This window comes from Megalopta genalis, chromosome 5 (genome assembly GCF_051020955.1).
Source record: "Megalopta genalis isolate 19385.01 chromosome 5, iyMegGena1_principal, whole genome shotgun sequence".
NCBI lineage: Eukaryota > Metazoa > Arthropoda > Insecta > Hymenoptera > Halictidae > Megalopta > Megalopta genalis.
The window spans coordinates 20037738-21014042 of NC_135017.1; the positions used below are offsets into that span (position 1 = coordinate 20037738).

Consider the following 976305-nt stretch of genomic DNA (forward strand, 5'->3'; position numbering starts at 1 on the left):
ACATTTGCCCGGTTACTTTCCAGCAGCCGGACCGGCAAGATCAACAGCAATTACGTCGCGCTAAAGCTGAGGTCCGTATCGGCGAGGTTTCGCGTTCGCGGCGAGTAGCCTCCGCGCGCGTTCCGTTCGCAGTTCGCTCGCGTTCCGTTCCGCTCGCGTTTCCTTCCACCATCCGCTCGCGATTACTGTAACCGTAACGATCGCCACGCTCGTCCGAAGAATAAGAAGCGGCGCGAACCGTCGACGACGCCCTGGCTGCCGGCTGACGAGGGCGGCGGGGCGCGGCGGGGACGCGGCGGTCGGATTCACCTAATCCTAAGTAAACGGGCGGCCTCCACCTTCTCTCGCAGCTACCTGTCTGATCAAACATTTGTCTTTACTACTCGGTTGATTAAACGCTCGCCGAGTTTATATTGCATTCGAGAACGGCGCCGAGCCGCCTTCCGGTTACGTTCGATCCGCAGCGTGTCGCGAGAGACGTCCGGCGAGACCGTGTTGGACCGGGGACCGGCAAGCTTGAACGACCGGGAACTGGATCGAAGGGTGCTAGGGACTAGGGAGAAGCTGGAACTCGAACGACGATGCTCGAGGGTGGGACAGGACTTTGGAAATGGCTGCAGTTTGGGTGCTCGTGTAAATTTGAAAGATCTGTTTCTGTTAAATGCCGTTTAATTCTGGGGTGACGGAATCGGAGAAAATGGCCGGTCATTCATTTTTGTCTTTTTTCTTTTGTTAGGTTGTAATTAATATTGCATTGTAAAGATACATTTGTGAACCGGATCGTCGATGCACCTCATTCTCAGTACCATGATCTTCTTCTTCTTCTTCTTTTTCTGGCAAATCCATTTTCTTTATCGTAAATTATATGCAAATGAATAATAATAAATTGTAAATTAATAGAATGAACTATAATAATGAATAATAAATTATATTACTCGCTTTTCCACTGCCATTTTTTTCAGTAGCTCTTTCTCAATACCATGATCTTCTACTTCTTCTTCTTTTTCTGGCAAATCCAGATCCTTTATCGTAAATTGTATGCAAATAAATAATAATAAATTGTAAATTAATAGAATGAACTATAATAATGAATAATAAATTATATTACTCGCTTTTTTTCGCTCTTCGTGGCTCGCTTTTACTCTTGTTCACGATGTTAGTAATATCGACCACGTAACAACACTGCCTTTAATAAATCACACTAAATAAACCACCATAAACAAATTACATTAAATAAACTAAATTGAATAAACGAGGCGCAAGGCTCTAATAATCCCATCTCCGCCTCCCAAATCATCAATTTTTGCTTGCAAGCTACAGAACAATCGAAAAAATCTATGTTTTCGGTTGAAATTCGCGAGGAAACAGCTATTTTCGTTCTACGAAAAGGACACCGCGGGAAAAAGAGAACTGTGCACAGAAGGGCGCCGGGGGCTGGTTCCTCTGTTTCTCGGATCGTGCCGATAACAATGAGACATAATAACCAGACGAGAACGCTCGAAAGATTCGGGGAGCCCGTCGACCGAAGTAGCCCGGCATTCTTCCCGGCGCTCCTCATCGAAGTGAAAGTCACGAGAGAGCTAGGGGGGTGAGAGGGGGTGTCCTTTATCAATCGGATCCAGCCGACCGGCACCCTTCGCCGCCCAGCCGGGGGAGGGGGCCAGTAGTCGGTGAAACGGCGAGATCAATAATAAATTCCGGGTGGTTAGGGGGTTATCCCCGTTCCTTTTCCGGCTGTAAGCGTAGCCCCCGACCGAATCCATGACCTCCCCTAATTTCTTCGGCAACGACTCGGCCGGTCGAAGACGGAGCCGTGGAGAAGGAGACGGATACGCGATGGTGGAAGAAGCCGGAAGAGAAGAAGACGGCGGAGAGAGGGCGAGGGGGGTGGGGAAGGCGAGGGTGGAACCGAGTAGTCGGGTCGCGAATCTCAAGTGGCTGCGACGATAAATCAAATTAGCTCGAAACTTTCGAGACTTTTCGATCGTCACCCCCCGTTCCACCCTTCGTCGAGCTCTTCGCCGCTCCACTGTCGGCGACGATTGGCCCGAAGGTAAATTGAAAAAACGTGGTGGGGAACGTGGCGGGTGGCGGCGTGGGCGGGCAGAGGGGAGGGGAAACGAGTTTTCGAGGCAGACGAACTTTTTCAATGATTGAAAGTAGCGACGGTGCGACGGGGTGGCGCGACCGAGGGGGTGGTCGCGGGGGAGGGTGCGGACCGCGGCCGCGATAGAGCGTGCGCCGAGCCGGCGATTAAAAGTATAGCGAGTCTTCGGTTATTGTAGCAGCGAGCGTTTTCAGTTAGAGCGAGCGATTAGCGTTATTTAAAACCGCGCGCGTGACGCGACTCGACCCGGTTGCGGGGGTGCGTCGCCGCGGGGTTACCGGAAAACCGCGTTGTCGGGCGGAGAGCGCCGCGGAGAATCGGATGGGAAGTTTGCAGATGGAGGAATTCGTTTATCTTGGGGGATGCGAGATAACTGGGTCAGGTCGAGTTCGTTCGCTTCTGCGGCGGAAAGCGTGCGGCGTCAGCGTTTTTCGTACATTTCGAATGCTCGACGCTTTCGCCGCCGCGCCAACAACCTCGCCGAGTCTTCTAACACAGCTAGGTATCGTATTTAATCAAATTGAAACCGAAGAGTTCGGCTGTACGCGGCCAATTACTTTGTCAGCGTTCCGATGTCTCGCGGATCGTAATGAAATTTCGACGATGTGATGGATCAGCGAAGAAGAAATGCTTTTCGAATCGAAGGTTTCGTTTTTGAAACGTGATCATTTTTTTATGTGGTTGATATATATATAATAGCATAGCTGTGGGCACCCATTTGTACCAGGGGTGGCTCCAGGGGTGGCTCGTCGATCGTCTAACTATTCCGAGTCGACTGTTATATATTTATATAAGAATAATCTTGGGGAAAGATTCGGTATTTCTTTATATTTTTTTATTCGGTTAATCACCGTATTAGCGCCTTTGAACAGAATATTTTTCTCCTCGCGACATTTTTTCTATCGTACAAAATAAGCGAGATATTTAGGTTAGGTCAAAGTTAGGTGAAATACTCCATATATTAAAATATAATATATTAAATATTAATATCTCCGGAGTCGTCTGATATTTTTTATCTATGTTTATCTCAAATTTAAACTTATTTTTCGCTTCAAATTACTACTTTCTACTTAAAAATCTCCGTGCAACGTGGGTCCATTTTATTTCCCGAAATCCTCCGCCCGAAAGAGTCAAAAGGCGGCAACAATTTCCAAACTGAACTTGTTAAGAAGTTACAATTCTTTCAAATCAAATCTCCCGAACGAGAAGTATTTATCTTGAAAACGAAGAATTTCTAAGCTTTTCTCAGACTTACGGTGCGCAGAACACGGTGCCCCGAGTCACCTATTTCGGGGACACCCTGTACACGTCCGTACGGTCTAAGGGTTCGAAGCGACGAAATTCGCGTCCACCATAGAGTCTTTGAGAAATGGCGCGCGATGGCGGTCCTCCTTTCTAGAGAAAGAAAGAGAGAGAGACACACAGAGATACAGAGAGATAGAGAGAGAGAGAGAGAGAGAGAGAGAGACGTGCTATCCCCTTCCGTCCTTCCATTTCCTCAAGAAATTCGCTTTAGCTCGTTTCCCGTGAATATCCAGATCCGGAATGGAGGCGAGCGCGCCGCTCCGCGCCGTTTTCTTCACGCTCGAGCGTGCCGAAATAAGGGTCGTCCGATGGCCGGGGGCACGGGGATCCGGGGAGGTTAACTCGGGAGCCCCGGGTTCCCCGAAATGGGCTCAACTAAATTCTCACACTGGTCCGGTTAAGGTATTCCACGTGCGGGCGCGTCGGTGCGAGGAGCCAGTCGCGAGGAAATTGCAGGCGGACCGGATCCGTTCGGCGGTTAGGGAATCCGCACGCTTCGTCACCCCCTCGCGAGCCTGTGCAACCGGCCGATATCCGGTCTCACGGACGTTTGTCTCGCGACGGAGGAGAGACACGGTCGATTGATCGCGGCGGCGAAACGCGACGGAGAACGGCGGGGAACTGCGGCGCGAGCCCCGCGGAAGATACGGAATTGTTTTTGGAACGAGTTTCGCCGCGGGACAACGGCCGCGCGAACTTCGGGAATATACGGCGACGGCCTCGGAAAAGTTTCGGCCCGCTTATAAAATAAACAGGCCGACGTAAGTGTTCCCGGCGTTAGATTGTCGACCGTGATACCGGAGGAGAATTTCGTGGACCACGCTCGTATCTTCGCACGCGCGACCGAGTTCCGGCGGACGCTGTGTCTCCGCGGGAATGGGACCAGGATTTTGCTGCTGGTCCTTTGGAAATTTTAGGATTCGGTCGTCGAAAGAATTTTCTGCTGGCGACTCGCGGCGAATATCGGCGGAAATTGTGATTTCGCTGCGGAAAGTCGAATTGCTGAAACGAGGTGTAAGCCTCGAATAATCGTATCTCCCTTTCCCAAACTGTCCACTTTCGTGTACGATCTGAGCTGTCAATCAGAGGGAATTTACTTTAACTCAAAGAGAATCGGAATCTTCTTTACACGATGCATAGAAGCATACCGCACCGAAAGACACGTAAACTAGGACTCGCAGAATTTCCAGTGCAGCATCGGCAATTAGTATGCGACTACAGTAATGTCTCCCTAACTGACGCTCGAACTGTGCACAATAATGGACAGTTTGGGAAGAGGAGATACGATTATTCGAGCCTCGCAGCTTGTCTTTATACAATAGTTGAGAATTCGTAACTGTAAAAATGAACCTCGAGGATCGAATAATCGAATCTCCTCTTCCCAAATGATCCATTTTTAGTGCACAATCTGAGCGTCAATTAGAGAGACATTGCTGTATTTACAGCGAAACACACTTCTAATGCCCAACGAGCCGATAAAAGGAGCATTCGCCATCCCAGCGTTCCCGTCTGCGAAAACGTGTGCCTCCCACATCGGATCCTAAACCGCTAGAGCAATCCTAGTTCCATAAATTCGACGGCTCTCGCGACAGCTGTTAAATGACAATGGCTCCCAATTAAAGCCATAAATCCCGGGGACGGCCGAGCTGCGACGGAATATAGGATTCCATCTGCGCTCGTTCCCGAAACCGCTTATAATTTACTAACGACATGTAGCTGGCAGTCTTTGGGACGGTATCGAGCAACCGGCTTCGGCTGGCAAAGTAGCCCGTTTACGATGCAGCGAACACAGCCGAAAGAGAGAGAGAGAGAGGGAGAGCCGGAGGGTAACCCGGATGCTCGCATACCCGAAACCACCGTAAATTACCATCATATTCCTAAGCGGATGCTCTCGCGCGCTTATGTTTACGCGCCTGAAGCCTAAGTGACTGCCGCCTCTCTGTGTGTTCGGTTGCTCAGGGTGGCGGCGTGGGCGGGCCGCGGTGCCGGGGACGGCGCGGGGTGAAACGTAGAGGGGCTCCTTACGTTTCAGGGCTGCCGCAGATCGAACGGAAGTGGCTTCATACCGAGTACACGTGAACAGGAAGCGGAGCGAGATGCCGCTGTTAACATAAACCCGAGTCATCGCTCCCCGGGCATAATTCCTTTATACGATCCTCGTAACCCAACTCCGCCGGCTTCTATGAATTTTCCCGGTCCCCGTGACCCCGCGCCGCCGCGAGACCCACTTTATGCGGACTCCGAAAAATTAACGACTCCACTTCCGCCGAACCATGGCGATCGACGATCTACACTCGTCGAGACGGTCGATCGGCTCGAGCCGCGCAAAATTCGTCGTCTGTTTGGTTGTGAGTCGGGTTAAAAACCAGGGGAGCTCCGTCGGATCGTTGCGTGTGGCCTCCGAATTGCCTTCGATTCGTGTAAAGTGGCCTCCAAATAACGTTTCAATTATGTCACATAGCCTCCGAATTGCCTTAGAATTGTGTCACGTGGCCTCCGAGTTGCCTTCCATCGTGTCACGTGGCCTCCGAATTGCCTTAGAATCGTGTCACGTGGCCTCCGAATTGCCTTAGAATCGTGTCACGTGGCCTTCGAATTGCCTTCGAATTGCTTTCGAATTGTCTTCGCATTGCTTTCGAATTGTCTTCGAATTGCTTTCGAATTGTCTTCGAATTGCTTTCGAATTGCCTTCGAATTGTCTTCGAATTGCCTTCGAATTGCCTTCGAATTGCTTTCGAATTGTTTTCGAATTACTTTCGAATTGCCTTCGAATTGCTTTCGAATCGTGTTACGTAGCCTCCGAATTGCTTTCGAATCGCCGAAGAAAATTCAAAATAAATAAATTAAGTCATTTTTATTCTAGCATTAGCCTTCTTTTGCCGACTGCCCCTAATTTCTGTAAAAACGAACCGCGAGGCTCAGAGAATCGCCACTTAGTATTCTCAGATTTGTCCTAACATTTCTTAGAGAAATGACCGTATTTCCAAAAAGCGTCAGCACATTAAGCATGAAACAGAACTGTGCGCCCAATAACAAATCGCTCCTCTCACGCTTCGATTATAGAATATCTCTCGAGAGCTCGTCGAAAAGCGAATCGCCAGCGAACCTGCGCCAGCGAACGGCGCCAGCGAACCCCAAAAATATCCATCGCTATCTTTTAACGACCGTTCCCCGGAGATCAGCCGTTGGAATCGGATCGCACGTTTTGCCAGTTCGTTAGAAACCGTTTCAACATCGGCGTAGCGGCTGACGGTTGGAACTCCGTCTCCAGGAAGCGATTTTACCGGAAATTGTCGTTTAATGCAGGAGATTCAGCGGCGCGGCGCGGCGCGGAGCGGCTCGGCTCGGCTCGGCTCGGGGCGAATTTATCTATCAGCCGGTTTAAGTAGCTCAGTTGCAACGCCGTTTCGTTGCTAGATCGTGTTATAATTGAGCGGGCGCTAGCTGCAGGTGTCGTCGGAATTAATTTGCCACGGGATACCTGCGTATCGGGCCAGAACGTTCGATATTCGAGAGAGCGAGCGAGCGAGCGAGCGAGTCCTCGTTCAGCTTTCGAGCGTCGCACGTGCCGGTGCCGCGGCACGTACAAATTCGACGATGAAGCCGGGACTGTGTTCCATCGGCTCGATTCGATCAAGGAGGACTCGCTAAATGGAGCCTATCACGCCGATTCGTGCACCAGGGAAATCTACAGGGTGTCCTGGAATTTCTATTGCAGCCAGAATCGGATGATTCCTCGGCTGATTTGAAGCAACTTTTTCCTCAGCGAAAATGTTTTCCGCGGCTTCGTTAACGAGTTATCAACGAAAAACGCGGGCCAATCAGCGAACGAGTGCGACCGACGCACCGCCCTCGCGCCAATGGCGCGGCCAATGGTGCGGCCGGTGTCGCGTTGCTCTCGCTGTTGCGTCGAGACGCGTCAGTCGTGCTGGAGTCCTGATTGGTCCACGTTTTTCGTTAATAACTCGTTAACGAAGCCGCGTAGAGCATTTTCGCAGAGGAAAAAGTTGCTTTAAATCATCCGAGGAATGCAACTGCAATTCTGGGACACCCTGTGTTCAGGTTTCGCGCCCGGTCACCGCGAAAAGAGAACCGTGTTTTGGACATTTTCGACGAATTATCGCGAGAATCGGTGCGCCGATCCGCGATGCTTCCCAGCCGATGTTAGAATCGAATAATGCCCGGCAACGAAAACACGAGAATCCTCTCCCGGCGGCCAATAATCCACGGTTTAGCGCCGGACAAAGGATACCGGCGATCGTTAAGTGAGAACGAATTCGAACGAAAATAACGGAGAAATTCGCGGGAATTGCTCTCGAATCTGAATGGCCGTCGCAGCTGCACGAAATATGAAAAATCCCGACGGAAAGTGAATGCCGATGGGGCGGACAGTTAATAACGTTGCAACGATGTAATTTTAAACTACCAGTTCCTTTTTACAACAAATCCCCGCGGCGACACGTAGGAGCGGAATATCTGCCCGGCGGCGAAATTTCGGATACATATTCTTTTTCTCTTTTTTTTTTCGCCGGCACCGAAACAGTTTTTCGGTGTTCACGCAGCCATGCGTTATCCCCCGCTCCCCGCTGGCGCAGCAAAGAAAATCGGGATGTCGATCGTTAAATTGATAACGAATTTTTTAGGCAAATGTTATTAAACGTCATTTCACGGAAAAGTTTTCATCGGCTTTTTGTGCATCGCGTCGGGGGGTTGGGGGGGAGGAGAGCGATTGCAATGCGATCTAACAAAATCTGATATTTTTGACATTACGGAAGAAGCACAAAAATTGACGGCTCGATACAGCAAATGTCAATGTCGATGCAATTAATGCAATATAAATAGAAAATAATACGAAATAAGCGTCAAAGTTGATAGAATTAAAATGAATGTAGAAATTATATAGGAAAGGAGTACAAACATATATTGCATTGTTGTAAAAGTAATTTCAGCTTTTTTGTAAGCTATTTGGAAAACCGAAATTGCTTTTGCAACAACCCAATGCAACAATCTTAATGTCCAAATATCTGGGACTATAACGCAATGTTTATAAGCTACTGAAAGTACAACAAAAAGAGTAAAAATTGAACATAAAAATCAAACAGAATGGAAGCGCGATCACGAATCTCTGCGAATTAACGATGCACCAGAAAAAGTGAAAGAAAATTGCCAAAATCTGTGTCAAACTGTCGAGATCTGCCGCGGAAAGCCATTCGACCGACGAAATAATCCAATAAAGGGCATTATACTCACATTTCAAGCTAAATGAATCATTAAATGAAACGGGGTTCCTGAATATTCATGCTACAACCACGCCAGCCGCAAACGAACTACGAACAACGCCGGTAACTCTATTTCCTTATACATCGCGGAGCTCCTCAAATTAACAGAGAGAGAGAGAGAGAGAGAGAGAGAGAGAGAGAGAGACGAAGGAGAAAAACGTCAGAAGGAAAAACAACTGAAACATAATACCGTCCCAGTAATCCCTGTCTCTTCGACTTTTCCCGACGACGACGACGACGACGACGACGACGACGTCGACGACGAGACAATTCCGCAAAGGAGACGACCGAACGACATTTCATTGTCCCGGAGACCGAGCATTCCTGGCTGCGCGGCGAGCGCACAAAAGCGCAAACAGATTCCGCCGTTAAATGAATAAAACGTTCGCAACAATAATACGGCGCGGGATAAGAATTCGCGTCGAAGAACGCGGCCCGGTCTGGATAGGGTGGCAAGGGAGGGTGAGGATGGAGAGAGGGAAGATGGGGCGAAGTTAGCGATCTCTTCGTTCGTTGACCAGACTCAATTCAATTCCTTTTATCCGCCACTTACCCTCCCGGACAGCTTCTATCCTTATTCCATCCCTGGCCGACCGACCCCGTTTATTATTCCTTTCTGAAAGTTATTCCGCGAGAATGCAAAATACGCGCGGCGTGCCGGGACAAGCCGGCTATGCTGGATGGGGGTAGCGCGAGCTCTGGAGTGTAAGGTGGAGAGAGAGGGAAAGGGGGGAAGAAAGGGAGGAAGAGAGCTAGATGATTGAACGAGAGAGAGAGAGAGAGAGAGAGAGAGAGAGCTGAAGTAGAGTCGACTGGGTTACCTATAACTTGAACCTGAAGTTAAAGCTCAGATTGCTAAGTGCCTGTAAACAAAATCTAAAGATAAAGTGAATTGTTGATTGCCTATGACCTAAAGCTGAAGATAAAGCTGAGAAGAAGCTGAAGATAATGCTTGATTACGTGTAACCTAAATCAAAAGCTAAAGATAAAGCTGAGAATGCTTGATTACCTATTACCTAAAGCTGAAGATAAAGCTGAGAATGCTTGAGTACCTATTACCTAAAGCTAAAGATAAAGCTGAGAATGCTTGATTACCTATTACCTAAAGCTAAAGATAAAGCTGAGAATGCTTGAGTACCTATGACCTAAAGCTAAAGATAAAGCTGAGGATGCTTAATTACCTATAACCTAAAGCTAAAGATAAAGCTGAGAATGCTTGATTACCTATGACCTAAAGCTAAAGATAAAGCTGAGAATGCTTGATTACCTATAACCTAAAGCTAAGGTATATTTTATATTACAAAACAATACATATTCATGCAAATTCAATATAAGAGAGAAAGAGAGAGAGAGAGAGAGAGAGAGAGAAGAGAGAGAAAAAGAAAGTGGGAGAGAAAGAGAGAAGAGGGAGAAAAAGAAAGTGGGAGAGAAAGAGAGAGCGAGAATCGGTATCGAAGAAAAAATGAAGGGTCGCGAAACAAGAGGCAAACGAGAGAGAAAGATGCGAGAGGATCGGAAACAAGAGAGGACGAGGGGCGGGAACGAGAAGGGGGTAGTTTCCCTTCCCACCAGAGGAAGGGCGGACGAAAAAAAGAAGAGAAAGGACAAGAGGCAGCCGGGCCACGTAGAAAGTTTCGCGTAACTCGAAAGATTAGACGGGACCGCGACTGAACGTTGGAGCACGGTAGCAAACGTGGGGTGGGAGGGGGGGGGCGGCCGTGGAAGAAAAACGGGCTTGAGGGACGGGGCGGCCGAAGCGACGGACTTAAAAACAATTGCCCCGCGGCGACGCGGGAATTTTAAACACACTTTTATCGCTCGCCCGGATGGCTTTTGTTCGACGAAATCGCCCGGGGCCGGAACGGGGTGTGAATCGAGGACCCGACGCACACTGTCCACGATCGAAGGGCTTTAAGGCAATTTACGAGGGGTTTTACGGTTTCAAGTGACGCCAGCCTGTCCCGATCTTTTTCCATTTCCCACCTTTATCCCGCGCTCTTTTGTTCCGTCCCACCCACGGCCGCGCGTCCACTTTATATTCAATGTTATTTTAATACCGCCCCCGTTCTACCCCCCGCCACGCTGGCCGACCCCCCTCCACCCGGGGGCGCGAGAACGTACCACCCGTTCCCGATTGAATTATAAGAGGGTGGAAAATTACCGCGTCCCCCTGGAATTTAAATAGGACGAATCAACGCTTCCGACGACGTCCTGGAAATTGGCTTTCGCGCCGTCACCCTCCCGCGATCCCCCGCGATCTAGCGCCCACCGCGGCACCCCATTCTCGTTGCCAAACGTTCGGCCAGCCGCCGGATATGCTCGGCCATCGGTTGATTGCGGGGTGCACGTGGTCGTTGCGACCACTCGCGAGTCTGTTCGGGGATAACGGCCGGCCGACGATACCGGGGGTGGTTCCGACGACGTGCTCGGGTTCGTACGTGCACCTAATGTCCCGTGAAATTAGCCTGCAGGTCTTGAGATTGTATTAAGGTGGTCGGTGCATACTTTCGAAGAAAAATAGGGATGTCCTGCCGCGGTCATCGTGTTCCCCGGATTTCGGTGCTAGCGAAAACTGTCGGGGGATGCTGGCTAAGGGAGCACATTCCATAGGAACGCGGTTTAATTCGTCGTAGACGAATCGTAAGGGTGCGTCGGAGGTACCTGGACGGATTTGAAACAAAGGCAATTAATTAATGTTCAGTGGTTATAATAATAAAACGATTAATGATCTCTTGTAGAGATTCGTGCATTTTATTCATTGTTTTTTGGAATTGTTCGAAGTGGTGCATAGATACGCATACTATTCGGTCTCGCACCAATCGCTTCGACGTTCGACCCTGTACAACCGCGATCGTCGCCAGATGGCGGCGCAAGATCGAGAAAATAGTTGCGGAGTTCGTTCCCGCAAATTGCTCGGCAAACAGACAACAGCGTCTCCGGCCGTTGAGAGAGACACCGTTCTTAGAAAAACACGCGGCCCGGCGAGAACGAAGCTGCTGCAACACAAACCGATACAGGAATATTTGTACACGACGAACGTTCGGGTGGGATGCGGTGTGATGGGGGTGGGCCCGGTGGCGGTGGCTTCGATTACAACTCTAGACGAGCCACTAAACTGGCGGCTGGCGAGGAAGAAACGAGGGTGGTTGCGGAAGGGTCGAGTTTAGCCGCTCCACTGGTCTGTAACTCGAACCAACCCCGAGGAACACCACCGCCCCCGGGAACTTGCCGCGTCAGCCCCGCTGTAAGGTCGAAACCTACCGCCTACGGACAGGAAACGGAATCCAACTTCCTTCCTTGGTCGAGGGCGAAGATTAATCTCGGCGCAGCCATGCTTCTACCTGCGCCACGGGTAACCCCTTGGACCCCCCCTGGCCCGGCCCGGCCCGGCCCGTCCCGACCCGACAACACCCGGACCGACCCGGCCCGGCACATCCCTCTTCGCGAGACCGCGCACACTTCTCACCGGGCTCTTTCTAGCCGCCTTTATCAATCTGACGCCGACTAACCTGCCTCCGGGGCCGACTCAAAATCTTACCGAAACCGTTCCGTCCGAGACGGGATTTCCTACGCTGTAATTGTTCGGCCGACCGGCACGAGCGACTCCTCGGTCGGTAAACGATCGACCGGAACGTGGACAGGCGTCGCTATATTACCTATACGCTATTATCGTATAATATAATAATATATATTATATTATTTTATTATATTAGCTACGCTATAATATATGCTATATTATCTATTATTCTTATATTATTATATTGTATTAGCTATGCTAATATATGCTATATTATCTATTATTATTATATTATTATGTTATATTAGCTACACTAACATATGCTATATTATCTATTATTATTATATTATTATATTATATTAGCTACGCTAATATATGCTATATCATCTATTATTATTATATTATTATGTTATATTAACTACGCTAATATATGCTATATTATCTATTATTATTATTTTATTATATTATATTAGCTACGCGCTAATATATGCTTATTATCTATTATTATTATATTATTATATTATATTAGCTACGCTAATATATGCTATATCATCTATTATTATTATATTATTATGTTATATTAACTACGCTAATATATGCTATATTATCTATTATTATTATTTTATTATATTATATTAGCTACGCTAATATATGCTATATTATCTATTATTATTATTATTATATTATATTATATATAGCTACGCTATTCACTATTATCGCTACGTCGCTATATTAACCAGTTAGCTGTGACCAGTTAGCTACTTCTTAGAGCGCGCATCTGTATGTGTCGCGAGAATCAAGCGACGACGAATATACTCGTCAAACAGAGCTAACTAATGAATTCATAATAATCCATTCAATTGCGCCTGATTATGTATCATTTAAGCCGACGATAAAGAATAAAATCGTACAGAAATTCTACAAATTTGTACAAAACTTGTTATTGCAACTGCGAAAGACAGACAAGGTCGGTGTGTGCAATGGAAATTGTTGTTAACCGAACCGTGACGCGTGTGTCCGTTTTACGAGCTGTAAAAAGTTCCGTCGTTTCCTTAGGCGCGCTCTTATTACACGTCGATGCCAACATTATGTGCGCCTGTTATACAAGTTTATAGTAAAGTGCACATAATAAGGGCGAGCGAACTTCTTAGTCAGCCTTGTAAGCACGTGCGTTGTGTATACATTACGACCGTTTAACTGCCATCTTCATGATAAAACGTAGCCACGTAACCTTCTCTGCTGTCACGGTTTCATTGAATCATGTCCGAGAAAAAAAAAGAATAATCTTTCTAATACGTTCTGACAGTATGCTATACAAATAATCTTGAATAAATTGATCAAATAAATAACCTTGACATATGCCGCTAAAAATATATATTCAGATTTTCTAACATACCAATATATGTAGTCGAATTGGATCTGAATACAGTAATGTCTCCCTAATTGACGCTCGCATTGTCCACAAAGATGGACAATTTGGGAAGAGGAGATACGATTATTCGAGCCTCGCGGCTCGTTTTTATAGTTATTGACAATGATAATTAATTATAAAAAACGAGTCGTAAGGCTCGAATAATCGCGTCTCCTCTTCCCAAATTGTCTATTTTAGTGCACAATTTGGGCGACAATTGGGGAGACATTACTGTAATAATACTGTAAAATCTCGATAAAATAGTTTAATATAAATAAGTGTTCGAGGAATATCGTATCCAGCATTAAAAAGAATTCGCCAAAAAAATTTCAACAAATTCTTCGATGCTCCTCGAGGTCTCTAATTAAATGTACACGCATTGGTTGAACGAAACGTTCAATATTATACATCGAAATGTTCGAGCACCGTTTTCGGCTGAACGGAGCCGCGACGCCGCGGCCACTTTTTAACGACACGAAACAAGTTACAATCGAAAAAAAAACAACAACAACAACAGTATTACATCGCGCACACTCAATCGTATCAATTTCGCAATCCATTTCGTTTATTTCACGGCGGCTTCTATTATTACAACGCCGATATTTTGTTGTTTGTAGTTTTTTTTTTCCTTCTTTTTTTTTTGTTCAAACCCCCCGGACGTCTATTATTTCGTCTGCGGTGTATTTCATAAAATAAATATCACCGTGCCGGAGACGTGCAGGGACGGGAGGACAGTGACGGAGCATTCGTTGACCAAACATTTAAAATATTTACAACCGGGCCCCCGATACGCGTTCCGTCGGTACACAATGCATCATCCGAGTTTTGTTGTTCAACGTTATTTCAAGCCGCGCGTACCGCAATTTCATTTTCCAGATCCCTGCAGAAACGTGGAGTGCGTAGAACCGGAAATCTGTCAGCTGGACGACTCGAGGCAGCCGGCCTGTCGTTGCGGCGAGCAGTGCGGCCTCGAGTTCTCGCCGGTATGTGGAAGCGATGGTAAAACATACTCGAACGAGTGTAGCCTCAAGCAGGAGGCCTGCAGATCCAGATTGTCGCTCAGGAAGGTGTACAACGGCGCCTGCGACTCAGGTAATCGAAATTCTGCCCGAGAAATCCGGTAAACCGACCGCAAACGCTTCCAATGTCTCGTTTACATTTTACATGCCGGTCGTTATAATCGTCGATTCTGTCGCGCGAATCGATTACCCGTGAATCTGTCGATCACAGAGAGATCTGTCGATCATAGAGAGGATGTATTTGTTAGGAAAGTTCATTGGAAGAAGCGGTCGAACAAGAAGATGACTGAAATGATCTTGGAAAAATTTGGCGAGCGATAACTTCTTTAATTTGGAACTCATTTTGCAGTAAGTTCTTCCTAATTGTTCTTCAATTTTTGGATAGAAATGATTAATTTTGGAAGGGGAGACTCGATTATGCGCCTCGTTTTTATAGTTATCGGCAATCGGGGACCGGTAATTATGAAAATGAATCGCGAGGCTCGAATAATCGCATCTTCTCTTCCGAAATTGTCCACTTTTGTTTACAAACTGAAGAAAAATTGGGGAGAATTTATCGTGCTTTGGATAATTGTGTAGCTTCGAATTTTTTCCAGCTACTTTACATGTAACAGTTTCATTCATTGCATCGTTCGCTTCGTTCTCGCTTCATTTTTTAAGGGACCTTTGCAGGCTTACTTCGACTTGATACAATTCGATGCCGCGCGATTCACGCATGGGTGACGCTAATTTTTAACTAGGTTTCCGAAATTTATTTTTATCGAAATATATTGAACAAACTGAATGTTACCAGGGCTTGTAACAAACAAAACAGCTGAACCAATATTTCTTGTGGTAAATTCTCACTTTGTCATTGAATTTTATTGAATTTTTCGCGTTAATATTCGGCGAGTTTCTTATTTTGCTCGGCATTCTATTTAACTGCAATTTCGAAAGGACGTATGCAGACGCGTTGCCTAGCAAAATTAGCAAATTAACAAATTAGTCCTACGTCTCGACGAAACGCAAAACGTTCGGTTCAATTTCGGAAAAGTAATTCGACCTTAATCCCTTTCCGTGCCATTTTCTTCGCGATTAAAGCGAGTAGAAGCATTCGATCGTAATCATCCCTCAGAAGAAAAAGAAATATACATATTTATCGTGTCTATTGTACATCAACTTGACTACAAGACGTCAATATCGAATTCAAAGCGAACAGAAAATCGCCGTAAGAAAACGAAAATCCGAAGGTAACATCGCGACCTGAACGATTATCTCGAGAGCCTACTCCGCTGGAAGTCGGAATCCTCGTCGGTCCATCATGCACATTCCACGCTAAAGAAACGAATTAATCGGCCAGATCCCAAATTCCATAATCCGGAGCCGCGTGCGCCGTGGAACGGAGGCGCGAGGCGCGTTATTTGCCGAAGTTTCCGATCTCCGTTCGCGCGAAGTTCGCCGGCGCGCCGTGCGAGATTCGCGTGGCAATTCGACGAGGAAAGTTTTCGGAGAGGATCTCGCGCGAAATCCCGTCCCGGGGATCGATCCATTTCTTTACATTCGATCCCAGCCGTCGAAAGTTTCCCCGGGAACGACCGGCGCCCATCGTTGTCCACTGTTCCGCGATCGGGGAAAACGGAACCTTCGGCACGGCCGCGCGCGAAGCGGCTCGGTCGGTGACTTTTAATCCGCGGCATTGTGCAGGAATCAATCCGTGCGACGAGGCGAAGTGCAGCCCGTACGAGCAGTGCGTGATTAACCGGCAAGGGATCGCGAGCTGCGAGTGCGGCCCGGAATGCGAGCCGGTGATGAGACCGGTCTGCGCGAGGGGTGGCAAAACGTACACGTCCCTCTGCGAGCTGAAGAGGCAGGCCTGCTTGACGAAGACCAGCATCGAGGTCGCCTACACTGGAACCTGCGGGTCTAGGGGACCCTGCTCCGAGAAGGTCTGTTCGTTTATTCTGTCCCTTAACCCTTTGCGCTCGAAGCTATTTCAACTGTAAATCGAAAATAATTTCTCGGACTTATGGTAGTTTTATTTTACATGAGAAAGTGCGTTTTATGCATATGAAATTGAGTCTTGTGGCTCGCATACAACGGTAACGCTCTTAACGATCTTTTTAATCTGAACTTTGAAAATGTAAAAATTATTTTAGAGAGACAGAGTCACCACTCGAGTGCAAAGGGTTAACATTTTGCAGCCGAGCGGTGATCCTGAGGCACCGTCGAAAGTTACGTGCGATTGTTGAAACAACATAATCTATGTATTTTAACCCTTTGCGCTCGAGTGGCGACTCCGAGGCGACGCCAAAAATTGCTATGCTATTTTAAAAGAATTTTCACATTATTAATCAATTTAATTAAATTTGTCTGTATTCGATAAATTGTCGAATAATAGAGAAGTTTTCTATGAGCGATCAATTTCATATGTATCAAAGAAAAACAAGTAGATTCGTGTCAAGTGGAAAAAAGTCAGAAATCACCCCTTTTCGGGGTGAAAAAGACCCCATTTTTCTTAAAAAAAAAAGACCAGTGAAAGAAATTGTGAAGTTACTATGGATCAACCGAACTCTAAATTATATTTAAATAATATAAATAAGTTCACACAATGTGTGTGTGTGTGTGTGTGTGAACAATACACATAACAATGAACAACAATATTCTTGATTTCCCAAAATGAAGAAAACGCGACCTACGCCGCTGTGATTGCGACCAACACGCAGGCAGTTCGCTCGCGAAGACTAGAATTTAATCGTGTCCGCGCGCGTCCCGTTTCTACTTTGTACATCGGCCCGGCCATAATCCCCATCCTTCCCGGGCGATAAGGGTGCTTAATCGCGGCACGGACACCGCGGCCGTAATATGGCCCCGTGAAAAACGCGCGGATTCGTCGGCGGCCAATGAAAACGCGGCGGGACCGCGAGGGGCCGAGTGTACATTCAATTCTGAGAATTAAAGTGCCGCGCGTAAATTGCGCGCGGCCTGGAAAGTATTGCTCGCGATAGATTATCGGCTTTGCGGGGAACGAGCGCGAAGAGGGTGGGCCCCGGAATATATATATCCGTTTCAGCTGGCGACGCCGGAGACCGCGGCCGCCGGAAGGTGAAATTCCGAGATAACCGTCCGACTGGCCGCGATTAATCCGACTTTTGTCTTCGGCGGCTGTTACGTGCGAAGGCGTTCCCGCTGTTGACATTTTTGCCGCGTTGTTCACGTTTCGCGAAAATTTCGGCTCGTCGGGGACACCGTTCACACTGGAGACCTAAAATATAGTTACATTTATTTGTAATTTTATGTATTTTATTATATTATATTTTATTGTTTTATTTTATTACGTTTCATTATTTTATTTTATTACATTTTATTATTCTACTTTATTACATTTTATTATTTTATTTTATTACATTTTATTATATTATAAATATATTATATTATATTATAATATATATTTATATTATATTATAATTTTTTATATTATAAATATAATATATATATATATATATATATATATATATATATATATATATATATAATATATTTTGCATATATTAATTGCACCGTAACACAGTGTACACAAAATCACAGCATTTCATTCGGAAAGAAATCCAACGTGACCGCGAAATCTCCGCCATTTTGTCGCCAACAAGAAAACTGTTCGCATCACGCGACGCTCTCTTCCATACCAAACAACTTTTCTTGAAACACCGCTTCGCTATCTTTCGCAGTTTCCGAGATATTCCGAGTATTCTGAAATTTTCCCAGCGTTCCGTTCGCGCGCGCCGTGCATCCCCACTCCTTCGAGACCGCATCTGGCTTGTTTCTCCGCGAACGCGCGTCGAAATAGCGTCGCGGCAAACTGACGAAAACGGAACATCGTCGCGCGGTTCTCCGAGATTCTCCCGACTCGACAATCTCGGGGATAAAGGAAAGCCGAAGTGAGAGAGGATGTTTTCTCCGCAGATTTGCCAGTGGGGCGCCATTTGCGCGGAGACCGGCAGCACCGCGATCTGCGAGTGTCCGACCTGTCCGGCGGAGTTTCAACCTGTCTGCGGCGACGACGGCATCAGCTACGGGAACGAATGCAAGCTGCGCCTCGAGGCTTGTCAACATCGTCGGGAGATCCACGTGCTTTACCAAGGACTCTGCAGTGAGTAACGTTCCCCCATCGGGACCTCCGATTCCCTTGAATTATCGTTCCCGGGGCACGGGATTAAGGGCCCGCGTTACGGGCCCATTTGTAACGTTCGACGACGACGCGGTTTAACTCGTCGTCAAATCGACGACGTCGGTGTTGTTAATTTTGTCCGTTGTACAAGTTTCCGACTGGTATAGATAATTATGAAATATACAATAATTAGTATAGATAAATGTGAGATTAATCAATTTATGGGACTTGTTTGTGGGATAAAAGAGTATTGTTATTATAAGTGGGTGATTAATTATTGTATATTGGTTTAAGAGACAATTTCTTTCAATTTACAGGCATCTAATGAAAAGAGTACTGTAATAATTATATTAAATTGATGATTTAGTGTTGAGGTTATGTCACGATTATTTATTGGACTTACTTGGGGGATGGAAGAATATTATCATTAGAAGTGGATGATTAACTATTACATATTGGTTTACTATTTCTTGCAATTTACAGATATCTAATGCAAAAAGTATTATAATAATTATTTTTAATTGACTATTTAATGTTGTATTTGATTATCTGATTCTTTAGTTTGATTTCATGTAACTCAATTAATAAAATTATTACAATTTGTTCTTTCAATTACGATTGCCATAAGAATAAAATATAATTCTTGTCGATAAGTAATTAATGTAGAATTAATATTCCACATACAGTAGTGTAGAATTCTTTCCCCAAATTCTCCATTTTTGTGTGCAATCTATGAGGATCAATTAGAGAGAATTTACTGTACTCACTGCTGTAGGAATATTTAATTTTCGTTACAGCACCCTAGCTAATGACTGAATTTCAATAAAAATGTAACATAAACCCTTATTCAAAATCGCCATTCAATTATGGGATACCATTTCGTTCCATGTATCGTAAATGTTATAATTAATACGAGAAGAGTCGTTAATTGCAACATAACACTTTCAATAATAATAATAATAATAATAATGATAACAACAACAACAACAACAACAACAACAACAACAACAACAACAACAACAATAATAATAATAATAATAATAATAATAATAATAATAATAATAATAATAATAATAATAATAATAATAATAACGATAATAATAATGATAATTATAATAATAATAATATTATTATTATTCCTTTCGAAACAAATATTTGTACGAAAAATTTCGGAAAATCATTTCGCAGCCAACACACCTCGAAGGAACACTGCGCGTATTTCCGTGGGACGGTGCGCGCGCGCGCTCGCGTTCCTGTATTTACTAAACCAATTGAATCGCGCGAGGCGCCATGAATCAATTCCCGGCCGTTCATGTCTCGTAAATCTTTGTTCTCTTCATTGAAATAAAAATGTATCCGTAGAGAAGACACCGCACGTTCCCGCGGGACAAATATGTATTTTCGCGGCGCTTCCCGTTCTCTCTCTCTCTCTCTCTCTCTCTCTCTCTCTCTCTCTCTCTCTCTCTCTCTCTTTGTACCCCGTTCGACGTCTTGTTACAAATCATAAATTCCCTACGAAACACCATTGTTCCGGGGCGCCAGAAATGGAAAAATGGCTTCATTGAAAATCGAATCGAAATAAGTCGGCGGGCATCGCAGCCGCCGAGATTACCGAGCTGCTTTTGATTCCGCTTGCCCCTAGCGATTCTCTTAGTTCCTGCGTTTGCTTTGTTTTATATCGAGGAAGGCCGCCACTCCCCCTCCACTCCCCCCGTGTCCTCTCTTCGTGCCCGCGTGTATCCTTCTTTATACAATTTAACCTCGAATTTTATATCGGCGCTCGCGCGCCCCGACCAAGCACGTCGGGCAATCTCGAAGAAGAGAGAGAGGGAGTTTTTCAGACCCGGCTCCGGACCTACGGAGGGCGGGAACTGGGTCACTCGAAACCTCGAAAATAAAACTCTGCTTAAGGTGGTCTTACCATTTATACTTTATACGTTACCGGCCGATTTTCCGCTATGATCTCGTGATCGCGCGAACGTGATTTTTCCAGCGGATTCTATTCCGAGTAAATACATATATACGGGGTATGTTTAAGGGAGGAAATGAAAATCGAACGGGGGGCTCTGAAATTATGCGCGCGGTATGAATTTGAACTTCTTGTAATGTAACTATACCGACTATAATAATGTAATAATATGACTAACAAATTAAACTTTCAAAATTTTAAACTATAATTTAAACTTCTTGTAATATAATATGACTATACTGACTATAATGATATAATAATATAACTAACAATAAAATAATAATATATTTAACTTCTTTGAATCTTGTAACATAGTATCGCGAGCATTTTTCATAAATCTAATGCGATTGGAAGCTGTCGATTTATTGTTATTAGCGATAATATCGTTGAATCGAGGGTTGTAAAATTATTAGATCCCTCTGTGCTGTTTTTCTAATCATTCGCTGGCTGGAAGAAAATTTATTGTCAATTGATATGCTTCCATTGAATAATAAATATTAATAAGTGGACTGCGGATTTAATTCATTTATGTGAAAAATGAATTTAAAATTTAAACGTCTTTTTTTATTCGATGATTTTATTATAACTATTATAATAATATATAATTATTATTATATTATTATAGTATTATATTATTATATTGTTATATTATATATTATCATATTATTATATTATTATAATAATATATAATATACAATTTGAATAGAAAACATTTTTAAAGGCATTACATAGATTATTTATGAGTCACTAAAAACAGAAGCAGAAAATTTGTATCTTGCTCAAAGATCCTTAATCTATTAATAAAAAAATATTATTATATATTACACTATTATAAAAAAGAATAACTCCTCTTCCTCTTCGCCTAACAAAAAGTTCGCCAACCTGGAAATAATAAAACCATTGAAACTGCATTATCTATAATTATTGTAATAATAATTATCCTCGATAATTGCAATAATAACCGAGATTTTGTCCAAAAAATAATTCGATTTTTCGTTCAGTAAATATTCGTGCCGTCGTCTCGGCAGCTGTTTCATCCGGCGAAGACCGCGGCGCGAGCTATTAACCGGTTTGTTTCCAGTGAAAATGTTTCCCCGGTCTCGCCCGGCGAAATCCGAGAGGATTCGTTGAATAAGTTGATAGGTACTTAGCAGAGTCAACCGAAGTCAACCCTTTCGACTTTCAGTCATTGAATATGGAGCCCATCCGTACGCGCGAGCTCGGCGACACGCGAGAAACGCGAGGCCCAGTTTTCCGAGTAGTCCGCAGTTGCCCGGTTCTCACGTTCTTTCTTCGGCGGCGTTTCAGCCTCGTGGAAATCGGTCACGAATAAGCGACAGCCGCCCGCCGCCGTGACACGAAACAAACGCACAAACTCGACGCGGCGCGATGCGGCGCGGCCGGGGCTGGCTCTCTCGCGACTGCTGGCTGCCATCTGACACACGACATTGTTCATTTCCAACGCAAATTATTTCCACGCGTTCGTGCATCGTGGATCTTCGCGGACGCCTTTTCGACGATTCGAAAGAAAAATTACTGCCTCGACGCTGGATTTCGGTTTCTTCGTTCCCACGATTAATAACTTCTTGGGGATACATTTATTTAGGCGTGCTTTTCAATCGAAATCATGCAGTATCTTGACGAAAGGGATCTCGTTAATTTTAGAGGGTAATTCTAGCTTGGTGGTTAATCGCTATCAAGCGGATGCGACGTTGATTAAATTAATTAAAATGGGAGGAGAAGAAGAATTTGAACTATACTTTTAGAAATTTTTATAGGAAATGGACGGTGCAATTTTGAACGACGATCTATGATTATAAATTTAATAGTAATTTAATAGTAATTTAGTAGTGATTAATAGTAATTTAATAGTAATCAATAGTAATTTAATAGTAATTAATAGTAACTTAATAGTAATTATTAGTAATTTAATAGTAATCAATAGTAATTTAATAGTAATTAATAGTAACTTAATAGTAATTATTAGTAATTTAATAGTAACTCTCTCTCTCTCTCTCTCTCTCTCTCTCTCTCTCTCTCTCTCTTAATAGTAATTATTAGAAATTTAATAGTAACTTAATAGTAATTTAATAGTAATTAATAGTAATTTCGGTAAATCAAAAGGCACCGTCTAACGACCGATAACATAATTGAATTAGTAACATTTCATTTTCCGTATAGTTTTCGTTCGACTTCCATCTCGGGAAATTCGGAATTTCGGAATTTCTCCGCTGGAACTTCGTTGATTGCGCATCGATTGAGCGAATGTAGAGCGGCCTGTGTAAATAATTAAAGAAACTTTATTAACCGGTCGAGACAGGCAAAAAAGGATGAACCGAAAGGATGATCAATTTATGGTCGAACGAGCCCATTACGTCCGACGTAGATACAACCGGTTCGATTTTAGCGTTAAGAGAATGAACAAAAAATTCGTCGGAGACGCGACGGTGGCGCGATTTTTATTCGCGACCGGTCCACCGTGAACAATTTGCATGGAACGAACGGGAATCCTTTGACACCGTAATCGTATTTGCATGGTGATCGATGACGGAACTTTGTGTCTTGAGAATTTGTTGCCGGGATCGATTTGCATTTTTATGACGCATAATTCTTTGCCGAAGTAACGAGGCAACTATTGTAAAGAGGTTTATTAGCATTAAATTGCGTCGGATCGTTCGATTGCCAATTAAACAATGTCAAAAAGTTCGCAATCTAGAGCACGGAAGGACTTACGAAGTTTCCCGAATCCTTGGAAACTCGTTAATGGCTTGTTGTGTTGCCGTGATTGTTTAGTAGCGCCGTTTAGCACTTTTACGCCGTCGCGTCGTGTCGCTGTGCTTCCAAGCCGTTCCGGAAGAAAATTAGAAACGACGTCGCTTCGACAAAGCTACTCAAATTATTTGCAACGAGATTCGCTTGGGATTCGTAAAATAGAATGATACCTTGTAAATAAACATTGAAGATCGACGAACGAATTAATAATTTCACAGTACAGTAATTTCTCCCTGAAATGCCAAATTTCGGGTTGCTGCGAATTTCCCTGTGCTAGTCCTGCGCCTATGTGATTTACTGCCACGACGATGCTAAGGTTCGACAAAAGACGACACAAAATGATCTATTTGGGTATGAATCGTGCGTGAGATCTGCTGAATTGCCTTCGAATCGTGTCAAAAAATTAGAAATAAGAAATTTAAGTCATCGTTTTTATTTTAGCCTTTTCTCAATTCCGATCTCCGAACATTTCTGGAAGAAATTCCGGTAATATTCAATTTAGAAAATTGAGAACGAGGAACTAAACTTGGGACTGGTTTAATTACATTCGTAAAACCATGATCGAGATCTACAAAACGATCAATTTCGTGTTTAAAAGCTGTAAAACACTATCGCGATCCGCAAAGAAAATGTCGAGAAGCACGATCTGTCTTCCGCAACGAAATCCAGCGCGCGGATCCGAAGAAGCGGCCCGTATATCTCGCGGAAGATCTTAGCAAAGAAGTCAAGATTAGGTCTAGAATAGTCGCCTAGGCCTCGAGATATAATTTGCATGCTTGAAAATCGCGTGAAACTTCTGAAACGTACTGCCATGCCGGGATTCGGTTCCATGCATACCGCGGGGCGAGCCGACTTCTCTGCTCCGTGAAATTGTATGAGTTGTTACCCCGCGGCATGCACGTTGCATATGCATGCAGCTGCATCCCGGCAGCTCCTCGACGATCCAGGCGGCCACACGGAGAGCCTAGGACTCGGCTTGCCTCGGCTCGGTGTGCGTCGATCGCAAGGCACCGGGATTCTCTTGTCGCGAGCACAGCAACCTAGAAGGCAACCCACCCCTCTCGCCTCCCTCCGCCTCGCAGGAGGTCTTCGATCCTCGGCTGCGGAGGCTTGTTACCCTCCAGCCCTAGTAGCATCATCGACACGTCGTTTAGGGTTGGGGCAGAGCAAATAAGCTAACGCCCTTTTTCTCCCGGGACTCGATGAATTCTAACGACAACTTCTTCGCTGTAGATCCTGCTTCGTTCCTACTCTCTAGCTCTATTGTGCTCTTTTGATCTCTCTTTCTGTCCAGTTTGCTTCTTCTTGCTCTTTCTTGCTCTATTATTCTCACTCTCTAGTTTTCTCTTTTCTGCTCTATATCCTCTTTCTTGCTCAATTTTTGTTTTTCTCTCTCTCTAATTTTCTCTTTCTTACGCTATTTCTCTCTCTCTCTCTCTCTCTCTCTCTCTCTCTCTCTCTATTCCTAATTTTCTCTTTTTACTCTAATTTTTTCTTTCTTGCTCTATTATTCTCCCCCTCTACCTAGTTTTCTATCTCTGCTCCATTTTTCTCTTTCTCTCTCTCTAGTTTTCACTTTCTTGCTTTATTTTTCTCTTCCTTGCGCTATATTTCTTCTTACTGGACCGCGAATTGTTATGCGAAACGAAAATTGTCTGCATCAATTGCAAAACACAAGAGCAACAGTCATACTTATTCCTGTCCCTAATATTTTCGATCGATGCAAATAATACAATAATGCTTGCAAATTCTCTAAATAAATATGTTTACCCTCTCGACATCGATTTACTCATTTTTTCTGTCATAAATGCATAAAATCAGCTGTCTAATGACAGCAATTCATGATAATAAATATCATTACAGTAATAAATATGATTATAATTTACAATAATGCATATATATATATAACATTCACGCTTCTTTCGCCGGTTTTCATTCTCTGTCTCTCTGTCAATTGTTCCCTCTTTCTCTCTCTCTCTCTCCCCCCTTTTGTTTCTCTCCTTTTCCCTCTCTCTCTCTCTCTCTCTCTCTCTCTCTCTCTCTCTCTCTCTCTGTACCTATCTATCTATCTATCTTTCTGTCTCCGTCCCTACCTCGCTGTCTCAAACTGTGCGTCCCCCAGCATGCCCCCGACCCCGCATTGTTGCCGGATTTAACCGCCGCCACCCAGCCGGCACCCAACCAGCCAGATAATTTCCCTCGAAACGGATGCAGTTATGCAAATAGCGCGGCCCGACCGGGCTTGCGCGGGAATCTTTATTAATACCGGTTTGAACGTCGGCCAGGGGCCGACAACGCGGCGTCGACGTCGGCGTCGACGGTGGCGGCACAGGCCTGCCGGTTGCAACAGGGTTGCAACGCTTTTGTGGTAGAGCGTCGATGCCCCGGATCACGGAACCGGAAGAAGCCCGCGCCGACCGAAACAATTCAGCAAGGCGAGGGTTAGCCGGCGAGGGGTGTGCCGAGGGAGGTATATCGCGCGCGGGCATCTACGGATCCGGACCGAGTCCGACTCTCGGATGACGAATGACCGGACCCAGCCAGCCTTTTTGCCCTCGCGGCCAATTACCGGGAGATAGATTGTCCCGTTTCGGCGAAACTGCAGCCGAGGCGCTGTGAAACGCTCGTACACGGGCTGCGAATCGTCCGCAGCCCGCGACTGCGATCCGATTACAGTAAATTCTCCCCCTAATTCGCGTCCAGATTGCGCACAGAAATGGACAATTTGGGAACAGGAGATACGTTTATTATATTAGCCTTATATATTATTTATATATATATATATATATATATATATATATTTATAAATACATTGTCAATAGTAAATTTAATAGTATAGTAAATGTAATGCTATAAGTATCAAAGTATAATAAATTTAATAGTATAAATTTCATAGTATAGTAAATTTAATAATATCAATTTCATAGTATAGTAAATTTAATACTGTAAATTTCAAAATATAATAAATTTAATAGTATAAATATCATAGTTCAGTAAATTTAATAGCATAAATTTCATAGTATAGTAAATTTAGTAGTATTTATTTCATAATGTAGTCAATTTAATAGTATAAATTTCAAAGTATAATAAATTTAATAGTATAAATTTCAGAGTATAATACATTTAATAAATATACAGTAAATTTAATAGCGTAAATTTAATAAAATCATAGTAAATTTATATTAAATTTATAAATACCGATTGTCAACAATTTTTCATCGTCAACCATATTTCCACGCAATCTGTGCGCGAATTACGCAGAAATTACTGCACCGGCCTCCGGTATTCTCGTCGATTCGCCTAATCGTTCCCTTCTTTGTTCCCAGATGAATGCGAGAACAAGAAGTGCGACTACTATGCCAAGTGCGAGACCGACAGTGCTGGGGAAGCGAGATGCGTCTGTCCCAGCAAGTGCGAGAGTTCGGTAAGTGAACATTTTTATCCTAAATAGATTATAAACATTTTTAACTTCTCGTATAATAAAGATCATGGCAAATATACCTTTTTGGGGAGGGAGGGGAGTCAGACACGCACGAAAATATATCTCATCTTAAACATATTCATCTACGTAATTACATTACTAAGTACAGTACTATTACTAAGTACACTTAGTATAGTTATGCACAGTTATGCGAAGTATATGTATATTATACTTCGATATCTGTGCCTGTAAAGAAGAAAAATGATTTCCCGCGGGACCGATGATAGCCAACCGATCGCATTATAAGAATAAACCTTTGATCGCGAAGCTGTTCAGCTGTGAAATCGGCTTAATTTTTGCGCCGACTCGCGATTACTCTCGTCGAATTAATCCCGGAATGGAACTGAGAAGCAATTAAGCTAATATGTGCCGATCGAAGCGAACGTATCATCGGCAAGAGAAGATAGCTGATCGTGATAAAGATGCTCCGAACGCGGAACATCTTTACAAGAATTACAAGTCGCGCATTGCGGTTTTTATAATAACCGAATACTTGTAATAAGAAGACTTATAATAACCGAAGATGAGGAGAATTGACCGTACCAGCAGAAAGATATACTTGTTCGAAGAATAACCGATCCGTTGGGAAGTGTGTAAGAGGGAAATTAGGAACGCGAAACATAATGAATCATGAAAGATATCAGTCTACACGTTCTCGCACCCAATCTTTGCGTTAACCCTCCGTCGTCGTTAGCTAAACTAAAGTAAAATATTCATACGATGATGGATGAGCTGTCGCCCTGTTCGTATACACGGTGTACCCGAAATCACGGGTTACGACCGAAACGAAGGCGCTGAAACGAATCTAGGTGGGATCGGAGCTGAACTTTGTTCGTTCGTGCGAGTCCTGATTTTAATACTGAAATTTTTAATCCTGTAATTTTAATACTGAATTTTTAATTCATACGACTCTCGTGATTTATTTGTTTTCAGTTAAAGCAAGATGATATTTTACTGTTACTTTTCTATTTAATTACAATTATATTAGTGACTATACTATATTAATAATATTAAACCATAATATTTTACTGCAATTATTATATTATATATTAATAATATTAAACTATAATATTTTACAGTAATTATAATTATATACTAATAATATTAAACCATAATATTTTACTGTAATTGTTATTATATATTAATGATATTAAACCACAATATTTTACTGTAATTATTATTATATTTTACTAATATACATTAATATTTTACTGTAACTATTACTATATTCTACTAATATATAATAATATTTCACTACGATATAATAATTTCACTATAATATTTATCTATTAAATTCTCGAACAAACGCGTGCTTTCGACGAACATTGAATTGAAAGAGCAGAGCGTAAATAGAGATAAGACCGTCTGGTCTGACCATCGGTGGGATTTTCTACTTGCTCGCAGGAATCGATAAGCGCATCGGAGTAGTTATCAAAATCAATTCCCTCGAGCACACTCGGTCTTACAACAAGTTACGTTTCCGTTTAGCACTTTTAAGCACATTCTATCGTGTTCGTAACGCAATTCTGCTGTAATTTTTTTTTAATACACCCTGTATACACCGTAGCGCACGTATGTATATCGGTGTTATCAGAATGATTAAGTAAAAGGAGTGGTCATAGATTACACCGAGCTCGACGTTATAGCGTAATTAACGGTCATTATTTAACGTTTTTTTCCTTTTTGATTGATGCCACTGTAAATTTATACCAATGTACGCTCGCTGATAAATGGCAAACGATTTATCGGACATCGGATAGATTTGAAAAGAAAGCGAATTATCTTCTGTGAAAGATCGTGCTTCCTTTTTGTATAGTTTTCGATGCTTTTTCGAAGCTCGATAATACGGAAGATAGCTTTCGTTCTTCGTACTCTTTTATCGCAATATTATATTAATATTATTATAATATTATTGCTATATTAATATTATTATATTATTATAATATTATTATCATATTAATATTATCCTGTTTCATTGAATCAAAGTGATGCGATTATAATACTAATATTTATTAATAGTATGTTAATATTATTATAATATTATTATATATAATACTAATATTTATCAATATTATATTAATATTATTATAATATTATTATATTATTGTAGTATTGTTATAATATTTATCAATATTATATATAATATTATTATATTAATACTATTATATCATTATATTATTGCAGTATTATTACAATATTAATATTAATATTAATAAATCGATCATTATTATAAATTTCTTTATCAACATCATTTCGCGTTACTTTCTCATATTCTTTACACTTATTTCTACGGAAAAATACGAAACGGTAGAACACCGGACGCGAAAATATTCACGACGGTTCTCCCCTATCATCAATACTAAAGCGCCCCTTGCACAAAACGATATTTACTTGACCCGTGGTCCGCGAAGAAACCCGTTTCCCCAATCGTCGAAAGGAAAACATTAAAAATCGAGATAGCGGCTCATCGTTCAGCCGGGGAGATTAGAGAGGGCGTTGTACGGGAACTACCGCCCCTCCGGACGAGTCCCAGGGGTGCCTGGAAATTCCGTAGTAGCTTCCTCGGTAGGGAAGTTAAAGGAAGGAAAATAAGAGAAAGAGAGCAGGAAGGAAAAAAGGAAAAGGAGTCGCGCGGAGCGAGGAGGGAGAGGGTCTTATCGCGTGTAATCCGCGACGGTTCCGGCGGGTCCGTTGGAATAAAATTTCCCCGAGCACAAATATTCGTTGGGAATGGAGAGCACGTCAGGGCCCTCCCGGAGATATCGTTATCCGGCGAGAGTTCGTCGAAGTCCGGCTGGGACACGCGCCGCTTCAGAAATTCACGGATTCGTGGAACGTCCTGCTGACAAAACCACGAACAATTCCCGGCCCTCGACGCCTTCCGCCGTCTACGTCGACGTCGACGTAGACGTCGACGACGTCGCACCCGTCGCTGTCGCTGTCGCCGCGTTGCTGGTCGTTCGGGTAAACTGCCGTCCCCCACCCCCCTCCCCGGTGCATGCTCCTTTTTCTAAGAGGGGGAGGGGGGACGGAAAAGTGGTCGGACGTGGCTAAGGCGACGGCCCTCCGAGCTATCCAAAATTCAACGGCGACGGGGACGTTACAGGACGGTTATGGGACAGGCCGACGCGGAACCATCAACCGGAACGACCGTCCGCGGCAGCACGTGCTATCGTCCCCCGTGAAGCTCCGGGGAGACTGACATTAAGGGACGGTCCTTCCCGCTTGTTCGACTACGCTGTGCTGCGCCCGTTCACGACGACGGCTACCGCTCGCAACCGACCCACCAACCCCTTAACGGTATTAACCCTTTCGCCATTCCGAGCGCCGCCATCTTGCCGCCGCGCAACCAGATCCCGCGGAATTGCTTGGTCAGGCTGACGGAAGGGCCGGTCGTGTTCAGACTGCGTTCGCGACCGAAATTCCGATCCGAAAAAGTCTGAGGAAGATACTGGAATCGAATTTTTATCGTTGGACCGGTGCAACCAACTTGGGATTTTTTTATTTTATTTATTTTTTATTTTAACTTTCTTTCTTTAATTTTTTAAGTATTTATTTTAGATTTAATTTTATATGTAATATGGATTATATTGCGTTATATTGTATAAATTGTATGTAATATAAATTATATCGTTTGTAGTTTTAATTTTATATTGATTGATTTTTATTTTATATTTATCGAATCGGTGTTGGACCTTTTTCTTGCTCTTTTATTCCGTTTAATTTTTTAGAAAACAATTTGATACGTCTTGTCCTCTTTTCGAAGAGCTTTATTCGGTCAAAATAGCTCCCATCTGCTTCGGTGCGCTTTTTCCAACAAGTTTTTAATGTATTCCTGAGGTGATTTGAAGTCACTTTTTCCTCAGCGAAAATGGAATCCGTGGCTTCGTTCACGAGTTATCAACGAAAAACGCTGACCAATGAGATGGTAGCCTCGGCTGGCGCGAGGCGGCCGCGTCAACGAGCGGTCGACGCCCAGTTCCGCTGATTGGCTCGGCCGCCTAGCGCAAGGAGCTCTACTTCCAGCGCTCGCCTCTCATTGGTCACTGTTTTTCGTCGATAACTCGTAAACGAAGACTCGGATTGCATTTTCGCAAAGGAAACAGTTACTTGAAATCACCTCAGGAACACGTTCGTGCAATCTTTAAAGAAATTCCGGTTACTTTTTGAACGAAGAATCTCTGTTTCGACGAAAATAACACCGATATCCTCGGAATTGAAAGTTCCATCGACGAGAAACGATGCGTAAAAAAGATCCGACTGCGTCATTAAAAAGAGTTATTAAAAAGAGGTCGAATCGTCAAACACGGTATCGGAAAAATCGTAAACTCGTCGGAATATTTCGAGTTTAACCGCGAAACGCTCGTGATCAAGAAACGTTCCCGAAATAATCGTTCGCCTTTCTCGTTCCGATCGAAAGTTCCGGTGATTCTCGACGGCGGAACTTCGCGCGCCGTGCGTCATCCCCGAGTATTAATGGACCGGTGCCGAGATATAATGGACCCGGCAATTTCTACGCCTCGTTTGCAAGGGACCGCCTTGACATCTCGTGAAACGCCGCGGAACGCAATTTAACCCGTGACTTCGGCCTGACCACAGAGATCTCTACGCTTCGCGCAGCCGGATCGACGTCGCCACCGTGTTCCGTTCCTTGCGCGACGACAACGGGCGAGGTCGTCGCGCCGACGAGGAAATGTTGCCGGCTGATTGCGATGCATCAGCGTAATTCACGGTATATAAGATCGCCGGTTGTCGCTCGCGTTCCCATCTTAAACGCGAAATTACATCTTTCTCGCATGGACGCACAATGTTCCGGCGAATTTGACGCGTCAGCGTTCCGCGACTGCGGGACGGCGGGGGTGCGAGGGGCGAAGAAACGGGGACGAGAAGGGACCTCTGAGCAAAGACGGGTAGAGAGGATCGAAAAGTACCGAATCGGGGCGCGGAGAAAGGAGGCGAGGGGTTAGGGGCATTGTTTGAACTGCAAACGAGGAATATCGGCGCGTCCCAGCCGCCCTTACAGTTCCTCCCCCTCCCTCCCTCGCGTACCCCGGCGTAATTGTCTTCGGAATTACGGGGAGGAGAAAAGACGCGCGCGACCCAACAGAGAAAGTAATTAAAATTACTCACGGCGAATGCTCCCCTTCGATTTCTTGCTACAACCGTTCTCTCCGTATCATAACCTCTATCGTCCCTGATCGCGGCAGATCTTTTAATTTGATTTGTTTGTTGAATAAACCGGCCGGACAATCGGAACAATTTTGCCGGAACAATTGAGCGTTTCGATTCGTTGTACGCACCAGCCGCGTTTCGACGCAGCAACTGTTCGAACAATCGAAATTGTAATTACCGATGGACAAAATCGCTGTTGCGTTAATTCTCGGACAGCCATTTTGTTCGCTGCCGTCGAACATTCGATTGGATCCATTGAAAATAATTATTAATTTATATTATAAAGTAATAATTATAAAATAGTAATTAATTGTACGATGGTAATGTGCGATTTTTCTTCTTTTAATGACATTCTTAGATTTGCAAGTTATTGTTATTTGTGGAATAATCTGTAATCTATGTTATTATCATTTGTTTAATAATCTGTAATCTACGTTATTATTTGTATAATAATCTGTAATCTACGTTATTATTATTTGTGTAATAATTTCTATTATTATCTGTGTATTATTACACTGTTATTATTACTATTATTATTATCTATACTATTACTACTATTATTACTATTATTCCTAACTATATTATTGCTACTATTATTACAATTATTGCTGGCGATATTATTACTACTATTATCTGTATATTATTATATATAACAATATGCACTTAAATAGAATTCCAGATTATTTTTAATCTGCTGCAATCGTCAACGTAAAGAATAACAATTTCTATATTAGTATATTATTATATATATTATTATATATTAGTATATTAGTATATCTATTATAATATCTAATATTAATATATTAGTATATATTAGTATATTAGTATATTAGTATATTAGTATATTAGTATATTAGTATATTAGTATATTAGTATGATAGTATATTAGTATATTATTATATTAGTATATTAGTATATTAGTATATTAGTATATTAGTATTATATTAGTATATTATTTCTATCTATATAGTTCTCTCTCTATATATATATATGTTTTCATACGTCTAAAATGCGGACAATTTTTTACCAACGTGAAAAAACTCGTTCCGAAACACGAAACATCCAACAGAATTTTGCGAGCCATGCCGACAAGAGAAATAATCCGTTTCGCTTCGTTTGCACAATATTCGAACGAAACTGTACGCTCGCCTAACGGCGGGTAGTTCGGTTCTAAACGTATCAAATTGGCACATCCAGTACGACAGGCATGCATCATTGATATACAGTAGTTAACACGACAAACACGGCGCCGTTAGACGACGAAGATCGCGTCGCCGGAATCTGTTCGTGTGCGGCTGGCAAAACACGCCGGAAGCTTTCGACATGCTTCGCAAATAATGGATTCCCGATCAAGCCCGCGAACGACAAGTCGTTTCAATCGAGCAAATCATTTTCGTCCGTTCGATCGTCGCGAGCGTTTCGCAACGGGTCCGATATACAGCGCCGCGCAAAAGGTACATATTCGCACGCCGCGAATTTTCCGCGTGAAAAGCGAGCGACTCCGTGAAAAGTAAGTAAAACGCTGTAAAAAAAATAATAACGCGAATAAAATGATAGAAGAAAGAAGAATATAAATAAAATGATAGAAGAAATAGCGACGTGAATAAAAATCAATAGAAAATAAAGCGAATGAAAAATGACAACACAAACGGATGGTAGAAGAATAAATAACGAATAAATAATAATAATAATGACTTGAATAAAATGGCAGAGAAAGATAATAACTTAAATAAAATTATGGAATTAGTATTAGCGCAAATAGAATGATGAAAGAAATGATAGCAGAAATAAAATTATAGAATAATGACATAAATAAAATAACAGAGAAAATGATAACACAAATGAGATGATGGTTGACATAACCTCGACGCAGATAAAATGGTAGAGAAAATAATAACTGGAATAAACTGAGAGAAAAGAAGACAATAACTTAAATAAAATTACAAAGAAAATAGTAACAAAAATCAAATAATAGAAGAAATAAAAACAGAAATAAAATTATAGAAAAATAGCACAAATGTGCTTCGTAAGCAGTTGATGGTTGATCGCTGCTAGTCGAAATAATTCATACAGTGCCCACTGCTTTTGCTCAGCCCTGTACGCAGCCGATCGAAGCGCACTTTGGCCCGTTGCAGAGCCGTTATCTTCCATTCGGGAGACAGCAAGGCCGCAAATAGCTCAGCCTCGAATTCCAATTACATTCGACGAGATCTCGTCGTTACAGGAATATTGGGAAACGCGCGGGGTCGCGCGCGGCCGCTGCTCGTTGCACGGAAACGAAACACTCGCGCGGAAACGCTCCGGAAACGCTCCGGGCGGAACGGCGAGGAACGCGTGCGTGAAACGCGTGTAATAAGCAAACAAGGAGACCCGAGCCGTATATCGCGGCGGGCTAATTAAGTTTCGCTCCTCGCCCCGTATTATTTTCTCGCTCTTGGTGGGGCCGGCTCGTCCCCCGGCGTCGCGACGCCGCGGCCTGCGTCAGGACGACGGTCCAGCGCGCCGCGACGCCGCGGACGCAACAAGTGCGAAACGCGTGACGTTCGCGCGTTTTTCTTCTGTTTTCTTTCGCAAATATTCGAACCGATCGCGCGCAAACATTGCGCAGTTTATTTTTTGAAAAAAGAAATGCTGCGACGACGATGGTGATGTGGAAACCGAGGCGAACGATTATTACGTCGAAACATAGTAAATTCTCTGTAGTTGATTGTACACAAGAAGGGATAATTTTGGAGGAGGAGACGCGATTATTTTATTATTATTAATTAGGGAGAATTTGCTGTAGTGGAAAGAAAGCGTCGCATCGCGTCGAATAATTCTCTAAAGCGGGGGTGGCTTTACGCGGGGGTTGCGCGTCGACCGCGCAACTATTTCCAGTCGTCCTGTCCGATATTATCTATATATATTATTTTAAATTTTAACTTATTTTTGCCTTTAAATTACTACCTTTCTTGCGATCGTTTAACGCATACGACGTTGCAAGACAATAATTTTAAATAACTATACTAATACCTGTAATTTTAAGAATATAGTCGCCCATAGTGATCGAAAGTTTAAGCAAGTTTAAGCGAGCTAGATCCAGATCGTATATTTATTCGAAGGAAAATCCACGGAATGTTGAAATGTTCCTCCGGGTATTAATTTCTCGGTTTCTATTTTGTTGCAGGGCAAAGAACCGGCGGAAGCGGAGAAGGTATGCGGCTCAGACGGGAAAACCTACGCCAATGAATGTTCAATGAAGGTAGCTTCATGTAAATCTCAGACCCAGATCTCCGTCAGCTACATAGGAGATTGCGGTAAGTCATCTAAACTATGCATCTACGTATATAAACTATACACGAGCTCCTCTCTTCCCTGTATCCTCTATGAATTCTTACTTCCAACGATTTTCAGTGATCCTTACAGCTGCGATGCTATTTACCGACGATTTCCTAAACGTGAACTAACCTCTCCAAATTCCTACGAAAATTGTAGAAATTTTTAATGTTAGAAATCCGGTTTCAGCAATGTCAAGGCATTTTAGATTCTTTTACATTTTTTTTTAAATAACCAGACGATTTTCTAAACGTAAATCAACGTCTCCAAATTTCGCTCGAATGGTACAAATTTTAATGTTGGAAATAACTTTTCAGCAATGTCCATACATTTTCGGTTTTTTCTACATTTTTTAAAAATAATCTGAGGATTTTCTAAACGCAAATCAACGTCTCCAAATTTCGCTCGAATTGTACAAATTTTAATGTTGGAAATAACTTCTCAGCAATGTCGATACATTTTCGGTTTTTTCTACATTTTTTAAAAATAATCTGAGGATTTTCTAAACGCAAATCAACGTCTCCAAATTTCGCTCGAATGGTACAAATTTTAATGTTGGAAATAACTTTTCCGCAATGTCGATACATTTTCGGTTTTTTCTACATTTTTTTTTAAATAACCTGACAATTTTCTAAACGTAAATTAACGTCTCCAAATTTCAACGAATTATACAAGTTTTAATGTTACAAATAAGTTTGCGGCAATATCAATAAATTTTACATTACTTTACATTTTCTTACACTTTTTCCACATTGTTTTTTACACTTTTCACACTTTTTACTCCATGCGAACTTCGAAAAAAGACAATGGCTCGTTGAACCCCTTACACTGCGACATTTGTTCAAAGCTACGTTGCTAATAAATTCCAACATTTTCGAACGTTCTTTGTAACACATAAAAAAGAATTCAGGTCATTTGGTACAGCTTTCAATAAACCGTTGCATTGTTGAAAGGCCTCCGAATATTTTCTCGCAGCAGGGCCAGAATTTGAACAACAGAGAGAAATTCTGATATCAAACGGCGGGTTAACACAATCATACACCGTATCGCAGGACCGTAACAAAGGGTACAAAACGTATTCTTTTCAGAACTCTGCACCCGCGTCGAGTGCGAATACGGGGCGCATTGCATGGCGGGGGTGTGCGTGTGCCCGGAAGAATGCCCGGAGATCACGGAGAAGCCCGTGTGCGGCAGCGACGCCAAGAACTACCCCTCGGAGTGCGAGCTGCAGAAGGCGGCCTGCGGCAGGGACCCGAAATTGCCGGTCTTGCACGTGATATTTTACGGCGACTGCGGCGACCGATTTGCTGTGGCAGCATTGAGTACGTTCTACAACGTTTTACCGAGAACCACCCCCCGTCCCGCCGCCGTCGAAATCTCTCCGACTGTCTTACAATAAACTCGAACACGAAACTTTCCCGTTCAACTTTCGCGCGCACGCCGCCAGGCGTTTCTCCGGTCTATCGCAATTTCATAGAGAAAAGAACCACGAACGGAACACGCTGTTATTGAATCTAATTCGATTGCGTTCTTGGAATATTAAGTAACAATTTGGTGGTGGTCGCGACGTTGTTTCCGATGGAGGAATTACGGTGCAATTATCGAATTGGCTTACGAAAATGTGCGTTATGATATTTAAGTATGATCTTCGGTCTCGATTTGGACTTGAAGTGAATATGTTCTATTGAAGTTTTAATTATGATAGTCTAGTTGGATAATTAGAGACAGTGTCAGGTATTTTGCAAAATTGTCCCGAATTAATGAGTACAGGAAATTCTCAGTAATTAATGCTCTGATTGTACGCTGAAATGGACAATTTGGAAAGTGGAGATACCATTATTCGAGCCTTGTGGCTTGTTTTTATAGTTGTTGAGAATCTGTAATTATAAATTTACTTAATTTTTATTAAATTTATGCTATTTAGATATACTATTTTAATACTATTTTATAGTTTATACTATTTTAATACTATTTTATAGTATATAGTATTTTAATACTATTTTATAGTATATGCTATATTTTAATACTATTTTATAGTATATACTATTTTAATACTATTTTATTAGTTTACTTTATATTATTTACTATGCTATTAAATTTATACTATTAAATTTGTACTATTGAATTTAAACTATTAAATTTATACTATTAAATTTATACTATTAAATTTATACTATTAAATTTGTACTATTAAATTTATACTATCAAATTTACTACTAATATTAAATACTACTATTAATATCAAATTTACTATTTATTAATACATACAATAACTTCGACGATCTTCGCTTCTCAAATTGTCCATTTTTCTGCCCAATCCGTGCGTCAATCGTGGAGAATTTGCCAACTCGATGCCACCCCTACGCGAAACATCGTTCCCCGGCGATTCCATCGTTCGCCAACGGCCAAAAAGTGTAGAATTACGTAGGCAGCGAGGCATTAACAAAAGGCGGCGGATATAAATTGGCTATTAACGGTACAAAGGCGCCACTAACTCGAAAGAACTGCGAAAGCAAAGCCTCCTATCCCACGGCCGGTGTCCACCCGGCGTTCGACCGTGGAACCGCACCCCCCTTAAAAACCCGTCCCGTTAACGAGCCGACAAAGCCCTGCGCGCGCTCTCTAACAACACTAACAACTCGATCCCTCCGGTTGGCCGTGTCCCTAACAGCAACGATGTCGACGCCCGCTGTGGTCCGATTGGCCACCACTGCAGTTGACGTGACCAACACCCAGGGCCGCGAGGACTGCAAGAACATCAACTGCGACTTCGAGGCTACCTGCGAGCTGGGCCCGGACAACTATCCGAGGTGTAGCTGCAAGTTCGACTGCGCCTCGATCTCCCCCGAAAACATGCGACCGGTTTGCGGCAGCGACCTAAGGACCTACCCGTCCCTGTGCGCCATGAAGATGGAGGCTTGCCAAAGGCAGCAGGAGCTAAGAACCAGACCCATCGAACTTTGCCAAGGTTCGCCGCGGCCCCCGGGAAACTTACGTCGATTCTCGCACTCCGCCTAATTGCTCCGACCGTGGGCGGACTTACTTTCATGCCGGCTTAATTGTTTCATACCGTGTCCCTCCCCCCTCCCTGTTTTTGGCTAATGGCTTCACGAGCGGCTTACCCCTTAGAGGCGAATTCACACGCGGTCCCGATGCTTTCTTTCTACGCTTTTCCGCGTGCACGCCGCTTCCTTGTTCTCTGTTCGTTTGTTTATTTATTTATTAGGGGTGCTCCGAAAGCGGCTGACGTTTTTAGATATTTACGCGAAATTTTGTTCTCGCCGCTTTTTAGTCGGCAACGCGCGCTCTTGCGGATTTATGCGGCTTTAAAAATCGTGCATTTTGCTGCAGCGATAAAATGTGACGTCGGTTTTAGATTGCTCTACTTAAAAATTCAGCGACTCGAGGTGAAATCATTTTTATCGTAAGAGTAGCGGATTGTCGTGAAGAAGCATGCTTCTAAATTGTTTATACAGTGTAACTCCGTTGATACTGTTATTTAGATTTCGTGTGGCGCTTCATTTTTAATTTCTCTCTCTGCGCAGACTTCTCGGCACAGTTTTTTATGCTGCAGCGAATCGAAATAGGATTTATTATTTTTATTAGAATCGTAATTAGATACGTGGACAATTTTGTGGCTGAGAGTGTGCTTAATTTATGTGACTTTTCTTTCGTTTCAGTTGTTTTGAAATTTTATTTTTATTTCGTTATATTTCGACTTTTTCATTGTTATTTTCACTCCGTATATTTTACAAACGTCTACTTTTTGATGCAGGCATGGAAGTGAAGCCCTGCAACGGCGATCCCCCGATCGTGGACGAAGAAGGGAAAGAATACGATTGCGGAAACGGACCAGAACGAAGAGACTGCCCAAGTAACAGCTACTGCCACCAAACCACGCGAATCGCTCGATGCTGCAGAAAAGGTCGGTTTCACTGCACTGCGTCGTTTCCTTTTCGGACACTAGATTTCAACGGGAGGCTTTGAACTCTTTTTCGTAAATTCTCTGAACGCGCGAAGATCCGACGTTTATTAATATATATAGACACGGAGCGAACACGTTATGAAATAAGGCAAGGTTGCGTGTACAGTAATTTCGCCCTAATTCGCGCTCAGATTGCGGATAAGAATTTACTGTACTATTAAATTTAATAGGAGAAATACTAGTATAAATATTAATATAAATATTATTAATAGTATAGTATGAATTTAAAAGTATATATACTAGTATAAATACTATTTATAGTATAGCAAATTTAATAGTATAAATACTATTAATAGTATAGTAAATTTAATACTACAAATACTAGTATAAATACTCTTTATAGTATAGTAAATTTAATACTATAAATATTAGTATAAATACTACTTATAGTATAGCAAATTTAATAGTATAAATACTAGCATAAATACTATTTATAGTATAGCAAATTTAATAGTATAAATACTATTAATAGTATATTAAATTTAATATTATAAATACTGTTAATAGTATAGTAAATTTAATAGTATAAATACTATCAATAGTATGGTAAATTTAATAGTATAAATACTATTAATAGTATAGTAAATTTAATAGTATAAATACTATTAATAGTATAGTAAATTTAATAGTATAAATAGTAGTATAAATACTATTAACAGCATAGCAAATTTAATAGTATAAATACTAATATTAATACTATTAATAGTATAATAAATTTAATAGTATAAATACTAATATTAATACTATTAATAGTATAATAAATTTAATAGTATAAATTTAACAAAAATTCAGTAAATTCACATAGTTTCCGATTGTCAACAACTATAAAAACGGGCCGCAAGGCTCGAACAATCGTAGCTCCTCTTCCCAAATTGTCTATTTTCAGTCTAGTTTGAAATACCACGTTGCCGTACGAATCGTTTAATCACTCGATCATCCACCAAACATCCATAAAACATAAATTTCTTGCCGAATCGATCGCGTACGCAAATTGAATTCCCGCGAACGTTCGCAAACCAATAACACCTGTTCACTGTTCCCATAAACGCGTTGATATTAATCGGGCTAACATTTGATTCTATTTCTCATTCCCGTTACATCTAAATGGGCCGATGCTTTGCTATGATAATAATATAATTATGACAACTCGGTGGATATTCGACGATCGCGAGATAAATGAACAGAGACTTGCAAATTTATACTATTAAATTCATAGTATAAAATTTATTATACTATTAAATTTATAGTATGAAATTTATTATACTATTAAATTTATACTATTATGTTTACTGTGCTATTAAAATAGTATATGATATAATATAGTATTAATAGTATACTATTAATAGTATACATATTATCATACAATTAATTAGTATATATATTAGTATACTAGTAATAGTATAGTAAATTTAATACTATAAATTTAATAGTATAAATTTAATAGTATAGTAAATTTAATAGCATAAATTTAATAGTATAGTAAATTTAATAGCATAAATTTAATAGTACAAATTTAATAGTACATTAAATTTAATAGCACAGACATAATAAAAATATAGAAAATTTATCCTCTTCCGAAATTGTCCATTTTTGTAAGCAATCTGAGCGCGAATAGGGAAAAATGACTGCAATTAGGGAACGTTCGCCGCCCGATAAGACGAACCTGAGTTAAACGTAAATTTCGGGCTCAGCTCAAGAAACCCAAGTGGTGAAATGCTCGGACTCCTGGCACGGATGCTGCCCGGATGGAAAGACTGCCGCACGCGGACCCAACGGCGCAGGTTGCCCAAGTTTGTGCAACTGCAACAGGTGGGGCAGTGTCTCCGACACTTGCAACCCGGAGACCGGCCAATGCGAGTGCAAACCTGGCGTCGGTGGCCTGAAATGCAACAGTTGCATGCCGGGCTATTGGGGACTGTCCAAGATCAGCAAGGGCAATCAAGGATGCATACGTAAGAATTTCTAACCGATCGGAACATGCAGTTCATTTTATGCAGTTCTCGAGCTTGAAACTGTTTTCATATGTTTTATATTTTTATATGTATAGTGCACTTCAAAGTCGTCCACTTCTTTTTATTCAGTTCATTTTTCCTATTTTATCAAATTGATCCAGATGTAAATCAAATTCATTATTTCTTTTTTTTTAAATCAAATTCGCCTTTTTGTTAATCGAAGCAGTCTTTTTTTTAAATTAAATTCACCGATCGCGGTAAATCATTGAGATCAATCATTTATAAAATTCTTGAATTCTTCAACTTTATAAAATTCGATTTACCGTTTAGCAAATCAGATCAACTTTCTTAAAATTAAGTCCACTTTTTTGTAGATCGGATCAACTTTTTTTCATTAAATTCGCCCATTCGCGAGTCAAATTCACCCCTTTGGAAATCAAATTCACCTTTTTGTACACCAAAGCTAGGCTTTGTACACCTTAAGCTATTGTAATAAATGTAAAAATCCATTGTAAAATTGTCCTGAAATTTGTTACTTTAGTTTAGACAGAAAATGAATTTAATTTGCAAAAGGGTGCAGTTGATAGAAAAATGTTGAATACGACCTGCGAAAGGATGAATTCGATTACAAAGAAAAAGCGTACGCATCTAGTAAAAAGATGACTTCGACGTGCAAATATATCTTGTACACACATCCATTCTCGCCGAGTGAAGTTTCTACAATTTATTATTATCCGATGCTTCAGCGTGCGGCTGCTCGCTGTTCGGCTCCGTCAGAGAGGACTGCGAACAGATGTCGGGCATCTGCATTTGCAAACCGGACATGGCTGGCCACAAGTGCACGATGTGCACTGATCACAAGAGTATATTAACACCGACCGGTTGTTATCCAGGTATTGTACGCGAGGGAGCGCAACGCATTTATGAAGGGCAATTTATTTATTTGATAACATAACCTTTAACCCTTCGCACTCGGATGTCGCCGATTCGGCGACACAATCTATTAATTATTATTTAATTTATTATAATCACGTAAAATGCATAAATAAAAACACAAGATCTTTTATTTATCAGTTTCCATAACACTTCCGAGTAGTATAATGATTTTTCTTTAAATTCCATTCTATATAAGGAAATGTCTATGTTTGCAAAATCTGTTCCGAGTGCAAAGGGTTAAGCCATCGCGTAGAATTTCGCTCCTTGCTAATTAACGAATTAATAACAATTAATAATAAATACTAATAATTATTATAGAGAGTAATCCGGGTAGATTCGAATCGTTTTACTTTCTCTCAAACGCAGAGAAATGAAAAATTAACAAATCTTCTTAAAATATGTTGCAAAGTGATCTGAAACATTTTTATCCAGCAAGTAATTCAAAGTAATTCAAAATCATAGAAATGATTAGAAATCTCGTGAATAGAACGGTCTCACAGACAGCGCAACGATCGAATTGACAAATCAAAATAAACGAAAGAAAAATCGGGAAAAATAATCGTACATTTATTGGATCCGTTCGTCGAACGTTAAAAGTGCGAGCCTCGACTAAATGGAATAGCATACATTTAATAAAAATACAATCAATTCACGGTAAATCTAACGGCACAAATTTCATAAAAATACAACCAATTCATAGTAAATTTACAGTTAACGAGCCGCAAGACTCGAACAAATCGTATCTGTCCATTCTCGTCCAAGAATCGGGAGCATCAATTTTTGCGAATTTACCGAAAACAATGAAACGCGTTCTCGTCGCGATCATGTTCCGGGCAACGTGTGCCGCGCACTAAAATCCCGCGGGAATGATCTCGCATCGAAGTTTACGGTCTAATAGCAATCGATGAGCCGATGCATTCCGGCGTTAATGGTCGCGTCTGCTTGCAGTGGATACGATACCGCCGATACCGACGTCCTGCGACAAGCTGGAATGTTATTCCGGCGCCCACTGCTCGGAGATCGGTGGCCCGCACTGCGAATGTCTGTCGTCCTGTCCATCGGACATACCGTTGGTCCCGGTTTGCGGTACCGACGGACAGACATACGACAACGAATGCGAACTAAGGCTCTACGCTTGCCGCCATCAGGCGGACGTGGTCGCGCAGGCCTTCGGCCACTGCAAAGGTGGGTTCACAGAGCGTACGCCGTACAGGCCGCCTTATATTCTGCGATACTAATCGGCCGTAATCGCCGTCGGTGTGCGAACACTTTTCGCATTTGCCACGCCGCGGCCCTGCGAAGAGAATCGAAACCACCCCGACCGCAGAAATCACGCGCGACTCTTCCGTAAACGTTTTCAGCTCGTCGACCAGTTCGCATACCAGTCGCTGCTTGATCATTCGAGAGACCAACATTCTCTTTCAGACGACGATTTTTGCTTCTTTTGTTTAACTTTAGAACGGATTTTTCTTTTCTCTCCGGAACGTCGTGTTTCGGATCGACGCGCCGGAATCTCGTTTCAGCCGGCTCGAACCTGTCGATCAGGCTTTCTTCACGTCGGTTTTTAGTTTATAGAGCAGCGGAGTAGTCGCTACGGTCCGGTCCTGGAAAGTTCTGCCGTTTTTCAAGCTTCCGAACGGCGAATGTTTCGTGCTGGAGACGGATTTTGAAAGTCGCGCGCTCGTTCGCGCAACAATGGCTGGTCGCGGGCAGGATCTCTGAATAAAACTTGTCTTCGCGATGAAAATGGATCGAACGAAAGGCTCGTTCCTTCTTAAATAGCTTCAGTGACTCGAAAATAATGCATAGATGCCCTTAAATTAAGTAAACGTTCTCGTCGTTTGAAATTTCGCCAGTTTTATTATAAATATATATGAGCAACCAGGTACACGCTGATTCTTTCGGAGATTGTTTTAAAACGATGCTGATACTAATTGTTACATTTTAAGTGATCTCCCGTTTCGTCTACGGCGATGTTGTTGTCGGAAAGATTTCGTCAACGGTCTCCGTTGCGGAAGAATCGCAACGAGCGAGTCGAACTTCTCGCCGATTCGCTTTCGTAGATACGTCTTCGTGTTTTCCTTACAATAATACATTACTATAAAGAATATACATAAGAAATATGCACAATTGGAATCGCCGCTCTCAACACAGTGACACACACACACGCGCGCAAACAGCGACACTTGTAATTCATCGAGCCGTATCGCGCATTTCATTGTCCGATCGAATCCGTACGACACAGAAATGAACGGCGGTTTGTGCAAACGCTTCGATCAGACTTTATAGCTTTCCGTGATTGATTTTGTATACGGTTTCCGCAAGGCACACGGCCGATTCGAATGCACTAAAGTCGAGCGGCAAGGTGCGCCGATCGAACAAAAGCCGCGAACAGCCACGGTTTCGAATAAACCAGCAAACGAGCATCGAACGGAAAACGCATATTTTTCCGTGCACGTATAACGAACGTGAAAACGACGACCAAGCCCGTTCGTCGAACGCACGATACAAATGTTATAAATGTTAAATTTTATGGTCGCTCGCGATGCACGACGCGGCGCAACAGTTGGCAAAATGAAGAAGACTTGTCTGTCGAACGAGAAGAAAAACCGAAAACACGAAAGAAAAAAGCGCGAGAACTTTCCGCTGGACCGTGCGACGTTTTTCTCGAGGATTATTATACCTCGAATATGGCGGCTCTTTGCGTGAACCGTTGGGCCTCTCTATACACGATCGAATGATAGGAATCGAGCAACGAATACGACACAATAACGATGTTAACGTCGGTCAGACGATCGACGAATTGATCCAGCCGACGATCTCTCTCGGCACACTGTGGCGGTTCTTAACGATTTCGAGGGTTTTCAATTTAGAGTAATACGTTCTAGGATAGTGTTATAGTAAGCGCATAAAGGCAACACGTGCCACTTAGGCAGCCGAACGGCGCGTGTCGCGTAGGAGACGTCGCGTCGACGTCGAAAGAATCTCGCGGTGCTTGATGGAACCTAGGACTAACGAGCTAACAATCTGTTCCTTTGTATCCGTTAAGTGATAATAAACTTGTCGAATTTCTACTAACCTGTACAGCATATATGTTTATAACCCCCCTCGCCCGCCGATTCGCTTGCTTTCTTCGTTCTCGTCGCCGCGCGATTCGAAGCTTGCGAGATTTATTCTCGTTTCCGCGTCTAGGCGCACGCGGGCCCGAGGAGAAAGAAAGCAAAGCGAGTAAACTAACAATAAAGTTTCTCTCTCTCGACAGTTGACGATGCGACAGAAATGTTCCACGGTCTATTTCATCAAAGTATTCTATCGATCCCGAGGAATTCTGCGAAGCGTTCGGACAATCGTTCGATCCGATGTTCCCAGCGATACGGTCTCCCCTATTATTAAATGGACTTTATTTATTCATTTATCGATCTGCCGCCGTTCCTTCGTTGCGCCCGAGATAGGGCGTGGTCTACGAGGATGGTGTATTTGTCATTAATTTAACAGCGGTTAGCGCGGTGGGTAATGTTTACGGTGAGATATTGCTGGCGCTGCTTTAAATAATAGATTCTGCACAGTTGAAATTTCACGCGAGAATTTCGTTTGAACGTTTTCCGAAACGGGAAATTGTCTTATTTTGATCGCCCGAAATATTAAGTATTTATGGCGAAATGTTGCAAGCGCTGTTTTAAATAACGATATAAATATTTTCATAATCATTATTTTTGGAATCGAACACTGTTTTTCGTGTGAGAAATGGGATTTCGGTAAATAAAATATTTGATTTTAACGATCGGAAATGTCTTATTTTGATCGCTCGAAATATCACATATTTATGGTACAATGTTGCAAGCGCTGTTTTAAATGACAATAAATATTTTGATAATAATAAATATTTTTGGAATCGAGCGCTGTTTCGTGTGAGACATGAGATTTCGGTAAATAAAATATTTTAACGATCCGAAACGAGAAATGTCTTATTTTGATCGCTCGAAATATAAAATATTTATGGTAAAATGTTGCAAGCGCTGTTTTAAATAACAATAAATCTCTTAATAATAATAAATATTTTTCGCAATTGGAATCGAACACTGTTTCGAGCGAGAAATGGAATTTCGGTAAATAAAATATTTCAACAATCATGAAACATCGTATTTCGAAACGTAAAGTGAAATAGCTGCAACGAAAAGAAAAGTAAATAGGCAGATAAATAAATAAAATATCTCCCGAGCTTATTTCGAATAAAAAATCCCATCTGAAGTACTATTTCGAGCAGCCTCTGCAACGAGCGAAATATTTCATTCGCGAGAGCACAGTTTTCTCGAGCGAGCGAGCGAGATATTTCATTTTCGAAAATACAACTTTGCCGAACACGCGGAATATTTTATTTTGAAAAATACATGCGCGACGCGAAACCAAATATAACTACCCGCGATTTAAGCCAGCGTTTCACCCGGCTCCCGGGCATCGATGTCTAAAAATACGAACACTTTTTACCAAAACGAGCGACTACGTTCTGCAGAAGTGCAGTTTCATAATTTCGATGGTAACCGGCCACTACGCCGGTTGCAAGCAAATTACGGGATTTCATGAATTCGTAGCGCCAATAAAAATCTCTAGCGTGTGGCACATCGAATAAAAGCTGTAATAAAATTTGGAGCCGGCTTCATTTCGCTTGTAATTTAGCCGGAATCGTTCGTTAAGGAAAATTGGACATTAATTCCGTGGCAGTTATTCGTAATCCTTCCGGTAGACATCGCGATATTTGCATAAGTTCCCGCTGTTGATAAACGTTTTAAACTAAATTACGATAAACTAATTACGATCGTCCGTAATTAGAAAATACTGGACAGACTCCGAGCGTCGCGTCTTAATCGTCGCATCGAATAATTTGTCACGTGTTCGCAAGTGCAGCGTCGATCGAAACAGCGTTGCAACATCGAGTACATTTTTTTATCGCATAGTTCGGCGATACTAATCTCGAGTTCCTATTCCGACGTTCTCGGCGTCCCTTCGAATTGCGTGGGTAAGTGATGTTCTTGATAGTTACAGATTATTGAACGCATAAAACATGAAGAAATCGGGCGAAAATCATGCATAGCAATTCATGATACGGTGCGACACAATTAGAGCAATTTTTACGCTCGTGTCGCACAAAACGAGGAACAGATGACGCAGAAACCTTTCTCTGTAATTGAAATTTCAAGAGGAAAACGTGGAATATAATTATATTATTTATTGCTTTGACATTAGAACTTTACGAAGACTAAAGTTGCTATTTCAGAATCCCAAAATGGCGGGAGGATTAATTTTTATATCTAATAATTCCATACCTAAACTTGACCAAAAGATATTATATTATTTATTGCTTCAATATTAGAACTTTACGAAGACTAAAGTTGCTATTTCAGAATCTCAAAATGACGGGAGAATTAATTTCCACGTCTAATAATTCAATACCTTTGGCAGATAGCGTATACGCCAACGCGAGTCCGTTTTATCGTTTCTCTCGTGTCTCGCGAGCGATGAAACATTCTATGTACAGATTTGGGTTAGACATGTCAATAGTATCTGGTGGCTGTGTCGCTTGTTCACACCAAAGTGTCAGGATTTAATCCCTAGATACAGAGGGTAACTCAATATTCAATATTCAATAGCTTTACTATACGTACGTCATCGAGCAGCATGCTGCGAATTTACGAGGGGAGGCGACATGGCGATACTAAGAAACAATCGTTTCGGAACGTATGCGATTCGATAGAAAATAGAACTTGAAAAATTCAATAGAAAACAATACTTATGAAATTCGATAAAAAAAAATAGAACTTGTAAAATTTAATGGAAAATGGAACGTATAAAATTCAATAGAAAATGGAACGTATAAAATTTAATAGAAAATAGAACTTAAAAAATTCCTGCAACTTTTTCAATTCAATTCGAACTTATAAAATATATGAAACTCAATACAAACTTATTATTACACAGATTATCATTCTACAACACAGATTATACTATCTGCTAAAAACCAGTATCATTTCTTTTCCTAATTTCGTCTGAGACCAAGTCGAATCGTCGCTGTTAAAAAATACATACATTAAAAACACTAATTTCTCCAAACGAAATCAAAAACGAGGACAATAAAATCGCAACAACAGATAAATTCAATAAAATACTAGAATTAATAACAAATTAATCCTAAAAGTCAATCTCTCCGATGAACCACCCAGCAGTCTTCCAAATCGAGTTCTCCGCACCGAAGTCGCGGCGTTCGACAAATTCGCAACAAATGCATCGCGAAACAGCCCGTAAAAGACGCGACAACGGAGTCGTTAATCGCGCGAAGAAACACGGCCGAGGATCCCTCGGAAACCGCATCGGAAACCACGTTCGTTCCTGCGAGAATACATTCTCGAACGTCCGTTTTCCCCGTTGCGAACGAGATCGCCGGATCGAACAATAGGAATATAAAGAGGCAGCCGCGCGAAGATCCATGGAACTTCCTTCATCCCCAGAGTGCGCTATCTCACTCGTAGGTAAATTCCGGGAAAGTTGGTGACGTTAACTCGCGAAACTAAGCGGCGAAGGTGGATCTAACTAAATCACCGTCTCGACTGCCGGCGAAGTCCCGGTCTTAAGTGGTCCCGGCCGAGATACGCCCGGCTCCCTGAACTTAACATCGGGGCCTTTAAGAATACGGTAACCGAGTGTCCCCCGCCGCGGCGGCCGTTAAGCGGAGGGTGGGGCCCTCGGTCAAAATAAATTAGTCGGCGGCAGTTCGAGCCGACGGGAACTTCCGATCGGAGGCTGGGCACCGACTGCTTTTTGATACCGTTGTCCCTATAAATCGAATCTCGCTCCAGAGCCCTGCCCCGCCCCTGCCCGCCCCTGCCCCCGTTTGCTCCCGTTTCCGCGATTTTCCACTTTTTCTCGGGGCTCCGTCGCCCGGCGCCGAACGCCTATATCCGAGGCTGCGATAAATCCGTCGGAACGACCGGGAGGCAAACAGTTCCCCCGGTTGCATAGCTTCCCCAATCAGTTTTTCCGAGTTCCCGCGAGAACTTATTGGCCAGAAGTTCTCGTCCCCCGCGATCGGCGAATGTTTCGTACACTCGTTTCACTTATAGGAGTTTCCGGCGAACTCGTTCGCGACGTTACGTCCTCCCCTCCCCCCGCCCCCCGTGCCCGGAATCTATATTTACTTATCGCAGCCGGGCTTGCTAATGGGATTCGAGCAGAAATTGGCGGTTCATTGTGCCGGGGTCCGTGCATGCTGTCGCAGTCAAAGGAAACGCGACGGCGCAGAACGCGATGGAACTTCGCTGGTTGCTCGTTTGTTGCGCGGATCCTCGTTCATTCTGGCCAGTTAGAGACGCGATTGTCGACTATCTATGTGTTCATTGATGTTATCGGTACGTCAACTGTATATTATAATGAATAGTAATTGATGATATGCAACGGTAATGGTTCGTTTATGTTCGCGATATGTGAAACGTTTTTAAAGAATTTTCTCCAATGCGACTGGACACGTTTTGAGTCGACCAGAGTTATGTTAATTTGACTATGATTGAAGGGAAAGCGTCGTTCCGTAAAACTATGGAAGTTATTTTATATAATTTATTTTATATATACGAGAGTTAATGAGAGAGAGAGAGAGAGAGAGACAACGGACGACGCTTTTGGGAAACAAAAACTGTATAAAAGCTTTTATTTTTCTTCCAAAACTGTGGCAATCTATATCGAAGAACTGCTCAATTGTAATTTAAACAAATTAGATTTATTAACCACGATAATTCAAGAGGAGATTTTTAGTAAATTCTGGGAAGAATCGACGTGCCAGATTTCAGTTTCCAAGAACTTGTCCAAGAACTAATTCTAGAGATATAGGTGCAAGATATATGAAAACGTGTGTTATTAAATGCTTTGAGAGTTTCAACATTTTGTCCGAGATATTCGAATTGAACGAGCAAGGAAACGTTATTAAGTAGGTAACGAGGTACGTATTTCTTACTAATGAAATATCATTTTGAATGCAAAACACAGCATCGTAATATTTTCGTTATTTTATCGAAATATAGTAAATAATTATTCCTTGATCGATTGAATTTTATTTCGCAAGCAAATTTTAAATAAGTTCTCCATAATTCAAAATAATTGAAATAATTCGACGAAATAATTCAAAATAACTCAAAATAATTCAAAATAACTTAAAATAATTCAGAATAATTCAGAATAATTCAAAATAACTGAAAATAATTCAGAATAATTCAAAATAACTCAAAATAATTCAGAATGATTCAGAATAATTCAAAATAACTCAAAATAATTCAGAATAACTCAAAACAGTTCAGAATAATTCAGAATAATTCAAAATAACTCAAAAGAATTCAAATAATTTCCTATAATTCAAATATTTATCTACAATTCAAATAATTCTTGACAATTCAAATAATTCAAAAAGCTAGAAAATGAAGACGGCACAAAAGCCGTGGCTGCCTGGTAGCCAATAGCATCGATAAACGGCAAAATATTGCCTGGTAGCATCGGGTAGAGAGACTAAACCGCATGAAAAACGAAATTCCGCGTGCCCGTGTAATCGATTCCCGCGTAAACAACCGTAGGTAAAACATTAAAATCCCGGCGAGGCTGCGGTTAAAAGGAAGAAGACGCCGCGCCGCGGGAACCGTGCAATATTCGTCGCAGGCAATCTTTCACTGAAATCAATGTTTACAAAGTATACGAGATCGATCAAAGCTACCCTACGCTGGTATTACTAAAACGTTCTTGCTCGTTTTTCCGCGGCGCATCGCGGGAGAGAGAAGGTTCGCCTGTTACTGCGGCCCGTCGATGCAGATTCGCTCGGGGTTTCCGGGCGCGGCCGCGGCGTCGGAGGCCGAGGAGAAGGGAAACTGTGGAGGGAACTCGGTCGCCGAAGGAAAAGAAAAGACATTTCCGGGGCGCATCCACGGTCCGCAAGTATTCCCGCAGCCGCCGACAAAGTTCGCGAAACGAAACGTTGGAATCTATTAAAGTCTCCGGCCGGTTCCGTAACCTTTCACCCCTTATTTTCGATTGCTCAGCCCCTTCGACAGGTCCCGGACCCCTCCATCCGACGGCCGTCCGGTCCCTCGGTCGCTGGAAGTCAATCTCTTAAAAAGTTCTGCTGCTTCTCTTCTTCTTCTTCTTCTTCTTCTTCTTCCTCCTTGTCCTCTTCCTCCTACACTTCCTTTTCGCTTTCCGCCTCCACGGGACGAGCCCCACGGAGTCAAACATAAATCAGATTACTTCGAGCTCGCGAACCAACCCCGTCCACCTTCGCGACCCTCTCCCCGCGGACAATCCGCTACACAGGAGAGTCCGTTCCTCGTCCGGTCTCTCGCTACGTTTCCCTCTCTACCGTCGCGTCGCGTCGCGACGAGATGAAAACACCCCGAAGAAAACGCGGCGCGGGCAACGGCTGCCTCGCTAACAAAGCCGCGTCTGATTTCTTCGATACTTTTTCTATCGGAAAATATCCTGTGTTCGGGGGGTGGCACCTTCGGTTTTGACGACCTTGATGTGCAGGATGCTGCGAAAGCGTTCGAACGCTTTCTCAAACGGAATTGGTTTGTTGTAAGTGAGCCAAGAAATTGATATTTTTTCTTGAGATGTCTGCTGGGAGTATTTTACTCGACATTGTCCAAAAGATCATTTTAAAAAATTGCAATTAGTTGGAGTGACGAAAAAGAAGTAAATAACGCTTTTGTACCTTTTTGTCTCAAGACAGAACGAAGAAAGTTAAAACAATTCGTTTTGTATACGATTCAATTTAGTTTGTGTGTGATTCAATTTATTTTTTATATGATTCAATTCATTTTGTATGTGATTCAATTCATTTTGTACGCGATTCAATTCATTTTGTATGTGATTCAATTAATCTTACACGTAATTCAATTCATTTTGTATGTGATTCAATTAATCTTACACGTAATTCAATTCATTTTGTATGTGATTCAATTCATTTTACACGTGATTCAATTCATTTTACACCTGATTCAATTCATTTTACACGTGATTCAATTAATTTCACACAAGATTCGAGTCATTTTATACGCGATTCGTCTTATATCAAAAGCTTGTCGCTCGTGCAACGGTTACGCTTTCAATAATCTCTTCAATCTAAACTTCATGAACATAAAAGTCATCTTGCAACACGATACAACAAATTTTATCAATGTCTCAGAGTCGTCGCTCGAGTGCAACGGGTAAAAAACAAGGGAATAAAATCTCCGCAACCGTTAAATACCAGTCTGATCTCGCCGTTTCGCCGAGAAGTGTCCTCGACCGCCGATTAAAACCGGGGCAAAGGGGCGGAAAGTGGACACAAAGGGTCGGTAAACAGCGTCGACGTCGCCGTTGCGTTTGAGCCGGCGCTGCAACATTGTTGCGATTCCTCGCATTCGACAGATAAACGCGGCAGGTAATCCCCGGGCCTACAAGCCCGCTTCCCGCGGCGGCATTCTCTGTAAAATAAACAGCGAGGGGGGGGGGTGAAATAATGGAACAGGGGCCGAACGGTAACGGGGTAACGTCGATAAAGCCTCCGATGAAAAGGCCAATCGCCGGAGCGCGGGTCCAAGGAAGAAATTCTCCGGGTTCGTAAATGCCAACTCGTATTTCCCATCAGGCTCTCTCCTCCGCCAATCGGCGAACACTTAAATTGACTAAACCCGTTCCCTACCCCCGGCAGATCGCCCCCCGCGACCGGACCCCGCGCGATCCTTCCGCTCTATTCAGTCTCCGCCGGTTTCCAGGACAGAAAATATTGGGTTTGCGCACGTGAAACTGTCGTTTCGAATCGGACAGTTTAAACGAGGAAAAAGTATATTATTAGGTTGCCAAGAAACTCTCGTCGTCGTCCCCACCCTCGTGACCATTGTCTTGGAAAGGTATTTGTTGCGAGACAGAGGAGCACAGCATCGTCCTTGGAAGCACGAACCGTCCCTTTCAACGACTTCCGTTCGTCCAGCGGCTCATTTCTCCATCTTATTTTTCGGCCATCTTATAGCGCGGGGGTGGCCAAACTTTTGATCGTTACGGGCGACCGGTTTTTTTTTTTAAATTATAGACGGTGGAGAAGTGGAATTTTTATTTTTATTTCAGAGTTTCGTATTGTAATTTTAGAGTTTTATTTTAATTTTTATTAATAAGGAAAGCAGTAATTTTTATGGAAAAGTAGAATTTTTATTTTAATTTCAAAGTTCAGTATTGTAATTTCAAAGTTCAGTATTGTAATTTCAAAATTTTATTTGAATCTTCATTAATAAGGTTTGATGAAAATTATTTGATGGAAAAGTAGAATTTTTAGTTTAATTTGAGAGCTTAGTGTTTTAATTTTAGAATTTTACTTTAATTTCTATTAATATAAAAAATAGCAATTTAACGCCAAGAATAAGTTTAAATTTAATATAAACATAGATAATAGAAAGGACGAAATGGAGGAAGAAATAAAAAAGCAGTCATTCTGACTAAAATATGTCTTTTGACGTATTTTCGTAAAAATAGCGTTCGCAATTGTTCAATATTTTTGTTCTTGTCGAATGTCTGTTAGCAACAAATATTGCAGAATTTTTACGTCGCAGAATGTTATTATTTATTCTTATATATTATTATCATCGGTAATAACATTCCTCTTCGTTCTGCAACACCGGTCGCCATTATTGAACATCCAAAACAGCAGAAGGAAGATTTAGATATATTTTTGGATCATCTATTAATATAAACCTGATAAACAATAAATCAGAACTCGGACGTATAAAGCTGTCTAAATTTTCTACGTTCGGTCGCGTTTAAATCCATTCGCCGAATTTGCGCTTTGTGTTGCAAAGGGTTTATGATTAATTGCGTTTGCTCCATTAATTGCCCCGGCCGGAACTTCCTAGAAATTAGGCTAATGTATTTGCGAACTCTTTCTTACACGCGTTTCTCAATACAAGTTGGTTATTCGGCGATTAATTTTCCGTGCATTCCGGCTAAACGTTGCCTTTTTGGATCAAACTTGCAATGTGCTTTTTGCAACTCTATTGTTCCTGAACTGTTGGTCTCTGGGAACGTTCTGGTCACATTTTGCACTAAATGGTACAATTAATGAAACAAAAATAAATTGACATTTAGCTGTTTTCGTCGAGAAACTTTTTGATTTGAAAACGTTAAATCATTACATACTTCAAATACAATATTAAATCGAAATAGAATATTAGATCAAAATAGAATATTATATCGAAATAAAAAATATTAAATCAAAATAGAATATTAAATCGAAATATAATATTAAATCGAATTATAGTATTAAATCGAAATAGAATATGAAATCAAAATAGAATATTATATCGAAATAGAATATTATATCGAAATAGAATATTAAATCAAAATATAATATTAAATCGAATTATAATATTAAATCGAAATATAATATTAAATCGAAATAGAATATGAAATCAAAATAGAATATTATATCGAAATAGAATATTAAATCAAAATAGAATATTAAATCGAAACATAATATTTAATCGAAATTTAACATTAAATCAAAATAAGATATTAAATCGAAATATAACATCATAAACCAAACCATAGCATTAAATCAAAAAATCTACCATATAAAAATAAAGCCGCTTTTAATTACCCAAATCGAATGTATACTTCGAAAAACAGGTTGCGCTGAAAAACAGAATAAAACGAGCAACATTTACATCGTCGGAGCACCAACGTAAAAAACACTTATTTCGAAAAAATTCCGGGACTAATAACGGAGCCCGATAAATCGTCGACGAAAGTAACGTGGCACACGTGTGCGATGGGCAATTTCACATGCAGAAACCCAATATTTTTCGCCGGTGGACAGGGGCGAGAGAAAAGTTTCGTTTCCCAATTGTCCCCGCAGTCGATAAACGAGTCGATTATATCGAGAGTAATACGCAAACACGACGATCCACCGAACCGGGAGAGAGAAAGAGAGAGAGAGAGAAAGAGAGGGAGAGAGAGGGGTGGAAAAAGGATGATCGGCGGACAGGGGGGGCGGAGCGGAGGTGGATGGAAAAACAAAGGAAAAAGTAGCGGGCAGCGGAAGTCGTCGATGTGAAATAATAGGAAGCAACGCTGCAATTGGAAAGTAATTAAAATCCCATCAAGCCGTCTCGAACTCCTGTTACCGGGGCCGCGTAACTGCCTCCGATAGAATTAGCTTTTCGATTCTCATTATTTAGAGAAATTGCGACGCACCTCCGCTTTTCCGGCTCATCTGTGTTCGACGTTGTATCGAGCTCTGATTCTCTGTTGCCTCGTCCCGTCCTTTCTCACGAAAGAGAGAGAGAGAGAGAGAGAGAGAGAGAGAGAGAGAGAGAGAGCGAACGAGCGAGAAAAAGAGAGAGAGAGAGAGAGCTGGGAATTTGATAATTAAAAGTCTGAAACGCTGAATTATTACGTTCAGTCGTGGACAAGTTTCGCGCTGCTTTATTCGAATCGCTGTCCCTCCGTAACAGTTTATAATTAAGGGTGCTTTATTACACGTTTACCGGCATAATGAATGGGCAGTTTCTATTTATTTGTTGTAAACGATGTTTCCCCCGAACGTTCATTTACCTTGACCGTTCGCGAATTCATTTTCGGCCGATACGTTCGATCCTGGCAAGGCGATATTTACGTAGCTTCTGATATCCGCGGATTTTTCACTCGATATTAATCCTTCTTTCTCACTCTACGTCGCATTCAATTTTTTGCAGCCGATGTAAAATATGAAAACGTCTCCGAAAAAAACGAAATAACTTCTCGCAGGTTTCATTCATCCGAAGGATTTCTTTAAAAAAGAAATTTTCTTTAGAAACGATTATTTATAAAATTGCGTTCCATCTTTAAATTTAATACGAACTTCGTCACAAATAATTACAAATAAGCGAATTTCATTTAGAAAAAACTGAACACGAGCCACGAGACACGATTCATTTTTATTTTGTAAAATGGCGAACGAGGTATACGAAAGGATTCATTTTGCGTACAAAATCTGTACGAACCGATTACAATGTTAAAAAATATATAAATATTATATAAATATTATATGAGAATATTACATAAATATTATATGAATATTATATAAATATTATATAAATATTACATAAATATTATATGAATATTATATAAATATTATATAAATATTATATAAATGTTATATGAATATTATATAAATATTATATAAATATTATATAAATGTTATATGAATATTATATAAATATTATATGAATATTATATAAATATTATATGAATATTATATAAATATTCTACGATCATAATACAATTACAATTGAAAATATGATCACCGGACGATTCGAATAGCGAGAATTTCGCGTAGTATTTAAGCGTTCGAAGCGGAATATCTGCGAACAATTAAGGGTCGAAAGAAGTGTCAGCTATTCGTTGCTCGTCGAATGCGCCCCGTAATCCGGAATCGTCTGAATAATTTTAAATTCGCCGGAACAACACCGATGTCCGTGCGCTCGCGCGTCGAATTTTCCACCGAATGGCTGCAGAATGTCGGAATTTCGTGAAATTTTCAGACAACCCGATGGTGAACACGGACTACCCGGTTAGGAACTACACGACGGTGCAATACACCCAGCCAGCGGCCGCCATTTCGCCATTATCAAAATCTACCAGGCATCTGCTGGTGCCGGAACCGGATCCACGCTATTATTACACTCACCGGGCCCATCAGGAAACCATCTCGATCGACAGAGACAATTTAAAACACGGTAAAAGCCCCTGTTTTCAATTACCGAGCCCGTTTTCACGGTACATTTAATAGCCGGAGTGCTTCAATATTGATATTTGCCCGGCAAGGGAAAGTCTTTTGCTCTCTTTATTTACTTCGCCGCGTTAATCCTCGCCAGTACCCGCGTAATTCTACGATTGACGGACGCATTAATGAACGTTGTTGTCGAAAGAAAAGCGATTTTGTTCCGCGCTGATCTCCGCCGGCTTCTTAACCCTCGCGCGGATTCTTCGTTTCGATGACACTATTCGCCAGTTTGCCGGATGATCAATGAGCCCAATCGGTCCCTAAATGTCCGGATATATGTACAGAAATCTTAGGCGAATAATAGGTCGATTTATTTTTGCATAAAACTCATATCGGTCTCGCGGTTCTCCATCGCTTAAACAATTATCGTTTCCAAGCTTTCTAGTAACAATGTTTCTGTCTAATTTGTATCCTATTTCTTTAATTAGTTCGTCACGTCATTTCGAGCGTCCAAACGATGTCTAAACAATGGAGAAATCTGTTAATTTCTTCGTCAAGTTGGACACATTTTATTCAATTTAAGTAGAAGAAAATTTGAACGAAGTGATGAATGATGACAATTTCGGACGAATTAAAAAGAATGGTCGAATACAGGGTGTCTCAAAAATGTCTCTCAATCTGGAAGGAATCTCAGGAACCTCGGGAACCTCTCATTATCGGATTACGAGACATTTTTCAGACACTCTGTATATACGACTCGAGAAAAGTATATCTATTTTATTTGTATATTTTGCCAAAGAATAATATACGTACTAATTTTTGCAGTCGTTCCACTCGTTTAATAATCTTTATTATTCACTTGCATTTCCATTAATCCAGCAAGTGTCTCACAACTTGCCAAAACCTCGCAAAAATGATTTTACATCCAATAATTCCGCTTTGTCCATCGTTCGATCGCCGTGGCCGTCACTTTCGAATAGATTAACGAAAGCGGAATACCTTATCGCCCTAATCGTCTTAAAATAGACTATTATTACCTCCATTGACACGTAATCTGTGCTGTGATAATCCGTGACGCCCGGAGCCCACGAAATTAACGGAGAACACGTTTTCATCGGGCGCGTTACCTTCCGCGGCAGTCGGCAGCTTCGTAACTCGTTCGCGATAACATTCTCGGCGTAACGTAATTAATAGTTCGAAATAGCGACGGATATCCCGACAACGATCTCCAGGCGAACGCTCGCGCTCGCGCGCGTGTGCACGCGCGCCCCGCTTCGAATAGTGCGCTACTCTCTAAATCCGCTTTGCGGTTAATTCTGGATCAGCTCGACGTCGCCGATATCGGATCGATATTGTTACGGACGCGACACGGTCTCCTTGTCGAAAGTGGGGAACGGCTCGTCGGCTCGACGATTTATCGTTAACGAAACGGCTTTCCAGGCGCGGCAGCCGCTTACAGACCGACCCCGGCGACGATCCGCGTGGTCACCGCTTTGCTCGGTGATCTCTGCACCGACGACAAGGACTGCACCATCCCGAACAGCGAATGCTCGAACGGCGGGTGCATCTGCTCCGAGGGCTATGCCGAGACCAGCGACAGACAGGAATGCTTTGGTGAGTGTAAAAAAGCAACTAGAAGTGTGAACGATTACAGACTCGTGGTAACTTGGACATTTTTAGCGACGTTTGCACGAAAGCTTAACGATTTGGAGTATTTATATGTTTCTATGTGAAAAATATTATTATATTCGAATTTTTGCATTATTGTTTTGATACATAGTACAATATATTACATATTGTACAATATTATAATATATAATGTATATTGTAATATATTATACATTGTAATGTAATATAATATCATATATATTGTTATTATATTATTATTTTAATATATATTATAATATATTATATATTATACATTATACATTGTAATATAATATAATATTATATATATAGTATTATCTATTATGATATAATATATATTATTATTTTAATATATAATGTATAGAATTATTATTATATTAGAAATATTATTAATTAGTTTCGATTGTTGGACATTGCGAAATTGACATTGTGACAAGATAGTAGAAAATTAGTTTTGATTGTTGGACATTATGAAATTAACGTTGTGACAAGATATTACAAAATTCGTTTTGATTTGGAGAAACTTAGTTTTCATTTTAATTTAATCTAATTGATATATACACGCTAAACGCCCATTTTTTAAATACAGAAAAGAAACATATATTAGAAATAATAGAAAATAGAAATACGGTTTTGTTTTGGCAAACAAAGATCAGTAACTAAAATATCAAGCCAAATGTCAGTAAAATTGTAAAAGTCACTTCGAGTTTGTAATTCATAATTATTCACAGCACTGAGGGTGCCCTCCTTCAGCAGCGACACCCTGCGTGTTTAAAAAGAGAGCTTAACGAAGCATTAAAAAATTGCACCATAAGAGATCCTACTATTCAAAAGTACGACGTAAAAACTCCCTTATCCGAACATCCATTTTTACAATATTCCATTATACATATAATCGAATAAAATCGTTAAACAATAGAACGTTTCGCTACTGTTCTCGCGCGAGAAGAAAGCACCATTGGCGTCTCCATCCCCCCTCCCGCCAACTGTCTCACTGCCGCAGCTCGTAAGAGGGGGAACTAAACACGAAGGCGCGTCCCTCTCGCGTGCCAAGATCATTTTATCACCAGAACATTACAAAAATAAACCTTCGGATACAAGATCCTCCATCGTATCGTAACACACTGTTGCAAGCCCCCATTTGCATTAACAAATGAACGCATATCCCGCGACCGCGATCAACTGGAGGGAACATTTAAACGAACGTTTTTTTTATCACACGTCGCGCACCGCCCATTGTTTCCATGGAAGGTAAGCCAGAGAGCAGTGGTCTGGCCGCAAATCAAGCGGTCGAGACGCTCGTAAAGATAGAGCGAATAATAAATAATATCTTTGCTTCGTGTTGGTAGTTACTAAAAAGCTACGACTATCTTATTCGGGGCTGGATCGCGGTGCCGGTGCCGTAAAAGGGAGCGGAATAAAGGCTGCGCGCGCGCTCCCGCGGTTTGTTATTCAGAGAGGCCGCGCGGTCTGCAGTTAAGATTAAGAAACCGCTTCCTGGAACAGCCGGAACGTTCGATGTTCCCGGATCGTTCCGAGGAGGAGGGGGACGGCGAACGCAGGAGCGTATCTAATTAACCTGTTTCCAGCTAATTACGTGCCGGTCACACCGACCGAAGAATTTCGTGCCTGCCTGTCGTATCCGTGTCACGCGACATCGACCTGCATCGATCTGCCGAGCGCGACGTTCGTCTGTATCTGCCGGCCGAATTACACCGGGCTATTATGCGACGAGGAGATCAACAAAAGGGATTACGAGGTGCCGTCGTTCGACGGGAAGAGCTACGTAAGGATGAGCCGGCTGAAAGCTTACCACAAGTTCAGCGTCGAGGTGGAGTTCAAGACGTACGCCGACAATGGGATTATACTTTACAACCAACAGAAGAGCGACGGAACCGGGGATTTCGTGTCGTTGGCCATCGTCGACGGGTACGTATACTTGCCGGAGAACCGTACTCACCCCCCTCCCACCGGCAGGGTGAACCGTCGTGGTTTTTAATACAATCAGATGTCACAGAATTTGTGATGAATTTAGCGCGACCTTTTTATTCGTGACTAGCTAAGATTTAATATCTTAAGAAATATCGTCGTTTCGTTCAATTTAATATTGATGGTAATTTGAAATAATAATATAATAATTACATAATAATATAATATATATATATTATATTATTATTTCAAATTACCATCAATATTAATAGAAATATTATTATTAATAGAAATATAATATATATTATATTTCTAATATAATATAAATAATAATATAATGTTGATAGAAATTTAAAATTACGTAGTGATCGATTATGAGAATAATAATATAATGATGTTATAAAAGAATTCAATTTGCAGCCAGTAAATCTGTATCATTTTAGTTAAATTCATCCGAAAGAAATTTATATAATTACATATTACGTGTTAATAAATTAGTAGAGACACTGACAGACTTGACATAATTAATTTGTATCTTTGAATCGACTAATATGGCAACCTTCAATTTTCTCGGGACAACAAAAAATGCACCATCTTCAAAATAAATATTATTTTATATCCATGTACTAAGTCAGTCATCTTAAGACAGTTTTAATGACCCGATATAACAGTTCATGCGCAGCCTATATTTATTAACAATTTATCCCGTAAAATTTCGGACCTCCCCAGAAGAACAAAGACACTTCGAACGAGCCGCTCCGTTACGAAATATGTAAATACGTCAAGGGGTCAGGCGAGGGTAATCATTGCGATAGCGTGGCGTGTATCAGCAGTTCCGTATAATTTCGTTGGACGGCGACATCAAAGTGCCCCATAGCGTAGGGCGAGCGCGTAGTATGTGCCCGATCGTTCCGAAAGCTTGATGGCGCCCGTAGTAAATATCTCGGCGTAACTTCTCTTGCAGGCACGTGCAGTTTCGATACAATTTGGGAAACGGTCTGGTGAATCTAACTTCTCCTGAGAGGGTCACTATGAAAACGTTCCACCGTGTGGCAGCTAAGAGGTACCACAAGGACGGTGTCCTGATTTTCAATGACGGCGAGGACGTAGTCGGTCAGAGCCAGGGAATGCTGAAGTTGCTGGACTTGAACCAGAACACGTACATCGGGAACATGCCCACAAACTTCTCCAAGCAAGTATCTTTTGTGCAAGCTGTTCGAATACGTGAAAATACCGGTCCGTCGCCTAACACGCTCATTTCTGCCAGAAATGTTTTTTAGTCGGAATCGAAACACGCGGATCCGAGAATGCTGAGGCATGATTCGTCGAGCCTCGTGGCTTGTTTTTATAGTTGTCGAACGAGAGAGAGAGAGAACGAAACTACCTGGAAAGGCAGCTGCCAGTATGTCGGTGAACATTACTATGAATTCATTGCAATGCTAGGATAAAAACAATGACTTAACTTTTTTATTTTTAACTTTTTATACACGAAAATTTGATTATCGTATTGCCGAGATTCTTCCAATTAAAATGAGACCAAACACGACATGCTTTAGTCCATATTTAGTATTCCATAATCAAGTTATATTCAATATCAATATTCAATATCCATATTCAATTACATCGAGATTGATCTTATTTTGAGTAGACGGAAATATTCGTCCAAAGTATGTCATGCTTGGTCTCATTTTAATCAGAAAACTGTCAGCAATATGTCAAAATAGAGATCGGTATTAAAATGTTAAAATTAAAAAAAGTTATGTCATTGTATTATGAGCTGTCTTCCGGGAATTCGAGAGTCAAAGTACTGAGTTAAGTAAAGTAATAACTTAAGGAAAGGGGACTGAGCTATGGTGTTTACATATTATATACATAACTTAACAATTATTTTAAGTACTCAGCATTAAGATTTAAAAAAATAAAAAAAATATAAAAAATTTAAGGATATTGTTACATTAATATCTTCAACTTGCTACGATTATTCCAATGAGAAAATTAATGTTTCTTTCGCACGAAGACTCCATAAATTACTTTTCATGGAACATTTCAAACAAAATTGATTAAAATACAATTTCTATGTAAATCGAACGCTATGTATAATAATCCTGTATAATAATCCAGCATAATAATGTACAATGAAGTATAATAATGTACAATATGTACAACAATCCTACGAATAATCCAATTCTGAATAAACCCTCGAATTTTCCCAGGGTGTACGACAACATCGGCACGAATCACGGTTTCCTCGGCTGCATCCGGATGCTGAAGATCAACAGGAACTTCGTGGACCTGCACGTGGGCCACGACAAGGACATCCTGGAGACCTATCGCGTGAAAGAGTGCGGCGAGAATGCGTGCGCGAATCTGCCGTGCCAGAACGGCGCAACCTGCCAGCCGATCTTCGAAGAGGATCTTTGCGACGGCCGCGAATGCAGGAGGATCGAGAAACGCGGGAAGAACGGCAAGGGCAAGAACAGCGTGAACATTGTCCGGTGCAAAGGGTCGCATTGCACCACGATCGATCAGCGTAGATCGAAGAAGAACATGAACAAGCGGTGCGCGACGGCGAAGTGCGACTACGATTACGAGATCGGTTATGAGACCAATTACGAGCACGGCAATTACGCGGTGGAGAAATACGATCCACCGGAATACAGGTGCATCTGCCCGCCGCAGTTCACTGGCCGAAATTGCGAGGAATCGCTGGATCCTTGCATCGGCGAGCCATGCCAGCACGGCGCCACGTGCGATATCCTGCCCCAAGGTGGATACGTCTGCAAATGCACGCCTGGACGGACTGGGGAGCATTGCGAGATTTGTTAGTATTTAATGGTTATAATGATAATGATATTAATGTTAATAATGGTAATAATTGTAATAATTGATTTAGCGATTAGCAGTTTATAACACAGACTTTAGAAATTTGGTTCGAATGGTGTTTCGAATCTATTCTTCGGATACAATTTTATTCGGGATATAATTCGAATCAATTCTTCGGGTACAATTTTATTCGAATAACATTTCGAATCAATTCTTCGGATACGATTTAATTCGGGAAATAATTCGAATCAATTCTTCGGATACAATTTTATTCGGGAAATAATTCGAATCAATTCTTCGGATACAATTTTATTCGGGAAATAATTCGAATCAATTCTTCGGATACAATTTTATTCGGGAAATAATTCGAATCAATTCTTCGAATACAAATTTATTCGAATAGAATCAATTCTTCGGATACAATTTTATTCGAATAACATTTCGAATCAATTCTTCGAATACAATTTTATTCGGGAAATAATTCGAATCAATTCTTCGAATACAAATTTATTCGAATAGAATCAATTCTTCGAATACAATTTTATTCGAATAACATTTCGAATGAATTCGTCGAATACAATTTTATTCGAATAACATATATTAAAATAATCATTATATTAGAAATTTAACTTCAAGTAAAGCCAATATCGTGAACGGTCGTCGATTCGGCCGATCCCGTCTCGCACCTCGTTCGTCATTTACGGTTCCCAATTCGCACTGATTGCAGTGGACGCGGAGCTGACGGAATTGTTGGTACCCGAAATGTCCGGAGATGGTTTTCTGGAGCTGCCGTGCCTGGACGGTGTAGCGAAAGCATTCTCGATCGAGCTGTGGTTCCTCACCCGCGACCCGGCCGGTTTGCTGCTTTACAATGGCCAACTGAACAACGGCCGTGGTGATTTCATTAGTCTGAACCTGATCCACGGCAGATTGGAGTTCAGATTCAATCTTGGCAGCGGCATCGCTAATATCAGTTCGCCGGATCCGGTTACCCTCGACACCTGGCATTGCGTTCGAATCAGCAGACTCGGCAGAGAAGGTGTTCTCCAATTGGACGACGGGACCGTCGCCAGAGGACTGTCCGGGAGTCCTTTGACGGAGCTGAATTTGCAAATGCCGCTTTACGTCGGAGGCGTCAAGTACGTTCGAAAATGAATCACACGCTCTTAGACACCTGGACACTCGAACAGATTACGCTTTGACCAGCGAGTCACAAGGGACGCAGCTCAGCCGTGTGCTCGATGCTCGACACCGAAATTATATTCTGTAGCGTTGCACTCACGCTTAGTAGACCATGCGGACTCGTTTAGGGGTGGCCGGGGTTGAAAGTGACATTGTAAATCATTTGCTATGTATTTAAATAGTCGTGTGTCAGAATGGCCATATATTGAAATAATCAAATATTAAAATAGTCGTATATTGAAACAGTCATATATTAAAATAATCATATATTAAAATAGTCATATATTGAAATAACCATATATTAAAATTGTCATATGTTGAAATAGTCATATATTAAAATAATCATATATTAAAATAACCATATATTAAAGTGATCATATATTGAAATAGTTATATATTGAAACAATCATATATTGAAATAACCATATATTAAAGTAATCATATATTAAAATAGTCATATATTGCAATAGTCATATGTTGAAGTGATCATATATTGAAATAGACATATATTGAAATAGTCATATATTGAAATAACCATATATTAAAGTAATCATATATTAAAATAGTCATATATTGCAATAGTCATATATTGAATTAACCATATGTTAAAATAGTCATATATTAAAATAATCATATACTGAAATAGTCAAATATTAAAACAGTCCTATATTAATATATTAAAATAACTATATATTAAAATATATCAGAACTGTTGTCGCAAACTTGTCACATATTATGCTAAACTACTGCTGCAACATATGCATTTTTACTTGTAATTTCAACAATTGTCGAGGTATAAAATCTGGAACCGGTGAATTTGATTAATTTTAATTAATTTATGGTTCGAATTTGGAAGAGACGTCGAATGTGTTACACGTGAAAAATTATTACAGGCATTGGCGAGAGGTTCATCGTCTGGCAGGCGCTTGGAAAGGATTAAACGGTGCAGTTCAAAGGTTGATGGTGAACGGGAAGACGTACCAGAATCTAGCAGTGAACGTTACTCAACACAACACAGAGATTTACGACGGACCGCCGTGTCCGAGCAACGAGAATCCTTGTCACAATGGTGGAGTGTGTTTACCACTTTTGAATAGCTATCTGTGCAAGTGCGCCAGCGGCTACAATGGCCTCCACTGTGAATTCTGTAAGTTTATCGACTACTCGTGGCACTTCTTTCCTTTTCAACGAATTCTTATACGTTTCTTATGTCTGCTCTTATTCGTGATCATTTTCTTACTTGTGTTAATCGTTTCATTTACATTGATCTTATTTATATTAATTAATATTATATATAATATTATATAATTTCAATATTATATATAATGTCATATAATTTCAATATTATATACAATGTCATAATAATTAAATATCGCATTGATCTTGACTATTCCATCGTTTCATTTATATTGATCTTATTTATATTAATTTTATTATATATAATATTATATAATTTCAATATTATATATAATGTCATATAATTTCAATATTATATACAATGTCATAATAATTAAATATCGCATTGATCTTGACTATTCCATTGCAATTACAAAACTGTTTCTGTTTACTGCATTGTACATGGATATTGAAACAGTGGCTACATTAAATAAATAATACCACATAATCGTTCGATAAAAATTAAAAACGATAAATGTAAGAAAAGATATCAAAAATAACTCAGAATATATAAAAAGGTATGATATAATCAGAGGAGAATATAAAATAATTCAAGATATAATTCATATTTATACGAATTACGTTAACACCGTTACACGAATCATGTAAACGTGATTCAGCGAATAACTATAACAAATAATATCGTTTCAGTCATGGGTTACGACGTGTCCACCGAATTGGTCGAGAGGCCGGTCCGCTTCAACGGCGACAACTTCCTGAAGTTTCGACACCGTAACGGAAGAAGGTAAAACGATGCAGGCGTATACATTCATTATCTATTTTGTCCGAAACTCTTCTGTCATATATATTCCTAGACCACCGCCAGCACACCTTTTTTGAGGTATTCCGAACTTAGGGGCACCGAGTTTTTTAGGCTGTCCGATAAGATTTTTAGTAAAAAAAAAAAAAGAAAGAAAGAAAAGAAAGAAACGGTAGAACTAATTAGATCCTTACGAACGAAAGTATCACTAACCTTCTGATTGTGTAACACCAACTAGTACTAACTCGACTAACACTACCCTCGGCGAGTACTTTGAGGAGTCCTCCTACTCCGACTACGACTTGGAGGAGGACGTCGACTACGAGTACGACAGTGACGATATCACGGAGTAAGTTTCTAGGAAGAATGGCTGTGGTGTACTCGTTGAAGAGGGAATACGGTGTTTCCCATTGCCCAGTTTATCGTCACGTGCATCGTCCTAGTCGTTTCAACTAGAATGCAAACGGGATGCCCTTCCAATCTGTGCGCACGTTCCTATCTCGCCGAGAATGGAGAGATTGCGCGCTGCATTTTCACGAACATATCGTGCGTCGCTTTTGCGGATTATTCATGACGTTGATCGCAGCAACAATCTTTGATTATCGTTATTCTACAGAATTAATTGGACAGTTTCGCCTAGTAATTTGTATTAGAAGTTCATAAAATTCGTTTTTCATTATTCGCATCTTTTATTTCGCTTAATTGCACCTGGATCGTACAGGGTGTCCCATAATTATGTTAACATCCTAAAAGGGGAGATTCCTTAGGTCATTTGGAGCAATTTTTTCCTTTACAAAAATTTTCTCCGAGGCATCGTTCACGAGTTATTCACGAAAAACGCTGACCAATGAGAGGCGAGCTCTGCTGGCGCGAGACGGCCGCGCCAACGAGCGGTCGACGCCCAGTTCCGCCGATTGGATCGACCGCCTAGCGCCAGGCGAGCTCGCCTCTCATTGGTCGCCGTTTTTCGTTGATAACTCGTGAACGAAGCATCGCATTGCATTTTCGCAAAGGAAAAAGTTACTCGAAATGACCTCAGGAATCTCCCCTTTCGCAGAGTTAACACAATTACAGGACACCCTATACGAAACAGGGTAAGGGTAAATTTTAAGTAAAAATAGAAACTAAAAGTCTCTTTCTTGCAAAACGTATCGATTGCTGCGACAGCTAGACGAAACAGATTTGAAGGGCTGACAGTATTATTTTTCATTTGACGTTCTTGTAATGCTTGCCTGTTTGTGTAATGTTCACGTCCCATGGCACAGTAGATCGGTGTCGATCGGCTCGAACGCGACACTGGGTATATCTAATATCGGACGACGGTTTTAGACGCAGGGAACAGCAGTCGAACAAGTTCGAACTTAGACTGAGAACGACGCATCCGGACGGTTTGATCGCTTGGATCGGAAGAGGGAAAGTTGAACATCTCAAGCTGTCGCTGGACGGTGGACAGGTGGTCCTCGAGTACAAGAGCAAAGCCGAGCATGTGTCTCTGATGAGCAGGGTGCGTATTGATTAACGTTAATTGCCGCGCCGTTAACTGTTTCCGTATATCGGAGATAACAAGCGATTGAATGATAATATTTATTACATATTATTACATTATTTATTATTATTATATTATTACTATTATTATTATATTATTATTAATATTACTATTATATATTATTCTTTATTATATTACATTTACTATAAATTGCAATCGTATTTATAATCAAAACACCATTACTTCAAACGACTCCTTTAGATCCGCGCAAACAGCAAATAATTATTCTTGTCTGTTCAACTCGGAAATGACAGATAATTTGTTATCTAAATAACCGTATAAATAATGCCAAATTCTTCGTACGCACGATTCAAAATGAAAAATACCGTAGTCAGAAAATCCGCTTCTCCAAATCCGGTTATAAAACGACTTGGAGTTCAAAGGTTTAAACGCTCGGTTCTCAGCCCTCAGCGAGTCCCCTAATAAATAATAATAATAATAATCTCGCGTTTCAGGAGCGCGTGGACGACGGCATGTTCCACCACATCCGCGCGTCGAGGCGGAAGCGCGCGACGACGATACAGATCGACGACCTGAACCCGGTGAAGGTGACGACGGAGGCCACGTTCCTGACGACGAACGGCAAGCTGTTCGTCGGCGGGAAGCCGGACTACCTCGGGATCAGGGGCTGCGTGTCGGACTTCGTGGTGGACAAACGGCGGCTTCAGCTGGCCAGGCGGAAGATCGAGCACTGTCACGACAACGACGTATGATAACGAACCCCGGAAACGACGATCGTCAACGTGACGTCGCCCCCGGCCACCCTCGCCGACTGGACGCCGTCTTTGTCCTCCTCGACGAGTTAGCACCAGCCTAAAAACGTGAACGCTTTCGAGGAAACCCTTTGAGGATGTTCCGTTCCTGACAAACCGGCGGGGAGCGGGGACGAACGGGGGAAAGAGGGAAAGACGAGAGAGAAAGAGCGAGAAAGAGAGAACGAGAGAGAGAGAGAGGGAGAGAAAGGGGGCGACGATCGGGAGGAGTCCGGGGGACGGGAGTCGAAGAGAGAGAGAGAGAGAGAGAGAGGAAGCAAGAGATGGCGGACGGTGGCGGAACCGAGGACGGTAGGGCGGTCACGTGATTCCTGCCAAAGTCGTACGAAAGGGAACTCCGAAGTGAGCGACGAATCGTGCCATGCATGGGAAGGATATTTATTTTCGTTCGAGTATAGAATAGTGTAAAATACGGGCGGCCGCCGCGCCCGTCCGGATCGTTCAGCGACCGACCGACCGACCGATCGTCCCAGCGGCGAACGAAGAGGACGGACGTATATAATTAATGGAGCATCGCGTTAAATGCTAACGTTCTCATCGAAGGACAATAATATATTTTTAAGGCGACGAGATTGATATACATATATGAGAATATATATGTATGTAATATTGTATGAATTAAACGCGTATACGTGTAACGGGGCGAAGGGGGTGGGCCTGTGGGCGAGGAGCGGGATCTTTGTGTCGGCACAACAGGAGGAGCAGGGGAAGGAGGGAGGGAACGAGGGGGGGAAAGAACCCGACGAAAGGAAGGTTCGAACGGGGGTACGGGGGACTTATCGGTAATCGTTAGTCGTTACTCTGTAAGTTAATGATATATCGAAGCACCTATAAATGTTTTACGATGCCAAGACTGACTAAAAAGACGAAAAAAAAAGGAAAAAAAGGGTGGGACGGATATAGAGAGAAAGAGAGCGAGCGAGAGAGAAAGAGAGAGAGTGAGAGAGGAAGAGAGAGAGAGAAAGAGAGAATGAAAGGTGGACGCCGCCGCGAGGACGCAGACGCGGCGAATTGCGAGGACGGTGTACTAAACGGGAAATATTAAAAATGGAAAAAAATACGAAGCGATAAATCGGTGTTATGTTTGAGTGTTTCGGTAGAGAGATTTAACGATCGTGGATTATCAGAATAGAGGAATGTATTTTAAAGGACTTGTTGATTTATGCCAGTAGAGAAAAAAATGAAGTGAATTCAATGAAAAAGACGTACCCAGGTACCCACACGAAAAAAAACACACGCGTCTATACGTACCACACGCAAAAATCAATATATATTATATATATATACATACGAGAAACAGACACACCGTACAACGTTGTTTTTAGGCAGGCCATGGCTTTTTACAAATGCGCAAATGAATAGATATATTATGTATATATATGTATTTATATTTATATATAAAATATATAGTATATATAAATATAAATATGAATATAAATATATATATATTTGTGTTTATATATAAAATATATAATATGTATAAATATAAATATGAATATAAATATATATATTTGTATTTATATATAAAATATATAATATATAAATATATATATTCACACAACATTTATATATATATTTATAATATTTATATGTATAAATATAAATATATATAAACATAAATATGAATATAAATATATATGTATATGTATACACCACTACACAGATGACATTCCATGCAACGGACACCGCGATCGAGTTCTACGTAGGGTACACGGAGAATATCACGGTCTACGATGTCCTTTCCCGATTCGTTTCGTATGGCAGGCCTCGAAGACACTCCGCTTCCGTTCGACAATCCGCGCGAAATTCAAGAAAAGCGTGCACTGTACCGCACACACACACACGTGCCGAGAAAATCGTTTTCGCGGTCGCGCAATTAGTAGCGTGGTAATCGACACTGATTAATTTTCGAACGATCGAGAATTCCCAGAACTTGAGACTCGTATTATTTGCATTAATAATTATTACATTAATCGAGACATGCTTTATGGATGTCGACCGACTTACCGGTTCATAGTACTCAAATTTAACAATGATATTATTTATTCTTTATACTTCATATTTTCTATGTATTTTTTTGTCTTTTTGTATGTATGTATACCTGAACGCGAAAAACGTGTTACGAAATTGCAATTGATTGCAATTGCAATTGAAATTGCACACGGAACTCCGAGAATAAATTTCGCGCAAAATTTCTCGAAGAATCCGTGGATCGATGCGTTTGCAGCGAGCGCGAACGAATGCACGCGGAAAGTGTCGCGACACGTGTCGACGACTTGTTGCCAGACGAATCTACAGCGAACCGTGCGGTGTGGTGTGCGTCGGTGTACACGTTGCCCAAGACGAATGCTAATTGCGGACCGCCTAAGGATCGTCACCGTAAATATCTTCTTGATACAGGGTTCACGGAACACCGCGATATCGATCCGAGTGCAATCGAGTTAGAATCGGCGAAACGCGAACATGGGCGCGCGATCGTTGCGAACAGCGGCGTCGAATCGTCTCCTCGAGTTGCAGATTATTGCAACCTTTTTTCGTGCTCAGAATTTACTTTCAAGTCGTCATAGCCTCTCGTCGTATTTATTCTACTTATTTTCTGTTTTTCTTCAATTTTGTTCTGTTTAAATAGATGCTTCCAACTCGTTTCTATAATACAGTAATCATTAGACTGCGGATTTTATGCACTTATGGCAAAATTGATTAGCTACTTTCAAGTCACCGTTTATCGTCATATTTATTCTACTTATTTCCTGCTTTCCTACAATTTTGTTCTGTTTAAATAGATGCTTCCAACGTTTCTATAATACAATAATTATTAAACTGCGGATTTTATGCACTTATGGCAAAATTGATTAGCTACTTTCAAGTCACCGTTTATCGTCATATTTATTCTACTTATTTCCTGCTTTCCTACAATTTTGTTCTGTTTAAATAGATGCTTCCAACGTTTCTATAATACAATAATTATTAAACTGCGGATTTTATGCACTTATGGCAAAATTGATTAGCTACTTTCAAGTCACCGTTTATCGTCATATTTATTCTATTTATTTTCTGCTCTTCTCCAATTTTGTTTTCTATTTAAATAGATGCTTCAAACGTTTCTACAATACAATAATGATTAGACTACGGATTTTGTGCACTTATGGCAAAAGTGATTAGCTAAAATATAAAATCGTGGAAACGAAGGAGCAATTTAATAATATCGTTACACTATTTTCAACTTATCGGGATTATTATTACAAGGAACTATTGATATTTGTATTTAACTTCCGTTTCTCGCGATCGCCTTGGAAAATTATTATTATTTTGCATAAAGGTAATCGGTAATTCGAGCACGCTGTGTAACAATCGTTCGCGTGTCATCGGACGAACGTTAGGGGAGTGTCTGTACGGAAGCGTGCTTGATGACGGAAAACTGCTGCACAACATATGTAATATACAGGGTGGTCGATTATTGGCGGTACACCCGAAGGAAGGGACGATTCGAGGAAAAAACGAGTCGGAAGTTTGCGATAAGATTTGTTTCAGTGGAAAATCGAACGTTGTCGAAATTATTTAAATTTCGACATACACAATTTCCATCTTTTTTGGTTCGTTTGCTTTTTATTAAATGTTCTATTTATATCTCCACATCCTGGAAAAATTAAACGATTGATCAAATTTGATTAAATTTAATTGAATTAAATTGCACGATTGAATGTGATTAAATCTAATTCAATTTAAATTACGCTGTTGCATTTGATTAAATTGAATTGAATTAAATTACACGATCAAATCGGATTAAATTTTATTCAATTAAATTACACGATTAGATTTCATTCAATTAAATTACTCGGCTAAAAAATTAGATTTTTCTATTATCGACCATTTGTTACTAATCTTCGTACTTCGATTTTCGCTGTAAACATTCAATAATCATTACTCTAAAACATGAAACGAAAATACTGCGTTATTTTCGCACGAAAATCGCCTTCGAACGAAGCGAACTGACGCTTTTCAGCCGATTTATCTGCTCCGTGAAACCAAAAACACCAAAACTCGAGACAACAGATCGATCAACGAACTTCCGACTCGTTTTTCCACCCTCCATCTTCTCGACGGCTGCGCCGCGAATCCCGCGACGCCCTGTACACCTGTAAATAACTCTAACGCGCTAATCTACGAATTAATTGTCGTTTAGTGTATTTACCCCGTGCGCGCGCACACGTGCATACACACGTTGGACCTAAATAACTCGCCAGGACGACCTAAATAATCGTAAATGTTCATCGAACCCGTCGCCAAGGCGGCCTTCTCGCATTCAGTTCCCCGTCGCTCGTCGGAAATAAAGAAAAAGAGAAACGAAGAAGAAGAGGAAGCTGTCTCTGCGAACGTGTTCTTCCCTCTGCTCGTCGACCGCGTCGAACGTAGCGTCGAACCAGAAGCCTAAGTTCGTTGTGAAATTAACACTTTCGCCGCCGGCACGGTCCCCGGCGACGTTTCACCCGAGAACTTCTTCCCCGGGAAAACGGATTGCGGAAAACGGATGCGGAAAAAGCAGCGTCGTTCGAAGAAAGAACCGCGTATAAAATCACGCGTTTGAGTTTAACAAGAGCAACATGAAATTGTACAGACACAGGGACGAGCGTATTCCGCGGGCTGCTTCCGACGACACTCGAGACGAAACAATATCAATCGATAGCCAACTATTTTTCAATTAATGTGACAATCTTCGACGGTCTTTGGTTCACTGCCAGCGCCGCGATCTCTCTCGCAAAGCAGCAGCCGGGCGTTCGCAACGACGCCGAGCACGGCACAAGCATCGTTTCGTTAAACGCCGGAACATCGGCGTGGTTGAACATCGTCGTCCGTCGCAGAACCGTCGTTCGCGAGTCGCTCAAATTGTCGTCCGTCTCGCGATAACGAGCGTTCGTTTCGCACGTCGGGCGAGAAGGTGCGCGACGGCGAGGCGAGGCGAGCGAAGTGTTAATTCCATCGAGAGTTCGCCTGTCGAGGATCGCGATTATCACGTTCGTCGAACCTTTCCAGCTCAGTCACCGGATCATTTACTCTGTAAAAAAAAACTAAACTAAACTAAACTAAAGTAAACTAAAGTAAAGTAAACTAAATGTTTCGTAGACGTAAGATATCGGCGACGAATAAAAGTACAGTAAGGCGCGGATCGGCGCGGCGACGCGTCGCGAACGGACGGCGGAACGGGGACGAGGCGTCGTCCGTGTATTTATTCATCGGGACCGGCGACAGTGTGGGGAGACTTCGCGAGGGACTTCGCGGGAGACGGTGGAGGAGAGAAGTCCGCCGGCGGAAAACCGTCGACCGCGGCGATGTCGTCGCGCCGATCCGAACCGCGAACTAACCCGGAGCTTACTGTAATTCTAAGATCATTTTGAGCGCACTCCCGCATAATTAGAGTTTAAGCGCGGACACGATACATATCCTCGACACACGCATGATCTTTTATACTGTAAAAGTCGATTTGTTGTTGACGCCCTCGCGGCCGCTGACTTTTTTTTTCTTTTCGTTTCGGCTCGTCGAATCATTTTGAGGCCGCGTCGAATCGATGCCTCGTCGCACGAACATCGATATCATCCGCGAGAACACTGTCTGTTTAAATGCGAGCGAATCAGGCGAGACTTCATTTCTCGAACCATCGTTCCTCGCGACTGCCTGTTGTTGCGTTATGTTCAACGTTTTGTAGCGATTTTACCTGTTGCCGGCGATGCAATGCGCGAATGTAATATGTTGTTAACGATATGGACGATCAAGGAGGAGCCGCGTTCATTTCTTTACGAATGACGACAAACGACGTAACGAGTTTAGTTCGTCTATTCGGCCGCTGTTCAATGACGGTTCTAACGCGTTCGTTAGAACCAGTCGAAGAGTATCGTCTTCCTTCTTTGAATTTATGTGCGTATGTTACATCGATGCGAGACACTTCACCGATCAACGTTCATTTGTTACGCTTCTACGAGTCGTCGTCGTTGCGATTTCGTTTAACGATTGCACCGCTGCCGTTCGTTCAGTCCGATCGTCGTTCGATCGCGTTTCATCGAGAGACACCGAGATCTCATTTTCTCGCTAATTAGCGAGCGAAGAACGGATGTACAGCCTGCTGCGAAATCGAGAGGAACGGAAATACAGGAAATTCGATTCTAATCGACGCTGAGATTGTGCACGAAAATGGACAATTTGGGAAGAGGAGATGCGACTGTCGCGGCTCATTTTTATATTTGCCGATTGTCAAGGATCATAGTTAATATAATATATGTTATAATATTATAATATATTGTAATAATATTATGTGATAATATATATTATAATATTATGTATAATATTGTAATAAATGAATATATTGTATAAGTATATACTATAGTATAAGATAGTATAATATAGTATATACTGTATAAGTATATTATATAAATATATTAATGAATAGATTATGTTATAATAGTATATTATATATTATAATAAATTATAGCTATTATAATATTATCTAATATTATAATGTATCATAATAATGTTACATATAATAATATATTATAATATTATATATAATATTGTAATAAATAAATATATTATATGAGTATATACTATAGTATAAGTTAGTATAATATAGTATATACTTTATAAGTATATTAGATAAATATATTAATAGATAAATTATGTTATAATAATATATTATAATATATAATATATTATTATATTATTATACATTATAATATTATAATATTATATATTATTATACATTATAATATTATAATATTATATATTACTATACATTATAATGTATTGTAATATTACATATAATACTATCATAAATTATAATATATATTATAATAATATAATTATCCTCTCTCCAAATGGTCCATTTTTCTGTACAATCTGAGCACCAATTATGAAGAATTCACTGTAATCCGTCGACTAAAAAGTCGCGCAAGAGAATCTCGGTCCTGGAAATATTCTGCCAAGGCGTTCGCGTGTTTCCGAGGCGTCCTCGAAAGGGACAGTGCCATCGACCAAACTCTCAATCAATCGCCACGGAGATAATCACGCGAGCGTCTTCGAGTTCCGCTCCGAACGCGCCGCCTGGAATAAAACGTTTTATTGCGTTCGTTCGTTCGTTTCGAAGGGCACGCTTTGCACGAACGTTTTTTGATAAGTCGTTTTTTATCTCGTTATCCGCGACAGATCATATACATGTAATATCCGCGTCGTAATATCTGTCGATTTAGTGCGCTCGACGGACCTCGAGGAAGTTACGAACGGGTCGTTCGTTCGCGGACGAGACGTCGAGAGTGGATCGGACGTGTTTCGAACACCTTCCGGGAATAACGTTTTATTCTTTCGCAATCGAAGATGCCTTGTGTACCTTTTGGCACATTGTTTTACGATCTAACGTTTAAATGAGAATAATTAATGGTGTTCGTGGCGCAGAGAAATGTTCGATTCGCAGATGATTCGAGAAATGATTTCGTTAGATTTCTGTAGTTGGCTTCGTTGCACGCGCACATTTCGATGTTTCTAAGGCTGCAGATTTGGAAGAGTTTTACAATTGCCAAGGCTCCTTCGTGAAAAGTATTTCGATCGGTTTGTCAGTTCGAGCAGTCGTTGTTATAAAAATGGCTAAATAGTTAAACAGCTAAATAGCTAAGCTGCTAAATAGCTAAATAGCTAAATAGCTAAGCTGCTAAATAGCTAAATAGCTAAATAGCTAAATAGCTAAATAGCTAAGCAGCTAAATAGCTAAATAGCTAAATAGCTAAATAGCTAAGCAGCTAAATAGCTAAATAGCTAATTAGCTAAATAAAAATAGCTAAATAAAAAGAGCTAATTAGCTAAATAAAAATAGCTAAATAAAAAGAGCTAATTAGCTAAATAAAAATAGCTAAATAAAAATAGCAAATGCTCAGTAAGTCCAAAGTTAACGAGTCCGGTCCACTCCTAGAGCTCGTCCGCGGCGAAAAAGTGTTCCTCGTTGGTAAACGCGCGAGAGAATTCGAATGATCGCGAGCAATATCGTTCACATATCCTCGCTTTCGAAGTGCGACCTTTTTTCTATCCTCTAATGGAGTCTTATTGTTCAACATATCGAGAGAGAGAGAGAGAGAGAGAGAGAGAGAGAGAGAGACGAATTTACGGCCAGTAACTTCGGGAAACGGGAAACAGGAGAGAAACGATTCCGCGGTGCTGCGAACGAGGCGCGGGTACCACGGGAAGTCCAACGAAACCGTTGCTTCGATCGATCGTTGCTTTTCGCGAGACTATCCTCTTCTTTAAGTTCGAACTACATATAGTATATATACATATATGTATGTACATGTATACCGCGGATATTGCGTACGGAAAGTGCCATTTTGATTGTACGCGTTGTTTGTAGACTACCTCGTGAGAACCAGAGAGACACGCGAGCATTCGTTTCCTAAAACTGTAGCGTTTGTCGAATAAAACATTCAATAAACATTATAATCGGCTTTCTGTGTGGAAATACACCGTGCTGATGCTTTTTGCTTCTCCGCGCGATTTTACATTCCTTCGCGCGAACGGACGGGCGTGTGCCCGCGTATGCGCGTCGCGTGGAACGTTCGATCGGCCACTTTGGAGCTCCGATTTATACAATGTACACGCAAGCTATTTCTGTTTATTGGTAATTTATGGTTCCTTTGTCCTCTCGTTTATCTCCCATCTGCGGTTTTGTTCGTTAAGATATAATCTTCTTATCCGTTTTATTTATTGTCTCGAGTAACCGGAGAAGCAAAACGACCTGCGGATCTTTTTGTTCGTATTTCTTTTCTTTTTTCGATCGCATCAGTTGCGAGAACGCGATCAATGGTCGAAAGCAATTCAACGGTGACCTTAAATTTGTCGAACGTTTCTTTTGAAAGAAATAAATGCAATCAGCAGTGTATATCGTGACCCGCGAAGAGAAAATGAAGCACAACTGTGGAACGTCTCCGTTTTGAGAAACAAAAGCATACTGTCACGGTGTGTGCAAAATCAGTGATCCGATTTCTTTAAAACGGCCTCTAAATACGACCTTACTCGGCAGCGTGCTTTTAATTAGGATTCACATCGCAAGAATATTGTCACGAGTGCAGTAAATTCTCTCTAATTGACGCACGGATTGTACACAAAAATGGACAATTTGGGGAGAGGAGATACGTTTTACGGCTCGCTTTTATATTTGCTGATTGTCAACAATTATAATTAATATAATATATATTACTACATAATATTATAATAATATAATATATTATATATAATAAATCATAATATTATAATATAATATAATATATTATTATATTATTATGGTAATATATTAATTACTATAATATATTATTATATTATTATGGTAACATATTAATTACTATAATATATTATTATATTATTATGGGAATATATTAATTACTATAATATATTATAATATTATGATAATATATTAATTATTATAATATATCATTATAATATTATAGTAATATATTATATTATTATAATTGTTGACAATCAGCGAATATAAAAACGAGGCGCACGGTTATTTCCCTCGAGGCTCCCCCCAAATTTTCCATATATTATAATAATATTACAATAATATATTATAATATAATGTATACTAAATAACGATATTAATTAAATAATATTAATATACATTATATTATAATATATTATACACTATAATATTATATATAATATTATAACAAATTACAATATATATAACAATAATAAAATTATCCTCTTCTCCCAAATGGTCCATTTTCGTGTACAAGCTGAGCGTCAATTCTGTCCGGCGTCTCGTTTGCATTCTCGATCGAAAAGTAACGATGCCCATATCACTAATTATAAAATGTTTCCCGTACGAATCGACCATCGATGTGTAACTTTCGCGTACCCGTGCCGATAATATTGTATTATCCAGCAAGCGAAGAGGAGGTATGCGCGCGTATACCATGTGTATTCGACGGAACGGTACAGAATAAACCAATAAAGACGTTTATATCCTGCTCGCTTAAAAAAATGTAAAGCAGCTATTCCAAACTCCAATGTAAAGTCCGTGAGGGCAGCTGCGGTCGAACTGGAGTTACCTAACGGCTGTTCCGAGGTCGTCGATCCTCCGTCCCGTCGATAAATCACCGCGTGTACATCCACGCGCCGTTGCACACGAAATGCGAACCAATTCCGAATTCCGAAAATTTTTCGGTCCGCGCGCGCGCGCGCGAATTTTGCCGGAAATTTCTGTCTCGGAGGAATTCTTGGAGAACGAGCAATTTGAAACGGTTTATTAAAATCGAGATCGAATGACCGTATTGTTTTTTTCTTATTTTCTGTCGGAGCTGAATTTGTAAATTATTCTTCTTTGTAACATTATTTTCGCTCTTCAAGAACGGCAATCGGCTGTCGATTTCTTATTATTCAAACGTTGCGGATTTTACTATAATTTAACGCTAGATTCACGGTGCACAAAAAACAGCTGTTCCTATATTAGTTTATAAAAGAAACAATAAGACGTTTATCCTGATTTTGAACAAGTGTTATTTGTTAACATTTGCCGCGAGTTACATATAAATTGAACGAATAACTCGTAATCTCTATCGTTTCGATATGAATTCAATTCTAAATTAAAAAATTAGTGACCCGTCATTTTGACGGATTCCGTGACGGAATCTATTGTTAATAACGGCAAGGAATTTATTTATATTTCTCGCTTTAAATTCCGGATACCAAGCAATAAATCACGGTTATATTATATCGCGTACAATAACCCGTTCAATCGATTCCGATTGTCTCCAAAGGGTCGAATCAAATTGCCCGAATTGCTATAGAAAAGCTGCTATCGCTTCGCGTGCAAGATTTGCCGTTTCTGGTGATTCCATCGCGGCCGCGGCTTCACCGAAAAGATGATATTGTAAAAGTAAAGAAACGAGCGATGATCCAAATCCACGCCAATTAATTACTGTCAAACCTAGCCGAAGACGGTAGGATCGATTTTCTTTTCTATCGGCAAGGCTCGACGATCGACAAATCTAAAACGATCGGCCCGCGCTTTCCAGCGCGGTAAAAAAAATGAGAAAAAGAGCTGCGTGCAACACGCGTGTTGTCCCGCGCCGCTCGATCGGAGAAAACGAATCGCTGAGACTTCCGTTAGGACGACACCGTTCCGTGTCGTTCCGTTTGTTACGCGCACGAACGACACCCGCGCGCCAGACCGATCATCTGAATTAGTTTTTTTACTTTGATACCGTCTTTACTGCGACCACTCGCCGTTCACTGACCTAAAAGTATTTGTGAGCTACAATGTATAACTAAAGTACGCGTTGTAAAGTGACTGTATATACAAATATAAATTATGCGATTATCTTGAAAACAGCTTGTCTTTCATTCGGCGATCATTACCTTCGATATTTGCGCACGCGGTTGTCAGCCGTGTTACGTTATCCTAAGTAATTATGCAGTAATTTCTCCAGGAAATGCCAAATTTCGGGTTGCTGTGAATTTCCCTGAGCTGGTCCTACGCCTGTGCGATTTATTGCTACGTCGACGCTAAGGGTCGACAGAAGATGACAGAAAATGAGCTGTTTGGGTGTGAGTCAGGTAAAAAGCTCGGTCCAACCGTTGCATGTGGCCTTCGAATTGCCTTTGAATCGTGTCACGTGGCCTCCGAATTGCCTTCGAATTGTCTTCGAATTGCCTTCGAATTGCCTTCGAATTGTTTTCGAATTGTTTTCGAATTGCCTTCGAATTGTCTTCGAATTGCCTTCGAATTGCCTTCGAATTGTTTTCGAATTGTTTTCGAATTGCCTTCGAATTGTCTTTGAATTGCCTTCGAATTATCTTCGAATTACGTTCGAATTGTCTTCGAATTGCCTTCGAAATGTCTTCGAATTGCCTTCGAATCGTGTCACGTGGCCTCGGAATTGCCTTCGAATCGCCACCATTTTCATTCTAGCATTACTATGCATTGTTATTACTCAAACATCTTCCAAAACCATAACAACATTCGAAAGAATCGAATTTTCGAAACGCAGACGATCTCGCGAAGTATTTAAAATTGAATTTCCGAGAAACAGAATTTCTTTCGCCGTCATTTCGGAGCAATATCTTTATTTTCCTACAAATACAAGTTTGTTGTCGTATATATTTATATGCATTTCTCTTAACAATACCATCATAAATATGCGAATATAACATTTACATGCTGATTTGTTCAAATATACATAATATAGTACTATCCGATGGCTCGGATGGTGGCCGAGCATCGAACCGCTCTCCGCATTAAAGGAAACAGACAGACAGACAGCAGTGGAAACAGAAAGTGGAGAAAGAAAGAAAATAATCGTGTCATCGAAAACAAAACCTGTAATGAGACTAGCGGAATCGATCGTGTTCGTACGTACGTGTATCTTTATCCGTTTAGTGGCCGTCGAATTCGTCCGAATTCGGTCCGATTAAAAATGGTAGTCGAGAACTTAACAGAAATAAATTTTATAACACTCTGGTATAACAATGATATTGCAACCGAAGCACGATCGTCCTCCCCCGATCGGTTTTTGATCTGCTCGACGACGACGACGACGACGATGAAAAGATTTGATACGTACACGGGTACAGTTTTGGAAAAATTTCGTCGCGACGAGCGATGATAGATTTACATTCGACTCGCCGCCGTGGTCGGTGCAATGATGCGTGATAAATACATACATTATATGACTTCAATTCCCTTACGTCTCTAAATATCTTAGCTGCAATCGTTTCGCTACGCTACGGTGGTGTATGTACAAATCTTACTAGCGTTGCCTAAACGATATCGATTACGTCGTTTACAAATTGAAACCGGAAATTTCCTTTCTCTATCTAACACGTAATTCCATCCGCCTCCGAAGTGTCTTCGTGATAAAAGGCCGAATAATTCCGTCGAGAAGCTCGGCGAATAGATAATCTGATTTTTTTCCTTTTTCCGACGTTATGACACTTTGCTAATTGTGCGCAATGTAGTCGCTCACTCTTTCTCTCTCACTCTCCCTCATTCACTCTCTCTCTATTTCTCTCTCTAAATATATATTTCTCTCTCTCTCTCTCTCTCTCTCTCTCTCTCTCTCTCTCTATTACTCTCTTCCTCTCTCTCTCTCTCTCTACTTTCTTGCTTTCTCTATTTCTCTTTTCATTTTTCTCTTCCTCTCTTTATTTTTTCCCACTCTCTCTCTCTCTTTCACTCTCGCTCTATTTCTCCCTCTCTATTTTTTCTCTTTATCTCACTCTCTCTCTCTCTCTATTTTTTCTCTTTATCTCACTCTCTCTCTCTCTCTCTCTCTATTTTTTCTCTCTATCTCATTCTCTCCTTTCTCTCTCTCTCTCTCTCTCTCTATATATTTTTCTCTTTCTCTCTATTTTTCTCTCTCTATTTTTTTCTCTCTCTCTATTTCTCTCTCTCCCATTCTCTCGGTTATAAAATAATATTCGCTGACGAATTAAACCTTGACAGATGAATGATTCGAAGTATACGGAGAACACGATGATATTTCAATCGGGCATTACGAGTCAAAATCAATATAATACATTAAAATATAAAACAATAACAAACTATATAATAATAATAATAATAATAATAATAATAGATCTGACGATACGATGACAAAATGGAAAATATACAAGTGTGTCGATAGTGTGTGTCGAATTTCCTAAAGAAGAAAATTTCCTAAAGCTAAAAACTACGTAAATTAAATATGTACGTCACGCTGGGGGCGGGTGGGGAGGGGCTACCAATTCGCGCAAGACCAACCAATCAATTTGCCGAGAACCGAACGTAACGATACACAGAGAAGAATTAATATTACTGTAATACAATATACAGGATCCCCTGATTTAGCATTATATTAATATTTCGTAATCTTTTTTTTTATATATATACAATAATCGCAGATATTGCAGCATATTACAATAATATTAATGCGAGAAAAAAGAACGTCGTTGTCTTTACAATGTCCGCCGCGCCGGCGACGAAACGAACCGTCTACGTTACTACATGTATTCGAAAACAGGAGGGATCACGATGGAATAATTCTGTTCCAGCCGTGTTGTATCCGAGCTTTCGTTCAATTTATCGATACGAAATCGATCCGCCTGGTTACGCTACACGCTCTACATACATACATATGTGACAACGAAGGCTGACGCCGCTACATTTGCGTTACACTTCTTCGTTTTTCTTTCGTTTCATTTTTTCTTTCATTTCTTTTCTTCTTTCACTCGAGAGTTGCGCGTTATTGTACGACTTTTTCTTTTTTTTCTTTCCCTTTTATAATACGACTTCCGCGTCCGTGAAAACGTATCCGCGTGGAATCGCGCGTTAATTAATCGCGGTGGATAGAGTAATATTCGTTTTATACGTTAGAGTAAATATTCTTCCGAAGAAAAAGACGAAAAGAAAAGAGAACGCGTGGACGGCAAAAATCTCGTGTACATCGGCTCGCGCGAAAATAAAACGTTCGTCGACCTATTTCATTCGATATACCGATGCTTTGGAATCGCGTGTCGATATTCTCTTAACAAAATTAGAAAAGAAAAATTACGCAATTCAATCAAATTAATAATCATAATCGTAACTGTGACGATAAGCAGATCGAATTATAATTCAGCGAGATACCGAAAGAGATCATTCTTACGATTCGTCGGATTTTCAAGACGTTAAATTGTTGTTCCATGGAACACGCGATTAAGAATGTTGCTTCGTAAACAGATCGAAGCTTCGCGTAATCGGACGCGTTCACGCTTGTACACGCAAGCAAAGTCCGCAGCCGCGTGGTGATGTATTAATTATTATGAAATGTTTCCGAGACTCTTCGACTAAATAACACAGAGCTTCTTTTGTTTGCAAGGCTGGAGGACAACGGAAAGAAAATCATAAATAGAGCTTGAACGCGTGTGTACGCTGATTATCTCTAGCGACAGTAGATAACAACAGCTGAGAAATAGTCTAATTACGATATCCGTAGTAACAATAGCAGCGGGGTGTAGCAACAATAATGATAAAAATAGCGGTACTCTAGTCGCATGCAGCTAACAACTAATTTCTATGATCGGTGCAAATAAAACGTATCCGCCTAAATTCTACTACACGAAATTACGTAATTATTATACACAATACCTTTTAGGAACTTGAAATTCTATAATATCGCTTCCTCGTGGAACGTCTATGCTATTTCTTATTAATCGGATCGAAATAATCGAGCGTCGCGAAATTCGATTCGGTGCTTCTCTTATGTATACGTGTATACATATAAATAACATCGCGTGAATTTTGTAATAATGATGGATCGTCGACGGGAATTCGAATTGAATGAATAAACACTCGAAAAATAGCAAAACAATGACGGCGGTGATATTTTGTACGTCGCTTCGACACTTTGTTCGTCTGATTGCTGATCACAAAGTTACAAGTTAACTCGGGGATTGTATCGCTCGATGCGTTTGTCGCTTGTTGTTCATATCGTTCGATCGAACGTTAGAATAGAGAATAAACTGTGTGTGGGTTCCGTTATTATTTAGCTTATTATACCGTTGGTGCGGGAATGCGGGAATACAGAATTAATTAATTAATCGGAATACCGTATTATCGAGATACAATAGAGAGGGGATATACCGTTGATAAATATGTATATACCACCTTGTCAATAAGACCTGTCCGATCGAATTTTTTGTACACGAGTATATAAATAGTGTAAAAACTATTTGAAACAATACGCTGAAACACGCTACGCTGCAGTTGATGGGCGATAATAATGTGCGTACTCTTGTACGGAAGAAAAGGAAGGTATTTACATATACGGCGTTCTCTCCGTTGGAAAATTTCGTGGCCACCCCGTTAAACAGTTCTGTTCACTTTGTACAATATTTTACACCCGACAGCGTGTCGCAGCACGCGCCCATGAAACCTGATCGTGTGAAGAGGCGTAAGACGTATATAAGTATTATTGCTCCTGTGTTTTCCAGCGACGAGTGTAAAGAAGAATTATCCACTGTTCAAGGTTAGAAGAGACGTCTACTATTTACCCATCAACTACGTGTTTAACACGACACACGGTGGCCCACGAAAGTGTTAAATTTAACGCCATTTAAAACGCGACAACTTTTTTGGAACTGGACCGAATGACTTGAATTATTCTTTTTTTAGATGCTAGAAGGACTAGTATAGCAGAGTATATGCTATACATAGTGCTAGTATAGCAGAGTATAGTATAGATATATATACTATACATATTGCTAGTATAGCAGAGTATATACTATACATAGTACTAGTATAGTAGAGTATACTATAGATATATATACTATACATAGTACTAGTATAGCAGAGTATACTATAGATATATATACTATACATAGTACTAGTATAGTAGAGTATACTATAGATATATATACTATACATAGTACTAGTATAGCAGAGTATACTATATATATACTATACATAGTACTAGTATAGCAGAGTATACTATATATATACTATACATAGTACTAGTATAGCAGAGTATACTATATATATACTATACATAGTACTAGTATAGCAGAGTATACTATAGATATATATATATACTATACATAGTGCTAGTATAGCAGTCTTTCTTAAATATTGCTATTATTATATTTGGAATGACAGAAGAACATGAAAAGCTCTCGTTTTTTAATCTTTTTTATCCGAGCTTGTAACAAGAATTTAAAAAATCCCGGTTACAAATAATAGTAAAATTAAAAAAATAAACATTCTGATCATTATCTAGTATACTATATCCCTGTATCACCTAAAAAACAATCCAAGCCACTTGGTCCAGTTTCGAAAATGTCATTATGTTTCAAAATGTGTACGAACACTTTCGTGGGCCACTGTATCTCATTATCATGATATCGAATAATAATCCTCGAAACATCCTAAAGGGTTCTGCTACGTTACCATTGCTTCTTGAGCCTGTAAAATCTAAATCGCGTCTGTTTATCATCGTTGTCACGGCTACATGGTATATTGCGTTAACATAGAAAATACAGTTACAGATCCATTTCGATAATATATATATACGTTACCATACATATACACTCTATATGTATAATTCGATAGCTCGACAAAATAGAGACGGAATACGTTGTGTTGTTACGAAGGCACGAGTTGTGGGGGTCCAGCTGTGTGTGTGTGTGTGTTTGTTGAGATTCGACGATCGTTTCTTCTTCGGATTTCATACTGTTGCCGTTTCGATCTGTCGTCCATGAGGCGCGACGACACTGAGAAACTCTTCTTCACTCGTCGCAGTCACGGTAAAAGTGCAACGTGTACTCTGAGTAATCGACGCCGTGCTTGTTTTTACAAATATTCTGAAAGAGAACAGCGCGTGCTCGTTAACTGGTCGCCACAGAGAATCCACCTGACTCGTTAAATACATATTCTGGTTAGGTTTGTCATGTGAATCACCTCTTGAGGCTGCACGGTGGGCACGCGAAACCTCAACGTCTTCCTGAGATAGTGTGCAACGTCGAGGGAGAACGATTGATCGCCCGGCTGATTGCTGTTCTCCATGTACTGCGCCGGTTGCTGGATCGTGTATTTTCGACTGCATATCAGGGTCTCGTCCACGCCGGCGTTCGTCGACAGCGAGCACTGTTGCACCACTTGCCAATACCAAGGCATTCCGCTGAAGGCATCGAGTGAGAACAGGAAATGAATTCAGTGAACGATATTCGGATATTATAATGTTCTAAGTATAAAGTAATGTCTCTCTAATTAACGCCCAAGATTGATCACAAAAATGGACCATTTGGGAAGTATTTGGGACATTAAAAGATGTTAAGGGATATTAAAGGATATTAAAGGATATTAAAGGATATTGAAGGATTTTAAAGGATATTGAAGGATATTGGAGGATATTGGAGGATATTGAAGGATATTGAAGGATATTGAAGGATATTGAAGGATATTAAAGGATATTAAAGGATATTGAAGGATATTGAAGGATATTGAAGGATAATGAAGGATATTGAAGGATGTTGAAGGATATTGAAGGATGTTGAAGGATATTGAAGGATATTGAAGGATATTGAAGGATATTGAAGGATATTGAAGGATATTGAAGGATATTAAAGGATATTGAAGGATTTTAAAGGATATTGAAGGATATTAAAGAGGATTTTAAAGGATATTGAAGGATATTGAAGGATATTAAAGGAATGTCAAAGGATATTAAAGGAATATTAAAGGATATTAAAGGAATATTAAAGAATATTAAAGAATATTAAAGGAATATTAAAGGATATTAAACGAATATTAAAGGATATTAAAAGAATATTAAATAGTAGACATTGAAATATTTGCACAAATAAATATTGCAATAAATCCTCGCTAATTAACACTCAGATTGCACACAAAAATGGACAATTTGGGAAGAGGAGATACGATTATTCGAGCGCCTTGCGGTTTATTTTTGTAGTTATAAATTGTCCACAATTATAAAAATGAGCCGCAAATCGTAATCGAATAATCGTATCTCCTCTTCCCAAATTATCCATTTTAGTGGACAATCCGAGCGTCAGTAAGGGAGACATTACTTTATATCCGCGTGCCATATGTATGTGTGAATATTCTTTCATAGTAAAATTAACAGATTATAAAGCTGAGGATAATGACACAGCAACAGACTCCAGGTTCTCTTTTAGATCATGCAAGCACAATAAATTAAAGTTTTTACAAATTGTTAACAACTGGCAACTGAGAAAACAAGGTGCAAGACTCGAATAATCGTGTCTCCTCTTCCCAAATTGTCCACTTATGTATACAAGCCGAAGGACAATTGGGGAGAGTTCGCTGTAACTATTATAATAATTTATAAGTTTATATAAATTTTATATATTATATTATAATAATTATAATATAATCGGCATGCGTTTATTATGCAACAGTGTCTACGATTCGGCAATATCGAGGCACTCACACAAAATGCAGGGTAAGATGTATGTCCGGCATGTACTTCGACAGAGGCACGATGCATGTGACATTGTTCGATGAGTCCTGCGAGGACGCAGAGCAATACTTTTGATCGAGGGAAGCGTTGAAGCTCTCAGCGACGATCCACAACTGCGGCTTGGGTTCCGGCGGCAACGAACCTGCCGCGTTGCTGGCCACCTCACCCCAATCACCGCCGCCATTCTCCCTTCGCGTCCTCTTGTGCAAATATTTGTAATTATTCTGCAACAAATAGAGCTTCTTCAAGCTATCGCTGAGAAACCGGTTTATCCATTTATTTACCTCTTTCACGAGCGTCTGCGTGCTCGGATCCGACGGGCTGATACCGTTTTGGAAGCCTTTGCTGATTTTACGTTTCTCCTCGTGCACGTTCAGTGGCTGCTCTATGTGATCTGCTGGAGAAGGGAAGGATCGTTTGTTTAAGCAAATATAACAATGATAAACAATTATTTAAATCACTCTGCGAAGAGATTTCGCTGCGCAGTCTGAAACTTACAAATGGATTTCTTCTCCGGGGGATGATCCGGCTGCGGATCCTCGAACTGATGGATCTTGGCCGTGCAACAGTATATCTGCGAAGCAATAATTAATATTATATTAATTATTAATATTATTATATTATTATATTATTATATTATTATATTACTATATTATTATATTATTATATTATTATATTATTATATTATTATATTATTATATTATTATATTATTATATTATTATATTATTATATTATTATATTATTATATTATTATATTATTATATTATTATATTATTATATTATTATATTACTATATTATTATATTATTATATTATTATATTATTATATTATTATATTATTATATTATTATATTATTATATTATTATATTATTATATTACTATATTATTATATTATTATATTATTATATTACTATATTATTATATTACTATATTATTATATTATTATATTATTATATTATTATATTATTATATTATTATATTAATTATTAACTGAATAAGATAATGTGTCATTGATGAGACAACGTGTCTTAAATGCGTCGTCTTACCTGGCAAGGATTTTCGAATTCGGTGAAATGTTTCGGACAGTTCACAGGTCTGCCGATGGGGGTGGGCCCTTTGCTCAAGGACGAGTCCACGTCCGAGCCCTGGTCGTTCTCGTCCACGTTGCTGGGAACAGCGCCCGCGCCTGTTCTGCTCAGCCAGTTGCCAGGGAATTCGCTGAAGGGAATTCGCTTCGATTAGAAAATCCGTCGAAACGTCGAAAACGAAAGCGAGAAGAAGCCAAGGCCAACGATTATTACAAACCTGTTCTTCTCGAGCTTCGGCTGGGGTCCCGAGTGGCTGATGGGATACCAGGTGATCTCTTGGGAATAGAGCTGCTGCTTCGTGTGCGGCGCTTGAGTGGAGAACACGTTGCTCTTCACGGATAAACTGCCGTCCGATCCTCTGGTGTGCGAACCGTGTTTGGTAAAAGACGACGATAAGGTGCTGTCCAACAGCGAATTATACCGGGGATCGTAATTAGGCGTGCTCGACACCGTCGACGGATGCGCCGGTCTGATCGCCAGCATTCCATTGCTGGCCACCGCCGACCATTCCAGGCTGCTACGTTTCTGATATTCTAAGAAGTATAAAGTTGCCATTGCGACTAAGCTGAAAAAACGAAATTTGTTCGGCTGAGAACGGTGACACGTTTGAATCGAGCGAATTATACGTAAGTAACCCTCGAATGGCGGGAAGGGTTGAAAACGTCGTCGAGGTTCAATCGGGGAGATTATAAAGAACGAAGAAATCGAGGGGTTAACATTTATTTGAAAAAGCAGCGATTTAATTGGCTAAGGTTATGTCAAGGTTATTCCCATCATTCGAGGGTTAATGTTATACCTAGACTGCAGATTTTCTGTATTCGTGATCAAAGAACAATTAGATGAGTTATCGAGCAAAGAAGCCACGAGAACAGTTTAATAAATACATTGATAAATGAATGAATGATTTAATTAATTAAACACATTTTTGTTTAACTTCCGTTTCTTAGAATCGATTCAGAAAGTTGTTATTTCCCACGGAGATCCATCCGCAGTCGAGTTACAACGACAAACGATTATAGTAGAAGATGTTTAATTACCAAAACGCCATGATAAGGATAAGGATAACGAAAATAATCTGGATAAATTTGTTGCTGCAAAGAAGTTCGTCCTCTCGCTCGCTCTTCTTCGCTTTTCCCTGTACAACGGTCTTATTATTCATAGAGGATGAGTATTTGTTACTTGATATACTAGATATTGTACTAATGGAACTCTTCAGGCTGTCGCCTCTCTTCAGCTTCGCCAGCCGTTTGTTTATCCGCTCCAGTTGGTCTATGCGGGTTTCCAAGCTGTCCGTTACCTGCGGACAATTATCAGACAATTAACGTCTTTCTTCGTCGCGCGACGAGATTTCCGCCTCGTTTGCATTTTCGCATCGCGGCGATCTTACTTTGCACAGCTCCTTCACGGCGCCGACGTTCTCCATGAATATCCTCTCTTTGTTCACCACCAAAAAGTTCTCGATTCTCTGACCATTCGGCAGGACTATGTCGCCAGCTGGTAGCACAGCTTCCGGTAAGATTTGCTGGACTTCCTGCGCTATCACGCCCGTGTCTTCTTGCTGCTTGATACCCAAGCCGGAATGCTGGGCGAATTCGGGAGCGTATCGGTAACGAACCACTCTTAATTGCTGCACGTTCCGCAATTGTTCGCGCGTGTCGACCTCCTGCACGTTCTGTTTCGCACGCGCGTCGCTGGGCTGGACGATGTGACCCGTCACCTGCAAGAGTATGCAGCAGACAAAATATTAGAAAATTTTATTTTTGATTGTTGGCGATAAAAGACAGGATAAAACGTCCGACAGGATTGAATAAAATGTTATACGGAATTCAATAAAATGTTACACGATATTACAGTATTCGATGAATACGTGGTATTCACAAGAAAATGTTACATAATATTGAATAAAATATTATTAACATTGTTAAGTCAAATATTATACATCATTAAATATAAATATTGTACGTTGTTAAGTAAAGTATGAAATTATTAGTGTACACTTTTATTTTGAAAGTGAAACATTTCAATGAAATGTTACACAATATTAAATAAAATATTATACATCGTTAAGTAAAATATTATACATCGTTAAATATAAATATTGTACATTGTTAAATAAAATATTAAATTATTAGTGTACACTTTTATTTTGGAAGTGATGAAATTGCAAAGATTCTTTCGTAGGGGATGGTAATTGTGTCAATTATATATTATAACAAAAACGGCGAATAGTTGAAATAAAAATTCAATGTTTCTATTCTTTGACAAGAAAATCTATCTCTTTATCGGTGCGAACTAAAACTCAACGTTGTTCGTTAAAGTACAATTTAAAATGTTATAAATCGAGATATTCGATTTAACTTTGATCTGAATCCGAATGTTGAATGAACAACAATTGTTGCCGTACCTTCATATTACCATGGACAACCAGAGCTTCGTCGGGCCTGTCCGTGTTAATTCCAACACGACCAGCATGGTAAACGCTGTCTGGCGCAGCACCCCTTTGCCAACCCCCTTCAGCACCGACGCCGCTGCCCTCCGATTCGAATTGACCTGGATTGCTCGCCTTCAGAGAAACAGAAACGTTTAAATTAGGTGTTTTCTTGTAACAATTAATATTTGTAAGTTTCTACAGAGTGTCCAAAAAATGTCTCGCAATCCGGAAGTAGAGGGTTCCTGAGGTTATTTGAAGGAACTTTTTCCTTAGCGAAAATGCGATCCGCGGCTTCGTTTGAGAGTTATTAACGAAAAAGCGGTGACCAATGAGAGGCGAGCTCGGCTGGCGCGAGGCGGGCCAGTCAACGAGCGCAGGAAACCCAGTTCCGCTCATTGGCGGACCGTCTCGCGTCAGCTGATCTCGCGCCAGCCGAGCTCGCTTCTCATTGGTCACCGTTTTTCGTTAATAACTCGCAAACGAAGCGGCGGATCGCATTTTCGCTGAGGAAAAAGTTACTTCAAATCGCCTCAGGAATCCCTCGCTTCCCGCTTGTACAATAATTTTGGGGCACCCTGTCTCTCATAGCGGAATAATAGCGAGGGTCAATTAATTACCCTAACGATTATCCTCTCCGACGCATGAGCCACCACTTGGTAGCTAGCTTGGTCCGCGGTGTGCGCATGCAAACCAACAACCAAATGGAAGTATCTTTGGTCTGGATTTGGTTTCCCCTTCTTCCGCATGTTGTTGCTGGTTGTCTCGCTGAAGTGGAGACGACCAACGGTTACCTTGGTCACGCGTTCGCCACCCAGTTCCACCCTGAAAGCAGCTCTATTTTAGCGTAACGCAGTAACTTTTTTTATGTATCGTCGTGAATAAAAGAATTTCGCACCAAAGGTTCCGAAAATTGTTCGTCGCATCTTCGAATGTCAAAATGAAAACCAAAGAATAAATCACAGCGACGTCCCAGGCACGCGTTCGCATGCTTTCAGAATTCTTGGAGGATATTCTGGGACATCCTGTACACAATGTTCCACAGTTTCTGTTGCACTGATTCGGATCTGTTTTTTTTTAAAGTAAGGGATTTCTTTCGTCTATCGATTGCAAAAATATAAATGGACATTTTTCAAAGGAGCCTTCGTATTGAAAAAGAAATTATGGAGAAATATTTGTAGGATATTATGTATTCCAGAAGTGTCTTCGAAATTAAAATTACTGTGCCTTATAAATTAGGTTTCTGAAACGTTTGACACAAATTATAGGATTCTAGAAAATTTTGCTTTTGGTTGTAGGGAATAAAATATTAGACAGTATTAAATAAAATATTGTACAGTATTAAGTAAAATATTATAAACTATTAAATAAAATATTGTACAGTATTAAGTAAAGTATTTTACAGTATTAAATAAAATATTGTACAGTATTAAGTAAAGTATTTTGCAGTATTAAATAAAATATTGTACAGTATTAAGTAAAGTATTTTACAGTATTAAATAAAATATTGTACAGTATTAAGTAAAGTATTTTACAGTATTAAATAAAATATTGTACAGTATTAAGTAAAGTATTTTACAGTATTAAATAAAATATTGTACAGTATTATTATATTGTACAATATTAAATGAAATACAATACACTACAGTACTAAATAAAATATAATGAAATATTAAATAAAATATTACAAAGTATCAAGTAAAATATTACACAGTATTAAATAAAATATAAAGCACCACGAAGAAAGTAAAACAGAAAGCAAAATGAAGAAATATTTCTCCTTATCGCCACGCTAAAAATTAAGGAAACAGCTATCATCGAAATGCAGCTGAGTAAAAACAAAACGAAGACTGCACAGCAAACTAGACAGAAAAATACCCGGATATTCCGACCAATTATACAATTATAAAATTGAAAATATAACGATCCGTCCAACTCACGCAAACATTATTCAACGTCGTTTAATTTCGTTGGAAGATTACTCGATTTCCACGTCGAATAAAAATAGTTGTAATCGCACGTGACCGTGGCTAACAAGCAACCGTGGAACAGTGTATTTAAGTTTTGAATCACCGGCCGACAGGTTTGTCAGTGTACTTACGTCACAGGATGAAACGGTTTCTTGCTCCTGTCGCTCTGGCTCTGCTCGACTCGGATCGTCTGCGTCGGCGACTCCACTTTGACGCCATAAAAGTGTAATTGGAAGCTACTTATCTTTTTCAAACCTTCGCCGGTTCGGACGAATATAGCTTCACCTTGTAGCTGAGCGTGGCAAGTAATCTGAAAAGTCACGTCGGCCTTAATCGCATCTGGTTGTTCTTGCGCCGCGACCCTTGCGAAACGTGAAAACCGCGCCCCTGCCGCGCCGGCGCGCGTTGGCGCCGTTTCCGGCCGAAAAGCGTCGAAAAGATCCGTAAAAATGAATCGCAAAAACCGAACAAATGTTTCGCCGACGGTGGATCAATCAGCGACGCAACAATAATTCATGTAACACAAAGAAAATTCTTGTGAAACGTTATTTCATGCTCAAAGAATCCTTTCAAAATTAATAAATCCTCTGCACTTCGCATTTGTCTTTATTATTTAAGCTATTTCTCCAAGAATATTCACCCGCGATTAAATCGGGGTTTAAAAAAACAGCAGGAGGGTGGCTTCGAAATTTTGCAGCCGCGTTAATAATTAAATAAAAATGAAAGAAAAATGATACCGTGAACTATCGTTTCATGAAATTTCACATTGTAAACGTTGACATTGTGATCCAAATGCTCGATCATCTATCACTACAGTTCCTTACTAAAATTTTAGAACTCATAAAACAGGAATTTTAACCGCATTTGGGTGCCTCTCGCCGCACCCACGCGGCGGCAACGTTCCCAGCAAGGTGTCTACCTGAAAATGATTTTTCTTCTGGCACACGAACGCGTCGTCCGAGTTGCTGAAATTGAATCCCTTGTCGGCGTCGACGCGGTAATGCGGCACCGGGAGCTCTTTCAGATTGTGGTCGCAGAGAACGTGCCAGGATGTCTGCTGAAAGGGGTGAAATCGGATGCATTGGTAGCTGGCGTCGATGTAGCTGTTGTCTGCGACCTCGTCGCCGTCGAGAACCGCGCTGCTGCTGCTGCAACTGTGCTCCACCGTCCCCAGTTCCGGTTCCTGCGACAGAACGCCGCCAATGAGACGAGCATTTCGAACATTTATTTTGTTTAGAGCAGAGAAGAATAGGTGAGAGATCGCGTTGCGATCGACGTTAGACGAGAGCTGCGAGCGAAATGAAATCGTTGACACGTCGACTGAGAACAACCTCGGATATTTTGTTGAATTAAATTATTGGGTCGTTGCGATAGTAATTTCGATTTTACAAAGAGACAGCTGAGGAAACCGAGATTACTTTTCTTACAACTCAGTATTTGTTTCACAGTCAAATTAATATTAAATATTAATATTAAATAAAATATTGGTATTAATATGAATATTGATATTTAATTTAATATTAATATTAATATTGATATGAATATTGATATTTAATTTAATATTAATACGAATATTGATATGAATATTTACACATTTAATTTAATATTAATACGAATATTGAATGAATATTAATATCTAATTTAATATTAATACGAATATTGATATGAATATTTACATTTAATTTAATATTAATACGAATATTGAATGAATATTAATATCTAATTTAATGTTAATACGAATATTGAATGAATATTAATATCTAATTTAATATTAATATGAATTTTGATGTGAATATTAATATTGATATTAATATGAATATTGATGTGAATATTAATATTGATTTTAATATGTATATTGATATGAATATTAATATTGATCTTAATGTGCATATTGATATGAATATTAACATTGATATTAACATGGATATTAATATGAATATTGATATTTAATTTAATATTAATATCAATATTAAAAAGAGTGAAATTGTTACAACATCGTTTACGTGTCCAACGATCCCACGTCTCGCGGACCCAAACGAAATCAGCAAGATATGATAGATCGAGAATGAATCGTCAAATCTGAGTAACAAAAAAGTTTACTCGTTGCACCTGCTTGACGTGAACAAGACCATCCTGGCTCAGTTTCCTCTTCTTCGGCGCTGACTGCAGCGACGAGTACAGGGTATTGATGTTGCCAGGACTGTGTTCATGCGGAAGAGGGACCAGCGTCGGACCTATCGGCTGTTGAGTTTGAAGGTTCGGCGTGGCCGGCTGAAGGTGAGAGGTCAGAACCGAGTGGGTGAGCAACAGTGGATCCGCGGACGATGCTAAGGCTCTCGGCGAGGAGGGTAGCAGATTCGGTGCGTAATTCGGCTGGCTACCTTGATGGTGGAGGAGCATTTCTTGGAGAGCTACCTTTTGATCTGGAAAACGGGAACAGATAGGGTGAAATTAGGGGAACGGGTACAAATAGGGTGTCTGGCGAATCAACGCTGATCTACGATTTGACTGGAACGAAAAGTTGTCGTCGAACTAGGGGAAAAGGGTGCAATTTCTAGAATCGTGTTTTGCATTTATTTTATCGAGTGTTCATTGAATTTGTTATCGCGAAGACTGGTTGCCATGATTATGCTGCGAACGTAGGACAAGATCAAGGTCTTGGTCTTGAATTGGCTGGAAACTTACGTGGCGAATGTACGTGTTGAGTCTCATTGTGTCCAGGCGGCGAGTACGGTGGTTCGCTGCCGCTGTCCGGCGGACTTTCCGGTAACGCGTGTCTGTAAATGGGAAATTGAATGCATTTATATCGAAACGGAACATTAACCCTGTTTATAGGGTATAGAATATTTTGGATATAATATTTTAAATATAATAAATGTAGTATTTTATGTAACTTCAAATCTGATATTCCATATAACCTCAAATATAATATTTCTTATTGCTTCATATGTGATATTTACATAATAAAAAATAGATGATTTCATCTTAGATATATTTTTAATATAATATTTTAATATCTTAAATATAATAAATGTAGTATTTTATGTTACTTCAAATATAATATTCCGTATAACCTCAAATATAATAATTCTTATCGCTTCAAATGTGATATTTATAGAATAAAAAAAAATGATTTTATCTTAGAAATGTTATTTAGTATTTTTACTAATTTACTTTTATTGTTATTATCGCACGAAAAAGCCGTGAAATCTGGATTACTGTCGAATACAGTAAATTCTCCCTAATCTCAGATTGTGCACAAATAGTTGTCGACAATCGCAAACTATAAAAGCGAGCCGCGCGGCTCGATAATCGTATCTGCTCTTTCCAAATTGTCCATTTTCGTGCGCAATCTGAGCGCGCGAATTCGGGAGAAAGTACAAGCGTCAATTAGGGAGGATTTACCAGTAACGCGCGACGAGACACGAATTTCTAGAAATATGTACGCATCTTTACGTAATTGGAAAGTTCACGTTCACGTTTTTCATCGATTAGTCCTTAAAGATCGAATGACGGCGGCGTATATCGCGTTCGAAAGCCAGGGATATCACCTTCTTTAGCAGACATCGCCGCGGAAGAACAACATTGTCCGTCTACGCACGTAAACATTTAGTAATTAACACGGCCACCACCGCGCCGTATGACTATATATGTACGGCTGAGCGCATGCATTATGCACATCCGCTTATCTTTTTCCCCTGCTATTGATCGTTCGATTAGATTAAACAGTGAAAGTGGCGAAGTTGAATCTATTACGTGGCGAAAGTTGGATTCGCCGTACAAGGGTAGTTCCACATTCCGATCAAAATCCACCGTCAAAACGAATTCTCCCGGCAATTGAATAGCTTTTCTTTATTCGCACGGTGGGATCGCGCATTTTCATACGTACCTGTTGATCGAGCAGTATTCGGGGAACCGTGTTGTGTATTAACGAGAATTATTTCAATATTATTTCGTTTTATTTTTAACTCGCGAGGAATACTCTGATGATAAATATTTCTCATTGATATTCCGAGTCTAAAACGACTGGTGACGACGAGCATTTCTAGGAACATCCTTCGTGCAACGATGAGTTTTGTATAAATAGCAGCATTGTGAACAGTGGACTGCGGATTTTATGCATCTGTGACAAAAATCTGACGCGGAAATATTAAATCGCGGAGACGTGCGGAGAATTGAATAGCATTGTTACGCTGTTTTCCATTTGTCAAGATTATTCAAAGAAACAATCTATTTTTATTCAATTTATGTTCCTTGCAACTGCGTTGAAAAATTTGTATTCCTATTTTTACTCTTATTTTTATTCTTATTCTTATTTTAATTCTAATTCTTATTTTTATTTTTATTTTTATTTTATTTTCATTTTGATGCGGTGTCCAGAATTCGCATCAGCAATTTTGCTGTATTTATTGTCTCGCTTTCAAGGAGATGATATTTAAATGTCCTAAAAAATACCTGAATTGTTCATTCAACGTTTCCGAAAACTGTGCAATAAATTCTGTAGATCGTAGATTGTCGCTGCAAACGAAAGAAAGAGAAGAGAATTCCTATACGAATAATACAATGAAAATTGAACTTACGGATGAACGTACGACTGCGGATCCTTGTAAGGGGCGCCATTCGGCACAGTGGTGGTGCCGGATGTGCACGTGCTCGACACCGGATGATTCTGGGTAATCGGCGAGGGTAGTCGAGACGGTGGTTGCTGAGGAACCGGCCCCTCCACCCGGCCATTGTGAGTCGTCGTGCCGCCGCCATTTTCGTTATGCGCGAGCGTGTCCGCGAAATATCTGCGATCAAACGAGAAACTCTCTTGAACCGAACAAATGCAACGGTGCACCCTTTTGCTATAAACATTTGCGCATCTTCGAGGTTATGTCTCAAGTAACAGACGCGTCTTCGATCAATTTAACAATCGCAAATTCTCGATGAACTCAATTTATTGTACATATTTTCGTGAATCGGATTATTTATCGTTTCGAGATTGATTTTTAAAGTAATTAGTTTTATTTAAATTAATTAGTTGGCTGTGTTTGACGAGTATACTCGTCAGTATAGTCATCTAAGTGTCTGCTCATTTGAGGCGCCCCAATTAACTGGATAAATGCAACATGTAATAAAAAATTAAATTGCAACATCGAATAATAAATTGCAGAAAGTTTTACAGCCGAATGTCGTTTAATTTTCTAGCAACGATCAAAGATACGCCGTAATTCTGTGCGATTTAATGGGGAGGGTGAGCTTAAACGAGTTTCCATTATCGTGATCACTCTTCTCGATGATGTTATAGAGAGAATGTAATCGCTTTTGACAAGGAGGATTACGATTGCGTGTAACGCAGGTAAAGCAGAAAGGAAAACAAGAGATTAGCGTAGACGTGACTCGACGATATTTCGGTAACCGCGCGACCTAATTATGCTCGTATAATATTGCACAGCACAAAATCTCCCCTATTCCGTACAATTTAACCCCTTGACATACCGTCTTCCTCGCCGTTACTGTAATTAGAAATTTTTCGATTGCAATAATTTCTTAGAAGGGAAAGAAAATTGATGCTTATCGTGCGCCTAAATTTACTCGAATGCTTAAATATCGATGACAAGAGATTAGAATTTTATTCCAATTTCAAAGGACAGAATAAAACATATCTATACTCAATTAATTATTATCAGAAATTTTCATGACGAGTCGGACTCGTCAAAATACGGCAAGGGGTTAACACCTGTTAAATCGGTTCGAACCTAAACCGTATGTTTCGTAATTCTGTCGTGTCAAAGGTCGTGCCCGTGAATTGATTTCGCACGATAGAATTCACAGAAACATGGAAGAACGCTGATCAGATTACGCGCTAATTGAATTTCCTTTACGGCGCTCGAAGGGGAACGATAAAAACGAACGACTGTAAAAGTTAAAAATAAAACTAGTTTCACTCTGTTCCAGCGGCGAGTTGCCTCGGCTCGAATTAGAACGAGTCGAACAACCCCCGGGCGATCCGCGAACGGCTCTCTGTCTTCTTAGCGAGCGAAGAAAAATTGATTGCGCCGCGATTAAAGTCTCGATCGCGACGTCGACGGCGACGACGACGAGGATGACGTTGCGATTAACGGAGCCGACCTCCGCCGGGCGCGATGATGATTTTATTGCGTTCGCGAGCAACATTCGCGACCGCCTTTGTTTGGTCGGCCGACAAATGCTCGAAAGCGCGGCCGCGCGTTTAAATAAACAACAGATATTATCTAGAAGCCGCGCGCGGCTGGACGCGCCCGAGCAACACCAGGAAACGAATTTGCACCGCGGCGCGTTGCATTTAATCGGCGTTGCGCGGCCGTGTTTTACAAAACCGTTTGACTTTTTAATCGTTTCGTTTTTCTCGTTTTCTCTCTCCTTCTCGCATTTCAAACGCGAGATATAATACGATACACACACACACACAGACACACATCGTTGTACTGTGATTTCTCCGACACTGACCCAGTGTTGCGTTATTTTCACGGCGCGCGACTCGGTCGCGAAATGCAGCGAATTCTCCCTAATTGACGCTCGGACTGCGCACAAAAAATGGATGATTTGGGAAGAGGAGATACGATCATGCGAGCCTTGCGAGTCGTTTCTTTTTATAGCTGTTGACAATCGGTAATTATAAAAATGAGCCGCGAGGCGCGAATAAACGGGCCTCCTCTTCTGAAATTGTACATTTTTGTGTGCAATTTGAGTGTCAATTAGCGAGAATTTATTGCAATCTTTGCTTGTGCAAATATTTCAGTGTCTAGTATTTAATATTCTTTTAATATCCTTTAATATTCCTTTAATATCGTTTAATATCGTTTAGAATCCTCTAATATCCTTTAATATCCTTCGATATCCTTTAAAATCCTTTAATATCCTTTGATATTCTTTAAAATCGCTTAATATTTTTTAATATCATTTAACACCCTTTAATATCGTTTAATATCCTCTAATATCCTTCAATATCGTTTAATATTCTCTAATATCCTTTAATAACCTTTAATATCCTTCAATATCCTTTAAAATCCTTTAATATCATTTAATATCCTTTGAAATCCTTTAGCATCCTTTAACATCTTTTAATATCCTCTAATATCCTTTAATATCCTTTAAAATCCTTTAACATCCTTTTATATCCTTTTAATACTTCCTTTTGCTACCTAATACACTAAGAAAAAAAGATACAAATACGGTAAGGAAGAAATTAAAAGAGTACCGTATCGTTTTTTGTCCGATGCCTATCATCGGTTTCTTCGCAACAGGATCGTTCCGCCTTCTCTTCATTCTTTTTTCCTCGGCAAGCCGATGCCGGAGAGCCAACGCTCGACAGAATGAAATTCTAACGAATCAATCAGAACCGGCAATTACGGAATCTAATGGCTATCAATTTGTATTAATCGTCGATCGAAGGAGGATCTCCGACGGATCGGTCCGCGGACGCTTGCCGCTCGGCCAGACAAATTTATTCTTTCGGAGTTTCCCCGCATCGTGTTTCCACGAATTCCGTGTCGACGACATAATTCACGCAACAATTTGCATCGGGGGAACGCGTGCTGCGACAGCGAGAGCCTCGCTAATAATTATGCAATTATCCTGTCGCGATTTTAAATTCATGATTCTGAACGGTCGCGGCGCTGACCATCGATCAAATAGTCCGCTTTCCTGGATTAGCTTCTTCGACCTTTTAAACTGATATTATACGCTTCAATTGTGAATTCTCTCGGGTTTCTTAGCGTAACCGCGTGCACAGGATTCGCGGGCGTTAATTGCAAGCAGGATGTCGCTGTTTAAGTCTTCTATCCGCATTGCTATTCGCAAACAAGTTGGTAATAATTAATCTGCGGATCTTTATGCTTAACTCGTATTAATTAATTCGAGTTACACTTCTTTGAACTAGAATTAATTCGAATTACACTTCTTTGAACTCGAATTAATTCGAATTATACTTCCTTGAACTCGAATTAATTCGAATTACACTTCTTTGAACTCGAATTAATTCGAATTACACTTCTTTGAACTCGAATTAATTCGAATTACACTTCTTTGAACTCGAATTAATTCGAATTACACTTCTTTGAACTCGAATTAATAAATAAAGAGTGAATTGTCCTAATAATTATATATCAATTGCGAACTTCTTACGAATGTCTACTTTTCATTAAACAACGCGCAAGCAGAATGTTGCACTTTAATCTTTTTACACAACCCCTTCACGTATTCGTAAACGAATGATAATTAATCTGCGAATAAATTACTAGCCTAATTATTAAAGTAATTCCAATGACTCTTTCACAAAAACTCCTATAATTAATACACATATAAATATTCAATCATTATGTTATAATGATTCCCACCAAAGAAATATTATTAAAATATAAATGAACATAAACTCCAATCTAATTAATACCATACAAAATCTATCCCTAAAAAAAACTACTAATAATAATAATATTAAAATAATTACACTAAACTTAAAATTAAAAAAAATCCTAATAAAATGGTTAAAAAATGAAACATTAATTTTGTAAATTAGAATAACCTTTCCTCTACAAAACTAATAATTATATCAATTGCGCACTTGTTCAAACGCTATCCCAAAGCCAACCAACCGAATATGGACCACGCGGAACGCAAGAATCTAGCTGCAAACCATCTCGAACACAATGGACTCGAGGAACTTGATAGACATCATCGCTGACCCAATAGTCCGATGCAGAACATCTTCGAACACAATGGACGCGTACTCGTCAGTCCAGGCAATCCCGAGGCACTCGAAACCTCTGCAATCCCTCTTGGAACACGTTGTAAATCATTCACCGGCGTTTCCGACATTCCTCGGAGATCTCTGGAATTCTCGGGATTCGTGGACTCTCTGAATTTTGATATCGCGAAGAAAAGAAAGCGTTGAAAAAGGTCTTCGACGAACCACAAATTTTGCTTTATCGACTCGGGCAGATCTGAAATCCAGTATCCAATCTTTACCGCGTTCGAAGCGCCATAAATTAAACTGTGCCCGAGGTCTAGCAGTATTACCAATTCAATATTTCTTTGTATCGCATTCCGTGCATGTATAATGCACATCCTCTATGATCGTGTAATATCAGATCGTAACGGGCTGCTACGTAATATCGCATCTCTCCTTCGGCTGATAATTCCATTCAGGTGTAGTCGCTTCATTCAGGTATTCGTTTTTTTTTCTTCAGGCATTCGTTTTTTTCAGGTGTTCATTTTTTTCAGGCAGAGACTTCTTTCAGACAGAGAAACATCTGCTACGTTAAATTCTACAATAATTATTACGGTACCGATGTTACTAAAATACTAATATCATTAAAATTTGAAATATTCGCATAAGTAAATATTACAGTAAATTCTTTCCAATTGTTCTTCAGCTTGTACACAAGAATGTGTACAATCTGAGCGTCAATTAGGGCATCAATTTCTTTATTTGTGCAAATATTTAAATATCTACTATTTAATATTCTTTTAATATCCTTTAATATCCTTTAATATCCTTTAATATTCCTTTAATATGCTTTGATATGCTTTGATATCCTTTAATATTCCTTTAATATGGTTTAATATCCTCTAATATCCTTTAATATCCTTCAATGTCCTTCAATATCCTTCAATATCCTTTAAAATCCTTTAATATCATTTAATATCCTTTAAAATCCTTTAATATCTTTTAATATTCCTTCAATATCCTTCAATATCCTTCAATATCCTTTAAAATCCTTTTAATATTTCCTGTTACTATTAAAAATTCCCCAGCCCTGACAATAAAAAAGAAGAATGTCATTCTACATACAGTAATGGCCAAAAGTTTACGACAAGAAGAAAGAAAGAAAGAAAGAAAGAAATATCCAAAAAATTTCCAAACACAGAACGACGTCTGACGTGTCGCAAGCCATTAGAAAAAATAAAAAATCGAACTCCAATTCATCCGAGAATACTACTTCTTGCCAGTCCTATGACTCTTCCAATGTCTGCGAGCCTTACAGCAGAGCGAAATAACCTTAGCAGACGCGAGTCTAATTTTTCTCACGTTGATCCCCATGCTTTTAATCGATGACACGTTGCAACAAAACCTGCAAAACAACCTGCTCCACCATTGATCCACGTGTCGTCGTCTAAACCGATTTCGTCCGTGATATCGATAGAGATCCGACATTGAGTCTCTCTCTCTCCCTCTCTCTTTCTCTCTCTCTTCCCCGCGTTCCCGGCTTTCTTCCCGCGATGAGTTCCGCGTAGACGCGCCGCGATGATTTACGGGATCGGCCGGGGCTCTTTCCGCGTTTAATCCGCGTTCCGTCGCAACCTCGCGCTGCAGGAAAGATCAAGGGTGAATCTTCTGCGCGGCCGGTCCGTGAATGAAATCTGTTTCTGAGATCAGTGCGGGGCCTTTAATGGATCGAGTGCGTTAGGCTGGATTACCAGGCCTAACGCGGCAAGCACTGATTCCATCAATTCCGACCAGGCTTGTCCCTGTCATTATATCATTACACCTCTGCGGTCGCTTACCACATGATATCTGTCTGCTGTTTCTCAACACGCGTCCACCGTTCGAGTCGGTGCATCTCGGCTGGCTGTGTGCACCGCCCGAAGGTTCATCCTCTTTCTGATCCGCGCGTTCAGCGCGTGCAGCCGCGTATACACCACTGTCCGGCAGAAGTTCCAGACCGAGAGTCCTCCACATCGCGGCGGAGCTACGCCCTTGCACTACTCTTCTCCGTCGAGTCATAAATAAATTCCGTTTCTTTGTCTCAGACATTGATTTCTGATTTTTCTTCGTTTATTTTTTCGCTTCGGCTTTTCCTTTTTCATTTGATTTATCTCGAGCCCTTGCGAAAGCAAAAACTCGATTGCACCGGTGACTCATAGCGGACAGACACGAATAGATTCTACCTGGCTGCATCGAAAGTTATTAATGACTCGACCTAATTGCGGAAAACATCGTTACGGTGGACCGGAGCGAGCATTCTTGACGAATAAATCACGGGAATGACAACGCCAGACGATGAGACGCGCTGACAATTTAATTTACTTTTGTAATCGTTGTGTAATTATTTTAGCAATCGTTGCTATAATTTTCTTGTCAATGATTATTGTAATTATTTGATCGGTAATGACTGTAATTATTTCGTCGACAATTTCGTATGACAACAGCGTATATTATAACTTCTATCCTAAATAATAAAGTTTTACGTTTAAATTGATTAACGAAATAGTAACATCGAAGTTTTACGCAAAATTTCCCCGTTAATTATTACTAATTACTAGTACCTGTAGTGATAGTACCAGTATATACAATGTCTCCCTTACTGACGCTCAGATTGTCCACTAAAATGGACAATTTGGAAAGAGTAGATGCGATTATTCTAGCCTTGCGGCTCATTTTTATAATTGTGGACAATTTATGACTATACAAATAAACCGCAAGGCGCTCGAATAATCGTATCTCCTCTTCCCAAATTGTCCATTTTTGTGGTAAATCTTGGCGTCAATTAGAGAGACATTACTGTAGTACTAAGTAATAGTACCTGTTTCTTTGAGAATATAAAATAGTTCGAAAAATGAAATCTCCTACGAATTGCACGATGCACCGAGTGCCATGCATTGTGCCCGGTGCATTCAGTTCGGAGATTGAACGCGACGAGTTCTACGGTTGGCAGGAAACGCGTGCCATTGCAACACGCTGGTAAGCGCATTAGATCTGAATTCTTTAATTGGCTTGATTCGAAACGAGGTGCTCGAAGTGAGAACGTTTCGCCGTTGACACGAGAGAGAGAGAGAGAGAGAGAGAGAGAGAGAGAAAGAAAAAGAGAGAGAGAGTGAGAGAGAGAGAAAAAAAGAGAGTGAGTGTGAGAGAGAGAAAGAGAGAGAGAGAAAAAAAGAGAGAGTGTGAGAGAGAAAAAGAGAGAGAGAAAGAGAAAGAGAGAGAGAGAGAGAGAGAAAGAAAGAAAAAGAGAGAGAGAGAGTGAGAGAGAGAGAAAAAAAAGAGAGTGAGTGTGAGAGAGAGAAAGAGAGAGAGAGAAAAAAAGAGAGAGTGTGAGAGAGAAAAAGAGAGAGAGAAAGAGAAAGAGAGATAGAGAGAGAGAGAGACCGCGTGCACCAGTTGTCGCAGCCGTTTTTCTCTCTTGAACCGTGAGCAGAAAAGTTGCTCTCGGGTGCTCGCGAAATTCTCCTTAAAATTGCCATTTTCAACGAGTCGAATTTTGCAATGGGAAACAATTCGAACGAACCGTCCTCTAGTCGGCGATCGGCATCGCGTGCCGCGCGACGAACAACAACGATTGCGAGAGTCCAAAGGTATCGGAAGGAGTGCGCCGATGATTGATCGAGCGAGAAGTCGAGATTCTGGCAGAGATGTTGCGCATGTGACACGTGTGCTCCCGATGTAGGCGTCAACGATGGCTTCCGATGTTCGATTCACCAGAGAAACGTTTCCGATCTGATCGTGAACGAGAGGCACGCGTTGAATGTTGAATTTTTTCGAAATTTACGCCCGGCGATGGTAAACAATTACTGTGACCGATAATAATGTATATATATATACGTATGTACGAATATATTTGGACGCCTTGTAAAAAGGGAATAACTTTTTAAAAGTTCGACCAGACGAGTTGAATTTTCTCAAGGGGTTAAAATGACGTTCGGTGAAATTTTGGAAAAGTTGTTTCGTTGCAAAAGGTGTCCTTGTATATTTGTTCAAGACTGTACCTATAAACAGCGTTTGCTGGTTATTAAAAGAGAAGATAACAATTTTTTGTTGGACAGTATTATCTATTCTTTGGAGAATTATTTATTTTATATCAAATATTATTATTCTATATCAATATTATTCCATATCAAATTAATAGATCATATATATTATCATATATATCATATTATTATCATATATTTCCTATATTAAATAATTAAATTATATATTTTCTACATTAAATAAATAGATCATAAATTTTCTATACTATCTAAATAAATCATACATTTTCTATATTAAATAAATAAATTATATATTTCCTATATTAAATAAATAAATTATTTTATATATTTACATAGCTACAAGATCGTTTTTGCAACTCGTTATTCTCTTTTCTCGAGAATTTAGAATGTCCCATATTACATTGAATCCAAATCCACATTTAACATGTTTATTACAGACAAATTGGTTGTTCATCGTGACAAAAATGTTTTATAAAATTACATACGTGGCCGGTTGTTCGCTGTCGCTGTTAATGAAGTCTTCCAATTGCGAAAAGTCCAGGGCCTCGTTGTCTATGCCTCCAACGAAGTCGCCCCGTCCTGAGACAAAACGAAAAACGGAAAAATTTACTCGATCATGTTCGCTTATCTTTCGATTAATGGATCCTCTAAGTGATAACGGGTTCGAGATACCGCGATGACATAATTGTCGTTCAAACAGAGACATCCGTTTTGTAATCGCCTGCAATAACGGCGAAACAGAAAGTAACCGTTACCCTAATCGCTTGTTTTCTCCGTGAAAAGATTCGCTCATTCGACGTTCTTTTCTCTCTCTGTCTCCCTTTTCTTCTTTTTGTTAACATAACGTTACTCGTATCGTTTATGTCATTTGTTTAATGCATCGAGATAAAAGCGTCTATGGAACGGCGAAGAAACGAGCGCGGAACAGAAAGCCATTCATTCGAAACCTTTCGCTTAGGCTGTTTTGTATTATGTTCGATTTTTCTGTCTTTTATCTTTATCGTTCGATTGTTTTGCAAACGGATTTTTCAGCTGTCAGATTCGATCTAGATTGCATCTAGATTGGATTTAGATCAATAAGAAGTTCTCGTGTCAAGGTGTAGCGTAAATCATTCTGTTCGTTAATGAAATATAATAAAATAATACGGTAAATAATTATAATGCAAGGGTAGAAGGAAATGTACGAAATTTTATAATTCAAGGGTAAAAAGAAATGTACGAAAATTTATAATGCAAGTGTAAAAAGAAGTGTACGAAAATTGTATAATCCAAGGGTAAAAATAATGTACGAAAATTTATAATGCAACTGTAAAAAGAAATGTATCAAATTTTATAATTCAAGGGTAAAAAGAAATGTACGAAAATTTATAATGCAAGTGTAAAAAGAAGTGTAGGAAAATTGTATAATCCAAGGGTAAAAAGAAATGTACGAAAATTTATAATGCAACTGTAAAAGGAAGTGTACCAAATTGTATAATTCAAGGGAAAAAAGAATGTACAAAATTGTATAATTTAAGGGTAAAAATAATGTACGAAATTTTATAATACAACGGTAGAAAAGGAACGTACAAAATTTTATCCTGCAAACATTTTCCAAGATGATGTTCCAATTAATTTGGAACCTTCGTGTTCAGAAGAGATTTGGAGAGCGGCGATTGGCTGGCCGCGCGCACTCAAATTATTTCAACATAATTACCCTTATGTGCGCTTACGTCCGACAGACCTTTACGAAGGCCTCGACGTGAGATTCGTGCTTTTGCATTTATTGTTCTCACCTGCAACGTTCCGATACTCCCACGCGGATATCACTCCCACGGAATACCCGAGTTACCTGCATCCTCATTCCTGCAATGTTTCACCGCCGGCGCAAAAAATGCAGTTTTCGCAACGCAACGTTTATCTCTCGCATTTCCATTTTGTCTTTTACAACTTCGACGATATTAACATATCGTTGAACCGCGGATCTTCGCGCGAAATAAAAATTGCCTGCGTCGATCGCAACGTGCGAAAGCTGCACAGACGTTTCTATCATTTTTTTGAACGACTTTATTCAGCTGAAAATAATGCACTCTGTTCTGTAGGTATTTGATCTACTCAATTTTCGTCATAAACGCGTTATATAACGATTTAAACGTATTTCATCGAAACTGGAATAAACACAATTTGACAATTTGAACAATTAACCAGCGCACAATTAACCGACATTAAATCTCGGAATAATTTCGAATCAATTTCCAGCGTGCTGTTAATCTGAAAAACTTTCTAGACCACGATCGAGGGCATCGGAAAAATTTTGTTCGGACGGAGGTAGCAATCACCCGCGCGGTTTATGCATAATTACAGGTATCTATGCTGACACGACGTAACGCGAAATAACAAAGAATCCAAAAAAGAAAAAAGAAAAAGAAAAGCAGCTCGTTTCCTGCAACTAGGAGAAAGGGAATAGCCGGCACGGTAAATGCAATTCATCAGTAGCCTAATAACTGCAGCCGTGCCGGTGCACCGTAATGATTCGAGCGTAAGAGAAAGTGCGGATTCATTGAATGGACAGGAGCAAATTTCACGGGCAATTGGACCCCGTCGACGACGCAGTTCAATGAGCAAAGTGTCAACGTACAAGAGACGTGTTCCCAGGAAACTGTCTTAAATTCGCGTGGCACGGCGTAGGGTATGGCTGCCATTAAATGGACACTTTTTCCTGTTTCGTTGATTCATGGTTGCGTTACGGACCAACCCTTTGAGTGCTTGGCTCGCGACAGTCGCGACTTATAATCAAGTCGTTGCCTAAATCAAGTAGTTATTATTTATAGTATTCATTATTTGTAGTATTTGTTAGTATTGTACTGCATTTTTTATTTTAACAGTAAACGATAGAACAGATTTTTTAATTTCGCTTAAGGGGTTGAGAAATCATCTTAAATAGGATACCTGAAATGTGTGTAATTAATAAATGAAATTATTGCAATTTGGTATTATTTTGGTGCAATTTTATTATTGCATTTTGGTGCGATTATTATATTTTTTTATTTACATTTATTTTTATATTTATATTTATTTTATTTTATCTTTTTCAGTATAGATTGGTAGGCAATTTAGCGAGAATAATACTTCATTATTTTCGAAAACCAAATTATTATTGGGAAAATAAAATTTCCATTGTCTTTCTTTTTTAAATTTCGTTATTTAGATGTATCTCGCTATTGAATCAGAGCATCAATGATTTAAGGGTGCGCGTAGCTGTGAATTCGACATTGCAGCGATTGCATTTAACCCTTTGCACTCGAGTGACGAGTCTGAGACGCCACTGAGAATTGTTGTACCGTTTTCCAAAACAATTGTAGCAGCACCAGGTTCGTTTATATTTAAAAAATACTAATAAACCTGAAAGTATTGTATTTGCCCCAATATGCTTAATTAAGTATGCATAAATTGCATCGAATCATACAAAATGGAAATATAATATTATGTAAAACAATATATATTATAATATTTTAATATATTATATTATAATAGTATTATATATTATCAATTATTAGATATTGTATATATTATAATAATATTATAATATATTACAATAAATAATAATATATATTATAGTAATATAATCATCCTCTTCCCATATTAGCCATTTTAGCGCACAATCTGTGCGTCAATTAGGGAGAATTTACTGTATCGCTTCTCACTCCTCGGATCTCCCCTATTCGCGAGCAGTCGTGGGGCCGCGGTGAACGTTGCGACGCTTGTTTGCGATTTACGAGTTTCCAGCCGCGGTAAAAATGCTGCTCGATCGTGTCGAGAGAAATCTTGCTAGCAGCTCGTAAAACCGCGATACTCGTCGCTGACACCGAGCAGTGGACTTCTTTACCGTGAATTCGCCACTCGGGACCGGTCACGAGCTTGTCAACAAGACGCCGTCGATGGTTGTTTACACAACTAGTCGAACCAACAATTGTCGATCGACTTCGAAACAGCAAGAAACTCGACTCGAATTTTCGATTCGAAGAAACTTTTCCGTCCTCCTCTCGGTATACAGGGTGTCCCGTAATTGGTGTACAAACGAATAGGGGATGTTTTGGTTTCGACTCTAATTCTACGATATGAGATATGTCGATTTATCGTTGAATAAATATTATTAATATTATTGCGCAATTATGTAAATATGCAGGCAAATACAAGTGAAAATTATGGCATGGAAAACTGACAAACGACAAAATTGAAAACTATATTTTTATATTTAATTCGTCTATTTATTAGGTATATACAAAATATATACAAAGTAAAAAGCTAAATAAACTAACTAAACTAAAATATACATACAAAATATGTACAAAATACAAAGCTATTATAAATAAACTAACTAAAATAAAATATATATACTAAACTAAGTAAACTGAATTCTGCGTTTGAACCGACAACATTTAGAACTATACTTAACAATCAAACATGTGTAATTATTACGTTTCATTTATTATTGATTTAAATTCTCAAACACAGAATCGGAATAAATTGTTTATGCATACATAATAAACAAACTAATCAAATATAAAAAACATAGTTCTCCGCGTCTTCGAACGCAAAGGGTTCGTACAGTCATCGAATTAAATGCCGCCAGGACTTCGATTAGGCTCGATCGAAAATCCTGGAGCTTGCTGAAACGATTCGCCAAGGATCCGCCATCCGTCGACGAGAATCAGGCCAGCTGTTTTCGAGAGGCGAGCGTAAACACCGGCCGTGTGGCGTGGCCGAAGAACAGAACGCGATCACGTCGCTCTGCTACACTTAAACGTTTAAGTCTCCACGTCAAGTGTCATAACTCGTTACTTCCGGCCGGCCATTCAAGGCGGTCGCCAAGTGTAAGGGCGCCTTTAAGACTTCGGGACGGGAAACATCGTACGAGAGGATACTCCGGTTCGCCGATGAATGAATGGAACGTTCAACGATCAACCGGCGACCGCGTAATTTCGAAACGAAACGCTGCTCGCGATGCGCACGAGAACTTTCCGCGAAGCCCGTCGTTCGCTTCCATATTGACCAGCGCGGCCACGGCTAATGCCTAATCAGAAGGCACTAATCGCGAGGGACAACTGGTAATTTCCAATTTCAATAAAACGTCGCGACGCGTGTGCGCAGTGAAAAAACGCTGGCGCTTGCGAATCCGTTGATACGAGCGTGCGCTGTGCGACAGAAATATCGTCCATAAAATATGAAATATGATATAATGAAATATCGTCAATGAATTGTTTCTATTATATTCTGTGGGAATATGATATTATATATATAACAATATTAATATATAATAGTGATTATAATATAAATATAATTAATATATAATAATGACTAATATAAATATAATCGATAAATATAATAAAAATAAATATATAAATAATAAATAAATAAATATACAAGTAATAAATCAATCAATCAATCAGTCAGTCAATAATAAATATAATTAAGCCTTTGCACACGAGCGGTGACTCTGAGACACCACTAAAAAATTCTTAATTCACGTCCCATAATCATTTTTATATTATCAAAGTTCATATTTCAAAAATTGTTAAAAGTTTAACTGTTATATGAGTCATCGCAAGACTCAATCTTGTATGCACAAAATGCACTTTGTCATATCAAATGGAGATACTATAAATCAGAAGAATTATTTTAGATTTACGATTAAAATGGCTTCAAGCGCAAAAGGTTAATATCTAATAATGACTAATATAAACATAATAAAAATAAATATATAAATAATCAATGAATAAATAAATAAATATAAAAATAATAGATCAATCAATCAATCAGTCAATAATAAATACAATTAATACAACGTTAACACATAATAACATTTCATAAAGAAGACTTCAGAGAGGAAGATAAGACTTTACAAAGAGAGATAAGCGTTCGAGGAGAGCAGGAAACGAAAAAGCAATTCGATAAAACGCGAGTCACTCTAGCCCGTGATGTTCTCGTAATTCGGTAAAATCGTCGCATGCTTCCGTGTGATCTTCGCACGCTTAGAATACCAAAACTTCTATTTGACTTTCTTAGATCCGGCGCGCAAACCGCGGGCACGTAATCTTGATAAGTAGACATAATAGGAACGTGTGAGTCATTGTGCGCACACTTACGTACGAGGAAACGATTCGAGGAACATTAAAGGGGGATCAAACGAATTTCAAAGCAGTCCGTGAACGCGACGCGACGGCGGCTCCTCCGCGATCTCTGTGAACCGAGTCGCGCGAAATCTTCCGCGGCGATGGTATTATTATGAGCATGCGACTACCGTTCGCGATACTTATAAATAAGGGTAAAACAAGACCGCGGATTCGAACGAGTCGAGAGAACCTGTTCCATGGCGCGCGGCCGCTTAACAACTCCTCCGATCCTCATCCTGAAAGAATTTTACGGCGAACGCGGCCGGGAATAATTGGCGTCGTTCGTTAGGGAACACGGCTGCCGCGGGTCCGTTTCGCTTTATTGTTTGCCATGAAATATTTTATCGAATCGTTTCGACAATTTCAAACGATAAGAACAGTTTTTTCGAAACTGGCGCGCAGCGACTGTCTGCCATTTTATGCATTTACGATGAAAATGAACATGGCAGAAAGCTGTGAAGAATTTAAGAACGTTGTATTTTCGACTCTTTCGAATTATCGAATTGGGAAATATTATTTAATTCGTTTTCGGCTTTTGTTGTTATCAATGTGGTAACAATTTGTATCGTATTTCGAACAAGGAATCGCGATTTCTTTGTCGCTCGTCGCGAAGTGCAGTAATTTCTCCCTAATTCGCGCTCGGATTCAGCACAAAAATGGATAATTTGAGAATAGGAGACACGAGGCTCGGATAATCGTATCTCCTGCTCCCGAATCGTCCATTTTTGTGCGCGATCTGAGCGCGAATTAGAGAGATATTACTGTAATTTACTGATTATATTACTGTAGTTACTTTAGGCGACCGCTACACCTTAGGACAACTATTTTGAACGACGCTGTACAACTGGTCTGTTCTTTCGAAAAACAGGTTGCAGCAAGAGCGACGTGATATATTTTTTCTCGCTAACAGATGATTTCACAGTTATACATACACGGTGTAGACGGACGAATCGATTCAGAGACAACTGCGGTCTATTCGACGCTCCGAAAGTGGCGTTTCGTTACGCAAAACGATATCTTTGTAAATTGATTCATTTCGAGAGAAAAGGAATAATTCATTAGAATATTGAATGCGATCTAAAATTACATTTTTAAGACACGAGGTCTTTGAGGAAGACGTCTGCAAAAATGTTGTGTTTCAATAAATTCGAGAAATCCTTCCAGCAGAAATCATTTCTTCGAAAGAACAAATTAAAAGAATGAAAGTTCTTTTTTGAAATATAACTTTGACAATTACGCTACGATTTTAGCCATTATTCTAACGAAAAAGGCGTAACGCCGCGCCGTCGAATTTTTAACTCGACGCGATTTTTAATTCCGCGTTAACGAGAAATACTCTAGCGCCGGTATTAAATAAGATGCTAACGAAGTGAAATAAAACGTTAATTTTTAATACGAAGGAAACTGTGCGCGCTAACGAGGGAGGCCATAAACTCGTAACAAGTAGAATGCTAATGAGGAAAAATAAAACATTAGTTTCGAGAAACCGGCGATCATTAAAGCGTCCGTGGAGATGCGTCGTCGATCATTCGTTCGATCAATTAAACGGACACACGCGACGAATGCTTTTAAAACACCCGGTACCGATCATTTGCACGCTCTCAGAGCCGTTTTGCAACACGCGGACGGGTACGTTCGAGCGTTTCTCTTGTCTTTTTATTTTCCTGGCCGCCGAGTCTTTAGGAAAATCCCGAGGCGATCATTGAAGGTGAAAGAAGACGTAGCCGCCGCCACCACGTGAGAAAAATCGCGTTGCGGCATTGGTCGGCCGAACAAGACCATCGAAAACTGGTCGCCGTTTTCGCATAAATAACGCATATATTTCCAGGAATATGTATCAACGTTTCTACAATTTAATTCGTTGCTACCAGACTGCCGATCTTTATGCTAAATAAAAATTGTTCAAGTTAATTCTAAGAAATACAATATTTTTTCCTTGTCGAGCAGAAAAATTTTGGGTCGTTAAAAACCTTGAATAAATTATACAATGCAATCTGCATACTAAATTTAACAAAACTTCACTGCTTTTTTTGGCGAATTGTTGATTTTACAATTCCTCTTATTGTTACTACAGCAAAATAATTGACAATCTTATTAATAATTAATAATCTAATTATAATAATTAATAATCTAATAATCTAATAAATAGTTAAGCCATTAATTTGCAAAAATCGTTAACGGTTCTTGTAATATTTTCTTTAATTATATCTACGAAAATGCAAATAATCTTCGAGTCGCGATGTTGAATGAACAGTGATAAACATAAATAAAGTTCCTTCGTGCTATATTAACCCTTTGCCCTCGAAGCCATTTTAATCAAAATAATTAAAATAATTTCTCTGGCTTACAATATGTGCATTTTACACGAAAGTGCATTAAAGTGCATTTTATGCATATTAAATCGAATCTTGCGACTCGTACAACGCTTACACTTTCAACAATTTTTCGAATCTAAATTCTGTCGATATATTTCAACAATTTTTCGAATCTAAAATCTGTCGACTCCAATAATATGGAGTCTCGTAGTCACCGCTCGAGAGTGCAAAGGGTTAAATATAAATATCACTGTACCGCGTGAATTTTGTCGAGCCGTCGACGCGTCGCGTTGCAAAAATTCTTGGAAAAGTTGTTCGTCGGTGCCGAGCCGCCATCTTGAGGTGAAACCGCGTCGGGGGTGTACACGCGGAGACCAATATGATAAACGCGACAGAAATCCCGAGGGGCGAATTATAGAAGTGGTTGGGCGGTTGCCAACCAATCCCTCTTCGAAGTATCGACCAAACACCGCCCCTGGCTGCAGCAAGATGGACTTCAATCTGAATATTACTACCACGGCTATCCGCGTACAACGTGGCCGAGGAACTAGAATTTTCACCGGCAAAATGCTTCGCGCATGTTGAGATCGGATTTTATCAAGGTCGTCGACGACAATCGCAAACTTCGCTGCACGTCGAGATCTTTGCAACGCGAAATCGTAGAGAAATAATTAAAAAAGAAGATTTGTAAATTATATCTAGACTGCTAAATCATAATACAATTTTTGTCGCTTTTCATAATAATAATTTTAATAATTTCTCCGATAATTCTTTCTATAATTTTAATAATTTCTCTAATAATTCTTTCTAGGATAATTTTCAGTTCGAAATTCTTGGTTTCTGGCAATCTTAATAAAAAACATTGGAGCCTCTGTTCAATATAATTTTAGTAATTTGTCCAATAATTCTTTCTAGGATAATTTTCATAATTTCTCTAATAATTCTTTCTAGGATAATTTTCATAATTCTTAATTCTCAGTTCGAAATTCTTGGTTTCTGTCAATCTTAATAAAAAAGCATAGGAGCCGAGCACAATTTTCATCTCTCTTCAATATAATTTTAATAATTTCTCCAATAATTCTTTCTCGAATAATTTTCATCATTTTTAATTCTCAGTTCGAAATTCTTGGTTTCTGACAAACTTAATAAAAAAGCATAGGAGCCGAGCACAATTTTCGTCTCTCTTCAAAACAATTAAAATAATTTCCCCAATAATCCTTTCTCGAATAATTCTCATAATTTTTAATCATCACCCACAAAATTCCTGGTTTCTGGCAATCTTTCCGCCGATATTAAAAATCTGAAAAAAATCGTAAAAAAAAGCAAACGGTGCTGCAATTGTTCTCGCAGAGCGCTCGAATCGATTTTCGCCGAGGGTACGAATTCCGCGGAGCCGTTTTCAGCGGCAGGCAAAAAGAACGATGAGTAAGTGAACGTCGCGGGAACCGAATATGGGCGACGGGTTTCTGGTGTAATTGCCGGCGCGGAAACGGGTAACGCCGATTTTGAATCGCGAGAAAACGTCCGGGCAGGAGCGCGCGAAAGTGAGAAACTGGCAAACATCCACGTTGGTCCGTAACAATTTTATTGTCCCCGGCAAAATGGTCGCGTCGGGATGAAGCATGGAGTAACTTTCTAAGATAAAAAGGATTGTCTTTTTCCACGGTGTGGCGTATAACGTCGGCGACGAGTTTCACCGTGGTTTCTGCCTTTTGCGTAATAATTACATTGTTATTAGGAACAAAGCAAAAGGAAGTCGTTAACGACCCGAGCCGCGCGCGCGCGCGCGAGCGAGCTCGGCCGTGATCGCACATTAAATCGGTCGGCTAAACGGCGCGCATCGCGAAATTATGAACGATTCCTCCTTCATTGTTCTTTCTAAATATCACCCGACCCGATGGGTGCTGTTTAATGATTTACCATAAATTTAGTCGCCGGCTATATATAATCGAGCCGCTCGATTGCAAATTCTTCGGCGTTTACGGCTCCGCGCAAGCCGCGAAACACAATGAAGTCGAGATTCTTCCATGGCTCGGCGTCCCACACGCGTTATTAGCAACACAATAAAAATCCCCGATACGGAAAATTCATTTCTGCTTGATTGTAGTACCAGCGCGTCGACGTTGAACCATTTACCGCGCAAACGTTCGGTAACGCGCGTTCGGAGCGCGCAGAACAACGCGCGTATCCTACATTTTTCGATGTACAAATATCCATTGTTTAACTGTCTATTTTCTGAGAATCGCGTTAAATTTAAAAGGAGTACCTTGAAAGGCGCGTTGAACAAAAATTGACGAAATTACAAACGTTCCTAATTATAAACCGTTCCTCGGTTACAGTTTTTTATCACAGTACGGCTCGCCATTCGGCATATTGCTCCGCAATAACTGCAAAACGGATATTTCTACAACCGAAGCCCTCGAGTTTAGTCTTTTCGGAATCTAAATTTTCCACTTGTGAAGTGCACACTTCGATATTAAAGCGTCAGTTTTAGTGGATGTAAACCTCTAAAACTAATATACGTATATGGCTTTTCTTCTATGTGTGGGTTGTCATAGTGTGCAGTCCGCCTGCGGGTTAATTTGCATCTCCGATTTAAGATCGCTAATTCTCGCGATACATTTGTATTGGTCGTTCGTCATCGGAGCATGAAATTCCACGGGAGTGTCGCGGTTTAGGCGAAACGAACGAGAACAGAGGCAGAACCGAGCGCCGCGCGGCGTTATCATTTTCGGCCATCAGACCGCCGCCGAATCATGTGTATCAGAGCTCGCCTCGTGTACGCGTTATAATTAGTGTTGATGGTGTAACGTTGTTACGTGTTTACGTAAGTTCGCGAGCGAACCGCTCGAGAATCACGTTTGGTCCATCAAACGCGCGGCAACCTTGACTTCGCCGCTTCAGATTCGATCTTTTTCGACTATCGATCGACCGCGCGCCTTTCGTTATTCTGCACGGTCAAGGTTATTCTCGACCACGGCTCGAAATATTTTATGTTAACAATCGCTCCTCGATCCGCGTCAAGGACCGTTTTCATTCGTTCAATTTTCGGTTCGATGGATTTACGCGAAGTGAATGTTCATCGGGTCAATTTGTGCGATCTCGCGAGTCGCCCACAATTTCCCAACAAATTTTCCAGCGATTCCGATGCACCGGCATGAGAAAATGTTGATCTACGCTGCTGTCGGTTATGTTTCTGCATCGAAAAATCACGTTCCGCATCGCGTTTCTCGTGCCTCCTAACGTGGCCGCGCCTCGTACACGTTCACTATCTCACATAAAAGTAAAACAATACACCGGAGTTGCGTCATATATTGAATCACCCGGTGTATTATAAGCTTGTAAATACCTGTATTCGGCTCTGTTTCTCGCTCGGGCTATATTTTATCAAATTGTTAAGCTGTAAATAAAAGCTGCAGGATCGAAGAGAAATCGATATTGAAAATATCTGCGTTAATTAAAATTCTCTGTTACGGCTCCCTTCGCGCCGCGATTTCTTTCGCAGCTGAATTGATTAGCACTTTCTTCGTCTACTGATCGATTTTAACAGAATTGATTTATTCATTTACTTATTCAACGGCTATGGAATCCTATTGTACAATCATATAAATAGATAAGAAAATAACAATCGAACTGACTCAAGCACTCGTTGAATGTTGACCTCTGCTTCGATTTTTAAACATTGACTGAATCGAGAAACTTATTCGACGATTTCCGATTAAAAACGCTTTACGATTTCGGCAATTTTTTAATCTTAGCGACGACACAGCCCCGCCTGCATAATTCGCCTAAATGCGTCCAGAATAGCATCTCGAAAGCCGCGCAATCGATACATTCGATCCAACGACTCTTTCGACCTCGTAAAAATGTTTAAGGGCACTCCAACTATTCTCTGCCTCGGCAAACACTCGGAAGACGAATCAGAAAGAACTTCAGCCGACGGCGAATATTAATCGTCGCCAAGCATTTGGAAAATTCGCGAACGCCTCGTTCACAGTTATCTCGTCGGCGTATTATGGTAGCCCGAGCACCGTGCGCAGGTATTTCGCGAAAAGGAAAACGTGCGAATATGTGCTACGATCACGAGGTGCCGCATGCAAAGTCGCGGGGCGCGCGGTAAAACTCGCCTGACAACATTGTTGATCGATCACGGTGCGCAACGAAGACGGCGTTGCGCGTTAATACTTCCCGGTGGATCGTTGACGAATACAGGGTGTCCTGAAATTATTGTACAAGCGGGAAGCGAGGGGTTCCCGAGGTCATTTGGAGTAACTTTTTCCTTTGCGAAAATGTTCTGCGAGGCTTCGTTCGCGAGTTATCAACGAAAACGCGGTGACCAATGAGCGGCGAGATCGGCTGACGCGAGATCAGCTGGCGCGAGGCGTCCGAGCCAATCGGCGGAACTGGGCGTCGACCGCTCGGTGGCTCGCCGCTCATTGGACGGCGTTTTTCGTTGATAACTCGCAAACGAAGCCGCGGATCGCATTTTCGCAAAGGAAAAAGTTTCTGCAAATGACCCGAGGAATCTCTCGTTTCTCGCTTGTCAAATAATTTCGGGTTACCATTTCTCGCTTGTACAATAATTCTGGGACACCCTGTGCATCAGGAAAGGCCACCGTTTTAATTCAACCTCGGGAACGGCGGCTGTGACTTCGCCTGCGACTCGGTTGATCAGGTCGCAAACGATGCAAAAAGGTTCACCGTGTGCTGCCGCGGCTGCGTACTACCACGCCGACTTTCTCCGACAAAGCAAATAGAAATGCGCCGTAAACGGCGGCCCGAGCCGTGTCGCGTCTATGAAAATTGGCTCACTTTCGTTCGGCCTCGTAAAAAGCTCCGTTTCTCGATTCCCGATATTCCCCGGCGCGGACCGGCAATTATGCTAATCGTCGCCGACAGCAAATGAATAATAATGACAATGGAAACGAAAAGTAACAAGAAGAAAGCGTGTTCGCGTATCGCCGTGACTAAAGTTCGCGTTCCCGTGGAACAGCCGTCGGGCCACCGAGTCGAACAGCTTCTGCGCGTACGTGTTTCAACGTGGAGGATTTATCGGACAACCAATTTCGAAGACGGATGACACTTGTTCTCAGCGAAATCTCTTTCCGAAAGGTGTGATTTTCCTGATTTGCTGATTACCGCGCTGTGGACATTATTTTCAACGGTTATCCTTTGATATTCTGCTTTAATTTGTTCGCGAACGCGGAAGGACGAAGAGAATTTATTTGCGTGATTAATAATATTTATTTGCAGACCGGAGAGTTTCGGATGTTTGGAAAAATTAAGTTCTTCGAGGTTATTTTATTTTTGGTATTTATATTATTAGATTATTATTTATATTATTGTATTGTTATTTATATTATTAGATTATTATTTATATTATTGGATTATTATTTATATTATTGTATTGTTATTTATATTATTAGATTATTATTTATATTATTGTATTGTTATTTATATTATTACATTATTATTTATATTATTATTTATTAGTATTATAGTTAAGTAAAGGCTAGAAGTTTAAGCGTGGATAATTTATCAGATAATCAATTTGACAGACACTTATTTTCACTGAAATCTCTTTCCGAAAGGTATTTAATTCATAAAATTAATTATTTTTAATTATAAAATATCGTATTTTAAAGCTTTTGGTCTAACCTAGTCCTAACATAATTTAACTTTCACAGTAAAAATGAATAGATTTCGAGTAAAAATCACGTCCGTCCGAACCCACGATGTTTTCTACCGACGAATATCGACGGTCTCTGGAAAAGTACACAGTTTGCTTTAACGACAGTGAAAATTAGTGATTAGAAGAACAATCCTACCGACCTTCGAGTGACGGAAGAGTCGGTACACATTACCATCATTTCGTGTAAACAAGACTTCGCGTTTCCTAACGTAGAGAGATCGTAGCTCCAGCAGTTCTTCGATCGATCAACGCAAATAAATCTTCTGCTCGATGACTTCATTCCCGTTGAATCTGCATATAAAATCAACGGGGACGAAGGACGTTGCGCTTTGTCAACAGAGGAATCCCCGTTCCTTACGATGCGGTCTCGAAATAGCAATTTTTCTTGTGTTTTCTTTTTTTTGGAGAACTAAAATCTCGTTCGAAATTGTCTCGATCGTAAATACGCGTTCAAGCATCGTCTACGTGAATCTTGCTTTTGTTTATTCTGCAAACAATGCGGATGAAGCGGTGTGCACAAGTATAAAGTCTACTTCAACGATATGTTTGCAATGCGAATTACAACGTCACCTATTCGACCAGGAAATTTTATCTTAAAGAAGTCGTCGAACACGGAGAAGACGGATCATAGTTGACCGTTCGTTATTTCCATTTTCAAATTCAATATTGTATACTTCGTATAACGTTAATAGATACTTGAAAGAATTCTGTATGAAAATGTCGTTCAATTTTTATATTCAATATTCTATAACATTTTTAAATCGTATTATGCTACACTTATAAAAATATTAGAAATAATTTGTAAATCTTCAGTAGTACGAAACTGTAATTCAATTTTTAAATTCAATATTTTGTAATACCTACAATAATATCACTATATACTTTAAAGAATATAAATTTTATTAGAAATAATTAACCTTCATAAATATTCAATAATTATGTGCAAAAAATGTCATTCAATTTTTCAATTCAGTATTCTATAATATTTTTAAATCATATTATTATACTATACTTAAAACAATGTGAATTTTATTAGATATAATTAAAGTTCGTAAGTCTTCAGTAGTACGTAAATGTAATTAAATTTTTACGTTCACAGTATTTTATCTATACTTAAAATAACGTCATTATATACTTCAAAGAATACAAATTTTATTAGAAATAATTAACTTTCATAAATATTCAGTAGTCATGTACAAAAAAATACAAATGAAATAAAAATAAAGCAAATAAAAAGAACTAATACAAATATATTAAATTCAATAGAAAGATTATAAATAATTCATTAGAAGGGAATTTAACTCGTGAATGTCGTTTGCAGGAAGGCGAGTGTCGTCTGAAAAAACGACTTAATTTCAACCATAAAGCCTGCATTGAAACTTCGCCGATCACCTGTCACCAGAGCCGCGGTTATGTGTGCGCGCGTGTTGAACTGTGCAGCAGGGTAATTGTCCACGAAATCGCTTCTCAACCAGCTGACCCGTGAGACTCGATCGCGTATGATACCGAGACCGGAAGGCCGTTTAAACAGAGGAAGTTAATAGGGCCGGATCGTCGATTTCACCCCTTAATTGTCGGTAGGGGTGAGCGCGCAGCTGCCGCGGAGTCGCAGTTACCGACTACATAAACCTAAACGATCGGGGCGCGCGAGCTTCGATGCAACTTATTTTTTGTTTTCACGGTAATTAGATGGTCACGGTGGGACGATCGGACCACCGACAGGTGTTCCACCCCTTACGTACACGCAATCCGAACGATTTCGAGCGATAAATGATCGCGACACGTTCTCCCCGAAACACTCAGCGCCGACGGAAACCGGTGTTGAAACAGTGTCGCGTGATGATTAATGACGGTATCGAGTCTGTGTCCACGCGGTGGCAATTTCGAATTCGATTCGATGGAAAATAATAATCAATGCGAAACGCGCGCGAGATCCGCGGAGCTTGATAAATTGGCGTTTCGAATGGCAAATAGAATTGACAATAAAAACGTCGTAACTTCCGCATAGATGAAGTTTCGAAGTTGACACTTTTTTCACAGTATATATTCACGACAATAGAAAATATAAGGGCGTGGATTTCAAGTTCAGACGATTTTCTCGAGAACAAAATATTTTACGTGAAAGATTTATTTACAAATTTAATTGCTACGTATTTTTGAATTTTTCTGTAAAAGATGCTATGGAAATTGTATATTCACGACAATAAAAAAGATGAGGGCGTGGATTTCAAGCTCCAACGATTTTCTCGAGAACAAAATATTTTACGTGAAAGATTATTAATTGCTATAAAATTAATTGCTACGTATTTGAACTTTCCGTAAAAAATTCTATGAAAATATATATTTTCGAGATTTTTAAAATTACTGGCAGACAATGTTGACAGGGCTTTGCCGCCCCTAAGTAACTGCCGCCCCTGAGAGTTCGTTCACTGGAAAATTCGACTGACAAATTAATTGGTTAAAGAATCATTTCCTTGCAGACTTTTTAATTCTATTTCGCGTGTTGCAATCGTTCGCCGCGTGCAAAAAAAAGAAACCGCGACGTCGCGTTATAGTTGATTTTCTAAAACCCGAATTACCCACTTCCCGGAAGCATTCCGACGGATCTACCGTTTTCCGTTGATGGCCATTTCGATAACAATAAAAACAGTCCCATTAATAATCGGAGAGAAAGAGAAAGAGAGAGAAAGAGAGTGAGAGAGAGAGGATGGCGGAGGCCCATTTCACCATTGTTTCGTTGGCATTAATTCCCCAGAAGCATTTACGAACCGTGGTAAACGCGAGAGCACAGGATCCGTTCTAATGCTGATTGTAATTTTACAAAAATACAATGCCAACAGAACTGTTCCTACCTTTCACAATAAATTCTCTCTAATTGACGCTCAGTTTGCACACAAAAATGGACGATTTGAGAAGAGGAGATGCGATTATTCGAGCCTTGCGCCTCGTTTTTATATATATTTATATTATATATAGATAACCAAATTACTTTTTGCCCAACTCTAATCAATATTAACGTTAATCATTGGATTACAAATTTTAATTTTATAATTTAATTAATACAAATAATATAATTTTATATCTTAAAGAATCCCTCTGTGAAATCCTAAAAATCAAGAATCCTTGTTATATATTTATTTATTAGGATCTTATTGTCAGTTTTGCAAATATTTAGTATAAATATTAGAAGAAATATTAGTATAAATATTAGAACAAATATTAGTATAAATATTAATATAAATATTAGCATAAATATTTAATACCATCTTTAATTCAAAAAAATTAATTCTTTAATTTCCTCTCCCGCACACAGCTTGTTAATTGCAAACCATGCGGTCGCTAATGAGTTCGCAGTTGACGCGAGCACGCTAAAATAAACAAACTCATAACAATAACAATAACACAATAAAAAGAACAAAATATTTAATAAAAACCGTCGCCCGCAAAAAAAAGTCAATCTAATTTACTCTTTAACAAGAGAGTCGACGAGCCTAAATGCTTCGCCGCATCCAGCGTCGCCGACTTCAAAAAGACATCGAGTTCGAAGATTTCTCGTTTCAAGATCCAGAAAAACCGATCGTTCCCAAGACCAACACAACCGTCTCTACAATTAAGAAATCCTGAAATGTCCGAACGCAACCGCGGTTGATATTTAACAACCGGTCTCTCGCAGCGTGCCCCAGTTTCCGGTCGGGGAGCTCGCGTTGCCAAATTTTCCGCACCGGTTTTCTCCGCGATCCGGTCCCCGGATCCTAATCGACCGAACTTTACCTGCTACGGCCAGTAATCTCCGCGCGGCTGCCTGATTAATCCCGGCGTCCTCGTGGTGCTCGGCCGGATGGCCGCGTCCATTTTGAACTGGATCGACGACTTGGTGTTGCAGGGCCCATGGGAATTCCATGATGCGTCGGCGATGCGCGCGGGCCTCGATATCGCCGTCTCGGTTATTGTCTTGAGTTCACGGGCACACCGAATCACTACATAATTAATCGGATCGATCCGGAGCGATCCTAATTGCGGGCAGCTCGATCCGCGGCGACCGCGTCATTCTCGGCGGAATAGGTGCCTCGCGGCTCTGATCAACCAATCGAGCACCTCGACCAACCCTCCGGAACGTTCTGTTGCATCGCGTGTCGCGTTCACTTTGATCTTTTTTTTTACAAGCTCTTTTTTACTCGCCGAGTATCGAGCCGTTATCTTCCGCGCTCGGCGCGCGCCGTGTTTCGAGGTCACTGTTCACTCGAAGACGTTCCGTACGGCCGCCCGAGGACTCGGTTGACGAAGACTTTCGGAACACCTTGCCGCGAAATTGTTGGATCGATGGGATTTCGGCCGGGCCGCCGGCAGAGGGTGAGGCGAGAACTGTGTCCCGGCGGAAAGGAGATCGTTCGCGGCCCTTGTTTTCGCGTAGCCAAACGAAATGGCATTATCGTGGCCCTCCTCGTATCGACGAGGGTCGCGCTCCTGCCCACCACCGTGCACTCGACCATGGTGGGGGTTGACCGCGCTGCCGAGAGGGCGGCGCTTAACCCGGGGACTCGAAGACGCGGGGGTAGAGCCCGTGCAACCCCTTCGATCGCCGCTTAGCGTCCTATCAAAGTGCCCCGCGATCTTGCAATTTTTTTCGCCGGCTGCTCGGACTCGATTCTGACACGTTAACGCATTGTAATTATCGTCCACGTTGCGTTTACTAACTGTAAAATCGCCGGCAAATTATCGGTCTTTATGTATTCTATTTGATATGATAATGAACGATGCTATGCTCGAAATTGTATTGAGAAACAATGCGTATTTTTAGAAGGACAGATTTTGTCTGAAATTTTAAAGGAATACTGCGAAACGAGGTTAGTTTGAACATTTTATTCGTATTGAAGGTAAATTGAATTTTTGTTATATATTGTCTGCATAAATTTATTTCTCGTTATAAATTGTGTAAGTAAATTTAATTTTTGTTATAAATTGTCTATATAAATATAAGTTTTGTTATAAATTGTATACATATATATAATTATCTATATAAGTATAAGTTTTGTTATAAATTGTATACATAAATTTAATTTTTGTTACAAACTGAGTACATAAATTTGATTTTCATCACGAATTCGAACATTAGCGTAATTTCCGTTCTAAATTTGTCGATCTCCGACGCTAAACGGAACTCGAACGGTTTAATCGAACAGCATTTCGATTAGCAACGTGTCTTCGACGTATTCTGGAATCGTTGCAGGCTCTTGCCGGCGTTTCGTTATCGGAGGACAAGCTTCCTTGATAGGACTGAATATCGAAACGGGCTGAGCGACATCGATTACCAATTACGGCCGCTAATGGCTAACATTTAGAGCTATCCGCAGTGCACGAACGGGAACAACTAGTCGACACGGAATCCGCAAATAAACTTTGGGCAGGGCAGCCTAATCCGTTTTATTAATTTTTAAACCCGCGGTGGATTTAACCATGGGACCGCGGGCTATTCTTCATCGTCACTCATTGCCAGTCGACATAGCGAGTCGACCGAATCATGGCAATTAACTATACGTCGTGTACGAAAGGTATTCTGTATTTTTATTATTTTTATCTTAATTATTTTTCTTATTTTTTGTGTTTCTTATATTATATTCTTATTACTTGTTCGTATTTCGCATTTTCTATTCTTACTATTTTTCTTTTTATTTAGATTATTCTTTATTTCCTAAATAAATTTTCGAATGATTCTCACTTGTCCGCAGCGTTGATAAAAGCTTTTACGAGCAGTGCATTACCCTGAATCGGTTGTTCCCATTGGAAATTCTTCACGGAGGTGCAACGGACAGGAATTGCGAAGGCGAAGTGAAACAATCTTTTTGTTAAGGATCGTTAGGGATCGCTGAGGATTTTTAGGTAATTTCATGGTCCCGAGACCATTGTTCATTTACGGTTTCCTGTTACCGCAACGCGGGAGACAGAGAAAGAAGTCACGGTTTAAACGAACGTTGTCTCTTTTTTTGGATCGCTTGGTCCCTGCCAACGACATTCCGCTGAAAATGATTTAGACCTCGAAAAAGTGCAGGGAACGATGTTTCACAAGAGAGGGTGCTGTCTGTAACAATGTCATCGTTCGAAGGCGTGATCGAGGTACAAATCCAACGAAATTCGCTGGCGAATTCGTCACGCAATTTTTGGTAGCTCCGTGCAATTTTTAGTGGGTCCGTGCAATTTTTGGTAGCTCCGTGCAATTTTTGGTGGCTCCGTGCAATTTTTGGTAGGTCCGTGCAATTTTCGGTAGGTCCGTGTAATTCATGAGCTCCGTGCAATTCGGTGATTCCGTGCAATTCGGCGGCTCCGTGTAATTCAGCGGCTTCGTGCAATTTTCGGTGGATCTGTGCAATTTGGTGACTCCGTGTAATTCAGTAGCTCTGTGCAATTCGGCGGTTCCGTGCAATTTTCGGTAGCTTCGTGCAATTCAATGGCCGTGTGCAATTCGGCGGCTGCGTGTAATTCGTCGACTTCGTACAATTTTCGGTAGATCAGTGCAATTTGGTGACTCCGTGTAATTCAGTAGCTCCGTGCAATTTTTGGTAGCTTCGTGCAATTCGACGGCTCCGTGTAATTCGGCAGCTTCGTGCAATTTTTAGTGACTCCGTGCAATTTTCGGCGGCTCCGTGCAATTTTCGGTGGTTCCGTGCAATTTTGTATGACTCCGTGCAATTTTCGGCGGCTCCGTGCAATTCGACGGCGCAGGGAGCGCAATATCGAAGGAAGGGAAGAAATCTGGTGCGCCTAATAGGTACTATAAACGACGGTTGACGTAATTAGAGGTCCCCCAGGGGCAAATAGGTGGCCATTTAACCGCGAGCAAACATTTGCATATTATCGGCCGGCCTGCGCGGCTCGTCGCCGAAAGAATTTCGAAACGGGGCCCTGGGAATGATCGGCGGGTGCCACGTCGCCCCCGTGGAACGGTAATGGAACCAGAGGGGTTGATGGAACACACGCGGCCGCTTTAATGCGTGCGATTACACGCACCCGTGGGTTCACGCACGCGACCGATCGCGCGACTCTCCGCGTGCACCGCTCCTGCACAGCGCCGAGCAGGTGCTCACCGGAAGAATTTCGCTGGAATAATTTCGTTCCGTTTCCTTTCGTACGTCATCGATTACAAGGGTCGGACGAAATGCACCCGCGAGCAAAGTTAAGGGATCAACAAACTGCCGAAAAATTGCCGGTCTCCGAATCGCTGTAACTTCGTTTTAAAAAATCGCACCGAGATGAATCTCTGCTCATTTTTAAGGGCGAAGACTCTACTTTTTTTACCCCTGTTTCAATTTTATTTCGCGACGCTTTCTTACTCGAATGCGGGACGAAGATGGAGATACTTTTATTTTCAAAAAATTCTCAGACTCCGAACGTCTGCACGGAGCTTAATAATTTTTTCTCGGACTTCCTTCTGTGATCAGATTAAAGTGGAATGTCTCCCCTTTACGAGGACTGTCTAAAAGTTGATGTAGGATTTTTTTGTCCTGAGTTATCGCACTTTGAATGACGAGAGTATATGTAATAGCATTAAAAATAACAGTGTTGTCCGAATAAACTATTTAGACAATAAGAACGATAAAATTTAAATATTTATTACGCTTGGATCGTGTAAAGTTTAACGCATATTGGTACAGTTTCATTTACTACCTATTTCATTACAATTAATTCTATAAATTGCATACAATTTATTTCGATGTATTAATTCACATTGTGTATTAATTATTATCATTTATTCTGTCAACAAGTTTGATAATTGCGAGTCCAAGAACATCGCTGATGACGATGAAAACGAAGTGAAAATATCATCAACTTCAGCACCCCGTTACGAGAAATGAACGGAAACGTTCGATCGAACGAATCGTGCCGTTGTCTCTGCGAAATCAGCGAAATCACGGCGGCCATGAACGTCGACCACGATTCGCGTGCGGTCACCAAGAGCTGTTTTCAGTTTTCCCGACTTTTCCTCGCGGCGATGATCTCATTGTTCCAGCGTTTATCAACGGCTTATCGGGATTAGAAGCAATCTCGGCGGCCGTTTCGCCGATTCACTCCGCAACATCGGGAACGAGGCATTTCGACGCGGGAATTCGCGGCGGCAATTTATCGCCGATTGTAACGCAATACGCGTTATCATTAGTGAATTAAACGTCAGGCGTCTGTTTTCGAGCGGCGACGTCGACGGCGGCGCGGGCTCTGGCAAGGTAAACACGAGAATCGAAAAAAGGGAACGCTCGCATCGTGTCGGAATTGCAGTCGACGGTCTCGTCGTTTTGACCGAGGGCTAAATTCAATGTTTGACACGATTGCAAAAGGGATTTTTGCTTTTGTTACACGATGTTCGAAACTGCTGCTCGAATTATTAACGCTAGAACTACCCTAAACGTGACTAATGCGTATTGTTTTATGAGAAAGGCAAGACTGAATTTATTTGAGCTGCCTACGATTTTTATTACAATAATATGATCGTATAAAAATATCTGACAAAAATGTTTTTATAACATCGGCAATTGTCGAAGAAAAAAATCGGATATCAGTCGTTTTGACTTATTTGGTAGTTTTAGCGTTAACTGGGATTATTATTATTATTATATTTAATATTTTCGTTTGATGGTTACTTAAATTTGTCCAGCTACGTTAAATCGAATAATCAATGAAACAGGACACACGTGATTATGAAACATTCTCATGATATTTTTAGAACGAATATACGTGAGATTAAAATAAATAAAGTATTTAACATTCTGCGTTCTACTGTTTCGAAATTGGGAATAATTTTGAAATAATAATGAAGAAGTATAATATATTGTATAATATACTGTATAATTTATATATACTGACAAATACCACCCCCTAAAAACTATTTCATAATCGCGACGTTAATGCGAATGAACTATAAAATTGTATCACAAAGAAATATTAAAAATCACACAATTATAAAATATTGTACAATATACTGTATAATTTACTGGCAACACGTGACGAAAAAAATACCATCCCCCAAAATCTATCTCATAATAGCGACATTAATGCGAATGCATCACAAAAGAAATACTAAACTAAAGAAATACTAAATCACAAAGAAATACTAAAAATCGTACAATTATAAAAACTGTTTCACGAGTCACATTATATTACGAACATTGCGACATCGATACAAATCGCACGACGATACATTAAAAAACGAAAAAAAAAAGGAAACTAGTTCTAGCAATTTTGTAACCGGATATCGTCGCATCGCCCAATCGATGGATCGATAAAAGAGAAGATCGCAATAAAACACCAGTTTCAACCCGGTATTTCCAACATCGATGCTCACCGCGAAAACCGCACAGCACATACCCGGCTGCTAAACCGAACCGAAAGCTTCCAAGCCGTGACCTTAACTAACTGGAATTAGTGTGACAACGAGAAAATTGTCACGGTCATTAACTAATCGTTCCACACGAGCGTACGAGTTAATACGAAAGCCGCGTACGCGAAAATTAAATTCTCAAATGAAGTGCAGCCGCACTGGCCGATGCGTCGTACGCTCTGTCGAAGAACTCGCTGGCCGAAACTCAAATCTTCCGGTGTTTTTTCGCGAATGTTTTGTTAACGCTGCGACTAACAAATCGGGTCGAAACGATATAATAATTTTATAATAATCAGAACGAGAATGTACTCGCTGCTCGCGTCGATCGAGTGAAAATAAATTTTTAAGCCAATCGCAGGTCACATTTTTAAACCAATTAATATTCGCGTTAACGTTAAACTCGCCAGATTTGCGTTTTATGCATCAAAGTCCTCGAAATTCTGAAGATTCGTCCCGGGGAAACGACCGAATCCAAGCGCGCGATGCAACAAAAATGGCGGAAGTTCTGCGGAAATGGACTCTGGTCGTCGCCATGATTTCAGTGCTCGGTGGATTTAGTGCTGAAGATTTATTTCTGATGGAAGAACATGCGCGTCGTGCGATCGATATCTGCGACAACCTAATAAACGCGGAGACGACCAAATGAACACGTTAATCCTCCTCCGACACACGTTGATACACGGTTTAATAACAGCCGGCGTGCAACAGCCTTCCGCCGAACAAAGACGCAAACAAATTAAAATCGAATAGCCCGGCCCGGTCACGTTATGTATCCGTCTTCATTCTCCGTACGAGCTTCAATTTACACGACCTTCGTCCGTATAATATTTTTTTCGTGCCAGCCTGCAGATACAATCTGCGCGCCATTGTCACGTATTCATAAATTCCTTCGTCACTTTTTTCTCTTTTTTTTGTTCGTTGGTTCGTCTGCTCGACGACGACGACGACGACGACGACGACGACGAGGAGGAGAAAAAAACGAAACGAAAAAACAACAAGAAAGATGGAGGACGGTACCGAGACGGTTTTTATACGCCCAGCGCGCTCCATTGTACTTGATTTGAGCGTAATCGCGATATTGTCTGCGACGTGCGCGCCCTCCTTTTGTTCTCTCCGGGACGCGCGCGCGGACTTCTTTGCGGATGTTCGTTTTACAAAAGCATTATTCTCATTGGCGAGCCACCGGGCCTGTGGCGTGTGGACGTGGCAGCCATGGAACATGCGATCCGAGATTTTTCTTCTTTTTTGTTACGGGACAAGCATGAATTCCCCGAGGTACGCCGATAACCGTATTATCGTGCTCGAACGTTTGACGTCCACGTGCACGTGTCTATCATCGTTTCGTGTCTGAAGCTGAGCCTCGCGTTCGACGGCTCGGCCCGACGAAAAAATTCGTCGACTTCGATCCTCGATACCGTTACACACGAAATTCGACCGAGAACCGGGATGCTTGTTCTTCGCCCGCGAAACAATCGTACCTTCGTCGCCGCGCGCCGCGCACGAAATGATAAACGCACGCCGCGTCGCGTCGATTCGCCGATCTTCGCAGTTTGCAGCTTTTCCGCTCGATATTCTTCTTTCTTTTTTATGCGATCGGACCGCGGATTTTTACGCGGAATGTGAACCGAAGTAATCGCGAGATGTTGAAGCTGCATAGACAATTCTTTTATTTTTTTTTTTTGACGCCGATGCGTCAAAACCGAAGTAATCGCGAGATGTTGAAGCTGCATAGACAATTCTTTTATTTTTTTTTATTGACGCCGATGCTGTGGCGTTTTTAAGTCGTTTAAATGCTTTCACTGTTTTTTTGTTCGATTTACGGTAATTTCTACTTAATTCGCGCTCAGATCGCGTACGAAAATGAACTCGATTTTATGGTTACCGATAATCGTATCTCCTCTCCCCTAATTGTCCATTTTTGTGCGCGATCTGAGCGCGAATTCGGGAGAAATTACTGTGGTCAGTTTTGTCAGGAATTGGTGAAATCAGCAGTTTATAATATTACGTTCGCTCTTTTGCGTTTAGAATTTATCTAAATGCTAATCAATTGTTAATCAAACTGCCAAAAATATGATGAGATAATTACGAAATTACAGTATTTATCAGAATCGTATTTTCCAAGAGGCGAGCATTGTTCGTTCGACAAAAAAAAGAACAATAGAATACACGAAAATGTGTCATCGATTTACGTAAAAATGTGCATCGATTTACGCAAAATTGTCCATCGATTTGTATAAAATTCGCAGGAAAATGATTTCTCCGAACAGAATCAAACAGCATCGAATGAAGCAAACGGTAAAAAACGAAGTCGTTGAACAAGAAACAAATACTGATATAACAAATGCTAATAATCGACGATAAATCTGTCAAAAATAAGCTTGGACGATTTCGTGATAATTGCATAATAATAATTAAGTGTGATAAATAATCTGTAATTTTACTATAAAATCGCATTTTTAATCGCAATTCAACGCTTGTCCCCGGACGATCTTTTCCAAACGAGTTCGAGCATTTTCGTTCGACGAAACGACAAAACTGCAACGTCTGCGACGCAAAGAAAAAAACAAACGCGAAACTATCGATCAAGCTTTCTTTCGCGGCGCGGCGCGAAGGAAAACGCTGGAAGATTTCCTGAACGTCAGGTGTGTGTGTGTGTGTACGCGGAGTCGCGTGTCTTTTACGACTCCTCAAAGTTTTCCGAGAACCAATACGAGACCGGCAGGAATGCGAATGGAGCAGTTGTTCGAGAATTATTGCCGGTGCATAGGTGCCCGCGACGCGGATACAGAGAACCGATAACCGCGATAATAACATTAAAACGCGATGCGCTAATGATGGCAATTCGATTTTTCCCGGAGACCTGCTTGCGTCAGTGTCCGTTACTTTAATGCACGCGATTATCATCGAAGCTTCTTTTTTCCGAAATTGTTCTTCTTAAGGGATTTTTCGCGAAGAAATTATTGCATTGAATTTTGCCGGGTAATTAGTATATTACCTCGCTCGCGAATAGATAATGTTTATTATATAATACAGGAAGATTACGGCGTTTCCGAATCGCGTTCCCGATTATTTTCATGTTTCTGTCAAAAAGTAAACCCACAAAATCGCGATTTTATCGATAATTCTGCTTATAAAAGTTAACGTCGACAGCTTTGGCTCGATGTTGCAAAAATTTCCAATCCGAAAAGAAGATAAATATTAATAATATATAATATTATATATAATAATATATAATAATATATATAATATATAATATATAATAATATATATAATATATAATATATAATATATAATATATAATATATAATATATAATAATATATATAATATTAATATATAATATATAATATATAATAATATATATAATATTAATAATATATAATAATTTCCGTTTGGTTTAATACTTCGTCGCATTAAAAACCTGAAAAGTTTCTAGAAATTAACGAATTTCGCTTAATCGAATTAAAATTGAAAAATTAAACTGCGGTCAGCTTTTTAACGTCCTCGGGTCTTGCCGATCCCACTAAAATAAGGAAAATGCTAAATTGACTTGGCTTCGATTAAAAATTGTTCCTAGACAGTCGAAGTGCGTTAGTGCGTGTTGTTTGTTTAAAGAAGATCGTGTAACCGCGGATAGCGTTTCTTGAAACACTTGAAATTCCGAATAAACAAAGGTCGCGGTTGATTTTTTCTGGGAATGGTGAAACAAATGACGAAACTCGGATATTATGTTTCAATTTGTTTCTACTTATAAAATCGCTATCTGTCGTGTTGTAACATCAGTTCACGTTCGCGATGCATATGCGAGGAAGCGCGATTATATTTCTTTATTAGGAAAACCCGGCGTGCGTCACCCGCGAAGCAGGCAGAATCGAACGAGTTAACTATGATCTGAAACATTTTATCTACTTGCCCTTCGTTATATTAATCACTCGACCCTGAAATAATTAGTACTATTATTATAATAATTATCAGTCGAATTATTATTAGCAGCGCGCCTTTATTACAAAAAAAGGCTTGAGAAAAGGGGCGTTCCTTGAAGTTCTGCAAGCCAAATCATGGCAACTTCGCGACATCGTAAATGAAACCGCCGTAATTTCGCTGCAGATTTCTCAACCATAATCGCAGAAACTCGGCAGTTGCAAATGGAATATTTTTATAATTTTTATCAACACAATCTAGATCACAGATTTTTTAATAATTCGGCGCCGCCGATCCGCGCACCGATTTTGTCGCGACCTGTACATCGTTCGCGAGGTTCGTCGAGGTTTCGTTGTCGCGTTTTACGAAAAAGAAAAAAGCTTCTGGAGCCGTGCGAAACCATTGTTGAATTTCGTCATAGGATCCCGCATGGCGAACAGCTTAACGGCGCCGCGGATGTACCAATAATTAAACACGCGTTAAGTACACAAACGCGAATTAACTTTGAAACGCGGCGCAACGTTCGCTCGTTTCAATTATAGATTACGAAGCGTCAACGTTATTAGCGAATCCGAATCCGCTATGGTTTCGCGATCGACGTGGGAACATCTGCTACTGAAAACGTAATTTTTTTCCCCCTTTCCTCAATGAGCATCCAACCGCGCCGATGTACGTACGCACATGTACACGTGTGCACATGCACGCGTGACGAAGGAAATTAACTTCTGTGCATATTTATTGCAAATGAACGCCTCACTGAAATTTCTCTCTATCTCAATGGCGGCGACCTTTTCGAAAAATATCGTTGTTACAGAATATCGATATTATTATTAAATTTATATAATAATATTTATATTCTATATTCTATTTGTTATAATCTATATAAATATAGAATATATAATCTATTATATTCTATATTCTATATTCTATTTATTATAATCTATATAAATATAATTCTATAATATAATAATATATAATATATAATATAATATATAATATAATAATATATAAATATAGAATATAATCTATTATATTCTATATTTATTATAATATTTAAATTAGTTTTTATTTATTATTCACATATTATTTATTAGCATCTTACAATTCGTTGAAATTTTCGAGTCGTTCCCTAAAAAAAAAAAAATTAATATCTTCTGCAAAGCTTAAAAAATCGTGAAAGATATTCTGAAAGATGGTTCTAAAAGATTGATAATTAAAATCATAAATGATTCAAAGCAGGCGCATATTTACATTTTTACCAAAAATGAAATGTACGAGTAAATAAATAAAAAACAAAGTAACGCCGCCTATATTTATTTAGAATGTGTCCATTTGTCCATCGAAGGAAATGATCGATCACGTTGCAAAATAAATAGCCGAACTCGAAGTACGTATAATGCATAACTCGTAAAAATGAATTTCGTTCGTGCGTCATTAACTTTGTTCCCCGTAGACGGAGGAAACGCCGCCTGGCAAGAATTTCGATATCGCCTAACACTTCTTTAAATGGATCCGCATGTTTCCGAGCAGATCACATGCCGATAAAATCAAAGACCGCAGTCACGTAAGGTCAGCGAAGGTCGGAAATAAAAAGAGAGACTCTACATTTTTGCAGTGGTTAAGGTCGCGTTCGTGCCGGTGACATCCAGCTTGTAAACAATTTATCAATTGTGCCTATTGTTCTTCTCTTCTTATGTTCACGTGCGTGTATTTAATTAGCAACAAATTCGAGGAATATCGTTTGATCGGTATTCATTTATCTGAGCAAACGATGGGCGGGCTATTATGTTAAACCGTGGAGTGAAATGGAAGTGAAACAAAATTATCGTTGTAATAATAATTATTATTATTATTCTATATATTATATATAATATAATAATATTATTATTATTCTATAAGAATAATAGAGGAGAGTGAAATGAAAATGAAACAAAATTATCGTTGTAATAATAATAATAATAATTATTATTATTCTATATATTATATTATATATAATATAATAATATTATTATTATTCTATAAGAATAATAGAATAGAGTAAAATGGAAGTGAAACAAAATTATCGTTGTCATAATAATAATAATTATTATTATTCTATTATATTGTATATAATATAATAATATTATTATTATTATTCTATATATATTATATATAATATAATAATATTATTATTATTCTATAATAATATTATTATTGTTCCATAATAATAATTATTATTATTTCTATTTTCTGATCAGATAGGTGGATTATTAGCCACGAAAATAGATTCGAAGGGGGCATCGGATTAAATGAACTTCAATGTCAACTCGGATTTCCATTTCAGACTTTCACCGTGCGATCCGAACCGTTCAAAGTGGTTCGATTAATCAGACTTCCGCCAATGGTGACTCACGCCACCGTTCCCGCTTCTACTATGCACATGTTTCAAAACAGTGTTTTCTAACCAGATCGAGTACGTACGTACGTACGTACTTACGTGGCTTAATACGAGTACAAACTCTGCATTCCATTCAGTCGGTCCTAAATGTTACCGTTTCGCGGGCACACAGACAGACAGATAGACAGACAGACACGAGCACTTTTGTTAGAAAAGAGGCGAAACAATACGCGAGTATAATCGCGACGCGCATTTTAAACAACAAAAAACGACTCCGCGTTGTTTCGCCGCGGACACGGATATTCATTTATTCATTTTTTATCGGCTGGGAACCATCGGCCGATTCAAGTGTGGCTGAAAAAAAAAGAGAGAGAAAAAGAGCGGTGTAGGTACTAATTGCCGATGCGAGCGATGCTCGAAAAAGCGAGCTGAACATTCCGCTGTGCGATACGGTTCGTAAATCATCGAAAGCAAAGTCTACGATTTATATATTTGCTTAGGAAAATATTACGCGCGGAACAAAGAGCAGCGCGCGTCTTCGCGATGAATCGTTGCGCGATCGTTGGAACTGAAATGAATCTTCTGTCCGAAGAAGAAAGAAACAGATACGGGCGCTTCTTTTACGCGCAGCTTCTCCTTGCCGGATCGCGTTCGATCGGATCGTGAACACGACTAAACATGCTGGCTTATTAATTGCTACGCTAATTGTGTTGGATTTTAAACGGATTTGCAGCTCGTTCCATGCAAATTCATTGAATTCGTTGCTGAATTCCAGAAATATCTGAAGTCGGGGATCGACGTTTGATGTTAAATCGCGAAAATGGTGATGGAAAATCGCGGATTAGTTAATCGTTTCTCGTTAGTTGATTAGTTCGTTTGTCTCGCAATCGACGCAGACAATTTTTATTCCGCATAAATGTTTATTCACAGCTGTAGTATTATACAGGCTGTCCCATAATTACGTTAACAGCCGGAAACAGCTGATTCCTGAGGCGATTCGAAGTAACTTTTTCCTCAGCGAAAATGCAATCCGCCGCTTCGTTTACGAGTTATCAAAGAAAAACGCTGACCAATGAGAAGCGAGCTCAGCTGACGCGAGGCGGCCGAGGCACCGGCGGTCGACGCCCAGTTCCGCTGATTGGCTCGGCCAGCTGGCGTGCGCCAACTGAGCTCGACCCTCATTGGTCAGCGTTTTTCGCTAATAACTCGTAAACGAAGCCTCGTAGAACATTTTCGCTGAGGACAAAGTTACTTCGAATCGCCTCAGGAATCGCCCCTTTCCATTTGTTAACATAATTATGGAACTCCCTGTATATTATAGTAAGAAAATTTCACCAGAGAACCTATCGAACAATATCAGAGCTAAATCTTTATCGCAGGAGTAGAGACGAAGTCGATGCATTTTCTTCCAATTTAGAGAACAACGAATAACAATTCTATTCGATAGAATCACGCGTGAAATCGTGAGGAGTCTGGCACGTTGTAGCGCAAAGAGTTGGCTCCTGCCGGCAGGAATTGACCCGTGAACTTCACGCGAACGCTGAGAAGTCGAACATCCGCGGCAGCGTCCGAGGGAACTAATCTCTTCGCATTGGATGACCGTAATTGGCCCGTTGGCACGCGAATTATTCAATGTTCCGCGATTGTGCATTGTCCACGGTTACGTTAACCACACCTGTATACACCTTTCACCCGGCACGCCGCTATTTATACATACGTTGTGTCCGTATAATTGAACGATGCCGTGTCGCCGCGCACGCACGAACGGCGACTACGCAATTACAGGTACCTGAATTATCAGTTAATAACGGTGTCCGAGCTAGCGCATAAACAACGGCGCGAAGGCGCGCACAAGTTTAAATATAACGTGCGAACGACTCTCGGTGTTTACATGCCGAAAACACAATGATCATCGAACGCGGTCTCGCCGCGGCGCTTGTATCCCTCGTTACAGATGAGATTGTCGGGCAGTGTTTAACAAAGTAAGAAAAAAAAAGTAAGGAAAAAATGAACGAAACACTTGTACTAAAATTAACCACATTTAACTATAATGAGCTAATTAAGGTATCGATTACTTTTGCGCGGTCGATAACGATCTTGTTCGCATTGCGAAAGCGAGTTCCGATCGAGCTAGCTTAATTAGATCGAGATACAGCAACACACCGCTCAATTCCGTGGAGACTTTTAGATCCTTGCAACACGTGTGACGTCCGAGCTGAAATTCCCGGCGGAGATACGCGCGAGACGTGCTCGCGATTCTTCGGAAATGTGCGCAAAATTGTAGATCTCGCGGACACAATAGACGCACGAGCGCAAGGATGTCCCATAATTATTGGGTTGGCAACTAAGTAATTGCCGATTTGTTCAATGAAATAAAAAATTCTTTTTACTTGGAACGAAGTTTAATCTGTAATCTATTTTCCATTTTGTTCGATGACCTTTCGCCGTCTCTCTGACAACTTGAAAATTCCACGCTCGTAGAAAGTCTGGTCCTTTTCGGCCAAAAACTGAGTTAAGTGAGATTTTACAGCGTCATCATGATTAAAAGTTTTACCACGAAGAGAGTTGTCCAGGGATCGAAATAAGTGGTGATCCGATGGCGCGAGATCAGGGCTATACGGTGGATGTAACATCAATTCCCAACCAATATCCATCAATTTTTGCCGAGTGGACAAAGACGTGTGCGGCCTAGCATTGTCCTGCTGGAAAATGACACCTTTACGATCGACCAATTCTGGTCGCTTTTCCTTGACCGCTGCATTCAATTTGTCCAGTTGCCAACATTCACGGATAATAAAAAATAACATAATAATAATAATAATAATTTTATAATCTAACATTTACGGATATCATAAAAATGGGAGTGAGAGACGTCTATAACTGAAATCGGCAATTACTTAGTTGCCAACCCAATATTTTAACACCCAAGGGATGGTTCCTGGGGTAATTCGAAGTAACCTTTTCCTTAGCGAGAATGCAATTCGCGGCTTCGTTTACGAATTATTAACGAAAATCAGTGACCAATTAACGGAATTGGACTTCGATCGCTCGTTGCGTCGGTCGCCTTGACAAAACATGTCCTCGCATTTAAAGTCTTACAATAGCGAGGTTGCGTGAAACTTAAAATCGAGGAACAGTGTCTTAAACTAGAGATTTCGAGCTTTAATATAAAAAAAGAATCATGGTCCCACGATGATCTTTCGCGGAGTTGTCGCCGGTCGAAGTCGCCCGATATTTGTCGAACATTTTTCTCTGCTGTAATTCTTTCGATCGGTGTGCATGTATACACGTTTTTATAGTTACCGATTAGGATAATCGCGTCTCCTCTTCCGAAATCGTCCATTTTTTTGCGCAATCAGCGCGTCAATTAGGGAGAATTTACTGTGCACCGTGGATCGGAGCAGCCGACGTCGTTTATTTCTTTTTTCTTTTTTTCGAGAAATCGTTTCCAACCCTGTCCCGCGAACATGCGTGCGCCGGTGCACTTACCCTAAACGCCTGACCTCATCTACAAATCATTCATCCGTGACGTACTCGTCCGCGGACATAAATATTACCCGGCGAAGCAATAAATATGGTAATACGTTTAATGTGGGCGTGCATACGTAAGTACACACGAATGGAATCCACGGACTCGCGTCTCGAATTGGGTCCGCCGCGGCTGTGTGTGTGTACGCGCGGGAACGTGTGCTCGCGTTTCTATCGTGACACAATTATCCGTGATTTTAACGGATCCGGCGTTATGCGAAACAGGGAAGAGAAAAAATACGGGACGGGTTGCGTAAGAAATTATTATTGCCGCGATGCCAAAGATCGCGAACGAGATGCAACGAGTGCATAGCGGTTGTTTTATCTATCGTATCATCTACCGATCTATGTATCGGCGATGATGATAATTCGTGATACTTTTCGAGGAATGTCGATCGATCGGTATAGCTGAAAGCCGTTATCCTTGTTCCATCGCGAAACAGAATTCTCGATTCCAGAAGCGTACTCCGGATAGAGTTTCTATTATACTAAGAAGTTGATACGCGCGCGAAGATAAGGCCCCTCCGATACGTGGGGTAGTCCCATCGGTCTATCATTCATTCTTTCGCAGAATCATTCATTCTTTCGCACAGATTGTACACAAAAATGGACAATTTGGGAAGTATTTGGGATATTAAAGGATATTAAAAGATGTTAAAGGATATTAAATGATATTAAATGATATTAAAGGATATTGAAGGATAATGAAGGATATTGAAGGATATTAAAGGAATATTAAAGGATATTAAAAGATGTTAAAGGATATTAAATGATATTAAATGATATTAAAGGATATTGAAGGATATTGAAGAATACTGAAGGATATTGAAGGATATTAAAGGAATATTAAAGGATATTAAAAGATGTTAAAGGATATTAAATGATATTAAATGATATTAAAGAATATTGAAGGATACTGAAGGATATTGAAGGATATTAAAGGAATATTAAAGGATATTAAAAGATGTTAAAGGATATTAAATGATATTAAATGATATTAAAGGATATTGAAGGATAATGAAGGATATTGAAGGATATTGAAGAATACTGAAGGATATTGAAGGATATTAAAGGAATATTAAAGGATATTAAAAGATGTTAAAAGATATTAAATGATATTAAATGATATTAAAGTATATTGAAGGATATTGAAGGAATATTAAAGGATATTAAAGGAATATTAAAGGATATTAAAAGAATATTAAATAGTAGACATTGAAATATTTGCACAAATAAAGATTGCAATAAATTCTCGCTAATTAACACTCAGATTGCACGCAAAAATTGACTCACTTTTATAATCACCGATTGTCAACAACTATAAAAAGGATTTGTCTGCGGACTGCGGATTTGTCGCATTCGTTGGTTCAATTATTACTAGACATTTTTAGGAGATATAATAATAAATTTGATATTGCAATCATATTTTTATCGGTAAACCTTGAACCGCGTGCCAGTGACGATTCAGCTATAATTTATACTGGATTTATGAGAATTCTATCTACAATTTATTTAACGCTCTTGTCGCACGATTTATTTCATTTATAACGTAATACAATTTTTTGTTCGTGTAATATTAACAACGCGGACTCGTTCGCCGCGAGCATTTCGAACAAAATTACGAATTATGGAACTCGAAGTCGAATTCCAGGTGAATAGAAGACGCGAATATCGCTGCGAAACTGTGCGATCCTCTCGATCGAAGCGAGAAGGTAACGTTTGTCCCACCCTGTGCATAAAACAGCCCGTCGCCGAGCGAGGCGAGATGATCGTTAACGGGGTCTCATCGGTATTCGAATCATGCGATGAAAATGCGCGTTACAATCGAAACCGTTTACAGTTCATGAAAGGACAGCCTAACCAGCGTATTTACAAGCGGCTGCATTGTGTGCCGAGGTAGACACGGATCATCCTCGCTCGCGAGTGTACGCGAACTAGAAACAGGAAGAACGAACGTGAACGTGGAAATCGGTATGCTCGTTTCTATTGTAAATGCAATACTTTAATTACTTGCGTAGAAAATTAGGTGCACGAAAATTAGGTGCTCGTTGAATTTTAAACCGTCGAGTGCATTATTGCAACTACGTATACGCGTTCAAGGATTAAATCCAATAACAATTGATTACGACAATTGAAGTATTTTGACTAGAATGAAATTACTTCTTCGTTATTTTATTTCCATTTCATCGTCTTTTATCGTCTTTTTATTCCATTTTATCTCGTTGCACAGCGAGCAACTATTTCACGCGTTAATAATTAATGATAATTCTTGTGTTCTAGACTCGACAAATTTTATAATAATTTGATTAGAATGAACTATTATATTAGAACTATTTTGACTAGAATGAAATTATTTCTTCGCTATTTTCTTTCCATTTCACCGTCTTTTATCGTCTTTTTATTCCATTTTATCTCGTTGCACAGCGAGCAACTATTTCACGCGTTAATAATTAACGATAAATCTTGTGTTCTAGACTCGACAAATTTTAGAATGATTTGATTAGAATGAATTATTATATCAGAACTATTTTGACTAGAATGAAATTATTTCTTCGCTATTTTATTTCCATTTCACCGTCTTTTATCGTCTTTTTATTCCATTTTATCTCGTTGCACAGCGAGCAACTATTTCACGCGTTAATAATTAACGATAAATCTTGTGTTCTAGACTCGACAAATTTTAGAATGATTTGATTAGAATGAACTATTATATCAGAACTATTTTGACTAGAATGAAATTACTTCTTCGCCATTTTCTTTCCATTTCATCGGCAACTATTTCACGCGTTAATAATTAACGATAAATCTTGTGTTCTAGACCCGAAAAATTGTAGAACCCACTCGGAAGGAATATTAAATGAAATTTCATCGTCGAATGTTTTCACGCCTCCGTCATCGACGACACGAGAACGTACTTACGCGTTGGACGCGTTTTGTAAGTTCTACCGTACTAAAAGCAAATTAGAATCGTCGCAGGCGCCAATTGAGTAATATTCTTGTTAGATCGTGTACACGTAAGAAAATAACTTCTGCTGAAGACGTTTGTCTCCGAAGTGAATCGGATGATTGGTTTCGCGAATCGTGTCAGTGAATTACAAGAGCGTCGTTTCGAGTAGACGGACGCGTAATACAAAGTTTCATTATCGTCGAGTATGAAGGAACTCTTGCAATTTGAGGACTGCGGCCGGTTCCACGAATCGGCTCGAATCGCTTTGAGATGCAATTTTCGAGCCGCGACGCGAGAGGGAAAAAATCTCGACGCGAACAGACGTCGATTCTTCGAAGTTTCCGCGACGAGAGATCAAATTAAAAATTTCAATTTTCCGGATAACGTTCGCGATCGATGAGACTGCTCGTAACGAACGTGCCCTAAGCAAACTGATCGTTGTCGGCATGCGAACGACATCGAAGTTCAGAGGTGTCCGTACTTGAAACCGATGAAGTCATGCCGAAGCATAAGCCCCGGCGAGCTGTTATTAGCGAAGTTATACCCGTCGAAGACGCGTTACGCAACGATTCATTCAATGATACCGCGGCAGAACGTCCGAGAGAAGATCGGAATTGAATCGTGTACGTCGAACTTGAACCGATCGGAATAATGAGTCCGTAATAAACTCGGAAGACAGCATTGTACCGATTACATATGCTACCCGGAAGTTCGAATTAACGCGTTGCGTTTTCACAGTGGAATTCAGAATGTCGCGTCGCCTTCTGGATTCCATCGTTTCTCTCGTTTCTCGCCGACAATTCGATGCTATTTGCGAAACATTCTTTTTTATTAAAAATTAAAATTAAAATTAAAAATTCCCACGATATTTAAATCATTTATATATATATATATATATATATATATATATATATATATATATATATAAATCATTTTTTATTGTAGAAGAACTGACGCGCGCAGAAGAACCGCGTTAAAAAATATGTTGAACAAATTTGTATATACATTGAATTTGTATATATATTGAATTTGTATATATACTGAATTTGTATATATATTGAGTTTGAATATATATTCAACATATTATATATATGTTGAACAAATAAATCGATGAAAAATGTCCCAAGCGAACAGAGTAATTTTGTTGTAAAAAAGGGCTGCCGTTCGAGCGTCGATAAAACCAGTGGAATATCAGAAATTATAGCGTGTAAACGATTAACCAAACTGACGATAAGCCAGTCGAATTTTCTATGGTTTCCATGCTCCGTAAGGTGGATGATTTCGCCATAAGATGGCGGCGAGCAATTGCGCGCGGAACAGTTTCGAAAAGCAGCCGAGCCTTTTTAGAGTGCTGAAATTGAAGGAACGAGTGGAATGATTGAGTAAGACAAGGTAATCATAGCGCTAACAATTTCTACTCAAGATACGTAGCAAAAGTTTGATCCATAATTTAAGGAGCAACCTATACCGCGCCGGCATTATTGCAGAGTGGATTACACGGTCGGCTATTTGACTTCTGATAGACCGATTCACGTGAGCATTATAAATCATATCGAACCTTGACGTTCTTCGGGACGCACTTCAATCGATAGTTTACCCGCAGCCACAATTATACAGAGTGATTCCCGTCGATGGAATTTTACCGGGGCAAAAATATTTCAGCGGGAATTTCAGCGGACAGCGGCGAAAGTGGCCGACCACCTTGACCACGGAATACGTTTTCAGGAACAAGATATTTAGCAACAACTAGACCGCGGATATCTTTGTGCAAAATAAAAATTCTCTAGCTCGGTGGCAGCGTGCAGGATTTGAAAAAAAAATCTATTTTGCGTCTACTTTTTCTTCATTCTTAATAGGATGAAAACGATGGAACAGCACTGTTTAATTTTTGTCTTGCATTTCGCGTGTTCTATTCGATGTTATTCATTTTTAAATGCATAAAATTCACGGTCTAGTTGCAGGTAGATTTATTAGAAGCAGTCGAAATCCAAAATAGAAAGTTATTCCTTTGTTCGATCATTTTAATTGAGCGAAAATAATATCTTGGCGTTTTTAACTTCATTTAATCTGCTTTTAAATTGCAGATGCCTATTTTTGCCATAAGTGCGGTACAGTGGAAAGTCAAATGCATCTGGTTACATCCATTGCAAGCAGTCGAAACTCGATAAAAAGTTATTCCTTTGTTCGATGATTTTAATTAAGCGAAAATAATATCTTAACGTTTTAAACTTCATTTAATTTTTCTTTTAAATTGCAGATGCCTATTTTTTTGCCATAAGTGCAGTACAGTTATAAGTCAAATCCATCTGGTTACATCCATTGCAAGCAGTCGAAACTCGATAAAAAGTTATTCCTTCGTTCGATCATTTCAATTAAGCGAAAATAATATCTTAGCGTTTTAAACTTCATTTAATTTTTCTTTTAAATTGCAGATACCCATTTTGCCATAAGTACGGTACAGTTATAATTCCGCATGCTCCGTTTCGAAGCGTACATTTTTTAAAAAAACGTCTCGCTGAAAGATAAGATGAAAAAAAATCGCGGTCAACGCGAAGAGAGCGAACTGTAAACCAAAAAAAAAGGTGAAAATGGAACAGCAGGTTCGTCGGCACCATTATCCAGGAATCACCTTGCAACAGCGTGGCAATGAGTGATCGATGCGTTCCTCTCGTAGTTCGAGCGTAGAAAAGTCGCCTGATTCCCACACTGATACGCTCGCTGAACTTTACCTCGCGGAATCCGTCGGCTTTCACCGGTTGCGTCACTTCGCGATGATACAAATACAGCGGCCGCGGCGCGGCGTGCCGCAGCTCGGGAAGCGACGCTAATGCCAATATGAGAGAGGAGTCCTCGCGCGGCAAGAAAACAGCAACGAATTCATCGGGTGGACCGTGCACAGCACGCGGTTGCCTTCGATAAACCCACGCCTCCTCGGGATGCAAATCGGTTTCTTCCCCCGCGGACTCGCGCGCCTCAAGGCTCCTCGTTTGTGCAACGGGTGTCCCGTTTTCATAGACGACTGCTGACCAATACGATTGTCGCTGCAACTGCACTGCCCGACGTAGCGAAATTGTCCTAACGTTCGTGATCGCTCGACAAACGAAGCTTTCGATCGGTTAAATTATTTCCGAATGAGCGAAAATAAATGAATGAGATTTCATTTGGAATTTTTTTGGAGTGTGCAGGATAGTTTTATGTTTGCTCAGAAAGTAGAAGGCGCGCGATGTTTCAGATATTTTGAAATATCTTGGAAAGAGGCAGGTTAGCAGATAAGATACTTTAAAAATTGCCTGCATCGATTTCAAGAAGCTGCAGCTGGTCAGAAAGCAGCTTTTTTCCTTGAACAATTTTAATTGAGAGTTGAGAATACAGTAAATTCTCCCGAATTGTCCCTCAGCTTCTACACGAAAATGGGCAATTTAGGGAGAGCAGGCACGATTATTCGAGCCTGCTCTTTCTAAATTGTCCATTTTCGTTTAAAAGCCGAGGGACAATTGGAGAGAATTTGCTGCAATGCATCGACATTCTTCAATTCTTTCTGGTCCATATTTCTTTCGCTGATTTTTGTTATAATAATGTATATACTTAATAATGACATATGCCATAACAATATATACACTTAAACACAAATATAATAAACAAGTCAGCCTGATCATTAATAACAATCGGACTGCGAATGCATATGCAAAGTAAAATTGCTTCAATTGCTATCTTCTGGAACCAAAAAAGGCTTTCTACTTTTTCTTACAATCACTTAAACAAATAGATGATAATCCACCGCTACCCTTAAATTCTTTTAATCTTCATAACACTTCATTTTTCACAGACTCACTCTCGTCATAAACGCATAAAAAGCTCGGTCTAACCATCGTGGACAAGAAAAATTTCGATCGCGAGAAACTGTAATCGATGAAAGGAAAGCGTTTCGATGAAAATAATCATCGTTACGCAACGACTGTTTTCATCGCGATTGCAACAGTTATGTTTCCTGGGAGACACTCGCAGCGATATATGTACTCCGTGCAGCAGCATTGTTACTGCGAGAAAATGAAAAACGCTTGCCCGCGTCAGTTCGCATGGATTGAAACGCGTTTATCAACTAATCGGTTGTACGAGCAACAGGACCAAGTGGGACGCCTTATGCGCATTGTTGCAGTCCGGAATATGAGCCGCGGCGGAGATAGAAGCGGAAAGGATCAGCCTGGCATTGTGCGCTCGCGGAACAACGGAGCTGATTCCGTCGCCCGTTGGAGAACGATCGCAGAACATGTCTCTGGGAGAACGTAGCGCCCACGTGAAATACCAGCGCGACACGTGAGCAACGTGTGCCAACGCGAGGCAGAACGATCGGCGGAATTAATCGTCGAGCGATGGATAACGTTCGGTTCGATCGCGACGGAAAATAGGATCGTGATCGCAAACAGCAATTATTTCTGTGGAAGGCGATCGGATCGAGGAAAGAAAGAGTCGACGGAGCAACGAACCGCGTGCTGTTGCTTTGACGCGATTTTATCGTCGCGGAAGCGTCGCTGATCTCCGCGAGAGGAACCTTAACGCTTTGGACCTGGGTTCTTTGCGCTGATATTTTAGCTGCTTTTTTACTGGATATAGGTCATGCGAAGCTGTGCAACGATCTTGAAAATTGGGACGTATGTAGCGTCGAAAAATTGTGGGTGGAGAGTGGTCAACTTTGAGAGATGATAACTTCGTGAAAAATCATCGTAGGATGACGATTTTTTTCTTAAATTGAAGCTTGAAACCTCTACATTGAGACGGTGATTATCGATTTTGTGTTTTATGCACTCTCGTTGCAATAACCCTTTAAATGCCAGGCCGTATTTGTTACATTGAAAATTGACAAGTTTGACGAAATGCACGAACTTTGTAAAATTTTTGTCAAGGATGCCGTTTACAGTTTAATAAAGATCGATTCTTCCTCTTTAAGCTGAAAAAAAGAAAACACGGCTACGATTTTTTTTCGCAAAGTTACAGCAGTTTAAAACGACCCTTGCATATTTGTACAATATTTGTATACATATTGTACAAATCGCATTGCACAAATATGCAAGGGTCGCTTCAAACTGCTGTAACTTCGCGAAAAAAAATCGCAGCCACGTTTTCTTTTTTTTCAATTAAAAAAGAATGATCGAACTTTGCTCCATTGTAAACGGCATCTCTGAAAAAAATTTTACAAAGTTCATGCATTTCGTCAAACTTGTCAATTTGTATATTATACAAATCGCATTGTACAAATATGCAAGGGTCGCTTCAAACTGCTGTAACTTTGCGAAAAAAAATCGCAGCTGCGTTTTCTTTTTTTTAAATTAAAGAGGAAGGATCGAACTTGATTAAACTGCAAATGGCATCCCTGAAAAAAATTTTACAAAGTTCATGCGTTTCGTCAAACTTGTCAATTTTCAATGAGACAAATACGGCCTTGCATTTAAAGGGTTATTGTAACGAAAGTGCATCAAACATAAAATCGATAATTACCTTCTCAAAGTAGAGGTTTCAAGCTTCAATTTAAGAGAAAAATCGTCATCCTACGATGATTTTTCACGAAGTTATCATCTCTCAAAGTTGACCAATCTTTATCCAAAATTTGACCGTGTTTCGCGAACAGGTAACCGCGAGCCGAACGCAGAAGCATTTAATCGTCGCCGATGCAGGCGACGTGCATCTTGCATCGGTGCATCCTCGTGTAGCAATCGATGAAGGTGTTTCTTAAGACCGTTGACAGGGGCAATGATTAACGCGACTCGCGCATTTCCACGAAGATAAAGGAACAACGCCATCGTTCTACCGTTATTAAATGTTGATTTTCCTCCGACCAGATTGCTGCGCATCGAACAATACACTCTTGTGCATACTCTGTTGTCGTCATCCGAAAAAATGAGTCTTTTCATTTTCTAGAAATAACGGAACAATCGAACAACGACGGATCTTTCCGCAGAATTATTAATTTCGCAATACAGGCTCGTCCTGAATATTCGTCCTTTTCATATTCCTTCTCGTAGTTCTTTGGCTAATTAAATTCTTCCTGCAAATCATACTCGTCCTTTTGCACATTATGTTCATACTTCTGCAGATTATGTTCATACTTCTGCAGATTATGTTTATACTTTTGTAAATTATATTTATTCTTTCGCAAATTATATTCATACTTTTGTCAATTATATTCATTCGTTCGCGTATCGAAAACTGTTCGACGCGCTTAACAAACTATTAAATCGTTCATTTTTCTATAAAAACGAACGATCATTCGAACGCGTTTCAGCAACATCGCGCAAAACCATTGCCAAACGTTGGAAGCACCGAATTCCCGCGTCGAGAATCGCGCGCGTCCGTTCCTTGGCCAACACAACGCCGCATACAATGGACGAGCTTAGCAAAACAAAAGGATGAAATTGAAAACCTAATTAACATCTAGGAAAATGATTTCTGCGCGGTGTTCTCGTAAGCTCAGATAGATATGCAGGAAGTTCACAGGAGCCGGCCGACAGCGGCGGCCGGAGTTTCCAAGGAACACCGTTTCCGATTCTAGTTTGATCCGAGATACCGATGCAATTATGCTATTAATATATACTTCTCTATGCCGCTACCACCGATGCTGCGTTAAATGGTGTGAAATGCTTCGAGACGCTTAACGCGAAAATTGCGGCTCGGCCGCGGAGGAAGCGGAACGGGCCGTCATTATTCGCAAATTATTGTTCGCGGCTATTAATATTATGCCGTTACGAGACGGATTCGACGTTTCTGCTAATTACTATCTGCTACAACGGCCACGAAGCGTTCCGCTGTTCCGATGCTTCGGTAGCAGCGTTTTCGTTTTACGCGAGCCGCGAGAACAATCTCGTGGGAAAACTTGATTGCAGCGAAACTCTGAACGATGTGGAACGACAATGATACGGTAACACGTTCGTTAAACGCGTCAACAAATTAGTTAAATGTTCTGCTACTTTCTTTCCGCCATAAATGCGTCGAATTTGACAACTGTTACAAGTACACCGCCGATCTGCGAATGATTCTGCGAAATCATGATTGTCTCCGTTAATTGCAAGACGCAGGAACCACGGGGACACATTTATCTCTTTTCCGGACAATTTTAATCGATCGAGAACAGCAATGTCGTCAAATTGTTTACACGTTTCCGGTATTTTGCATTCGAGCTACTCATGCTCGTCACACGTGCGTCAAATCCGCAGTCCGGTTGCAAGCAACCGGATTGCAGTTTCTCTGAACTAGACTGCGGATCACGATGCAAAATAAAAAAATGTTCAATAAAATAAAAAATACATTTCTTCGATAAACCATCGGCCAGCACAAAACTTTTCCTTCGATTTGCGATGTCCTAGCTATTCGAGAACGTCTTATATTTATTTATTTTATTTTTGTATGTATTTATTTTATTTTTGTATGTATTTATTTTATTTTTGTATGTATTTATTTTATTTTTATATTTATTTATTTTATTAATTTTATTTTTATATTTATTTATTTTATTTATATATGTATTTATTTTATTTTTATATTTATATTATATTCCATTGCTCCCTAGTGTCGTAAATATCGTGTCCGCCGCGTCGCAGCAGCGCAAAGGGTTAAATCGAAGGGCCCGACGAAATCGAAGAGGTGCGCGATTTTGAAAGATAAAACGTCGATCGCGGCGCAACGGTGGCACGTTCGAACGTGTCGGCGGCGTCGATCGTTGCGCTGGTCTTCGACCTTTTACGGCAGTCTTAACCTACTTTATTTGGTACGTAACGAGATTCAAACAATTTGTCTGCGCGCTAGTCATTTCCCGCGCTGTGTTTACACGATGGGAGAAAGAGCGGCCGGCAAAGAGGACGATGATCGTTTCCTCGGTTTTACGGGTCTGCCTCCTCTGCCTGCCTGTCTGCCTCCCCGTTCCTACATGTGGAACGTCCGAGCGTTCTGTGATCAACCGGCGACTCGCGGCTCGCAAAGTAGTCCACACATCCTCTCTCTTGCATTATAAACAATCTCCCATGAAAATCTAGAACGGCTGGCGTAGTAAACCCGCCGCTGTGGCACGTTTGCGCGACGCCGACACCGCCGCGCCGCGTCGTCGTCGTCGCGAGAAACTTTGAGCTGCATTCTCACGATCCGAATTATAGGCACGAAGTCGTTCGAATGAAAATTTCATTGTTTTTCTTTTTGTAGACGGCGCAGACGTGAGCAACGGCTAAATCTTATAGCAGTCTTTTAAACACATTTTTCTGATTTCAGTCGCTTAAGATTTTAAGTTCCTTCAACTTGTGAACGAGAATGGAGAATTTGAGAAGAGGAGATACGATTGTTCGAGTCTCGCAGCTCATTTTTATAGTTGCCGATCGCCAAGAATTATACAGAGTGTCCCAAAATTATTGTACAAGCGAGAAATGCGGGGCTCCTGAGGTGATTTGAAGTAACTTTTTCCTCAGCGAAAATGTTCTACGAGGCTTCGTTTACGAGTTATTAACGAAAAACGCTGACCAATGAAAGGCGAGATATGCTGGCGCGAGGCGGTCCAGTCAACGAGCGCAGGAAGCTCAGTTTCGCTCATTGGCTCGGCCGTTCGCGTCAGCTGATCTCGCGACAGCCGAGCTCGCCTCTCATTGGTCACCGTTTTTCGTTAATAACTCGTGAACGAAGCCTCGTAGAACATTATCGCAAAGGAAAAAGTTACTTGAAATGACCTCAGGAACCCCTCGCTTCCCTCTTTTACAATAATTTTGGATACAAACGAGGCGCAAGGCTCGAATAACCAGCAAACCAGAAGAAAATGTTCCGAAGATCGTGATTCTGCTGTACAAAGTTGAATCGAAATAGAAATCGTCATTGTACCGCTGCGAAAATTTATAAGAATAATAATAAATAAAATCTGTTTCACACGATTTTCTTTATTGTAAATAAAGATTCTGAGAAAATCGTGTCGGTGTTACCAGAACTGGTAGGAAAACGATTAAAGAAAGAGATTTCTAAACGACTCCTTCGTTTTTGCAATAAATGTAGGAAATCTTTATTTCGCATGAAAATCCGCAGTCTAATTATAACATTTCATTGCTCGACAGACTATAATCGACAGAATATTTAATTACCGCAAGAATATACCATGAAAATATTGAATACGCTGTATTTTTTAATTGAACGTAGATCCGACAATTTGGTAGACGGCCTTCGCGACGAAGTATAATACATACCTGCGATAAGGTGTTTTTGTGCGGGACAAAGCATTAAAAAGTCCAGATGGTAGCAATATGCTACCTCGTATACTCGCATTATCTTCGGAAACCCGAATGCGCCAATATTTTGTTTATCCGGCGATCTGCTGAAACGGTGTTCTCCGGGCGTGTCGGTTGATTTTCGAGGTCAGGTTTGCCGCGATTTTTCGAGTGCAACGTCGTCGAAGGGAAGGGTTCGAACCGGCTTTCCCAACAACGGATATTTATCTTCGCATGAATAAATATCGCGAGAGCTCGAACTCTGTGCACACACGTGCATTCATCAAAACGGTCGGAAGACCGTTTGATGAAGACTCGCGATCTTCTGCGCGCTGTAAGATCGGTGGAAGGGGTGGACAGCTGTTCCGATCGTTGTCGTCGGGTGTACGATTATCGTGAGTGATGCGAATCGTCATTAAACCAACAACCGACTGCGACACTTGTGAAATCTCCGGCGGTTTCCGTGAAAACCATTCCCCCGTCGCGTCGCCTCGCGTCGCGTCGCGTCGGTTTCGTCGATGGCATGGCCGAGAAGGAATTGCACAAAGCGAAAGTCCCTCGAACGTGTTTATCGGGACTTTTCTTTCTGGTCGAATTACCATCCGAACGGCTGCTTCGCGATCGAAATTTTTATTCAACTCTGCCACGATCGACGGCGACAATTAAAGCGTCGCCGCTTTCGACCGAAAAATTGACGATCTTCGAACATCTGTAATTCCGTTGAAAGACATCGTGAAGTTATGAAATTTTTCTTACATTAAAGCTTGAAATCTCTACTTTCGATCGCTATATTCTGATTTTTAATATCGCGCATCCTCGCGATTGCGGCATCCCAAATCTGAGGGCATGTTCCTGCTACCGAAAAAGTGCAAGTATCTTCAAATAAAGATATTCAAATGTCTCTCTTTTTTGTAAAAAGAAAAAATGTCTCAGTATTGAATTTAGAACAGCGAATTGCAGTATTTCTCAACTGTTCCGAATGCATCGTAAAGTGACATCTGGTTGAATTACGTAACGTTGTAGAGGACTCTGAAATGGAAGACAGGACGACATCCTGCACCGCGAAGGGTCAAAGTTGAAATTACGATATGCATCCTCGACGGTTTAAGCTTCCCAGAAGCGTCTCTCGTGTTCTCCGGTGGTTTTTTTTTAGTTGATTTTGGAGATTAATTCGCGTGATTGCCAGAAACGAACATTCGCATCGCCACGGATGACTTTGACATTTAATCCGGAAGTCCGGTGTACCGCCCTGCTTGACGTAATACCAAATTAGAGGTTCGTGCGCGGTCGTAATAGAATTCTGAAGAGGACACGTGGGAAGCACGGTAAAAACACGCGGACGGTAAATTTTCGTCGATAATATAACAGGAGATATGTGACGGTAAATCTGACGCGTGGCTGCTTTATAAAAATGTCATCGAGACTTCTCGCCATTTTTAATATAGTGTGCGTTTGAATTGAAATAATTGAATTGAATTGAAATCGTGAAATAATTTTGAGATAATTTGAAATAGTTTGAAATAGTTTGAAATAATAATTAGAAATAATTTGAAATAATTTGAAATAATAATTTGAAGTAATTTGGAATAGTTTGAAATAGTTTGATATAATTTGAAATAATAATTAGAAATAATTTGAAGTCATTTGAAATGATTTGAAATAATTCGAAGTAATTTTAGAACACATAAAACATAAAACCATTTCAACAGCAACCATTAGAACCAACCATTTTGGAAAGCATCAATTTTATGCTAGGTGCTTGATCAAATTAATAAAAATAATTGCATTCAGATTCCAATTGTTTTTCTACCATGGTATTATCAATTATCAAATTACCGAATCGATTCTTCGGAAAATCATGTTACGATCGTGAATTACAAAATTTAGAAATTTAGAAACGTTTCGACGGGCTCCGGGCAGGCTAGTGTTAATGAAGTTAAGAGTTCTCGCCGTGAAGAGTGCGAGATGCCTAATCAAAGTGGCTACCACATGGCATCAATCCTTTCGTGCAAAATGGGGTTACATCGAAATCACCGGCGCTGGTTTCACCGGCACTGTTTTGGCCGACGGGGATCCACCGACGCCAACCTTGGCCGACAATAACATTGACCCACATGCACGTTTTCCGAATTGCGCGAGTTTTCCTAGCCGATCGAAGAAAAAATTTATTGTCCTGGGTAGAAAATTATTCGACAATTTTTGGAATGAGAAAGTCGGTAAGAAAAATGTGTTCATCGTTGAAGTTGAAGGTATCGATCGTGAAATCTGCAAGAAATCATTCGATAAACCGCATGATTAATCCACGAAATTTTCAGAATTCCATAAATTACCAAAACGCTGTCAATAAAATTTCGCAAACGATAATAACGAGTAAATAATTAAAGGAACTTTCTCGTGTTAAACTGCAAAAAATATTATTTCCTGTTAATCCACAGAATCTCCAGTATTCCATAAGTGATCAAAATACTATATCAATAAAATATCGCGAACGATAATAACGAATAAATAATTAAAGGAACTTTCTCGTGTTAAACTGCAAAAAATATTATTTCCTGTTAATCCAGAGAATCTCTAGTATTCTATTAGTGACCAAAACGCTATCAATAAAATTTCGCAAACGATAATAACGAATAAACAATTAAAGGAACTTTCTCGTGTTAAACTGCAAAAAATATTATTTCCTGTTAATCCACAGAATCTCCAGTATTCCATAAGTGACCAAAATACTATCAATAAAATATCGCAAACGACAATAACTACAATAAATATAGATAAATAGTAATATAAATAAATAATATATAAACTAAGTATAAATAACGATAACAAATAATTAGGAAATTGAAATGACCTCTTTCACGCGCAGTCCTCGACGAGAGAACAATAATTAGAACGGTAATGATCCGTCATCGAAACAGCTGACGACTTTTCCCCGCGGATGTCCGATTGATTTAAGGGCGTATCGACGGATCGCCGTTCCGTTCCCGGAATTTATTATCCCCATTCTGTTTTTTATCAAGCCCGCGGCACAATTTAACGGTCGATAAAACTTTCGTCGATTGATATCGGACTTTCGCCCGGCGGACGGACCCCTGTCGACTTTTTTCCTCTCGTCATTACAACTAACTTGTTAAAACGATAATTAGCACGTCACGGCGGCGCTATCGTTTCCGCGTTAAAAAAAATGAAAAAAACGTGTTCGTCGACCGTGTCCGATTTCCACGATCGATTTTCGTCGATCGACTTTCCAGTTCACGAAAATCGAGCCTCGATACACTGTCAGTTTAAAGCGTCATTCGCAGCGTCAGTGATATTGTATAGCCGCGATTAATCGCAATTTACGTCACACCGAATCAACGTATAAATTCACGCCGTAATCTTTAATTACGCTTGCGTCAGCGAGTCCTAAAATTTTTTTATTTCCATTGGCGAAGAAATGAAACCGACGAACATCGTCGCGCGATGTCCAAAATGAAATCGACGCGAATCGATGAATTTTATAATTTTAATTGCGTGCAGAGATTTCTTCAATGACAACGAAATATTTCGAACTCGATCCCTCGCGATCGCGTTCGTAATAGTAAATCGTCGGAGAAACGCATGTGAAGAGAAAACGCAAAGTGGAGAGAAAAAAATGAGAGGAACCGACGAGCAAGTTATTGTTATTCGTTCGACCGAGATCGTTGCCAAATCGAATTGTAATTCGTGTTGTTTTTTTTCCTGGCGGTGTTACAAACGCTTGCGCGACAATGCGCTTTCAAGCCGAATTCGAGAAATGCTTTCGTAAATCGATTCGGCAAATAACACTCCGACGCTATTACACCAATTGACGTATGAGGCAACGAGAACATTATCCGACATAATGGCTAATGACGATTTTCGTGTCTCGTTACTCGCTCGCACCGCCTCCGGGTTGTGCAATGACAATTTGTTTAATGCGAGCGGGGCTACAGCGCTCTCTGGGACATTTACAAACAACGACACCGGCTGTCTATGGAACGGTACACAAGTCCCTCGTTCGCGTTCGTATCCCAAGATAGAGAGAGAGAGAGAGAGAGAGAGAGAGAGAGAGAGAGAGAGAGAAAGACGTCTTGGACCGCAAGGAAACCCGAAATGAAAAGCTGTGAAAGGGTAATAGAGGTGATTTAAAATTGCTGGGACCTCGGTGACCGCCAGAAACGTGTTTTCTTGCCAACATCTCGGACATTTAACACTCGTATTACCAAACCTAAAAGAGCAACTGACGTGTAATTCCGAGTATTTTAATACGACAAATGTGAAACCATTCGTTTCAGATATAATGTCGAATCTTTTGTTTCTCTACGATGCTACAGTTTGAGGTATTTCTTTAAAATATGACGAACTTGATCGAGTTGAAACGTAAAAATTTTTGCGTTTATCTTTTAAAACAATCTGAGATCTGCGGTACTTTATGTTAATTGAGTATCTATTAATAATACAATACAAGAATACAAGAATAATACAATGTATACAACTAAATTTTTCTTTTTGCTCAATTAATAGTGAACGAAACGAAAATGAATGTATAGAATGAATAAAATAAGTATGAAATGAATATGAATATGAAATGGATATAAATATGAAATGAATATGAATATGAATATGAATATGAATATGAAATGAATATGAATATGAAATAAATATGAAATGAATATGAATATGAAATGAATATGAAATGAATATGAAATGAATATGAAATGAATATGAAATGAATATGAAACGAACATAAATATGAATATGAACATAAATATAAAAAAGAACGTAACCATTGTATTAAAACGTGCCACTAAAAGAAACCTACTTATTTCCACGTCCTTAACAAAACGATACAACGCAATACAATACAACGATACACTGGAACACGTAGTATCATTGTATCGCATCGCATCATTGTATCAAGAACGCGAGAACAGCGTCTCCAACGATCTCAAACGCGAAGATCATTTTCGATCCGGTCACGATCGTCCCGCGATCGGGAACGTTTTCCTGTAATAATTCGAGTACTTGTTCATCCATGAAGCATTATTCTCCTCCCACGCGGGCTCGCCGGAGCGTCCATCCAGCCGCCGAGCACAACGATTGTCTGTCGTTTCCACGAAACGATACTTTATCTATCGATCAACGACAGAATCTATTACAGAATCCGCGCGTCGGATGTTTTCCGCCGAACCCGATACAATTTGATCCTCGTCCGGTCGCTCCGGTCGACTCGCGTGTGTCGAACACAAAAGGTTAAACGGATAATTCACGTGCGCGTTGCGCCCCGGCCGAATAAAAACGCGCGGGCTTAATCGGCGAGGTATCTGATAGCGGCAACAGGATCGTAAACTGGTCGGGAAGAAAAGGCGGAAACAACGGGAGACAGTTATTGCCCGCGCTAAATGGGACGGCGTGTGATTAACGACGAGAGCCCCGGCCGGCGCAATATTCAACGCGGGGCAACGATAAAAAAATCGATGCTCGTCGGTACGAAAATTGCTTTCCTGGATCCCGTCGTCTCCGTGCCGGCCTCGGACAGCAACTGTCCGCGAACGGTGAATATCGAAAGTTTATCGAATTGCATCATCGGCGTCGTCGAAGTCGGGTCTTTGTTGTTCGCTGCGATCGATTAATCCGCGAGGCGGACAAGAATGTAATCGTGTCAAAGGATCTGAGAAAACCCGTCGAGAGTCCGAAGCGACTTTCAAGACGATAGAACCCCGCGCGCGCGCGTTCCGCCGGCGAGAGCGTATCCTTGAAATCTCTCGGTTCGCCATTTCAGGATCCCCGTTGATCCGCGATCAGCTCATTCTTTCTAATTCATGCATCGCCACGCTGTGTACGTGGGCAGACGACGATCTCAATAATCGCGCAAACTTGATATTCTCCGATCCGCGCAGCGGATCTAGCGAGCAGGGTTTCTTTCGTCTTCTGGGATGCAAAATTGTCCGCGTTGATCGCAAGACCTCTGCGGGGCTGCTTACGTAGACATTTGGTTCGTTTCACGGTTCATTCGATTAACACTAAACCTACCAAGTAGTAATACTAGCTGTGGCATGTACTGCTTCGCAAAAGTGAGAAGACCGAATTTATTTAGAATTTGTAAAGTTTCTATTATAAAACTTGCTCCGATAATATTAGGTCTACCGGAAAGTTCTGTCCGATAGTGTCACTTCAAGTTTCAATCCATATGCACATGTTGATTCGAGACATGTATGACTACCTCTCTTTATCATTGCATTTACACGCATGTACTCTCCTAAATAAACTGAAACAAAGATGTCTCGTGTCGTTATTAAGTGAGACGCGATCGTGAAAACTTGGCTACCGATGATAATGCCGGACCACATGCTGCTTTGGCGACTCGTCAGAAAATCGCAGAGCTAGGCTGGGAAATTCTGTCGCATCCACCATACTCCCCAGACCTAGCACCCTTCGATTATCACTTGTTTCTCTCTTTGCAAAACTTTTTACAGGAAAAGAAATTCGGAACTGAAGCTGATGTCAACCAAGCACTAGTTGAGTTCTTCGGCTCTGAATATAAATCATTTTTTAAAAATGGCATTTACGAGTTGCCATCACGCTGGCAAGAAGTCATAAGTAACGATGGAAAGTATATTCTACAATAAATATTATTAAATGTATGAAAATTGTGTTATATCTCAATTCGAAAACGGACAGAACTTTCCGGTAGACCTAATATAATAACTTATTCAAGCGTTTTCCACGACAGAGTCTCGGAACTTTGCAGAATTGCAAAATAAGAAAGCGGTTACTTCGACCGCGGTAGGTTCAGTGTTAAGAAACCGAAGTTTTCTGAAACGTTTGGAAAACCTTTCCGGCGCGGCTGACCGACGTCGCGGGAAGCAAATAAACAAATGTTCGATTGAAAAATCGCGCACCGATATACGGGTCTCGTAGAAAGGACCGCGCAACGCGGCGCGAAGTTTCTTAAAGAGTGTCCATAAACCGAGTTTCTAAAATCAAAGGATTGCACAGATAAACAGCTGTTGATATTAAACCAGTTAAACCTGTCGTAAGCGCGCGCTAAGGAAAAAAAAAGCGTCGGAGAACGATCTACTTGGACACGTTTTAAACGATGAAGCTCTTCTACTTTCACCTATCCCGGTCGCTTTTTTTACAATGGAACGATTTTAAACATTAGGAAGCGGGTGGAAGTACAAAGACGGCTTTCCTCGAACATTTTGCGTACTCGAAGCTTTTCGTTTCAGAACGATCTCTTTAAATTATTAGATTAATTTTTATAGTTATCTGTCATTTTTTTTTTCAGTTTACTTTATCGCCCATATCGAACTGTATAAATTATTATTTTAGTCAGCGAACCGGTCGAAGTATATATATTTGTAATATAAATATAACTTTGCATTGTTGCAGCAAGTTCGATAATAATGACTCCGATCGTCTCGTGTCTATGAGGCAATAACATCAGTCACTATTGCTGCTCGCTAGGTTTACTGTTAACCCTTAACTACTACACCTATTAAAACTTACGTAACCACTGTCGGCGGTCTCGCAGACCGCCAATGTTTATTGCGTTATCATTGACATAGATGCGGTATGTAAAAAATCAAATTGTTCTTACTTCGCGCGTGAATAACGGATGGATTCGATGTGGACGCTTGGACAGAATAAACGCGCAGGTGCATTATTTATTATCCTTTTATATTGTCACCGCAGATGAGCAAGTTATAAATCATATTAAATTGGTTGTTAATGTTTTCTATCATTAATTTAATATAAATCATACTAAATCATATTGAAGTAGTTTAGAGTCGAGTGATACATTAATAATATAATAATGACAATAACAATATAATATAATATAATACAATACAATACAATACAATATAATACAATATAATACAATATAATATAATATAATACAATATGATATAATATGATATAATATAATACAATACGATATAATATAATATAATATAATATAATATAATATAATATAATATAATATAATATAATATAATATAATATAATATAATATAATATAATATAATATAATATAATATAATATAATATAATATAATATAATATAATATAATATAATATAATATAATATAATATAATATAATATAATATAATATAATATAATATAATATAATATAATATAATATAATATAATATAATATAATATAATATAATATAATATAATATAATATAATATAATATAATATAATATAATATAATATAATATAATATAATATAATATAATACAATACAATACAATACAATACAATATAATACAATATAATATAATATAATATAACATAATATAATAACATAATAATAAAACTAACTCTAAAAAACGGCAAAGCGCAGCATTTTCGAAAATGTCGATGGCGAACGATAGCAAAAACGACGATAGCGCATCTGAGAGTCCGAAGAGAAGCGAATTTTCGAAAGAGTCTGCTCAGGAATAGGCTGCTGTTTACTCGCACGGTCCCGGTGGCGTGCAAAGGAAACAAAGGCCGCGTTGTGGGTGATCCGCGAATTGTGAAAGGGAAGCGGAGCATTGTGGACACAACGGGATCAAAGACTAGAGGCATCGATTAAACAAACCACCCCATAGTAGTTCGTCCCCTTTCTTCCGTCCAGAGGAGGACCCTCGCGAACCGTTCTCTCCGTTCTTCGCACGTGGATGTATTTACCACCTGGGCAGGCCCCGGGACCCCATGATGGCACCGCGCGCAACACCAAAGGGGAGGAACTTTATGGCTGTAAACAGTCTTTCGAACCTGCGTTCGAACAGGTTCGCCTACAGGTGCACGTTCGAGAAGATGTCCGCGCGCATAGAATCTGTTACAAACGTGTCGCAGAATTATAACGCGTTGTAATGCAGATTTAAAGTGCATCCAGCGTGCAGTACTGTATAAAATATGCAATTGAAAATGTACAATTTAAATACATGTGCAATTAGAATGTAATTTAAATAAAGTATAGAATATACGATTTAAATGAAGTATAAAATATGCAATTTAAATAAAGTATAGAATATACGATTTAAATACAGTTCAAAATATGCAATTTAAATAAAGTATAGAATATACGATTTAAATGAAGTATAAAAGTATACGATTTAAAATATACAATTTAAAAAATATACAAATTAAAAATATACAATTTTAAAAATATACAAATTAAAAATATACAATTTAAATAAAGTATAAAATATACAATTTAAACGCACGACGCATATTATACAATTTAGATGCGGCATAAAATATACGAATTTTTGAAGACAATAAGAAATATAGAAATTTAGACGGAGTACAAAATGTACAATTTGAATACAGCATAATCGCGAGAAACACAGTGTCCGCGATCGTCGAAATTGCCACACGGACTAAATACTGCTGCCTCGGCTAATTTTTAAAGCCACTCATTAATAACTTCGATCGAATTTACGAAATCGTGATGTTCAGGCTTTCATTATCGTTTCAAGCCTTACTGCTCCAATAAATTTTGAGGTTGTTGCAGAAGTCCCGGCCGTTCAGCGAATACTTTAAGCAACAATTCCAAGTTTCATGAAATTTTTACGGCGGCCGCGGGAAATCTGCATACTCTGCACATACGCGTTTCACCGAATAACATTCGCAATGATACGCGTTTCGAGAGAAGAATTCGCGCTGATAATAAAGAAAGTATCGGGAGCCTACTTCGGTGCGCGTTTTAACAGTAACACGAAGATCGTTAGCTATCGCAAATCGGCAGCCATTTTCGTTCAGATTAATGCCAGAGCAACGATACTTTCGCAACCGTTCCTCATTCTTTACTAATTAAACGCGAACTGAGAGAACAATTTTTTGATGCCGATCCTTAAATAATCGCAATATCGACTTTATCGAAACGTGAAAATTGTACACGCATCGGCGCGACAAATGAAAGAATTATTTCGATCGAATGATCGATCGGACGAAGCAGCAGAAAATGATACGGAATCGTCGAAGACGACGGTCGCTTCGCGAGATCGGATCGAACGGAGTTCAAGTCACACTTTTCACGATTTAATCTAGAAAGTCGTGTCTCCTCCGCGGATGTTTATGCAAATATAAATCTCTACGTTACTTATCGAGTAAATAAAGGACTCATAATTACTGTTTCTTTTAGAAAGTATTCTCGGACGTTGTGAAACGACGCCGACGCTCGGAGGTGCCGCGTTTACACGCGGAAAACGGAAGTTCCATCGGAGACACGTCTAATATCTGTTTCCTTTCTTCGCATCCGTGTCAGCTGACGCGTATCACCGTCTTTCGAAGGTGTTTTTAATACCTTTAAACGTACCGATTATTTGCTAATATGCTAATATAAACCTCGACACGCGGTAATTATCTGTACACCGTTCCGAGGGCGCAGAAACTCGCTGGGAAACAGTTTCGTGCGTTTCGTGAAATGTTTCGCGTTCTTTCTTACATTTCGATTGCGATAAAATTCGTATCCGCGTAAAAGGCGTCTGCGTAAACAGCTATCGTCGACATAAATCACATCAACGTAAAAAGCTGCCTATTCAATTTGCCGGCAACTTCGGACGCCGCTTTAATGGCCACGGTAATTGACACACTTACCCTAGAGCTGTTATTCCTGGTCCCCGACTAAAAGACTATGTTCTCGAGTGCAACCCCACCGGCATAGTGGCATCGGCTGTGTCCCACATGTGGTCACCGGCCAGCAACAATGACACTTGTCGCAACGAGACCGTGCACCGTCGCAATGCTCGCGTGCACGCATTCGTGCGTGTTCAACGACCCTACACGCGTAAACAGAAAGCCCGCGTGCCAAAATCTCTGTAATCGCCGATGGACGTTGTTCCTCCTTCTATGTTTGCATACGTGCGCGAATAAAAGTGCACGTGTCGGAAGAGCGCGAGCGCGCGACGCTGTTGCAAATATACAAGGATGTCATCAACGCCGGCGTTCCACATCGACTTCCGTCGGCCAAATAACTGAAGTCTCCTACTCGCGGCGATTTAGGTCGGAGGCCTGGAATGAATCGAAGTTTCGCTAACGAATACCTGCCCGCGACGCGTCATTTTTACGTGCCGGACACTCTTCGGCGGCCGACTCGCGCCGCAATGCGAATTTTAAATCGAGGGACCCGATTATTCGCGCGGAATTACAAGGGCGATCGTCTGAGTGACCTACGAACGTTCGCAGTGCTCAAAAACGCTGCTCGAAAAAAAAAAACAGAAAAATGTTGTATGAAAATTGGCCGACTTTGGCCGACGATAACTCCGCGGAAAATCGTCGTAGAATCGCGACTCTTGTTTTAGATTGAAGCTTGAAACCTCTACTTTGAGACAGCTGTGATGCACCCTTCGATCCTGCATTTTTCTGGATTTTCCTGGATTTTAGTTCGATGCACCCTCGCCACCCCTTAAACGCGAGGCCATGCTTGCCACGCCGAAAATAGCGAAGTTTCAGGAAATCCACGGACTCCGTAAAATTTTTCTCGGGGATGCCGTTTGCGGTCGAGCGAAGTTCCATTCTTCCCCTTCGATTTAAAAAAAACGAAACGTGGCTGCGATTTTTTCCCGCGAAGTTGCAGCACCCTGAAGTAACCCCCGCATTTTCGTCGTGCAGCGTTGACCGACGTTTGTCCAACGATTCTCCCTTGTCCCGCAACGTTCCGTCCTCGCAGTAGAAAACAGATCATCCCCCTTGTCTCGTTTCCGTCGAAAGTTCTTCGATTTTGACACGGGCACGTCGATTCGGCCCGCCGCGCGGCGACGAGACGGACGGCTCTCGCTCGCTGCCTGACGAAAATCTTCGTTCGTGTCGCATCGTTATTTATGTCCGCGGCTGCGGGGTTGTCCATGCCGGGCATGTGATGGCAGGGAAGCGTAGCCCGGAACAAGGGGAAGAAAACGAAAGCGGAGCCAATAACGTGGCGGCCAATAGTTGTCGACGGTGGTAGCGCGCGGAAACGGGGCGCATGCCCGGAGCTTTTCACCGAAAGGCGGACCCGTCGAGCTTTTCATCGACCAATGTGCTTTTGTGGGTGGCGCGTGGTCTTCCAGCTCGCGCGCCGAAGCCGTGTTTCCTCGTCGACGGCCATGTCTCGTGCGGCCGACTCCTCGTAACTCATCCCTGATGTCCGGCAATCGCCGATACCCGGGCCCGATAAAACCCGCGATCGAACGGTTTTATTGTTGCCGGGCATGTCCGTCGTCCCGAATAAACTCCGTCCCAGGATCGATACGTTTTCCTGGGAAAATAAAGCGCCGGGAGCAACGGCGGATCATCACGGAAGGTCGAGCAGACACATGGAGAGCTAAAAAAGGGATTCGGGATCTACAGGGTAGATAGCAACGGTGGAACCAAGTTCGGTATACGCGGCCAGCTTTCGTGCGCCCCGGTTTTGCGCCCCGGGGCGCACTTTTGCTTGCTTTCACGCCGGATTTTATCCGGGACAAACAGATAGACGCTTCCAGATTCTTATTTACACTGATCTTTATTTGCTTAACGTTGCTGAACCGAGATTCTCTTTTTGTACGAACTTGCAAAGTACGCGGATAATAAAATAAATGCACGCGGATGAAGTGGAACCGAATTTCGCCGGTCTGAACGATTTTATTCGAATAAAACGGGACTTTTATGGAAATACAGTGCGGCAAAATCATGGCAGATTTAGCTAGAAATTATGCGCGATAATATGTTTAGCGATAAATCGACGAATCAAGGGATCGCGATGTTTGATGCTCCATATTTTGCGGCTCCTCCTTTGCGTTTGATAATTAGCCATGATTTTCTTCGGCAAAGATTTATAGTAGTTTTTAAATAGCTTTTTGATCTGCTGCTACTCTTTTTGAATGCGTTAGCTTTAATTCGGCAATGTTTCCAAATCGTCTGCCATTTCCATTGTACAGTAAAGTCTCTCTAATTGACGCTCAGATTGTCCACAAAAATGGGCAATTTAGGGAGAAGAGAGACGATTATTCAATCCTTGCGGTTCATTTTTACAGTCACGAATCGTCAGCAACTATAAAAACGAGCTGCAAGGCTCGAACAATGGCCACCAAATTGTCCAATTTTGTGGACAATCTGAGCGTCAATTAGGGAGACATTACTGTATACAGCTCGGTCAGGATCATACTTGATTTCGACGTTAACGCATCGAAATAATGATTCGCTGCCGCGCTATCACGTCGGAGTATTTACCAAATACTTAAATATAGAGCTTACGTCAGTTTCTTTTGCATAGGTCGGAATCGATAAATGCAACATCGTCATCCTACTACGTACAAGTGATAACACTTCGCACTCGATAACGTCTCTCTTTCTTTCTCTTAGATGGCAAAACATCAGACGACAGCAGAAATTGTCGCAGACGTTCTGGCACGATCTTCTTCGAAGTATGCACTGGTGAATTTTATTTGGTCATGGCGCATGTTAATTCTATTGAATACGTAGTCGCTGATGTCTTCGTAGTTCGTGCGACCACATTAAGATAAACAGTAGATAGATAAATAAATAAATAAATAGGTAAATGAATAAGTAAGTAAATAAGTAGGTAAATAAATAAATGATTAAGTGAATAAATAAGTAAGTAAATAAATGAATAGGTAAATAAATGATCAAGTGAATAAATAAGTAAGTAAATAAATGAATAGGTAAATAAATGATCAAGTGAATAAATAAGTAAGTAAATAAATGAATAGGTAAATAAATAAGTAAGTAAATAAATGATCAAGTGAATAAATAAGTAAGTAAATAAATGATTAAGCGAATAAATAAATAAATAAATAAATAAGTGTTTTCTTCTCGCCCCGACGACAGAACTTAGAAAAGAACGAAAGTCGAGGCGCGTTCGCAGAGACGCAAGGGCGCAAGTAGCAAGTAGTAAATTGGCTCTCGTGACGACACCGTTTGTTACAATTTATGGCCGCCATTACTATATGGAGTATAATAAACTAGTGCTACCGGTACAGCTTACCTACCATTCGTTCCTATTTATAGACAAATTCGACGAAGGTGAAACTAGAACGACAGATGCGCTCATCCGCGGAAGAACGGAAACGTGTACACGTATACGTGTACGTATGTATATGCAGAATGATATTCGCGGCGATCGATAAACGGATCCAGTTATCATCGTCGAACGTGTTCCACGTGTGCATCGGCGGCGCGCGAACAAGTTCCCCGAGATTTTTCAGTCGGAAAGCGTACGGCAACCGCTGCTTTCTAGAACAGATTACTGTCCGGATTAGAAGACGATTGTACCGGACACGTGAAACGATCCCATTCGATCGAACTTCGAGGGCAAGCTGCGCAGGCGAACCGGCAAGACTCGATTCGATTTCAAAAAAACGCGTAATCGATTTGCCCGTGACTTTTCTGTTAATCGCAGATTAATTGAAATTATTCAGCGATTAGAACGCGATTCGTTTAATCTTCGTCGTATTCTCGCGGATAGGAAAACGCATCGAATGCTCCTCCGTGCTCATTATTATTCAATATTATCTTAATAACCATTAATTATCATTAGTATTTAGAGCGACGTGCTGCCGCTATAATCATAAGAGGTTTAATCTGTTAGTTTTTGGAAAAGATCGTTACAATGTTGTAAATGGAACATTTAACGGTTAAATATATATATTACGCGCAAATTATGTGCTCTCGCGACTTTCATGGAGTGGTATAGAGTGGTATTACTATACTACTACTCTAATATTATTATTTTTTTATCTAAATACGTACCAGCAACTCGGAGCAAATTTTGCCAGAATTGTGATTGTACGTGTTGTACGAAGTCGAATTAAAATTAAAATCATTCACGCTGCTGCGAGCATTTTATAGGAATTAATAAATCAAAGACCTTTTTCGGGGGTTGATTTATGTATTTTACGTGATTACCTTAAAAGATACAATTCAGCGTCGCCGTATCGATGACGTCCGAGTGCAAAGGGTTAACCCTGGATCGAGCGCGTCAGTTAACCCTTTGCACTCGAGTGGCGACCCCGAGGCACCGCTAGAATTGTTACATCGCGTTCCAAGATAATTTTTATATTAACGAAGTTTAGATTTAAGAAATGGTTGGAAGCGTGATAGTTTTACGAGTCATCCGCATAAAATGCACTTTGTCTAACGAAACGAAAATACTGTAAGTCAGGCGAATTATTTCAGATTTACGGTTAGGGGGTTGAAGTTAAAGCGGCGCGTAGGGTGCGCGACACCCCGAGAGACCCGTGAAAACAATAATAACCGAGAACAAAATCACGTTATTGCGACTCTCGATCATAGAGAGCTAATGCAGTTATCGACAGCTAGATGACACCACTTAACATTTCGCTAAAAAATAAAAAAACGTCGATTGTAAAACGAACGGCTGGGGTGTCGGACACTCCGCGCAACCGTTCCAGGGTTAATAATCTTCAAATGTATCGTTTCGAGCTGTCGCGAACGAAACCTAAAAGCTGTTGTCCGGGAAGAAAAGGCACTCGAGCATCGGATCAATATTGGGTACGAGCAGCAGATTTTGTTCGCGGTCGAACGTGGATTGCGCAATCAGTGGAAACAGAGGTACGCATGCATACTTGTTGAGCCAACAAACCCACGTAACCACAAATAATTGCGTTAATTTGCGATAAGATAAAGCCTTTGTTTCTATATGGAGATATATCGACTTCCGATCGGGAAATATTCTTGATCGATGGAACTTCGCGGAACACGGGAGATTTTCTCCCTAATTCGCGCTCTCGGATCGCGCACAAAATGGACAATTCGGGGAAGCGGAATAATTGTCGGCAATTATAGAAACGAGCCGCAAGAACAATCGTTTCTCCTCCAATTTTTGTGCGCAATCTGATCGCCAATTACAGAGTAATTATTGCACTCAGTTTTATCAGGAATCCGTAAAATCAGCAGTTTACGTATTACATCCATTGTTTCGCATTCAAAGTTAATCTGAATGCTAATTAATCCGTAATAAAGCAGTCAAAAATACGATTAAATAATTACGAAGTTAGAATATTTATCAGAATCATATTTTCCGAGAGATAATAATCGCGTCTCCTCTTCCAAAATCGTGCAAGAAATTACGAACAAAGTGACTTCCAGTTTGTGCACCCTAATCACAGAATTAGGTTAGGCGTCACGGAAACCGCGTATGACTCACGGTTCGATATCGTTTTCTTTTTGTTTATACATATAGCCTTTTTGCATTCGGCATGAGTCACTCGAAAGGAGCCATTTAAATAATTGCCGCGAAGATAAAGAACCGTGCGAAACGATGGTTATTCGATTTTCGGCACGGTCGTTAGACGACGGAAAGAACTCTTGCTTGCCGTCGGCTATGATGTTTCGAAATTGGCCGAAGCACGATCGTAAATCGTAGATTGTGCTTGATCGAGTTGGTTGTTTAAGGTCAGCCGTGATAAGAAATGTGAAAAGAACTGACTAACTAACTAATCACCGTTCATTGTGAATGCTTCTGGAACGAACAGCATGTTCTCGGTTTCGTTGACACGTTCGCCGACATGGTAAGCGTTACTTCTAACTAAAAGCAATCGAATTCAGAGATAATAATCGTTGCGCAACGACGTTTCTCATCCTGATCGCCTGAACGCCAGAACCAAATAATTACAGTTCGAAAACATTTCTTTCCACCGTCGCGGAGCCGCAGAGCCGTCCGAGCAGCACGTCCGAAATGACTCGCTCTTTTTACATCGTGTTTCACAGTGTCATTAAAATCATCGGCAGAAATGCAAATTCATCCCGGAAATCAATCAGCCGCCGATTCCACCGTTTCGAAACGTTCTGCTAACCCGATCTTATTGTGGCGGTTACACTCTCGCAATCGTTGCCGTACAAAGCAAAAGCGACCGAGGGAATCCTGTTTTTAACTTTTAGGAATGCCTCTAGAGAGAAAGATCACGAGGGAGAGAAACCGTTTCCTACATTTCTGCTCGTCGACTGAAACCGACGGCTAGAAAGGAAACAAAATGCCGGAACAGCGTGAGCGTCCGCGGGCGGAAAAAAAGAGGTGTTCGACCGAAGAGCGCTCGCCGTCTGCAATTAATTCGATTACAGTCGGACGAGCAATTTCTCGCATTTGTTCGGCAAGTTGACCGACCGATTCGCTTTATTAACACGTTCGTCGCCTTCGCGGCGACCGCGGAATACACAGGGTGTCCCGAAAATGCCTCGCAATCCGAAAGCGGCAGGTTCCTCAGGACATTTGAAGCAACTTTTTCCTTTACAAAAATTTTCTCCGACGCACCGTTAACGAGTTATTAACGAAAAACGGTGACCAATGAGAGGCGAGCTCGGCTGACGCGAGGCGACCGAGCCAATGAGCGGAACTGGGCTTCGTGCGCTGGTTGGCTGGGCCGCCTCGCGTCAGCCGTACTCGATTCTTATTGGTCACTGTATTTCGTTAATAACTCGTTAACGGTGCCTCGGAGAACATTTTTGTAAAGGAAGAAGTTGCTTCAAATGATCCGAGGAACCCGCCATTTCCGGATTGCGAAACATTTTTGGGAAACCCTGTATAACGTCGAAGCGATTTATTCGATGGGACAACAAAAGAGCTGCGAAGCTCAGATTTATTCTACGAATTATTGTTTCGATTCTCGTTACGTTCTGCGGGTCTCCTTAAAGGTATCGAGCCGATAACACTTAAATAACTGGCCGAATACGGCCAACCGGGCAAGAAATTCGCGGATAGTGTTCGAGCGCTCTATGTCGGAATTGCAGAAGAAGCGGTGCAAAAATGAATTGGCATTCGAGGAACGTTCTTGCGGCTACTAATACATCTCGTCCGTTCTCGTCCGGAGACGAGAGTTCGTCCCAGGTAACATCTTCGAAGAGATGTTGTTTCCCTTCCAGAACGCCAAGGACTTCCGTTCCAAAGCAAAGAAGCCGCGCGCCGATGACTCGGCTGTTCAAGGAGCGTTACACAAAATCGGAAGAGACGGGCCGGTGTTTATTCGCGCGTTTAGCGACCAGTTTACAGTTATCGCTTCTGGTAAAACGTTTTCAATACATCGACCATCGGAGCCGGCAGAGCTAGACTTCGCTGCTCGTTCCTTCCTTTTTTTTTCTTTTTATTCTCGCGGAATACAACCTATGCAGCTCGATAGCTTGAAAGTCAGCCGCAGGTTTTTTTTGCCGCCACGGCCGTGATAAATCAGCGATCGACGCTTAAATCACGCGGCTGTAGAAACACACCGTGGAAAAAAGATGAACGAAGCTCGGAAAAATCGGAACGCGCGAATGAGATTTTTATCGGTTCTTTTTGGCCGATACTATCGATATCCTTTTCGCGGCGAATCAGACGAATGATCTTGAGTTTTAGACGAAGAAGTGTTAATCAACGTGGCTGTGAGAAAAATCGCAGTGCAAGAGATTAATAAAACGTGTAAAAAATTTCACTTAATTATCAGGAAGCAGGTAATTAAATATTGATAATGATTCAATCTTTTTCTGTGATTTTATTATAATTATTTTATCAATACTTTCCATATCGACATCATATATTGTCGTTTTCATTTTAAATAGTATTATTTAAACTTTATATAGATTTGTACAGTTAAGCTGATTAAAAAATAATAATATTTTTCATTATTAAGATCATTATACTCGCTGTCAGAACTTGTCACCCTACAGAAGCATTAATTTCGAGTGCAACTGTATACAATATCGATTATTGTATAAATTATTATATGAAAATATTATATGAATTAACGTATACAAATATTATATTACGTAAATATATTGTATAAAAATAATAATATTGAATTACATTCACTGACAAAACCTGTCATTCTACAGAAGCATTAATTTTGAATGCAACTGTATGCAGCAATATCGAATATTATATAAATTATTATATAAAAATATTATATTATACAAACTATTATATACGAATATTATACTACATAAATATATAAAGATAATAATATTGAAATTATATTCACTGCAAAGCCTGTCACCCTGCACTAATTAGGAGTGCAAAGGGTGTACCACTGAGAAAGCAGAACCCAGTTTTCCAGAATGTTGAAACACAGTTTCTACAATCGCGAAAACAAGACATAACGCGTAAGACGGATCTGAGCGGACGCGACAGATTTTCCGACTCGTTTCCGAATCGCGTCTGATAAGAGGACCGAAGAAGAATAATCGTCGAATCCGCGCGCAGCCCGATAATCGTCCGCGCGGATCTCGCTCGCTTCCAGCCAAAGCGGAACGGTTCCGATTATTTATTCAGCAGAAACGGAGACAAGGTTTCACAACGCTCTCGGGCCGAGTCCACTTGAAAAATCGGATGTTTTTGAAACGCGCGAACGGGATCGCGTCACAAGCTGGCTGTGCCGCCTCTATCGTTTCCACAGAGCGAACGGTCGGCACATGCACGCGGCGGCCCCGGGAGCTGCATAGATGCGTCGCGCGTGCATGTACGTGTGCACGTGTACAAGCACGTTGCCATTAGCGCTCGTTTTGCGTCGTTACGCGGCGCGGACTACCGATAAGCGGCAGCGTCCGAATCAGGAAAGCCGCTCTTTTGACTCCGCGCGTACAGGGTGAAGACCGCGGCAGACAACGTGATTTTTCCGGCGAGGATCATCGTTAATTGCGAGAGAGACACGAGCCGCGTGAAAATGTCTTTTCTCTTCGAACCGTTTCGATAACAACAGCTTCGTTGCTTTCCTCGGGGATCGCGCGCGATCCCGTCCCCTCGCATCATCCCCCTTAATAGTGAAATGATTCGATTGTAAGTATAAGATCAGTTGTAAAATTTTCTTCATAAATAATGTCTATAGTTATTTCGAAATTTAGAAGATTTAATTTTTAAATCATGGACATTGAGTTTAATCATTTAACGAAGGTTTGATTTACATGATTAAATGAAATAAGGGTGAATCTAGCGCCGTCATCAGCGCTTCAACTATTATTATAAATTAAGTGATATGTGATTTCGTTTAAATTACCATCGTGATTTAACTATAAACTCCGTTCTATTACTGCGACCAATTACTACTTGCATCTTCGAATCCTATTCGTCGAAATACCGTGGAATAAAATGACCGACTCATACGCATAGAACATATCAGACTTGAAAATTATAATTCAACACTAATAATTCTGATAAGTTGTACGGAATACACGAATATTCTGAATATTCAGAATATTCTATATTCTTTCGAGTACTCTGTTTTTACAGCTTCGCATTTGGTGATTCTTCTCGCGAACGCATCAAATTCGCAGTCCATTTCAGAAAGCTCGTACGAGGTTATGCATTTTACGGTGCACTTTTTGGGGAGAAGGTGCCATCGTGCGTCGTTCGACACCGAAAACTGCGGACTCGCGACCGCAGCGCCGTTTATGCGAGCCCGCGATCACGCAAGAGCGGGCCGAGCTTGCATAATTTAGCGCGGAGAATTAATTAGCGGCGAGGAAAGTACTGGCTGCTATATTTACCGTTGCCGTACTAATTTGATTAACCGACGCACCGCGGCGGCTCTCCTCTCGCGACTTTCGTGGATACCGGTGACGCGGAATACAATCGTTAATCCGTCGATCGCCGCGCGATTCGCGGCGTTATTCTGCGATCGAGCACGCGCGAGCAACCCTTCGCTTCCAACGCGGTGATATGCTGGTGCGTCAAGGTAGATGTGCGCTATGAAAATCGTAAGATGGAGTCTCGCACAGAAACCAAAGCTGGACGCAATCCTATTCTATAAGAGAAAAAAAGGCTGACCAATCAAATTTGATCCGACTCGATCCGATTCGATCCGAATTTAATCGCAATTTATCCAGACAACAATTCATCCGAATAGGATTTTAGTCGAACAAGGATTTATTCGTAGAGAAATTCGCGGGAGGGAAATAATTATCGAGCGATTAAATAATTGTTGAATAATTTATTCGAATTAATTCCCTGCAATTAACAGTTCTTTGTTCGAATAAATTACTCGAAGTGGAATTTAAACTAAACCGAATAGAGAACAGCGTCCGAACGATAATTAAAATGAATCTGTTCGCACGTTTCTTTTCATGCGCCTTAACCCTCTCGTTACCAATAGACCGTGCATGCCCTAGTTGGTCACTCAGACGTGAATTAATTTCAATGTGGCATCCATTGCAATCGCCGCGATCGGTGGATAAACAATAATCAGTTTGAACAAATAATTCCACCACTGAAGGGTTAATCAAGCACCCCTAAACGGACCGAACGTATCGGGACTTTTGACAATGACTTTTCGTCATTCGTCATGGTCGTTCACGGATTATTGTGCAAAATAAAAATCGTCTGGATTAATTGTACCATGCAGGAGCTACTGAAATGTCTTATATTAATAATTGTAGCCGCTTGGAAACGATACGTAAACGTCTTCGAATTCTTCGAACGTTTTCACCCTTCTGCACTTTTCATCCCCTCATTTTCAATAGCAAAAGATCCGCAGTCCGGTAACAATAAAAACTGAGAATGAAATTATCGAATATTTCACAGTGAATCGATGCATAATTAAACAAACGAAGCATACAAATATGACATATTTGCAGCGCAATCGGTACAACGTTCTTTGAAAGTAAAAAATCATGGATTCGGGTCAAAGTAAGCAGTCGTTGCGAGCATTGTTCCCGTCTTTTGGCCAGTTCGGGTCGCGATCGGTGGCAACGCGGATCGGCGAGGACCGGCGACGACGTTTCGCGAATAAAACACGGACTCGCGAGCCGAATGAGACGTTAATGACGGACGATGATCAAAAGTGAATGGAAATGTTCGCGGCGCGCACACAGCCAGTAGGTTATGCCGGAGTATCGAGCCGTTAATTTCAAATAAACGGAAAAGCACGTTCACCGCCGCGACTTTCACTGTCGGCCCGCTAGCGAAGAGAGAACACTGGAATTGTTGGCAAAGACCGACGAATTGCGGTAATACTATCTGTGCCCCGAGAAACTCTGCTCGCCTCCGGGATGATAATCATTCCGGCGAGAGAGAAGCCGTAATTTCCTTTCAAAACTTTGGCTAATTGCATCGGTCGGATATTATTAAACGGGGACAGGTTGCCCGTTGGATTTGCGCGCGGCGCGGATCAACGCGCGCGAGTGCGCGCCCGCGCGCGCTCCAGAAATCGCGACTAGTATTTTAATCGGTCATGACTTGGCTGCGCACATTCTTATGTAAATTTAGACTTTCATAGGCCGTTCTCAGAAGTAAATACTAAACAGAGGTTTGTTATCCTCGTTCGCGGCTTTCGTGGGCGTTTTTACGGTTTTCGGGTTCACAAATGTCCATCGTTTCTGCAATTTTTTCGATCTCCCTATCGGAGACCGTGACCGTTATTAAACGACGCGACGAAAGAAAAAGACAACGTCGTTGCATAACGATTATCGTTTCGATTCGAATGTTTTTTAATCGTATGACGCGGGCCTCGTTGCGTTTACGGCAAGTACGAACGGGTGAAATCCAAAACCGTAAAGATTTTGAAGTAGTCGTACGTACTTAATTGTCTTTAATTGCGACCGCAATTTATGCAGCATATTTCCGAATCGTTCGCCGTGATGCTTGAATTCGCCGGCCGTTGCATTTCACGGCCGTGAATATTGTTAAATCAATAACTCGTTAACTTTCGTCGAATCGAATAAAGGATATAAATTCTGATCCGTGCCTTCCATCTCTGCACATAAATTCATTTATTCGTCGCCGTAAAAATCAAAGAAACGAATGGAGCTTAACAAGTACCATTTTATTTTTACGATGATGCGGGTTTTTTAAGTGATCCATAAAACTCCTATAAAAATGTATAACATCTTCGTTGGATGGACGTCCGTCGAAACGAAAGTAGAAAATTCGACCGAAAAAACACGTCGATGAAAAAACACGTTCGCACGGAACGGCGTTAACATGTCGGACGATCTCCCCACGTGCATTCATAATGAACGGAATTTAATAAGGTTCGCTAAAATTCAGATAACGATACGATCTAATTGGACTGGGGTGGGGGGAGGGGGATAGATTTACGGAACAAAGTGTGCCTCTTCGCCGTAAGTTCGCGAAGATCGTTGAACAGAGGCCGATCTTTTTTTTCTCTGGTTTCCCAGCGTTCGCGCGAGACAGAAGCGCATAAAACATCTGCGCTAATCGTGAATCATGCTGTAAAAATCTAGGTTCTCCAATTACCAGCGAGTCTCGTAATAAAGATCACAGCGAAACATAGAAACTATTAAGCGCGTACCGACGCGTTTAATCGTATTTGTCAGCGATGAAACGACTCGCAGTAATCGGATAAACACGCCGGAGGATCAAGTGAAACAGAGAGAACCCGGCACTGCACTGCAACCTCCGACCCAGATGAAGAATGCCTCGGTGCACTCGTTGCAGGTGAATGCACTCGGCGCGGAAGGCCAGCTTCGGCCGCGATGTATTCGGAAAAAGATGCAAATGCGGATCGGAGCGCCGAATGTTCGGAGCGTCGTTGACGCTAAACGCATCATCGCCGTGACGAATCGCCGGTTTTCAATTTTCTGTCTCAGGATTATCGAATAATTATGGTTTATTTATTAGAGCATTGGTGACAGTCAAGATTGCACGTGGTCTAGATAAATAGAATTCTCGGTAAGTTTTTTACAAGTTGAGAGAAATCAGTCGCTTTTAACGCTCGGAACGTTTAATGTTAACATGGAAACGATTTTTCCTCCAGTTTGCACACGTGTGCACCGTTTGCGAGTCAATATTTGCGCGAATTCCGTGCATCGTTGCAACTCTGCGAAACTGGATCGCGGATAATTATTAATTGAGTTCGATAATTCGACATAAATTGCACGAAAATTTATCGAAAAGAAGTTCCGTCGTTTGCACGAAATTAGTTAATCTATACAGCCCGGCCAGTGTCAGCATTTGCGCATCATCGCTCGCAAACAGCTGATCGTGTGCTCCAAAAATTGCGTTCGAATTTTCCGCTTGCAAATGTTGCGGTTTTACTATTCTTTATTTTTGACAGAGTGTTCGGTGGTCTCCGATTAAATTGAACAATCTTTCCTGCATCTTTTCGGTACAAAATGAAGAAAAATCGAAGGCTACAGAGAAAACGACGTCGCGGTGAACGAACGAGGGTAAACAGATTTTTGTTTTCCGGATACTCGAATCAATTTACCACGCGAACGTCCACTCTGCATCGCTGCATTTTTGAATGTCCACTCTTCTCCCAGGATTAAACAATCCTAACTCTGAATTAACAATGGCTAACAAGACGATATATATCGCGATAGTCCTCTTAATTTTATCTCAGTCCGAAGATCAGCGTAACGTTCCCACAAACCCGATCATTATCCCGACGTTCTCCGTATAAGTATAAGGTAGAGCAGCGATCTGCATAGCTGCAACCGAATAATGGTACGAAATGATGCAGCACGATGCATTGAACCAAAGGTGTAACAGGTATGCGAAGGCGGTTTTTCCGCGAGCGTGGAGGGGAGGAGCACAGTCAAGGCAAAAGTAGGGTAAATGTATCCACGTAAGCACTCTCCTTTGGAGATCAATCAGAGCGAGCTAAGAACGCTGCAGTCGTTCGCCACGATTCAAGAAAAATCTCTGAATGAAATTCGCCGGGTAAAATGGGCCTCGTCCGCCGCGTCCAAGACGTATTCGAAACCATAGTACCATTTTCGGGCTGTCAAGAAAATATCGGAACATTTTGCGTTATTCGACTGAACAATCCTAAACAGATGGACTAACGATACAATTCGATAATTAATAAAAAATGTCTCTTGCATCCGATACACGGCAAATGCGATAAAATGATTTGCGGCAGATTCACCCCCCTTCGCTACCCGAACAACCATATTGCTTAGGGCTCCAAAGTAATTGTGTAGACATAAATATCTACAGAAGAGACGATACAATAAATATCTACAGACTGAAATGTCCGACCAGAAAATGGCGGCAAATGCGATAAAATGATTTGCGGCAGATTCACCCCCCTTCGCTACCCGAACAACCATATTGCTTAGGGCTCCAAAGTAATTGTAGACATAAATATCTACAGAGGAGACAGTACAATAAATATCTACAGACCGAAATGTCCGACCAGAAAAGCGTAGAGGTAGAAGTTGTTTCTAATTAGCAAACGGTGTAGAAAATAAAATTCGAGACGGAGTCAGGTCGTGTGGAACACGGCGATACATCAATGAAATTATTTACGTGCAGGTTCCGTTCCGAGTATGCACTGCTGCGCTCAAGTGACAGTTTATCCTTGATGTTTGATTTACTCCCCCCCGCCCCCCACCCGCCGCCCCGCGATTCGCCTGTACAAACGTCCCGCTAATTATTTCGAGTACTACAATTTACGCCGCGTCTCATTCCCAGGATATTACTACTTGATCCGTTGATTCACTGCGTCACGAGTGCGCCGAGCCGATGCATAGAACGCGGCGCGGCGCGGCGCGTCGCGGCGGCGACACGTAACGATCGAGGATCGAGCAGAATCGAAAACGCAGAGAACCCGGTGGTTTTTTGCCGGGTTCCGTTAGCAGTGTTCTCGACCACTATGCTATGCTGATATATCATCGCTTCTATATACGAACGCGGCGATCACCGGTCGAGAATATTCCGTCGGTGTACGAGCACAGGCACCGTTGCGAAACGGGAAGGTCAAAGTGGAGCAGGATAACACGCCGGTTTCGTCCCGTCTGGTGTCATCGGCGAAGAAGACCGCAGCACGAAAACGCACGATGAGCCGTGTCCGGTGCGTTTAAGGTCAATGCACGGGAGCAACCGAACCAACACGATCGTACGGACGCGTTTACGGCGCCGTGAAGGTACATGGCGAACCGCGACGGACTCGCGACACTCTGCGGCTGTCACGCTTGTCAATCGTCCCGTCGGGTAACGTTACGATTCCGCTTCTACTTTTCGACCGAGCAACAGATATCGCGGCTCTACTCACCGAGAATCGCCTGGAGGGTCTGCTCGTCCCCGTCCCCGATGACATCCATACCTCCGTTGTTAATCGGACCCCTGAGTTCTTCCGGGCCCGATCAGCGGGCCCCATTTTGTCTCCAGGCTACGATGTCACTCGACGCGACGTCCCACATAGTACACAACATTTCACGCGGCTCTCATCCGATTACTGTTGTAGTTCCCTTTTCTTTCTTTCTACCTTTAGTTACAGCCGACGTACGTATTTATGTACCTCTGTCTTCGCTTTTCTGTCGCTCCCACGAAAATTCACGACGAACGAGTAACGCGATCACGGCTCTACTTCCGTGTGGCCACTATGTTCCCATACCTTCGAGCGTAGCGACACTCTCGATCTACGGACGGGTCCTCCGCGAGAATCGGCACGGCGAACAGCGCGACGATTACCGAACAACCATCGCGGTAGATAGCGCGAACGTATAAACGTGAACGAAAGAAACATCCACACTCCGCGGGGGGAACTCGACGACTTTTACGCGGTGTTTTACCCTTTTTTCCGCGCGAACGATCTCTCCGTGTATTGTCTGCCGCTGGCTCGCCACACCAGGAGCCGTGTAGAATCCCGAGGCGCGGACTAAACTTGAGTTCCGTGCCGACACCACACGCGCACGGGACGTAATACATGCAAACGCGCCCCGTACATGTCGCTCGGAGAACGAGTCGGGTCACGTGACGCGCGATCCAGTCTCCGCCGTGCCGAGTTTGAAAGCCGCGCGCGACGCGCGTCGCTCGCGAGTTATTCGACGTGTACGCGAGAAAATGTCGTCGAATTTTGTATTATTCGCGTGGATCGATCTCGTTATTGTTGTCCGCGTGTGTTCGTCCGTCAACGGATCCGACGAATCGTTCGACAAGTTCCGGGAACTTTCACGTAAAGTCGTCGACGGTATTTTGAAGGAGGACGAGCGGACTCAAGATGGCGGCACTGAGTCAAATCGTGGCGGCAAGTCGAAGTGGGCGAACGGGTGAGTCGAAGAATAATTACTACGATTCGCGAGATTTCCGAATTCGAACGAGCGAACGTTCAAGATCGGTCGCAGCAGAAAGTATTTGTTTGATAGATGATCGTTTTCTGAAACGTTTTGGAGTTTCGACGCGATCATAACCAACGCGAATAATGTTGTTAAGTCGGAAGAGCGAGAAAAATATTGCATGGGTACTATAAACATTTATTACGTCACATAAGTACAATTGAACACCAAAGGGCTTCTAAATTATTATTATTATTATTATTATTATTATTATTGTTGTTGTTGTTGTTGTTACGTTATTAATACGTTTACATTAAAGTAGCTTAAGGCTTTACATATTCATAAATAATTTACTCTTGATTTGCTTACACAAATACATACTCTCTTAAATATATTTTACTCTCTGTACAATATATGTACAAGTATATATAATATATATTTGTATACATATCACAATCTTCCGCTCAAAATTCACACGTTCACACTGCATTCAAGGTAAAACTTCGAGGCATCCCATGTCCACAATTTGAATGGAAAAAAAAAAGAAAATTGTTGTTACAACTTGATAGTTCCAGTGAATAGGACTGATTATGTTCGAAATAACGAGCAACTTGACTACGGCACATCCACTTTTAATACAAATGCTGAGACCATTCGCGGTAGCTTGTTTATCGAAACGCTTAGTTTAATAGAATTACACTGGATTACACTGGAATTTGTTGAGAAGTCAATTGCATGGAACGAATCGATGTCCAAAATAATAATATCTAGTCGTCGTAGATCCTGCAGAGTCTGCGATGCATCTCTGTTCACGTTACACCATAGTTAGTAAATACTAATAACAACTTTGGTATTGTTACAATGCTTGAAGTCTATAGCTTGATAGAATCCACTTGCATAAACAAGAAACTTTTTTTTCTTTTTGCAGAGAAAATGTAACCGTTCGGCTATCGCCTTTCACGCTAACAAAGTATAATTCTCGTTTACAACACTCGTAAAGGCTTAAATAACACTTATTGTCAACTACGGTCTAATCTTCCAACAGAATGAACCAATTGCTAATCCCTTAATGAAAGCAGCAATTTCTTTCAAATGCAAATTCATGACATTTCACCAGATTCGTTTTTTTTCTTCTTTTTTTTATACATTAACTCGAAGTAGTGAATAGAATAAATAATTCAATTTGTACATAATACTTGAAGAGTAGGTTATTTAAGTGAGACGTTATTCTTGATTCGATATATCACGCATCGATGAAAGTTTTACGTTATCGACGAGATTCGGGTCGTTTTGAACGCATTTTCAACAAGTCCTTTTTTTTCTTCCTTTCCTTCAAACGAAACTACTTGGTTTTCGAACTGCATCAATACGTCATGAATTTTATCTTGCGTTACAGAAGCACATTATATGTCTAGTTAGATTTATAACTTATATAATAAACGTATTGTACTACCTGCGTTCAGTCTTTGTTGATAAATTAATTAAAGGTCATGGAAATTATTGTGCATACTGTAAAATTAACTAGGAACTACAAATAGGATACAAATATTTAAATTGATCTGGGTCCCAATTTTATAGAGCTTTTAATATAATAATATGCCGTTTCTGTGTTCGTGGATTTCTTCGATTCGAATCAAATTTACTTATTTCGCCGTCAGCATTAGCGTTCGCATGGCTGTGTTAACTTTGCGATACATCGCTGCACCAAGAAGCCAAGGAAAAGTTCACCGAATTACAGAAAGTACAAGTTTCCTCAGAATACTATTATAGTTGCAAGTGTTAACAACTATCGAATCTAACTTCTGATACACAGAGAATGCATAAAAACCTGAACCCAATGGTCCAGACTAAACCCTGATCTCACGTTTTTGCAAGTTAAATTATAGTATATAATTCTTTTTTTTTTGTTTTATATGTCGAACAGTTTTAATTCCGTTTAAGAATAGTAGCGTATTTCATTTTTTAATCATCTCCCTTGAGCTTTGTGACTGTGGCGGCTCTATCTCCCACGCTCGCCAGCAAACGGCCAATTCGTCGACACATTTCCCAAAACTACCCCGGGCCCTAAGACAAGGCCCAGGAAGAACTTCCCGTTTCTTTTCACCGTTCCCACATCATTTCTAGAGCCGCCAAATGACTGATATTAATTGTCAACGGTTTGTCATGGCAGTATAGAAATGGCAGCTTATTAAGTGAGACGAAACTCATCCTTAACCCTCTCGCTACCCCTCTCGCTCCAACTGAACGAATCGCCGCGTCGAACACCTGACAGTCGTCAGCGATCGGTTTAACGTCTAACTCCTACAAAAGTTGCTTTCGGAAGAGAGAGGACATTCCTTAAAAGAGGACATTGTATAGCTCCTTAACAAACTTTCAATAAACATCCGAGCGTCGACACAGCAAAGATACACGGCGCGACTACAGTCGTCCGTCGTATACATGTAAATGGCATCATAGAGAGCGACTATAGCCGTCCGTCGTAGCGAAAGGGTTAAAGGGGAGCTTGATGTAGCAGGTCGAAAAAATCGATACACCTTTTTGTGGCGTTCAATGAAATACGAAAAATTAAGGCGGATTTGGCCCATTTTGCTACCGAGCAGCAGACGTAGATAGGTGGTACACGGCTCTTGTTCAATGCAGTTTACCGCAATGAACCGTAAACAACAATGATTTCTCACGTAGTAAAAACTGAACACGTTGTTCGTATCGAGAAAATTATGGGAAGTCGTTTGCGAAATACAAAGCGCTACATTGCACGCGGAACAACTTTTCTTCTTTTTTTTTCTTTTTTTTAACAACAAGTTGGATAAAAGCCACTACAGCAATAATATTTATAGCTCCTTTTTTTAACCGAAAACATCGTCTCAGTTACTTCAATAGCGTAATAAAATATACTTATAATTTAAAACATATTGGTTCAGTAGATTTTTTAAAAGAAAAATCCCCCCAAAAATTTGGTAATTTTCAACACTTTACATCAGGCTCCCTTCCTTAAACAAGTTGAAGACAGTCAAGACATCCTTTAGGTCTTAAACGACTGTGATTCTTTTCATCGTAGTGTATCTTTCGTGGCAGAGATAGTCACGCCTGGACGAAGTATCAACGTTGCAGACAATACCTCACAATCATTCTGTGAATCTTCGTATAACTCCCACGAAAATTTTCTCCTAACGAATTCTGATCAATTCCCATAATGTCATATTATTAGTCGCATCAATCGCCGGCACTCGATGATTTACCGCCGTCAAGCGTTTGATCGTACAGACAAAGTGCACGGTGTACGAATTCGTACTGCTCCGCCGTTTGAATCATGCCCCCTCTGTCGTACCTACAAACGGGACATCTTTAATTAGATATTAAATCTCGATAATTTTTGAAAATAAAAAGAAACATCGTCCTCGTCCACGAGAGTGATTTAAAATTTTCTTAGACAGCGTTGCTTGAACTACAAAAAAAAAAGAACTCGAATTTAATTCAGACGCTATTTGTTTTACCTCATTTGACATAAAATGCCTAAAACATCCACGTTTCCGTCCCGCGTCAGTTGTGTCATTCCGGTTGCTATAGCTATGAAACATCCAGTCCTTCCAATTCCAGCACTGCAGTGAACGACTATAGGTCCCGGTAGGGAGTTCACTTCTGCAGCTAGGCTAACCAAGGTATCTGCATTTTCAGGTACGGCATGGTCCGGCCATGAATCATACCTGCGAACAATCGGTCGTGTTTACTTCTTCTACCTACTACCAATCAATGAGACATTGATTCCGAAATTTCGGACAAATGAACGGTTATAGGAAATTCAGTTTCACACACCAATAATGCTGCACGTGTCTCCTTTCACCTTCGAATCTAAGCTCCAAGTCTCTGATTGTGTAGCCGTCCCTTGCATCGATAGAGGTAACGATGATAGTGTAAGGTCCGGCTGTTATGCGACTATTTACGTCCAGTGGAAAATATGCCTCGCATTTCGTCTTCGCGGCTTCGTGTAGTTTCGTCATCATAACGACTGCGGGAGCTTTCTCTGCCCAAATCATTTTCCAGAAGTCGGCTACTGTATGAGGCAATGGTCCCTGTGTTGCGATATAACGCGAATCCTCTGCGTCATATCCCTGTTAAGATCGGCATATCGTAAGTGAAATTTTGCTCTATAATACGAGAATTCGATTTACCACGATTAGCCATGCCATTTTAAACGTACCCGAATGTAGTTGGCATTGATGTAGCTAGAAAGAGGATCATCGGAGGAAGTACTTGGTAGAACCACTCTGGATTGTGGATTCGGTAATATAGAACAATATCTATTTTTCACCCAGTATCCGCAGATATCTAGTTCTTTCGGCAAATTTAACGGAACTTCCCAGAATTCTTTGTGCAACAATGCCGGGTCGCTGACAGCCTTTTTCAGCTGTGTTTTAGACAAGACATTCCCGGCGCTCAGCAAAAATTCTTCCGCGGTACATTCCCGGGTAGGTGTTACTACGTACGGTTGATTTTCAGGAGGAGGTGCCAATTCTATAGTCAAGCTTGCACTTGAACCGCGCCGTTCGAGTAGTCCTTTAGCTTTTATACGTATAGGTTCCGGTCTACGTTCTGGTGTTGCCACTGACATTACCTATTTAAGACAGAGTTTATGAATACTGATATCATTGTTTCAACATTTTCTCTTTCTCATTTTATTTTAGACATATACCTCTGGCAAACCACTGGTTTGAGTAACTGGTCGGACAGATTGAACAGACACAGATGGCTTTACTGTAGGTTGATGAACCCATTGACCTTCGACCGATACCTTTGTAGATTTAGCAGGCTTCTCAGGGTGACCCACGGTACCTTCCTCAACCAAGCCTCTCCTATCACCATCCTCTGTATCCTTTTCACGCGACATTTGTTTTCGTAGCCATAACAAAATCTGAATAACAAAAATGTTTAGTCAAGTTTGTCGTATACAGCTGCAGATACAAAATTTCTCTAGAATAAAATCTCACCAAGAATGTGAAGAGAATAGCGCCAGCGATGGCGCAGAGTGCTACAAAGAGTGATAGCTGCCAGTCTAGCCATGATAAAGTTGTGGTGGAGCGAACCTCCTGTCCTGCTCGAGTGCTAAGTTGAGCTGCTTGCAAATCCATTCCAGCATCGTCCAGTCCTGTTATGGACTGTGGAATCCTATATATAAAAAAAAAACAGATATTTAATCTGACATTCAACTAAACGCAATTTTATATTACATATAAATTTCTTATGTACCTGTGAGGAGATCGAACAGACATTCCCTCGGTAGATGGCAGTAAAGGGATAGGTAGCACTGTATCCGTGTGCCACCTTTGTTCAGTAATTAAGTAAAATTTTTCCAAAGGATCTGAATTGTCAACATTGCTTGTAATGTCATAATAATTTACATCATTTACATAGTGATTAGTCAGTGGAGTGCTGGTACCTCCTGCAACAGAAATAAAATACAGATTATATATGAGATTTCAGCACATTACAACTCCAAAAGCTTATCGTTAGCACATCACAATTCCACCTGATGCTACAAAAACAATGCAATAACAACGAATAATGAAACATAAAATCCCGAATACACGACTCGGCGCACACGTTATTCACTTACAAACATACAATCATCGCATTCGAACACCATCCACCCCCCAAAAGATCGCAGAAACAATGTTTCAAATGTAACAGAACATAAAAAGACCGTTCGAGGAACGTTACACGTGCGGGAGAGGGACCAATTAAACGAGTTTCAACACCGTTACACGGTCTTTTACCGCGACACAGAGAAACATACATAATTCCTCTGTCCCCTTTGAAAAAACATACAAACATCCCAGCAAACAATGCCGACGGTCGCGTTTCCAACCGGGTCACCCTTCATCGGCAATCACTTCACCGACACAATTCCATCGACACCGAATTTCGCAGACAATATATTTACTCGCCCACGCGTTTAGATTACCGACAATCATTTCTTCGACAATATTCACTTTACAACAATGACTTCTAGCGGGTGCACAATAATCTTTTTCTCCAACCACGGACAACATGTGCACGCATGTAAAGAATACACAGTTACCGTTACAAGTTGGTAAACAATCTTACTGTACTAATACGGTCAAAACAACGTTCTCGGACCCATCTCCAATGACCTTGATCTTTGAATATGTCACGCGATCTTCAAAAAAATTCCAGCCGTCGCCCGACGATCGCCAAAAATTGAACAACGCTTCGCGCGGCAAGCGAAACAAGAACGCTGGTTCGAGCCTCGGACTATAATTGTTTTGTCCCACATGCGTGTTTTTATATTTTAAGAAGCACGAGCGCACAAAGCATTATCTGCTGTCGACTGTATCTGTCGGGCGAGCATACTATGAATAATATCACTGTGACACGTGGCGGGCAGTCGCTCAGTGCTCTAAACAACATTTCTACATTTTAACATAACTAAGAAAAGAACCAATAATCATCGTACGTAATAGAAATTTGGCGACGCAGAGACATCGTCTCGTCGACGATGGGCGAACTACACTCGTCAGCACAATTAATTAAGTATCGATGAAACGATAGTCGGCGAGGCAAGGGTGACCAGTTCCAGCCGTCGGAAGCGGATCCGTCGGAAGCGGATCCTCGCGGGCCGGAGGGAACGGGTTACGTGCGGTCGCACAGGAAACAAACATCGCGCATTAATTTCCCCGACGGAGCAAAAATTGAAAATTCCGACGAAACGACGCGGCGCGGCGATAAGGGCGACACGACGAACAGACGTTACACGCACGGATACGAGGTGCATACGACAAGTGAACGAGGAACACACGGCGTCGTTCCAGTGACCAACACCACGAGCCTTCGTACGACGTATCCCAATACACACGCGGCTCCCGTTTTACGCACACAAACACGAAAACAACGGGCACACGGACAGGCGCACACACACGTGAACCGCATCCTGTTTTCCGACGGCGCGTGCGACTGTGCCCGTGCGTAGACGATAGAGGTGGTCGAAGAGTTCGCGATAGAGAAGGCCCTTAGTGAACGAGCCGATGATACCTTTAGCGAGTAGCACGTACGCGAGGACCACGAGGAGGACCGTGTTGTCGTTAGCGAAGCGGATCTCACGGTTTGAAAGTAGCGGCTGCGTGGACGTGTAAACAGCCATGTTGCGAGACCACACCGTCGGGCAGAGAACCAGCCGGTCTCGACTGCGCAAGCCTCACGTTCGAACTGCCGAAGACGACGTTCGTGTACCCTGACCTGGGCTTCGGTACGGCTCGGCCTTGCACTCCGGTTAGGTACGGGAGGAAATAACGGCCAACCAGCGGCGAGCGGCACGCAACCGGCGGCCAATCGCCGCGCCAGTTTACCAGCAGCACCGAGAATTCGGCGGGAGGGATTCAAGGTGAATGAAAGCGAAGCACGTGCAACTAATGATAGTAAAACGCATTCGGAATCAAGTTTTACGTTTGCCCATTGAGACCAGCCCGGGAAGGTTATTCCGTTTCGGGCGACGAATGCATATGTCCGTTTCGAGTCATTTAGCCGGGACGCGTGTGTACCTATCGCGGACGCCGCCGCGTATATTTGCACACGCGTTCTCGCACGCAGCCGTCGCTTCGCGTCCCGTCGCAACCGCCGCCACCGCCGCCGCCGCTTAAGCTTAAGCTCTCTCGAACGGAAGTACCATTTTTCACGGGCGCGATTACCGAGAAACTTTTTACCTTAAACGGCGCGTGAAAGAATTTCGGTTTACGTTTTGTCTCTATCGCGTCGATCGGTACATATTCGAGGACGCTCATTCCGAGAATAGAAATTAGTTAGTTAGTTAGCCCGTGATAGAGCTATTCTTTATGCTAGCACCGTCGGCTCGGAACATTCGGGGAATGACCAGTCGGAATTGTTTACGCTCGGCCTGCCGGAAGTCTGTTAATAGGGAGTTTTAACACTCGGAGGGCGAGGCTGTTTGGGACCAGATCACGAATATCGTTACTTGATCGTTCAACTTGTGACCAGTGATTGAAATTCGTCGTTTCTAGAAGATCTACCGCGATCTAACATGTCTAGAAGATCTACGATAAGAAAATACGTTGTATTAAAAAATATTGCCAGCTCAAATTATAAATGATTCTGAAAGGATATCCGGTTATATTTACGGTGAAGATGGTCCGTCTTTCGAGCATTGACAATAACAAAAACGTAACTCAACGATCTTTCTATGCGTATTAATGCCAGCGATCTCGGGGAAAGGGTAATTCTCGGCCGAGAGCGATCACGATCACTCGATTCGCCAAAGCCACGAAGGAAAAGAGGCGCGAGCGGTTTCAGCATTGTCTAATCGCAGGGACGTTTATGGGTCACGGATATCCGTCACGGTGGTTAACATTAAAAGAAACATTTTCACGCCGCGCTGACGCATCTCGGCAATGAATCATCCTGTAGTTTCACGCGGTACGAAAATTCAAGTTTTCCCGTGCGCGGCGGAACAAAACGAAACGGCGCAACAATATAAATAAAAACGACAAGAAGCCGAAGTCGAAGGTGTAACCGTCGGCGTGCGACGTTTGATCGGGCACGAATTTACCGTGCACTAAAATATCGTCGCTGCACCGCCTCATGTTTGCGCAAGTGTACAGGCTCGCGTGTTTTTCCATCCAGACGCTGCGGAACGATCGGCGACGATCCTCGCCGCTTCTCAGGCACATGGAAGAGAGACTCGGGTAAGCGATTAATACGTTCGCCGCTGACGAAACAATCCTTCTCTTATCTAGCAGCCGGCCGCGTGACGCGCAAACACCGTGCTCACGCGATCTTGACCGTGTTGAGCAATTAGTTCACCCTTTATCGACCTCTCATTGGCCAGACAATGGCTCGCGGCCGGACGAAAAAGCTTTTGGCGTTTACGCGCGCCGTCTTACGCGTTTCTCAAGAATATCCCGGTGATTCAGATAGCCGGATGTTGCCCATTCATCCCTGCCACACGCCCGACATCCAATATTCGGTCCGTCGAATCATTCTCCTCTTCTGTTTATATTTTGTCTATCTCTAATCGGTCTCGCGACCGGAAGCTCCGGCTTCAAGACGAGCGTCGCCGCGCTTCCTCGCGATCATCGAAATCCTTCCCGACTCCTGCGTCTCACCATCTCGGACTCCTTCGACCGTCTTCCTCGAGCGAGATCGCGCATCTCGAGACTCGACGCTCCGTCGAATCGTTTTCTTCTCGATTTCGCGGTCGATTATTCCGCGGCCGCGTCGATCGTCTTCGGACGCGTTGTACGTACAACGTTTCGACGCGGCGTCGCCCGCGTTCTTGATCGCCGGCCAGCCGTTCCCTCCTGTTATACAATACTTGTACTGTGTTTCTCGCAGCCGTCGTTCAATGAACTCCCGCTTCTCCGAAGCTGCACTCTACACGCTGCCTCACTGATGCCTGTCGCTCGACAATGGTAACCGGCTATCATTGTCGTGGCAGCGCCGGAAAAATCAATAGCTGGCGTGCCATAACCGAAACACAACCGTGCGCTTCCTCCCGTTTCTTTAAATTCGTAAATACGTTTGTTCGAGTCCGGTCACGATCGAACAAAGGGCATTCTCGCGATGCGGGAAGCGCCGCCGTGTTGTTCGCTCCTCTGTGCGTGGGTGCGTGTGTGTGAGAGAGGACGGGTCACCGGCAGGTGTTGCGATCCGAGGGCGACTTTCGAGTTCGTAAAAAAAACGCTGACCGCGTTTTCCGGGTAGAAACGTTCGACTTCGTCGGTCCTCGCGTCTCGTCTTGTACGGGATCGTCGTCGGCTTCCGTCGACGCAGAAACGGCGTTCAAATCGTTCGTCGAGAACGGTGACGAGGTTACTCGAAGCGTCACGATACGAAACGAACAGTATTCACTGACGCCATTCACGACCGATTCCTCCGTTTATAGAAGAGACAATGGATTGTTGTCCGAGATATCGAGGTCGCGCCACGATTGCCGGCTGCTATCGATCACGATAAAGAAGGAACGAAAAGCCCCGGATTCGGACGCACCGGGCGACAGAGAAAGCAGCCGGGGAAAGTCCGAGGAGCGCGCCGATCTGCGCGAATCGTAGGGCGGCCGTGCCACTGACTAAATTAGAGCCTCCATTCACCCTTCGGAGGGAGCTTGCGAGCTTTCGCAGGGCGCACGCAGCCGGACACACGCACTTGCGTAAAATTGCAAGACGCCGATTGGTCTTCGAACGGGGCTCGCGTGGGTGGCGTCCCGCTGTTTTACAAGGATTCCTCCCCGCCGCGCCGCCGACGGGATTATCAGAGAGGGACGACACCACCGTCGGGAAAGTCATTTTACTTCAGAAATCGCTAAACTGGAATTCATTGGGCGATTCGGCACGTTTCGAGAATGTGTTCACCGTGGGCGTGCGAAAGAGCAGAAGTCAGTGTTATTTGGTTGTGGCGGAGAGGTGAGAAGATTTGAGGAAACTCGCAACGTTGGCGGACTAAATTGTAATCGATGCAGGAAATTACTGTTTTACGTTATGATAATAATTAGCTCTGCCGAAGAGCACGTTTAATTTTCGAATGAATCTTCGAATTTGAAGTTAGTGAAATTACGAAGACGCTTTTCTGGAAAATGATTGACTATCTACGCAAGCATATGTTGCAATAAAAATTGTACAAAGTCGCTTTTAGCGTTCGGTACGTTTAATAAAGATATTAGATTGTGAATATCAAAGTTATACTGCCATTAAATATATCATATAGCTGTCCCCATTACTTTTATTCTTATTACTATTATTATTACTATTATCGTTCTCTTACAAAGACATACTATCTGCTCATTTCCTAGTATTACGTCAGTTTCCTAGTACTATAAATGCGGTTAGTTAACATGCCAAGCACACAAATCTACTCATAAGTCAGAACAACACGAGCTACATGTACTTTTTCTTTCAAGGAAGTGCAGCTTGAACTTCCAAGCGTTTAAAAATGCATCGCACCGCTTGGAATTTTTGTACTTACTTCTTCTCAAATATTTAGTTTATCCCACGAAACGGTTATTCTTGCGCTTTCTTTTCTCCAGAACAGAGAGAGTCTATTTCGTAAGTTGAAAAAGCTTTTCTGTTCATGGATCGCTACTTTCGTTTAACAACTCCCGCGTTTTTGTTTATTTCGCGGCAACAATTGTGCACGTCCAGAAATCATGCGAACGGTCGTTAAAACGCTCGGTGAAATTTCACCATCCCGTCGATAAGAATTGTACAAACATGTTTTCCGCCGGTAGCTTTCTCTCGGAGATATTGCAAATTGTCGCTCTCTCGTGTTTCGGCGGCGAGAACGAGTCGATCGTTCGCGCGACGAGCAAACACAAACAAATATTATTTAATAATTCTCGTTTTCGAGAGTGCGGCACAGGCCGATCGGTCATCGACCGACGATAAAAAGAAACGGAAAGCGCCGATTAAATCGCGCCACGTCACGCTACGTCACGCGGAGATAAATTATTATTTCGTCGGATAACTCGTCCGCGCGCACCTTTGCAAAGGCGACTTTGGAAACGCGAAAGTGTTCGTACACTTGCAACAATAATTTCTCGGTTAACGTGGAGAAGAACCGCGCCTGATAAAAATCGCTTCGTTCGCGGATGAAGCAGACACCGGGCGCTGCACCGCGGTGCAGTGTGCGCATCGTTTTCGGAACGACGGGAACGCGTGAAATTGGAGCGCCGCGCGAAGGGTGAAAAAAACAAAATGTAACCGGAACAAATGAGTCGAACGAGTGTCACGAAGGCGGAACGCGGAGGGGGACAAAGAATGAACGTGACGAAAAAAAACAAAAAAACGAATAAAGCAAAAGAACAGCGATTTACAATAACGATCCGGCGGGATTTTTAAGCGATCATTGATCACCGGCCGGCCTGTAATTATCGCGATACGTGCAACGAGAGTCACGGATAAGCGACGAAGTCAAAGGATTTTACGATTCGCATGACCGGACAGCCGCGTCTACGAAGTTCAGCGAGCGCTCAATGAAATCTCGTTTAGCGTTTACTATAAAGCCTTCGTTATTCATCGCGAGTCATTGGCCGAGAACGATCCCGGGGACCGTCGATGGTAAAAGCGCTGTTGAAAATCGCCCGGGGGGCGCTCCATTGTTCGTTCTAAACGATAATTCCTACGTGCCGATTGAAAACATACGACGTTGAACATTTTAATTGAAACGTCATCCGGCCGTGGGAACCGCGGATCGGCGGTTCAACTCGCAGCCATTTTCGGCCGCGTTCTCTCGAAACTCGGAGTATTATGTACTATAATATATTATGTATTATAATAACCAGGATAATACGGGACCCGACGATTCCGAGGGGAGAAAAAAACGGGAAATCACCGAAGTTCTTCGGGACGGTTATTCGTCGCGTGGGCGGGAAAGGGAATCGCGTTACGTAAAGGCGGTTTCTAAGGGCAATAAACGTAACTACTGATATATATATATGTATGCGGTACCTTGATATTTCCTTTCGGGCCGAGCCGCCAGACAGTCGGAACAAGTCGCTCGTCTAGAAAAGTGGCCGTCCGACTTGTTCGAAGGCGAGAGAAAAGAGGATGATCCTACGGCGTTTTTCTCGATGCTTGCACGCCGAGCACGTGCGGTCGCCGTCCCTCACCGCAGGTCCCTTTCGCTTCGTCTCCGATTCTTCTTCTCACGCACCTGAAAAGTTTGACGTGCGTCAGTATGCAGAAGAGGAAGGGAAACGCAGAGAACTCAGCCTCGATCTCGCGACTCCGCGAACAAAAGTTCAGAGTGGACAAGCGTGTAGCTCGAAATTAACCGGCGGAGTGCAAATCGGTCCGCGAATTCGCGATCCTGCGACTGAAATAATTTTTAGTCGACGTTTCGAGCCTTTAGGGCTGTAGCAGGTCGTTGAATTTGTCCGTATCGAGTCGCAAATACGCGTGAACAACGTTCGAAAACTCCGTTTGTTTATCGAGAAAAGTATCGTCGGTTGATCACGAGATTGCGTTTTAAACCGCGAGATGCGATACGCGTTATCCCGAGCGAAGTGGATTAGACCATGCCGAATCGATTTCTCGGCTCTAGCTTGTCTCATGACAAGAGAATGACTCATCATGGGAACCCAACGTGACTCTGCCCCCTTCGATCCCACCGTTGCACCGAACTGGGCGACGTTCGCTCCGAGTGAAACATCGCGGGCTGAAACGTCAGCGTTCGCGGCCACGATAAATACGGGACGATACCGAACGACGAACAGCCCCGCGGCGTTTATCCGCCGATCGGATTATGCATGTACATACATAAAATGATGTAACAACTAGCGAACATGCCTGTGGCATTCGCGGTCCCCGGTCGACGGCACTTACCCCCTCGAATCGGCTCCACGATATATCCGCACGATAACCGACGACCACTTTAGCCAGTCCTTTTCACGGCGAACATGGTGTCCATTGCGCGTCCGCATTCACTGCACGCGACCTTTAAAAAATGCATCGTTTCTCGCGTCTCGTGGCGTGAGCGGAACGGCGGCCACTGCCGGGACGAGCCATTCGAGCACCGCCGAACAAAGATGATCTAAAGCGGCGACGTTCCCGATCGTTCCTGCTAACCGATCCTGTCCATGGACAGCGCGCGTGTCCTCACGGCGTATCGACGACGAATCGGCCGCGTCCCGCCCACCGATCTCCTCCGGCTTCGTTCGACGATCGGCGTTTCCGGTTCCCCGCATCAAAAGACGGCGAACAAGCTCGGCCGTGCGATCCGGATCGGTCTCGACGGTCCGTTCCTCGCTGCCGTAGCGATGTCAGCGACGACGAGGCGTTGGTGTGTGATTCGCGCGACGCCGGCTACTTGCATCGGACGCATCTGAATGGCGTCTGAACGGGTTGCAAAATGACGGCCAACTGCATTCACCTCTTTCGGTGGCCGTGGAGGGTGGCGAGGTGTGCAGACGCGCGCATTCGTGACACGGATACGAGGCGACCCACCTTCCCCTCTTTCGCAGTACGCGGCCTCGCTTCATCCCCTGAACACCACCCAACGGGGTGCCGCAGCTACTGATGGTGATGTCGTTCCTTTCTTCGCTCCGAGTGCAGCCGCTCTCTCTCTTTCCCTCGTTCCGTTCTTCCACTCTCTATCCATCTTTCCCTCTTTCCATTCTTCCTCTCTCTCTCCTCATCTTTCTCTCTCTCTGTCTCTCCGCGGCTTTCCCTGTTTCTCCACCGCGTCATCTCTCTCCGACCTCCGTGCATCGGTACCTGCAGCACACGATCCGCCCGTCGTCCCTGCCGATTTTCACGCGTCCCTCGACATCGTCGCTAATGCGCCTTTCGGCTCCACCTGTAACCGTGGCCGCTTCTCGCGCGGCTATTCTTTCGGGACGGTGATAGTTCAAGGACAACTTTAATCCGGCCGTCTGGCTCGATTCGACGAGCCCGGGTCGCCGGAGCTGACCTATTTCAGGCGCTCGTCAGAGGATAATTCGGTTTCGAGAGCGTTTATCGAATCACTGGGCGGAAAGGTGAGAGCGGATCGATGAACGTCGCCGACTTTTTAAATAAATCCGCCCCTAATCGAGGGTAGACCCTGGACCAGCGCCGCGGCTCGAACGGCATTTGTGGGACAACCGATGTTCGCCGGCGTGTCCTGTCGACATCGTCGACTCGATCACCGGCCCGGGTACATGCCCGAGTGGATCGCCTCGCGATCCATCGGATCATTGATCATCGTCGAACAACTGCTGTCCCGTCCTCGTCCTCTTCGAACCTCGGCCGTGCTCTCGAGAACGTCTCTTCCGAGAGCTGGCTCGCTCCGTTCCGCGAAACACGGCTCTCTTTCTCTCCGTAGCGGCGCATTCTTCGGACGGTCTCTCCCCTCGGAACGAGTCATTATACTAATGCAAAGGAAAGAGTGGAAAGCCTCCGGGGCGCAGCCAAAGTGGATGAAAAGCAGAGCCCGCTCCGACTGTCCCAGTGTGTCGGTGTCGCGGTATCTATCGGCGTGTATCGACCTACATTGTTGTTCCTCGGCCAATTCGTATTTCGCCGAGTCCATTCAGCCGGATACTGAAAGGCTGCGAGATAGAAAGAGAGGAAGATAGAGGAGAGAGAGAGAGGGAGAATTTACGTTTCCCTTCGGATATTCTATTCGTACCTCGGGGCTCATCCGATTCTTTGGTTTTAGCCACCCCTCCAGCAGCTCCGACGACCCCGCCAGCCGATCCTGGTTCTTGAACGTCGCAGGCTCTTCCCCTCTTTTCGTTCATCTGCGGTCCGAGCAGCGATTGAACGGCGCCGGTAGTAGGGGATGTTGGGGAAGCAGAATGCTGAGAAGAGGGAATGTTGAATGAGGACTCGAGGCTCGCGAGAGGGGCGGCAGAGCGCCGCGGCGTGGCGCGGTCCGGGTGGTTGCAGAGGGGTCGGACGGGGGAAAACAAGCCGGCCGAGAAGGGTGAAGCAAGGGGCTAGAATGTAGGCTAGTCTCGTGGGCGAACCGCGTCCCCAATCGATACACACGCAGCAAACCACTTTTCCACCCCGCCCCACCCTCCGGTGGCAACCTTTGATTTCGTTACGATCTCGCAATCGAATTGGCCCGGGCTTTTATCGATTCCGCCGATGAACTCGGTCGCCCGTGAAATTTCTAATCTAGCCGGCAAGATAGCGATCCGGATCGCAATTTCTTCGGGTTTAGCCTGGCACCGATTAAACCGACCGCGCCGCCGCGGGTACGATGAACCTCTACCGCCGCCTTCCACGTAGGCGCTCTTAATTGTCCCATGAATACTTTAATCAGCACCGGCGAGATATTTATTCGGATCTCGGCGCGCTGCGAATCTTTTTCGCGACGGACACGTGCTAATGGATTTCGATGTTTTACGGCGCGATCATGAAATTTTTACCGAAAACTGGCCGGATTTTACTCGGATGGGATTGGACGGTTTTTTTGTAACACGCCTGGCAGGAAGCGTTCAAAGAACGCGGACGTGTTCCGAGGGTTATTTGGATATTAACCCTTCGAAGATATTTTTTTGAAGTATTCGGGACTTTTCTTAGACCGCTAGATTACGCATCGAACGCTTTAATAGGGAAGGCGAAGACTCTATATGGGGTAGAATGAATTCTTTCTAATGTACGGTACTTTGATTTTCTATTATTTTTGTATGGCGTGCATATGAAATGAAATTTATTTGCCATAGCACAGTACTTGCAATTTTACTAACTCTTCAAATATAAAACAATTTGATTGAGTAAAAATTACTTTAAGAAATGATGTAGCAAAGTTTATGGTGCCCCAGAGCCGCCATTCGAGTGCAAAGGGTTAATTCTTTGCATTCGACGAAGTTTGTCGCTGCATTTACCTTTCTAGCGTTTCCTTTTTAATTTAATTTATTTAAATGGTTACAATAAAGAAATTCATTATATTTTTCTTGGTAAAAAATATTAAAATTAAAATATTGTCCTCGACAAATGTATCTCATTCACCGAAATGTAAATGATATAAAATATTAACAATATAAAATACAATGTAAAAATAATATATAATATTATAATAACATGTAAATAAAATTTCTAAGAAAATATATAAGGGTGCAACAGCCAGCTCGTGCACTAAGATTTGCAAAATTCGTCGACGAACTTTCGCTTGGTTTTTTATTCGCGTGTTTTTATCGTTTGTCGATCGCGATGAAGAATTTTCCGGAACGACACCGGCGTTTTCATTAAGGGCAATCTTTCCATTCGAGAACGGTACATACACCTATTAACCCTCTCTTTCGCAGAGCATTCCCGCGAGTACACGTACGTACGAGGACGCTTTCTATCGGGCAAGTGTGAGAGAGCCACGGCTCGGGACACGTAGGAATCCGAGTTAATTTTATTTTGCCGAGGTACGTCGGCTTGTACTAAGCGACGACGTCTCGGCGATGCCTCACGGAATCAATTTAACGAAAGAGTTTCTCTGTTGTCATTGGCCCCGGTTCTTCAGCGCCTGCAAAATGAGATCTTGCGGGAATTAAATTACCGTGAGTCATTTCCTACCTATGGAGCAGCAACGCGCGCAGGCCACGGAAAACAATATTTAACCGGGACAATTTCATTATTACTCGCATTTATTACGTTCGAGGGGTCCTTCCAACGTTTAATTAAGTGCGAAACAAATGAATTGTTCGAACGCGTACAATATTACTTTTAGCACAATTAATTTACCTTCATCTGCGTGTATCGGCGCAATTCGCCACGCAAACTCGTTGTATTTGTACTATTTCAATTAATCGCTCGAACGGAATGATTTCTGGTTCGTTAATTTACTGTAATAAGATATCCATCGTTGATTGAGAAAAGATTCTACGAGTATCCATGCAGGGTTGTATCGGTAGAATTATATCATTCCCTATTTAAAATCAATTGATCTAAACTTCTGCGAAAAATCTATTGTAATTGAAATTTCTGTTTAAAGTCTATTATAATACAAAATTTCTAGTTAAATTTCTATTAAATATATGCTGAAATAAACTAAAATATACTAAAATTGAAATTTCTGTCGAAAGTCTATTATACTATAAAATTTCTAGTTACATTTCTATTAAATATATACTAAAATAAATTAAAATATACTAAAATTGAAATTTCTGTCGAATGTCTATTATAATACAAAATTTCTAGTTAAATTGCTATTAAATACATGCTAAAACAGACTAAAATATACCAAAATTGAATTTTCTGTTGAAATTCTATTACAATATAAAATGTCTAGCTAAATTTCTCTCAAAAATATACTAAAATTTCTGTTAAAAGTCTGTCGCAATAAAACGTTTCCAATCCGTCAAAAATACATCAAAATCTTAATTTCTCCTATTTTTTTATCGGGTTCGTACGCCTGGTCGCAGTGTCAAACGAGCGTCGACTTCGCGAGCGAGTGCTTGTCGTCGGAACTTTGTGGTTACAGCAGTAGTCACACGACACGAACGAGTTGCTATTATACCTTCGGCATGCGTGTCGCATTTCCTGCGGAGCATAAAACGTTGAACATCAAAAGCCTATTAGGTCTCCAGATCGGCACGCACAGAGCGAACGCCCCCGCCGCGATCGCTTTCAGAGCGAGCGAGCCAAACTGGAATTAATTCGATTTGTCTCTTGGCGACGTTGGTTCGCCGATCGAGCGGGGCTAAATTCGTGTTCCGATTTCCCTCGAGCAGTTTTCCTCGGCCGAGCGAGCGCGCGCGTCATAAATTAATAAGACTTCCATTGATGGAGTCGCGGCGGCTGGCTCGGGTCGGGCTCGGGCCCCACTCGTCGCCTGTCGACGACAGGTGATTGACAAAGTGCCTCCGCACGTGTGGGATCCGAGATGTCATCCGAGATGTCGGAGAGAGAGAGAGAGAGAGAAGAAAAAAAGGACGTAACGTCAAAGGCGACATTCTGTTGTCGCCGTCTGCCGCCGCGATGAATTTGCGAACAGCCGTCGCGTCGTCGGCGGATCGTTTCGAAACGGCGAAGTCGACGACGGTCTTCGTCCCAGGATCCGACGTTTCCCAGGGAAATTTCATTACAAAGCGCAAACGATACGGGAATAATTAATTGGTTTTAATTCGTCGTGACACGTTAACGCGCGCGCTTCCGAATCTCGTAATATCACCGCCGGATACAGGAACCATTCACGCGCACTTAATATCAACAAAATCGTTGTAATTTCATTGGTTCGCTATTATACATTTAGGCGATCCGAAGTGGAATTCCATTAATTCCCCGACCGTTATTAATTATACGTGTTTTAAATGAATGATAAGGATCGACCTTAACAACGCCGTATTATATTTTAATCGAATAATTAGAATCGGCGTTAACAACTTCCTTTGAAAACGAATAATAACAATCGACGCTAACAACTTCGTTATTATCATTTAAATGAATAATAATAAATCGATGCCGAGAGACAAGTTCGTATTATCTTTTAAATGAATAATAATAAATCGCGATGCTAACAAGTTCGTATTATCTTTTAAATGAATAATAATAAATCGCGATGCTAACAAGTTCGTGTCGTGTTTTCGAATGAATAATAAAAATCGACGCTAACAAGTTCGTATCGTTTTTTAAATGAATAATAGTAATCGACGCCGATAATTTCGTGTTATTTTTTACAAGGTATAATAAAAATCGACGCCAACAATTTCGTATTAGTTCAAATGAAAATTGTGTTTGTAGCGCTCGGATCGATGCGGATGCAATTATTTCACGATTCTCTTGTTACATTTTATCGAAATCGGAACTTGACGAGATATTAATTAATGCTGGCTTCTCTATTTGCGAATTTTATGCATTCGTGGTAAAAATCGGTGGCTGAAACATAAGATTCAACGAAGATGTAAGAAAAATTTAACAAATTTGATCACGCTGCTCTCTTCGAACTCGTAAAAATTACCGAAAGAAACACGATTTACGCTTTCATTATTTTACTTCTGTTTCTTACGATCTTCTTTAAAAACGTCTGTTTCGCGTGCATCCTAAACAGTTCAGCATAGCAAGAAACACTCGCCAAATTACATATCGTACGCGGAACGAGTCAATATCGGAGAAACAATCGGCTAGATAATTCTATCGTGGAGTCGTTTATGCGAACCCCTATAAAATTTCTGCGAACGATATCTGCCGGTGCGATGCAATTTCGTTTGTAAACAAGCGAATAGAATCGTTCGAACCCGACGTGACATATTATAAATTCATTAAACATCCCGCCCCACCACCCGTTTACGAATAAACGTGTATGCTTTCGAACCGTTGAACGGGTAAACAACAAAGCTCTCGATTTTAAACGAAACGGAAACACGTGTTTTAGATTGTTCGCGAAATTTTCGAGAAACTCCGACGGTGTTTACGACGCCGGGGACCGTATGGTCGGCAATTTCATTTGGAAACTACATTACGGCCGGTATAAACAATACGCGCGTTCTATTCGCGCAAACACACGCGCGACTCGTATGCGTGTGTGTGCATGTGTACGTACGCGTTGTGCAGACCATATACATAACGCGGCAGCGAGAAACGTTTTCGCTCGATACAGCTGGAAGCTGCCATTCATCCGGTAGTTATTTTGCAATTCGATAGGTAAAAAAAACATCCGGGATCTGGACACTTCCGGTTCGCTCGTGATATCGCGGTTTTTATCCAGCCGTTAACCGATCTGACGCGTCACTTCCTGTTCCGGTCTCGAGAGTTTCGCGCGGAGAGAAAGAGAACGAGAGAGAGAGAGAGAGAGAGAGAGAGAGAGAGAGAGAGATTTCGATCCGGCTTCGAGGACGTGCGTTCGCGAGATAAGATAGAATCGATAAAAACATATCGCAGGTAGGGGGAAGCCTAACTCTGATCTATCCATAAATATGAATTCGTTTTAGTATCCAACGGATTTCGAATACTATTTCGCAAGGAATACTATATCTATAATAAATTTATTTCACTTTTAATCAAATTTATTTCAATGATACATTTATTTCACAGAAGAAATAATTCTCGAAATACAATTTCCGACGATTCTCGCGATTCGAAGGAATCGTTCAGAGATCTTTATCCGGATCCATCTAACATTGTCGCGAAAGAAAGCGATGTTTCCAAAGGTGTACGGAAGATGAAAGAGGGATGTGATTCTTCAGAAAAATGTGACTCATTATCGGATGATCGCTCGACACAGTAAGATCGGTCCTTTCATCTCGCAGAAATGTCAGTGGAAACGCGAAGCCGATAATTAGATCGCCGTACGATCTCCGAGAAGAATGTCGCAATTATCTCGAATGATTATTCGGGATCATTCTAAAATCAAGTAACGCGCTATTCGATTAATATTAATTTAATGAATACATTTGTAAATAGTAATCAATATTTATAAATGTATTTATAATGTAAATTCAATTAATAATTATACATATATTTATTACGTAAATTTAGTTAATATTTATACATATATTTATAATATAAATTTAATTAATATTTAAGTATATTATACCTATATTTATAATATAAATTTAATTAATATATGATCGACGGTCCCCGTAAATTTGCGTTCCTCGTTTCATTCTCCATAATACATATTGCATAAATATGTATTATGAAAATAATTAAAATAATACATAGTACATATTTCGAATACTGTTGTTTCAAAAGTGGCCGCCGAGTCCCTGTTCTCTTCGCGGCCGCGTATACACAGTGTACATTATCCGATCTCGTTCGCGTACACAACGGACCCTGACCGTTCGAAAATTCGCAAATCGCGCGGACGGTTTTATTTTCACGCCCACCGGCCGCCGTAGGTGTTGATGAACGCCCATTATTCTCGGATCAACGACGAAATCCTGTTTTCTTTTCCGCGGCTACTTTAAACGAACCGTGAACGCGTCATATCCGCTTCCGGCCGCTCGTGACGGATACACTAGCCACGGGGCTCTTCTTCGTTTCCACGAAAGAAGAGTTCTTTCACGAAGGTCAAGGTTCATTTAACGCGATCCCGCTACACCGGCGAGTTTCATTCAGTGCTCGGTTGAATGTAACGCGATACACTTGTCCCGTCGTCGGCGTCGGCCGATCGGCGCATAATGAATTCGCAACGACGTACATATACATACCTGCAAGGCGGTTCTACACGTACATACTTCTCGTTCGATCATTATCCGCGTTACGAAATCGTTCGACAGATACGGCGAAAATGCATATTCAGATTCATAAGCGACCAGACTACGGACGCGTATGCAAAAAAAAGTAAAACTCGTCTCTTCGTTAGTCGCAAGATGCGCAGACCGCGTCGACGTGGATTTCTATTCTGAATCCGTTTCGATCGGTCCACTGTAATACAATAATATCCTCGAAGTGTTTAAATATTTACGACGTTTAATATTCTACTTATAACCGACGCGGCGAATCGCTGGCTTTTTTTTCTCAAAAATTTGCCAGAGCAGAATAAGGCAAATTTCGATCCGCGAGAAGGATGCATTTTATTTGCAAAAACCTTGTAACTTCTTTGCTCGGCGTTCTCCCGATCGATAGTACATTTAACTGCATTTGATTTGCAGATAGGTGAAATTTGATTTGCAAAAGGGCACGGATTTTCTTTGCGAGAATGGTAAAAAATTTGCTTCGCAAATCCGACGAAAATATTCTTTCGCGGAGTGGTAAAAATTCGCTTCGGCGAAACGTTTGAATTTCATTTGCGAACACGAATGAATAAAATCTGCGAATGGGTTAATTGGATTTGCTAAAGGGTAGAATTAATTTGGAGTTTGAAACCGCTGCTTTCTGTACACGCCGGATTGTTTGCTTTTTCGGTTATTGTGTATATACAAATTGAGCGGGATTCCTCTCTCGGCCCTCCGTGAACGCGTTCCGTGTGTATTCGATGTGTGCCGCCGGCGTGACAGACCTGTTCCGAAAATCTCCTTGGCCAGGAATTTGGATATTTTAAAACCGGCGGAGAGCCGACTTTATTTCGGAGAACGCAATGTTACGTAACATTCCGCGAACGTTAGTCGAGACGCGAGCATATTAGCCGGTTTTTCTCTCTTTCGTTTCATTTTTTCTCTTTTTTTCTCTTTTTTTCTCTCGACGCGGAACTTTTTTGCAGACGTGCCTCGGTCAGCATTGGAAATCGCGCGGCGGACTCGCAGTCCGAAGCGTTTTTTGCTTCCGTTCCGCGAACCACTTGTAAACATATTATTTTTCGTTATGAAATCAGAGCGAGACATATTTGGCGTTTCAGCAAAATCATTTTTGCAAATCAAATTCGCGCCGCTGCGAATCGAGCTCGCTCTGCTGCTGCTGCTGCGAATCACAGATTCTCTTCGCGTATCGAGATTCAAATACTGTAGACACAACTTTCGATATTTTTGCATCATTTCGGAGATTATCGTGGAAACTGAAAATGGAACAAAATATAGGTAAACTATATAATTAGTTTCGAACAATGTGCACGCCTCTTCGAGACTCGGGAACTGTGCGATTCTGTTCGTCGGACAAGATTATTTATCAGCTCTACCATCGTATTGTTTAACAAATAATCCTGTTGTCGAAATATTAGTTACATATAACTACTGTTTAAGGAAAAAGTCGATTTGCCAAATTCCGTGTCGTATGAGGAGAGATAAAAATATTTGTAGTCTTAGTATAAAGCGATCGAAAGAATTACAGCAGAGAAAAATGTTCGATAAATATCGGTCAACTTCGACCGGCGACAACTCCGCGAAAAATCATCGTGGGACGATGATTTTTTTTTTAAATGAAGCTCGAAACTTCTACTTTAAAACGCCGTTCCTCGATTTTAAGTTTCACGCAACCTCGCCACCGTATGCCTTTAAATGCGAGACCATGTTTGTCGTATTGACAATCGGAGACAATGGTCGTGTTGACAATCGGTGATTATAAAAACTATATAATAATCGCATCTCCTCTTCCCAGATTGTACATTTTCATACATTGCACATTTTCGTTCCGAAGCTGAGCGAGAATTGGGGCGAATTGACTGTATTCGGTTTCCGATTGGAATTCTTAACGCGTCGAACGAAACGAACCGAAAACGGTAAATATCGAATTCTAATAAAAGAGAAAACCTTGTATCGAAGATAGAAAGATATTTCCTTGCCATCGCTGAATGATTAAACGTCACGTCCGGTTTCCGGTCGCGACACACCGGAAAATCGGCATCCTTCAGCGTACGCACGCCTTACGAGCTCACCTTCTCTCTCGCTCTCCCTCATTCTCTCTCTCTCTCTCTCTCTCTCTCTCTCTCTTGCTCTCCTTCTCCCTCCCTCTCTCTCACACACTGTTATAAATCCATGCGTAAGCGAAGAACAATCGATGATTAATCGGAGCGCGAGCGCCACGGAATGCATAATTGCGAAACGAGCAGAAAAGAGATTGCCTGCGTTTCACTTCGAGAACGATTGTGCACGGTACCGTACACCGTTCTGACAGCAGAAATCCTTGCGTTCTACGTCTTTTACTATCATTCGATCATCGGGTCAATGATGATTTCTATTCGCAAAATCGTGCACGTGGTTCGCGCGTTTCTTTATCGCTGCAGAATCGTTCTCTGTTCGATCGCTAGGTCGAAATAACGAGAGCTATGCGACAACCACGATAATGACGATTTCTACAAATGTATTCGTAAATAAAGTAATCGATTTACTGATAATAAAGTTATATCAATTTTAATCCTAAAGAAAACTATACCCTTAAATGTCCTAATAATATTAATCACACACGTTTCAGGCTCGATGCCTCTCCGCTAAAAATCTAGCTACCTCTAAAAATTGCTATAAAAATAATATTCAGAATTTAAGAATAATTTTCACAGTGTCGAGGTTCATGTTAAAAAGAAGCTAGCAAAAATGCAGCTGTCGCACGCGCTGATAGTTTCGATTTCAAGAAATCGTGTAACATGGAAACATGCAGAAATGGAAACATATACAGTAATGTCTCTCTAATTGACGCCCAGATTGCGCACAAAAGTGGACAATTTGGGAAGAGGAGGATACGATTGTTCGAGCGCCTTGCGGTTTATTTTTATAGTTATAAATTGTCCACAATTATAAGAACGAGCCGAATAACCGTATCTCCTCTTCCCAAATCGTCCATTTTAGTGGACAATCCGAGCGTCAGTAAGGGAGACATTAACTGCAGTCGGAAGATATGTTTTGGATTTCGAATTAAAATAGCCGGAAGGGTTAACAACCCGATAAAAAGCAGAGCAGAGGTCGCGGAATCTCGGTTGCAGTTCTGATCGTCGATTACCCGTGGGGAATAACGGTCGTTAACGGACGTGCCGCGGCTCCAATAACGGCCGGCCGACGGTTTTCGGATCGGGGGAAATGTAAAATTAGTTTCCGGTTAACGACGGGAAGTGGCGAAAATGTTTCCTTCCACCGGGCGCCGACCGTCCGAAAACGTATAAGGAAACAATGCTCGGGGAACGCCGCCGTAGCGGAAGTAACGACCTAGGGGTCCTAAGAGGGAAGCCGGATGAACCTCTAAACACCGATTCGGAGAAGCAGGGTCCCCTGGACCCCGCGGTTCTTCCACGGTTCCCCTCTCCCTATCCTTCAGACTCCTCGTACCTTTTGTTTGCTTCTAGCTCCGCGCGCCGTGTTCCTCTTGAATAGAAAATCAATCCCTGTCCGCAGCAACCTCTTCTCGCTCCTCTCGCTCCTCCGAACGCTGCTAAAAAAAAATTACCCTGTCCTACGCGAGCCCCGCCGAACACGCCCCTATTATTTCAGATGTTTCGGGTTCCGCGAGCCAACTCTTGCCAAACCCGAATCGACGTTTCTTTGGAAGCTCGCGTCGTGTGATTCTTCGTCCCGAGGCGTAACAATGCGACGACACATTCTTTGGAGCCTAACGCGTACTGTTCGCTGCTTATAGAGAATAATTTTAGGGTGAGAATAATGGGGAGAGAATAATTTTTGGTTGGAAATTCGATTTCGAGGGGAACGAAATCACGAAAGAACAATTTTTGAAATTATAATTTCCGAAAGTAAACCTTTGCACTCGAAGCTATTTTAAACGTAAACTTAAAATAATTTTTTCGACTTATAGTATTTCCATTTTGTACGACAAAAGTGCATTTTATGCATACGAAATTGAGTCTCGCGGTGACTTGTACAACAGTTACACTTTTAACAATTTCTTAAATGTAAACTTTGTTCGTATAAAAATTATCTTGGAATATGCTACAACAATTTTTTTTAACGGTGCCTCAGAGTCACCACTCGACTGCAAAGGGTTAACACGTGTCTCGTGGTCACGGGAGAGAATAAGTTTTGGTTAGAAATTCGATTTTGAGGGGAACGAAATCACGAAAGAACAATTTTCGAAATTACAATTACCGAAATTAACGCGTGTCCCGTGGTCACGGAAACGCAGACTCTTCCGAACTTACGCGAAATTGAACGAGAAATTAAACGAGAATGTGTCTCGTTAATTATACATTCTCGTCGCAAACGCATCGAATCTGCACAATAAGCGCCGACGGCTGCGAAAATAAAATAAATCGATAACTAAGAAATGATACATATTTCAACGGTGTTTTTGCCAAATCGAATGATGAAACGGCGCGTTCTAAAATTCGAATCCGACATTATTTTTACCGAAGAGAGAGAGAGAGAGAGAGCCAGGGACAGGGAAAGAACAGTTTCCGAAAATTTCAATTCGGAATTTATCTTCCACGTTCAATCGTGTCTCCCCGGTTCGCATTTAATTCGTTCCTTGTCGCAACGTTGATTCGTTAAAAAATTGTAAAGAGGCTACGTAGGAAATAGCGTTGAATCACGAACGAAATTGCAGACGCTTCGGCGTCCACGCATCGTTTGTCACGATCCCCAATCGTGAACAAGGCGAACCGGCGTCGTCATCTTTTTCTCGAGCAAACGTGACACAGTGCGCAATATGGCCGCAGTTTGGGATTACTGTTGTAACGCTCGATGAAATCACTGAGAAATATATATATCAGATTGCTGCGCACATTGTCCGCCGGCGTGCACTTTCCAGTTTGATTGTTCTCGAACCCCGATGCACCGTCGTTACAACCATACCGCCGGATTTCAAGCATTTGTGAGAACAATTTATGGCTCGATCGTGAAACTAAAATGACGTTGAAAGAACTTAAAAAAGATATTCTTAGGTTATTTTCAATTTATTGGAATTATTCAAAGAGAACGAACATTCTATTCTAACATCCGATTTGGGTTTTTTTTACTATTGTTTTAGATCATTCTCATTTTGCACAAAGATCTTATTTTATGGAAATTATTGAGAAGCAGTGAAGTTAAGGTTTCAGTAAAATTTGACACAATTCCTCGTCTATTTTTACGATAAATTAATATTATCAGTATTAATAATAATATTGATGGAATATGTAATGATATTACTAATTATAGTATATTATATATAATATATAATTATAATACAAAATATACAATTATAATATATAATATATAATTATAATATATAATATACAATTACAATATATAACATACAATTACAATATATAATATACAATTACAATTTTATAACACACAAATACAATATATAATATACAATAATCATAATGATACGATGAATAAATTAATATTTATTAAAATCACAAGCACCATTTGGAAAGAATACAGCGAATGCACGAGCATCGCGCTCGTGTTTCGATAAAAATCGTCGCGTTCCATCGGTTCGGACTCTGGCCGAGCAGCTCGCAGAAAGTTGCGGCTTATTGGCGAGCAACGGAACAAGGAATGTTATTGTTTCGCGAGTGCCCGAGATTACGTGGGTACGTGCTGTACGTACCGTAGAGGGATTTCGAGTCACCGATGAATTATGCACGGGAGGAAACGGAGGGTCGTTACGAGGAATTCCGGCCGCGCCGCTGTTGGAACATTTCTTCCAGAAACACGTGTTTCGTCTTTTCTTTTAACGCGGCCCGCCGACGCGTGATTCCTGTCTCTCACGTTCCTCCTAAAAAGAGTTACGCGCCTGTGCCGCCTATGCCGTGGATCCGCGGCATGCGTTTCGGTAGGGTTCCCGCGGCAGTTCTCACACCGTCGAATATCTGCACCCACGAAATCGTGGTCGTCGCCCGTCGATCGTTGCCAAACCGTTCCATTTCACGCAGCTTAAATAATCGAGGGCTCGCAGCTTAAATAATTGCCGCTGCGACCGGGCAACTGTACACTTTTTAGCCGCTGGATTTTTTAATTTTCGAATCGGTGCAGCGAGTTCTCTCTGTTCTGCTATATCTCAGCGTGTTTTGCTATTATTTCATCGCTGTACCCATCGCGGATCTTCGTGCAGAAGCGAGAGAGACTCGTCGATAAACCGTGAGAGGAACGGCGATTAAAGCGTTTCCTCGTTATTTCAATAAATCGAAAAATCACGCGACAGCGTTCTCAAACATCTCCGACGTCTCCTCGCGATGTTTTATACCGTCCGTTCGTTTCTTTTTTCTCTCTAGTCAACGCACAAAGTCCGTAGTTCGCTTTACGATCGAGCAAAAATAATGATCGCGGAAATAGAATTTCGTTGTTTTCTTCGTTCTTTTTGCCTTAAAAAAACAGTCGAATCTACGCGACGATCGTTGCGCAACGACGTTTTTCGTATCGAATCGAACCGAAATTGTTAAAAAAAAAGAAAAGACTGAAATGCGTGCGCAGGTTCGTTCGCGTAGCTCGAAACGCGCGAGGGCCAAAGAAACGTGACGACGAGACGGTAAAAAAGAGAACCGTGCACGAAGCAGATAATATCGCGGTCATCCTACGCACCGCGTTCGATCGTAAATAAGTATGCCCGCGTTCTTCCACTTGCGAGTGGATGAGTCACCGTTCGTAATTTTATTCCGTGCAATTATTATTCGTTTTGCCCCGGAACGCGCGCGACCGAACGCCGCTGCCGCCGCCGCCGCCGGATAGCGGATTATATTCTTAAAGCGAAGCGGAAGCACGCCCACGTCTGGAAGCAGAAGGTTTCGTTCGTTAAGCTCCTCGTGTGTCTGTGTGTCTGCGTGTTTTGTAACGCCGGCAGACCGAACGGCGGCGGTGGCGCAGGGAACGCTCGTAATTAGCGACTAATTAGTAATGCGAGCGCGACGATTACACCGTAAACGAGCCGTGAGTTCTTATCCGTGCCGTATGCCGGATGCGGTTCATCGATTCGACTAATAATATTTTCGGGGCAGATGTGTTTTCCATCCGGTCCGGCGGAAGCGCCACGAATCTTGGCCTCCTGAATGAGCAACGCGCTCTGCCCGCCCCGAGAGAGAGAGGAGCGGGAATCGGCTTTTTACGTATCGGCGAATTTAGATTTCCTCTTGTCGGTCAGGCGAACAGAACCGGCCCTCATGATCAATGCAAAACGAGACAACGGCTATTTTCCAACGGTGTAATAAAACTTGTCGGGATAGCTCTTCTCTGATACAGATGTATTATATGTATATTCGTTTCGCTCGTTTAACGTTTTCTTTTGTCAATCGTTAGAGCGACCTGGTTCCGGGCTTTTCTGTCTTAACGCTTTAACGGCACGACACGTGCGCGATGCTTTAATAATTGTGTGGGTGATTGCTTTGATAATAGGAAAAATATGATATCAAGGAAATATGATATAATAATATTATATTATATGAAGGAATATATAATAGAGATATGGTATAATAATAATATAGAATAATATAGAGGAAGTATAATATAATAATATTATATCATATAAAGGAATATATAATAGAGATATAGTATAATAATAATAATATAAAATAATATAGAGGAAGTATAATATAATAATATTATATCATATAAAGGAATATATAATATAGAGATATAGTATAATAATAATAATATAAAATAATATAGAGGAAGTATAATATAATAATATTATATCATATAAAGGAATATATAATGGAGATATAGTATAATAATAATACAGAATAATATAGAGGAAATATAATATAATATTATATCATATAAAGGAATATATAATGGAGATATAGTATAATAATAATACAGAATAATATAGAGGAAATATAATATAATAATATTATATTATATAAAGGAATATAATAATATAAAGGAAAAATGTTAAATTTCTTGTATTAAATGTGAATTATTTCATGAATTTACGGCCCCTGGCGATGTTTGACCGCGTAGAGGTGCGGCCATTAAAGTGTTAAACGGATGTATCACTTCGGGCGTAGAAGATGCAGAATCGTAATTCCTTCTGTAAATGTGCGCCGCGTGCTGTTAACCCTTTGCAGTCGAAGCCAATTTAGCTGTAAATCGAAAATAATACTTCCGACATGTAGGGTTTCCATTTTATAGATTTTATACATTTTATAGCGAATCTTATGACTCGTGGAACAGTTACACTTTTAACAATTTTTTAAAATCTGAACTTTGTTAATAGAAAAATGATCTTGAAGCGTGATCAACAATTTTAGCGGTGCCTCGGTGCCTCGCCGCTCGAGTGCAAACGATTGAATGTTTAGTATCAAGTTCTCTTAAATTCTAATTTATAATTTAAGCATACTTAATCGCGATAAGTGTTAGCGTGTCATCACGGTTTAGGTTCGGTATATTAATCGCCTCGTTTTAACGCGAAGAAGACACGTAAACATGTCAAATAGCGAAGTTGCGCGGAACAAGGTACATACGTACGTGTACAAAATGTGTTGCAGTGCACGGGGTGAGTCATCGGGGCATTTCTAACCTAACTGTTTTTCTGCTGCAGCGTTTGCATTGTGGGAAGTATGTTTCACACGTTAATCGTTGTTTTCTCGATGATACCGAAGATTATTACCAGCAAATAAGTGCTCCTAAATAGATAACGAAGTTGCAAACACGTGAAATAAAAGGAGTGCTTCTTAAAATGCATGTTTGCACATGCATTATGCACAGATGCCAATATTTGACCGTGCATTCACGAGCTAAGATTTATTCATCAAATAAATGTTCCTCTTTTATAACTGTCGCGAGGCATCGGAATAGAGTTTCTCTCGACGGCAACTGTACATTTTTGTAAAAAGTAACAAATTTCTAAGTTACTCGTGAGAAACTGTAATTAGCTAAATATACGTGTTTTATTATTCGATAATCTAAATAATAAATACGATACGAGGAATAGATTAACAGCGTCGCGTTTCGTCCGTCAATTTTCGGACGACAATATACTACAACAATTGATAATACAATACTAAATATAATACCAATAATTAATGCTAAATTTTCGGCATAAAATCTGCTTTCACGACTGACTCGGTTTCAACTGGCCTTAAATAACGATCGTGGACAGCGGGAAAAGAATTCCGGTCGCACGGAAATATTATTAATAACTGGAGCACGTTCGTCTCGAAGTAATAACTGCTGTGCAACAACGGCTTGCGTGGAAGACGAAATATTTACGCCGTTCTTTCGCGTCGATATCGTTGAACGCGTGGCGTCCGGGGCCGCGGACAATGAACAATTTGGAGGGAAAAAATTCGCATCGCCAAAGAACAGGAGCGAGAATGAAAATAAACGGTCGCCGCGCTGTGTCGGAGGGAGACACGGATACTATCCGTCGGATAGAACAACGGCTGACGAAAGAGGAAGGAAGGAAGCGACTGGCGAGGGTGGCGGAGGGTGCGGAGGGTGCGGAGGGTGCGGAGGGTGCGGAGGGTAGGAGAGAGAGAAGGAGGGAGGGAGAGCGAGCGAAAAAGGGAGAGACAGAGAGAGCAAAAAGAGAGAGAGAGAGAGGGTGAGGGAGGGAGTACGAGCGAAAAAGGGAGAGATAGAGGGAGAGGGAGAGAGAGCGAGCGAGAAAGGGGGGAGAGAGATGGTCGGTTGCTCGATAAAGAGAAACGACAACCCTGCGCATACGCATTGCGAATATCCGAGGTATCTTCAATGGGCTGGTTGCCCATTCGCATCCGCTGTAGGGGTAGAGGCTCTTTCATTGAGCGGCTCCGTTACTTCCGCTTTCCGTTCATGCGTCACCTTCTCCGTCTTTTTCTCCCCCCTCTCCATCGGTTCCACGCTCCTTTGCAACTTTTTCGCTTCTGTTTTCCATCGATATTTGCGTATCGCGGCTCTATGCAGTTTGTCGGCGAAAGAAAAAAGCGCCCGCAGCTCTCGGGAGGCGAGCAGAAATTTCACAGTCGACGGAACCATCGATCGACTCGTAGGGGAGTGTCGCCGATATCGTACCGCTTTAGAAATTTCGGGTCCTTGAGGAAAGGTGTGCCTATTCGAACCGGTATTCCGGTCTGCTTTCCTCGGTTTTATTTAGCTGGAAAATCTCCCGAGAGATTCTCACAGTCCTGGACGACTTGGTTCTTGGTTCGAATGTTTTTCATCCACTCGTTTGCCACTTTTCGGGATATTTAAAGATATTTGGAATAGTTTATATCCGAATATTTTGCCTTTTAAGCAATGTTAAAATATTCTGCGTATTTCATAGAGCTCCGAATATAATTCGTTTATTTTCAATCGTTTAAAAATCATCTTATCAATTCGAAGCTTCGTTTTTTGGATGTCGGATTCTTTGGATATTAATTAGCATCATTTGTAGTTAAATATGCTGTCACATTGTCCAGCTGTATTTCTTAAGATTCTTCTATATTAAATTCTAAATATAAATTTTTTCTATAGAAATTCTTCGTTTTTCATGCGCGTTTTTCATCATTCATTTTTCTGCGAGTTCGCATGAAAAAAGAGATCTCGGTTGTCGCAACAAATGAATAAAAATTACGAAGAATTTCCAAGTGGGATATTTTTCTGTCCCGGAGAGCGTCGGCAAGACAGCATTTTCATCGGGGACGTGGCAAGACGCGTTCTCTCCCACGTTCTTACGTCGCGCTGATATTCACCCGAACGTTCGCGTAATTCTCCGATGTTCGCCGCGACCGCGACGGCTCGTTGAACTGTTTAATAAACAGCCCGGTTTCCATAGTCGACAAGAACGAATTCAGTTCGCCGAGCGGGCCCCGTCGCTTTCGTTTCGCATTAAATACAAAGTCGGAACGCGCCGGGTTCCCGTCTCTCTTTTCGTTCCTCGTCGTCTCCGACGACGCTGCACGACGACGCAGCACGACGGAGGGCTGACGAAGTCGATCGCGACGAAGTCGAACGAGAAGGCGCGAGCCTAACGACGATGGGAAAGCGGAGGAAATTTGATTGGCGAAGATGAGGAACGCGGGAAGGGGTAGGAAAGAGAGAGCCGTCCGCGACCTCGACGTTTATTTCTCGCCGCCGGAAATTTATCGTCGCCCTTTTATTTCTCCGGCTCTGCTCTCTGGAACGTTCTCTTGCCCCTAGCAACAACCCTGCTTAGTAATTACAAACTCGAGGCGGAACGAACGCGGGAAAGGGACGGAGACAGGGAATGAGGGAGGCCGCGTTTTGCGGAGGGTGCCCAACTCCCCCTTTCATTCGCGCCATTCGAAAAGTCCTCGTCGCAACATCGATATCGACTTGGTAACGTCTGTTTCCGCTGACCTTCCGCCGCTATCCCCTTTCTTTCATTTTTTATCTGCTTCCGGCTGCAACAAAACGGACATTTTTTTGAACGTGAAGCAGCTCCCCGTTGAACGTTCCGACTTGCAACGTTTCTGACCACCTCGAAGTATTTCGTAATGTTGAAGTATATTTTTGATCGAATTAAAGCTGAAATGTTTTAGGTGCCGAAAAGAGGACGAGTTCAAGATTCTGGGCTATTTATTTTAAATGTTTGATAAACGCGCGAAGAATTTCAGCGCGTAACGATCTCGCGGGGGGTTAAATCTTCGCAAATCTCGCGAACGCCTGCAGACGTATCAACGCGATCGGGGGCAGCTTGAAAATTACGTTCAGAAAAATTGACAAATGATAATTATCGCTAGATTTACGGAACCCGTCAAAATGGCGAGTCGCTAATTTTTTAATTGACGATTAGCCGTATCGTAAAGATACGTTTATGAGTTATTTATTCAATTTATATGTTACTTACATATATATAGCTAACGATATATTTATATGTTACTTACAATAGCTACTTAAAAATAATTACTTAAAAATCAGAATAAATGTCTCATCGTCACTCTTACAAACAGCTGTTTTTCGTGCCCCGTGAATCTATCGTTATAAGCGAATTTTTGCTATCATTATTGCTACACTTTTTTGGAAAGTATTCGAGGGTTAAATCACGGGGCGACATTTGCGAGAATTTCGTAGAATTTCCTCTCATTCAATATTCGCGAACCGTGTCAACCGATGCAACATTCATAAAGACTAATGGAAACCGGACGCTTTGACGTTTCAATAATATTATCGGGAATTGCTGGAATCTGTTTTTCGTCGTGCGCCGGCAAAAAGTAAGCGTGAGAACGATATTACGCGCGGAATAATTACGCGGATAGGTCGAGGAGGGGTGGAGGGGGTGAGTATAGGAACGGTTGAAGCGAGAGATCTTGACCTATGCGGTATGGTAATCAATCTCCCAAATTAGCGTTTTTCGAGCTTCCAATGGAATACCGCAGCGAATAGGGGCGGCGCGAGGGAAATGTGAACTGAAATCGCCGGGGTTGACCTAGTTCGCGAGTGATGACGTCGACTGGTCCATTCACCCTGCATTTCTTTCAGATACAACGCGCTAACTCCTGTTGCCAACGAGCTTTCGATAACGGCCGCGCCCGCGATTTATCAATCACGCCGATTTCCACCGTTACATCGAACTCGTAAAACCGAAGGAACGGTGCGAGGCTTAATTCCCAACCATTTTTAGGAGAACCACCGTGTCGACATTCATTTTATTACACCGGGTACAGTGGCTGCGAAAAGTGTTCCCACGCTTCCGGCACGAAAGAAATCTCTCGAAAACATTCGAATTTTGTCGAAACGTTGAAAAGACCAGGCTACCGGACGAGAGAAACAATTTTGTAAAAATTACGGTTGATTGGAATGATGGAACAGAGTAAATTACAGTGTTTTTTGATAACTCGTTTTATATTATAGTTGATTTTACTAGCCGCATGATTTTAGAAGAATTCGAATCACAGCGAAGCTTTCTTCTACGACTGAAAGATTATTTATTGTAAACAGGAAATAAAAATGCTGTTGGACCTTGTTAATTTTCTACATTTTTCTACGTTTATTAAAAAGTTGCCGCTGGCATAAATGAATAAATATCCGCGGTCCGCATATTGCTGTCGCTCCGCTTTAGTTTTCGAGATATTCGATAAAAACTATTAGAAACACTCCGCTGAACTCCGCCTTTTTTCCGATAACCAAACTCATCCTTCAGGCTGGAACCACCCCTCCGCACCCCTCGCCCCCTGAAGAATGAGTTCCGTCGTAGTTCAGAACAACTTTAGTTTGAATTTATAAAAAGAACACTGTATCGCGCAATTTGCACACCTGCACGCCTCCTTTATTCCCACGTATAATTTCTTTTATAGTTAAGCAGGGGTCTGTGTATTTTGCTTACGAGTGTTTTGCACCAGCACGTAATCTTGTCATGTAAGTGCTTTTCGAAATGATTGCTAGATGGCTCTATACGTTGGAGTCTACTGTGGCAAGCGTGATCAGAATCTACGCCGAACCCTGAGAGTTCTTCGCAAGACTGATTTTTTAAGTCCATGAAAATTAGATCTCTATTGTAATTAGTCTCTGACACAGATAAAAGACTTACTCTTCGAATGAAACGTTGTGGAAATGAGAATACAATCTCATACTAACAAATCTGTGACAGCATTCGATTAAATGGTTGCAGATAATTGGTTGTACACAGTTAATTTTAGAATTGTAGTTACAATAATATCTCTCTCATTTGTAGTTATAGAAATTAATTGGAGATTGTTAATTGTAGAATTGTAGTTACAATAATATTATTTATAGATATAGGAATTAGTTGTAGATAGTCAATTGTAGAATTTTAGTTACAATAATATCATTTGTAGTTATATGAATTAGTTGTAGGTAGTCAATTGTAGAATTATAATTACAATAATATCATTAATAGTTATAGAAATATCGTTATAATAATGTAATTTATAGTTATAGACATCTAGTTATAATAATATCATTTATAGTTACAGAAATCTAGTTATAACAATATCATTTATAGTTACATAGTAATATCGTTATAATAATGTAATTTATAGTTATAGACATCTAGTTATAATAATATCATTTATAGTTATAGAAATCTAGTTATAATAATATCATTTATACAGTTATAGAAATCTAGTTATAACAATATCATTTATATTTACAGAAATCTAGCTATAATAATACAATTTACAGTAGTATCAATGTAATTAAGTTTTAACAATTGTCATACTTCCGTTGTAATCATTTCGCAACAATGCTAAAATCCGCTTAAATTTCGTCGTTAATCGTCGACGTTAATTTTCCGAACGGAATTATTTTCGATTGGTTGCCAGTTGTCGATACGAATTTGGTTGAACGGAGAATTTGAATTGTTTATTGCGTTCAAAGCCGATTCATTTACGAGTACGAAATTGTATACGTATAATGCAGCGAGAGAGGGAGGAGACGACTACGGTGACCTATTTAGAGGACAGCACTGTCGGCAGATTCATTCATGCCGGGATCCTTTTGTGAAGGATGCGCTTTGAAACGGCGATCCGCACGACAGTAAATCCCGTAATGAAATATCGTGTGTACACGATTCTAAATGAGATCATCATTACGAAGCCGAAGAGTTTCCAGTCCTCTTGCGTCAAGCAATTGCGAATTTCTCCGTGAATCGCTGGCTTCCTAATTGAAAGGAAGGAAAGTTAACGATGTTCTATGCAAATACGAGCCTCGCGATTATCCATCCATTCCTTCGGCATCAGGATACTCTGTCGTCCAGATACGTTCCGTATGCAATCGGCTCAATCGAAAGCGACCTATATGCAAAGCTATTCGCTGTATAAATCAATAAAAAAGGAAATTCGGCGCGCCACCAAAGTGACCGATTATAGAAAATTCTATACTTCACCGATCTAATTTACTTCACCGATCTAGAATTAGGAACATCGATCGATTTTTAGTCGATTAATTTACGAGCGATACACGATTCATTTGGTCAGTCGATCAAATCGAACGCCGATCGACGATTAAATTGATTAATTCGTCGAATCATTCGCCGATATTTCGACGTTCGATTCTCCTTAATCAACGATGGACGATTAGTTTTGCTAATTCGTTCAATTATTCGCCGATATTTCGACGTTCAATTTGTTTCCTTTTTCTCTTCAATCAACGACGGCCGATTAGTTTAACCAATTCGTTAAATTATTCGCCGATATTTCGCGACGTACAATTTGTTTCAGTCAACGACTCGCGATTAATTTCGTCGATCGATTATTATCGTTCGCCAATTTAACGACGATTAATCATCGCAGTCGTGCGAGCATATTGATCAATGAAACTACAAATTTTAATCGTTCGACGCTCGACTCTGCCTCCGTGGTCTCTTTTACGGCCTGTGCCATTGCCGATGACGCTGTGTCGCTCGACGAGAACGACGTCGCTCGACGATCCCGTCGGTCCCCGGGTCTACGAAACCCGTCGGTTGTATTTTCGAAAATTCGATTTTCCGCGAACGCTTGATTACGTTGCGCGGGCACCGTGACAAGCAGCGCCCGGCTTTGACGGAGGACCGGCACGAGACGGGTGCAGAGGGACACGGAAATTCTATGGCGACCCAGTTCGCGAATAGTGACGTCGATGAGACCATTCAACTAGCAGTTTACCCAGGAACACATCGTGCAGCCGCGCCGCGACCCGACGCGACGAAACTGGGTCATCCTCGTATAATGCATCCCTTTCAGCATCCTTGGATGCCGTAAAAATAGAGTCTCGGCTGGCTAAACGCGATCTCCTTGATAAAAACACCCGTATTCCTGCGAATCAGTTCCCATTTACTTCGCGGCACTCCGTCGATGCGTTCACCGTCGGTCTCGTCTCTCGTCGCGTGCCCGCGCAACTCTATGGGGATGAACGGTTCTCGCAAAACGATCGATTCCTCGAGTCGGTTCCGGAATCGCAGCGGCGACGATCGATTTGCTAGAAAATCGAACGGCCCGTACGATCGATCGATTTAGAAATAATCGCGTCGAAGGGCGCCGAGAGGAGCACAAAATGTGTCTAATCGATAGAGATTCTAAAATTAATCGTTTCTATGGAAAATCAACTTTTACTATTTAGCAACGTTCCGATTCAATGGATATCTCGACCCTTGTTCGAGGTGCCCGTTTAACACTCGAACGGAGAACCTTTTCGACAAGAATATAACCCGAGTATGCTTTGGGTCCGGTCGTCGTTTTTATTCGTCAGTTTCTTCCAACAGATTTATTCGTTAGTTTTTCCATGGTTCTGAAAGGCAGAGTTTCTCTAGCTTTTCTGGAGCTTTTGTAGCATCCGAAAATTTCAATTAATTGTCGGAAATTAAATTATACTTTGGGTTCAATATACTGCATGTCCCAAAATTATGGTATTCTTGGGGAATGAGGGGTTCCTGAGGTCATTTGAAGCAACTTTTTCCTTAGCGAAAATGCAATTCGTGGCTTCGTTTACGAGTTATTAGCGAAAAACAGTGACCAATGAGAGGCGAGCTCGCCTGGCGCTAGGCGGCCGAGCCAATCGACGGAACTGGGCGGCGACCGCTCGTTGGCTCGGCCCCGCCTCGCGCTGCTGATCTCGCCTCTCTTTTGTCACTGTTTTTCGCTAATAACTCGCAAAGGAAGCCTCGGAGAAAATTGTTGTAAAGGAAAAAGTTGCTTCAAATGATCTCAGGAATCCCTCATTTCCCGGGAGTACTATAATTTTGGGAGATCCTGTATACTGTAAATTCTTTATTTTAATTATAATACCTTATTTATATCTGCTTTATTTATGTCCACCTTATTTATATCTGCCTTATTTATATATCTTATACTTATAATACCTTATTTATATATACCTTATATCAATTATATGATCCTCAGAACCATAAGTCTTCCTTAGAGTCACAAAGACCCGTGTTTTATAACGAGCTGCGGTTACTTATGTAGATATAAATCTTTATGCACTAATTGAGAGAATCTGAAATCAAAGAGATAATACGCTCTATTAAGAGGCCCCATTAGACTGCAAAGAGAATAACGATCTCTTTCTCCCGTAATAACAGCCCCGTTCGAGTAGATCCCAGCGAAGATCTTCGAAACTGTCGATCGTGTAGAAAAGTAATTCCGTACAAAAATTTCTTTCGCACACGATTCCGAGGTGCACAGTGCAGTGCAGCTGGGGTTACTGCAGAGTGACCAATTACCGTGCCTTTAATTCATCTTCGAGCATAATTAACTTCACGTTCAAAAATGAACGAAATAAAATACTAACAAGATTTCATACAGCTTACTGGACAAATATAAAGTGAATTACACCGAGAAATTTTAATACCGTAAAAATTCGTCCGAGAAATGATTTGGCAATTTTTAACGGTGCCTCGGAGTCGTCGTACGACCGCGAAGCGTCGAATTCGTTGACCGGCGTTTTTTTGGGGGGAACATCGGAATTCCGTAAACGGGTTCTCGGCGGGCCCGAGCGCGCGGCTCGCATAAATTACGAAGAAGGAAGTAAATAATTGTGGCGTAGAGAACGTGCCCCGTCGTCGCGAAAGTAATGCTCGGCCGGCCGTCTCCATTCATGGAGTTTCATCATTCTCATTAGAAGTTCACGTAACATGGTAACGGTTGATCCATAATTTTCAAGACTCCGGCTGCATCCTCTCCGCGCGTAATTTCACGTTAAGAAACGTGGAAATTTTCCACGCTCCATTTCACAACCTCCCCCGGTGAAACGCGAGCGTGCATCAGCGCCGAAAGTCTCCTCGATTGGTGATATAATAACTTCGACGTACCGCGACGTCGTGACCCGTGCAACTAAACCGTACAGATTACTGTTATTAAGCAAATAACCTTCGGCGATTGCGTAAATCGTTTTTTTCCGACGGATCAATTTCGCCATTACGATACGCGTATCTTTCCGCCAGACGACGATCGTCGAGAGCGCGTAAACTCGTACGTTTCTTGCTCGCCAATTCGATTCGAACCCTTCGTCGCGCCCTTGGTACGCCTATTCTCGTGCGCGATATAAAATCTCGCGCTGTCGGAAATATTTATTGCATCGTCTGTCACAAATCACGCGACGATTCTCGGCTTTGCTAGACATCGACGCGATACACGCTTTGCGCGCTCGAGGGAGATATCGATAGCTTTTCAAAATAAATTTAATTTCTTTCTATAAATATAAACAATATAAATATAAATATTATAAATATAATAATATAAATATAAATATTATAAATATAAATAATATAAATATAAATAATATAAATACTTAGTTACACGAATATTTGCGAAGCTGCCAATGAGATTTTGACAAGAAGCGTTCAACTAAGATTTCCAGGACTTCGCAGAGGGTTTTATTGGAATATAGCACGAAATTAAAGAAGATTAAATGTTTTTAAAAAGTTATTGATACCTCGGATAGCGCGTTAAACGATCTATCGTCGTATAGTTTGCATTTTCCATCGGTTTTTTTCACTCGATCGTTTAATTCGGCGTTGCGAAAGAATTTGTAATAACGATTGATTAATCGAACGAACAGCTCGGAGCCTTTTCAAATTACCAACGCGAATGACTAAATGAGAAAGTATTGCTATTCTCATTCCGAATGATGATTCAGGCCCACCAGGAGATCAACGGCCTGTATGACACGCTACATCGCGATGCAAGGTTACCAGCACACGGTGAACCAATCTTTCAAATGTCTCTGTCCAACCGGCAAGGTGAATCACGGGACATTCAGCATCTATTATCGAAGCAATCTCGGATCCATACGGGCGAGGATTCGTTCGGGTTAACATCGAATGACCTTGCGGCCTTACAGGCCGTTCAACTCTTTCACGCGGCGCGGCTATCGTCTCTGGTAGATTAAAAGAGCCATCGCCTCCGTTCGTAATTTACATATGTATGACACGGGAACGGTTCACGGGTGTGTGCGAACAACATTTTCGACGATGACGATATATCCCAATTAGCGCGTCGTTCGAATCCGTTATGATTTTTTACAAAAGGTTTCTCCCGCGATCGGCCGATGCTTTTAACACGTTCCTCGACCCCGGTTTTCGTGAGAACCACCTTCCTCCCCTTGTAAACCGCTTCGACATCGTTGAAGCAGCGCGGCCGAGCGCCGAGAAGAATCTGATGAAAAATACAACTCGGCTTTCCGTATTAATAGCGACGCCAGATTAAAAATAATACGGGAGCTGCTCTATTGGTCGGTTTTAATTATGAGATAGGCGGCGGATCAATTTAAGATCCGACGAGTTCTTTATCAGCGTGGCCAGAATCGACCCCTGCGGTAGTTGTGGCAATTATTTCCTGACGACATTTTAATCGTCGCCGATTAATGCTGAACTACTGACCTAGCGAGACTTTTAAAAATGGAAAGATTTCGCCCGTACAGACGGATCTTTTTGCGAAATAAAAGTCGTCTGCATTGATAACTAGTGGACCTATATTTTAAGCACTTATTATAGATATTTTTACGTTGCTTAAATCATCGTATTTTATTTTATTTTTAATTGATCGTATTCTATTTTATTTTTAACTCGTCGTATTTTATTCTATTTTATTTTTAACTCGTCGTATTTTATTCTATTTTATTTTTAATTCGTCGCATTTTATTCTATTTTATTTTTAACTCGTCGTATTTTATTCTATTTTATTTTTAATTCGTCGCATTTTATTCTATTTTATTTTTAGCTCATCGTATTTTATTCTATCCTATTTTATTCTATTCTACTTTATTTTATTTCATTTTCTTGTCTTATTCTATCTATCTTATTTTATCGTACGGTATGCAATGTACAAGGAGATGGTCCACTTGCAATCCACAAAGAAATCAACAAAGTTAATTTATTACATATTTGTAAAATGAATTAAGTATTTCATCTAGCATGTTATTTAATACAGAAATAAATTACTATTTCAAACGAAGCATGTGCAAGACAGCTGATAGAAATATTGATTGCAAATATTATTATTTCATACTTGAAACATTGAAGATACACAAACATTTACTCGTTTTAACAACATTATTGGATTGATCCATGGCACCGGTATCTCGAAATTCTTTCAAACGTTTCAAAGCGTATCCGGTTCGATAAAGTCGCGCGTTAAATAAATGATCACGCCTCGAATTCATATAAAAGATTCGCAACGAACTTCCCGAACGAGTTTCGGTCTTTCCGGCACGTCCGAATGAAGTTTTAATAAAAAACAGTCGCGCCGAACGGTTTTTATTGAATAATTGCATAAGCCGCGAAGTTTCAGACGGAAACGCGAGCAAGTTTTAATGCGATCAAAGTTTCCAATCCCGGCGCGGAACTTCTCTGAAGCCGGGACGTTCGGCCGAAACACGGGAAACTTTGAAATTAGGGAAAAAATCCGTCGACGATATGCGGCGAGGCGTCGGGTTCGGGGAACGGGGGACACGAACGAATGTGTTCCGGCTTCTATTCTTGGGATCGTCGGCCTTCGGACCCCTTTTTCCGCAGGAAAAAGGCAAGAGGTCGCGCGTTTCCGGCTTACCAGAACTCGAGAAGATCCTCAAAGAAGGAACTGGCGCGTTTCTATCCCTTTTACAGAGGGCCTGATCACGACTGGCCCCGACTGTGACTCATCTGTCAACATCTGTTACTCATACAGGCTGATTTTTACTAAATTTTTTGATGATTTGTACTTAATTTTTTCGGCCTTAGTATACGATTTGCACCGTAGTATATGATTTTGATCGCAGAGCATATAATTAACAACTAAACTGCGGATCTGTATGCAAAATAAAAATTGTACGCATTATTTGCAAGAAATCGTCTCGATTAATTCTAACGAGATCTAAATAATACAATCAAATCGTTGAATTTTTCTGATGAAATCGCTGTTTGTGTTTCGCATACCAATTGTGCTATAAATGCATGAAATCCGCAGTCTATTAAGTGATTTGTTACTACTTCGACAAAAAATCGACTTCCATTTTTATTGTATCTTTTTTCAAGACCATCTTTAATTGTTTCTTATCGACACAATATCGAAAAGCGCCTTATTTCGATATATGCTCTGATAAAAGAGTTGAAAAAACGAGACTTCTTTGTAGATCATTTTCTGTCACTTCACGCAATTTAATATTTCCTGCAAGCATTTTTGTACACATTGTCCACCGCGAATCAGACTTTCTACGGTCTGAAAAAGATTCTTTCAACCCTTCCACGACCGCGCCAGAGACCTGAAAAATGTTATAAAATTATTTACATTTTATTTACAATTTTATAAATTTATTCGCATTCGTAGCTCCCGCAAATCTGAGTAAACTGAAGCAGTAATTTTTAATTAGACGTGCAAGATTTCCCGAATCGGTGATCGATCGACTGAATTTAAAACGGGGAGATCTCCCCATTCGGTTGGCGAAGTGTTAACGTCTTCGTTGCTTTAAATTTCGCCCAGCCGTTCTTTCTCGAAAAACGCGCAACACAGCTGCAGTCTATTTATCAGCACAGTTTATTGTGTACACTGTATTATAGTATTGTCGCGGGGCGTGCACGATCGCGTTTGCCGTGCAATTATATCCCGCGATAGTGTTCGCGAGACCCTGAAAACGCGCGCGCATCGCGGTGCACGGATGCACGCTTAATATGTGGGTGAACAAAGGAGACTGGCTTGAATGAATCAGAAGAAGAGTCGAACGGCGCGGCGTCGCGTCATATCCGGATGCGCAGCCGACACCTGCCTCCTTCTCAATGATTAATTCGTAGCTAAAGCCCACGTCTTCCTGCCTCTCTTCCTTTTCACTTCCGTCTGGCCGACATCTGGCTCGCCGCGCGATTTTTCTATTCATCCTTTTACACGCGGTCCGGCCTCCCCGACATCTTCTGCGCGTGTGCTCGCGCTTCTCTCTCTCTCTCTCTCTCTCTCTCTCTCTCTCTCTTTCTCTCACTCTTTCTTTCTCTCTCTCTCTTTCTTTCTCTCTCTCTCTTTCTTTCTCTTTCTCTGTCTACTATATCTTTCTCTCTCTCTTGCTTTCTCACTCTTTCTCTCTCTCTCTCTCTCTCTCTCTCTCTTTCTTTCTCTCTCTCTTGCTTTCTCTCTCTTTTTCTCTCTCTCTCTCTCTCTTTCTTCCTCTCTCTCTCTTTCTTTCTTTCTCTCTCTCTCTCTCTCTCTCTCTCTCTCTCTCTCCGTGTACGTGTTCCACGCACGTTTACGTGCGCGCGCGATGCCCCAGGATCAAACGGCGCTATCTTCTATTCTTATCGCGCGCGAGAGACCCCGCTCGGCTGAAAAACAATTACATAAGTTTCTTTTTTCTTTTTTACGCGAACTTGAAACACATTCACCAAACGCGAGTAGTTCTCCGTGTCGTAAATAAAACTGCACGGCCTATTTATAAACGTTTCCCCGTTATATAAAAACGTCTAATAAAAGCGGCGAGACGACGGCACCAAGCTCGATCGATAATCGGCCGAACGGGATTTTTTTTAGCGCCCGCCGCGACCCGATCGGCGCTCTCTTTCGCGATACCTTTAAAAATGCATCGCTGTTTCCAATGATAATTTTGGTTGCACCCGGTGATCCAGGTTCGTTCGCTTCGGACGATTCGGAGAAGCGTTTTCGCACGGTTCCGATACTGGAACAGCATTCTCGCGATCGCTGGCGACGCCGTTGCATCGCCGTGAAAATACATGTGTTATGTCTCCCTTACTGACGCTCAGATTGCGCACAAAAATGGACAATTTCAGATGAGGTGATACGATTATTCGAGCCTTGCAACTCGTTTTTATAGTTGTTGACAATCGATAAGCATAAAAAACGAGCCACAAGGCTCGATAAATCTCCTTTTCCAAAATTGTTCATTTTTGTGGACAATCTGAGCGTCGATTAGGGAGACATTACTGCATATCGTTTCGTGCGAACGCGTGATATGAATTGAAAATGCAAATCAAAATGCGAATTCTTACGTAAATTGTCGATCGATTGGTTGATTATTCGCTGATGGGTAATTACAAATAAATAATACATTTCCCTCCGGACATCTTTGTGCATCTCAATGCATCGTTCTCGTTGCCTAGTGAAACCAGAATAAATTACAGAAAAACAATTACAGACGAAACGTTGTCAACACCACGATTTCCGATAATATCCCGCGAAAAAAAAATTATGATCCTCAAAATAATACATTGTACCAGAATTTGTTTCCCGAAAGCGACACATTTTCGCATACTCGTCAGCGTCGAACGTTGAAACAGCTTAACACGATTGCTGTTAATTAAAGAAAATTATTCTCGAAATTACCTTCGATCTAACCTAATCGCACCACCAGAGCTCGCACACGTTGTCCATTCCGACGTCACGTGGTCGATTTCATCTTTGCCTCGGAGGGTGGGTGGGGGAAGGGGTGGATCTGAAGCCGCGACAGATAGATAGGTGCAGGGAGGTCTAAGGGAGGTTGCATGAATCGGCGGTTCGGGAAGGGGTTGGTGTGCCGTTCTGGCCCGAACAGAGAGTATCGTTTCCACGATCCGATCGCGGGGTGGCAGGGGGGGGGCTGGTGTTGGCCCGGTGACCCAGTTTATCCCCGGGGGTTGAATGAACGGCACTGAACGCAATGACGTCATTCCCGACCTCATTTCCGGTTCCCGGTACAGCCAGCTATCCCGGCACCGTCCCGTTGACCCGAAATTTCTCGTGAATCGAAGGACGCTCGTTCATCCCGAGCCATTCTAGCAAGCCATGAATGAATTTTCCGCATACGCGCCGCAACGCCGCGAGAAAAAAATACCGTTTCCCCATTGGAAGAAGAAGCCCGCCGGGATATCACCTGGCCGCGCCGTGTGCCGTCTCCGATTACGCGAACCACCACGGTCGGGAATGCACTTTTTGTTCGGCCGGACAATAGCGATCGGAGCCGGTAATTAGCGATCGGCCCACGCCGACGCGATCCGGGGATCTTGCCGATGCGCGGGGGGGATGAATCGCGGCGCACTTGTCGGATCCTCTATTATTGGCTGCGATTTAACGATGCTCACGATGAACTTTCGGTCGGTCGCTCGTTCGGCCAGATAGTAATCCTTAAATTGATACCGGGGCAGGTCAGAGTTCACGTCCACGCGACGTTAACTAATAACGTTGTTCTTGATAATCCGATTCAGTTCGTTTTTCTTTTTCTTTTTTTTTTCGTTTCGGGCGGAAAGAACATATCTAAATTGATGTAAGAAGCACCCATGACGAAAGAGGCAACCGTGTTAACGTTTTCTCCTCTTTTTTTTTCATCTCGTGAACAGTCTACCGAAGATATATCGCTACATTTCGAACGTTAAATACACTCTTGCTTCGGTTATCGGTGTTGGAAAATTTCGGATAAACCGAAGCTGCGTCGATTCTTATCCGATTATTATCACGTTTAATTAGGTCTCGCGTTTCTCAGGGTTTTAGCGTTGTTTGATTATCCGTGCATCGACGACGGCTCGATTGATTCGAATAATCGAATACGTTCTGCGATAAATAGATTTTTTAATATGAACAGGATCATATGCAGCGACCTCGACCGTCCGACATTTGTATCCTTAAATATCAACGTTTATATTTACCATTCTACCACTTGGAATGGATACAATTGAATAATATCCTTCAGTACACACGACCGCATACGTGCGCTCTGCCACATTAAAGGCTTCGTTATGTCACGTTCTGATTGGACAACCGGTGTACCCAGTGTCGACGAAATTAGAAAGAAGTTTTTGCTAATTTCGGTATACATAACATGGTGTCCCAAAATTATGCTACTTTCGGGAAATGAGGAATTCCTGAGGTGATTTGAAGCAACTTTTTCCTCAGCGAAAATGCAATCCGTGGCTTCGTTTGCGAGTTATTAGCGAAAAACAGTGACCAATGAGAGGCGAGCTCGTCAGGCGCTAGGCGGCCGAGCCAATCAGCGGAACTGGGCGGCGAGGTTCCTTTTTTAGCATTTTTTTTTCTCTATGGTGGATCTTTTGGAAGAACAGACGCATTTTTATAGTCCAATCCAGGAGGTTAAATCAGGTTAAATGATTGGTGCTCCCGTTTTGTGTTTTTTTCGGGAAATGAATTCTACTAGTCTCAGTAACTGGTCTAAAATTTTGCTATCGACCTAAGTGGACCAGTTACTGAGACTAGTGGGATCGATTTCCAGACATATCCCAAAAATCCGGAAAATGAATTCTACTAGTCTCAGTAACTGGTCCAAAATTTTGCTATTCACCTAGAAGGACCAGTTACTGAGACTAGTAGGATGGATTTCCAGACATATCCCAAAAATCCGGAAAATGAATCCTACTAGTCACAGTAACTGGTCCAAAATTTTGCTGTTCACCTAGGGGGACCAGTTACTGAGACTAGTAGGATGGATTTCCAGACATATCCCAAAAATCCGGAAAATGAATTCTACTAGTCTCAGTAACTGGTCCAAAATTTTGTTGTCCACCTAGAGGGACCAGTTACTGAGACTAGTAGGATGGATTTCCGGACATATCCCAAAAATCCGAAGAATGAATCCTACTAGTCACAGTAACTGGTCCACTTAGGTGGATAGCAAAATTTTAGACCAGTTACTGAGACTAGTAGAATTCATTTCCCGAAAAAATGAAACTGACATCATAGATCCCTTTCTTTCGGGAAATTTGATTGTGCCCCACCTCTGGTCAGTGTTTTTCGCTAATAACTCGCGAACGGTGCCTCGGAGAACATTTCTGTAAAGGAAAAAGTTACTTCAAATAACCTCAGCAATCTCCTCGTACTGGACGTTAACATGATTACGGTGCACCCAGTTGTACATCGTTCCACGATCTCGTTGACAAACTGCGTTACGTCGCGCAGCTTTCTTTTTCGCGTCGAACAATGCGGGGAACAAGCCGTGCTAGATATCGCGCAGAATTTAGCGGTGACCGGGACAGGTAGAATTACAACCCGGGCGTAGTCGAAAAGCTCCAGAGTTATTTGTCACGGGTATCGGTTGCAGCTCGCGTCTCGTGGATTCGGCACGGTTCATCCGATCTCGTAAATTCTCGGTCCACGTTTCTCGTTTCCGAAAATTCGTTTTCCGAGAAACACAACGGCCACCGTGACGGACGGACAACCGTTCGCCGGACCAGAGAAGGAAGCTTTTTTCGCCGGGTTTGCGCGCCAGTGATTTGTGGAGATCGGTGTGTATACCTGAGATGACACCCGAACCACTTCGGGAATAAAAGACGGTCCAGCAGGTATGCGAACGATTCATGGTGTACATTTCACTGGACAATCGGGTTCGTTAACGGTCGAAGCCACGGAAAGACTGTCTCGGGACCCTTCAATGGTTATGTCATGCATACATACACACATACACACCGAGTCAGGGGCGCAGTGATCTTCTGGAGCCGCGTTTAAACTTTTTTCCGGACGACCGGTCGTCCGAAAAATTATATAGGATCGAAGCGATTTATTCAATTTTTCGACGGTGGACATTTTTGATCGGCGGATTCTGGATCTTTAAAATACAAATTGTAAGAGGCGGTACAGTTAGTTGAAAAATGCATTCTTACTTCGACGATCTTAATAAGTTGATTCCATGAAATCTTCGCACTCAATTTCCGTTTACAGATTTTTTAATGACTCCATTAAACCATGTACAATAAGGATTTGGAAACTAACGATAATTAATGTCGTACATGTTTGCACGTAACATTGCACTGTATTTGCTAAAGAAATGATCCGGTTTCAAGCAGTAATAGATAAATACCTCGTTCAGATCATAATTAATCCTTCCGTTCGGTTCTCTCGTTAACGGACATTTTTATACATATTTTTCACTCGCCGATGTTGGGCTTGTCTGTGCGAGAGGATCCGTTCAATCTCACCGGGACGACTGTAAATCTTTCGCTGGAAAGTGATCCTCGAGGACAAAGGGCATCCCATTACAATGCAAACCTTCTATCGGGGGCGTCACTTTGAAAGTGAGACCCTTCAGAATGATGAGTTCCGACGGCTCTGCGCCGCCTTTCCTCTCCGAGTCCATTTCTCACTTGGAAGTTTTTTTTATTTCCCGAACCGGGTGGAGTTATGGTCAACGGGTGTTTGGATAGGAAAGTATCTTCCAGTCTGCTCAACGTTACCAAGTACAGTAAATTTTCGAAATGGACCATTTTGAAAGAGCGGATACGATTATTCGGAGCTTGCGAATATATTTATATATATAGTTATATTGTATATGAATAAGCAAATTACTTTTCGCCCAATTATAATCAATATTAACGTTAATCAGAAATTTTCCCGATCTGCGTGAAAAGAATTCGGAAAAGTATGATCATTCCATAAACAGGAAGACCCTTGACCCGTGAATCGTGCATGCAAATGTTCGAAATGATCGCAGCACTATTCATTGAACAATTTGATATTCCGCAAGTCTCCTTCCAACTGAAACTTCTACTTCCAAGAACTTCTCTTTATCTGTTCTTATCAGACCGTACAATGTTTGAACGCGTTTCGTTTCGAAATCGTTCTACGGTTAATTTTTTTTTAAAAGTAGAATCTGCTAAAAATTACATAACTCTCTCGATTATTATAAACAATACCCAATAAACACGAAAATAAACGAGTACGTTGGAGAAGACTGACAAGACTGACTCGTTGATTAGAAAATTTTCCACTAAAAATACAAGAAAACTTGCACTTCGGTGAAATAATATAAACAAATATGTCGCATATTTACGAACGTTTATAAATTTATTTGGAAATTTGTGTATGCTTTTTGCGTAATTGTAGCAAACAACGGTGGCGTTTCGTTGTCAAGTGTCAAAAAAAAAAAAAAAAGAAGAAACGAACGAAATAATTTTGGCGACTCGAGTGTCGCGTCGGTCAAAAAGAAACGATTTATTAAACAGAAGCGTGTGTCCGATGAGGCAACCACTGGCAACGCCATCTCTCACATCGAATCAATGTTTTTGTGTGAAATCCGGTTTCACGGACGCTGATTATGTTTGCTCCCCGATGTTGGCTCCGACGGTGCGCGGGCGAACCATTCGGCGATTAGTGTCTCGGCACACGGCCCCAATAAGTATGTATTCGAAATGTCGTAACAGGGATATAAATGTTAGACAGAGTCGCCCGTGAGCGTTAGTAGAACTGTTTACTGTCGTACGAGCAACACGATGGAGTATTTGAGCTTCGATGTGACGAACAAGACGCTCTCGTTGAAGAGAGCCGAGGTTCCAACACCGAAACCGAATGAAGTTTGTGTTAGAGTAGCGTTCGCCGGCGTCTGTGGGACCGATCTTCACATTCTAGAAGTGCGTCAAGTATAAATCAATCAATCAATCAGTAATCAATCAATCAGTCAATCAATCGATCGATCGATCGATCGATCGAATGTTTCTTGAAAAATAGAGGCAAGCTCGAAGAAACGTTTGTTCCAAGAAATTCAAATGCATGTTTGTTCGGTCACAAAAATTGAGATCAACGTTTCCTTAAAAATTAAAATCAAAAATGCACGTTCATTCCGAGAGATTCGAATGCATGTTTATTCGAATAAAAATCGAAATCAATGTTTCCTTAAAAGTTAAAATCAAAATGCACGTTCATATCGTGAGATTCAAATACACGTTTGTCGTTCGAACAGAATTGAAATGAATGTTTCCTAAAAACAGAAAAAAAAACAACAAAAAAACGCGCGATCATTCGGAGAAATTTCAATGCATGTTTATTCAAGCAAATGCAAATGAATGTTTTTCCATTTTCAAATTTAAATAAATGTTTATTCCACGAAATTCGTACACACGCGATTGTTCCGAGGGATTCGAATAGATCGAATCAATTTTATTTCATTGCAGAATATATTATACATGGTTGGACGAAATTAAAGTATAATAACGAACGATATTCATTTTACAATTCTCTTCAGATTATTATATAAGATTATTATTATTATATATTAAATTCTTCGATTCTCGCGCATTGATTTACATTCGGTTCGATGCAACATACATATATATTTATATTCATACGGTGTATTATTTATATTTATAAGGCACATTTAAACTTATCGTACGCGATAGCAATATTTTGTTGATCGTAATAGGGGCTCGTCCGAAACGTACACGGTGCTCCGATAAATCTCGTTGATTAGTTCGCGAGTTGGTTGCGCTACAGGCGACAAGATTCATTGTGAACATAGTGCTGCAATAATTCTGCCCGCTTTTAACTAGTCGGTGCATAGCTCTCGTGGCAAGAATTATTCGAGCTGCGTGTGCACGCAATTATTCTTGTCGGGTTCGTTCGATATGTATATCGATCAGATACAAGCGGTAAGAATCGTTGCGTATCCCGGAGTCGCTGTGATTCATCGTGTGTGCACAGGGTTGCGATGATGTTCGATCATATTTCTTTTTTCTACCGTGCACCGCGTAATCCGCCCGGTCGGAATTATTGGAGCATCGTGCGTGTTCGCTACTCGCTGAAATAATTCATACACCGATCGGACCATTCACCGTTCATTAATAAGCGATGCGATGATTTATTCGATCTAGACGCAACGATTCTAGTCGGCTGATCGATACATCGATCGAGCAAGCCGAATTTACTGTGCACACGTTGTTGCAATAATATTTATCGGTTTCTGCTAGATTTACACGGCGAAAACGACACCGTAATTACCGATTTTTACGGTTAAATTGACGATTTTTAGAGATTTTCGGTTGTCGAGAAATTTTGAAACGGAAGCGTTTTCAAATTCGAACATTTGTTTTCCCCTAACCGCGAAGGTTACGTGAAAGTTACATGGAACGTTCGTTACATGGAAGGCTTCTGTAAATACTTTTGAACGCAGCGATGTACTTTTATAGAACATTATGGACGCTTGAATACATTTGAATAATATTTGGAAAGAACGAATTTAAATTAAACGAATTTATTAGTGCGTTAAATTCTACTTATCATTTTTTCAACAGTATTTAAACAGATTCAAGTGTTTTTCAGACACCAGCTAAAAATAAAATATTTCATGGTTTATGATGATTGATGGTTTATCCGAAATTATTTAGCAATTAATTTTCTGCAAATCGTCGTACCGGTTAGGGGGTGAAAAACTGAAAACGGTGCAGTAAACTTTTTGGAATTCGCATTCAGCATCGAATCGATTGACCAGCAGCGTTATTGAGACATCATGCACGCTCTGCAGATAAATTACGTAATTCACGCTGCTCTGATCATATATTGTTCAGCATCATGCGACAAGAACGATTAGCGTGTTCGCGGTTAGAGAATCGCTATTTCCGGGTGGCCTATATTTTGATCGGATATCTGGAAAAAGAAAGAATTCACGGATCAAATGATTTGTACATAATTCTTCAGGCCATATGTTGCCCAGCTGTCAGCGATAAGAATTGAGGGGAGTACCGACTACTATTGCTTAGGTAGCATTAATTGTCAAATAAAGCGACAGCTGTAAATTATATGGTTACTATCACGTGCATTGGTAAATACGGCAAATTCTCCCTAATTGACGCTCGGCTTGGAAACGAAAATGGACAATTTGGGGAGTGGCGGCACGATTATTCGAGCCTTGCGGTTCATTTTTATAGTCGTTGGCTATAATATAATATTATATAATAATTATATTATAATATAATAAAAATTATATAATATTATATAATAATTATATTATAATATAATAAAAATTATATAATATTATATAATAATTATATTATAATATAATAACAATTATATAATATTATATTATATTATAATTACATTATACAACATAATTTATAGTTGTTAACTATAAAAACAGGCCGCAAATATACATATACATATAATAATCGTATCTCCTTTTCCCAAATCGTCAATTTCGTTTCCAAGCTGAGCGTCAATTAGGGAGAATTTACAATACACAGTAAATAAAACTGTTCTTTTTCTCTGCCTTCGTTCTCGCGACAGGGAAAAAAAGTGAAACCCACCCCATCGTGCATACGGGATAACATAATTTGAAAATCGCATTCGCAGCTTCCTTTTTTTGGTCAATCGGACGCTTCGTGTTCGACGTTTCTGCAACAGTATCCCGGCCATTGTGACAGATTTAATTGGTCCGATTTGCAGTTGCTCAAACAAGCGCACCGGTCGCACCGTTCAATTTGCATATTTAAAATTTCGTTGGAACCAAAATGCAGACACGGTCACGGTTCCACACACGCACGGGACAAATATAATTCTCCCGTTTAAATGCTTCCCGAAGGAAATTTTTGCTACACCGATGTGTCACGTGACCTTTAATCGCCGTGCACCGATTACGTTTCGTGTCCAAAGCGGCGGGAATGTCGCGTAATTTCTTAACACATAAAAGTGTCCTCGGAGATAGAGATTACGGTTGAGCGAAACAACGTTCGCGTTGATAAATATTCACCGAACACGGCATCCAGCTTATTGATCGCCCGATGCTGTGCGTGCGATCCAGTTATACTAATTAGAATGTTATTACGACCGGGGACCATTATCGGTCCGGGAAAACGGTTTCCTTGCAACAATTATTTCTATTATAATATATATACATACATATATGTGTACATACATAATTCGCAAGTGTAAATCGTGTGTAACTGTACTAATTACAAATGCATTATTTTCTTTCCAGGGAGCGTTTCCTTGCAAGAAAGAAGGCTCGTTGACGCTCGGCCACGAATTTTCGGGCGTGATCCAGTCGGTCGGATCGGAGGTCAAAGCTTTCAAGGTTGGACAAAAAGTGGTGGTCGACCCGAACAACGGTTGCAACAAGTGCGAGTGTTGTCACAAAGGGACTTACCAATTCTGCAGCACCGGTGGCTTAAATAGCACCATAGGCATTTACAAAGATGGCGGATGGGCCACTCACGCCCTCGTGCCCGACACACAGGTGTGTTCGAATAATTTGCAGGCCTTTTTATGATTAGCTTAGATTGGCATTACTTTCTCGAGCCGAAACGGTCCGTTACTGTTTTATAAAATATTATATATTTGATTCGATAGTATCGTAATTATAATAGTATAATAGCGTTAAATACATTAAAGTTATTAATATATATTAAATATACTAAAATGATTAAAATATATTAAGTATATCAAAATTATTAAAATATATTAAGTACATCAAAATGATTAAAAAAAATATATATATAAAGTACATCAAAGTTATTAAAATATATGCAGTTGCCCAAGAAAATTCATGTCATCTATTGAGGGATTTATAAAATAGCAGATGAAATTTCACGCAATTATTAAGTCGTACCGGGCCTTTAATTTATTACATCACAGTGATCGAATTAATGAGAGATAATAATATCGGTTTTTATCGATTAATAGTAAACATTGAGTTCGGCAAGGGGATAAAATATTTTTGTACGATTTATCAGTGGTCGTTCTAAAAATGTGGAAGATATAATGTTTAAAAAAAAAGAAAGAAACACGACGCCAGCGAGAGATGTTATTGTATAACAGATATTTGCTATCGAAACCGTGTTACATTCTATGGAAATTTTATTTGCTCCGTGCTTCGTATGGGTCGCTCCGACTCTTTAGCCATTAATCTTTCTTACATGGCCGATAGCGAAACCCATTAAGAATATGAATCGTCGAAATGATAAATTGCTCAGCCCGTATACAATTTGAACAATGACGCGTCACTCTGCGCGTATCATTCGTGCTTTCTGCTAATTATTGATAAACGCGGAGCCGTTTATTATTAACAATCCCTTCGCACGGAGCTTCGTTTCAACGAGTTCTTTATCGTGCACCGCCGTCAAATGCTAATGAATAATCCTCGACTTTTCACAAGATAATGCAACATATACGCGCGTTCGTACGGTTAAACGTTGAAATATCACAGCATCTTGTTGCCAGGCCAGCGATATTGGGTAATACAGTCGAGCAAGAACAAGATAATAAGTTCACGCGGCGGAAAGGTCGCGATCAACATCCGAACAGTGTTCCGTATAGTCTCGTTTAAAAATACGTTGCAAAAAAAAGCTATTCGCGTCACGTCGCGAATAGTTTCGCTGTCCAACGAACGGCCCTGCGAACTCCGGCTTAGCGTAGTTCGTTTTAATTTCGTCCGATGGACGGGATAAGCCGAGCCCTTATACCGTAGGTCATCTGAATTCCGTGGAACCCGTGTTCCCGTTTATTTTTAAGCGCCGCGTTTCGTTTCGTTTCGGCTCGGTCGCACGAATCTACAGAAAACAAATGGTCACACAACGCGACGATTTCGATCTGCGACGAAGTCGGAATTTAAGTGTGCCATTTTGTTCAACGCGGTTGTTTCACGGATAAATAAATATCCGTTGCAGGTCTACGCGGTGCCCGATGACGTCGAGCTGCACAAAGCCGCCCTCACCGAGCCCCTCTCTTGCTTGGCCCACGGATGGGACAAGATTAACCCAGTCAACGTCGGTCTTAATGTGCTCGTAATTGGCGCTGGAATAATTGGCCTTTTGTGGACCTGCCTGTTACATTTACGCGGCCTCAGGAAAACCGTAACGGTCAGCGAACCTCACGAGAAACGGCGCAGCATGGTGTCCAAACTCGGTAATAACTCGACACTGGGCTCGATCCCTATGGTCAACGAAACCATGATTCGTGGATGTTAGGGTCGATATCAGAATTTTTACTAATCAGACAAAGTATAATTGAGCCGTTTATTTTGAAAGTGGCATAAGTCACTTTGTTTTTAAGTCGATATATTTAAGGGTTTGCGTTTTGACACGTTTAAAAATATGGACGCTAACTTTCGAGAAGATTTGCTTGTATTCGTTATCTCAGGATACTGATATTTTTCTCAGTACAAATAATTTCGTATAAACATTAAAAAATCACCACTTTTCATTACGGTAAAGTGACTTATGCCACTTTCAAAATAAACGGCTCAATTATTGAGACAGTCGGAGAAGATTTGCGCTTGCTTGAGAATATAACAAGATGACAAGACGGTTGAAATTGTTTAAGAATCCATAAAAGAATGTAAATTAGAAGATACAATATGGAGATTATTTTACTATAATATCCACGACTTCAAATTGGAACGTTGACATTTTTAATGAAATAATTCACGATGCATTATCGACTCTAGTATTTAAAATCGGTTCTTGAAAAATACTTTGTCGAAATAATGGACAGTGTCTTGCATTTCTTCGCAATGTGAACGATAATATTGCAAAATAAATGTTTCCCAGATTTGGATTTCGAAACGAAGACTCCGGATCAATTGAAGGAAGGGTACGATTTAATTGTCGACTGCAGTGGCTCGGGACCAGCTATGCAGGCATCCCTGCCGTTGTTGAGATCCGGCGGCCGTTTATGCGTCTTTGGCGTTGCCAGTCCTCAGACGAAGTTCACCATCGAGCCGTACCAGGTAAATCACTGATTCACGTTCATGTCATCGTTTTCCTGTGTAATTGAGTCACTATTGTATCGTCAGTAATCGTCCGCTACCGAAGCAGGGCTGCATTTATGTATATATGTCTGTTTCCTTTTTGTTTCCCAGATTTTCAAGAAAGAGTTAAGCATTATCGGGGTAAACATAAATCCTTTCACATTCCCGGAAGGTTTGGCTCTGCTGAGAGCGATGTCCGATAAATATCTTGATTTCAATAAGTTAGGTATTAAGGTATACGCTTTGTCTCAGTATCGCGAGGCTTTGCAAGCACTGAAAACTGGGGAGATCAGCAAAGCGGTGTTTAAGTTATAAGTAAACTATTCACGATTACGTCGAACGTTTATAATACCTTTTTGTTTTGTTTATTTGGCGAACCTTTACCACCTTATCCCCATCGATGCTCCAGAGACAGGCGCGAATGATAAAAAAAAACAGTCGATTTGACGCAATTCTCGTTTATTAAAATTCACATTAGTCTAGAAGTAAATATAAAATTGCAAACTCGTAAAAAGGTCATAAAAAATCTTACTTATTGAGATTCTACGGGGTGTCTGCCTTACGGTACTTGCGCATTCATCTGAAAGTGACAAGAAGTAAACGAAAGATCCCTGTTATGAGTATGCAGTCTATGCGCAGTAGTAACACACATATAAAATATCCTAGTCGCAATTGTATAAATAATTTCGTCTACAATATACAACCATTGGTCTAGTTCTAGAAAACGAATTACATGCTTTGCATATCATCACGGTCCAAGGTACTAACGTGTATAGTTAATATATCGTAATATCAGTATTTTTTTTTAAATATTTTTTAGTTAATATCATATTATCTTTTCGTGTTTGCCAAACATTACATAACAAGGCAGCTATAGAGTATCATATAGAATATTGCTACTTCGAGTTTTTGCATCATTAATAGAGGATTAACAAGATTTAAGTATTTAAAATTGTATTGCTGCACTTTTGAGCTCCTACCAGAGCTATCTGGAAGGTTGTATTGATACCACTAGTAACATTATTATCAATCACTTCCTTCGTGTCTATCAGTTGTACTGATACCCCGAGTGTTGAGAGACAGGCCGGGAGAATTTAGGGAATCGTACTTCATAACAAAACAATGTGCAAGTTAAGAGGCCAGCTTGGCCTGAAACTTTCACGCGGCACATCATCGTCGCTCTACTCACCGTTATCATTTACATCTTTAGATTCTCCTCAAGGACCACCCCTTAAACTTTCCCCACCCACTGCCAAACACCCTGTATAGACGAACTATATAATATACATATATATATATATCGAACTATTGATATGCAGTAATTTTATTTTATTTTCTTGTTCACTATGCATCACTATGTACTTCATCTGGAATGTTAGTTTGTACCTCGCCAACAACTCTTATATGGCTGGCCCCTAATATATATATATATATATATATACGCTAGTAATCAATTTTGGTTGTAAATAACTACAAAAATAATCATCTAAAAAGTGTTAAAAAACAAATCAGGCCCCTAATGTTATCGGTGATGTTTCTCTAGTATCTATTGAGAATGATGAGCCATAGTACTATTAGCAGCCATTCAGACAAGTGGCATCGACTTGCTGCTGCCCACCGTAGGCCCGAGTAGTTAATATTTGGCGTGGAGATTTCTGTAAATTACAACATTGCTCTGTAAACATAATACATCGTTCGAAGCATTTTACACAACACGTTTGCACACATAGTGTACACGGAGCTAAGAAAAGACATTTGGCAACGTACCTCATAACAACTGTAAGCATTAAAACTAAGACTATCAAAGGTCCTGAAGATAATGGTACTACTCCTGCCCCATAACGGGCTCGATCACAAGCTGGTGGACACACAGGGACAGTTGTTTCTGCGCAAAGAAACAAGGAAAACTCTAGAACATGCTAACTACCGAACTCAACATATGAATGCAATCAAATTAAATTCGCAAAATCAAATAGATCCTAATAAAAGCAAACAGATTATATAAACAAGTAAAATACGAAATTAACGTTTCCACATTATCGTGCACAAACAATATGTACATGTTTATCTACTCTACATTTTTCATATACCTAAGATTACAACGAGAAAGGATGATTTGGTATTTCATACATTCATATTTATGAATAATATATTCGCGTATGCATTGAAATACTTACCGAACAGATCAACCTTCGTTTCTGCAGTACCTAACTTATTAGCAGCTCTGCACACATACTCTCCGAATTGTCTCTTCTCAATGGTGATTACTCTAATCGTTGTATCGGTATATTGATCGGCCGTCGCAAAATGTGATATACTATAATGCTGATTGTTGGATAATTGCGTGTTGTCCTTGTACCAGGTGATTGCTGGTGGAGGATAGGCCTCTACGTGACATTCTAAGTCCATATCGTACTGTAAGGCTTGACCAAGACGTGGTCTAGGTGCTGTAATCACAGGTGCAAATTCAACTTCAACATTAATATTACGTCCAATTCCGCGTCCTACACCATTTTCTGCGACACAGTAGTAAGTTCCACGATCTTCTTTGCGAATGGAAGGAATCTTCAATGTGTTGCCACTGAAATATTATAATTATTAAAAAGAAGTTCATACGAATGTCTCGAATGATCAAAAGTGAGTTTCATACCGATAAATTGATCCACCAGTTGGTAAGATGGCATTATTTTCCCTACGCCATGAAATTCTGGGTGAAGGAAAGCCACCAGCATAACAATCTAGTTGCACAGGTTGCCCCTCGCTAACAACAACTGCTCTGGTTGAATTATCGCTTATAACGGGTGGTCTGCGGACTTGCAGTTCAACATTAGCAGTTACAAAAGTATTCGAAGATATTAAAACTTTACATTGATAAAAGCCTGCATCTGTCTCTTGTATGTCTTTCACCTGGAATATTTTAGACATTATTTTAACATTAGTGAAAACCTAAATTAAACGGATACATAATTATTGGACTTATAATCATATTTTCCACCAAGTTACCTGCAATATAAAGGTAGACGTTGCCTCGTCGTATCTGAGGGCAAATCTAGTGTCCCTGATAATTAAAGAACTACTATGCGAAAGTGGAAGCTGTTCATTGGCCATGTCCTTATTAATTTTTGTCCATATAACTGGATAATCTTGTGCATATTGAACGGAGCAACGAAATTCTACAGTTTCCCCAATATCTTTAATTTGTTCTTGAGAAATGTAAGATATTGTTGGTGTACGTTGACCCTTTACTGGAAAGATAATATATTTGCTTGGAAAAATTCTATTATCGCTAGACATAAAAAAAGAATATTTAACGAATATGAACTGCGATCTACTGGGCGTGCTTATATAAGTATCGCATCGTTCAATTGGCACATAGGAAAAGACACTACGAACATCTGATTACGTGAACGAGAAATCGGCATTGCGGCCACGTTTAATCAGAATACTGTCGATAGAATTAAGAATGCAGTATATTACGTACAAAACGAGTACGTGCAAACAAACCTTGTAGCTCTTTACCTGTTTGTAAAAGGACAAACACCAGAACTGTATAAACAGTCTTCATTATGACCACGCCCGAATAATCTTCACCTCTTTTTGTGCGAGCGTCTATATGTATCCACTTGTTGTCAAACAACGCAAGTGAATAGGAATCGAAAGGAAGTAATGCTCACAGGTGTCTGTTGACCGAAAATAAGTATGGCGAATGACGCTACATCTCTGGTCAAGCGAGACACTAAAACCTTTCGAAGTACTCGACGCCTATTAACGATCGCAATTCGTATGCGTTCCGTATAATATGCACCGTTATTTATTTAAATATTTTATACACGTACGTTTGTACTTTCACCTGTTAACATTCCGATCGAACAGCAGAAATAGTCGCGATTATGACTCGCTGGATTTCTTCAAATTTGTAATTTACTGTTACAGAAAAAACTGTTATTTTCAGCACGATCTTAGGAGAACTTCGTTTTTATAATCGGGCACCTTGCTGTGATTTATTGCAACTCGGTTCTTTCGGAACGCATTCATTGATCTCTGTAGCCGTTTAAAGAGTACACGATTATTATGCGACGTTTATAACATTTGAATATAGTTTACATAAGATTAACGAAGAATAATCGTTCTATTTCTCAATTTTCGTTCCACAATGAACGCTAAACCGTGGCTAAAATTGTGGCTAAAAATCGAGGCTAAAAAGCGAGAGCTCTAAAAATCCTCTCAAACCCATCACTACTGTTTTGTTCGCGATGGGTTCGACGCGCGCTCGTTTGATCAGAATGCTACCAGTTTGCTTTGAAAATAGAATGTACGATGGTTAAAAATAAAAAAAAAGGAACAAAACACAAAAACAGATAATATTCACAAAGAATATAAACGAAGTATAAAATAAAAACGAAACGATTCGATCGAATCGCGATACAATTCACTGTACATCGAATCGAGTACAAACGATAAAGCTGAATACAAGAAATGCCAGGCGTGTCTCGTTCGTGGCACGTTGCCTCTCGACTCATGACGAATAAATAACGTTATAATTCTTGCCAGAAATTGATCTGAGCCGTTGCACGAAACATGACCGTCGATATTGTTTCCTAGACGACGGAGCCCCGCGAAATGACAACAATCGCACTCCGCACAGCGGTATAGAAAACAATGGTACACCCAGTTTGCCTCGTACCAAGCAGTGCACCGAGACCTCGATCATTTCTACCCTTTGGACTCGTGCATCGGCGGTGACCAGTGGTGTCCAGCGAAGAATATGTCCGTCGTCGAACAGTCGCCCCGCGGTCAGGAAATCATTGTTCCGCCGAGTTTGCCGCTGATTTTGAAGCAGTTCTGCAAGGCTGCCATTCGAACGCAGCCTTACGATTTATTGAAGTGGTCGAGCTCGTATTTTCGAGCGTTGGCGGAGGGCGAGGAACCGCCGACGAAGCTCCGACTCGAGTATCCACCCCCGAGCACCGCCTCCGGATTGACGCTCGGTTTCCTCCAGATTTTGCTCCGACAGTTCGGAGGTATAAACAGATCGCGCGCGTTTTGGTGGATCACTTTGCGAACGGATCACTTTTGAACCTCCGTTCGAAGACTAGAATTTGGAAAATATTAGACACGTTTTCGTTCGAATACACTGATATATATAATATTATATAATGATATTATATAAATATTATTATAAATATTCGCGATACTATATATACTATATACTATATAATATAATAATATTATATAAATATTATTATAAATAAACGCAATACTATATATACTATATACTATATAATATATAATATAATAATATTGTATAAATATTATTATAAATATTCGCGATACCGAACGTGTTACAAAAATGTATATTATATCTAGCAAACGAATAAATAACGAGATTATTATCGAAACGAAAACTATATACTGATATTGTAATTCCTGTAGGTATAACAATAATAATCGAGCATCGCGAAGATAATTACTTTGACGATCAAGTGCATATAGATAGCATAATTACTCGCTTATATATTTTATATATAATTTTTATTATTATCTATATTCTAAAGTTACGACAGAGGTAAATCACGAATATTTATTGGACAGATTACAACAAAACGTTGCCCGTCGAAACGATACTATGGCGATGGGATTGTTTGTGCTTGGACCGAAGGGATTTGAACCTGATCATGATGATCGGGAAATTCCGGCGACGGTGTCAAGTGAAAAAGTTCCTGGCCGTGGCCGTAGGACTTTTGGGATCCAGCCTGTTCGAAACGATGGTCTTGGTTTGCGAATTGTTCACCCATGAACCGGAAGGCGGATCGGCCATGGTTCCTGTTACATTGTTTATGGAGCTGTACGGGTAGGTTCTACAATGCTTTCAAACGATTCAACGTAACAAGATCTTTCCCAGCGCTGTTCGAAGTTGAATTATTTGTATCATAATCGACGAGTTTCGAAACCCTCGGACGGCGGAACTTCGGTCCATTTCGAGCCATGCTTGCAAACGCTGATAGATTCTACCCCGCCGACAGCAACTTCGAATTATTCGGAGGTTTAAAGAAAAGAATTAACGTCGATTTCAAAGAAGCAGGTTCAAGGAAAAATTGGTAAGGATTTGGATGGATCCAGCGATGGCTGCTGCGGGACCATGAAAGAGCATCCGTCTCGCAAGGGTTGAAAAATAGATACATCGACGGGCAGCTTCCTTCGAATTGTTTGTCATTCCATCCAAACCGGAACAATGCTGCAAGTACATATTTACATGTTTCACACAGTTTAACAGCAGTTCTTATCCAATTGTTTAGATACTTAGCAGGACTTCGGTGCGACGGAAGCGCGAGGAGTTCCTCGGACGACGATCCAACGGAATTCATCGTGTTCAACGAGTCGACTGGATCTGGATCATTGGCGAGCCAGGATCTCAGCGAGGGCAAATTTTTCGTGGAGCGAATCTGCTCGGTCGCCAGCCAGGACACCGAAGCGGACGTGAATCTGGATTTGGAGTTGGTGTCGAAGGGGGACGCCGAATCTTCTAGAAGTACATTCTCAATATCGGTTTACGTCGCCCGTTAACAATTTTCCATAGGTTCTATATAGAAAAAGACGTAGATTTTCTCCCGCAGGTGATATAACGGCAAATTTAAGCGACAGTTACACTGGCCGCAGGAAGATGACCGACGAGAAGACGGAACAGGAGTCGTCCAGCGAAGGAACGTTGAAAGTGGAGTGCAACAATGAGACTTCCGGCGCCGATGTTGAATCGAATAAGAAGCTCCAGCTGACCGATGAGAAAAGGTCGAACAAGAGCGGAAATACGTCCGAGAAAGAGGCAACCGGTAGCAATACTCCGGAGGAAAATGCCAGCAGAAGTCGAAGGATTACGAGCGCGGACGAGAAGAAGAGAAGAAAGAGGATCCTGGACTCGAAGCTTCTCAAATATTATCCGGACATTCCTGGTGAGGCATGAGAGGAAAAAAAACAAGAGAAAATCGTAGACGTAGTCTTTGAAATTAGCGGAGCTTTGTTAACGTTTGAGGGAGAGTCGACCGTTCTAAGTAACATTTTGCAAAATTACGTTAATTTTCCTTATAAATCGTAGGTGACCTTAGATCCTCAGCCAAGATGGTCACTTATAGGAAAAATATAATATATTATATTTATATAATATATTATATAATGTAATAATGTGTATAGTGTAATATGCGGTACAATGTAATAATATTCCAATCAACATGTTTTTCAATCGTAGGCATCGGACCTCGGCTTTCGGCCGAAGAGGTGGCCACTGTCGCAGTATGGATGAGCGAGTGTGCAAGAGTACAGGAAGGTATGGTTGGTCCACGAAATCTTCGGCATATGAATTGTCCTCCTTTAGACAGGCAACAAAGCTCGAGCTCTTGACAGAGTTCATAGTTCCGTCACTGCTGCCGAGATTGACCAATATTATAATATTACTCGTATGAAAAAAGGAACGCAACCGCGGACAAACGTTTAAAAATTGTGTTAGTTGAGAACGTAGTGGCTTCGTCACAATTATTTGAAGATATCTCTCCTTTTCGACTTTCACTCGTCATTTTATTTCTCATTAACACAGCAATATACCGAATATTCAAATATAAAAGTTAAGATACCTTGTACAAGAGTAGCAGACTTACACAGTATTATTATTATCATCATCATCATCATCATCATTATAACTACTCTGAGCAGTGACGTAATTCACACTTACAGATAGTTCTTATATCCTAATTGTGTATCATCGTGGACACGTTTCAATTTGTAAGAGGTACAAGTACAGCTTCGTTTGGAAGTTATTTACATGACTTTGTAATCAAACGAAATACGAGTATTGAAATTAAAAAAAAGAAAAGAAAAGAAAAGAAAGACATTCAGTGAACAGACACTTCCCGTTTTACTACACTTAGAATATTTTAATAAGTACAAATTTGGTATAGAATAAGTCTTGAACGATTGTTTGATCGATTGATTTTCTTGTTGGATATATACCTACCGGAGAAGGTAGTATTAAATTAAATATTAAATATGATTGTACAACGATTAATCGCTTATTTAAAATTTATGGTCACTAGTTGTCGTTATATAATAAATTTATAGAAAAATCTGTGAAACCTACGCTTTCGTTTCATAAAAAGAAAATCAGTACCTAGTCAATATCACAGGAACGTTTCACTTAATTTTAAAACATGATGTTAAAAACCTCCCTCCCTCTCTCTCTCTCTCTCTCGTTCGAATCTTCTTACATCGAATCTTACAAAAAATATTACTTCACGCTTTTTACAGAAATAACACATAAAAATGACAGCAGAGATTCACTATACGTAGCGTCGTCGATTTTCCAATAAAAATGTTCACAAATATATATATAAACAAATTTTGCGCATAAAATTTTCTTTACAAGAAAGGACATTTTAATGTGATCTTCCACAAGAACACGGCGCTAATTTCGTTACCAAACAAGGTTAAATTAGGAGAGTGGGCAGTGCTCTTATTCTAAACAATCGTCGCACTTGGTGATAAAATAGATGATAAAACGTTGTAACAAGTAATAAAGCGATTAGACATAATAATAGATTTCTGGCTCTCGCACGATTAGCTCTCCACTCGAGAAGTTCGTGACGATGGGTGAAGAGATTTCGATATTGCACAGGCAATTCGAATGTACTACGTAGAGGATACAGTGATCGGTAAAAGTCATTTAACAATGCACGAACGATTTCATTTTCGGACCGCCTTAGGGGATCCATGTCATCGTTCAAACATACAAATTTTCTGAAATTATTTGAATCCTCGTTTAAAATGTTTCCCTTCCGAGTCAATTAAAAAAAATGAATTCTGAACACTTACTTCGGATCCCTACGAATCTCGTCCAAAAGTTGCACAGTTAGAGACACGTTGCTTGTCAGCATTTCGAATATTTCATTTTTCCCCGCTTTAATCACTTCGTGCGGATAGAGCTTTTTCTTGCCAAATTTAGTGTCGATCTTTTTCGAAACCAGTTCACAATTTGCTATTAATTCTTTAGACACGACGGGCTGTAAAGAAACGTCAACAACATACGATAGAAAATCTGTAGTTCTAGATTATTTTGCTTAAAAAATAATGAGATATACTTACAAGAGACGAATCCAAATATCTTTCGCCGGGCGGAGGATTTGATATTTCCGCGATATTTATAACATTTGAACAATTTGTTATTGTGTTCTCAAATTCTACAACTAGACTGTAATCGAGAGGTAGTGGATACAATCTGGACAGAAGTGTTCTAATTTCTCTGTCCGACCAAGTTCTAGAAATAATGATAATCTTAAGAAGATAATTAACGGAACAACATCGTGAAACAATTATTATGATATTTAAGAAAGTACTTCACCCTGATTTGTCCGTGTCAAATGCGTCAAATATCTCTCTAATTGGCACTTTGCGTTTCTCACTTGTCAAGAAATAAAAATAGGAGAATGCGAATTGCATATCCTCCGAGTTCCTAACTTTGTGACTAGATGTTTTCTTAAATTCATGTTCAAATTTCTTCTGCATATCAGCAGCAATCCATTTATCTATTAAATGAGGCATGTGGGCAGGTACTCTTCTACGCTCAAATCCGTACGCCGTGTTAAATATCTTGTTTACATACAACAAAGACTCGGCGTACGTATCGAGTTGTCTAGTTCTAAGTTTCCATTGATCAGAGTAATTCGGCTTACTGTTAGTTTTCGCGGTAATATTAACTTGCGATAAGTCCAGGTCATCGTCGTTTAAATAACGCTTCAGTTGTGTACGTCTTTCGGTAAAATCTGAGTCTTGAAATTTCATTTTATTTATCGGACTTGATAACGTTGACTTTTCAGGGGAGGTGATCTGTCCGTTTCTACGTTCTTTATAAAAAAATTTGTTGGCGTAACTCGAGTAGCTATTAGGATTAAAACCACGAGATTTATTTACATTGAACATCGCGTGTATAGTGTTATTTGGCAATGTTTGTTGGGTGAGTATTTCAGTACTGTTCCACAGACTATTGCTTTTGCTTCTCAATATATTTAATAACTTCAAACCATAGTTAGTATTTTCTTGAGTGTCCTGCAAAAACTTTTGTGGATAATCCCCATCTTCGTCGATAGCTTCGCTATCCGTAGGAACTGGTGTACTATCACAATCTCCTCCTGTAAGGTAATTTTTCAAATTAAATAAAATGTATTACGACAGTTAAATACAGTAATAAAGTGACTGATACCATCAAATTCGCATAATGTTGTGTTGCAAGCAGGATCACACGATCCATCGCCTACCCAGGCCCAAGGGCAAACATCTGAACAGTCAGGGACCCACCATGCAAGATACACTTTTTGGCCACCCGCTTGTGTAATAAAATCTTCTGGCCATACTTCAGCTCCTAGCATTACGTCGTCATTAAAATATAAAAACTTATCAGAAATTCCAGGAATTCTGCAGGAGCGAAAAATAATATGTCAAGTTTAATATAAATAATTATTATATGTTCTCTAAAAGCAAATAGTTTTTACATTACCTATGTATATGACTTTCAATAGCAGGACTAGAAAAGGTTGGTAGATCACTTTTGTTTAAAAAAATGTCTTCATGGGTGACAAGAGTGACTCTAGGATTATCCATATCCAACCAACTTGGTATTTGGCCATTTGTAACAATGTATACGTGTCTGACCCATGGCGCATACATTTCCAATGAACGCAATGAATATCTCAGTTCATCTTTGTCACTAAATCTAGAAGCAGCAGTGTTAACATCCAAAATAGGAACATGTTCTTTGAGACTCTTTAAAAAGGTTGGATCAGAACCATTGACCCATGTATAAACAACATCTATCGGAACATGTTGACACAGCTTCTTTTGGAATGAAATACCTAATATATTATCGTTAAAAGAGTGGAACACTGCCTCGTATTTTTCTTTACTCCATGCCACCCAAATCTGAAACAAATTCTAAATTTAATCTAAATTTCTAATTTAATCTAAATTTCCAAAACAGATAATATTGTTTTAATTCTTCTTATTCGAACAGCATCGAACGTATTTGACGAATGTTAACGATTAGGAATAAAACGAGTTTACAAATTCGACTTTATAATGAACAATAGAGTAACATTGTTCAACAATCAACAAACACCGGTGTCAAAACAAAAAGGAAATATTATGGGTTTCCCAACCTCTCCGAAGTGAATAATGCCGATAAAAATGCAAGTAAACGCCATCAATATCACCAGCAACGAGTATTTGTACGAGAGTAGATCGTAACATCGACGCTGTAACAATTTCCATGTGCTCATTATATTGATGCAGATTCTACATGCGATTGGCATCGCTAAACACCGTCGTACGAATCCATGTGTAAATCTAGTGATAACTGATAACTGAAGTCTGGCGAAGGAGGGAGGACTTAGGTAGGGGCTGGTAAGTTATACCGCATATACTATAGGTCGCGCGCGCGATAGAGTTTACTTGAATCCACTATACAGTTGAGACTTTATAATTAGCACCGAGTCTATCCAGTAAGCAATTTGTCCTGAATTTGCCATGAATTTTGATCGTACGCTGTTATATCAAATACTGAGCCATCCGTTTCCACATTTCACACAGAATTTGATACTAATTCTTTGTCCATGCCAAATACGGGCCAATCCAGGTCAAACCGTATACAGTTTTTATAGTTGTTTCGCAATGTTGTAATTTGTTTTTGTATACGACATCGACACAATAGATTCTCCTGAACAATTCTGTACCCTTGGTTTAGTTTCTTATGTCATATTTTTGTCATAATTAAAATGTATTTAGGGGACCCTGTATTATCCAACAATCGCATCTGGCTAACAGTTTGAGCGTTTTGCCACTGCATCAATTGGCGCTGTACGCACATCGAAAGAAGCTTCGCGTCTTCTCCGTCAGAGGCGCCCTATACGCAGAATGCAAAGTTGCCTAAAAACATTAATTATAGCTAAAATAGAGTATAAAAAACTAAACTAAGGATACAGAATTGTTCAGGAGAATCTGTTGCATCGATATCGTATGTGAAAACAAATTACAACATTGCGAAACGCGATTAATTACTTCTCGAAGTTTGATGTTGATGTTTAACTATTATGTTAAATAATGATATTTTCCGTTGTTTCCGTTTGATTTTTTTACACGATATCGATGCAGCAGACTCCCCGGAACAATTCTGTGCCCTTGGTTTAGCATTTTATGCTCTAATTTTGCCATAATTAATGTTTTTAGACCATGGACCTCTAAGGGGTGGAAAATGAAGGGTGAAAGTTCATGTACACGAACGCGGGGAATGAATCGTGCGCACAAAAAGAGTTTTATGCTTGCCGATTATGAACAATAATTGTTAGTTTCAAGCAATAATTTGTTTCGTTGGAGAAGTATTTATTTGTATCTGTACAGCCTGGTTGGAAAAGGAATTATTACACAAAGTGATATTTTTCTAGTTTATGAAAATGAAATACATTTTTCAACGCAATATTTTGTTGCAACTGTAAACATTCACAGTTGCGAACATTCACATAAACAGCTGAAATTGCCGGATGTCGGGCTTATTGTTCTAAAGAAAACAGTAACATTACCGATGGCGAATTATTATTATAATATTATATTTTATATTATAATATTATTATTATCAATTAATTAATATTATATATTATTTATATTATTATATTATTATTATAATAATTCGCCATCGGTAATGTTACTGTTTTCTTTAGAACAATAAGCCCGACATCCGACAATTTCAGCTGTTTCTAATTATATTACAGGTAGAACCTCGATTATCCGGACTAAGCAGAGTGACACGAATGTTCGAATAATGGAACAGTTGCTTACGTAAAACGCTAGATCATAGTTTCATCGACTTCCACAATAATAAATCATTTTGCACATACGTGAAAATATATTTGGATAATCGAGGTTTCACTGTATTTCGATATTTGCTAGACATGCATTTGACGATAGACAAATAAGAAATATTGGTCCACAGTTAATTGAGTTAAATCGTTGTTAATTTAGTCTGCGGATCTTTATGCATTGCCGAGGTAAATGTAAATGCGAAAGCACAGGTGAATTATAGTTCGAAAGGATTCAAGTTATATCGAGGAAAAATACGCGGTTATTCGTCGCCTGTTCCTTGAAACTGATAATATAATCGATGATTAATAATCACTTAATTCCTTTCATATTTACGCTCTTCCCATTTAACCCGCAGACCACAAAATCATGCAAGCGCTCCGTTCATGTACAATTCGCTATTATTTCGAATTGCCTTATATCAGGATAAATCGTATAATTTCGAAGGAGCCGCGGACTCGAAATAAGCGTAATTTTGTTAATCACTTTCCTCTATCAATATGTTACCGTTTTCACGTACAATATGTTTCAAAAACTACTGCGACAACAGTTATATTTGACCTTACCAACTATGTACTGACAGTGCACGAATGATGCAATGTTTTCTAGAAAAGAACATTAATAAATATTAACATGATATAAAATATTTCCATGTTTCAAGTTATAATGTTCTGGATATCGTTAACCCTTTGCGCAACAAAGTATTTCCATCCTTTCGTTTCCGAATTTGCTATAACGCAATTCAACCATACTATTACTCGTATGTATAACTTTCCAACCTAACTAGAACTTAAAATACTACAATTGTTCCACCTACCAAGATAATCGCGCGCAATTTACCCACGTAACTTATTCATGAATATAATGCGAATCATAAAAACGAAGTATAGATGCATAAATCAATGTCGTGTCTGACCCGACGTAGGACCGCAAAGGATTAAATTCTGGAACGCGTTTAATGATACAAATTTCGAAAACGGACGATTCGGCTCGATAATAAATAATATTTTTCTCGAATTCGATGGCGACGCGTATTGCAAAGTCGCAGCTTCAACGATGCTTCACAGTCGACGGATAAAAGTCGCGGTGCACGCATGGAACGCATTCGGTCGAACTACATTCGGAAATGAAAGATTTTCCATGCCGTTTCGTTCGTCAGGATATCTTGTAAAATCTTTCAAAAATTCTGAAGGCACGTTTTCGCGGCGCAACAGCACAAATGAAATACCCACTACATCAACCACGTGCATCGTGATACCATATACATTGTTGAACATACATAAAACAGCATGCCACGGTAGATCGTAATGGATGATAGCAGGCTAAAATGGTCGTCGACTATGTCGTATTTCACATTTTTCTTCTTTTCTTTTTCTAAACGAAATCACTGGTTGTTTGTCTCGTCAATGACTGAAACGCAATATCATTACCAACAAGACGATTATGCTGGAGACTTGGGTGAAACGATGCAAGAAGTATAATCTGTAACAAAAAGAATTATTATCAGTAACGATATATAATATTATAAACCGTTGAAGCAATTGGAAAATGATGAATTTATTCTGTTCATTTACTCATTTCGATCTATCGAATTCCAGACTGTCCCGGAAATGGGGGGTTCCTGAGGTCATTTTAAGTAACTTTTTCCTTAGTGAAAATGCAATCCACGGCTTCGTTTACGAGTTATTGACGAAAAACACTGGCCAATGAGAGGCGAGCGCTGGAGCTAGAGCACGTTGCGCTAGGCGGCCGAGCCCAGCAGCGGAACTGGGAGTCGGATTGATTTCCGGATATATCCCAAAAATCCGGAAAATGAATTCTACTAGTCTCAGTAACTGGTCCAAAATTTTGCTGTTCACCTAGGGGGACCAGTTATTGAGACTAGTGGGATGGGTTTCCAGACATATCCCAAAATTCCGGAAAATGAATCCTACTAGTCACAGTAACTGGTCCAAAATTTTGCTGTTCACCTAGAGGGACCAGTTACTGAGACTAGTAGGATGGATTTCCAGACATATCCCAAAATTCCGGAAAATGAATCCTACTAGTCACAGTAACTGGTCCAAAATTTTGCTGTTCACCTAGAGGGACCAGTTACTGAGACTAGTAGAATTCATTTCCCGAAAAAATGAGCTCGCCTCTCATTGGTCACCGTTTTTCGCGAATAACTCGTAAACGAAGTCTCGTAGAACATTTTCGCTAAGGAAAAAGTTACTTCAAATCACCTCAGGAATCTATTGAGATGCATCGGAAGAAACGGATTCATACTTATTACTACTAATCTTACCGAATAAGTGTTCGAATAAGTTTCTTAACTCAAGCATACAGTATCGTATATCGTAAAAATCGCGAACAGCTGAAATAGACTCAGTCACATGATCGTTGCACCTTGTGGCAACATATTTCCTAGCAATACATACATCGAGAGCCGTGATTGGAGTTTGTTGTCGATTTCGGGATCGTCGTTCAGAAGGTACTTTCTAATCCCTAGTACGAAGTCCCGAATAAACGTGTCCCAATTATGGTGGCTCATGTTCGTGTCGAAGTTATCGGAATCCTTCAACGCTTTCACTTTGTCCGTCAGCTCCTCCATATTCTTCTGTTGAAACTCCCAGTCGCGGCACGAGAAGTACGAACCGTAGTGTATGACTCTCGATAATCGCTTGACCGCCTTGAGCATCCTGCAACAACGCGTGTCGCCGTCATTGAGAATCCGCTGTCTCGGACGCGGGTCCGCGGATCGGAACGTGATGGAACGTGATCCGCGAAAATCTCTGTAGAGACACGCGACACGGTATACTCACTTTGGTGTTTTACCTTTAATACTTAAAAAGGCGTCTGCGACTATCGCCGGGAGATACTCGAAGAAGTACATGAATACGTAGAACGGGATGATGCTTCTAAGGTAATTGATGCTGGGGTATCGTACCACGCGCTTCGTTGGATGCTGGATCGCGTGTTTCACGGTGAGATTGAAGAACTGGCCCCAGCTGAAGAACGGAGACGTGGTTTCTTTTATTATTTTTTCGTCGATTATTTGAAGAGGCGTTTCTTTGATTATTCGAAGGGAGCAGGCAATCGTCGCGTAACAAAGGCAAACGAAATATATTATATATATATATATATATATATATATAATATAATAATATATATAATATATATATAATAATATATAATAATAATAATATATAATAATAATATATAATAATTATATATTATATATAAATATATATAAATATAATATTGTTTAAATAATTAGTTGTTTCGTTACTTTAGAGGGTACTTCGCCGTGCAGTTGTAAACTTTCACGCAGTTCCTCGGCTGCATCGTGGTGTACCACGCGGCGCAGATCAACGTGTCGATCACATAATCGACGGGCACCAGGTCGAGATACTTCTCATGGAAGGCGACGGCTACTTTCAGGGTGCCTTTAATGATGTTCAGCATGCAACCTGCGAAATTCGGCGTATTCTTCGAATTACTTGAGTTACGTCGAGACGTTGGAATAACTGTTTTACTGGATAACGAGTAAACCCGTATTTCATCGTTGCGAAAATAAAAATCGATTGGAATGACGAGCTTCTGTTTTAACAGAAGTGATTCCCACGCCACTGAGAACGCGGAAAAACGTTAAAGTTAAGTGTTGAAGAGTCTACGAAATGGCAAATTGTGCAAAGAATGATTGGTGGAATTTTGTAGTGCGAATTCTGGGTGGCTTTGCTCGAATGATAACTTAAGAGAGAGGGGGGAAGAGAAGGGTAGAGGAATAGGGGGAGAGATAGAAAGAGAGATGGAGAGAGAAAGAGAAAAAGCGAGAGAGAGTGAGGGAGAGAGAGAGAGAGAGAGAGAGAGAGAGAGAGAGAGAGAGAGAGATGACTGCAACGAAAACTGCTATTATTTTTGCGTACACGTTTTGCAATTAACGCTATAATTTTCGTACGTATATGACTCACGTATGGCTTCACTATAGTTCGCATATGTTACCTGTGAGCCCAACGGCATTGTCCACCCATCCAGGATACGGTTCCTTTCGCGCCGCGCCGACGATGCTCGGCCTAATTATGGCAACCGGTAGATGCGCAGCTTTCGTCAGTATCAGCTGTTCCGCCAAGTTCTTCGTGAACGTGTACGTGTTCGGATGCTTCCCCAAAAGATTCTTCTCGAGCATGTTGATCGTTTCGTCGTCCAGACTGTCGCATATGTCCATCACCATGGAAGGCTTCAATCGTGAGCTGCAAACAACATCGTTGGCAACAAACAACGAATTCGAGTACATACGTCTTTCAACCCTTTGCAGTCGATGCTGTTTCGATTCGAAATCCAAAGCATGATCTCCGATCTGCAGTGTTTTGCACATATTATTCACGCCTTATGCGTACAACTAATTGCGATTTATGCGAATGAAATTGTGCCCATTGGCGAGCACGATGCAATTTCAACAGTTCGCTTTTTTTTAAAAATATAAATAATTATATATATAATATATTCATATTTCGATCAAGTGAGATATTTGATTCAGAAAAAGAATTGACTGAAACATTTTCTTTGCGTTGCATTTATATGCTGTTTGCTACAATTCTATATGTGATCGTATTGTATATTTATTAATTTGCTCTAATTCGAGTGGCAAAGAAAACAATATTTTACCTTCTTGTATAAAAAAAATGGCGAAAAAAATGTTATACCTTCGTTTCTTATTTTTTCAAGTAGAATCACAAAGAAGAAAGAAAAAGTGAGGGAAAAGTAATATCTATCCAAAAGTAATTATCTCTACGTGAAATTAAATAATAGAACGTAACTGATAATAGATTAATAAATGATAATAAATAATAATGAACAGAGATTAACAATAATAAATAGATAATATCAAAGCCTATTGTATATATTATATAATTATATATAATTATATAAGGCTCGTGCAACGATCTGGAAAAATAGTGCAGCAATTTCAGTGGCGCCTCAGAGTCGCCATTCGACTGCAAAGGGTTAAGTTTTCGAACGAATGAAAATGCGAAGCTCCTGAAAATGGACGCTTAAGCAGCCGGTTTTTCTCATTTCGTCGATGCTTTACCGAATCGGTGTCGAATATACTTTCTACCGAAAATACGGCGAATTAATCGAATTTAACTTTAAAGGAATTCGATGCAATAAAGAAAAGGAACGGAAAGGAACGATCGAGGGAATACAAACGAGCCGCGCGAGCGTCGTGAAAGATGGACGCCGAAAAATTTAGAAACACGAAGAGACAATCGTAGCGATCCATTTTTTTCGAATGATCGGCGATTTATTGACACTACCGGGCGGGTGTACTTACGCATAAACGGCTTCTTTGACTTCCTTTTGATTCGTGTTACTGTAGGCCGTGCTAACGAAGGCGAAGCTGATCAGGTTCTTCATGTTGCAGCACAGATCGATTATGCGATCCGTGCCCTGCATGTTCAGTGCGACCGCCACTTTTAACGGCTCGTCGAATCTTATGGTGGCCGCGCCATGGAACACTATGTTAACTCTTTGTATCAGCATCTCCTTGTCCTCGGGCGACAGCCCAAGATCCGGCATAGTCAGGTCGCTCTTGATCGCGTGGATCTTGTCGAACGCGGACGGATTTTCTTTTCGAAGTTTGTCGAAGACCTGTTAACAAATGTTACTCGATCGAGAACGGCTTAACACTAAACACTACCAAGCAGGTAATACGAACTGGCATGCGCTGCTTCGCAAAAGTGAGAAGACCGAATTTATTTAGAATTTGTGAAGTTTCTATTATAAAGCTTGCTCCGATAATGTAACTTATTCGAGCGTTTTCCACGAAAGAGTCTCGGAACTTTGCAAAATAAGAAAGCGGTCACTTTGACCGCGATTGGTTCGGTGTTAATATCATATTCATTTAAGAAATAATGCAAGCCATAATCCCAATAGTTACGAATTGTCAACAATTATAAAAACGAGCTGCGAGGCTCAAATGATCGTATCTTCTCTTCCCAAATTGTCCATTTTTCGGGACAATCTGAACGTCGGTAAGGGAGATACAGTAACGTCTCCCTAATTGACGCTCAGATTGGCCACAAAAATGGATGATTTGGGAAGAGGAGCTTTGCGACTCGTTTTTATAATTATAGTCAGCATAGTCAGGTCGCTCTTGATCGCGTGGATCTTGTCGAACGCGGACGGATTTTCTTTTCGAAGTTTGTCGAAGACCTGTTAACAAATGTTGCTCGATCGAGAACGGCTTAACACTAAACACTACCAAGCAGGTAATACGAACTGGCATGCGCTGCTTCGCAAAAGTGAGAAGAGCGAATTTATTTAGAATTTGTAAAGTTTCTATTATAAAGCTTGCTCCGATAATGTAACTTATTCGAGCGTTTTCCACGATAGAGTCTCGGAACTTCGCAGAATTGCAAAATAAGAAAGCGGTCAGTTTTGACCGCGCAAATTGTGCAAATTGTGCAGAAAATTAGACAATTTGGGAAGAGTAGATACGATTATTCGAGCCTCTATTCATTAGTTTTTATAGTTGTTAACGATCGATAACCATAAAAAACGGGCCACAAGGCTCCGAATAATCGTATCTGCTCTTCTTAAATTGTCCATTTTTGTGGACAATTAGAGAGACATCACTGCATTGTGAAAGCGTTCTTTTGATATTTGGTTCACGAACCGCGGAGGATCTCTATGCAAAACAGTAGCTATCTTAAACTAATTCGTTGCAACATAAATTAGATAAAAATGTAAAATAATGCATAGACGAGGCTATAATTGTTCTAACCTCATCGCGGTTTTGCATATTATCTCACCGCGTTTATCATAAATGAATAAAATCCGCAATCCATGTATGTATGACAAGATCGAATTCATTTTTAATCGTTTTTTTTTTTATCTTAATGTATGCTGCAATTAGAACTGCAATTACATTGTTTGAACATTTCTTATAACGGAAGTCTAAACGTTGTAATCATGTATCTGGTAAAAAAGACGGAACGATAGATGTCGATGAATGTGAGCATTTTAATCCGAGAACTTTATATCAGAATTAGCGATAGAGTTGACATTGCTCGTAATTTTAAGCCAATCAAATTGATCCTCGATGGCTTTCTACTTTCAGCTGAATTTGAAAGTAAATAATAAGAGTGAATTATAAAACCTGCGTCGATTCCATCAAAAATATATTCAGCCCACAAAATTCACGCCGATCTCAAATTAATAGTCATTTCGTTAATTATACCCCCGTACAATCTATCAAAATACCTTTCAATAAAAATCGATTAACCTATAGCCATAACCGTAACCATCGAATTCTACTAAATTTTAACACGAATAATTGCAATAAATACATAATTATAATTATAATATTATATAATATATATATATAATATAATAAATTTTAACACGAATAATTGCAATAAATACATAATTATAATTATAATATTATATAATATAAAATTACAGTAAATACATTTACACTGCTATGTTAGAAGATTAGGGCATTACTCAGTCAATTGGCATTACTCCTGATTTGAAACCAATCAAATTAATATAATATATACGAACATAATATATTCTACTCTTCTTATCTTCTATATTATATTATGTTCGTATATATTATATTAATTATATTATATAATAATATAAAAAATAAATAATTATATTATATTCTACTCTTCTTATCTTCTATATTATAATACAGAAAAGAATTTACGGAAGATTCTAGTAGTTGTTTCAGTCGTTGATCGACCGTGTTGCCCTTCTTCGGACGGATCAGTATAAAAATGGCAAGCAGACGGGAACATGAGCGCAGTAATTTTTCCACAAGTGCTTTTCCTATGAAACCGGTCGCCCCTGTCACCAGCACCACCGTATCGGAGTAAAATGCTTCGATGGAGCCTCCGTGAATGCACTTATCATCGTTCCTGTGCTGTTTATTCATTTGTACGGCGTTGGAGCTCATAATGAATGGCAAACAATCCAAGAAAGTGTACAATCTGAAAGAAAATCTCAGTTTCAGGCTCAAGAATATACACAAGGCGACCGAAAAATCTTTCGCAATCCGGAAATGGGAATGAAAATCCGAGCGAAGCCCATTTCCGCTCATTGACCGAGCTCGCCTCTCATTGGTCACTGTTTCTCTTTAACCCTTTGCCCAATGATTCAACAATTTGAGTAACAGTTAAAGTAAATTCTCCGTAACTGACGCTCAGATTATACACAAAAATTAAGGAGAAAAATTAAATTAGGGAGAATTTGCTGTACAGTCAATTCTCCGTAATCGACGCTCAGATTGTATACAAAAATTAAGGACAAAAAATTGAATAAAAGGAGAGAGATTTAATCAAGGAGGAAAATTAAATTAGGAAAAATTTGTTGTACAGTAAATGCTCCCTAATTGACGCTCAGATTGTACACAAAAATTAAGGAGAAAAATTGAATAAAAGGAGAGAGATTTAATCAAGGAGGAAAATTAAATTAGGAAAAATTTGTTGTACAGTCAATTCTCCCTAATTGACGCTCAGATTGTACACAAAAATTAAGGAGAAAAATTGAATAAAAGGAGAGAGATTTAATCAAGGAGGAAAATTAAATTAGGAAAAATTTGTTGTACAGTCAATTCTCCCTAATTGACGCTCAGATTGTACACAAAAATTAAGGAGAAAAATTGAATAAAAGGAGAGAGATTTAATCAAGGAGGAAAATTAAATTAGGAAAAATTTGTTGTACAGTCAATTCTCCTTAATTGACGCTCAGATTGTACACAAAAATCAAGGAGAAAAATTCAATTAGGAAGAATTTTCTGTACAGAAAATTTGCCCTAATTAACGACTGCACACAAAAATGGCCAATTCGGGAATATATTAAGATTATCAATGTATATAAGAATAATTACAGAATTATAAGATCATGCAAGCTTCTCGTTCTTGCAATCACCGATTGACAGCAACTATAAAAAACGAGCCGCATGAATCACTAGACCGCGGATGTTTATGAAAAATAAAAAAGATCACGCGCCAATTGCGGTTAAAAGGTTACGCGTTAATTGCGGTAAAAAGGTGGCGCACCGATTGTCGTAAAAGGTAGCACGAAGATGTCGGTTCACGTCTTGAATAATTTTAACAAGCCGTAAATAACGTATCATTATCGATGATCAATCTCAATATTACCACTTTTTCTAACCGATTCTATAAAAACAGTCTAACCGATTACCATGTCGCACATTGGTGGCCAGACGATTGTACCAATGTATCTATTTCCGCGGTCGTTTATGTCAGATGTCAGTGGAAATGTTCAAAAAATTTACGACCCTCGATGTATGAATTTTTCAATACGGCGGAATTATTAAAGAAAGAGATTTCTACCCGCAGGCTGATTCTCCGACGTGTCATTGGCCGCAGAATTTAAGGAATACGATTTTTAATCAAAATTGCCACCGTCGCTTTCGTCTTGTAAGATTCGCGCCGCAGAGAAATATGCACCCAATGCAGCGGGAATATTATTTCCCAGGTAACGGTAACGAATCGGATATTAATTATTGCACGCATGCAGTGACGTGCGACACGTTCGGTCCGCACCGGTTTATGCGAACCGATGAAATTCGCCAAACCGGTAAATGTCTTCCGACTTTCGCAGAAGAGCTCTTTTCTTTTTTTTAGTAATCGCGACCGTGCAGCTATTAACGCGGCAAGTAATCCAATTTAGCAAAAGACGATTTTCGCTCGAGTAAAGTGACACCCGTCTGTGTCATGTAATGCTTCATTCTTCTAGGACAAGGTTACTCTTTACTATTCTCTTCGAACCCTCCGCTTCCGTGACGTCAACTGAATACGTAATTCGAACAGCAACTTTGTGTAGAACAATTGAATGAAATAACGCCGAATTCGATTTCCGCGGATACCGTACCCCGGGGAAATTACATTCGGCGAATTTTAATTAATTTAATCCAGTCTTTCTTCTAACTCCGATTTCCTCGATTACAGTGAATTCTCCCTAATTGACGCTCAGATTGTATACAAAAGAACAATTTGGGAGTATATTAAGATTATTAACATATATTAGAATAATTATAGAATTGTAAGATTATAGAATTATAGAATTATGGAGTTATATAGAATTATGGATTTATGGAATTATGGAATTGTGGAATTGTGGAATTATAGAATTATAGAATTATGGAATTATGGAGTTATAAAATTATGGAATTACGGAATTATGGAGTTATAAAATTATGGAATTATAGAATTATAAAATTATGGAATTATAGAATTATGAAATTATAGAATTATGGAATTATAGAATTATGGAATTATAGAATTATAGAATTATAGATTTATGGATTTATGGAATTATAGAATTATAGAATTATAGAATTATAGAATTACGGAATTACGGAATTATGGAATTATAAACGACTATAAAAAACGAGGCGCAAGGCTCGAATAATCTAAATAACCTCCTCCTCCGAAATTGTCCACTTTTGTGCCCAATCTGAGCGTCGATTAGGTTAAATTAACTGTACTCGTGAAATGTATCTCGTGCTTACAGAAAATTATTCACAGAAAGAAAACGCATATAGCCTTTAGGAGAGAATTGATCGACCTGTACTTGGACACTTTAGATATCGATCGGTCCTCCATTCCACAACCTACTTATCCAATTCAGTCAATGCACACGAGTCATGGACGAGACGCAATTGGTCAGCTTTCGATATTCGTTGCCTTGCAGCATGCTGTCTATTGTTACATTTGACAGCTATACTAATGTCCTTGCAAATTTCCGTCTCTGTAAACAAATCTCACGTGAACGACATCGAATATTTTCTGCTCGACCGTTTCGTATATACTTGCGTGTTTTAAGTAAACAAATTTGATTTATTATGTCATATTCTCGCGTTTTAGTTAAGTAAACAAGTATCTAGGCTTTTCGGACATTTTCGAAATTCTGCGATTTTGCATCGCGGTTGCAAAAATAGCGAAACGTATCAATTTAAAACAACTGAGCCGACTTTTATATAATCCGGGAAGGTCTGGGGAACAATGAAAAATGATTTATGCGACCATTCGCGAGATGATTTGTTTGCATATTAATTGGCGGACACCCTGTATACGTCCGCGACAGTAAATTCTCCCCAAATGTCCTTCCAGCTTGTAAGCAAAAATTGACAATTTGGGGAAAGGAGATACGATTATTGTATAAATTATTAGTAATTAATATAAATTACTATAAATTACTATAAATTAATATAGATTATTATTAAATAATCTTGTGCTTCGTTTTTACAGTTGTCGAGGCTCGAATAACCGTATCTCCCCTTCCCAAATTGTCTCAATTTTGGTTTAAAAACTTAAGGACACTTTGAGAAGAATTTACTATAATTGAAATTGGATCGTGGATTTTCTGCATTTGTGACAAAAGCGAGCTGATCAAATAGAAAAGAGGTATTTAATGAACTTGGAACATTATATTGTTCCTTTCAACTTATTGGAATCGTTAAAAGAATAAATGAATATAAATATTTCTAATTATTATATATAAATATAATTATTACATATATATATATATATATATATATTATTATTATTATTATAATAATTATAATATATATAATAATAATAATTATTATTATAATTATTATTATATTTATTATAATAATAATAATTATAATATATATAATAATAATAATTATAATTATAATTATTATTATATTTATTATTATAATAATAATTATGATATATATAATAATAATAATAATAATATATAATAATAATAAATATATATTATAAACATAAATATTTCTAATTACAATGCCAGCCTTTTGTTTCATCCGATGGAACATTTGCCGCGAGTGTAACGGATCGCTCGAGTTTCCGAGTCGATCTTTAAATTGAGGACGATGCCTGGCAACGTATGCGTGCACATATTATGCACGCGTGTGAACGAATACACGTGCTAAAACTTTCTCCCTACGCCTCCTTCGTAAACAAATGTTTATGTAACAGGTTGCCTCTGCTCGTTCGCCGTCGCGCTCAAGTCTCAAGTGCACGCATTTGACACTGCCCGGTCTGGGTATCGTCGGCACGCTCTTTGGTATACCTTGAGACTCGAGGAGAAAGTGGCCGTAAAACAGGAATCGATATATAACTCGCTCCCTCGCGCGATTATTTCTCCTTATAATCGACGTTGAAATTTACCGCCGCGCGACGGAGAAAAGAAAAGAAAGAAAAGAACGGCTAACAATTTCGTCTCTCCGCGTCGAAAATAATATCGATCGTCGTGCATTTTTATCGTTTCCTCGTGCGACAACGGACCGGTTAATGTGACGGGGGCGTTTGCATATAGGTCATCATCCTGCGACAAATCGACAGACGAGACTTACGTAAAACGACGAGTCGAAAGGCAAAATTGTACTTCGCTGCGTGAGAACGCGTTTCGGAAAAGATTGGACTTAAATGTTCGTCCGAACAACGTTATTAAGTATTAAGGGGTGAACGTGATTTGCACATTCATTGATCATAATTTTATCATTATTTAAGATTATTTAATCACAATTTAATCATCATTTTAATGTAATCATTATTTGATCGAAAAATATAAATGTTAATCATATTATTGGAGAGAATGATGAATTAATTGATATGTGACTCGTTTGTTGAGAATATAAAGAATGGGCCTTAATAAATTTAACTTAAAAATTATTATTATTATTATAAAAATGATTAAATTTTGATAGAAGTTTCTTTTTTGATAGATTTAAGAATTTATTTGAAATATAATTGTTTAGAAATATCTCGATGAAATATTTAATCGCCAGGGGATTAATCAGTAAGATCAATTTAGTCAAATGAGTGGTAAGAAAATCAGTTTAATCAGCTCGGTGAATATATTTTTGTAGAAATTAAATTATTATTAAATTCGTTATTTATCATTTCAATTCTCTTTCCAAATTGTCCCTTTCGAACTCTCAATTAGTCGTCTATTGTTTGTATATTGAGTTGTCTATTGTTATTAAATGTTCTTCTCTTTTTTTAGAACTATAAATCGCGGTTTATCATCGTAGAGAATCTTATAGCCTTTCCGAACGGTGCTATTACAATGTGGTTTGACAAAAAGGTGTCTGACATTTATCGAACCAGTTCGAGAAGAGTTCACACATTATAGAAACGTTGGCACTTCTTGCTTGCACCGCCGCAAGACGGAAATTTTTTTCAAATTTCCATATTTTCCAGCAGTTTTTGCGACCGATACATGTATGATTTTGCAACCGATATTGTATAATTCTCTTTCGAGAGAGAATTTTAATGAATTTCACCGACGCTGTTGCCTCGATTAAATTGACCGTTAATGGACGCGTTGTTAATAAAATTCACTCCAATCGGATACAGTTACATCGACGAGATTGATTTTTAACAATAACACTGGAAAATCGAGCAACTCCGAACAGAAAAATTATTCAGCAATTACGTTCAATCTGTAAAGATGATATAAATGAACGGCGGATTTTATGCATTTATGGGTATTATTATTTTATAGATATTATGATTTTTATTTATACGATATATATGATATATATTTATAGATATTATATGATATATATTTATAGATATTATGTTATATATTTATAGATATTATATGATATATATTTATAGATATTATGTTATATATTTATAGATATTATATGATATATATTTATAGATATTATGTTATATATTTATAGATATTATATGATATATATTTATAGATATTATGTTATATATTTATAGATATTATGTTTTATATTTGTGATATATATTTATAGATATTATGCTATATATTTATGTGACTTTGCAGATATTACGATATAGACATTCTTTGATTAGGTTCAGAGGGGAACTATGTTGCATAGGGGGTTGTTCATATCGAAATGCACCTCGTCCGACGAATTGTTCATCGTTTCGAGTACTATCGACCAAGAGAAATACTGCGAGACGAGGGCAACGGGAAGAAGAGAATCCAGAAACGAAGCACACGTCGGAGAACTCACCCTATCTGACGCGGGGGCGAGGATCGTTTCGGTGCGATATCTCCCTATTTCTCGATCCTTCGAGACGCGGGGCTCGTAACCCTTGGAATTCGTGAAGCCGGGGTTGCGCACCCCCAAACATCGCCCTCGAGGATACTTTTTCCACAGTCACTCTCGCACCTTAACCCCCCGCTCACCCTTTTCCCTCCCGCGCGATTCGCACCCTCCTCGTTCGACTTCGTTCGCGTTCTATCGTTTTTTCTTTCCGGGTAATCGCCGATATGGATTTACGGATATCCCATCGGAGTGGTTCCCGAGGTGACAGAAGGTTCGTCACTGGCATTGACGACGATCGTCGGGTGATTCCGCGCGGCTGCGCGTGGCTGACAAGCAACCGATGACGACACCCGCAAAGGGTTGATTTTCGAACGCGGCCTGTTGCGATCCACGCCGAGTAACGATTCGATTTTACGCGTTCGTGGGGAGAAATGGGTCGGCGAAACGCGGAATAGCGAAGCCGCGCGGAAGGATCTCGGGGGAGAGTGTTGCATTTGTTTCAATTTATTCGAATCGTTCGAAGTCGTATTTTATTTCTGTGCTGTTCGAACGATGCAGGCAATTTTTTTATTCGGTGGCGATATGATGTTCGGACACCTTTAAATTTAACCTTTAACCCAATTTAACCTTCTAAGGCGCGATAAGTCCTCCGAAAAATTTTGTTTCGATGTTAGACCGACCAGTTTGACGATGAGTAGTTCGAGTATGTATAATAATATGTATTATAATATTAATGATAATATTTATATTATATTATATATTATTTAATATTATAATAATAAATAAATATTATATAAGTTTTGGATAAATATTGCCATTCGACTATCTAATTTTTCACAATTGATTCTAATTTTCACATGCTTCATTAAGGCCTGTAGGAGAACTAACGTGTCTAGAAGGAGTATGTTAGGAATATATGTTGAATGAAATTGATAAATAAAATTGATACATAAGAATGATTACACGAGAACGATAAATAAGATTGAATACATGAGATTGATAAATAAAATTGGTAAATAAAATTGTAAACGATCCCAAGCACACCTAGCAGTTCTAGTTTTATGGTAAATGTGTCTTTGCGTTAACAAACTGAATTAGTTGTAAATCGTTCGACTAGATGGTGCTACTTACAGGGTAGCTCGGGTTGGGAATAGTTACGGATTGACCGAAGCAACAGGTAGATAAGAATGTCCGCGTATGGATGGGACCGTAAGCTTCTGGTAACTCGACGCGCAAGTTCCTTGTTCTTTCAGCGCAATGCCATCTCGACGATGAACATCGGCAAACATTTCACGTAACTTCGAAAATTCTGCTCCGTCTCCGTTCGACGGTATTCGGAAATGTTCAGTCGAGTCGAGTGAAACCGAGCTTGTCCCCTCGAAAGTTACGAACTCGGTTAAAGAAATGTTCGACTTCGTTCAGCTCGTCGTCGCTTCGTCGATTCGGCTCGAAACGAGAGAGAAATTTGACGAGAAATTTGAGGAGACCGCGGACGAAACGCAATCGCGACGCCGCTTCCGCGGGAACGATTTCATTGATTCTAATCATGCGTTCGCGCATCGTTGCGGCGTCCTGTTTTTTCCCTTTGCCCGCGTCGTTCGATTATAATCGCAACGATTACGCAAGGAAATAATCTCGCGAGAGCCGACGGGAGCGATTTAAAACAGAAATTCATAATTGAAGATGCCCGGACCACCTGTTCCGCAAATTCAATTATACCGCTCCGTTCGTTTCGCTCCGCCAGAAAGATGCATCTCGAGAGATTCGAGAAATTATTCTCAACGACATTCGCTTCTCTTAATTGCATGGAAATTGCAGCGTTCAGCCGTTTAAGTACTCCGCGCCGCGCGCACCAGAGTTCAGCACAACGTTGAAACACTTTAATTCTTTCATGCGTGCATTCGACGGTGAAACTGCAATTTCTTTCGGGGTTGCGCAACAGGCGAAACTGTCTCCGCGGGGACATCATTAACAGCTGCCTCGATTGTCCGAGATCGGCATCGTTTAGCTCGTCCGAATTCGAATTTTCTTATGTTCATTTCGTTCAAGCTTCTTTCTTTTTTTTCAAGCGACCGACACCAACCCCCCAAAATTTCCACGCTATCGAAGGCGTTTAATTAACGATATTTTCAGTCGAATTGCCACTTAAACGAGACACCGAAATTCGAAAATTTCGTTTATCAATTCGCGGATGAAAATCGCGCAAGAGATATTCCGCGGAAGCGAACAGATAATCGCGGCTCGAATTTCCTCGTCGGATGTTCGACCGCGCGTTTATGCCCGGAGGGGTCGCGCTTGAATTCCGCTTTATCTTCGCCGAAAAATAATCCGCGGGAGATATACCGGAGAGCGTCGCCGGCTTAATAAATGCGGCTACATATGAGTCGTTTACTTTGAAAGTGGCATAAGTCGCTTTACCGTAATGAAAAGTGGTGATTTTTTTCATGTTTATACGAAATTATTTATACCGAGAAAAATATCAGTATCCTGAGGATAACGAATACAAGTAAATCTTCTCGAAAGTTATCATCCATATTTTTGAACGTGTTAAAACGCAAACCCTTAAATATATCGACTTAAAAACAAAGTGACTTATGCCACTTTCAAAATAAACGGCTCATATACGTGTATAGTTGCACGAAGGCTGACCGAAGAAAGTTCTTCCGCGTTGCCCGAAGGAAAGGACGTGTGCCCGGTTACGTAATATATCTCGAGCAACCTCTTTCTCTTGCACCAGACGTATTTCTTTTCGCATTGCTTTCGCGAAACTCGTTCATGCTTTTCTAAATTTCTTTCTTATCGGTCGGCCGTCTCGAGCGCGAGACAGCCGTTCGGCGTGTCCGTTTTATCGTGCACCGTTTCACCGTACGAATTTTCAGGAAATTTCTGGCGGAAATCTCGACGTATCTCGCGCAATCCGAGCACAACAGTTTACTCAATCGAGGTAAAACGATGACAATTTATTCGCGCAAGAAAAAGGCTGGACATTTGATCGCGCGAGAAAAAGGCTGACAATTTAATTGATCGTTATTAGCTGGCAATTTAGCATTTATCAGTCGACAGTACGATCTGTCATGTGAAATAGTCGCTGTTGTTAGAACATCAATCTTCTCAGCAATTTAACCGAGATGCTAATAATGAAATTATAATTTCAAAATACTCGGCACGTATTCACCGATTTCTAGAGCATATTCGATGACATTTGTCACACGCTTTGCAACTTTTGACATAGAACGTATGAATAATCAACGATCCAGAATTTTCATTGTTTGATGTCACTATGTCACTTGGCTAATGTTGTATATTCCACTGGGAGTAGGTTGTGTATTGTATAATCCACTGGAAAATTGTACATTTCACTAAAAAATTCACAGAGTATATTATACATTCCACTGTCAAATTTAGAGTAAGTTATACATTGCATATTTTACTAGAAAATTGAGAGTACATTGTACATTGCACATTTCAGTAGAAAATTTAGAGTAGGTTGTACTTCGTACATTTCACTAGAAAATTCAGAGTATATTGTACACTCCACTGTCAAATTTTGGGTAAGTTGTACAATTGCACATTTCACTAGGAAATTGAGAGTATATTGTACATTGTATAACATATATACATGGTATATTACACTGGAAAATTGAGAATGCATTGTGCATTGTATATTCCACTGGCGAATTGAGAATGAATTGTACATTGTATATTCCACTGGAAAATTGAGAATGAATTGTGCATTGTATATTCCACTGGCGAATTGAGAATGAATTGTACATTGTATATTCCACTGGCGAATTGAAAATGAATTGTACATTGTATATTCCACTGGCGAATTGAAAATGAATTGTACATTGTATATTACACTGGAAAATTGAGAATGAATTGTACATTGTATATTCCACTGGCGAATTGAAAATGAATTGTACATTGTATATTCCACTGGCGAATTGAAAATGAATTGTACATTGTATATTCCACTGGCGAATTGAGAATGAATTGTACATTGTATATTACACTGGAAAATTGAGAATGAATTGTACATTGTATATTCCACTGGAAAATTGAGAATGAATTGTGCATTGTATATTCCACTGGCGAATTGAAAATGAATTGTACATTGTATATTCCACTGGCGAATTGAAAATGAATTGTACATTGTATATTCCACTGGCGAATTGAAAATGAATTGTACATTGTATATTACATTGGAAAATTGAGAATGAATTGCACATTGTATATTCCACTGGAAAATTGAAAATGTTGTATCGTACATTGTATATTCCACTGGCGAATTGAAAATGAATTGTACATTGTATATTCCACTGGCGAATTGAAAATGAATTGTACATTGTATATTACATTGGAAAATTGAGAATGAATTGCACATTGTATATTCCACTGGAAAATTGAAAATGTTGTATCGTACATTGTATATTCCACTGGCAAATTGAAAATGAATTGTACATTATATATTCCACTGGCGAATTGAAAATGAATTGTACATTGTATATTACACTGGAAAATTGAGAATGAATTGCACATTGTATATTCCACTGGAAAATTGAAAATGTTGTATCGTACATTGTATATTCCACTGGCGAATTGAAAATGAATTGTACATTGTATATTACATTGGAGAATTGAGAATGAATTGCACATTGTATATTCCACTGGCAAATTGAAAATGTTGTATCGTACATTGTATATTCCACTGGCAAATTGAAAATGAATTGTACATTATATATTCCACTGGCGAATTGAAAATGAATTGTACATTGTATATTACATTGGAAAATTGAGAATGAATTGCACATTGTATATTCCACTGGCAAATTGAAAATGTTGTATCGTACATTGTATATTCCACTGGCAAATTGAAAATGTTGTATCGTACATTGTATATTCCACTGGCAAATTGAAAATGAATTGTACATTATATATTCCACTGGCGAATTGAAAATGAATTGTACATTGTATATTACATTGGAAAATTGAGAATGAATTGCACATTGTATATTCCACTGGCAAATTGAAAATGTTGTATCGTACATTGTATATTCCACTGGCAAATTGAAAATGTTGTATCGTACATTGTATATTCCACTGGCAAATTGAAAATGAATTGTACATTATATATTCCACTGGCGAATTGAAAATGAATTGAACATTATATATTTCACTGGCAAATTGAGAATGAATTGCACATTGTATATTCCACTGGCAAATTGAAAATGAATTGCACATTGTATATTCCTCTTGCAAATTGAGTCTGTTGTATTATACATTGTACATTCATTGTATATTTCACTACGAAAAATTCAGAGTATATTATACATTGTATATTCCACTGGAAAATTGAAAATGTTGTATCGTACATTGTATATTCCACTGGCAAATTGAGAATGTTGTATCGTACATTGCATATTCCACTGGCAAATTCAGACAAATATCGTACATTTCACTAGCAAATTGTGCGTATACCGCACATCGTACGTTTCACTGGCAGACAGAGAATTGATCTCAGGATGAACGGAGCGAATACTGGTGATTCGAAAATGGCAGAAAAATGGTAGAAAAATGGTGAAAACGTAAATGTCGGCGATCTTCGTTGTGCTGCTTACCGATCACGGGTTGTCCGCACTGTTCGACAATGAGGGCGTGCTCAGAAGCACGGGAGACACCGCGTGGCTCGGCTCCGTACACCTTTCTTGTTCAACTGGGTTCGGGTCCAGCATCGGTCTCCCCTAAATACTTTCTGCGGACAAATGCGTTTGCCCCTACTACCGGTCCGTCTTTGCCGATGGAAGTCTACATTCATGAATAGTGATTGCGAGCATCGATTATCTCGTGGTTAACGTTATGTCAAGTTTATGTCTCCCTAATTGACGCTCAGATTGTGCAGAAAAATGGACAATTTGGGAACAGGAGATACGATTATTTGCACCATGTTTTTATAAGCGTTGACGATCGGTAACTATAAAAACGAGTCGCAAGGCTTCTCTTCCCAAGTTGTCCATTTTTCTGGACAATCCGAGCGTCAATTAGGGAGACATTACTGTGTACTCCGATAAAATATTAGGTCTACCGGAAAGTTCTGTCCGATAGTGTCACTTCAAGTTTCAATCTATATGCACATGTTGATGCGAGACATGCATGACTATCTCTCTTTATTATTGCATTTACACACATGTGCTCTCCTAAATAAACTGAAACAAAGATGTCTCGTGTCATTATTAAGTAAGACACGGTCGTGGAAACTTGGCTACCGATGATAATGCTGGACCACATGCTGCTTTGGCGACTCGTCAAGAAAATCGCAGAGCTAGGCTTGGAAATTCTGTCGCATCCACCATACGCCCCTGACCTAGAATCCTCCGATTATCACTTGTTTCTCTCTTTGCAAAACTTTTTACAGGAAAAACAATTCAAAGCTGAAGCTGATGTCAACCAAGCACTAGTTGAGTTCTTCGGCTCTGAAAATAAATCATTTTTTAAAAATGGCATTTACAAGTTGCCATCACGCTGGAAAGAAGTCATAAGTAACGATGGAAAGTATATTCTACGATAAATATTATTAAATGTATGAAAATCGTGTTGTATTTCAATTCAAAAACGGACAGAACTTTCCGATAGACCTAATATATTATCGCAGGAACGCGTTTAAAATATCGGAAATTGCTGATCTTTTCTGACCGGTTTGGATTCTTTCTTTTACTTTCGGCCCGATAAGTTCCAAGTGTTAAATCGCAGGATATCCTGTCCAAGGTCCTTTTTTTTATTCGTTCATTTCACGCGGGATAATTTACGGTGCAAGCGGGTCAATAAGAACGTAGAATGGCAGAGACAGATTGGTCGCGTGCACTACGATATCGCGCGACCGGATTATGCACGCTCGATCGCAATCCAGAAGGATCCTTCCGTCGGCGAATATCCGCGAGAGGGTATTCATCACCGGTGGAATGTAATATAGGGGGAATCGCGTGTCTGAACTATGTATGTTTATCGTGTTATGAGTTCCTTGGCACAATGCTGTTCCGGCATCGCGCTGATTTCGTTCCTTTTTTTCCTCTCTCGAATCTTATTGCCTGACATTCCGCACCGTTACGCGAAAATTTATATCCAAGTACATTTTCGACGTTTCTGTGACGACAACCATATCGGATTTGCGCGCAACGTGCACGCATCGCGCCGTCAGGCATACCGATAGGTGTGCCAAGGGCGCCGGGAAGACGTGACACGGACGTTCGTAAATATTTATTATATTTATTATTATAATATACTATAGCAAATTTAATTTAATTAATAAATTAATATATATGTATATTATAATTTATTATTATTATTATTGTTATATATATATTGCTGTAATATATATTAATATAATAATATATATGTATATTATAATTTATTATTATTATATTAATATATATATAATATATAATATATATATTGCTGTAATATATATATAATAATAATAATGTCGTATTGGGAGGCTTGTTATTTGTAAGCCGAGATTCTGTTTGGAAGACCGTTACGATACGGGACTGCGCCGGCTAAATCTATACCTGCAGTCAGAGTCACAGCCGAAACATTGTATGGTACAGACGTCCTTCTTTTCTACTGTAGTTTTATATATTTTCGACCGCTCCGCCTTTAGCTAGATTCAACTTTCCCACAAATAATAATAATAATAATAATAATAATTTATATATAATAATAAATTATAATATACATATATATTAATTTATTAATTAAATTAAATTTGCTATAATATATTGTAATAATAAATATATTAAATATTTACGAATGTCCGCGTCACGTCTTCCCGGCGCCCTGCGCGCACCTATCGGTGTGACGGCGCGATGCGTGTACGTTGCGCGCAAATCCGATGATTGTCGCCACAGAAACGTCGTAAATGTACTGGGTATAGATTTTTGTGTAACGGTGCGGAATGTCTGGCAATAACATTCGAGAGAGAAAAAAAAGGAACGAAATCAGCGTGATGCCGGAGCAGCATTGTGCCAAGGAACTCGTGACACGATAAACATACATAGTTGAGACACGATTTCCCATATATATATTACAGCAATCTAGTTGAATTAATAAATTAATATGCATATATATATTATATTATATTTGTGATAAATTGTATTATATATTTATGGTAATATATTATCATCTATATATAATAACAATAATTATCTTATATTTGTGATAGTCAACTTTTACAGTGAAAATGTGGAACTTGTACCTTCATTAATACTGCTTAGTAAAGCGACTGAGTGTGCGTGTGTTGCTTCAAAGCGATGACGAAAAATGTTCCAAAGGTCGAGGCCGTCGTTTTTGCAAAATCGCGGCTGTCTCGAGGAACACTATAATTTTGTTTTCGCGGACAAATAAACGTCGAATAGAATTAAGTCGGAGCGAAAAATAAACGCGGTTGTGCCCCCTTTTATTTTAATCTCGATGAATTCAAGAGAAGATGGCGATTGCTTTCGAACGTTCCCGACGATGTTTACGTTTCGCTATTTTCACTGCAAATGCGTAAAATCTGTGTAAAAGTTGTTCAATAAGTTCGTCGCGCGTTGCATTATCGCGAACCGTGCGTTCGTTCATACCGTTCGCCGCAACGATTCGCGCAATTGGTGTTTTTACTTTCGCTATTTCGCGACGTCGGTTTCGACATGTGGCGACGGAAAGAAAAAAATGAATATAAATGCAAATTGGACTGACTTTGCCGTGTACGGTTACAGCCAGGTGCGAATACAGGTTTTTCTGGAAGCAGGATTTATAATTATTCTCATCGATAAATCTTCGCTGAATTTCGATGGCTTCTATATTCATTTACCTCTGAGTCTGTTCTAACATCACCTTCTCCTTGCTGTTTAATTTATTACTTCCTATCTCGAATAAAAAATATGAAACCGATTGCTACAAGCGAAACGTATGAAATAGCACCGAATTTTGCGATCGATGCGGTGACGTTATCGGCGATACCCGCAAAACTATTCGCTGTAAATACCATAAAAACCTGTCCAACGTGATTTAAATAAATGAATAAATGATAATCAATGTAAGACATCGTAACGGGGGATCCGATAAACGAACGAAAAAGAAACAGAATCATAAGTTGAAGAAGAAGTCAATCCTGACGCCAATCCTGACCTCCGAAACTCTTGGCTCACCCGAAACTCTATATTTATTTTCCACTGTTGCAACACGTTTGCGAGACGGTGTTGCTGTTTATTCAAAAACGATGTTGAAAATCGGCAATTTTAAAATGGGGAAAATGTTTCCCTTGGTCGCGAAGGGGTTGGAATGATTAAAAAAAAGAAAATTTAATTTCTGATGCTGTGAAACGAGAAGGTACAGGCAGCAGTGGGGTGGAACAAGAATGAAGCGAAGACACCTAGCGGTGACACGGTAGACAGAGAGTCGGTAAGGAAGGAAACGAAGAAGGAAGACGCGGAGGATTCGGCGAAAATAATGCTGGAAAAATGGGCGATGGAAACGGAGAAGTTAAGGATGGAGGTGAGAGAAAAAACGAAATGCTAGGCGGAGGGAAGAGAGGAAGAAAGGGGAGAAAGGAAGAAGAAGAGATAAAAAAAGGACAAGAAAACTAGAGAGAAGGGAGAAGGAAGATGTGCAACAGGAGAAAGGGAAGAAAACAGGAGAAAGATGTACATAGTAATTAAAAGAGTATAATAAAAAGGGAAGAGATCGAGAAGCAGGCGAACGAATAAAGAAAATTTCCAAATTCCAAAAATTTCCGAATAGCGAAAAGGGGATGGTTGTTGCGGCAGTAGCCAGGTTTAAAGGAGAAAAGAAACCCCGTTGCCATTTCCGTGTCGCGAAAATAGCCTCGTTGCAAAATAAGACCGTACTTATGCGATCATGAATCGAGTTATTCTTAAGACGATGCTAAATTCGAACGAGGCACGCTTATGAATCGTACGAAATAAGATCGTCTCGACGAAAGCGGAACTTGAGATTTATCACAAGGAAAACCGATGTTTCAGAAATTTATGCTTCTTAGTGAGAATCGAGTATTATGTATATCTCATTTGTATTACGGCACGTCTTATGATCCGGTTAGGGCGATCAACGTTCGTCGAAGTCTATGGGGGAGATCTTTAATATGGGGAATCTTTAATATTGCTTCATAGTTATATATTGTTGTACATATATAATTATATATAATAATAATAGTAAAAAAATATATATATACATATTATAATTTATATTATATATATATTATAATTTACTATTATATATATACTAATATAAATATATTAGTATAAATATATTATATTAGATTATATTAGTATAAATATATTATTATATATCATTGTATTATATTCAAAGTTCAACGTTCTAACATTCACTCGTCGTTGTCCATTTTTTACTTCACACGCGACGAAAGAAATCATTCTCGAAAATACCGCGCAACACTTCTCGAAATGATTTCCGTTCGAACAGAAACATTTGATCTGAAATCTCTGGGCAGGAGTGTTTGATCCGAAACAGTGCTGCCTGAAACGATACTTCCGAACGGTGTTCTTTCAAATGTGAACGGAGACACGAAGATGATTACGACACAAAATAACATTGTCACTCGAAACACATAATATCTCTCACGCGTCGTTCGAAACGTACCCAAGTTCTTGTGCCGCGGTCAAGCACCGCGCCGTGGACTCCCAAAAATCGACGACATTTCATGGTCGTCTTTCGACATTTGCTCGGATCATTTTTTTGGGTGTCCCATCATTTCGTCGAGCGGCCTTATTCAGGTTATCGGTCGGTTTTTTTTATCAATCTCGGCGATTAGTCACTCGTCCCGTCCTCTTTCAGCCGGTTCCCCCTCTCCTTCGCCGTGTTCTCGCTCACTTTCGCGGCGTCGGGATGCGGGTGGGGCGGGGGTGGGGGGATAACCCCGGGCCGCGTGTCCGTCACTCTAGATATGTACTCCCACGTCTCGGGTTCTATAAATACGGCGAGTTGGGCTATTTTTACTGTCGCATCGGACAGTTCCTGACCGAGAGCCACGGAATGCGGGAAGGAAAGAGACCGCGCCGCGCGCTGGAAACTGACCTTACACCCTGTCGACGGATCCGCGAGCACGACGCCGGGATCACGTAGCCTCCCAACTGATTCACCCACAGATTCCCGGTCCTATTCTGATCGACGCCATCCCTCCCGGATGCTTCATCGGCGCGAAATGTAAATATTTTCAGCAGCACTGGCTGCCTACCGACTTGCCAAAATAATCATGCTGTTCCTCATTACGTCGGTTTTTACCCTGTTGCGGACCGTATACACGTTTTTATACCACACGCGATCAACGGGAACATGCTTTTTAGGAAGCGCTGCTCCTCTCGCGGACCGTCGACAGTGTGTCCTCTACGTAACTGGAGAGACTTGTCGGGCCTGCGGAGCTCCAGTTATAGAAGACGTACAATGATCTCTCTGTAAATGGAGGAACTTCGGGTCTGCGGAGTTTTCAGTTGTAGAAGTCGTACGATGATCTCTTAATAATAGGAGGAACTTCGGGTTTTCGAAGTTCCGGTTATAGAAGACGTACAATGATCTCTCTGTAACTGGAGGAGATTTGGGTATGCAGAGTTCCAGTTATGGAAGACAAGATGTACAGTGTTCTCATTGTAACTGGAAAATTTCGAGAATGCAGAGGTTCGGTTATGGAAGAGATATTATTGTTTTTTATAGTGTTCTAAAATTCATGTAATCACTTGATTGTAATTACTTGATTGTGATTACTTAATTGTAATTATTTGATTGCAATTGCTCAATTGTAATTGCTCAATTGTAATTACTTGATTGTGATTACTTAATTGTAATTATTTGATTGCAATTGCTCAATTGTAATTGCTCAATTGTAATTACTTGATTGTGATTACTTAATTGTAATTATTTGATTGCAATTGCTCAATTGTAATTACTTGATTGTAATTGCTTAATTGTAATTACTTGATTATCATTATTTGATTATAATTACTTGATTGTAATTATTTGATTATAATTACTTGATTGTAATTATTTGATTATAATTACTTGATTGTAATTATTTGATTATAATTGATTATAATTAATTATAAATACTTGGTACAATTACTTGATTATAATTACCTAGTTATAATTACTTTATCGCAATTATCTCATTATAACTGCTTTATCGTAATAACCCCATCGTAATTACTTCACCATAATTACTTCATTACAATTACTTGCGTAATAGCTTGAAGCGCTTCAATCGCATTTGGCGTAATTTCGATCAGAAAAATGAAACGTTGACAAAGGGTTTCGCGAGAAAGTACCTTAAAAAATATGCTGAAGAAGTGTGAAAGAAACTGTCGAATAAACAGAGAAATGATCGCATGCAATTAATAATAAAACGAGGCTCGATATCGCGCGATCGACGAACGTTTCACCGCATCATCGCGTTCGATTCTCCGGTTCGAGATCGGGGTCCGTCGATGATCCGAATTCTCGCAAGCATCGCCAGCTTAACCTCGATGATTTTAATTTTCCGGTATCACCGACAGTCGACGGAGAAAAACTCCTTTATGCGAACGCGATAGGATCGTCTAATTGAAAGTTTCCCAACACCGTTCCAATTTACGTCCGGTTTCTTGCGTTTACAGAAAAATTGGGTGATCGCGATTTCAAATAAACACATGCGAGAGAATCGAAAGCTGTCAACGCGTTATTTTCAATCAATCGAAGTTAGTTATCGCAGAAAGAAAGAACATTGCAACTTGCAACTTGCAATGTTCGTATTTCTCGCAATCGACGCGAACAAAGTTTTTACTTCGCACGAGGTAAAAACGGCGAAAAAAGGCCGAAGTAAATCGGCACTCCACTCGTGAAACATCCGAAACTATTCAGCTCGATTCAGCTCGATTCGCAGCTGCTTGCAAGAAGCTTGATCCCGTCGCTGGTCGACGAGCATCCGAATATTTGCGCGAGCTGCTGTACCAACGCGGCGACCGATTGTTGGAATACGTCGGTGCAGAAATCCGAGGAGGGAACGATCGACGCGCGTGACGTATGGCTAACAGTAACGAGTCATTGAGTTCTAATCTCGGTGGAAGAGACGGCGATTATCAGCCGGCAGCAAAGAATGATGACGTAGCCGCGTCGACGTCGATCGGTTTTTGCAACAGCTAATCGCTCCTTGCCCTACTTCAATGTTTGACTTGCGAGCACGTCGCCAGCGGAAAAACATTTAGCGGCCGCGCGTTCGAAATAGAATTTCGCAGGACGATCGTGGACACATCGGCGACCCGCGGCACGAAACCTCGTCGATTCTCGTCCATCGATCGTCGTCCGACTCGCAGATCCGATCCCATTCCAAGTCTGATCGATAGACTCTGATCTTACAACCGCGGATCTTATTGGAAATTCGCGTAAATTATTTTACGGAAAATTGTCATAATCAGGTATAGAGTCCCAAAATTATGGAATTTCCGGGAAGTAAGGGGTTCCTCGGGTCATTTGAAGGAACTTTTTCCTTTACAAAAATTTTCCCCGACGCACCGTTAACGAGTTATCAACGAAAAGACAGTGATCAATGAGAGACGAGATCAGCTGGCGCGAGGCGGCGCAGCTAACGAGCGGTCGACGCCCGGTTCCCGCTGATTGGCTCGGCCGCCTAGCGCTGGGCGCGCTCGCCTCTCATTGGCCAGTGTTTTTCGTTAATAACTCGCAAACGAAGCCGCGGATTGCATTTTCGCAAAGGAAAAAGTTACTTCGAATGATCTCGGGAATCCCCCGTTTCCTGGAAATATCATAATTTTATGACACGCTGTATATGATATTTGTGTAGTCTAGCTTTGAGTTGATGTCACAGAGTTGATGTCACTTCTATCTAAACTTTGAGTTGATGTCACAGAGTAAATGAATGTATCACGTGTTCGAGCAATAAAGATATTCTGTGCATTCAATATCCTATATCCAGGTAATACTCTAGAATTAGTGTAACACCTGACGCAAGTTGGCTGAGATAGGTACACTTGTTTACTGTACTAGGAAACAAAATCCTTGTTCTGTTGGTACAATGCGTTAACAAGCTGCATGGTATTTCAGTATTCACACGCAGGTATTACAAATGCGTCATTTGTCCGGTGCAGTATATCCCGTTTTAGAAAAACGACGGAATTCCCGTAGAATTATCTAATGCAAACGTGAAGTTTTTCTATTCTTTTCTAAACTTTTGAAGTTGTTTGTACGCGTGAAATAATCAATTCGAGAATTCCTCAAATGTGCTTGAAATTATTCATGCTCTCTTAAAACAGTTTGATATTTCTATATATTACTGTTAAATATTGTATAGTTTAATACTCTCTAAAATATTGCATAGTATATTACTGTGAAATATCGTATATTACTGTAAAATATTGTATAAAATATTACTGTACAATATTTCATAATATATTACTTTAAAATATTGCATAATATATTACTGTGAAATATCGTATATTACTGTAAAATATTGCATAATATAAAATATTGTATAATATATTGCTGTAAAATATTCTATAATAAATTACTGCAAAATATTGTATAATATATTACTGTAAAATATTGCATAATATAATACTGTAAAATAATGAATACTATATTACTGTAAACTATTGCATAATATATTATGAAGCTAAATATAAAATATCTAAAATATTGTATAATATATTATGAAGCTAAATATAATATATCTAAAATATTGTATAATATATTATTGTAAAATATTATATAATATATTATTCTAAAATATTGTATAATATATCATTGTAAAATATAATATATTACTGTAAAATATTGCACAATATGTACCATATTATTGTATATTAAACGCTGTGTAAGATTAGAAAAGACAAGATTTACTATATCAACCCGCTTACATCTCGTAGATCCTAAGAAGATTCGACTTACTTAACAGATCGCATATAAAAATCCATTTTGAAGTTCGATAGAGGAGTTGGATGAATTGTAACAGGACTGGTTTAGAGCATTCCTACATGTTAAGAAGATATCAATATATTCGAATTCCTTCGCGGAGTATACGCCTACGGACACCTTCCCTGAGCCGTGCCGAGTTCCGAAACGATGTTTCATATCTTTTATTAAAGTTTTCTAGGAATTCCGCCGAATAAGGATCGTAGATCACCGTGAACGCGAGCATCGCATTTCATTTGACAGTCTGACCCAAATAGCGGAACCGTTTCTAAAGAATCAATCGAATCAAATCGAATCACGTCTTGACAATATAGCGTCGACGTCGTCCATTACCTTATCGCAAACTGTATCACGTTATCGTAATCAGAATTGATAATTAGATAGACGTTTCAAAAAATTCGAATTCACTCGAATTAGTGTAAGACGCTAAGTAAAATTCTAAGGATGTTTTATAAAATTTTAATAGTGCTTTATAAAATTCTAAGAATACTTTATAAAATTACAAAAGTGCTTTATAGAGAATTCTAAGGATGCTTTATAAAAGTTTAAGGATGTTTTATAAAATTCCAAAAGTGTTTTATACAATTCTAAGGATGCTCTATAAAATTCCAAAAGTGTTTTATAAAATTCTAAGGCTGCTCTATAAAATTCCAAAAGTGCTCTATCAAATTCTAAGGATGCCTTATAAAATTTTAAAAATGCTTTATAAAATTCTAAGGATACTTTATAAAATTACAAAAGTGCTTTATAAAATTCTAAGGCTGTTTTATAAAATTCCAAAAATGCTTTATAAAATTCTAAGGATGCTTTATCAAATTCTAAGGATGTTTTATAAAATTCTAAAAGTGCTTTACAAAATTCTAAGAATGCTTTACAAAATTTTAAAGATGCTTTATAAATCAGGCTATGAGAATATTAGCACCAGAGCATTAAACCTGTTCAGTCTGGATATGTATTTTGCTTAAATTGGTCAAGAAAGGACAGGTCACGGTCCGCCCTAAGTTCCTTAGAAAGATATACCGTCCATCGCCACATTTCCCTTTTATTGTGAAATATGGACAATACGAGACCCTAATACTTTCGGCGACCAGAGTTCATTTCTTCAGCTGAAGAAATGAACTCAGCTTCACCTTTCCACCGCGATCGCAATAACATCTCGACTCACAGAGAATTTATACATTCCAATTAACATTCACATTCAATGCCACTGTATCTTTATTACTACGAAAAATAGAACAATTTTTTATCATCTATTTCAGAATCTTGCATCTACAATAATTCCACTGTCTTCTAAGAGAATAAAAATTCTACGAAACTTTAAAAATAGAAAATCAGAAAATCACAAGTTTGGTATCTTCGAATCTATATTTTCAAACTTCAGAAGGAAGCATGGCAAAGCTGCAAATATCTTAGCACACGAGAAGTGTAATTTTATTGTTTATCGAAACAAAATTTCGTGCAATTTCGAAACAGTTTTGAAACTTTTTGAACAGACATAAATTATATTTACAGACGTATTGCGTCCACGCTCGTGTTATGCACTGCGAAACATTAACGAGCAAATTGATATATTTATTGTATAGCGCGGAGGATGTGGCCGCGTAAACGAATGGTGAAAGTAGGAAGTCGCTGAACATTTTACGCGAAACCTCCGCTTAAATGGGGACGACCGTTTAGGACAGTGACCGGTTCGTTGGCGAATCGTTATGAAAGAAAAACTGAAAGGAAGACGAGACGGGAGAAGAATATTGGATATTGGCTTGGAACCAACGAGTTTTTTAAATATCTTTAATCGTTGTCTCAATAAATCATTAGACGTAAAAATATGATCGTTTCAGTGGACATCGAAAGGACTAAATACGATAAATTCTCCCTAATTTTCCTTAAAAAAGTGGACAATTTGGCACAAAATAATTCTATAATTCTATAATTCTATAATTCTATAATTCTATAATTCTATAATTCTATAATTCTATAATTCTATAATTCTATAATTATAGAATTATAGAATTTCATAATTTTATAATTTTATAATTCTATAATTCTATAATTTTATAATTTTATAATTCTATAATTCTTTAATTCTACAATTCTACAATTCTACAATTCTACAATTCTACAATTCTATAATTCTATAATTCTATAATTCTACAATTATTCTTATACATATTAATAATCTTAATATATTCTCAAATTGTCCATTCTTGTGCACTATCTGAGCGTCAATTAAGGAGGTATCACTTACTGTATCACTAATTGGGCGATCAGGAAAATCTGTAATCCAATGATTAACGTTAATATTAATTAGAGTTTAGTTTACAATTACAAAAACGAGGTGCAAGGCTCGAATAATCGTATCTTCTCTTTCCAAATTAATTACGGAGAATTATGTATATTCCAATAAAATTAGGGAGAGTTTACTGCACTCTGCCATTACATTTATATTTACATTGGACATTCTGTTATTTTTTCCACATGGCACCTGTGACAACACTATGAAAGTGTCTAGCATCCCGTTCGCCGAGGCATTACATCTGCTTATAAAGTCGATCGAAACTTTTAAGTGGAAGAGAATTTGCATTCCGGACCAAGGAACGGCCAACTTTCAACGATGTCCGACGTTGTAAATGCAAGAGTGCCGTATAATGAACGCCATTCCCACGTCTTTTTTATTAATGTGCATTTTTGAAAGTATTCGGTTCGATGTCGTTGACGTTTGGTCTCACGATAAATAGATCACGAGATGTGCCGGGGATCGTTGACATTTAAATAAATAAAATAACCTCAAATCGAACGAAACAACGCGAATTCTGCGTTGAAATACCATTGGGACTAGTTTATTAAACAATGTCTAAAATGAATGTTGCAAAACTTGCAATTGCTTGGAATAACGAGGAAAAGATAAAAAGATGTTTCTTTTATATTTTAGAAAATTTAGTGTCGAATAAGAAAAGAGTTAAAAAGCACAGCGTGTCTTTACTTCGTTGTCGTTACAGTTAATTGCAATTTTTGCAAAATTTATTCTAGACAACTCGGAACGATTCGAGTATTTTTTGAAGCCACTGTACGTGTTCCGACAATGAAATTGAATCGTGACTTAAAAGAGGAATCGCGCGGGATTCTCTTGTTAGATACAGAACGACGAGAAGTTTGGAAAATACGGGACGCGAGGCAACCATACGGGGAAAGCTCTACTTTTTAGTGGTTCTTCGAGGAAATCCTGTGATCTCGCGGTGAAATCGATGGATTGTACAAGTTTTCTGTAGATTGGTTCAATTTCATCGAGGCCAGTCCTATCAATCTCGACTTTATTTGCTGGATGCGATAAATCTAATAACTGGGTAGAAATAGAACTCTGTTGCCATATGCGATACAACATTCTCTTATTGCATTGACAACTTGTTCTTAATGCCGATTAGTTTATATACAAGTTTTTATGATTTCAGTATACATATTTATAGTTACATACAGTATATTATATAGTACTAATATATAGTAGTATAATAATGTAGTATAGTATATAGTAGTAATATAATAGTACAGTAGTACAATAATATAGTAGTATATAGTAGTAATATAATATAATAATATAATAGTAATATAATAGTATAGTAGTACAATAATATAGTATAGTATATAGTAGTATTATAATATAATAATATAATAGTAATATAATAGTATAGTAGTACAATAATATAGTAGCATAGAGTAGTAATATAATATAATAGTAGTACAATAATATAATATAGCATATAGTAGTAATATAATATAATAATATAATAGTAATATAATAGTATAGTAGTACAATAATATAGTAGTATAATAATATAGTATAGTATATAGTAGTAATATAATATAATAATATAATAGTATAGTAATATATAGTAGTATAGTAGTATAGCAGTACATATATATGTATAGTAGCATAACAGCATATGGTACTACATAGCATATATGTATAGTTTCATAATTTTTTCTTACTTTTTTATAAAAGTTGCTTCGACTATTCTCAGCTATCGACACACGTCGTCTTTTTATACATTTTCCTGAACAGGGAATAGCGTTTACAACGTACTCTTTGCGCTGTTGAACTCTTGAGGTTCATGCCACCATTGCAAAGTTGTCCTTTCATTAATTTGTGAGCTAGTTCGTCGCGAGGAAGCAGTTCTTCCGTCGACTTTCAAATACGCAAGTTCGGACGATTCAATATAAGCAGGGAAATTGCTTCGCCTCTCCGTTCCAGCCGGTTCAATTCTTCGTTCTTTCACTGTTCTTAGACCTTTGGAGATAAGAAGTGCGTGGGCGTCCACTTCATCAATGCAAATTTCAAAGATCACTGTGCACGTAGCCTCTGTCGACCCGTAATCCACTCTCTTTCCTGAATTATTTATGTTTACTGTTCGTGTTAATGTTAATACTAGTTAATATATTAATATTAATACTATATTGATATTATTATTTATGTTAATACTAATATATTTGTATTAATATTAGTACTATCATTTATATTAATATTAATATATATATGAATATTTAAACTAATATTTATATCTATATGAATATTTATTTTAATATTTATATCTATATGAATATTTATATTAATATTTATATAAACAGTTACATCAATATTAATACTAATTAATAAAATTACTGATCCTAATTATTTATACTAAGTCAATATAAAAAGCAGGGCTCGTATTGAAAGTTTACTATAATAAATAACTTTTATTTGTACAAGTATACAGTTAAATTCAAGCCATGGCAAAAAGCCGAGTCTTTCAATCAATCATCGACATTTGAACTATCATAATTCCGTAAAAAAGTGACGCACAGCCATAAACGTAGACTCATTTTACAGCTCGAAGCTTCTGCTTCTGCCGCGTAAACGTCACGTGAACCCACCGAAAAAGTCAGAAAGTCGGGAAGTCGGAAAACGTCGGGTCAATCGTGAAAGTTTCTATGAACACCGCGGAAGGGTTAACAGTACATCGCTTCGGGCGTTGATTGGCAACTGCCTAAAGAAGAAGGGGGGATGAAAAGTGGCGAAGGTGCGCGAAGAATTCGAACGCAACGCCCACACGACTCGACGTCCGACGCGTGACGTCGCGACGCGACGCGTCGTTCGGGAACGGTCGCAGTGACGCACATCGATGAGTGTAAATCGGCTCGAAAAACGGCTTCCCCGAAACGGAAAAATCGCGCGCGAAGATAACAATCTAATCGACGCAACGATCTAGGCGCCTTGTGAAACCTTCGGAAATTCGCGAGCGCGCGCGCGCGCGGCGACGTAACAGCGGGTTATGGCGGGTGTTACGTTATCGAACACGCGTTACACCGTGGCGTTTAATCTGGGACGTCGCGTCGTCGGATGCAGAAACGGTAAACAGACGTGACCGACGATACCGTCGGATTATCTGACGATCGACTCGTCACCCACCGTTCCATCGAAAGCACCTGGAAGTTGCCACTTCTGTCCGCGATTACGATATTTGCGTCATCTTCACGGCACTCTCGTTCCAATATTTAGTATTTACATTTCATAATTTTATCTGTTGTTACAATATTTGCCTCGATTTTATTGCTCCTTTTTATTTATTTATTTACTTATTTATTTATTTATTTATTTATTCATTCATTTATCGTTGCGTCTGCTTAATTGCAATTACCGAACGCTTGTGCGATTACAACGCGTAGGATTGTATTTTAGGATATTTCAGTGTTCTGATGTTGTATGCGGATAGCATACGATGTCTTAATGACGTCCATTTTATGTCCATTTTATGGCTGATCGTCTTACGACGTAAAATGAACGTTTTTGAGGAGTCTTGTTTCAAACGTTAAAACACGATGCATTAAATTCGAGAAATTTTATTCTTTTCTATTCTTCTGTATAGATATAAAGTTTTAAATAATTTGGAGATCCTGAAAGAATGTACGCGTAAACGCAAGAAACATTAATTTTCGGATTACTTGAATAGTAAATTGAGAAATATTAATATAAATATTCATGTAGATATTAATATTGATAGAAATAATAGTATTAATATTAATAGAAATGTTAGAATTAATATTAATAGAAATATTCATGTAGATGTTAATATTAATAGAAATATTCATGTAGATATTAATATTAATAGAAATATTCATGTAGAGATATTAATATTAATAGGAATAATAGTGCTAATATTAATAGAAATATTCATGTAGATATTAATATTAATAGGAATAATAGTACTAATATTAATAGAAATATTCATGTAGATATTAATATTAATAGGAATAATAGTACTAATATTAATAGAAATATTCATGTAGATATTAATATTAATAGGAGTAATAGTATTAATATTAATAGAAATATTCATGTAGATATTAATATTAATAGAAATAATAGTACTAATATTAATAGAGTTGTTAGTATCAATAATAATATAAATATTAACGTTAATATAAATAATAATATTAATCTAAATAATAGTATTAATATTAATAGAAATATTAGTATTAGTATCAATTTAAATAATAGTATTAATATTAATATAAATATTAGTATTAGTATGAATATAAATAATAGTACTAATATTAACATAAATAATAGTACTATTATTAACATAAATATTATTTGTACAAGTATACAATCAAGTCACATAAATAATAGTATTGGCATTAATATAAATATTAGCATTAAATCTATATATAGACAGAAACATAAAGTCGCCAGATGGTTAATAAGAAATGATCGTAAGGACAAGCTACAAGAGCCGTAGATACAGATCCTGTAATCGGTTCGTCACGATTCCTGCGATAGTGACTCTAGACTTCCATTTCTTTCGAGCTTTTACGTCATCTCGCCGGGGCACCCCGATAAAAAAAGCGTTCGTTCGACAATTCAACGCGCGTTGCCGCGATGTGAAAGCAAATTTACGGAAGGCCATTACTCATCGGGGAAGTCCGATCTCAGGACGAGAGCCTTGGGCGGCTTCGAAAGGGAAACAGAAACTTTGGAAATCTTTCCATTCGGTCGCGAACGCGGTGACCGTTCGACCGAAAAAAAGCCTACGAAAGTCTCGTTCCGAGAAATGCTGTTACGTGCCATTATATAGGGGGGAGGGGGTGGCATCGATTCAACGATTTGCGATCGTAACGGTAATAATTTTGACAGGTGAAATAAAAACGAATAAAGAAATCAATTAATTTCACAGCGCGAACGGAGATCCGCGATTAGCGCTTTCAGCCTCACGCTTTCGGCCTCGTTCCCCTAAATAGCTTGTTCGGCCGCTAGATAAATTGTGGCCGGGCGTTCTTCTCTCCTTCATCGATTCTCCGGGCTTATTCCACTCGTTACGATATATGTATTTCTTTTTTCTCCTCGAGGGACCTCATGCGACCGGCGCGTGACCGAGGCTGATGAACGTTTCGATTTAAATCGCGGCGCGCGTCCGCCGCGCCGGTTTCCGCACAGCTCGATACGGCTAATCTCGTGGAATTAAGCGAGTCCGTACGAGTCCTCGGAAATTAAGTCCGGTTGATGTGGGTCAATCTGCTCCGTAAAACGATTCGCGCGATCGATGGCCAACGGGACGCCCGAACGCCGAGATAATTATCCATAATTGATAAATCCCGGTGTCCGAAGTTGCGATCGATTAATTCACCGGTGACACGGATTTGTCGCGCGAACGTTTTCGCGACGGAACGAGTCTTACGTCGACGACGACAGAGTCGGGCGAAATTTTATTCGGACGAAAGATAAAGATCGACGAATACAATTTTATTCCCGTGATATAGAATAAATATTCAGGCGAGTGTAGATTAATCTGGATGGAAATTCATTCGAGTCAAAATTCATCCGGATGCAAATTTATTCGAATAAAAAGTGATCTAGATGGAAATTGATTCGAGTGAAAATTTATCTAGGTACAAATTTATTCGAATTAAAGTTTCAATTTGTTTCGATTATATTATGTATAATTCGATGTGTTATTATATATGTTATTTATATTATTTTTATTATATTATATTCAATATTATTTGTAGTATATATTATATTCAATATTATTTATATTATATATATATATTTAATATTATTTATATTACATATTATATTCAATATTATTTATATTATATATTATTTGTACTTATATATATGTACTTATTATATATATACTCATATTACCTTGACATAACCTTGACATAGCCTTGACATCATCTTGACATTGCCTTAACATAGCCTTGACATTGCCTTAACATAGCCTTGACATAACCTTCACATAACCTTCACATAACCTTGACAAATCAAGGTTATGTTAAGGTTATGTCAAGGTTATGTCAAGATTATGTCAAGGTTATTGATAATATTCTTCATATTTCTCTAACAAACATATCCCTTACGCCCTTTAACACGATTATTATTTTTTAAATTAAAATATCATTTAGGTACTTTGTTAATCTTCACTGTACACCTTGTTTGAAAATTTCATATGTTACACACAAGGTGTCATGCGCACTAGAAAATTAAAACGGCCGTCACGGTTAAATTACTTACTATTTCGGGTCCGAAGACTTAGTAAATATTCTTCAGACGTTCTAAAGTAAAGGTGAACAGCGTTTTTCTTAAAAATATCACTGTTACGTAGTAAAGAAAAATCCGGAAAGTTCTCGCTTCGTGATTTGTTCAATACTTCGAACGCGGCTCGAGTCCGTCCCCCGACCATCTGTCAAAGCCTCGTGCTGCGGGCTCTCGAACTTCGCGCCGTCACCTCTCATTGGTCAGTGTTTTCCGTTAATAACTCGTAAACGAAGCCGCAGATTGCATTTTCGCAAAGGAAAAAGTGACTTCAAATGACCTCGGTTACCCCTCATTTTCGGCTGTTAAAATAATTGTGGAACACCCTGTATATATCGCTATATTATACTATTATTACAGTATTAGAGGCACTTAATACCGTACTAATACCAATAGGAATATTTATTACCGTTATATATTAACGAGATCACCGCGAGTCGGAAGCTCGTAAGAATGATTTTACATTCGCAATGGCCGCGACACTTTCAATGCAGGCTGAACTTCCGCTCGAGGTATTCGAAGTGCATACATTGACAAAGGATACACATCGCCTGCGACTTTTATCCAATTTCTGAGGAAGATCCACGGACCGTTGATGAGCTTACCCCGGCGAAAGCCGAAGTTCACTGAAGTTTCAACTGGATTGAAGTGAATTTCAAGGCGGACAGGGTAAAACCACTTTGCGTTCAGGAAGTACGGCTCCTCGCGCGTCACAATACGCCAGAACTTCCGTGTCGATCTATAAACTCTAGATCGTAGTTTCCCTATTCTTTTCTCTTTTTTTTTTTAGAGTAACGACGATCGACTTTTGGATCCTTATGATGCGAACAGAACGTGGTGAATAGAGCAGCTGGAAGCGGGGCTGAGAAAAAATCGATTTCTGAAATAGCAAATAGACTGTAAATATTTTTATCTTCTCACGCAATTCCGAATCTGGCGAATAAATTTTTTTATTCAAATGGTAGTCAGATATGGATAAATATAGTTAAATATATTTGTGATAATAATAGTTATTATTTATTATTAATTTCATCCCTTAAGGACAAGCCTTATCTCGATGAACAATGAATTGATCATTTTCTTACCTACACTCACACATGCATTTACTATTGCTAATTATTTAGCCTATTATTACCTTATTTAACCTTTCTTCTCTTTTGCAGTTTCACTTTTGTCTACAGCCCTCAATTATTTGACAATTTCTTCGCTCGACTATTTGTTAAAAAATATATCCTATTTATAATATTCGATATTATATAATATTATATTATTATATATTATTATATAATATTATAATATAATATTATTATTATATATTATATTATATTATTATATTATTATATTATTATTATATATTATATATTATTATATAATATTATATAATATTCCTATTTTTAAAAAAATATATACATTTAAAAGAAAAATGTTCATTCGTCGAACTCTGTGTCATAGGAGAAGATAAAAAAGTATTTACAGCCCATTTGCTATTTTAAAGATCGAGTTGTTCCCCCCAACCCTGGCCGGAAGCGGGGCGAGAGAAATAATGCTGGGAAATATCGGGGAGTGGAAGGGAATGAGAAACGGAGCGAAGTGTTATCGCGAGATTATTAGATCACTTGTATCACCACTTCACGCATCGTCGCGGTCTATCTCGAAAAAAGCCAGCGTCTGAAAATAGCATGCAACGCGCACGGGACGGCTCGTAATTTCTCATGAAAGCGGAATTCAATGTTACTCCGATGTCAAGAGCCGGCGAACGAGTGGCTTCGATTGGAAAAAACTGATCGCATCCGTCCAAGCCGATACGTCATACGAAACGTGATTCATTATGTTCTCGCGTACACACCGACGACGCGTGAATAACCGTTGTGCATCGAATTCGCTCGTGTTTACAACGCTATAAATAGATACTACAAATTCTAAATATACACGCACGCACTCTGCTGCTTGATTAGATAGAGGCTGTTCCGGCTACAGGTAGGAAGACAACTCGATGATCGATGTTCTACGGCGGCGTTGTAGATGAACACGGGAAACCAGATATCGCATTCTAACTTTTCGAATTGATGTAAATTCTCTCTGTAAGTGACGCTCGGATTGAATTTGGGAATATATTAAGATTATTAATACATATGAAAATAATTGTAAAATTATAGAATTATAGAAAATTGTAGAATTATAGGAAATTATAGAATTATAGAAAATTATAGAATTATAGAGAATTATAGAATTATGGAAAATTATAGAATTATAGAAAATTATAGTACTATAGAATTATAGAACTATGGCATTATAGAAAATTATAGTATTATAGAATTATAGAACTATGGGATTATATTGAAAATTATAGAATTATAGAACTATAGAATTATAGAAAATTATAGAATTATAGAACTATAAAATTATAGAAAATTATAGAATTATAGAATTATTCGAGCCTCGTGGCTCGTTTTCATAGTTACCAATTTTCAACAACTATGAAAACGAGCCGCAAAGCTCGAATAATCGTATATCTATAAATTAATTATTAATAATTAAAGAGGACTTGCTGTATCAGCAATGGAGTGACCAAGAAAATTTGTAATCCAATGATTAACGTTAATCTCGATTAGAGTTGGGCAAAAAGTAATTTACTTAACGATTAACAACTATAACTCGTCAGTTATTATAAATTATTATCGATTAATGTGTGAAACGTTAGTTATTACAACTAATTTATAATAATTCGGCAGAAAAATATCATAACTAATATATAAATTATTATATACAATTAACGAGCACATCAATCGAATTACTTTTTCCCCAACTCTGATATTTATGCACTTTTCAGCGCGCACGCTTTAAAAATAGCTTCAAAATAGCTAAAAAAAGAATGAATAAACTGTGCAGTTTGCTAAAAAAATGTTGTCTCACACAAGACTTCCGTAGTTTATCCAGCGATCAATTAGGTATAAATTTCGAACGAAGTCGTCGCTGCGCGAGAAGCTACAATTGCATTATCTCGATCATTATTAATTTCAGTTTCAAAAGTTCTTAATTCTCTTCAAGTAATTACTCTTAACGATGCTCCGACAATAAGCAGATCGCATTGCAAAAATCAAATCTAACGTACGATCTAGTTTAATCTACAGATACGATTTGTTCGATAAAATCATCTTTACTCTAATTAAATCGCGCGATCATGTAGCGGACGTCGCGATTAAGCGAAGCTTTAAAACGCAATCGTCGCCGCCGCCCACTTTTAATTATTCTCGGTACACGTTCCATTGTCGAAAGTGCGCCGTTCCTTCGAAACAGAGATATCGCGTTCGGATTCATTCATGACGATAACGCGAACCCGCGAGAAAGAAAATGTTTCGAACTTGCCATCTTTACGATCAACATTGCGGAATAACAATACGTACCGCGGCGCAGGAATCCGACGACTCCGCGGATCGCGTTGCGGATTCTTTCCAAAAACCGCGGCCGAACACAAAGTTTCGCTTTTTATAGGGACCGATTGTTTGCTTCCTCGAAGAATGTTAACATTTGCATCTCGTTCGACGAAAATCGGCTGAGAATCGCGCGTCAAGTCCCCGGATTCCGGCGTTCTACGGGACGGAATGGGGGCGTCGACACGACGGGAACGGTTCATTCTGAAAATAACCTACCTTAAGAATTTTTTGCAGCCAGCACGAGGCCGCGACAGGTGGTCTCGCGTGACCGTCTGCGCGGAGCACGCATTCGCACCTGTGTCACGGCCGGTCATTTTTTTCGAGGGTTGTTGCGGCTTCGTTCACAGGTTTCTGCGACTAGAGAGAAATAGAGGGAGAGAGAGAGAGAGAGAGAGAGGGAGAGAGACGAGATCTAAAGCGATCATTAATCATTCATTGGACATACGTTACGACGACGCGCGTCGCGAGAAGCACGTCCCGTTCGTCGCGCGAAAAAGAGCGCGCGTTTGTCTCCGACGCGATTTAAAATATGCATCGCCGCTTTCCGCGACGAGAGAGAGAGAGAGAGAGAGAGAGAGAGAGAGAGGCGCATTCGTACGATTTTCACGCAAAAATACCATCCATTCTACCCGTCGACGTTAGAAATGATCGCATCTTCCTTTCGATCTGATCGCGATATAAATCTAATAGAAAATTTGTCAAAGTTATTCGTATAGAAAATTGCATCGGACTCGTTGAATTTGCGCAGAACTTTTTACTCGGTTAAAATTATCTTGGTAGAAACCGGAAGGATCGAGAAATTGATTTCGGGGGATCAAAAGATCTCCTGTAAATGCGATCGAAATAAAAACGTTCAACGATGCTGGTCGTTTGTAAATGTCGCTTCGCGTCCGTGAAATTTACGAACGCCGTAAATGCATGGAAATCCGCGGTACAACAATAACCGGTAAACAACACCTGCTCCAGAAAATTGTGGCGTTACGTTATCTAAAACAGACAACGTTCGCGCGTATGTGTTACGGCGGAAATCAATTTTTAAGGACGACCATAAATAACGTTGTTACGAATAATCGGAGATACTGAGAATTGTAGTTTTTCACGAGGCTCCACGGTTAATAAAAGCCGAGTAGAAATAAACAAATAAATAAAATATAATATAATAAATGAAGTGTAATAAAATAAATGAAATATAATAAAATAAATAAAATATAATATTAAGTATTATATATATATTAATTATAATAATATTAAGTATCATATTAAGTATAATAAAATTAATGAAATATAATAAAATAAATAAAATGTAATATTAAGTATTATATATATTAATTATAATAATATTAAGTATAATAAAATTAATGAAATATAATAAAATAAATAAAATATAATAAAATAAATGAACAAACGAATAAATAACTAAGTAAATAGAAAAATGTAATCATTGATCCATCGAGTACTTTTTAGCGGTCAGGTATGCCGCATAAGTGAACGGGTGACTTCACTGGAAACAACCAGTTGCGCGCCGACAAAACCGAATCGATCGCATCCTCCTCTCGATCAACGAATTACGGAAGTTTTCCCCGTGGAAAATTATTCGCCGTGTATTATACGCCGAGACCGCGGCGAGTCGCTCGTCATCCAATCGATTCGCCGAGAATAATGGTGTGCTGGTCTGATTGCGAAAAAAAAGCCGAGCGGGAACGCGATTTATGAGCGATCGGCGACGTCACGGAATCCCCAAAGCTCCGGGATTTAAGTTCGATCAGGTGACGGAGAATAATGTTGTATGCGGAACAAGCTTCCGAGAGATACGTGGAAATTTATCTTCCGCGTATAACGCGTTGTTTAAGCAGCGTTGTTAGCAGCGTCGGCTCGATGTGAGAGTGAATCGCCAACGAGTGCAGTCGCGGTACAAAGAAACTGTTGTTGACATTCCTGTATTATTAACGCGACATTTTATTTCTGAAACACTTCATTTGCATTTTGTTTTATTTGCCGTTCGCCCGTCTTTGTTTCCTTAACACGTAGTTGCACATATTTATTTCATATTTATTTTATATTTATTTTCGTGTTTATTTCATATTTATTTCATATTTATTTCATATATATTTTCATATTTATTTCATATTTATTTCATATTTATTTCATATTTATTTCATATTTATCTCATATTTATTTCATATTTATCTCATATTTAATTTAATATTTATTATATTCGTGTTTATTTAATTTGCTCTTTTATTTTTCAATGGTCTTTCTTCATTTTCTATCTATTGCTTGCAATTTTTCTGGCGAAGTTTATTCTATTGTATTTTCTATAATTTTCTATAATATAATAAACAGCACACGTACATTTAGCAACAAAAGTTAAAAAGCTCTACACATATGTCGCTGATATTTGAGTAAAATTTAACATTGTTCATACTGCAATATTGTTTTATTTACTGCACACGACGAACGGAAGAAATAATAAGAACAAAAAAGCGTAAGAAACAATAAGAAAGGTAAGAAATAAAAAAGAATGAAATCAACCTTGCGAGATAAAACGTCGCGTAATTTACATGTTCGCAAATAATCAGCCGGGAAACTACTGTTTTAAATGAACTACGTCGGCATCGTGACGAACTCTTGTAACATTGAAGCCTCATTGTCATCGATCAAGGATGCATGATTGACGCGGAGCAATTAAAGATGATGGAAACATTTACGACTATTACGCGACACGCGAAGTTTCCGATGGAAAAATCCTCGTTGATGTCGTTCCTCGGAAAATATGTAATATGTAATTTGTAACTCCGCATTCCGAACGAGCGTCACCGGTGCATTTAGTTACTGCTTAATCCGAAATCGTGCACGTCGTTCTTTCGCACGATTACTGTTTACCGAAGGAAAACGAAGGAAAACGTTGCGACGAAATTGAGTCAATTATTTACCTTTGAAATTGAAACAACGATATAATTTTCCAAGAAATGTTCAGCTCTTCAAGTGATCTAACCATATGATTGTTTCAAATTACATCTAATAAGATAACAATAAAATAATAATATTGTTTTTTTATCCTGTAAATAAAATATTAATACTGTTCTGTTATCCAGTAAATAAAGTAATAATATTGTTCTGCTATTTAGCAAATAAAATAATAATATTATTTTACTATCCAGTAAATAAAATATTAATATTGTTCTGCTATCCAGCAAATAAAATAATAATATTATTTTACTATCCAGTAAATAAAATATTAATATTGTTCTGCTATCCAGCAAATAAAATAATAATATTATTTTACTATCCAGTAAATGAAATAATAATATTGTTCTGCTATCCAGCAAATAAAATAACAATATTATTTTACTATCCAGTAAATGAAATAATAATATTATTCTGTTATCCAGCAAATAAAACAACAATATTATTTTACTACCCAGTAAATAAAATAATAATATTGTTCTGTTATCTAGCAAATAAAATAATAAATAAAATAATAAAGATAATTAAAAATATATTATTAAAATAAGAAAAAATCAAGCAAATAAAATACTATATCATCCTCGCGAGAGATTATTTTTCATACAATTTATTCGCATACAATTGCCGAGCCTGCAAAATGACAACCTAAGACAACGATGTCAAATGTTTCACCCTGCATGCAATGCTTGCGTATGTAACAAGTATTGCCGCACTGGATCTAGGGCACAGAAACGATAAAAAAAGAAGCGGCTACGACCTCGCGTCTGATATCACCTTGTTTTCAAGTTCTAATCATTTTCGCCAGTACTGATCGGCTTCGACTATGAACCGAAATTTCGGATCGTCGTCGGGTAAAAATTTCCGTGATCCTGACGGAGAGAGAGATGCGAGCGCGCGCGCGCGCGCACTCATGTCTCTCGTCGCGGATTGTTCGGCTCGTTGGTTCTTTTCTTTTTTTACATTCCCGTTTCACTGTTGCTTACAAATTGTTCTGACCCCGTGAACTACGAATCTTTCAGATAATAAATGGTGGAAGCAGCGTCGTCGAACTATGCTGTATCTATAAGCGGAAAAGATTGCTGCAACACAGAACGGGCTGTGACTTGAAAACAAGGTCATATGGGGGCAACGTTAAAAAACCAACGAATTTTGTCGTTTACGCGTCCTGAATCTACCCTCGCGTATTCGCAAACAACCGGTGATTTAGCGTGCAATTGAAAAAAAGAGAGCCTTTCGATGTGGCAATCTTATGGTCGTATCACTTATGGCCCCCTTCGTAAATTGCAATTTTTAACGAAATTCGTATTGCATAACGCGACAATTGGACCGCTGATTTTTATGCGGTGCGAAGAATCGTGTGCACCAGTTGCAATAAATAAAAACGAAACGAGACGGTTCGTGCTCGAATTATTTAACAAAACTTGAATGAAAAGCTCTGTAATCTATCTGCTGTTTTAAACCGTTGTCGCTTGGTTTTGCCAGAAATGCGCGGAATTTAATAACGATATTGAACAATGCAAAGCGTAAAATTCTGACGCCTGTTAATATAATCTTCTTCGATCTAAGAACGAAGCGTTAAAAGCAACCAAATTTTTTAATTCTCGATCTTTCGCATCGTAAAAATACATTTACGAGTCATTTATTCAATTAATATGTTGCTCACGGCAAATGTTACTTGTTAACCCTTTGCAGTCGAAGCTATTTGAATTCGAAATCCAAAAATGACTTCTGATCTACGGTATTTCTATTTTATATAATTTATTGCGATTTATGCATACGAAATTGATTGGCAATTGTATTGGCAAGTACAACGCAATTTTAATAGCTTTATTTTAAATATAAACGAGTCTGATGCTCTTAGAACGATCTTGAAAAATAGTATACCAATTTTTAATGGCGCCACAGAGTCGCCATTCGAGTGCAAAGGGTTAAAGATCGGAAGAAATGTCTCGTTGTTACCATTATAAACGAATATGAAACAGCTGTTATATTTTTTGTGCCCCGTAAATCCAGCGTTAGAGACAGCTTTTTCTATTACAGTCGTCGTAGTCAACGCGCGAATGCGATCCGGCAGGCTTATTTTTGAATCGTGAACTAATCAGTCACCGAAACGCTACGCGAATATGTATATTGTGAACCGGCGTCGTCGCGACGGTTCTTAGAATTATCATCGAGAAGAAGATCTTCGAATGATGATGGTTGTTCGTGAAACGTTAGTCATCTACGAAATTTCTTGGTTGGAGAGCGCGGAACACGGTCGGTGGTGACCAGAAGGCATTCTTTTTTACTTCTCGCTGAACGACGTCGTGATGAAAAACCATTTGCTCGTTCGACATTTTTAACGATTCCACAACGGCGAACGCTGATCGTTGCTCGCCGGGGGAATTCACGGCGACGGTTCAGGACTAAAGTGTCCTCGGGACACAAACGGTTCATTTCCCGTTCGCATAACCATCCCCATGGCACGCGCGAGGAAGCCAATCGTCGGTGGAATCGGAGAAGAGAACCGAACGATCGATGATCCCCGCCGATTGATCGGCGATTTCTATCGTCGTTGTCCATTAACCCCGAGAAAGGGGGGAGGGGGAAGTTCCGCGGGGAAGTTCCTTTTGGTATTTCTGAATGAAAAATAGAATAAAATAAAGCGGAGTAGGATACAATAAAGTAAAAATATTAAAATCAAGTAAAGTGCAATTTATGCGATGAATTTGAGATAGTTATTGCATTTTGCGAATGTTAATGTTACTTGTTGTGCTCTACGCACCGGAATACCTTAGTATAAAATATAATAATGTATAATATTGTATTTAATAATATAATATTGTATAATATTGTATATAATAAATAATATTGTATAATATTGTATATAATAATATAATATTGCATAATATTGTATACAATAATATTATATTGTATAATATTGTATACAATAATATTATATTGTATAATATTGTATATAATAATATAATATTGCATAATATTGTATAATATTGATATAATATTGTATAATAATTAACATATAATACTGTATATAATTATATATGTCCCAAACAATTATATTGTATATTGTACATTATAATATTGTATATAATATTCTATATAATATATTATAATATAATAACACATCTTAACCAATTAGCTATATTCGACGAGTATACTCGTCACGCAGCAATGTCGCGTAAAAAGTAATTTAATTACCTCGGCTATTTAAAATACAATTGGCTGTTTAAATCGTAATTATAATTGCTCTGTGTTCGACGAGTATACTCGTCGTCGCTTGATTCTCGCGACACGTATAAGTGCGCGCTCCGAAAAGGAGATAGCGCCGCAGCAGCTAACTGGTTGTTAAACAGGTGAAATCGCCGAGATGTCGCAAGCTCATTCGCATAGCGATAAGAATTCGAGCTAGTGAATCATCAGCCTTTATCGAAGCAAGCCGCGAATTTTAAGCGTCGAGCAATAATCCACGTGGGAGTAGAGGCTGATCTAACGAAAGCCAGAGATAGGACGCGTCGCGTCGGTCACACAACGCGCGAGTGCACCGAGATCGTGTGGAAGGCCTGGTTATGCCAGTATAGTGTATCACTATCGACGATTACGTGTTACAATGCAAACGTCAGGCTCCGACAATTAACACGTCGACCGTCGCGTGACGAATGCGCAAGCGTCGAAATTACCCGTGCGGATTCAGAAATGAATTGTTTCGCTAATATTTCTAATACTTCGTACGAATCTTTGTTTTCTCTTTTCTTTTTTCTTTATTTCCTTGACACGTGGTTGCGCAATTTTAGTTCGTACTCTGTGTTACCGATTTATTTGTATTTTTATTTACCGATCATTCTTTTTTATTTTCTATCGTTTGCTTCGAAATTTTTGTATCGAAGTTTTTTATTGATTCGTTCATTTAATTCGATTCGTTTCGATCGTATGGAAACTTTGAGGTCGCCGGATTCGTAACCGAAGCGTTAATCAAATTCAAATGCTGTTTCTTATCGGTGTGTATTCAATGATGCACGGATGACAGCGCTTGCCGCAACATGTTTTTGTTGCATGCAGCACGCGAGGAGGAGCAGAATCTTCTCACTTAACGTGGCATCGTTCGGCATCAGGAAATATCTCGGAACGCTGTGCAAGCAAGACTGTAATCTACTCTCTACGATGAAATCGTAATACTCTCATGCTCTCCGCAAACCAATAATTCATTTCTTTTTCGACTCGAGAGAACCACACAAGTAAGGTTTCGGTCTTAGGAAGTTTCCTTTTAATGTGGACTCTGGATACCGTTCAGTTTTTTTCTTTTTTTTTCTTTGGAAATACTAGTACAAATCTTCTAGTGACCTTGATATAAGCTAGAAAGAATTGCGGATAGTGAAATAGCAAGTTTTCGTGACTGGTTGCGACGTACTAGCAGTAAGGCAATTAATCGGCAATTTTCAATTTTCAATTGTCAGTTTTCAATTGTCAATTGTCAATTTTGCAATTGTCAATTTTGCAATTGTCAATTTTGCAATTGTCAATTTTGCAATTGTCAATTTTGCAATTATCAATTTTGCAATTGTCAATTTTCAATTTTCAATTTTCAATTGTCAATTTTCAATCGTCAATTTTTATCATCAATTTTTAATCGTCAATTTTGAACGGCCAGTTTTCAATCGTCAATTCTTAATCGTAAATTTTCAATTGTCAACTTTCAATCGTCAATTATTAATCGTATCTTATCAATCGTCAATTTTTAATTGTAAGTTTTCAATCATCAATTTTCAATCGTGGATTGTCAATTTTCAATCGTAAATTTTCAATCGTAAATTTTCAATCGTAAATGATTAATTCATTTTAAATAGTAAAGCTTACCAGATAGCAATGAAAATAAACTAGCTTCAAGAAATTAAACAGACATTGCGAACGTATATGATACAACAGAATAATATCTACCAAAAAGTAATCGCAATCATGCGTATATGGTGTGATCAATAAAATAATCACCCCGTCATGTGACCATGGTCACACCTGTTGCTACGATTGCTGCTAGGAATATATCAATAATCTACATTATCAAGGAGAACGTGCAACATTGCGGAAAAGAACCGAAGTACAAGTTCTGATCCAAGCATCGATCCACCATTACGTTGTCTGCACGTCGAGATATGAAGTCATTTTTCTAAAGCGATAACAATTTTTGGTAGTTTTGATACGATATACGATGGTTGTAGTAGCTTTGAAATGATAAAATTTGATATGACACTAATTAACGAGTCATTAGGCTACATCTGTATGCATCTGTAGTCTGAACAATTTTTTAATTTTCCTTAGATTAGATTTCCACGATTTACAACAAATGCCTAGAAGTTTTATAAAATTACGTTATTGCAAGGGCTCTCGTCAAGTTAATAATTCGTTATGCTATCAATACTACTCTATAGTATTATTCAATCTCCAGTATTGTCAGCTCTGATTTCTTAAAAATATTGGAATTAGGTGAAAGTTTCAAACTGGAACTTATAGCACACCACGTGCTATAAATGCAAACTTTTGCAAATGTTAATTTATTCTGTCTCATTTCTCGTATATTGGATCAATCGAAATGAGAATTTATTCGAGAAGAGACTCGAATTCTGTAACCGAAATGTTTATCGATTCATTTTTACTCGATCATCTCTCGTAATATCTCACGTCCTGTGTAAGGCATATCTGGTCTCAATTACATGGTTAATCATCGAGATTAACACTAGAAGTACCTCCGGCTATCGAAGTAACACGTGATTTTCACGAAAACTCTGAAAAAAAATGATACGTGTAATGTGTAATGGTGTAACGTCTAATCTCCGGATTATTACGCGAGTACAATGTAATATGATTTAACAATAAAAGATTTGAAATGAGTCATTTCGGTTCATTCGATAGGTCTACTGTCATAGTCTTTCGATAACAACGTTTTCGATTACCTTGGTTACCCGTGATTATGCTACTCGATTCCGAAACATGACGCAAATTTTCCGGCACGTTACAAATCCCTTCAACTAACATTTTACATTCAAATCTCGCACGGAATGCATCGCCTAAACTGCGTTAATTATAGAATACGTTCACTGATATTTGAAATTGCGAATACTATATCGTTAGGTTTCCAATGTTCCATAGTCATCTTGAATCTCGAGCTGCTATTACGAAAATATGCGAATACTCGAAGCGGAAAGAACAATAATTTATACAAATTTCTAGCGTGGATTCTAAGCGTTCCGATCAAATAAATGTAAGTCAATTTTATTGGTAAATTGGTAAATTGCGGTCGCAATTTTCGTGAAATGCAATTCGTCCAACAATTGCATTCGGATGTTACACGATTGCACAATGTTGCATAAAGAATGACATTCGTTTCGCGATTTGCACACTGTATTCGATTCGTGCGGCTGAGGACTGTTCGAAAAATTCATTCGATACCATTGTTCGAATAAAATTTTATCCGACGATTTTATTCGAAACATTATTCGAAACATTCGAAACATTATTCGAAACATTCGAATCGTTATTCGAATTCTGCTGATAATATTTGATATTCGAATCGTTATTCGAGAACGAATTCTGCCGATAATATTCTATATTCGAATCGTTATTCGAATGAATTCTGCCGATAATATTTTATATTCGAATCGTTATTCGCACGAATTTTGCCGATAGCATTTTATTGTACCCAATTGTACCGATAATATTTCATATTCGAATCGTTATTCGAGAATAAATTTCTCAGATAACATTTTACATTCGAATCGTTATTCGAACAAAATCCATCGATACCATTTAAAATTCGAATCGTTATTCGAACAAAATCCACCAATAACATTCCACACTCGAATCGTAATTCGAAGAAATTTCTCAAACAAAATCGTACTCGAGTCGTCATCCCGATGAAGTTTGATCCGACGAATTCGCTGAAATTCGACTCGAAGAATTAATCCGACGCATCATCCGAATGAAATTCCATTCGAACAATTGATCCAACGCATCGTCCGAGAAAGAAAGTACTCGACGAATGAATTCGAACAAAACATGATTCGACGATCTCTGGCGCCGCGGAACATCGTGCAACCCGTGACACGTCCGCGTCACCGTCGATCGCGGAAAAAATCTTTGTCGCTTGAGGAAGAATCCGTCAGGATCGGTATATTCGGGCCGCTAAACGATTATAATTGTCGGTCCGGTTGATTCGCCGTTCTCGCGCGTCCCGGGAGAAGGTGGACACAGGGAAAAGGGTCGAAGTCTAGGAAAGAGATAAAAGTGAGGGAGGATCCGGCCGAGTGGGGCATGGGCCAAGCCGTGGAGAGGTGGAAGCGGCACTCTCCTTCGAGTATATATGCTCGAAGCGAACGACGGTACGCTACAGTTCACCAAGAGACAAAAGCGACAAGGTTAGGGCCAGAGCCAGTCCACGGGGATATTATAGCAGATACCGCGATTGTACGATTCGTCGATCTGTATCTGCTGACGATAGACGCGAGAACCGTCAACGTGCCCCGCGCCGCAGGAATAAAGTGCGATACCGGTGTGATCCCAAGTGTGAAGTTCGACAGCGGGTCCGGAAATCGTTCGACCGGGATACGCTCGCAAGGATCTCGCGAGAAAACGAGAGCAGAATCACGGCGATCGGTGTGCTTAGATCGGTTCGACCCGGAGGAAACATGAGGAGCCACGCGACGATCAACCTGTTCGCCAGTCTGACGGTGCTTTGCGCCCTCGCTGTTATGATAATGCCGGATCAGGCGTACGCAAGGCCGCCACCTTTGCTCAGGTGAGGATCTCGAACGCGATTTTTCACGTTTGCTTTCGCAGAGCCTCGCGGAAGCGAAGCGCCGCTTTCGCGGAGCCTCGCGGTAGCGAAGCGCCGCTTTCGCGGAGTCTCGGAGCCGGTGGTCGGATCCATCGTTATCTTGTTTGTAAGATTCTTAATCGTTGGGCTAAGAGGAATCTTGAACATCTTTTTACGTTTCTTTTCATGTCTAACGTTGTTCATGTCACCGGGGATGGCTCGGTACGCGATTGAAATTCCGCGGATCTAATGTCAACGTTTTATCTATCGTTATCTTATTCGTGAGATTCTTAATCATTGTGCTAATAGGTACCTTGAACATCTTTTTATGTTTCTTTTCACGTATAACATTGCTTATGTCATTGGGGATGGCTCGGTACGCGATTGAAATTGCTATCGCTATCGACCAGTCAGCTGTTGCAACATGTTTGAGAAGAGTCCAAGTTACTGGAATTATTATACTGTATATATTTATAGATTTCTCTTCGTGGTTTGTCTAAAAGCGACGGTTTTATCGAATGTATAATTGAATAAAAAATGTCGAAGTATAGATGTATTCTTCTGATGCGAGCTGTTTTTCACGAGCATACTCGTCGCGAAATCGCTACGTTTCTTGGTATCGCGAGTATGCTCGTCGAACACATGCTCGTGTCGATGATCGTTTCTTTAGAATGATTCGGCAGAGTCGTTAAAGGGTGTCGAAATATGTTCGCAATCGATGGGTTTCATGATAGCGAAGATTATTGAGACAAATAAGGGACTTAACAGTGCAGAGATTAGAATGTAACAGTGTGGGTCCGAGGAGACCCGGTCAATGGCCGATAGTTGGTGCTCGAACTGGTCAATTAAGAAGTTGCCGATTGTAAATCGCGGCTACTTAAAGTTACGAAATCATGGCTGGCGGATGACGGGTTAATAGCAGCGTTATAGTTTTCGTCAGCTTCGAGGATTTGCAGAGGGTGCCAATCGTGGGTCTTGGGTGCTAAACTCGAACAAGTTTAGCAAACCATTTTGCAATCTTTCTTGAATTCTCCCTGATTGTCCTTCAGCTTGTGAACAGAGATGGACGATTTCGGGAGAGGAGATACGATTATGCGAACCTTGCACCTCGTTTTTATAATTGCTGATAATCGGCAGCTATAAAAAATGAGCAGCGAGCCTCGAATAATCGTATCTTCTCTCTTTCCAAATTGTCCATTTCTGTTCAAGAGCTGAAGGAAAATTCGGGAGAATTTATTGTATAATTTTTCAATATAATATAATCTTTCAGCGTAATAACATATGCATTTAACATCGATTTTTTGTTGATTTTATAATCGATGCAAATTATTTGATTGTTCGCTGAGTCGAATTAAATAGCGAATCCCAAAATCTTGGAATTCGATCATAAAGCAAGGGTTAAGAAAATTGCCTGACTCCAGGTGATTCAGAAAATATATCAGTTGCATCAGAGATTAATTTAAGATACGATTAAGAAAAGAATCGTTCTACAAAAATGAATTTTTGTAGCAACAGATTTGCTTTTTAAGTATGCCTTTGCGTTGACCGACGTTACTTCGAATTAGCATGAGATCATGCATTGTAGATCAGCAGTGAACGTGTCAATGATCGTTTCTTGATCAATGATCAATCGAGAGAGTTGCCAGAGGGTATCGTGAAGTGGTCGTGATCGATCATTTTGCGATAGCGAAGATTATTTTGAGACAAATAAGAGAGACTTAACAATGTAAAGATTAGAGCGTAATAGTGTGGGTCTGCAGAGACCCGGTCAATGGCCGATAATTGGTGCTCGGGAGCAGCTTGTGACTTCATCTTCTATCGATAGACATTTATATGACATTTTTATGTTTAATGAGTATCGTAGCATGATCAGATTTGCAGGCGATACGGGAAATCTGAAGAATTCTGAGGAATCGTTAAAAAATAGAATGTCACGTTTATTTGCAACGGAAGCACCGAGAACAATGGAAGGGTTTATTGACTGAAATTGATCAGCGAGACGAGATTTATTTGTTTCTACTGAAAAGTTTGCTGGAAGTAGGATTAGAGGCTGATGATATTAAAAAGACCGTCTGCTCGAAAGCTTTTCCTTTTATTGGTATAATGAACAACGTTGATTCGACAAAATACGCGAATATTTGAGCGCGATGAAATTTCGTAATTACGATAAAAATACTAATCTTAGAATTTCTGAATTTAAAAACTTCAGAACTTCAGAATTTCTGAATTTAAAAACTTCAGAACTTCAGAATTTCTGAATTTAAAAACTTCAGAACTTCAGAATTTATGAATTTAAAAACTTCAGAACTTCAGAATTTCTGAATTTAAAAACTTCAGAACTTCAGAATTTCTGAACTTAAGAATTTCGGAATTTTAGAACTTTCAATCGAAAGATTCTCAATGAAAAATTTGTTGACTCTTCGTTTGTCCCATTTCGTAGTGAAAACGTAGATAACGATGATTCAAAAACGTAATTTTACGAGTTAGAAATATCGAGAAAATAATGCAAGCACAGCTTTCAAAGTTCCCACCGTAACAAACGTAGACTCGCGGTGATTTATTTTTGTATATAAAATAACCTCGCATTGAAAAAAATAGAAAGAAACTTAGATCAACGATATTCAAACCTAATTCAGAGCTGTGCATGACTTTTGAGATGCGACAGGTGAAAGAACCTTTTCCCATTTCCTAGTCGAGATATCGATAACGCTGGGAGCAACTCTCCGGCACGGAAGCGTCTCTCAACTTGTTGCATGAATTTTTAGAGTATCGTCGACGCAAGCTCAAACTGCTTCGCACTGAAATGACGTTAAATCACAGAATTACGATGCGTAAAGCTCGCGTGCACTTTAAAACGCGATTAATTCAAATCGTGCCGCACAGGTCGCTTTATTCGACGCATTCTTTTTACAGGAGATTTTGCTGTTAAAACACAATAATTAGCATTCCGTCTTGCTTTTTTTTAAATTCCACGTTAACGGATAACTCTGATTCGAACTTCTCATCGTGGAAACACGGCGCACTGCTCTCTCAGAAATGCTAAAACTCGCTTTGACACATTCGGCTCGCAGCGAACACGCGGTGCCGCATGATTTCTCATGGGAAGCCATAACCACGCATTACCACGTCGCTACATCTATTTTGCATAGTTTTATTTTGTATAGGAACGTGAGAAGATCGTGTTAAATCACACAATGCGTTGACAGGGATATTAAAATTCATATAAAAATGACAAAGATAGGGACAATTCGATTCGAAAAAATCACGAGTATAAAAATCGGCGACTATAAAAATGAGCCGCGAGGCTCGAATAGTCGCATCTGCTCTCACCAAATTGCCCATTTTTGTTAACAAGCTGAAGGAAAATTAGGGAGAACTTAGATAATAAGAATCCGACCGAAAAAACGAACGGCACAGTGCAACGAAAAAATGATCAAAATTAAAGGAAAAATCCCACAACGACGCGACGTTTCAAGTTCCAACCGTGATAGCTATCTGCCCGATACTGTATCGACATGTATTTTGGACATGTCGCGACGAGCACCGGTCGTATCGCGTCCCCGTCTCCTTTGGAATCGCGTTCAAGATGATGATGACTGTGCAACCGTATGGTTGATCGAAGGGTAAAGTAGAGAACACATCGGCGAACCGGTGTAGACGAAGGATACCAACCAGATAAGAAGCACAAGATTTATCTACGTTATCTGGTCAGAACTTTGGAATCGTTTCGGAATTAGGCGAAGGAAAAAATTCTCTTGTTGATCGAACGACTGCAAAGTGGTTCAATCGACACTTCAGTTCGTAGAGAGCGGAATCTGAAATACCCGAATGAAAAGACTTAAAAATTGAAAATTTTCTGGTTGAACATTCCCAAATTGGAGACTCAAGAATGGAAAGATTTCAAGTTAAGAGTTTGCCGAATTAGAAATCGTCGAATTGAAAATTGTCAAGTTGAAAATTGAATTTGCCTAATTATGAAATTCTAAATTGAACATTTTCAAGTTGAACTAGATGAATTAAAAAATCTCGAGTTAAGAATTTACCGAATTAGAAATTCCCAAATGGAAAGATTTCCAAATTGAAAATGTTCAAGTTGAACACTCCCAAATCGAAGATTGCCAAATTGAAAGAATTCAAGTTAAGAATTTGCCGAATTAGAAGTTCCCAAGTGAAAAGATTTCCAAATTGTAAATGTTCAAGTTGAACACTCCCAAATCGAAGATTGCCAAATTAAAAGAATCAAGTTAATAATTTGCCGAGTTAGAAGTTCCCAAGTGAAAAGATTTCCAAATTGAAAATGTTCAAGTTAAACACTCCCAAATTAATGATTTTCAAATTGAAAGAATTCAAGTTAAGGATTTGCCGAATTTCAAATTCCTAAATAAAACAATTTTCAAGTTGAACACTCCCAAATTGAAGATTCGCAAATTGGAAGATTTCAAGTTAAAAATTAGTCGAAATATTCAGCACTAATGTTAAAACAGCCTCGAATGGTTAATCGATCCTGAAATCTCGAAAATGCTAATTTTTCCAAACGAGGCGCCGGAGTTGCACGGAATTAGAGTCGCAGGCGGGAGAGATCTTCTCTATCGTTGATTCCGATTGGCATGCTGCTCGTCAGGACACTTATGAAAAGTGATAATGTCGGAGGCAGTGATAACGAAAGCTTCGGCATACATAAGGGAGATTAACGTGTCGGCGGATGATGCGAAATTAACGGCGATCGACAAACACGGTATTATCCTGCGAAGCCTGCATGATCGCGGCTGGTATCGCCCCCTCCCCTCTCCTTCTCCGTATTTTTTCACCGTCGTAATGAAATTCTCGATTCCACCGATCTAACAATAAATTTTATCGCGACGTTTATCGCGGCCGTAGCCACGGGAGTTTTCATTAGAGGGCAGATGTTACGTCGATAAGTATTTTTTTATACCTTTTGCCACTTGATTTTTTCTGAAGGGATATCGCCGGATTTTATTGTAGAGCGTTCGCAAACATTCGTTTCCGATGAAATAAAGAAACTGCGATTTCACTGCAAAATTCGTTGGTTTATTATTTTCTGATAATCTTTTCTAAAATTAAATAATAGGAAAGTTCAACAGATGAGAAACAAGATAGCATAGAGTAAATATTTATAATTAATGCTTTTCTAAAAATTTCTGTCAGCTTTAAATAATAACCATAATTATTCAACATAAAGCTCGTTGTTACGTTCAATAATATTATTATTATTCTGTATAAAAAATCATTTTTAACGTCACATACAAAATTATAGCATTCAATATTCATGGAAAAATGATATAGTAATAATGTTAATAAAGAAGAAACTGTGAACATAAGTTGTGTACTTTTAAATGGAGAACTCTGGTACTCGTGAACAGATGACGCAATGGAGCACCGATTAGTTCGTGTCATTCTGGTGTTAAGTTGTCGAAGAACTTGGAAACTTGAAAAATGACATCAACTTTATGTTTAACAAATTTTCTTAATCGTCGGCTGCCGGAGAATTCGCGTGCCTGCGAAAGTTTACCGACTGATGTAATTACATACTCACACGTCACCTCGTTGCAAGTCATCCTTACGTGTTTGGATAGCGATACGCAGAGAAATCATTCTCAGTCCACGATATTCCCGTCACGTTTCGCGAAATCTATGGTGGTTCGCTATCGTTTAACATGTTTCTGATCGTTCGATGACCATGCTGTGTATATTCAAATAATTTAAACAAAATTGGAAATTCAGAGAAACTATGGAATTCAAACGATATGTGAAATTTCGAGAAAATTAGGAATTCAGAGACAATTACAAATTTAAGCGATATTTGAAATTTAGAGACGATTACAAATTTAAACGATATTTGAAATTTAGAGACGATTACAAATTTAAACGATATTTGAAATTTAGAGATGATTACAAATTTAAACGATATTTGAAATTTAGAGACGATTACAAATTTAAACGATATTTGAAATTTAGAGAAAATATGGAATTCAAACGATATTTGAAATTTCGAGGCAATTACGAATTTAAACGATATTTGAAATTTAGAGAAAATATGGAATTCAAAGAATACTGGAAATTTCGAGAAAATATGGAATTCAAAGAATACTTGAAATTTCGAGAAAATATGGAATTCAAAGAATACTTGAAATTTCGAGAAAATATGGAATTCAAAGAATACTTGAAATTTCGAGAAAATATGAAATTTAAACAAAATTTCAAATCAGCAAAATAATCACGAAAACCATGCTCGATTTCACGTGCATTACACTGACATTTTAAACATGGAAATCAAAGAGCAGTGAAACTGTAAAAAAAATTGTACTCAAACCAACCGAACATATTTTTGTCGATTTATTTGTCGCATTTCTCCTCGATTGTCCTCGATTGTCCTCGATTAATATAACCCGCGCTCGTACGAAATCTCTCGTATCTACGATTTCCAGAGAATTCAGTTAATTATAAGCGCTGGCCCTCTAAATATAAGCGCGCGAGCGAGATAAGAAGCTCTCGTTTCGATTCCCGCGAGTGAAAAGTCTGTCCTAAGTTTCGGCTCGCCCATTCGTTCCTCGTGCTGATAGATCGTGAAAAATCTGTCGAGCGAAATCATTTGGCCGGCCGTCGCACAATGAAACATATTCGTCCGAATTGTTGCGCGAATGTTGCGATGCTGACGAGCCTGTTTTTGTTACGTTTGCAGCCGGCAGAGGCGAGTGTCGGATCAGAGGCTCGCCGAGATCGAGACGCTGCTTGGATTGGAAAACGTCCGTGGAAAAGTGGTCACGGTGCCTGTTGCATTCGGCGTGCTGGATCCAGATAAAATGTGAGCAACGACTTACGTAATCTTATATAAAGGTCAGCCGTTATCGGGCGCCGGTTCGTTATCGGCGCGCGGATGGCCCCCGAAATCTTTCGGGCCGCTGCAAAATTAACAGATGAACGGCTCATTACGCTCGTATCGCGTCTGCCGATCTGATCCCCATTGACCGTAACGAGTGTAATAACAGAGCGTCATTCGATCGTAATCGGAAAGAATCGAGGAATTCGAATTATTTCGTGTCTTATCGGCCGTCTCCGTGCCCGTCCTCTGTCCGCCGATTGCTCGCGTAAGTTTCCTTCGAATCGGTCAATGGTAAATTCCTCGATATACTATCGGACGAATCGATTAATTGCGCGCGATAAGACGAGCCTCGTTAATTTACATTTTTTTTTAACGCATTTTAACGCGGAGCGGGGCAATTTATTTCCCGCACTTTTTACAATCGTCTCGACGAAATTCGTGCGAGATTCCATGTTCAATTTCCTGCATTGTCTCGCAGCGTAGACCGATGTACTCGGAGATTCGGTATTTTTAAGCAGCGATTAGGCCGCAGGTTGTTTTTTTAAAGCGGCTGTTACTATGCTATTAATCTCTTGGAGCACCGATTTTTTTTTGGGAGGAGGAGCGATATGATCTCGGCTTCTGGTTAATTACACATTAAATGAAAGCTCGAATAATACGCGCTCGTTAATAACTTCGCGGTTGATGCATTGAAATAATCCATGAATGATACTATGAATAGTTCATAAATGATGCTGTAGATAATTCGTAAAAGATGCTATAAATACAATCCATAAAAGATAGTACAAATAAATCGATAGGAAATGCTACGAATAAATCTATCGTGTAAATAATTAAGTACGATGAATGAGACATTTATCGGGGAGGATTTATTGCGTGATCTTGGAACGCGGCGCGACGAGAATAAAGCTCTATTTTTAAAGAGAAAATCAGGAGAAATGAGGGGAGAAGCGAGAAGAATCGATGTTAATAACGATAGTGCAACGTTCCGATTCTCGGGTTCAGGAATCTCGTGGCGTACGCGATCGCGATCACATAAAGCAGGCCGCCGTTTATTTCGGACGGCCCGCGAGCTTTTTTTAATTTCCTCCGCCGACCATAACGTGCTATTATTTCCGCGTGAAATCATTTCGTTTCGCGCGCGGCCACGCGATCGCGCGCCGCCGCGTATCGATCACTCGCCGCGAGTGACAATTGTTCCGTTGCAAATATTTTCAACGTTTCTCAAAAAAAAAGAGAAGGAAGAAAAAGTGCAACGCAATTCGAAATATTATCTTAACATCCTTTTTTATTTTACAACGAATCGAATCTTTTATTTTCTCAAAGGTAAATTGTTCACCGAACAAGATGTGCTAAACTTTTTTTTATTCGAAAATAAAGCAAATTACGAATTATGATGCAATTTAATTAGAATCACGAATTACGATGTAATTGAACTGAAATTACGATGCAATTGAACTAGAATTATGAATCACGATGTAATTGAATTTCGAATTACAGTGTAATTGAATGAGAATTACGAATTACAGTGTAGTTGAATTGAAATTACGAATTATGATATAATTGAACTAAAATTACTGTATTACTGATGTAATTGAACTAGAATTATGAATTACAACGTAATTGAACTGCGAATTACGGTGTAATTGAGTGAAAATTACGAATTACAGTGTAGTTGAATTAAAATTACGAATTACGATATAATTGAACTAAAATTACGATGTAATTGAACTAGAATTATGAATCACGATGTAATTGAATTGCGAATTGCGGTGTAATTGAATGAAAATTACGAATTATAGGGTAATTGAACTAAAATTTCGAATTACGATGTAATTGAACTAGAATTATGAATCACGATGTAATCGAATTGCAAATTACGGTTAAATTGGATAAAAATTACGAATCACAGTGCAATTGAACTAAAATTTCGAATTACGATGTAATTGAATCAAAATGACGAATTGTACTAGAATTGCGGTGTAATTGAACGAAAATTCCGAATTACGATGCAATCGAATTATCTGATTCGATGTAACATCTCGGTGCATCGAACAATGGAACGATCTCTTTCGGCGAACGGCATCGAAACGAGAAAGAACGAGCAAATATAGCGAAGCAATTACGAACGAAAAACGAACGAACGAACAAAGCAAAGCAATTATCGTCATAGTAACAGGGGTTCGCTAGCCCATTTATTATTTGCCATTTGGAATAATATTTCACCCGGCTCTCGCTGCCTCCCAAGCATACTTGACTGACGCAAGGGGGTAAAGAGAATCGCACGGAGGTCGGAAATGTGACGCACGTCCGGGAGGAAGTAGCCGGGACATTAAAATTCAACTTGTTGCTTCTGCCCGGTAGATTCTCCTGTTGGCTGCATGACAAGCCTGATCCACGGGGCCGGGGGGTTGAACACGAGGGGTGAGAGCAAACGAGGAAGGGCGCTCGGTCACGTATCGCTCGGCGAAATGGAAAAGAACGGCCTACTAACCGGGAGGATACCTCGAACACATCCTATCTTGAACCTCGGTTAATCTCCTGTCGAGTCTCCCTTCACCCTAATAAGATTTTCATTCGCTCGCGCGCGGAAGGATACGCTTCGCTTGATGGCGGATTTCTAATCATTTCGTTCGGACTGACAATAAACCGTGACAAATAATTATAAATACTTAACTAAATTATTGACTTGTTACTTATTAATTATTGAAACTTATAACTTAATTAATATTTAACCAGTGGAAAATGTCACGTTTTCCACGTATTTATTTTTTGTCACGCGAAAAAGCCGTTGTCCCAATTTATGCAATCATTTTCCATGATAATGTTTTAATTGTTCTCATAATTTTTAAGCGAGAAACCGGTCATTCGGTTGGTTTACGAGAAGAAAAGATCACGAAATTACGAAAAGGAATAAATGTGCGCGTAGCTTCTCTATCTTGCGACAATTGTCGACGATTTTATTAGGTCGAGCCATAAATAACACTCGACGCAGCTAAGATAAAATCTGTTGTTCGTATCTAACTCATTATGAGTCACCGGGACAAACGAGCTTTCGCTTTCACTAAATATACGAGGGTTCAAAATAAATAAAATAAAAGAGAAAAAGCAAAAAAATAACAAATGAGAGAAAAACAAAATATAAATGTCCGATAAGAAAACGGAAGTTATTTGTGAATCGACCTGACAATTTCGCATAAAAATCCGCGGTCTAATAATAACATTCGAGCGTATCGGGGTTAGCCGTCGGGAAGTTCTTCGAAAGTAAGCAAATGCACTCGGTGGCGGATGGTGAAATAAAGTATTCGCGTGTGTACGCAACGACGCAGGCTGAATAATACGAGCATAATGGCGGCCAGGTGGCACTCGTGGGAAGAAAGATAGAAAGGGCCGCAAGGGCCGCGATTCGATGCGGCAGATGCTGCGTTGGTAATGGATCCCCTAACCGGGTTAGCGTCTCTCCGCCGCGGCGGTATGCCGTTCGAATAAATTCCCATTCGAACGCGACACCTACGATCGCGCGAAATACGCGGAAATTTTCGAACTTTGGAAAAGACGCGAAAAATCGCCCTTCGTTTCGCCGCGGCAACGTTCGCCTTTTGTGCTCCTTCGTTCGGCGGCGCTGATATTCCTCTCGGCTTCTAATTCGTTCACCTCCTATTCGCTCGCGATTTCGTAAGAGAACGAGGTTAGTCCTCCGAGGCTGTGCTCGCGATTAACTTCCCTTTCGCCGGGAGAACTCGATGCAAAGTCGCGCCGCGGTATTACGATCGAATTATACTGACGAACTTTCCGATTACGAACGTCACGTTGTTGCATCGTGATTCGATGGCATTGCAATTCATTGTACGACTGCAAAATGCTGAGTACATTGAATTACGTCGATTACGAATTACGGTGCGATTGAATTGGAATTACGAGTTGCGATGTAATTGAACTGGAATTGTGAATTGCGATGCGATTGAACTGAAATTACGAATCACGATGTAATTGAACTAGAATTACGAATTACGGTGCAATTGAACGAAAATTGCGGATCACGATGTGATTGAACTGGAATTACGAATTACGGTGCAATTGAATTGGAATTACGAATTACGATTGAATTGAACTAAAATTACGAATTACGAATTGCAATGTAATTGAACTGGAATTACGAATTGCGATGCAATTGAACGAAAATTGCGGATCACGATGTGATTGAACTATAATTACGAATTACGGTGCAATTGAATTGGAATTACGAATTACGATTGAATTGAACTAAAATTACGAATTACGAATTGCAGTGTAATTGAACTGGAATTACGAATTGCGATGCAATTGAATTGGAATTACGAATTACGATTGAATTGAACTAAAATTACGAATTACGAATTGCAATGTAATTGAACTGGAATTACGAATTGCGATGCAATTGAACTGAAATTACGAATCACGATGTGATTGAACTATAATTACGAATTACGGTGCAATTGAATTGGAATTACGAATTACGATTGAATTGAACTAAAATTACGAATTACGAATTGCAGTGTAATTGAACTGGAATTACGAATTGCAGTGTAATTGAATTAGCACAAATCTGATTGAATTAGTACACATCCTGGTGCTTCGAACAATGGAACGATCTCGTTCGGCGAACGGCTTCGAAACGAAAACAAACGGTCGGTTCTCCGTCGAGTATTCCGGATTTCCTTGGAAACCGCGTGCATCTGGTGCAATACGTTCGCGAGATTTGCTAGAGTGCACTTTATGAGAGTATTTATTATGTAGAGAGTGCGTTTTATATTCGAGAATTTATGCTTCGACGGGATAAGTATACGGAATGTGTTGTCGAGCTGAGGCGAATGCGTCGAAGAGGGGTGACTATCGATAACGTTACCTATAAATATCGATTGATATAAACAATCTAATAATATAAAAAAATCTACTATATCGCCGGGCGACAGTTATGCTATCCTTTAATCACGGGTCAACGAAACCTCGCACTTGTACGAGCAATAATCGTCATTATTAAACGGCAATGCGCCGACACTCGTTTTTTCCGGCCGCGGATTTGCATAAACAACGTCGACCCGGCGCATCGTTAAACGACACGGCTGTCGCGACCGTAAAAAGACGGATTACGTGAACCGGTTCCTTGGCGCGGCTTCGCCGGCGAAAAAACGCTTAATAGCGATCAACGATACACCGCGAAACGACGCGGCACGGGCACGTGTCACCCTTTCCTTACGGTTCGGTCACGCGTGACTCGCGTGATCCCCCACCCTCTCCGCGGGGAGAAGAAAAAAGCGGGAGAAAAAAGTTTAGAAGGGAATAAGTTGATTTATTCGCATGAATATTCCATTTCACGGGACGAGCACATGTCGCGCCGACTTGGACGCACACGTAATCTTCGAATCTCGCCGGTTTTTGCGCCGGCCGCTGGTCTCCTTTCGAGAACACGACGGTCCCGCCCCGGATTTTTCCGATCGTTCTTTCAAGTCACCGTTCGTTCTAACAGCTCCGTTCTCCGTTGCTTTCGTTGCAGAGGCCGCAGACGAAGATCCGCAACGAACAATAGACTCGAGACGCTGCAGCGCATCATGCGATACGTCGCGAACAATCCGGACGCGCTCGACGAGGAGAACATTCTCTCTCTGCCAATGGTAAGCCTCCTACGATTATCTCTTTGAAAACATCGTGCTTAAAAACACCGTCTTCTACTCGGGTTTGCATTCTTTTTTTAATGAATTTGCAATGTCGCGACGAGCAGCGATTAGAGGATTCGAGTTCGTCCCTTTTGAATCGAAGTCGAAGTTCCAATTGCAAATGCATTGTTCGAATTGCATTGTTCTCGCTCAAATTTGTTTACAGTAGACACGCTACAGCTCGAATGAATTTTTTGTTATATTAAGAGGGATGTTTTTTCACGCTTTCGCGACAGAATTTCAATCGAACGTCGTCTCCGACCGAATCTAATTTACGAAGCATCACGTTGCTCCGCATATCGGCGCGTGTCGCAAAAAGAACGTCCTATTTATCTTGCGGGAAGAAGCATATTTTCCATGAATGCACTACAAGATTTCGCGTTGTCTCGTTTAAACTTACGTTACGACGTTTATTAACTTATATTGCAACGTTGACGGAAACGTTCGAAGTCGCGAATTGTTCCATTAAATCGAAATGATAGCAAAATTGAAAGAACACACTTTTGTCATTGTCTAGTATACTCAACCCTCTATCACCTAAAAAAAAAGAATTCAACTCATTTGATGCAGTTGCAAAAAAGTTATTACGTTTTAAAAGGTTAAAGTTGTTAAAGTTATTGCACTGTGTTCGCCGTAAATATCAGTTCAAATTAGAGCAAAATTATACGTAATTGCGAATAATATTATTTAGAATCGCTCGACGCGTGATTTCGATAGACGATGGCCGAACACATAAACGTAGCCATAATCACGAGACACGCGTAAATAAGTTGTTCAACTCGCAGTCTCTTCTTGCGACTAATATCGCGAAGCAAATCATTTGTGAAACGTCGCCGGTGATCGCAATTTTCGCGATTACCTGAACGACAATTTTCCAATTAGGATTCATTAGCAACGAGCGATCGATCGAGATGATTTATGGAATCCTTCGGGCGATGAATGAATCGTCGCGGTTGCGTAACGAACGGTCGCGGGCCCGAGACCGCGTTATACATAATCCCGTTGCGACGATCCTGATTGATTCGCGTAACACTCCGTGTTTTTCACGATAAGCGACGCGCGCTAATTGCGACCGCGCCGATAATCGGGCCGCGTGAAAAATTCATTCAGCCGGGAATCGACGGCACGCGCCCGTCGAACATGAACTCCGTGCAGAACGCGTGACCTTTTTCTAACATGCAATACAACTTTGCAGCGCAGTTCATTCGCGGCTGTTTAACCGCGATTTTCACCGGTTTCGAATCGCCGCCGAATCCGACGAAGTTCGCGGCCGAAAAAAATCTTTCGCGATGGACGCCGCGTCCGAAAAATACGACGATTCGAAGCATCTGCTGCGATTTTTGTTCGCGCGAAAATTAGGGTCACGTGACTTGCACTGGTTCCGTTGAGAATTGCGGAATTTCCGATGATTCGTGATGATTTGCAATGAAAGATAATGACTTGCTATGGAAGATAATGATTTGTAACGATTTGTAACGATTTAGGATGACTCATAATGTCTTATAATGTCTTATAGTGTCTCATAATGATTTATAATGATTTATAATGATTTACAATGATTTACAATGATTTATAGTGAATTTATAACGATTTACAATGATTTATAGTAAATTTATAATAATTTGTAATGACTTACAAAGGAAGATGATGACTTATAACGATTTATAATGACTTAAAATGATTTATAATGATTTACGATGATTTATAGTGAATTTATAATGATTTACAATGATTTATAGTAAATTTATAATGACTTATAATAACTTATAACGATTTATAATGACTCAAAATGATTTATAATAATTTATAATGATTCACAATGATTTACAATGATTTACATCGATTTAGAATGATTTATAATGCTACAGATTCTTGTGGTAGATTAAAATAAACTTGTGCCGCGAAAGGAGAGCGAAGTTTCTTGCTGTTGATATTATGTACGTAAATTACAATTCGATCACGATGCAATCAATAACCGTGCAAGATCAACTTCGTTAATCGTCCGCTCGTAAATTCACAGCTCCACGTAGTAGATTCGCATAGCGGTTTCACCGTTGCTCGTGTTCGTTGCACTATGTTGCGCATAGATACGGGAAGCGGACGATGATGTGCGCGTAGGCAATACTTAAAAATTATAGTTTACTCATACCGCAATTATCTCTGCAACTCATTCATAGATCAGCCGCCGCGTAACCTATGGATTCGCGGAAGTCTATGATTCGGTCGGAAATATAATGGCGAAGGATTGCGAACTTGCTGAAGCAAGCGAGACGATTTCCAGGGTTCGCGAAAATTCAACGATGTTTCCACGATCGGATTATACAGACATCGATGGTAACCGAATAAAATAGCGGCGATATTTAATAATCGTTCCATTTTCGATTCGCGCAACGCGAACGCGAGCTGTCGAATCTGGATTGGCTCGCGAACGCGAGAAACAGTCGAAAACATCCCTCTTGGTTCGATCTCTCTGCTGTATTAAATTCCTCGCCTGATCTATTTAATTTTTTGTACGATTGAAAAATAGCGTAATGATTTATTATGATTTTTATAATGATTTTATGATGATTTATAGTGATTCATAGTGATTTATAACGATTCTATAATGACTTATAATGATTTACAATGATTTATAAATGATTCACAACGATCTATAGTGACTCATAATGATTTATAATGACTTATAATGGATGATAATGATTTATAAATGATTCACAACGATCTATAGTGACTCATAATGATTTATAATGACTTATAATGGAAGATAATGATTTATAACGATTGTACAACGACTTATAATGATTTACAATGATTTATAGTGACTCATAATGATTTATAATGACTTATAATGAAAGATAATGATTTATAACGATGATATAACTACTTATAATGATTTACAATGATTTACAATGATTTACAATGACATCGACGTTTCGATTGTGCACAAAAATGATCGCGCAAGCTATAAATCACATAGGCGTAGGACTAGCGACTAAAATTCGCAGCAGCCCAAAATTTAGCATTTCCGGGAGAAATTACAGTATAATCGAACATCTGTCGACAGCATTCAGTAACGAACACCGTTGTTTTTCTTCTCGAATTTCAGAAGATGAAGGAGTCCTTGCGGGGAAACGACGTCGACTACCAGTTCATTTAATTTCCGGCGCACGACAGGTCGCGTCGGCGTGTATGGGGCGAGAACGAAGAAGAAGAAGAAGAAGACAGACAGACAGACACACACACACACAGTCGAGAGTGTACCAAACGCTTGAGGAATGATAAAAAAAAAAGAAGAACAACACGATCTCTCGACCCTTAAAGCCGCCTGAACAGTATTACGGACCGTCCTCCGTCCGAGCTTAAACTTTTAACGAACTCACACTAATTAGGATACTTAAGTGACTAACGACGGCGTGGAATGGATGTCGCAACCGATGGATAAAAGGGAGGAAGAGAGAAGAATACCCGATCGGCGGCGCCAACAACAACAAAAAATTATGGCCGCCGCGCGGGCACGGCTGCTCGAAGATGTCACATTCGGACGTGTTCTTTCGTCGACGATTCGCACCACCGCTGCAACCCCCCCACCCCCATTCGTTTCCGTTCGTTCCTCTGTATTATTCTCTCTAAGTAACTTATTGTCTAGTTAACTTATTTTTACATTATTTATTGATCTTCCGCGCGTTTATATCGTTAAGTCGATTGCGATCCGCGGGCGCGTTTTAACGAGACCGGCGCGAACGGGGACGCGTAAAAAAAACGCTCGAGAACGTTCGATCTTTCTGCACCGAGCCGATTGTTTCTACTTTTATTTTCTCTTTTGGTTTTCTTGTTGTTAAAGTCTCGCAAGAAATATATTTTCGAAAAGCGTTTTCGTTCGATCGTGAGCGAAACGGTCGCGAAGAATTCTGCGCGTATTTTCCTTCAGAAGACACGACTTCTTGTTTTTTATTTCATACGCGACCTTTTTTATACTTAATTTTATTACATCGCAACGCTATTCTCGTTTCGCTCTCCTCGTTTCGCTTCGCTGTCACGGCCGATTTCGACCGATCGAACGTTTTCTCGAGCGACGCGTTTCCCGCGACGCTCTCGGATCGAGCCTCCGTTTCAACCGCAGCGAATTGAAATGGCGCGGCCCGATCGAAAGAGCCACGCTCGGGGATCACCGACGACGTTCCGACCACGTCGTAATCTCTTGATCGATCGCGATCCGCGACGTCAACCGCGTATCTCGATTCGCTAGATTTAGTTTGTATTCGTTCGCCTTCCAGTGGCTCGAGAGCGTTGAATCTGAATAGTATTTATTAGTCGTCGATGTTCGGCGAAGTGTTGCCATTTTATCGGCCGCCGCGATCTGAACTCTGAACGAATATTTTCTGAAATTCAATCGATGCCGGATGAGCTTTCTTTAAATCACGATCTTCGTTTTTTGTAATAATAGTCGGTCGACCGCAAAAGTTCAAATTCAGGCTTCTGCAACCTGTAAATTCAATCTTTGTCCTAAATTATGCATTTTATTATGAAGTACACGAATTTATGATAAATTCAGTATATATATATATTTGGTATTATTAAATATTAAATATATATATTTGCATATTCTTATTGTAAATTACACAAACATGTTAAATAAGTTGCATATGTAATATAATAATATATTATACAATAATAATATAATATATATTATATTATATATTATGTAATATTATATAGTATATAATACATTATATAATATAATATATAATGGAATATATAATATAATACAATATAATATATGATATATTATATAAATTACACAAATAATGAAATATAAAACATATAATAAAAAAATATATGTATATACATATATTTAATATTTAATAATACAATATATATATGTATATTTTCATTATAAATTTGTGTAATTTATGATAAAAATTACAGATTGCAGTCGACCGACTAGCGAACGCAAATTGAATTCGACATTTTCGCGTTGCCGATCGTTGCCGATCGCATTAATGAATTTCAATGAATATTCGAGCATAAGTTTTGATTTAACGAGCGCCTCGTAGTTAGGAGAATCACGATTTTCGAGCATGAATCGAGACGTCCCGATCCAGGCCCTCGAAGACTTCGTAAATTGCGGGAAAGATCGCGTCGCCTAGACAATTGTTCCCCCGTTAACCGCGCGCCGTCTGCCTTAATTATTATTTATAGCAACGTGAAATTTCGTTCTCGAGGGCTCGATCGTGGATCTCGTCGCGAAACGGCAACGTTGAGCCACTGTGATCACATTATTAAGAGAATCTGCCGTCTCTCGGTTTCGATCATTCAGAATTCACCGGATTTCTGTTCGCCGTTCATTATTATTATTTTTTTCGCGACTGCGACCGGACCGTGCCAGTCGTTTTCTCGATTGTTCGACGAGCAAGGATACGAGGCTGTGAAAATGTACGCGACATTTGTCGGGAACACGAAGTGGTCGCGTCGTTTCCATGATTTTCCATCGGCGTTTTCTACGCCCGGCGAATTAGTTAATTTCTCGCGTATAAAAGCCGCAGGGCTCCTCGTATTATTTTGTCCACCATGTGTGATGCGTTTTATTTATTTTCTTGTACAGTTTTGTTTTTTTTTTAGTCGACGATCCTTGTCGAATGGTTCGCCGCGCTCGGTGAAATTTGTCCGACGTCGACGACGACGAACGCGTAATTAGCATCGACGCGTTGTGTTAGCCGCTAATTACGCGGAAGTCAGGGTCGGTAGTCGTTCCACGATGTCGATGGGGATGGTTACGGTGTAACCGACGCGATCGCGCACCGTTCGAACTTTTCTAATATAAGTTATTTATTTATTTATTTAATTGTACTAGCGCTAGACGAAGTATTAAAGACACTGTCGCCCGTAACGCGGCATCGATGTATTCGAGCAATGTGCGTATTATTTTATTTATTCCACTGCAATAAAAATTATAATCGGCTACGCCCGTGTCTCATTCACCCCTACCCCCTAATTCTAATTACAAGATCGCCGATAAATCGTTAATGCAACCGCGAGACTTCGTTCGCGGCGCGTCGAAAGATTTTTTGAAAACGTTTGCACCGATTTCGGGTATCTTTGGCGATAATTAGAAGCAAATATCTGGGAAATGAATTTAGGGGAAAGAGAATTTCCAATGGAGACGTCAATGAAACTCGACTGTTTTTTTATAGTCGGAGGCAGAATAGAATCGGCGGACATCGACGAACGTGTTCTTCAAATAATGAATTTCAATTTTTTCGAACATTTACCGAGGCATTTACCGCGGTTTCGCAAGTCGAACTGTTGCGAGCGCACTTTGCGTATGCGCCCGATATCGCAGCGACGTTTGGAAACGCTCTAAAAAATTCTGTTTAGCTTAGGGCTCCGGGATCTTATCCTATAACAACCGGCAAGCGTACATATTGACCGGTGCGAGGTCAGGTGCAATAACATCGACTATGCTTGCGCAAACAAATTCATGTCTAAGAGGAGGCCTCGATAGTACTCGATGCATTCCAGCTCGATGAATGGACTGCGAGTATTTATGCAGAATTTATATTTCCATTGATTCGCTTCGGGAAACTGGGGCCGGCTTCCGATATTAATTGTTTCTTGTGAAACTTGCTTGATTTTTATGATTATTTTGTATTGACGAATTTAACGATATGCGCAACGATATGGCGCAAAATTTAACGATATGTAAACATTTGACGCAGTTGAACGCGCATTTGGGATTTTTCTTTATCTAGCAAACATATTTGTTGAAGCAGTGAAAATACTACTATGATAATTATTGATGCTGTTCTATTGCATTATATGACACCAAGTTGCTCGAACTATGATCTTGTTTATCTTCTATTCTTAATTTGTTATACATAAACATTATTATATATTATTTTCTTCTTTTCTTAGTATATTTATTTAGTATATTTATATTAGTATATTTATATTTTTCTTTTCCTCCTTAACCCTTTCAATTTTTTAAAGCATTTGACAGATTTGACCTCGTCTGATTAATAATCTAATAAAATCTCTAGCAATCTAATTAATATGCTACTATGATAATTATTATTGCTGTTGCATTACGTTCGTTGTTCGAACCATAATCTTATTTATATTGTATTCATAATTTATTATACATAAACATTAGTATATATTTTTATTAGTATATATTTAGTATATATTTTTTATTAGTATATATTTTCTTAGTACATCTTTTTCCTCTTTTCGTTGCACGTATGTTTTCCTTTCCCCCCTCGATCCAATCAATTTTTTAAAGCATTTGACTGATTAGATCTCGCCTGATTAATAAATATGATTAATATATGTATATATATGATTGTGATATCAGAAAATCGAGGCACGCATGCAAAACTGTGACACTGAGACGAAATCGGCGCGTAGTCGGCAACACGTTCCGATGGAATAAACGCAAGGTCGAGACTTATCGTTTGGATTAACTCGAGACTAAGGCCGAAAAGCAGAAGTTAAAAACAATTCAGGGGCAAGCAACTAGGTCAAGAACCAGGTCAAGATCTGAGCACACATCAACGACACGCTCAGATCTCGATAAGATGAGCTTCGATGTCTCTGAAGATATCGACGTTCGATTCGCCGTTAAATAAATTGCATTTCGCGGCGAGATTATCTTGATGAATAAACCTTTTTCATCGTCGTGGGTATAATAAGAAATATTTTCTTGAGTAACGACAGGAAGCGTAATTAGCGAATTAAAATCATCGAGTAATCTTTCGGCTAGTTTAACGAGAAAAAAAATTGTTCTACTTGAACTTTGACCTGTCAGTTAACTTAAATAACAATTCAAAAATATAGTTGACTCAATAGTCTCAGCTATGACACTAACTTCTTGGATAATAATTACATTTATTTATTTATACCGGACCCTGTTAATTCCAAGTGTGAAAACTGATTCGAAGACAATTTTGCTGCTTCGATTTAATTTGTCATTGCAATCACGTCAACGCGATTAATAGCGAAACAAAAGAATTATATCGAATCACGTTCATCCTAAATTATTTGTCGAAATTGTATTATATATTTAACGAAGGCATATTTGTTTAAGGAATTATAGTCGTGATCGCATGGCAAGTAGGAATCTCGACTATTACTATGAGCGAGAGTTTCGCTCGTAATCGCCGTATCTTTTCCCCACGTTAACATATTAATGCGTCGAACGATAAATATTCATTAATACCTTCGAACCCCGTTAATTCGCTATCTGAGCTCCCTCTGCAGATGTAACGAGCGAAACATTTAATGCTGGTCGGTAAATGTAGGTCCTTATTTCTTAAAATTTTTCGATGATACAACAGATACGCGGACAGCCAACTGTTTCGCGTCTTCTTCGTCTCGACGTGCATCGAAATATTCATGAGAGAGGATTTTTCTTTGAAATTCAATTGTCCGTGCACTCGGCCCGACCGAATACAATTCGTACTACTTACAGTGAAAAAGCAGCACAGAAGTTATCCACGTTTTCTCTGTTCAAGCTCGATCGATGCGACGTTTACTTTTTCACGGAACAAATACAGATTTGTATTAAAATCAATTTTTTTTATTCGGATTAATAACATCGTGACATAGTGAATAATAACGTAAAATTCCGATTCAAATAATTCAGATGTTCCACGAACGCATGCTGTTAATCCATCCAAGTACAATAAAATAAAATAGATGAAATGAAAGAAGAGAATGAAATAAAAAATAAAATAGAATAGATAAAACAGAATAAGAAAATAAAATAAAATAGATGAAATAGAACAAGGAAATAAAATAAAATGAAATAAAATAGAACTAAAATAGAAAATAAATGAGAATAAAATGAAATAAAATAGAACTGAAATAGAAAATAAATGAGAATAAAATGAAATAAAATAGAGAAAATAAAAGAAGAAAATAAAATAAAATAAAATAGAATAGATAAAATAGAACAAGTAAATAAAATAAAATAAAACAGATAGAATAGAACAAGAAAATAAAATAAAATAAAATAGATAAAATAGAGCAAGAAAATGAAATAAAATAAAATAAAATAAATTCAAATAAGATATAATAATTTATATAACGCACTATATAAGAAGTATTCTACGAGAACTGCTCGAAATGGTCGAGATTCATAATTAAATTGATTTCAAGTACCCTGCGTTAGTTCTCATCGAACTCTGATTCTACCTTTCTACGAACAATGCGAGCATCATCATCAGAATAAATTGCGCCGACGAACACCCAAGAAATCGGAACATTAGCTGCGAATCGATCGGGACCGTTCAAGACCGAACTACAGTAACCTCTTCGTGCAAGCTTGTTGCGAAAGAAAGTCAGCGAACCAATCGATTATTCCCAATGCGAGACGCGTTGCAATCGACGAAACACGGTGCAAAGTCGACGAGAATCAATTTTTCTTCTACACGGGATCCGTCGTTTCGCAACGAACCGGATCGACGCACCGTGCCTTGTAATTTCGCGGCCGGGAAACGTCGCGGGAAACGGCACTTACCCGCGGGAACGCGATCGAAATCGGCGATATGCGTGCGTTGCACGTCGATATGCACGGCGATACGCGGCCGCGTCCGTGCAAATAGTTCGTCCATGGCGTGTGCGTGATTGGCCGGAAACGATCGGCCGACGTGCCTCGATAGATATCGAATTATTTCATAAATACGCACACGCGGACCGCGTGGGTGGACGATTCCGCAACGGCTACTGCGCAGTTAAAACGTATCGCCCGGAGTGTTACGTACATTACACCGTGGCGGAACAAGCCTCCAAAAGTTGCGCAATCCGATCTTCTTGAACTTCCGATTAGCAGGGGATCCTCCGCGACGATATCGGCCCCGAAAATATGCCGTCCGCGGTTCGCCGAATCGAGCTCTTTCGCTACGTGGAACCGGGAATCTCCGCCGTGCCAACGCGAAGTTACAGTTTGCGAAACGTTTTCTTAAGTGAAACCGATCGAACTAATCAATTTATCGACTGCATTCGCCACCTGATTCCCGCTCGTCGGGAATAATATCTCTCCGAAGTCGATAAATTAATTGAAACTGCGATTGCTGTTACTTGCATGTCGTAAATTGTCGATATTAAACGTGTACAAAAATATGAGATTCGTTTATTAGAAGATTGCACACTATTATGTATATGTTACATTTTATTGCTTTTATAAAATACCGCAGTATTTGGGGCGTCCGCAGTAATACGCTCATTAAGTCTACTTCTAAAATATCGCGACGTTTCTTTGCGACAGCAATACGCGAGCAATGAGTGATCGAATCATCGCGTCGATTCGACGTGTTCGTTCAACTTCCTTCGGAAATGTTTCCAGATTAAAGCGTTCTTTGTTTGTGCTCGTTCTCTCAGCTATGGAAATCTTGCAGCTAATCCGACGGCAATATGGGTTCGACGAACCCTATCGAAGCCAATATTGGAAGAGGACGTGAATCCGGCAAGAGCCGAGGCCGCATTCGTGCCTCGAAGACAGTCTTCGGAGATGAGTCTCCTGCGTAAGTAGTTTTGATCCATTGTACACAAGTAAGTATTTAACTGTCCTTTGAAAATGATCCGCGAACATCGTCCACGCCCGAAGTTAAAATCCTCTTACGAACCGCTGGGTGGAAGTTCCGACGAGAAACGGAACTTCCGAATCGTCGTTGACACGTGTGCTGTTTGGACAATGGTGCATATAAACATTACAATTCTCAAGAGTTCAATACCGGTTTTAGCAGTTCGACGATCGATTTGCATGTTCATTTGAATTCGAATGAATTTTATCTAATGTGAACTTAATCCATTTTGGAACCGTCAAGATTGAATTTCGTTGTTGCAAAATGGTCTGGGAATCTGAATTCTGTGGCCTAAATTCAATTTTCCAGTTGAATTTATTGAAATATCTCGAGATTGAATTTTGTTGTAATTGTACAGTGGTCTGGGAATCTGATTTCTGTGGCCTAAATTCAATTCTTCCAGTCGAATTTATTGAAATATCTCGAGATTGAATTTTGTTGTAATTGTACAGTGGTCTGGGAATCTGATTTCTGTGGCCTAAATTCAATTCTTCCAGTCGAATTTATTGAAATATCTCAAGATTGAATTTTATTATAGTTGCACAATGATCTTGGAATCTGTTTTCCGTGGCCTAAATTCAATTCTTCCAGTCGAATTTATTGAAATATCTCGAGATCGAATTTTGTTGTAATTGCATAGTGATCTGGGAATCTGTTTTCCATAGCCTAAATTCCATTTTTCCAGTCAAATTTATTGAAATATCTCAAGATCGAATTTCATTGTAATTGCATATATATAGTGATCTGAGAATCTGTTTTCCATGGCTTAAATTCCATTTTTCCAGTCGAATTTATTGAAATATCTCAAGATCGAATTTCATTGTAATTGCATATAGTGATCTGAGAATCTGTTTTCCATGGCCTAAATTCAATTTTCCAGTCGAATTTATTGAAATATCTCAAGATCGAATTTCATTGTAATTGCACACACACACAGTGATCTGAGAATCTGTTTTCCATGGCCTAAATTCAATTCTTCCAGTCGAATTTATTGAAATATCTCAAAATTAATTTCGTTGTCGTCGCACAATGATCTCGGAATCTGTTTTCCGTGGCCTAAATTCAATTTTCCAGTCGACTTTATTGAAACGTCTCTGCTCCCACAATGATTCGCAACGTCGCTTTCCTGACTCCACCGACTGGGTAGATTGCACGAGACCGATTAATGCATTCAGACACGCTGGAAAATCCCCCGAGCAACACTAAATTATACAGATGTGTTCGATAATAACTGAGTGCAACGTTTGCAGCTTCGATCATTCAACATCGCACAAAAGATTTGTGGCCCGCGCTTCGTGTCCTCGGTGTACAGTAAATTCTCCCTAATTCGCGCTCGGATTGCGCACGAAAATGGACAATTCGGGAAGCGGAGATGAGAAATAATTCAGTCGGAAATAATTCATTTCGAAAATCCATTTCGAAGGATTTGTTTCGATAATTCGTTTCGATAATTCGATCACTTTCAATACGACAGAACATGGTCTCGCATTTAAATGCTTACAATAGCGAGGTTGCATCAAACTTCAAATCGAGGAACTGCGTCTTAAAGTAGAGGCTTCGAGCTTTAATTTAAAAAAAGAATCATCGCCCTACGATGATTTTTTGCGGAGTTGTCGTCGCTCAAAGTTGACCAATATTTATCGAATATTTTTCTCTGCTGTAATTCTTTCGATCATTATACATGTTGAGCGTCAATTAAGAAGGATTTACTGTGCACATAATTTTCGGGCTAAATTTGCGAACCAAGTAATATACATTTAAGACAAGTAACACTCATCGAGACCGCAGTAAATAATTAAATAAGGAAACGGTGCATCATCCTGTTCGTAATCTGGAATTCCGAGGCTAATGCAATCTGATTTCCTCTTGCATCGATTTTAGTCGAATTACAGTGAATTGCGTACAATTACCTAATAGGAACGAGGAAATGCCAATTGGATAAGTACTGTTCGATACTCTTTGGGGAAGTACTGAAATCGCGTCCGATAAATCAAGTATAAACAAAAAGGATTCCGCGTATTGTTACACACACGTGCGTGCATCATTTTTTACCTTTCATGTCGGGGAACATTTTCCGAAATTTTCTATTGGAAATATTCGATCACCGGCTGTGTTATCGCAAAAAGTCTATTCTTCCACGTTCTAAAGGGAAAAGAGACAAATCTATTGCGAACGATTTCGATTCGATTTCGTTCAAGTTGCCAATTATAACTGGAGCATGAGTGGACAGAAAAGTTGTCGATTCCACCGATCGCACGAACTATGAACAGTTCGAAACACGCGAAACCGACTTGAATCATCGTTTCCCATTGGACCCGTGCACCATTCATTGATCCGCGCGGAGAAAGATCAGAAATCAAAGGCGAATGACGAAACCAGAACCATCGTTACGATCTTTCATGCGCTCGATTCGTGAGAACTCGCGGCGCAACTACCGCACATTAGCAACCTCGTTCCAAGGAAAAGTTCTCTGCGTGCATTATTGATGCGTTCGATTCATTTTTTCCTTCTTCTATTCCTTCTGAAGTGACACGACGCCGCGCGCGCGCGAAGTGCAGCAAGCGTTTCGATTCGCCTCCACGCTGATATCAATCGCGGCAACAACGTGATTTCTACGCCTCGCAAACCCCGCGCACGCGTTTGTTTCCTTTCGACCGCGAACGAGCATATTTTAAGCACAGATAGTTCCTTAAACTATCGGCTACATTATTGGAACGTTGGGTTCGGATACAGTCTCTGAGAAAAGTCTCTCCGTAGACGCTTTCGTAACGATTTTCTCTGGCGAATGCTATTTTCTGGAACTGTTCGCTAACCCTTTCATGGGCACGATATGAATGTTCAAAAAATTGGAATATATTGTGTATTGTATATTACATTACATATTACATATTATATATTATATATTATAATATTATAATAATATAATATATAATATAATATAATAATATATAATATATAATATGTAATGTAATATACAATATATAATATATAATATATGTAATGTAATATACAATATATAATATATTTCAATTAGTTTTGAATTTATATATTATATATGCTAAAATATATATTATATAATATATTATATATTATTAATTATTACCATAATTTATTCTATTTAAGAATACAGAATTATTACCATAATTTTGTCATACAATAATACAGCTGTTACATGTTTTTCTTTAATCTAATAAAAAAAGAATATTTCACCCCCAAAATTAAGGGTGATGGGACCTATGTACAGATGGCAGCGCATTTCAACTATGGTAAAATTTGAGCCTGGCGACCATATGCTCGCTGGACGTGGATGGGAAGCTGGTTCCCAGCGCCTATAAAAGGATTAACCTTTCAATTTAATCCTTTTGCGATCTCGAGAAATGAGAATCGAAGATGTCCGAGTCAATTCGAGACAAGCTGTTTCGTTCGGAACGGTCGACGAACACTTTTTTCAGCTGACTGTAGATTTGGTTCTCCGCTTTCTGTTATCGTGGCATTAATTAAGAAGCGATGGATCGGGGAGCAATTAGTATACGGCGTTGCTGGGCGATACGCGGGCAACGACGACGACGACGACGATGACAGAAACGAACGACGCCGTCAAAACGATAGAAACGAAATTTCACGCAGTTGCGATACGATGCCGCGAAATTATCAATTGTGCCGGGTCGGCGCACGGTGTGACGAGCGCAGTTTCGAAATTGCCGGTTGCCTGAGTTTGATCGCGAATGGAATTGAAAGTGCGCTTTCAACGCTGGCATTACCGAATCGCCCGAAATGATCGGCTTCCGATATTTTCATCGAACGCGTAGCCGACGAAACAATACAGAATGGCCGCGGTCGAAGAAAACATTGCGAAATTCGGCGCTGGTTGTACAGCGACTTTAAATGCAACCCCTGGCGAAAAATGAGAATCCCCGTATAAAAATATTCGAACCCGTTTTAAAACGATGCAACTCTTTTTTTTTTAAACTGGAACAAACTATCTGAATTTGAGTTGAATGTTGAATGGACTAATTAATTCATTGTGCAATGACTTACATCATTTGTTTAAATTTTGGTATTACTTGCAATGACAAAGGAAATTCTCGTTTTTTAACTTTTTTATTGGAACCTGGAGCGAAAGTTTAATATATTTAGTGCTGCGTGAGTCACACACGTATGGGTGACACTAATTTTTAACTAGGCTTTTGAAATTCATTTTTATGCAATGCATTTTTATTTTTATTCAAATTGAATGTTACTGGGATTTGTAGAATACAAAATGGCAGGACTAATATTTCCTTTTTTAGCTAAATTTTCACTTTCTAGTTTCGGTTCCATTGATTAAATGACTTTGATATTGCGCGATATTTTTCAGCTGATATTCGACAATTGTAGGGTTAAAAGCTACGTTTCGTAAATCTCGGTGCATATGGAATTTCGGTGCATAAGAAAATCTTCTTTTAATTCTAATTTTTATAAGATCACGTACGAAAATGTGAGTTCGCATAAGGATTCGCAGTTTACTCGTAAAGACAGCGTTTAGAAAGAATTAAATTGCTTCCATGTTTAAAAAAAAAAGAAAGATCGACCTATTTATCCAAAGCGGAAGTCCGCTTGAAAGCAATGATTCATTCGGAATATTTTGTCCACGGCTGCTCGGTTTTTCCTTAATTTTGTCCATCGCTTGTCACGCTGCGGCGACCGACTGAGCCGAAGACAACGTGCTCCCGATAGACGATAAACGATAGACGATAAACGACGAACGAAACACGAAAAGGGGTGTAATAGCAGCGTCAGCGTGCCTTTAAGTGGGGATCCCAACGCGACGAATATATACGCGCACCGGACGCCACCAACTTACAGTTCTAAGTAGAACGAGAGAAAGAAATCTCATCCGTTGGAGTTCCATTGACCCGGTGCGATTAAACGCAGTAATTAATTAATCAAATTTCGACGCTTCACGTGCTTCCGCGAACATGATCTCCTGGTTGTTCGTATTGTTCTGTTCGTTGTTCTACTGGTCCAACAATGTCTCGGCGCAACCTGGCTACCAGAGGTAATTCTTTTGTTTATCATTGCTTCGAATCACGTGTTCGCATAAACGCGAGTTCCGCGGACTAATTTGGAGAACCTGGAGAACCGAGTTGCCATTCAGATCAATTCGAAAGTTCATTGAGCTTTCAGCTGTACACTGACTTTTAGAACTTTTTTATCGTACGAAGACATTTGTTGGCTGATTGTTAAATAATTATTTCATAGTTCGTGAAGTTCGCGAATTTCTAATCGTTTGTTCTCTTCGTTAATCGTTTGCTGTCTTCGTTAATTGATCGTTGTCTTTGTTAATTCATCGTTGTCTTCGTTAATTGCTCGTCGTCTTTGTTTATTGTTTGCTGTCTTCGTTAATTGTTCGCTGTCCTCGTTAATCATCGTCTCCGTAAATCGTTCATTATCCTCGTTAATTGTCCGTCGTCTTCGTTAATTGCTCAACAATATTTTATCATCTCGACGATCGGTTTTTTTTAATAAAATTAAACGCGAATTATAGTGATTATCAGCATAATACTGTGATCGAATGAAACAAGCACTCTATGAATCACAATTAAATATGTTTAAATAGCGTTAGGAAAAATCTGCGCTTGAACAAATTTAATGGAAATAATGATGAACTTCGCATTGTTGCTATATCGCGAAATTCATTTTGACGATTTTGTCGAGGCTGCTATAGCTGGGCATGCGCGGGAGATCTGAACGAAAGGCAGCGATTCCAGCTTTATGTAGAATTTTTTGCGATTGTTAAATAAACATGTTCAGTTTACATAAGTACTTGTATCTGTGACATAAGTATTACGATAAGTATCAAGTCTTTCTATTGCACTTCTATGTGCAATATTTTCTAAGGCAGCCGAATGTGTTATCAATATTGTACTAATCTACTATTCTACGCACTATCTTCGAGGAAAGGAAAGCGCATCTGCTAGCTATTGCATTTTGTTCGACGTAAAAGAAGCTGCAGAAATGTTTACCGACGCGTACAATCGTGGCACCTTTGATAGTTCGATGAAAAATTACAGGAAGAATATGTTGATTCTTACGAAACAGTTTAACAATAATAATAAAAAAAAAAGAATTCAGATAAACACTCAATTTAACGACAGAGCTATATTACAAGAATATAACCACATATATTAATATATAACGACAGAACTATATTTTATAAGATTATAACTAAATAAGAATATAACTATATTATATAATATTAAGAGAGAATATTCTCTTATTAACGATAAGAGTAATGCTAATAGATAACAGAAAAATATACAGAGTTAAATATTTCGTCATCGAAAGTCGCGGCATCTTAAATAACGATTAAAAATGATATCGCAAATTGCTGAAATTTTTATTTTAGGCGTTTCAGAAGAATAAATGCATTAAATACAGTTATGCGTGTTTTGTTTTGTTATAGACTCACGAACACTGAGAAACGTGATGGAGAACCCGAAACTTTGGTAGATTTAGCGAACGCAGAAGACAACAGCATTGTTGGACAGCTGAATGCAGAAATTCCTGTTGTGATAAATGAGTAGGTTCTTTATTAGTATTTCCTTTATTAGTTATTTATTTTCACACACACACACACACACAATGGAGATCAACCGTCCCGTGTAAGCCACTTTCCCTTTAGAATTTTTATTGACTTTTCAATATTACAAATCTTATATTTATTCGATTTTATTTGAATATCTTATATTACTAGATTCAAAGAAATCTAGTTTTAATCAGAGCAAAAGGCAGAATTTTAATGAAGAGATTGACGAAATTTATAAAATCGTAGTATCCTGGTAGAAAAAAAAATGGCGACACAAAATAGTTATTCGGCGAATCGCTGGATGTATCGCTATCATACTATTAAAAAAAAAAGCAGATTCCGACGTATCGCGTCCACTGAAAAGAAACTTGCGAACGAAATGTTGCATCGATGTTGCATCATTGATCCTGAACGGATTAATCTAATCAACTGGCTAACAGTTTCTGCAATCTACAAATTTTGTAATAAAGAAACTAGAGAGGGAGGGAGAGAGAGAGAAAGAGAGACAGCGAGAGAGGGAGAGGGAGGAGAGAGAAATAGGGAGAGGGAAAAAGAGAGAAAGAGAGAGAGAGAGAGAAAGAGAGACAGAGAGCAATAAAGAGAGGGAAAAAGAGAGAGAGAGAAATAGAGAGGGGGAAAAAGAGAGACAGAGAGAAATAGAGAGAGGGAAAGAGAGAGAGACTGAGAGAAATAGAGAGAGGTAAAAAGAGAGAGAGAAAAGAGAGAGCGAGAGAGTAAAAAAACTAGACACCACTACCAAACCCTAAACTAATGCTACCACCAATTTATTCTAAATTTACAGCTTCAATTAATATAAATGAGCACTATATTTATTTACTCCTGAAACAAAACTAAAATCTCCGCACAGTAGGCGCAATTTCCTATCAAAATAATACTGTTGCAGCCGACAGAAGCGACTATCGGATCAACGGCTGGCAGAACTGCAAACTCTGATGCGCATCCAGAAAATAAACGCGAGATTGGGAGCAGTGACAAGGGGTGGTCGCCATGTGAACGCGCTCAAGGTGTTAGTACTAATCACGATCGCTCGACGCGAATGCAAATGTTTTTTTCTCTTCGAGCAAGCTAAATATAATTTTTCTGTTGCTTTTATTTTGCGACAGGGGTCGGAGGAAACGGTCGGTTTTCGAAATGAACATGAAGAACCTGAGGAAACTCTTCAAACTGTCGGGACAGCTCGGCGGTTATAAAGGAAATCTGGCTTTTCCTGCAATCAGGTATGCATTCTAAATAATAAATATTAATTATCTGATGATCATCCGATACTATAATAAATATCATCGAAACACGTCGCAAGAATGACGAACTGAAACAGTTCACGCATAATTGAAAACATTTTCTCCATTTTCTTAGAACATTGAAAACTGCTCGAAAATTCACGAATTAACGCTCGCTAAATTTTAGATTGTTAACGCTAGAACCACCTAAGCTGTAAACGCAACTAACTAACTATACTGTTTCATAACAATGAAATATAAAATATTTATTATACTTATATTAAATATTATTAAAATTAAATATATAATAATACGTGCTTCTGCAACGAACAAGTTCGCATAACAATTTCTCTAACAGAAATAAATATTTGCATAATATCAGAAACTATAAGAGCAAAAATCAGAGACCGGTCATTTCGACTGATTTTCTAGTTCCAGCGTTAAGCTCGTGAATTAATGTATTATAGTATGTTCCACTTTGATTAGGGTTTCCGTAGAGTAGCCCAAGGTTTGCGTAATCGTTCGCAATCTGCACAGATAGTGGAATCTCCCAAGAGCTTCGACGGGAGATGCATGAACCGTTTCTGTTTACTTTCTCCGGCCGAGTGTTTTAGACATTATCGGCGCTATTAATTGCAGCGCGAAACGGTCGATAATAATCGAACCAGTGTTTTCAATCGATTCGCGAACGAATGGTCCCGCGCTTTTCGACACAACCGTTCTCCATTTCAAACAGGAAACATTAACATTTCTTAACATTCGCTGACGTTCGCTTAACAGCCGCTGAAGTATTTGCAAAAGTATAACATTTTTGAGAACGAAATAACTTTTCAAAAATTGTACCTAACGACTTGAATCTTTGCAAGATATTAGAGGGACTATGACATCGTTGAACAGTGTCTGAACAAACGTTTGCAACAATTACAATTGGTTGGAACGACGAAAACAAATGTTAACGATCGCGCTTGTCTTTTAACTTTGTTTTATGCGAACGTGGAACGAAAATTTGACAAATGCGCGTCGCTCGCGAACGCATCCGAATAATTGACCGAGTGAGACGGTACGTTAACCCCTTGACGCACCATTGTCCTCGCAGTCACCGCGATCAGAAATTTGTCGATCGCAATTAATTTCGCAGAGGGGAAAGAAGATCGATGCTTGTCGCGTGCCTAAATTCGCTCGAATGCCTTAAACATCGAATTGTATTATTTTATCATATTGTTTATTATTATTTCATTCCAATTTTAAAGGACAGAATTATTGCTAGGAATCTTCGCGACGAGTCAGTCGTACTTCGTCGAAGTACGGCAATTAATAGAACGTCAAAGACGTCAGACCGATTTCCCATAACCGCAAGAAATAGTAAAAATGAATTGCAGATGCGAAAAATCGACTTTCGATCACGTGGCGCACCGACAATGACGCACTAAGAGATCGAAGAACGGAAATCTTCGATTGGAAACCGCTGACACAAGCTTGATCGCCTCGATCGTCAAAAAATCACGGCGCCACGAGAGCGATCTATTCCTCCTTCCCCCCCACTTCTCGCCGTCCCTCCTTCCAAGTCTCTTTCTTCGCGCTATTTTTCCTGGACGATTTTTTTCTCTGCGTCCATAAACGATAACGTGGTGCTCGTGGCGGAAAAAAGCGTGGGATTCGCGGCCTAGCACACGCGACAGAGAACCGCGGGCGTGACGTAACGCTGCCATAACGCTGCTTCGTTCAGATAAAATCCTTGTCGGGCCGGTGCCCGCTGCGAACCCGCCGCGGTCTTATCTGCTCTTGGTCGGCCGTGTCGCAATTATTTCTGATCCGCATCGGAAATAATTCGACGATGGCCGCGCGAATTTAAGCGACGGGGGAATTCCGACCACCGATACAAGTCGATTTGGACGACGGTAATACGGTAAATTCTCCCAGAAATGGTCCGAGGTCGGAATTGGAACCGGCAGATCTCAGAATACCGAGTCGCGATTTTTCTTGTTTTTTATTTCCAATTTTTTGACGCGATTGGGAGGCGATTCGGAGGCAATTCGAAGGAGATTCGAAGGCAATTCGAAGGCAATTCGAAGGAAATTCGAAGATTCGAAGCAATTCGAAGATTCGAAGCAATTCGAAGAAGGTTCGAAGGCAATTCGAAGGCAATTCGAAAGATATTCGGAGATTCGAAGGCAATTCAGAGGCAATTCGAAGGCAATTCAAAGGCAATTCGGAGATTCGAAGGCAATTCGGAGGCAATTCGAAGGCAATTCGAAGGCAATTCGGAGGCAATTCGAATGCCAAACAAACCATTTTGTGTTGTCTCCGTCGAACCTTATCATCGGCGTGTCAATAAATCGCACAGGCGTAGGACAAACCACAGGGAAATTCACAGCAACCTGAAATTTGGCATTTCCGAGAAAAATTATTGCATCAACCCCGTAAATTCTCACGGAATCCGAGCAATTCGATCGAGACCGAGGCGCAGGACATTTCATATATGATATTTTAACGCGTTGTCTGCCAACCATAAGTTACAATAAATTGTCCCTAATTAACGCTCAGATTTTGCGCAAAAATGGACAATTCAAACGAGCCACAAGGCTCGGATAATCGTATCTCCTCTTCCCAAACTGTCCATTTTTGTGCGCAATCCGAGCGCGAATTAAAGAGAATTCACTGCATCTGTTTGTTGTTTTAATAGCGCGCAACAGTGCGCGCCTCGAGCAATAATCAGAGAAATGTTTAACAGCAATACAAATAACGTTTCACAGTATGTTGATACTTCTGTAATCTTAGTGTTACATTGTAGGGGTTATAATTAAAACGATATAGGCAATAAATCAGCCGGCCGGAGATATCTACCGTTAATAAAATGAGTAAATCGGCAATGGTCTACTGCTATTTTTGGAAATCGGCGCGACGTTCTACCAACATCGTCGCACATGTATATCTTTAAATATGTTATCGCTGAAAAGTATATACACTGCTTGCTTACTCGCATCGGAATGTTACTTAACGCTAGATTCACGGAGCCCGTCAAAATGACGGGTCACCAATTTTTTAATTCACGATCATTCATATCGTAAAGATACGTTTACGAGTTATTTATTTTCAATTTATACGTTATTTATGGCAAATGTTACAATAACACTTTGTTAGAAATCAGAATAAATGTCTTATTGTTGCTTTTATAAACTAACATAATAACAGCTGTTTTTTGTGCTTCGTAAGTCCAGTGTTAGCAGATCGACTGCTCAGTTTATTCGGAAGAAATCATCCGTTCGCGACGCCAATGTTCCTTTCTTCCAAATAAGATATAATAATAAGTAATAATAATACTACTAATACTACTTAACTAATAACTAATAATAATAAGTAGAGAACGACGATAGAGGTGAAAAATGACGAACAAATCCCTTTTTTTTATTAGTAACGAGCCATTAACGATAACTATAAAAACGAGCCGAAAGGTTCGAATAATCGTATCTATTCTTCTCAAATTGTTTATTTTTATGCACAATTTAACCGCGAAATAAGGAGAATTTACTATAATACGTCAGGGATGCACGGAAAGTTACCCCTAATCGGAACGTTAGTCAAAATTATAGACAACATCCGTCTCCGTGACCTGATTGTTTCTCTCGGTGTTATTATTCGGTCATGTTTGTATGCATTTTAAAATAGATTACGCGACTACTCCGGTTTTATCTATGCTTGTGCTTGGCTGTTTTCTGTTTCTGTTTACTTATCGTTCATTCTTTCAGTCTCTTAGTAAATCACCAATTTGATTTCGATAATTTTACGTTGTTATTAATATATTGGAACTGTCGAGCCCGAAACACGATTAATTGTTCCATAACAATGGCAAGGTTGGATTTATTTAAATCTCGCACGATTTTCGTAGCAATGTACGGTCGAATGAGAAAAATCGTGTAAAAATGTCTCGTAGAAACAGTGCTATAATGTCAGAGAATAATTAAATTTTAATCATTAAAAATTAAATTTGTAAAGATTCCATGTTGGTCCGATTTATCGAGTCAACTATGATCGATTTGTTCTTAATATAATTATAACAATAAAGTAATGATAATAAAATATAATATATTTGCGTTAATTCTTTAGAAAATCGACGATATTGGAAATAACCGAATGTATTTTCTCTTTGCAGTTGAAGCCTCGAAGCGATACAGAATGTGACGCGAATGTGACTTTGCCGAATGCGGTACGCTAAATTAAAAAAAAAGGGTGACCCGCGGGCAGAAAGAAAGAAATCCTGTTCGGTGTACCGATCTGTCCTCGAGGAACTATCGAATAATTACGAATTAGAGTGCACACCATTGAGAATCAGTATCACAACCGTCCCTCGTGTATCGTATATAATCGCGCTACCTATTTATTTCCTGTAAATGAGAAACTTCTTCGAATCGTCGTTGTAAGATATTTATTTATTATTTTTCTACATATTGAAATAAATTATACGAGTATTTTATTTATTACACTGTAACCGTGTCTCCAGTTATTAAATATTTTAATCTGGAATAAGTTTATTTATTATTTATTACTGGAATAAGTTTACTTATTTATAAGCTGATTTAATAAGTTTATTTTTAAAGTATAAGTGCAGTAAATTTTCTCCAATTGTCCTTCAGCATGTAAACAGAAATGGACAATTTGGGAAGAGGAGGATTATTCGAGCCTTGTGACTCGTTTTTTATAGTCACCGATCGTCAGCAACTATAAAAATGAGCTGCTCGAATAATCGTGTCTTCTATTCCCAAATTGTCCATTTCTGCTTAAAAGCTGAAGGACAATTGGGGAGAATTTACTTTTATTATGTATTTAATGTTATTTAATAATATAATAATAATATCATTTAATATAATTTAATATACATTAATATAAATATTATTTAATAACATAACAATAGTATTTAATAATATTGAATAATATTTAATATTACTTCACATATTTAAATATGCTACATATATTTTTATTATATAATTTACTCGAGAAATAATTTCGTTAAATCGCAGACACACATTTCATAGTTTGGGAAGGATCCGGTTGCGGATATAAAACAGTCATTTGAATTTATGGCTTCCGAATCATAAAGCAACATGCCGCAACACGAACGAGGTATACGATATACCCGATCCATGCTAAAAAGCTTAAAATTTACAGCTTAAGTTAGCTGTGATTCTAACGTCCATCAGCAGATGGTGCTGATAACAAGTTCCAGGTATTTCACATGCCTGGCATCTTGGTAATCAAGCTGTAACTGTCTGCTGATAATTTTCTATAACAGTTTGGCGGTTTTGCCGCCGCATTAATTGGCGCTATTCGAATACACGAAAGCAGAAAATTCTTGCCGGATTATCCATTGCCTCTTATGGGAAAAGCGGAACGTATCTTCTGTTTCCGATATTTGCAATAATAAACAAACTTTATTTTCACGAGTTGCAAATGCGGGAGGAAGAGTCTCCCGAATATTTCCATATTTTCGGCATATTTTTGAAACGATATATATTTTTCTGATAAAAGAGATTCGAATGGGCAATAATTTATGCTCGGAACTGATTCTGAGCACCGGATAATTAAATCTGTTGAATAATTGGAACTCTATTGTTACTCTTAGCAGCATTGTCGCTCATAAACTACTATAATAATAAGATTGAACAACTGGTTCCGTGGTGTAGCGGTTATCACGTCTGCTTTACACGCAGAAGGTCGCCAGTTCGATCCCGGCCGGAACCATGGTTCTTTTTTTTTCTTTTTTTTTTGTTTTAAATTATAATAATTTCATAGTCTTTTCGAACTTATAGTCTTAAATAGTTTCAGCAGAGAAATTCATTGTATTTCTGTTGGTTTAAAAGTTAGGGGTGCTGGCAACTGAATTTAAGTGGATGCTTAAAATTAGCACTGTATATTTAAGATTTTTAAAATTTTAAGGAGTCATATTTCTGCATAGAAATAAACAATATAATTTTATTTCTGCATAGAAATAAATGATATAATTTTATGCCTGCATAGAAATAAATAATATAATTTCATTTCTACATAGAAATAAATAATATAATTTTACTTCTAAATAGAAATAAAATTAAATAAATTAAGTAACGCGCTCGAATACCATCCATGCTTAATAGAAAGGGTTAATAATCGCATAAATATACAATATAAATATACATAGAAATAAATAATATAATTTTACTTCTAAATTGAAATAAAATTAAATAAATTAAATAACGTGCTCGAATATCATCCATGCTTATAGTAGAAAGGGTTAATAATCGCATAAATATACAAAGACGTCCCCCCCCCGCGTTTGCATTAACGGTAAACATCGCTCACCACCAATTCGTTCTAGCAAACGATTAATCGATTACGATCGCTGCGATCGCTTTTCTCGATCGATTAAAAAATTAATCACGAAATGACCGCTCGCCGCCCAATTCCGGCTTCCAGCGAGGAAACGAGGCGCTACGCGTTCGCCGAAGCGGACGATAAATAACAAAGCAAGCCGGACGAACGGAGTTGAAAGAAACTGACGAACCGCGATGGCAGGAAGTCGAAATTGATATTCGGTTCGCGCGTGCACATTTGTCTTGTCGCGCCTCCGGGCCCGTCGAGCGGCGCGGTGCGGCGCTGCCCGGCCCGACCCGGCTCGGCCCGGTCCGGCCCGGTGCAACGAACGCGTCGAAACGAAACGCTCTCCCGGTTCTTCATTCACCGTTTCCGCGGCGGTCATCTGGCGGCTCACCTGCGTCTCGACGAGGCAACGGCCAGCAGCAGCGGCCAGCCGCTTCGTTTCTTTGGCGCGGCGTAACGAGAGCAAGTCCGGTTTTTAGTCGGGCGTCGGCCATTCAGCGTGCCTTTTTCAGCCGGTATTTTATATCGCGACGACAAGATGGAGAGAGCACGTCCAGAGGCATCGATGCCTCTTTGAACGGCCGCTTTTCCGTTCTTCTTCTTCTTCCTCTTCTTTTTTCCCTTATTTTTTCTTTTTTTTTCTTTTTGGCTTTCGTCGTTGCCTTTCGTACCCGGCCGATCTCGTTGCTCGTTTCTAACCGCGAGCGAACGACCGGCCGGCAGCGGCGCCGCCGATTTTATCGGACGGTTTAACGAGATACGCGAAATCGGCGGTCATCGGAGCATTCAACCGGCTGCGACCGATCCAGATCGTTGATAACGGGGAAACGAACGAATTTCGCCGTTTATACTACGCGAACCCGGAAGACGAGCGGAGTTTCGAGATCGTTTCGGCGTAACTTCGATTTCGAAGGAGCGGAACGCGTCGCGGGCCGCTTCGTTGATCTTTGCGGCGAATCGACGGTGTTGGAAGTATTGATTTTTTGTACGAATCCGATTAAAAGTTGACTATGAAAATTATTGATAGCAGAAATTTATGTGATTTTATCTTGAAAGGTTTTCAAGATTAACTGTCGAATTTCAACAAGCGGCAAATTTAAATTTCAGCAAATAGTTTTTCATTTGATAAATAAGTAATGCGTTAAGTAACCTGATACGATTTCATCGTGAAGGCATGCGATAATTGTATTTCTAATTGTATTTCTATTTTACCGAGTCGAATCGTGTCAGTTGATATCTTCCTTAATTAAATGAAAGTTCCAATTGAAAGTTTAAATAGTGAAAAGTATTGAAGTTATTCCAATAATTAAATATAATTCAATATTAATGCTTCTATCGGCAGGTGTCATTAAAGCTTAATGATAATTAATAATATTAAGGGTCACTAATCAACCCTTCGCATCCGAAGAATTTTTTCAAATCGCCTACTAGCTGACCAGACATTCCAATTATTCCCATAATTAATAATAATTCAATATTAATGCTTCTATCGGCAGGTGTCATTAAAACTTAATGATAATTAATAATATTAAGGGTCACTAATCAACCCTTCGCATCCGAAGAATTTTTTCAAATCGCCTACTAGCTGACCAGACATGAAATTAACGTAAAAATGATGCTACATGAAACAGCGAAGTTCGCGAAAAATGGCATGATTCCATCATCGGCAATTTCGTTCGCAGATCGATGGCGATTTATCGGCGTCGATCCCTCGCGGTCGTCGCGTCGCGGCGAGAGAGCAAGTGTTTCCGACAGGAAAATGGAGGCACGCGTCCCGACTCGCTCGCAACGAGTCGACACGACGAGGAAGAAAAAATCGGGTCGAGTGCCATGAGAATACTTTACCGCGCCTTCGCAGACCGAGTGTCCTTGAACAACCCCAATCTTTTTACGAGTTTCACTCTTTGATTTTGCGCGGCTTTCGCTCCGCGCTTTTCTTTGTACGAATGAAAAGGATCCTCCGGCCTCCGCTGAAACGTTATATTTCGCGTGTACTTTTTGATACGCCGGGGAACATTTTGATAATTCCATTGGCGTGGAACGCGAGCCCTTAGAAGAGCCGTCTTTGTACGTCCGAGTTAATTATCACGTTTGGAAGGTTTACGCTGTGATATGTGTCAGTATGTCTGAATTTATCTCGTTATCGCGGCTCTCGCATGGCTTATTGTGATTTTGTTACGCGTGCATACTTCGTTTCAGGGTAGATAAGCGTCGCGAATAACCTCTGTCTGCTTGGGGAACGGCAATAGCGCGGTTACTTTTTCGTTTCGTATTTCTGTTGGCAGCCTTTCCTTGCTCTGCATTATATTTATCTATATAGAAAAAATCGAATATACATATATTATTTAATTTTGATAAAAGTAACCTTGGAAAAAAATGTTTCTGCAATGCGATGGTTTTTTCAAATCGTCCAAATGGTATACAAAATATTTTTTGTACCCCCATAATTAGAGGAGATACTTAGGTGGCCTTATTTAGGTGGACCACCCTGTATATTATATTAATTATATTTATATTATATTATATTATATTATAGTATATTATAGTATATTATATTATATTATAGTATATTATAGTATATTATATTATATTATATTATATTATATTATATTATATTATATTATATTATATTATATTATATTATATTATATTATATTATATTATATTATATTATATTATATTATATTATATTATATTATATTATATTATATTATATTATATTATAGTATATTATAGTATATTATATTATATTATATTATATTATAGTATATTATAGTATATTATATTATATTATATTATATGGATTACGTTTTATATAGTTTATATATTACATGCATTATATATTATATATACTATATGGACTACCTATTATATATATTATATATATCACATGATATTATAATAAGTGTACACATATATGTATCGTATAATATTCGCTTTTCATTCCACTCGCGCGACAGCTACAAAAAAATCTCTTTCTTCTCGTTTCTCCTTCTGAACCTTGCTGTTTTACCCGTACGCACGAATAAATAAATCATCGACCATTAATATTAATCAGAAAAGAGGGCGACAGCTATTAAATCAATCCATCGAAACGCGCCATAACATGCAAAAATGTGACATCTCAAGACACACACCCTGCACTTCAGGTGCTCGTTCGTTGCCACGAAACACCTGTCGCCGAGGCGTTCGAGATTCTTGCGTCTTCGCTTTATTTTCCAGTCTCGCCGGGATCCGATTTGGCGAGCATCGATCTGCGACATTAAATCGAATCGTTATTGCGGGCACAGCTTTAGGTTTCGACATAACCGAATTGTCGCGAACACACTTTAAACAGCGGCCGATCTAGATTCTAGAGGAAGCCCCGCAGGTGTGCACGCACCGCCGTTCGCTGGCAACATTAACAACCGTACGACCGGTTTCTCCGGAGATTTCACGGTCCTCCGGGTCAGGTAGGACCCTACCCGCGGGACACGGGGGCCCACGATGGATCGGCCCCGGCCGAACCCATCATCGAAACTGATCGCTCGACGCGGGAGGCGCGGGTCCTCGCGTCTTATTCGTCGGCGACTTATTCTGGTCGATCGTCCTACGCTTTGAACGGGCCACCTGCAGCTAGCCGTGAGTGCACGATGCACACGAATCGGCCCGGTTCGTTAGCTAACCGTTCGATAGACTCGTCGGCTCGAACAAATTGAAAGTAAACAAAGTGTCGCGATTATGCGATCGAGGCTTGCAATAGAGTCTGCGAATCGATGCCGTTTATTTTAATGTACTGCGCGAATTTCAGTGCAATTCTGGGCGGGTCATTCAATTAGTGGACTGCCGATTTTTCGGCGAATATTAAATTGTTAATGGCGTTTATAATGTTTCGCGTTAATGGCGAAACATGGAGGCCAAGCGTGATATTGTTCCTTTTTTAAATAACGTTGGCAAGTTGGTATTAATGGAGCGACTTTTAATCTTTTCACTGTGTTAGTATTATTTGTTATTATTTATTGTTATTTATTTCAGCATTTTCGATTAGAATTACTTTGGATTGCGAGCTAGCTGCAATTTAATTGGGCGGAACTATTGCAGTGTTATTGGTAGCGAACAGTAATTACAAATTAAATACCATGTACTAAGATAAATCTAAAATTTAAACAATTCATTTTTACGTGATAATTTAAAATGGAATCGTTCGATAATGTCACCGGGAATGGCTCGTTGCAAAACGATTGAAACAGTTGTTTGCCAGCAAACAATTTTCCCATTAAATTATCCATTCATTATCATACCGTTTCGAATATCATACCAAACAATTTTTCCATTAAATTATCCATTCATATAATATTTATACAATATATCACACCAATATATACAGCAATATATTATACCATATATATAATATATAATAATATATATATTATATTATATACCATTTATATAATATATATTATATATATATTATATTATATACCATTTATATAATATATAATATATATATATATATATATATATATATATATATATATATATATATTATATTATATACCATTTATATAATATATATTATATATATATTATATTATATACCATTTATATAATATATATTATATATATATATTATATTATATACCATTTATGTAATATATCCATTTTACCACGAAACAATTTTTCGACAGCGAACTGCAGGTTTTTGGAAATCGTAAAGAATCATCGCCGCTGAACAACGCGTTGAAAACAATTTGCCGAACGTATTATCGAACGAATTCGCATACCAGATCCCGGCAATATCTTCTCGGAGAGGTGTTATTAAATCTAGAACTTTTCATCGTCGTGAAAGATGCGGCGGGGGACGACGGGAGGGGGAGGGAGGGGGAGCGCGAAACTTTCATGGAAATGAGGCGAGGAACTTCGTGCTTCGAGAAGTTAACGCGGGGTGGGCGGGGGTGGGCGATAAATTTTTTTCGCTGATGGATTAACGGCGGTCGGCCGGCGTCGCTGGATAAAAGCTTTCCATTGGCCGATCAAAAGGAGCAACGCCTAAGCTTCCGTTTAATTGTCTCGCGATCTCTCGCTGGTTTCTCGCTGCGACGTTTCGACCGAGAACAAACAAACTCGGCTTAGGCGAACGGAGGAAAAGTGGGGAGGGAGGTGGAGGCAACAATTGAGAGGTAAAGTGGGATTCAATGCGCGCAGATAACGAACGAAAAAAAATATTCAAGTCGGAGAAATTGAAGGGAAGATTTACGCTGGCCGTAATAAATCGTGTTCCGAGACGGGAGAAGAGAGGCCCGCGCGCGCACGCGAAAATTCATTGCCACATTTCGCGAAACACGTCGCGCGACACGTATAAATCATGCCGAAATTATGAATATGCAATGGAGGGGGCGTCGGGACTCGATTAAATTGCACGTTTCGCTCGCGTCGACGAAGCCTTGGTGGACGCGGAAAGGCCGAGGGTGTTTCTTTTTTTCTTTCTCTTTCTTTTATTTTACAGCAAACGCTGCTATTTTCCACCGCGACGACGGTTGGACGGCGGTTGGACTTTTCCGAAAAAGTTTGGTCACGATTCGTAGTTTCCTGCAAATTGTAACGTCGGATTGTAGAAATTATTATAAGGATATTATAATTTTTATATTTTTAAAGATATTATTAACCCACGCGAATACAACAATAATAACAATAACAATAATAACTAGACCGCGGATTTTATGCATTCATGGCGAAATTGTCCTAATTTAAAACGGTATAAAAATTAAAGAAATGTAAAAATGTCAATCTATTATTGTTAATCCATTGAAGCAATCGATGCAGACAATTTTTATTTTGTAAAACTGTAGAGGTCGTGCTCGATCTCTAAAATTGTATAAACGTTGTAAAATTCCGAAAACAACATTGTACCGAAATTCCGAAATTACTAGAATTACGAAACAAAATTTTACGAAATTCTTTTTCTAGAAATTTCGAGTCCGCTCGATTTTCGAGACGTTAATACACATCTTTGACTTTATAATATTCTATCTGATGTCGAGACGAGTTCAACCAGTGACCTTAAATACGGCGACCTTAAATCTTGGAAAAGCAACGTTGAAATTTTGATCAGAAAACACGAGTTTCCGTTCCACTGTGCGTTGACACGCGAAACTTTTCGCCTCGGTATGAATAGAGAGAGAGAGAGAGAGAGAGAGAGAGAGAGAGAGAGAGAGAGAGAGAGAGAGAGAAGAGAGAAGAGAGAGAGAAAGAGAGAGAGGGAGAGACCGATTGCGGAAAGGTGAAGTCCGAAACCGAAGTCCGGAAGAGAAGGGTCGCCGGAACGCGACCGTTGCAAAGACGATGCACATGCACCGGGGGTTGCAGCATAGCGGCTGCACGACGGAAAAATCGATGCATCGTCTGCGATTGTGGCCGAGCACCGCCGAAGCCGGCTCTCTAGCTGTGCCGAGCCCCAGACCTAAACCGTAGGAAGCCTCGTGCCACGGGTGTTCGACGGAATTGGTGCACCGACTGCGCGTTGCACTCGCGGTTGCACGCGGCGACTGCGCTCGCAGAAGCTCGAGCGGGCCGACGCGCCGGAAGAAGCCGAATAATTCGGCGCGATTGCATATCTTCAGAAGTGGAAAGTTCGGGATGACGAGTCCCGGTGCCCGGCTCCTCGGGATATTTCGCCGTCACCGAAACTCTCCTCTCCTCTCGCTGTATCTGTCACATACGTTACACCACTTAGCGCGCACTCCCTTCGCATAATAATTCCTCGACGGGCTCTCCTTCTACGGCGCCAGAAGAAAGTATTCGGGCGTTAGCGTCACCTGCTGTCGCTTGACGAACTGTAAATATCGGTTGAAAATGATTTTCATCGGTCTGTCCCCATTGATGGAACACCGGGTCGCTTTTAGAATATCTTCGCGTCCTGCGGTTTCATCGAAACGAAACGTCTTTTTAAAACTGTTGCCTTTTATGGGGTTGCTTCAGAAACCAATGAAAATGTAATTATCGTCTCGGATTTCGTATCAACCCTTTTAGCGACGATTAAAATCGGAAAGTATCTACGATTTTGCAATGAAAAAGAGTTTTAGGATTGTTTTTATTTAACGAATAAAGTATACAATATATATAATTATACCAGTAAATTAAATCCGATAAAACAAACACTGAATAATATAAGGAGATAATAAAATTTGAGTGGAAGTAAGTATTGATCTTTTTAATTTTAAATTAAATTCACTAGAGCACAAAAATTCAATATAAAAAAATAATAAAATCTGAGTGGAACTAAACATTAATTTTCTAAAATTTATTTGATCCAGGAAAGTTAATTAAAATTCAATTAACATTGAATGAAAAAAGTTTGAACATTATTTTCATTCGATGAATCAATTATATGCATAGCACTAGTTTATACTAGTAAAATTATTCCGACAAAACGAACACTAAATAATATAAAAACAAAAATAGTAAAATTTGAACGAAAAGAAATCTGAATAATCCTTTAGATTATACAGGGTGTCCCAGAAATGTCTTGCAATCCGGAAAAAGGAGAGGTTCCTCGGGTCATTTCAAATAACTTTCTCCTTACACAATTAGTATTATCAAACTTTTTACAAACGTCGCAAATTAAAACACGCGAGCAAACGTATCATAATAACGTAAAAACGATCGAAGAATTGCCGCACAGTTTTCTGGAACTTTAGGCCGGCTGTTCTATGGGAACAGAGGCGGGCGGCGGATTTTTCATTTCCAGGAGAACTCTTTGAAAGTATGACAATTCAATTACCGGTCAGTATTGTGTTTGACGGGGTTCTCAGGGCCGCTGTTTAAATTCGTTCAAGCGAAAGAATAATACACGCGAGGCGGGCTTTCGAAGCGTGGAGGGACCGCCTCTGGCTTATTACAGGCGTCGAGCAAATCTTTTTTCTCCCGAAACGGAAACGCGAAATCATGGTGCGTTCGGGATGTTCGTGGCTCGATCAGGTTCGAAACAGTGCAGAATCCCGAGCGGCGCAGGTGTCGACTCGTATAAGCCCTAATTAAAGAAAGCTATTTTTGCTTTAGGAATAGAAAAGAAACCAGGGCGACCTTTAGCCGGCGGCTGTGCAAGGGAAAGGGGTGGAAAGGGGGAGAAATATTCTCGTGGGACGCGCAAATGTCAAGTGGCCGCACTCATAATTTTTTAGCGGAGCTGCTGTCGGGGGATTCCTCAGTATTAATAACTTAATGCGATTTGCGTTTGGTTCGGGTCAAGTGGCGGGTCACGGTTTCCCATAATGTTTGCAGTGGCAGCGGAGCACCGTCGTCGCAGCGGCACGCGAGTTTTTCTATTTAAAAAAAAAACCCTCCAACGATATCGCTCGCTCGGAATCCGCGCCGATTTCCCCCGTCGGCGATTACGTTTCGGGGAAATTGGAAAGTAACGTCGCGACGTCGCCGCCGATGCCCGGAATTCCGCGGAGCAATTAACGTCGCGCAAGGAAACGCTTCGCGAAATTGGCGTCGCGCATCGGGAATAACAGCGCGCCGGTTCTCCTACGAATTAACTATCCCGTAATCCGATTAGTAAACGCGAGATTACGCAGTTAAGCCCATCCTCGGGCTTGTCCCGGGCTTTTTATGTCCGGGTTACAGGATGTAGACGCAATCCCATAACTTCACGCGAGATCGCTGCCATGTTTTCTAACGAACATGTGTTGCGCCTCGTTTTTCCAGTTGCCAATTGTCGGCTATTATAAAAACGAGCCACCGATTACAAAGAAAGATCGTAACTCCTCTTCCTAAATTGTTTATTTTCGTTTGCAAGCCGAAAGACAATTAGGATAACTTTTCATTTAGGATAACTCATTTAGAATAACTTTTTCCTTTACAAAAATGTTCTCAGAAGCTTCATTTACGAGTTATCAACGAAGAACCGTGACCAATGAGCGGCGAGATCGGCGGCGCGAGGCGGGGCCGAGCCAACGGGCGGAACCGGGCGTCGCCCGCTCGTTGGCTGCGCCGCCGCGCGCCAGCCGAGCTCGCCTCTCATTGGTCGCTGTTTTTCGTTGATAACTCGTAAACGAAGCCTCGGAGAACATTTTCGTAAAGGAAAAAGTTGCTTCGAATGACCTCAGGAATCCCTTGTTTCCTGGAGATGCCATAATTTTGGGACATCTCTGTCCAATCGAAGAGAAACTATACTTCTCGCAGCATTCGAAACAAAATGACCGCATTTTCCTCAAATAAAATCGTTTCGTTGCATATTCTCTTGCCGATTACTTCCGTCGGCACTCTCCGAAATGAAAAAATAACGAAATCATTCGTTATTTCGGTCGTTTTACCGTCGCACAGGGGTCCGAAATAAATTATTCGAAATACTTGCAGCTCATTTTCGCGTCAAATTCAGTGAGATCCGCCTCGGCCCGAATTTTCATGAAAATTTCGCCGGCTCCGTTGGTATCGGCGGAACCTTGAGCCGAGCCTGGCCGACGGGGGAAGTCCGTGGGGAGCCGGTCGGAGTGGGGGTAGCGAGGAGCCCGGCGAGCAGCCGGGAAGGAGTACCGCGTGTCTGCCATCTCTGTCTTTGGTTCAGTTCGAGTTCGGCGCGCAGCCGGTTCGTGTCAGTGTTTCGCGCGCGCGACCTCAGCAGCCAGATCGCTCGTTTCTTCGCCGCGGTGGCTCGCGTCGGGTCGCGTCGATACGTCGCCCGTAGTCAAGTGTTTCCGCCTCGTCCGCCTGTCAGGGGAAGACGGTCACCGGGTCGAGCCGCACGCAAAGCCGTGAGTAAACGAGCAGCGAAACCGGGGAGGTACGCGGCCGAGAAAACGTCGCCGAAACGCCGGGCTTTTTCGCGGGTCCGAACGCGTTGGCGGTCTTCGGAGTTGTTTTTTCCAATGGTTCGCGGCCGTGCAAAAGGATCATCAACCGTTGCCAGTGCGTTCCTTGTACAGTGGCAAGTGGCGCAACCCCGGGCTCCCTCGAATCTGTCCCCTCGACGGTGATTCATAACCGCAACCGATCAAGGGAGGGGTTTGTTTCGCTGGCAACGTTTCCGCGCAAACGCTCCGTCGGTTTCGTCGCGTTGCGGGGGGTCGCTCGCCGACATCGCGAGGGCCGCGTAGATCGCCGCGAATCGTCGATTGATCGATGCGTGTGCACCGCGCAGCCCGATCACGCGACTTCGAGAAACGTCGACGGGCATCGAGAGACGATTTTACGCGCGGCGTTTTACGTTTTTTAGCGTCAACGGCTGCCGCATTTTGCGCGTTTGACAGGTCGACACGTCGATGCCCGTTTCGGAGTAATAATACATTCCGGAAATGTCTTTTTCTCGAACGTATAAACAATGCTCCGCGAGGCTATCGAAGCCGATTGATATCTCGACATATGCACATGCAACGTCGCAGTATTTGCTGAATAAACCACCCGTTTTGGAGCGTTAATATATAAATAAATAGGCAGCAGTACAAAATAATAATAATAATAATAAGTAAACATGAACAACTGAATCGATTCGTTTTGTCAACGACGAACCTTTAACGGGGCGTTCGCGACGAGATAACTCGCGATCGGTCGCCGGTCGCGACTCGTCAAATTCGATTTAATGCGAGCGTAGCGTCGTTCAATCGACAGAATTGTCGCGAGCGTGAACGCGAGTGCAACGATCGCGGTGAATACACTGAATGAAATTCGGCGGATGTTTTTCGGGGCGGCTCGGTCGACTCGTGAACCTCGCTGTCGCGTGTTGTAATTCATTATTCGGGAACGATTAATCCGGCAAAGTTGGGGCGCGTTCGTGCTCGGTCACAGGCAGCCAATTAATCAGCGGCGTGCACCCGTCTCGGGGACGAGTAACCGTGGATTATTGGTGTAAAGCCCGTCGGGGCGACGGTCGCGCTTAGGCCAACGATCACCGAAGACCACACGCGCGAAGGTCCCGTCGGCGAAGGGCCCGCGCGGATCGCGATAATCGTTGTTTCCAGCGGGAAGGAAAATTGGATTTTCGCAGTGGCCCGAAGTCTCGTGCCGAGCTTGTAATTTCCCGGTTAATTAGCTTCGTCCGTTCCGGTGCGAACGTCGCGATCGTCGTCGATAAGGTCGCGAACGAGAAGCGTCGCTCGCTCCGACACCGATCTCTCGACGTTTCTACGATACTTTTTATTTCCACGTTAAATGGGCACCCGAGAAAGGGGTGCGTGACATAACTATCGACGCGTCTTTCTTTCGCCGGAGGCATTGTATAGCGTGGCGCAGGACGTTCACCCGTGCCGGCGCGCGAACACCTTATATTATTGCGTTGACGGATCGGAGCGACGATCGAGATTCTCCTCGATCGCGAAGCTCTCTTTCGCTTATCGTTATCCGCGGCGGATTAACGCCCGCCGATCGATAACGCCGCGTCGTCGGTGTCCACCTTAATCCTGGGATTCGTTCTCGAATTGCCTCGGAATCAATCGGACGAGATAAAAAACTATATCTGTTTGTGGGGACAGTATTTTCATTCACTGGTTATATATTTGTGCTCACTGATTTCAAAGGCCTTTCGATTGACCGAGCCTGCTGGAAATTGATACGATTTTAGTGGCACGGATGTGTGTCAAGAGATATAATAAATATATCATGAATATTATAAATATTATATTATAGATATATATAAATATTATATATAATAATTAATAATATTATTATTAATTATATTTATTGTATATATTTATTATATATATTATATATATATTATATATATGGTCATAATTAATAATTAATTATTATATATATGAATATAATATAATATTACAAATATTAAATATTATAAGTATATTCTAAATATCTATAATATATCTATCTAATATATAATATATCTAATAATATATCTATCTAAATAAATTAATTGCGTTATTATAATAACTAAAGATATATTAACGCCGATCTCCGACGTTCCCGAACGTTTCTCTCGCCGGTAGCGGAGCGACGATTGTATAATAAAATATAATAAAATATAACGACGACAAATATAATAAAATATAATAAAATATAATACATACCTATTTCGCATTGTTCGAGAAGCTCGGCACGTGACGACCGAAGTTAGCCGCGAGAACGGTGGCCGCGTTCGCGAACGATCGGCGCGAGAATTCTGCCGGTCCTGCGCCGGATAAGGAGGTCGCGAGTGTCGATCCATCGATCTATCGAGTGCCGGGCCCAGTGGTGGCGTAGCGAATTACTCTGGCGCCAAATAACGCGGAACAGTGGACGATCATGGTGTGACTCGTGTGACAAGTAAGGTCTTTTCGGAAAGATCGACGAGGTTGACCGGTGGTTGTTGTGTGGTGATTGGTTTTGGTGGTGGTGGTGGTTGATACGCTCCTGGGAGTCGGAAGCCCGTCGGTACCTGGGCCTCGTTTACATCGGTTTACTCATGCTGGGAGTTTTGAAGCGGCGCTGGAAGCCATCGAAAAGGTAGGCTCTCTCGTCTTTAGTCGAACTTTCAATCTTTCGTGGTTATATTTAATTTGTTGCAGCTCTTAATTTGTTTTCGACGTACTTGTTCCTTTGAATTTCTACTTGGATCTTTTTAACGATTATAACAGAGCTCCGAGTTTCTGGTTCACACGACGTTCATTCATTCAATCTTTCGTGGTTATATTTAATTTGTTGCAGCTCTTAATTTGTTTTCGACGTACTTGTTCCTTTGAATTTCTATTTGGATCTTTTTAACGATTACAACAGAGCTCCGAGTTTCTGGTTCACGCGATGTTCATTCATTCAATCTTTCGTGGTTATATTTAATTTGTTGCAGCTCTTAATTTGTTTTCGACGTACTTGTTCCTTTGAATTTCTATTTGGATTTTTTAACGATTACAACAGAGCTCGGAGTTTCTGGTTCACGCGATGTTCATTAGTTCGTGTATGTTAATATGTACACGCATAAGTCATGTCGACGCGGTATTATAAATGTTCGTAAACCCTCCGCGACGGCGTTACGGTCGCCGAGGGTTGTGCGAACATTGAAATATTAACCGCTTCGTTAACAGTAGATTTACGGAACCCGTCGAAATGACGGGTCAGTAATCTTTTCATTTACGAGTTATTTATGATAGAGATCATTTATGAGTTATTTGTTCAATTTATGTGTAACAATTGTTAACAAATCAGAACAGAAATGTCTTATTGTTACTTTTATAAAGTAACATAAAAACAGCTGTTTTTTGTGCTCCGTAAATCTAGTGTTGAACCAGTTAGCTGTGTTCGACGAGTACATTAATGCCTCCCTAATTGACGCTCAGATTGTCCACAAAAATGGACAATTTTGGAAAAGGAGATAAGTTTTTTTCGGGGCTTGTGGCTCGTTTTTTACGGTTACCGATTGTCAACAACTATAAAAACGAGTTGCAAGGCTCGAATAATCGTATCTCCTCTTCCCAAATCGTCCATTTTTGTGGACAATCTGAGCGTCAGTAAGGGAGACATTATACTGTATACTTGTCACGGAGAAGTGGCAGTATTTTGTGTCACGACGAGTATACTCGTCGCGCTTAAAAAGCACTGACTATTTTAATTCATCTAATTCACCGAAGGTCACAACTGCACACTCTGCCGTTAAAATATGTACACGCGTGAGCAACAATAGACCAAGAAATTAGGCAAAAGATATTATATAACTGTAAACACTAGGCGATCTATCTATTCTTCTCGAATAATAACAGCTTCGCTGAACAGATCAGCCTCTGTTACACGCAATACAGTAATGTCTCCCTAACTGACGCTCAGATAGTGCACAAAAATGGATCATTTGGGAAGAGGAGATACCATTATTCGAGCCTAGCAACTCGTTCTTATAGTTGTTAACAATTCGTGACTATAAAAATGAAGGATCGCAAGGATCGAATAATCGTCTCTCTTCTCCCTAAATTGTCCATTTTTGTGGCCAATCTGTGCGTCAATTAGAGAGACATTACTGTACATGTGTCAAGAGTGACCCACTGTCTAGAATCCACTGGCCAGCAAAGTTTAATAAACATTTGGAACGTGAACAAATGCCGAATCGCGATATTCTCGAGCTCGCGAACGAAACGTTCGAAAAAGAGTTCGCGGCGTTCCGAGCGAAAAAATATCGAAGCATGCGTCTCCAAACAGGGTGGGGTACACCGTGGCCACGGTGGCCACGGTTTCGGTGTCTCTTCACCGGTTTCGTCTCTTCATCGCTTCAGAAAAATCGTTCGATCGGAATAACGCCTCGGAACGGCGCGTCAGAAACGACGATCCGTTTACGGGGCCATCTGCGGAGAAGAGCCCGGGGACGGTGCCTCGACAAATACGAATTGAAAGGGCACAGGTGTATTTACCTTCGGAGACGGGGACCGGCAATCCCGTCGGCTAACGACGCCGCGGCGCGACGCGACGTCTCGAGCGGACACGGCCGAGAGCAGCAGCACCCTCAGAATTCCACGAACAGGATATAATCGTCGCCGATGGCAGAGGGGAAAAGAGTGCGTCGGGCGACAAATAACGTAACATTGGAACGCCTTTGATCCTCGCGCGATCTTTCGCCCCTCGATCCGCGCGCGCGGGCGAGCTTCTTTTTTGTAGATCTTTTCGACAACGGAAATTGCGCCGGCATGCGGGCCGCGCGCGGATAACTTTGCGCTGGAACTCGTCCTGCAACGCCGGACCTCGTTACACTCGCATTACTCTATTGTTCCATTGTTCTATTGTTCTAGTTACGGCGGAGTTGTAAATAACGCCGCAACAAATTTCTTCGTACCGCAATATTGGCTAGAATTTAGTAATCCGATGACGTCGCGCGGCCGCCCGGACGGTTTAGAGGGCCGCGTGTTGCGCCGTGCCGCCGGTTTATTCGAGTTCGTTTCGTGTGGGACGATGTCATTAGCGCTGACTTACCGCTCGCTCGCCGTTGCGTTCGGACGGTTCTCAAAACGGCGCAACTTTTTCGAATCAACTTTTCAATCGATTCGACAGCGGATATGCGATGTAAAAATTGTCTAGGACGATAGCGAGAGAAATAGAAGCTGAACAAGAGTTGTTCAGCGTTGTTTAATCGTTTTTATTAGATCGGAGATAATGCGGTGACGGTATATTGAATTCTTTTATTAGGTTGGCTAGCGAGTTATATATTGCGTTTTTCTGTGTTGCAATCTATGGGGAAAACGTAATGGCTTGTTGGTCGATCTAAGAATTTCTCTGAGTCTGCGACGACGAGTATATTCGTCGAGCAGAGAGCAAGTGTCGCTGTTCAATTGTTAGATCAAAGAGACGGTTTTATTTGGTGAAATTAACGATTTTGTTACTAATATTTACTTGATCGTTTGACGTTAACGTATACTTCTCCGTGACGAGTATACTCGTCAAGTATAGAATCGTCGTTAAAGTATCGGAACAAAAAGTCGGCTTTATTTTATGAAGTTAACAATTTTATTACTCATTATTTACTCGCCTACTTGACATTATCATATACATCTCCATGACGAGTATACTCGTCGTGACAGAAAATACTGCCACTTCTCCGTGACGAGTACACTCGTCACGACAAAATACTGTCATTTTTCCATGACGAGTATACTCGTCACGACACAAAATGCTGCCACTTCTTCGTGACAAGTATACTCCATTTTTCCACGACGAGTATACTCGTCAGACGCAGCTAACTGATTAAATTGAAGCTACTACTTGAAACTTTTTGGCCGTAAATGCTTAATATCCGCGGTCCAGTAATCATTTCTTCGAAGAAAAAGAAGATAATTCCGCGAAGAAATTCCGTTCGGTCTCGTTCCGTCCTCGGACTGCGAGACGTTAATAAAACTTTTAATAAGATTTTTAATAAAATTGTTAATAAAATTTTTATGGAATAAAAGTTTTAATAAAACTGATCCGCCGATACGCGCGAAGAGCGTCGACGACGACGACGTTCCGTAACATCGAGCCGGTCGCCTCTAATCCGCGGCAAATAATCGAACATAAATTAGAATAACTCGTCGCAAATTAGGATAGGGACGACCGTACAGACGCGGCCGCGTGTCCGTGTAACGTAATTGCATCCCCGTAAATAATGCTTCAGGGTGCGCGCGCGCGGCGTAGGTGATCACGTTTAGCCGCCCGTTGCATAACTTTGCATGCTAATGTTTACCTGGGCCAATTCAAACGAATTATCATAACACCTGCTGCGCATCCCGTGGCCCAATTAATTTTCATTAGATCGCGGGGCCCGGCCGTTTTGACCGCTCGTCGCGGAAACGGGCCGAATCGACGGTCCCCCAACGCGCCGTGAGATCGCGCCGCTTCTTTTTTCTTCCCACGACAAATTAGATCCCTTTAAACGAGAGGATTATATACAGGGTGGCCAATTTCTCGTGGAACAGCGAGATCCGGGTTTATGGAACTCTTTTCTTTTTACAAAGGTTTCGACCTTTGTGCAATTTTTAGAGCTTCGGTTCTCTTTCGAAAGGAACAGTCGATGGAATTAAATGGATTCTGTTCGGTAACCCGGGTCGAAACTGACCCGAGGCTCCGCGTCGAGCAGACGGAGGGCAGAATATTTCCTGGGGATGTTCCCGGAAGTTTGTTGTGTCGCGAGAAACCCGATCGCGCAGGGTTGAGGAAGTTCGAATTTCCTGCGGACGAGTGGGTGCTCTGCGGCGTTTGGGGTCTGTTCTTCGATAGAGGTGCTGTCTTAGGGCGCCCCGATAGCCATTTCATGGGATAACAGACATCCGCCTTATCTCAATAACCCTTGGTTCGCGACGCGTTATTTTTTGGATCGGATTACGACCTCTTCTTTTTGAAACTGAAGTCTCCTTTTTGATAGGAGCCTATTAGGAGGTTCGATAACTATAACAATTGACTTTATGAACATTGCAATCAACCGCGCCAGAGACAGCATTGTGATACAATCTTAATAACGTTTGCAAAATGGTTTATTTAAAAATCGATGAACATGAAATTTGCCACTAAATTAACGAAGCGACCCTTCCAACAATCGAGTCAATTGACAACTAATAAATATAGTGAAATTCTCCCAAATTTTCCTTAATAATTGTCGACAATCGGCAACGATAAAAATGATCCACGAGGCTCGAATAATCGTATCTTCTCTTTCCAAATCATCCATTGTTGTTTACAAGTTGAAGGAAAATTGGGAAAACTTTACCGAGAACGTTCTTCCTTTTTTAAACAATTCTAACAGACTAACAATAATTCATCGACATTAACTCTTTCGCTACTTTCGCTATTTCAAACAGCAACTCAAATTTCCCACGATCAAGCAAAAATACACAATCCTCTGATAACCGTTCAAACAATGAAATAACAATCGAGGTTTCACCGTTGTAACTCGATTAATTAGAGATCGATTAGTAGCTCCATAGAAAGTGTTACGATCGTAGAAACTTCGTGATTCTGTTAACCAGGGACGAGAATACGACGAGAAAGTTTCGTAGCGAGTCGCCTTGGTGTCCCTACAGAATTTCGTATTCCCTTTCTTTCCTCGGGGGAATAAATAGGAGATTTACTCGGAGCGGTTTCAAGGTCGCTCGGCAGAGTCCGAAGGGAGTGTCGTGTTTCAGTCCTCTTCGGTGTCAAGGTTCCTCGTTCGAAGGCTGACATACATTGTTTAGCGCTAGCGTGTTCTTTTAGAGAAGAATGAAAGAAGCCACGGTTGTCTCGAGGTCGTCTTCGCGCGCATACGTATATATGTTACATACATATACGTATATGTATGCACAATATTGAACTGCCATATCGAAATGGCGGCCGGATACCCCCGGGACGTGGCCGGAAAGCCGACTTTGTTTTCGACGTAGAAGTTGTACCGTTTAATTGATGAGACGTTAATTAGCGTTGCCGATCACACCGTCGAGCTTGAATCGGTGGGGCGTATCCGTGATCCATCGATCCTGGTCACTGGAAACTGCAGACTCATAATAAATTGATCTCGAGTGGCTCGGGGGCAAGTTGAAGGTTGCGGCGTTGCGGGGACCACAGTCGCGCATCGTGCGTGTTTCGAAGGCCGTTTTATACGGCTCTTGACGGCTTTTGTCTGGCCGCCGAGTTGCGTTACAATCGAAAGTTATCATTTGGCTTTCTTTTATTTTTTTATGCAAATCCGAGATCTTCGGGGATCATTTTGCAAGCACTGCGATGAAGAGGAACTTCAATTTATCAACCTTGAACATCTCTTATGGCACAGGGTTAGGGGAGAAATATGAATGTAGGTATAAATATGAATATAAATGTGAATTTCAATATGAATATGTATATGCGAATATTAATATTAATATAAGTATGAATATGTATATATGAATATTAATATTAATATAAATATGAATATGTATATATGAATATTAATATTAATATAAATATGAATATGTATATATGAATAATAATATAAATATAATATAATAATATAATACATAATAATACAAATATTAAGTGTAAATATATGATAGCGATTTCGTTAATATTTCCTTATTTAGACTTCCCATTCCAACCATCACGCACAAAAGACTCTTTATAATTTCAACTATTTTAGAATAAAAAATATAAAACACCGGTCATTTCGGCTGACATAACAGAATCAGTGCAAAAATCTCTAAAACTAACGAATCCACAAAGAGAACCAAAAAAAAAATATACTCAAAGAAGTTGAGAAATCAAACTGTAAGTTCGACTGCTAATCGACTAACTCAGCTAGATAATTGCTCTATTATCCGAACCCCAATAACGCCGCTATTAATTCGGATAAAATATATTCTCCTTAAATTGATAGAATTTAAAAATCGTTGAAATAATAAATAATAAAGTAGTCGCAGGAAACGATCGAATAAACTCAATAAAAGCCAACATTATAAAGAAAAAGAAAATGGCGAACCAATCCACACTAATCTCAGTCTCTTAATTCTTACGAAGCATTGAACAGACGTTAATAATTTTTCTCCGGTATGTTCGAACACGTTTTTCGCAGGTGCTTTCGTCACCTGGATAATCACCGATTTACATCGTTGTTCTTCACCGTTTCACTGTTGCTTTCGAATTTGTCCGCGCACGTCGTCCACGCTAACGTTCGCTAACAAGCTCGAGCGATCGGTTCCGTTTAGCGATTACGAATTAGATCCGACAAAAACTCGCCGGTCGAGTGTGCCGGTAACGGTACTCGAAATTAAGCCCGTGTTCGGTCAAAATGCTAACTAGCGCGAGCAAGCAAGCAAGCGAGCGAGCGAACGAGCGAGCGATTCCGTGCGTCCCGAGCGAGAAACCACGCGCGACGCGACGCGCGCGAAATGCAAACGCGGCTGGAAACTAGTTCGTTAAGGAATTCACCCGCAGGAAGTGCGTCGTGTGCAGCATGCGATACAGTTAACAGCGACGTGCAGACAGAAAATCCGCGGACGTATGGGCGAATCGCTGTGCTTCGTCGCGATTAGATCGGAAATAATAAGGATCGTTTTTTCTTTTTTTTTCTGCGCCTGGCCCCGCGAAGAACGTGTTCCCTTATCGCCCGCGCATCGGCTCCCCATCATTCTTGCTTATCGCGCGGGCAAATGCGATTTCAATGAGCGCTGCTTCGAACTGTATATAGTATATAATATAATATATATATAGTATATAATATAATATATATATAATATAATAATATATAAAAATATATATAATATAATAATATATAAAAATATATATAATATAATTATTGCGAGACGAGATCGTGCGACACGGAAACTAACTAAAGTAATCTCGTTTCTTTTAATAACTCCGATAAGTTGCAACGTCTGGTAAAAACGCGGAATAGCGAACGAGCGAATGTCTTCGCATCGGGTATTGATATGAAACAATAGGAAATGAAACATCCGCGAATTTTTTTTAATGGAACGTAACGTTCAATTACGCGCCGCGGATCGCCAGCCGAGGCCATTATAATTGACGAACGGCGCGTTATTGGATAAAACCCGGCTCCTTTTTGCCTCCGGGGCATATCCATCCGGCGAAAATGCACGAAACGGCGGGCCACGTGAAAGCGTTGAATAGGATTTGCAACGGGGGGTATAATCTCATTCGCAATTATATCTGTCGCGCGCGAGGAGTGGGGCGGGGAGATGTGCAACTCGATCGAGCGAAATCCTCTCTCGTTTCCGGATATTCCGGCTCGAAGGAGATAGGAAAAATGAAAGGAGAGCGACGAGAAAAAAATTTGACGAAGAGGGAGAGACGAGAGATGGAAGAGAGAGAGAGAGAGAGAGGGAGAGAGAGAGAGAGAGAGAGAGAGATGAGAGAGCAGGAGAGCTAGAGACCAGGAGATCGAGAGACCAGGAGAGCGAGAGACCAGGAGAGCGAGAGAGCGGGAGAGCTGAGAGAGCCGAGAGAGAGAGAGAGAGAGAGAGAGAGAACGAGAGAGCTGAGATAGCCGAGAGAACGAGAGAGCCCAGAGAGCCGAGAGAGCCGAAAGAGCGAAGAAACAAGAAAGCGAGAGAAAGAGAGACAAAAAAGTCGACGCAGAGGGAACGTAGAATCTTGCGAAGAGCCTCGCAGAAAAAAAGGAACGCGAGCACGCGATTCGCGTTGAAGGAAATAAGGAAAGAATGTAATATGGTTCCGTTGCACTCCGGTTCACTTTGCCGTCACGACTCATCCGGATAAGATCAGTCGAGAATAGATGGATCATCTGTATGTAGACCAATCTTCGGAGATCAACGTCGTCTGACTCGGAGAAAGTATACTTGGAATTATTGATGCTCGGAAAAAAGGTGAAGGATCGGAGGAGATGCAAAGTTAACGAAGATCTGATGTGTCTATCGGGTCACTTAAAACCCGCCGGAAGCATTGATACGCAGGATTCTACTGTTACGTTATCTTTCGGACTCCCAAAATCAGAACCAGCGCTTCGAAGCCATAATTTCTTGAAAATTTTACATTTTCGAGTTATTCGAATAAAGAATTTTTTTTTTCGAATTGTAGAATTCTTATTCGAATGAATTCTTGTTAGAATGAATTCTGATTCGAATGAATTCTGATTCGAATGAATTCTTATACAATCGAATTCTTATTCGAATCAAATCTTATACGAATGAATTCTTATTCGAATAAAATCTTATACAATTGAATTCTTATTCGAATCAAATCTCACTGGGATCAATTTGTACCTAGATACAGCGTCGAATAAAATCGTATTCGAATCAATTTCGATGCAGTTAAATTATTATTTTCGATCGAATGTTCAGAAATTTGTGCTCGTTAATGTCGAATAAAAATTTTTTTCTCGTCGCCGTTTATCTTCTCCTCGTCGTCCGAATAAAACATCGAGCAACTCCGGTTTCGACTTGCATCCGGGACACCCAATTCCTCCGACGAACCTCTTGCGGACACGCAATCGGCTTACGATTCCGCCGTCAAATCCGTCGCCGACGAATGTTCGGAAGGACAGGAAGGTTCGAATTTCAGCGAGAGAAAGAGAGGAGCAACAGTCGGCTCGACGGCTGAATGTTAAACACCGTGGGAAAAGGTAACGAAACAAAGCGATCGACGGCATTACCTTCTCCGGAATTTCATTGTGCCTCGTACGTAACAGGGGACAGGTGAAATTCCGCCGGTGAATCCGGCCCGTTTCTTTCGGCTAGCGTCAATTAGAAGTCCTCGGAAAAGGCAAGAAACCCACGTTGGCCCGTGCAAGCGCTAAATTCCAACCGGGTTTCTGGGACGCGTCGAAACTTTTTGTCTTCGGGAATACGACTCGCGGACTCGCCGCGCCCGATTACATTCGCAGCCGCTCATCGTGTTTCTGATATCGCGGTGAAAAGCAGGCCGTTTCGAGTTCGATCCTTTGATACGGCCTTGCTCGCCTATGCTGCACTTTCGTGCGAGATATTTGGGTCGTGTGCGCCACGAATCTGTCGGAGTTCACCGCGCGCTTCGAACGAACAGCTGGAATTTCTGGTGAAACGGATTCCATAAATCGATCGGCCAAAAATCTCGTCGCTCATCAGAACACAAATCTCCTCAGAACAATTAAACTATACTATGTAGAGCGATTTTTAGATTATCTACGCTGTAAATGCACTGCTCGACAAGATTATAGCACAGAACAATCTTTGCTAAAAATTGGCCAACTCCGACCGACGATACCTCCGCGAGATATCATCGTACGATGATCCTTCTACTTTCGAATTAAAGCTTGATATCTCTACTTTAAGATGACGCTTTTAGATTTTAAGTTCGACGCACCCTCGTCGCTGTAATCCTGGAATCCTGCAACCCTTAACCTGCACACGATAATCACGCAAGGGTTACTTCAAAATGCTGCAACCTTGCGCGAAAAAATCGCAGCTGCGTAACTTTTTTTTCAAACTGAAGCAGAAGGATCGAGCTTTGTTTCACTGGAAACGGCATCTCCGAGAAAAATTCCACCGAGTCCGCGCATTTCGTCAAACTAGGCGTTTCCCGTCGCTCGCGATCGCTTCAATTTTTCGTCCCAAATGTTTCCCTTTCGTCAACGACAAACGGCCCGTGACCCAGATAAGAATTCCGCCAGCGCATTCGGCGACAAAAAAACCGATGGCCCACATCCGTTTCGCGATTTTTCCCGCGCGCTGTACACATTCCCGTTGCCCGATAAAGGAATTAGAAGCTTCGGGAATCTGCCGCTGACAGACGGATCGGTTTCCGCGCGATCGTGCGGAAAGGAGACCGGCAGCCAGCGAAGAAACAAAGGCTGCTCTCTCTCTCTTTCTCTCTCTCGGGTGCCCGGGAACAGCGGGCTTTTAAATGTTTGCTCGAAATTTATGCGGCCGGGAATGCGAGATATTCGGTCGAACGGCCGCGCGCAGACCGCAGTTACATCAGCGGAATTTCTTCTTCGGTTAGCGAAGTCTCTCTCGCAGCGCCGGGAACACACGCCGAACAGAAATTATGCAGAGACGGTCTAACTTTAGAATTTCGCTCCCCGGACTATCAACGATCGATCTCGCTTCTTTCTCTAAGGCGAAATTGCCACGGGAAACCCTTATTCGATATTCCTGCTCTATCGATTCCGACGATCGGCTGCAACCATCTTCGATTGAACCTATCGCGTTTTTTAGCGAGCTCGCGTTCGGTCGTGCGTTAATATGGTGAATATATTTTCAATCGTTGGTCTGGAGAGTATTTTTTAAGTGGGTGGTGTCTGGCTAACGGCTTCTGGAATCGTTAGTTTCGATAATATTGTTTTAAACGTTAGTCTGTGAAGAATACTTTTTCAATCGTTGATCTGGCGAATATTTTTTCAAGCGTGTTAGTCTGGAGAGTATCTTCTGAATCGTTGGTCTGGCAAATAGCTTTTGTATTATTAGTCTGGCGAATATTTTTTGGATTATTAGTACGGCGAATATTGTTTGAATTATTAGTCTGGCGAATATTTCTTGAATTATTAGACCGGCGAATATTTTTTGAATTATTCGACCGACGAGTACTTCTTGAATTATTAGTCCGGCGAATATTTTTTGGATTATTAGTCTGGCGAATACTTCTTGAATTATTAGCCCGACGAATATTTGTTGAATTATTATTCCGACGAGTACTTCTTGAATTATTAGTCCGGCGAATATTTTTTGAATTATTAGTTCGACGAATATTTTTTGAATTATTCAACCGACGAGTACTTCTTGAATTATTAGCCCGACGAATATTTTTTGAATTATCAGTCCGGCGAATATTTCTTGAATTATTAGTTCAGCGAATACGTTTTTGAATCATGAATCCGGCGAATACTTTCTGAATCGTACAATCTTGCGAACACATTTTCAATCGTTACTCTGAAAAACTGTGAAACAATGATGGAAACAATCACATTTTTACGTCCGACAGAGAATTCGTTAAAATTCTCTATTAAATTGTTAAAAATCGCCTATACCATCCACAAACCATTTCGTTCGTATAAAACAGCGCGCTCTGTTCGCAGAGTACCCGGCTTTCAGCGACAACGATAGTGGCCCCGTTGCTGAGACAAACTTTTATCAAGCCCATGTTCTACCAAAACGTACAAAGGGTGGAACATTTTATTAATTAACCCCGGTGCGGTACAAAAATGTTTCGAAAATTCGTAGCAGCAACAAAAGCTCTCTCCGCCATTGAAACGGGAATTGCGATCGTTGTAAAAACCGGAGTAAAAGTGTTCGATTAAAAAAAATAATTACTCGTGTGTAGATTCTCCCGGGTGTTCGCAAAGTCTCGCGAACCTGCGCGTACATCGCGACGGCTAAAGGCCCGTGCATCTGCACACCGTGTAAAAATAGCGAAAGCTCGGCAGCGGTAGCGGCGATTTCGGGTTCACCTAGAAACGCAAAATCCTGTGTTCGGGCGCGGACGAAATACGCGCCGACAATGAAAAAGCTCGCTTATTCGAGCACGCGAATAAAGATCACGAAAACAGAGATGTAACGATCGTCGGCAAATAAATACAGATCGCGCGCCGGATAAACATGATTTTCACGGTACAATTAACAACCATAATTCTCGCGATACAATTCATCGCAGTTCCTGTGTATGCGTGAAAGCTTTAGCCGCGACCAATCGGGATCGTTGAAAATACGTACATACTCGGCGTAAATATTTGCGCGACAAACCGCGCGCTGCACGGATGATCAAACGGTGATTAATAAACCGGCGCGGCTCGTAGAAAAATCCCGTCGGCGCACGATCGGCACCGAAACGACGGCCAAATGATTAAATACATGTCGGTCGTGTACACTGCTTCTTGGCAGCGCGCGCGTTGTTTATTGTAATCCGTTCCGAACGGCACGAGGTGGAATTACGCGCGCTAAAGTATAGTGCTTCTTCTTGGGTTGTCTATCATAGCTGTCGACGGTAGTCGATCACGAATACTAAATACATAGTGTCTAGTTCAGTAATGGCGAACCTTTGATAAGTGGGTCAAATTTTGTTCATTATTTTTTTTTTTTATATTAACTCGTGGATCACTAAGTCAGTGATGTCGCTAGGAGAAGGGGAGGGGAGGATGGTTCAAAAGTAGATAGTTCTTTTGGTTCTCAATTTTAAGATCCTCTGAAAAGTTTTCGTTTCCTTTCGCAACTTTTACTTTTGCAAGTGGAGAGCAAAAAATGAAGGTCGACGTTAAAAAGTTGAAATAAATAGGGTGATAACGTGGATTATTGCATCAGGTGGCGCCATGTTGCCAGTCGGCCCTGCACTGAGCACTCGAGTGAACAAAGAATAAAGAAAATCATATATATATATACTATAAAATATTATTTGTTAATAGATATAGTTACAGTTATGTGTATGTATAATAAAATTATTTTATTGCAGTTATTTTAATACAGTTATTTTCTTACAGTTATTTTCTTACAGTGATTTTATCACAGTGATTTTATCACAGTGATTTTATCACAGTGATTTGATCACAGTGATTTGATCATAGTGATTTTATCACAATTATTATATTACAGTTATTTTATTAAAGTTACTTATTACATTAGACATATATTTTTGATTGCCCGTTCCCTCTTTAATAATATAAAAATTAACTTTATAAGAATCAACCTGTGGGCCATTTAAAAATCCTGCGCGAGTCATCGTCTGACCCGGGGGTCATAGATTCGCCGTCCCCGGTCCAGCCAGTCCCGGCGACTCGATTCTTCAAATTTCCGTACCCGAAACCGGCGAACAGTGGCGATCTTTCGCCATGATTCGCGATCTTTCATCGCGGTTCACAGCGAATCGAGCCGTTAAATGATAGATAGACGTTGCACCGCGAACGTTTGCGTCAGGAGATGAATGAATAGATTTCTGGTCGAGGACACCCAGCCTCCGCGTATCTCGGCTAACATAAATCATCCTCCGGGCTGTTAGCCCCGGAGTAAACGACGTGTGTACCGCGCGCGCCACCGTTTCGGGAGCTCCCCGGCATAAAACAAACGAATTCCGGCGGCTCGAAATACGTACGCACGTACTTTCGGCTTCTTCTCTTCTCGCCGGGCGAATTTAATTGCTGCAGCGGAGCCGCGCCGGTCGGCCGGGCGAATAGTTAGTGACCTCACGAAGAGACCGGCTCACCTTGACGGTAATCATGCCTTGAATTATTCAAGTTCTCTTCCGCTGATAAGCCACCGGGGATAATATATCGCTTCTAATTAGCGTTTGTCCGGACGATTAAAAAAACCGCGAGATTCGTATCGTTAGATTAATTACCACGGCGGGGGAGATCGTTAGACCCCGTGGACACGACGATCAGCTGGCTTCTTTCCTTTTTCTTTCCTTTTTCTTTTCTTCTCTTCTCTCCCCTCCCCCCCAAGTATTCTTTCGTTCACCGGATCGTTCTACGCCGGTAATTAACGGCGGGGATCGTGTTCGATTTGAGAGCCGCGATCTCCTCGACCGATGTTACTCCGCGTTCGAACAAGCCGAGCGGTAATGGAACACACTCGGAAAAACGATTCTGTGATCGAAAGGCGGAGGATTTAGATTGAAATCGAGGGGGCCCCGGCTCTCGTTCCGTGGGGTGGCTGCAATTATCTTCGCCGGTGTACAATAGACTATTATTCACTCGGGCTTAATGTCGCTCGCGGTGCAACAATGTTCCAAGATTGCGGCGCATTTTCGTTGGCCGGAAGTGAAGTCGCAAGCGCGGCGATTCGTAAAATTCTTCGTCGAATTATACGTTTAATTCTACGGAAGTCGAAAGTAAAATCGAGCTCGACGTAATTATTATTTTAGCTCCATATTAGCTCCATTTTTAGTTCCATATTAGCTCGATATGGAACGATTTTAATTGGTTCAGAAACATTTTGTGTTCTTCTTAGATCGAGTAATAGGGCAAGTGTAGGTATTACTGCGGTTTCGCAAGGTTTCGCAATGAAAACGAACTTTGACCGAACGAATAACACCTTTTACGCTAATAAATTGACAACTCGACCTATTATTCTTCAACTCGAACATTTACTTCTCTCTCTTCATTACACTTCTCTCAAAATATTGCATCTTCAGGAGCACGAATTCCATGAAAAAACTTGACGCAAAGAAACCACACGCGTGCACATATTACCGCGGTGATGTACCTATTACTGCGTCCACGTGCGATCGCGGTGAAATATTCGTCGTTTCGGTTTCACGTGCCATTTCAAGTATCCATAATTGAAGAGCCAAGGCTGGGCATATATAAATACTTATCTTGTAAATTGTTCCGGATATGCAAAATACATACATTGACACAAAAATAACGTGGCCTCAGGGTGTACGTTCTCTGGCATTTTCCACGTTACGTATCATTGTGTAAGAACGCGTATGAACGCGAAAACCGCGTATTTTCATACACACACACAGAGGTAAAATTTCGCGTTATTAATTTAACAGTCGATTTAGTTGCTCTCAAAGTGAACCTCGAAATCGCTTTGTACAATCATTCCTCGGTTGCGCATCGCGCGATCCAGCCAAGTGTGAGCCACCAGCTGTTCGAGCAGCGCCCTTGGCAGCACCCTGCCAAGCACCCTGTAGAGCAGTCTCTCGAAGGCGTCGAGCCCCGATGCGATGTTAAAAGAGCCCGCACCACGACGACGATGACGAGACGATGAAGACGAAGATGAAGACGACGACGACGAGGAAGACGCCTCTCTGTAATCGAGGAGAAGCGGAAGCTCGAAACCGGAGCAGCGATCACGCCGTTCGTAGAGGCGCATCCGGGGCGCATCGGTGAGAACGTGCACCCTCCCGCGGAATTTCGCACGCGACCCTGTTCGTGATCGCCCGGCATTATCGACTAAACAGAGCCAGCAACGGAGCAAGCAGCACACACTGACCTTTGATTCGACCCGCGATGGGTCTGCGACTCGAGCGGCTGCAGCCGAGAAAAGGTGAAAAGAGCAGGAGGGAGGGGGGATAAGTTCATCCGCGTTTTAGACCCGCCGCCGCGTGAAACAATGGCTTCGCGGCCATTTAAACCGCGCGTCCCCGATGCGAAAATGCAAATGCCGATCGAACTGTACGGAGGATCGTGTAAAGTCGTGCATTAGGTATCGCCTGCTGCGACGAATCGCTACGCGTCGACGCGCCTGTTGGATCTTTTTAGTGACTTAACCCTTTGCACCCGAGTGGCGACTCTGAGGCGGCGCTAAAAATTGCTACACTTAAGAAGAATACTTCAAAAGAATTTTCACGTTATCAAATTTGCCTGCGTCCGATAAATCGTTAAATAATGGAGAAATTTTCTGTAAACGTTCAATTTCGATCAAATAATAAATTCGATACATTCATTCAATAAATAAAAGTAATCGTGCCAAATGGAAATCCTGTAAGTTGAAGCAGATGTCTTCATTTTGGAATTAAAATAGTCTCGAGTGCAAAGGGTTCATTCAAATAACGATGAATTAATGTTTGAATAAATTGAATTGCATTTAAATATTTGAGTGACACTTAACTAAGTTTTATTTAATGTTAACACTAGAACTACCGAACCAGTTAAAATAGTTGTTTTGACTTTTTCTGATCTTCTTTCCGTTACAATCCTTGATATTGTAAAGATGTTTTTTAGTCAGAAATTTTTACACGAATTTCCTCGTTCAAGGATATATTATAATAAAAATCGTCTTCGAGCCTCGTTGCTCATTTTTACAGTTGCCGATTGTCAACGATTATAAAAATGAGCTGAATACAGTAATGTCTCTTTAATTGACGCTCGGATTGCCCACAAAATTGGACAATTTGGGAAGAGGAGATACGATTATTCGAGCCTTGCGACTCATTTTTATAGTTACCGATTGTCAACAATTATAAAAACTAGATACCTCCTCTTCCCAAATTGTCCATTTTTGAAAACAACCTAAGCGTCAGTTAGGAAGACATTACTGTAATCGTATCTTCTCTTCCGAAATTGTTCATTTTTGTGCTTAACCGAGCGCTAATTAGGAAGAGAATTTACTGTAAAAACATAAACTATAATAACAAAGTCGACCAGCTGCGCACGGTCGTCGATGTGGCCGACGATTCTGCGAAACAACATTCCGCGAACGTTCGCGCGATTATTTCCGACGCGTCGACGAAAAAGTTGGCAACAGCGAACGCGTCGTTGCGACGCGACAGGTTCCGCGACGCGCTCGCGCGCGCACCTAGTGCTCCGATCGGGCTTCGGCTCGCCTCGAACCGCATTTTTATGAATGAAACGTACGTCGCCGATTGCGACATTCCGCGGATGAATGGAAGGAGTTCAAGAATGAGCGCTGCCGGTGTGTGTCCTTTTTCCTTCTCTTTCGTCCGCGAGCGCGGCGGACGGCGACGGCGCGGCGTGTCGCAATCGTTCCCGAGCCGGCCAAGTACAGCTTTGTGTTCGCGGTGTTTTCTTTTGAGACGCGACGATGAGATACGGGACGTGGAAAGAGAGCCGGGCCCCCGGCTCCGGTTGAATCGCTCGCGACGGGGCATCGGTGACATTCTCGAAGATCGATTACCGGCGGGGGAACGCACCCGCGGCGGGGGGCGGGGACGCGGTTTTGCATAGACAACGGGCGAGAGGCGTCGCCGGTGGGTGGCAATGCCGGATGACAATTTAAGCGATCTCTGACTCATTGAGTTGGGCCTTAAAAGGCCTAACGGTACCCGGCCGTTCGAGGACGCGTTCTAACGTCGGCTTGGAACGCACGTTGCTCGGGGTGGAACGCTGATACACAGGGTGTCCCAAAAATGTCTCGCAGTCCGGAAATGGGAGATTCCTGAAGTCATTCGAAGTAACTTTTTCCTTAGCGAAAGTGCAATCCGTGGCATTGTTTACGAGTTATTAACGAAAAACAGTGACCGATAAGACGCGAGATCAGCTGATCAAGGGTCTTATTGTGTGCATTGTTTAATAACATGTGCATTTTTTTGTTAACATGTGCATTCTTTCTTAACGTGTGCATTGTTTTATAACACGTGCATTCTTTTTGTTAACATGTGCATTGTTTAATAGCATGTGCATTTCTTTATTAACACGTGCATTCTTTCTTAACGTGTGCATTGTTTTATAACACGTGCATTCTTTTTGTTAACATGTGCATTGTTTAATAGCATGTGCATTTCTTTGTTAACACGTGCATTCTTTCTTAACGTGTGCATTGTTTTATAACACGTGCATTCTTTTTGTTAACATGTGCATTGTTTAATAGCATGTGCATTTCTTTGTTAACACGTGCACTGTTTAATAACACGTGCATTCTTTCTTGACACGTGCATTATTTTTGTTAACATGTGCATTCTTTCTTAACACGTCCATTGTTTAATTCATTGTTCGGTTAAATTATTGACTTAAGTCAATTAACAGTAACTTCAATGACTTAATCACAACGACGACATAATTTAAACACAATTAAAACTCAACCGTAATTTATCTCGCGCGTGAGTCAACGTTTTCTCGGAAATGCGACTCGCTGAAAACAAGAAGAAAACGCTGAAGACCGAAATAAATGGATAAAGTCCGCGGTCTAATTATGATATATCGACGACCGTTGGAATCGCGAGGGTAATGTCAGCCCCGTGAAACCGGATACGGAACGCATGGTAGTTCGTTCAGGATTCTGAAAGAGTCGTAGAGGACTCTGGCGAAGGCGACGGCGGCGGCTGCGGCGCGGCGACGGTCATTCTTCTAGAGACGAAGAGACCCATACGGCCGAGCCAAGACTCAAGAAACCTGATACAGACGACCCTGCACTTGAGGAACCCGGTCTGGCCGATCCGTGACTCAAGAAACTGGATGCAGTCGACCTTGAACTTGAATATGTACCGATATAATCGGGCCTCCGACAGCGGTGGATGTGCCAGGTCTCGCGGAATTACGATCCAATCGATTCGGGAATCGAGAAACTCGAGATACTCGACCTAGGACTCGATCTTGCGTGTTCCGGCCGCGATACTTCGCGTACGATTCGTCCATCTTGCAGAGCGTTTCTCGAGTCGGTGCTCGATGCGCCGGTTTATAGTAAATTCTCCGTAATTGACACGAGTAATGTACATAGAAATGGACAATATGGGAATAATCGAGCATTGCGGCTCGTTTTTATAATCGTTGAGGATATTTTTGGGACACCCTGTACATTTCAGCCTGTCGTACTTGATTCGTATTTGTAGTAGAGGGTATGCTTTACCAATAATGTTTTTAATATTTCACTAATAATTATAAATAATTCAATATATAATATAAATTAATTTAATATAATTTAATTTAATCTAATAAAATGTCATTTAATTTAATATAATGTAATTGAATTTAATATAATATAATAAAATATAAATTAATTTAATTTAATTATCTGCAGAATCATTTGAACCCGTTGCGCTATGGTTTCTTTCACAGCTGCGTTGACTTTAATTTCACAGCTTCATCGACTTTAATAATTCGCTTAATAGATCAAGACGAGTTCTGTTCCCTTTTCTCCTTCTTTTCTTTAAATATTCCCAAGCTTTTCAAATATTCTGAACTCTTGATCTTCGAACGCGTGAAATTTCTTCGCGAATATTATGCATATAAAAGACCTGCACTTTTTTAAATGTGAAAACAAATTTTACGCAATACCTTGGTCTAAAATAATCACAGTTTTCGGGGACAACTTTTTTAAAAATATTCTCCACTGTCGATCCTTCGATTTTAGAACAGAGAGTTGTAGAACTCCGGCCGAGAAAGTGTTAAACACGGCGCGGAATCGATAACCGTTTCCATAACGACGACTTCGCGGCATTGTCGAGGAAATTCAGCATCGAGTTCAGCACGGTCTCGTAAAAAAAACGGCCCCGTTCTTTTCTCTCTCTTTCTCCTTTTCTTCCTTCCCGTCAATTTGCGCGATTTCTTCGCGACCCCATCCCGTCCTCGGCTGCGAACTTCCGACGAAACGCCCCGAAGTTCCATCGTTCGCATCCATCGTTCGCATGCACCCCGCGCTTTTTACGATCCCCGTGTCTCCGTCTCGTTTCGCGTTTCTGCAAGAAATTGAATTATTGCACCGCGCCGTCGCCAGGCGTCCCGGCGAAAACGCGTCGCGCGGGCCGTCGTTTCGGCGGCTTTGTTCGCGGTCGCGTTCGCCGAGACTTTTACTTCTTAATAATCGACGTCGACGATGCACCGACGGCTCGCGACGTCCACGCGATTTATCATGCCCGCCGTTTCACCAGGGGCTCCCGTGTTCTTTCGTGCCTCCGCGAACAGCGCGCCGGACCCGCTCCGATCCATTGAATTATTGCACCGGCACAGGTGCACCTGCAGCCTGTAAACGCTCGCCGCATACGGCTGCTGCACCGGCTCCGCGGACCGTGCTCCGTGCTCGCGTTGCATCATTCCGGACCATTGCCGCGCTCGAAAATGATCGCCGCGTTTTTCCTCGGCTTCGCAGAGCGCAACAGATACCTTTCGAACTCGTTGCGGTCGCCTTTCGGCGGGAATCGCGATTTTAACGGCCGTCGCCGGTATTCGGGACGCGATTTTTTTACGACGGATTTTCGACGCCTCGTTGTTTCCGACGGTTTCGCGACATTTTTGCAGGCTGCTGGAACTTCGACGCCGTTCATTTCTTCGTTTTTCGCGTTTCACACGTTTCACCGACGTTTTTCATTTTTTTTTTTAATCTTTCTAGTATTTTCTATCGCAATTACTGAATTTATTTTTCCGTAAATGCATAAGATTCGCGGTTAAATTGCAACATTTAATTTATTTAGAACTCTATTTGGACTTTTAATTTTTGTGACTATGCGTGCTTGAATTATGGAACTGGTTCGATCGTTTTCTATGAAAAGAGTCTTTATGATTATTGGATATAAAGCTGGTCCTTTTTAATTGTCACAAACAAGCAGATAATAGAAATTAATTTCCACCTTTATCATGTTAAATTCATGTTCTTGCGACGCTGGTGAATAAATTAGTTTTTACTAGAATCGCTCGCTAGGATGAAATTTAACTTGATCCTAATACTAGTTCAACTTGGTTCTAGTATTAGCTTAACTTATAAATGCAGTTTCACTTAACTCTATGCTCGGTTCAATCGATCGAATTATTTCGATTTCGACGCACGAATAATTCGCAGCGATCGAGAGCACGGTGTAACATTATTTGAAAATTCGTTTCGTTCGTTTAACGTTTTCCATTCTATCCCGCTCGCATTCGCGATGATTGAATAGAATCCGCAGTTTAATCGGAACGGTCGAACGGACGGAAATGTAGAACGCGATACATACTCAATACGGTGTAATTGAAATATCAATATCAATTCATTCCTATAAACGATGTATAAAATCAACGACGATCGCTTCTCCGACAAAAGTGCCGTCGGTCGGACTTTCCGCAATCACGAAAATACGTTTCTCCCGTGTATGGAAATGTTCGAACCACGTATAAATAGCGGGGCGGCTTTGAACAAATTCGATACGTCTCCGTGTTCGGCTTTTAATTCACCGCAGAGGAAATGAAATCGCATTCAATGCCGGTACTATTACATTTTTTTTGCTTTTTTTTTCTACGAAAGTTCTTATTTGTGCGATGATTATCGTCCACAGTCTGCTAATTATGCGAACTCTAAAATCAATGACTCTGTTCGCGAATACGCCGAGCCACGCTCTTTATAAATCGGCGGCTTTTAATTAGCCGTAAATTGCTGGATTTATTGAATCCAGCAGTCTGTGAGTACACGAAATGTAGCTCTCGAATGGTAAACGTAATTTGCGAACATTTTGTCATTGAGCTTCTTTGGATAATGGATGATATTGGATGATATTTTTGAATACAATTATATTTAGAATACAATTTTGTTCGAATTAACATTTCGAATGCTGTTTTATTCGAATCGATATTTCGAATGCAGTTTTATTCGAATCAATATTTCGAATACAGTTTTATTCGAATTGATATTTCGAATGCAGTTTTATTCGAATTAATATTTCGAATACAATTGCATTTGAATAAATATTTCGAATACAATTTCATTCGAATCAATATTTCGAATACAATTTCACTCTAATCAATATTTCGAATACAATTTTCGAATAGATTCTTTGAATAAAATTTCTCTTGGATAATATGTCGAATAATATATCGATTGAATTGTGCGACTAAAATTCTATTCATTACACGAATAAAATATGCCGAACTCTAGCCCGCGTCGCAGATTCTTTCGGATCAGACGTTGAATAATGAGGCGAGATTCGGGAAAGAGCATTTTCTGCTACCGAATGAGAAAAGATTGGCCGTTCCTGTCGGCTCATGGCTCGGGTCCACCCTTCATCGACCAGTTCGACCCCACGCACTACGAACCACGTAACCCTCGGTCTAATGGATGCTCTTGTCACATAGTGGGTAGTGGTCGTGTAGGCACCGACTGCATTTAGAAAGGTCGTTAAGGACTTATTATAGGAACGCGGCGCGCTACCCGTTTCTGGAGGGTGAGAAGTAGCAGACTTCTCTCTCTCTCTCTCTCTCTCTCTGTCTCTCTCTGTCTCTCTCTCTCTCTTCTCGCTCTCTTTCTCTCCTCGCTCTACTGTCTCGCTCTCTTTCTCTCCTCGCTCTCATCTCTCGCTCTCATCTCTCGCTCTCTTTCTCTCCTCGCTCTCTTTCTCTCCTCGCTCTCTTTCTCTCCTCGCTCTCCTCTCTCGCTCTCTTTCTCTCCTCGCTCACTATCTCGCCCTCTTTCTCTCCTCGCTCTCCTTTCTCGCTCTCTCTCTCTCTCTCTCTCTCTCTCTCTCTCTCTCTCACCACCCTCAAACACTTGAGCCGCCTTTGCGCGTTAAGCTCTGTCCACACGACACCTCTCCCGTCCTCGCTGGAATGTCGCCTAAATGAGAATTCACATCGCGCTTTAAGTAGATCCGGTGCGTCGGCAATTAACAGAGCGGGGCGCCGAAGAAAGTACCTTCCGTTGTTGGCTCGTCCGCGAGAATTACGTCCGAGGGTGTATCCTTCCATATCCTTAATTGAAATTTCACGTGCGCCGCCGCTGGCTCCTTGAGCACTGCGGTTATATGAAATTAGTGGGCCCCGAGACTTCCGCCCCGGACAAGCGTTAATTGAAGGATAAACAGCAATGTTAACCCTCGGAACGAAATCCGTCCAGCACGATGCGTTCAGGTTCTAGCTGCTTCGAATTCCACGCGTGACTTTCTGAATCTGTCGATGATCGTACACGTGCCCGAAGATAACAGCTTAGGAAGGTAGCACGTAGCTCGTTATCGGCAGGCTGATGAGCAGCTTTCTTCCAATTTGTCTTCTCAACGATATTTCCTGATACCGAGACTGGCTGATATTTTCGAGACTGGCTTTCGTTGTTGAATCCTGAAACCGAGCTTCTGTTTCAACGATTGCAAATTTTAACTGTAAGTAAACTTTTTCGTTCACATTGTCTGATATTCTGCCATAATTGCATTCCACAGGCTGTTTCTAATTAAAAATAGAAAATAGGAGAAATAGGAGAAATTTTTGATCGTAGTAATAATTAAGTTATGCAACGAATTTTTTCGTATTGATAATTGATGATTTTCGCGTAACAATATATTAGTTCCTTGCTAATTATTCCTTTCGTGGTTGTCTAATAAGTGTTACACTGTCATAAGTAGACTGTGGATATCGTGCGTTTAGGCTAAAGCGAATTACAGAGCGGAATTTAAGGAACTGAGGGGTATTTAAAGAAACAAAATTGTCACCCCTTAGCTTCAACTTATTAACTCGTGAAAACTGTGGAAAGGATAGAGATAAAAATAATCGATACAAATGAAAGATATTCGTACACCGTTCTCCTGTTATCAAAACGAAGAAATTCTCGCCTGACCCTAAACGATTCGACCCTAAACACCGGCCGAGTGTTAACAACGCGCGATCTTCGTGATTTCGCGAAGTATATTAACGTCCAATAGGGGTTGCTAACGAAGCAGCGGCAGCGGCCGGAGGCGCGACTTTTTGTCCGAAACGAAGAAAACGGGTTTTCAGAGTGGCTTGCGCCGGATAAGGAAGAAAAATAGTTTCGTGCCCGATAAAAGTGCCGCACCGGCAGCGCGTATAATGCACGGTGACCTCTATCGATCCGGTCGTGTGAGCTGCTGTCGACGCGAGAGAGAGAGAGAGAGAGAGAGAGAGAGAGAGAGAGAGAGAGAGAGTGCGTGCATACCCCGCGTCTCATAACTATAAAACCACCGACAGATTCTCGGTTTTTATCCGTTCGAGTTCACATGTTAATGAATGAACCAGCGCCATGCTCGAAATCGTATTGGGGTAGACAACGTGTCTTTTTTTACTGTGCAAAATTTATTTCTTTTTCAGGAAAATGTCGTTTCTCGGGGCAGACTCGTGTATGCGAGTTCATGTATATAGTTCATGTATTTCGTTCATTATTGTATTAATTAGGTAGTAGTAGAGCCGATTAGGGCGACCTAAATTATTTATTAAAAAATATGAAATAAAATAAGAGAGTATACAATAAAATAAAAAAGAATGTGAATTAAAATAGAAGAATATAAAATACGATAAAAGAGTGTAAAATAAAATAAAAGAATATAAAATAAGATAAAAGAAAGTAAAATATAATAAAGGAATATAAAATAAGATAAAAGAATGTGAAATAAGATGAAATAATATAAAATCAGATAAAAGAATGTAAAATATATAATAAAGGAATATAAAATAAGATAAAAGAAAGTCAAATAAAATAAAAGAATATAAAATAAAAGAATACAAGAATTGAACATGCTTATTCGATGAAAATCAAATTAGTCGGAAGAGAAACTAAAGGCACAGCAATTCCATGGTGCCTGATCTCCGCTGGCCTGCGACGTCATAAAAAGCGAGATTTTTTTGGTGCCTTTATAGTTACGAGACGCAGCGTATGCGTGGCATCGACGGCGTTGCACTCGCGGCACAAAAATATTCCGGCGATGCCGCGTATTTATAGGCGTCACGCTGTTTGCCCCTGTATTAGCCCAATTTGCTGCGTAACCCCCGTGGCTCCGTGGGCCACCCTCCAATTAGTAGATTAGTCGAAGCATAGCGCCTCCGCCCTGTTGGCGCGATTCGCGGATTCCGGGGCCCGGCCCGCCGCGATCATGCTCGATTTAACGCCGGCGAAACCGCAAATTCGTCGCGCTTCTTTTTCGCCTCTTCCTCTCTCTCTCCCTCTCTCTCTCTCTCTCTCTCTCTCTCTCTCCCTCCCCCTCCCTCTTTCTCTCGCGATAGCAAAACGAGGAGTTTTCGTGAGTCCGCGGTGTTCCAGCCAATTTCCTGGGACGCCTAACGAGACGCCCGGATGGACGTATCTCCGCGATGATATCTTTATTCCCCCGACGAGAGCTATTTTCGCGTTCGCGCGCACCGGCATCGACCGATAAGCGCGATAATTAACGCGCTTTAACGGCGATGATGCAACGGGGCACAGCTTTTTAATTTCCGTTGCGGAGGGGCGACGGGGACGCGAGCTGCTGGACGTTTTAAAACGCGGCCAGGTGCCGCGGACGTATTATTACGTCCCCCTTTATTCGACTACAATGCTCGCAAGCTTTCGCCGGCTGACGGCGCGCGGCATGGAAACGAATTTCTTCCACGTTTTATGGGAACACGTGTGTCTATGGGAACGTCGTTCAGTCCTCGCAGCGCGTTAAATAAATTCGAATTATTGCGTCCGCGTATAAAAGAATAACTTCCGACCAGTTTAAAGCGGCGTTTCCACGAAAACTGTGCTTCCATCTCGAAGCGAGAGAATCGCCGTGCACTCTGCGACGAAAGTTTGCGTCCCTCGTCGAAGCGTGTCCCGTGCGACGACGCAACGGCGTCGAAATAAAACTAACACGATTCAGAATGGTGTTCGAAATAGAGAGCGAAGTTCTCCGCGATATTACGCGGGGGACTTGGCGCGAACGGGAAGCGAAGTTTGATCGGCATTTTGCGGGGAACAAAGCGCGTCGGCCGGCGAAGGTGCGGAATAACCGGCGAAGGAAAGGTGAAGGGTGGTTCTAAAACGCGCGCCGTGAAAGAGGAGCGGTTACGCGAGCGAAATGTTAAAAAGGGGTTGCGGCGAGCGGAGACAAATGCTCGCGGAGAACGGGAGACGTTTTGATTTTTCTTGCGCGGGCTACTCGACGAGATTGCGGGACCGGCGACCGGCGGCGACGCGTCCGGATGTCCGAAAAGAAACCACGACGCGTCTCCCAAGGGAGCTCGAGCGACGGCGACGTTCCAGCCGACATTTTCTACCGGGATATTTATTTCGGATAACGAACGGGTCCTTGACAAATTTCAGATGCGGCTGCCGTGTGACACCGGCATCTCCCGACCCAGGAAACACGCTGACAAATACTTCCTGCGAGCCGGGTAATAATATTACTTTTGTTAGACCGAGTGCTGCAGCTGTTGTCAATTGAATAAATTGGACGTATGATATTATATCTATAATAATATTTATATTGATGATATTTCTATTAATAATAGTTTTACTAATAATATCTCTATTAATAATTTTCCTATTGATAATATTTCTACTAATAATATCTCTATTAATAATATTCCTATTAATAATATCTCTATTAATAATTTTCCTATTGATAATATTTCTACTAATAATATTCCTATTGATAATATTCCTATTAATAATATTCCTATTAATAATATTTCTATTAATAATATTTCTATTAATAATATTTCTATTAATAATATTCCTATTGATAATATTCCTATTAATAATATTTCTATTAATAATATTCATATTAATAATATTCCTATTAATAACATTTCTACTAATAATATTTCTATTAATAATATTCCTATTAATAATATTCCTATTGATAATATTTCTATTAATAATATTTCTATTAATAATATTCCTATTGATAATATTCCTATTAATATTATTTCTATCGTTTCTGATTCGATTCCATTTTATTACTAAACTGCAGATTTGATGCATTCATGACAAAACCAAACAGAAAAAAATACACGAAACAGCAGAAACATTAAAAGAATTAAAAAATATTCTTACACTATTTTCATCCTAATAGACGTACCAAGAAAGCAAATCATTTCCAATGTTGCTCCAAATTGTTGCAACCGAAAGGAAAAAAGGTTTTACAACGCAGTCTGATAATCGTTGCTCATCAGTTGCGAGGTTGTTTGATAAAAAAAAAAAAATGTAAACGCGGACGAACGTTAATCACAGGCGCGCGAGTATCTCTCTGCGTCGCAGCCGATTGAAGCGAGATTCTCGGGCTAAATGATGTAAATACTTCTTCTCCGAGTTTCCTCGTTTCAACCCTTCGAGACTTTGGACACCCTCGACGAACGGTGTTTGCGCTCCTCCTCGCCAAAGGACATCCCGTGTAAACATTTACATAAATATTACTCGACAAATGAGTTTGGACCGTTCGGGGTCCCTCTAGCCGGGACAGTTGTACGAGGCGTGTAGTACTTCGTGGAGGCGGCGACCTTACGACCGTGGAGCTTCCTCTGAGAAATCCATGGGGTGACGTTTAAGGGAAACATACGGGGGACGTTAGAGGGACTTTTGGAGAGGAAGGGGCCGAGACAGGGAGAAAGAGAGGGAGAGATTAGAGGAAGTGAGAGAGAGAGAGAGAGAGAGAGAGAGAGAGAGAGAGAGAGAGTACAGAGGGAGAGATAAAAAGAGAGAGAGTAAAGGAGAGAGAATGAGAGAGAGGGAGAGAGTAAAAAAAGAAAAAGAGAGCGAGAGCGAGAGAAAGAAAGAGTAGAGAAAGCGAGAAAGAGAGCGCGAGAGACAGAAAGCGCGCGAGAGAGAGCGCGAGAGACAGAGAGCGCGAGAGACAAAGTGCGAGAGACAGAGCGCGAGAGACAGAGCGCGAGAGACAGAGTACGAGAGACAGAGCGCGAGAGAGAGCGCGCGAGAGACAGAGAGAGCGGGAAAGAGAGCGAGAGAGAGAGAGCGCGAGAGACAGAGAGAGCGAGAGAGAGAAAAAGAAGAGAGGGAGAGAGAGATACACTCGGCTGCCTTTAGCCTCTCCTCGGCCCCCACTTTCGCGTTGCTCTGCTCTCGAGGCGGAACTAATAACCCCCTAAATGACCCGTTACTCTTTCTCTACAAATTGCTTTTGTCTTCTGACTCACGAAATAAACGGAAGCCATCGGCGCGATCTCGGAGCCGCCCGATAAGAAAGTACAAGGCATCGGATGCCGAAAATTTCACGCAGTCCTTAAACACCTTCGTGCGCCATTGTTAATTATTTCCTTCTTATCTACATCGAACAGTCTTCTTAACCCTTCCAGTGCTGACTAAAATTATACTTTATACATTATTTATCTATTTACTTACTTGGTGATTTCAACTGGAAATCCCTTTGTTACACAAGACAGACGATAAAAAAGGAAAGAAAATAGCAAAGTATTTAGTGCTGAGTACAGTAAATTCTTCCTAATTGCAGTTAGGCAGAAATTACTGTATTTATTTCTTCTCTTGATTCGGCCAACTCGAAGACATTGTTGCCCGTTCACGGTATACTTTCAGTCGCTGCGCCCTAAACTGCATAAATGCATTTGCAGACACTCGAGGCGTCCGACTATTGTCGGAATAATTAAACTTTCGACAGCGAGGCAAGCTTCGCTACGACTGGGCCACCAGTTTCGAATAGCTCATAATCTAGTTAACGAGTTGACCGACCCCAAATGCCTATGTAGGTCGCAGAACTTCCGAACCGAAGACACAATTGATCCGCAGGTATATCAAACGTCAATGCAGTGATCTATAATTACTACAGCTCTGTTTCCAATCTCGGTGATTACGCGTTTCCTATTCCGATCGCTAGCATCGCTATCGTTACAGTCGCTGAGAATTAATTGCCGATAATTTCGCGATAAATTATTATTTATAATATTATTACCTATAATAATTCTCTATAATAAAATTATTTTTTACAATATTATTATCTATATTAATTATCTATAATAAAAATTGTGATTCAATAATATTATTATATATAATAATTATCTATAATAAAAATTATAATTTAATAATAATATTATATATAATAATTGTCTATAATAAAAATTATGATTTAATAATATTATTATATATAATAACTATCTATGATAAAAATTATGATTTATAATATAATTATCTATAATAGAAAAATTACGTTTTACAATATTATTATCCACAATAACTACCTACAATAAAAATTATTATTTGTAATATTATAATCACATAACTTTGCTTTGAAATTTTAGTTCAATGGACTAAAATACCCTTAATTATACAGCCCTTAATTAGAAGCGTTAAATGTATGACTATATTTACAACAAGTGAGATTCTACAATTTACCGAAGCTTTCGCGACGCAACGATCGCTTTTACAAATAAAAAACACGACGCCCAAATTTGTTTCACGTCTACAAATGAGAAACAAGAACGCGAGTACGTCCGAAATAACGGGCACTTCGGTGCACCGCGAACCGTGCGGAATTTCCGTCGAATTTCCGTCTTGCTCCCCCTTCGAACAACACGCTGTCGAATGGCTCGCCAGCTCCGGGTTCTTAACGCCGCCGTTAAAAGGGTGCAGGCTGACTAACGAGTAAAATCAATTTCCTCGTTCGGAGCTACTTAAGGGGCCAGGCAATCCGGAGCAGCTCTAATTACCCATCCTGGCCGCGTTCGCCGGCCGATTTATATACAGAATTCTAGTCGAACGAGTCGTCGTCCCGGCTTCTCGCACCAGCTGGCCGGAGACCGGCGCAGGAAACGCGCGCGCTTCGGCCGCGGTTCCGAACGGCTCTATTTTTAAAGGCAGACAATAACGCCGTCTGCGCCGTCGAAAGATCCTCGGCCGGCCGCCTCCGGGACCTCGCTTTTGTCCGAGATCTTCTTCTCTGCGTGCTCGCGCAGTCGCTCGCCCTTAATAAAATCTCGTAAAAATCGCGCGGCTTCGGGCCCGCGGCGTCACGCGCGAATTTAGTATCGTCGCGCGTCGACGGCGTAGAAGCTCCGCCGAGGACGGGCGGGGGAGGGCGGCCGAGGCTCGTAAAATTCAAATTTCGTTCCCTTTTTCGTTTCCTTCGCTCGCTATTTTGCTCCTCCTGTTTCTCTCTTTTCTGTTCGCCGTTTTCTTCGCTTCGCGCGCGCGCGCGAGCTCGTCACTGTGCCGGGAATTTTTTGCCGCTGACGCGGGAGGATAACGAACCCTTCTTGGGCCGTGACGCATCGCGGCCGAAAAATATTGCCGATAAAATTTCGAAACGACGCGACGCGTTTTACGAGGACGCGCGCCCGACGGGATGAAAGTCGGCGCTGTTATCTTTTCGCCGGGGTGTTTTATCGCTGATAACTGTCCGTCGGGTTTTCTCAGCCCTCGACGGAACCGAGAGTGAAACGATCGATCTTTCTCTCCGGGATGGAACGGAGCTCGTCGGTCTTCGCGACGCGGATCTTAGAACGGGTACACAGTGTGTCCCATAAGTTACCCGTGATCGCGAAGCGAGGGGTTCCTGAGGTCATTCGAAGCAACTTTTTCCTTTACGAAAATGCTCTCCGAGGCTTCGTTCGCGAGTTATCGACGAAAAACAGCGACCAATGAGAGGCGAAATCAGCAGCGCGAGGCGGGGCCGGGCTTCGTCCGCTCGTTGGCTCGGCCGCCGCGCGCCGACAGAGCTCGCCGCTCATTGGTCACGGTTTTTCGTCGATAACTCGTAAACGAAGCCTCGGAGAAGATTTTTGCAAAGGAAAAAGTTGCTTACAATGACTTCGGGAATCCCTCACTTTCTGTAGATGCCATAATTTTCGGACAGTAGTGTAGTGCACAATTTAATCGAGAAGGAAACGTATATTTTTTAGTATTCGGAACAAAATGGAAGCATTTTCTTCAGATAAAATCGTTTCGTTGCATTATTATTTCGATAATTACTTCCATCGGCGTCTTTGAAGTAAGAAAAATAACGAATTGATGAAATTGCTATTATTTCAGGCGATTCACTGTCGCAGGACGGTCCGTAATAAATTGTTCGAAATGCAACGTCTACGCGAATAAATTTACAAAGAGCAATGCTCGAAAACAAGGCTAAAATTGTTACGTATGTTTTCGCATGCTCTATTTATATTTCCTCTCTCTCTTTTCCTTTTTTAATGCATTCCTCGCGCCGCCGTTCCACGCAGGGGTCACAATTTCTCGGTGTTCCATAATAGGTGCTCCCGCGTTATCGTTGTTTTCGCATCGGACCGGGGCGAAGTTTTAAAGCCCATTCTGGCGGAAGCGGTTAGACGCCGAAACCACTTCCGGCCAGCGGAGACAATCGGCTTTTCAGGGGTTCACGTGTTTTAAAGAGCAGTCTACCGATGAGAACCCGAACGGGGGGGCAAAAGCGGAGAGGAAGTTGCACGGTCGCCCGGCCCGATATTGATTTCTTTCTTCCGTCGGACGGGCACAATGGTTTATCTTGGTCGGATTAAAGACAGCCGGCGGAGTCTAATGACTTCCATCCGACCGGCGAACAATGCTCGATGCAGTTCGGTCCTTTCTGTCGTTCTGCTCCTTTTTTCGGGAAAAGGAGCCTCGGAATCGTCGACGCGACGCGGCCTCCAATTCCGCGCTACGCGCGCAGCCAAGATTGATTAGGGAGCAATGGGCGCCGTATTTTCAATGGCTGTCCGTTGATCCCTTCAGCCGACGATCAAATCCCACGGCAATGACAGCTAACCCTTCGAGAAGGACGCCGAATCGGCGATCTCTCTCCTCGCAATCGACGTTGCGCGATGCTACAGCGTTGCATAATCTGACGGCAATTTGCAGCTTTCGACGCTTTTCGCAGCTTCTCGCTGCTTTCGCTCGTCCTGCTTCAATATTCATGCGATGGCAAACGTTCGCTAAAAGGAGGATGCTTTTAAGGTGTCGATCTAGATGCTACGGTACCGGGTCCGTTCCGACCCAGGCGCATTTGGTCACGTCGAATCGATAATTGGCTCAAGTGCGAATTATTCGAGATCGTTCGTTAGATTTCTTGAACTTTGATGAATTTGTTCTGAATTTCTCTCGTCTCCGAACTCGAATATTCGTCGTCGAACTATGATCTTGATTTCTGAACTGTGCCAACTGTCGTTGGAAAGGTTCTGTTCCGGAACAGAATTTGTTTTTTTTTTACGAACGAACGACGCTTTCGTTTCTCTGCGCCGGCTGTTTCCTCGTCGACGCGTCCACGATGCGTAATATCGCAGACGCATCTGGTCAACCGGTATTTTCACCGTCTTGCTCTCGCTAATCCCGTGCGGCGTACGCTACGGTGAAACCAAAGTACGCAGCTATAAACATCTATTATTTCCTTTAGTGTAGCATCTAGCAGCGGTCAAGACGGGTAATCAGGAAATGGTCAGAACAGACCCGATGAAATGAATCCGCAGTGGCATCGTTAGCTTCTGCAGCGTCGGCAAAACATGAATATCGTTCGACGGATCTTTTTGTCGTTTCATCAATCAACACGGTCGTGTCTATTTATAAATAATCCAAGGTGTTGTATAAAAAATGTACAAGAAAAAGGAGAATCCATTTAAACGACGAACTTTTGCAAGTATTTTTCGTTCTAGCTTTTGTTGGTAACTACAGCCTTTTTCTTGAAAGAATATTGTGGCATTCGAATGAAAAATACGTCGAACGAAAATTAATTATAGCATATTTAGCAATTATAGCGTCAAAATATGATATAGCATAGAAAAATCTCCGATAAATATTCGTCAAATTCGACTGTCGATAACTCCGTGAGAAATCATCGTAGGATAACGGCTCATTTTTTAAATTAAAGCTTGAAATCTCTACTTTAAGATGATGTTTCTGGATTTTATGTTTGTCGCACCCCCGCCACTGTAACTCTTTAAATGTGAGGTCATGTTCGTCATATCGAAAATTGCACGGTTTGCGTATCGAAACTTTGACAAAATGCACGGACCTTGTAAAATTTTTTTCGTAGATGCCATTTACGGTGGAACGAAGTTCAATTCTTCCTCTTTAATTAAAAAAAAAAGAAACGTAGCTGCGATTTTTTTTCGCGAAGTTACAGCGCTTGGAAGTAACCCTTGCAATTTTCCGCGAAATCGGAGTTCGTATTAACGCGAGGACTAGAAGACAGGGTTATTTTATCGAATTCCCGAAAATTGAGTAATTGTGTGAACGATTTCAACACTCTGTGTCAAAATTAACGCATCGACCACCTTGCGAGGGCTAATCGATAAGAAATCGAGAGAAATAATGGCCGAAAGTGGTTATGTCACCGTGGTAATAGGTGCCTACACCTGAACCGTTAATAAACCAGGCTCGACTGGATGCGCATTATCGTGGCTGGAAAACGAAAACGAAAACGAAAATCGACCGGGGTCTATCCGCTCTATAATCTTCTCGGACGGTAATGCCGATAATTGCGCTAATGCGGAGTCTGATAAGAAGGAAGCCGGCGCGCGCGCTCTGCCGTGCTGTGCACACTACCGGCGCCCGTAGTCTCTTTGAGTTATCGCTTCGTTTTGCGGCAGTAATCTTAATGCCGAACGAGTATCAAATTTCTCGCAGTCCGTCTCTGTCCGCGTCGAACGCCACGGCTCAGGGTCGACCGCGGAATTTGCGAGGGCAAGTGCACGATTGCGGTGGACAGGCGGATAGTCGAAGATGCGCGAAAAATTTAGCATTTTCGCGATCTCGCGACGGAAATCTCAACTGTTGCTTCATTACGTCTGAACGTTAAAAAATAATGGCATTGATTACAATACCGCGGAACTTTATGCGAAATAGAAATGTATATTCGTCGAATAAAATATTATTCGTAATATTAATTCGAATAAAATTGTATTCGTAATATTACTCGAATAAAATTGTATTCGAAATATTGAATCGAATAAAATTGTATTCGAAATATTGAATCGAATAATATTCGTAATATTACTCGAATGAAATTGTATTCGAAATATTGAATCGAATAAAATATTATTCGTAATATTACTCGAGTAAAATTGTATTCGAAATATTGAATTGATTAAAATATTACTCGTAACATTGCTCGAATAGAATTGTATTCGAAGAGAAATTACTTGCTATTCGGAATAACTTATTAATTAGATTTTAAGTACATTGATTCAGATGCAATGTTATTCATTGTCCAAAGACTTTATTCGCTATTTCAAAGGCTTTCTAATTTAACAATTGTATTGCTACAAATTTGAATGCATCGATTCTATAAAATCATATCTATATAATCACCGTGTTCGTCGCGAGTGCATAAAATCCACGGTCCACTAACGAACTATGCGATAGCAGGGGATAAAAAGAAACGAACACGATCGACGACCGAGGACTATAATCGTCGAATGACAATAAAGATCGGTCGGTTCGAAGGTGTGACCGCTGCACGGGCAGTTTCAGCCAGGTGTGCAACGCTGCAACGATGCAACGATGCAACGAGGAACAGCTCGTTAAGCGATCGGTTTCGCCGTCGTTGGCTCGCTCCCCGCGATTTTTCCGTTATTAACGAGATGGTTTACGAACGCGTAGCAGCCGATACTTATTAATTCTCGCGCTGGTTCGGCGCGGACCTCGTAATGCTCGCGCGCGCTCCGGCCGCGCGAATACGTCGCTATTAAGTGCAACATCCTAGAGAAAGATTATAGGCGAACGGTTTATGAATAGCCCGATAAATCTCGGGCCTGATACCGTTCGCAGTTTATGTGTTGGTTTTAAATGCTCGTTTAACGCTCGCGGCGATTTATTGCGAGATTATCAAGCGGGGCTCGCTCGCGTGCAAACTTCGAAACTTCTACCGAGGAGATCCCTTCCGCTCGTCTCGGAGGCTTTTCCATCGAAATCGGCGACCGTGGGATTCTGGGACCGATTGTTCCACGGGCCCTGATTTCTTTCTTACGATCGGTTACGCTCGTTCGAGCGTCCGCCGACGGCAGAACGCCGTGGCAAAAGATCTGTGGCAACAGCTGTCGGACAGAAACGAAACCAGAAAACGGTAAAAAAAATTTTTCTGATTCGAATCACGTGTTTATAGACAATTTTTTAATTTTTTGCAACGAGGCTTTACGTATTTGGTTTTAGTTTTATTACTTATTAATTGAACGGGGTAATATTATATAGTTATATTATATAGTTATTATATATATTATTATTATTATAATATATTATATATATTATATTCTCTATACTATTATTGTATATATTATATATTATATTATATTATATTTATTATGCATAAATAATATAATATGTAATAGTAATAATATATATAAAATATATATTACTGTGACAAAATGTAAATATTACGTATGCACGAAAAAATATTCAAAATGTAATATATCAATGAATTTTCGAAATACTTAATTCCCGCGGTGCGAGATGTTTCGAGGGCGTTTCGAGACGGGATTTCTTTTTTCGCCGCTTTTTGGTGTCTCGCGGCGCGGCACGGCGACGGCAACGGCGTGAGAAAAGTGAGAGGAACCATAAAATATCGCTTGTTTATCGGACGCGGTCGGAACCTCTCGGATCGGTATTAATTGAGACGTTGGTAACCGCGATCGATCTGTTCCGCTTGCGCAATCTCGGATCGGCCGGTGAATAATGGAATCGACCTTTCGCGAGACGGCCGTGTATTGTCTTGCACGGTTCTTGTGAAACGGCGTGGAAGGGCTTTATTTTATACCGGCCGGCGATAAAACTGCATCGTGTTCATTGAAAGCTACAAGTTACTCTTAAATTACTGCGGCTCGTATGATTCATTGTTTCCACGGGCGCCGGTTTCTCGTTCGGCTTTCTTTTCTGCGATCAGATTTGTTCGCCGGTTTTATCATCGTTTTCTGCCGTCGGAGAAATCTCGCGCCGCTTTTCCGCGATGTCTCCGCGCGGATATCTCTTTGCTCGGCGAAGCATGCGAGTTGTCACGTAATTTGTTCCGACAAATGTGTAACATTACGCGATAGTAGATAACGTACGTTCGACGGTGGAATTTACGGGGAATTACGTTGTAATACAATTATGTAATTCGAGTCGATTGGTACTTATTTTTGATCACGATGATGATTTATGATGATTCATGATTCGAATACAATGCAATTTCAAATGCAATGCAATTGAATAGAATGTTATTCAAATGCAATGTAATTCAAATGCATTGTAATTCGAATGCTATGTAATTCAAATACAGTGTAATTCGAATACAATGTAATTCAAATACTATGTAATTCGAATACAATATAATTCGAATGCATTGTATTTCGGATACAATGTAATACAAATGCATTGTAATTCAAATACAATGTAATTCAAATTCAAGGTAATTCAAACGCAAAGTAATTCAAATACAGTGTAATTCGAATGCAAAGTAATTCAAATGCAATATAATTCAAATACAATACAATTCAAACACAACGCATTTCAAATACAATACAATTCAAATACAATGCATTTCAAATACAATAAAATTCGAATACAATGCAATTCAAATACAATGCAATTCAAATACAAAACAATTCAAATACAATCCAATTCAAATACAATGCAATTCAAATACTTAGTAATTCAATTCAATGACGATAATTAAACCCGTAATTAGAATTCCGTGAGTAATTCAATTGTAATTCAGCGCTCTGCACAGGAGATTGCACCAGCAACAGGAAAATATTGAAACGACGTGCCGGTACAACAAAAGGTATAAATCATTGTAACTGTTGCGAACGGTTACGTCGAAAGAATCGCTATCGGATGATGCGATCGACTGATAAAACACGGCTGTATTGCAAAGTATCAATTAAACGTTTTTACGAATATTTAATGGCGGGAGTCGCAGGTGGAAGTACAACTTGTTCCCGGTCGCTCGAAACAGCATGTTTCTGTCAGCTGTTTAGAGGCGGTTGAAAACGTTCGATTAACTATGAATTGCAGGAAGAGGGCAGTTTCATTAAATCTCCTCCGTTTGGTCGCGGCTTTTTCCTTTTCCTTTCTTTCCCGTGACGACGGTGGACGTTCGTTTTCGACGGTTGCGTGGCGCGTAGCAATCGCCTTGACAATTTCGTAAACGAGAACAACAAAACCCGCAGCCGGAGATCTTAATAAGTGCTTTTGCTCGCTGGTTCAGGGACAGCTATCGTCGTTTCTTCTCCTCCTTTTCTCTCTCTCTTTCTCTCTCTCTTTTTCTCTGTCGGACCACTTCTCCATTTTTTTTCTTGTTCCGTCTTTCCTCGTATCTATCGGCGGCCATTAGAGAACTAGTCGCCGCGTATATGATTTACATAAACGTATTCGCAGTGTTACACACTTAATTGACAAGCATTATTGCGGACGCGCGCTCGCCTCGCTAGAAAATTGCTATCTCATTCGAATCTTATATGCAAATTATTAGCCGATCGACTTTTCTCCCTCCACCGTGTGTCACAGCGACGTTTAACCGTTCTTAATTAGCCGATATAATCCGCTCGCTTGGTAATCGATTCCATTCTGATCGATTTGTGTGTTCGGTAAGAAAAAAAAGAAGAGGAAGGAAACACGCTTGAAACATAGTTAATCCGAAACACGAGAATGCCGAAGAAATTTAACGGCTTTCGGTAACGATTCCACGCAACAAACACCGGCGCGGATAGAGAGCATTATTGCAACGAACACGTTTCGCCGAGCAAGTATAAATTTTCAGTTTTATTAGGCTGGAAATGATACATCTGCATTAGCCGGGCGTTTAATGGCGTGTCCGGCCATCGCGTCGTTATGTATGTTCTTCTGCTTGCGCGAGTACGGCGAACGTGAATCGCGTCGGCAGACATTAACGCATTCGTTCCTCTCGACATTTATCTTCATTGGTTAATTAAATAATTTATTAAATTGTTGGAACGTTGCGCGCCGCGTAACTGGACCGCGGACGGCCGCGCGTTTACGGCAGAAATTAGCGTAGATCGAGCACGAATCGACGAGAACATTTCGAGTCTATCAAGCAGCTGTTACTTTCTTTTGGGTTTTTTGCAGTTTTATTTTACACAACGTCGTCTTCCATCGAATTTGTTGAGAGAAGACACGCGTTTGTATTTGATAATTACTGATCGAACAACGCGCGATCGAGTTGATCCATCGATTTTTACGTTGATTTAACGTTCAAAGTCGCTGTTAACACTTTATCGTCCGGTCGTGGTTGAGGCTGCCACTCAGTAAGGACTGGCTTAGTCGCGCGCGCATTTGCTCCCAGTACCGGCTAAATTTTCGCTATTCATTGTGTTGTGCTTATTCCTTTAAAAATAATAATAAATAATAATAATTATTATAATTATAATTCATAAGGATATGGGGAGGTCAGCATACAGGAGGTCAGCTACTAACAAAACAGTAAAGAAGCGAAAACCGTCGATAGCTAAAAGTCGATTAATAGGCTATCGGTCGATAAGCATTGGCAATCGAAAAGCCGATTAATAGGCTAGCGATCGATAAATATTGGCAATCGAAAAGCCGATAAATAGGCTAGCGGTCGATAAAGTGTTAACGAATTGACCGCGCGAATGTGGAAAGAAAACAATTGTGTCTGAATAATTTAATTCGGAGTTTTAAGGTGTCGTACGTGTTGCACCGGCATACTCGGAGGTATTTCGTGACGTGGACGCACGGCGATATCGACGTCATGAAACCGGGCATTTCGCGTTTATAGAACTAATCTATAATTTCGTTGAATCGCGCGACCTGATTCGCTGAAAGCGAATCTCGTCTTCGCGGCATATATTTAAACGGGGCTCGTTAGAGACTTGCTCCAGATTTGTCATCCGGCCGACCTTTGAACGTTTAACTATCTGACAGCGTGTATCTCGACGACCCGAAGAGCCCATGAGGACCATTGTACGCTGTCTTCTCGTTATGCATACGCTACGCCTATATTGTATACACACCTCGCTCGCAATTTGCTGCAGTCTCCCCAGAGTGCTTTTGGAGGTCAGTCTATTCTTACCTGGCTTCGCTCATGCTTCCGTCTACCGAAATACGATTCATGAAACTGAACGCACGTACCGCTCTCCGCGAATATCCTAATTTTTTTTGCCCCGCAGAAATTTCGCTAATTAAGAATTCGTTGGCAGCCAGGAATGCGGACCGCGGCTTTTTAGAGAATTTATGGCGTGCGGAAATTGAACGACGCTATTTTGTCTTCAATATTTCTGAATTATGGATTTTTGGAGAAAATGTGTTCGAAATATATTCGAATTATATGTACAAATAATTATACTTTATTAATTATGTATACATTGAATTATATCGTTTTAATTATATATAAATTGAATTATATTTTATCAATTATATATAAGTTGAAGTATATTTTATTAATTACATATAAATTGAATTATATATGAACATTATGCGAAGAGAATTTGGACGACGTATGATTTAAAGAATTCTGCTTGATATATTGTTCGAATTTATTCGACATATCATTCGAAGAATTCAGTATATTGTTCGAATTTATTCGACATATTATTCGAAGAATTCAGTACATTATTCGAAGAATTCAGTATATTATTCGAATTTATTCGACATATTATTCGAAGAATTCAGTATATTGTTCGAATACAATTTTATTCGACATATTATTCGAAGAATTCAGTACACTATTCGAATGAAATTTTATTCGACATATTATTCGAAGAATTCAGTACATTATTCGAACACAATTGTATGCGACATATTATTCGAAGAATTCAGTACATTATTCGAACACAATTGTATGCGACATATTATTCGAAGAATTCAGTACATTATTCGAACACAATTGTATGCGACATATTATTCGAAGAATTCAGTACATTATTCGAACACAATTGTATGCGACATATTATTCGAAGAATTCAGTACATTATTCGAATCAAATTTTAATAATCTACGAACATTAAATTTCCCATGAAGATACTACTATTATATGGTTCAGAAGCCGATCAATATAAGAACCTTTTTTACGCTATTTTTATCGTCGCTGTCAAGAAAATATTGTTGAGTATTTTTGCTGGTTCGAAGTATTCGGTGTTTATTACTCAGCAAGACGATATAAGTAAACGATGACTTCGCCCATAATTGTGCAAGTAATAGTGCACCTATCTAGTAGTAGATGCACTATTTTCGGCAGCGTATCGTATCTCTGAATAATACATACAAGTATCGTTTGCAATTCATTAGCAAAACTATGCGAAACAGCGTCAGCAGTTTTTAATCTTGCATAGATACAGTGCAACTTTTAGTTCTAAAGTCGAAAAAAATGATTGCAAAATGCAATCATTTTGCATTTTTTCCTCGTAACTTTTCAGTGAATTCTGCAACCATTCCGGCAATTCTCGCTTCTCGAGATTATGAAAAATTACCGAGCCACAACGATCATCCAGCTTTCGCCTAACTGTATACTGTATTAAAGTAGAAGCTCCAAGCTTTAATATAAAAAAAGAATCATCATCCTGGGATGATTTCTCGCGGAGTTGTCGTCCGTCAAAGTCGGCCAATGTTCATCGAGAAGTTTTCCGTGCCATTATTTCGCGCGAGCAGTACAATGCATGCAAATCTAAATGAAATCAGGTGTCCCGTGCGTTCCGAAGCGTGTTGCCATCTTCGTCATCAGCGCCGAGCCTGGAGTCCCATTCGAATGCTCGGGGCGCTGATCAATGCTTGCGAACCTTTTCACGAAACGGCCTTAATCGCGTGTCTCGCGGCTATTGATACGCGGAAGTCGCATTCTGGAAAGCGGATCGGCTCAGACTCGATCCCGGTTGGCAACGAGACGTTAAACAGGTCACCGGTGGTGGGTTTTCTGCCGGGGGTGGACGGGTATTTACGGCCGGGACACGAAATCGTTCATCTTCTCCAGACCGGAGAAAACAAGAGACGCCGCACTCTGGAGAAAAATGACCAGGTTCGCGCCGAAATCGTGGAACTGTTCATGGAAATGAAATGGAGGGACGATATTTTGTTCAAATTAAACTTAAAATATTCATAATAATAGTTATAATAATAATATTTACTTGATCAACGGGAGCAAACCTGTGACGTGAAGTCGCTCAAGTGGCAAATTAAAAGAGAGAAAATTAAAGTGAAGAAAAAAGAAAACAGAATGATATGATTAGAAAAAAGGTACAATAGAAGATATAAAAGAAGATACAATAGAAAATATAAAAAAGATACGATAGAAAATATAGAAGAATATAAATTAAGTGACCGAATCTTAAAATGTTTTAAAATAAGGGAAAATGATAGAGAGAACGTCGCGCGGACGATCACCGCCTATTGAAAATTTATGTTTAATTTGACATCCTGCTGGAACTAGAATGCACAAGACCGTGAAGAGGTGAACATTGTTTGCAGCAACCGTCCGTGAAAGTGCACCGAATAAATAAGATTCCGCTCCTAGGAGGCGGGCCTTCTGAATATTTCGAGAGCTCTGCGTTGCCGTCGTTCGACGCGGAAAGAATTCCGTCCGAGCGAAGTGGATGCTCTGGAAAATGCAGCGGAAAATTCGCCGGGGCCAGGTGGCCCCTTGTTACGATTTCGGCTGATTAAAGTCGAGATTGGAGTATCCCGGGACCTCTCTCGCGATTAAATTGCGGATCAGCCTGGAGAACGTTTCTACAGTTTCTTCAGCGGCGATTCCTCACGGTTCCGGGCGCAAACCGTGTTACCAAATTCGGGAAAATAGCGGATAATTTGCTTTGCAGGGCTGACGTGTTTGTTTGCGAGCAGACTGTGCGTAATATAGTGATCGAATATTTTTTGCTTGATTTTTGGAGACCGGAGAGAAAACGGCGAAGAGAATGCGTTTTAAGTGCAACATTGGTCATGTGCAAGACGAATTGGGCAACTTCGATTGACGACAACTCCGCGAAAAATCATCATAGGATGATGTCTCTTTTTTTAAATTGAAGCTTGAATCCTCTGCTTTAAGATGTTGCTTCTCGATTTTAAGCTCGATGTATCCTCATCACTGTAACCCTTTAACATTGTAACCCTTAACCTGCAGATAATAAAAATACAAGGGTCAGTTTTAATTACTGTAACTTTGCGAGAAAAAATCGCAGCCAAGTTTCTGTTTCTTTAAATTAAAGGGGAGGGATTGAACTTTATTTCACTGGAAACGGCATCTCAGAAAAAAATTTTGTACGGTCTGTGCATTTCGTCGAACTTGGCAATGCTCAATGTGACGAACCTATGTTATAGCCTCGCTTTTAAAGGGTTACAGTGAAGATGTTGCCTCGAACCTACGATTCAGAGACACTGTTTTAAAGTAGAAGCTTCAAGCTTTAATTTAAAAGAACAGTCATCGTTCTACGATGATTTTTCGCGAAATTGTCGTCGGTTGAAGTTGGCCAATGTTCATCGAGGATTTGTCTATGCTGTAATTTCTTCGAGCAGTGAATACTCGCGAAATAAATAACAGAGAACAGAATACAGCGAATAAGAAAGCAAAAGGTGCTTCGAGGAACGGCTAAAAAGCGCGACAGAAGCAACTGCTAAAATATTGTCTCCCTTATCCTAGCGACGCGGCAGTTACTGAATCAAAATGTCGTGTCCGCGAGTCCGAAATGGAGAGTGTACTTAACAAGCGAATAACAGAAAAGAGAATAGAAAGATCGAGAAAGTAGAAGGCACGAAAAGGGACGAACAAAGAGACACGCATAATGGAAGCTAATAGAGGTTTATACCATATTCGTAGCACGGGAAGCATCGTAATTACCCTCGACCGGGAAGACGCATTCCCCTCGAGAGGCGACTCGCGAACGAGAGTAATATCGGACCGGTTCTCCTTGTTCATAACGCGGCTATTGAATTTATTTTTATCATTGCATATTTAATCACATAATGACGGTGTTCGCGGACGTTTTTCATGGCCTCGCGTTTCGATGCATTCCCCGGGCACCAATAGACGGCGACCTTAGGCATTCCGAAGACTGTAAGACTCGTCCCCAGATCCTGAATTCGATAAGTGCAATTTATCAAGGCTGCAGAAGGTATTTACTATGTACCTAACACATATACAGGGTGTTCGTGCCAGCGCTAAACAATTCATCAAGCAATTGTTCGACTGGAAATTCTAAGATAATTATAATGTAAGTTATAATATAATTTAATATATATAACTGGAAACTGTAATATATCGCCAGATAATGCGGTGACTGGAAGAGTCGGGCTTATTTCATTCGAATACAATTTTATTGGACGAATTTATTCGAATTATATAGGAAATATTATTCGAATAAAATTTAATTCGAAGAATTTATTCGAGATATTATTCGAATTCAATTTTATTCGAAGAATTTATTCGAGATATTATTCGAATTCAATTTTATTCCAAGAATTTATTCGAGATATTACTCGAATTCAATTTTATTCGAAGAATTTATTCGAATTATCTACGAAATATCATTCGAATAAAATTTTACTCGAAGAATTCGTTCCACTTAAACGCGCGGAGTTCGCCAGCGGAAATAAAGTTCTCGACGATTCTAATAAACAGCAGCATACACAACGTACGCGACTGAAAAAGTCATTCCGTTTGAAAAGACGCCCGGATATTAATGCGGGTCCGTTCTGTACGACAAACGCCGCTTTCAAAATCACCGGCGCATATCATCCCCCGACCTAATATCCTCCGTCGAAAGGTGTTGCCTCGAGCCATGTGCTGTCTCGCGTTCGATATTCCAATCTTCTCGCCAAGGAAGACAGAGGTGACAGAGTCTCGGTGTTCCATTCGTATAAGAAAAATCGAGGTGTCCTCTGGTCCCTCACGGATTCCGCGGCGAGTCGCCGCGCGACGAGCTCGAACTCGTGACCGAATCTGAATGTCGTCCGGCGGTGGAGGTTTATTGATTGGGGAAGCTCGGAGCCTGCCCCACCCTGTTTTCCGACCGCGAATATAGTTCACCAGCCCGCCTTCAGCCTCGGCATTACTGACCTACTACCACAGAAGCGGTCTCCTCGCAAGGTGCGGGCTGTCTGGAGAGTGGAAATTCGAACGGGTTCACCGCAGACGTCCCGACAAACCTCCCGGCAATACCATCGGCTCTCCTGGAAAAGCTTTCCGCCGTTTTTCCGGACGCTGTGGTCGCCTCTTTCCTAATACACGGCCATAACTTCGCCGAGTCCTGCGCACAAACGCTAAGAAAGTTCACGGGGAAACGTGTGTCCCGCGTGACCCCGTTTCTCGCACACAGCTGTTTCTACATTTTTCGTGTGGGAAACGCGCTCTGCCTTCCATTGTCGGCAAGTGGCGGTCGCTCGCTGTCTCGACTTTGTTCGTCCGCTGCGTTCATTTTTAGCCGCGTTTCTGGCAGAGTTCGCCATTAGTCGGATTGTTTCCGAGAAATATTTATCCGTCATCGTTATCCGAATGAATTCCTTTCGGTCGAATGTTTCACTCGAATATTTCGTTCGAATAATTCATTCGAATGATTCGTTCGAGTAATTCGTTCGAATGATTCATTCGAATAACTCATTCGAATAAATTCTTTGAACACAATCTTATTCGAATAATATTTCGCATATATTTCGAATAAATTCGTCAATTACTAGAACTATAGCATAGGAAAAAAATTGCGAACGAAGAGTAATAAAATGTCTATGGACTATTCGATAAAACCAAGAACACGAACGTTGAACGAACGTAGAGCGAACGTGGAACGAACGTTCAGACGACGTTCGCGTAATCGTACACGTTCGAATTCGTGATCCCCCATGTCTGAAGCTCCGTTTAACATCCGCAGACCCCGAATTATGTTCGCAACTGCGCGTCGGCTTGCTCGAGCGTGCACGGTTCGGCAAGATTAACACGATTCAGTGTGTAACATAGCGACAAACGTTCCTCGTTAACCGTATTCGCCCACTTCCGCTTTGATGTCGTTGAAACAATTAATGAGAGCGTTAATGCACTCATGAAAGTCGATGTTTTGCGCCGGTCCCCGTGGCTTGTAACTGGATATTCGTGGCGAGGGGCTTGTTTTCCAGAGCGGTTGGCCGCGGTGGTCCGCGCGACGCGCCGTTAAACGCGGATGCGTATCGTGTGCATTAAGCACTCGGGATCAATCCGCTTTGATCGTGGAACTTTAACGTGGAGAAAGAAACGAGACCGTTTCGCGGCCACCCTGCACGCCGGAATAATAGAAAACAGCGTTCTTGTTCGCCGGCCGTTCATTATCCCGCGGTGCTTCGTGCTCCGGAGAGCTCTAACGGCGGCATGAAAATTTCTCTCATTCGTTTAATGCACGAGGAAGACCGCACGCGATCTTACCAGTCGGAGCAGCTCAAAAAAAAAGGATAGTTATTTTAGTCGAGGATTGGATTCATTTCGTTCCGAACGAGGACACTCGCGATACGCGATTCATTAAGTTTGAACTTTTCTCCGGAACGGAAATATGTTTGTCATAATTGCGTGCTACTCACGGTTTGTTAATAATTAGGTAGATTCGAGTGAATTTTTTGCGATGACCTAATTTTATGAACGCTGCAGAATCAATCTTTCGTTGTGTCGTTTAAATGCGATGTTCATGATGACACTGTGGGGTAGTTTAAAATTCATTAGATATTTTCAAAATACAGTAAAAATTGCGGAAATGCAGTAAAAAGTGTTTCAAAACACAATTAAAATGTCTAAAAATGCAGTAAAAGTGTCCAAACGCATTAAAAATGCTTAGAACGCAGTAAAAATATTTCAAAACCCAATTAAAATGTCCAAAGCACAGTATAAATGTCCAAGCGCGTTAAAAATGCTTAAAGCACAGTAAAAAAATTTCAAAACACAATTAAAATGTCTAAAAACACAGTAAAAATGACCAAACACATTAAAAATGCTTAAAGCACAGTAAAAAAATTTCAAAACACAATTAAAATGTCTAAAAACACGGTAAAAATGACCAAACGCATTAAAAATGCTTAAAGCACAGTAAAAAATATTTCAAAACGCAATTAAAATGTTTAAAAACACAGTAAAAATGACCAAACACATAAAAATGCTTAGAGCACAGTAAAAAATATTTCAGAACGCAATTACAATGTCCAGAACACGGTAAAAATGTTCAGAACACAGTGTCGGAAATTGTCAGCACCGACAACACGAATTCCGGTACATTCGTTTATTCGACATTTCGTTCGCAATCATAAGAACGATACCTAACAGCAGGGGTACGATCGTTCTTGGCGAATGCCGTGATAAATGTTTGTTGCGTAAGCAATAGGTGTACCGACCATAATCTACGATCTTCTGCTTATCGTGACCGTTGCACGTGGAATAATAATCATATCGTAAATTAGTGATAACAGAACCCGCGTGTAGAAAGTGTGTATCTGGCGTGTTGTACAAAGCCACGAGGCGACAATAAATCGGGCGAGATTTTATAAATCGTAGAAATCACGAAGTTTTCGGGTCACCGTTTCTTCTTACGCAATACGTACAACCCTTTCATAGGAGAGCATGATCAATTTAACCGCGTGCAGAGGACAACTTTCAAATCGTATTCTTCGCGTGGAACATTAAGATCGCGGGCGTGGGAGTCACGTGGATCCGACGTTTATCAAGTTCTGTTAAACGGAATTCGCGAGAGCGAACGTTTTCTTGTTTTGAACGTTTCTAATTACTTGCAAGATCGAATCGCTTGCGGTATGAAGTTATTTGAGAAATTGGATTGCTTGCAATAAATAAATTGCTTGCACGATCAAATTGGTTACAAGATCGAATTACTTAAAAGATCAAGTTACTTGCAAGATCGAATTGCTTGCAGGATCAAATTATTTGAAGAATTTAATTGCTTGTAAAATTTAATTGCTTACAAGATCATGTTAAGTTACAAGATTAAATTAGTTACAGGATCAAATTGCTTGCAAGATCGAATTGCTTGAAAGATCAAATTATTTGAGAAATTAGATTGCTTGCGAAGTTAAATTGCTTACAAAATCAAATTAGTTACAAGATCAAATTACTTACAAGATCAAATTACTTACAAGTTCAAATTACTTACAAAATCAAATTACTTACAAAATCAAATTACTTGTAAGATTAAATTGTTTACAAGATTAAGCTTACAAGCTTACAGCTTGCAAGATTGCTTACAAAATCAAATTGCTTGCAAAATCAAATTAGTTACAAGATCAAATTACTCAAAAGATCAAATTGCTTGCAAGGCCAAATCGCTCAAAAAATCAAATTACTTACAGAACATTGGACGTTTTCTTAACATTTAACATCTGTGAAAAAAGCTACTCGATTATTTGTTACATCAAGTATCTACAAATACACGTCGAGACATTACCGTTCGAAAGCGTCGCCGGATCGTAATTTCCACCCGAATTACGAAGTAACCGCGCATCGAGTTTATGTCGCGGACAACGCGAATTGTTTAAAACCGAGCGTAGTCCATTTGTTTCTTGTACTCCGGGATCGGTCGTTCCCATTCCGGCTAATCTTGGCTGGGAACGACCCACGGGTCCACACAGCGCGCGTATTCTTCGTCCACACCTGTTCACCTTCGGCCGTATCTTGTGCGGCCGCAATTTTTAGTGCTCTCAAAAAGCGATAAGTGAGTAACGATTCTGCAAGGTGTCGGCCGCTAAAGGGCTGCCTTATCGTTTCATGGACATTTCACGAGGATCCCGAAGGTAAATGCGCCGTATCTGCACTGCGAACGGCGTATGGGGAAAAGGAGGATGCGGGGCCCCGGCTATATACACGAGGTTCCGCGGGGCCTCGATATCGTGCCATACTTCCTGGCCTCTTATTGCTTTCATTTTTTACGGTTATGCCTTTCATTCGCGCGCGGAGTTTTCTCGAAAATTTCGTACACCGATATCTGGGCTCCTCGGTCCTCACGGAACTTTTCGCCCGAAATTCCCGAGCGTATCGTAAATTGCGGATAATTAGGCTGTGCTCGTGCGTTCGCGATAAAAGTATCAAGCGAAACGGGTGACGATTATCGAAGGAATTCGAGAGTTCTGTTATGTTATTTCTAACTTATCGAGTGCGATCGTTGTTTCGTTATTTGGAGCCGGAATTCAATTCTGTTCTATTCTCATCGATATTTGTTAGTGCATACGTGTGTTATTTTCGTTCCAGGAAATTAGTACAATCATTTTTTGTTATTTTCATTAAATAATTCCTCGATTTAAATCGAGCCTATTAAACACTGGTCACGGAATTTATTTATTTATTTAGACATTTATTTAGTACAATATAAAGTAAATGCGCGAGGAAAATTAAAAAAAATTATACTTACAATTTATGATTACAATTATAATTTAGAAGTATATTTCTACTTCAACTTTATAGTTATAAAATAAAAATTACGCTTATAATTTACAATTATAATTATAATTTAGAAATATATTTCTACTTTAACTTTATAATTATAAAATAAAGATTACGTTTACAATTTAGAAATATATTTCTACTTTAACTTCATAATTATAAAATAAAAATTACGCTTATTATTTAGAAATATATTTCTACTTGAACTTTATAATTATATAATAAAAATTACGCTTACAATTTACAATTATAATTATAATTTAGAAATATATTTCTACTTCAACTTTATAATTATAAAATAAAGATTACGCTTACAATTTACAATTATAATTATAATTTAGAAATATATTTGTACTCGAACTTTATAATAGAAATAAATACAACAAAAATTATACATATATACAATAAATAAATAAAAATTACATAAAAAAGCAATATAATACCGCTTGTAAGTATCATCGAAAACAATTATAACACGTGGGAACGCTAGCTTCGGACTTGAGAAATGGGCAGCCGAACGGAAACGGCAAGTTTGAAATGAATTGTCATAATTTCAATCAAGCAGGAAATACTTACATCCCGCGGCAACGTGCAGCGCGTACTCGACCGTATCGGAAGATAATTTATTTTTCGGTGAAACGCGATCCTCGCCGGCGAACAAAAAGGCAGAAATATTCCGTTGAATGGGGCAACGTGGGCGGAGAATTACGTTTCGAGGACGGAATTGTCTGCGGTTTCGTGAAAAACGAGAAAGGCTGGTCGGGGCCGTTCGCCCGGCGTTAATGCAAAGCGCTCGCAGACTGCTAGGCTGTTCGATTAGTCATCGATTTTCATACGGCAGACCGTGTGTGTGTGTGTGTGTGTGTGTGTGTGTGGGAATGACGAAAGTGGTCTTTAAAACGGCGTTGCGAACGTTACGCAACGTTATCGCGGTAACGTCGACGCTTGGAAACGCGACGGTCGTGACGTCGAGGGCCCCGACGTCCCGCGAGATTAACCCTTTGCACTCGAATGGCGACTCTGGGGCGCCACTAAAAATTGGTATACTATTTTTTAAAATCATTCTAAGGGCATCAGACTCTTTTATACTTAAAAAAAACTATTAAAATTTCATTGTACTTGCCAATAGGCTCAATTTCATACGCATGAATCGCAATAAATTGCATAAAATAGAAATACTGTAGATCAGAGATCATGTTTTGGATTTCGAATTCAAATAGCTTCGACTGCAAAGGGTTAAAGCCCCGATCGAAATTTTGTCCGCGTCCGCGGCCGCGCACTCGCCCGACAGCCTGAAAACTCCCGAAAGAATTCGAACAAGAATACGGCGGCCGCGACGCGACGGCATAATAAAATATCAGCGCTATTAACGCGTCCATTACGGCTTATCCACTGGCCTATCGGGGGACCGCGCTATAAATCTTCTAATGGAGAAATATGCTCGCAATATACGGGCCGTCGGTTGAAACGAATATCGAACGGCCGGCGATTTATTCTAATTTCGCGTAAGTGTCGATATTCGAATGGAAACCGCGAAACCAATGGATTTATCGAACTGTGGGTGTATTAAAGCGCTCTCGATCTTTCCTTATCGTTGTTTCTCTCGAACCGCGGCGGCCGCACTGTCGCGAAACTTTCAATTTGTACGACACGGGAACTGTCGAACTGTCGAAGAAACCGGTCGACGAATTTTTGACAAAAATCGAGATCGGCTGAGCGTATCAGTTACTGTGCGCCACCCTCGTCGAAATTTTTGTCCGCAGTTTTTTATAAATTCAATTGAATTTCTTTCGTCTGTATCGCACTTCTTGAGACAATCGCACGGTGACAAAAGTTTCTATTCGGCTGTGAAAATTTCATGTCAAATTTTATTCGAAGAAACGCATTTATTGTAATTTAACAATGTCCATAATTTCGTACAATTCAATTCGTTTTCCAATGTAATAATGTTATTCGTAGAAGTTCTCACATTCGCCCATGAAAATTTCACGTCGAATTTTATTCAAGAAAATGCATTTATTATAATTTAATAATGTCCATAATTTCGTGCAATTCAATTCGTTTTCCAATGTAATAATGTTATTCGTAAAAGTTCTCACATTCGCCGATGACAATTTCATGTCAAACTTTATTCGAAGAAACGTGTATTATTATAATTTAACGATGTCCATATTATTATTATAATTTCGTACGATTCAATTCGTTTTCGAATTTAATAACGTTCGTAAAAGCTCCCATTCGGCCGCGAAAATTTCCGATGAAATTTCATTCGAAAAAATTGTCGATGTAACTAAAATTATTATCGTGGAGCCACAGTAACCGGGGGAGGGGCAACGGTAATTGATAAACTTCGGGCGGCGAGGTTCGCGCGGCAGTGCGCGATGTTTGTTCGACCGACGACGCGATGACCCGATTGGGACACCGTTAATTGACGTCTGCTAATTAATATGCAGACTGGATGAACGTGGCGCGCTCGGCCCGGTACCCGATAGACATAATTTCTCCTTCTGTCCGTAGATCCGCTTCGCCTTTATGGTTGTATCGTTGCGTACAGGTGCGCGCACGGAAACGATAATGTTCCCGCTTCCCAACGCTGGAATCATGTTTTACGATGTATTATTTCATTGGTCTCTAGCTCTCGGACGGTAAAGTCCGCGTCCGTTGCTCGCGCTTAGCCAATCAATTTGCTATTCGGTTTCCTTGCAGATTATTTCCCCTCTGCTTTTATGGACGCTCTCTACTCCCACGTTTTATTTCAATGGCGCGGAGCGCTACCTATGGTATAATTAAATTAATTGATGACGCTGATGGCCGAGAGCTCGCTTTGTGTGTCCGGAATGTTTTATGCTCGATCTTGAATGGAAACGTTATTGCGTTTAATAAATAATAACTGGACCGCGCGCGGTTCTTTTGTGCCGGATAAATATTTTCCGCTTCGAGAGAGAGAACGAGAGGCAAGAAATTATTATTTTCTTTTTTTTTTTTTGTTGCATCGTTTACATCCCTTGCTTTATCATTTGGTTTCGCGGCGAAATTTAATCGCGAAGTAAAACCGAAATATTTCTGTTTTCGTTTTAATATATTTATGCAAATGTGGACGCCGTTTTGTTTGCGATGGTACGGATTAACGTGAAGTAGTGCCGATGGTAAATAATAATTGAAAAATGTCATTTTTGAGTTACAACGAGAAATTGAGAAATTTCTTAACGTTATTATTGTGAACAAAATTTGGAAACTGTTTAAATTCCTTTTTGATATTGATTATTTTCTAATAATTCATATTGACACGATTTTAGATAGATAGAAAGAGGCAAGGGAAGATTTTTAATAATAATATTTTTAGTAGAATTTAATAGATTTCATAGAAATAGTAGATTTTTCAGAAAAACTTGAATAGGAATTTTGAAGGGTTAATTATGTTGCAAATCGGTCCAACACGTGTTCCTTATAATAAATACATAAAATCTACCTGCTGCAAAAAATCGAATAATTGTCATTTACAAAAATTCAATCGAATTGCAAAAGGAACGTGGGACATGTTTGAAAGATCTTCGGTTTCTATGGGTGCAGATTAAACGAGCTTTTTTGCAGAAGCATTCCGAGGTCTATGAATGTCAATTTTCAATTTTCATCCGTTCTCCAAGAGAGCTCCGAATCTGTAATAGTGCGCTGATCATTGATGTTCCCCGGGAAAAAGGATCGAAAGGGTCGAAAGGATCGGAAAGTCGAGGAATTTATTAAATTTTTCGCTCCGACTTTTCGACTATCCGGAAAGTCAATACAGTCCCGATTTATTCAAGCCTCCCCCCATCCCCCTCCCCCCTCTTCCACCGACCATGTATTGTGTGCACCATCGAAATTTAATTACGCGCGTAGTCGTTCGGCCATTGTTTGCACTCGCTCCCGTGGAATTTCATACGATCCATGGAGAGGGTTCAATCATTTTCGCAAACCGGGCGCACGCGAGCTTATGGCATCGTCGGAAATGGCTAATTTTTTTCGCAAGAATAACCGGAAAATTTCGAACGATATTTCATCGCGCAAAAATGTCGAGTTTCCTTTCTCGAACAATAATCGTGCGGCATTTAATTGTCCGATCGTGCTTGCTTTCGAACAATTGTTGAAATTGCACTAACAATGGACGGACGAAGTCGTTGACGAGCATTTTCATACTATAAGTCGTCTGAAATACTTCAGTGAACTAAATATGTTAGACACCGGTTGTTCCACTGAACTAGCAATCTTTTGCATTGTTTGCAAGAATGCACTTGTAAAAATGCGTCTGCTTCTTAAAATTGAGATGTTGCGTTCTTCCATTTATAAAAATGATTTGATCGAATTCTAGCGAACTCTCATTTCTGTCTTTATCAATACGATCCCATTAAATTTCAGTAAAGTTTTATTCTCGCTCTTATAAAAATGATTTGATTAAATTCCCGCAAGTTTCTGTTGTCGCTTTTATAAGAATTATTTTATCATATCCCAGTCGAGTCTCGTTTTCGCTTTCGGAAAAATTATTTGATTAAATTCTAGAAAAGCCTTCTGTAAAAACGATTGCATTAAATTCTAGCAACGTTTCGTCCTCGCGTTCATAAAGATGATTCAATTAAATTCCAACACAAAATATCGTTCTCGCCTTCGCAAAAATAATTTCGCTAAATTCCAGCGAAGTTGCGTCCTCGCATTTACGAAGATAATTTCATTAAATTCGCGTAACCTGTCATTCTCGCTTTTATAAAACTGATCCTATTATATTATTTCTTGCGTTTCATCCACGCGACTGCCATGAACGCGTAAAACCCTGGTCTGCTCGCAGGAAATCCCGGTCTCTCCCCGCGCATTCGCACTTCAATTTTTCACGAAGTGCCGCGTCGGCTACCCATCTCCGGCATTATTTCGCGAGCATCGGCAAGCGAGACGCGTCGACGGAAAGAGAAAGCATCGCACGCTCTTCGGGACGAGTCGAATTTTCTGGTTTCCGTGACGAACGCGTAACGTCGGACAGAAACGTGCGTTTCACCCTTCGCCGATACGCGTTCCGTGAGCCCTTTGAGAAGGACGAGAATCGCTCGCGGGCCTTTTGAAAGTTTTAACGCGTTCCAAGGAAGAAGAATTGCTCGGGGTATTGCGGTGGAAAAGGATATTAGAATGGTTCCCCTCGTCGTGGCATTTTTTAGCAGCGTCTGGATTGAAGAAAGCTTCCTTGCCACGGCGTCTGGACGTTAACGGCTCGAATATATATACAGGGTGACGCAAAAACGTGTCGTAATCCGGAAGCGGGAGATTCCTGAGTTCATTTCAAGTAACTTTTTCCTTTACAAAAATTTTCTCCGAGGCATCGTTAACGAGTTATTAACGAAAAACAATGACCAATGAGAGGCGAGCGCTGGAACAGGAGCTCCTGGCGCTAGGCGGCCGAGCCAATCAGCGGAACTGGGCGTCGACCGCTCGTTGGCTCGGCCCCGCCTCGCCGCAGCTGACCTCGCTGCTCATTGGCCAGCGTTTTTCGTTAATAACTCGTAAACAAAGCCGCGGATTGCATTTTCGCTAAGGAAAAAGTTACTCGAAATGACCGCAGAAATCCGCCAATTCCGGATTGCGAGACATTTTTGGGACACCCGATATATCGCGGCTGTTTAAGGAACACACCGATCCCTCGAGGATTATCGACGCTGCGCCATTGGAATTTTAAATTTGAATTTCGCTGTTTGTTCCTGGCCGCATTCAAATCCGACGATCGATAATGCAGACGTTCGGGACACCGGAGTCGGACGTGTTTAGAATAGTCTCGTGGAAACGTTCCGACGGACTTTCCAAGCTTGACTGCTGTATTTAGGGATTCTTCGGAACCGATTGAACTTTCAGCCGCAACAATTCTCTTGCATCTGTTCTCCTAGTGGAATCTATGATATGAGAACTGTTTTTCAGAAAATACTACATGCAATCAATTTCAATGTAACTTATCAATCGACTGCGGATCTTGATGCAGAATAAAAATTGTCAAAGTCAATTGTGAAAAATATAAGATAGACGAAAATGTCTTTCTTCCTTTAACAATAGCAATAAGTTGAAAATAATTCTAACAATATCCATACATTCTTCTGTCCACCCTGTTCAATTCTGCCATAAATGCATAAAATCCGCAGAGAGTCTACAATTACAAAATATGATTGCGCAAGGAAATTATAATTGTAAAATTAATAAATAAATAATAAATATAGTAAATATAAATATAATAATAAATAAATAGTATATAAATACTATCTAAATAATAGATCCAAGTATCTAAATAATATCGATAAAACTGTGTACATATCTCTGCTAAGAAATGTAGAAAAAATGAAAAGCGAATTCTCGGATGAAACATCGTCGTTCCGGTCGTGATATTTAAGTTTGAAAGTGTTAGTATTCCGTTCGCGGTATGTACTGCTAACAACGGAGCTCCGTATAGAGAGGCTCATGAAAATTTCCACGATTAATCGTGGATTATGGCATCCCGGGACATTCTCTCGCCCCCTCGTCATTAATACTATAACGCCTGTTGATCGATAATTCACCGAGGCTTTCGGCTCGGGGCTTATCTTAAGCACTCGCGTTCTCGTAATTACTCCATTCAGTGCTCAGTGTTCACGGGCCGATGAAAAATCACCGGATGATCTAGGTGCGCGCCGCGCATGGGAATATTGCATTCTCCTCGGATTACACACTGTTGAATTTCAACAAATTTATTCCATTCCTATTCTAACGATATCTCTTTAACAACTGCGAATCCTAGAATGTACGGTCTTTATGGGGTTTTCGGTTAGGTTTCGCTCGAAATATCGTCCAGTTAATTGTGATTTGAGGTTGGACAGTTTTACTTTAATATGTTCAATTTTAAAATGTTCACAATTTAACTTTACTACGTTTAACTTTAAAATCATTTATTTTAACTTGAACACGTTTAATTTTAAAATGTTCAATTGTAACTTTAATATGTTTAATTTTTAAGTGACTAATTTTAATTTTAATATGTTTAATTTTAAAGTGTTCAATTTTATCTTTAACACGTTTCATTTAAACATGATTAATCTTAACTTCAATATGTTTAATTTAAAGATGTCCGATCTTCACTTTAATACGTTTCATTTACATATGATTAATTTTAGCTTGAATATGTTTAATTCAAACATGATTAATTTTAGCTTTAACATGTCCAACGCATTAATTCGCCGAAGTATTCGTCTGCGAATTCGCGCGCTGCCGGAACGTTTTCTCGCGCGCCTCGAGCAAACAAACTTGCCGGTTCTCCGCTTTGTCCGTTCGAGTCGATAATTGTTCTTCGCGTTCACGCAGAGAGGAATAATTAGTGGGACTCCGGCCCGTCATTAGGAAGCGGCTCGTGCCGAGAACCGCGATGCACCGGTTAACGAGATCGACGTGGGAATTAGCGGTACGCGCGATTCGAATTCGGGAGTCTTGCCAATCTCGCGTTTAGAATTCGAGAGAGAGAGAGAGGGAGAGAGAGAGAGAGAGAGAGCATTACGCGGCCATTCAGCCGGGTCTGTATCGATTGATAAGTATTGTATAGCGGTCAGAGAGTTGTGCAAACGGAAGTTTCGGCCGGGGCCAACGGATTATTTGGTCGGAATTGCGACGTTCGTTGCGACTCTCGGTTTCGCTAATGAAAAACCTTCTTGACGTATTGTCCCGCGTCGACGACCTGGCCCGCAACGATACGCGATAACGAGTCGATGCCGGTAGAGCAATGGTCGCCGATTCGACGAGAGTTCATCACTCGAACGCGGAATCGAATCGACGCTTTCGTTCGGCGGATCGAAAAATATGCGGAACCGCCGCCGTCATCGACGATTTTCCGCGAGCTTCTCGCGAGCTTTCCGCTCGTTCAATCGCCGCGGCGGTTGTTCGAGCACCGATCGAAATGTTTCGACCGAATGTACTGAAAGTTTATGATTTTTTACGTTGTTTAGCAGGTTCGTTGCCGCAACGGCGTTTACAGAAATCATTGCAGAATCGGAGGCATTTGTGAAACGAAAGCGACGACCGTGCAATTCGAAGAAGAAGAGTTCTTGAAGAACTTCTTTTGTGCAAATGTTTAATGACGAATTTATGAAGGAAAGTTATTGAAATTATTGAGAAATGTAGATCACGAACTCGTCAAATTATGAACGCGTTAAAATGATTAAGAAACGAAGTGCCTGTGTTAACAGTTCCTGCACTTTCTATAGAACTAATCGACTTCTGATTAATCGAGTTACGGTGTCACCTCGATTATTATTTTGTCATTTGAACAATTATTAGCAGACCGCGTATGTTTGCTGTCCACGGAAAAAGTTAGCTAGTTACAACTTGGTATAATGAAAGTAGTAAAAGAGTTTTCCAGTGTTAATGAATTATTGTCAACCGATTAGTATTATTTAAAAAATGGAGGAAAATTGTTGCCAGCATTTGCGCTCGCGCAACGGTGACGTAAAATTGATCACAGACGTTTAAAGGGCGAGGGGCCAGAGGCGAAACGAACAAATTGTTTTGGCACGGAAAATGATCGAGCATTTTTTCCTGCGGTCCGATTCGGCGCCGTCCGGCTTAAGTGAAAAGTTAGCTGGCATTACCGTCGCTTAAACCGGCGTGCAGCGCAGTCGATCTACGAGGATTTAAAAGCGAATTGCGCCAGGATACGCGGATCGGACGCGGGAATCTCGCCAGCCGCAGATTTAGAATCGACTCGGGCCGAAATAATCGTTTAGATTCGGCGATAGCGGACGATTTAAAGCCGGCGTAGAACGCGGACGTTTCGCAACACGATGTAACAACGATCGAGATCCGAGCCGAGAGCGAGAAGTCTTTGCAACGTCCGGCGAGCATCGCGAGAGGATATAATTGATCCTTGATTGTTGCGCAACCGTAAAGTCTCTTGCCCGATCCGTTCTCGATCCGCATCGACGAGATATTAATAAAGGTAATTTATCAAACGACCGTTCGATTCGATCATTGCCGGCCGACCGGGGAAAAATTGGGTCGAACGATTTATCCGGGGAATACGCGCGATGCTCGCTGAAAGCGGAATGATTAATGGCGCGGGAGATAGGGCCGGTTAATTGAATTCGTTCGATTGGATTAAGCTGTTGCGCTGTTGTTTCGTTTAGGTTGTGATTTCTTGGATATTGTAATTCAGTCTTTGGACACGAGGGATGTGGATGTTCTGTGGGGAAATTCGCAGGGAAGGGTTGACTGTTCGAATTTCGTCCCTTTTCTATGATATTACAAAATTCGTTATGAGAATGTATTAATGCAAAAGTGTTAATTCAAAGGTATGAATCCAAAGGTATTGAACCAAAAGTGTTAATCCAACAGCATCAATGCAAGAATACTAATCTAAAGGTTTCAATCCAAAGGTATTGATTAAAAGATTTTAATCCAAAGGTATTGATCCGAAGGTTTTAATCCAAAGGCATTGATCCAAAGGTTTTCATCCAAAGGTACTGATCCAAAGGTTTTCATCCAAAGATATTGATCCAAAGGTTTTCATCCAAAGATATTGATCCAAATGTTTTCATCCAAAGATATTGATCCAAAGCTTTTAATCCAAAGGTATTCATTCAAAGATTTTAATCCAAAGGTATTGATCCAAAGGTTTAAATCCGAAGGTATTAATGCAAAAGTACTAATCCAAAGGTTTCAATCCAAAGGTATTAATGCAAAGATCTTAATCCAAAAGTATCAACACAAAAATACTAATCCAAAGGTTTCAATCCAAAGGTATTAATGCAAAGATCTTAATCCAAAAGTATCAACGCAAAAGTACTAATCCAAAGGCTTTAATCCAAAATTATCAATGCAAAAGTACTAATCCAAAGGCTCGAATCCAAAGGTATTAATCCAAAAGTGTAAACCTAAAAGTATTAATCCAAAACTATGAACATAAAGTGATCAACGCAAAGGTATCAATGAACGAGTATTAACGTACATCAAAGTCGTCTCGTCGAACTGTGAAATTTTCTGCCAATCCTTGATTAGGCGCCACGGGGCCCTCTCGCTGACCCGAGCTCGAAGACCAAGCCGGCCGCGTTCTGGAAACAAATCTGGAGGCGATCGTCCCGTTTTAACGGGCCGCCGCAACCGCACTGCAGTCGGACGGTAACGAGATTGAAGAGCAAATTGGTTGGGCGTGCTGATCGGGATCTGCAATTTCGCGGATTGCCCTGTTTCCCGGTTTAACATCGAAGAGGCTTGTCGCCTTTCGGGGCTCGCGGCCGCTGAAAATAAACGCGACCGATCGACGCGCGCGCGTTCTGCACGCGACCCGGGGCCCGGGCGGTATCGGGAACATTTTATCGGCCCATCAGGCTAAACAGCGACAACGCCGACTTAGGTGATGGATGGCAGCATTCCAGCCGATCCCCGGCATCATACGGGAGTGTCGGGATTCCCTGCATAATGTATGGCCGAGGGGGGAGCCTCGCCGGCAGATCAGACGTTTTAGGGTCAATCGGTGCTTTCGTCTAACCGTGAACGAACGCCCGTTTAGGGGGCGTTTCCCTCAATTATGATAATGCGAACGGTTCTTGACGGGGTTACATCAAGATCGCTGGATGCTGTAACTGCCACGGATTGTCGCGTTTTTCGAATCAAATCGCATTCGAACGACATCTCGGATTTATCTCGAACGAGCTCTTCGAACGCGATTCTACTCGTATTGTATCTCGAATTGATTCGTCAAATAACATTTTATTCGAGGAATATTTTTGACAGATTCTTCGAAATACAATTTTATCCGAATAATTGTTTCGAGTATGTTGTTCGAATAACGTTTTATCTGAATAAGGTTAATTGGATAAATTGGACGGATAAAATTGTTATTCGTTCGATTCTATATCGAATAAATTCTTCGAATGGAATTTTATTCGAGTGATATTTCAACGAAATTTTTATTCTACTCGTATTATTAATAAAGTATATTGTAATTGTGTTATTTAAGAAGTGATTCATAATTACTGTGCAGGCTTTCGTAGTATAATAAAAACAAATACGTAGAAATAAATGCAATAATTAAATACAATAAATATAATAAAATAATACAATAAATAAATACAATATAAATAAATGCTATATAAATAAATACAATATAAATAAATGCAATATAAATAAATACAAGATAAATAGATACAATATAAATAAATACAATACAAATAAATGCAAGATAAATAAATGCAATATAAAGAAATACAATACAAATAAAAACAATACATAAATACAGGCAACATTCCTGCTGGCAAAAAAAGGACGAGGGAACACGGTGTCTGAAGATCCTCGTAAAAAGTTGCCCGCGATCAGGGAAAAGTTTCGAGCAGAAGAACGGCGGAACTGCAATATCACGGAGCAAGAAGCACGCGTGCAAAGCCATCCGGCATCGGCGTAGAATTCTCGATGCAAGATCAAGGACACACTCGATAAAATTACGTTCTAGGCCAGTGCACGCTGCTTCGGGAAGTTTCGAAGACTGTCCCATAACGGCAAGAGCACCTCTTCAACTTCGCTTCGTTCAGAGCTCCGCGAAAGAATTCCGGGACATTCGGAGAGGCCTCGTTCTGAAAGCCTTCCGTCCCGATAACTCGTTCCGGATATAATAGAAAATTGTTCGAGTCGATACCGGCGCCGGGCGGCCGGTGATACTTCGTCGAAATATTCCTCGGTTCGCGGGCTTCTTCCTCTCGGAGATCCTCGTTCGAAAATATATCCGGCAACGAGAGTCCTCGAGGAAACTTCTCCGAGCAGATTTCTCTCTCTCTCTCGCGCGGCGATTATTCGCATGAAATTAATATTTTACGAGCTCTTGCTCGCCGGTCGAGATTCAGGTTAGGTTGGCTCTGTTTTTTAGGTTACGTTCGAACGTCTCGTTTCGGTGGCTTATTAACCCTTTGCGCTTCGACGCCGCCGATGCGGCGATACTGAATTATTAATACCGTGTAACGTACATAAATAAATGCATAAAATCTTCTGATTATTAATTCTTATATTGGTTTATATTGGTGTACATAATACAATATAATAATAATACAATATAGTAATATGATATAATAATAATATAATAATGTAATAATATAATATAACAATAATATAATATTGTAATAAAATAATAGAAGCTAAATAGAATGTTTCTTCTTCAACCCTTCGCACTCCGAAGTTTCTATATATCGGTAGGAACATAAAAAAAACTTCGGAGTCCAAAGGGTTGAAGAAGGAACGTTCTATCTAGCTTCTATTTCTTAATGCAGACAATTTTTATGTTGCATAAAAATCCGCAGACTAGTAATATAATATACAAATAAACTTCCATCGAACCTTCATCCCTCTCGATTGATATCGGCAACGTTGCATGAAGATCTGCACCGATGACAATTCCCCAAAACGATAACTGCCCTCGGCTAATTATGCTCTGCACAATTAGCTTTACATTTGCCGAATAATTAACCGTATCAAGATTTTTTTTTATCGAAGAACAAACGAAATAGAGTAATAAAAAGATTGAACATCCCTTATCCTATAAAAGATAGAGTTAATTATGCAAGAAGAGAATCCGAAAGCAAGAGAACAAGACAAGAAAGTAGCCGGCGCGAAATGGAACAATTTTATTTACCATTTCCGGCCGACATTTTCCTGAAAAATTCTCTGCCGTCGACGCGCACGCAGCCCGACGAATAAACAGGACGCCCTTGTACGCGCGCAGCTTTTCATAGCGAGGCTCTCGTTGCTTAAAAAATGCCGGAAGAAGCCCGGTTAATTGCATTTTCGCGAGCAAGCCGCGACGTATCCGCGGGTAACGGCGCGTCGTCGTGCCGTTGAATGCGCGGCCGGCTCGGAGAGCCGGGAAGCCGCTCTCGGAGAGCGTTCCTCTCGTTTTCGGAAAAATGAGCATCGACGGCGTTTCCACCGGTGAAAAATGAATATCCGCCGGTTGAAGGGAGCCTCTATCGCCGAGGAATCGGAAGCGATGGATCAACGACAGCGAGCCGACCGCGGTGGTCGGGCTCTCTTTCCAGCAGCGGCTCGGACAGCTTGCCAATTTATGGCCGATTGATTAAGGCTTCGATAAACTGGTAATCTGGAGGAAGCGAGGAAGCCTTCTTGCTCTTCGATGTCGCTGTCGCGAGGGTCCCTGCCGTTCTCCCGTCTCTCTTTCCCCCCCTTTCTTTACTTCTTTACTTCTTTTCTTCTTTTTATCTTCTCTCTCTCCTTTTCCTTATTTTTCTTTCTTTCTTTCCTTTCTTCTTTCTTTCTTTTCTTTCATTCTTTCCTTCTTTTCTTTTCTCTTTCTCTCTCTTTCCTTTTTTCTCTTCTCTCTCTCTCTCTTATTTTTTATTTTTTATTTTTCTCTCTCTCCTTTTCCTTTTCTCTCGCTCTCTTCTTCTTTTCTCTCTATCTCTCTTTCTTTCTATTTTTCTCTTGTCTCCCGTTCTTTTCTCTCTTGTCTCCTTTTCTTTTCTCTCTCGCGGTCCTTCTTTCTTTCTCTCTTTCTCTCGTCTCCTTTTCTTTTCTCTGTGACAGACCTTCTTTCTTTCTCTCTCTTTCTCTCATCTCCTTTTCTTTTCTTTCTTGCAGTCCTTCTTTCTTTCTTTCTCTCTCTTTATCTCGTCTCCTTTTCTTTTCTCTCTCGCGGTCCTTCTTTCTTCCTCTCTCTTCATCTCGTCTCCGTTTCTTTTCTCCCTCGCGGTCCTTTCTTTCTCTCTTCCTCTCGTTTCCTTTTCTTTCCTCTTTGGCAGACCTCCTTTCTTTCTCTTTCTTTATCTCGTCTCCTTTTCTTTTCTCTCTCGCGGTCCTTCTTTCTTTCTTTCTCTCTCTTTCCCCCGTCTCCTTTTCTTGCCTCTCTCGCGATCCTTCTTTCTTCTTGCGGATCGGTGCCATTTATCGTTCGGCCGGCGAGCCACGACCGGCCCCGGCATCCCCGCGGATTTTGATTCAGCTCCAGATACATTCGATTCATTGATCCACGTCACGAAAAACATTCACCGTACATCCGCTCCGGCGATCGTTCTCGATTTATGACCCTCCCTCTTCTCTCCCTCTCTCTCTCTCCCTTGCTCTCCGTGTGACTCGTTTTTGCGTGTGCGTTTCATTGAATTCGTCGTCCGATGCTCCCCAACCCTTTGGCTGCAAACGACGTATACATATATATACGCGATCTATATGTATGTATATTCCTCGAAGAACTTAATCAGATCGAAGACTGCATTAACGATTCGAAAGTACTTTAACCATCGAAAATACCTGCACGAGCCGCAGCAGACTGCATTTCTGCTTTGTGCGAAAAATTCAAATGTCCCGCGTGAGTCGCAAGGAATCGCATAAAAATGTCCTCCCTCGGCCATTTTAACGAGCTAAAAATACGAGTTGCGCCGACATTCTGAAATTACGCCGATATCCTATCATTATACCGATACCCTAAAATTACGCCGACATCCGAAAATTACGCCAATATCCGAAAATTATGCCGATACCCTTAAACGATTTCGACGCCGTCCTTTCGTTTGAAACTTCTGCTCGATTCATTTTTGCATCGTGAATGCATAGGATCGACTTGGGGTCCGGTCGCCGCTGCGCGCCGCCGATAAATTATGAATGCAACGGCGTCTCGTCCCGTAATTCTCCAATAATCGTGGCTAATTATTATTCGGGAATATCGATAAGAGACGGGGAGCGCGGACGGACGTGTATATTAGAGTGAAAAATGATCGCCGCGGAATATCTCAGGGCGCGGATCCGCGACGGATCGGATCGGATCGGATCGGGTCCGTAATGAAACGAGAGCGGAACAGAAATCGCGTATCGATCCGGATCGCCGACGTTAATTAATACGAACGAAACAAACGATCGCGCCGGGGCGACCGGGACACCGCGAGTCCGGCTTCGGTTTCCGATGAAAACGGCCGTCCAGGGGGATGCGATGCTCCGCTTAAACATCGCCGGGCACAATTTCCGTTGCGACGAGACCGCGGCGGATACATCAGAATTTCAATTCGATTTCCTTCGCGGTACGCGATCCACGGATCCTGCGTTCCCGCGTTTTAAGCTGCTGCTGCTGCTGCTCTGTGTCGTGGGAACGCATTCACCACCGCGATCCAGTGTGTGTGCGCGTGCGTCGATGTAATTGTCGGAATTGGGAACTCGACGGATTATTATAGACGATAATTGGCCGGCGGATCTTCCTGCGAAATTACAGATGTCTCTGTTCGTTGCAGGATGCTGGAACTGCATGGATGTTGCTATCATTTCGTAGCGATTTTTAATTAGTTCATAGGGGTGCTATAATATTGTTTTAATATTAATATTATATATTAATGTAATATGATATCAATTTTATATATATTATATATTAATAGAATATAATATCAATATTGCACATATTAAATATTAATATAATATTGTATATATTAATATAATATAATATCAATATTGTATATATTATACATTAATAATTGTCTTTCGAGCCGATAATAAAAAACTGTTGTTTCTTTCTAATCCAATTGCATGTAAACAATTTCATTGATATTATATTAATATAATATAATATCAATATTATTAAGAGTACAATAAAATTGTTTACATGCAACTGGATCAGAAAGAAACAACAGTCTTTTTATTATCGGCTCGAAAGACGGACGAACTGCCTCCGAATTCGTGGCGGAAAATTAGAAATAAAAGATCGCGCCTTCGCGCGACTTAGTACTCTCAAATTTGCGCGACTCGGTACTCTCGAATCTGCGCGTTTCGATTCCGATTCCAAACATTTCCAGGAAACACGATCATAAATCATTTCGCTCTTTATTCTCCATTCACCCTTCGAGACATTGCGGGACTCGTTAAAAACGAATCGAACGATGGAATTTCGCGTCGATATTGTCACTGCGGCGAATATCGGCAGGAACCTCGTGTTTCGGAGCTCGCGTTTCGTTCGACGCGAGAATATTCTACGCCCTTTGAAATATTATATCTATATCCCGAGCGAAGCGCACCGCCACAAAATGCGTATTGTACGCGATGGGACGGGGCTGTTGACCCCTCTCTCTCTCTCTCTCTCTCTCTCTTCCTCTCTCTGTTGTGGATGCATCTGGAAATTGGCATACATACCGCGGCCTGCTATCTCGCATCCTGCATTATAGTAATCCGGCCAGAGAGATATGTGCGTTCCGTTTAGCGTTCTCCGGTGATTTATTGGCACGGTCGCGTAGAGCCGGCCGCCCTTATTAATTTAGGGCCGGCATTGATCATTTAACGCGCGAATCTTCCGGCCCGCGGAAACCCGATAGCCAATGACACCTAATCCATTGACTCCAGAGCTAGCAAACTAGACAGAAGCGTAGATCATCTTCGCGCAGATGCAATGCGCTCGACGTAATGGAACACTATTTTTCTTTTATTTGTGTCTCGAACAATTTACGAGCATTGTTATTAAAGATATTTTAGATTACGGATTTTAAATAAATGGTTTGCTATAACAGATTTTATGTTTCTGTTTCAAATTAATTATAGTCTGAATTTCTGTGCGGAATCTATCGTTATTTCAAATCTCTATTTAAAATCTATTGTAATTTCAGATTTCTATTTAAATTTCTATTGTAATTTAAAATTTCTATTTAGATTTCTGTTATAATTTAGAATTTCTATTTAAATTTCTATTGCAATTTAGAATCTCTATTTAAATTTTTATTATAATTGAGAATTTTTATTTAAATTTCTATTATAATTTGGAAATTCTATTTAAAATCTATTATAATTAAAAATTTCTATTTCAATTTCTATGAAAAACCTCCATTACGAAAAATCTACGAAAATTCGAGCTTCTGTTAAAAAAATTATCGTTAACAATGTATACTTAACAGAGATTTTCCTCTGTCTAAAAAAGATAGGTATTTAACACTGGAACATGGTCGAAAAGATTTTCGATTTTTCCTTTTATAATTCCCGGTGCCTAGACTCGCCGACGATGGTTTCCCCGATAGTTCCTCTCTGAAAATACCCGACCCCGTTGACCCGCGGCCCAATTCGAACAAAGAAGCGAATAAACGTCAAGGTATTCCCTGATTTACAAATCATAAAGACGCGCGCGCGCGCACGCCGTCTCTATCCGTAGACAAATGTACGGAGTGGTCAACGATGTTTCCCAGCGGATTGATAGTCATCACACGCGTTGCTTGTCGACGGCCGTCCCGACAATAATGTCCCGCGGTTTCCTGGTTGTAACGCGGCGGCGGACGCTAAGTTCAACTACCGTCCGCGCGCGAGTCGTGTCAAAGGTGACGACGGAAAGGCAGAGGAGAACGAAACGAGGGAACGAGCGTGTACGAGATGCTACCGCCGGATTAAATTGCACCGAATGCAACGGGGATAATCAGCCGGCCGTGGCTGTGTTCCGCTTTGCTTTCGATTGCGATGCGCGCGGAAAACACAGCTGGACCTCTCTAATCACGTCGTACGGAGTTGGGCACAGGAAGTAATCCGATTCGCGATCGACGATTAGAGCTTGTTCGTTATTGAAACTGATTTATAATGATTAGGCAACGAATGAGATCCGATTGAAATCGTATCGTTTCTTTCTTTCTAGTTTTATTAAATGTTATCGTTTATTTAGATAACTCGTTGGTTGTTACGCATTCTTATAGATTAGTTGGATTAGTTGTAATGACAAGAACAAATTATAATGATCAGTAATTGCAGTAATTTCATCGAGAAATGTTCGGAGGTCGGAATTGAAACCGGCAGATCTGAGAATACTAAGTCGTGCTAAGAGACGATTTTTTTATTTTTTATTTTTTGCCACGAATTCGGAGGCAATTCGGAGGTCACGTGACACGATTCGAGGGCAATTCGGAGGCCACGTGACATGATTCGAAGGCGATTCGAAGGCAATTCGAAGGAGACTCGAAAGAGACTCGAAGGAGATTCGAAAGGGATTCGAAGGCAATTCGAAGGAGATTCGAAGACAATTCGAAGGAGATTCGAAGACAATTCGAAGGAGATTCGAAGGCTATTCGAGGGAGATTCGAAGACAAGTCGAAGGAGATTCGAAGGCAATTCGAAAGTGATTCGAAGGCAATTCGAAAATTCGAAAACAATTCGAAGGAGATTCGAAGGCAATTCGAAGGAGATTCAAAGGCAATTCGGAAATTCGAAGACAATTCGAATGCAATTCGAAGCTAATTCGAAGGAGATTCGAAGGCCACGTGACACGATTCGAGGGCAATTCGGAGGCCACGTGACACGATTCGACGACAATTCGCAGGCCAAACAGACCATTTTGTGTCGTCTTCCGTCGAAACTAGCTCAGAAAAATTCACAGTAACCCCAACTTTTGCATTTCCAAGAGAAATTACTACAATCGGATTACTTTTTGCCGAACTCTGACGTCCCGCATCAGAACTTAGAATTTCGATCTAATCAAATAGAATACTTTCATTACACGAGAGAAACTATTTAACTTGCTGACACAGCAGTCAAGGTACCAAAAAGTCGTTACCCCGCTTTTGCTAATTATGATTCCTAATCAAGCAACGTCGTGATTACGCAGCGAACTCTATCGCGAACGCGATAGAAAGCGCGAAGATCAAAGGTAACGTGCCGAGATCGCGTCATCCGCTCTCGAAGTTTCCCGAAAGAAACGCGAGCGCGCGTCGACGTGGGTGGCTGATAAAAGTCTTGACAAAGTCTCGACGCGAACAGCCGGTAATTGAAGGATCCGCGAACAGCGGCAACACCTTCCTCGGGATGCAGAAAACGCCGGGATAATTTGAAAAGGCGGCGGCGTGGCGCGGCGGGAAAGCAGAGCCGCGTGACGAGGAGGGCGACGGAGGGAGGAGGTGAACGACGTCGGAGCAAATGAAAACGGAATGGGATTAAACGCGAACATCTGCATTATCCATGGATAACACGGAGGCGCGCGTTGTGGCGAAACAAGAAGATGAGGCATGGTTTCGTCACATCAAGTATTCTGTGGCGAGCACGAAGCCTGGGGAGAAGCAAGGGGAGGCCGAGGAGGAGGCCGAGGAGGAAGAAGCCGAGATGAGTTTCGAGCGTGAAACGCGCTGCGCAGACTGGTCGGCGTCCTCGTCTCGTTCGCGAGCTGCATTTCAATCGAAGCTTATATTAACCATCCCAGTTGCATTCTTTGACCTTCGCCAGTGCGGTGGTCGGGAGGTGCATGCGCAGTGCCGTAGCCACGCAGGGCCGCGTGGGGACGTCGCGTCGCCTTCAATCGGCTGGTTTAAAGGGTTCCGGATACTTTGACGCGATCGAAAATTAATTGTAATTGTTTAAACTGATCGAATTAGAACATTCGATTTATATCAATTTTTGTGGCTCGCTTTACGTTGGTGTAACCTATTAAAAAAGAAACAGCGTTAAAGTTCTTCGAAGTGTTTTATCTATTCGAATACAACATTCGAACACAAATGAAGAATTATTCGAATACAAAATTCGAATACAAATGAAGAATTATTCGAATACAAAATGAAGAATTATTCGAATACAAAATTCGAATACAAATGAAGAATTATTCGAATACAAAATGAAGAATTATTCGAATACAAAATGAAGAATTATTCAAATACAAAATGACGAATTATTCGAATACAAAATGAAGAATTATTCGAATCCAAAATAATGAATAATTCCAATAAAAAATGAGGAATCATTCCCAATAAAGAACGAAGAATCAATCGAGCAATTTATTCGAACAACAGCCAATTCTGGATCCGACAGATGCGTCAAGACCGGACGAAAACGGGACCAGCTTGTGCCGTTCGGTTGCTTTTCGCCCGAAGAGAGGGATTGCGAAACCTGGAACAAACAAAAAGGAAGAGTCGAGGAAAAGTATTCTATCCGTCTGAAAGGTTGGCCGCCCCTTTGTCCGGCGGTTCCAGCGTCTTGAAACATTTTCGCGAGACAAAGGGCTGGTTTGCACCTTGCCGGCGTCGCGGACTGCGACGCCAATGGTCGTCGGGTTACGGGCGAGGAAGTCGAACGAGCGAACGAACGAACGAACGAACGAACGTGAATCGATGCGGGTCCCATTGAAAGAGAGAAGAGGGTCGCAGACGTGGCCGTGGAAGAAACGGGCTGCGTTCTTTTTACGTCATACCGAAGTCAACGCACCTCTTTTTAGCCGATGCCGGGGACCCGGCCCGCGACGGCCCGCGCATTTCTGATCGGGCCCCGGTTCGCGGGCCGGACGGCCGCTGGAACGAACGAACGATCGCGGACGATTCTCCTCGTCGCGGTCACGTGTCGCAGCTTCCTCTTCGCTCGGATTTATTCGGACCCGTTCCCGTTCGTTTACGTGCCGCTTTAATTACCGGCGACCCGCCGCGTTAATCGCTCCGAGCCTCCTCCTTTTTTTACACGGACGCAACCCTGATTAACCTTGCGCCGATTATCTCCGATGGAAAGGCTATTGGGTAATTTACAATTGGAGCGCGTGCCGGACGGAGAGCAGCCGGGCTTTCGAGCGAAAGCCGGCTCTAGCGGAAAGAGGACCGCTATTTTTGATTAGTTTAGCTTGATTAGGTCCTGCTCTCGGGTTTTATAGAATACAGAGCATTGAGGAGGCCGTGGGAAACGCCTCGGAGTTTTCCACTTCGGATTGATTGTGAGGAAGCTTCGGAAAATGGACCGAAGTTCAAATAAAAAATTTTAACTTAAAAATTAAACCTAAATTAAACCACACGAAATATTTCACCTGATTTAAAGCATTAATAAATAAATAAATAAAAAAGAATCACTAGAATTTAATAAAATTGTGAAGTACCCATCGTCAACAGGCCAGCGAAATTCAATTGAAGCATGTACTTAAAATTTGCAATAAGAATTCCCTCACGAAAATGACAAAAATTAAATTTAATACATTAAAAAGATTTGATATATCAACGATGTAAATACCGTGAATAAAAATACCAATACGGATCCCTACAACGTTTTACTAAATAATTTCATATTCACAAACGTTGATTTATTCCCAAATATATTCGTATTCTAACAAATCATAATTATTGTCCAAAGTACTCTAAAAAATTGAAACAAAACATTTCGAATAGAATTGATACAAAACTTGCGTGTAATAAAGAGGTCCCCGGAGTCAGCCGCTTTCCTTTAGTATCAATCTTTCTGCCTTCCGATTGTCCGGGACGAGGCAGCAATCAAGCCTGGGGCCCGTTACAATGATCGGTCCCCAGCCTCTGTCACGCGACTCGTCGATCCGGATCGTCCTACATTTTCCGTCGTTGCGTCCGTCGGCGGAGCGCATTATGGAAATGAGCGCCGGCGTGTCCGCGCTTCCAGCGTATCGATTAACTCGTCGAACAGAATAAATCAGTCCCGGGGCCCGGCCGGGCCGGGCTCAACGTTTTTCTAATTAATTTCACAATGCGCCGTGCTGCACCGCGGCGGCAGGATACGATGCGGAACAGGCCAGTCACGAAGGAACCGTTCGTGACGGGGTCGGATCATGCTGGGCCAGACCTTTCGTTGTTGCGACCTTGCGGCTGCCGGTGTCACGGCTATGATCGCATGTTCCTTTTCGGAGGCTTTCTGTGCGACAGCTATCGCTATGATCGAGCAATTTTGCCTGCGAAATTTCGACGAGGAAAACGATGAAACAGTGGCGAAAACAATCGACTAGGATTCGCGAGAATGGGCGCAAAACGGTATCTGCATTTTATCTTCTCGACTAGTTTTCGAAATTAATTTTCGTTCTAATGGATTCGCAAAAATGTCTCGCAATCCGGAAATGGCGGGTTCCTCGGGTCATTCGAAGCAGCTTCTTCCTTTACAAAAATTTTCTCCGAGCCACCGTTAACGAGTTATTAACGAAAAGCAGTGACCAATAAGAGTCGAGTACGGCTGACGCGAGGCGGCCCAGTCAATCAGCGCGCGAAGCCCAGTTCCGCTCATTGGCTCGGTCGCCTCGCGCCAACTGAGCTCGCCTCTCATTGGTCACGGTTTTTCGTTAATAACTCGTTAACGGTGCCTCGGGGAAAATTTTTGTAAAGGAAAAAGTTGCTCCAAATGTCCTGAGGAACCCGCCACTTTTGACTGCGAGACTTTTTCGGGACACCCTGTAGATTAAATCCAGATTAAATTGCTTCGATTGGGTCGATTGATTCTCAGCATCGTCGTTGCACGATCGTACAACATTTCCCCTAATTCTGAAACACATTGTTTAGACTTCCCGAGCACAATCGAGTGACATATTCGGCTGCCGTGTCAGTCGTTCGATAATTGCCGGTTAGGCAGGATCAATTGATTATTACCGCGAAGCCTAGGCCGGGCCGTGGCCAATCCAGTTGTGTTTCCGTTCGATGATTAATGAATAATCGATAAACCGTGGCTGGAAGTTCGCACGGAGCGTTGCGGCTCCTTTCCCAGCCGGCTTCGCGACGGAGATTAATTGGGTCAGAGACGTCGATTGTGTCGTGGCGTAAATAATTAACGGATGTTACGTAAGTCGCCGGAAAAAAATGTCGTTGCTCTCGAACGGATCGACGATTTTACCGGAGGTGGTTCGTCGCACCTTCTGCTCTCTTTTCTTTGGACAAAAATCCGATAAAAATCGGCAGGTTTTCTAGCTGTCGCGTCGCGATCGATTTTGAAGCGGCGAGATCTAGCCAATAAATCTCGCGGCCCCGTTTAAAAAAAAAACTCCGTTCTCACGGAATATGCATTTTGTAATAGACTCTGCCCGCGATATTTATTGCGCGCAAGTGTAACGGCCGTTCTCGCCGTTCGCGTTGTTATCGTTCGCGTAATGCTCGCGCGCAGTTTGCGAAACCGTTTTGATCTATCGATCGACGCCTGTCGATGCCGTGGCTCTCGCAATCCGCTGTTTATTGTGCACACGCGATTCATAACTTCGCGCAACGATTTTTACGAAAATCGACGCTATCGGGAATTCCGACTGAGCCGGCTTTTTGCTGTTGCGTACAGTCCCGGACAAATATACACCGGACAGCGTTTAAAACTTTCGCATAACTTCTTGCGTAAATTTTTTGTAATTTTTTTCGAAACTTTTGCGTTGCTTTTTGATAACCTTTTGATAGCTTTTTGATAACTTTCGCGTTTCTTTTGTACAAGCTTTTTCAAACTGGACTAAATCACTTGAACTTCTTTTTAGGGGACAGAAGGACTGGACAATGACCAAGAAATACTTTTTCTTTTTAATTTTGCTATTACTTGAAACGGCAAGACGAATGAAACACTCACTTCGCTTAATTTTTTCATATTTCTCGTCGTTTCAAGTAATTGCAAAATCAAAAGAAAGCATTTCAATCGTTGTCTAATAAAACCAGTCTTACTATCGTCTAAAAAAAGGGCTGTCCACATACATCTGTCCCCGACTGTACGTCGGAAATTGCAGCGGGACCAACTGTTACAGGACAGCCGTGTCGATCGCAAACGAGCGCGCGCGATCGATTCGATTTTCCCTTCCCCGAAATTACCGAAAATCGCGCATTTGCATAAACGTCCGGAGCCGATCGAGCATTCCAGGAAGCGATTTTTAAGCTTGCTCGGAGCGTAAAAATCGATCTGCAAAAATCTGGCAGGCCCGTGGTTGTCCGCAGCTGCAGCTTCTCGGCAGGCGTGCACCGGCACAGCGTATACCCGGTGATCCTAATAACAGTAATTATTGCTCTGGTATGCAAACGAAGCGCGACCGGCTCGGCTGTGGCCCGGCTTCGCGACTTGCCCGAGCGTTCATTAAAACGCTTATCGCGGCCGTTCGATCTGCCGTGTCTTGCGTCGACGAATGCGCGGAAATGATAGGCTTCGATCGCGTTCGCTCTATCGAAATAGAGACATCAGTCAATAATCGAGTGGATAGATCTAGGCCCGCGGCGCTCCTCGGGGGTCGGCCCGCAAGAATGCACTTAATTAACGTCGGTAATTGCGTATCGGATCTCATTACCGGCGCGACGATCAAGATTTTTCCCGCGGACGACATCCTCGAACGGTTCGCCGGCATCCAGGTGATTCACGAGCGGCTTATTATACTAGCAGGCACGTGTCCGCTAGGAATCGAAGCTTATGGCAGCGTACGCCGCGTAATCGGCTGAATTCTCGCACGTGCCGCGGTCGTTCCTCTTCGCTGAATCACGGGGATCTCCTCTCTTTTCTTCTCTCCTCTTCTCTTTCCTGCGAAAGGCCGCGCCGCGTCGCATAGCGTTCGAAAACAGCGATTTGAATGCGAAAAAAACGTGTCTTTTGTCATCTCCGATCCTTTAAGTAGATTCGTAGGATAATCCATTAGGTTCGCGACGTCTCCAGGGTATTTATTTGGGTCCCTAATGTGTCCTAAACGTGACTAACGTACAGTAAATTCTCCCAGAAGTGTTCCGAGGTCGGAATTGACAATGGCAGATCCGAGAGGTCGTTAATTCTAAGTCGCGAATAAAAACGATTACTTGTGATCACCTCATCTCGTATCTCCTCTTCCCAAATTGTCCATTTTTATGCACAATCTGAGCGCGAATTAGAGAAAAATTACTGTAATTGCCTTTGAATCGTGTCACATGGCCTCCGAATTGCCTTCGAATTATCTTCGAATCGTGTCACGTGGTCTCCGAATTGTCTTCGAATTGCCTTCGAATTGCATTCGAATTGCCTTCGAATTGCATTCGAATTGCCTTCGAATTGTATTCGAATTGTATTCGAATTGTATTCGAATTGCATTCGAATCGAGTCACGTGGTCTCTAAATTGCCTCCGAATTCCTTTCGAATTCTCTGCGAATTGCCTTCGAGTTGCCTTCGAATCGTTTCACATGGTCTCCGAATTGCCTTCGAATCGCTGCAAAAAATTAGAAATAATTCGCGTTAGGACTATCACAAGGGAATTCACAGCAACCCAAAATTAGGCACTTCCTGGAAAAAAATTACCGTACATCGTACAACACAATATTCTATACACGCTCGAATGAAGGAAACAAATCATAAAAAAATGCCATCGTCTTACCAGCGTGTGACGTGGCTCGCGGCGCGGTCGCATTTACATAAAACACGAAAACCGTTGCCTGTTCGTCCACGTCATAGAGATGCGCGCGAGCTGCACGTGCACGCGCTGCACTTCCCGGTGCGCCGGGCTTGCCACGTGGGCGAGGAAGCAACCGGCAACCGTCCGGAGACAAAAGACCGGGCCGGGTCCTCGGCCCGGCACTCTTTGAACCTCATTGTGACCCGTCCGAACGAAGCACCGGCGAGAGAGGTCTTCGAGTGGCCCTTCCAGCGCACGGCCGTCGCCGTTCTTAACACTTTACATCCGTCGATAATATCAACCGATCAAATCGATAGTTCTGCTCCGGCTGCGGCGAAACCGGCCAGATCCTGGACGGAGTTGGACAAAATTTTTATTCGCCGACGTATTGTTGAACCTTGCTCCGACGAGTTTTTATTAAATATCCCGTTGTCGTGATCGCGATCGTGTTTCAAACTAGATTAACAGCTTTGGAACGACGCGTGCGCGTTCGTGATAATTATTTATTTAGTTTAAATGAGCCAAAGGGATCTTTTCACTCTTTCTTACAAAAATTGTATACGTAATAATGGTGATACTAATAATAGTAATAATAATATTATTTCGTCTGCTACACGGAAGAAAAATGGTGATAGTAAAAATTATGATTATGATAATAATAATGGTAATAATGATATTATATCTGCTTCACCAAAAGAAAAATAATAATAGTAATATTTATGGTAATAATAATAGTAATAGTAATAATATTATTTCCTCTCTTCCACCAAAAAAAATAATAATAGTAATAATAATATTATTTCTTCTTCTCCACCAAAAAAAAATAATAGTAGTAATAGTAATAATTATGGTAATAATAATATTAATAGTAATAATAATATCATTTTTCCTCTCCTCCACCAAAAAAGATAATAATAGTAATAATAATATTATTATTTCCATTCCTCCACCAAAATAATAATAGTAATAATAGTAATAATTACGGTAATAATAATATTATTTCCTCTCTTCCACCAAAAAAAATAATAATAGTAATAATTATGGTAACAACAACAATAATAATAATTTAATACTAATTATAGCGCATCACAGGTTTAATAATCCCCCTGCAAGCCGCAAAGTCTAGCTTGCTGCATTCCAAAACGTCATTCCGCAGAGGCATCGGCAGCCTAGCAATTACCGCTCTTCAAAGCCGTCGAAATTAGTTCGACGACGTCGAGAGTCCCCGTTTCCCGACGGCTCGGCCCGCAGTTTCGCGGCGAGCACCGGCGCGGGTCGATAAGAGGCCGCTCGCGAAAGAGGACCACCGGCGCGGCGGATCGGATCGCGTGCTCGCGTTTTATCGCGCGTTCTCGAGGCGTGCGCGGCCGCATCCCCGTTTCGGTCTGGATAACTATCGTGTTCCCATCAAGATCTTCGTCGGCCGATGTAGATGCAAATGGGCCCCGGCGCGCGTTTACCCGGACACTTAAAGCCGGGGCAGGTGCGTTCGCTCGCTCGCGAAACGCTTACTCGGGGCCGATCGGTCGAAACGCCGCTCTCCGCAGAGTCGCCGCTGCTGTTGCACCGCTGTTGCACACCGCGTTCGCCCCGGTTTGCTCTTGTTTGCACGGCGGCGCGCAGATTGGCAGCGTGAAATACGCGCGCTCCGCCGGTGCGACACGTGAAACGCCACGGACAGGGAAATCTGTGACGCGAAAATAGTCCGAATCCGATGTATCTTCTCGTCGGACCGGCGGCCCCGGCGTTTGAGAGACGTGCGTTAAAACCGGGTTCCACGTTCGCGCTCGCGCGAGCCAATCTGCTCCGGCTTTCGAAGCTGAACGCGCCGCGCTCCCCGCGGCCCGGACCGAGGAAAGTCACGATCGTCGTCGGCGTTGCTTATTTCTACCGGCGGCGTGTGCAGCCAATCAGAAATTAATCATCGATTCGACGCGCGTTTCAGCCGCGCCGAGCTGGATATCAAACTTCTGTTTCGCTCGCTCGCTGCAAGGTGCATCGGCGATGCTCGATGCTGCGGGGTCCGGCGCGACGCGTCCTTTCAAAACGCGAGTGTCCACGTGTCTGTGAGTTCGAGAAACTTGCGGCAAACGGTGACGACCGAAGGATCGAAGCAGAAATAAGCGCGAATTATTTGTATCCGCGGCGATGCTGCGAGAAGGTGGTCGATGCGGACGGCCGCTGCCGAACCAGTTTCGCGCGACGAAGCTTGCTCGCGAAGCGTCTTGAATGCGAGCGCGCGGATAACGAACGGCGTAACAAGGAATAATGAGTGGCCAGGAGGTTTATCGACTCCTTTTTTCGACGCAACTAATTGGAAGTGTTGCGAAGAGAGCAACGATGATAAGTTTTTTAGTCCGACGAGCGAACGTCTGATCCGATGTCCGAATTGCATTTAAATTGCCTCCGAATTGTCTTCGAATTGCTTTCGGATTGTGTCACGTGGCCTCTAAATTGCCTTCGAATTGCCTTCGAATTGTCTTCGAATTGTCTTCGAATTCCCTGCGAATTGCCTTCGAGTTGCCTTCGAATCGTATCAGGAGGGAGGGACCAGGAGGTTTATCGACTCCTTTTTTCATCGGATTATTTTGTCGAGTTGAAGCTGACGCAACTGATTGGAAGTGTTGCGAAGAGAGCAACGATGATAAGTTTTTTAGTCCGACGAGCGAACGTCTGATTCGATGTTCGGCTTTGAGAACGCGAGTTTGTAGAACGTGGTTGCGTCGAGCGACCCTCGCACCGTATTTCAATGTGTCTGAAAACCGTTCTGGTCGATTCTACGCGCTTCGAGCGAATATCAAAGTGTTCATCGTAAAATCATCTGCGACAGGTCGCGGGGTAAATTTAGGTACGAATTGCTAGCGCAAGCATTCGCCTTCGCGTTTCGAAGACTTCGTCCGGAATAGAATTATTTGAAAGAATTTATTTCATTGAAGTGATTAGCTGAAACAATTACTTGAAGGCGATTATGTGTAACAATTGTTTGAAAATGATTATGCTATTATGCAGCTGCAATAATGCAACTGAATATTATGTGATAATTATGCAACTGCATGAAATGGTTGTTTGAAATAATTGTTTCAGATAAATATTTGAAATAATTATTTGAAATAATTGCGAAATTCTTCGTGGAAATGATATGGTGACCTAATATTATCAACTTTGGGTCTGCTTTAGGCTGACATCCTCGTTGACGTTTGTGCAAGATGAAAAGATCGATTTGACTATGTCTAGATATAATAATAATAATAGTGATAATAACAATAATAATAATAATAATATATAAAGAATGTAATAAGAGAGAAAAGTTCCTTTTTTAATAAGACAATTTTTGAGAAAAGAGTTTCGCTCCAAGAAAATTACTGAAAAGATTCTCTAAAATAAAATTTATAGCAAATTATTTTGGGAATCATTTCTTTCGTCGTATTTTAAAATAACAGAACAATCGTACAAATTCCTATAACACCTAACAATTTCTCCGATTAATTTCCTTTATCAAACGACGGCATTATACATCTTATTATATGTCTCCCTTACTGACGCGCAGATCGTCCACAAAAATGGACAATTTCGGAAGACGATTGTCCGAACGCTGCATCTAGTTTTTACAATTGTTGACAACTTACATCTATAAAAACAAACCGCGAGGCTCGAATAATCGTATCTCCTCTCCCCAAATCGTCCATTTTCGTGGACAATCCGGGCGTCGATTAGAGAGACATTACCGCATTTCAAACGATCGTATCGCATTCTCGCTCGAACTCGAATTCGGCGATTATCGATTGGAGCAAACGAAAGTTCGGGTCGCCGGGGAAGCACGATAGAAATCTGACAGAGAGGTGCCGGGAAGAGACGATTGGAAAACAGAGTCCCGGAAGGAGACGTCAGGATGATTTACGATGTCAGGGGCTCTACGGGATCGCGCGGGCGTTGCGTCGAACTTGCCCCGGTAGATTTGGTAAGCAAGATATTTCCGTGTGCGCGTCCGGTAACGAGCGACTTTTAAAGAGGAGATACGGTCAGCAGAATCGCGGGCGCAATCGTGCGGGGCAAGAAGCCCGACGGGTCCGCGACGTTAGCGTTTCAATGGCCGCGCAGAAATCGCCGTCTGGCCCGGATGCCAACGGAGATGTGGCAATCCTCCAAGCGGCGCGGCGCAGAGGACTGTCGTCCCCGGTTTGCTTCGAAGTTGCTTAATAATTCCGAGCACAACGTTACCGGCTGACTTCGCGAAGTAAATAGACCGCGGGCCGAGCCGGGCCGGGCCGGGCCGCGCGCCGTCCCGCTCGGTGGAAATCGTTAAGCGGCGCGTGATGCATTGCGGCTAATTCAGCCGTGCAACATAATCTGACAGTAAATACGGATCATTGTGTCCCTTTCATAATAATTGTGATATATTATCGAAACGCGGGCCGGTGTCGCCGTGAACTGGCCCGCGATCGCGTTCAGGACGAATGGCGGACGGAATTGAACCGGAATTTATCGGTGTTTACCCCGCCGTCTCGTAAAATCCGCTCCGAAAAATCCTTCTCTGGAACGAAGCGGTCGCCGCGATCGAACGGAGTTACCGCGGTTGTTCCCGATGAAAAGAATACCATGGCCGGTTTCGTAACGCGGCCGCTGTGAACGGGAACGCGGATTCATAAACGCGACCTTGGATTTTGCAATAGAGGAAGCTGAATTGATTTTATGCACTTCGTTGTTGAGCGCCGCGCATGCATTTCAACGACGAGACGATGCGCGTCGCGGCGCCTCGAGGATTTTTTAGCCGTGGGGCTCTTGTTTCGTAATACGGTAATGTCTCTCGAATCGACGCTCGGATTGTGCAGAAAAATGGACAATTTTGAAAGAGAAGGTACGATTGTTCGAGCCTTGTAACTCGTTTTTATAATTGTTGACAATCGATAACCGTAAAAAACGAGCCATAAGGCTCTAACAATCGTATCTTCTTTTCCAAAATTGTCCATTTTTCTGCACAATCTGAGCGTCGATTAGAGTGACATTACTGTATTCGGATGTCTCGTTCGAGTTAATTAATTCGAGGCTTATTAACTTATTAAGTTATTAATAAGTTATTAACTTATTAACTTTATATTATTCGAAACTTATTAAGGCTTATTAAAGCTTATTACAAGCTTGCAGAAAATTGCAGAATGTTGAACGCGCGTGAGATGCCGATCGATTGTGCTCGCTCGTGAATAGACAGGAAAGAGGACGGAAAGAAAGACAGTATGTGTGTATGTGTGTGTGTGCTCTTCTTGTACTGGCAAATTACAAATCGGGTTCGGTCTGATTACGGTCCAATTACGGACACAAATTACATTCGTTTACGGCCGTACGTTACGTTCATTTATACTCGTCAATTATATTCATTTACACTCGTAAATTACGTTCATTTGCATTCATAAATTATATTTATAAATTGCATTCGTAAATTACATTCGCGGGATCATTCGCGTCGCACGAGTTGTTGCACTGTCACAGTGCATGATCGATCGTCTCGTCGTCGAAGTCGCACATTTTCTGTTCATTTCTGTACTCCTATTAATACGGACAATGAACTGATCAGATCGTTTTTGTCACACAATCCACTGAGATTGTTTATAGATACAATAAGAAATAGAATAGATTTTCATAGCATCATCGATATTTTATTATCATTGTTTTGGCTGTATGCAGGAACGTTCTTTTTCTCGTGTAACATCTGAATAGTCGAGTATGCAATTTTCTGCAGCGTCTGCAGTGTCTCTCCATTATAGTCAATTAGCGTGTTAATGGTAGAAAATTCTCCCTAATTGACGCGCAGATTGTACAGAAAAATGGACAATTTTAGAAGAGGAGATACGATTATTTATCGCAAGGCTTCAATAATCATATCCCCTCTCCTTAAATTGTGCATTTCTGTGCGCACAATCTGAGAGCCAATTAGGGAACAATTTACTGCAATTAAGATTTTTATTCGCGTTCGAATGAAACGAATCGAGTTCAGCGGACTCTTATCTCAAATTTAGATAAGAGAAACGCGTCGTTAATGAGCACTTCTCGATTTACACGTAATTTTGGAAGCGGGACACGTTGCATTTAATAATCCCTCTCGCGGATTCGTAAATGCCGCGTTACATTTCCGAACATTCTGTAACAAGCGATTTATTTCATGGTCAACGCATTCCCGAGCCCGTGCATTATCATTTCGCTGCAACTTTCAGTAGCCTTATCCTACTTTACAACTTTTACCCGCGCATTACATGTCTGTACTTTCTATCAATAAAATCAACGTTCGGATACCTCGGCATTGCTAGAAAAGCCAATGTAACCGGTGTTACACGGCGATTCTATAGCGCGATTCAAAAGCGTTGTTTCAAGGCTATTATATGCATATACTCGAATATTAAAATTCTATACATACATATTATATTAAAATCATTAATGAAGCAATTAGTTGAATTTTTGTCGTAAATTCTGAAGCTCTAAATTCTTTAAAACGTTAAATCATTTAACCAGTCGGCTGTGGAGAATCAGGCGACGATGAGTATACTCGTCAAACACAGAGCAAGTATCACTGATAAAATATCGGATCAAAAAGACAATTTTGTTTTATTGAATTAACAATTTTATTACCAGTATTTATGTAAACGCAGGAAAAATCGAATACTTGTAAAAGAAAAAAATTCCAATTGCTGCTGTAGAGTGATCATTATAATGCACATAATAAATAAATAAATTCGTCCATGCGACCTCAAAATATTCTGAACATCTTGAAATTTGAGAATATGTTTTTGTTTTCACCAAAATTACAATTTAAATAGCCAATGGTCAGCACTTTTTACGCGCGACGAGTATACTCGTCGTGACAGAAAATACTGGCATTTCTTCGTGACGAGTATACTCGTCGAACACAGCTAACTGCATAAAATGTCAAATCATTCAACAAATTTAGAAGATCATTTAAAAATTGAGATAATTTTCTCGTTTCAAGCACAGCAGCATTCTGGTTCCGAATTTTTTAAGAGAACCATTTCCGTTTCATCGCATTTTCTCGAATTAAACCGCGTCGAAAACATATCCGCAACAGAATTGCGAATGTTCCGATTATGCTCGCTGCTCCAGAGAAAGTTTTTACGGGATTTGTTAATTTCCCCGGTTACGTTGCACCGTATCTGTCCGCGATGTCTGTTCCCGGGGCGCAATTAAAATCGAATTACGCATTAAACTATAATTTACCGTCGCAGTTAGGCATGAATCGCGCGAGATTCGACGCGGTTCGGCCGATAAAAGCCCCGCCTCGATAAAATCGTCGCCGCCGCCGCCGTCGCCGGTTTAATTAATAATCCGCATTAATTGCCGGCGTTTTAAGGCAATCGCGGCCGTCGTGTGTGGGCTCGCGCGGGCCTTCGACAAGCCACGGCCTTCACCTTTTCACGCTCCAAGCTTCTTCCCGCTGATCTTGCACGTATCCAAGGTCGATGCATTCTCTTGTCCCCAAGGTTCTTCCTTCATAAATTTCTTACACGTCCGCGTCGCTAACGGTAACTGCTTTCCGCCGCTGAATCCCGCGCCAGTTAATTTCAGGTTGCTCCTCGGCGCGCACGTTTTACACAGCGATTAATAAAACTGAAATTTCCCCAGAGTTTCCCAATTACCGTTCTAACAACCGAACGGGCCGCATCTTTCTCGCGAAAATAGAACCGGGAGCGGACTTTTCGAGTCATTTTATTTGACTTTTGTTCGTCAATTTTCTTCCACAAATTTCTGATGCACTCCTTTCGCTTCAGTTTTTTTTTTGTAGGCCTTGACGAAACGTTGGAGAATTACAATCAGTTTTCGGAAACTATTTTTAAGCTTTTTAACTTTAATTTTTACTTAGATTTTTAATTTAAAAATTTTAATGTTCGTAAAGTATAATAAATAGTATCGCAAAGTACGATATTTTTTTTCATATTCGACGATCGCGAAATGATCTCGGAAAAGTGTAAATTTTTTAATCCGCGGCCCTCCGATTCGTTCGGTATATTTTTTCGAAATAAGTATATAAATCGAAGTAATTAAATAAAAATATTTAATATTCGGTACAGTTATCAATTGTCGAATAATTAATATAACACAAAATATACGTTTATAGGCCGAGGCGATTTTGGCACATAATTACAAATTGCCATAACACAACGATGCACAACGGTCAAATTTCTTGCCTTTTTTTCTTAAAACCGTGGCATTCAATATTTTTTCTACCAAATAACAAAATAATAAATAGGATTAGTCGCTGCTCCGGTACATTGTCGCCGTGTACGTTGATTCGTCGCTGATCACTTGCCGGTTCGTTTTTAACAACGTTTCTGTTGATAACGACGTTTAACGCGACAATGAAAAACCAGTCGCTTCGGTTGTCTCAAAATAAACAACGCGACGAAAGGACCGCAAATTAATTGCGGCTAATGATATACGATCTCGGCATACGTGATTACAACTCGGTAGTACTGAAACATCGTCGGCTGAAATGTGCGAGAGAATAAAATACGAACATATCGAAGCACACTCTAATTAACCGTAATTTATGCGACGTAAACATGTTCTCCTTCATAACCGTTACCTTTTTTGTTACAGGTAATGATCCTGATTGTTCGCTCTCCGATTATCTGCATTCTTCGCGCGGAAGTTTCGAAACGTGAGTGATACAACAGGCTCCCCTTGTATACAGGGTGTCCCGCATTTTTACGTACGTTCTTCGGCGCTTTGTACGAGCGAAATTGCACCGAATATCGAGTAAGAATACATGGTAAAAATAGAACACGAAAATGTTGTGTAACTGAAGAGTCTATTTTAAGAAGTCTTTTACTGAGGATTTGTGATGAGAATGTACCTAAAAATACATAAAAATACCCCAAAATACCTAGAAATACCTAGAAATACCTAGAAATACTTAGAAATACCTAAAAATACCTACAAATACCTAAAAAAATACCTGGAAATACCTAAAATACCTAGAAATATCTAAAAAATACCTATAAATACCTAAAAATACCTGGAAATACCTAAAAATACCTAAAAATACCTAAAAATACCCCCAAATATTTGGAAATGCCCCCAAATATTTGGAAATACCTAAAAATACCTAAAAATAGCTAAAAATCCCTAAAAACACCTAAGAATATCTAAAAAACCCACGTAACACCTACGTAAAAAATTCTGCAACAGTTTCGCTCTTATTATTGCTCGTCGAACCCGCTGCGGAAGCGCGCACGGAATACCGCAGGACACCCAGTGCAACGCGCGGCTCGTTTCTCGAGATTGAGACAGCTCGGGTATCGACGGTTCATCGGGAATCGGGTAATCCAGTGTTCGACGACATTCTGGAGCGGACGGCCGATCGGACCGAGCGGATTCGAGAGATAAAGAGAAAGGATCCGGCGCGGCGCGGTGTCCGATGGATCCGGCGCGGGGACGAGCGAAGGCATGTCCGCGGTGGAGAAAGAACCGCGCACAATTTGAAAGTATCCGTCTGACATCTGAGTCACGCGTTAAACTGTGTCAGAAAAGCGTGCAGTGTAGTCGGTGACTGGCGGCACCGAGGAGGAGACTCCCGGCGCGTTCCGCCGGTGTTGGATTTTTCGTATTGGCAATTAGCGGCGAGTGCCAGCACCGAGAACACGCGGCGAAACGGGAGGCGAGGCGAAACGAATGTCGAAGAAACGAGAAGGGAAAAGGGACGAGAGAGAGCGAGAGAGAGAGAGAAAGAGAGAGGGGGGGAGAGACTCAGAAGGGAGAAACGAATTAGAGAAAGAGAGAGAACGACTCGAAAGTATTTATATATCCTCGCATTCCCGGCTGCCGGAGACAGGGGCTTTTCCTGGTAAACCCGGAATAGGTACCAAACAGATGAGCTTCGAAAAGAGGATGAGAATTTGCCTCGCCCTCCCTCCGCGCCGGCCCATTACCGGGTCACATTGTTCATCCAGATTTGTTTACGCTGCCTCGGACGCGAAACCTGCGAGCACCTGTCCCACGGACGCTTCCCAGAACTATAGTCCTTGTTCGGAAGTAGTAACCGCGTCCCCGGTAAATATTAGTCGCTCGGTGGCAATCGTAAAATTCTTCCCGAAAGGTTTAAAGCAGCGGAGCCGGTTACCGTGGGGCAACGGAGCCGGTTACTGTGGGTGCAGCCGATTGTTACCGTGCCCCGCGTTTATTTTCAAGCAGAATTTATCGTATTTAAATTTATCGTACAAGATACGCGAAATTCTTTCACTTAAACTCAATTAATTATTTGTTTATATATGCAGCTGATCTCGCCATTGGTCGGCGTTTTTCGTTAATAATTCGTAAACGATGCCTCGGAGGACATTTTTATAAAGGAAACAGTTGCTTCGAATGACCTCAGGAATCAACCCTTTCCGAGTATTAACATAATAATTATTATTTAACTGAATAACTTGAGATAAAAGTGATACCTGTCCAACAGCAGTCTGCTTCAAACAAACGAGCTGAAGTTAGTTGGACGTTGAATCGCCGAAAACCGCGCGAACTTACTCATCAGCCTAATTAAAGTATGTCGAAATCTGCGAGGTAAGACAAAATTGGACGAGCGAAGGTATCGCGGCGAATCGCCGAAAAGAATGAGGCTAATACGACGGCGTCGTGAATATTGCATCAGGAACTCGAGTCCTGTGATGACGAGGAGCCAGAAGGACGCCGGGAACTCGAACGAGAGAGGCTTGATCAAAGATTGAGGAGGGAATTACGATCAAACAGAAATTTCGAGGGAGGTCTGTTTGCCTGCGCGAACGAGACGTCGCCGTTGATGTAAATAAATCAGAAAGTTCTCTCGCCGGCGAAAAGATGGCCCCGGGACCTGCCGTGGAATTACTAAAACGTGATGAGACCCGAGAGAACGAACGATCGCGAGCTGAACGATCCTGTCGCGCGATCCGCGCCACGGTTTCCGCGTGCAAGCGAAAGCTCGAATCCGCTTAAATTCGCGAAAAACAATTCGGGGGGGCTTTTGCTCGCGCGACCGACGAAAACGGCAATGCAAAAATAGAACCGCGAAACGGTGAAAGCACGCGCGGGGACCGCAAAAGCTACAAAAGGAGCGGGGCCGCGAGATAACAAACATCCGTGCCCGACTCTCTCTCTTTTTTTCTCTCTCTCTCTCTCGAAAGCTTTTGCTCCGTTGATACAAATCGCGGTGAAAAAGCCGGCGAAACTTCGCGTTTAAACATTATTCTTGTGCCCTGCGGGGTTGTCGACGCTTTACGATCATTTTCGTTCCGGGAACAGCCCGAGTGCACAGGTGCTGACACACTCGACTTCGTTCGACCAGCGAATAACCGGCTAGAGTGCCGTTTTCATTCGTTATTGCTAATCACGGATAACTATGTTTGTTCGAGAAGAGTCTGTTGTTCGGATGGGAGTGAGATTTTATTCGGAATTAAGTTGTTCGGACAGAATTCAGTCGAGAGTGATTTATTCTAGAGGAATTTATTCGAGAATGATTTATTCAAGATTGATTTATTCAAGATTAATTTATTCGAGAATGATTTATTCAAGATTAATTTATTTAAGAATGATTTACTCAAGATTAATTTATTCAAGAATAATTTACTCAAGATGAATTTAGTCAAGATTATAACTTAGTCAAGATTAATTTATTCAAGAATGATTTACTCAAGATTAATTTATTCAAGAATGATTTACTCAAGATTAATTTATTCAAGATTAATATATTCAAGATTAATTTATTCAAGAATAATTTATTCAAGATTAATTTATTCAAGAATATGATTTATTCAAGATTAATTTACTCAAGATTAATTTATTCAAGAATGATTTACTCAAGATTAATTTATTCAAGATTAATTTATTCACGAATAATTTATTCAAGATTAATTTACTCAAAAATAGGGTAATAGTAACTTATTCGCGAAAAAAATCATTCAATTATTATTTTATTTATTCGCGTATTTATCTAGATAACAAGCGACCCTTGACAGTGCAGGAAAATTAAAATAATTTGTATTCCTTGTTAGATCTTTAATTAGTCTATTAAATCTTAATACTTATAGATAATCGGCAACTATAAAAATGAAACTCTCAAATCGTCCATTTTCCAAGCTGAGCGCCAATTTGGGAGAATTTATTATACACTTGCAAAACCGTCTGAACTTTTGGACTAGCTTATGTACAAAACTTGTTTAACCTAAATCGTTTTTGCTCGAGAAGTTCCCTCATTTGACTCTCTTGTTCCAGAAGTCTTCTTCTCTGCGTCTAGATGCCTGTCAAATTCGTTTCATTCTGCGCGCAAGGTTAGAACACATTTCACTCGGATCACTGATGTAAAGCATCCCAACTTGAATTTTCGATTCCGGTTTACCGACATCGGTTTTTCAGTCCGGTATACGTCTAACTTCGTCTGCCCGAGTTGCTGGATTTCGAAGTCCCCTTAAATCCTTGAACAAAGTTTCGAAGTCTTAGCTTAAAAGTTCCGAATAGTCTGATCGGCGGCTTATCTTGGTCGAGCGAAGTTCGAAACGGTTTAAATTCGACCTAGACTTGCCTGCTTAATTAGCAGAAGAGCATTCGCGGATAACGAAGCCGCACAGTGGAACGAAACATCCATTTTCTTGGATATATCTTTGGACAATTGTCGAGATTTTGTGAAATAGCTTCATTGATACTTCGTTAAGTGCCAAAAATCACTGGAATAATTCCTGTAAAATCAAAGAAACGTAATTAATGGAACTGAAAAGGAAAAAGTTAAAATTAATCATACTTAAAATTGATTTTCACCCTTTTGCACTCTAAACGTCCTACTAAAATTCAGATCGTTCGCATGCTTTGGGATGAAACCTAATGCGAATGTAAAGTTCATTTCTTTGTGTTTTTTGAGCTACGTTCACTTTTTCGAGAATTTCTTTCAATTTCTCGAATATGAGAAATTTTATTTTAATTTCTCGAATATGAACAATTTTATTTTAATTTCTCGAATATGAGAAATTTTATTTTAATTTTTCGAATATGAGAAGTTTTATTTTCATTTCTCGAATACGAGAAATTTTATTTCAATTTTTAGCATATAAAATCGTTAATATCTTCGGTCAACGAATCTCGTCCAGGTTATGGCAGGTCAAGGTTACGTCGGGGTTCGTTACGTTGCGGCTCGTTTTAATAGTTGTTGACAATCGGTAACTAGAAAAACGAGCCCCCGAGGCTCGAATAATCGTATCTCTTCTAAAAATTTGTATCCCCGATGCGAGCGTCAATTAGGCAGAATTTACTGTAGGTGTTTCGTTGCAGCGTGCGCCGGTGCATCTGCGGGCGTGCACGCGCGCGCACCGCCTATGCAAATAGGCAGGCCGGCGCGGCCTTAAAGAGGCTCGGCTCGTTAAATTATATTTAAATTGGTTAAACGCTCGAGGTAGTTAAATTATCCACGACTCCGCGGCGGCGCGGCGGCGGATTCCTCGCGCCGCTCGCAGGCTGTCCTGTAATCGCTAATAATCGCGGAATAATTTGTGCGCCGTGTGTACACGGGACTGTTCGGCAAACGAGAATTTGTTGCGTGCCCGTGCACCGTCCTCCTATAATTCAGCGAATCCTCCGGAGATTAATTACACCTGGCAGTTAATCATGCGAACGCGGCCACGCTCGTACGGATTTTCGTTGAGCAATTGGCCGGCTTCTACCGGCGACCGTTCACTTTCGCTTCGCACCGCCGTTTCGGCCCGTATTTCGATGGGGTATTTAGGCGAACTCCCATAACTAGTTAACCGCAATCGACCGTGAACTGGAAAAAATTCGGAATTCTGAAATTTAACGAAGGCTAGCTCGGTCGAACAGTGAGAGATTGCGACACCGAGTACGCGCGCTCTTGCGCAGCGCGAAATAATTAGTCGGTAATAACTATTCTGCCGCATTGGAAATCGCGTGTAATCGAGTTTAGTTATTGTTAGTCGTTTAAAATGATTTCTAACGATTTCTTCGTTGCAAGTTCCTGCGATATTCTTACGAACGCGCCGAGATTCGTTGCGGCTTTCTGGAACATTTTGTAACGGCGAATTCACGATCGGAGCTCCGTCGATTATTCTTGTTAGTTTTACCGTGCTTGCGTAAACGCAATCATAGCTTTTATCATCGTTAACTAAAGTAAAATGTGAATACAGCAGAATTTTCTTTCCATCGAACAATATTTATTGGGGACACCGTTTTGCAAAACACAGAGCAAAAGAATTCGCTCGTCGACAGGGGTCGCTTCAAAGTGCTGCAACTTCGCGAAAAAAAATCGCAGCCGAGTTTCTCTTTTTTCAAATTGAAGGGGAAGGATCGGACTTTGTTCCACTGTAAATCGCATCCCCGAAAAAAATTTGGCGGAGTCCGTGCATTTCGCTGAACTTTCAATATGCAAGTGCAATTGAACGGCTTCGCGTTTAAAAGATTGCAGTGGTCAGAGCGCGTCAAACTTGGAATAAATTTTTTTCGGAGATGCCGTTTACAGTAGAATGAAGTTCGATCCTTCCCCTTTAATTAAAAAAAAATGAAACGTGACTGCGATTTTTTTTCACAGAGTTACAGCATTTCAAAGTAACCCTTGCATTTGAAGCTTTGTTTTCATGCCGATAATGCAAGGGTTACTTCAAAGTGCTGTAACTTCGCAGAAAAAAATCGCAGCTGAGTTTCTTTTTCACAGAATTGAAGAGGAAGGTTCGATCTTTATTAAATTGCCAACGGCATCTCCGAAAAAAATTTGACAGGGTCTATGCATTTCGTCAAACTTGCAATCTGCAAACCTTGCAATTTTCGACACGACAAACATGGCCTCACATTTAAAGGGTGTCACAGTAACAAGGATGCATCGAACGTAAAATCCAGTAAAACTGTCTCAAAGTAGAGGTTTCAAGCTTCAATTTAAAAGAAGAGCCATCATCCTACGATAATTTTTCGCGGAGTTGTCGTCGCTCAAAGTTGGCCAATTTTCATCGAGAATTTTTCTGACCAATAACCTGCAGCTATTTTGTTTATAATTTTCTACAGTCGCTCGCGTCGATTCCGAAATTCCGTGCTACGGAATTTCAGGTAGGAAAATTAGACTCCGTGGAATTCAGCGGCGGGTCGTAACGGACCCGGGACTGGTGCTCCGCGAGGCGGCTAGCTGAGCCCTCGAATGCTTAAACCGCGCATCCAGCGCAGCGTCCCGGGGAACATCCAGCTCGTTAAACTGTTTAAGGGCAAAGTCATTAAATCGTCCCTGGTCTCTCGGTAAACGTTCGCTGGAGCGAGACGTCTTACAAGAACACGTCTTGCGGCCGCGGACGGGTGCAGGTGCAAGGCAATTAGCAACCCCTTGTTCTTGCGTAATGGCGAGCCCCGTCGCTGGAAAGCCGGTCGGACATTATATTATTTCGCTGGCGTGTAACGCTCCCTAGCAACGAATGCCACGCGAATCGCATCGTCTATGGAAAGTCTGTGCTCTGTGCAAACACTTTGTGCAACGTCTTTGAGCACCGTCGTCGACCTCCTGCGAATCCGTTCGATGATGCATTCTCCCCGAAGCAAGCAAGATCACTTTTTGCTTCGCACGGAAAAACCTCGCTTGACTCGTTTTCTGAATTTATTTAGCGATCCTAGAGATCTTGGAAGCCGCGCGAATAGATCCTAGGAACGCTGCCACGCATCGTTGCTCCGGAACAATCGGTTTTATAATTTCAAAGTTGCCGGGGGAATCGAAGCGATAACACGCGAATGGCTATTGATAGCAGACTTTGTTGGATCATAGATGCGTTCTGCATTAAAAATTGTGTAAATTTGTAAGATTGTATTCAATTTTCTGCGAATGAAATTTAACCTTTTGTAGGTTATGTTCACCAGTTTGCAGTAGAAATCTTTCCGTGGATCGTGTTGACCTTTTTGCAGTCCAAATTAATTCTTTCGCAGACCGTATTTTCCTAAATTTGTACTTTAAATTCTTTAAAAAATTAAGTTAACTTTTTTACAAGTGAAATTGAATCTTCTATGAATTGTAATTGGCTGTCTATTGTTCAGTTTTTGAATTTAATGCGAATTTACATACTTATCGATTTAATGTGAATTAATATACTTATCAATTTAATATGAATTTAAGTACTCGTGAATTTATATGTGCTTATGAATTTATATACTTATGAATTTATATGCTTATGAATTTATATGCTTATGAATTTATATGCTTATGAATTTATATGCTTATGAATTTATATGCTTATGAATTTATATGCTTATGAATTTATATGCTTATGAATTTATATACTTATGAATTTATATGCTTATGAATTTATATACTTATCAATTTAATCTGAATTTATGTACTTATGAATTTAATATGAATTACTATACTTATCAATTTAATGTGAACTTAAGTACTCATAAATTTAACGTGAATTTATATACTTATGAAGTTATATGCTCATGAATTTATGTACCTATGAATTTAATATGAATTAATACAGTTATCAATTTAATGTGAATTTATGTACTTGGGAATTTAACGTGAATTTATATACTTATGAATTGAATGTGAATTTAAGTACTTATGAATTGAATGTGAATTCAAGTACTTATGAATTGAATGTGAATTCAAGTACTTATGAATTGAATGTGAATTTATATACTTGTGAATTTATACGCTTATGAATTTACACGCGTATTCTGGCAAAAGTTTGAATCAAGAACGCGTTCCAATTAATCCGAGAAATGTTTCAATTTTTCCAACGCGCACGGACAATCGATTTCAGCCGCGCGTACGCTCGCGATCCGTGTTAATTCGGTAATTTGTTGGTCGATGTTAGTAATCCGCTCGATAAAGCGAGTCAGCGGAGCGAGATGAGCTTCAATAACAACGAACCGGCCCGGCCTCCATAATTACTAATGGCTCTGTAAATACGGACTCGCACAATGTTTCTTCTTCATGCATTTTAATGGACGCCGAGCCAGTCGCGCGCGTCTCGGCTCGGCTGTTCGTTCCTTCGCCGCAGGAGTTTTCTGCCCGCTAGGATCCATTGAATCCAACATCTGAAAAATGCTCGGCTTTTCCAGCACCGTGCTACGGATCGAGACATCGACCGCCGGTTCGCTAAACAAAATTTCTTTAGAGTAATTTTAATGATCGTGTTTACTTTTTTGAGAATCGCATTATTCACCCTCTTTGCAAATGAAATTCACTGGTTCGACAGATCAAATTGGTCTTTCAATTAATGGTCTCTTGACAGTCTTTTAATTAATTTTCAGATTTAATACGAATTTATGTACTTGTTCGTAAAATGATACAAATTTTATTACAAGTAATTGATCTTCATTGATTTTCGAATTAAATCGTAAATAAATTTCGAGATTAACCTTTGTATTCGAGAGTGACGAGTCTCAGGTATCGCTAAAAAATTATTGCATCGCGTTGCAAAATAATTTTCACCTTATCAGATTCGTTCATTTTTTGAAAAAGTAACTGTTTTTCATCAAAGAAATATTCTGACTACGAGAAAAACAATTTTGAATTTAGAGTTACAATGATTTCGAGTGCAAAGGGTGAGCTATAAAATACCATTTAATTTTTTAATCTAACATCAATGTTGCTGGAAACAAATTTTATTCGCAGACAGTCGAACGACACCTGCATAAGGATTAATCGTGACTGCAAAACATGCATCGACGGTCATCAAATGCACAATTGCTTTCTGATCGGAACTAGAAATTCTAGTAAAAAATATATACACATAATTATATAAATATAATAGTATAAATAATCGTAGAGATCTCGGTACATCAAACGCGCAATTTTCCAGCGAAATTTCTCACCGGCTATTCCTCCTATCTGCTTGGTCCGTCGAAATCTTCCCTCGGAAGAGGCACCGGCCACGGAAGCCCACGGTTTTTCGCGTCGGTGGGATCTTCTTTGATCTTCCCGGTCTGGCCATTATTCGTAATCCAATGTAAACAGGCCGGAGTGGAGGCCGGCATTAGACGAAAATATACTCCTTCCGGAGTGCAGACGGTATTACGCGAAGACTTTGCGCAACGGACTGCTGAATATTAAAGGAACTGTATTATCTTGGCTCTCGAGCCGCGTTCCCAGCTATTGTCGCGATCAGACAGCGGATTTCTACGCGGAATAAAAATCGACCCCGTCAATTGCAAGGAACAGAAACTAAACAGCAGGTCGCATCTTCCTTCAATCATTTCTGTCGCGTTTCGCAGCGATCGCGGCGTGCATCCGGTCGATCACTAGGTTCCCACGTTGGAAGTTCTCGGGAGGATCGCGATATCTCCCGGAATTTAATTATTCAAATTGATTGCGTCCCCTCGTCAAAGGCAGCTCTCTCTCTCTCTCTCTCTCTCTCTCTCTCGCAGACGTCTACTCTTCATACACAGGGTGTCCCAAAATTATTGTACAAGCGGTAAATGAGAGCTTCCCGAGGCAATTTGAAGTAACTTTTTCCTTTGCGAAAATGCAATCCGCCGTTTCGTTTACGAGTTATCAACGAAAAACAGCGACCAATGAGCGGCGAGATCAGCTGCCGCGTGGCGGGGCCCAGCCAACGAGCGACGCCCGCCGATTGGCTCGGCCGCTTAGCGCAAGCAGCTCCAGCTCCAGCGCTCGCCTCTCATTGGCCAGTGTTTTTCGTCGATAACTCGTAAACGAAGCCGCGGATCGCATTTTCGCCGAGGAAAAAGTTACTTCAAATAACATCAGGAGTCCATCATCTCCATTCTCAATTTATTACCGTAATTTCGGGACACTCTGTATATAAGTGAAAGCCTCTGAAGGGTCATCAGGAAAGTCGAGAAGCGTCAAGCTTTAAGTAATAACTTCGGAGCGAGGCCATACATGATCACAGGGATGCCTGCGGAGGGTGGATAGAGATGATTAAAGAAGGTGGAATAAAGTGGTAGGGAACGGGACCAGTTCAGACTTACATTTCACTTTTTCGCGTAAATACTTTTCATAATTTTGCTATATTTTCTTTTACTGTATCATATCTATATTGTTACTACTTAGTTTATACTACTTTATTTATTACTACTTCATTATTACTACTTCATTTATATTGTTACTACTATATTCTTGTTTATTACTATATTATATAGTATTAATGTGTTCGATTTACTATATTTTTATTCACTATATGATGATAGTATTACAATAAATTTTCTCTAATGTTTAGAGAAGCTTGTAAACAAAAATGAACAATCCAGAAAAAAAGGAGATACGATTATTTAAGCTTTGGGACTCGTTTATACAATTGTTGACAATCACTAACTATAAAAATGAGTCGACAACTATAAAAATAATCGCATCCCTCCTCCTAAAATCCTCCATTTTTGTTTGCAAACTGAACATCGATCAGAGAAAATTTACCAGATACTGGATCTTCATGTAACACAATGTCGTTCAACAATTCTACGAAACCAGAGCTAAATAAAAACGTGTTTCTCCTTTCAATACTTTTAATCGATTGAAAACGATGCAACGGTATCCATAAATTCTTCCAATCCATCTCCGCTGTTCCGAATCTCTCTTGAATCAATATTCGCAATAAAAAGCGATGCCGATCGTTGTAAAACGGGAATTGAGGAATCGAGCGACTCGTGAATGTAAATGAAAGCGCAGGACCGACTGCGTTGTAACGATGTAACGCAATCGAACGGTGCATCGGAACGCGGTGCGTCGCGACGCATCGAAACGCAACGCAACGCAACGTAACGCAGCGGTGCACGCGAGCCCCGTGATTTTCCATCGGCCGTTAATAACAGAATGCCATCCATCGAGCATCCATTGGCGCGTCTCGCTTTCCGCGAAATTACCGGCTATTTGTATAGGTAGAGCAACCTATAATTGTCGAGCGTAGGCACACGTGGCGCGTGTGGCGGCAGCTGTTCCTCAGCCCTGCGTGTTCAATTCGTGCATCGTACATTCTCTCTCTCTCTCTCTCTCTCTCTCTGCCTCTCTTTCTCTCTCTGCCTCTCTCTCTCTCTCTCTCGCTGTCTCTCTGCCTCTCTTTCTCTCTCTGCCTCTCTCTCTCTCTCTCTCTCTCGCTGTCTCTCTGCCTCTCTTTCTCTCTCTGCCTCTCTCTCTCTCTCTCTCTCTCTCTCTCTCGTTGTCTCTCTCGCCGGTAATTCCATATGTTCCCGAAACCTCCGGCGCCTTTATGCGCTATAGGCCGTTGAAAATTCGCGTACGTTCGCACGCGACAACAAGCACCGGGCAATGAAATAATAAGGCGAGCAAGGCGGCGTCCGAACGACCGCGCAACCCTCTCGGTGTGGGCCACTTCGGCTCCTCGTTTCGACGACGACAGCTATACGATTTCTATATATAATTTCCTTTGCCGCGTTATAGATACATTTTGCGCGGGACTTGTCGTTCATTCGAAACGCGCCGCACCCCGTGTTCCCGCTCCGAACACCTTCCAGCACAGTGCAACGGGGTCGTGCAGGGCTGCAAGGAGGATCGAGGATCGCGTCCGACCTCCTACGAACTCCGTGGAATTTTTCGTTTAGACACTGGTAGATACCGAAATTATTTTTTCGAATCGAATTGTGCGCGACTTTTTGGAGAAAGAAATTCGCGGACTTGTCGTTTCGGTGGTCGGAAAGTAAAAAGATGTGAAAGCGACGGGACATTTGATAACTTTCTTATTACTTTCTTATTACTTTTTATTTTTATTTTTTTTATTACGTTCTTGCAACAATTCTGAGATTTTCGATCACGTTGCCATTATTAGAGCTTGTGAATCATCGTCGCAACGAATTAAAGATCGCAAGAATCGCAGTTTTATCGCGATTTTGACCGAAAACGAAATCTGCAGTTTCTTTTAAATCGTTCAACGCTTGTAGCTCGACTCTGGGTTAACCAGATCAGATTTTCATGTAAATACGATATAAATTACATAATATACAGTATATAAATTACCGAGATCAACAGAAGGTTTTTTTTTAAATTTTCGTGGTAGGCTCAGACAAAAAAGTTAAAAAATGAGGTTTATTAATTCCTCCTTTTTACTCCAAGTAACAGCAATATTAAAATACAGCTTTTTAGGCATCGTCTAGTACACTATAAGTCACTCTATCGTCTAAAAAACAATTCATATCACTTGATTTCAGTTTTGAACAAGTTATCGCGTTTTAAAAGCCGTGCGGACACTTTTTTGGGCCACTGTATACACCAGTCAAACCGGCTACAGTAATGTCTCCCTTACTGACGCTCAGATTGTCCACTAAAATGGACAATTTACGAAGAGCAGATACGATTATTCGAGCCTTGTAGCTCGTCTTTTTTATAACTGTTGACAATTGGTAACTATAAAATCCAGTTGCAAGGCTCGAATAATCGTATCTCCCCTCCCCAAATTGTCAATTTCAGTGGACAATCTGAGCGTCAGTAAGGGAGACATTACTGTAATCGGCACAAGCAGCCACGACAGAAAATCATCACGATTCCTCGTAAACGAAGCAAGAACCAAATTCATCCCAGCACACCTTCAGTCGCGTCGCATCGTCGCGGAAAAAAACGCAACGCGGTATAAGAATTAAAAAATGAAATTGTAAAACCAGTCGTTTCGTCTGCCGCGGTAGTTTTCAGTGTGAACCGACGCGGCCGGATCTCCAGAGTTAAGCACGTCTGCACCATCTATCGAAGCGGTAATAGCATTTCGAAATGACATCGCTGGAGGGGAAGGGGAAGCTATTTGCGCGGACGGGAGGGTCGGTGATCGTGCGCGGGATCGTTTAAAAACGGCTTTGGAACGCGAGAGTCGCGGCCGATGGGTTCGGCCGACCGCCAGGAAAATCGAAACGTCGCGACCGAACACGGCGGTTGCGTTCTGACCGCTATCTGGACCGACGGCGGGGGATAGCGGCGCGCATTCCGTGCCGGTTAATCTGCCCCATGAAACGCGGACCGTAAGCGTTACGGGCGCAGTTGCGGCTCGGCGATCCCATAGCCGGCTACGGTGCTCGGCGCGGCGCGCGTCGCCGCGGCCTCGCAGCCGGTTTTCACCGTCAATTTTCTGGAAGCCGCGGCGGCGCCGTTTCAGAAAATCGTTTCGCGGCTTCGCGAAACGCGACATTTCTCACGCTCGGCCGCGGACCGGTTCCAGCATTCCGTGGCGAAAATCCCGTGGGAATCGCGCGGGATGTTTCGCCGGATCCGCTCGGGCCCGAATGTTGCCCGCGATAACACCCCGCGCTCCGGATTCCAAGCGACTCCCGAACAGGGCGTAAACCTTCGTTTAATCACCGTTTCGTCGCGCCTCCTGCCGTCATCCGGGATTATCTCGTCAGCGCGAGACGTCGATGTCCGTCGGAGGAACCGCGACTCTGCGAGCTTTCCATGGGCTCGGTCGTTTCTCCGGGATTCGCCGAACTTCGGTGTTCTCGGATTCGCGCTGCGATGTTGCCGCGGCCCTGTAATTTTTATAATGATTATATTACTTAATTTATGCGATAATTATGTTGTTACATTCATCGATCTTCTCGCTACGCCGATGCTGAGGTTCGACGGAGTGAACGCGTGTGCTGCGGCTTCTTCGACTCGAATTCATAGAAGACAGTTCGTGATACAATGACATAAGTTTTTTTAATTTTAACATTTCAAGACTGATTTCGTTTTTAACGTGTCGCTGACGGTTTTCTGGTTAAAATGAGACCCAACATGATATGGTTTGGATAAATATTTCTGGTTACTGAAATTGAAGTAAATCGTAATTCACGTTGTAATGCGATGTAATTGAATAAATACGGACTAAAGTATGTCGTGTTTGGTCTCATTTTAATCGGAAGAATCTGAACAACGTGTTAAACAAATTCTCACGTGAAAAAGATTGGAAATGACAAATTTTGTTCATTCTATATTCCACTTATTTCGTGGTTCCAGTTATTATTATTATTATCTCGCATACTCGCTTTCGTTACAGACGCATCAAATCCGGGCGCGTACCAAAGAAATCGCCTTCTCGACGCAGCGAACTCCGACGGTTCTATAGAAATTGGAATTCCTCTCGGCCGAGACGCTGCGCAACGCGGAGATCGGCGCGGCGCGAGACGAGACCGCGGCACTCGATCTTCGCTCGAATTCGCTCGCGGAATTCGATTCGGATCGGAACAAGGAGCCGGGAACACACGGGGGTCTCCTTGCTGCGCTAGGTCCTTAGATGAAACCAGTTCGACGGGGAAACGTGTTTCGAACAGTAGCGCGATTCTTATCGGCGGAATGGCGCGGATATTTCATCGATCCGACTCTCGTCTCGCCGGCGATCGATCCTTTCCTCGTTCACGCCGCTCGAAATCCGGTGGGCTTTGATATATCGTTGACCGATTCCACGCTCCTCCTCCGACAACTTTATCTTGCTCGCACACGCGTTCGCATACTTCGCCCGGAACGCGCCGCATCCGCCGACCGTATTTTACTCGCGCGAACGCAGTTTTTCCGTTCCGCCCGTTAATGCGATTTTATTCGAGACGCTTTTATTCCTCCGGTGCCTTTTCGATCTCGTCGTCGTCGTCGATCTCGCCGCGCGTTTTATGGATTTCCGAGGAACGCGAGAGCGGCCGGGAGAACGCGATGACATCGACTCGAATCAGGCGAACGTGAATTCGCGTTTAACACGTTGAACGCCGCGTCGCCCGTGTCTCTGGCTGACGGCTATGTTTCCGGCGGTCTTTCTCCAATTAGAGCAGGATTTTGGGGGTAATTTTGGTAATTTGATTTGTAACGCGATTATATGGGGTAACAATAATGTATATAAAGTAAACAAAAGCAAACATTAAAGATACGCTTATGCCAATAATAAAATAAAGTAAAATAAAATAATAAAATATCAAATATACTTATAATAGTAACAAATTATTCTTATGTTTAAATTTGTTTCAAAAATATTACAACGTTTCATCAGTTACGATGGAATTCGTTAAAACGTTCTAAACATAATTAGGGTGACTCTGGACGGTCAGAATAATACGTTATAGTCTTTCGTCAATTTTTTTTCGTGCTTCGCAGCGCCGCGAGATACTTTTATTTCTTAATTAGCAAGCTTCTGATTCGCGTCGGGTTTGAAAAATTGCGACAACAACGCGATTAAATTGCTCGACGTTATAAATATGTATAAACCCCGTAAATTGCCGTTTAAATATTTCAATCCGCATAAAGTATTGCTTCACGTTTAAATCGCGCGGAGGTGCAGCTTCATATCGAAGCCGTATAAATTATTTGCTCCGCGTTTAAACCGTGCAAATTAATTGGTCCGCGTCTGGACCGCGTAAATTACGTCTTCGCATTTGAAATCGTGCGAATTATGTGCAACTCCGTAATAAAACTGCTTGCAAATTACGTTTATTTATTACGTTCGACTGTTAAAAATTGAGTAATCGAGGGACCGATTTAAATACTCCGGCGGTCAAACTTGACGCAGCCATCGCTTCGCCGGTGTTGAAATCTCGGCTTTTTTACCGCGATATTTTCAGTAGTTCGTTTAAACGGATCGCGGAGAACCTCGTCGCGGAATAATCGAGGAAACGAAACGGTGCTCGACGGAGGGTTCGAAGCGATTAAAGTTCGCCTCGGCGAGACAATATCGGTCGCCGCGAGAGTCGCTCGAGAAGATTCTGTTAACGCAGTTTTGAAACGGTTTGAAACGACTCGCCCGGCGCCCTCCGAAACCGCGTTACCGGATAATTTGATTAGGTGGCCGGGACAAGGGTAAATCGAATCATCAAAATACAAACGCGAGCGCGCGCCACGGCTGAGCAGCGTTGTATCTTTCATTTTCACATTGATCATGCAGCCCCGAAGTCCGAAGCCGCCGGCGAATTCTTTTGTGATCTGGAAACTCGATTCCTTTTATCGAGCTAACGGGAACGCTGTTACAGCTTCCCACGTAATTCGATTCCGCCCGCGGAGCGATATTACATGTCATTCTTTTCGGTTCACGTCGTTCCGGACTTGGTTTAATCCCTGTGACGGATGCGATTCTATTGTTTCCCCGGCCACTCGCCGGATTAAAGAAAAAGTTGCACGCTGTTCGCGTGCACAGTAATGTCTTTCTAATCGACGCTCGGATTGCCCGTGGAAACGGACAATTTAAGAAGAGGAGACACGATTATTCGAGTCCTTGGCAGCTCATTTTTACAGTCGTTGACAATTCGTAACTATAAGAACGAATCGCAAAGTTTTGAAACATTTATGAAAATGTTATATAGGCGAAATACGATTCTGCTTTACGTGAAATGCATTTTAAGTAGTTTGCTGTGTTTGACGAGTATACTCGTCGTGGAGAAGTGGCAGTATTTTGTGTCGCGACGAGTATACTCGTCGTGGAGAAAGATGGTAGTATTTTGTGTCGCGAGAAGTGTACTTGTCATGGAGAAGTGGCATTATTTTTTATCACGACGAGTATACTCGTCACGAAGAAGTGGCATTACTTTGTGTCGCGACGAGTATACTCGTCGTGGGGAAAGATGGTAGTATTTTGTGCCACGAGAAGTGTACTTGTCATGGAGAAGTGGCATTATTTTTTATCACGACGAGTATACTCGTCACGGCGAAGTGACATTATTTTGCATTATGACGAGTATATTCGTCACAGCGAAGTGACATTATTTTGTACTATGACGAGTATACTCGTCACGGAGAAGTGACAGTATTTTACATCACGACGAGTATACTCGTCACAGAGAAATGGCATTATTTCACGTCACGACGAGTATACTCGTCACGGAGAAAAGCGACATTATTTCTCGTCACAACGAATATACTCGTCACAGAGTGCAATTACTTACAATGCAAGTATAACACTTATACCGATAATTTCCTAAATCGCTTCTCGATTTGTCCAGCGTCGTATAAACTCGTCAATAAATAATAAAAAATTTTCTACGAATGAATCGCGTATTACAAGCTCTCCGATCGACTCGTCCGACAAGAAAATACATTGGGAACGGTACGCGAATCGATGAGTCGTAGACTAATTTCGGGGTTGAGATCGGCGTTCGACGACGGCAGACACGTCGCATTCAGCTTTCTAATTACAAAGCCAAGGGTACGATGAAGATTGGGCTGCGCGCGACGAGCGAGCGTTCTCTATAGCACCTGCACGTCGGCTTTCAAAGCAACTGGCGTCGCGTCGCGACGCGACTCGACGCGGCGCGGCGGAACCACCGGGGGTCCACGGAAGTTCTGTTCTGCGCGGCTGCAGCCAGCAAGCGAAGTGCAAACAAAAGGATAACCGATTCGCAGTCGACGCACAATCCCGCCGGTAATTAGCTGATTACAAGCCGTCCACCCTCGCGCGGCAGTGTGTATTCCCATTTCGCGACGGCGCATTCTCTAATTACGCGCGGCACGCCGCGGCCGTTCGAACAAAGGAAGCTATGTTTTCCTTGACCACGAAGGGGCCCCGAACGGACAGATTGCCGTGTTCGGCTGGCTGCTCGGTGTTAAATTGTGCGTATCGAGGGGAGACAGGATGTACACAAGTTCTCGCACGAAGAATCCGACCCGCTTTCGGCTAGCTTCGCCCGAGACGTTCGCCCCCCCCCCCCCTTGGCCCATGAAGCTTCAACAGCTGACGGACGCGAGAATTTATCTAGCTTCTTGAAAGCAGATAGCTTATTCAGACGATGCTTTTCTTAGGGTACGTTCGTGGAAGGTATTCTGACTGGTGTGCATTTTTTATGGGGGTAGTTTTTATGTGTTGGATGTAGGAATGTAGCTGAAAATGTTAAAAATGTAGCCAGAAATGTAAAAATGTAGCTAAAAATGTAAGAATGTGGCCAAAAATGTAACGATGAAGCTAAAACTGTAAGGATGTTGATAAAAATATAACGATGAAGCCAAAAATGTAAGGATATAGTTAAAAATGTAACAATGAAGCTAAAAACGTAAAAATGTGGCTAAAAATGTAGAAATGTAGCTAACAATGTAACAATGAAGCTGAAAATGTAAGAATGTGACTAAAAATGTAGAAATGTAGCTAACAATGTAACAATGAAGCTAAAAATGTAAGAATATAACTAAAAACATAAGAATGTAGCTAAAACTGTAAGAAATGTAGCTAAAACTGTAACAATATCCCTAAAAATGTAACAATGTCCCCAAAAATGTAAGAACGCAGCTAAAACACTAAGGAAAAATTTCAAAAAATGTGGGAAAAAATTTCGAAGAACGTGCACGATCAGAGCATCGATTAGGGAGAATTTACTGTATCCTGAGTGCGTCTACCGCATCATCGCGAACGTGATCGGCAGATGCCGTCGGCTAGAAGAGCGTACTTCCTCGCCTGTAAAGTCGTCGACGATCGGTTTCCGCGAGCGTGCGAACGAGAACGCCGAAAAATTGCTGCGGCACAGAGGCGGCTTAATATCGGCAGGAGTTTGGTCCATCGGCTCCATTCACGAACGACCTGTCGTCTCAGTCTAGACTTGCCGGCTGGGCGGGCACAGCCTTTTTCAAGCATGAAACGCCGCAAATTCACCGGACCGGCTAGTGGACCTCCTCTCGGGAGTCTCGATGGATCCGGAACGAAGGGCCGAACGGTGGCCCGCGGGCTTTAAGAACGATTTTGATGGAATCCGGTGTGTTCTCTCTGTTCTCGATGGCGTTGCGTCGCTTTTACGCGATTATGGCGGAACGTTTAGCTGGATGATTTCGTTTAACGGCATATTTAAGCTTTCGTGACGATTTTCGCGTGCGACACAGGTTTGCTATTTAGTGTAGCTATTGTTTCAAGGTTTCGCTTTTGATATGGAATAGGCAATATATTAGCTTTTAATATAATAGGTAATAGGCAATATATTAGATTTTAATATAATAGCTAATAGGTAATATATTAGCTTTTAATATAATAAGTAATATATTAGCTTTTAATATAATATATAATATATTAGATTTTAATATGTAATAGGTGATATATCAGCTTTTAATATAATAGCTAATAGGCAATATATTAGCATTTAATATAATAGGTAATAGGCAATATATTAGATTTCAATATAATAGCTAATAGGTAATATATTAGCTTTTAATATAATAGGCAATATATTAGCTTTTAATATAATAGGCAATATATTAGCTTTTAATATAATAGACAATATATTAGCTTTTAATATATAATAGGTAATATATTAGCTTTTAATATATAATAGGTAATATATTAGCTTTTAATATGTAATAAGTAATATATTAGCTTTTAATATGCAATAGGTAATATATTAGCTTTTAATATGTAACAGCTTTTATTATAACTTTTAATATAAGGTGATATATCAGCTTGTAATATAATAGCTAATACATAATTGCATCGTGGTTTCTATAAATTTATATGATAAAACAGAATAATACAAGGAGAAGAATTTAATACTATCACTATCTTAAAGTTCACTTATTGTATCTATTAGTCTATGAAATTTAATGCAAAAGAAAAATTGTCTGCATCGACCGAAAGAGAAACAGAGATTAAATAGAAAATTTATCATAGAATTATATTCGTGAAATACAGAATAACAAGATTGAATAAAAACATTGAACAAACCCGCAAATATTCATATAAATTCTCATTTTTGCTCCTTGCACTACGTCTTCATTTACTTATTCCGTTCCTAGATCTTGCCATTCAACAAAAGAATCAAGTTTAGTACAAAAGAACAACATCTTCATTTAATACAATGTTATTATTATTATTATAATCAACGCGTTATAAAACTGTCCTCGAGCACCGTCGATTTCTCGACCGCGTGCTCAGTCGACGGATCAGCAGCAGCAGCATCATCAGGTGAACTCATCAGAGTCGAAATTAATCAATCGTTGCTCGCGTTGAATTTTCTTTCGCATCCGCGTCGGCTTGTTCCGCGTATTAACAGCTGGCAGCGGCAGCAATGAACGAAACCATAGATTTGCATACTACTTCTTGGACAGGTTTCAAAGCAATTTGCCGGCTCTTGTCAGCATCGAAAGGCTTATTAAACAGGCCATTAAGCAGCGAGATGCATTATTCAAATTACTCGTCTCCCGAGTGACATAAACGATCGATCAAGCGCCCCTTGCGCGGAACAGCCATTTTTCGCTGCAGCTCTCGGGTGCAGTGCCAGGCCAGTCAGCCAGCCAAGCAGCCAGCCCCGAGTGTATCGGCAGAGACAGAAAAAAGTATCTGTTCCGGTTTACGAACCCGCCGGGACACTTATCACTTCGATAGCGCGCGACAAAAAGCTGCAACAACCGTGAGGCCCGCTAATGATTGCCGCCAGTGACACTTCCTCTATCGTCGCCGGTTTCTTCGTTTTCGGTCGCCGGTGTCGCAGCCATATTCTTCTGCTGCTCGCTTTTGTTTACGCTTTTTCATCGAATTTTGGTTATACGGTCATTTTTTCCCTTAATTTTCGGGAAAAGGAGATGCGATTTATTCGAGCCTTTTAGTCACCGATTGTCAACGACTATGAAAACAAAAATTGTCCATTTTTCTGCACGATCTGAGCGCGAATTAGCGCTCATCAGGTTCACTGATTTTTTGGAAATGTACAGTGACTGCCAAAAGTGTTCGTATGCTTTTCAAATAATAAGTAGATAAATTTTTTAAAACTCGACTCAGTGACTCGAGTTTATTTCTTAGATGACAGGAGGACTAGTTTACTGGACAGTGGCTAAGATACTTTTCTCTAATTTTGCTTGGAATGACAAAAACAAAAAAATATATAAGAAGCTCGCGTTTTTGCGAAGCTCGCGAAAATATTAACGTTTCAGCAAGTTCCGAAGTGAAATACGCGAACTGAGACATTTATTTTCTGTAACTCTTCTCTGCCTGTCGCAATAAAACCGACTTTTAATTTTTACGACTAATAATGAATAATATTGTACCGATAATTAATCTCTGTCTCGTCTAAAAGCATTTCTAACGATTCGCAAAAATGGCACATCGAACGTTTCCCGACAAATTCTGCATTCGAAGTCTGCCGATTCGATCCTCGGCTGAAATATCGGCGCGATTATGGGACGCGGTCTGAATATAACCGAAGAGGCTCGCGTGCAGCTGCGCCCGATGGATCGCGCTGGGTTTAAACGATCTTAAACGCGAATAGCAAATAACGCAGCGTCGGTCCGGTGACTTAATCGATTTTATCGGGACGATCAGCTGTAAGATCACGGCATGATTCATTGAGACGCGTTCGAGCGGAGTCTCGGACGACTCGGCCCGCGCGATAGTGAAGCGCAGCGCTTGTTTCTTGACCAGACATACCGGTTGATCGAGCAACCTTTTTGAAGCACGAAGCGCAACAAGTTCAACGAAGCGGACGACGCTGCGTGTCGGCCAGGTTCGGCTCTGCGCCGGGGCCTGGAAAACCGACGTCGCACGCGATTATCGTCGAACACGAACCGCTCGCCAGCGTTCCGCTCGGAACCCAGGGAACCGCCGCCGGTGCACCCGGATTTGTGTGAAACGATTCTTTGTGATCGACAGTGTCAGCGACACGGATCGCCGCGAGTTCCGCGCGACCGTTCGAACGGATCCGGCCGATTCGTTTGCGAGTGACTCGCTCGCGCACCGCGGAACACGGCGCGTCGAAAATTGCCAAGTTCGACGAAGTGCACGGACCTCGGGAAATTTTTTCCCGAGATGCCGCGTACGGTGGAACGAAGCTCGAATCTTCTCCTTTTGTTTAAAAAAAGGGGAACGCGGCTGCGATTTTTTCTCGCGAAGCTGCAGCACTTTGAAGTCGACCTTGCATTTCAGGCTCCGATTTCGTGCAAACAATGCAAGGGTTACTTTGAAGCGCTGCAACTTTGCAGACAAAAATCGCAGCTGAGTTTCTTTCTGATTAAATTGAAGGGGAGGGATTGAGCTTCATTATATTGTGAACTGCATCTCTGGAAAAAATTTTACGAAGTCCGTGCATTTCATTAAACTTTCAATATGCAAGTGCAATATTCGATACAAACGTTTAAAAGACTGCAGTGGTCAGAGCGCGTCAAAGTTGGAATAAATTTTTTTCGGTGATCCCGTTTACGGTAGAATGAAGTCCGATCTTTCTCCTTTAATTTAAAAAAAATGAAACGTGACTGCGATTTTTTTTCGCAAAGTTACAGCACTTCAAAGTAACCCTTGCATTTGAAGCTCTGTTTTCATGCCGAAGATGCAAGGGTTACTTCAAAGTGCTGTAACTTTGCAGAAAAAAATCGCAGCTGAGTTTCTTTTTTATAAAATTGAAGGGGAAGGATCAAACTTCATTAGACTGCCAACGGCATCTCCGAAAAAAATTTAGCAGGGTCCGTGGATTTCGTCGAACTTTCAATATGAAAACCGTGCAATTTTCGATACGACAAATACGTTCTCACATATAAAGGGTGTCACCATAAAAAGGGTGCATCGAACTTAAAATCCAATAACACTGTCTCAAAGCACAGGTTTCAAGCTTCAATTTGAAAGAAGACTCATCATCCTACGATCATTTCTCGCGTAGTAATCGTCGGTCAAATTTGGTCGATTCTTACCCAAGGTTTTTCCGCGTTGTGAACTTTTTAGCAGTGTATCGTTTGTTATCAAAAAGAAATTTGTTAAGCGTTCTTAGACCTCAAAAGTGATCGATTCAGAGTAGCCAGGATCGCGCGAAAGGTTGACAATAACGGAAACAAGGGTGCCGGGAGCGAAGTCCGGCAGGAAACGGTGAAACAATGCGAGACGACGGTGTTCCATAAAAGGATGTCAATCTGCGGCGGCGATTCGCCGTGGAATTAGCTTGTCCGCGCGCGAAAGAAACGGCGGAGCGTCTAGAAGAGGAGAAGATCGAGAGGCAAGGTGCGGTGACCTATCACCGAGCAGCACACCGGTTGCACGGCACACCGGTTGCGAGTCGCGACGCGAGTTGCGACGCCGCGCCGACGATCGGCAGCAGGAGTGACTCATCCGCTCGCAACGCGCCGCTCTCTCTCTCTTTGGTCTCTCTTTGGTCTCTCTTTCTCTCTTTCTCTTGCTCTCTCTCTCTCATCGGTCTCTCTCTTTCTCTCGCGCTCTCTTTCTCTCGCGCTCTCTGTCTCTCGCTCTCTCTGTCTCTCGCGCTCTCTCCCTCGCGCTCTCTGTCTCTCGCTCTCTGTCTCTCGCGCTCTCTCTCTCGCTCTCTCTCTCGCGCTCTCTCTTTCGCTCTCTCTCGCGCTCTCTGTCTCTCGCGCTCTCTCCCTCGCGCTCTCTGTCTCTCGCGCTCTCTTCCTCGCGCTCTCTCCCTCGCGCTCTCTGTCTCTCGCGCTCTCTCTCGCTCTCTCTCCCTCTCTCTTCGGTCTCTTTTTCTTCCTCTCTGTCTCTCCTCGGTCTCTTTCTCTCTCTCTCTCTCTCTCTTTGTCTCAATTTGGTCTCTCTCTCTCTCTTCGGTCTCGCTCTCTTTCTCTCTCTCTCTTGGGTCTCTCTCCTCTCTCTGAACGGAACCTCACGCTCATTCCGCTCGGTTCCACTCGGTTCCACGGCTGAACGCGGCCCGACACGCCGCGATATCGCTTTTCCAGCTCCTAGAAACGCAGCTAGGGCCCCGTCCAGGCGGACTGCCGTCTGGCCGGTCGAGCTCCGATGCATTTCCCGCTTGGAACAGGCTGCTCGGCCAGCCGGCACGTCTGCTCCGAGCGAAGGCTTCGCTCTTGGACAAGCTGACGGACGAGGTTTCGACATCTATTATAAGGTAGCCTGGCCGAGGTGTTGCGCCGTTCCTTGCTCCGCGACCAGCGCCGTTGCAACAACTGGATTCTTCGGGCTTCGCTCCGGAAGAATTTTTCTATTTATAATAACAGTAATTATTTACTCGTCTATAGTATAGTATAGTACAGTTTGCTCGCGTAGACAAACCTTTTGTCACAGGGGAAGTAATAAGAAACAGTGAGATTTTATATAGCAATCGATTTTTATAGAACATGGTAACATTAACAGCGTTATTTCAAAGGTACTTTATAAATGTATTTTGTAAATGTACTTTATAAATGTAAATTATAAATATACATTATTAATGTAAATTATAAATGTGCATTATATGAATGTAAAATGGTAAATGTGCATCGTAAATATACTTTTTCGAATGGAATAATGGAACGCGAAATTGCTCCGCTCATAACAGCGGTATGGTAACGGCTCGCTAAAAAAAAATTTCTAGACAGGTTGATTGTCTTTCACAGAGACGGAAATCGTGATGCACCGATTATTCCACTAGTTGCGCCGGTATCTCCATCCGAGTGACGTTTAAAATTGCTTCGTGTCAACCGAAGGGAGCACTGTGCAATCCAGGAAACTCTATTACCGGAGATTGCACGGTGCCTATTTTCAAAAGCCTGTTTCACTAGCTTTTAAAAGCTGGAACGTTCGTTTGTCTCCTTCCAAATGCAACATTTTGTCGAATTACTTCGCCTAGTTTGACGCGATCACTGCGATCTGCTGAATGTGAAACCAATGTTTGTCGTATCGAAAATTTTCCAAGTTTGACGAAACGCACAGACTTCGTCGAATTTTTTTCGCAGACGCCGTTTACATTAGAACAAAGTTCGATCCTTCCTCTTTAATTTAAAAAAAAAGAAACGCGGCTGCGATTTTTTTCTGCAAAGTTACGGCATTTGGAAGTAACCCTTGCATTTTTTGGCATGAAAACAGAGCTTCATATGCAAGGGTTACTTTGAAATGCTGTAACTTTGCGAGAAAAAATCGCAGTCACGTTCCTTTGTTTTTTAATTAAAGGGGAAGGATCGAACTTCATTCTACTGTAAACGGGATCTCCGAAAAAAATTTATTCCAAGTTTAACGCGCTCTGGCTGCAGACTTTTAAACGTTTGCCGTATCGAAAATTGCACTTGCATATTGAAAGTTTAATGAAATGCACGGACTTCGTAAAATTTTTTCCAGAGATGCCGTTTACAGTATAATGAAGTTCGATCCGTCCCCTTTAATTTAATAAAACAGGAAGGCGGCTGCGATTTTTTCTCACGAAATTACAGCGCTTCAAAGTAATCCTTGTATTGTTTGCATGAAATCGGAGCCTAAAAGGCAAGGTCGACTTCAAAGTGCTGCAACTTCGCGAGAAAAAATCGCAGCCACGTTGCTCTTTTTTTAAACTAAACGAGAAGGTTCGAGCTTCGTTCTTCGTTCTAACGCACACCAAACCGGTCGCAACGATCGGTTTCCGATCTATTCCGAAACATCGCGAAGAAGACGCTGCTTTGCAGAAGAAGTTGGCGAAGATAACAGCGCGAGAAGCGGAGTTCCACGGCGCGTATCAACGAATCCATGGAAGCATCTCGGCTCGTCACGGGGTTTCCCATGAGCCCCGGATGCTCGTATCCGAACCGTACCTTCGGTAGCCCGGGGTTGTCGGGTCCAAACTTCGAGCATTATATTTTACGAGTGTGAAATCCCGGCGTCTTGTAACCTGTCGCACGGATAGTTCTCCGCGTTGGTTTTTATGGGTCCGCGGGCCCTCGATCCCGGCTCTTATGAAATATAAAAGGCGCCGTTACCATTGTATAACTTTACGGCGCGACGCGTTGCTCCGATTCCGCGGCGGAACTAGGCCCCGTGTATACGAATCGATACCCCTAAGCGCGCCGTTATTGGGGCGCGGTAAAACTTTTAACACCGCCACGAAATTTCACGACTGCTTTGTCGTGGTACCGTCTTCGCCGATAAATCTCCCCGCTCACGGTCATTGATGGCCGGCTTTCTTTACAGTTTATCCGGCGGCCGGCATTCAAATCGAAGAAATTCGAAACCGAATCTCGTCTAGGCTTTTTACGACACCGCGTAATGCAGTGGCCGGCTCGTAAATTTCTCTGCGTTTCAAACGTTATTTATTGTTACATAACATTATGTTATTGTTAGCAACGCCAATGGACAACATTCTTGCGCGACGCAGCGTTCAAGATATTCGTCGCAATGTTTCATCATTTAATACCTTTCTCTCGCGGTTAATATCGCCACGTGATTTTGAACGTAATCGCTTTCGATCTTTTCTATTTTTAGTTACCGTATTCGATTATTCGACGATTATTCGACTATTCGACGATTTATTCGACTATTCGACGATTTATTCGACTATTCGACGATTTATTCGACTATTCGATGATTTATTCGACTATTCGGCGATTTACTCGACTATTTGACGATTCATTCGACTATTCGATGATTTATTTGACTATTCGGCGATTTACTCGACTATTCGACGATTTATTCGACTATTCGACGCTTTATTCGACTATTCGACGATTTATTCGACGAATTTATTCGACTTCGTCATTCGAATTTATTCGACTTCGTTATTCGAATTTATTCGACTTCGTTATTCGAATTTATTCCGAATTATTTCTGTTTCCGATCATTTCGATAAATCGAGGAGAACGTAATTTACGAACGAGACGTTTCTCGGCATCGATTTCGCGAAAATCGGCCGTTTCGCAACCGGATTCACCGCGACGAAATTCCGTCCGCTCGCGTACACCGCGCGCCGGGGCACGAGATTTCATCGCGATCTTCGGCTCGCGATGGGAAGTTGCATAGTTAACCGGGGAAACTACTGGATGCGCGGCGTCGGAACGACGAAGTCTACTCCGGAAGTTGCTCGTCGTCGCGGAACCACCGCCCGGAGGTGGAGGCCTCGTAAAACGCAGCTTGCAATCTCGTAATTGCGGACGCCAAAGGACGGGACGAAGGTCGCTCGTAAACGACAATGTCTCCCGGGCTTCGCCTGTTGTTTCAACGGGGGTATTGTAAATCGTGCTTCGTAAATGCCTAATGCATCCGACGGCGCTACGTTTTCGGCGAATTCAACCGGGCGATGTTGATTTTCCCGGGAAATTATCGCCGCACGGCGTGCAAAATCGATGGGACGCGAACGAACGCGCCTCGGCGGCGGCCGTTGTTGCGTTCAGACGAAGCGTTTGCGACGGAAATTTGGGAACCGCGAAACTGTAAGGACGGTTCGAGTAATTTTAGGACGTTGTTGTATCGTTTTCAACGTGATATTATTGTTGAGAGAGGAAAGATATCTTGTTTCGATTAATTCTTGCTTGCAAGTGATTTTTCGTTGCGATTATTAATTACAATGATTTCTTGGCGTTTGTTCTTACTATTCTTTTTTGCTGTTCGTTCTTATCATTATTTTTTACAATTTCTTGCAATTTTTTACAATTTTTCCTTGCAATTTTTTACGATTTCTTGCAATTTTTTACAATTTTTACAATTTCTTGCAATTTCTTACAATTTCTTGCAATTTCTTACAATTTCTTACAATTTCTTACAATTTCTTACAATTTCTTACAATTTCTGGCAATTTTTCCTTGCAATTTTTTCCAAGTAATTTTCCCTTGCAATTTTCCCTTGCAATATTTTCTCACGGCAATTTTTACCTCGCATAAAAATCCGTGGACTAGTTGCACGTGTAACACACGTGTGCATCGAGACATGTCAGTCGATCTAATAATTTTCCGTATAAAATGACTTGCAGCGTGCTTCCCTAGACTTTTGGATTTAATCTCGATCGCACTCGGCGGATGCTTTTGCTTGGCCGAGCCAATGCGACGATCGCTGCAGGCCACGTTGTGCATTCTTAAATCCGCATTCGGAACGGTCAAGGCGTCAGCGTGCCGGCGCCATTGACTTTCATTACGGTTCATACGCAGCCGACCTTTGGCACCTCGAGGCGTTTTCGACCGCAGCCTTCTCGGCTTGCTCACTTAATGTCGACGACCTCATCACGAAAGTCGCTATTTTCATCTGAACAGTTGAGCCTACTTACGGTGCAAAGTGCCGAGAGAGGAGAGAGAGAGAGAGAGAGAGAGAGAGAGAGAGAGAGAGAGGTCAATGTCTCTCGAGAAATCTTGTTTACCGGTGGGATCTGGTCCGAAAGAATTCGATTACAATAAATAAATCGCCGGCAAATTTATTCGTATCGCCGGCCTCGTATCTGCCAATCGATCAGGCTTAATTTTCCAAGGGGTGCGTGCGAGGGAGCAGGGAAAAAATGTTGAAAAGCAGCAGCAGATAGAGAGCGCGTTCAAGTTTCCATTTTTGCCACTTAATCTCTTCCATTAGCGCGCGCCGCCCGCGTCCCGGTGTACAGTTCGCGTGTCGCACGATACCGGGGCTCGGTATTTTCTACGATGGAAATGTCAGACACCCAGTTTCTCGTCCGACCCAGTCCAAATCCGCTATGCATTCGTCGCAATGGCATTTTCGAGTGCGCCGAAATGCTCGTCGCCGTGCAACGCGACGGGAGAAAACGCGGTAGCCGTTCCGCGAAACTCTCGTGATAGGTGAGAAGTTCACGCGTCTATTAATGATCCCGCGAATAGCGGACCCCGTATCCTCGATATGTCAGAGGTCGACGGGTTATCGGACCGTATGCTGGTTTCTAATAAATCTGGCCGCGAAATATTGCGCCGCGGGATCTCGCCCCGCCAAGCGATTAATCGGGCCACGACATCGTCGTAATTGCTGCCGGCTGCATTAAACTCGCGCCCGCTCGGTGCGTGCAGCTCGCATGTGCTCGTTGCACTTTCACGTAGAGTACTTTTCGATGCGTTGTCCAACGCGGTCTACCGAGCGGAGAATTCGGACCGGGACAATGCCTTCCGCGAGTCGAAGAAGTAACGAAGTTTGTATGGAAAGTGAAATCCTCGTGCGTTCGTCATTTTTATATAGTCTCCATGGGTACTGAACGATCCTTTTATTAGTTCTGAACGATTGGAATCGATTGTTTTACGTACGAGTTTCTGTGCGAATGAATTCTTATTCGAATGAGTTCTTGCTGGAATGAATTGTTATTCGAATCAATTCGTATTGGAATTAATTGTAATTCGAATGAATTCTTATTTGAATAAGTTCTTGCTGGAATGAATTGTTACTCGAATGAACTGTTATTCAAATAAATACTTATTGCACTGAATTGTAGTTCGAATGAATTGTAATTCGAATGAATTGTAATTCGAATGAATTGTAATTCGAACGAATTGTAATTCGAACGAATTCTAATTCAAATGAATTACAATTCATAATAAATCTCCATAATTTCAATAATGAACCTTAACAATCTCTTCGTAGATCCGAAGTAAATGAAAATAAGAAATTCAACTAAACTAATCCACAGAAAGCGAAGAACGAGTTCCACGAAACTCGGCGTCATTCTCGCCGACGATCAGCCCCGCCATCAGGCATTAATCACAAAGGAAACCCGGCTTCTTATCTCCGTTCGATTAATAACAATCGCGGGCTTCTATTGTTCTCGGTTTAAGGATGAGGAGAGGGGGGGGGCGGGCAACGCGAGAAAGTCGATCATGTTCGTGGCAAGAAATTCTCATTTCCGTTCGGCGAGCGGTAATAAGCGCGAGGCACCCCCGGGGCGTTAAACCCGAAGATTAGGTAACAAAACAATGAGGAATTCGAGGAAGAGAGATCGGCCAACTGAAGGCTAATCGTAAAAAGTTTCCGGGTTCCCGGCTAGGCTCGCATCCTCCGGGATGAGAATGAACGGGCGGATGAGCCCGTTCGTCGCGCGTCGTTCAAGCCAGATGAATGCGCCGCGATTAGACCGTTCCGTTGGCCAGACCGTGGAAAAACTCGCGACCACACTCGGGCCCGATTCCTGGCCTACCTGATAACTTGCTAATTAGCGGATAACTTCGCGATCCGAGCGCTCCCGGCTCGATGGTTACCTGGCAACGTGGCGACGCCGCTTATCGGGCACCGAGCGCGTCGTACTTTGTGCGAGCAACGAATAACGAATAAACACTTTGTCCGACGAATTTATTCGACTATTTGACGATTTATTCGATTATTCGACGATTTATTCGACTATTCGACGATTTATTCGACTATTCGACGATTTATTCTACTATTGGACGAATTTATTCGATTATTCGACGATTTATTCGACTATTCGACGATTTATTCGACGATTTATTCGACTATTTGACTATTCGACGATTTATTCTACTATTTGACGATTTATTCGACGATTTATTCGACGAATTTATTCGACGTATTTATTCGACTATTCGACGATTTATTTGACGAATTTATTCGACTATTCGACGATTTATTTGACTTCGTTATTCGAATTTATTCCGAACAGAATTTCATTCGAAGAATTGCCGAGTGTACACCTACTCGTTTCTGCCATTATGAGCCACGATAAAACACCAAGTATATGACACTAGTCTCCCACATTTCACACATTCTTGCTGCATCGGAGTGCAGCCTGGAATCGCTGCATCGCCGAATAAAAAGAACAGCGATCGCGAAGAAAGCGCAGGTGTGCGTCGTCCGACGACGACGACACAGTTACTTCGAAAGAAAAATCGATGATCGAAGGAATAAAGCTCGGTGACGTAACAGCTCGCGTCTTAATCTGGTTTGTAAATGATTACCCGGCCGATCGTACTGATCGGGATATCATCGAGCCGGCGCGGCGGTACCTACCGTACGCGATGATTTGTCCGACAAGCCGGGCACCGCGAGCAAAAACGTGTACCATTCATTATACGAAGTTGTTTCCTGGACGTCACTGTCTAATGAGTGGCGCGTACGGGTTCATTAGCGGCCGAGAAAAAATCTTATACGATTACAGCTGGCAATCGGATTCGTTCCGCGATGAGCTACAGCTACCTGATTACGTTCGCCGCCGCGTTGCACGGTCATTATCGAAACAATCAACGGGTCGCGTTAGTCCTCGGCAAAAGGCAAATACACCGTAATTAGGTTGAGGATTTGTGGAGCACCGGCTGTCTTCTCGCGTTTCGGTTCGCTCGAACTGTCCAGTTACCGGTGACATAAACTTTTTCCATAAGTAGTAGCTATTGGAAATAATTATGGAAATAATTCGACTGCCATTTTCACACGTGTAGCTATTATTTATTTCAAGAAAAAGTTGGCCGATTTCTGTATTACAGATAAAAAAACAAGATAAAAATATTTATAGCTTATTTTCCATTTTTCAGAAATCGATTTTTCCCTCGAGCTGTGGTTTCGTACGATGAACAATTCTGCAGACGATGTAAAAATCATTTTTATTGCCTCGATGACAATTTTTTACAAAATTCACTGCTGAAAATAACGATGTTATCCGTTTCATCGAGTTATATCGTCATTTATGGAGTTAGCCAGGAAAAGCCTTTAAAATGGTAATAAAATATTGAGAGTTGCAGAGGGTCCGGTTTCACATGTTGAACAATTCACCGGACGATGTAACAATCGAATTTTTATTGTCTCGATAAAATTTCGTAATAATTGAATGCTGAAAATTATGGTGTTATCTGTTCCATCGAGTTGTATCGTCCTTAATGAAGTCTGTCCCGAAATCAGCTGTTTTATATTATTTTATGAATGTAACAATTTATACAGACGTTCGTTCTGATTTTGAATTCGAGTGTTATCGTAATATCAAATTAACAAGTAACAACAAATATATTGCATAAATAACACAAAATATATCTGTACAATCTGAACACAGTAAATTCCCCCAATTTTCCTTCAGCTTGCAATCAAAAATGGACAATTTGGAAAGAGAAGACACGACTATCGGAGCCTCGCGGCTAATTTTTACAGCCGCCGATCGCCAACAATTACAAAAACGAGGTGCACAAGGCTCAGACAATCGTATCTCCTCTCCCCAAATTGTTCATTTTCGTTTCCAAGCCGAGGAGACTTCACCGTAAATTAAAACATCAGCGACCCGCCATTTTGACGCGTTCCGTAAATCCAGCGCCAGAACCGTAAAAAAACCTCGAAATCGATGCAATTTCCTGATCGATCTGACGAACCGAGTACCGTTGAACCCTTGCGAAGAAGAAAAATCAATCTTCCCAGGATCATCGAGGCTCCTTTGCCGCAGCGGGCTGTTACTTCGCCGGCGGTTCACAGGCGGCCGCTGATAGCTTAATCTGTTCGCGCCTCGTTTTCTCGCGAGTTCTGTTTCCCCGCGTTTATTTATGCGCCGGCTGCCGCGGAAAGCGGTGGCACGCGAGCCTAAAATTTTCAGGGAAATCGCCGGGGAAAGCCGTGGACCGCGGATCGCAACGACGGACGCGTAAATCGGCCGGTCTCTCCGTGCGTGGCCACGCTGATTTCCGTCGGAGGCTGCTGCGGCCTTTCCGCCGTTCTCCTCCGGCTTTCTCGTTAGCCTCTCTCGTCCACGCTTTATATTATCGAGCTAATCGTCCGCCCCTCCGCGTCCCCCCGCATGTCTAAACTCGCCGGGATCTTTACCGGCGTTTCTGCCGTCCGTTTTACGACGCCGTTCGCCGGGTCTTTCTCCCCTCGAGAGCCGCCGCTTCCGTGTACATAATGCAACCTGGATGCGCCGGCTAATGTAAATTAAGCCGTGCATGCATATTAACTACGTGTTGTCCGCCGCGTGACGGATGCGCCGCGATTTAATCGGGGTGTAACACATTCGGGAAAGGACTTCGCCTGCCGGCACGACGCGCGCCGCACCGGTAAATGGGGAACGACGAAATTCTTCTCGAAACTCGGGATTAACGGATAAATAAATTTTTGAAATAGTAGATATGAAAATGGTACTTTTATTTTGAGAATGAACTTATTTAGAGAATGTACTTTTCTTCGATATAGTAGTTGCTTGTGGAAATAGCATTTCAAATTTATATTCTAATAGCAGCTCATAGAAATGCTATTTTTATTGCTATTAAAATATAAGGAGATAATATTTCACTAAATTGTAATATTTCACAGAATGGTATTTAGAGTAATGGTGTCCCAAATAATTTATTGCAGCATGTGTCTACTTTTATCTATAATAGAAGACGTTAGTTTTATTTAAAAGTGTAATTGCTGGCGATTTTTATATAATTTCAGTTAAAAATGTTAGAAGAAACATTTATAGAAAATAAAATTCTAGAAAAATAATGACGGTTCTGTTTTCTTAATAATAAAACAATAATGAACAGAAAACGATGATTATTACTGTTCTATGATTAAGAATAGAGCTGCCATCATTCTTCTAAATTTTTTGACCGAAGTTGAGCAAAAGTCGCGAGCAATTACACTCTTGAACAAAATTGATGTCTTACATCATCGAAAAAGTAGATTCATGCTGCAATAAAAAGTTAAAGAATAAGAACCTCTCATTTTCAATGCTATTAATATTATATTTTCTGTTAATGAGTACATTTTGCATTGCACTATCGGCGAACATTTTTCGAACAACGATCGTTTGCTACAAAAAAAAGAAAAGAACGGGCTTTCTGGTCGCGGTGCTCGTCGCGTTGATTTATTCGCGGCCTAGATGGTTATTCGACGGGACGCGAGGCGTCGCGACGCACTTCGCCGCGATGTTTGAGCAACGCTAACGAGCCGAGGCGTCGCGACGCTCGCGAGTGCCTCGGCGTGACGGTCGATCATAGATCGCGACCGTGGAAAATCCTTTCGCGGGGCCTCTTGCTCCACTGGAAAATGGCAATTTTGCTTCGGCTTTGATGTTGCGAGATTAATCGTAACAAAAAATTAATAACGCCTTCCTTTCGCGAGTGAACGCGCCCGCTCGGTGTGTTATTAGTAGACCAGCTTTGTGAGTTTATAGTGTGCAGAAGTGTTCGGGGAATTGTATAATGAATTTAAGAGAGAGAGAGCTCTCTGCTCCGGAGCTGGCGAATATATTCATTTGTTATCGTTGGACTGCGGAAGCTCCTGCGAATGGATATTTTTATAGGTACATAATCATTAAATGAATGGAACCTGGACCGTCGTTTATTTTAATAATAATTGTTGCAGATTAAAAAAATTGAATATGTATACTAACTATTATATTATGTATTATATTATATTATATTATATTATATTATATTATATTATATTATATTATATTATATTATATTATATTATATTATATTATATTATATTATATTATATTATATTATATTATATTATATTATATTATATTATATTATATTATATTATATTATATTATATTATATTATATTATATTATATTATATTATATTATATTATATTATATTATATTATATTATATTGTATTATATTATATTATATTATATTATATTATATTATATATAGTTATTATTATATAATTTTTATAATATACATAATATATGATATACAATATTAATGGAAGTATAATATACTAATATATAAAAATATTAATAAAAATACACATAATAAAATCTTATTTATTTATCATATATTACATGAAATATATGTAATGCAAAGTAAGAGGAACAATAAAAAAGTGCGGCTTGCACAATGAGTATACAGCAGACATAGTAAAATGAAATGCATAGCGCAGGAAAATACAATAAATAGCATGTTTTACGATTAAAGGATTCTAAAAATACACGGAACCGTAAACATTAGCTTCAATTTGCCTTATAAAATGCCGGAAATTACTCTAATCATAGCTCCGTGCAATTCGTTGGAGAATCTTGATGGTCGAGTGAATAAAGCCACGTTTATAATACTTACATTCGATTATACGTAAGTCGTGTGTAATCAAAAAGCAATCTAAGATATAATTTACAGTCGAACAATGAACCACCCTAAGTGTATGCACAGGATGCATACACTGCATCATCTGCAGTTTTTGACATGCGTGACCTGGTGCGCAGTAAAGAGTTAATTTCTCGTAATATATATATATATATATTTTGATTGAAATTGAAAGTACGTCTTTCTAACCGTATTGCGAGATAACGGAGACCGTAGAATGTACAGATACGAGATGGAAGAAAGAAAGAATTGAGCGAAAAGTGAAGCTCCGGGGAAAAATGTGAAGAGTATAAGATACTATATTTTCTTTCAGAAAAATCAAAAGCGGACGATCCTTTTTAATAACGGTCGTCATTCTTCGTCCATTATACTACGGCACTGTTATCGGGCACAATGGCTGCCTAACGCATTGAATTTAGTCTGTATTATATCTCATTAAGAGAATAATGGTTTACAAAGGAGTTTGTCTGTCGGAGCAACCCCCGTCAATTTTTTCCATACGCTATAAATGCTCTTCTTCGCTTGGAAAGCATTTTTAGTTCGTCGAAATACCGATTCTTTCACTATCGGGCTCATTAAAAATTCCTTAACGTTTTTTAGATTTAGTTCTAAGAGATTTAATTATTTTAAATTCAATTCTCAGAAATTTAATTCATAGAAATTTAATTCTCAGAAATTTAGTTCTCAGAAATTCAATTCATAGAAATTTAATTCATAGAACTTCAATTCTCAGAAATTTAATTCATAGAAATTCAATTCTCAGAAATTTAATTCATAGCAATTCAATTCTCAGAGATTCAATTCTCAGAAATTTAATTCATAGAAATTTGATTCACAGAAATTTAATTATTTTAAATTCAATCCTCCTAAATTTAATTATCCTAAATTTAATCATTTCAAATTTAATTCCTAAACACTTAATTCCACACCCGAAGAGAATCTACACCCAAATAAACAAAAAAACTAGCCCGCGATTTCACAGCGAGAGATCTAAAAAACTGATCAGCATGTTCGTTTCTCCATAAACTCGTAAACCAAGAAATTCGCATGATCGACCGCGTGTATTAGTCACCAATAAAACCAAAAGTTTTACACCCGGCCGAGGATGACGTAAACCGTGAAATCCGCGGATCGTTAGTTTAAGTAGGCTAACTCCTGCATTATGATTCACGGTATTTTTGTTCCGCGTCGCATGAGACCGTCGCACAGGTGCACAGCGCCTATGTCCGGGGTTTCGAAAATCTTTCTTCCGAACGGCAATGAATCATCGTCGCGAGTAAAAGAGGCGGCCCAAGTAACCGTGACTTGTCGAGTGATACGCGCGTTTCGCGTTTCTCCGTCGGCTCGATTCCGGAACGATATCAGCCACAGGCCCTGATTCGCGTTGCGTAACATCGCGAGCATTGGTCGGATCAGATGTGTGCGAGCGATTAGGGTTGCACGTATACGCGCGGTGCACCGGATCCGCGATTAGAATACGATTATGTAAGGGGAGCGCTGCCTGTATCGGCTAATAAGACTGGTTAGACGGAACGAAATTCGTTAATGCGCGCTGTCGTTGCGAGCCGGTTTCGACCGGCTCCCTAATGAATGGACAGCCCAAAGTGACGACGATATGCAAAATTATATTATTAACACGTCGCCCCGATAACGCGGCTGCGTTGCGTTTAAATATCGGTGTACGGTTTCGCGTTATTAATTGCTTTTATTTCCTGTCAGCCGTCGAAAGGTTATAAAGTAGCTGATTTATCTGGAATTACGACGATGCTCGACGGAGATGCATATTAACGAATGACTATAAAATGTCTAAATAACTATAAAATAATCGTTAGGAATTATTATCGATATTACAAATTATTATTTCAACAGTGAATTCATTATTAGAAATTATTATTCCATAGTGGAATCATTAGAAATTATTATTCCATGAATGAATTATTCGGAATTATTGTTCTATGAAAGAATTATTAGAAATTATTATCCCATGAATTATTAGGAGTTATTATCCTATGAAATAATTATTAGGAATTGTTATCGATATTACAAATTATTATTCCATGAACGAATGAATTATTAGAAATTATTATTCTATAATGGAATCATTGGAATTATTAGAAATTATTATCCACACTACAAATTATTATTCCACAAAAGAATTATTTAAAAAATTCATAATCTACTCCAAAAGCTCGAACGTTCAAGGAAAGAACAATTTGTTCACTCAAATGAAAAAGATTTCTCTTTACCACAAACTTCATACAATATATGACCATAACGCACGAACAAACAATATTATATTAAACGATTTTATAATTTAATAGTATACAAAATGTTGTTAAAAAACTGCTATAACAAACAGACGACGTTCCCCTTCTGCCGTATCTTTCGGTCGCGATCGGCTCTTAAAGGGTTAATAGAAAGCACCGGCGAAGACATAAATAATTCGAGGCTTATCCGTCGCGCGGGATTAAACTTCTAAGGACCCGGGTGGATTTCGTTCCAAAACGGTACTCGTAAAAATGAGTCCCGGAATATTAAAGTCCTGCCGTAGCGCGGAACAGTTGGCAGCGGTTCCGCAGGCCGAAGCACATTTAAACTGAAATTAAATCGTTTGCTTACTACTTGGCAGCCGTCGCGGCAACTAATTTAGAGACCACTGGCAAAGTAATTCTTCCACACATTTTTCACGATTATCCTTCCGGAAAAGGCCGGAACGTTTTTCACGGGGAGGAAGCAATTAGCTCCGTACGATTCCAAACTGGGTCGGCTTCTCTCTCTCTCTCTCTCTCTCTCTCTCTCTCTCTCTCCTTGAGTAATTGTATATTTTAATCACCCTACGCCAACTAACACGCTCTGTACTTAGTTGAAATGTACTTTAGTTGCGAGTGACCATAATTTACCAAGCATTGGTGTACGATAATTAATTATAAATAATGAAAGTTCCTTTTTTGATAAATACATCAGCAATCTCGATTTTAATACCTAATATTAATCGTACAATTAATATAATGAAAAATGTTGTAATAATACAATAATAGATATGATAATAGTATAATAATAAATATAATAATGTAATAACGGTACAATACTAAATATAATGATATAATAATAGTACAATAATAAATATAATAATGTAATAATAGTACAATAATAAAGATAGTAATGTAATAATAGTACAATAATAAATATAATAATATAATAATAGTGCAATAATAAATATATTAATATAATAATAGTGCAATAATAAATATATTAATATAATAATAGTACAATAATAAATATATTAATATAATAATAGTGCAATAATAAATATATTAATATAATAATAGTACAATAATAAATATAACAATATAATAGTAATAATAATAATAGATATACTAATGTAATAATAGTACAATAATAAATATAATAATATAAAAATATTACAATAACGATACAATAATAAAATTATCGTAACAATTCTAACTAAAATTAACTAAAATTATTGTAACTATTATAACATCTCGATACATTTACCGACAGCTTCGACTCATCGCGTTCGTCGCGATCGAATGCCAAAGAAAAATCATAGAGCCAAGTGGTGGCCCGTTAAATCGAACGGCCGTGTTTCACAGCATTTCGATCGAACGTTCCCCGGCCGTCATTTTGCCGGGAAATCACGCGGAAACGGTAGTTCGGCCTCTGACACTCGAGAGGTTCATATTGCTGTTTGGTAGCCCCGCGACACGACCATGAACGATAGGATTGAGCGATTAGGGAGAATCCAACGGTTCACAGATACCTATCGCATCTACACGGTCCGACGAAGTTCGATCCTGAATAGCGATATCGCAGCGGGCTCAATGAAAGCATCCCCGGCGCGCTACTCTCGGCCAGAACCGTCCAATTTAGCCCTCTCGTTAGGCGAGAGCCATAACCGCTCGCTCGTTTGTTCGCTCGCTCGCTCGCGCGTTTCGTTGAATAAGGTCGGGGGCCCTGTGGAAAGGTTTCATTTTACCTACGGCTCTCGAAATTCGGGCCGCGTTCTACGTCGACGTCGACGACGACGGCGACGTGGATCAGATTTGTTTAGAATAGTTCGTCGGCTATCGGACCATCTACGCTCCGACTGGATTTCCCTCCCGGTGGAACCTGCGGCAGCGATCGCAGATAGGGGATGTTTCTCCCTGAAGCTGTCAGAAATTCGGAACAACTGTCTCAATTAATTAACGAATTGTGTGATTCGGTGTATTTGATCGTATAAGTTTTTGTAACGGATCACGGTGAAATATATTTGATATTGTAACAATATTTGTTGTAAATTGCGTGTATATTGTTCTTATAAATAGTGGACAGTGGACTGTTTTTGCGTTTATTGCCGAAATTAGCGGGTCGAATATAAGATATTAAGTATATTTGAAGAATTGAAAGATGCTGTTGAATTAATTTGAACTCGTTTAAGTGATTGAGATAGACAATAAATGTGTACGTTGATTATGGAGCTTGCAATGAGTGCAGACAATTTTTATTTCGCATGAAAATCCGCTGAATACTTGTCGAATTAATTCGGGCAATGTGTCCGAATAATAATATCTAATAATATTATCATATAATAATAATAATTAAAGAAGTTCGTATTAATTAGTGTTCGCATAGTTCCGTCGAACGTGATATTAAAACTTTATTCGTATATTTATCTTTAATGGTACATTTCTCTTTAATCGTACATTTCTCCTTAATCGAACATTTCTCTTTAATCGTACATTTCTCCTTAATCGTACATTTCTCTTTAATTGACATTTTTCTTGAATCGTACATTTCTCTTTCATTGACATCTTGAATCGTACATTTGTCTTGAATTTACATTTATCTTGAATTTACATTTATCTTGAATTTACATTTATCTTCAATTTACATTTATCTTAAATTTACATTTATCATTAACTTACATTTATCTTCAATTTACATTTATCTTTAACTTACATTTCTCTTTAATTTACGTTTATCTTTAATCGCACATTCACCTTCATTCGCACATTTATCATCATTCGCGCATTCATCTCTCCCCGCACGTTTATCTCGACTCGCGCATCGATCTTTATTCATACATATATCTTTATTCATGCATTTATCTTTATTCATACATTTGAGAATGCATGTAAATGTTTTCGGTCGCCGTGCATCGCCTTCGGCGAGGATGCCGGGGTCCGGTGCCAGTGCTCGCATGATAAAGTGGGCTCGTGAGTTTGAAATGTTTGATCTTCGATAGCGATCTATATTGAGCGCGGCGGCGTCGGCGTCGGGATACGCGAGGACCTCTGAAATCAATAGCATTCCGTGGCTCCATTGTAACAAAGTCGAAAGGTTGGAAGCGTCTTCGACGCGTCTCGTCCACGAAAGAATCCACGGCGACGCGTTCTAAGGCGGCAGTCGAGGAGGACCCATCGGATATCAGCTGGTCGCTGGTTGCGATGACGCAACGTTATCTCCGTGATCGGGGTACGAAATAATGCGTCCGAAGACACTGAGTCACGCGCAGAGAAAAATGCACCGGCGACAGGGATCGTCCTCTGCCCCCTGCACCCGCTCCGCGCGCGCGCGATTCGCTCGAATATTTCTGGCCGCTCCAAACTGCCGTACAAAAGAAACAAATTTATGACAGCCTTTTACCGGCGCTCGCTTCTTTTCCACGAACCCTTTCAGACGCGGTTTTATTACAGGCTACGCGGGACATTTGCATATTTATCGAATAAACTATCTTCGAAGAGACGACGATTTCTTGGGAAACACTCGGATCGCTGGCATATTAACTATTTCGTTCGCTGCACCGCATTCATAAGCATAAATTCCTTCGAATGGATTCCGAGCGAGCCGAGGGATGACAAATTTCTTTCGTTAACGATCGGATACGGAAGGATTTGATATGGTAAATCGAGGTGGGTTTGAGGAAATCTTGTAGTTTTCTGTTAGAAGCGCGTCGAAATCTGCAGTGCAATAATTAGACGGATTTTATGTAAAGTAGAGATTGTTTGCTTCGGTTGCGTAGAACAGGAATTAAACAAGGGTGTGATTTTCGTTCGAATAGTTTCGGTAGATTAAATAATGGGGAAACAAGATTTTTAAACTATTCTGAAGTCTTCGTTGTTCTGTATTTCGCTTAGCCAAATTTTCCTTCGAATTGCCTTCGAATCTTCGAATCTTCGAATTGTCTTCGAATCTCCTTCGAATTGTCTTCGAATTGTCTTCGAATCTCCTTCGAATTGCCTTCGAATCTCCTTTGAGTTGCCTTTGAATTTCCTCCGAATTTTCTTCGAATTATCTTCGAATTATTTTCGAATCTCCTTCGAATTGCCTTCGAATTTTCGAATTGTCTTCGAATCTTGGAATTGTCTTCGAATCTTCGAATTGTCTTCGAATCTTCTTCGAATTTCCTTCGAATTGCCTTCGAATCTCCGAATTGCTTTCGAATTGCCTTCGAATCTCCTCCGAATTGCTTTCGAATTGCCTTCGAATCTCCTTCGAATTGTCTTCGAATCTCTTTGCTTTGTACGCCGTCGAACCTGCAGGAATAACCTGCAGATATGAACGAGCGAATTTGCGGAAATTTACGCAATAATAAACCGGGCAACGTCGCAACAGAAACGGGGAAAGAAGAAATTCCGGTGGACAGGAGACGGCGCGGTGTTCGTGCGACAATGCATCGATAACAATTTCTCGTTATTAATCGCGGGGCATCGGGCTCCGTGAATCGTAGCTCATGCGACCGCGCCGCGACGATAAATAACCTTCGGATGTTTATAAGGGAACTCCTTTATAAATTCCGCGGGGCTCCCTTATAAATTGGCCGGTGTCCGATCCGGGCGTTGTTTGGGGGCATTTCCCATTCTTTCTCGCGGGACACGTAAATATTTACAGGAATTGTCCCGCGATAAAAAAGATTCGGGCGCGGAGCAATGGACAGGGGTCAAGCGGAGTAACGATTCCGGCCGATCGTACATCAGAACACGCTCGTGCAGAAACGTTTTCGGCGGCCGACCTCGAAAACGGGGGTCAGAGATGGACCACACGCGTGGCACGTACCTGATCCTTTTTGCCTGGGAGCCTCTCACGGATGCCTGCACCGCCATTATGCACCGACTTCTTCTTTTCCCTCTTCCTCTTCTGTCTTTGTTCGATTCCCATCCTCTTCGTTTTCACTTCGATTTTCGTCTTCTTCCGAATCGGCTGCCAAACAATTCCGTAAAATCAGTTTTTTTAATAGGACAGTTCGAGGTTTATCGTTGGGCTACTTCTTTTAACGATACTATGCTTTGTAGATCCTGACAGGTTTTTATTGTCTTGATAGGTTCGGAGGAAAATTAATGTTTATGTTTATTCGTGACAGGAAAGGGTTAACTTGAAAGCTTATATTAATCGATGGTTAATAGAATTATTATTATGGACATTCTCATTTGGGGTACTTTAATGTGAGTTTTAATTTTTGAGATTTCTGTTTGAATTTCAATTCTTCAGATTTTTATTTCAATTTATAGTGTCGAGATTTTTATTTGAATTTAAATTCTTGGGATTTTTATTTCAGTTTCGACTCTTGAGATTTTTAATTGAATTTAAATTCTTGAGATATTATTTCGAATTCAGATTCCTGAGATCTTTACTTGAATTTCGATTCTTGAATTTTACATTTGCACTTCAATCTTGAGATTTCAATTTGAACTTCAATTCATCAGATTTCCATTTGAACTTCAATTCGTCAAATTTCAATTTGAACTTTAATTCTTGAGATTCCAATTTGCACTTCAATTCTTGAGATTCCAATTTGCACTTCAATTCTCCAGATTTCAATTTGCATTTCAATTCTTGAGATTTCAATTTGAACTTCAATTCTTCAGATTTCAATTAACACTCCAATTCTTCAGATTTCAATAAGCACTCCAATTCTCGAGATTTCAACTTGAACATTCACTTTCGTGTTTTACCTTGAATTCCGATTTCAATTCCAGTCTCTACATCCTGTAACTAACGACGACAATTTTCATTCTGCATAATAAATCCGCACTCCACTAATTGCAACTACGAATCGAACAGATCTTGCCAGTTCCACCAATGTAACCGCGCTGAATGTTTTCCTCCCAACCGTTGAACTCGACGAAACAATTTCCAAGTCCGCACGAACATTCCCAGCTAATTACCGCGTCCACCGCGTCGCCAGTTCGTCGCATTTCCCGTTCCCATGCGCCCTCCGTGCATGTCTCATTGTCCTATGGCGGCCATAAGCCATCTACTTGGAAGTCGTTAATACGATGCAGTGTTTTATTGCTCGACGACGACCGGTGTTCCCGCGGCCCGTTGAACGTCGCGGCCGTGTACCAGAGGTGCGATACGCGCGCGGTTCGAGCGGGCTTTGATAAATGCTCGCCGCGTCGGTACACGCAGGTCGCAGAAATTATTGGATTTTCGGTATGGACCGGTGACGCGTCACAATACCATAATAACCGTGCGCCGTTCGACCCGGCCGTAGGTGCAAATGAGCGGTGGTTGCTCGCCGAGCGTGTTCTCGCCCGTAAATCTCGCCGGATAGAAGTTATTCGTCTGCCATCGGCCGGAAGAAGGATCGTATCATTTGCATCTTATTCCAATTATTCATCGGCCCTGCCGTGAGATACGTTTTCATCCGAGGCGAGAAGACGTTCGATCGAGCGAGCTCCGAGCTACGGTGCGCCGAAAATTCGACAGAAACGTAAACGATTTACTACGAGTCACCCATATCTGGGTGACGGCTATGTTTTCGCAGTCTAACAAATTCGCATACTAACAAATTATATTTATATTTGTATATTATTATTATTATCATTATCATTATTATTATTATTATTATTATTATTATTATTATATTTATATTTTATTTTATATATTTAAATTCTATTATATTTATTTATCTATTTATTCTATTATTTTATAATTTGTTATTTATTATTTATTATTATTATTATTATTTATTAATGATTAATTATTATTTATTCTATTTTTATTCTATTATATATTTATCTATTTATATATTTAAATTCTATTTATATTCTATAATATTATAATATATTTTATTAGTTACGATGGAATTCGTTAAAACATTGTAAGCATAATTGGAATGACTCTGGACACTCAGGACAATAGCGTTATAGCGTTTTGTACATTTTTTTTGCTCCGTGGCGCCGGGAGAAATTCTATCGATTTACGGCTGGGCGTTCGACGCGATAAACACTTTCGATTTATTTGATTTATTAGCCAATACAAAGAAATCGAATATTTCTTTAGCGCGTGCTTCATTTTTGTCGGACAACGTACGTGGATAGAAGTTCTGAATCGGCGAATTCATTCGAGAAAAATACACAGTCTGCAACGCGGACGGAAAAATGATTTTGCGGAAATTATTTTCATCGAAATAACGTAACAATAACAGCTGATATTAAATATAACCTTGATGCGGAGTAACAATTTATTATTTCTCTGTTGCAGGTAAGCGATGACGTGAGGTCGACGCTGTGCGAGTCTTTTGTATCAAAGATTAGGATGTTTTCAAAGTTGTGAGTAAGATTATGATTATCTCGTACGATTGTTTGACACATTTCGGTTCGTTGCAATTGTCTTCGAAAGTTTCTATTTCGCGTAAATGTGCGCAGTCTGATCGTTACTATACCGGGAGATTCGCCGAAAATCGTAACTATTTTTCTTGCAAGAAATTGTTATATAGAATTATTATAGAAAGTAATAAGTATACTCGTCGTGGCATAAATACTGCCACTTCTCTGTGACGAGTATACTCGTCGTGACATAAAATACTGCGACATCTCTATGACGAGTATAATCGTCGTGATGTAAAATACTGCGACATCTCTATGACGAGTATAATCGTTGTGGCATAAATACTGCCACTTCTCTGTGACGAGTATACTCGTCGTGACATAAAATACTGCGACATTTCTATAACGAGTATACTCGTCGTGATATAAAATTCTGCGACATCTCTATGACGAGTGAACTCGTCGTGTCATAAAATACTGCGACATTTCTATGACGAGTATACTCGTCGTGGCATAAATACTGCCACTTCTCTATGACGAGTGAACTCGTCGTGACACGCAAAATACTGCCACTTCTCCGTGACGAGTATACTCGTCGTGTCATAAAATATACTGCGACATCTCTACAACGAGTATACTTATCGTGACGCAAAATACTGCCACTTCTCCGTGACGAGTATACTCGTCGTGACGCAAAATACCGCAGCTTCCCCACGACGAGTATACTCGTCGAACACAGCTAACAGGTTAAATTTCTCTGAAGCGAACTATTCGATCTCGCAAGCGTTCTTCGCGGGTCACCCGTTAAGGTTCGCCTCGAAGCTTCTAATTCAAGATGCAGTATGTTTGGTAGGGCCGCACACGCATCACGTCCCTTCCTTATTACGGGCCGCCGGGAAACGGAAGCTAATTAGATACGAATGCCGAAGTTTATATAGCATCGGTGTGTACCCGTTGCATAATAATCCCGGGTTTCCACGTGAAAAATCAATGTGGCGGCCGTCGCCGTTAGTCGCCGGTTCGAGTTACGGTTCCCATCAGTGTTCGAAGCTGTTTGATCGGCGTGTTTGGACAATCGATTCGAGCCGAGCCATTGATACCGTGACGCGTTCCACACGGGAACGGTTTTTTAAATATTCACGAACAAACCGCGCAGCGATTGGCCCGGCCCTATCGCGGTTCGTAACGCGCGCGAGTTCATGCTCGCTGCGGAAGCTAATTCTTTTTTTTTCAGGTGAAACCGACGCGTCCAACGCGGAATTGGGTCGATTTTGAATAATCGCCCGATACCGAGGAAAATCACCTAATTTCCGGCTCGCGTTTAACCGACGCGCAACGTCCGAATAATTTGTAATTTGATCAGCCGCGATTGCGAAGTAAACGAAAGCGTAATTTCTCTGTTAAATGGATCGTAATCGTTCGGGATTCATGTGTGGTCACGGTGGCCGGCGTAATTTTGATGTCGGTAATGATTCGCGATGTTCATTGAAATTTAATTGCTTCGTTTTTCGTTGTTCTTGAAAAATAACTTGTCAAAATACTGCTCAAAAATGTTATAGCATAGGGAAATTTTGAGTAAAAATGGGCCAACTTTGACTGACGATAACTCCGCGAAAAATCATCCTAGGATGATGACTATTCTTTTAAATAAAAGCTTGAAATCTCTACTTTGAGACAGTGTTACTGGATTTTAAGTTTAACGCACCCTCGCTGCTGCAACCCTTCAAATATGAGGCCACCTTTGCCACGCCAAAAATTGCACGGTTTACCTATAAAAAGTTTGACGAAATGCTCGGACTCTGTAAAATTTTTTAAGGAGATGCTGTTTACGGTGTAACGAAGCTCGATTCTTCCCCTTTAATTTAAAAAAAGAGAAACTCAGCTGCGATTTTTCCTCGCGAAGTTACAGCGCTTCGAAGTAACCCTTGCATTTCAAGCTGTGACCTCGTGCCACGCCTATTATTATTAAAATTATTATTATTAGGATCATTTCGTAGAAATCAGGACAAGAAGTAAAATTCGATTTACCAGCGTATTCTTTACGGTAACACGGCGAAGCGATTCCTAGTTCATTTGTGTTTTCATTGTTCGAACGATTGTTATTCGAATCCGGTATGCATTGTTCCGGTCGATTGTATTCGAAAGTGCAGTATGCATTAATTCGGTAACGATACAGACGCTGGTAAACAATTAACTCTTGCGCCCGTCGTCCAGGGTGCTCGTTGCATTAATATTTGCTGAATAAACATAGATCGAAATAAACGTTTAATTGAGGCTGGAAACCTGCGATGTTGCAAATTTCATACGGTGCTCGTACCGAAGTGCCAGGTTTCTTTAGTGGGTCATAGCGACCTGGACACGGAACGGGTTAACACGCGACTTCGCAGTATGTATAATTAAACGAGACCTTTTACTAAAAATTAATTGGAGAAGGAATACAACCGGCAATTTAGCGATTTATACCGCTGTCCAATGAAAATGTAGCACCGAATGTATTCCAATTATGAAGTTTTACACGTCTCGCATTGTTTCTCAAAAATAATTATATGCAAATATTATATTATATTATATTATATTATACTATATTATACTATATTATACTATATTATACTACATTATACTATATTATACTATATTATATTATATTATATTACATTATACTATATTATACTATATTATATTATATTATACTATATTATACTATATTATATTATATTATATCATATTATACTATATTATACTATATTATGTTATATTATATTATATTATATTATATTATATTATATTATATTATATTATATTATATTATATATTATATTATATTATATTATATTATATTATATTATATTATATTATATTATATTATATTATATTATATTATATTATATTATATTATATTATATTATATTATATTATATTATATTATACTATATTATACTATATTATACTATATTATATTATATTATATTATACTATATTATACTATATTATATTATATTATATCATATTATACTATATTATGTTATATTATATTATACTATACTATATTATATTATATTATATTATATTATATTATAATAGTACATTATATAGTATATATTAGTACTATGTATAATACTATAATATATCGGTGATATATAATCTACCACTTTAAATAAATAACTATTATTATCCGTCGCTCGCGTTTCCCTAATTGGACCATATAATCGAGGCACCATAATTTTTGGCTGAAACGGCACAGAGCGAAAATACGGCATGCGAAACGAACGAAACAGATTCGAAACAGCAAGAGGCACGCTAACTGGCTCCTAGTCGTCCGTAGAGGTATCGATTCAACGCCGGATGCTCCGTATTTCACCAGTATTTTTCTATTCGGTCGCGCGGTCGGTCGGTCTGGCCTATATTCCCGCAGGAGCCCGCTTTCATAATTCAACGTATTCGCCGCATATTTCAATGGGCCCGCGGCGCGGAAAAATACAAAATAATTTATAGCCCGCGACTTGAAATCGCGAGCGGCCGGCCGCCTTGCAGCGACCGGCATTGTGAAACGAGCCCCGGATCTCCCGTGTATCGCGTCTCCTCCAATGAATTTCTATGGACGATAAATAAAACACGCCGCGAACGGTTTAACATTCGTCATCGTCCACGGGCCGTTAACAGCCCAGGCGCTCATTGAAACCGTATGCTAATTGGAGATATTCGATGGAACTGTTCGATATTATTCGAACAGCGGCGCTCCATCGCCGGGAACAGAGCCACAACAGCTCGTTCCGATCCGATCGGTTCATGGAATAACTTAATAAACATTTCGTCGAGGAGAGAGAGAGAGCGAGAGAGAGAGAGAGAGAGAGAGAGAGACATCGACGGGAAAAACACGGAATTTCCCGGCTTCTTGCGAGAGCTGAAACTCTATTTCGGTGAACGATCGATAACTTGAACGACGGACAAAGGTTAATTGAAAATAGATAAAACTGTACGCGAGACATGATCGATCGTTCGATTCAGATGATTGCATTGTTTATAACGCGTTGCGTCGAGCGCCGATCTCGATTTTGATCGAGACCGCGAGAAATTCGTTGAATTGCGAATGAATCCGTCGAACGAAACTTTATATGCGCGCGCGCGCGCGACAGCAATTGCGCAAGCGAGCACACAAAGAACAATATCGAAAAATGCGTTTCACATTGGCTTTGAAAATACGCGACACGTAATTGCTATCGAAATAAATTCGTAGGAGGAACGTGATTTCGCGCGCGACTCGGTTCTCGCAACATTTTCGCGCCCGATTCCTCGAAATCCGATGAAGAACGCGCCGCGAATACGCGGCAAGAAGCGATTAATAAACAACGCGGATGCGTTGTTCGTGAAATTTTGCGACTAGCGATCTGGTAAAATGAACATGAACATGTTACGGCGAGCACGGACCGGCACGAATTACGTGTTTCGCGGAGCGGGATGAATATTGAACAGAGTGGCGGGGGCGCGGAATTAATACGTCCGATAAAGCGTAGGAAAAGAGCGCGGAGGATCCGCGGGCACCTGAGGCAGATTGCGTGCCACGGTTTAAAGCGCCATTTACAAGAGCGTAAAACGAGCTCGTAACCAACTGGGCTATCCGAGAGACTTCACCACCCGTGTTAGCCCGTAATAGTTTATAGGCAGCGCGGGTCGACGTTCGCCGACGAGCGGCTATGGAAATTTAGGAAGCCGAACTCGTGTCCTTGGACCGGAGATTTCAGGCCGATCGAATTTCCTAAAGCCAATCTATTCCAGCCTCGTGAATCCTAAGCCGTCCCGTGGGACCAAAACCGAATCTGCTTTTTTATTACAGCGCATCCTGTTCGTCGACGTGTGTTTTTCGAAAGACCGAGATCGTCGATAACGTCGGCAGGAACATCGACGGTATTTCGACGTTATCGATGTCTGTACAATTTTTGTCGGAGATGCCATTTGCAGTGTGACGAAGTACGATTCTTCCTGTTTAATTTGAAAAAAGATAAACTCGGCTGCGATTTTTTTTCGCGAAGTTACAGCACTTTGAAGTAGCCCCTTGCATTTCTGAAACGAAATCAGAAGGTTAAGATGCAAGGGTCACTTTGAAGCGTCGTAACTTAGCGAATAAAAATCGCAACTGAGTTTTTTTTACCTCAAATTAAAGGCGAAGGATCGAACTTCGTTTCGCTGTAAACGGCATCTTCGAGAAAAATTTTACGCAGTCCGTGCATTTCGTCAAACCTTCGATATGTAAGCCGTGCAATTTTCAATATAACAAAGACGGGGCTTCACGTTTTGTCAGAGCACATCAAACTTGGAATTCATTTTTCTCGAAAATGCCGTTCACAGTGAAATAAAGTACGTTCCTTTCTCTTTAATTTAGAAAAAGACAAACTCGGCTGCGATTTTTTTTCGCGAAGTTATAGCACTTTGAAGTAGCCCCTAGCATTTCTGAAACGAAATCAGAGGGTTAAGATGCAAGGGTCACTTTGAAGCGTCGTAACATCGCGAGAAAAAATCGCAGCCGAGTTTCTTTTATCTTGAATTAAAGGCGAAGAATAGAACTTCGTTCCACTGTAAATGGCATCTGTGAGAAAAATTTGACGCGGTCCGTGCATTTCGTCAAACCTTCGATATGCAAGCCGTGCAATTTTCAATATGACAAAGACGGCTTCACGTTTTGTCAGAGCGCATCAAACTTGGAATTCATTTTTCTCGAAGATGCCGTTCACAGTGAAATGAAGTACATTCCGTCCTCTCTAATCTAAAAAAAGACAAACCTGGCTGCGATTTTTTCTCGCGAAGTTACAGCACCTTAAAAGTTACAACCCCTTGTATTTTTGAAACGAAATCAGAGCTTAAGATACAAGGGTTACTTTGAAGCGTCGTAACTTCGCGGGAAAAAATCGCAGCCGAGTTTCTTTTATCTTGAATTAAAGGCGAAGAATTGAACTTCGTTCCGCTGTAAACGGCATCTTTGAGAAAAATTTGACACAGTCCGTGCATTTCGTCAAACTTGGCACTTTTCGATATAGCAAACATGGCCTCGCATTTAAAGGGTAACAGTAGCAAGGGTGCATCGAACATAAACTCAAGAATCATCATCTGAAAGTAGATATTTCGAGCTATAATTTAAAAAAAGAATCATCAAAATTCGTCTACGCTATCATTTTTTACAGCGTGTTTCGTCGCACTTCCAAGTTGAACAATCTCGTTTGAATTGAGAATTGTTGCTCCGAAATGTTGCAACAGACACCGCGCTGTCCGCATTATTTTTTAATCGCGACGAAGCCCCGTTTATTCATCGATCACACCGCCGACAGGGATAATTGAAAGTTCATTCCGGGTTACACGGGGCCGTCGTGCAGCGGTGACAGCGCCGCGGGCAAGCGCGTCGCGGATCCCAGCGAGTGCATTCGGTGCATCCAGTGGCACACTTCGGTCGCATCGTCGGGCACGCACGGTCCGACTCGCAGATAAGCGTCGTAAAAGGTCTGTCAGCGGCGCTGGCACGGCCGACATAGTGGAGGAAAGAGAGCCGGGGGCTTGTCGAGCACGGTAATGAATTTATTGTTGCCGGAGAACAGTATTCGAGCCGCGACGCTGATAAGATAACCGGCGACGATTACTTTGTCCGCCGTTCGGCAAAGAATGTCGCTGCAGCTCGTGGCTGGAGGGCCGCGGATTCGCGAGCCACCTCGGCTAAAAACCACAAAAGTGATCAGCAAAAAGGATTCGAGTGACACGAGCGATCTCCGCTCCCGTTTCCGTCGCGGCTCGACCCGTGAATAAGACCGCTTTCAATGAGAACCGCCGCGGACGAGGGCTTTGTTCGTGCCGCGGTTCCCGTTCCGCGTGTTTCCCGAATGAAAGGGTTTATCGCCGCCACGCGAAGTGTCTTTCGTTGCTATCGCCGCGGTGGAACGCATTGTTTCGATTTCTCCGCGATCGTCGGACTCCGGACTCGGACTCAGAAAGTGCTTCTTCGCTTCCCCTCTGTGGTTCTAATTGGCGAGTTACGTTGAATTTTTAAATATTCCATGTATATGTTAACGTTGCTGTAAATTTCATTCACAGACAGAATCGTATCGAATTTCGTTTAAATCTTTGGGCCACGGTGGGATTAACCCTTTGCACACGAAAGCATTTGAATCGTGAATCTGTGAAACACTTTTTCTGACTTAATAGTAATTCCATTTTATGCGACGAAGCGCATTTTATGCATGTGAAATTGAGTCTTGCGATTCGTACAACGGTTACACTATTAATAATGTTTTTAATTGAAACTCTGACGATATTGAAATTATCTTGGGACGTGATAATTATATTATCAATATATTATATTTTCAACGGTGCCCCGGGGTCACCACTCGAGTGCAAAGGGTTAATCGTGTTCCATCTCTTTTTTTTAGACATTTTTAGACCCATCTCGAGATATTGTAACAGCCACATGTTGTTATAAATAACGAGAAATTGAATCGAATTGTTATTATATTTTTCTGTTTTTATATTACGCGATTCCTTCGTTGTTAAAAATATAAAAATTTTGTTCCATTTGAAACGCAACGAAGTTTCTGTGCAATATTATTATTGTGCAATATAAATATTGTTAAATATAATAAATATTAATATAATATTAAAAATAATAAATATTGTTATTGTGCAATAAAATATTTTATTTTCTGAAATAATAACACCCAACAAGTCCCAAAGAGTTAACAGAACTGTTATCAAGTTTAATTCAACAAATATCGTGTCGGATTTAATTCGATCGCGATTTAATATCTAATATTTCAATACGCGTTTCAGTAACAATGCGCCGGATGTCACGCGACACAACGATCGCCAAGCAACGATCGCCAAGCAACGTTCGCTTTTTATCGTGGAAATTGATGAAAGCTGTAAGAAGATTGATGGCGGTAGCTTTAAGGGCTGATTCCGCTCTCCTTGATCGATGGACATGTATAACAACACGTGTCGCGTGTAATTGTTCCCGCTGCCGGAGATTAATGCTCGCTTTCGGTCTTCGTTCACCATGTTGTCCATGTTAACGATAGAACAACAATACATTGATAATGTACTGTTTTAGACAGTGCTTTAACACTGGATTTACCGGGCATTTGAAAGTAGCCGTTTCATTTTAGTGTGCGAAAGCAACGATGAGACCTTTATTTTATGAGATTTTTGAAAGCGTTGCTGTAATATTATTAATCGTCGTATTGAATTGTTATAAATATATTCTAATATTTTAAACGGGTAATATCGAACAAATAACTCGTCTTTATAATTTGAATAATCGTAAATGAAAAATTGAACCCCGTGAACCTAGTGTTAACTAGGTTATATTTTAGGTTAGGTTAACTAGGTTCTAGTGCTAACATCAAATTTTTAATTAAAAAAATAGAATGCACTGTACAAATTACACAAAGTAACACAGAAAAGGTTTGATGGGACAAGTAAAATGCAAGGTGCCATATAATTTAATAAAACACAGTTTGATAAATATAATATAGATTTAATAATTTATTAAATATATAAGTAATATATAAATATAATATAATAATATATAATTATATAAATATAATACAATAATATATAAAAATGTATAAATATAATACAATAATATATAAAAATGTATAAATATACTACAATAATATATAAATATATAAATATAATACAATAATCTATAAAAATGTATAAATATACTACAATAATATATAAATATATAAATATAATACAATAATATATAAAAATGTATAAATATAATACAATAATATATAAAAATGTATAAATATAATACAATAATCTATAAATATATATAAATATACTACAATAATACCTAAATATATAAATATAATACAATAATATATAAATATATAATCATAATACACTAATATAAGTAAATTGTGCTGCATATTTCGACTATCCCGAAAACAAGCCCGCGAAACCGGACAAATTCTCGTAAATATTTGCACCGCGATAACGATAAACCAATTGATTTTCGTCGAGGCGATACGTTCCCTTATCGCCGACCGATAAGGATTCAGCGAAATCCGAACATGCGTTCGACTCGTAAAGTCGCGAACGTTTAGCATCGTTAATACGCGGGCACGCGGCGGTTCAAAGAAGAGCGTGTTTCAGCGCGCGAAACTTACGCGAGCACACGTCGAACTGGATTATCGGCGCGCGATCCACCGAATCCGCGACGCTGTCGAACGGCGACGGCAGTCCGATACGCGATTTTATGGCCGATAAAAAAGCCGTCGCCATCGGGGTTTATCATCGGCGCATAGATTGTAACAGCGGCGCGCCCGCTCGCTCGCGCGCGTTAAATCCGCTCGGCAGCTTGCTTTTTTAGGGCCGTTTACGCGATATCTCGCCGCGAGTTGGAGATCTTCGCCTCGCGAACCGTTTCGCGACGCGCCGCGGCGGTCTTCTCGGAATATACAACTGTAAAACCGGCGGCGAACGCGAAGTTCGCGCGTCCCGCGATGCAAATAATCCTCGCAGCCGACATTTTATCGCGTTCGGGAGACGTTGCCGCGAAAAAAACTGCTCCTCGTAAAAACCGCGGAGATCGGAAGAATGGAAATGTCGCAGGGAACGCGGCGCGCGGAAAAACGTGAAACGACTCGCGCCCGTAAATCTGTACGGTTCGTTATAGCTAGCTCTGTTATGGCCAAGCGCGCACGCCGGTGTCAAGTTTAATTATATTTTAGAACACACAAGTCTTTACCTATATAGTTAATTGTGAGCCATTCGGCCGTTAATGAGTCTCCGTGGTTAACGCGTCCACGGCTGAAACAGATAAACGTACGGTGTAATGATAATGATTACGGAAACTCGTTCGTTAGGGCACGACACGCGATCGTTAGCGCGCGGATCAATTTTTATTTGTTTGCGTTTCAATTAATCGAGTGCCTAGGAAATTGAAACGGCTCTGGTGGTGACTGTACCGAAGGGAAAAATTAGAAGATCGCTCGTTTTATCGGCAGAACGCGGACAAATTAACAAATTAGGTGCCGAATATCGACTCGAAAAGTTCACGCAATGTTAAAGTCGATTAATTAACGAAATCGAAACTAGATAGCGAACATTTTCCATTGGAAATACATTGGTTCGGTTATTTTGTATTCTACAAATCTTAGTAACGTTCAATTTGTTCGATATATTACAATAAAAATGAATTTCGGAAGCATAGTTAAAAATTAAAATACCATGCGTTACCCAATATCACCTAATTGATTGGGCGAAATATGAAGCTATTGTTATTGGACGAGCACAAGAATATTCTTACGTCCCCTTTAATTTATTAAAAATATTCGAAGAAAACGTGCGGATATTTTTAATCTCTGTTCGCTGCAATTGCAAATGCAATTGCATGTGGATGCACTATTTTTATTTTTCATTCATTTTACATATATAATTAACGCTCTAAAAAGGTAGTTTATAACGTATCTAGAACCGAAGAATTAATTTCCACTACAAGAATGGGTCACAACAGGTTCGTTTTCATTGTTATATATATATGATATATATGATTATATATATGATAATTAATAATTACACATAATATATATCACGTTTATTCAAATAACAAATGCCCAACGTGAAGAGTAGACCGGAAACAGCTCGGCACCATGTTAAAAAAAGCGATCAAATTCGGCTCGAAATGTCAAGATTTTTTATCAAGACTTTCTTGAAGATTTCGATCTAGAACGAAAAGAGAGACGCGCGAAGGATCGTGTAAACGTTGAACCACGTCGAAAAGCGAACCCGTTTGAAACAGGAAAGATCCTCGGAATCGCGGCAACCGCACCGAGAAAATTGCTCGAGGAAGCAAGCTGCTTGCTCGGCTTTAATCATCCCAGAATGCTAACATCCTCTCCGTTCCCAGTTACGCGATCACTTCCGAAGTGGAGAGAACAAAGTCGGCGGCCTGGAGGGGCGCGATGTTCCGCGAAGATTTCATAACGAGCTTCCTGGAAGAGATTCTAGCCGCGGAGTGCCTTGAACCCAGGGACCGACGATGCGCTTCTTCCAGAAGAAAACCGGTAGTCGTAATTCCAGTATCTCCGAGTGTCACCGGCTAGGCCGAGCCTTATCGACTGCAGTTTAGGTTCGCGGCCGGGCTCCCGATGACAACGGAGCTCGCAATCGGCGCATTAAAGGCGTCCACGGACTCCGATTCCGCGCGTAGAAAAATTCAATTCGCTTGCAAATATCTTTCGTTCTATTTTTTTTCGGAATTTACGCTAGAATTGCCGAGGCTTTAACGCGATTAATTAACGCGTTGTTTTATGGCGACGACGAGATTATTTAAGATTATTTTAGATTACTTAATTCAGAGATTGTTTAAGCTTCAATGTGGTTATTATTGTTGTATTATCTGCGATTATTGTTATTGTTATTATTACAATATATGCTCGAACGAAGAATTTCGTAGAAAAATTTCGCACGGGAACAGTTTTACGGAGATTGTAAAATAAAATATTGTAGACCCCAGAAGAAGTTAAAAATACTACTAAAAATAGTACATAATTCAGAGAAGAAATACCTTTTTTTATCTATCTTCTGTTTTTGCTAAACGAATAAGAAAAATGTTCATTTCGCCGAAACAGAAGTTAGATAAAAAGAAGTATCTCTTCTTCGAACGACGTTAACAGGATAAAAGCAATACAATAATATTTTTTAAATTCTTCCGACGTCTACGATATTTTATTTTACAGTTCCTGGTACTGGGAAAAAGTTACGATAACCGTGACAACAATGATAACGCGAGTTCGCGCAATCTTAAACAGTAAATTCAAAAAGAAATGCTCGAAAAATGGGAATTTGAACTTAAAGAAACGATCGAAGATTTTTTCTCGCGAAGATGAGCCGGTTCGCGGAGTGGAAAGGGTTAATTTCCTGCGATATCCTCGAAGATAGAGGATTCGGATGATCGTAGGATGCCGAAACGAAGGTTCAAGCACGGATTCCAGAAACGAGGCTCCGCCTCCGTTCTTTATTTCCCGCCGTTCCTGCGCCCGTTCGGGACCGTATCCCGCTGTCTACAACTTTTCGAGCAGTGCCTCTTTTAGTAAACTGGTTTCGGACTTTGTTTCCTAATGGGATTAGCGGGATTAGCATCTGATCTCACCTCGTGAGCACGGCCACAAAACACCCGCGCCCATTTCTGTTCGTTAGCTCGATATATCCTCTTCGCCGCGGCGCGCGCACACACGGCGATTTTAGTCCGGCATGCCATCCCGGTTTCTCGAATTATGTGAAACTGGTCTACGCAACAACGACACCCTGATTCCGGGGGATTAGAGGCTAGGCCCTGTTTCGCCCAAGGAATTTCGTCGGGTGTTCACCGGCACGAGAAATCGCGAGTCCGCACGCTGCAGTTCGAAAGCTGCGGCTTCTTCTGCTGTTTGAAACGCTCCGAAGCGTTTCGGAGCATCGATGTTTTATTCTGAATCTGTTGAAATTGTAACGATAATCGAGACAATAACTTTATTCGTCGACAAATCGGATGAAATGTAAAAATTTGATGCTGAAAAAGGAAGCTGAAATTGTGAAAAGAAATGATTCGCAATGAATTATTAACGCCAGCTGCGTGAAATAGTTGAACGGTTACGTGAATAGAAAAGAATAAAAAGATGAGAAGGAATGAATAAATAATGAGTTCTTCAAAGAATGAATACAAAGAGAGAAAAGTCTTATAAAGCGACACACATTTGTCACTTGTAATGCTCGTTAGGTTTAGCGTCGAATAAACGAAGAAAACTATGTTTCACGACGATCGTCGTAAAATTAGACGCGTCGAAGCACAAATTATGCAACAAAATAGCTGAAACTAAAATTACAGAGCACATGTAGATTCGAAAGGGTTTTAAAACGATACGAATATTTATTCGAGCGATTTCATTGGAAAAGAAATTCGACGAAAGAATCGAACGATAGAAACATCCGAAGAACAATAGATCCTGTAACACGATTCGTGGTCAAGATATCAGTATGCCGGCGACGTTGAGAAACGAGCAGAAAAATTGATCGGCTCTTCTGATCGGAAGGGAACGCCTGAAACGAGAGCCAATCGCGAGGACAAGCAGAAACTCGATTTTTCCTTTTCATTGGCGCGAGGAGAGGACGAAACGTGATACGAAACGAGAGCGGATACAGAAATCGAGATTGTCCGCCGATGCGCCTGGAAATCTGAATAAATTTGTTAGACACGCTCGATCGCGGATCCGAGTCGTGGGCCGACTTTTCCACGATCCTCTTTTTTCTTCTTTCTTTCTCGGTTTCCGTTCGCGCGAGATCGGGGCTTTTGTTGCAACCGACCCGGGAATAATACGAAAAATATCTCGGCGATCCTCGGAGCTCGAGCGTGAAATTAATTCTGCCGGCAAATAAGGGAGAAATTTCGTCCAGCTTCGGCTCGGCTGGATCGGAGCACGGTCATTCCATGGAGACGCTCGCTGTTCGGATTCTAAAGTGTTCTCCATTTCTCGGACGATAACGCTAAACGAAATTTAGGCGATCGGTAATACCGTGACTCGTTCGTGAATGAAGAATTTCGTTGTTTCGTTTCGTATATTTACAGAGTCAATATCGATGCAAGCATATTCTTATTGGCCATTTTTATTGTTCGTTCTTACCGAGGCGTTATCGTTGGTTTTTTGGGACTTGTTTTTATTTTATTTTACTTTATCCTCGTCTGTTTCTTAGAGTTACGTCCATCGAAGTGAAACAACGCTTTTTGGCACGACTTTACATGTTATTTAAATACGTTTCCATGTTCGCAATCTTATTATAAAATATATCGTCACATTTGAGAGAGTTTGGAGAATTTTTTGACGTGAGAAACATTGCGATAGCTTTTCTAGTTACGACACCAAAAATTCTTAAAGATAGTCGATATATACAACCATTTCCAGAAATTTTATGCTGGACATGCCCGATTATAAACAATTTTTAAATATCGTTAAAGCCAGCAATATTATCAAAAATATATACCGTTGCATTTAGCAGGGTCCAAGCAATTTTTCAAGCTATGAAGCAATGTCGCAGCTTTTACAGTACTGACACTAAAAATCCACGAAGTTGATCATCCATAACCACCCCTAACAAAACAGTAGAAACTTCGCACCGAGCACGATAGCCTTCAAACAATTTTCAAACTTTCTTGAACACAACAACATTATCAAAAGTATATACCGTTGCATTTAGCAGAGTCCAAGCAATTTTTGAAACTATCGAGCAACGACGTAGCGTTTACAGTTGCAGCAGGAAAAACCGTGAAACATGTTCTTCGACGTCTCCACTTTTCATCCACGACGCCGTATTAATCATCCGTGCAGAAGCAAACACAACGACGTGTGAATTCCGCGCGGTTCGCAAAGGAAACGCGCGAACCATCGATGGGGGGGGGGGGGGAGCAAATCAACTTTCCAAGATTAAGAAAAAGACGTCTGGCGTTGAAAGTAAAGAAGCGAAATAAGAAGCCGGGGATCGATTTGAATAATTCAGGCTGACGGGACACGGGATCTCCCGATGGGATCCGGCGCGACAAGAGCACCGAACGCGTTGTGTGCCGCGACGTCGGTTGATATTCAGGATATAGATCGGATTCTCGGAGTTAGAGCGCATCATCCTATTACCAGGGATCCCGTTTCGGCGGATGAAAACCCGGAGAGAAAGAGGTGGATAGGGCAGGGGCAAAAAGGCGACGAGAGAAGATCGAGAACAGAGAGATCGACGCGAGCCGCGAGATGGGATCTTGGCCGATTTTCGAGGTCCGATTTCATCGTGGTCCTCGTGAAAGAGGGCCCTCCCTCGCGTTAATAACGTCATTGCCTCTCTCTCTCTCTCTCTCTCTCTCTCTCTCTCTCTTTCTCTCCGCTTTCTATCTATTTATCTTTCCGTCGTTCGTCCAGCTCCCATTTCCTTTGTGACTCGGTTTCACGGTTCCGCGGCGCGCAGCCGCGCGTGCTCTTTTGTTAATTTAACTATCCACCTCCAGCCCCTCCACCCTCCCCGTCGTTCCACCTTTCGAATCTCATTGTCACCGTTCTCGGCCGCCTTTGATCCCGGCCGCTCGCTCGCACGATAAACATTTTTCCAGTTCCGCGTCGCGACGCGTCGCGTTTGCCGTTCGAAATTAACAAAATCGATCTTTAAACAATTGTGTTCGCTGCCACGGGACAGGTGGTTCGTTGCAAATGACAGATAAAAGGGGGAGATTCGATTGGACGTCGATAAATGACGCGCGAGTTTACGCAGAATCGCCTCGGGAAGTATGTTAACGCCTTTTCAAACGGAATAACTTTTTTAAGGGCGAAATTCCTGCCTGGGTAAATTAATTTGACGCTTTGATTGACGTTCAGATTGATTGTACAGTTGTTGTCAAGGTTAAACCCGCGAATTTTCAAACTGGTTGCCGATTATTAAAGCGCAAGCGTGATTGACTTTGGGCGTCTTTGCTTCGTACACAGTTTCTTTAGTTTGCGCGAGGATTCTTTATTTTGCAGGGAGTTTCTTTATTTCGTCTAATTATTCTTTGTTTTGGATTCTGTAATTAATACAGGATAAGTGTTCTGTAAGCACTGTTCGTAGGTAGATTCTGCGATTATTAATTCTCTGAAGGTTAATTAGTCTGCGCGAGGATTCTTTATTTTGTAGGCAGTTTCTTTATCTTGTCTAATGATTCTTCGTTTTGGATTCTGTAATTATTACATAATAAATATTCTGTCGATACTGTTCATAGGAAGATTCTGCAATTATGAATTCTGTGATTATTAAGTATGTGATTATTAATTTTATGATTATTAATTCAGTGATTATTTTTATTCTGTGATTATATTAATTCTGTAATAATGATTGAAGAATTGTAGAAATAAATTCTGTAATAATGATTGAAGAATTGTAGAAATAAATTCAGTAATAATGATTGAAGAATTATAGAAATAAATACTGTAATAATGATTGAAGAATCGTAGAAATAAATTCTGTAACAATAATTGAAGAATTATAGAAATAAATTCTGTAACAATGATTGAAGAATTGCAGAAATAAATTCTGTAACAATGATTAAATAATTATAGAAATAAATTCTGTAATAATGATCGAAGAATTGTAGAAATAAATTCTGTAACAATGATTAAATAATTATAGAAATAAATTCAGTAATAATGATTGAATAATTATAGAAATAAATTCTGTAATAATGATTGAAGAATCGTAGAAATAAATTCTATAATAATTTCTCTATCATAATAATTATTACACAAAATCGAGGACATTGTTACCGCATTTTCTGGTCGCAGAAATTCCGATTAATTCGATTTCTCTGCATCGCGAAGAATTGATTCGAGGGAGCGTCCGGCGATTTTCTTCGGGATCGCCGTTTCCGCCTCTTGATCCGCCGCGCCGCCGCCATCGATATCGAGGGCAATTATTTCTTGATCTATAAATCTCGGAGGTCGTTTTATACGATGGCGTGACCGACCGCTCGCACGAGATCTCAATGCGTTTCAGTGTCTCGGTTCGAGCGACTCGTCTCGAGGAGAGGGCATAACTGTATTTATATCGTGTTACATTCGAATGTAATATAATATAATATTGAAGCGAAAAATTTGTTTCGTACGAAAAATTGTTTTCAACGAATGTTGATATTTCTTCATGGAATTAATATGTCTGAAAAGTGGCGTTTTAGATCGCAAGCGTTTGAAACGGACTGCGAGAGCAGCTCGTGCGGGGTCAGCAACGTTTTATTTTTCCGGGACGCAGAACGGAAGGCAGGGCGATATATCACAATGAGAAACGTCCGACATAATCAATAGCATGGCAACACGGGAGGATGGGACTATATTAGGTGACGTATGTTATAATAAGGGGGGACCGTGAATTCTGACCCTTGTGCCGTTGTCAGCGCTGGTCACCATAAATCTTGAGATTAATGCTCCTAGATGCAATTCTGGCGATCGATAGGGCGCCCGTAAAAATCGGCTGCTTCGAGAAATCCCGTTCGATGCTGTAATGAAAACTAATAATTCGTTCTCCGTCGACGATATAATACTTCGTGGAAGTTTAAAGCGTTCTTCGAGACCTAAAGAAATCGTTTCCTATCGCTCTCAAAAATTGACGATCTTCGACTGACGATAACTCAGCCAAAAATCATCGCACGGTGATGACTCTTTTTTCAAACTATAGCTCGGAATCTCTACTTTAAGATGCCGTTTGCGGATTTTAAGTTCGATGCACCCTCGATACGGTAACTCTTTAAATGTGACGGGAAAAAAACCACCCCCCGTGTTTGTCACATTGCAAATTGTCAAGTTTGACGAAATGCACGGACTTTGCAAAATTTTTTCCGCAAATGCCGCTTGCAGTGTAACGAAGTTCGATCCTTCCTCTTTAATTTAAAGAAAAGAAAGTGCAGCTACGATTTTTTTTCGCGAAGTTACAGCACTTTGAATCAACCGTTGCGCTTTAAGCTGCGATTTCACGCCAAAAAATCAAGGGTTGCTTTAAAGTGCTGTAACTTCGCGAAAAAAAATCGCAGCGGAGTCTGATTTTTTTTTAATTAAAGAGGAAGGATCGAACTTCGTTTCCTGGTAATCGGCATCTCCGAGAAAAATTTTTCGAAGTCCGTGCATTTCGTCAAACTTGACAATTTAAAGGGTGGCATTTAAAGGCTGGCGAGGGTGCGTCAGACATAAAATCCAGAGAAAAATCATCATCAGGCGATGATTTTTAGCTCAGTTATCGTCAGTAAAATTCCGTCAAGCTCTATCAAACAGTTTTTCTGCGCCGTCTATTTGCCGTTAACCGGGGAACTGGGAAATCGATGACTGCTGTCTTCCTCTCGGAGCGCGCTTCCATTTCGAATACGTCGCAATTAGGCATAATTATATCTGTACTGTTATATTTCATAACGCAGTAAAGAGGATGCAGTTACGCGATGCTCTTCTTACATCGGGATAAGGTTAATTGCATTATTTCGTAAACCCGAGTCGTTTCGCTTCTTTCGTAATTACTAATCTGCGCTCGCGATTCCATTCTCATCACGGTTGATTATCTCGCTGGAATTATTCGCGAACTGGCCGCTCCTATTTTATTGTTAATGTATTTCGCGATGCAACCGCACGAATAAAACCGTCATTACCTCGCCGCTAATCGATCGACCTTTCCCGTCCCACGGAAATCATCGCTGGTGATTAAACTCTTTAATAAGCCTGTATCATCTTCATCGACTCTTCCATGGAAACGCAAATTGGACGGATTTCTTATTTCGATATATGTATTTCGATTGGAACGCGTCGGTATGCATAATCGTAGACTCGAAGTAAATTTTACAGCTTTGGCGCTGTTTAAATAATAACTTAACGGTATACATCGTATTTGTATATTTCTATATATTTATTAAAATATAGTTTAGTCTTTTTAGTTCGTAGTTATTCACAGCATTTCAGGTGGCATCATTTAGCTGGGACACCCTGTATATTAATAGAAAAATAATAATAATAAATGTAAAAAATAGAGCAATAGAAAATAGAGGAATACAAAAATATGATATTTTATTAAGTTTTCGTTTAGATGTATTTTTTTTAAATTTAATTAAAATTTGAGAATATATGTTTTTGTTCTCACTAAAATTGCTATTTAAGTAGCCAGTGGTCACTAGTTTTTTACGCGCGACGAGTATACTCGTCGTCACATAAAATACTGTCACTTCTCCGTGACGAGTATACTTGTCGTGACAGAAAATGCTACTACTTCATAACGACTATACTCATCGTAACGCAAAATACTGCTACTTCATGACGAGTATACTCGTCGTGACGCAAAATACTGCTACTTCACGACGAGTATACTCGTCGGACACAAAATGCTACTACTTCATGACGAGTATATTCGTCGTGACACAAAATACTGCTACTTCATGACGAGTATACTCGTCGTGACGCAAAATACTGTTACTTTATGACGAGTATACTCGTCGTGACGCAAAATACTGCTACTCCATGACGAGTATATTCGTCGTTGCACAAAATACTGCTACTTCACGACGAGTATACTCGTCGTGGCACAAAATACTGCTACTTCACGACGAGCATACTCGTCGTGACACAAAAAACCGCCACTCCTCCATGACGAGTATACTCGTCGAACACAGCAATCTCGTGAACTTAATCAATTTTTATCTCCCATAAAACTGCACGTTCCAATAATCGAGTGGCTCGAAGAATTTACGTTCCCCGCAAAGACATCGCGACGATCATCCCAGCCGCCTTTATTGCAACCATGCGAGTTCTGCCTAGCTGTCGGCGGCCAGGTAAAGAAGCCAAGGTGGACAGAAGGATGATCTACGGAGGGATGGCGGCCCGGCTCGGCCCTGCTCGGCTCGGCTCGGCGCGGAAAGGGGAACGTCCGGGTCGATTTGTTCGCAGCAAGGGGGCAACTCCGACGAAGGAAACGGGGGTGAGAGAGCGGAGACATACGAGAAGTTACTTACTCCGGGTAATAACCGAGTGGTGGAGCTGAATTGCCTCGGATGCGATGCTCGACGTCCAACCGGAGGCGGATCCGGTATCACGTCACGCTCGTGTATATCGTGGTTGCGCCAGACCTCAGAGGATCGCGTGTTTCCTCCGGGATCTCTGATGGATCGGAGCCTGGAAAAATTACGGCGTCGGCTCATGCTGTCTACTTATATACCCAACCCGTGCATGGCCGGCCGTTTTTAAGCTGCTGATTTTTAAATCCACCCCGGGCGGCGGCGGCGCGTCCTGTCGCGTTCCTTTTTTCTCGCCGCGGACGGCTCGCGGGTGCTCCGGAACGGATTCTCCGCGACTGTGCGCGGCGAGCAGACGGAGAGAATTGATCGGATCCAGGGTGAACGAACAGTTGAGCCGCCCCGTGCTCTTTGTTAATGTTGGAGCCTTCATTGATTTCCTTACGGATTACCGGCGGTACGTCCCTATGGTTTACGTCAAGGTTATGCTCTACGTCGCAGAGTAGGCGATAAGATGAAATAGACGAAACGAAAATAAGGGAAAATAAGGTAACGTGGAATAAGATGGGAGAGAATGAAATTCGATGAATTGAAGTCGATTGAAGTACGATAAATTGGACTCGAACGAAATAGAAGAAATCGAACTCGTAGAAAATACGATAAAATAGGATAAATCGGTCTTCTTATAATGATAATAATAATAATAATAATATTAACGATATTTATTTGACCAATGGCAGAGAGTGCCCGTGTTATAATGATATAATAATATGTACCACATATCAAAAATGAATAAAGAACAAAGAAAGGAAATGATGCAATAAAAAGGTACAATAAAAGACATAACCTCGAAGAAGATAATTAAATGAAGTGAAAACTGGAGAAAATATTAGAGAATAATACTGTATGAGATAATTAAAACGGAGAAGAATTAATATAACATATTAAAATATAATATAGACAGAATTAAAATGAAGAAAAGTATTAAATAATTATTTAATACTTTTACTATTTATTCTTATTTTATTATTAATTTTATTATTCTTATTTTATTCTTTATTTTATTATTTTAATTATTTAATACTTACTAATTATTAAAATATAATATAAAACGAATTAAAACGAAGAAGAATTAAACAAATATATAATATAACATATTAAAATATAATATAGAGTGAATTGAAGCGAAGAAGAATTAAATAAATATAATATAACATATCAAAATATAATACAAAAAGAATTAAAACAAAGAACAATAAAATAAACATAATATAATATATTAAAATATAATATAAAAAGAATTAAAACAGAGAACAATAAAATAAACATAATATAACATATTAAGATATAATATGAAAAGAACTAAGACAAAGAACAATTAAACAAATACAACATAACATATTGAAATATAATATAAAAAGAATTTAACCTTGACAAAATAAGTAAGATTAGAACGAATAGAGAAAGGGACGTATTAAATGAAACGAATAAAAATTGAACCAAAATATAATCGTTTTGGGCGTTTCGTTCGCGGAACATTGTTTTACCGCGGCGCGGGATGATCAAGTTGAATGAGCCATTAGGCAGTCGGTGCGAAGAAGAACGCGGTTAACAGACAGTGTGACGCTCCCGCGGGGCTGTTTCTGGTTCCACGACCGACGAAAATAGCGGCGTTCCCTCCCTACGGTCGCGTTTCGTTGCAGCCAGCAGGTGCACGCGCGTCCTCCGGCTGGCGCGCACGGTCACGCGATCGAAACGAGAGGATTCGCGGAAGGCACGCTCTCGCCGGTTAGCCCCGGCCACTTAGGGCCAATTAAAATTACTCTTAATTACGGCCGTCTCCCGCGGATGCGTTCTCCTTTAATCTCGGAATTTATGAACCCGCTCGGCTCCGGCCGGAACAGGCGAAAAGGGTTTTGATTGATCGCGCGGCTCGCTCTTTTCCCATCGGTTCGCGGAACGCTTTGCCCCCCGGATTCCGATGGAATTGTGATTTACGTTGATCGTTTCATCGGCTATCCACTTTGCGCCGCTGTTATTAATTCGGCCGTTCGATCGGAGCATCGATATGTTTCTTTTTAGTGTACATTGTGTACGATCGATTCTTATCGATGCGCTTCATTGACAAATTCTTGGAGAATTTTTCAAATGGTTCTTAAGATTATTATTAAGGAAAAATTCATGTTCTTGCTGTACAATTCGTGTCCTAGAACAATTAATAATAACAATGGAGAATTAAATCTTTATCGATAGTCTTGTAAAATAATAATGAACGGCATTGTGTATAATAATGAATAGTTTCGTTTATAATAACAAATAGTCTTGTAAATAATAATAAATAGCTCTGCATGTAATAACAAATAGTCTATTATATAATAATAAATAGTCTCGTATATAACAATAAATAAATAAAATAGTCTAGCAAATAATAATAAGTAGCCTTGCATATAATAACAAATAGTCTCTTATATAATATTAAATAGCCTCATATATAATAATAAATAGTTTTCTAAATAATAAATGGTCTTATAAATAGTAATAAATACCTTTGCGTCTAATAACAAATGGTCTCTTACATAATAATAAATAAATAAAATAGTCTAGTAAATAATAATAAATAGCCTTGCATATAGTAACAAATAGTCTCTCAAATGATATTAAATAGCCTCATATATAATAATAAATAGTTTTCTAAATAATAAATAGTCTTATGAATAATAATAAATAACTTTGCAAGTCTCTTATATAACAATAAATAGTCTTGTAAATAATAATAAATAGCCTCGCATCTAATAACAAATAGTCACTTATACAACAATAAACAGTCTCCCAAATAATAATGAATAATTTCACAATAATAATACGAACCGCTCGATACTAATTTCAATAAAAAGAAAAAAAAATGCGTTGTTTCTTTCAATTTCATAACTGAAGAATCCGCGCGAAAATAGCATTCGAATTACACAAAGACCGTTTCGAAACGCGCATTCTTCGTCCGTCTGTGAGTTAGCGTTTAAAGGCGCGCACGCTGATCGGCCGATCCGATTTCTGTCGAGCATCGATCCTTTCGACGATCGGCCGGGAACCGGGCCCCGCTGACACGCGTCCGCGGCTCGATCGGAATCGGAATTTAATCGGGACACGTCGATGGGATCGATCAAGATTTGAGCCGGCCTTTATATTCATTCAGCGCCGGCGAACGGTCATCGATCTTCCTATTGATCGTTTCAATCGTTATCCACGGCATCGGGACCGGCCCCCATTGTCCGGAGCGTGCCTTGAATATTTTGTATCCGATAGGATGAATCGGTTGAAATCCACCTGTGCGAACTTTTCTATCCCGTCTCTGGAACGTAAAAGCTTCCTGTCTGCAACACGCGACGCGATGAATAATACAATGCCGGCGGAACACCGTTTGCCGGCGTGGTTCCGAATCATTCTACGCCATTATTTGCTTCGTTAAAACTCGTCCACGAGAGTCGACTGTACGACGTGTTGCGTTTCGTTTGTTGCGTTTTCGCTCCGGTTTTTGTTTTCGACCGCGGGACATGTATGCCGCGATTTGCGGCGTCCGTCGTTGATTGGGGTCGATGAAACGAGCTAATTTTCAGACGAGCGAATTTCGCGCTTTGTTCGTTTCACTGTTATTTTGCGAAATGCGTCTTGAAATTTTATACTTTATTATTTCTCTGTGAAATGTGAACTGAAAGAATGCAATGATGAACAATAATGAAGGTTGAATAAACTTTGCGTCGATTTTATGTGACACGTTAAACTTAGAAAATAAATTGGTGATTAATATTTTCATTGATCAATACTGATATAAATAATATTGATATTAATATATTTATTATTAATATAAGTTATTATTAATATCTATTTATGATAATAGTGTGTCGATAAATAAAAGAAACCCTGAGAACCTTTTATAAAAAAATATAATAAATAATATAAATATATAATATAATATATAACACAATATATGATATAATATACATATTATGTATAATGTAATACATAATACAATATATAATATAATATATAATATAATACACAATACAATATATAATACATATAATATAAAATAAATATAATATATAATATAATACACAATATAATATATAATTTAATATATAATATAAAATAACTATAATAACAGAAAATAATAAAATTATCAATAAATCAAACAATTCTTTATTTATTAAGAAACGAATTTATTCTAGAAACGAACGCGAACGAAACCGTCGAATAAACAAAAATTATCCCGTTCGATTAGGTGAAACGATTAAAGTGGAACAAACGTTAATCGAATGGTACTCGTGAAAGAAATCGTAGCGCAATTGTAACGCGGCAATCGCGTAAACTCGCCGACGGCACAGAGGATTGCGCAAATCAGCAAGGAGTCAGCATTTTACGAACAGGTTGCCGGCGCGCGTCGATCGAACGTCATCGGGCCAGAGTACAACAACGGTTCGCCCGTGTGGGTAAACCGTGGGGAAACGTATAAAAAAAGAGAAAAGACTGTTCGGTGAAAAGGCCCGAGGCGAGAGACGTCTCTTTAACTATTCAAACGACACATGGCATTTCGTATATTGCGCCGCGTTTCCATTTCCACGCAGCCATTCTCAAAGGAGGCAAACGCAATTACCAGCGAATTTAATTGGTCTTCGGTGGATGCGTGTAATTACGTCGGGGGCCTGCCTCCTCGAAGCCCCCCTCCGGCATTACGAAATCCGGCGCCCGCGGGACAGGCCGCGCGCGGAGACCGGCCCGCGTTCCTTTTCTATGTTCCATTAAAATTTCACTTCGCGCGAATGCGAAGTGAGCCCGGATCCCGGCGAACTTATTATGCCCGTCGATGTTCCCCTGGCTCTTTTTCTCTTTCTTCTCTGGCCGCCGCTTCGTCGAAAAAACTGCGTAAACACGACGGTGAATATGAAAGTTCGTCGAGCCGCGCGCACGCGGCTATTTCCGTTTTTCCAGGTGTTTTCGGTGAAATTATTTGCCGCGTAGAGCCGACGATATTGCGCGCGGAGTTGACTGACAATCATCGTGATTATAGTCGGCGTGAAATATAATGTTCGAATAACAATGTTTTCGGGGACCATTTTCACCGGAAACAAAAATAATGCTTCGACGCTGCTGCTTTTTGACGCTTCGACTGCCGCGCTGATATTCTCAAAAATTGCGCACGATTAATGTATTTTATTTGATCGAATCAATATTACAAAATTAACGCACTTATGGCATTCTTAAAATGCAAGGAATTGCCTAAATTAACAAGATGAAAAAGCGTTTTTACTTTCCTTTTATGACGAGCGATCTTTCAGTCGACGAAGGAAACATTTCTTTAATTTAAAAAATAGAAAACATGTCTTTAAATCGTTGTTTCTTCGCAAACAAACATAACAGTCGCTCGATATTCCTGTCGAGCAATCGTTTAGGTACATGCGATCGAATTCCGGTAATTCGATTTTCATCGAACATGCGATTACGAGCTGGTCGAGCGTCTCTTTGGTTCGTGAGACGAACAGGAGGGGTGGAGGGGGGATGGATTCGATATCCATCGTTACATAATCCTCTTTCACGCTTTAGTTTAGATCAACGGAGAATTATTGGTTGCAGCGTAGCGCGTTAACGACGGTTCCCGTTAATAGGCGTTGCCATGGAAATGCAGAAGGCGACGGTTTAATCGGGTTCATTGTTATAATAGATCACGCGGAAGCTTCCTCTCGCGGGTTTGGCGACCGACGCGATCCTAACAAGCTCCATGTAATGAGATTTTAATACAAATGACGGCGAAGATAATTTGATAATTTTAATAGTACTGTAATTACTTTTTCTCTCCTGGAAATGCCAAACTTCGGGTTGCTGTGAATTTCCCTGTGCTTAGTCCTACGCCTGTGTGATTTATTGCTACGTCGATGTTAAGATTCGCTAGAAGAAAATAATGCAAAATAGTCTGTTTAAGTGTCAGGTTAAAATCGTGTCATTTGGCCTTTGAATTGCCTTCGAATTGCCTTCGAATTGCATTCGAATTGCCTTCGAATCGCCTTCGAATTACCTTCGAATCTCTTTCGAATTGCCTTCGAATCTTCTTCGAATTGCCTTCGAATCTCCTTCGAAAAGCCTTCGAATTGCTTTCGAATTGCATTCGAATCTCCAAATTGCTGTCGAATCTCCTTCGAATTGCTTTCGAATCTCTTTTGAATTGTCTTCGAATTGCCTTTGAATTGCCTTCGAATTGCCTTCGAATCGCCTTCGAATCGCCTTCGAATCGCCTTCGAATCTCCGAATTGCCTCCGAATCTCCTTCGAATAGCCTTCGAATCGTGTCACGTGGTCTCCGTACTATTCATAAAACACATAATTTCATAAAGAACATCACCGCGTACATCCTTAAACCAATCAGCCGTCGCGATCTCTTCGAAAACAGTCCGAGCCAACTGTTTAACATTAACGAATGCAGCATAACTTACGGCCCAGCCGCTGTAAAAATGGTCCCGCGGCTTAAAGCGTCGTTTCACCCCGACCGCGGGCCGCCACTCGTCGGGCCCACGGGCCGCGTCCCGAGCGTCGTTGTCGCGTCGTCTCGCTAGATACGTCGTGCTCGGTCGAGGGAGGGGTGAAAGGTTAATCGAAACAACCCCGTCACGTTCGTGACAGACGCTGGTCGCCGGTAGGAACATCCAAAGGGTGGTGCCGGGACACGGGCCGGCGCGGTGCGACGTCGGCCCGTTCGCACGATAAATCCCTCGTATTTGTCCGGCATCGGGTATATCTGATCGTTGCCGCGGCCGTTGTATCGGCGGATCCGCCAGGTGAGAGGGCCCCGGATGATCCGACGATAGACGTAAACAATGGCGGAGGGGTTTGCCATTATTACGACGTATCGTCGCGCCGCTTTACCGCGAGGACTGGTTTATGTACGAGCGGGTGACTCAGCCGCGGAATGCAGCACACGCGCCCTGCCTTGATTGCCTATCAGACTCCCCGGCTCGGGCTTCTATAAATAATACGACACACGTATGCGACCGTACACCTATGTACGCGTACGTTCGTTCGTTCGTATGTACGTACGTGCGCGACGTGCGCGACCGCCAAGAGATGAGATCCGGCCCCGTACAATTGACACGCGGTGCTCGCGCGATCGGCTAATTCGAAACTTTTCGACCGTTTCGCGGATACACGGGGATAAAATAACTCGGAGTCAAGGTCCGAGGCATCCGTCGACTGCGTCGGAACTTGGGCCCAACTCTGCGAGCTGTGTAAATCTGGGGTAAACGTTGGTATTACTGCGGACGCACCAAATACGGTAATGTCTCGCTAATTGTCGCACGAATCGCGCACGAAAAAGTGGACAATTTGGGAAGAGGAGATACGATTGTTCGAGACTTGCTGCTCGTTTTTGTAATTGTTGACAATCGGTTAAATTTTATAGTTATAAAAACTGTAAAATATTATAAATTAAATATTATTAATTGAAACTATAAAATAGTGTATATTCAGTAAGGCTGAATAATCGTATCTTCTGTTCCCAAATTGTCCACTTTTGTGCACAATCCGAGTGTCGATTAGGGAGACTTTACTGCGGTATTTTGTGAAAGCAATGAGATCGAGCGTTTTATTATTAAATAATAATAATATTTAAATATAATAAAACCGTTTATTATCGAAAGGTCTTATTCTCTCTGTCAAAGTTCGCCTTCATCGAGAAACCACAGTAATATCTACGCTTACGCCACTGTATTGTTGACACAGTAATTGCCAAACCACTTCAAACGGTCCCCGAGAATCGAATTTAGCCAGGATTGCATTGCTATTCGCGGGATCGATTTTGTTTTCAGACGGGACATTATCAGTGGCTGAGCTGCGACTTTGTTTTTCATTAATTTTTATTCGGTTTCGAATGTTAGGTTCGCACATTTCTTCGCTGTTCAGCCGAAGCGGTCGCAATCAGCTGTTCATTGGGCGATTCGCGAAACTAATTCATGTTGGGCGAATGGTAATTGTTCGAATTATAGTGATCAATTTTATTAGAGAATTGTTATATTATTGACGAGAAAAATCATTCGAGTAATGTATCACTTCGACAGCAAATAAAATAAAATAAAAAGTAACATTCGAATTCCATTGTTAAATTTCAACGGGACACAAAAATTGTTCTAACTTCTACCTGTGAAAATAAAAATAAATTTGTCGCAGTAAGTTAACAACAAGTTATTTCGCTCATTTCGTTAACTTTTACACCGAAGTACGTGCAATAATTATCTCCATCATTCGATCAATCCGCCAAAAAGAAACGAAACAATGAATTCTACGATTTCAAATATTCCATAAAAAATGTCACACGCTTTCGAAATATTATTTAAACCATCCCCGTCATCTAAACACCTCGAATAGAACGTCTTCGACGTTAGCATAAGCGTCTCCAGCATGTCCGATAAATTCGATCTCGATTATCCGTCGAGTCAATTTCAGAAATCCGGAGCCGGAAGCGCAGCGTCCATCCCCATGGATTCTCCATCAAACGCACATTATACCGAGGATATTAGTTCCCCGGAAGCATAAATCTTCGAAGGTGTCGATGCCGGGTACACCCAGCTCGATCCGATCCCCCCTCCCTCCCCCTTCGATCGCAACGAAAGTCTGGCATCGAGCGCGCGTCGGCCGCGCGAAACGTCTCATAACGGCGGCGCTTGTACCTTGAATCGCGTGCGACAAAATTGGCGTTAATTAGCAAGGTCCAGGTGTCCCTATCAGTCGAAGGGGAAGACGAAAGGGGGGACACATCGATCGCCTGCAGCCCGCGAACGTCTGCTCCACGGATTTCTCACGTGTCCGATGCGAAATTTGTCCGGATTGCGTAGGATTCGATCGAATCGAAGTTTCCCCTGCTACAAGGTTCTGTAATCAACGGGACAACCGTTAATTAACACATTCGTCGCTTCGTGGGATAACGTTGACCTCTGCCGGAATATTTTATTGATCGCAGGATTCCGTTTCTCCGACGAAGATGTACGTTCTGTGTTTTTCTTCTGCTGTACTTTTTTTTGTTGCTGTTTCGTTGCCGTGGTTTCGAATACAGCGTTTTGTACGCTTAATTGGTTTTTGATTGGAGTTGTGGTTGTAGATGTTTTTTTTTTTTTTATTAAAAGTATAATGGATCGAAGTGCTTTGTGTGTTCGATCGTTTCTGGTCACAGTTGTGGTTTAAACACAGTATTTTGTGTATTTGATTAGTTTTGCTAACAATTGTGATTTTAAATGTTCTTATTTCTTTTATTATAAATATAAAGGCTAGCAGTGTTTTGTGTATCCATTTGTTTTTGTTTGAAGTTGTGGTTTTAAACATAGTATTTTGTCCATAAAATTGGCTTTGTTTGAAGTTATTATTTTAAACACAGTATTTATAATATTTAGTTAATAAACACAGTATTTTGTGCATATAATTATTCCTGCTTAAAATCGTGGTTTTCAACTTAGGGTTTCGTATATTTAATTACTCTCGATTTTAACATTTGGTTAAAATTAGCTTCGTTTCTGAAAAATAGCAGGAGATATTTTTGAATTCGACTCGATTATAGTGAATTTGTTGACTGCGAATATTATTCACTCACGATGCAATCAAGCTTACAAAATAAAACACAGTGAAAACGTCAGAATAAATATGCAAAAATATAATACAAAATAAATTGATCAAGAATAAATCAAGATTCACCACAGTAAAAAATCGAAGCTTCCCAACTCGATCCAAAAATCGAAGATATCTTTGATTTCAATGAATTTGTTAACTACGAATGTTATTCACTCACGATGCAAACAAGCTTACAAAATCAAACACAGTGAAAACGTCACAATAAATATACAAAAATATAATACAAAATAAATTGATGAAGAATAAATCAAGATTTACCGCAATCAAAAATCGAAGCTTCCCAACTCGATCCAACGGTTTCACCGAGCGAAACGCAATGAGATTCGCAACATGGTGCCTTCCGGTGAAACAATTGCGAAAACGGGCGAATCAATCGGAGCCAATCAAAGCCCATTGGAGGCGTCCGTGTAAGCGGCCGATAAAAGTTCGGTGTCCCGTAAGAAACGCGGTAACGAAGCCGATTGCATCGCCAGGAAATTGAGGTCCATTAACCTTTCGCGTTCTAATGTCACGGAAACGTTGTGGAGGAACGAGGGACGCGGGAAGAAACGGGCTCGTCGGGAAGGCGACGGTAAAGAGGGACACGTAGCGAGCGCAATTAGAAACGTTCGCACCTTCTCCCGTTGCCGGCCGCTCGCTCCGTTGCGTACAGATAAAATGCAAACGTTTAATGGTGGCCGATGGCCGTCCCGGCGCAAGCTGCTTGACACGGGGAACGCGTGGGTCGAACAGCATTTTAATGACGCGGACGTAATTTACGCCTCATTGTGGCAGTTCCCGCGTATATTTATCGAGGAGTATGGCCGGCCGGCCCCCCCCGATATTTCACTTCCGCGGAAACAGCTAAATAGACGGCACGGCCCCAGGGCCGTCTCTAATGGAACCTTTTGGCCACCTTTCGAGGCCCCATCCCCGAGTTTATTCTGTCAGCCCGCGGCCTGTAATTTGCGCGCGTTCCTCGCGCGTGTCGAAGCCAAACGATTTCCACGTTCCCCGGCTCTCCGTCTCTGGAATTCACGACGCCCTCCTCTAATGCGCGCAGCTCTTCTCTTCTCGTTTTCATTTTACGTCCGCGTCGTTCGCCCCGGCACTTCCCGCGTGTTCCTTGTCTTCAGTCTGCCGCCGAAAGGCTTCGTCTTCTGCGCGATTGTTTCTGTTTCATTATTGTATTTCGTTGTTTTACGAAACGATATTCGCGAACGGAATAGCCATTCTTTCGGAGGACAGCGATTTTTGAAGGACACTCTTTCGAACGAAGAAAACGTTGTATTTTTAAAAGCATATTCTTTGGGACAAGTGAAATAATTTCGTTTTCGAAGGGACATTTTCTCGAACGAATGAAACATTGTATTTGAAAAAGTACATTCTTTCGAGTGAATAAGATATTTCATTCTTGAAAGTGCATTCTTTCGACCAAAAAAATATTTGACTCATAAAAGCATGTTCTTTCGACCGAATAAAATATTTGAGTCATAAAAGCACATTCTTTCGACCGAATAAAATATTTGACTCATAAAAGCACGTTCTTTCGACCGAATAAAATATTTGACTCATAAAAGCACGTTCTTTCGACCCAAAAAAATATTTGACTCATAAAAGCACGTTCTTTCGACCCAAAAAAATATTTGACTGATAAAAGCACGTTCTTCCGACCGAATAAAATATTTGACTCATAAAAGCACGTTCTTTCGACCGAATAAAATATTTGAGTCATAAAAGCACATTCTTTCGACCGAATAAAATATTTGACTCATAAAAGCACGTTCTTTCGACCGAATAAAATATTTGACTCATAAAAGCACGTTCTTTCGACCGAATAAAATATTTGACTCATAAAAGCACGTTCTTTCGACCCAAAAAAATATTTGACTGATAAAAGCACGTTCTTCCGACCGAATAAAATATTTGACTCATAAAAGCACGTTCTTTTGACCCCAAAAAAATATTTGACTCATAAAAGCACGTTCTTTCGACCGAATAAAATATTTGAGTCATAAAAGCACATTCTTTCGACCGAATAAAATATTTGAGTCATAAAAGCACATTCTTTCGACAGAATAAAATATTTGACTCACAAAAGCACATTCTCTCGAGCGAATAAAATATTTACAACAATACGTGCGAGGGTCCGAAACAAAACGTCTACCGTGCGATCCGGCATTTAAAACACTATTTCACCGAGCACTGTCCCCGAATCGATTCGATCGCGTAGAAAATTGCTGGCGGGCACGCTTTTACGCGCAGCATGGTACCGAAGTTTATCGGCAGCGCCGCGTAAGATTTACAAAAGGGCTGGTCGCCGGCAACAGTACTATGCCTACGCAGGCCCTACCGTAAAAATAGCGACAAGAATCGCGGCGGGAGTTGCGAGGCAGAAATCGCGCCGGTTGCTCGCGATTATTTAGCGTTTTCGCGGAGATACTTTATACACGCGGCGGCGATCGCCGGGATCTCTCAGCGACGGCAATAAAACGCTTATCCTCGGCCGTTCGATACCCGAAATAAATGGCCGCGTATGATTCAGTATTCCGCGCCGATAAACGACGCGGCCACGATTTCAATGCGCACCCACACGATCGCCGCGCCGATTCGAGCAAGAAACAGAGAGACAGACAGACAGAGAGAGAGAGAGAGAGAGAGAGAGAGCGAGAGAGAGAGAGCGAGAGAGACAGAGAGCGCGAGAGACAAAGAGCGAGAGAGACAGAGAGCGCGAGAGACAAAGAGCGCGAGGGACAGAGAGCGCGAGGGACAGAAAGCGCGAGAGAGAGCGCGAGTGTCAGAGCGCGCGAGAGACAGAGCACGCGAGAGACAGAGCGCGCGAGAGAGAGCGCGAGAGACAGAAAGTGCGAGAGAGAGAGCGCGAGAGACAGAAAGCGCGAGAGTCGGAGAGCGCGAGAGACAGAAAGCGCGAGAGTCGGAGAGCGCGAGAGACAGAAAGCGCGATAGGCAGAGCAAGCGAGACAGAGAGCGTGAGAGAGAGAGAGAGAGAGAGAGAGAGCGTGAGAGACAGAAAGCACGAGAGACAGAGAGCGCGAGAGACACAGCGCGCGCGAGAGAACCAGAAGACGTAAACAGCGGAGCGTCCGACTACAGATACGCCTTTAGGATGTCCAGCTGCACTAAGACGTAACAACAACGGCGAGCTATAATAACGCTGCTTCCACCGCGGCCGCGTATAAACTCCGGAACGACGGGTACGCGGCGATTCGCGAACGGACAAGGCAATGATGGAACGTCTCGCGAAAATTCGCAGCCGGCGTCGATTTCTTGCATGCAAATGGGGTGGCTCGGGCCGGAGACCCGGACAGTTTGGAACTGTATTTCAGCGGCGGACCGAAGATAACGTGTTCGGGACAGTGGGAGGTCTCGTTTGATGCTGTAAAGATTCCACGGCGGGCTGTCGGGGTCGTTCGCTTTATTTATTTAACGTTGCATTGTGCGCCGCGTTCTAGACACCGCGCGTTATATTTAGACTGCGAAGGTTGCGTGATTTCATGCCGGAGTTATCCTGGACCGGGACTATTTTGCTGTCGCTGCTTCCTGAAGTCCTTCTTCGTCGAACTGGTCCGGCGAGGAAATCGGGAAGTTAGTTTCTGTCTGCGCCTATGGATTGCGTTCCGATGTTCTTCCAATCGTTTCGTTTCTTGGTATTTCATAGGGAATCTATGAAATCTGGCTTCGAAAATCCTGCGAGAGGAACAGATGCTCGATGGATCTAATTAACTCTTTCATGGGCACGATATGAATTTTCAGAAAATTCGGAATATTTATTTACCATTATTTTATCGTGCAGCAATACATACTTTGCACGTGATTCTTTTTTAATTTTAGATTTATAACAATGTAAACAATTTCGTATTCGATTGGGCTCAGAATATTCTAAACGTCTTGAAATTTGAGAATATGTTTTTGTTCTCATTAAAATTGCAATTTAAATAGCCAATGGTCAATGGTTTTACGCGCGACGAGTATACTCGTCGTGACAGAAAATACTGTGACTTCTCTATGACGAGTATACTCGTCGTGACAGAAAATACTGTGACTTCTCTATGACGAGTATACTCGTCGTGACAGAAAATACTGCCACTTCTCCGTGACGAGTATACTCGTCCTGAAAAAAATACTGCCACTTCTCCATGACGAGTATACTCGTCAAACACAGCTAACTAACCTTTGCACTCAACACTATTTTAACTGCAAAAAGAAAAAATTTGTTCCAACTTACATTATTTCCATTTGGTATGATTGTTTTAATTTGTTTTATATTCCATTGTTCGACGATTTATCGAACGAAGACAGATTTAATATCACGAAAATTCTTTCGCGAATAGCGTAGCAATTTTTATCGTCGCCTCGGAGTCGCCATTCGAGCGCAAAGGGTTAATTTACCACACGGAAAAGACGATAACGACTTTTCGGAACGTCCCCCCATTATCCACGAGAGAAAAAGAGAAGAAGATCGTCCTAATGAGGATCTTCGGCGAACACCTTCGCACACGGTGGCGCGATCTCGAGTGAAAAAGGGCCCCGACAATGGGCCCCCACGATCAAATTCGTCGTAGCGCGGAGTCTCGCGTGTTCGATCCCGAATAACGATTCACGGGCTTCGACACGGAGGCCGGGTGAAAAAGAGAGAACGTTCGTGGGGGCATTAAAAGCTGAGAGAACGAGCGAGGAACGGGAAATCGAGCTTCCAATCTCGTTGGATTCCTCGCGAGGCCCCGAACGAGAGAGGAGACGTCCCCGGCTAAGCCGAATGGTTTCTCGCACGATCCGCCGCGCGGGGGATTCTTTTCGCTCCGCGGTTACGATAAAAAGGAGCGAACTCTGCGGGGCCCTCCACGGGAATTTCAGATCCGGCGATACCGATTCTCGTGCGCCGAGAGCTTCCTCGCGCGAGTGACCCCTCGTGATCCGCTCGAGAAATCGCTCTTAGGTTTTCGTCGAGATCGCGCGGATACTCTGGAACCGTTTCGTCAAATCAATCCTCGCCTTAGAAAGCGCATGCACCCGGCTATCTTCCAAGTCGTGATCCAGGAAGGATCCGTGAAAGAGCGAAGATCGTTCCGCGCTTCTGCGAGCGACTGCCTAATGACGAACTGTTTTGAGTCGAAAATCCAGTATCGAAATTTGTTCGGTGTTATGTGCAGTGTTATGTAAAATATAATTAATAAATATAATATAATTATAATATATATTATAATATATAATATATTATAATTATAATATATAATATATTATAATTATAATATATTATAATTATAATATATAATATATTATAATTATAATATATAATATATTATAATTATAATATAATATAGTTATAATATATATTATAATATATAATATAATATAATTATAATATATATTATAATATATAATATATTATAATTATAATATAATTAATAAATATCGAATCCCACTGTTTTCACATACTTTTTCACTACTACATACTTACAGAAAAGGGATGGTCATCGATCCCCATACAACAACCCTTTGAATCAACAAATTTTTCAGCACGATTTTTTCTGAAAACTGAGCTCTCTGTATAAAAAATATATTCGACAGTTCTCAATATTACTTGAAAAGTTATCAGAGAACATAGAAATGGTTAGCCACCTTTGCTTAGATAATCGAGATTAAATGGTTAATAATAATATAATATAATTAAGATTACAGTAATGTCTCTCTAATTGACGCTCAGATTGTGCACGAAATTGGACAATTTGGGAAGAGCAGATACGATTATTCGAGCCTTGTAGCTCGTTTTTTATAATTGTTCACAATTGGTAACTATAAAAACCAGTTGCAAGGCTCGAATAATCGTATCTCCCCTCCCCGAATTGTCCATTTTCGTGCGCAATCTAAGCGTCAATAAGGGAGACATTACTGTAAATGGTTAAACCCTTCGATTTCTCTGCAACGTTCCTCAAATCCACCGAAGAAATGGCGCCCCCCGCGGCCCATCGTTCGACTTTCGTCGAAATTTCACGTCGAAGTTCGCGCCATTGATCGGCCCTTGATCGCCGATCTTGGGTGGAAGATCTCGACGATGAATCACGATGCATCGGAGGGTCCTGTCGTCGGGATTATTCGTCGAGGTCTCGCCCCGACGTTGGAATCGTTAAGGTTCAATCGCGTTTCCGGCGAGCGTCGTCCGGCAATGGGACCTCTCCGCTCGTTCTTCATCCGGCGAACGGGCCCCGGTGTGTCCACTGTGACACTGTTCGCCGGGCCGGGCCGGGCCCTCGCCGGGAAAGGTCGCCCCGAGCACGGAACATTTCTGCTAAGCAGATATAACAACGTAGATAAGCGTGAACCCGCGAATGATTTACGGCGGGAACCCGCGGCCCGCGTATTCCTCCTCGTTAAGATCGAACTCGGAACGTGTCACAGGATTTATCCCGCCGCGGACGCCGTTTCCGGGCTTCGTGTCGCTCGCACGAACACGTGGAACACACGTCCGATGCAAAAGGTGAGCCGAGCCACTTTCTCCTCGGCTCGCCTCCTCCGCCGAGATCACGATCCCAGCTACGATTTCTGGAAATCTTAATAAGCCGAGGTGCCGCTGACACCCGACAATGTTGCCGGGACCTGCTCGAAGGCCGCGTCCGGACCTCCACCGTATTCAGGATTAAGGACTCTCGAACGACGTGAACTCGCGCCAATTTATTCGCATTTTCACGCGGTTTGTTCGCGTTGTACTCGTTCGTTGCTGGAAATTGTTATAAATTATTGTGGACGGTTTTATAATAACTTGTACTATATTGTTTTATGTTTTTATAATGATTTAATACGTTTCGTTATATTACATTACATTTACATTACATTACATTTACATTATAATTACATTATATTACATTACATTTACATTATAATTACATTACATTACATTACATTACATTTACATTATAATTACATTACATTACATTATATTTACATTATAATTACATTACATTTACATTATAATTACATTACATTACATTATATTTACATTATAATTACATTACATTACATTATATTTACATTATAATTACATTACATTACAATATATTTACATTATAATTACATTACATTACATTATATTTACATTATAATTACATTACGTTACATTATATTTACATTATAATTACATTACATTTACATTGCATTTACATTGCATTTGCATTGCTTTTGCATTACATTTGCATTGCATTTACATTGCATTTACATTACATTTACGTTACATTTACATTACATTTATATTGTATTTACATTGCATTCACATTACATTTACATTACAATTACATTACGTTAAATTACGTTATAATAATATATATTATATTATATTATATATAATATTAACTATATTATATGAAGAACGAGAGTTGCATTCGAACAAAATAAAACACGTTTACATTAAAATCTTAGTTTTCAAGAAACTCGAATTTTAAAGAAATGACAGATTCGAGGAATATTGGATAGAAATCGACGTGTCTGACCATGATGTACCGTTTCTACTAAGTACGAATACTATTTAAATGCACATATAGCGAGCAAGTTTTCAAACTTCGCTTTCTCGATCAATATCGGATGAAATAATTGCATTTTATATACTCTTTTCATTGAATTTTCCACATCCTGAATGATATAGAATTCCAAAACCCATTCCCTTAAAATGCAATCCACTGTTATTTTCGCATGCGTTCATCTTCCATTTTTATCACATGCTTTCGTAACAATTTTTAATCCCTTCTCGACGTCAAAATATTTTCACAAAATACGCTTCCACGTAATAAAAATCGAGTTCATGCTTTCAACAATTTTACCATCACACGAGAACAATGGTACACAATTTCGAAACATTTTCATATAAATATGTAGACGCCGAGAATTTCTTAAAAACCAGGAAAACAGTATACCGTCACGATCAGCGACCAAAACAAGTAGAACTAGCCGACAATGATCAGACTCGACTGCTAAACGGTACTCGGTACATGATCGCAATCTATTCTAATTGCATAAAACGGTGCACGGATGACAAAGAAAAATGCTCTTACGAAATAGAATAACCGGGAAATTATTATGCTCGCTAATGGCAGAGCAAACGTCACGAAAGGAACGAATTTTCCCATGTTTCTCGGTGCCCCGTGAACGATCACGCGAGATTCACGTGCCGTTAGATCGTGTTTCGATTCTCCAATTAACAGCTTGCGACCGTGCATTGTCGTGAAATAAAATGGCGGCTTCGAATGACTCTCCCCTATGTTTAACGAGAATAGTCGACCTCTGTTCATTAATTAGCGTTCCACGATCACGTGGCCCCTCCGGTCGTTGTTTCCCTTCTCCGGGCGGTTTCGTGGGAGCACTGTATTCAGTGGCTCTTCTTATTCATTAATAATGCATTTCAGAAGGACGAACCAATACAGTTAATTCACTGTTATTGTTGCTTTAATCGTTCCAACTCGGCGGAAGGTAACGCGTCGGTATCGTGTTAACATTTTGCAACCTGTCTTTGTGTCTCGACTGTTCATTTTTTCTCATCAAAAATCTCAATACTACTGTACTGGATAATTGGATTAGGTGATTATCATTATAAGGACATTAATTATACGGACAAAAAGTTTTTGCAAAAAGACTCACGCGAGAGATAAACACAGTAAATTCTCCCTAATTTTTTTCTGGAGCTTGTAAACAAAATTGGACAATCGTTGGACATCGTTTTTACAATCGTCGACAATCGGCAATTATAAAAATTGTCCACTTTTGTTCACAAGATGAAGAAAAATTGGAGAGAATTTACTGTATTTAGGAACTGAAAGAACCGCACGCGGCGCGCCCATCGAACGAAGTTCGCCGAATAGACGACGAAAAGCGACGAAGTCCCGTCGAAACGACGGTCCCGAATATTTCTCGAAAGCGGGAATAACCTCTCGCGCGACACAGGGCCGTCGAGGAGACCCCGAGGGAATATCGGCGAAGTGTTCGCCCGTCGAATTCGAGGGAACGCGCGGCTGAGTAAATCTTCGGTTCAGCGGCGTTGCTGCCGGTGCTCGGCGTTCGTGCATGTACAATGTACAGATACACAGGTACGATGCGTATCGAGGCAGATGCACCGGCAGATAGGCGGGGATGCACGCGCGGCGTAAATGCAGTGGGAGGGCCGGCTCCGATAAAACTGTATCGCGATCGCGAGGAGGTCGAAGAGGACAACGCCCACGCGGTCGCTTTCCATTTTTGTGTCGAGTGTCTCTCGGATCGGCATCGACGCTACGGCGACGCGCGTTCCGCGCCGTTCCGCGCCGCGCCGCATCGACGGGATTCGTTTCTGGCGGGCTCGTGACACCCTCCTTTCTCGTTCGTCACTCCGTTCCCGGCCGATTCCCCGTTTTACTGGCCTCGATGTCCCCTCGCAGCCGTAAAAGATACGATCATCGGCTGGACACGCCAGAAAATTAACTGAGAAGTCGATAAAACGACGGATATCTACTCGCCGGCACACCCCGTCGATATTTTACAAGACTTTACGGCTGGGCCGAGTGTTAGTCGAATTGTTTCGAATAAATATTTAGCTAAGACCGTTGTTTAGTCGGATATTTTATTCGAGTCATTCGCCGCGGGTTATTCTATTCATTTGTTCGAACAATTTATTCATTCGAATAATTCGAATAATTCATTACTCGAAGAATTCTTTAGTCGAATAATTTATTATTCGAAGAATTCTTTAGTCGAATAGTTCAGAGAATTCTTTATACGAATAGTTCGAAGAATTCGTTATTCGAATTCATTATTTATCATTCGAAGAATTCGAAGAATACTTTATTCGAATAAATCGATGAATTCTCTTTATTCGAATAAATCGAAGAATTTTCTTTACTCGAATAATTTATTACTCCAAGAATTCTTTATTCGAATCATTCGAATAATTCGAAGAATACTTTATTCGAGTAAATCGAAGAATTCTCTTTACTCGAATAATTTATTACTCGAAGAATTCTTTATTCGAATCATTCAAATAATTCGAATAATTCGTATAATTCGTCATTCGAATAACCTTTTATTCGAATAATTCGAGAATTCTTCATTCGAAAATATAAAATGACTGCATTAATTGTAAGAAGAAGCAGCTACATAAAATTGTCTCTCTCGAACGAGAAGTACAATGCATCGATATTCTTAAATTCCTTCATCGCACAAGATCCGCACCCTAATCATAAACGAAAACGCATTTTTCGATCAGCGACAAAGCCATTCGATTACGCCGGGCACGGCAGCGGACGAGTAAAAAGCAAGATGACATTTCCGGCGCGACGGGGGCCATTTCTCGAATTGTTTCGGAGAGTACACTCGTCGGCGGTGCTCGACTTGCCCGGGAGAAGCGCATCGAAGGTGTCGAATGCGATATTCGTCAACGAGTCGCGCCGGAATGTCCGGGAGCTGCACGTTCCCGAATTTGACTGTCGAGCCTCGTATTTCAACCGCGGGAAATTGCGAGCGAGTGGAATCGACGGGGTCAGATCGATACGGTTCGCCGGGAGGACCCTTGGTCTATGGGGTTTCTAGGCCGACGACTATGGGGTTCCGTTTTCGAACGGCCCGGGGCCAATTACGTGGACTCGGCCGGTGCTACACGCTAATCTGCGCTCGCATAACCGAATAACCGTTCGATAGGCACGAGTGAAACATTCGCGAAGGGCCGAATTGCCGCGGCACAATTAATCTTTCGGCCCGCCCTTCGAGAATCGAGTCTCGCCCTTAGGCTACGACGGTGGAGCCTGTTACTGTGGACTGATCAGTTGCCGTGCCTTTCGTTTGTTTTCGGGCATGATTCACTTTATGTTTATCCGACAAGATGTATTATATTCTTGTAATAAAAGATAAACACATTAAAAGAATAGAAAATTTGATACGAGTTTGTTTTTGGGCATGAATCAACTTTATATTTATCGAATAAAAGATATTACATTTTTCTAGCCTTTTAATTCGCGTCTTCTTTAATAGAAAAATTTAATATGCCTTATTCGATTAAATGCAAAATTAATTATGCCGGAATACAGACTTTATATTTATCGAATAAGACATATTAATATTAAAGATTAATTAATTAAATATTAATATTAAGACATATTTTATTTCGTGCATTTTTATATAGGAAAATTTAATATGTCTTAATCAATCGAATACAAAATTAATTACGTCGGAATACAAACTCCATATTTATCGAATAAGACATATCAAATTTTTCTATGGAAAAATAGTCGTAGCAAAAGAACACACAAATGTAATATGCAGTATTGGATAAATACTAAGTTAATTAAGAACGGAAATAGCAAGTCCTGCAGGATCATCCATCATCGCGGGACACTCCGGTCCATCCTCCGGGTTACCCCGTTCACGATGACTCACCGTTTTCGGGATCTTACGGCGGCTTTCATCGCGACAACTCGATTTTCAACGGGGTCACATGGCTGATGGAGAGCCGACGCGAGTCGCCCCGAGAGAAAATTGACGCCGAATTGGCTTTCCGTTCCGCAGCACGCGCGGAATGGAGAATTACGAGGCTCGGGCCACGTGCTGACGGTTTCGCGTAATTTTCCGGGGAATTTGTGCGCCGCCGTTCGACCTATCTCCCGCCATGCGTCCAGCGATGAGCTTTTCGGCGATTCGGTTGCATAGATTGTTGTTGGGTGCGTTGTTTTCCGAAGATATATTGGCATTCATTGGTTTGCGCGGCCTACAAATTGCTAACGAAATAAGAATTATAGTAGATTGCGATGGATTAAGACAGATTAAAATAGATTAAAATAGATTAAAATAGATTAACATAGATTAAAATAGATTAAAATAGATACAGATATATTAAAATAGATTAAAATAGATTAAAATAGATACAGATATATTAAAATAGATTAAAACAGATTAAAATAGATACAGATATATTAAAATAGATTAAAACAGATTAAAGTAGATTAAAATAGGTTAAAATAGATTAAAATACATTAAAATAGATTAAAACAAATAAAAAAGTATCGAAAATTACGAAAAGCATTTTTCCATATAAAAATGTTACGGTGTTAAAATGATCAGAGAAATAATGAAATTAAGCGATTTTTGTTTCTTACTATCTATGATAAACAATTTCTATTTTCCATAAAGATCCGCAGTTTAGTCATAAACGGACCCGAAATGCATCAAAAATTGATTCAATGCGGGAAGAGTTGAAAAACACTAAAACCTGCATGGAAAAAGTTAATGAAAATTGATCCTAATAAATTATCATGTTTGTTTCAGGTAAGCGGGAGGAACTATTTGGAAAGCATTATTTGCCGGCGATATAATTGTGAGTAGCCCCATCGAAATCAATTGTATCGATATAAATGTTTCAATCGAAGCTATTATTCGTCGCGAATATTTGATTAAGGAACTTGATATTAAAATATATTTTTCGCTTCGTCGAGTGAAATTTAGCGCGAATATTGAGAGATGCGCTGTTGCACAGACCATCTATTTTTTCTGCCGCTCTGCACGAAATGAATAATATGTTATTCTCTCTCTCTCTCTCTCTCTCTCTCTCTCTCTCTCTCGTTTTTCGTATCTCCGCATCGTCCATCATCGGATGCATATTTATCCAGAATTGTTTCAATATTTGATAATCTGTTATCGACAGCGGCGCGGACGACCGATTTTTCAATCGTTATTTTATCAAATCGTGATCACCGTCTGTTTTCGCACGTGTGTATACCGATCGATGTCTACGGAACTCTATCTGCAAACTATTTGCTTAGTAATGCTACGTTTTCAGTGCTCGTTTTTAGAGTTCCGATGCGAGGCCATGGTTCGTTGTATCGAAAATTGCCAAGTTTGACGAAATGCACGGACTCTGTAGAATTTTTTCCGGAGATACCGTTTACAGAGAAATAAAGTTCGATTCTTCCCCTTTAATTTAAGAAAAGTAGAAAGTGACTACGATTTTTTTTCGCGAAATTACAGCACTTTAAAGTAACCCTTGCATTCGAAGCTCTGTTTTCATGCCGAAAATGCAAGGGTTAATACAAAGTGCTGTAACTTTGCGAGAAAAAATCGCAGCCCTGTTTCTCTTTTTTTAAATTAAAGAAAAAAGATCGAACTTTATTCTGCTCTGAACGGCATCTCCGAAAAAAATTTGTCAGAGTCCATGCAATTCGTCAAACTTTCAATATGCAAACCGTGCAATTTTCGACGCGACGAACATGGTCTCACATTTGAAGCGTTACAGCAGCGAAGCTGCACTTAAACTTAAAGTCCAGTAACACTGTCTCAAAGTAGAGATTTCAAGCTTGAATTTAAAGAAAGAGTCATGATGCTGCGATGATTTTTCGCGGAGTTATCGTCGGTCAACGTTGGTCAACTTTTATCCACAATCGTACTATAATTTTCTTGAACAGCGTAGTTTACGATTGATGATATCACGAAGCACGTGATTTTTAATACAGAACAACAATCTCTAAATTTTTCTTCATAACAGGCACGCACGACGCTTCGAATCTGTAGATCTCGGAGAGCAAGCGATCGCGATCGAACAACACGTTCCGGTTTCTTGTCCCCGATTATAAATCAAACCGCCATTACCATTTGCAATCAGTTGCTCGCACGCCCGATATTCTACGCCCTCTTGCCCGCCTCTGTACCCCTCTGATCCACATCCACCCACCATCCTCCCCTCGCAGATGGCCCGTTACTTTTTCTGCCTTCCGGCGGCCGCCAAAAATTTATCGTCCGCTTCGTCAGTCCCTTCTGCCATCTTCCGCCTCCTCTGCGCCCTCTCCTCTGATAAATTCAACGGCGATCACAATAGCTGCAATGCTTCCAGATAAAATACCTCTTGGGACTGTACAGAATGTTTGAAATCATTGTTTCAAATGTGCAGGTATACGTAAAATACGTTATTATTAATTTTATTATTAACGTCATTATGGATTTATTGTATTTATTGTATTATTGTATTGTTGCATTTAAATTTATTTTATTTATTTTATTATTGTATTGTGGTGTGTAAATTTAGTGTATTTATTTTATCATTGTATTGTTGTATTTAAATTTATTGTATTTATTGTATTATTCCACTGTTGTATTTAAATTTATTGTATGTATCGTGTTATTCTATTGTTGTATTTAAATTTATCGTATTTATTGTACTATTATATTGAAATTTATCGCATTTATTAACATTATTATTATATTTAGCCTTTTTAAGTTCGATAGAAACATTAATTTTAAATTAATATTAAAAGTCTTCGAATTGGAGTCGCCATATTTTTTTAAAAAGCATACATATTTTCAATGTAACGTTTTAAAAATATTACGATGTAATATTTTTTTAAAACGAACGCCGTGATCTGAGCGTATTTTCAAAGCGTATCCGCCGGTACGACGCGCCGTGCATTTTTTCCTCGATACAACACTCGAGCGAATTCCTCTTCGAATCAAATTCAATTCCGACGCATTTTTTATCGCGATGAATTTCCATTCGGCGGCGTAATTTAATATCCGATAAAATTGCATTCGTCGGCCTGCGTCTTTTTTATCCGAATAAATTTGGCCGGGCTCCGGCGTAATCGTCTTACGGCCGCCGCAGGAGATTTTCGGGAACCCCCTCTTATCGGTGGACATTATCGAGCCCGTTTCGGGCCCGGGCCACGGGCCATCAATGTACACGAAAGGGGCTTCCTTTTCGCGTAAAATCATCGAGCCGCGCGGATAATCTCGCGCGGAAGTGGCGAGGGGGCAGCTTGTTACTCCGAGGTCCGTATTGGCCCGCCGGCGATTTTCCCATCCCCTCTCGATATTTTGAATCCACTTATGCCGGAGGGACGAGCGAAACTGTCTCCGCTCCCTCCTACCCCATTGTGCATCCGCGTCGCGGATAAAGGACTCCGCAGCCGGTGGGGTGTGTCCTTTGTGCTCGCTGTCCGAGGTACGAGCGGAAATTAATTTGATTGATTCGTCTCGTTTCGGCGACTGGACCGACCTGATTGATGATTGTTGTTGGCCCGGTATTTATTAAGCGTCGCACAGCGTCGTTGGAGCCACGAGAACCTGGCAGAAATTATATAAATTATATAAATTATATAGCTGTGGTTTTTGGGGGATTCGATCAACGTATGATCGTATCTTACTGATAGGAAACGGTAATGAAAATGACAGAAGCAATCAACTTCGTCTTTATTAATGTTCGTTCGTAAACTTGTAACTCCGGTCAAGCGATCGGTTTCACATTCTTTATTTCATAACTATCGAAGCGATAAAACTGCTTCCATTAAAAAATTGTTCAGTACAGGGTTTCCCATAATTATGTTAACACGCGGAAGGAGATGATTCCTGAGGTCATGCGAAGCAACTTTTTCCTTTACAAAAATTGTCTCCGAGGCACCGTTAACGAGTTATTAACGAAAAACACTGACCAATGAGAGGCGAGCTCAGCTGGCGCACGACGGTCGAGCCAATCGGCGGAACTGGGCGTCGACCGCTCGGTAACTCGCCCTCCTTGCGTCAGTCGAGCTCGCCTATCATTGGTCACTGTTTTTCGTTAATATCTCGTTAACGGTGCGTCGGAGACAATTTTTGTAAAGGAAAAAGTTGCTTAGATTGGCCTCAGGAATCATCCTTTTCAACTGTTGACATAATTAGCGGGTATATTTCTTTATTCAAGCACGCGCATTATTATAAAAATTGTGAACAATTTGGGAATAAATTCTATCTCGTAATTCTTACGAGGCAATATTTGTTGCAGCCGCTTTTAGAGCTCGTTAGGCATTCCGGTTACGTCAAAGTTACATCAAGCTTACGTCGAGGTTATGTCAAGATTATGTCAAGTTCTGGCATCCGGTAGATAAAGTGTTAATGCAAATTTCGTCACCTGATCCCGCGAAATCGCGCTCGTCGGCTGCCGCGACGTGACACGTCGTTCGTCGAAGCCTCGAATAAAGGCTGCTGGCTATCGAGCAGACGTCACGGCGACGCAAATGCAGAAAGGTATTGGATGCATTCTCTTTTTTCCTCTGTCCAGGACTAAGTCCCCAATCGACTGGCCGATGCCGTGCGTCCTTTGCATCCGAATGGACGGACGGATAAGCCCGGGCACAGGGGGACGAGGCGAAGAGTAAATTATCCGCGGACGTCGACCGGGTTCTTTCGGTCAATTATTCCGGATGAGACCCTAAGGGTACTCCCGAAACTTGTTTCGGTCTCCTTCCTCCGCGGCGGGGCCGCAGGGCCACCGACGCGATATCGGGATCCGCTCTTCTTTCCGTCGTTTTGTTACTCAATTGGGGCCTGTTACGCCGGCGAACGTCGACGTTGCATTGTTCCCTCGTCTCGCCGATGCGTCTTCGGACTCTACCGGCCTCCTCCTCCTCTCCCTTCGTCCACCTTCTATTCCAGCCGGATCCCGAGCGCGGAATAAAAGGCGTGGCGCGGATGATACCGCGGTCCCGGATCGAACCTGCGTTGGAAATACGCTGCTCGAACAAATTGCAGTGTAGATAAATTCTGGTGAAAATTGGCCAACTTTGACCGACAATAACTCCGCGGGAAATCGTCGCAGAATGATGAGTGTTCTTGTAAATTAAAGCTTGAAATCTGTACTTTGAGACAGTCTTATCGAATTTTAAGTTCGATGCACCCTCGCCACTGTGACATGCTTTAAATGCGAGGTCTTGTTAGTCGTGTCGAAAATTGCAAGGTTTACAGATTGAAAGTTTGACGAAATGCATGGACCCTGTTAAATTTTTTTCGGTGATGCCGTTTACAGTGGAGTAAAGTTCGATCCTTCCCCTTCAATTTAGTCAAAAAGAAACTCAGCTGCGATTTTTTTCTGCAAAGTTACAGCGCTTCAAAGTGACCCTTGCATCTTCATCTCTGATTTCGTTCAGAAAATGCAAGGGGTTGCTTTAAGGTTCTATAACTTCTCGAAAAAAAATCGCAGCCAGGTTCTTCTTTTTTTAAATTAAAGGGCGAGAATTGAACTTAATTCCATTGTGAACGGGATCTTCGAGAAAAATTTATTTCAAGTTTGATACGCTCTGACAAAACGCGAAGTCGTCTCTGTCATATTGAAAATTGCCAGGCTTGCGTATCGAAAGTTTGACGAAATGCACGGACTGCGTATAATTTTTCTCAGACATGCCGTTTACAACGTCACGTACTTCGATGCTTCCTCTATAATTCGAAAAAAAAGAAACTCGTCTGCGATTTTTTTTCGCGGAGTTACAGCGCTTTGATCGATCTCTATCTCGTCTCCGAACCTTTTGTATTGCGAGGAGCCCGATCAATCACGCGCGCAGACTCCCTCGTTATTGTCTAATTCGCAGCGATCGCGGTTGTCCCGCGACCTTAATTGCGCCCCTGGCAGGTTAATTGGCCGTAAACACGCGATCAACGGCGGCACGCTTGTCGAAATGGAACCGTCGTGATCAACGGTCGGGCCGAACGAAGCAGGTCGAAAGAACGAGGCGGCGATTATCTGAAAAATCCGTCACGTTTCGCCGTCGAACTCTGTTTGTATTCGTCCGCGAAAATTAATGATCCGTTCAGCGAGCCGCGCGACTCTTTTATCATTCTACGCGGACGGAGAAGGTGAGCACGTTTTATTTATTACGTAACCGTCGGCCGGCGTGAGATCGATCTCGGCAATAATCGATGAACCGTTCGATGGATCCTTGCCGTTGGTTCTTCCACCCCAGATACGATAACGAGAGTGCTGGCGAAACGAGTGCCAGGCCGCCGGCACGGAGAGGCTCGAATTTATTATTATCTATTGATAGTGCGCGGACGGTAAACAGCTGCGATTATCGGAAACTGAAGCCGGCGCTCTTCTGGATTTCATTAACTTCCGCCGCGAAGCTTCGGCACCTGCGTTGCTTTGTAACAAATGCAATCAGGGCATAACTGCTAGATCGTGCATCTTTATGCATTTATGCCACGGGGCAAATTTGTGAAGCATTAGAGAAAGCATTTTTATTTTTTATTTTGTACTCTTATATATATTGAGGGAAATAAAATTAATGTAAATATAAGTAAATATAGAGAAGCATTTATGATGCTGCGAATAATTACTATAGTAACTTATGCAGTTTTAGCGACATTTAAGCGAACAGTTTAGAGGAAAAGGCATTTAAAATTTTATTTTTAATTTTGTACTCTTATATATATTGAGGGAGATAAAATTAATGTAAATATAAGTAAATGTAGAGAAGCATTTATGATGCTGCGAATAATTATTATAGTAACTTATGCAGTTTTAGCGACATTTAAGCGAATAGTTTGGAGGAAAAGGCATTTAAAATTTTATTTTTAATTTTGTACTCTTATATATATTGAGGGAAATGATATTAATATAAATATAAGTAAATATAGAGAAGCATTTATGATGCTGCGAATAATTATTATAGTAACTTCTGCATTTTTAGTGACATTTAAGCGAACAGTTTAGAGGAAAAGCCATTCAAAATTTTATTCTAAATTTTGTACTCTCATGAATATTGCGAGAAATAAAATAAATATAAATATAAGTAAATATAATTTTAAAAGATCTGACATCTCAATATGTCAGTATTGCGTTATCCAGATAAATAGTATTCGGTATAAAACAGTAGAATATCTCCGAATCACGATTTTTCAAAAAATGTCTCCGGAACAGCGAAACGTTCGAGAATATTTTCCCGAAACAAAGAAGCACATTAACCGCGCGTGCTAATTTTTTCACTGTGGATCCGAGACAGCAGCGTTTCCCACGACCGCCGAAAGATCCTAATTACGATGCCTCTTGCTCGCATCTTACGAGCCGGCGCAGCTTCAGCCACCCAAGCAGCCGGGCTGCTCCCGGCGCGCCGTAATATTACGTCGGCGTTCTGTGAATGTGTTAATCAGTTCCCCATTCAGCCTTCTAAAATCCCTTAGTTAGCCCTGGCATACCATTGCGGCGCCAGAGCAGCGTCTCGGCCACGCTATGGCCGCGACGACTATGCCGTAGAGCGGCTATAGCGAGCGTGCCAGCTCGAATCAGCAGCGAGATTTCAAGCGGGCTGCGCGCTGCTCTCGCCCCGGAGTGGCCCGCGCGTCTCGTTCCCTCTGGCACGCTGAAACCTCGGGGACAGGCCTATTGTTCTTTTTCGTAGAAGCCATGTTCCGTTTCTCGCTAGGCCTGTGTCAACGCCAAGGCCTCCGGCCCGCAACAATGTGGTCCGGGTTGGTAGCTAGCGGCAGCCACACTTTCTACAGATCTTATCGTATCTCGCCGCGAACAAGCCGGCCGGTTATTGTAACACGAGCAATGAATAACGACTAATGCGAGGAGATTAGACAATGCTCGCGCAACTGGCTACCGCCCCGGCAAAAATACAGACGCGGTTTAACGATCCTTGCGTAAACGCGTTTTTCGACGTACGCGATGGCACACACCGATCTGTATTGGTGGCCACCTGCGCGGAATTGTGGTTCTGCGGTCTCTTCTGCGATTACATGTTGCACCGATAGTCTGGTTTTCGTCTGGACTGAATTAGCCTGGTCTTGATGTGGGCTGGATTTGCCTGGTTTTGATTTGGACTGAATTGGCCTGCTTTTGATCTGGACTGAATTAGTCTGGTTTTGATCTGGACTGAATTAGTCTGGTTTTGATCTGGATTGAATTAGTTTGGCTTTGTTCTGAGCTAAATTAGTCTGGTTTTGATTCTTGGTCAAATCAGTCTTGCTTTGATCTGGACTGAATTAGTCCGGTTTTGATCTGGACTGAATTAGTCTGGTTTTGATCTGGATTGAATTAGTTTGGCTTTGTTCTGAGCTAAATTAGTCTGGTTTTGATTCTTGGTCAAATCAGTCTTGCTTTGATCTGGACTAAATTAGTTTGTCTTTTATTTGAGCTGAATTAGTCTGGTTTCGATCAGCATTGAATTAGTCTGGTTTTGATCCAGGTTATATTAGTCTGATTTCGATCTTGATTGAATTAGTCTGACTTTAATCTGGACTGAATTAGTGTGGTTTTGACTCTTGGTTAAATCAGTCTTGCTTTGATCTGGATTGAATTAGTCTGGCTTTGATCTAGTCTGAATTAGTCTGGTTTTCATCTACATTGAATTAGTCTGGTTTTGATCTAGACTGAATTAGTATGGTTCTGATTTGGACTGAATAGTCTAATTTCGATCTCGACCGAATTATTCTAATTTTGATCTGGTCTGAATTAGCCTGGTTTTGATCTGAATTCAATTAGTCTGGATTGCACCTGAACCCACATCTAATAAATTATTTCTCTCGATTCCTATCTAAACAATTATTTTGTTCTTACTCACATCGTGCCAATTATTTCTTTCGATTCGCACCTAATCGATTAATCGGTGTGATTCGCATCTGGGATTTTATTAAAAGTGAAACATCACTCGTTTCCTGTCCTATAAATCTGTCGAATTTCTTCACAAGATATATACCGTTTCCCCTTTATTTTGATCTGCGATAAGCTAGTAGTTACGATATATTTTCTTCTCGACGGTGTAAATCAAAACCCGAACTTTCTTCGAGCTTCCAGGTTCGAGTTTGCGCAGACCTGTTCGAAACGGTATGTCATCGGCTCGCGTACTCGGAACAGGTCGGAACAAATTATCGCGATACGCGGACCCGCCGTTTAAATCGGCGATTATCGCGAACAACGCGGCTGGTCCGCGAACTTTATACGACACGGCTGCCGGTAGCCATTAATACGACCGTAATATATGAGGAAACGCGAGCGACTGATTGAAATACGGCCGCGCCTAAATTATGAGTATCGAAGAACTCCGCGTAGAGTGGTTCCGCGAATTGGAATCATTGAAAATGGAGCGGAGGGTGGCTCGCCTCCTCGGGCTCTTTATATTTCCGTCGGTGCAGCTTCGTCGAACCTTTCACGGCCGCTAAATAAATCAGGATTATTTAAATAATTAAGATCGAGAACAAAATCAGAGACTCCCAGCTCCTAACCGAAATTATTAATAATAATCTGACAAATATATTCCTCGACGCTCCATTCGCACGGTGCGGATAAAATTTCAGAGCTCATAATTCAATTCGATTAGTATGCAATTAGTAATTGATTAGTATAGAACGAAATAATTGCCCAATTTTCACGCGCGAAGTCGCATCTACCCTCCGACAGTGAAACATTCGAGGCGTTTTATTTCGAAAATTTGAATAATCATCAGATTGAAATGAAATGTGCAGAGGATAATTGAAACCTTCAAAAGAACAATAGAGATTCTCGTGCGTTCATCGCATTTCCGGATCGCGACTCACTCATTTAATAAATGACTGTGTTTCATTTAATAAAAGCCGAATGCGTCAAGCAGCGCTCGCTGCAAACAAACTTGATAAACGTATTTCCCAACTGAGGAAGGAGACAGGGGCGCCGCCGCGTCCCTTGTTCAATGATTTAAATTCAATTCGCGATCCCATCGAACTGCAATATTTTCGATATGAATATAAACGCGGTAGACCGGCTGTGCGATTACAATAGTCTCATTTCGCGAATTGAATTTTCGAGGGCCGAGGCCGCCGAACATCAAAGGGGTGGGCAAATTTCCGTCTCGTTTTGCAGGCGACGTAATTGCAATCATTTCAATCATATTATACGTCCGGGCAAGTATTTTTTTCATCGTTTAATGTGCGATTACTATCTTTATTCGAAGAATTCTTTTATTCGAATGATTCGAACAATTCTTTATTCGAATAGTTCGAAGAATAATTTATTACTTGAAGAATTCTTTATTCGAATAACATTCTGTTCGAATAATTCGAACAATTCTCTATTCGAATAACTTTCTGTTCGAATAATTCGAATAATTCTTTATTCGAATAACTTTCTGTTTGAATAATTCGAAGAATTCAAAGAATTCTTTATTCGAATAACCTTCTGCTCGAATAATTCGAACAATTCTTTATTCGAATAACTTTCTGTTCGAATAATTCGAACAATTCTTTATTCGAATAGTTCGAAAATTCTTTATTCCAGTAATTCTTTATTCGACTAATTCTTTACTCGAATAATTCGAACTTTTTATATTATCTATTCGTTATTCTTGATCGTTGGTCGTCCGAATCAAATTCTGGCCAACTCAGACGCGCATCAGACGCGTAAAAAATCTCGAGATTTATCGTTAAAATTTCAAGGTCTTCTCTCGATCAGATGGTAACGAACGAGGCAAACAGTGCTGGTCAGACCGCAGACTGCGGCAGAAAAGCAGTACAACGGCAGCTCCCGTCGCCATGCGATCGCGTGTGGGATATTACATTCGTGCAATCTTCGCTGGCAGGCTTCCTCGCTGTTTTCGTTAAGATAATGAAAGTGGGCGCATTATATTTTCCCCGGTTCCGGCGCGGCAGAGGCGACTCGTCGCGTCCCCGTCGCAACTAGGCTCTCTCTTGATATTAAAACATCTTTGAATGCGTCCGCCACCCGGAATCTGAGACAACTTCTTCCATCTCTTCCTCCCGTCTCTCCTCCCGCGTATTTTAATATCCTCTGGCGCGTAATCGAATTCCTGCCGGTCTCGTCACAGCCGCCGAATCGTTGAGACGGCAGACACACGCGGACGCTTGTGTTGCGACAATCCGTATCGTTTGCGAGCGCCGTTTCAAGTGACAGCGACGGCGAATGCGGCAGTGGTCGCAGCCTGCAGCACGGCCATTTATCCCCTAACGCGGTGCTGCCTGCTGCACCGCCGCCGTTGCACTAATCCCTGCAGAATGCTGTCCAGAAAAAAACCGCGCCGAGGACGCGCTCGTGCCGCGAAGCTCCTCTTTTCGCCGTTGAAGCAAACGTTTCAGGTGTGTCGATTCTGGGAAAAACGCTTCGATGCTTTTTATCGTACGATGTTTTCGTCTTCGGTGACACGTGTTTCGCTCTGTCATCTTTCTCGCGAATGCAGAAAACAATTTATCCATCATTTTCGCGTACGTTGCGTTCTTATGTTACCATTCTATGATTTTAAAACTGATGTTTAAGATTGATTGAAATGAATATAATTTTTCATTTTTGTAGGGAGGTTTTATAGCGATTTTTACGAATGTCGTGGTCTCACGAGTGTTTTGTAGAGTGGACTGCATAAACAGTTGATTCTTTGTCAATAATTCTTTGCAATTTTTGAGGAACAATTTTCATTATTTGGTATTAATAATTATGTATAATATTGTGTTATTATAGGTATTAATATATGTTATAATTAGTATTAATATTTAATATTATATTATAGTAAGTATTAATATACAATATTCTATTATAATGAGTATTAATATCTAATATTATACTATAATTAGTATTAATATAAAATATTGTATTATAATGAGTATTAATATCTAATATTATAATATAATAAGTATTAATATCTAATATCATATTATAATAAGTATTAATATCTAATATTATACTATAATTAGTATTAATATACAATATTATATTATAATAAATATTAATATATAATATTACATTATAACAAGTATTAATAATTAACTATTTTCACGTTCTCCCTAACTTCGTCGAACAAATCGTCCATTAATATCGCAGGTGCAACGATGCAAGCCAAAAAAGTTTCTGCAACAGTTTCGAAGGGTTGTACTACCTCTGTAAATATTTCCTACAGCTCAACAATTCAACAATTCTCCAGGATGCTTCGTGAACAATCACGGCAATTAAAAATAAACACAGATGCGTCGCTTGTGCACCGTTATTCCGTCCAGCAAATCGCTGGCTCGGCCGAGCGAACGAGAACACACCGTAGGTCCGCGGACGCGAGCATCGGCCGTCGGCCCCTCAATTTCGCGTTAAACGAGCGCCGCTACGAAGTTGTTAAATTGTTGGTACAGCCGGTTTTACCGTCCTCGCTAAATCCAGCCGATCGCCGCCTGGACGTGCGAGCGAGCGAAACGAGATTGTTGTCCGTGCACAAGGCGGGATTTTCTGGCACGGAAACGCGCCGCGGCGTCTCCTCTGCAGGCGTTAAATCCGTCACCCGGCCGCGGGTTCCCTTCGTAGAACTTTATACTAACCGCGGTGTGGTCGCCGCTGTCAGGCTGTAAAGACGGTTTAGTGTGCGATGACCGATTTTGTGGTCGACGTCTCGATTCGCCGGCCGTTCTTAATGGCCGCCGTTAAATCGAACTTAATACGGCTTCGTGATTAAGCCCGCGTCGCGTCGCTCCGCCGCGGAATACGTTTACATTGCGGCCGGGGACGGTGAACGGTTCGCACCGGACCCACTGTGCGGCCGTCGATGAACGAAATTCGAAGAAATCGCTGCTTCGTTTCTATTCACAAAAATTATGCGCACGATGCGTTGAAATGTCTAAACACAATCGTATTTAGCAAATAAAATGTTCAAAAAGTTTAGCGGGAGAGATTAATTTCGAGCGAGCTCGCCGAGCGAATGCAGTAAATAATTATATATAATATTGTATTATATTGAATATTATATATATTATTATATATATTATTATATATTATTATAATATTATATATATTATTATATATTATTATAATATTATATATATTATTATATAGTATATCATTATATTTTTTTATTATTATTAATAATTTATTATTAATATATAATATTATATTATAATAAATATTAATAATTAACTATTTAGGTACGATTTTTATAGTTACCGATTGTCAACAACTATAAAAGCGAGCCACAAAGCTCAAATAATCGTATCCTCTCTTCCCAAATTGTCAATTTTTAATTATATATAATAATTAACACGATTTAATACGATTTAATATAATAATTAACACGAAACGAAATAATCGCTTTCGCGATTTGTTTTCGTATCTTTATTAAAGTATTATTGTGCAATTTATTGCGACATTATTTGTGTAATTTATTAAGATATTATTGCGCAATTTATTACGATATTATTGTAAAATTTATTAAGGTATCATTGCGAAATTTATTAAGCGATTATTGCGTAATTTATTAAGCACACACGACGTATAAATTATTAAGATAAAATAAGCTTTGAATTCGAACAGCATCGAACTTGCATTCACAAATGCAACGAGAAGATTCGCGGATGAATTCACGGAAGAACGGCGTCGAAACGATGACACCGTACTTCGGATTCGATTAGAAACATAAAAATGCAAATCGCGAGAAAATGCACGGCACGAGAAAGCCGCGGTGTTGTGACACTATCTAGCGCAACGTCCTCTTTTTCACTTGCACCGCGATAAAGCGGATTGAAGGCGTTTCAAACATATTGCACAATACCGAAGGCGCTTATCGACGCGAATGCAAATAGAACCGCGGACACACCGTTAGGACCGGGGAAAAACGTCTGTCGTCTAATTAAGATAAATGGTTTTGTCGAAACTGTTCCACTTCGATCGAGTCGCGCGGCATTAATTTATAACTGCCGGCCGCAGGAATTTGTCTCCATCAGATAGGAACCGCGCGGTTTTCTCGGCCCGTTTTTCCGGAACGGGCCGAGAGGGTAGTGTTTTCTGGGAAAGGTCGCGGCGAGCACGGTTTCTCACGCCGCGACACCGATAAAATATCGCCGAAGAAGCGGCAAGTGAATATTGCTTCCCGTGGAATTCTATAAAATGTAATTCTCTCTGCACGCTTCGTGGGAAAAGCAATTTTCCATCCGTGACGAGTATACTCGTCGTAACAAAATATTACCATTTATTCGCGACGAGTGTACTCGTCGTAGCACAAAATATTGCCATTTATTCGCGACGAGTATATTCGTCGTAACACAAAATATTGTCATTTCATCGCGACGAATATATTCGTCATTTCACAAAATATTACCATTTGTTCGCGACGAGTATACTCGTCGTAGCACAAAATATTTCCATTTATTTGCGTCGAGTATACTCCTGTTATTACAAAATATTGCCATTTATTCGCGACGAGTATATTCGTCGTAACACCAAATATTGTCATTTCATCGCGACGAATATATTCGTCATTTCACAAAATATTACCATTTGTTCGCGACGAGTATACTCGTCGTAGCACAAAATATTTCCATTTATTTGCGTCGAGTATACTCCTGTTATTACAAAATATTGCCATTTATTCGCGACGAGTATACTCGTCATTCCACAAAATATTGTCACTTCATCGCGACGAATATATTCGTCATTTCACAAAATATTGCCATTTATTCGTGACGAGTATACTCGTCGGATACAGCCAACTGGTTAAACGTACAGACATTACAGCCTCGCCGGAGCTCGTCCGGGCCGAAAAACACGTGTAATAAGACGATCCCGAGGAATATTCTCGCGCCGTAGAAAGCAAAGACATGCCGACCGGTTTCTGCCGAAACCGTATTCCCTGAAAATTCGAGCACGTCCGTGCCCAATCAAATATCGAGTTACCGGTAAAATCGCGTCGACGCGATATGAAACGAAGACAGAAATCGTGAAAGCGAACGACATCTTTCCACGAGCGTAACCGAGGGACACGCTTTCACGAGCCGGTGTATCCCGGTTTCTTTGGTCTATCCGCGCAAACAATATTTGCCGTTGAACAAAAAAAAACACGGGGAACGGCTCGATGTCACCACCCTGGGTGGCATAGTATTCGCTCGAAAACTCACATGATCGTTGAGCAAAGAATTTGTTCGTCTCTGCGCGAAATGGAGAATGTGTGTTTTAAATAATATTTTTAGCATGAAACAATGACATCACATTTCACTAACTATTAGTCCTTCGCTGATAAATTATAATATATAATAATATAATATAATATAATATAATAAATAATAATACAATATAATATAATAAAAAATAATATAATATAATAAGTAATAATACAATATAATATAATAAAAAATAATATAGTATAATAAATAACACAATATATGATATAATAACGAATAATATATTATAATAAATAATAATATAATACGTACTATCTAGATTAATAATCTTTATTCTACATATACCACAATTTTATGCGAAATTCTATTTAAGCACTGTTCGCCATTTTAAAACGATTTAACGTCGTTCCACGTTTTATCTAAAATCTCGTAAGCAGAAAAAGCTGTCCGGGCGAAGCGGATTAAAAGACGTATCGATTTTTCGATCAAGAATTTCATCAGATTGTGGTTTTAAGTCCTGCTTATTATTCTGATCTCCCGGAGGCGATTAAAGATGAAAGAGTTGTTGACAGGATATAAAGAGCAGCGTTGCCCCGGTGTCGCAAGAATTCACTCGACAGCGTTTTAAAGCGATCTCGCTTACGACTCCGGTGACATTTATTAATTCGAACAGCTTTATTAGTACTCCATAGGTAAGAAGCATCGACGTTTCGTCGCGAAACACTGGCGTGCTAAGTGTTCTCCGGTTAATCTAGTTCGTCGCTTTAAACCTTTGCACTCGAATGGCGACTCGGACGAATCAGGAAAAATTGCTGCGTCGCTTTTTAGGTGCGCATATAGGCGCCACAGCTAATTGGTCGATATATTTATCGAGTTACTAATTTGTCAATTTTATGCACACGCAACACGAAGACAGTACGAAATCGAAATACCAAGCGTTGGATGAAATATCTTCGTTTCGTAGTTAAGCTTCGAGCGCAAAGGGTTAATGAACGAAGTTCGAAGCAGCTCCTTATGGACGATCAACGTCAGCATGCTTCATCGCGATCGAATGTTACGCTGGTTATGCATCGCAGGCGAGAAACTAACAAGAATGTTAATTAAAGGACGATCGGGTCGGGGGATAAAGGCGAACCGTGGTAACCCGTCGCCGTGGGTCATCGGCGAATAAAACGTTCACGTTATTGGCCCCCGCGACGGCGGGTTCGACGCAAGGAGGTTAATGCGGGCGTATAACGAGCATAAATTCGTCGCGCGAGGAAAAGAGTTGTCCGTCAGACGGACAGAGCGGTCCATATTATTAATACGCGATCGAGCGAGTCGCTTTTGAAAGCTGTGAACGCGAGGCGGATGGCCGATTAAATCGCGACCGAAGTATCACCGCGCCGTAATAATAATAATTTTCGACCTATTATCCGCCCGCAGAAATATATTTTCTTCATCGTTTATCGTATACTTTTACCGGTTCGCTAAAGTAACTGGGTTAAATACGATCGGATGCAATCGAATAGTTTTCTTAATGCGTGCGATTTGTTCAAATGATTAAAAGAGGAACAAGGCAGCTTTTATTTTGTTCGAAAAATTCTTTAGTCGAATAATTCTTTATTCGAATAATTCGAACTTTCTATTCGAATAATTCGACAGATTCTTCGTTCGAATAATTCGAACTTTTCATTCGAATAATTCGAAAGATTCTTTATTCGAACAATTCGAATTTTTCATTCGAATAACTCGAAAGGCTCTTTGTTCGAATAATTTATCATTCGTATAATTCGTCGACGACATCGTCCTCGTCGACGGGATCGACGGAACCTGGCAGCGGCGAAAGACGTCCGAGAGAAAATCTCTGCCGCCGGCGTTCGCTCCGTCGAATGAAGAGGTCCATTGATCCGGATACTGCTGTTCGAATAATACCATTTCGCAGAAACAAACCGAGCAGCGAAGTCAATTAGCGCAGCAACTGTGCCGCCACCATTTACATACGATTGACACAGTTTTTGTTTCACGCCGGACTTTGAAGAATCGAGGCCCGATCGGTTGAACCGGAGTCGAAGCTGCGACGGCCGGCCGGCCGGCCGGTATCCGCGGAGAAAATTCAACGTTTCGTATTCCCGTGTCACTGTACTCGGAACGATCATTGGAATGTCGCTTACGATATATACGATTAACGGTATATGTCTGTTACTTTCGCGGTGCCCGAAGTACGTACAAGATAGGACGTTTCCTCGTAAAGAAACACGCTAATTAACTTCGGTCCTCCGCGAATCGTTCGATTACAGTTTCTCTTCGCCGCTATCTTCGACCGAACATTATTTTGAACGCTTCCGTCTGCATAAACTTCCAGCTTTATATGTACTTCGCCCATGCAACTTCTCGCCGCTTTCCAGATTTTACCGCCTGCCTTTCGATCCTCTCTTCAATCTTTCGCGCGACGAAACCTCGATGTTAAGCGTCTCGACGGGGTCTAGTTCGAATTATTCTGAATTATTCTGAATTATTCCGAATTATTCTGAATTATATCCGAATTATTCCGAATTATTCTGGATTATTCTGAATTATTCCGAATTATTCTGAATTATTCTGAATTATTTGAATGAATTATTCTGAATTATTCTGAATTATTCGAATGAATTATTCGAATAATCCTTTATTATTTTCAATTATTCGAATAATTCTGTAGTACTCGTAATTATTCGAATAATTCTTTCTTATTCTGATTCTTTCGAATAAATGCTTCGAATAATCCTATATTATTCTCGATCATTCGAATAAACAAACGAACATCGAGGACCGAGTGCAATATTCGTCGAATCGAATTACGTCGTCCGTTCACGTATTCATCGTGACCGCGGTGTCGTTGCAGCGGTTTTTTTCCGTGATCGACAAACGAACATCGCGTTCGCGGACGGGAAAAAAGGCCCGTTACAACGTTCGATTTTCGAGGCGTGACAAGTCGAAAGAACAAAGGCTTCGCGTTTGCGAAATATCGATTTACATAAGTTCACACTTAAGCGAGCTCGAAAGGAACGGGAAGCCTGAATTTAAATCAAATTAGCATTCGCCGATAGGATCAATTAAGTGTATTCTACTTGTCGCAGCGGTGTTCCACCTACCGCTGCGACAGGCCAAGATTCGAATCGACACTGTCTCATTTTCTAGCCAGCGTCAAAGGGGCACGGAGTAAATTACTAGGACAGTCTCTCCGATCGTTTCTTTGATTAACGAATCCGTTTTCACGCTCAAACGTGCCCGTTTCCACCAAAGGCAAACCTGTTTCGTGCTCGCAGGGTCGCACCGGACAATTTATCTCCGTTTTTCGAAGTCCAAAGATCCTGTCGGGAATTCGTGCGAAGGTGGTGCCGCCGCGTTTTCAGAGGTCCGAAGCTGCGCACAGAAGCCAACGGCAATCGCTGAAGCGTTCAATAAAACTTACGAAGCTTTTACAACACGCTAGAAAAAGAACAACAACCGTCCGACAGGCTAAACACCTTAAAACGGTCTCCATCAACGTCCGAAATCTCGAGTAACGTGAACTTTCGGCAACCCCCGAATTCCTCGGAGAGCCCACGAAGATCTCCAGTAACCTCTGGAGTCCCTGGAGATCCTGGAAGAACTTTGCAGACCTTTAAAAGTCCTCCCCGAAGCTTCCGCGTTTGGAAATCCACCGGTGATCCCTCAGTAAGCAGTGTTAAGTCTCGATTCTAAAACGTGTACACTTGCTTTCCAAACTTGGACAATCGCTGAGCTCGTGTTAGAATAACTATGATAGAGTTAAAAAGATAGCGGCGAAGAAAGTATTTGGATAAAGTTGACTTCGAACAATAAATAATAAATTTCGTTTTGTATGGAATGTGACCGAGAGAAACGATTTACAAAGTGATTTCTTATGCACAAATATGATGCGCCGGGGGAACTGGTTTTCTACCTCCTGCTTTGAAGTTGCAAGTAAATAACTGTAATTATTCGAAAGCTATCGCTTTCTCCAAAAGATCTTCTCCGAAGTTAGCTCGATATCGAGGTATCCCGTGGAAGTTAGTTACCTTCATTAATAATTGAAATGAAGAACGATTTACTAAACGTCTCTGCGAAGTCGCACGCGCGCGCGCACGCACACACACACACACACACACACACACACACACACACACACACACACAAGAGTGTCAATAATTTTCGTTCTTCATTGAAGCAAAATGCAGCGTGACGCAACAGGATAATACAATATGTTATTTTAATTGTTCGGAGAATATTCATGCTTGTCTTGTCATACGAGAAAAGAGAAAGTTTCATTTTTCTCTTCGCGTTTATGCAAATCGAGGTACTTAAGGATGCATTTCTCGAATCAGAAATTAAATAGAAATTGCTATAAAATATACTTGTGTATGTACTATACCTATATACCTATACATATCCGTGCTTTATAGTACGACGAAAACACTATATATATTTAGACATTAAGAATTTTTATTATAATGTATGGATGATTATTTGGATTATCATTAATTGGGTTATTATTACTTGAGTTACTATTAATTGGATTATTAGTACCTAGGTTGTTACGAATTGAATTATTAGTAATTGGGCTATTGTTAATTGGATTATTATCAATTGGGCCATCATTAATTGGATTGATATTCATTGGGTTATTATTAATTGGATCATTATTGATTAGATTATTATTGGTGGGCTTGTTATTAATTGCATTATTAATTGAGTTATTATTAATTAGAATATTATTAATTTGATTAACAAATACATTGAATTATTTTCGACAAAAGAATACTTATCATTTCAACAACTTCAAGGCAAAAACTGTGAATATGAGGCAGAAACTGCTCGATAGGTTCACTGTTAAAACATCCCTAGATAAATTATTTCTACAACCATTAATAACAATTTCAATAAATTCTGCAGTAACTGAATAATCGTAATTCCTACTATTTTCATGGCAAACTTCGTTCGCCCTCGACGAAAGAGCCTCCTCGACGACCATTCCTGACCAGGAAAGTCGCGACAGAACTAACAAATCGAACGGTTCGTTTTTTTCACGAGGTCAGGGTGGAGGTGCACGGAAATGCATCGCGGTACCGGAAACCAGACAGCCGGGTGAATCGAAGTGGCTTCCACAGCAGGAAGCTCGAAGCATCGCGGAACGTAAATTCACACAGCCTCGTAATCGTCGTACGATAACGCTCGCGCGTTCCTCGTCCCTCCCCCCTCGCGTCCCCCCGTTCGCTATCTGGAGGCTCGCGTTCTCTATAAAGAGATAAATCCTCGCTCGCACACGCTCGCACACGCTTCGTCCCCCGGGTTCGAAGAAAAGCCACGAGGATACGGTTTCAGGATTTACGGCCGCCGGGGTTCGAAGAGCCGCCGCACTCCCGGCAATTATTCAGAATTTTCATCTCTCATCTCGGCCTGCCGCGAATTCGCGAAGAACCCGAGGATTCCTCGCCAGGAGCGAATCAGCCGCGAATTCGCGACCTAATAATAATCGACGCTCCGGTAATAATAACAGATAATAAATAATTTTACCGTGCACGAAAATGAACAGTTTGCGAAGAGGCGTCGCTTTTTACAAATACTTTCCATAGTCGTCGACAATCCGTAACTATAAAGGCTCGAATAATCGCATCTCCCCTTCGCGAATTCGACAATTTAATCGTCGATTAGGGAGAATTTATTGTACCGACACCGTCGCCCAATCACCCAGAGCATTTCCTCAGACTCGAAGCGTTCGGAACATTTTCGAAACAGACGTTTTCCAGTTGGTTCCCGCGTCGTTCCGATTGCCGGCTCGCCGAGCTGTACTTTTCGGGCTGGCATAATGGATCGGAGAGCTTAACGTCGTTGAAACCGTGTTGCGTAGTCGTAGAACGCGTGCTCGGACGAGCACCGAGTGGCCTGTCTGCTCCGAAAACAGAGCCATTGCTCAACATAATATTCGACGTTCGCCGGGGCCACGGGGGGGAACAATGCATCAAGCAACGATCCCGTGTACCGTTCGATGATGGAGCCGGGCATCTCTGAAACGACGGGAGAGGAGGCGCGACGGAAAAATCTGTTCGATAAGGAGAAGAATATGCGCGGCTGTCGGAGAGCGTATTCCGCGTGGGCGGAGGCGGCCGTACGTTTCACCTATGATCGGGCCCCGGCTTTCCTCGATCCGTGAAGGAACGGTCCGGGGGCCGAGCCCAGGCGCGCCGAAATTTATCGAACAGAATTTCCCCGGCGCGTATAAAACATCCTCGGGCCACGGATACACGCGGTGCCGGGACGTTATCGATGCGTGAGAGAGAGAGAGAGAGAGAGAGAGAGAGAGAGAGAGGGAGAGAGAGGGAGCCGGAGAGTCTCGTGGGTGAGACTCCCACGCGTTCGCTAGACCCATTTGAATATTTATCGAGACGGGGATCGCGTCGATCGCCGATCAGGGAACTGCGGAAAGTGGGGCGTACGTGTCCCTCGGCCGTTCGATCCGATCGAGATGATTTCGGATAAGCTGTTACGAGCGAGTTTCCGACGATCACGGCGATCTCCGCTTCTGCCGTCGGAAATTATGCTCGGTCCGCGCGGTCCGCTCGGGTCCGCTTCGTGTTTAGTTCGTAATTAGATTGCGAGGTTTTTGTGCGCTTGAACGCGGATCGAAAATGGAATAGGAAACGGCGGAGATGTGGGAGAAGTGAAATGGCGACGTCGACTTGTTTTTTAGTAAAGGTGTCGAAAGGGAGTAAGGAAGCTTGACAGGAATTTTGTTTTCTTGACTTTCGTGGGGATCAAAAATGTACGAGGGTTGGAAAGACATGAATTTTGCCTCTAAATTGTAGTGGTGTATGTCGAGATATCAACGTAGCGTTGTTAAAAGCATTATTAAGATCTGTAGAAAGTTATTCGAAAAGATGTGAGATATTCAGATGGGTTGCAAACACAATTTTCGTCTGTCGGTTTAATTGCATATGTTATTGATTTGTCTCCTTAATTGACGCTCTGCTTGGTAACAAAAGTGGGCAATTTGGGAAGAGTTTCCAAGCTGAAAGCGTCGATTAGGGAGAATTTACTGCATCTTGAAAAAACGTGCTCCGAAACCGTGTGATTTTGTGCAACGTTCAAGTAACATGCTGCATAAAAATGTCACATTTGAAGCTGTTCGAATTCTCTATTTGTTGATCGAAGAAGTAATCAATTAGTTCAGAAATGTTGGATCACTGTACACACAAAATTTATTGTGTCATATTATTAATATATTAATCTATTAATATATTATTATATTATCATACTATTATGGTATTATAGTATTACAGTATCATAGTATCATAGAATTATAGTATCATAGTATCATAGAATTATAGTATTATAGTATTATAGTATTATAGTATTATAGTATTATAGTAATATAGTATTATAGTATTATAGTATTATAGTATTATAATAGTATTATAGTATTATATTATTATAGTATTATAGTATTATAGTATTATATTATTATAGTATTATAGTGTTATAGTGTTATAGTGTTATCGTATTATATTATTATATTATTATATTATTATAGTATTACAGTATTATAGTACCATAATATTATAGTATTATAGTATTATAGTACTATAATATTATAGTATTATAGTATTATATTATTATATTATTATAGTATTATATCATAATAGTATTATAGTATTATGGTATTACAATATTATAGCATTATTATACTATTATTATTACTATATAAAAAATAGAGCGACATTTCGTTCGTCTCCTGAAATGAGTTTCCCAGAGAACCGGTCGCCCCGGCGGAGCGTTTTTCAGTAAAAGGATCCGCTCGATCCTAGGCGAAGCATTAAGTTGATCCGCGTCCGTGATCCACGAGCAGGAAGGATCCCGGCCGGCCGCGGAAATTGACGGAGACGTATAGTCACGAGGAGCCGGGGAGCGATGGTCGAGAGGGAAGACGAGATACACGGCTCGGCACGGCAGGGCACGAGAGAGGCGGCGGTTGCATATGCAAGCGTTGCAGCTGCCACGAAGCTCAGGACTCGCGGCGGGATCATTACGCGTCATTACAGAGTTACACGCTCGAATGGCCGACGTTACAAATTACAGAGAGTCGGACAACCTGCCCGTGCTCGCCGGATGCCAAGGCCCCGAATCGCGGCCGATCCTCTCTCGTCTCCGGCAGCTGCGGCTCGCGCGCATTGTTATCGGATACACTATTCGCGAGCGTGGCGTACCCGCCGCTGACAGCTCGCCGCCGCGCCGCGCCGCGCCGGTACGGTTTACGTTTTCACGCGGTTCTTTTCATACCGGCGTCCCGGAATCGCACAATAGAAACTGATCACTTGTGCAGCGGCCAGACTTTGCACAACGGTATCCCGCGCAAACTTTCACGAACTCCGCGATAATGCGGGAACGATATTTCTTCTGGCTCGGTTTTGCCGGCTGCGTTCGGTTCATCTGGATTTCGAACGATTAGGCGGCCGGTTTTTACGCGAAGTAATGATTCGCTGTGTCGATCGCAATAAAACGAAATCGAATGAAAATGCATTTAATCGGTTAACAAATTCGGTAAGTTGGAAATGGTGTTTTTGAAATAGTGAAATGATTGTTTAAATGGTTACTTAAACGATTATTTAAACGGTTATATTACTATCATTAGAGCGTCGTTTTTATATGAATAAAAATGAAAATAAAAATTGATAAATTACCTTGACGAAAGATGCGCGAGCATCTATGGTAAAAAATTGCGAGCTGTAACGTTGAAAAATCGCGAGCCGCGGCGGCGAACGTCCTGCGAAATAAACGCATCTCCGCGAAGACAGAGGAAACAAATACATTACGAGTGTGGCACAAAGCGAAACAAGCTATAGCATAACACGCGGCACGAGCTCGGGGCATCGGAAACTTCGAGTGTCGGGCGGTATATAAACCCGCGGTTTTAGTGAGACAGCAATAAAGTTTACATCCCGCGATACACTACCTGAAGATCAAAGTCGATCGCTGACCGCGCGCAAAACGAGCACACCGTTGTACGCCCGGTAGCCGCGAACACTTGTTCCTTGTCTAAGCGGAATTTCGTTCTTGCGACTTCGGTGGACACGCGATTAATCAGACCCCGCGATTTCGTTCCGTCCGCGGGCGAAACACGCGGGAAGGAGGTCCGGTTGCGATCGCGCCGATATTTAATCTTGTTGGCGAGGCGACGCGACGCGGCCAAAAGACTGAGACGAATGCAGCCGGGGGGAGACTCGTTGCTAACCGCGAATTAATGGAAACGATAAAACGGCGCAGCATACCGAATCTGTCGGCGAGTCTAGCTCGTACGTAACTCGTTCCTATATTAATCAACCGAATATCCCTTCGCGTTAAAATAGCACGATAATTCCTGAACTGGAACGGAGCGTGGCGTTGCTCGAATTGTTTCGTATCGATATTTATAATTGAGGTAATTGTCCGAGAGAGCAAATAGCTTTTTTGTTTAGGAATGTGTTCTATTCGAATTATTTCATTCGTTTGTTTTATTCGTTATTCGTCGTGAATTATTCTGTCGATTTATTTGAATGGCTTTTTAATCTGTCGAATTATTCGAGTGATTCTTTATTCTGTCGAATTATTCGAATGATTCTTTATTCTGTTGAATTATTCGAATAATTCTTTATACTGTCGAATTATTCGAATAATTTTGTATTCCATCTATTTATTCGAATAATTCTTTTTTTTTCGAATAAATTATTCGAATATAGATTGTAAAATTATTCGAATAGTAATGCGTATAATTGCCCGTTCTTTTTTACGTAATTGTATAAAATATATTTATACGAATTTATTCAGGATCGAATGAAATTTCACTCGAATGAATTCTTCGAATAAAATATCGAATGAATTCGTCGAATAAAATATCGAATGAATTCGTCGAATAAAATATCGAATAAATTCAACAAATGAAATGTTGAATAAATTCTTCGAATACATCGAATGAATTCTGCGAATATAATATCGAATGAATTCTTCGAATAAAATATCGAATGAATCCTTCGAATGTAATATCGAATGAATTCTTCGAACAAAATATTCCGGAATAGTATACCGAATAAATTCATCGAATAAAATTGCACTCGTTATTCGATTAACATCTGGACAACTGTGGGGCAGCGAACGTGGATGATCGATGACGTACACGTTACCGGAATTCGCAACCCCGCGAGCCCGAAGTGACCGGTTGCGGTGTAATCGCTGCTTGATGGATTTCATAATCCCGTAAGTACGGTTCGTACATCGGTGTAATAACACGCGGGATCATTGAATGAAGACGAGACTATTAATAAACCCGGACAGGGTCTATTAATAAAGAAAACGGAAGATTAGACGTATCTCGCGGCGCTCTGAAAGGCTATTTTGCACCGCGGTCCCGAGGCACAGAGTAGACTCTGTCAACGGCGCAATGACTCACGCCGGCCGCAAGCGAAAGCTAACTCAACCCCCGTGGGATTCGTTGAAGTTACAGTGGGCACCGGCCTATGATTCAGCCCGTAATTACATTCCGCGGTGGCTGAGCCGAATCCGAAATAGATTTTCCGGAACACGGAAGAATGCGCGGCGGTCACTCGCGCGAGCTTCTTGCCTCGGTAATTATAGGGCACCTCATTTTCGCCGGAAATTTTTGCGTCACCGGCGCAAGAGTGCATCACCTGAGGTGCATCGGCCGAGAAACCGCTGATCGCTTGCGCGGCACAACACTTTCGAACGACGCGAAAGCGGTTTGCTAGGCTGCAAATGTTTTATTAATCGGGAGGATTCTTCGATGTTTTATGCAGAAATTTCGTCGTTTCTTGCGATTACGTTCGGATGAGATTGATGTTCAAGATTTTGAAACAGGTACATAATTCTCTAATTCGTTTCAGCGTTATGCTTTTTCTTGGCGAAAAAGTTCCACGTCTTTTTTTTTTTTTAAATGATCGTATATACTGCACGATTTTTGTAATTATTGACCAATGATTCAATAATCAACATGACTTTCTTAGTCGTCTGAGAATTAATCATCTGAGCCATAAATACCATGATTACACGAGTTCTTTATCATCAAATAATTGTATAATCTTTATAATAAAATTAATAATCGTATGATCTTTATAATAAAGTTAATAATCGTATAATCTTTATAATAAAATTAACAATCGTGTAATCTTTACAATAAAATTAATAATCCCGTAATCTTTATAATAAAATTAACAATCGCATAATCTTTAAAATAAAATTAATAATCCGATAACCTTTATAATAAAATTAACAATCATGCAATACAATAAAATTAATAATCGTACAATCTATATAATAAAATTAACAATCGTATAATCTATATAATAAAATTAACAATCGCATAATCCACATAATAAAATCAACAATCGTACAATCTTTGCAATAAAATTAATAACCCCATAACCTTCATAATAAAATGAATAATCGCATGATCGACATTCCTAACAATCGAACAATATCAGCGGCGATTTCAACCGACAATAAATATTCCAATCGAACGGCAATAAAAAGCCGGGGACATAGTCCTCGCGATTCGAATCGCGAGCTCGCCGCCATAAGGAGCCCGCGAAACGAATACAAAATTTCCGTTCCTATAAATAATTCATCGTAGAAGGAAAGATTGCGCGACAGAGGATGAGCGTTAATTCACCGTAAAAGAATAAGGACGACCGGCTGTCTGTCCCGTCGTTCTTCAGAGGGATGTCTCGCTCGCTCGCGCGAGCGCGCGCGCGAACGCGGCAAGTTTCCGCGGCGCGTTGCGAAGTTTGCATTGCCACCGCTTTTCAATTCCGCCATGAATAAGAAACAGCAGGATGGTGATGGTAGATCGAAGTCATGCGACGGATAGAACGGAATATACAAGGCTCTCCTTCGTGAGCTCGTCGCGATAGCTAGGCGACGCGCGACGTATCGACGATCGACCGAGGTGGGCGGCCCCGATTGCTATAGACGAATCGGGGAGAATAAAACGGTCGATCCGGCAACGAGGAACCCGTTCATCCCGCCGAGAACTTCACCGGCCCTGCGATACGTCCTAATCCGATAAGCACGAATTTTATTCTGTTTAAATCGGAATAAAATTCCATTCGCTTCGATTTAATTTCGAGATTTAAATTCGATCATTGTTCCGGAAAATTCAGGCACGCGATAAGGATCAACGTTTTTCCTTTCCTTCGACGAAATTATTACGATCGAAAAGGTCCTAATTGCGGCAACTGCGAAGACACGGCAAGGGGTTAATTAATGGCACAGCAGAAACATTTCATTTACTCGCTTTTGTCACAAATGCATAAAATGCATAAAATGCGCAGTGCGCTGGCGACTATTTATTTTATTTAACACTAAAACTACCAAGCCCCACCCCCTAGATATGACTAATATATATTATTTTATAATAATGACAAGATTCAACGATTTTTATTGTAACATATGCTTCGATGTATAAAAATTGTACAAAGATTTCCGTCGGAAATATTTTTACAGCATCAGTGATCGTAGAAGAAAAAATCAGGAATCAATCATTTCGATTGGTTTGGTAATTCTGGCGTTCAAGAATGTCGGAAGTATGTCTGTTCGAGCGTTGGACAAGACCGCGAAGTTCTGCGAGCCGCGGAGACGCATAAAACAAGACAATGGAACGCGGAATATGGAAAACGGAAGTTTTTCATGTGCCGCCTCCCACGGTTTTCATCCCGCGATCCGTGATCCGCGCCGCTGTTCGCAAAGGCGTGGATTATATTTATAGCGAAGGTTCGCGTTCGCGAACCAGCTGTAAATTGTCGCAGAAATAGGACTTGTTGCGACTCCCTGATATCGTCGCATTGTGGCATTTTGTCGCGGACCTGTGCCCGCCCGGCCAATGAATTTCTCGGTCAGAAATACATGCGCCCCGGCGATCGCCCGGGGATAAAGAACAGCTGTTCCCGACAGCTTTTTCATAAACTATTCGGTAACGTTCCGTTCGCTTCCTTGTTCGCGGTTTCGGCTGTCGCGTCGCGATCCGAAACGTTCCGATAGCGAACGCGCTCATAGTACTTACGAATGATTCATGTCTATGCAGTAATAAATCGTGCGTCTGGATGCGGTTCGAAAGACGATAAACTTCGCTGTTTTCAGCGAATAAATAAAATACAAATGGCTGTTTTGATTTTTGCGTGCTTCGCGCGGCCCCGCGACACCGTGTAAACGACGAAACTGCAATTACAAATCTGCCGACGTTCGTTCTTTATTTCTCATTTGTTGACGCGCCGATCGCGCAAACCTGGACGTTTACGGCGGGATTTTATGTATTCGTGTGAAACGTGACTACGGGAAACGTTAAACGACGAACGCGTATGAGAATCAAATAAAATAATTCATGTTATTGACAGTAAGAAACGCGTTTCTATCTCGCTTTCTTCTCGTTGCAACTCACGCATAAACAGCTTGTTTTGCATAATGATCGATTGTAACCGTTGAATATATTCTTTGTACGATCGGTAAAACGATTTGAAACATTTCAAAATATTCTTCAAGCAAGCAGAGACCCGACTATTTCCAGAAATAAAATACTGCATACTGCATTAGTATTATTATATAATATTATTTCAATTATCTGAGTTATATATATTTCAATTGTTCGAGTTATTTCAATTATTTGAGTCATTTCAATTATTCGAGTTATTTCAATTATTCGAGTTATTTCAATTATTTGAGTTATTTCAATTACTTGAGTTATTTCAATTATTTGAGTGATTTCAATTATTCGAGTTATTTCAATTATTTGAATTATTTCCATTACTCAAGTTATTTCAATTATTTAAGTATTACCATTGCATTTGCAGAAAATAAAAAGAAATTGACTATCAATTTCGAATTCGTATAGTCGAAGTTGCTGCTGTAATACAATGTAAAGTTCGCGGAACTGTCGATTAAGCCGAAGCCGTCCAGGTGCTAATGGCACCACGATCGCACGAAAGTGTGTCGCGGAAGAGAGATCGTTCTACGTTCGCGCGATTGTTTATTAAAAAGCCGAGGATACGGTCATTGTTGTTCGCGACACGCGCGCCTCTTTAATTTCACCTACCGTGAACGATTATTTACATAATCTGAAACGCGATATAGCCAGCGATTCGACTCGCTCGACCGCCGACTCGCCATTGTAATTCCCGTGTGTTAACCGAGACGCGCCGCGATGATAATTATCCGCTGACGTATGCGTGCGCGTTCCACGGCTTCGAGATGCATCGCGAAAAGGGGTACACGCTCGGGGCAACGCGGATGCGACGCTTTCCCGCTATTTTTCTTGCATAATTGAACAATCGTCCGACTATTTCCCGCGATACTCCGTTGACCTTTGCCGCAGCCACTTTCCTGCGACCTTTCCTTCCGTCGAAACTCCTGCGCTGGTTTTCCCAAAGGAATTTATTATCTAAATTTATTATTTGAGTTATATATTTGAATTATCTGAGTTATTTCCATTATTTAAGTTATTTCAATTCTTTGAGTTATTTCAATTACTTGAGTTATTCCAATTATTCGAGTGATTTCAATTATTCGAGTTATTTCAATTATTCGAGTTACTCCAATTATTCAAGTTACTTAAATTTACTATTTAAATTGGATACGACAAATATTTTTCTCATTTACGAGCCCATAAATACCACAGAAGCGATTCATTTATCTGTCCATCCGGAGCACCATAACTCGAGAACTTCGGAAAACAAAAGCTCCGGCGAACTTCGTCGCGACGCGCGTTTACGGTTTACATCGTCGAGGATAGAATTCCGCGGTGAACGAAATGAAAACGAAGTGGCCAAGTTAGCCGCCGCAGCTCGCCATTGTTCGATGGAAACTTCGACGATGGAGGAAGAGATGGTTCCGCCAGCGATCGATAGCGTAAGATAGAGGCAACCCCCGGCGAAACTTTGTAACAAGTCGTCCATCATTTCGGAGGATTTCATTTCGGGGCGAACCGGCTCGGGGCAGCGCGATAAAACGGGTCCGAGGGTTGGCGGCCCCGGCATCGAATCGCGATTGAATCTCGGCCCGTGTTCCGAGGGAGAAATAAAATCGAGAGTCACGAACCGAATGGAGAGCGGTGCCAGCGAAGGAGGGATTCGCGAGTGGCGTATCCGCCGGAAGTAGTTATCGCCGAGTGTTTTTCCAACCGTTCCGTTCTTCTTCGTGACATTATACGGCTTCTTGTTCCGCTGCGTCGCCGCCGCGATTTCTCTTTTTCTTGTTCTCTTTACCGCCGGATCGTGTCAACGATCGCTTGACCCGCCACTTCGTTGCTGGACGAGCTGCGTTCGATTGGATATTTTATTCGATGGCGTCGAATGTTATAAATTATGTATGTACACTTTATAAATGTTAGAAATATTATAAAATAAATATATGCATTTTATAAATATAGTAAATATTGCAAATTAAATATATATATTTTATAAATGCAATAAATATTATAAATTAAATATTTATATAATATATAAATATTATAAAATATAATATTATATAAATATTATAAATTAAATATTATATATTCTATAAAAATGTAATAAATATTATAAATTAAATATATGCATTTTGTTCCTATTTAGAATAAGCAAATAACGCTGATAATTACCAGTAAACTGCGAGTGTTTATGCAAAATAAAAATGGTTTCCATCAATCTTGCAGAACGAAAGTTGAATAAATACGTACTTGTTCTTCTTAAAGCGTCGATAAATTAAAAACAAAATAACAAGATGCTTCAACTCTCGCAATGTATTCATCGCTCTTTCACTTCGCTCTTTCCGCCGTAAATGCATAAAATCCGCAGTCCATTTATCAGATTATAAAATCTCCGTCCAACTCGATGTTTCGTTGCATAACATTAAAATGCATAGAAGTATTGAAAAAGAAGCTCCGTCATAAATAATAATATTACCCAGATCTAATATTTCCACTCCGGCACGTTGCGCTCGAATCAGCCAGTAAACGTCCGCGCGAAAGCAGCAACGAAACGTCAAGAATTATCCTCGACATCGTCGAGGCTCTTGCAAACGTTCCGATTCGAAACTTCGCGATACTTTATTAAACCTTTTAGTAGATCGAGTTTCACTGGTACCGTGCTTTATGAATGCATTAAACGCGCGTTCTAGACGCGACACGCGTACCAGCCGGCCTTCTAATCTCGCGTTCGCCGAGATTAAAATAAGGGGAAAACAGAGATGTACACCGGCGGCTGTTACGAAAATTATAGCTCTCGATATTTATAGCGCGAGCCGGGGAACATTAGCGCAGCCGGAATGCAGATGCGCGCGGAAAAAGCATACATAACCGATTGCTCATTTCATGCAACCCGGGACGACGAACTACAGGGTGTCCCAAAAAATGTCTCGTAATCCGAAAGTGGCGGGTTCCTCGAGTCATTTGAAGTAACTTTTTCCTTTACAAAAATTTTCTCCGAGGCACCGTTAACGAGTTATCAACGAAAAACAGTGACCAATGAGAGGCGAGCTCAGCCGGCGCGAGGCGACCGAGCCAGTAGGCTTCGTGCGCTGGTTGGCTGGGCCGCCTCGCGTCAGCCGCACTCGATTCTTATTGGTCACTGTTTTTCGTTGATAACTCGTTAACGGTGCCTCGGAGAAAATTTTTGCAAAGGAAGAAACTGCTTCAAATGATCCGAGGAACCCACCATTTCCGGATTGCGAGAGATTTTTGGGACACCCTGTATAGACTGGTCGCGCGTTCTATGGAAAATCTGGAGAGACCCGAGGCCGGACACTTTCATTATCACGAACCATCAAGTTTTACCGTCCGAGCTTCGTTTCCCGACGCCAACACGCGATACAGTGCATTATGAGAGTTTGGAGAATTTTACGCGAATATCCTATTGCGCGTCGTCTCTCCCTCGATGTACAATCGTTCCGGGCATTTAGAAGAAAATACAGGCGATTTTACGTGCGCCTCGGCCATCACGTCCCATAGTATTCATCGTTACTTCTTTCGCCGGTGACGAATCGCCGTGACCAATCCTCTCGCGTTATGTTCGCCCTTCTGCGTCGCGTTCGCCGTTTTTCTCCTGCTTCTTGCTTTTTTCGTTTCGTTGCTTTCGCATTCTTCTGTTTGAACTTTCGTTCCGTTGCGCGATACTCGCGTTATGAAATTGTGTTTCGTCGATGGTGCTCGGTATAACAAAGGGTTTATTCTGATGATTATTGAAGTTGCCGCTTTATTATTGCTTTATTTACTGGTGTTCTTTGCGCAGGTAATTTCGATGTTTTTCTAATGAAATACTGTTTGAGATATTGTCTGAAAAATTCTTTACTGAGAATAAAATCTCTTATGTTTAGAAGTGCATTCTTTCGAAGAAAGATAATGTTCAGTTTTCAAAAATGCATACATGATCTAAAATAAAATATTAAATACATGCCATTTGCTATTTTTCTCTGCACAAATAATTTCGATGTTCTTCAAATAAAACACTATTTGATATATCATCTAAAAAATTCTTTACGAAGAATAAAATCATTTGCACTTAAAAGTGCATTCTTTCACACGAATAAAATGTTCGATTTTCAAAAATACACGCACGATCTAAAATAAAATATTAAATATGTGCCATTTGCTATTTCTCTTGGCAGAAATCATTTCAACGCTCTTCGAACAAAACACTATTCGACGCATCATCAAAAAAATTCTCTACAAACAATAAAATCCTCTCCTCATAAAAATGCATTCTCTCGAACAAATAAACCGTTCGTACACACTTCGGAAGTTTTCCACGGGACAGGAAGGTCGAGCAACGAGAGAACGGATCCGCGCCGATCGATTTTCATTCGGATCGGCGAGATCGGGCTTCCTGGCAATTGTTCTCGGCGGCGAGATCCGCGGGTGCACCCGAGCAGCATAGTCCACTTCTGTTCTCTCGAGCCACTTGTTCCGCGTCGGGAGCCTCTTTCTCGGCGGCCGACCGCCGCGCCGCGGAGACTTTTGACCCAGAACGGGGAGTAGCTGCGGAACATCTCGAGTACGAGGAAGCGGTAAATATAACAGCGTTTCAGCGGCGCGTGAACAGCCAGCACGGCGAGTGACATCGGCCTGCGACGAGCAGAAATAGCAGCGAGTCGTGCAGGTGCCCTCCGTGGGAAGCGCTTCGTTTCGTTCGAGGGATGCGCCCGTTCCCTGTACCAGAGGCCGTCTTCTTGCTCTTTTCCCGCGGCTCGTTCGTGCAACCTCCTTCGGAGCCACCGCCGAGCCGTGCCGGCAAGAATGGATCGGAACGCGCGACGGAAATGTCTCTTTAGGTACCCGGCAACCCTCTTGATCGTCCGGAGCCAAAAGGTCGCCGACCAACGCCGATTTATTCCTCTGCCACCTGTTCCCCGCTTCCGCCTGAAATTCTTGCACGCTGCGAACCTGTAACATCGTTCTACAGTGAATTCTCCCTAATTGACGCTCGGATTGTATAAAAAAATAGACAATTTCGGAAGGAAAGGTACCATTATTCGAGCCTTCTCTTCCCAAATTGTCCATTTCTGTCTTCGAGCTGAGCGTCGATTATGCAGAATTTGCTGTATTTCTCATCGATTATCGGTTGCGCCGAACTCTGACGGTTTTTGACATACATGTCCCAAGATTATGGTACTTCCTGGGAATTAGAGATTCCTGAGGTCATTCGAAGCAACTTTTTCCTTCACAAAAATTTTCTCCGAGGCTTCGTTAAGGAGTTATTAACGAAAAACAGTGACCAATGAGAGGAGAGTTCAGCTAGCGCGCGGCGGCCGAGTCAACGACGCCCAGTTCCGCTGATTGGCTCGGCCGCCTAGCGGCAGGCGAGCTCGCCTCTCATTGGTCAGTGTTTTTCGTTGATAACTCGTAAACGACGCCTCGTAGAAAATTGTTGTAAAGGAGAAAGTTGCTTCGAATGATCTCAGGAATCTCTAGTTTCCCGGAAATACCATTACTTTGGGACAAGCTGAATTTTTTACATTAATTTATAGCATTTTGACGGTTTACTGTGACACGAGGAATAACTTATACGGTTACATTAGATCATTGAATTATCGTAGACAATTATCATATAGATCATTGCACAATAACTTGTGTCTGATCGTTATATTTACAATAATATTAGATTCACTTGAAATTACAGATTTACGTGAACCTGTAATGAGATCTGATCGGTATAAAATCCAGAAACTAGATGATAGCACGAAAAACAGTATATTTCAACTAATTAAGAATAAAGTCCACCAGTTATTAATATAGGTGTTAAACGATCCGTTGAAAAGGTATCTAAATAAAATCGTGAAGCATCCGAAAAATTCCCGCGTCGCGTTTTCGTCCTAAAAACGCGTGCTCGGTGATATTTTTGTCCGGCGTTCGTGCATTAACGCGGCCGAAAACGGGGCCGAAGAACGGCCGGTTTCAAAATCGAGCCCCGCTCCATATGAATGCCGTGTTGTCGGCGCTGCGCGGCGCGGTTCGGCGGTCTGGAATGGGAGTTCTCATGAAAGTTTCCTGACATGGACGGGGTCAACGGTACTCCGGCCGCCGCGCCGGTGCAACAAGACGCAGTCTAGGAAGCGCAGCGCGAACAACGCGACGGCTCTGTTTACGCGGCGCGGTGCGGCGCGGCCCGGCCCGGCCCGCCGGCTCTCTCCGCCCTTTTCCTTTTTTCCTCCCTCGCGGCCGCTCACTTCCGCTCGCAAATCCTCGGACGGACGCATTCGGAGCTCTTGGCAGCCGCTCAGACGTTCAACATGAAATATCTAGCACGGCTGACTTTGATCTCTCCGTCGGCCGCGTCCGAAACGACCTGGAAGTCCTGCACGCGCGAAAATCAAGCTCAAGAGACAACGAGTCCCGCGTCCCGGCATTCCTACGGGAACCAGGAAGTCTGTGGTATGCGGCCTTCTATGCGTACGCTCGATCCGACGTTTATAACACCTTGGTCCCGACGGGATTCGCGGATTATCGGGCTATTATGGTTTCGAACTTTTGCATAAATGAATCTTTCTTTCGTTCGATTTTCTCAGAGTGCACAGTGCAACGATTCATTTTTCTGGATTCGTTGTTTGGCCGACAAGACACGGTGGAAACGAAATACACAAAATCTGGTCACGAATAGGAGCCAGTCGTTTCTGATTTGTTTCTTTTACAGTTCCTGATGCCATAGAAATGTTTTTGTTAGACATTTTTATGTGAACTTCTTGAAACAAATATTATAACAAAAACCATAGGAAGTATAAATAAATCCAGTCTTGCCATTGTTTATCGCGCTTATCGCGTTTAGGGCTCGGTAATAATTCTAGATCCGCACTACAGCGTTCTCTCCCTTAGAATTCGACTAATGGTTATTGCGATCGTGACATTATTTTCGTATTAAAACGTCGGATGCCGTCGTCGAGTGATCAACATTCGCGCAATCCGGGCCACGAGAGAAATTGGCTCGGCAATGTTATCAAAACACGGGGGAAGAGTTCAGTGGGCCAGGTCCCGCCCGGGATACCCTAGATACACCCTAATCACGAGCGTAACAACGGGAAGATGGCCAGAGTTCGAAATAATTCCCATCTAATTAGGAAGCTGCCGGTTTATAGCTGCTAAGATCGGTTCAGGTAATTAGGGGATGCCGTGCTCGCAGGCTGATGTCCCTCGTTCCGAGAGTCCGGATAGCTCCGGAACGTCTGCGAAACGGGCTCGGCGTGCTCGGCTCGACGCGGCTCGGCGTGGCCCGTGTCCCCGCGTCACGCATACTAAACTTAACCAATTACCGAAATCGCCGGCGCGGCTCGGCTCGGCTCGGCACGCCGGTTTACTAGCGAGGAGCCAGGCCCGCGAGGAGTTGCAGCGGTTACGCGGCTCGACAGCTGCACGCATACGGGAATCGCGGCCGAAATCTCTCGCTTGACCCCCTTCTTCCTCGTCCGCCGTTCCGACCTCGCATTCTCACGTGGGGAAGGGGTGAATCAGCGGACTCGGTGAAATTCTAAAAGCGCCCGTTTCCCGAAAGTCTATTACCAACCACTTAGAATCACTCGCGAGGCACGGGCGACCCTTTGGAACGGTGTCGTGGCCACTGAACTCGCTATCACAATGATTTTTTTTCCCCTTAGTTCACCCTCGATGGCCGGTGGCTGGTGCTAATGCCAAAGAATTCGAAAGTATTCAGGATAATTGAAAATAATTCGTGAGTATTCAAAAGAATTCGAAAGAATTCAAAAGAATTCGAAAGAATGCAAAAGAATTCAAAATAATTCAATATAATTCAGAATAATTCAGAATAGTTCAAAATAATACAAAATAGGTCACAATAATTCAAAAGAATTCGAAAAAATGCAAAAGAATTCGCAAGAATGCAAATGAATTCAAAATAATTTAGAAGAATTAGAAAGAATGCAAAAGAATTCAAAAGAATTCGAAAGAATGTGGAAGGATTCGAAAGTATTCAACATAATTCAAAAGAATTCGAAGGAATATGAAAGAATTCGAAAGTATTCGAAATAATTCAAAAGAATTCGAAGGAATGTGAAAGAATTCGAAAGTATTCGAAATAATTCAAAAGAATTCGAAGGAATGTGAAAGAATTCGAAAGTATTCTAAATAATTCAAAATAATTCGAAACAATCCAAAGCAATCCATAAATAATAACCATTTTAAGTAACGATGCACTGTTAAATTCAATCTGACTGCAACTTCGACCGACGTATACTTTTTTTTCCATTTAACTATCAAGTTTCCAGACGTAAATTGCTTCTGATTTTATTCTACGTTGCTGAGACGTTTTCAGGGGAATATCCTAATAAATCTCGAATACAATGTTTCTCAACACGCTCGGTTACACGCGCGCTACATTCGCGTCCGTGTAACCGAAGTTAAACATCCATTGCGGGTGAAATCGCCGCGAATAATTCACGAGGGTTGTTGGCAACAGGAACTATTTCGGCCGGAGCGCGGTGGCTCTCCCCGTGGAAGCCAGCCCCGTCTCTTTTTAGGCTCGTTAGCGATGGGAGCCCACTTTGACTGGTTCTCCCATCGTTTTTCCGCGGCTCTGGCCGCTTCTCATGCCACCGGCTCGCTATCGGAGTAAGATTTACGACGGTTCGTCCGGATTTTATGCTCGTTCGAGAAGTGTTACTTTAATAATAAGGCGCTTCTCCAGCGCGGTTGTCGGTCCCGCTAAGCACGGCTCCCGAACGAGCTCTCGTTTTTTGTCCGAGGCCAGCGCGAACCTTCAGATTGCAATGATTTTTTCGCCGTCTTTTTTCTATTGGTAGTTCGACTGTCGCGTTAACTGGGTGCTACGGTTGCAGTGCGATGATGCACTCGGTGCATCCCCGTTTAGGGTGACTAGTAGTGTTCAGAAGCGACTCCCGATCGATATTGTATATAAAGTAAAAAACATGGAGTAAAATTAGGATAACAAAATAGCAATGAACATTCGTAATTTTCAACTTCGACGTTGACTTTCGCATTTAAATTAAATTGTCCTTTCATCGCAGAATAAAATGATACGCTTGGAACTTGAAAAAATGACGAATGTTCGTTCGATTTTCATTGTTCTATTTCCCTTATTCCTTCATTGTATAATTAACACATATAAATCTAATTCGATTTGACAAACGATCTAGTTCTTCATCAAAGGTATTCATATTCTCGTCCGAGAAGCGTTAAAAGGATCCAAGACGCCAAATCTCATTCACAGAAACCGTCGACGAAGAATTGTCGCATCCGCGCGACGTTCCCCGAGAGATCTCTGCGAAACACAAGCTCGCCTAATCTCGCAATTGAATCACTCATCCGTCGCAATAACTAACCCCGAACATCCCCGAATCGGCCGAGGAACGGCGCATCCATCGTAAACCACTCCCCGACGTCTATAATTCTACATTGTCACAGGCGCGGGTTCCGCGGGTTCCGCCAATAAACCGTATATAAGCGTTATTCCCACGTGCGGCAATAAAGTCGGCGTAATTCGAAGAACAGGCCATTAAGACCGCCCGCGGCAAATCACCGGGGCTTCTCAATTCACGTCTTGGCGACGGTTAAACCGAGAACGGCGACGGTTTCCGGCGAGCGACGTTCGCGCGCTCGCGCTACTTTGAATCGTGCCCGCGAATTAGACGATTTTATCTGCGCGGTTTCACGGCCGAATTAATAGTAACCTGTCCCGGCGGAGGGCGAACGAGGCCGTAAAACGGGCCGCGGCTACCAGATAGCAATAAACGTGTAATATTTGCGCAGAACGCGAACTCGAGACACGTTCCCGGCATTATCATTAAAGGCTGGCGACAGCTACACGAGCCCGAGGAGCTCGTCCGCACCCCCGCGGCCCGGCCCGGCCCGGCCCGGCCCGACCGCCATCGCGGCAACAGATAATATTAATCCGGCCGGCCGGCCGGCCGGACATTTTATGCTCATCGGGGTTGTGTTTCATTTTCACCGTGGCACCGTGTTACCGTTCTACCACCGACCCGGCCCTAAAGCACCGCCGTTGTTGCTACAAGCTCTCAACGAAAACGGCACCGCAAGATAGCCGCGAAATATCGCTGCCGCTTCTGAAACGCGTTCAACGGTGCGTCGAGGATCGACGCCTTCGTCGGCCGCCATTTTAACTGGACGAAGTTCACTAAGAACGATTTTACCCTGTTTATGGGAGTATTTTATTTTGGGAGCTTTTTCTTCGTGAATTAATCTTGTTTTAATCAAACGTATGCTTTTGTAAAGAATATAATTGTTGAGGATAAATGTATAAATTTTTGGAGAGTGTAAGTCGAGTAGGAATAAATTTCTGAAGAATGTAATTACTAAGAATAAATTTCTAAAGAATATAGTTACTAAGGATATATTTATGAAAAATGTAACTCTACTAAGAATGGATTTCTAAAGAATTTCTTACAGAGAATAAATTTTAAAGAATATTATTACTGAGAATAAATTTCTGAAGAATATAATTATTAAGAATAAATTTCTAAGGAATGTAATTACTAAGAATAAATTTCTAAAGAATGTAATTACTAACAATAAATTTCTAAAGAATATAATTACTAAGAATAAATGTCCAAAGAACATAATTACTAAAAATAAATGTCTAAAGAATATAATTACTGAGAATAAATTTCTAAAAAATGTAACTCTACTAAGAATGAATTTCTAAAGAATGTAATTACTCAGAATACATTTCTAAAGAATATAATTACTAAAAATAAATTTCTAAAGAATATAATCACCAGCATAAATCGCGTAAATCTAAAAAGAAAGAATATAATTACAGAAATCTAGATTTACAAATTAACAAAGAAGCCGCCTCTGCGTAAATAATCTGCAAGCCGCGGCGAACGAAAACGGGACCACGAGGTAGCCAGGAAATCTTGTTGCAGCTTCCCGAGATATTTAGTGGCTGAAAAGATGGCGGCTGAATGGGGAACGCGAATAATATAGTCCACGATCTTCTCTTTCCCCGGTCACATTCACTCTTGGCGAAACGTTTACTTCTTTTGCCCTCTTTCCCTTCCTTTTCTTCGTTTCTTTTTAACTGTGGAGAAGAGGGGGGGGGGGAAGGAGGAGGAGACAGCTGCCAGGATGAAAAGCAGGATGGAAACTTCGTGACAGCGGATCCCGCCGGGATCCACGAAGTCGTTGAACACCTGCGATTTTATTTTCTCGTCGCGCACCTGATGGAAAGCCGTGTCGCGTAAAACTGCGGAATGGCAGAGCACTATCGTTCGGATTTGTTAGCGATGTGCAGCCGGGACCGTGACAGGTTTCCCGATCTCTCGGACTTTTATTTCGCCGCTTTTACGGTATCTTCGGCCCGAGGCGCGGACGGATTTGTATATTCCGAGGATGCAACGTTGTCCCCGTTTTTTTCTCGTTTCGGCCGAGGTGGCGTCTGCATTTCGGTGCCTCTCCCCCAGTGATGCGAGCACGTCGAACGCCGAATTTTATACTCGAACGACAATCTCGAAGACATTTTTCGAAACGGCGGCGCCCTTTGTGCACAGTTGCGCGCATTTTTGCTCGGCCGAAACTGCCGGGAAGATTTGCTATTTTCGCTGAGATCGGCGAACCCTTTCCGCTCGAAGAGGTTCCGACTATAAATTCAAAATAGTTTCACTAAACCACGGTACACAGTAATTTCTCCCGGAATTGCCACGATTAGAATTGCTGCGAATTTCCCAGTGCTGGTCCCACGCCTGTGTCAAGCGCACGATACAACACGCGCGACGCGAATTATATTACGATGTTACAATAACATTATCATATTACACGGTACTCAATTAGTGCATTTTCCGTGCGAAATGCAGTCATGTTCGTTCCGTTAAATTCATCACAATTTTCTCTCGGATCCCCGCTTTATGCTATCGCTTTCCGGAGAAAGCGATCCAGCCGACACCCGAAACGCATTTCTGGCCCGCCACGAAGGTCCCGTCCGGTCTCGTTTCGCAATGTTTAGACCGGCACGGGGCCCGGAGCGATCAGGCCCAGGCGACAGCCGCAATTATTTCGCGGCAGGATAATTCCACGCGGCTAAACTTCCGTCGGGGTTCTGTCAACAATGAGAGCCGCGGGCCGGCAGTCTCGTTAGCGGAAAGCTCGCGACAGCGGCGCAAGTGGAAGCTGTGGCTCTTTCAGAAGGATATTGTGTTACATCACCGGGACGAGATCCGAAGCTGCTAATGCACCGGCATCTGACACCGGCTGCATTCGAGAAATATGCGTCGGAGGGGGTGTACCGTTACCGGGCTGCGGCGTCGCAGATTATGCAATGCAAAACGACCAGGCGAAACGTCTCGCGCTCTCTATCTTTCCGCCTTTGTTAATTAAATCGCGTTCTATCGTGTTACCGGCCGATCGGCCCCGGCCGAACCGGCCGCGGAATTAAATTGTTACGGGGCTTTTCTCTTTTTTTCCACCGGCGAACGGCTGACATCGCGTGGCGTTCGGGCCGCCGCCGAGACCGCCGGCTGCTGACCTTTGGTATTAGTGCTTGAATTTAGGATCGAGATATCCTATTACCGACTTCCTCGTTGTTGCTGGAACGTGGAAGAACTCCGATTCGGATGATGTTACCTCGTGGCTCGATTTATTAACGTGAAAACCGTATTTGCCCACCTGCGACCGTCCCGTCCCGTTCCGTTCGCCTCGCGTCCCGGGATTTACCGAACGATTTCGAGGCATCCTGCTTCGCGAACTCGCGTTTAAATCACGTGGAAATGCTCGCCGCGTTACTATACGCGACCTCGCAGAGATAACGTTCCACGCGCGGACGAGATTTTGTCGTTTGTTACAGTTCGATTGGCATTTCGTCGCGTGAAACGATAAATAGAGTCGAAATGAGCAGGTTATTTGCATGAAATTTAATATATTTCGATTACAATCATGATCACAACTGTTAATCATAATTATATATAATCATCATAATTACAGTTGTAATTATGATTGATACGATTACTATAAATAAACTAAACGTGTACATTGTAATTGTAATTATTATAATTGTAATATATAAACTAGTTATAGTTTACTATCATAATATGTTATTAGAATTGTTATAATTATAATATATGAACTAGTTATGCTTTATAATCATAATGTATGATTACAATTTTTATAATTATAATTGATCCGATTATAATATATAAACTAAATATATATTGTATTTATAATTAATACGATTGAAATATATAAACTAAATATGCATTGTAATTATAATTATTATAATTATAACATATAAACTAGTTATCCTTCATAATCATAATATATGATTACAATTTTCATAATTATAATCGAGGCAATTATAATATACAAACTAGTTATTCATTAAAATCATAATACATAAAATAAATATCATAATTGTAATTACTACAATTACAGTATATAAACTAACTACACATAATATATATTATAAATACATTGTCATATAATAATAATTGTCATAATTATAATCGATACAATTAAAATCATAATATATAAAATAAATATCATAATTGTAATTACTACAATTACACTATATAAACTAACTATACATAATATATATTATAAACACATTATAATTACGAAGTCCATCATAATTTGTATTAAAATCGTCCTCGAATTCCGATACTCCGTAAAACCCTAGAACATATTTAATTATCCCAAACGAATGTTCATAACGTTTAATTAAACCCGAATCGCGACAGACATCGAATACACATGTACATACACCGTGTGGTACATCGTTGCGAAACATCCTCCGTATAAAATATTAAACGAGCATCCGCGCATCTCGCTGTAGAAAATTGAAGCGACAAGACCGCCGAGAAGTTTCGCATAATTCCAGGACATTATAAAATAGCTGTCACGTTTCACCGCGAATCAGCAATATTTTTTTCCGTATCTAGCTGCTGGGAGAACGGCATCTGGCAAGCATTTTCTGCGGGAGATATTTTTATTTTGCCGCGGGTCCCGGGAACGAGCGACAGCCGCCGCGGTTTAAGTTACAACCAGGAGGATCCTCCGAGTGCGAAATAACTCGCCTTCTTGGTGGCCGTTCCTCCTCCGGCATGATTTTCGGCCGACCAGACGTTCCCGTTGCATTTTTTACGACTGGACCCCGGTGCCACGGCACCCGACAAATTAGGTTTCGCGGGGACCTGAACGAGATACTCTCCCCTCGCCGCGCCGCGCGGTGCTTCCTTCGGTTTCGCCGCGTTTCGTGTCACGTCGCCTAGCCCCTTCTTTTTATCGCGGAAGCTGCACGGAAATTTCGTCCTCCTTTTCTCGCGGTGATACCGACTTTTCAGAATGCTTTATCTCGCTTTCACGATACCGCTCTGGTCGCGTTTCGAAGTTTTATTCCCAAAATCGCCTTTCAAGATCGTGTATTAAAAGTTGTATTTCAAACATTGTATTTTCAAGTCGTACGTGAGAAATCGTGACGTAAAAAACTATATTTTAAAATAGCCTTTTAAATTCGTATTTGAAAAATCGTGTTTTAAAAGTCGTATTTCAAGAATTGTATTTTAAAATCGTATATGATGAATCGTATTTGAAAGATCGTGCTTTAAAAATTGTATTTTAAAATCGTATATGAAAAATCGTGTTTGAAAGATCGTGCTTTGAAAATTGTATTTGAAGATCGTACACGAAAAATCGTATTTTAAGATCGTATATAAAAAAATCGTGTTTGAAAAATCGTGCTTCAAAAATTGTATTTTAAAATCGTATTTGAAAAATCGTGTTTCAAAAATTACACTTTAAGATCGTATACGAAAAATCGTATTTGAACAATCGTATATGAAAAATTCGATTGGAAATGTTACTAAAGAAAATAAATTATTTTTTAACACGAAATATATATTTTTATATTATTATATTTATATTATGTATATTTTATATTATTATATATATTTTAACATCCGAGTAAGTAGATCTCTGCTATTTTTATAAAATAACATAGAATATTCGCTTACAGCGTTTCTCGACTCCGTCGTTTACTTGCCAAAATTACGAAAAGGTCGATGGAAGCCTGAAATACACGCAGCTCCATAAAAATAACCCATTCAATCATCATAAACATCGGCAGTGCTTAAACTAAAAAAAATCGAAAGCGTGTCAAGACGATGCCGAACCTGACAGATTAAATACCCCGCGATCACATTACTCGACTAAAGGCCATACAAGCGTCCGGGGAGCCGAGATAAGTTTCTAATTCGCAGATAAAATTTCTAATTAACATCTCGATCGAGTAAAACGATTTACGAAACCCGGGGGGAAAGTCCGGGCAAAAAATATCCGGCGCAGCTGACGCGGCGACGGCCGCCGCTTCGGATCCGTATTAATCGATCCGCGTGCAATAAACGGCTTGTCAAATGAGCGCTTAAAATATGTCAACCGGGCTGTAAACCTCGCGTGCGTGAAGAACCGTACGCGAAGAATTTTGCTGGTAACGCGGCGGCCGGCTCGCACGAAAACCGGACGTCGCGTCGCACGAAATATTCGATTCACTTGACGCGTTGCGTCATAAAGCCCGGGGACAGGCACGCTGGGAACAAGCTTAATGGAGCGTAAATATTTAACGAAGAAGCACGAGTTCGTTTCGGGTGCACGTCTTCATCCTATTTCCCGGAGAAATAAAACGTCCTGGCTTACCGGTGCGCCGGGGCAACGATGTGTGCGGACCTCCGCGACCCTCTCTTGCACCTCGGAAGTACCTTCGTTCCACTCCCTGAGCCTCTGATGGACGTAAAAGCGGGGCCGGCTCTCCTCCGATCCGTAGGAAAGCTGCCGGGCCGAGGCTCGAGATTCCTTCTGGACTCGTTGTTTGATCAGCTAAACACGGGGCCGGATTAATACGGCCGGCGGACCGTCTTCTTCGTCTTTCCCAGCTCGGCTTCGACGGAAATTACTTCCGATCCCCGGGACTTCCGACCCTCCAATCTTCCTTTCAATCGCGGCGGGACTTCTCGGTGCTCCGACGATCCTAAATTCGAAGTAAAACACTTGTTCCGCGAACGAGACCGCGAACGCAAGCGGCGACCGTTTCTCCGGCTGCTGCGCGCTCTTTCGGATCCCTTTTGGCTCATTCATATTAAAGGACCACGGCGAGCAATTGAAGGGAAACCGGGTTCTTTGATGAGTTTTTCTTCGGCGAACTCTAACGGGGTTTCCGTGGAACGAGCTGCGCGGTTAGAAGGTACACAAGATGCACGCGATACGAGGTTATATTTCTTCGCTTGCGAGATTTTGGAGGATCGAATGCAGCGAGGCAGTTGCACTGATTGATGCAACAACCGCTTCGAGCGTGAAGTTTTTAGCATCAGTTTTGAGTCGGGCGTGTTTTAACGAGCAGTTTGAAGGGCACTCAGAATCAGAAGAATCAGAAGAATGAGAAGAATCAGAGGAATCAGAGGAATCAGAGGAATCAGAAGAATCAGAAGAATCAGAAGAATCAGAGGAATCAGAAGAATCAGAAGAATCAGAAGAATCAGAAGAATCAGAAGAAACAGAAGAATCAGAAGAATCAGAAGAATCAGAAGAATCAGAAGAATCAGAAGAATCAGAAGAATCAGAAGAATCAGAAGAATCAGAAGAATCAGAAGAATCAGAAGAATCAGAGGAATCAGAGGAATCAGAAGAATCAGAAGAATCAGAGGAATCAGAGGAATCAGAAGAATCAGAAGAATCAGAAGAATCAGAAGAAACAGAAGAATCAGAAGAATCAGAAGAATCAGATCAATCAGAACGTCCCAAATTCAGAACGTCCTCTTAAAGTCTAAAATAAGACGTCTCAAAGACGTCAATTTCAGAGCGTACAACATTCAGACCTAAAATGAACGTAAACTGAAGTCTTCAAAACATCAAGTGCTTATTGGCTTCCTATTAAGATGGCGCGTCTCTAATGAACACTTAGAAGAAAATCTCCAAAAATTTCTCTTGAAAGAATGAACAATCTATTGTTCGATCAAGTACCTGCACATTGCACAGAATACAATAATACCATGATTGCGAAATACTAAAAAAATAATTGAGAAACCTCGTCTTAACTAGCAACAACCCGAACAAAAAACTTCTCTTCTAGCAATTTCTGTCGAGAGAACGAGTACACCAATCTCCGAACAAATACCCCAATTAAAAAGTGCACACGTTCTACAATACGTACAAATTTTCCCGCTACGATATCTTAAACCTCGCCAGAGTAGCAATCACTTTCCCAGAAGCTGTCAATGCGTCGGAAGATAATGTGCATTAAAATCGGCTATAGCCGCGCGTGTACCGCAGTTCGCACGCGAAGCGTTCGAAAACGGGGTTCGGTAAAAATCTGTAAATGACTCTGGGAAGTCGGCCCGCGGGAAATAATATCCGCGGCGATCGTGTTAAAACGAAAAACGGCGTACGAAACTGCATACGAGGGCCGCGGCAGGTACATCGACGAGCGTGACAGACGGGCGCATACACGCGGGAGTGTCGGCATTCCCGGCAACAGAGAAAAAGAGAGAAAAAGAGAGAGAAAGAGAGAAAGAGAAAGAGAGAGAGAGAGAGAGCGGTATTTTCGCCGGGAGCGAGTTCGCGTTTCCATTTTCCGCGCGATTCGAGCGCGGATCGGATATCGGCCGGTCCGCGGCCGCGTTTTTAACCACAGTTATTTATCCGCGCGGAACTCGAGAACAGGATCAGGATGTATATTGTCCGGGGCCCGTTCACGTAATAACGCGGGGGCCCTCTCCGACACGTAGGAAACGTTGCGTCACGATCGGCCGCCGGGAATTACGGAAACGGTGAAACGTATCCAGCGGAGGGTGAAACCCCGCGAACTTCGTTTCCCTTTGGCAAGTTGCGTGTCGGTTCTGTTGCCACGGTCGACACGATTCCCGTGTTCCTGTCAATGGACGGCTGTTTGCCTCGACTGAAACTCTCCCCGACGCGCCGGGGAGTATCGGAATATTTTCGAAGGCGTGCCCGACCGTTCACAGACCGCTCGAACAAGGTCTGGGAAATTTTGCCGATGAACGAACGAAGGTGTACAGGTGTGCGCGCCGCGTCTGAGAAACTGCGGACCAAGGGGGATAACAAGGATCGAACGTTGCCGAGAGAATTTGTCGTCGCTTGCCGAGCTCTGTCGACTCGATTGCATTGTCATGCAGTCTCGCAAATTTCATCGCGTCGCGTGGCATGTTAATTTCGTTACATGGTACTTAGGCTACGTTGTAATTCAGTCGCGTGACTCGGGCATGTCTGTTCTCGTTCGATTGCTGATTATTTTAATCGCGAGCTTGGTTCGGATGCGAGGCGATTGGGATACAGTGTAATTGAAATACAATGGAATTTAATTAGGGTGGAATTGAAATACGATGTAATTGAAGTACCATCGAATTAGAATACAACATAATTGAAATACAATGGAATTGAAATACAATGGAATTGGAATGCAGTGTAATTGAAATACAATGTAATTGGAATGCAGTGTAATTGAAATACAATGTAATTGGAATGCAATGTAATTTAAATACAATATACTTTAAATACAATGAAATTTAAATACAATGAAATTTAAATACATTGTAATTTAAGTACAATGTAATTAAAGTACAATCTAGTTGAAATACAATCTAGTTGAAATAAAATGTAATTTAAATACAATCTAATCTAATTAATATAATATAATTGAAATACAATCTAACTGAAATACAATGTAATTCAAATACAATCTAACTGAAATACAACGTGATTCAAATACAATCTAATTGAACCATAATCTGCAATTACGAATTACATTGTAATTACATTAATTAATTCTAACAAACGAAATAAAAATTCTTCTTTTAATAATTTCAATAAATCGAAGAAAAAATGGCAACCTTCATAACTTTATCTAACATGTTTGCATTTCCTCGTATCTTCAAACCATTTTTATCGTAATTGCATAAAATCCGCGGTCCAGCAATCAATCGCATGACTTTTAATCAGTAAAATATCCGCGGTCATCTAGGAGTTAGACCTATCACGGCTTCTTCCACCTTCGTTATACTATCAGAACGTAGCATGTTCACTGTTTTAGAAAGGAGGAAACAGTTTTTGCTGATTAATCGCTGGATTACGGATGTCCATGGCGTCTGCTCAACAGCTATGGTTCACGCAGAAGAAAGTTGGGTACAATTCGGTTTCTTGCAACAGCAGTTTTACTGTGCCCCTTCTCTAAAGTACTCTCGGCGTTCTATACTACTTCATTAAAAAATTTTATTTCACCGAGATCCGACGGTCGAATCTTACCGAGCATTATAGTCGCGTTTCCTCTCGGTGCATCAAGTTCTTTCTCCCGCGCTCACTCGTAGCTACGTAATTCAATAATGCGATCTTACTTTTATAATACAGCTTCGCGAAACTTTTTATCGGTGCAGTTAATAGACCGATGTTTAAACGAACGAGATCGTATATTGGCGCAGCGGTTCTGCGCGCGGATCATTTTCGTTGTTCGTTCTCGACGATTTCGCAGCAGAAAAATGATTGCTCACGGTAAAACGTGCGTGTGCGCTTTTAAATACAGTTCTTATTTAGGCAAGAAGTTCGTTTAATTTTCTCTGGCAAAATTATCGGCAGCCACGTTTCTTTTCATATTATTGCTTACGCGCGACCTTTCACCCCATGCATGCACCTTCGAATACAGTTTTCGTTCGAGGAAAAGATTAATCAATTTGCTCCGATAAAATCGCTAAAAATCGCGTTAACTAAATAATAAAACTCCCAAAAATCGGGTCCCAGTTCAAGGAAAAGTTACTTCATTTCATCAGAGAAAAATCCTAAAAATCACATCGTTCTCGTTACCCGCGCCCTTAAAAGCGTCGCCATAAATGTCTCTTGTTTACGCGGCGAACATTTACGACCACGCAAAGTCTCGTTGCACACGCCGCGCCAGGCAGAAGGCTTGATTGAAATAGTTCCAGGATCAAACGGGGGATTCCATGTTGTTCCCACAATTCGCTTTAGCGAGCTGTCCCGCCGGCGCATACTGCATTCCCCATAAGTGCGGCCCTCCTCCGGAGAACACGGGGCTCCCAGAAAGCCGCGAAGTTGACAAACTTCGCGTTCTTTCCGGCGGCGGGCTTATTAAATCGGGATCGAAAGACGCGGTCTTGGAGAGTTGCAGTCACAAAGGGCGACGTCGAGCGGAGAAACAGCCCTCTCTCGCGAGACGCAGCCAGCCGCGCGCTGTTCCTTGCCGCTAATGCACGTTTTGTTGCGCGACGCTGAATGTCGCGATGTTGAACGTCGCCTAGGTTTCCTCGGGGAACTCCGAGGGCTGCCGGGAGAACGCTTTGCTAAACGGCGAATGGATCGCGCGATAAAACGCCGCGCATTAAAACGCCCTCCGGTTAACATTCTCGTTCGCCGAGCCAGCCGGTCGCTTCTTCTCTATCCGTCTTCTTCGCAACACATGCCACTCGCGCTTGTTTTGTCGGCTGATGTGGTTTCTAGTGTTGCTCTAAGCCGGGGAACCTATTGATCTGTTTGGAAAACGGCGCCGGCTTCGTTGTATCGATGGATCTTTGTTATAGCGTGGAGTAATCACAATTTGGATAATTGAATACAATTTTATTCGAATGATATATCGAATGAATTCTACGAATTCAATTTTGTTCGAACGATATTTCGAATGAATTCTTCGAGTAGAATTATATTCGAATAAATATCGAATGAATTCTACGAATACAATTTCATTCGAATAATATATCGAATGAATTCTATGAATTCAATTTCATTCGAATAATATATCGAATGAATTCAACGAATACAATTTTATTCGAATGATATATCGAATGAACTCTACGAATACAATTTCATTCGAATAATATATCGAATGAATTCTACGAATACAATTTCATTCGAATAATATATCGAATGAATTCTATGAATTCAATTTCATTCGAATAATATATCGAATGAATTCAACGAATACAATTTTATTCGAATAATATCTTGAATACATTATTCGAATAAAATTCTACTCGCATAATATATCGAATAAATTCTTCGAATACAATTTCAATCGAATGATATTTCGAGCACGTTTTTCGAATAAATTCGAAACAGCTCCGAGTACAGCTAACAATATTGATAACGTAAAGGACGAGGGAATTCTGAGAAACAGAAGATGCTCCGAAGCGAGATAATTCGCAAACAACTCGAAGGAATTGTTAACGATCGAACGGTTTCCCCTTTCTCAATTTCCCGGACATGATTCCGCAATAATAGGAACGAGCGAGCGCACGAATGCATCAGTTATTTACGTTTACTCGTTCAGTGGAAAACAGTTGCTTAATAAATAGGAAACGGTGGAACTTAGCGAGGCATGCGCTCGGAACGCTCCGAGCTTCCTGTCGATTTTAATTAAAACGACTTTAACATTCACATTTGATCGTAGCAGGGGTATTGAAAGAGGCGGAAGGGTACGCCTGATGAAAATGCTCCGGGCGGTCTGTCAGTTGCTCCTGTAAAAGGATGGACGAGATCTGTCTGTTCTCTCTCTCTCTCTCTCTCCTCATTTTTCTGGAGGATTTTTCCAGCCGCTTGCTTCGCTTGCAATCAATTGCCCACTAGCATTCCTACGTGCAAATTGTTACTTCACATATGGCATTGCAATCAAAGAGCTTAAAAAAGGCCTCGAACTCATTTCGCCTGGCCGTATGCCCTCGCATAAATACAGTATTTAATTTTTTTCTGGATTTCCTGGCCACTTAATGCTGTTAAAAATTGTGCACGGCTGCTCGGCGAACTTATTTTACGCGAGAGGAAAAATCTGACTTCTTGTTCGATTCGTTTTTTCAGCATAAACCAATGACAGAAATCCATTCACCGAATTAAATGCAATTCTCAATTCATGCACTCGGTTTATTGCTCGATCATTCCACCGGATTTCTTCGACTATCGAACTAACCGTTTCAATAATATTAAGTTCACAACCACTGGTCGCGTTTTAAGCATACAAGTATACAGTACAAGTATATAAGGTATATAAATAAACATTTTATAATAAGGTTGCATTATAACAGAAAGATTTGGCAATTTTAAACGACTCGTTCAAATGCTCGAGCACATCGCACAATAAAAAAGGTAGCAGAAAATCCAAAAAAAACCAATCGAAATAAAATGCAGAGCGCAATTGGATAAATAAATTCGATCTCTTCGTCGTCGTCCCTCGTTGCCCCCTCGAAATTGATTGCAAAATGTTTCGTTGGAAGCGTGAGAACTTCATCTATTTTTCTTTAATTACGTCGACGTAGAGACACGCAAATATTTTTGCGAAGCCTCGGAACTCCCATAAGAACACTGTTACATGGCGATTCGATGGCGGCATAGCGTACGCTGGACAGCAAATGTATTTACATCGGTTGTAGTTACATCAGAGATTACGGTGCAAGCTGTTATTTCGACCAGGAAACGCGATACGGCCGGGATCGATAAGCGAGCGTGACTGAAACTTCTGTCTGGTTCTTCGGGTTTCGATAGTTTATTTACTTTGTGCGCGAATTCGACGCGTATCCTGTACACAGTGTGCGAAACCAACATCTGCCTGCGCGCGGAACACAAACACCCCGGGCGGGTTGTCTTCTACTTTCGCGAGCAACGGCCGATCGATATGCGGACCCGCCAGCACAAATTAAAACGCGTTATTACTCGCGGAATATTCGCCGAAAATCACCGTGAAACGCGACCGGCCTTTGAACACCGATACGAAGAAAATAACATCGCGTTACCACCGACGCAGAGAAACGCAGACGAAGCCAATTAAAGCAGCATATTAAATTTATATTGTATCTGCCGAGCTTGATGAGACGAAACGCGTTCGTACGCTGTTTTCGTTTCTGCCGTTGCGCGCGCGCGTGTTGATGCACAGAATTGAAGTCTTCATTTTATGCAGAACATCGTATAACTGTAGATTTAATTATTCTGCTTAAAAAGCTGAATATGGTGCCAAGTTAATGAACACAATTAAAATCTTTAGTTTATTGAGAACTTTTTATGATTGCAGATTTAATTACTCTGCTTAAAAAGCTGAATATGGTGTCAAGTTAATGAACACAATTAAAATCTTTGCTTTATTGAGAACTGTGAAAGATTGTAGATTTAATTAATCTGCTCAAATAGATCAATATGGTGCCAAGTTAATGACCATAATTAAAATCTGTATCTTAAGCAGAACTTTTTATGATTGTAGATTTAATTACTGTGCTTAAAAAGCTGAATATGGTGCCAAGTTAATGAACACAATTAAAATCTTTGCTTTATTGAGAACTGTGAAAGATTGTAGATTTAATTAATCTGCTCAAATAGATCAATATGGTGCCAAGTTAATGACCATAATTAAAATCTGTATCTTAAGCAGAACTTTTTATGATTGTAGATTTAATTACTGTGCTTAAAAAGCTGAATATGATGCCAAGTTAATGAACACAATTAAAATCTTTGCTTCATGCAGAACTTTTTATGATTGTAGATGCAATTACTCTGCTTAAAAAGCTGAATATGGTGCCAAGTTAATGAACACAATTAAAATCGTTGCTTCATGCAGAACTATTTATGATCGTAGATTCAATTACTCTGCTTAAAAAGCTGAATACGCTGCCAAGTTAATGAACACAATTAAAATCTTCATTTTACGCAGATGACCGTGGATATAATCAACGTATTTACAAAGCTGCATACAAAATACAGTTAATAAAATCAATTGAAACATTTACATCATCTCCCGAAGCTTCGCATATCCATAGATTCAAGGAATGCGCCTACAGTTGTTAATAAATTCCATTGAAATTTACACTTCATCCCAGATATTTATTGAGCCGTAGACATAACGAATGCGTTTACAAAATTTGCACAATACACGCGATAAATTCGATGGAAATGTTTACTTGAAATTTTCACTTCGCGAAACTTCGCGTAACGATAGACCGATACGAAGTTAACAAAATCCAATTGAAATTTCCACCAATTACAATAAATCCCGTGTTTGTTCGAGCGGCTGTGTGCAGCAGTCCGGCAGCTAATATTATCTTTACCTCGAATATTCGGTTGATAAAACCGGGCTCCGTAGCGAGCCGGCATCGAACAATAAAACCCGTGTCCGGCAAATAATGGAGAAAGTATAATTCCGCCGGCACGGAACTGCAATTGAAGAATGCAATTCCGTTAACGGCGCGTTCCGTCGGCGATCGCGTCCATCTTTGCTGAAATTGTTCATATTTAATCGGAGGTCCCGCGAAAATGCGCACCATGAAAATTCGCGTCTTCCCATTCACCGGTCCGCGTTGCGCCCCCGCGGCTGTTATCGATCTATTTTTTTTCTCTTTTCACCCACCCCCGCCGCAGCTTCCAACTCTCAGCCGGCAGGCGATCTCCGACGCAGAATAAAATCAGTACGAAAGTTTTCGTTTTCCCGGCGCGAACGGCGTGTTGCGGAAATAATGATGTTCCCTCGCCGGAATAAAACTTCTCGGGCTCGCGCGTTTCCTCCAATTTTGCCGGCAATTCCGGTGCCGAGCGTCTGCCGCTCTCTGTACAACGGCGTCCAAAAATATTTGATCGCCGCCGGAGAAACGGGGACCGTGGAACGAAAAGGAAACGGAAGAGGAAGAAGATGATGATGCGCGGCAGCTTCTTTTGCTTCGTGGCTTTTAGATTGTCTTTTCTTCGGCGAGATTCTGAGCTGCGCCGATGCAACCGTCGAGCTTTTAACGCGACCATTATTGTACGCTCGACTGAAGATTTTCCTCTGGAAATTTGCGATGGAAATTTGTAATTCGTGACAGCATTGTCATCTATCGTCATTTTTTCCTGATTCCATGTTCTTCTTCTTATTATTATTATCATTATTGTTATTATTTTTATCATTATTATTATCATTATTATTGTTATCATTATTATTATTATTACTATCATTAATTATTATTATTAATTGTCAAGGTTATTAATTATTACTATTTTTCCCCTCGCTATAAAAACAAAAGAAGATTCTCACTACTATTTCTATCATTATTATTATCATTATTACTGTTATCATAATAATAGTTATTATTATTACCGTTAAAATTACTAATATTATCACTATCATTAATTATTATTATTAATTATCAATATTATTAATTATTACTATTTTTCCCTTCGCTATAAAAACACAGAAAGATTATCACAATTATTTTTATCATTATTATTATCATTATCACTGTTATCATTGCTAATATTATCACTATTATTAATTATTATCATTAATTATCAGTGTTATTAATTATTACTATTCTTCCCCTCGCCATAAAAACAAAAAAAGATTATCACAATTATTTTTTTCATTATTATTATCATTATTACTGTTATCATAATTATTATTATCATTATTATCGTTATCATTACCAATATTATCAATATTATTAATTATTATTATTTTTCCGTTCGCTATAAAAACGGAATAAAATTATCCCTATTATTGTTATCATTATTATCATTACCATAATCATTATTACCATCATCACTTAAAATTAACCAATGCGGCACGTGCAAACGAAAGATCGAAAGGGATTAATTCGAGCGCCGGTTTGTCCGAAGCCGCGGAAGCGTGGACCGCTGCGCGCAGCGTCTTTCGCGAGCAGAGCGATCAAAGCGCAATCGATTATTGATCGGTGCGCGGCCGATTGATGTCGGTTGAGAGCACCGGCGAGATTGGCTCTCTCGACGACAGTCATCGACGATGGTACAAATGCCTTTGCCACCCACGAATTCCCCTTGAATCCATCGAGAAAGGCCGCGCTCGCTTGGGCAAAGCGATATAGTATATATATGTATGCAGCGTTCGCGAGCCGCGTCGCGTGATTAATCAGCGAAAAACCGGAAGATCGATACACCCGCGGTGACTCCGCGGATCGCGTCGCGCATAAATGCATCGCTGAAACGGAACGGGTTCTTCTCGCGCGGCGTTGTCGAAATCGATCCCACGGACAAGCGGCGATGCTCGCCGGATCTAATTACAACCACGTCCACCGTGGGCTCCTCTTAATTGATTAATACGCCGGATCTAGGCGGCGTACAAGCAATCGTCGTAGAGGTTTCCAGAGCGAGCCGGCAATTTTAATTGAGATAAATACGCGCGAACACAGCGGCCGGTATCGGCACTTCTGCACCGCGAACGTAATTACAAGCGACTGCATCGGCGCACGGACTGCACCGCCGTCGCCGCCGCCGCCGCCGCGATAATATACAGGCTTTATCACGGACGCCGATCCGCGGATGATTATTATTAATTAGCCGCGGGCCCCGTAATTACACGTTTCCTGACTGGAGATCCAGCTTCGGCGATGCCGGCGTCGTCGTCGTCGTCGTCGCCGTCGTTACCGGCGAAATATATTTACTTTACGCGGCGGGCATTAAATCACGGGAACAAGTGTCCCGGCCTCGACAAACCGAGAAACAAATTCCAGTTTGCGCTTGACCGGCTGCACTTGTCCCGATCATCTTTTTTGCCAGCCGGGCCCGATAACGCGACGGGAAACACGGCGCACGGTTCTCTCTATGTCTCTCACAGAGAACGAAAAACAAAATGATCGTCGAGTACGATTTCTCCGAAAATCGGTGTATCGTTGCTGCGTCTACCAAGCTGCTGAATTCGTATGCGGTGACGATAGACTGGATTTTATGGATTTGTGCGAACAAAACTGGTGGATTAAAGAATTTGTTCACGTTATTGCGTTATCATCGATTCGTTAGATTTATTAGGTAAAGAAGTACGTTGAACTTAGAAATTATGACAGATTTTTAGAGGATTTTATATTATAATAGGTCTTTTTAGGAATTTAAATGGAAATTTAATTTATAACAGATTTTCTTTTTTTTTTATAGGATTTTATATTATAATAGATCTTTTTAGGAGTTTAAATAGTAATTCAATCTATAACAGATTTTTTTTATAGGATTTTATATTATAATAGATCTTTTTAGGAATTTCAATGGAAATTTAATTTATAATAGATTTTTTTATAGGATTTTATATTATAATAGAACTTTTTAGGGATTTAAATAGAAATTTAATTTATAATAGATTTTTTTATAGGATTTTATATTCTAATAGATCTTTTTAGGAATTTAAATAGAAATTTAATTTATAATAGATTTTTTATAGAAGTTTCAAATATAATAGACCTTTTTTTAGTAATTTAAATAGAAATTTAATTTATAACTGATTTTAATAGGATTTTAAATTATAACAGATTTTCGGAGGACCTTAAATTATAATAGATTTTTGTACGAATTTAATTAAAAATTTAATTTATAAGAGATTTTTATAGAACTTCAAATTATAACAGATCTTCATAGGATTTTCAATTATAACAGATTTTTATAAGACTCTAAATTACAACAGATTTTCATAAGATTTTAATTTATATCAGAGATTTTCACAGGACCTTAACTTATACAGCAGATTTTTTCAGAAAATACAAATACAAATGTAAATTGTAACACATTTGCATAGAACTTGAAATTCCGACAGATTCTCCATATTATCGCGTAGCATTCGAAGATATTGCGAAATTATCTGGCAGGTTGTTAATTGCCCGACCACACGAATCGCGTTCGCGTACGGCGATTTTATTAATTTATGCCGCGCGTTGCCGGGCGCCAGAACGTGCGTTACGGTTTATCTGTACGAGGGCAAGCACTCACGATATCGGAGTCGTCATACGAATGAAATATAAATATTGCGCCCGTAATATGGCGGAGAACTGAATCGATGTTTGCGTAATCGCGGGCCGGGACACTCGACTTCATCTTTCCGATATGCAGGCGACAGGGAGCTGCCGCAACCGACGAAAATAGTTGTTGTCGAGGCGCGCCTCGCGAAAACGATAATTTCGCATTAACGTCGGTGAGCGATCAGCAAACCGTCTGTGTGACCTCAAAAGCTCTGGCCAAAATGATTTTATTCCTTTCCGTGGGAACGAGACGGATGCCGTTATTTACTATAATTTTGACAAAAATGCACGGCATAAAATTATTTATGGTTCGTTCGAATAATAATATTTGTATATTATATTTATATATAGTAATAATATTTATATATTATATTTACATATAATAATAATAATAATAATATGTATATACTATATTTACATATAATAATAATAATAATATGTATATACTATATTTACATATAATAATAATAATAATATGTATATACTATATTTACATATAATAATAATAATAATAATATGTATATACTATATTTACATATAATATTTATATGTTATTATATATATTTATATATATTATTGCATTTATATATTATTACATATATTTATATATATTATTATATTTATATATTAACATAATACAATAATAAAATATAATAATATCCTCAAATTTTTGAATTATTCTTTCAATTTGCATCGACCACCAAGTTCGTAATAATTTTCAATAATAGTTATCAATAACAGTTGAATTTTTAATATTAGTATAATTTAATTTATAATTATTAATGTATAATTTAATTTAATATTCTCTTTAATACTCTCCAATTTTGTTCACCTAAATGTTTCCACTTGTCAAATGTCAAACGGCGGCAATCCGGTCGCAAAAAAAAGATTAAACGCGTCATACAAATGCCATTTATTTTACGGAAAGCTCTGTCGAAGAAGCTCGAGAAAGACACCCAGTTAACTTTTCGTCACGGTTGCTGTTGTACGAGAGCACAGAAGGCTGGCGAAGCGACGCGTCGTCGTACTATACGCAGGGAAAGGTGACTATCCTCCTGAAACGCATGTTCTGTGAATAATCGTTTGATCCGTCTACCGAAGATATTCATTTTCCAATAATTTCAACCAGACACCGTGTAATTCACGGCGGCCGGAGAGCGGCTTTTATTTTCAGGAGCGTAATTATAGTACTAGCTTGCCAGCGACTCTCGGTAACTCGAAATTATTTGCAATTGAAAGTCGATACGTTGATGTCGGCGGTGTTATTTACGCCTCGCTGCCGTGACTCCCGGATAAAGGATTACGATTTCGTGGGAACACGGGCTGCGTTAATTGCGAGCCGCGCGATGCAGAGACGCAAAAAATGCTAATGCGAGAAACTAATGTTTCGGCGCGCTCAAATCTTTAATGTACGATTTTTTAAGACCGAGTCCAGTTATTTTCGCGATAAATGCACAGACCTGCGGATTAAACGATAAGAAACACTCCAGTTTATTCGGCAAAATGGGAATTCTCAAATAATAATAATAATGTATTTTTGTCGAAAGTGCCAAGATTTGCAACATTCGCCAACAGTTCGTGAACAAAATCGATGAGAGAATTACGACGACTTAAAGCCCACCTAATTTTCTGTAAATTATATTTAATTATCTGATTTACACAGATACACATGTCATACGTGATATTTATTTAAAATATAATTTACAGAAATGCACAAATATTTCCTGCAAAATTTATATAAAATGTAATTTACATAAATGCATATGTCGTATGCAAGATTCATATAAAATATAATTAAAACGAGTACATATACCCGTAATTACTATAATTATACTATATTATACTCGTAATTACTATAATTATACCATATTATACTCGTAATTACTATAATTATACTATATTATACTATACTATAACATATAATTTAAACAAATACATATATTATCACACGTAAAATTGCTATAAAAAGAAATTGCTATAATTTACGCGAACACATTCATCGCGTGCAAATGGCATAGAAATGTAATTCCCAAAAACCACAGAAGAATGATCGAAGCTTACCTTCTGTGTTCGGGTCCCGGCGGACCCAGGGATCGCGCGGCGGGGGTTAATCACCGACCGACGAAAGATCGGCATAGTCCAATGCACTTTGCACTCGATAAAGTAGACGCGGCAGGGTTCTTAGATAGCCGGTTGGCTTCCGATCAGCGGCTGAGCTAACGATAATTCTGTTTTCGCAGGGCTTCCAGCGTCCGCGGACCCGATTCGCCCCTGAGCTCGGATCTGGCGCTTGATAAGCCTCGCCCCATACCATCACCCAGGTAAGTCCATTCGGCCGTGTAACCCTTTCTCACCTTTACAGCCCAATGGGAAAGAACCTCGACCTCGATTTCCCGCGTAATAAACTCGGGTTAATTGGAAAACTTGCGCGGCTAGGCATCGAAGGACTTCCTCCTCTCCTCGCGGCACGGGCTTTTCATCCTCTGAAGGGCTTCGACCTATATATCTCGGGGAGATGCCGGGCTCTCGATAATACGTGCTAATTGAAATCATCGGAGAAAGAGGCCCCCGATACCCGGGGATTTCGTGCCTCGAAACCGCCCCGATCCGATCGAAATTGACGCCCTTCGTCCGTTGCCGTTCTCGAACCTAATCGAACCACTTAGACGTAGCAATATTTATTCGGACATGCTTTTTAAACAGTATAATTTCTTTCGAAACTGCACTGAATTATTTGGATCCTTTTTTTAATGTTGAGAGATTAGTTTACTGTGCAATGACTGAGATATTGCAATTTATAGCTCTGCAATATATTCATATATAATATTAATTTATATTTTATATATTATAATATTGTTATATAATATAGAGTATGTAAATATATACCCTGCTGAGTTATGTCAAGGTATTTTCTTTCGAAACTGCACTGAATTATTTGGATCCTTTTTTTAATGTTGAGAGATTAGTTTACTGTGCAATGACTGAGATATTGCAATTTATAGCTCTGCAATATATTCATATATAATATTAATTTATATTTTATATATTATAATATTGTTATATAATATAGAGTATGTAAATATATACCCTGCTGAGTTATGTCAAGGTATTTTCTTTCGAAACTGCACTGAATTATTAGGATCCTTTTTTTAATGTTGAGAGATTAGTTTACTGTGAAATGACTGAGATACTACAATTTATATAGCTGCAATATATTAATATATAATATTAATTTATATTTTATATATTATAATATTGTTATATAATATAGAGTATGTAAATATATATCCTGCAGAGTTATGTCAAGGTATTTTCTTTCAAAATTGCATCGAATGATTCGAATTCTTTTTTAATGTTAAAAAGACCAGTTTGCTGTGCAGTGACTGAAATACTGCAGTTTATGGCTGCTATATATTAATACATAATATTAATATTTTATATTTAATACTTAATATTTATATATTATAATATTATTATATAATATAGAGTATATAAATATGTACTCTGCAGAGTTATGTGAAGGTATTTTCTTCCAAAATTGCATTAATGATTTGGATCTTTTTTTAATGTTAAAAAGACTAGTTTGTTATATTAATATATAAAATTAATTTATACAATATATATTATAATATTATTATGCAATATAAAATATATAAATATATTCTCTGCAGTTCAATTATTACAAGACTGCGGATCTTTATGAAAATACAAAAATTGCATCGATTGCTCTCCAAATTATTTATTACACGCTCGAACTAACGCAACAACGTTCTTGCTTTCCTTCCACTTCCGCGCCGTTTTAATTGTTACCGACTCATTTTCACCGTAAACGCGTGAAATCCGCGGTTCAATCGTCCCGCGTCCAGTAACTCGGCCTATTAACCTCGAGCACCAATTAATCGCCGGAAGAACGGTTCACTTTCGCGAGCGAAAACTCGACTAAATACCATCTACTTCTACCATCGCCGCCATTGTGGCGTTCCGAAAGCGTCGGAAAAATCGGTGCCCGCGTAAAAATGAAATTCCAGGAGCGGCCGTAGGGGGGACAGAAAGCTAATCTGTACTTTTTCACGCTCATTTGCATACCTTAATTAGACGGCGTAGGGTGGTCGGGGGGTTGGTCGGCGCTCGAATCGCGGGCACGCTTTGCGTTTCCGGCTCGCGATTTTCGTGTCCTCGGCGGTCGTTTCTCTTTCCGGCGTGGCGCTCGCGTCGGACAAAGTGAATCCGCGCGAGCACGGGCGAAAAATAAAGGAGAGAAACCGTACGGCCACTCGATAGCAAGTGGTTTTTATCCGGCATAGGGGCGCGAGGATGAATCCGGCCGCGGCCGCGCGGAGTCTGAGGCGCGCGCGGCGAGGGGTTGGAAGGGGGGGATGTTCCGGGGTCGGTTCTGTTCGGTTCGTCGCCGGCTAAGGGGCTCGAAATACCACGTGTCGGCGAGGAAATAAAATAGGGGTTCTCTCGGTGTGCACGGGGAACGGTTATTGTGTTGCCACAGGCTTATCGAACGTCAAGACTCCGTCGAGGGGTGAATCTCGTCGGGGTTGAAGGTACGAGGCCCGGTAAAAATAGAAGTTTTCCTGGACGAGCACGGGAAGCACGGTTTATTAGTGGCTTCGACGGGCACATACGGGCGGGAGAATTGTTTCAGAATAGAATGATTCGCGACACGGGAAAAGGTAACAACGGAATCGCTGAAACACGGATTTCCCGTGACGACGGGGCTTCGGTCTCTCACGGTACGTTTCATTCGGGGATTACCGGCTTACGAAACTATTTCTGTCCTTATGAGGTAGTACAGCTGTAGCAGAAATAATACTATGCGTCTGTCCACACTCTGTTTGCCACGACGCAAGGGTTTATTCGAGATTAATTACTTTACACTGTATGTATCGTTGAATTACTTAGCTATGTTATTGAATTGTTTGATAGCAATTCGAATAACTCAACGATACAGTAGTCAAGAGAAATAGTAATTCAAATAGCAATTCAAATAGGTAATTCAAATAGTTCAATAATACAATAGTAGTTCAAAGAATTCAATAATAGTTGAATGACGCAATAATAATTCGAATAGTTCAATGATACGATAGTAATTCAAGTCGCTCAATACTACGATAATAATTCAAATAATTCAATCATAGTTGAATGACACAGCAATAATTCAAATAGTTTAATAATTCGATAGTAATTCGAATAGTTGAATAATTCAGTAATAACTCAAATGGTTCAATAATTCGATAGTAATTCAAATAGTTGAATAATAGTTGAATGACAGAATAATAACTCAAATAGTTCAATAATTCGGTAGTAATTCAAATAGTTCAATTATTCGATAGCAATTCAAATAGTTCAATAATTCGATAGCAATTCAAATAGTTCAATAATTTGATAATAATTCAAATAGTTCAATAATTCGATAGCAATTCAAATAGTTCAATAATTCGATGATAATTCAAATAGTTCAATTATTCGATAGCAATTCAAATAGTTCAATAATTCGATAATAATTCAAATAGTTCAACAATACAATAGTAATTCAAATAGTTCAATAATTCGATAGTAATTCGAATAGTTCAACAATACAATAGTAATTCAAATAGTTCAATAATTCGATAGTAAATCAAATAGTTCAACAATAGTTGAATAATTCAGTAATAATTCAAATAGTTCAATAATACGATAGTAATTCAAACAGTTCAATGATACAATAGTAATTCAAATACTTCAATAACAAAATATTAATTCAAATAATTCAATAACACTTGAATAATACAATAATCCATCCGGGATTAATAATATAGTACAATGATTGCACAATTCTATCGCATTCGCACACAAAACGGACTCGGTTGGCACGAAGCTGAGACATCAGAGATTCGGATGATCGTGGTTCCGCTGTATTATGCACCAAAAACGGCACGCGATTGTTATCCAAATATCCTTGAAACCCGCAGAAGCTTCGAAACAGCCGCGTCTGCATCGCGGCGTGAAGCACTCGCCGGGGATTGGATTCACGTTTTGTTTCCGTCGTACGGCGGTAAATCAGTTCTCTCTCCAGTAATTAATCTTCGCTATTTACCGAAATCACCGAGCGACGGGTGTTCCCGCCAGTTTCGGAACGCGGAAAACCAGTCCATCGCGCGATCAACAGCGCGGCGCGCCGGCATTTCCGCCGAAATTCTCCGCGAGTTACTTGCGCGATCGTTCTGGCCGCGTGCTCGCGTCGTTTGCATACTTGCCGAGCTATTTGCGTTCATCAATTTGAACAGTGCTACGAGCAGGTCAGTTAGTTGCGGAATAGTTCGGCCGTGCGGTGTTATCCAGCGGTGTTGCCCTCTCGGCCACCTTATCCCCCGTGTATGTATATATCTGTGCCGGTTTCTTCCTCTCTTCGTCCTCTGCCGCCCTCTTCGGATGCGTCTCGCCGGTCCTCGACCGCTGATTTCGTGCATTTACGGCATAGAAGTTTGTTAGACGTTGAGAAACTACGGTGGCGTTTGATATATTTTAGTGGGAGGTATGAGAGAGAAATGAATAGATAACAATAAATAGTAATAAATAAATAAGATAATAGTTGTAGTGTAATTGTAAAATAACTTGTGTGAGATAAGATGAATTAAATTTCAATTATTGTTCAGATTTTAAATGTTCATTAATTGGAGCCTTTGGACGTATGAATTAATTGAAGCCATTATAGAAATATGAATTGGAACCATTATATTCGTATGAATTGAAACCATCATATACATATAAATTGAAACCATCATATGCACGTAAATTAAAATCATCATATACATATGAATTGAAACCATCATCTATATGAATTGAAACATATGAATTGAAACCATCATCTATATGAATTGAAACCATCAAATACATAAATTGAAACCATTATATAATATGAATTGAAACCATCATATAATATGAATTGAAACCATCATACATATGAATTGAAATCATCAAATACATATGAATTGAAACCATCATATACATATGAATTGAAACCATCATATACATATGAATTGAAACCGTCATATAATACGAATTGAAACCATCATATACATATAAATTGAAACCATCATATACATATGAATTGAAACCATCATCTATATTAATTGAAACCATCATCTATATGAATTGAAACCATCATTTCAAAAATACAAATAAAATAAGCCAACTCGAACGTAATTAGAATTACGACGAGCTATCTTAAAGCGGCCGGGGAAAACTATACTAAAATCAAACGTAATTCGCGTATTACGCAATCGTCGAAGCTAATCGAACATTCTATTATCGGGGCCTAGATGAAAATCGATTTGCGGTAATGCTCGCGGGCATAAACTCGCCTGGCAATCTGCTTCGACGCGTTCGCGAGTCTCTCACCGACACGACGAAACATTAATTGCACGATGGGCAAAAGCATCAGCGCGTACGTACGTGTTTGTATATCGTAAAAATCGCCGTTGTAAAAGCGGGCCCCGCGTTTCTATAATAAACGTCGAATTTATAGGAACCCTCCCCGTATCCACGTTGCAGCCTTTATATACGTCGTCGGCGCGCCGGCGCGGTTTATTTCATCGCATTAAATTTTATAACTTGCCGAACCCGATTCAAACTTTTACGGCGATTCGCTGTAAATGATAAGATACACTTTATGTACTCTCGCGCCGGAATAGAAATAGATCGTGGCGAAAGATTGCCCGTGTCCGCGGCTGAAATTTACGCTGCCCTAAAAGCTCCGTAAACTCCGCCGTTCTTTAATTAAAACGTAATTACCGGTATCGGAGTGCGCTGCGCGGAATTTCATTTCATGCCGCGGCGAAACAAAATTGCTCTATCACAGTAATATATGTGTTTGGAAAGTGAGATATCGCTGGGAAATCTGCTGGCAAAATGCTGACAATTGTGTCGAGCATTCAAGCTGATTGAATAGGGTGATATTGGCAAGAAATCGGCAGTAAAAATCGCGACAATTATGCCGATAAACTGGAGATTTCCTGCACTTATAATTACAAGAAAATGGCTGTTCGTAATTTGAGATTAAAAACACTCAATAATGTCCATATATATATATTAGTATTATATATAATTTAGTAAAATATTATCAGTATTATATATAATTTAATAAAATTATTAGTATTTATATAATTTAGTAAAATTATTAGTATTATATATAATTTAATAAAATTATTAGTATTTATATAATTTAGTAAAATATTATTAGTATTATATATAATTTACTAAAGTTATTAAAAAAATAAATACCTACTAGCTTCGACGTACTAAAATTGCTGAAGAAATAATGAAAATTCTATAATGCCTTTGCAACAAATGCAGACAATTCTTATTTACAATAAAGATCCGCAGTTTAGCGATTCCTAGACTGCACTTATGACAACACCAATACGCGTTTTCATACAAAAATGAAATATCAAATTTTAAATATAAAATCCTGAATAAATAAGAAAAATTTAACAATGTGTCAATGTAACGACAATGTGTAACATAGTGTTACGCTATATTCTCGTTTTATTAAATCGACTAAAAGAAGCAATTTATTCTTATTTAATTTCTGTTTCTCGCAGCCGTCTCGGTTAATTGTTGTCCCGCACGAATGTCCGTCCAGCGATTAGGGTGCCGCGGCACAGCGCGGCGAATCTGCGGCTGGTTACATCGCGGACTCGCTCGGCTCAAAGAAGCGGCGCGGATCGTGTCAGGTCCGCGCGAAGGATGGAAATTACGGCGGTGACATAGACGAAGAATCGTTTAAGTGCCTTTGTCAGCGTCTAGACTGTTAGTTGGTCAGCTTTCCGGTTGCCCAACGGCGCATTGATTCCACGTGTCCGACATATGTAACGCGTTAGGGTGATGTCAGCTTACGTCGCGCGAGCCGTGTCACGCGGCCCGTTGCGGAGCTTTTAACCTGATTAACCCCTTAATGCACAGTTTTTTTGAAAAAGGCCGGTCGAAAAAAATCAATTTTTTTAATGTAAAAAATGAACAATTTAGAACGTTGTCTCGGCAAGAAAATGACAAAAACACAAAAATAATCCAAATTTTTATTGCAATTTTGGATTTTGATAACATTGCAGAAAATAGTCGAATATTGTAATATTACACGCACACACACATCGACTTTTTTTATCTTTCTTTTCGAATTCCCATTTCAGAATAAACATTATTATCAGTAAAAATATTTATTTACACTTTTAAAACATAAATAATAACAATGCTAGTATTTATAATATTTATTATTATATTTATATATATTATTATTTATATTTTATTTTACATTATATTTTAGTAAAATATATATTGATAAACGAGCGAATCAGAATCTGAATATGAATACGCTGTCGGCAAGCGGCTCGCAAGAAAGAGACAAGTCGTAAGTGATAAGTAGAAAAAGGATATATTTTATACTTGAATAAGTAAGTGTTATAGCTTACAATCCCATAATAAATGATAAATATCAATAAAACGATTGGTTTTTTTTGCTTTCACATTGTTATTTTCAATTCTCGATTGCATTCGAGTGTGAAAAATTATAGCAACATAAAGTACAACGCCGCTCGAATTATCTCGTGCGTGCACAGTTTGGCCAGTTTAGCGCGCTCGAGTTAACTCGAGCGTGCACGTTAAGGGGTTAACCGGGAAATTTTCGCGTCGAGCCTCGGATCGGAGCCCGTCTCGGGCCGAAAGTTCGCGGTTCGTTCGGATTCTTTCGAAGCGTTTGACCGGCGATCGCGACCAGCAGCTGTTTCAGAGCAAATTCGTCGAAGCCGATCGTGATCGTAAAAAGCGCGGAGAATTTCGTGCTCGCTGAATTTCGCGGCGGGAAAACTTTACCTTCGAACTGCTCGGAGAAATTCTATCGAGAGTTTATAATTTATCGCCGCGCTCTCCTGTCGATTATGCGCGCGCTCCGCTTGCACGAGTCTCGGATTAATCGGGCTCGTACCGCATAATTCCGCTTTGACGATCAAGAGACGATTGCGTAAGAGACACTTGTTACGCGGCCGAAAGGGTGCAGTTAGCGTGCTCCCGTTTCTAAAGTGCAGCCGCGATGCTTCGCCCGATCGAAATTGCTGCGCCGCCGAAATTGGGAAAACCGTGAATCGCGTAACGGAAAATGAAACACCGCTTCTATACAGGGTGTCTTCGCATAATATTGATATTGTAAATAATTATGTACATAATGATATACATATTTATGATTTAATATTGATCATTTATGACGAACGAGCGATAGCAATCGCAATTTCAATTCATTTGTCGACTTTCGATACTCGCAGGCTTATGAAAACGTGAACGTGAAACACGGACTATTCGTGCTAGCGTTATTTTTAGATTAAAAAATCGATGTACATTGTCGCTACTATCTATCCTCAAATATATTCGCAGTATTTGGTGCACAGTTTTCAGTGTTTTACTATGTGTGTACATTACTGTGACGCGTGGATATGAAAACGTCTAAAGCAAGGGCCCGCTAGAATAGCTTCACTAGACTGAATCATGCGCCAAAATGGGTCATGCGAAGGTATGGTTTCTTTGCGTTACGCTTTTTAATGAAATTCGTGCTTTAGCAGATGCAATATTTTGAGAAACGTAAAGGCACAAGTTAAAGAATGATCGATGTAGCTCGAGTTGTCAATTTATCGGCGGATAAAAAGGTCCTGTTTTCTCTGTTCAAAGCTCGCCTCTCAGAGGCGAAAAGGCGTCAAAGAAGCCTCGGTAATAACTACGCTTATCCCATATTCATTAGAACGAAAGCTATAGTTTCTTTGCATCGAGCGAAAAGAGGGGAAGCGCGCGAGCGGAGACACGGTTGATAAACTATGGATCGGCTGGATACGGAGCGGGCGAAATTTCGTTGAATGGGGAATCAAGCTCGAGAAAGTTACGGCACGTTTTAATAAGTGAAGGTAATGAACAAGTTTCCCTGCAGAAGTACACTAATTGACTGCGGAAAGGGCATTACGTGTTAATCACAATCCTGAAGTTTCGCGTCGTTAACGGGGCGCACGGTTGCGAAACATTTTTGCTCGTCTGCGCCAACGCTCCCTGAAAAAGCGAGAGAGAGGGAGAGAGAGAGGGGGGAGCAAAAAGGGTTGAACCGCGTTCCCCGCCTTTTTTAATCTTAATGGCGGGTGTCTGTCGCGGAAATTCAACTAGAGTTAATCCAATTCCGCGGGCGTCGTTTTTGCTTCATCTGTCGGCGCAGCTTTTAGCCCGTTGTGACCACATCAAGAAGCTGTCGCTAGAAATTTTAGGGAAATCCTCGACCCGGTACATTCGACTGCAATTCTATTAATCGATTAAAAGCCGGCCGTTTCGTGCGTGCCGTTTCCTTGTTCAGCTTTTTATTCGCCCGTTGAACGCGCAACACACCGTGCTCCGAACGTCAATTTGAATTGATTTGCGGAACATTGAATGGTCTTTTAACAATTTTAATGCCTGCAATTGAAACAGTGAATTTATGTTTTCAGATTAATTTAGCATGAGTTGGTCGAGTTGGCATAGTCTTGCAGTTATCGTAATAATTGAAATTATTGAATATATATATATATATATATATATATATATATATTGAAATTAGAAAATTAAATGTACACAGTACTAACATTTTTATAAAAGTATAAAATCAAATACACAATTATATATTCTAAAAATTACCGATTTCGAAGCTAGATTTTTATTTCCATTATTTTTATTTTTATTCTCATCTTTATATTTAAGTTTACATTTAATAATTCGCATATTCCATCAAAGATCTGTTATCTACTCTAAATAAATATATATATAATATTATAGTACATCGACCCATCGAAAGTGCATTCTTACGACAAAATTAGAGGTTCATTGTTCGCGCTCGCGATTAATAAATCGGCAAAACCGCTCGCAATTAATCGTCCCGCCGCGGCGCGATTATGTTCCTCGGTCCTCCCTTTGTTACCCGTCGTTTCCGCATCAAGCCCGGATCGCGAAAGCGTTTCCAATTGCAAAGAAGACGCATGCCCGCAATGACTCACGAACGAGCGAATTTTAAACACTCGCGGCGTTCCGCCGAAACACTCGGCGAAAGATAATTTATCGGCCGGCCGGCTAAGCGTAAATCACGTTTTAACGTCGTTACCGGGTAACGCGCGTTCCGCGACTACGTTATCCGATCAAACGCTGTTTTCGTCCGTCGCCGTGTAATAAATTCGATTGTATCCGATCGAGCGCCGCGCGGCATACAAATTGTCCGGCAACGCTCGCGACAGTTTCACCGCGCGAATTAATCGCGAGGTTGATTCGATTCGCCCCCTCCCCTCCCCCTCGGAGAAGAATAGCGAACGAGTTGTATGCCGTGTATAGGATCGTTAACGAAAGACATTTAATTTTCTCGCGATTCCGGGGTGAGATAACCGTGACGAATCGACGGGGTTTAGGACAATAGACGGTTTTTAACAATGCTATTCAATTACGCGAAGTCGGCTGCGCCCGTTGTGAATTATTCATCGCGCGTACGTCATTACTGTATTTAATAACTGTCTAATCCTTTTTCTATTTCACCGTATTTCATGCATTTGGAGCAAGCTGCATTATTCTGAATGATTTGCGTTGTCATTGGATCGCCGATTCTTCTGCGAATTCTCATTTTTCTCGATTGTTTCATGAAAATAAAATAGGAATAAAATATCTCGAGCTAACGTTAAAATACAATTTTTATTATATATTATTAATACCGACGTGATTTAAAATTGCTCTAATTCGCACGCATGGCCTAAATTCGCAAGCAATAATTATGTATTAATAATTATTTATTAGATGCTAAAACAGGGGACGTTATTCCTTAATTAAAAAACACCCTCTGCTAAAATAAAATTAAAAACTCTGCTGCACATATTTTGTTGCTAAATACAGCTTTGTTGTTGCTTACTGCAAGATTGCGTACAAATGATGCAATCATCGATGAGTCACGGACTCACCCCTCGAATATTGACTCGACGACGGATAAAAAGGTGTCTGCTAGCTGGGTGGCTTACCGATAACGCGATTGCATCGCGAAAAGCGACTACGAGGGTGCACTATCGTCGGTGGCAAGATATCTGCTGCCGTCGCAACCCCCGCGATTCCAACCCCTAAGCGAAGCTAACGCTTTACCGACTGTTGCAGACAAATTCACCCCCTGTACGGCGAGAAAGCGGGGCTGCTGGGCTACTGCGACCCGGTCGGTAACGCGGAAAATTTCCCGCCAGCCCCTAACATCGTCGTCGAGGGCGGTCGAATCGAGTTCGTGCGCCCCTCGCAAGATGGCACCACCACACCCCGTAGGAACACCATGTCCAGAGGATCGCAGACCTTCAACGAGGAGTCCGAGAAGTCTGATCCGGCGAAGGTAAGTCCGTTTCACCTTGTTTCCATCGGTCGTTCAACCCTTTCGCGGAGAAATAATTATTGCAAATCATTTTTTGTCCTGAGCTTTTATGGTTTATAAGTGTCTTTGATAGAAGTGTATAAATGTATTTATGTTTCATATAAATGTACAAATATATTTATATTTAATACTTTTATATTTCGTAAATATATAAATATATTATATTTATAGTACATATTTTTATATTTCATAAATCTATAAATATATTTATATTGCAAATTTTCATATTTCATAAATCTATAAATATATTTATATTGCATATTTTTATATTGCAAATTTTTATATTTCATAAATCTATAAATATATTTATATTGCATATTTTTATATTTCATAAATCTATAAATATATTTATATTTCATGTTTTTATATTTCGTAAAGTTTAAAAATCTTCTGAATAACAGCACTTATATACCGTTTAACCCTTTATACCTATATTTACTTAATTTATGTTAACCCCTTGCCCTATTTCGACGAGTCCGACTCGTAAAAATTCCTACTAATAACTTATTGATTACAGACGTTATTATAACCTTTAAAAATGAAATAAAATTTCTCATGTCATCAATATTTAAGCATTCAAGTAAATTTTCTAAGAACTCATCGCAATCGAAAAATTTCTAATCGCAATAACTGCGAAAAAACTGAAATATCAAGGGATTAATATATACTGAAAGTAACCGATCGGTCCACTAATTAAAGTAATTACTAACTAATACCTAGTGATCGAAATAATGAATAGTAATTAAAATAACTTCTCGAAGAAGCAACGTCAGAAATAGAAGCAACAAAATGGCCGACGCAAGAACAGAGGATTCGCCATTCAAGGCGTAACTTCGCCTCGCATTTTAATTATGATTAAACTATCCCGGCAAGCACCGAACGGCTGAACAAATAATTAATTGAATTTCTGAAAACGCAATTTGCCCTATTTGCGTCCCGACATCAAAGGTATCCATTCGCGCCACTCGGCCATGAATTCGCTTACGCGAGTTCCCGCGGCGTTAGGGTGGTCGCGCGCGCGCTGATTTTTGCCGAACCCTTTAAGCCCTTCATGTTGTATTCATTAGACGCGTCGCGTAATAGAATAAGTCGTAACGTGTGAAGCGCTTTAGCAAGCATCTAGGAGCCCGAATCGAGGCAGCTCGTTAGTTTCCGATTAAAATATCCCGTCAAAGTTCCGCGCTCCTTTCAGCCACGACTAACAATGCGCGGTAATTATATCACGTTCTTTTTTTTTTCTTTTTTTACGCACCGGCAGAGGACGTTCATTAAATCCCGGAATTGCCTTTCCCGTTCGTTACACTCTCCGTTCTGGGTTATTGAAACATTTCAATAACCACGGAGTTTGTTGCGCCTCGCCGGCGGAAACTTTATTTGTCGCCTCGAGTTCGATTGTCCCCGCACGCCGTTCAACTTTTACTGCCGCTGATAAAAAATACCGTGAGATCCGACGTGATCTCAGACGTGCGTAATATACCGTTCCACGTTTCCCTGCTGTCCAAACAGAAGCGTTTCCAAAGCTTGAGCGACGCAGTGCCCGGCTGTTGCCGAGAGCAAGTTTTCTTCTTTATTTTTTAATTGAAATATTCCGGCCACAGAAATTCTCTCAGTTTTCATGCTTCTCGTTTGATTTAAAAAAAAAGGTGTACGATTCGAATAGCTTTCATGTTCGATGTCGAGAATCGACTGAACAAATGAATTGTTCTTTGAGGTTCTCCGAGGATGCAATTTTGCTTGAACATTTTATGTTATTCTAATAACAGTTTGCTCCGAGAACGATGGAATTTATTTTCGAAGAATGCAATTAGGGTTCGTTGATTTTTAAAAACAGGTTTATTTCAATTTCATTCGATTCGTGAAATTGTAATCTTTTTTAAACTGATTTAAAAATCGTAATTCAAGCTTTAACATATCAATCTGTCAAGAAGACAATCATTTTACATTCTTGAAAACCTATTTCCTGAATAAAAATACTGAACAATAGTACACTATTTTATTAGTTATTTCTGTTCTTCTTGTACAGTATTTTCTATTTCATACAAAATACACGGAGAATAATTTTGAATTCTACACAATCTTGCATTTAATTTTGTAACATCTTTCAATGTCCATAAATAAGTCAGACGATCAAAAATATTTCAAAAAACAAGTATAAACATTTTGCCTCCGTTTGAGCCAGTAAGCTTCGTCCGACGAGTATACTCGTCACGGTAGAGAAGTGGCAGCATTTTCTGTCATGACGAGTATGCTAACTGGTTAATACTATCTCGTCTGTTCGGTAAAAATTCGAGGGCCGATTTTAAATCGCAAGACACCGGGTCCAATTATCCTTATCGAGTATGTCGCTCACGGGGCGCCGGGACGGTTTAATAAAATCGTCTTCGATGAAATCTGTCGCGGCCATTAACTCTTTGACAAATCGTGTTCGCCGGCTACGAAAATTTGATCCCGAAGCTCCTCGGGCCCCGGCTGCATACAGCCGTCTGATGGAAAAGTGCGCGCGGATTCCCGGCGAACCCTTTAACCCTTCATGTTGTATTCATTAGACGTAATTGATTTTCTCGATAGGGCGCAGTAGGATTTCCATATTAAATTGGAGCGCGGGACCGTTCTCTCTCTCTCTCTCGGCTCGGCTCGCGCGTCGATACGCGACGATTATTCCGAAATTAACGACGTCCCGTGTCGTGTCGCGGCTGCGACGTCCGTAATTCTAACGACTTAACCCTTTGTCCGATCGGAGCCGCTCGTTTTCCGTCGCTCGGGGCTCGAATTGCACAACTGCGGCTGGTCGGCGAACCGAACGCTGCAACGTCGGCCAACAAATCGGACGTTTCGCCACGGTTTCGCGTTCGGTCGATCGAAAACGCTTCGTCGGTTCGATTCGATGCAGTTCGATTCTTCGCAATTTTCCTTTTGCTTGTGAACAAAAGTGGACGATTTGGGAAGAGGAGGTACGATTATTCGAGCCTCCGTTGTTAGTTATGGTTGTTGATCGTTGACAATTATGAAAACGAGGTGCAAGGCTCGATTAATCGTATCTGTTTTTCCCGAGGAGGAAAAAATTGTGCGTTTTTGTTCATCAGCTGAAGGAAAATTGGGGAGAAATTACTTCAATTATTATTCATTTATGTTATGAATATTATTTATTTGAAACTGGAAATTCTTGGAGAATAGAAATCTCTTTTCATCTCTTGAAATCTCCAGTGAAGATGGAATTTTTTCGCTAGTTCGATTAAAAAGACTTGCTCGAAGGCTTCTTTGGAAATGTATTGGCTTTGCTAAAAGTGTTTTTATTGTGCAGAAATATTTATATCGCGTTCAACAATTATAGATAAAAGGTTATCTATTTATTTACTATTTTCATTTATTTCGTTTACTGTTTTCATTCATTTAGTTTACTATTTTCATTCATTTAGTTTACTATTTTCTTTCATTTAGTTTACTATTTTCATTCATTTAGTTTACTGTTTTCATTCATTTAGTTTACTATTTTCATTTCTTTAGTTTACTGTTTTCATTCATTTAGTTTACTATTTTCATTCATTTAGTTTACTGTTTTCATTCATTTAGTTTACTATTTTCATTTGTTTAGTTTACTGTTTTCATTCATTTAGTTTACTATTTTCATTCATTTAGTTTACTGTTTTCATTCATTTAGTTTACTATTTTCATTCATTTAGTTTATTATTTTCTATCGTTTCTATCGTTTCTATTGTTTCTATTGCACACGTTAATATTGTTCAAAACGCACCAATTCGGATGACATTTAAAGTCGATTTCCTCGAAAACGAAGCCTCCCACGCAATCTCGTTATTCTCGATTTTCGTCCTATTTCGTAGAATCGACCCGTCCCAATTTGTGCCACTAATTATGAAACGCCCCACATATTCGTACAATGGGAAAGATCCCGCGATCGTTCGACAAGACGTGATTCCATCTTCCCGGACGATCGAACAGCGGCACATAACGCGGAAGAATGCTTCAGACGCGATTGAAAGTCTGACGAAATCCTCTTTCGAAACGGCTCGTCCGACCTTTCCAAAGAAGCCCGCAGATGCGTTTTTCCGGCGAAGCCTCTAGAACCGTCGCGGTGTCGTCACCCGGCATTTGCATACAATTAATCAAACGTCGTTCATCGTCGCGCACGTTCCAGGCTGATTGCGTCCCGAGAGCCCGGGTCCGCGGACGAATTTTTAGCGGAGCGGTGCGAAGCGGTGCGAAGCGTTGCGGAGCGGAGATTAGGGGGTCGTCGCCGTTGAACATTTGAATGCGATCTTCGCCCGGGACGCAATTTCGTTTGACGCCAATAAGAACGGGTCTTTTAATTACGGGTTTAGCCGGCTTTTATATACGGCCGGCGGTCCGAAAAATTTCATTTTAGGATTGTTAGACGCCGCCGCGGTTGTTATTAAGTCCATTATGTCGGCGTGTTAACTGGATATCCTCGTGGAAATTGCGTTTCCCGTTTCGGCCACGGTGGCTGGCCCGGTCATTACCGAGTTATTAAAGCTGTTTTATTGGACCGCGACGCGGTTCGTCGGATTGCCGGCCGATTTTTCGGGGATCGAGACCTTCGTTGGATGCATGGTGGACAATGTTCGTCACGGGATTATGCCAAATCGGCGTAGAATGAATTTAGATGGAATTTTTTTGTTCAAGAGGAGACTGCGGATTTTATGCATTTATGGTAAATAATCGGTAGATGTGTTTTAGAAGAACGGAAATGTTAAAATAATTTAAGGGCGTGTATGTATTATTTTTTGCTCGCTGAAATTATTAAAGGAAGAAAATCATTTTTGTTTGACTCGGTTGAAGATAGTATAACGATGTTATCAAATTCTTTTATGTCTTCACAATTTTATGTTGCAGTCATTCATTTTGTCCCTCAATTCATGAAATCCGCAGTTGTTGTTTAGCTGCAGTTGTTATTTATCGAGTATATATTTCAATTGATCTATAATTACTTGATTAAACGAAGGAAGAAATTATCAATTAATTTAATTATACATGAATCGTTCGTTCTGATTTTGTACACTCAGTGTGTACGATCAAATTATTTATTATGCTATCGTATTATTATATATTATGATATTATTGTATTATTATATTATTATATTATTATATTATTATATTATTATATTATTATATTATTATATTATTATATTATTATATTATTATATTATTATATTATTATATTATTATACTATCACTAGAATCACGCCATTTTATTAAAATCAAATACTCCCTTATTCCAAAGTCCGAATTTTGTGCTACATATTCATTTTCCTCGAATGGTATCGGAGAAACTTCGATAACGTGATTGCACAAACTCCGCGTTTTTTCGCTTCTCTTTCTCTTTCTCTGTTTTTTACAAAATCAACGAGATTTCTTGCACTCTCGCGGCGAATTCGCGGAGCGAACTACAGCTGTAAATGGAGGAACGGTTTTACGGTCGCTGCGTGGGCAGGGCGAATAGTTCGAGCGCTTCTTTTTTGTACAGGCGAGCGAATTAATTTTAATTACGTGCGGTCTACGCGTGGCTCGGCCGTGCAAAAAACCCGGGACGAATAAAACAACGAGACGCATAACCACCGAGGCTCGCGCTCGTGCGTGGCCACGGTTTACTTTTGTGTTATTTTTCTGTAACTACCGCGGCGGCGGAAGAGAGTGAGAGAGAGAGAGAGAGAGAGAGAGAGAGAGAGAGCTGGCTTAAATTTCAAGGCAGCCGCAGCGAGGAAGAGCCGAAGGAAAATTTCATTTTCCAGCAGACAAATATCGCGTTTCAATTTTCCATTAAATTTCGCGTCGATCACATTGCTGCGTTCGATGCGGCTCGATTGTTCCGTATTTCCTTCGGTTCCGGTGGTTTCCGCGTTTTTCCTGGTTGCGAACGATGCAAATTTTTGCACGGTCTCTCTGTTCCGTTGATCAATGTCTGCGGAATGGAATTATTACGAAAACAATTTGCAACAGCGATCTCGTGTTGAACAGGAAGTAATTTAGTATTAATTCCTAAAGAACCGTCGACGTTTAATATTCACTGTTTGATATTTTTAGTTGTAAATACTGAGAATATCGCGGTTTCATGGTCGGTGCCATGGAAATCGTACTAAATTTTTATGTTACAATTGTCTTTTAACGATTCCGCTCGGAGATCCATAAAACTTCGCAATTTCATAGTCGGTGCTCATCGAGATCCCATTAAATCTTTAATTTACAACTGTTAAATGTAACCGGAGTTACACGGCGATTTTACAGCGCGATTCAAAAGCGACGTTTCAAGGCTATTATGCACGAACATTAAAATACTATATATATTTTTTGGTGAAATTATTGACGGAGCAATTGGTTAAATTTTTAATCGTTTAAAATGTTAGATCATTCGATCACGACGAGTATACTCGTCGCGCGTAAAGAGCTGCGACCATCGGCTGGTTAAATTGTAATTTTAGTGAGAACAAAAACGTATTCTCAAATTTCAAGATTTTTAGGATATTCTTCGCTTCTCCGCGACGAGTATACTCGTCGCGCGTAAAAAGCAGCGACCATCGGCTGTTTAAATTGTGATTTTAGTGAGAACAAAAACGTATTCTCAAGTTTCAAGATTTTTAGGATATTCTTCGCTTCTCCGCGACGAGTATACTCGTCGCGCGTAAAAAGTAGCGACCATCGGCTATTTAAATTGTAATTTTAGTGACAACAAAAACGTATTCTCACATTTCAAGATTTTTAGGATATTCTTCGCTTCTCCGCGACGAGTATACTCGTCGCGCGTAAAAAGTAGCGACCATCGGCTGTTTAAATTGTAATTTTAGTGAGAACAAAAACGTATTCTCAAATTTCAAGATTTTTAGGATATTCTTCGTTTCTCCACGACGAGTATACTCGTCGTCTTTCCTCTAACCAGGTTCAAAAATGCAGAAAAATTCGCAGAAAAATTTAGCGATCGACACCGTCGCGATCCAAACCAAAAAGCTTAGCATTTGCAGCTATTTATTAACAATTCCGCTCGCGACCGCGCGAGAGTTCGGAGTTCCGTGATCGATGCCTCGGGGCCGCGGCGCGGTTTCGCGGCGAAATAAAAGATGTATTAGGAATTTTATTTGCTGAACGAAGATAAATGACCGGATCGGGTTACGAAGCGGCTAGGATTGGCAAGGATGAATCGGATCGATGGGTTTGCTCGTCGAAATCTCGGAGGAGCCGCGCGGGCGCGCGCGTGCAACAACCCCCTATTAATTTGTTCGGATGAATGGCGGATTCGAAACGGAGTTTACATATCGGCGCGCTTCCCGTCGCCGTCGCTAATAACAATTAATCGCGGCGGGAGAGTTGATTAAGGCCCTATTCATCGGCCGGAGACGTTATAAATCACGCGCGCGGACCGCACAAGCTAGGCCGCGTCCGTCGTTCCTACGCGATCTCGCGGCGCCGTTGCGCAAGTGAATTTTTTTCGTGACGCAGCTTTTGCCCGGCCAGCTGGTTCCAACTTTTCAGCGGGGGCCCCGGTGAAAGCGTGTGAAGCGCGCACTTTTGCTCGCCCCGGGTCCGGTCACTCGAAACCTGTTGTTTAGAGAAAATTTAATCGGTAATGTTACACCGGCGATCAACAGGTTTTTTTTTCTTTCTTGGCCGCGCGTCTCGTCCCGAACCTCCTCCGTTGCGAAAATACGCAATTTATAAACTATAAACTTGTTTCTCAGCTGCCTTTGCTCGGGTGCTCGCTGATGCTCCGGCGATTTTCCCCGTGCAAATCTGTGTTTTCTAAAATAATATTCCGTCGAATTTTTTTAACACGCAAGAGGCTACTTCGGCGACTAAATGCGCGCGTGTTTCGTTTCGATTTTTCAAGCGAAAAGCGGCTTTGCAAAGACAATCACGTAATATCGCGATGATGAAAGAATTTATTTATATAATTAAACTGCTCCAAGCTGCCGGATGATAAATATTATTGAGAAATATTACATAAATGAAAGCGTATAATATCGTTTCCAAAGTTTTAAGATGATTAAAGACACCTCCGTTCGACTCGTCCGTTTCTCGAAAATGAGGCAATTCTTATTTTCTCTGAGCGCTCGAGCATGAGCTATCGAAAATATAAATTTTGGAATGTTATATCGATTTTCAGCGTTTATTTCAAGCACTCGGAACGCGTCCTTTTTGCGTCAATAATAGCCAATAAGTATAGTTAGAAACGACGAACAACGGCAACGTTTCATCGCGCATTCAACGTTTCATCGATCCTTTGTTTTCCCGGGGAAAAAAACACAGGAACAGCGGAGGCTGCGTAGATTGAAATGGCGGATCGAGCGATTCGTATACACGCGTGAAATTACACAATAATGATATTTGTAAATCGGCGGCTCCGAGTGTCGCGTGTTTCTCGGCCGACCGAGCTGAGAATGGCTCGATAATTACGAAACAGGCAATTTGGATGCGGCCGGGGGACACGGCAAAAAGATAAACGGCTGGACTAATTTATGTTAATTTCGGGACGGCAACTTTTTACGTCGTTTAATTCAATTAGTTCCGCTCTTCGGACGACGTAATTACCATATTCCACTGACGTTCAGGGTTCACCAGGTAGATCTTCGTGAAATTCGCTCGCGGCGCTGGTTACGCGGCTACCGTAAAACCGCTGTAAACTCGACTACCCCGCGTTTCGTTAATTCTCTAATGAAATCTTTTTACGGCGAATTTATCGTCTCGTTAGCCGGCCGCGAATTCATTCGCTCATTGTTTCCATAGATACAACAATCGAATCTGCCTATCTTGTATTATTTCGATAATATTAGAATCAATGCTAAATTCGAAATATTCGGCAAATTTTGCAGTGTAAATTGAACTTTATCAGGTTCGAAATAAAATAAAGACTTCGATTGCCGATGATTTATTAAAATCGATGAAGAAGGGATGAAATGTTTGTTCAACTTCTGTTTAAAATCTGGAAAGCTTTTAGTTAAAATTTTTAAAAACTGCTGATAATTATGACAGTTTCAAAATAAACAGTTTCATAAAATCTGTATCAGTGCAATCATTCCATGCGCACAATTTGTTCAATGTTTATACCGTTGCCATCGAATCGTGTCATGTGGCCTCCGAATTGCCTTCGAATCATGTCATATGACTCCTGAATTGCCGTAGAATTGCCTTCAAATCGTGTCATGTGGCTTCCGAATTGCCTTAGAATTGCATTCGAATCTCCTTCGAATCGTGACACGTGGCCTCCGAATTGCCTTCGAATCGTGTCATGTGGCCTCCGAATTGCCTTCGAATCATGTCATATGACTCCTGAATTGCCGTAGAATTGCCTTCAAATCGTGTCATGTGGCTTCCGAATTGCCTTAGAATTGCATTCGAATCTCCTTCGAATCGTGACACGTGGCCTCCGAATTGCCTTCGAATCGTGGCATGTGGCCTCCGAATTGCCTTCGAATCGTGGCATGTGGCCTCCGAATTGCCTTCGAATCGTGGTATGTAGCCTCCGAATTGCCTTCGAATCATGTCAAATGACTTGTAAATTGCCTTAGAATTGCCTTCAAATCGTGTCACGTGGTCTCCGAATTGCCTCCGAATTGCCTTCGAATCATGTCACGTGGCCTCCGAATTACCTTCGAATCGTGTCACGTGGCCTCCGAATTGCCTTCGAATTCTATCACGTGGCCCCCAAATCGCCTCCGAATCGTGTAAAAAAATTAGAAAATCTCAGATCCGCCGAACATTTCTGGGGGAAATTATTACACTTCGCTTCGATTTCTCGCTGCTCTCGTTGCTCTTCGCCGTCTCGTCTACGACGTTCCGCCGCGCCGGCACTCGCAAGTTCCCGCGAGAAAACAGGTATAAGTCAGTAAAGTCACGGCTTTATCGTGCACCGAGATAGCGTGTCGGGAACATTTCCTCTTCGCACATTTTTCTTGTTAACGCGGCCGGGCCGCGCCGCGTTGCGTACGCGCCGGCGAACAAAAGAACCGGCCGGCGAAGTTGGAACGGCAATCAGTTATGTCTGTTTCGTTTCGGGACAGTGGAAGCACTCCGCCGGGGAGCCCGGGAGCAACTTCTTCACTCGGTTACGCCAATTTGGTTCGCCAACACTTTCGATCCCGCCTCGGATCGATCCTGCCGAATCAACCGTGAGCACTCCGATACCACGCTAACTCCGTTCATGGTCACCGATCAAGGCTAACTTTCCGGGAACCAACGATCTTCCACGGGGAAGGGAAACGAAAGTTAGGCTCGCAACTTTGCCGCAAGTTCCACCGGAAACGATGTGTATAAATATTTTAGGCGTTTTTAGGGCGCGCGGCTTGTCCTTCTCTACCTTCGGGATTTATACAGCGATTGTCGAGTCGAAGCAACTTTCGCGGTTTCAGCGATATTTAAACGTGAACTCGACGAGAAGCCGGATTTCTTTTGTCTATAATAAATAGTAAGATATAATAAATAGAGATATAACAAAATATAATAAAGATATGATAAAATAAGAAATAATCAGAAATAATAGGAAATCTTTAATGATTGTTTAAATATCGGTAAAAATGCTTCGACTACTTCGAGAAATAAATTAATTACTACTCGAATTACTTCGAGATTATTTAACTGAGACACCCTGTATATTTCTTTACATCTTTATTAGAAATAATAGAAAACAGATGGAGAGATATATGTGCAGATATAATTTTCTTTTCGGTGTTCGTATAAATATCAGTAAAAATGTGAAAGTTACTGTTAGCTTACTTAGCTGAGACGTTCTGTATATTTAAACAAAAGCTTAACAAAATGTCGTGCTTGTTTATTTAAATTTATTAGAAATAATAGATGATAGAAGCATACAAATATAATTTTCTTTTTGAGTAAAAATATAAAAGTTACTTTTACTTTATTCAAGACACTCTGAGTATCTAAAAAAGAACTCAACAAAACATTATTTCTAATGCAGAAATACACAGCTACGATGTTTCCCTAAATCCCAACGAATTGCAGTAAAATACCAGTTTGCTTTTGCAATGTAACAGCAATGTTCTTTCAATCAGTTTCAATGATCGTGAAAAGTTGCGAATAAAACGCCGCTTTATCGCACTCCCAATATTTATTATTCCTCGCTGATAATCGCCGTTTCTCCGAAGGCGAATCATTTTTTGAAAGGCTCGCAAGTTAAGGACAAATTCGCCGCAAAGTGGTCCGTGTGTCCAGTTGCCGATAAGGTTCACGCTAAGGACCTCCTATATCCCCGTGTCGTTGACCTTGGCTCGGGTTATCGGCAGGGATCATTAATCGGGAAGGGATTTCCCGGAGATTTATCCGGCGTTATCGCGGCGAGCATGAGATTTTAAAAGGCCTAGGAAAGGCACGAAAAGAAGGAGAGCAAGAAGGCCGAAGCTGCCTGCACAAAGGCGTAGCACGTGACAAATTGTCGGGCCTCGTGGATCGGCCTCGGATAAGCCAGATCTCGCGAAAGATGAATTAACTTCCGACAGAAAAATCGAACCATTAACATCACGATATTGTGGCCCTTATTATTAGACTTTCACGTTTCCCTATTAATATTGAATTACAAAAAAAAAATAACAGACACGCGTTCCTTACCGATTTGTCTACGAAAATCGTTCAAAAATTTGTTATTTGTTTCAAACATTTTCGTTTCTTTCACCGAATAAACGATCGCGGAAATGATCTGTTAATTCAAAACTGAGTCTTTTCGATCATGTTTCTTTCTTTCTTCTGAACAATCTCTCTTACGCTTCGCGATTGATATTTAAATAACAAACATGCTGTGATTACAGTAATGTCTCTCTAACTGACGCTCGGATTGTGCACAAAAATGGACAATTTGGGCAGAGAATACACGCGCCTTGCAGCGTCGTTTTCATAGTTCTCGACAATTCGTAACTACAAAAACGAACCGAAAGGCTCGAACAATCGTATCTCCTTTCCCCAAATTGTCCATTTCTGTGTACAATCTGAGCGTCAATTGGAGAGACATTACTGTACCGACACTTCTTCCACGAAAATTGTTCGAACAACTGTCATTTTCGGCCGAATAAATTCGCGTGAAAACAGCAGAAGGAGAAACGACGGGAGCCCGAGGGGGAAGGGGCGCTTCGTTGAAATAAATTTTCGGCCGGAGGGCGTCGAACGAGAAAAGTCCGCGGCGCGTCCGGGATTAAAAACTGCGCGCGCGTCGCGGCGACTCGTCGAATTAAAAACATTTATCTTTGGGCCGTCAATGGGAGCCGGCGCCGAGGCCTGTCGATACCCTGATGTTTTCTATTAACATCGCAAAGGGACTCGGCTATCACCTGTTTTTCATCCCCGTATTTGCTCGGCTACCCTCGGAGGCGTCGCGACGCGTCCGGACGCGTCGGGCCTCGTCGCTGGAAATTACACGGCGGAGGAGCGTGAAACACGGCCACCTCAGTGTCCCAGGATGCGCCGGCCGGCCGACAGCCAAACCGAATTGAATAGGTCAACAATACGGTCGGGGTTGCCGAAGTACGAAGGGTGGCCCGCCCTCAGACACATTTCGCCGGCTCTTCTTTGTCACGACGGACACTTCTGGCGTATTGTCGGCGGGCCCTGCGCGCGATTCAACCGACGCCAGAAATAATCGCCGTCGGTGCCGTTGCATCCCCTAAACTGCAGCTGCCTGCACGAGCGCAACCCCTTCGCGACGCAACACGGAATCATCGCGCGACGCGTTCGTTTCATGTTTCCTGCAAATTTCGCCAGCCAACGGAGCTTATCTTTTTGGTGACGGCACGCGAGCACGGTTCTCGGGGAAATAAGTTACGCAAGGAGTGAGGGTGGTACGTCTGCTTCCATTTCGGTTCAAATTTTAATTGGGGGTTTCATTTCTTTTGATTTTCTAGGGCATGTTTAAATGGACTTCTGATCGAGAATAGTGCAAAAATCGAAGTCCTGAGTCTAGAAATGTCATTTCTAAATGTAAATAAAATGTAAAAAGATGTAAATAAGTAACGAATTCATTTGTTAAACAGTTACATGCGTGTAGAAAGTTGAATTTCCAGCGTTTTTGACAGGCTAGAAACAGTCTACAGACATAGTTTTAATCTTATTAATCTTTCATAGAAGTTCTAATCTTGACATAACCTTGACATAACCCCTAAAGAAAAGTCTAGTCCCTTTTTCGACCAAATTCATTGGAATGTACACTGTAAAGTAAAAAAAAAAGAAATAGAAGTCGAAAGGAAAAGTTTAACAACATTTTATATAATAATATTGTAGTTAATAGCATTGTTTAGATCACGGAGGGACTAGTCTACCAGGCAAAACAACTGAAATACTTTGTTCAAATTTTGCTGATGGTCGTGATTACTGACAAAGCAGAATAATATCGAGAAAGCTGTAAAATATTAAAATATTAAATATTAAAATTTGTTTCGTCGCTCCAAGAACCACGGCAAAATTGAAAAAAGCATTTTAGTTGTCGCTAAAATAGAAAAAGATATAAATAAAGACCAGCCGCTCCATCAACTGAACAATACTGAATATTCAAATACTGCATATTCGAGTCGTTTGGTCGAGTTTTAAACAAATTCGCCGTGTCGCGAAATGTGTCCGAATGTCACTGGCAGTCGCAGCGGCCGCGAAACGATGTCGACGAACGTAGATTTGCATGAAAATATTCGGACAGTCCGATAGCGAGGAGCGGCGTGTGTGGTCGTCGATAAAGTCGAACGGCAAATGTTTCATTCACGATCGCGTCCATTCACGTCGAAGAAAATCCGAGAACGCGGGACGAGACCGGCAGAGAGCTCCGAGGCGCCGATTTCGCGTGAATGGCGAACGAATTTCTGAATGAGAGGACGGTTGCGCGAGCGGCCGCGCGTTAATTAGGAGCTTCGGAAGCCGTACTCGGCCGAGGAGAAAGTCCCCGAGCGGGGGCCCGGGCCATTGTTGTCGCAATTAGCGTCTCGCGAGGCACCGGCTCGCGCGCGCCTCTTTTTCTCCGCCGTTTTAAATCGTTCGCCGATTATGACGTTACCTTGAACAAGGTCGGCCGGCTTGTTCCCTCGAGTGCACGCTGGTTTTATTCGACTCTCGCGGGCAACCGAGAACAATTCGTTTCCTTCCGCCGTGGCCGCGAATTGTTTCTTGTTTTCTCTCTGCCCCGGCCGGGTCATTTGGAGTTTGTTTAACCGCGGAGAGGCATCCGAATCGGACAAAGAGAAGCGACTCTTTTGTCAGCGGAGCATTGTGCCGCGATGATCTCCGGCGTGTCGCTGCGGATATTTGAAGCATTTGGAGAAGACATGAGTACGCTAATGTCGGAGCGAGTTGAAAATAATAGATGGCTGTTTTTGAAACAATTAAGATATTCGAAGCAGATGCCCTTAATTATTATTCTCTTAATATTTTCGGCGATGAATTTAATTTTTATTTTGCAAATGGTGAAACGCGGGGGAAGAATGTCATCGAAAGAAAGTGATTTGAAATCGATTGGAACTGAATCGGACAACGAAATCGATTGTACCTGAAAAAATTCGTTCCAAACGAATCAGTCTATTATGTTCAACTCTCCGATACGGTCGAAGAAAGAAAAACATTTCTCCTCGACTCGCGTTTATCGCAATCGACGAAGTTAATTCATATTTTGATATATATACAAGGCGTCCCAAAAATGTCTCGCAATCCGAAAGTGGCGGGTTCCTCGGGTCGTTTGAAGCAACTTTTTCCTTTACAAAAATTTTCTCCGAGGCATCATTAACGAGTTATTAACGAAAAACAGTGACCAATAGGAATCCAGTACGGCTGACGCGAGGCGGCCCAGCCAACCAGCGCACGAAGCCCAGTTCCGCTCATTGGCTGGGCCGCCTCGCGTCAGCCGTACTCGATTCTTATTGGTCACTGTTTTTCGTTGATAACTCGTTAACGGCGCCTCGGAGAACATTTTTGTAAAGGAAGAAGTTGCTTCAAATGATCCGAGAAACCCGCCATTTCCGGATTGCGAGACATTTTTGGGACTCCCTGTATATTTAATTCGAATTCGGCGATCGCGACGCATCGCGATGTCAAACGCGTCGCGGCCGGATTGCGCCGGAAAATATTGTCCTCGCGGCGAGAAATCCCTCGTGAAATCGTCGAGGATGAAATTGGCGAAGAGGGTGCCGGTGCTCGCGGGATTCCCGGCGGAATGGGGGAAAAATTGCACGAAATATCGCAGGTCAGGGCGCCGCGCGTCATAACGCGACTTCAACACCGATAGGCTCTTCGAGGTTTCCGCTTTGATGTCGCCGGCTTTGATCTCGTCGTGGAGAAACAAGAAAGAAGAAACGAAAAGTAGCGCCGTTTCGCCGATTAAACGACGAATTATCGAGCGGCGGTCGATTCGTCCGTTAATTGGAAGCCCCTAATAAGTCGCGAATAAGCACTCGACGATTGTGCGAAGCGGGCGCGCGTGCCTGGCGCATTAATTAATGGCGACTGCGGGGCTGCTCGATGCGCGCGAAAACCTTAGCCCGCGCCCTTGGCAACGATGGATTTTAATTAATCGAAGGATCGCGCGTATCACTGCCGCTAATTGGAAATCACCGCGTTGTGGGAATAAGGGCCACGTTCCGCGGTACTTTCAGGCTGCGTACGCTCGGATCGCGTGTCGCTTTTTTCGCCGCCGTTCGGCGGCTTTTGCTTGCAGAATGCGGGAAACGATCGGCCGAATCATCGTAGATCGTACGATTATGTTTTACTGCGTTATTTAATCCTGCGAGTCAGCCGTCTCTAATTAAGATCAAACTGGACTGCATTCTTCGCGAGCAAATATAATATTTCCATATTTTCTATATCTTCTATAATTTCTATAATTTCTATAATTTCTATAATTTCTATAATTGCTATAATTTCTATAATTTCTATAATTTCTATAATTTCTATAATTTCTATAATTTCTATAATTTCTATAATTCCTATAATTTCTATAATTGCTATAATTTATTTCAATAATATTTCTGTAATTTATTTCCACAATATTTCTCAATTTTCCATAATTTCGATCGGAAATTCGAGAAACGATTGATCGAAGTCGCTTATCCCGCGACTTAGTCGAGCGGCACCAATTAAATTCCATCGAGACCGGTATCTGAAATAATGATCGAGTGTTTACGAGATCGCGTAGGAGAAAGAATTTTCGCGGGTATCGTTTCGCCGGCGGCGGTGTAACCGTTTCATTACCGGTTGACACGTTAACTCGCTACTTGCAACCGCTACCTGAACCCGAGGAATGTTATCTCGCCGACGACACTTGCCCGGCAGTCCGGCTATCTCTGTCCCATTATCATCCGGTTGGTTGCTATTTTGCAAACGAAAGGTACTGAAGGGAGAGAGCGAGAAAGAGGGAGAGAGGGAGATAATCTCGTCCGCGATAATCAAGCGGGCGTGTTGCGTCCATTGCTGCACTGATTCAGATTCCGAACCAAATTAGAGCCATTCTGCATATTTTCAATTTTCTTTGTATCTTATTTAGGATTCCTTCTGCATTCGCGGTGATGATTGAGCTTGAAAAGATACGTTTACTTCTATAACTTCTTTATTTTATTTTTGTAATATTTCTATGATTTCTGTAATTTGCTTCTATGATATTACTATAATTTATTTCTATAATATTTCTATATTTTCTATAATTTCTATAATTTATTTCTATAATGTTTCTATATTTTCTGTAATTTCTATAACTTCTATAATTTATTTCTATAATATTTCTATAATATTTCTATAATATTTCTATAATATTTCTATAATATTTCTATAATATTTCTATAATATTTCTATAATATATCTATAATTTATTTCTATAATATTTCTATAATTTCTATAACTTCTATCATTTATTTCTATAATATTTCTATAATATTACTATAATATTACTATAATATTTCTATAATTTATTTCTATAATATTTCTATAATTTCTATAACTTCTATCATTTATTACTATAATATTTCTATAATATTTCTATAATATCTATAATTTATTTCTATAATATGTCTATATTTTCTATATTTTCTATAATTTCTATAATTTATATCTATAATATTTCTATATTTTCTATAACTTCCATAATTTATTTCTATAATATTTTTGCAACGAATGCAAACAATTTCTATTCTGCCCAAAAATTCGCAAGTTTAACAACGATAAATAAATCACAACCGTAACATAACCTATAGGTAAAAGAAAACACGCGAGCCCCTCTAATTGGTTGTTGTTGTCTAGTTCCACCCTGCTACAGAGATGGAAATAATTTTATGGAGTGCCGTGGAAACAAAGTGTCCATCAGAAGGGAACATTGCAGTCGTGGGTGACTACAATAGTCCTGATTGGTACCATGAAACGGTAAGGGGAAGGACTCGCTCGCCATTTGCTTCTTTGTCACGTACAGTTCGATGAAATCTCTTTCTTCTCTACGAAACCGCTACAACGATAGAATTTTATTTCTCAAATATTCATCTCTCTATTTTTGTTAAAGCAAAGCAACGCGGCTTTATCGTCCCCCCCCCCCCTCCGGCACACTCTTTCAAATCCTATCGCGCATTCCAAATGCCGTTCTTGCGGATTAACGCTTTAAAATTCTGTCGTTTGTAGCTCGTGAATCAAATTGTGAATATTCATACGAGTTCGTACACGGCATGAAATGCTTCGCCAAGCTTCGTTCCCGGCATCGAAGCTGTACTAAAATTTCCATGTCGTTCTCGCCACTGTGTTACAAACGCTGCGAAAGTCGGAATACGTTACGTTTTGCTGCCATGTCTGTCGAAACAACATCGCCACGTCGCAGACGAGAAAGTATCTTGCAGTTAACACGCTAATTCCACAGTGATTAACGTGTGTCGCTTTACGAGCAGACGCTGAATTTTATAAATTTATGATGTACATAAACACGTGGAAAAAACAGACAAACCACTTTGTAACGACTGTAATACTGAGATTACAGTACCTAACAGAATGGTCCAGTGTACAACAATATGACTTAAGAAGCCTAGATTAAGAAAACAATGTGAAAATGTACTGCAAAATTAAATTTAATTTCACCAACTTTAGTAAAAAGAAACTTTGAAACAGTGTACACATTTTGATTTTAGTTTGATCTGAATATTTGAAGCTCAGTGTTAAAGTGTCCCATAATTATGTTAACGCCCGGCAAGGAGTGATTCCTGAGGTCATTCGAAGCAACTTTTTCCTTTACCAAAATTTTCTCCGAGGTATCGTTCACGAGTTATTAACAAAAAACGCTGACCAATGAGAGGCAAGCTCGGCTAGCGTGAGGCGGCCGAGCCAATCAGCGGAACTGGGCTCCGAGCGCCAGTTGGCTCTGCCCCGCCTCGCGACAGCTGATCTCGCCTCCCATTGGTCAACGTTTTTCGTTAATAACTCGTAAACGGAGCCGCGGATTGCAATTTCGCTGAGGAAAAAGTTGCTTCAAATGATCTCAGGAATCATCCTGTTCCAGGTGTTAACATAATTATGGTATATAGAAAACTGTGTCGCCTTAATTTGCAAACTAAAATGCTGCTGAGCTGTTCGCGTCAAATTTCCGAAAATCGGTGCAAACAATTTGCAATTCTCCTGCTCGGTTCGAACGTTCAACAATCTCTCGCGATATAGTGTTTGATTTTAAAAAAGAAGATCGTCGCACGTCGTCTCAATCTTAATCGATCGGCTATTTGCCTGTAAGTGGGAAAACCGAATGAATGAATGAATTCATTTGCATCTTGTCGCGAAGCACCGTTGCCAGTTCCGCGTGCTCGCCGTGGCACATAATACCGTGATTCGACCATTTATTAGCGAAATTACGTTTGCCGTGCGGCCTGATGGGTATTCCACCCTCGTCGGGCCGGCCTAGATGCGTGTGTGTACGCGCGTATCGTTTTCGGCAAACAAGCGATTCGCTCGGCGGCGTCCTTTGAAGTCCGCGCCTATGCTTGCATTACGCTCTCGTCTCCGGCATATTTCGCGTGGAAAACGATATACACCGGCGATTTTCTCGTGTACACTTCGCATACAACGAAAACGCTGTTCAATTACTGTGCCCGCAATAATTAAATTTCGGAAATCGTGCTCGACGCGGCGCCGTTATCCACGCATCGTTGCAAACACCCTAATTCCTTCTTCCTTTCACCATCGCCAGACTTCTAGCGCTGTTGAAATTCCTCCGTTCCCGGCACCCATGATTACGTATTCGATGAATCGCGAATTTTACACGAAACAACTCCGCGATCCAATGTTTCGCTATACGAAATTAACAATTCGCCGGATTTTATGCGAAGCGGATTTCGTGGCTCAACGTTTCAATATACAAAATTACCGATTCGCTGGATTTTATGCGAAGCTACTTCATAAGCGAATACTTCGATATACAGGGTGTCCCAGAAATGTCTCGCAATTCGGAATGGCGGGTTCCTCGGGTCATTTGAAGCAGTTTCTTCCTTTACAAAAATGTTCTCCGAGGCACCGTTAATGAGTTATTAACGAAAAACAGTGACCAATAAGAATCGAGTACGGCTGACGCGAGGCGGCCCAGCCAACCAGCGCACGAAGCCCAGTTCCGCTCATTGGCTCGGTCGCCTCGCGCCAGCTGAGCTCGCCTCTCATTGGTCACTGTTTTACGTTGATAAGTCATTAACGGTGCCTTGGAGAAAATTTTTGTAAAGGAAAAAGTTGCTTCAAATGACCCGAGGAACCCACCACTTTCGGATTGCGAGACATTTTTGGGGCACCGTGTACAGTAATGTCTCCCTAATTGACGCTCAGATTGTGCACAAAAATGTACAATTTGGGATGAGAAGATACAATTATTCGAGCCTTGCAGCTCGTTTTTGTAGTTGTTGAGAGTTCGTAACCATAAAAACGAACCACAAGACTGGAATAATCGTATCCCCTCCTCCCAAATTGTCCATATTGGACAATCTGAGCGTCAATTAGAGAGACATTACTGTACAAAGTTATTCATCAGATCTTATGCGAAGCAATTTCGTGGTTCAATGTTTCGATTAAATCTTAGTCAAGCACCACTTTCGTTTTTATAAAAACGATTGCATTGAGTTCTAGTCAAGCCTCATTTTCGTTCTGATAAAAACGATTTCAAAGCGGTGCCACGGAGTCGAGCCGTTCGACCGCGCAAAGTGTTAAAACATTATCTCGCGTATTTCCTCAAGTGAATAATTAGCCATCTCCGAGCATGATTCGGTGCAACCGGCGACGCAAGCAGGTCCGGGACCGTAGACGTAATCGGTCGAAGCCGCGGTGGCCGGCGTCATTTTGACTTGCAAACGCGAGGCCCCGGTGGCGCGGCGAGCCGAGCATCGCTCGAGCGCATAATTAAGCACAGAATTATACCTTCGGCAAATTTATCGGCCGGCCGGGATGATGTTCGCCGGGCAGGCTCTTTCTGGGTCAGAAACTCACCGGCCGGCCGGTTACTTTTACCGGCACAATATTACATATCGTTATCAGAAAAACACGAGTCCGCAGCGGCGAGCAGCGAGACGCTCGCGAGCGTGCCGATTGCACGTAACTCTGCGCGCTGCAACGTTGCACCCCGGTTCTAGGCTCCACGCGAGAACCTTACCTCGGACCATTAAGATTGATCGGGCGTGCTCTGAACATTTTAATGCTACATTCGGTGCGGAGGCCGCTTCGTTGAATTATAAATAGAACGCGGATGCTTATGCAAATTCGCGGGTTCGCGGCCTGAATCGCGGCACCGCGAGCAAACCCATTTTCTTTTTTTCCTCGGTCGAAGCACCTTTGTCGGCGGTGCTGCCACAGAGAGATGTCGAGAGATTGCGGAGTTTTCGAATGCAACGCCGTTTCGTCGATCGGAATCGGGGAAAAATTGCTTATCCGGTGTGTTTCCTTATCCGATGGACGAACGCGTTTCCAGCGCATCCTGCGACGATCTCCGCGCTTATGCAGGCGTAATTACATTTAGTTGCAGAGAGAGTTTCTTTCTCTGTTTATGCAGCTGATTCGAGAAGCAGATAAAAGCTAGTTTCGCCGAAGCGAACCGCTGGGTTTCGAACTCCGCGGTGCATTGATTACAGGGTTATGGTAGACGCGAATGATCGATGTATCTTTAGAATTGGTCGTATAATTGGCGCTCCGGTCTCTTGAAATATTGGATTAACATAATCGAATATTATTTCGCATAAAAGTGATCCATTGATTACAGAGTTACATTTAATGCGAGTGCTTGAATCGCGATTTCAACCATTGGGGGACCGAATACAGAGACAGGAACTGTTTTAAAAATTGGTCGGATAATTTCCACTCGCGTTTCTGAGGTATTTAATTAACTTGATAAAATCGCTGGGCATAATATCCGGGGAATCGGCGATTTTGTGCGTTGAAATGAGTTGTAAAATATTTTGTATATTTTGTGTGTTGAAACGTTGAACTACGAAATTGCTTTGCATAAAATCCGATGAATTTATAAAAAGAAATTATATATATATATATTTATATAAAATTATATTTGTATAAAACTTTGTATATGGAAGCATTTAGTTATAAAATTGCTTCGCGTAAAATCCAGTGAATCGGTAATTTTGTATATCGAAGCGTTGAACTACAAAATTGCTTTGCATAAAATCCGATGAATTTATAAAAAGAAATTCTACATATATATTTATATCAAATTATATTTATATAAAACTTAGTATATCGAAGCATTTAATTATAAAATTGCTTCGCCTAAAATCCAGTGAATCGGTAATTTTGTATATCGAAGCATGGAACTGCAAAATTGCTTTGCATAAAATCCGATGAATTGAAAACTTTCCACATTGCAGCATTTGGTTACAAAATTGCTTCGCATAAAATCCAGTGAATCGGTAATTGTGTATAAAAATTGTATTAAGATCAAATAAATCCAATCTCGTCATTTCAATAAAACAACATATACATTGGCCACCTTTTAGTACTCGCTGGTTCCAGTGTCAAGTACACGGCCGCCGTACAAATTTAATATCGAAAATGATCGAGGGCGTATTATTTCGAGAAACTGGCCTAACTAAGCGCCGTGGGTCCCGCCGGGGACCACCTAATACAAAATCTGGCTGGAACGTACGCGGCGCTGACCCTTTGAAGTTTCGGCGGTCGTGATGAATCCACGTCATGCGCCGACGTATCATTGCCGTACACGTGTACACAGTCCCCCGGCCCGATGCGATTCGATTGATTAGCCTAATTACTCGCCGGTCTATCGCCGTTCCTGTCGCTACCAGCGCCGCAGGGAACACGGCCGAACGCATTGGCGCGCCCTCCCGCCGCGTCGCGCCGCCTCGCCCACGCGAATTTGCATCGAATCAACGGCGGAACCGAGGACCCGCGACCGGCCGGCGACCTTTCGACGCCATTGGACTTCGTTTCGGATGATTTGAAGGGGATCGACCCCGCCGGCCGAATGATAACGCCCGTTGTTTTCGAGATTGCTTCGGCCTTCGGGAGGACGACTCGGTCAATAGCTTTTGTTTCTCGTGCCGGGACCGGTCGGCTGGTTAACAATTTCGTTGCGCAGCCGATGCCTGAATTTCGCCACGGCTACTCGTAAATACGGCAAGTTACGTTTGGTATTAACGGTTGGATATATCGACGCTATTCTGCCGGTTGAAACGGCGCTTTTTACCGGAACCATCGAGTATTGTTTCTTTTCTCAGGTTAGCTATTTTATTTAGTTATTTTAGTTTGGGGTTAGGTGTCGATAATATGGGAAATATAATGTGAAAGATAAGAGGATCGAAATATGTGTAGAAATGAGTAGCATAGTGCAATATTAGTACGCGTTATTAAATGCGTTATTGATTATTGAATGAAAGGTTGTCAAAATATTCAAATTATTAAATGAAAGGTTGTCAAAATATTCAAATTATTAAATGAAAGTAAAAATACTCAAATTGTTAAATAAAAGGCTCTAAAGATGTTAAAATCATTGAATGAAGGTCTATAAAGATATCCAAATCATTAAATGAAAAACAGTAGAAATATCCAAATTATTAAATGAAAGACTGTAAAGACATTCAAATCATTAAATGAAGAACAGCAAAAATATTCAAATCATTAAATGAAAGTAAAAACATTCAAGTCGTTAAATGAAAGACTGCAAAAATATTCAGATTATTGATGAATGTTAATGAAAGACCGCAGTCATTCAACTTACTACAATAATTCCTTCGAATAAGAAGAAAATTAGTATTCATCGCGTGCCTGCGTTTTCTCGAATGTTCAAATATCGCGGGGAAAAAAGAACGGAATTTGATAGCAACATAAAAGAACGAGAGAAAATTCATACTTAACAGGTTCTCCTTAGAAATCTTCATTAGACTCGTCAGACTCGTTAATGCAAGGGGTTCGACGGAGAAACCGTATCCACTTCATAAAAATCTGCCGATCGGTTTCTTCTCGCGGCCGGTCCACCGCCGATGCTCGCGCAGTCTATCAAGCATGATCAGCCCTCCCCTTAGCCGGAGGCATCTCGAATAAATTTCCCGGAATTTTTCCGATCACCAGTTACCGTGTTAAATCATGCAGTAAATAAACCACGGCCAGTTCGAAATATTTCATGCGTGGCTCGGAAAAGCCGGGGCACGGTTTAAACAGGTCCCCGTATCGTTTCAATTTATCTTGCGGGGATTTAATAAGCAGAACGTTGCATATAGAATCCATAATTCGTGGCAGCCTTAAGCCGATGTTTTAATTAACCGGCGGCGGCCGACGCCGCCGACGCCGCCGCGGATCGTGTAACGCAGAAATAAACCAATGTATATGTGGCCGCAGTTCAATTAGTCCCCCGCGAAAAATGGAGATTAACCCGACCGGTCACGAGACGAACAGCCTCCGATCGACAGCGTCGTCCTCGTCCTCGGATCCTTTCTGCGGGAGGCTTCTGCCGATCCGCGGCGCGCGGTTATTTAAAGCTTTTTAATCGCGGCATCAGACCGGATTTTCTCGAATTAATCGGGAAAATTTATGGACCTCGGCCGAGAACAGGTTGCCTTAGCTTCAGAGGGTCTGCCGGGGCTGGGACCTTAGCTAGCCCCGGATAAACTCATGCGCTGGATCGGAAACGAGCATGATCGCGACGCACACGGCTCGGCTCCCTCTGAAAATGGCAGAAAAATCATTGCGCCGCTTGAAAACTTGCTTTATCGGCGGCGAACGAAATGCCACGTACCTTGTTTATCTTCGTTAACGCGCGCGCCGTTTCTGTCGTGTAACGACGTTACGTCGTTAGTCATTTCTACTTCCTTTTTTGTTGGTCGAATTTATTCGAATTTATTCGAATCGTTAGTCGGATAAAATGTTGTTCGAAGAATTTGTTGGAAGCTTTGGTCGGATAAAATTGTATTCGAATCGTTGTTCGAATAAAATTGTGTTCGAATCGTTATTCGAATAAAATTGTATTCGAATCGTTACTCGGATAAAATTGTATTCGAATCGTTATTCGAATAAAATTGTATTCGAATCGTTATTCGCATAAAATTGTCTTCGAATTGTTACTCGAATAAAATTGTATTCGAATCGTTATTCGCATAAAATTGTCTTCGAATCGTTACTCGAATAAAATTGTATTCGAATCGTTATTCGAATAAAACTGTATTCGAATCGCTATTCGTATAAAATTGTATTCGAATCATTATTCGAATAAAATTGTATTCGAATCGTTATTCAAATAGAAATGTATTCGAATAAAATATATTCGAAAAATGTATTCGAATAAAATGTTATTCGAAAAATGTATTCGAAAAGCTGTTCGAATGGAATTTATTCAAATTATTCGATCGTAAAATGTATGCAAAGCGTAACATTGTTTACGGCTTTCGACAATAGAACCGAGAAACTCGCTGGATTATCATTTCGCTGTTGCGCGATATGTCGGTGGCCTGCACGTGCAACGATTCTTGTGGAAGATTAAAAGATTTTTTTCGTTGCATGCGTCAACAGATTTTCATCGATCTATTGTTTAAACGCTCGACGCTATTGTCGAGAGCATAATATTGACCGGCGCCTTGCTATCGGAGATGAAAACAGCGTCGACTGATCCGTGTTCTTTGCGGACAGGTATTTTATTGGAATAGATGAAATCTGGGCTCTCGCGTTCGGGAATCAATTTTTCTAATATAATTACCCTAATATAATTTTTCTAATATAATTATCTTAATATAATTTTTCTAATATAATTATCTTAATATAATTTTTCTGATACAATTTTTCTAATATAATTTTTCTAATATAATTTTTCTGATACAGTTTTTCTGATACAATTTTTCTCTAATATAATTTTTCTAATCAATCGTTCGAAGCTGTCTTCGCTGCACTGATTTTTGCGTTATGTTTTCGAATAACAGAAGCTGCGTAGCAAGTTCGTTAGGAATTAATATCGATCGTCGCTTCGTTACCAAAATAACAACATTTCATTATTAGCATATTCATGATATCGATCATGAATTACCATGATAATAATTTATCGGCCGTCGCCGTAACCAGCATAATAATTTTAGCGAAGTATCTATTTAGCGGACGCTTATTTGTTTAGAGATCGTAACATGCTCGACGTATTTGCTGTTCTTGAAAATCAGCAGTGTTTGCACGTCGACGTTTAATTTGCAAACGATGCAACCGATGTAATTTTGATTACGATTCACGTAGGCGTTTAATTTACATTCGAAGAAAGCATTCGCGATTCTGTTTATTTATCTCTTGCAATCGTTCGTCGCCGCGTTAATTAAACAATTAGGAGACTGATCGAGCTAGCAAAATAACATTTCTGTAAACGAAAATTACGCGATAAATATAACAAAGAAAATTCGCAAGAAAACGAAGGAAGTAAATCGTAAAAAAGGTAGTGTATTACAAGCAGATTATTTGTATTATACGAAAATAATAAAATAGAAATAACGGTGCGATTGTTAACATAAACAAATAATAGTAATAATAACGATCCGATATAAATAACGGAGAACAATTGAACCGACTTGTCGCCGAACAATGCGGAACTTTCGACAATTAGACGCGTACAGATGCTTCCTGGTGCGACTCGATACGGCCCTGAGGCTTCGATACGTATAAAGCCGATTGTGCGAGAGCAATCGCCTCAGGTCGCACAGGTGGTCGGCTAATAATAACTCGTACGTGTGTACGTTTGTGTGTTCCGAGTATGCGTGCGGGCGTAATCTAGCGCAGTGGCGCACGAATTCTTTTATCGGTGAACCTGTATCGCCCGAAATTAATCGTTCGAGCCCCGATACCCGGACCGATTTCCGAATTGTCTCGGTCAATTTACCTGAATCGAAATTCAGCCAATAAGATGGTTACGTCGTTCCTCTAGATTCTGAATTCTTAAAGGGTTATAATAAAGAAGAAAATGTAACAAAAGTTTTCTTTTTTACAAAAATTGTCGTACCAATGAGGGGTTAATGTAATAATATTATATTAGCCGTTAATATAATAATAATATGTAAATATATAATAGTATATAATATAAAATAAATCTTTTAATATAATAATATTATATAATAATACTATAATATATAAATGTTTATATATATATATATATATATATATATATATATATATATATTATGCTATAATAATAATACTATAATATATAAATATATATATTATAGTATTATTATTATATTATTTATTAGAAAATAAAATAGAAATATTTAATAATCACCTAAAAGCTGAATGGAAAATATTATTATAATATATTATCATATCATATATTATAATATACTATCATATCTATATTATATTACTAATACAATATTAATATAATATATAATATGATAATATTACAATAATATTTTCCACTCAGCTTTTAAACAATCCATAAGCGTTTCTATTTCATTTTCAATTAAAAGCTCCGCCTTCCATGTTTTCATTGTTTCATACGTCAGCTACGAATAAAATGCAGCAAATCTTTCATCCAGAATTACATTAACAAATTACTTCGTACTTTTTATTTAGGCACGATCGCGATCCTAATTATGTTTGCGAATATCATGGTACCGACTCAAGATCATTATCGCAGAAAATTATTCGTCTCATTCCGGCGGCCCGCAACGCGAACGGATCAATTTCGCTGTTCCGTAAATTTTTAGCGTGTCACGGCTATAATTTTCCAGTGGAGAACACCACGCTGGAAAACACCGGGTACCAACTGGAAAATTGCGGCTCGTCCGATCGCGCCGGTCACGGTTCGCCGGTCGTTTAAACGGAAATCCCGCGTTACGCGCGGCGGGTGGTTGCACCGTTCTCGGATTTCGTCCGGCGATGATCGTGCATTAGAAAATCTCTCGGTGCATTAGAAAATGTCTACGGTGCATTAATAAGTGTCTCGGCGCATTAGAAAATGCCTGGGTGCCGCGATCGTACGGTTTCCATGCGCGCAACACTCCGCCGAGTCTTCGAAGACAGCCCCGGGGCAATTTCCTCCTTTCGGCGACGCTCCGAGGAACTAACTAATGTGGAACTAAGTAATCTCCCGTGGAACGGACGCGCATAAATTATTTTCATGCGTCGTTTACGTCCGCTAATGCCGGTAATCTCTGTCGTCTCGGTAGCCGGCCGATTGATCGGCCCCCGACGCCACGAAAAAACTGAAACGGCCCCGGTCGCTTTTATGCCCTGCGGAGGGCACGCGGCCGAAATAACGAGTCGCCTAAGTGCGCCCGTAATGGGACCGTATACTATCTCCTTACGCGTTAGATTCCTCTGTGCTACACCGGACGGCGCGATATGAGACCACACCCCGAGATTTATAAGATTTTCATGTGCAGCCGTTGCTCTCGCTCTAGAAAGCCGAGTTCGATCGATCGGACACGTGGTTGCAACATCATCGCCGCGGTGGACAATCGTTAGGCAGTAATTAAGCGGTTTCGTCATTTGGTGACTAAGGAGTTTGCGCGTTCGGAGGGAAAACGAGTTCGTCGAATGCGAGACAATAAAAATATTTAAGGGGATATTTTGGTCTAGAATGCGATTTTTGCGAATTAATTCTAAGTATGCATTTTGACTCGCAAGCACGATGGACAATTTGGGAAGAGGAGATAATTCGATGCCTTGATTATTCGATTATTTGAGCTTCGCGACTCATTTTTATAGTTTCTGATAGTCAATAATTATAAAAATGGGATGCAAGGTTCGGATAATCGTAGCTCTTCTTCCCAAATTGTCGATTTTCGTGCGCAATCTGAAGGAAAATTAGGGGAGAATTTACTGTAATTGTATTATCATGTAATTATTATCGTATAAAATCTCAACTATTTTAAACAGATTGTGAAATCGTGTGTTAGAACATAATAGAATTATAGTAATAACAGTACAATTGTCCTTGGATCGGACATTGAAGACGCATCTACAAACAGTGCGATGATCTTCATGATAATTCTTATTAATTCTTGTTAATTCTCCCCTATTATTCGTTAATATTTCGCTTATCTAAGCGCGCCGTACGCTTAAATAAAATAAAATAAAAGAAATATGAGAAATAAAGACCAGTAAAAATTATTCTTATGACAGTACAAGAATATTCAATTAATCCTATTAAAACCCTATTAAATTCTATTACAAATCATATTAAATTCTATTAAAAATCCTATTAAATTCTATTAAAAATCCTATTAAATCCTATTAAAAATCCTATTAAATTCTATTAAAAATCCCATTAAATCCTATTAAATTCTATTAAAAATCCTATTAAATCCTATTACGCCCTACTAAAAAAATCCTATTAAATCCAATTAAAAGAACAGTTTATTATACTTACTTTAAATATAAAAACTAAAAGAACTTTCTTTCCACGTTTGCGAATCACCCTCCGCAGAATTAAAATTCGCAAAATCGACCACGTTCTTCGGCCACGATTATCTCAGTGTCACGAACTTCGTCAGCAACGAGATAAATATTTCAGGCATCTCAGGTTCGTGTCGGAGTTGCCGAAGTAATTCGTAATTCGTCCGAGAACGATATACACATATTAGGAAGCCGAGAGAGAGAGAGAGAGAGAGAGAGAGAGAGTGGGCCGGCCGTTCCGGGAATCCGTTCCCGTAGCTACATTCGATTATACCAATAATAGTTTGTCAACTTCGGTACGGTTTTCGGCGAGGCACGCGGCGGCAACAAACTCGGCCGCGTTGTTTCAATCCTCCCGGCCGCGACCCTACACGGGGTTTTCGACCCCCGTGCGCAAAGGGGGCTGCTGCTGCTGCTCGCCGATTCTCGGTGCTCTATACTACTAATATCGATGCTCGAAAGAGGGTCCGAAACCTCAAAGGGTCGACTAATTACGGGCCGTGCCTGCCGACCGGCGAGAGTCCGGGTGCCGTTCGCAGCGAATTTCGAAATGCTCCGCTCTCGAAAATACAGTAATTTCGGTCGGAAATGTTAGCTCGGAATTGAGACCGGCGGATCTGAGAATGCCGATCGTCGCGATCTTTCGGAAATCGCGGCTCTTTTTTAAATAGAAGCTCGGGGCGGTCGACGAAATAATTCATAATAAAATGAATAACGATGAGATGGAATAGCGAAATGAGATAAAGAAATAATAGAATTTATTCTATTATAGAGAAATAATATAATGATATATAATAATAAATAATAATATAATAATAGAAATAATAGAATTTATTCTATTCTAATAATAGAATAGAAATAGAATAGAAATGAGATAAAGAAATAATAGAATTTATTCTATTATAGAGAAATAATATAATATATATAATATAATATATATAATATAATATAATATATAATAATATATAATAATAGAAATAATAGAATTTATTATTATATATTATTATATTATTTCTCTGAATAATGAAGTGATTCATGATAGATAATTCATTGTATAAAATTCTTGAGAAGAAGCTCATTCCACAAATTCCGTCCCATCCCGGCTCTGCGCGAGTTTTCGGCGAGAATTTTTAATCAACGCTGTGCCGTCGCGGCGAACGATCGCTGCGCAAGATGTACAAAAATACACGGGTGAAAGGTGGTCAAGAAAGGTTGTGCCGGGGTCAATGGTACGATCGATAGCCGAGTGACTCCAGGGATCTCTTCGCACCTTGCGAGCGATTAACCGGCGATCTCTCCTGGGATCTCGGGGGTCGCGATCGAAATCCTTCGAAGGAAATGTCCCTCGGAGAACTGATTATCGTCGCCGCGTCGTTTCCAGCGGAGCGGAGGAGACACGGCGGCCGGGGAGGAAAATGGAGCACTAAATTTCAATTTTGAACGGAGCGCATAAATCGTTCGTCACGGTGCAGGATTACGTTGGCGAAGATATCGCGATCGCTGGATCGGATGGGACGCGAGATTTATTCCGAATATAATAACGTTTAACGCGACGATGCGCGCTCGGCATGTTCGACTGAGATATCGGGCCAGTTTAATTATAATATCTCTCGGATCTGAAACGAACGGCGGCCGGCCGGCCGGCTGTACGGACGATTTTCTGCTGCACGAACGGAGGTATCGGGAGAACCGCGGTGAGCCGCTTATGCGAGGCGAGACGAGGCGACGCAGGACATCGCGGAACCTGTTACGCGTCGTATTTAACAGCCGTTTTCTCTGGAATTCTCGAGTTACCCGGCGCTGATCGTAATCGACCGGCTCGTTCCGAGCGACACCGGCTCTCCCCTTCGTTTATTTATACCGGACAACCATTGTACCAGATTAGTCATAGGCGTTTGCTACTCCTGTTGCTCCCCGCACGCCGTGGACCGCGCGCGCGCTGGACGGCGCGCGTCTTGTAATCTTGCTAATTGATTTCGTAACAGAACTTTCGCCGAGGAGGAGTTGCTCGTTCACTTGTTCCACGGATTCTTGCCAGGGCCCGTCTCGTCTGGTCGCAATCTCGTCGAACTGAATTGCACCGTCGGGAAACGGAAGTCTCCTGAACATCTGGAGATTAGTCCTTTGATTAAACCGTTCGTTAAACCTAATTTCCACTTACGGATCGTCCGAACGGAGAGGCGATTCTATATTTAGCGTGCGTGCAGTAATGCATGTTTGTTTCCATATTTTTGATTTATATTCGTAGTTCGTATTTGTGTTCATATTTGAATTCATGTTTGCTTGAATCCACGTTTGAATTTATATTTGAATTCATGTTTGAGTTCATGTTGAATTCATATTTGAGTTCATGTTTGAGTTCATGTTTGAATTTATATTTGAATTCATGTTTGAGTTCATATTTGAATTCATGTTTGAATTCATACTTGAATTCATGTTTGAATTCATATTTCTTCGCTATCGATTTTAATTGACAATATTTTTTAAATTCGTTTCAAGCTACAAGTTCGTCTTCATTGACTCCTCAATTCCATATTAAACAGAGCGGCGATTTTCATATTATTTTTATCTTACCTTTTTTCGGTGATCATTGTCATACAATTCTGAAAGCAATTATTACATAATATTGTATTATAAATGTAATATTGAATATTATATAAACGTGTATTATAAATAATATTATATAAATATTAACGATCAGCACTAAATATTTATTTAACTTTATTTTCAAAAATAACCATTAGAGGACTGTTATTAGAAAATCGCTTTTAAAAAATCGATTAACTTGTCCATTCAGCAATCATTAAGCTGCAGACACTAATTCGCACAAAACATAAAAATTCCTTTTCTCTCTTCGTAAACAAACTTTCATCGCAGCTCGGGAAATTCAACTTTTATTCGGCGTTTGCCTAACGGTTTGCACAATCAGCGCGAATACATTTCGAACGTCGAAAAGTAAACGTATTGCAATATTTGGGATTCGCGTAACGCGTTAATTTCGAAGACGGAAGAATAGAGAGAGAGTGAGAGAGAGAGAGAGAGAGAGAGAGAGAGAGAGAGAAAGAGAGCGTCGGTCGTAACGCGCGCAGATGACAAATGTCGTTTACGGCCGGCTGTCAGAATTTTACGCAATTTCTCATTGTTACCGGTCTACGCGCTGACGTAGAAGCTGTACTAGCAGGCGTCAGACACACCGTGGCCTGGTACCAATAACATCTAGAGGCCGGACGGTAGTTGGCAGGAACGTTAAACAGGAAGGGTGCCCCCGTAATCATTGTTAATTAACATTTATGGAGACACGTACAGGCTCTCTAGACACTTTTAGTAGACGCGCGGGCCCGCGTCATCGTGATCTGTCACAAAGGTGCGACTACCAAAGGGGCCAGAAGAGGCTCCATTATGTTCTAATTGACGTTGTAGCGTCCTTAACCAGCAGACGATGCCGGGAAGATCAGTGATTTATCTGTTGCACGGTATCGATCAAAATATGATTTCATACGACCGCGTATTATCTCTTAATCTGTCGTTGTATTTAACCAATTTTATTTGTTACGTAAATTGTATTATTACGTAATACAATAAATTTTATGTATCACATAATTACAATATTATAATATATAATATATTAATATATTATAATATAATAAATATATTATATATTATAATAAATATAATAATATATTATAATATAATAAATATATTATATAATATTAATATAATTATCATATATTAATATATTATATTATTATATTATAATATTATAATATTTATTTTTATAATTATATATACATATAATATATATATCATTTATAAAAATAAGTATTATAATATATATAATATATATTATAAATATACTGAATCAAAATATTAATAATCTCTACGATAAAAATAACACATCTTCATCTCGATTAATGCATTTAACGTAACAATACATATTATAAAATTATGAATTTGTCTCTTTCGAGACAAGTCCCGAAATTGTCCGGCGTCCGGACCAAACGCAGCCACAACCCCGCGTTTTCGCATCTCGTTCATTAAAGCAAGTAATAGGATCCACTTAGCCTAACAGATTCCGAAAGACAACGATACCTTTGATCTCTCCGGCGGCCTGTTTCGAATGCAGATAATCTTCGATGAAAGTGTATCAACAAGCCGCGCGTGTAACAATAGCGGGGAGGCGCGTTCGCGCCTTGTTCTGCCCTCGAGATAGGAGAGATCAAAGTTCGGCTCTCTCGCATCGGCTCTCTCATTCCGCCGATGTTTTTCCATCCCCCGGTTCTTTTCTCGCAACAAGCCGCCGCGTGCTTTCAGCCGGGGCCCGCCGAATTTCCATAAATCAACCCCCCTCCCGACTCCCCCCACACTCCAGTTTCGCAGCTCCGTTCCCGACCGGCGACCTACCACCCTTCGTCCTCATCGACGCCCTTTTCCCGATCCTCCGATGTCCTTGTTAAACAGCCTCGCTGTCTCATCGAAACAGGGAACCTTTCTCGCCTCCAGGAATTCCTGATTATCGCCGCCGCGGGACTATAATCGACCGTCTAATGATCGACGAACTGCGCGTAGCTCCGGCTGAAATCGTTTCATCGATCGCGACCGGCAATTGTGAACGCGACCGTACAATCGATCGCAATAATTGTGGATAGAAATGAATTGAACGGTAAAACCGTATCGAGTTCTAAAAATTAATAGATTAAAAAATTAAAGATTTTTAATTTAATCGATGCAGATTTTTTAAAAATTTCTTCATTGCGAATAATACCACGCCGCTATATTAGCATCGTGATTTGTATTCAATTAGCGTTATTCCTAATTATGAACCAATCGAAATAATCCTCAATGGCTTTCCGCCTAAGAGAATTTAGATAAATAATGGTAACATTAAATAATTTGCATCGATTATATTAAAAATATACTCAACCTACAAAATTACTATCAAAATCGCTCTCAATAGAAATTCATTCAACTATGAAACTGTAAAAAAATCTGTAAAAGCCATAAAAAAATTATTATTGCGTTTCAAGGACTTCTGTCTCCTACATGATTAATTTTGACACGAAAAACGATTACTTGCTATTTCATATTAATTTATAAAGGTATATATAAAACATTTATTCTGATTTTTAACAACTATATTGTATAAATAACTCACAAATGCATCTCCGCAATCGGAACAATCGTAAACGATAAAATGACAAACTCGTTTCGAAAAGGTCCCGTGAACTTTTAATGTTAAACAGACCTTAAATAGAACTCAGTGTTAAATAAAACAATTTTTATTCGATAAATATAAGGTTAATTCCGCTTGGAAATAAACTAGGAACACGGTAACTGGCTCCGCCACCCTCCCCACCGTGTTTGTCCCATGCAAACGGGAACTCGGCCTCGATGATCCGGCGGACGATTGCCAACCTTGAAACGCAAGTGCCAGAATTTCCAGCTGATTGGTCGAACAAAGGCGTAGCCAGTGAATGACTGGTTGCTTAAAGGCTCTCGAGCAGACAGGAAGCATCGATCCTGTCTGCCGGGTGCACCGTACACCAGGAATCCCTGTACCCAGCACCTATCCGCCACTCCGCCCCGCAGCGGCCGCCCACCCCCCGGCCACCAGCCACCTCCTCCTCCTCCTCCCCCGCTTTCTCATGGTTCGATGTCTGGTCCCAAGCATTTACGGTGGAAACCGGCTTTACGTCCCAACACCCTCTGCCAGAATTCATTAGCCCGCCCCTCCTTGACGCCGTGACGCGGTGCCTAAAAAAGCCTCCAAAGAGATTTTAATTGGCTACTTCGACGTCCAGGCGTCGCGGCGTCGCGTCGGGACGTTCGGCATCATCGGTCTCTCGCAAAATGAATTCTTTTAGGCTCCGCTTAACGCTTTATGCCCCGACAACGCCGGCGAAAGGGTCCGGGGGGGACTTCCGGCGTGGACTCGCGCGTGGCTGGATCAGCTTTCAGCCGAAAGGTTTGCGAAGGAAGCTCGAGGGAGCCGCTGTTATTGCAACGCGAGAGGCAATTTTTGCTTCTTCGAGTCGGCGAGGATCCCGCTTCGAGCTTTTCACGACGAGGGAAATTTATTTTACGGTTTTTGCTCGGTTTTTTCGACGAATATTGACGATCTTTTTCGCAGCAATTTTTAATGCATTATATCCGTCCGGATGACTGAATATTTTTGATAATTATAATAATTGTAATAATAATTATTATTGTTACTAGTAGTAATAACTATTGTTATTGTGCTCCTAGTTTATTTTCAAGCGGAATTAACCTTATAAAAATAGGAGATTAGATTATTTTATTTAATACTAGGTTCACGGAACTTTCGCGAAATGATCTTGTCGATTTATTGATTTTTTGCGATTATTCTGATCGCGGAGATACGTTTTTAAGTTATTTGTTCAATATAATTTTGCTCAATAAATTTGCCCAAAATCGGAAGGAAGTTTAAAAGAAGAGAATCTCAACTCGTCCGACAATTATTCCCGGAAATGTGCAGTGATTTCTCCCAAATTCGCGCCCGAGCGCAATCCGAATTGCACACAAAAAGAGGACGACTTGATAACTTTGCTTTCTCCTTTCTTCAGCCGTTGACAGTCGACAACTATAAAAACGAACCGCAGGGCCCGAATAATCGTATCCCCTCCCCAAATCGTCCATCTCTGCGCGCAATCCGAGTGCGAATTAGGGAAAAATTGTCACAGTTTGCGAAATTGTCGCGATTACCAGCATCGCGATTCGAACGAGCCTAACGTTCCACGATGACCGTGGATCAATTTCCACGGCAGTTTTACGAAGCGTAGACGTCATCCATCAATTTACACTCGATTATGTCAGTCGCCCCGCGGCCGCGGGCCCGGCCCCGAAAAATCGAGAAGAAAAAACGCGGCTCCGGCCACACCGGAGCGATAACCTTGCGACCGTTCCTATGCAATCTCTCGAACCAATACCCGCCGGTGTTATTGTTTATCGTCTGGATGCCCCGTCCCCGTTTCCGAATGGGGCGGAGGGACGCGGATATATCGACTGTATCGCTTGGGACGTCAATCGCGTAACGAATCGCGCACGCCGGACGCCGGGAATGGGCTATCTGGATCGGCATTCAGAAGACACGGAGTCCTCTGCTGCATCGAGCGCCGGACCAGCCCGGCAGCCGAAGGTGGAAATTGCAGTCGCAGCGTCCCATCGGTGCATTCAGGCTGGCAACGAGGCGCGAGGGTGTTCTATACGGCGCGCGACCGGCGCCGGTTGTCGGCGAGACGAGAACCGTTATCGGACGACGTTCTACCCTCTCGGCTCTCCCCGTCTCTCATCCGCACCGTCCCTCGCCCCTCTGCCCTCATCTCGTCATGGGATCCGCTTTCTATCGTGTCTCATCCTTCGCTGCTCCTTATCTGACGCGATCCGACAGTTTCTACATTTTTTTCCCACCCCCGCTGCTCGGTCTACTTCGCGCGACTTCTCCTTTCGCTCGCGCACCCTTTCATCCCCCTTCTCCCCGCCCGCCCGGGTCTACGCCGCACTTTTCTTATCTGTTGCGCCTAATGGCGAGGACGATTTCTGATTTCGGGAAACGTCGTCGCATCCGACGTTGATTTTTGACGGAGTCTATCGAGCGGGTAGCGGGGCCAGTTTACTGTGCCCTTTGTTTAGTTTCGAGTGTAATTGATCGTATATTTTTATATATTTTTCGTGGAAGATGCGTCGAATTTTTTTGTGTTTTGATTCAGTGGGCTGTTTGTTTGTGCGCAAATTATTAAACGTTTAAATGGCGGAAGTTCTTGGAATATTGTGATTAATTTCATTCAATTTTTCGATATACTGATCTCGCGGGATTTTGTGTAATTGAGGAAGCTTAAGAAACTACTGAACGAATGTAGATCGATGTTCAGTAAAATAAATCTAATAAAAAGTGTGATATCTCAATTTATTTGTGTTCTGTAATTTATTTGTAATTTTTTGGTAATTTATTCGTATTTTTGGCTTTAGTTACAATTTTGGTTGTTTATTTACCGTGCACGGTGACTGATGAACGTATTTCCCACTGGACGCGTTAGTCACTGTGCTTTTTATCACAGGACAGACCTACATAACCTCAAATCTCGAATCATCCCTGTCGTATTTTCGAAGAGGAGAAATGCGAATATGAAATGTCGTCGAAGCTGAATCATTAAACAACTGCTATTCGGTAAAAATCTAATTAACTGTATATTTAGCGAATGTGTTCGCACTTTGTGATTTTTGAAAAAAGGGGGAAAAATAGGAAGGTACTAAAATGAATATGCGCTCGGGTCGTTAGCCGCGCTTACACGAAACGAAATTTTGCAACGCGCCCGCGAAAATGAAAATTTTCATCGACATCCACGGCTTAGTTATGTAATGCTGCGACAGCTGCTCGGTATCATCATTATTATAGAATTGCAGCAGCTGCACTGCGGATTTTATGCGCTGATAATGAACGCGAATATGCGCTGGCGATAATGGTACCCCTATTCCCGCCTAATTTGAATGCCTCGCCTCGAAACCATTTTAACTCCGAATTCAAAATCGTTTTTCTGACTTACGGTATTTCCATTTTGTATATTTCACACATATATTTCATATAACTTCACACGCGCTCACGTATAAATGTGTGAGAAATTATATGAAATCTTAATATACTATTAAAATATTAAAATAGTAGATATTATATTATTAATTAATATACATAATATATTAGTAAAATATTAAATTAACTTATATTATATTATTTATTAATATGTATAATATATATTATTAAAGTATTAAATGAATGTATATTATATCATTAATTAACATGTATAATATAATATATATGTATATAATTAAATATTGCGATTCGTGCAACAATTACACTTTCAATCCAGTCCCTATATTCTTATAAAACGATATAAATTTATTGTTCCAAAACAATGCAGCGATAAGCACGACGAAACTAATTCCGTAGCATGATCGAAGCCGATGCTTGCAAAAGGATCGCGTCAGCCGACAGATCATAGTTAATCCCACATCATTTCCCTCCTGACTGGAAACTATGGAATCGCCGCGATATCTCGCCCCGCGAGTCGCGTTCCGCTCCGTGCTCTCTGACCTTTCTCTTCCGGCCGCTATCTCCGCAATCTCTCCTTTTTCCCAGTGGCTCTTCTCTCTTCGTTATCTGCACCGTTTCTGCGTTTCGGTCTGAGTACGCCGTGTCAGACTTTCCAGAGGCTGCAAAGGCACCAGACCCTTTCCCTCGTCGCCTCTTCCCCTCCCCCTTCCCCCGGCCCTAGACGTCGTGTCTTCTGTCAAGGACCAGTCACGCGCGACCACCGAGATAAGGCTCGCCATCATCGGCGTCGACAAGGTCGAACAATACCACCAGCGCCACCCTAACCGGGGGACCAACGGGAACGGAGATCCCTTCGCGGATAAGGGAATCGCGGGATGCGTTGCCCTAATAGTTCGCCGCCGCTTCTGTCTTCTTCGGGATTCTTCCAGTAGGTCGTGACATCGGCTCTCGACCCCACCCTTTCTTTCGCGGATTCCACCGATCCTTGATCGAACACCCGTCTGACGATGCCCAAGGCTCGGTCGGACGATGTCGCAGAGAGGAGGCTCGGCGACGTTTTTTGGAGCATCGATCTTGAAAGGCCAAGGACGCGTGCCAGCGAATAGATCGGGAGGAATTAACACATTTTTACTTGTACCACGATTTTCGGGACACCGTGTATGTGTGTTTTGTAAATGAAAATGGAGAAGTGCGGAGGTCGAAGGGTATACAAAATTTTATTCGGATAACAAAGGATGGTAAAGGGTTGAGATTAAGGAATTCAAGTTCAGTGGACATTGTCGAATAAGTGTACAATTGAATGTAAATGTATTCTCGAAGAGGATTTCATTTGAATAAGAATTCATTCGAAGAGGATTTTATATATATATATATATATATATATATATATATATATATATATAAATATAAATATATATATATATATAAATATATATATAAATTATTATATATATATATTTGAATAAGTATTAATTCGAATATGAATTCATTCGAATACGAATTAATTCGAATACAAGAATTCATTCGAATATGAATTAATTCAAATATAAGAATTCATTCGAATACAATAATTCATTCGAATCGAAGAAGTCATTCGAATAGGAATTAATTCGAATACAAGAACTCATTCGAATAAGAATTAATTCGAATAAAAGAATTCATTTGAATAGAAATTCATTCGAACAAGGATTCACTCGAACAAAAATTCCTTCGAACATCGACCATGAAGCACTTTAACAATAAACCAAAACTTCAAGTCCACTTACAAAGTAGTTACTTCATTTTAAAAGGCGTTCGACTACTTTTGACCAGTGGTACAACGAGCCACGTAAACGTTCATTGCAGTTAACATTTCCATTGATACACCGGACGGAAAGTCTCGGTTCACCTCTGCCTCACGGATAATATTGCAAGAATATAATATTCTCGGGCATTTAACCGAAAAAAGAAAAGGGACTCGAAGACCGACCGCCGATTTCCTTTTACCCTTTGAAAACGGCAAACACTGGCCTCCTCCTCGTTCATTAAAGAGCGGAACCGTAATCGTTGCCCGCTGGAGAAGCAAACAGAGAGGAAGAGAAGGAGAAAGAGAAGAAGATGATAAAACGACGGGAAAAGGAATCGCGGCGAGCGTTAGATCCTTGCCAAATTGAGATTATACTCGATAAAAAGAAATACCAGAGCCCGGCCGGACGCTCCGAGAGAAATCGTTCCTCTCTACGCGGCTGTAATCCATCGGATTCCATTAGGCGCGCCGCTCATATTCGACGCCGGGCTTCTTTTTCCTGCGGGCTATCGAAAAATACTGTAATTTATCAAGCCGTGGTTACGGCACTGCCCTCTCGGAGTTTCCTGGCCCGGGGACTTTAACCCTGTCTGGAATCTCCTCTCTCTCTTCCTCGCTCTAACTCTCTCTCTCTCTCTCTTTCTCTCTTTCTCTCCGTCACTCACTTGCTCTCTCTCACTCTCACTCTCTTCACTCTCTCTCTCTCTCTCTCTCTCTCTCACTCTGTTACACTCTTTCGCTCGCTCTCTCTCGCTCTGTTATACTCTTTCGCTCGCTCTCTCTCACTCTCTTTCTCTTTCTCCATCCCTCTCCCTCTCTTTCTCCCTCTCCCTCCCTCTTTCTTTCTCCTCGGCTTCCCCTTTCGTCGTCCGCTCCGCGTCTTCTTCCTTCGTCCTTTCAGGATCTCCCTCCTGTAGTTGTTAATGCATACGTCCACCGTAGCCGGCCTCGAAAGTCGACGCCCACCGTTAACGTAGCCGCTTAACAATTCCGAGAAGACCCCGGCCACGTCGAGGGTACACGATGAAAAGGCGACTCCGTCGATTCCCGGGAAAAATGGGAACAATGCCGGCCAAGGATTTATTTCGATGCTACGACGGGACGGTTTTCGCTGCGGTTTCGCGCCGCCGAACCCTCCGTCGCGTTTTCTCTTCTTCCTTCTGCGTTCAACGTCTCGACTAATTTTTACCGATTAATCCCCGGATCACCACGTTTGCCAGTCCTGCGTGAAGCGCCCATTGTGGGGCCCTTGAACTAGCTTTTCAGGGCCGCTAGATTCGTGCATTGTTATTAAAACAGGTGTATCCCACAAATTCACGAACGTCTCTTTCTTTGATTTTCAGGTACGTAGCTGTGTTTATTGGTGCAGCGTTTCCTTACTCTTCTAACGTAAGTGATCTAATCTTTCGTTTTTTTTTACTTGTTTCGTTCCTTGTCTCGTATATTGCATCGCATTCGAGGATGAAATATTTGCGAGTTGAACGTTGTTGAAATAATTGTCTAGTGAACGTTAAGGATACGGGTTGCTATTTTGTGCAAGCCGAACAATTTCGAGGAAAAATGTTTCAAGGATAATATATACATATATGTTAAGGTTATGGAAAAATTCAAAAATAATTTCTTAGTAGATTATATTAAGTGTGAGCATTTTTTAAACGTTCTTTTAAATACTGTAATACTTAGAAAGATTTGAAATAACATTTGACCAGATTTAAAGTTATATTTGGCCGGATTTTGAACTCATTTTTGGACAGATTTAAAATAATACATATTTGAACAGATCTAAAATAACATTTGGCCAGATTAAAAATTATATTCGGACAGATTTTTAAGTCATACTTGAACAGTTTAAAAATAATACATATTTGGACAGATCTAAAATAATATTTCCACAGATTTAAAATGGCATTCGGACAGATTTAAAAATAACATATGATAACAGATCTGAAATAACGTTTGAACAGATTTCAATTAATATTTGCACGATTATTATGGCCACCGACCTGCCCCGAAAAAGAGAGCACAAGGATCGATGATTCCTTGTCCGGCACGCTTTAATAAACCGTCGGCAGCGTAATTGAAAGGTCCCGCGATCCTCGGCATGGCGGCATTAAAGAAATTCGATGCGGCCGTTAATCCGATTCCTCTGATCCTCGAAATCTTCTTCCAATTTCATCGGGGAGGGAGTCGAAAAAAAAAGAATTCCGGCTATCCACGATTGTCAATCTCCGTGCCGGCTAAATCCTTCGGGGTCTCGCTCCTCCCGGGGAGCCACGTTAATTCCCGCGGGCCACGCGAGCAGTGCATTTGCTATGCAAATGAGTAATTAGTAGAATTTCAACTAATCGAGAGGATCTCCTCGGATCGTAGAATAATCCGCGATTAATCATTCGACGCGAAGTAGGCGGCTCGATTCGCGATCCGGCGAATGCTTTCGAACGGATTTGCGGGAACGCCGCGCCGCGGCCCCTCGAAAATACGCTCGAGAACGCTCTGTTGCGGGGCAAAATGCGCGCGCGCGCGTTTGTTACGATTTACGGTAGGAAAATTTCGAGAGGTTGCGCGATTTAATGACGTTCGAACGGCTCGCGCCCCACTCGAACTCTACGGGAATTAAAGCCATCGCGAGCATGATACTTAACAGATCGCTCGAAGTCTGATAGTTTTCATTCGCTTTGACGCCGGTGTCGATCATTTTATGCGAAAGTAATTATACAATTATTACCGAGATATATTGATATAATATTACCGAGATATAATAAATCAATAATAAATACAGGGTGTCCCGAAAATGTCCCGCAATCAGGAAATCGCGGGTTCCTCGGATTATTTGATGCAACTTCTTCCTTTACAAAAATGTTCTCCGAGGCACCGTTAACGAGTTATTAACGAAAAACAGTGACCAATAAGAATCGAGTACGGCTGACGCGAGGCGGCCCAGCCAACCAGCGCACGAAGCCCAGTTCCGCTCATTGGCTCGGTCACCTCGCGCCAGCCGAGCTCGCCACTCATTGGTTACTGTCTTTCGTTAATAACTCGTTAACGGTGCCTCGGAGAAAATTTTTGTAAAGGAAAAAGTTGCTTCAAATGACCCGAGGAACCCGCCACATTCGGATCACGAGACACTTTTTGGACACTCTGTATGTACGATATATTTCCAGAAATTTTACAATTTACACGTACTTTGATACGACTAAATAAATATAACGGTCCGACTAAATAAATAAATAAATACAATGGTTCGCATCGCAGTCAAATTAGCCCCACTTTTTCCCAATCTCTCGTATACGCAGATATCCAGTGGTAGATTTCCTAATTAGTCGGACAGTGAACGAACTTCTCCGTTCACGATTTCATCGAGCAGTTCTCGTTGAAAGTAACAACGCCTGCATAATTCAACCAGCAACTGCAATCTTTCAATGCCGAACCTACCGAGCAATAAAATTAGCTGCGCGCATTGCCACGCGGAACCGTCAAGATCCAATTCTTTTCTAAAGTTAAAGAATAATAGACACAGCTCGTGTTGTCGATTTATCGACGGAAAAGGTCTCATTTTCTCTGTCAAAGTTCGCCTTCGTCGAGAGTCCCGCGGTAATACCTGGGCTTACCCCTTTAGGCGAGCTGGGTGTGCCAGAAACTCTTGATCGTTGGCGTGTGCAGGTAGAAAAGTGCATGAAACCATTAATTGCCGGCATCGACGTCGGCTATATCTGATCGTTGCCAGGGGATTCATTAGCGGGAAACGCGTCGGCGTCGGCGGCGGCCCGGTTAGGGCGAAAGAAACGAACGAACGCGGGAACGGAAGAAAGCGAGGAAGTGAATCGAAATTGATTAGCTGCGTAAATGCTGTCGGTAATATCGCTAAATCATTTCGCGGGTATTTACACGAACGGCGATCCGTTTCGCCGGCAGCCGAGCCGAGCCGCGCCGCGCCGCGCCGGGGTTTTCGCGTGCGTGGACATTTTCGAGTGTCAGCCACTGAAATCCCCCGGCCGGTTATTTATTAACGTAATTAAACGATCCAATTACACGCGTAAAATATGAATTTTATCGGGCGGAAAGCTACGATCCCCGGCGAACGGTACACATTTTAATTACGCCGCGCACGAGATTAATAAATAAATCGACACCGGGGGAATACAAATAACCCGTTAATTGTGCGCGGACGGTCATTCACGGCGAAGGAGACGCCGTGCTCGAAGCGCAAACGCTGCGATGAAACCGCGAGAGATTCCGATTTATTTTCGATTGTTTCGGAACACTTTTGTCGTCGATGTTTTGTACGAAACTTTGTTCCACATATTTTTTTGTTATCAGGTATCGGCTGTATTTTCTTTTCCAAGCTTATTTCCAGCGGCTCCTTCTCTGCGTGCTGTCTTCGTAATTTTTACTCACGGTTTAATGCACATATTTTTTTCTTGTGCGCCCCGGTTTATGAATTTATGAGCGCCGCTATTAGGCGGCGGTTCTTTATGCGTTCAACGGTAGATGCGAGTTCATAAAATACATGGAAACTAAATGTTAGTAATTCGTTTTAGTGAGATTTTAGTTTGTTTGGACGCAAAAAATAAATAAATAACATAAGAAAGATAAATATTTATCCCAATGCGATATGATGCAAATTATATGGTTAGGCTTTTTATGCAATGTCTTTTATTTATTTGCTTATCGTAACAAAGTGTCAACTAAAATAACACAAAATTATGAAATAAAATTACTGTGCAAAATGATGTGCTAATTATGATATTCTGCGAAGCAATTGCTTTCGATTCTGAAGCAAAGATGAACATTAGCTTTAGGGATAATAAAGGTCAATACCTTTTTACTCGGAATTCGATGTTCTTCCATATCTTGATATAAAAAGATACAGTAATCTATTTTGAAAAAAAACAAACAAAGTTGATCTTCAAATCTCCGAAACGCCTGCACCTATAAAAAACTAAATGCACTACATAATGCGCCCCTTCAAACCATGCATCATCTTTTGTACACAAAATCTCGCCGCGCGACGCGTATTTTGGAATTTTCAAGAGTCGCACGAGTCGCGCGATCCGCCCTGTATATCACGCGTCCTATTTTCTACGCCCTATTTTTTCCTATTTTCCACATCGCTTCATTTTTTCCACTGTCTGCACGTCGCGCGCTGGCAACAAATTTAGCAAATCGTATCAATCGCATTGCGCAATTTGCAAATTGCGTTTCGTACCGAAAGCAACCGCTAATTAAATGCGACAATCGCCCTTTCGTCGCGAAGGGGTTAAGAAGAAAAAAATGATCAGGGAGAATTGCGAATTAGGGAGAAACTGCTGTTACCTGGACACCCGATTGGAAGTTGAGTTCGTTTGTCGACGATGGTCGACGCGGGCTCGCAACTGGATCGGTTCCCAGGGACGATAGAAGAAAAGGCCGCGTCATTAACCGGCATTCCGACGACGTCGATTCGGGGATCGTCGTTGACGTCGCGTGATTGACACGCAGGGGTGGTCGGAGCACAGAGAGGCCGAGAGGACGCGGGAGAGAGAGAGAGAGAGGGAGACGAGGGTGGGAAGCGTGGGCGATCGGATGCCGCCAGACGCGGCACGATGAGTTATCGATCTCGGTTTCGATTGTCCGCCGACCCTCCCCTATGGCAGGCCACCGTTGCTCGGTTTTGTTGCCGCCCCTCTGTTCCGTCTCCTCCGGCGACGCAACCACCATTACGCCGATACGGAGCGCTCCTTGCTAATGAATTCTCTCTCGCGCGCGCCACCCAGCTTCGATGCTTGCTTATCGATAGAACGCTGCTCCTGGAAAAAGCCTTTTTTCCGCGCGAACTGCGGCCACGAACTATGACCCGAGATCGACGCCGTCTTTGTTCTACGTTTGAGGAATCATTTCTTTCGCTGTTACGTCGATCGCCACCCCCTTTGTCGCTGATGAATACAGGGAGAGTCACGAATATGTCTCGTAATTTAGAAGTTAAATTCATGGTTAAGTTTAATTCATGGGGGTCCATGGGGTCATTTGGGCTCGTTTTTATAGTTATTCGGTTGCCAGCGACTGTGGAATCGAGACGCGAGGCTCGAATAATCGAATAATAAGTGTTGTATAAATAATATATTATATAAATCATGTAAATTAATATTATATGAGTTTATACAAATTAAAACTTTATGTAGAATATAATATAAATTGAAGAATATAATATTAACCTTAATAAAATAATATAATTTAATATTATATAAATAATAAGTCCATTTTTCTGCGCAATCTGAGCGCGAATTAGGGAGAAATTACTGTACCTCGTCGCGTAGAACGCATCGCGGATTCTTCAATAGCCTAAACACCGTCTACTCATTGTCTCGAGACGATACTGTGATCGATGGATCATTTTTATGGACTTTTGTGGAAAATAAAAATTATTTCAGTTAATCGTAAGAGACGTAAGTTAAATATGAAAGTCTCTCTCTCTTCTTTTAATGATTATAATCCGCTAAAAATAATGTAACAACATCCCCTAAGTCTTCTAACGACCTCACAATTTTATATTTCATCTAATCATTTTTGTCCTAAATGCATAAAATCGTCAAATCAATCTGTGTCCATTTCTAGCTTCTGCTTCGTGCAATTTTTATTTGACAAAGAGAATTTAATTACGATTGCTTCATTAAGTCTGTGGATCTTCGTGCAATTTTTAATATTCGTATATTATGCTACAAGAATCGTAGAATAAACGAAAAATATCTTGCAACGACTAGAAAATTGTTTGCGATGAATAAACGAAGAATATAATAATATATAGAGATTATATATTTATATTATAATAATTTATATCGATTATAATGATTATATATTTATATTATTAATAATAATATAAAGAAGAAATATTAAAATTTGTATTTTGTATTCGTGTTCTTTCATTTTTCTCGAGTCTGCGCGCACTATGCGGAAAAATCCGCTCCAGCCTGTGAAAGCCTGCGACGCTAAATGATCGCATAAATGAAACAGCATGATTCAGGGATGCTTCGTCGATCTAGACGGCCGCGTATAAATCGTCGCAAGTGATTTGGTATCTGCGGGGAAGAAAATCGAGTTCCGAGGGTTTAAGGATCGCGTTAGCCTGGATGAATATTTAAAGACTAATCTCGACGAGTTTAGCATATCCTGCTCGCGCGGGAGGTTAATTCCAAAACAAATTTTACACACGGTGTCAAGTGTAATCCTGTGCACGGGTCCCGTGAAATCGCTCGACGAAGCCCGACGAGTCTAAAACCGGGGCCGAAGCCCGGAAATACCTAGTCAGCTCTCTCGGAACAGACGAGCATTATTGAGTGGAGGGACCTTTATGCAAATATGCAGTTTCGTTTTTATCTTTTTCTCCAAGTCGGAGAGAAACCCTTGGAAAGCTAGTTTTTATAATATTTAAGTAATATCAATGGTATAAACTATCCTCGTGAAATTGTTGTAACCTCGGAAATGTTGCACAACGAATTTTCGATATTTATTATATTTGAAATGGATTTATTTGTACGATAAATATTTGACACTGTAATTTCGATTGTTAACGGTATTCTAATAACGGTTAAATATTTTCTGGCGGAATAAAACATCAGCTAAACAAGAACCGGAACAGTTGAACAAAACAATAGAACAGAATTTATGAAAAGACAAAACAGTTGAACGAAATAATAAATCGTAATTTTAAAAAGAAACAGGTGAAGTAAACAATAGAGCAAAATTTTTAAGTAAAACAATTGAATGAAACAATAGACCAGAACTGTAAAAAGGAAAAACAATTGTACAAAACAATAGAACAGAATTTTATAAAGAAATAGTTAAAAACACGACAATAAACCAAAACTTCAAAATAGAACAGTTGAACAAAACAATAGACCAAAACTGTAAAAAAAGAACAATTGTACAAAACAATAGAACAGAATTTTATAAAGAAATAGTTAAAAACACGACAATAAACCAAAACTTTAAAATAGAACAGTTGAACAAAACAATAGACCAGAACTGTAAAAGAAAAGAACAATTGTACAAAACAATAGAACAGAATTTCATAAAGAAATAGTTAAAAACGAAACAACAAACCAAAACTTTAAAATAGAACAGTTGAACAAAACAATAGACCAAAACTGTAGAAAAAGAACAATTGTACAAAACAATAGAACAGAATTTCATAAAGAAATAGTTAAAAACGAAACAACAAACCAAAACTTTAAAATAGAACAGTTGAACGAGACAATAGACCAGAACTGTAAAAAAAGAACACTCCTAAAAAACAATAGAACAGAACCATAAAAAATTGTCCAAAAATTGCAGAAAGTTAAAAACCAACCCTCTAAGCGCCCCCATTAAACATCGAAAAGTCTCCTCTACATGTCGCCGTAGAAACAAAACGGAGGAATACAACAATCTAATCGGAAGTTACAAGGAACAGGTGTTCCGACAGCGGCGACCATAAATAAAGCAATCAAAGAAGGGTAGGGTGGACAGGGGTGGTCATGGCGCGGAGCGAAGAATGTAGGAGCCAGCGGCGAAGCAGACAGATAGGTAAGCAGATAAATGAAGATATAAACAAAGAGAAAATAATAGATCGAATCGGCCCGGGAGACACGCATAGAGATCGAGTCGGGAGGGGCGCGGAGGGGTTGACCGGGGGGAGACGACGGTCACGCAACGAAGGGAAAGGTGGGACAGGAGTGAATGGGATTCGGCGGATCCATTCAAACCTATCGGGGAAATAATACCCTTTGTGCATTGTGACCAGCCTCGTTAGTTACCTAACGCTCTCTTGCGCTCGCGTTCCCGCTATCACCTTGCCAATTCTCATTAACGTCAGACGGTAAAAATAAAAGGGTGAACGGGGGCTACGGGGGGGAACGGAGGGAGGATCTAGTCGTCGGTGACGAAGCGTGACGCGACGCGTCGCGACGTGCCGGCACGTGGAAATTCCGGGAGCCGTTTCAAACACGGCCGAATTAATAGGGAAATCTGCGCGCCGACGAGGAATCAATCCGCGACTAGATCGGACTAACGAGTGGAATACGATTACGCCAGTCACTCGTTCCCGGGATTTTACCGTGATTGTTGCGTTCGTCTTTCAGCCATCGCGCGTGTCACGTTCCATGGGGTTTCGCACGATTTCGGTAGATTCAGTTTTACGATGAAAATAATCCGTGGCATTCGGTTGCGGCAGTTGATGTGCATTTTTGTAATTGATGTTTCGTTGAACTGCGCGGCTTCGAGCAATATTTTCCGGGTAAATTGTAGCGAATGTAAATTTTATCAGTTGTTTCAATAGTCGGAACATCCTGAAATTATTTTTAATGTTTTCAGTTTTTTCCTACAGATATTTCTGTGTTGGTATTAATATATTTTAATATATTATATTTTAATATACTGTATATTATATAATATTGTATATTGTGGCATATATTATGGTATACATTATAGTATATTGCATAATATATTTTAATATATTATACTAATATTATATAATATATTTTAACATATTATGTTAATATTATAGTATATTCCATAATATATTTTAATAAATTATTTTAATATTATATTAATACACTATGTTAATATTAATATTAATATATTTCAGGTACTTCATAGTATATATTATGACATATATTATAGTATATTGCATAATATATTTCAATTCACTATATTAATATAATATATACAGTATATTGCATAATATATTTCAATTCACTATATTAATATAATATATACAGTATATTACATAATATATTTTAACATATTATATTAATATTATAGTATATTACTTAAGAGACTTTCTTCACAAGTTCTCTATTTTTTTATCTTCCTCAAAAATTCTTCAATTTCCTCTGAAACACCAGGATCATTATTTCTGAAGAAAGAGGATCAATCTCAGAAAAAAAAACGATCATCAAGAGAACGACTTTTTTTCAGATAAAACATTTCCGACGCGTTCCGCAAATCTTGCAGCAAAACGATGCAAAAGTTTCGCAGATTTGTGTTCGGTCGTTTCGTTGAGAACGTCTGAAAGGTGCGCGTTGCTTTCGTGCGAATGACCGAGCATAACCCCTTCGCTCGGTGAGACCGTTTCACTTTCTTCTCTCGAGAGCCTCTCCGGTTCGCGAGCAAGAATGATTTGGCCCCCGACAGTGTGTCCCCGGCATAATTAAAAAAAAAACGAAACGTCGCGTCCGTGGTGGTGAATCAATTAAATTTCTCTTCGGGGACGGTCCCTATTGTCGGGCCTCCTCTGCTGGTCGGGCCCGTTTGCACGCGAGCCGAAGCAAGACGTCGCACCCACGGCGAGCTCTCGGTCTGTCAAGAAGATGGAACGATCAACGCGCCGCGCCGCGCCGTTGAACGAGCGGATCTCGTGATGCCAGCCTTGTAAACACTGCTCTCTGTAGACTGCCAGTAAATAGCGGCCCGGTGAATGATCCAGAAACCGAGAACCCTACCACGAAATTTGCACAGCTTGATTTGACGCGGTGTCGGGCACTATACCGAATTGGAAGTCAAATTTGTAACGGAAAAAATTGATGGCGAAATACGTTTGGGAAATTAGGGCAGATATTTTAGTAGCGAAATATGTTTGGGAAATTGGGGCAGATATTTTAGTGGCGAAATATATTTGAGAAATTAGGGCAGATATTTTAATAGCAAAATATATTTAGAAGATTTGGAACAGCTATTTTAATAGCAAAAGATATTTGGAAGATTTGGAACAGCTATTTTAATAGCAAAATATATTTGGAAAATTAGGACAGATATTTTAATAGCAAAATATATTTGGAAAATTTGGACAAATATTTTAATAGCAAAATATATTTGGAAGATTTGGAACAACTGTTTTAATAGCAAAATATATTTGGAAAATTTAGGACAGTTATTTTAATAGCGAAATATAAATAATTTTAATAGCGAAATATGCATACTAAAATATTGAAAATTTCCTCTTCTATCAATTTTAAGAAATCGAAGAAATTACAACAAATTAGACTGACAGACTAAATTGAAAATTCGCTAGAAAAATTAGACGGCAAATTTCTAGAAAAATTCGATGACAAAGGTATCACAAAAATTGAATAAATTTGCTGAAAAAATTAGTTTACAGAAACACATTAGTTTACACGGTTTACAGAAACTCTCCATTACTTCGAATATTTTATTTGACAAATTTCCGCCTCGTTCTTTTAGGTAGAATCGTCCGGTCCTTAAATATCGCGACACACACATTTAATTTATAGGGATTGATTTTGTAACGCAGGGGGTCGTCCAGGTTTCGTATGATTTACGCGCGAACCGTTCTTGTTTTCGGGTAAGAGTATTGTCATCGTGATTTTCGGAAAAGAAAGCAAGAAAGATTCGGGTGAGCGAGCGTTTAGTGCAAGCTCCTCGAAGGATCATTAAACCAACATTAAAGCGACATTTCGAGGACAACGGGACGCCGTCTAAAGTGAAATAAAACAACGTCCCGTCGTCTCTCTCTCTCTCTCTGTCTCTCTCTTTCTCTCTCTCTCTCTCTCTCTCTTTCTCTCTCTCTCTCTCTCTCTCTCTCTCTCTCTTTCGCACCTTTCAGCCGGATCGCTTTGTAGGACCCACCTTTCGGTCCCGTTCCACGACGACACTCTCTAATGTCGATCCTTTGCGTGCCAATCGTTAAAAGACTTTACGATGCCGTAAAGTACGCGATACTCGCCGACTGACCTTTTCTGAATGGTACAGCCATTCGTTTACCCCTACCGATAACACGGAGAGGAGACCCTTCTCGTTTATAATGGTCGAATTGCCGGTCTTATGCACATTTATAGCGGCATAAGATTTCCGAAACGTTGATGCGCCGGATAGTTGTTCGATCAATTTTTAATGGAAGTTAGGAACTTGTTCGTACGCATCTTTTATTATTGCTATTATTATTCATAATTTATTTGTCTCTTATCGTTCTCGGGTAAGATCTTCTTGCAAAATAAACATTGATTGAAGAAACATATTATATTATTATATTATTATCATATTATCATATTATTATATTATTATATTATCATATTATTATATTATTATATTATCATATTATTATATTATTACATTATCATATTATTATATTATTATATTATCATATTATTATATTATCATATTATCATATTATCATATTATTATATTATTATATTATTATATTATTATATTACTATGTTATTATTTAAAATGGTTTTACTGCTTTTAATGATTGCAATAACTTGATAATAATGCAACGATAAATGCATAAAATCCGCGGTCTAATAAACAGAAACTGAAACATCCATTTCATTTTCCCATTCTTCTTAAAACACCCCTGTTCCATCAGACGATTAAAACACGACCGATGGCGAAGGTGGTAGCGACGCGGGGCGACGAAGAAGCTCTCGAGCCAGCGAGCTCGAAGAAAGGCGGACGCAGGATGCTCGCAATCCTTTCGCTCCGTTCGCGAGTCCGTTTGCCGGGGAACGTTTTAACGAAGTCTTCGCACTCCCGGCGAGAGAGAAAAAGTAACTTCTTTACGGCCACGGTCTTGTTATCCGCGCAGTTTACGTAATTACTAGCCGTCACCGGAGGCGAGAGGGAGCGCGTCCCCGTTTCATCCCTCTCGCGACAGGGCGGCCGGCGACTGTGTTTATCTATTCTGAAAGAGAGGAGGCCGGCGTGAACGAGAGGACCCGGGGGGGTGAGACGTTTGACGAGTTCGCGACACAAAGAGACACGCTGAAACTTTCCATCTTACGCCTTTCATGGAAATTGTGCTGCATTACTTTCGTGCGACCTGCGCTCGCTGGCCATCGATTCCTCGCCGAGGAATTTCCAGCAGCCGGTTTCTACCTCGGCTAATTTGTCGCGGACGCGGATTGAATCGCGCCGATCGACGCGCCTGATATCGTACTTCGTTCTCCGTGATTTTTATTCGGTGCTGGATGCAACGCGCGGGTTCATATTTCAGTAGTTTCCTTATTATTTTAACGAGTTGTTAAATTAAATGGTTTAATTAAATTGAGAGTTGGATAATTGAATTAAGTAATTGAATTGAGTTGAATGATTGAATTACATTAAGTAGTTAAATTGAGTTGAATGATTAAATTACATTGAGTAACTTAGTTGAGTTAAATAATTGAATTAAATTGAGTTGAATGTTTGAATTAAATTAAGTAATTGAACCGAGTTGAATGATTGAATTAAATCAAGTAATTAAATTGAGTTAAATAATTGAATTAAATTGAGTTGAATGATTGAATTAAATTCAGTAATTGAACCGAGTTGAATGATTGAATTAAATTCAATAATTGAACGGAGTTGAATGATTGAATTAAATTGAGTAATTAAATTGAATTAAATAATTGAATTAAATTGAGTGATTAAATTGAGTTGAATAAATGGAATAAATTATATAATTCTCTCTCAATTGAGTTAAATGATCGAATATAATTATCTAATTAAGGCTGATGTTGCCAGCGATCATTAGTGTTATTAAAACGTTCACCCTAATATTTCAATAAATCCAAAGACAGATTTTTACTTTGTCCTTAACTTCCCAAAATTTCTAACGATTGCCAGCAACATCAGACTTGCCCATTTAATTTCTACACATTATCTAATTTAATTACTGAATCTAATTCAATTATTTACATCAATGCAATTACTCAATATAAAATATTAATTACGCTGCTCGCAGTCGAACAATTAAATAACCGAACCAGTGTAAATTCGGCGGCCTCGACGCCAAAAATAGCGTCCGGAACGATACTCGCCTGGTAGAAATTCACGTCGACGATCTTCTAATAATCTCGGAGCAATAAGAACAGGTGGTAATGCAAGAGTTGTGCCGGAGGGTTTTACGGCACGCGTCGGTTATCTCGGCGAAGACCGTTCGTTCGGGACCGGTCGCGATAAATAGGCGGCTCGAAATCCCGCGTTCCCGGGGAAATCCTCTGGCAGCGGCCGGCGCGATTTTAACGACGGCACTGTGTCATCTCCGGGGATCGCCGGTGTCATTAAGAATATCAGCGCGGAGGACAAAAACTCGGAGGAAAGACGAGAAAAATGGAAAAAAGAGGAAAAAAGAGAAAGAGAAGGAGAGAGAGAGAGAAGACCGGTCGCATAATCTCTGCCGCGTGCACAGCTGGTTTTCGGCGTACCGACAATGTCCGTCCGACGTCGCGACACCTGGTGTCCGCGTCGTCGCTGCCCGTCGAACAAGCCTTTTTAAATTGCTCGAATGAAATACAGAGCGTTCCCTCGCGTGTACATTGGAAAAATGACGGGACACGTGGGGGCGAGGTGTCGATCGACCGGCGTCTATCCACCTATTTATTCGTCCGGCCGGGGGGTGACCGAGGGGGCGAACAAACGGACGGCCCGAAGACAGGTGTACAATGAGCACCCTAACGAAAAAACACGGGCGAAACGAACCGGAGAATGGACTCGGTCGAGAGCACTCGACGGATCCGAACGTTTTCCACGTTTTTTCGCGAGACCCGCCGCCGCCGCCGCCGCCGCCCCGTCCGATTTCAACCCCTTTGCGCCCGAGATTTCCTTCTCCCGCGAAATTTCCATAAACTCATCATGGTTCTTGCTGCTTCCTTGCAATTATTCCGTGTCGATGGAAAAGCGTTTGCTACTGAAATTAACCGTTTGATCTGCGATTTTTTCTTTCGCGGCTACCTTGATTTACGCTTCCTGGATTTTAATCGCTTTTCTGGTAGGTCGAGGCAGTTTTTGTGGAAATATATATGGAATAAATATATATATATTTTTTTATTACTATTAATATAATATATTATATATTATATCATATGTATAATAATGTAATATATTATATTAGATATAATATAATATTATATATAGATATATGTATAAATATATATTATATTAAATTATATTGCATACGTAATATATAATATAATATATAATATATAATAATATATAATGTAATATATAATATAATATATTATATTATATATTCAATATAATTTTATAATATAATTATAATAAAATATTTGTAATATAATATATTATATTACACATATTTTTTACTATATTATATATTATATTCTATACAATTGTAATGTATATATTTCATCCTATAAACTTTGATATCATAAAAATATAATAAATGTCAACACCGCATTAAAATGGATGGATTCGAAGTATCGAATCTAAATAATTCGGAACAATGAAAGCTTCGTGAACAGTAACGATGGATCATTCGAATTGTACAACGAAATCATCGGAAAATACAATTTATCAATGACGCGTAGACGCCGGCGCGGCAAAGCCTTTATTAAGAATTTATCAGCAGACAACTGGAAACTCGATTGGGCAATTGCGTGTCCGGTAACCGTCGACGTAATAACGTTCTATTAAACTGAAATTGTTGTTGATCAGAGAACCGTTAAGAGCAATTTGTAAGCTTCATCTACCGTTTCGAGCTCGCCCCCTCCGCTACACGTATGTATACATATATGCGTCGGCTCGGCCGTGAAATTCTTTTCACTCGGCGCGAAACACTTTCGCGTTCGAAATCAATGCAGCTTCCGGAACACCGCCGAAATGACCAATCAATTTTCTTCGGATGCCGGACAACGAGGCAATTTCCAAGCTAAATATTAGCCGCTGCGGCAGATTCATGGGAACGGTCCGGGTATATCGGGAAGGTATTTCCGAAAATTCTCCTCTCTGCCGGGAAACCGCGTTTCCTAGCTGGAACAATGAAACGCGCGCGAAGTAATGACGAAAACGTAATACAAAATCAATGTTGAAATCACTCCGGCCGGAAGCGAGTGCGCGAAGCATATTTTCCGGAACGGAACGAATAAAAACTTGCAGTTCCGTTGAGTAGATCGATTGGTGGAATACAAAACTGCGATTTGAAAAAATTGCAGACTTCGTTTTTATTGAATTCTATTGTAATTAAATTTTATATTCGTCGGTTTAGGGGATGTGAAGAAATCGAATGCGCGAATTGTTGTTAATGTGTCAGAAATCATTGCTCTTGTTAATATTCTGACTGTAATATTTTAACGAATGCAAAGATAGATTGTTATTTTAATTTCAATTTGGCCAACATTTCTGTCAAAGTGTTCAAATTCTCAAAATTTCGAACTTCTTGAGATTTTGGTGAAATTGTGTTAAAGTTTTGATAATTATGGCACTGTCGAGATAGAAAATTGTTATAGTACAATTTCATGCTAAATTTTACTGAAATGTGACAATCATTTTCAATATTATATCATTTTATATTCGACTTGAAATTCGCGGATAAATGCGGTCGAATATCTGCTCAGCGATTTCAGAGAGTTCTACAAAATGCAAATAGTTAATAATATTAATATTATAGTATATTAATTAATATTATAAATATTACTATTAATAGCATGTAATTATTAATATTATAGTATATTAATAGTATACAATTATTAATATTATAGTATATTAATATTAATAGTATACAATTATTTATATTACAGTACATTAATATTAATGGTATATAATTATTAATATCATAGTATATAATTACTAATATTATAGTAATATTAATATAATTATATTATAATATATTATATATAATATTATAGTAATATAATATAGTATATTATAATATATTATATATAATATTATAGTAATATAATATAGTATATTAATATTAATAGTATATAATATTAATAATCCTATTATCCTATTATTAATCCTAATATTAATAATCCTCCGATTCCCACTAAATTTCGCTTAAAAAATCCCGCTTAAATCGCAACTACGAGTAGCACCAAAAAAAGAACAGAAAGAAACGCGTCCGCCCGATAGACAAAAATATCCTCGGCGCGGGAGCGAAACCTGTTCGAAATCGCGTATATTTCGTCGCAGCGAGGGCCGGGCTAACGATATAATTCTATAAACGGCCGGAATAAAAATGGAGATATCCTGTGGAGGGATGAGCGGTGTTCCAAGCGAAAAGAAAAAAAACAAACTCATCGAATTCGAAGTGCGGGGCAGCAGGCGAGGAGGACGCGGCGAGGCGACGCGACGCCATAATCCCTGCGGCGCGAAACAGGGCTGATAGAGGGATTTCTTCTCTCCCGAAACCCATGGAGATGACGTTATGGGGGCCAGAGGGGACGCACGGCGTCGCGGCGGAGACCCTCGTCCCCGAGTTCGTTCCTGCTCGTAGCAGGATGCGTAAATAATGACGGTCATACGAGCCACGAACATTCTTGCATCAGATTATGATTTACAGCCGTGGGGAAAATACCGCAAGGTAAACACTGATATTTTCCAGGAACCCCGGCAATGATAAAAGATGTATCGCCGGCCGCGAAAGTAATATCATTCCGCCGGCGTATTAATAAGTCGTTAAGACGCGGGGGCGGAGGACAAAAATTATCCTTCGCCCGATGCGAATAATTCGGGTGACGTGTATAATAAATCTTCTCCGACGAGCCTGAGGAGACGTACAAATTGTTTATAACAACCGTCATTGTTTCGTAACGACGAAATTATTGTTTCGTAACGACGACGAGATTTGATGTATTTTCTACGATTTTTATTATAATATGTGCTCGAATGAGGAACGTTCGTATAAGAATTTCTAATGAAAATATTTTTAATGTTGGTTCCAATGCTAAGAAAGTTAACAATGATTATTTCATGACAGTTTTAGCATTCATCGAAGATTGACGATTTCTCGGCCGAAAATAAGGGATGCTTTAGCTAGTTAAATTGTGATAATAAATCTTTCCTGACGAGCCTGAGAAAATGTACAAATTGTTTATAACAACTGTCACTGTTTCGTAACAACGAAATTATTGTTTCCTAATGACGACGAGATTTGATGTATTTTCTACGATTTTTATTATAATATGTGCTCGAATGAGGAACGTTCGTATAAGAATTTCTAATGAAAATATTTTCAATGTTGATTCCAATGTTAAGAAAGTTAACAGTAATAATTTGATAACAGTTTTAGCATTTATCGAAGATTGACGATTTCTCGACCGAAAATAAGGGATGCTTTAGCCAGTTGAAGCAAATAAAATAAATAAAAATTAAAATACATAATAAACTAAAATAAATAATAAAATTGTATACCTTTGTTTATATATATATATATATATATATATATATATATATATATATATATATATATATATATATAAACCTGCTTTCTGAAGAAGAATACTATATATATATATATAGTATTAAGTATAGTATTAAGTATATAAGTTAGTAATACTATATATATATATATATATATATAGTATTCTTCTTCAGAAAGCAGGTTTTGCTGTCGAGCATACATTTTATCTTCGTTAAAAGTGAACAAGAAGGGAACACAGTCGCGACGAATCGGTGAAATAAAGATTGAAACAATTGCAGCTTAACAATCCTGTCGCCGGATCTTTTCCAGACTGTGTCGCAGCTTCGACAAGGGTGGCCAGGGACGTATAGTCACAGGTTTTAATTTCGAAATCTGGAGTGGACCGTAAAAGGCGGCTCAACATTTTGACGATCGCGTCGCGGAACGGTTACGGCCGGTGGTTGACAGCTTTCTTTGGGAAATGGCAGCAATTAATGCTGTTTTACGAGGAAAACTTGGGGACCGGGGAGGAGGTGGAGGAGGATCAGCCCGGAGACTCGGGACGGACGCGCGGATGAGAGGATTTCGTTAAGTACTTCCCACGAGATGGGACGTTTATCCTTTTTACTCCCGAATCCCGGGACCATCACGCAACCTCTATTCTTTCACTTAACCTCGCCCCTCGGCACGAAACCGATTTCGCCGTGTGCTCTCTCCTCCGGGTCCGTCCTTTTACTCTCTCTCCTTGTGCCTTTAAGAACACCCGCTAATCTGTTTTCGATGATGCCGGCGAAATAGGGAACGCAGACGGCAAGAAGGAAAAGGATCGACCGGATTCGCGTCGGTCAGCGTTGCCTGCCGAAAGAAAAACCATCGACCCGACGGGGTCATTGGTTCGGGGATGCCATTGTCCTGTGAAATTTTTTAGCAGATTATTCAGTAAATTCTCCGTAATTTTCTTTCAACTTGTAAACAGAAATTGGGAAGAGATGGACAATTTTGGAAGAGGAGATGTGATTATTCGAGTCTTGTGCCTCGGTTTTATAATTGTTGACAATCAGAATCTATAAAAATGAGTCGCGAATAATAGTGTCTCCGCTTCCCAAATTGTCCATTTTTGTTCGCAAGTCGAAGGAAAATTAGGGAGAATTGCTCAAAGTTGCTCAAAATTGCTCAAAACCTCTCATTTATTTCATTGCATTTTCGATCTCGATTTTATAGAGAACGATAAAAATTAGTAGCATTGCTGTAGGCGAATAAATTATCGACGTAATAAACGACTGATAAAATATCGCGATAATCAGGCTGCGGATCTTTGCGCGAGATAAAAATCGCGCGGATTATTTGCGAGGAATATTGGTTCGATAAAAATACGTTTCTTCTCGAAGTGGTTTAAAAAATGTCAAAGTTTTTCTTGCAATTATTGTGTTTCCTTTAACAACGATACCGATCTGTTTCTCTTTTCTCGTAGAATTGTTTCGTATGAAAATGAGGTTAGGTTTAAACTCTCACGTTCTAAACTCTAACCTTATTTCTGGATTTATTTTAAAAATATAAGAATATGCACGATTAGCGTTCTTTTTTATCGTTGTTTTATACGGAATTTATTTCGTATATTTATTAATTATTAATATCATTATTATACTATTGTATTATTATATTATTACATTATTACATTATTATATTATTATATTACTATATTACTATATTACTATATTATTATATTACTATATTACAATATTACTATATTATTATATTATTATATTATTATATTACTATATTATTATATTATTATATTATTTTATATTACTATATTACTATATTACAATATTACTATATTATTATATTATTGTATTATTATATTACTATATTATTATATTATTATATTATTTTATATTACTATATTACTATATTATTATATTATTATCAATTTTATATTAATTATTTATACGCAAGTATAAATCGTCAATTCATATAAAAAAAGCTTCTCTTTTTCTGTACACATTTTCAACACGGGGACATCGAAATCGGTGCAGGCACAGAAACTGGGACAGCCACCGGAGGCATCAGAAATTTCCCGTTGAAATCGTTCGCGGTGCAGCTCGCAGCGATCGTCGTCCGAGCTAGCTCGGAGACGTCGCGCGTAATATCAGTGTATTAAGAATCGCGTTATATTTCGCCGATGTTAACGAGCCCCGCGCAGCAATGAGTTCGCGAATTTACGGCGGGGATGGGGGCCCGCGCGGTTGGTTAATTTTGACCGGGAACGAAAACGTTATTTGTACCGCGGATTACTATTCACCGGCGTCGTCGGTTCATTCCTCTGACCTAATGACGTAATAATTCTCATCAGGCTGTCACCGCAGGCCAGTTCGGGGACCGCGAAATAAGGCAATTAATTGCGGTCCGCGATGCGCTTGCTTCCCCGGCAATTAATTAGCCATTTAATTTAGATCCTATCGGCGGAAGAGGTCATCGCGTTCTTCATCCCCGGGGGGAAAAACCGGCGGAGGAGATTCCTCGAGACGGAACCGGACGAAGTTAAAAGCGGATTCCGAGCGCCGTCTAATTCCGATTTTTATTTCGATCCTCTGTCCGCGTTTCCGGCGGCCGAAGCCGTCAGCCGGCGAGCTGAAAATTCGAACAAAATCCTGCGAAAACTCCTCGCAGGAGCGGATGCGATGCGTGCGGAACCCCAGCTCTGCACGCTTGCGAGCTGCTCGCTTATTTAACTCTTTGCACTCGAGTGGTGACTCTGAGGCACCAGTGGAATTGTTGTATCACGTTCTAAGATCATTTTTATATTAACAAAGTTTAGATTTGAAAAATTGTTCAAAGTGTAACTGTTGCACGAATCGTCGCAAGACTCAATTTCACGTGCATAAGATGCACTTTGTCGTGTAAGATGGAAATACTATAAGTCAGAAAAATTGGTTTAGATTTACGGTTAAAATGGCTTCGAGTGCGAAGGGTTAAGCGAAGAGAACGCGGCCGGCGAGTCAACTTCGACGACAGCGGGACGCTTGCTCCAATTTTTGAGCGTTGCATGCGTACAAAATTTATTTATTTCATTTATTTCCGCGCGTAATTGTAAACCGATTACGACGTTCGTCGCGATTTGCGAAGACGATCGCGATCATTTCGTGGTTTTTGCTTCGTTATTCGAGTTTGAAGAAATCGGGTTTGTCGAGGATTTTATGCGAATATTCGGGATATTTTGCGGGATCTAAATCATAAAATTGGCAAATTATGAGGGTTTCAGCGGTTCGTTAAGAGCCCTTGATCTGCGGCGGGGTCTTATGTCGGTGCTTTTTAGCTTGTTCCCCGGACTGCGGCCGGAGATTCTGGACCTTTTTTATATCAGCGTCAAATTTACACGAACGTCTACAGATTTTCAACTAATTGGTTGAATAATACATTCACGAATATATAATATCCGACTTTTGCAAGACAAAACCTTTCGTACAACTTAATTAAATAATCCTAATAACGTATAATAAATAATAAATAACTGACTTGATTTTTGAAAGTGCATCCTTTCGAATAAATAAAATTCTTCATTTTTTCTCCGAAGGTACATTCTTCGAAACAAATAAAATATTTTATTCTTGAAATTATACACACGAAATGAATTATTTTAAATTATTTTAACCACGTAAATATTACTTCAAAAAAAAAATGACGTAGCAAAGTTAGAGTCGCCATTTAAATGTAAAGGATTAGAATCCGCGTATCTTCGTGAGCAAGCTTGAAGCTGTTCCAAGCGAATGAATTTTAGACGTGAATTTTTTCGACTTTGGTCCGCTGCAGGGGGCACAGCGCGACGTGGAAAACCGATCGGAAACGCCATAAATGACCGTTTCGACACGCACACGTCCGGATCGCGTGACGATCTCCAGGGTCAGGATAAAAGTCCTTGTATTTTATCATCGCGGAAAGAAAGAAGACTCTGCCGGCTGGAAGACGACCGGAGCGGAACCACCCTGGTAGTCGGCACTCCGCTCTGCTCTGCTCCGCCGAGAGAGAGAGAGAGAGAGAGAGAGAGAGAGAGAGAAACAGCCCGGAATAAACGGTCTGGCCTGCGGGCATAATTAAACTTGTCGCTTAAAAATGAGTAGCCACGAAGGCGCCGTAAACACCGAGTTTCGGAGAGTGCATCGGTGAGCCGTTCCCGGTGAGCGGTAATTAACGTTCTGCTCGGCGACCGCTGCGAAACGAAGAGGGCAACGAACACGGCCCGGCCGAGTGCAAGAGAGCCATAGAGGAAATTCTCCTCTCCTTTTACTTTATCCTTGAGTGGCTCCTCGCCACCGTGGCGGAAGGGAGAGGAGGAAAGGTCGCGGTACGGAAAGGAGAGACGCCGGGCGACAAGGAAGAGCGCAGGTGAAGGAAATAATTTGCACCGGCCGCCACCGCGCCTCCACGGGCCTGGATCCGAACCAGGATCAATTCTAGATCCCTTCTTTTCATCTTCTGATAACGATTTCGCGATTTATTTTCTCAGCCGATCGTTCCAAGCCGATTTTCATACTTGCGAATATTATATCGAAGTTTCCTTCGCGGAGATTCAGACATTATTTATTGTCGGAAGATTCGGTCGATGCACGGATGTTCTGTTCGTGTTTTATTTGTTAGTCTTTATTGATATGCAGGGTATCCCAAAATTATGGCATTTCGGGGAGTAGGAGGTTCCTGAGGTCATTTGAAGAAACTTTTTCCTCAGCGAAAATGCAATCCGAGGCTTCGTTTGCGAGTTATTAACGAAAAACAGTGACCAATAGAAGGCGAGCTCAGCTGCCGCGAGGCGGGGCCGAGCCAACTAGCTCTCGGAGCCCAGTTCCGCTGATTGGCTCGGCCGCCCCGCGCCAGGCGTGCTCGCCTCTCATTGGTCTGCGTTTTTCGTCGATAACTCGCGAACGAAGCCTCGGATTGCAATTTCGCCGAGGAAAAAGTTTCTTCAAATGACCTCAGGAAGCCCTCAGGGAAGTATCATAAATTTTTAGGTACATCTTGTATTTCTCGCAACCGAAAAGAGAGAACATACTTAAATCGATTTTAATTTCTTCTCAGAGTTCTTGCATAAATACACTAACAAATTAATATTCAAGTCATTACTGCAATTAGAAGTTCGATCGCTCGAAATTTCGACCTGTCTCAAAGCTTGAACTCGCTCTCGACTTACAGCTCGAATTACGCGTACGAAGCACCTTCCACGCGTGCAAGTTTTTTAGCGAACACTCGGGAATTGGACGACCTGCAAGGTAAGGAGGACGATAAGGAACTCGAGTGTCTCTCGGCGCAACGTCGTCGTCTTCGTCGTCGTCCTCGCCGCTCTGATTGGATCGATGGTGTTATTAGGCTACGAGGCGCGATTTTAGCGCGGTAATTGTAGCCTGGACGTGGGTGGTACGCCGAGGAGAAAGTAGGAAGAGTATGTGAACGGGGAAATATTGGGTCATAAGTATAATGGCGCTATTTTTTCGAAAGTCCAGTTCGAAACAATGGAACTCGTCACGATCTTCACCTATCCGTTTGCTGCATTGCTGCGCTTCCACAGATACTGAATCAGAAGAAGGTTGCTGTGGGTGATCCGGATCAACTTGACGAAGACACGGGATCGGCACGAGTATTGTAATTCTACGTGTTTGTAATTTACGTCATTGTAATTCACAGATGTTTATCTTGTACATCGATAAATTTATTAATTTATTCTGCACTTGACGGCACACCAAATTCTAGCAACATAATGATAAACGATACTTGATAATTTATTGTTAATTTATATTTATTTATTACTATTATTATATGTTCTAATTTATTATTAAGTATTATCACTAAGTATTGCTCTTAAATATTAGTACCAAGGAATTATTACTAAGGTATTATTACAATAATATTTATAACAAAAATAAATAGATCAAATGCCAAACAGCGAGAACATTTAAATAATTAAAGAATATCGCTGCAAAATTTTTAACCTGATAAAATAATTAAATGAAAGAACAAAATGTCTAGCTTACGTATCTTGCAATTATAGCCAGGCAATTTTTATTTTGCATAAAATAAATTGTTACAAAATAACTTACAGAATAAATTGTTATTCAATTGTTTGACAAATGAATCCTGACATTACAGAACCCACTGATACCTAATCGAGGTTATATTGTATTAATTGTATTAATTATATCCCAGTGAGAAAAATGCAGCAACATCTACTGATTTAATTGACGCTGTAATCATTCATGTGCAGTTAATGATGTAATTGTTAAGCGAAATTAACGAGACTGAAACCGTTTCAAGGATGACGAAAGGAGCGACGGGAAGCGTACCTTTGTTTCGCGTAAACAACGCAACGTGGTCGTCAACCAGTTAATAAGAGTGCGGCTTAAATAGCAGACGTTGAATAGGAAGAGATGTATTTATTACATCGTGAAGTATTTAATTTGAACTCGGCGAGCTAGCGTTTCCATCGTAAACAGCGATTCCTAATAGGGCTGTCCGTGCTTAACTAGGCAACATCACTCATCTGCTCGATGAGCTATCACAGGAGTCGCACATAAAGACGTTGAATAGCGGTGCTTCTCCGTTTCGATTCCCTCTCTCTCTCTCTCCCCCTCTCACTCTCTCTCCCCCCTCTCTCTCTCTCCCTCTCACTCTCTCGCTCTCTCTCACTCTCTCTCCCCCCTCTCTCTCTCTCCCTCTCACTCTCTCGCTCTCTCTCACTCTCTCTCCCTCTCACTCTCTCTCGCTCTATCTCTCGCTCTATCTCTCGCTCTCTCTCGCTCTCTCTCACTCTCTCTCCCTCTCCCTCTCTCTCGCTCTATCTCTCGCTCTCTCTCGCTCTCTCTCACTCTCTCTCCCTCTCTCTCCCTCTCTCTCGCTCTCGCTCTCTCTCTCTCTCCCTCTCTCACTCTCTCTCCCTCTCTCTCCCTCTCTCTCGCTATCTCTCTCTCCCTCTCACTCTCTCTCGCTCTCTCCCTCTCACTCTCTCTCGCTCTCTCTCTCTCGCTCTCTCTCGCACTCTCTCACCTTCTGTAATCGATGTTAATCCGTGACGAATCTCATCGTCTCACGCACGAACGGTCTCCGCGGTTTATCCATCGGTTTGCCCGCATTCTTCTAAATCCCGAGCGATATTTCGTCGACTCCTAACTTACAGGATTTAACTCGGCCCATTAAGACGGACGGTGCTAAATGCTGGCCCCCGCTTTCAGTCGGGGACTCCGCTGTTTTTCAGGCGAGAGCGTTTGCTTCTCTAATAGAGGACCGTAATTCACGGGGCCGGCGAAACAACCGGGGGGAAAACGAGTACCGAGAAGTATCGCGTCTTCTCGCCGTTTCAGCCGAATTAATTTTTATTTGCTGCGCCCGTTGTCGTAAGATCGACGATCGTGTTCGTGGATCGTGCAAATTTGAATACTTTTGTGGAACAGAATGAAATTGAGTAGGAATCGATAGAAATCGGATGGGAAGTGGATGTAAATAAAAATACATTGGATCGAAGTGAATGGAAATAAATTAAGTGCAAGTAAAATAGAAGTAAATGGAAATAAATTAAATTGAAGTAAAATGGAAGTAAACAGAAATAAGTTAAATAGAAGTAAAATAGAAGTAAATAGAAATGAATAGAAATAAATTAAATAGAGGTAAAATAGAAGTAAATAGAAATAAATAGAAATAAATTAAAAAAAAATAGAGGTAAGATAGAAGTAAATAGAAATTAAATTAAATAGAAGTAAAATAGAAATAAATAGAAATAAAGTAAATAAAAGGAACTGGAAATTAAATTAAATAGAAATGAAGTAAATAAAAGGAAATAGAAATTAAATTAAATAGAAATAAATAGCATTAAATTGAATAGAAGCGAATACATAGCAATTAAATAAAAATAAATAGAAGCAAATTAAATAGAACTAAATAGAAGCGAATGTATATCAATTGAATAGAAATAAATAGAAGCAAATTAAGTAGAACTAAATAGAAGCGAATAGATATCAATTGGATAGAAATAAGTAGAAGCAAATGAAATAGAACTAAATGGAAGTAAATTAAATAGAAGCATACAAATAAAAATAAATCGAACGTGCAATTAAACAGAAGCAGAAAATTTCACAAGATCCGCTACCATCCCTCTCGGTCATATTGCGCAGACGATCGGAGAAGGAGCAATTCGAGCTCCGAGACTCGGCTCGGCCGACGAAAGCGGGCATTTGCATAAAGTTCAGCAGTCTAATAATTGCGCGGTGATAATTGCGTATCTAGAGTAATGGAGACGCCCGAAGGCCGTCTTCTCAATTTTACCGTCGGCCAGGGCCGTTCCTGCGGGATCGGGTCGCGCAAAAATCGAGAACGAAGGCCGTTTCTGTCGGAAAATACGCCGCCGCGAGTGGTTTCTTCGACGGGGAACACTTTCACGCCTCGTTGGCCGCGCGACATCGATTATAAATGCCGGCCGGCCCCGGGAGCTTGATCGATACAAGATACGGCTAATTTCGGAGGAATAAAAATCCCGTGTAAATCCATCGATGCTGCGGGCGACCATACTCTCTCGTCGATATTCTACGCGACGTGTAACTATCGAGACCTGCCGCGTCGCGACGCGACTCCGACCACGTTATGATTCACTTATCGGATACCCGTGGCTTTTTCCTGGCCAAAGGAAAACGCTTTTTTTATTCATGATGCCGCCTTCTCCCCGGGCAAGATAATATTTTCAATCCCGGGGAAACCTTGCTTGAAAATACAACACCCCGGGCAGAAAGTGTTGCGGCGATACGGCGGACGCGAAATGATGTTTCTTCGCCGGTTTCGCTGTTAATTCGTCCGTTTTTTTGGGACGCTAATTAGTGGTCAGCGAACGTTTGTGAAAGAAATAAAGGTTTTGTGCCTCGGTTGCTGGAAACAAACATATTGTACAATGTATAATATATTATAGAATCTAATATATAAGTATAATATAAGCTAATACATATACTTATATACTTATATAATATAAGTATTATATAAGGGTTAATATGAGCATAATTATAATATATTATCTAATCTAATATATTATAATATAATATAATATATATAATATAGTCTATTATAGATATAGATAGATAGATAGATAGATAATATAATCTATTATAGTCTCTTATATAATATAGTATATTATTATATTATAATATAATATAATATAATAATAATATAATAATAATATAATATAATAATATATATAATATATAATACAATAATAATATAATCTAATATATTATACAATGTATAATATTTTATACAATATATAATATATTATATAATATAAGTAACACAAATTTTTCTAATAATGTGTCACTGTTTCCAGTTTCATCCACCGATTTTCGCCTTAAATCCCCAAAATCCGCAGTCCAATAATGAACGTACCGCGTATTTTACGCATTTACAGCAAAAATATGTGGACGAAACAGAACACTGCGAAAAGACTAGCGTTTAATAATTAGCCCATCGGAGGTGCGTCGCGTTACAAACGATCGACGATCAAGCCTTGCTAATAAGGATGATCCGCCGCCGGCGGGGATTCAGGCTTCGTTACTCGATTTTCCGCGCGGCTAAATGTAGCCGAGATAGATCTCGCATTAAACCCACAAGAAGTCTCAGTTCGATAGCCATAAATCGAGATAACGCTTCGAGGGGAGGAGGTTGCTGCGGGTAGCTACTGGGACGGGTTAATATCGTCCCGACCGCGGCCCGGCTACGGCCCGACTACGGCCCGAGGCTGTCCGGGAGCAAGCTAGCAGATCAGGAACAAGCGGATCCCGCGGACTGAGAACCCGGAAAACCCGTGGCCGCCTCTTAGTTAGATGAGAAGCAATTATCGTAAATAAGACGTATACCCATCGTGTACGTGGGTGTCCCGTTCTGCCGAGTCATTGTCCCTTCGCGGCCAATATAATAATTGGACCGCGACGTATGAATTATTGTAATTCTGTTCGACTTGAATTTATCGTATTTTGTTCGACTTGAAGTTATCATATTTTGTTCGACTTGAATCTATTGCATTTTGTTCTACCTGAATTTATTGTATTTTATTCGACTTGAATTTGTTGTATTTTATTCGATTTCAATTTATTGTATTTTGTGTGACTTGAATTTATTGCATTTTGTTCTACTTGAATTTATTGTGTTTTGTTCGACTTGAATTTATTGTATTTTGTTGGACTTGAATTTACTGTATTTTATTCGACTTGAATTTATCGTATTTTATTTGATTCCGTATTTTCTTACAAAATTTGAGACGTCTCAGACTATCCGAATTTTACAAGCTTGATTTATTAAGTTTTATTTTATACCACAGGAAATCTCAATTAATAATATCAATTTTCTCCCTTATTCTAATTGTTTATAAAATACTACAGAAATATTTTCTTGGATAGCTTAGAGGCAAGTTCACTGCTCCGTGAATTATTAAGGTATTTCAATGCAGCCTTCTTCGCAATGCTGGAACTAATTATAATTTTGCACAGATAAGTCGAACGGCCATCAAAGGTTTAATATTTCGTCTGATATTTCATTCGAGACCCTTTGCAGTTCGTCTCAAAGGTTCTCTCGTCGCTCTCGGAAAATCTCGACAGCATTGAAATCTATCGAAAGATAATTCGAGATACGTCGAGCCGGAGCCAGTATGCGGCAGAAGTGCATTAATCATTCAATGAAAGTAGAGGTCCGTAACAGGAAAAACACGGCAGATATTTGCCTACGCTTTAAACATGCATTAAAGCGCGCAATCTTCGCCGGTTGAATAATCGCGAACGATTATCGGACGTCTCTCAGCCAAGACTCAGATTGAAAGTAGCACCGTCGAAGCATTTTTCACTGATTTTACATGGGGGCAATATCGATTGCAATAACATTGTTATTATAAATTTAAATTACCGTGAATTTATGAATTTTAGATCATAATGAATTATTAACAGCAATTTATGAATTTTAAGTCACAATGAATTATTAATGGAAATTTATAAATTATAAATTATAACGTATTTCTAGTAGAAAATAAATTTTAAATTACAACAAATTGTTAGTAGAAATGTATAAACTTTAAATTATACCGAATTATTAATAGAAATTTATAAACTTTAAATTACAACGAATTTTTAGCGGAAACTTGTGAGTTCTAAATTGCACCGAATTTTTGACGAACATTTTTTTATAGAAATTTGCAATTCTCGCCAGTCGATCGTCGCTTTTCGAAACAGAGGGAAAAAAAGGATCGAGCGATTGAAACGGCGTTTAATTCCCGGGGAATCGAAAGTGACGCGGAAACGGCGAGCAGTTTATTTCAATCCGGCGATCGTGTAACATTAATTTCTTCGATTCTGCTCGGTCACCGGGCGCAGTCAATTTATATCCGCGCGGACGGTAATTGTTCATTAGAATGACAAGAACGAAGCGACCGCGCTGCTCCCGATCATTTATCTTCGTATCGTTCACAATAATTCCCGGGGCCCGGGCGTGCGCGGCTCGTTATCAAGAAAAATTATAGTGGCCCCGTTAATGATAGCAACGAAACGTCAGCCACGCGAATAGTGTAAACTGATTCGCCTTTTCTCTCGGCGTAAGAGTCAAGAGGCACGCAATCATACATCGTACCGAGGACACAACCGGCGAACCCTCGCAAGGAAGCGAGGGGTCAATCTTTTGTTTAGCCCGCGACCTTTTGTCTCAGGATCTTGCAATTACTCACGTACACGGCGCGGCACTCGTAAATTCGAGGGAAACCGTTTCCCGTCGTCGTTTCCTCCTGCTTTTCGCCGTGCCATCCTCTTTTGCCTGACACCTGTCTACTTATACAGAGGCCGGCCCATGTTAATCCTCGCTGCACTTTGACACGTTGTATGACCGTGTCGCCCCGCCAATTGGCTCGCCGAATTATTTTCTCACTTTCTTTCGTGATTCGTATGATGTTTATACGATACTTACATGATGTTTATATAGTTATATGATATTTATATGCTGTGATATTGATATGATATTGATACGATATTGTTACGATATTGATATGATATTGATATGATGTTGATATAATATTTATGTGATATTTATACGATATTTATATGATATTTATATGATATTTACACGATATTAATATGATATTTATATGATATGATATTGATATTAATATGATATTTATATGATATGATACTGATATTAATGTGATATTTATATGATATGATATTGATATTAATATGATATTTATTTGGTATGATACTGATATTAATATGATATTTATATGGTATGATACTGATATTAATATGATATTTACATGATATGATATTGATATTAATATGATATTTATTTGGTATGATACTGACATTAATATGATATTTACATGATATGATATTGATATTAATATGATATTTATTTGGTATGATACTGATATTAATATGATATTTACATGATATGATATTGATATTAATATGATATTTATATGGTATGATACTGATATTTATATGATATGATATTGATATTAATATGATATTTATATGGTATGATATTGATATTAATATGATATTTATATGGTATTTACATGATATTTATATGATATTTTACGGTGTTAATTTCACGGAATTTCTGAGGCCGTTGGCATCGACGAGAAAGTGAAATTTTTACAATCGAAAAGTATGATCGTTCGAGCCGGAATATAATTATTTATAATATACAAAAGTATGTCGAAACGAATTTCAATAAAAGTGTGTAATTCATCCGTTTTATCCGCTATATTTAATAGAAGTGCGGGAGGCATTTACGAAAACATAAGCGAACGTGGAGATTGGGCTCGCTGTCTCGACGTAGACAAATATTGATCATTCCAGTCCCTTTTATGCCCTTGTAGTCGTGTTTGAATACTCTATGGATTGCTTACTGCGGGTTATTTGTCTTCCCGAATTCGCTATTTACTTAATTGTATATGTTCCAAGGAAAACATTTAAACATCACTCACTCTTGTCGGCTCTTTTTACTTATATTTTACTTTCAACTTATTACACATGCTATTTTGCAATTAATTGCAAGATATTCAGGAGCTACAGCAACAACCATTCTTTTTCATAATCATTTCAATCGGTTGAAAATTATGCAACAGTATTTCTGAAGTCTCTGAATTCTATGAATCCTTTTACTGTTTCGGGAATTAATCTATCAATTTCTCTCACAGATACGACAAGTTATTATTATTATTATGAAAAAATTATCCAATTATCATTATGAAAAAAACGTCCGCAGAATTTGAAACGCGTGTGCTTCGGTTCTAACAGTGTTCTCTCATAAATTCTTTATATTTCACATTTGCGTTAATTGATATTTAAACGTATTATTTAACGGTATTACACAATTACGCGAATCGCGAGCAGGAGAAACACAATTTACAGCACTTTTAGTTAAACGGACACGAAACAGCCCTGCCATAAGCGTACCTTAATCCTTCTAACTTCGAACACCGTAAACGTCCCAGGATTAAAACTGTTTCCCACCGAAACAACGATTAACAAAAAAATAACGATTTCCGGAGAAACGAAGTTCCGTTCGGCCGTGCGCCGGCGAATTAAGAGGATCCGATCTTCGGCACACCTCTCGCAGAAGAAACGATGAATTTTTAACGGTGGCTGAGCCACCTAGCAGTGCCGCCGGCACGGGGGCCGTGGAATAAAACTCGCGGACTCCGCTTATCCCATATTTAAAGCCAGATTATCGTTCTGAAAGATTAACGAGCAGCAAAACTCGAAGGCGCACGGGTCTCGTGAAAATTTCACCGAAGAAAATTCGTTTTCCGGCTCGTACCCTCGAAAGCTCTTTACAGATGGTAAAAAAGAGTCTCGAAAAGTCCCTTCGGCCCCCTCCCGGCCACCCCTCTCTCCCCCTTTCGCCGTAGCCACCGCGAAATGTCCACTCCGTCGACGGGTTTCCAAGTGACCGTTGCCAAGGGAGGCAAGAGACTCCACTTCACCAACCCTCGGTCGTTTTCTAACCCCTCTCTCTTTCTCTCTCTCTCTCTCTCTCTCTCTTCGTTTCTCTCCGTCTCTCTCTGTGCGTTCGAAGTAGATCGAAAGCCACCCGCACCCGGATTCCGGTTTTCGAAAACGGGGAAAACGCTCGCACATGCACGAAGAATGGAAGCTGATCGCAGTCTCTCTCTCTCTCTCTCTCTCTCTCTCTCTCTCTCTCGGTAGAAAAAATGCGATCCCGACGAAGGGACCGAGAGCGTCGAGAGCGTAATTTGTCGATGAGGGACTTCGGCCATTTTCACCCCTCCACTTGCTTTTTTGCGCCGAGCTCGCCCCCGACCGACAGTGTTTTTCCGAGCGCATCTTATTTACACGTCAGCTGCTCTCCGATCGATGAATTTCTTTCTCCGCCGGCGCTCCGGCAAGAAAACCGACGAAATATGCCGCCGTTCGTGCGCGACGCTGTATTCGAGTGGGCTTGAAGCCGAGACGCGATACTAGGAACGCCTCGGAAACTCGAGAAGTATGCGAGTTCTCGAGACGCGAGGATTCGTGGCGTTTTTTGGGACTCGAAGCTCTCGAATTAAATATTCTCGAGTTAAATAATGCTTTGGTTGAACAACTTACGAGAGTATTGGCGACGATGTTGCTTCCCTTTTTATAAGGGTGTCCCAAAAATGTCTCGCAATCCGAAAGTTGCGGATTCCTCGGGTCGTTTGAAGCAACTTTTTCCTTTACAAAAATTTTCTCCGAGGCACCGTTAACGAGTTATTAACGAAAAACAGTGACCAATGAGCGGCGAGCTCAGCTGGCGCGAGGCGACCGAGCCAATGAGCGGAACTGGGCTTCGCGCGCTGGTTGGCTGGGCCGCCTCGCGTCAGCCGTACTCGATTCTTATTGGTCACTGTTTTTCGTTAATAACTCGTTAACTGTGCCTCGGAGAACATTTTTGTAAAGGAAGAAGCTGCTTCAAATGATCCGAGGAACCCGCCATTTCCGGATTGCGAGACATTTTTGGGACACCCTGTATAATTTCACAGTGTATCGAAAATGATGCGCAGATTATTTAATCTGAAATTATCATAATGTTTTCGTTGCTTGAAATTTCTCTCGTCAATTCGTGCACGTTTAAAATCCGCGGTCCATTTATTACAGATCGAACGCGACGTTTACCGTGCAACGTGCGACCGCGTGTTCATCGAAGTTGCGCACCGAACTGCTGCGATCGAACGAAAGGAATTTTAATTACGGAGTATGTAATTCAATTACGTTATAATTCAATTACATTATAACCCGATCGCATTGTAATTCGCAGTTTTCGGATCTCCGTTTAATTAAATCGCAATGTAATTCGTGATTGCGATCGCGGCACAATTACAAAATATTAAGCAATTAAATCGCATTGATTACGAGGCGCACGATGTAAGTGAGATTCGTATTAAAACGTTTAATGCCCGATGCATCCTGTGTGCAATCGATGAATATCGAAACGTCGTAGGTAAATTGTGATCGTACCGCCGCATTTATGCCCATTTATGGGATGAGGTACGATAAAATAACGTGTAAAATAACGAAATATAAGAGAATTTTCATTTTCGTTTTACAAGTAATATTTCAGTGATCGAAGAGAAGCTTTTATTAATTTCAATTTTTGTAAAATTACAAATTAAACTCAGTGATGATAAATAATGATTGTATAGCGCATTTTAATGGTTTACAGTTTGTACAAATCAGAATGCAGTAATTTTTTCCGGAAATGAGAAATTTCGAGTTGCTGTGAATTTCCCTGTGCTGGTCCTACGCCTGTGTAATTTATTATTTATTATTACAAGGTACGTGGTAGGTGCTGAGTAGGTGAATTGTGGCATATGGCCTCCGAATTGCCTTCGAATCACGTAATCGTGTAATTCAAGTGCAATCCAAGAGTAAATTTTTATAAATATAAATTATTTAGTAAATGTTTAACGTCTGAATTATTTCTCCTTCGTATCGTATCATGTAGCCTCCGAATTGCCTTCGAATTGTGGCATTTGGCTTTCGAATTGCCTTCGAATAGTGTCACGTGGCCTGCGAATTGCCTTCGAATCGTGTCATGTGGCCTCGGAATTGCCTTCGAATCACGTAATCGTCTAATTTAAATGCAATCTAAGCGTACATTTTCATAAATATAAGTTATTTAGTAAATGTTTAACTTCTGAATCATATCTCCTTCGAATCGTATCACGTAGCCTCCGAATTGCCTTCGAATCGTGGCATTTAGCCTCCGAAGTGCCTTCGAATCGCGTCACGTGGCTTCCAAATTTGTGGCCTTTCTGGCATAAATTACTATACATCGTTGATTAAACAGTTCCATGTAGTAAAGACACTGTCAATAATAATAATAATGATAACAAAAAACAACATAAATAATCAAACGAATGTACGAATCGCGCCAACATTTTTATCGACGTGACAGTTCCCCGGGATTTTCTTTCACGGCCGTCGCGAATGCATAAAAATCTAATAAACCGTAGTCGCGGCGAGGCCGAAGAAAAGTTCGGAGTTCCCGGACGTGGTCGCAGAAACAATTCCGGGGAGAAAGAAAGTCGGCAGAAGAAGAAGAAGAAGAAGAAGAAGTTCGCCGCGGGACGGGCTCTCCCGCCGAATCGGTGCAAGCTGGTTCGAGAGCCGAGCGCACGGGATCGGAATCTCGGTAGTTTTTCTTGGAATCGCGGGAAACGCGGCGCCCGCCCGGACCCCGCGAAATTATCTCGGGAGAATAGATGGTTTCGTCGTTAGCCAATTATGCGGAGCCCGAAGGCTCGGCGGAACTTTTTCGTAGAACAGCGACGGGAACTTTTTATTTACCCGGCCGGTGTCCGGTAACCGAGGAAAAGAATTAAGGAAGAATGGGCTCGAACAGTTCATTTAGCTACTACACGCCGGCGGAGCGCCGGCACGGTGGAAGAAAAGGAGAGACCGGCATTATATTCCCTTGCACTCGAAGCATTAAAGAGTTTCGGAGGTGCTTCGAGAGGCCATTGAGAATCCTTAAGAAGCTTTCCCAGCCTTGGCAACTAATTAAAATTCTTCCCCTCGAATCTTTGAAACTCCACTCGATCAATCTGGCAGCAGCTAACGTTTCCGTGGAACGGGCGATGTTCCCTGTTCGACCGTTGTTTTGACGAGCAAGGAAATTCCTGCTCGAATAATCGCCGATCGCGTTCTCGCCGGCGCGCACCGCTTCGCGTGCATCGCGAAAATCGGAACTTTCAAACCGATCGTTTGTTCGACGCGCCTTATGCTTTTTTCACGCTGGATTTACGGAGCATGAAAAGGCAGCTGTTTTATATTTGCTTATGAAAGTAACAACGAGACATTTATTCTGATTTTTAGCACTATGCAGGGTGTCCCATTAATGTCTCGCAATCCGAAAGTGGCGGGTTCCTCGGGTCATTTGAAGCAACTTTTTCCTTTACAAAAATTTTCTCCAAAGCACCATTGACGAGTTATTAACGAAAAACAGTGACCAATGAGAGGCGAGCTCGGCTGGCGCGAGGCGACCGAGCCAATGAGCGGAACTGGGCTTCGCGCGCTGGTTGGCTGGGCCGCCTCGCGTCAGCCGTACTCGATTCTTATTGGTCACTGATTTTCGTTAATAACTCGTTAACGGTGCCTCGGAAAACATTTTTGTAAAGGAAGAAGCTGCTTCAAATGATCCGAGGAACACGACATTTCCGGATTGCGAGACATTTTTGGGACACCCTGTATTTACGGAGCACAAGAAACAGCTGTTTTGTATTAGCTTATTAAAGTAACAATGAGACATCCATTCTGATTTTTAACAAGCGTTATTATTAATATTTGCCATAAGTAACGTATAAATTGAATAAATAACTCAAATACTTTATTATTATTTATTAACTTTAGGAAAAATAGATCTTCGTGAAAAATACAAATTTTTTGTAGATGGATTGCAGAAAACGAGAACCGCGTTCGACGTTCATTGCCATCTCGAATCATGAATTCTAGACCGCGGTGGAAAAGCATGGCCGGCGGATTCCGACGGGCTGTATTAACCCGTGTTGACCCGCGCGACAACGGTCGTGATTGTCTCAATCAGCGGGAGTAAATTCACCGCTGACATCCGCTGTTGACCCCGACTTATGAATTCGTCTCTCCTTTGTGCGCGGCGAGTTCGCCTTTATTGCTGAACTTCGGATTGCCGCTCTTCGACTCGTCACGTTCCGCCGCGATACTGTGCCATAATTGCGAGCCCGTTGCCAGTATTTGACTTACATAGTTTCTTCATTAACCCTGCGTTTCGTGCGAAGTATATTTCTTAATCAGTCAGCTGTGATCGACGAGTACAATAATGTCTCCCTAATTGACGCCCAGATTGTACACAAAAAAGGACAATTTCGGAAGAGGAGATACTATTGTTCGAGCCTTGCAGCTTGTTTTTATACTTGTCGACAATCGATAGTTATAAAAAAACGAGCCACAAGGCTCGTACAATCGTATCTTCTCTTCCAAAATTGTCCACTTTTGTGGACAATCTGAGCGTCAATTAGAGAGATGTCGCTGCATATAATTGTAATTTTAGCGAAAACAAAGTCATATTCTGAAACTTCAATATTTAATATTTTATAAATTTGTAGGCCAATATTTCGAGGCCAATCCTACACGAATGTGTTCACATTGCTATGAAAATAAGACCATTCTACAGCAGCAATTCGATCCGGACAAGATTTTGTCCGAATAAGATTTTCTCCCACAGAAATTAATAAATAAATTGCGACACGCTCGCTTCCTCAAATCCGCGATTTTGTCTCTGTGGCCGTATAATTTTTCTCGTAAACCGAAAAACTCCCCAGTATACTCCACGCGAGTCCGCAACAGCTCGGACACCCGGTGCAGTTCTATTGTCCGGCGGCGAAGGGTCGCGCAAATATTGAGACAAAGGCATGCAAATGAGCAGCTATTCATCGGCGAATCTTTTTATTCGGCCGGTGTTGCGGCGGCCGGCGAACAAAGTGGCAGCGTCGGTTTACAAAACAAAACCGGTTAATTGCGGCTACGAAAACTGGCGTGGGGATTGCAGAAGAGGTACGACGAGTAATAGGAGGACACCGGCAGGTAAATACCCGACGGTGAAATCAATGTAATAGATAACCCAGGCTGCACTTTGCGAAACCTGCATCTGAAAACCTGTAAATTGAATCGCGGAACGATCTTCGTCGACGGTCGAAACTACGTTAAAATAAAATACAACAAAATAAAGTCGAATAAAATAAAGTAAAGTGAAATAAAGTAAAGTGAAATGAAGTAAAATAAAATGAAGTAAAATAAAATAAAGTAAAATAAGATAAAGTAAAATAGAATAAAGTAAAATAAAATAAAGTAAAATAAAATAAAGTAAAATAGAATAAAGTAAAATAAAATAAAATAATATAAAGTAAAATAGAATAAAGTAAAATAGAGTAAAGTAAAATAAAATGAAGTAAAATAAAATAAAGTAAAATAAAATGAAGTAAAATGAAATAAAGTAAAATAAAATGAAGTAAAATAGAATAAAATAAAGTAAAATAAATTAAAATAAAATAAAATAAAGTAAAATAAAGTAAAATAAAATAGGAAGAAGCAGAGAAAGAGGCAGATATCCTGTCGGAGCGCGTCCCGGGCCATCTACTTACGGCTCCGGACACCTGCGAATTCCGGCCCGACTCAGACCCGGCCCGGTTCGTTCCCGTGGTTTCGTGCTCGCCAAGGTAATTTAGCATTCGCGGCCGGCCGCAAACCCCGTGAACCAGTCGACGCTGAGTCACACCTCCGCGGAGGTATTTTAATGCCCCGAAACGTGAATGGATTTTTACGTCGTCCCGTTTTAATGTATACACCCTTGTACACCGTGCTTCCGAATCTTGTCCGGCGACGCATTACTCGCGCCGGACGCTGTTCCTACATTTGTATCCCCGCCGGTCGCCGGCGAGAGGCGACACTTTTTCGACGAACGAACTTTACGGTTTACGATTACGATTAATTGTCCGGACGACGGGTACAAGCCGCGCGAAACCACCGTCCGCTTTATTGGGTTCGCTGTCGCTTTTTCGGCTCGCAGGAACACGGGGGAACACGTTCGATTCTGCGTTCTGATAATCGGTTCGCGATACTTTCCCGACTATTCTACAGGGTTCTTAAAAGGTTTCTCGTCGTTTCACTGAATTCCGAAGCGGAAGAAAGAAGGAACGCTGTACGAATGCGATTTTTGCAGTTTGATAAACAGTTTGTGATATTTTTTGGAGTTTGAGAATTTTTTTCGAGTGCAAATTTTCCACAGGAAATATTGGTTCAGCTATTTTGTTTTCTAAAAATGCTAGTAACATTCGATTCGTTCAATATATTGCAATGAAAATGAATTCCAAGAACCCAGTTAAAAATTAGCGTCACCCATACGCGACTCGCGCGGCTCTGAACGTATTAATATCAGATATTACGATCTCTTGCACCTTTCTAATTTTTTAGAAATAATTCTCATCGTACAATTTAATTGTTCAATCTCAATTTCATCGAACGCGTTACTTTCATTTTATGAGATATTTGAGGTTGTTACCGTGGCGACATTAACTCAGCGTGAACTCAGTTATTTTTTTAACAAAAAAAGGTGCATAAAATCTGTATTCTAGACGCGATCTACGAGATAATCCGCCACCGCAGACAATTACCTCGCACCTTACGAAATAAGGTTACTTAGTTCACCGGTCCGAGCGATTTCGAAGGCAGCTCGTCCTCCCCGGTTTTGAAATATCGTTTCCGTACAGCGAAAGGCTCGCGCGCATCATGCTTATCAACCCGAAAATCTTGAATATCCCCGCCTGTCCTCCTTTGTAACCCAGGCTAGATGCATTCGCCAGGAACGCTAAATTGGCTGATTATGCTTTGGAAGTCCGTTCGTTAGTGCTCCGGCAGCAGGATAAGCTTGATGATTTCCGTCGAATTATGTAAACGAGCGATCTGGAGCCGTGCGCCGGGCCAGATCCACGGTAATTGAGCCGGGAGAGGCGCGCATTTGCGGAAAAACGGGCGCTTGCGTGGAAATTTTCAAAGCGGCCGCTCTTCGGTCCGGCCAATTTATTCCGGAAGAAAGTCCTACGGAAATCCTATTATCCTTTCGCTCGTCTCCTATGGAACGTCGATGTATCGGGGACAGTTTCCGTATCCTTTTGTCGTGTCATCTTGTTGCGCGAGCTTTCGCTGTTTTTACGGTATAAAATGTAGCGCGATATCGAATCGGGCGAATTAGACGAATTAGCTCTTAACGTGACGCGAAATAGTAAGGTTGTTCATGAAATTAAAAGCATTTAGGACGAACGTTTTATGAGCAGAGTCGAATTGTTCCAAGTATTTATCGAAGATGATCATCCGAATGAATTCTTTGTAGTTTAATAGAATATTTCATTTTTTAGTAGAATAGAATTTTTTTTTCACTCGAGCAACGATTATTCATTATTTGCCATAAATTGTTCTATCTGCTTAGTCGAATTCTACGAATTCGAACTCTAAATTAATATAAAAAGATATAAAATAGATATAGAAGAATTATGGATAGAATTAAAAGATAGAAAGATAAATTGAAGATTAAAATGAAGATAAAATAGAAAGAATATTTCATTTTCAATAGAATAGAATAATACACTGGAACAACGATTATTATTATATTATATTATATTATTATATTATATATCTGCCATAAATTGTTTCCTTAATTTAGTCGAATAATTCTCTAATCGAATTAATTATTCGCATAACTGTTTACTCGAATAAAAATTAATCGCGGAACTCTTTGTTCGAATAAATTGCTCGCACAATAATTCTCCGGGTAAATCGTGCGCCTAAGATTTACTCTGTTTGGAACGCGCTTTAATACTAAACCAATACACTTTAATACTAAATCCACACTCGATCCATGACCGACCGACTGATAAATGACGGGACTGGATTTATTCAGACTCTTCATCATATTTATTGCAATGCAAGTGTGTGCAACGAAGAAACGCGTCGAATCGTTTCTCGGCGAAAAATTCTGCATCGTTCGAACAATTGAAAAGCAAACAGTACGAGGCCGGTCCGTTTCATCTGCAGAACGGTGTGTTTAGCTACGGCAAAGTTCGCGCTCGCGATACGAAATTGATATCGCTCCGAATGATAAGCAAACAGAGGCCAGCTTCCGGGATCCTCGATTACAGGGCGCCGACGCGCGCGAGCCGCCGCGAACGCTTCGATGAAATTCGATTTCGTTTAAATTGTACTCGAACGTTTCTCGATCTGATTTTATTAGCCATAAAGGCGCGATTACGATCGCGCGGCCGACGTAACTGTCCCGCGTCGGGGTCCCGAGACGAAAAAAACGAAAAGAAGAAAGAAAAGAGAAGAGTCACTGTTATCACGGCCACGGTTGATTTACGGGTCGGCGAAAAAAAAATTTGTATCCCGCTCGATAAAAATTTATACCGGCGAAATGATACGCTGGCGACTCGGGAACCGTATTAAAGACCGCGCGGTAAATTGCAACCGTTCGATGCAGCCCGGCTCGCGCAGCCTCGCAAAATGATCCGCGACGAGGCATATAAATCGTCGCCTCGCCGAAACGAATACATGATCCTTAATGATAATTACAGGCTGTGTTGTACGTGTGCAGCGTCTCGCGCGCGCGGGGACCCGGACGGGCCCGAAAAGAGGAGGGGGGACCCCGACAGAAATAATTCGACGTGCGTGTGCAGCTCGGTACCGTTAACCTGGGTAAAAGAAAAGAAGAAAAAAAAGAAGAAGAAGAAGTTTTAAAGACCGTGGCCGAGATAGTGAACGATGCGCGCCGTGATTTTTCGCCGGTGAAACGCGACCGCTCGTTTGCGGAAACAGATTAAGAGGTCGTTAATGCCGGCTGATCCACCGCCGGCTGCAATAAAACTGCAACCGAGACGCCGCGGCGATAACAAAGAAACACCGGCGAAAGACGTTCCGTTTCGGCGTCGGCGTCGGCGTTTTCACCTTGCAAGCTTCCTCGTCGACCCGAACAATTTATCGCCGCGTCTTAATTGCCTGGAATGCAACCGACTACAATCGAATCGCAAGGATTATTCTCGCACCTGAGCCCGCCGCGGACTTTTGACCTCGTTCGACCTGCGCGACCCGGTTTCTCGCGATCGTTTCACGCTGCTTTTTCGCCGTTGAAATCGTCGTTTTCGGTCTCTCGTTGTCGGGCCGCGGACCTTTGTGCATTTACGGCGACGATAAATAGGTGCAATTTTAGAACGTATACGTTGTTGCTAAACTGCGGATTTTATGCATTTAAGGGAAAAATGATCGGTTCAAATGCAAAAGACGAGTCAAAGAATTTGCTAACAATTGAATTTGTATTCATATCGAGTTATTGAAATTATTAATAAGAAAAACGGGTGTGTATGCAGGTGCTGTGTCTTGCAATTGATGCAGGCAGTTCTCATTTTGCATAAAAATCAGTAGTCGTTACAGTGTTTGATGAGGTACACGCTTTTACAATTGTACGGAGTTTAAATTTGCTAAGTGAAAGTTTTTGCTAGGTGAAAACACTAATCGATTTAAGATTCCTGGAATAATTGGAAGAATTCGATGATTCTAGAAACGTAGAATCAATGAGGATTCAGATGGAGTTAATTTTCGATAGATCGAAGTGCGTGATAAATCGATTTTAATGTTAACTGTGTGAGAAACTTCTGGTTGCTGTGAATTTCCCTGTGCTAGTCCTACGCCTGTGTAAATTCTCCCTAATTGACGCTCAGATTGTCCATTCTTGTGTATAATCTGAAGTAAATTTACTGTACTAGATATGTAACCGTCGAATTGCCTTCGAATCGTGTCATGTGGCCTCTAAATTGCCTTCGAATCAATCTCGTCACGTTGCCTCCGAATTGCTTTCGAATCAATCTTGTCACGTGGTCTCCAAATTGCCTTCGAATCGTATCACGCCTCCGAATCGCCTTCAAATGATGACAAAAAATTAGAAATAAAAATACTTAACACTAAGTTACACCGTCATTTTAGCGTCACACTATCAAAAATTGCAGAAAGAAGCTAGCTCAGCCATTCCTCGTCCACTTAAAAAGGTCCATTCGCACGAAACGTCCAAGAAATCCATTTCGTGGTCGCCCAATAATGTCCGAGCAGGTGGTCCCCAACAACCAGCACGGATAGCCGCGATAATAATTAATATCGATTAACTAAACAATGAAAGAAAAAAGAAGGAAGAACATCGACGAACCTATTACAAAACAATCGCATCTCTCTCGAGGATCCGTTCGAGGTGTCGTTCGCTTTATGCAAATTCTCTTGCCTCCCAACCTGTTAGGATCGTTTTTTCTTAGGGGATGGGTGGAGGGGGCGAGCGGCGCGGACAGAGCCAGCTGTCCGTTAACGATCCTAAACCTCGGACGCCGTTTTCGCCGGCGAGCAGTTTTATTCGATAGGACGCGAACGTCCGAATATTTCTTTCCGGCGGGATTCCCACTAAATTGCTTGTATTTAAGCGGTTAGGCGCCCTCGGGCCTCGCATAAATTCGGCCGTAAATATCGGATTATGGCGGACGAACGCGGCGGAGATGCGGCCGCACCGCCGGTAATTGCGTGATTACCGGTAACATTCGCGTGTATGTTAGTAGCTCATTGTCGGATTAAAACTCGGCGGCCGACTGCCGGTCTCGAGCGGAGCCCGGTTCGCCTAAGTGGATATCAAAGTTGTTCTTCGATTACGTCCCCTTCCTCCCCCCTCGCCCACCCTATGCGTGCCATTACGCCGGGCCCTCGGTATCTCCCGCAGCTTTTTATCCGGCCGTCATCTTTTTGCCGATTCGGCGACGGGGATAACGAGAAACAATTACCGGCCGGCGACACTTATTTTATTAGATGCGACGCGACTGTACTTTTGTTCACCGATTAAAAGCCGTTCCACGGCCCCGCGAGAGAGTTTTATCTACGCCGATCTGCTATCGCGTCCCGGTCTTATTTCACCGTTACAGGGAAACTCCATTTATCCGAGGGCCGATTTCATTAATTAGCACGCTCGACGCTCGGTTAATCGATAATTTGCGTAACCCACTCCGCACTGCGAGGCATCGATCAGATGTTTCGCAAGTTCGCATTTTTCGAGGTTACGTCGAGGTTTAAATTTCCTCCAGATTTCTTCTCGAATCCGGGTAATTAACAATTTATGGCATCGCGTATGCCTCTGTTAATTTATGCGTTTTCTGTGTTCGTGGATTTTTCTTTTCTTCCTTTTGTTATCTTTATGCTGGTCCATTTGTACCTACGATAGGGCGAACGGGTTATACCACTCGAATACGATTAATAGAAGTATAATAAAAAGTTAAATAGAGTAGGCGAAAAATGTCTCTTCGTTCTCATTGTAACGACGAAATAAGAACAATCGTAAGTCTCTTGAGAATGACGAGATGCATTAGGAAATGGTGATTTGTATGTGATTTTTAATTCTCTGCATTTGATTCATTCATTATGTGAAAGAAAGGGTATAATATCATTAGGGTATATATCATTATAATTTAGTATTTAAAAATGTATAGTTGGCTGGCTGTATTTATAAATTACAGACACACGTTAATTCGAGATCATTAATGTTTTTTTCGAAAATCGCCTATTATTATTATTATTATATTATTATTATTATGAATCTATTTGTTTTAGTCTGGTTGCATTAACTATGAGATCATTAGCGACCACATGGTCTATAATTAATTATATATAAATTATGGAATTGTATATCTATACATATATAATTATTCTAATATTATTTTAATTTTAATTTTAATATCATTATATAATTATTATAATTACACATAATTTATTAAGTCGAGTTATGTTAGGTTATATATAATTAATTAAGCTAATTATACAGAAAACTATAACGAGTCATATAAATTTATGGCTTTAAAAAATTGAAGGAAGTTCTCTGCGTTGTCATAGTTTAGGTTCGACTTATGGTCCCATTTTAAACTTAAACCCGTTTTTAAACAAAAATCACTGTCACAAAAATCGATTACTTTGTCCAGCAATAATAAAAGGACTTCTCTTAAAATATTACACAATAACAAAATAAAAAAATCGCAAATAATATGTCATTTCTATAATTCTCTCTATAATTCTTTTCTTCTCTTTTTCATTAAACATAGTTTGAAATCGAGTTACCGTCGACGCGTTACTTCATAAAGTCGCGTATTATTTTGACAGAGAAACAGTTACTTTGACATGGAAACAGCTGCTTTGACTAAGAAACAGTTTTCTCTCCGACATGTGTGCTCGGTCTCTGGAAGCCACGCAGGAACTTCATGTCGAGGGGAGGGGGGTAGATTCTGAATACGGAATACCGTTTGGGTATTCATGCGCGATGAATTACCAAGTCATGCTAACATCTCTAGTAGGCAATATTCAAGTGGCCGCCGTCTGTAACGGATGTCTTGCTAACTTCAATTTCCATACATTGTAATTACAAGCCTGTTACAGACGCGCCGCGCTGTTCCACGAGACTGCTAAATTCACCGTCATCGACGATCCGTCGTTTAAACGTTCCGAATTTTTCCGAGCAACATTTCGCTTCCTCCGAAAATAACGTCGCGTGCCATCGTCTCGCCGGCAAATATCGTTCCTTTCGCATAACAGATATTATTATATTATACAGATATGTTGTATGAACAAAAATAAACTGCTTAAAAAATTCTACCGACTCGAAATTCGACAAGAAAATTCGATCGAACGCGAAACGATAATCAAACTCAGCATTAAATCTCGATTCGTGCAACGACAAGTTCGAGCAACAAACAACTGAAACATCGGGCATTAGGGTGTCACGGTGCCCTAATCGAAATTTCCGAAACGTTCGATTCTTCGACGAGTTCGTCGCAATTAACCGAATCGAAAATGGCAACGAGAAATAATAAATCGAAGCCCCGTCGCGAAATCACGAATTCGCGACGTCCGCGAGAACGTATTTTCCGTGGAGAACGTTCCGTTCGAAACGGACGGTCGACGGTGTAATTCCGTTGGAACGGAAAAGAGATCGCATAATTAATCAAAATGGAGACCGACCCTGGCTGCGAAACGGTCGCAGCCGATTCGATTTCCGATCGGCGATCCCAAGGCGGCCGTGTAATGAAAACGCGGCTCGTTAGCCGGCGACATGTTCGTTCGTCCAGATGTTGCCGAACATTCGTGGGAGATGCGAGCTTGTAGGTGGACCGGCTCGAAAGCCGCGCCGGGATTCGCGTCTACCTACGAGCTTTTTCAGCTTTCTCTTTGCCGTTCCCCGCGGCCGGCGGACCCGAAACCGTATTTGCATCCGCGCGCGCGATGAAAATTTTCCGGGCCGGAGTTCATTACAGAGCGCCATTACCGTCTCGGAATTTCATTTGCGAAACATTTCTCCGTAATCCGATGACGAAGCTCATTCTGCTCGGACAGGGAACTGTTTCGAATCGCTCGACTTCGATCCCGAGGCGAATTTCGGGCATTTTATAATGCATAATTATGGCCGCATCATGGCCGCTGGAACGACACAAATTTTGCGGGACGATTTTTTGTTACGCTCGATAGATTTTTTGGGGGACTTTTATGCGGATTTGTGCACGCGAAAATCGCGAGCTACGAATGCTGCACGGTTAAATTACGTTTTCGAATTATTTTAACGAGGCGAGAACAATAGAAGAGCTTTTTTAAACAATTTTTTCGAACGCTTGTATCGTACCGCTTTTTATTTCATGTATTTCCATTCGATGAAGTTTCGTTTCGTATATTTTTAATTGATGCAGCTTCATGTCGTGTGTTTTTATTTGATGCATTTTCATTTCGCGTATTTTTATTTGGCGTAGTTTCGATTCGTGTATTTTTATTCGGCGTAGTTTCGTTTCGCGTATTTTCATTCGATGTGTTTTCATTTCATGTACATTTTCTCATTCGACGTATTATTTTCAAAAAAAGGGAGGGATGGTTCTATCAGCTTCAATTTCGCGCAATCAGAGCAGACAATTATTGTTATTTTGCATAAAAAATTTCGCGGTCTAGTTCTTCGTCCCTTCTCGTGCCAATTAAGTAGTATGTTGCGCGTCATATAATTGAATAAAATTGTATTATACTTGCACTGTTTTCCTATGTTCTAACTGTATTAATTTTTATTACTGTCTGGTTTATTTTAACGAATGTAGAACCGCAATTATCGTCTCCATTGGGGCTTGAAACTGCGTTGAAATACACAGAAAAGAAAACAAAGACCAAATTAAAATCACAACGTTATCCAATTATGGCTGGCGACGATGCGTCAAGATTTATTTCGTTTTATTCTTTTTTAGTATTTTAATTTAAACATTCGCGTCTATTCAACCTTAACATTGTCCGCTCCGAACATTCGCCAATTAGAAATGCACGCAGTCCAACAAGTACTCATTCTCTGCAGCGGCGAATCAACGTATCTATAATCTTTCTAGCCGAAACAATCGTCGCTAATTAGACAAATGCACTGTAAACACGCCGCAGCACATCGGCAACTCACTCGCTGCGTTCCGCAAATATCCCTCAAATCCGGCAAATGTGTGTATATCGTTTGCATTTTTGCTTCTCGTGTTATACTTTCCCCTGCATCCCTCCCTCCTGCCCCGTCTGCCCGCGGATCCGACAGAGGATTCTTGGCTGCATATTTGCTCAATACTTACGGGGCCTTCATTCCTCTCGCATGTTTTATCTCGTGGGCTCCTTTGTACCACGCTTATTTAATCCGTGTATGCACGGCTCTCCCGCCGCGACTCGCATCTCTTCCGATTTCTTTACGGTGCCCTCTCCGAGATACTTTTCAAAACGAAGTAGGAATAATAATCTGGGAAGAACGTTTCCCGTCTCTTACCCTTCTCTTCTCGCTTTTTCCTGTCTCCGATGAAAGCAGACTGATTGCCGAGTCCAGTTTTCATGGATCCAACGATGACCGCGAAATTATTGTTGAGTGCAATAATGTTTGTGTTATTTGCATTCAGTTTAATATGTTAAGTAAAGTAATGTATATTATTTATATTAAAACTGTTATCGAATACAGTAATATATGTTATTTATACGATGTTTATTATATTATATTATTCTATTATATCATTATATCATTATATCATTTTATAATTATATTATTATATCATTATATCATTATATCAATATATTATTATATTATTATATCATTATATCATTATGTTATTATATTACTACATTTTATAATTTATTATCTACGATAATATTATGTGATATAATGTAACAAATATAATATTACCATAGATAATAGATTATAACAATGTAATAATATAATAACATAATAATACAATAATATAATATAATAAACATCGTATAAATAATATATATATTACTGTCTTTGATAATAATTTTAATATAAATAATATATATATTATCTTACTTAATATATTTTACTTAATATATTAAACTGAATATAAATAACACACATACATTATTTTACTTAATAGTAATTTCGCAGTCGTTATTAATTCCACGAATACTATAATGATATAATGATATAGTGTTATAGTGTTATATTTAATACAAATAATATTAATATATATTATTTATATTAAACATATATTACTTCGACGTCTCTACAAATTAAATTATTGGCGTCGAGTACACAGCATCGTCGTTACTTTCGCGTAAACTAGACACGCCGGCCGGCACACTTTTATTGTATCCGGGAAGAAGAAGCGCGAAAGAAGGGTGTGGGAAACTTGAAGAAATTTTATTGCGAACCGTAAACTTTTTCGCCGGCCGTTTTCCCGGTGCTCGTCAACGCCTCCGGGCTGCTGCCACCATGATGCAGACATTAAGATAATCGGCCGCGCCGCCGCCGCCGCCGCCGTGAACGTTTCTCCAGGGTACGGCGATGGGATCCACGGTCAAACGATGAGCAAGTATTGCCTCGGCGGAGTTGTGTATCGGCGCCGGGTTATTTTCTGGGACTGCTATCAGGGCCCGACCGCTCGTGATTGCAGGGGCTCCGCCACGAAGATCACAAGGATCACCGTGGAAAAAACGCTTCCGCCGTCGTGAAACAATCCTCCCGAGCCTTTCCGACAAGAAAAAAGAAAGGAAAGCTTTGCTCGTGTCAGCGCGCCGGAACCAACGAAGATTCTCGTGATCCGAGATCTCTCGTTCGTTTCTACGATCATGTAACTACAGTTCGTTATTCCTTTCCGTCATTATCTCAAGCTAATTTCGTTTTCAAATACGTTAACGCTAAACCAACCGACCTGTAATGTGATGATTAGCGTGCATTGACTCGTAAGAGTGAAAAGATAGAATTCACTTGGATTTTTGTGAAGTTTCAATTATGAGACTTGTTTCAATAATATAATTGATTCAATCATTTTCCACGAAGAAGACTCCAAAGTTTGTAGTATCGTGAAATAAAAAATCGGTCATTTTGACCGTGGTAGGTTTGTTAAGCAAAAATTATGCGATCCAATGCTGTAAAAGAAACCGCGTAAAATCCGCAGTAATAGTTGCAGTAATGTCTCTCTAATTAACGCCCAGATTGTCCATAAGAGGGGACAATTTGGGAAGAGGAGATACGATTATTCGAGACTTTCAGTTTCTTTTTATAGTTATAAACTGTGAACAATAATAAAAACGAAACACAAGGCTCGGATGATCGTATCTCCTCTTCCCGAATTGTCCATTTTCGTGGACAATCTGAGCGTCAGTATGGGAGACATTAGTGTACTGCCACTTCTCCGTGACGAGTATATTCGTCGTCTTTCCTCTAACCAGCCGAAACAATAAAATATAGATATCATATTTGCTTATTTCTGTATTAGAAATAATAGAAAATAGAATTAGATAAAAACATATAAAATGAAGAACATCATAATTGTATACTTCTATATTAGAAATAATAGAAGATATAATTAGATAAAAACATATAAAATGAAGAACATCATATTTGTATACTTCTATATTAGAAATAATAGAAAATATAATTAGATAGAAAATAGAAAATAACGAATATCATGTTTGTGTATTTCTATATTAAAAATATCAATACAGTAATGTCTCTCTAATTGACGCCCAAATTGACCACAACAAAAATGGACAATTTGGGAATATAATTATAGTTATAAATTGTCTACAATTATAAAAATGAGCCGCAAGGCTCGAATAATCGTGTCTCCTCTTCCCAAATTATCCATTTTCGTGGACAATCTGAGCGTCAGTATGGGAGACATTACAAGAATTTTTCGCGACGACACTTGACACTGCGGCGTTCTTCGAGACAGTCGCGCGGGATTGTCGCGAATCGGTCGCGAATCGTCGCGAATCATGGTCGCGGCCCAGCATGACGCACCGACCTCCGAGAATCCAGCTCGAAGGCAGGTGTCAGGGTTCTCCGGGGCATATTTCGCGCGGGCAAAATACGACGGCCGAGCGTTTCGAAGCGGGCACCGGCCCGAAACGAATCCGAATAAATGTGCGAGCTTACCGCGAGCGCGAGCTTAAAAAGCAAATCCCCGTTTCCGCGGAGTTTATCGTCCGAGCGGCAGGCGTGCGAGCAAATATAATCACGTAGGCAGGATTTAGTCAGGCCGAGGTTAATTCGCTGGGCGGTGGCGGCTGATCGCCGGCCATTCGGCCCGCTTTAAATTCAAATTTCGGCCCTGTGCCGTGGCACAGTGCGAAGTCCCCGCCCTCCTGAATTACGATTCCGCCGCGCCGAGCCGAGCCGAGCCGAGCCGCGCTCGATCGCGGTGCTCGTTTTCGTGGTGCGAGAGCGCGCGCGGATCCAGAAGCGGTCCCCATGGAAATGATTGCTCCCACGCGAGATGTCTGGCTCATTAGGCATTCCTTCAGTCTGTGTGCACGGTTATATACTCGGCCTGAACCGGCACATCCTCCTCGCCGGCTACGCCCGCTCCTGCCCGCGCTCGTCTACGCGGCCGCCCTATTCCCGACCTCTCACGTGTGGACAGAAAAGATGAACCGGAGAAGAAGAGCTGGCTGATGAGAGCGGCTTCGGTGCCGTGGCGAACGTACGCTCGAACCGATCAGCGTTAACGCTGGATTTATGTTTAGCGACCGTGCACTTATTTTCACTGGGATCTGTCTTTTCGACGGGCGAGTTAACGCGCGACTTTTTTGAAAATCATTTGATCTGAAGTCGATCGATTTTTTCGTTCATTGTTTTACTCGCTGCGTTTTTTACATACAGGGTGTCTCGTCTGAGTACAGTTCAGTATCTCGAAATCACTAATTAACAGGGAAATATCTCGGAATTTTTGAAGCTACGGAAATAATGTTTATGCATAATGTTTATGCAGAAGCTGGTCGGTATAAAAAAGTGCCTTGTATTTTATTAAGAATTTTTCATTCTTATAGTGGTGGAAAATATTCCAAGGTTAACCTGATTCTTTTAAAATCAGGGTATACACTTTCTTCTTCATATTACGACTGTACTTGTGTGACCTTGTGTACACCTTTTGAAACGCAATAATTTTTTGAAAACTGAACTAAATGACTTGAATTTTTTTTAATGTCGATGGATACTAGACGATGGCTAAGAAGCATTTTTTTTAAATTTTGCTATCACTTGGAATGAGAAGAAAAAATTGGAAACCCTCGTTTCGTAACTTTTTTATCTGAACCTATAACGAAAATTTAAGAAACAATGAATTACCGAGATCTACGAAAATCGAGAGATTTTGATTCTTTCGTCATTCCAAGTAATAGCAAAATTAAAAAGAAAAATGCTTTTTAGCCATTCTTAGTTCAGTTTTACAATACTTATTACCTTTTAAAATGTGTACAAACCGTACTTGTCGCACGTAACACAAATATTACTACACTAACACGTTCTAGAACGTTCAAATTATACTCCCAAATTTTTTAGCGTCAATAGCACCGCCAGTTTTTCAACGACACTCCTTCGAAAATCATACAAACGCATCGCCGTAGGAAGTCCGACAGCGGAGAGACGCTTTAAACGTCCGCCGTTTCTCCGTCAACATGGCAAATAAACGGACAAACGAGTAAATCGCGTCCGTACGGAAAGATCGAATCGAGTAACCGAAAATATGCGCGAGATTTTTCACGGACAATGACAAGACAGCCGCGCATGTCCCGCGCGATCGTTCACGCTGCTCCCTTGTCCGCCAATAAAACGAGCCGTCGTCTCGCCCGGAACGTATTGCATTACAACAATCAATTATTGTTAACTTGTAACACGCGGCGGGGCCCGTTCGAGCCGCTATTTATGGGCGCGGATTTTTCAGGGGCCCCGGAGAGAGAGAGAGAGAGAAAGAGAGAGACCGAATGATTGAAAATCCTTCATTCGATCGAGCCGAACGGAAAGGGCAGGGATCACGGCGTCGGTAATTCCCGGGCATAATGGCCGCATATCTCTTCGGTGTTCGACGCGCGTTTCGTTATTGTCGGCTCTCCTTGTCAGCGTGGATTTTTAACGCCGCGGCGGGGCCCCCCGACGCCGTCGGGGCCCGAGCGTAACTCACGCGGCCCGGGAACCCGCCTAACCGCGCGTGGCACGATCGCCCGGCGACTTATATCGGCCCGGTGATTCGCGTTTACGCATGGGAACCTGATGGATCACCGCGAATAATGTGTCGCGCTGCCATTGTGACACGCGTCCGACGAATAATCGCGACTACCGTGCTGCTGGACTACCCGCGGCATGGAAAACCTGCTGTCGGGCCCCGTAAGCGGCGCGCACTTTTTGACACGCTCGATACCTTCGATCGTACGTCGATTGCCTCGATCGTTCCTGCCGCTCGATAGATCTCGCGACGTGGATCGTCGCGTCGGGAGTTGCGAAGCGATGTTTCGCTGGACACGATTTTTACAGGATCACGATTTTTGCGGACGTTTATTTAACCCTTTGCACTCGAGCGGTGACTCCGAGGCACCGCTAAAATTTGTTATATCACGTTCTAAGGTAATTTTTACATTAACGAAGTTTAAATTTTAAAGTTGTGTAAGTTGCAAGACTCAATTTCGCATGCATAAAATGCACTTTGGAATATAAAATGAGAATACTGTAAGTCAGAAAAATTATTTTAGATTTACGGTTAAAATAGCTTCGAGTGCAAAGGGTTAAGACCTGCTTGAAAAACGGTATAACTTTTCTCAAAACTGAGCTGAACAACTTGAATGTTTTTTAGATGATAGAAGGACCAGTTTACTAAACAATGACTCTAATATTTGTTCTAAATTTTGCGATTACTTGGAATGACGAAAAAATTAGAAAACTCATGTTTTTCTACTTTTTAGTCCGAGCCTGCAACGAAAATTTGAAAAATGCAACCGACGCATGTACAATGCTGCTTTTTTAACCCTTTGCACTCGAGTGGCGACACTGAAAATTGCTATACCAGTTCGCAAAATAATCGTAACACTATCAGATTCATTTATATCTAAAAAATACTGTTAAAATTGCAAGTATCGTACTTGCCAGCAGGCTGAATTTCGTATGCATAAATATCGTAATAAATTATGAATACTGCAGATCAGAAAACATGTTTCGAATTTCGAATTAAAATAGCTTCTACTGCAAATAATACAACGAGCATACATTTAGTATTTCGCTGTTATCTTCTCAATAATAATTTATCGAGCTTCCGGCATTTTTCGACCGTCTGTTTTTCAACGACCCTCGGGACTCGAACGATTAAGAATTTGTTTTACTCGGACACGTTCTTCAGACTATAATATTTCGTCACAGGACTCTAATTTTCGATAAATTCTCCCCAATTGTCGTTCAGCTTGAAGATGAGAATAAACAACTTCGAAATACGGAATAAGATCTTCCGAGTCTTGCGGCTCGTTTCTACATCATGCCCCAAAAAATGTCTGGCAATCCGGCTCAGGAAAATCGGGCGGAATTTACTGTATATCGAAAAATGTCACAGAAAGCGACTCTCGCTAGAAAACGTAGATTTCCAAGAATTTATTACGTAAGTTGTATCTAAGAGTTTCGAATGCCGTGAAGAAGCGTGAACGAAGACATCGCTCGAGCGTAGGAAGCGCAACGCGTCGGTCCAGGTGGAGGGGGAAAGGGGAAAGAAATAATCAAATTCCGAAACAAGCCTGCCGTCGTGGAGGAACATGATCGCGGAGGGTAACTTCGAGGGGCCGAACGAACCGCCGAGCCATGACGCGCTCCGGATCGGTGCCCTGCGGGCAACCCCGCGAAATTCCCTCGTCTTCGAGATACATAATGGTCGTCGAACCAACGGACCGTCATTGTTGCTGCTCCGCCGGCTCTTCCCGGCCCGATTGGCCGTAATTTACGCGTTGCGTGGAACAAATAGTCCTTCGAAGGATGAGGACCCGACGCGGCCAGACACATTCACGGTCCGAGTAACGCTCACGGCCGGACATTATCGTTCGCCACTATCTTCTCTTCCTCCTTCGCTACTTGCTCTTTTTCCTTCGCCCCGCAGCCTTCTTCCCCCTCCTTCTCCTCTTCCTCTTCGTCTTCTTCTTCTTCTTCTTCTTCTTCTTCTTCTTCTTCTTCTTCTTCTTCTTCTTCTTCTTCTTCCTCGTCTGTTATCCCGGTTGCGCAGCATTTTTCCCTTTCCGCGCCCGTGACCCTTCTACCCTGTTTGCTAATTTCGCGTGTCGCTTAGACAGCTTTTTCCTCTGCTCGCGCGTCGTGCTTTTTTATTCTAGCACGGTGGTCGCGGATGTTACTGTTTGACAGCGCTGACATCGGTCAAAACGGCTCCTTTCAGATTGCTCGTTCGACGGGACGGTGGGAAAAGATCCAGCTCGCGTCGCTGCCGAGCTTTCGACGTTCTCATTTTTTATCCGATCGCGATTCTGTGACACTTGTGCGACGTACAGTGGCCCGAGAAAGCGTTCATTTACTCAGATGGTCAAATTTTTAGCACGCATATAAGTTATCGAGGTCTGCGGAAGGCATTCTTTAAATTAGGCTCAGATATAAATGTTCGAAAATGAGAGTTTTTCATTTGTTCTCTTGGTTCCAGGTAATTGCAAAATTTAAGCTTTTTCTATAGTAAAGCCTTTTAATCATCGTTTGCTCGACTAATTCTTCTATCATCTAAAAAAAAATTTGAGTCGTTTAGTTCAGTTTTGAATTGATTGTTGCGCGTTGAAAGGCGCGCGAACACTCTTGTGGGCGACTGTATATTCGAGAACAGTCCTCTAATCGCGCTGAAAAGATTGAAACAGTGCAAATTCTCATTTTCATAGCAGATCACAGAAAAATTAGATGTCGAGAAAAGCTGCCTTCGTCGACTAAAAAGCACCGCCCCTGGTAAAAAGCAAAAGAAAACGTACCGTTAGACGTTGTCGATTTACGCGTTTTCTTGCATTCGCAAAATCTGCATAATAATAATAATAAAATATAAATATAAATAATAGATAAATATAATAAAACATAACATAAGAAATAATATAACAATGCAGTCGGCATTCAAAAACTCGCGAGGCCCGTCCAGTTTCCTAGACTCGGCAAAGAAAAATTTCCAAAAAATCGAGGATCCGCGGGACGCTCGCTAAATCTCCTCGGGAGCATCGATCACGAACGGTCGGCGATCGCGACAGGTTCGAAGAATCGGCGCTAGACGTTGCTTAAGAAACGACGCTTCCAACTTATCGCTGGAATAACGGCGACGGTTTTTAATCGCCTCCGATGCTCCGTCGAATTTAATCAGGCTTTGTTAGAGATGCCTCCGTCCGGCAGACGTGTTTTTACCGCGCGACTCCAGGCAGCGGGATGAAGCATTTTCTCGTTCGCAGACTCCGCGAAGAGTCCGCATTCTAGTTACGATGTTCCACCTAATCCGCGGGGAGCGGTTCGTTGGTTGGTTTTTGTCCTTCGGGGCCGATCGAACAGAAAATTACCTGGTAGCCGCGCGGAACTGCCGCGCCGTGACACGAGGGAAGACCCGCCGCACGAAGAAAATAAGCGAGCGAAAGCCGGAGAAATACACTTGGTGAACCGTAATGACGGAATAATGAAATGGTTGCCGCGCGGCGAACTCGGCGACCAAAGAAAATTGCACGCGTCCGCGATAAAATAGCGATTCCTAAACTATTTTCTCATCGTGTTCCTCCTTTGTCTATCGAAAGCAGACGATGACGGCTCGTCGAGGTACTCTTTGGGAATTTAATTAACCCTTTGCGATCGAATGACTCCTCTCTCGGGGGACGGGAGACGCGAAACTGCTGATAATTATGGCACTTTCGAGATTTATTTCGGTGCTATGACGTTTCATAATGTTCGTAGTGCATTCCAAATTATTTCTATCGTGGGTCGTATTCACTCGTTTGCGCCGCTAATTAATCCTTTCGTGGATCAATATTTGTCCGGAATTTAATCGATTTTTTTCATTTAATATGAATTTATACTGCTATGCTATATGAATTTATATAATATGATTTATGAAATAGCAGAAATGTAATTACAAGTTATTCAGCTTCATTCGTTTTCAATCATTATTCGTGGAATGTCATTGAATTTTTCAGTTTCCTATGAATTTTATTACGAATAATTACAGACGAGTGAATGTAATTTGCAAAAGCGTAAATGTCCTTTCAGGAATAAGGGCAGAAATAATTAATTTAATTTGCAAAGCGTGAATATCGTATAAAAGCGAATATTATTTATAAAAGGATTCATTTTTACTGCAATAATGTAAACATGAGCCACGGAAAGATTTATTTGCAGTGCAACAAAGCGCATATGATTTACGAAAGGATTCGTTTTTACTGCAATAACGTGAACGTGATCCACGAAAAAATTTATCTGCAGAGCAACAAAGTGAATATGATTTCCAAAAGGATTCATTTTTACTGCAATAACGTGAACGTGATCCACGAAAAAATTTATCTGCAGAGCAACAAAGTGAATATGATTTCCAAAAGGATTCATTTTTACTGCAATAACGTGAACACGATCCACGAGAAAATTTATCTGCAGTGCAACAAAGTGCATACGACTTCCAAAAGGATTCATTTTTACTGCAAATAGGTGCACATCCTCTTCAAAAGGATCAATTTTCAATACCGATTATTTTTCAATGCCGAATACGAAAGAATATTTCACTTTAACAAATTCTTTGAAATGCAATTATTTTTCTGTTGCAGGTAAGCGATCCACAGCCTGAAAACGTTCTTATCTATCGACCCGAAGACACTTCTCAGTAATTGGTACGTAAAATCGGCGAGCCCGAATGAAGAGCGATCGCGAACAGAATTTTCCGGGAAGCTCGGAGATTCGCAGACGCGATCGGCTCGGGTCCCTGATTATCGGCGAATAATACCGGCGTTTCGGTGATTCATCGTTCCTGGCTGCAAGGTGCATCGGAGCGTTGACTCGTGAGATTCCCCGATTCAGAACCGTGGCGAGACCCGATAACGTTTCATTGATCCCGGCTGGCTTGCAGCCGAGAGATGCCATCGGTGTCGCAATTGTTTCACGAGTCGCCGACACCTTCGCGCTTTTCTGTTATTCGATCAAATGGAATTTAAATTGAACACGGAGCAACGCGCGCTTCGCCGCCCCGGCGGTTTCAATGCACCTTCGGAGGGGTATTTAATAATAGTATTGAATCGAGGGCGAACTGGAAATGTTCTCTTGGCTTCTTTTCGATTTGCAATTTCCATTTAGCTTCCTTGGAGCTCGATTTTATTTCGCTTTTCACGCCGAGATATATATTCTCAGGGAATAATTGAACCGGTTCGTCAAATATTTCAATTCGTGCTTTAGAATGTTCGAGCTGGTTCGAGATATTATTTTACTTGTTTGAGAGGGGACCGAGCAATAATAATAATGCTGATAATGCTAATAATAATAACAACAATAATAATAATAATAATAATAGTAATAATGCTATTAAGAAATTTTTCGAATTTTTCTTTCTTCTGTCTAATACTTCTAATATTTCGTTCCTGAAAAATATTTCACATTAATTTGAGAGAACCGGGCAATAATATTAACACTAATAATGCTAATAATAATAATAATAATAATAATAATAATAATAGCAATAATGCTAATAATAAATTCTTCGAATTTTTCTTCCCTCTCTCTCTGTCTAATGCTTTTAATATTTCGTTGCTGAAAAATATTTCACATTAATTTGAGAGAACCGAGCAATAATAATAATACTTATAATGCTAATAATAATAACAACAACAATAATAATAATAATAATAGCAATAATACTAATAATAAATTCTTCGAATTTTTCTTTCCTCTGTCCAATGCTTCCAATATATCATTCCTGAAAAATATTACACATTAACCCTTTCTACCACAACAAAAAGTGATCAAATTAGTTTATATAAAATAGAACTACCGTAAATCGGAATAACTATGTCGTAGTTAGGATTAAAATGGCTTCGAATGCAGATTGAACATATCCAGGTGAAAAATCGACTTTGCTGAATTTCGTGTGTTGCAAACAAATACGTATTCCCGTTTTAAAGTCAAAATATATAAACGAAGAGCCACGTTGAATCATAAAATATCAACATTCGAGGCAGATCGCCTAAAAAATAACGAAGTCCCGTGCTACCTAACAGTCGCGATCGTGTTCGTTCGCGTGTATTCGTTTCGATTGATAAATAAACGAAACTTGGCGACCGGCCCGATAATTGGCGTAAATCAAACAGCGCAGACTGACGAGGGCAATTTCTATTAGCAGAGATTACATAGCCTTTAGAGCAAACCTCAAACTGATGTCACTCGGTTCCATCTCTAACTAGTGGCCAGCTAACCGCGTAAACAGTTATCGATCGCGGTCCATACCGATCTAATATATGTGTTCGCGTATTGCCCGCGCTGCAACGTCTGCTAATCCACGCTGTCACACCGACCGATCGTTTCACACACAGAGACAGCTTGGTAACCTCCGCCTCTCACCGGCATGTACGCGTTGCAATTTAAAAATCGATAGCGTTTGATACGATTTCACCGGGATTCGATGCGTCGAAATTCCGGCCGATCGATTCATTTTAAATCCGTCACCGGCACCGCCGAATCCGGCTTGCTAATAATCAGATTTCGCCAATTTATTAGCCGCAAGATTATAACATTCGGACGAATCTCTGCAGCAATTTCACGGATTTTTGGCATATAACAAATTCGAGCGCCTCTCTCTCGGTTCTCGGTTAATATTTATTTCGTTCGGAATTTGTTCTCACATCGAACTGTATTTATAGCAGTTGTCGTACTCGAGAATTTAATTAATGAGAATAATTCAAATTATAATTAAAATTTAATAATTAAAATTTTGTACTGTTAAAAATAATCTCGCATAGGTCTCCGAGTTGCAAATGTCAGAGCTGCGAATATCAGGAAGTCTGGTAGAAAGTGGGGGGAAAATTAATACCTTACAACTGGATCTTTATTTATTGCAAAATTGGTTGTACGAATTATTGTACTTTATTTGAGTTCGATTTATTATATTTTATTTGAGTTCAATTTATTGTATTTTATTTGAATACAATTTATTGCATTTTATTCCCCTCTATTTCATTTAACGTTATTTCATTTCCTCGTCTCATTTTATCGATTTCATTTGATTGCACGACGACGTGCCAGTAAATTCGTCGTATTTAAAATAACGAAATATTAAAATAGAAGCGAACGCATACGTTAATAAAAGTTGATATGATTTCCGTCTCATCGACCGAGCGAGAAAGCGAGAATTCGGACACAAGAATTTCGGCTCCGAATTTACTAGAAAACTCCGTGCGATTATAACCGAATTCGGGGCACGATTTCGCGGCAGCGAAAAAAGGGGAAACTTAGCAACTCTTTATCAAGGACATTTGAATAATAGAGCCCCGATTCGTGCCGGTGCGACGGAACGGTCCGCGGGCGGAGACAAGCGCAGCAATTAATCGGGGGATTTGAAATTGAAAATTCGTAGCTGATTGAAGCCCGAAGAATTCCATTGAAAGTTTCTCGAGGCCGCGGAAGGAAAGCTCGCCGAAGTTCGAGCGGCTCTTCGGCGGGCATTGACGGCCGCTGAAAGGCGGCGTGGATCTTCTTAACAGGCATTATCGTCGGCTCGAATTCAATTTCCAATTACCGAACGTCTGCGAGGAGGCAGCGCCGGGATTACACGGCGGCTGGCGCGCTGCATCGCAAGCGCAGAGCCGTAAACTACAATAGGAACCCCGAGAGAGCGGGGAGAAGAACCGTCAGTGGCACCGGCAGCTTTCCCTTATCTTCCCCATTGTTCCCCGGCCCGTCCATTACGGCCTTGCCTTGGCTACTGTTACTTCTGTTCGAAGGACGATTACATTCTATTGGTTATCATAAATTTCGTGCGCGGCCGCGGCGGCGGCCTGCAGCGGAAAGCAACGCCGCGCCGCGCGGCTCCTCGTTTCGCGTAACTCGTCGACCCGCGTGCCCGCCAGCGAATGATCCTTTTATGACGGGGAGAGAGAGAGTTAACAACGAGTGAAATTCAATTTATCGTTATTTCACTTTTGCCGGACGTCGCGCGCTGGCTTTTACGGCCACCTAATCGCCGTAAACTCCGCTCGACAACCTTCGCCGTTACGCGCGCGAGCTCCATTGTTTATGGCCGACGCGATCTTCGCCGCGTTTCATCCTTTGCGGGCCGACATGTTTGTTCTCTTCGGGTTGTTTCAGAATTTCTGGCAACGTTATACGTTTCATGCGAAATCGTACTTTTCGAGCTTCGCTGCTCGCAAAATGGTTCAGTTTCGTGCACGAATGAGCGTTAATTAGCGAGAATTTACTGTACGCTGCTTCGGCATTCTGCGAATGAAACATGGCGTATTGAGTATTTTATATTATTTATAATTGTTATAAATAATAGAAATTTATTATAGTCTGTTGTAGAATTAGGCGAATACGATAGTCTCCGTATTTTATTATTTTTAATATAGAAATAAGTCCGACGAATCATGCTGTTATCATCTGGCTTGTCTGATCATGGCCCACTAATTCTACTTCGCAGCATAAGCCAGGTAAACCTGGCTGATTTTATAACTCGTTTTTCTTTGCGATTTTTGCTTCGACGATTTTTCCAAAATTTTTCGACATTGCAAAGTTTCGCCAAAATTTAAGATCGATGAGAAATGTTCCTTTTCCGGGGATGTTATTAATAATCATTCTGCTGTTACAATTAGACTGCTACAATAGACAATTAGACTGACAAAAGACTACAATTAGACTGTTACAATTAGATAATTAGATTTTTATATTTTATATATAATAAAAATTGTTTGCTACAATTTGGATAAATAGAATTCTTTTATACATATAACAGAATTATATGTTATAAATAATAATAATAATAATATGTTATAAATAATAAAAATAAATATTTTTGGAACAACGAATTTATATCGGATTTTATTCGTGTCGCAATACCGTAAGAAGACAGAATGGAAGTACACGATTCGTGCGAATCTTTGATTTCACTATGACACAGTTTCAGGTAGCCGAAGATGTCAGATTCGATCTGACCAGAGCCAGTAATTGCAATCGTAAATTGTGATGGGGCCCCTTGAATCGTGTTTGATCGGATTTTGATCGAAGGCGCATTACCACCGAATGGTGTCAACTTGCGATTGCGTGTAATTACGAGCCGGTTAATCTGATTAACAAGATCGCGGTGGCCATTGTTGGTCCTGTAATAGGTCAGTGTGATGTACTATTACGATGGTACACCGACAACGTTCTGCTATCGCGTCTACACGCGAGAGCTCGACGGAGTTTCGGACGCTATTTGATAAGATGTCCAACTTCCGAGATGCGCTGCTTTGACATTCTGCGAATAAAACATGGTGTATTACGCGTATTTTCTATTATTTCTAATTATCGTTTATAATATGGAAATACGCAGATATGATATTCTCGATATATTGCTATTTTTAATATAGAAATATACAAACATGATATTTTTTATTTTCCATTTTCTATTATTTCCAATATAGAAATATTCAAATACGATGATCTCCATTTCCTATTTTCTACCTAATTCTATTTTCTATTATTTCTAATGTAGAAATATACAAATATGACGCTCTCCATTTCCTATTTTCTATCGAATTCTATTTTCTATTATTTCTAACATAGAAATATACAAATATGATATTCTCAATTTTCTATTATTTTTAATTCTACTTTCTATTATCTCTAATACAGAAATATACAAATATGATGTTCTCCATTTCCTATTTTCTGTCTTTCTAACATAGAAATGATACAAACACGATGCTCCGTTAAGCATTTTTCTTAAATGTCACTAAGAAATATAAAAGTTCCCTCGAGTCAGCAATTACTCGCAGCATTGCATCCACAACTGTTTCCAGAACAATCGTGAACCGTTTCGGTACAATCCAAAGGTTGAGAGATCAGTGTGACGGATCCGACGTTTCCAGTATTAATTAGCCGACGCAGCGCGTCACCCAAGGAAAAACAGCGGCGGCGTTCCCGGCGCTCATTAGGCTCTTATAAAACTCTCTCTCCCTCCCTCTCTCTCTCTCCCTCTCTCTCTCTCTCTCTCTCTCTCTCTCTCTCTCTCTCTCAGACAGACGTCATTAATCGATCGGCCGGTAATAACGTCGCGGCATTAAGAAAAGTAACTCGCAGAAGGATCGCGTCGGCTGTCGCTGCAATTACCAGGCAATTGTCCGCGGCGGTGGCGCGGCGAGCCGACAGATTTATCGAGCGCGATAAATATCGGGGCTCGTGCGAGTTTACTCGTCGCGTTGCGCCGCAGCGTTGGGTTCGGGCTGCTACGAGAGGAGAGGCTCGTCCTGGCGGCCCTCCTGCGAGCACGGCCGGCATTGTGCCTCGCGGTTATCCTGCACTCTCAATTAATCGACCGGCTGATTGCAGCCGCGAGATACCATCCGGTTGTCGCGGAACGACGGCAAACCCCGGTCGAACGAAAGACCGGTGAATACGACGTCATTAACGGGGACGCCGTCGACGTCGCGACGCTCGCCCCCCTCGAAACGGGCCGCACCAACTAATCGAAAATTACTCGACGCTGGAGATGGACCGGCCAAACGATGCCAATTCCGTGTCCCGTGTTTATCTTGCATTCAGCCGGCGAGTTTGCTGGCTGTTTAGACCACCCAAAGGCGGTCGCCGACGCGCCAAATGGCGTCGCACGTTTTCACGTTAGGCTGCCCCGTTTCTACCGGTTAGGGTCAATTTGTACCGTTCGGTTTAAATCGGAACGCTTCGGTCGGACGGTCCGGAAACTGTTCGCGCCGGTTGTGGAACGCTGATTTAATAGTAATAATGATAGTGATAGTAATAGGAATGATACTAATGATAGTAATAGTAATGGTAATAGCAATAGGAATAGGAATAGTAATAATAATAGCAATAGTGATAGAGAAATATTAATGCTAATAATACTATTAATAGTAATAGTAAGAATAATAGCAATAGTGATAGCAATATTAATGCTAATAATACTAGTAATAGTAATAGTAATAATAATAGCAATAGTGATAGCAATATTAATGCTAATAATACTAGTAATAGTAATAGTAATAATAATAGCAATAGCGATAGCAATATTAATGCTAATGATACTAGTAATAGTAATAGTAATAATAATATCAATAGTAATAGCAATAGTAATACTAATAATACTAATAATAATAGCAGTAATGATAGCAATAGTAATACTAATAATACTAATAATAGTAATAGTAATAATAATAGCAATAGTAATACTATTAACAAATTCAGTAATTTAAAAATAATATAACAGTATCTGAAAAAATATTCAACTGTTTTCGTTACTCTGTCTCATACTCCTCATTAAAAGGGGGACCTTTTTTCTGGTAAATGCATGAAATCTGCTGTCAACTAACTACTCAATTTTTGACAGTAAAATGCATTCAATTGTTATTGCACTAGGAACAACAAAAATGGACAATTTGGGAAGAGCAGATACGATTATTCGAGCCTTGCAGCTCCGTTTTATAGTTGTTGACAATCGATAACCATAAAAAACGAGCCACGAAGCTCGAACAATCGTATCTCCTCTTCCAAAATTGTCCATTCTTGTGGACAATCTGTGCGTCAATTAGAGAGACATTGCTGCATATTGAACGAATGCTGTAGAATCGAACGAATAGCCGGGATATACCGACGAGAGAGAGAGAGAGAGAGAGAGAGAGAGAGACGCGTCGAGAATCGAGACGTACACAGGATCAATTGAAAGTTTTCTGGAAGATCCAACGCGAGGGGATCAGATGGGCCCGCGCATTAATCGCGTTATCTACTTATCCGGCGCTCTTACGGTTCAACGACAGCGTTAATTCACTTTACACCGCGTCGCGTCGCCCCGTGGGGACATCGGCGAACTATCTGCGAGAAGTCGAGCACTCTCTCGCGACGTCAGGGACTAGTCCTATTATCGAGTCGCGTCTGCTTAACTATTTTACACTGGAAAGGTCTTAATATCCGTCTGATCCGCCTGTCAACGTCCCTCTCCTTCTTCCTCTCTCTATCTATCTCTCTCTCTCTCCTCGCTCTCTCGAAACTTTCGAATAAAGTCTGGCGACGCTGGAATCGCGAGTTTAGCAATCCTCGGATTCATGCAACTATAGTCATTTCTCCTAGAAACGTTCGGAGATCGGAATTGAAATCGGCGGATCTGAGAATGCTGAGTCGCGATTTTTCGAGTCTCGCGGCTCGTTTTTACAGAGAAGAACACGCGAAGAACACAAGAAACTGAAAGAAGAACACTTGAGAAGAATTTAGAGATATCGTTGCATTATTTTTTAAGCAATCATAATTCTTATTTTTATCTGATTATGTACCTTGCAATGAACTTAGGACAATTTAGATGTTGCACGAAAATCTGCAGTCTGATCATTGCACCAGGGATCGTTATGAATTTTTATGATCAGTATAGAAATGAGTATTCATTTAATACCATGTATATTTATAAGATATATCTTCTTATTACCAGAGTGCATTGCATGAAATTAACGCTGCATATGCGCTCTGCGCTAATCACAAATCCATTTGCATATCATTTTCGGATCCGTTGTTCCGCGCATTTTAACATCGAAAAAATATGTAAAATCTGAATGAAACGGAAGCTTAGCTTTTTGCTAGGATTGCTATCTTTTTAATAAACGAATCCATCCGTCGATCGGAAAAAGCGTCGTCGGCAAAGCGTTTTCGCCGCGGTCGAGGCGAGTTTCCAACGCCTTTCGCAAAGCGAGAAAGTGGGACATCGATAAAATTCTGCATAAGAATCGCGCGTAGCGGCACTTTTCTCACGAACAGCAGAAACAAATATTTACAATCTATTTATCGGACTTTCCAACCGTTGCTTTTCGTTTTCCGCGACGATCCCGCGGAAAAGTCTTCTGCCTCGCGGATGAAAACGGCGAACGTGCGAGCAACGAGCAACGTTCGCGCAAAACGACGACGCCGCTTTTCTTTCGACGCCGGTTCCCGTTCGATTCCGCGAGACCGTCGAACGTTCGTCTTTATGGCGAAAACGACGGTGATAACCGCGCTCGTAAACCGAATTCTTTTTCGCCGGCATTTTACACTTTCTAATTCTGTCGCCCGGCAGCTCGGAACGACAGAAAAATATCGGGAACGCGTTTACGCACGGCCAATCGGTTCGCAGAATTTCAATGCGCTTAAGTGTCGTGCAACGATAAAAAGAATTTCGTTTAGCTCTCCGCGCTCGCGGTCCCGCTGCCGCTCGCGCGATTATTGCTAGCCGTAAATCTAGTTCTATAATTTGTACGCGCTGGATCTCGCGCCGCTTTTTCCCTAATGTATAGCTATTTCATTTTTTAATACTTGTCTCTCTTTCTTCTTCGTTCTTGGTGATCGTAGTTTCTCTGCTGTTGTCATGGTTAATATTTTAAACTGTATTATTTTTGTATATTTTGTTAACGAAAAAGAAATATTACAATTTATATGAATTTATATGAATTTTGTACGAATTTATACGAATTTATATGAATTTATATGAATTTATATGAATTTATACGAATTTATATGAATTTATATGAATTTATATGAATTTATATGAATTTATATGAATTTATATGAATTTATAATCAATTTATATGAATTTATATGAATTTATATGAATTTATATGAATTTATATGAATTTATAATTAATTTATATGAATTTATAATTAATTTATATGAATTTATAATCAATTTATATGAATTTATAATTAATTTATATGAATTTATATGAATTTATATGTATTTATATGAATTTATACAAATTCATAATTAAAATAATTTATTTACTTTGAATGAATTTATTCTGTTTCGATAAACTTGTCGATCTTCAACCAATCTAGCAATTCCTAATAAATTTATCAATCATTAACAAATCTAGTAATCTTTAATAAACGAATTAATTTCTATCATCTCAAAAAAAATCACTAAATACCTTTCAATTTTGTAGTTCCATCAATTATATTTGCTCCAATATAACATTGATTTTAAACGATTCTCTAAATCGAAATCTACGCATTGTTAAACAATTTCGATAATTGCAAGTCCCGACGTAACGAGAAATTCGAAATCATTTTATTTTTATTTTTCCTTTTTTGGAGCTGACAGAAAAATTTGAAAAAATCGCGCGGACGCGAGATCGATTTTTCCCGAGTTTTCCGCGGCTTCAATCGCAACGGGGCTATCGATCCGACGCTGTCGGGAACAATTCCGTGGAATGAATCCGACCGGATGGAAAAAAATATTATTCGGCCGGATGGGAAATTCATGCGTTACGATACGAGGCACGATCCTGACGGCCGCGGTACCCTACGCGGCTCGGCGTTTGTCGCCACGGTTACGGAAACAAAATAATTAGGGGCGAGAGGACTAAAGAGAAGTTGCCCTGCCGTTGACAGGATGCGAAACGGCGAAAACGAAAGGGAATTGCGTAATCGTGTAAACTCTCGTTCGACCGTCGTAACTTCGTTTAAACGTTACCGTGCGTTTATCGACGATTCAATTTTCCCGACCGCTCCTTTGTCAGCCCCGCGCGTCCCTCTCCGAATCGAAAATTACTCGTCCCCCGTCCTCCCCTCTGCCTCTAATCGAATTTCGCGCCACTTAAAAAATTATGTTTTCCAGTTCCTGTCAACCTTCCGGAATCACTGAATTTTAATGAATCTTTCGACTGTCTCGCGCTCTGCAATTATTCTCCTTGGATCGTTAATCTCTGCAAGGGGTGTCTTTCGAATGAAAAATTACATCGACTGGTACAGAGGGTGGATTTTTGGGCAAAATAAAAATCGACTACGTTGATTGCAAGATAAAGAAACTGCATAGATGCTTCTTTATTTCTTTAAAAAAACTTAAAAAACTTCATCAGTGCTAGAAAAATATATAATAAATGAATCGTGAAAAATAATAGACAAGCAAATAATCACGAATAATGAATTAATTGTGCCCCCGCGATTTAACTAAATTTTTCCTCGTTCTTCGGATTTTTCTGTCAGCTTTAATAAAAATGATTTCGATCTTCTCGTTACGTTTAGTACTTGCAATTATCGAAATTATATAATAATGCATAGCTTTCGATTTAGAAAGTCACTTAAAATCAATGTTATATTGGAGCAAATATAATTGATGTAACTACAAAATTGAAAAGTATTATGGTTCTTTTCCAGGTGATACAAATTAACACGTTCATTAAAAATATTACTAGATCGATTAAAGATTGATAAATTGATTAGAAATTGCTATATTGATTAAAGATCAACAAATCGATCGAAACAAAACAAATTCCTCAATTCGTTCGTACTACTCAATTAATCGCTCCCGAAGAAAATGATGCAAACGATTTTCTCAAAATCTCATTTCCAAATCAGCCGAACTCGAAATCCGCTGGAAAATGTATTCGCCGCGACGAACATCACCGCGGAAAAAGTCCCTCTTATCGGTCGAACGAATCTCTCCTCTGCTTCGTCGTTAAAACAGTAAATTGCACATTCGTCGCGCGCGCATGTGCAACAAGGCCTAAACAAGCCCGATACCGTTTAAATAATGTTGCACCTCATCCGGCCCGCAAGAAATATTGTATACTGTCCACGGCGCGGTTCAAAGCCCGATTAGAATCGGCCCGCGTCGTGCCCGGCCGGTTATTATATGATAATCAGTCGACACGCGAGCAGTTATCACCGTGGATAAATTTTCAGCGACGGTGGTATGACCGATTGCTATAGGACCGGCCACTATTTTCACGTGCAACAATCCTAATGAAACGGTTCGCGCCGCGGTTTCTCCGATTCCCGACACGCCGCCGGCCTTTGATTTCTCAATGCCGCGCCGCGCCGCGCCGTCCGAACAGCTTTCCGCGCTCAATGTCCCGCGTTTTATCTGTCTTCTCGGCCGCTGATCGGTCGCCTTCGTTCGTTTCACGCGTCGCGTACCCGCTGATAAATTGTCCGTCCGGATCAGGGTTACCTTAAAAGGTCGATATCGATCGTTCCCGCTCGATAGAGTCGTTCGCCGCGAACGCAAACCTCCTGCCGATGATTGATGCGATCTCCCGGTTGTTTCTCCCCGCCTTTTACTTTTTTCGTCTTAGTGAATTATTATTCTCTCCCTCCCTCCCTCCCTTCCCTCCTCCCACGATGATCATCAATATCTTCGGATCATAAAAATCCGTTTCCCGGTCATTTAATACCGGACCACCTACCGTGGCACACGATTTTCCAGATGCCCTTTTTCGGCGGCAGTTCACTACCAGCGATCTCAAGGTTATGGCCACGATCTCCGTTTAGAAATCATTTGTCTTCGCTGGAAATTCCGCGCCAGCGAACGAATTGTTTTCGCGATTTTTGGTTTTATTGAGCTTGCGGAACGTATTTCGAGAGGATTATTAGAGATGTTGCACGTCGAATCATGAAGTAAAATTGATATATTATAATCTTGTATATGCAATATAATTATTGCACGTTTGTATATTATATAATATAATAGGAATATAGTATAATATAAATATATATGAATATGATATGAATATAATATAGTATAAATATAATATGAATATAGTATAATATGAATATAATACAATATGAATATAAATATGAATATAATATAATAGGAATATAGTGTAATATAAATATATATGAATATGATATGAATATAATATAATATGAATATTAATATGAATATAATATAATATGAATATAGTATAATATAAATATAATATGAATATAGTATAATATAAATATAATATGAATATGATATGAATATAATATAGTATAAATATAATATGGATATAATATAATATGAATATATATATATATAGTATAATATGAATATAATACAATATGAATATAATATGAATATAATATAATATGGTATACTCAATCTTCGCGATCCAGTAATCGGAAGATCCTCGCCCGGTCGACCTCGCGAAAATCGTCGATCGCGTTCGAAATCGCGATGAAAGATTTTTGCTCGCCGTGGCGGAGAAAGGGTTCGGCGGTTATCAAAGGGCCGAAGGGAGAAGACGCGCGAAGGACTTTTCGCGCGGCAGGAAATATTTGTTCGGCGGTTGTGCTCGCAGCTCGCAGGCACCGGGGGCACTTTGTAATTGCAACTTGTTGCCCGGTGCACGCTAGCAATGTGTACCGCTCGCAATTTATGGCCGCGAAAGCGGCCCGGGTGGGGGATCAATTGGAATTTCAACGATCCGTGCACGACCGGCGGTGTAAATATCGAAGGACGCGGTACAAATAATCGATCGAGAACACGCGGGATTTTTTTCAGGCGACTGCGTTCCTAGTCGATTATCGATATATCCTTCGAGATTCGCAGATCTTTGGAGCGACTCTGGTAGCATAGCATGGAAGAAAAGTGATCCACGAAGACACGTTCTGCAGAATTACAATTGAATTAATCAAAGAATTATTGTTACTAAGTACAGTAAATTTCTCTCCCTAATTGATGTTCAGATTAAACACGAAAATGGATAATTTGGGACGTCATATTTGTATATGTTAGAAATAATAGAAAACAGAGAATATCACGTTTGCATATTTCTATGTCAGAAATAATAATTAGAAACGATAGGAATGCAGTGTACAATTCGATTATGTTGTTCAATTCGTAGTTCAAATCGCCATTGAATTGAATTCGACGAATTCAACGAATTCGTAATTCAAATACATTCGTGAACTCAATTACAATTCGTTGAATTACGAAAGTAATTCAATTACATTCGTGAACTCAATTACAATTCGTCGAATTACGAATTTAATTCAATTACATTCGTGAATTCAACTACAATTCGTTGAATTACGAATGTAATTCAATCACATTCGTGAATTCAACTACAATTCGTTGAATTACGAATATAATTCAATTACATTCGTGAATTCAACTACAATTCATTGAATTACGAATGTAATTCAATCACATTCGTGAATTCAACTACAATTCGTTGAATTACCTTCGTAATTCAATTAAATTCGTGAATTCAACTACAATTCGTTGAATTACGAATATCATTCAATAGCAGCGTAATTCGTAATCCAGATCAAATCATAAACTAATTCAATTACGTTGTAATTTGTAATTCAGATCGAATTCCATCGAGCTCCATCGTGTCTCCGACGAGACGACGTGCACGCGCGACGTTCCTCAGCATGTTCGCTCGCAGCATGCTCGTTCCCAGCACGCATCGCGGGACACGAATCGATGAAAGTAGTTTCGGCGCGCGTCTCTAATGTAAGCCAAACGAATTCTGTGTGCGAAGCACGCATGAAAAGGCTCCCGACATTACTGGAACAGTTTTAATCAAAGTAAACTTCCCTCCGGGTATCCTCGACGTTGTCGTCGCCGTCGCCATCGTCTCTTTGTCCCGCGTACAAGACGAGAGGTTCCTCCTCAGTGGTTTCATTCATCCGAACCCTCGACCCAGTACCGCTCTTCATCTGTCCTCAGAACATCGCTATCTTCATCAGTATCCTTCGTGCGCGCGCGCGCGGGCGCGTGTGTGTTACATGCTCCTTCCGGCCGTGTCCTTCGAGGCTCCTCCAGCTTCCGCAATTTTTCCCGGAAAAATTTCCGCGAATTTTCCTTCCTTCGTCGAGATCCTTCGCGATGTTCGCCTAAAAAATCGCCAAGGTGTTTTTTTTACATCATTTCTTCTCAATTGTTGAAATCGTATCGGCGTTTCTTTTGGCGGATTGCTTTATTCGAGGCTCCAAGTTCGAGGTATTTCACTCGAGCAACGGATAAAATTGGATTCTAGAAAATTTGTAATATATAATAACAATAGCGACTGCTAGTCGAAACGAAAAGGATGATTCAATCTTTTACTGTTGATTTATTGTGTGTATTTAAATAAGAATGACGAGGGACGCGACGTGAAACGAACATTTTTCTAAAATAAGTACATCTTACGTTGGACGAGCTGTTTTACAATTTTCCCAAACTCTCAAACAATTTAATGAACTTGTCGAATAGAGTTTTGTTCGACTAATCTTTGATCTCTAATAATTTTAGTCGAATAATATATCGAATAAATGGCTAAACTTTTCCTTGGGTTGGTTATTTAAAAGTTTGAATAGCCAGTAAAACTTTTTAACAAATCAATTCAGGATTTATTTTAATTGCATTCCTAGATTCAGAACTTCGATCGTTCGACTTTTCTCGACTTATCGCTTCGCGATTCGCAGTCCTATTATTTTACACACGTTCGAGAGAAGCGCGTTGTTTTCGTTTCGGCGGATCGACGCACGCGAAATCGCTCGCATCGTTCGCGAGATCGCCCGGGAAGATCGAGACCCAGCGGAATCAGGATCACGCCGTGGAAATAGTATTAATAGAAAGAAAACTCTCGAGACAATTTCGGTCGGGTACGACACGAGAGATAAGAGGCGGCGGGCTCCTTCACGGTTTCATTCACGGCAACCCTCGACCCAGTAGCAGGTCCTAGTTCCGTCTTCAAAGCCTCGTGTCTTCTCTTCATCAACTCTCTCTCTCTCTCTCTCCCTCTATCTTCTTCTCCTTACGGCATTGTCCTTTCTTCGGGACCTTCGATCCCGACCCCTTAATTTGCTCCCCAAAGTCGCCTAGTACTTATGGCAGCCGCTGGCCTTTTCACGGGGGTTTTAACCGCTCATTGAATTACCTTTGATAATTACTTAAGATACTCGAATGTTCCCTGTTAATGGCAACGAACGAAGAACGAAAAAAAGAGGAGGAGGAAGAAGAAACAAGAAAGAACGAAAGAGAGGCGAAGAAGAAGTTCATTTTGGCCGGGCCGGAGAGCGTCTCGTGGCTTCGTAGCTAACCGGGTTTTATGGCCGGTGAAAAGGGTGCAACGGGAAAGTTCGCCATCGAGTGTTCTTGACCCGTCGCCGGAAAATGCCGGAAAATGCCGGAGGTCCCTTCTGTGCCGCAGCCGCGATTATTATCTATCGTGAGGCGAAATTTTCGGGGCTCTAGATTAACCACTTTATCCGCGAAATTCGACGGCGGCGGGTTTCTTGCGGGCTGCCGTTCGATCGTTAACGGACGCGTTCAATTAGCGTTGTTGCCAGACGTTCAACCCCCTTTTTCACGTTTTCTTACGGTCTATGGTGAACGTTTATCAGTGGTGTGTGGATTGTTAAATTTATATTTGAACTTTCGAATGTTTTCTGATTGTAACATTTAATACGGAGATCGAAGTAAAATCGTCAATTGTCGAGAACTGAGATTAAACGAAATGTATTTCTTCGTTCGACGATTTGAATTAGCGAGGAACAACGCGTGAGAATATTATTTCGTAAGTTGCTCATTTATTCGCAGCTTTATACCTTATTCGTTCGCGTTTGAAATTGTTCATTCTCATAAAAAAATTAATTTTTCATCGTTCAATTAATTAATCAGTCTACTGATCGGTTTTTCTAAATAATTGTTCATCGAATTATTATTTTTAACAACTTTTATTTTATATCGTATATTTTTATAATTTATTTAACGACTTATTTTTCATTGACTTTAACTTACGATTTGCACAATCGCAGAAGGTTTTTCATTAAAACCACGATTCTCGACGCGACACGCGCGAGAGGCGAACCGAAAGCGTTCGTTTCGAGCGCTGTACACGCGATCGTTTAAGTTTAGAACCTTAAATAAACCTGTCGCCGAGCGTTCCTTAATCGCGGCTGTGTTTAAACGCTGTTTAACCGGGCTCTAAATGGGTAACAATGTGCAGCGCGGATTAATATCCTGTTCCCGAGCAGCAATGTTGCACGACGGTCCGGACAGTTGCAAACATTACACCGCGGCGGGGGCGAGCCGGCGGAGCTCGTTAGCAGCAACCACGAGCGATTTATAATTATCGCGGTGTATCCCTTCGGCGAAAGAGAAACCGAAGCCGGAGCGAATAGAGAACCTTTCTGTCTCACTCTCACTCTCTCTCTCTCTCTCTCTCTCTCTCTCTCTCTCTATCTTTCTCTATCTTTCTCTCTTTCTATCTCTATCTTTCTCTCTCTCTCTCTCTCTCACTCTCTAAGTTCATCTCTGATTTTCTCTATTTCTTCAAGTTTCTCTTTTTTTTTCCTTCCCCAAGTTAAATTTAATTTAATTTATTTAACGTAAAGGGACCTGATGCCCTTTTAATTTTTCTATAAAACTTATATATTACTATATATTATTATTATGTATTATTATATATTACTACAAAATAATAATAATAATAATAGCAATAATAATAGTAGATTAATAATTAAAATGGAAATTAAAATGAAAATGGAAACGAAGATGAAAGGAATATGAATAGAATATGAATAGAATATGAATAGAATATGAATAGAATATGAGTAGAAGATGAGTAGAATATGAGTAGAATATGAATAGAATATGAATAGAATATGAATAGAATATGAATAGAATATGAATAGAATATGAGTAGAATATGAATAGAATATGAATAGAATATGAGTAGAATATGAATAGAATATGAATAGAATATGAGTAGAATATGAATAGAATATGAATAGAATATGAATAGAATATTTGCTTCTGATTAACACTATACATATTGTTGATTTTTGAATTGATTAAAATCGTCCTAATTGTCATAAGTTTCTCCCTGTTTCTCTAAGTTTCTCTATTTCTTTCTATTTCTCTCTGTTTTCGCCTGCTTCTCCTTGTTCCTTCTTCCCTGTATTTCTCTCTCTCTCTCTCTCTCTCTCTCTCTGTCTCTCTCTCTCAGCTTGTCCATCTCTCTTTGCCTCTCTACCTCCGTTTCGCTCGTTGGGAAGTATTAAAAGCCCGCCGGCACAGTTCCTCGAGCGTTATCCTGAATCATTGGCGCGCACTCGATTCTCGTGACTCTCCGTTCGAGTACATTTACCATTCCGAAATCTGCGAGTATCGCGACGCGGAACCGGCTTCTTAATCCTCTTTAAGCGGTTACACGCTAACTGGACGGCGACGATAAGTCGACCGGGGGCTGTTTTCGCGTAGATTAACCGTCGAATAGCTATCGTTACGCGGCCGACCTCGTCCCGGCCATATTTTCGTTATGGCCGATTCGCGAGGTGCTCCGTGATCGAAGCTGAATTCCAATATCACGATTCCCGCTAGCCACCGGAACGTGGGAATGTTCGGCGTCGTTATCAACAGCAACATTCGAACACGAATAAAATTCCTCGGTAAATTACCTGTGTCACATTAATTGCATCACATTTATTTCAATCGTGCAGAAATGATTGTCAATCGTTCTGTCAATACATTTAACAGAAATAAGCAATACGGTATCAATCGCGTTCATGCGGATCTTTATGGAAACTAATAATTATCTTCGTTAATTATTACAGAAAGTAGCCGGATTGAAATCTCTTTCTCTCTTCGGTAATTTCAGTTAATTGATAATAATACGCTGTGGTCCATAAATTCTTTCAATATTTTCATTGTTCGAAATTTCAATCGCCCATTTTTTGTTGTCGTAAATGTATAAAGCACGCGGTCTAATTACTAATTACGATGAACCAAAGCCGACAGCCAGCAGCAGCAGCTCGTGCGATAGTGTTTCAAGATCAGACAAGGTCGTTTGGCAAGGTTTAATCTCGGCGTTCGAGCGGCGGCGTGCCGCCGCGAATTTCGCAATCGAATGGCTCGGGGGGAGGCTCGGCGAAAATCGATTCTCCAGCGAGGATCGATCTTGCGCGACGGTGGGGTAAGTGTAGGTATTACTGCGGTTTCTTGACGGAGAAAATAAGACATTTCGCGCCAATAAATTCGCAGTTCGAGCTACACGTGTTATTCTTTAACTTGGACATTTACTTTTCTCAAAATATTGCATCTCCGGGAGCATGAATTTCATTGAAAAGCGCGATGCAAAGAAACCGTACGCGTGCATATATTATCGCGGTCATGTACCTATTACTGCGAGCCAAATACTATGTTTCGATTACCGCGGGTCAAGCTTGATATAACCGATTTTGTTTTAAATGTACGCAAATGTACTTGCATGTCATATATTATCAATATTAAACGTGTAATTTTATTATTATTAATTATTACATTTACTATATTATTATAATAAATTTATATAATATTATATATTTATAATTTATATAATATTATATAATATTATATATTTATAATTTATATAATATTATAAAATATTATATATTTATAATTTATATAATATTATATAATATTATAATATTATATTTATTATATTATTATAATTATTATAACTTTCATAAAATACCGCAGTATTCGGCGCGTCCGCAGTAATACCCGCGCCCACCCCCACTCCGGCTCGGAGGCGCACCGTCTGGAGGGGATTACCGGCCGGACAAGGGGTTAACACGGTTCGGCGATCGTCTGCTCGTTTTTGAATGAAAAGCGACGGACGCGACCGCGCTCGTGTATCACCGGTAATCGATCTCGAAAAGCGTCGCGCCACGCTGCGGCGGGATTCTCACACGTTCCGGGATCGTTGGTCCGATCGGATCGTATTCCAGATAGGCCAATGGCATCGATCGCAATATCGCGTATCCGCGTCGGATATTGGCTCTCGCGTGGGACGAACAAGCAAACCGTGACTTCGGGCCCGCGCTCCGTTTTCTTAACGGCGCGGCTCGGCGTACAATCGATCCGAGCCGGAAAAAAAGAATCGCGGGGTGGCTCGGCAACAGAGCCACGTGAGTCAATGGCGGGCCGGAAAGGCCGCGCAATTATCCGCGGCAATTAAGGATCGACGGGAACGGGATCGATCGCGTGGGCCGGCGATCTCTCGGTCACGGAAAACAATTGGTTCCCGTTTGATCGGGATTTTCGATCGTGGGCGCGGCTCGCGAGATTTCTCTCTCGCGGGGAAATTTTATTTCCTGTGGAAATAACAGTTCGATTGTGACGTTGGTAATGATACTGTTAACTGAATAATTATTGTTACTGACTTATTGTATTTTTACTTATGGAATATATATTATACGATAATATAATAATAATTATATAATAATATTATAGTATATAGTTAACTTTATTTATGGACGGGATAAACCGTTTGTTACAATGAGATAAAGTAATGATAACGTAAAAAAGTAAAAGCAATAAACCAAAAAGGGAATATAAATTAATTTCTGTTCCTGATGATTGAATGTTTCATTTTAGTGTCCGTATAAAATACAAAATTACGATATATTTGAAAATATAAATATAAATTGAATAATATATTATTATTACACTTTTATATTATTATATTATCATATATTATTACATATATATAAATTGAATGATATACCAATATGTACGCAACAAAATATTTATATTAATAATATTAATCTCCGTATAAAATATAAAATTACGATACATTTGAAAATATAAATATAAATTGAATAATATATTATTATTGCATTTTTACATTATTATATTATAATATATTATTACATTATATATAAATTGAACGATATGCCAGTATATATGCAATAAAATATTTACATTAATAATATATTAAATAAATTATATTACAATATAATAATAACAAAAATATAATAATATAACATTAGTAAAACTAAATTTCCCGTTCGATTATTTCCCGGTGACTAGCGCCGTTAAAAAAGGGCCCGGGAAAATGAAAAGGGCGAAGGGAAAGAAAGCGTGGCGGACCTTTGAAGTAGATTAATCCCGGTGTGTGGGTCAGACGGACGGATATTGAGCTAAACGTCACGCGCACCCCCTGCGCTGGGCGGGGGTGTGCGGTCGGCTGAGCCCCCGTGCAGCTTCTCGTGTTCGATCCTGGATTGTTTTGATTGACAGGAACAAATACGAGTGACGTGCATCCGTGGGGACACTCTGTTATCGTGTCGGATCTTCCGCTGCCGTCTCCCGGGGGGTGGTTTAAGTGAAACCTCTTGATCGAACGTTCTATAGCGGCGCAGATACGTCCCTGACTGCGGAATCCCCGTCATTTTTCCCGGATGCTTCGTTAACCAGACTCTGTGTAATTAAAATTATTTTATGATCACCGTTTTCTTCAAATATTTCGAAAATCGGAAAATAGGAATTTGCTGGAATATCAATTATTTATTTGGAGAAAAAGAGTACAATGAAATTCTCTCCAATTGTCTCTCTGGTTGCAAACAAAAATTTGGGAAGAGGAGATTTTATAATGAAGAAAAAAAAACGAGATTATAATACGAAGGGGTGGTTTTGTCAATTTTGATCCGGAGATACCATAATTTTAGGACACTCCGTATAGAAACGATACACGATTTTTATGTACAATCTGATCGTCAACTAGTGAAAATTTCAAATAGCAATTTCTTTCTTCAATAATATTTCAGTGAATTACATAATATAACATACAGATTCTTTTAATATTTTCATTTAAATTATTGCATTTATATAAATTTCACCCAACTATCACCATGACTGCATAAAATCTGCATTAACCCTTTGCACTCGAAGTCATTTTAACCGTAAATTTAAATTAATTTTTCTGACTTATTTCCATCTTATACAACAAAGAGCATTTTATGCATACGAAATTCATAGTCTCACGACTCGAACAACAATTAGACTTTTAACAATTTCTTACGTCCAGACTTTTATAATATAAAAATTATCCTGGAACGTGATGTGACAATTTTTTAACGGTGCCTCAGAGTCACCGCTCGAGTGCAAAGGGTTAATCTTATTCGCAGCATGTATCGAACAGTATCGCGCGAAGATATACGCCTATAACAAAATAATATATAATATAACAAATAATATAATAAAATAATATAATAATAATATAATATAATATAATATAGAATAATATAATATAATATAATATAATATAATATAATATAATATAATATAATATAATATAATATAATATAATATAATATAATATAATATAATATAATATAATATAATATAATATAATATAATATAATATAATATAATATAATATAATATAACATAATATAATATAATATAACATAATATAATATAATATAATATAATATAATATAATATAATATAATATAATATAATATAATATAATAATATAATAATATAATATAAATAATATAATATAACAAATAAAAATCCCGATCGAAGTTCATAGTTCGCGTCGACGTTCCCGTTTCGCGAGCGCCGCGGCGATCATTGTTTCCAGGCTTTCTGGACCGCGTCGCCTCGGAAGGATTACTGTCAAACAGGAAATGAATGAATAATCCCGTGGAGAGAACACCGTAGCCCGCGATCGCGTGCCAAGGCAAGGATCCGGCACCTATTATCGTGTCGCAAATAATTAGGCCAGTATGTGGAAACTTGCTCGCCAAAAGTTCGCTCGGGGTTCGCTTACGTTCCGTTAAATTTACAGTAGCCTCAGGTGTTATATCTCGATGTTCCCATCTGGGCGAGGCGGCCGCTGGCAGACCAGAAACCACAGTTTCTGCTTACATTTTGCTGCAAATGCTCTCTTTTCGCGGTTAGGAAGCGGAAACGCGTCCCGAGCCGTTCCCGGTTTTCTTACGCGCGGCGACACGAAAATACGTACGTGCGTCGTTTTGATTTTACTGGCGACGGTAACGGGCAACCGAGACTATACGCTGCGAAATTATCGTCCGCGTGAGTTCACCTGATCCAAGATTTTCCCAACGAAAGCATTTCGATGAAGATTCTTTTTACCAATTTCATCGTTGAAGCGAATAGGACATTTAAATGGAAGTTTAAGTAAAACGAGAACGAATGGAGTAAGTGTGCTAGGATCTTTTAGGCACTTTTTAAGGAATATACTATGAATTTCAATTATATAATTATAATAGTTTAATTCTCTCTCTCTCTCTCTGTAATAATTAAATAATTATGCAATTCTGTAATGATTTCGGAATGGTAGAATTTAATAATTTAATAATTAGGTAATTCTGTAATGTGTGATTTCGGAATTGTATAACAGTGTAATTCTGTAGTAGTAAAATAATTATGTGATTCTGTAATGATTTCGTAATAGTATAATTCTGTAATTATTAAATAATTAGGTAATCCTGTAATAATTGTATAATAGTATAATTCTGTAATGATTTCGCAATAGTACGATTCTGTAATAATTAAATAATTAGGTAATACTGTAATAATTAAATAATTACATAATTCTGTAATAACTTCGTAATAGTACAATTATCTAACAAATTAAATAATTAGGTAATTCTGTAATAATTGTATAACAGGGTAATTCTGTAATAGTAAAATAATTCTGTAATTCTGTAATAGTAAAATAATTCTGTAATTCTGTAATAGTAAAATAATTCTGTAATTCTGCAATCGTATAATTAATAGTATAATTCTCTAACAATTGAATAATTAGGTAATTCTCTATAATAATTGTATAACAGTATAATTCCATAATAATTAAATAATTAGGTAATTCTATAATAATTGTGTAACAGTATAAATTCATAATAATTAAATAATTAATAGAACAGTATAATTACGTAACAATAATGGTATAAAATGCAGCAACCCAAAAACTCCTAGAAACGCGATATCTCCCAGCCATCTTTCAATAAAGTTCGTTCGACTCGCGCAACTGTCTCCGTCACGGCGGCCACTAATTGTTATGATTATTTTCGAATTCGTGAGCCCTCGGGGAATCGAACGGAGGAGATTCCCTGCGGAATAGCTGAACGCCGCTTCGTTCGCTTGTCCAGCCATCTGTCGCCTTTCAAGGATAAAACCGAAAGAAAAGCCTGGAAACACGACATGGCTCCGGGCTCGGCTCGATCCCCGTCAATCCTCCCCATTGTTAGATACAATCTGCGCGCGGATGCTGTCACGAACCAGTTTCGTTCCATAAATTGTTATTTGCGTTCCTCGCTACGCGGCGATTCTTTTAACAAGCCTTTATGCTTTGCTGAAATCTTATCTGAAATCGGACGCGCGTTATCCCGCCATCTTTGACTGCAGGCTTCAACCCTGCCTCAAGATTCGGCTCGGAGATTGTAAGCACGGATACTTCCATCCGTGTGCACTCGCTCGTTTCCGACAGCTTCGTTGAAAAATCATCTCGTTGCTTATCGAACGATTCTACGGTGCAAATAATTAGAACGGATCTCTTTTTGTTTTGTGTTCTTCGTGCGTTTGTTGCGAGCGCGTTGCAACTGGGAAGAGATTGATAAGAGGAGAAATGTTTGCGGTGATGTGAGAAGACGTCTTTATTTGTTGCAATACATGATTTTATTTATATCATTTTATGTGTAACAAATTATAATATATATATACAAATATTATTTTATAAATCATAAATCATAATATACGTTTATATTATTAACGTTTTATTATTTTATTTATTATGTAATACAATGTTTTATATATTATTATTATTATTTATATTATATATATTATTATATTATATTATATTATATTATATTATATTATATTATATTATATTATATTATATTATATTATATTATATTATATTATATTATATTATATTATATTATATTATATTATATTATATTATATTATATTATATTATATTATATTATATTATATTATATTATATTATATTATATTATATTATATTATATTATTTTATATTATATTATATTAAAATGAAATTAATATACAGCAAAGTAATATAATACATGTTTACTGTACACTGATTTCGTTTTAATATTATATAAATAATAATAGTAATATATAAAACATTGTATTATATAATAAATAAAATAAAACATTATACACCCACGTTATAATTTATTGCATATAAAATGATACACATTTATATTATGATTTATTACTCATAAAATGATATTTATACAAACATTATAATTTGTTATACATAAAATGATATATATAAGAGCACGGATTGGAAGAAAATCGTCAGATCCGCGCGAGAGCGTTGCGCAGCCGGATGAAGCAGGTTCGAGCGGAAGCGACTCGAGAATTCGAAACCGAGGGAGCAGTCTGACGGAACCAGAAAAATGTCGACTCGCCGAAGAACGTTTTTACCATTTTTTTTTTTTTTTCGTCAGAGGAAGAACTTGACCGAGCGGTAAACGGAAAATTGCTTTCGAGCGGCTACGTAAGAGCGCCTCGAAATTCTCGTCGAAGCGTTCGCAGGAAATTACGCCGGGAATGAAATTTCTTTCGGTGGAGCTGGTGTTTCATTGAGCGCTAAAATTTAACAGCAAACGCCGGCCCGTAACTTCCGGCGTTTCGGGTAGGTTCCCTGGCCCCTATTGGGGTGGCGCGAGTCACAATGGAAGCCGCCCCCCCTCTGCAGCCCGGATAACAATGCCACGGGAGCACCGGCTCCCAGTAATACCTTGATCCCACAAAAGGTAGCTAAACACGGCCAGGACGATAGTCCTCCCAATTATACGTGCTCTACGCTCGCAAGCGGATTGACGGGTTTGGTACGCAACGATAAATCGTGCGCTCTCGCCCCGTTCATCTGACTTTCTCCATTGAATAGCGCGACGCGACCGGTACACGAGCAATGGAATTCAATCGCGACAACTATTTCGCGTCGAACCAATCGTCGGCTCGCGCGGGCCTCGATACCCGCGGCCCGTGCTCCCCGAAATAATCGAGTGTTTCGCAGTTGATTTATAGCGGAGCTACGCGACCGCCTCGGAAAACGTTTAATCGAAATCGACCAGCGATATTAACGGCGACCGAAAATCAGGCGAGGGTCTCGCGGCATTTGTTGTTCGCCGATAGCGTCGATTAGTTGCTAATTTTTCTTCGTTACGTTGGATGTATTTAGGGGATGTTTTTTTGTTTAGTCGTTTTTGTTGTAATCTTAGAATATTCACTTTAATTAATGAGAATAATTCGCGTTTGTGCATTTTAACTGGTAAAAATAATTCGCGTTAGTACGTTTTAAATAATAAAAATAATTCACCCTTATACGTTTTAACTAATAAAGATATTTCACCCTCGTACACTTTGACTAATAAAAATAATTCACACTCGTAATAATTCACAATAATTCACACACTTCAACTAATAAAAATAATTCACCCTCGTTACACTTTAACTAGTAAAAATAATTCACATCCATATACATTTTAAATAATAAAAATAATTCAAGCTCGTACACTTTAACCAGTAAAAATAATTCGCATTCGTACATTTTGAATAATAAAAATAACTCACCCTTATACATTTTAACTGATAAAAATAATTCACCCCCGAACACTTCAATTAGTAAAAATAATTCGCATTCATATACATTTTGACTAATAAAAATAATTCACCCCCGTACACTTTGATTAATAAAAATAATTCACCCCGGTACACTTCAACTAGTAAAAACAATTCGCATTTACATACATTTTAAATAATAAATATAATTCAGCCTTGTACACTTCGACTAATAAAAATAATTAACCTCCATACACTTCAATTAATACAAATAAACCACCCTCCTACATTTTAACTAATAAAACTAATGGTACACGCACGCGGAAATAGGCGAAAGAATGGCTGGAAGCGTGCTTTTTCTCAGGATTTCAATTAACGCGTTCCACAGGCCCGAATTTCGACAGTTTTCATTAGGCCGGCGGCGTCTGATTCCTTTCGTCGCGCACGCTGGCAGACGGCCGAGGTCAAGCTGAATTTTCTCACAGCTCCATCCACCCCCGTCGCAATTATCTTTTGCTCCCTGCATTTTTCCCTTTGTTGTTCATCTGGTGGCAGCTCGGCTGATGGATGCACAAAGGCCCTGCCGGATTCGTCAACGACGAAATCTGACGTTTCGGCACGCCACCCCCGCGATTCGTTACTCATCACAATTTTCTAAAGTGCTGGTCACGCTGCTCGCGTCGTGATCGCACCACGGCGAATAATATGTTTTCGTAGTTAAATTATATACGAACGCGGGAACATTCGTCGGCGATCGATTAAACAAAAATCTGCATCGAAATGGCGTCGCTTTTGTTTTCTTCCCCTGTTCGTTTCCAAAAATAAATTCATGTAAAGTGACAGTAGGGGTTGAAAGCTGGAGAATTGCTTTTCCGGTAATCCTGTGAAAACTAATTCATTTCTGAATGAATTCGATAATTTGTGATTCGCGACTTCATTGATTTATCACAGATTTCGAGCTCGAAGCTTCCGGTTCGCTGATCATTCGTGAAACTCGATGCATTATTATTTTTAGAAGCTTTTTGCTATAATTTTAGACGAACGTTTCGTGTTCCTAGCAGTCCAATTATATTATCCACGAATTATTCACAAGATTGCTATTCTAGGGGAAATCTGTGTCTCGTTGTATTTTTAAGAACCTTCAGAAACTGTAAATTCGTAAAAATATTCGACTGTAAAAACAGAAAAGTTTTCGTACGTTTTAAATACATTGAAATATTCATAAACAGCAAATACGTGAAAGTCTTCGTGAATGATAAATACATTAAAATTGTACTAAATTATAACTACTAAAAATCTTCATAGATTGCAAATACATTAAAATTTTCCTACATCATAAATACTTAAAAATATTCACGAACTGAAAAAACAGAAAAGTTTTCGCACATTTTAAATACATTAAAATATTCATAACCAGCAAATACGCGAAAGTCTTCGTGAATGATAAGTACATAAAAAATCCTCGTGAATTGTAAATACATAAAAATTGTCCTAAATTATAAGTACATAAAAATCTTCGTAAATTATAAATAAACGAAGCTATCCATATAAACAGTACAAATACGCAAAGATCTTCAAAAGATCGCATAAAAATATTCGTCGACTCGGAACACGTAAAAAATATTCCAACAAAAACCTCGTGAAACCGTGAATGCGTAAGAATGCTCGCGCGTTCGACATCACCACGAAAATCAAGCACAAATATTGCGCGCGATTAGAAGCATTCGAGATAAAAAAAGAGAGATCGAAACAATCGAGCTAAAATAGAAGGCGAATTAATTGTCGCGCGACGCGCGTACGTTTTTCCGCGGCGATTGAAATTCGCGCGTGCGATATACGTATGTCGGAAGGGCGAAAGGGGGAAGCCGGCAAGCATCGTAGTTCCCATCGTAGTTCAGGCGTATCGACTCGACGGCAGGATACGTGATGCGATGAATAAAGGAGGAAAAAGGAAGGCATCGATATTCATCAGAAATGCAAGGCGTCGGGGCGCAGCGATGCGCGCTAGATTGGCCGGCACTTTCAGAGATATGAAATTATTGTTCGGCCAGCAGCCCCCGTCAAAGGACCGGCTGACAAGCGATCTCGAACGAAGCACGACAGCTTGACTAATGCGGTTATGCCAGCCCCTCTCCTGATCTAACCAAATGAAATACTCCCACACTCGCCGAAGAAGCTGATGTCACGAAATCAAAGTCCCCTCCGCGCCCGGGACCCCGGATCCCTTTTCTTCTAACGAACAAATCATCTTTCCTACCGCATCAGCGGGAATCCCTTTTTTCTTTCGCTGAGATACGTCCGATCCTCCTTCGCGATCGCGCCTAATTTCGCCTAATCGAACGATGTTTGCTGTTGCTCGCCTGTTACCACGCTGCGCGACGAATGGATCGCGGATTTTACGCATTTATGATAGAAATAATATTGATATTTTATGATGGCAAGTAGATCAGTAGTGAGCAGATTACGATAGCCGAGTAAATTTAGGATAAAAAATAAAACGCAAGAAATAAAATAACCGAAAATAAATTATACGCGAGAATCGAGCGATGACGAGTACGCTCGTCGAACGCAGCTAACTGATTATGGAATTTCAGAATATTGTTGCATTATTCTCAGCTCGTTAAAATGGTCGAAAAGCGAAATAAATATCTATGCAATTCCTGTATCTTGTAATTAGAGCGAGCAAAATAATTTGCCGAAATAAATATTTATTTTGCAGACAAATCCGCAGTCCAGTCGTCGCGTTACTCGAATCAACGTAGAATCTTCACGCAAATTTTCTGCGATCATTTTGGGAATCGTTCCAGAAAACAAATAGAAAATAACTCTGAACATAAATAAATGCATAAATGCAGCAATGTAACTCGTTTCGTGGTTTCGGACGCACCGAAGCAGCTCCTCCGTGTCGCAGGTATTTCGAATACAAATGGCTTTCATTACCTGCGAACGCCTGTATATAATCATGGCTTCTGCTATTGATTTCATCCGAGGAGGGATTGGCATCAGAGACCAGTCTGATTGGTCGGAAACAGGTGTCTTATTGTCTGGCTACCCGGAGGGTCTCATTGTTTCGACGTCCCAGATGTTAATACAGGGTGCATCTGCATGAAATACGAGGATCTTCGCGTGCTACGTGAATGGGGAGCCAAGCGGACCGTGAACACCAGTCTGATAAATAGTTGACATTCCCTGTTGCCAGTCGTCTATTCGCCGGGCCAATTGATTCCCGGAAAAATCTGCAAATATCACAGCGAAACTCTTCTCTTCTATTTTTCCGCGTTCAGCGTCCACGGACGTGCCCTCGGATTTAGGATGCTGCAGTCGCGAGGATGCGCGATATTAAAAAATATAATATGCTATCGCAAAGTAGAGATTTCCTGCTTCAATTTCAGAAAAAAATCGTCAATTTTACGATAGCTTTTAACGGAGTTACAGCTGTTCGAACAGTGATCATTTCTCGGCCAAGGATGGGTGATGCTTTAATTTTGTTATCGAGTGTACATTTCGTAAGAGTGTTATATTTAGACAAAATCTGAAGAGAATCACATACGTATACAATACAAATCGCAATAACTAATTGGCTAATGTACCAAAAGTACCATAATCGTAGACGTTATTCATTCCGATGTTCCCAGCATTTTGCCCGTTTCCATCGTAAATTCGTAAAATCCGTTGTCCGTATGTGCCACAATCGATTCGAGTCGATGCGAATAAAGACGTCGAGGTGGCTCGAAAATGGAAGAATCGAGGTGTGCGGATAGAAAAGAGGAAGCTATACCGAAGAGTCCGCGAGGACGTTCGAGATAGGTCGAGCGATTGAATGTAAACGACGGGACGCGGCGAGGATCGATGGCCCACAATTCCCCAGACTTTCTTTCGCCGATCACGGCCGACGGCCTCTCCCGGCCGTGATTGCATTCAGGAAGGAAGCCCGAATCGCCGATTATGAATCACCGATTCGTGTAATCGGTGCCCCGTGGGACTCCGCCGGGAATCGAAGCCGGTTGCACGCGGGCCTCGCCGTCGTCATCCTTCGCCGGGCAACGTGGGAGGACACGGTACGGCGCTGCTAGGTATCGCGATTCGAAGACAGAGGCCCTACGTTCTGCCGCAGGAAATGGAAGATCAATATGTACTCTCTTGCATAGCAGTCGCTTCTCTTCTTTCCTCGGCGAGGCCCACACGATCCAACCGAGACCGTGGCGGTTCGCGCGGTTCTCGTCCGTTCTGCGGTCGAATCGAGCGCTGCCAATACGAAGCTATAACTCCGTTCGCGTGACTATTGACGGCGTCGAACGGGTTCCCGCGATCTCGGACGAAGTTAATGGACTGTGAATTCATTGTTAACACGTTCGTTAGCGATGTCACGCATGTGTGACGACCACGATTTTGTACCTCACGCGAAGAACGTCGAATTATTTTTACGAATACGGTTCCGTATTACTTTGTTCGAATTATTCGAATTACTCGAATAAAGAATTCTGCGAATTATTCGAATTATTTGAATTCTACGAATTATTCGAATTATTTGAATTCTGCGAATTATTCGAATTATCCGAATAAAGAATTATTCGAACAGATAGAATAATTTATGACGAATAATGAATTGTTCGAATAAACTCCGAAATTGATTCGTTCGGACAATTATCTTAGATAAACATTTACTCGAAACAATTCGAATAACGTCGAACCCTGGTGTGCGGCGCTGCCACCGAGCATCCCAATGATCTAAATAGATCCTAACAGAGCAATCCTCGTTACAATGTCTATCCCAGGAATGCCATCTCCGTCAGGGTGGAAATCAATGACCGATACATTTGGTGCTGGCAGAGGGTAGCTCGCGGCGCTCGTTAAGCCCCCGATTCATCATTCGTGTAGGAGTCTTTAAGGGCGATTAGGCACAGAGAGAGAGAGAGAGAGAGAGAGAGAGAGCATCTGCCAAGGAGGAGGGTCAAGGAGAAGTCGTCCTTCGTCAGAAGCTGTCGTTCTCCGTCAACGTTTCCACCCCTCTGTACCCAAACTCGGTTAACCCTTTCGGGTAACTCTGGCTCGGCTACGTTGTTTTCTTTTTCCCCGTGTTCGTCGACGAAACCGAGGAGGGGTTGGCTGAAGGTTCTCGGGTTGGGGCAAGGGAGGCGTGTGCCTGGGAGGCTCGTTTCAACGAGAACTTATCTTGGTTCTCCATTAAGCGCGACGGAACTTGTCCCGTGTAGGGGACCAGGAGTATCGCGGCACGAAGCTCTCTCTATCCTCGTGTCTTGTAAACGCTACCACTACCGGCAATCTCGGATCTAAATTGAGCCGTACTACCGACGATGCGACATGCCCCCTTTGATTAAACCGAGTGTATTATTGACGAGGAGTTTCTTGTCTTCGCGCGGCGAGGACAACGCTCCGCGATGTTTTCGGAGACGAACGACCGGCTGGAGAACAAAGCACCCAAACAAAGCACCTTCGGACGCAGTTGCCGCGAACTTTCGCCGGCTGGTCGACGACGTGCACAGAGAAGTATAGTGACGAATGGCCGCGACAGCCTCGCCGAAAGTAGTTGCGTAAATTTTAACACTTTGAGACAGAGATAGCTGTGTAACAGAGTTGCGCTATTGCAGTTTCGTTGTTGTTCTGTTACGTAATTCAATTACATTGTGTTTCAGTTGGATTCTATTTCAGTTACATTGCCATTCAACTGTATTGTAGTTCAATTGTATTCTAAGTCAATTTCGTATTACTTCCTCGAATTATTCGAATAAAGAATTCTGCGAATGATTCGAATTATTCGAATTCTGCGAATTATTGGAATAAAGAATTCTGGAAATTATTTGAACTACTTGATCTCTGCGAATTATTCGAATTATTTGAATTCTGCGAATTATTGGAATAAAGAATTCTGGAAATTATTCGAATTGTTCGAATAAAGAATCGACACTGTAATTCAGTCGCATCGTAATCCAACCACATTGTAACTTAATTGCGTAAATCATATTCAATACACCTCATCCGATAAATATGAAGTTAAATACGTCCGATAACAAACGAAAGGCTCAGGAATTGGTCGCCCCACAGTAACAGAATTCACCACCCTATGCAAACATAATAAAAAGTAAGAAAAATAGTAAGTAATTAAGCGAAAAATTTCGCAGTCTCGCTATTCAAAAAGCAGACTATACCTCGTAAAGAACTAGATCCAGGGAATTTATTCATACAAGCCCTGAACCGTCTCTTTTCCTCTGATTTTCAGGTACGTAGCTCACGTCACGGCGACGATCCTCTTCCGGCGTCTACGGCGTGCATTAGCGTGAGTAGATCAAAGCAGCAAAATATTCATAACTCGGGGCGGTCCACGGTGGGTTTGGCGGCGGTTCGACGGAGGGGCGAAAGCGGCGTCTTCTTTTTTTCGATAATGAAAGCCAAGGCGCGTCCCGGCGCGTCGTCGCCGCGGCACGATTGTTTCCCACGCGAAACGTAATCTCGGGGGGTGCCTTTCCCGCGGCTGGGAGCCTGATCCTCGATGCCAGACAAAGGAGGATGAAATTTCAATTTTCGGCGGGAATTTCCGCGCGATCCTCGAAATCTGCATAACTTGAGGATCGCCGAGGGTCGCGGAAGAATTGCGAGACGCATAAGCGGCTGGAAGACGCGTCGCCCTCGCGGGGATGGACCGGCAGGGGGGCGGTGTCGGAACCGAAAGAAAGTCGTAAATCTTTTATGTCCCGGCCATTTTTGCGCGGAACGCACAAATAAAAAGGGATCACGGTGCGTCGGCTTTCCTCTGGATGAATCTGCTTCGCTTTAGTGGCCTCTCCCGTGCTTCTCCAACTGGAAACGCGGAGACCGAGGCTATGAAGCTATTAACCCTTTTAATGCCGAGCGACGATATATCGGTGTTCGCAGACTCCACTCGAGACAGCGTTGTTCTCTAATATTTCTGATAAACTACAGAATTTTGCGGATTATTCGAATAAAGAATTTTGCGAATTATTTGAATTCTGCGAATTATACGAATTATTCGAATAGAGAATTTTGCGAATTATTCGAACAAGAAGAACTTTGCGAATCATTCGAATAAAGAATTATTCGAATAGACAGAATAATTGATGACGAATAATGAATTACTCGAATAAAAAATGTTCGACTGAAATTGATTCATTCTAATGATTATCTTAGATAAATACTTATTCTCATTATCTAGAAAAATCCAAGTGAAATCGAAACGTTGATTTTGGTCGATGGAAACGTTCGCTTCCATTTTACACTGCATTAGACAGATTTAAACGAAGTAGAATACCATTTCGCAGGTTGTTGAACGGCTGAGGAATCAATTCCCCGAGGAATTCGGGGGGATAAACAATAAAGATCGGTAAATCGTGGTCCGCGCGGCCGTTTCTCCCTCGTCCGGGACATTGTTCCCCCGGTTTCGCCGATTCGTTTTGAATTCACGGCATTATTTCGAATACCGGGCATTCCTTCGAGAACCTTTACCTTTTATCGACAGCCTCGAGACCTCTTAAAAGAGATTTAAAGCTCCGTATTTCCACCTCTATCGCCTCTAGACAATCTTCATTGAAAGATAAGTTATGGCTGAAATTTCGATCGCGATTCCCTTTTTCCGCGGCCCTTCGACCGTCCGATATCGTTCTTAAAAACTGACGAGAAATGCCGCGCCGCCGTCGACATATTTTATTCATACGACGAAACTCGCGTGCTTTTTCGAGAAATCAGAATTTATTACTCGCCGCCGTCGTTTCCGGCACAGGCCAGCCCTTGAGTCGATTTATCGCGCTATCCGCGCGCGAACCGGGAAAAATCGGTGCCCTAAACAAAATTAGAGCTCGCGGAAACGTATTCCGTGTATTCTATGCATCGTCGAGAACCGAGACAGCGTTTTCCAATCGGAATTCAATCGGACGTTCCGCGAAAATCATCGAAGTTTCTCGTTTTCTTGCTCCGTCGATTTTTCACGATTCCGCGGCGAATCTTCGAATAGATAATCCGAAGATAATTATTTGCAATCCTCGCATTTTGCGCTTTAACTATGATCGAATCGATGAACGAAAATTATTTTTATTTAACGTCTCATCTGCTTAGTAGCAATTAGCGACCACTTACTGGATAACAGTTGCAGGGTTAAATGCAGTGTAATATATACAAAATAGTTTTGCATTACATTTTTACGTTATTTTCTAGACTTTTGAAGAGTTTAGCTTGCAATTTCGCTAAATAAAATTGATTTCTTCTAAGTATAGCTCTATTACCGCATCTTAAATTGATTAAAGATGCCGTCTTCGTAATGATCATTTTGACACCGCTTATATTATCGTTTTTTTATAAGACAACCTGCCGTCTTAATGCGAGTCTGCGCGAAGCGAACGAATCGAACGAAAATTTCCGCCGGGCCGGCTTCGGCTCGGCTAACCGAAAAGTTAATTTCCTTCGAATTCCCCGTTGACAGGGCCGCGCAAATCCGCGAGGATCGATCGGCAGTTCGTTTGATACTCTTAAAACCATCGTCGGCGATAGCACCTGTACGGTTTACAGCTTTATGCCCCGACGTCAGGCGGCCGCCTCTTCATTTCTATTAGCTTCCCTCCGAGCTCTCCTTCACCCTTCTATCCGCCGGAGCTAGGCGGCCCCGCCACCTCCGAAGAAGCCCGAGAACCCATGACACAAGCTCGAATCCAACCCCCCTCGCCCTAAACCGCCCTCTCTCACTCTCTCACTCTCTCATACCTCGTTCATCCTTCCCCCATTGTTCTTCATTCTCCGTCGCCCAGACTTCGATCTTAAAGCCGCACGCCCCACGGGCTCTTTCAAACGAACGTCTAACTCGCTGCCGAGTCAATTATTCCTCAAGAAGATCCCGGGACAGAGGGAACGATAAATGGCGGCCTGTTCAGAAAGTAATATGACGGTTTTGCTGTTGCGTCGTCTCCGCAACCGTGCGCACACCGCCTCTCGAAGTTTCGCTGGGTTCGCGAAGGGATCACGGATCCTCGGGAACGAGTTCGCGGGATCGGAAATGTTTTCTCGTTTGTTCTCCATCTCAAAGGGTGCTGCTGTCCGACGTCGACATAAAAATCCCCGGATATTTTGAGCCGTTCTTCTTTCAAACCTTATCTAAAGGTATCCAAAATAATAATAAATCGAACTTGATTATTTCATTTCGAGTTAATTATTGTATCGCGTGCAAGTGTTATAAACTTTTTTATGGATTAATTATTAAGCTGAAAATGTATGTATTACTGCGGTTTTTTACCCTAGATAACAGAACGCTGGAATACTATTTTCTTAATTTTGCTATTACTCGGTGAAAAATGGAAATATAAAATATGAAATACAGAGTGTCCCAAAAAAGTGGCGGGATCCTCAGATCATTTGAAGCAACTTTTTTCTTTACAAGAATTTTCTCCGAGGCACCGTTAACGAGTTCTTAACGAAAAACCGTGACCAATAAGAATCGAGTACGGCTGACGCGAGGCGGCCCAGCCAACCAGCGCACGAAGCCCAGTTCCGCTCATTGCCCCGTCGCCTCGCGCCAGCCGAGCTCGCCTCTCATTGGTCACTGTTTTTCGTTGATAACTCGTTAACGGTGCCTCGGAGAAAATTATTATAAAGGAAAAGGTTGCTTCAAATGACCCGAGGAACCCGCCATTTTCGGATCGCGAGACGTTTTTGGGACGCCCTGTATAATGTAAAATATAGTAAAAATATAAAACAACGCTTTAATAATTATGAACAAGTTGAAGATAGTACACCAATGCCCCTCTCGAAATTTCTCTCGCTCGTCTTCGCCGCGAACGCATAAAATCCGCGGGAAACCAAGAAAGAAAGGAAACGCGTCGAACGCTGTAAAATGCTCGGTTTCTTTTCATTGCTCGATTTCAACGGCAGGATCCGTTTCCACGGACGGCAACGTTGCAGCAAATGAAACACGATTTATCGTCTTCAGCCGCGAGGCACGAAATAGACGAGATAATTTCGCGACGTCTCTTTCGTGCAACTATTTCCGTGGAATCGGCGAAGCTCGCGGATTTTTCGATCGCTTCTCTGTTCGAACGAAACTCTTCAAAGACCGATTGAAATATACGACGCCGGGAGTAGTCTCTCCCCGTTTCCCCGGATCCGCGGAGACGTCTTCGAGGGACGGATATCGACGCGTCCCGGTCCTCGGGGCTGATGCAGGCGCCGGTGCATCGCGAGGAGGGATGAGAGCGAACGACCGACGCGCGTAGAACAAAATAAGGCGGTAACGTATCGGCGCCGAAGAGAGTCGGGGAGCCGAAAAGATAAATTATCTGCGTTTATACATACATTAAACGGGGCCGGACTATATTTCACCGTTGTCAGTTTATCCGCGACACCTGCTACGCCGAATCCCTCTTATTTCGACGGGTATCAGGGCGCAGGACACCGCGGCACGGGGGAATCTCCGGGATCGGGAAGATCGATAGCGCCAATAAAACGCCACTTTCGCCGCCATAAATCGAGCTCGAGATCTTTTATTGCGGCCGCATGTATTTCCGGGGTAATCGCTGAGCCATGGACGACGCGACGCGTCCGCTGCCGCATCATTTTATTTCGACATGTCGCAAGGCGCAGTCCGTCAATGGAAGAAATTCGAAGGAGTCGCTGCGCGTCGCATCTGTTCGAGACTGTGTGTGTGCACGATGCGTTAAAATGTCTGAACCAGGGGTGAACGAAATTTGATCGCTGTGGGCGACCTGTTTTTTTAAATTATGGGCGGAGGTTTTTACGATTTATTTGTGTAATATTTATTTTTGGGGAAACGGGTTATGTCGACTTTGATAGTAATTGGTACGTTCGCAGTGTTTGGCTCGCAGTAATCGGCACGTCCGCAGTATTTGGCTCGCGGTAACAGATGCATAACCGCGTTAATAGGTGCATAACCGCGATAATATGTGCAGACGTGTTATTTCTGTATATTGCGCTTTTTAACACTAGATTTACGGAGCACGAAACACAGCTGTTTCAACCAGAAGACATTTATTCTGATTTTTAACAAGTGTTGATTTTTAACAACTGTTTTAACAATAAGACATTTATTCTGATTTTTAACAAGTGTTGATTTTTAACAACTGTTTTAACAATAAGACATTTATTCTGATTTTTAACAGCTGTTTTAACAATAAGACATTTATTCTGATTTTTAACAGCTGTTTTAACCAGAAGACATTTATTCTGATTTATAACAAGTGTTATTGTAACATTTGCCGTAAGTAACGTATAAATTGAATAAATAACCCATAAACATATCTTTACGGTATGAATAATCGTAAATTTAACCCGCCATTTTCACAGGTTCCGTAAATCTAGCGTTAATAATATTTGTGCCTTCAGAGGTCCAATATCTTGAGAAAAATAAATGTTCAACTTAAAAAACAATATCTATAGCTCAATCTTATTTTACTCATTGACGCAAAAGATCGTATCTTCTCCGTCAAGGTTCGCCTTCGTCGAGAAACCACGGTAACACCTGCCCTGAAACAAAAAGATCGATTCGCTTTTATAAAAAGCGATCGCGCCTTGAAAAGTCTCCGAATACTTTTCGCAGCCACTTGAAACATCCCGGAAGAACGAGGATCCGTACCCCGTTCGATCGTGGAAGAAAAGTTGGTCCGGATTCTTAACAAATCCGGCAGAATAAATCCCGGACTCGTTGAGCTAAGAATCCGCCCGTGCTGGTGCCCGCCGTCGTAGCCGTGGAGGCACGGGAAGGACACCCTTTACAACGAGCTTTTATAAAGTTGTGGCTGAGTTTCGAAAGTGCTCCCGGGGGAATCGATTCACGGCGGCGAACTCGAAAGTAGAAGAAAGGGAGAGTTCGAAAGCGAGCGGGGTAGGGGGGGAAGAAAAAAACCGTGGAGAAAGAAAGAGAACGAACGGAGGAGAGAGGAGAGAAACGCGCGAGAAGAGAAGAGAAGGCGCGTAACAGGCGGAAGCGGAGATTAGACGCGCGGCGACGAACGCGCCGGAACGAGAGGAAAGGCAAAAAAAACCATCCCCTCGTTCGCTCGCTAGCGCACGCTTCTTCGACGGAGACATTTTAATTTACGTCCCCTTCGGCATGATATCGCATCGGATTCCATTTCCACGCGACCACCTTCCTGCCGTCCCTTTCATATTGTTATACCCTCCGCACAAAGGAACCGAGGTTTCCAAGTTTTCGGTTATTCAGCCACCGATCGCTGATACCACCCCTCCCGCGCGCGCTTCCTTAATTAGCGATTCGATCGCAGCAGACCGCTCTGCTCGGCGACGCTGCCTCGCGACGTGTTTTCCAATAATTTTGGAAATTTTCTACGTTTTTTCAAACTCCCCTACTTTCTCGTGTTTCGCAATTAGCAAGACGAGGCTTTGCGATCTTAATTGAGAGAGAAACTTGGCAGGATGTTCTCGTGTCTATTTTATCTGGCTGCTTATTATCGAACCATTTTTATTTATTTAATGGTTAAAAGGTTAATGGCTAAAAACTAACAAATTTTATTGATCACCTGTACAAATTATTTGCCGAAGTCTTAGCAGATTAATTAGTGGATTGTGAGTTTTCATGTAAGCTAAATTCCATTTCGAATAATTTTAAGAAGATGGAGATCATAGTAATTATAATAATAATAATGATTATAATGTTCTTAATACTTAAACCGCCAAATCAGTCGAGACGACAGATTTCTGATTGTTCTTTTTTAATTTCTGATAATTATAAAAATGCTATTTCAGCTTAAATGAACTCGAATAAATGCAATCTGGTGATTGTTGTAAAATAATACACATTGGTCGAGTTTACGCAGTTCGAACCTTTATAAATATCATAAACGCATAAATATTCGCGATATGCTTATAGAATTCTCAGTTTAATAATAGCATTGTTCTCCTCGCAAGCTTCGAAGGAGTACGCAGTCTACGATCCGGAGTAAGAAAACTCCTCCAGAAATTGCAGTGTCATTACAAAGCGAAGTTTTTCGGAGGAGGAAAGGAACGGTAGCGTATTATCAAACTTTATTTGCCTCTCGCCGAGGAATAAAGCTCTAGGAGTATTGTCTCCTGGAGTGTATTCGAATTCTATAGGTACGGGACAATAAAACGCAGATGCCAAATTCAGGAGAGCCACTTTTGCCAATCTTTATTTTTCTGTTTCGTCTCTTTGTTCCGGATTCTTTTTATTTCGACCCTCCCGGCCGCTTTTCTCCCCGGTGTCTCATCATTCAGGGAAGTCAATTCTCGCCGAAACAGACAACAGTTTCCCCAACTACACTGGCCCACCTTCCCTTCTAACGTTCACCGTTCGCTAACTTCTCGTACCTAATCCTTCGCGATTTCTACGCAACAATGTCTCGACACTGTGGCTCTGCGATTCCCGTGATTATTTCGCCGAATATTATTCGAATATTGTTCGAGTATTATTCGGAATATGATTCAAATATGATTCAAATATCGTTCGTACTTTCTTGGAATATCATTCAAATATCTTTCGTACATTCTTCGATTATTCGCACATTCATCGAGTAGGATTCGAACATTCTTCGAATATTATTCGGAATATGATTCGAATATGATTCAAACATTCTTCGAATATTATTCGAACATTCTCCAAATATTATTCAGAATATGATTCGAATATGATTCAAACATTCTTCGAATATTATTCGAACATTCTTCGAATATCATTCGAACATTCTTCGAATATTACTCGAAGATTTTTCGAATATTATTCGTACATTTTTCGAGTATGATTCAAACATTCTTCGAATATTACTCAAAGATTTTTCGAATATTATTCGAACATACTTCGAATATTATTCGTACATTTTTCGAGTATGATTCAAACATTCTTCGAATATCATTCGAATAACATTCGTACATTCTTCGAATATTATTCGTACATTCCTCGAACATTCTTCGAACATTCTTCGAAAATAATTCGCACATTCTTCTTCTAAATAATCATTGTCACTCTGCTTACGTTTACTGTCATCAATTAAAAATGAATTTGAAATTCCTAGAACGAGCCGAAAATACAAAACGAACCTAAAATTCGTAAAATAAACGTCCGCCGACCGAGAAGCGCTCCCGATGAGTGACTAGAATATTTTCGTACAGTTTCTTCAGATCTTTCGCACAGTTGAAGACTTGCTTTATTTCTGGTCGTTCGGCTGTTCCGTCGGCGTAATATTTTTCCACGCGTCTCGCCGCGGCGTGATGCCTCACGAACGTTTGCAAAACTGTGCTTTTCATTGACGCATCCGCCCACGCCGCTTCATGTCCTCCACTCCATTCTTCCCGGTTCCCTTTTAACCGTTCCGTCCCGGCTTTCCACCCCTTTCTACCTTTCATCTTTCTTCTCAATTTCGGCGGCATTCTCCAGAGAATTCAATCCCCCGTAGGACGCTCCGGGACTTCCCCGCAACTTCCTTATAAAACGAAACGTCGTCTAGGAAGGGTTGATATATTCTACGCGATTTCTTGCGAGAGCTAACACTGGTGGGTAAAGCGACGTCTCGATCATCCGGATTCCACGTTTTACCCGGCGGATATGGAGACCCCCTCGGATTGATCGCCGCGGCTCTTAAGTATCATACGTCTACACATCTTAGATTATTGTCGCGGAACATATTTCTATTGCCAACATTTTCTACGAAATTCTATATCGACGTCTGAACAATTTATTCCCGATTTTTTAATTTGAATTTGTGGTTGACGTTTGTGTGCATATGTTATCGGTGGATGCATTGTGTGCATTATGTAAATTAAATTACGTTAATTAAATCACGTAGCCGTAAATTAGGTAAATTAAATAACAGAGCTGTACATTATACAAATTAAATAACGTAATTATATTTATACATTTATGACTATATTTAACGTAATGTACTGTATAATATGCTAATATAGTGTACATTTAATATTTCGTCATACTATTTTTACTAACCTGATAAAATAAAATAAGATATGAGAAAAATAAGATAAAGAAAATAAAGAAAATAAAGAAAATGTATTTATTATCAGAATGCAGATTTCACGCGTCGAAGAAGAAATGAAACCTCCAAGTAACCTCCTGCGTTTCTCAACAAATATGAACAATTTTAATCTCGCATCCGCAGTACAGTTACTATAAAAAGCGACGGTTCTGCAAGCCGAGAAATCTCGTCGGCGAAAGATCGCGCAGAGGGCAGCTCCGCGACAATTAAAAATTTGCATAGCCATTAATCGCTGCAGCGCGCTCGGCAGTCTCGAAGAATCGCTGCAGTTTACCAACGCAGGCGTTGGCAAAAAAATACAAAAAGAGAAAAAGGATACTCGTCATATATATATAGTCCATTGTGCGTGGGAAAGAACGTTGCGCGATCGGCAAATAAATCAAAAAATGTCGCGATACACTTTTTTCCATCGCGTCGCGTCGACTTCGCGGCGAGCGATGAACGCGAACGAGGATTTTTCGATCGACGTGTGCCCCCATGCGCCACCCCCTTCTCCGCGACACGACGCCATAGTGATTTACATGGCAATAAACTAGCGCCTTGGTGCGCCACGAAAAACGCTTTTGATTTATCCGTGCACTTTCGCGAAGTACTGGACTTCTGCCAGACCGGAAGGTCCATCTCGCCGGAAATCACGACCATAATTCAGTGCCACGGCCGCGGAGGAGTGTCGAGGACCATGAAAACAGGCTTCGCCCGGTGGCGAGTGTCCTGCCGGAGCCGGGGCCGGGAGGCCGAGAGGGCCATTTGCATAAAACGGGCCGCGGTTTTGCAAAATCAATTTGAACTTTTGCGGTCTCACCTTGGCCCCGGCGCGGAACGGCGACTCGTCCGCTTCCGGCCGTCTCCCCGTCTCTAACTTTATTACGTCCGAGAGAACGTCTGTTTGCGGAGCCTGGTAATAGACTCCCGGATGAAAGGAACTCTCGCCGTCGAACCGCATAAAGCGAAATCTCCCGTCCGCGATTCTCTCGCTACGCCGCACTCGGTCCGCGCGCCGTTTTCTTTTTTTTTTATACCGGGGCGCGAAGTTCTGGACATGGATTTCCATAGAATTCGTATTTAATGAATTTGAATGGAACGGTGAAGACATTTGCGAAAAATGGGTGGGTCGAATTTGAAACAGTAAAGGGTTCAGAGAAACTGGGAGTGTTGATGTATTGGTTTCGTTGTTTTTTATTTAAGGTGAAGAAAACGAAGCAAATGGGACAAATGGAGAAAATAGAGAAAGTAGAGAAAATAGAGAAAATAAAGAAAATAGAGAAAATAGAGAAAATAGAGAAAATAGAGAAAATGGAGAAAATGGAGAAAATAGAGAAAATAGAGAAAATAGAGAAAATAGAGAAAATAGGGAAAATAGAGAAAATAGAGAAAATAGAGAAACTATAAGAAATGTAAGAAATGTAAGAAATGTAAGAAATATAGGAAATATAGAAAATATAAAAAATATAGAAAATATAGAAAATATAGAAAATATAGAGAATATAGAAAATATAGAGAATATAGAAAATATAGAGAATATAGAAAATATAGAATATATACAAAATATAGAATATATACAAAATATAGAATATATAGAATATATAAAATATATAGAATATAAAGAATATATAGGAAATATATAGAATATAGGAAATATATAGAATACAGGAAATATAGAAAATATAGAAAATATAGAAAATATAGAAAATATAGAAAATATAGAAAATATAGAAAATATAGAAAATATAGAAATTATAGAAAATATAGAAAATATAGAATATATAGAATATATAAAATATATAGAATATAAAGAATATATAGAAAATATAAAAAATATAAAAAATATAAAAAATATAGAAAACACAGAAAATACAGAAAATATAGAAAATACAGAAAATGCGGAAAATAGAGACAGAGGGAAGAAAAGGAAAATATAAAGAAAGTAAAGGGAGGAGAGAAGAAAAGAAAATAAGGAAAATAAAGAGAGGAAAAAGCTCCAGCAGATTGACGTTACGAAATTATTATACGTACTCGTGTTCCCGTTTATGCGTACGGCAGGATGACAAAGCTCCGCAGATAAAGATGACGAATGCTGCATATATTCGCGTTAGCTTCTCCTTCGAAGGGAAACTATTTTCTGGCCGCTCGAATTCCAGCTCGCCCCGTTGGTGGTCCTGTATTCCCGTCGTGTAGCAAGGGATCCCACATAGTCGCGTCCAGGGTGTGTTATATTGCATTTTATTACCCCGGCGTATACTCGCCAGAAGTAATAGTACGAAATTTATAGGCGCGTGCCTTATAGCGTTCCTTTCCACGGTGTGTAACCTATATCGACACGTTGTTATCTTCACTTACTAGAGCCCCCGGATTTCATTTCAGTTATTTATGGAACCACGATCTCTCCGTACCGTTTCATCCCGGGATACTCGCGGTTTACTTCTTCGAGTCATTGTTCATTCATGTTCGATTTGCTTCCCGCCTCCTCGCGCCATCTGTTCGAATTGGGTGCTGGCAAGTTTCTTTTTTACGCTTTGTAGATTTGTTAATATTTATTCTGTGACACTGACAGATTGTTTTATAAATCGCGATTAATTTTGTCGTAAATTTATTTAATTTAACTTGTTTCTATCGTTTCATTTGTGAATTTCAAGTTATAGAGAATTTAATTAAATTCTAATGCTAAGAACTGATTCATAATATAATTTTAATTACGAATTTATATAACAGTATTTCAATATCGTGGATTATTATGTTATTTGATTTATCTTATTTCTATCATTTTATACATGAATTTCAAGTTATAAAGAATTTAATTAAATTCAGACATCAAGAATTGGTTTATAATGAAATTTTAATTACGAATTTATTTAACAGTATTTCAATATCGTAGATTATTATGTTATTTGATTTATCTTATTTCTGTAATTTCATTTATGTATTCAAGTATAAAAATTGAAGTAAATTCTATAAAACCAAGAATTAATTTATAATAAAATTGTAAGAGTACGAGTTCACATAAAATTATGCAAAAATCGTACCGCATTTTATAACAACGAGCAGAAAATCGTGGCATCTCGGGTCGCAGAGATTGTGCACGGCGCTTTTTCGCGCGGACGGAGATTTGTGCCACGTAAACGGAATCGGAGCGATCGATGGATAATGAAGAGCCCTCGTGAAAAAAATCATACATGGGAGATTGGTTCGTTGACCTCCTTGCATCCTGCTGACACCTGCCCCCGCGCAACTCTTCTTAAAGGCGCGTCCGGGGTTTTAATAAAAAAGTCAACGAAGATCTCCGAGCTTTTATACTTCGCATTCTACTTCCCCATGGTAAAAAAAAGACCACTTTTATGTTAGTGGACACTCGGCAGCCAGGGTGTAATAAAACCGGAACCGCGGTATTGCTTTGAAAAATATTTGGATTGCAAAAGTCGCGTCAGCGGCAGCGCAGAAAAAAAGCCTTCTCTGAATTAATTTAATTTTGTTCTTAACAATTCCGAAAAATTTGCTCAACGTCGGAGAAAAATGCTTGCGAATACCACGGTTTTCATACTTACAATTCGTCTAGTTTTTATAATTACTGTACTTTATGTACTCTAAAATGATTCAGAAATATCGGCAACCCTCTTATTACAATTATACAATACATATAATGTATAATAAATATTGCATAATATTATATCTTATAATAAATATTGCATAATATTATATCTTATAATAAATATTGCATAATATTATATCATATAATAAATATTGCATAATATTACATCATATAATAAATATTGCATAATATTATATCATCGTCACGAATATTTATTCATTTCATTTCTTAATTATAGCTCTATACGATGCAATTTTAAACAACAATATCCCCGAAATTAATTCGCCTCTCTGCACGTGCTAGAGTAGAAAATTATGGTCGTCGCAACTAGAACTCTTGCAAACAAACGCGTTAATTTAAGTCCCTTAAAAACTGTGTTTAAAGGTTGCATTTCGCGCGTGAAATTTCGGCACGGCGCCCAGTGCAAATTTGAAATCTCGCGCACGAAGAATCGCGAACGTTCAAATAATATTCAGCGAAATCCCAGGTTACACGCGGCGCGAACTCGCTGCAAGACGTTGTGTTTAGCCCGGCGAACAATATATAATACAAGCCAGTCCCGCACACATATTTCCAGCATAATTTTGCACCTGGTTCTAGAGTGTCCTCAGTATGCGGAGCTTGTGGAAGCCCGCGAGATATCCGAGGAACTTAATACACTGTATCAGAGCTTAACTCGTTGTCACCCTCGTGGCTGCGCTTTTCGGATCGCATATTCCGCAGTCTCTCGCATTAACCACCCCTGCGCTAGAGCCATTGAAATTAAGCGAATTATAGCGTTCTTTGACCTTACGGACGGAGCTAACTGCCAGTTTAAATTGCCACTCGAGCATTTATATTTTTGTCAATGATAGGTACTTTCTTATTTTATGAAATGGATCTCTTCTTTTCTTTTTCTTTTTTAGCGAATCATAGTATTTTTAAACAAGAGTAAACACATTTTAATTTTCTTTAAAGAGGTCTCTTCTTCATTAGTAAGAAAAGATTAAATATTTTGAAAGAAGAGAGTAAATACAATTTTATATAAATACACTTTATATACTTTATATAAATATATAATTTATATTTTATATAAATCTTTTATATATATATATACTTTTTATATATTATATATTATATTATTATTATATTATATATTATTTATATACATTATTATATTATATAATAATTATATATAAATAATATATAATATAATAATAATATAATAAATATAATAATTAATTATTATATTATATATTATATTATATATATTATTTTTATATTATATTATTATTATTATTATATATATTATATTCTATATTATTTTATTATTATATTACATAAATACACTTTTATATCGAATCAAAATAATTTCAAAGACGAGAAAATGCATTTCGATTTTGTCAGAGCGGTCTCTTCGTCTTTTTAAATCGAATAAAAGTATTTTCGAAGAAAGTCAATTGCATTTCGATCTTCCTCGAGTGGTTCCCTATTGTCTTCTTGAATACACAATGTTGTATCGTTCACGATGTTCGCCAAACGTTATAATTAGAACGAAGGCTCCGGCAATACGCAATGAGTTCAATGCACACGTTCCTGGAGCCCGTATTTCTGGAACATCATGTGTCCGTGCCCACTGTGTTTTCTCTTAATAGATTCAATATTATCTCTCTCGTTCACGTAATTTTCGTGACACGACAGATGGGCTCTTCTGCACCGGAGAGTATATTTATATCCCTATAATGGCAGTTCGTTTCCATTAAGGATCCACGGGAGGGTGCCAATGTTATGCTAGAGATGCTTTATGGGGGCCAATTTATTTTTGGAAAACCTTTCCATTTTCTGGAAAAGAAGCGTAATAAAGTCATCGGGCTGCGCTCGAAATGCAATTCCGGCAATTTCATTGTCTCCGAGTCTGTTCGAACATTCGTCATCGTCGTTCCTCTATGAAATCAAAAATTGTTCTAATAAATAGACAGAATACTTCGCGAAGAATACTGAATAATTATTATCGATAATTATATTCGACTAAAAAGGATATAATTAAATAAATAAATAAAAAATAAATATCTTCATTATTTTAATTATAATGAAAATATTATTTTACTATAATTATATTTCTTTATTATTTAAATAATAAATAAATATTTTCTTAATAAAATATCCTAAATGAAACACTTGAAACAATTATATTCGAATAATATCCGGCTCCGCCTATGGACAATAAAACACGTTTAAACGAATAATAATAAAACGAATCGTTTACCGCAAATAATTTCGAAAAATCAAGAACGCGTACGTGACATAGAGAAATTTCGGCAACCATCGTAAGGGTGTATGGAACACCGTGCACGACAAGGAGGCGCGCGAACGCGGGGCGGTAACAAGCAAGAGGCCTTTGAAGTACATTGTTTTCCACCTGATTTGTCGCATGCCCGGCCGCCTCGTCCTTTCTGCCGCCTAATTATCGGCTCGAAAAGCTCAGCTGGACGTGACGACATCTAAAAGCCCCGTTTCTTCTTCCGTGTATGGAGCGCGCGCGCGGGGCCACGCGCACGACGCCGGCCGCCGCCCCCTTTTTTGCGAGATTTTCGATAGCCCTAAATGCAGGCTCTCTCGTTACGATGGGGCGGCGACGCTAATCAGGATCAAAGTTACGTAGAACGTTGGAGAGAGGATTTCCGCCAGCGCGCGATTACAACTTAAACAGAACCGCGCCCGTACCGGTCGGCCGAAATACGGGAATGTTTTTTCAATTTTTCATCCGCGTTCAATCGCTTAATTCGCTAATCCGATGCCGAATTCACGGTGCGCTGGTTGGATCCATGCGGGATTTGGCGACGCGGGAATTGATTACACGAAATTGTCGGACACTTATTTTTACGCGCGGTTATGCTGTGCTGCTCGTCGCTTTTTTGGCACCGGTGATTCGGAGATTTTGAATCGGATTTCAGTCGATGATACATCGGACTATATAATAGTGAATTAAATAGTAATAAATTTAAATGATAATGAAATAAATATCAATGACTTAATTAATAATGAATTAAATAATACCGAATTAAATATTACTGAATTAAATAATACTGAATTAAATAATACTGAATTAAATAATACCGAATTAAATATTACTGAATTAAATATTACTGAATTAAATAATACTAAATTAAATGTTACTGAATTATATAATACTGAATTAAATAATGCCGAAATAAATAACACCGAATTATATATTATTGAATTAAATAACACCGAATTAAATATTACTGAATTAAATATTACTGAATTAAATATTACTGAACCAAATAATACCGAATTAAATAACACCGAATTAAATATTACTGAATTAAATAACACTAAATTAAATAACACTGAATTAAATATTACTGAATTAAATAATACCGAATTAAATAACACCGAATTAAATATTACTGAATTAAATAATAACAAATTAAACAACAACGAACACATCTCATACGAGATTTCAATTCCTAAAAAAAATACAGAAGAATCTGCTAACACGCGAAACACGTGCGAACGACAGCGATCTCGAACAGAGATTCGCATAATCGTGGATCCATCGTGGTTTTCGAGAGCAGCGGACATGATTATAATTTCTGGCGAAGTCATGTAATAGCGATATCGCGTGACACAAACGCGTTTCTACCATCGCCGGCGCAGTGTTCTTCGACAGTTTTCGCGTTAGGTTGACACGGCCGGGGGGCACGTGTTGCACATTTCGATTTGACGCGATTCGGCCGTGCAAAGTCGTTTACATACAAACGGGCCCGGCCGTGTTCACGCATGTAGAACACGTGCAGAGCTGTGCGGCGCGCGCGTGGCCGAAGTTCGCGCGTTTCGAGTAAATTTGGAACAGACGGGGCGACGGTAACCGGCGATCGTTTGCTATTTCAATTATTATTGCTCGACGCGGAACGCCGGGAACACCGTGCGCTCCATATTTCCTCGCCAATTTCTGTTCCGCGTTCAATCTAACTTTATTCGCGACGGTGCTCCGAACTTCGATGCGGTCGCGCGTCTCACTTGCGACGGTCTTCGGGTTTTTACGCGTGCGAGATCGCGTTATTACTATTATTATTATTATTCATTCATTATTTTTAAGTAATCGTTATTCTATTATTTTATTATTCATTATTTTTATTTTTAAGTAATCGTTATTCTATTATTTCATTATTCATTATTTTTAGTAATCGTTATTCCATTATTTCTTTATTCATTATTTTTAAGTATATAATCGTTATTCTATTATTTTATTATTCGTTATTTTTAAGTAATCGTGATTCTATTATTTTTAAGTAATCGTTATTCTATTATTTTATCATTCATTATTTTTAAGCAATCGTTATTCCATTATTTTATTATTCATTATCTTTAAGTAATCATTATTCCACTATTTCATTATTCATTATTTTTAAGTAATCGTTATTCTAATATTTTCTTATTCATTATTTTTAAATAATTTTTATTCTATTATTTTATTATTAATTAGTCTTTCAAGCCGATTTCAGTTAGGGTACATTTGCATAGATCGGTATGCAGGCTCGACACAGCATGGCGCGGATCATTCGTACACGTTCGAGAAATTAGTCGGCTGATTCTGCGTGCCCGCGGAACACTAATTAATATTAATAGAGCGCAAGCGAACCTGTTCTTCCGGTTCACTCTAAATAACAGTCGCGATGTCGCATTGTTCTATAGAAAACGGTAGTCGGCATTGCACATCGATGGTTATGAAGCAATTCGCGTCGACCGTCATTCCATTCGCGCTATGCAACGCGACTGTAATAGCAACAATTATGTTTGTTCACTGATACAGATAGTTAGCATCAAAAGTAGCACGCGAGCTGATCGACGCGACGGTTATAGTCCTAACAAGGTTACAGGAAGCTGATTCTTACCGATACAACGTTACCCAGTCATCGACGGAATTGTCCTACTCGCGCTATTTAAGTATAGTCAGTCTGTTGCGAGAACAATTCTTCTAATGACCTTCGAGATAGCAGCGTCTCGTTAACTTCGAAGAAATTTCAATTGTCAGTCGCTTTCACCGATAGTTAAATGTCGATAACAATGTTGACAATTATGAAAATCGTTTCGTATTAAGAAAAATAAACAATCGTGTTGTATTTAGAAAAGGAGAATTCTAAATCGTTTTATATCAAGACAAATAATAAATTGTTTTGTATTAAGAAAAATAATAGTTCATTCTATATTATGAAAAATAATGAATCGTTTTGTATTAAGGAAAGTAATAAATGGTTTTATATTTAAAAAAGTAATAAATCTTTTCTTATTAAAAAAAATAATACATCGTTCTATATTAAGAAAAATAATGACTCGTTTTATATTAAGAAAAATAATAGATCATTCTATATTATGAAAAATAATGAATCGTTTTGTATTAAGAAAAGTAATAAATGGTTTTATATTTAAAAAAGTAATAAATCTTTTCTTATTAAGAAAAATAATACATCGTTCTATATTAAGAAAAATAATGAATCGTTTTATATTAAGAAAAATAATAAATCGTCCTATATTAAGAAGAAGAATAAATCATGTTAAATGAAAAAAAATATTAAATCCACTAATGAAAGTAATTACTAGACGGCGAATTTTGCGCATTTAAAACAAAACTTAATAAATGAGATACAAATTTGTAAAGACGCTAGAGAAGAGTGTGTTGCATCATGTCCAATGTATTAAAATTATTAAAAAAGGAAAGACTTTTTCATCGGTCCCGTAATTGAATAAGACAATGTTTCTTTCGCATAAAAATCCGCAGTGCAGTAATTGCACAACAATAACGAACATACGTGCCTACTTTCATGCCCAGTTCCATGCAAGTATGTTATATCGCTGGTGGAAGTGACTGGGAAATTATGGCTTGATAGCGCCAGCTAAAGAGATTTAATAGTCTTCCAAGACGAAATATGATCGCTTTGCATAGGCAAGAGGTCGCGGGCGCAAGCAAGGGTGTCCTTTGCAGCGCGGCTGCCACTTACGGCAAAGAGACTTTACCCCAAAGACGACAACGGCCCTTTGGTGTCGAAATACGTGTGAAGCATTCCTGCCTTTAAATGGGACCGCCCCGGGCTAAGATCTCTCCCCGACTCTCTCTCGTTTCCTCGGTCTGTCCTCCCTCCATCTTAGCCGCAACCGCGCGGATACACAACGTCCCCGCGTCCTCCTTCAGAAACCTGTTCCCATAAATCTTAATGAACCCCGAGGATTTACGAATCATTTATACATATTGCTCGCGGAACACTCCCGAAGGCTAAGCAGATTTTCAGCCGGGGACGACGTGCACCCGCCGCGGAATCGGGATGTTCGTTCTCGCAAGATTCAGAGGACCGATCAATTAGCCGGTCGAAAATCACGCTAATTCGATGGATTTTAAACGGCGGTTTCGAAGCTCGTTTGGACGGGGGCTTGCTTCTTTTACGTTGCAAGGGGTTGTAAAACAAACCCTTGCATTTTGTGCGTGTGAATTTGGGCATTACGGGTCGTACAACGGCTCGCATTTATGACGATTTTTTTAAACATGTGAACGATAATGTGAACATTATTTTGAAACGCGGTGCAACAGTTTTTAATGATTATTATTATTATTATGACCATTGTTACATGGTCCTTTATGAAATTATATTGTATTATTATTATTATTATTATAAGCTCCTTTATGAAATTATATTATTATTTTTATTATTGTATATGATCCTTTATGAAGTTATATTATTATTTTTATTATTATATCATTCTTTATGAAATTATATTATTATTTTTATCATTACATGGTCTTTTATGAAATTATATTGTTATTATTATTATTATTATTATTATTATTATTATTATTATTATTATTATTATTATTATTATTATATGATTCTTCATGAAATGATATTATTATTTTTATTATTATATGGCCCTTTATGAAATTATATTATTATTACCATTATTATATGATACTTTATGAAAATATATTATTATTAATATTATTACTATATCGTCCTTTATGAAATTATATTGTTATTATTATTATTATTATTATTGTTATATGGTTCTTTATGATATTACAGACATTTATGAAAATCCAACGAAATCTTACGATTATTTTAGCTCTCAATCCACTTAAACAATTCACGCGAGAAGTACGAAAGGAGAGGCGCAAAGAAAAATCGGTTGCAGCGGTTTTTCGCCGGAAATGTTGAAAAAGACGACAGGACAAATGGCGACAGGCGATTCGCCGCAATTATTCCGCCATACGTCGGCGAATCGAGCGGGTGGTTTGCATTCAAACAAACTGATACCGCGGCAGATTACGCGGCCCACAAATCATCACGTTACCGATCGCGCCGCGACACCTCGAATTAATTCTAACGTTTTTCGATGAGTTATTCGCCCCGGCTTGTGCAAATGCGGGAGCAAAACGCGCCGCCACGCCACGGCGACACGTGTTTTTAATTCCCGCGTGGGGAAACGGTCGCGCCTTTGCGGCCGAAGCGGCGAACAACCACCCCTTTCGGACGGTCTGCTAATGAAAATCGAACGATCAAAAACGCGGAAAGCCTCTCCTTTGGCCGGATTTCCCTTTGAATTATGCCCGGGGAACCGGAACCGTAAAGAGAAAGAAAACACGCGCGCGGATCCGGATCACGGCGACGTGCACGGCGAACTACACTGTTGTTTTTTGCGGCGACGCGGAACCTTTGAACGCGAGCCGCGAGAACCGCTCCCCCGAATCCAATTTTTAATGTACTTTGACGGTTTTCGTGTAATTTTAGGGGGTACGCGCCGGAGATTGCTTTGGTACGTTCGTTCTTCTGCATCGCTTTCATGGAATTGCGTTTTTTCGCCGGCCAGAGACGCGGAAAATTATGCCCGCGGTGTTATTGCTGTTCGACAGTTTCTTTATACGGCGGAATGTTGAAAATTATTTAGCAACGAATGATCTTTCTTTGCGGACCGCAAATGGTCCATCTCTTCTTATATATCGGATGCCATGAAGTGAAATGAAATAGATAAAATGGAACAAGAAATAGAATAAAATAGAACAGTATAGAATAAAGTAAAATAGGATAGAATGGAATAAAATAGAATAGAAAAGAATCGAACAGAATCGAACAGAATAAAACAGAATAGAACAGAGTAGAACAGAATAGAATAGAATAGAAGAATAGAATAAAATAGAATAGAATAGAAGAATAGAATAAAATAGAATAGAATAGAAAAGAATAGAATAAAATAAAATATAATAGAATGGAATAGAAAAGGATAGAATAAAATAGAATAGAATAGAATAGAAAAAAATAGAATAAAATAAAATAAAATAGAATAGAATAAAATAGAATAGAATAGAAAAGAATAGAATAAAATAAAATATAATAGAATAGAATAGAAAAGGATAGAATAAAATAGAATAGAATAGAATAGAAAAGAATAGAATAAAATAGAATAGAATAGAATAGAAAAGGATAGAATGAAATAGAATAGAATAGAATAGAAAAGAATAGAGTAAAATAGAATAGAATAGAATAGAAAAGAATAGAATACAGTAGATTAGAACAGAACAGAACAGGATAGAATAAAGTAGAAAAAAATAAAATAAAAAGGAATAGCATAAAATAGAATAAAATAAATTAGAATAAAATAAAATAAAATAAAATAGAATAAAATAGAATAAAATAGAATAAAATAGAATAAAATACAATAAAATACAATAAATGAGCTTAGATGAAATTTTGCATAAAACGTTCTACACCAATCACTTTTATCCCTTGGCAAGCTTAGCGTTAATACAGTTTGATTAGCGAACAGCCATTCTGCAAACAGTAGGAGTCAAGCATGATGTCTTCGGTAATTAAATTCGGTCCAGTGAACTGATTCTAAAGCGATAACGAAGTTAAGACTCCCCCATCTGAAGAACTAGTTTGCGTCCAACTCACTTACACGGACGTGTCAAATTCCAGGAGAAAATACTTGGATTAATTAAGATCGCGTGGGATTTACAGTTGTCTATACTATGCGTCTACAGATTATCAAGTCGGTAATTAACAAACGAGAGCAAATCAAATCAGATGGAATCAGCAATTAAAACATTCTAATTTTAACGATTCCATATATGTATACGTTGATTTACATTAATTCGCGTAACAATTCCTACATGAGATCATTAAAATAAGAATATTTTATTCGCTGATGTTTTTCAAATTCGATTCGCTTTCGTTCGGATTTTCAACATTTCGAAATCTTGTGTGTCCAAAATAAATAAAAATGTACATTCTAAATGCATGGTAAATGGAATTTTAACGAAGTAATCGTGCAAAGTTAAATCATGTGAAAAGCAGTAACATTCGAGGAAGATCCAGATTCCAATATATCGAACTATTTAACCTGTCGAGTAATTAATCATTCGTAGCGTTGCGTTCTCGGCAAACTGTGCAGCTCTCAATTAAAAATCGCATACTTGAAAACTTTCCTCGTGGAAGCGATCTGGCACGCGGAAACAGATCTAGGGAAGCGATCGCTCTCATTACGGATCGATCGATCGGTGCCGGTTCGTTAACGCGTCTTCGCGGTAAGAGATTTAATCTTTTTCCGGGTAAATCGAATAAATTCATTCGGACGAAATTAACATTCCCCGCGGGGATGAGTCACAGAGGGAAAGAGAAAGAGAGCCAGAGAGGCAGAGAGTGGCAAAGAGAGATGGAGAGAGAGCTAGAGAGGCAGAGCGAGAGGGAGAGAGAGCTAGAGTGGCAGAGAGAGAGAGAGAGAGAGAGAGAGAGGGCTAGAGAGGCAGAGAGATAGGGAGAGAGAGCTAGAGTGGCAAAGAGAGAGGGAGAGAGAGCTAGAGAGGCAGAGAGATAGTGAGAGAGAGCTAGAGAGGCAGAGAGATAGGGAGAGAGAGCTAGAGAGACAAAGAAATAGGGAGAGAGAACTAGAGTAGCAAAGAGAGAGGGAGAGAGAGCTAGAATGGCAAAGAGAAAGGGAGAGAGAGCTAGAGAGGCAGAGAGATAGGGCGAGAGAGCTAGAGAGGCAGAGAGAGAGAGAGAGAGAGAGAGAGACAGAGAGACAGAGAACCAGAAAGAGAAAGAGAGAGAGAGAGAAACAGAGAAGCAAAGAGGCAGACAGAGAGACAGAGAGATAAAGAGAAAAAGAGAGAAAGGGAGAGAGAGGGAGAGGGAGAGAGGCGCAGTTAGTAGTGCACGAGGTTTTCTCCGGGGCATAAGAAAATCGGCTCGAGCTGTCGTCCCGTAAACGTTCCCTGGATCGAGTTAACCGTCTGATTACTCGAGGGCGGCGCGGACGGTGCCCTTACCCTTGTTCTCGTTCACGTCCCTACCCTGGAAAATGGGCGTTTGCAATTTAACGGAATCTCTGCATATAGAGTGGGCTCATCGCGACGGTTCTGTACTTTAAATGACGTCCCGGAAGTCCCCGCACTAATTCTATGGGTCTTCGAATGGATCCCGTGCATAGAGTGACGCGTCCCCTATCGTCCATCCCGAAGGGTTCAAGACAAGGGCTGGGTCTCTCTCTCTCTCTCTCTCTCTCTCTCTCTCTCTCTCTGTCTCTCTCTGGACGGGGACAGCTTGCTGGAATCGCGCGGGAACGTCGTTTCTTAAACGCGCGCGATACTCGGACCGCGGAACACTGCTTCCTCTTATGCCTCGTTTTAATTAATCATTGATATTATCGCGCGATTTCAAGCGCACGACACGCAGCGCGGTTTCAGCACCTTGCATTAATCGCCGCGTTCCGAATATCTGGGACACGACGCAATGGAATTTGTTTCTTGTCGAGCAGATCTGCTGACTTTTAATTATATTTTTCGCGGACTTTTAATTATATTCTACTCGATCTTTGATTACTTATTTAATCACATTTCTGCGCTCGATAGGTTCTTGAACATTTTTATTCAGTTGCAAATGGACTGCCGATCTTCATGCGTTTATGCTTTGTAAAATGGAAGCTGCAAGATTTTCGTAAAATAATCGATGGAAGCAAACATTTTTAAGTTAACTATTATAAAATAAGTTCCGTCGACTTAAGTGTTCGTAAGTTACACAATAATTAGAGTAATATTGTCTCAACATCAGTTACTTCAATATTAGATAATACGGTGTCTATTTATATGTATTTATATAATATTTACATCGATTAATACGGTTTCAATCACGGTTTAAAATTGTTGCAGCGTGCTTTAGGAAAATATGCGTAATCGATCGGGAAAAATATGTAAATATGTATAATCGAATAAAATGGACCGAAACGAACCATGTTTTCGATGCAACGTGAAAAAGCGCAAGAGGGAGGAAAGCACTGCGCCTTTAGTATAAAATACACGACAGGGGTGAACAAGCTTTAAATCTTCTCTTGTTTGTTCTGCTCTGACGGGCTCATAATTATTCACGACGCGGACCGCGCCATTAATCCAAGGAAAACCAATACTTTCCCGATAATGTCAGCCATGGTCATTCTGGGAACCCTTTAATACGGATTTACAAGCACACGCAGGAGTCAACGGAGGCTCCTTGCGACTTTATACAGGGTGTGCTGTGATTTCGCTGCGGGTACCAATTAAAATTTCTTCGAACCTGTGGTATAGAAATTCGTTAAACAATCGATTGTCTATTGTTTGAACGTTGTACTGTTTAATAGTTGCTGTTTAATAACTGTTTAATATAATGACTATATAATAGTTAATAATATAAAAGAGCTATATAATATAATAATATAATAATATAAAAACTATATAATATAATAATATAATAACCATAAAATATAATAATATAATAACCATACAATATAATAATATAGTAACTATACAATATAATTATATAATAACTATACAATATATAGTAATATAATAACCATACAATATAATAATATAATAACCATACAATATATAATAATATAATAATATAGTAACTATATAATATAATAATATAATAATACAATATAATATTATATAATACAATAACTATATTAATAACAACTATTAAAGAATTTCCTTCATCAATAACAATTCCAAGCGATCCAAAGAACTTCTTTCATGGACAGCTGTTATAAACGACGAAAATCAATTCCTGTGAACAATTTCTCTCAAACTTTACCAGGAAGAGAAAATATTTCCGTTCCATTGTAATCCTTAATTGCAAGCAATACGACCTCAATCGATGTAATAACACTCGCGTCTCTTTTTCTTTTCGATTAAAACAGTTACGTCTCCTGCCTCGAAACAGACTAAAATCGTCAGCTGCTCGCTGTTGACCGACAGAACGCAAACTTCTTGGTCGGAGATCGTGCGTAAGAAGGGCCGGTCAGTCGGTCGCGGTCGGAAGAGCGCCACCCGGTATAATTCGGCTTGCTCGCGGCAAACAATAGCCAGGCGTACTCGTGGATCGGCGCGGTGCGGCCTGGAGTACTAAAACGTGGACTCGCCGAGGGGTTAGAAAGGGTGAATTGCAGCTACGTGCCCCCGCATACGAATGATCCCCGCGCGGTGCCTGCCGAGGCGTCGTTGGCCGCCTCGAGGGCCCCTCAAACCCGTCGCCGAGGCGCGGCGTCGCCTCGGATCTAATGGATTGCACCGATACTTACGGTCAAATCGCGACCAACAGCCCTCTCCTCTCTCTCTCTCTCTCTCTCTCTCTCTCTCTCTCTCTCTCTCTCTGCCTCTCTAGCTCTCTCGCCCTATCTCTCTGCCTCTCTAGCTCTCTCTCCCTTTCTCTTTGCCATTCTAGCTCTCTCTCCCTCTCTCTTTGCTACTCTAGCTCTCTCTCTCTTTCTCGCTCTCCTCTAGACCGGCACTCATTACCATTCCGTTCGAACGGATTCAATGAACGCTCTTGATAATCAGAAATACCCGGGGCCCGAAACACGTAAATTGGACAGAAATTCGAATTGCCTTCGGGGAAACGCGAACAACCAGTCGACGATTTCCCGAACAACCCGGCTAGTTTGCATGCGAATGCTCCTCGCGGAAAATCCTGCCTTCTCATTGTTACCGCTCCATTTCACCCCGGCGAATGCATCGCGGCCTCGCCGAACGAAACACCTGGTTTCTTGGACATCATCGGCCGAAATTGCTGGTCAATATTTTCTGCCTGGACAAGGCTCCGTCAGTCTGTTTTTGGCTGACAGAATTGTTTAGAAGATAATTTTTGGAAATTAATTTTTACGAGATTATTTCATTCATCGACGTTGTAATTTCTTCATTTTATTTAAGACTTGCAAGAGGCACGAACGTTGAAGGAGTAATTGGCTGCTACACGTAAAATAGCTATGCAATTTCTACTTCATTTAACCCTTTGCACTCGAATGGTGACTCTGGGGCGCCACCAAAAATGGCTATACTATTTTTCAAAGTAATTGTAAACAGTATCAGACTCGTTTATATCTAAACGACTCTTAAAATTGCGAGTTTCGTGCTTGCCAATAGGCTTTCGTATGCGTAAATCGCAATAAATCATATAAAACAGAAACACCGTAGATCAGAAAATATGTTTAAATTATAATTAAAATAGCTTCGGGTGCGAAGGGTTAATAAGACAGTTCAATCTCGTGAAATTATCGAGGCATTTCGCGCGGAAAGTCTGAAAAACTCGCGAGACGATCGCGAAGCTTCGCAGTCGGATATCTCCGGACCGCTTGGACCGCCGATCATTTATGAAGTCTGAGGTTGAAAACGTGGTGGCCCATTCGGAACTCACGCACGCGAGTTCGCTCGAGTTCGCCGAAGTTATCTCGAACGCGCAGTTCGCCCCGGCGAACAGTTCGATCCCGGATCGCGCATAGATCGGAAGCTTACGGTCGACCGTTTCTCAATTAACTTTCGCGGCCGCAAACGCAACGGAACCCCGAAACTTTCCCTGTAACTTTCAGCAGGATGTTCCCCGTAATTCCTGTTGCTCGAGTTTTAAGCTGCCTTAACAGCGGCTTAAAGTTCCTCGGGAGATCACGCCGTTCTGTGTACTCAGAGATTACGAGAATGCGGAATGCCGATTCGGATTCCCGAAACCGAGGAAATACCAGCCGTGCCGGCGCGGCGATTCTGGCCGCATCGCGCATCTCGCGCGGTTATGGTCGCTGAAAAACGTTAGGCCGATGTCGGAATAATAATCCGGCCACTTGCGACACTTTCGCCGAATTATTTAGAGAGCGAATTCGCGACGATGCGAGTGTATTCGGTTTTTTGGAGACGCTGTTCGACGAGATTTTGTAATTGCAATGTTAAGAGAGTAGCATAAATTAATAATAAATTATTAAATATAGTATAATATGATATTAATAAATTTAATAATATAATAATAATATATATTAATTATACATGATAATTAATATATATTATTATTATTATATTAATTATATATGATAATTAATATATTAATATATAATAATGTATAATATATTAATAAGTAATATATTAAATATATAATAATATATATATAATATTATTGAATGCAATAAATTAGAAAATAAAAGCAGTTATATAAAATAATAATATTTGTGAAAAGTCTTTGTGAACAAATAATATTTATGATTTTCTATGCGTTCTCTGAGAAAAATTTCTAGATCGAATACGAAACTGTGAAAACATTCGAAGAATTTGGGAATATTTTTCAACGTATCATTCTCAATGACGTTGCAAGAGAAAAGTCATTTTTTTATCAGACTTATATTAGCTCCAATTAACTTGGAGAATTTGCACGATTTTTTTGTTTAAACTTGCGCAATACCGTGGCTGTGTGATACTAGTTATTCCGTGACAGGAATTCTGTCGCGTGTTTTCGCCCGAAGATTTATACGGTGGACAGAACGCGTGTACGTTTATTCATTGAAAATGATTTATTGTCGCAGGAAAGCCTGGAGGAACGGGTACAGGAACTGGAACAAGCATTACAAGCGGAACGACTCGCTGCGCAACGAGATCGAGCAACGATCACGAAACTTCAACGACAGATCAATAAGGTAAGTCGATGCCGAAGTAATGATCTCTTCTGTGTACATCGTAGATCGTTCTGCTATTTCTTAACGCTAGAACTGCCGAGTCGCGAACGCGACAAATGCATATCGCTTCACGACAATGACATGATTGAATTTATGTATAAAAACTTGGTGTACGATTCCTACGTTCTTTATCGTATATTCTCGTCAAATCTTATTAATTTGTCATCGTTGCAAGGAATTTTGTATCAAAGAACAGATGAAATCGTCGAAATAAGCAACGAATGCACGCGAACAAATATGCAACAAATAAGCAACTGAACAAATTAAGCACTGAGTCGGAATCTACGAGTTGCAAAAATGTTACAAATTCTTGTTTTTTCTATTCGCACATTGCCGAGGCCTGAAAGCGGCTAACAAAAATTGATTTTACTATCGTGAGAATTACACAAAGAGATAGAATTTATTCGAATTCTTTGCAATTTTGATAACAGCGTGTCTCCGCATAGAGAAATAAATTTAACAATTTCGGAAGCAGCTTCGCGCGACTTCGATAATTATGAAATCAAAAATGCGAAACCGGTCGTTTGACCGGCGGTGGTAGCTTTAGCGTTAAACAATCGCTTCAACCATATTCAAACCAGCTTTCAAGTATCCAAACGCTGAATAAAAAACGAACGAGAGACCCAAGCGGCTGGATCTTTAAGAAAAAGAATCGTCCGCGTCGGTAGGGTGCTGGAGAAAAACCATCGGCAAGGACGCGTAATCCCGCGGAGGCGCATAAATTCGCGGCGGCGTCCGCGGATGCCTCGAATATAATCCCGTTTATATTCCATTTTAATCTGTTTCTCCGGCGAACGCCGGCGGAGCACCGCGACGGCAGATTCGAAATTGTGGGCGCGATCGCGGCCGCGCGAGGGTGGAGAGAATGATGTACGACAGGCCGGTTGTTGGTCTCTGCGTCTGACGTTGCCGGCCCTTTTGCGCCGCCCTCCATTTGCAAGCCGATAAAGTATCGTGACAAAAACAACCGCGGGCAAAGAGTGGAAAAGCGGGAAATACAGTGCCGGCCGGGGTAATCTCGCATGATTAATGCGAGCCTCTCGAACCCCCGCGCCTCTCGGCACCCATTCTTCGGCCGCGTCGATTCTTCGACTGCACCCGCGGTCGAATCGTTGGTTCATCGTCGACGAGCCGCGTCGATCAATGCCAGTCGAATCACTGTCGCTTCGATCCGATCGAGAACGTCGCGGAATTAATTGGGTCGGCCTTGGGTTTATGCCAAATTCTGCCTTTTAGTTTCTGTTTTATTAAGCAGATGAATTTGATGTTGAGGGAATTTTTGGTTATTTTGGTTTAATTATAATACTGGTGTGACTATAATACTAGTCTAACTATAATACTGGCATAATTATAATACTAGTGTAACTATAACTATAATACTAGTATAACTATAATTATAATACTAGTATAACTATAACTATAATACTAGTATAACTATAACTATGACACTAGTATAACTATAATTATAATACTAGTATAACTAGAACTATAATACTAGTATAACTATAATTATAATACTAGCATAACTATAATTATAATACTAGTATAACTAGAACTATAATACTAGTATAACTATAACTATAATACTAGTATAACTATAACTGTAATACTAGTATAACTAGAACTATAGTACTAGTATAACTATAACTATAATACTAGTATAACTATAACTATAATACTAGTATAACTATAACTATAATACTAGTATAATTATAATACTTGTGTAACCATAATACTAGTATAACTATAACTATAATACCAGTATAACTACTATAACTAGCATAACTGTAATAACAGTATAACAACTATGGTACCAATATATTAAATGGTGAAATAACGATATTTACATTACGGATCCAAACGCACCCGAAGCGTTAACAGGCTTTGCATCGATAAACGAATTTTTTGGTAAAACATAAGTGAACAGAGCGGAATAAAAGCTTTCCGCGTGTGCCGCGTTGTGTCGAAGACAAATTAGTTTCAATATTTGCGAACCGCGCGTGCTGTTGAATGAGAATCGACCGACGCGTCTGTCCATGGCTGTCCGTTTCCACTTTCGGTATACATGTGCATACAAAAGTATGCGAGAGTTTGACGAATTTGAAAAAAGAATTGAACACGTCTGCGATTTCTTTTTGACTAATATCTGTCGACTGAAATCTCTAGAACATTAAATGCCGAAAATCAAGCCGAATAGCATCTACAAAATTAAAAACCATAGAAAATTCTCCCTAATTTTCCTTCAGCTTGTAAACAAAAATGGACAATTTGGGAAAAGGAGATTATTCGAGCCTTGCGCCTCGTTTTGTTCACAATCGGCAATTATAATCGTACATCGTATAATCGTATCGATAATCGAATAATCGTATCTCCCAAATTGTTCATTTTTGTTCACAAGCTGAAAGAAAATTGTGCAGAATTTGCTGCACTTTAATTAATGAAATTGAAACTAGAATTTTATATTCAGCAAAATTTACTCGACCATATTGTACCAGAAATAAACGTTAAAAATTAATAAAAAAAGAAAAATTAGCTTCGCTGAGATTCTAAAGAAAATTTGCGCAGCGAAGTTGTTGCAATCTTTCGTTTCGAGATCGATCACAGGTCCGTACGCCGCATCCGTTTGCCCGCGATCGGAGCTGCCGTTCCACAGAAACTGCATAAAGAACACGCTGATCAGAGTAATTCGTATTCCCAGTTCCTAGTTGAAAGAACGCCGAGCGTACTCGCGAGCTGTTTCTGCGCGCGCCGCGCGCCAAAGCAAACAGAAATTAGGAAACCGAGGGAACAGTAACAGGCGAGGAGGCATAATATAGAACACGCTCGAGATTCCCTCGGTCACGGAGAGACCGAAACAATTTTCGACGGCACGCAATGGCGCCGCTTTTGCAGATCGGATCTACACCGAATTTCCATCCAAATTAGAAATCAGCGCGAGAATTAGAGAGATCCGTTTTCTTATCTCGCCGCACGAAACGTGCGCCGAACTAGACCAGACTCCGGCAAATCCGGGGCCAACAGTTTCTATTTAAACTCGCGACATGCTCGACCGTGAACAGAATTTTTTATTCGAATCGGAAGGAAAAAGAATGGAACATACGATTAACCGACTTCGTTCGCGTCGCGTGATCCACGCGATTTATTCCGGTGATTCTGTTCGATTGTTCGCGGCTGAGACGATTTACAAGAGAACGCGACAGTTGTTCTATTAATAACAATATATTTTTGTTATGTATGCGTAATATAGACGTTTATATTTTCTTAGTAATTTTAACAAGCTTTTCGCTTATTATAATGATCTGTTCAATTTATTAAAATGGTCTATTCAATTTATTATAATGACCTATTCAATTTAATGATCTATTCAAATTTATTATAATGATCTATTTAATTGATTACAGAGATTTGTGAATCTTTGTGGAAAATCAAATTTGTATGCATCAATTGCAACATGCAGAAGCTGCATAGAACTTTCTTTCTTTCGTTAATGAGTTTTCTTTCTTTTGTTAATCAGTTAGCTGCTGCAACTTCTTTAAAAAGTATGTAAGTTACTGTAATTATACTGAATATATTTTTTTGCTTCGATATTTTCTTCAAATACAACGCTTTTACGAAATATATTTTTTAATAAAGAATATATATTAGTATATATTAATAATAATATATTATTATATAATTATATGATTATAACTATATTTATTAATATAATAAAAATATTATAATAATATATTTCTTAACTAGTTAGCTGTTTTTGACGAATCTATTCTTACTAAAAATATCGCAACAATTTGTCTTGTGACGAGTAATAATTAATAGCTCGAAAACGACGTATTAATGTTCTTAAATTTTTTACATCGTTTCGCTGTTGCAAATGTTACATGACCAATTTTTTAATAAACGCATCGAACCCTTAGCCTAATAATCATAATAATAATTTTCATTATTACTCACGAACGCGATTACACTATTTTTAGTAACGTGGCAGCGTTAGTTAACGATCGAAACGTTAATAGCAGAGGAGCCATTGTTACAAATGGCAGAAAGTTACATCCTTTCGAAAATGCGAAAGTACGGATCGCGTTACGGATCCTCGGTAGAAGGCATTATACTCTCGAGTTCCAGCCGGGAGATTACAAAGTCGTTTTTGGCAGATAAAAAAGGCGCGCGTAGGAATTGAAGGCACTCTTCAATTAGGTTTCATTCTTTTACGTCTCATCGCGGATTATCCTTCCCGTCCATTCGTCGGCAACTTTTCTCCGGTGATCTCCAAGAAGCAACGAAGTTTAAAGAAGTCCCCTCGTAACTGTCGATAAGAGAGTTTCCCGCAAGTTCCTCAAGAATTTCTCCCCGTCCCGGCGTTATCCGAGTTTCCGCCTCTCTTCCTCTCTCTCTCTCTCGCTGTCGCTCGTAGCCGGCGCCTTAAAAAAATGTCGAGTACAGTTTTAGGGAATTTTCAACGATATTTACGCCGCCTGGGAGTTATTTCGAGCAGCCGGAGCAACTTTATGCCTGAAATTCTCGGGGATAGTTTTTAAAGACACTCATCCGTGTTCTTATTAACGCAGGATCCCGTTCGAGTCTCGACGTTTCCGCTCGCGGAGTTATCTCGCGCCGATCTTCCCCTAGTTTTTTTCTTCTTTTTTTATTGCTATTCATTCTATTCAGTTATTAATTGTGCGAACTATTCCCGGCCGCGTTCTCACAATCATCTTCCACGCTGCAACGTGCCTCCTCTACAATGTAATTTTTTTATTCATTTATATGCGCCGGACGCCTCCGTCTTTGCGTGCATAATTTCCCAGAATGCTGTGCAATAGGATCAGCACGGACTAGAATGATGGGCAAGACGCCGTGATTTAATTCGGAGTCTTATAACGAGAAATAATCGTGGAAAGATGAAGTCGAACAAGGCTGCTTTAAATAGCGGGTGAAGTGGTTTGAATTGCAAAATTGTCAGCGGTTTTCCGCGATTCGATGGATAGAGTGTGAACAGAGTTTTTAAATAAACTATAGGTAACGCAATGTACTTTCGTTTCTCACGGAGAAATAATACTGTTACGTCCCGATTTACACCGATTTACAGTAGTATTTCGTCGTCCACTTTCATACCTTGTTTTATAAAAATGGAAAATAGACGATGCTTTACTTCGATGATCAAAAAATTCCTTATTACGAAAATAAGATAAGATGTTATTAATGTTATTCTTATTAATTCTCTATTAATATTGTTCTTCTCTCTAATGTTATTTCTTTCTCTAATAATTTTCGTTAGTTGAACATAATGCAACTTTTATATTTTTTAAAAGGTTTCAACGTCTTGCATTCGATTTACCCATTTTCATCAAAAAATGTAATATATATAATAATATAATATAATTATTATATTTGTTCTGTATTATATGATATATATTATACTATTAATATACTTTTTTTATTATACTATTATATATATTAATATATTTTTTTTATTATACTATTAATATATAATAATTAATGTTATATAATAAAATAATATATAATATCTGTAATAATCTCGTATATAACTTTGTATTTTTCTCAAAACGAATCCTATCTCGTCCACGCTCAATTTCGAAGCTCCGAAGCAGACGTAGATTAAGAACGAAAATTATGAAACACAATTAGGAAGCTGTTTCGCTGTTCAACGTCGACGTCAGAGCTGTTTTCGATACTGTTTCATACCGCGCGAGATACACTTTTCGGCGGGTAGGGTCGCCCCGTCGCGTCGAGAGGGGCGAAGGCCCCGTAACGCGTAACTTATTTTAACGCCACTCGAGCAACACGCGTACCGTGTTCGAAGTGGTTGTAGAGGAAATAGCCTATTATTTGTAATGAATACAGGGCTCGCGAGATAAAGTTGCTCGGGGCGGAGATCGGAAGGGGTCACATCGGATAGAAGGGTTATTCAATTATAATTCGGAATCTTCGACGCGGCCATTAAACGGATGCTCCCCGACCAGCAAACTGTTCAAACCAATTCTCCGTTCAATTTTCTTTGCATCTTTTTAATTTCGGTGTATAGCCTGGAAAACGTACGCATCTCGAAAACGTGCCCTTAAACGATGAATCGAAAAAATTGTAAATCGACGTCGAAATTCTGTTGCGAAACGAAGTCATTTGTTTCTCACGTTTCGTTTCGATCGCATAATCTTGCTAGAATTTCATTGTTAGATGGAATGCATTTATTTAGATCGAATGACGAACTGTAATTTTTAAAACAATAGTCTTGAATATTTCTTGTTATTAGATCGAATGCATTTAGGACGAATACGACGAACTGCAATTTTCGAAACAAGTCTTGCCAGTTTTTTATTTATCAGTGAACTGCAGAGTGATTACAGTAATTTTTTAGGGATCACAAATAGGGAATTTAAATAAAGGTTCACTCACAAAAAAACTCCCACAGAAATTCAGTGTATTCTAAAGATTATAACCTACCCTGTGATCATTGCAAATGAACAACTCCGTAAACAACGAACCACAAAGTGCCTCGTCCTATTTAAAACGAAGTCCGAAAGAATTGACGAACAAAGCTGATAATCGTCATAAAAATCGTGAATTGTACAATTGTTATAACGGTCCGTCGCCGTCGGCGGAGGATTAAAAAGTCCGCGCTTCCAAGGGATCGCGTGAGAAACAGGAAACAGACTGCAGGAAAGGCTGAGAAAAGAGCCCTTCAGCTTCAGAATTTCCTCCGAGGAATTAGTTCCGCAGAAACAATTAATCTCGGAGAATAACGCGACAGGAACAATCCCGTGGCCTTGAATCGTCGCTCCGCTTCCGTGTCTCTCTGCCGACAAGGTCGGCGCAGACATCAGGGGGGTGGCCCTGTGCTCACCTTTGTCCCTTCTTGGTGACGGTGGTCGCGACGCCTTGGAACGCAAATATTTTTGGACACTCGAAACGGACGAGGCCGATTCGTTAGTCGAAAATATAATAAAGAACAGAGAGGAAGGAAAAGAAAGGGGGAGAGGGAGAGAGAAAAAGGTAAGAAAGAAAGAGAGAGGGGGTGAAAGGGGGGTTGGGCGCCGATTCAACGGACTTTGTAAATTCCGGCGCAAACGAGAACAGAGACAAAGCGGGCCTCTACGCGAATTAACCGGCCGTGAAAGTGAATTGAAACGAAGGACAGGCCGGAACGCGTTGCCCTCGAGGAAACGCAGGTTCCCAGGGCCGATATTGTTCTGCGTGGATTCTTGCCGAAATGCTAATGCTACCGTATTGCCAATTATTTGCACCGTTTGCCGCGGAAAACTCCGTTCGCCGTTCTCCTTACTAAACGGAGATATTACGGACGTTTAATTATCATTTTTCAGGCCGGCCTAGCTGCCGTTACTCGGACTACGATCTGAATGAATTCTTCGGAAAAATTGTGCGCGAGTAACCAACATTTGAACGAATTCTTTGGATTCAATTTTGGATAAAAATATATTCGAATTACGATTCGAATACATTCTTCGGGCAAAATTGTATTCGAACAATGATAAAATTGCATTCGAATAACGATTTGAATAAATTCTGCGGATCAAATTGTATTCGAATAATGATTTGAATAAATTCTGCGGGCAAAATTGTATTCGAATAAACAAACTGCAAAACTAGTCAGGTGATTCTTAAATATTACATTTAATACATCTTTTATTTACATTTTATTACATTGTCATTTTAGAAAGTAAAGTAAAAATTCAGAAGAAAATAAAAATTCACAAGTAAGTAAAAATTCAGAAGAAAATAAAAATTCAGAAGAAAGTAAAAATTCGTTTAGAAAATTCATCAACCCGAAAAATCGCGCAAACCCAGGAAACACCGCGAAAGAATGAATCCGAACGATTTAATCGACGCCGCTATCTCTGGCATACCATTAAAATGCGTCTGCGGAGTTAATCACCGATATTAATGGTGATTCCTCGGCGCGAATCGTTAGGAACGACTGCCGACACTTTCGTTCGCTCGGAGATAAGGCGGCCGGGCGCGGCAGAAATGCAACCGCGAAAGATGGTATCGGCGACAGGTTACCGTTTTCGCCGGGTTTCGAATTTTCCCGGTTTCTAATTACAGTTATTTTCATAAATCATCGTATCCGGCGTTCATTTACCCGAGATAACCGAGCGCGGCTCGGCGCGGCGCGGCGGCCCCGGAGTGATAGATGGGTAACATCGAAAATCTTTTACGCTTTTAACGCAACCTGCACTTTACGGTATCTTCGGAAGGCGATAATGATAGCCGGCGGCGCCGTTTAATCTCGGCTTCCGCGGTGCACCGGCGAAAAATGATTTCACGCGTGATTCACGGTGCCGGGTGCTCCGATGAACCGGGTGTCCGATCCCTGTACCAGCATTTCGAGGTCGGACTACTTGTTACATTCCTGGTCTCGATGTTCGTGACGACGAAAAACAGCTCGGGGCGCATCGATACACGGAATACTCGTTCACTTCCACGAAGAGGCGCGCTCGGATCGTTAAATCAACGATTCTGTTGCTTGACGCATTCGGGTCGGCAAAGGTTTTCATTGCGAGATGAAGAATACGCTTAACGAACGTGTCATAATAAATTACATAATGTAAATCTAGAGAGAGAGAGAGAGAGAGAGAGAGAGAGAGAGAGATTCTATCATTTATAATCTATATATAAATCTATATAATCCAATGTAAATATAAATATTCTGATATGCCAATTGAATCAAAATGATAATGGGAATACGTGATAGTACGGATTTATTTATTGCAATAAGGAAGTTTTGATAAATTTGGACAGATCAAATTTAGAATCTAGTACAATTCGATATAGTTTTATTACAGTAAATAAATTCACACTAGCTGCGAATTTTTATGCAGATTTTCACTGATGATTCAGTGAAAATCAAAATAAGGTACAAATTCAATTTGCCAACTAGAAATATCTTTATGGTAAACGAAAAATAACAATGCCATTGATGCTCGCATCATTAATACAAATTAATACAATGAATACAAAAGTGATACAAGTGTGCACAAAAATTAGTGCTTCTTGCTTGTATTTTTCGCGTAGAAAATATCGAAATTTTCAGGTGTCGAAAGAAAATAAATAAAATAAATAAGAATAAACCTCGTATATTTTGAATACCGTACAATTTTGTTTCACTTCTTTGTTTTTTGCAAAATGAATTTCTGCGGTATACGAGCATAGAAATGAAGCAGAATAATTTTACGTATTTTTAAGCACCATAAAAAGTGTTTTTCGCTGTCGTACGTATTTTTTTTTCTTTTCTTTAACAACGCGAAAACAACGTTTCCGGCGTGTTCTATCGAAGCCGTACACCTTCGACGGTAATTCCAGATGAACTTGGGAATTAACAGTATCCAATTAGGCATAATATCCTAATCTCCTGAACGATCGCAGCGAGGACGGAAAAACCGAAGCGGTTACGGCCGTTTTGGCCATTTTGGCCGTTGCGTATGCAAATAAGCGCGATTTCGAAGCAACGGGGAGGACGATATTCCGGTTTTAAATGCGTCGGCGCGCGATTTCTTTCGCCAGGCCGTGTCATTTTATGAAGAATTTTTACGACCGCAGCGCGCACCGACCGCTCTAATGAACTGCACGCGTCGCGTGAATTAAATCGTTTAATTGGAATTCTAGATCGTGCTAGCACCGCCACGCGTTAAATCCGCCGGGAACGTGTTTGCTGGAGAGTCCGTTCCACGGATTAAAAACTTTTTTTTTTATTTCAAATCATTTTAATATTGTAGATTCTTGTCAATTTTATCTGACCAGGAATTATATCGACAGTATATAAATCATTGTCTGCTGTCGATCTAATTTATAATAATATATAATTTGTAATAATGTATAATAATATATAATGGTATTATATATAATAATATATGGTAATATATGATGATATATAATAATATACAATAATATATAATAATATAATATATATGGTAATAATATATTATTATATATTATTATATATAACACTATCATATATTATTGTACATTATTACAAATAGAATAATATATGGTAATATATGATAATATATAGTAATATACAATAATATATGTATAATAATATGTAATAGTATATGGTAATATATGATGATATACAATAATATATAATAATACATGTGGTAACATATGATAATATATGATAATATATAATAATATACAATAACATACAATAATATATAATAAAATATATAAAAATATATAATAATATTTCGTACATAATAATAATTCAGATCGAATCGTACATGACTTAAAACTCCAAAATTGTTGCAAAAGCAGAAAAAGGTTAACAAATACCGCAATATCGAAAACATCCGCTGCAACGTCGTCCAAAGATTCGCGAACAAACGAAATCATTCGATTCGAGTGATTTTTCACGACCGCCCGAGATACTCGCGAAGTTCCAAAGGTTGCCCGGCGAAAGAGCACGGGTTCCAATAAGTATGCGGCACGAGTCCGCCTTGAAAAATCTGAGGGAGAACCGTTGTAAAAGATTCCTGGTCCGCGGAGCGGTCGTGGCAGAAGCACGAAATGCACTCCGCGTTAGAAACGCATTCCTTGCTATCTGTCGCGGCATGCAAAACAACGGAATAAACAAGCAATAACCAGAAGCATTTCATTCCGAGGCGCGAGAGACGCGGCGGGAAAGCCTCCTCGCTCTTTCTCTCGTCTCGGCCTCCGCACGCTCGCAGCCTCCTCCGTTCGCCTTTTCCGCGTTTTCCCGACAACGATATTTCACTCGGAGATAAATACCGTGTTGCGCGAGCGCGAGCGCGAGCACGTTGCTTGTGCACGCCGGACTCGCCTTCGTTTCTTTTCCAGAAACGCTTCAGACCGCGCGGACGAACAATGATTAATAGTCTAGGATCGCCTGTTTGACGATCTCGGGAGCTCCTCTTCTCGAGCGAATCGCGTCGCGGCTGAATTATTTCTGTAACTCGGAAGATTGACAAATTCATTCGTAATTTGCTCTCTCTCTCTCTCTCTCTCTCCCCCTCTCTCTCTCTCTCTGCGAGATAAAAATTATCTCCGCTGATTGTAGCAAAGAGACGATGTTGCAGATGTGGATAATGATAAACTTTCATTTTATCGACAATTTTTATATTGATCGAATTACTGTATTATGTTGATGATATTTTTATCATCTGGGAAATATTAATTCAATTACTATTGCTAATTATCAATGAATAATCGATTGATAATAAACTTTCTAAGAGTGAATGCAATTGTATGATAAAGAAATAATTTATTTCTTAGCTCAATAATTTCACATCGAAATATTTCAATTAAAAGTATTCAATACTAAATTAAATTATAAGTGTGAGATTAAATAGTCGAATCAATTAATTTGTATTGTAATACATATTGTATATGAAAATATTAACACATATAAATACATGTGAATACAAGTAAATACATACAAATCTATATAAATATATGTAAATATATATAAATACATTTAAATGCATCAAAATACATATAAATACATACAAATACATATAGATACAATATAAACGCATAAAAATATATATAAACACATATAAATACATATAAATACATATAAATACATAAAAATACATAAACATACATAAAAATACATAAAAATACATGTAAATACATGAAAGAAGTAGAAAATACATAAAAATACATATAAGTACATATAAATACACGTAAGTACCTAAAAAAAAATAAAAAATATATAAAAATGTCTATTCGCGTTTCTAACGAAAATGTTGCAAAGTTTTCGGACAATGGCGCGCGTTTCTTGTTCCGTTACCTGTGTCTCGCGGTCGACGAGGTATTCGCCGGACCGTCGCCAGTGCGATTTGCCTTCGGTCCATTTGCAATCGGAAACGACCTTAACTTTCCTGCCGTTTGCGGCAATGCGTTCCATTAACCTAACTGAGAAGCGTTGGGGGGTGGGCCAATGGCGGGCGTAAGGGAAAGTCTAAGGGCGGAGGGTGTGTTTTAAGAAGAACCGGAATCGCCTTCACGGCAGACCGACTCTCTCCCTGCCCGAGTCTTTCACCGGCTAAACGAGCTGCCGCCGTCGCTGCAGCCCAGAAAACGCTCCGACCGTGCTTCCCTTGAACTTGAACGGTCGAACAATGGGCGCAATTTTTTAGACAAAACCCCCCTCCGGAAAATTGTCCCGCGGTGATCACGGTCCCGTTTCGTCACGGGGCATGAGAGTATATATTCCGAGGAATGACCGCCCGGTGCAGCAGGACCTTCTTCTTTGATTTATGTATTTAATTATTATTATTATTATTTTACGGATTTATGTACATCGACAGGAGACGTTCCGATCTTGAAATTCAAATCTACAGTAATGTCTCCCTAACTGACGCTCAGATTCTGCACAAAGATGGACAATTTGGGAAGAGGGCGTACGATTATTCGAGCCTCGCGGTTAAATTATATAGTTACGAATTGTCAACTGCAACTGAGATTCTACGAACTAGAACTGTCCTGACAATTGCAAGTTAACAAATTTATGAACAAAGATCCACGAAGTACAGCAAATTCTCCCTAATCGATGCTCAGCTTTCAAAACAAAAATGGACAATATAAAACGTTTTCGTTCGAGTATAATGCAGTAAAATTTAATAATCTCTGCAGACTGTCATTAACGATTTGATAATTCTGTTGAAATTGTTTACAAATACATACGCTATCTAGCAGGTACAATATACGGTGCTATTAATAAAAAGAATATACTAAAAAGCAAGAATCTGATATTTTCAATTGAAAGCGTCCCCGTTCAAAAGCTTGAACAGTATCGATCTCCGCGAAGGTCTTATCTCCGATAAGACGGTCCTACGACGAACTCAAATTTGTATCATTTCCTTTCTACATCGAGATAGCGATCGCCTAAACGTGTACATTCCACCGTGATCGTAGATAACTGTCGGAAGTGGGTCACTTTTTTCCAGGGGTGGTTTTCCCTTATCCAAAGACCGCCGGTCCCCCGGTTCCCGTGCTTTAAAGCAACTTTATGGACAAGCTACGAGACGCGGGCGAGCCCGAATCGCTATTTTACGCACGAGCAGGACGACGGTATCGCGGAAAAATGAACTTACGAACGGCGAAATGAACCGGAGAAATGGATAGGAAGGAATTGGGTGTATCGTATAAAGGAGAGATAAGATACCGAACCGTTTGCGCCGAAACTCCGGCGGAGTTATGATGAAGGGAGGAAAAAAAACACTGTAATGCGTGGAATCCAACCCCTGCGCGATACATTGAAAGCGAACAATGCGAGAGCGTCTTGCCTATCGAAACGTAACGGCCGGAATCGTGGAAAAGCAGTTCTGGAATTTTTTAATCGCGGCGATTGAAAATTGTTCGAGCGTCGTTCATTTATTTGTCGGGAATCTGACATTATGAAATAAAATATATTATATATGCATTGCAATAAATACTACTATATTATTATATTATTATATTACTATATTACTATATTACTATATTACTATATTACTATATTACTACATTATTATATTACTATATTTTTATATTATTATATTACTATATTCTTATATTATTATATTATAATGTTACTATATTATTATGTTATTACATTACTATGTTACTATATTAATATATTAATATATTATTATATTACTATATTACTATATTATTATATTACTATATTACTATATTATTATATTACTATATTATTATATTACTATATTATTACATTACTATATTACTATATTCTTATATTATTATATTATTATATTACTATATTACTATATTATTATATTATTATATTACTATATTATTATATTATTATATTATTATATTGCTATATTACTATATTATTATATTACTATATTACTATATTATTACATTACTATATTATTATATATATACACATATTACATATTACAATTTCATAATTTCGTAAGACTACATTTTTCTAACAATTTATATTTTACGAACACTTTACACTTTCTGAGCATTTTACATTTTTCTACTGTTACAAAAACGATGTAACAATATCCTCAAATTCTCGCGAGGTCTTCGCTATATTCTGCGATTCTCTTCTCTTGCCATAAAGTCTATTCAAATAAAATTACGCCCAACCTAATCGTCTTAAATAACAAGCAACTCTTACAAACACACAACCAAGGTGTCCAAAAAAAGTTACGAATGACAAAATTCGATCGATCACCGTCGAAACGCCTCTTCGAGTCCCGACGGGATCGGCGTATCGGCAGCGATCAGCTGATCGTCGAAGGGCATCGGCGCGGCCGTGCACGGACATTCACGTTCAGCCTTGTACGTGTTCTTAGCAGCGAAGATACGGGTGACAAGGGAAGGGTAGGTACGTGGCCAGGTTGCAGGATTCCAGCGGAAACTGATATATGTACGTGGATGTGGCGGCCGTCCGTAAGGGCCGGAGATAAACTTAATTGAATGGCTCGGCCCCGGCGCGAACTGCCGTTTTGTCGTCCGGTTTTCCTCGTTTCTGGTCAGAATCGTAGCGGCCGCGCTTCCCTATCGGGCTGATTTACGCCCGCCTTGCCCGGATCGCGTGTACTAAACGCTTCGGGTCCTTATACGTTATGAGGTGGGTAGGAAAAGTCCCGCAGCACGTGGACCGAACCCGGCCCGATCCATCCCGGTGAATATAAATCACCTGTTAATGGAAAACGTCGTCGATTTGCTCGATCGCTCTCCGCTGCCCATACATTCTTCCATTCGATTGATTGTCCGCCGCGGCCCTTTCCGGTTTCGCTACGGTCGCACGAGAAAATGTCGCCGGTTCGACTATAAAATTATTCTGCGCGCGAGAGAAAAAAATACCACGCCTCTCCTCGATTCTGCGAAAGCTTCGTTCGACGGAGATTCATTCGTCGACTGAACGATTACGGTGTAAACACGATGGCAGATCGTTAAACAGGTTCGAAGAGGAGCTCTCGATTAACGCTCGAAGCAGGTTCCAGGTGACGATGCACCGGATGCGACTTAATTTTGAATAGGACGAGATGTAGTAAATTCTCCGTAATTGACGCCCAGCTTGGAAACGAAAGTGGACGATTTGGGAAGAGGAGACACGATTGTTCGAGCCTCTTTTGAACTTTAGGCTGCAAACTTTGGCTCGATGATTCGACGTGCTGGGAAGTCTCGAATTTTAATAGATAGCATCGATTGAGTTGTTACAAATGTAATCTCGCTTCTAAAAATAAATAGATAGCTTACAAAAAGATCTAAATTACTTTTGCAACAATTCAATATCACAGACTTATAAATCTGCGATATTAAGTTGTTACAAAAGTAATTTAGATCCTTTTGTAAGCTATTTATTTGGAAAACCGAAATTACATCACTTTTTTGCAATGCTAGCACTGTAAAGCTCGTAAAATTAACATTGTAAATATCCATCTGCAAGACAAAATGTATAAAACTATTGCTACACGTGTGCCATCGCTAATTACATAATTAGTAGAAATAATTGCTCAAATAAATACTATTTCCAGCATTTAAACGTTCGCGTCGTCGCATCAATTAAACATTTAACAATAAATACAAATTATTTTAATTTTTTTCATACTCGAGGAATTACTTTCATTTTTAGCGTTTTAAATATGACTTCAGTCGTTAATATTTTAATTATTTCAACATCGTGTAATATCTTAATTAATTCAACAAGTATAAAAACGAGCAGCAAGGCTCGATTGATCTTCCCAAATTGTCCATTTTTGTTTGAGCATCGATTAGGGAGAATTTACTGTACTTCGTGGATCTTTGTTCATAAATTTGTTAATTTGAAATTTTCATCAGGACAGTTCTCCAGTTCGTAGAATTTTAATTGCAGTTCCAAACAGTATCGAAACAGTAAAACCGTTTCTCGACCTTGACACCAAGGTAGAACACCCTTAATCATTCTCCCGGATTATCAGGTTAAACACCCGGCAGCCAAGACAAACGTGTCTTCAAACGCCCCGAACTTCCGAATCGACAAGTTCGGCCAACGTCGTAGACAAACAATCGCGAAACATTAATTCCAGAAACAACAAACGCGAAGGTAGAGGGGTCGGGCAACCCCAAGAAAAATAGCGGAAACATCGAGAGTTATCAAGCGGAGCATCATCCTCCCTCGAGCACCCCCGGCAGTGGGTACAAAAACCTGAGCGTGGAATAGTATTGTATTTTAGAAAAATATATCCGTTATTCCATTAAAGAGCAATAAAGAACCGCGATCGTTGCAATTTTCCATGCGCATATTATACGTGCTAAATTAATAAAATATTACAAAATATATTACCAATATATTAATTTAGATAAAATAAAACAGAATAAAATAGAGTACAATCATATCAAATAAGGTGATAAAAAATAAAATAAAATAAATTGAAATAGGATAAAATAAAATAAAATAAATTGAAATAGGATAAAATAAAATAGAATAAATTGAAATAAAATAAAATAGAATAAATTGAAATAAAACAAAATAAAATAAATTGAAATAAAATAAAATAAAATATAATATAATAAAATAAAGTAGAGTGAAATAAAATACAAAATTGATATGTAATAAAATAAACGACTGCTTAAAATCCGGAAGCTCTTCAGCGTTGCGGTTGTCCGCGGTGATCGATAACTTTGATTCGCGGGTTATACACGGCCGACATAGTGATCAATAGTGATCGTCGCAGCCGCATAGCAATTTGCTGGCAATAAGGGTTTCCCGGGTAAGGTTAAAGAACCTAGCTGGCCGGATACGTGTGCACAGCTTCTGGGCTTTTCGAAGTGGAAAACGGGCGTCGCGACGGCGCCACTGGCACGGACACACGCCCGCCCCTGAACGTATATATACGTCGGTCATGGACAACGTTGTCTGTTGCTGAGGGGGTGGGACCCGGCGCGGCCGTTACTCTGATGTATCGTTACGCGTTTACAGCCGAAATTGTCTCGGCAAATGAGAATTGGGTTAGGTCAATTACCGTTCCAGATTGTTCAGTGTTACGTTTATGGCCGCCGATCATACGCCGCGCTGCAGTTAGAACGTCGTCCACGATTATTACGCGGACCGCTTCCGTTTATTGGCCGTGTCTTTCGTTTCCGGCGTGACAAGCACGCCGACGGATTTAATTCTGACGAGAAATACGTTAGAAAATTGTATCGATTATTATTGACGATCTATATATTTTTTTATGTTTTTTTTTTCTTTTATTTGGAGCAATTTTGATCGCTCTAGAGATTATATTACAAAATATTAGCGTACATATTTTTATATTATATTATTATATTATATTATGTTATATTATATTATATTATATTATATTATATTATATTATATTATATTATATTATATTATATTATATTATATTATATTATATTATATTATATTATATTATATTATATTATATTATATTATATTATATTATATTATATTATATTATATTATATTATATTATATTATATTATATTATATTATATTATATTATATTATATTATATTATATTATATTATATTATACTATATTATATTATATTATATTATATTATATTATATTATATTATATTATATTATATCATACTATATTATATTATACTATATTATATTAGCTAGTTTTTAACCGCAGGGTGACTAAAGGATTAGTAATCGGTCGAAAACCGGGTCATATTTCACCGGAAACAATACTTCTTTATTTATGTACCAAAAAATCAATTCATCGCCAGATTTGCATTGAAATATATTTATAAATACGTTCATTTATAAATATATTTACATTTATTGGCTTTCATGTACTCGATGACATTTTAAAAGGAAAAAATACGATGTTATATTACAGCGAATGGGTGAACAGAAAGCAGTCGTGCTAATATTATTACATAAACTTACATGTATAGGTAGAAAGTACATGTTCTTATAGACATAGCTACTTCTTCTCTTTGCGCAAAGCTTTCTAAAATGACTTTTTCCTTTGCTAATTCAGTAAACACCGACGCGCGATCAATTCCTTTTTTTATCATCCATCTGGCTCTTTCACTAACAACATTAAATATCTCAAAAATTATTACAATTTTACGAGCTCCACCATCGTCCAAGATCTCGTAAAAAAAAAAGCGAGTGTCACGCCCGTGGAAGAGGTCTCCTCGTTAGAGCTAGAAATACAATGTAGAGTCTGCATTGTGGACCATAATTCTCAGATACGCGAACTGTCAAACCGAACAATCGCGTTCGTCGAACGGCGAACTATATTTTCGTTGATATTCAAAGCCGCCGTTAATTATCTGTCCACCGAGCAGAGAAATCGAATCGGCGAAGTTCGATGTTTGGACAGCGCCGCGCTGGAATTTCGCGAGGCGAAATCCAATTTATGCGTGACGAAGCTTCTTTGTGGACGGCAGCTTATTGGGGAAAAAAAAATGGTCTGATGAGGGACGCCTCGCGCGCGTCCGGCTCTATAGATCGCGCACAATCGTCGCGTAATTGAATAATCGATAATCAAAATATTGAACGCGCGCTCCTCTCGATCGTTCGGAATGTAACGGTCTGATATAATTGGCATTTAACTGCTATTCAGAAGTAATTGCGATTTCTCTGATCCGCGATGCATCGACGCTCGCGCATCGACGAATCTTTCCTGAAAGGAGAAGAGAAATTCTCGGGGACTTCTCGCGGAAACACGGAACACGATGGAACTTCGATTTTATCTCTGTGATATTTTCATTGTTTATTATTTTAATAACTTTCTCAGAACTTTAGAAGATCCTCGTCCGCAAAGGATTTTTATAATTTTTGATCCTCGTTTATAATTACTACTACCACTAATAATTATTATTATTACCACTACTATTTTATTATTATTTTACTATCATTGTTATAATTATTAACCTCGTTTTTGTAATTATTGACAAACGTCAATTTCGTTTACCAACTGAAGGAAAATTAAGGAGAAATTAGCTTTCAAATGTGATGCTTTGAAATTCCTTAGAAAGGATATTCAACTATAATTGAAATTTATTCTAGAAATTTGTTCTTACCAAAAAAAACCTTTTCCTGTCTAACCTTGCCCCGTTCTCCCCTGCACCCCGCTCGCGAATTTATCCTTTTCTCCCCGGGAAACGCGCGAGAAAAATGAAAGTCGTGGCTCGGGTAAATATCGCGTATCCGCGAAAGACGCCGGGAATTCATCACTTTCAACTCTGTTTGCGCTTAATCAGTTTGCTGCAGGGGCCACCATCGTAGTCGATGAAAACGAAAGCAAATATATCTTTGGGCGCTGTTAGAGCAGGACGACGATAATCCGTCATCCGTCAACTAGGAAACGCCGCGGCGCATTAAGCCCCCCGATCGGGATAGATGGAGGCCTCGTACATCATCGAAGAAATGAATTCATCTTCGGTTAATGAGTGCCGCGGTCCCCGCGGTCTCCCGCTTCGCCGGGGAGCGAAGGGTGCCGGGGCGAGGCGGGGCGGGGCGAGGCGGCTCGGAGCCGCTGCCGGCGGAGGGAAGTCGTAACTTTAATGCGCAGGACGACAGGATAATCATTATTGTACCGCGAGCCGGTCTGCGGGGGCGTAAACAGGATGTTACCCCCGCGTATCCGCTGATCCGGCCCGTCAAGGACGTTAAAATCCCGAATAAAACGGCGGCATGTGTGCCAGCCAGCCAGTCAGCCAGCCAGCCGGTTGCCTTCATAAATTTGCCGGCTATTCAGGAAATATGGAGATTTCGCCCGCTGCCTGTGGTCCGCTGAAATTTATACAAATTCGCGACAGCGGAGGCATTTCATTAAATAGGAATTTTCGTTGCTCCCGGGTTCCCCGCAGCTCGCGAAATAAACCGTTGCCGAAAATGAAAGCTCCCCGAAACTGCTGGAAACTCCATCGATGCTGTTTTTAACGGTGCCGGTGTGTAACGTATATGGACCGCGTTTTTATGCGAAATAGATATCTCGTACGCATTAATTGCAAGATACTGTTGGAGCCGGTTGTCGTCGTTCCGGTAGCGTTTCAGCAGGTTCGAAACGACGGAAACGGTGTTCGAAAATTTGTTCAAGTTTCAATTCGAAAGAGTTATTCGGATGTTCCGTTGCCATTGTTAACTCGTCCCGCTGGATATTGTGTTAATTCCAGAACGTTTGCACCGGTTTGAAATTTGTCATCGGAGCTACAAATTTTAGTAAATTTTTTGTACGTTTAGTTGGAACTTCAAAGGCGACGCGATTCTTTAGAAAATTGTCCAGAGGCGATACAATTCTTTAAAAAACTGTTCAAAGGTGATACAGTTCTTCAAAATATTGTTCAAGGGATATATAAATATTGTTCAATTGATAATTCAAATTATCAATTATCTACAGCTTAATATTGATACTGCACTGTTTTCAATGAATTCTCGATATTCACGAAAAATAATTGTCTGCTTTTGAATTTTTAAGAACGAATTTTTATTCAAATTCAACGACTTCGAAAACAGACAGGCTATCGATTCTAATAAAAATCGTATAAAGTTACGGACACGGACGAAGTCTTTTACGAAAAGATACGCGTTTGTCAGCTAAGCCTCGATGAAAAATTTTTAGGCCACCCTGTAAGCGAGACCGGATCTCTCGAGGCAACTTGTCTCTCGACAGAGGTTCGATCGGTTCCGATTGTGCTTCCAGTTGAATAGGAACATGGTTGGTGGCATGCCACGCCTCGGCTCCGAATTTTTCGGTGTAGCTACGGGAACCACTTGTTCGTTACCCGTCTATCGTCGCGCGACCCGGCCGATAACAATGGGAAACGATAACAGGACGCGAGCATTGCTTTTACAGACGCCTCGTGCCTAACGAGTCTCTCAGCCGGCTCGGATCTGCTCGACTCGGCTTTGACGCGGCTTCGTCTCGGCTCGACATTGCATCGGTTCGGCTTTGCTCGGCTTGGCTTCACTCGGCTTTGCTCGGCTTGGCTTTGCTCACTCGGTTTCGCTCTGCTCGGCTTCGCTTTGTTCGGCTTCGCTTTGTTCGGCTTTGCATTGACTCGGCTTTGCATCGGATCGGTTTCGCTCTGCTCGGCTTCGCTTTGTTCGGCTTCGCTTTGTTCGGCTTCGCTTTGTTCGGCTTTGCATTGACTCGGCTTTGCATCGGATCGGTTTCGCTCTGCTCGGCTTCGCTTTGTTCGGCTTTGCATTGGCTCGACTTTGTACCGGTTCGGCTTTGCTCGGCTTGCCTTTGCTCACTCGGCTTTGCTCGGCTTGGCTTTGCTCACTCGGTTTCGCTCTGCTCGGCTTCGCTTTGTTCGGCTTCGCTTTGTTCGGCTTTGCATTGACTCGGCTTTGCATCGGATCGGTTTCGCTCTGCTCGGCTTCGCTTTGTTCGACTTTGCATTGGCTCGACTTTGTATCGGTTCGGCTTTGCATCGGCTTGGCTTCGCTCCTCTCGGCTTTGCATCGGCTCAGCTTTTCATCAGCTCGGCTTTGCGACGGCTCGGCTTCGTTCTGCTTGGCTTTCCATCGGCTCGGCTTCGCTCTGCTCGGCTTTTCATCGGCTCGGCTTTGTTCGACTTGGCTACGCTCAACTCGCCTCTCTTAAACTCGGCTTCGCTCGATTCAGCACGGCTTTGCTCGCCCGGTTTCGCTCGGCTCGGCTTCGCTCGACTCGACGTCGCTCGGTGGCGTTGACGTATCTTCGGATATTTGCATGCGGCCGCAATTTATCTCGGATGTCTCCGCAAAGTGAATCTTAGAATTGGTCGTTGCCGGGCACCGTGAGAGGGATGTATCCTCATCAGTCATTGATTCCCGAGGGAGTCACCTACGCGTCTCCGCGCGTCTCTTCCCGCCGAACCAACTCTCTCCTCTCTCTCTCTCTCTCTCTCTCTCTCTCTCTCTCTCGTCTCCCGCGCACGAAGATTCCTTAACGATTATCGATTAAACGCCTCGGGAACGATGACCAAGACCGTTCCGGGAAACTTTACGAGCTTCCACGGCTACGTCGTCTTCCCGGCGATCTTTATCAGCGACACGGGGCCACGCTCCCTCCGGGGGTTAATTACTGACAGTGATTTCGACGCCGCTGATCCGGGCTGCCGTGCTGCTATCAGCCGCCACGCTCTCACAAAGGAGATTCATTCGTGCTGACGATCCTCGTTGCTACCGCGAAAAGAAGAAATATTGCAAGCAAAATTTCATTTGAAAAATGTTTCGAATATATTCGATTATTGGTACAATCGAATATCGGTTAAATAAATGCCGAAATTGGTAACAGAAGTTTCGGAGGCGCGCGACGGATTGAGCGACGAGAAGAAAATTGAATTGTTTTCGTGTTATTGTTGGTGGAATGTTAAATATATTGTTGGTGAAATATTAGATATATTTTTGGTGAAATATATTCTCTGATATAGTCCAGAGTAAATATAAAAATCTTAATGATTTCACAACTTCTTTTCGATAACGATCTTAATTAAGAAAGTGTACTTAAGGATGGGAGTATGTGTGGGATTAATTAATAAACTGGGGATGTTTTATTGACATTTTAACAATGCATAATTACGACGAAAATTTGTCTTGCCTTTAGACAATTATTTTAAAAAATTGTATCACCAACTTCAACATAATGAAGTTTTAAAAAAGATTGTTAAGGAACGTCAATGTATTAAAATCCATAAATAAATTTCGATTAAAATGTAAGAAATAAACTGTTTGGTTCCAGAGATTTTGATTGACTCAAATATCATTTATTAAGTGAAAAGTACGCGTTAGCTAGTGGAATAACTTTTTGGGAAATTCTGGTTCGCGAATAAATGAATATGGCGGTCGAACAAAATGTCTTATCGGGCCGTGGCGATCAGAAGCGGGCGCCGGCATGGATTGCGTTAAACGCGATTCATCATTGTTGAACGTCTGTACGCTTATCGCGGATGCCAATTAAAACGATTCCATAGTCAGTTTTCCCGCGTGAAATACAAGGCTGATGGATGGTGGTGTTCGGGCGACGAGTAACGCGTTATTAAATATTATTCCGCGAAAACTGGTGAAACCGTGCGGCGTTTCATTAACGCCATTAATCACCGGTCATCAAGTGGATTCGATCAATTTACCGTAAGTGGCATAAATCGTCGAAGAAAACGTTGGCCGAGCCTTTATCGATTAATCACGTTGACGCGTTATCCGCGCGCACCGCCGCCAGCCAACGCTCGGGAACTTCTTCCCGAGTTCTGTAATTGTTGAAACTCCTTCGCGCTCTTCCCCCTTAATTATTAATCGTCATTGATAAATGACGATGCTTGCGCGCCGATAAATAAAAGGGGACTCGTCGCGCGAGCATAAAGCCGCGTTTACGTGCGCGTTGAAATCGCGCCTACCCGTAAATCTCCATCGTCGCGGCGAACTTCCAGGTTATGGTCTCGTCATATTGTTATTTTTTCTCTCTCGATGCTGCGACGAGAAGCGTTGATTGCGGACAGCGATCGGTCATTGTTGCGTGACAACGTATTATTTGAGGCCGTTGGCAATTTTTCGAGGCATCCGTCTTCGAGCACGCGCGATTTTTATTCGTAGATTGATTCCTCCGTTCAACGCGTTTTCCGCTCTTGGAATTCTCGAAATCGTGCTTAAACGACAATGTGTGTATGCCGTTCGAAATCGATTGAAAAGCAAAGATCAACTTCGGATAAAATCGGAATTGATTTGCCTGGAATTTTATGGTTGCGCTTTAATGCAAACACGTGGAACAAATGTTTGCACGTTACAGACAGTCTATAATATTTACTTTCTTTCTTTTTTTTTTTGTTGCGTTGACGTTATCACGATGAAACCGCATGGTTCAGCCACTCCACGCAAATGGAGTGGAAAGAGTACGTTCGCAAACAATAGACACTTAACCGATCATGCTCGAGGCTAGTTTTATTACAAGCTTTACGACAGGACCGACGGAAAATCTAAAATATTGCGAATATTAGGAACAGCGTAAACGTAACATAATACGTAAAAGCAGCAATAAGTCGTTAATAATAATAATGATGATAATAATAATAATAATATCTGCCTTAAATAACACATACAATATTCAATAAATAACTAGCAGCATAAACATAACATAAATAACAATAAAACGTTAATAATAATAACGATAATAATCATAATAATAATATCTGCCTTAAATAACACATATATTGAATAAATAACTAACAGCATAAACGTAATATAATACATGAAAATGACGATAAGACGTTAATAATAATAATGATAATAATATCTGCCTTAAATAGCACACATATTAATATACAAATACTAATAATATATATAAATAACTAATAAACGTATTCTCACAATCTCAGCGATCATAAATTAAAAGTTTCAAAGAAAAACGAATACAAAATTGGTATAAAGATAAATCAAAACATTCCCTCCGTTCTCAAATAAATGTTAAATCTCGCCAAAAAATTATTTATTTCCTGCGCGATACAGAATCGGCACAGAAAGGCGCGGTAAAAAGAAATCAGAAAATCGTTCGGAACGAGAACGCACGTTCGCACGTTCGACTGGCAAAAACACTCGAGAGTACGCTTCGCCGGTTGGAAGAACGAAGAACAGCGGGCGGACAAGACGTCGAAGAGGGAAAACATTTTCGCGTGGCGCATCGGAACGCGGGCGCTTTTATTACGATCTTTCCACATTTTCCGAGGCGTAAATGTCGGCGTGGTTCACTCTCGGCTTCGTTTCGAGGAGCGCGTTGTGTCCGGAGGGCGACGAGGGTTCAAAGTTTCCCCGAAGAGAGGCCGGGCGAACTCGATGTGAAATTTTAATCCGCCGGTGTCGCCGCCCCCGGTCTTCGAAAGCAGACGCCGGGCTTCCGGTCGACCCTCGGCAGACACAGGACCAAGAGAGAGAGAGAGAGAGAGAGAGAGAGAGAGAGAGAGAGAGAGAGAGAGAGAGAGAGAAGTTGCAAAACGGCAAACAAAGAATATTAGCGCGATTACGGGAGGACCAACGTGATGGTTTCCGTGCGGCGACTGTTATTTCGTTTGCCACGGTCCCGAAGGGGATGCGATGCGGTTCGATTCCTTCCGCGAGCTAACGACCGAACGGAAACGAGATCTTTGTCGGTCCTCGGCTATCTTCCTTCTCCGGAGTTCCGAAAGAATGTTACCGAGAGAAGAAGTAACGGCTCGGCCGACCGCCGCTCGGATTAAAGTTGCGCTGCAGCTAAGATCACCGAACGAACTCGTAGAACGATTCCTTTGTTTAGACGAAAACGGCTCGAAAAGTGTACATTAAATAGTGTACATAATAGTATGTAATGTATATATGTAGTACATAATGTAACAGTGTGTAATATGTCTAAATGTACATAATAATACCTGAAAAAAATAATATGTATATAATAATACGTAATATATATGTAATACCTAATGTAACAGTGTGTAATAATGTCTAATATATGTCCAAGTAATGAAGTTTGAAGAAAAAGGCATTTAAAGTCTTATTTTCCAGATAATAATTTGGTTTTCGAGAATAATGAAATATTATCTTCATTAAATATTTTACTATTGTGTATTAGAAAAGATGGAATAAAATAAGATAAAGTAAATACAAATATAAATAAATATAATAAAAAAGATCTATATAAATATACATATATTATTATATTTATATTTATATATGTTATATTTATATGTACATTATTTTTATTCAATGTACATTAGTGAAAGGTTTAATGAAAATAACATTTTATTATTCCCGAAAACCAAATTATTGTTGGGAAAATATAACCTTAAATGCCTTTTCCTTCGAATTTCATTATTCCGAGTTTTATTTTTCCAATAATAATTTGGTTTCCGAGAATAATGAAACATTACCTTCATTAAATTTTTTGCTAATGTATACTGAAAAAAAATAAAATATTAACTTCAACATAATTTAACATCGACACAAAAAGATATTCATATTAAATCTTAATAAAAAGATTCTAATAAAAATTTGATATCCATATTCGGATTGTGAAAAATTGACTTTTAAATGGAACAAAAAGACTGTATCTATACAAAAAAATTCATACATCGTCCACAAAACAGCGAAAACATCTAAACAATATAAAAACACTATTGCGCTACTTTCAACTGAATAAAATAATTCAAGAACGAAAGAAACGTGTACACATTTTCTGTATATTTCACTTAACTGGGACAATGTTTACCTCGCGATAAAAATCGGCAGTCGAGTCATACGCGACTATCGTGCGAACGGATTGAGGAGGAAAGGCGTCGATGTGACAAATTCCTGTTTAGCCCGGAGTAGACGATGATGCACGATGGAGGATAGTGCAAGAAGCAGCGATAACGCGGGCTCGCACGGAAAGACAGCGGTTTCAACAGCGGTGAATAATAATCGAATGGGAACGCTGGCGGTCCTACGCGGAACAATAAATCTCCGATATCGAGAAACGTAATCATCGGCGGCCGTCCGGGCTATCTACCTCGTCCGGCACCAGAACACGACAATAAACCCCGTGGATCCGCCGTAAAAACCGAGATTTACCGATCCACCCACGCGGCCGCTTCAATTATGCGCGGCCACGCGGCGTCCGTGTCCCGTTCGCCGCGGAAAAGAATCTCGTCTTTGCCGCAGCGCGACACCCGCGTTCGTTTAATTAACCAATTTTCATTTTTCCGAGGCTCGGTGACCCCGCCTGTATATGCGCTCTTTTTCTTTTCTGCTCGTTAGGCGAACACGGGCCTTTCTTTCTCTCGCTTCCGGCCGGCGAGCGTTTCCTGGCTCGAACGTTTCTTTCATTTTCCTCTGCTTTGCTGGCGAAACTAAGAGTCCGCGTATTATCCTAATTTATTTATTTGTCTTCAGTCTTTGGTAGTTTACTGTTTAATACCGATTAGGCTACCAGGATGAGTGCAGAGCTTTATGAATAATATTTAAGGAAATATAATCAATACAAATATTTCAGTATTTATTGATGGTTTTGGAATGGATGCAGTATTTTATAAATAATGTTTAATGAAATATAGTAAATAAAAATATTTCAGTATTTATTGATGGTTTTGGGATGGATGCAGTATTTTATAAATAATGTTTAATGAAATACAGTAAATAAAAATATTTCAGTATTTACTGATGCTTTTAGGATGAGTGCAGAATTTTATAAACGATGTTTAATGAAATATAATAAATACAAATATTTTACTGTGTTAAATGATACTTTTAGGACAGCTATAGAATTGTATAAATAATATTTAATGAAATATAATAAATACAAATATATCACTGTTTAATGACGCTTTTCGGGATAAATGTAGAATTTTATAAATAATATTATTTAATGAAATGTAATAAATAAAAATATATCTCTGTTTAATGACGCTGTTAGAGAGACTGTAGAATTTTATAAATACTGTTTGACGTAATAAAATAAATAAAAATATCTTAAATACAGGATAAGACTTTCAGAATAAATGCAGAATTTTCTGAACAATGTCGAATGTAATATAACGAATGAAAACCTGCAACCCAGTTACCATCTTCAGGAAGAGAGTCGAGAGGCTAATTTGATAGAAATTTTCCGATTTCTGTGAGATCAACGTTCAATCACGTACTCTCTAATGTATTCCACCCATCCCGTTCGCGGCCACAGTTCTCGTTGTTAACAGACAGACACGTGCAGACACGCCCACGTGTAATCAGCGGCCATAAATTTCGCTTATTAGCATTTATTCACGCTTGTAGATCATAGCCGTACATTAAATGTTTTAATAGCGCCTCAACGGGGAATTATTTATGAACTACAAAGTAATCGTTTGTTGCTGCAAGAACCGAGAGACTTTCATCGCCTGATTCGAACGGTTCGCGATCAGAAGACCGCCGGTTTTATGCATTTACGGCAAGAACTGGTGCAGATCGAATGCAAAACCGCGAACACGTCGGATGGATTCGAAAGTATCGCTGCAACATTGTTAATCGATTCGAGATTATCGCGAAAGTAGAAACGCATTCTCGTTCAACCCCCTTGGCTTTTTGTAACCGGTGCAGACAATTTTTATTTTGCACGATCCGCAGTTTAGTAATTAAAGTGATTGCGAATAAACACTTTCTTAAAATGTCACTTTACTGTTAAAATTACTTTAATTGTTTAAAATTTACTGTAAAAATGTACTATACAAATCTAGGAGTGATTAGAAATGAAGATAAACGAGACAGAAGAATGTCTCTTTTTACGAAAACAGTTTTTATGAACGAAGTGCTAATCGACTTATAATAGCTATGCGAGAAATCGCAGTTGAAGGGGTTGAAAGCAAAGATGACTCGTTTAAAAATTGAAATTTCATTCTTTCGCGATCAAAATCTAAGAACCGAAATAATTGAGGACAAACAAAAATTGTCTCTTTCTATTTAAAAAACGTTCAAAGTTATATTTATGCAGGATTAAGAAAGTGAGAAAAAGATCGTAGCGCAAGGGGATAATTATTTTCGCAAAATGTCTCTGAAAAATATCTCTAAAAAAATGTCTCTCTATATATTGATATTTTAGGGTGGCAACTGAATAAACGATCGATGGACTTTCTGCTACGACATCGCCGTCGGTATATCGTCGTGACAAGAGGGGCTCAGAAAGAGGAGAGTAATTAAGGCTACAACGGCCCCGTTCTTTCGAAGGGAACAGCAACTTTAATACGCCGGTCGCGATCCCAAGAAGTACCAGCCCCTTGCTGAGCGTTGTTAAAATCTTGCCAAACTTATAATGAAGAGATTTTTCGGCGACCGGGCCGCCCCACGATCCCCCCCGGTCCGTTCATTAACATTTTGTTTGCATCGAAGTTATCGAATCGATTCGCGCCACATCGGGAAATTATTAATACACCGGCAGATTAATTAAGCTCTTTGCAACTAATCACCGTGAAGCGTTGGCGAAACAGAATTTCGTTCGAGCCGATAGCCTCGGACAACAATATCGTCGGGAAGTTCGCGCGCTTTTAGGGAAATTCGAGAAAATGCAAACGCTGCTCCGTTGTTTCCACGAGATTGGATTTATTTTAATTTTGCAAGATTCACCGCATTCTGTGCAAAATTTCTACTAAAAACAAAGTAGCAAAATCTAAACACGTTAGACGAATTTATAAACATTGCTACGTCGTCTTCAATCGATTAAAGTTATTGGGAGAAGAAATACATTTTTATTCGAATTCTGTTTCTTATAATGCAGTGAGAAAATGTTTAATTTGTGCAAAATTAAAAATGTATCGATTGCAAGATATAGAAGGCAATTGCAATTTTATTCATTTCTGAAATAACTTTAACCAGTTGAAAATGATACATCAGCATTCGTAGTTTTTTTAATCTTCTCACTATATTATATTTTTCCTACTTATTTTTGACATAAGGGTTTCCCAAAATTATGGTATTTCCGGGAAATGGATTCCTGAGGTCATTTGAAGCAACTTTTTCCTTAGCGAAAATGCAATTTGCGGCTTCGTTTACGAGTTATTAACGAAAAACGCTGACCAATGAGCGGCGAACTCTTCTAGCGCTAGTCGGCTGAACCAATAAGCGGAACTGGGCGTCGACCGCTCGTTGGCTCGTCCGCCTCGCGCCAGCTGAGCTCGCCTCTCATTGGTCAGCGTTTTTCGTTAATAACTCGTAAACGAAGCCTCGGATTGTATTTTCGCTAAGGAAAAAGTTGCTTCAAATGACCTCAGGAATCACTTCTTTCCGTCTGTGAACATAATTATGGGCACCCTGTATAAATGCATAAAATTCGCAGTCTAGCTTAATTGTAAAAGAAAAAAAATCAGTCGATGAATATTAAAAAAATTCGAATTCAATCGGTGCTTTATTCGATCAACTTTTACCGATCGAGGCTGTGTTTTTAAATTCTGCAAGTCTAATGGGAGCCAGAAGGCGGTCTTCAGGGGCGGGCGAACGAAATGGCAGAGACGCGGCTGGCATTAATTCAGAGAAAACAAGTTCTAATTCCAGAAGAGAGGATCTCAATTAACGGGAACGAGGGATCCGCATGAAATTCTTCTCTTCCGAGTGTCTTGCGTTCGCCGAATCGACGCCCGACGGTTCGCAGAACGAAGAACTGCACGTTTCGGGGACGATTCGATCCAAGATGGCGGACCGTTCTGAATACAACTAGCCGGCAATTTCCTGCCGGTCGAATTTATTTCGAGTTAAATCGAACAAACGTCGCCCGGCGACAGACGCGGACGGCCGAGGAGAAGACCGGAGCGTTCGGCAGTCGCGAAAGGTAAACGGAAATAAGGGAAAATAGGAGGGCGGTGGAGGCGGGATGCGAGAAGGCGGGGGTGGAAGGAAGGCGGACGGGCGTCGATAAACGACTTTGACCGATAGAGACGGAACGGGCGCGTATGAAGAGAATCGAAGTTCACGGAGACAGGAAATTCGGAGCCGGAAATAAACGCGATAGCGGAGACGATTGGGACGCAAACAATGCGATCTGTGGGAACGGGCGAGCTGAAAATGATTTAGCGGAACGTACGACGGCGGATTCTGCTGTTCTTGGAAAATAGACGTTGCGAAGTACGGTTTTATTCCTTGTGATTGAGCACGAAAATGTTTAATTTCTGCAGAACTTCGTGCAAACTAAAGAAATGTATCGATTGCATTCTCATTTCTTAAATAATCTCAGCGAGCTGAAAATGTTATTTTAACTCTCGAACATTGCTGTCACGTTGCTGTCACAAAATTAACATTACCTAATCTAAAGAGAGAAAGAATTTGTTGTGCAGTTTGCATATGAATATGATTGAAATATGGAATACGCGTTTCTGACCATTTTTGCAGGCAATTTTTCGCGAAAAATATTCATGAGAAATATAAAAACTCTGACAGAGAATAGAAAAGCTCTCACGAAGAATATCTATAATTTATAAAACAAGCTAGATTTAATAAATAACAAAAAGACTGGAGTCGTCACTTATCAATCTACGAAATTTAAGTCCAAAGTATAAACATCCCTATCATCGACGATAGCAGAAAGATGAACAGCTTTCGTTTCAAAGGCGAAGAGCATCGACTCCGTTAATCTGTAAATTGAACATTTATAGCAGCCGACGTTTATTGTTCCCCGGCAAAATAATAATATCGAGCGCGAGGAGTCGGTAAATAACGTGAAACAGGGAAACAAGGACAGACCGAGTGATACAAGAGGCAATAAAATCGGAATATTCGATAGTAAACTAGCGCGAAGGAAACGGAGTGGCGAATGGCAAGCAAATATAGGAGGAATTCGATGGAACCATACGCGTGGAAACAAGAGTGGGCCGACAACGGGCGTACGCTTTGAACATGCGGGAACCGTGTTACGAGTGGCGCTCTTTTGAACTCGGCGACTGTCGAAGAAGTGGAGGATTTCGAGAAAAAAAATGAAAACTGCCTCGAGTGCTGTCGCCTGAGAAGAAAGCTTTGACTTCCGTGTCCACTCGAGTATAATGGCGAGAGAAAGATGGGAGACATTCTTGTACGTCGTGGGAGAAGAAAAACTTGGGAGGAGATATCGTTACTATTTATTTGAAGGCGATAGTTTAAAGAAAACTAGACGGTATAGGGATTTTTTATTATTATACGTGAGGAAAAATTTGTTGCAATTTCTGATTTATTTGACGACTTTTTCCATCGTTTTATATGTTTTTCTAATGCAATTTATACAAATTGCATTTGGAATTGCATATTACAATCTAGATTATAATATAATTTTTAGTACAATTTTTAGTATAATAACATAATATATAATAATACATAATTCTTAGTACAATATTTTAATATATTTTAATATTATGTAGTATAATATAACTTTTTAAATCTAGATTATAATATAATCTTTAATACAATACAATATATATTTTAATATATTAATATTATATAATATAATATAATTTTTTTTAATCTAGATTATAATATAATCTTTAATACACAATATAATATATTTTAATATATTTTAATATTATGTAATATAATATAATTTTTAAATCTAGATTATAATATAATCTTTAATACAATACAATATATTTTAATATATTAATATTAGACAATATAATATAATTGTTTAATGCAGATTACAATATACTCGAAATATAAGAAGGTATAAAACAACGTTAAACTTTTAATCTAATACATTTAGAATAAATTATTCGGTTAATTATTCAGAGTAATTTTTCTTCGCTAGTTCTTCAAACTTTTCTTCAAAGAACACGATCCAATTTATTAATTAAAGTTCTTTCTCGCCATTTCGCTCGAGGATCCGTCGTAGAACGGTTCCGCGAGGAAAATGGCGGGCCCTCGAGTAGAATCAGTGCGGCAAGGCGTGTTTACAAACAGCTTGCACTCTATCTGGCACCTGGAACGTCTCGCTTAACGGGGGCGCGAGCATCGCGACGCTCGGCACACCGGGAATATTCCCGCGTGATAAAAACAGAGGCAATTTGGCAAAACGTCGGCTTGATGGTCGCAGACACGAGGGTAACGGCGCGGCGCGGCGCGCAGGAGGCTCGCGAGGGGCCTCAGGAAACGCGACAGGAAACACGGCAAGAACTCGTGAAAGGGGGGTGGCTGGTGAACGGGGGTGGCCGCGGAAAAGAGGGTCGTAAGGAGGAGGCCACGGGGCGGAGGATATCTTCTTGCAAAGTGGGATGTAAATTGCCCGCGCGTACATTAGTCATCATCAGTCGCGGCCCAACTTCGTTGCCCTCGCTCTCTCTCTCTCTCTTTTTTTCTTTATTCCTGTTTCCCTCCCCCGACTTCGTCGCTTCCTTCGCACTCGTCCGTTTGATCGGCCCCCTTTCGTCTCCCCATCCTTCGGCTCATCGTTCCACGGTTTCGGAGATCGACCGTCGAAACTTCCTTCGTCGATCCTTCTTATTAACCCTCGCACGTCGAGTGCAGGGTGATTTTGACCCGCGAGCGATAAGACGGCTCTGTTGACACCAGTTTCCAGCGCAAACTTTATTATGACCCTGCATTCGTCTCCCGCGATCGTCGAATATCGTCCGAGGGTGAACTCGTTCGTCGATGTTTCGCTGCACAGGGTAGATGTGTCAATTACTGTGCCACCCCCTGGTTACTGTGCCAGTAACATTTTAATGGCCGCTCATACAACACGTGTGGGATGCTTTAATAATTATGTAGATGATTGCTTTAATAATTATCACGCGAAGGAAAAATATTAAATTTGTTGTTATTGTAGTTATTGTTTTGTTTTGTTTTATGCGTATATTCGCACATGTTGAATTATTTCACGAATTTACACAAACATTGCCGGCCCCTGGCGACGTTCGACCGCTCAGACGTGCGGCCATTAAAGGGTTAATTATATTAAAAAAAGACGACGTTGTTAAATTGAAGATATTGAGTTATTTCATTGAAATTTGATCTGTAATTTTCACAGCTGAATCAATTTTTAAAAGCTGCAGTCAACCTTCGATTCGAGAATCTAGGTGTGAAAGTGCGAACGGGGTTTCGACCGATTAATTAAGCGCCGAGCGGGGAAAAAAGGGGGGTTCGGGGGCGATGCAAATTCTGTTATTTTTTTCCGGCGAAGCAGTTTCGCTTTTTCGAGATTCATGGTCCCGTTGGTGAAGACCCGCGAAGGCACGATTGGCTGGGGCAGAAAAATGTCATCGGAGAATGTGTTTCTTTCGGGGAGCCGGGGACCGGATTGTTAATTAGAGGCCGTCGAAGTTGGCGATTCCATTCGGTCCCCGCGCGAAATTAACATTTCGACGGCGCGGCCCGTGTCGAGTGGTGCCCTCGGGATACGACGCTTTATTCGATTCGCGGATATAGCTGGGGCGTGTGTAACGCGGTTATTTGGAAAACACCGTGGACCGCCGACCCCGCGGATGTTTATGCGAACGAGGATTTATGGGGTTGCGCGCGAATTTACATGTAAATAAATTTATTTGATCATTCGTTGACTTCGCCGCGGTGTTGCCTTTTCCATTTTGGACGGCCTCTGCGATGCGATTGTTTTATTGCTTGAAATCTTCGAGTGATAAAACCGGCGAAGGGATTTCAGATTGATCATTCATATTCGTGCGAGTAAAAATGATTGTGATTTGATCTGTTCGCAATAACAACGAATAGGTGAAAGGTTAAAATGTAGTTTAATGTATAATTGAATATATGAAGTTTAATATAATTTAATATACATATATAATTGAATATGTGAAGTTCAATATTATTTAATATATGTATAATTGGATATATGAAGTTTAATATAATTTAATATATAATTGAATATATGAAGTTGCATATAATTTAATATATAATTGAATATATGAAGTTTAATATAATTTAATATATAATTGAATATATGAAGTTTAATATAATTTAATATATAATTGAATATATAAAGTCTAATACTATTTAATATATAATTGAATATACGAAGTCTAATATTATTTAATATATGATTGAATGTATGAAGTTCAATATTATTTAATACATGCATAATTGAATATATGAAGTTTAATATAATTTAATATATATAATTGAATACATGAAGTTGAATATAATTTATATAATAATTATATAAATTAATAAAGATGAAGTCTAGCAATGCAACTAAGTAAATATTCTATTATCTGCACTTTCTTGTCACTCTCCTTGATACAATTTATACAATTTAAATTGCGTAATTGAATCTAACACATTACATATAAATATACAATATATTAAATACAAATTATATATAATTCGATATAATACCACTAAGTTAATTTAATCGAGCCGATCACAAGTGAAACGTATCTAACAAAATGAAAAATTCAGGAGGTCTGCGAGCCAAAAGTTGCTAAAAATAGTTTCCAAGCTCCGACGGGACGTTTCGCCGCGCCCTTATTCGGCGATCCTTCGGCCAGATTAATCTCTGCGAATCGCGCTCGGTTATTACGTCCGATAAATAAGAGATGAAACCGAACCGAAAGATCCAGGCAACGCGACGGGCCGGTAAAAGTTTTAATGCGTCGGAGATCGGAACGGATCCTAACTCCGGGCGTCGGCGAGGGAACGAATTAGCATGAAAATGTGGGAGATCGGAGGATGTTGAATTTGAGCTGGTCGTTTGAAGGCCGGCGAACAGGTCGATATATGTTAATCCTCGGATATTTATGTGAGACACTGGAAAGCCTTATTGATGACCTTATACCGCGGGCGTTACACGCGTAAAGTCCGCCTCGCGGCGATGAAAAACGACGATCCGCGCCGCGAAAAAATGAAGCGAAAGTAATGGTGAAATATATAGGTGCATATATTCTCTCTCACTCTCTCTCTCTCACTCTCTCTCTCTCTCTCTCTCCCTCTCTCTATTGCCTTCTACAGGATACACGCGAATTCACAGATTTCTGCCGGTGTCACGAGGGTTCAGCCATCGATCCTGCTGCTACACGTCGCCGACGAAAAGATTAATACGTTCCAGACGATCTCTGGCAGACGGTCCTCGCGTCCGACGATCGCCACTGACAAACCAACGGTAATTCCTTCGGAATGCAGTAATTTGTCCGAGAAATGTTCGGAGGTCGGAATCGAAACCGGCGGATCCGAGAATACTGAGTCGCGATTTTTCGGGCCTCGCGGCTCGTTTTTTACAGAAAGCCTCGGGTCCGCTTGGGCTCGGCACAAAATTTTGGGAAACATTCGTTTCTCCTGTCAATCATTTTAATTATTTAAACACAGTTCTTTTTATTCTTCCGCTTTTTATGCACTCATTTTCTTCGCAATCGCAGGAAATCTGTTAGCAAATCATTGAAAACGATGCCGTTGAAGCTGGCGATTTTTAAATGAAGTGTCCAACAATGTCTCGCTGAAGAATTAAAATTATAAGAACTAAAGAATAGAGAATTGAATAATAATAATAAATAATATCGTTCTGTACGTCACGATAAATTAAAGAAAATTATAAGAATTAAAAGAAAGAAAAATTATGAGAATTAAAAAATGAAGAATTAAATAATAATAATAATATTGTTCTGCACGTTGCAATAAATTGTCCAACGCGTGCCAACGTCTCGCCAAAGAATTAAATAATAATAATAATAATAATAATAATACTATCGTTCTGCACGTTGCAATAAATTGTCCAACACGCGCCACTGTCTCGCCAAAGAATTAAATAATAATAATATCGTTCCGCACGTTGCGATAAATTGTCCAACACGTGCCAAGGTCTCACGGTACGAATTTTCCTTTTGTCTGCGCGTTCGATCGTTCCAGGAACGATTCTGCAACATCTAATTTCGGTTTCCCTTATTTCGGGGATTATTATTCGAGGTACGCGCTCTCGATTTCATATTCACGCAACTCCGCGATCAAGGGGACCGCGCTAAGAAGGGGTGAACCGAAATGGGGTTGAAGGTAACAAATTGCGTCGACAGTTAATAAAACCATGATGATGGAGAGTGTATAGAAGGGCGCGGAACGGGGGTGAAAGGGGAACTCGATGCAAGAATACGCGAGGCTGCACGATGAAATAGAATTACATATTATTTTCCGTCTGCCGATTGTTATTCTCCGGCTTAATCGCGTTGTCGTCGCCGGTCACAATGTACATTTGCAATACAATAAGTTTCTGTTACGACGATTCAAAGGGCCCAGACACCGAATTGTTAAAATATGCATGGAATAATTATCCTAAAATGCAAGGAGGCCCGTCTCGCGGTATAATCACTTCGATCCGCCGGTACGCGTAAATTATAATTAGCCGGGTCTCCTCCGGCGAGCGAGTTTTGCACATGCCCGCAGAAAGTCTGAAACTGAACTAAAATTGTCGATGTTTCACGAAATCTCGATTAGGGGACTGTTCGTAAAAACAAATTGCACAGCGATCGATCTGGGCTCGTTCTGTATTTTCGTCGACGCAAGTACTACGAACTTGAACGTCTTCGCAAACGTCGAACAAATTTTTCTCGCGGATGAAATTACCGTAGATTTGAAGATCGGAGCTTCCTCTTTTCGACGACACCTCGAAACTTGATGCGCGATTTTCCTTGACCGTTTTATGGGACAGTAACGAGGTCGCGTGGAATCCTCGCGCACCTCGTATTATTGCAAAGTAGACAGTAACTATTTCATCGAATAAAGTGACTAGAAAAAAATCGTACAGCAAAGTTTGAGGAGTGGTTGCAAAGAGGAAGCTTCGATCTTCGAATCTACGGCAAGATCGAGCCCAAGAAAAATTTTCCGACGGATTTACGAACGTTTCAATCCGTAACAGTTTCGAGACAGAGCATGCCTCCAGTTTCGCACCTGCTGCGTTATGAAAATAACGTGTTACGGGAAATTGAATTACGCGCAGCGAAAGTAGAAAGTCCAAGCTTTAAAACGAGTCCAGTTTCATTGTCGTACGACTTCGTCTCACGAAACGGTAACAGTTTATGCGTCGAGAATTCGTCGAAAATCAGAAAAGTGTGAAAGACTGTACCTCGCGGAGGAAGTATCTCGTACGGAATTTTAGAAAATGGTGATCTCCGTGCTTCACTGGAAGCGTTTTGGACGAAAGAAACTGGAAAACATTCGAGTCGCCGTATAAACATGCCATAAACATTCTCTGAGCTCTCTCTCTTTCTCGCCTCTGTATGTTTCCCTGTACTCGCCATGGTCCGCTATGAAATAAACTAACCCCCCTTAAGCACACCTCCACCCTCTCGACATACACACACACACACACAGGACCAAGAAACGACTATAGTTAAAGGATCTGCAATTTATCGAGCGTCAGCGTTCTCTTTATATTTATTTTATTAACTCATAAATTTATACACACGTTTTATTAATCTATTACCTGTGCACATCCATTTGATTAATCTATTATAGCATAAATGTAATTTTGTTCATTAATCTATGGGTCTATATATTTATTTTATTAATCTATAAATCTGTTTTATTAATATAGTATAAATTTATAATTTTTTGTCATTATTATCTGTATATCTATTTCATTGATCTAGTATACTATAATAATATAATATATACATATAAATAAAAATATAATAATAATATACTATAATATAAGTATGAATTAATTTTATCAATCTATAAATAAATATATAGATCTATTTTATCGATCTACAGATATACATATAAATCCATTTTATTAATCCAATATAAATCTATAAATCTTCGTCATTAACCTAAAAATCTACATATTTATTTTATCGATCCATAAAATATATGAATCTATTTTATTAATCTACAAATCCATAACTTTATTTTTATCACCGTACAAATCAACTTTATCGTTACGTATTTAAAAGGTTTCGATAATCTGTCCGAAACATTCGGGAAAAAGATTTTTCGCGAAAAAACTGGGATATTTGTGCGCCGGAGATTTAATTTGTCAGCGACGAGACAGGAAGAGACGCAGGAGAAATGTTTGAATCCAATGCGCAACATACGGCCGTCATTGAATTTCCCTTCGTCCCTGCATCCTCGACTCCACCCCTGAAAATTTCATCAGGACCCTCCAACTACGAAACGCGGGCTCCCCTTGTCAATCAATTTGATTTGACTTCACTTTTCCGGAATCCTTATTTCCTAAACATCTTGACGACCTTAAGCACATAAAGAGGTCCGGTCAATAGGCGATATCGGTGAAAGATGTCGGGACTGAATGTCGCCTCAATGTCGTCTTAAGGTCACCGTACAGTTTATATTAGACGTTGCGTTGCGTCAAGAATCTAAGAACGTCGATGTATCTTTTTTCAGCTTTACTTTAATTATTTACTAGTTGTTGACAATCGGTAATTATAGTTATATTATATGTTATGTACTATATATTTCTATTATACTATTATACTATAGTATATTATATTACTTAATATATTACTATTATACTATAGTATATTATATTATTTAATATATTACTATTATACTATAGTATATTATATTACTTAATATATTACTATTATAATATTATATTATACTATAGTATATTATATTACTTAATATATTACTATTATATTATTATATTATACTATATTATATTACTTAATATATTACTATTTTACTATTATACTATAGTATATTATATTACATAATATATTACTATTTTACTATTATACTATAGTATATTATATTACTTAATATATTACTATTTTACTATTATACTATAGTATATTATATTACTTAATATATTACTATTATAATATTATACTATAGTATATTATATTACTTAATATATTACCAAATATATTAATATCACATAAATAACCTTGACAATCGATAATTAACTATAAGAATTGAAGAATTAAATATTGCTTATATTAAATATTTTTTATTTTAAATACTGTTACACTGTTTCCTCCCCAAAATATTCGGAGATCAGAATTAAAACCGGCATCGACGCTAAATCACATTGGCGTGGGCCTAGCACAGGAAAATTCACAGCAACCCGAATGTTACCATTCCCGAGAGAAATTACAGTATTTCGCTTCTATTTCATGCAACAAATACATTTTTATTTCGCATAAATACCCGCGGTCTAATCACCGTTCCTTCCGACGCAGCCAACTCGCCTAATTCCGATCGCGTCAAAGCATCCACCGCCCCCCCGGGAAGATCGTTCCGCTTCTCACCTGTCGCTGGTACTCAGGCATAATTTATGCTATCCCGGCGAAATGAATCCGAGTAACAAGTTTACGCACTGTCTACGACAAACAGCGAGAGAGCACCACGACACGGATACCGTTCCCACGTTGAAATTCAAATTTCGAGGGCGGTGCGTGCGCGCCGCATAATTTCCATCAGCCGAGCTTCGGGATCTGTTTTGAAAGGATTACGGCGGGTTTGCGAGGGGTGGAGGGTGAGGAGACCCCACGCATTCATCGCGGGATGGGTCAGGGGTGGTGGGTCGACATTTCGAGGCTGGGCTGTCCAACCGCGTTCTTTGTTGTTCCGCGAGCGGATCGCAAGGGTAGATCGCCGATGAATCGATGTTAACGGCGCGCATCATGCGAATCTGCATAAATAATCATCGCTTTTTCGCGGAGTCCGTCTTCCGCCGCCCTCCCGGTAACCTCGTTAGCCCACTTTGGCGTACAAATTTTTTCTCGTAACTCGATTAGCCTGCCTCGGAAAGGAAACACGGCCTCTGCCGACGGTAATTTCCTTTGCAAATTTCGGCGCACGCGTCCTCCGCGCGTTCGAGCTTCTGTTCCGACGTTTCCTCGCTCGAAATATGCGACTCGAGCGAAATCGTGGATGATATTTTATCGGTATTATTAATCTTTATTGAATGGAAAATTGAAAGGTCGACGCAAAGCTCGCGCGGAATATTTTTGACAGAATCATTCGATTATTCAACGAGAAACCGATTTAACGAGAATTCTTGTTCTAAAAATTGTTTTAGCTGTAAAATTGTACGATGGAAAATTCTCGGTAACAGATATACGTAGATATGATAGCAATTGATTTTTGTTAATACAATATAGAAATTGTATTATAGTGTATACAAATTGTTAATACGTTAATACAATATACAAACTTACAGATTGCATAATTGCAATCGATTTCTATTGATACTAAAAATTGGAAAGCAAAATGGCACACCACGCTTGCTCATTTTCCTCGCCTAATTAACCCTGTGACGCTTAAGGTATTAAAAGCTCTGCTTAAAAAACATTTTCTAGCCGCGTATGAAAAAGTACTTATAAATATTATTTTTTCCTGTTGCTGGTATATTTATTTATACAGTTCTGTTAAATAGTTCAAGTATAAATTTGCTAAATTAATCTGCAAAGATAAATAATAAAATAGAATATTATAAATATATATAATAATTAAAATGACAATGAAAATAAATGTTTAGACTTGTGCGTACATTTTCGACCCCTCCTTAAGCAAGCTAGGATTAACAAAGATTCTCGTTTCACGATGTGTTGGATCGCTAATGGCCGAAACTGCGAGCGCGACTTTTCCAAAGTTGTTTCTCCACGGTCGTGTTTTCTATCCGAAGGAGATTTCCCGAGCACGCGAGGAGAAATTCGTGTGGAGAGGGACGGTAGACACAACCGACAGGGATTAAATTTATCGAAACGGGTTTCGTTCCCTCATCCAATGACCCGCGTTGTAACACGAATCAGGACGGCGATATATCAATACACGAGGAGAGCACCGTAGGCGATAGAAGTAAATTCAAAGGCGTCGGGGATGAAGAATGGCGCGAGCGTAGGGGTTGAACCTAGAAGCGGGAGAGAAAGAGAGATACAAGAAGCGAGAGCGAGGGAGCGAGAGAAAGAGATACAAGCAGCGAGAGAGGGAGAGAGAGAGAGGGAGAGAAAGAGAGAAAGAGAGCTATAAGAAGCGAGAGCGAGAGAGAAAGAGAGATACAAGAAGCGAGAGAGAGAGAGAGAAAGAGAGCTACAAGAAGCGAGAGAGAGAGAGAGAAAGAAAGATACAAGAAGCGAGAAAGGGAGAGAGAGAATGCGGGAAAGAGAGAGAGAGACGAGTGAGTGAAAGAGAGAGCGAGTGACAGCGTGGGGGGAGCGAGAGGTAGCAAGAAGTCGAAAGAACGAAACGCAGAAGGGACGCAACCCTCCGGATTTCATGGCGCCGCGACGTCGCGAGCAGTCTAAAGGTACAACGTCGCCTCGACGACGACGACGACGACGACGACGACGACGACGAGCCGTGTCTCGTTGCGATATCGATCATTAATACGATGAAAAACAATCGGGAGAACGAGGCCGGAGAGGGCGGGAACAGAGCCATCCAGGAACGTCTGGTATTATCGAGAAGATTGCATTTCTTCTTGTCCGATTTTTTGTTATCAATCATTGGCTCCTCGGTTATAAGTATCGATTAGCGTCACAAGTTCGTGGGGGGTGCGGACCGGCCGGGGACGGAGTGTCCTTTTATAGAGCGCAATTCCTTTCCCTTGTTAAGAGCCGACCGGTGGAATTGCAGCCACTTCTCTCGTCGCAGATCAATTAATAACAAATGTTACGGCTCGATGCAAATGGAGGAGCATTTTTAGTCTCGTCGATTGTCCAACGAACTTTTTCTACGAGTTCGTTTAATTCTTTCGTGTTGTAAATTTCGAGAAACTAAATGTTTCTGAGTGTTTTTGAATGTTTTCGAATGTTTCTGAATGTTTCTGAATGTTTCTAAACGTTTCTAAATGTTCCTAAATGTTTGAAAAATGTTTGTAAATGTTCGTAAATGTTTGTAAATATTTCTAAACGTTTCTAAATGTTTCTAAATATTTCTAAATGTTTTTAAACGTTCCTAAATGTTTCTAAATGTTTCTAAACGTTCCTAAACGTTTCTAAATGTTTCTAAATATTTCAAAACGTTCCCAAATGTTTGAAAAATGTTTGTAAATGTCTGTAAATTTTTGTAAATATTTCTAAACGTTTCTAAATGTTTCTAAATATTTCTAAATGGTTTTAAACGTTCCTAAATGTTTCTAAACGTTCCTAAATGTTTTTAAATGTTGCTAAACGTTCTTAAATATTCCTAAATGCCCCTAAATGTTTTTATTCCCACGTTGAACAGTTTCCTGCCACAGTCACTAAAAAATGATCTTGATAAAAAAATACGTCTTCGTAAAAGAAAAAAATCAAAGAAACTTTTCTCTGTGTTCCCAATCTTGGTAAAACGACATGAAAATGAAGCATGAAACGCTCACAGTGAAAACCCACCCCTTTGCCTTCCTCAAACACGGCGAAGACTTTCGTTCCTCTGTGCGTCTGCACAAAAAAATGTGTATTCCTAAAATACAATCATCCGAATAAAGCAGAATTTATTGACCCGAAGCGTGCATCAAAGACAGACCGATCATTGTTGTAAAAAATATCGCGCGCAACCACTTCCTCGGAACACTTTCAAGGATTAAAAAACTGCAGAGAATTCTTCGGGTGCTTCGCATCGGCGCCGGGATGAAAGACTGCGGCCGTGCGTCATTTCGTTAAGGTTTTCAATCGGTCGCCGACGATCCTCCGCGGCGGGAGTGTTCCGCGTGGCTGCGCTTGATAATTTTAAAATGTACTTCCCGCAGTTTTCGCCACCCCCGACGACGGCAGGTATCTCTCGTGACGAGGGTTGCGCCGGAACCGGAGCCGGAGCGCGCGCGGAGAGAGCGGCGCGGGACAGTAAAAACGTCGTAAAACCGCTTTCCAAGGATTACTCGGGGAAACCGTGGAAATTCACGCGTATTTAAGTACAGGACGATCGTTATCGTTGCATAAACTTTACTTTCATTTGTCGCCGGCAGAGTTTTAACATTGTGCAACCGGGCCCGCAGATAAAATTTACTATCGGCGCGGTTGCACGCGCCTTCGCTTGAACTATCACGCCGCCCGGGCGCTGTTTGGACAGCGAAATTGTTTTCACCGGGCGGACGAGCGCGGCCGTAATCTAGCAAAAATGCTGCTGAAACGAAGCACCGTCCTCTAAGATTTAATTAGATCCACTCGCGACCGGTTATCGCCGCGGATTTTTAATTAAACTTAAACCGTAACGTCCGATTTCAACAGTTGGTTCGCCTGATCGCCTGACCCGTTCGATCATTCGTTTGATTTCGCGTGATACCGTAATCCTGAGCAAGCAGTACTTTGACGTTCATGTTTTTACCAGTCGTTTCGATATTTATTCTATTTGTTTATTCGTTCGAATAATCTCTGATGTCTCATTCTTGTCACACTTCGAGATTTGCTCGAACAAATTAACGACTGGAAATCGTTTTGGCGGTATCCAATTTTTGTATATTTAAGAACAATTGTTAAAAGTGCCAATGTAACTGTAAAAAGTGCCAGTGTAACTGTAAAAAGATACATAATGCATAATACATAAATACATAATACAAATTAATCTATAATATGATTAATATATAATACATAACATATGTAATATAAATTAATCCATAATATAATTAATACATAATACACGAATACATAACATAAATTAATCCACGATATAATTAACACAATACATAATACACGTAATATAAATTAATCCATAATATAATTAATACATAATACACGTAATATAAACTAATCCGCAATATAATTAATACATAATACATGCATACGCAATATAAATTAGTCCACAATACAATCAAATTATTAATAAATAATAATATAAACTAATTATGCATAAAATGCGTAAATACCAGAAATATACCAGAAAGCATATTTCGGATTTCGAATTAAAATAGCTTCGAGAAAAAGAGTGTCGGCAACAAGGTTATTTTATAATATATCCTAGAAGCGTGTGACAATATTCAAGAATGTTCGAGAATCTTTTACAAGAACCCGAGAAAATATTGCATCGACTTATACCCGAGCTAGCGTGAAGATATTCATAAAAATAAGACGGAGGGCTAATAACTTAACACGTTCCATGCCACGTGTACCATCGATGGTACACGCTTGCATGTTTACTTAGTGAACTGAACAAATTGTTTACAAGAAATTTAGAACCGAAGAATCAATTTCCACCGCAAGAATGGGCGTTGATAAGTTTTTGTTACGTTGTTATGTGTACGAGAATTAATAATTGCACGTAATACATCAAGTTTTAGTAAAATATCAAAGTGTGAAGATTCGAGTAAAAAAAGCTCGGCACGGAACGTGTTAACCATGAAATAAGAGAAAACGTACGAGAAAATATCGAACGCAACGTAAGGGGTGTCCACGAAATACCGAGGAAATTGTAATTTTAATGAAAGCAAAAACATATTCTCGAATTTCAAGATTGCTCTGTGTTCGACGAGTATACTCGTCGCCAATTGAGCCAACCGCTTAAGAAACAATTTCCATTCCAAGTTGCTCGGAGTTTTTTGCAGCGATTCAACCAACGGGAAATACGAAATGTAACCGGTGACCGTGAAGACAAGAACATCCGCGTCGACGAGAAAACGACTCGCGTGCTCGAGACACGAGGGTATCGAGCGTCGCCGGTCTCTCTCGTCCGTGAATCCTCGAGAAAGGGAAATTTTATCGGTCACGGTACACGGTCTTCAAACAAAAGAAAACAACGCGGGTCGCCGCGCGAGACCGCAACATGAAAGGGAGGAAAAGCGGAAGCCGGTGGCCTTCTATCGCGAGAGGGTCGCGAACGTATCAGAAGGGTTGAACCGGATAGGCCCGCGGATATACGCGGCGCGAAGGGCGCGAAACCCTTTAATGGATTTCGACCGATGTGTATGCAGGCGCGTGACCGTGCTGCCGGTATTTAGCAGGAGCGACGCGTTCCTCCGATAATCGAGTGAAATTCATGCTCACGCAGTCGCGACCGGCCTGCTGCTGCAACAATTGTCGTCATCAGTCTGTAATTGCTGCACTAGTTGTTCGGTGCCTAAGGCGTCGGGGTTGGTTTCTTTCGCGACGCGTTCTTTCGTGAACGTATATCCACACCCTCGTCGAATTCCAAGGATCGAATAACGTTTGAAACGATAGATTCGTTCGTTCTGATAAGATATTTTATGGCTATGATTTTATAGCAAGCGTAATTGCAATTCGTTAGTTATTTATTATTCTTGGAATTTAAATATCTTCGTTTTTCGATGAAATCGATTGAGCGCAGATTTTTTAGACGATTTTTATCGTAATTGTATTATTAACGAAATTTAGCCTATTTATATTATTGGTAAAGTATGTCGTAATTGCACTGTTTAAAGTGTGTGTCATAGTTACAGTATTGAAAAGGAGTAACATAATTACGCTATTGAAACAATGTATTATAACTGCAATATTTAAGAAAAAGTGTATTATAACTATAATATTAAAAAAGTGTATCATAATTATGCTATTAAAACAATGTATCAAAATTACAATATTATAAACGTGTATCATAATTACAATATTAAAAAGAGTATATCATAATTACAATATTAAAAAGAGTATATCATAATTACAATATTAAAAAGAATATATCATAATTACAATATTAAAAAGAATATATCATAATTACAATATTAAAAAGAGTATATCATAATTACAATATTAAAAAGAATATATCATAATTACAATATTAAAAAGAGTATATCATAATTACAATATTAAAAAGAATATATCATAATTACACTATAAAGAAGAGTTAACTCATAATTAGACAATTAAAAAATTGCACCGTGATCACGCTATTAACACTTTAACTACCGCGTCACACAAATTATAAGGCGTATCGGAAATATTAAAAATACAAGATTAAGATGATCATCGTTCAAAGCGTTTTTTAATAAAGTTCACAGGCACCCCGGGTTATGTTAGGTAGTAGTTCTTATCGAATCACCCTGTATCCATTTACTCGCGCAAGCCATTGTGCAGAACCGTGAATAATGCGAAAAGTTTGAAGAACCTTTTTCTATTATTTCTGGGTAGCTTGCGACGGTGTAAATAAAAATTGTTAGCTCATAATTTACAAGTTCGTTCGAACGTGAAAGCTCGCGTTTTTAAATAGGATGCCATATTTTTGTTTCCGCAAGACGCTGAAGCGCAGGGGCGCGCAATTTTTTGTGCCACTGAAAATAATTCGTCTGTCGAACGTCTGCATGCAACATTAAAAATAATTGTTTGCCAAAGAAATTATCTGTCATCTGTAATTATCATGCTTTCGTTGCAAAACACAGTCTTCCTCTAGGAAAATGAATCACACTTTTTCTGCACCTTTTCGCATAAAAATTGAAACAATATGACAAAATTTATTCCTTTCGATAAAATATTTTACAACAACGATAACAATACACTGCAGCATTTATTTATTATTCTTGGAATGCGAATACTATCGTTCGACACTTCGACAAAATCGATCGCCCTTTTTACAGTCAATTTTTACCGTGATCGCATCGTAATGATTTATCGTAACGAAGCCTTTCGAACTAAATAAAACGTGGCTAAATATAAATTGCGGCCGTAATTTTTCTAACAAGACAACAGCCGCGTTATCGACCCCGAGCGCACGGCGTGTCGTTGCATATTTTAGCCAGCCGGACTTTTCAATCGCCGCCTCAAGTCAAGTCGATGTAATTGAACTGCGCTGATTGTGCCGCGATACCGGTGCCCACGGTCCTGTAAATAATAATAGCACCCTCCATCCGCTCTATTGTCGGCTGATTATTACCGGCTCCGCTCCGAGACAGGAGATCGTCTAAATCGCATTATTGCCGTACGCATATTGCGTTTACGTGCCGTTACAAACCGAACGCAATCTTACGCCTCGAGTAACCGCGTGATTACATCTCAATTAATCACAGTCGTCCGGCCGCGCGCGGCTCGAATCATCGCCGGGGAACAGCCGAACGATGACTGCGTTATCCGGCCGTGTTGATCAAAGGACTATCGTTGATTCAAGATCGATTAAGTTTCGCCGGGCGCACGTTCCGATGATTCCTCGAATCCTCGAGAGCCGGCGATTGCGGTACGAATATTCGACAAATCGGTGGGAACCGATTAATTGGATAGTCAAAGGGATTATCGCTAATTCAATCGGCCACTGTATCGGCGGCAGATTGAGTTACGCTCGGATCCTAATTATAAAGGGCTGTTGTAATGCGACGCGATACTTTTTTTATATAGTTTTGTTGGCGAAATCGTGCTGTCGAGACAGTGGAAAATAATTGGATCGCGTCGCGTCGGTCGCGCAATTATTTTCGTACCACGATAATATACCACAAGTATTAACCCTTTGCACTCGAAGCCGTTTCGAAGCCTAACTGTAAATCTAAAATGATTGTTCTGGCTTACAGCAATTCGATTTTGCATGACAAAGTGCATTTTATGCGCACGAGATTGAGTCTTGGGGCTCGTACGATAATTACACTTTTAACAAGTTTTTAAGTATAAGCTTCGATAATATAAAAATTATCTTGAAACGTAATGCTGTTCTTTTTGTTTTTTCAGATTTAGTAGTCTTCGTTGTGTGTCTTTGTATGCGTCGGTTGCACAATTATTTTCATACCACGAAAATATGCTCGAAGTATTAAGGGCGGTAATGCTGTTTTTTTTGCTTTTTAATTATCCTTTAATTAGATTTAATAGTCTTTGTTACGTAAGATTTTTTACAGTAATCTTCAATGATTTGAACGGTAGAACTAGCGACTAACGTATATTGTTCGGTAACAATGATAACAATTTATTTAAACGTCGTACGATTTATGTTTTAATTTGACTGTGGAATTTATGAATTTATGACAACGATAGATTCGACGAATTTGAAACAGTACAGAGATTTAAAAAATGTGAGAAAATTGTAAGAAGAAAAATGTAAGAGAAAAAATATAAGAAATTATATAACTCACCGAAATGATTAATCAAAGAACGAAATTTAAATAATAAAAAAATCCTCGATATAACTGAGTTTTCTTAACAGCGTTTCAGGTTTTCAGATTCGTTTTCTCTGGCATGTATCACGTTTAATTCAAGCTCCTTCCGAACAGTATCTTGCCGCATTCATTCCATTTCACTTATACGAACGGAACAATAAACCAACGGGTATAATCAACGAGATTATTCGAGCGTTACGAACGCTACCCCGCGCCCGATCATTTAACATCCGAATACACCATTATTCCCGAGCACAATGCAAATAATATCGGCGGCTAAAGATATCCATCAGGTTCCCCAAGGATATCCCAGGGGACAGTGCGCGAGGACTTTAGAGTTCATAAAGAGTGGAGGTTACGCTCCCTCGCATCCCCGTGTAGCCCCGAGTACTCATTTTTCCATAACAATGGACGGACGCCCGGCGACGGAGGCAACAGAATTCTCTCTCTCTCGAGGGACACTAAATCGTAGTCGACTAACCCATTCTAATCATTCGTGCCGCGGCCCTCTAAGTAATGACTAATGACTGAGCCGCATTAGGGGATGGAACAGAACCCGCTGCGGTTTACGGCGGCACAGCTGATCGGTACATAACTTTGCACTCTGACCCGCGTCGTTTCCTGCGTGTTCCGTCAAATCCGGAACACCGTGCTCATCGTTTTCGAACGATGAACAATCTCGTACGTACAACTAAACGGCGATCCGTGCTCGAACCGCGATCTTCTGACGTCGTCTTCGAACTATCTCGAAGGCGAAACGTCGCACGTCGCGATTTTTAAACGCTTTTGTTTATTCATTGAATTGTAGGGCATAGGATGCACGTATTTATCAGAATAATATTTTATTGTTATATTGGGTATATTATATATTAGCTATATTTTTATTTTTTTTTATTTATTGTTGTATATTATCTATACTTATTTTTATTTATTTTTTATTTAGTTTTTACTTATTATTATATATTATTCATATATTATATTACATATATTATATATTACTATATTATTATTATTATTATATATTAAGAAAGGTTAGGGTTAGGAAAGAGAAGTTAGGATGTCTAGTGGAAGCGAAGAGTGAATGTAGTGGAAAAGAAGAGGAAAAGGAGCCAATTATACATATATTAATTATACATATATATTGTAAAAATTAAACCGAGAAATTGTAAAAGACATCGCAAAGGGTTAACAGTTAACAGGGCAACGAAATTCAGTTAGAACATGTAATTAAAATTGATTTATAATTTATATTGTTTGACATAAACTTAAATAAATAAATCGAGTCGTTTTTAATTATTTAAACTCAAAAGTTGAATTATCAAAATTAAACTCGTATTTAAAATTTGAGTATAAGTTATAAAAATGAACCTCGTATTTAAAATTTGAATTTAAGTTATAAAAATGAACCTCGTATTAAAAATTAGAATTTAGGTTATAAAAATTAAACTGGTATTCAAAATTTAAATTCAAATCAATTATAAACTGATACTTAAAGTTTCTATTTAAATTATAAAAGTTAAACTCGTGTGTAAAATTAAAATTTAGATTATAAAAATTCGACAGAAGAAGTCATTTTTCGCGCAATTAATTTCGATTTCAATTCGCGCTCATCCCGAATTATCTACCGCCTTGATGAATCGTTCGTCTACGAAACGCTCTCGGGAATTCTAGATAAAGCAGATCGCTTATTAAACGCGACCTATCGACGCCCCGTATCGACATATGTATCTGGAACGTCTACACGTGACTATTATTGTTCGAATTACCGAATCCAATAATGCACTGCGATCAAATTAACAGGAAATCCCCGAGTCGCGGCGATCGAGCAATATCACTACTTTTCGGCTCGGATCCGAGCAGATAACGCGGATATCCTCTATTACTATTGATTAACTCGTTCGACACGAATATTACGATGTCACTCGGCGGCCCGCAGGTGTGTATCTGCAATTCAAACGAGCCGCGATATTAAGCAAACAATTCAGCCGGCGTTGTTTAGCCAGCGTTAATTGCCTCTTAAAATTCCTCATCAAAAGTTGATTGGTCACCGGCGAACCCGATGCAAATGCATTATTTCAGCGCACGCCCGTGTGCGCTAATTCGGAAACGAACGCGTGAAAATTTTCGGCGATGCTCTGACTCCTCTGAAAAAATGTTGAGGCTACGCGATCTCGAATTTGACTGAAATGCGATCGCTTCGTCATTTAACCCTTTGCACTCGAAGCTATTTTAACTGAAAATATATAATCATTTTTCTAACTTCTGGTATTTCTACTTTACATGATAAAATGCATTTTATACATATGAAATTGACTCTTGGAACTCGTACAACAGTTACATTCTTAACCATTTTTTCAATCTAAATCTTGTTAATATCAGAATTATCTTAAAAGATGATACAACAAATTTTAGTGGTGCCTCAGAGTCATCGCTCGAGTGCAAAGGGTTAAGAGTCGACGATTAAGGAGAAATTTGTACACAGTTCTGTCATGTAAATATTTCTAGGAGACATTTTTAGATAAATCATGCAATCAAAAACGTGTTTAAACAAATCAAATCTTTTCATTATTATTAAATAACAATAAAAAGATCTCAGCGTGCACCCTTTGCAATAGAACAACTTTTTTCGAAAGTGCTCCAAATGAGTTTTTTGAACATCAAAAATTACTGGACAATGAATAAGAAAAATTTGTGCAAAAATTGCAATCGAAATGTCCAAAGAAAAATTGAATAATTCAAGATTGTTCGGGGAAACGAAACAATCGCTTAACTGCTGTCTCGTGCAGTTGACGTAGATAATCGCTCCACTTAAAAATGATTCGCAAGTTTAATGGAAATAAATGAACGTTGAACGTGCCGCGAATAAAAATCGTCCGACGCGTGTCCGAATTAATGCAATTTATGTTTGACCTGAGAACTGGAGCCGCGTTCCAAGGTGAGAACAGGATCGGAAGCGCAGGCGAGACAATTCGCCGTAGAAACGAGGCACCCCGTTTCACCCCCGCGACGCGCACAAATCACCGGCCGTGTTCCAATGGAATACCTGAAACGTTAACGACGGTGCACGAGCGCCGCGTAAAAAACGAGAAGAAGCAGAAGAAGCTGCAGGTGCATTAAGAAAATAAGCGAGCCGGAGGAAACGGAGCCCGTGGACGGAGCGCGACGCTTGAAACGGGAACTTAACAGATTCCGTGCTTTCGGAAGCGACGATCGACGCCGCGGCGTCGCGGAAAACAAGTCGCCGAAACTTGAAAAACCGGGCGGAAATTTCGTTCCGCTGGAAATCGCGTGCTGAAAGGCAATAAAACCTGCGACAAAAAAATACGTTGATTAAACAGAATGCGGAACAATAGAAAAATATCCGGGAAAATTTTTATTCCGTGGATCGCGCTATCGAAAATATTGGCAAAATATCGCGCAACTCTCCTCTCTCTCTCTCTCTCTCTCTCTCTCTCTCTCTCTCTCTCTCTCTCTCTCTCTCTCTCTACGTTGTCGCGAAAAACAACGGGCCGGGTTCTCCGCGCAAGCCGGCGTTTTTTAATAGCCGGCCACGTGTTCGAAAAACCGGCGGAAGTCAAAATAGAATTTTCGGACGAAATACTGGTTTTGCCGGGGTGAACGGGGCGGCAGCAGCAGTTCCTCTGTTTTCTTTTCGCTCGGCGATCCGCCCCGTAGTCCGGGATGAAAACGCTGGGCGGAAGTGTTTCTAGTATTTCAATTCGTGCCGATACTCTTCGACACGGGCGGACGGGGGAAAAAAAACAAGCCAGACGACGATAAATTGTTGTACGGGGCCAGACAACGGGCGTAAACTGTTCGTCGGTTCAATGATACGAAAGTCTGCGTCGAGAGCCAGACGAACCTCCCTATAAATTGTCCAGGTTTCGCTTCTTTCCTGTTTTTTTCTTTTTCTTTCCTTTTTTTTTGCCGCGCGTCTTGAAAACCTGTACACGCCACGGGGCGTTCCGAAAATCGTTCGAGAGGGTGCGCGAAAAATATCGCGAGAGCTTTTAGAACCGAACACGGCGCTAAATAAAATCTTGCTACGTCGACGACGCGGAATGAAAATATCAAAATTAATGTTTCCTTTCAGTTATTTTAAGCAGTCGAAAATAGTGCGACATTGTTTTTTCGATTTATTTTATTATTATATTATGTTGATATTTTATTATTTCTATTTTATATATTTATTTTATTATTATATTATGCTTATATTTTATTATCTTCATTTTATATTTTTATTTTGTCTATTTCTTTCATTATTATATTATTATATTTATTATGATTATTATTATATATATATATATATATATATATATATATATATATATATATATATATATATATATATTATTATTATATTATGTGACATTATTTTGTTTAAATTTTTGTTAAAAAACAGCAAGTTCCATATAAATATATTTTATAAATATCGTTGCACCATTTCCGACTCGTCAAGATTAACAGAACGAAGAAAATTTGAATTCCGCGTCGAGCTCCGCGGCTAAGAATGATTAAAAACCGTGCAATTCTTGAAGCGACAGATTAAGGTTGAAATGAACGTCGGCAAGCAGCCGTTGATAAATATCCCGCGATACGTCGCGCCGCGGCGGCAAAATAAATATTGTATCGCGTTCTACGAATATTTTGACAAATTCAACGCAAGCGCGCGCGCGCACACACGCATATTATTTACTTACGCGCGGTTATATGTCGCCAGCTGCGCGGTATTTTATCATTGTCCGGGCCATGATAATGGCCACCTGCTACGAAAATATTTTCCACAAACGAGCGTGTGTGTCCTGCGAGCGCAGGGGCGTGTCCTTTTCGCCGGGTTAGCAACACCGACGCTTCTGTCCCCCAACCCTAAATGAGAGGGGGGCCCCGGGATGATGCTTGCCGAATAATTGGCGGGGCAGTAATGACAATTATGTAGGTTTTCTGTACGGTTATTCATTTCCGGCCATGCGTGCGACGCGAGATTACCTGAAGGGAATCCCGAACGGCCGACTAAGAGATATACCTTCCGGTTCGTTTAACCCGCGATAAATTCCAATGGAGGAGTCGAAAAGGTTTTCCCTCTATTTGAATTTCGGGAAGCCTGACCGTTCGCCGTTCTGCACGTTTCGTTCCGGTGTAAACACGTGCAACGATATGTAAATCGCTAAATCAAAGTTTTGTTTCGTTTGAAGTCTGTTTGTTGTTCAATTTGATCCGAATTGCGTGGCGAGGTTACTAGCGACATGGACTATTTTTTTCGACGTTCTTGGGAATATTGATGAAATTAGGATATTATAAAATGGGTCAGTGTGAAAATTAATTTCTTGAATTAAATTGGAAATTATTCTGCCACCCGGATAGTTAGTCAGTAATTACGATAGTTATTAGTTATATTAGTTATATATATTATATTATATTAGTTATTATATTAGTTATATATTATATTATAATATATTGTACTATATTATACTATATTAGTTATGTTAGTTATATACTAGTTATACTAGTTGTATTAGTTATATTAGTTATATTAGAGTTATATTAATTATATCAGTTATATAGTTGTATATTATATTATAATATATTATACTATATTACTTATATTAGTCATATAGTAGTTATACTAGTTGTATTAGTTATATTAGTTGTATATTATATTATAATATATAATATTATACTATACTAGTTGTATTAGTTATATTAGAGTTATATTAATTATATTAGTTATGTCAGTTATATAATAGTTATATTACTTATAGTTCAACAGTGCAACTACGACATGTACTTCATCAATAACATAAATAAGACAAATGTGTCGTTAACAATATAACTATGACACATTTACTTAAAAAACAGTGCTGAATCGTACACATGAAATAAAAACTTTGCGACTCAACAGTTCAACTTCCAACAATTTTCTCAAACGCATACAACTTAATGGAAAATAAATTAAAATCGCTCGAAATAAAAGCAGATAATAGCGATAAAGAATTATTAGATCCGTGTAAATCGTGGCTAATGATTCGGCGTACACCCGAAATTTCCGGCGACGAGGGCCGAAGATGGCCGCGGACCAGCACGAACCCCGGGTTATTCCGGGCTATCTCGAGACCGCACCCCGCGTTCGCGGAACAACCATCGACGGCCCCACGCTTTACACACGCCCGGAGCTTTTTATCGGGGAGGGCGCACTCCGTGGCCCCCCCTTTAATTAATGGCGAGAGGCGAGCACACACACGGCGGCGGCGGCGGAGAAACCGGGATGAACCGTTCCCGGACCGACGAATTATTTGGAGAAGCACCGCGCCGTTTCCTGGGGTGGCCCCGCCGAAGAATAAAAAGAAAAAAAAGGAAAAAAGGGGTGGTCGTTGTGTTCGCTGACCCACCGAGAGCCGCGTGTCCCCGTTCGGGAAATTGACCATAATTTCCGGGAAACGCGCGAGTGACAGGTGTTGCTAGGGTTGCGCTGTTTGACTTGGAATATATTTCGCCGCGTTGTTTTTTTCCCTCTCTTTTTCCTCCGCGCGGTCGGCAACGCATGCTCGCGCCGAGATAAAAAGCACGAGATGCTTTTGATAGCCCTTGATGAATTATTAGATCCGCCGACCGGACCCCGCCGTTTCTCGCACTCGCCCTCCCCCCACTCCCTCTTCCTCCTAGGGGTTGTAATATGAATTAATAGCGCATATTCGTATGCGGAACCCTCCTCGATTTTTTCCTGGACCGTTCGTTCATGTTCGGCTATTAGCGCGGATATCTGCGTTCTGCAAATTAATTAGCAACGCGCTGGCAGTTCTGTGTGTTCGTGCATTTCGATGCATTTTTTCGAACGGGTATTCTTGTAGGACAAGAAGATCGCTTGAAATCTGATATTTTATTGTAATTTGATCTTCTTTTGTAAGGAGCAATTTTAACTGCTTTAATCTCCCTGGAGATTATTTTGTATTAATTTTATTAAATTTATTTTTGTATTAACTTTTTAAAGAGCAGTTTTACCTGCTTTAATCTCCCTGGAGAGATTGTTTTGCATTAATTTTATGGTAATATAGAGACAGCGGATTTGACGTATTTGAAAAAAGACGACGTACTTATGAATAAAAAAATGAATGGACGAAATTCAATAGAACGAAAACGTTTGAACAATTTAACGACACTATTGCATTATGTTCAGGTCATTGAGGTCGTTCGAAAGTGAAGTAAAAATGTCTGTTGAGCTTCTGCATTTTGCAGTCATCGCAGACAATTTTTATTTATAATTTTTGTTAATATCGCTTAATGATCGATGGAAATAAAAGAACCGTTCTTTTTCTTTTCAGGTACGTAATCTGTGTGAACGAATTTTCGAATGGCAACGGTGTAAGAATGTAAGTAGTAAAACACTCGTGAACTTAATCATTGTTTATTACGACTGCGAAATTTTCTTGGAAATCGCTGCTATTAATTTATTTATTTAAGACATTAATATCGGCAGTAATACGAAAGAAATACATATATTTCTGTTTAATACAAAGAATTATTAAGAAATTAATTATTAAGAAACGAACTTGTGGTTCGTTTTTGTAGTTTTTATAGTTTATATAGTTTTATAGTTTTATAATTATCGTTTTTATGGTTTTTACAGTTTACAATGTATAATATAGTTATTATATATCTATTATATACATTACAAAAACGAGCATCTACATTTAACGCTAAAAATCACAGAAACATTAGACATTTCTATCGAACCGGCATTTCGCGCAATTCGCTAAAATAATAAATATTTTCCCTCGCATAAAAGTCCGCATTACCATACCGCAATAACGTTCGACCATGGCGGAACCATAAAGGGTTCCGCAGCAGCCGACATTTCCCGGAAAGCGGAACGCGCGGCTGAAACGCGCGCGACCAGCCTCTCGAGCCCTGGCAATCGAGGCGGATAAAGCCGAGAGAAAACAGTTGATCGCCATCGATCAGCGCCGATTAACAGGCAATGAATCTTTCGGCAACGGAGATAGCCATTAAACGGCGGTTATGGCAATATGGTGGATCGATTTTTTCCGGGCAACAAATAAAGCGCGCGGCTCCGGTCCCCGCTAGTCGAAAGGAAAATTATTCAAAGGGCTTCTCTCCCTTTGGTTCCGCCCTTCGGCCCACCCCCGCCCGAGCAACCCTCTCTAATACTCGACCAGTTGTGCGTGCACGTGTATGCGCGCGTATGTGTGGAGGGCTTGCGGCGAGCACTGGCATAAGCACAGTGCATATGGGTATCGGAAACGTGCGTAGATCACGCGGGATTATTCGGACACCCCTGCGCGCCCTAAGCTCCGCTGGATGCATGCTAATTGCCATGAAGACGCACACTCAGCCGCATTATGATGCGCATACGTCACCGTTCCCGCCGCGCCGCGCCGCCCCGGTCCCGTCCACCTCCGCGCATTGTTATGCGTCGGAACAAGTCGCGGAGGACTTAACACGTTACCTGCGTTAAGTTACTGCCGGAGCGGCGTCTCTCGTTACTCGCGGCCAACACGGATCCGGTGAACAGGTTGCTGGTTCCGAGATACCTGCCCTCCAGGTTTCCCGAGGAGCACATTATGCCGCACGTTCAACCGCGTCTTACGAAATAATGGCTCGTTTCACTTGGGACAATCGAGATTAAGCGCGCGCGCGCGCGCCGCCGCCACGGTACTCCGGAAATTCACTGTATTGCTCGGAGTTTATATATATATAATATAACTATAGTTTTAGTTATTCATAATAACGAACACCGTCGCAAAACTCCGAACATTTCCGGAAGAAATCACTGTATTTCGAAATTCCCATAAACCTTTAACGCTGCTCCATAATCGTTACATCGACCCCAGCGAATTTTTTATATATATATATATATATATATATATATATATATATATATATATATATTATACACTATATATTACTATTATATTATAATATTATACAATACTATATTATATTGCTTAATATATTATATTATATTAGTTATAAATAACCTTGGAAATCGCTAATTATGGTTATATTATATATTTCGATTATATTATACTATTACACTATACCATATTATATTACGTAAAATATTACTTAATATATTATATTATATTTCTATTATATTATTATTATATTACTATAAATAACTTTGGCAATCGGTAACTATAGTTATATTATATATATTATATACTATATATTACTATTATATTATACTATTATACTATACATTATTATATTACTTAATATATTACTTAGTTTTTAATATATTTTTAATTTTACTCTGCTATATCATATTTCTTAATATATCACTTAATATATTATACTATATTACTTAAATATAACCTTGGAAATCGGTAACTATAATTATATTATATTACATACTATTATATAATATATTATACTATTATACTATTCTATATTATATACTAAATTACATAGGCGTAGGAATAGCACAGGGAAATCTCACGATCGAGTTGAAATCTTCGACTTGAGATTATCGAGTTAAAAATGTCGACTTTGCGCAAATATCCACGATCTAACAATGAACATTCTGAATTTTTTATAGCAAAGAGAAACATTCAATTTGTACAAGCACACAACAATTATTTCTCTTTAATCGAAATAAACTGAATAATGTTTCCACACGCTAAATTCAACTCGAAGTTCCCGAATTCTTCGCAAGATGTTCGCATTACGTACGCAGAACGCATAATGTTCCCATTTTTTTAGAATACGAGAGAATGGCCTGCCACATTGCGCACACGCGACAAAATTTGTGTCACTATTATCGCCACATACTAAAAGAGATTTCCCGAATGTTCTCGGAGCCATCTCATAAGCATTCTCCCGCTGACATTCCACCCTTCGCTCGATCATGATCGGGAAAGAAGAGGGTACAGAGGTAAAATCCACCCCTTCGAGCAGCCGTTCGAGGGTGGAACACCGCCGAAAACAAGCCAGTCAATGAAAAGTGCGACACAGTGTTCAGGGGTTGAACGTGCCGCGGATCGAAAATCGTGGCTCAAGGAATCCTTCTCGGCCCGCTTTCCTCCCGGAATTACATTCTCCTTGGTGTTTCAATTTAATAATCGCGGGAGCCGCTTCCGCGCGAGCGGAAAATTTCGTCTCGTCCGTGAACGCTTGTTACAGAAATCTTCGCTGTTCCGCGGTCACCTTTCATCTCGTACACAATCTCGTTTCGCCTAAACGGTGTTGTTCAACTACGAAAACACGAGTTAACGGTGAACTTCGCTTTCCGTTATCCGCTAACGCATTAATCCTGGAAATTAATTTTCCTTCCGGTGGCCCATGTTTTCGACAGCGTTGCAAACACGTACTTTTATCTCGAGTTCGCGACGGATTCTTGAATCTCTGTTTTTAGTGGAATATTTTATTATAAAAATAGTTGAATGAGTTTAACTATTCAGATTTCATGCGTACGTTGGCCAACTTCGATCGGCGATAACTCGGCGAAAAATCATCGTAGAATGATGAGCCTTTTTTTAAATTAAAGCTTGAAGCTTCTACTTTAAGATAACGTTTCTCTATTTTTAGTTTGATGCATTGTCGCCAACTGTAGCTATTGAAACGTGACACCATGTCACGTATTAAGAATCGTCGTCATATCGAGAATCGTCAAGTTTGACGAAATGCACAAACTTTATTAAATTTTTTTCGGGGATGCCGTTCACGGCGGAATAAAGTTCGATCCTTCCTCTTTCATTGAAAAGAAAGTAAACGATCCTACGATTTTTTCTCGCAAAGTTATAACAATGCAAATTCCGTCATTTCATCAAACTTGGCAATTTTCGATACGACAGACATCGGCTCGCATTTAAAGATGCACAGTGACTAAAGTGCGTCGAACTTAAAATCGAGAAACGATGTCTCAAAGTAGAAGTTTCAATCTTTAATCTAAAAAAAGGATGATCATCCTACGATGATTTCTCGCGGAGATATCGTCGCTCGAATTTCGTCAATGTTCATCGAACATTTCTCCAGGCTGCAATTTCGTTGAGCAGCGCGTTTCGACGATCGGCCCCGACAAAACACACAAGGTAGCAGCAAAGTGGAAAGAGGCCTTGGTCAGAGCAGAAATTCCCGAAGCGGTAGAAACGATGTCTCGAAGCGATAGGAACGATGTTTCCCTCGCTTGCCGAGCGGCTCAAACGCGGGAACACTCGAGGATCGACTTTGTTTCCGCCTTGATCCGGATGAAATTCTTCGATGTCCCGTCCGCGAATCGGTTCCCCGATCTCTCTAATTGTTTCGCCGGTCCCTCGGAACACGGAATGCTACGCAAATTCCTAGCTACGCCGCGCAGCATCAACATTCAGACCTGGTCCGGGCGCGCCGGGGCTTTTGTATCGATGATACGCGGATAGAAGAGGACGCGAGACCGCCTTTCATCCTGGCCCGGGGATCGCAGCTTTCCAATAAACGGAGAGATCTCGGCTTTGTGACTGCCAGAAGACAGATAAGGTATGCCGAGGAAGGGTCCTTAGCGAGGACTTTCGCCGGGAGGCCGCGCATATTAAATTGTTTGGCTGACAATGTCGCCCTCCAAGTGCGGCTCCCGGCGGCCGGCTATCGCGATATTGGCAACCTGTTAATATACTTTAAGGAACGGGCATATATCGATCGGCCGGATACACACCGGTCCCCGTGGAAGTGCGTATTCATCGTGAACCGCCGGTCTGGACCCTCGGGCCTCCAGCCCCCGCGTCATTTAATTAGTCGCCGCCGTTCTTACCCCCTTCTTAGACAGATTCTAAGGTTCTTTCACGCTAAGCTCCGTCTGCAAGACCGTAAGTCTGGACCTTCACTGGCCGAGTAAGTCGATTCCGCTTATTTTTACGTAAATTGATAGTGTGCCGGCCGAGCTTCAACCCTTTGCGGTCCAGTGATCGCTCCAAGGTGTAGCTAAAAATTGTCGCATCAGCAAAAATAATTCTGTTATCTTCAAAATTCCAACGTGATTTTATTATTAATCTTCCTTTTTTATTTTAAAAACGTGTTGAAACTGTAACCGTTGCGTGAGTCGCAAAATTCAATTTTATATGTACAAAATGCAGCAGGTTATATAAAATATATGAAGTATGCTTAATATATGTATTTATTTAATATATTTACTTTAATATATTAATATATTTTAAATGCATATATTCATAATTTTTATATTTTAATACATTTACTTAATATATTTTTTTTTCTAGTATACTTAATATATATATTTATTTAATATATTTATTTTTTAATGCAATACAGTAATACATTTTAAATTAAAAAATATACAAATATGTGACCAAAAATACTATAGATCAGAGAAACTATTTAATCTTCGTCGTCGAAACATTGAAATAATTTTTGCAACATCTTAAGACCTTCCATCTTTCGTGTAATTAATTTCAACAAATAACTAATTGATTGAATTTAAGTACAAAAATTGAACACGTCTCGAATGATTAATTATGCTTGAAAATGGGCAAAGGGCACAGTAATTTGCTATCCCACGGTAGCCGGCTCTGTTGTGCCGTCTTCCCGCCGCGTCTACGAAAGGGGTTGTTCCGCTCGAACCGCAGTATTCGGCTTGCCTTAAAAACAAGGAATCCCTCGCCGGAAACAGGAGCCGCGCGGCGGCCATTAGCAATTTGTAAACGTCGCCGATCTTCGATATTCCTCGGGCCGGCGTCGGTCATATTAGACGCGTCGGACAGCGAAAAATTCGCGTTATAAATATATCGAACGGGGGCACCCCCCGTCCTCGGGAAATTTCCACGGTGTCACGGTGCTCGTGGTGTTCCTCGCCGGGAACGAGATGAGATCGCGGCCCTTTTCGCCATGGATCGCGGCCGATAATAAATCACGCGGCGAAGGACCGTCTCTCGCTCGGCGATTCTTTCTTAGGCACGTCGAATATTTTCGAGCGAGCCGGGGACCGCGAGGCTCCGCTCTCTCCGACCGTGTTCTGCGCGTTAACCCCCCTTCCCCCTCCATCTTCCCTAATCAGTTTTAAAAAGCCATAAAGCGCATTAACCGACTAGGATATTGCCGGTCGATCGAAGTTATGAATTTATTACGGCGGCGCAAACGAGATTACCGGCTCGTAAGCGGAATCGCGCCCGGTGTAATCGTCTTGCCGCGCCGTCTGCTTAATTACCGCGGTGCCTTCCACGGTTAAATGATGCGAGGATCTACCTGGAGCAGTTTAACTGGCCGTTCCCGGCTCGAATTGTTTGCCTTAATTCGAGACGACGGATTAATATGGTTTAATTACACGGTTTTACGGACTGGCTGTTTACGTCCGTCCACCTCGCTCGTTCTCATCTCCGTTGCGCTTCTTTTTTTTCTTCTTCTTTCGGCTATTCTCGGGTCGGTACTTTCTCGTGTCGACGGCCGAGGACACTTATTCGAGGAGCATATTCTTTAATTGTATTCGCTGCTGGTAATAAAGTGTTCGTACGCCTTTTAAAGCGCAATAACTTTGTCGAAACTGTAGCAAATGATTTGAGATTGTTTTCTTGTCTTTTTAAGTGATAGCAAAATTAAACAAAAAAATCATTGCAGTCATCATACTATACTATATTATACTATATTATATTTCTTGATATATCACTTAATATATTATATCATATTACTTAAATAGCCTTGACAATCGGTAACTATAATTATATTACTATTATATTATACTATTATACTATGCTATATTATATTACTTAATATATTATATCATATACTATATATTACTACCATATAGTAATATTACTAATTATACTATACTATTATACTATACAATATTATATTTCTTAATATATCACTCAATATATTATATTATATTACTTAAATATCATTGACAATCGGTAACTATAGTTATATTATATATTACAGACTATATATTACTGTTATATCATATTACTTAATATATTATATTTATACTATATATTATTGTTATATTACACTATTATACTATACTATATTATATTACTGAAATAACCTTGACAATCAATAACTAAAAAAGCAATCTACTAACAAATAAACAATAACTATCTTGCACCAAGGCTCGAGCAATCGCACCCCTCTCCCAAAATTATCATTTCCAATAGACCCCTAAACCGTCCAAACGCTCGATTACACAATAAAATCCCAAATATCCGAACAACATCGCGTCGCTCCCGAGTCATTCGTCCCGTCGAAGTTCGAATAAACAATGTCTCCTACCTTTCATCCCTTATCGAACATCGTCCGAATCGGTGCTCGCCGGATCTCCGGTCTCGGTGCACGCGGCGTCGCGACGAGCCGGCTTGTCGCGGCTCGTACGCACGCGGCAGGCATGATCGCGGCGCGGCGTCTGGTCGCTCGGCGTCGGTTCGCGAGCGGACGCAGGCGCAGACGCCGGGGAAATCCTCCCCGAGGGTTGTGGTTGGAGTGAGTCAGACGGCGGCAAGCGGCGAAGCAAGGGAGGCCAGAGAGCAGACCGTTAATCGGCGATAGGCAGTCAGTCGGTCGGCAACCAGCGCGCCACACGGACGTCGGACCGCGTCACCCGCTCGCTTCCACGCACGCACGCACACACATACATACACACGAAACATAGACGTACACGTAAACACACGCGCGGCGATCGCGATCGCGGCAGCCTCTCGAAACGCGCTCTCATCCGGAGACATCGATGCTCGAGCACGTCGCGAGATCAGCCCGGTCGCGATGACAGAACGGCCGGCTGTCTAAGGTCCTCCTCGGGCCGCAGGAGATGAGACGCCACCCCCGCGGTTGGGCATCCCGACGAGGTCCCTGGAGCGTCTGACGTTCGATTAAGCCCGAGGCGGCACTCTCGGCGCACGTCGCTGCGAGTTTAAATGAGGACCGTCCGCCGGTCAAAGTGGAGTGTCTGGTCGGATTAGACCCGCGAGGATCGGCTGCGACGAGAGACCATCCCCCTAAGAGAACGGAGGAGGATCGTCGCCGATGCTGGCACGACGGGGATTCGAATGACGGGGATCGTCGGGCAGGACATGAGAACGAGGCAGGCTGACGGAAGTTGACAGGCGACCGTCCCTGGTTGGGGATGAGCGAGAGGATCGGCTGATGCCGCAAGAGGAACGCAGCCCCGGTGGCATCGAACCGACACCCTAAACAGAGGACCGTTGGCTTTCTAGCCTCTGACAAAGGTCCCGGGGGGCCGAGTGGTATCCAGTGAAATCTACCTCGACATATCTATTTTTTGCATGTATTTTCTAAGACCGGAAGGAGCCGTCGCCAGTCCCGTCCGCCCCCGTAGGTCTTCCAGAAACACGAGCGTCCCTAAGGCTGTCCTTCCGGTCGCGCGTGTCGCCTGGACGTTGGTTCGCGTCGCGAAAACCACCCGAGACGGGGGTTCCTACTTCACTGGACTGTGCCGTCTCTGGAGCACTCGGAGATCAAGGTCCCCGGGGATCCTCTCGCGGGAGGATCGAGGGAGGCGCGGGGAACGTCGACGAGTCTCGGCGAGCGTCACGTTCGTCGATCGACCGGTTACGTTGCAGCTGCAACGATTTCGGGACAGCTGCGAGAACGGTGTCCGGAGGGTGGCGGTGGTGCTCGTTCGGGGCTGTTTGGGCGATCGTCGTCGAAGGTGACAGCGGGGCCGGGGTCAGGGCTGGCGGAGGAGGAGGAGAAGCAGCCGGATAAGAAGGAGGCCCTGGAAAAGGAGGAGGTGGAGGCTGGTGGCAGTGGTGTCGACAGTGCTGGTAGTGGTGTTGTTGGTGCAAGTGAACGGACCGGCCGCGTGCAGGATAAAAATAACGTGGCCGCGACCGGCAACGGTGCCAACGACGGCGTCAGCGACGGCGTCAGCGACGCCGGCTGTGGTGTCCGCGGACTGTCGTACAAGGGTGGCACGTTGCGACTTCTGAAGGGACTTGTAGAGGGCCCGATAGGCAGGGTGGCCGCACGAGTGCACCGTTGGGGAACGGCAGGAGGGGTCAATCCCTCTGCACCCTCTGGACGGGGGGAATGTCCCGCCGGAGAGGGTACCCCCCGTCGGAACGTCCTCGACGCCACGAAGAATTGCCGGCTGATGGGCGCCAACCTCACTAAGCAAAGCAGGGTGAGTCGTTTCGGAACATCGGGCCGCGTGCGTGCGCTCCTTTCCCTCGGAAACCGTCACGCGTGCTGCCTTCGACCTTCTCTTTTACACGTTTTACGCGGTTCCTTTCTCTCTCTCTCTCTCTCTCTCTCTCTCTCTCTCTCTTTCTCTTTCACTCTCGATCTCTCCCTCTGTTCCTCGTTCGTCTTGTTGTTCTTCTTCCCTCCTCGTCCCCCCTTTTTTCCCTCTTTTACTTCCGGCTTTTGCTCCCACCCTCGTTATTGCCACGATTCCCGCAGCCCTGCGAAAGACGATCTCCTCTGGAACTGGGGTAGCGTTTCGACGATCATTCGGAGCGAACGCGACGTACACCACTGACTTCGACTAATTCCATTCTCGCGGCGCGATCGATCCCGCGAGTTTTTCCCTGCGGCAATGCCGCGTCCATGGGCTGTATTCGTGGAGGAGTGTTATTTTTAACGATGTGTTGACGCTAGGTTTATCGGTCATTTATTTGTTAATTTTTAGAGTGCACAGATTGCAACGGTATATTCATCATGTTATTTAGTCAGTATTTGTTCAATATTTGTTCAATATTTGTTCAATATTTGTTCAATATTTGTTCAATATTTATTCAACATTTATTTATTCAATATTTATTAATTAAATATTTATTTATTCAATATCTATTTATTTAATATTTATTTATTCAATATTTATTATTTCAATATTTATTTATTCGATATTTACTAATTCAATATTTATTTATTCCACATCTATTTATTTAATATTCATTTATTCAATATCTATTTATTTAATACTTATTCAATATTTCATATTTATTATTCACGTTATTTATTCAATACACGTGTCACTCGCGGCAATTATAACAATAACGCTTAACTTAAAAATCAGGATAAATGTCTCATTGATACTTTTGTAAACTAATAAAAACTAAAAATAAGACTCACGGCTATGAATTTTGAGAAAAATAGCGAGTCTAGTTGATGCAGTTTGATAAAGTTACATAACAATATTTAATTAACCCCTTTACTGTAGCTTTATTTATGATACACGTTGATACGATCGAAATTCCGATCGTCAAAGTACGATATCGTATTGTAATGTACAGTAAAAGGAAAGAGTTGGCAAGAAATGATACTCTACGTCTGTAAAAGAGGTACAATGATAAAATATACACGAGCGGAAGAGTCTGCGTCGTTCCGGAAAGTATGATGAAACGAGCATAACGCTGCATTCAAAGATGCGAGAAAGTGTATTAGAAACGGAGGAGACTCTTCCGTTTCGTACGCAGAGAAATATGAATATTTAAAGAACAAGGTAGATTTTCCTGTTCCTCGGAACTATTATAAAACATTCAGGGGTGAGAAATGCGATCTTTTGGTCGAGTCACGAGCAAATTCAGTCTGCAGAGAAAGAAACGTATGTTTCCTGACTGCAGCTTCGACCATCCGCTAAATAAATATAAACCGAGACGCAATATTAATATAATTCAATTATATATAATTAATAACGAAAGAAAATATACGAATATAATTAAGGAGTATAATCAGTAACGATAGGAAGTATGCGAATATTATTAACGAATATAATCAATAACGAAAGAAAATATATGAATGTAATTAACGAATATAATTAAAACGAAGAAAAATATACGAATATAATTAATGAATATAATCGATAACGAAAGGAAATATATGAATATTATTAAGGAATATAATCAATGATGAAACGAAATATATGAATACTATTAACGAATGTAATCCATAATGAAAGGAAATATACGATTATAATTAACAAATATAATTAACAGATATGATCAATAACGAAAGAAAATATACGAATATAATTAACGAATATAATTAATAACGAAAGGAAATATACGAATATAATTAATAACGAAAGGAAATATACGAATATAGTGAACGAATATAATTGCTAACGAAAAGAAAACTATACTAAAACAGCCCAAAAGACAGCTTAGGATTATGCATGTTCTACGAACTCACCCCACGAACGGACTATAAAAAACCAGTCGATGACTTTAGGAAGCACTCTCTCGAGGAGCTCGCGTTTGAAAATTCTCCTCGCAAAACAAAAGAAAAACGGCGTTCTGCATAAATAAACGGCGGGGACGCGGCAGTTCTTTTTCCGCGCGGAGTAGGACGGCCGCGGAAAAATGCGCGAAAGCGGAAAGTTTCTTTTTTGCACGCTCCGCGGCATTAAGATCTCCGAGTATCGGGGATAAAACAAGGCCGGGCATTATCATATCCATTTCGCGGCGCGAAACGGGCCGGGTAATTTGTTCCCGGCCCGACGCTGCGGCATTTCGCTTGCGGATGGCGTCCGCCCGCGCGCAGCTTGTTTGGATATTCGTCTCACGCCGTAAACGATAATCGGTAGAAAAGTTCCGGGACGAGTTCCGAACTGCACGGAGAGGCCATAACCGTTCCGGCGCGGGCGAAATCGTCGCGAGACCGCGAAACTGCTTCCGCCGCGGCGCGCCGCCCGATTTACCGGGTCCTTCGCGGGCTTAGACTCGGTGATCCCGCAAAAAAAAAGTTGCGCAATAATCGAGCCCGAGAGGAGAGCTTCCTTATCGAAGCTCGAACCCGGCGAAATCGACGGCCGGATCCGCACCCGGAAAAACTCGTCGACGCCAGCGCGGAATCTTTCCGTGACTCGAACGTTCGCTCGCTCGCCGCGATTCGAAACACCGGGCACGTACATCCTGCACAAAAAGTGCACGGAATTTGTATAACAAAAGTCGAAGTAATTCGTACATCAGCGTGACAGCGGAGATTCGACAACAACAAAATTTCTTGTGCTTTCGTTCTGTCCATTTCTTCGTTATAAAATTATGTTGTGCTTTCTTCTGTCTATTTCTTCATAAAAACATTATATTATGCCTTCGTTTCGTTCATTTTGGACTAACAAAATTTTGTCACGCTCTTAATTTCTTTATTTTTGAATTGGAAGAATATATTATTGGTTTTATATGTTGGCTTTTTTTCGTTCATTCTTGAATACTACAGTTTCCTTGCGCTTTTATTCTGTTCATTTTTTGCCACAAAAATTTTTCTACGCTTTCATTCTGTTTATTTTTCACTACAAAAATTTTCTTACGCTTTCATTCTGTTTATTTGTTGCTACAAAAATTTTCTTACGCTTTCATTCTGTTTATTTGCTGCTACAAAAATTTTCTTACGCTTTTATTCTGTTTATTTTTTACTACAAAAATTTTCTTACGCTTTCATCTTGTTTATTTTTCACTACAAAAATTTTCTTACGCTTTCATTCTGTTTATTTGTTGCTACAAAAATTTTCTTACACTTCCATTCTGTTTATTTTTTCCTACAAAAATTGTCTTACGCTTTCATTTTGTTTGTTTCTGGATAAAAAAGAAATTGAACACATCTTATTCGTTAAGTATGAAGTTAATTATTCCCGCACAGTATCTGGCTGCGTTCCACCGACGGTTCCATCTTCGCGAGAGAAAATGGCCGTTCGGTGGTTTCCGGTCTAGGTATATGGCCGCGAGGCGGAAGACAGTAGCTGCGATACAGATGTCGAGGCGAGGCAAAAAAAAAGGTAGCGAGGAAGCTCACGGGCCATTTAAGCTCTCCCGCAGGTATCAACGCGCGAATATCTACGTTCATGAGAGACAGCCATTCACTGGCCGCTTTCCGCGCCGATGAATGAAGCATTCATACCTTTCACAGATGCCGCGTTCGCAAAAGTCTTTGGTTCGCTTTGATGATCTGAATCGGCCGCGATCCGGTGCCTTCCCTCCGCGAAACGCGCTCCGCCGATTCTCGTTAATGCACTCGGCCCCCCTCCCCCCCTTTTTTTCTTCACCTCTTTTTAATCGAGCTTGTCGAGGTAATGGACGTTGCGTGGGCGAATCGAACGCGAATCGGCCGCACGGATTTAACCGCGGAACGATCGAATATCGTTCGTTCGATATGAATATTGAAACGCTGGTGAAGATTTAAGCGTTTCTGTGCGCGGCAGGCATTGAAAAGGCACGGCTGGAAATGTGTCTGAGTGCCGGCGGGAGATTAATCTAACACTGTTTTCAATCGGATCGAACGCTGCGAGATTGAAGAGATCGAATATATTTCTGTGCGGATCGAAACCGGTGTTTGCAGAGAGACGTTCAAACGTTGAAGCTTTCGATCGAATGTTCGCGCTATTTTTTGGAAATACGTTCGCTTTGTTCGATCGCGTTGTTTCAGAAATGAAAACTGTCGTTACGAATACCGATTAAGGTGGTTTCGATTTTTTGAAGCTAAATAGAAACTATGTAGAAACTAAATAGAAACTAGACAAAATGTTCCTTCCTTCTTTAAGGGTTTTAATAGAACCGAAACAATAGCTTGACATTTTTTAATTCCTTTGATTTTTCTATTATTTTAAATATCAGCCATTATATATATATATATTGAAATAAGGATAACGATATTTATATGTGAAAATAAAATGAAATCGTTCGGATTTCGAAACTTTTTAACTAGTTTGCTAAACTAACCTACAATTTATTTGTTCGAAAACGTTTTAAAAATTATTTCGATCCCCATAACTGTGGATAATAATTAGAACATTAAACAACCCCGTTTGTATAAATACAAATATGAATGATAAATGATAAAGATAATTGACGAGGCGTAAAATAATCATAATAAATCAATAATAAATCATAACGTATACTAAATACAGTAATTTCTCCCGGAAATGTTCGGAGCTCGTAATTAAAGGAAAAAGAATTAAAGAGCTCGGAATATAATAAAAAATTCTTTGCCACGATTCGAAGGCAATTCGAAGGCCACGTGACACGATTCGAGGGCAATTCCGGGAGAAATTACTGTACAACGCGAATACGGCACTCGTATAATATTCATATTTACACCGTGAATTGCTCAACGAAACTCTGAACAAAGGATTCTCGCTGGCTAAATTCGTATAACCAAGGGCCACCCCGATCCTCGCGCACCCATGCGTCGCCGAAGGCGGCATAAAACCCAATTTTGGCATAACCACCGTAAGACGTTATCGTTTTTGTCGCCGTAATCGCGCCGAGAGTCGAAGAAGCAAAAGGAAGCGGCCGTGAAATCGTCGCGCCGCCGTTTACCAGAACTAAACGATTGCCCTGGGTAACAATAGGAAGCTAAAACACAGAATGGACCGTAAAGCCAGAAGAGAAAGGCGACGAACCGCTACAGCGAACAGCGATATTAACGCGAGCAACGACCCTGCGGGTTCGTATTCGCATAACGAGTCGCTGAAACGTTCTTTCGCGGACGCGGCCTGCTGCTGGCGCCCATCAAAACATTCTCAAAGGAATCCGACGAGCCGGCGCGAAAGTCATCGCATTTCGCTGCCAACCGCTCTGTCTATCGTTTTTCAACGAACGCTGAGAATGCACCGGGACACGGAGATCTTACTCACCGTGGTCTGCGATTTTTCGAAATCTAATTCTTCTCCGGACGAAAATCTAACGAAATAAAATATTGACCGCATTCGTCGCAAGAAACGGAAACAGAATCGCAAGTTTATTCGTTCTTGCATCATTTTGGCAGATTAAAGATAACACGTTGACAAAATATAATATATAATATATTGTAATAGAGCTAAATAGAGGGAGAGGGAGAGGGGGAAAGCGTAAGCAAGAGAGAAAAATAAAACGAAAGGAAAAGATAAAAAGCAAGGGGAAACGTGAGAATGTGAGAAAGAGGGAGAGAAAGCCGCTGAATAATGCGCCAGCAACGAAATTCTAGGAAATAATATGTAATGTATTACATATTATATTATTTATATCATGTTATTCATTATATATCAGCCGTAGAAAATATTTCATTTAAACGCGACGCGTTTTCATGAAATTTCGCAATCCGCGAATCGCGAAGTATTCGTTCGGTTATTTACAGAGCAATTTAGCCGACGTATTAGGGATCGAATAGAAAGTTTGTCTTCTTTTTGGAGACATTTGCTATTATAAGCGTCTCGGGCCCGCACGGACTACATAACCGGCGATCGATACCGAAACCCGATCCCCCGCGCGATCTAGACACGTTTGACAGGTACTTTGACGATTTCTCTGTGGGATTGAACGTCCGTTCGCAAACAACGCAGATCCATAAGCGAGACGGAAAGTACACACAGTGCTTGTGCGGCACCGGTAGTGGCCAGGTCGAGAGGTGCTAATTATTCTGTTGAATCAGTTGCGCCTGCGAATCGATCGTTTCTCGTGGCCAACCCTCGGTGCATGCGTGCCGCTCGCCTACAGGCCTTTATGACGTATCACGATGCCACCAGACATCTGTCTTTCGTTTCGAAATCACTCGATAAATCAACTTTCTGCTTGCGAACCTTCCTAAATTGATCCGGATGGATCTTTGCGCTCGGACGACGCGACAAATGCAAATGACACAGAAGTTTTACGATTAACAATGTTTGTTTCGTGAAAACCGTGCCAATGCAATCTTTTGTGAAGGTTATTTTTCTGAAATAAAAAGAAGTTTTCTTTTAACATTTGATTCTAATTTTATATGATTTTAATGTTTTATATATTTTTGATATTAATTATATATTTTGATGTATATTTTATATTTATTATATTTTGATATATATATTTTATATATATGTTTTGATATAATTGTAATTATATATATATATATATATATATATATATATATATATATATGAATTTTATTTAAATAGTTTAATTATTTCCCATTATTTCCAATTTCATATTTTCCTTAATGAGTTTAGAAAATGTTTATTAATTTATTATGCTCTTTTTAAACGATTAAAACGGCGGCGACGACGACACAATCCGAACAAACGCGTAAAAATCGATTACCACCGATCGCATCGAGAAGATCGAACAAATGTCTTTCACGCACTCTTCGCTGATAATCGAAGCGCCCCCTTAATGGGGGTGGCTAATTGTCTGTCTCGGCGGAGCTCATAACAGAGCGACTATCAGCCGAATGACTATCGCATTGACAGTCCCTTCGGGCCATCCCTCAGATCCTCGAAGGTGCGAAGCCTGCAAGATTTATCGCGATTCCTAGGTAGCGGCGAGTGGCGAGGATCAGCGGCACGTGACCGAGCTATCAATCCCCTTTGCTACCCGGAACGTTCACCTGCCTTTCCAGCTTTTACTTTCCCTTTCCCGGACGCGGACGGCGCGGTGGCGGCCGCGCGGGCAAATCCGGATCGGGGGCTGCAGAATTTCGTTGCTGGTGCATTATTCAGCGGCTTTCTCTCCCTCTTTCTCGCATTCTCACGTTTCCCCCTGCTTTTTATCTTTTTCTTTCGTTTTATTTTTCTCTCTTGCTTACGCTTCCCCCCCTCTCTCTCTCTCTCTCTCCCTCTCTCTCTCTCTTGATTTTTCTTTCTCTATTTTTCTCTTTTTCTCTTGCTTTTTATTTTTCTCGCTTTCTTCTCTCTATGTCGCTTTTGCTTTCTCTCTTTCTCTCTCGATTTTTCTTTGGATCAGTTTTTTTGTCTATTTTTATTTCTTGCTCTATCTTTTTCTGTTTTCCTCTCTCTTTTTTTAGCTCCAGTGCTTCTTTTTCTGTCTCTTTCTTGTTCATTTCTGCTTTTCTTTCTGTATTGTTTTTTCTTTCCATATCTCTCTCTCTCACTCTCTCGATTTTTTTCTCTATTTTTCACTTTTTCTCTTGCTTTTTATTTTTTTCGTTTTCTTTTCTCCATATCGCTTATTCTTTCTATCTTTATTTCACTCCCTTTTTCTCTGGATTGCTTTTTATCTCTATCTTTCTCTCTTGCTCTATCTACATCTCTTTTTCTCTCTCTCTTTTCCTCTCAATCGCTTTTTCTGTCTATCTTTCTCTCTTGCTCATTTTTTTTCTCTTCTTCTCTCTCTCTTTTTGGCTCTATCGCTCCTTTTTTCTATCTCTTTCTTGTTCATTTCTGCTTTTTTCTCTGTTGCTTTTTCTTTCCATCTCTCTCTCTCTCTCTCTCTCTCTCCCTCTCTCTCTTACTCTCTTTTCTTGTCAATCACATTTTATATCCATCTCCCTCCCTCCCTTGCACTTTCTTCCACCCTTCCTTTTCTCTCTCACTCACATTCTTCCCTCTCTCCACCCCCCCTCTCTTCTCTGCACTCTCTCTTCCACTCTCGTGTCTACTCTTTCTCTCTCTCTCTCTCTCTCTCTCTCTCTCTCTCTCATCCTCCCGCCCTTTTTTCCGCCCGCGGCCGGCCGATCGCCCGCAGTTGTTCATTAATTATTTGTTGCTCGATCACCGGGCGCCCCTCTTCTAACTCGATGACCGTCGATTGGCCGACGGCGCGGAACTTCTCGCAGCTTCCTCGGCCCGCACGTGCCCCGAATAAAACGCACCCACATGCCACTGAGTCACCAGGGACTTTGAACCGCGTACGCCGTCCGCACCCGCCGAAAAACTGGGAATACTAATGGGGAAAAGGCGAGAGGGGTCTGTCTCTTCTTGGTCGGCGAGACCCACTGGGGTACCGTGGTTCCGTTCACCTTTGGGATTTAGGTGTCTCAACTGTGCGACGCGTGATCTTCTCTATTTGACTATTACGTTAAGATTTATACTGCAAAATGCAGGCTTCAGCGCGAAGGACGTGTCTGCGTTCTTGTGATGAATGCGGACATTGCAGTGAGGAAGTGGTTTGTGGCGATGAATACAGAGATTAAATTGTAGAAATGATCTGTTGCGATGAATAACGGACATTAAAATGGAGAAATCATTTGTCGCGCTAATTAACAGACATTAAAATGAAGAATTGATTTTTGTAGCGATGAATGCAGATATTAAAATGAAGGAATGACTTGCGGCGATGAATACAGAGATTAAATTGTAGAAACGATCTGTTGCGATGGATAACAGACCTTAAAATGGAGAAATCATTTGTCGCGCTAATTAACAGACATTAAAATGAAGAATTGATTTTTGTAGCGATGAATGCAGATATTAAAATGAAGGAATGACTTGCGGCGATGAATACAGAGATTAAATTGTAGAAACGATCTGTTGCGATGAATAACGGACCTTAAAATGGAGAAATCATTTGTCGCGCTAATTAACAGACATTAAAATGGAGAAATGATTTTCGTAGCGATGAATGCAGATATTAGAGTGAAAAGATGATTTGTTGCGACGATTAACAGATATTGAAATAAAGAAATGATTTGCGGCGTTGAATAACAGAGATTAAAGTGGAGAAATGATTTGTGGCGACGAATGCAGGCATTAAATTGTAGAAATCATTTGCAACGATAAATGGAGACATTAAAATGAAGAAATGATTTGTTGCGCTAATTAACAGACATTAAAACGAAGAAATGATTTTCGTAGCGATGAATAACAGAAATGAAAATGAAGGAATGACTTGTGGCGACGAATACAGTCGTTAAATTGTAGAAATCATTTGCAGCGATAAATAGGGGCATTAAAATGAAGAAATGATTTGTTGCGATAAATAACAGACGTTAAAATGGAGAAATCATTTCGTAACTATGAATACAGTCATTAAAATGGAGAAATGATTTCCAATGCAGGCTTCAGACGTCAGTGATGTTTCATATCATCCACATCCTATTTTTTCTGGCTCGAATGAGAAGCTTTGAATCGTTAAAATTGTATCGTTAAGAAAATAATTCTGATTAAAAGAATAATCGCCGTTCTAGTAAAGGATTAAACGCGACGATCGCCGCGATGAACCCGCAATTTTTCGGTACACGTTGCACCGATCACGTTGATTTCATTTCATGGTACTTTCACGGGTCGGTATTAGTTAATGCGTTAACGAGAGATTCGATGATTGATGGGAAGTAGATGCGTAAATGATTGCACGGTCCCCGAACCTGTGGCAGAAACCGCGGTCGTTGAGAAGACGCTAATGGAAGCAAATGAATAAAGGACCGCGTGTCGGGAAGTTCACTGGCAGCCGCCCGTTCTGATGTAACGCTGATCTGTAAATAATTGAAGGGTCTCTAAATCCGCGATGCTATCTATAGTCATTGACAGAGTGAGATTATACGGTGGCGGATAGCGAAGAAGTGGTGATCGGACCGTAAAAGATCTGGCCGAATTCAATCCTCGAACGTGGAACGAAATCGTCCGAAATTTTCGTGGAAATAGATAAATCAAAAATAGATAAAACAGATAAATATATAAATAGTAATAATAAAGTAGATAAACTCTAGACTTTATGCATTTTTAAAGTCGGTTAGTTGCGAATGAAAATAGTGGACGGATCGAAAGAAATTTAGATATGTCATTAATTGGTACAATTAAATTAAATTAAAATAGTAAAATAGTAAAATTAAATTTAATACTTCTATTTTTATTCTATCAAAATTATTCAAAAACGAAAGAACTCGTCGATGTCTTATCTTTCACCTGTTAATTCGATTCGAAGAAAGAACGAGCTCTTACCGCTTAATTTATATTTCAAGCAATTCGTGCAATTTTCATTTTCCATAAAAATCGACAGTCCAATAACCGTGCAATCGATATCTCGATTAACAAATGTTCACAGTCCAGATCGATCCCTTCCGGCCATCTTGTCTCGTCCGGAGCTAATCAATTTCTAATTAACTGCGATATCGCGCGTAACATCCTCAAGGAAATAATCGGTCTGTAATTAAGTTCTTGTCGACTGCGATACACTTGTAACGCCTGAGAAGGTAAATCGACGCCACGGAGCCGGCAAAGGACACCCCGAGACATGCCGAAGACGCGGGAATGCAAATCATCCCTTTGTAGGGTGAATGATCCGGTCGCTCCGTCTCAAAGGACAAGAACGTCGATCGCAACCCTTTGCCGGGGAGCTAATATCGCGTTTTCGTTCTCGATAGTCTTATTTTCACCGGGTTTATTAAATCGATGTTGAATCAATGATCGCGAGCCGTGTGTGCGATCTGTCTCGAATTGTTCGCGGTCGGCGCGAGTCCAAGTTGAAACGAATGAACCGATAAATTCGAGCGTAACAAAAGCGACGATATCGCTCGTTCAAACTGTTCGGAAGCTCGCGAGATTCGTTTGAGATCCGGGTTCGGCACGCAGCCTCCCGATTAACCGAGTCGCGGATGTTGGCGCGTTTATGGCGCGGCTCGTAACTCGGGGAGCGGCATTAAATGAAAAGTTTTAATTGAGTTTAGCACCGCGTATACGCGATACGTTACCGGGACGGGGTAAAGCTGCCGGTTTCGCGGCGAGCAAACCGATACCGGATTATCTTTTTCCCGAAATCAGCGCGCGCCAGACTACTGCTGGATATTTCCCGTGAACGTTCCGCGGCGCGCCCGGTAATTAAATATTAATCGCGGTAAATGAGTTTTCTTCGGCGGGCTAAACTGCCCGGGGGGGCAACGGCGACCGGTCTGGTAACAGTGTTCAAGAGTAATGGGGGAGCTTAACATATTCTAAAAGGAATAGCACGGCTTACACAACGAGCGAGAAGGCGGGCACGTCGATCGATAGCCGCGCGTGAGTTTCATCCCGGACACGTGCACCGTGCGAAAAACTTGCGCCGGTAACAAGATTCGCCGGTAACCAGCCTCTCTCTCTCTCTCTCTCTCTCTCTCTCTCTCTTTCTCTCTTTCTCTCTGTATCGAAAGGATTCGCTGATCGATTCGCCAATCTTCGCGGCGCTTCAACAACTTCTTCATTTCAATCGTCATCGGTGCCCCCGTCGAGGCTTCGCCTTTCACGTTCAATTACATGCCGCGAATTAATCGCCCCCCCTCCTCCCCCTCGCGAGCCGTTCGTTCCGTTTCAACAGCAAGAAGAATGTCGGTCTTCCCTCGAACCTTCGCCGCGAATCCTTAGTCTCGTCTAATTAGGCGAGTCGAGTTTCATGCGCTCGCCTCGCAAACATAATTTGCGGTATGAATCGGATTGGCCAGGCCTCGAAACCTTCGCGACAAACTCGCGGCATAATCTTGTTAGCAAAACACAATTGGATGAATTCATTCATCAGTTTCTGGAATAGAGCTCGCGATGTTGAAGCAGGTCGAGAAGCTTTCGCATTATTTTTTAGAACGTTCTGCCAATTTATGCGAGCAGAAGCTGGTAGAAAAATATATAGAAATATGTATATTATGAATAATAAATTGAATGTAAAGTTAAGTAATGATTCAATTATAAATATAAGTTATAAATTATAAATGGAATATAAAATTGAATAATAATTAAATAATAAATGTAAATTATAAATTCTAGATAATTTAGCAATAATTGATTGCAATAAAAAAGCAGTCTATTAAACATGGACGCTCTTCACTGTTCTAAAATGGTAATTAAATTGAATTTCTCTGTCGTCGATATTTGACACGACGATCGCGAAAAGCTGCAAATTAAACGCGATTTTCTCTGCACCAAGATTTCTTCATTCGCACATCCGCTCTTCTTGTTGGATGCGCGTGCCTCGCATGCGACCGACCCTCGGACATCGATCGGCGCCGCGCCGGTTCTGTCCGCTTGAATAGCAACAACGAGACTGGATGGATTCAGCTTTCGAATGTCTTATTTTGTATTTCATGAATTTGCTGCAAACGTGAACAGGCGAAATGCGACGTTCGCGAGGAAATTGAAAGGATCGAGCGTAAAGACGAGAGTAAAAACGTTCGATGAATTCAAAGGTGCTGTAATACTACTTCCAACTCTTTATTATAATTATTTTCAATTCTTTATCATTATTTTCCACTCTGTATAATAATTCAAGAGATATATTATAATATATATAATAATATATATATATAATAATAATAATATATATAATAATATATATATATATAATAATAATAATATATATATATATAATAATAATATATATATAATAATAATAATATATATAATAATATATATATATATATAATAATAATAATATATATATATATAATAATAATAATATATATTATTGTGTACAATACGATCACGGCCGTCCGACTTCGTTTGAGGTTAGAAAAACAAGTCCGCCCCCTCCAAGGAGGAAAGTTCCAATGCGTTTTCTATTAGGGAGAAAGGAAAAAGGGGAGAATCGCGGGCGTCTTTTAAACTTCTCCGGCCGGCACCATTAAAATCCCCACGCGTAAAGCGAAAGTTCCAAAGTCAAACGTGTCAGCTTCCGGGGCACCCCCGCGTGGCCACCCCTCGCAAGCCCCTGCAATGGCGGCTCCTTCCGTTGATTCGCAACTGGCAAAGAAGGACAAGAAGATCGCATTACGTCGTCCGGAGAAGAAGCGACCCCCGAATAGAAGAATGGCGGTTCGAGGGATGGGGTGGGACAAGGGAACGTTCGCCGGGATTTAAGGCTCCATAAATCCGGAAGGGCCATCCCTTAAGTCCTCTACGCCGTGGTCAGCCGGCTTTTACCAGATTGTATTCCGCGATATCTTTCGCGTGGGGGACCCTCGCTTAAACGCCTTTCACCTGACTCTCTTTAATAGAGCACCGCCTACCGGTTGCAACCGCTGTCGATTATTGCGCCGGAGCAACCCTGACACGGGATCAACGACAAAGACCGAGCTTTAAAAAGATAAAGCTAAAGCTATTCGCTCGACGCGAATTGCATTTGTACCGTTCTGTGGCAACGATCGGTTAGAGTTCATTCAATTACAGTAAATTCTACAGTAGATTCTGCAGTGAATTAATTAACTACAATAAATTCGAGAAGAGGAGATGCGATTATTTTTTTGTTTACATTTTATTGTCATAGTTCAGTCGTCGACGATGTAACGAAGAACTAGAAACGCTTAACACAAGATTTACGAAGCAGAAAAAACAGCTGTTCTATATTATTTCATGAAAGCGACGATAAGGCATTTATTCCGATTTTTAACAAGCGTTATCGTAACATTTGCCGCGAGTAACGTATCGATTGAATAAATAATTCGTAAATAAATCTCTACGATATGAATAATTCTAAATTAAAAAATCAGTGACCCGCCATTTCGACGGGTTCCGTAAATCTAGTGTTAATCACGTGCTACAGTAACGAGCAGAGGAAAAAATTGATCCGCCGCGGCCAGCGTGGTTTAATTAACAAAAACACGAAGTTAACAGAGCAGCGCAATATCTCGGATCGAAGTCCGGACATTCAATTTTCGTCGAGCAGACTAAAGCAACCGTAATTTCGCCGGATTTCCGTGGCGCGTTGGTATCAATGGACACCAAAGCACCGGTTGAGAATGATCGGTCCGATAAGGGACACAGAGCGATAGAGATAGAGATAGAGAAAGAGAGACAGAGAGAGAATGAGAGAGAGAGAGAGAGAGACGATAGGAGAAACGTCGGTAGAAGGGAGCAAGGGAAATCCAAAGGATTGCGAGCGGGAATCCGAGGAGATCCTGCGGAGCATCGCGAAGTAACAGAAGTCCCGGTGCAATCCGAGGAAATTGAAACGTTAAGGGAACGAAGAGACGGCTGGCCAGGTCCTGGGATCCTCGGCGAATATTCGACTCCGGGGATAACCGATACGGAACGGTCGACACATTTCCCAAGTTCCGGCAGGCTCGGCCAATTTATTAGCCCGTAGGCGGAATGCCCGGCGAGAGTTAAATCGCGTGAAATACTGCTTTCGGCACATTGGTCGAACGCAATTATTGATAGGGCCGGTAGTCGAAGCCAGGGGGGGTGGTGGACCCCGGCGGGCTTCGGCCCGGCCGATTCTGGCCGGCCGGAGAATCGAAAGGGTGCAATCAATGTACCGTGCAACGCTTCGATTTAAATTCATGAATAATTCCTCCCGCCAGCCGGTCGAAGATCGACGAGCTCTCTTCCATCCTAGTCCGGCAACCGGATCTGCTTTTTTTCCTCGGCGGATCCGCCAGCGCGCCGAACTTGCATCTTGGTTTAATCAAGAAAATGTCCGACATCCGCCTAACCCACGGAATCGTTTCTATTCCGGATTGCAATCGCCGTTGCCGATCCCGCGGCCCGGAAATTCATAATGCCGGCTCCGCGGCTTTTAAGCTCGGGAAAATTCGAGATGGGAAATGTAATATAGAGGGAATATAATATATAATATATACATATAATAAATATAATAAATATAATATATAATATATGCATATAATAAATATAATATATATAATATAATATATTATATAATGTATAATATATACAATATATAATATATTATATAATATCTATATTAATATATCTATATCTATATTAATATCTAATAATATCTATATTATATAGTATATACAATATATAATATATAATATAGATATTTATGTGAAAAAAATATATATATCGGTGCCATCGACTTACCAAAATTATTAAGAAACGAGCTAAATTGTATTTTGCGATCAATATGGTTAACTTTTTTATCTTGCAGAAGAATCCGCGTGCTACTCGCCGCCATTGAAGAACTACGACGAAATCAAACGAAGGTCAAAGCGGAAGCGGCCGCGTTTTGTCGAGCGCGATCGATTTTTTCCATTAATTTCGAATATCAAATGAAAAAAATTAAAAAGAGAAAAACGGAACGAGCCGGGATTAAAATGCTGAAACGCGAAACACAGAAATGGTGCTCGTCGGCTCGATGGGGATGAAACGGCTAGGATTCGTTGCGGCTTATGAATCGCGGCGCAACTCTTGCTGTTGCCGATTGTTTATTTAAATGGGAGGAGTAATAACGATTTTTACGGAACATAAAGCCCCCGCGGGCTGTTGCCGTTTCCGGCGCCGTGATTGAAACGCGATATACGATCCAATTGGTGGACGCTAACGTTGTAGCGTGTATAGAAAAATGAATGAATGCAACAATTCTGCTCGAGAGATGATCATTTCTGGGGATTGTAATTAAATGATGAAACGTTGAAGGCAACGATTGTATTTTGTGATGATGTTAGACTGCGGATTTTGTGCATTTGTGATAAAAAAAAATGGGGCGGTGAAATTCGAAACTGTGGAGGGGCTCACAAAATTTAAGATTATTAGATTATAGTATTATATTAATTATAATTGATTATATAGAATTATATATATTATATTATGTTAATAATAATAATATATATATAATATGTATAATATAGTATAATAATAAAATAAATAATATTATATATAATGATTTTAATAATATAATAAATATAATATTACATAAAGTAATATAACAATATATATATCATATTAATTATAATATTAATATTAATTATTATACTAAGATCATTACGAACAACTCGCTGAAACTATCGAACAAGAGACGACACTTCCATCTTGTTTCCGTTCGTTGCAATTTACGAAGAAAAAGAATAAAAAACGCGCGCTTCGAACAAAACTAAAATACTGAAAACAGACACGACTCCAACATAAAACTCCGCGCCTTTTTCTTCGAGGCAATCGACAGCAATCGAAAAGGTTCCATTTGTTGCGACCGTGAAGAAAATGTTCCAGCAACGGGTTAACGGTTCCGAAGCATAGCAAAACCGAAGCCCGAGTGTTCCTCCTTGAATAAAACATCGATTTCGCGGTAAAATCGAAAGAAACTCGATGGTTCGTCGAACAGAGGGACGAGCAGACGAGCAGAGAAGCCTGCCGGAGTCCGCTGCGACGCGAGTCGATTTACTTTTTTTCCGGTGAAAAGGAGAAACTTAATATCGGAACAGCAACAGCAATAAACTTGTATTCAATTCCGCGAGCCTCCGGAGCGGCGCATTTGCATAAACGATTCCCGCGCGATCCGCGTCCCTCATTTCGGGCCGTTTCCTTCTGATTTAAGCGCGGGAAAAGCGCGGGGCAAGGCTTCGATCCCGCCGTAAAATCTGCAACGGCGATTCCGGACGGAATCGCGGACGAACGGAACGCTGCCGGAAGCCGGAGCGAAAGAAGGAGCCGGTTATCGCTGCAGATCAGCGTTATCCTAACGGGAAAGCGAATCGTAAATAGAGCGTATTTGTCTGGAACAGTCCTAAGCGAAGTTTTATTTCCTCGTTAAGCTCCCCCCCGCCTCGCCCCGCCCGCGTTCTTTCCCTTTTCTCGTACCCTTTACGATTCATTCCGCGTTCCCGTGGACGTTGCTGCACCGGCCGCCATAAAAACCGGCCGCTTATGCTCGCTCCTGCCCGAAAACCGGCGACGTTGGAGGCCCGGTGAGATTTTTTCCGGCGAGAAGAAATCGTCGGGAACTGTCCGGAATTATCGGGGGAACCGGAATCGTTCGCGCGAGGAAAGAACCCGGGGACGAGATCGACGATATCGAACACATATCGTTGGTACAGTAATGTCTCTCTAATTGACGCTCAGATTGTCCACAGAAATAGACAATTTGGGAAGAGGAGATACGATTATTCGAGCCTTGCGGTTCGTTTTTATAGTTGTTGATAATCGTTAACTATAAAAAGTGCTAACATAAAAGTAAACTATAAATCTCCTCTTCCCAGAGAGAGACATTACTGCATTCGCATGCGAGTCGGCGGTAATGGAGAGGCGGAGGATGATGCGACAAGGGGTTGAAAAATTAGGGAGGATTCCGGACGTTTCGTTTGGACTCTTTCGATGAAGTCTTCGAACTCTTAACACTTCTCGCACTCGAAGTAAGATCAACTCTGAAGAGATTCTTTTTCTGATCCACAGTGTTTCCATTTTATTTGATTTTTTTTAGTACAGTTTATGCACGTGAAGATTCGCGGATTATTAAACATGTATTTTTGTACCGACGATGTTCTTTTATATTTCAGTTTTGCATTGACAGATAGCTAAATGTATTATCTAACAGTATTGCATAAATAAATATACCTCAAGCTGGAAGAATAATATTTATAGCACCTCCAAATAGAAACCTCCCTTAAGCAGACCTTCAACTTTCGAGTATCTTAAAGTCTCCCTGGGGTCAAGCGTTCTTGTACTTTAAACAAATCCGATGATATAAACATTATTTTGCTATTACGATAGAACACTTTTTGCAATAAATATTAGAACAATGTACGAAGAACAGTTGTAAATAGAATGCAGATGCAACAGTGAAATGCAACGTAAAATTGAACCGCGTCAATTGCAATAAAAGTGGAATTAAATGTTATTTCTTGTCTTGACGATTTTAATAAATTTATAACAATGTTAATAACAATGATATCCTTAAATTATCCCGGTGGTTTGCTATTTTTCTGCAGTACAGCTGTAAAGAATTGGGTAACTCTTTAGAACTTAGCAATCGATTATGTCAGCCGATCAGGCTACGCTTGACGTCGTGAATAACAAGAACGCGCATTTGTTTGTTACAGCGAGAGGCTACGCAACGAGATGTGGAACGCGAACGACGACAACGAATGGAAGCCGAAGCTCGTGTTCGCGAGGCTACGGCTGAAGCCGAGAGAGCACGCTCCAGAGTTCATCACCTTCAAAGGGAACTGGCCAGGTGAGACAACACCCTTACCGTCGTGGAACACCCTTCCTTAAATATAAGTCAACAGTTTCACAGACAACTCGCGTCGATCGGGGCCAAGAATTAAAAAACATAGACTATGCAAGAATAAAATTAGAATAGCATAGAATTGCAAAAAGATGGAACAGTAATTTGGAAATTAATGATTCGAGAATAGTGTAACAGCTGTTAGTGACTAGAACTTTATGCGTTTATGGCAAAAATTGATAGGTTAAATGTAGGTTAAAATAGTGAAAAGATTGGAAGTGACTAAGAATAATTTATGATTCAATTCAATTTAATTTAGTTTCAAGTTATATAATTAGTTAAGGAAGGGCCCTTGTCTTGCAATTGATGCGGACATTTTTTTATTTCGCATAAAGATCCGCAGTCTAATTGTGACTTATTTAAGCATCCTTGTTGTCTCGTATTTGATATATTTCCGTCATAAACGCGTAAAATGACTAGCTACAAAAATAGTAAAACAATTAAAAGAATTATTGAAGAGTATCGTAGTATTACGTTGACTCTACTGAAATTATTAAAGGGTGGAGAAAATTTCTAAATAGGTTATTTCTTAGATAAAAGATCCACAGTCTATTAATAACCTATTCACCTAGTGAAAATTGCCTAAATCAAACGTCTTTCCAACAATATTTTACTTTCAATTAGAACATCTTCTAAAAATGTTGTAGTTAATAATTGATAAATAATTGATAAATGAATAATTGATATATAAGTGATTGATAAATAAATAATTGAAGAATTGATAAGTGACTAATTGAGTAATTGATAAATGAATAATTGAACAATTGATAAATGAGTAAATGAATGATTGATAAATGAGTAAATGAATAATTGAATGATTGATAAATGACTAATTGAATAATTGACAAATGGATAATTGATAAAACTTAAATTTCTGCCACTCCGTAATGCAATATTTTTGACATTTTCAAACGCTTCAAGCGTTTGCGAGCACCGCGCGCGGAGCTCGGATCGCGAAAGAAACGCCTCCGACGAATCGCAGCTTGCTGTTATTCGATGAAAATATTGCATCCGCCTGCCACCACGTTTACGGTATCCCGGTGATCCGGTGGAACCGTGGCTTTCGGCGCGGTTCATCTCGAATTCCGTCGGCGCGTATCAATCGCTCTTTTAATTTCGCAGCATCGGCCGCGATGTTTGCGCGATACGCTTCAATTTAATTAAAGCCCGGTAAGCTTATACATAGCGGAAACACTCGAAATTGTTAGTATGGAAAAATCCGCGGAACACGAGTCCCGCGGGGGTACGCCGATACAACGCGGAAATATTTCTATTCGCCGATCGTGCATAATGGAACGCGTAGACCCAATCAATTTCTCGCCGCTTCGGTGTCGGCGTCCGGCTCGTGTTCGACTTTTATTAACAACAACGACTGCCGTTTGAAAATAATCGCGAGCAAAACAACGCAGCGCGCGACGGCGAAACTTTCGGCGCGGAATTTTACGCGATCTCTCGTATGCCGCGGCACGCGCGAATCGCGAAATTAAAAACGCATTAAACGGCGCGAACGAGCCCGTTGTCCCCGTGTTCGCTGTATGTATTTAGCTCGTTTGTATCATTTTACTACGGTGATTTACAAATTTATTCCTGGTCACGTAACCGGATACCTGTCAATGTGATTGTTCATTAGGCCGTAATTCTGTCGAAAAAATACCGGAGCTGCGTGCGTTATTTGTTGTTTCATGTCTGAATTACTTTAATGAGCTGGAAACAATGCGCGGCGTTTTTATGTTTTTCGAATTGTTTTTCCGTTTCGCAGTTCATCTTCTCATTCGTTTCACAAATACCTACGTGTTGTACACACAGTGTACCTGCAGGTACAGTAATGGTAATAATTAATACCAGCAAGTGATTCATTTACCAAATTGAAATGGCCATTCTTTGATGAAATACCTTTTTTCCGGAGAAGTATTAAATTAGCAATTATCGAGATATATGTACTTGGATGCGAGATATCGAGTTCTAATAAAGAAAACGATGCTCTACAATGTCCAAATTGTATTCTCAAATCTTTTAATCTCCATAGTATCACTAGTTTTCGAGTGACAGTTGATCGAAGGCCGTATGACACAACTGCTTCGCATAAGAAACGTGACAGCGAAATTAATTATAAATAAATAGCTAGCCAAATGAACTATAAATAAACAAAACGAATGAACAAGTAAAACACGAACAATATAATCCATATAATAATAATATAATCCAAAAATAACGTGCTCGAAACGTCAGCACTCGATGAATGCCAAACGCCGACAGTGGTTTCGAAGAAGCGGCAAGTGTCCCTTTATCGAAGTTGTTACGCGTTTTCCGGCGCAGTTATCCGCACCCTAAAGCAGCCCTCGGCACCCCTTCGAGGCCGTGGCTCGAACCCGAGCCGAATCCCACCCCCGAAACGGGATCCTCGGGATCCGAATTCGAGTGCTAATCGAACGAACGTCGTCGTCGTCGTCGTCGTAGTCGTTGCCGTCGCGATCGCGGAAGCTGCTCGAGAAAATCCGCGTTTCCGACGTCGACCAGAGCAAGAGACACCGGGCCTGTAAGTCGACTCGGTTGCCAAACATCCGGCAATAATTCGGCGGGGTTGTTCGACATCGATTTCTCAATGCGACGCGTCGCGTTCCGTCGCGTCGCGTCGGCTCGGTTCCTCGCCCTTTTCCGTCCCTTTTCCTCTGTTTCGTCGCGCCGCCCGACGCGGCGGCAGCGGCCTGCGAAAATCGGTTATTTCATCGAGCCGCAGACAGCACTTTATTTCCCGGGCCCTCTCGCCGGAAAAGTACCGGGCCGCGATATAACGTATAAATAATGAGACCGCGTTTCCCACGCAATAACTAGCGGATTTCATGGTAAATCATCGAGTATTGGCGTTCTTCCAATAACGTATCGCGACTAGGCGGCACACGGTCACCCCCGCGGATATATTATCAGGGGGGTGTATCGAGGTAGCCGAGATTACAATCCGCCCCTCGCGCCGCGAGAATTGAACGCAGCGGATCGTGAAAAGTCTGGGCCGCCGACGCCGACGCCGACGCCGACGCAGCCGCAGCCGCGCGCCGCTATCGTTTACATTTCACTTTTTCTTGTTTATCGAATATTTCGACGTCGGATTAATGGAATTTGTTAATTGAACGTCCCGCCCGCCGGGTTTCGCCGTGCTCGCGAGGCTCGTTAGCGGCTGCCCGGTATTTTCGCGCGGCGTTCGACCAGCGTTTCATGCGTGCCGAGAATTTCGGGGCGGATCGAGCGATTATGATTCGCTGTCTGCTGGCAAAAATTTCGTCGATTTGTAAGCTTGAAGGAACGCCGAATGCTTAATTTCTTTGTTGGCAATGCTAACAGTCTGGCCGCGGATGCTTTCTTCTTGCCGGACGTCGTTGAACGAGTGCCAATTGGCGATAAAGTGTTAACAGATTACAGTAACAGGATTCTGACATTTTGACGATGTTACGGAACGTCTGATGGCAGGAGATAATATAGTATTATATTTTTAGCGATTAAATTTGTGCGAAATAATTGTAAAATTAATCAAGTTGATTTTAATCTGCATTAATCGTAAAAAGCAGACTTCAAGTAAAAATGCATTTCTTCTAGTTTCAATTCATCGACGATAATGTAACAATAATCCTAAATTCTTCTAACATCTTCGCAGCTTTGCATTTCAACCACTTTTGCAAAAAAAGAACTATTGATGGATAAAATTGAGACTGACAAATAAAAATCATCCGCATTGGTTGCAGGAAATTGAAACAGTAAGTTAACTCCAATTCGAAATTCTTTTATTCTCTTTCCTATTTTAAATTGCAACATCGCCCAATTTAGTAACAAATCCATAAAATCCGCAGTCTAATAATCGATCACGTCGCCAAAGTTATTTAAATATTAAAGGTCAACGTTGAAAGGTCAATATTAAAATAATTAAATAATAATATTAAAAGGTCAAAGTTAGTATTAAAATATGCTTGTCGAAACGGTCCGTTGTCCGACGATTAAAAATGCGACCGAAAGCTGTCTCCGGACGGACAGAGTAAATTTTCGAGAGCGAGCTAAAAAGTGCAGAGACGGAACGCGCGATTGGAAAGTAATAAATCCGCAGGAATCTTTTTCGCATCCCATTGACACACGGCAGAAAAGAGCGTGATAAACCGTCGAACGTGGAAACATACAGAAAGAAGCGTGGATAGAATCACGTGGCGGGGCGTTAAAGGTAATTAGAAATAGCTGATTTCTCGTCGGCAATTGATGGGAACGGAAAGTGCTTACGAGTGACATGTGACCCGGAGGCCACAGGAGAGGGCGCCGATAATTCTTCCATATTGGCTTTTTCCCAGCGACAAATCTCGCCGTCGAAAATGGTACCCGGCGGATATATTACAGCGGATATTGGAAGGCGGAGCCGCGACATTAAATCGTAAGAGGTTGTTCGATCCGATAAAGGGTTACATTGGCAAGCAGATCGCGAAGCCGACTGCTGCACCGAGAACTAATTACAAAAGGAGCCTCCTTCCGCTTTCTAGAAACGCCGTCGTTTCGCGCGAGATAATTTTTGTGTAATATATAATAATAATATAAAGTAATAATATAAAATGTAATAATTATTATCGCGATGCTGTTGTCCTCCTCCAATTGTCTTTGTACGACTGGCAGGACTGAATTTATTCAGATCACCCGCCATATTTATTGCCACGCGAATTGAGAAATTTCCACGAAGAATTATTTATTCATTTAACCCTTTGCACTCGGGGAAACCTAAAACATATTTATTAATAAACTGTATTACATATTACATTAACCGTATCACGTATTTATTAATAAACTATTAACAAATTAAAGCAATGTAAAATGAATTAGAATATTAGAAAAGTTAAAGAAATAATCGCTCTGTTTAAGTAAAAATTGATGAAATATCGTATTGATACAGATTTTGAGAAACAAAAATTGTTGATGTCGAAAATGACATAATTATCGACAGTTTTCATTGTGTCACCCCTCAGGGATCGCCCGAGAGCAAAGGGTTAAAGTAGGGTTAAAAGAGTCCTAATTTCAGCAGTTTTATAATAAAAGATCTGACGAAATTTCTGCACGGTTAATTATTAACAATAATAATAATAAAGAATAACAGACTCTCCTGCAACGCTGCCACGATTTTTCCACAGCAACAACAGTTAATTACGATGGTTCGCGCAACGCGTGAAAATTCAGCCACTGCCGGAGAACAGGGAAGCTCGCGGGAAAGCTTGCAGCGTATCGCAGCGAGTCGATCGATCATTTTTCCGAGACTGTTTTCCTAATATTACACCCCCGGCATAATGGCCGCGATCGAGAGTCGATCAGCGAAACGATCGTAACAAACATCTGGACCGGCGGCGGTGGTCAATAAAAAGCGAGTTAAAACGGTCCATTAACAATTCTTATCGGCTCCTTATTTTACGCCTGGCAGCATGTAACTGGATGTAACGGCTGGCAGGAATTTATGGTCCCGTAGTGCAGTACTTGCCGCGGAAGATTAGAGAAATCGATTTCTTTGCTTTCCCTCCAGCACGACGCGCATAACTATAAATCCAACGCGGGGTCGGGGACGGGAAGATGTAGAAGAAAAAGAAGAGAATGAAGAAAATAAAAAAGCAGAACGCTCCTGCATCAGTTCGCGTTATCCGTTATTAACGCGCCGCGACTCGACTCGACGAAGAAAAGCAAAAAGTTTCGCGGGTCGCGCGCTGTATCGAGGTCCGAGCGCGCGCGCCCGGTCCGCCGGGATCCCCCGGAATCGAATAATGGCTTAATTATCCGCGATTCATTAGTCATGTCGAATTATACGAGCCGAGTGTTAAATGGCGTATTAAGCGCGGTATAAAGTATAACGCGGCAACCGGTGAAATTTCGTTCGCGCGATTACTATCGCACGCCCGAATACCGTCGGGCGATGGCGGCGGCGGCGGCGGTGGCTCGATTTTGAGAATTTTCACGGTTAAACCGCCGCGGAAACGGGCGAACTAATTGTTTTTCCGCCAGACCGGCTGTTTGTAATTTATTTATTTATGATTCGGCGCTTGTCGACCGTGCATGGCGTTTTAATGAGCTACGATTTCGGCGTTGTTTACAGTAACGAGATGTCGCCGCGCAGTCGGTTTATGCATCTTGAATTTGCATCGTTTCAATCAAATCGGTCAATAAAATATCGGATTGTTTAATAACAGTATACAGTATTATTATTATTATTATTATTATTATTATTATTATTATTATTATACTATTATAGTTAATAATAGTATAAATTCTCCCCAATTTTCCTTCAGCGTGCCGGTGCATATTAATATGAATATATAGCAGTGCTGGAATAAAAACGTTGATTTAACTGTTTTATTTCTAATTATATTTATTTCTGATTATTAATAAATGCCACATGACACGATTCGACGGCAATTCGGTGGTCGCATGCCTCCGCATCAACCCTTAGAATCGACGTAGCAGTAAATTACATAAACGTAGGACTAGCACAGGGAAATTCACAGCACCCCGAAATTTGTCATTTCCAGGCGAAATTACTATACTAGGAATTGGAGTCGTTCGATGTATCATATAAATTCGATATATATATATATATATATATATATATATATATATATATATATTCGATGTTTCATATAAATTAAAATTAATTTTTCCTAATTTTCCTTCAGCTTGTAAACAAAGCTGGCTCGTTTTTATAATTGTCGATCGTCAACAATTATAAAAACGAGACGCGAGATTCGAATAATCGCATCTCGTCTTCCCAAATTGTCCATTTTTGTTCACAAGCTGAAGAAAAATTAGGGAGAATTTACTGTAATTTTAAATTCGTTCTAGATATTATTACATTTTATGCGAGCTTAATTTATTGTATTTTATTCGCGCAATTTCAATTCGAACAGAAAGCAAGTTTAACATGGAAGCATAAATGAAGAGTAAAAGCCGTAGGTAGGATCAATCAACTCGAACGCAAGACTATCGATCTGGCGTATTCACGTTCAAGATGGCGCGGTGCTCTTTTCTCGCTAAAGCCTGTGCAACGAGTCGACTTGAATAGCTGGGTACGAATGCATTCGACGGACATTTAGGTGGAACGTAGATACGTCGAATCAATATAAGTAGCATCTGCTGTACTATTTTTATACTTAACGAGTGATCGGATAAAGAATTATTCGAATAAATGGATGGAATAAAGAATTATTCTATGAAAGAATAAAGAATAAATAGATTGATTAATTGCAACAATCTAAAAATAATATAACAATATCTTCAAATTCAATATATCTTCAAGAAGCATAGAATACTGCAATAGTAAAAAATGAAACATTTAATCCCACATGCTGTGTGATTATCACACTAATTTCAACTAAATAAGTAAATATAAACTCCCTTGTATATAACTAGCATTTTTACATACTTCTTTTTATATATTGTATGATATAATTTCTGTAGTGTATTACGAAATAGGTACTAACCATAACGGAACTGCCTAAACGTTAACCATATTATTGTGCAATGATATAAATATTGCTAAATGTCGTTAGACAGATTGCATAAATAAATTGGCTTGAAAGAAAAAAGAAAAATCTTCGAATTCCATTGAAACCTTTACGGTTTCGCATTTAATCTGCTTATTAATTTTAAGATAATAAATTTCATTTAAATACAATTTAAAATTCGATCTAAAATAGTAAAAATTAAATTTAAGATAATAAATCAATTTTAAATATAATAAATTAAATTTAAAATAATACAAATTAATTTAAAGATAACAGATTAATTTTAAAGTAAAAAGTAAGAAATCCAGCGATAAAAAACGAAGAACCCGACCGATTCGGAGTCCGAATGTAAGAGAAAAACGCGTCGCGTCGGAATACCGCGTATATCGCGGTTACTCCGAAAACGATGCCCCTAGACGAGGACAGAAAGGGCGAAAGTTTGTCGCGGGTCGCGACAAAAACGTGAGGTGTGCCATCGGGGCGTGCATATCCAGCGGCAAGCGCAGACAAGCGAAAGAGCACGTTGAACCGGAGCGGAGCCACGCAACCCCCGCTTTCGGCGAGTCACGTCCAACGCATCTCGGAAGCAGGACATAGCCGAGGCCGGGTCGAGGGTTGCTCGTGGCATTCTGCCACGAGAAACGAGACGCCGCGTCGCGGCGTATGGTGCGTTCAAACGACAAAAGCACTGATGCGCTTCTCACGGAACCATGGCTCCCGCCGAACGGCATGCAGACGCTTCTCCCGATGGCCTTCGCGCGTCGTTATGCTAATGATTGCGCTGCGACCTTCCCCGACCCGCTTCTGGCTGAGTTTTCCGATAACCACGTCGGAACGCATTGATCCCATCCGGACAACCTGCGAAACGGGTCCGCCGTCGCAGTCGGTTCTGGTGCAGTTTTCAGGATAATTCGGTACGCTGCGTTCGTTTATTTCGTTTATGCTTCGATAACAAAAATTTAGTACTTTTTATAAATAAAGCGAAGACGCAATTGAGAGGGTTGAAATGATCACGTGGTCGCATTTTTCTCACTGCGAGGAAGACCAGATTTATTGTCAAGATAATTTTGAGTTAAGCTGATTTCTGACTGTTAATGTGTAGATTAAATTATACATTAAATTATACATTAAGTTATAGATTAAATTATACATTAAATTGTATATTAAATTGTACATTAAAATATATATTAAAATATACATTTAATTATACATTGAATTATACATTAAATTGCACATTAAATTGTACATTTAATTTCGCTACAAAACGCATGAAATCCTCCGTCTAATTGCAATAGTTCGACGCCGAGATTTCCCAGATATCTATTAGCAAGTTCGCCGCTTATCACGTCGGCATTGTTCATCGTATCGCCGGCGAGTACAAACGCGGCGAGATGTAATTTCATTGATAAAGCGAAGTCGAGTATTTTCGAGCGGTCTCTCCCTTCTTCTCTCTCTCTCTCTCTTTCTCTCTTTCTCTCTCTCTCTCTCTCCCGGCTTGTAACTACGTCTGCGTACGATTTTTGCTGAATGCCAACCCCGGCGAAACGAATTTTTATCGCGAACCCCATTTGGCACCGGTATCGTATTTCCCGCAGCCAATAACCCTCTGGAACCGGAATAGTATGCATTATATCGTGGAAGTTTGAATTTTATCAAAAAACTTCTTGGCCCCTTGCCGTACAATAACGTTACATCGATTGGATTATTCATAAGCTCGTTTCACCGGTGATACACCCCTCTCGCGAGCACTCCCTCTATCTTCTGTTCATAATTCAGGGAAGTCGGACGCTAAATCCTTCACTTTTGCAATAATTAAACTGCGGATCTTCGCTGAAAAATATACACATTTTCTGCATTAATTGCAAGAAACTGAATAAAATTATGAGGGGACTGAGGATCTTGTGCATTTAATATGTAAATAGTATATAAATAATATTATATATATTATAAATTTTATATTATAAAATTATATATATAATTATATATAATTTAATATATAAATAATTAGGTTAAATACGAAATTGTGAAGACATTAGGAGAATTAAAGTATCGAATAGTGTTTTTAACATGTGCAATTTATTAAAATGACTGAAAGAGCTTAAGCAATTTTTATTTCGAATAAAAATCCGCAGTATAATTATTCAGTAATATAATAAATTATAATTAGACCGTAGACCGTTAGAAATATTTTATTGTTTAAAAAGCTAAACGAATACCTTCTAAAAATACGATGATGTTATACAATTTAAAGTTTCGCGTAAAAATAACTTCTTTGAAATAACTATTTTAAAATCGAAAACGAGTACACAAAAATCGTCGTCCCTTCAATTTTGTTATCGCTCCAACGAATTTCGATCTAAAAAACTGTTCAAATAATCTAAATCCAGAGCAATCTAAAAGAACGTACCCGGACCAAAGAACTTAAAAGATAGGAAACCAGTCGTTGCAACGAAATGAAATCGAGTGCAGCTAAGTTCCTCTGCGGAATGAATTCCGAGGAACGCACGATGAATAATTGAACAAAGCTAATTAGTCCTTCGCCGGCAGAGCCGTACGGCCGTTTGATAAAATTCGCGCGGGACGTACGCGGAGGGGCGTGGGACGGAGAAAAGGGACAGAACGAAATCCGTAATTCAAAGTAACCCAGGGCAGACGCGGCATTAAATCACTCATGACATCGATCCGCACCCTTTTCTCGAAACAATGTTACCGTGGGCCCCGCGCTGTTCTACCGCGAATCAAGTTCGACCGAGCAGAAATGAGCACGGAATTTGTCTTCGTCCCCGTGCCCGCTCTACAACAACCGTCGCGACCCTCTCCTCGCCCCGTTCTCATCCGAGTCCGAACTATGCCTGGGGGATGACAATCGCGGTGAGCCTGCCGGAAACTTTGCCGTGCAACGGATACGCTCGGAGGCCGAGGAATTACCGAAACACTTAACAAACATGAAACCATTTAGCGGGGAGCGGAGGACGCAACGATACCTGACAGATGAAGATGTCTAATAGAACCGTGTCTCGTTAAAATGCAGTTCGGAACTTGCCGGAACCGGCTGGCAGAACTTGAAATTACTCGGGAAATCACGCGCAGACATCCGTGCGTCCCGAGGGTAGCCCGCAGTCATTTATTCCGCGACGAGACTGCGAGCCGCCTCTCGTTCCGGCGAATTTCGGTTTCGTTAGCTAACGACCGTGGGACTTACCTACGCCGTTGTAACTTCTCGGTTCGTGTTATGGTAGTTTGACGCGTCGCCGCGAGCGAGTCGGCCCGATCCGCTCGCGGATTCCTTTCGATTCTCGAACATGATTAATCGTTTACGGTTTGCACGATCTTCATTCGAGCTTATTACTAAAGGAAATACTGAAGGAAATACTGACGTAGATCTTGATCCGGATTTTTTACGGATTGTGGAGGACTATGTGAGCGAACGCGCGCAACGTAAAACCTTAAAATAGTTTTCTAAGCGAATGGAAAATGTATCAGTGTACTCCACTGTGAAACACATTAATTGGATTTTTAATAACTTTCAGTTTGACTGCTCAAAATATGTTAATTATGTTTCTTATAATTGTGATTCATTTATAAGTGTGTGCGGATAAGAGAATTTGGATAATTATATTGAGACTTCGGATTTTGTGCGTTTCCGGCACAAATGGAATGGTGGAATATAAAATAGTGGAATGATTGAAAGAAATTGAGAATCTTGGTGTATTAATTACGAGCTGTTGAATTTATTTAACAAAGGAAAAATGTTGCACTTTCATATCTTGCTATCGACGCGGACCACTTTTATTTTACAGAAAAATGCGCAATCTAATTACTAGGCTTACTAGACTCGCCACTAATTAATAGACTGTAAGAAACGCAAGTTAAATGGAAATGTCCTCGCTTCACTAATTAATGTAATAATTATCCTCGAATTATCCTTGAACTCTTTCAATTCCTTTACAACATTCTATTCGACTTATTCATTCTAAACGCGCATAAAATTCGCAGTCTACTAATTACATTAAAATAATTATCGACGAACTCTGAGAGTCCAGTCAATCATCGTTTCCATAAAAACGAGCCGCGCGGCCCGAAGAATCGCGATTCGGTATTCTCGGATCTGCCGGTTTCAACTCCGACCTCCGGAACATTTCTAGAAGATATTACTTATTACAACGGATCGGTGAACCACAATACACTCTGCCCTAACTGGCCAGCTCCAGAAGCAACTAGGCCATGCGCGTCTTACGCGCATCCATCTCTTCCGCGGGGTTTAACGAGTCCGTATTGGCTTCGTGAACTCTGCTCTGAAGACTTATCGACTTCGTAGCTCCGTGGCTGGCTAGATCGAGTTCCCTGCACCTGAGATTGTTGATACTAGGAAGTGTAACGAGCCGTGATACACATTCTGCGCGTTTATTACGTGCACGCACGGATTATACCTCGTAAATTACGGCCGCTTTCCGTATCAATTTTCGCGATACCGAACCTGTCCTTGTTACACACGGTCTTCTCTTTTTTGTTTTCTTTTTCTCTTTTTTTTTTTTATTCGGTCACGGACAGCTTGTGCGTAGGAAGTCCTGCTGCCTGCGAGTCCTAGATCGTAAATATCCTGATCTACTCCGGTGCGCTATCTCGTTTTGTCAGTCCCCGACCGGGGCTACCAGCTGTCTCTATTGGACGAGATAATCCCGCCATCGAACGCTGCTACTGTCCAAGGACTTCCAATATCCCATCCTTCAACTACAGATTCGTCAGTATCAAAGCCTTATCGATTCGGCACAGTCGTTATCGGTTTCCACTATTTACCGATACGTCACTTCCTTATTTTACGTAATCGACAGACGTTCCCGTTCGAGCGGACAACTCGCGGGGCCCTCGCCGTTCCGATCCTCTAAAACTGCCGCCACTTCGGTAACTACTTCGCTGGCCTGTTCCAGAGCTGGTGCTCTCTCTCTCTCTCTCTCTCTCTCCCTCCCTCTCTCTCTATTTCTCTCTCTACTTCTCCCTCTATTTCTCTCTATATTTCTCTCTCTATTTCTCTCTATATTTCTCTCTCTATTTCTCTCTCCATTTCTCTCTCTATATTTCTCTCTCTATTTCTCTCTCCATTTCTCTCTCTATATACATATATATTTCTTTCTCTCTCTCTCTCTGTATTTTTTTCTCTCTCTCTCACTCTCCGCATTTTTCTCTCTCTTTCTCTCTGTATTTCTCTGTCTCTGTCTCCCTTTCTCTCTCTTTCTCTCACCCTCTCCCTTTCCCATTTTCTCCCTCTCCCTCTCCTTCCCTTTCCTTTCTTCTCTTTCTCTCTCTTTCTCTCTGTTGTCTTGACGCTTTCCGATAATTGCGATTCGATGAATCGATCTGCTATAAAATGCCTTATTCTCTAGAAAAGTTCTATCCTGGTGGAAAATTGTCGACTTTTAAGTTGGACCCAAGCTGCGACATTGACGTAGATAATATCTACTCTTTTCTTCTTTTCGGTGCAATGAATTTATTCTTAGATAGAAGACAAAACAGTAATTATTGGACAACGGATCTCTGTGCACCCTGTGACCATGGTAGCCTGGGCACAGTGGTCATGGTGGCCTGGTAGAAAATTGTCGACTTTTAAGTTGAACTCAAGCTGCAACATTAATGTAGACAATACCTACTCATTTTTTCTTTCTAGTGCAATGAATTTACTCTTAGATACAAGACAAGACAGTAATTATTGGACAACGGATCTTCGTGCACCCTGTGACCCACCCTGTACACGACTGCAATAATTGCACCATAAACTAATCGCTTCAAGATTTAAATAAAATCCAAGTCGTCCAGCTTGTAAAAACGCGACACCGTTTCGAAAGAGCGAACGAACGTTATTCGCCAAGGGGGTCGCAGTGATTTTAATGACAGCCACGCCATCGACCTGAAATCAACAAGATCCGTCGACGTTGCGCCCCGTTCCGCCGTGTTTTATGTTAAACGGGTTGCGTCACAGATTTATTCCCGTATATAAATTTCGGCTCCGGGGCCGGCGGAGCCATAAAACACCGGCTGGATTCATCGTAATGCCACTTTATCTCGCATATCCAGAGCACTCGACGATACTTTCGCTTTGTACGGCGGAGCACAAGCGGCTGACAGAGAGTTTCGCGAGAATCGTAAAGTGGAAGACGTATTACGATCAATCGTGAATGGTATCTGGTGGAAAGTCGATAACAGCCCTGCGCGGCTGTTATATATCTGCCGTGCTGCCGACGGAAATGACAGTCTACAGACAGCAATAACGGTGCCACCCTTTGGATGCCGGGCCGGGCCGGGCCGCGTCGGGTCGGGTCGGGCCGTTCCTACCCCGCCGGTGTTCCACCGTCTCAATTCACCTGAACATCCCGACGGGACGTCATATCCGATAAATCTATGCCGTTTTATTGCGCCTCTAAACGAAATTATAGCCTATCCGTCTACTTTCCGTGCGTCCGGGAGCCGCGCCGCTCTGTAATTCCATCGCGTCCCGGCTTCCCGTTTCCATTCGACGTCGTCGTTTAACGGCGCATCCATTTCGGTGACGTTGAGCGATCAGCAATTAATACGATTCGAGGGTGGAAGCGATTCGCTGAACGTCGTTAACAATGCCGCCGAATTCAGCCCTTCTCGGGCGGCTGTCCATTGTCTCCGTCTGTGGACAGAGGGTTGAGGCCCCGAATACTGTGCCTGTATTTCTGCGCAGCCAGGCTTAAAATGCGTATAGAAAAAGAATAGGTTTATGTTCAAGTTTTGATATAAATCGATGATTTTGCAGCAAGAATGCGGAAAAATTGAGTTTCGAAATAGGAAATTCAATATAAATATTTTTATTTTCTTGTGTAATACGAGATTTGGCAAATATGCTTTCTCTGTAATATTAATTACATAGGGATATTATGAATATCTATATGTAAATATATATATATATATATATATATATATATATATATATATATTATTATTAATATTATAGTAATAATATAATATAATAATAAATATATAATATATATAATATAACATATTTTATACGTATATATTATATATTATTATTATTATGTGTGTGTATATATATCCATAATAATAATAATAATAATAATATACATAATGTATATTTATTACGTAGTAAAATACATTTGAAATGCTATTCTCGCCTAGCAATTCGAACAATATTTATTTGCAAAATTTTATGTTGCCTGAGAAGATGAAAATATTTCAGACATCGAAAAACGTCAAAAAACGCATCGAAAAGTTTGGCACCGAATTCACGCGCCCGAAATCACGGTAAACCCCTAAAAACCCCGGTAGCAGCAGCCGAGAGGAGCGCGGAAATAATCGAAAACCGAACGACTTCGAAAGCCGAACGATCCGGGCGTGCTTCGAAGCAGCGATCGCGTCCTCGCGCAACAAATATTCGCGGGAGCCCTGACGTTTCCTCTCGGCCGTAGAATTCAATCTCGCTTGATCCCCTAATAAATTGCCGGTAGAAAAACATAAAGCCTCGTTTCTCCCGTGGAAAAAGCCGAGCCGTTGCGACGGGACAGACCAGCGCGGGGGATGAGACGGCGTGCTGGTCGTCTCGAGGCTGTCGGCCGAAAAAAAATAAATACGCGGATCCTCCGCGGATCGCGCGCGCGCGGCGGCCGCTGATGGATCCTAATCATACTTAACCCTCGTCACGCGTCCCGTCGCGTCCGCGTCGCTGGCTAAAACGAGGAGAAAAACGGTCGAAAAGTGGACGGGGTGGTTTGGCGGTGTTCGAACGAGGTTGAAGGATCAATTCCTCGCGCGGCTCCGCTCGTTCCAGGAAGAAAGGGAGACGCATCGCGCGACACGCAACCAGAATGCGTCCGGCCGGACATTTTTGTCTCGGGGAACGTAACGCGACATGATGCATTACAACCAGCCGGATATACCGGCCGACGGTTCTCCGTCCTGAATGAATAATCGCGGCGGTTAACGCGACACGTATCGGCGAACGTCCCCGCTGGTCCTTTACCCTGCTCGGACCCATCCGCCGGTTTCTTGCTCGCAGCGGGCCCCTCGATCTTCTTAAACTTGCACGCGACGACGCCGATTCGTCGTTCGTTCGACGATCTTTCAGCCGGCTGAACGGTTTTTGTGTTTCGTTGGAGCGCGCGGAATCTCGGATTTTTATTGCGCAATTTTTTCTGCTTGCGTTACGTTGACGTTCGCGACGGAACCTGAAGAGGATATTTTGTAAAAGTACAATCTTATTGTGTAATGCCAGCGTCGTAGTTTGTTGAAAAGAATTTTTCCCAAATTCTGTATTCTTGCCATTTATTTTGAATTTATTCCGAACGACTTTATTCGTCCAAGAAATCAGAACTTTCGAAGAAGAATGGCTTTCGTACGTTAAAAATTGCTTGGAGAAAGTGTATCGAAGCAAATGGATGATATTTTGATCGAATAAACATTTTTCGAAAGAAGCTACGGAAAATTAGAAATCGATTCTTTCAAATTAATCTCGCAGAACGAATAAATGCGATGATTGAAAGTACTCGAACATATCGTTGAACTATTTTCGATTGATTAAGACAGTTAAAAGTGCAAATACATTGTTATTTAACTTTCGATTCTGACGATTTATTGTACGGTCAATTTGCATTTCTCCGCAAATCGTACGGACAAAATTATGCGAAACTGTACGGCGAACGACACGATGAGTTACGTATCAATTATACCGAATCACCGGTTGCACAGCGTGAAATCGAACGGGCCGGATAACATTCCCGCCTAATCAAAACGTTCATGTTCGAGGAGTGTTAATAACCGGGGAAATCAGATATTAACGCGACTCGAACGTCGGCTCTGGATTTGTTCGCGGACGCGGCGGCGTTTAGTTGACTCGGCGATATATGTAGCGCGATTTATTATTTAACCGGCGATTAATCACACGGATAACGAGCGCCGATGGAAATCGGCCGGAGCTCCGAGCGAAAATAAATTCGATTCGTATGTCGTGACTGTTTCGCGCTTTTCAAACGGCACGGCTGAATTCATTTCTAGGACGATTTATCGTACGCCCCGTAGGAATCATCGAATTTATCTGTCTGGCCTCTTTGTTTAAGCTCGTACAAGTGATTCGGATTAAAATCATTTCGCTGGCCTTTGTACCACGTACGGTAAAACGTGGCTCTAAAATAACCTCGGCAAAAGAGCTTCAATTCATGCCGTTCGGGTTGCATAAAATCGGCCGATTTTGCGAAATTGTTACAGAGAAACGGAACGATGTAGAATTTACACATTTTTTACAACGTGTTCGCACATGATTCAACACGTTACGGAGAAATGTTCAAAACATATTGCATTCGATGGTGCTTATTGTATTCATCGATGAAAAACCTGCGAAACGAGTCCTAAATTGTTTAAAATTATGGAACGATCTGAAATCATGAAACGGTCCAAAACAATCTAAATTATGTTGTATTCGGATTACGTCAAAGCCAGGTAGATCAGTTTATTTGTACCGACATTGTGTTCGCGTATTACAAATCGTATAATCATCATGATAGAGCAAACTTCTCATAAATACCATAAATTCAATAAGGTAGATCTCCTTGCTGCTCGTTTTTATAATAAATTATACAATATAATAACTATATGATAACTATATAATAAATTATAAACTATAAAAACGATATACTATAAAAGTATATAAACTATAATCACCATAAATATAATAACTACACAAACGAGCCGCAATGCTCGAATAATCGCATCCCCTCTCCCCAAATTGCCCATTTTTGTGCGCGATCTGGGCGCGAATTAGGGAGAATTTACCGTACTTACCGCATTCGTTGAACCAGCTTAGCAACTTTCCAGACGAAATTCCGACAAACCCGGAGTTTCCACAAACACTTGCTAACACCTGCCTATTCAACCTGTCAATGCATCCCCGGCAGCACCGAAAATCCGTGCGGCAACGAGCGGAAAGCAGTCTGGGCCGCTCGGCGACAATCCCGATATTCCCGTCGGGGTGTTTAAAACAGCAAGTGGTACGAGATAACGTACGGCGACGTGCCGAAGTCGCGTGAATCAACGATAATTAATTTCCGTAATTTCTCGGCTAAGTACGGGGACCGCAATTTATGAACGAGCTGCACGAAATGTCATCGCGCGAGGCGAATGGGAAAGAGGAAGAGAGAGAGAGAGAGAAAGAGAGAGAGAGAGAGAGAGAGAGAGGAAGAGAGTGAGAGAGAGAAAGAGAGTGGCGTTGCGACGCGAGGCGCCGCGTGCACATTTCGATCTTCATTCCGGCGCGTTAATGCACATTTCGGGCCCATAATTGCGCGGCGAACTTTCGACTTTCGATCGTCTCTCGTAAATGCCGGCGGCATATCCGCGAAATAACGCGGTCCCGGCGTGCAACAGCTGCAGCGGTCGCTTAATACACCCGCTCGCCGATTTCTCCAACCCCCGAGCTCTCACCCCACCGTCACCCCCGCCGTCAGAATCGCGTAATGTATAAAATTCGCGATGTATAAAACCCGAAATGTGTTTGATAAATGTAAAACGTGTTTAATTCCCTAAATCTTGTACCGCAAAGCATCGACAAAGGAACGTAGCTTTTTGTTACAAATTAAATTACAAATTAGATTAAAGCGTCAACAAAGGAACGTAGCTCTTATTACAAACTATTACAACAGCGAATATTATCCGAAAAATTATTTCACGAATAACTAAAAGCACGATAATCTTTTTAAATAAATTTATACATTTTTTCCAACCGATGCACCTCCGTGCTCTTTTTAAGAAAGCTATTAAAGCAGTTAGTCCGAGAATTAATTGCTTCGGAAGCTCAATTTTGTCGCGTATGCCACATAAGCGACGCTCTATGCGCCAGTTCATGCCCTTTTTTCGCCAGCCTCGTTCCTCCCATTCTTCCTCATCCCTCTCTCTCTCTCTCTCTCTCTTCCCTTTGCACTTTCCGCAGTCTTTTCTTCTCTTTTTTCCGGCGCTCCCGCTCGTCCGTCTCGCCGCGCAGTCTCTATTTTAACTCTTTCTCCCTTGTTTCGGTAGATTTCACTCGACGCCCATTTCCTTCGCTCTGTTTTTACCTTCTCCGCCGGTTCCCCTTCCGCTCTTCCGGTTCCCTTTTCACGCTTTCCGCTCGTCTTCCTCGCTTCTCTCTCTCTCTCTCTCTCCCCCTCTCTCTCTCTCTCTCTCTCTCTCTCTCTCTCGTTACGGCGTAGCCGAAGGTCGGAGATGTTCAACAAACGTTTGCGGATCTTCTCCCTTTGCCGTGCCGCCGTTCCCGGCATTGTCCTCGCGTGTTTGTATTCTACTCTGTGTATCGTTTCACCAACGCCCGACGCCGTTTCTTCGCCGCGGCCAACTCTTCTGCATCTTCCCTTGCGGCGGCTGCCGGGATGTTTGCAGTTGCCGCTAATTTCACGTGCGAGGGCTTCTGGATTTATTCCGATCTTGCGAGAATCGAAAGGGAATGATGTCGTTGTACCATTAAGATAATATCGATTTGAATTAATTGCCTGAATTCGTTACTAAGATTTCCATTTTATTCGTCGAGGTTGCTATCGAATCCTATAGCAATTCTTTTTGTTCTATTCTGTTTTATTATTTTCTATAGAAACTCTTTTTGTCCTATTTTGTCTTATTTTCTTGTAATAACATTATTTTTCTTCTGTTTTGTTTGATTTTGTTCTAATAAAATGATTTGTCTTCTCTATTTTGTCTTATCTTCTTCTAATAAAATTATTTGTCTTCTATTTTGTCTTGTCTTCTTCTAATAATATTATTTGTCTTCTATTTTGTCTTATTTTGTTCTAATAAAATAATTTATCTTCTCTATATTGTCTTATTTTCTTCAAATAAAATTATTTCTCTTCTCTGTTCTGTCTTATTTTATTCTAATAAAATTATTTGTTTTCTATTTTGTCTCATTTTCTTCAAGTAAAATTATTCATCCTTCCAGTTTGCCTTATTTTCATTTATTGACATTCTTCTTGTTCCATTTCGTCTTATTTCCATATCAATATTCTTTTCGTCCTATTTCGTCTTATTGTCTTCTATCGACGTCTTCGTCCCATTTTGCCTCATTGTCCTCCATCGAAATTCTTTCCGTTCAATATCATATCCTCCTCCACCGGAATTCTCCAAACGTTTCGTATTCGTTCTCCTCATTTCCGTCACGAATACAATCAAATCCACAGTCTATCTATCTATCTATCATCGAACCACGTGCACGCGACAAAGCATCTCGAGATCGCAGAAAGCTCGAGCATATCTTCCGGAGAACCGTAGCCTTCCGGGCAACAATTTTCGGAGCATTGTTTCCGCGAGCGAGCCGGCGCGACGGGATCACCCCGAAATCTAATAAGGGGATTATTTGTCAGGCAAGTGGGCAATTAAGGAGCGAAACGTCAAGCGGCCGGAGAAAGGCGCGCGTCTTCCGAGGGTTATATCGTTCCGCGTGCCGCGAGCATTCCCTCTCGGCGCGGCTATTTAGCAGTCATTGTTCCGCGGCGTTGTTAACGGGTCCACTCGTGTGGCTCGTCGGAAACGCGGCCAGCATGGTCCCCGGGCTGAATGGAAAATTCAATTTGGCCTCTGGTCGGGCGAAAGTAACGCGCGTCGGCCGCTCGTAAAAAAATACAATGGCCCCGCACGCTCGCTGGAATGTTTAATTTCTGCGCGGCGACGGAAGATCCCACGTTTAATCGGGCCGCGTCCTCGTCGTCGTCCTCATCCTCGTCGTCGTCGTCGTCGTCGTCGGCGTCGGGCCGGGCTCGGGTCTGCGGGCCTTCCGGGACCAACGGCGCCGCTGCTCGCCGCTTCTCCGGCCGGGAATCACGCGCGGACGAGTGCACTTAACAGGCTGTTAGGTAATTTCCGCTGGGCTGACAGGGCGCGATGATGTTTGCCCATGATTTTAGAGCGACGCGGAGCCCGCGCGGCCGCTCGACGCGCGTGGCTCGCGTCGATACGCTCGTTCGAGAGGACAACGAACGCGCGATGACGGAGCCGGCTGCCGATCGATTTCTTTCGGTGACGCCATTCCGCTTGCTGCCAGGTCGTTCCGTAAGTTCATCATGCGGTTTCATCGCCGCGTATCCGTTGCCGTCCTCCATCGAGTCCGTTTTTTTACCCGCCGCGGACTTCCGCGCGTTTCTTCCCTTTTCTCGACCTATTTTCCGGCATTTCTGCTCTATTTTTGCTTACTTTTGTAGCCGATCGTTCGCACCGAATAGCGACGAGGAAGGAATTAATTAAATTAAAGTTACATTCAATGAAAATAATACTCTTTTTCTTCTTTCTTTTCGTTTTAAGCGTGATACATACGTTTATATTTGTAATAAAAGTTAAGTTGCTTGCATGGATTTGAAAAGAAAGGTTTGCTTTTCAATCAGTTTTCGGAACATAAACCCCTCCCCCCACCCTTTTGCACTGGCTCCGGGTGGATTAATTGATGCGCATAAGTAATAATAATTGTTTCTGCGGTAAAGTTTCCTTGCAGAATAAAAACTGCGGCCTCGAATCAACGGCGGAGAGGCGAACGCGGCGCATCGGAACGCGCAACTATTTTCGGAACGTGAGGTGAAAATCGCGCAAGTTCGCCGGGCAAATTGCTGGCCAGAAATTCGCGTCGGCATATGTGTACGTACACATATACGTGTAGAGAAGGAGGCTGAGCTATTTCCGATTCCGTGAGAGGATTCGGGGAGAAACTCGCGAGCGCGCGCGCGCGCGGCCAGCCGACGCGAACACGGAAATGATTTGGTGGAAAGTGAAAACTATTGAATAGCAAAGTCCACGGTGGTGGTGGTGGTGGTGGAAATGGGAAATTTCGATTGTAACGATCGAAAATTGCCGCGAAATTATGGGCCGTCCGCGTGTCGGCGCCCGTTAACGTCCAATTAGCTTCCATTTCCTCCCGACACTTTTCATTTTTCCCCGTAATTGCGAATCCTCCGCGCAATTATGCCGTAAAATATGACGCGCGACGCGTGGGTCGTTAAAATATCATCGAACGATATCCGGCCCGGTGTCTTTTAAAGCATTATGCGCGCGGAATTACGCGCCGCTATTCGCTGAAATTGCGTTTCCCCCGTTGAAAACGTTCCGCAGTTTTCACCGATCGCGCGGAAACGTTATTCGTCTGGTTTTATCGTTCGACGGAATCCAACCGCTAATTCGTCGCTTCAACCAGTGATTTTCCGGAACTATTTCAAGAAGTTAAGCGTAAAGTTCATTGTTAAGAAGACACATTTTATGTGTTTATTCACATTTATTTATAAAATAAAATATCGCAGATCGCAGATCTTTAAGCAAAATAAAAGTTATCCTCGGCGATTGAAATTATTAATATTTGCTCTTGATAATATTAATAATTCAGAAATAAATGATTAATTCTCATAATCTCGTATGAAAATATAAGAAATATAAATATATAAATATTCAATATATTTTTGAGATATATGAGTATAATATCAAGGAAATGTGAAGAAAAATTATCCTCACTAACTCTTAAAAAATAGTAAGGGGTTGCTCGTAATAGTTTCAATAATCTAGAAACAAATTATTCATTTTCATGTTCTCGTAGGAAAAATATAAGAAATATCGAGGAAATGTCAAGAGAAATAATCCTCACTAATTTAAAAAAAGCAAGGGTTGCTCGTAATAATTTCAATAATCTAGGGGTTGCTCGTAATAATTTCAATAATCTAGAAATAAATTATTCATTTTCATGTTCTCGTATGAAAAATATAAGAAATATCGAGGAAATGTCGAGACAAATTATCCTCACTAATTGAAAAAAAAGTAAATGGTTGCTCGTAGTAATTTCAATACTCTAGAAATATATTATTCATTTTCATGTTCTCATATTCTAGTTTCCACTGTTTCGCGTTTCGCACGATTCGAGGTTCGCCGAGCGTGCCGAAAATACCGAAATTGTTTCGAAAACTGCAATGAATGTTGCAAAGCAAAGGGAAAACTATGAAAATGGATAGTTGAACCGGCCACGCAAAAGTAAATCGGTTTCGAGAGCACTGCAGTGGACAGAATAATCGATCGGCGGCGGATCGTAAGACTCTTTTTTCCTCTCTCTTTCTCTCTCTCTCTCTCTCTCTCTCTCTCTCTCTCTCTTTTGCTCTCTTCGGAACGCCGGAGCCGGGGACCGAAAAATTCCGCTGCGCAATTTTTGCGAGAGATCGGGGAACAATGCGCGGTCGAAAACAGAGAACGAAAAGCCTCCTGTAAAACCGAATTTAACAGCTGACGGTGGATTCGATGGCGGTCTACGATTCGTCCGGCGTTGCCCGGCATTGTTCTATTCCCGGGACACGTTCGGCGTTATTGCATTTCGCGGGATCTGTCCCCGCCGTTCCGTTCTATGACGGCGCCGTTCAATTTATTTTACCGAATACAGTTTTACGAGTGCCTGTTAAGCACGGTTACCATCGCATTGTATTAGCCAGATACACGGCACCGTTTATTACGGGTTTTATGACCGGCGGCGTGGCCTTTCTCTATTCTATCGTCCCTCTCTCTCTCTCACTCTCTTTCTCTCCGTCTCTCGCTCTATCCGTCGTCTCCTTTTGTCGTCGCTCGACTCTCGTAAAACAGCCCTGCGTGCATCGCCGGGCCTCGTGCACGAAATTTAATCGGCAGTGATCGTTTACGGATCCGATGAATCGAACGGTTTGCGCGTTGATTAGACGCTGCTTCGATTGGAGGGTGGACGTTCGTGCGTGAGCTGCTTTCACATGGAATATAAATTTCTGTGTATACGCATGCTTTATTCATTCATTTGAATATTTATTTATGTATTTATTCATTCGTTTCGCTATTCGTTTGTTTGTCCACTTATTTATTTATCCATTTATTTATCTTTTCGTTTATGCATCTATTTATTTATTTATTTATCCATTTATCTTTTCGTTTATGTATCTATTTATTTATTTATCCATTTATCTTTTTGTTTATGTATCGATTTATTGATTTATCCTTTTATTTCTCTTTTCATTTATGCATCTATTTATTTATTTATCTACTTACTTATATATGCATTTATTTATCTTTTCGTTTATATATCTATTTAATTATTTATCTATTTATTTACATATTCATCTATTTATTTGCTAATGCTTTAAGCCAGATGGTTTATTTCTGTCTATAATATGAGTGATTTGAAATAAAAATATGTTATTAAAAAGAAAATCTAAAATATGTTATTCATAAAACGAATATGACATTAATTCTTTTACATATAAATTCAGTTTAACCTCTACTGTATATCTTAGAGCTAATAAAGAGGGGGGGGGGAGGAATTGCTCGTAGTAACAACTTGTAGATCCACGTTTCTCGAATTCGATTAGTTGACAAAGACAAGTTGATAAAGATTCCGCGATAGAATCGTGGACGTTCATAATCGCGTGGCCGAAATTGCGAACGGCGAGACGCGTGAAAAAAAATCCAGTTTTCGACACTCCGCCCGAGCAAATTCGTCACCCGCATCGTTAACAATTCCCGGATGGAATGGCATCGTCGTCGTGGCTCGGCCGGGCCCGTTATCAGTCGTATTTGATCAAAGCTGTCACGAGCGATAATGATCGAACACTCGGTAGATTGAAAATTGGGGTAGATTTCGTTTCTCATAATAGGATCCAACGAATGACACGCGATCCCATCCGATAAACGAATCCTTTGTGGGAGGGGGGGGGGGCGGTGAAACAGTCCGGCGAGCATCGGCCGATTATTATCGCCCTTCGCCGAGGCTACGGCGACACCACCAAGATAAACCATCAATTCCCATGCAACACGGTGTGTGTACGTGTATAGCTGCTGCATTCTATTTCACGAGCGTCACGTGTCCGATCCGTGAAATGTGACATTTTCGTGCTCGCGTCCCTGTAAAATTGATCGCGGGCTCATCCTGCGACGGACGCCGTGTGCCGACTCCGACCGATCCTGTGAACCCGAGGGTCGCAACAAAATGCAAACCTGCGCGTTCACTTGTGCGAACGACGTTGCATTCCTTTTTGATGGGAACGACGCCACTTTTGCGCGAAAGACATCTTTTTTTTACGTTTATGTTTACTGTACAGATTACCTTAATTTATTATGTTATTTTAATTTCTATTATTATATTTATATTATATATATATATATATATATATATATATATATATATATATATATATATATATTATAAATTATATGTAATTATATATAACTATAATTATTATACTATATTATATATATTATTATACTATAATTAATATATACAATTATAATTATATGTATGTTTATATAATTATGATTTTTGTTATTGTATTATTTTAATTTCTTTTTGTTTGTGAAAGGATGCTCGTTATTATCATCATTGTCGTTATCATTTCTTTTTCTTTGTAAAAGAATGCTCGCTATTATTGTCATTATTTTTATCATTTCTTTTCCTCTGTGAAAGTATGCTCGTTATCATTGCCATTATTTCTATCATTTCTTCTCCTTTGTGAAAGAATGCTCGTTATTATTGTCATTATTTTTATCATATCCTCACCCTTCTGAAAGACTATTTGTTACTCTTGTTATTGTCGTTATCATTTTTCTTTCCTTTATGAAATAATGTTGAAGTCTAAATCACTGCGATCATATCTGCTAATTATTATATTGTCTATCAAATATTAATATTATGTTATTATTATTATTATTACTATGTCTGTCAGATCAATCCTCGAGGAGAGTAAAACCATAGAAAATAGAACCGTAAAAAGTTTCCGCCGCGACGAGAAAACCGCTCGGCCGATCCAGTTTCCGCGGCGAAGGATCGAAGCCGAGGCAGTTCTCAATCAGACGGAAGCCCGTCCGTCTCTCCGAGCCGTATAAGTGCATAATTTGTCTGCGGCCCGCGGAAACTTGGCTGAACTATGGGGCAGGGCAAAGCGTCTCGCAATGCATTCGTACGGATTGCATCGGCCGGCGTGGCCGCGACAGCGAAGACAAACGCGGTTCGCGGGCCGAGGGTGGGCCGGGGCGAGAGCCTTTTCTGAGAAGCCGACAATAAACGTTGATAGCAAACATGACTCGATGGAGACCCGTGGACGCGATAATGGCTAGTTTATTAGGCCGGGCCGAGCTTTCGGCCGACACGCAGCTGGCTCAAGGTAAACTCTATTTTAGGTGACAAAAGCTCCTCCAGCGTTGTATTTATAGCCGGGGATTTTCGCTCGTCCTTTAGGAACGACGATGCTCCGACGGCAGTTCCGGTGCTGTTCTCCTCGCGAAATGCACTCTGGGAATCGGGTCAAGTACGTTTCGTCGATCAGAAACATCGGTCGTTTGTTGCGCGATGATTTTTGCCGAATTTTCGCTCTGCAACAGATTTTTTTTCTTTTATGAAAAACTGCTTAATATGAAACATATGGAAACCACGCTACTTTATTGTTTAACGATTGTTTTTAATACTAGATTTACGTCGAAATGACGGGTCACCAATTTTTTAATTTACGATTGTTCGTATCGTAAATATTCATTTATGAGCTGTTTAATTCAAGTTGTATGTCACTTACGGTAAATGTTACAATAACGCTTGTTGAAAATCGGATTCAATGTCCTATTGTTGCTTTGATAAGATAATATAGAACAACTGTTTTTTTTTATGCATATATAGTATAATGGTGCTTTGCACGTCGAACACCAATATCGTGATTCTTTTCTAATCTTATTTTTATAACAATGTAAACGTAATACTAAAACTAAACTATTCTGAAATATTCTAAACATCTTGAACTTTGAGAATATGTTTCTGTTTTCAATTTAAGAATTTAAATCGCCAATGGTCGCTGCATTTTACGCGCGACGAGTATACTCGTCGCGACACAACATGCTGTCACTGCTCTGTGACGAGTATACTCGTCGTGACGCAAAGTACTGCTACTTCATGGCGAGTATACGCGTTGTGACATAAAATACTGCGACATCTCTGTGACGAGTGTACTCGTCGTGACATAAAATACTGCGACATCTCTGTGACAAGTGTACTCGTCGTGACGCAAACTATTGTCACATCTCTATGACGAGTATACTCGTCCTGACACAAAATATTGTCATTTCTCCGTGACGAGTATACTCGTCATTTCACAAAATACTGCCACTTCTTAGTGACGAATATACTCGTCATTTCACAACATATTGCCACTTCTCCGTGACGAATATACTCGTCATTTCACAAAATACTGCCACTTTTCCACGACGACTATACTCGTCGCAACACAAAATACTGTCACTTCTCCGTGACGAGTATACTCGCCGTGACTAAGCTAACTGGATAAATTGCCGCGCCGTCCAATCCATTGCTACAAACGGAATTCTCCCGTCCGCGTAAAAATCGCGTTGTTTAATTGCGCAGGATTTACGAGCCCGGCCAAAGCGACGCGAGTAATTACGCGAACCAATGCGCGCCGCCGCGTTTTTTCTTCCCCCTCGGGGAACGCAAGGACACGCGATCGGACTTCGCCGGACATTCGAATGGAAATCTTGGTGGTCGACGATCGCCGGCGTCGAGTAATTATTGTTTACACGTTAGATCGCACGCGACCGATAGAGGGGCACGCACGTTTACGCGCGCGTGAGCTGTGCAAACGCAGACGGCGGCTAAGGTAAACAGGTATCCGCGGATATATTATTGAATCGCGTGGGGCGGGTGTTAAAGCTACCCTTGCGGCGGTGCCGTGCCTTTGTGTGCCGGCGCCATTATCGCCAGCCGAAATTATTACGCGAACAGCCACGGTTTCGACGACGTCGACGTCGACGACGACGACGATTCTCGCTGTTTCTCCGTCGTTTCTCCTCGCACGCGAGATCCCTTGACAACGACGAGACTATTATAGCTCCGCGCTGGGTCCGTTGCGAACGTTTAACGTTTTACGGCCGCCTTAATGGACATAGTGATTAAAAATACTGCGTGTCGCAAGGTTGTCTCGCGTTCGACGCGACAGATGCTCGGACACTTTCACTGTCTGCTCAGCGACCTCGAAGACGTCGTAAAGTCCGAGAAATTTATCTCAGGGGTGGCGCAACCCTAACGGCTCGAAGAGATCGGGTTTTTTGGTTTCTTAACCCTTTGCGCTCGAGTGGCGACTCTGTGGCGTCACTAAAATTGTTATAGCGTGTTCTAAGAGAAGTTTGATATTATCAGAGTTTAGATTTAAGAAGTCTGCATGAAAACTGTAAAACTGCAACTGTTATGAGAGTCAGAAAACTCAATTTCATATGGATAAAATGCATTTTGTCATATAAAAAGGAGATACGGTAATGTCTCTCTAATTGACGCTCAGATCGTGCACAGAAATGTACAATTTGGAGAGAGAAGATGCGATTATTCGAGCCTTGCCGCTCGTTTTTTATAGCTGTTGAAAATTCGTAATTATAAAAATGAGCTACGAGGATCGAATAATCGTGTCTCCTCTTCCAAAAATTGTCCAGTTTTGTGCAGAATCTGAACGTCAATTAGGGGGACATTACTGTACTATGAGTGAAGTTGAAGTTTCAAGTTCGCCGACGCATCTTTTTGCACTTTTTAATCCGGTTTCATCGCGATCGAATCCATAACTGTGGATTTGTATAATTTTACTTAAAAAATAGTAGTGTATACTTGTTTCGAAATGGTGAAATGGAAACAGTTCTCCCGTTTTCAAGGGTTCCGAGTGACTGTTTTGACGAACGCGCACACATCGAGATCTCCGAACGAAACCACTTTATCTCCGACTTTCCACTCGTCATGCTTCTCTTCTTATTTCGTTAGGAACACAAACGGAGGGACGTAAAGGAAGTAGTATTACCGCGAGTTTATCAGACATTCAAGTAGTTCAGGTACGTTATATTGCAGGCACTCGAGAGTGACTCCCTTCTCGAGCGGACGGACGCTCAGACACACTTTCATCTATCTTTCTCTCTCCTGCAAAAATAAAGTATCTCGAATACCAACGTCGCATTACTCCCTAATCTCCTCTTATTGCTTGTAACCTTGGAACAATTCCTTCCGCTACCTCGAAATTAATAACAATTCGCTCGGAGCTCCGCGTTTCGTCAAAAGTTTGGCAATAATTCCTTCCGTTTCAATTCTCGTCTGATTAACTATACCACGGATCTTTATGCAACTTTGCAAAAATTCGAGTTGAAAATAGAGTTAGCTCCGTCAATTGAAGGGCTACTTATTTGTAAGAATTAATTAAAAATGCTATCGAGCATCTGCGGTCGAGCGATGACCCTGAGGCAACACTGAAAATTGTCGTGTCGCGTTTCAAAATGATTTTCTAATATTAACAGATTTATATATATTTTTAAAAAATTGATAAAAGTGTAGCTGAGTTGCAAAATTCACTTCCATGTGTTTAAAAAATGCGCCAAGTTACTATGAAATGAAAATATCTATAGGACAGAGAGACTATTTTGGATTTCGAGTTAAAATGGCTCCGAATGCGAAAGGTCTTTTATTCGCCATTTTTCTTCAGTATCGATCACTTTTGACACACTTTCTCAATTTCGTACGTTCGAAGTTACGAACAGCTTCGCGTTCAGTGAAAAGTCCGATACAATTCTCTTCCGTATCGACTACAGAAATAATATTTCAACGTTCTCTGATCCGATTCGCGTCCAATTCCCGGACCTCCGTCCGGAAAAAGAAAGCCCGCGGAACGGTGGCCGATGTCTATCACGGTAACACGAAAAACCACAAATTCGATCTACGACGATCGCCGCGATAAATCTGATCATTCCCGTGGAGGAACGTTTCTATCGCGATCGTAGGAGGGCCGGCCCGGGGTCCGCTTTTTTCCCATTTATCGCTGAGGAATCGACGACATTTAGCAACCACGAGCCGCCTTGTAACAATACATCTTCCCGGGCCGGGTTCGCCGTTGAAAAATGCCCACGATCCGACTCAATTCACCGAAACGAGATTAATGGTCCGCCGAGAATGTTTTCTGTCGCTGAAAGAAGTAGTCGGTCGAGGAGGAACAGAAACACGGAGGTCTTGATCAATCCTCCTACGAGCCGGCCGACACAGGCCCGGCAATAATTGCCGGCCCTCCACTCGGATACAATAGAACCATCGGTGAATTATGTTTCGTGGAACGAGACTCTTTCCAGCTGCACGCTCCACCGTCGATACCTATCGGCTGTGGAAAGATTCGTAATTTAACCCTCCCACGTTCTCAGTGAACATTCGTTCGCCGAGCTTTTTATTTGCTGAGTTTTACGTTCTCTAAATTTTTTATTTGCTATTCTTTCTATTCACTACTTTTTTTACTTACTAATTTTTTTACTTACTAATTTTATTACTTACCAATTTTTTTATTTACTACTTTTTTTACTTACTACATACTTTTTTATTTACTAATTTTTTTATTCGAAAATAAACGAAATATGAGAGCAACAAATTTTACTGCCTCCTTCGATAAATATAAAGCTAATTATGAAATAATTAAATATTGTCGCATAACATGTTTAAGCATCGAATTTTTTGATTTACTAATTTTTTATTCACCACTTTTCTTACTTACTACATTTCTTACTTATTAATTCTTTTATTCGAAAATAAACGAAATAGAAGAGCGATTGTTTATTATTTTTTGTCACGTATTATTTGTTTATTACTATGCCACTTCTTATTTTGTTCAATTATTATTATTGTATACTTATTGTTACTCCTTACTTATTATTTTTGCCCACTTATTATTACTGTTCACTAATTATTATTATCATATTTTACTTGTTATTCTTTACTTATATTATTATTATAATATTTATTTAGCGTATTGTTATTATATTTATTTAAAAAAAGAAGCATTGGCGTCCACACTTCTAGAACAGATTCCTTCGAAACAGTGAACTCATCAGTGAACATATCGAGCTCAGACGGCTCGAAGCTTGTTCAGGACGTCCCGTTTGCCTGCGTCGGTGAACAGTGCTCAATCTAATCAACCCAAAATTAATTTGCATTCCTCGCCGGGTGCGGATACATCGGCGCAGCTATATTACAAACGATCACCGTCTGCATTTCCGAGAGCGCTGCGCCGCGACGCGGCTGCAAGACGCGAACGGAAGGCAGCCGTTACCGCGAGATTCGAAGACATTAACGCGCACCAACCCCCCAACCCCTAAAACACGGGGGGCCAGCCAACCGAGTCACTATATCGCCAGCCAGGCCGCATGGCAGCGGCCAAGCCGTTTCTCGTGATTTACGGCTATTGCAGCGCAAACTCGATTATAATGATGCAGGAACACGCCGCGTCGAATTACACGCGGAAACGCGTCGTCGGACTTTCATTAAACGATAATCATCTTCCGACCGCCTCGCCGGGATCGCCGGAAACGCTTGGACAGCGTCGTTGCGGAGGACTTTTATCACGATTCGGACAGTTTTGCCGGCGGCACGCGTCCAACGCCGGGAAACCCGGCGACGCTTGTGGAAGGGTCGAAGGGTGGGAATTATTTTCAATTAACCCCGCGGCTGCGTCGGATTTTGGCGCATTCTGACCGCGTGTGGGTGGTTCGATCGCAATCTGTGGACGGCGAACGGCGACATTTTTGGCCTTTTTTCGGCACTTTCGGCGACAAAAGCTGTGCGCGTTTCGCGGATTTAAATACGGCCGGCTCGGAAGCCGGTCGGCGTAGGTTCGTTGACCTTTAAGGGGTGATCGCTGATTTAATATCACTTTTACATAGGCTATGTTAAATTGGCTCCGTGTTGATAATAGGGACTTGACGTCGAACCGGCTCCAAATGAATGCAGTAATTTATTTCTCCCTAATTCGCGCTCAGATTGCGCACGAAAATGGACGATTTGGGAAGCGGAGATACGATTATTCGAGCCTTGCGGTTCGTTTTTGTATTATATACTTATTTATAGATTTTTTCATGGTAACCGATCGTCAACAATTAGCGAGAAATTAGGGAGAAATTAGGGTGAAATGCCGAATACCACTCTGCAGCAATAATCTGAATTTTTAACTTTTACAAGCATTTGATTTTTCCTGCGTTTCTCGTTTATTACGTATGCAGTATACGTTAATGTTAAGCGAACAAGTAAATATCAGTAATAAAATTGTCAATTTTATAAAATAAAAGCATACTTCGATGAACAAAAAAAGTCACAGGCTGGCAATAAATTAAAATCCCTCTGTGAAATATCGAGGCGAACTGCAATGCAACAAAAAATTCTCAAGAAAACCCGTACAATCTCGTCGCATTTAAAAAGAAAACTTCCCGGTCCTGGAAGAACCGAAATTTCAGCTAGAATTAATTGAAAGAAACAGCTCGCCGGAGGGAACGATCGTGGATTCGCGATGGGCCGAAGGTTAACCACGGAGTCTCGCGAAGAGATCGCGAGGGTCTCCTATGCAAACTGAATTCCCAAGACTGCAATCTTGATTATCCGGCGTATAACTAGCTCGGCGGCAATCGCTGTTCTGTTTGCGCTTATAATTACTGTTTGCGCAGCATTGTTCTTAAGCCCGCCATCCGGAACGGCACCCCAGTTGATAAGTTACCGGGAATCACCGTCGAAAGTCCCCCATTTCGTCGGCGGAATCGACCGCGGGGTAAAAGTCTAATGAAGGAGGTTACGGGGTTACTCGTGGATCCTCCTGAATTATTGCGTTAACCTCGTGTCGCCGGGGCACCGCTCCTTCGTTTCTTACCATTCGTAGGCTCTTCGCATAAATTTTCGCCCCGTTTTACGTTAGCTCCGACGACGATGGTCGCTTCAACGGCGCCCCCGGAAGAAACGGTAACTTCCACGTGTTCGAGTTTCAACGTCCATCACGGCCGATGATCAGAATTTTATGCATCAGTATGACGCACGGTGAGACACGGAACACTTTCACGCTATTTTCGGATTATTAATATTATTAAAATATTAATTTTCTACGCACGAACGAATGCAACTCAGTTTGTTGGTACGAAGTAAAAATTAGGATAAAGCAAAATTAAACGATAAAGCAGAACTAGAACAAAGCAGAATTAGAACGAAGCAAAATTCAATAAATTATTGTCCTTGGATCTTTCGTGTATCGTTTATTAATCATCGCGACAGAGATAGAAAATGTTTGTCTCGCGAACAGATTTTCACTAATGAAACGACAGTGCAATTTTGCCAAAACCAGTGCTCGTTTTTACTTTGGCGTCTTCTTGGAGCAACGAGCTTCTGGCTTTTGAAAATAGCTGTAAAAAACAGTATTTACTATTCCAACGAACAAAGTTTGAATTTAGCACTGCCACGCGCAAACGACGCGTCCGTAGACTTCTGCGATTCTGTTCGCAATCGAGACAGATTTATCGCGCGTCGGCCAGCGACAAGTACGTTTCTGCGAGACTCACGCAGCGACTTAACGAAGGAGACTCGTCGATGAACGAGCCGAGCTCGTGGCGGGGATCGAACGCTAACCGGATAAGAAGCTGCCGCGCGAACCGTAGCCGAGGTTTATCTTTCGTTAAGGCCGATCGGACAGTTCGATCCGGCGAAGACCATTTTCATAATCGTTTTAGAAGCACATTAAGAGTTAAGGTAAACCCGGGAACTTTAACGAGCGGAGTTTTAAGCCGATTAAACGTCCTCGAACTCTCCCGAAATGTACACAGACTCCGGGGCCCGGCACTGAACAAGCAAGTTCGCCGGGACAATCAGCTTATTCGCGGAGTTTCTTTTCACGATCCGATGTGTACACAAATGAATCTTCTATGAGACGAGAACGGGCGCGGCGCCGGGTGGAGAACTAACCGGGGCCCTCGGAGCCCGGGACCGAGCGGCAAAGTAATTGGAATCGAGACACCGTTCGCCGGATTCTGTGCGGCAGAACTTTAATTAATATCGTTGTTTTCCATTTCGACGTTGCGCGATCCCATCTTTAATTATTACGCGTTCCGTTGACTGACAGCTTCGGCGCAGACCTGAATTGTCCCGGTTAATTAATGCCAGTCAGACCTGACGTTGCGCCGCGTTTCATGTTACCGCGATATTTTCCGTTGATTACTTCTTACCGCGGAAACTTAATCAGGAAATTCGTTTTCTATATTTATAGTTCGGCGGGGCTGCTAAACGTTCAACAACGGAAGATCCGTTGCGATATGAGATTAAATTAATGCATTATTTGGCAGGGATGATTTTATGATTTTTCGAAGGCTACGATTTACGGTTGAACGGCTTTATTCTATTTTTCGACGGGAACTGCAATTTATGTCGCGTGCAAACAAGTCGACCCAGCGATATAATTCGATAAAAAGATATCGTAAAAATATCGTAATGATATCGAAAAATATATTTCAAGATTCCTTCGAGTATAACACGATAATTGAAATAATTGAAAATTCTGTTGACAGACTTTAAAGCGTTGAAACTGCTGTTAACTTTTTACAATAGAATATATCGTAATATTTTATGTATACTATAAAATATAAATATTTTATAATATATAAATACTTTACAATATTTATAATATCGCAGTATAATGTTTTGCTTCGTTTTGCTTCCAATTGGATGCAAGGCGAAGAGAACATTTTTCTAAATAAATAAAGAACAGAAAATAACGAGCTGCGTTTCGTACATTTATTAGAACAATAGCATTGCGGTCTCGTCCAGACCGCAGAGGGTTCGCTTCCACGACAATGCATCAACAGAACTGTCGCAACTTCGCCCTATCCGAGAGGGTTGAAACGTCGGCTACGATGTATGGAGACTTGCCGTCAAAGAATTGACGAGATTTCGCGCGACGCCGCGATGAGAGAGCGTTCGTCGAAGCATTAGCGACGATTCCCGGCTGATAATCGGCAGACCGCGGCGGAAACGTGGCTCTAGCACGCGATTAAAGAAGAAAACAGTATCCATTCGCAAAAGTTCGCCCCTCGGTGCGAGCGGGTGCGTGGCGATGGCAGAGTCGAGTGCCGCTAAGTAATTGCCAATTAATCTTCATTAAACCCTTCCGCGTGACTGCAGATGGCTCCGGTGATAGAAAACAATTGCAGGCCGGCCCCGAAAGTCGGCAGTTAGTTCGAAAGTTGGCTCTCCGGATAGCTGGAAGGAAGCATGGCCGCGCCGGGAACGGCGAAGGGAAACGGGAAAGGGTGTTGCCAAGCGTTGAGGAAAGCCCTCGGTTCGTCTCCCTCGAAAAGCTTAAATCGGCTTCGTATCTCAGCATCCCCGGGAACCCTCCTCTTGTATCTCTAATCAGATCATTAAGCCCGCGGAGCGTGCGCATGAAGAAATTTGTCGAGGAAAGTCACGCGCGAATCACCGTTCCAAAGAAACAGATAATCGAATCAACGGCGAGCGAGGGCCGCGAATTTTTTCCATCGCGCGATCCGATCGCTTCACGCCTCCGCGGAGACGTCTCTCGGCTGACGGCGGACCGTCGCTTTCGAACTGCGGGCTAATTTCAACCCTTAAGTGGGTTACCGGCGCCATCGTTCTGTACACTTTAAATTATATTATATTATATTATATATTATATAAATTAATATATATTATAAATTATACTATATAAATTATATTATACTAAATTATACTATATAAATTATATTATACTAAATTATACTATATAAATTATATTATACTAAATTATACTATATAAAAATTATATTATACTAAATTATACTATATAAATTATATTATACCAAATTATACTATATAAATTATTTTATATTAAATATTATATAAATTATATCATATTAGATTATATTATATAAATGATATTATACTAAATTATACTATATAAATTATTTTATATTAAATTATACTATATAAATTATATCATATTAAATTATATTATACTAAATTATAATATTTATTAATATTACTAATAAAATGCTCTACGGCCGCAAATGAGACGCTTCTGATAATTATTCGCGAACTCTTCTGGAAAATATCCGAAGCGCCGCCGCCGCCGTTCGACAAAAGATATTCGTCATTCGCATTATGCAAATGCGCCGATACGGGCGAGCATTGTTCCATCGTTCGTCTCATTTGTCGGCTTAATTGAATTTTCAAATAGCAATAATTCACGGCCGGGTGAACGGGCAAACGGAACGAGCGTAACAACGGCCTCCGTCCGCATAGTTCGCGCAAACGGTTCGAAAGCGATCGGGGGCTCTTTCAATTAGAATCTTTTCGCCGGGAATTAAAATTCGACTGTTCCTTGAACCGTGTCTGATTTGTTGCAGGATGGAGGAGTCGTCTCGGGGGTTGCTGCAACACAAGCACAGGGCCGAACAGCTGAAGCAAGAGAAGACTACGCTCACGCTTTCTTACGAGGTAAGTTTTCGATGTTCGTTAATTCGTTCGTTTAATTCGGGAAAATGCAACGGAAGCTTTTTCAGGCTAATTTGAGATTGTCATTGGTTTATTTTAGGCAAGACAATTTTTTAACGTATCATAACAATCGAGTGACTTCTTTGCGTCTCCGAGACGCGACATTCTTTCACATTATTCTTTCCAACGATATTCCCTGATAATCGTCTAAACAACTATTGTTATTATTATTATAGACAACTAGATCTCTCAATAAAAAAATATAACATAGAAAAATATAAAAAAATATAAATATAAATATTTTGAAAAAAACTCTCTCTCCACATCGCACAGTAACTGGGCAATTGGTAAGTCGAACTCCAACCCTCGAAAATTGTTCGATCAGGACCCGCCGCAGCCTCGGAACAATACCGAAAGCAACTCGAGAGTGAAACAAAGAAGGGTACCCCGGACATCCCTCGGCTTGCAACCCGGAACAAATAAAGTGGGCCGCCGATACGGTGCCCAAAGATGGCCGTCTGATCCCCGGTCGGTATAATAGAAAACTCGCGTGCAAGGATCAATTACCGGGCAATCGAGTCCCTGCAGCTGTCAGAGGATAGAATTATCGAGAGCGCAGTTGCGAAGTAACTTTTCGACGGAAAATCGGCGGCCATTCGGAACAGAAGGCTCTCGAAGGGGGTGGTCGGGGGCGTTGGGAAATGGCGGCCGAGCGTGTGACGGCGAGGCTCGAGGGTATGGAATGTTGTTCGCTTCGAAAGTAAAATCGAACAGCCAGAGAGCGAGAGAACGAGAGAGAGAGCGAGAGAAAGAAGAGATAGAGCAAAAGAGAGCGAGAGAGCGAGATAGAGAGCAAAAGAGAGCGAGAGAGAGCAAAAGAGAGCGAGAGAGCGAGATAGAGAGCAAAAGAGAGCGAGAGAGCGAGAGAGAGAGAGCAAAAGAGAGCGAGAGAGAGAGCAAAAGAGAGCAAAAGAGAGCGAGAGAGAGCAAAAGAGAGCGAGAGAGCGAGATAGAGAGCAAAAGAGAGCGAGAGAGCGAGAGAGAGAGAGCAAAAGAGAGCGAGAGAGAGAGCAAAAGAGAGCAAAAGAGAGCGAGAGAGAGCGAGAGAGAGAGCAAAAGAGAGCAAAAGAAAGCGAGAGAGAGAGCAAAAGGGAGCAAAAGAGAGCGAGAGAACGAGAAAGAGAGCAAAAGAGAGCGAGAGAGTGAGAGAGAGAGCAAAAGATACCGAGAGAGCGAGATAAAGAGCAAAAGAGAGCGAGAGAGCGAGAGAGAGAGAGAGAGCAAAAGATACCGAGAGAGCGAGAAAGGGAGCAAAAGAGAGCGAGAGAGAGAGCGAGAGCGAGAGAAAGAAGAGAGAGAGAGCAAAAGAGAGCGAGAGAGAGAAAGGACTCTTTGCAGGCGCGCGTTCGGTTCCTCGTAGCCGATAGAGGGATTTTCAGGGGTTCTGGCAGATCGGTGGGGGCGAGGCCGACATTGAACCGGGGGGATCGAGTGACGATCGATAATAAACGGTATTTCGTGGGGGCCAGTGATGCACACCCCTCGTCCCTGAATCTACGACTCTTTTAGAAGCAAACCGGCCGTGAACGAGATAGTGCGTACGTTCTAAGGGTTCTCGGTAAACGGCGAGCGTTTACTGTTCCTCCCTTTTCATTTGCAGCGTCGCGCGCTGCGCCGAGGTCTCCCTGTTTTTTTAGACAAAATTCGATAACTTTCCCCCCGTTTCAGACAAACCCGTCTGTCGAACAATGCGGGTCTTTTTATTCGCATTGTCATTTATCTGGCATTATTTTAAATGTAATCGTTAGACCGCGGATCTTTATGCAAAATAGAAATTGCCTAATTGTGAAAAAGCAATAGTTGCGTAGAGATGTATTTTTCCTTTCATTTTTTACACATCGAACACACACAGTGTGACGAGATTTTTACGTTTTTTCAACGTCTTCGCCACTTCGTATTTATTTTAATATTTTGTGGACTGTTCAATTGAAAGTGTATGACTGATTTATAATTTATAATAGCACGTATTATACTAATATATTAGTATTATAATATTGATAATTATATTACAATATATATATTGTATAATTTATTAGTATTGTATTATATTGCATTATTATTGTATTATTATTGCATTATATTGTATTAGATTGTATTTCTTACTGTTCGGAGCAAAAAATAACTTTCCGCCATTTTTCTGGTAGCTTTGAAATCTTGTGACCGCTAGATATTCTGCTTTTTTCTCGTCAAAATACCGAATCGATTGCTACTTCAGCACTTCAATTTGTTAAAAAACGAAACAATTTTCCGGACAACCCAAAAAAAATAAAAAAAGGTGTCTTTCTCGCTTCGTCCGACTTCCGGTTTAGATCGAAACGTCGGGAGCCAATGAGAGACTCGAACTCTGTGTGTCCGATCCCTTCCTAGAGGATCCGTAAGCGGAACGGAGCGGAGCCGAGCCGAGCGCGGCACGGCGACGGGGCCTCCGTGTTACTTTGTTAAGTCAGGAATATTGGCCGTCGGCAAATACGTGGACCAGCGTATCGTCGGTTATTGCGAGCCGGCCTGCAATATGAACTGGAAATTGTTGTATTCGCCGGGAACCTGCGCGCCGCTCTCCAAAATGCCTGCGACCCGGAGAAGCGTTTTGTTTTCAGGGGGCGACGGGCGGGGAGGGGCCGCTGGAACCTCACCCCTTCCTGCACAATGGAGTTACGAAATATGACATGGCGGAGGGAGCGAAGGGAGTCGCATGTGTATGTTGCTACACTCGATTGAACGGAACTTTATTTAAGCGGCGGGCAAACAAAGTTTCAAAGATCCTAATCGACCGGCGACGAACTCTCTCTCTCTCTCTCTTTCTCTTTATTCTCTCGAAACTGAACGGTGCCCTTTGAAGCTGCGATTCGCCTCGCTACGAAACAATTTTCGATGCACAATCTCTGGCGGTGCATTCGGAAATTCCTTCCTTTGTTTGTACAATTTTCGGTATTTAAATAAAATAAACTGCTGTTGCTATTAGATACAATAAAAAGTATAAAAAATCTGCGAGAATTGTCATCGACGATGTGTTTTGAAAAATTGCCGAACGAAGCTCTTGAAATTGTGGTAAACATTATCAACATCACGGGGTTAAAGCCCCGATAACTTTTTTAAGCCTGTACCCATGCATTATGGTACATTATTTTTATTTTTCGTTAATTTCGCGTCGAGCTTGAACCTTTAACGTTCTGCAAATATTTATTCGTATATCTTGGCATCTTATATGCACATTCTGAACATCTCATCGAGTCCAACAGAAAAAAGTTCTTCCATTTTAGACCGCGTTCGAACCCTTTCGCGAGCCACCGTGGCTAACATAAAGCAGCAGCTGCCCCATCCCCCGATGCCACGGTCGATCCCGGATAATCCAGGAACAATGTTACAATTTTTTCGAGCTAGACATCGAAGAGAAGAAGCTTTTGATCGGGGCGGTCTCGGCTCCGGGTTCGTTTCCCGGCACGAGGCGAGCCATCGAGGAGCTAATGGAAACGTCACGGCGAAACGACGGCGCCGTCGTCGGACGGATAAGTCCATACCATTCGCGATCTGTTTAATCGGCATCGAGATCGAGCGTCCGGAGGCCCGGTTGCTCGGTAATAAACGGAACGGAAGCAGCATTATTCGATACACGCGGCCGGCACACGCTCGAACCGTCGGACGATCGAGACCATTGTCTAGCGTTGCGCTCGCTGCCAGGAACAACAATTCCGCATGACAACTCGCACGCGAGACACAATAACCGGCCAGTGGCCCGTGCCGGGGCGGCTGTTATTGGACGAGGGAGCAAAAGCTTTTTACGGCGGTGTCATCGCGCGCCTCTCCTCCCCGGCTTGGAAAAACGAAAACGGCCGCGACAATAAACGCTCGGCCGTTTCGGATCGGCACGTGAGAGAATCCGAAGGGTGTCCCTCGTTATCTGGCCGTGGTTATCGACGACGACGTAACGCGAACCGGGGGCTACACGGGGTTTTCACGATGCCTCTCCTCCTGCCTCCGCAGCCAATGCCGGCTGCGGAATCAAATCGAATCGGCCGCTCGACGGACATAAATTTCAGGAGAGCATCGCGGAATTGAAATCACGCTCCTGCTGGAACTGTATAAAATATTGGGACACCCGGATACTATGGACATACATGTACAGTGGCACACAGAAGTGTTCGTGCGTCTTTTAAAGTGCAATACATTTTTTGAGATTGGACTAAATGACGTGAATCTTTTTTTAGATGATTTTGGGACTGGGCTAAATGACTGGAATTTTTTTAGATGATTTTGAGACTAGGCTAAATGAATTGAATTTTTTTAGATGATTTTGGGACTGGGCTAAATGACTGGAATTGTTTTAGATAATTTTGAGACTGGGCTAGATGACTTGAATATTTTTTAGATAATTTTGAGACTGGGCTAGATGACTTGAATTTTTTTAGATGATTTTGAGACTGGACTAAATGACTGGAATTTTTTTAGATGATTTTGAGACTGGACTAAATGACTGGAATTTTTTTTAGATAATTTTGAGACTGGGCTAGATGACTTGAATTTTTTTTAGATGATTTTGAGACTTGGCTAAATGAATTGAATTTTTTTTAGATACTTTTGAGACTGGGCTAAATAACTTGAATCTTTTTTTAGATGATTTTGAAACTGGGCTGAATGACTTGAACTTTTTTTAGATGAGGTCTACTGGACGATGACTGAAATACTTTCTTTTTAGCTTTGATATTACTTGGAATGACAAAAAAACAAACATCTCTCGTTTCTTAACTTTCTTATCTGAGCCTATAACGAAAATTTAAAAAATGTCTCCCATAGATCCCGGTAACTTATATGCATGCTGAAAATTTTATCGAGATCGGTTCACGTTGTTGCGAGATACAACAAATTAAAAATCGCAAAAATCGCAGTTTTATCGCGATTTTCACCAAAAACTAATAAATCTGCAGTTTTTAAAATCCTGCAGCGCCTGTAGCTCGACTCTGGATATTATATAGTACAAAAGGCAATTTTTTAATTTTCGTTATAGGGTCAGATTAAAAACCGAGGGTTCCAAATTTTTTTTTCTCACTCCAAGTAACAGCAAAATTTAAAAAAACAAAGCCCTCACTTACGTAAAGAAGAGAAAAGGGAAGAAAAGAAATATAATATCTACATATTATATTGTCTGAATCATTGTTTTACGAATTTATTACACGAACAATGCCGAAGCCATAACCAACGTTATCGCGCACACTTTCGATTAAACGCCCTCGCGCGGCCGTCTATCATCCCCTCGCCACCCAGCAAATACGTCTTCGTGGTTCGATGCGTCTCAAGCTGTCAGGTTGCCGAGCCTCCGAGGCTCCGGCGCTTTCTCAAGCCGTTAACCGCCGCGGTGACACCGCCTCAAAATTAGATTAGAAATTTCACGAGGTCGATGCGTGCAATTTAGAGGCGCGGAAGCGGCAGTCTGTCTCCCGTCGCCGTGTGACGATAAATTACCAAGCAGACTCGCGAGAAGCACACACACACACACACACACACACACACACAATGAGAGAAAGGGAGGGTAGAGAGAGAGAGAGAGAGAGGGAAGGAGAGAGCAAGCGAGAACACGAGACAGACGGTAGTGAAAATTTTAGAAAGCGAGAAGAGCAGATTCCGAGAAAGCGAGAGAGAGAGAGAGAGGGAGAGAGAGAGAGAGAGTCGAAGACAGAGAAACGGAATTGAAGACAAATTTTAGAGAAAATGGAGATGAAGAGAAAGAGAGAAGGAGACAGAATTGAAGGTGGGGAAAATCCTAGGGAGCCAGAAAAGGGGATTCCAAGTAAGAGAGAAAGAGAGAGGGTGAGAGAGGGCGAGAGAGAGGGGAGAGAAACGGCAGCGAGGAGTCAGATGTGCCGCACGGAGAATTCCAAGAAGCGGCCAGTTTGTATTTTTATTTTCGGCCGAGGAGGATGACAGAAAATCGTTGGCCTCCCTTCACTTTCCCGAAGAAGGGGGTGTAGACATTAGCAAGGGCCGCCTGGCTGGCACGACTGTTATAAATCAGACACACGCACCCTCTATTAGCACCCCTGTCTACGACAGGTCTCCGCAGCCCTAATTTAACGTTAAACGCCTTTCTGCTAATAACGCTTGGTCGTGTTATTAACTCCTGCTACGGGCTGCAACGAGCACGCTTGCAAAAAAAAAGAAAAGCACAGTCGGCTCTATGGAGAAATCTCGAGCCTTTCGCGAGACGCCGAAACCGGAGACGTTGCTGTTGGAGGGCAACGGTGTTGCATAGTCGTGCGAGAGTGCGAGTCTCGTGGAGCGTTTGTTTTGACTTCGTGTCTTCGACAGTTCCAAGGTCGATGATACCGTGACTCTGTGAGTTTGAAACCCGACGCTTTTTTATGCCCGTCCGAGCTGCAGAGCAGCGTGCATTTCTTGTGAGGATTAAAGTGCAACTGTTGCACCAGGTTGCACGAGTCAAAGCGCTCAATTTCTTCATATGCGTGAAATGCAATAAGTCAGACCTATTTATATATATTATATATTATAATTATATATTATATATTATTGTATATAATAATATATTGTATATTATTGTATATAATAATATATTGTATATTATTGTATATAATAATATATTGTATATTATTGTATATAATTATATGTATGATATATTATAATTATATATTATATATTTATACATTTATGTAAGTCATCGATTATCAAAATAATGTTCAAATGGCCAGATCTGTTTATGTTTAAAAAATACTGTAAAATATGTAATCGTTGTACGAGTCACAGGGCTCAATTTTATATACATAAAATGCAATAGGTCATACAAAATGGAAATACTATATAGGTCAGAACAAATCATTCTTAATTTAGAAGAAAAATGGCTTCTAATGCAAATGATTATTTTGTTTATTATTTTGTACGCAGTGTAGCAATTCTAATCTAATGACAGCGGATTTTTATACAGAATAAAAATTGTCTGCATCAGTTGCAACAAGTAGAAACTATATTTAGTTTCTATTGTAAGTTCACTTCTCTTTAATTACTCTAATAGTATTAATGATAGTATAATATATATTATTATTATATTAAATATAATTGTCTGCATCAAGACAATGTCTGCAGTTGCAACAAGTAGAAACTAAATAATAAGTTCACTTCTCTTTTAATTACTCTAATAGTATTAATAATATTATAATATATATTATTATATTATACAATCTATATTATTAATAGTAAAATACTATCAATAACAGATTAAAAATAAAACAGTAACAGTTTCAAGTTCTCGCAACCCTTCTACCTTAAATTGCAACCACCCAATTTTGCCCCAAATGCATAAAATCCTCAGTCCACTAATGACAGCCGATGAAAAGATTGTTCTATGAAGTTTGCTCATACAGTTCTCTCCTTCTCTGTTTGCAACCAGGCACGCGTGCATCAGTACCAAGCCCAGATCTCGAAGCTGCAGCTAGAGAACGAGTCGATGAGGGGTCAGCTGCGCGGCTTGGAGGCTGCATGTGCTGGTGAAGTGCATGCCGCGCTGGTTGCACGTCTGGCGACCTTGGAAACCGAGCACGCCGCATTGGCACGGGACGCCGACGCTCAGCGTCGCCAGTACGAGCGGTGCCTGGACGACGTCGCCAACCAGGTGGTCCGCGCCCTTCTATCCCAAAAGGTTCATTGCTATGCTCTCGTTACCAAAACGTCCTCGACTACTCGTCTTTCTCTTTCTCTCCTTCTCTTCTCTGATTTCGTCTGTCTCTCTGCGGCACTTACAAAACTGTCCGCCATATCTGAGATACCATATGTTCTTCCAGTTTCTGTAACCTTGGCTAAACAATTGCGCCCAAACTAATCCGGAGTTCGTACGTTATTAAATCCGTTACCTTGTCTTATCAACGTTTTAACGATATAATAGTTGTCATCGTAATACTACATTTGCTATCGAGTACATATTCATTTCTTAGCGTACCATTATGGGGCCCCATCTGCATCGCATTGAACACCGTGTGCTCCTCGAATATTTGCACGAAGGATCGCCTTGTAATTTCGTGTGCTTTTGGTTTCACTGTTGGAACCGGTTTATATCTGATTCCTGTACTCACTGTTTCAACAAATTCATTAATGCTTTGTCTACCGGTGGTTTTCTGTTAGTTTTTAGTTGGGAAAATCAAGAGTTTGTTTGAAAATTGTTCAGAATATATTTCAATCTTATTCTATGTTGCCGTTTCTTCAGGACGAGTATACTCGTCAAAAACTGCTGAACTAATGAAGAAGAATATATGCATTGGCTTTCTTTATTGGATTATATATTTTATGTATTATATATTAATTGTATATCAATATTTAATCATGTATTAAAATTTAATTATATACTAGATGTTTAATTAAATATTAATATTTAATTATATGTTATTGTCTTATATATTTTATATATTAAATATATATAAATATTTTATATATTAAAATATATATTTCATAAAATATATAATTTAATTACAGTAACTTGCACACTTTTCACAGAGATTGTAACAACTAACTGATTAAACATCTTCCGGTAGATAAAGCATCAATAAAAAGTGGAGATAAAAATTGAAATAAAAAGTGGAGATAAAAATCAAAATAAAAAATGGAGATAAAAGTTGAATTAAAAAATGGAGGAGCATACGGACGTGAACATTTACACGACGAAACACCGAACGCGTGAAAATATCTCGACACACCATCATGTACAATTAATACAACAATTGCACAACTTTTAATAGATGTTTTAATGAGCGTGCAACATGGTTGAGCGTGTCTGTCATCAATCAGCTGATCATCCTTCGACATCGATTCCCGTTTAATCCATCCGCATCTGCTGTGCTGGAACATCGTAAAGCTACGAACCACTATCTCGCATACGAACGTACCGCGGATTGCGCGCAGCTATGCCAAAGAAAGCAGCATCGCTTGCAGATAACAAACGTTGGGATTACTAGCTAGAACTCTAACAAACGTCCACCTAATAATCAAGCCAGCGTCTAGCTCTCCGCAGCAGTAGAAACTCTCAGTCCAAACTCTCTCTGCACTCGCTCTTTGTCTACAGAGTGTCCCATAATTAACGGAAAGTGGTGAATAATAAACGGAAAGGAGAGATTCTTGAGGTCATTCGAAGTAACTTTTTCCTCGGCGAAAATGCGATCCGCGGCTTCGTTTACGAGTTATTAACGGAAAACAGTGACCAATGAGAGGCGAGCTCGGCTGGCGCGAGGCGTGGCCGAGCCAATCAGCGGAACTGGGCTCCGACCGTTCGGTCGCGTCGCGCCAGCCGAGCTCTCGTCTCATTGGTCAGCGTTTTTCATTGATAACTCGTTAACGATGCTTCGGAGATAATTTTTGTAAAGGAAAAAGTTGCTTCAAATTACCTCGGCAATCGTCCTTTTCCGTGCGTTAATATAATTATGGGACACTCTGTGTAACATAGCACCAGCTCCAAACGCTTCCGCGCGCAAAAATAAAAGGAGTCCAGCATCGAAGTCTCCGGTCCTCGTTTTTCTGTCTGCTATCGCGCTTTCTATTTGTACACGGCGACCCGAGCCCGGAAAACTTGCTGACGACCGTGTCCGTTTCGTGCACAGGGTCTCAGGGAGGAGATCGGCGCGCTGCAGAGGCGCATCCGGGAGCTCGAGGCTCAAAATCGAGCGCTCTCCGGGCTGCTGGCACAGGCCGCGACACCTGGAACACCGTCAGAACTGATACAGGGGATCCTGGAGGCTGGACCGGCTGCTGTGGTAGCTGCCCTCGGCTTGGACCCCGCCTGGGTCCCTTTGGCCAGGCCCAGGTCACTCAATCTCCAGATTCCAGTCATGGCGGCCACCAAGTGCCGAAGGAACAGACCACTGGGTGCGAAAAATAATTGCATTTTTAGACGACAGACTATGATTTTTCGGAACTTTTTAATTGAAAACTGACGAACTTTATTCGGAACTTGATAAATTTTTCAAGTGTTTCGTGATATATATATATGTTTACCTAGAAATAATTATTAATTGTTTTAGTTAACCGATCGTCCTTTTTGTTTATGCTACTTTAATGCATCAGCTACTGACGAAAAAGAAGAATTTATTTATTGCCTTCTACTGATTATTATTTTTACTTATTTATTATTCTTTTGCTTGTTATTTTTTGCTTATTATAATTTCTTACTTATTAGTGTTTTTTACTTATTATAATTTCTTACTTATTACTATCTTTTACTTATTATAATTTCTTACTTATTACTATTTTTTACTTATTATTATTGCTGTCTTATCGTTACTTATTTATTTAAAAAGAAGAAATGTTGGCGTCTAGAACAGATTTCTTCAAAATTTCTGAATGCTGAAATTAAAGCACAACAACATGATTGTCCTAAAACGAAACGTCTGTTAACAATGCAGCTCAAAAACCGTCGGAAGAGGAAGGTAGCGAGAGTCCGGAGAGCGGAAACAGGGACGAGGGTTACTCGACGATGTCCAGCGACGTGCAGGGGGAGGGTGCCCGGCAAGAGCCTTCCCGGGGGTTGGAGGACCTTAAGGAAGCGACCGACGAGACCGAGGCGGATGTTTCTCCAGATGCACGGCTGGTCACCTTAGACGCCGGTGATCCGGATGTCCTCTTCCTACCGCTGAACCTCACCGTGGGGATCAACCCTCGCCATAGCTACCCGCCGACCAAAGATCTGCTACCGTATCAGCACGTGATGCGCAGCTTTTCCGACAGTCATCTGTGCCTGAAGCTGACCGCCACGACCAACTTCACGCCGTACAAGCTTCCCAGCCCTATGGGCTCGTCGTCCCTTCTCTTGGTCGAGGAGGAGGGCTGGGATGCCGAGTACGTGCAACAATGGCTCAGGTGTGTGTCTTGGAATTTGATTTTTTACACCGCTGAAAAATATTTTAGCATATAGACAAATTTTCGAGAAACAGTTGACCAACTTTGATCGTCGATAACTAAGCGAAAAATCGTCGTAGCGTGATGATCTTTTCTTTAAATTAAAGCTTGAAACCTCTACTTTATGTCGCTGTATCTTGATTTTAAGGGCGGCGTATCCTTGCCACTGTACGCCTCTAAATGTAAGGCCATGTTTGTTGTACTGAAAATAGCCAAGTTTGCCGAAATACACGGACTTTGTCAAATTTTTCTTGGGGATGTCGTTTACAGTGTGACTAACTTCGATCTTTTCTCTTTAATTTGATAAAAACGGATCGTGGCTGCGATTTTTTTTCGCGAAGCTACAGCACTTCGAAGTAACCCCTGCCAATATCATGTGTCAGCGGCCTGGTAAGGGGTGTTCTTTTACAAATGTGGTCGTATAATTTTTTAGAAATATAATTCAGAGAATAATGAAAAATTTCTTGGCAAATTCAATTGAATTTCTTGATAATTAGGACATCTACCAATTAACTGTTTAAACGAAAATTGTTCAAGTTTTGTTAGAGATAGTTTGAATCCTCTATTCTTACATCTTCGAGCAATACATTGTATAAAATCAATCTTGCAGAAGACGATAAACATTGCAAAATAAACATTAGACATTGAACAATATGCGTCATAAAATAGAAGCCTATTCTACTTCTTACGAAACATAAGAATAAGCATAATAATAAGCATAGAGATCCTCAGGCAAATAACATGGTCTGAACGAAAGTGGCGTTCCAAGCTTACGTCCGATCGTAAAGGGTTAAGTAAACGGTTAATAACTCGAGGAGCCCTTCCGAGGGGCAATAAATATGAAGGGTTGTTAAGCATAACGGTTAACAAGATCAAATCGCCGATAAAACAGAGAGTCCGCGTTTTGAATCGCTTGCAACGTTGCATCTAATCCCTCCCGAGGCCTGTAAGTACGTCTTTAAATAATTTCGGAACCCCTGGGTGTCTAGCCGCGGTAGGTATCAATGCAATTTGTGTACGGGAGATAAGGGAGCGAAATTGAATTCTCGCCGGATAAAAGAAACCTCAAGGGTCGGCGAGAGGTCGGGGCCCCGTTAGCGTGTTCAATTTAAAGAAGAACACGATCGCGGCACCGATTAAACGGCGAGATAAATTTCAGGTTGGACGACAGTAGGAGTGCTCAACAACATCGGGATCTCCTCGAGTTGGAATACGACAGAGCGGAACTGGAAGATTGGAGTTTCTCGTTGTCCACCGAGGACCTTGTTCAAAATGAATCCATGGTATGGAAGGAGCCCGCCGCCGCCACCACCACCCCCGCCCTCCCTGCAATCAAGGAGCATAATCCCCTGGAATTGGAAGAGGACGCGAACGAATGCTTATGGAATGGCGCCAGTTACCTTGCTGATAGAACCGGTGGAGAATTGGTGTGTTGTTACGGAATAAACTGAACGCAATTGATATTACTCCAGACACCGAGATCCTCTCTAAATATTGCTTCCCCTATTCTTCTCCCACGGTCAATTCCCTCGAGGCGAAACGTAGACTGCGACTGCACCCAGCCGCGACAGGGTGTCCCAAAATTATGGTGCCGAGAGGTTCCCGAGGTCAATTGAAGTCACTTTTTCCTCAGCGAAAATGCAATCCGAGGCTTCGTTTTCGGGTTATTAACGAAAAACGGTGACCAGTGAGAGGCGAGCTCGGCTGGCGCGAGGCGGGGCCGAGCCAATCAGCGGAACTGGGCGGTCGTTAGCGCGGTTGCCTCGCGCCAGCCGAGCTCGCCTCTCATTGGCCAGTGTTTTTCGTTAATAACTCGTGAACGATGCCTCGGAGAAAATTGTTGCAAAGGAAAAAGTTGCTTCAAATCACTTCAGGAACCTCACAATCCCTGCTTATAATTATACTCTTTAATTCTTTCGATCTCTTTACTATTTTAAATTACATCTAAATCGTTCTTCTCGTAAATGCATAAAATCTGCAGTATAATTGCAGTAAATTCTTCCTAATTGACGCACAGATCGCGCACAAAAATGTATAATTTGGGAAGAGGAGATTATTCGAGCCTTGCGCCTCGTTCTTATAATTGTTGACAATCGGCGATTATAAAAATGAAACGAATTCTCCATTTTTAAACACAAGTTGAAGGAAAATTGTGGATTATTGTGCAACATTTCCGTTGCTCACGATCTCGCAGAAGTTCCTCGACGTCGATTCCTCCGTCACCTCGAAATACACCGTTTTAACATATCTTGTCGCGCAGGTCGCGCTCTTAATGGACGCAAGAACGACCGGATCGTGGCCATACGCCACGAGTCCCGGAGCTTCTTGGAGCAGCGAGGACGGTGCGCTGGAGAATTCGAGCAAGAGATCGTCCGCGGCGTTATCCGGCTGCAGCGACGACCCAGAATCGCCATCGATCGGCACCGACTTCACCAGAGACTTCTACAGGCTGGTAAAGTTCGAGAGCACAAAGAGCTTGGCCAGCACGTCGTCGAGAAGCGGAAGACCGCCGCCAGACCGGGAGCAAGCCCTGCAGAGCGTTTTGTCCTTCATCGCTGAACAACAGATGTATCTAGCCGAGCTGCCTAGCAACCTTCTGGAGCAGAACAACGCGTCTTTGACGACCGAAGGTTCGTTATCTGCTCTGTTATTCGCTCCGACACTGAGGCTACCGAGCTGTAAACAGCTGACTGACTTCAGAAAAATGTCCAGACTGAATTTATCGAGACCTTTCGCCATTTTTATTAGCTCGTAAATAACTTCCGTTTTCTTATCAGACATTTTATCAGACATTTTATCGGACATTTTATCGCACTTTTATCTTGTTTTTCTTTTATCAGATATTTATTCTGTTCTTTTATTTTACTTACTTCGAACCCTTATCTATTCAGTGAAAGCAAAAGCTCTTTCAAATCTGCAAAATCTGTTCTACGAGACAGTCTTCAGAATTTCACTAAGTTTTAAGTAAAAAATGCGAGACTGGACATTTCGATTAGCAGAGTAGGTTCAGTGTCAAAGTTCCTGATCCCCTTATTGGCGTGATAATCTTAAGAAACGATGCGTTCGGCATGAAATAAAAATGATTCGCTTTCGAAGTAGTCCTCGACGAGGCTAGAAGCAAGGAGGACTGTGGAGCGGACACGGCGTACACCGACGTCGAGACATCCGTCGATCATGAGAACAGTCGCCGTGAGAATGCCGTCGAGGCGAGCAGCAACGACGATCTGCTGGATCAGATACCTGTGCCCTCATTGGCACCCGAGGAGAGAATAATCAGTGCAGTGGCTTGCAACGGGGGCGTCTCTTACACCACGGTGGCGCCATCAGAACTGGGAGCCGTTCCCGAAGAAGACGAGGAGGCGGCTACTTCCTCTACACCTAGCACGGTTGTAAGTCCTGCTATGTATAGTCTGTTTCATTCGAAGTTACCTCGCTCTCCAAAACCGCTTTCATCGAGCTTAACCTTCACCCAGAACGATTGACTTTGCGTCGAGATAGTCGTCGACAGTTGTCGAGTCCAAAATTCAATGCTCTTTGGAGAGAGATTCGGTAATTTTGTGATCGAACGACTGGCGAATGGTTGTGTTGCCGTTGTCACACGGTGGATTTTACGGCGAGCAGGTCAGTCCAGCGAGAGCACCCCTATTGATCGAGGGCAGGAATCGATCACTGAGCTTCCACGAACGTGCCACGTCGAAGGACGTGATAGACGAACTGAATCGAATGATCAGGAAGGGCGAGGAGACCCTAATGCAAGATACCCAGGTGCCGCTCGAGAAATTGGACCTCGCTTGCTGCTGTCCAACTGGATGGGTTCACGTTGAACGAGACATTGACTTCACCGACCCAAAAGTAAGCTGAAATCGGCGGATTTCATGCAAAATCGACTGCGGATTTCATGCAACATTTGCGGGAACAAATGCTACAACGAGTAGCTTGACATGTAAAATTATGAGGACGCAAGAAGCATTTTTAATGATACTAATACTAATTTAATGATCTTGTCAAAATTATTATAAAAGACAATTTATTCGTATTTAATTTCTGTTTCCTACGATCCTCTTGGAGAACTGTTATTTTGCATAATGATCCGCGGTCTAGAAATCGGGCAAATTCGTGTACGAAAGCCAAAAGTCAACAAAGTAAGTCGAAAGAAATATTCTTTGATCATATAATGCTCTCCGGGGTGACAGCACAAAAATCGAGCAGGTCGAGGGTTTCAAAATTCAATAAGTACAATTTTTGCTGAAAATAGTACTTGATTGATCTCCTTGTGTCAAGATCTTCGGTGATTAAAGGGAAAAGTTACTTCAAATGACCTCAGCTATCCCTCATTTTCGGCTGTTAAAATAATTGCGGAACACCCTGTATAAACAAATTCGACACCCCTCGAGTGCAACGGGTTAACTTCAAAATCAGAAATGTGGAAACAGCTCGTTTCGACCTGCTCGATGAATTCATTGTTAAGAAAGTCATTCCGCGTGCGAGGATTAAAGAAACGTCTACCACTAAGAACAGAACAGTTATTCACAAAGTTCTGTATCCGCAGGCAAGAGCCAATCTTTTAGACGTGATGCTAGCAAGCAGCGAAAGTTCATCGGCGGCATCGAGCAGCGGATCAGCCGGAAGTGACTCGGGGGATGAACCACCGGATTACCGTCACTTGCACAGACTCCACCGACACCGACGTCAGAAAAAAGGTATTTGCTAAAGGATCCCCTCTTGTCCGAGGGCATCTCTTCTGTCCAATCTTGCACACCACTCTGATATATTCTATATCCTCCAATTACTGTACCTTCCGCTTAACACTGTTGTCGAGATGTGTTCGACAGTATCAATTTCCAAACACAATTTTGGATCCATGGTCACGAGTTACATACATACATACATTTGTTATCTTCAATCGACGATCCCGTAGAATCTCTCTCTGTGTGTGTGTCTCTACATACATATTTATCGTGGTAAACGTCGATCATTCATTAAACGCTTGTTCCTCTGTCATTGTTATACGGGAACCTCGGTGCTACCGAACGGCAACACATCTTTCCACAATCTTGTTTCGTGAATGAAGTATGAGAGACTCGCTTCCGCTTCTCACATCTCAGTATATAACATCCACTAACAAACATGGCAAGAATCACGCTAATATACGCTACACCATACGCTATATCATCGAACTAATTCGCGAGCATTCGGTTCGTTTAATTGTCCGTCTGAAAAGCTCGTCTCGTACTCGCGCGAAATACGATCATCGAAATGCGTCGATTGGGGGCTGCGTAACCCAATGCAACGAGATCTCTTCGACCCTAGCAGAGTACAGAGAACGTGAATTCTAGGTTTGCTGAACGGTCTTGTCGTATTTCTCGACGATAAATCTACCGAGCCGGTCAAGATGAATTTTTACGATTTTTGATACGAAGATGCTGCAATTGAAAGAAATTCTTCAGAGAAAATAATTGAGGATACTTCTTAATCGAGGCAAAAACTTTTTAATCAGAAATAACAGGTTAAAAGGTCTTTTCGTCGTTATAAAATAATATAGATTAATTGCAGATTAGAGTTCCCTCTCTCTTTCTCTCTCTCTCTCTCTCTCTCTCTCTCTCTCTCTCTCTCTCTCTCTCTCTCTCTCTCTCCCTCTCTCGGTAGATTTAATGCGAAAGAAATTCCAAATAATTTAAACGAAAATCGTTCGGCGAACCGAAGACAATTGTAGAACGTGGCGCGTATGTTAGCGTGGGCTCTGCACTAACTTTGTTAACACGTTACGACCGTTGACGATTAACCCTTTGCACTCGAAGCCAAATTAACACACAATTTAAAATACTTTTAGTGACCCGCGATATTTCCATTTTATAGAATCTAATTATGAACATATGAAATTGAATTTTGCGACTCGTGCAACAATTACGCTTTCAACAGTTCTTTAAATATAATTTAATAATATATATATAATATTTATATGATTAATTATGATTATGATAATTATATATATATTATATATTATATATATTATTATTGTAACACAGCTCGCACAGCATATTATTATATTATATTATATTATATTATATATATATATATATTAATATAATAAATATTTATTATATTATATAAATATAATATTATAATAATATATATAATATAATAATATTATATTATATAAATATATATAAATAATAATATATATATTATTATTATTATATATTATGATAATAATAATTTAATAAAATTATTTTGAAACGTGACACAACAGTTTTGAACGGCGACTCGGAGTCGCAAAGGTTCGCACTCGAGCGCAAAGGGTTAACACCGTCTCCTGTACAGTCACGAATAAAATGAAACCGAACACACAGACACACACACACACGCACACACAGAAAACACGCACAGAAACACGAACGCTAGAGTAGCCCTCGCTGTACATAGCCTTTTCCACGTTTTCTGTTCAGATGGTAGCTCCTACGCGGTGTGCTTTGATTGTCACAAGAAAAGCTACGTAGTTCGGCTTAGTGACGATCAGTTTCTGTAACCGACATGCCAGTTTGGGAGGAATCGTTCCGCCGGGACCTACATTCCAACTGTGAACTGTACGGCAACAACGGATTTTCCATTGGCTTACTAACAGATTATTAACAAGAAGACGTATTAGAACGAATTCGCTGTCGGTCGCCTTCACGCAATTCCACGATTCCGTAGGCCTTTCAGGAACGCGTCTGTCTACACTACACAACTATATCTCTCGACGATTGTTCTGTTTGTGTTTTTTTGTTGTTTTTTTTTTACTCTCTTAGCTCGTCGCTCATGGTCTCCGACGGAGAATTCTTGCGCTGACGCGTTTCGCGCGCGTTGCATTGTTCGCTACGCGCGAACAATTGCGCGCGAACCGTTTCGAAAGTGCCCCGAGGAATTGCGTCGAAGGTCGGAATAAAACAGTTACTTTCTCTCTCATTCTACATGTATAAGATTCGGTACTGTCTAAATACCATTGGCGGGCGCTCGACCGTTATACACAACGTTCTCGCTGTTCTTCATCATCATGATACCTCTACTATTTCGCTGTTTCTCTCGAGCTCTGTGTTAACACGAATCGTACCCTCCACCTGGACCAGAAACTGTTGGCGGTTCAAGGCCGCGACGAGACGCGACAGCGAAATCTTGCGACGAGGATAAGATCGTATAGAACAAGGATAACGAGAAGATAACGAGGAACTAAACGAGCAACGGTCGCAGCCCTTGAACGGCCAACACGTCTCCGCCATCGTCTTGCAATGTCTAACACAAACTTCATTTCCTCCAGTCGTGTCGCATCAATCGTAGCGGACGAGTAGTGCTCGTTGATGTTCGCGACGATGAAACAATGTAATCCACCCTTTCCCTCGACGCGTTCGTTACCGTTGCATTTCTATCGCAGAAACGATCACGTTACACGTTCGTTCCAACGTAGTTGGACATCGCTGCGCGAACACTCGAAGACGACGAGACGATGCATCCAGTGGGGACAAGAATTCATTTCGCAGTTCTGGTCGCATCTTCGGCGTGCAACGAACACTTGGTTCGGTTGTTTTCCTACTGGATTCACTGTTTCGGCCTTCGAGTTCGAGCGACGATAGCGAACGCGCTTGAAGCTGATTCTACCAGACTGCGGATCTTTAGGCGACGTTTTTTATCTGCCGGCATCAACAGCGATCGTACAGTCATCAGACTGCGGATTTTAAGATAGAAATTGTCGATTGCGAAACGTTGAAACTAAACGGGGCGAGCCCGCTTTCGCTCGAATCGTTCAAGTAGACCGAAAATGATAGGCACAGAGATCTTGAGATTCGTTTCATCCCTTTGCTGCGTAAAATTGCGCCCAACTCCTTTCCGTCGCGAACAAATAAAATCCGCGGTCCGCCGATCATCGTTCGCGTTAGTCTGCGTCGCGTTAGCTCGCAGGAGATTGCGAAACGAGAAGCGCCGGCGATCGCGTTCCGAGCAATAAGTCGCGCCCCGCAAGTTCGCCTAAAGATCCGCGGTCTTCTCTAATTACTCGCGCACACGTGGTCGAGTGCCAGCCAATGCGACTCTAATCTCGGTTGAGAAGGGGAGACGATCCACGAGAGAAGTTAACTGACGCGCATGTGTTGCACGACGGTGTCGACGAAGGGCGGAGAAAGGGACGGACGGGATAGTTGGACGAAAATGTAACGGAACGGATAACAAAAAAAAAAACGAACAAAAAAAGTAACTAAGTACGGATAAACGAGAAAAAAGATTCGAAACAAACAAACAAACAAAAAAAAGACAAAATACGTAAAAGCTACGACAGAGACGAGTGAGGGAGAGAGAGAACGAGAGAGAGGGGCGGTGAATACGTGTGAGAGTGCTAAGCCGAGCTACTCTGTGTCTGCTAGAGCCGGTATAGGAAGAGAGAGAAAAGAGATCAAGTGAGGTCTGAGGCATGTTGACCCGCTGCGCTTGGTTTCTCAGCATCGGCGGCCCAGGCACACCGTGTGCTGCGACTGCCGTCAACCTGGGGCTCGTCCAGGCCGTCGATCATCGGTCGGGGCGACGACTTCTTCGTCAGATACGGGGACAAGGAACGCGAAGCTGTGGCCTCCTTCGACTTCCTCGACGAGTTCGTGGTGCCGTCGTCGACCGGCTCCAACGCCAGTCTCATCGAGCTGGACGAGACGCCGTCCGCCGAGATTCACGCCGACATCGTGAAGCTGTCGCCGATCTCCGAGCAGCTGCGAGGCAAAACTCTCCACTGAAGCCGCGCGACCCGCGGGGATCCTCTCCGGCGATAGGCAAACTGGTTCAATGATTCACGATTTACGAAATTTCTTGTTCGGTTCACTTGCCGCCACGCCTTTTCTTTGTCCCAAAATTATGGCACGGAGAGGTTCGCGAGGTTATATCAAGCAACTTTTTCCTCAGCGAAAATGCGATCCGCGGCTTCGTTTGCGAGTTATCGAGGAAAAACAGTGGCCAATGAGAGGCGAGCTCGGCTGGCGGGAGGCGGAACTAGGCGGCGACTGCTCGTTGGCTCGATCGCCACGCGCCAGCCGAGCTCGCACCTCATTGGTCAGTGTTTATCGTTGATAACTCGCAAACGAAGCCTCGGAGAACATTTTTGTAAAGGAAAAAGTTGCTTCGAATGATCTCAGGGACCCTATATTTCCCGGAAGTACAAGGGCTGTTCGAACGAGTGTTCCGAACATAGATTTCGATAGATTTCGTTGCTTTGTATCTGTCAGAGCGAAAATAGTTTATTCGCTTCCGAAGAATATCACGGTGTATACAAAGTTCTCCCTAAATCGCGCTCAGATTGCGCTAAAAAGCGGACAATTTTGGAAGTGGAGATTCGATTATTCGAGCCTCGCGGCAAATTGCCCTCTTTTATGCGCAAATCTGAGCGCGAATTAGCGAGAAATTACACTGTAAATCGTTGAATTCGTCTCGACGCAGAATTTTTCGCCGAATTTTTCTCGTCGCCGCTCGAAATCATTTTGTAAATTCTGTTCAATCACATCTTCCGATCTGATATTAACGAAGATCACTTCGATGCGCGATTTAATCGCGAAGAGTTCCAAAACAAAGAGTTCCTTGACGCGGGCGAACCTAATCTTCGGGCGGGTTTCGCGCGGCCTTCGGATTCGGAAACAGTCCTCTCGATACATCGATGTTGTATCGATCTAGGACGCTAAATCAAGGATCCGGTGAACAATGTACAGAAAATCCGAGAGGCCTGGAATTCGCGTGTCCGAGTAACATTGACTCGTGAGACGAACCAACCCGTTTTAGTTTGAAGCACTTGATCCTCGGGTTGTTCGAGTTGCGATCGTCCGAGCGGAGAGATCCTATGCATTCCCTCTGTGACAGCACCGTCACGTAGACTGCAGGTCTTTATGCAAAACAATGAGTGCACCGATCGCAAAAATAAGGAACAAGATTCGATTAGGCGCTTGCTGTCTTAATAATCGATAATAATAGAAAATGTTGAGATAATAACGGTAGTAAAAGAAGTCAAACAGCAACGAAAAGATGGCGACGTTGTTTGTAGATACGCTTATAATGTTGCCTGTCGATCATTATACTTTAATGGCCGCTCGTCTGCGCAGTCGAACGTCGCCAGGAGGCGGAAATATTTATGTAAATTAATTAAATAATTCAATATGTGCGAACATACACATAAAACAGAAAGGAAGAACAACAATAAGGACATATTTAACACTAGATTTACATAAAAAACAACTGTTTTATATTAGTTGATAAAAGTAACAATAAGACATTTATTCTGATTTTTAACAAGGGTTATTGTAACATTTGCCGTAAGTAACATACAAATTGAATAAATAACTCAGAAACGTATCTTTACGATATGAATAATTGTAAATTAAAAAATCTGTGACCCGTCATTTCGACGGGTTCCGTAAATCTAGTGTTAATACAACAAATTTCATATTTTTCCTTCGTGAGATAATTATCAAAGCAATCGCCTACATAATAATTAAAGCATCACACACGTGTTACGTGAGCGGCCATTAAAGCGTTAAGCGCGCAAATCGTGAAGGAAACATTTACGCCAATCTAACATTTATTTATCGTTTCTATCAATTCTCGTACCTTCCGCATAAAATCGGCGGTCTAATCTTCGCTATCTATTTATATATTCCACGCGAGAATTCCACGCTTTCTCGACGCTGTACGGAGGGAACGACGGATCGACGCTCGAATTTCGAAATCGATTCGATCATTTCCGACGAAAGAGCCTTTACAGCGTAAACAATCTTAAAACAAAACAAAAACTGTAAAACCGGTCGAAATGACCGTCGTGGTAGATTTAGGAGCTCGCGAACGTATCGCGCTCGAATGGCGCGAACGTGATCGAATCAACGGGACAGAGTTTGCCTGTCGCCGAGGAATCTCCTGCGCCGATCTGATCCCCAGCGATCCGCTGCACCCTGAACAATGTCCCGAGCTCGCCTCCTATCGGAATCTGTAAATAGGCGGCTCGTTTTCGTACGAATACAGAACGGAGGTCGGATCTTCGACGCGATTTTTATATGTATCCCGGGAAGGACGCGCATCGAAGACGGATTTGCCGAAGCAAATGGCGCGACAATGGCACCCTGCGGTCTTAGGTTCCCTACGTTTCATGCTCGAGCACATTAATTAATCAATTGTTAGCGGAATCGGTCGGCGAACGGTCGTCCGTCGCGCGAGCGACCGACTCGAATCGCCGAACGAGAGACGGATCTCCTCGCGGAGGACGCGCGACGCTTCCTCGGCCAATTGTTGTCGGCTCGCGAACAAAGAATGGACAATTTGGAAAAAGCAGACACGATTATTGCCGATTATTGTATTCACGGCTCGTTGTCACGGTTGTTTGCGACTACGAAAACGAGCCGCGGGGCTCGCGCTTCTTCTCTTCCCGAGCTGTCCGCCTTCGTTCGCGAGCCAGGAGACAATTCAAGAGAGCTCGCTGCACTCGGTGCATCGGTGAACTCCTGTGAAACGTGGTCGGAACGCTGCTAGAGCGTAGACTGTAGACCGGTGAGCTAACCGCGGCCATGTTTAACGCCGCGATCTCGAAGAAATCGAACCGTTTCCAAAAGCGTTTCCAGTGCTTCCATCGGCGCGGCGGCCCCGCCGAGCCGGGAGAAATAACGCCGCGAACTCGCGACCGTTGTTCTATCTTAAGCTCGCGTCACGCACAGCGAATGTAGACGACGTCGACGACGACGACGACGACGACGACGACGATGAAGAAGATCGCGATTTCCAGAAGGAAAAGGAAAACAGTTGCGAGAGCGATTAGAATGTTTCTACGTTTTACAAAACAGAAACGCGCGCGTGCCGCGCGCGTCATCTTCCGAAACCTTGAGCTTAGAGACTCTAGATTAAGGGCCGTTCGACGATTTTTTATGAATTTGTACTGTTCGCCGGACGATCGTCGCGATCTCTACGCTCGGTCGCGTCGGGACACCGCTTTTTCCATTCGGCGGCTGACGCGACGAGACGCGAATTTCTGTGTCCGCGGCGTTTCCTTTCTCGTCGCCGGACCGTAGAGAGCACGCGTGACACGCTCGTGGACGATAAGGAGGAAGAGACGACCGGCGATTAACGTAAGTACTTATGCTCGCGGCGAACGGACGTTTCGTCGCCGTTCGCACGGAGAGTTTTTCGTTGCACGGGGAACGCGTTCGCAGAGAACGACCGGTCGAACGGAGCGACGAGAAGATATCATTAGTCCGTGTAATGTTAATGTAACAGATCGAGATATTTTACGAGTAAATAGACGTTCCATTACGACCGCACGGATTGTCAATCGATTGGACCGACGCCTGGTGAACAAAGATCCTGCGATTTCAAGACGGCGCCCCCGTTTATCGAGCACGGCTCATCCATTTGCTGCCTGGTTTCCGAATCGACGATTTCCTATTCTCGCGTCACCCGGTGTATTCGGAGTTCGTTGCGGTCCTAATCGAGCCCGCGATGGTCTCGTCGATCAAGCGAACGCTGCAGAACGGTAGCTTCTGTTTATAAAAATGATAACGATGTAACTTCGCGCAATTTTTGTTTGCACGGATCCTGCGAAATTGTTCTCGCATACGCCGTTTATGGTTGCGACGTTCGTCGAGTCTTTCGATGAAACGTGTCGAAGCAACAAATCGATTAGCATCGGCGGCAACGTTTCCGACGTGTATCATCGATTAGGTTAATTATGATCCGAGTTGTTGCACAATTTCTCGCTAATTCGCGGTCAGATCGCGCACAAAAATCGACGATTCGGGCGTGAATAACTATAAAAACGAGCCGCGAGGCTCGAATAATCGCATCTCCTCTCCCTAAATTGTTCATTTTTGCGCGCAATCTGATCACGCGAATTACGGAGAAATTACTGTAGTTCGAGATCGAATGGTATCGCGATTTAGCTGTCGCGAAACGAAATTTCAGCGACGCCATTTTCATTTCCTGCCGGATTTTATATGCTTCTTTGCTAATTCGCTCGAGCCGTGCCGCTTGCTCGCGCGTTAATCTTGTATAACAATCTCCAACGGCGTCGCGCGGCATCATCCAATCATTCGAATCAGTATTTCGGAGGGTACATTCGAACGGAACGGGCGGTCGCTTCTCCCTCGAATACAGCGATTCGATCTAATTAGAAACGGAGAAACATGGTGGTCGAAATATACGAGGAACCCGTAAACCTGTCTATTTTATTCAACCGATTCAGCCGGTCTCCGATTTAATCGATCTGTAGAAGGCACGGTCGACGAATGCCGCGGCGGCGAAGCAGCGATTACGCGAAAGCAAAAACCGGTTGCAATCGTCGTTCGTTCGGGTTTGAGCGGACTGTTCGGGCCAAAATCGAATGGGCGCAACGCGAGAGCTGGGTGCTTTGCGTCGATCCGTTTCCACGGTGATCGCAAAAGCGAGAACCGCTCGCGAGTCGTTGAAATTGGCTCGGGACGTGCGATCCGAAAGCCCGGATCCAACTCTTTACGTTAACGCATAATCACGAGAACGAAAAAAGGGGGGGAGAGAGAGAGAGGAGAGTGAGAGAGAGAGAGAGAGAGATAAAAAAGAATGGGGGAACGATGTGTCGCGTATAATTTGTATCTAGTTATCATAGAGATGTTAATGGTATTATACGACTAATTTTAACGTTTAGTAACCACAACGAAGGAGTTTCGAGGAAGAACGGAGAAACAACATTTGTCCTGAAGCCGATCAATGAAACACATAGCCGTAAGATACGTGTAAGTTACATTATACCGAGGGTACCGATTACTAAGCACTGCTCCCACCCCGCCGGCCGATCGAAACGAGAATATAAACGAAACGGGTGAACAAGAGGGAAAACCGGGAGGAGGATCGATCGATTTCGTCGCCGCGTATGTGAGATCTGGGGAATCTGTAAATAGTATGTATTATAGCACACACACACAAACAGATGTAAGTTATCTTCTCTTGAACTTAATAAATAACGACAATATAACGAATGTAAAGGCGCATGATCGATGTTCAGTTTAGAAAACCGTTCCTACTAAACTACCGATATAACGTTGCTACGTGAACACACATAAATATATATACAAATATAAATATATATACATATGTATACGTACATACATATATGTATATATATTTAATAGTCCACTTGATCGTATTTTGACCGTTCGTTACGATAGACAGATAATTCAACGAACAACGGAATATTATTCGGTTACGCCGATGGTCTGATTTTGCATGTAAATAGCTGGTGGCTCGATCACGCTCGATCACGACGAATCATGAACTCTATACGGTGTCGAGTTTCGATTACGGTCCCCTTTTCACGGACGAGAAATCGTGGACGATGGATCGCAATGACAGACAACGCTTTCTCGAGAAAATAGAGTTTTATTAAATGGGAAATGTATATCGTTCAACGTTACTCTCTGGAAAAAAAAAGAAATATATATATATAGTGACTAACGTGCTGTACAAACAACAATATGAATTATATCTTATAAAAGCATCTCTGTAAGTGACGTGAAATATTATTATAAAAATATTTTTTTATACGTTCGCGGAACCAGAATGACGCACTGTGATTTAACATTTCGTTATCCGAAACTGAGAATGTTGTAGAATGTAACGTTTCCTCTTTTATTTTTATTTTTTCCTTTTTTCATTCGAACTAACTATATATATATTAATATATAGATATACTATGATATATATATATATATATATATATATATATATATATATATATATATATATATATAAATTATATTACTCCGAAAGGAAAAGAAGCCGCCGCCGGGCTCGTTTAAACGAGAAATTTGTTCCGATCGCGTGCAAGAATGCTAGGTAAGTTGTTAAACGGTCGACAACACGAAGAGAACTAAACGTTAAGTTGCTTAACAGACACACTTTGCACCGATTACCGATTACGAACATCATTAATATTTAATTATTAACTATTATTACTATTGTGTTTCGTCTATCGTAAATAAAAAATATATCCAAATCAATGGAAAAAAATATATCAAAATAAAAAATACATTAAATAATACGTTTATACATTCAATATCACATACAAAGATTAAGTTTCGAACGTAAACAATTGATTCCGCAGTAATTCGAATAAAAAGGCATCATCTTCTCATTGTCCCATTTGCTCCTAAATCCCGTTCGTTCGTAGAACTACCTAAGTTTGGATGCATTACAATTGTTTTGTTACGTCTACCACGCTTTCAACGGCCGAATTATAAATGGTAGAGTAGTGTTATTTCTTTACTGTTTACGCAACGTATATACTTAATAATCCTTAATAATTCGTTACACTCTGTAGCCCCTGCGCTCTGTATTCTTGATGGAGTTCGCTAAACAGAGCGCGAAGATGATCCCGACCAACTGCAAGAAAACAACATTATTCATACCTGCACCATACGTATATTATTTAAACAATCAACGAAACAACGTCCTACTTCCTTCAAATTGCTTCGCGTACACGGATTCAATCTCTTTTATCAAAAAAATTGAACGGCTAAAAGATTGTTCGGAGGCACAGAAATGTTCAGAAGAAGCTCCCGCAGCTACGACAGGCGAGAAAGATTTATTTATTATCGAAAATAACGAAAACAGATGATTCTTGCCGTTTCCGTCATAGGGTGCAACATCGAATCCGGCACGAATTATACGCGCGACTGAAAATGCGACAGCAGCGCCGCCGTTACACGCGGCGGCAAAACGCTCGAACTTTCACGCGTAATGGCCGCTACGTGTAATAACGCTAAATATAGATTTCAATAGGTTTTACAGGGAGGCGCCATCTATAGCCGAATAATAAATCCTCGGAATTAAAAAGAGCGAGTAATTTCGGCGAGCAGTTCGATATTTTAAGGAATCGATAATTCGTAGTGAAATTTACCCCGGTTTTTACGACACCGGCAAGAGAAGAATCATCCTTATTTTCTATATTATTAATACTGAATTATCTGTTTTGCATCGTATAAATGCGCGAGAGTCTTCCTCGACATTTCTGCGCGGGCGCGTCGACAAATTCGAATCCTTTCGTATTATTAACACGGAGAAAACGAAGTTCGAAATTTCCAGCAAAAATTGAAGCTAGATGTGCGAAGAATAACCAGCAATTCTTACGAGAACTTAAACATTTCAGCGAATACAATGTACGCCCCGTTGCCCCTATTTTTATGAGATTCGTGGCTCTCGACCAAATCAATTTCGACATCTCGTGTCCCGAGGTAGACGCGTTTTCACCTAAGTCTCATAGTTTCATAACGGAAGTTACCTCAACTGCAGCAACAGCGATGGCAACGCCGCCTAACACGGATCCAATAAGGTGTAGCATATTCTTCATTGCTATTACACAACCTTGCTGGTAAGCATCCCTCACAAGACAAACACCTTCCTTTTGGCCACAACAACTCGCGGGAAGAGTTAACTCGTGGTAATCGTTCGGAGAATCGATACCGCAGCATTCCAACTGAAAACGGAGTTATTCAACGTTTCAGAATCATTGTTGATCATTCTCGGGGGTTGATTTCCGACGATCGCGTTAATCGCTCCAGCATTCAAGCTCGAGCTTGGAGGGCTACTAAATCGAATTGTCACGGATTTATTATGTTGAAGAATTGTTTGTCGCTTACCTTCTCCTGAAACAGATCCACGACTTGCTTGCTGGAATTGCTCGTGTGATATTTGTCGAATTGTATCACGTACTGCTCCCTCACATCGGCATCCTTGACGACCACGAAAGCGAATACCGCGACTGCCACTTGTATCAGCAAGATCAGGAGAAGGAACGACGCGAACTAAAACGCAGTCGGATAATTTTCGAGTTGCTCGTAGCAGCATTGTTTTCTCCGGTTGCTGGGTGTGTGTGTACTCACGGTGATCGTCATGCAATGACTTTCCCGAATGGCGCCGCAGCATCCGAAGAACGAGATTACAAAGATTATGCTTCCCAGGACTATTAACGTTATCGCCGGGAACGCAACGGGTGTGCTGAAATCTTTGCTTTCAGAGGCCAGTTGCAGGTGTGCGAGAACGCCGATCGTCAAGATACCTACGCCGCATATCTGCAACAGATTAAAATGTCCAAAATCATGGTCAAATTCATCGAGAGAAACAGATCACATTTGGCAGATATAACGTTCGATCGAAATCGTATTGTGGGAACGAACAAACATTTATTTGAAATTAATAATAAATATAAGAAGAAATTAGATTTTTATTCCCAATTTCTTCGAGAATAAAATATACATAATATATTTCTTATATTCTATATAATAATATAATAATATTATTAATTAATATATAATATAATAATAAATATAAGAGGTACATATGAATATGAGAATAGAAATAAATATATTATAAATGTAAGAATTATATTTATTATATAATATATATATAAGAATAAAAATAAATATATTATGAATATAATTTATTATATAATAAATATAAGAATAATGAAGAATAAATTATGAAATTGCATTGCACGTATATTAGACTAGAAACCTTTGACATTAAAGTCTAACATAATAATATGGACTATGATAATTAGATTACAATAGAACCCTTTCTTTTCTTTACAATTTGAGAATGTATTCTGAAGAGAATTAGATTTCTGCTTAAAAGAAAAACTAGAGCGGATTTTGACAATTTAGTTTGTACGAGCGATAGTGAACAACTTTGATCCTGGTGTCTTGGTACGAGTATGCGATCGAATAGGTATGTATTATGACGAGTGTCTCAGCCACCGATGGCAGTCTCTTATTACGTCACATTGCACAACGCCAACCGGTTGGCATTGGACGCTCCACGTACATGGTACACCATGATTGCGAAGATCGTGTATATGTGAATTTAGGTCACCTTCCAAGTATACCTCGGGTGGTTCAATATACTTTTCTCGGGGAGCCATCTTGAACGACCAAGACGATCTTTTTTGCGAGCTACCCTCCTCGCATCAAATCTTGCAAAACGATGAAAACGTTGCAACTGCTATTATTATTACTATTATTATTATTATAGAATAATACCATCTAAATAAACCATCTGGCTTGAGGCATTAGTAAATAAATAAATACATAATTTGAACGATTCAACGAGGAATACGGTACGTTCAATATTGTTTATAAAATGAGCAATGAATGTGTCGGTTTAATTCGTAACTAATTCTGAAGAGTTCTGTTAATCGTTTGATTTTATATTTGAAAACCGGTTCTCTTGAAAACCGATCGTTTTTCAGCATTTTTTAACGGCTGACGGTTTATACTGACAAACAATGTACAGTTACAGCGAATTGCCGAAGGTAGACGTTCAACGTCGCAAAACTGAACACCATTAAAATACTGGGAACGGTACAGGAAGAGAAGTCCGAGTTCGGCTTCCGAGAATCCCATTTCCTACATCATGGTGTGGCGTTCACCGTTTAGTGACCTTCGAGGAGCTTGCATTCTTCGCGGGAAAATTAAACGATGCAGATATTTATTTCTGCACTTTCTGCTTACCTTAAGCAGCTAATATTTTCTTAGCGATTTAAAAATTATTTCCTAATTTAAACAGTATTTCCTAATTTAAACATTACTTCCCAATTTAAATATTATTTCCTAATTTAAGCATTATTTCCTAATTTAAACAGTATTTCCTAATTTAAACAGTATTTCCTAATTTAAACATTACTTCCCAATTTAAACATTATTTCCTAATTTAAACAGTATTTCCCAATTTAATCATTACTTCCCAATTTAATCATTACTTCCCAATTTAAACAGTATTCCCTAATTTAAACAGTATTCCCTAATTTAAACAGTATTCCCCAATTTAAAAATTATCCCCCAATTCAAAAATGATCCCCCAATTCAAAAATGATCCCCCAACTTGAAAATTATCTCCCAACGTAGAAATTATTCCCCAACTTAAAAATGACTCCCGAGCATAGACGACACTGCTCCGTGTCAACGATTAATCCGCTGCAACCAGCGAGACGAATAATTGCCTCGATAATACCGTATCGAGAAGCGTGCAACACACATGCGAATAAATGAACGGTGATAATATTATGCGTATCTGCTAACACAGAGCGGGAACCTATTGTCGCCAATTCCTAACAAAACTGCTGCTGCATATTTCTCGTAGACTCTGCCGGTAGAAAACGAATACGAACGTGCTATCCTCGTACGATCGGCGTTCAAGCGTATTCAACGTGCAATTTCTACGCGATTCTATAAAAAAAGAAAAAGAAGTAGGACAATCGTATAGCACAGAAAGCATTGCGCGGCGGCGGCGGCGGTAAGGTATCGAGATCCTTGAAACTTCGTGGATGTGACGCCTTCGTGTCAAGCACACGCTCGAAATTGTCGGTGATCGATGATGGGACTCTCGCACGTGCAACGTGTCTGTTATTCAACTTTACAGTGAAACATGTGTAAGTATTTATCATTCGTAATCCGCCATCGACTATGGTCCCACGGTATCGAGCACGTCGCATCGGTTTTAGCAGACGGTGGCCGGCGTAGCGTACGTACCTGTTAACACAGTTTGTTTCTAGAGCACGGTGTCCTAGAACTGTTTCACGAGAATATTTCAGACTGTTCGAAGCAGAAAACAATGCTTGTAGAACAATAAATTGCTTCGTCGTTTTTTTTATATGCCGGTGTTTAATTTTGTAGAAAGTGCGAAAATAGAATGAGGAAACAATTGGTAATTGAAGAAGATGAGACGCTCGAATCGTGTGCTGTGATAGCGCAATCTATAGATACGACACAATCGAAGTCTGTGATTGGATAGTTGTAATTTGCGAATATAAGAAGAAGAGTCACGCTTTCGATCCTATTGTCTATCTTAAAATTTGTCGTAAGTTTGTACAGAGTATCGATAAATCTCGTACGAGATTTCAATAGTTGAACACGAAAAGTGTGTTGGAAAAGATGCACTGTTTGAAGCAAATTAAACACGAGTTATCGATGTAAAATAGTTACACGATGTTTCGCAAGATTACGTTCGCGATGCAAGAATAATTTTGACACTATTTTTACCGGAAGGGTTGAAAGATATTTTTTAAGATTTCAGGTTTACGCTGTTATGATCAAGGGAGCCAAAAAGTACCTGCAAATTTAATGTAATGCTGTTGTTATCGATATTATCGATAAGCTAGTTATAATATAAGTTATAAATATAACTGATAATAGCTATAATAATAATAAAATAGTAGCTATAATAATAATAAAATGATAGCTATAATAATAATAATAAAATAATAGCTATAATAATAATAAAATAACAACTATAATAATAGTAATAAAATAATAGCTATAATAATAATAAAATAACAACAATAATAACAGTAAATAAAAGTAAAATAAATAGTAAAATAATAGCTATGATAACGATAAAATAATAACTATAATAATAAGCTATAAAATAAGCTATCAAAATTTCAATTGAACACTATCTTTAATGTAGAATCATTTTCTAAACTGAACACCAAACCTACCGTGCTGGTAAAAAACGATTCCGCATTGTTCCCATCAACATTGTTGAAATTACAAAGCCTCTTTTTCACAGGAAACTAACGAATACATTTCTCGATTCCTTAATTTGTCGCTAAAAATAGCGTCAAGCCCGGATTGTTATTCCCGCACACGCAACTATTCGACAATCCCTCGTTTCCAGGATGACGATTCTTCTATGAGAACAGTTCCTGCAGCGTTGTACAATTATAAAACGAAGTTCTATTTCCGTCGTGCAACGAAACTGAAGCCGTAAACGCAACTCTTGACACGACGTTGAAAAAACCGCGAGCATTTAATACCTAAGATAAAAGCGCTCCCCGTCTTCGACAAACGAAACGTAGCAATTTGTCATTTTAATGCTAAATTTCGATCAAATAAAAAAACGAACGATCGTACACGTCACGCGCGTATATCATATCGAATCCCGAAATCCGCCGTATCCGGCGAGATAAAAAAAAAATCGATCCTCTCCCTTTACGGTTCTGCGAAACGTTAAAAATAGCGATTGCCCGTTCCCGTTGATTATCCGCGTCTTGCACAGATTTGATCGTCTAGCCGAGTGACGTCACCGCGTTCGCGGTACTTCCTTGATAACATTTTCCGCTGGGGAATCAGAAACGCGACCGCGTGAAACCCGTCAGAAGGAAAAATCAGGATCGCTCGTTTCCCTCGAAGATGTTTCCGCGAGAGTCGGCCGGCTCTAATTCGAGAATCTAAAACGATCTGGAATCGTCGGGGGAAGATAATGCGATACGCGGTAATGATGGCTCAAGCGCGAGAATTCCAAGTAAAACTTAAGCCTTATCGTCGCTTCGCCGAGGAACAGCAACTCGATAATTATTAATCGCCGGGCTCGTGGAAACGCCGCCTGCGATCGGTATCTCGATTGTTCTTTCGCGAAGAACAAAGCTGGGATGTGTGAGCGGTATTAGATAATTGTACGTTTTCCGAGAAAATCGATAGCCAAGTCAGAATTTGATAAATTCGTGGTTCCTATTAACGGAGCGAGCAATTTTTAGCGACAACACGTTGTTCTATTATCCGGCTGATAATCGCGAGAAGAAATACGTACAGAGGAACGGTCGCTCGCGATTGGCTTACAGATTCCATCTTTATTGATTTCGTAAATCGTTCTGCACGTGGGTTGCCCTAGATCGAGCTGATTGCACGTGAAACGTAGATTAACGGCCGAAAGATCAAGGCGAGAAGGAACGAAGAAAGAAAGAAGGAAAGAAATTGGTGAAATGCACTTTTCGGTTGCAAGTATTTTTCCAAGTCTCGGGTGTCGCAGTCCATTAAAATCGATACGATTCAACTTGGACGAGCAAACTGATTTAATGATTTCCGGTGGAAGCGTTTTTATCATTTCGATGATCGTAGAATAATAATTGGAAAGAAAATAACAAGCCGAAAGAAAATAATAATCCGAAGAAAATAATAACTCGAAAGAAAATAATAATCCGATGAAAGTGTTTTTATAATTTCGATGATCGTAGAATAATAATTGGAAAGAAAATAATAATCCGAAGAAAATAATAATTCGATAGAAAATAATAATTCGAAGAAAATAATAATTCGAAAGAAAATAATAATCCGATGAAAGTGTCTTTATAATTTCGATGATCGTAGAATAATAATTGGAAAGAAAATAATAATCCGAAGAAAATAATAATTCGAAAGAAAATAATAATCCGAAGAAAATAATATAATCCGAAGAAAATAATAATCCGAAAGAAAATAATAATTCGAAAGAAAATAATAAACCGAGAGAAAATAATAATCCAAAAAAAATAATAATTTGAATGAAAATAATGATCCGAAAGAAAATAATAATTCGAGCATGGCACTAAAACCACCGAGCCGGTCAAAATTGCAGACAATTAAAAAAATTACCCACAATTTTCATTTAACCATCGTTGAAATTTTAAGGCGTCTTTTCAAGGAAACGATCGAATAAGTTCCTTGATCCAAGCACACGTTGCGATCAAAATTGCGTAAATAAATTCTTTAAATAAATTCTTGCTATCGTTATCAAGTGAGTCAATCACGATCAGCGTAAACGCACTATCTACGGAAGAGATATACTTATTAATACCCTTTTAAAAAATTAAATTCTTTTTTTAATACCGTTATATGAGCCGTTCATTTTGAAAGTGGTCTAAGTCCATTTATACTGAAATCGAGATATTTAAGGGTTTGCGTTTCAAAATAAAAATAAAACTATACGTACAGAATACTAATGAGTCATACTGCTTAAGTGTATCTAAAGGAGTTTAATTTACAGTTCTCATTAAAATAATGGCAATTGTTAAGTAAATAATATGCGTTTTCTGACCAAGAATGGAGTTAGGCCACTTTCAAAATCACCAATCGGATTCGTTACAAAATTTGTAGGAGCCCAAGTCCATTCAACATAATTTAAGATGCTTCGAATTGAAAAACACAATACTCAGTTTACTTCATACATCTTTACAACGCTTCGAAAACATAATTCACTCGATTCAAAACATTTGTTTTAACTACATAAATTACTAAACAATTGAATCCTCTGCGAAATCCTAAAAAACTCCTCGTCACATGCTTGTCATATCAAAATCTTACCGTCGCTTTCTCAAATGTTAAATATTCTTTCAACTAAAGAAAAAAAATAAAAAAGAAAGAATACATTTTTTAAGAACGCATTCTTATATCATTCGCGCATTCTTGTATCATTCGCGCGCAGCGTGCGAATAGAATGAAACGTGCGTCCGTGAATTTCGAGCCGAAAGAAACCGGACAAGCAACTGCGATTAAAGTTGATCGTTTTTAAACGAGCCCGCACTGTATTTGGACAATAGAGAATTCCGATATAATCGAGGTTCTACCGCGTGCGTGTATGTATCTATATATATATGTACGTATCTACGTACATATATATGTATCGAGCAGACCGAGCTCAGCGCGAAGCGTCTCGGAATTGGTCGATCGTGTGCCCATTGACTCATAATTCGCACAGCGAACGTCACCGGTTCTATTAACAGCTTTTGGCTCCTCCGCGGTTCGCTGCAACGTTGTTAGCTCTGATCTCGCGGCGTCTGAGACGGCGTTATCAATGGCCGTTGTTTCTTCCCATTGAGACGATAACGATCGACGAAAGGCCGCGGTGACCGGCTCGATAAGGCGAAACCGCGCCCGCCGGCTTAGGCGGTCTTGTTCGTCAAGCTTCCACAAGGTCCGAGAGGCTTTAGAAAGCGGGGTCTCCCCACCGAAAGCAACAGAAAACCTGTTCCCTGTGTTTCTCAAACAACGCCCCGGAGCCTTGAATGAAACTGGCTATTGCCGGACAAAGGAGACTTGGCCGCTTGAAAAAGTTATTTTTCGAGATCGCTTCGTCGTCGCGTGCGCGCGCGCGCGAAAAAACATGATGAAAGGAACCACGCGCGGATGACTCAAGCAGCTTCCAGGAAAATGTACGTTTCCACGGTATGGTACTGATCCGACGTTTCAATAACAGTCCTGCGCCGTACGCGGTTTTTCTGGGTCGCGGCTATGCTCTTTTACGGATAAATCGCCGAGCTTCATTCTGACCAGTCAAGGTCGCTTTCTTCTACGCGCTAGTAAAAATGTCACGGATCGAGGAACACCGCCCCGCGATGCTCTGAAACGCGACTGCCCGGCACGGCGAAATGACTTCTATTGGTTCCCCGTTGCATTGCAAAAAATTACCTGCTTATTTATCGGGTTTCGTTTCGTTCGTTTGCGCGAAGCGCGAGGAAGTGTTTCAATGTTTCGATTTCTGAAACTTTCGTGTACACGTATATACATACGGGGTGACCCAAAAATGTCTCGCATTACGGGAATGTGGGGTAGCTGAGATCGTTCCAAGTAACTTCTTCCTTTGCGAAAATGCAATCCGCGGCTTTGTTTACGAGCTATTAACGAAAAACACGATATACGTATAAATACTTGGACAAAAATTATACAGGGTGAGGCGTTCGAAACAAGCTACCAACTCGCTTGTTTCCGACAATAGAAAGAAAAGTGTCAGACAAAAGTTGTTCGATTTCGAGGGGTTTACTGTACGATGCTAATAATTTTTTTATATGTGGAGGCGTGGAGTACGTACGAAGGTCGAACTAGTTTTTTTCAATGGGATGACCTAATTTTTTATTCACATTCTGGTAGAGCCTTTCGAGACGAATACAGTAACCTGTAAAATGATGGTCGTTTAAAGTCACAGCATATGAACTGCAACGAACGATTGCAATTTTCATTGCAATCGTGAATCAGATTATAGTAATGTCTCTCTAATTGACGCCCAGATTTTCCGCAAAACTGGACAATTTGGGAAGAGGAGATACGATTGTTCGAGCCTTTTGTTTTTATAGTTATAAATTGTTATAGTTATAATAATAATAAAAAAAATAATAATAATAAATGTTATAGTTATAATAATAATAATAATAAAAATAAATGTTATAGTTATAATAATAATAATAATAAAAATAAATGTTATAGTTATAATAATAATAATAATAATAAAAATAAATGTTATAGTTATAATAATAATAATAAATGTTATAGTTATAATAATAATAATAAATGTTATAGTTATAATAATAATAATAATAATAAATGTTATAGTTATAATAATAACAATAATAAATATAGTTATAGTTATAATAATAACAATAATAAATATAGTTATAGTTATAATAATAACAATAATAAATATAGTTATAGTTATAATAATAACAATAATAAATATAGTTATAGTTATAATAATAACAATAATAAATATAGTTATAGTTATAATAATAACAATAATAAATATAGTTATAGTTATAAATTGTCAACAATTATAAAAACGAGCCTCAAGGCTCGGACAATCGTATCTCCTCTTCCCAAATTGTCCATTTTTGTGGAGAATCTGAGCGTCAGTAAAGGAGACATTACTGTAGTTCGCTGTTTACTACGTTCTCCATTTTGAACGTCGAGCGTCTAGGAAGCCTTGGGGGAACTCGGGCACGATAAATCTCCGAGGCAACGTACACGATATCAAAAGGTAAACGGCGCTGTGACGCGACGTTTCATGAGAGGCGTCAATTTTTATCTTTATTCTCGGAACGACCGAAATTATTATGAGCCTCTCTCTTGAACCGCCGGAGACAGAGACCTCGGCGCACCGTGTCCTAGATTACGTCACACGTAGAAACATCGCGTAGATAGCGATCTCATTGTGGAACCCTTTCATCGAGCGGAGGTTTCCGCCCCGCTCCTCGGCTCTTAGAATTCCCCGAAATGTCCACAAGTCGCGTTTCAGTCGCGTTAACCTTGTTCAACGTATAATTTTAATCGGAATGCTTCTATCACGGTGTCGCGGCAGCTCGTTGTTTTTCTTGAACCTCGAATAAGTTTATCTGGAAATCTTATCGGTGCGAACCGTTTTTGTTGTTCGATGTTACAGAATGCGGAAAACGTTGTTTCATGATCGCCAGGAGGCTCGATTAAATTGATAAGAATACGCGGCAAAGATACACGTATATATCTTATATATTTATATATATAAAATGTATGAATAAAGTATTGAACGAAATAAAAAAATAAAATACATGAATATAAATGATATTTGTTATATTATGTTAATATATTAGTAAGCTATTATTATTAGACTAATATTATTAGGCTGTTGTTATTAGACTAATATTATTAGGCTATTGTTATTATTAGATTAATATTATTAGGCTATTATTATTATTAGACTAATATTATTAGGATATTATTATTATTAGACTAATATTATTAGGCTATTATTATTATTATTAGACTAATATTATTAGGCTATTATTATTATTAGGCTATTATTATTATTAAGCTATTATTATTAGGCTACTATTATTAGACTAATATTATTAGGCTATTATTATTAGACCAATATTAGTAGTCTATTATTATTAGACTAACATCATTAGATTAAACAGCGTATACTTAATTTAATTTGATACCGATTCAAAAATTGAATATTTAATATTTCATTCAAAAATTCAATAATTAATCACAACATATGAATTAATATAATATTATTGTTCTATAATTATTGTCTCCTATTTGTAAATACTATTTCCTTCGTTTTCATCAATCGTGTAATTTCAGATCACAGTGACTCGATTACATAAAAAATGAATTATCTATATCTTTATCGCATAGATTGCGTTGTCAGTCGAGAGCATCTGCCATTTCCAACTAGACTCCTCAAGAATCAACTATCGCGAATCTGTTCACAACAGTTCGCTATAACGAAGTTTGAATGGAGTGATCGATAATTATCCGGATAACGCAACGCGGAATCGTGTACTTTTCAAGTACACGCGAGTTAAAAACAACCAGAGCTAATCGATTGCCGCGTGTGCAACAAATTGGGTTCCGTTACAGATCTAACTTTTCGGAGATTAATTTAACCCTTTGCACTCGAAGCCATTTTAATTATAAATCTAAAATAATTTTTCTGACTCGTACAGTATTTCTATTTTATGTGACAAAGTGCATTTTATGCACGTGAAATTGAGTCTCGTGACTCATACAACAGGTTACGTTTTTAACAATTTCTGAAATCTAAGCTTTAACCCTTTGCACTCTGAGGCACCACTAAAATTTGTTATATCACCTTTTACGATAATTCTGATATTAACAAAGTTTAGATTTCAAAAATTGTTAAGAGTGTAACTGTTGTGCGAGTCCAAAGAGCCAATTTCATATATATATATATATATATATATATGTACCCTTTGCACTCGAAGCTATTTTAACTGAAAATATAAAATCATTCTTCTAGCTTACAATATTTCTACTTTATATGACAGTTAAGATAGCTTCGAGTGCAAAGGGTTGATAATATAAAAATGATTTTAGAACCGTGATATAGCAATCTCAGTGGTGCCTCAAAGTCGCCTCTCGAGTGCAAAGGGTTAATCTTAACGATTCCAATAGGATCGCGGATGCAAAACCGAGCGATTACTTTATGTTTCTCAAATTCCTCAGCTACGCCCGAAGGTTCAAATATTTCTTCGGCGATTTAGCACGCGATTCCGAGAGCATGATAACGCGAACCTCGGAGGATCGTAGGAGTTAAAAGTGTCGATATTACGTCAGTCACCGTATTAACGCACCACCTCCTATCATGTCCGATTCAGATTTTTCAAACGCGATCTTGACGGTCCGTTCTCTGTCCGTTCGACGCGCCAATCACGATCTCTTGTGTTAACAATTGGCCGCCGCCGGGCGGAAAATTTAATTCCGTTTCATCGGGAACTATGTATGTATATATGTATGTATGTATGTATGTACGTATGGAGAGGCATACGTGTTCGCAATACCGACTTTATCTCGCGGGAAGTGGTCGAAGCGGAGAATACACCGCGTTATTGCGGTTCGTGCACGAAGCATAGTCGGTGTTCCCGGTTACATTTGACAATTATTGCATTACGTAAAGCATACCGACGCGGATTCTTCTGTCCGCACATGACAAAAGACAGCGTAGTTTTACCGTAGAAATTATTGCATACGCTGTAATTACCGTCGCTGCAATATTAATTGCAATGGTTAACAGAGTCGACTGTGTTGATGCATTAATAATTGTATTAATAATAATAATATTTGACGTAATAATAATTATTATTATTATTTATTAATAATAATAATATTTAACGTAATAATAATAACAATTATTATTTATTAATAATAATTAATATTTATATTTATTAAATATTAGTCAAAATTATCAGTAAAAATTATTATTAATAATAATGAAAATACTAATTATTTACATAATCCATCAATGTGTTAGTGCATTCATGATTAACCGTAGAACTGCCGAGCCCTAAACGAGACTAATGTATACTGTTTCATAACAATGATAACACTGGATTTATTTAAGCCTCCTACGATTACAAAAATATTAATATATTTAAAAAGACATTTTTATAATACCAGGAACCGTGAAAGGAAAAATTTAGAAACCAGTAATTCCGACTATAATCAATGTTGTTAATGATGCAGATTGAATTGCGAAAGGAGTTTAACGAGGCTTTACGAGGATGTAACCGAAGTTTCTAAGAACCCGTTGATTCAGAACGACAGTGACGCACAGAAATAACAGAGCTGATAAATGTTGCTGTAACAAGTGATTCTGACACATCGGGCGCGACACGTATGATTTTGCGAGAGGCGGGTCATTTGAGTAATTCGCGTGATTACACACTGCGTGTCTACGAACAAATCTTTCGGGGTTTTATTGAATGTGTACTACTCTGATAATAATGATACCGGCTTTGTTAGAACACTTTATCGCGCGGCGAACGTGCAAAAAGCAACCGGAGCGAACGTAATTTCCAACAATCACTACGGGACCTTGTGACAATAAATAAATAAAATCGTTCGAGTGAATGCAATCTTGCGAGTGTTGTGAAAGAAGAAGAATAGGTCTGAGCATGCTTCTAACAATAAATAAATAAGATCGTTCGAGTAAATCCGATAGCGGCGCCGCTTTTTACGCGCGACGAGTACAATACCCGTCGCGACGCGAAATATAGTACATTCTTTTTAATTAACGCTCAGCTTGTGCGCAAAAATAGACAATTTGGGAGAGGAGATTTATAGTTCACTTTTATGCTAGTACTTTTTATTGTTAACGATTGTCAACAACTATAAAAACGAACAGCAAGGCTCGATCAACCCTTCGCACTCGAAGTTATTTCAACTGTGAATCTATAATAATTTTTCTCACTTATGGTATCTTTAGTTTACACGACAAAGTGCATTTTGCATGCATGCGAAATTGACTCTTGCGACTCGCACAGCAATTATACTTTTAACAATATTTTAAATCTGAACATTGTTAATATAAAAATGATCTTAGAACGTGATATAACAAGTTTTAACCCTTTGCACTCGAGTGGCGACTCCGAGGCGCCATTAAAAATTGTTACATCACCATTCAAAATAATTTTACTAATCAAGTTCGTATGTTCTAAATGCACTATATTACATAAAATGGAAATACCATGGGTCAGAAGAACTATTTTAAATTTTACGTTAATTTGGCCACGAGTGCAATGGGTTAACGGTGCCTCGGAGTCACCGCTCGAGTGCAAAGGGTTAATCGTACCTCCCCTTCCCAAATTGTCCATCTTTGTTCTCCATGACGAGTATACTCGTCAAATAACTGGTAAGCGAGACGTATAAAAATTTCGAATAACCGTCAGAAACTAGAGACAATAATTGAACGGTTTATTTTGAAAGTGGCATAAGTCACTTTGTTTTTAAATCGATATATTTAAGGGTTTGCGTTTTAACACGTTTAAAAATATGGATGCTAACTTTCGAGAAGATTTACTTGTATTCGTTACCTCAGGATACTGATATTTTTCTCGGTATAAATAATTTCGTATAAACATTTAAAAAATCACCACTTTTCATTACGGTAAAGCGACTTATACCACTTGCAAAATAAACTGCTCAATTGACAATATTTATGCGCGTGATCGAAACGGAGCGACGCCGTCGTTCAACTATTTCGGAGCTTCGGCGGTGGAGCAATTAACGTGTTAATTGAATTTCCGAAGCGTTCGACGGAATTTGAAGAAACGATAAAATGTCAAGAATGCAATCGTAGCCGCTACCCCTACGACCATGGATGAGTGACATAGTTTCGGCGCATAGCTTACAAATTGCCTCCTCGACTCCGGCGATCGGCTCCGCTGCTGCGAGAAGGTAGCGGCCGGCGTGGAATTCGCCTCGTTTCGACCAGCATCCCCTCGTGTTTATACATCTCCGGCCTAAGTTCTATGCGGATTAGATCGAACAGCTGCCAACGCGTAACCAGAAACGACTCAACAAAGACTCCGCTCGATCAAATGTTCCCAAGGATTCCTGTTCTACCCTCCCCGGTGACTCGGGATATTTGCATTTGAAACTTCAACGGGGAACCGTGATCGTTCGTGGAAGCCTCGATTTTTGTGCGCTGTTTTCTAACCCTTTGCACTCGGCTGGCGACTCTGAGGCACCGTTGAAGATCGTTGTGTCACGTTACAAAATAATTTTTACGTTATCATGTTTGTTTATATCGAAAAGACCGTTAAAAGGATAATTGCTCTGTAAATTATAAGACTCGATTTTATGTGCATAAACTGCACTATATAAAATATAAGATAGAAACAGCGTAGGTCGGAAAAAGCTGTTTTGGATTAGAGTTAAAACGACTTCGAGTGCAAAGGGCTAAATTATTTTGCTCTCTATATGATCGTTCGTGGAAGCCTCGATTTTTGTGCACTGTTTTCTAACCCTTTGCACTCGGATGGCGATTCTGAGGCACCGTAGAAGATCGTTGTGTCACGTTACAAAATAATTTTTACGTTATCGTGTTTGTTTATATCGAAAATACCGTTAAAAGGATAATTGCTCTGTAAATTACAAGACTCGATTTTATGTGCATAAACTGCACTATATAAAATACAAAATAGAAACAGCGTAGGTCGGAAAAAGCTGTTTTGGATTATAGTTAAAACGACTTCGAGTGCAAAGGGCTAAATTATGTTGCTCTCTGTTTGAACAACGACACTATCGAGCTACGAACGCGACTATCGTACAGTAATGTCTCCCTTACTGACGCTCGGATTGTGGAGAAAAATGGACAATTTGGGAAGAAGAGATACGATTTTTCGAGTCTTTCGCCTCTAGTTGTTGAGAATCGGTAATTATAAAAACAAGGCGGAAGACTCAAATTAATCGTATCTCCTCTTCCCAAATTGTCCATTTTTCTCCACAGTCTGAGCGTCAGTTAGGTAGGTTAGGTTTAGGTTACTCCCTAACTGACGCTCAGATTGTCCACAAAAATGCAGAGAAATGGACAATTTGGGAAGAAGAGATACGATTATTCGAGTCTTGCGCCTCGTTTTCATAGTTGTTGAGAATCGGTAATTATAAAAACAAGGCGCAAGACTCAAATTAATTGTATCTCCACTTCCCAAATTGTACATTACTGTACAGTAATGTCTCCCTAACTGACGCACAGATTGTGGAGAAAAATGTACAATTTGGGAAGAAGAGATACAATTAATTTGAGTCTTGACATTACTGTAAAGTAATGTCCCCCTAACTGACGCTCAGATTGTCCACAAAAATGGACAATTTGGGAAGAGGAGATGCGATTGTTCGAGCCTTGCGATTCGTTTTCACAGTAACGAATTGTCAGGAAATATAAAAACGAACTGCGAGGCTCGAATAATCGTATCTCCTCTTCCCAAATTGTCCATTTTTCTCCATAATCTGAGCGTCAGTAAGGGAGACATCACTGTACATTGCATTGTAACATTGCCAAGATCGAAACGTTTTAAATATTCAAGCGATTTCTGTTATAACATATGCACGATAAAGTGTCTTGTTATCTAAAAAAATGTCTCATTATTCAAGAAAATGTCTCATCGAAACATTTTCAAGGTAACAGAAATAGCAAAAGAAAGATCAGAAACTTGTGACTTTTTCCACGGCCTTTCATCAATTGAACTAATCTCAAATACGCTTTCTCGATAGGAGAAAAATAGCCGAGAAATGTGAAAAATATACGTATATGCGCGTGTGTGTGATATCGGCGCATATGCGCGCGCGTAAATCAGTATGATAGCAGTATCCAGCAACGCGAGCGTTTCTGCGATAGAACGCGCAAGGACCGAACGAAGCATCTCTTTTACAATTATGCGATAAAGTTTAGCAAAAGCGAACGACGACCGATCGATAACGGATTATGTACTTACGAGGATCAGGAAGTTAACAATGAACAACATCCACTTGATACAGCCCGAAACACAACTCATCTTGATCGTATTCGTATTCGTGGTTACGATGACGCAAGATCGGCAGAGCGCAATTCATTCGGAGGAAATGGAAGAAGCTCGCGGATCCAGCGCAAGGACAACAATGAAAATGACTCGGCAGTGCCGAGGACGAGACGCGAACGCTGAAACCGACACGCTGAAAATCACGAGCGCGCGAAGGAAACTCGCGGAGGCGAGTTTGACTCGGTTTTCCTCTTTTCTTCTCTCTCGGACTCACGTATTTTAAACTGCACCGACATCGTCTCATCCGGGATTTCCTAACAGCCAATCGTCGGCTCCCCAGGTCGCACGAAATCGTGCGAACATACGGCGCGCGTGTGGTTTACAAGTGGCAACCGAAAGCACGCGCCACCTTCCGAAACGAAACTAGAATAGCGGGGCCGGTTACTGTGGGCTAACCAATCGCTGGAAATTAATTTTATATTTATCGAAGGAGACGCGTGACATTTTTCTGTCCTTTTTATATTGTTTATTTCTGAATAAGAAGAATTTAACATGTACCATTCGATAAATATAAATAATTTTTTGGAGTAGAGAATATATACATAATAGAGAATAGAGATAGAGATATATATATATCAACAATATTCTCTATTATATATATATATATATCTATATCTATTATATATATATATATAATAGAGAATATTGTTGATTATTAATCAATTATTAGTACTATTTATTCATTACTATTACTATTTATTTATTGTTATGATTATTAATTTATTAGTATTAATTATTATTATTGGTTATTAATTATTTATCAATATTATTGATATAAGAATATTATGTTCCTTTGTGACTTTTCTATCCGAGACTATGACGATATGATATTTGAATGATGCGTTTTACGTATACTGACATCGGAAAAATTATAAATATCTTCACATTACATCCGCGATTTTTGTTACAGGGTCAGACGAGGTTACAGTCCCAAGGTTACTACCTAATTGACGCAATTATAATTGTATATATAATTAATTATAATTATTGTATATCATTAATTACAATTATTATATATCTTAATTATAATCATTATATATATATAATTAATATTGACGCTTTTGTACACAAAACTGGACAATTCGATTATTACGATTGTTATCATTACGTGATACGATTATTCGACTTGCGACTCGTTTTTATAGTCACCGATCGTCAACAGCCATAAAGACCGAGCCTCCCTCCCCGAATCGTCCATTTTTGTGCACAGTCCGAGCGCGCGAATTAGGAAGAATTTCCTGTACTTTCTTCAGTTGCTTAAAAAAAAAACTCCCTTGCTTTCTTCAGTCCAAAAAAAAATCCGGTTGCACGTAAGAAAAATGAAACGGCGATTTCCATAATATCGCGAGAAACATTGTCGTTTCTGCGCATTCAGGCGCGGGCGAACGGCGAATGGTGACGGTCTAACAATGTTTATGTAACCTGGAGTACCGTCGAAAATTAGTTTCGATCTTTATCGTGCGCTTCCACCTAATGCGCAACCACTGAAATTGATTTTCCATTCGTGCAAACAGCCAGCAAGCTGGATTACTTGTGACATAAAAAAAAAAGAAACCGTCCCGGCCGAAATCGCCTAACTGTCTACAACGCGCATATCCGTACGGGCTGGAACAGCGATAAAATATTGAGCTGGAACGAGCTCCGTCGAAACGAGTACAGAAGTGCCTACACACAACTGACACAAATAGAATAGGGTATATCGATTATTTAATAGTTGAAAAGGATATACATTTACCCAGTTTCCTATCACTATCAGAAAAGCAGTGTACACAGTATAAATACGCCCGTCGTGTTATCAAAATTCTAGAGGATTTTTCTACGCTTAAGGATCATAAATGGAACACGCGCTTGTCATAAACCAAGCTAAAAATGATGAAACGTTAATCGAGCCGTTTATTTTGAAAGTGCACTAAATGCACTGACTCTTGCGACTCGCACAGCAATTATACTTTTAACAATATTTTAAATCTGAACATTGTTAATATAAAAATGATCTTAGAACGCGATATAACAAGTTTTAACCCTTTGCACTCGAGTGGCGACTCCGAGGCGCCATTAAAAATTGTTACATCACGATTCAAAATAATTTTACTAATCAAGTTCGTATGTTTCAAAATGTTCAATTCAAAATGTCTCAAAATTCAAGTTCGTATGTTCTAAATGCACTATATATATAAATACCATGGGTCAGAAGAACTATTTTAAATTTTACGTTAATTTGGCCACGAGTGCAATGGGTTAACGGTGCCTCGGAGTCACCGCTCGAGTGCAAAGGGTTAATCGTACCTCCCCTTCCCAAATTGTCCATCTTTGTTCTCCATGACGAGTATACTCGTCAAATAACTGATAAACGAGACGTATAAAAATTTCGAATAACCGTCAGAAACTAGAGACAATAATTGAGCCGTTTATTTTGAAAGTGGCATAAGTCACTTTGTTTTCAAGTCGATATATTCAAGGGTTTGCGTTTCAACACGTTTAAAAATATGTATGCTAACTTTCGAGAAGATTTACTTGTATTCGTTACCTCGGGATACTGATATTTTTCTCAGTATAAATAATTTCGTGTAAACATTAGAAAAATCACCACTTTTCATTGCGGTAAAGCGACTTATGCCACTTTGAAAATTAACACGAGAAATCGGCTCGTATCGCTGGAGATTCTAATAAATCCCACCGTGTTCGCCACGATTTTGCAATCGTTCGTTGCGTGTTCGCGCGGTAATTTATGTATTAACGCGTGACGATTCACCGCGCGCGACAAGCGAGGAGAATGTCATTTTTAAATAATAATCGCCGACGCGCGTTGGACGATCAGGCGACGAGAAAGTGTACCTAAATAGCGAATTTCACGTCGCGAATAAATAATCGTGCGCGCTAAATTCTTCGGCTTTTTATTATGTTTCGTTCCGCCGACATCATCCCCCTCCCCTCCTAAGCTCGCCAAAAACAGATTTAAATGTCTCCGGGGCGTAAAAAACTGCTTGTGTACAAAATATTCGTTGCAGGATCTTTCGGGACCGAAGGGCACGCGATATTACGTACGTTAAAGTAGCGGTTCGCGAACGTGCGAAAGATGTTTGCGGACGACGAGTATCGTTATCGCATGACTCACGGTCGGCTAACATTGGCGTACGTTTAAATGGCGAAAAAAAAAGAGTAGAATGCGTTGACTCAGAAATTAGTGCCGGCGATCGATTTATCTATTGTTCAATAATTGCGACACTGACACCGGACACGGTCGATAAAAATCAAAGGCGTGCACAGAGTTCGTCGAAAAAAAAGGGGATGAATCGTGATACGAGAGCGAAGAACGAAGGGATTACGAATGAAATGTGATCACGGGAAAAATTCGAATTACGAAACGCGCGCGTCTCGCTCGAAGCAACCAGCGAATTAATTAATATTCAGATGTATGTACTCGAACGGTCGGCGCTCGAACGTGCGAAGCAAAAATTAAAGCCGCGCTCCGTGTTGCGCAATTGCAGTGTTCGATATACAATTGGTGACCTACCAACAATATATGAGCCGTTTATTTTGAAAGTGGCATAAGTCACTTTATCGTAATGAAAAGTGGTGATTTTGTTAATGTTTATACGAGATTATTTATACCGAGAAAAATATCGGTATCCTGAGATAACAAATACAAGTAAATCTTCTCGAAAGCTAGCATCCATATTTTTAAACGGTGTTAAAACGCAAACCCTTATATATATATCGACTTAGAAACAAAGCGACTTATGCCAGTTTCAAAATAAACGGCTCATATCTTGCCGTCTATTACAAAACAACGGAAACACCGTTTCGAGTCGATATCGAATTAAAATCGCGTTTAAAATGATATCAATTTACGGGAACAATTGCGAACGGAATCGATAAGTTGCACGGCGTGTGAAGATAAGTTTTTTTTTTTAAACGATTGTAATTAGCTTAGAGAGAGAGAAAAGCGAAGGGACTTACCGCGAAAATGAAGTTGAATATGAAGAGTAAGTATTTAATCATTCCCATTCCGCAACTCATTTTGCCGGGCTTTTATTTGGTGTTGCTGCTGCCACAAAGGAAATAGCTGGTACGTTGAAAACCGTTCGTTCGTTCGGACGACGCGCAAAGAAGAGACGCTCAACAGGTTCGGTTCGAGGCAGCGCGATGAACAACTGCGACGCCGACTTCTCGTGTTCAACTGGTGCAAGAGCCCGAAACGAGTTCCCGTTGTGAAGCGCAATAGCGCCGCGCCCGCCTTTATCTGGAAAGATTAAGCCAGCTTTGAATACCGTGTCACCGCGGTGCTGGTATCGATAATACGAGCACCGTTAATGACGAGGCGCGCATCGTACACGATGAAACACGTTCGATTTACACGGCAAAAGAAATCAATCTCTACACCGTTCTTCGAAACTGCGTCGGCTTATTATTTCATGGACACGCGGTATAAAGACGTTCCGGGAACTCGGGCCGAAAGGTGTTGCACGTTCACCGCCTCGTATTTACTACACGTAGAAGATACTGGTACAAACCTGAAGTGAATGAGCTTACGCGACGGAGATTCTTAGATTTTTCAATTTTCCAATTTTTCTATTTTTCAATTCTTCAATTCTTCAATTTTTCAATTCTTCAATTTCTCAATTTTTCGATTTTTCAATTTCTCAATTCTTCAATTTCTCAATTCTTCAATTTCTCAATTCTTTAGTTTCTCAATTTTTCAATTTCTCAATTCTTCAATTTTTCAATTTCTCAATTCTTCAATCCTACAATTTTTCAATTTCTCAATTCTTCAATTTCTCAATTCTTCAATCCTTCAATTTTTCAATTTCTCAATTCTTCAATTTCTCAATTCTTCAATTTCTCAATTCTTCAATTTCTCAATTCTTTAATTTCTCAATTCTTCAATTTCTCAATTCATCAATTTCTCAATTCTCCAATTTTTCAATTTTAACACTAAACCTACCAAGCAGTAACACCAACTGGCATGTACTGCCTCACAAGAGTGAGAAGACCGAATTTACTTAGAATTTGTAAAGTTTTTATTATAAAACTCGCTCCAACAATATTAACTTATTCAAGCGTTCTCCACGAAAGAGTCTCTCGGAACTTTTCAGAATTGCAAAATAAGAGAAAGCGGTCACTTTGACCGCGGTAAAAGTTTAGTGTTAATCGACTTCGATGTCGTTCGTATCGAAGAATGTATATGCTCGACGAATCTCGAGCCGTAGATCCCACTTCCCAGATCTCAAAGGGCACCGATGCAATTGATCAACTTGCATTGTTGCCGTAATTAAATCGCGAAGTTCAGCTGTTCGCTTCTGTCATTTAATCGCGGTCATCGGTGACCGCAGCGATAGGTGCATACATCCATCAATCAGTTAACGGACCAAGTCTCCTATTAACAGGTGACTCATCGCTCTTCTGTGACGACAAACAATCGCGTGACAAACAATCGCAGCGGGTACACGATTTCGAATTATTACCGTGGAACATAATTTAGGATGTGAATTTATTTGTTATTCGCTTATCTTACTGTTGTGAACGAGAGATCAACAGTTCCAGGCTTTCCTGCTGTCGCCGTGTTCGAATGTACGAATAAGGTACAGTCATTTTTATGCAACCGAGAGTGGCTGAGATTGACCCGTGACATCATCGCAGCATGACGAAGTTTTTCGATTTAAAAATACAGATTCGCACAGGTTGCCGTGGATCTCGGAAACCGAAGATCGATATTTCACTTTTAAGGAATTCGAACGTGTCGCGTGCCGAAGGATAATCTTTTGCAAACACTTCGACATGATTCAACAAAGAGCGAAGAACGTGTAGAGAACGGGAAATGGGCGAAATTGCAAATATTTATTTAGCGTCGGATAAAATCGTAGAAACGTGTATAGATTAGCAAAGAATGACTTCTCCTTGTAGCGACAAATACAACTTAAATGCCGTTACACGTTCTATACGACAATACACCCGGAGGTAAACGTGGGTGTAATAGGAATTGCGAGTTTCGACGTAACTTGAGATCGCCGCGAAAACAGACAAGAGCTAACAATAAAAGTCACTGGTTTATTGCTTACGTTTAAATCGAGGAACTTTACAAATCTATTTGGTATGAAAGTCACGATGGCACAATATCTCTGGCGTTTCGAATTTACATGCAAAGTGTTCCGTAAACGTTTCTGTTAACGAACGAAATCGACGCGGCCGGCGTTGATCCGCGACTAAGAAGACTGGAAGATCGACGAAAACGCTCTAAAATAAGGTAAAACTTCTTCTTCAAAAAGAAATCGTTCGTCAAACGCCGGCCGTCGCTTTGGTATTTTGTAATCAAGCGTTGAGAAAACGTTCGCTTGTCTCCCTCCTCTTGGATTCTTGCGTGAGCGCTTGCGTGGCGATCCTTATGTCTTTGTTTCGTTTCGCCCTGTCTCTGCAAGCTCTCGCGTAACAGGCCATGCACATTATGAAGCAAACCTAAAAAAAAAAACGATATTGAAATATCAGTTTCAGTTACAATCGTGCCGAACGCGTGAAACCGAAGCGTTGATATTATATTGCTACTTGCCTGCAGCAATACTGTGCACAAAGCGAGTAGAAAAATATGAAGCAGGGTCGATCTGGTGCGATTGATCACGACGTGGTGACAGCCCCTTGCGTAAAGGGTGCATGCACCGCTCGAACTTTCAGGCGTCTCGGTGTTGCAGCAGGACCAAGGGATTGAATCCTGGCCCCGATAATCCTCGGCTCCGTTCACCCCGCAACAATGTAGCTGAAAATCGTGAAATGTCGAGTGAAAAATCGCGACGTCGGACGGATTTCTGCAGGCTCGCAAAAAATTCGGTATTATTTACCTTGGAGTGCATAGCGTCCCATAGCGACTTATCGTCGGAAACTGCGAGATCGAACACCTGTTCTAGTTGCGTGCGTGGTAACACATCCATTTGTTCGTGTCTGACGAGCGCCCAGATCCCGGCAGACGTATTAAGAATCGTGAGAATTGTTAGCGCTAAAGAAAACTGTATTGCAAAATTGAGAGTACGCTTTCGTTATCGTCGCGAGATAAGGAAAGAAACTAGATCGCGAGCGAGCGGATTAGAATCACATTTTCCAGATTCTGTGAAACAAGGAGGGTCGTTGTTTACCGACTAAATTCAGAGTATGGTTGATCTGTGGTAATTTTGTCATTTATTGAATTTTACAACGTACGTCAAAATGTTTGAGAAATCTGTCTTACGCCGCTGCGATTCTAATCCATTCAATTATGTATGAATAAATACGATCATCGACGTTATCGAAAGTAGATTTAGAAAAATTATTCTACCGGTTTGTCGGTATTCCAGTTAATTATATATAATCCCATTCAATTATATATAAATAAATAGGATCATATCGACGTTATCGAAAGTAGATTTAGAAAAATTATTCTAGCGATTTGTCGGTATTCCAGTTAATTATATATAATCCCATTCAATTATATATAAATAAATAGGATCATCGACGTTATCGAAAGTAGATTTAGAAAAATTATTCTACCGGTTTGTCGGTATTCCAGTTAATTATATATAATCCCATTCAATTATATATAAATAAATAGGATCATCGACGTTATCGAAAGTAGATTTAGAAAAATTATTCTACCGGTTTGTCGGTATTCCACTTATTATTTTTATTACTATATATTTGTATTATATATAATAATAATTATTATATGTTCATTTTATTATTTTTACTGTGCGTAAAAATAATAAACTGACCGATATTAAACGTACGAACACAATTGCTTACAATTATTATTTGTCCCATTTCGGCAAAGGTTATGAATTGCCATGCGCACCATGCGATCAGGCTCATAAACAGACCTGACGCTAATAGCATAATCGTTGGACCGCACACATCGTTCGGGGTGAGAACCGAATATTCATACAGTTGATACATGAAATAGCCGGCGCAAATGGATTCTATGATGCCGCATATCTGCAAGAAAAAAAGAAAACATTTCTTGTAATTTTATTTCAACGCCGGCGTCGCACGCCGAGGTTTGATAAGCGATGATTCATTATTTATCTAATCTCCGCCTTCTGTGTACCGGATAGAACTATGCATGTATAGCTTTGAATTTGAAGATGGCGCGACCTTTTCGAAACGTGTTTTCTTAGCTTTTGTATCGATTAACCATCGGAATTATAAGTTGTCGCGATTACAAAATCATGAAATCGTATAAAGAATTTTATAAATTACTAAATCGTGGCCAATAAAGAATTTTGTAAATTACTAAATCGTGGCCAATAAAGAATTTTGTAAATTACCAAATCGTGGCCAATAAAGAATTTTGTAAATTACTAAATCGTGGCCGATGAAGAATTTTATAAATCACTTAACTCGACAGAGTAAATTACACTGTGAACTATTGAATCAAGCGAATATTGCATTGAATACCGCGAATCATGTACCCATCCATGTAGACTGTACAATCGTAATGTCAACATCATAGACGAGATTGTGTAAGTAATTGATATCTGTACGCGTTATAGTACCAATATAAAAGGTACACGATAACAGACTTATCTGCGGCAACAGAAATTCTACCCGATCGCTGTTAGGATCTCTTATATAAGCCGTAATGCTAACAAAATGTACTGAAAATTGTCCACGGATGTACTATTATTATTAATTACTATTAAGTACTATTATTATTAATTAAAATTCTATTATTATTAATTACTATTATTATTAATTAAAATTCTATTATTTACGCTATGAACAATCGAATCCACTGGTCATCGATTTCCCACATTTCGTCAAACATCTGAAACGATAACAATCGTCGACGGTGTTCCGTCTCGAAGAATTTTCGTAACGCAAAAATAGAAGCGTTTGTCGTTCAAACGATGAAGGAAAGAATTGTTTAAAAACAAAGGGAAAAAGGAGAAGTTTCAAATTACAAATAAAAACGGTAACGTCGCGAAGAGGCCAGCGGTAAAAAATTATTCAAAAACCGGAACACCGTGGTTGCTGAAAGCACAACGTTGTCGCAGCACGGCAAGTTGGCGGGCGTCCAATTTCACGACAAATCGGAAACTGGTCACTGACTGGCGTACTCTTAATAATAGAACAACGTCAAGGAACCGAGCCGTGAAGAAGAATATTTTGTTCTTTCAGCAATTACGGTTTGCGACGCATTGAATCGCGAACGAGATGGAAGTTTCGCGACAGCGAAGCGGGATCACAATGCGTCGTCCGTGTAAACACGCAACGATGAAACGTTCGCGTTAAACGTATGCACTTACTCCGAGGATAATGGCACCACCGATGAGGAAATACCGTAGACAGGCGAGCGTTTGTGACATCACAAATTTTGTGAATAAAAGCAGATGGTCACTCGGGCGGCATGTGCGCAGCTGCACTTTTATGTGAACCCGAAGAAATGCGTGAAATGTCACGATCGAGCAGCCGTCACCACGGTGACCAGGCGCAAACCTCAGCCTCGAGCCGTCATTCCTTCTAGCACTGACAATGAACGCACGAAACGCAGCCGGTTACCACCTATTCTCTTATCGATGAACCACCGCCGACTTTCCATCGTATCCTTGCCGTTCGTTTGACATTTTAACACTTTATTCCATTTTCGGTCTCTCGCGTTCATTTTTTTCCCCTGCTATTCAATCGCAGTCGTCGATCGTGCTGCTGCACTTGGTTGATCCGTATGAAAACGGATTAAAGCGAACAATGTGGAAACCGCAGATATTCACGCCTTACTTTCCGATGAATTGTGCATCATCTTGTTCGCCTATTTTTTTTTTTATTATTTATAACGATATTATTATTATTATTATTATTAGTGGTTGGATGTTTAATCGCTTGCGTTATGCTCGAACAACGAGCTACTATTTAACAGGCAAAAATTGCAATGCAATTTTAACATGCATCGATAGTAAGAACATTTTAAGTAACTTACCAACGGAGTAAATAATTGCAATTTTACATTCGTTTATAATTTAGTGAATAACCGTACGTATACAGAATGTAATGCGATACAATGCGTCGGTCATTCTTCGTTAAAAATGTGTAATTAAATAAGTGTTCGATTTAAAAAGTAATTTTTAAATTTACGTCGTACATGCAGAGTGAATAATATTTTTAGCTGCAAATACGCAGGCTGGAAATGTTGTTTTTTCTCTTGAAAATAAACATGAACGATTATTGTACTCGTTGAGTTATATATTATACATTTAATCATCTAATTTGGCAATAATTAGTATTTTTGATATCACCCTGCATTCTATATATGCGGGCGACAATGGCGCCTCTTGTGGAGAAAACCTGAAGCTTAGTTCGAGGTCCGTTCAGCGCCAATTAGTCCCGTGGCAAAACGCTCAAACTGTTAGCCGAATTCGACAGTTGGTAATTCGGCTAACAGTTTGAGCGTTTCGCCGCCTACTAATTGGCGCTGTACGGACCTCGAAGGGAGCTTCGAATTTCACCGCGAGTAACGCTAGTTGTCAAAGACACGGCGCCGTATTCGACAGTTGATAATCCGGCTAACAGTTTGAGCGTTTCGCCACCGGACTAATTGGCGCTGAACGGACCTCGAACTAAGCTTCGTTTATTCCCCGCAAGAGGCGCTACCGTCACCGAAGTTATGTAGAATAAAATCGCAAGGCGATTTACAAGTAAAACACCTATTATCATACACCGTGATCTACAGCGATTAAATTTCTCTTGTTCTGCTTTGGTGACAGATGACATCTGTCAAAGGCTTTGTAAACAATTTTCTGTAAAGCATTGCACGTAAAATTCGACCATGGGCCCGGCAAAGGCAGATGTTTGCGATCTGTCCGATGTTACTTTAAATGAAAACAGTAATATCGAAACGGAGGTACGTGATTCGAAGGTGTGCATTAAAAAATTGCTATTATTTATAGATATCCGAAATGTTTCTAGGATCTGAAACCGAAGAAACTTCCAAAACGGGTCTTACACTTTTCGGACGGCGATCTAGTAGAATATTCGGAGGACGAAACGGACTCTTCGGAAGAAGTCACAGCGATAACGCAAATAGATCCAGTTGAGTTTTGTTTTTAACGATTAAGTCTGATCCTAAAGGAAATCCATTACCAAGCTAAATATTTGAAACTTGCAGAAGAGCCTTGACTGGGGTCCTTGGGCTTGGTATCAGACAACATGGTTCGGTACTAGGGTACTAGATGGTTGTGATTATGTTGGTGAATGGTTGGCCAGTTTCTTTGGTATTACATCGCCAAAATATGAATTTGAAATAAATGAATTCTACAGACTTCAAGCTCTTGAGAGAGAAACGAGACACAAACAAGATCTAGAAATGGGTGGATGGAACGAACGTAATAAAAATAATCTTGTGACTGACAATAGTTCACAATGAAATAACTGCATTTCAAAATGTTTATTCAGAGATCTTTTTTTACTTAGAATTAATCGACAATGTTCTATGACTCAATGTTCTATTAAAAAATTTGTACTGTTATAATTTAAAATACTTCAATGTCTATATTCGATCGATGAGATCATGTTCAATTGATTAGATAGTAGATAGTTGAGAAATGCTTCTTTTTATAGCATTATAGATAGATACGTATATATGTAAATTTTGTTACATACATGTATAATAATAAAAGTGAAAACTAATATCGATAATAAACTAATAAAATATATGTTTAGATATTTAAATTTCACTTGAAAAAATACATCAATCTAAGATATCTCGGTTTGTGGAGTAGGAGTGCTATTCTAAATCCTTGAATTACTTAAGGTTTGTAATGTACACAGGAATTACATTGTTTGAAAAATGTTTAGTATAAAAATATTTTTGTACATAAATTTTAAAGTACCAATTCTAACACAAGTATTGTATAATTAATTAATATATTGTAATGAAACAAATGCATGTACACATGATTATTAAATACATTTGTATTTAACAAAACGAATTACATATTTTCATTTCTCACTTGTCACGTCGTAAATCGATGTAAATAATATTTTGTTATGAAGTTTACTAGAGCTTGAGAATGTTCCCTTGACATTGTTTATCTGCGAATGCAAATGTATTTTACGCAGCTCCGTTAGTAAGAATGTTGGACATTGGGCTTAAAATAATTACAATAGTATTATATTACACTGTATCAAAGTTTATGTTCGCAAAGGAACATTCATAAGCTACACGTATTCCTCCTGCATATTATGACCTGCAGTCTTTTATAGCAGGAACTGATATATTTCATGTATATATATATATATATATATATATATATATATATATATATATATATATATAAATACGAAGTCTTTATGTTTTCAAAGTACAACAAATTATGTTTCTGGCACGAACCTATGTAAAGCACTAGTCAAGACTAGTAAAGAGCTTTGAAGGCCCTGAGGTAAATGCCGTTGTAACCACGAACCCTTATACTGCTCTATGTGAGCCAACATTTTATTTGCTATGTCAGTTCTAAATGTAGGTGGCAGATTACATACTCCTAAATTAATAACTGCAAGACCCATATTGCTATTAGGATTAACACCAACACCGATCAATGTTCTTCCGATTCTGCATGCTGTTAGCATTAAATCGGCGGTCAACTGAAGTTCTTGTAATTCCATCGATGAAAACTTCGACGACAAACTGCATTCGTACAATGAATGAGAGATACGTTTGACTTGCTTCGTTACTTTCTGTTGAATAAATAAATAAAAAAAACGATTATACTATTTATAGTAAATACAGTAAATTTCTTCCATAACATTACATTCTGTTTTCATTGCGGAAGTTTACTTTGCAATTCAAATTCCTAACAATCATACTTACTGCAAATAGATCAGCCGAGAGATATTCCAAATTTACATTATCAGGGTCTGTTAACAACCTGTACAATGTAGATCCCCGATTATCAGGAATCTGTTGTAAATCTTTAGCCCCCTGGTTTTTACTTAAAGTAAGTACCAATGTATCCAAACGGCCCAGTTCTAATATTGCATTTCCAATTTTATATTCTGAATCTTGGAAAACGTGAATATCCAACAATTTCGCGATACATTTTTGCCTACAAAACGTAATACGTAGGCTGTGAGTTTTTCACATGAACATCTTATGTAATTGAACTTTTCTTATAATGTTATTACCTTGATCCATAAACTTCTGACGCTTCATAATTTTCGTCGGTAAACATGTCTAATTCACTGACTGGGTTCCATGCTAATCCTGCAGCTATTAAATATCCGATCCATGCGAACGGATGTGGAGTGAGATGATGACTTCCAGACCAGTGGGCTACAACTATTCCTACTGAATCTTGTTCCAAGGAAGTTTTTATTGCATTTTTTGTGTTAGCATACGTTGATGCTGGACATCCTGCCAAGCTATTGTAACTTGCTGTTCCAGAACTAGGTAAAACATTACCACCGGTTATTCCAAATGCCACTGTCCACTCCGAAAAATCGTAATCCGCCTGCAAGTTTAAGTATTCGGACATGATGAACAATTTAGAACAAATTATTGCTGAAAGATAATTTTTTACCTGAAATCCATATTCAACAAGAATAATGTTATTGGGTATGTTATTGAATTTTGGTTTGGAATGTAAACCGTTCGAACAAAGCATCAAGGTTGTGCTTGAACTCAAATTTAAAATATGCCAGAGTTCTTGAAGACAGGAGTACGACTTAAATACTTCGGACATATCTGTTTCCATAGTTTCGTTAATGGACAAGTTCAAATCAAAATTGTCTGCTTGAACTAGTAAACTAGCTAGCCTGGGGCCAACGTGAACGTAACTTAAACTTGGAAATACTGCTAGTAATTCTTGGAATATAGGCCACATTTGTGATAAATGATGTTGTCCCACGTTTGAGTCAACGTCTAGGGTTGGAACTAAATCTAAATGTCGATCCCTGAAATGAAAACAGTCCGTTTACAAGCAGTATCAAATACGAATAATTTCACATAAATTGAAACAAACCTGCAATAACGATCAAGTGTAACCATCTCTGATTTTGTGTAACAAAGTTGCCAATCACAATTTGGTGTAAGTCTCGAATACAAATGCAAGTAAGATATTTTAAAGGATGACCATAAATCGATCATATGCAATAAGTAATCTAACGTTGGTATACGTCCTCTGGGCGAGATGTCTAGCAATATCCCGCGATGTGAAAATCTCGGTTCATCCTTTATAAAAACAGCCTCGATTTCACACTCATCAGATCTATTCAGACTTTTACTCAATCGCAAAATTTGCACGAATGTACAAACTGCGTAATGTAATCCTGCCAGACTACCGGCACCAACTTTGATCGTATTTTGGGAAATATGCAATTGATAACCGTCCGGTTTATTGAACAGTTTCCTATTTACTATGCAGTCAATTCTGTTGTCGTTAGGTAGTTTGCCAGAGCTCGGATGCACTTCGCCAATCTTTACATCGTGACCCAACTCTAATAAATGAGTTCTGCTGATTTCCCAAACATCTAGTATTCTATGTATAGATTCACTGCCCTGTGTGGCAAAATGACGTATTATGATACTGCGCGATTACACTCGCCATTTAAACTACATACCTGTATTATAGATATAAAAAGTTCTTTTCCAGCAACAAAAGGTTCAAAGCATCTTTTTAATTCTACAACAGTTTTCGGTTGTGGCCAGAGTAAATTATAAATTCCATCTTCATCGGTACTTTCTGTTGGACTGTTCTTGTCCGTTTCTCGTAAAGGTACATCATACACTGGATCTAAGGATTTAGTAGATTCGATAGAAAGTTGACTCATGTTACTTGAAAGACTTTTTTGGCAGAAGTTTCCTTCTGGAAATGATGCAGTCGGACTATGCATGGTGTTAGTGTCATTCGATTCAGTTTTTGATAAAAATCTCTGAATAAAAGAGTGCAAATGTTGTTTTCCCCTGGAAAGATCACAAGGGTCTTTCCCTGCAAAGGTTCTGCAAAAATATTACGGTCAATCCTAGTGATATATTTCTTTTAACTGTAATGCTGTGTTATCTATATACCCTTTAGTTGCTCGTACAAAAGGATTTGCACCTGCTTGTAATAATTCTTGACAAATAGCAACATCACCACGATTTACTGCATCATGTAATGGTGTAGCACCACAACCATTCACAGCATTTACATCTGCTCCTCTATCTATGTAAGTATTACATACTATATTATATAGTACAAAAAATAATTCCTACAGTGTATAAAACATTTGAACACATTACCTATTAGACATGCAACTATGTCTTTATTCCCGTAACAGGCGGCCCAATGTAAAGGTGTATTTTTACTGCCATGAGAGTCCCATGAATTTACATTTAATCCTGCATCTAATAATTGTAATACTCTGTCGACTCTGTAAATAATTATGAAATATTATTATAGTAAATTTATAGAGTAATTCATATTCTTTGTTACTATAATAATATAATATTACATACTCTGAGGCAGCTGTTGCTCTCAATAATTCTTCAATATAGGTACGACGTATTGCATCGCTAGATGCAACATCTACTGCATTGTGTCCATTTACATTCTGAATAGCTGGATTAGCGCCGCAACTTAGTAATGTCCTCACAATGTCTGGCTGATTATTCTACATTTTTACAAAAATTAATGTGAAAAGATTCTATCATTAATGTATTATTAGACTATGCATTTTATTTCTTTATAATATATATTCATAAAGAAATACATAATATAACTTCAATGAAATTAAGAGAGTTAAATTTTTATTTAATTCTAATATAAGAAAGTTTTTTTTACTAGAAGGAGGAAATTGCTACACAATTCCCATTTTTGTGAAGGAATTTATAAGTAATATACATAACTATAAATATTCATAATTTCAAACTAATATTTTATAAATTATGATATATGAAATTACCTTTGCAGCATATGAAAGAAAAGTACCTTCTTCTAATAATGGTTGATTTAGAATCTTCTCTTTTGTTATACCTTCAGATGTATTACCATTTTCACCTGTTTAAAAAATAAAACGAAAAGTGTAAACAATTGTGCTTTACAGGCTACATTACGTGGCAGATACTATATACAATGTGATCGGTTTTTATCTATTTTGTTATATTAATGTTATATATTAACATTTTCTATATAATATTTCGTGAAAAATCATAAATGTGCACGTAACTTTATTATAAAATTTCTTACACGTACATGCATCTAAAAGGGATCTGATTATATCGGTACGTCCATGTTCAATAGCTGTACGAATGTTTTCGCAAATGTCTTGCATTTCTGCTTGTTGTTATGTCATATCAAAATTGTATTTCGCACAACATTCTTAAACAACTATTTATGTGTCAGCTATCAAAAATTATCGCGAACATGTCACTAAACTTTCCCCTCACAGGATCCAACAACTCTAACTCACGAACTTTCGTGGCCGCCAATACAACTGCTTTACCGACCTAACATAACAATTAAAAAACAATTAAAGTGGTTTTCATAATTAACAGTCAGTTGAAACAACGTATTGGCTACGTTGATGATAGAAAATATTCTCTGTAATTATACGGTAATATATACTAAAATTTTATTATTTTAATCACTAATACATAAAATTTTATGTCGCTAAAATATGTAACGATGCACACATGTACATACACAAATATATGTATTGACATATTAAAGATGAAGAAAGTTACTATGCATCCAGAACTTTTTTTTTAGTAATCTACGTTAATAATTTTTTATTTTTAATAGTTTATATTTTACAAAGAAGTATGCAATGAAATATAAAATTGTTTAATATATAATTATTTGTTTGTTCTAAGATTATTTTAGGTATCCCATGAATCCGGTATATGTTTAAATCTATTTTAATCAATAATTAATTAGCATTACATGCTAATTCAATATATTTATTTCATATGTATTTATTTTATACTATAACAAAATATTTTACTTATTATTATACATATAAATATAGTGACCGTTCATACACTATACATACAACAATTATGTGTCGATTGATTGTTATCCATAAATTTTAAAGTAATGGCATTCATAAAGTGTCGATGGATTAAAATTCATAAGTTTTAAAGTGATGAAATTCATATAATTTACAAGTTATAAAATTAATGAAATTTACAAGTTAATATACAAAACATTGCTTATTGTTAAAGGACGCTATTTTATTGACCAAAAATTATATTTATGGCCCGATACTCATCTGTTCCTCCTCGGACAGTCTAAAAAAAGGAGCGATTAGTACATGTATACAAAAAGCAACAATAAAGGTATTCTTCAAATATACCTTTGTTTCTTTATTGATTCAGCTTCATTTTGTATTTCGCCAAAATCAAATATTGTTTCGCGTAGCTGAAATATACACTCTTTTAGTAAGGAGCTAACTTATGTTAGATATTTAATCAATAAGAAAACTTACATTCTTTATATCTTTGTTTTTGCAAACTTCAGGAATGCAGCCACAATTACTATTACATATCTCTTTATTTTTGCGACATGAGCAAAGACGAGTTGCACATTTTGTTTTACAATTACATTTTATATCACCATCCGATGATCGTTTCAGCGTAGATCGTTCAGAGGAAGTGTTCTTTGATGTATTCTAAAAGTGAAGTAATATTAAGATAACATATTTCATAATGAAAACGCTTTCAGTATTATCAATTATAATAAATATTTGAACATCCCCATCGAAACTACGGGCATATCTATTGGCACTATACAAAAGAAATGCTATATATTAGTGACGTGTGAGAACTTGAATTAAATACCCAAAATTTTCGCATTCGATTGTAAAGAGGTGTGCGCGTCCAGTCTGGATCCTTCTCGACATCGTCATCATAAATTTGACTCCCGTCTGAGTCAGGAAACGTGTTTTCATCAATTAGGTCTGTAACTTTCGTTTGCCTCCTAATTTTCGATTTCGATATTTCATTTTTATTCTGTACTTCCATTAAAACCTTTAATACAAAAAAGCAGAAGTTCATGAAAACTGCATTCCCCACATCATAAACTATCAACGAAGTGTACTAACTGTTTGTTCTAGAGTCTGAACGTCTTTTTTCGATTTCATTGTCTCATCATCGTCAATTTCCGCAACTCGGTTTATCATTTTATTTAATTCCAATTGTTTTGAAATGCGCCTTTCTTTCTCTTTCAATTTATACTCCTCCATTTGTGCTTGCAGCATTTCATATTTTTCCTACAGTAATATAGAATTAATAACAGATCTAAGCTCGTAACTTAAGCGTTTTGTATAAAGAACAAACCAGCAACTCATTATAGTCAAATTCCCGTGCACATTGTTTCCGTCTATCCTCTGCAGTTTGTTTAAATAATATTTTAAGTGCAGATTTTGCTTCCTCCATCGTATGGATTGATTGCCACCTCGTATTTTTCCTATTGTCTGCACAAGTGTATTTTGAATGAATCTATGTAATTGAATTTGACATTTAATAAAAAAAAATACATACCCTGATCTGATTGAACTATTTTTTGCTGAAGATCAGTAATTTGTGTATTACGTAGGTCTAAGAACTCAGAAAGCTCGGCTATCTTTTCTTCATCACCAGAGTCCTGCAATTCCTGTAGTGTAACTGCGAGCGATGCCCTCTCTTGCATTAATTTTTCTAAAGAGTATTCTGCATCTACGGTACTGACTAATATCTGTAATTCTTGATCTAGCCAGGTTTTTATTCTATCTAAATTATTATTTAGTTTAGCTTTTTTCGTAGCTGCTACTTTTTTTTGCAAATCGAGAGCATCCTGAAAGAAGAAACAATTTAATTCAAAGTATCCCGTAACATTTTAATGTATATTATATATAATGTATATATACCTTCAATCTCTTGTTAACTGCAAATGCTTCTTGCATTTTTCTTCTGAATACATTTTCTTGTTTAGAATAGCACATTTTCAAACGTGTTACTTCATTCACCTGTTTTCTATTCTGATCTTTCAGTCTATTCAGTTCTTTCTCCTTGGATCCCTTCCATTTTGTAAATTTATCGGATTCATTTCTCATTTGTCTAATTAATTTGACTCTAGTCTGTTTCAATGAATTCATTTCCTTAGACAATTGTTTTATCTGTTGATCTTGTTTCTCTTTCGTTTTAACTATTCTATCTTGCTCTACGATCTTGCGTTTTAATTCTGATATTTTTTTCTCTAATTCTTGTACTTTCTTACGACGGGATTCCGCCAATCTGTAAATATTAAAGACAAATTAATAAGGTGATTAGGTAGTACAGTCATCGTGAAAGAACCAAGTGACTCACTTTGAACTTGCATTACTTGTCTGAACATTTTGTAATGCTTGCAATAGTTCTTCTCTTTCGTTTTGAAGTGTTTTTATTTCCTGCTCCATGTCTTGTATTTCTTTGGAGTAATCGATTAATTGCGCAGAATTTTGTAGGAGTTGACACATGAGGCTTTCTTTAATAGCTAGTTCTTTATTAATGTCTTGCACTTTGTCATTCCTTTTCACTTGAAGTAAAGTATGTTCCTCTTGCTTTTCATCGATATCATCAATGCTGTCCTGACTTACAGAGTTTCCCGAATCCACATGCATTTCTTCTTCACCGTCTTTCGTAAATATATCAGAATCAGAAGATGTCAGTCCACAATGTATGAGTTCTTCTGATTTCTTCTTGTGATCTTTGTCTATATCTATTTGACAAGAAAATATACTGTTTATTAATTACACTCCTTTACATAGTAACATCAAGGAACCCCCCCCCCCCCCCCCGATGATAAAATATACATTACTCACCGAGAATTTTTAAATATAGAGCTTCTATTTTCGCGCGATGTCCAGCATATGATTCAGGATTATTATCAAAGTCATTTAATATCTCTTTACACACTTCTAATATCTTCAACATATCAGCCTGAATCTTTTCTCTACTCTGTTCAGCTAATTCTGCTCTTTCATGCATAACTACAATTTCAATTAGATTTTCATTAAGTTTTTCAGTCAGGTCTCTAATTTTCTTTTGCAAAGCCTGATTCTTCTCTTGAAGTTCTTGATGCTCTAATGGACAGGAGATCCTAATTTCTTGATCTACCAAAGCAAGTCTCAATTCTTGTACGAGCTTGTTCAATTTGTTTATTTCTAATAATTTTGGATCTTGATTGATTATTGGTTTATTCTTTATTTTCCTAGCTCTATCTGCATACCTCAATGTACTAAGAGTTTCATCTAAGTTATAATCTGCTGGACTCACACACGCTATCATGAGAGTCATGGAATTACCACCGAGAGAATCTTGCAACAACCTCGTGAGTTTACTATCCCGATAACTAACGTAAGACGTACAACCTCCCTCTCCTAATTGAGAAATAACATTTCCCAATGCTAATAAACCTTTATTTATATTAACACCTTCTTTAAATCGTTCTCCTGTTGCTTGGGTTTTTTTACTTCTCTCAGATCCAGCTAAATCCACTAAATGAAATTTAGCTGTTGTTGCTGTATTAGGGTCATCTTGCTTCTGTTGATATATACATATCGTAAATATAGCATGACTACGGCTGCTTTGAGCATTCATAGCCGTAGCACCAGTCACACGACCTTGGGATCCTTGAGTTAAGCATTGTAATGCTTCTGATGCATTTTCAACCTCTTTTTCTACAACCCCAGAAACTTTAACGTTTTTACCATCATCTCTGATGTCAACAATAGATTCATTCCTTTGTTTGTCAGCCAAGAGATCATACAACTGCTCTTGGTAAAGTTCCATGAACGAGACTACAACCTTAAAGTTCCAATCGTTTTTTAATTGAATTATCTCAAATATATCATGCAGTGCTCTTGGTATTACACCTGTGTCTTCTGTTTCAATATAATTTGTACCCATCGAATGAGTTTTACCACTTCCTGTTTGGCCATAAGCTAATATAGTTACATTATATCCTATAAGATAGCACATAATTATTTTACATAATCTCATATACCTAAATAAATAAATATACACTGGAAATACTCATGTAATTTTACCTTTAAAAATATTTTCCACCATTCCTTTGATAGCTGTTTCATAAAAGTCTTCCTGATTAACATCAGGAGGAAAGACATAATTAAACGTAAAGCTTTTATCTGTGTTACGTACTACTATTTGTTGTTCTCCAGGAACAACATCTAAGCATGCTTGACATCCTTTGTCTATTTCATTCTTTACTAAAGGTCGGATACGTACAGCAACACGAACAGTATCTTCACTCATCTGTAAACATTGTTAAAGTCTCTTAATTATGATGTACACATTTGCACCTATTAAAATTAAATCAATTTCACAAATCCTTCCACTTTTCATTTATGTTTGATAAAATTACCTTAACAGAACGTCAAAATATTAATTTAAAAAAGGATTAAGGGTTAAAACCATTTGAACGAAGAGCAGCCTTAGTTTTTGAACCTTTTAGGTACCTGTTTTTTTCAAGTCGTTATTTCTGCGAATACTGTTCATTGTACGGTGCTGCAGTTCAAGAAAACAATGCTGGATAGAAAATATGAAGATAATGTGTCCTCTTACCTTGAATTTGTTAGATTAACTGGGGGTTTGTATCAGTTTGTTTGACCAATTCAACGGTTTCTCAACGATAAGGCGGCTTCTTCGTTTCTTGTTTCTTCGATTCGAATTCAAACGTTCGACGCCAGCCAAACGTGTGTGTGAGCGCGAGAAGAGTGAGATCGCAAACGCGGTAGAATGAAACAGAAGATCCACTGATGTGATGCTTTCTTGCTCACTCGCTGTGTTCCCTCCTTGTCTTTAATTGCAGAGGCAGCACTGTCTTGTCTCAGCAATGAATCGTCAGCCAATCAGAGCAAAGCAATTTCTATACCAATACTCGCTAACTAATCGAGTTATGGTCTGCAGGCGCGCCGGAAAAGGATCTTGTATGAACTGCAATCGAATCTGTCGATCTTAGAGATCGACGATCGAATCAAAGACTATCGAGACATCACTTATCGATCACAAACACTTTTGAAATTGTTTGTATGTGTTTTCTCTATTAAAATTTAAAAAGCGAACAAATTATTGTGTTCACAGAACATTTAATCTTTAAAACTCAAATGAATATTAGTTCAGTTTTACTGGTTACCCCACATATGTCTTGCATATATGTATATCTGTGACCATACCTATAATTACTATAATCTATTTAATTAATTTGATTGAAATAATATGACCACGGGAATAACAAAGTAATGTTATTTAATATTTCACATTTTTTGACACGTTTGGTTAAATAATAATGTAGAATTAGACACGCGAATAAAACGTGGAAAATAATAAATGCATGAAGTGCAACAAGTTTCGTTCCATAGCCTGACAAGCTGTACCCGCATCAACCTGCTTTGTGATAAAATTGAGTGTATCGATTGACAAGTTCGTTTGATAATATTTCAAAATATCATCCCTTACTGACAATAATGTCCTCGGAAATAATTTTGGGATTACGCTTAGACCCACAAACATTAACTACGATTAAGTTAAACAATATTAATTTCAAGAGCAAAGTCAAATATCTGAAATCTGAGATAGCTAGAAGAGTTAACCTAACAAAAGACTTGTTTGGTAAGATGACATTTGAGTTTTCGCTCTTTGTGTTTTGTTAAGACATTTCCATTATTTGAACGCAATGCTTGAAGTTTTTAATATAGAATGTACAGTGCTTAAAATTAAATTGTCGTGATTTTAGTTCTAAAGGAAATGGATTTTATAATATGATAGCATATAAATTTTATTCTACTTTCCTTGCTAGAATTGATTTACTGTGGGAGTATTCTCGAAGATGAAGTTACGCTAGAAACATATGGATTGAAAAATGGTTCTATGATACATGTGTTGAAAAAAGAAGAACCAGAAACCCCAACAATACCTAAATATATTTCAGAAGATAACATTTTACAACTTGCATCTGCATTCAAATCATTTAAAGAGAATCCTGCACTTAGGAGTGCTTTACATGTAATTATCATATTTACATGATACTATATAATAGCATAGTCTTATAATATACAAAACATATAACCATGTGTCCACTAATTGCAGAGATTAGGTAAAAGACCAGAAGTCATAGCCAACATTATTTCGTCTTCTCCCGGTTTACACGAGGATGCTGTAGCAATTGCCATTTTCCAAGATCCTGACCTAATGGCACACTTTGTAGATGTAGATACAGTTCGAAGGTAGCTTTTATTTTATTTATTTACATGTATTATAATTATTTGAAATTAATATATTAATTGTACGTATAGATTTGCAGAAGCACACCCAGTTTTAGTGGAAGCAGCACAAAATATAGCTGCAGCTGTTCACGAAGAGGCACACAACAATGCAGCTGCTGCATCCAACAATTCTGGATCCAACACACAACCTACTGCTTATTCTTACAACCTGGATAATTTGAGCGACGACGAAGAAATGGCAGGAGATTCCTCACAGTCTTCGGACTCTACACAACCATCAAATCTGTCCAATAATCCATCGAATAATAGAAGAATAACTGCTGCACAGCTTGCAGCAGCAGTTTCTAGAGCAAGAACTAGAAGTTTCCCACTCTCCAACTCTCCTTCTTCTACTTCCGGTGAAAGTACAAATTCTGGAGTGATAACTACTGAAATGTTCAGTCAGGCCATGCAACAGGCTGCCATAGCAACCACAGGTTTAATCGCCGATCCTATATTGCCACCGATGTTACCACCTGTGCTGACACAGTTCACAGATTTGCAACGACAGTTAGCTCAGATGCACGAAATAGGATTGCAAGACGATACAATAAATATGCAGGCATTGCAATTCACACATGGCGACGTTCTAGCTGCCATTGAGTTAGTGTTCAATGGTTTCAGTAATAATTAGATCGATCACACTACCATTATCGTATTATAAAACGATTACGATTGTACAGTTTAATGATTTATTTTTATAAATTAATGTAACTCTGCTGTGGGATGAAAATCGTTAAGAAATTCCCGATTTCGATATTCTTCAGTTCTAAAAACTCTGTTTAAGACTCGTTTCGTACAGTGATCCGTGCAAGTAACTCTTTAAATTGAAAGGTTCATTAAAGACTGCCGATATACGTTTCATAACATTACAGATTACTCATGTTCCGTAAAAATTGTTGATGTATATATCTAAATCACGGTCAAATAAAGGTACAACGATTAGCAAAGAATCTTTGTATATTTCTGTAAAATGAGACGGTCGTTCGCCAAAATTTGTAGACAAAGACGATAGAATAGTGTGCATCGCATTTTAAAATTCCCTTTAAAATATAAATGCACACGAACATTGCGAAGTATACTGTAATAAGTATAGCTTTAATTCAACGATATGTATTATAATATACACACGTGTAATGATAAATTGTCCAATATACATGTACAATAATAAACTGTCCAATATACATGTATATAATAATAAACTGTCCAATATACATGTACGATCATAAATCGTCCAATATACATGTATGATCATAAATTGTCTATTATTCCACGGTCAGAACAATATTTCATCGTTTCGTAGCGCTAATTCCGGCAGTAAGAAAATTTATTTTAAACATAAAAAGCTAAGAGTTAATCAAGTGCTCTGTCACCGAAGTTTTTAAGCTAGTCTCGTTCTTTTAACCGTAAACAAAATAATTCCAATGACAGACGCTTGATCTATTCGCTGGAACGCCTTTTGCCGTAGAAGTATCAGCAACATTTTCAAAGACTTTTGTCCGGAAAGGGTTGATGGATTTGATTGCGGAGCCTCGCCTCGTCGGTGGGGCCGTCGCTGCGAAAAAGTGTGTGTGTGTGTGTGTGTGTGCGCGCGCGACGCTGGTCGCATGCGTGACCGATGCAGACGTTGCATACCATTGCAGGGACGCCGGTGTCCGTGTGAGCACCGATGAAACAGTGTGTGCGCGCAGTCTCGCGCGCCACGCTATAGTAAACGGGAACCGTGCGCGACGTTCCGTTAGTAGGAGTCGGGATTTGGCGAGCGTCGGACGCGTCGAGGAGTGCGCCGAGTCTCTGTTGTCGCACGAGCCCGTATGACAGAAGTCGCACGTGCTTGCTTGAACGCATAAGCAGTGCGCATCGGGGTCCGAGCGAATTCTCGATTGGTGCGAGAAAGGCTGTTAACGTGTTTTCTTTTCTAATCGCGCGATCGTGGACGCGAGCCAGAAGACAATAAACCCGGCTTCGGTTCGCTTCGGAACCGGCATGCTGTTCCCGTAACGCGTTTTTTGGAAAAGCTCCGCATGTCCCAGGCACGCTGGTCGAACGCCGCGGACAGATGTGAACGCGAACAACATAAGGAGACGTGAATATTCATGGCGTGAAGGTTATGGGGAAATCGGATACATGACAGAGAGAGCCTGTTCCATCCGAGAGGAACCCTTAAACGTTGCCTGGGAGAGGAAGGTAAGGAAAAAGCCGGTATTATGTACCCCGTTTGTGATTCGGAACGCAGCGATTCTTCGTCGAGGATTCGTGTATTAAAATCAACGTACCGGTCTCTTCCCCTTCGCACGGGGATAATGCAACGAAACGTTAGACCGTATTTGGTGCGGAGCCCGGCGCCTGGGGCGAGCCGGCTGCGTTATTTCAACAGGCATAGTTATCTTTTCCGAAAAGCTGTGCTTCTTTTTTCTCTCGCACACGTCCCGCAGCTTCCAAGCTCCTTGGACAGATGACAGTTGATTCGAACGCATTCGCCGCGGAATTCATTTGCAGGCTTGTTCTACTTAATGCGTGCCGTGTTTTTAACTGCCACGTTTAACCTGTCAACCGGGCGATTTGCTGGTCACGAGTCTTTCGATTTATACAGTCGCATGAGCGATCGCAATTTCGAATGGTAGAATTCAAGAGTTTCCAGGTGGACAAATGGGAATTAAAACTTAGCTTGCGAAACCAATTCGCAGGAGTACGAATTTTTTAAAAATATTTTACTTGCTATGTTGTTCGAAAAGTAATATCGGACAATATTTCTGAAAGAAAATACGTTATTTCTGTTTCATAAGTTGAGGTTTAAAAGATTACTGCAGCGCGAGAGGACGAGACAGGCTGAGGGAGGGTGAGAGTTGCGAAGATTATGGAGGCAATTAAAAAATGCTACCCCCGATGCCGTAAGAGTTATAAAAATATGAAATAAATTATTAAATTCTACGTATTCGAGGACAGTTTTATTTAACGTTGCTATGACGTGCAGAACGACGTGAAAGGTAACAAGAACAAACGATAGAACTATTTTGAATATTTAAAATTTATGTGAAATGCTTATATTGTTTATTGCTTATTTGTTACTGTACCGTTGATTGCAACCTGATTCCAGTTACGCTGAACGATGCAAAACGTAACGAGTTCGACGCAACGGCGTTTTAGCTTCGGCAGATTGTTTAGAAGCGCGAGGAAATAGAAATCGCAATGTTTAAAAACGAAGGGGTTGCGCACCCCTCTGGCACACGTAGATGCGCCTCGACGTGTCGGTCGCGTTGTAGATCCCTTTAAGAGCAGCCTCCATATGAAACAGCATCGCTAAGGGTGCAAACGATGGGAAACGCTATTTAAACTACCGTGAATTATCAAGGAATTACCGCGGCGATAAAAACATTGTGGCACCGCGGTTATCCGGAAGCGTGCAATAAAACTGTTTGAAGAGAGCCACGGAACGGCTGAATAATATTTGCGATTCGCTGTTAGAATTGTGCATTCATCGAAGCCAAGATAACAAGGAAGTTGCCTCTGGAATGACTGTGTCTGTTGCAATTTGGCCGGTCCTTGTTTACACGGGACGCGAAACGAAAAACAAAGGAAACGGGGCGCCGGACGAAATTGCGTAATTCCGGCCGAGCCTGAAATTAAACATTTCTTTTCTTCGTTCATCGAAAAATCGAACAAGCGTATTTTTTGCTTGAATGGATTCGCGGGAGGTTCGCCGGAAAAATGAATTCCCCCCGAGTCATCCTGTTCCGCGTTCGGAGCGCGGTGTTCCACAGGCCACGAGAAACTTAAGGCGTGCATTAGTATGGATTTTCGTGTTGCAATTGCGTACGAGGAAGATTGCGTAGGAGACGCGGCCACCGTTCCGTTAAAGGAACGCCATTTTTCACGGCGTTATGAGAAACGATTAATTTAATAACTAGATCATCCGTGCATTAATGCCGACGTGAAACAGTAATTATGTGTGGAGTGTTGTAAACAAGGGTAATTTCATAATTGACAGGCCTACGCGGCAGTTGTTAACTAATTGTAACTCGAGAACCAAGGGCATCGGGCGCCGATCTTCGCCGACCCGAACCGGTTACCACGGGAGTATTAGGGGATGTAACGACGCAAGAAGACCTCCTTCGAACTTGCCGGCCGTTAAATTTGTAAACACATGCCAACAACGGAAACCGAATGATCTTCGCAGTAGTTTGTCCTATTGATTATACACGGTGGAATCGTTCCAGACACAACAGCAACGTGCCTGCTGGCTTCTCGTAACTCGTGCACGGTGTCTCGCGCATTGTCGCGTACACCGGCGTTCAGGAATGTCGCATCCTTCTCCGTCAGGACTTTTATTCCTCGTCGAGAACTGTTTCATTATTCCGACCATCACTATTGTCATTAGTTACAGTCGAGTACCCTTCTGGAATATTATCAAAATGTACCTCGAGGAACGTATTCGCTACGTTAAGATGCTTTCTATCTTATCTGATACGTTAAGATGCTTCCAAGGGTTCAACGAATACATTTTAAGGAGGACTATAACGACGACGACAAAACGATTGCTATCTTTTCGCCTAAACTGTGTAGATCCGCTCGAGTGGATTCTGTTAATTGTTAAACAGAGTACAGACGTATCGAAAATCTCCGCAGTCGAATGAAATATTTCACAAACATTTCGAGCAGTTCATGTTTACTCGGTGTTGTAATTGCATTCCCATTACCATTCGAGCATTAGTCAGATGTAATCAGCGTTAGTCATCGACAGACACTTCTAATTACGGTTTAGCTAGGAACAGTTACGAAAAAAGGTTCCGGCGCCGTCTTACATCTCGGAGCTCGCCGCGTTTTCGACCCCAGAAATGAACCCCTAACGTTCGAACCACGACCATTGTTGCAGGCAGATCCGGCCCGAGATTAGAGCGAACAAATCCATGAGATCTCGGTGGAAGATCCATCGAGCCATTTTGTGAAAGACCTCCGGGGACAGCTGAGTTTCCCGATCGCGGACCAAAGACCGCCGCCGCCGCCTGGTCTCGCGAGCTAACCGCTGAAGCGAGGGACGCGAGCAGCTGTTTTTCCACAGAGGACCAAAGGAAACGAGACAATAAAGAGGATGGCCCACGAGAACGGCATAAACGGGGACACCGATTCCGAAACGGTCGAACTGAATCCGTTGAGGAGGACCAGGTTTCACGTGAACCGCGTCGACAGCCTCGAAGGTCGTGCCAGCCTTCTGGGCGAACAAGAGACCAGAAAGTCCCTCAGGCACATGACCAGGGAGGCCCTGCCGAGGCTGGACAATTACAGGAACATCATGAGCATCCAGGCTGCGCACAGACCTTCCTTGGACGAGCTCCACAATCCCACTCTGCTTAACAAGGTAAGGATGATGATGATACTTGACCATTAATAGGACCACCGGTTCTTTGTTTTACAACGCGCCAGCGGTTGGACTCATTACGGAGCCACGATGTGTAACCGTATGTGCTTAGCATTCTTTCCAGCCCGCTGCTCCTCGCGTACGTGATCGCGCGTGCCTGTTTTTCTGCGGTTTTAGGGTCATTTTAATCATCCGCGCGACAATCTCGCGCGACGAATATTCGACGCTTGAATCGTCGATAGGGACCTTTCTTTTTCTCTTCTATTTTCGAATTCTTTGCTTTTTCTTCAGCTGCAGAAATTTTTACATTGCCTCGCAGTTTTAGTTTTCTCCGTTTCTCAAAGTGTCTCTTCTTTTTTTGTTCTTTTCTTTTAGGTATTTGCAGTTTAGCAGATATATTTCAGAATACAGTGAATTCTTCATAATTTTTCATCGGCTTGTTAACAAAAGTGGACGATTTCGGAAGAGGTACGGTTGTCGAAAATTATTTATTAAATCGTCCGTTCTTGTCTGCAAGCTGAAGGAAAATTAGGGAGAATTTACTGTACTTCGAAATCGTATATCTACCATTCTCCGCTATCTCTTAACGGCTACAAAATTTGTTTACCGCGAATTCGCAGATTTCTTAACTTCGAAATGCTTTTACTATTACTATATTACTATATTATTAGTTACTATACTACTATATATACTACTATATACTATATTATTACTATATTACTATATATACTACTATATACTATATTATTACTATATTACTATATTATATACTTTTACTATTTTTTGCAAATATCAACAGCTCGACGAATGATTGCGAACGAACATTCAGATTTAATTAAAAATCGAACCGTTCTTGGGAAAGTGGGGAACATTCGTTAATGCGATCGATTAAATATCCGTTCCGCGAATCACCGTTAGAAAATGATCGCTAATGGCAACAGGGGACGTTTAATTCCGTTACATTGCACCGCACAAGTGGTCTTCCGAAATTGTTGCCCGGTCGCACTGCTTCTGTTTAGCAACGGTTAATCCGCGCCAATTGAAGAAGCCTGCGACACAACCCTCTTCATCTTGACCCGGCCGCAGTGACCAATGTACGCGTGACGATTTAATCGGGCAGGATTTTTGCGAAAGACCGACCGATGCCTGTCCAGCTTCGAACGTAAGCCTTCGTAAACCGATTGATAGACCGAAATACGATATGTCCGGCGGAACGGTTGCACCGTGATGACTTAAATCCATCAAACAGATTACCCTCAACGCGTTGCCAATAAGTAATTCAACCATAATGAATTCTGGATAACGACCGATCTAATCGCCGTTTTCTGCGAACGATGCAGCTGTTTATCGAGACGGTGATATTTAATGCAGTAAATTCTCCTCTAATTGACGCTTGGATTGTAAAAAAAAAAATGGACAATTTGAGAAGAGTTTTATTTCTTATAGTTGTTGAAATGCAGACATTTCAACGTTGCCTTGCAGTTTTAGTTTTCTCTATTTCAAAATGCTTTTATTCGTCTCTTTCAGTTGTCTGCAGTTTAAAAGATAGATAGATAGAAATAAATAAATAGATAGAAATAATAGAAATAAATAGATAGAAAGATAGATAGTTCATAATTTTCCTTCAGCTTGTAAACAAAATCGAATAATTTCACATATTATTTACAAATTAGATGCTGTCCACGCTTTCTATTAATCCTAGATAATGTGAAGATCAGGCGGCTGTCGTCGGGAAGGGTATTAACCCCTTGACATACCATTTTCTTCGCAGTTCCTGCGATTAGAAACTTTTCGATTGCAATAATTTCTTCGAAAGTGAAGAAAATCGATGCTTAACATCGGTGCCTAAATTTACTCGAATGCTTAAACATTGATGACAAGTGATTAGAAATTTGTTCCAATTTTAAAGGACAGAATAACATTTATACTCAATAATTAACTAACAATAAACTAGAAGTACGACAAGGGGTTAATACCTTTCTAAAAATTTACTTTTATAAATTTCGTCACATATTTAAAAGAAACCTCTTTGAAACCTTAAACACCCTCGTTACATACTTGCTATCAAAACATTATCGTCGAAAATATTAAATTGCAATTATTAAACATTAAATTGTATCTATCGACCAGAATATCCGAAAATTATTTAATATTCAAGGATCGTAGTTTTTAATCAGAGTTCGCCAAGAAAAGATACTTCGCCAAGAGAAGGCACTTCGTGCAATAAATTGGACGAAATCAAAATATAGGTATGCTGCTCGGTTTCTTAGTATTTCTAGTCGCCAAGCAGACTGATCTAATGAACTCCGCAGCTGTTTTATATTAAAATTTGCAAGTACCCTACCTGGGAATTACAGTGTTCTGCGCGACGTATGACGACATTGATTTTATTCTGTCCAGAAGCGTTAACAGCGTACAAAGGTCGTCTGAGACCTCTCAGGCTTCTGGTGTAGCAGAGTGGTACAATGTCGCTCGCTGCTGCAAAGTCTTTGATTTTTAATTAGCCGAAAGGATTCCTGGGAACGGCAGGCGACGAACAAAGTCGCTGTTTCCATGTCCCAAGCGTCGCATAAATTATCACACCCGGCGATCTCTCGAAGATCTCTTTCGCGTAAATAGCTTGTCGAAGTGCTCTCGAAATCGCTCATAGCAAATCGTAGGAAACATGGAACGGCGAATATTATTATCTGTTCCGCCGGGTTAAACTGGAAACCCCCACGTCCCGTAGCACAATTAAACCATCACTTGATGTGGTTACAAATGCCAGAGGACTGTCTCATCTCTGCCGAGAATATTTATTCATGAAATTCAGATCTTTGTGTGAGTACGGTTGTATTCAATGCGAGCCGTGAATTACGAATTACGCCGGTAATTCCGATTCCTCGAACAGCCTGGCATGTATTATATTCCGTTCGGTATATTCTTTATTAGTTCGTGGATATCTTTCGTCAGTTCATTCATTCGGCATTCATTCCACGTCGACGAGAATGCGAACGAGCTAATGAACGAACATTAGTGAACTATCGAGAGAGATAATTAGAGACGCGGATATATACTTTACTATACTATACTATATATATATATATATCCGCGTCTCTAATTATCTCTCTCGATAGTTCACTAATGTTCGTTCATTAGCTATAATGACTATACTATATATATATATATAGTATAGTAAAGTATATATATATATATACTTTCGAAATATCGGCAACGTCATCGTCGTCGTGCAACCTCGTAGAATTAGTGTCGCGAACATGCTACTCTTGACCTCCGGTCTCGGTCAAGGTCCCACGATTACGCCCATCGCGAAAATTTGTGATTCAGAACCGAAAAATAATGTATATTGTATTGAAAATGAACTGTATAACGAAGGGCTCGGAATTGGTGTAAGTCTTCGAGCATGGAAAATTTAGAGAATTAGGTTTACAGTGCTAGCATTGAACGCATATTTACAACTTACATTGAAAGCATATAAAAACAGGATATTCAACGTAGAAATAAAATATTGCTTTACCAGCCGATGGTGTTGAGAATAAAGAGTTTTTTGGGGGGTTTGAACTGATTGGCTCTTGAGCCCTGGGAATGATTAACAATATATACATTCGTGGAATATTAATTGGAACGAATACGTGTCCGTAGAATTTGCGATTAAAATGAAACAAGCGAGGCGAATGAAAATTGGATCGTTCTGAGGTTACAGCATCCTGAAAATCGAAATGATCTCGAGGCAATTAACAGTAGGTTTACAGCTATTTTATATTGCTTTGTAGGAGTATATATATGTATCTTTTTGTTTTCTTTTTAACACTATGTTTACGGAACGCGTTGAAATTTCAAATTCTTCGACTCGCGATCACTGAGATTGCAAAAATAGATTTATGGACAATTTATTTATAGTTTCATTATATTATGAAGGAAATCGCTGAAACTCTAAATAAATAAATAAGTAGATATATAGAGAGTTTCAGCGATTTTTTTCATAATATGATGGAACTATAAATATAATATAAAATATAGAAATATAGAAATATAAATATATAAAATATATAAAATATAGAAATATAAAATATGATAATATAAATATAAAATATGATAATATAGATATATAAAATATAAAAATATAAATATAAAATCATAGATCTATCTTCGCAATTTCAGCGATCGCGACTTAAAAAATAGCAAAGTCAGTGTTAAAAATTGAACTCACGACGAATACGTAACAGCATCGAAAATATCACAGTGAAGGAGTTCGCACACTTTATGGTCCTTTACGGTGCCAAATATCTGCAGGATCGTCGCAGAGGCTGCGTGTCTCTCTTGAAATTTCGGTTTCGACCGGCCGATTGAAATATCAGTCGCGAATCCGAATAGTGCGGCATGTACGGCTTAACGAGAGTGCCAATGGGACCAGTAAAACGCGTGCTCCGAATACATTACGGGCCGGGGGATAAGCGTTTTGTTATTATTTGACTATTATACCGCGTTATTCTGCGAACGTGTTGGTACCTTACACGATCACGTACGACACCGCGTGAGAAGCGCGCTTCTTCTCGCGTCGTTCTTTTCTTCGATGCAACGCGCTCGTAATTCGCTTACCCGTTCCTATATACAGGGTGTGAAAAAAGCAACGGCCGCGTCCTCGTGCCCCGGAGTCGCCGTAAAATGAAATTTTACAGAATGAATAGAATCAAAATTATTCGTAGCAATCGCCGAAGGGACGAAGAGAGAAAGCGGGCGTTCGGAAAGCAATCGTTCCGCGAGGAAACGCGAAAAATGTTGTCTCGTGCTTGTGTAAATTGCGTCGGTCGCGCCTTCCTTCCTCATTTCAGTGCAAAATTGTACAAGCAATTGCCGTTGATGCCACGGGCAATCATCTGTCGCGCATGCAACCGTTGATGCACATCCCAATTCTCCTCTGTTTACGTTCAACGCGTCGCGCGGGCACGCTCGCGATCTCCGCGACGCTCCATTTAAAACGCGAATCTCTCGAACGCGATCGCTTCAGAATTCCAGCGTTTTTTCTGTTCTCTCGCGAGCATAGCAAAGTCTCGTTCGACTTTATTATCCGAGCAGGCCGTGCTCGCACAGAAGTCCGGCAAGCAGCCTTACCATCCAGTAAACGCGCCAGATGCATCGACCTAAAGCTACCTGAAAATCTACCTGAAAATCTACCTGAAAATCTACCTGAACCGCCTAACTTTTCACAAGAAAGCGCGCTCGCCGATCGAGGGTTTCCCTTCGGAGCCGCGTGTTCTTTTGTGAAAAGCTCCGCTCCGTCGTCGGAGAGCGAGGGTCGAGCGACGCGCACCGATATTCGAAACCAGTTCCTTCTGGTTCTGAAGCACTGCGAAACGATCTACGAACGACAGAATTCCCAAGATCGTCGTCCGTCGAATCGCGAATCACGCGCGAACATCGTTTCCGTCCGCGGAGTAGCGAAAACTCGGCCGGCGCTTCGAAAACTTCTGCGAGAATGCCAATTCCGGCTCGGCGAACGTTCTCGTCGAATCGATAACCGCGATATCGAGAGCAGATTTCCGCGACGATCGGCTCCAATTTAGCGGAAGAACGCGCGCGTTTTATGTTCCCTCGAGCGGTGTCGGTAACGCCGCGCGGTGTCAATTATTTCGTGTAACACAATACGGAACGCGATACTCGGCGAGCCGACAGTGATTTCTGCGAGCCGAGTTCCTTTGCAATCGGAAACGCGAATTTTCCGAAGTTCGCGGGAAGCCGAAACGTTTCTCTTTCAGAGGCGTCGGACGGGCACGAGACGGTCTTTTCGCGGAAGGTGAGCCTCCGCCGCCGCTCGAATCCGCTCCGCGCAGCCATAAGAATAATTTCGCAATTATGCTTGGAGACCAAGCCGCGATATTCGAGGATAGAGCGGGATATAATGGGATGAAATAATCGTCTCTCTAAGAGCTATAAAAGCCGAGAGCCGCGCGTCGAGGAGGCTCGGTTACCCTTGAACCAGCTTAATCGTCGTCCCGCCGGACTTTTCTTTTCGCCTCTGTTCGAGAATGCGATCGCGAATCAAGCCGCGTCGCCGGCTCGCTGATCGACGAGCAGGAGCCAACCTTGGGAATATCTGAATTTCGCGCGAACGGTCCCCGCACCCCTAATCGTGACTTCACCATGACATCCTGGTGCGATCCAATTATACTTTGCCTCGTTCCTACGGCTTCCGGAAACGTTTGTTTGCCGAAGATACATGTATGCGTATTTAGGAAGGCTAAATCCGAAGTTGCTAATATTACCCTTCGCGTCGCGATCGCTTCTTTCGTCGGCCGACTCGATCTTTCACAGTATTTTCGTGGAACCGAGATATGATCGAAATATGGTCGTTCGTCTCTCGTACCGAACGTTCATCTAGTTCGCTCGTTTCGACGGCGTGTGCTTCGTTATCTCGAGTTAATTGTTCTTTTTTTTTTTTTTAGTGTTAATATAATTTGTACAAGGCGCGACGACGAGACAGAGGATCCTTAGGGTTTTTGTCCTGTCGGCAGATCGACGGGAGGTCCTCCGGCATCGTCGAAGTCGAATTTCTAAAAAGTGTCTCAACATTGGGCGACGTGTAATGCACGGCATGCGAGGCATTGTTACGTAAATCGTTAGTCTTCATTGGTCGACTGGCGACCCTTCCTCTAGACGAATCACCTTCAATGCCGATAACCACCTCTAAATCTCAATTTACGCGTAACGCTCGTGTACAGAGATCCGTGGATCTCTCGACACAACTCCTACAATTTAATTCTATAAATACTTTGTACGCCCGTAGTAACGCGGGCAAACACGACGGGGCCCATTCATGATCGCGCGCGATCAGAGCTACGCTTGGCCACCGCGATTGCATATCTGGAACAATCGCTTAGTTTACACTCGAATGAATCTAGATTAGGACTGTTAACCCTTCGCGGCGCAAATTAGTCTTCGGCTAACTCTGGACCTTCGCTCGTAATGATCCCGAAGTTTCGGGCCAAGCGCGAAGCCGGAGATGTTCGCGCGTTTCTAGATGATAAATGCTGGCTGAGAACAACGGCATAATTTCGCAGAATCTCGGCTTACGTTTTAAGAATACGGTAAATTCTTGCTAATTAGCGGTCAGATTGCGTACAGAAATGGATAGTTTGGGGAGAGGAGACACGATTATTCGAGCCTCGCGGCTCTTTTTTTATAGTTGTTGACGATCGGTAACTATAAAAGCTGTAATACCGATGCTAAGATAATAAATAAGTGCTAAAATAAATAAGTAAGTAGTAATACTGAAAACTATAATATTATATTTATAGTTATTCGATTTGCGACTGTGGCTATTAATTACTGTGACTGTAAATAACTATAAATTACTGTACCATATTTATAGTTATTTAATTTACGACTATAACTATTAATTACTGTAACTATAAATAAGTATAAATAACATATTTATATGTATCTTTTTACTATAATTATTTATAGTCGCAAATTGTCTATTTTTGAGAACAATCTGAGCGCGAATTAGGGAGAAATTACTGTATTATATTTATAATTATTCAATTTGCAACTATAGCTATTAATTACTGTAACTGTAATAATTATAAATATACTGTAATAATTATAAATTGCTGTATTATATTTATAGTTATTCAATATACGACTATATCTATTTACAGTCGCAAATCGTCCATTTTCATGCACAATCTGAGCGCGAATGACGGAGAATTTACCGCATAAATTCTTCTAAACCGAGCAACGAAGATCGTTTCAAATCAATTAGTGCATCGAGCCGATGAGAAACCGACGATCGATTGTCGCACTGTACGCGCTCATTAACGAATCTGTTAACAAAGACGATTTTACTCGTACAAAAACACTGATTTGTCTTCTTCTACGATTGCGTTAGGGTTCGGGCTCCCATAATTTGCCGATCGCGCACGTGAAACCGTCGAGTACCGGCTTCAAATTCGGATGGATCCAAGGAGTCCTGCTGAGATGTCTCCTGAATATATGGGGCGTGATGCTATTTCTGCGGCTCTCGTGGGTCGTGGCTCAAGCGGGCACAGGTATGTAATTATTTAACGAAACGATCCCCGTTTACATGCACATCGACTCGATCGAAATCGCCGGCCACGTAAAAATTACTATTTTCGTTGTACGCTTTCAGGTCAGGCCATCTTGTTAATCTTCACGACCACGGCCGTGACCACGATAACGTCGCTATCAATGTCAGCGATTAGTACAAATGGGCTGATCAAAGGAGGTAAATAATACTCTAGCCGCGTAAACGAGCGAATCGGCGGCGCGAGCTGTAATGAATTAACGCGATTAACAACGACGTGTGGTGATGCCATAATCAGATTGGCCCATTCAACCGGGATAACAAGTCGGATAGTAGGGTGTATCTGCGAGTTGCTAATAATCTAGCGAATTGTTCGTCTAATTCGGTGGACGGTAATTTGTTCCGACAATTGGAAATTGTACTTTCTACGAAGGTACGGTAATTTCTCCCTAATTCGCGCTCAGATGACGCACGAAAATGGACAATTTGGGAAGAGGAGGTACGATTATTCGAGCCTTGCGTCTTGCTTTTATAGTTATTGACAATAGGCAATTATAAAAACTATAAAAATAATCGCATCTCTTCTTCTCAAATTTTGTCCATTTTCGTGCGCCATCTGAGCGCGAATTAGGGAGAAATTACTGTACTTATATTTCATTGATACTTGGAATATTGTAATTTTTAGGCATTAGAAATGAATAATGTCAAATAAATTACTGTACTTATATTTCATTGATATTGGAATATTGTAATTTTTAGGCATTAGAAATGAATGTCAAATAGTATAACGCCGGAGGTCAGATCTTCGTCATAGCAACTCTGTGAACGACAATGTTGATTTATTCTGAGAAATACCGAGTGACAGATTTCTTGACCTTCCTTTCTTCTAGTTATTTATTTATCTTTTGTACTGAAACAAATGAAGCGACGCACTCGCAGAAAAAATAACAGAATATCGCGCGCGAGCAAATTCAATGATCAATTGATTAATCGATTGTTTCCCGCAGGCGGGACGTATTACATGATCTCCAGATCACTGGGACCAGAATTCGGAGGTGCTATAGGGCTCATATTCTCCCTAGCGAACGCCGTCGCATGTGCCATGTATGTCGTTGGTTTCTGCGAGAGTATGGTCGATTGCCTGAAATCGAACGGGATCTGCATCGTCGACTGCGACAACACGGATATCAGAATTATAGGTCCGTACGTAAGGTCTCTTATGGTCTCGAGAACACAGAAGTGTTTTTAATCGCCTCCGTTTCGTTTCAACAGGTTGCATCACGATAGTGTTGCTTCTGCTGATCGTGATGATCGGTTTGGAATGGGAGGCGAAAGCGCAGATCGGTCTGCTCGTCATCCTGCTCGTAGCTATCGCTGATTTCCTAATTGGTACTTTCGTTGGTCCGAAAGATGACGAGGAGAAGGCCAAAGGGTTCGTAGGATATAACGGTAACGTCCATTCGAACATGAAAGTACTTTTTGCTTCGCCAATTTGCACTTCAGTCAGATCATTCTCGCTGTCTCTTTGATTATCGTTACAGGAGAACTGTTCAAGGAGAATTTTTATTCGGACTATAGGTATTACGAAGGGGTGGAGCATAATTTTTTTTCAGTTCTGGCTATCTTTTTCCCGGCTGCAACAGGCATCCTGGCAGGTGCGAATATATCCGGTGATTTGAAGGTGATTCAGACCTTTCATCTATAGGGATTATTTTGTTAATACCGCGATTATTAAGACTGTGTATTGTTAATAATTCAAACCACGTGTTGCGCTTGTAAAATGCCCGATACATGGTCGCCAATAAGTGGTAGAAAATCTGGAGGAACGTTGTTTGCGATAATGTAAAATGAAAGTTGAGTTCAGCTTGTTTCGTGTCGTCTTGCAGAAAGACAATAATAGTGCACGTAGTGTTTAAATAATGGCACAAGATCGTTCCACTTATGCAGTTAACGTTTCGATAGGATCCGCAAACGGCGATACCCAAGGGTACATTGTTGGCAATATTTTTGACAACAATTTCTTACATCCTTATGGCCCTGATGGTAGGAGGCACAGTATTGAGAGATGCGTCTGGTGATGTTAACGATCTATGGAACGTGTTCAATAGTTCCTATACTGCCATAGCAACTTTCAACTCGAGCGAGGAATCGGCGGAGACCACGACTGTTGCTGCGGATACGGATCAAATAGTTTGGAGTATATACGGTACAAAGTTTAATTGTACAGGCAACTGTTCTTATGGTAGCCAGAATAGCTTTCAGGTATTATCATACGTTGCAAAGTAGTATATGTATATACATATATATATATATTTGCTTATATCAAAATCATGCATCTTTGTACATCGAATCGAATTGCATAGGTCATTGAATTGGTCTCCGTGTTTGGTCCAATTATTTATGCTGGATGTTTCGCAGCTACGTTATCAAGTGCCTTAGCATCGTTGGTTTCTGCGCCTAAAGTGTTTCAAGCACTTTGCCTTGATAAATTGTATCCTGGAATATCATGGTTCAGTGGCGAGAAGGATAAGGAACCGATCCGCGGTTATTTCCTTACATTCATAATTGCCGTCGGTTTCATCTTAATCGGTGAATATTATAGCGTACGATGTAATTATTTACAATAGTAACTGCCGATTGTCTTTCTAATGGCCGATCATCGTTTTTCCAGGTGAATTAAATGCCATAGCTCCCTTGATCTCAAACTTCTTTTTGGCTGCCTACACTCTAATCAATTTTAGCACTTTTCATGCTTCACTGGCTAAACCAATTGGTTGGCGACCAACATTTAAGGTATCGTTTTCCATTATACTGTCTCATGAACAGAATGATCACTTATTCAAAAGATAGACTGCGGGGACGTTTATGTATATTTTTATTTTAGTATTACAACATGTGGTTGAGTCTTGCCGGTTCCATTCTTTGCGTCTCTGTGATGTTCCTGATCTCATGGTGGACAGCTCTGATTACCCTGTGTGTGGTTTTAGCTTTGTATCTTGTAGTCTCTTACAGAAAACCAGGTACAACTTCATGCATAGAATATCGCGACTTTTAACAGGAATATAAAGACATCCTTGTTTTGTAGATGTAAATTGGGGCTCGACTACGCAAGCCCAGACCTACAATAACGCGCTAACCGCTGTTCAACAATTGGACAGGGTCGAAGATCACGTTAAAAATTACAGACCTCAGCTTTTGGTACTCACCGGCATGCCCAGCGCGAGATCGTCGCTCGTTGATTTTGCACATCACATTACCAAGAACAATAGCTTATTTATTTGTGGCCACATAATGGAGGTGAATTGCTAAATTCGTTCAATTGTATCTGACATAATATCGTATATACATGTAGAATATAAGAAAATTGTTATATGACATTTCAGACGCCAATTTCATACAAAACACGTAATTCCATTATCTTGAAATGTACTTCTTGGTTCAGAGGAAACAAGATTAAAGCATTTTATTCGTTGGTGGACGGTGCAAACTTCCAAGATGGTACTACCTCACTTTTGCAAGCAGCTGGTTTGGGAAAAATGAGACCTAACGTTTTATTGATGGGTTACAAGCAGAATTGGGCAACGTGTCCACGAGAAAATTTGAATATGTACTTTAACGTAATGCAGTTAGTATTTTTATAAAGTAAATGGAATCATAACAATCGATGCCCAATGTCTCTCAATGAATCATAACAAACAGTATCATTGAGGGACATTACAAATCTTAGTATTAACTGGAATCTTATTTTTTTACAATTATGTCGATGTGTTATCTATCTAGTAAAGCATTGGACATGCACATAGCAGTTGCACTTCTCCGAATAAGCGAAGGCTTAGATTGCGGCACCGTTGCAGGGGATGTTGAGGAACAGAAAAAAAATACGACATCTTCGATACCGGCAAATCAAAGTTTCTCGCAACTTAGCCAAGGTTTATAAGATATTATTGAATTCGATCGATTAACGTTCAAGTAATCATTAACAATTAATATTTCTTTTGACAGCGAGTAGCACGTCAGATATTTCAATACCTGGCAGTCCAACACCGAGACGATCGAAAATTATTAATGAATATCCTAATCCAACAACAGAAGATCAACGCGAAAATCGACCGAATATTATACCTGTGGCGAAAGACATACTTAACGCTATGACAAAATTCCAGCGTAAACAAAAAAAGGGAACCATAGACGTATGGTGGTTATATGATGACGGTGGTTTAACCCTTTTGTTACCATACATTATTAGCACAAGACGAAATTGGTCCAACAGTAAATTGAGGGTATTCGCGCTCGCTAATAAGCATTCTGAATTAGAATATGAGCAAAGAAAGTAAGTTATGATATTCGTAGATTCTGTACACATATAGATAAACAAAAGAAATCATTAATATTATCATTGTACGTAATTTTAGTATGGCAAGTCTTCTATCAAAATTCCGGATAGATTACTCTGATTTGAAAGTTATATCAGATATATCGAAACCAGCACAAGATAGTACGAAAAATTTCTTCAGTTCGTTAATAGTCAATTTTCAGCAAACCGATGATTCGAAAGCAACAGATGATGGTTTGTTATAGAAATAATATAGTATTACATCGATATTGTTTGAGCAAGAGAGTTTCAAGTGATCTATCAATTACTTTCAGATGTTATTAAAGATTCTGAACTACTTGCCATGAAAGAGAAAACAAATAGGCATTTGCGTTTGAGGGAATTGTTACTTGAAAATTCAATGGAAGCTAATTTAGTTGTTATGTAAGTCGAAGAGGTCTAAGAGATTTTTATAATTCGCTTAGCAACAAGTGAGTACAATTAAGTATCTTTTAATTTGTTAAATTTATTTTTAGGACATTACCAATGCCACGCAAGGGTGCTGTATCAGCACCTCTTTACATGGCTTGGCTGGAGACTTTAACGCGTGATATGCCGCCATTTTTACTGGTTCGAGGGAACCATACATCTGTTTTAACATTTTACTCTTAATGACGCCAAAGAAATAATGCGTAAGAAGATTTGTGTATGAAAAAACTTTTTCCAAACGATTGACAATGTATAGAAATAAAGGTGCCTTTATGAATGAAAAGGCATTGTATTTGAATGAGTTAGTATTTAAGAGTGTGCAGTTACCAAGGACTAATTATCTAAATCTGTTTAATCGTAATAAATGCACCAAGACTGTTATTTTTTTAAACACACGTTTGTCAGAACAATTGTTCCTAAATTTTTAAATAGTGTTTTCCATCCATCAGTTATAACAATAAAATTAATTATGTCTCTATAAATACTTAAAATAAACGAAAATACGATGTACGTAGTAATATGATCGTCACGACTGTAGTCTACATATTTGCTTAGAATTATTCAAAACTTAGGTAATGCATCTCAGTATTTAAACTTCCATTATTTGGTGTCTAATGCCGACAATCATTTCATTTCGTAAAATAAGTTATCCCAAGATATTTTGAATAAATACAAGCAAATATGAATGTATTCATGACAAAATTTCAAAAGAATACTAATAATCTTAGATTTAATAGTACAATTAAAAGTGGTGTTTATTTTTATTATATGATAAAATTCAATTTTAATAACACTCCAGATTCTATTACTAAGTCGTCCGTTTAAACGATGTGCGTATTTCGTGAGAATATTTTCACATAGGTCATCAACTGTAATAGTTAAGCTAACATTAAAGATTAGTACGGCTGTTCTTCCATTTGTAAGGGTAATGAAATTGGTAAGAACTGGACTATAACGTCTAGCACATATCTTTTATTTTGTTTACAACTTTGTAGTCTTATACACTTTGGAATACTTGCAAAGAAATTACACAGAATGGTACTAAATCTAACAATACAAAGTGTGAAATATTTACTGTAAAATGCGTTCATAAAATACTTTCATGTTAGAAAATGCTTCAAAAAATGACAAACGAAAGGAACGTTGAAATTATTGCAAAAAATATGCATATCAAATTGTACAAAAGTGTAATAAAATTACTTAAATATTGTCATGACTTTAAAAACACCAAGAAACCATTGCAGTATATTATTTTAAACTATATAATATATTATAGACATTGTAAATTTGCCAATACACATCAAGCTTGCCATACTATATTTATATTGTGTATATGTATCAGGTTTACTATATTTATAGATATCTTGCTTTTTTTCTGTTCGGTAAACTCTTAATTGTGTAACTTTGCTTTAATGTGAATCAGCTCATTAACTCTTAATTATTAGCGCTTTCATATATTATTAACTTTGTAGTATATTATTTTGAATAATAGAAGAGCTCTATTTGAATAGTTTGGTGAACACGATTGATAGACTAGCAAATGCATTTGAAGGTGTTAGAATACTGATCATTAGTTCCTAATAATTGATTTCTAATTGTATAACATAATATATCAAAAGTAGAAGACATTAACTATATTCCGATCTTGTATATCATTTTATGATTTTATTCTTTTTGTGCTATAATAGAAAATCGTTTTTTATTTACTTCTATAGCTTATGAATCAATATTTGTAAATGTCACAAGTTCTTGTAAAAGGAGAAATTTTGTGCAGTATTAATAACTCTTATATTTTGATATCGAATTTATTGTATATATCGGAAGTTAAACATATGTTACCATCATGAAGCATAAAATATAAAATTAAAAATAGAAACAATGATAGAATATGTTTGTAAATATGAAAAAAATAAAAAAAAATTATTAACAATAAAATATTATACTTTGTCATATATACACAAATGCTGCCACAATAAACTTGAAAAATATCAGAGGAAAAAAACATTTTTTTTTTTCACGAATGGCAAGATAAAGATCATGACTGTATGTAAGTCTAAAAATTAGGTAAATTATGCGATTGTTTCAATATATTATTCTCTATTGTAAATATATTAAAAATCAAATATATTAATCTTTTTAATTATAAAATCTTTTCTATATAATTATATAGAATTATAATCTTTTTATAAAATAATTATAAAATAAGTTTTTTTTTTTCATTAAAGTAGTTTTAGGGTGACGTAATTATTACATCAATATCATAGTTCTTTTTCGCACAGCATTTTGGTAATATTTCTCATTAGAAATATTCAAACTTGATTTTTTTATCAATGTTTAACACTAGCAATGAACACGTTTGCTAGTTTGATTTAAATTCATATTTCTGGTTTAGACACTGTGAATGTGTCTAGGTTTACGTATCAATAAGCAACAAGAACTTAAACCAGAACTGACCTTTGCTAATTCAGACATATGCAATGATCTTGTAGGAAAGTCAATTTTCTCGGCGAACACTCTACTTGATTGTGGAATCTCATCTTCTGATCGATGAATTAACGTTCCATTTACATAAAGCACATTGGCGGCAACATCTTCAGGCACAGTAAATGTTTGATAGTTGTATGTTGCCTCCCTTTCAATTCTCTGCAAAAGATTACAATAATGTAAGTATAGTTTTCTTTTTTTACAATTACAAATTCATTATACATATAAAATCTTAAGATTCTAATTGGATACCTTTAAAACTTCTTGTGATTCTTTTCCAGCACCTACACAAATAATGTTTGGACCAGCCATTGTAACTAAAGCTTTGAGACGTTTAGATTCAGCAACCTGTAAAAATAAATAATTTGGTGAGGATAACATAAATTTAATTTCAAATAATTTGATACTTTGTGTATCGAATATGTACATGATTAACTTTTATTTTGATATTTATTGCTAATATCCTGCTTGTCCCAAATACAACCTACAGTAAGGTCGTACACTTTGTTACAATGAAATCATTAAATTTATGGTATAAGCATATAATTTTTCAGAAGCCACTTCCTGTAATATTTAAACATGATGCATATACTAAGAAATAAAAATTATTCAATGTATCCAATAGTTTGGTAGCATTGCATGAACTAAAATGTTGAAGCAAAGGTCAATTATTATAAATGAAACAAATATAATAATTCTTTAAAATGTTATTTCTGATTTAACATTGAAATTGAACATTGTTAATGAACTAATAGATGATATTATACATTTTATAAAAGTCACTATATTTGTTCCAACGGTATGTGCATACTAATAGAAACTTATGTGTCTTAACTGTGACAGTATGAAAAATAATGCAACCTTGATCGATCACAGAAATGTTTAAATTAGCAACCGCACAGAAATAGAATGCAAAGCAGAAATGAAATCCACTAAACAATTATGACATTTCTTAGGCAATAATCGATTTAAGTTACACTGTATCAAAGTCAGCAGTATGACATACCTATGCAAATAGATTCAAATCGTAAGTTTGTGCAAATGTAAAAGTAAATTGTATATTTCTGTACATAGTGTATGTGTTCCATGTGCAAGAAATGCACCAAGCCATAAATTACATATTAATGCTCTTCATATGAAAGCATTTCTTCAAATCTGTAATATTATAAAGTATCTAATCGTAAATAATAAACTTGACAAAATCGTGCTAAATTGTGTTTCTAAATTGTGAAGTCTTTTTGCAATGGAGTATGCAAAAGAAAGTCAGTCTAGTACGCCCAAACCTGAAGTGGGGCTGAGGTAAGACTTTCCACAATCACCTCTTCGCCACCATCTCCCACCTTAAATGAACATTGAAAAAGTAAATTGTAGAATTTTAACATTCAGATCTTGTTAGTGATAGTGTCAACCCAATGTATAGAATATTATATGTTATACCTATAAAGTATATCATAAATGTTCTTCACTGATATTTAAAATAAACATATCTAAATAATTTGCATACGATTACGAAAAATATAATAAAATATATTAGTGGTATTAGATTAGATAATAAGTTTCATAAATTTGTATAAGATTACACAAAACAAACAACTTTAGTGTTCATAAATTATTGCATTGTGTTTCACATATATTATACAATTACATTTATTCTATCGATCTATTTTATTCTCTAAACTATGTAAACACTAAAAACATTTAAACACAAAATATTTTTCTATAGCAAAACAATTATAAAACACATACACATTTTAGTTTCTTGATAATACATCGTATTTCTCACAGAGAAAGAACACGGTATGCAACTAGTTAGTTATGCAAACTAGATAGTTTGTAAGATATATACGAAAAATTAGATCACACAAAAATAAAGATATTATTGTTTTGACAAAATATTTTACCAAAATGTTCATGCTGTTTTCGTATGTTTTCAGAAAAGTCATAACTTTCCTACAGATAGAGCCTTAAAAACAGATTTCATAGAACCAAGAGATATACGAAGTACATTAAACATTTAAAGTAGCAATTAAAATTTAACCAACCTTAATAGGTACACAAGGATACTCTGGAAATGCTGCTGCGACTGCCCTTGCACCAGCCTCATTTGTATAGTGGGACAAACCAACAAAGAATTCTCTGCCTATAATCAAACATCCGAATAATAATAATCTTACTAATATCGAATATTAACTTAACACCTTATACGTATTAGTTTAACAGATAAGATTAAAAAATTTACCAGTAAACAGCACATCACCCCCGTCTAGACGAGCATTTTTATCAGCAATTTCTATAAGTGGGATCTTCAACTCCTTCTTTAAAACAGCTCTAATTGTCTCAATCTGAAAATTAGATCATCACCTTTTCAGCCACCAACACGCTAACACAGCACTATTCACTGTGACGTGCAACAATTTAATCTAATCAATGCCGGTTATTCCACTGGCTCAATTGAACTACATATAAACAAGCGAAAAATAGCGAAAGGTTCGTCGGTGTAAAAGAAAAGGCAGTGGTGTACCTCTTTTATCCGTGACGATTCGTTCGGCCGTGCTATGAGCGCGATACCGTTACAAACGACAGCGATATCCTCGACGAAAGCGCAGAGCGGCGAATTCTCATCCGGCGGCATTTCAACGACATCGATGTTCAGTTGTCGTAGAAGCTGGGCCAGCGCCAAATGCTGTGTTCTAGCCTCATCCAACGTGACCTCGCCTCTCGTACGAAGCGAAAGAGGAATACGACAGAGAACTGCATGCGTGTAATGATGAAAAGGCATGGTTTATGAATCGAACAACTTTCTTGATCAAATGTTCTGTGAACTTCGGTGTTTTCCTTTTCTCAATCGACGCGACACGGTACGCACAAACAGGTTACAACTTTCGCTCAGCTTTAGCACAACGCTGAGTGCTACTAACGTAGATTTTGACGTTTATATAAAAACAACAATGGGACAGTGTTGTCGACGTTCGATTACAAAAGTCACTAGACGAAGACTGCGATGTGGGGTTGAATTCGAGACGAGAGTGTCGGGCGATCGCGGCGCCACTTGCGTGTAATCGACAAAGCTTTTTTCGGAGTCCGTTCAGCGCCAGTTAGTCCGGTGGCAAAACGCTCAAACTGGTAGCCAAACAGTGGCGCCTCTTGCGGCAGAAGCCGGAAGCTCCTTTCGAGGTCCGTACAGCGCCAATTAGTCCGGTGGCGAAACGCTCAAACTGTTAGCCAAACAGTGGCGCCACATGCGGCGAAATCTGGAAGTTCTGTTTTGGCTAACAGTTTGAGCGTTTTGCCACGGGACTAATTGGCGCTGAACGGACTCCGAAAAAAGCTTCGAGATTTCACCGCGAGCAGCGCTAGTTGTCGAAGAAACGGCGCTACTTTTAAATTTCCAAGGCGCTTCGGAATTTGTTGAGATGAATTTATATTTAATCGAAGTAATATTAGGGTGCCGTGAGAATAATTTTGCTATTACCACTTCTGAAATATTATTTTAAGTGATGCCGTATTTTATTTTGCAGTTATTTGAAGTAATTATTAGAGACGATCGTGATATTCATCTTGGAAATTATGCTGTGATCTAAATTATCAGTTCTGGGTCGTCATAATTGAAATTAAAAATAAGTAAATAATTACTTAAAATTGCTATTGCTATAATATATATATTATATATATTATATTATATTATTATTATTATTATTATGTTATATTATTTTATTATATTATTATATTATATTATATATAACAATATAAACTGTCACAACTGTTCACAATGAACTATTTTAAATAATTCTCGCAGTGTGTGTCGATTAAACGAAATACATAAGGAAAATACAAATCTGACATGAATTCGATTTGTTTAAAAATTATATTTCACGTGGTATCAAGTCACAGATATAAATTAAGTCGTGCGTGTTAAAAATAAGTAAGAAAAATAAGTGTAAACAATTGTTGCGAAGATCATTCTATAGATTAAAAAAAAAAGAAAAGAACGGCTGTCTTTATTCTTCCACAGAATTCGACTACAAATGGTGATTGAGAAGCGGCGTGGGTTGGAATTTCATCGTTCTGCTGTTCGGCACGTATTCCAATTCCACTAACATTAACTCGTTCTCTCCGGTCCTCAGGAAAGGCGCCGGAACGTACAGCGTTGCTTGGGGACCAACAATGGGCCAGTATCGGCCAAGATTGCGTCCATTTACGAACGCCACACCTTTGCCCCAGTCGTCGGTGTTCAGATACGTGTCCAGAGGTTTCCCGGTGATCGTGAACCTGCCACGAAGGATCACCGGACCTCTACGAAGCTCTCCGGTCTCTAGAGCGATCGTCGGTCTCGACCTGATAACGCTGAGGTCGTCCAGACGGTAGCCTGTCATCTTCCAATGACTGAGACGGACGTTGTTCAGCGTCACGTTCCAAACTCCCTGTTGAATCGAACAAAAATAGAACTTGTTAAAAGGAATTAGAGAGGTACATACGGTTTTTCAGAACGTTACGTCCGCGTGTAAAACCGCGTTTCGCCGAGTTTCATTGCCGCCGTTTGGAACAACTGTTGCGGGCACTTAAGAAATTTGATCTATCATGATCTTTGTATGATTCACGTTTGGTCGGACCATAAATAACTTCCGATGCGGCTAGGTGGAATCTGTTGTTCGTAACTGCTCATTTTGAGTCACTGGGACAAACGAGCTTTCGCTAATATAGTGTCTTCATAGCAAAACATATATATTGTATTCTATACAATAATAATATATTATATATTATATTATATATATTCATAGTATAAGAAATATATATATTATACTATAAGACAATATAATATTATAATTCGTATATATAAATAATATATAATAATATAGCAATATAGTAATATATATATATATATATATATATTTTACTATATTATAATTATACATTATAAATAATATATAATGATATAATAATATAGTAATATATATATATATATATAATATTATAATATTTTGTCATAAAAGTAGCGTAAAAAGTAGTAATTTCTTCCATTTCGCTTCTTCATTTTAGTCGGCATTAATTAAAGTACACGCAACAGCTTATTAATTGAAAAAGCTTAAATCGTAGAAACATCGAAGTCCTCAAATTATTTCAGCAATTTATTGAAACAATGATGATGTTAAGCACTGCTGGAGCAGCGCCGCATCGTCGCAGCCTTATCATCCCTATTAATCGCTCTTAACCAATACCTCTGCACAAAACGACTCCGTCGTCGATGCTTAACAAACCTTGAAGTCGCGAAGTCCGCTTCCGTAGTTCAGTCGTCCTTGGTTCTCAATCAGCAGCTTCAATTTCCGCGCATAAGGATTCGCTATAGCTATGTTGTAGAAGCTGTCCGTGCGGGACAACGTTCCGATCAAGTTGTCGTCCACGTAGACCGATCCCCTGTCACGGACATCGGCGTGCAAAATCGCTGGATCGGACGTGCTGTTTATCAAGTCGGTCTCGTACAGCGTCAACCAATGAGACAGTCCCAGGGCCTCGAATGTCAGAGGTTCCGAACTCTCGAGAACCACCGTCGCGAACAACTCTCTGCCGAGGGGTTCGAACAGGTTCACGACTGGCGACAGACGGACCGGTCCGTAATCAGCTTTGACCGATGCGTTTGGAAGAGACATGTTCGGCAGTGGCAGATACTGGGAAAATGAAGCAACGTGACACTTTCGATGATACTTCTTGCGAAAATTGAGATCGGGGGTGCGACACGATTTATTGCAAACGCTTGTATTTTACTGTGACACGAAGATAATTGTAACCTCAGAGTAATCGTGTAATTTGAATGTTGCTGTTATATATTATTATAGACTATTGTTATATACTATTATTAAACTATAATAATATATAATATAATAATATGTAATATAATATAATATATAATAATATATGTGACAATAATTATTATTACATATCATTGCTATTGTCATGTAATAATAATATATAATAATAATCATAATATGTAATAATAGTATATAATAATAATATATATTATATATATATAATATAATAATATGTAATATAATATAATATATAATAATATATATGATAATAATTATTATTACATATCATTGCTATTATCATGTAATAATAATATATAATAATAACCATAATATGCAATAATAGTATATAATAATAATATATAATAATAATAGCAACATTAATATATAATAACATATACATATGCTTCACTAATAATATAATAATAATAATAATAATATAATATATTATATAATAATAATAATAATATGTAATAATAAATATTTTTATTATTATATATGTTATCATATTTCGTATAAGCTACTGGCGCATAAAAGCACAATAACGGAGCACATTATGGTTGTTTGATGGCACCGTGGCAGTTTTAAGTTTCGCGAGGGATTCATAATGGAATATTTCATACCTTGGAGATAACATTCCTGATTTTGAAATACTTCGGCGTCGGGTCTCCTGCTTCCGTTAACGGCGCGTCGTAATCGTAGGAGGTTATTTGCGGCATATACGAGTTTTTGCCACCATTGGCACCTGTGTAATTGTTACAAGATGTTATAAAACCGTTGAAAAATCTAAGTTTCTACCGCTTATCGTTTCGTTAACAATCGCGAATCAGAAATTGTATCATTCGAGTTTTGCGTTAATTCGCAGTTCGCCGACTGCTGCTCCGTTTCTTGTTAATGAAAATTGCATGGACAATATTTTTCACTTACCGGCGGTGTAACCGAAATTTGTACCGCCGTAAAACATGTACATGTTCACGGACGCGCCCATGGACAACATCTCGTCCAAGGTTTTCACGACCGCGTTGCTGTCCACCCTTCTGAAATTTTCACCCCAGTGCGTCAGCCATCCGGGATAGAATTCGGAATTCACGAGCGGGCCCTGCGCGAATGATAAATAGACGAATTAGAGAGGAGAGATCGATCGTTTCTTCTTAATACAGTAAATTCTCCTTAATTGACGCTTAGATTCTGTCCACAAAAGTGGACAATTTGATAAGAGAAGATACGATCGTTCGAGCCTTGCGGCTCGGTTTTTGTTGACAATCGCTATAAAATACTATGACAAATGCTACGGCAAATGCTATGGCAATGCTATGACAATAACTATAAAAAAAAGAGAACCATAAGAAAGAATAATCGTATCTCTTCCTCCAAAATTGTCCATTTTTGTGTACAATCTGAGCGTTAATTAGAGATAATTTACTGTCTCAGTCGACGCGTTAATACAGAATAAAGAATAATTAAAAAAGGATAATTAAAAAAAGAAAAGACAGTCATGTAACATTTTGAACCTCGGTTAATATTCAAGGGAACATTGTTGTCAGGTATCGCGATCTATGCGATACAACGATCGAACGTCGAGTGCTCCGATAACTAATTAATCGAGGTGCAGATCGTTTCGATGTGAAAAGCACAGATTACTGCACGAAATTCACAATATTTCGAATTTCTCAGCCGCCTGTTCCGATATATCGGTGTTATCTTCATCTAATTTTGGACGGCCGGCTGATAAATCCGTTAAAAAGATATCGTTTAATCTATATTTAGTAATCGGTATTTACCCGTGGTTGGTACTTGCGCATGATTTCGAAGCTCCTCGTCACATCCACGGTCGTTCCAAAATCGACGGTGGTGTAAACACCGTCTATGTGCCCGCAACGAAGCATATTGTCGTTGTTTCCGTCGGTCGAGTACAGGAGCGCCTTCGAGCCAATTTTCTCGCGCATGATATCCCGGAGTCGGTTCAAGTAATCATGGTCGCAGGCGTAGCTTCCATACTCGTTCTCTACCTGAGACAATAATGAGCACGTTGTGCTAAATCGCGATAAAAAAGTCTTCCAAGTATGCCTCGGAGAAAATTTCTATGAAGGAAAAAGTTGCTTCGAATGACCTCACGAATAATAATAATAATAATAATAATAATAATAATCACCTTTTTCCGAGCGTTAACATAATTATGGGACAGTCTGTATATTATTTAAAATACATATACAAATATACTTACATCACTTAAAAAAAGGCATTTCAAGACGTCTAACACATTATTAACGCATTATTTATTATCCCGCGGATGAATCGAATAATTTTGCTCGGTTTAAAAATTCGCTCAACAGTAATATACTGAAAAAGAAAATATGAATTTATAGTAGAGTTACCATGATAGAATTACCTGAACCATGATTATAGGACCTCCGTTTCCTCTCAGCAAAGGTTCAACTCGGTTGAAAACCTCGTTCAAGTAGATTTCGACGTATCTCATGTAGCCTGCGAAACAAAAACAAAACAGAAACCTCTCGATAAACCCTGGTTCAATTTGCCACGAGATTATGCAATAGACGACGCGAGGAAGAACGCGGAAAGACACAAGATGCATTGAGAATCTTACGTGGATCGTTCGTTCGCAATCTGATGTCCGGTACACGTGTCAGCAACCAATATGGCAGACCACCCTGTGCGAAGTAGGACAATTACAGTAAATTCTCCCCAATTTTCTTTGAGCTTGCAAACAAAAATGGACAATTTGGGAAGAGGAGACACGATTATTCGAGTCTCGCGGCTCATTCTTATAATTGTTGACAATCGCGTAATAATAATAATAATAGTAATAATAATAATAATAATAATAATAGTAATAGTAATAGTAATAGTAATAGTAATAGTAATAGTAATAGTAATAGTAATAGTAATAGTAATAGTAATAGTAATAGTAATAGTAATAGTAATAGTAATAGTAATAGTAATAGTAATATTAATAGTAATAGTAATAGTAATAGTAATAATAATAATAATAATAATAATAATAATAATAATAATAATAATAATAATAATAATAATAATAATAATAATAATAATAATAATAATAATAATAATAATAATAATAATAATAATAATAATAATAATAATAATAATAATAATTTTTGGGGGGGAGGGAAGTGGAAAAATCTTCAACAAGATACTCGGGGCAGGTCACATTCCCCGGGTTATGTGGGATCACATAATCACAATAGTAATAATAATAATAATAATAATAATAATAGTAACTCGAATAATCGTCTCTCTTCTTCCCAAATTGTCCACTTTCGTTTGCAAACTGAAGGAAAATTGGGGAGAATTTTTGGTTGATACGAGGAGCGCAATAATTTTTGTTTAATTACAATCTTATCGCGTCGTGTTTAGAACGATTGGACATTTTCCACTGGACACTTACGAAGTCTCTTTCCGCGCAAATGTAAGGGCCAGGCCTTAGGAGAACGAGCAAGCCCTCTTCTTCGGCGATATTCAAGAATTCCACCAAATCCGCGTCACCTGACCATTCCCACTGGTTTTCCTCGGGTTCGTGAAGACTCCATTCTACGTAACTGTTGAACAGAAATTTCTGTATAAACAAATTATTTTCCAGCGACAAGTCGTTAGAAAACTGAGCTACGTGGACATCTATTTCGTTTCGTAAAAATTTCAAAATTATCGTATTTCCAGGAAGAAGGGTTCCTGAGGTCATTCGAAGTAACTTTTTCCTTAGCGAAAATGTAGTCCGTGGCTTCGTTTACGAGTTATCAACGAAAAACAGTGACCAATGAGAGGCGAGATCAGTCAGCACGAGGCGGGACCGAGCCAATGAGCGGAACTGGGCTTCGTGCGCTCGTTGGCTCGTCCGCCTCGCGCCGGTCGAGCTCGCCTCTCATTGGTCAGTGTTTTTCGTTAATTACTCGTGAACGATATCTCGGAGAAAATTTTTGTAAAGGAGAAAGATACTTCTAACGACTTCAGGAACCCCTCACTTCCCGGAAGAACCATAATTTTAGGATACTGTGTTCCGACAGAAACGAATATGCTTGGGAAATTAATGTATTGGTTGATGCGAACGATGAAGCATCGTGAATTCACGAAGGCTGACCAAATGAATGGCAGAAAGGGATGAATACGAGCGACTTTTTCCGATTCGAAATTTTTCACTTACGTGGAGACAGCGTTTAATCCGGCGGCCCTCATTTTTCTTAAATTACTCCGCCAGTATTGCTTCGGCGCACGGAAGTAATGGAAACTGCCGGACACATATCGGAACGGCTTTCCGTCAAGTAAAAATTGATTGTTCCCGTAATCGACTTCGAAGCCGAGTTTCTGTGTCGGGTGCTGCAATCACAAATTTAAACAAATTCTCTAACACAACTGCGACACTAAATATTTAAACATTGACACACGTAAGAAGGAGTAAAACGTATTTCAATTGGTATTTTACAAATAATAAATGTTACTAAAAATATCAATATTAAAATTTACCTATTACTTATTATGTAAATATATATATATATATATATATATATATATATATCATTTTATTATATTAAATTATTAACACTAGATTTACGGAGCACAAAAAACAGCTGTTTCATATTAGTTCGTAAAATTAACAATGAGACATTTATTCTGATTTTTAACAAGTGTTATCGTAACATTTGCCGTAGCTAACGTATAAATTGAATAAATAACTCGTAAATGTATCTTTACGATATGAATAATCGTAAATCAAGAAATTAGTGATCCGTCATTTTGACGAGTTCCATAAATCTAGCGTTAAATATTAAAAATATAAATTTAACTTTTACGAAGAAACACTTTGAAAAACGCTTCAGCAGATCTACGAAACAATCATTTCATTGTGCTGTAACGAGATTGTGACGAGTAAATTATCTTCCACGAATCCACTTGCTTGTGTTAAAAATAAGGACGTCAGGTGTTCGACGATTTCGCAAGGATTCGTGGATTTTCGGATTCGTCATACGCCCGCATACCGATGCTATTATTATTGCTTCATTGTGTCCGGGCCATTGCCCGTCAAAAACCATAACATCGAACATCGGACAGCGCATGATTGAACATTACGTTCACAAGTACGCAAATAATAATAAATTATCACGCACGCATATGGTATTTCGTCAATTTTTACGCGATTAGTTATCGTATGTTTACGGATGCGTGCAGAATTCAGTAATGAAAAAACCTCGGATATTTTCAGAAATGAATGATAAATACACCGGAACTCCGTTACGTTCGGTATAAGGCAGAATTTCTTAACCAGTTGATAAAATGTGGTAGCAAAATTAACGGTACAAGTGCACTGATAACGGTATCCATGGTTAAACTTATCCTTTTTGCAAAATCGATGTCGCGAAATGTATTAGCAAGTGCAGCATGCAAGTATGCAGTAATGCAAGCGCTTTATCTATTATACATTGATAAACTTTATTAAGCTACGCGTATCCTTCGAACTTTAATTATTGCATTAACGGTTAAAATACTGTCACCACGGAATAGCGTTGCTTTTTAGCGTGACAATTTATGCAACGGATGTTCAACCGTTAATTCACTGTCTTTTAATTAGCTACGTCTTTTACAGAAAGCAGAATATTTCTTAATTTAGCGATTTATTAATCAAGCCATTGAGAAATGTGCGTTTGCCCATTAGCAATACCGCAGATACCGCGTTTCCTTCCTACCGGTTTCTCCGGTCTTTCCTTAACAATTTAGCAACATTTACAGATACATACTGCGAGATTGAAAGAACGTTTTCCAAATTATTGCAAGAAAATGTTGTTTCACGAGGAGCGTCAACTGATAGCGGAAAACGAATGAACAACCGGATTCGCACATAGCGCAAATTGCGATGAAATCAATAAAAATTGAAACATTGCATATAAATTCAACAGCAATCATTCATTTTATTACACGCTCGATCGTGACCGTCTATGTCTCTTCGATTAAAAATCATATTCGGACAATGTCACGTCACATTGCAACGCATATCGCGGCTGAAAAATTCGCAACGTTGCACGCTACCTTCGATATCTTGTACAATATCTTGTGATATCGTGTTACATTACAGTGCTAATAAATTTTACGTTAACTGTACATGTGTTTCGCACACGTTGACACAGAGAATTTGCACCGAAACGTGAATCCTGGGTCGCCGGGCAAAGTGCATCGACATTTCGTAAAACAGAATAACGGTCTCAAAAGTGCCACGAGCGACCTAGATCTTTTTCAAGATGTTAAACAACGTGTAAACAAAATGTTGCAAAAATCGCGATCGATTGGAACGGTGAACAAAATTGAAGGCAAATATCGCAGCCTCTGGATTCCTTGATCGAACTTCGCGAAACACCGCGATTTTCGCTATCTTCAATCGATCCTCCTATCAACGCTAATCAATTTCAACCAATTCATCAATGTTTACAGAATTTGCTGCATCCATTATCTGGCAAATTAGTTGGCCTAACATCTCAAAACAAAAAAGAAGAACAGTTCCAAGTCAAACAGACCAACGATCGAAAAGTTACAGCGTCTTTTCCACGAAATTTTCAACGAAATCGAAAGAACGGAGCCGTTTTCGAAATCGCAGCCAGGAGCCACTTAGGTTGTTGCAAAAAGCGGTCTACTCACATCGTTCACAGGAACATTGATTACTTCTCCAAGCGCGGCTGTCAGCGTCAGAGCCAGCAGAAAGGACAGCATTTTTCAGCGGCTGGTGTCGGGAACCGGAGTGCTCGATCGCCGAGGAGTGATTACGCTCGTCGAGCTCGGGTCGAAAACGTCAGAATGCCGGTGCGACGATCGACGATCTACTTCGGTGACGATCTGCCCGAGTTCGCCATTTCTCTGGCCGAGCAGCCGGTTATCAGGGTCAGTTATCGCTCGGTTAAGATCGAGCGCTACGCGCGCATCTCCGGGGCCCCCGTTTCTCGCCTCGCGTCGGACACTCGTCGACAGGATTCCGGCGACGAATCCGCAACGATGTTGCTTCCTCGACGGTGGACCGCGGACGACGAACGGCCGAGGGCTCGCCCCGGCCTGGTATCAGTTTTACCGATGCAATTGGATGCCACCGCGCCGTGGGAGTCGTAACGCGCGCTCTGTGACCCGATCGGGAACGGGTCAAGGTGTCACTGGCCGATATAGGACGTGTCACGGGCACTGTACCGAGCGGCGCCGGGGCCCGGATGATGACCGTCGAGTGTGCAGAAAACACTGGTGGCCAGCCGAGTGTTATGCGAGTTGTCCGTTACGTGGGCAGTGATAGGAACGGAAACACGCGAATCGCGCCGAGCTGCCAGCTGATTGGGATCCTTGGGAACGAAAATCTTTGGGACGCGGCGGGAGGTCATTAACGCGCCCCGTCACGTGGAATTACGTGGTTCTTGCTTGTTATGCGACGCCGACCGGCATACTGATTCTTTCGACTTCTTATTACGGACGAACGGACGGACGAACTTTTGACGCTAGACTTACGGGGCACGAAAAACAGCTGTTTTTATATTAGTTTGTAAGAGCAACGATAAGACATTTATGCGAATTTCGTGACATGTAACAGTTTTGAAATGTAACATTTGCCGCAAGTAACGTATAAGTTGAGTAAATAACTCGTAAATGTATCTTTACGGTATGAATAATCGCGAATTGAAGAATTGGTGACCCGCCATTTTGTCGGGTGAATCTAGTGTTAATATAGTTTTAATCTGGATACAGAAAATTCTTCACAATTGACGCTCAGTTTGGAAACAGAAACGGAGAATTTGAGGAGAGGAGATACGATTTGATACTATTTTTATAGATATCGATAGTCAACAATTATAAAAATGAGGTGCAAGGCTTGAGTAATCATTTCTCTTCTTCCTAAGTTCGTCCATTTTCGTTTATAAGTTGAGCATCAATTAGGGGAATTTACTGTAATCTGTAAATATAGTCTCGATAATTCGAGTTTTGCGGCTCGTTTTTATAGTTATCAATAGTCAATAATTATAAAAATGAGGTGCAAGGCTTGAGCAATCATTTCTCTTCATCCTAAGTTCGTCCATTTTCGTTTATAAGTTGAGCATTAATTAGGGGAATTTACTGTAATCTATAAATATAGTCTCGATAATTCGAGTCTTGCGGCTCGTTTTTATAGTTATCAACAATTATACGAATATTATAAAAATGAGGTGCAAGGCTTGAATAATCGTTTCTCCTGTTCCCAAATTGTCCATTTTTGTGCACAAAAATTCTGTATATTCTGGAAAATATTATTGTCCCTAAAACTGATTTATTTATTTCGAATCCAGAAAATGTTATCCTAACTTATAAAAGTAAAAATATTTGTTTTTGCGACTCCATCTAGCAACGAAACAATGCTGTGGCGTTTCCAAAAGGCGTACGTTTTCCAAAAGCCAGATCGTACGAATTTTATGGGGTTGGCGTAGTTTTTAGTGGTTTGTGGTCTCTATTTGTGAAACGATCCGATACATTTTCGCAGACAAAATCCAATCGTCTTGGCATCGTTCTGTTTACACATCAGCGCTGATAACTTTGGCAGAACGTGTCTTCATCTTCGACGTTAGCGTCTGCGAACTAATGTATCTCAATTAGGTTATCAACGATGTACTTAATAAGTCAATAGCGATTGCGACGTCTGGTTAAGTAACGAAGGATTAAATGTATATATTTTGCCTAGATGCAAATACAGATTGAAGTGTTTTTACCCTGTAGCACAGATCAGAAAATCGTGTAATTTAATTATTTAATCCGAATCTTGGCATCTTTAATTTCGCGGAGCAGAGACGACGCGCGCGGCGACAAAAATATTTGGCATCATTTTATAGACGATAACAGACGCGTTTATCTCTACATACGCGTACATCGATGTCATTCCGATAATAATTCGAACGGAACGGCAAATTAAATGAACAACTCTATTCGCGTCATTTGTTCGAATGCCTGACAATGAAACGCCGAAAACAAGCGCGCACGTTCAAGAATAGAAAGTAAGAAGATTTCTTCGTTATAAAAATGTGGCGCTACGGAAAGCGCTATAAATTACGCGCGTATGCTTCGCGTGACACCGTTGGTTACGAAATTTGCACAGCTGCCTAAGGAATTTATGAATTGAAACGTTTCCTGCTTCATCCATTGACACCATCCTTGACACTCGCTGCGACGATACTAGTCTTAATGTACACATTTTCTTTACAGCGGTGCGCTGTATATGTATAACTATGTACATACATAGAACGAACGTATTGGAGTAATTGGGATTGTGCTGGTTGCTAGTTCCACTAATTAATGCAATAAAGTTTCGCGTTCGCAGAGATAACGTGATCAACGCAAACGAAACCAGAGTTACGTTATTTAATTGCTGGAAAACTATAGTATGCGTTTGTTCTTACAATAAACACACGTGCACGGAGTTTCCTTTACGAACAAATGTGAAGAAGACAATTCGCATGCGACGGTTCAAAACTGAGACTTGGAAACTTATTTATAATTGTGTTGTCATGAATATATGTAATATAATATAATATAATATAATATAATATAATATAATATAATATAATATAATATAATATAATATAATATAATATAATATAATATAATATAATATAATATAATATAATATAATATAATATAATATAATATAATATAATATAATATAATATAATATAATATAATATAATATAATATAATATAATATAATATATAATATAATATAATATATAATATAATAATATAATAATATAATATAATCATATCAGTCTCCACTAAAAATTGAATGTACCAGTTCGATTGTTCTTATGCATATATTAAATAGCGCCAAATTCGCGCATTACAGTATCAATTTTAATTACAATAGATAAACACGATTGCCATAATATTTCTTAAAGATTCTTAAAGATACAGGAAAAATAATAACACGAGATCGAATTTCTACGTTCCTCAAGCTTGAAGAAATAAATCTAACCATTCTTCGTCGATATTTATTCGTCAATTAGCGGAGTGCTTTCCGGGCCAACGGTGTTAAATATCACTTTCGACCCGGAATTGTCGCTCTCTGCATCAGGAACGATTACTTCTTCGATGGCCGAAACAGAAGACGACTCTGGTTCGCCTGTCTCCGCGTCTTCGCCGTCTGACACCGAAGACGATGTCGAAGTAGTCGAAATCGTCTCGATGCTAACATTCGTCTCATTGTTCGCCGAAGATTCGTCCGGTCGACCAGCCACAGCAATCGCTATTTCATCGTTGCCAACGAGCGAACTTTCTCCTGTCTTCGAATAAGAACGAGCTTCGCTTTCGGCGGTGGAATTCTGCGTTCGATTCGCCGATGATTCGACCGTATCGATCGATACTGCGATCTGACCAACATCCGAGGCACCCTGTATCTCGGTATCGCCGGGTGATTCGTTATTTTGATCCACGGACCCGTTATCGCCGGTTTTATCTCCTTGCGATCCGCGATCCGAATTATTCGGCTTGTCGGATTTCGGATCGGAATCCTGCGGTTGGCCTTTTCCGCCGTCGCCGGGTCGATCGTCGTTCGATATCTCGTTTTCATCATTAGGAGGAACTGCATCGCTGCCCGCTGCGTTAATTGTTCCGCTCGAGATCGAGATCGCCGATTGAACGACGTTCGAAACAGAGCTGTTCTTCTCACCGGAAGAACTTTCACCGTTCGATGAAGCCTCTGCTGCTTCGATTTGAACCTCCTTGTTGACCGACGATTCAGCGTTTACGTCGGCTTGCGAGTCCGACGGATGTACGCCTTTCACTTGCTCCTCTTCTCCTGTAACCAATTATTTTATCAACGAGGAATCGCGCAACGTTGCGTCACAATTTGTAGTAATTTGTGGGATAATCTTTGATTGGCGTGTTAATCCTTACACGGAGATGACGGGGATGAATGACGTTTGCTTTTTTTTCTATTAGTTATTTTCTATTTCTGCTTTTCGTTTCGTTCCTTTTTTACTTTTTTACGATTTTTGTAGTAAATTTTTGGAAAACCACGAAATAATTGACTTATTAAAATTATTAAAAGCGAAGGGACAGTTTTATCCGATCTCTGACTCCGATAATTGACACAGAAAATTTTTGTTCTGTATAAAAATTTGCTGTTTAATTATTATTTTACTCTCAATTGTTTAGCTTATAATTTTTGTATCCGTTTAATGTTTGCATTTCTTACAACAAATATAAAACAATGAGTATGTGTAAAATGAAATATTTAATGTTTTGTAATATTTGGTATGTGTAACAGAAAATAATGAATATATATAATATACGTATATTTATATAATTTATATAATATATAATACATTTATATAATATATTTATGTAATATTTATATAATTTATATAATATATAATACATTTATATAATATATTTATGTAATATTTATATAATTTATATAATATATAATAATATTTATACATATAACATATTTATACAATATTTATATAATTTTTGTATGCACATAAGCTATATATTTGTAAATATGTATAATTAAGTAATAACTTTACCTTCTGCAACAGTTTTATCTTGATCTCCCAGCTTGTCAACCACGAGTACTACAACGGGCCCAGCGTCGGTGTCGACAATCGAGTTCGTCTCGCTTACATTTTGGTTCTGCTGTAACTTTTTAGCTTCATAGAACTTGCGACGCGCAGCTAGAAATTCTCGGAGCGCTGTATCATTTCTCGCACCAGGTTTCCCATTTTCAAACGTCGGTTTCCCGTCGTTCAACCATTCGCTCGACAGACGATTATAATTTATCTTGCATCTGTCGATCTGCTCAAATATTCTCTGCAGATCATCGTCGCTCGCGATATTACAAATCCTGCGCACTATATCAAGCTTCTGTTCCAGGAACTGTTTTTTCACAGTCATCACTCTGATCAGTATCGCTATTCTCTCCCTCCGCACTCTGTCATCGTATCCACTGGCACGATTCTCCAGCGACTCGATCACTTTTCTCAGTTCAACAATCTGTCTGAAACGCTTCTTGAATTCTTCTTTCCTCGCCTCCCATCTCGAGGCGAGGTCCGGTCTCCGGTACCAAGGCGCAGGAATTTCGTTGTCCGATCGATCGTCGCCTCCATTCAAGTTCCATCTGTTCCTCTTGTCGTTTCGATCATGCTCTACTCGCCTCCTATTATCCGACCGATCGTTTTCCGCATCTTTGCCGCCTTTCCTGCGATGATCGTGCCAGCGAGGCTTGTTGTCGTCGCTGCTGTCGCTTTCGCTGGATTCGTCGGAACTCTTGTCTTTGGACTTATCTCTTCGAGAATCCTTCGAATCTTTCGTCTCGCCGCTGTCGTCGGATCTGTCGTCAGAGTCGCTCTCGTCGGACCTTCGCTCGGATTTGATCTTTCGAGAGTCTTTCGGCTTTTTCTCGTTGCTGTCGCTGTCGTCCGATTTGTCGTCCGATTTATCGTCGGAAGAGTCGCTCTCGTCGGAGCTCTTTTCTTCGGAGTTGCCTTTTCCGTAGTTAGAACCGTTACTTCCGCGACGTTTACGACGAGATTCCTCCTCGCTGGAATTGTCATCGTTGCCGTCGCTGTCGTTGGAATTCTCGTCGGAGTCGCTCGAATTTTGTTCGATCCGATTTCCCCCCGGGGAACTTCTTCTCCGACGATTCTTCACCGGCGATTCGTCCTTGTTCTGACTCAAGGAACCTGCTCCGCCGACGTCACCCATCCTGGAATCGTCGTTATCATCCGTGTCGTCGTTCTCTAACAACGCCAATAGACTTGGAGGATCTCCAAGCTTCCCATCGTCGACGGTCTCCGAGTTGCTTTCAACGTCGTGATTCAATTGTTTGTACACTAAAAATTTCTCGTAATTACTCCTCGCCGGCGGCTCAAGCTCGATCCTCAATTCATGCAGTAACGCCTGCGCCTTTTCTATTCTCAGCTCGATCTCTTGCCGAAGTTTCTCGAATATGTCCCACTCCAGCTTTTCCAAAGAATCTCCGCGAGCAGAAATTATCAATGTTGCGAGCAGCAAGCTAATTATGCCTGTTAAAGCAGAGATAAAAGTCGTTACAAGCCCGCCGATTTGTCCGCGCGCGTGTAAATAAAATTACGTTCGAATCTCGCGTCGCCGAGGCCTCGGAAATGAAATCTTTCTGCGATTGTTATTCGCCGGAATATAAAACTGTGACGTTCGAACGATTCAGCAAAATCATTGGTGTTGACATTCTTTTTTGAGAACGTCAGTATGTCTTTTTAACTTGGAAATATGCGGTTATTTGTTAAATATGCAAATACGCATTTACTTATTAAATGCATGCAATTATTTGTTAAATATGCAAATATGCAATTCTTCGATTATCTTGTTTACGGAAAAATTCATTTTTGAACAGTATCGTCGTTTATGCGAGCGAAGAGAGACGATATAAATTCGAGCTATGAAAATATATTTGAAAAATAAATTGTGATATTTTACTTTTACTGTAATTGTCCATAATTTTAGGACTCGGATTAGTAATCGTGCTCAAGTAATTTCTAACGACAAATTATTAACGATACCACGGTAACGTTTAATAGCTAAAACGTTTTCACAATAGCGATAACATCTTCGACAATAGCGTAGTATTTAACGTGACAAAATTACCCTTCATTATTGCAACTTCTATCACTTCCAAATTCACAGTGTGCCGTTTATTAGACTACCGTTCGTTGGCGATCTACATGGTTCTTTTATACAGCGGTTCTGTGATAAAGTGCCTGCCCCTTATCGCGGCTTCTCACGAAATTTATAACTATTATTACAATGATTCATCTCATCTCGCGGGCCACAAACATTCGTCATGCTGTCAACTTGGCTACGTAAGTTTCGCACGAATGGAGAGCAAACACGAATTTATTACGGTAGAACGGCGGTATCAAACGTCTATATTGTTAAATTCGTATTTCCGAAGGTACGATATTAAATGTGTTTTATTTTGAAGCGATCATTAACCCTTTGTCGTGCTTTGACGAGCCCGACCCGTCGTGAAGATTTTTAGTAATAACTTAGCGTGTATAAATGTTGTTCTGCCCTTTAAAATTGGTACAAAATTCTAGTTTCTTATCATGAATATTTAAGCATTCGAGTAAACTTAAGCACACGATAAACAGCAATTTTCTTTCCCTTCTAAGAAATTATTGCAATCGAAAAATTTCTAATCGCAGTAACTGCGATTTACTGTACTTAGCTAAAAGTGAATCGGGGAAGAAGTCTTAGAGGATCGTAAGAATTTTAATCATGTTCATGGCTCAATTGTTACGGTGTGCAGCACATTATTCAATACTCGATATCGATATGGGAATGGTAACGAGACTCTAAAGCCTTATGAAACTGGGCCATGGATATCACTTGAATTCTAAGTCTGCATCTGATCTATGCTTGTTGCATACATCTTGTGCGATGATATCGTGAGCTATCTTATTGTTAGTTGGCTTATTTTTAGTGAGTATAATATATTATTAATATATTATTATATATATTATACACATTATAGTATATTATATAATATAAATATATATTTATTAATATAAATTATATATAAATAATATTATTACAATATATACATTAATATATGAATATATTATTATATATTAATACAAGTGATTATATTATATATATATATATATATATGATATATATTATATATTAATACACTAAATTGGGGAGAATTTATTGTAAATCGTCGTTATAATAAATGCAGAGTGGGTGGGGGTAGGGGGTGGTAAACTGATTTCAGGTCTCTAAAGCAGCAGTTGATTGAATTATTTTGAGGATGATGCCATTTTTGATATATTACGTTACGATGTAACGTGTTTCCGTTATCTAATGGGCGTTTGTTTAAACAAAAATGCAACTTCTTCGCTTGGCTCCTTATGCAAGCCTAGTGCAAGCACCGGTGCATAGCAGGTTGATGCATCGTAGGCGTTCAGATTGGAAAACCTTTCTTTCTTTTATCAAGCTAAACCGAATTAAAAAATTTTAAAAACTGATAACATAGAAAAATTAACTCGATTACAGATTAGATATACGTTCGTTGGATATTTTAAACTTCAATTTTTAGTATGTTTTGAAATCTGTTTAGAAACCAATATCATCCCCCGTGGAATACAAAGGTATCGCCATGATTTCAGTGTCTGTAAATTAATTTTACAAAGAATAATATTCATTGTAAAAAGAAGATTTTTTCAAGTGAAGAATTTACTATTTTAACACTACAGACCTCGAGAATTAAAACTGACTATACTTTTATCACAAAATGTTTAAAAAATTTATGATCATTACAAAATATTCTACGTACTTACAACTATTACAAAATATTGCGAAAATTTACGATATTCATAAAATATTGTTCGCATTTACAACTATTACAAAATATTACAGAATGTTACGAAGATTTTTATTATTGATTTAAGGATTAATTATCATTTAATCTAATTATTGATTTAAGATTAATTTCAATTGAATCTAATTATTGATTCAAGATCGATTTCAATCTAATCTAATTATTGATTCAAGATTGATCTCTTAATTTCATTGAATTATTAATTTAAGATAGATATTAATTTTTGATGTAACATTTTAATTATTACAAATACTACAAAAATTTACTAATCATTGCAAAATATAACAAAAATCAACAATCACGACAAAGTACTATAAAAATTTATAATTATTGTAAAATATTATAAAAACCCAGTGTTTCCCCACAAAGATATCTGCACAGTCTCTTTCAAATCAAATAAAGAGACTGCAGTCTGTCTCTCTGACTGTTCCAGAGGTAAACGATCGAATCGAAGCTTCCGACACATCCCGCGCAGAAAGATCAGTTTCGACATGGTGCACGAAATCGAAAGTCATAGAGATCGAAAGCGGCGAGAAGGGAGCCAGCGTACGGCGAAAGCGAGCGTGATCCTGACCCAGGACACTCCAGTTTCCTTGGAGAGATCTGTTCGACAATCGCGTGTCGGGTTAATAGAAATCTCAGTTGGGTCGGGTCAGGACGACGGCAACAGCCAGCGAAAGTGAAAACGGCCCGAAACGAAACTCGTAAACTCGGTCGTGGGCAGGTAGATGTAGGCGAGTGAAATTGAGGCCGGTAAAAGTGGGCTACTGGGTCCCTACTCTATATTTCTCTCGCACCACTTTCGCTCTCGATAGGTGCTTTCGTGGCGCGTTCACTTTCAGACGCCGTGCACCAATGCACCAACGCGAGGCCCACGTTCGCCTCCTGAAAAGTTCGACGGTTCCATCGGGTCATTGACTTGGATGCGTCATTGTTACTGAACTGAGTAACTTTGTAAATTCAAATTTTCATTAAATGAATATTTTGCTCATCGATTATGTGAGAGAAAAGTTAAAAATGTATTTCTTCTGGCGACGTTAACGCAGTGGAAGTAATATGCAACACAGGATTCTTAAAATTGATTTAATTTTATCAAATTTACTATCATTTAACCATGATTAAATTTACTAAATTTATTATGATTGATTAAGTATGCAATTTAATCATTTCCTGCTTAGTTTATTTTTGTCTGTCGATTGTAAACATTATGTTACTACAAATTAAAAATCTCTCGCGTTCTTAGAAAAATATTAAATGGCACTGAATAATCTTTCTTTGGACATTATATTTTCTTTAATATCGAGATTAGTTCCAAGAGGTTGTGTTAACATTGTATTAACATTGGAATCGTTGACGACCAACATATTCATTATTATATCAGTGTACAGTTTGCAAATGAGAATTTATGCAAAGAATATTAAATTAGAGAATATTAAATTATTGTTATAATTAAATTACTATAATTGAATTATTACAATTAAAATTTGTCTAGATAACATTAAGATGTGCCGAACGATAAATGTATAAAAGCAAGCAGAATACTGCTGTGCATTTTTCAGAAACCACATCTAGTCAATTATTTAATTTCACGGAACAATTGAATGTTGCTCCGTGTCTATATTCCGAATGTACTTTGAAAGGAAGTGAAGCATACATGTGCAGGTGTATGTATGTGCTTACACGATTGATTAATTGCGCCTGATGATTTTCGTCCCTCCATACATAGCAGCAAACAGTGATAGTACTATACGGCGCCATTTTGCCAGCGTATGTATTCCGAGGCAACACATTTAAGCCGATGGTTTTATGGTTTTCTTGATTGTAATACTTAAAATTCAGGCAGTCAAAAATACTTAAGTGTTCACGAGAAATAAGAAATACCATTGGAGTACATTTTCCAAATTGATGAATTGTTAAACAACATTATGGTCGTGGAATCGCAATGATCTTGAGCAAACCAATTTTACGTTGACTTCACGGAATTGATTTTCAGAAAATAATGTTCGACGCATAATTGTTTATATTTCGAAGTAATGTTACAATTAATTTGTTTGCTAACAACGTCTATAGTAAATTCTCCCTAATTGACGCTCGGATTGTGGACAAAAATGGAGAATTTGAGAAGAGGGGATACTATATTAGATATTATATTATTATAGTATTATTATATTATATATAATATATTATATTATTATTATATTAGATATTATATTATTATATTATTATTATATTAGATATTATATTATTATATTATTATTATATTATACATTATATTATTATAGATATTATTCGAGTCTTCCGGCTCGTTTTCATAGTTATTGTCATAGAGTCGTCACAGTATTTCTCATAGTATTTTATAGTGATTGTCAACAACTATAACGTTCCATTAAATGCGGCGCACCTCCTAATAAAAAAAGCGATAAAAGAGTGTTCTCATAAAAGAATCGTAAATTTTCTTTCAATATTCTGCCAAGTCTTGCAATTTCAAACAATAACACACAGAAGTTCGCCTTGGTTGTCTTCGCAACAACATTATAGCAATTTAACCATGCATATTTATGCATGTCTATGCAGAACAGATGCTTACTGGCTTATACGAATAAACAGTTACATAATAAATCGAGCATGCACACGAACGTTTTTCTATACCGTATAGTCTCCTTTCGGCTAAGTTGGCACTGGACAAGAAACCAGTATCGGGGGCTCGACATTTATCAGAGCAGCGTCATTAGCATTTACATGGAATTAACAAGGCTCCGACGTTCTACTACACTAGTTTCTTTACATGTAACGTGTCAGATAATCGAGAAAATGAAATCATCGGACGGAAAACTACCTCGAATTAGATAGAGGGATTCGCTGTTGCCAATCAGTCTTGCGTGGATGATGACTGGTATGGGAGACCTCTAATCCTATTGAAACTGAAAGTCAATGATCGTTCCCGCAGGTCATCGTAGCTGCGCAGACACGATAGAACGTCGCAGAAAAGAAGCGTTTCATTCAGTGCTTTCCACGCGGCTTTGTTTGACGAATCGTCGAACGATGCGCATCGAAATAATTTTTCATTGCTGGATTTCGCTAAATGAAATTGTCCGATACCGATTTGATTTCTTATTTTGAATGCACTGTGAGAAGAATACGTTTTATTATTATTATTATCTTTATTATTATTTAGATATTTTTTATATATTTTATATTTTGTATACTATATTTTATATTTCATATATTATATTTTATATATTATATTTTATATTTTATCTATTATATTTTATATTTCATATATTATCTTTTATATGTTGTATTTTATATATCATATTTTATATTTTATATATTATATTTTATATTTCATATATTATATTTCATATATTATATTTTATATACTTTATATATATTTATATATATTTTTATTATTATTTATTGGTTTATAGTTATCATGATTTATTCATCAAATGACATTTTGTTTTTTAATAGTTGCGATTGTGGTAGTAATTTCTAATTTGATTTCGTAACAATATGTCGGTTTTCTCGAGTGGCCAATAATCCAGTTATTAATCAGCTTTATATTTGCATCCCGAATTTGACCTTCGACCGTCTCGTTTCGAAATCATTAAATACCCACCGTTTTCCTTGCTCCACCCAACACGTGCCGCGATGATTAAAGCATTTGAACTAATTTCGGGAATTCAATTGTTTCACTGGCGGTAAAGGGGCGGCAGCCTAGCCGGTTTCCGTCCTCATGGTTTTTAATGCCCGGGTTTCGAAACGCTTCTTTCGCATAAATTGGCTCAACGAGTCTATTAAGAGAAAGATCTGAAACCTTTCTCGTTGGCGTTTACTATGACCGAACCTGTGCACTGCAGCGCCGATATCATTTATTGATAGTGAGTTCAACGACAGGATTCGTTTATGTGGATTCACGAATTACCCTAACAGAAATATTAGATAACGAACTTATTACTAATATTAGAAACGAAATCTTTCTCGTTCGAACATCTTTCTCGTTTCTCAATTTCTTTATCGACGGCAGCCGACTTTTCCGGACTTCGAAATTGAAAAACAATCGATTTCATTGAGTTCATCGGGAGATTCGAATCTTCGCTTCGAAATGATTTGCAATTAAAAGATCCCGAAACGGAAACAACAAGTCGATAAGCGAAAATCTCTGTGATAAAGTTAATACAACCATGAACCCGATAATTTTTGAGAAATATATGCAAATCACCGGTGCAATCTATCGTCGGACATTCGTCGCTGCAGTCGCAATCGCGTGTCCGCGATGTCGCAGAATTAGGCGAGATATGGCCGCGCGTAAAATATACGAGTTCAATGTACTGTTCATTCGCAGAATGTAACGGTCGTGTTTCTTTACTTTCTGGCAAATGCAACGGAAAGAGAACGGCCGTCGATTCGCTCTAAACAATTTAACGGAGATCACAACGACACGGGGACGGAGGTAATTCCAGCCGTTATTGCATTAACTCGCATCCTACTCGAGAGAATTCTGAAACTTGGCGGGTCGTTAAACCTTTCGTTAAGAATTACGCCGCGGCGCGCGCGCGCGCGCGTGAATTTTCATTCGGCGGCCGCGTGAAACCGCCGACGAAATTCATTGTAATATTCCTCGGCCGTTACGTAACGCCCGCGTTTCTATCACATAATATAAATGATTAATGTGCATCCACGAAGCGATGAATCTTCGCGAACGCATTCGCGCCGCGTTCTCAAGCTGCGTCTCGCCTACAAGTTTTCCTCATCGTCTCGAAGGCGTTGCGAGGCCATTATGATTCCCGCGAATGTTCTTCTTTTGTTTACCGGTCGATGGGTTGTTCGGTCGTCGGATCGCTCTAAATGGCTTCTTTTTTATCTGTCGGATCGAATCGAACGAGTATTTCATCGATATCGAAGCGCGCGAAAATGCGCGCTTTTGGTCGAACACATTTTCGCGAACTTTCGGCTTTTTTTGGGTTCCGACGAAGAATTCCCCTTTCGAAAATGCCGCCGAAGAGCTCCTTGGAATTTGTGACGGAAAGCTGAGATTTTGTATTACGTAATCTGATGTTATTGGACTGCAAATTTTATTGCAAAATGAAAGCGTTGCGCGTCGATTGCTAGAAACGGGGAACAGAAAGTTTCTCGTCTTAATAATTCTAACAAGTTGCACTTTTAGCCTTGTCATTTTTACAAAAAAACACACACACACGAATACACATGCTGGACATGTTTATTGATCGATAAGTTTAGCGTTAAATTGTTTCTGGTATTTTTAACACTGGATTTACGGAGCCACAAAAAACAGCTGTTTTATATTAGCTCATAAAAGTAACAATAAGACATTTATTCTAGTTTTTAACTAGACTTTTAATTAATTATTGTAACAAGCGTTATTAAATAACTGATAAATGTATCTTCACGATATGAACAATCGTAAGTTAAAGAATTAGTGACCCGCCATTTTGACGGGTTCCGTAAATCCAGTGCGAACAAGTATCTTTCATTCGGTATTCTACTGTTTCGGTAATTATTATACATGTGACGACGTTCGACAGATAGCATAGAGTTCTGTGCATAATGCAAAGCCCATTGTCTACGAGTTTATGATACGTAGACATTGCATCCTGCGTGTCTCTCGTCGTATTTACCAGTCCGAGCAATTTGCATAACAGGCAATCGTTTAAATGCTTTTTCCTAATTATGTAAATCACGTATGTCACTCGAACCCGCTGGTTTCAGCTACGCTTGTGCAAAATCAAATAACGTAATCTGAAAAGTCAATTTGGACGAGCGCGAGGTACGCCGAACGCAAAGCAAATACGGAGTTCAGGATTCAGGATTCAGGAGCAAGAGATAAAGACGAGCACAGAAGGGGATTTATAGTGAATTCTCCCTAATTTTCCTTCGGCTTGGAAACGAAGCTGGATAATTTTGGAAGAGGAGATACGATTATTCACGCCTAGTACCTCATTTTTATAGCTGTTGACAAGCGGTAGCTATAAAAATCGTATCAAATCGTATCTCCTGTTCCCGAATTGTCCAATTTTGCTTACAAGCTGAAGGAAAATTCGGGAGAATTCACTGCATTCAGAATCCGTAGATTCAAAGCTGAATTTAGATTCGAGAAACTGTAATTATTTTTATCGGTGACAAGAGATCGAATCGAAATAATCCAAGGACGCGAGATCCAGTTCAGTAAAAGGCTGACTTACTGGAACTAATCCTACTCAAGACACGGAGACCTAAGAGACATGGCCATAAAAAATCTCAACATCTCAACGTCTTACGATTAGCTTGCCGATTTTTGTGCGAAATAAAAATTCTTTGCATCAATTCTGCAGAACATGAGATAGACAAAGGACTCCCTTTTACTCCCTTTTTTAATAGTTTCAATAAATTGAGTATAGTGTCAGAAGATTCTTCGGTTCTTCTTCAGTGTCCTGTATTTCATTCTTGCCATAAATGCATCGAATTTGCAGTCTACTTATCCCTTTCATGGGCACAGTATGAATTTTCAAGAATACTTCAATTCAATAAGAATTTTCAATGCTGGGAATATTTAATAATAGGAAATATTTAGTAATATTTAATAATATTTAATAATAGATGTTATAGTGATTTCTTCCAATTTTGATTACATCTTCGTGTAATGGAAAGCTCGACATATGTATTTGATATGTTTATATCGTTTTGCATCATTCACATTCGAGAGTTAAAAATAATTTTGAAACAGTTGCGAACGATATTCGATCGTCAACGTCGCAAATGATCAATTACTATGAATACATTGCACATGCTATAGTATCTTTTACATAGGCGAAATCGGAAATTATAGTTCACAGTGCTATAGATCATTGGTCCATATTTCATATCTTAAGAAAACATTTATATCTTTACAACAGAACGAAAAACTAGTTTACAACGGAACAAAATAAAATAGAACAAAAAACTAGCCTAATTCAAAGATCTTAATCGATCCGTTTGCTCGAACAAATTCGGCGGGGAAAGTCGCACGAGCCATAAAAGCTTGCTTGAAATGCACAGCCAACCACGACTTTAAAAATCAATCTGAAAATGGCTGCAGCTTAAAAAGAAAAAAAATCCCGTACAATATTTTCTATCGGATGTAAAAATCGACTCGAAGGTAAACATCGAAAGCGGACAGTAGCATTCCTCGATAGTTTCGAAATCGCTCCTTCATTGCCAGCTGGAACTTCATTGGAAGCTGCGGAATCTCGGCAGAGCGATTCTCTCTTAAATACCGAATGCACGGCTGTTGCTTTCCGCTGTTGTGTTGTACGCGGCTGCGTCATTCGAAATGCCGCGTACAAATTGATATATCCGTACATCGATTCTTCCACTTATCGTGGAACGTCGCTTCATGGTTTAGCAACGGTGGCACACTGAACCAACGGAATGCGGCCAAATCCGCGGACGTTGCACGCAATCGTTACGCGAATAAAGGTGTTAGGATTTATGAATGCGCCGCCATTAGATCGTCCCGATGACGCGCGGTGCGCTTACGATCCGGCTGATAAAGCGACGCTGAATCGTCGATCAGCTGATCCGTTCGATAATCGCCGCGGACAGGCTCGCAACAATTAATCTATTTTGCATGAGGAGGCACGAGGAAATTGTTCCAAACGTCCCGCAGCACTTGTCCTTCGCGAGCGCGCGTGTAGTTTTAGGAGTGTCAGCTTAATTGGGGTTAATGGAGGCACATCTGCATCGCAATAATGCTTCGGCTTCAAACGCTCCAGCGACGAGAACGTTAAATACTTGCATTTTCGTATCAGCGCTCGCGTGTTGATTACTTTCCGCGTTCGGAACGCGACCGGCCGCGAGCGGCGTGCACCTCGCGGGAACTCCGCGCCGCCGCTGCAAGAAGTATATTTAATTCGAGTTTTTGTCAAATTGTGTAATAGGTCAATTGAGCGACAAGTGACTCACGTGGACGGTATCGTTCCAACGAATTAGGAATTAACCTTCCACCTTGCGCGACGTTTTTCCCCATTTTCTTTTATCTCGACCCTCGTCGTCGATGATGAACCGCTGATAGGAAAGATGCCAGGCGTTTTTAAATGGCAACGGCGGACAAATTGAACTGCACGCAATGCTTTATGCAATTTCACGAGGTTTTTGGATTTAATTATTTAGATATACTTCGGCAGTTTTCATTCGTTTCGTATTTTAATTTTGTCAGCTGCGTTTCATTCGTAATCTCGTATTTTTTAAATTACGATGTAAAAAGCGGATGAATCTTAAAATTACAATGTAAATGTAGACGGATACAGGATCTTAAAATTGCAATGTAAAAGTAGAGGGATAAAGAGAATCTTAAAATTACAATGTAAAAGTGGAGGAATTAAGGATTAAAAAATTACAATAGGAAAGTGGAAAAATAATGAATTTTAAAATTACAACGAAAAAGTGGAGGAGTGAAGAATTTAAAAATTACAATGTAATAATGGACGAATAAAGAATCTTAAAATTACAATGTAAAAGTAGAGGAATTAAGAATTAAAAAATTACAATGGAAAAGTGGAAAAATGAAGAATCTTCAAGTTACAATGGAAAAGTGGAAAAATGAAGAATCTTCAAATTACAATGTAAAAGTGGAGGAATGAAGAATTTAAAAATTACAATGGAAAAGTGGAAAAATGAAGAATTTTACAAGTGTATAGAGAACGTGAAGTATACGTTGTAAATAGTTGTAAATAATATTTACAAGCAATTGTGTGCACACGAAGAATTCGATTTTCCGGATAAGATTTTCCTGCGTTTCTCTCGCTATAGGGAACGAGTAAAATGTAAATGACCTGCGAGTAGGATAAGGAAAAATCAAGAAGTGAATGTAACGTGTGGTTGCACATTTTACGACGTACAAGATAAAAAAATATCTGCGGAACACGCGTCAAGCTGGGATTTCCCGTTCACAGAGGGTATCAGTGTGCAGAATGCATCTTGATAATCGATTGTCCAGACATTTCCTCGTCAGAAAGCGTATTTACGTAGTTGATTTTTGAGGATCGATAAATCATCGACACATTCAAATGACTCTGTTGCACAGGGCGCCTAGAAACCTGATCAACTATTCCCAAGTTTCTGTGTATTTTGGAAAATATTATCCTCCCTCTAACTGATTTCTTTATTTCGAAACCAAAAAAATATTATCAATTTAAAAGAAAAAAGTAAAATTCAATCGCGAACAAAATTTCCGCCATTTTTGAAGACATTTCAGCATCATCGATTCAGCATTATCGAACAAAGGGCCTTGACATCACGCTTCTCGAGCAACCTAACTTAAAAAACCTAGTTGCACTTCCCACGTAGATGTGTCGATTATGTGAATTAACAAGGTTTTTAAAAACGTATCTGACAATTACAAAAATCATGTACAACTGTATAAATACTACTTAAAGATTCAGATAAGCTTAAATAAACAAAAGATAGTGTAATCTTGGATTAATCGTTATCATTAGACTGTGAATTATATTCATTCATGTATAAAGAAAGATTCGAGAAACAGAAATACAAATAAAAGCTTAAATAAACCAAAAATAATGTAATCGTATAACAATTGTTATCATTAGGCTGTGAATTATATTCATTCATGCATAAAGAAAGATTCGAGAAACAGAAATATAAATAAATGCTTAAATAAATCAAAAATAATGTAATCGTATAACAATCGTTATCATTAGACTGTGAATTACACGCATTTATGCATAAAGAAAAATTCAAGAAATATAAATATAAATAAATGCTTAAATAAACGAAAAATAATATAATCGTATAACAATCGTTATCATTAGGCTATGAATTACACGCATTTATGCATAAAGAAAGATTGAAGGAACAGAAATACATCGGTGCATTATCTTCGCCCCACTAAAACGAT

General features: G+C 40.4%; 21 protein-coding genes, 1 long non-coding RNA gene and 1 other non-coding gene across 59 annotated transcripts in view; 11 read left to right on the forward strand and 12 right to left on the reverse strand.

Annotated features, from left to right (window-relative positions):
* LOC117219778 (agrin) overlaps positions 1 to 69207 on the forward strand; it is an 846148-nt gene extending 776941 nt beyond the window's left edge. For 4 of the 6 annotated variants that reach the window (XM_033469208.2, XM_033469209.2, XM_033469205.2 and 1 more), the window contains 22 exons: positions 14496 to 14711; positions 16322 to 16563; positions 18578 to 18764; positions 26850 to 26947; positions 35343 to 35472; positions 36580 to 36813; positions 38163 to 38459; positions 39267 to 39416; positions 41168 to 41428; positions 42175 to 42321; positions 43313 to 43549; positions 56938 to 57132; positions 58560 to 58733; positions 60356 to 60695; positions 61660 to 61887; positions 62909 to 63516; positions 64246 to 64657; positions 65594 to 65847; positions 66528 to 66621; positions 66875 to 66985; positions 67966 to 68140; positions 68638 to 69207. In XM_033469208.2, coding sequence (XP_033325099.2) covers positions 14496 to 14711; positions 16322 to 16563; positions 18578 to 18764; positions 26850 to 26947; positions 35343 to 35472; positions 36580 to 36813; positions 38163 to 38459; positions 39267 to 39416; positions 41168 to 41428; positions 42175 to 42321; positions 43313 to 43549; positions 56938 to 57132; positions 58560 to 58733; positions 60356 to 60695; positions 61660 to 61887; positions 62909 to 63516; positions 64246 to 64657; positions 65594 to 65847; positions 66528 to 66621; positions 66875 to 66985; positions 67966 to 68140; positions 68638 to 68895 — 5048 coding nt within the window. In that variant the 3' untranslated portion in view covers positions 68896 to 69207. The remainder of the gene's footprint in view (positions 1 to 14495; positions 14712 to 16321; positions 16564 to 18577; positions 18765 to 26849; positions 26948 to 35342; positions 35473 to 36579; positions 36814 to 38162; positions 38460 to 39266; positions 39417 to 41167; positions 41429 to 42174; positions 42322 to 43312; positions 43550 to 56937; positions 57133 to 58559; positions 58734 to 60355; positions 60696 to 61659; positions 61888 to 62908; positions 63517 to 64245; positions 64658 to 65593; positions 65848 to 66527; positions 66622 to 66874; positions 66986 to 67965; positions 68141 to 68637) is intronic. The other 2 variants (XM_033469207.2, XM_033469206.2) reach the window with 2 other exon arrangements.
* Positions 69208 to 81034: 11827 nt separating this feature from the next.
* On the reverse strand, positions 81035 to 178314 carry LOC117219770 (myelin regulatory factor homolog 1). Of its 9 annotated transcripts, none has more exons than XM_033469192.2 (18): positions 177595 to 178314; positions 106643 to 106736; positions 98009 to 98218; positions 96114 to 96205; positions 95529 to 95851; positions 94348 to 94611; positions 93560 to 93738; positions 92079 to 92295; positions 91435 to 91593; positions 90418 to 90747; positions 90068 to 90327; positions 89248 to 89595; positions 88989 to 89160; positions 88440 to 88515; positions 88226 to 88338; positions 87912 to 88183; positions 86399 to 86618; positions 81035 to 86301 (listed from the first exon to the last, which is right to left on the reverse strand). In XM_033469192.2, the coding sequence occupies exons 1-18, from the start codon at positions 177641 to 177643 to the stop codon at positions 86227 to 86229; spliced, it is 3453 nt and encodes a 1150-aa protein (XP_033325083.1). In that variant the 5' UTR covers positions 177644 to 178314; the 3' UTR covers positions 81035 to 86226. The 9 variants fall into 9 exon arrangements, with proteins under 9 accessions (XP_033325083.1, XP_033325079.1, XP_033325078.1 ...); XM_033469188.2 differs by lacking the exon at positions 177595 to 178314 and adding an exon at positions 124088 to 128630 and having other exon boundaries at positions 88226 to 88335; XM_033469187.2 differs by lacking the exon at positions 177595 to 178314 and adding an exon at positions 124088 to 128627.
* On the forward strand, positions 143404 to 149762 carry LOC117219771 (uncharacterized). The gene is made up of 2 exons (XR_004490086.2): positions 143404 to 143844; positions 143940 to 149762. It is a non-coding gene; the product is annotated as an uncharacterized LOC117219771 (long non-coding RNA).
* A 460-nt stretch (positions 178315 to 178774) lies between the features above and the next one.
* Positions 178775 to 185833, reverse strand: LOC117219757 (tyrosine-protein phosphatase non-receptor type 5). Of its 4 annotated transcripts, none has more exons than XM_033469152.2 (8): positions 185645 to 185833; positions 183842 to 184034; positions 183583 to 183760; positions 183288 to 183506; positions 182796 to 183209; positions 182411 to 182706; positions 182092 to 182301; positions 178775 to 181925 (listed from the first exon to the last, which is right to left on the reverse strand). In XM_033469152.2, exons 1-8 carry the CDS (start codon positions 185751 to 185753, stop codon positions 181811 to 181813), a joined length of 1734 nt encoding a protein of 577 aa, XP_033325043.1. In that variant the 5' UTR covers positions 185754 to 185833; the 3' UTR covers positions 178775 to 181810. The 4 variants fall into 4 exon arrangements, with proteins under 4 accessions (XP_033325043.1, XP_033325044.2, XP_076378445.1 ...); XM_033469153.2 differs by lacking the exon at positions 185645 to 185833 and adding an exon at positions 184557 to 184659; XM_076522330.1 differs by lacking the exon at positions 185645 to 185833 and adding an exon at positions 184217 to 184314.
* Positions 185834 to 228253: 42420 nt separating this feature from the next.
* LOC117219834 (D-altritol 5-dehydrogenase) lies at positions 228254 to 239281 on the forward strand. Of its 3 annotated transcripts, none has more exons than XM_076522368.1 (5): positions 228254 to 228435; positions 231771 to 232028; positions 233458 to 233695; positions 234340 to 234518; positions 239142 to 239281. In XM_076522368.1, the coding sequence occupies exons 1-5, from the start codon at positions 228298 to 228300 to the stop codon at positions 239190 to 239192; spliced, it is 864 nt and encodes a 287-aa protein (XP_076378483.1). In that variant the 5' UTR covers positions 228254 to 228297; the 3' UTR covers positions 239193 to 239281. The 3 variants fall into 3 exon arrangements, with proteins under 3 accessions (XP_076378483.1, XP_076378484.1, XP_033325202.2); XM_076522369.1 differs by lacking the exon at positions 239142 to 239281 and adding an exon at positions 236902 to 237158; XM_033469311.2 differs by lacking the exon at positions 239142 to 239281 and adding an exon at positions 234651 to 234890 and having other exon boundaries at positions 228255 to 228435.
* On the reverse strand, positions 234982 to 239053 carry Lac (septate junction protein lachesin). Of its 3 annotated transcripts, none has more exons than XM_033469308.2 (6): positions 238044 to 239044; positions 237543 to 237784; positions 237190 to 237446; positions 236717 to 237120; positions 236307 to 236424; positions 234982 to 236194 (listed from the first exon to the last, which is right to left on the reverse strand). In XM_033469308.2, exons 1-6 carry the CDS (start codon positions 238102 to 238104, stop codon positions 236173 to 236175), a joined length of 1104 nt encoding a protein of 367 aa, XP_033325199.2. In that variant the 5' UTR covers positions 238105 to 239044; the 3' UTR covers positions 234982 to 236172. The 3 variants fall into 3 exon arrangements, with proteins under 3 accessions (XP_033325199.2, XP_033325201.2, XP_076378482.1); XM_033469310.2 differs by having other exon boundaries at positions 238059 to 239040; XM_076522367.1 differs by lacking the exon at positions 236307 to 236424 and having other exon boundaries at positions 238044 to 239053.
* Positions 239282 to 239304: 23 nt separating the features above from the next.
* Positions 239305 to 242659, forward strand: LOC117219832 (uncharacterized). Its single transcript, XM_033469307.2, has 5 exons — positions 239305 to 239560; positions 240132 to 240390; positions 240836 to 241068; positions 241154 to 241486; positions 241780 to 242659. The coding sequence occupies exons 1-5, from the start codon at positions 239305 to 239307 to the stop codon at positions 241929 to 241931; spliced, it is 1233 nt and encodes a 410-aa protein (XP_033325198.2). The 3' UTR covers positions 241932 to 242659.
* Gnptab (N-acetylglucosamine-1-phosphate transferase subunits alpha and beta) lies at positions 242081 to 246798 on the reverse strand. Of its 2 annotated transcripts, none has more exons than XM_033469305.2 (7): positions 245732 to 246798; positions 245074 to 245495; positions 244780 to 244991; positions 243922 to 244708; positions 243666 to 243837; positions 243396 to 243583; positions 242081 to 243320 (listed from the first exon to the last, which is right to left on the reverse strand). In XM_033469305.2, exons 1-7 carry the CDS (start codon positions 245882 to 245884, stop codon positions 243011 to 243013), a joined length of 2244 nt encoding a protein of 747 aa, XP_033325196.1. In that variant the 5' UTR covers positions 245885 to 246798; the 3' UTR covers positions 242081 to 243010. The 2 variants fall into 2 exon arrangements, with proteins under 2 accessions (XP_033325196.1, XP_033325197.1); XM_033469306.2 differs by lacking the exon at positions 245732 to 246798 and having other exon boundaries at positions 245074 to 245289; positions 245363 to 245496.
* Positions 246799 to 246929: 131 nt separating this feature from the next.
* LOC117219809 (putative fatty acyl-CoA reductase CG5065) lies at positions 246930 to 267207 on the reverse strand. 2 transcript variants are annotated; one of them, XM_076522366.1, is made up of 8 exons: positions 267084 to 267207; positions 255121 to 255403; positions 252739 to 253055; positions 251409 to 251656; positions 250696 to 250876; positions 250229 to 250414; positions 249845 to 250105; positions 246930 to 248906 (listed from the first exon to the last, which is right to left on the reverse strand). In XM_076522366.1, the coding sequence occupies exons 2-8, from the start codon at positions 255367 to 255369 to the stop codon at positions 248828 to 248830; spliced, it is 1521 nt and encodes a 506-aa protein (XP_076378481.1). In that variant the 5' UTR covers positions 255370 to 255403; positions 267084 to 267207; the 3' UTR covers positions 246930 to 248827. The 2 variants fall into 2 exon arrangements, with proteins under 2 accessions (XP_076378481.1, XP_076378480.1); XM_076522365.1 differs by lacking the exon at positions 267084 to 267207 and adding an exon at positions 261430 to 261741.
* Positions 267208 to 298752: 31545 nt separating this feature from the next.
* LOC117219773 (uncharacterized) lies at positions 298753 to 317692 on the forward strand. The gene is made up of 4 exons (XM_033469197.2): positions 298753 to 299179; positions 305898 to 306020; positions 311572 to 311689; positions 314838 to 317692. Exons 1-4 carry the CDS (start codon positions 299070 to 299072, stop codon positions 314886 to 314888), a joined length of 402 nt encoding a protein of 133 aa, XP_033325088.1. The 5' UTR covers positions 298753 to 299069; the 3' UTR covers positions 314889 to 317692.
* A 3490-nt stretch (positions 317693 to 321182) lies between these two features.
* LOC117219782 (uncharacterized) lies at positions 321183 to 334603 on the forward strand. 2 transcript variants are annotated; one of them, XM_076521863.1, is made up of 5 exons: positions 321183 to 322251; positions 328757 to 328873; positions 329784 to 329906; positions 330004 to 330117; positions 334268 to 334603. In XM_076521863.1, the coding sequence occupies exons 1-5, from the start codon at positions 322142 to 322144 to the stop codon at positions 334269 to 334271; spliced, it is 468 nt and encodes a 155-aa protein (XP_076377978.1). In that variant the 5' UTR covers positions 321183 to 322141; the 3' UTR covers positions 334272 to 334603. The 2 variants fall into 2 exon arrangements, with proteins under 2 accessions (XP_076377978.1, XP_033325105.1); XM_033469214.2 differs by lacking the exon at positions 321183 to 322251 and adding an exon at positions 327060 to 327349.
* A 1177-nt stretch (positions 334604 to 335780) lies between these two features.
* TRNAV-UAC (transfer RNA valine (anticodon UAC)) lies at positions 335781 to 335853 on the forward strand. The gene has a single exon. It is a non-coding gene; the product is annotated as a tRNA-Val (tRNA).
* A 10172-nt stretch (positions 335854 to 346025) lies between these two features.
* Positions 346026 to 882921, forward strand: LOC117219772 (uncharacterized). Of its 9 annotated transcripts, XR_013033574.1 has the most exons (17): positions 346026 to 346202; positions 348487 to 348879; positions 573839 to 573919; positions 584766 to 584988; positions 739337 to 739447; positions 822018 to 822151; positions 857905 to 857995; positions 865446 to 865694; positions 867640 to 867904; positions 868441 to 868894; positions 870093 to 870360; positions 871194 to 871563; positions 872030 to 872322; positions 872555 to 872785; positions 873483 to 873633; positions 875380 to 875517; positions 877324 to 877539. XR_013033574.1 is itself a non-coding variant. In XM_076522477.1 (16 exons), the coding sequence occupies exons 2-16, from the start codon at positions 348839 to 348841 to the stop codon at positions 877681 to 877683; spliced, it is 3246 nt and encodes a 1081-aa protein (XP_076378592.1). In that variant the 5' UTR covers positions 346026 to 346231; positions 348487 to 348838; the 3' UTR covers positions 877684 to 882921. The 9 variants fall into 9 exon arrangements, 8 of the variants coding, with proteins under 8 accessions (XP_076378592.1, XP_076378591.1, XP_076378593.1 ...); XM_076522477.1 differs by lacking the exon at positions 875380 to 875517 and having other exon boundaries at positions 346026 to 346231; positions 877400 to 882921; XM_076522476.1 differs by lacking the exon at positions 875380 to 875517 and having other exon boundaries at positions 877400 to 882921.
* Positions 882922 to 883968: 1047 nt separating this feature from the next.
* Tspan6 (tetraspanin 6) lies at positions 883969 to 905540 on the reverse strand. 2 transcript variants are annotated; one of them, XM_033469149.2, is made up of 5 exons: positions 905283 to 905540; positions 885823 to 886011; positions 885580 to 885744; positions 885222 to 885416; positions 883969 to 884323 (listed from the first exon to the last, which is right to left on the reverse strand). In XM_033469149.2, exons 1-5 carry the CDS (start codon positions 905340 to 905342, stop codon positions 884249 to 884251), a joined length of 684 nt encoding a protein of 227 aa, XP_033325040.2. In that variant the 5' UTR covers positions 905343 to 905540; the 3' UTR covers positions 883969 to 884248. The 2 variants fall into 2 exon arrangements, with proteins under 2 accessions (XP_033325040.2, XP_033325041.2); XM_033469150.2 differs by lacking the exon at positions 905283 to 905540 and adding an exon at positions 901239 to 901402.
* A 1810-nt stretch (positions 905541 to 907350) lies between these two features.
* Positions 907351 to 911095, reverse strand: LOC117219820 (uncharacterized). Of its 2 annotated transcripts, none has more exons than XM_033469286.2 (5): positions 910589 to 911095; positions 909087 to 909275; positions 908153 to 908317; positions 907867 to 908070; positions 907351 to 907775 (listed from the first exon to the last, which is right to left on the reverse strand). In XM_033469286.2, exons 1-5 carry the CDS (start codon positions 910646 to 910648, stop codon positions 907632 to 907634), a joined length of 762 nt encoding a protein of 253 aa, XP_033325177.2. In that variant the 5' UTR covers positions 910649 to 911095; the 3' UTR covers positions 907351 to 907631. The 2 variants fall into 2 exon arrangements, with proteins under 2 accessions (XP_033325177.2, XP_033325178.2); XM_033469287.2 differs by lacking the exon at positions 910589 to 911095 and adding an exon at positions 910055 to 910536.
* Positions 911096 to 911943: 848 nt separating this feature from the next.
* On the forward strand, positions 911944 to 913264 carry LOC117219776 (protein FAM177A1). Its single transcript, XM_033469202.2, has 3 exons — positions 911944 to 912177; positions 912243 to 912365; positions 912442 to 913264. The coding sequence occupies exons 1-3, from the start codon at positions 912103 to 912105 to the stop codon at positions 912697 to 912699; spliced, it is 456 nt and encodes a 151-aa protein (XP_033325093.1). The 5' UTR covers positions 911944 to 912102; the 3' UTR covers positions 912700 to 913264.
* Positions 913183 to 917767, reverse strand: LOC117219738 (uncharacterized). Its single transcript, XM_033469104.2, has 11 exons — positions 917504 to 917767; positions 917214 to 917308; positions 916768 to 916922; positions 916552 to 916682; positions 916339 to 916474; positions 915891 to 916269; positions 915293 to 915828; positions 914852 to 915224; positions 914457 to 914782; positions 914143 to 914377; positions 913183 to 914009 (listed from the first exon to the last, which is right to left on the reverse strand). The coding sequence occupies exons 1-11, from the start codon at positions 917580 to 917582 to the stop codon at positions 913647 to 913649; spliced, it is 2808 nt and encodes a 935-aa protein (XP_033324995.1). The 5' UTR covers positions 917583 to 917767; the 3' UTR covers positions 913183 to 913646.
* A 442-nt stretch (positions 917768 to 918209) lies between these two features.
* Positions 918210 to 923040, reverse strand: Klp3A (kinesin-like protein 3A). Of its 3 annotated transcripts, none has more exons than XM_076522483.1 (12): positions 922852 to 923040; positions 922317 to 922542; positions 921090 to 922232; positions 920596 to 920986; positions 920157 to 920523; positions 919792 to 920083; positions 919588 to 919724; positions 919353 to 919520; positions 919090 to 919278; positions 918738 to 918920; positions 918606 to 918670; positions 918210 to 918540 (listed from the first exon to the last, which is right to left on the reverse strand). In XM_076522483.1, exons 2-12 carry the CDS (start codon positions 922540 to 922542, stop codon positions 918504 to 918506), a joined length of 3198 nt encoding a protein of 1065 aa, XP_076378598.1. In that variant the 5' UTR covers positions 922852 to 923040; the 3' UTR covers positions 918210 to 918503. The 3 variants fall into 3 exon arrangements, with proteins under 3 accessions (XP_076378598.1, XP_076378600.1, XP_076378599.1); XM_076522485.1 differs by lacking the exon at positions 922852 to 923040 and adding an exon at positions 922746 to 922845; XM_076522484.1 differs by lacking the exon at positions 922852 to 923040 and adding an exon at positions 922652 to 922740.
* Positions 923041 to 923334: 294 nt separating this feature from the next.
* Positions 923335 to 925809, forward strand: LOC117219804 (ubiquitin-like protein 7). The gene is made up of 4 exons (XM_033469251.2): positions 923335 to 923898; positions 924086 to 924291; positions 924376 to 924512; positions 924582 to 925809. The coding sequence occupies exons 1-4, from the start codon at positions 923754 to 923756 to the stop codon at positions 925183 to 925185; spliced, it is 1092 nt and encodes a 363-aa protein (XP_033325142.2). The 5' UTR covers positions 923335 to 923753; the 3' UTR covers positions 925186 to 925809.
* A 472-nt stretch (positions 925810 to 926281) lies between these two features.
* Ncc69 (sodium chloride cotransporter 69) lies at positions 926282 to 943961 on the forward strand. Its single transcript, XM_033469143.2, has 18 exons — positions 926282 to 926738; positions 929425 to 929907; positions 937796 to 937955; positions 938057 to 938152; positions 938959 to 939150; positions 939224 to 939400; positions 939493 to 939632; positions 939914 to 940213; positions 940315 to 940540; positions 940623 to 940744; positions 940836 to 940971; positions 941037 to 941248; positions 941335 to 941576; positions 941732 to 941880; positions 941954 to 942281; positions 942364 to 942518; positions 942599 to 942707; positions 942800 to 943961. Exons 2-18 carry the CDS (start codon positions 929641 to 929643, stop codon positions 942933 to 942935), a joined length of 3147 nt encoding a protein of 1048 aa, XP_033325034.2. The 5' UTR covers positions 926282 to 926738; positions 929425 to 929640; the 3' UTR covers positions 942936 to 943961.
* Positions 943710 to 948233, reverse strand: LOC117219753 (N(G),N(G)-dimethylarginine dimethylaminohydrolase 1). Of its 2 annotated transcripts, XM_033469144.2 has the most exons (6): positions 947758 to 948233; positions 947476 to 947578; positions 947279 to 947376; positions 946520 to 946576; positions 945489 to 945584; positions 943710 to 945395 (listed from the first exon to the last, which is right to left on the reverse strand). In XM_033469144.2, the coding sequence occupies exons 1-6, from the start codon at positions 948013 to 948015 to the stop codon at positions 945141 to 945143; spliced, it is 867 nt and encodes a 288-aa protein (XP_033325035.1). In that variant the 5' UTR covers positions 948016 to 948233; the 3' UTR covers positions 943710 to 945140. The 2 variants fall into 2 exon arrangements, with proteins under 2 accessions (XP_033325035.1, XP_033325036.1); XM_033469145.2 differs by lacking the exon at positions 946520 to 946576 and having other exon boundaries at positions 947758 to 948232.
* An 849-nt stretch (positions 948234 to 949082) lies between these two features.
* LOC117219754 (beta-galactosidase) lies at positions 949083 to 958266 on the reverse strand. The gene is made up of 10 exons (XM_076522538.1): positions 957695 to 958266; positions 955215 to 955387; positions 954465 to 954615; positions 953643 to 953706; positions 953427 to 953521; positions 952819 to 953046; positions 951965 to 952136; positions 951661 to 951782; positions 950492 to 950899; positions 949083 to 949657 (listed from the first exon to the last, which is right to left on the reverse strand). Exons 1-10 carry the CDS (start codon positions 957764 to 957766, stop codon positions 949256 to 949258), a joined length of 1887 nt encoding a protein of 628 aa, XP_076378653.1. The 5' UTR covers positions 957767 to 958266; the 3' UTR covers positions 949083 to 949255.
* A 2584-nt stretch (positions 958267 to 960850) lies between these two features.
* Positions 960851 to 964763, reverse strand: LOC117219755 (uncharacterized). The gene is made up of 3 exons (XM_033469148.2): positions 964676 to 964763; positions 962581 to 964077; positions 960851 to 961847 (listed from the first exon to the last, which is right to left on the reverse strand). Exons 1-3 carry the CDS (start codon positions 964680 to 964682, stop codon positions 961042 to 961044), a joined length of 2310 nt encoding a protein of 769 aa, XP_033325039.2. The 5' UTR covers positions 964683 to 964763; the 3' UTR covers positions 960851 to 961041.
* Between the last annotated feature and the right edge of the window lie 11542 nt (positions 964764 to 976305).

Bases quoted from the DNA above. Each gene is read 5' to 3' on its own strand.
- LOC117219770 (XM_033469187.2), bottom strand. From the start codon at position 124,217: ATGGAATTCCCATGGGCCCTGCAACACCAAGTCGTCGATCCAGTTCAA. The intron at 96,206-98,008 runs GTAAGTTCAATT...TCCCATTTACAG, and splicing joins CCGCAGTCGTACGTTCATCC to ACACGCGTTACCGGAAAGTC. The intron at 86,302-86,398 runs GTGATTCACATG...GTTCTCTTTCAG, and splicing joins CCACCGTGCAGCCTCAAGAG to AATATTTGTAAAAACAAGCA.
- LOC117219757 (XM_033469152.2), bottom strand. From the start codon at position 185,753: ATGGCTGTTTACACGTCCACGCAGCCGCTACTTTCAAACCGTGAGATC. The intron at 183,210-183,287 runs GTATATGTCTAA...TGTCTTAAATAG, and splicing joins AAACCAGTGGTTTGCCAGAG to GTAATGTCAGTGGCAACACC. The intron at 181,926-182,091 runs GTAAAACAAATA...TCCCGTTTGTAG, and splicing joins GGCATTTTATGTCAAATGAG to GTACGACAGAGGGGGCATGA.
- LOC117219834 (XM_033469311.2), top strand. From the start codon at position 228,298: ATGGAGTATTTGAGCTTCGATGTGACGAACAAGACGCTCTCGTTGAAG. The intron at 228,436-231,770 runs GTGCGTCAAGTA...TTTTCTTTCCAG, and splicing joins CCGATCTTCACATTCTAGAA to GGAGCGTTTCCTTGCAAGAA. The intron at 234,519-234,650 runs GTAAATCACTGA...TTTGTTTCCCAG, and splicing joins TCACCATCGAGCCGTACCAG to ATTTTCAAGAAAGAGTTAAG.
- Lac (XM_033469308.2), bottom strand. From the start codon at position 238,104: ATGAAGACTGTTTATACAGTTCTGGTGTTTGTCCTTTTACAAACAGGT. The intron at 237,785-238,043 runs GTTTGTTTGCAC...TTATCTTTCCAG, and splicing joins AACAGGTAAAGAGCTACAAG to TAAAGGGTCAACGTACACCA. The intron at 236,195-236,306 runs GTACGTTGCCAA...TGTAATTTACAG, and splicing joins ATGCTTACAGTTGTTATGAG to AAATCTCCACGCCAAATATT.
- LOC117219832 (XM_033469307.2), top strand. From the start codon at position 239,305: ATGTCCGTCGTCGAACAGTCGCCCCGCGGTCAGGAAATCATTGTTCCG. The intron at 240,391-240,835 runs GTAGGTTCTACA...CCAATTGTTTAG, and splicing joins TTGTTTATGGAGCTGTACGG to ATACTTAGCAGGACTTCGGT. The intron at 241,069-241,153 runs GTACATTCTCAA...TTTCTCCCGCAG, and splicing joins GGACGCCGAATCTTCTAGAA to GTGATATAACGGCAAATTTA.
- Gnptab (XM_033469305.2), bottom strand. From the start codon at position 245,884: ATGCCAATCGCATGTAGAATCTGCATCAATATAATGAGCACATGGAAA. The intron at 244,992-245,073 runs GTAATGTAAAAA...TCGCTCCTGCAG, and splicing joins ATTGAAAGTCATATACATAG to AATTCCTGGAATTTCTGATA. The intron at 243,838-243,921 runs GTGAAGTACTTT...CATTATTTCTAG, and splicing joins TTTGACACGGACAAATCAGG to AACTTGGTCGGACAGAGAAA.
- LOC117219809 (XM_076522366.1), bottom strand. From the start codon at position 255,369: ATGAGCTCCAACGCCGTACAAATGAATAAACAGCACAGGAACGATGAT. The intron at 253,056-255,120 runs GTAAATTCTTTT...ATTTGTTAACAG, and splicing joins AACAACTACTAGAATCTTCC to GTCTTCGACAAACTTCGAAA. The intron at 251,657-252,738 runs GTAAGTACACCC...TGTTGTTTGCAG, and splicing joins GTCAAAGAAGCCGTTTATGC to CTCACGATTGAAGCCTTCCA.
- LOC117219773 (XM_033469197.2), top strand. From the start codon at position 299,070: ATGAGGAGCCACGCGACGATCAACCTGTTCGCCAGTCTGACGGTGCTT. The intron at 306,021-311,571 runs GTGAGCAACGAC...CTTTCGTTGCAG, and splicing joins GTGCTGGATCCAGATAAAAT to AGGCCGCAGACGAAGATCCG. The intron at 311,690-314,837 runs GTAAGCCTCCTA...CTCGAATTTCAG, and splicing joins ACATTCTCTCTCTGCCAATG to AAGATGAAGGAGTCCTTGCG.
- LOC117219782 (XM_076521863.1), top strand. From the start codon at position 322,142: ATGGGTTCGACGAACCCTATCGAAGCCAATATTGGAAGAGGACGTGAA. The intron at 328,874-329,783 runs GTAGGTTCTTTA...ATACTGTTGCAG, and splicing joins ATTCCTGTTGTGATAAATGA to CCGACAGAAGCGACTATCGG. The intron at 329,907-330,003 runs GTTAGTACTAAT...ATTTTGCGACAG, and splicing joins CATGTGAACGCGCTCAAGGT to GGGTCGGAGGAAACGGTCGG.
- LOC117219772 (XM_076522477.1), top strand. From the start codon at position 348,839: ATGCTGGGAGTTTTGAAGCGGCGCTGGAAGCCATCGAAAAG. The intron at 871,564-872,029 runs GTTCGTTATCTG...TCGCTTTCGAAG, and splicing joins CGCGTCTTTGACGACCGAAG to TAGTCCTCGACGAGGCTAGA. The intron at 872,786-873,482 runs GTAAGCTGAAAT...CTGTATCCGCAG, and splicing joins TTGACTTCACCGACCCAAAA to GCAAGAGCCAATCTTTTAGA.
- Tspan6 (XM_033469149.2), bottom strand. From the start codon at position 905,342: ATGAGTTGCGGAATGGGAATGATTAAATACTTACTCTTCATATTCAAC. The intron at 885,417-885,579 runs GTAAGCGACAAA...CTCCGTTTTCAG, and splicing joins TGGATCTGTTTCAGGAGAAG to TTGGAATGCTGCGGTATCGA. The intron at 884,324-885,221 runs GTAACTTCCGTT...GTTTTCTTGCAG, and splicing joins TCGCTGTTGCTGCAGTTGAG to TTGGTCGGGATCATCTTCGC.
- LOC117219820 (XM_033469286.2), bottom strand. From the start codon at position 910,648: ATGTCACAAACGCTCGCCTGTCTACGGTATTTCCTCATCGGTGGTGCC. The intron at 909,276-910,588 runs GTAAGTGCATAC...TTTTTCTTGCAG, and splicing joins GTGGTGCCATTATCCTCGGA to ATATGCGGCATCATAGAATC. The intron at 908,071-908,152 runs GTAAATAATACC...CACGATTTTCAG, and splicing joins GGGACGCTATGCACTCCAAG to CTACATTGTTGCGGGGTGAA.
- LOC117219776 (XM_033469202.2), top strand. From the start codon at position 912,103: ATGGGCCCGGCAAAGGCAGATGTTTGCGATCTGTCCGATGTTACTTTA. The intron at 912,178-912,242 runs GTACGTGATTCG...AAATGTTTCTAG, and splicing joins ACAGTAATATCGAAACGGAG to GATCTGAAACCGAAGAAACT. The intron at 912,366-912,441 runs GTTGAGTTTTGT...TGAAACTTGCAG, and splicing joins CGATAACGCAAATAGATCCA to AAGAGCCTTGACTGGGGTCC.
- LOC117219738 (XM_033469104.2), bottom strand. From the start codon at position 917,582: ATGCAAGACATTTGCGAAAACATTCGTACAGCTATTGAACATGGACGT. The intron at 915,225-915,292 runs GTTTGTTTCAAT...TTTTCATTTCAG, and splicing joins ACACTTGATCGTTATTGCAG to GGATCGACATTTAGATTTAG. The intron at 914,783-914,851 runs GTAAAAAATTAT...TTAAACTTGCAG, and splicing joins TTGTTGAATATGGATTTCAG to GCGGATTACGATTTTTCGGA.
- Klp3A (XM_076522483.1), bottom strand. From the start codon at position 922,542: ATGAGTGAAGATACTGTTCGTGTTGCTGTACGTATCCGACCTTTAGTA. The intron at 920,084-920,156 runs GTATATATACAT...TTCTTCTTTCAG, and splicing joins CAGTTAACAAGAGATTGAAG to GATGCTCTCGATTTGCAAAA. The intron at 919,521-919,587 runs GTTTGTTCTTTA...ATATTACTGTAG, and splicing joins TTGACTATAATGAGTTGCTG to GAAAAATATGAAATGCTGCA.
- LOC117219804 (XM_033469251.2), top strand. From the start codon at position 923,754: ATGTCCTCGGAAATAATTTTGGGATTACGCTTAGACCCACAAACATTA. The intron at 924,292-924,375 runs GTAATTATCATA...CACTAATTGCAG, and splicing joins CACTTAGGAGTGCTTTACAT to AGATTAGGTAAAAGACCAGA. The intron at 924,513-924,581 runs GTAGCTTTTATT...TTGTACGTATAG, and splicing joins GATGTAGATACAGTTCGAAG to ATTTGCAGAAGCACACCCAG.
- Ncc69 (XM_033469143.2), top strand. From the start codon at position 929,641: ATGGCCCACGAGAACGGCATAAACGGGGACACCGATTCCGAAACGGTC. The intron at 939,151-939,223 runs GTCCGTACGTAA...TCGTTTCAACAG, and splicing joins CACGGATATCAGAATTATAG to GTTGCATCACGATAGTGTTG. The intron at 940,541-940,622 runs GTGAATATTATA...TCGTTTTTCCAG, and splicing joins CGTCGGTTTCATCTTAATCG to GTGAATTAAATGCCATAGCT.
- LOC117219753 (XM_033469144.2), bottom strand. From the start codon at position 948,015: ATGCCTTTTCATCATTACACGCATGCAGTTCTCTGTCGTATTCCTCTT. The intron at 947,579-947,757 runs GTACACCACTGC...TCTAATTTTCAG, and splicing joins AATCGTCACGGATAAAAGAG to ATTGAGACAATTAGAGCTGT. The intron at 946,577-947,278 runs GTTGGTTAAATT...TGTTCATTTAAG, and splicing joins ATCCTTGTGTACCTATTAAG to GTGGGAGATGGTGGCGAAGA.
- LOC117219754 (XM_076522538.1), bottom strand. From the start codon at position 957,766: ATGCTGTCCTTTCTGCTGGCTCTGACGCTGACAGCCGCGCTTGGAGAA. The intron at 953,707-954,464 runs GTAAGTGTCCAG...TACTTCGCACAG, and splicing joins TTTGCGCGGAAAGAGACTTC to GGTGGTCTGCCATATTGGTT. The intron at 950,900-951,660 runs GTATGAAATATT...TCATTTTCCCAG, and splicing joins TCAGGAATGTTATCTCCAAG to TATCTGCCACTGCCGAACAT.
- LOC117219755 (XM_033469148.2), bottom strand. The intron at 961,848-962,580 runs GTAAAGTTATTA...AATTGGTTACAG, and splicing joins AGATAAAACTGTTGCAGAAG to GAGAAGAGGAGCAAGTGAAA.